General features: G+C 41.7%; 12 protein-coding genes, 8 long non-coding RNA genes, 2 other non-coding genes and 5 pseudogenes across 87 annotated transcripts; 15 read left to right on the forward strand and 12 right to left on the reverse strand.

Moving 5' to 3' along the window:
• Positions 1-34,535: 34,535 nt before the first annotated feature.
• On the reverse strand, positions 34,536-46,451 carry LOC140625209 (uncharacterized). Of its 3 annotated transcripts, XR_012024579.1 has the most exons (5): positions 46,338-46,451; positions 44,797-45,084; positions 44,563-44,595; positions 41,673-41,828; positions 34,536-41,372 (listed from the first exon to the last, which is right to left on the reverse strand). It is a non-coding gene; the product is annotated as an uncharacterized lncRNA (long non-coding RNA). The 3 variants fall into 3 exon arrangements; XR_012024580.1 differs by having other exon boundaries at positions 34,536-41,828; positions 44,979-45,084; XR_012024578.1 differs by having other exon boundaries at positions 34,536-41,828.
• MUC4 (mucin 4, cell surface associated) lies at positions 44,694-64,732 on the forward strand. Its single transcript, XM_072812520.1, has 21 exons — positions 44,694-44,981; positions 45,233-45,388; positions 46,326-46,456; positions 47,666-47,754; positions 49,719-49,898; positions 50,088-50,213; positions 51,127-51,246; positions 51,472-51,680; positions 52,285-52,366; positions 52,706-52,873; positions 53,200-53,301; positions 53,684-53,917; positions 54,984-55,121; positions 56,723-56,904; positions 58,363-58,522; positions 59,017-59,196; positions 59,391-59,464; positions 60,610-60,674; positions 60,758-60,996; positions 63,092-63,254; positions 64,119-64,732. The coding sequence occupies exons 1-21, from the start codon at positions 44,919-44,921 to the stop codon at positions 64,324-64,326; spliced, it is 3,069 nt and encodes a 1,022-aa protein (XP_072668621.1). The 5' UTR covers positions 44,694-44,918; the 3' UTR covers positions 64,327-64,732.
• A 7,102-nt stretch (positions 64,733-71,834) lies between these two features.
• MUC20 (mucin 20, cell surface associated) lies at positions 71,835-83,186 on the reverse strand. 2 transcript variants are annotated; one of them, XM_072811613.1, is made up of 4 exons: positions 83,063-83,186; positions 76,163-77,512; positions 73,845-73,936; positions 71,835-72,192 (listed from the first exon to the last, which is right to left on the reverse strand). In XM_072811613.1, the coding sequence occupies exons 2-4, from the start codon at positions 77,451-77,453 to the stop codon at positions 72,124-72,126; spliced, it is 1,452 nt and encodes a 483-aa protein (XP_072667714.1). In that variant the 5' UTR covers positions 77,454-77,512; positions 83,063-83,186; the 3' UTR covers positions 71,835-72,123. The 2 variants fall into 2 exon arrangements, with proteins under 2 accessions (XP_072667714.1, XP_072667713.1); XM_072811612.1 differs by lacking the exon at positions 83,063-83,186 and adding an exon at positions 81,038-81,197.
• Positions 83,187-88,810: 5,624 nt separating this feature from the next.
• On the reverse strand, positions 88,811-96,979 carry LOC140625143 (uncharacterized). The gene is made up of 3 exons (XR_012024523.1): positions 96,785-96,979; positions 90,575-90,706; positions 88,811-89,259 (listed from the first exon to the last, which is right to left on the reverse strand). It is a non-coding gene; the product is annotated as an uncharacterized lncRNA (long non-coding RNA).
• Positions 96,980-98,746: 1,767 nt separating this feature from the next.
• LOC140624755 (activated RNA polymerase II transcriptional coactivator p15 pseudogene) lies at positions 98,747-106,255 on the forward strand (annotated as a pseudogene).
• Positions 106,256-114,884: 8,629 nt separating this feature from the next.
• Positions 114,885-179,271, reverse strand: RUBCN (rubicon autophagy regulator). 19 transcript variants are annotated; one of them, XM_072812163.1, is made up of 22 exons: positions 178,951-179,199; positions 153,044-153,197; positions 144,357-144,443; positions 142,604-142,763; positions 140,927-141,033; positions 139,536-139,692; positions 138,370-138,903; positions 136,991-137,035; positions 134,840-134,935; positions 134,028-134,143; positions 132,891-133,101; positions 132,051-132,155; positions 129,384-129,458; positions 123,406-123,466; positions 122,563-122,695; positions 121,772-121,917; positions 121,124-121,188; positions 120,396-120,634; positions 119,785-119,846; positions 119,176-119,329; positions 118,356-118,449; positions 114,885-118,124 (listed from the first exon to the last, which is right to left on the reverse strand). In XM_072812163.1, the coding sequence occupies exons 2-22, from the start codon at positions 153,080-153,082 to the stop codon at positions 117,946-117,948; spliced, it is 2,865 nt and encodes a 954-aa protein (XP_072668264.1). In that variant the 5' UTR covers positions 153,083-153,197; positions 178,951-179,199; the 3' UTR covers positions 114,885-117,945. The 19 variants fall into 19 exon arrangements, with proteins under 19 accessions (XP_072668264.1, XP_072668247.1, XP_072668246.1 ...); XM_072812146.1 differs by lacking the exon at positions 178,951-179,199 and adding an exon at positions 168,638-168,919 and having other exon boundaries at positions 132,051-132,152; XM_072812145.1 differs by lacking the exon at positions 178,951-179,199 and adding an exon at positions 168,638-168,919.
• On the forward strand, positions 169,034-208,528 carry FYTTD1 (forty-two-three domain containing 1). Of its 13 annotated transcripts, none has more exons than XM_072812167.1 (11): positions 169,034-169,119; positions 178,225-178,286; positions 183,947-184,075; positions 189,457-189,498; positions 194,626-194,774; positions 199,447-199,559; positions 200,669-200,765; positions 201,176-201,237; positions 202,709-202,783; positions 204,287-204,413; positions 206,079-208,528. In XM_072812167.1, the coding sequence occupies exons 2-11, from the start codon at positions 178,265-178,267 to the stop codon at positions 206,175-206,177; spliced, it is 915 nt and encodes a 304-aa protein (XP_072668268.1). In that variant the 5' UTR covers positions 169,034-169,119; positions 178,225-178,264; the 3' UTR covers positions 206,178-208,528. The 13 variants fall into 13 exon arrangements, 11 of the variants coding, with proteins under 11 accessions (XP_072668268.1, XP_072668266.1, XP_072668271.1 ...); XR_012024416.1 differs by lacking the exons at positions 169,034-169,119; positions 178,225-178,286 and adding exons at positions 179,513-179,755; positions 204,829-204,918 and having other exon boundaries at positions 204,287-204,412; positions 206,079-206,309; XR_012024417.1 differs by lacking the exons at positions 169,034-169,119; positions 178,225-178,286 and adding exons at positions 179,513-179,755; positions 204,829-204,918 and having other exon boundaries at positions 204,287-204,412; positions 206,083-206,309.
• Positions 193,341-193,447, reverse strand: LOC140625254 (U6 spliceosomal RNA). The gene has a single exon (XR_012024613.1). It is a non-coding gene; the product is annotated as a U6 spliceosomal RNA (small nuclear RNA).
• A 4,571-nt stretch (positions 208,529-213,099) lies between the features above and the next one.
• On the forward strand, positions 213,100-338,733 carry LRCH3 (leucine rich repeats and calponin homology domain containing 3). Of its 15 annotated transcripts, none has more exons than XR_012024421.1 (22): positions 213,100-213,401; positions 262,759-262,903; positions 265,494-265,620; positions 268,263-268,368; positions 273,945-274,081; positions 275,227-275,336; positions 286,297-286,390; positions 287,408-287,528; positions 292,311-292,459; positions 294,435-294,511; positions 298,369-298,420; positions 298,812-298,961; positions 301,762-301,812; positions 303,323-303,376; positions 308,079-308,150; positions 312,363-312,411; positions 312,896-313,003; positions 314,717-314,835; positions 315,429-315,566; positions 323,938-324,015; positions 336,425-336,559; positions 338,525-338,733. XR_012024421.1 is itself a non-coding variant. In XM_072812186.1 (21 exons), the coding sequence occupies exons 1-21, from the start codon at positions 213,146-213,148 to the stop codon at positions 338,540-338,542; spliced, it is 2,211 nt and encodes a 736-aa protein (XP_072668287.1). In that variant the 5' UTR covers positions 213,100-213,145; the 3' UTR covers positions 338,543-338,731. The 15 variants fall into 15 exon arrangements, 13 of the variants coding, with proteins under 13 accessions (XP_072668287.1, XP_072668279.1, XP_072668276.1 ...); XR_012024420.1 differs by lacking the exons at positions 336,425-336,559; positions 338,525-338,733 and adding exons at positions 327,013-327,167; positions 327,660-327,799; XM_072812186.1 differs by lacking the exon at positions 336,425-336,559 and having other exon boundaries at positions 338,525-338,731.
• IQCG (IQ motif containing G) lies at positions 332,731-381,119 on the reverse strand. Of its 5 annotated transcripts, XM_072812191.1 has the most exons (13): positions 380,844-380,937; positions 380,633-380,680; positions 380,295-380,450; positions 376,666-376,734; positions 374,824-375,097; positions 369,878-370,092; positions 366,778-366,906; positions 358,087-358,168; positions 346,805-346,966; positions 345,119-345,193; positions 337,083-337,214; positions 336,317-336,418; positions 332,731-334,893 (listed from the first exon to the last, which is right to left on the reverse strand). In XM_072812191.1, the coding sequence occupies exons 4-13, from the start codon at positions 376,671-376,673 to the stop codon at positions 334,756-334,758; spliced, it is 1,317 nt and encodes a 438-aa protein (XP_072668292.1). In that variant the 5' UTR covers positions 376,674-376,734; positions 380,295-380,450; positions 380,633-380,680; positions 380,844-380,937; the 3' UTR covers positions 332,731-334,755. The 5 variants fall into 5 exon arrangements, with proteins under 5 accessions (XP_072668292.1, XP_072668290.1, XP_072668289.1 ...); XM_072812189.1 differs by lacking the exons at positions 380,295-380,450; positions 380,844-380,937 and adding an exon at positions 381,047-381,119; XM_072812188.1 differs by lacking the exon at positions 380,295-380,450 and having other exon boundaries at positions 380,844-380,947.
• A 29-nt stretch (positions 381,120-381,148) lies between these two features.
• RPL35A (ribosomal protein L35a) lies at positions 381,149-384,416 on the forward strand. 2 transcript variants are annotated; one of them, XM_072812193.1, is made up of 5 exons: positions 381,149-381,249; positions 381,929-381,973; positions 382,167-382,319; positions 383,405-383,549; positions 384,347-384,416. In XM_072812193.1, exons 2-5 carry the CDS (start codon positions 381,963-381,965, stop codon positions 384,368-384,370), a joined length of 333 nt encoding a protein of 110 aa, XP_072668294.1. In that variant the 5' UTR covers positions 381,149-381,249; positions 381,929-381,962; the 3' UTR covers positions 384,371-384,416. The 2 variants fall into 2 exon arrangements, with proteins under 2 accessions (XP_072668294.1, XP_072668295.1); XM_072812194.1 differs by having other exon boundaries at positions 381,224-381,295.
• Positions 384,417-387,730: 3,314 nt separating this feature from the next.
• LMLN (leishmanolysin like peptidase) lies at positions 387,731-479,314 on the forward strand. Of its 3 annotated transcripts, none has more exons than XM_072811814.1 (17): positions 387,731-387,957; positions 401,720-401,817; positions 402,910-402,940; positions 403,812-403,894; positions 404,387-404,504; positions 408,038-408,216; positions 411,797-411,902; positions 415,388-415,482; positions 418,899-419,016; positions 421,783-421,890; positions 425,725-425,801; positions 443,588-443,698; positions 450,945-451,077; positions 453,125-453,284; positions 455,520-455,650; positions 463,075-463,285; positions 477,308-479,314. In XM_072811814.1, the coding sequence occupies exons 1-17, from the start codon at positions 387,739-387,741 to the stop codon at positions 477,322-477,324; spliced, it is 1,995 nt and encodes a 664-aa protein (XP_072667915.1). In that variant the 5' UTR covers positions 387,731-387,738; the 3' UTR covers positions 477,325-479,314. The 3 variants fall into 3 exon arrangements, with proteins under 3 accessions (XP_072667915.1, XP_072667913.1, XP_072667914.1); XM_072811812.1 differs by lacking the exon at positions 477,308-479,314 and adding an exon at positions 471,517-475,418; XM_072811813.1 differs by lacking the exon at positions 477,308-479,314 and adding an exon at positions 465,812-466,676.
• Positions 420,490-420,552, forward strand: LOC140625272 (small nucleolar RNA SNORD48). Its single transcript, XR_012024625.1, has one exon. It is a non-coding gene; the product is annotated as a small nucleolar RNA SNORD48 (small nucleolar RNA).
• Positions 432,823-436,121, forward strand: LOC140624705 (ubiquitin-like FUBI-ribosomal protein eS30 fusion protein; annotated as a pseudogene).
• Positions 477,766-527,602, reverse strand: LOC140624877 (uncharacterized). The gene is made up of 3 exons (XR_012024317.1): positions 527,521-527,602; positions 526,863-527,006; positions 477,766-478,021 (listed from the first exon to the last, which is right to left on the reverse strand). It is a non-coding gene; the product is annotated as an uncharacterized lncRNA (long non-coding RNA).
• LOC140624876 (uncharacterized) lies at positions 514,917-538,324 on the forward strand. 2 transcript variants are annotated; one of them, XR_012024316.1, is made up of 7 exons: positions 514,917-516,826; positions 517,387-517,448; positions 521,926-523,471; positions 528,276-528,452; positions 531,126-531,368; positions 534,931-535,036; positions 537,655-538,078. It is a non-coding gene; the product is annotated as an uncharacterized lncRNA (long non-coding RNA). The 2 variants fall into 2 exon arrangements; XR_012024315.1 differs by lacking the exons at positions 521,926-523,471; positions 537,655-538,078 and adding an exon at positions 538,099-538,324.
• Positions 538,325-540,456: 2,132 nt separating this feature from the next.
• OSBPL11 (oxysterol binding protein like 11) lies at positions 540,457-621,699 on the forward strand. 2 transcript variants are annotated; one of them, XR_012024314.1, is made up of 14 exons: positions 540,457-540,793; positions 568,357-568,425; positions 576,538-576,713; positions 577,555-577,634; positions 579,273-579,449; positions 582,177-582,378; positions 586,343-586,488; positions 591,363-591,503; positions 598,763-599,261; positions 602,377-602,563; positions 608,133-608,315; positions 617,137-617,290; positions 620,014-620,327; positions 620,447-621,699. XR_012024314.1 is itself a non-coding variant. In XM_072811811.1 (13 exons), exons 1-13 carry the CDS (start codon positions 540,600-540,602, stop codon positions 620,077-620,079), a joined length of 2,274 nt encoding a protein of 757 aa, XP_072667912.1. In that variant the 5' UTR covers positions 540,457-540,599; the 3' UTR covers positions 620,080-621,699. The 2 variants fall into 2 exon arrangements, 1 of the variants encoding a protein (XP_072667912.1); XM_072811811.1 differs by having other exon boundaries at positions 620,014-621,699.
• Positions 621,700-632,809: 11,110 nt separating this feature from the next.
• Positions 632,810-637,317, reverse strand: LOC140624757 (hydroxymethylglutaryl-CoA synthase, cytoplasmic pseudogene; annotated as a pseudogene).
• A 6,058-nt stretch (positions 637,318-643,375) lies between these two features.
• On the forward strand, positions 643,376-712,928 carry SNX4 (sorting nexin 4). Its single transcript, XM_072812417.1, has 14 exons — positions 643,376-643,547; positions 657,553-657,674; positions 663,905-664,040; positions 664,118-664,267; positions 664,746-664,793; positions 671,163-671,218; positions 675,458-675,530; positions 681,853-681,914; positions 697,933-697,998; positions 701,462-701,551; positions 702,848-702,947; positions 705,157-705,302; positions 706,985-707,099; positions 711,746-712,928. Exons 1-14 carry the CDS (start codon positions 643,407-643,409, stop codon positions 711,791-711,793), a joined length of 1,353 nt encoding a protein of 450 aa, XP_072668518.1. The 5' UTR covers positions 643,376-643,406; the 3' UTR covers positions 711,794-712,928.
• Positions 712,929-713,551: 623 nt separating this feature from the next.
• Positions 713,552-721,197, forward strand: LOC140624735 (cell division control protein 42 homolog pseudogene; annotated as a pseudogene).
• Positions 721,198-725,462: 4,265 nt separating this feature from the next.
• LOC140625123 (uncharacterized) lies at positions 725,463-736,851 on the forward strand. Of its 2 annotated transcripts, none has more exons than XR_012024506.1 (3): positions 725,463-725,814; positions 734,278-734,431; positions 736,021-736,851. It is a non-coding gene; the product is annotated as an uncharacterized lncRNA (long non-coding RNA). The 2 variants fall into 2 exon arrangements; XR_012024507.1 differs by lacking the exon at positions 725,463-725,814 and adding an exon at positions 726,340-726,618.
• Positions 736,852-762,152: 25,301 nt separating this feature from the next.
• Positions 762,153-791,167, reverse strand: LOC140624884 (uncharacterized). 4 transcript variants are annotated; one of them, XR_012024326.1, is made up of 3 exons: positions 791,097-791,167; positions 764,896-765,043; positions 762,153-762,548 (listed from the first exon to the last, which is right to left on the reverse strand). It is a non-coding gene; the product is annotated as an uncharacterized lncRNA (long non-coding RNA). The 4 variants fall into 4 exon arrangements; XR_012024323.1 differs by lacking the exon at positions 791,097-791,167 and adding an exon at positions 776,760-776,867; XR_012024325.1 differs by lacking the exon at positions 791,097-791,167 and adding an exon at positions 775,821-776,312.
• ZNF148 (zinc finger protein 148) lies at positions 777,069-896,746 on the forward strand. 5 transcript variants are annotated; one of them, XM_072811819.1, is made up of 9 exons: positions 777,069-777,298; positions 818,624-818,759; positions 826,901-827,005; positions 828,594-828,942; positions 854,377-854,502; positions 863,417-863,540; positions 864,920-865,003; positions 888,962-889,080; positions 889,420-896,746. In XM_072811819.1, exons 4-9 carry the CDS (start codon positions 828,610-828,612, stop codon positions 891,016-891,018), a joined length of 2,385 nt encoding a protein of 794 aa, XP_072667920.1. In that variant the 5' UTR covers positions 777,069-777,298; positions 818,624-818,759; positions 826,901-827,005; positions 828,594-828,609; the 3' UTR covers positions 891,019-896,746. The 5 variants fall into 5 exon arrangements, with proteins under 5 accessions (XP_072667920.1, XP_072667916.1, XP_072667917.1 ...); XM_072811815.1 differs by lacking the exon at positions 826,901-827,005 and having other exon boundaries at positions 777,070-777,298; XM_072811816.1 differs by lacking the exons at positions 777,069-777,298; positions 826,901-827,005 and adding an exon at positions 777,706-778,068.
• LOC140624883 (dnaJ homolog subfamily A member 1 pseudogene) lies at positions 784,416-789,207 on the reverse strand (annotated as a pseudogene).
• Positions 896,747-927,922: 31,176 nt separating the features above from the next.
• SLC12A8 (solute carrier family 12 member 8) lies at positions 927,923-1,037,181 on the forward strand. Its single transcript, XM_072811820.1, has 13 exons — positions 927,923-928,009; positions 930,864-931,010; positions 935,088-935,279; positions 941,519-941,750; positions 986,173-986,286; positions 999,035-999,122; positions 1,000,589-1,000,676; positions 1,008,650-1,008,796; positions 1,015,074-1,015,719; positions 1,028,017-1,028,114; positions 1,028,662-1,028,779; positions 1,032,909-1,032,969; positions 1,036,690-1,037,181. The coding sequence occupies exons 1-13, from the start codon at positions 927,965-927,967 to the stop codon at positions 1,036,850-1,036,852; spliced, it is 2,139 nt and encodes a 712-aa protein (XP_072667921.1). The 5' UTR covers positions 927,923-927,964; the 3' UTR covers positions 1,036,853-1,037,181.
• LOC140624647 (uncharacterized) lies at positions 968,251-978,923 on the reverse strand. Its single transcript, XR_012024101.1, has 4 exons — positions 978,504-978,923; positions 977,747-977,840; positions 973,410-973,664; positions 968,251-969,438 (listed from the first exon to the last, which is right to left on the reverse strand). It is a non-coding gene; the product is annotated as an uncharacterized lncRNA (long non-coding RNA).
• LOC140624886 (uncharacterized) lies at positions 1,033,162-1,043,975 on the reverse strand. 2 transcript variants are annotated; one of them, XR_012024328.1, is made up of 5 exons: positions 1,043,610-1,043,975; positions 1,042,509-1,042,601; positions 1,040,004-1,040,069; positions 1,037,732-1,038,274; positions 1,033,162-1,037,151 (listed from the first exon to the last, which is right to left on the reverse strand). It is a non-coding gene; the product is annotated as an uncharacterized lncRNA (long non-coding RNA). The 2 variants fall into 2 exon arrangements; XR_012024327.1 differs by having other exon boundaries at positions 1,038,148-1,038,274; positions 1,043,610-1,043,973.
• Positions 1,043,976-1,051,125: the final 7,150 nt, after the last annotated feature.

The following is a 1,051,125-nucleotide window of genomic DNA, read 5'->3' on the forward strand; positions in this document are numbered from 1 at the left end:
CCAGCGCACAGAGCCGGAGGCGCTTGATTTCACGGCCCAGAGGTCATGACCTGAGCGGCGGACACTGAACCAGCTGAGCCCTCTGGGCGCCCCGCAAATGTTTCTTCAGCCTGCGGCCTACGCATAACTACTGCTTGGGCTGGGTCTGCCCAGGGCACACACCATGTTTCTAAGCTACAACGACAACGACAACGGCTCCGCTGCTGCCTAGACGCCCTGCCCGGCGCTCGGCTCGGCGTGACCTGGGGCAAGCGCCGCGCCCGCTGGGCCCACATGGCAGGCCTGCAGCTCTGGGGCTGTTTGCTCAAGGGATTCAGACTCTTTCAGGACTCACCTGAGGAGAACTCGGGTAGGAAGACAAATCTTCATTTAAAGAACTCACAGAATGTTGCCTCTTTTTTTTAAATTTTTTAATTTATGATAGTCACACAGAGAGAGAGAGAGAGAGAGGCAGAGACACAGGCAGAGGGAGAAGCAGGCTCCATGCACCGGGAGCCCGACGTGGGACTCGATCCTGGGTCTCCAGGATCACGCCCTGGGCCAAAGGCAGGCGCTAAACCGCTGCGCCACCCAGGGATCCCAATGTTGCCTCTTTTATTATAAAACAACACTTGTTGAAAATACCACCGAGTAAAAAAAAAAAAAAAGAAAGAAAAGAAAATACCACTGAGTGAGAAGAATGAAAGGCACCCACCGCTCGGGCAATGGCAGGCTTAGCATTTGCAGGTATTTCATTCCAGGCTCTTCTTTTTTTTTTTTCTTTCTTTCTTTCTTTCCATCGTATTTGGCTTTTTTTTTTTTTTTTTTTTAGGTTTTTAAAAAGGTTTTACCTTTTTGGATCACATAGGGACCATTGTAAACATGTAAACCATTTTATAAACATTTTGCTTCACGATGTTTTATTGACTTCCCCTGGCCGCTGTGTATTTTTCCGCCTGATCATCTTGAACGGATGCACTATGGTCTGTTGTACGGCTGCATCATAAGAACTTAAGCACGTGCCAGTACTGAGCCATTAGGCAGTCCCCACGTTCGGGTATTACGCGGCCTGTGATTTCCTTTGGATGAATTCCTAGAAGTGATTTTTTTTTAAAGATTTTATTTACTTATTTGAAAGAGAGAGAGAGAGAGAGAGACACGGAGGGAGGGAGTTGACCCAGCTCTGATGACAGTAGAACTGACCATATGGCACATGGTAAATATTCAGCGTATGTTAGTTGTCATTGCTTTTGTGGTTAAAAAAAAAAAATGTTTCAGTCATTTTCAGGCTGTAAGGCAGAAATTCTGTAAAGTCTCAATTATTCATCCATCCATCCGACAAAGATTTATTGAGAGTCTACTGGGGCGCGGGCACTGCGCTGGTGCGGAGACCCGGGAAGGGGGGTGTGGTGCTGAGGGAGTCACCGGGCCCACCTACGGCGTGGGGGGCGGAGCTGACGGGGTGCAGGTGACGACCCCCGCCCGCGGACCCGGGCCTCGGCCCCGCCGGATCTCAGATGTTGGGAGACAGTCCTCCACCAGTCTCATGTTTTTACAAGTCTCAGGAGCAGAAATACCGTTGGCCTTTTGCTCTAGACTATCTTTTCAAGGGTGTTTGGGTGGGGGACAGCTTTGAGGGACAGAGACAGAAGCAGATTTGCTGGCTGTCCCGTATCATAAAGAGGATGTTTACCTCCAAGGAAACGCTGGGCAGGTTTCCTGGCAGCCTCTTAAAAAGATCCGACTGTCCTAAGCTTAGGGTTTCTCAGTTGGGACAAGCACGGTGTGTGCAGAGCCCAGGCCGGCGCCTCCGTGTGGCCTCTGGGGGCTCAAGGCGGCCGACACCCGACTACCCGACCCGAGGTTCAGCTCTCCTCAGGTCTCCCGCCAGCACCCGTGACACTGTGGCAGGCCCTGTCTGTGACACGGGCAGGTATGTCTTTTCAGCTCAGTAAATGGCCCGGGAAGCGCGGTGCTCAGGACAGTCTGGGAGGGGGAAGAGGAAGGCGAAGGGGAGCTCTGGGCACCTGGGGGGCTGCAGCCAGTACCTGAGCAGGTAAGGAAGCTAAGGTGCCTGGAAGATAGAAAAAGCTGCAGCCTGATAAACAAGCCTCTGCACAGTGCAGCGCACCGGAGGCACCTGTGAGCACCTGGGGGAGCGGAGATGGAGCCCTGGCTGTGGGGGGAAGCAGGCTGAGGCAGGATCCCCTGGGACGGCGGGAGGGCTGGCCTCCTCCCCAGCAGCAGGTACCTGGAGGTTTTCTGGGGGCCTCATCAGAGCTTTGGGAGCTGGGTGGTGGGTGGGAGGTGGGCACAGAGCCACAGACGAAGGGCCTGAAAGCCAGAAGCATCTTCGGGCACCAGGGCGAAGCTGGAAGTCTCTGGCCTAAGCTCTTCCTGCAGAAAGCCTCCTCCCCAGATGAGGACTTTCACGCGCTCCGGCTCTCCCCCACCTTCTCTCTCTCTCTCTCTCTTTTTTTTTTAAGATTTTATTTATTTATTCTTGAGAGACAGAGAGACAGAGACATAGGCAGAGGCAGAGGGAGAAGAGGGAGAAGCAGGCTCCATGCAGGGAGCCCGACGTGAGACTCGATCCCGGGACCCCAGGATCATGCCCTGGGCTGAAGGCAGGCGCTAAACCGCTGAGCCACCCGGGCTGCCCATGGTCTCCCCCACCTTCTCTCTCTCACTCCCCTCCACAAATTCCAAGTCCTCCATCCCAGGTGGGAAACAGTGACACCCAGCCTTACAAACCCCGCAGACCCCAGCGCCCTCTGCACAAAGCACCCCCCCCACCTGCTCCCAGCACAGTGAGGTGGGTGCTGTTGCTGTCTACAAAGCAGGCCCCTGGAGCCCCGTTGGCTCCTCAGATTCTTCTCTGCAATTTCCACCTTCTGGGGCTCCCCCCCTCAGGCAGGTGTCCTGGATTCCAAGCAGGGCCCGGACAGATTTTACTCCCGTTTGGAGGAATTTGGGTGAGTCAGCCCCCAGTACTCCTCACATTTCTCACGGTGCCACTCAGGCCACATTAAACTCCTAGTGCGCTGACAAGGGCTCTGGCTTCCCCACAGGCACACCCTTCACCTGCACCCCAGAGTTGCCTCCCCAGCGCTTGGACTCCCTGTCTGCCCCCATCAGGAGGCCTGTCCCGTGCCCCAGGGACCCTGCCCACAGCGGCCTTCCCTGTGGCCTTGAGCAGACGCCTGAGCGGGCCTGTAAGTTTGTCCAGCGCTCCCTGCCTGCTCTCCCCATTTCCTTCTTGCCTTCCTCACCCCCTGTATTCCTCTGATGAAAGGCCATGTTCGGCCCTGAGAAGGGTACAAGGAGTCTTTTCTTTAATGCATCGGCCATTTATACAGAAATACAGACTCAAGAGATGAATGAAATCATAGCAAATGTTAATCTTGCCTCTTTCTCCTACGTGGGGCTGGCGGAGAAGGAAGAGTTTCAAACCAAACAACAGGGTTGGGTTCATGTTCTTAATACTTTAAGTAAATGCAGGGATCTTTACTCTGATGGCCCGGGGTGCAGTGGGGTAGGTTTTCCCATAGTCAGTGTCCTCAGAAAGCCAGGGCCTTGCAGCGGGTACCTGTCTTGGCAGAGGGACAAATTAACAAGGGTGGGTGGCTTGATAGCCTCGGAGGGACCAGGGGCTTGGGCTTTGGCTTGCAGACCTGCTAAAGAGAATCGTACGTTCAGGGGCTCTCCAGGCAAGAACAGTCGTGAAAACTTTGAAAGCATTTTTAAGAACCAATCTCACATTCAAATTAGGCTAATGCAATAATTCTATATAAAATATGCTAATTCTATCACATGTTGCAATATTTATTATACTACATATTAATTATTCTAATAAGATATTGGAGTCTACATCTGAACTCCCAACACAGTCAGGGCATCAAGGGTCTGCGGGCTTCCTGTGAGATGGTCTAGTGTCAGGATAAAAAAACTCGATTGAATCGAAAATATCTGCCCAGGACATGCCTCTTCCTTGCCTTTGCATGTTATGCTTTTTAGCAGATTGATTCGGTACCGCTGGTTCTGAGTCTCCAAGCCTCATCAGTGAACATCAGTTCACGTGATCTAGCAGAGCAGATCACCTCCCAGTTTACCAGGAGCCTGGTGGGGATAGTAGGCTCCTGAGCCCTATAGCCAGGCCTCTCTGCCCTATTTCCCTTCCCCAGCTAGTCACTCCACTCCAGTTATACTGTAATCCCCTCAAAGAGCTGACCCCGCCCCCCAAAGACCTAGGCTCTTGCTCTAAACAACTCCTTGGCTCTTTTTCTGTGGGGGGTGGGGCAGGGGGAGGGAACACTGATACAGAGAAAGTCAAGAAACTTCTATGTGTTAACCTAATAGAAATCATTACTATTCCCATTGTGCAGATGGGGAGACTGAGGTTCAACTGGAAAGCAGGTTGCCCATGGTGACCCCAAAGCCCTGTTCTTTCCCCTGGAGCACCCACTCTGCCTTCTGGGGCTTGGCCGCAGCTCCCCCTCACATTCCCCTTCATTGGAAGGAGAACCAGCTGGTGGCCCCTCCCTCAGGCCCCCTCCCCTGACCTGGCACCTCACGGCTAACACAGCCTCCTGGCCCCGAAGCTTCATGCTCACCTCAGAGCCAACCTCATCTTGCAGTACCGCACCCCCACATGGGACATGGGACGCAGGCTTAGCGATGACAATCCTCTTGCCTCCTTCTCCCATCTGACCCCCAGCTCTCCGGGGCTCCAGGAAGTGTGGGTGGCAATTGAGGGCTAGGGGGAGACAACGTTCCAGGCACATTCGGAAGAAGGCATTTCAAGGGGGACAGAGCAAAGTGAGAAGTCACTTTTTCCTATAAAGGAAGAGTCTGGGACTGTGTGAGCAGAGGGGAAGACGTGTAGGTTCTTTCCCAAGCCCGGAGAGCAGGGAGGGGTCTGGTGTGGGGGGTGGAGAGTTGGCTCCAAGCCTGGCTGTGGAATGCCTGGGGCACAGGGTAGGGTTCCTTTATGTTTTTACTGTCCTGTCCCTCTCCCCCTGCCTACCCTGTTCTCTTCTTGGGATTCAAGAGGAAACCAGGAAGTACGAGGCCTTCACTCAGCTGTAGTGTAAGTCCGCCTTTGAAAGAATGGGGTTGAAATCACAGGGCAGGGGCAGGTGTGGTGAGCTCCAGCTGGGTCGCCCCCCTGTTTCCACCACTTCTCTCCAGCCCTCCTGGGCAGCGGGACATAAGGAGACAGGGTGGGGAGCTCCTGGGTCTGCTGCCTGCCCAGCCTCCCACCCCTGGGAAGTTTGACCAAGGGATCGAGTACAGACGTTTCCTTTGGTCACCCCGACTGGCTTCATAGCTCAGTAGTGACCGAGGCAGGGGTTTGGGACTTCCAGGCCAGCCAGGGTGAAGTGGCTCACCTGCTGGGCCTCCCTGTGGAGGTCATCTATTGGAACGACTCGTACATTTACCCTTCCCAAACTTTCTTCAGAGGTTATACTGGGTTGGATAAGTGTCCCCGCAAAATCCATGTCACCAAGAACCTCGTTGTGACCTTACCTAGAGACAGATTCTTTGAATGAAGATATGATCAGTTGTGTTAAATGGAGATCACGCTGGCTTGGCATAGGCTCTACTCCAATGACTCGTGTCCTTATAAGAAGAGTGAACAGACACAGATGCCTGGAGGAGAAGATGGCCATGGGAGGACGAAAGCTGCAGGCTAAGGAACACCGAGGATGCCAGCAACCACCAGCTAGAAGAGGCAAAGAAGGATTCTCCCCTAGAGATTTGGAGGGAGGATGTTCCCATCAGCGCTTTGATTTAGGACTTCTGGCCTCCAGAATTGTGAGAGAATACAACTGTGTTGCTTTAAGCCACCTAGTTTGCGGTGCTTTGTTACAGCAGCCGTAGGACACTGATACTGAGATCCTCTTCGATGGCCCTCAGTGAGCTTCCTCCATTGCCCAACTCCCCCCCCAGAGCTCAGGGCCACAGACCCAGAGGGCCTGCCCCCAAATGCCCCTCCACCCAGGTCTAGATCCGTCTAGAATGTGACTGTGTGAGGACAGGGGCAGGCCTTGCTCATCTCAGCATCCCCTGGGCCAGGCACAGTGCCCGGCACACAAGCTCACAGGGTAAATGGGCTGTTGGAGGGCCAGGCTAGTGCTCCGTCCGGGTTCTGTTGCTCCATTGTATGCTGGGGAGCAGGGCTTGCTGGGGCTCCCTGGTTCTGCTCCTCTTTGCTCCGCGTGGCCTTCCCTGTTACCTAGTTCCTTTCCCTAGGGGAGCACGGGCCTCGCTCAGCTAGATTTTGTTTCTGGACCATTTCCATTTTCTTTTGCTTTGACCCCCTGGCTAATTCCAATTCCTTCTGAATCACTTTCCCTAGAATCGCCTCCTGGGCTATGTATCAAACCTCAGATATTCAAATGAGAAGTGTGGCAGTTGGTCATGGATCAGGGCTGGGAGCCCACCCAGGAAGGCCTCCTTAAGGGACTCCACCTGTTCCTCAACCCACCTGCAGTCCTTAATCCACCCATCATTTTTAGCTCACCTGAGTCATTATCTCCTTCTGTTGGTTTCTTTTTTTTTTTTTTTTTAAAGATTTTATTTATTTATTCATGAGTGAGAGGCAGAGACACAGGCAGAGGTAGAAGCAGGCTCCATGCAGGGAGCCAGATGTGGGACTCGATCCTGGGTCTCCAGTATCACGCCCTGGGCCAAAGGCAGACGCTCATCCACTGAGCCACCCAAGTGTCCCTCCTTCTGTTGGTTTCACCTCTACCATCAGTCTGTCAGCATTAGAGACTCAATGGGCCCCAAGTGTTCAAGAATGCACCCCACATCCTGTAGACAAGCTAATTCGTGTTCATTGACTTCCTGCTCTAGAAGGAAGGTCAGAGCAGTGTACAAAAACACACAAAGCCTGACCCTAATCCAAAGAGCTTAGATATGCAAGGAGCTTTAGGCACAAGACTCTCAATTCTACATTACTCGTAATAAGGACAACTGTGAACATAACTAAACAACATATGGTAGAGTCCACTCGATGGAATGTCATGAGAAATTTGTACGTGACTGACGTGTTCATACTGACAGGAAGAAATGCTCGGGTTTAACCTTACGTGGTGTTTTATCCATGATATATGATAGATTAAAACTGTGTGTGCGAGCCATTCATGGGGAAGAGGCTAGAAACCTATCAATGTATTTAGGCAGGTTTTTCTCGGTGGTGAATCATTGGTGATGGTTTTTTTTTCTCTTTACTTTGAAATAGTTTCCATATTTGCTATAATGGGCCTATATTACTTTTATAATGGGGAAAAAAACCCAACAACTGGTAAGCTTTATTTTAAAAGAGTCTTTAGGCTGGCCAGGACTCTCCGTCAGAAGGCTGAGGTCGGAGGCGTCAGCTGGCCGTCCAGCGTGAGTGGGACAGTCGCCATTATTCATGGCCTGAGTGTGGCCTGTGAGCACGGGGTTGGCACTAGGGGCAAGGTCTCTGGTCGGGGTGCCAGGAATGTGCCAGAACAACCGGATAAACGTGGGAGGCCGGAGAGCAAAGCCAAATGAGCACGGGAAACGTGGACCCACACGTGCCACTCATGGACTCTGTGAACTCGGATGCTCCCTTCCCTCTGGGCCTGCACGTCCTCCCGGGTACAATGGGGAGTGTGACCACACGATCGCCCAGGTCTCTTCCAGTCCTAAAGTGACGCTGAGTTCTCTTTGTCTTTCAGAATTTAGAGAGAGAAACCTAAGTGTAGGACACGGAGAGCAAATCTGGGGCCCAAGGAGCTGGGTTTTTGACTTAGCCCTGTGGTTACCTTCCTGGCCTTGGTTTTCTTCCCTTTAAATTTGTTGGGGGGGGGGCCCGGGTGGCTCAAGGGTTGAGCGTCTGCCTTCGGCTCCGGGCGTGACCCCGGGGTCCTGGGATCGAGTCCCACGTCGGGCTCCCCGCAGGGAGCCTGCTTCTCTCTCTGCCTGTGTCTCTGCCTCTCTCTCTGTGTTTCTCATGGATAAATAAATAAAATCTTAAAAAAAAATAAGTTTGAGTGGATGGGTAAATGCAGACTTGGGGGCCCCTGAGTCAGTATCTCCCCTCGATCTCTGCCTGCACACTCAGGGCGGCTTCCCCTTCACAGAGACCCCAGGCAGGAAGATGCTGCTGGGGTAAGCATTATGCCCCCCAATGCCTCAGAAGTCAAATGAGAAGGAACTGAGCTAATTGGCATGAAGATGCTCTACACTTTATTTACTTATTGCATCAATGTTTTATTATTATTATTAATTTTTTATTGAAGCTGGATTTGCCAACATGTAGTATAGCACCCGGTGCCCGCTGCTCGGCACTTTTAAAGACGTGGGCTGAGAAACCCCATCTTGGAAGAATGATGGGGGCCTTTATGTGGCCCAAACGCCAGGGCCCCCACTTTCCCCGGGGTCTGGGAGCCGAGGCCTCTGGAGCAGAGCTTCCCCTTCATCACCTCAATGACCCCCTCGGCAGTGACGCGACACCTGCGTAGAGAAGCCAAGGTCTGGCCCCGCTGCCTCACTCAGAAGAGCGCGAGGTTTTGAGAGCTGAGGTGCACCGCGAAGGAGCTAGAAGCGGAAGGTGTCAACTCATCACACCTGTGCAGCTGGGCAGCAGCCCTCCCTGCCGGCGCCCTTCCGTGGAGCACTGGGCTCGGTTCCGTCCCCTCCTGAGCCCGGAGGCCGCCTGGGCTGCCCTACAGCTCCGGGACTCCTGCGTGGCCTGTGCCCGAGTGATCAGGGGAGCTCACGGTCTCCCGATTCGCCTCATCGCCCAGCCTGGACAGTGACTCCGCGAGGCCAGGGGCGCCTGTTCATCTCCCTGAACCCGGATGCTCTCCCGCGTGAGCCGGGGGTGGGGGAGACACATGCACCTCACAGGGTTATGGGGACACACGCAGGACCTGGCACTCCTGATGTCTGACTTAACTGCCCGTCTCTCTCTTTTGTTTTAAGATTTTAAATTTATTTATTCATGAGAGACACACAGAGAGAGGCAGAGACACAGGCAGAGGGGGAAGCAGGCTCCCTCCGGGGGGCCCGACGCAGGACTCAGTCCTGGGGCTCCAGGATCACGCCCTGAGCTGAAGGCAGATGCTCAACCCCTGAGCCACCAGGGGCTCCTCCTGCCCCATCTCATCTAGGTACTGTAGGTCTGGTGAGAAGGAACGTAATTAGCAGCCTGACTGTCTATCAGGGCATATATTATAAGGATGTCAGCAATTTTGGCAACCCCCTCCCCCCAAAAACCCTCCTAGGCCCTCCCACTCTGGTTAGCTTAGAAGAGAAATCTCCTTTTGGGATCTTGACTCCAGTGCCCTGAACCCAGGCTGAGTCTGTTCAGCCAACTCTGAGAAGGTCATAATCTTATCCTTGGTCCAATTTACTTATACCGCAAATCCAGACGGAGCTTTCTAGATGTCCCCATGAAGCATCAGTGTAAAGTTGGTTTCAGGTTCCTGCTGTGAGTAAGCACCATGGTCTGCAGGCCTAGGAGGTCTCCACCAAACAGGACGGAGAGAATCCACTCATGGCCTCCTCTCTTACTCTCCCCTCTGTGTCCCCATCGGATGCCTTGGGAGGGGAGAAGGAAGGACAAACAGACAAAGACAGAGGCATTTGTTGCAGAGACACAGGAGCCATCCCAGCTCTGGAAAAGGAGCCAGTTGAGAAGGAGCCGGGCAGAAAGGGCAACCGAGAGGGGAAGTGGAGGCAGGCAGAGAAAAGATGAATGAGGTGTGCACACACCGATGTCTAAAGCCCTATGGGAGGCAGCCCGGGTGGCCCAGCGGCAGTTGGGCGCCTGCCTTCAGCCCAGGGCGTGATCCTTGGAGTCCCGGGATCGAGTCCAACATCGGACTCCCTGCGTGGAGCCTGCTTCTCCCTCTGCCTTTGTCTCTGCCTCTGTGTGTGTGTGTCTCTCCTGAATAAATAAATAAAATCTTTAAAATAAATAAATAAATAAATAATAAATAAATAAATAAATAAATAAATAAATAAATAAATAAATAAAAACCCTATGGGGGTTGTAAACCCTATGGGGATGCAGCAAAGACCCCAGCACACAGAAGGGCCTGGAAATTCTTTTCCAGACTGCTCCTTGTCCCTTGGCTGCTGTCATGTGTTTCTAACTTTAGGGATGATGTATGAGCTCACAACCTTCGAGGCGGGTGTTGAATTGACAGATATTTTGTTTGATTAGATCTTAAGCTCCTGAAACTTCTTCTAGGCCCATCTATGCACTTCCTTGTAAAGTTCAGTTTTAGCAAGAACCCTGCTAATTCAGCTCAGCAAGAGTGTTCCATCCTTAATATCTGAGCGCCTCGATCTCTGATCTGGTTCCTCACCCCCCACTCCCCAGGTGGTATCTGATGACCCTGGTGGCCTGTCTTCAGCAAGAGCCCAGTTAGGTTGGTTTAGCTAGAAACCCACTTTCCCCCGATATTTTCTCTTCATAGTGTTCCATCCACTGACCCTCTTCTGCGCCCCACTCACTTGTCCATGCTATATTCGGAGTCGAGCCTGGTTCTATCCTGAAGTCCTTTCCCCTACTGCAAGAGTCCTGAATAAAATCTGTTTTTACTGCTTTCACTACTGTCCAGCTGGTTTTTCTTTGACGTATTATCCCTGTTTCATAGATGAGGAAAATAAGGTTCAAAAAGGCTGTGACTTAGTTTGGGTAGCAGAACTGGGATTCAAGCCCAGGTGTCCTAATGCCCAGCGGAATCTCAGCCTCTGCAGTGGCCTCCGAAGAACATTTTGCGCCTCTGGTCTTCCTTGCATTGGATAGTGGGAGGTTATCTGCGAGGTCAGGTCAACAATATGTCCAACTCTTACTTTGGTCTGACCTGTAATGCTTTTTTTCTACTCTGTAGATGGACACTGCAGTCCAGAGAGTGTCACCAAACAAAACACACAGCGAGTTAGTAGGGAAAACACGTGAGCAAGACCTGACACAGACAAATGATTAGGAAGACCAAGTTGGGCCTTGGTATCTGTAAATTCTCTTCAGTGATATCCTCCTCCTGTTCTGTCTAGATACTCTCTGCCTGAAATCCCCCTTTGCCTTTATGAATTTCCTGCTCCCGGGAGAGAATGGGATCGGCTCATCCATGCGGAGGTAAAAGGATTGATAGAGACACCGTGCTACTTTCCTGCAGTATCCGCATTATAACTGGAAGGTCTGGCCTTCATGCCTTGGATGTAATTGGATTTTAAGCTTCAGCAAGTAAGAAGCCAACAGGGTGGTGGGGCCTTCGTGGTCCTCTGAGAGCATCATGGCATTGGCCGTTTACTCCTCTTTGGATACGGCTCGTTCCACCTGGGAATGTGGAAATGCTAATTCCTGTCCTGGGCTGGGCCTGTGTTTGAGATCCTGAACTCCCTGCTTTGGGATCAATCACTCCATAGATCCACCCCCCACAGGGAACCAAGTCTTGAGGAACCAGAGGGAGAGATTCATGCTGTGGCAAGGGGTGGGAGAAGATCTCCACTGTTTTCCTTTGTGGAGCTACACCCACTTCCCGCCCTCATAACTATACCTGGCACACCCTGTCTGGGGTTCCTGTTCCCTCTTGGCTGTGGGAAAGTCCCAAAACGTAAAAATGGAGTGACCTGAGCCTTATGATTTCCAGAAGAGAATCCCATAGTTTCTTGTAGGGTCACTAGGACATCTCCCCAGCCTCTACCTTCAATCCCTCTACCCATACCAGATACCTAAAGCCACTTTCCCAGGTTGTCTTGGGCTCTCTGGACCCCAGCTCTGTGTTCCCTCCTTAGAAAGAAGAAACCCACCATTTGGTGAGACACTATGGTGTGTCTGGTGCTAAGCAGATATTCTGAGCCCAACGCCTTTCCAAAAGTTACATACAGGGTCTTTCTTTCTTTCTTTCATTTATTTATTTTTCATGTATTTGTTTATTATTCATTTATTTATTTAAGAGAGCAAGAGAGAGTGAGCAAGTGTAGTGGGGGTAGACAGGGAGGGAGAGAGAGGGGGAAAGAATCTCAGGCAGACTCCGTGCTGAGCACAGGGCTCAAAGTGGGACTCAGCTGGGGAGACCGAGATCATGACCCTGAGATCATGACCTGAACCAAAGCCAAGAGACAGGAGCTTGATGGACTGAGCCACCCGGGCGCCCCTGCATCCAGGGCATCTCCAACGCCTACCTCTCAGCCTGCATTGTCCCCTCACTCCCTGTGAGACTCCTTAGGGTCTCCTCAAAGCTCACCCTTCTCCAAATCATACAGCCCCAAACTCACTCCCTCTCGGCCCCCGTGTTCTCCGTTCTCCCCTTCCCTTTCTTCTGAAACCACCCCACTGCCTCCCTTGGTAGCAGCCCGAAGCCCTGGCAGGACAGGGCAGCCCTTGGGGAGGGACAGGAGGGCCCACGGGTTCCAGGCAGAAGGGTGGCCCGCTGGCTGCCAGTGTGCCCTGGTGTCTGACCGTCCCCCTAAGCAGCTCAGGTTGCCCGGGAGCAGATCAATAGGTGGATCAGGGTTTTCTCTTTTTCCTGGTGGGGGAATAAACGGCGGCGGTTGGAGATTGAGGAAAGAAAAGACGGGCAAGGCTGATTGGCAGGGGGCCCCGCCTTCTTTTGTCCTCCTCCCCTGATACTCTGGCCCCTCAGGGAAATACACCTGTCCCCAGCCTGAGCCGCCAGTTCTCCTCTGCTCCTCACACCTGCTGTGTGCTGCGGAGCTTGCCCGGGGGCCCCGAGGGAACCTTGCTGGACCATGAGGGGGGCCCGGGGCAGAAGGGTCCCCTGGGTGTTCCTGAGCTGCTTGTGTTCCTGCCTCCTCTGGCCCGTGGTCCCGGGTGAGTGATGCGCCTGGGGCAGGGGGTGGCTGCCTGCGGGGGGCTGGGCTGGCGGGGGGAGAGGGCAGGGGGGCGAGGGAGAGGGAGGGCAGGAGGGGCGAGGGACGAGATGGGGGAGAGCGGGAGGCCGGTGAAGAGCCAGCAAAGGGGGTGTAGGGACAGCGAGGAGCAGGGCGGCGCTCAGGGGCCGGGCAGTCTTGGGGAAACAGGGTTCATGCTGAGAAAGAGCCGCAGGGGCAACTGCAGAGAGAGGGCGGGAGAGGAGGAGGGAGGCTGCCGGATAAAACAGAAAAGCTGAGGAGGGGACATGAAGGAAAACTGGCAAAAAGATGTAGAGTCAGGGGCACCTGGGGGCTCAGCGGTTTAGTGCCGCCTTCAGCCCAGGGCGTGACCCCGGGGTCCCGGGATCGAGTCCCGCGTCGGGCTGCCTGCGTGGAGCCTGCTCCTCCCTCGGCCTGGGTCTCTGCCTCTCTCTCTGGGTCTCTCATGAATAAATAAATAAAATCTTAAAAAAAAAAAAAAGATGCAGAGTCAGAGGAAAAGACAGGTGAGAAGTAGAGGAATCAACGTGAGGGGGGAGAGAGAGAGAGAGAGAGAGGAGGGGAAGGGGACAGGCGGAGGAGGCCGCAGGCCTGGAGGGAGAGGCCAAGAAGGACACAGGCAGCGGGCTTGCCACCAGGCCGGGACAGAGGCCCGCTGAGGCGCCCAGCGGTTGGCTTCTGGCCCCTGACCTGGGACTGAGCAGCCTCCTCCCGGCTGCGGCCCTCGGGGCAGGGCGCACAGGCCTCTGTTGGTCTTGGCTTCCCGCGGGCCGCTTCCCTCCGGTGAGGGCTGGGAGCAAGGCCGGCTGGGGAAGCTCCACCTGCCGAGCTCCTCTCCGCCCCCGCGCCCCAGGCCAGAGGGGGTTGTATTTCCGGTGTCAGGGTCTTCTGTGAGGCTCTGGCGGCCCGGAGAGGATGGGGGGCCAGAAGCCCAAATCAAAGAAATAATGGCAGCTCATTCCCCTCCTCGACGGGCCTGGGGAAGCCTTCACCCAAGGGCTCCTTTCTCGGGAGAGGGTCGGAAGGAATATGCTCTTCCAGCTGGTAGGAGACGCAGTGCTGGTGCAGGAGTGTCCTGCCTTCCTCGAAATGCATAAGGGCTTGGCTGAGAGCAAGTGAAACAGCTACGGCCTCCCCGACCCTCCAGCCCTCCACCGCACAGGCCCCCTTCGTCCCTAGCCAGCCTGCTCAGAGTAAGGCCAGAAGGAGGCTCCAGGGCCTGCGGTGACCAGCCACTTAGGATAAGTGACCTTAGGCATTGGCCTTAGGCAATGGGGAGATGGTAACTTGGATTTAGGGGCCTTGGGGCCCAGACTTGGCCGTGCCACTAACTGATCTGGTTGCTATGTCCGGGCCCTCTGGTCCCCTCTCTCTCCAGGCTCCGGTTCCCCTATATAAAAAGTAGGGTGATGAGTGGCATAACCTCTGGATTCCCGAGTTCTTAAAGTTTTGCTATCTTGGGATGTGAAGTCAACAGAAAAAGTGTTCAGCCCCAGCTCTGCACTTAGCCTTGCCTCAGGAGTCTCTTGAACAAGAGGAGCCAGGGAGTTTGTGGAGAAAAGCCCAGAGAGCAGGAACTGGGGTTGGGGTGGGCAGGAACAGCCCCGGGGGCCACAGGGCACGCGCAAGAGAAGGAGTAAAGGACCATGAAGCTGAGGACCTGGAAGAGGCACAGGGACGGCCTGGGTGCTGGGGTCTGTGCACTGTTGAGGGGACAAGACGGAGCCGGACCTGGGAGGACGGGGGCGTGGGGGGAAGTGCTGCCCCAAGCACGTGACTGAGCATTCGGGGGACATGGGAGGGAGGAAACAGTCTCCGCAGGACACTACCTAGCCCCCCGGGTCCCAGGGAGCTTCTGGGCAAGAGGAGACAGGTCAGGCCCATTCCCGCCCCCAGCCGAGGGCCCGACCTGCCTGTTTCCGGCCCTGCTGCCAGTGCGTGGTCCAGGCCCAGCCGTGTGTCTGGCTGGCGGGGGAGCCCTGTGGTTTCCATGAAGAAGCTGCAGTAGTAAGGACTTCCTGGAAGAAAATCCCTGGCTGTCAAAAGTCAAAGGCAGAAGGAGGGTGGACAGACGTGGGCTGGGCAGGGAGCTGATGGAAGCCCAGTGGAGACTAGCGGCTCCCGCTGAGAATGTGTTGGAAAGAAGCCTGATTCCACACCCTGCGCGAGGAAACTGGGTCAAACTCAAATCCAGTCTCCAATACTATCAGTGTCCCAGTAATCGAGGGGCCACTGCCCTGCCCTGGGCCATTACTGGGAGCTTACGGGGCTGCCTCAAGTGCAGGCCAGAGATGACCGCCGTCACGGAGGACCCCAGAGGGCCCCAGAGGGCAGGGTGTCCTGCTCTCCCTCTTTCAGAGAACCTCTAGGCTGTCTGGCAGTCTGGGAGAGGCCTACCCAGATGCCACCAAGGGCACAGGCCATCTGCTCCCCCACTCCCACCCCAGGAAACTCTCGCTGTGCTTGGAGACACCCAAAAGGAGAGAACCCCTGAACAAGAGGTCCTAGTAAGAAGATAGATCAAATTTAGGTCAGTGGTTCAGCAAAATGTACAGCAAAGAGCAGGAACTTCAAATCAGAAAACTTTGAGTGAATGTTGCCACTTAGGCAGCCCAGGGGACATGAGAAGAGTCCCTTTAGGTTGGTGACTTTATTGGCAAAATGAGTTAAGTGGGAAGCATTGTGGTGAGGATACAACGAGGTAGTGTCTGCTGTAAAGTGGAAGAGCCGTAAAAATCTTGTTTGAGAGAAGGGACTGCTCCCGCTTAGGGCTGGGGACTTCGAGGGTGAGGAGGGCGAAGCCAGGAGGGGAAGGCACATCTGTTGGCTCAGGCATTTCCATTCATCCAAGCATTCTTGAGCCTCTGAAAGGCCACCCCGGTCTTTCCTGTGGGTTTGCAAAGGCTGGCGTGACTTAGTAGGACGGGGCTCATTGCGTGAGCGTCCCCAAAGGCCGGCTCTGCCATCACCTGGAGCGCCCGCTGGAGCTGAGGGCACTGCTTCTGGGGGGGCCTTGCCCAGAAATCCCCTCCCCAGCCTCGATTCCTGGCCGTGGCCCTGGGGGCCGAGGCTGTCCCGGCAGCGTCTGACGTGCCAGTGATTGTCTTCATTACCAGATGGCCAAGAGGCAGTTGGCTTTTTATGTGCTCCAGCAAGTGGTTGTGCAGTCTCTTCCCTGGTTTTGTGACACCCCTCAGTGCTTCAGGTCTGCCCAGAATGTGGCTCTTGGGGCCACTTCTTTGAAGGCCAAGACTGAAGACGTTAGAGGTGTCTCTCCTCCTACTTGCAAACTTTCTCCTCGACTGTTTGTCTTTCCTTCTAGTAGGTGGAATTCAGGGCAAGCAGACACTGTGCCTATTCCCCAGCCCTGCGCTGAGGAGATGACTTGAAACAAACTCCATTTGCTGGCACTTTGTAGGGGTCCAGATGCTTGGCATCTTCCTTGAGACTCTGAAGAGGCCCCGGGAACTGGGGGTCTGTGCATGTGCATGAGGCCTCTACAATCGCGGCCCTGCTCAAACAGAGGGCCCTGGCTTACGTTCCAGTGTGTGCTTTTAAGGTCTGCATAGATATCCTCTCTCTCTATATGCTCCCGACTAAAATAGCAGTTTGAGTCCCAAAAGTCCTGTTGGCAATGGGCTTTGGGGACCTCAGGGTAGGAAAGATTTTGCAGTTGTTCATCCACTTGTTGAACTTCTACTCATGCCAAACGTTCTAGACACAAAGATGAATAAGTCATGTGTCGTTCCTGCCTCCAAAGCTTTTTAAAGGTCACACGGCCAGTAAGTAGGGCAACTGGGACTAGAATCCAAATTTCCTGACTCCTCATTTACTGGGTTTGCACCGCATAACAAAACCGTTTACAAACCAGCACAGCCCATCAATGAGGAGGAATAGAAGCGCTTACAACCCTGTTGAGATATTCATTCATCCATCCATTCGTCCGTTCCTTCATTCACTTGTCTGTTCACACATCTGTTACTTAAACTATTTAAGGAGCGCCCAACATTGTTCTAGAGCAGCACTGTGTGTACACAGTGAGGGACGGAACAGACAGGGCCCAGCCTCCTGGAGCTAAGATCTAATACGCAGAAAGACATAAAATAATTACAGACAAATTCCCAACTACAAATGTGGTATCGCATTGAACAAGTAATCTGATAAGAGTAAAATAGGGAGACCTCATTTAGATCATGAAGTCCAGGAGGGCCTCTGACCAAGTGCTTTTCTTTGAGCTGAGAGGAGAAGGCTGAGTTGTAAGCCAGATGGGGGCAGGGGAGTGAAGAAGCACCAGCCAGGCAGGGGAAGATGCACAGGGGCGGGAGAAGGCTTGACTTGGAAGGATCTGAGAGAGGTAGGCACGGGCTAGAGCATGCAGGGCCTGTGAGCCATGGAGCGGATTGTGGGTTTTAAGGAACTAGAAGGGGCAGACAGCGAGGGGTTTCAGGTAGAGGAGAGACATAGTCAGATTTGAATTTTGGAGTGATTACTCTGAATAGAGTAGAGGAAAATGGGTTGGAAGTGGACAAGGGTGAAATGGGTGACTGGTTAACCGCAGGCTGCAAGAGTCCAGGCAGAAGGCGCCATGGCAGAGCCGATCTGGAAGGGAACAGACAAGAGGAAACAGCAGTAAGCCACAGAGACTGCTGCCTTCACCACGAGCTCAGAACTTCGTAATGACCAAGATAAGGGGCAGCACAAGGTGCCATTATTGAGCTTACGTACTGAGCGGAGCATTTCACGTGCATCACACACATTGGCCTGTTATCTACCATCATCCCACTTTTACAGACAGGGATTTCAAGCCTCCGAGAGGTCAAGTAACTTGCCCAAGTCGCACAGTGAATGTTGGTCAGCTTGACTCTAGAACCCACACTTTTAGCCACTCCCTGGCCTGATCAGATTCTGCTGTTAATTGTCCATGTCGGACCCAGAAAGGACCCAGTTGGGGGGATCACCCTCCTCATGTCTTTGAGGAGCCCCAGCTAACGCAACCAAGCAAACGCTAAATCATAGTAATTACTACAATCTTGCTTCTTGCTTCATTGCGTTCTCCCTGAGTCAAAGACCAGCCGACCTGTGAGCTGAGGGAACTGAGGTATTGAAGTTGCTGACAATGACTATAACTGACATCATTATAGCTTCCTCGGGCATCTCCCTCCTTTCCCTCATTAGTAGGAGCCACCTCCTTTGAGCTGATCTCAAACGTTTAGGTCAATGACACTGTGGGGGAAAAATTTAGAATCTGCCCTTCACAGTTGGCTCCAAGACAAGAAATTTATCTTTTCCTTCTGACTATACCCATCGAAGTCACATTACAAACAATACCTATCAACTAGGTGTCACTTCACCTTGGATGCCATCACAGGTCATCCGTGTAGCAGCACCAAGATTACCCTGGTGAAAATCCCAGAAGCTCCAGAACCTAGCCAAGCAGTGTCAAAATCCAGCTTCAACCAGATGTTCACAAGCACAGCTCTGGCTTTCTCTTCCCCACCCCTTCCTCTTCTCTAGGCTTGGGTTTAGAGCGCATCTCTCCCTGGCTCCCCTCCGAGGCAGGCACCCCTCCTAGTCTAGGGTTGCCCTCAGGAATTTGGCCACCTTCTGCTACAGTTGTGTTCAACCTCCCAGGCTGCAGCCATCGCGTTAACCTCCTCTTGGCCCTGGGACCACTGTGACTACGACAGTGTGAGTGTGAGGTACCGCCTCACACTCTCTCCAAACCTCAGCTGAAAGAACCAAAGACCAGGGTATGGGGACACATGAGTTCATTTATTCAACAGATATCTATGAAGCGATCTCTGTAAGCCAGCCACCATTCTAGGTGCTGAAGATATCGTAAGATCAGTAATCCTAAGGACAACCTGAGTTAGCATCTTTCCTCATCTCGAATTCTAGGAACAATGGAGGAAATTACTCAACAGACCCAATACTGGTCACAGTTCCTGTTTCCTCTAAAATAAAAGTAGAAACACAAACCATAGCTACCGCCTCCATTGTCACCTGTCATAGTCCCTTCAGCCATGGCTCCAACAGCCATAGTATGTCTATCATCTCATACCAACACAAGGTCCCTGCGGGGCAGCTCTGGGAACTCTCCAGCTCCTAAACACTAACCACTGAAATCCCCCACAGCCCAGGAACTGCTCAGAAATTTCATTCTTTGGTCACCAAGAATTTCTGAGGGAACGCCAGTCTTCAATTCTGAGAAGCACAGACCCAGCTGTGTGTGAACAACAGTTTCCATGACCTAATTCTTCTTCCGGGAGAGGGGCTGAGGGAGTACCCAAAGCCCAGTTACCACCATGAGGGTAAGAGCTGTGCCTATGCTGCGGCTGACAGAGGTACAGATGGCTCTTGGCTCCCAAACAGGGAGGCCAGGCAGGGGGTCCTGCCTCTCTCTGCCGATCTCTTTATTAGCTTTCAGGGCACCTGCTGCCCATTCATGAGTCAATTTTCTCTTCAAGGCTATCCTCACAGTTGAGTGCTTCCTTAGCTCTACACGGCCCCAGGCACAGCCTGGCAGAGTCCCACCAATCAGGAAATAACAGCAGAAAATTGAAACTTTGTGGGTGATATGGCTCATGGGTTCCTCACCTCCAGTTCCAGGAATAACTTAAGACAAACAGAGCAGGCACTAAGAATAAACTTCTGCCCACAATGCACACATGTAAGACATAGGCTTTGTTTCTCTTTAAGGAGTGATTTACCGTGGTGTGGGAATGTTATCTTCCATCAGCATCACCACTGCGGCCACCACTCCTTCAGCTGAGTCAACAACACGCCCACCACCTCCTCATACCTGTGGAGTAACCAGAGGGCCACAGAAACAGTTTCTATCAACACCATCAACCTCTGCCTTCCCTGCAGTCCTGAGAGGACTCAGACGAGGGCTAGGTACCTCCCACCAGACGCAGTTTAATAGCTGCTTTGCTGAGAGCTCTCTCCCTGCAGTGGTAGCCAAGAAACCCGTGGAGGGTTCCAGGACTCCAAGTGAGGAATGCTCTACCTCATACCGGCCCTGGTGCTCTCACTGGCTCCTGATGCAGGCTCCTCCTCTCTGAGGGAGCTTCTTTTGAACTATCCATCTTAGGCTATATCACACTTGGGTCTTCTGACAGTAGTTTTATCACCCCAAGGGGTCAACAACCATTGTAACTCACTGACATCATCACAGAAAAGGAGATACTAGGAAAATTGGCAGAAATAACCTGGTGTCACATCACTTGCCCCTGAAAATGTGCTGAATTCCCCCAGGGCTCAGACCACTCTGCTTGTGGGAGACTAAGGACTCAGGGCAGGGCAGTCATCTTTTCTCCATCCCTTACTTCAGCTCTCCTGAAGAAGGGTTAGAAGAGCCCAAACTGTGGAGAGGCCGTGCCCTCGGTGACAGTCCTGCTGCTCAACAATAGCTCACAGTTTCCCAGCCTTGACTCTTACCTTTGAGCCTCTGCCTTGCCACTTACAAGGCATGCAAGTCACTCAGCCTCTCCAAGTCTCAGTTTCCTCTCTTGTGAAATGGGGTCCTATTAACTAAAAGGAGCTATAAAGCACAATACAAATATTTGGCATCAACATTTTTATTATTTATAGAGTCAAAATGTACCTAGTGAGACAAGTACAAAAGAAATCCCTATTCCCAACTGTATGGACAAGTTAGCCACAAGTCAGTTGACACTCAAGAACTCAAAGAGGAGACAATGTCTCCAACAGAAACGTCTTGGTAATGGGCATTCCCTCCAGGAAGCACTCTACAGTACAGATAGACCTAAGGACAAGACTATTGAACATGCTTCTCAGCCACAGATGAGAATCAGCCAGAACCAAAAAGCCTCCCCCTAAGGACACTTGCTTCAGGATCCTGATTTTCTTATCACAGTTGTGAGAGGATGATAGGAACGATTCCAGTCACTCGTCTTCATGACCCTGATAAGACAATTAGACCCATGCCCTCAGGATCCAAGCGCCTGCCTTCCAGGGAGGGTAATACAGGCATTCTCTCAAAGATCCCTGCTAAGGAAGTGATGAGAGACTCTCCTTTGTGGTTCCCATAACTGAAGATCAAGCCAGCAGCGGGTGAAGGCAGGGAGTGGAGCAATCAAGAGGAGCAGTTAGAGGCTGCTGCATCGGTCAGAGTAATAAGGTTAACACAGCAAAGTGAACAAGAGACCACAATGGGAGCAATAATTCAGAGAGATAATCGTTGGTGCCAAACCGATGCTGGGGACAAGGAAGAGGATGGAATCAGAGATGACTCAGGGGGTTTCTGTCCTGAGTACCTGAGGGACTGATGTTACAATTAACTTAAGGAAGATAGAAGAAACAGTTTGAGGAAAAGTTTGGCGTGTTGCATTTGACAGGCCAGCCAGGAAATCACTGGAAAGGTGAGTCTGGAAAAACGGGTGCGAAGCCAGGGTAGAATTATAGATTTGTAAGGTGTGAAAGTAAATGTAGTCTAGCCAGAAAGAAAGTGTAGAAAGAAAGGAAAGGCTGGAGAGGACACCCAGAAGACCGACTTCATCTAGAAGCTGAGAAGAAAAGAGAAATCACCCAGGGAGCAGAAGGAATGGGGAGAGTGCTGGATGAGCAGAATTGTTCAGCTTCAAGGAAGACAATGTAATGCAGATATTAAGGGGACAATGGCTGAGGTGAACATTGATGTGGACGCTCAATAAATACTTGTTGACCAGATGGTTGGATCATGCCAGATTTCACAGAGACTAACAGGGACTGAAGAAAATTGCTTTTGGTGATGAAGAAGGAGTTGTTTTTTGTTTTTTGTTTTTGGTTTTTAGTAACTTTTTAGGAAAAAACTAAAACTGTTTTTGGTGAGGTGAGTGGGGTTGGGGTGGAGGGCAGAATGTAAGGAGTAGATAGATGATAAAAAAGAGATGGAGAGTGTAGACCTGTCTTTCAGGATGCTCATGCGTGAAATAAATGATAGGGGATAAGGGGGACATAAGATGGATGAAGGACTTACTTTAGGTCAAGAGAAATCTAGATGTGTTTGTCAGCAGAAGAGAAGGAGACTCTCAGAGAGAAGTGATGGGCTAAGCCAACTGAGAAGGGAGAAAGGGAGCAGACAAGGCCCTGAGTGTGTCTGTGTGTGTCTGTGTGTGTGTGTGTAGCCTTTTGGTAGAGATTTGGACCATTGTCTGGGGCAGGATGAGGGACCTGGTGAAGGCCGAGATGTTTCCTGGTGGAGAGGGTTCTGGGATGTAGATCAAGTTAGATGGTCTTTTCAGTGATGTAGAAGATGAATTGTCGTAGAGAAAGGAGGGAGAGGAGAGGAGAGGAAAAACCCATTTCTCTCAAATATCAGCTCTTCGCAGTCAAATCCATAGCTCTCAGCTCTGCAAATATGTCATGGATTTGGCCAGGGCAAGAACGACAGGCCTTGGTTGTCTAACAATCTGCTAGGAGCTGAGGAGCTGGGAGTGCTCTCGTAAACGACAAGATCTGTTCATTCCAGCAAACCTTGAGCACCAAGAATAAGGCTGGGAAAATCCTGAGAACCAAGCTTGATCAAGACTCCAAATTTCAGTGCCTTACAACCTCGATAAGGTGGTTTTAGCTTACAAAAAAGATCTTAAGAGCAGATACTATCATGTTATTTTAAGGGCAGTGTTCCTTAAAATGTGGTCCATAGATCATGGGTATCAAAACCACCCAGCATGTGTTAAGCACAGATTCCTGGACCCCGCCCCATGTAGGGAATCAGACTCTGGTGGTGGGCCCCAAAATACACTTCTACAAGTTTCCCGCAGGGATTTGGGCGCACCCTATCTTTTGAGAACCACTTTCTTACCAAAAAGAGCTCCTCTATGGCTCTCTGCCCTACCAGGATTTCTTGTAGAGGAAAAACCCACCCGAGTTTAGCGAACTGTTTTCCTAAATTGCTGACTAATCCATTGAAGGAGTGGCTTAAGACTTACTGTTTAAATGGTGGTGAAAGACAAACACCTTACTGCAGTTTTGATATAACTAATGCGAATCTCTTCCTCCTAACAGCAAGTCCAACAGATTAGGGATTTAAGACTGTGCCTACCTCCCTACAGCATAAAACTGAGTTATCAGCCTGGAGGGGCTCACTTGCTTGCCTATTCACTGGAGCAGGAGGGTCTCATCAACTCAGCCCAGGACTGGCAAGTCTTTTAAACAAAGATTCAAAAGGAGGATACAGCCCTGTTTGACAAGATTTAAAATGGGTACTACCAAGTACAAATGTTTTCCGAAGGGAGAGAGTATTGGGAAGTAGGTATTCTCTCATATACTGCTAATGGTTAGCCTGACTTCTCTGCCAAGAAGTTTGGCGGGAGGAATTAATGACATGAAAGTTTTTATAACAGCATTAACCAGTAAGTCCACTTAAGAAATTTATGTGAAGGAAATGAGCTGAAATATTGAAAAAAAAAAACCCCACAAAATATTATACAGAGAGACAGTCATCAAAGCTTTATTTATAATAATGACACATTGGAAACAGTCTAAGCGTTTACATTATTTAATGTATAAAGGCAATGTCCAATGTTCCACAGGGGCATGCACACGCACACACACACATACACACACACACACACTCTATCACACTGGCCTACTAGCAACACACGGAACAAGCATTAAGGAAGGTCAGGGAAAAACTTACAAGCAAAGACCCAGCGGAGTGAACATGATCCTTGAGCTCTCATTATCTCTGGAGGGGTGGTTAGAGCTAAGTAAGCACACTGAAGTTAGTGCTCCAGAGAGAGGCCTGCCCCAGTGCCACACCATTTGCAAGGAATTAGTGACAATGAAAGTTCTTGGCGGAGGGAATGACTTTGTTGGGAAAAGGGGCCTCCAGAGCTCAGCAAGGGAACTTTTCATACAATACCTAAGATCTTGCTGGTGGGCTTAGCTGACCAGTTCCTCCCTGCTCCACCAGCCCCTGCCCCCAGCCAACACTGCCACACCTCCAAAAGGGAGGAGAGAAAAAAACTAGCACCTGAGGCATAAAAGATTTGTACTGCTGGAAGGACACATAATAATGTGGTTGTCTGTTTCTTAAATTCCACATATGAGTGAAATCGTGATAATTGTCTTTCTCTGATTGACTTATTTCATTTAGCATAATACCCTGTAGTTCCAACCGCTTCGTTGCAAATGGTAAGGTGTTGATTTTTTTGATGGCTGAGTAATATTCCATTGTATAAGCGAGGATCATAGGGGAAGGGAGAGAACAATAAAATGAGACAAAACCAGAGAGGGAGGCAAACCATAAGAGACTCTTAACTATAGGAAACAAAGTGAGGGTAGCTGGAGGGGTGGTGGGTGGAGGAATGGGGTAATTGGGTGGTGGGCTTGAAGGACACTTGATGTAGTGAGCATTGGGTGTTGTATGCAACAGGTGAATTACTGACCTCTACCTCTGAAACTAATAATACAGTATATGTTAGTTAATTGAATTTAAATAAATAAAAATAAAATAATGTGGTTGTCTGGGTAGGGATATTATGGGGTGTGGATCTTTCAATTATCTCTATTTTGCAATTTTATTTTATTTTTATTTTAATTTTTTTTTATGATAGTCACAGAGAGAGAGAGAGAGGCAGAGACATAGGCAGAGGGAGAAGCAGGCTCCATGCACTGGGAGCCTGATGTGGGATTCGATCCTGGGTCTCCAGGATCACGCCCTGGGCCAAAGGCAGGCGCCAAACCGCTGCGCCACCCAGGGATCCCTATTTTGCAATTTTAAAATAATGAGTAGATCTTCTTTAATATATTGCAATGAAGTGGTATAACTTTGTCCACCAAGATTAAGCACATATTTTATTAGATTTAATCTTAGGTATTTTATATTTGACAGTATCATAAACACTGTCATTTAAAAATATTTTCTTTTGCTGATGTATGGGAATACAGCTATTTTTACATTTTTGATCATATATGTAGAACTTTCCTAATAATTTGAAATTTGAGGGGGGCTTTATATGTAAACAACTATATCATCTGCAAATGATCACAGGGTGTTCCTTCCTTTCCATACCAAAAAGAACTTCTGTATACCTTCATGTCCCTGTTTATTCTTATTTTTTTGTCTTATTGCACTGGCTAGACCTCCACCATAATGTCAAGTAGAAGTAGTTATCACTGGACATCATGGACTCTTTCCAAATTTTAAAGAAAATGTTTCCAATATTTTATTTTCAAGTATGACATTTACTAATGGTTTTTTATTGACATCCTTTGTCAGGTTAAGAGTCAACATTTATTTTTAGTTTGCTAGGATTTTTACCAGGAATGAGTATTGAATTTGGTCATATGCTATTCCTGCAACTGTTGTGATGATTATGTATTCCCTTTGATTCTGTTTAAATGATGACTTACATTAATGAAGTCTTATATTTTTGCATTTCTGGCTTAAACCCAGCTCGGTCATGATGAATTTTTTAAAAAAATAAATCCAATGTTGAACTTGGCTTGCTAATGTATTTTTTGGACATTTCCATCTGTATTATTGCTGAGATTTATTGATCTATAGTTTTTTTTTATACTGTCTTTGGTTTTGGCATTAAAGTTATAACAACCTTACAAAATTAGTTGTAGGGCATTCCCTCTTCTACTAAGCTCTGGGAGAGTTTGTATAAACTTGGAATTATCTAATTACCTATAATATCATCTTGACCTACTGTTTGTGGGTTTATTTTTTAACTCCTTATTCATTTTAAAATAGTTTATATCAGGTTTCTATTTTTTCTCAAGTCATCTTATTTTTTAATCATGGTAAAATACACATACATGATATTTACCACCTTAACCATTTTTAAGTTTATAATCCTGTGATGGCAAATATATTCTTGATGGAGGGTCTGGGCGGCTCAGTCAGTTAAGCGTCTTGCCTTTGGCTCAGGTCATGGTCTGGGGTCCTGGGGTCCAGCCCCCCATTGGGCTCCCTGCTCAGCGGGGAGCCTGCTTCTTCCTCTCCCTCTGCTGCTGCCCCTGCTTGTGCTCTCTTATTCTGTCAAATAAATGAAATCTTAAAAAAAAAAAATCACACATTTAAAAACAAACAAGAAATATATTCATACTGTTTTGCTATTGTTACCACCACATATCTCCAGAACTTTTTTCATCTGTAAAACTGAAACTTCATACCCATCAAACAGTAACTCCTTATTTTCCTCCCAGCCTCTGGCAACCACCACTGTGTTTTCTATCTCTATGATTTTGACTATTCTAAATGATTCATATGAGTGGAGTTTGTACAATATTTGTCTTTTTGTGATTGGCTTATTTCACTGAGCATAATGTCTTCAATATTCATTCATGCTGCAGCATATGTCGGGATTCTGTTCCTTCTTCAAGCAGAATCATATTCCATTGTACGTACTTACACTTTGCTGATCCATTCTTTGAACACATGGGTTTCTTTCACGTTCTAGCTGTTATAAATAATGCTGCTGTGAACATAGGTATACAAATACCTCTTCAAAGGCCTGACTTCATTCTTTTGCTAGTGGATATCTAGTTTTCCCAGCACTGTTTATTTAAAAACAAACTGTCCTTTTCTCATTGAATAGTTTTGGTTCTCTTGTCAAAAATCCTTTGACAAGGGGCGCCTGGGTGGCTCAGCGGTTGAGCGTCTGCTTTTGGCTCAGGGTGTGATCCTGGGGTCCTGGGATCAAGTCCCGCATCGGGCTCCCTGCATGGCGCCTGCTGCTCCCTCTGCCTGTGTCTCTGCCTCTCTCTCAGTGTGTCTCTCATGAATAATAAATAAAATATTTTTTAAAAATCGTTTGACAATATGTGCAACAGTTTATTTCTGGGCCTCTGTTCTATTCCACTGGGCTGTAAGTCTGTCTTTATGCCAGTACCATAATGTTTTGGTTATCGTAGCTTTGTAGTAAGTTTTGAAATCAGAAATATGAGCCCTCTGGCTTTGTTCTTTTTCATCATTGCTTTGGCTGTTCAGGGTTCTTTGAGATGCCATACGAATTTTAGGATGAATTTTTCTATTTCTGCAAAAAAATATCATTGGGATTTTGACAGGGATGGGCGCATTGAATCTGTAAGTCACATTAGATAGTACTGACACGTTAACAATATTAAGTCTATTAAACTTGGGAGCTGTTTTTATGTATTTATGTCTTCTTTAATTTCTTTCAGCAATATTTTGTAATTTTTATTGTACAAGTCTTTCACCTCCTTAGTTAATTTCTAAGTTTTTTTTTTTTTGATGCTATTATAAACAGAATTGTTTTCTTACTTTCCTTTTTGGATTGTTCATTATTTGTGTATAGAAACACAACTGACTTTTGTGTGTTGACCTTGTATCAACTACTTTGCTGAATTCACTTAACTAGTTTTACAATTTTTTTGTGTGGAACTTTTAGGATTTGTATATATAAGATCATATCATCTGTAAACAGAGATAATTTTACTTCTTTCTTTCTAATTCGGATGCCTTTTATCTCTTTTTTTTTCTTTTTTCTTTTCTTTTTCTTATTTTTTTCATAACTGATTTAGCTAGAACTTCCAGTACTATGTTGAATAGAAGTGGTGAAAGCAAGAATCCCTACTTTATTCCTGATCTTAGAGAAACAGCTTTCAGCCTTTCACCATTGAATATGATGTTCACTGTAGGATTTTAATATATGGTTTGTATTATATTGAGGTGGTTTCCTTCTACTTCTAGTTTAGTAAGTGTTTTTATCATGAGAGAGTGTTGTATTTTGTCAAATGCATTTTCTACATCAATTGAGATGACTGTTGTTTTCCACCTTCATTCTAATGATGTGATATGTTGCATTGATCAGGTGTGTATGTTGAATCCTCCTTGCATTCCAGGAATAAATGTCATTTAGTCAGGGTGTATAATCCTTTAATACGCTGCTGAATGCAGTTTGCTTCTATTTGTTGAGGACTTTTGCAACAATATTCATAAGAAATATTGGTCATAAGGGATATAGTGGGTTTTTTTTTTTTCTTGTAGTATCTTTATCTGGGTTTGGTATCAAGGTAATGCTGGCCTAAAAGAATGAGTTAGGGAGTGTTCCTTCTTCTTCAATTTATTGGAAAAATTTGAAAAGGATGGTGTTAGTTTTTCTTGAAATGTTTGGTAGAAATCCCCAGAAGCCAATCAAGTCCAGGACTTTTCTCTGTCGGAAGAATTTTTTTAAGGTTTTATTTATTTATTCATGCTCTCATAAATAGAGAGAGAGAGAGTGAGAGAGGTAGAGACATAGGCAGAGGGAGAAGCAGGCTCCCCTCAGAGAACCCGAGGCGGGACTCAGGTCCCAGTACCCCGCGATCACGACCTGAGCCAAAGGCAGACGCCCAACCACTGAGCCACCTAGGTGCCCCTGTCGGGAGATTTTTGATCACTGATTCAACTTCCTTACAAGTCATAGATCTATTCAGATTTTCTATTTCTTTATGATTTAGTCTTGACAGGTTGTATGTTTCTAGGAAACACATTGACCATTTCATGGAGGTTATCCAGTTTGTTGGCGTATAGCTGTTCACAGTGCTCGCTTATAATCCTTTTATTTCTGTAGAATTCCCCACTTCCATTTCTCAGGTTAGTAATTTGAGTCTGCTCTCTTTTTTTCTTAGTCCACTTGGCTACAGTCTTATCAATTTTGCTGGTCTTCTCAAAGAACCAGATTTTGGTTTTATTGATTTTCTGTATTGATTGTCTCTTCTCTATTTCATGTATCTCTGCTCATCATTTCCTTCCTTCTGCTGGCTTTGAGTTTAGTTTGTTCTTTTTTTTTCTTTTTTTTTTTTAGTTGCAAAGTTATGTTCATTCTTAATATTCTTCCTTTCTGTTTTCTTTCTTTCTTTCTTTCTTTCTTTCTTTCTTTCTTTCTTTTTTTTTTATTTTTTTTATTTTTTTTATTTTTTTATGATAGTCACAGAGAGAGAGAGAGAGAGAGGCAGAGACATAGGCAGAGGGAGAAGCAGGCTCCATGCACTGGGAGCCCGACGTGGGATTCGATCCCGGGTCTCCAGGATCGCGCCCTGGGCCAAAGGCAGGCGCTAAACCGCTGCGCCACCCAGGGATCCCCTCTTTCTTTCTTTCTTTCTTTCTTTGTTTCTTTCTTTCTTCTTTCTTTCTCTGCCTTAATTCACCTTGCCAAAAGTTTGTCTAGCATATCTTCAAAAAATCAACTTTTGGCTTTGATTCTATTTTAAATTCTTTCTGCTTAATTATGTTCTATTCTTTTCTTAATTATATCCTTCATTAAGCTTTCTTTTCCTTTCTTCTTTCTGATTTTTTGGTTCACCTTTTCTCTAAGGGTGACAGATTGATGCAGAAGATATTCAATTTACAGTGTCCTAATCTAAGAATGTGTCTCCTTTTCCATGGAGCCCTTAACACTCAACACTCTAGATCTCAAAGGTCTGCAGATGCCGCAAGAGTCCTGACTTACCAGCTCAGGTTTCAGCTCCCTCGCCCCTGATTGTTTCCCTTCCTTTCTTCTGGTCTCAACTCTGCACACATTATCTGGCATTTGCAGGTTTTGTGATTAAAGGCTTATCTCTTCTGCCATATTGCTAGAAATGGAGTTGTATCACTTATAAACAAACAAAAATATTTACTTAAAAAGTGGACTATGCTATCATGAAACTTTTGCTGCTAATACTGATTTTAACAGTGGTGATGCAAGTTCTGAAAATATATTAATTGCCAAGAATCTATAATAAATTTAGTAAGTTTGGCATGTCTATAGCTTCTGGCTGGTATCTCAAAGTCTGATAATAGAGAATGCTTTTATTTATGTTCTCAGGAAAATGAAATAAGGTTAATGATAATTGTGTAGGGAATGTTTCTAACCTAAACGTTATCTGGAGAAACCAAATTTTGGAACTTTATTGAAGAGGGTTCAAGCATAGAATTGGAAGTCCTATAAGCAAATCTACTTATTTTGAATAAAGGAAGTCTCCTTTTAAGGTTAAAGTAGACTTATTTGGGTGTTAAGTAGGGACCCAAGGACCCCCAAACTCAGCTCTGGAGCTCAACCTGTGCATTTGTTCACACCAGCTTAGAAGTGTGTCACCTGTCATTAATTACTATTAACAAAGTACAGGAGCTTGCAAATGAGTCACTTATATTTTAAAAAATTAGAGTTGACTCATAATCACTCTCACTAACCTGAAAGTCTAAATTGCTTTCTTTTTCTAATTTTTGAAAAAATTTTATTTATTTATATGACAGAGAGTGAGAGCATGAGTAGGGGGAAGGGTAGAGGCAGAGGGAGAGGGAGAAGCAGACTCCCCACTGAGCAGGGAGCCCAATGCGAGGCTCTATCCCAGGACCCCGGGACCACAACCTCAGCCGAAGGCAGACCCTCAACCAACTGAGGCACCCAAGAGACCCTAAATTGCTTTCTTAAGAAGAGAAAGTGGTGGAATTATAGTCAACTCCAGGAACTGCACTCAAACTTTCTTCTCTGGGAGTTTGTCTTTCTGTGAACTTTATCTGTTGGTTTGTGACCCTCCTGGGAGCTTCCCAAGTATAATCTGAAACTGGCCCCTGTACTCAGAGGGCAGAAGGAGACCCAAGAAAGAGGGAGGCCACTCCGGGTTGGTAGGTGGCAGTTTTAATAATAGTAAAGGGAACTTACATGCAGGCTTGTCTTGGGCAGCAACAAGAGGAATAGATCCCTCCACCTGCCTGCCAGATCTTAAAAGCTTATAAAGAGGCCCTAATTGGGCTCAGTCACATATATCCTGCAGGTGTTTTCAACACTACATCGCCCTCTGAAGGCTGTCCTTGGAGCAGCCTCCAGGAGCGGGAAAGGCAAGCAAAACCCACATTCTAAGGTCAAGGGAAGGGGTGAGGAGCCTGTGAGCCGCCAGGTCCAGCTCACCCGTCAGTAGGGGAAGGGAGCGTGTCACGTCTTTTTGATGACATTCACCAGCGTCTCATCTCTAACTAGTCATGAACACTGAGGTTAAAAAAAAAATGTTTGAGTACAGCTAGGGAGCTAATGAAAACCAAAAAGAGTAAGTTCCTAAAAAAACAAAACAAAACAAAACAAAAAAACACACACACAAAAAGACTCAATGTTTTGGGGTTTCTTCTTTGATTTAAAAGACTCAAAGTCCCTAAAGGTAAAATTCAGGGGGATGATCGGGTCTACTGGTTGACTGAGGCTTTGTCTGTGACTAGTGACTAGTGGGAGTACAAATATTTTAAACCGAACAATTTGATACTTAAATATCCTGCCTACCAGATAAATTGGGGAAAAAATAGACATGATCAATTAAATTAACATTGTATGACATGATGAGAGATAGAATATGTACACTTACTCCTTAGGTTTCTGCTAGAACAAATGTTTAAGATGAGGGGGGGAAGTAGACATTTAATTATTATTATTTTTAAAATGTTCTAGTTCTGCAAGAGCTAACATTGTCTCCCACTGAGGGGTTTAAAACAGTCTGGTAACCATTCTAGTCTAACCTTGTCCTCCTCTTCATAAGGAAAACTGCTGTGTTGTTTTTGTTTTGTTTTGTTTTTTAATAATTTTATTGGTGTTATTTTTTTTCTTTCCCTTTTTCATTTCATACTATTTTATTTAATTTTTTTAATTTTTAAAATTTATTTATGATAGGCACACAGTGAGAGAGAGAGAGGCAGAGACACAGGCAGAGGGAGAAGCAGGCTCCATGCACCGGGAGTCCAACGTGGGATTCGATCCCGGGTCTCCAGGATCGCGCCCTGGGCCAAAGGCAGGCGCCAAACCGCTGCGCCACCCAGGGATCCCCTGCTGTGTTGTTATATTTCTGAAATCTTTTCTTTTGTAACAATTTGCAGCAGTCCTGATCAGGTGCCTTACTCTGTAGGAATCCTGCACCTCCACCCTTTAGTCTTGTTGCAGAATTTTCCTCTAAGTTTACCTGCAGGCATGTCTAAATCTCCCGACATGAAGCATGTTTTATTGTCTAGACTCAACCTAGGCCTCATTTAGCCTCAGTGCTGCCTCGCTATTCAGAGATGCACACTGTGCTAAGGGACTGAATGTCTTCTTTCTACATAGGCACTATTTATTCTCCATCGGGATAGAACTGGTCTTCACCTTTTTGAACCTCTCAGGACTGCCTTAAGGGTAGAAATATTTGCAAGAAAGACTGGCCACTTCAAAAGAAATAAAAAATACGAAAATTTAATTTTATTCTAAACTTCTTGAAAAAATTGATAATGTCTTTTTCATTTGAGAAGGACATTCACACTACAGGATTTTTAAAAATTAACATATGTAGTTGACAAATGTACTGTTGGGGTCCTGACTATATATGTTAGAGCCCTCAACCACATAGAGAAGCCCTTTCTTCTAAACATTAATCTTATCAATGCTTTGAGGATTTTGAATTTGGCTAATCGTGAAAAATCTCCTTCTTCCAGGTAAGTATTTTGAAATTGGCTATTGTCACCTTGGAGAAAAGAACTCTTTTCAAAGAAGGAGCAGTATCTTAGTCTTGATTTTCATAATATTTAGGAGAACAACATCTCTTGGTAAATGGGAAAGGGTTTTCAAAAGAACTAAATACTTCAAATTTTTAAAACTAGATTCATTGTTGAATCTCAATAACTGAATGGGGGAAATGTTTTTGGGGGGAGCTAAAGTTTTTTTTTTTTAGCTAAAGATATTTTTGAAGAAAAAAACAATTCAAGTTACTGAACTAATGCAAAATATTAAATGAAATTAGATTGTCATCAATGAACTCCAATGATGCCTATCTCTTTACCAATGAGTCCACACTTTTATTGAGACATCTGAATAAATGGCCAAAGATTTTCTTTAATTTTTAAAAAAATATTATTTATTTATTTATTTATGATAGTCACACACACACACACACACACAGAGAAGCAGAGACACAGGCAGAGGGAGAAGCAGGCTCCATGCACCGGGAGCCCGACGTGGGACTCATCCCGGGTCTCCAGGATCGCGCCCTGGGCCAAAGGCAGGCACCAAACCGCTGCACCACCCAGGGATCCCACACAAAGATTTTCATGGGCCCTAGACATTTGTGCCATCCTGGACCCCTCACTTTCTAAAAAATGTAAAAACTATTTTATAACCATATTGGACTAAAGACAAATGTGGCCAAGGATGGATTAATTATTACATATTCATTATAATTACATTGACTTTTTCCCTTTCAGATTCTTTAAAAAAAAAAAAAAAGAACATAAAAACAGTTTTGTTGATCTAAAAGTAGCTTAGGCCCCAGGTCATGGCCCAGATGGCAATTGTGGGGTGGCGGTGCCTTTAGAAACAGCTTGCTGAGGTTTGTAGAAAGGGGGATGACCTGTGTTCAAGAACCCACATAATTTGGAAAGCAAACAGAATGAATTCACTCCTATTTAAAAAGAAAAATTAAAGTAGGAAGGGAAAGTTCTGGATTGTAGGTAGAGGGACCACTCATGAGGAAGGTCCTCAGGGAGAGTGAAATGAAATAAACGTCACTATTAAATAGGAGACAGGATACCCACCCCCATGACAGAAACCCATATTATTCCAGAGAAGGAGTCACTTCAAACTTGAGTCCTCCTAAATTCTCTAGTATTCCTGAGTGTACTTCCAAATGCTTAATACTTAATAAACAAGACAGTTAAAGTGGTTGATACGTTTGCTGTCGACAGTATATGTATTTAGGGATGTCAGGGATTCAAACATACAAATTCAAACGTATTTACCCATCCTGGCTCTCCAGAGAAGCTTCTGATAAGTCAGTAAATATCTTGCATGTTTCAGAGGGGGGGATGGGGAGGAATGAAGGAGAAAAAGAAGATCACAAGATTATCAGTAGGGGAGAAAACTGGAAAAAGTTTTGATGAGATTAAGAGACAGATTGAGAAGGACACCAGAGGGATAAAGGCTGGATTAAGAGAAAGAAAAGGAGGCTGTAAAAAGAAGAGAAGGCTTCCCGTCTCCTTCGTAGTGTTTGAGAAATATGTGTATAGGATGTGTGACAATTTGAAATTTGTTGAGTACATGAACTGTGTGTGTATTTTAAATAAAACAATGATCTGGGCAGCCCGGGTGGCTCAGCGGTTTAGCGCCGCCTTCAGCCCAGGGCCTGATCCTGGAGACCCGGGATCGAGTCCCACATCGGGCTCCCTGCATGGAGCCTGCTTCTCCCTCTGCCTGGGTCTCGGCCTCTCTCTCTCTCTCTGTCTCTCATGAGTAAATAAATGAAACCTTTAAAAAAATGATCTGAATCTGAAGCACATGGGTGATGGCTTCTAAATTTGTACTGGGAAAGTAGGAGGTGAACTCCATCACTATTCATTAATATCCTTCTTAAATAATTGCTAATGGAGACAAAATTCTACCACGAACATTCACTACTGTATCATTTAAGATTCGTTGTTATCTATGTGAGTAGAAATCATAGCCGTGGTTAAATAATTAAAACTTATTGCCATTTATTCTGGAGCAACGTGATATACAGACGGACATATGCAAAAGCAGTTATACACTCTACAATTTCACGGGCATAGAATCTCACGTCCCATAAGCCCTTCTATCTTACATTTAAGGTGACAATCCACTAACCCTCATAGGTGAACAGACTCTACCAAGTATATTTTTAGGGACAATCCTATTCAAATGCCAACACACCAATCTGACAACATGAGAAAGTGGGTGGCGAAGGCAAAATGACAACGCAGAAAACACAAAACACACACCACACCATGAAATGGAATATTTTACTCCAATTACATCAAAAGACTCAATGAAATGTGTGTCACTCAGATATTCGAGACTCACTCTTCATTTCTATTCCAGGGAAAGCAGGTTCTTCTACAACAATAAACACTACTAACACGGTTAGTACGAACTCTGCAAAGAGCAGTCACTCAGCAGCAAAAACGTCCACTCCCTCATCCACCCCAAGTGACCACATGACTTCAGGTGCAACGACCGAGGACACGGCCATGTCTGGCACACCAAGCACTTCGTCCCCTTCCAGTGTCAGCCACACACCTTCCGCAGTGACAGAAATACCCACACCATCAGCCTCACCTGGGGACACCTCATCATCTTCCAGCAAAAGCAACACATCAGCAACAACATCACACGTCCCCACAGAGTCAATAGTAGGAAACGGCACTGCTGTCAACACAGGGTCCATGCCACCAGGTGTCACGGGAAGTGTTACTCCAGTCAGCTCAACAGGCTCAATGACAAGTGGACCAGAGGGACACTCAACAGCACATTCCACCCTGACTTCTACTCCGGAGACAACAGTGTCATCTCAGGGTCACACGACCCAGACCATGGAGACCAGCACAGAGTCTGCAACCAGCAGTGTCTCAGCGATGATCACATCCTCTCCCTCATCCTCCCAAAGAGGAGACACTCCTACAGATGGCACAACCCAGGACACGACCATGTCTCACACACCAAACACTTCGTCCCCTTCCAGTGTCAGCCACACACCTTCCACAGTGTCAAAAATGGCCACGCCATCAGTCTCCCCTGGTGACACCTCTTCGTTTCCCAGTGGAAGCAACACATCACCAACGACATCACAGGTCCCCACAACATCAATTGCAACAGACACCCCAGCAGGGACCACAAGGTACACGTCACTACCGGTAATGGGAAGTGTTACCCACATCAGCTCAACAGGCCTAATGACAAGTGGACCAGGGGGACACTCAACAGCACACTCTTCCCTGACTTCTACTCTGGAGACAACATCGTCATCTCAGGGTCACATGACCCAGACCATGGAGACCAGCACAGAGTCTGCAGCCAGAAGTGTCTCCGCTGCGATCACATCCACTCCTTCATCCTCCCAAAGTCAACACACAACTACAGATGACTCGACCCAGGACACGGCCTTGTCTGACACACCAAGTACTTTGTCCCCTTCCAGTGTCAGCCACACAGTTCCCACACTATCAGAAATGGCCACACCATCAGCCTCCCCTGGTGACACTTCAAGATCTTCCAGTGGAAGCAACACATCAGCAACGACATCACAGGTCCCGACGACATCGATTGCAACAGACACCCCAGCAGGAACCACGGGACACACGTCACCACCTGAAACGGGAAGTGTTACACCAGTCAGCTCAACAGACTCAATGACAGGTGGACCAGGGGGACACTCACCAGCACACTCTTCCCTGACTTCTACTCCAGAGACAACATCGTCATCTCAGGGTCACATGACCCAGATCATAGAGACCAGCACAGAGTCTGCAACCAGCAGTGTCTCAGCGATGATCACATCCACTCCCTCATCCTCCCGAAGTGAACACACACCTACAGATGACTCGACCCAGGACATGGCCTTGTCTGACACACCAAGTACTTCATCCCTTTCCAGTGTCAGCCACACACCTTCCGCAGTGACAGAAATACCCACACCATCAGCCTCCCCTGGGGACACTTCAAGATCTTCCAGTGGAAGCAACACATCACCAATGACATCACAGGTCCCGACGACACTGATTGCATCAGACACCCCAGCAGGGACCACGGGACACACGTCACCACCTGAAACAGGAAGTGTTACTCCAGTCAGCTCAACAGACTCAATGACAAGTGGACCAGGGGGACACTCAATAGCACACTCTTCCCTGACTTCTACTCCAGAGACAACAGCGTCATCTCAGGGTCACTCGACCCAGACCATGGAGACCAGCACAGAGTCTGGAGCCAGCAGTGTCTCAGCGATGATCACATCCTCTCCCTCATCCTCCCGAAGAGGAGACACTCCTACAGATGGTACAACCCAGGACACGGCCATGTCTGGCACACCAAGCACTTCATCGTCTTCTACTATCAGCCACACACCTTCCGCAGTGACAGAAATACCCACACCATCAGCCTCCCCTGGGGACACCTCATCATCTTCCAGTGAAAGCAGCACATCACCAACAGTATCACAGGTCCTGACGACACTGATGGCAACAGACACCCCAGCAGGCACAACAAGGCACACGTCACCACCTGAAACGGGAAGTGTTACACCAGTCAGCTCAACAGACTCAATGACAAGTGGACCAGGGGGACACTCAACAGCACACTCTTCCCTGACTTCTACTCCAGAGACAACAGCATCATCTCAGGGTCACTCCACCCAGACCATGGAGACTAGCACAGAGTCTACAACCAGCAGTGTCTCAGCGATGATCACATCCTCTCCCTCATCCTCTCGAAGAGGAGACACTCCTACAGATGACTCGACCCAGGACACGGCCTTGTCTCACACACCAAGCACTTCGTCCCCTTCCAGTGTCAGCCACACACCTTCCACAGTGTCAGAAATGGCCATGCCATCAGCCTCCCCTGGTGACACCTCATCATCTTCCAGTGGAAGCAACACATCAGCAACGACATCAGAGGTCCCGACAACACCACCAATTGCAACAGACACCTCTGCAGGAACCACAAGGCACACGTCACTACCGGTAATGGGAAGTGTTACCCACATCAGCTCAACAGGCCTAATGACAAGTGGACCAGGGGGACACTCAACAGCACACTCTTCCCTGACTTCTACTCCAGAGACAACAGAGTCATCTCAGGGTCACTCCACCCAGGCCATGGAGACCAGCACAGAGTCTGCAACCAGAGGTGTCTCAGCGATGATCACATCCTCTCCCTCATCCTCCCGAAGAGGAGACACTCCTACAGATGGTACAACCCAGGACACGGCCATGTCTGGCACACCAAGCACTTCATCGTCTTCTACTATCAGCCACACACCTTCCGCAGTGACAGAAATACCCACACCATCAGCCTCCCCTGGTGACACCTCATCATCTTCCAGTGGAAGCAACACATCAGCAACGACATCACAGGTCCCGAGGACACCGATTACAACAGACACCCCAGCAAGCACCACAGGACACACGTCACCACCTGAAACGGGAAGTGTTACACCAGTTAGCTCAATAGGCTCAATGACAAGTGGACCAGGGGGACACTCAACAGCACACTCTTCCCTGACTTCTACTCCGGAGACAACAGCATCATCTCAGGGTCACATGACCCAGACCATGGAGACCAGCACAGAGTCTGCAACCAGCAGTGTCTCAGCGATGATCACATCCACTCCCTCATCCTCCCGAAGTGAACACACACCTACAGATGACTCGACCCAGGACATGGCCTTGTCTGACACACCAAGTACTTCATCCCTTTCCAGTGTCAGCCACACACCTTCCGCAGTGACAGAAATACCCACACCATCAGCCTCCCCTGGGGACACTTCAAGATCTTCCAGCAAAAGTAACACATCAGCAAAAACATCACACGTCCCCACAGAGTCAATAGTAGGAAACGGCACTGCTGGCAACACAGGGCTCATGCCACCAGGTGTCACGGGAAGTGTTACTCCAGTCAGCTCAACAGGCTCAATGACAAGTGGACCAGAGGGACACTCAACAGCACATTCCACCCTGGCTTCTACTCCGGAGACAACAGTGTCATCTCAGGGTCACACGACCCAGACCATGGAGACCAGCACAGAGTCTGCAACCAGCAGTGTCTCAGCGATGATCACATCCTCTCCCTCATCCTCCCAAAGAGGAGACACTCCTACAGATGGCACAACCCAGGTCACGACCATGTCTCACACACCAAACACTTCGTCCCCTTCCAGTGTCAGCCACACACCTTCCACAGTGTCAAAAATGGCCACGCCATCAGTCTCCCCTGGTGACACCTCTTCGTTTCCCAGTGGAAGCAACACATCACCAACGACATCACAGGTCCCCACAACATCAATTGCAACAGACACCCCAGCAGGGACCACAAGGTACACGTCACTACCGGTAATGGGAAGTGTTACCCACATCAGCTCAACAGGCCTAATGACAAGTGGACCAGGGGGACACTCAACAGCACACTCTTCCCTGACTTCTACTCTGGAGACAACATCGTCATCTCAGGGTCACATGACCCAGACCATGGAGACCAGCACAGAGTCTGCAGCCAGAAGTGTCTCCGCTGCGATCACATCCACTCCTTCATCCTCCCAAAGTCAACACACAACTACAGATGACTCGACCCAGGACACGGCCTTGTCTGACACACCAAGTACTTTGTCCCCTTCCAGTGTCAGCCACACAGTTCCCACACTATCAGAAATGGCCACACCATCAGCCTCCCCTGGTGACACTTCAAGATCTTCCAGTGGAAGCAACACATCAGCAACGACATCACAGGTCCCGACGACATCGATTGCAACAGACACCCCAGCAGGAACCACGGGACACACGTCACCACCTGAAACGGGAAGTGTTACACCAGTCAGCTCAACAGACTCAATGACAGGTGGACCAGGGGGACACTCACCAGCACACTCTTCCCTGACTTCTACTCCAGAGACAACATCGTCATCTCAGGGTCACATGACCCAGACCATAGAGACCAGCACAGAGTCTGCAACCAGCAGTGTCTCAGCGATGATCACATCCACTCCCTCATCCTCCCGAAGTGAACACACACCTACAGATGACTCGACCCAGGACATGGCCTTGTCTGACACACCAAGTACTTCATCCCTTTCCAGTGTCAGCCACACACCTTCCGCAGTGACAGAAATACCCACACCATCAGCCTCCCCTGGGGACACTTCAAGATCTTCCAGTGGAAGCAACACATCACCAATGACATCACAGGTCCCGACGACACTGATTGCATCAGACACCCCAGCAGGGACCACGGGACACACGTCACCACCTGAAACAGGAAGTGTTACACTAGTCAGCTCAACAGACTCAATGACAAGTGGACCAGGGGGACACTCAATAGCACACTCTTCCCTGACTTCTACTCCAGAGACAACAGCGTCATCTCAGGGTCACTCGACCCAGACCATGGAGACCAGCACAGAGTCTGGAGCCAGCAGTGTCTCAGCGATGATCACATCCTCTCCCTCACCCTCCCGAAGAGGAGACACTCCTACAGATGGTACAACCCAGGACACGGCCATGTCTGGCACACCAAGCACTTCATCGTCTTCTACTATCAGCCACACACCTTCCGCAGTGACAGAAATACCCACACCATCAGCCTCCCCTGGGGACACCTCATCATCTTCCAGTGAAAGCAGCACATCACCAACAGTATCACAGGTCCTGACGACACTGATGGCAACAGACACCCCAGCAGGCACAACAAGGCACACGTCACCACCTGAAACGGGAAGTGTTACTCCAGTCAGCTCAACAGGCTCAATGACAGGTGGACCAGGGGGACACTCAACAGCACACTCTTCCCTGACTTCTACTCCAGAGACAACAGAGTCATCTCAGGGTTACATGACCCAGACCATGGAGACCAGCACAGAGTCTGCAACCAGCAGTGTCTCAGCGATGATCACATCCACTCCCTCATCCTCCCGAAGTGAACACACACCTACAGATGACTCAACCCAGGACATGGCCTTGTCTGACACACCAAGCACTTCATCCCTTTCCAGTGTCAGCCACACACCTTCCGCAGTGACAGAAATACCCACACCATCAGCCTCCCCTGGGGACACTTCAAGATCTTCCAGTGGAAGCAACACATCACCAATGACATCACAGGTCCCGACGACACTGATTGCATCAGACACCCCAGCAGGAACCACGGGACACACGTCACCACCTGAAACAGGAAGTGTTACACCAGTCAGCTCAACAGACTCAATGACAAGTGGACCAGGGGGACACTCAACAGCACACTCTTCCCTGACTTCTACTCCAGAGACAACAGCGTCATCTCAGGGTCACTCCACCCAGACCATGGAGACTAGCACAGAGTCTACAACCAGCAGTGTCTCAGTGATGATCACATCCTCTCCCTCATCCTCTCGAAGAGGAGACACTCCTACAGATGACTCGACCCAGGACACGGCCTTGTCTCACACACCAAGCACTTCGTCCCCTTCCAGTGTCAGCCACACACCTTCCACAGTGTCAGAAATGGCCATGCCATCAGCCTCCCCTGGTGACACCTCTTTGGTTCCCAGTGTAAGCAACACATCAGCAACGACATCAGAGGTCCCGACAACACCACCAATTGCAACAGACACCTCAGCAGGAACCACAAGGCACACGTCACTACCGGTAATGGGAAGTGTTACCCACATCAGCTCAACAGGCCTAATGACAAGTGGACCAGGGGGACACTCAACAGCACACTCTTCCCTGACTTCTACTCTGGAGACAACAGAGTCATCTCAGGGTCACTCCACCCAGGCCATGGAGATCAGCACAGAGTCTGGAGCCAGCAGTGTCTCAGCGATGATCACATCCTCTCCCTCATCCTCCCGAAGAGGAGACACTCCTACAGATGGCACAACCCAGGACACGGCCATGTCTGGCACACCAAGCACTTCATCGTCTTCTACTATCAGCCACACACCTTCCGCAGTGACAGAAATACCCACACCATCAGCCTCCCCTGGTGACACCTCATCATCTTCCAGTGGAAGCAACACATCAGCAACGACATCACAGGTCCTGACGACACCGATTACAACAGACACCCCAGCAAGCACCACAGGACACACGTCACCACCTGAAACGGGAAGTGTTACACCAGTTAGCTCAATAGGCTCAATGACAAGCGGACCAGGGGGACACTCAACAGCACACTCTTCCCTGACTTCTACTCCAGAGAAAACAGCATCATCTCAGGGTCACATGACCCAGACCATGGAGACCAGCACAGAGTCTGCAACCAGCAGTGTCTCAGCGATGATCACATCCACTCCCTCATCCTCCCGAAGTGAACACACACCTACAGATGACTCGACCCAGGACATGGCCTTGTCTGACACACCAAGTACTTCATCCCTTTCCAGTGTCAGCCACACACCTTCCGCAGTGACAGAAATACCCACACCATCAGCCTCCCCTGGGGACACTTCAAGATCTTCCAGTGGAAGCAACACATCACCAATGACATCACAGGTCCCGACGACACTGATTGCATCAGACACCCCAGCAGGAACCACGGGACACACGTCACCACCTGAAACGGGAAGTGTTACACCAGTCAGCTCAACAGACTCAATGACAAGTGGACCAGGGGGACACTCACCAGCACACTCTTCCCTGACTTCTACTCCAGAGACAACAGCGTCATCTCAGGGTCACTCGACCCAGACCATGGAGACCAGCACAGAGTCTGGAGCCAGCAGTGTCTCAGCTGGGATCACATCCACTCTCTCATCCTCCCAAAGTGAAGACACACCTACAGATGGCACGACCCAGGACATGGACACGGCCTTGTCTGGCACACCAAGCACTTTGTCCCCTTCCAGTGTCAGCCACACACCTTCTGCAGTGGCAGAAATACCCACACCATCAGCCTTCCCTGGTGACACCTCATCATCTTCCAGCAAAAGCAACACATCAGCAACAACATCACACGTCCCCACAGAGTCAGTAGTAGGAAACAGCACTGCTGGCAACACAGGGCTCATGCCACCAGGTGTCACGGGAAGTGTTACCCCAGTCAGCTCAACAGGCTCAATGACAACTGTAGTAGAGCGACACTCAACAGCATTCTCCAGCCGCACTCTGAGCACTCAGACCTCAGGTAGGCCTGGAGTCCGGGATATTTGTCTCTCACTGTGGCCTCATTCGTTCAGTTCGACCTAGAGGAGGGCTTGAGCGATGATGGTGCGTTCGCCTAGTTTGAGGGCAGTTCCACTAGAAGACGAATTGAGTGCGAGTGTGGAGAGTGACAGGCGGACCATCCACTCTACCCCAGAGGACTGTTTCTTATTGTCGGGAGCAGTTTGGGTTTGAGCAGAAGATGGATGAGAGAGTTTCTTCCATCTCCTGAAATCTGTGACACTGTTTGCTACTTTCAGATAATAAGACCCACTGCAATCTTCTCTCCTATATGCCCAGGAACCACAGTAACTTCCCTGGCGATAGGCAGCCAGAGTAGCACAACAACATCACTATCTTCAACAACCTCGCGGACGCTCACTACTCTCCCTCCGGCAGCATCCACGGCACACTCAACGGCTGCCCCAGTCCCCATCAAGCCAGAGAAAGGTAAATGTCCCTGGAGAGGTGGGGTCCCTCCACTCTGGGATATAGAGATCTGAGCTAGATGTGGATGCTGTAGTTTTGGCAGCTCGATTAGATCTACCAGTGAGGGCTCTTTTGGGGGAGCAGGGGGAGCTGGTTCTGTGGGTATGTGTGCTGCCTCCTCTGGGCCATCGGTAGTCCAGCTGCTCCCCTACCCCCTTTAGAGGGGAGATGGAACTGAAGACTCGTCTCAGCCCGCCTGCTCATAGACTCTCTCGGGTCGTCAACTCCCACAGTGGGCTATGGGACAGCATCAGAGTTGGGTGCGGAGGGCTGGCTCTGTACATGGCACCAGGCTGGGAGGTGGAGAGAAGTGACCACGGTACTGTTTAGTAAGAGACGGACCTGCTGCCTTGATAGGTGCGATTAGAGGAATAAATGCAGGGTATTAGACACAATGGAAGGTCCCAGGGGAGGTCGGGGTATGCTCAAGGCGAAGAGGCGGCTTCCTGGAAAGAATGAATAGGAGCTGGAGAAGGAGAAGCATCCCAAGGAGGCAAGAGGGCTTGAAGAACTGGAATAAAAGTGTAGACATGAAAAAAAAAAAAAAAGTGTAGACATGAAAAGGAGTCCCAGTATTGCATGGGGAGGAGACCCCCAAGACACTTGGGGGTGTGGAAACCAGGTGAAGAATGTTGAGAATGAGGCCGTCATGTGATACAATCAGGTAGGACCCGGCCAGGTTTATACTTGGATGGTGCCGTGGTGGGTGGGGTGTTGGGTGAATTTCCAGGAGGCCGAGTGGGCCCTATGAGATGCGGTGGTATCCAGGCCAACAGGGAGGGCTGCCAAGAACGAAAGGGGGAGACTCGTTTGAGAAATATTTAAGACAAGCTTTCTCAAGCTAGAACCCAAGGACATCTGAGGGGTCCAAGGACAAATTCGGGCGGGGGAGGGGTATCTACCCGTGTATCTGGACAAATACCGACTTTCCTTTGTCCTGCTGGCCCAGGCGTTTCCCTCTTCCCTTACGGGCCAAGTGTTGGAGACAGGGAGTTTGTCGAGAGGACCACGGACTTCACCTCACCACTCTTCAGGCCCCAGATTGGCTTCCTTCTTGGCTCCTCTCTCCGGGATTACCTCTATGTGAGTCCCCAGGTGTAGACCAAAGGGCAGGACCTGTGACCTGTGCTTCCCAGACTCTACTTCTCTCTCTAGGGCTTGACGATGGCCCTGTGACCATGACCATGGCCCAGAGGAAGGAAGTATGCGACAAGCAACTGGGAGCTAGGCAAGGCCCTCCTACCCTCAGGGACAAGTGTCTTTACCTTACTATAGAGGTCTCGGGGTCCAGTAAGCTCTCCACTATTTTCAGGGCCTTTTTATGAGGAGAAAGCTCTATTTGGGAAACTGCCTTTTAATGCTGTGTACATTTTCTATGAATGTTTCCTGGTTCCTCAGGCCAAGTAGCCGCGTCTCCTGGAGGAGAGTTGGAATGGCAGCCATGGCCCCTGCAGCCCTCAGGGGCGGGGTGGCGGGCTGAGGCAGGACACCCTAAGGTAGGGCAACACCGTGATGGGGCCCAGGGGAGCAATCCTCTTAGCCCCATCTGATGCTGCTGGGACTTCAGGAAGGCTCCGTGGGGATCCACCCAGAGGGCTCCGCCCCGCGCTGGGGCCGGCTATGGATGGGGTTGGCCGCCGAGGCAGGGCAAAACCTACCTTGTCAGGAAGGACTTAAAACAGAGGAGTGTCCTGCAGGTGAAGAGCATCTGTGTGAGGACTAAGCAAGGGGGCCCAGCAGGCGGGGACGAATGGGACGACCTGGCAGTGGTTGTTGACATCCCTAAAGTTCCACCCAGAGAGGTCCTTGGGGATCACACTTCTGAGGAACCGGCCCACGCCTGGGACGTTCTCTCCCTGCCTCCCCCGCTCCCTCCCTCCCTGGACACTAACCAGAACTTCTGTGTTCCCAGTTCACAGATAATGGCCAGATCATTTTCCCGGAGTCAGAGTACCAGATTTTCTCCTACCCCAATCCTCCCCTTAGAGGCTTCACAGGCAGGGACCCTGTGGCCATGGTGGCTCCATTCTGGGACGATGCTGATTTTTCCAGTGGCCAGGGGACCATATTTTACCAGGTGAGCCTTTCAAAGTCCAGCATTCAGGATCTCCCAGCAGCCAGCAAGGAGAGACAAAGGTGTGAACGTGGGCAAGCGTGACTGCTGTCAGAGCCTGGGCTCCCTGTGGGCAGAGAGTGATGTTTAAATATGAGGGTGGGGAGGAAACAGAGCAGGGCTGTTACATACACTCGGGAATCCCCCCTCACAGCCATGAGGTGACCTGCAGGTGGGACCCTCATTTGCTTGCCTTCTCTGCCTTCCTTTCCCAGGAATATGACACGCTCTATCGTGAACACAACCTGCTAGTCCAGCAGGTGGAGTCTTGGATTAATAAATTCACTGACACCAGGAACTACAAAGCCGAGTGGACCCTAAAGGTCACCTGGGTCAATGCCCCTGCCTATCCTGCCGGGCGGACCTTCGGGGTGAGTGGACCAAAGGACAACTCCCTGCGAACCATCTGGAAGTCATACGTCCTGGAACCCTAGGCAGGGTTCCCTGCCTCCCCCCCACCCTGTTTGCTGAGCACTCACCGATACTCACTGGTTTAAAACATAGGAAATGGAATTTTTGTAAGTCAGAAGTGGCTGCCAGTAGCCGGCCATTTTTGAGATGGCTCAACCTGATATTATTATCCACGTTTTAGAGATGAGGAGGATGACGGTGAGAGAGGTTAGATGATCTGCTCAAGGTCACCCAGCTAGTAAGTGACAAAGCCAGGCTTGGAATGGAGGCTTTCTGACTTCCAACTCCAGCTCTCAGCTGCAAAGCCAGCCAGTGGCCATGGTCACAGCACACAGTGTCCTCAGTCTTCCGCCCGGGGACTCCGCTCTTACAGCCCCTGTGTGTGGTCTAAAGTCACTCGTTTCCTCATTGGTTCAACAAGTTCATTGGTTTCCTACTTTGTACAAGCACAGTGCTTGGCATCTGCCTTCAGAGAGCCTCCAGGCCCACCTCTGTGGTCCATCCACGATATTTAGGTTGAGGGGACATTTGAACAATGTCCTTACAAATATCCCAGAGGAAGCTAAGTAGGCCTCTCTCGGCTCTCTGGGGTCGTGGCTAATCTTTCTGAGTCCTGAGGCTTTCTCACACAAACTCTCTTCTGACTGGATCCTAAACCAGAACGCTTTATCACCCCTTCCTGGACAGAAGTCACAAAAAAGGCAGGTCCACCACGGTAGACGCTTTGACAGCCCGGGGGGGAAAGCTGCCCTGCACAATCCCAAGTTTGCTCTGAGTAGGCTAGGGAAAGAGGATGTGTGTATCGGGGCAGGGTTGTGGGGAGGGTGATGGGACATTGGGGAGGAGACCCCAGATCGCTCACAGGCATCCCTGTGTTTGTCTTCAACAAACCTCCAGACCAGCACCTACCAGGCCATCCTCTCCACAGACGGCAGCAGGTCCTACGCCCTGTTTCTTTATCAGAGCGGCGGCATGCAGTGGGATGTGACCCAGCGCCCAGGCAACCCGGTGCTCATGGGCTTCTCCAGGTAGGACAGGGATGGACGGCCAGCGCTGAGCACGTAATGGGAGGTGGTGGCAGGGTCAGGTTTTTGAGGCACACACACCTCCTCCCATCCCCCGGGACAGGGTATGAATCCTTCTTATTGACGTTACTGACCCACACCTGCTCCAATCCCCCCTTCTTGCTGTTTCAAATGAAAAGATACCCATCCACCGGGCCATTCTCTTTCCCACCCCAGTACTCATGCCTTATAATAATTCCCGGAGCATTGACTTCCCCGAGTTCTACTGTCCTTAGCTAACCTCTCTCGACCTCTCAAGTACTGTAATAATAATAATAGCCACCATTTATTACACTAACTACTTAATATGCATTATTTCATTTAATCATCACCACCACCCATGAAGGGGCTACTCTTTACTGCCCATTCTACAGATAAGAAAGCGGAGGTAAAATGGATCTGGAATTGCCCCAAGTCCCAGAGCTGGAGGTGGCCAAGCAGGAACTGGCCCCCCGCCGGTTGAGGCCAAGCTCTGCCTTCGTGACCCCTGGTGGGCTGAGCACCAGCCTGTGACCCGGGGCACCCGGGGGGCTTGGGCGGGGTCCGGTGGGGGGAAAGGCAGACAGAGCAGGCAAGGGGCTGCGGGGGCGCCGCGGACTCCTGTGTGTGGGGGTGACTCAGTCTCTGACCGCGGGTCTCAACACCGCTCGTGTGAGCCACCGGTTGTGAAGGGCGCGTCCCGTACCCCCGGCTTGTGACCAGGGCTGACCCCGTCATTCCACCGCCTTCGCTCTCTTTCTGATGCGCTTAGAGGGGCAAAGGGCTGGAATCGGCCGGCTCGCTGGGGCGTGAGGGCTGTCGCACGTCCCGAGTACGCCTTGGGCGGGTGTCCGCCGTGTGGCCCGCCTGGCCCGTGTCACACAGGGGGTGGGGGGCTGCAGGCTCCCCTCCCAGAGAAGCGCCGGGGGGTGCTCCTCGCGGCAGGTGTACAGGGACCCACGGATGTCACTGCACTCGGTCCCCACACTACAGCGAGGCAGGTCCAACCGTCCCCTCTTTCCCCCAATGTGGAAACTGAGGCGGGAAGAGGTGAAGCAGGTGGCTCAGGGCTCCCTGCTCCCAGGGCGGCCCGCCGACGGGTGCAGGCCGCCACCTGCCGCCGCTGGGGTGGCACAGGCGCTGGGCCCCGACGGCGGGACCGCCGCGACAGCCTGGCTTCTCCCCCGCCCGCAGCGGAGACGGGCTCTGCGGCCACAGCGCGCTGTCCTCTGGGCCCACGTGGAAGAGGTACCAGCCCGACCGGCTCCTGAACACCCACACAGGTAACAGCGCCCCGCACACCTGGCTGGACCCTAAATGCCCTCTGTCCTCCGCCATGCGGCGCGGGGGTCCTCGAGCCGCGGCTCCCGGCGTCTCCTCCATCCCACGGGGGTCCCCGGACAGGGCGGCTCCACTATGATCAGGACCTGCCCCCCCGCCCGGGACACCAGGACCTTCTGGGCCCTCGGGTGGGGCATCTTGGGTGGGGCGAGGTCTCCGCCGGGGACCAGCCGAACCCAGCTCTCGGGGAGGCCGGGTCCTGGAGGTGACAACAGGGCCGCGCAGGAGGTGGGGCTATGCGTGGGCAGTTAGGCCGCTACTCCAGGTGGCCGAGCGGAGCTGGAGGGAGTCCGGGTGAGATCCCAGAAGGGACCCTACCAACAGGAGGTCCAGGAGCCTGACGTGCAGTCATCGTCACGGAAGCACGTCTCCACCTGCTGCGTGCTGCACGCTGTGCTGAGAGCCAGGAGTAGGAAGGGGAGGAATGGGGGCGCCCGGGGGGCTCAGTGGCTGAGCGCCTGCCTTCCACCCAGGGCGTGACCCCGGAGTCCCGGGATCGAGTCCCACATTGGGCTCCCAGCAGGGAGCCTACTTCTCCCTCGGCCTGGGTCTCTGCTTCTCTGCCCACCCCCTTTGTGTCTCTCATGAATGAATAAGTAAATGTTTAAAATCTTAAAAAAAAAGAAAAGAAAAGAAAAGAAAAGAAAAGAAAAGAAAAGAAAAACAAAAGGAGCAGACTGCCTACGTTTGCTCTCAAATAGCTGTTAGGAAGGCCGGTGCTTCAGTATCAGGAGGCCCCATGGACGTGACTCAATCTATTGTCCGGAAGCCCCAAGAGGAAAGAAATTACAGTTCCCCAAATGTGCATAGAACGAAGGACGGTTTAGCGTTAGACATCAGCCACGCAGATGATGAAACATAAACGTGCTATTTGTTCTGCGACAAACACTTCTGCGAAACAGCAGCTAAGTCAAATCATGGGTGCCACCTCGTGGAGACAGCTGCCCGGTCAGATTCGGGGCCCTTCCATCGAGATGCAGCTGCTTGCGGCCTCGGGGGCACAATATGACAGTGTGTGTGCGCGTGGGTGTTGGGAGAGAATATCTGATTCGTTGCCCAGGATATCAGGCCACTGTGGAGAAGACTCGTGAACAGATAACCCGTAAACAATAATTATTGTTTTCAAAACCTTAACAAATTGTAGTTATCTGGATAATTTCTTCTTTTGTGCGGGAACAGGGTCAAACCCCAATACATTATGTCCCATTGTGTCTTATTGGACCTGAGAGCCCCCTACTCGCTCCTGGCGGCTGGGGTGTGCACTATGCAACTTACAGTTAAAGGTCAATTTAAATTCGACCCCCGGCAGGGTTTCTGCCCCCACCTACTTCTCCCTTCCGAGGATGGCATCCTGGCTCAGAGGAAGCTTCCTCGGTCTCACGGTACTGGAGCAAGGCCCTGCTTCACATGTCGGCTTCTCTGTGGCTCCCCAGCTGGCTTCCGGGCATCGGCCTCTGTCCTGGCTACTTTGGCCACTGATACGTCTGTGTTGGGGGAGCTGAGGGGGTCAGGGATGGAAGCCAAGTGTCTGAGCTGGTGGCTGCCACTTAGTGAGGTAGAGGATGCATGAGGAAGAATTGGTTCGGGGAGACTGGAAGGTACTGGAACTCAGACTGGCATATGGGAGGGTGGAGGACTGGTGCACTGAAGATGGGGGCTGGCTCCGCGGGGCTGAGGCCTCCTGCTCGGCAACTGTCCCAGAGTTTCCCCCTAAGATCCAAGCTTCAGGGGCTTCTGGAAGTTGCATAAAGGGGCCAGACTGAAACGGGTCCCATCCCTGGACTGGCTGTCCCGAGAGGCAGAGGCGGTAGCAGAAGGTGCATCTGTGAGTCGGTCTCGGTCGCTAATGCAGAGCGTGCGGCCCTGTGGCCCTGGAGCAGCATCCCTCCCTCCTCTGTTCCGCTAGGCCTCCGGGGCCTGCAGCTCTACAGCCTGCACCAGGAAGAAAGGCCCAACTACCGTCTCAGGTGCCTGCAGTGGTTGAAGACACAGCCTCAGTGGCCCACGTGGGGCTGGAACCAGGTCTCCTGCCCTTGCTCCTGGCAGCAGGGACTGTGGGACTTGCGGTTCCAGCCTAGCAGCATAGGTAAGAGAGCTCCTCCCTGCCTCTTGGGGCATGCCCACCGCCCCTGTAAGCCCACCCACCAACCCTCCGGTCACGCCTGACCTGTCCCTTCCAGGGCACCCTCGGCCCCTCCCCCAGGGTCCCCCCCAGCCTCCCGTCCCTCCCCCGCTCCCGGGCCTCTGGGCCTGAGCGTGTCTGTACCTGTTGCAGGCTGGTGGGGCCTCGGCAGCAGGCAGCTGTGCAGCTTCTCCTCCTGGCGCGGGGGCGTGTGCTGCAGCTACGGGCCCTGGGGCGAGCTTCTCCAAGGCTGGAGGGTGCACGATCCTTGGCAGTTTGGTACGTGCGTGTTCACGGACATCTCACCCCCCACCTTCTCTGGAGTCTCTACCCTTCTCTGTCAGAGACCAGGCCTGGGCCTCCGAGCCAAGTAGTGGGATCTGAAGAAAGAAGCCTTTCGCCCCCCTTCCCTCCCAGCCCCTTACCCTCTCTGGCCACTGATTTCCTCATGTTGTAACACTGGGAAGCTTCCAGCAGCCCTTCCAGCTGCCATCCTAGGGACTTATGATTGAGTGCCTCTTGCCCCATCTTCACTTGGCCACAGGGCCCCAGACAAGAATGGGGCCATGTTCTGGGGAAGGAGGGGGCCCCAGTCTGACCCTGTGCCTCAGGACCCAGATTACCTGGCTGTCTCGGGGGAGACATGGAGTCATCTCCCACAGAGACCTTCCAGAAGAGCCAGAGAGCACGGGGCTGGGGGCCAGGGCTCAATCTCACAACACTGAGATCATGATCTCAGCTGATATCCAGAGTCAGATGCTTAACTGATTGAGCTATCAGGTGCCCGAATGTCCTTTATCAATAGCAGCAGCATCCTAAATATGAGACCCCTATACAGTTGTCTTAAATTAGGAGAGCGTGGGTCCTCCTTCCACCCCCTGCCACTGCTCTGCCCCCGGCCATCACAGCAGCCTCCAGGGTCCCCAGACTGGCGGTCATACCCTCCCGCTCCTGCACTTTGGGGGCAGGGGGACCCACCGCCACCCTTCAAGAAAGCAAGCCCCTTAGCCACAGCCACGAGCTCGGGCCCCTGGGGCTTTGCTGCCCCAGCAAGCGTGCGAGGGAGATGGTGACCGGTCCACGGCCCGAGGTTACCAAGCAGGGCAGGACCCGAGTCCGGCGCCGTTGCCCAAACCCCCAGCTGGGTGCTGCAGGTCCTGCGTCTCCCCGCAACATGTGCTCTCCCCCACAGGCCGAGAACTGGAGCCCCAGAACTGGTGCTGCCGCTGGAGCGACCGGCCCGTGCTCTGCGCCCTGTACCAGCAGAGGCGGCCCCGCGTGGGCTGCGCCGGGTACCGGCCCCCGAGGCCCGGTGAGCCTGGGCAGGGCGGTGGGGCCCAACCGAGGGGCCTTGTGGGTGGCACCATGAGGGGGCCGAAGCAACCGTAGATGTGACTTGGGCGCCGGGGGGGGGGGGCGCTTTGGGGATGTTCTCTACTCCGTGAGCATCTCGCGGGCCTGAGTTGGCCTGGAGGCCGTGGGGGGCTGGGATCCGCACCCCGCCAGCCGCGCCAGCGTGGCCTCTCCTTTCTTCCAGCCTGGATGTTTGGGGACCCCCACATCACCACCTTGGACGGTGCCAATTACACGTTCAATGGGCTGGGTGACTTCCAGCTGGTCCGGGCCTGGGACGGAAACTCCTCCTTCCTGCTGCTGGGTCGCACCGCCCAGACCGGCTCCGCCCGGGCCACCAACTTCATTGCCTTTGCAGCGAGCTATGAGGCCCGCAGCCTGAGCCCCGTCACGGTGAGCCAGGGGGTGCTCCAAGGAGGGGAGGAGGCAGAGGGAGCAGAGGGAGGGGGTGCCGGGGGCGGGGGACACGTCGAGAGTCGACCCTATGAACGGTGCCATTTGGGTCATGGCTCCATCAGCCGTGTGATCCTGGAGGAACTACTGACCTTCCAGTGCCTCACTTTTCTTTTCTTAAGATTTTATTTATTTATTCATGAGAGACACAGAGAGAGGCAGAGACACAGGCAGAGGGAGACGCAGGCTCCCTGCAGGAGCCCGATGCAGGACTCGATCCCACGACCCAGGGATCACGCCCTGGGCCCGAGGCAGAGGCTCACCCAAGGAGCCACCCGGGCGCCTCTGCCTCCCTTTTCTTGGAGTAAACTGAGGATGACAATATTGCCTCACGGGGCTGTTGTGAGCTTTAAATGAGATCATCTGAGAAACGTGCGCTCTCAGCCGGCCCATGCCGCGCCCTAGCGCTGTCGGCGGCGCAACCTCACCGTCAGGCCCACCCGCCTCGTCCTCGGGGCTCGGGTCCAGGCCCTCTGTGGCCTCCATGCTCAGGCCCTGGGCCCACCCGAGGGTCCGGCTTAGGCCTCCTCCAATTCTCTCCCAGGTCCGATGGCTCCTCGAGCCCAATGACACGGTCCGCGTGCAGGTCAACAACCAGACTGTGACGTTTGAGACTCAGCACGAAGGTAGGCTGGGGACAGCCGTCAGCTCCCCTGCCTCCTCGGGTCGGGCTTGGGGGGGCTTGGGGGGGCACCCACCCCGGGAGCCTCGCCTCACGCCCCCTCCTCTGGCCGCCAGCCGGCAGCTTCTTCACCCGGGCCAGGCTTCGGGCCTCCCCGCCGCTCCCCATCCCCGGGAAGAAGGGGTGTCCTGTGGGCTTGGCTCGGGGCCCCTGGGAAAGGCATCCCCAGGCCCCAGGCCCCCAAGCGGCCCTCGGAGCCTCGCCCCGCCCCTGCCCCTTCCCCCCCAAGTCTTGGGCCGCGGGGTCCCGGCCCCGGGCTCCCCATCTGTCTCCCCACGTCCAGGCCGGGAGACATTCAACAGCACCGGCGTCACGGTGACCCGCGCGGGCTCCGTGGTGTCGGCCGCCTTCGACGGGGCGGTGGCCGTCTCGGTGAGGGCCCTGTCCAACATCCTCCACGCCTCGTGCGGCCTCCCCGCGGAGTACCGGGGGCGCACCGAGGGCCTCCTGGGTGAGAAGCTGGCACCACCCTGCCCGGGGCGGCGGGGACGAGACCTCTCAGCTTCCCTGTGAGCCTTTGGCTTCCTAAAGCTCCGGCTCAGGGCAGCCAGGGGGGCTTGGAGGATGGGCTCTGGGAAGCCCTCCCTCCCGCGCCCCTTCTTCCTCCACCCCCGCCTCCATTTCCCCTCTTCATCCCCGGGACAGAGGGTGGGCTATGAGGTACGGTCCTCTCTCCTCCCCCGGAAGGACTGGGCCAAGGACAGATGCAACTGGAAGGGGTTTCCCTCGGGGGGAGCCACAGTCCCAGGATGGCCGACCTCCTGTTCTGTCCCTCAGGAGTTTGGAATGGCAATCCAGGAGACGACTTCAGGATGCCCAATGGCTCCAGCATTCCCGGCAATAGCAGCGAGGCCTCACTTTTTCACTACGGAATGACCTGTGAGTGAGGAGGGCTTGAGGGTCCTCGGGGCAGGTGCGGCTGGGCGGGATGGAAAGCGTCGTGTCCCTCAGGCCTGTGGGACCGGACCTCCATCCTTTGTGAGGGAGGAGTGGAAAGGCCAGGAGGAAGTGCTGAGGATTCTGGTGCGGTCCCAGACTTGTCCCCCGACTCCCATCCCATCTGCGCTTCTCTACCTGGAAGAGAAGACAAGGGCAGGGGTGGCTCTCACTGACCAGAGTAGGCATTTCCGGCCTCAGAAGCCAGAAGTCACTCCAGCCCTCCGCATCTGCCTCGCTCACCCCCAGGCACATAAAGTGAGGGGAGGGAGTAGAGCTGGAGACCATCCCTGGTGCCACCGCCATTGCATCCTGTGTCTTACAGGGAAAACCAATGATACGGGACTCCTTGGCGAGAGAGGTGACCATCCGCCTTCCAACTTCACCCCCGATTTCCTTACCAGCCTGCAGAAAAATAAAACCTTAAATGAAATGCTGCTCTCCAAGTGTCATGAAGATGAGCGGTGCATCTATGACAGCCTGGCCACAGGAAACACAGACACGGGCCTGAACACCAGGATGCTCTTCGCAAGTCAGCAGCGGATGAACGCCACCCTCAGTAAGTGGCGTGCGTCGCGCGCGGGGAGACGTTTGCAGAGTTAGGTGGCAGATTAGGAGCCCCCCTCCCGCCCCACCCTTTTCACGATATTCCTTTAAAAATTTAACAGATTCTTTTGCTCAGGTTGTTCCTCCCATGACTCCCAGGCTCACTCTGTGATGACATTCACAGCCCTTTCCAAGCTGACCCCAGAAGCTCTCCAACTCTCCCTCTCCTTCTCCCTGCCCTGCTCCCTCCACTCCAGCCCTCCTGGCTTCTCCGTGTTCACCAACCACAGCGGGCTCGCTCCTCACTCCAGGCTCCATCCATGGCCCTCTCTGCCCTGACAGCCTTCCTCCAGGCAGCCCCAGGCTCACCCTCACCTCCTCCAAGGCTGCGAGCAAGCAGAGTCGCCTCCTCCGCAATGCCCTTCTTGGCCGGCCTGCCCAAATCTCACATTTACCCATACTTCCTATTTGCCGTCCCTGCTTTGTTTTTTTCTCCTCAGCATTTATAACTATCTAGCATATTTCCTAGTTTCCATAGGTATCCTTCTCAGTACTTGTTTACTGCTGTGTCCTCACTACCTAGAGCCCTACCAGCCATACGGTAGGCGCTCAGTGCATGTGTTCAGCGACTGACCGAATGACTGAACAGGGAAATGGAAATTGCATGTCCACCGTGTTCCTCTATTTCCTGGCAAATGCAATGCCCATCTGGAGATCACCCTTGTGGCTCCTAGCCCTCTTCCAAGGGCAAAACTCTGTGATGGTCTGAATAACCCTGGTTCCTGATTCACTTTGTACCACGCCCAGCAGAGCGCTCTGATCAGGAGAGAGCTTGACCTGAACCCTGTCTGGGGAGGGAAGATAAAGCGAAGGTAAGGATTTGGCCAGGTGGGCAATTCAACCCCCACCTGCTCTACAGAAATCTGAAAGCAGGTACATGGAGTAATTCCTGCTTCCAGAGGTGGGTCCTAGCCCTGAGAACACCTCCCACAAACCAGAGGACTAGACAGAGAGAGACGAGGCCCATGAGGCAAGAGAGTGTCCTGCCCCCAAACCCGAATCTCCTGTTTGTGTTTCAGATGAGTACCCCCCGTCGATCAAGGGTCCGCACGCGGTGCAAGCCTACCTGGGGCAGACCACGCTGGTTCAGTACACCAGCCACCCTGAGCACGTCACATTCACTCTGAGGAACAGCAATAGTGACTTCAAGCTCTTCAGTAAGAGCCCTTGGGTGCGGGTGGAAGGGATGAGCTCAGAGTCAAGCTTTTTTAGGTAATTTTGCATTATCATGCCCTGGGCAATTTCATGTCACTTTTCCACCGGAATATCTAGGACCAGCATTTCCGAGAATGATCCCTATGATTCAGATAGGTGCCCCCAGTGAACAGCAGCGATGTCCTTCTGGAAGTCTGGCCAGCGAGCAAAGCTGTCTCGGGCCCGCGCAAGTGATTCAAAGGTCATTCCACCAAACCCAGTAACACGATCATCTTTAACCAGCTTGATGCGGTCACCGAATTACTAGAATAGAGTATAACAATTTAACAAATACTGATCTAAAGCATTTTCAAATCTATTAAAAGAAGGCTATCACGTGGAACAGGATTTAAAGGTATAAATAGCTTCATTCGGCGTGGTTCTCATTATTTTTATGTCGGTCAACCACGATTGCCCAACTCTGTCTCTCCCTGTTGCTCTTCTGTACTGGGACCAAGCAAAGCCTCATTTCTGCCTGTCAGTACTGGTGTGGAGACCCCTCGTCCTAAAACCGTGACCTGGGTGGAAAAGTCAAAGCCCACAGGATGCAACTTCCCTTCTTTTTTTTTTTTTCTTAAATTTTATTTTATTTACTTATTCATGAGAGACAGAGAGAGAGAGAGAGAGGCAGAGACACAGGCAGAGGGAGCAGCAGGCTCCTTGCAGGGAGCCGGACGACGTGGGACTCATCCGGGAACCCCGGGGTCACACCCTGAGCAGAAGGCAGATGCTCAACCGCTGAGCCCCCGGGCGTCCTGAACTTCCCTTCAGTTGCCAGCACCACTTATGCTAAAGACTATTCTTTGCTAAACTAAAGCCATTAGGGACCTTATTTTGAGCTCAGAGCACCTCTCTCTGGCCCATTTTCTTTCTTTCTCTTTGCGCCCTTTGGCGCCAGGTGGCAGCCTCCCAGGTGCCAGCCAATCAGGAGATTTTCTCCCTCCCTGGGCTCCTCTCCTGAAGAGTGATAGTCTGGGAGCTGCTCTTGTCTGTCCCCTACTATCAACAATTCTCAACCTGCTGTTTTAAGGAGACTTTCCGTAAGAGACAAACCATAAGACACCTTTGGATCAGAAGAGTCCTTGCTGATACGTAGCAGCGTTTCACTGTAGTCTGGTGTCTGAAGGTCAAAGGTGCAAGAAGCGGGAGGAGGGTGGGCAAGAAATCAGGGCCAGGGATGGGGCTGCTGTGAAGGGGAAGCCAGTTTTGCCTACAGGGTAGCCTGGGGAAGCATCAAGGGGATCCTAGCCTTGGGGCCTTATTCTCTGTCCCTCCTGGATGTCCCATCCCGGTGCAGGCCTGGGCAGGGTTGCACCTCTTCAGGGGGCAACTGCCTTCCCTCTCTGGAGTTCTACCTGCAATCACTCAGTGGGGCTCATGCTACCTCCAGCGTGGGGTGCGACCAAGATCACTCCAGGAAGCCAGCCGAGCTCAAGGAAATGCCTGATGACTTTGAGGGGTGGCCTGAGAGAGGTGGAGAAAGGCCCACATCAGCTCTCAGGACGTGTCAGACAGCAAGCAGCTGAGGCCCCCAGCCCTAACGGTCTTGTCTTCCCTGGGGCAGAGAACGGGACACTGCTGTGGACACCAAAGTCCTTGGAACCATTCACCCTGGAGATTCTAGCAAGAAACGTCAAAGTCAACTTGTCATCTGTGCTCCAGCCAAGGACAGTGGTCTGCGCTTGCAAGGACAGGAGCCAGTGTCTATATAATCAGACGGGCTGGATGGGCAATTCCTCCCTGGAGGTGAGTGAAAGGAGGAGGGTGGGAGGGAGACTTCCTTGTTGAGGGGAAAGGCAGTGGGAACGGAAGCGATGTCTCAGTGGGAATTGTATGTGTTGGGAACCAAGGTAGGGGAGGACAGTCAACCTCAATCTCAGGCCATGAACTTACGTGTGTAAGAAACAGAACTGTCTTCACGGCTTATCGCTCAACCGAATTTTAATCCCCTAGCTCCCACTCTGCCAGGCTGACGGGAAACATCCACCTCAGCCTCCTTTAAGGCTCCCCAGAGGGCCCCAGCTCCACAGTTCTGAGGATTTATTTATTTATTTATTTATTTGAGAGACAGAGAGAGAGGGAGAGAGGGTGCACGCGTGTCGAGGGGGTGCGTGCACAAGCAGGGGGAGGAACAGGGGAGGGGGAAAGAATCTCAACAGACTCCTCACTGAGCAGCAAGCCCAATGGGGGCTCCAGCTCACGACCCTGGGATCATGGCCTGAGCTGAAATCAAGAGTCTGGTGCTTAACCGACTGAGCCACCCGGGCAGCCCCCCAGCCCGGACCATGGAGAGGTGGGGGAGGGAGGCCTCCTGTGGTCCCTGGGCACGTGCCTACACAGCTCACAGGCGCCGTGCTCCCTCCTCTTCAGGCCCAGGGAGGTGCTCCATGGCTTCTGTGCTTTGCTCAGACACGGGGCACCTTTTATAAGGCGCCCTAGGCTGCGTCTGCCTACAAGCACCACACGCCTATTTCTCTCTGGGCTCTCCTCGTTGTGGCGTTGGGAAGAGGGGTGTAGGTCCCCTATGATGTTGACGCCCCTACACCCCTTCGTTTTTCTCTTCTACTGTCTCCTTCCAGCTAAAAGAAGGATCTTTTCATTTTAGAGACTATCTTGGTGCATGCCGGTTCTAACCACGACAGTTTGGCCTTAGTCTATCCATCCTGCCCCATTTGCTTTTTTAAAAACTTTGTTTTGTTTTGTTTGGGTTGTAAAGCAGGAGCCATAAAGGGGAGTGTTTGGCTGGCGATACCCCACCGCCCCGCTCGCTCCTTACACCTACAGGCGCCCTTCTCGGGAAGCACGATCGAGCATTCCCACCGGGAAGGGGTAGAGGTGGAGGAGCCCGGGGGCAGAGAGGGGACAAGACACAGACGAGGAAAAACAGAGATTGGCATCAATGTATTAGTTTAGGTGTCCCCAGATGTCCAGTCCTGGAAGTAGGTAGACTCTAAGAAGGGGTTCGGGCAAGGAGATGTGGTGCGGCTGGGGTCCCAGGGCTGGCACCGGGCAGAGCGGTCGGGGAGAGAACCGTCCAGCGAGGCCCAGGGGGCTCGGAGCAGGACCACAGCGGGCTCCGGCGCTCGGCACGTGCTGGCAGGATCGGGACGGGGACTCGGGGTCTGTGGGTTCCCAGGCCGGGGGTGGGGGGCGCAGAAACACGGTCGGTCTCCCGGCTGCGCAGTAACCAGCCGCCCATTCCAGGTGGCCCGCTGCAGGTGTGGCTCCAGCACCTTTGGCCACTACTGCGAGCGCTCCAGGGACCAGTGCGAGGCGCCGTGCTTCGCGGGTGTGGCCTGCGTCCCCGGGAGGGGCTGCGAGGCCTGCCCCCCGCACCTGACGGGCGACGGGCGTCACTGTGCAGGTGAGCGGGGACCTGCCCTGGCAGGAGCACGGCCTGGGGACAGTTGACACCGGGAGGGCCTGGGGCCTGGGACCAACCTTTGTCTCCCTTCTCCATGGGGGGGAGGGACGGAGGTGAGGATGCCAGGCGAGCTGGGAGGCTGAAGGCCGAGAGACTGGGCGGGCAGAGGGTGACCACGGTGACCACGGTGACCACCTGAGGCCTTACGGGCCCGACTGAGCAGATGCCGAGGGGACGGGGCGGGAGGAAGGAGGGGGCGAGACAAGCAGGCTGGGGCTCCCCACTCCGCGGCCTTGGGGTCCCTTCCCGCTGCAGCAGGTCTGCTAAATGCAGAGGAAAGGCTTCGGGCAGGGGACCAGGAGAAGGGAGGGGGAGACTTCAGGGGTCGGGGACTGCTAGGCAGGCCGAGAGGGCTTGGGGGGCCCGAGCGTCCTGGGGGGGCCCCTGGGCCGAGGATCCTGGGCCTCCCTGCCTCCCGCCTCCTCCCTCCGCAGCTCTGGCCCCCGGGCTGCACTGTGGGAACCGGTCCTGCCCCGCCAGTTACTGCTACAACCGGGGCCACTGCCACGTGTCCCCCGAGAGGGACTGCCAGCCGGCCTGCACCTGCCACCCCGCCTTCTCGGACAGCCGCTGCCTGGTGGCGGGGAACCCCTTCACTCCGGCCGCCCCTGCAGGTACCACCGGCCGCCTGGCCTGTGCCCCGGAGGGAGGGGCTCCAGGGTGACCCCGTGGGCCACAGGCGGGAGGCGGGTCGCCGGGCCACGGGCACTGGGCTGCGGCCGCAGGGTCGCCAGAGGAAGGCGCCCCGACAGGCCCAGCCACCTCCCCGGGGCCGGGGGTGACCGTGGCCTGCGTCTCCCATTTCCAGGGCTTCCGGTGAGGCTCATCCAGCTCTGGCTCAGTGAAGAAGAAAATGCCTCCGTGGCCGATGTCAACGCCTCGGTCAGTGCTGCAGGCCAGCAGGGTGGGGAGGTGGCCTGGCAGGGGGCAAGCAGGGGCCCAGCCCTGCTCCCGGGCTCCACATCTGCCACCCATCGAGACTCGACTGCCAGAGGAGGCCCAGAGCCTCCTGCCCCCAGGAGGGTGGGCGGAAGGATGGGGAAGGCAGGAAGCCCAGGACAGTGACCTCCCAGGGGACTGGAATAACTCGGGTGTAGGGTGGCCGAGTCACCCCAGCCTCCCTCCTGAGTGTCCCTAGAGACTTGCACTTGGGTGTCATATGGTATTTCAACCCCAGGAAGGTATTTCACCTCCAGGAAGCCCTCCTCGACTTCCCAGAGGGAACCAGCAGCTCCCTCCTCTTGGCCCCGTAGGCCCCTGTCCATACCTCAACCACACGCCAAGTAGCACAATAGCTGAAGCGCTGAGGCTCCAGAGTCATACATACCCGGGTTCTAATCCTCTAGAACATTCCCTAGAACAGGTGCAATAATCATTCCCTAGAACAGGTGCAATAATTAGACAAACTATTTGATGTCTCATCTGTAAAGTAGAAATACCCATAATACCTGTGTCAACGGGTTGTGTCAAGGTTTAAATGATAATGTATGTAAAGCGCTTACCATGGTGCCTAAAATACAAGTGCTCAAAAATTATAATGATAATAATTATTCCTACTGCTGGTACAACAGCATCTAGACCCTGTAAGGGGAAGTCCGTTGACACCTGTCTACTTCACCAACTAGGGGTCTTTCCTGAGTCAGCTTGACCCCCAGCACCCGACCATCCCCTAGGTCTAGCTGGACATAATCAATGTTTAAAAACATGTGGGGCGAGAACGAGAGCGTGAGTCAGGGGGCGGAGGCAAAGGTAGGGGCCACTCATTTCAGATTCCCCCCTTGTCATGGGAGGCAGGGAGGTGTGCAGAGTCCTTGACTCTCCAGCAAATGTTCAGTAAGCAGGGACCCACGAGGGCCACCAGGCTAGGCTGGGGCGTGGGGATGCAGATGGTGAGAAGCAGTCTGTGGGTCCTGGTGCTCGTGTGCAAAACGGAGCCAGATGTGGACAAATAAGTACATGCAAGTGGGAGAGGTGTCCTCTTCGGGTGGGGCCTCACTCCCACGCCCCCACCCCCATCCTTGCCCTAGGTGGCCTACAGACTGGGGAACCTGAATGTGCGGGCCTTTCTCCAGAACTCGGAAGTGCTACAGATGTAAGTGGGACTGTCCCCCTTGGCCCCCGCGTCTCCCCCCTCCACCTGCACCCTTACCACCTCACGGTGCCCCTCCCACGCAGCAATTCCAGTGCAGCGCCGGCCTCGGGAAGTTTACGTAGACACTGGAGAGTCTTCTCGAAGTTCCAGTACCTTCCTCAGGGTCCCGTCATTGACTTCCTGAACACCAAGCTGCTGGATGCAGTGGTGGAAGCGTTCTTACCCCAGGCCTCGTGGTGGAGGAAGAACAGAAGTGGGAGGCCCAGGACCGACGTGAACTTCCACTCCATCTCCAGGGAAGACGTGCACAGTGTGCTGGCTCGTGAGTCACTCTCCTGGCCATAGTCACAGAGACAGCCAAGGGGGCAGGTGAACAGGGGGACTAGATTTTTTTTATCATTTTTGAGGGAAATCGTTAAACATTTCACCCACCAGCTTTCTAGACTCAAGAGCAGAGCACCAAACATTGCTTGGTGAGTCCCCAGGGATATGGTTTCACAGACCAATTACTCTAATTGCCACCTTCCTGACCATCACTGCTGACGGTTTTCTTTCTTTTGATGAAATTGGTAATGATTTTGTTAAAAAACCATTGTGCTTTATAAACATAAACAGGGACATCCCTTTTGCCTTTGCCCTCCAGCTGGAGGAAATTCAGTTGAAGGCTGGAGACCTGACCTAGGGGCAGAGGTTTCCCCTCCTTGAAGGGTGACCCTGTGCAGAAGCCATCCCCCATCCAAGGCTTGACACCCCCATGTGGAAAAATAGATGGGATTTCTGAGGTCCCCGTCAGCTGTGATGATCCCTGATTACCCCAAAACAAGAATGGGATCAGTTGGTAAGCTTGCCAGAGGAGGAAAGGAATAGACCACCCTATCCTAGGAGTGAGGCAGTGACCACACCAAACCCTGCGGAAGCCGCTGTGTCACTGAGGGTGGGATTGAATCCAGGCAGTGCCTCCTCCCTCCTGGGGGCAACAATGTGAAATCCTCCAAACTACTTTGTGTATGTGTGGTAGGGCGTTAGGGGTGGCATACGGACACAACTCCCCTAGACCTGACTGTGCCTTTTGTTAAAGAAAGCCAACCAAGAAACCCCACAGTTTTTATTATACAAGTACAATATGTTTATTGTAGAAACTTGAGGAGACACAGATTAACAAAAGGAAGAGAGAAAAAAAATCACGTGTAATTCCAAGCCCCAAAGACAAGTCCATTTTGCACCTATCCTTCTGAATTTTCTTTTATGCATTAGGAGTCTTCACACATACCAATATTTTTTATAATAAGGGGATCAAGTAGTACCTAATGTTTGGTGACCTTATTACTTAAGCAATTGTGAACATATTACCTTGTATATTGTATATGTGTTCCCATTTATTATTTTATCATACATTTTAATGTGGTGTGCTATATTTTATTTAAATATTTATTTGTTTTCGAGAGAGTAAGAGGAGGGAGGGGCAGAGGGAGAGGGAGAGAATCTCAAGCAGACTGCGCACTGAGCATGGAGCCTGATGACGGGCTCGATCTCAAGACCCTGAGATCGTGACCTGAGTCAAAATCATGAGATGCTTAACCAACGGCACCACTCAGGTGCCCCCAGTGTGCTGTATTTTATTTTGTTTATTTATTTATTTTTATTTTTATTTATTTATTAGAGACAGAGAGAGAGAGAGAGAGGCAGAGACACAGGCAGAGGGAGAAGCGGGCTCCATGCAGGGAGCCTGACGTGGGACTCCATCCAGGGACCCCAGGATCACAACCTGGGCCGAAGGTGGTGCTAAACCACTGAGCCACCCAGGCTGCCCAGGAAACTGGGCAGTGATTAAACGTCTACCTTTGGCTCAGGTTGTGACCCTGGGGTCCTGGGATCGAGTCCCCCATCAGGTTCCCCACAGGGAGCCTGCTTCTCCCTCTGCCTGTGTCTCTGCCTCTCTCTCTCTCTCTGTGTGTCTTTCATGAATAAATAAATAAAATATAAAAAATAAAATCAACAAAGATAAGGAAACTGAGGCTGAAGGAGTTAAGAAATTTCCCCCCCCCCCAAAAAAAAAAAAGAAATTTCCCCAAAGCACACAACTAGTTAGTAGTAGAGCTTGAATTTCAACGTAGGTCTGGTTTACTTCAAAGCGTATGCTCTTAAAAAAAAAAAAAAAAAAAAGCGTATGCTCTTAACCAATGCATTTTCCACACCATGTGCTTACTGGTTGCACAGTATTCCTTGTTTAACAAAACCTCACCTATTAAACACTGTTGCTATTATAAACCACGCTGCTCTGGACGTCCATGAACATACAGATTTGCATGCTTTTCCAAGGATTTCTCAGGATAAATGCCTGAAAACAGAATTCCCGATTGAAGAGGTATAGATCCGGTGCTATTGATTGCTTTCCATGTTCATCTGTGTCCTGACAGTGAACGTGAGCACGCTGAAGGCTTACTTCAAATGCAACAGCTACAAGGACTACCGCCTGGTCTACAGCCCCCAGAGCGGCTTCACCTGCGTGTCCCCGTGCAGTGAGGGCTATTGTAAGCACGGAGGCCAGTGTCAGCACCTGCCCCAAGGGCCCCGCTGCAGGTGAGTCGGGGAGAGGGCAGGACGAGCAGAGCCGGAGACTCCAGGCCGGGCACAGATACCGCAAGGGGCGTAGAAATGCCACGGTACCTGGTGGTGTCTGGAAGTTAGAATGGTTCTCTGATGACTCAGAGAGCAGGGATCAGAGAAAAAGGGACCATAGAAAAGATGTGTGAGCACTTACTCTGTGTGGATAAAGATGCTGCATGACTTCTAACACTGACACTTAGCTTCTGGGTAGGTAGTATGACCCTTTTAAAGAAGAGGTAGGTAATGAATCTGCCCAGGTAGCCAGGAGGTTAAATAACAGAACGTGGGTTCCAAAGGCAAAGTCTTGTACCCAGTGTTGCTTCTGGGGCAGGCATTCTGCTGTCTCTGCGGGAAGGCACCCACTGCCTTGGGTCTAGGCCCAGCCCTGCCCCTCCTTAGGAGTACCGGCCGGGGGAGGCCCTCTCAAGCTGACATCTTCTGTCCTCTTGGTTCATCAGTAGTCTGAGGAGCTCCCGTGAGGGGGGTGCACTCAGTCTACAGGCTTGCCAAGGAGGAGAAGGGCAGGGCCACCCCATCAGTGCCCTGTGTCCACCCTTGTGCCCCCTGCAGCCCCAGATCCACCCAGCTGTCTCCCCTCCAGGGTCCCAGGAGGGCTGGGAGGAGCCAGGGCCTCAGCTTGTACCCCCTTACCTGCAGCCAGCCCCACCCCGCTAGCCAGGGGAAGCTTAGTCCAGGTGAAGTCACCCCTGCCAGTCTCCCCTACCCAGTAGGCACTCTTCGGTTCTGCCTCCTTCCCCAGAGGAGAGTCCCAGCCTGTGGAGGGAAACCTCCTGGGGCATCCCCACTGCTGACCTTGTCCCTTCCCTCTGTCCACAGCTGTGTGCCTTTCTCCATCTACACGCCCTGGGGCGAGCGCTGTGAGCATCTGGGCATGAAGCTCAGTGCCTTCTTCGGAATCCTCTTTGGAGCCCTGTTCATCCTCCTGCTGCTGGGGGCTGTGGGGTTTGCGGTCCTGTACTTCTGGCGCTTCTGGCGCTACTCCCCCGGGAACCACTACTCCCACCGCCTGGACTCAGAAGGCTGAGGCCTGGCCCCAAAGGGGCAGCTGTGACCTAGGATACCTCAGGACCCACCCCAGCCTCACCCACACACTTGCAGGTGGCACCGATCCTTTGAGGAGACTCAGAAAAAGGTGCTTAAAGGTGACTCAGGATTCTTCAAGGAAATACATAATAATAAAGACAAGACCACACCTTCTCAGTCAATACAGAGACAGACAGGAAGGAGCCATAAAGACCCGGATGAATTCTCTCACAGATGTACCCACAAGGATACCGATCCACAAACACACACATCAGAGTTACTAATGGGCTGATGGCTCCAAGTTAAAAGCCAAAATTCATCTGTATAAAAAAACCCTCCAGTTTCCTTCTAGTTGAAGTCTATTTAAGTAAAATCCTTCTGACTTTTTGTGTTTCCAAAGCTGTGAATTCCACTGGTGATTTTCCTTGTGTGGCTGACAGGCTAGGTACAGGGAGCAGAGGGGAGAGGTGGGTTGGAACCAGCCATGGTCTGTTGGGAAGCTTGTTGCTCCAGCCCACCCGGTCCTTGCTTCCGCCTCCACGTCGTCACCTTCTTCCCCTTCCCAGGGGGAAGAAATGTAAGCCAAAGCCTGGCCTTCTGAGGAGGACAGTAGAGACACCCCCCCATGGAGTAGCCCAGACTCACCCGGGCACCCTCTAACAGTTCCGAGAGGGTAAATACACAGTGCCTTTACCTATCTGCTCTGGCTCCCACTGTGTTCGCTGGAAGAGGGCTTACAACTCCCTTTCCAAGAACCAATTTGAGAAGCATGCCACCCACCCCCTCCTTAGACCTGGAGCACACAATCCTAATATACTCTCTCTGTCCTTTCCTGAGCCCCACTGGAGCCTTCTGAGTCTCTTCACCCCATGATCCCTTGGTCCCTCTCTGCCCATTCCCAGCCACATGATCGGTTTCCACCTCATCTTCTCTCCTAGCAGAAAGAACGTCACACCTATCTGGTGTAACTAGTCCAACAAAAACTGGTCCACAGCTCCTAGGTCTAGAATACCTCAATTCCACCTCTATGGAGAAACTAGAGAGCTGCCTCTTGCTCCTAAATCCCAACTCCCTGAGGGGAGAATATGATTAGTCCAGCTTATGTCAATTGTCTATCACTGGTCCAAACAAGTGTGGACCATAGGGTAGGAAAGGAGGTCACATGACATGATCCTGGTGCTCAGGCTCACTCTTGTGGGTGAGCAAGTGGTGCTGGAGGAAGTTCAGGAGAAACGTGCTCTCTGACCTGAGCAGACCCTAAACTATGCTTTTCTTAACAGTAGGTGAAGCCCCTCCCATACATGCAACGTTGTGACTTTACCCTCAAACACCCCAAAGTGTAATCAAGCCTCCATATAAAACCACATTTATTTAGGGCATCTGGCTGGCTCAGTCAGTAGAGCATGAAACTCTTGATCTTGGGGTCATGAGTTCAAGCCCCATGTTGGGGGTGGGGCCTACTTAAAATACATACACATGCGCACATTTATTTAATCCTAGCATTCATTTATCAAGAATTAAGTACATAGCCCAAATGGATTCACTGGTGAGTTCTACCAAACACTGCAGGAAGAGACTCTTTCAGTTCTCTATAATCTCTTTCAGAAGATTGAAGCAGAGGGAATACCTCCTAACTCAGTCTATGAGGCCAGCGTTACCCTATACCAAAACCAGAAAAAAAAAAAAAAACCCATAAGAAAACCCTACAGGACTATCTCTCATGAACATAGATGCAAAAATCTTCAACAAAACATTAGCAAATAAAATCCAACAGTGAATAAAAAGAATTACATGCCATGACCAAGTGGCATTTAGTCCAGGTTGCAAGGCTGATTCAACAATCGAAAATCAATTAGTGCAATCTATCACATCAACAGAATAAAGAAGAAAAATCATATGATTATACCAATAGTTGCAGAAAAAAAACATTAGACAAATTCAAACACTAAAACTCTTGGCCAGCTAAGAACAGAGGGAAACTTCTTCAGCCTGATTGAAAAAAAAAACAAACAACAAAACCTACAGTGGGGCACCTGGGTGGTTCAGTTGGTTAAACATCTGGCTTTGGCTCAGGTCATGATGCCAGGGTGCTGGGATCGAGACCCACCCTGGGCTCCCTGTTCAGCGAGGAGCCTGCTTTTCTCTCTCCCTCTGCCCCTCCCTCTGCTTGTGCTTGCTTGCTCTCTTTCTCTCTCAAATAAGTGAATAAAAAATCTTAAAAAAAAAAAAGGCATTCATTATTTGTATGAAATTCTCATTTAACTGGTTTTATATTTTGCCTGGCAACCTGGTCAGAATGGCTGAGGCACTGAGTGTGCAGAGAGGGTGTCATGAAAAAGGAAGGAGGTGCCCTGGGCAGCTTAGCAGGCTAAGCATCCAGCTCCTGATTTTGGGTCAGGTCATGGGATCAAGCCCCTCATGGGGCTCCCGCTCAGCGGAGAGTCTGCTTCTCTTCCTCTCCTCTCTCTCTTCCCTTACCCCTACTGGCTCACTCTCTCTCTTAAATAAATACATTTTTAAAAGAAAAAGGGAAGAAGAAGAAGAAAAAGTAAGGAGGTGTCTGTGTGGGAAGGAAAGGCCTCTTGGTGAGTGGTGCAGTCAGATCAGCCCACCCGCCGAATCTGTGTGATGTGGATTCTGCTGCTTATGCACCTAGAATGAAGAACTGATGGACCCTTCTTCAGGGTTCCAGGCCCGTGTTAGCCTGGCAGAGGGGGAGAAGCCTCCACCCCATTCCCAGTTGGTGCAGGCAGTTGAAACACCCTCAGTGGGCCCGGGGCACCCTTAAAGGGAGCTGTCTGGAGACATGCTTATACTTCCCTGTTCTCCAAGGAACCTTCCAGAAAATCCCCATGAGCTTAAGATGAGCAGCTTTTAAAGACCAAGATAGCAAACAATGGATAACTGGCAGCGTAGACCAATGTAAACATTTATTGATGCCAAAAAATGACGCCCACTCATTTGAATTTGGGGTACACCCGTGGGATCAGTTGCCATTCAGTGCTTTCCACTCACTGGTGGCCCCCCGCCCCTTACAGAGGTTGAACAAAGGACTGGCTGTGGCGGGAGCTTCAGCTGAAGTCTCTTGTCACAATAGTCCCACCTCACGTTGTCTTCGTCACGGCCTTGTGTTTTTGCCTGTGTGTTTGTGCTGTCACAGGTGACTTTAGCCAGGCTATCTTGTTTAAGTCCACACCCCGCTCCATTTTCATGAAATATGTGCCATTTCACCTCATACACACACACCTTTAAGTCTTAAATAACTGGAGAATTTTCCCCAGGCCTTCGGGTTCTTGCTGCTGTTCTTGCATTAGTTCTGCTAATTCTGGTCATCTCCAGTAATTCTCTCTCTCTCTCTCTCTCTCTCTCTCTCACACACACACACACACACACACATAATTATACACTTTAGTTCCCAAATGCTTCTAATTGGCATAGCCTATATTTTACAAAATTTTTGGCTTCCAATAACAGTAATCAGCATTGCATGTACATATATGCCCTTATATGCATGTAATTAAAATAAATTATCCACTTTATCAGGTATCCTCGATTCAAATAAATGCAAAGCAGGAAAAGAAAAACTACTTAAGAATAGGATTTATGGGGATCCCTGGGTGGCTCAGTGGTTTGGCGCCTGCTTTTGGCCCAGGGCGCAATCCTGGAGTCCCGGGATCGAGTCCCACGTCAGGCTCCCCGCAGGGAGCCTGCTTCTCCCTCCTCCTGTGTCTCTCTCTCTCTCTCTCTCTCTCTCTCTCTCTCTCTCGGATAAATAAATAAATAAATCTTGGGGCAGCCCCAGTGGCGCAGCGGTTTAGCACCACCTGCAGCCCGGGGTTTGATCCTGGGGCTCCGGGTTCGAGTCCCATGTCAGGCTCCCTGCATGGAGCCTGCTTCTCCTTCTGCCTGTGTCTCTGCCTCTCTCTCTCTAGCTGTGTCTCTATGAATAAATAAATAAAATCTTTAAAAAAATAAAAATAAAAAAATAAATAAATCTGAAAAAATGGGATTTATGTCACATCCATTCATGCCTAACTATAGTGTAGCTTAATGATATCGTTAAATTAATATTTTGTTAGATTTCAATATTAAATACTATTTTCTCACCTTTCAGAGCCCAGTGCCCATATTTCATGGTCACCTGCTCACGTGGCCCATCCTCTCAGTTATGCAGCGAACAGCTGAGTATCCTCCAGGTACAGAGCTCTGCGCTAGGTTCTGTGGCTACAGGGAGGAGTACCGCATGGCACCTGTCCTGAAGCACAGATGACTTAACCAACTCATAAGCGAATGAAGCAGGATGTAGTATGTTAAGTGTCATAACAGAAACATAAAGGGACGATGAAACTAGACCCTCCTCAGGGAATTTGAGGAAAGCCACCACAAGGAGGCACCGAATGAACTGGGCCTCTAAGCATGAACAGAAGTTTTCCAGATGGAGGGACCAGAGAGCGGGAGAGCATCCTGGGGGCAAGAGTCATGATGTACAAACTCTCTGGATCAAAGCAGGTATGACAGGGAAGTAGTGAGAAGTTACCTGTGGAAGTAACATAAGACATAGCAGGCGGGTCTACGAGACACAGAGCTGGGAACCCTGATCACGAGGACCCTGATATACAAGGCTGGGAGTTTTGTTCCTTTGGTAGGAACAGGACTAGCTTTTGGAAAGGGAGCCCTTAAAGACAGTGTGAAAGGTACTTGGGAACACACACACACACACACACACACACACACCCCACTATTATTAACCAAATGACTACACTGAGACATTTTGTTTTGTCTTTTTTCCTTTATTAGCTGTTATAAACAGTTCTGTAATGAATACATTGATTTATTGGTCTTTGCACAGATTCCTAATTATTTCTTTAAGATAAACCCTTTGGAATGAAATTGCTCAGTTAAAGGGATGCACATTTTTAAGTCTTTAGATAGTCAAATGGTCCTCCCAAAAGGCTGTGCCGATTTCATTCACACCAACAGTGTTTAAGACTATCCTTTCCCTCCACACCCTCATCATGGAAATTATAATTTTTATAAGTCCTTACCTATTGGCACATAGTTAGAATACCTCACTGTATCAATTTACTTTGGGGCTTACAGATGTTTTTCTTTCTCTTCCACTTCTCTTTCTGCCTTTTTTTTTTCCTACTGGTTTCTTTTTCATGGAAAACATTTATATTCCTGCTTTTGTGTTTTGTTTTGTTTTGTTTTGTTTTTTTTTGCCTTGCACATCTTTTATTTCTCAAATCTGTGGTGTGGGGTTCATCTGAACACAGCTCTTACCCAAAAAGGAAGATATATTCCTGCTTTTGGAAAACATTTATAGTCCTACTTTCCTCTGGCATATTTCCCTTTTTATTGCTTTGTAAGAACTCTTTGTATATTAAGGAGATTCTGGTTTTGCCATATATGGTGTAAATAAGTTCTTTTGGTTTGTTTTTTTCTGTATATGTCCACCCTCCCCTACTAAGTTTAGCCCCTGTGGGGAAGAGACATCAGCGAATAACCCCCCATGGCACACACCATGCCTCTCTTCTGTTGCAGGGCCTGGCAAAAATGCTGGGAAGGATGATTGAATTATTTTTGTCCAACCTACTTTATAAACCTCACCCTGCCTCATCATGCAAGGGGGAGGGGATCAGCTGAATACACGTACTGCCCTTATGCACAGCAATAGTCGAAGTTGTCTGGTTTCCTCCACTCATTTAACTAATATTTACCGAGCACCTTTCATGCGGCAGGCACTGTGCAGGACGCTAGGGAGCCGGAGTGAGCGAACGCTCACATTCCAGTTGAGGGAGACGGATAATAAGACAAATACATAAAATATGTATTATGTTAGGTTGGAATCAGCATTAAGAAGAAAATCAAAGCAGAGGAGGTGGTCGGGTGGCCCCACAGAGAGGGGGAAGGAGGTGGAGCTGTTGGTCAGGTCGGTATCTGCAGGAGAAGGCCTCTGAGCAAACTGAGCAGTGCATGCGAGGCCTGATGGGTTCCCGGGCGCCGAGGGGTCAGCGTCGCTGCAGTGAAGTGAGCAAGTTCAGGGGGCTGGGGGGGGGGTGCACAGGGGCACAGGGCTGGGGTGTGTGCAGGGGGCACAGGGCTGGGGGGTGCGCAGGGGGCACAGTGCTGGGGGTGCGCAGGGGGCAGGGCTGGGGACACACAGGGGGCACAGGGCTGGGGGTGCGCAGGGGGCAGAGGGCTTGGGAGGTGCAGGGGGCAGAGGGCTGGGAGGGTATGCAGGGGGCACAGGGCTGGGGAGGTGCAGGGGGCAGAGGGCTGGGAGGGTGTGCAGGGGGCACAGGGCTTCTGCCGCCGAGCGGAGCCTGGGACGACACCGGGCGTGGGGGCAAAGGTGGAAAGAGAGAGCCGCGAGGGTATCAGGAATCCAGGAGAGGGACGGTGGCAGCTGGGCCTGGAGGGGGGGCAGTGGAGAGGCTGAGAAAGGCCGGACTCTGGAGAATTTGACAACAGGAGAGCCAGTGGAATCCTCTGGCGAGCTGGGTGTAAAGAGTGAGGGAACTAGGGGAATGAAGACTGGTTTTGAGAACTTTGGCTTGAGCAACTGAAGGACGTGGCTGCCAGGAGGGAGCGGACACAGGCAGAGCCGGCTTGGGATCCAGATTAAGACTCTGGCTTTGGACGTACCGAATGTAGGAGTCTCCGACTGGGCAGGAAGGTTGAATGTCTACACGGACGGTAGCTGTGTATAGGAAGTGGGGCTTACAGATGTTTTTCTTTCTCTCCCACTTCTCTTTCTGCCTTTTTTTTCTCGGTCCTTTTGAATTTTTCAAAATCGTGAACTCACAAGCAAGGTTTCTTACAACAGAAAAAAGATTAGCCACATTTAATTTTTTCTTTTTAGGGGTGGGGTAGGGGCAGAGGGAGAAAGAGAGAGAGCGAGAGAGAGAGAGCGAATCTTAAGCAGGCTCCACGCCCAGCACAGAGCCTGAAGTGGGGCTCGATCTCACAACACTGAGATCATCACTGAGCTGAAATCAAGAGTCAGACACTAACCGACTGAGCCACCCAGGAGCCCCATAACCACATTTAATTTTAAAATATAATAATAATAATAATAATAATAATAATAATAATAATAACTCGACTTACGAGCTAGAGGAGAGGAATAATTGAGTACTGCAGACTTTCTTGTGATCTGCTTATGTCCAGAACTTGAAATTCAGGTCAATCCAACAGGCATTCTCTGTGATCCTACCACAGGCCAGGCGCTCTGCTAGGTTCAAAGGATACTGAGAAAATATGGTCCCTGCTCTGAAGGAGCTCAAAGTTCAACAGACTCCAGGGCCAGCCTCCGTAAGTGCCGTAATCAAGGTCCAAACCAAGAACCAGGGGAGAATGAGGAGGGCGGTTGTAGGGAGGATGCACAAAATCCCTGTATCATAAAAACGTAAAAAAACCTTAACCAAACAACCTATATGGCTCAAACAGATAACCTCTGGGCCACACCGTGCAGAATTCTAATGTCCGAGAGAAGCACAACGAGGGTGACAGGTGATCAGATCACTCTTTACTGCAACATGACACATGTGCCAGAGGGAGTCCAAGGGCATCTTTGGAACAAGGGAAGCCCCCCCACCCGACACACACACCTGGCATATGTGGGCCAGGGTCCCGCTGCAGTGTCTGGGGCAAGGCCTTAGGCAGCTGACCTTCGGGGAAGCTTCCAGGTACATGCAGCCTGTAGCGTAGCTCCAGTCGGGAAGGGGGGGTCCCAGGCCGCCGGCAGCGCTGCCCCTTTGGGCCCACAGCCACTCCTGGCTGCAGCTGATGTGCCTCAGCCCCTCGTGACATGCAGCAGAGAGACCCGGGCGGGAGGCAGGTGGGCATGCAGTTCACGGCAGAGCTGGAGGGCAAAAGGAGCAGAAGATACTTCCAGCCCGAATGTGGCCCGTGAGCTCCCCACAGGCCGAGGACAGGACGAGACAGTGGGAGCAAACGCACAGGGAGGCCAGCAGCAGTCTCCGCGCCCCAGCCTGGGCCCGGACTGTGCTTCGCGCACATTATGTCGTCCAACCTCACTGTAACCTTAGGAAGCAGGTGCTGTACCTTCGTTTTATAGAGGAAGAAAATAACATGGAACAACCTACCCAAGTTCACAGAGTCAGGAAGTGGAATTCACCCCCAGATCCATATGGCTCCAGAGCCCCGAGCCCTGGGTCTGTGTCCTACTCCCAACGAGAACTCACACCCAGCACCCGCATGGTGCTTGCACTTCAGCTCCTGACCTGCTTCCTCCTCCCTGGCCCCTTTCTGACTCCTGAAATGGTTTCCAGTTTAGGGGGCTCGCATCTGGCACCATTCTGGCTTCCTTTTTTTTTTTTAAGATGTATTTATTTATTTTAGAGAGAAGGAGATGGAGAGGCAGAGGGAGAGGGAGAGAAGCTCACACCGACCGTGTGCTGAGCACAGAGACCAACACGGGGTGTGATCTCACAACGCTGAGATTATGACCTAAGCTGGAACCAAGAGTCGGACACTTAAGTGACTGAGACCCCCGGGTGCCCCTCTGGCCTCCCTCCTTGGTGAGGGTTCACACTTCCCATTTTGATTATCATGCGCGGTAGGCATTGGTCATGTCTCTGCTGTCCACTTTCAAAGCCGCCATGCGGCGTTCAGGGTGCTTCTTACTATGGGAGTCCCGACAGGCCCCTTTCCACTAAGAGAACTTCAAGGGCCCGGTTATTCCCCCTTCTCATCCCCTGGCAGCAAGATGTGGCCACAGAGTTAGGCTGAGCTGCGCTAGTCTGACCCCCCACTGACTCACACCATTCCCAAAAGCTCTGCGCCTGGATTTCAGACCCTGGGACCTTTGTCCTGTGATCTGGGTCTTAGGGGAATTTTCCCAACTTATACAAATATGTCCCAATCTTGGTCCTCATCTAGAACATGCATCCATGGGTATTTTCTGCCTGGCATCCCCAGCGCCTCTGAGGCCTGTCCTTCTCATTCCACGTGGTTCATTTTGAGCTGTCAGTCATGGTGGTCCTTGCAGACCAGTAAGATCAGTCTTTCCCTAGTATAATAAGCAGATCTTGGGAGAGGGAGGTGCCTATGACTCGGGCTGTCACAGCCAACTTTCCTTACATATGGAGAGAGATTCTGAACAATGAAGAGCTAAGAGAGGTAAAGAAAGAGAAAACCCGGATGAGCGCGTCTGAGCTGCTGGATCCAGCCAGAACTGAAGCTTGAACAGTCACTTCTAGGTGTTTCAGCCACTACCTTCCCTTTTCTGTATAAGCTACGATGAGTTGGGTGTCTGCTCCTTATAACCAAAGTCCTGCCTATCTGCCCGTTAATATCACTGATCTTCTCCCAAGGGATAGAAGGCCCGAACTTCCTATGGCCTGAGGAAATTGGGGGCGAGGGAAAGAATCTTTTTACGTAGCACAGAAGGGGAATTCCCAACTCAGGAAAAATAGGCAGAAGCCAAGCCAAGCAGAGATTTAGTTCCTAATACTCACTTCCTCTTTCCTGGCCCCGAGAGTGCTCCCTTACCTGCTGCACCAGCCTCTCTGCCACTCTGGGGTCAGTGAGGTCTTCTGGGGAGGCCACACTCAGCCGCAGGAGGAAAAAGCCTCCATCCCCATCTGCGGGTTTAGGAAAGCAGGAGATGAGAACGTGGGTCAGTCTGTTCAGGAATCGTGACGCGACCTTGCTGCCCGGCCTTGGTCCCCACCTCTGACCTATGTGCCCGCTCTCAGGTGTAAACGTGTCGGTGCTAACATGGGATCTTACATTACTCACGGCAGAGAGAAAGGAGGACGCCCTCTCCTCAATAACGGGGGTCCTTGTAGTGCTCTCCCAACAAGAGTGAGGGTAAGGATGGCTAAAGGTCCCGTCCATATTTGGATACGTAATGTGAGGAGAAGTGTGAGGAAGGAGAAACTGAGATCTAGAATGTTCTCAAGGCCTGGAGGTCCCGGGTGTGCTGTCGGGGAAGGGCCCAGATAGGGAGAGGCCGGCTCCCGGGGAGGGGGTGGGGGGCGGAATGCCTCAGCCAGTGCGTCCAGCCCGAAGTTGGCGGAGGTCTCAATCCAGCCCCCGGAGGCAAGCTCTGCCTTCCATGGAGGCCCAGCCTCCTTGCCTCCACCTGCCACCTGCAGGCATTTCTGCCTAGCGGAATGCTCTGGGAACTGATCCTGGAATTGTGCTTCAACATTCATAGAGATGCCAGAACGGATATTGTATCCGTGTCAGCGTGAATCTCTCTGGGGTCCCCGGGGGCTCAGCGGCTGACGGCTGCCTGCGGCCCAGGGCGTGACCCCGGGGTCCCGGGATCGAGTCCCGCGTCGGGCTCCCTGCATGGGGCCTGCTTCTCCCTCTGCCTGGGTCTCTGCCTCTCTCTGTGTCTCTCATTAATAAATAAAATCTTAAAAAAAAAATAAGAAGAAGGCAGCTGAGCAGTTGGGGAACAGCAGTGGAAGAAAGGCATTTTATGCTGATTCCTTTTGTACCTATTGAATTTTAAATCATGTCAATGTATCATCTAACCAACAAATAATAAAGAAAAGTGTTTTAAAGGAAAAATATAGGGATCCCTGGGTGGCGCAGTGGTTTAGCGCCTGCCTTTGGCCCAGGGCGCGATCCTGGAGACCCGGGATCGAACCCCACGTCAGGCTCCCGGTGCATGGAGCCTGCTTCTTCCTCTGCCTGTGCTCTGCCTGTCTCTCTCACTGTGTGCCTATCATAAATAAATAAAAAAATTTAAAAAAAAAAAAAAAGGAAAAATATATTAATAAGTTGAGCTTTTAACAATAAAAGCACGATAGGAGACTACGAGTTGGAATCAAACTTGCTTCCATTTGGAGTCCCACTGCTATATTTTTAGCATCTTTAAATCTGTTTCCTCACCTGTCAGTGGGGTAACAATGCCCACCTCAGTGGCACCCGGGTGGCTCAGACGCTTAAGCCTCTGCCTTCGGCTCAGGCCATGAGCTCTAGGTTCTGGGATCGAGCCCCACATCGGGCTCCCAGGTCAGCGGAGAGTCTGCTTCTCCCTGTCTCTCTGCCTCTCGCCCTGCTTGTGCCCTCCCTCTCCCTCTCTCTCAAATGAACAATTAAAAAATTATTTAAAAATATTATCCGCCTCCTTAGGTGGTTTTGAAGGTTTAATTAGAAGGGGTAACCCCTGCGAAGCTCGCATGTTACTGCCTGACGTCAGCGAGCATGCGCAGCCGGTCCTGAGGGTTTCTCTCTCACTTCTCCCTGGCACATGAGTGATGTTCGGTAAGGCGGCTGTCGTGGATATTTTTATTTCACGTCTCCACAGACCAGGGCCAGCTGAGGATAATACCACAGGGACGAGGCCCAAGGACAGTGTCAGAAGTGGAGGTGGAGGTTCCAGGCTGGCCAGGAGCTGGGCTGACACGCAGCCTCTGACAAGGGGCTTCTTCCCTGAGAAGTACCTGTTGTCTCAGACACGTAGCTTTAAACCCCCAATCCTTCACCCCATTGAATAAATAAAAATAAAAATAAAAATAAAATAAAAATAAAAGTTGGGGCCTCACCACTCGGCACATTGTGGTTACTCAACGGTTGATGTCATAGAAGGTCACTAGGTTGTTAAGGGCAAAAACCAGGATCTCAAACATTTCTCCAGACTTCCAGCCCCACAGTGTTTCCATACACCTCCCTAACTGTCCTTGTTTCTGATTTTGGGAAGCATCACTAGAAGATCATGAAAAGGGGGGCATCAGAGATGGGGCTCAGAATAGGCCCCAGATCCTTCCTCCCTCCCCACCCCCTGAGCACGTAGACATCCTGGCAAGTCCAAACCCTGAATCCCCAAGCTCACACCCGAGGGAGCCACTTACCCGCAGTGGCTTCTGTGGTCCACCTTGTCTGAACCGCGGTGGGCATAGCTGTTGGGGTCTTCCCTCCAGCCACGCTGGCTGTCTTCAAGGTCTTTACTAAGGCTGTGGTCCTAAATAAGGTGATGTTTGCCTCTTGGCTGCTGTTGGCCCTGGTCAGCTGGACAGAAGGAGGGGGGCTCCTGGTGATGGGGACAGACTCATTGGTTGTGCCATCCGCGGTAGAAGGCTGTGAGGGGGTGGTGCTCTTGCTAGTGGCGATGTGGCTGTAGCTGTGGGCCATAGTTGAGAGCCCAGCAGGTGAAGTCGCTTTCCCCACTGTTAACCCAGCCTCTGTGGAGACTGTCACCGCTCCCAAGACCTTGGTGTGGCTTGTCGTCTCAATAGAGAGGACTGAAGCTTCTTCCAAGGGGTTCACGCTGACTGAGACCAAAGTTGTGCTGGGGGTGGTGGTCGTAGCTGCTGTTGCTTCTCCTTCTGTAGGGCTATTGGCAGTTAGTGGGGTCTCAACTGTGGTATCAGGTGTGGCTGCCTCTGTGGCACTGGCTGCTGACAAGGTCTCCGCGGATGGTGTGGTCTCGGTGACGTGTGATTCTGCTTCAGTGGAATTGAACAAAGCTGACACCACAGGCGGAGATAGGACCTCTCCCCCTGTGGGGTTGAGATCCATGTCCAAGGTCCCAAGGGTGGTGGCAGTTGTTTCTATTTCTAGAATGCTGCAGTTGGCAACCTCAATGTCAGTGATGCTGTAGGCAAACAAACCCTTAGCCGGAGTGCTCTTGTCAGGTGCGAGGGCCCGTGGGGCGGTGATGGCCAGAACTGAGCTGTCGGAGAAGGCGCTGCTCTTTAAGGCCAGGCCTTCAGCTTCCACAGAAGTGTGAGCCAATGTCAAGACGTCAATTGTGATCCTCTTTGCCTCTTCCGAACTGTCATCAGTACAAAGGGCATCGAAGACAGATTTTGCAAGATCACTGCCTGTAACAGTCTCAACTGTGGTCATCCCAGTTCCCACGGGGTTGCCACTGGTGGCCGATGCCTCCATAGGAGTGGTGATCACCACCGTGAACTTGGAAGGTGTCATTTTGGTGAAGGCCCTGCCTTCCATTGCAGGAAAAGTGGTTTTGGTGTCCCTGGTCTCTGCTTCTGAATTGGTGTTGGCCAGGATTAAGGTCCAATCAAACGTCTGGGGGCTCAGGGTTTGAGTTTCCAAAGGCATGTGGCTTGGCACAGAGGTCTCAAGAAGGTCAGCGGTCTGGAAGGCTCCTTCTGAATTTGTCCTGACCCCTGGAGTCATGGCAGGCTCTTCTACGTGGTTTGCTGTCACCACAGGACCTGGTCTGCTGGTGCTGGGGCCTGTGTTGGGTAAGACCAGCTTTGTAAGCTACGAGTCCCAGTGGGCCGACTTCGCACAAGCTCTTGTGCTTATGCCCTGGGCGCCCTGGGAGGAGGGTGGGGAGGGGAAGTTGCTTCTATTTCATTTTTCATCCACACATACAAGGAAGGAGGAGGTGTATCAGAAGACCGGCCCCATGGGTCAACCATGGAACTGGGATCCCCTGACTGATGTCCTCTGATGACCCTGTTGAGACAAGCAGGCCTCAGAATCGAGTTGATTATTGGTCTGAAGCCATCAGAGGGAAGGCTTGGGGCCAGGACGCAGCCTTGATGGGGGGCAAAGAAGCCAGGAGTCTAAGTGAGCCGAGAACTACAGAGCAGGGACCAGGACTCTCAGAATTTTCGGAAGAAATCCCTGTCACCTGCCCATCGAAACTTCCCTCATCCAGCAGGTGTTTCCCCACGGAAGTAAAAACCCTTCAAATACAGGAAACATCTGTGGTTTTGTACTTAGAGGTAGCTGGGAGGAGTAGGGGAGAGGCAGCTACCCAGACCGAGCAGGTGGGAGCAGGCGAGTCTGGGGGAAGGGCCAAGCTTCCCAGCGCTGCTCGCCCGACCCCAGGGCCGCAGGAACAGGGCCCAGCCACGTGCCACGGGTAACGGAGCCGAGGGACGCAGCCCTGTCCACTCGACAGACCCTTGGAGGTTGTATGAGTGCTGGGCTGGGTGGCACTCGCTGCCCACTCAGGTGCCCCTGTATGTGTATTTCTCATGTACCGTTTGAGACACACTTACAGAAAAAAACTCTGTTACTTAAAATTCAGGGATCCCTGGGTGGCTCAGCGGTTTGGCGCCTGCCTTCGGCCCAGGGCGTGATCCTGGAGACCTGGGATCGAGTCCCACACCGGGCTCCACACCGGGAGCCTGCTTCTCCCCCTGCCTAAGTCTCTGCCTCTCTGTCTCTCTCTGTCATGAATAAATAAATAAAATATTTTTAAAAATTCAAATGTAAGTGGATGTCCCAGGTTTTATCCAGGAACCTTCCTCTTGGAAGGAAAAGAATCAAAATATAAACCCTCCTTTTGGGGTTCCAATGGTTTGAGATGGTCGTTACTGAGGTCTACTGGCCCCAAAGTACCCAAGGACCCAACGGAAGTACGAGACCATGTGGTCACCTCTACCTGTCAGGGCCCCAGGTCCTCAGTTTGTCCTCCCATGTCTCTCCCTGAGCAGTGAAAGAGCACTGGACCAGGAAGCGAAAGACTGGGCTCCGGCCCTAGGCCTGTTGCCAACTAGCTCTGGAGTCCAATGACTGGCTCAAATCCTGACTCCGCGTCCTACCGGCCAGGCCCCTCCGGGCCGCCCTCGTGAACCAGGGTTACCTACCAGACCTGCCTTGCCGTGGTGAGGGCCTGAGGGGAAGGGGAACGGGAAAGTCTTATATTCCAAAGCCTGCAAGGGGCCACTAAGCACCCCTCCCCAGCCGTGTCCTCTCAAAGAGGCATTGACAGCACACAACCTTCAGAAGGTCAGGCTGGCCCCACATGCGTATCAGGTGAGTCACGGCCTTCACCCTCCTCAGCTGTTCACGAATCGTGCTTCTACGGGAATATACTTCCTTCTCCCCACTTCAAAGCCCAAGCCATTTCTCTGAGCTTCCTCAATCCCCACCCAGTGGAATCAAAGCCTTTCTGTGTCAGCCCACACAAGCTAAGGCCCCAACAGAGGTATTCTTGGGGTCTGACCACCCACCTCCCCTGAAGTATTTTCTTCTTTATCCGGGAACCCCACAATATCATCCTTCTGTGAAACCTCCTCATGCCTCCCAGCCCCTAACCTCTTCACCCCCCCACCCTGGGGTCTCACAGCCCCCCCACCCAAGTCTCCTACCCAGCAGGGGTCTTCTCAGACGCAGCAAAGCCCACGCAGCCCGCACAACTCTAGAATGTGGCAGCTCTCCTGGTCTATTCCTCAAATCACACTGGCAGAGAGGAAGGTGCGTGTTCTTTGGGGCCTGAGTCTGAATCCCTGCTCTCCTGCTTTCCAACCATGTCATCCTGGCCAGGTCTCCTGGCTCCCAGCCTGCACTTTCTCATCTGTAAAATGGAGCTAAGGGCACCTGTTTCACAGGGATGTGAAGAGTAAATCAATCCAAGTGTAAAACGTGCAGCACAAGCCTAGCGGATCATGAGGGCCTACAGGAGACCATGTTGTCTCCTAGGCAAGGACTAGGCAAGGACTGAAATCTTGGCTTTTTAATTTAATTTTATTTTTTTAAGATTTTATTTAATCATTCATGAGAGACATGGAGAGAGAGGCAGAGGGAGAAGCAGGCTCCGTGCAGGGAACCTGATGTGGGACTCGATCCCAGGACCCCGGGGTCACACCCTGGGCCGAAGGCAGACGCTCCACCGCTGAGCCACCCAGGCGCCCCAAATCTTGGCTTTTTTAAAGATAACTTTTTAAATCCTGGTAAGCCTCAGTCCCACCAGCTCTGGGGGCAGGGGGTGGGTAGGAGTAAGACTTGTGTCTCCCTCATGGGGTGATTGAGGGTTAGAAAGAGCGCAGGGGCCTGTGGGAAATCTCTGTACCTTCCTCTTGATTTTGCCATGAAACTAAAAATCCTCTAAAAAAATAGTCTTTTTTTAAAAAGATAATGCAAGGGGATCCCTGGGTGGCGCAGCGGTTTAGCGCCTGCCTTTGGCCCCCGGCGCGATCCTGGAGACCCGGGATCGAGTCCCGCTTCCAGCTCCCGGTGCATGGAGCCTGCTACTCCCTCTCTCTCTCTCTCTCTCTCTACATCTATCATGAATAAGTTTAAAAAAAATAATAATAATAAAATAAAATAAAAGATAATGCAGGAGAGACTATGTTGGGGGGCAGTAGAGAGGTCATACGAGAATCTCTCCACTTTTTGCTCAATTTTACTGTGACCCAAACTGCTCTACAATAGTCTATTTAAAAAAAAACAAAAGACACTGCCTGTGACCAGCCTGGTGGCTGTGACCATCCAGGTGGGTTCTCCCCAGGCGCCCCCCTCCCCCCCCAGCGGCGACCAGTGTGACAGTCACACAGCCCCGGGCTCAGGGGCAGCCTGGGCCGGGAAGTCAACTCGGGGTGAGCATCCTGGGGGCCCCTTCTTTGGCCTCAGCAGCTGTGTCCGCAGCGCCTCCACCCGTGCGGGGCCTCGGCCTGGGCCCCCCACCCCGCCCTCTCCCCCCGAGAGCCCCCGCACCCCCCCAGGGTCCCCCGCGGGGAGGGTCCCGGCCGCCCACCTGCAGCCCCCCCACCCCCCAGGGTCCCCCGTGGGGAAGGTCCCCGCCGCCCACCTGCAGCCCCCCCACCCCCCAGGGTCCCCCGTGGGGAGGGTCCCCGCCGCCCACCTGCAGCCCCCCCACCCCCAGGGTCCCCCGTGGGGAGGGTCCCCGCCGCCCACCTGCAGCCCCCCCACCCCCAGGGTCCCCCGCGGGCAGGGTCCCCGCCGCCCACCTGCAGCCCCCCCACCCCCCAGGGTCCCCCGCGGGCAGGGTCCCCGCCGCCCACCTGCAGCGCCCCCGGGGGCCCCCGGCGGCCCGCGCGGGAGCAGCAGGTGCAGCAGGTGCAGCGCCAGGCCGCATGGGAAGCGCATCCTCGGAGCCGGCGCCGCCCGCGCTGCCCGGTTTCCTGCTTCCTGCGCGGCTCGGCTCCGGCCGGGCTTCCAGACGCTTCCAGATGCGCCGGTGAGCCGGGCCGCGGGGACACGGGCCACAGGTGGGCACGCCCAGGCCGCGCCCCCTCCCTCCCCCCGCCCCCGCCCTCCTGAGACGCAGGGACCCGCCTCCCTGGACCTCGCACCTGAGAGGTTCAGCCCCTCGCCCCCCGCAGCCAGGGGGAGCACGGAAGCTGGGGGGTCCCATTCTCCCCCCTCCCCCCCTCCGGCCCCCCCCCCAGTGCAGGGACTCGGGCTTTTGGAGCAGGCCCGGGCCTTTCTGACCTTAGCCTTTCTTCGCTCTGGGTCCTAGGCGGTTAAAGAGCCTTCCTGGGCTCAACTTCCCCATCCGTAAAATGGGTGTAACCCCGACCGGCTGGGCCGCCTGGGGGGGTCACGCGGGGAGCCAAGCTGCCGCACAGCCTACACGTGTTGTCACGGAGTACGGACGCCTCGAGGCTCCCTAAGTGACAGCCTCCGGGCCACGACCTCGGGGTCTCGGGGTCCTGAGGCTGAGCCCCCGCTGGGCTCCACTCTGCGGAGTCTGCGGAGGGCTGGCTCCCCCCTGCCCTGCCTCCCCCGCAAAGGAATAGATAACAGCTGAAAACAAACAAATAAGTGAGAGCCCCGCCATCTACCCTGATCCTCAAGCGACAGAAGGGACAGACCCCCAAGGTCCGCAGCAGACAGTGCGGGCAGGACTCTGATCTCTAGCGTCTTTCCAGTGATTTCTGTGATCCTGCGTCCCTGTCAGCGTCACAACCACAACCAGGGGAGGAGGGAAGGGGGGTGTGAGGCCACAGCCCCAGAGCCTGGGAGAGGGGAGTGCGAGGCTGAGATTTAGGGAAGCTTATGGGATTTGGCCACAAGAAGGGGGTTGAGGCTGCAGGATCTACTTCCAGAGGCCCTAGAAAAGAATTTTACCCCCTCCAGGGGCCAAGGACTGCGCTGTTATGGCCACAGGCAGTGGCAGACAAGGTACCCTGTGGGGATTTCAGGGCCACAGCTTTGTGATGAAAACCACCGTAGAGTGGCCGCTGGAAGGAACTGCAAAATGCAATCAGAAAACCTAAGTTCTGTTTCCAGTTCCTTCCTTAACTGGGGCCCAGGAACTGCGTGACTTTGGAAAAGGTATCTGCCTCCCCCTGGGCTTCCGTCGACAAGGTCCTCTGGCCACACAGGTTCTGCATTGGGTGTGAGACTGTCTTCTAGAACCTCCCCCTGTGCTGGGATGAAGACCTCTACTGCCTGGAAGAAGGAGGGGGTCGTCCCAGACGTGGGGGGAAGCCTCTGCGAGAACAGGCTGAGAGGCTGCCCTAGGGACACTGTCCACCGCACAGAGTCGGGGATCTGGGAGGCCAGTTCCAAAACACAGCTGATCTTAGGGCCTCCTGCCGGGCTGAGCCTTCCACCGCCCCATTCCGCCCGGATCCTTCACTGCATCAGACTCGAGGGGGGATTTCCCCTGGGGAGGTCCCAGGCCACAGCCCTGACCTGGATTCTGCTGGGCGAGGGCCACCGCGTGAGATCCAGGGTGGGGCCCCCCAGAGAAGACGGACGGGACTCCGGCAGAAACCAACAGAACCTTAAGTCAATAGAGAGAACAAACAGGTGGTGGCCAGAGGAATGTAGATGAGGGCCTGGGTAAAGGGAAGGGGGTAAGAGCACAGACTTCCAGTTATAAAATAAATCAGTCACGAGAATGAAACAAAGGAAAAAAAGGAAAGAAAAGAAGCCGAGACAGCCTGCAGCTCCTTCGGGCCACTTCCCTCCCACTGGCTGCCTCTGCAGCCCGGGAGGGGACTTCCTCATTCCACAGCCCCGTAATCCAGATTCAGGTATTCCAGGTGCCTTTCTCATGCCCACCACGGACTCCTCACCTTTTCCTTTTTCTTCTCATCAGTTCAGTGATCAACAGCTCAGCTCCAGCCCAGTTGCCTATGATGGGATCTAACTGGGAAGCCACCTGAAGCCACTGGGCTGAGCTTCCCTAGGTTTGCTGAGTTCTGTCCCACCCATCTCCCTCTACATCTGGGGGAATTTCCAAGCCTGAGCACATGACTGTTGGCCCTTAGGTCGTAGTAATCTAATCCAGAAAGTTTCTGGACCTTTTTTTTTTCCCAGCCAAACTCAGATCTCACCCTAAACGAGCATTGGAGGCTGGTTTCATGAAGTTCACCACCATAGATGGAGCACCTACTATATTCCAGCCACGGTTCCAGACATTTGGAATATGTCACTGAGTGAAACAGATCCCTGACTTCGAAGAACTAACACCCTAGTGAAGAGAGATGGCAAACAATAAGCATAATAAATAAGTGAATTACGTAGTATTCCTCAATACTGTGGGGAAAAGAAGGGAAAAGGACAAGAGAAACCTGGTACTTGGTGGAGGACAGGAGAGAAGGGCAGTTTGCTGTGTCAAAGAGCATGACGAGACCTGACAGTGGGGATTGGTGAGGAAGTTAGCCCGGTGGGTACTGGGGCAAGAGCGTTCCAAGCAGCGGGAACTGCTAGAGAAAGGTCCAGAGGCCTAAGGCAGGAGCATGTTCAAGGAGCACCAAAGGGCCTGTGTGACTAGAGCCACACTACAGGGCAGAGTTGGGGGACACACTCGTGGGGGGTAGATGATAAAGAGCCTTGCCAGCCTTGGGGCTGGTGCTCTGAGTGAGGTGGGAACCACCTCTGGGGAGTTCTTAGCGGAGAAGCGACGGGATCTAACTTTAGGAGGATCCCTCTGGCAGCTGTGCTAAAAATGGGAGGCTTTTCCTGAGGTCCAGACAGAAGATGAGGGTGGTGGGCACCTGGATGGCTCAGTCCTTCAAGCACCTGCCTTGGCTCAGGTCCTGATCCCAGGGTCCTGGAATTGAGTCCCACACCAGGCTCCCTGTTTAGCGAGGAGTCTGCTTTTCCCTCTCCTTCTGCCCCACCCCCCATTTGTGCGCTCTCTCTCTCTCAAATACATTTTTAAAAATCCTTAAAAACAATAATAATAACGACAATGAGCTGAGGGTGGCTCTGACTGTGGGGGTAGCAGAGGAGATGGTGGGAGCTGGTCAGATTCTGGATATATTTTGAAAATAAGGTCCACATGATTTCCCGCCAGATTGCTGTGGGATGTCAAAGAAGAAGAAGTCAAGAATAAGTACAAACTTCTCAGGGTGCCTGGATGGCTCAGTTGGTTAAGTGTCTGATTCTTGATCTCAGCTCAGGTCTTGATCTCAGGGTTGTGAGTTCAAGCCCTATGATGGGTGTGGAACCTACTTTTAAAAAAAAGAAAACCAAAGTATAAACTTTTCAGTTTGAATAACTGGAAGGATGGAGTTGTCTTCAATGCCTTTTGGGTCTGGCTCTTTCATCAGAGTATTTAGAACCCCTCCCCCCACAATGAAACCAGTGCCTATTGTAGGCATGAATCTGACTTAGGACAAGGATCTTCAAGTAAAGCCCAAAGCAGCAGCCGCCTGCCAAGAGTCTGATAAAAGAGTCAACTCGGTCAAATGTCCTTGAAATTCAAGGTTGTAAATCTGCTAGACCACTGAGACGCAGCCTAGCACCGTAGGCCTCAGCTAAGCTGTTCTGGGCTTGTTGGAAGGAAAACCTTTTTTCTCCTCTAACTTGGGTCAAATGATTGAGGGCGGGCAAATTAACTGAAAACAGAGAGATGAACAGGAGAAAAGACCTAGTTTATTTTTTATTTTATTTTATTTTATTTTATTTTATTTTATTTTATTTTATTTTATTTTATTTTATTTTATTTTATTTTATTTTATTTTATTTTATAAGACCTAGTTTATTGATATAGGCCCGGGGAGGTGCTCGGTGTTGAGGAACTCACTGAATAACTGGAGATCAAGGTTTATACACCAAACGTAATAAAGGAATGGAAGTTGAGGGGGTGGGGGATTTAGGGCTTTGCTGGGAAAGTATAGAAGGTTCTATTAGGCGGTCGGTCTCCATGGCAGCTGAATGGGCTGGAAAATCACTCAGAGGGAGATTAATGGTAGCTATATTTTTGGAAAGTTCTGCTTTAGTCAGTTAAGAGAGAAGTTCAGATAACATTTCTTTCTACATCTTCTGTAGCTCAGATGTTTCTACTTTAAAATATCTTTATACCAACTCTGAGGTCCGAACATGGCCCTACAAGTTCAAAATGTTGAGTATGCGCAGATGGTTTAAATGAGATGGTTTACATGCAGGGTCACCACAGAAGAGGTGGTGAGAATCATCTAAATTTGCAAGGACCTGAGAATGGGCCTTCCCCAATCCTAACCCGTAGTCCTTGGGCTATAGTGTAGGAAACTCCAGGGAGCCCTCTGTCCATTCGTTCATTCATCTCTTTACTAGGGCATAACCCACACACTGCAAACTACATCAATCCTAAGTAGCCTACAACTTAATGAATTTTTACACGTGAATATACCCAGGAGCTAGCCACCACTCAGAGATAGAAGACACTTTCCGTATCTCAATAGGCTCCCTCCTATTCCCTCCAGTCATTCTCTCCCCCAAAAATCATTCTTGCCTCTATCACCATGGGTTAGTTCTGCCTATTTCTGAACTTCATATAAATGGAATTAGGATTCCATACTCTTTCGTGTCTGGCTTCTTTTTCTTAACATTATGCCTGTGAAACTCCCCTGTGTTGTGTGTAGCAGTACTCCATTCTTGTTTGCTGTTAGATACTATTCCATTGTAGAAAGTATACAATTTATTTCTCCATGTTCCTATTGATGGACACTTGTATCATTTCCAGTTTTTCACTATTCGAAAGAAAGCTGCTAGGAATAGTCTCGCATACGCTTTGGGTATACATACCTAGAAGAAGAATTGCTGGGTCATGGGGCACACATGTGTTTAGCTGCAGCGTATTGTATCCAACGGTCTGCCAAATCGATTGTGCCACAGCTTCCACTATACCAGCAACATATGAGAGTTCTAGTTGCTCCACATTCCCATCAACACCTGGTATCATCAGTCCTTGTAATTTTAGACATTCTTATAATGTGGATTTCTCATTGTAATTTTTTAAAATATTTTATTTATTTATTCATGAGTGACACAGAGAGAGGCAGAGACACAGGCAGAGGGAGAAGCAGGCTCCATGCAGGGAGCCTGATGCAGGACCCAGTCCCGGGACCCCAGGATCATGACCTGAGCCCAAGGCAGACGCTCAACCATGGAGCCACCCAGATGCCCCTCTTGTGATAATTTTAACCTGTATTACAGGCTGGGCTTGTAATGCAAGGCCTCTGTTTTCCCAGGGTTTTCCCACTGGTAAGCTGCTGCCAGGGAAATGACTTTCCCAGGGAAGGCATTTGGAAGACACAAGGAGGGAGGATGGAGGGCCAGATAGAACCGAAGTATGGTTCTATATAGACCATAAGCACACACACGTACTCTCAACTAGAGAGGAATTGGTACCAGTATTGGAATGCCTCAGAAACTTTCCATGTTGAAGCAAGTATTTGTCGTTTCTAATGGCTGAGTGATATTCCATTGTACTTACAGGCCACAGCTTCTTTATCCATCATCTCTCAATGGACACGAGGCTTCTTCCACAGTTTGGCTATTGTGGACACTGTTGCTATGAACATCGGGGTGCAGGTGTCCCGGCGTGTCACTGCATCTGTATCTTTGGGGTAAATCCCCAGCAGTGCAATTGCTGAGTGGGAAATATCAGTGAGGAGGGAGACAGCACATGAGAGACTCCTAACTCTGGGAAACGAACAAGGGGTGGTGGAAGGAGAGGTGGGCAGGGGGACCGGGTGACTGGGTGACGGGCACTGAGGGGTCACTTGGTGGGATGAGCACTGGGTGTTATTCTATATGTTGGCAAATTGAACACCAATAAAAAAAAAAAAAAAAAAAAAAAAAAAGGAATGTCTCAGAAACCATGCCTTCAGTTTGGAGAAAGCTAACTATGGGCACCGTAGCTGGAATAAAGGGATAATACAGAAATGACAAGAAGAGATGAGTTTTTGGACATTGGGAAGGAAAATAAGCACTGGGGGAAGAGAGGGAAAAGAGCCCACAAATCAGCCTCTCTGGGTTATGAGGCCCAACTGGAGACGCCACATCCCGTAGAACCTCACTTGAAAAGTGCTTTCTAGCAAGGACGGGAGCTGCCAGGCTCTTGATGTATGAGATACGTTCTTCCAAACGGGGCCCAGAGCTGTCTCTTCCCTCAGGCTCCTCAGTCCCAGGCCAGGAGAAGAAATCTGGGGTTGGAAGAGCCGGAGTGATAAAGCCTGTGTTCTCAAAGCCAGCAGGTGGAATTATCTTTTGTGCACCAGTCACCTCCTTCTGGCCTTGCTTCCTTCTCCAGGAACTGCTCCAGTGTCCAGCTTTCCAGGAGTGACGGGGCAGTGCCTTGCCATGTTCCATTTGTTCTCTCCCAGGTTTTCCCTAAGACCAAGCCTCGGGATGCTTCTGGGAGCTGCTCTGCTCACCAGCAACAAAGAACTGAGAGAATTAGCACGCACTGGAGCAACCCATAAACTGTGAGAATGGGACTGTTCCATCCCCAGGACAGATGGTTTTCTAGAACATTTCATAAGACTTTTTAGAAGATCCCACAGGATCAACCAACCACTTAGTCATAAGGGGTGAACTGGATCATGCATCTTTGTAATGCGGCCCTTTTCCCTCACCCCTGCGCCTTGGAATCCTGTTCCCAAATAAATTATTCAGTCTCTGCTTTCAGAGAAAAGAGGCTAAAACAGAACCATTGGCCAATAACTGAGCTCTGACAAGGCCTCCTTTATTATAAGCATTTACTTAGAACCTAGTGTTCAGATGAGCAAAAGCCTGGAGGGATGCATGGACAGGGATAATGGAACATAGAGGTGGAGAAAAGGTTTAACTGGAGACAAAGCCAGGAATGTGCCTTGGGGCCATGCTATGGACGACTGTGCAGCCACGTGTGGGAGGTTAGCCTTATTCTAAAGACAATGTGAAGCCAGTGATGGTTTTTGAGTGAGGAACTGGCCACACCAGAGCTCTTCCCTGGGCAGTACAACGTGGGCAGAGACCAGTTAGGGGAGGACCAGCTGTGACCTGGGACTTTGGCACTGGGACTCTAGGAGGAACAGGTGGGAACGGTGTTGTGAAGGAGAACTAGAAAGACTTGGCACCTTGCAGAGGAAGGGCAGAGGCAGAGAGAATTAAAAGAAGATCCCGAGGCTTGGAGTGCAGGAAGCTGAAGGGTAGGGATCTATTCATGGAACAGGAGGAGGAGTAGGTCTGAGAGGGAAGGCGACGGGCTCAGCGGACCCCAAAGCCCCCTGGCTTCACCCTCCCGGAGCTATGAAATCCTCACACAAGGAAACTCCTGGGAGGCCAGTCCCAACCCACCAGAGGAAGGTCCCCCTTCCCTCTCTTTTCACTCTAGGAAGAGAGGTGGGCAGGCGTGAGGCCACAGGGCTCAGACCAGGCTATTTTGGGACTTACAGGCAGTGATATGGTGCCTGGGAAGGAATATTGAGGAAGGATGCAGGGATCACTTAGCCAAAGAAGTGCTAGGTTCTCATATTCCACTTTCAAGAAATGTTTGCTCTATTCATTGTAACCACCACAAACGATGAATTCCATGAGCCAAATTTATGTTTTTTGTGTGTGTGTTTTTTTTTAATTTATTTATGATAGTCACAGAGAGAGAGAAGCAGAGACATAGGCAGAGGGAGAAGCAGGCTCCATGCACCGGGAGCCCGACGTGGGATTCGATCCCGGGTCTCCAGGATCGCGCCCTGGGCCAAAGGCAGGCGCCAAACCGCTGCACCACCCAGGGATCCCCCAAATTTATGTTTTATAATCTGTGTGGCTGATTTAAATGTGTTTACAAAAATCACAGATTTCCATTTTCCTCTGGCTGAGCCAATGTGGAAGAACACAGAACAGAAGCCAGGAGACAAGCCCACCAGATCCAGTGATAAGGCCCTCGCTGGCCCAGGGGGGCAGGGTGGGCTCTGCATCACGGGGCAGCGAGGAGCTTCAGGGGACCTCGGATCTTCTTGATCCCCTTCATGGAGATGGAGAGGGGCAGCCCTGGGAGGCTGGCTTGGAGAAGCTGGTGGACCTAAGCGGGCAGAAAAGAAAAGGCTGTATCTTTCCAGCTTATTTTCATGTCCCCAAATGACAGCTATGTCTTGTTGTACGCCTAACAAGGCTCCTTGGCAGCAGCTCTGCAAGGCAAGCTCTAGGACACAGATGGGGAAAGGGAAGCGAGAAGGAGGTACGTCAGTTCCTCCAGGTAACACGTGGTAGAGGTGGGATCTGGACCCAGAACTTTCGGCTCCCAAGTCCATGCTCCTTCCATTGTCCCACGTTGCCTTTCTTTCTGCCCCATGTTCACAATAAAGTGGAGGCTGAGGCCTCCGTTCCAGTGCCGGGCAGAGAGCTCTGGACAAGCCAGGGCTGAAGCCCGGGCACAGAAGAGAAATACGAAGGACGATTTAGAGGTGACGCAGAGGGCAGCAAACCACAATCCGCGGCTGCATCGGGCTTGCTGCAGGTTGTTTGGTCCAGATCACAAGTTAAGAATGCTTTTCACAAAAAAAAAAAAAAAAAAAAAAGAATGCTTTTCACGCTTTTAAGTGGTTGAAAAAAAGTCAAAAGAATATTTCATGACACATGAAAATTATATAAAATGTCAGTGTCAGTGTCCACGGCCCGGAACCACGGCTCCGGGCCCTAAAACCATGGTTGCTGCAGGGCTCTGCCCCACTCGGGTCTCTTTTCCTGACTGGTAGTTATTCCCTGACTTTGGGGGCTGGAGGCCAGGGGGTAGGGGCAGCTTGTCGCCGCCCCGTCTGGAAGACCGTCTAGGGCCCTCCCCGCGCTCTGCGTCGGCCCAGACGGCGTCTCCCAGGGCGCGGGCTTCTGCGGCCTCAGCACCACCCGCGGCACCACCCGGGGTTCTGAGAAGCTGAGAAACTCCAGGCGGCAGCTCCTGTCCCCACCCGGGGCTCCCACGCCCCCTCCGGCTGCCTAACCTCCTCAGCTCCCACTCTGCAAACCCCTTGAAAGTCTACATGGGCAGGTCAAGAGGCATCTGTATTTCAAGAGATGGAAGGGCCGTTGGGGGGAACCCCATCGCCCCACTCCCCACCCTGATCCCCAACCACCAGATTAAGCTCTCCCTGTGGGCATCTGGGAAAGTAGCTCAGAGGGGAGCAGCAGGGGTGGGGTGGGGTGGGGGGTGAGACAAAGCTGGGAGGAACGTGGGCACTTTTGACATGAAATGGACAAAATGTCAGGATCCCAGAATTGTCAGGCACCTCCGGGGCCTTCCAGTCCACACCTGGGCCTTGGCCTGAGGCGCGTGGACGGGCCGCCTCTGTCCATCACAGCACCCAGCCCCGCCGGGTGGGAAGGAGCTGGCGTGTGATTACCTGGGTGGCGGAGGGCACGGTGGCCTGGGCAGCAGTGTGATGCCACGTGGCAGGATTCGTCACACAGCAGCTTCCTCTCCTGCGATGGTGTCTGATCCGGGGCAGCAGACGGGCGGGGTTGGGAGCAGCTGCCTGCAGAGAAGGGACATGAGAAAGAGACAGATGTAGGGCGCCTGGGTGGCTCAGTCAACTGAGCATCCACCTCTTGGTTTCAGCTCAAGTCATGATCTCAGGGTCGAGAGATCGAGCCCCGAGTTGGGCTCCTCACTGAGCAGGAAGTCTGCTTGGGGATCCTCTCCCCCTCCTCCCTCTGCCCCTCCATCTGCTCTCTCTCTCTTTCAAATAAATAAATACATCTTAAAAAAAAATAACTCAAAGTGGATCGCAGACCTGAATGTAAGAGTTAAAACCACAAAACTCTTAGGTGAAAACGTAGATGTAAATCATCAGGGCCTGGAACTAAGCAATAGTTTCCCAGATATGACACCAAAGGCACAAACAACAAAAGAAAAACACGATGGACTCGATAGAAATTTTATTTATTTTTATTTTTATTTATTTTTATTTTATTTATTTATGCATGAGAGACACAGGGACAGAGAGAGGCAGAGACACAGGCAGAGGGAGAAGCAGGTTCCATGCAGGGAGTCCGACGTGGGACTCGATCCCGGGTCTCCAGGATCACACCCCAGGCTGCAGGCAGTGCTAAACTGCTGCGCCACCGGGTCTGCCCTCGATCGAAATTTTAAAGTTTTGTGCTTCTAAGGATAATATCAAAAAAGTGGAAAGCCAGTCCATGGAATGGGAGAAATTACCTGCAAGTCACACATATGATAAGAGAATTTTATCCAGAATATGTAAACCAAGAAAAAAAAAAAGACAACCCAATTTTTAATGGGCAAAGGATGTATCTGAAGAAGATATACCAGTAGCCAATGGCCACATGAAAGGATGCTCAACAAGATTTGTTATCAAGAATATGCATGTCAAAATCACAATGAGGTACCACTTCACACCCTTAGGAAACAAGTGTTGGTAAGAGGAGAAATCGGAACCCCACACATTGCTGGAATTGAAGCATGGCGCAGCCACTCTGGAAAACAGAAAAAAACAGTTTGGCAGATCCTCAGAATGTTTAACAGAGTGAAAACCATATGATGCAGCAAGCCCATTTCTGAGTATATGAAAATAAACCCAGAAGAGAAATGAAAATACAGTCCCCATAAAAACCTGTACATAAATGTTCAAAGGAGCATTATTCATAAGTACCCCAAAGTGGAAACAAATCAAATGTTTGTCAGCTGATGAATGGATAACACAACTATGGGGGACGCTTGGGTGGCTCAGCAGTCGAGCGCCTGCCTTTGGCTCAGGGCGTGATCCTGGGGTCCCGGATCGGGTCCCACACCGGGCTCCCTGCAGGGAGCCTGCTTCTCCCTCTGCCTGTGTCTCTGCGTCTCTCATGAATAGATAAATAAAATCTTTAAAAAATAAAATAAAATAAAAATAAAACAAACTATGGTACCCCTACACAGTGGGATACTATTCAGCCATAATAAGAAATGGAGTCCTGAGACACACGACAACGTGGATGAACCTAGAAACGAAATGCTAAGTGAAAGCAGTCAGTGACAAATGCCCACATATTGTAGGATTCCATTTATGCGAAATGTCCACCACGGGGAAGCCCATAGAGACGGGAAGTAGATTAATGTTTGCCAGGGGCCAGGTGGTATGGGGAACAGGGAGTGACTGCTAAAGGGTACAGGGCCACTTTTGGGGAGTGAAGAAATGTTCTGAAATTAGACAATGGTGTTTTTTTGCACGACTCTGTGAACACATTAAAAACCACTGAAGTGTACCCTTTAAAAGGATGAATTTGATGTTACAGGCATTATATCTCAGGAAAGCTGTTATTAAAGAGAGGCACAAGAGTGAGACGGAGCTGAGAGAAAGAGGGAAGGAGAGAGAAGAGAGACAAGAGGAGGCTGGCAGGGATGTGGCGGGAAGGAAGAAAGAGAAGCAATAAAGTAAACAACAGACAGAAGTGTGACAAGAGGGACAGAGGAAAACCCCACAGAGTTGGAGGAAGGTCACCATGGTCCCTAATCACAAAGCGGTTTCATCAACCCTAATTCTAACCATTTTCCCAAGTTGCTCACTTCGATCATATCTGGGCTATTGCCTACCCACTACAGAGTGAGGGGGGTTATCTTCTTTAAGGGAAGGGGAAAGCAAGGCATTGGCAGGTAGGGATGTGGCCCAGGTGGTGAGTCAGTGGCTCAGGGGGGAACAAGCCCCAGGGGATCTCACACCCAGGACTCTCAGTGCTGTTCTTTCTCTGCTTTACCTTGACCTACCCAGTCACCTCCTGTCAGCTTAGCACCTGAGGGGCTTTGTTTATGGATAAACTTGAGGGCCTTCCAAAGTTGACAAGATCAACAAGGAGCAGGCTCCTGAGAGGATGTGGGGCTAGGTGTGGTCAGCCTGGCCTGTTATGGAAACAGGCACCAGTAGGTGTCCGGTGAGAGGGGAGCAGTAGCCTGGGAGGTCAGACCTCTCAAGGTGACGGCAGGCCAGGCTGGGGGGGGTTGGGGGGGATGGCCTCTGAGTTTGGCCTGGCTTCTGCTTCTTGTTGGGCAAGGAGCCTCCTGCAAATGATTAGTTCCCCTTCTCACATCATCCCTCTTCCCAAGTTCCTGGTTCAGTGCCAGGTTGTCACCAATACCAGGATGGATCAAAGAGGGCTGGATATGGAAAAAAGCCCTAGAGATTATCCAAACAAAGAGTTGTAGCACATATGTGAGTCAGAAATCAATTCAGTGGTCATGACTGGCATTTATTTTAGTAAGATGGAATGGAGCAAAATGGATGGAAGAGAATGGAAAGGAATGGAATGGAATGGAATGGAATGGAATGGAATGGAATGGAATGGAATGGAATGGAATGGAAGATATCCACATACATCATATATATAATTATAAGTTATTTGGAGTTCTTTTTTGAAATTTTTGTTTTTATATACATGTACGTGTGCACTGAATCACCGTGTATAATATATTCATTAATGTGAATTGTGGCCAGAAAAGTTTGAAAGCTACTGATCTAGAAATGGAAAAGCCATTTTCCAAAGGTCATGCTTGAGTGGGAGACAGAGCTGGGAGGAGAACCGACAATTCTGACTGCCTCCCTGCTTTTTCCGCACCGGGCTTCTCATTCACACAACCTGTTGTTACACTTGCTACCGATCTCTGCCACTCTCTAAACACCCTGCATTAAAAAACAAAACAAAACAAAACAAAACCACCCTGCATACTGCTGCTCTGGAGTCTTTGCTCAAGCTGTCTCCTCTGTGTAAGCGCTTCCCTCCCATAGCCACTAAAGGAAAGCATTCTTCTCCTTCAAGGTCATGTTTAAATTCATTCTTCCCTGGGTTGCTAAGGAACAGGCTCATTATCCTGAAAATGGTAAATGAAGAATTAAACATTTATCCAGCCTTTCCATACAAGCCAAGTAGTTGACAAGGGAAAAGTCTTTATAGAAGAATTGCAGCTAAGAAATGCAGAAGGAGTGACAGAGCTAGAAAGCCAGCATTCGGTGACCCATAAGAAAATTGGATCTAAGCAACAATCAACGCCGGGATTAAAACCACTGGAGAAAGGTTGCGGGGGAATGTTTATAAGGGACCTACAACAATTGCATCTGGCAGATCAAGGTTAACATAGCAAGGTGGGACCACTGGACTTCGGGTATCTTCTTTGGGATGCAACAGGAAGAATAGTTATTCTTGACAGAAGAAATGTACCTTAATTACCAGGTTTCAGCAAATGCAGGGGACAGAGGGGCATCCACATGGGTTCAATCAGATAAATCCAGAGTGTAGGACATTCTACAGAACAAATCACCTGGTTTATTCAATAATTAAAAAAAAAAAAAAACAGCTTGAAGAAAAAGGAAAAGGGGACTGATAGATTTGAAGGGGCTTAAGAAATATACCAGTTAAATATAACTTGTGGACCTTGTTTGGATCCTGATTGGATAAGCCAATTGCAAAAAGGTCTTTTTGAGAATTGGAGAAATATGAATAAGTATTAAATGGTATATGTAATTATTTTAATTATTTCAGCTTTCATGAGGTATTGTGGTTATATTTTTTAACATGTTGGATAAGAAGTTAGGCAAAATGTTGATTATTTTATTTTATTTTACTTTTACTTTTTGTTTTTTTTAAAGCTTTTATTTATTTATTCATGACAGACAGAGAGAGAGAGAGAGAGAGAGAGAGGCAGAGACACAGGCAGAAGGAGAGGGAGAGAAGCAGGCTCCACGCAGGGAGCCTGATGTGGGACTCCATCCCTGATCTCCAGGATTACACCTCGGGTGGTGCCAAACCTCTGGGCCACTGGGGCTGCCCATGTTGATAATTTTAAATTATCCAATGAGAATATTGGGTTTATTCTACTATTCTTTCTGTGTATTTAAACATTTCTATAATTTAAAATTTTGTTTAATAAATTTTATCTATTCTGAGAGGCCTTCCTACATGCCCCCAACTGGGAGGGAAGGGATTAATTACATTTACTGGGATTAACTTTTTCCTTTTACTCTTAAAACCTATTGATTTTAGCTTTTAACATTGCATTAATCCCTATCTGTTATTACAGCCTTCTTTCTGGAGGTGTATGTCTGCCTTCCCTACCAGCCCATCCAAGGCAGGAAATGCGCCACTGCAGTTCTAGTCAAATAATCTAAATTTAATTTGATTTAAAAGATCTGAAAAATAAAATAAAATAAAATAAAATAAAATAAAATAAAATAAAATAAATAATAAAAGATCTGAATTGCACTTGGGCTCCCACAGTGTCCAAGGTCAGGAGACAGTTATAGCTTGCAACCAGTCCTGACTGGTTCTATCTTAACAACGACCGCATAATAAGAGACCAAATACCTATTCATTCATTCATTCATTCACTCATTCATTTTATTCTATTGAGTGACTCTCTGAACCAGGTACCACGGTGGATGATGGACATGTACTCTAGTGCCCTGCCCCATGACACCCTGCCAAGAAGCACCTTCCAGGAGTTCAGTCTAGTGAACAGCATCATCAAACTGAGTAACCAGAGCATCGCCACGCTGTACCACAGGTAAGAGGAGAGAGCCACGGGATTTGGTGGAGGAGCAGTGAGCCCATCGGGAACCGGCTTCTGGTGAGGAGGCGATAGCTCAAGTGACTCTGTGACCATCCTGTTGGCTTCAGACCAAGAGGCTCGTAACAGTGACAGGCTGTGGGGCCCAGACAGGCGTGGGTGAGGAACCTAATAATGGAACCTGCTAAGAGCTTGGGCCCCTCCACAGCAATTCTGGAAACTATCTAGTATCTAACAATTTTATAGAGAAGAGAGCAAGTGTGCTGAGGAAGGGCGTGGAAAGGAGACCCCAGGCAGCCTCCTCCGCTCTGCAGTTCCCAGTGATCCTGCTCCAGCCCCACATGTGTGAATTCTGCTCAGGAAAACTGTAGCCCCGCCCTTCCCCGAAGTCCTTTCCATAAAGCAATTTAATGACCTATCCGTTGTTACTTAAGCATGCCCCCCCACCCATTCCCACCAAAAGTATTCTAACCAGTGGCATTTTGTTTCCTCACAAAAGACATTCTAGTAAATACAACTTTATCGTCCCATCACATTTCCCGGATATTATAGCAAAACAAATGGGTTGTGCCTGGCAGTCACCCCTTGAGTCTGGGTCTAGACTTGTCACAGCACCTTCCCTCCTGCCTCCCCGCCTCAGTGCACATTCTAGAACTCCCTGCTGCCTCTACTGGCAGGAATCTCTTTGGGACACTCCACTGACTCCCCAACCTTCCCAAGCTAATCAGCCAAGGACATCTTAGGAATATGAAGGTGGTTGGATTCACAGAGAAGCCACATTAAAGCACAGGAAGGTTCCGAGGAAATGAATTATTGGATTAATGAATTAGTGAACATTAGCCCCTAGGAGGCAAATCATGCCAGGAACACAAATGACTGAATGAATAAATGAATGAAAGGGACTAGAGGTCTCTTTGACCTGCTAGACAGGCTCCTCACCTGTCTCCTGGTTTGGGGCCACGGGGCTCAACCACAGCAGGAGGAGAACCAGACACATGGTTGCAGGCACTGAGCAGAGACAGAGTGTTTCAAGGACCAAGGCCAAGTCTTTAATACTCACCCATCCCAGGAAGCTCGTTTGGTATCTGCATCCCTGGGGAGGTGCGAAGCTCAACACCTGGGCAGCCACTGGCAGAAGGCAGGGGTGTGGCACCAAGACAGTGGCACAGGTGTCCCGGCTGCTTGGAATAGCCTGTCCAAGCAGAGGTAATAGAGGAAAAAAAAATATATATATATTTTCCCCATCTCCTGGGGCTTCCAGACCTGTGGGAGGAGCAGAGAAGCTAGAATCAGAGAAACCAGAATGATACTGCTGTCAGGGATTTTGGTGATCATCCAATCTGAATTACCACCACCCCCAACCACCCCCACCACTGCCATTTTATAGATAAGGATACTGAGGCCCAGAGAAGGCAAGAAGCACCACGAGTTCACGCAGCTCAGTTGTCGTAGAGCTGAGGTGAGAGCCTTGACCTCCTGGCTCCTACTCTAGTGTCCCTCCAACCGCAACATAGTGGACGTATTCAGAGATGTCGGAATTTCTGTAACATGCGGCTGTGAAAGCCTAACCACGTGGTGATTATTTGGAAGCTCTCAGACCAGGCTGGGAAACCAGTTCTCAGGGAGGCCATGGTGGAGATTGCGCCCGGTGGGAGGCTGGATACAGCGAGCTGCAGAAGTTCCTTCCATCTCAGAGATTCTGGATGCTATGAAATGGGGAATATCCTTTCCCTTTCTAACAGCCTCTGTCGTGGGGGACACAGAAAGACTCAAGGGTTCTCAGGACTATAAATGCTTTCTCTCACTTTGTCATATCTTTAAAACTCATTAATTGATTTAACAGTACTATTTATTTTTTTTAAATTTTTATTTATTTATGATAGTCACAGAGAGAGAGAGAGAGAGAGAGGCAGAGACACAGGCAGAGGGAGAAGCAGGCTCCATGCACCGGGAGCCTGACGTGGGATTCGATCCCGGGTCTCCAGGATTGCGCCCTGAGCCAAAGGCAGGCGCCAAACCGCTGCGCCACCCAGGGATCCCTAACAGTACTATTTAAACACCTATACGAAGCGAACACTGAGGATTCAACAATGAACAAGACAGACCCGGTTCTGCCTTCCAGAAGCTTCAGTCTAGTAGTAAGAAACACACAAATGGACAATTATAATACAAGATTACCACGAGAGGGAGAAGCAGAGGAGGGGGACCTACCGGGGGCCTCTGAAGTGGGGGTGGGAGTGCTGCAAAGACTTTCTAGGATACTGCTTATGCCAAAACTCAGAAGAGGAGTAGGATTTACTCAGGTGGAGCACCAAGCAGGAAGGGAGAAGGTTCAAGGATGAGGGAATGACCTGTGTAGGTTTCATGCTCTATAGCTAATTCTCATCATTTATTTCAATTACTATATAGAATGGCATTAATGAGAAGAATGTGAAATAGTACAGCCACTGTGCACAACAGTACTGTGGCTCTTTTTTTTTTCTCTCTTTAAAACATAAAAATAGAATTGCCATATGATGCAATTTCACTTTTAAGTATATACCAAAAGAACGGAAAGCAGAGACTCAAGCAGTTATTTGAACAATAACAGCACCATTCACAATAGCCAAATATCCATCAGTAGTGAGTGGGTAAACAAAACGTGGTATATGCATACAAGGGAATATTATTGTCTTAAAAAGGATGAAGACTCTGATATGTGCTGCAACATGGATAAATCTTAAAAACATCATGCTAAATGAAATAACCACGTACAAGAAAATATTGTTCAGCTCATCTAAGCTGAAAATATTGTTCAGCTCCACTTAGATGAGGCATGGAATGGTCAAATCCATAGAGAAAGAAGATAGTCTGTGGTTTTGAGGGGCTGGGGGGCGGGGTAAAGGAGAGCTACTGTTGAATAGCTAGTTTGGTGTGATAACAAGGTTCTGGAAACAGATGGTAGTGATGGCTGCAGAACAACGTGAATATACTTAGCACAGGGAATATAGTCAATTATATTGTAAAGACTGTATGGTGACCGATGGTGACTACACTTACTGTGGTGAGCATTTCGTGATGTATATACGTGCTGAACCATTATGTCGTATGCCTGAAACCAATATGATATTGTATGCCAACCATACTTCAATTAAAAAATAATAAATAGGGATCCCTGGGTGGCGCAGCGGTTTGGCGCCTGCCTTTGGCCCAGGGCGTGATCCTGAAGACCCGGGATCGAATCCCACGTCGGGTTCCCGGTGCATGGAGCCTGCTTCTCCCTCTGCCTCTGTCTCTGCCTCTCCCTCTCTCTCTCTCTCTCTCTCTCTCTGTGTGTGACTATTATAAATAAATAAAAATTAAAAAAATAATAATAATAAATAAAATAAGATAAATGGAACCATAATTTTCAAAAACAAGTGTGAATGTATTTAATATACTGAAATGTACATTTAAAATAGTTAAAATAGTAAATTTTATGTTATGTGTATGTTATCACAAAAAATCTATTGCGTTATGAGGTTTTTTTTTTAAAGATCTTATTGATTTCTTCTATTTTTTTTAAGGTTTTGTTTATTCATTAGAGACACAGAGAGAGGCAGAGACACAGGCAAAGGGAGAAGCAGGCTCCACGCAGGGAGCCCGATGCAGGACTCGATCCCGGAACCCCGGAAGCTGAAGGCAGAGGCTCAACCACTGAGCCACCCAGGGATCCCTTATTGATTTATTTTAGAGAGAGAGAGAGAGACAGAGAGAGAGAGAGAAAGTGAACAGAGGGAGGGGCAGAGGGAGAGGGAAAGACGATCTCAAGCAGATTCATGCTGAGGGCAGAGCCTGATGCTGGGCTGGATCCCACAACCCAAGATCATGACCTGAGCAGAAACCAAGAGTCAGACACCTAACTGACAAAATCCCCCAGGTACCCCTACATCTAACACTTCTGACACTTAACCGACTAAGCCACCCACACGGCCCTGCATTGAGTTTTCAACATTTAGCCATTCTTTTGTTGATAGACATTTGGATTGGTTCCAGTTTTCCATAATTATAAACGATGATGCTATAAACATTCTTATACATTCCCCCTCCTTCACCATCTAGGAATGGGATCATCCAGTCACATCTTCAACACCTAAGTGTGATCAAAGGTCCTCCAAGTGGTCGTAGCGATCTGTCTTCCTACAGGCAGTGCAGAAGGATTTCTTGTTGTTCCATATTTTTATTAAATATTTTATTTATTCATGAGAGACACAGGGAGAGACAGAGAGGCAGAGACACAGGCAGAGGGAGAAGCAGGCTCCCTGCAGGGAGCCCCACGCAGGACTCGATCCTAGGACTCTGGGATCAGGACCTGAGCTGAAGGCAGATGCTCAACCGCTGAGCCCCCCAGGCGTCCCCTGTTCCATATTTTCATCAACACTTGCTATTCTCACTCCCGTCCCCCTAATCTGATGGGTGTGACATCATACTTAATTCTACCTTTAATTTGCATTTCCATGATCACTACTAAGTTTGAGATCACTAACCATCTAGGTTTCTCTTCTTGGAATTGCCTATTCCTATCCTTTGCTCATGTTTATCACTTTGTTTTTATGAGTTTATATGAGGTGATCTTTTTCTTACTGAGAGTAAGAAACTCCTTTATAAATCCAGTTACTAACCCTCTGTGCGTTACATATGTTGTAAATATCTTCCTCCCTGTGTCTGGCTTGCCTTTTCCTCTTGTTTTTTTGTTGTTGTTTTTTTGTTGTTGTTTTTGATGTGCAGAAGCTTTATGTTTTAATTTAAGGCAAATTTATCGATCTTTTCTTTTGAGGTTTGTGCTTTTTGTGAATTATTTTAAGAAATCTTTCTCTAGGGGGCAGCCTGGGTGGCTCAGCGGTTTAGCACCGCCTTTGGCCCAGGGTGTGATCCTGGAGCACCGGGATCGAGTCCCGCATCGGGCTCCTGGCATGGAGCTTGCTTCTCCCTCTGCCTGTGTCTCTGCCTATCTCTCTCTCTCTCTCTCTGTGTCTCTCATGAATAAATAAGTAGAATCTTAAAAAAAAAAAGAAAAAGAAAAAGAAAAGAAATCTCTCTCTAAGGGCTTCCGTGACTCCCGGTTCCCTGTCCGTTGCAAGCAGGCAAGCAGAAGGCAGTTCGGCTGCAGGAACAGAGCAAGGCCTAAATCAAAGGAACCTGTTTCTTCAAGCTTCTGGCAGTGATTCTGACAGTGAGGTTGACAAGTTAAAGAAGGAAAAGCAAGTTACTCCAGAAAAACCTGTGAAGAAGCAAAAGACGGATGAAACTTCGAGAGCCCTGGCATCCTCTGAGCAGACCAGCAGCAGCAGACATGAAAAGATTTCAGATAGGGGAAAATGAGGTACATCAGTGTTCGGGACTTTAGAAGGAAAGTCCTAAGTGATATTAGACAATATTGGATGGATCCAGAAGGTGAAATGAAATCTGGAAAAAAAGGCATTTAAAAAAAAATACTGAGCCAGGTGAAAGAGCAGATTTCTGACATTGATGATGCAGTAGGAAAAACTGAAATCAGAGCCGTAAAAACCTGTACTGTTCTAGCTGTTTTAGTCTGTCTTTTTACATTGGCTTTTGTTTCTTTTTCTTTCTTTCTTTCCTTTTTTTTTTTTTTAAGATTTTATTTATTTGAGATAGAGCACAAGCATGAGCGGGGGTGGGGGATAAGGCAGAGGGAAAGGGAGAAGCAAGCTCCCCACTGAGCAGGGGGCCTGATGCAGGACTTGATCCCAGGACCCCGGGATCATGACCTGAGCTGATGGCAGACACTCAACCAACTGAGCCACCCGGGCGCCCCCCGGCTTTTGTTTTCTAAATGTTGTTTTCCAAGCTATTGTATTTGGGTTGCAGAGCAGTTTGTAAGATGAACATTTTTTTTTAATGTGCATTATTAAAAGTCTTTTGAGGGAAAAAAACAAATGTTCCTTTACTTCTAATTTTTTTTAAACTATTTTCTTCTAAAAGATTAGTATTCGTTACCTGAAGCTGCTGTAACAAATTACCACTAAGTTGGATGGCCTAAAACAAGAAAAATGTATTCTCTCACAGTTCTGGAAGCAAGGAGTCTGAAATCAGGGCCTGGGAGGGCCAGACTCTGGAGATTCTAGGAGCGGATCCTTCTTTGCCTCTTCCTGGTGGGTTGCAGTCCCTGGCCTTCCATGGCTTACAGGATCATCAGTCCCCTCTCTGCTTCTGTCGGCACATGGTGTTCTCCTGGCGTGTCTCTGTCTCTTCTCTTCTTCATATAAGGACATGAGTCATTTGGTTTCAGGGCCCACTCCACTCTGGTGGACCTCAATTTTACTGCATCTGCAAAAACTTCTTTTCAAAAAGTCATATTCGTAAGTACCCAGAGGTTAGGACTGGAACTCAAATACCTTTCTGGGGTACACAATTTAAGCCACAACAGTATTCAAGTTTTATTTTCCAAATTTAAGTCTTTAATCTATCTTGAATTAATTTTGGGGTCAATTTGAGGTGTGGATTTAAGATAATTTTTTATATGGGCAATCTGGGTGGCTCAGCAGTTTAGCGCCACCTTCAGCCCAGGGTGTGATCCTGGAGAACCGGGATCGAGTCCCACGTCGGGCTCCCTGCACAGAGCCTGCTTCTCCCTCTGCCTGTGTCTCTGCCTCTCTCTCTCTGTCTCTCATGAATAAATAAATAAAAAACCTTTAAAAAAATAAGATAATTTTTTTATATGGACAACCACTATTGCACAGTCATGTGCCCAATAATGCATCACTTCCCCACTAATTTGTGATACCACCTCTGTCATACATCAAGTTTCCATACATGTATGGATCCATTTATGAACTTCCCATTTTGCTTCATTGTTCTAATTTGTCTGTCTTTCCCTATACAAGTGATAGGTTTAGAATACATTTTAATATCTGTTAGAGCAACATTATACTTCTTTAGAATTTCCTTGGCTATTTTTAGCTCTTTACATTTGCATGTCAATTTTGAATTCTCTTTCACACCGCTCTCTGTAGCTGGGGGTGCGAATTTTCTCATCGCATCCACTGATTCTTTCTCAAAGCAGTTTATACTGTTAATTTTTTTCAATTAAATTTTTATTTTGAGAAACTGTAGATGCACATGCAATTGTAAGAAATAATGTAGAGACAGTCCTTGTACTTTTACCCGGTTTCCCCAAGGATAACATCTTGTGAAAATTTTAATACAATAGCACACACAGGATATTAACTTTGAAGGAGTCAAGACACAGAGCATTGCCATGGCAAGGATGCTTCATGCTGTTCTTTTATAGCCACATTCACTTCCCTCCTGCCCCCACCCCTCCTTAACCTCTGGCCACCACTAATCTGTTCTCTGTTTCTATAATTTTGTCATTTCCAAGAATGTTATATAAATGGAATCATGTGGAATGTAACCTTTTGGGATTGGCTTTTTCCTTTATTTATTTATTTATTCATTCATTCATTCATTCATTCATTCATTCATTTTAGAGAGAGAGCGCGCGTATGTGAGCAGGGGGAGGAGCAAAGGGGGTGAGGGGGGCGGGGGGAGAACCCTTGAGCACACTCCCCGCTGAGCAGGGATTTTTTTTTCCCCCCAAAAGAGGCTGGATCCCAGGACCCTGAGATCCTGACCTGAGCTGAAATCAAGAGTGGGTTGTTCAACCGACTGAGCCACCCAGGCACCCCTGGGATTGGCTTTTTCCACTCAGCATAATAATTCTCTGAAGATTCATCCAGTTGTGTGTACCAGTAATTTATTCCTTTTAATTCTGAGTAGTATGCTGAAGTATGGATGTACTATATGGTCTGTTTTACCATTCAGCTGTAGAAGGATATCTGGGTTGTTTCCAGTTTTTGACAAATAACGTTACCATCAGCATTCATGTACAGGTTTTTGGGTGAATATATGCTTTCATTTCTTTGGGTAAGGTTGAAATTGATGGGTCACATGGTAGTTGCATGTTTAGTCTTACTAGAAACTGACAAACTGTTTTCCAGATTGACTAGCCCATTTTATACTCCCACCAGCAATGAATGAGTGATACAGTTTCCTTGTATCCTTGCCAACATTTAGTACTTTTACTATAATCTATTTTAGTGATTTTAATAGATATATAGTGATATGTTGTGGTTTAAATTTTTATTTCCCCAATGACTGATTATATTGAACATCTTCCCATGTACTTGTTTTTGCCATCTGTATACCCTTTCCAGTGAAATGTCTCTTCTTTTGTTCATATTCTTATTGGTTTGCTTATTTTATTACTGTTGAGCTTTTTCTTTAATTCTTTTAAATGGAGATGTCATGGACATACAACATTTACTATAGAGTTTTGAGAGTACTTTCTAGATAGTAGCTCTTTGTTGGGTGTGTGGTTTGCAAATATTTTCTCCCTATTCGTAGCTTGCCTTTTCATCCTTAACAGGATCTTTTGCAGATCAAAAGTCTTTATTTTGATGAAGTCCAATTTATCAGTTTTTCCTTTTATTAATCATGCTCTTGGTGTCCAATCTAAGAAATCCTTGTTTAGCCATAGATTCTGAGATTTTCTTTTTTTCCCTACAAGTTTTATAATTTTACATTTAAGTCTGTGATCTATTTTATTTTATTTTATTTATTTATTTTTTAAAGATTTTATTCATGAGAGACAGAGAAAGAGAGATGCAGAGACACAGGCAGAGGCAGAAGCAGGCCCCATGCAGGGAGCCCGCCCGATGCGGAATCGATCCTGGGTCTCCAAGATCACACACTGGGCCAAAGGCAGTTGCTCAACCAGTGAGCCACCCAGGCATCCCCTGTGATCTATTTTAAATTAACTTTTGTGAAGGTGTGAGAATTAGATCGAGCTTCATTTTTTGCCTGTGGATTTCCAATTGCTTCCACACCATTTATTGAAAAGGCTGTTTTTCTTCCATTGACTTGCTTTTGCATCTTTGTCAAAAATCAGATTGGTGGATTTGTGTGGGTCTATTTCTGGGTTCTCTATTCTGTTCCATTAATCTATGTGTAATCACCAATATCATGCAATCCTTGATTACCGTAGCTACATAATAAGTCTTGAAATTAGGTAGACTGATTCCTATTTTATTCTTATTTTTCAAAATTATTTTAGTTATTCCTGTTTCTTTGTCTTTTCATATAAAACTTAGAATAATCTTGTTCATACAGACAAAATATCTTGCTGGGGTTTTGATAGGACTTGCATCAAATCTGCATATAAATTTGGAGACATCTTCACTATGTTGAGTCTTCCGATCCGCAAACATAACATACCTCTCTATTCATGTAGATCTTTGATTTCTTTTTTTGTTTTTTTGTTTGTTTGTTTGTTTTTGTTTTTTTTGATCTTTGATTTCTTTCATCAGCAATTTGTACTTGCAGCATACAAATCCTGTACATATTTTGTCTGATTTACACCTAAGTGTTTTTTTTTTTTTTAAGTGATTGTAAATTTGCAATTTTGGTGTTCATTGCTAGTAAATAGAAAAGCAATTGGTTTTTTTTTTTTTTTTTTTTTTTAGCAATTGGTTTTTGTACGATTATTTTATATCCTGCAATATTGCTAAACTCACTTATTAGTTCTAATAGGGTTTTAAAAATAGATTCCTTGGGATTTTCTACATATACTGAAATATGTATGATGATGAAATAATATGATGCCTGTGATTTACTTCAAAATAATATTGGCAGGGGGCACCCGGGTGGCTCAGGGGTTGAGCATCTGCCTTCAGCTCAGGTTCTGGGATGGAGTCCCACATTGGGCTCCCTGCATGGAGCCTGCTTCTCCCTCTGCCTGTGTCTCTGCCTCTCTCTGTCTCTCATGAATAAATTAAGTATTTTTTTAATTAAATATTTTTAAAAAATAATAATAATCTTGGTGGGGTAGTGGGTGGGCATATAGAAGAAACACAGTTGTGAGGGATCTCTGGGTGGTGCAGCGGTTTGGCGCCTGCCTTTGGCCCAGGGCGCGATCCTGGAGACCCGGGATCGAATCCCACGTCGGGCACCCGGTACATGGAGCCTGCTTCTCCCTCTGCCTGTGTCTCTGCCTCTCTCTCTCTCTCTCTGTGTGACTAACATAAAAAAAAAAAAAAAAAAAAACACAGTTGTGAGCTGATAATTGCTAAAATCTGGATAGTAGGTACATGGGGGTTTAGTATACTACCCTCCATATCTTTGTAGATGTTTGCAATTTTCTATAATAAAATGAAGTTCTCAGCTGTTACTCTTGTAAAAGCCACAGGGCTCCTCACTGCAAGGTAAACTCATAGTTTTTAAACTCAGCTCATAGTGGTTGACATGTCTTCAAGACTGTTTATGATCTGACCTTCCTCGTAATTACCCAATTGTTCCTTGAACAATGAACAAAGGACCCTCTATACGTTTCCTGTTTCCTAGCCGTCTAAAGTCTATTTCTCAGTCCCAGCTCTGTGTTTCTGCTTCTGCCACACGGACCCTCCTCTCTTCCCCAAGACGCTCTTCTCTCCCCTCTCAGCATGAAATCCCACCCAGCCTAGGGGAATCAGCTCCAGAAGCAAGAGGCCCTTGAGGCCTCCCCTAATCACCCTGGCCGCATTCATCTCCCCCTTTCTGACCTTCCAGAACTCTTACATTCATCCTAGCATAACACAGTGGTTAAGAGGGGTTTATGGATCCAGACTGCCCGTGTTTGGATCCCGTCTCCACCGTTCACTAGGCAATGTCACTTTGGGCAGGTTACTCTGTGCCTGAATTAATTCTTCCATAGAATGGAAAAGATAATGGTATTACTTTATAAGGTATTTGGGAGGATTAAATGAGTCATCCATGTGAAGAATTCAGCATAGTGCTCAGCACACAGTAAATATTCCATATCTAATGATTTCATTTGTGCAGTCCTATTTTATAACTAAATTGTATGTTCCTAAAGGGCAGGAACTGTATCCAAGCACTGATTTATACACATAATAGATGAAAAGAACCACACACTCATGATTTGGGTGTGTTGGATCAGTTTAAATCAGACAAATAAAGTCAGTATTTGATTGCATAATTTGTGGGTTATTCCCATCGTTGCCTTCTCTTTTACCCGTTCACCAAATGTACCAGGGTTCTTGGTCAGAAACAGAAACCTATTCCTGCTAACTTAAGAAACGAAGGGATATATTAAAAAGATTTAAGGCAAGGCTAAAAAACTAGACTCAGAACAGGCTAAGAAACTGGCAGTCCCAGAGTCTGAGAGGCAGGGGGGACCATCTCACCACCATGCCTGAATGAATAAGCGCCAGCCCACTTTTTTGGTCTTTGGCTAACTTGTCCAAGGTTCAAAGTCTAGGGAAAGAGTTCAGGCAATCCAGATTGAGCCAGGTGCCCACCCCTTGGTCAGGGGGTTAAAAACAAAACTCTGGTAAGGTTTTTGTGGGGAAAGATATTAACTAAGGATTAAAGAGAAGACTTTTAAGACTCCTGAGTTGACTGGTACATTGTGAAAAGAATGTAGATTGGATAAATATTTGTTTGGCTGGTAAATTAGTCATCTTTAGTTTAAGACTTTACTTCTACTTGGGTCCAAATAGGGCACGTTAAGGGCAAGTGAGTGCAAATGAAGGAGCGGTTTCTGCACATAGTAGTTTCTGCTTATGATGGGAGCCCCACACCAGAGTCAAATAGGGCTGTTAATAGTCTTTGCAATAGCTAGAATCTGGCAAATCTCTGGAAAACTGGTTTGATGGAATGCCCTGGACCTTCCACTCTACAACCTGGCAGTCATGAGTCCCATTAGTCCTGTCTCTGCCCCCACTCCATCCTGCCCCAGCCTTCCTAGGGACCCTAATTAGTTGGAAAGTACTAAAAGTTCCTCCAGGATGAAGGTAATGATGGGGATCCTACAAACCATCAAGGATAGAAACCAAAGTTCTATCCTAAGAACTGGATGTGCAAATCATCTATGGGAACTCCAAGGTGTTCTCTCCCTGTGTGCTCTCATGACAGAAAGCCTAGACAGAGACAACTGTTCTCAGAGGAACTGGGCACTAGCCTAGGAGACCAAGAAGGGAGGAGCCCTGGACATTTTCTGGGCCAGTTTGGGTTACCTTATCTTGTGCTAAAGAACGTTCGGGGAGTATTTTAAAGCAATAGCTGTCTTGACTGTTCTTTAATATCTATATGTTTTTTGTACATTCCCTCTGCATTTCAAGGGAAAGAAATTTTGTCTTTAAGCCCAAACCAAATCAAAATAAGCTCTTTACATTCTAAAACTTAATATGACCATCTTGCAGATATTTTAATATGTAATGGAAAAGGGGAAAAATTACTCCATAATCCCACTATTTTAATAGAGCCACACTTATTTTTTGTATTTCCTTCCTTCTTTACGTATTCTTTCTTTCCAAGGATATTTTTCCAATAATTATAACAATGTATATATACTTTGTATTTATTTATTTTAAAAAAGATTTTATTTATTTATGAGAGACACAGAGGAAGAGAGAGACAGAGACACAGGCAGAGGGAGGAGCAGGCTCCATGCAGGGTCTCCAGGATCACACCCTGAACTGAAGGTGGCGCTAAACCGCTGAGCCACCAGGGCTGCCCTATATACTTTGTAAAAAAAGCTTTTATTCAAATTCCAGTTAGTTAATGTACAGTGTAATTTTTGTTTCAGGTGTACAATTTAGTTATTCAACACTTTCATACATCTCCTGGTGCTCATCCTAAGAGCACTCCTTATATATATACTTTTAATATATAAACTTCTCATTTTTAGAAAGATTTTATTTTTTCTATGTATTCATGAGAGACACAGAGAGAGAGAGGCAGAGACACAGGCAGAGGGAAAAGCAGACTCCCTGCAGGGAGCCTGATGTGGAACTTGATCCCAGGACCCCAGGACCATGCGCTGAGCTGAAGGCAGATGTTCAACCACTGAGCCACCCAGGCATCCCTAAACTTCTAATTTTGGAATAATTTTAGATTCACAGAAAGCTTACAAAGATATGATAGTTCTGGAAAATTTCACTTTTCACTTACGTACCATCTTATATTTTTCAACACTAAGAAACCAACATTGGTACATTACATTTAATCAAACTTTAGATTTTATTCAGATTTAACCAGTTTTGCTGCTAAGGTGCTTTTTCTTTTCCAGGATCCAATTCAGGATGGAACATTGTATTTAATTGTGTCTCCTTAGGCTCCTCTGATGTGTGGCAGTTCCTCAGTCTTTCCTTGTTTCTCATGACCTTGCCAGTTTTGAGGAGTACTGGTCAGTTGTTTTGTAGAAGGTCCTCAAATTGAGTTTGTCTTGTTTCTCTCATGATTAGATTGAGGTTATGGGTTTTGGGAAAGAATATCACAGAAGTGATGTGGTCTTCTCATTACATCATATCCAGAATGCATAATATCCAGATGTTATCATTGGCGGTATTAACTTGATCCCTTGATTAAGATAGTATTGGCCAGGTTTCTCCACTGTAAACCAGCTGTTTTCTCTTTCTGTATTTTTTTTGGGGGGGGGGGGTGTTGGGGAGGGTGAAGGGCAGAGGGAAAGGGAGAGAGTCTCATGCAGGCTCCAAACCCAGCCTGGAGCCTGACACTGGGTTTATCTCACAACCCTGGGATCATGACCTGAGCTGAAATCAAGAGTTGGACACTCAAAAAAATAAATAAATAAAAATAAAAAAAATAAAAAAAAAGAGTTGGACACTCAGCTGACTGAGCCACCCAGGGGCCCCACCCCCCTTTCTTCCCTATGTAAGTGAATCACTAATTCTAGTCCATCTTCAAGGGGAGAGAGATAATTTGCAGATATTGTTTGAATTCTGTGAGGAGGATTTGTCTCTTCTTATTCATTTATTTATTCTATTATCTATTCATATCAGTAAAGATTCATATATATTTGATATATACTTTTCTTGTTTTGTTTCCATATAGCATTGAGTTAGACGATTTTTTTCTCTGTTTCTATCATGGTTTTTACAATCATGATTTTAATGGTTGCATCTATTTTTTGGGATATTTTCCATTATTAACTTTGAACTCTTATAAATTATGCTGCAAACACCTTTTGAAACAATGTTATAGGATTGTATTTCAGCTCTGGCATGATGTCTGGAACACAGAAACATAGTAAGTTCAGTGGGTAAATGGATGGATGGATGGATGGATGGATGCTGGTCTGGCATTCTTTCTTTCCGTGTTGAACAGTGTTCTTGAGCTTAGCCTATGGAGATCTCAAGTCTAAGTTAAATGTTGGGAAGACAAGCTTCAGAATTTGCTGTAAATCAGGCTTTGACTTCGTGTGAACCAGTTTGTAACAATAAACAAAGGTCATTAGAACAAGTAAGATTTTGTACTATTTTTCTATCTCTAGTTGGAAGACATTTGGATATTTTAACAGCTTCAGCAGTTTTTTACATGGCTTTATCATTCTTTTCTCAGCCTACCTTGTAGACATGAAGATTTTTAAATTCCTGGGGTGTTTTTAGGGCATATAAATGTCATCGTATCTCCCAGTTTAGTCCCTGGCAAGGAAAGGCTGGCCATTTAATAATAAAGTGAGTAAAGGACATTTGGAATGTTACCTTCTCTGATAATGGCTGCTGGACAGAACAAAACAGAAACGGTTGCAAAGTAGCTAAGGGAAGAAAAGGGAGAGGAGTGTATTTTTACCACTTTAAGATTTGGGAAAGTGACCAATGGCGTGATTTAAAAAAAAATTTTTTTTTATTTATTTATGATAGTCACAGAGAGAGAGAGAGAGAGAGGCAGAGACACAGGCAGAGGGAGAAGCAGGCTCCATGCACTGGGAGCCCGACGTGGGATTCGATCCCGGGTCTCCAGGATCGCGCCCTGGGCCAAAGGCAAGCGCCAAACCGCTGCGCCACCCAGGGATCCCCAATGGAGTGATTTGATGCCAAGGAAAGAGATAAGAGAGCTAAGACAGGTGGCAGTCAGAGGCAAAGTCAGAACAATCCTGTTCCTTGTCCCACAGTGTACTTCTGATCATTCTTGTTCCCATGCAGAACAAGCAGTTCCTTACATTCGAATGGCCACCTGGCCATTCATGCATTCATCTCATTCATTCACTCATCTGCTGTGCTATTGGAGAAAATGCTAAATAACAAGACTGTGAGAAGTGTTCTAACAGGAGGTACAGAGAGTGCTAAGGGCTCACAGAGGATGGGTAGAGAATAAATCAGAGAAAGCGGGGATGTAGCCAAGTTAGCTCTTCGAAGGAAGAAGGATGAAGGTGTAGTTGGGAAACTGCTAGTAGTTCAGGGAATGGCAGGAGATGAAGTTAGGAGGCTGAAGTGTGGCCATGTATTGAAGATCCTGTATGTGCCAGGGAAAGGGACCAAACTTTATCTTATAGAGAGAAGTAGAGGTGAGTTTTAGGGAAAGGAGTATGGCCCCACAGTCCTATTTTCCATCCCCTCCCCTGCCCCAATCTCCTTATCCCCATGGTGGAGGGGTATTTGGCAATACTTACCAAAATTTACAAATGCACACTCTTCTTGTGCCAGCTGTTCATCTTTGGAGAATTTATCCTACAGATACATTTGCACCCATATGAAATCATGTATGACCAGGTTTTTCATTGTGACAATGTTTGTATTAACAACAGATAGGAAACAACTTAAAAACCCATCAATAGGTAACTGGGTGAATCCAATATTGTCCATTCATGCAATGGAAAATGTGCCACTATAAAAAAGAATAAGGAAACTCTCTCCATGTACCAATACTAAAAATTCTTTAAGATACTATTTTTTAAAAAGCAAGGTACATAAATGTGTATATATGATATGGCAATTTTTTTAAAAGGGGAAAGAATAAGAAGTATATATTTTGGGGGCACCTGGGTGGCTCAGTCAGTGAAGTGTCTGCCTTCCACTCAGGTCCTGATCTCAGGGTCCTAGGATGGAGTCCCACATCCAGCTCCCTGCTCAGTAGGTAGTCTGCTTCTCCCTCTCTCTCTGCTGCACCCTCCCAACCCACCATCCGTTCGTGCTCTCTCTCTCTCAAATAAATATATAAAATCTTCTTAAAAGAGGGGGAAGGGCAGAGGTAGAGAATTTTCTCTCAAGGATAAATGTTAAAGTAATGAGGGGCTACCAAAGGAGGTGTGGCAAAACTGGGCACATGGCTACAGAAATGGGAGACTTCTCACTGATTACTTTTTTGTGGTCTTTAAGCATGTGAACGTATTAGAAATTAAATGCTGTTCAATAAACAAGAGAGAAGCAGCTCTTTTTCATTCCCTTTTCCTCTGCAGGCCTCATCCCTGCTGTTCATCTTGTCAGGACTTTCTTTCAGTTAGCTTGGTGGTTACAGGGCTTCCAGTGGTTACGGGAGAAACATGCAAATTTTCTTTTAGCACAGGGAGATCTATTGTTGGTATCCAGGCTGAATTTCTTTCCTCAGATTTTAAGTGGCAAAGGCTAGGAGGTGAGGAGGGAGAGAAAGGCGCCTTTTACTTGCTTGTTCTCCCCTCACTGCTGCTAGTGCTAAAGCAGTCGTGTGTTCACTGTGGGAACAGGGGTTTGGAGGAGAAGCTGGGAGGCTAGCTTCTGTTCCTGCCGTGGGCCAGTGGGGGAGAGAAACCAGCTGAGAACTACAAACATTGCTGTTTGAAAGGAAAACAAGTGAAAAATTCCCAGGGCAGTGACAGAAAAGGACAGGAAGTACCTAAGATGATAAGTTGCCAAAAGTTTGCAGGTCATCCGTGCTGCCCCGCTGCGTCACACACAGACTTGCACCTTACTGGTCTGCTGCAGCCTCTCAGAAGGCTGGTCGCTAAAATTTCCATCTACCTTAGAGCCCTCCCACCGCTCAGGATTGATTGATTTATTTATCTTAACCCTCTAGCCCTCACCTCACTGGCCCGGTGTTAATATATTGGGATAAATGACCGAATCCAAGGAAAATTAATGACTAAGTCTCTGATGTACCTCCAAAGCCGGAGCCTAGCAGTCCAGATAAGAGACAGGCAAGGGAATAGGTAAAGCTCAGCCTCATGTTCTCCAAGCTCCTGGAGGGGTAATGCGAGGCAGATTTTCTTTCCTCGTGAATCACATTAATCTTCGATCCATTTGCTTCCCAGCTCGGAGTCCTGTTCAGAGACGGCCAGCGGCTCGCGTGCGTGCTCTGTTCACCGCGGGAACGCTGCTCCCCGATCGCATCTTGAAATCACATATTTTCTTTAGGCAAATTAAAAACCGCTGTGGCCATGCTCACGGGGAAAAAAAAAAATCTTCGATCCCAACGACATCAATCTCAGCAATGGGTAAGCCTGGGCCACCTGGTAGCTGCTCTCACTAAAATTTTAACAGCAGGCAGTTCGATAGCCTGGAGACTGGATATGGGAGAAGACTAATGTTGATCAGAACAGAAAAGTCAGCAGGGTATGCCGGGCACAGTGATCCCTTTTTCCCATACTCTAAGCCAGAAGTTCATAGGGAAAAGGAAGCAGGCTTGGGCCTCACTGTAACCAAGAGGCTATAAAGACTATGCCTACTCTTCACACCATCAGAGGATATAGCAAATCCACACACGCCTGGGGCCACAGGGAATGATGAATAACATAGCCAATGCCACAATACATCACTGCCCAACTCACAGCTCCCCTTTCTTTGGGGTGTGCCCTACTACTTGGGGCTGGGTCCCCAACACAGCTGTTACTCTTTGGCCTGCCTCACTGGCAGCAGGTTCAAGAGGTTTGCAAATCCTGCAGCTGAGGTTCCTAGGGCCACCCTGGTCTCTGCACGTCCTGAGCCATAGTTGTTCATTTTCCTTGGCTTCTGTCATGTATCCCAGGATCTTTCCAATATCTTGTCCCTCAGCCTTTTTGTTCACTCATTCAAAATGCCCCGAGTCATTGTAGAACATTTGGAATGCATCCTGTTTTCAGAGGTCTGGGGTAATGAGCGGATAGTGATGATAATATTCCACACTAGCTCAAATCAACATAATTTCTCTCTTGAATGACTACAGCCAACCCTCTAGAAGATCTCAGTGTTTCTACTATTGCCTTACTCTATTTATTCTCTGAAAAGTACACACTGACATTTCAACCAGATGAGTCACTCCTCTGACTCAAACTCTTCAGTGGTTTTCTAACGTGCTAAAAATAAAATCTAAAATTTGTAGTTCAGTTCTTGCATCTCCTTACCCAAACTCCTCCCATCTCAGCACCAACACATATGCCGGTCCTCATCTGGAGCTCTTTTCTCCCAACTCTGTGCCTCATTGGGGGCCTTACTTGTCTCCCATCTAAATTAGGTCCACTTGTTAGGGTTGTTTTTTGTTTTGTTTTGTTTTGTTTTGTTTTTTAATTTAATAGCATCTACTCTTTGCCTTCATAGCTCTTAGTACAGCTTGTAATTACATATTAATTTTGGTGACTTTGGGGGCAATGCTTGTCTCCCCCTCAAGACTCTATGTGCCTTAAGGATACGGATTGCCTCCATTTTGCTCCCTGCAATAGGCATAGGGCCTAGCACAGAAACTGGCATCCAGCAGGCACCCAAATATCTGATGGATGATTAAATAGGAAGAGATTGGCATGGCTAGGGATGGCTAAGATGTAAGAACCTGAATCTGTGTGCCAATGATAGAAAAGGAACGAAATACTTATTTTAAACTTTTTTTTAAAAATTTTTATTTATTTACGATAGTCACAGAGAGAGAGAGAGAGAGAGAGAGAGAGGCAGAGACACAGGCAGAGGGAGAAGCAGGCTCCATGCACCAGGGAGCCCGACGTGGGATTCGATCCCGGGTCTCCAGGATCGCGCCCTGGACCAAAGGCAGGCGCCAAACCGCTGCGCCACCCAGGGATCCCCGAAATACTTATTTTAAAGAGAAAAGAATCAATAGAACTTGATGACAGGTAGTAGGAAGGAGATCATGTTTTATTGGCTGAACATGCCACCTGACTCAGAGGGAAGGAGTTGAAGATAGCCCAATTTTCAAGCTGGGGTGACTAATGGTTAGGTGTGAGGAAATATGATACCTATGTTGGTTTTAGACATATCAGTGGGCGATGACCATGGGACATCAAAGCGGACATGTTCAGAAAGTTGTAGGGTGAAAGTGGAACCTCAGTGGGCCAGGAGCATAAGACAGAAACTCAGAGCAAGTTGTTCACAGAAGTGAGAAACAAAGCGTTGGATACAATTCAGATGCTGTACAGAGAAAGATTCACCTCACTTTGTTTTTATTTTCTTTTATTTTTAAAGATTTAAAAATTTTTAAGTACCCTCTGCACCCAATGTAGGGCTTGAACCCATAACCCCAAGATCAAGAGTTGCACTGAGACAGCCAGGCGCCCCAACCTCGCTTTAAAATAAGATACTTACATCAAGAGGACGGGTAGGGCGCACACCTCATGCACTGGAAATGATTAATGCCCATATCTTTTATACATGAAGAAACAGAAATCCAGAGAACCAAAGTGATCTGCTCAAGTTCACATTCTCACCCAGTTTTCCTGACTTGGAAGGTCCAGTTTTCTTTGCATTATAATTCAGAAACCTCCTGAATTTTTAGACATGCCTGCTTTACAGTGGACACTCAATACCATTTCCTATAGTCAAGGCAAACAAATAAAAGGCAGGAATTTCACTTCCTTTAGTTTATTAAAGATGATAATAAACTGTTAGGCTATGTATGAATTACAGAGAGTAGAAATCCAGTTCAGAACACGAGTTGCACATGAACAGATCATCTCTATTTAGACTCTTCCTCCTTTCATGTTAATTCAACAAAAGCTCTAAAGTCTTGGCAGAGAAAGCCTCATTTAAGTGGAAGATATCTGTCTTCCACTCTTCTGCTTTGTCTTGAATCTTGTCTCTACCTTGTAAGCAAACTTTTAACTTTTTTTCCCTTTATTTATGAAAAAGAACACTTCTTCCCTCCCATTTCACTCAGAAGGAATGCTCTTCAGTGCATTCAAAGCTTTCCCCCTACAACAGCAGGAGGTTTTTAGATACTGGTATAAGTTGCAAAGTGCTTTCAAAACATCCCATACTCTTTCCTCTCTCTCTTTCCTCTCAAATAAATAAATAAATGGGTATTTGGACAGTGATGACAGCAGAGTGTCAGGGTCACTAAAACAGATACACAATCTAAGGAGATGGAATGGGGAACGTGGAGAAAAATAAGTGAAAAACCAGGAGCATATTAGATTGCTGAGCTCAGCTTTGGAAACTGTTAGCATTTTCCATCCTTTGGTCCTCTGCTAATATGAAACAGGCAGGACAAGAATGACAGTGCATCTCTCCTCCAGTGTAGTGACTTAGAGTGAAGAGCTAGCTAGCTGTGTAACTTATACCAAAACTGGACACAGAGCTCACCGTTTTGTTTTGTTTTGTTTTGTTTTTACAAACCCCTGAGTATGAATCTGAGGCCTAACCCTTAGAAAGCCTTGAGTTTTGTGGGGACATTCCCAAAGCTCCTTGAAGGACAATGGAGCTCCTAGTCAGCCCCTCAAAACTGGGCTGGGCTTGGCTCTCAGAGCCTCTCCCATGAACTGAAAGGAGAACAGCTTCAGGGTCTTCCAGCCTGATCCTAAGTCTGAGGCAGAGAGACCAACACCATGGGTCAATCCCTCTCTGCTCCCCCTTGCCCAAGTAAAGCCTCAGCTCTGGCTATTACCTTACTGCCCCTTCTACTCCCTGTGAGACTCCTGGTTGCCTCCAGCTCAGCCACTCATCAGCTTCCCCCAACCATGTGCTACTTTCTGTTCAGCTTCTTGGGGCAGCGTCCACACTTAGTATTTTCTACTAGCAACCAATTATGGAAAGACAGGTATACAAGAAGTCAGTCCCAGAAAAAAAATGCTGTGGGCTCTTGTTCACAGAGCTGCCAGCCCTCAGAACAGTGACCCTGACCAGTATGATAGGAAGGGGTCAGGAGTCTATATTAAAGAACTTAATTTAAAGAACACCACAAACATATCCACGGTCCCATCAAAATGCACATTTTAAGAAAATGTATGTGTGTGTTAAAATTAGTAATATGAAAAACACGACTGAACATATGGACATCACCAGGCTACAGAGTTCAGTGCATAATAGGCATAAAGGCTCTTGTTATCCCAAGAACACAGGAACATTCACACTCACCCTCATATCCACAAATTGCTAAGTTCTCTAACCCCACTAATAGCAGAGATCTCCCCGCTCCCACCCTGACTTTAACAAAAGAAACTAAGGCAAGAGTTCAGCCACCAGGGAAGGTCCCAGCTCTGTTGCAGGAAGAGGATGAGAATCGAGTGGGGCCATACTTTCACTCAGAACCAAAATAACCACCTAACAGAGGACACGGGGGCAAAAGATCCATAAATAAGATGGTGGATGCAGTTTCTGTCCTCAGCCTAGGATGGCATCAGGGACCTGCCTGAGCTTGAAAGATCATATCTGCACCAAAGCTAGGTTGACTAAGAGACCTTATCATGTAAGAGGAGGCCAATAGCTTCTCTGACTGAATCAATGCTCCTAAAGCCACAGAGTTGCAGCCTCACTTATGCTCGGTGGAAGGCTATGACGGGGCCTGGCTTAAGCATCAGTTCTGTTTCTTTGTTTCAAGCCTGCCAGGATAAGGAAAGTCAGTTTGTGACATCATTGATGCCTAGAATATTTCACACAAGGAGGTCATGGTGGCCTCCTTGAGGTCTCTGAGGATTCCAGGTAAGAATGCTATTTCCATGGCCTTAAAAATACCTTAATAATTAGCTGGACAGAATGCCCATGGTGTAGTCCCATTCTCCTTCTCCTCAGGGCACAGTCTGACTCTATTCCAGGACAGAGAGAGAAAACTCCATCCTCCTACTTCAGCAGCAAAGGAGAAGTGAGTTGGTTGAGAAAGGCCTGACTCAAAAGCTCCAGAACTAAAACAAAATAAAACTGGAAATGATACTTGAAATGCAGCTGAAACCAGATCTGGTCCAAGTACAGAAGGCCATGGATGTCAGAAGAATTGGGTCTCATCGTCCATTCCCCCGACAGAGGCACTAGAAGCTTCACATAATGACTCCTGTGTCAGTTCTGATGGAAATATCTAGTACCTACAAATTGTCACAACAGACTGGACCCCACCAACCTAACAAAGGTTGATTATATATGGACGTTAGGTAAGTCATAAAAAAAAATAATGATAATAATTAAAGAAAAAAAAAGTGGGGAAAGTCCTTAAAAGGGTGGCTCAGTTCTGCATTATGTGTGACCCCAGCCCCTAGAAGGAGGGCTTCGTGTGCTTTCTTCAGGTGGCCTCCAGAACAGTGGCCTCGAGGGCCAAGGCTTCAGTGGGTTCCTCCTCATAGTCTGACATGTAAGACTCCAGGCTCTGTTTGGCCAGCAATTCCCGCCGGGCCTGCAGCCGCTCGCACCGGGGACAGCTTCCAGACTTGAAGCAAGCTTTATGGTAACACGCTTTACATTCTATTCAGGTTGAGAAGGTGAGAAAAAAAAGAGAAAACGTGTATTATCTCAAACTGGAAGTAAGTCACTGCTACAGCCCCTTGTCGCCACCCACACTTGGTGCCCCCGTGCTGAAAACAGGGAGTTGCTGACTCAAACTCTACTCCTGTGAACAGGGATGGCTGAGAGGGGAATACAGAGGCTTGGGGTGCAGTCTTGTTTGCCCACTCCATACCTGGCACTGGTCCTTACCTTCACAGGTCCGGCACTTATGGAGCTCAAAAGGAAAGATGATGTCCTCCTCATTCTGACAGAACTCGCAGATGAAGCCCTTGGCTTGGCAGAGCTGGGGGGGAGGGAGGCAGCAAGGTCAGGGGAACAAAGGGATGAACCCAAGTGAGGGGTGGGGCAAGATATAATTAAGACTTGAGTGAGCTGGACCCAGGGGCATGAGAGCCAAACTGCGGCCGGGACTAGGCCGTGTTATTACACAAAGCCTTACGGTGCGTACAAGGGAGTTTCTGAAACTCCAACCACTCTGGTGCAGAGATGGAGAAGGAAGGCATGGTGTGCCACAAAGGGCTTCCTAACGTTAAAATTCCAGTGTGGGCGATGACTCTATTTTGAAATGGGAACCACAGTCAGTAAGATAAAATGTGAAGACAAGGGTATTTCTCTAAAATAATGCCCAGCCTTGAGTCGGGTTAGAGCAAAGCATTCTCTTTGGTCACAGTGATTGAAAATGATAAAGTGATAAAGTGGAGACTCTCTCCAGATTCCAATTCAGGGTTCTCCTCCCACATCAGGACGATTCTAGAGTGAAGGCCTGCTCAGTCCTGCCCGTTACCCAGGGGCAATGCCAGCACCACATCCTCTTCAAATTCCAGGTTCTTCAGATCTGGATGATTCAGCCATTTACCAACCCAGGGGCCAGCAATCCTGCCCAGTTTCTGTCACAGTGCTGATAGGCCATGTCAGCTTCCTGGAACTGCGTGGCAAGAACCCAGGTCCACCCCACTCTCCATATCCCTGAGCAAAAGCCCAGTCACATGCTCAAGCGAGACTATCTCACCATGCATCGCTCTACGTGGGCAGCCCCTGCCCTGGTGAGCTCAGCGAGCCGGGGTCCCAACTCCCCCTTCCTGGTTGCAGTCAGGTCATTCAGTGAGTACAGGTGGAGATCCTCGGTCAGGTGGCCGGGAACTGTGTCAAAGGAATCCAGAAGCCTACAGGAAACGAGGGGAAGTAGGGAGGTGCAGAAAATGAACATGTGGTGTGGCACATCAACGTAGAAGGATCTCTATCCAGAAGCAAGATAGGGAAAAGAAGAGTCAATGAGGGTGGGCAACACTCAGCCAGCCTAGGTGTTCCAGAACCCCCAGACCCTCCACACTACTGGGTATCTGGATAGGAAAAGTGATTTTTATACCCTTCAGCACAGTGATTCATGCCAGCTTGCAAAGAGTGGTAGGTTTGTTCTTGATAGAAAATCAGAGATTGTCCCCTCCAAAGAGAAGATACAAACACAGTTACTGCTGTAGGCTTTTCATTTACCATTTCTGGACTTTTCTGCAAATTTCTCCAATTTCCCTCTTCGCATAACAAGGGACAACTGCTGGGGCATGCCTCTTTCAGAGACGTTAACCTAGCAAGAGACCGCTAGCCGCAACACAAGACTTACTCTTTGGCCAGTCGGCATGTCTTGAACATGTTCTTCATGTGATACAGCTGGATCCGCAGCAGCTGAAGCGGAAGACGTTGTGGTGGTGGAGTGGGGGTAAGGGCAGGTAGGAAGAGGAGAGAAACACCCGTTAGAATGACCAGCACCTTTAAACTGTGGGGGTCTAGAAGCTCTGCATGCAGCAGCCAGAGCCAAACTATTCTCTACTACTTAACTCAACAACTTGCTTTGAAATGACCTCCTGTCAGGGAGGGCCCCTCTGCTAGGCTGGGCTCCCAAATCACATACACAGCTGAGAAATTCAGAATTTGAATTTCCCACCTGATTCCCTATTGTCCCTTCAGTATATTTTCAGCGCATGGGGAACTCCTGCTTTTGTCACTGAGCGCCACCTCTGGCTTCAGAGCTGCCGTAGTCAGCTGACTAGACAGATAGGTGGGAAAGGGCCGGGGAACTGAGAAAGTGCACAGAGAAAGCACAAGTGAGGAGCCGGTTCCAGCTCTGCCATGGTGACGGAGAGAAGTGCGGTATGAACAGCAGAGCCCGGGTGAACAGAGGGAGGGGATGAGGAGCGAGGAAGGCACTCAGATGGGGCCTCTCACGGCTCTCACCCGGACTTGGTTGAGCAGCTTGACCTTCCGATAGAGGGCACTGTTGATGTCCTGCACGTTGAAGAGAGGGTCATTCCAGATCTTGATGAGCAGGTCCTTGGAGAAATTGCTGACATAGTACTTGCTGAAGTCCCACTTGCGCAGAACGCGGCTGGGGATGACCACCTGGGCATTTTCATGGCAGCACTGGCAGAAGTACTTGCCCAAGTACTCACAGTACCGGAGCCGCTTGATGTAATCTGGACAAACCAGAAGGTCAAAGGTCAGATGTGGCTTTCCCATCTCTAAGCTGCTGAGGCAGCTCTCCTGATGTTTTTTTTTTTTTTCCTCCAAAGAACGGGAAGGGACTGCTGCCCAGCTCCATCCACCTCCATCCACCTCTGTGTGCACTCCCAAAGCTGGCAGGAACCCGCAGAGTGGGGCCCGTGGTTTGCTGTGTCCCCTCTGAAGGCCACCGAGAAAGCAAACCTTGCAGAGTGGGTAAGATCCAGCTTCCAAGCACCTGGCCGAAAATACCCGATTTTCTACAGTACACTATGCTGGCAACGTGCCCCCAGAAATCACTTCCCTCCGATTCAGTGATCCTGCCTAGCCCTGCCTTCCGGGTCCGGGCCCCTTCCTCCCCCTTCTCTCTCACTCCGTCTCACTCCGTCTCTGACAGGCCCCTGTTCTGAGTGTGAGCCGGTACAGCCCTTGGAGGCGCTGTGCGGGCAGGAGAAGACACTCACCAGGGTCAGTCCGAATGCCGCACCCGGCACAGCGGTAATTCTGCTTGGCCACAGCGATCTTCCTCCTGAGGAGAGGGGAAGGAGGGGCTTTAGTAGATACCAGCTACACAAGGCCTCTGACTAGAAAGCAGGGGGAGGCAGACACAGGGCTCTTGCTGAGCATGAGAAGAGGGGGAGTTCACCTATTGTGTTTTAGAATTGGACCAAACGAACGCACTGGGACAACCGATTCAAACTGAGGGTTACTAGGTCAGAATCTAGGTCTAGGCAGGGACAGCCTCCAGCCCTGAATCACGCTTCCTGTACAAATGTAAGAGAGGAGAAAATAGGACAGAAGAGAGAACAAGAGGAAAGAAAAGCAACCATTCATCTTAAGAGAAAAACCAGAAAGCCCACAAAACTACTGGGAGGAAGGCAGTAGATTGGGAAGGCCAGTGATAGAAGACCTCTTTCCAGTTAGCTCTGGGAAGCAACAGGAGGATCAGGAGTAAGACTCGCAACCAGATGGATAATCCTCTCCCTCTGCTGTTAAGTGATTAGAACTGTGTGGGAGCTACCAGTGGAGGCAGAGACAAGGAGCGAGGAGACAGCCCCGACAACCAGGAGCATGCATCCGTTTCCCAAAGGGCGGAGATCCTGGCTACTCACGTCGGGGCTGGATGAACATTGAAAATGATCTGAGGTCGGGGTGGGGCCCACTCCAGGTTGCCACGAACACGAATCCGTAGCTTGTAGATGTCAGCGTGCTGCCCGTCGTCTGGTGAGATGGGCAGTGAATCTGGGATGGGCAGGAGCTGTGGGAGAAAAGCACAGGGTGATCTAACATGGACAGTCTCTGGGAACACATGCTTGGCCCTTTGGCTATAACAGAAACTTAGTTAATGAAAGATATTCCAGGAACACCTCGGGTAAAGGCTGCAAAGAACCTCGGCCCTCAGCACATACCAGTAAGGCATCAGGCTACTGGAAGTGAGGTCCTTGTGTTCCAAGATGCAAAAGGAACAGAAACAGCATTCCAGGGTGATGGCACCCATTGCTGATGCTGTCTCTGAGCCCACCCCAGAACCCTTGCTATGCTATACTCAATTGTAAAGCAAAGCAGATTATGAGCAGCTCACTTTTTCCACAGTGTCTCAAAGGCGGTCACACTACACAAGTTCCACCTCTGGGTCTAGTAAGCGGTCATGTGGAATAAGAAGAGGGAGCCATTATCTCCTGTTTTGACCACTGCCAGGGAAAACCCAGGAAAGCATGTATTTTCATTCATTCATTCATTCACTCACTCACTCAACACATTTGCAATGAATGTCTTCTGTAAGTTAGGAAACATAAAGCTCATTCTAGATGAGGGACGTGCAACAAAGGAGAACAGCATCAGAAACGCTCATAGCCTCCTGGGGCTGGCAGCAGGTGGAGAAAAAAATGCCGAAGAAATCTACCTTCTGAGGGGCATCATGCTCTGGAACTAGCCATTCTAGCTCTGAGGCAGCTGGGAGTTGCATGCCTTCGAACTGCTTCAGGAGTCCCATGGCCACTGCCTCTGCAGATGTGGAGTGAAGGAAGCAGTGGGAGCTGGAAAGGAGATTCAAGGAAGGCTGAGCATACAGAAAAGACAGGAAGATGGGAGCCTTCCCTGCAGGATCTGATATTATACCCGGTGACTTCTTGGCTGAGAACACTCGCAGCACCCTCACTGACTTGGCTTCCTTTCTCATCTTCCTACACACGTAGGAAAATACATTGATCCTATGGTCCAAAGACATGGGCTCAAATCCCACTTAATAGCATTACATGGCACTGCTAGGTAGGGGTTCTGTATCACCTCCCTTCTCTACTCTTTAGTTCCTTTAACTGCAAAAATGGGGGTTATAACACCTGTTTACAAAATAAGTTGAATATAACTGCCTTGTGAACAATAGAGAACTGTTTGTTGCTCCCAAATGAGCTACTATTTCCCCTAGTTGGACCTACAATGTGAAACCGGTTCAATTAGATTTCATACTCAGAAATCATGATCACTGTTCTCTCTTTTGGTATCTGATCTTCTGGGGCCTCTGTTATAATCAGAGTCAGCATAGAAGGAACAATCCATACTACGAGCTTTGCCTCCACCAGAGTGGAACCAATGATCCCGGGGGCTTGCCACCATCAGGCAGGCCCATCACTTTAATCATGTCTCTTTGTGAATTTGGATACTTTTCCCATCCAAATGCCAAAAGTTGGGTTTGTTTCTCCACACACCCAAAGTTTTATTGGAAAAAAAAAAAAAAAAAAGTACTTACAAGGGTTGGGAGGAAGTGAAGGATTTGCTGTGTGAGGCTGTGCTCCTTCTGATGTCAGCATCTAAATGGAAACCAGAGATAAGGGGGGCCGGAAATGGGAAGGGAGGAGGTTAGGGATAATAATGGAAACCACTCCAAGCTTTTGCCAGCTCAGCACTCTAGGTAGCAACTACAAGCTACATTCTATGCGGGATAAGGAGCAGAGACCAGGTAAAGCTCTACACACAATTTATAGTTTGGCTCTGTTCAAGTTCACAACAAGGTCGAATTAGTGACATTATGCACAGCATGGAGACGACCAAAATGGCTACAAATCCAAGTGGGAACACAAACTCATATTTGGTGCAAAACAGTGAATGAGAAAAGGAAGCATCCTAAGGCACACAGGGACACACCCTCTATCAAGCAGAAACACAAAACAATTACTCCAATCTCTCCCTTGTTCTCTAAATCGCAGGCCCTCTTAAATGATAAACTCTCAGAGGTTAAGAACTCTATCTAGCTTTGTTATATCAAAATCAGTACTTAACACAGAACTTGGATCACAGAGGTTACTCGTTAAATGTTATGTGGAACTGGAACCTTTCTCCTAACATCTGACTGCTATTGCTATTGCTCCCGAATGTGAGAAGTCTTCTATGTCCGTATAAAAGCTTCATGGAAAGATTTCCTTTCTGTTTGGTGGCACGGGACAGAATAGAACTTCTCTCTGACTAGGCAGCTCCCCAGAGATGCCTGATAACCAACAAATTTTCATGGAGATATTCAACATGATCTTTTCTATAGAACATAATCATAATCACTGGAAACTACAGTGGACTTTCCAAAGCCTATTTCTGCTAAAGGATTTCTAGTAACGATATGCCTGAACCTCCAGGGACCTTGTCTTTCCAGAAATGTTTGATGGAGAAAATGTGGAATACAGCACTCATGTTCAAGAAAGGCAGATAGAATGTATTCAAGTCCTGAAAACAAGACTGTTCTGACGTCTCATCCCTCATTTCCTTTGATGCCCAGTGAAAAGACATTCCTTTCCTAATTAAAGCTACACAATGATCAATCTATTGCATTTGAGCCCCTCAAAAGAGCACTAGAGCTTATATGACATCACTCTGCAGTTGGCCATAAGTAGCTCAATTGTTCTTCACGTTTCCTCTGTATATATGTTTTCTGCATGTGCCACTAGATCATAAAATATCCTTGTGAGGAAATGAGAGCATGTCTAATTCTTTTGTTTGGCACAAAATATTTAACACAGGGCTCTGTATACAAGCCCTGTATATTCAAGTAATGTTCCTAACAAATCAATGTTTTCAAAGTTTGAGTGAGTGGAAGCAAGGGAACAGAACTGAAATCTGTCAATGAATTTTCATGTGCTCTTTAGAGAAAAATTTAGGGCAGCAACAAAATTTTTGACTAGTAAATAGCAAATCCTATTTTATTTAACAAAGAAGTTCATGTATATTATATTTTATGTCTGAACTTGTACCACCAAAATCCTGATCTCAATACATTGCTAGCTATTTATTCCATTCTAAATAGTGCTAGTGAAAAAGAAATTCTAGGCAATAGTAGACCTCCATAGACCATTTGGTTTGTAGCATTTATTTGAATAATACTTGTACTGCCTTGAATCTGTACAGAAGTCTTGTCTTGCCCTTATAATCTGTTTTGTACATAATAGATTTTCAGAAAGTATTTCCTAAATAAATGATTAACTGGCTAAAAGCAAAAAAAGCAAGTATCGGCCTGTTGGGTAAAATAGAAAAAAAAAATGAGAGAAAATCTTAGATATCTTTGAATAAAGAGTTAACCAGGGGGATCCCTGGGTGGCTCAGCGGTTTGGCGCCTGCCTTTGGTCCGGGGCGTGATCCTGGAGTCCCGGGATTGAGTCCCATGTCGGGCTCCCTGTGTGAAGCCTGCTTCTCCCTCTGCCTGTGTCTCTGCCTCTCTCTCTCTCTCTATGTCTATCATGAATAAATAAAATCTTAAAAAAAAAGAGTTAACCAATGTTGCTACTATAGAGCCAGGCTATTAAAGAAAACCCTGCACATCAGAGAGGAACAGTGGTGACACTTCAAGGTTGCCAAGGAGACCACTGTCTTCAAAATACTATTTAGTAGTTCTTCCATTTCACAGAGAAAAGGTCATTTTCTCTTTGAGAGAAAACGAAATCATTCTCTGCTCTTTGGAAAATACAGTCAAGTCATACTTTATTTTACCATCATGTCTCTCTCTTTTCTTTTCTTTTCTTTTCTTTTCTTTTCTTCTTTTTCTTTTTCTTTTTCTTTTTCTTTTTACCAGAGATGCAATGACTTCCTAGCCAATCATGAACACTTCCAGTGAGGAGGACCACACCGGTTTGGCTGGGACGATCTAACCCTGGGAGTGGAGCAGGAGAAGCAGCACTTGATATCGAGACATGCCACCCAAAACTGGTGAAGGCCTTGGGGGTACTGGGTCTCTGTTGTATTGCTGACTTTCTGGTCAATTCAAGCATATCATTAAGTTAATGTGGTTGGAACACTAGCCAAGGGATCTGGGTAAAAGTAGACCAGGGTCTAAGACAGAAAATTAACAAGTAAAGAGACAGGAGGAGGCCATTCAATTAATTATGAAACTTTTATTTGATTCTTTGGCAAATATTTTTTCCTAAGAAAACTGATTTCAAATGCTTCTGATGCTTTAGGTAAGGCTATTACTGTGAACTGAGAAAAAAAATAAAAAATATAAAAACAAAAACAATTTAAAAATGACATGCTGTAAGAATTTTTGCATGTCCAGACACTGGTATCGGGGAAGAATTGGTTAAAACCTTGGTACCATGGCAAAATCTGCAAATTTTTAAACAAAGTGAGGCACAGGAAGAGAATCAACTTCAGACTTCACTGGCCAGTCTGACGTTGGTTTCCTTCCTGCTTTCCTTCTGGCAGATAAGGTGACTCCCAACACATCTGGAGATCCAACTCCAATGGCTTTTCTGTAGTGCTGACTAGAGAGGAAACATTTTTAAATGGAGAATCACAATTGCTCTGCTTTTTAAAAAAGAAATTTACTTAAAAGGGCAGTGTGGGGAGAAGCAACTGATTACTTTGAATTGGACATAATTTTAAAACTTGTAAGAAAACAGAAAACATAGTTTATGAACTTCTGTCTTTATATATTGTGCCAATTAATCAATTTATTGCCTTTCAGCTCCAAACCTGCCCTTCTTTTTGTCTGCTCTATGATGATGGAGCTGGACTCAAAAACAGCGGCCCTCTGCCAGCTGGCACCATGTTAAGTCTTGCCAGTAGAGGGCACTGGAGGGACGCCAGAGGAGGAAGGCGTCTGTCCTGTGAGTCTGGTGTGCTCCTCCAGGCAGACTCCTCCAGGCGTGACATGATGTTCCCCTGGGGAAGCATGCCTTCATGAAGGTGGCCTTACAGCAGAGTGCCACTAGCGGTACTTCTCATAAACAGCTTCCCCTGGCCCCTCCCATGTGCCACCTCCCCCAGCATCTCTTGAGTTCTGAGGCACAGCACTTCCCTAGGGGCAGCCTCCGCCAGCACCCCACAGAAGGGTTTCCTGATGCTGTTGGCATGGTACTTCTTGTGGACAGCATCCCTGGGCACTGTCTTAGGGCAGCTCTGCAGCCTCAGAGAACTTATTCACCTCTAGTGAGTAAGGAGGTCTGGATCTCAGCCTTGAGAATGTGGTCCTCTTCTACACTTGTTCCTCCCTAGGTGTTCTACCTCAAGCCCTAGGGATACCGATTGCTACCTATATCTGCTATTCCTGTATTCTTTAGAGTTGCTTTTACTCCTTATGAGCCAGTCTCCCATTACTTCAGTCCCCCATGACAGTTAATAATTCTTTATTTTAAACTTTCCCTAGTCAAATTACTCTGTGGTTTCTGTCTCCTGAATGGCCCATGACTAGATACATGTATGTGGAAGACTGAAATTCTAGAAGAATCAACAAAGGAAGATAAAGAACAATTGATGAAGCTGTAATAAAAGGGGAAGGAGGAGGGGTGGAGAATAAACCCTAAAACTAAAGAAGCTGAAAAGACTGTCTGGGATTGGGAGCTTATGAATGATCTCATACCAATTTGGCAGATACCATCAGAAGAAATTGGTCAAGTAAAAGAAGCCAGACACAAAAGATCACATATTCTCTGATTCCACTCATATAAAGTATCCAGAAGAGGCAAATCGATACAGACATAAGCAGATGAGCAGCGGACTGGGGCTTGGAGTGGGGACAGAAATTAACTGTAAATCGGCACAAGGAATCTTATTGAGGTGATGAAAATGTTCTAAAACTAGATTATGGTGACACGCAACTTGGTAAATTTGCTAAAAATTATTGAAAGGAAAAGGGGTTAATGACTACAAAGCTTTCTATAAATAAGCTTTCTGTGATCACAAGGTTTAAATTCACTTTATTGCTAGGAGGAAGTAATTTCCAAATCCATTTGCTTCAGAAACACTTCTGTTCCATATGGTCTACTTGGTAAATCAGGATCTAAGAAATGTGATTACATCAAGCAGAGTATTATACTATGCAGAGTTGTCATCATAGATGATATCCATAATATGTTTAAGCACTTAAATTTTTCCAAGGGCACTGCAGATTTTAATGATCTTCCTCTGATAGTATCCACAGAGGTTCCTCAAAGGCATAAATCACTTATGATGACAAAAAATAAATACATCTATAAACCACTAGATGTAATCAGGAAGATAGCTAAAGATGAATTTTGTACCATTAATAAGCCAGAAACAGATGAAAAGGAACAGGATGCAAAAAAGAAATCTAGAGTATCTCTCTCTCTCTCTGTGTCTCTCATAAATAAATAAAATCTTTAAAAAAAAAAAAGAAATCTAGAGTAAAGAAAGATGAAGTGTAAATTATACTTTCATAAATAAGAATCAAGCCACTACTTTTGAGAGAACTTGTTCTGATTGCTTTGCCTATAACTCCCATAATGTGCTAAGACTGTGGTCACAAGAAAAAGTAATTTTCTAGTTGAAAAATGCTTCATATATATATATAAAATGTATAAAAAAAACTTTAAACTCCCAAAATGGGGAAGAAAAGATGCCAGGAAGACCAAATAAAGGTCTGCCTTATGGTTAACACAGACTCAATATGCTCTGACAGAGAAATGGCTGGCAGTCAATAAATGTACCCGCAAAAGGATTGTGGTCGTAAACACATAAGAAACCAGTTAAAAAGTGATAGGATAATTACTTCTCAAGCAAGAGAAGATGATGTTAGAATAAATTACAACTCTTTGGGAATAGAGAAAAAGGAAACTAAATACTTCTACTTCTTCACATCTTTATCTAATCTTACATCATTATTTCAAATTCTAGTAGCTGACACCATTAGCAGTTAAAATAAACTGTTTAATAAAAAGTCCTGGGTTTTGCTGTTATGTGTTTTGAAGCCCCTTTGAGTAGAAAATTGGTACTTTCAGTTAACCCCACCTATGGAAAGCCTACTGGTTTGAATCACAAAGCAATTACCAAGGCCAAAAACATCTGCAGCAGTAAATCCTAATTGTATACAAAATACCAAGAAGAGAGAGTTTTCTGCAAACTGACTGCAAATTCAAAACTCTGAAGATACTACATTTTCTATCTGACTTTTGCAGTAGCTTAGCTGTTGGTTTGAGGGACAATTTCTTCACCTGACCAATGCTTTCTAAACTGCCTACTACCTCCATCAGCTACAATGACCACTTAGTCTATAAATATCACTGTAGGGAAAGATCCACAAGGATTATCTTGGCAAGGAGGATTATTAGGGGTCATGTGAAGAAGAAAAGGAGTATCTGAAATGTTCTTAGCTGGCTCAACTCTGTTTTTTCCTAGCTAGTTCTCTAAATCTTATAGACAGGTGTCACAAGATAAAGATTGTACAAAAGCTGATGCAAACATTCACACACATGCATGTATGAGCACACCCACACTTCCAACACAGGCTACCTGAAAACATCGAGGCCATTGACACTGAGAGTCCGTTCTTTGACATGTGAGTCAGGTTAGATCCTTCGCTACCATCTGCGATAATGATTATAAAAGGGGGCCCTTTAGTATTCAGACAGGCAGTAAATCAATGAGAATGACAGTTCTATTCCACAGTTCTATTCCTGTTCCAGGAATCAGGACTTGACTTTGCTCCAAAAGATAAACTGCTCTTAGGAAGTTACATGCCACTCAGTATTGCTTGGGAGATAGTGATTGCTGCTTCCCCAAACCAACCTGACCTTAAAGGCTTCTAAGGTAGTGGTTCTCAACCAGGAGATGCACCCTTGTCGATACCTGACCAGAGGCCGGGGATGATGCTAAACATTCAACAATCCATTGGACAGTCTCTTACAACAAAGGGTTATTTGGCCTAGAGTTTAAGAAACCGTCCCCGGAGGTCTTTCCCTTCAAGGATTTCCATCCTGAGCTGACTAGAGTTAATTGATTAAACAACTCCTCTGGAACCAGAAATGCAACAACAGTTCCCCACAGGAGTGTACCTCATGCCACTGCCAGGCAGGCTATTTCAAATTTGACTCCTTCCAGACTGAACAGCTTCCCCTGGCTCCTTGCTATGCTGCAAGGAACACTTAGTAATCAAGTGGACTGCTCCATACACAATGAGGTGGTGTTTTGAATTTACCTTAATATTACCCTCAAGAAATTCTCTTGATCCGAGAGATAGGCCAGAACCCTTTTATTTTCTTTGAATTTGGAGGTCAAGTCAATCATAGATTGTGTTACAACAAACAACAGAGTTGGTCTCTGCCTAGTTCCTGGCACAGAGCTCCTAAAACCTTTGCAAATCCCAGAGTGATAGGAGTGTCTTGTTATTCATAACGAGTCCCTTTCCGTTATATCTGAGTTTATTATGTTAAAGAGGTGCCTCTCGGGAGCATCCAGATAACTTTAGGCTGGGCCTGGTTGCCAGAAGAAAAACCAACCACCAGATTAGAGGATTAGAATTTTTAGTCCCACTTCCAATCTTCCAAAAAGGGAGAGGGACTGCAGATTGAGGTCAATCACCAACAGCCAATGATTTAAGCACACATGCCTACCTCTGCAATGAAACCTTAATAAAACACTTATAGTGATGAGGTTTGGGAAAGCTAGGTGGTTGGTGAACATTCTGATGTACTGGTAGTACAGCACATCTTTGCATGGACACAGAGGTCCCTATGCTCAGGAAACTTTGGGGCCTTGTCCTAAAGTACCTCTTCATGTGACTGTTCACTTGTATCCTTTACAATAAACAGTAATCTTAAGTACAGTATTTTCCTGAGTTCTGAAAGTCATTCTAGCAAATTATGGAACCTGAGTTGGGCGGCAGGGGGGCGGGTGTGTATGTGTCTGGTAGGGTCATGGGAACTCCTGAATTTGTAGTTGGCTGAGGATAAGAGCAGGTGGTGGTGACCCCATTTGTGGTTGCCATCTGAAATGGGAGTATCCTGTGGGACTGAGTCCTTAACCTGTGGGGTCTAAGCTAACTACAGGAATTAACATCAGAATTGAATTGTCAAGATAGTCAGTTGGTGTCAGATAATTGGAGAAATGCTGTTGGAAAATCACATACAAACGAACCAAAAAAAAAAAAAAAGGAGTTTTAAATGGCTATTGTCACGAATAGAAATCACATACATTAAAGAGAATAAAGGAGGAAGCCTTCCTAGAGACCTGGAAAAATATGTGTAAAAATTGCATTTCTGAACAGGGGAAAAAAATCCAGCTACCACTAGATTTCAATTACTACTGGAGGTCTGTGCAGGTAAAAAGTGAATTACGTCAATCCTCTAGATTGATATAAACAGATCTATAAAAAAAGATCTATTCATCATCATCTTACAATGGAGAATTACAGATACAATTCACCTACAAGAAAATAACTCTTAGTTTCACCCATGGGGGAAAGCTAGGGGCTTTCCCCTAGCTTTTCAGTTTGTTGTGCTCATGGGAACTTGAAAAAAATCTATGATTTGCAGGAATGGACTAATCCATTAATCACAGGTTAACCTGCTTTAACACAATTGCCATCCCAGGTTAGAGACCCCCCCCTTCATCGTGCATATGCTTACAACAACAACAACAACAACAACAAAACAAGGGTCTGTGATTCTGCTAAGCAAGTTAGTGCTGATAGAATAAAGCTTTATTTTGTAAACTTGATTTTTTTTCCTTTTTTGCTTTTTCTCCCACCAATGACTCTTTTTGTCCTTTTCTCTTAGGATTATAACAAAACTCCTTTCAAACCCTTTGAAACAATTTCCATTGTGTCATGGAACACAAAGGAATAGGATTCTAATTGCAAGCAGGTATGGGCTAGTCATAGGCTGTTAGCAAGAGGAATCAAAGTAAAAATCCAAGAGAAAGGTACAATTGAGACCCATCAAGGTGACTTCAGCACTCAGACCACTCTGAAGCACTGCCTTTCACTGTTTTTTTCTGCTTAAATTTTACTAAAGGGGTTTTGTTTCTAGCTAGAGAGGCCATCTTTTACAATTACTGACAACATTCCAAATTGGACCATATTGAAGATTCTCTATACTAGGGGAAAGCTTCTCAGTCAATGACTTCAAACTGAAAGAAACAGGTAATGAAAGTTGCTTGAAATGAAGGGTAGCTCCTTACCTTGGATTTCAAATTCGTCAACCTCATCAGCAGAGCCGGAGTCAGAGAACTGTGTTGAATCACGTGAGCTGAACTGGGAGCTGCTAGAAGTGACCCGAAAGCCTGCTATAAAGAAAAGAAAAAGAAAAAGAAGAAAAAGAAAAAGAAAAAGAAAAAGAAAAAGAGAAAGAGAAAGAGAAAGAGAAAGAGAAAGAGAAAGAGAAAGAAAAAGAAAAAGAAAAAGAAAAAGAAAAAGAAAAAAAAGAAAAAGAAAAAGAAAAAAAGAAAGAAAAAAGAAAGAAAAGAAAAGAAAAGAAGAAAAGAAAAGAAAAGAAAAGAAAAGAAAAGAAAAGAAAAGAAAAGGAAGGAAAGAAAGGTTGGTTAATAAACAGGACAGGAAAAAAAAAAATAAACAGGACAGAAAGAGGTCTCCTACTCCTAGGGTCACAATGAAAGGGACCTGGTATGACTGGGAACCTTGGCCAGGAAGATGCTGGGAGAAATGGGCACTAGCACTTCTTGTCAGTTGTTCCTCATTTTATTTACGAAATTTTGAAAGTTTCAAATAAATAGAAGGTACTACTATCTGGGAAGTGACTCTGGGACCAGCAGTCTTAGTTCTCATATAAGAAATCTATTTTTTTGGAAGATATTTCTGAGGTAATAAATGGATGAACTCTAGAACTCTGGGTCTGGTAGGAAAAAAATTAGAACAGCATAAAAAACTCTTTGCGATAGCACAGGAGCCCTTGGCTTGGTTATGATATCTCCAAGTGAGACACAAAAGGAAGCTCACTAGGCACCAACGCTTATCCTGAAGCCCTGCAGAAGCAGAACTGAGGGGCTCGCAGCCTCACTCACTTCCATGCTCTGTCTCCTGGTACACGGGGAGCAGGTTCTTGGTGCGGATCTGCTGGCGACGAAGGCGGATCTTCTGCTTCAGTTCCTGAATCTCTCTATCGCTGTCTTCCTCCTCTTCTTCCTCCTCTTCTAGGCACTGGCTCATCATGTTGCACTTCATTAGCTCAATGGCAGCAATCAAGGACTCTGAGATGCTGAAGTGGGCATTCTCCTGGGGGGCAGGAGAACACCAAAGAAGTTGATTAGCAAGGGGCTAGATGTGTTGAACATCTCACTGACTGTAATGCTCGCAAGTACAGCTTCAATGACATGCACTGCTTTTATTCAGCGGAAATGAACACTTCTACTCTAAGAAAAGCTGATGGCCAGAAAACCTGTTCTATATTCTCTTTATTCTCAAACCTGCCATGCCTGGCCTTCCTGTCCTGCTTTCTACATGAAAATATGATATAGAAGAAGTCCAGAATTTAATATCAGGGTCTTTCTTAGAGCCATACCCCTATAAATAAAGTATTAAGGTAAATGGAATAGCTCAGGATAAAGTGTTTGTAAGTGCTAAAATGCTATAGGGTCATTATTCATTACGTATCTGAGTCTTATTTTTTTTTTAAGATTTTATTTATTTATTCATGAGAGACATGGAGAGAAGGGCAGAGACATAGGCAGAGGGAGAAGAAGGCTCCTCGCAGGGAGCTTAATGCAGGACTCAATCCCAGACTGAGATCACGCCTTGAGCTGAAGGCAGACGCTCAACCGCTGAGCCAGCCAGGCGTCCCACATATCTGAGCCTTATAACAAAATATAGATGTTAATTCTGGAAACATCTTTTACCTAAGGTTCAAGGGCCAAGGATACAATAACCATGTGGCCAAAATTCAGTACTCCTGCGCCCAAGGGAGCTGCTAATGCAAAAGCAGTAATATTTTGGACTCAGTGAGGAGCATATACTCCCTGAAAAGTTCTCTAGAGATTGAATGTGTTGAGCTTATCTTTACTTTGAACTTACTTCACCCATAGTCTTTGCTCATGTTCTAACTATGTACCTAAAACCTCTTTCAAACAAATGGCCGCACAGCCCCTTAGGCCAGATGTCCCAACTCATGAGCAAACTCTTCAGTAGCCCCTTAGATTCCTCACCTTTTCCAGGTCTGCACAGCTCCCAAAGTCTTGCTCCGATAGGTAACTGATGAGGGACTGTCCTTCTGATGGTCTTCGGAACATGCCCTCCCCTGAGCACAGGTACTGACCACCCTCTGTAGGAAAACAGAATGTGAATGTGAAAAATTCTGACTTAGAAAGCAAATAGACAAGCTTCTTGAGAAGGCTGATGATTTCACCACTAAAGATGTTCCCAAGTTTGCCCAGGTAGCAGGTTGGAAAGAAGACGTCTACCTTCTAAAGGAATTTCTTTGAATCTCAGAATCTCAGAGCACTAAGCCTCTTGGTTAAAGAATAGAATAAATGAAGAGAGCCCAGAGACAATCCTTACACTATCAAAATTTAAAGATGACATACTTGCCCTCCTACCCTACAAAAAAGAAAACAAAAACCCAGTGCTGAGAACCTTGACAAGGGAACAAATAGCTTCCTCTTGTGGATGATTTCCACATAGAGCTTATCTTCTGGTAATCCTGGCCCGATACCAAAGGCTTCTTTTCATGGTCCCTCTCACCCACTCAGACAGCCATCCATTTGGATCAATAGACAGTCATGGTGATAACACCCACAGCATAAGAGAGGGTGGGACCCCTAATTCAGAAAGGAGCAAGAGAAATGGCAAGACAGTGTGATTTCTAGCACAGGGGCTGTAAATAATGAGAGGAAGGGTGAGACTGTACGGTGTGTACCCTCCACGGAGCTGACATGAGCCAGACAGCTCAGAGCTTAGTAGGCACATAGGGAGAGCTGAGAAAAGACACAGCTGCAGCCCTGGCCTTCCTAGTACTCACCATACTCCATGTACAGAGAGCTGGGTGTGCTGACTTCACTGCTTTGGCCAGAGTAAGGCAAGGGGCCTCTCAACTTCGACTTATCATTGCAGGATTCTAGTGTCAGTGGCCACCAGGGAGTAAAAACACACATACGAGGTGAGCAACAATGTACATTCCCAACTGTGGAGTTTCAACATTTAAATACTCCCATTCCCGATGCCCTCCCAAACAGGAGAGGGGTGGCACACCAACAGGGAACAGTCCAAGAATGCAGGAACACATGGAGGAAAGGAGATGGTGAGTCCCTATATTCTAAGAATAAAGAGAAACTATGACCCAGAATGCAGCAACACAAAGATGAAAAAGAATCAAATCAAAATGAACTCATGAGTTTAGTTCTTTTTTCTTCTGTCTTCTTGCCAAATGTTGGCTAGGAATATTAGCCAATTTCCATGCTCTTGACAAAAACCAATGTAGAAAACAGTCCTCACATGGTAAAACAAAGATAAGCACATTGAACTTTTCTGATACCTGGACACTGGGCTTTTAAATAGTCTCAGAATGGTTACACTAGGAATACTGGGATAAAGCCTCTATTGAACCTGAAGTTTGTCATACTTACATATTTAACCCACTTCTGAATTAGGTGAAAAACAAAAACATCCAGCAATGTCCTTAAGAGAAGCATCCAGACAATGCTAGAAAAGCCTAGACGATGGCCCTGCAGCCACAGGGCTCAGATGGCCACAGGGCTGTGGGCCCAGCCTGACAGGAGAAGGGAGGGAGAGGTATCAAGAGAAGCCTGGCAAAGTAGGAGTGGCCGCGTAGAAGTTTTCAAGCACCGACGAGGAGCAGAGAAATAGCAGCAGGCAGGGCTTGCAGGAAATGAGAAACTGATATTCTTCTCCAAAGGAAAACACTAAACTCCCAGCGCTACAGAAGGAAGGCAGAAAAGCAGGTGAGTGCCTGGGAAGTGAGCAGGATGCTCTGGGAGAGTGAATGATTGAGCTGCACCCAACCCATACCCCCCACAGATGGTGCCAGCCCGTCAGCTGCTCCTCTTGTTACCTACTATGTGGTAAGAGGTAACTGCGTTTTCCTAGGGTCTCAGAGATTTCTGCTGGTCCTGGCACTGGGCTCTCCTCCTCACTACTGAACTCTAGACAAGCCAGAGTCACCAGGATGCCTCGCTAAGAAACTATGACTTGCAGGGGACCTTTGAGGTCCTGAGTCAAATCCAATGCACAACACAAACTCCAACTCCAGCACTCCGCTCCTCACAGCACGTAAAGGCCACCCAGACTTCGCTTACTGAGCTAACTACCTCTAGATGTCGCCCATTCAAATGAACAGCTCTAATTCTTAGATTTCCTCACATTCTCTTGGGTCTTCTTACAATTTCTCATCTCCTTAAGAAGAGCAACGCCCTTCTAAACAGCCGTCCTACCTCCTCTTTAACTTTCCCTTTTCCGAGCTAACATACTCGGTGGCTTCACTCATCACCAGGAGGCCGGAGCTTTCGGTTCTCCTGATCACTCTGTCTTCTACTATTAATATCTCCACGAACCCAGAATTGAACACGGTATTTAATTTCAACACCACCGTGAAAACGAAAGAAACGACCGAAGTCACTAGAAAAAGCCTGTACAGTGACTGGAATGGGGGGTGGGATGGGACTTATAGAGGAAGGAAGGCAGGCGAAAGAAAAGGAAATGGGACTCTGGGAGAGGCAAAAAACATGCATCCACATTCAAGACCACAGGATGGGGGGAGGGGAAGGTGTTAACACATTCTGGTGTTAATTCAAGGAAAATAAAGTAATCCACAGTAAGTACTCAGTTATAAAAAAAATTCTGCCACTGATTCAACATGATGCCTTAGACAAAGAGCGGGCTTTGCTTTCACCTTTGAGCAAAACACGATCGATAAATCTGGACTCTGCCTCCCAGAAGCTGCTGGGAGACTAAATGCGGCATCTGAAAGTCACGGGTGGGAAACGTATTATGCAAAATGTCTCTGCCATTTTAGAGACGGGTCCAAGAATCACAGCAGGATTGGCCAGACTAGCCAGACTTGATTTGACACCAGAATGGAAAAGGAGGTTCTGAACTAAGCAAGATGGTCACAGAGGAGGAGGAGGTGGTGGACAGAAAGGACTGGCTCCCAAACCTGCAATGGGATCTTCAACTATAATGGTGATATTCCTGGGGCCTCCTGTACGTAGACAGACAGGTGCAGAGGAGAGTCCAAACAGAGGAAATGAGAATAGAGACAGTGAGAAAAAGGGCATCCTTTCATCTAGCAGACGTGGGGACTCAACTGCCAAGAGGGGAACCCTACTGCTGAAGAACTCAGCAACTGAACTGAGGTAGCTGACTCATGAGGAGCTACACGTGACCCCCTCTCCCTCAGACCCTTTGGCTTAGGTTTTCTCTGGCTCCCTTTTCCGAAGCAGGTTACTGTGGTTTCTGGAATCCACATGGATTCAAGAATGGGGGCAGGGAGGTTTTCCATGCTCAAAGCCCAGTGGCCTAGAGTACAGCAGACAGCAGGCCTGCAGCAGCTGATGTGAAGCAAGGAGCTAACTCAAGTACTCTTCACATCTAAGAAAGCTTGTGTGAAGACAGGCTTTGATTTGGAGTTGTTGTTTTTTTTTTTCCTAGAGAGTTCCAAAAGCCAAACCACATCTTGAGTAGAAAAACGGGGAAAAAAAAATTTGTCACTTGCAAGTTTCAGGTGAGGGCCTCAGCTCTCATCTTTCTAGAAACTACAATGAGAAATCAATGGCAGCTCCAGCTGCTAAAGGAAATCTCCCTCTTTTTCCTTTTTTTTTTTTTTTTTTTACAATTTTTTATATTTTATTTCTGGGGCTTTTCTACCCAGAACTGGCTTTAAGCACAGAGATCCACGTTATACTTGCTGTTGTGGAGGTTCTCTTACAAACGAAACCCAACCAAAGCCTGCTGGAACTAACAACCCATGACAGAAGATGGCAGGGAGATGGCAAAAGCAATGAGCCCCACCTCTCCCGTGCCGAGGGTGCCCTCTGCTAGCTGCTGGGATTTGTGTGAGGGAGGCTGAGGTGACCAGGGCCCCTCTACAGGGCTGCCCTCCAACCAGAATTAGTGAAGCAGCAATCAGCCCCGCTTACTTGTTCCCACACTAGTATATCCCTAGTTTTCATAAGGAAATCCCAATACCACTTTGCCTCTCTCATACTGCTATTGCATCTGACCACACTTCTCAGGAATCACAGAAAGGAGAGGGATGGAATGGGATTATTCATTAGCATTTCTCCTCTGAGAGAAACTTTAAAAACTCAAACTGTGACAAGTCACGTTGTCCTCTGATGCTAAGGAGGTGGTGAAAGAACCCAGGAAAACATTTACTATTTGGCAACGTATAGAGGCACAAACATAGATATTCTCAGAGAGATTTCCTGGGTATTCATAATACACGAGGAACTTCTCTCTTTCGTTACAAGCAGGACACCCCATCATGTCATCAGAAACATAACTTATTAACTAGGGGCTGGTGACTAGCATTACCTGGGGCTCCTCTGGAGGCAATGTTGGTATCCGAATGGGAGCGAGTGTGGCTCTTTTTTGTTCCACTGGTGGCAGGGAGTGTCTGCCCTTCCGAGAAGCTGGACCTGCGAAGGATGCTGGACAGCTGGCTCTGCCCGTCTCCTTCCTGCTCGCCTAGGGAAGAAGCAGCAGAATCTGGCTTCTGCGAGCTGCTGGAGGAGAACAAGTTGGAGCTGCTGCTCTCAGCATTGCTGCTGTGACTCTGACAGCTGGCAGTCCGGCCTCGGGGGTCCAGGTTGCCAATGGCCAAGTACTCGGGCCCCTCGCTGGCATCACTTGGGGAATCATTCTGGCTGCTGACCAAGGATGCTTCTAGGGGGCTGGTCAGAGTGCTAGAGCTCATCTCATTTGGGGTTGAGGAGGAATCCCTGGCTAATGCAGAGACTGGAAGCAGGGAGGCTTGGAAGGCTTGATCCTGTGCTGGTGAGACGTGCTCTCTGCTTTCTTGAGGTTTTCGGGGAGGGCCAGAGAGTGAAAAGGAAGTAGATCTTCTTTCTAGGATATAGAAAGAGAAGAAAAGGATGAGCTGGGAATCCTTGGTACATATGTAGGGTTTCTCTACAACTGAGGACCAAACTCCCTATCATTACTAGGTGCCCAGGACACGTGGTATCACCTCAGAAAAGGTTCACCATGCGAGGTAAGCAAAAATCGCTTAGAAGCAGGTAAGCCGCATAAGGTAAGGTAAGAGCGTGGGCTCTTGACACAGTGGCTTCATCGCTTATTAGTATGCATTTCTCATCTGTAAAATGAGCAATGGTAACAACACCTACTGTGTAGGACAGTTTTGGGGATCAAATGAAGTAATACATATAAATTGACTCTAACAGAGCCTGGCACATGGCAGGCCCTCACTTATTATTACTACTATTATTGAAATGCTTTCTTGCAATATGGATTAGAGATCCAGGACAATCTAAAAACATCTCTTTCCTCTATTACTTTAATGATTCTGCTGATCTTAGGCTAGTCACCATCCAACTTTTTAAGATGTCCATTAAAGACATGAAAGTTGACAAACTGCACCAACCCACGGCTCTGTCTATACCTCCTGTGTGCACCCACAAAGTCCCCTACTTTCCAGGGTTGGGCATTCATGTCATAACTACCCCTTCCTGTCCCCATACCTGAGCCGTGGTTGGGTACGGACTGGTAGAGGCTAGAGAAGGACCCAAAGTAGGAATGCTGAGCATGGCTGGTCGGAGGGGTGTATGTGGAACCAGGCAGGGCTGTCAGGCTCTGGCTCTTTGTTACCAGCAGCGGGCTCTCATGCTTTCTGGCAAACTACAAAAGAAACGTGTGTCAGAGTTGAGGCTGGGCGGGGGTGGGGGGTGGGGGGGGCTCGGAGGAGGAGCATTTAGCACTACAGAAATGCTAGTAGAAGCTGACCTCTGGCAGCAGGCTTGGACTGCGGCCAGAGCCTATAGGTACGACATACAACTCTACTGCTCTATCAGAGCTACAACTTTGAAATCTCGAAGTCCTGCCATACACCACAGCCTCTGAAATTGGAATCCTAGGTAGTACACCAGAAGTGCTTTATCATAGAGGCAGTACAACAAAATTCTTAAGACTATGCACAGAATCAGAAATCAGATAGATCAGCGTTCAAATCCAAGCTCTACCACTTACAAACTTGGAGCAAGAGACATCTCTATTCTGTCCTCCAGCTGGCTTCCTTTATAAAATAAGATTAATGTCGATCTTATAGAGGTATGAGAATTAAATGAGATGAAGCATGTATTGTGCCTAAATCAAGCCTGTAACACAGAAAGTGTTTAACAGGTGGTAACTAAGAATCAAAATTTAAAAACCAAGAGACACAGGGAATCCCTCCTGTAAAGGAGTGGGGACTGTGATTCCTTTCTAGCTGAGGCACTGATATTACTGATGGGTTGAGTGAATTGGAGGATTGCTGATAAGCAATATCAAGCAAAAAAATTTTCTTTAGGGGATCCCTGGGTGGCTCAGTGGTCTAGCGCCTGCCTTTGGCCCAGGGCATGATCCTGAAGTCTTGGGGTCAAGTCTTGTGTCGGGCTCCCGACACAAGCCTGCTTGGATCCTGCTTCTCTCTCTGCTGGTGTCTCTGCCTCTCCCTCTCTCTATGTCTCTCATGAATAAATAAATAAAATTAAAAAAAAATTTTTTTCTTTATACTTCAAGGACGAAGGTGATCCAACCCTGTGTAACACTAGGTCATACTAGGTATGACACTGTAAATCCTACTTCTGATGCAAAATCATCCTCTTCCCCCCAGTTTGTCAAGGCTCCTCTTTACAATGGGGTTTAAAAAACAGACACTTCCCTCCTTAAGCAGATCTTAGACCTTTTACTTCAATAGATACTTAATGGTACCTCCCCTTCTTCTCCAAGTTTTAGTTTTTTTTGTTTTTTGTTTTTTAAATGAAAGCCTTTCAGTTCACAACTGCCTAAGCAAAGAAATAGCCTGCAACAAAGGGTTATATCACGGTAAGGTCCAGGGCCCAGCACAGACACAGATGGTTCCTTGCCCCCTTACCATAGATGCATCAATCTGAGCCAGGAGGCGGGGGTTGTTCTGTTCAACTGCTTCCAGGCACTGGAGCATGGCCGTGACGTGGGCGTTGCTTAGCAGGAAAGCAGTATCTGGGGAGAGAAATGCTACTGCTGTGATGGAGCCCAACAGGGAGATTGTTAGCATCCCTGTACAGCCTGGGAGAGGCTCAGGGAAGTAAAGAGACAAAAGGTAAAAATGTCTTGAGGAGATTCATGCTGCTGCAGGGGAGCGGAATCAGGGACATATAAAGTATAGGAGAGGCTAAGTAATGTGCAGTGTAATAGGCCACGACAAGGGGGCTTCAAAGTCACAAAGTCCCAGATTTGAATCCTGTCTCTAGGTGACTTTAGCCGAGTCACCTAACCTCATTGGGCTCTGCTTCCCTGACTGGAAAACAGGTGTATTATCATTATTATCTTTACATTTGTATTATTTTATTATAAAAGAAGTTTATGCCATCAGATTAACCGTGATAACTCTCCATGCAATGTTTGAGGTCAGGCATCAAGATCAGTAACAGACAGGAATTTGAGGATGATGTCACTCAGCTGAAGGAAGAACTCCAGAAGCACAGAAGGCTACTACTAGATATATTATTTCACTCTGCTTTATAGTCCAATATTTTTTCCACATTTTGTAGATTCCATAGTTCTCTATGGCCATAAAGATCTCTTGCTGTTACAACTGGCAAGACTCCAAATGGCATACCCAAAACATGATCAAATTACTTGTTGAAGATTTTTGGTGGTTGATAAGGCCCCCGTCTCCTCCCTCCTATCTTGAACCAATATAAGGAATAGATACAAAAGTTAGCCTGGCAAAAAAATTAAAAAATCTATCAGCAAGAAATGCTAAAAGAATAGCTTCTGTGCTTAAAACTACAGCCAAAATGGACTTCCTGCCAGTTCCCCCATGTATATTCCTGATTTGTAAGACAAGCCAAAAGCAATCTATCTGAGTTATTATCTCAAGTTTCTTACAGAAATACTTTTACTCAGGGACTAATCCTAGGCCTCTCTGCCCACTGATCCATTCCTTCTCTTGCTTCCTTTCTTTCTTTCTTTTTTTTTTTTTTCCTGTACCACAGAGATGCTAAGTCCTAAAAGTAGTGTCTTCCCAAGACCCTTTTTGCTGGTATCCAACTGGGGAAGTCAGGGAGGGGAAGAAATCCTCTGACTTCTCCCCTTGCTCATGCCCTCCCATCTCCTGCTAGTGCCTTGCTGGCTGAAACCTGCCCACTGAGAGCAGTAGCTCCCAGAGCTTGATAACTTCTTTTTAGGTGACACCTTCTTTCCTTATTTTTTGCCTCCGTATTTCTCCGCCATAGAACAGAGGTATTAATACCCAGCTCTCAGGCCTATTGGGAAGAGTATATGCATAAAAAGTATGTAACAATGACTAGCACATAGGAAATGCTCAGTAAATGGTGGTTATTCTTATCGGTTTATATCCCTGGGGGCAGGGGAGTACCTTAGCATAAAGTTGGATTGTGTTTTACACATAAAGGAGAAGACTGGACGCATGTTTCTGATTAGAATCTCTAGGGCACCCAGTGAAGTATATGGGGCTCTGGGGGGAGAGTCAGTCTATAAAGGAAGAGGAATGTGGAAGAGATGAAAAAGTATATGCAACAATCTTGGCTAAGTGACCGTCACGTACCTGTGTAGAATTTTCTGATATACTGCTTGTCCCCGAGCAGTGGTCGGAGCTGGGCGGAGAGACAGTGGCACTGCAAGCTGTGCTGCAGCCACAATTCAGCAACAGCATGCTCACTCACACCATCAGTGCTGCTCTGGCTATTCTCGTGTAAGCTGATGAACTGGGAGGCAAAGAGGATGGGTCACAACATGCATCCTGGTAAAAACAGCAAGACTGAGGCCTAATGACCAGAAAACTAAATGGAGATGGGTAAGAGGAAGTGATGAGTAGGATTTTTCCTCTGGGTAGCATCTAGAGGTTACTGAGGGAGGAGGGGAAGCAAGGGATCAGTGGTTCCACTGCTGCACTGGATCACTGAAGAGGAATGAAGCAGCTAAGACCTGATATGCGGCTCTAAGAGAGAACAAAGCTGCTACATCTGTCTCTTTATGTCCTAACTCCAAAGAGACATTTAGCCTGGAGTGTTCAGAGGAAGGATGAACTCGACCTCTTGGCTTCTCTCACAGAGTTCTTCATTTCAGTTGGCCTCCAGAAAATAATGCAACAAAAATCTGGGGACAAGGAAGATGCTTCTTCTTCTGGGGACAAGGAAGAAGATTCTCCACCAAAGAGGGTAGCCTGAGTGGCTCGGTGGTTTAGCACCGCCTTCAGCCTGGGGTGTGATCCTGGAGCCCTGGGATTGAGTCCCACGTCGGGTTCCCTGCATGGAGCCTGCTTCTCCCTCTGCCTATGTCTCTGCTTCTCTCTCTCCTCTCTGTGTTTCTCATGAATAAATAAATAAATAAAATCTTAAAAAAAAAAAAAAAAAGATTCTCCACCACAGAGAGGTCATCTGAGCATCTTGTTTTGGCCCTAGTCAGAGCAACCTCTATTTGGAACCTCCTTCTAGTTGGCTGTTTCTAAAAGCAAAGTCTCCTAAGCAGCTTGTAAGTGGAAATGACTACAGCAATATATTTTAGAAAAGGAAGTTAGTTGGAGGTAAAGGAGAGTGGTGGTAAGATAAATTACGCGAGAAGGACAAAGAAAGTCTATGTAAGAAAACCACCGGGCTCTGGATTTTTCTCACAAAAGAGGCCAGTTTGACACCCTGCGATTTGGTTCCCTGATCGTTTGAAAACAAAGTACTTTTCCTGACATCATCTCAGCAATGAACCTAGCAGTGGGTGGGATATATATGAAACAAAACTGGCCTTGTATTGACACGTACTGAGGACAGGTGATAGATATTTTGAGGGTTCATTACATTACTCTCTTTAATTTTCTATGTATTTGAAATCTTCCATAATGAAGAATTAAATAAATAGATACATATGTTTGGCAGTGATTGATCTGGAACTAGCTGTGTAACTTTGGCCAAGTCACTAGCCTCCATGAGCTATTTCCCTAACTGGAAATCAAAGGTACTACATTGAGCTAAGCATCCCAATCTTACTTCCCCAAGCACTGTAGGGAACCTCGTGCCATTTTCCTAGGATTCTGAACAGCTTCATTCTGGTCCTAATATTGCAGGTCTTCTGAAAATAACAAAACTTTTTTCACCCCCTTCCCCAGCGGAGAGAAAATGGCCTAAAGCAATGGCTTTACATGGTTTATGTTTTAAAGCAAATAATCCTTCCCTCCAAATTAGTCCTATAGGAATAACTTTCTTTCCTCAGTTAACAGGAAACTTGACACACACCGTCTTTCTAGCCTAGGAAACCCTTCAGACAGAACATCAAACACCACAGCCTTCCGGTTACTTTTCACTTCTTACCTTCTCCACATGAAGGGCTGAGTGGGGACTGAGCCAGCGGATGTCCTTCACAAACTGCCAGTAATCAGTCTGGCGGCAACACACCTGCTGTGAGAACACAGAAGGTGAAGAAATCACTACCATTTTAGATCAAATTTAGCTCTGGTGTTGACATTCAAAGAGAGGAGGAAAAACGCCTAACCTTCCTTGCCTCAACAAAGGTTCTCAGCAGCAATCAAAAGGATATATATATATGTATTCATTCTTTTTAAGGATAATTGTTAAAATTTGTTTTAACTGTTCTTTTGGACAGGCAATGCAAGCATATGATATAGAAAGTTATACAATGAAAATAATCTGATTTCTCCCTCATCTCTCTACCATTTAGCCCCAGAAGGTAAATCTTAAAACTGGTGAAGAGTTTAAGTTATTTGCTAAGAATCCGAGATGAATGCCTTCAGTTCTTACAGCAAAATCAAGTAAGGAAAGACCTGCTTTTCCCATGCTACCCAGGTCAGGAAAGGGCTGCATTTAGAGTCAAAGAAATGATCAATTCCAGATAAATAGTTTCACTCTAGAGAAGGCCTGAACTAGAAAAGGCAAATGTTTATACTAGGAAATGAACTGGAGAATGAACTGGAGAAGGCAAATGTTTATACTAGGAAAACCTATTTCTTATTTTTTGAGAATCCTTTCTGAGATTATTGGGCACAGGTTAAAACTGAAATCTAAATAATTTAGAAGTACAGACCTAGCACAAGCATTAAGAGACAGACTAACCAACAGAACAAAATAAATAGCTTAGAAAGAGTCCTTCTATCAGAACTTAATATATGACCCAAAAGGCATCTCAAATGTCAGTGGGTTTCTCACCTAGACTGGAAAAATATCAGTGACAATTATAAGTGTCAGCTGTACAGGCTCTTTTGTCAACTGGAGTCATGAAGACCTCTAATATCTTGGCAGCATGTGGCAGTGTTTCTGGCCCCTGTTCTGTGGCTCAGTGGACACTGAGTGGCCAGGGGTAGGCAGCACTGGAATATCAACTCAGGTATGTCTCCTGGTTAATTACATCTATGTGACTAGGACCTAAACTTGGTTTCCTTTCTTTAGGCAAAATTCTAGGCTAACTCAGAAATAAAATTGGGGACATCTTACAGATACCACATTACAAAGGAATATTACTAACAATTGTATGCCTCACTAGTGTGATAACCTAAGTGAAATGGATCAATTCCTTGAAAGACCCGATCTGCCAAATCTCACCAAGAAGAAATAGATAATCTGAATAGGCCCTTATCTCCTAAAAATAAGACAAAACTAAACCAAAACTAAAAGCAACCCACAAAAACAAAACAAAAAAACCCAGAATCAACAATAACTTTCCTTGAGAGCTTGTTTGGAGGTTCTAGCAGGGGAGCGCAGCTACTTGTATACCCTTGACCGAAGAACGGTCCTCCTCTATCGGGGATGGTCGTCCTCCTCGACCGAGCGCGCAGCTTCGGGAGGGACGCACATGGAGCGGTGAGGGAGGAAGGGGACACAGCCTAGCCAGCCAGATCAGCCGAATCAACCCTGGCAATCAATGGGGTGACAGATGTCGCAGCCAGATCGCCTTCACATCCAATTAATAACTTTCCAAAACCAAAAGCACTGGGCCTAGAAAGTTGTTCTTTAAAAAGGACTGACACTATCTGACTTAAAGCATTACTGTAAAGGCACGGTAATCAAGGCAGTGTAGTATTGGGGAAAAAAATAGACAAACAAATCAGTGAAACAGAATAGAGAGCTCAGAAACAGACACACATAAATAAAATCAACTAATCTTTGACAAAGTAGCAAAGCAATACAATGGAGCAACGATAGTCTTTTCAACAAGGTGCTGAAACACTGGACATCCATATCCAAAAAAATAAATCTAGATACAGACTTTATACCTGTCACAAAAATTAAGTTAAAATGAGTCATCAACCTAAATGAAGAATACAAAACTATAAATCTCCTAGAAGATAACATAGGAAGAAACCTAGGTGACCTTGGGTATGGTGATGACTTTTTTTGGGGACTTTTCTTTTTTTAAAGATTTTATTTATTTATTCATGAGAGACACAGCAAGAGAGGGAGAGACACATGCAGAGAGAGAAGCAGGCTGCATGCAGGGAGCCCAATGCGGGACTCGATCCCGGGACTCCAGGATCATGTCCTGGGCCAAAGGCAGATGCTCAACCACTGAGCCCCACCCAGGCACCGCCGGTGATGACTTTTTTATACAAGACCAAAAACATGATCCATGAAGCAAAGAACTGATAAGCTAGACTTCACTAAAATTAAAAACTTCTGCTCTGTGACCAAAAATGTCGAGAAAGAAAAGACAAACGACAAACTAGGAGAAAATATTTGTAAAGCCACATGTGATAAAAGAACGTTATCCAAAATACGCAAAGAACTCTTAAAACACAACAATAAGAAAACAAACAATTTGATTTAAAAAATGGGCCAAAGACCTTTATAGACACCTCACCATAAAAGATATACAGAGAACAAATGAGCACATGAAAAGATGTGCCACATCGTATATCATCAGGGAGGTGCAAATTAAAACAATACGATACCACTATATACCTACATTAGAATGGCCAAAATCCAAAACAATGCCAATATTAAATGCTGGTGAGGAAGTGGAGCAAAGAACTTTCATTCATTGCTGGTAACAATGCAAAACGGTGCAGCTACTTTGGAAGACAGTTTGGCAGTTTCTTAAAAAACTAAACATACTCTTACCATATGATCCAGCAATCACATTCCTTCGTATTTATCCAAAGGAGCTAAAATTTTATGCCCACACAAAAGCTTCTATAAAAAATTGATGTTAAATTATGTAGAGGCAAGACAACTTTCAAAGTGAGAAGGACAAACACCTAAAAATGTAGGGTTTACACTCATATTACAGGATCTTAAATTGCTAGTCCAGTATAAAGAAAATAAAACTGGAAGTCTTGTACCATGCATTATGGGTACAATTTATTCAAAAAAGATGATATGAAACTCCACCAGTGGATCCATATTCCTAGCAAAGGTTCTGGCTCTATATCCAAAGACTGTTGAACAAATGTAAATTTAGATGTTTTAAAATAAAATAAAATGTTTGAATGACTCCTTAATTGTCCTCACTTAATCAGCTAATGATTCAGATCACATTGTATAAGAAGGCTTTTTCTGTCTTTATCCAAAAAAAAAAAAAAAAATGAAGCAGTTACATGGTAAATAAAATGACAAATGTTTGAACATTGGGGGGGGGTGTTTAACAACAACAAAAGATGCTGTACAGTGAGGGACCATTTCTACCATAATTAAAAGCTAAAATAATTAAAACTGAGTGGTGATGGCACACAAAGTACAACAGACCATAATAAAAAAACAGAAATAGATCTGTGTGCTAAAGGAATTAAGTATATTCAAGATAAACTACAGATGAAATGGTTTAAATAGAAAAATCAAGTCATTAATAGAAGAAACTATGGAGAAACATTTTTAATAATTGTACAGGGAAATGCGAAAGCCCTTTCATAACATCATACAGAGCCTAGAAGTCCTGAGAGAAATGATCAATTTGACTTAATAAAAATCAGAGGGGTGCCTGCGTGGCTGTCAGTTAAGCATCCAACTCTTGATTTCAGCTCAGGTCATGATCTCAGGATTGTGAGATCGATCCCCATGTGGGTTTCCACACTCAGTGCTGCTGGAGATTCTCTTTCTCCCTCTGCCCCTCCCCATCATGTGTGCATGCATATACTCACTCTAAATAAATAATTAATTAATTAATTCTCTTTCTCCTGCTCCCTCTGCTCCCCTCCCAAAATTAGATATTTCTGCATATAAAAACACCATATGAAATGGCAAATGACAAACTAGGAAAAAATATTTGCAATTCACATTAAAACAAAGGATTAATTCCATTAATAAATAACTCCTATAAATCCATAGGAAAAGACTAACAATATAAGAAAAATGGGGGGAAATAGGAAAAAGTTCACCAAAAAAAAAAAAAAAAAGGCCCACATAAACATTTTTCAGAATAGGAGAAATGTAACTTTTTACCCTCATACTGCCAATAGTTTGTGGTTTCATAACACCCTACATTGGTATAGGTATGGAGAAGCAAATACTCTTATACATTATTGGTGAGGGTTTAAACAGATGTAACTTCCTCAAAGGCAATTCAGCAATATTTTTCAAAATTGAAATGCACATACCCTTTAGCCTAAAAATTCTACTTCTAGGAATATCCTATGGTAAAGGACAAAATGACCCATACACGAGGTTTATTCACCGTAGTACTGTTACTAACTCCAAATGATTTTAAGTAATCTAAAAGTTCATTACTAGGGGATTGGTTAAATAAATTATGGTACATACATACAATGGAATATTATAAAATGACAGCTGTAAAATAGAAAAAGTGCTTTTCATAATGATTTGAAATGAATTACAGGATACATCAAGTGAGAAAACAGAAGTGCAGAATAGCAATTTATAATTGCTTTTATTTATCTAAAAAATCAGGAGGTATAGCAAAGAAAACTATTCACAAAATCTTTTATAAACAAAACTTTTCTGGGAAGAAACTAGTAAACAGTAGTTACCTACAGGACTGGAAGGAAACAAGATATTTCACTAAATATATGTTTTTTTTAACCATACAAATGTATCGTTTACTTTAAAAATTAAATATTTTAAAGTTACAAAATGATAAATATAATACAATCTTAATATTTTAAAAAGCACATAAGTGTATAGAAAAAAATAAGATCTTTTTTAAAAAATGTTACTTATTTATTCACTAGAGACAGAGACAGAGAGGCAGAGACACAAGCAGAGGGAGAAGCAGGCTCTGAGCAGGGAGCCCGACGTGGGACTGGATCCCAGGACTCCAGGATCATGCCCTGAGCTGAAGGCAGACGCTTAACTGCTGAGCCACCTAGGCGTCCTGAAAAAAATAAGATCTACAAAATGTTAAAGAGTGATAATACTTGATGTTGACTTGAGGGTGATACTTTCTTCAAATTTTTTTTCGTATTTTCCAAATTTTCAACAAATAAAAATATATTACCTATACATTCAGAAAAGAAAAACTGTTCTTTTTCTGTGTTGTTATTGTTATTTTTAAAAATCAGGCTGCCTATATTGCCAAGAAGAGGTTTCTTCTTCGTAGTGGAAAAGAGGGGGCTCTTTTTATTTCTCCCATTCAGATGAGGAATCTTAGGGACTGAGTGTCTCCACATAACTAAGCAGCAGAAAAGAAAAGATCAAATATGCCTTTCCTTATGGGAAAACTAAAAGGTAGCCCAGATTCAGGCTGTCAGGAAAAATGAGAGCCCTCTAAAAATATGGTCATGATGTTATAGCTTTCAGAAGGTCCTGTTTAAAAAAAAATAAGTTCACATTCCATAACACGTCCTTATGAAAGCACAGAATAGATATGACCAGCATGAATCACTGTATCCCTTCCCCCTCTCCAAGGGCACAACACCCAGAATAGCTTCATGATGACGCAGCAGCCAGAAGCCTTTGAAAGCCTTAATCTTTTGGGAGGAAATGAAAGGGAAAAATAAGTCCTTAACACAGACATTAATTGTTAGGTCTTCACAAAGCAGAATAGAGCAGCAGTGAAATGGGTATGGATGTTCTGGTTACAATTCTTTCCATTAGCGCCTGTAGTTGAAAAGTGTGTAGGACAGATTTGCCTGATTCACTCTGTTTTCACTTATTAACACTGCTATTTTGCAGATAACCATATACTTTAATAATTTTCATTCTGATGACCGCATGCTTTCACAGATATCATTTATTAATAATTGTAACAAGCTATGTTAATACTGTCTTGAATTTATCAATCATCCCTCACTTGGAATCCCACTGACTTTATTATTTCATTAGGACATTTTCTCTTTCTGGCACAGATGGTGAAACTGTCCTGTAATATGGTAAAGTGATTACTCTAGCTAACAATATAAAATTAGTAACAGAGCCAAGAAAAGACCTTTTTTGCTATCAAGATGCAAGTGCTTAACCACTAAATTGTGGCGACACTAATCTAGTAGTTATTTTGGTCATCTGTCTGGGAAACTTGCATTGAGTTTTTTAAAACACGTGGGCATGATTCCCAAGTTTCTGGCTTGGGTGACTGAGTAGCTGGCAATGCCACAAATTAGTGTTAAAAATAGGAGGAAGGGCAAATCTCATGAAGAAAATAAGTTTGTCTTTTGGGTCATGCTGTGCTTGGCCTGTATGACAGACAGACAGATGATAATGTACAGCAGACAGCTAGTCTTATGGAACTGGAGTTCAGCAGAGGTGTCTTAGCTGGGGGTCTTCAGCACAATGCAAGTGAAGGAGGCTGTTCCAGGAAAATATACAAAGTAAGAAGAAATAATGACCTAGGACAGAATCCCATTAAAAGCTAAAATCTAAAAAGAAGAGATTCCAGGGAAAGAAATTAAGAAGGAATGGTCACAGAAGTAGAAGAAGGACTCTAGGGGACACCTGAGTGGCTCAGCTGTTGAGTGTCTGTCTTCGGCTCAGGGTGTGATCCCGGGGATCAAGTCCCACATTAGGTTCCTTGCAGGGGGGCTTCTCCTTCTGCCTGTGTCTCTGCCTCTCTCACTCTGTGTCTCTCATGAATAAATAGATAAAATCTTTAAAAAAAAATTGGGAAACATGGAAAGCTCTGGAGTGACCTGAAATGAAAGTTTGGGTATATAAAATATTAAGTGGGAAGCAAACTACGAAAGCATTCTAGGTACAATGTACCTAGAATTAACATTAATTTTTAGAAAAGAGGAAGAGGGACTCTACATCATTAGAAGATAATAATGCGGTACAAGTCAAGGTGTGATGATGGTTAACAGTAAAGAACTTCAGACCCTGTGCAAAGGAGAAATGTTCATGGATCTGGTAATGTGGACATCATTTTACTTAAACTTCAGTAGCAAGATCACTAGTGGTATAGGCAAAAACCAGAATGCAGTGGGTTAACTTCTTTGTTTTATAAATTCCAGTCTTCATAATTATTTTTTTCATAGGACTACATGTAACTTAAAACTTAAAAAATGAAAGAAACGTGTTATTTTCCTGTATGCCACAAACTGCACGAGGCAAATGTGATGCTATTTCACTTAATCTTTCCATCAAACATTATGAGGTAAATAATATTATCCTCATTTTTATAGATAGGAAAAGCAAGCCTCAAAAGTTAATATTACCTAATAGTTAAGATCACCTGTCAAATTATGTTTTTTTTTTAAAGATTATTTATTTATTTATTCATAGAGACAGAGAGAGAGAGAGGGGCAGAGACACAGGCAGAGGGAGAAGCAGGCATCATACAGAGAACCTGACGTGGAACTCAATCCAGTGTCTCCAGGATCACGCCCTGGGCTGCAGGCGGCGCTAAACCACTGCGCCACCGGGGCTGCCCTCAAATTATGTTTTTTAAAGCTCTTCATGTATATCATTTCTTTAATCCTCACAATAATCCTATGAGGTAGGTACTAGTGTTATCTTATTTTACAAATCAGTAAACAGAGACACAAAGAGGTAACTTACCCAACACCACATAGTACTGAGGCTGAGATTAAAATATGAACAGTCTGACTCAGAAGTCTATGGATGTAACTACTATGTCATTTTTTTCCCCAAGGACCTAAGCAATGAGTCTAGATTTCAATCCAAGTTCTATCTGATTCCAAAGACTTTTATCAGTCTACCACACAATGCTGCCTCCAAATTCCTAGACTGGTGTTTAAAGAATAATAACCATTAAGAAACTCTTTGAGAGCACATCACTTTCAGAACTTATTCTGAATAAAGAAAATCTAACCTAAGACAACTCCACTGAATTCTGAAAATATCCAATAGGAATATTAGTTTAAAGATACTTCAGAAGTAATATACATGTATTTGCAGAAGGGAAGATAGCATATTAAATCCTATTAACTCTGAATACCTTAATGCTATTTATTTGACTAGCTCTTTATGTGACTGCTAGTCTAGTTGAGAATAAATTCTCATTAAAAAAGGAAAAGACAAGCAAGCTTGGCTCCAAGGACACTGACATGGAATGAGCATGACTGTTTGGAAACACATGACTATGCACATATTTGTGAGGTCTGATTTTTTTAATGTAGGAGGACACCAGAGCCAATGACTCACTTGACAATTTTATCCAGATCTTAAGCTGATTCAAAACACTGCAAATGGAGTAATTGCAAAAGATGGAACAAAAACCATTAAGTATTATTACATTCCACTCTATCAATACTCAAAGTTTCTTGGAGTGTTTGAAGATATTTTATAGAAAAGAAACTCAACATCAATGAAGTTTATATTAAAAAAATTAAGCTATAACTAAAACTACCATTCCCAAGAATCAGCCAGTTACCTACAAAATGATGCTCAGGGGGATTGTAAAACTGACAATATTCTGTAAATACTTCTCAGATATGTCTTTGGGTGCTCCTAAGAGAAAAATCCTAGTGATTCATCATTATTGTCCTTATTGTTCTCATCATCATCATCATATTACAGTCCTACCCTCAAGCGCTCACAGACCAGTGGCCTTCATCTTCTCCCTGCCAACAACTTAATGCAATTGTTTCTTTCCAACAAGTGACACAGCCAATCTGGCAAAAAAGAAGAGGTTTACGTACCTGGTCATGGATGAGCCCATGATAGAGGATGCTCTGCATGTCCCTGCAAAGCCGCTCCAGGCCACCATACTTGGACCAGACGTTCGGACTGTTGGCTGACACCAAACCCTCCACAGTAGTCTTCAAATTACCCAGCAACTGCCAGTGCTCCCTCCTGCAAGGGCATCAATTATACCAATGGTTAGTTAACTTTGTTGCACCTGATCCTAATCATGTCAAAGAAAGTCTAAGCCAAGAAGCCTCCTGCCCCACATCCTAACATTTTCTCTCTTATTAATTTTTTTTTCTCTTATTAATTTTTTACTTAGGCACAAGACCCAATTCTGAGAGAACTTAAGTTGTAAAGAACACTAAGATTTAAAAACCAACCAACCAACCAACCCTCACTCTTAATGTGGCATATTATCTTCATCTATTATCTCATTTAATTCTCATACAAGTAACCTATAACCCTGCGTTTCCAGGAATGTGACCCATCAAGATCCATTTCTGGAAATGATAGTATATGAGCAATATATGAAGAAATGAGGGCATTTGCTCAAAACCAGAAATATCTTTCCAAATAAAGTAAAAAATGAATTTTTAATCACTATATTTCCATGTACTAAGTACACATACCTGCATACCAATATTATGGTTAAGAATACAAATTTCTCATGACTTCTCCCCATAGTTTTTATGCTAAAATTAATAAAAAATGCTTTGTTTGCACTTGAGCCACTTTGGGACATGCCCCCAAATCAGTCAACTTTTGGCTTATTCTTCTGGACCATGTGAAGTACTGGAGAGGAAAAGTCTAAAAATTGTCATACTGCACACTTTACTTTGCCCTTCCATTTCTTATAAATACTACTCTTTTTACTTTTCAAGGACAGTCATGGGAATAATTTTTTCAGGGAACTTTCACCATAACTATTTTACATCATGTAAATACCTAAAGAAGTAGAAGGGTCCTAAATTGAAATCCTTTCTAATCCTATCAGTATTCAAAACTAACATTTTCTGAGTCATTTTTAAAAGCAGATGAGTATAGTAAAGACAAATAAAATAAAATGAATGAAGCTAGGTCCAGAATAAGAGTGTCCTCTAAAAAGAGAAAGCCAGATAAACCTCAAACTGGTCTTCTGCTCTCAAGGCCTTAACACCAAGAACTTATTCAAACTGGGAGATACCAGGTTTCCTTAACCTTACATTTTTCAACATTCAAGACACCAAACTCACTTGTTCCATTTCTTCCCCAATTTTGCTGAGATATAGTTGACATATTATATTACTTGAAGGTGTATCACATAACAATTTGATATACATACATGTTGTAAAATGATTATCACAATAAACTTACTTAACAATCATCACTTTCACTTCCTAAAGTGACTTTGCATATCTATGTTCTGATTTATATTGATTTATTCTTGTTTTAATTTTTTATTTAAATTCAATTTAGTTAACATATATTCTGTTATTAATTTCAGGGGTAGAATTTAGTGATTCATCTGTTGCATATAACACCCCGTGCTCCAATTTTGTAAATATACTAAAACCCATTTATATAACTTTAAAAGGGTGAATTTTATGTCATGTGAATTGTACCTTAGTAAAACTATTACAAAATTAAAAAGAACTTTTAAAAAATCCTAGCACAAAAAGCATATGATGTACTTCAAAGAAAAATAAAATTCATCTTTTAAAACTGGAAAAAAAAACAAAACAACACCCCGTGCTCATTACATCAAGGTCCTCCTTAATGGCCATCACACAGTTACCCCATCCCCCACCCACCTCTTCTCCAGTCGCCCTCAGTTTGTTTCCTAGAGTTAACTGTCTCTTATGGCTTGCCTCCCTCTCTGTTTCCATCTTATTTTATTTTTCCTTCCCTTCCTCCATGTTCTTCTGTTTGTTTCTGAAACTCCACATATGAGTGAAATCATATAGTATTTGTCATTCTCTGATGAACTTATTTTGCTTATTAGCAAAACATCTAATTCCAACCATGTCTTTGCAAATGGCAAGACTGCATTCTTTTTGATGACTGAGTAATATTTCTGATTTATTCTTGATCTTAAAAGCTTAACTGTATGGGCAGCCCGGTGGCTCAGCGGTTTGGCACCGCCTTCAACCCAGGGTGTGGTCCTGGAGACCCGAAATCGAGTCCCACGTCAGGCTCCCTGCATGAAATGGAGCCTGCTTGTACCTCCGTCTGTGTCTGTGCCTCTCTCTCTCTCTCTCTGTCTCTCATGAATAAATAAAATCTTTTTTTAAAAAAAAAGCTTAACTGTCAAAAAACATCATGATAAATTCTGAAAGCAAATACCAAGTACCCTAACATCCTAAGGCTTTGATTCCAAAATTATGTAAAGAGCATTGGAATCCTAGAAACCTAAGCATTCAGATCTACTACCAACTTCTGGACAAAGCTAAGGAACTTTATTTCCCCACACTATAGTGTCCCTAAGATACCAAAACTACAAAAGAATGTGGCTCTTATTCTAAGATATAAGAATATAAACGACATAAATCACTTATATTTGTTGTATGCTCATACAGAATAAAGGTAAACTTAAAAAATTTTATAAAACGCAACACCAAAAATATAAATGATCAATTAAAAAATGGACACAATACATGAATAGACATTTCTCCAAGAAGACATACAGATGGCCAACAGACATGAAAAGATGCTCAACATCACTCATCATGAGGGAAATGCAAATCAAACCACAGTGAAGGGACACCTGGGAGGCTCAGTCGATTAAGTGTCTGTCTTTGATTCAGGTTATGATCCTCAGGTTCTGGGATTGAGATCCACATCAGGCTCCCTGCTCAACGGGGAGCCTGCTTCTCCCTCTCCTTTGCCTCTCCCCCTGCTTGTGCTCTCTTACTTGTGCTCTAATAAATAAATCAGATCTTAAAAAAAAAAACAACACAATGAGATATCACTCTACACCTGCCAGAATGGCTAAAGTTAAAAATACAAGAAACAACAAGTGTTGGTGAGGAGATGGAATAAAAGGAACTCTCATGCATTGTCAGTAGGAATGCAAAGTGGAGCAGCCACTGTGGAAAACAATATGGAGGTTCCTAAAAAAAATGAAAAATAGAACTACCATATGATCCAGGAATTCCACTACTGGATATTTACCCAAAGAATACAAAAATATTAATTTGAGAAGATATATACAACCCTATATTCATTGCAGCATTATTTACAATAGCCTAATTATGGAATCAGCTCAAGTATCCACTGACAGATGAATAGATAAAGAAGATGTAGTTACATACACACAGAATGGAATATTAGTTGGCCATAAAAAAATCTTGCCATTTATGACAACACAGATGGATCTACAGAGTATAACACTAAATAAAATAAGTCAGCCAGAAAAAGAAAAATACCATATGATTTCACTCATATGTGGAATTTGAGAAACAAAACAAATACAACAACAAAAAGAGACAAGTCAAAAAAGAGACTCTTAATTGAGAATAAACTGATGATTACCAGAGGGGAGGTTAGTGGAAGGAATGGGTGAAATAGGTAAAGGGGATTAAGAGTGCATTTATTGGGATGCCTGAGTGGCTCATTGGTTAAGCGCCTGCCTTCAGCTCAGGTCGTGATCCTGGAGTCCCAGGATCGAGTCCCACATCGGGCTCCCTGCATGGAGCCTGCTTCTCCCTCTGCCTGTGTCTCTGCTTCTCTCTCTCTCTCAAGAATAAATAAATAAAGTCTTTTTTAAAAAGTGCATTTATCACGATGAGCACTAACACACAGAATTGTTCAATCACTATATTGTATTCCTAAAACTAATATAACAATTGTAGTTAACTATACTAGAATTTTAAAAAGGTAACACTCAAGGTGAAAACAGAAAAGGTACAAGCAAATGTTATTTATTTGAGAGAAAGAGTGCCATGCAAAGGGTGGGGAGGGACAGAAGAAAAGGGAGAGAGAATCCTAAGCAGGCTCCATGCTCAGTGAAGAGCTGGTGCAGGGCTGGATCTCATGACCCTGAGATCATGACCTGAGCTGAAATCAAGAGTCAGATGTTTAACCAACTGAGCTACCCAGGTGCCCCACAAATTTTATTTTTTTAAAACAGTGCTATGCCCCAGGTGATATATGGAAGTGTCGAATCACTAGACTGTACACCTGAAACTAATATGACACTATGTAACTAACTGAAATTTATTTATTTATTTTTTAAGAGTTTATTTATTTATTCATATGAGAGAGAGAGAGAGAGAGAGAGAGAGAGGGAGGGAGATGTAGAGAAACAGGCAGAGGGAGAAGCAGGCTCCATGCAGAGAGCCCAACGTGGAACTCGATCCTGGGACCCCAGGATCACGCTCCGGGCTGAAGGCAGCGCTAAACCGCTGAGCCACCAGAGCTGCCCACTAACTGAAATTTAAATAAAAAAGTAAAAAATAAACAAATAAAATAAAAAGTGCTATGCCCTATAACTAACACGATATCACTAAAAATAAGGACGCCTGGGTGGCTCAGTTGTTGGGCGTCTGCCTTCAGCTCAGGGTGTGATCCCAGGATCCTGGGATCAAGTCCAGCATCTGGTTCCCTGCAGGGGGGCCTGCTTCTTCCTCTGCCTGTGTCTCTGCCTCTCTCTCTGTGTCTCTCATGAGTGAATGGATAAAATCTTAAAAAATAAATAAGTAAAAAATTTTCAGAATCACTACAAATAACTGAAATTTATGACAAACAGTAAATACACAATAAGCAATTGTAAAGTGAGATTCAATCCAAGAAATATATATTAGCATATCTTGGATCCCCAGTGCCCTTTTTAGTCGTACAAGGAAATAGCTTCAACTTATTGGCATATCCCCTCCACAGTGTGCCATTTATCTGCAATGACTTGTGGTATCTACCTGAAATCAAGACTGAAGGTCAGGTTGTCCCAAGTCAGATAATGATTTGATCCCTGAAATGTGAAGAAAGGTATGTGACATCTAAATGGTGGAATATCAGGAAACCATTAAAATTTCTGATTAAGAACAGTTTCCAAAGTTAACGACATGTTAAAGTATACAAGGCAAAGGGGACGGGGGGAGGGGGATGGGATAACTGGGTGACAGGCACTGAAGAGGGCACATGATGAGATGAGCACTGGGTGTTATACTATATGTCGACAATTTGAAATTAAATGAAATACCTTTAAAACAAAGTATAAAAGGCAGAATATAAAATTATATTTATGATCTCACATAAAAATACTGAGAGAAGGGGATCCCTGGGTGGCTCAGCAGTTTAGCGCCTGCCTTCGGCCCAGGGTGTGATCCTGGAGACCCAGGATCGAGTCCCACATGGGGCTCCCTGCATGGAGCCTGCTTCTCCCTCTGCCTGTGTCTCTGCCTCTCTCTCTGTGTGTCTCTCATGAATAAATAAATAAAAATTTAAAAAAATACTGAGAGAAATAAGATATATGTAATAGTTACCTCTGGTTCTATGAGGGAAGTATAGAGAAACTGTTTAGCTCTTCTTAAACAGTTCTAGCAATTCAAGAAAGATCAGTAATCTAAAAAATGTTAGGAGCAAACAAGAGGCTGGAAAGTACCATCAAGGATTTTTTTAATACCAAAGTGGCAAGGGCATCTTGTGCTGAAAGACTGTGGTCAGGCAAACACCTGGGAATTTTAATACCAAAAAACACTCCCTGAAAAGAAGCAGTAAGTTCCTTCTTTAAAGTAGAGGAAAACATAGTTAAGTGAAATAATTATTGGTAACACTTAAGTAGCCAAGAGACTACCACATTTATGTTTAATTTTCTTCTTATCTGGCTCCATATTTTCTGGATTTAATTATACAGTGTTTAACTTATAGAGTATGCAGTTAAATATTTATGATGTTAAGTAAATAATATGCTTATAGAAAAAACATGCTTGGGACGCCTGGGTGTTGAGCTCAGTGGTTGAGTGTCTGCCTTCGGCTCAGGTCATGATCTCAAGGTCCTGGGATCAAGTCCTGCATTAGGCTCCCCACAGAGAGCCTGCTTCTCCCTCTGCCTATGTCTCCACTTCTCTCTCTGTGTCTCTCATGAATAAATAAAATCTTTAAAACAAACAAAAAACGCCATACTTGATGTTATTATAGTCTCTCAGCTCTGGGGGACCTAGGAAAATCTAACCATTGGATAGTCCCATCTCTTTAATGGCTGACAGCAGAATCTTAATGTCTAGGAGGGAATAAGTAGTATTCCTAGACATGCCTGTAACTCCAAATCTATTCAACAAAGACATCATCAATTATACAACATTAGAGTGATATCAAATTTATTGAATTTCAACAATGAGCAGATTTACCAAAAGGGAAATCCCTTGTCAGAAACCTAACCACTGAGTATGTAACCCCTCCATATGGAGTTCAAAAAGTCTCCATCATGTAGCCCCAATCTAAATACCAACTTTCCCACTCAGTACTCCTCAATTTGAAATAGTCTCTCTCCTTATGAAACTCTATTATAAACATGCCAACCTCATTACCTACTTCCATGATTTTATTTATGCAGACTTTTCCACTTAAAGGCTTCTCTTCTTGTCTCATTCAGGGATTTAGGTTCAGCTCTAGTTCAACCTTCTCCTAAGGAGTTCTAAATAATCTGACCAGCTATAATTCCTTTGTTAGAAACCTCATAATAAATGCTGTCAATATACCATTCCTCCTGATGATCCTTTAAAAAAATTGCTGTTTTTATTGAATGCGGTTTGTTTCCTGAAGGACAGAGATTGTATCTTTTCTATTTCTTTTGTGCTTTAATAAGGAGGGAGGGGCTCCTGGGTGGCTCAGTGGTTGAGCGTCTGCCTTTGGCTCAGGTTGTAATCCTGAGGTCCTGGGATAAAGTCCCACATCGGGTTCTCTGCAGGAAGCCGGCTTCTCCCTCTGCCTATGTCTCTGCCTCTTTCTGTGTGTCTCTCATGAATAAACAAATAAAATCTTAAAAAAAAAAAAAGAAGGAAGTAGAAAATGTCATGCATCAGAAAGAGAACAAGGTTCATAGTCAGGCCAACCTAAATTTGAATCCTAGATCTCCACAAACTAGCTGTGCATCCTTTGGTAAGCCATTTAAATTCTTTAAGCTTCAGTTCCTTCAGTGTAATTGATGATCTATAGGAAGCATCATCACAGAGTACATAATAATATTCCTTCTCTTTTCTCTGTCCTTTTCCCTCTTTGAATTTCCATTGCATAAGTATAATAAATCCAACTATATCAGAAGGGGCACCTGAATAAAATCTTACCCACTCTGCCTCAGAGAAAAATCTACCAAAAACTATCTAGGATTGGACAGTCTGCAACACAAATTAAGACTTGTCATTGTGCTCTGCATCTAAAGAATATCTCAACTGTTTTTAAACTAGGGTCAAGTCTCCTCTCAGTAAGCACAGATTCCAAGGCCTGATTATGCTCAGGGTACTCTTGTTGATACAGGAAAGCTAGGAAGACTTCCTCAGATTTGGAGGTACCTTGTATATAACAGAGACTCAAATCTGCTTACTTGATAGAATGGTAGAAACATAAGCTTTTATTGCAAAACAATAAAGTTAATTTCATGAGTCATAGAAGAAAGCCAATCTCATTACCTTACAGTCACATCTTATGTTGTCTGGGTAGCAGGGTGCTTTATAAGCAAGGTAAAGGAGACACACCACCACCCCTTCCATAGCAAAGGCACAGGAGGAAAGACAGTGCTTCAGTTGTCTCCAGTTTCAGGGATACTATTTTAGGGTAAAAGCTAATCATCATTACAACTAAAACTAGATTATCTTAAATATTGCTGAGGCAAAGAAAGAGCAAAAGAACATTTAAAAATCATCTTTATTTATTTTTTAATTTTTTAAAGATTTTATTTATTCATTAGAGACACAGAGATAGAGAGAGGCACAGACACAGGCAGAGGGAGAAGCAGGCTCCATGCAGGAAGCCTGACGTGGGACTTGATCCTGGGACTCCAGGATCACCGTGGGCCGAAGGCTGCGCTAAACCGCTGAGCCACTGGGGCTGCCCTAAAAAAATCATTTTTAAAAGAGGACAGAATCGGGGCACCTGGGTGGCTCAGTGGTTGAGCATCTGCCTTTGGCTCAAGATGTGATCCCAGGGTCCTGGGATCGAGTCCCACATCAGATTCTGTGCGGGGAGCCTGCTTTTCCCTCTGCCTGTGTCTCTGCCTTTTTCTCTCATGAATAAATAAATAAAATCTTTAAAAAAATAAATGACAGAATTAATATTAAACAGATATGAACTAAAAATAAAAGTCAATGAAATAAACTCAACTATTTAAAACAAAATAGCCAATCAAACAAAAAGGCAAGCAGAAATTATGATATTACATCACGGTTGCATTCAAGGCAAGAATCATTAAAAAAGACAAGTCATAATGAAGAGATAGCTCTCACTAATTTTTATGTATCTAATAACATGGCCTCAAAATATATACAACAGGGGCGCCTGGGTGGCTCAGTCGGTTAAATGGTTGACTCTTGATTTCAACTCAGATCATGATCTCAGAGTCCTGAGATCCAGCCCCAAGTTGGGCTCTGTGCTCAGTGGGGAGTCAGCTTGAGATTCTCTCTCTCCTTCTGCCCCTCCCCACCCTGTGTGTACACTTGCATATGCACACTCTCTCTCAAGTGAACAAAACGTTTTTAAAATACACATATATATGAAAGAACACATACAAAACAAAAACTGCAGAAAACATAAAAAGAAAATTGAGGGGCACCTGCCTGGCTCAGTCAGTGGAACATGGGATTCTTGATCTGAGGGTTATGGGTTCAAGCCCCACTTTGGATGTGGAAAATTACTTAAAAAATAAAATCTTAAAAAATGAAAACTGAAAATAGAAAAGAAAAAACAATGGTAATGGGAGATTAATTTTCAGATCATGAAAACCAAAAGTAAAAAAGTGATTAGAAAAGCTAAATAGTATTACATATAATAAAGTTGTTCTTTAAATCTAGAAAGTTACATCCTGAAGAACACTTTTTTTAAAGCACAGAACATTCACAAAAACTAGCCTTGTACTAAGGTACACACAGTAAAAAAAGTCAATCAATCCTCCAAAGCAGTACAGGAATATTCTCTGACCCAAGAGCAGTAAGACAGTGAGTGGGCAAATGGGCAGCCCAGGTGGCTCAGCGGTTTAGTGCTGCCTTAGGCCCAAGGCGTGATCCTGGAGACCCGGGATTGGGTCCCACATCGGACTCCTGGCATGGAGCCTACTTCTCCCTCTGCCTGTGTCTCTGTCTCTCTCTCTGTCTATCATGAATAAATAAATAAAATCTTTAAAAAAAAAAGTGAGCAAATAACAAAAATAGAACAAATAAGTAAAAAAAAAGAAAAAAAAACACCTGGAAATTTTAAAACTCTCAAAGGACTCTTGAGGAGGCAAAAATAAAAGTCATGGTACTGAAGGGGGTGGAGAGTGAATGACGTTATGGATCTTAAAGCTTTCTTTGCAAAAGCTTCCAAGTGAGTCATAGACAGTCATAGACTGTCTTAGAATCTTTTAGAAATTATGGGATTCTGCTATTTTCTAATTTAAAAAAAACCAATCATCTCTTCACTCCTACAATCTAGCAGGTTTTCTGTGAATTTCATGGCCCTACAAATTTTGAGGATAGTTTGTCAAGTCCCTAGTCACTAATAATTTATGATTTCCTTTAAATAATCATCTCTCCTCTCAATCAAATGTGGGTTAAACTTCAAATGAGACTGATGCAGAGGAATTAAAAACATATAAGCATGACCTAGTTGTTTCCTGAAAAACTCAGATTTAAATCTGTAACAGATTTGTTCAATTGAACTTTCTGATTCTAGAAATTCTATGTGTGCTGTCCAATACAGCAGCCCCTAGCCACACTGGCCATTAAGCATGTGAAATCTGGTTAGCATGACTAAAGAACTGAAATTTTAAATTTTATTTAATTTTGATTAATTTAAACTTAAATTGCCACATGTGGCTGGTGGCTACTATGTAGGACACAGCTGGTCTATAATCATTCAGGTAGGCTGGTGAAATTTAGGGAGGAAAGATTACAAAACACACACAAAACGATTCCTTTTAATAAGTGGTAAAGCAGCTATAAAAAACAAAACAGAGGTGCCTAGGTGGTACAGTTGGTTAAGCAGCTGACTCTTGTTTTGGCTCAGGTCATGATCTTAGAGTCCTAGGATCAAGCCCCATATCAGACTCTGGGCTTAGAGCAACGTATGCTTCAGAATTCTCTCCCTCAGCCCTTTCCCCAGCTTGCTTGTTCTCTCGCTCTCTAAAATAAATGGTTAAGTCTTAAAAAAAAAAAAAAAAAAAAAAAAAAAGCACAGGAAGAGCTGTCGGGAGGATAGATATTGAGAAAAGCTTCAGTTTAGGGTTCTTGCTGTTTGCTGATAGGCCTCCCTCTGCTGGGTTCTGACAATAGCATTTTTCCTCCAAAGCTTCAAGGGTATATTGGAGGGGGGAGCAGTGGGCAATGGGGGTAGGTGTACTAATAACTGGACTAGCAGTAGGGATTGCTCAAAAATTATTTGATCCTCCTGCTTTACTTACTAGTTCTATATAAACTGTCAACCCTTAGCATGGTTAAAGAAAAAAAGAGACAGAAAGGGAAGAAAATAGAAAATGAAGATAAATGTAAAAAAGTAAAAACGAGGACAGCCCAGGTGGCTCAGCGGTTTATACTGCCTTCAGCCCAGGGCGTGATCCTGGAGACCTTGGATCGAGTTCCACGTCAGGCTCCCTGTGTGGAGCCTGCTTCTCCCTCTGCCTGTGTCTCTGCCTCTCTCTCTCTCTCTCTGTGTGACTATCATAAATAAATAAAAAAATTTAAAAAAATATCTTTAAAAAAAAAACTTAAAAAAAAAAGTAAAAGTGGATACGGAGAAAGGGGAAAAAAGAGGCCCTTCCAATGGCAACAGTACCACTGGCACCTGCCCAACTATAAGAGGCATGACCAAATGGTTAACGTTTCCATTCCTTGAATAAATATTCATTGAACATCGATCATGTTTGGCACTGTGCTGGGCGCTGGGCTTACAGTGGTTAAAGGGGAAAAGTCCCCATTTTCCAAGGTATTCAGAATGAAAAGGAGGAAATGAGCACCTACATAACTATGCTATGCAGAGAGAAGTGCTCCAAAGAGAAAAGGAGGAGGGCAGGTCAAGGATGCCTTCTAAAGGAGCATTATTTACAAGATGACTAATAGCCTTCCAGGCAAAGGAGGAGAGAGTGCAGGGAAGGTGGAGAAGCAAGAATGAGAATGGTGGGGAAGGACCTGTAAGAGTGAGTGAATGCCATGGTTTTGTAACTGGGAACTTTGTAGAGATTAAAGTACAGATTAAATGTCAGAGACGAGTTTTGACTATTTTCTATTTTCAATAAGAAAGGACTGAACTTTTCTGAGCAAAATACTAGAGTAACTTTATTTCTGAAAAACTAACATGGTGGAAAAAAAAATTAACGTGGTGGCAGTGTGGCAGATGTTTGGAATTAGGGTCAGAGTTCAGACTGGGAGGGCCTGAGTCCACAATGAGAGATAGAGATAATAAGGGTCCTCGATGAATATATTGTTTATATGTTCCCTTCTTTTGGTAACAGAATCCTCCTTTTCCACAGGCGAAGCACCCCTCTGCCAATTACTCTGGTCCATGAAGTTCCAAGAAAGTATATCCTTGCTTCAGGATCTAGGGTTGGACACATAAGTTAGGCCTGACTGAGCAGCATAGTCCATACCCTGATTATAAAAAAGGGAACATAACTCAGGTCAGTCCAAAAATAGTCAGCCTCCAAATTTTTGCTTGTTTTACCTATTGGGATTGCTTTTGTTCTGTTTTTTAAATTTTATTTAGTTTTGTGTTGGTTGGGATCTTAAACTTGAAGTTGCTTCGGGTTATCCTGTAGAAAAGTCTGCCTGAGAATGAAGCTACCACATAGAGAAGAGGAGCCCATGGATAGGGACAAATTCTTGTTTAAGCACCTACATTTGGTCATGCCTGAAGCAATGCTATACTCCCTGGATATTTTAGTAATATAAGCAAATATATTTGGAAGTGGAGAAAAAAAATAAAGCTTCCAGAGAAAAATCAAGAACAAAATTCATAGGACCTGGTAATTGCTTGGATATGGAAAATGAAAAAGAAAATATCAAATTTCACTTTGAGGCTTCTGGGTTTGCTGAAAGAAAGATGCTATTAACTGAGATAGAGAACAGAGGATGAAAAGGTTTTAGCCAATGGACTGAGCTCAGTTTGGAGATATTAAAAAGTATTTTAATACTTGAATTTTGACTCTAACTGGATCCTTGCACAAGGAAACTGCATATAGCTGGCTTCCAAGTTCAGACTACATAGCCCAAGGCAATCTGGAGTAGCAGAGCAATGTTAGAAAATTCATTCCTTTTATTGTTTATGAGTTTCAACAGACAACCTCTAAACAATTGACATTTACTACCTGACTAAAGAAAGAGAAGCACCATCTCTAAGCAGTATAGCATTTTGCTAGAGTGATTACCTAGCTAGATGAAAATTAAGGGAACCCACGAAATAACTACACTCCAAGGATAAAGTGAAAAGCTAGGCTAACACCTCAATCCTCAGTGTGCTGAACACAAAGGAGCCATGGAAGAAGGAAGAACAAGCTGTACAACTGAAAAAAACATCCAAAAAAGCACACACTCCCCTTATTTCAAGAAAACTGGGGAGGGGACAGAAGTAGACATTTTTTGCACTTAGTACATACCAGGCACTCTATGCGGAGGTTCACGCACATTATCTTATCAACACCTCACAACTTACTAGTTAGGAAGGCATTATTTTTCCCACTAAAATGGATGAGCCAAATTAAGCAGTAGAGCTAGGATTCAAATGGAGGTCTCTCTGGCTTTTAAGGCTTATACACATTTCACTACATCAACTACTTTCAGAAAATATGTTAAGCTTATCCTTTATATATAAAAAGGATGCCATCTCATCATGAAGATTTTTTTTTGCATTGAGTATTTTATTGACCGTAGAAAGTCAGGTTAGTAATGACCCAACCACAATGCCTCAATTCTCAGGCACAGGTATGTATATGACAGTTGTCTTATTTGGAGCTGAGACCTTTGGTGCCATGAAACCTCATTAAAGAACACAGTCTCAAAAACAACAACAACAACAAAAAACAAAACAAAACAAAACAAAAAACCACATTCTCAGTTAACCAGCCATCAACAAAGAGTAGGCTATAGCAACAATACCAGTGACCTTGTGGTGATAATCCCACTGCAGAAATTAAAATTTCTTAAAGGTTTTATTTATTTATTCATGAGAGACACAGAAAGAGAGAAAGGCAAAGACACAGGCAGAGGGAGCAGCAGGCTCCATGCAGGGAGCCTGATGCGGGACTCGATCCGGGGTCTCCAGGATCACGCCCTGAGCCAAAGGCACATGCTCAATCACTGAGCCACCCAGGTGTCCTCAGAAATTAAATTTTGACTAGAGTTGCTTGGTTAAGAGGCAAGCATTGGAGGGGCGCCTGGGTGGCTCAGTCAGCTGAGCAACCCACTCTTAGTTTCGGGTAAGGTTGTGGGATCGAGCAAAGTGTCATGTTGGGCCCTACACTCGGAGGGGACTCTGCTTGGGATTTTTGCCCTCTCCCTCTGCCCCCTCCTCTTGGTCATGTGAGCTCTTTCTCTCTCTTTCAAGTGAGTAAATAAATCTTTTTTTTTTTTTTTTAAAGAGGCAAGCATAGAAAAAATAATAGAAAGATATACCTGCAAAGGAGCTGTCCTACTGGCCTGAATGACTGGCAAAGAATGCCATAAAGCTCACTATCTTATATATTTCTTTGTCCCAGTATATTAGCATAATAGGAGGCAGCAGAGTATGTGTATTAAAAGTGCAGAATCTGGAGCCAAATTGCTTGGGCTTGAATCCCAGTTCCACCAGGATTCACTGTATGAACTTGTCAAGTTATCTGTCCTGTTCATGTCTCAGCTTCCTCATCCATTAAATGGCGATAACAGTAATAGCTGTCTCATATGGTCGTCATGAGGAGTGAATAAATTAATACTTACAAGGCTCTTAAGCAGTGCCTGACATGTGAGAAATAAGTATTTGTTTAAACACATTAAATAAATAACCCAGCTAGATGTCCAGCTAGATGGGGAGGAAATGTGAACTTGAATTTCCAACCCAGCCTGTCCCACATGACCTGGTAAAAGGAAAAAAGGAAAATGAACCAAAAACCCTTTTGAGAATGTATATGGGGCTTTTACATGAAGCACTTGACAGACATCTGGAGGAAGAATAAATAGCCAAATATGCATAAGCAGAAACTGAACCATGGAAAAGAGAAGTAAGACGTTCAGTTTCACTGAACTCATCATTCATGCATCTCAAGCAGGAGCCGGGTCTTGTCAGTCCTCGTCTTGTACAGCAGGCCACGGGCTAACCGTGCACAACATAAAAAAAGGAGTCAAATTTAAGAACAGCCAGGTCTTCACCTGGGCACAACATCTCATTAATTTCCTGCTGACGCAAACCCTAAATCTGGGAGGCACCTCGACTGGGAATAAGTCGCCGTTTGAGTCAAAGTAGTTTGTAGATGGGCAGCCCGGGTGGCTCAGCGGTTTAGCACCTGCCTGCAGCCCAGGGCGTGACCCTGGGGTCCTGGGATCGAGTCCCACGTCGGGCCCCATGCATGGAGCCTGCTTCTCCCTCTGCCTGTGTCTCTGCCTCTCTCTGTGTGTCTCTTATGAATTAAATAAATAAAATCTCTTTAAAAAAAAAAAAAGGAGGGGACACCTGGATGGCTCAGTGGTTGAGCATCTGCCTGCAGCCCAGGGCATGACCCCGGGGTCCCGGGTCGGGCTCCCTGCATGGAGCCTGCTTCTCCCTCTGCCTGTGTCTCTGCCTCTCTCTCTCTGTGTGTCTCTCATGAACAGATAAAATCTTAAAAAACAACAACAAAGTAGTTTGTAGAATCTTAAACCGTCCGTTTCTAAAGGGCACGAACTGGGTGACAACCGTTGCATATAAATAAATGCGAAATCGCTTAATCGCATTGTGGGGGAAGGACTGCAGGGTTTTAGGGTGAAAAGGAAACCACAGGGAGAGGCGGGCACCGCACCTGGGGCCTCATCGGCAAGCCCCCCCCGCCCCGCCCCGCCCCACGCCGTGGCCATTACTCACAATCGTCCACTTTCAGACACGGGCCCTCCTCCCGGTCTTCTCGCTCACGCCCGTCGCTGCCTCCGACCCCGAGCTGCTTTCGGGGCGGCCCGTAACGCCCCACCTCTGCGCCCGGGAACGCTCGCAACGCCAGCCTCGTCCCCGCGGGCCCCCCGGGCCGTGCACCGCGCGCCTTTCTCCCACCTGTAGTGTCACCCAGGCTCCCTGCACACCCACCTCCTCCGTGTGGTCCCCACCCTCCGTCACCCTCATCACACCCGCGCCTTCGTCCGTCCTGCATCCCCGTCTTCTCCCAATGTCTTCCCAAACAAGCGGCCCGAAGCAGCCGCCCTGGCGTCCATCGCGGGTGCTCTCCGGACCCCCCGCGCTCCCGGAGGGGCGATGCCCGCGTGGCCCCCGCCGCCCCGCCCCGGGCCCACCTGCTCGCCTCCGGCAGGCGCTCCTCGCAGCCGCCGAGGTCCATTCCCGCGCCCTCGGGTCGCATCCGGGGCTGCGACCGTCGCCTCCTCCCCGAACACAGGCGTCTCTGCCACTTCGTCCCTCGGGGCTCCCGAAGCCCCTCCCCCACCACGGAACCGAGGAGGCACCCTCGGAGGGTGGGCTCAGGGCGCTGCGCTACGCCGGGGCTGACATGACAGCGAGGCGCGGGGACTGCTGTCTCAGCTGCGGTTTCCAGCCCTGCCACCCCCACTTCCGGCTCCGAGAACTACAACTCCCGGCAAGCACTTCGAAAGGCTCCGTCGCTCCCGGCATCCACCGCTCCGTCCAATCCGAGGCCGCGCACGCAGATCCCGGAGGCGTGCTCGCGGCCGTAACCTAGTCCCGGGAACGCGCCCGGGCGTGAACGTCTCCACCTTTGGAACCTGACGGAGGCCGGAGTCTAGGCTAGGAAATAACGCAGGTCTCTCTCTCTCTCTCTTTTTTTTTTTTTTTTTTTAAGATTTTATTTATTCATGATAGACCTAGAGAGAGACAGAGGGAGAAGCAGGCTCCACGCAGGCAGCCCGACGCGGGTCTCTATCCCGGGACCCCGGGGTCACGCCCTGGGCTGCAGGCAGATGCTCAACCACTGAGCCATCCAGGTGTCCCCTCCTTTTTTTTTTTTTTCTTTTAAGATTTTATTTATTTATTCATAAGAGACATACAGAGATAGAAGCAGAGACACAGGCAGAGGGAGAAGCAGGCTCCACGCAGGGAGCTTGACGCGGGACTCGATCCCGAGACCCGGGGTCACGTCCTGCGCTGCAGGCAGGAGCTAACCGCTGAGCCACCCGGGGATCCCCAATAACGCGGCTCTTAACTTCAGCCCGCCCCAGCTTACCTCCCGTCGGTAGTATGTTTAGGGACCCTAAACATTGTAATGAAGAGCTCGCAAACTGAAGAGCACAGGTTGCTTTGGGATCCCAAAGGAAGAGCAGGAGGGGGAAGGGCTTTGGGGGAAGGTTTTCTGCAGAGTTGATGTCAGAGTCGAGTTTCTAAGGATAAGTGTGCATTGGCCAGGAGGAGGAAAGTGGAAACAGTAGCATAAGGAAGCATGCCGGTTTGGGAAGTACTGGTTACCAATTGTAAGAGCTGGGAAGGAGGTGGGGAACAGGATGCTCGGGGTCGGTGAGCTGGCACCCTGGATCAGGACGTGCCATTCTGAGGACTCTGGATTTTACCCTTAGGACAGTTGGGAGCTAATCAAGAAGCGATTTGACCAAACCTGCTTTGAAAACTGCTTCTGACGATGTGGAGAGGGAATGGGGTGTCAACCCTGCCAGAGATCTAAGAGCTGAAGAATGGATAGGAGGGGAGACTGGAAATTCCTATAGAGGCCAAGCAGGCAATGCCAAGGAGCGAAGTGAGCTGCTTGTAGGAGAATGGCAGAAACGCTCTGAGCCGGAAAACTCATCCAAGAAGATAGGTTCTCACCTTTTCTAAAACCAGTGTTGCAAAATGGGCATACAGGCCTGGACTAGAAATTGCTCGATATTCTGCTTTTGCAAGAGAAGGCAGAGTCTGCATTTTTAAGTACGACTTCCAGTTTTTAAATATTGGTGATTTTTTTTTTTTTTTTAATCGTAAACATGACACAGGCCAAAAAAAGGTCCGTCTGTAGGCTAAATGTGCCTTTGGGTTACTCGTCTGCAAGTTCCAGGCCTGAAGTAGGATGGTAGGGAGCAAGGAGGCTGAGATTAGTGCAATGGTAAAGCGATAGAATCAGTACTACTCCGTGATGGGGGGATCTAGGTTAGCTCCATGGAAAGCTAATTACTCTATTAAAAATGATATATGGCGGGGATCCCTGGGTGCCCCAGCGATTGAGCACCTGCCTCCCCCCCAGGGCGTGATCCTGGAGTCGGGATTGAGTCCCACGTTGGGCTTCCTGCATGGAGCCTCCTTCTCCCTCTGCCTGTGTCTTTGCCCCTCTCTCTCTCACTCTGTGTGTGTGTGTGTCTCTCATGAATAAATAAATAAAATCTTTAAAATATATATATATAGGACGTCTGGGTGGCTCAGTGGTTTAGTGCCGCCTTCGGCCCAGGGCATGATCCTGGACTGGAGACCCGGGATCAAGTCCCACGTCAGGCTCCCTGCACGGAGCCTGCTTCTCCCTCTGCCTGTGTCTCTGCCTCTCTCTCTTTCTCTCTCTATGTCTATCATAAATAAATAAATAAATAAATAAATAAATAAATAAATAAATAAATAAATTTTTAAAAATATTAAAAAATATATATATATATAGAGGACTTCTGGGTGGCTCAGCGGTTTAGTGCCGCCTTCGGCCCAGGGAGTGATCCTGGAGACCTGGGATTGAGTCCCACATTGGGGTCCCTGCACGGAGCCTTCTTCTCCCTCTGCCTGTGTCTCTGCTTCTCTCTCTGTGTCTCTCATGAATAAATAAATAAAATCTTCAAAAAAATAAATTAATATATGACTTCCAGGAATTTTCAGACTTGAGAAAGCTTTTTTTTTGTGAATTAAAAGTGAAACGAAGGAGCTTTCTAATGCAAGTTATGATTTCCAGCTTCCATTTATATAAAAAATACTCTTCGTTCAAACTTTCTCATATTTTCCTACTAAAGGGTTATACTTTTTTTTTTTTTTACAAAGGGGCAATGTTATTGGGATTTCACTGCCTTCTATTTATACAAATGTATGATCTTAATATTTTAGCATATATTGTAATCCCAAATTAATGCCACATGATCTTAGCATATTTACATGAAAGTCAGTCTGCTTTATCAGGAAATTCTAGAACTAAAATTGCAAAAAGTCTCAGTTCTGTAGTAAAAGTTCTCGGAAAAGTTACATCCAAGTCTGGGTTTACATATATTGAAAGCAGTCAGTTAATAAATTGATAATAACCTACATTAGCCATGTGTCCCCCCTCCCATTTTCTGTTTTGCCTCACCCCAGATGGTCATATCCTGAATCTCTGCCTTATGATTACACTACTTTCCTTTATATATGTTTTTTTGCATCAATTTATAGACCTAGAAAGTATTATTTTTAATTTTTGTGTTTTAGCTTTATAAAAAAGGTATTGAGCTGTATTTATTCTTTGGGGCCTTTGTTTTTTTTACTTAATATTACATTGATAAGATTTATTCACATTATCATATGTCACTGTAGTTCATTGATTTTGACTCCTACATAATAGTTCATTATGTGAATACACCAGTTTATTCATGCTGTCTTTGATTGATAGGCATTTGGGTTTCCAGGTTTTTGCTATCATAAATAGTGCTACTATTATTCTTTTACATGTGTCCTCTTGTATATAAACAAAGGTTTCTCCTGGGTACATACCAAGAAGTGAAATTGGTAGGTCATAGGGTTATTTTCTGTTCTAGTTTTGTTTTGAGTGGTGGGTTTATAGATGCAGTTTTCAAAATGACTAATTAGTTAAAAGTCATAACTAATTATAATTAGTTATTTAAAATGACCAAAAATAAAATAAAATAACCAAATGAAAATGGGCCATGCATGGAAAATGAGGAGAGTATGTCATGAACCAAGGATTGTGATTAATCCAATGTTGTGCTTCTGAGGCCCAAATGCAAAAATTGGCAAATACGCAAAAAGATCTAGTATGAGGGTTCAATAAGTCACATAAGTGTAATGGCCTTACTTAGTACTGCTTGCTGAAGTAATATGTTAAAAGTCAAAAAACCTGAAGATGTTTGTCTTGATCAATCTGTTTTCAAGATCACTGGGATGCTATTTTCATACAAATAGTAATAGGTCCTAGAGTACCAATGGCAGAAAGCCAAATTGACTCAAGAATCAGTTATTCAAATAATGGATTTTTAAAGCTCATTACATTCACCAATTTGCAAAATTTGGTTTTAAGAAGTAGTCTGCTTTTTATTTCTTATTTAAGTTCAATTTAAGTAACATATATTATTAGTTTCAGGAGTAGAATTTAGTGACTCATCAGTTGCATATAAAATCCCATGCTCATTACATCCTTAATGTCCATATCCCAGTTACCTCATCCCACCGCTTACCTGCCCCTCCAGCAACCCTCAGTTTGTTTCCTAGAGTTAACCGCCCCTTATGGTTTGCCTCCCTCTGTTTTCATCTTAGAAGTATTCTTCTTAAATATATTCAACAAATATCATAGACATGTTTTTTTTTTACTGTATTCACAAAAATTACTCTTAACAGCATTTTAAAAAATACTCAAAATTTAAAAGCTAAGGAATGGCTCCTATCGGTCAAGTCAAAAACAATTTGAGCATCAAAAAGAGGTAATCCACGAAATGTATACATATCAACAGTATCTTCAAAGGCAAGCACTCTTTACCCCTTTTCTTTCTTTCTTTTTTTTTTTTTTAAAGATTTTATTTATTTATTCATGGGAGACACACAGAGAGAGGCAGAGACGCAGGTAGAGGGAGAAGCAGGCTCCATACAGGGAGCCAGATGTGGGACTCGATCCCGGGTCTCCAGGATCAGGCCGTGGCCCGAAGGCAGCGCTAAACCGCTGAGCTACCCGGGCTGCCCTACCCCTTGCTTTTCAAAGAGAATTTCTGAACGCAGGATGAGTGAATTTCTATGGAAATTTATATGTACATATAAGTGTGCAAATAATAAATAGAAAAGGGAAGAAAGGAAGGTGGGAGAGGAAGCTGTTTTCTACAGTAGAATGTCAACTAATGAATGCATAGGAATGACAGAAAATCATTATTTTATAATAACAGTGTAATAATTGGATTTATGCAAGAATCATGAACGGATGCTAAAGCCATTAGTGAAATTTGTTCTGAAATGGGATATTTATACCATCTCAAACTATCTCCCCACAAATCATTTACTCATTAGAAATGGAAAAAGAGAGGTATCTTTACAATGGCAGACATAACCTTAAAATCACCAATAAGACAAAATGACATCATGTGCCTCCTAATGTTAAGTTCTGAGGACACAATGTCACTTCCATAGTACTCGTGACGAAAGTGAATAACCTGAATTTAATCACAGGCTAACAATAAGACAAAGTCGAATTGGAGGACAGTCTATATAAGTGCTTTTACTCTTTTAAAATTTTTTTTTATTTATTTATTCATGACAGAGAGAGAGACATACACACACACACACAGGCAGAGGAAGAACAGGCTCCATGCAGGGAGCCTGATGTGGGACTTGATTCTGGGTCTCCAGGATTATACCCAAGGCTGAAGGTGGCACTAAACCGCTGAGCTACTGGGGCTGCCCTGCTTTCACTCTTCAAAAGTATCATAAAAAAACTAAGAAAAGCTAACAAATTTTATCAGATTAAAGGAGACAAAAGAGGCAGGACAAAGAAATGCAACATGTGAACCTGGATTGGATCCTAGATTGGAAAAAAAGATTGTTATAAAGAATAATTATTTATTAGGATAAATGGTAAAATTTAAACACAGAGTATACATCAGAATAGAATTGCATCAACATTATATTTTCTGGTTTGATCATTTTAGCATACATATATAAAAGAATGTCCTTAGAAATATATTCTATATCATGTCTGCAATTTACTCTCGGATTATCCAAAAACAACAAATAATAAGAATTATAGCCGTCTTTGTATCTGGATACCAATCTTTCTCCACTTACAATGGGGTTCCATCCTGTTAAACCCATCATGAATTGAAAATATCATTAACTGAAATTGCATTTAATACACTTAACCTACTGAACATCATAACTTAGCCTACCTTAAACATGCTCAGAACACTACCATTATTAGCCTAGAGTTGGTCAAAATCATATAACAAAGCCTATCTAATAATAAAGTGTTGAATATTTCATGTAATGTATTGAATACTGAAAATGAAAAATCAAATGGCTGTATGAGTGCATAATAGAAGTAAATGTATCAGAGAAAGGATCCTCTCCTCAGGGAAAGAGAGATGAGAGTCCAGCCAGGGTTCTTCATCTCAGAACAAGGAGGCCAGGGCAAAGGGAGAAGAAGCATGAGGCAAAGACAGAATGCCTAAAAGCCCATGACTCTAGAATCCTGGCTTTCCAGAACCTTCCTAGACTACCAAACTATCTAGTACAAATCAAGGATATTTTTTAAAGGAAACCATGGTATAAATAAGGAGAAACTATGTGACTTAATAGATTTGTGTAGCTTTAGAAAATTCCACAATTAGTCATTCAGTGAATTGACTAGAATCCTTGGTTGACAGGATGCCTACCCTGACCAGAGAGACAAAGCCTAATAAGGAGTGACCTAGAGATCCAACCCCTGAGTCCAGGAAGAATGCCCCTTCAATGAAGTTCCCCTGTCTACCCAGAGCAAGCTCTGTAGTCAGAGAAACTGATGGTCAGGGACTTGGAGACCCAGTAATGCCTCCAGCTACGCCTGCAACAGCTATGCCAGATCCAGCTCTGTACTGCTCTGCTGTCACATTGTGCTATAGCAGTGTCTTGCACATAGCAGGAACTCAAACTCTGAACAAATGAATGAATGAATCCTAAGATTAAAAGGCAGAAGACAAGAACAGCTAGTAAAGCTTAGGACAAAGGAAAAAAGGGCGACACAAAAAGAGGAACAGGAAGCTACAGCAAAGTGGCAAAGAAGAAGCTACTGTGGCAAATGGGGTAGAATGAGAAGAACTGAGCAGAAAAGAAAGACCACTGTGCATACAAGTAAGTTAAGGGAGTTAGGTATAATGATAATAGTTATACCTAATACTATACCTACAGGTGACACAAATTATACCTAATTCCCTTGTTATACCAGTGTAATATAAATTTTATAAATTTACAAAATTACAAAAATCTTTTTCTGAAAGGCAAGCTTTGATACCAAAATCAGACATTACAAGAAATGGAAACTATATATCAGTATCACTCATGAAAAGAAAAACAATATCCTTGACAAAGCATCAGCAAACCAAATCAAGCAATTTATAAAAAGGATCATACACCTTGACCAAGTAGGTTTCTCCTAGAAATGCAAGGGTAGTTCAACATTTGAAAAATAAAATGAAAAAACCCCATTTGGCCATCTCAATAGATGCAGAAAAGATATTAAATAAAATTTGACATTCACTCATGATTAAAATTCTCCACAAACCCAGGAACTTCTTCAACCCGATAAAATACATCTACAAAAAAAGCTAACATGATACTTAACTGTGAAAGATAATCCTTTACCCCTGGGGTTTGTCATGAGCAAAGATCTTTGCTTTCACCTCTCCTTTAAATACAGTACTGGGGATCCCTGGGTGGCGCAGCGGTTTGGCGCCTGCCTTTGGCCCAGGATCGAATCCCACATCAGGCTCCCAGTGCATGGAGCCTGCTTCTCCCTCTGCCTGTGTCTCTGCCTCTCTCTCTCTCTCTCTGTGACTCTCATAAATGAATAAAAAAAAATAAAATAAAATAAAAAATAAATAAATACAGTACTGGAGTTCCCAATCAGTGCAATCAGGCAAGCAAAAGAATAAAAGGCATACACATTGGAAACAATTATGCTAAGATAATCTAGATTAAAAAAAGAGTATATACTGTATGATTCTACTTATATAAGATTCTAGAAAATGCAAATTAAACTGTAGGATCAGTGGTTACTTAAGTAGTGGTTGGAGAAAGGATTCTAAAGGAGCACAGGAAAACAGGATGAGAGAGATATTTATTATCCTCTTTACAGTAGTATTTTCGCAGGTCTGCACACTATACACCCATATAAACTACACACTTTAAATTCATGTCTTATTATCTATTAACTGTACCTCAATAAAGCTGAAAAAAGGAGGACTTGGAAGAAATATCAAGCTAATAAAGTTTTAAGAAGTCAGGGACACGTGGGTGGCTCAGTGGTTGAGTGTCTGCCTTGGGCTCAGGTCATGATCCTGGGGTCCTGGGATCGAGTCCTGCATCGGGCTCCCCGCAGAGAGCCTGCTTCTCCCTCTGCCTATATCTCTGCCTCTCTCATGAATGAATGAATGAATGAATGAATGAATAAATAAATAAATAAATCTTTTTTTTAAAGAAGGGTGAAATACATGAATTGTGCTTACCTTTGAAGAGAATATAGATCTCTATGCACACTGAAAAGAGAGCCACAATGTGTGGATAGAAAAGTGTGATGTTAAGGTTGCTGGATTTAGCAGAAATCAAAATATAAGACTCCCAGTTAAATTTGAATTTCAGATAATGAATTATTGTTTAATATAAATATATCCTAAATATTGCATGCAGCATCCTGTAGTAAAGAAATTTGCTGTTTATTGTTTATCTGAAATTCAAATGTAACCAATCTTGTATTTCATCTGGCCATCCTAGACATTGACTTATATATATATATATATATATATATATATATATATATATATATATAGTGTATGAAATCAAGCCTCTAAAAAAGGCAGCCACTTGAAGTCTGTGTTTATCCTGACATAGAGGAAGCTGCTGAACTGCTGTACTCTAGACAATGGACATATGTTCATTGTCCAGCACAGTACTGTACTTATTCACAGTAGGTCCTCAGATTTTTTGTTTGTTTGTTTGTTTTCTGGCTCTGCAAGCTGAATGAAGATAGAGACTGAATCTAACTCTACTAATTATTTTATCCTCAGAGCCTATTACAATGCCTTGTGCTCAATGGATATATGATTAAGTGAACAACTGCCTCTTGTGCTCCAAAAAATGCAGGGTTGACCTTTTAACTCCAGCCCTTGTGGCTGGATGCTCAACCTTTTAGGCCCCAGTTCTGATTTCTCAGTGTCTCCCACCTTTTCAGTGTCTCCACTTTTGCCGTAGGTGTCTCGGGTTGCTGTTTTGTTTTCTAGTACCTTGTGTGTGACTGACCTATCCTTATACAATGCTTATCATTTTCTTGTTTTTGTCTTTGGAATCTGGGTGACTGCTCTGACACTCAAACCTTTAGCCTTTGGGGGAAATCTCAAAGTCTGAAACGCAACAGCTAGGACTGCTTAATGGAATATTGGGCATGTTCCCTTTAAAGTTAAGGAGATTTGGAGTAGAGCTTCAGTTTTTGGGGAGAAGATCAGGATAAAAGGGAATCTTTTGAATCTTTTTTTTTTTAAGATTTTATTTATTCATGAAAGACACAGAAAGAGAGTGGCAGAGACATAGACAGGGAGAGAAGCAGGCTCTATGCAGGGAGCCCGATGCGGGACTCGATCCTGGAACTCCAGGATCACACCCTGAGCCAAAGGGAGATGCTCAACCGCTGAGCCACCCAGGCATCCCCAAAGGGAATCTTTATATATACTGGTGGTGGGTAGGATTTTATACATTTGGGATTTTTATTATCTGTCCTGTAAATACCTGAAGTACAAAATGCATCCAAACTCTAAATGCATTACTTCCCTCCCATAAAATTAAGAACTTAATATTATTTTCTGCAGATTGCTCCCACAAATAAGCAGAGATTATAGAAGTTATTTCTAGGAAGAGAATGATAGTGTGGAGAAACATGTTTCCTGCTTAGAAGATGTTAGAATCCAAGAATAATTAGGTATAATGTATGCGTTTAGTATAACTATTTCTTGTTTTGCAGATGAGTATGAGACCCAGGCAGCCTACCAAGTTCACAGTGCATGACTGAAGCGAATAAAAAAGGTACCACTCAGTAAAACTTAGTTCTCTTATTCTTTTATTTCTATAACCCATTTTCCTTAGTTTTTAGGAGTCAGGAGAGGGGTGGGGGTTGCTGGATGGAATAGTAACAAAATCAAGCACATTGTGCTACTCTCCTTGACATGCCAACTATTGTTCTTGGGGTTTTTTTTTTTACCCTACTTTCTTGTACCCCTTCATAGGTGTGTTTTGGACCGATTCACTCTTCTATGGTTATATTTTTGTCTTAGGTTAAAAATTAAGTACAGGCTACTGTAGTTTTGAGATGCATCAGATCACTGGTTTATTTCTACGCAAAAAGAAATTTTAGGAAGTGGACGGGAGAAGGTGGCAGAGATTTCTAAATGGACAGACAACCTGTCCCAGGCTTTTCCCTTAGATGCAAATGTCTTAGATAGTTTTAAGTTGTTATGAGGGTGATATAACCTAAATGCTTCCATACAAGCACAGTTGTTTTGGAGGAGGAGAAAGAGGTACGAAGAAAGGGAATATCATGTTTTGTAAATGGGGGGGGGGGGGGAGTTCTGCAGGAATTCATAAAATATTTAAGAAGTTTCCCCACAAGATTGATTAGAAAAGCGAATCCTCCTATCAATTGCCAACGCAAATGAGTTCAAGGAAAATGCAAACGAGTAGAGGCACTTACCCCTCTCCTAAGGGAAGATGAGATGGTGTGAAGGTAGCTCGTACCGTGCAAAATGTTTTGAGGGTGCCGGTTGAGAGGCGGTCCGCGTACAGGAACCGGCAGCACCTGCTTTTATTGGCGAGGTGACGCCAGCCCTGTCCCTGCAGCTCTGGCTCTGCATCCCGACGTGGCGACTTCGCCTGTTGCAGGTGGAGGAGCTGCCTGGGAGAGGGGAGCTGGGGCGCAGCTCCGCAGGCGAAGCCGTGCGGGGTCCGTGCTGCCCCCGGGCTTCATGGCAGAGCGTGAAAGGTTCGTGCGCAGCACAGCTTAGGGGGCCTTTCTGACGCAGGACGAAGCGGAAGGACACCGGGCACACAGTCGCGGGGCAGGCACGCGATTCGGTGCAGCGTCGCCCGGTTGGGGCGGAACGGCGGGGAGCGAGAGGAGCCGGCTCGGCCGGCGCCCGGGCAGCGCGTGCAATGCTTCCTCCCGGCCGCCAGGGGCCGCTCGCGCCCGCCGCCGCCTCCGCAGCCCCCCCGCCCCGCCCCGCCCCGCCGCCGCCGCCGCCGCCGCCGCCGCCGCGGGTGGGAGCGCGAGAGCGCCGGCCGCGCGCGTGCGCCGTGCGTGCCTCGGTGCAGCCCGTCTGCGTGCGTGAGTGGGAGGCGGCAGGCTCGGCGTCTGGCCTTCTCCGCCGCCGGCCCCCGCGCGACGCCCCCAGCCATGAACCGGTTTGGTACCCGGTTGGTGGGAGCTACGGCCACGCCGCCGCCGCCGCCGCCGAAAGCCCGCAGCAATGAAAACCTGGACAAAATCGATATGTCTCTGGGTACGGCGCCGAGTGGGACCGAGCGGGGGGGGCGAGCGCCGCGGGCCGCGGGGGCAGGGGCGGTTGGCGGCGGGGGCGCGGGGGGGCCCGGGGGGCCCGGGGGGCGGGGCGGGGCGGCGGCCGGGGGCGGGGTGGGGGCGGGGGCGCCCCCTCCTTCCTCCCCTCCCCCACCCCCCGCGGGCCGCCCCGGCTCTTTGTGAGGCGCAGTCGGCGGGCTCCGCTCCCAGCGTGGTCTCCGGGGCGTGTGCGGAGGCCCCGCCGCCCCGGGCCCCGACGTCGGCGAAGCGGGGAAGCGGCAGAAGCCACCGGAGAGGCCGACGCGCGAGGTGGGGCGGCCGGGCGGGGACCCCGTGAGGCGCGGGACGGCGCGGCTCCCCTCAGGCCGGGTCGCCGCCCGGAAAGCCCGTCGCTTGGGCGTCGCGATGCGGGTCGCGGCCCTCAGAGGCGGTCCTGCGCGCGCTGTGGCCCGTCGTGCTTCGGGCCGGTGTCGGGGGAGCCCCGACGGGCGCCCGCGGAGCTTCGCGTGTGCGCGGCCCCTCCGCCGAGGGGTCAGTCAAGGGTCAAGGACTCCCGGGGCCGCGAACTGAGCAAATGCCCAGGACGAAGGCGTTGGGCCTCCAGCCTGCCTCGCTGCTGCTGCTGCTGCTGCTGCTGCTGCTGGTAGTGGTCCGGGTGGCCCAGCGGTTAGCGCCGCCTTCGGCCCGGGGCGGGACCCTGGAGACCCGGGATCGGGTCCCGCGTCGGGCTCCCTGCACGGAGCCTGCCGCTCCCTCTCCCTCTGCCTGTGTCTCCGCCCCTCTCTCTGTGTATGTCTCTCATGAATAAACAAAATCTTAAAAAAAAAACAAAACAAAAACAAAAAACCAGGGAGTCGGGATCCCTGGGTGGCGCAGCGGTTTGGCGCCTACCTTTGGCCCAGGGCGCGATCCTGGAGACCCGGGATCGAATCCCACATCAGGCTCCCGGTGCATGGAGCCTGCTTCTCCCTCTGCCTGTGTCTCTGCCTCTCTCTCTCTCTCTGTGACTATCAAAAATAAATAAAAATTAAAAAAAAAAAAAAAAAAACCAGGGAGTCTCCTCAGCTAAGGCCAAGGAGACTAAGAAGGAACGTGCGCTGAGCGCTTACGACCTGGCAGGCACCAAGCCGGTACGTGCCCAGCCTCCTGGTAACTGCGGTACGTGCTCCTCGTGCTCCTCGCGGTCAGAGCCTGGGATCCCGCGCCACACTGCCCTCAGGTCGGATCCTTTGCCCCTAACTGGCCGCGTGGTCACAGGCGAATTATTTCTCAGCGCTTCGTGACCCACAGTCACAGCGCTCATCTGCCTCCGACAGGTGCTGCCGTGAGTCCACAGGCGTGCATAGCTGCGTAGGAAAGCGCCCGGTAGACCTAGAAAGAAGCATCGTATTTCCATGCGCACACTATAGAAGCTATGGTGGTGGTTCCTGTTGTACAAAACCTGAGACGGAGAGAAAGAACTTGGCCCAAATCATACAAGTAAAAAAAAAAAAAAAAAAAAAAAACCTGTAGGTGTTGCCGGAAGTGTCAAACGTGTATTAATCATAGCCGAGACCTTAAGTTTCTAGGTTTTTTTCTATGTATTTTGTTTGGTGGTTAGGATGTTCAAGTGAAGAAAATGGAGGGATAATTCTCTTTGAAGGCAGAAACGAAATGCTATGGTAGTTAAGATAGACCCTGTTCTCTTTTCTCTCCTCGGAGAATATACAGCATTCTTTGAGGTTCCTTTTTTTTTTTTTTTTTTTTCTAAAAAAAGAAATGGGAAGAAGAAATGGTACCTATTTTTTTTTCCCTAATGTTTTTTTAGTAGTCTCTACACCCGACCTGCAGCTTGAACTTATAACCAACCCTGAGATGGAGAGTCTTAACGCTCTTCCGACTGAGTCAGCCTGGCACCCTAAGATGATGCCTATTTTAAACAATTATTACGCTTTGTGAATAGTCCGTTTTATCAGGTCGGCAGAGGTTTAGAATCTGATTTTTAAGTTTTGACAGTATGATTTATATGAATGTTGATATAGAATATCTACCAGTTATCAAGATCTGGTCTCATTGTGGCTGTTTCTTTTTCTTTTTCCTTTTTTTTTAATTTTTTTTTATTTTAGCCATTCTGACAGGTGTGATGTGACTCAGTTTCTTAATTTGAAAACGGGCATTATACTATCTTACAGAATTGTTGTGAGAATTAAATGAACACTTGTGAGAACAAGGCTTCTCAGTTACTACTGTTTATATTACTATATATATACCCCTAGTGTCATGGAAGAAACTTTTTCATAAAAGTAGCTCATCGTAATGGAATTTTTTTTTCCAATTTACATACCCTACCTCACTGAGTAGGAGAAAGCCGTTTTCTTCTTTTAGATTGGAAAAATCCACAGCTGATCATTTAACTTGAGGATTTAGATAATAACACATTTAAAAATAAAGCAAATTTATATTTTATACGCTTTGCTATTTTTAATTTTGTTATGGTTATCCCTTATAATGCTTTATTTTAAAATTGACCTGGTTAGTCAAAATTACAGTCTTTTTTTTTTAATGGTCCCCAGAAAATTTATTTTTTTGTGTACTCTCATGGCTCTGAGATTTCAGACTTGTGGTGAAGAATAAGGAAAAAAAAAGTTAAAGTAGTGTTTCTTTCTTTTTTTTTTTTTTAAAGATTTTATTTATTTATTTATGAGAGACATACACACACAGAGAGGCAGAGACACAGGCAGAGGGAGAAGCAGGCTCCATGCAGGGAGCCCGACTGGGATTCAGTCCCAAGTCCCCAGGATCAGGCCCTGAGCCACCTGGGCTGCCCCAAAAGTAGTGTTTCAAGAGTGTTCAAAAATATTCCCTTTCTGCCCCCTGAGAATTTAACATGTTCATGTATCTGATTTCATGAAATATTTTTATTTAAAGGCAAATGTTTTTGAGTGTCTTTGAATTGGATGAATTTATGTATAGTTGAAGGACTGACCTCAAGAAGATAAAGTACTTTGGGGATATTTGAATTATTTTAATGAATATTTGTGATTAAGAGTCTTAAAAATTACCGATGGGTTAGGTAGAGTAGTAATATGTAAGGAAAGATTCCTATAATATATAATTCTCTCTTTTATTTCAGAAAAGACTAATTATATTAATATAGTTGTTAGATTCTTGTGTTTAGAGCAATTTGGAAAAAATAATTGAAGTTAATTAGTTTTGTGAGATTTTAAGTTGACCAGTTTATTTGCTTTATCAATCATCAAAATTAATATTGAAGTTGGGATGTGGACAAAGTATTTGGCTATTTCTTAGATGAATATTTTTTGGCTTCTAGTAATCTTCTTTTGACATTTGTAAATAGAAATCTGGAGTTGGTTTAGTTTCCTGATTTTCACATTGTTGTGCTGTGGTATTAGGGCAATGTGATGTTTGTAAATTACTTTGGGAGAGTTTAAAAGTGTTGAAAACAATGAGTGTAGAAGGCAGAAAGGAAGGTAGCTCTGAATATTCTGCTAGAAAAGTGAAGAACCCAATTATTTTCTTTTTATGCTATACCTTTATTATGTGCTTTTTATTTCATAGCTGCTATTTACTTGTTTCCATCAATGATTTTAAACTTACCTGAGAATAAGGACCATACTCTACTTTTGTTTGTTTTCATTACAGCATAACCTGCCACATACATTCATTGCACACAGCATATGCTCAATAAATATTTGCCGAATTGAAATGAACTTCTTTAGAAATGTACTCTTTTAGTTGAATGATTTATTATTATTATTATTATTTTTACTGCCTATGGTTTTATTGGAAGGTGGTCGTCTTTAAAAACTGGACACTTCTGTGATTATGGAAAGTAGATATGAGTAATTTTTGTAAATAGGCTTTTGCTTATTTATATGCATTAAAGAAATATGGTGGATAACAGAAATAGAAATCTTCATTAATTGGTAGATTTGCTTTGAGCTCTTGATTTGAGCTTTTCCTATAAAACTTTTCTTTAATGCTGAAAGTATATTGGCTGATTTGAATTTTTATCTTATTATTATCCTCTTACGAAAGTGCTTTCAAAGTAGCAAAGAAGTTAGGGATGTAAGAAATCTGTCAACTAGAAAATGAGGCTGAGTAATTAATTGAGTTATTAAGTTAAAATGAGTTAAGTTGTAAGTTAATAATCATCACATTTTGTATATCACAGATGATATCATCAAATTGAATAGAAAGGAAGGAAAGAAGCAGAATTTTCCGAGACTAAATAGAAAACTCCAGCAAAGCAGTGCCCGGCAATTCAGGATGAGAGTGCGATGGGGAATCCAACAGAATTCTGGTAATTTTTACAAGTAAACTTAAGAAAGAGCTATTATTTGTAGATTCATAGCATGCTATGTTTAGTACATACTTAAAATATGGAAGAAATATATTAGTACCCTTTGTGATTTGTATTTTCTCAGATTTTTGTTTAATCTTGAAATCTGGTAAGCATTTTCAGTTGCTTTAATTAGGTGATAACCCTGTTTTTTAAAAACATTAAGTCGGGATCCCTGGGTGGCGCAGCGGTTTGGCGCCTGCCTTTGGCCCAGGGCGCGATCTTGGAGACCCGGGATCGAATCCTACGTCGGGCTCTCAGTGCATGGAGCCTGCTTCTCCCTCTGCCTATGTCTCTGCCTCTCTCTCTCTCTGTGACTATCATAAAAAAAAAAAAATTTAAAAACATTAAGTCATTTTTAAAGTACCTTTTGTATGTAAATAGCATAAATTATATTTAGGGCTACAGTATTGTAAGGGATTTTACAAAGCAGAGGTTTTATTTCCTTTCCAGTTAGGTATTTAATAGTCTGGTGGATAATTACATAACTCCCACATGCATAAAATATATTCAATGAAAGTGCATACCACTTTACAAGACAACTCCTTTATTGGAGATAACTATTTACTAGAAAGTTTTCTTAATTGAAATTAAATTGTGCCTACCTGTTAACTCTGTAGAGTTACAGGAAGCAAACTCTCTTTTCTATATGAGAACTTTTTAAATATGTGAGACTATTCTGCATGGAAAATACTTCCAGGCTCTTTGTGTTATCATCTAGGGCTCTTAAGGATCTGTTAAATCCTCTAAAGGGAACACTCAGAATTGAGTGCCTTAGATGTGATATAATAATCTTGGAACTCTACATATACAGGTATTTTTTGGCACTTTGTGGAAGCTTATTGATTGATTTATAACCATGTTGTTCCAAAATGGATTTAAGGTGGTTACTGAACCCTATTAATTGTATATGACTCATTAATTTTTTTAGCAGTTATATCAGTGTTTTAGAATGAACCTTTGTGGGGATCCCTGGGTGGCTCAGTGGTTTGGCGCCTGCCTTTGGCCCAGGGCGCGATCCTGGAGTCCTGGGATCGAGTCCCGCGTCGGGCTCCCGGCATGGAGCCTGCTTCTCCTTCTGCCTGTGTCTCTGCTTCTCTCTCTCTCTGTGACTATCATAAATAAGTAAAAATTTAAAAAAAATAAAAAAAAAAAGAACCTTTGTTCAAATTAAAAAACTAGATCTTTTTTACACACGTAAAAAACGTTTGGTGACTTTTATCCTGTATGTTAAAAAACGTAAAAAATAATTACCAGTGGGTTCCATGATTATAATTAGTTCTATGTATATAATAGTTAATATGCCTTCATACTCTCTAAACATATCTGTAACTGAGGTTAGACTCTACAAAGAATTTTATTCTTCTCTAATAATTTTCATTTCTATTTTTTTAAAAGATTTATCTATTTGTTTTAGAAAGAGTGTGCATGTGGGAGTAGGGGGAGGGACAGCGGGAAGAATCCCAGGCCAACTCCCTGCTAAGCACAGACTGGAAGCCTCACCAGGGATTTCACCCAGAGCTCAACTCCACAACCCATGAGATCACGACCTGAGCTGAAACCAAGAATTGTACACTCAACCAAGTCACCCATGCACCCCTTCTAATAATACCTTAAACAGTGGAACCCAAGCAAGTAAATTTTGTGACAGATATTTACCTATAGCAAATGAATATTTAATTCCAATGATTTATATTTAAAAATTCCTATAGATGTTATTCAGCATACCACATTTTAAACATTTGCTTTAATTTCAGAGTTCACAGGAGCCAGAAATGTATTTGTTTATGCTAGTTCTATGTTAAATACATGATAAATGCCCTGAACTGACTAGGTTCTTAGGGTTTTTAGAGATGTGATCTTTTACTTCAAGGAATTTCTAGTAACAGAGATAAGACAGACAACATGGAGTTGAGAAATGTCATGAAAGAAATTCCAGTAGTACCAAAGGACTTTAGATAGATTTTGTGCTAAGAAAATCAGTGGTTTAATGGATAAGGTGAAATAGGATCTGGTCCATGAAGGACCAGAAAAACTTTCTTTTTATGGGGTTTATCATCTGAGCTTTAAGATAAATGATACCTAGGGGCAGCTTAGGATCTTATAAGATTGAACTTGTGCTTGTTCTCCAGTTACATGTGACAGAGCCTAAAATAGAACATCTGCTTCTGTCACTGAATGTTCAGAGAAATAGAAGATTGTCTCAAATTCTGATTGGCTAGAAGTTCAGATTTCCACATTGTAATGTCAGTGAGAATGTTAGTTTGAGGTAAGAGAACACGTAAGATAGAGAGTTCTTGGCAGACTCTCAATAAATTGTTTTTATTTATTTTTAAGATTTTATCTTTTTAAGTAATCTTTGCACCACTTTGAGGCTTGAGATCAAGAGTGGCATCTTCTACTGATTGAGCTAGCCAGGTGCCCCCTAATCAAATATTTTTGATGGCTGAACAATTAAGTGAATAAAGTCTTGCTAATTCTCTGCCCAAAATATGATTTAGTCACTCATTAAATATATAAACAATCTAAATATTCTTAAGTGGTAGAATAGTATACAGCATCATTTCTTGAAGTGTTGTCTGGGGGTCTTGGGGAATCCCCAACACTCAAGTCCCTTTTATAGGGCAGCCCCGGTGGCACAGCGGTTTAGCGCTGCTTGCAGTCCGGGGTGTGATCCTGGAGACCCGGGATCGAGTCCCACATCCGGCTCCCTGCATGGAGTCTGCTTCTCCCTCTGCCTGTGTCTCTGCCTCTCACTCTCTCTCTCTCTGTGTGTGTTTCTCTGTGAATAAATAAATAAAATCTTTAAAAAATTACTTTTATAATAATACTAAGACATTACCTATATTTTCACTATTAGCCTCTCACAAACGTACAGTGGAAGTTTTCTAGAATCTACCTGATGTGTGGTAATTAAATTGTGGTAACAGATATGAGAATTTAGCTGTCTTCTATTAAAGCAGATACCAAAGAGATTTGCAAAATACAGAACAGTGTTGTTCTTCCTTTTAAATATTTTTGGGCTTTTTAAGGGAAAATAATTGTTATTTTTTATTAAAAATATGTTATTTGCCCTGTTGTGGGTTTATTATTGTTGTTGTTTTAATGAAATCGTTTTTAAATGTTTTGTTCTTCATTTCTAGTATGATAATATCCATAAACAAACCTACAGAAACAAAAATCCTGGAGTTCTCAATAATTAGGAATATAAAGAGGTCCTGAGGCCAAAATGTTGGAGAATGATGTTTTTTTTAAAGATAGAAAAGAGGGCAGCCCTGGTGGCTCAGTGGTTTAGCGCCACCTTCAGCCCAGGGTGTGATCCCAGAGACGGGGGATCGAGTCCCACGTCAGGCTCTCTGCATGGAGCCTGCTTCTCTCTCTGCCTGTGTCTCTGCCTCTCTCTGTGTGTGTCTCTCATGAATAAATAAATAAAATCTCCAAAAAAAAAAAAAAAAGTAGAAGAGATGGGAATATTTGTAATATTACTTTGGAAAGGAGCCAGTGATCTGATTGCATTCACTTTGTGATTCAGCATTTTCCCAAAACCCCTCAAATCGTTGTGTAAGTGATCAGACTCCCAAAATTACTGAGGCAAGTCAATAAGTATATGAAATTCACAAAGAGATTGGGCTAAGATTTCAAACTAAGATGAAAATTCTCATCTTTAGTCTTAACTGTTGTCAACCTCGGTCACACCTGTGGAGCTTTTATAAAGCTAGACTGATGTTCTGGCTGCACTCTTTTTCTACTGAAGCAGAATTTGCAGAAATTAGGCCTAGGGATTTTTTTAAGCTCCATATGTGGTTCTGATACATGGCTAGGGTTAAACTACTGCTCTAGTACAGCTGAAAATGTGAAAGTTTTTTCATAGAGGTAGTAGTTGAAGTAATGAGAATGAAGATACTCTGGAAAGACAAGAGAACTTTCTAGAGGGGCTGAAATGGATGAAAACTAATAAAAGATGAGGCATCTGGTTGGCTGAGTCCATAGAGCATGCAACTCTTGATGTAAGGGTTATAAGCAGAAGCTTCACATTGGATATAGAGCTTACTTAAAAAAAAAAAGCACAAGATGAGGACTGGGTGTTATACTATATGTTGGCAAATAGAATTTAAATAATTTTTTTTTTAAATTTACTTATGATAGAGAGAGAGAGAGAGAGAGAGAGAGAGGCAAAGACACAGGCAGAGGGAGAAGCAGGCTCCATGCACTGGGAGCCCGATGTGGGATTCGATCCCGGGTCTCCAGGATCACGCCCTGGGCCAAAGGCAGGCACCAAACCGCTGCGCCACCCAGGGATCCCTTAAATAATTTTTTAAAAGATTTTATTTATTTACTCATAAACACAGAGAGAGGGGCAGAGACAGAGACAGAGGGAGAAGCAGGCTCCATGCAGGGAGCCTGATGTGGGACTCGATCCCGGGTCTCCAGGATCACACCCCAGGCTGCAGGCAGCACCAAACCGCTGCGCCAACAGGACTGCCCTAAATAATTTTTTAAAAGCTAAGAACTTAATGCATTAGGTGATGTCTTTAGTACGCCTTTATAATGCTTTTTAGAATATAAGGCACTTATAGAAGACCAGAATAGAGAGAATTGGAATAGTATGTATAGTTCTTTCCTTACGAAATGTGACAGTGAAAGGGTGAAAAATAGAAGCATTGCTAAAATTGAGGTACAGCTGGTAAAGTTTGTTCAAAGGTACAAAGGGAGGGAGGGGGAACGGATGATGTAAGCTTTCTAGAAAGTAGAGAAGCCACTTATAGAAATAAAAGTGGAAAGGATAATGAGTATGGGAACAATGACCTAGCAGTCAGTAGACACTTAGGAATAGAATTTTGTCTTATGCTTTTTTTTTATTCTTTTAATCAGTTTTATTTTTGTTAATGAGACTTCTCTCATGAGTCTTTCTCATCCAAGCTTAAAACTTTGGTATAATGATTCCTCCTCTCTCTTCTCTCTTCTTTCTTTCTTTCTTTCTTTCTTTCTTTCTTTCTTTCTTTCTTTCTTTCTTTCTTTCTTTCTTTCTATTTATTTTTATTCCTCCTCTCTCTAATCTTTCTCTTTGCTAATTTATTCATTCATTTGGAATACTTTCAAATTTCTTTGTTCCACTCCCTATCCTTTATCATGCCATGTTTGAGTACCAAAGTAGCATCTGAAATGGCCTCACTGCCTTTTTTCTCCCTCTTCCATTCAGTCTAAGATACTGCTTCTAGACTGAAGTAACTGATCATGAATTCTGTAACTCCTCGTTCCTTGTCAACTGTATTCTTTATTCCTATATAAAGTCTTCTGATTTGAGGCTACCACATCCATTTACTATTTATTCTTTTCCCTAGACTGTGCCTCAATATGCTGTGGTTACCCATGTCTTTGTACTTGTAAGTTTATGTCTATCTCCCTAATCAGATTTTGTCTGTTTTACAATGCCTAGCTGAAAGCCCACTTTTTCTGTAATATTTTTTTTCTCTTTGGAAGTGTATCCTAGATTACATTTTTTACCTTTTACTTAATTTTTATATTACAGCTTGTAAAGTGTTCCAATTTTTGGAACCACACAAACTTGCACTTAGATTGATGGCTCTGCTATTTTCTAACTGACATTTGGGTAGTTATTGTTCTTAACCTCACTTTGCTCACCTGCTAAGATGTTAGCATCAACCCCATCAAATTCTCATTTAAAATACTTAGCAAAGTATGTTAACAGAGATAGTGGTATCTATTTCATATTCAATACAAATAAAAATAGCAAGTAGTTGTAGATTTAGTTTAAATATACAGGTTCCCCTAATCTTTATTTGGTTTCTGGGGGCACCTGGCTGGCTCATTCAGAAGAGTATATGGCTCTTGATCTTGAGATGTCATGAGTTTGAGCCCCACATTGGATGTAGAGATTACTTAAGTAAATAAAACTTTAAAAAACCCAATAATTTTCACAATTTAAAAAGTTGTATCTATTGCTTTTTCCCCAGATTATAAAAGTAATCAGTACTGTAGGACTGAGGCAGAGTACCCAAGAAAGGAACAAACCTGGAAGGACTCCCTGTGACATGGATTTGCCATTCTGATGGAACTCAGTAGGAAGCTATCTATAGGGGTGATGCAAGTTAGATTCAATGGATGATAAGTGACGCCTAAGACTACGTCTGGACAGATGCCTAGGGCCCAGATTTAAGGGATCACTCACACTCAGATTTTGTGCCCTTGATGCTTCTCTTGCTTTACCAGTCTCAGCTTGCAGGGGAGGGATAATGAGTACCAGTAGGTGTTCTGTGCCCCAGAATAAATCTTGAGGTGTATACTGGAACCTGAAAGTGAAAATCCTTTCTCGGGGTCTTTCCAGTGCCCTCTACTTAGAAAGCTTAACATTGTGCCAGCTAGTAAGAGAAATGTTCCTGTAACAAACAGGGCAGTAAAGAGTGAATTGGGAACTGAAAGGCAGTAAATTAGTAAATGGTTCAACCATTATAACAAGTTTTCCTGTCTTGTTGGGCTCTGTTCTCAAAATAGGTACATTACACAAAAGCATTCTGGAGTAAAAAGTAAGTTTAGTGAGATGGCTGATTAAAAGGTATCAATCAGGGCAGCCCGGATGGCTCAGCAGTTTAGCGCCGCCTTCAGCCCAGGGCCTGATCCTGGAGACCCGGGATCGAGTCCCACGTCAGGCTCCCTGTGTCTCTCATGAGTAAATAAAACCTTTTTTTTTTTTTTTTTTAAAAAGGTATTAACTAAAAATCTCAATAGCTTTTGATAATCCCAGGAATGACAATATGAAAATAATTATTGAAAAGGAATCTTTTTTGTGATTCCTTTTTTGTGACAACTAAATCTAAAAATACGTAGTAATAAACTTAACAAGAAATGTGTAAGACTTACGTGAGGAAAAGTTTAAAGCTTTCCTGAGTCAGTTTAGTGACAAGCCTCGAATAGGTGGAAAGATATACTGTGTTCACGAATATTGTAAAGTTGTCAGTTCTTGAAAAATTAATTATAAATTTAATATTCTTTCAAAGCATCGAAGGATATTAAAACTTGACCTCAGGAAACCTACTTATGAACATGACAGTTCATGAATGGAAAAATAGCAATAGCCAAAAACACATGGAAAATGTCCATTCTCATTAGTAAACTATCGAATACATTTTTTTTTCCAAAAATCTAAGTGATAAAGATTAAAAAGAATATTCAGCATTGTCAGTGATAGAGGCACAGTGGCACCCTTTTGTTCCTGGGGATATGAATAAGTATGGTCATTCTAGAGGAGATTTTTTATAGTATAGCATTTCAATTTCTGGAAATTTGTATCTTGAAGGAATAATCATGGAAGTGAAAATAGCTCTAGAGATCTAGAGAAATGTAAATTTGACTTGCTATTTACTCTTGGTTAAACATATGTTCATATATATATATATAAAAGTTTTTTTTTTTAAGATTTTACTTATTCATGAGAGACAGAGAGAGAGGCAGAGACACAGGCAGAGAGAGAAGCAGGCTCCACGCAGGGAGCCCGACGTGGGACTCGATCCTGGGACTCTAGAATCACGCCCTGGGCTGAAGGCAGACGCTCAACCGCTGAGCCACCCAGAGATCCTTATTTTAAAGATTTTTTTTTTTTAATTTATTTATGAGAGACACAGAGAGAGAGGCAGAGAGAGACACAGGCAGAGGGAGAAGCAGGCTCCTTGCAGGGAGTCTGATATGGGACTCGATCCCGGATCTCCAGGATCATGCTCTGGGCCAAAGGCAGGCGCTAAACCGCTGAGCCCCCCAGGGATCCCCTCTTATATTTTTAGTGCATTTTACAAATACTTTGCAACTCTGTAAAATCAGAAGTAAATTTATATATACTTGGTAGTTTTTAATTGTCCAGTAGAAAAGGTAACCCTGAAAATTCCCCCTGTAAGACATTTACCAGTTTTATGTCTAAAACAGCTATAATTTAAACTTTGGTTTTTTTCTGCTACTGAATATAAAATCCAGCTTTTTGAAATTCCTTTGAAACTAGATTGGTTTCCCAGCTATGCTCTTATTAATGAATTAAATAAAAGTTTAACACACACGCACACAAAATGTTACTTATAATAGTTTAACATTAGAAGTAAGTGAAGATGATCATTTTGAGATTGGTTGGATCAAGTATGGCACATTAAAAAATAATACAATGGGGGCAGCCCGGGTGGCTCAGTGGTTTAGTGCCTGCCTTCGGCCCAGGGCCTGATCCTGGAGACCTGGGATCGAGTCCCATGTCAGGCTCCCAGCATGGAGCCTGCTTCTCCCTCTGCCTGTGTCTCTCATGAATAAATAAATAAATAAATAAATTTAAAAAAATAAAAAAATAAAAAATAATACAATGGGTGGTGGCACCTGGCTGGCTCAGTGGATAGAGCATGTGACTCTTGATCTCAGGGTTGTGAGTTCAAGCCCCTCGTTGGGCATGGAGCCTACTTGAAAAAAAAATAATAGAATGAAAAAAAGTTATAATACAATGAAAGAATATTAAAGACATGGGATAATACAATACAGCATTAATGCACACTACAGAATAGAACATAGATTATGAAACGGGGGCAGCCCGGGTGGCTCAGCTGTTTAGTGCCGCCTTTGGCACAGGGTATGATCTTGGAGACCCGAGATCAAGTCCCACATCGGGCTCCCTGCATGGAGCCTGCTTCTCCCTCTGCCTGGGTCTCTGCCTCTCTCTCTCTGTCTCTGTGTCTCATGAATAAATAAAAATTTTTTTTAATTTCTTTTTTTTTAATTTATTTATGATAGTCACACAGAGAGAGAGAGAGGCAGAGACCCAGGCAGAGGGAGAAGCAGGCTCCATGCACTGGGAGCCCGACGTGGGATTCGATCCCGGGTCTCCAGGATCGCGCCCTGGGCCAAAGGCAGGCGCTAAATTAAACTGCTGCGCCACCCAGGGATCCCCGAATAAATAAAATCTTAAAAAAGAAAAAAAAGATTATGAAATATGGTTGCCAGGGTGATTGATTCAGTGTACCTTCTAGGCACTTGGTACTACAAAATTGTGAATTACCTCTGTGATAGTCTTTTGAATTGCTTAAAAATAGTTCAAACTAAAAATATATCCTTTTAAAATGTGTAGGAGTAAAAGAAAAGACCTGCAAGAGATAGAATGTTAGTGATTATCCCAAGATGATGGGATAATGGGTGACTTTTTTCATTTGGACTTCATATATTTCTAAGATTTTTTTTTTTTTTTTTTAATATGGAACGCTTCACGAATTTGCATGTCATCCTTGCGCAGGGGCCATGCTAATCTTCTCTGTATCGTTCCAATTTTAGTATATGTGCTGCCGAAGCGAGCACTATTTCTAAGATTTCTGCAGTGAACATGTTTGTTTTTTCATGATTAGAAAATATTTTAAAAATACGGGCGCCTGGGTGGCTCAGTCTTGTTAGCGTCTGCCTTCAGCTCAGGTCATGATCCCAGAGTCCTGGGATAGAACTCCATGTCTGGCTCCCTGCGCAGGGGGAAGCTTGCTTCTCCCTCTCCCTCTGCCTGCTGCTCCCCCTGCTTGTGTATGCACAGACTCTCTCTCTGTCAAATAAATAAATAAAATCTATAAAAAAAAAATAAAAACAAAATATTTAAATAGATTAAGACACACAGTGAAAAGGCAAAAGTCAGGTTATTTCATGTGCCACAGAGATTAAAATACATTCATTAGAGTTCAAGGGGTCTTTAATGACAACAGTTTAAATACAGTAGAAATGAAAATAAACCAAATTGCAACATACTAAGTAAATGGGACTTGAGATAGTAACCCACTCAAGGTCATTGTCATTCAATAGAAATGTGAGCCACATATGAATAATATATTTTATTTGACCCAATATATCCAAAACAATGCTGTATATAATTAATAAAGTTATTAATGAAATATTGTACTTTTTTATTACATCTTAGTTCACTCTAGTCATATTTCAAGTATTGAGTAACTGCATGTTATTAGTGGATACCACATTGTACAGGAAAATTTCTTCAATGAGAAAGTAATGCAAGAGAGGATAGCCACAGGGGAAACATGAGAATCTTGTAGTCCTTTGCAGTCCATTATAGGAACAGAACCCTTGCTGGTGCAGTTTATTGTCTCTTTAAAAATGAAATATTAGAGGTGCTTGAGTGGCTCAATGGTTGAGCATCTGCCTTCCACTCAGGTTGTGATCCTGGGGTCCTAGGATCAGTTCCCACATTGGGCTCCCCACAGGGGGAGCCTGCTTCTCCCTCTGCCTGTGTCTCTGCCTCTCTTTGTGTGTCTCATAAAGAAATAAATAAAATCTTTAAAAGATAAAATTTAAAAATTACATACATAACTTCAAAAGAAATACATGTAAATAATGCAATATTATATGATAAAAAAGATTATATAAATAAATGAAAAATAAACCACTCATACTTTCCACCCTGCTTAAGAAATAGAATACCTGTGTGCCTTTCAGTTGCATTTTTAGATTGATTTTTTTTTTTTTTAAACCTTCTACAGGTTTTGGCAAGAATAGTCTGAGCCGTAGAGGAAGGGTAATGCCTGGAAAGAGACGTCCTTATGGAGTTATCACTGGCCTTGCAGCTAGGAAAGCAACTGGAATTCGAAAAGGAATTAGTCCTATGAATCGACCACCTCTTAGTGATAAGGTAGGATGATGGTTTAACCCTGCATCAGATACGCTTTTCCTTTACTTGTACTAATATTTCCATGAATGAGTAGGATATTTTCATTGGGAGAGAATTTTATTTGAACGTTTTGATTTTTTTTTTAATGTGCTTTACATCTTATATAAAAAATAAAAATCATGTCTTTCATGAAGAATACCTAAATTTCCACATTCTTATATAAAATTTGTGTAAAATTTTTTTATAGGTTCCTGATTTCCTTTACCTGTGTGTGTTTTTGTATATACAATTTCTAATAGGTTTTTGAGGTATAATTTTATAGTACAGAATTCATCATATAGTACAGAATTCATCTATAGTACAGAATTCGCTGTACAATTCAGCGAATTTTAGAAAATTTAGAGTTGTATTATTTAATTAGAAAATTAGAGTTGTGGGATGCCTGGGTGGCTCAGCAGTTGAGCGCCTGCCTTTGGCCCAGGGCATGATCCTGGAGACTTAGGATCGAGTCCCGCATCAGACTCCCTGCATGGAGCCTGCTTCTACCTCTGCCTGTGTCTCTGCCTCTCTCTCTCTCTCTCTCTCATGAGTAAATAAATAAAAATCTTTTTAAAAAAATGAAGAAAATTAGAGTTGTATTTAGAGTTGTAGTCTCATTCATTCATAAATCATACCTCATCATATACCTTAGGCAACCCACCCATGTACTTTCTGTAGATTTTCTATAAATTTGCCTTTTTTACACATTCCTTATAAATGGAATCATAGATAATATGTGGTCTGGCGTTTAGTTATGGTGTTTTTCAGGTTCATCATGTAGTATGGATCGGTACTTGATTCTGTTTTTAATCATTGTTTAATATTGCATTATATAGGTACACCATATTTTGTTTATTCATTTACCAGTTGCTGGACATTTCAGTTATTTTCACTTTTTGTATATTATAAATAATGTTGATGTGATGAATGTATATAGGCAGACACTCAACTGCTGAGCCACCCAGGCGTCCCTCCTTAAATTATTTTTAATATACATATTTTGGTTAAGAGTCACAACTATCTTAGGTTCTATAACTTTTCAGTTCTTTTATTTTTAAGATTTTATTTATTCATGAGAGACACAGAGAGAGAGAGAGAGAGGCAGAGACACAGGTACAGGGAGAAGCAGGTTCCATGCAAGGCGCCTGACATTTGACTTGATCCCAGGTCTCCAGGATCAGGCCCTGCGCTGAAGGTGGCGTTAAACTGGTGAGCCACTCGGGGTGCCCCCGATCTAGTAAAAAATATATATTTTTTAAAGATTTTATTTATTTATTCATAGACACACACACAGAGAGAGAGGCAGAGACACAGACAGAGGGAGAAGCAGGCTCCGTGCAGGGAGCCTGATGTGGGACTTGATCCCGGGTCTCCAGGATCACACCCCAGGCTGCAGGCTGCGCCAAACCACTGCGCCACCGGGGCTGCCCAAAGATTTCATTTTATTTTTAAAGATTTATTATTTATGATAGAGGCAGAGTAGTAAAATTTTTAAATTACCACATGTGTTAGTCTTTTGAGTTGTTTGAAAACAGTGAAAATTAAAAATATTAATTAAAATGCTAAGAATGTACTGAATAGTAAGATCCATTTATTCAAGTTGAATGATTTTGGCAAAGGTAAGGTTTGAAAAGTGCTGTTTCTTAAAATCTTTTCCTCAGCCTGAATACATATTAATAATCTGATTTGGACAAAATATAGTACTTGTGAAGCAGATTATTTTCCAGCAAATTAGAAACCTATTTACATATAAATAACTCATTATCTTTTTGTATTCATTAAACAAGTTATTGGAATAACTTAATTGGCCTTGGATTGTTACATGTACTTAAAAATTTTACATCTTAAAAAAAAAATTCTGACCATGATTAGATGTTGTTACTTTTTCTCTCACTTTCCATAGTTGATGTGAATTAGTGAGATTTTATTTCAATAAAAATACACATTTTTTTGTTTTGTTTTTTTTACCTGTAAAGTGAATGACTGAATGGGAAAGATAGCACACTCGTATATATAACTAGTATTTACTGAGAGTAAGTGGCTGTACTAACGGGAATGGTTGACTTCAGGAATGAATTTTTGGTTGTTATTGTTGAGAGTCAGTTTTAAATATCTGTCAAGTAAAAGTTGTGTTTAGGTGGGGTTTTTTTTTAATATTTTAATTATTCATGAGAGACACAGAGAGAGGGGCAGAGACACAGGCAGAGGGAGAAGCAGGCTCCATGCAGGGAGCCCTACGTGGGACTGGATCCCGGGTCTCCAGGATCACGCCCTGGGTTGAAGGCAGTGCCCAACCATGGCCAGCCGGGCTGCCCGGTTCTTTTTTTTTTTTTTTTAATATTTTATTTATTTATTCATGAGAGACACACAGAGAGAGGCAGAGACTTAGGCAGAGAGAGAAGCAGGCCCATAGAACTTTTAACTTAACTTTGGTAATACTAAACTATTTATAATACTTCTGTGAATTAAAAAAATTGTGTTGTTGCTGCTGTGTGTATATATATATATATATATATATATATATATATATATATATATATATGTATAGCAGTTATTTTCCACTAATGGGTAGTTTTAATTGTTTTTCTGATTTTAATAATATAAATGTCTTCATACTATGGAATTCTATAGAGCAGTAAAGGAATAAATTAATCTGTAAGACAGCATGGATGCACCTCAACACATCATGCTAAGCAAAAGGAAAACACAACACTGTGTCTTGTGTGATTCCATTTATTTGAAATTGTAGAAAACACTAAACTGTAGTGACAGATAGTCATTGCCTGGGATGGGAGTCGGGTCAGGGAAGGGAATTAACTCCAAAGGGGTACAGGGAAATGTTTTAGTGTGAGGGCACTTTTTCTATATCTTGATTATAATGTGTTTACATGATCATATGTAATTACTCAAATTCATCAAATTGTAAATTTAATGTATATATTAAATTAGTGTTTAATATAATTTAAATTTAACATATTTAACATATAAAAATGTATATATTAAATAATGTCTTAGTAACATTAACATAAAAATTAAATACCTTAGGTTTTTCCACTTAACAATTTTTTATATATTTTTTTATATTATTGTAAAAGAAAAACTTATCTTTATACTTTTAAAAACACATTGATACATATTTACAAACCTTAGATCCATGGAATGCGTTCAGCATGTATTAGCGGATTATTATTCTAGTCTATGTTTTCATCATTTAACTAACGTGATTGGGTACCCACTATGTGCTAGATGCAAGGAATTCTACAGTAACTCAGTTGAAAATCCCTCATGGGGGCTGCCCCGGTGGCTCAGCGGTTTAGCGCCACCTTCAGCCCAGGGCCTGATCCTGGAGACAAGGGATCAAGTCCCACGTTGGGCTCCCTGCATGGAGCCTGCTTCTCCCTCTGCTTGTGTCTCTGCCTCTCTCTCTCTCTCTCCTCTCTGTGTATTCTCATGAATAAATAAATAAAATCTTAAAAAAGGAAAAGAAAAGAAAATCACTCATGGAAAACTGAGATAAACATCAAATAATCATACAAATAATAGTATAGTTACGTGGAAGTACTTTGAAGGAAAAAAAACATTGACAGCAATATAGAGAGAACTTACATTTACCTATATGATAATATTTGGTGTTACTATTAAAGACAAAACACAAAGCTTGGAATGGGGTTTAGTCTAATTTCATGGCATTTCCCCTATACTCGTTTTTTTAAGATTTTATTTATTTATTCATGAGAGAGACAGAGAGCAAGGCAGAAACATAGGCAGAGGGAGAAGGCAGGCTTTCTTACAGGGAGCCTGATGCAGGACTTGATCCCAGGACCCCAGGATCACGCCCTGAGCCTAAGGCAGATACTCAACCACTGAGCCACCCAGGCATCCCACCCTTGTATTCTTGATGTCCTTTGTCCCTGTTTTTACATTTACTTCTTTTCCAAATGTTCATGAAAATGAAGACTTAAAATTTTTATATATTTTAGTCAATTGATGTTTATGAAATTCTTCTCACATGCTTAAAAAAATACAAAATAATCTACATTAAGTTTAAGATATGGTTTATATTGCCAAGAACTTTTGAAAAAGCTTCATGGAAAATTTGGAAATCTGAATTAGGCTTTAATTGCTGGAGGGAGAAGGAGGAGACATTTCATATGCTTATTTTCTTGAATCCTTTTTTCTCTATAACATTACTCAGGCTTCTTTGCTATCATAACCTCCTTTTTCTCACACATTTGTTTTGGAGCTTGGCCCTCTTATTCCTTCATTTAGCAATCAAAAATCGTGTATATAAGTAATTAGGGAAATGATCCCCTAATTTACATTTCTGGTTTCCTGATTCTTCTTTTGAGTTCGAGTTCCAGGGCCATCTTTCCCCATAATCTGTGCATTCCTTAGAGCACCTCAAACTGAACAATCCAAAATAGAAAAATTCAGTTTTCTATTTGAATTCTCCTTTTGTTGGAAATATTTTAAGTATGATGTGGTTGCTGTCTTTTCTGGAAACACTTAGGTCATTTTAGCTTCTCTGTTTCTCCAACATGCACTATCTAAGAAGTCTCTGTCCATTCTGTTTCAAAAATGTGTACTGTAGTAGGGGATATAACAAAAAGCAATCTGATTAATAACAGAAGGATATTTTTTTGTCTTCTGAAAGAATATAGAACGATATTTTCCAGCATTAAAAAGGAAGGCCAACCTTCTGAGACAAAACGAAGTACAGAGAAAAGCAGTCGCAGTTCTCAAGAGACCTAACCAGTTAAATAGAAAGTAAGTCACCAAATATGATAATGCTGTGCTATCCTGGATAAATAAAGATACACTTCTTGCACTAAGTGATCAAATGAATGTATTTGTATTGGTTATTTTCAAGACAGATATCTGGGATGTCTATATGATCATCGAACATGGAAGTATTCAGTAATGGCTTTCTTCTTTTTTTTGTTTTTTGGCTTTCTTATTCCTTAAACCCAGTATTACTGATGAATTTAACAAATGATAAACTTTAAAAAAATCATCAGTTTGCTTCTTTATCTGTTTACATATAGAATAAAATTACAAAAGGTGATTATTTAGGTAAAGCAACCTCTGCAGGAATTATTCAAAATTGGGAATTCTGAAAGCTAAAATTGTTATTCAGTCTCAGTGATTTAATAGAACAGTATATTTGTGGAAAAAGCAAACTATAAAGAATTAAGCTTAATTTTTTTTAAAGATTTTTATTTATTCATGAGAGACACAGAGAGAGGGGCAGAGACACAGGCAGAGAGAGAAGCAGGCTCCATGCAGGGAACTGAGTGTGGGACTCGATCTTGGGACGGCAGAATCACACCCTGGGCTGAAGGGAGGCACTCAACTGCTGAGCCACTCAGGTGTCCCTAAGGTGAATTTTTTAAAGTAATCTCTATGTCCAATCTATATGTGGGGCTCCTATAAATATATATGGTTTCAGAGTGAGGATGGAAGAGAAAACCATCGATATTATTCAGCAGTTTGGCTATGATATGCCTGTTTGATTTTCTTTATCCTAAACCTGTAAATAAATCTATATATGTATGTTTTTCATCAAATTTAGAAAATAGCATTAAAAATGTTATTTTTATTATCTTCAGAAAAGATCTTGTTGGAATATTAGAGAGTTGAATATTTGGACAATAAATTAGTTCAGCATTAATTAGGTTATGTAGTATGCTACAGAAAGATATTTATAAGTAGAATCTCAATAGCTTTGTGTAAATAAGAAAATAATTCAGAGTCTTTGTTTAGTGTATCTTAAATGTCCAGCCTATAAATTAACTATTTTTGCTTATATTTTCTAATAATGTTTGAAAGTTGTTAAATGGCTGAGACTATTCATGATATGTGTGTTTTTGTTGCAGAAATAACATTCCAGCCAATTTTACCAGGAGTGGAAATAAATTAAGTCATCAGAAAGATACTCGTCAGGCAACTTTTCTTTTCAGAAGAGGCCTAAAGGTATAAAAAAAACCCTTGTTGGTGGTTTACTTTTATCTTGAACATCTACCTTTAGTAGTAATCCTCAATCATAGGCATGGCCCATGGTTGAGGTAGGGGTTAGATTTGTGATATGGAGACTATGACATTAGATTAGTTCTTTATGTTATTTATTTTTTCTATTCTCTCTTGTTGCCATTAATAGCAACATCTTATGAGTTTAACATATTACTTATGAATAAATTTGTTTTACTACTTTTTCTGATATAGGAACCCCAACAAAGAGGTATTAACCAGAATAGACATATGCCTCTCTTGCATTCATACACACACACCACACTGGGTTATAAAGTTACAGAGCCAGGATCGCTTTTTGGATTCAAATCTTCTGCTTTCTGTGGGATCTACTGCCTTTTTTTTTTCCCCTTCAGGTTCAGGCCCAGTTGAACACAGAACAACTGCTAGATGATGTAGTAGCAAAGAGAACTCGTCAGTAAGTCTCAATTTGTTTTTCAAGATGTCATTTCAAAATTCCCAGAATTTAAAAAAAAAAAAATTCCCAGAATACTAGCAACCCACATTAATACGTACTCTGGTCCAGAAGGAATTAATGAGACCCAAAGTATATTAACCCTTGAGCCTGAAATAAATTCATTTTGTTTTTTTCCCCAAAAACCCTTTGCATTTTCACATGTCATTGTGTTAGAAATTTTAGCAACAAATACATCACTCTATTTAAAAAAAAAAATTAATGGCCTTTTCCATTTTAATGAAATCTTTATTTCTATAACTGCTTTTATATAAGTCAACCTATTCAGGGAATAAATAGAAGAAAACACAATAGAACTTTTAGAAAACTTGTAAATCCTTAATAACAATAGGATGTTTTTCTTTTTCACATATTCTTTTTTCCCCAACTCCATAAAAGTTTTTTAAAACTACATTTTTTGTTAGAATTGCACCTCTGACATGTGAGGTGTAACATTGTAATTCCATCAATATGATCAGGTTTTGAGATTAAATTATTTAAAATATGGCAACTTTTTGGAAAACAAAATGTATAAAACATGGTATTGGTACAGATATGATCCCAGCTATAATTGAACAGAGTTTAAGAAACTATTTTGAACTTGACATTGACAGTATTCTTTTGCATGAGTGTCATGACATTGGAAGTCGTAAGGAAAGAAATAATCATAAGCTATCTGCTTTTGCAATGAACAGTGTTTATACAATTGTGATAATATAAATGCTCTTTGTCTTGAACTTTTGAGAATCAACCTATGGGGGGGAAAGCACATACTACTTAATTTGGTTAACAAATATGGTGAAAATGTCAGATTTTGAGTAATGTGAATATAAAAGCTGATAAAAAGTGAGAAGTACAAAGTGAAAGAAGAGGTGAAAGGAAGGAATTAGAAGTATTCTCTTTTCATACAAAGTCAGGATAGGGGGATTATGTCAAAGATTGAAAGAAAGATTTAAAAGACTAAAAGATTTAAGTATAATTAAAGTTATAGTGGAAGTAAAATAGTGAAATAGCTATCAAAATGTTTAGAGGTGGGAGGGAAACTAGAGGATAGTGTGATGAACTAAAACATCATAGTAAAATATTACATACATGTCTTATATAGTGAACTAGCAAGCAGTAAAAGCAGGAAAGGTTAAAAGTGGTGCCATTGGGGAGCAGGAAGGTGGGGGAGAATAGTGGTGACTGTTAGTTTTCATTAGAAGCCTTTCTGTATTATTTAATTTACATGTGTTACACTGAAAAATACTTAATAAATTCAAGTGTCTAGTTCCTATACCCAAGATGCTAATTAATTATATTGTTGTGGAGCTTAGTATTTTTTTTAAAGCAAGAGAAAGTAATGGCTACTTTAAAATGTATGTTTTTATGTGGAATACACTAGATGATTTATGAACTTCCATTTCTAGTGAAGTTTTTGGTTTTTTGAAACTAGATGGCGAACTTCCACCACAAATGGAGGAATTTTGACTGTCTCTATTGACAATCCTGGAGCAGTGCAGTGCCCAGTGTAAGTCCTTTTTTTATTGTGCAGAAATTATAACCTCTCAGTATAATTGGTAATAGAAAAGCATTGGACTTCTGCTTATGATGTCCAAGTTAAGATAAACTAAGACAAAGATCAAAGTAATACTTGTAGTACAAAGTGGAAATAGTATAGTATAAAGTAAAAGTTCTCTTAATTCCTGGTTCTATAGCTCCAAGGTAGCCACTTTTAACAATTTCATGTTTTTATTTGAAAAAAAAAAAATTGGTACATGTATACTAATTATATACACTTATTATTTTTTTTATGTATAATGATAAATGAGGGAAGCAGGTATATATATATATACGTATATGTATGTGTATATATATATATATATATATATATATATACACCTGCTGCTTTCTCCTCTACCCCCCCCCCCCCCCCCCGTATATTTTGGACATCTCTACTTTTCAGTAATACAGATCTACCTTCTTTCTATTTTTTTTCTTTTTATTTTTTTAAAGATTTTATTTATTCATGAGACACACAGAGAGAGGGGCAGAGACACAGGCAGAGGGAGAAGCAGGCTCCCCGCAGGGAGCCCGATGCGGTACTTGATCCCAGGACTCCAGGATCATATCTTGAGCCAGAAGGCAGACCCTTAACCACTGAGCCACCCAGGCATCCCTCTACTTTCTTTTTAAAGGCCTCCTAGTGTGTTCTTTTATCGGAATGACCTTAATTTAGTTAACTATTCCATTATGTATTGCATTTTAAACTTTCTAGGTTTGTGTAGTTTTTGATCTCTTCAGGCATTTTAATAAATGAACAAAACATAGGATAAGTCTCTAATCATTCTAAATTATTGAAAAGTTTATAGGTTTACTTAAAAAAGGTATTCTTTGAGTGATTATAAATTTTCATCTCTAGTCAAGAACCAGGTACGATATTACCCCCGTGTCTGTGATTTTACTTTCCATGGTTTCAGTTACCCAGTCAACCGTGCTCTGGAAACAGATGGTCCTCCTTCTGATGTATTATTGTCAGAAGGTCAGTAGTAGCCTAACAACTACATCACAATTCCTACATCATTCACTTCACTTCATCTCATGTAGGCATTTTATAATGTTACATGGTAAGTATAATATATTTTGAGAGAGGAAGGGAGAGAGACCACATTCACATAACTTTTATTTCAATATTCTGTCACAGTTGTTCTGTTTTACTATTAGTTATTGTTAATCTCACACCATTCCTAATTTGTAAATTAAACTTTATAATTTAAAGGTATATATGTATAGGAAAAAACTATATAGTATTTGTAAGGGTTCAGTACTATCTGCCGTTTCAGGTATGGTATCTACTGGTTGAGTAGGGGCCAGTCCATGGATAAGGGGGGGACTGTTGTACTTTTTTTGACACAGTGTAGCCCTAATACTTTGGAACATGTGTAGAAGTCAAGATCTTATTGTACCAAATGATTTATTTTTCTTCTTTTGATTATCAAGCTTGTCTGATTTCATTTTTATTTTTTTATACTAGAACTCAGAAACCACGGTTAACTCGTACTGCTGTACCCTCATTCTTGACAAAACGGGAGCAATCTGATGTAAAGAAAGTTCCTAAAGGTGTCCCCCTACAATTTGACATAAATAGTGTTGGAAAACAGGTAAATTTTTTTTTTTTAATTTCTTTGGGCCATTCGTTGAGAGTATTTTTAAAAAGTGTGTAATGAATTAAATACAGTGTTCTAAGTCTCCTGAACCGTAGGAAACCACTGATCAATCTGCTTTGTTTCTATAGATAAGCCTATTATGGACATTTCATATGAATAAAATCATACAATATATGATCTTTTGTGACTGACTTCTTTCACTTAACATAGTGTTTTCAAGGTTCATCCATAGTGCATGATCTTTTTATCACTGAATAATGTTCTATCATATGAATGTACCATATTTTATTCATTCATTAGTTGATATTTTGGTTTGGGCTGTTCCCAGTCTGTGGCTATTGTGAATAATGCTCATCTGCACATTCATGTACATGTTTTTTTGTGTGAGTATATGTTTCCATTTCCCCTGGGTAAAAACCTACAAGTGGAATTGCTAGGTCATATCAACTGCCAGACTTGTTTTCCAAAGTGGCTGCAATATTTACATTCCTTCCAGCATGTATGAGACTTCTAAATTTCTCCACATTCTCATCTATACTTGTTATTCTCTGTCATTTGATTATAACTATGCAATTCATTGTGAAGTGGTATGTCTCACTGTGTTTTTTTTTTTTTTTCACTGTGGTTTTTTATATTAACTTTGTGTCTTATGACCTTGCTAAAATTTACCTATTTTTGGTAATTTTGTAGGTTCCTTAGCATTTTCCTTATAAACAATCCTGTCATCCTCCAAATTTTTTTCCAGTCTTTAAAACTTAATTCTTTTTTTTTTTTCTTTACTGTAATGGCTAGAACCTTCAGGACAGTGTTAAATAGAAACAGAGCATGGTATGCTTGCCTTGTTCTCAAGTGTGAAAAGAAAGCATTAAATGTTTCATCATTGAATATGATGTTAGCAGTAGGTTTTTAGTAGATTCTCTATATCAGTTTGAGGGAGTTCCCTTTATTCATAATTGAGAATTTGTATCATGAGTTGATGTTGGATTTTGTCAAATGCTTTTTTTGGTATCCATTGATGTAAGAATGTGTGGAATTGGAAATATGAAATATGGACAGAAATTAGACCAAATTTGTTTTACTTCTTTTTATTTTGTCATGGTTGCTTTACTTTCACAAAGGGTGAAGTATAATTTGGGTGTGCTTTCTGTTGTTAATTAAAAACCAGATTTTGATTTGAGTTTGATTTGAATTTCCCTGAGGAACTCACACAAATCCAAAAACTCAGAGAAATTCAAGAAAATTGTTATAAATGTTCACGTGTAAATAATGATTATGTTTATCAAAGACCTCACTAGAATTTGTGGCAATGTTTGTAGAGCCTAAAAATAATTCAAATAGAGAAACTCCTGCATGTATGACTTGTGGACATGTTTTATATAGTATATAAGTAGGCATTTGTAGTGGTTAGGAGGTAGAGATTGTGAATCAGACCATCAGGTTGAAATTCTGGAGCTCTAAGTAGGTAAATTAACTATAACTTCTCTAAACTTCACTAAATTTACCTATTTCGTATGGTTTTTGTTAGAGTTAAGTGAGTTCATATGCTTAAATGTTTAGGAAATATTGCTGTTACTTTGAATTACCATGATCACATTATTGTTCTTAAGGAAATAACGGCTAACAGTCAAGTTGTTAATTTTTTTGTTTTGTTTTCTCTAGACAGGGATGACTTTGAATGAGCGATTTGGGATCCTGAAGGAACAAAGAGCCACTCTCACGTTCAACAAAGGAGGAAGCCGTTTTGTAACCGTGGGATAGATCCCATGTCAAAGGGACTTTTGAGTGATGACTCTGTTTTAAAAGTTGAATTGCTTGAAGAGTTCATCACAGAAATTCAAGAAACTTTATTTCCGAATATTCACAAGGCTAAATCTTATTTTTATTTTTGAAGTTGTTTTCGTTGTTTTTTTTTAAACATGTATAAATAATGCCCTGAAAGAATAACAGGGAATATACCTATCTGTTCTTAAGATTCCATGGTTGGCCCAGACAGAAAAATTCTCTATTTGACTTCTTTGGTTCCTCATGAAGCAGAAAGAAGACACAAAGATAGAAATTGATTATTTTTATGTAGTGGTATTTAGGATCTCATCACTTTTGCCTGTGTTTTACACTTTGCCATGGTAAATCTTGGTCTTCAGAGATATGAGTAGGTCCCTTTGTTGTTGTCACCTATCCTTTAATAAGTGTGGATGTAATAAGTGCGGTTGACTTTTCTTCATTAGAGTTATTAAAAAATCACTAGAATTCCAGTTTTGAGTTTTGAGATTTATGGGAATACCTGGAATTTGGGTCACTTTTCAGATAATGTTAGGTTAATCCTCCAGAGTTATAAATCTTTAATACTGAACTTTTAATAAGAAATATGACTCTAGGCATTAGTCTTTGTTTAAAATATTGATGTTTAAAGGTTATAAATAAATGTGTTTACAGAATTACCTGATAGAGCCTTGGAAGAGAAGGTCCAATGTAAAAACCTGACAATTGTGTTTAGTAAATGAAGAAAGCAGGAGAGGAAGTAAGTAGCAGGTTGAAGATAGGTAACTGAGGTAAAAACTTCAAAACCCAAGACATAGGTATACTGTTTGAATTTAGTGTAGTCTTGAATCCAATGTCCATGAAGAATTCTTCAAATGATATCTAGAAGAATCCTAATTATCAAAATGTATTGAGTCCCTTAGATATGTTGATGGTTAAATCAATAGCCATAAAGTCCTAGACTTCTTACTCAAAAAGTTGAATTTTATAAGCTTTTTAAGCTTGCTAATTAAACAGTATACAGCTTCAAAATCAAAAGTATACTTGTAAATGTCACAAAGAAAAAAGTGCAAAATGGTAATTGAGTTACATTATAACCTTGTTTTATACCTTTCTTGTATAAAGTTCAGGCATCTATGGTAAGATGGTTTTTTTTTTTTCTTCCATGCTCTGAAGGGGTGGGAGAAATTAATCTGTTGTGCCAAGCTAGTGCTAAAAGTTGTCAGAGGGTTGTATACTAGAAGTTACAGTATCATGCCAAAATGCAGCAAAATATTCCAGCCACAAGTTCAGCCATTTTGAAGCTTAACCTTTTGGTTTGCTGTAATGTTAAAACTTCTAAGTAAGTGTTGGTTTCCTTAGTGTGTACTGGTATTGATTTTCCCTGTAAAACAAAACAAAACATTAAGTTATCACTCTTGCCTGCCTTGCATTGTATATCAGACGTCATTGTTTTCTCTCATGCTCCTTGGGTTACTTGGTTTATGCTAGCCACGGAAAAGTATCAATAACAGTTTCATGCTTATACCAAAGAATTAGATCTGATCCTTAATATCTGGTATTTTGCCAGTGAGTCTACTCATAAGGGATTATTGGAAGCCAGTCACACAATTTGAAAATAAACTCTAGTCTCCTTTGGCCAAGGACTCATTGCAAAACATTTTTGCAAGTACAAATGCTTAGATTTCATCCATGAACAGTCCATTTTATTTTAGACTGGTTAAGAGTCACTGGTAGCTTATTTTAAAGCAAAAGAAAAACAACTGAGCACAAATTTGCTGTCTTTAGAACAGTTTGTGAAAATATGGTATAAAGATGCTTTCATTTTTTTAATTTTAAATATTGTACAGAGCTATTATTAATGCCATTTTTCTTGAAAACCTTAAAAATTGTCCCAAATATTGACATTAATTGCATCAAACAACAAAGTGTCTTTGGTGTATTAAACTTTTGCTCCTTCATGCATCTCTAATTTCATTTTCTTTTTAAATATAAAATTTTGCCTTTGTTAACTAAATTAAAATTCTTGAGTGGTAACATGTTGTATATAAACAAAAGAATATGCTTTGTTGGAGGAAAATTTCCTTTCTTGGAATGTGATTGTAGTCTTCCTTTTTCAGTTCTTAAATTTTTTTTAAACAAGATACAACTTAAAATTTCCTTTGCATCAAGGTGTATGCAAAACATTGATGCAGTGCATCACAAAATGAAAGTTTGTATTTAATGAGGAGATGCTTTACACTGTACTTTTTGGTGTTTTTTGGAAAAGTTACAAATTTAGATCTATTCTGAAGCTGTTCATTTTTAACAAATAAAATGTTACAGGTCTCACATTTATTCTTAGCTATAAAGATTGAGTTGTGGTTTTTAGATTGTTCTGTGCTACAAAGAACTTTGTAGTGGTTATAATTTTTAGGGTTTGAAAAACTACCTACCAGTTAAATTGGTAAATCAGTCTAGACTCATTCTCACTGCCTTTTGACCATTTCATTCATAAGCTCCAACCAGGAAGCAAAATAGCTAGGAGTTAAAGAATCAAATTTACTTAGAATGCAGAATTTCAAGCTGGATGAACCTTTCTCCATCATCCATTTCAACTTCTCTTATCTACATCTTAGTTAAGTGAGGTTCAGCTTTTCTAACCTTTTTTTTTTTTAAATTTATTTATTCATGTTAGTCACACGGAGAGAGAGAGAGGCAGAGACACAGGCAGAGGGAGAAGCAGGCTCCAAGCACCAGGAGCCCGATGTGGGATTCGATCCCGGGTCTCCAGGATCGCGCCCTGGGCCAAAGGCAGGCGCCAAACCGCTGCGCCACCCAGGGATCCCGAGGTTCAGCTTTTCAAGATTTATATATGGCAGATTCACTTTTTGAGCTCAGGTCTTTTAATTCTCAATTCATAATAAACTGCTGCTGTGACTTGAACACCCAGAGAAAGTAGCTGTCAGATGTCTAAGAAACGGTAATTAGCCATGCTTTAGCATTTGTAGCATGCTAAGTAAATCTACTCAACCATGATTATTGAGACTTCATTATTTCGGTATTAAAGCTATGGAGATGCTAAGGCCAGAGTTGCTAACTAGACATTTTTTTCTTTTTTTTTTTTTTTTTGACATTTTTTTCTAATAGGCATAAATTTCACAATTTAAATTACAAGCACATCATAAAATACTTTTAAGTATGAAGAAACCTATTATAGGCTTCATTGCCCACTGATAATTTTTTGTTAGACTATATATATATATATCCTATTTTGCTGTCAGGAGCTTTATAATTAACACAGCATACACAGTGTCAGGATAGTTTTTAATTTTTATTTCTTTATATTTTTATTTTAATCACCCAGTGCTCATCATGACCAGCATCCCTATCATCTATTTCTTAATCCCTATCATCTATTTCACCATGATATCTCTCCATCCACCTTTCCTGTGGTAACGAGCAGTTTCCCTATAGTTAATAGTCTGTTTCTTAGTTTTCTCTTTTTCCCCTTTGCTCTTTTGTTTTGTTTCTTAGTATATTGGGGTAATTTTTGTCCTGATTCAGATTCATTGCTATAATGAGATAAGAGAAAAAAATAGCTGACTTTGCACTGCAAAGAATGGATACCATACCTTCTGAATACAGGCACTATCAGAGCAGAAAATGTTTTCGTCATTTTTGAGTAGTGTATTTGACAAAGCATCATCAAAATTATTTGTTCTGTTGCCCCTGTAAAAAAAAAAAAAAAAAAAAAGTTTTTTTTTAAAGATTGTATTTATTCATGAGAGACACAGAGAGAGAGAGGCAGAGACATAGGCAAAGGGAGAAGCAGGCTCCCTGCAGGAAGCCCCATGTGGGACTTGATCCCGATCCTGGGGATCATGCCCTGAGCCAAAGGCGGACACTCAACCGCCGAGCCACCCGGGTGTCTATAAGCTTCCTTTTAAAGACCGTTCTTTTTACATAGCTCAATTTGAAGTTACTCCCTTTTAAAAAGTGTTAACAATAAACCACAAGCATTTACAACGGAGTACTAGACTATTGTGGGCCGCTAATAAGGAATTTAATTTTCTTACTAACGCCTCTTTTTTTCCTCTGACGTTGTTAATTCTATCAAATCTTCCAAAAATCTTGATGAAACAAGGAAGTAGTACAATGCTGGAGCTGAAATTCCTTGTTCTGAAATGTATTTTACATGAGGTTTACTGATGTTTAAAGATGAATAGGAAACTATTTCCATAGTGTGTATGTGTCTGATTTCTACTTCTATTTCCACTTTCCTTTAATGAGAAAAAAATCATACTAATTTTTCTTGTATAAAGTTTAAAAAAGTTATTAGTGCGTCTTATTAAAGGAGTCAGAAAGGGAAGAACCGAACATTTATTGAATGTCTTCACCAAACCAGTTTCTGTGCTTTACATTTGAAGAGCATAAGATTGATGAAGATTTTAATCCCATTGCTCTGAGTTTATAAAAATGGAGTCTTAAAGGAGTGACCACATGTTCTTAGTGAGTAGAAAGAGGAAAGCATTTTATTTCTGCATGGCGTAGGGAGATAACAGAGCTGGAAAACTCTTGAGATTTGAGTGAAACTATTGCCCTTGATATTCAATGAGTTACTTTAGCCGTAAAATAAACAGGAAGTAGCAGGGAAGTCCTCTATCAATTCCTAACATTCAATAACCCTCACTGCCTAGTTTTTTCAGCTATTTCCGGGCCACAGAACAGTTGTAGAATAAGTAACAGGCCCCTGTAGCTCCTTTGCTCATAGCCTTTTTGCAACCGTTTCTCAACACGTTTTATTCATCATTGGACATTAGTGAAATCCTCACAGTGATTCCATTTCCTAATCTCTCACAGAATGATACTCTTGTTTTATGGGGAAGATTGAGGGAGTAGGAGGAGACTTCTACCTTTGTAGATGAGACCTCAAATCTTTAAAAGTCTTAAAATTAACTCTGAGTTATCTTTTCTTCCAGCCTCTCTTTACCTAGGTCTTGCTCTTGTGGTATATACAGAATCTTCATTTCTCCTATCCATAGGCTTTTCTTTTGGATTTTAAGTACTTACAGATTTATCTACCCTGTTCTAAAAATTTTTTCTTCCCTCCCAAACTTCTTTTTCTCCTAGTAGTACATAACATCTGCAGTGTTAGTGCACAACACATCTTCTGTGTCTGCTTCCATTCATTCTTACTTAGCTCCAATTAAAATACTCAACTCTGGGGTATGGAAGATAATTACAGAGTTTAACATAATGACCTTAAAATCTAGTTGACAAAGTAATGTCAATCTATAAACTTGGTCAGAAGTTCAGAGGCCAAGATTAGCGTGGTATGTTGCAATTCTAATGAGATAAATGTGTAGGTAGGTGGGAAGAATGAGGCCATATTCTGGAGAACTTGTTAGAAAAATTTAGTGTAGATATGGAAGGTAATAGGTAATCAAATTCAGATGATATAATGGTGCGTTTTATAAAGATGTAACCCGTAGCATTGTAGCATTAACATGGAATATATGATTATGGTTTTAGTCAGATTTGATTTAAAACCATCCATGATACAGGTTCCTTTTCTCTAAATTCTGATAGATTAACCCCACTACCCCTATTCAGCCCTTTTTTGTTGTATATCAAAATACAACATACTAAAAATTTTGTATATCAAAATACAACATATTAAAAATCAAACTTCTATATATTTGGATTATTAGATTCTAATATAGGAAAAGAGCACTGGCAGCTTTTTCTGTTTCCCAGAAATACTAGTCAATTGGTTGTAGGGAACTTTACATCTTGTAGCAGGAACGGCTTAAATGTGTAAAAGAATATGCTGCAGTCTGGTGGCAATGTAAAGAAAGCCTAACTGGTTTAAAATGAAGTATTTTCCAGGTTTTCAGTAAGTGTGTGTGTGTGTTTTTTTGTTTGTTTGTTTTTAAGTTTTTATTTGCTCATGAGAGACACAGAGAGAGGCGGAGACATAGGCTCCCTGCAGGGAGCCCGATGTGGGACTGGATCCTAGGGTCTCCAGGATCAGGCCCTGGGTCAAAGGCAGACGCTCAACCACTGGGCCCCCCGGGCGTCCCTAAGTGATTGATTTTTATCATTTTCTTCCATTCTATTTCTAATTCCCACATTTAGAGTATGGTCCGGTCATCCCCCACCCCCCCAATTTTGGTTCCAGACAAAAATTTTAAAGACTTTAATGCCATTCAATCCTGATTTGTTCAATAAAAATCTTGACTAAAGGACAAAATGCTATTTAAAGTGTTTGCTTTATTTTTGTTAAGAGCTAATTTATAAAAAGGGAAGGAGGACCCAACACACACGTTCACATAATCCTGGTCAAATAAGGATGGAGTTCGGGAGCCCGAATCCACGTCTCCGTTTAGATCGCTGGGTGTATGGAACGGCAGGCGCGGGGAGGAGACGTTCCGTAGGGCGCGCCCCAGGGCGCCCCGCTCTCCCTGCCTGCGTTTCTGGCCGCAGCCGTGTGGCGAACCTTCACGTTTCTCCTCCAGATGGAGGGAGGGAGGCAGAGAAGTTCCTGCGGGGAGCGTTGTCTGAGGCATTTTATTTTATTTTTTATTTTTTTTTTGATTTTTATTTATGATAGTCACAGAGAGAGAGAGAGAGGCAGAGACCTAGGCAGAGGGAGAAGCAGGCTCCATGCACCGGGAGCCCGACGTGGGATTCGATCCCGGGTCTCCAGGATCACGCCCTGGGCATCTGAGGCATTTTAAAAATGCTACTGGAAAAAAAAAAAAAAATTAAGAAATAAATAAAAATGCTCCTGCACGCCTGGAGGGGGCGGCCGCCCCAGACGCGTGAGCTCCGCCTCGGCCTCGCTGAAGCCCGCGGCGTGGGCGGAGCCGCCCCGCAGCCCTCCCCCGGGGCACCGGCCGCCCCGCCCCCGCCCCCGCCCCCGCCCCCCGGCGGCGCTGGCTGCGCATGCGCCGAGCCGCGGCCGGAGAGCTGGCGGCTGGGAAATGGCGGCCGCGGGTCTGGTTGCTGTGGCCACCGCTGCGGAGTGCTGCGGCCCGGTCGCCTCGGGAGGTGGTCTCTCCGGCGTTAGCTGCGGCCCCAGCGCGGGGACGGGCCCGGGCCCGGGTCCGTGGAGCCGCTCCCTCGACCGGGCGCTGGAGGAGGCGGCCGTGACCGGGGTGCTGAGCCTGAGCGGCCGGAAGCTGAGGGAGTTCCCCCGGGGAGCGGCCAACCACGACCTGACGGACACCACCCGGGCGGGTGAGCGGGGCCGGGGGCGGCCGTGCTGGCGGCGGGGCCTGGGGCGCGGCGGGGGCGTCACGGAGCCGCGCCGGACGGGGCCGCGGGACGGGGCCCAGCCGCCCCCCCGCGGTGGAGCCCGGGGCGAGGCGGCGGACGGCGGCATCCCTGAGGAAGAGCGCCGGGCGCGGGGGCCGCGCTCCCTGAGGGACTAACTCGTCAGCCGCCGGGGCCTGCGGGCGCCCCTCGACTCGGGTGCCGGGCGGACGGCGCGGGGATGGGGCCCCCGAGCGCTGACGCTCCTGCGGGCGCTTCCTGCCGGGGCCCCGGGGGCGCCCGGGGGGCTCGGGGTGGGGCGCCGCCTCGGGCCGGGCCGTGACCCCGGGGGCGCGGGGTCGAGGCCCGCGTCGGGCTGCCTGAGGGGAGCCTGCTGCTCCCTCGGCCTGTGCCCCTGCCCCGCCCTCTCTGGGTCTCTCATGAATAACGAAATAAAATTTTTTAAAAAATGGGACCCCTAGGCTGTGACTTTCCCCTCTCCTTTTATCTAGTTGACTTATACGCAAGTTACTTGTACAACGAGCGAGCCAGCCTCCAGGCTCCTGTCACTTTTCTCTTTCCTCCTGCGCTCCCTGGAACGTGGGGACGAGAGCGGACCCATGCATTGCCTGCCGCCGCTGGAGTTAATGCTTTTTTTAAAAAAAAAAAAAAAAAGTCTTTGTGGTGTTTTTTTTTTTTAAGGTTTTTAATTTATTTATTCACGAGAGACACAGAGAGAGAGGCAGAGACACAGGCAGAGGGAGAAGCAGGCTCCATGCAGGGAGCCCGATGTGGGACTCGATCCAGGGACTCCAGGATCACGCCCTGAGCCAAAGAGCCACCCAGGCATCCCAAAAGCTTTGTTTTATACATAAATTTGAACACAGGAAAGGTAATAAGGAATGGGGTATTATTATTATTAATTATTTTATTTTTTTAGTTGTGGAGAACAATGTCTGGTGACTGAGGCGTTCGACATAATATGTTTCTCTTGTGTTTGAAATATAGCTTCCTCAGGGAGTAGGTTAAAAACCGAGCCTATTCATGTTTTACACAAAGGAGGGGAAAAAAAATCCCTTACACAAGTTTGTATAGTATGATGTAGTTTTTTATTTTGATATACCGTGGTGTTTTTTCTTTTCTTTTTTTTTTTTTTCTTTTTGGAGACGAAAGAATGAGTAGTACTTTGCGTCTTATAGTCACTCCATTTTATTTTAAATTCTCTGATTAAGTCTCTGCGCGCTCATTAAAGATTGGGGAGTATTACGTACGATTCGCTTGCTAGAAAAACGAACGTAACTGTTAAACCACTCCAAGAAACCTCTTTCCAGAAAAACTTTCTTCCTGTAAAACGGAAGAAAGTCAATGTCTAATTATTTAATCTCTTTTTTGGAAACAGTTGTACTGAAGATCATTTGTATTTTTTTAGTGAATGTTCTTAAAATTAAACGTTATTGCTGAGATAAGCGTGAACAACCACTTGCCTTCTTTTTTTCCTTTTTTTTTAAGAGTTAATTTATTTATTCATGGGAGACACGGAGAGAAAGAGAGGCAGAGACGCAGGCAGAGGGAGAAGCAGTCTCTATGCAGGGAGCCCAATGTGGGACTCGATTCCAGGTCCCCAGGATTACGCCCCTGGGCCAAAGGCAGATGTTAAACTGCTGAGCCACTTGGGCTGCCCCCCACTTGCCTTTTGTATGTGTTCTGATAGACAGCATCTAAAATTGTCAGTCACACCCCTGATTTCCTGATTCTTTTCAGGAGATGGCTGTATGGCCTAGGATGGTCAGGAGATGGGTAATGCCGTGATTTTATATTGGTGTGAGTCATTTCAGGACTACTGCATTAAGCCTGCAGCTAAAGAACAAGTTGATTACAGGGGTGTATCTGGTCATTCTCTTACCTGCTTTTAAATAGTTCTAAGACCAACATGTTTTGCATTTAAGAAATTTTTTATTAACAAAGAAAACTTAAAGCTATGTGTGAAGAAAAATAACTAATCCCAATGAATTTTTCCCTTTCTGTGCTCTGAATTATTTTTAAATTTTTAGATTCTTAAATTTTTTTATTTTTGGACAGGGAAGGGAGGAAAGGGAGAGAACTTAGGCAGGGTCCACGACCAGCGTGGAGCTGTGGTGGGGCTAGATCTCACAACCCTGAGATCATGACCTGAGCCAAAATCAAGAGTTAGTTGTTTAACCAAGCCACCCAGGCACCCCTTAAATATTTTATTTATTTTTTAAGATTTTATTTATTCATGAGAGACACACAGAGAGAGAGAGGCAGAGACACAGGGAGGGAGAAGCAGGCTCCATGCAGGGAGTCGGATGCGGGACTGGATCCTGGGACTCCGGGATCACACCCCAGGCTGAAGGCAGGCCCTCAACCACTGAGCCACCCAAGAGTCCTAAAGTATTTTATTTTTAAATAATCTCTACATCCACTGTGGCCTCAAACTTGCAACTTTGAGATTGAGTCACATGTTCTTCTGACTGAGCCAGCCAGGTGCCCCTTGGAATTATTTTAAACAGATAATTTAGTGTGGATATCATCATTTATTGAGTATACACTGTTTGCTATTCATTGTGCTAGATGTTTTAAAACACACTGCCTTGTTAAATGCTCAAAACAACCAGTGGACTAAGCATTATTATTTCCCCTTTACATATGAGGAGGCACTCAGAGTTTACAGATGAGGAATCACTCGGAGAAGGTCACATAACTAGTATTAGGAGAATTTCAGCCCAGGTCCATCTGACTCTTTTTTTCTCTGCTATACAACATAGCCTCCATATGTACAGATAGGTATTACTATTACTGTTTTTACAGATAGTGAAATTAAGGTTTGGAGATATTAGATAATTTGTTTGAAGATCTGTAGCTAAAGGCCAGGAAAGGCAGTATTAGCCAGGATTTGAGCTTAGTTTGAGGTAACTCCAAAACCATAGTGTACCTGTTATATCAAGTACTTTGATGAATTCACACACGACTTATGTTAGTTAAAATGTTTTGTTTAGACTACTTAAAATTTAAAGCCAGGAAAATTGAGTATTATATATACCTATATGTATAATATCGATAGATTTTATAATATTTATTCTAAGAAACAGCATATATTACCCATACTGTTTATAATTTGACGTGATTAGAATTTATCAGGAATGTTTTCTTGAGGTTTTTCACTCTTGTTTGTTTAAAAAGGTAGATCTTTAGGAAAAGGGAAATATTTATTTGGGAATAGGTAACCTGGTCCAGTGGACAAGGAAAATCTTAGAAGGAAATCACAGAAGACTTTGGGGTAGAAAGGATGTAGCTTGGATTTGAGTAGGCAGATATAAGAAGGAAAGCCATTGCAGGCATTAGTGGACAACATGCAAAAAATCCTAGAGTATGTGGCACATCAGTTAATTTTGCCAGTCCATTATGCATCCCTCTTTCTTTCATACTCCAGTTTTCCTATTAAATCATCCCCTTCAATTTCATGGATATCCCATCCCAACACAAGGGTGTGCACATGAGTAAGGCAGGTCTCACCAATCAATGTAGTCCATCCTTCTGGCTACAGTGATTGTTCAAAAATGGGCACATTTCCAGTCAGCACACATGACTGTTAATTCTGAATTTTTTTATTGGAGCTGTTGAGAGAGAGGCATGCTTTGGATACTGGGGTTGCTGAGATAATACAGTGTGAGCCTGGAACTTACCAATAAATGGAAGGCAGAGCCAAAAGATGGAAAGAGTGTAGCCAAGTTCTGATGATAGTGTTTGAACCTTTAAAGCCAATAGCCAGGCTTTAAGTTTGTGCTGTCCTTGAAATTTCAAAGTATACAAGCTAATAAATTCCCCTTTCTGCTTAATTTGAGCAGAATTTTTTGTTCCAAAATCAAGAGTTCTAATACCGTGAGACTGCTCTTTATAATGTTGTGGTCAGGCCAGTTTCGTCAGAATAAATGACTGAATTAGAAAATATATGAGCTGCCTTTTGCATATGTGGAAACTAGACTGAGGATAGGTTTATTGGGATTGAGATAAGGAGGACTAATCAACATTCATTTGTTGAACAAACATTTGCTAAGGAATTTGATAGGTGAAGATATACAGAGAGGACCAACACCTGCTGCCCTCAAAAAACTCAAGGGATCTAATGGAGGAATAAATAAGTAAATGTAAAGATCATTTGACTTGTCTACTAATAGCAAAATTTTACGTATAAGGCGTTATACTAGCCAATATAAAGGAAAAAATAAATGAAGTTTTAACCTATCAGAATTAAGAAACCTAGTAATCTGATTGGATGGCTGCAATAATCTAAATCACTAAGGGAATGAAAATTAGAGATCATATTGGAAAATGAAAATGTACAAATGCTGGTTGAATTTATTTTTTAAAGGACAGAATGCAGTGAAAATGACTGAACTGTTAAATCTGGAGGACTAAGATGGTGATGCTTTTGATAATAATAGCTAACATTTATTGAGCTGTTAGCATGTTTTAGGTGTTGTTTCAAGCTCTATATATAAACATATGTGCATACAACAATGATATGAGCTATAAACACTATTTTAAACCTCATTTTAGGGCAGCCCAGGTGGCTCAGCAGTTTAGCGTTGCCTTCAGCCCAGGGCCTGACCCTGGAGACCCGGGATCGAGTCCCACGTCAGGCTCCCTGCATGGAGCCTGCTTCTCCCTCTGCCTGTGTCCCTGCCTCTCTCTATGTCTCTCATGCATAAATAAATAAAATCTTTAAAAAAAAATAAACCTCATTTTACATAAGAAGAAATGGAGACTTGACATTAATTTGATCAAGGTCACACAGCTACTAAGTGACAAATTCAGATACATCTAATCCTAAAACTTGTGTTTTTGATCGCTAAGCCACTGACGAAGAAGTTTGCTACATGTAATTTCTTTGGCTTGCTTGATGCTTTTATTTTATTTTTTTTATAAATTTTATTTATTTATTCATGAAAGACACAGAGAGAGAAAAGCAGAGACACAGGCAGAGGGAGAAGCAGGCTCCATCCATACTGGGAGCCCAATGTGGGACTCGATCCCGGGTCTCTAGGATCACGACCTGAGCCGGAGGCAGATGCTTAACCGCTGAGCCACCCAGGCTTCCCTGCTTGATACTTTTAAAGGAGTTGTTAGCACATTTAGTTAATCTTGTTCAATGAATAGAAATGTAGATCTGGAGCTTTTTTTTTTTTTTTAAATCTTTAAGTAAACTCTGCCCAAAGTGGGGCTTGAACTCATAACCTGAAAAAAGTCTCATGCTCTATCGATTAAGCCAGCCAGGTGTCCCTAAATCTAGAGTTTTAAGAGTGAAGTCCGGGTTACCCCATATGTTTGAGAGAGTCATAATGAAGAATTTATGAGCTGCTCAGCGAAAGTGTGGAGAGTGAAAAAGTTTGTCACTCGTAGCCGTGGGATAACCAGCATTTAAAAAGGCAAGAAATAGGGGCAACTGGGTGGCTCAGCAGTTGAGCTTCTGCCCTTTGGCTCGGGGCGTGATCCCGGGGTCCTGGGATCAAGTCCCACATCCGGTTCCTCGCAGGGAGACTACATCTCCCTCTGCCCATGTCTCTGCCTCTCTGTGTGTCTCTCATGAATAAATAAATAAATAATAATTATAATTTTAACAAAAGGCAAGAAGTCAAATCAGCCTGAGAACAAAGTTCCATAACTAGGCCTTTACTAGAATTCAGAGACTCTTAAAGCCGAAGGAACCATGATAGCCATTAAATTATTTTACAAACGAGAAGCAGTCTCAGAGGTTAAATGATGTTTTTAAGGTTATATAGTGAGATGGTGCTGTTTTGCTGAAGGCATAAGGGTTAGAGTTGAAGCTGTGAGAAGTTTCTGAGTAGAAGACAGAAAAGAAATTAAGAACTCGGCTTTGGGGAAAATGTATAGTAAAGGCAGGAGAGAGAGACTAAGATTATACCAAAAAAGAAAACAAATTTGAGATGTAGTGGGTGAGCCAAGATAATGCAGTGTTACTAAAACCACAGGAATTGAGACGTTCAAGAAACAGATGCTTATTTTTTAGGTAAAGACTGAGGATTGCTGAAAGGCCATTTAATTTTTCATGGAGACAGTCTGTAATTTTTCAAGATAACAATCTGTTAATATTATAATTTCGTTTGTTTTTGAAATATGCACTGGAGTGCCAGGTCTTAAGTGGAAATCATATTGTTCTTGGATTCTTACGTACAGTTTAAATCAACCACAGTGTATGTACTGTGAATTTTTCTAGAGTAGTGCTGTCCAGTATGGTAGCTCCTAGCCATAGGTGGTTATTAAAATAAGGTTAAAATTTAAAAATTTGGTTCTTCAGTCACACTAGCCACATTTCAAGTGCTCAGTAGCCAAGTGTGTCATATTGGACACAGCACATTAGATAGATCCACTTCCTGTCATATTGGACAGCACGGACAGTAGAACCTTTCCATCATCATAGAAAGTTATATTGGACAGTAATGTTGGAGCATATACTTTTGACTAGAAATTTGTTTTCTATATTATTTATTTTCTGCATCATATTTCTTTTAGCAAGGTTTTTCCTGATTGATGAAGACAGTAAGCCCATGGTGTCTAGAGCTGAAAACGCTGCAATAACGGTCAGAAGGCAGAGGCAAAGGGAGGACGTGTCAGTAAATGGGGTCCAATCATAATTGCATGATCCTTGGGAGCATCTCAGAGTTGGGGAGATATGTAATTTTTTCTTTTAGAAATAAAATCTTGTTCACACAGCCTGCCATTTTTAAGTATGCCATCTTTGTTAATAGAGGCATTAATATATATTTGACACATTTGCCATCCACTGAGTGTTAGGTGTTCAAAACAGGAAGAATAGTCTTAAGAGCCTCAGAAATGAGGAAAAAGAAAACAGTAAAACTAATTTTATTTGATTAATGAGACTAGTTCAGTTTAGTAGACTTAAAAATCATTTCTGGGCAGCTCAGGTGGCTCAGCGGTTTAGCGGTACCTTCGGCCCAGGGCGTGATCCTGGAGTCCTGGGATTGAGTCCCACATCGGGCTCCCTGCATGGAGCCTGCTTCTCCCTCTGCCTGTGTCTCTGCTTCTCTCTCTCTCTCTGTTCTCTCTCATGAATAAATAAATAAAATCTTTTAAAAAAATAAATAAAAATAATTTCTTCTGATATTAACAGTTTTACATATTCATTGTGGTATGAAAAGTTTTAAAAAGGGCATTAAAGATCATAATTCCACTTAGCAGAGATGAATTTAGTGGTGAACACTGGTTGGAACTCTTCCAAACATTTTCTTCATAAATGTACACATTCTTGGGTCTCCTAGGTGGCTTGATAGTTTGATCGTCAGACTCTTGTTTTCAGGTCGTGATCTCCAGGATCAAGCCTCACGTAGGACTCTGCACTCAGTGGGGTTGGGAGTAGGTCAGCTTGTCCCTCTTTCTCCCCCTCTGCCCTTCCCCCGGCTTGTGCTCACCCTCTTTCTCTCTCTCTCTAGAATGAATAAATAAAATCTTAAAAAATATGTATATATACATTCTTTTTAAAATATAAAAATGGGATCACAAAAGGCTGTTTTCTCACCTAATTTTTTTCATTATATGAGATACAATGTCAGAAAATAGAGATAAGTAGCTAATTTTTTAGAATTTTTTAAATTTTTAAATATTTTATTTATCTGAGAGAGAGAGGGAGAGAACACGGGGAGGGGCGGAAGGGGGGGAGAGAGAGAGAGAAGCAGACTCCCTGCTGAGTGGGGAGTCAGACAGGTTCAATCTCAGCACCCTGGGACCGTGACCTTGAGTCAAAGGCATACTGAGCTACGTCGGTGCCCTCATAATTTTTAAGATTTTATTTATTTATTTGAGAGAGAGTGAGCATGTGCACCCACACACGAGCAGGGGGAGGAGCAAAGGGAGAGAGAGAGACTTAGCAGATTTCACCCTGAGTTCCCTGAGTATGGAGTTGGTGGCATTGGATCTTGTCATTCCTAAGACCATGACCTGAGCCGAAACCAAGAGTCCTTCTCTTCACCAGCTGAGCCACCCAGGTACCCCCAGTAGCATAATTTTTAATGGTAGTATACTGTATATACACTGTCATTTAATTTGCCCTCTTAACGTACATTGTGATTGTTTTCAACTTTCACTGTTACATATGGTATTCCTGAGAATAGTCCAGTATGTATATATTTGCAAACTTGTCCAGTTATTTCCTCAGGATAAATTCTTAGAAATATAATTGGTTGGCTAAAAGGTATGCATAGTTTAGGGCTTTTTTATATACACACTGTAAAATTGTCCTTCTAGAAGGATTGTTCAGCTTAGATTTGTATCAGCAGTGATGGAGTTGTCGTTACTGTGCACCTGCTGATTTTCTCATTCATTTTGATCTGTGTCATTCTGATAGGTGAGAGAGGATATCTCAATCTGTTTTGGTGCATCTGAATTTTTTTGTACAAGGAGAAAAAGTATTTTAATTCAGAGAGAAAAGACTTACTTTTTCTATTTTTCCTTGTGTCATAGAACCAGTTGGTAACAAACAGTTGGGAGCTCTTCATGCTTATATATAATCCTACATATTTAATTTGAATTCATTTATATTTGTAAGCGTAATACATGTTTACTGTAAAAGATCTGATAAAACAATACACAAGGGAAGGAAAGGGGGCAAAAAGGCCTGGTATTACCGTACATATAACCACTGTGAACATTTTGACATATTCTTCCAGGCTTTTGTTTGTTTTTTTCTTCTAGTTTTTTTTTTTTTTTTTAAGATTTATTTATTTATTTATGATAGACATAGAGAGAGAGACAGAGAGGCGCAGAGACACAGGAGGAGGGAGAAGCAGGCTCCATGCCGGGAGCCCGATGTGGGACTCGATCCCGGGACTCCAGGATCGCACCCTGGGCCAAAGGCAGGCGCCAAACCGCTGAGCCACCCAGGGATCCCAGTTTTTTTTTTTTTAATGCATGTATATATATATTGAAAAACATGGTATCAGCTTTTTGTATTTTACTTTTTTCCATCTTACAGCATATTAGAAATACCATGTCATGTCTGTTATCATTTTCTTATAAAAGTACTTATAAAAGTAATAGCTTCAGAGTATGTAATTAAATCTTTGTACTTAGGTCCCTTTTGTTGAACATTTAGGCTATTTCAAATTTTTCATTATTAATATTATTATGAATAACACTATGAACATTTTTAAATATAATTCTTTGCCTACATCTCTTATTATTTCCTTTGGGCTAATTCCTAGAAGTGGTATTGTTTTAACAAATTATATGCAATTTTAAAAACTTAGTTTACAAACAAAATTTCAAAACCAGTTCCTCTTAGAAATAATGTTATATATTGTATGTAGCCTGGCTAAGTTTATAGGCCACACACAAAAACCTAGATTTTTTTCCAAAACATGGAAGTTGGCTTAACTCGCCTTTCAAACTTGTTTGTTTTTTAGAGACTATTTATTCATGAGAGAGAGAGAGAGGCAGAGACACAGGCAGAGGGAGAGGCAGGTTCCCTGCAGGGAACCTCCTGCAAGATCAATCCCAGGACCCCAGGATCACGCCCTGAGTCAAAGGCAGACAACCACTGAGCCAGTCAGACTTCCCTCAAACCTGTTTATACTTAACATCTATGGTCTCCCACATATCTCTCCATATACAAAGATTGGAGTACCTCTAACTTCAGAGAAGATTTGGGGTGGAGAGCTTGAAATTGCCTCATTGGGGAACTTGAAATTTTAAGTCTTAGAATTTTATTAAGAATTCCACTTAGGGGATCCCTGGGTGCCTCAGTGGTTTAGAGCCTGCCTTCAGCCCAAGGCGTGATCCTGGAGTCCTGAGATCGAGTCCCACATCGGGCTCCCTGCATGGAGCCTTCTTTTCCCTCTGCTTGTGTCTCTGCCTCTCTTTCTTTCTGTGTCTCTCATGAATGAATGAATGAATGAATGAGTGAACGAACGAATAAATGAATAAAAGAATTCCACTTTTAAATGGCCAATGTTTAACCCACTGAACCACCCAGGCACCCCTGTTCATGCTTGCTTTAATAACAAATCTATGGCTTCAAATTACCAGCCATTAGGAAAAATCAAACCAAATAAGTTTCTATAACATTTATTCTATTGTTTTTCTGTAACACCCCCCCCCCACCAATGTATATCCCAGTTTCAGAAGTATGGATATAATATTATATATACTACTGGCTTTTGTAACAAAGTTTCTTTGAAAATCTGCATATTGAATTGGAATGTGGAATACTGAGAACACTTGTCAGGAAATAACATTCATATCCCTCTTATAACTTTACCTCCATTTGAAATGAGAAATTTTATAGCTTTTACATATTCTCATCCACATGCTTCTTCCTTTCTTTTCTGCCTAACAAGTAGCATAAATCTTATATCATACCAACACAGTAGAGAAGACTGAGGGGGCTCCTGGATGGCTGTTGGTTTACTCGTTGGATTCTTGGTTTCTTTTTTTTCTTTTTAAGATTTTATTTATTTATTCATGAGAGACAGAGAGGCAGAGACATAGGCAGAGGGAGAAGCAGGCTCCATGCAAGGAGCCCAATGTGAGACTCGATCCTGGGACTCCAGGATCACGCCTGAGCTGAAGGCAGACGCTCAACTACTGAGCCACCCAGGGGTCCAGGATTCTTGGTTTCTGCTCAGGGCATGATCTCAGGGTCACGAAATTGAGCCCTGCATGGAGCTCTGTCCTCAGCACTGAGTCTGCTTGAGATTCTCTCCCTTTCCCTTCCCTCTACCCCAACCCCTGCTCACATATGCACAGTCTCTTTCTAATAAAGTCTTTAGAAAAAAAAAACAACAGGGAAGACTGAGGTAAAAAGACTTCTGTTATTTATTAACATATGCACACAGGCGTGTGTACTTTATATAGTTAGGCAGAGACCAAGGGAGGGAACATGGCTATTGGGTATAAAAGCATCTGAAATAAGACTGAAGTTTGTTTCAAGGGGGAAATCTGAACTCAACTCTACTGGCATTTTTATTTAAGTAGGAAGAGTAAATTGTAGGATGGCACCTTCAGATGGGTTTGGAAGATATGTCTTGGATTACCACAAAATCAATGTTGAAACTAGAGGAATGGCAGCAGCGCTGGGGCCAAGGATTTCTTAGAGTCTGTTTCTTTTTACTGTGGTTGTATTTGTTGGCTGGATGGTTAATATTGATCAAATGCTGTAATATGAAATACGACTTTTGAGTGGTATTATACATGTTCGTTATTTTTTTCAATTTACTTATGAAACAGTTATTCCATTCAAGCTTAGAAAAAATATGATAAATATGGTAATTCATACCAAGGAACATTATTTTGAATTCCTGAAGTAGCCAGCAATATCCAGTGCAATGCAACTAATTTTAGAATCATAACTAGCTCTAAAAATTTAAGGTATTTCCTTTTTCACTTTTAGCTTTTTTCCTTGCTCTTTTAAATTTCTAGAGTTTTATTATTTGAAGAAAGTCTTATTTTTTTCTTTCTTTTTTTTCTTTTAAGTAGGCTCCACCCAGCATAGAGCCTAGCATGGGGCTTGAACTCATGATCTTGAAATCAAGACCTGAGCCAAAATCAGGAGTCAGACACTTAAACTGACCTAGCCACCCAGTGTCCCTGAAGAAAGTCTTAAACTAAGGATTTTAACTGGTTTATTAAACTTATTTCTTGCAAAAACTAGGTAATAGATGTTTTTCATTAAAAACAGGTTTTTAAAAATGATCTGCGTATCATAGTGAAAAGACAGATCACAGAGTAAGAAAAAGATTTCCAATAAACACATCAAACAAATGATATCTAGAATTTGTATAGAATTTCTACAAACAAGAAGACAACCCAGTAGAAAACTGAGGAAATACTTAAACTGGTACTTTACTAAAGAGGAATTCTAGAAGACTGATAAATATGTGAAAAAGTGCTCAACCTTATTTGTAATCAAAGGAATGGAAAATAAGACCAAACTGAGGTACTACTCAAAACACTGACAATACCAAGTACTGGAAAAAGGTAAAGCATTGGGAATACAATGCTAATGGGAATGTTAATTGATGCACTGACTTTGAAAAATACTTAACAACTTAGCAAAATTGAAAATACACATACTCTATGACCCAGAAATTCCAGACTCTGAGATGTATACCCCAAAGAAACTTGTGTGTGTGTATAGCAGCATGTATTAGGTTAAAACAACGCTGACGAGCAGCCCCGGTAGCCCAGAGGTTTAGCGCCCTCTTCAGCCCTGGGTGTGATCCTGGTGACCCGGGATCGAGTCCCACATCGGACTCCCTGCATGGAGCCTGCTTCTCTCTCTCTCTCTCTCTCTCTCTCATGAATAAATAAAATCTTTTAAAAAAATAAAACAACACTGACTTAATATTTTACAGTTTTATAGGTCAGAAGACTGAACTCAGCTGAGTTACCTACTCAGGGTCTCTCACAAGGCTAAAATCAATGTCAATCTGGGGGTTTGGGGAAGGTGTTTGCTTCCAGGATCATTCAGGGTTTGGTACAATTCAGTTCCTCACAGTCACAAAATTGAGGTCTCCATTTTCTTGCTGGTTGTTGGCTTCAGGTCACTCTGGCATCTTGGAGGCTGCGTTCCTTATAGTGGCCCTCTCCACCTTCAAGCCAGCAATGTTGTGTCAAATTCTCATGCTTAGAATCATTGACATCTGCTAGCAGCCGTAGGGGTCATGTGATGAGACTGGTATAGCCAGATTATCTCTTTTTAGTTTAATTCAAAGTCAGTTGATTAGTAACTTTGATTATATCTGCAAAATTCCTTCTGCCACGTATGGAACATAATCAGTATATTTTATATTTGTAGTCCCAGCTATTCAGGTGGGAAATCTTGGGACACCGTTTTAGGATTCTGCCTACCATAGAGAGTTCCGTCTTTCTCTCTTTTTATTGTACAACACCTAGTACAATGCCAAATGCCCTTTGAGAATTTATTTGAGTGGATGGATAGAAGGATGGATGGATGGATGGATTAATGGATGAGTGAGAAAGTAAAACAGGAACGATTGTCTATTCACTTTCTTAGCTTTGAAAATGACAACTGACTTCTGTGTGATTAGGTTTAATGGACACCCTTGGGACTTTAGAGGTAAAGTAGAATTCAATCAAAACATTCTCAAGGGCTGGGGCACCTGGGCGGCTCAGTGGTTGAGTATCTGCCTTTTGCTCAGGTCGTGGTCCCGGGGTTCTGGGATCAAGTCCCATGTCGGGCTCCCTGCATGGAGCCTGCTTCTCCCTCTGCCTATGGTCTCTGCCTCTCTGTGTCTCTTGTGAATAAATAAATAAAATCTTTAAAAAAAAATTCTCATGGGTAATACCAGTGAATATACTTTCCTTTGATATCAAAAGTCAAGTATTCAGACTTTATTTGGGTCATAGAGGATAAGAGAGATGATGTTACATGTGCTTGGGGCGTCTGGATGACTCAGTTAAGCATCCAACTGGATTTCAACTCCTGTCATGACCTTAGGGTTCTGGGATTGAGCCCCCTGTTGGGCTATGTGCTCAGCAGGGAGTCTGAGGATTCTCTCTCCTCTCTCCCTCCGCCCCCCACCCACATGCTCGCTCGCTCTCTCTCAAATAAATGAATACATCTTTAAGAAAATAAAAGTCCTTCAAAATATAATCAGTGGCAGAATGTGCAGGTCTGTGCGAAATTTCAAAGTAGAATATTGATTTGCTAATAAAATTTAAACCTCTTGCAGTGAAGTAGCCTTTCCATATATGTTCAGCATTTTAACTTTGATAATTATGCGAGTCTCAGTTGTCTAAGGAAAACCTTAGCCTAATAACTATGTGATGCTTTTTCTTAGTAACATTGTGATTTCTAGCCATCTATCATCAAGTGACAAACAGTAGCCTATTCTTAAACTTGAATGTGGGTAAAATCACATGTGGCACTTTAAAAATGTGCATTCCTGGGGATCCCTGGGTGGCTCAGCGGTTTAGCTCCTGCCTTTGGCCCAGGGCATGATCCTGGAGTCCTGGGATCAAGTCCCACATCGGACTCCCTGTGTGGAGCCTGCTTCTCCCTCTGCCTGTGTCTCTGCCTCTCTCTCTCTCTCTCTCTCTCTCTTTCTCTCTCTCTCTGTATTTCATGGATAAATAAGTAAAATATTTTTAAAAAATGTGCGTTCCTGGATGCAGACCCTTAAAAGAGCTTGATTCAGGAGATCTAGGGTGGGGTTCAGTAAGCTGCATTTTTAACAGGCATCCCTGATTGTTCTGGACATCTGTGTGAACTACCTAAGAACTACCACTTGAGAAACTCTTCCTTAGACTTTGCTACCTTACTCATTTAGGAAAATGGGATTTTTTCACATCCTAAAGATGTCTTTGTTAGATAAACCAAAGATTTTATTCAATTGAAAAATATTTAATTGAAATGTGGTTGATATACACTGTATTAGTTTCAGGTGTGCACCATAGTGATTCAACAATTCTCTACATTCCTCAGTACTCACAATGATAAGTAGCCATTATATGTCACATACAACATTACTACAGTATTGTTGACTATATTCCCTCTGTTGTACCTTTTCATCCCTGTGACTTATTTTATAACTGAAAGTTTGTACCTCTTAGTTCCTTTCACTTATTTTGCCCATCACTGCACCCACCTCTCCTCTAGCAGCCACCAGTTGTTCTTTGTATTTATGAGTCTGTTTCAGTTTTATTTGTTCATTTTGTTTTTTTAGATTTCACATGATTGAAACCATACAGTATTTATCTTTTTCATACCTATTTCACTTAGCACAATATCCTCTATCATTCATTTTGTAGCAAATGATGAGATCTTTTTTTATAGTTGAGTAATTTATTTATAAGTATATATTTACATATACATATATATATATATATAGACATCTTCTCTATCCATTAATTTATTGAAGGACACTTAGATCTTCCGTATCTTGACTATTATACGTGATGCTGCAGTGAACATAGGGGTACATATATCTTTTTGATTTAAGATCTTCATATTCTTTGTTTAAATACCCAGTAGTAGAATTACTAGGTTGTATGGTATTTCTGTTTTTAATTTTTGAGGAACCTTCATACTGTTCTCCACAATGGTTGTACCAATTTACATTCCTACCAACAGTGCATGAGGGTTCCCTTTTCTCCACATTCTCACTAACACTTATTATTTCTTATCTTTTTGTTGTTAGCTATTTTGACTAGTATCAAGTGATAGCTTATTTTAGTTTTGGTTTATATTTCCCTGATGATTAGTGATGTTGAGTATCTTTTTATCATCTGTATGTCTTCTTTGGGAAAAAAAAGTCTGTTCAGGTCCTCTGACCATTTTTAATCAGGTTATTAGTTTTTTTGGTGTTGAGTTGTAAAGTTCTATGAATAGTTTGAATAGTTTGGATATTAACCCTTTATGAAGTATATCATTTGAGAATATCTTCCATTTAGTAGGTTGCCTTTTCGTTTTGTTGATGGGTTTTCTTTGCTGTGCAAAAGCTTTTTATTTAGGTGCAGTCCCCGTAGTTGATTTTTGCTTTTATTTCCCTTGTCTGAGGGAACATCCATAAATATGTAGCTAAGGCCAAATGTCCAAGAGATTGCTGCCTATATTTTCTTTTAGGAGTTTTATGGTTTTGTGTCTTAAACGTTTAGATTTTTCATCCATTTTGAGTTTATTTTTGTGTATGATGGAAGAAAGTGGTCCAGTTTTCCTAGCACCATTTATTGAAGAGACTGTCTTTTTCCCACTATATTCTTTCTTCCTTTGTCATAGATTGATTGACCACTTAAGTGTGGTTTATTTCTGGGCTCTTGAACCTGTTCCATTGATTCCTGTGTCTGTTTTTGTGCCAGTCCATACTGTTTTGATTACTGTAGCTTTCTTTTTTTATTTTTTAATTTTTTTAAATTCATTCATAGAGACACAGAGAGAGAGAGAGTGGCAGAGACACAGGTAGAGGGAGAAGCAGGCACCATGCAGAGAGCCCAATGTGGGACCCAATCCACGGTCTCCAGGATCACACCCTGGGCTGTAGGCGGCGCTAAACCACTGCGCCACGGGGGCTGCCCATTACTGAAGCTTTCTAGTATATCTTGAAATCTGGGCTTGTGATACCTTCAGTTTTGTTCTTCTTTTTCAAGATTTCTTTGGCTAGTTGGGGTCTTCTTTGGTTTCCATACAAATTTAGGATTATTTATAATCCTGTGAAAATTACTATTGGTATTTTTTGTTGAATCTGTAGACTGTGTTGGATAGTATGGACATTTTATTTATTTTTATTTTAGTTTTTAAAGATTTTTTTTTTTTATTCAGAGAGAGAGCATGTGCATGATAGAGAGCAGGAGCAGAGGGCAAGGGGAGGAGTAGAGGGAGAAGCAGACTCCTTATTGAGCAGGGAGCCTGATGCGGGACTTGATTCCAGGACCCTGGGATCGTGACCTGAGCCGAAGGCAGACACTGAACCCACTGAGCCACCCAGGCATTTTAACAATATTAACAATATTGTTGGACATTTTAACAATATTAATTCTCCTAATCCATAAGCATAGTATAACTTTCCATTTATTTGTGTCATCTTCAATTTTTTTTATCAATGTCTTGTAATTTTCAGAGAATAGGTCTTTCACCCCCTTAAATTTATTCCTAGGTATTTTATTATTTTTGGTGCAATTGTAAGTAAGATTGTTTTCTTACTTTCTCTTGCTATTTTGTTATTAGTGTATAGAAACACAAAAGATTTTTGTATGTTAATTTTGTATCCTGAAACTATACTGAGTTATCATGTCATCTGTATCATGTCATCTGCAAATAGTTCTACTTCTTTCTTACCAGTATAGATGCTTTTTTTTTTTTTTAATCTCCATGCCCAATGTGGGGCTCAGACTCATGACCCCAACATCAAAATCGCATGCTCTAGCAATTGAGCCTGGCAGGAGCCCCTGGCATGTAATTTTTCATAGTATTTTTTTATGGTCTGTTATATTTCTTTGGTATTGGTTGTATTTCTTCTCTTTCATATCTGATTTTCTTATTTGAGTAGTTCTTCTTTTTTTCCTGATGAGTCTGGCTAAAGGTTTATCAGTTTTGTTTATTATTTCAAAGAACTAGCTCTTGGTTTCATTATCTTTTTTATTGCTTTTTAAGTCTATTTCATTTATTTTCATTCTAATCTTTATTATTTCCATACTTCTACTAACTTCTGGATTTTTTTCTTCTTTTTGCAATTCCTATAGGTGTAAGGTTAGACTAGGATTTTTCTTGTTTCTTGAGGTAGTTCTCTCTTGCTGTAACTTCCCTCTTAGAACTGCTTTTGCTGCATCAAAAGATTTGGGACCATTGTGTTTCCGTTTTCATTTGTCTCCCTGAATTTTTTAATTTTCTTTTTGAATTTTTGGGGAAATTAATTTTTCTAAAAGTATAAAACATTTTGCAAAACTGGGCACTTTGGTACAAAGTAAACACTTGAAGGTTGGTTTGTTTTAAAGGAAGTGTCACTGAAAAACTGTCTTGTCAAACTTATGAATAGATAACCAAATTACATTAAAAATAGACTATTAAAATTAAACATGTACAATTACTCAGTGTTCTTATTACAAGCAACAGAAATCAATTGTAGTTGTTAGTAGCCTACCAAATCTGTGGAAGGATTGGGGAACCAAGCTTGAAGGATAGGTAACCAGAAATAATACCCAGAATCATGTGGCAGAGCTTTTCCTTTGAAGACACCACTAGCACTGCTACTGGGGTAGACCACTCAGTTTGTTCTACCAACACCAGTGATAATGGACACTATCCACCAGCACTGCAACTTTTGCTGCCACAGCCTCTGGAAAGTGGGATGTATTATTACTACTTTGTTTTCAAGTCAAGGTTGGGAAGGATGTGTCTGTCTGGGGGAACCTGGACTATGTACCCATACCTCTAGCCCTAAGAGAGGCTGAGAAAGCAAATTCACTTGAGCTGGCTCCTGCCAGGCTCAATTGCTAGAGCTTGTGACTTTGATGTTGGGGTCATGAGTTCGAGCCCCACATTGGGCATGGAGATTACAAAAAAGGGGGGGGCAGTTTTCCCCTTCTGTTGAGGAAAAAACTCTATTTCATAAAGTATTGGATTGCCCAAACATAGTAATAGTGCTTAGAATCCGAGTAGCCTTAAAAAATGGCATGTGTCTACTAACAAGTTGTGTTTAATAAAAAAATCAAGTGACCGAGTAAGCCTTTAGTAGAGTATATAATTATTATAATGAACACTAAGCAAGCACTAAATGATAAGCAGTTTACTGACTGTAATTATTATAATTTTTCTAAGCCAAACTTTGTATTTCTTGGTCCAATTGAGAGAGGAGGGAAAGATTTAGTAATTAGATTTTTTTCCACAGTAACTTCAGTTTTTCTTTTTTTATTTGGAGAGCATCCTGAATATCTTTTTAGTCTGCATTAATTTGGGGAGACAAAAGATAAACAGCGTTGCCTAGTTCTTATCCTTATAGATGTCTGCAGTGTCCCTAATCTCAATACCTAGGGACAGTATGCTGTTGTCATTTTAGTGGTCCCTATGGTAAAAAAAAATTTTTTGACGTGTGTGTGTGTATAATATACGTGTACTAAAGTACTAAAACTATATGTGTTATAAAATATAAAATTTTAAAAGAGAAGTTAAATATAAATAGAAATGAAAGTTGTACTTCATACTCTAGTGGATCATTTTGGGTATCCTCTGGATAGTAGTCTCACTCTCCTCTCTTGGAGACTGTTGATTCAAACAGTGCTTAGCCTCTTATTGATCTTTAGGTAGGAGAGAGGAGATATAATGTTAAGTATCTGAAAACATTGTAGGCTCTTCTTTGAGGCAGTATGGGAAGGGGGAGACAGTTTGAGATATGGAGTCCAAGAATAGAGATCTGTAACCTGTTCAAAGGGAAAGGATATGAGAAGACAAAGCTTGGAGTAATGTCTGGAAGCAATGCTGTATATGAGAAGGGACTCCTTGCATAGCACCTGTGAAACAAACCAGTGTGTATATGAAGTGGGGGATGAGATAATAATGGCCGAGCTGCTCCACGGATTTGATGGGCTGGGGTGCAGTAGGGGCGATGTAACTTTAGGAATAAGATTTGCATGTTTTAGCCTCAACATATTACTGTTGGTTGTTTGGCTTAGATAGTCTTTGTTAGCTTTCCTCATTTAGAAAATAAAAAGGGTAGACTGGATTGAAGTTCTTAAGATTTAGGAGGTCTGGGGGTTTTGAGGAATCTCCTCAGAGGTTGTGCTTTAGCATGGATGTGAGTTAAGTTGTGCCCTCTCCCCCAGACTGACTTCAGCTAGAGTCACTTTGAATCTGTGGTATATTCATCCAAAAATAATTTTAGCTTTGACTTTGCGCCTGAGCTCCAGTCTTACATATTTATATAAGTTGTTTATTTTATTTATATCAAGTTGCTTACTTGATATTGCCACTAGATGTTTTAAGAGGCCTCTCAGGGATCCCTGGGTGGCGCAGCGGTTTAGCGCCTGCCTTTGGCCCAGGGCTCGATCCTGGAGACCCAGGATCGAATCCCACGTCAGGCTCCCGGTGCATGGAGCCTGCTTCTCCCTCTGCCTGTGTCTCTGCCCCTCTCTCTCTGTGTGACTATCATAAATAAATAAATAAAAAAAAAAAAAAAAAAAGAGGCCTCTCAGATTTACCTTGAACAGAAAGGTCTCTTGATTTGCTGCTCCTACTTTCTCCTCCACCAAAAAAATAAGAGAGAGATGGAGTGAAGAAAGATTGATGTCCTGTTCTTCTTATAAATGACACTACTATCCATTTCTTGAAGTATCATAAACTTGTCTAGGTCTGCTGGCATTGAATTCATTCAGAATTTTTCTTTTGTCTGAAAAATCACAATTTTCACTTTTTTCACTGGGTACAGAATTCTTGCTTGGCAGGGTTTCCCCTCTTCCCCATTTCAGCATTTAAAAAGTATAGGTCAGTACATTGTCTTCTGACTTCTATAATTTACATTGAGAATTCAGTTTATTTTGTTAATGATACATTTAAGATAACATGTATTTTCTGCAGTCTGATCATGGTGTGGCTTTCTTTGTATTTATCCCACTTGAGATTTGCTGAGCCTCTTGCATCTGTGGACTGAAAATTCTCAGTCGTTTGGTTTCAGCAACAGAACTCTTTCTGTTTTCTTAGTTGATAAATACTATTCAGAGTCATGATGATTCTTTTAAATTGTTCTATCCTGCTTTTCCTAAGATACTACTACATAGAGAATGTTCTTTTGAAATTTTCAGGAAGCTCTATGGTCCTTTTAAAGTTTTATTATCTAAAGTATGGTCTATGGACCAGCAACATGGTTTCACGCAGGATCTTAAAAGAATTGCAGGGAATCCCTGGGTGGCTCAGCGATTTAGCTCCTGCCTTCAACTCAGGGAGTGATCCTGGAGTCCCTGGATCGAGTACCACATCGGGCTTCCTGACTGGAGCCTGCTTCTCCCTTGGCCTGTGTCTCTGCCTCTCTCTCTTTCTGTCTCTCTCATGAATAAATAAATAAATAAAATCTTAAAAAAAAAAAAAAGAATTGCAGAATTTAGGAGTGCCTGGGTGGCTCAGTTGGTTGAGCATCCGATTCTTGGGTCATGAGTTCAAGCCCCATGTTGGGCTCCATGCTGGGTGTGGAACCTACTTAAAAGAGAGAGAGAAAGAGAAATGCAGAATTTCAGACCCTATCACAGAATTAAAATCTGCATTTTAATACGATCCTCAGGTGATTCTGAGAACACTACAGTTTTAGAAGCACTGCTTTAAAGTTAATCGGGTAACTGAGGTTGCTGCTCTCCATTCCCAGAAGTTCTCTAAATAGTTGACCTCAGTTTTGCTCTGTGCCACATAGGCTGACCAAATTGAGCCCTTTAACACCAGTCTATTTTTAAAGGAGAGGAAAATGACTCTTTTGGGGAGTACAATAGGCAGAGAACAAAGTTAGGGCACCAGGTAGCTTTTCCTAGGAAATGATATATATGCTCATCATCTGGTCATATCATGAATGTGTATATGGCTAGAGTTGATTGTGATATCAGCAAATCCTTTTGAACTTTGCCTTGGCTTAGCTGGGCCCTTGCCAAGGTTAAGCTGAAGAGGTTACAAAAAAAAAAAAAGCCTTTGTACACCATCTTAATAGGTGGAAAAACCCCAGTCTGTGTCCAGAACTCAATTTTCTTTGTGTTACTTTGTCCCTACATCTGGCATGAGAATTGGGGCTTTCTATCAAAATGATTACACCGTAGCAGCCTTTTAATTTTCATTGGTATATATACTTGTTTCTTACACTTGCTATTTAGAAGCCTAATCATTACTAGCTCAATTGCTTATCTTGCTTATGGAGTCATTAATAACAGGAGCTAAATATTCTTGAGATCAACAGATCAACAATGACCAGCATAGGTTTATTAATTTTCTGTCTTATCATAGTACATGCAGTTGTAGACACTTCTTTGTTTTCCAACGTAAGATAATGACAGACGTTTTCTATAGAATGTATGTCTTGATTATCCTCTCCTTTTGTCAAAAAAGAAGGAAAATTTGTCATATTATGTATTGATTTCTTCACAGCACCCTGCATGTCAGCTTTCCTTTTCAGGATCCTTATGGACTTAGGATCTCTTAGAGATTAAAGATGTTTACAAGTGACTGTCTCTAACTGATGTATTCCATATTCATGTCACTGCCTACATCTTTCATATGTGGGGACCCTCCTCTTGGCCAGGCCTCTTCCCCCGTGCCAGCACTGCTGCCAAGAACTTAAAACTCACATTTCAAGAATAGAGAGATAGGGCAGCCCCGGTGACTTAGTGGTTTAGCACCGCCTTCAGCCCAGAGTGTGATCCTGGAGACCCCGGATCGAGTCCCACATCCGGCTCCCTGCATGGAGCCTGCTTCTCCCTCTGCTTGTGTCTCTGCCTCTCTCTCTCTGTCTCTCATGAATAAATAAATAAAATCTTTTTAAAAAATTAAAAAAAAAGAATAGAGAGATATTCTAGATCCATACTGTTTCCCCCTCCCCCATGAAAGCATTTGTTATCCTTAAGGAGCCATGGTTCCTTTTAGTGAGCAGCGTCATACAGGATTACAACCTGTCTCCTGGAGCCTTGTTTTATATCATTTCACGTGACAACTGCTACAAGATAGGTTGGCATCAGGGATAGCTTAGATAATTTATGTGGTGGAATAGGAGCCTTTCATGACTGTGAACAATTTTAACCCTCATCTGACCAAATCCTCTTTTACTCTAATATTAAAGCCTTTCAGTTGATTCTCACTTATGTTTTAATCTGAATTAACAGCCTTTCCTCTCTTTCATGCCCAGTATAATCAAATTTTATGTACTGTGTTACTATTTATTACTATACCAAACTATATTTTGATTTAAAATACTATCAAAAGTTTTAGAGGGGTGCCTGGGTGGCTCATTTGGTTAAGCGTCTGCCTTCAGCTGAGGTTTTGATCCCAGGGTCCTGGGATTGAACTCTTGTGGGGCTCCTTGCTCAGTGGGGAGCCTGCTTCTCCCTCTGTCTCTGTCTCTCCCCTCTTCATGTTCTTGCATGCTCTGCTCTCTCGCTCTCAAATAAATAATCTTTTAAAAAGTTTTAGACATTTATTTTATTGTTTTTTAAGATTTTATTTATTTATTCATGAGACACAGAGAGAGAGAGAGAGGGACAGAGACACAGGCAGAGGGAGAAACAGGCTCCACGCAGGAAGCCCGGATGTGGGACTCAATTCCGGGTCTCCAAGATCACACCCTGGGCTGAAGGCAGCGCTAGACCGCTGAGCCACCCAGGCTGCCCAGTTTTAGACATTTAAATGCCAACTTGTGACTGCTCATTTTCAATAAATCTCATTTGTGTGATGCCACTGAAACTATATTTTGAAGGTTCCTGATTTTAATTTCCTTAATTTCCTCAACATTAAGTCAAATTTTATGTATATATCCAGCAGTTTAATCAAGACCAGTTTCAAAAATATTGGTTTTCTTTCTTTAAATGAAAGGAATATTTATAGTCCATATGCATAATGACTTTATAGCAAAAGGTATTTAAACTAATAATAAGTAATTTTATTTTTTTTATTTTTATTTTTTTAAAATATATTTTTTTAAATTTTTATTTATTTGTGATAGTCACAGAGAGAGAGAGAGAATGAGGCAGAGACACAGGCAGAGGGAGAAGCAGGCTCCATGCACCGGGAGCCCGACATGGGATTCGATCCCGGGTCTCCAGGATCGCGCCCTGGGCCAAAGGCAGGCGCCAAACCGCTGCGCCACCCAGGGATCCCAATAAGTAATTTTAAAACTCTTACTTAAAATTCAATATAAAATATTATTATCCAGAATAAATAGTATTGAATTATTTCATGTAATCTGTGCCTCTGTGAGCAGTTACAGTTTTAGCAGAATACAATATATTTTTTGCTAACTTACGTTATGTTGTCTTGTCCCAAAGGCAGTTTTTTACTCTGCCAGATTCTTGGTATGACTCATAACTTTCCATTTTTCTCTAAATCATTGTGTTGCTATTATCATTAGAGCATGTATCTAAAGTTTGAATTATTATTCTCATTTATTTCTGGAGTAAGAAACTTTACTGCCACATACAGCTGTGTCACAGTTGCAACTTTATAGTAATACAGTGTTTCAGGTTCCTTAGTGTATTTTCCAAATGCGGGCAAACACAGAAACAAAGATAATTATAGAACACCAATCTTTTAGCTTCTCTCAGAAAAGAAAAAGGAAAAAAAAAAAACCTATTGCTCTTGGTTGTAAACATTCAAATTATTGTCTTGGACTAAAAATTTGATTCTAGGCCTGCTCTGCAAATACACAATCCTGTAAGGCATATCCCTAGCTTACTGAAGAGTATTGGTTCTCAAAGTATGGTTCCTAGACCAGCAGCAGCAGCATCACCAGAAAAATTGTGTCTCATCCCAGACCTACATACACCAGGATTAAATTGGTACATTGTACTGCTATGGTTCTGAATTGACATATCTCCCCTCCCCCAATATAGAAGGTAAAATGATAGATTGTTAGCACTGGTAATTGGTATCATATTTTCCCCAAGTATCTTGTTGGTCATTTTTTGTAATGTATGATTTAATTTCCTCTTGAATTGTGCTTTAAGAATTTTGCTTTACTTTGTCTTTTTGGTTATCATTTTAAGATTTTCTTTGAAAACTTCTGGAGATATATTTTTTTAAAGATTTTATTTATTCATTCATGAGAGACACTGAGAGAAAGAAACACAGGCAGAGGGAGAAGCAGACTCCCTGCAGGGAGCCCAATGTGGGACCTGATCCCAGGACCCTAGGATCACGACCCTAGCCAGTCAGGCTTAACCACTGAGCCACATAGGCGTTCCAGGAAAATTATTTTAGTTATCTTTAGAATTTTATTATTTAAAATGAGAAGTTGTCAAATAATTTTATGTTGGCAACAAAATTTCAATCATTAATAATGCCTCTGTTTATAACTTTTTCCAAAAAACAGAGTTCTCATCTTTTTTCAATCCATAATTCCTACATTTCACACTATGAGGTGACTTGTGTATCATCCCAGTCTAGCACATGTAACCAAAAAAACAAGGGTAGAACTCAGATCTCCAGAATACAAGGATAGTTTTCTTAGCTAAATTAATGTAGAGTTCAAGGTTTATTTTAAGTTTTCATTTCTCTTGTTAAATTTCTTTAATATTTTCCTCACAGTCTAGCTTTGGAACTATGTACCAAAATTTTGTCAGCCTACATGCATTTTTCAGCATCCCACTCTTCTAGGATATGTGAAAAACATAACCGTGGGGGAGAAAAGCTGTTTTTCAAGTCATTCAGTATACATTATTTTCCTGAGCAAATGTATATAAACTGATAAAGCATTATATGTGGGACTTCTTAGACATTGGTGGTTGTTGTTTTTTAAGATTTTATTTATTCATTCATGAGAGACAGAGAGAGGCAGAGACATAGGCAGAGGGAGAAGCAGGCTCCTTGCAAGGAGCCTGATGTGGGACTTGATCCCAGGACCCCAGGATCACAACCTGAGCCAAAGGCAGATGCTCAACCACTGTGCCACCCCGTGGGTGGCTATTATAATGCTAATAAGCAATGCTAATGACTTAGACATTGTTGGTAGCTCTTCCAGTAAGACTTTGTTTATTAAGCACCCAGCTCCAAACTTTGACTACGCTCAGGCAGGTGCTGGCCCTGGGTTCATCTTCCAGACTGTGGACAGAAGTTGGATGGAAGGGTCTGAAGAAATAAAATGCTTCATGGTGTTATAAAAATGAGATCTTTACTCAGGCAATAGGAACTCACATATTAAAAGCTGATGATTGTCAGTCTGATCTAAAAGATTTAATAAGCATGCAAAAATAAAATAGTTGCTTCTTTTTAAAAACTTTCCATTTGTATGTTTCTCCGAAGGAAGACATCCAGATGGCCAAACACAATGGATGGAAGACATACAGACACATGAAAAGATACGCAACATCACTCATCGTCAGGGAACAGCAAATCAAAACTACAATGAGATATCACCTCACACCTGTCAGAATGGCTAAAATAAAAAACACAAGAAACAACAAATGTTGGTGAGGATGCAGAGAAATAGGAGCCCTTGTGCACTGTTGGTGGGAATGCAAATTGGTGCAGTCATTCTGGAAAACTACAGTTTCCTCAAAAAGTTAAATAGAACTACCCTACCATCGAGTAATCACACTACTGAGTGTTTACCCACAAAACACCAATTCAAAGGGATATATGCACCCCTATGTTTGTTGCAGTGTTATTTACGTAGCCAAGTTATAGAAGCAGCCTAGTGTCCATTGAATGAAGAATGGATAAAAAAGATGTGGTATATGTACAATGGAATATTATTCAGCCATAAAAAAGAATGAAATCTTGCCATTTTTCAGCAACAAGGATGGAGCTAGAGTCTATAATGCTAATAAGGAAAATAAATCAGTCAGAAAAAGACAAATACCTATAATTTCACTCATGGAATTTGAGAAACAAAACAAAGAAGCAAAGGGGAAAAGAGAGACACACAAATCAAGAAACAGATGCTTAATTATAGAGAGCAAACTGATGCTTACCAGAGGGGACATGGTGGGGGGGAATGGGTGAAATAGGTAATGGGGTTTAAGAAGTGCACTTGTGATAAGCATTGAGTGATGTGTGGAGTTGTTGAATCACTGTATTTTACACCTGAAACTGATGTAATACTGTATGTTAACAATACTGGAATAAAAAAAAAAAAACTTGGTCAGTCAAGAAATGGGCAGAAGACAAGCCATGAGCAGACATTTCTCCAAAGAAGATATACAAGTAGCCAACAGACAGATGAAAATATGCTCAACATCACTCAGAATCAGGGAAATACAAATCAAAACCACAATGAGATACTACCTCATACTGGTTAGAATGTCTAAAATGAACAACTCTGGAAACCAGATGTTGATAAGAATGTGGAGAAAGGGGAATGAAGCCTCTTAGAGTTGGTGGAAATGCAAACTGGGTGCAACCACTCTGAAAAACAGTATGGAGGTTCCTCAGAAAGGTAAAAATACACCATACCCCAGTGTTCATGGCAGCAATGTCTACGATAGCCGAAGTATTAAAATATTTTTTTTATTTTTTAAATTTTATTTATTTATTCATGAGAGAGAGAGAGAGAGAGAGAGAGGCAGAAACACAGGCAGAAACAGGCTCCATGCAAGGAGCCCAAGGTGGGACTTAATCCAGGGTCTCCAGGATCACACCCTGGGCCGAAGATGGTGCCAAATCGCTGAGCCACCGGGGCTGCTCTTAAAATATTTTTAAATTCAAGTATAGTTAATATACAATGTTACATTACTTCGGGGTATATAGCAAAGTGATTTCAAGTCTATACGTTATTTTATGTTCACCACAAGTGCAGCTACCATCCATTACCATATAACCCTATCATAATAACATTGACTATATTCCTTATGCTGTACATTTCATCCCTGTGATTTATTCATTCCACAACTGGAAACCGCCCTCCCCCGCCCCCATTTACCCATTTTCCCATTCCCCCACCCCCTCCCTTCTGACAGCCATCAGTTTATTCTCTTTATTTATGGGTCTGTTTTTGCTTTCTGTTTGCTAGTTTTATTGTTTAGAGTCCATGTAGATGTCAAATTATTTGGTATTTTTGTCTGATTTATTTCACTTAGCATAAAACCCTCTGGATCCATCTTGTCACAAATGGCAAGATCTCATTCTTTTTTGTGGTTGAGTAATATTCCATTACATATACGTGTGTGTGTGTGTGTGTGTGTGTGTATAAATGTATGTTTATCTTCTTGATCCATTCATGTATAAATGGACACTTTGGTAGCTTCCATATCTTGGCTATTATAAATAATGCTGTACTAGACATAGGGATGTATACATCTTTTCAAACTAATGTGTTTTTATTTTCTTTGGGGAAATAGTAGTGGAGTTATTGGATCATATGGTTTTTCTATTTTTAATTGTTTGGTGAAGACTCCATACAGTTTTCCACAGTGGTTGCATTCCCACCAACAGTGCACAAGGGTTCTTTTTTCTTCACATCCTTGCAAACACTTGTTGTTTCTTGTGTTTTTATTTTAGCCATTCTGCCAATTGTGGGGTGATAACTTATTGTCATTAATTTCCATTTCCCTAATGATCTGTGCTGTTAAGCATCTTTTCATGTATCTATTGGCCAAGATCCTCAATTTGATTTTACAATTATATTATGAAGAAATCATTTCTGGAAAACCAATTAAAATTATAAAGAGGGTAATACATTTAACCAAGATTTAATTTCTGCATACATTTCAGAGAGAGAGTCTTACATGAATGTTGTTGTGAACAAATGCTTATTTTATGCAGTTATGATAATATAATAAGGCCAGGCATTTAAAAACCAGAGTGGGATGGGGTGTGGCCAAATATGTGTTCAAATTAAATACTAACCCAGAATACTAATACCATTATGAAAGAAAGCTGATGATAAAATCTCAAGTAGTAAAAAAAAAAAAAAAAAAAGAAAAAACCTCAAGTAGTAGACAAATTAATCCTATAAAATTATAAATTTGAAATTGAAATTCATCACACTGAAATTGTCAAAAATGTTTGCATAAAATTGTCTGAAGTGAGAGTTAAGGATTTTCATTTTATGGTATTCGTTGAGGATATAACATACCCAATAAGAAATTTCTATGTGAAAAAAAAAAAAAGAAATTTCTATGTGATTAGGTGTAAATATGGGACTTGAAAATAGATTTAAACATACCATAAAAGATAAATCAAATCCTATGCACTTAAATATATTACCAGTTTTTTTTGGAAATTCTTCCCTTTCTTACCTGTACCACTAACAAGATACTGTATCAGTATTTTTTTTTTTTTTGAGCATTTATTTATTTATTTGAGAGAGAGAGTGTGAGAGAGAGCCCGAGCAGGGGTGAGTGATAGAGAGAGAGGGGGAGAATCAGACTCCCCACTGAGCAAGGAGCCTGATGTGGGACTCGATCCCAGGACCCTGGGATCATGACCTGAGCCAAAGGCAGATGCTTAACCAACTGAGCCACCCAGGTACCCCATGATATTCATATTTTAGATGAAAGTATACCATCAACAGACCAAAGGACACAGACTCTGTAAGTCATAAATATTCTGATTTACGCTAAGAAAAAGACAATAGCAGTAGCAACAAAAGCCATTTTCTTTTTTGTTTTTAAAGACTGTTTATTTATTTGAGAGAGAGCTAGGGAGAGCACAATTAGGGGGAAGGGCGGAGGAAGAGGGAGAGATATAACCAGACTCCCCACTGAGCGGGGAGCCCTACACAGTAGGACCCAGAGATCCTGACTTCAGTCAAAGTTAGACAGTTAACTGACTGAGCCACCCAGGTGCCCCATAAAAGCCTTTTTCTTAAGCAGACATGCAACTACAAACAGATTTCTCAAGTAACCTAGACACTTGATCAATCTGTATAACCAAAAATATGCATTAGTCTTTAATAAAAAAGGAATATATAGAAATTCTTAGGTTTCTGTATTTTACATTTTCAGATGTACATGTACAAGTCATATATTATAATATTCACAGATATTTTTAAATGGGAAGACAAGTTGCCACTATTTTTCTGATATCTTACTCTGTTAAAAAGATTTGACAGATTTAAAAATCTTAAAAAGATTTTTACTCTGTTAAAAAGATCTGACAATGAAATGACAGATTTTCATTTAATCTGATGATCTTAATTTCAACAAATACCTGTTAACAACAAATTGGACCTCGTTGCAAAGAAAGTTTTTATAGTATAATGACCAGATTTTCTAATCCTAGCAAAGGCCACAGTGAAGTAGCCCAGACGTGTTGCCATTAAAGTTTGTTGTGATGAGATTGTAATAAATTTGTTCAGAGTATTCTTGAAGTTCTAGCTTCCAAGGTGCTGTTAAACATAAAGCTATGTTGTATCATTTTAAAAATATGGCTGTTTGGGTCATAAGATATACCTTTTATTTTCTAACTGGTTAAAACTAAGACCTGTCACATTGAGGCACATTTTGGTATCTCTGTAAAGACTGCTCTATGAAAATAAAACAAGGAAAATGTGATAGTTAAATTCATAGCTTTCGAAGAGAAATAGATATTCCCTGAACTAGTCATATTAAGTGATCATCATTCAATATGAATTTCATTATTATAAATAAAGACGTTAATGGATTTTCTGTAATTCACTGTTTCTGATACTCTGCTTCAGAACTTGATTATCAGCGTTTCCATCATTGAATTCCTGGCTCCTTCTAGTTTAAAATGTTTTTTATATTTTTGGGGGTGGTTATGAATTATAGGGACTGGATCTTGTTAAAGTATTTGCTTCACTCAGAAGTCGAATAGACTCAGTGGCACTTTCTTTTGGAATGTGCCTCTCATTCCCCACCCCCCACCTTATTTCAGTAATGACATCATAGTCATGGTGGTCTGAATTTTTAAACTTTAATGCAGAACACTTAAAATTAGCATTGAATTGAGATTTTGAAAAATGTTCAGCCCTTAACGTTTTTGCTACATACCCTGTACGCTTTCCATTCTTTTCTTCCTCTAAGGGATTGAGATTTCTTCATGGTCCTTGCTTTCTGGAAAGGAATGGTAATCTTAGAAGAGGCCATTTGTCTTTTCTTTCTGCCTCCCCAACTACTGGACAGTGGTCAAAGTCTTTACTCTTACTAGTCCTCCTCTGACGTCATGCCAATAGGAAGGTGGAGTTGCCTCATTACTGCTGAATAGAGGTAGAAGTTCAGGTTCCCCATGTGGTCTCTACTGATTCTACATGGTGGGGAGGGGGCCACATGACCTTCCAGCTCCCTACCTGGCCTTTGACCACACCAGTGGGAACTGGAGAGAAGCCATAGAAATGCTGAGTTACCTAGTCCTGCAAGGGTGGAAATTCAGTTTAGGCTTCCACCAGCCTCTTTGGCATGGGTGGGGTGATGCCGCAGTTTTTTCTGAGGTATTTGGCCGGAGTAGAGCAGTTACTGTCTAATTTGCCCCTTTCTTGGTCCTTTGGCTAGAGAGAGCAGGCTTTTGTTGGAACCTTTTTCTTCCTCTTTTTTGGGTCTCTGCCCATGGGTATTTCTGGGTTGCCAACTTGGAGACATCAGCTCCAAGTCCTAGGATAAATGAGGCGAAGAGAAAACCTAGGGAACTGATCACTATGTTGTTCCTTGGGTCCTGAAGTGTCTGTAGTTGTCTTCTTTTAACCCTTTAGAGTCTTCTTATGTTTGTGTTAGATATAATAGCCAGGGTTTTTACTAGCATTTAGCAGGAGGAATTAGGGAAAAATACATCTGTTCTACTTTCCTGGAAGCAAAAATCAACCTGGCGTTTAAAATTGTATAAATTTACTACCTTTGGTAAAAAATTAAAATTAAAAACAATTTTAAAAAGAAAACCCATGATTATTTACAAATATTGTGACTTTAGAATGAAAAACAAAATATCCTCATTTCTGACTTCCCTGGGTTACATAATTTTACTAATAGCTAAAATAAAATCATTTTTATAGTATTCTCTCTCAACAAAATTTTCGTAAGAATGACATAGTTGAAAACATAGAGGAAATACCTAAGTATAGGGTATTTTTTTTTAATGTGGCAAATTTAAAGAGAAGGTTTCAAAAGTGTAACAAACTTTGATCAGATATCACAGTATCTTCAATTAATGGGCAACTGTGTATGGTCTTTCTCCTTGGTATTTGTTAGTCTGTGGGAAGCACCATGAACAGTATCATTAGTGTTTTGTTAAATAGTTCTCAAATCACATTTAAAATTAATCCTTTTATGTAATTTTTTAGAGACTTGATCTTTTTATTTCCTCTTGAATATGCATGTTAGAAATTTTTATAGCTTGTGTTTACCATTTCTTTATATGTTAAAAGATATTATTATTATTCTTATAAAATCTTGTTAAAGTTTACATTGTACATTGTTAAAAATTCTCTTTACAGAGAACATTTGTCAGAGTCTCAGTCTTTTTTAACATTCATAATAGTGACTGTACTCATAATAAGTGATAGTACTGTATATGTGGTATTGCATAATGGGCTTTATCTAGTAAGGATGATGTCATTGCGTGGGATGGCCTGAGGAATTATTAGAAGAACATAGGACTTTTGACTACGAGCATTTCTTAAGAAATGCCAAAGTGTTGAAAACATTAATTTCTGTTTAGACTAGAATGAACCTAGGTTTTCCTGGCTTGGCTCTTGAGATTTAAAGAAATAAATTCTGTCATAATTACATAACTATATTGGACATTTTTCTCCCTGGGAAAGAGAAATGGAATTAGGAAGATTAGCTTTTGAGACTTGATGTTCAAGAATATTTGGAATTTTTTTCTCTCATTTCTTTTTTTTTTTTTTTCTCATTTCTGTATTTAGTTTATTGCTGAGAAAAGTTCATAATTTTATAAAGAGATTTTTAAGGTACAAATCATTAAGTAGAGGCAGATTACATTGATTTTGTTATTTTGAGTACTACACATTTGATTTGTTTTTACTGTGGTAAGATACATAAAATTTATTACCATTTTAGCTGTTTTTATTTTATTTTATTTTATTTTTAATTTTTTAAATTTATTTATGATAGTCACAGAGAAAGAAAGAGAGAGAGGCAGAGACATAGGTAGAGGGAGAAGCAGGCTCCATGCACCGGGAGCCCGACGTGGGATTCGATCCCAGGTCTCCAGGATCGCGCCCTGGGCCAAAGGCAGGTGCCAAACCGCTGCGCCACCCAGGGATCCCCATTTTAGCTGTTTTTAAAATGTACAGTTAAGTACATTCACATTGTTTTGCAACCGTCACCACTATAGCTACCTATAGAACTTTTTCATCTTCCTAAACTGAAACTGTATCTGTTAAACAGTAACTATTACCTCATATACCTCATATAAATGGAATCATACAGTGTTTGGCCTTTTGTGTCTAACCTCTTTGATTTAGCACATTTTTTCAAGGTTCATTTACATTGTAGCCTGTATCAGAATTTCACTCCTCTTTAGTGCTGAATGTTATTCTATTTATGCATTTACTACATTTTATTTATCCACTTACCTTTTTTTTTAAATTTTTTTAAAATTTTTATTTATTTATGATAGTCACAGAGAGAGAGAGAGAGGCAGAGACACAGGCAGAGGGAGAAGCAGGCTCCATGCACCGGGAGCCCGATGTGGGATTCGATCCCGGGTCTCCAGGATCGCGCCCTGGGCCAAAGGCAGGCGCCAAACCGCTGCGCCACCCAGGGATCCCTATCCACTTACCTTTAATGGATGTTTGGGTTGTTTCTACCTTTTGTGTATTGCGAATAATGCTGATACAAATATTGGTAATAGGCAAATACCTGTTTGAGTCCCTGCTTTTAATTCTTTGGGGTGTATACTCAGAAATATAATTGCTGGATAATTTTATGTTTAATTTTTTGAAGACCCACCATGCTGTTTTTACAGCAGCTGTACCTACCGTTTTGCATTCTTACCAGCAAGAATAAGGGTTCCAGTTAACCCCTGGTCTCAATACTTCTTATTTTCTGGCTTTTAGAAAAAGAATAGCCATCCTAATTGATGTGAAGTGGAATCTCAGTTTGGTTTTGGTTTGCATTTCTCTAATGATTAGTGATGTGGACTGTCTTTTCATGTGCTTTTTGGCCGTTTATATATCTTCTGTGTAAGTCCTTTACCCAATTTTTTAATTGGGTTGTTGTTTTGTTATTAAGTTTTAGGATTTTTTAATAATATATCCTGGATATTAATCTGTTATCAGATTACTTATTTTATTTTTAAATCCTGCTGCAGAAAGTTGGTGGTGAGGTGGTTGTAATTTGACCTTATTTGTAGGTATGTCTCCTATATTTCCTCTACTAAATAGAGGATCCCCTAAGGATCCTTTCTTATGAATCTCTTCATGGAGCCCACATTTAAAAAATTAACTAATTACCTACCAAATAATTTTTTTAATTCAGAAATTATTAATTTGGTGTGTCTGAGTGGCTCAGCTGGTTAAGCATGTACCTTCAGCTCAGGTCATGATCCCAGGGTCCTGGGATCAAGTCCCACATCAGGCTTCCTGCTCAGCGGGGAGTCTTCTTTTCCCTCTCTCTTTGATGCTCCCCTGTGCTTGTGCTCCCCCCCAAATAAATAAATAAAATCTTCACCCAAACACCCTAAAAAGTGTCTTACTGTGCACATATATGTATGTGTTTTAATAAGCAGAACACAATAGCCAAAGCATCTATTTTTTTAAAATATTTTATTTATTTGAGAGAGAGAGAACACGAGTGGAGGGGAGAGGAAGAGGGACAAGCAGATTCCCCACTGAGCAGGGAGCCTGTCACAGGGCTCAATCCCAGGGCCCTAGAATCATGACCTGAGCTGAAGACAGATGCTTACCGAGCCACCCAGGCACCCCCAAAGCATATTTTCTAAAAGAGAAATTTGGGAAAGATACTCTTCGGTCCCTTTTCCCTGTGTGTCTTTTTTTCTTTTTTTTTTTTTTTTTAAGATTTATTGTATTTATTTGAGAGAGAGCGTATTTGAAAAAGAGTGTGAGTGGGGGTAGAGGCAGAGGGAGAGGGAGAGAAGTCCTCAAGCAGACTCCCTGCTGGGCAAAGAGCCTGTCAGAGGGCTCTATCCCAGGACCCTGAGATCATACCTGAGCAGAAATCAAGAATTGGCTGCTTAACCCACTGAGCCACCCAGGCATTCCCTTTTCCCCTCCATGTGCTTTAGGTAACCTGTTCATGCATAAGAGCTAGAAACACTTGAAAAAATTTTATATAGAATTGATTAAGTTCAAGCTAATCTGTCATGATATGGAAAGCTGAAGTTTAAATTCAAGATATTTGTGTTAATTGATTCAACTGAATTTAGCTTGCTTTCATTGTGATTAAGGTAACTGGCTCCTTTTAACAGATATGCCACCACATTATTTTCTTGTGATACCTTATGTGAGAATAGGGAGAAGAACAGAAGAGCAGAAAAGAGAATGAATTAGATCTGGCAGGTCAAAGGAAATGACCCCAGCCAGCTTAGAATAGAAGTCAGACACTAATCTGAGAAGAAAGAAGGTTGTGTCGGGCTTTGGGCTACTCTAAGAAGTGTCCTCTATGGAGAATGGGAGTTGTAATAGTTTGAAAGAAGGGGCAAACTGAGCAGACTTCTAAGAGCAGAGTATTTGTTGAACATTTGCAATACCACCTAGATGTTTACAGTTGTTTTAAGAGATTTAAGTTATTCTTAACAAGTTTTTGTTTTATAAAGAGTTAGGGATTTTTCTTTTTGCTACCTTAGCAGAAATGAGCAATAAATACTATGTTAGTAAAATAATTGTGTTCTTTTTTCTGAATCTTGTGACTTTCACAGTCTCAAACTTTCTCATTTCACAGAAATGGGAAGTTAATAAATTAGCTGAGGGAAAATGAATAAATGTTTCACAAAAAGCTTTTTTCAGGTTTAAGGAACCATACTACTGTTAGGTCTTTGGGCTTCAAGTTTGTCCCCAGAAAGTAGATCAATCACTCCTAATTCATAAAGTTATTAAACAGATAATGGGAAAGGTAGACTTGGGAAAAAGTACCTCTTAGCATGCCTCTTAACTGCAAAAAAGTTAAAATAATTGAAAGCATCTCACTGAAAGTGTTAAAATAGGAGATTCTGAAACATTCTAGAGATTAAGATGGTGATAAATGGTATAATTTAGGGTTAAAATCTGTATTATATGTCTCACTTAGGATGATAGTGTTTCTCTAAATTTTATTGTTTCTGGATATGGTTTTGAAAACCTTTGGTGGCAGAGTGTGTGATAAATAATATTTTAAGATGAAAGGAAGCACAGTTGACCCTTAACATGAGGATTAGAGGAACTAACCAGTCACAATTGAAAATCCATGTCTAACTTTTGACTTCCCTCAAAATATAACTACTAATCCCCTGCTGTTGACAGAAAGCCTTACTAACAACATGAAGTCCATTAACACCTATTTTACATGTTATGTGTATTATATTCTATATTCTAGTGAAAATAAAATGTTAAAGTCATAAGAGAACAGGGACATTTGGGTGGCTCAGCGGCTGAGCCTGCCTTTGGCTCAGGGCATGATCCCAGGGTCTGGGATCCAGTACTGCATCGGGCTCCCTGCGAGGAGCCTGCTTCTCCCATTGCCTATGCCTCCCATATGCCTTTCTCTCTGTGAATAAATAAATAAAACCTTAAAAAAAAAGTTACAAGAGAACATACATTTACAGCAGTGTACTGTAAAAAAAATCTCTATGTAAGTGGACCTGCACAGTTCAAACGCATGTTCAACAGTCAACTGTATTATAAGAATCCGATCACAGTTAAGGATGATATTTATTGACCAAATAATTGAGTTTGTTTTCTGATATTATGTGAAACTGGAATCCATTTTAGGCAGAAATTCATGTTCTTTCCTGTGTGAGCAAAAAGGGTCTTTTAAATTGGTTGATATCTTTTGCTTTTACTGCATTATTTGAAAAGGAAAAAATGTGTAATATATTTAAGTGATATTTAAAAATAGGGAGGGGAGAAATTTAGAAAACTATAGGAATATATATGTGTTGTAAATATATGCACCCCTTTCTCATAAGATTTAATAATACTTCTTGATCTTTGTTGTTACATATTTCTTAACTTTAACATGTTTCACTACAGATAGCCACATATATTTATGATGATTTAAATTTAAACCCACTGGGGACCCTTTCTTTTTTTTTTTCGGGGGGGGGGGGGGCTTTCTACCTTTAATTGTTCTGCCGGAACCAGAACTAGAGTGCCCTTTTCTTCAGGCTTCAGTAGCATTTTTTCACTGCCCTCTAGGCATCACTAACATGCTCTGCAAGGGCCACTGCCTGATGCCACCTTCTAAGCCAATGCAGATGTTTTTAGTTTTTGTTAGAGCAGCACTTCAGTTCCAGATACCAATTTCTGTTTTGCTTGGTTATTGCTGTGTAACAGACCACTATAAAGCTTAGTGGCTTACAAAAAAACACAATGATTTATTCTGAATCTTTCCTAGGGGTTGACGGCTTTCCCTTCTGTCTCCTACCCCATCCTCCAAATCTGACTTGCTACAGAAGTTTCTTTTACACAGGGGTGAGAGAGAAATAGCTGATTCCAGAATTGGGACATGGAAGGTTGCGAGATCAGCCTGGAACATCTTGTGCTAGAATATGAGGAAATGGCTAAAAACAAAAAAATGAAGATGGCATACCAAAAAGATACAGGAATTCTCATAATCAAATCTGGGTCATAATGGATTATAAGCCTTTGAGTAAAATGAAAATCTGAGTCCATATAGTAAATAGGACTGTAAATCTATGTGCATGTAATTTTTATAAATAGGAAGAAGGAAAAAAAATAGGAAGAAGGGGAATATCACAAACTAAAAATATTTTATATGTCAGAATGGAACAAAGGTCCAGTGTTATTATTTTATATACCTAAAGCACTCTTTTACAGTTGTAACCTATTTCAACTTTTTAAAAATTATAAAATATTTGGGGTACCTGGATATCCATCCAACTGGATTTTTGCTCAGGTTGTGATCTCAGGGTCATGGGATTGAGCCCCATGTGGGGCTCCGCAGTTAGCTGGGAGTTTGCTTGAGGATTTCTCTCCCTCTCCCTTTGCCCCTCCTGCTCGTGTGCTCTCTCTATCTCAAACAAATATTTTAAAAAATTATAGAATATTTATCTGTAGTTTGATAATCATAATAGTTTTTCCCTGAATAATTGGATTTGATTCATTTTATGTAAGTACTTTTTTAGAAATAAATTATTTTCAATCCAGGTTATGGAATACTTCTTAAGACAAAAAAAATTTATCAAGATAAAGTTGTGATTTGGTCTTTTTTCATTATGTTCCAGTTACTGTAGCTGAAGCTCTATAGATAAGGGAGGACAGGATTCTTACTCATTTCTGAGTTGACAGCATTTATTTTATCCATTTATTTGCTCATTTTTTAATGAATATGTTATTGAGCACTGTACTGTGTGCACTACTAAGTACCAAGTGTAGTGTTGAACAAAGTAGACATAGTCCCTACCCTTATAAGAGACTCATTAAGTATTTGCTGTTTGAATCTAGAGTGATCATTCTTTTTTTTTTTAAGATTTATTTATTTATTCATGAGAGACAGAGAGAGAGAAATAGAGACATAGGTGGGGGGAGAAGCAGGCTCCCTGTAGGGAGCCCAATATGGGATTCAATCCCGGATCCCAGGATCATGCCCTGAGCCGAAGGCAGATGCTCAACTGCTGAGCCACCCAGGCATCCCTAGAGTGATCTTTTTTTTTTTTTTTTTTTTTTAGAGTGATCATTCTTATATACCCCCTCTATTAATATTGAGGATGCTTTTTACTATGTTTTAGGCTTTTTTGTTAACATATTATTTTAAAACTTAACAGTATCTCTGAGGTGAATTTGGCATTAAAGTAAGACTTTTGTAAATATGGAGAACAATTAGGCACCTTATTGCAAACAAAATGCCTTAGAACATTTTTTTTTTTTAATTTTTATTTATGATAGTCACAGAGAGAGAGAGAGAGAGGCAGAGACACAGGCAGAGGGAGAAGCAGGCTCCATGCCGGGAGCCCAACGTGGGATTCGATCCCGGGTCTCCAGGATCACGCCCTGGGCCAAAGGCAGGCGCCAAACCGCTGCGCCACCCAGGGATCCCCTTAGAACATTTTTTATTGAAGCATTTATATTAGTTAATTGAGACTTCCATGATTTATTGCTTAGTCAAAAATTTTCTCATATTTTTATCAAGCCAAAATAGGCTTTTTATAGGCTTTGCTCAACTAAATAATATATCCAAGGGCTGTGCCAAAGAGTGGTATAGTTGTTGGCTCATGTCACTAGTATTAGAAGAAAATATAATGGCTGGTGAAAGACCAACGCCACATTCAGGATATGATACATAGAAGTAACTTAATAGCTTAATTGCAAAGTTTTTATTTTCCAGTTTGTGGCTTTTCACAGTACTTGGCAAAAATCTGTTGAGTTTACAATCTAGAAAACAACCTAGGATTGAATACACAGACACAGAGATGGAAACTTAGGAATAACTAGTCTTATGAGTATGTGTGAAATCAAAAGCTTACTTTAGTAACATAAAGATACACTAACCTTTGTGCTTATTTAACCTCAGGGAAAGATAAGGAAATTGCTTTAAGCATTTTAATGTAAATCACTATATGTTTTCTTCATTTTTGCCTTCTGGAAATAGGGTATACTGAATGCAACATTGCTTCTTTTTGGTGACCAAAGAGCATAAATTATTGTATTGTACTCTGCTATATTCTATTGCCTAATACAATTCCATAGAATTTTGGAAGTTTTATTACTTGGTTTTGCTGTGTTGTTCTCAACCCTTTCCTTTCCGTAAGAGAAGACTGACTTTATGTGTGCCTCTTTGCATTTATAGTATATGAAGTAATTTTCCATGCATTGTTTTGTTTGATTCTTAGATTAATCCTAAGAGGCAGTGTCAAAGTTGATAAAAAGAAATGGATGGGGATCCCTGGGTGGCGCAGCGGTTTGGCGCCTGCCTTTGGCCCAGGGCGCGATCCTGGAGACCCGGGATCGAATCCCACGTCGGGCTCCCGGTGCATGAAGCCTGCTTCTCCCTCTGCCTGTGTCTCTGCCTCTCTCTCTCTCTCTGTGACTATCATACATAAATAAATAAATAAAAATTAAAAAAAAAAGAAATGGATGGATTCAAGATACATTTGGACTAATAAACTAATAGTGTTTGTTGATAGGGTTAGATTGGAAAAAAGAGAAAGGATGCTTCCAGAATCCTGTCTTAAGCAACTGGATAGACAAAAGAGTTTCCATCATGAGATAGAAAATACTCTAAAAGTGATATATAGCATTTCTTTGGCATTATTTTATAAAGGTGGTTCTTGGGATCCCCGGGTGGCTCAGCAGTTTGGCGCCTGCCTTTGGTCCAGGGCACGATCCTGGAGTCCCAGGATCGAATCCCACGTTGGGCTCCTGGCATGGAGCCTGCTTCTCCCTCTCCCTTGTCTCTGCCTCTCTGTCTCTCTCTCTATCATAAATGGATAAATAAAAAAAAATCTTAAAAAAAAAACTTGAAATCAGAAAAAAATGCATTCTTTAAAAAAGATAATAAAGGTGGTTCTCAAAGCTAAGTCTTTTTTCCTCTACAGAAAAACATGAGGTAATTTTTGAAGCTTTTGGTTTATATACAGGATTCAGGACACTGCCTATAAATGAGATTTTCGTACACTAGTCAGTCACTAAGTCAAATATAGTTAAATTCTGCATCCATATTTTGCTAGTTTGAACTTTAGTGATTAAAAAGATGGGAAAATATTGGTCTGTGGTCTAGCTGAGCACTTCACTATTTGAACATAATTGAGATTCTAATAGTAAAGAAGAAAAGAACGTAGATAATCAAATGGCTACATCTCTCAGAAATAACATGACCCTTTTAAAAATCCAAATACATTGGGTAATTATGTTAAATATAGAGTGTTTCAGTTAAAAGATGCAGATTGTTCTGTAGTGAAAAGAAAGCAAACTCTGTGTGTTGTTTATAAGAAACATATTCAGAACACAATGATCCAGAAGGGTTGAAATTAAAGAAAAGAGGATATTCTATAGGTATATTCACTGTATTGGTTTCCTGTGCTATATAATAATCCATCACAAACTGAGTAGCTTAAAGAACCTGATGGTTTCTTTGGATCAGGAGTCCAGGCACTGCTTAGCTAGGTCTGCAGCAGGACTTCAATCAAGATGTTAATCAGGGCTGAGTTCTCATCTAGAGGCTTGACTGGAAGGGTCTTCTTCCAGGTTTCTTCACATTGTTGGCAGAATTTATTTCCTTTCAGTGGTAGAATTCATGTTACCTTGCCTCTTCAAAGCTGGCAAGAGAGAGAGACAGGTAGATACAACCACAGGAATGACATCACATCTCCTTTGCAATATTCTGTTGGTTAAAGCCAAGTCTAACCAATAGAAGTACAGTTGATTTTTAACAATATGAGTTTGAACTGCATGGGTCTACTTATATGCAGATTTTTTAATAGTATGGTACTATAAATGTATTTTCCTTATGATTTTCTTAAGGAAAATAATGTCTTGCTGTTGGTGATTAGCCAAATGTTCTCGACTCCAGGACTCTTTTTTTCTTTAGCTTTATTGTGAGAATACAGTGTATAATACATATATAAAATGTGTGTTAATTGACTGTTAATGCTATCAGTAACGCTTGTGGTCAACAGTAGGCTATTAGGAATTAAGTTTTGAGGGAGTCAAAAGTAATACCCAGTTTTCAACTGGAGGATTGGCACTCCTAACCCCTCCCCCCGCATTGTTCAGGGACCACCTGTATATTGGTTACTTATGATGTCCCACTTAAACTGATTTGGAGGGGCTGTTATATAAGTGCATGAACAGGGATCATGGTAATTCTATTAAAGTCAGTCCACCAAACCATTCAAAGAGATTTCAAAGCAAAGAACAATACTAGGAATAAAAGAGATAACTTAAGAATTATAAAAATTTGGGGTGCCTGGGTGGGTCAGCAGTTGAGCATCCGCCTTTGGCTCAGGGCATGATCCTGGGTGTGGGGATCAAGTCCCATATTGGGCTCCCCTTAGGGAGCCTGCTTCTCCCTCTGCCTATGTATCTGCCTCTCTCTGTGTGTCTCTCATGAATATATAAACTGAAAATCTTTAAAAAAAAAGAATTATAAAAATTTGATTTACCAGGAAGATTTAATAATTTAAAATTTTGTAGGAATCTAAAAACAGAATCCCAAAATATAAAAAGAAGAACTTAAAGAATTACGGAAAGAAATAGACAAGATAGCAGTAGTAATCATAAGGCTATAATATAACCCTCTCAGCACTTGATACAAAAAACTGGCCAAAAAAAGTAAAGGTGAGTCTTGAACAATGCAATCAAACAAATAGGAACTAATAGACAGAACATTATGTCCAATGTAGAATAAACATTCTTTTCAGACTCACACAGAATGGTTTTAATAATGGACAATATGCTGGTCCATAAAGAAAATGCAGACAAATACCAAAGGATTGAAATAACATAAAGCATATTCTTTTACTATAATGAAGTTATTAGAAATCAATGAAAAAATCTTGAACCGAATATTATTGAACTGATTCAGTTCAGCTAATGTAAAGGATAAAGCACCATGACTAAATTGAGTTTATCTCAGGAATGCAAAATTTAATGTTAGAAAGTCAATTTAATTTCACAGTATTAGGGGTGCCTGGGTGGCTCAATGATTGGGTGTCTGCCTTTGGCTCAGGTCATGATCGCGGGGTCCTGGGATTGAGTCCCACATTGGGCTCCCAGTAGGGAGCCTGCTTCTCCCTCTGCCTATGTCTCTGCCTCTCTCTGTCTCTCATGAATAAATAAACAAAATCTTAAAAAAAATAATTTCACAGTAATAAAGGTTTCATGAGGAGGACAGAAATCAGTTCTATGCTAATGGAATGAAAGAACAATGGAATAAAAAAAGAACAATGGAATAAAGGAGTAAAGCTAATTCCTTATTAATAGAAAAAAGATAAAAATCCTATGATCATCTCAATAGATGAAGAAAAAGATTGATGAAAATTCAACATCTATTACTGATAAAAATTCTTAGTAAAATAGGAATAGAAAGGAATTTCATTAATCTGATAAGGAATATCTACAGAAAACCTTTGAAATTAAGAACAAGACAAAATACCTATTACCACTTTTATTCAATATTATACTGAAGATCCTAGCCAACATTGTAAGATAATTCAGTAAATAAGGATCATAAAGGAGGGAAAAAAGTTTTAAATATTCATATAGCCATGTAATTATGGATCTAGAACTATCTAAGACTGTACAAGATGAATTACATCAATGAAAAAAATGTTCACCAAGAAAGCCAGATACAAAATCAATATATAAAAATCACTTTTATTTCTGTTAGTAACTAGTGGTTAGAAAGTAAAACTTTAAAAATATATGTCATTTATAAAATAATAAGAACCTGGGGACAAAGCAGGCAAACAATATGTAAAACCCTTCCGAGGAATATAACAACTTTATTAATAGACAAATTAAAGGCTGCTTTTATGAATTAATGGAGATGTTCATGGATTGAAAGATTCAATATTGTAAAGGTGTTATTCTTAAATAGATGTTTGATTTGGTGCAATCTCCAGCAAGTGTTTTCATGAAATTGAACAAGCCCATTCTAAAATTTACAAGGAGATGCAGAGGACCTAGAAAGCCAAGAAGCACATGAAGAACCAAGCGGTAGGAATACCTTAGCAGTTTAAGAATACATCACTCTGCTAGATGTCAAGAATTATTATAAAGGTATAGTAATTAAGAGTGAGTAATGTTGACATAAAGATGGACAAGTAGTGTAGTGGATTAGAGAGCCTTCAAGCAGACCTATACACATATAGACACCTGATAGATGCAGGAAGGTGTTACTGGCAAATAATAAGAGGGAAGATGATCTTTTTAATAACAGTCACTGGAATAAATGGGTATTCCTGTAGGAAAAATTGAAATTGGCCTCCTACTTCACATCATACTAGAAAATCAATTCCTGGTAGAGTAAATGTGATGGTCAAACTACGAAACTTTTAGAAGAATATATCTTTATAAACTTGGAGTAGGGAAGATTTTCTTTTAAAGCTGTGAAAACCACTAACAATAAAGGAAAAGATTAATAAAACATTTTACTGTATTAAAGACTGTCATCAAAAGTACCACAAAGACTGTGAAACTTAAAACCACACGAGTGGGGGAAGATATTTGCAACACATGTAATTGACACCAGATTCATATTCAGAATTTATAAAGATCTCCAACAAACCAAAAGACTTTATAAGAAAGGAAATCTATGGCCAATAAACATATGGAAAGCCATAGTACCTCATTAATAATAAAGGAAATGAAAAATTTAAATCACAATGAAATGCCACTGTGAATATCTTTAAAACAGAAACATATTAAGACATCTCATAATAACCAGTATTGACAAGGAAGTGAAACCACAAGAACACTATTAACACTGCTGTGTAAATTGGTACAACCACTTTGGAAAACTTTTTTGTCATTCTTTTGTGAAGTTGAAAATCTAAATATCTTATTATATAGCATTTTCACTCCTGGATATTTATCTAGATCCATGTATAATTGAAATGTTTATCAGTTGTAGACTAAGTAAATAAATTGCGGCATGCACATATAGAAGAAAACTATGAAGAAAGTGAAAATGAACGAACTACTCCAGGATACAACTTACATAAGTGAATTTTGATGTGGGGCCATAAGCAGTCAAAGAAAGAATTCTTGAGACATTTTTGGTACAAAAAGGTGCATTAATTATAGCATAGGGACACAGGGCTTATGGGCAGAAAAAAGCTACACTTTTGCTGCATGAAGCTGGAACTACTTTTGCAAGATTTCTCTGATGCTTATCATTCAGCTTGATATTAAACTGTTGGCTAAGATATACAGGCAGTCATGAGACCCTCTAAGAATGAAGGAACCAGCTCATTTTTGACCCTTATCAAAACTGCAGGCTGTAGATTAGCCTTCTGGGTTAAGGTGTTCGTTTTTCTGCTTCTATCCCTTATCAAATTTCAAATGTTGAATGAAGATCACAAAAGAATATACATACAGTATGCTCCTACTTTTAGAAGTTCTTAGATGTGGCAGGCAGAATTATGGCCCCCCCAAAATATTTACATCCTAACCTATGAATATGTTGGGTTACATGGCAAAGGGGAATTAAGGTGCTAATCAGCTAGCATTCAAATAGGAAGGTTATCCTGGTTTAGCTGGGGAGCAAGGTGAGGTGGACAGGATCCTTAACATGTCACAGGATTTTTAAAAGTGCAAGGAGGCAAAAGCAGGAGAACCAGAGAGGGCAGCCAGCATCAGGCCTCCACCTCACAATGCTGAGTGGAAGACAGAGGAATGGGGCAAGGCCAAGAAATGTTGATCGTCTCTAGAAGCTATTAAAGAGAAGAAACAGATTCTCCCCTAAAAGCTCCAGAAGGAATGTAGTCCTGCCAACACATCTTGATTTTAGCCCAGTAAGACTTATTGCTGATTTCTGAGCTCCAGAAATGTAAATTAATGAAATTGTATTGTTTTAAGTCACCAAATTTGTGGTAATTTGTTACAACAATAATAGGAAACTAATGCTAAAAATTCTAAAGTGTTAAAGCTACCAAGAAAATATTTATCACTAAAATCAGTAGATTGAGTTCTCTTTTGGAGAGGGAAGAGGTTATGATCAGCAAGTGGTACATTGGAGCTTCTAGGATGCTGGCAATATTTTCTTTATTTGAACGCATATAGGTTTTATGTAGTCCTTTACACTTACGAAGTTAGCATCATTGCTTTTATAACCAGAAAAAGAATTTTAAGAATAATACACACTCATAATTTTTTTAAAACTGAAGGTTATTTCTTAAAGGCTTTTTAAAATTAATTGATTGATTGATTAATTAATTAATTTATGACAGAGAAAGAGAGAGAGAGAGTGCACAAGTTGGGGTAAGGGCAGAGGGAGAGAATCTTCGAGCAGACTCCCACTGAGTGATCTCACAACCCATGAGATCATGACCTGAGCTGAAACTAAGAGTCAAAACCTTAACCAAGTAAGCCACCCAAGCACCCCTAAAGGCTTTTTTAAATCACATTTCTTTAACTATAAAACTATTTCTTCCTTGAGGGAATATGGCAAAAAATATTTTTTATAAGCCATTAGTACTTTGCAATAGTTTCCATAATATGATCAATGACCTAAATGATTCTTTCATGAATTTATAGCATGTAAAAGTATTACTCAGTTAACATAAGGAAGAAGCTACTTGTTTTCCCAAATTGAAATAAAAATACAATTTAAAGAACACCCATTTATTGAAATGCATCTCAGCCTAGTGTATATCTTGCTGTTTTTTTTTTCTGTGCTTAATATGGGTATTAAAAAATGGAAGTTATTTCATTTTTCTGGATTTTAAGTAATTTAAAGATTGATTGATGATTGATTTGAGAGAGAGAGTGCACGCATATGAGCAGGGGAGAATCAGAAGCAGACTCAGCAGACTCTCCATTGAGCAGAGAGCATGACACAGCTCTGTCCCAGGATCTGGAGATCACGACCCCAGCCAAAGGCAGACTCTTAACGCTTAATGGGCTGAGCCACCGAGGTCCACCTGGATTTTAAGTAATTTAGTCTATAATAAAAATTTTAAGCAAACTGACTTTAAATAATAATCCCTGCTTAAATTTTTTTTTTTTTAAGATTGCATTTTATTCATTCATGAGAATCACAGAGAGAGAGAGGCAGAGACGCAGGCAGAGGGAGAAGCAGGCTCCATGCAGGGAGGCTGACGTGCGACAGGATCCCAGGTCTCCAGGATCACACCCTAGGCTGAAGGTGGCGCTAAACCACTGAGCCACTGGGGCTGCCCCCCTGCTTAAATTTAATTTGTAACATGAAGCTGACTTTTCGGAGGGTTAAGTTTAAATTTAAATAAGTAGCAGTTTGCAGCGAATTTCTTTCATTTCTTCAACTTTAGTTTGAAAGTATATTTATTTAAGTGTTCTCTACAACCAATGTGAGCTCAGACTCAAGACCCTGAGATCAAGAGTCACATGCTCCAACTGAGCCAGCCAGGCACACCTCATTTCTTCAACTTTAAAAGTGATACCAGTATAATTTAAACAGGAATTGATAAAAATAACTCTTGTTGCATTTAGTATTAAAGAAATTGTTTATAGTGTGATTCTATAGGAAATTTTTAGTCTTAAGTACTTGATGATCTCTGTTAACCAGGGCTTTAACTTTTTCCTAATAAATACAATATGGAGAGGCATTTTGGCAAGATGGTGATCTGTTTCCCAACTTCAATTACTAACTACCACTTCATAGTGAAACAACTCTGAGGATTGCAAGCTCAAGGGGCCTAGAGGTAATATGTGAGTTTGGGGAATATACTGTGATCCAAATGAAATAAGAGGCAAAAGCCTTTGGGGCAATTATAAAAATTTTTGAGTTTTCAAAAAGAACTGTTCCCCTAAGTGGAAGCTTACTTTCAGTGCATTTTAGAGATTACTTGTGCTATTTTGATGATAACTGCCTTTCAAAAACTTTAGTAGCTTGAAGAATGAGCTCCTAAGGATGAGGCAAGCCATGAACGGACAAAGGAAAATAATTCGCTTAAAGGAACTCCAGCAGCCAGAGACAAGATGAACAAGGATTGCATCTATAACAAGTGACTTCAGTGAAATAGAACAAAAATAGAAACTGGAAGAGATAGATGACAGATTTAACAGGCAAAACAAAATAAATTATCTTAGATTTTCAAGAGAAACAAAGAGGCACTCTAATCATACTATATAAAAAAGGGAGAGCTTTTTTATATATTAATTTGTGGAAAGGGTGATTAGTGTTGAGACTTAAATTCCTGGTATGGAATGTTAAGTAAAAGAGTATACCAAGAGCAGTAGAGTTGGGGGGGGGAGGGTGGATATATATAAATCTTTCTCCTTCCATATATATATAGCCACCTATATAGATACATGGAAGGAGAAGCAGCAAGATGATAGATAGATAGATAGATAGATAGATAGATAGATAGATAGATAGATAGATAGGCAGGCCCCAAATGAAGAAGGTAGAACAACTAAAGATGTAATAGGGGAGCATTTCTCTGGTTTAAAGAAAGACTAACAGGGCAGCCCCCATGGCTCTGCGGTTTAGCGCTGCCTTCGGCCTGGGGCATGATCCTGGGGACCCGGGATCGAGTCCCGCATCGGGCTCCCTGCGTGGACTCTGCTTCTCCCTCTGCCTCTCTGTGTGTGTGTCTCTCATGAATAAATAAATTGTTAAAAAAAAATAAAAAGAAAGAAAGACTAACAGAGCCACAGAGTTGTAGACCAGAGTGTTAAGGATGGTGGGGAGACACAAAAAAAACAAGCTGTTTACAAAGGAAAAATCATCAGATATGTGCCGGACTACTCAGTGTGACACTGGAAGCTAAAATAACATCTATAGGTTCCTAAGAGAGGAACTGTGCCTGTACCTAGCCAACTATTATTCAGATGTTATGGTGAAAGCAAGATAGTTGTGGATATGCAGTAATACAGGAAAAGTTTTCCATTAAAGGATTCTCACCAAGTAATTGCCAACAGAGACTTTAAGATAGGGCAGGAGAGAAAACAGTGGTAAGCAAATGAATCTCACAGTATATTTAATGATCTAAATGGATAATGATGGAATGACTATTTCAGCACATTCCTTTGTCTTCTGCCTTTCCTGAAAGTTTGCAAAAGCTTGATTAGATGCAGGTCTGTCCCGCTGGCAAGACCGTGAGGGAGGCATACAATTTCTGATTGTCTTAATTTAAGATAGCCATTTAGACCCAGTTCTAGATCCATTAATTCCTTGAAGGTTGCAAAATGCTAACATCATTTTTCATTTATAGCTAGAATACTTAAACAGAGATGCTTATTTTCATCTGTTTGATTACTCAGTGATACAGTTCATATAGGGAAGGCAAGTTAAATGTTTTCCCCTTTATTAGTTTACAAGGTAATGAATTGGTTCTCTATCTTGGGGGAGGGAGGAGGAGATGTCATTATACACTAGTATAATTCAAAATATGTGATGGATTTGAGTCCTTTGCAATTATTATCTTTTTTTGAAGTTCAGATTGCCTCATCTTTGGCCAGTGGAAGCAAAAATCTTTCCTGAATCCTTTTGACGTGACGCTGATAATCTTTAACAGTAAAGAAAGGGGCAGTATAGCAGGGTACCTGGGTGACTTAGTTGGTTAAGCGTCTGCTTTCAGCTCAGGTCATAATCCTGAGGTCCTGGGATCAAGCCCTGTGTCAGACACCCAGCTCAGCAGGGAGTCTGCTTCTCCCTCTCTCACTGACCCTCTTCTCTGCTCATGCTCTCACTTGCGCTTTCTCTCTCAAATGAATAAATAAAAAAGCTTTTAAAAAGGAAGGGGCAAGAGTTTTTTGTTTTTTGTTTTTTTAGTTTGGTTTTGCTTTTAAAAAAAAAAAAAAAACTCAGAATGGGGACCCCTGGGTGGCTCAGTGGTTGAGTGTCTGCCTTTGGCTCCGGGAGTGATCCTGGGGTCCGAGGATCGAGTCCCACATCAGGCTCCCTGTGAGGAGTCCCGAGGATCGAGTCCCACATCAGGCTCCCTCTGCTTGTGTCTCTGCCTCTCTCTCTCTCTCTCTCTCTCTCTCTGTCTCATGAATGAATAAATAAAATCTTTAAAAAAATAAATAAATAAAAGTTTTTAAAAACCCTCAGAATGTTGTCTGTGCTTTTGGGAAGGTGGATTTTAGAGATCCATTTGTGTCCTAGGATATTTGATTATGATCTTTGGTGTAATCGTAGACCGATATGCCTTAGAATTTGTGTTACTTGCAAAAAATACTGGTTTTATTTTTTTAGGTATATGTAGATACTCAGAATCAGTATTCCCCAGCAAGAAGATGGAGAGGTATATGTTAAAATGGTTTTTTCAGTTGATTAATAAATATTTGAATGTTTACTCTGGACCATTCTTCACAATGGGAACTCTTCGGAATTCAATCAATCATGAAACCTGCTTATTTACCTAACATTTCAAAATAAGTTCTAAGGATTGACCTTAAACTTAATTCATTTTTTCTTTCAGATCTGTCACGAAATCGTCTCTCAGAAATTCCTATAGAAGCATGTCATTTCGTTTCTCTTGAGAATCTCAATTTATACCAAAATTGTATTCGGTATATACCAGAGGCGATTCTAAACCTACAAGCTCTAACATTCTTAAATATTAGGTAAGGATGTTCCTTTTTTTTTTTTTTTTTTTAATTTACATTCTCTGTTCATAACTGCAGTATCTTATACATGTTCTTAGGCTGAATTAAAAATATTTCCTATATCCTTCTAGTTTCTCCCTTTGTTTTTAGCTTTGCAATAATTAACAGACTGTAAGGGTCATTAGCCTGATAGGCTTGTAGTAGTCTTGTAGCTATGATTCTCCAATTACATTTTTATTTTTTTTTTATTTTTTATTTTATTTTATTTTTTTTTAAAGATTTTATTATTTATTTATTCATGATAGTCACACAGAGAGAGAGAGGCAGAGACACAGGCAGAGGGAGAAGCAGGCTCCATGCACCGGGAGCCCGACGTGGGATTCGATCCCGGGTCTCCAGGATCACGCCCCGGGCCAAAGGCAGGCGCCAAACCGCTGCGCCACCCAGAGATCCCTCCAATTACATTTTTAAATAAGCTTATCAAATGAGGACAGATCTGAAAGTACTTTCATTCTTGTGATTTTGTATTTTTGTATACTAAGTTCTGAATGTGTAAATGCATTTGTTTAATTCCTTTCTATTTTTTCATATCTTGGAGAACTACTTTTTGGTTTTGGTTTGGTTTTCTTTTTATTTTAAAAGTTAAAAATTGGGATCCCTGGGTGGCGCAGCGGTTTGGCGCCTGCCTTTGGCCCGGGGCGTGATCCTGGAGACCCGGGATCGAATCCCACGTCGGGCTCCCGGTGCATGGAGCCTGCTTCTCCCTCGGCCTGTGTCTCTGCCTCTCTCTCTCTCTCTCTCTCTCTCTCTCTCTCTCTCTCTCTCGACTGTCATAAATAAATAAAAATTAAAAAAAAAAAATTTCTTAAAAAAAGGGGATCCCTGGGTGGCGCAGCGGTTTGGCGCCTGCCTTTGGCCCAGGGCGTGATCCCGGAGACCCGGGATCGAATCCCACTTCGGGCTCCCGGTGCATGGAGCCTGCTTCTCCCTCTGCCTGTCTCTGTCTCTGTCTCTCTCTCTCTCTCTCTGTGACTATCATAAATTAAAAAATATATAAAAAATAAAAAATAAATAAAAAAATTTAAAAAATTTCTTAAAAAAAAAAAAGTTAAAAATGTTCATTGGAGAAAATGAGCAAATGTAGAAAAGTATAAAGAAAATTCATCAAATGTTGTATATGTTTTAATTTATGGTGATATTTTCCTTTTTCCAGGCTTTCAGTCAGATTTTTAAGTTTTTCCCCTTGGCATGAAATACTCTTTGGAAATATTTTTATAGTAAACATTTTATTGTACAGTTTATACACTTCTAAAACTCATTTTCCCTCTCACATATTTAGTTTATTCCAGTTTTCTGCCATGATAAAAATTAATACCGGCAGAGACTCTTATATATAAATGTTATTTTTCTCTTAAGGTAAATGTCTAGGAATAGAATTATTACTGATTTAAAAAATTGTAAAGGCTCATGATCTATATTAGTCAAATCAGCAAAAGCTCTTGAAAAGGGGGCCAATTGACACTAGAGATTAAAAAGTTAAATCTAGGGGATCCCTGGGTGGCTCAGCAGTTTAGCGCCTGCCTTTGGCCCAGGACGCAGTCCTGCAGCCCCGGGATCGAGTCCCGCATCGGGCTCCCGGCATGGAGCCTGCTTCTCCCTCCTCCTGTGTCTCTGCCTCTCTCTCTCTCTCTATGTCTATCATAAATAAATAAATAAATAAATAAATAAATAAATAAATAAATCAATCAATCTTTAAAAAAAAAAGTTAAATCTATATAAGTAAAAATTTAACTTACTTTTTTCCTAATGATAGATGTGTGCTTTTAGTTCTAATTTTGCATGTTTTGTATGAATAAAAGATTTCATACCTATACTCCAGCTGATGTGATATATTTAAAATCACAACCTGTCACTTATTTTCCACAGAACTATATTTGGTTCATTTATGTACATTTGATTTTAAAGTATGTAGGATGAGGGAAGTAGATTACAACTACTTTTATGTTTATAACTCTTCTTTGGAAGACAAGGAGAGAGGATAATCATCATCTATCCTATTTTTAAAATCACTTTATCTTACATAAGATTAACTTTAATGAAATATTGTATTTATGTAGCACATCATTATTTACAAAGGAGTTTTATGGTACAGGGGCCTCTAGGATAGGTGGAGGAAGTTTTAAAATCCTCAATATACAGATAAGGAATCTGTATAAAAAGCAGATAAGGGACGCCTGGGTGGCTCAGTGGTTGAGCGTCTGCCTTTGGCTCAGGGTGTGATCCTGTAGTCCTGGGATCGAGTCCCGCATCGGGCTCCGTGCAGGGAGCCTGCTTCTCCTCTCTCTGCCTGTGTCTCTGCCTCTCTCTCTCTGTGTCTCATGAATAAATAAATAAAATCTTTAAAAAAAAAAAAAAAGCAGATAATACTGTGCCTAAAACTACAAAGATTTATGATAAGTGAGGAAATGGATGCTAAAACCCAAGTTTTACCCTCTTTGTTCCTTCAAGACTTATGTTTGTCGCTTTACTGAGTATAGAATAGGAAAGATAGAATTTTTTTCTTAAGTGGTAGCTTCTGACTCTTCTCTTTTTCTATTTACATATTTAGTCGGAACCAATTATCAACATTGCCAGTGCACTTGTGTAATTTACCATTGAAAGTCTTAATTGCTAGTAACAACAAATTGGTGTCACTTCCAGAAGAAATTGGACATCTCAGACATTTAACAGAACTTGTAAGTTAATGTTTTACTTCTTTATTGTCCCACATGTATATATGTATATCCATGGTCATACCATAGTGTTATGGGGTAAAGACCCATTATTAAGGTATGTTTTTGAGGTTTTTTTCAAGTATGGATAGTAAAGTTTTGCTGGTTGATCAGTACTGAGGTGCTTCAGCATAGAGTTAAGAAGAACTGAAAGTACAAGTCTAATAGGCCCACATGGAATGGGAGAAAGTCATTAGAATTAAATTTTAACCAATATTAAGTGATTTCTATGTTATTAAACTTTTGAGATATAAGTTAATAATGCATTAAAATTTTTCAAGTTAAATCTTAATAGCATCAGTGTTCTGATTTTTGGTTAGCCCCTATAGGGAAATGGGCACTGCAAAGATCAGCCTTATTTTTTTGCCTCACATGCTATCTCTACCACCTCTCTCCCTCTCTAAAGTAAGCTATTCTTTGCTGTCTTATGTTTTCTAAGAAGCTTAACTTTCATTTACCACTCGTTGTTACTCTTTAGTACTTATGTTCTAGGTGTGGGAATGAGACTTTTCCCCTGTAATCACCACAGTAACATTATGAATTAGGTATTATAATTATCATCATACTACAGCTGAGGAAAGTAGCACTTAGATAAGTAATTTGCCCAAGGTCCATAATTGAAGTAGAATTTGAAACCAGTCTACCTTAACTTCAGAGCCCATGTTTCATATTTCTGAAATGATAAAGTCCAATTATATCCTATCCATTGAGATTTGGGAGGATAGTTCCACGTAGCACGTAGGATTATTAACAAAGATAGACATCATAAACAAAAAATAAATATAATTTAACTGGACCACACATTAGCTCTTTCTTTTTTTTCAGGTGGATTATGAATATAAAAGGTCACATGCAAAAATTCACAAATATATTAAATCTGAAGTCTAGATACTAAACCACTATTTATTTAGAAGCAATTACATCTAGGATATAAGGTCCAAAATATTTGTATGTTAGCATTTGTTCAGAACTTGGGTTATTACCATGAATTAATATTAATTTTACTTGTGATTCAGATTCTGGTTTTCAAATCATTTAAACTTTCTGTTTCTGCGTATCAAGTCATAAATACCTAAAAGATATGTCTTGTAGAAGGAGCTTTTAGCTTTCTACAAAAGAGGTAAATTGATAACCTCAGTCATACGAATAGTTTGTGTCAGAGTGAGAATTAATAATCCCAAAGCTCCTGATTCCCATGTGATAGAACATGTTCTCACAACATTTTTATTGCTTCTTCCTTTTATTTTCCTTCTTTTTTTTTTTTTTAAGTTTATTTATTTAAGTAATCTCTACACCCAAAGTGAGGCTTGAACTAACAACCCCAAGTTCAAGAGTCACATGGTCCTTCAACTGAGCCAGCCAGGCCACCTATATTTCCCTTCATTTTTAAGAGAGAGTAAACTTTTGTCTTTCAAGATATACATTTTATATCTTGAGATATATATAATATATATATAATATTCTCTTGAGAGAAATATTATAGATTACTGTTACCATCTGGCTCATGTTCAATTTTCCCTATCCTTTCAACTTCTTTTCCTTTTAACTTTGATACTCAGAGCATTGGACTAAGAACATAGCTACTGATTCTACTTCAGTCATTAATTGTTATGAAAAGTAAAAATAATATTTTCTTTAAGAATATTATGGGAAAACTTAAAAATAATGTTTGAAGCTTATTGAAGTTTTTAGTAAGTGGTCTTTTCTTTTTTTTTTTTTTTTTTTTTTTTTTTTTAGTAAGTGGTCTTTTCTAATAGTCCATTAAAATTGTCTTTTTACTCATATACTGGAGGAGTTCTAAGTGTTAGTGTGGCATTTGGAGCTTTTGTTAACCTAAACAACTTCCTGCTGTTACACATAGATTTATACATTTTTCTGGCTGGTTTCAGGATTATGGAATTCTGAATTTGTCGCTCTTGGAATCTGTGGTCAGTCTCTTATCAGAATCAGTGGAATCAAGCTTTGACCAAGATACCAAAAGGCCTACATAAAACATGTATTGGTACCAGCTTGATCAGATGCCAATTAGGCAGTATCTTTTCCATGGCCTATGAGTTATATGTACTTTATTATTTTTTCCCCTCACTTTTAGTTTAATAAAGAATTGAGTCATCTTCAATGCATTTTTATTTTATATTCTTGAGCAAGCAAGCTGTTATTTTGAAAATCTAATTTCCTTTCAATTAATTTTTTCATTATAATTTTTATCATTGTTTTTTCTTCTAGTTTCATTAGAACACTCATAAAATAAAATATTGTCTTGAATAGATGTTTCTATACTTTTTTCTAAATTACCTTTTCACTAGAATTTTCATTTGATCTGATACTAGGCCTTCTGTCTACACATAAGTCATTTAATTTTTGTTCTACTCATAAAATTAGTGTAGATCAATATAAAAATTTATAAAATCAGTCAGCAGCCTATAAGTTCTTAGAATTAAATGCTAGTACAGACTGTGGAATTATTCTTGAACACAGAATCTTTTTTCTTTTTTTACAATTAAAACAGACCACAGGTGTTATCAAACTTCATTCTACACATGGTTTAAAGCAGGCAAGTTTGTAATATTAGAACAATTCTTTACTTTGTATCTTTTTTTAAATAGGATGTGAGCTGCAATGAAATTCAAACAGTACCTTCCCAAATTGGTAATTTGGAGGCCTTGAGAGACCTTAATGTAAGAAGAAACCACTTAGTACGTTTGCCTGAAGGTAAGAAAACTGGGAAATAATTTTTTTGCTTAAAAGATCTCTAGGTACAAGGCAAAAATGCTTAAGAGTTACAACCAGTGTTTGAGATATAATGGTTCAATTACTATATGTTATCATTTCCTTGTGGGTTTTAAAAGTTAGATTTGTAGGGATGCCTGGGTGGCTCAGCGGTTAAGCGTCTGCCTTTGGTGCAGGGCATGACCCCCGAGTCCCTGGATTGAGTCCCACATCGGGCTTCCTGCATGGAGTCTGCTTCTCCCTCTGCCTATGTCTCTGCCTCTCTCTTTCTCTCTGTGTCTCTCATGAATAAATAAATAAAATACTTTAAAAATAAATAAATAAAAATAAAAGTTAGATTCTTTATTGAAAAATTCCAGTAACTATTAACCAGTGATTGTATTTTTTAGATTTTACAGAATTAATTAATAACTCAAGGTAGAGTCCCTGGAAGTTTCAGTAAGTGCAACTACTTGGGAGAAATATATCATAGTTTTGATAAGGAAATAGTTTAGCATAATGAAAAACATTCCTACAATTTGCAGTGACTAAAAATGGACTTGGTTGAACTTAATTGCTTTATCTTTCCCTGGAAATGTTCAGATAGAGGCTAATTAATGGTTGGAAGTGATGTGTAGAATGAATAATGAATGGAGTACTAGGAGGTTGGTTATCATAGATTCACTGTGGGCTCTGGTTAATGTATCTGAATGATAAAAAGGATTAAACACATTAAGTATAATTAATCTTTCAAAATATAAATTCATGAAAGAAGCTGTAAAAGGAAATGAAAATGGGGAGAACTATTATTTTATTAGATCAGAGTATATATTTAATTTTATTATGGAAAATTTCATATATAAATGAGAGCAGTGAATCCTCCAGCTATAGCAGTTATCACCTCCTGGCAACTCCTGTGTCATCTATCCTCCCATCCACTTTCCCTTACCTGTATCCTTTAGAAGGTATTTTCATGACCATGATGCTCTGGGTTCTTCTACAAAGCATGACTTATAGTATATAGTAAATACTCAATTAATAACTAAGGAAATTTTTGCTTCACTGTGGAATCCAAATGTTAACACCAGTATGATCCAGTCTGATTTTAAGTTCTAACATATGCTAGTGCGACTTTGACATTTTGGATATCAGAATGTCTCAATAAGTGATTTTTTAGTCCACTTTTTTTTTTTAAGATCGATTTATTTATTCATGAGAGACACAGACTGAGAGAGAGAGAAGCAGAGACATAGGCAGAGGGAGAAGCAGGCTCCTTGCAGGCAGCCAGATGTGGGACTCGGTCCCAGATCACGGGATCACGACCTGAGCCGAAGGCAGGCCCCCAACCGCTAAGCCACTCAGGCGTCCCTCAGTCCACTTTTACACACTAACTGCAGTCACACTAGCCAAAATCCTGCATAGCTTTCCTCTCAGTCGCTTGCCCAGTAACCTTTACACCTTTTATTTTCAGAGCCCTTCCTCATTTCTTCCTAGGTCTCCTTTCTATCCCCTCAGGGATGTGAATGAAGGCCCCAGCAGAACTGACCAAATCATGGCACAGGCCTTAGAACCCCAAATTTCTGTCTAGGATTATCCTTCTACACAGGACTCACCTACTGTGATTGATTTTTAAAGGCTTACTAATGTAATAATACAGACTTAATGTAAAGTAAATTAATGAAAACATTGGGATTTTAGTGAAAATGAAAATTCAGAGTTTTAGAGGACAATTACAGTCTGAAAGTTTTATCATCTAATTTATTTCTCTAATTTTAAATGTGTATTACCAAGGAAAAAGTGAGTCACACAAATAGTTTTATTTTATTTTATTTTTTTTATAATAAATTTATTTTTTTTTTGGTGTTCAATTTGCCAACATACATAATAACACCCAGTGCTCATCCCGTCAAGTGCCCCCCTCAGTGCCCGTCACCTATTCACCCCCACCCCCCGCCCTCCCCTTCCACCACCCCTAGTTCGTTTCCCAGAGTTAGGAGTCTTTATGTTGTCTCCCTTTCTGATATTTCCCACACATTTCTTCTCCCTTCCCTATATTCCCTTTCACTATTATTTATATTCCCCAAATGAATGAGAACATATAATGTTTGTCCTACTTCACTCAGTCCACAAATAGTTTTAAATGATTTTCTATCAGCTTATCTTGTACTCTTAACATATTTAGCTAAACTGCATGGCAAGAAAGCTTTATTCCAATAGCTACCTAAGTTAGTATGGAAGTTCATGTTCATTAATTGGTGGTCTCTAACATATTCCAATTTGGTAGATAAAATAGTATGTCTTTTATTATATTGCCATTTTTATTTTAAATTTTAATTGTTATTAATATATTGCTCAGAAAGTCAAATAGTATATAAATATATATGTCGTTCAGAAAGTTGAGTATAAAAAGCTCAAAATCAGTAATAGCATTCCCCTGTTCTCAACTGTCCTCCTCCCCTCCCCAGTTGAATTTTTTTTTTTTTTGAAGATTTATTTGGGAGAGAGAATGTGTGTGCATGCACATGTGCACAGGGGAGGGGCAAAAGGAGAGAGAGAGAATTTCAAGCAGACTCCTTGCTGAGCTTGGAGCCCAACCTGGGACTCAATCTAATGACCCTAAGATCATGACCGGAGCTGAAATCAAGAGTTGGACCCTTAACCAACTATGCCATCTAGGCACCCCTCTACCTTCCCAGTTTTAGTGTCTAGAATCATCTACCTTCTCTACCTTTGACTCTTTCCACTGGCATTTGCTGACATATTTCTAAATGACGTGCTTTAACAGCTTTGCTGGATTTTTCAGTTTTGATACTTATGTCAGCTTCCTGTTATAGTAGATGAGGATTTAATTTCCTTACACACTATCACAATCATACCTTTACTTCCCTCCTACTATCTTCCCAGTGTAGTTTTATCATGGCTTTTGATCAAAATGTTATTATTACAGCTATGGTTCCTGGAGCACCTAAGGGGCTCAGTCAGTTAAGCATCTGCCTTTAGCTTAGGTCATGATCTTGGGACCCTGGGATTGAGCCCCGCATCGGTCTTCCTGCTCTGTGGGGAACCTGCTTCTCCCTTTCCCCCATTTCCGCCACCCCCCCCCCAGCTTGTACTCATGCTGATGTGCACACTCTGTCTCTCAAATAAATAAATAAAATCTTCAAAATAAATAGTGTGCCCTGCCAATTCATTTGATGTACTCTGATTATATTTCTTTTTTTTTTTTTTTTTTAAGATTTTATTTATTTACTCATGAGAGAGAAAGGTAGAGACACAGGCAGAGGGAGAAGCAGGCTCCATGCAGGGTGCCCGACGTGGGATTTGATCCCCCGGGTCTCCAGGATCACACCCTGGCTGAAGGCGGCGCTAAACCGCTGGCTGAGCCACCCAGGCTGCCTTCTGATTATATTTCTTTTTTATATATCTTACTTTTGTTGTTGTTTTCCTCTTTTATTTGCTTAGTTTTTTATGTACCTGTGGCTAATTCCACCTTTTTCTAGCAGAGAGAGACAGACCACCTTGACATAATTTTTTTTAATTTATTTTTTATTGGTGTTCAACTTACCAACATACAGAATAACCCCCAGTGCCCATCACCCATTCACTCCCACCCCCCGCCCTCCTCCCCTTCTACCACCCCTAGTTCGTTTCCCAGAGTTAGGAGTCTTTATGTTCTGTCTCCCTTTCTGATATTTCCCACACATTTCTTCTCCCTTCCCTTATATTCCTTTTCACTATTATTTATATTCCCCTAATGAATGAGAACATATAATGTTTGTCCTTCTCCTACTGACTTACTTCACTCAGCATAATACCCTCCAGTTCCATCCACGTTGAAGCAAATGGTGGGTATTTGTCATTTCTAATGGCTGAGTAATAATCCATTGTATACATAAACCACATCTTCTTTATCCATTCATCTTTCAGTGGACACCGAGGCTCCTTCCACAGTTTGGCTATTGTGGCCATTGCTGCTATAAACATCGGGGTGCAGGTGTCCCGGCATTTCATTGCATCTGTATCTTTGGGGTAAATCCCCAACAGTGCAATTGCTGGGTCGTAGGGCAGGTCCATTTTTAACTCTTTGAAGAACCTCCACACAGTTTTCCAGAGTGGCTGCACCAGTTCACATTCCCACCAACAGTGCAAGAGGGTTCCCCTTTCTCCGCATCCTCTCCAACATTTGTGGTTTCCTGCCTTGTTAATTTTCCCCATTCTCACTGGTGTGAGGTGGTATCTCATTGTGGTTTTGATTTGTATTTCCCTGATGGCAAGTGATGCAGAGCATTTTCTCATGTGCATGTTGGCCATGTCTATGTCTTCCTCTGTGAGATTTCTCTTCATGTCTTTTGCCCATTTCATGATTGGATTGTTTGTTTCTTTGGTGTTGAGTTTAATAAGTTCTTGATAGATCTTGGAAACTAGCCCTTTATCTGATATGTCATTTGCAAATATCTTCTCCCATTCTGTAGGTTGTCTTTTAGTTTTGTGGACTGTATCCTTTGCTGTGCAAAAGCTTCTTATCTTGATGAAGTCCCAATAGTTCATTTTGCTTTTGTTTCTTTTGCCTTCGTGGATGTATCTTGCAAGAAGTTACTGTGGCCGAGTTCAAAAAGGGTGTTGATAATTTTAATTACACTATTATAATTGTTCTATTTTATTATTAGTTATTATTGTTAATTTCTTACCATGGCCAATTTATAAATTAAACTTCTTCATGTATAAGTATACATGTATGTATATATAGGAAAAATCGCAGTATATATAGAGTTTGGTACTATCTGCAGTTCCTGCATCCACTGGGGGTCTTGATATATATCCTACATGGATAAGAGGGGACTGACTACTCTATTGGCATTCAACAGCTGGGGATGGGATGGGAGTTTGGGTAGGAAAGTGCTGAGGTCTCCTCACTGTGTAGACTTCCTTTTAAATCCTCCATTTCCAGGGATGGCTCAGTGGTTTAGCACCTGCCTTCAGCCCAGGGCGTGATCCTGGAGGTCCGGGATCAAGTCCCGCATTGGGCTCCCTGCATGGAGCCTGCTTCTCCCTCTGCCTGTGTCTCTGCCTCTCTCTCTCTCTGTGTCTCTCATGCGTAAATAAATCTTTTTAAAAAATAAAAATAAAAAAAACACAAATCCTCCATTTCCAACTGGCAAGTCATCCTGACTTCCCATTGTGCCTAAGATTCCTGAGTTCAAAGCCTTTTGATTTACTTTCACTAAAGAATAACGTCTTGACTCCTGTGGTGATTGGAGAGGGGTAGTGCTGCATGAATTGAGGTTGGGGGCTTAGGCATTTAACTTCTACTTTGTACAGACTATCATCTAATCCGCTGGTTATGCCTGTGTTCCTGTGGCGTCAGACCTCCAGTTTTGTTCTGTGAGGATCAGACAGCTTGCTTTTCACTCATATTCCCATCTGTAAGCAACTACATTTCATTTCACAGTATCAGTTCTTCATTAAGAATGAATGAAGATAAATACATTAAATTCACTATATTTAACTAGAAACCCCTGTACAAATTGTCTAGCTTTGGAATGTCATTAATTGTTCATTTCCATTTTATCACCCTGCAGAGCTTGCAGAGTTGCCTTTGATACGGTTAGACTTCTCCTGCAATAAAATTACAACGATCCCTGTTTGTTATCGGAACCTCAGGCACCTGCAGATGATCACTCTAGACAACAATCCACTGCAGTCTCCTCCTGCACAGGTAAGCTCCAGTGGATTTGAAGTATGTGGTGAACTCTTTTGACAAAGGGTGAATTTAAAACTTGGAGTTCTCTGCATGTATCTTTTTGCTGAAAATGAAGTTCTTTTAAAATAAATTCATCCAAATATACTTCTTTCAGAAGCCCTGAATTAATGGAATGAAGGACCCGTAATGTTTCCAGAAGTGTTTTCCCTTTCACTAAATTGACTTATTTTTTAAGTTAAGGGGTTCTTCTTGAAGGTTCTTAAATAAAATTTAAGTTAATTTCTTTCTAGTGAAACTCGAATGTAGGCAACGTAAATTCTAGAAACAAATAAAAATACTTGGCTTTCAGAACTAAAGATTATCAATGCACATCTTCTGATGATCATTTTTGTACCTTTTTATTTTCTAAAATCCTAAATTCCTCATTTAGTTTGATCATTTATCAGTGACTGATATGAAGCAATTTAATAATAATTATAAGATGACTATGTACAGATTCTAGGCATCCCATAATCTGAAGAATTTTACCAGCCTATATTTTTCACTGTAGCATTTGAACTCTACAGTTAATGATGGTCTTGTTCAAGCCTCTGGATAGCAACTATAAAACTTTATGAGTAAACTTCATAGCTATAGAAGGATCTCATAATCCTAAAGAATTTATAGTTTGACTTCTGTCAACAGAAGTATAACTTCAATATTTAATCATTTCCTGCTTTTCAAACCCTTACAAAAAGTAAGATTCAAAACATAATTGTGCATAATTGTTGGATTTCTAAAAGTAAAAGTTGTCAGTATAATCTGTGGGGAACAATGCTTTGAATCCCTGACTATGCCTAATTAATCAGTGTGATAAGTTTCTTTGGTATTCTATCAGTGTTTATAATCATAAATTATTTATTTTATATGTTACTGAAATTTATTCTTGACTAGAAAATAAAAAGTCTGTATTTATATCACTTAAACACATAAGATAACAAGTAATATAATGAGTATTTGATTTTTAATATCTCTATGTAATTGATAGAAATATCTTCTGTTTCAAATATATAAAAAGTAAAGAGCTGATTGTGATTTTATTTCAGAGTAATGAGTAATAACCTGTTACTCATATGTAACAATAAGTTAAGTAGGTAACTCAAATATGTTACTTTTTTTAGATATGTATAAAAGGCAAAATCCACATTTTTAAGTACCTGAACATACAGGCTTGTAAGATTGCTCCAGATCTGCCAGATTATGATAGGAGACCCTTGGGTTTTGGCTCCTGGTGAGTATATTCTATTTTTTTATTTAATGTATTCCATCTCATAGGGAATCAAAATGGATCCATAAATCTACCTGAATGTTTAACTAAAGAGAAATAACCTATTCTGACACTGTTTTTCTCAGAATGTTTATATTAAGTAAACAGTTGATTCCAGAGATCTGACAAAGTGTAGTTCTAAGAGTTTCTCTACCTCAGCACTGTTGATATTTTGGGGAAGATAATTCTTTGTTGTGGGAAGCTGTCCTGTACATCGGAAGATGTTTATCAGTATTCCTGGCTTCTGTAGCCAGGAATGTCTCCCAGTGTGACAAACAAAAAGGGCTCTAGACATTGCCAAATATTCCCCAAGGGATCCTGACTTGAAAACCAATGGTCTCAGTGACTTGAATGCTAACCTTGTTAGCATTAAATTTCTGTTAACTAAATCTGTAACTTAAAGCAAGTCATTCAAACTTTTGGAGGTTCATTTTTTCTTTAGGGACTAAAGAGGTTGGATTTGATGACCATTAATGTCATTTCAGGATCCTTTAGTTTATGCATCCTTCATCTACATGACACCTAACTTTATTTTTTTTTTAATTTTTTAAAGATTTTATTTATTTATTCATGACAGACCCAGAGAGAGAGAGAGATGCAGAGACAGAGGCAGAGGCAGAGGCAGAGGGAGAAGCAGGCTCCATGCAGGGAGCCCGATGTGAGACTGGATCCCGGGTCTCCAGGATCATACCCCAGGCTGAAGGTGGCGCCAAACCACTGAGCCATCGGGGCTGCCCCATGACACCTAACTTAAAAGGTTATCTCTCCTTGGCATTCCCAACCATCTGGAACAATGTTAACTAGCAGTAATTACATTCAAAAGGCCTTTTAACAGGCAAAATACATGTCTCAGTGTGGATGCCATAATACATTTAGGCCTTATTCAAAAGAGACCCCCTTTGGCCTTCACTTAGAACTTGTCACATTTTACTTTAATAAAAGCATAGTCCTAATGAGCTAGCTTCTTAGTATCCTAGACCAAAACAGATGAACAAATTTCTGTTTTGGTAGAGTTTCTAAAAGCAGACATGTTAAAAGTACAGAAAGTAATTTAAAAGAAAAAACTGTTAAAAGCAGACACATATTAAAAAATTCAAGTTAATGGATAACTCTGAGAGGAAGGAAAATACAATGTAAAAGAGGTATTGGGGGCTTTAAAGGGTATTAATGTCTTCTCACGTTTTAAAAGCTGTGTCTGTTATATTCATTTTTTATCTATATGCTATATTTAATAATTCTAACAAGATATTTAAAAGCAATAACACTCTAAAAACATAGCAGCTTTGATGCCATTAGGCATATTTGCCAAGAACTCTCCATATTTCAGTAATGTTTTATTTTATTTTATTTTTTAAGATTTTATTTATTTATTCATGAGAGACACAGAGAGAGAAAGAGAGGCACAGACACAGGCAGAGGGAGAAGCAGGCTCCATGCAGGGAGTCCGATACGGGACTTGATCCCGAGACTCCAGGATCATGCCCTTGGGTGGAAGGCAGGCACTAAATTGCTGAGCCACCCAGGGTTCCCTTCAGTAATGTTTTAAATTATTGTTCTGTTATATATAGCACAGTACATAATTGATGCTCATCAATAAAATGCTAAAGTGTATTAGGTATATCATTTCTAGTAAAGGGAAATGTGCATTAAGTTTAAATTTTAAGTTTTTTAAATACAATTAAATTTTAAACAGTTTAAATTTTTTCATCATAAATGATTAGAATTAAGTACTTAGGTGTTTATGGTTTAAAGGAGTAATCTTAAGCTATCTAAAAATACAGAACCTGATTTTTTTTTTATTTTATTTTATTTATTTGAGAGAGAGAGTGAGCAGGAGAGTGAGCATGAGCTTGGGTAGAGGCAGAGAGAGAGAGGGAGGGAGAAGCAGACTCCCCACTGAATGGAGAGCCCAACTTGGGCTTGATCCCAGGACTCCAGGACCATGACCTGAGCCAAAAGCAGATGTTTAACCAACTGAGCCATTCAGGCACCCCCAGAACCTGATTTCTTAAGTATTACTCCAAAGGGACTTGATTTCTGCCCTTTGCCACCAATTGTGTCTTTCTTCTTCACCACTGTATCCCTAGTTCAGCTGAGTATTTAGCACACACAGTAGATATTCAAATATATATTAAAGGAATGAATAGTCAGTTTGGTCACAATGTTATTCTCCTCCTAACTTTCCTCTGCTTAAAGTGACCAGAAACAAATTTGTAATGACATTCTGGGTGTTTTTGATCCAGCTATTAGATTGAAGAGTTTCAGACACTACGAAGGGTATTTAAAGTATTAACTCTAGGGATCCCTGGTGGCGCAGCGGTTTGGCGCCTGCCTTTGGCCCAGGGTGCAATCCTGGAGACCCGGGATCGAATCCCACGTCGGGCTCCCAGTGCATGGAGCCTGCTTCTCCCTCTGCCTGTGTCTCTGCCTCTCTCTCTCTCTCTCTCTCTCTCTCTCACTCTCTCTCTGTGTGACTATCATAAATAAATAAAAATTTAAAAAAATACTAACTCTAATCTGGTTGTTTAAGCATACAGTCATTCAAGATTTTAGTATATTTATACAAATACCAAGGAGAAGTTAACCAATACCATGCATACCCATAAAAGATTCCTACAAGAGTGTCTCAGTCCTAACATTTTTAACTCTGAGAAGACCCAAAGCAGGGATGTGATGTTAAGGAAGACATAAAAGGTTTTGACAGGTGTGGCATGGGGATTAGGGATTAGGTCTGGCATACTCTGTGCTAGATCTAGGCCTCTCTTAGAGAAATGACTTTGACAGTAGGGAGATTATGAAGGGACCCAAAGCATAATGCCAAGGATTTTTAAATTTTCTCTATTATATCCTGTCTTTCTTCAAGTCTTTTTTCTCCTACCTCAGTAAATTGCTTAGGATAGAGAACTCTGGTCTTATTTATCAAAAAAAGTTTTGTTTTTCCTATTTAAAATTTTCTTTAAGTGTGTTCTAGTCCTGTACTCTTGAAAGATGCACAACAAATAAAGCTTTTATATCTATACTAACTGATTTTCTCCCTTAGAGTCAATCTTTTCTTTTTATTTTTTTTTTAAGATTTTATTTATTCGGGATCCCTGGGTGGCGCAGCGGTTTAGCGCCTGCCTTTGGCCCAGGGTGCAATCCTGGAGACCCGGGATCGAATCCCATGTCGGGCTCCCGGTGCATGGAGCCTGCTTCTCCCTCTGCCTGTGTCTCTGCCGCGCTCTTGCTCGCGCTCTCTCTCTCTCTCTCTCTCTGTGTGACTATCATAAATAAATAAAAATTTAAAAAAAAACTTAAAAAAAAAAGATTTTATTTATTCATGAGAGAGAGAGAGGCAGAGACACAGGCAGAGGGAGAAGCAGGCTCTATGCAGGGAGCCTGACGTGGGAGTCGATCCCAGGTCTCCAAGATTACACCCTGGGCTGAGGGGGCGCTAAACCGCTGAGCCACCCAGGCTGCCCGAGTTCATCTTTTCTAAGAAAAATTTTTTCTCTCTTAAAATACCAGAATAGGAACATAAACTGCTACTGCTCTCTTTGAGCTTTGAGTGTCAGGCAGTTAATGGTGACTACTGGGGACATGTATGTGAGGGTATGTCCAAAGACTAAGGAGAAAGCACTAGCACATATAAGAATAATGAACTTTGGGGATCCCTGGGTGGCTCAGCGGTTTAGCGCCTGCCTTTGGCCCAGGGCATGATCCTGGAGTCCTGGGGTCAAGTCCCACATCGGGCTCCCTGCATGGAGCCTGCTTCTCCGTCTGCCTGTGTCTCTGTCTGCTTCTCTCTCTCTCTCTCTCTGTCCCTCATGAATAAATAAATAAAATATTAAAAAAAAAAAAGAATAATGAACTTTGCTTGAGTCCTATAGCGCTAATTACAGAACCTGTTTCTCTTTGTCATTCTTTCCTTAGTCTTGAGGACTAGTTGGTCTTGATCTAGTTTTGTTTTTTTTTTTAATACAGAAATCCTCATCATAATACCTTAAAAGTGTAAAACTTCTTTAAAAAAAAAAAAAAAAGCCTGGGAAGAGACGTGTGTGTGTGTGTGTGTGTGTGTGTGTGTGTGTATTTGCTAAGAAATAAAAAAAGGTTTGAGTCCATGGAGAAATGTATCCATAACACAAACATGTCATGTCTCCAAAGGAATTAGTAATTATAGATCTGATGTCTTCCAGTCCATATAATAATCTCTCACTATGCTTACTAGATTGATCTGTATTTTATATTTTCCATTTTTTCTGGAGTTATGTTACTTCATTTGTAACTGTTTTAGAACGTCCTAGAAAGGGATGCCTGGGTGGCTCAGTGGTTGAGCGTCTGCCTTTGGCTCAGGCCATCATCCCAGGGTCCTGGGATTGAGTCCCACACGGACTCCCCAAAGGGAGCCTGCTTCTCCCTCTGCCTATGTCTCTGCCTCTGTGTGTCTCGCATGAATAAATACAAGTATTTATGCACACATAAATACTTTTTTAAAAAGTCCTAGAAATTATTTTTTATTTAATATACATAAAATATTTCCTTCAACTCCTCATGCAGCAGTGAATGTGATATTGTAACTTCATGTCTTTTTTGTTGAGGTATGGATTAGTGAAATTGCATTGTAGTTAGCAGCACTTTTATTCAAAATGCTGCCATGGAGTCAGACTGTACTGTTGAGTATCTCTATTATTGGGCAATTCACTTAATCTCTCTGGACTTCAGTTTCTTCAACATGGTATTTATTTACCCCATTTATACCCTAACAGTAGTTCTGAGGATTGAATGACCTGGTCATTCAAAGTGCTTGGCTGACTATAAAGTCCCATGTAAATATTAGGCATTATAGTTATTAGCTGTCTGCTATGATTTAGGACCAATTTAGTCCTAAGAGTTCTGCCTTGCTAAAGAGAATTCTTATTAATTCTGTAGCTCTTCAGGTATTCAGTACAAATGAGATGCTGTGGTACTTTCAATCCTTAGGTGTAACTTTCTAAATACTTTTGCATAATATAAGAACTACACTCAGTCTTCCTTAAGTCATTTTATAAAGGTTTTATTCATTTCTAGATATAAATGTTAGCAGCTTCTTTTTAGCAAGTTGCACCGTTGTGATAACTTTTAAGTTTTATACAATGGTATATGTATTTTTCAGTAGTGATCTATAGTGGCCTATGCTTTTTTGCTGACCAGCTTTATATTACAGATTAGATATATTTATTTATGGTAATGTGGCAGTGAACCAAAACTAAGCCACTGGTAAGAAAAGTCCTGCTTTTTAACCCCAGTAACAGGATTAATTCCCTCCAACAAGCCTGAGCTGGTGGAAACAATGATCATCCTTCATTCATATTTGTATTCCTAGCATCTAGGACACTGTGTGGCATTCAATAAATATTTGGGGAACTAAACCCAAACAAAGCAGATGTAGTGACTTGTTATAACAGCAAATGCTCTCTTAAGTATACATTCTTCATAGAAATGATAATAATAACTTTTATTTAGTGCTTTGTAATAGGATTTGTGCAAATCCTTACCTTGTATTTTCTCAATACAGTAAATCTATGAGGTAGATGTTATTAATCTTTTTTTTTTCCTTTAACAGAAGTTGAGAGAAGTTAAGCAAGTTAATTGAAGTCACATAGCTAGTAAATGATGGTGCCAAGTTGTCAGTCCAGATCTGTTAAACTATAAAAATTGCCGTGTTTTATGCTCCTCACTGCCTGACTCAAAGAAAAGACACTTATACGTTTGAGTCCATGTTATGCTAGGTGGTTTATTAAGGAGATTAGAGTTTCTGACAGGGCATAGCTGGAGCATGGCTGAACTCTGCTAGGCCTCCTGAAGGCCATATTTATACATTGGGTGAACATCTGTCCTGGTTTGCTTGTGCCTAAGGTTTTCCTGGGACACAGGACTTTAAGTTCTAAAATGAAGAAAATCCTGAGGAAACTCAAGAGTTGGTAGACCCATATGCCTCACATTTTCTTATCAGTTTAAACTCTGAGAAAGCGAGTATGTGAAAGTAACAAATAAAGGAGATAAGTAAAATAATAGTTTGGGGACGCCTAGGTGGCTCAGTGGTTGATCATCTGCCTTCTGCTCAAGTCGTGATCCCGGGGTCCTGGGATCGAGTTCTTCCCTGGACTCCCCACAGGGAGCCTGTTACTGCTGCCTATATCCTCTGCCTCTCTCTCTTAATAATAAATAATAAATAAATAAAATAATAAATAATTAATAAATAAATAAAATAAATTAATAATAATAAATAAATAAATAAAATCTTTTAAAAAATAACAAAAAATAAAATGATAGCTTAATGCAAAGATTCTATTAATTCTGTTTATGTTACCCACTTGAAAAATATCACAGTAAATTTAGGCTTATTTCAACTGGCCGCTTGATAAAATAAACATTATTATAGAACAGTATCCTCTAGAAATCGGAAAATCTTTATTTGAAAAAAATAATATTTTTAAATATTTTTCAGTAAATCTTGAAATATACTTCTTTTGGCAGCTGCAGAATTTTTTAACTGTGGCTCAATGTATAATTTCATTAGAAAACTTTTAAAATTAGGCACCTTGGCCTGACTTTGCTGTGATAAAACATATACAGTACCTATGCATAAGATCTGGACTCTAAAACGAGCATAAAAGCAGACCTCTCACATAGATAATATTAATAAAATATTTTATTTCAATAATAATTGGAAAATATAAAGGAAGGGCAAATGGATATTTATTTACTTTCCTAACTCTTAAATAGATAGGAATTTTTCCAAAGTAAAAAGTTGGGAGAAATTAACTTTTAGAAAAGTAATTTTATTATTATTTTTTAGTTTATTTTTAAGTAATCTATCTCTTCATCCAACATGGGGCTCAAACTCATGACCCCCCAGATCAAGAGTCACATGCTCTTCCAACTAAACCAGCCAGGAACTGCTAGAAAAGTAATTTTAGAATTCTGCTGAGAGACTTATTTTGCTAAATGATCTTTAATGAGGGAGGATAAGAAAATAAGGAAGATAGCCAGAAGGTACCTGTATTTTTGGATCTTCATAATCAGAGCTTGCTTATTATTTATTTATTTATTTATTTATTTATTTATTTATTTATTTATTTATTTATTTTAAGATTTTATTTATTTATTCATGAGAGACAGAGAGAGAGAGAGAAGCAGAGACACAGGCAGAGGGAGAAACAGGCTCCATGCAGGGAGCCCGATGTGGAACTCGATCCCAGGATTCCAGAATCACGCCCTGAACCCAAGGCAGATGCTGAACCACTGAGCCACCCAGGCGTCCCTGAGCATTTTTATTTAATGCTAAAAAACAACCCAATTAAAAATTGGACAAAAGACTTGATTAGATATTTGACAAAGAAAGATATACAAATAACCAATAAACACCCAAAAAAGTGCTCAACATCATTAATCATCATGGAAATGTAAATTAGTGTACTAGACATTATTACACACCTACTAGAATGACTAAAATTAAAACTGACAACACCAGAAGTTTAGTGGGGTTGTGGAGTAACCAGTACTCTCATACACTGCTTACAGAATTGTAAAATGGGACATTCACTTTGACAAAAGAATTTGGCAGATTTTTAACAGCTTTATTGAGATATAATTTACAAATCATAACATTTGTCCATTTTAAGTGTGCAGTTCAGTGAATTTTGGTAAATGGATCCAATCATGAAATTACACAATCAAGATAGATAGCATTTTCATCACCTGTGTGCCCCTTTATAGTAGATAAGTGCTTTCCCCTTCACTCATCGCCAGGCAACTACTAATTTGCTCTTGGTCAGTTTTTGCATTTTCTTCAGTTTCATATAAATGAAATCAAGCATTATGTAGTGGTTTGTGTCTGGCTTCTTAGCAAACCATTCTTGAGATTACTGATGTATTTAGAAATGGGCAAAGAAATGGACGTTTTTCACAAAAAGAAGATAAATGAATGGCCAAAACCCACACAAAATGATACTCAATATCATTAGTCATCAGAGAAACACTAATTAAAACTACAGTGAGATACTACTTTTCACTCAGCTGAATAGCTAAAATTAAAGATGGACAACACAAGTGTTGGCAGCTGGAACTCAAATATATTGCTAATGTGAATGCAAAATGGTATAGCTACTTTCAAAAACAGATCGGTAGGTGTTTGGTTTTTTTTAAGTTATGCCTATACTTAGCAAATAATTTATCCAGTCTACTTGAAAATATTAAAACCATCAAGAATTTCACTGACACAGTGCTGAGCAAAAAAAGCCAGGTTAAAAAAATTACATATGATTCTATTTTTTAAGTTCCAGAATAAGCAAAACTAATTTTTTTTAATTTTTTAAAGATTTTATTTATTTATTGAGACAGAGAAAGAGAGAGGCAGAAACACAGGCAGAGGGAGAAGCAGGCTCCATGCAGGTAGCCCGATGTGGGACTCGATCCTGGGATTCCAGGATCACACCCTGGGCCGCAGGCGGCGCTAAACCGCTGCACCATTGGGGCTGCCCTTTTTTTTTTTTTAATTTTTTAAAAAAAGATTTTATTTATTTATTTATTGAGACAGAAAGAGAGAGAGAAAACTAATTGTAATACGTTTTCATTGCTGCCATAACAAATTACCACAAACTTAGATTTTTAAACACGCATTTATTATCTTATGGTTTTGTAGGTAGAAGTCTAAGTCTTGGACTCATTGGGCTAAAATCAAGATGCTGGCAGAGCTTTGTTCTTTATCGTAGGTTCGGAGTAGGATACATTTCACTTCTAGAGAGAAGCTGTTTGCATTCCTTGACTCTTAACCAAGAATCCTCTTCAAGCCAGCATTGTATCATACTGACCTCCTCTTCTCCCTCCCTATTGTGCTTCTAAGGACCCTTTTTTTTCCTTTTATTATTTTTTTAATTGAAGTTCAGTTTGCCAACATATAGCATAACACCCGGTGCTCATCCCGCCAAGTGCCCCTCTCAGTGCCCGTCACCCAGTCACCCCAACCCCCCGCCCACCTCCCCTTCCACTACCCCTTGTTCATTTCCCAGTTAGATGTCTCTCATGTTTTATCACCCTCAGTGATATTTTCATTCATTTTCTCTCCTTTCCCTTTATTCCCTTTCACTAATTTTTATATTCCCGAAATGAATGAGACCATATAATGTTCGTCCTTTTCTGATGGACTTATTTCACTCAGCATAATACCCTCCAGGTCCCTCCACATCAAAGCAAATGGTGGGTATTTGTCGTTTCTGATGGCTGAGGAATATTCCACTGTATACATAGACCACATCTTCTTTATCCATTCATCTATCGATGGACATCCGAGGCTCCTTCCACAGTTTGGCTCTTGTGGACATTGTTGCTATAAACATCGGGATGCAGGTGTCCCGGCATTTCACTGCATCTGTATCTTTGGGGTAAATCCCCAGCAGTGCAATTGCTGGGCTAAGGACCCTTTTGATTACATTGAGCCCATTCAGATAGTTTACAATAATTTCCCTATTTTAAAATCAGCTGATTAACAACCTTATTTTTACTTTCAACCGTAGTTTCCCTTTGCCATGTAGAGTAACATATTTATGGGTTCCAGGGATTAGATATTAGACATCTTTGGTGAGTGTTATTCTGCCTTCCATACTAATTCAAGGTGAAAAAATCAGAGTAGTCAGAATAGTGATTATCTCTTAAGAGCACATGGTAAGGAGAATTGACTAGGAAAAGGATGTGTGGGAATTTTCTGGCAAAGTAGAAATGTCCTATAACCTGATAGAGATGTATATTACAAAGACATATTCATTTGTCAAATATATAGCTAAAGCGTGTGCATTTCACTGCATATGAATTTTACCTTTAAAAATTCTGTTGGGGGATCCCTGGGTGGCGCAGCGGTTTGGCGCCTGCCTTTGGCCCAGGGCGCGATCCTGGAGTCCCGGGATTGAGTCCCACATCGGGCTCCCAGTGCATGGAGCCTGCTTCTTCCTCTGCCCGTGTCTCTGCCTCTCTCTCTTTCTCTCTCTCTGTGTGTGTGACTATCATCAATAAATAAAAATTAAAAAAAAATAAAAAATAAAAAAAATAAAAATTCTGTTGGGAAAAAAATAAAAAAATAAAAAATAAATAAAAAATAATAATAAATAAAAATTCTGTTGGGGGCACCTGGGTGGTTCAGTCAGTTAAGTGTCCGACTCTTGACTTCGGCTCAGGTCATGATCTCAGCGTCATGAAATTGAGCCTGTGTCGGGTTCCATGCTGTGTGGAGCCTGCTTTAGATTTTCTCTCTCTCCCTCTGTCCCTCCCCTACTCACTCTCTCTGTCTTAAAGAGAGATTTAAGGGGGAGCGGGTGCGCCTGTGTGGCTCAGTTGGTTAAGTGTCTGACTCTTGATTTCAGCTCAGGTCTCTACCTCTGGGCAGTGAGTTCAAGGCCTTCATTGGGAGGCATTGTAAATGGGTCAGAAGCATAGATGAATGAAGAATGGCAGTGATTATTTTTAAAACTGGACGAGTGCTATTATATTAGTTAAGTATACTACTATACATTATACTATTCTATTTATTTTAGTTTGGAATTTTTCATATTAAAAAGTCAAAAGAATGCCCATTTAATTCTAATTAAGTTAAAACACTAAGTGCCATGGCAATGTTAATTAGTAAAATTGCATTTAATTTATTTCAAATGTTAATTTTTAAAACCTCAAACTGGACGCCTGGGTGGCTCAGTGGTTGAGCATCTGCCTTCCGGCTCAGGTCCCAGAATTGAGTCACGCATCAGGCTCCCTGTGGGGAGCCTGTGACTCCCTCTGCCTATGTCACTGCCTCTCTCGGTGTGTCTCATGAATTAAATAAATAAATAAATAAATAAATAAATAAATAAATAAAATCAGAAAACAAAACAAAAAACCTCAAACTATCCGGTAACAACTAGAGTCTCTTTTTTGGCAGCCATGAAGAACTGTACTCAGGTCGCCCTTATGGAGCTCTTGATTCAGGTTTCAATAGTGTGGACAGTGGTGATAAGAGATGGTCAGGGAATGAAGTAAGTGTTTTTTCTATTCTGCATGTTGTAACTCCTAATTAAGAGATAATATGATGAAAATGGAAAGTATCTTAATTGGATTCAATTTCTCATTACATAAAACATAGAAAAGCAAGGAATGGGTACAAATCCCACAGAGTGTTACCATCCAGAAATGATATTCTGTTTCTGTCTTTTTTTCTATTCTGATAATTGTGTTGCTGTCTTTTCACCATGTGTGTTACATGTTTATTACCTTACTGTTTTGTATAAATACTTTAATATCATTGAAAGCCAAATAGGAACCGAGCCAATTACACCTGAAGCCTAAAGTTTGCAGGGCTGGGTCACCTTGAGCAGAGGTGCTAGAAGGGGTGCTACAAGGTAAGAAAATAGGACTGCAGTCTTGTGGGTAATGAGACAGGAACCTTAGTGAAGACTATTAACATGCTCAAGATAAATAATTTTCTTAGCTAATTATATCCTTTTTCTCTTTTTTTTTCCTTTTTCTCTTGTGTTTATTATTATACTTCCCTTTTTTAAGTTAGAAGGTAGGATATTTTAGCTCTAAATTGGGTTAAATGATGAAATACGCTTTTGTTAATGAGATCGATAACCTCTCATTTGTAACATTATTTCATTCATTCCAATGCAAATTAACTTTAGACCACAGCCCATTTATAATTTGGAATTGCTTGTGTATGCATGAGGGGGTGTGTATATAATCATATCTGTATCCATGCAGATATATATATGTAGATACTTTAAATTCCGATTTGTAGAGTAATATATAGCCTTCCATCTTTTTTTTTAATTGTGGTAAAATATACATAACATAAAATGTACCATTTTAGTGTACATTTCAGTGACATTAAGTATATTCGTGTTGTTGAGAAACCGTCACTACTATTCATCTCCAGAACTTTTTTGCTGTTTCTTCTTAAATATAAATTTTAGTGAGTTTATATTATATTCATGCTTTCAATATTGTCTAAAGTTTGAAATGTGTTTAAATGTTGGTGCTTTTTTTTTTTTAAGCCTACAGATGAATTTTCAGATCTGCCTCTTCGAGTAGCGGAAATCACTAAGGAACAAAGACTTCGAAGAGAAAGTCAGTACCAGGAGACTCGCAGCAGTTTAGTAGTAACAAATGGTGGAGGTGAGTGGTACTCCCGACTGCAGCTGGAGTCTTCATAGTCACTCTGGCATTTTTTTTTTAATTTTTATTTATTTATGATAGTCACAGAGAGAGAGAGAGAGGCAGAGACATAGGCAGAGGGAGAAGCAGGCTCCATGCACCGGGAGCCCGATGTGGGATTTGATCCTGGGTCTCCAGGATCGCGCCCTGGGCCAAAGGCAGGCGCTAAACCGCTGCGCCACCCAGGGATCCCCACTCTGGCATTTTTAAGTGATCATTTTCACATCCTCTCCAGCTCTTTTTGTTTTGTTTTGTTTTATTTTTATTTTTATTTATTTTTTTTTTTTATTTGAGAAAGAGAGCGCGTACACATAGAGGGGAGGGGCAGAGAGAGAGAGAGAAGCAGACTTGCCACTGAGCAGGGAGCCTGACATGGGGATCCATCCCAGGACTCAGGGATCATGACGTGAGCTGAAGGCAGATGCTTAACCAACTGAACCATCCAGGCACCCAAGATTTTATTTTAAAAAAGGGGGGTTGCAGCCCACGTGGCTTAGCAGTTTAGCGCTGCCTTCAGCCCAGGGCCTGATCCTGGAGACCCGGGATCGAGTCCCACGTCAGGCTCCCTGCGTGGAGCCTGCTTCTCCCTCTACCTGTGTCTCTGCCTCTCTCTCTCTCTCTCTCTCTCTCTCAGGACTAAATAAATAAAATATTTTTTAAAAAGTATAAAAAATGGAATAAAGATTTATTTTATTTTATTTTTAAGTAATCTCTACATGCAGTTTAGGGCTGAAACTTACAACCCTGAGATCAAGAGTCAAATGCTCTACTGATTGAGCCACCCGGGCACCCCTCCAGTGCTTCTTTTAAAGACTTCCTCTTCTCACAAGATTGGAAAAAAGTTGTTTTCCAATGGAATAAATTTTAATTTCTCCGTTTTCAAGCTTGCAGATAAAATACAGTGTTTCCTTATTATTTTTGTTTTGGGAGCAAACTTCATAAAAGATAGTTTACCCGGAATAGATCTTTGCTAATCTTGATTTCATCGTGATTCTCTTTTGAAGTACTCTTCTCCTTTTCTAAGATTCTCTCTGTGGTCATTATTTGACCACTTACAGGAATTCACTGTATTTCTTGACATTTACCTTTTCATTATCTTGAATTGTATTCTTCAAGGGCATCTGAATTTAAGTTTTCTTTATTTTGGTATTTAAAAATCTGTAATTTAAATATTTTTCTTAATTGTAGTTTTTTTATAGTTCATTAACAAGCAGGGCTATTTCTGTTTGTTTGAGCTTCTTATAGGAAGCTTCCTCGTAGGAAGACTCTTGATTTTATAAATTTTTTTTTTAATTTTATTTATTTATGATAGGCACACAGTGAGAGAGAGAGAGAGAGACAGAGGCAGAGACACAGGCAGAGGGAGAAGCAGGCTCCATGCACCGGGAGCCCGACGTGGGATTCGATCCCGGGTCTCCAGGATCGCGCCCTGGGCCAAAGGCAGGCGCTAAACCGCTGCGCCACCCAGGGATCCCTTGATTTTAACATTGTATTCAATCTTGTTTAGTTTGAATTCCCAAATCCTAATTTTAGCTAGCTAGTTAGTTAGTTAGTTACTGTAGGTTCCACACCCATTGTGGAGCCCAGCGTGGGGCTTGAACTCATAACCCTGAGATCAAGACCTGATCTGAGATCAAGAGTTTGATGCTTAACCAGCAGAGCCATCCAAGTGCCCCCCAAATCCTAATGTTTAAATATTGAAGGCTAGGTATAAGGGAAGTATTTTTTTATTTTTCTACAAGTCCATCTGAGAAGAGCTTTCATCTTCTTTGTAATTCCAGCTACTTAACATACAATACTGTATTAGTTTCAGATGTACAGTGTAGTAATTCAGTATTTCCATGCATCATCCTGTGCTTTTCACAAGTACACTCCTTTAGTCCCCATCATCTATTTAACCCATCCCTCTACCCAACCTCCCCTCTGGTAACCATTAGTTTGTTCTCTATAATTAAGAGTCTTTTTCTTGATTTGTCTCTCTATTTTTCCCTTTGTTAGTTTTGTTTCTTAAATTCCACATGTGAGTGAAATCATACGGTATTTGTCTTTCTGACTTATTTTACTTAGCATTATACTCTGTAGCTCCATCCATGTCATAACAAATGGCAAGATTTCATTCTTATGGAGGAATAATATTCCATTGTGTGTGTTTATATATATATATATATATATATATATAAACATACACCGTATCTTCTTTATCCATTCATCTATCTATTGATAGATACTTGGCTGCTTCTATAATGAGGCCATTATTAATAATGCTGCTATAAACATAGGGGTGCATGTGTCCCTTTGACTCAGTGTTTTTGTATTCTTTGGGTAAATACCTAGTCGTACAACTGCAGGATCATAAGGTAGTTCTATTTTTAACTTTTTGAAGAACCAACATACTGTTTTCCACAGTGGCTGTGTCAGTTTTCATTCCTACCAGTCGTGCATGTGTGTTCCTTTTTCTCCACATCCTTGCCAACACCTGTTATTTCTTGTGTTGACTTGGAGCCATTCTGACAGGTGTGAGGTGATAGCTCATTGTAGTTTTGATAAGCATTTCCCTGATGATGAGCAATGATGAGCATCTTTTCATGTGTCTTTTGGCCATCTGGATGTCTTTTTAAGAGCTTTCTTCCTTGAATGATAATTTCATTTAAGTAGCTTGGTTTCTTTTTTTTTTTTTTTTTTTTTTCCTTTTTTATATTCTTTTGTAGTTCTGTTACTTACCATTCCATTCATATTTTAGTAGTTTTCTTTTTAATTTTGCTTACATGACATGTCTTTCCCTTTAGTTCATTTCAGACTTAAAACATTTTTGTCTTGATCTGTGCTATCCAATATGGTAGCCACTAGCCACATGTGGTTATTGAGCATTTGAAATTAGGCCTAACAATTTTTTAAAAGTTTTCTCTATTTAAGTATCTTTATACCTGACATGGGGCTCAAACTCACAACCTTGAGTTTGAGTCACATGTTCTTCCTACTGAACCAGCCAGGCGCCCTTGAAATGAGGCCTTTCTAAATTGAGATGTGCTATAATTAAAAAATACACATTGGGTTTTGAAGCCTTTACACGGGGGGGTAGGGGATATAAAATATCAGTAATATTTTATATTAATTATATGCTATAATGACACAATTTTTTATATACTAGACAAAGTAAAATATATTATTAAACTTAATGTCACCTTTTGACTTTTTTAATGTGGGTACTAGATAATTTTTAATTACTTATGTGGTTCACTTTTATGGCTTGCCTTCTATTTCTCTTGGACTATACTAGTCTATATAGGATGAAAAGATGATGTTGCTTTTTTGGGAAGTAGTCATAAAATGAACCATTTATTTAGTCACACAAATTGCAGCACATTGAAAACAATGCATTTATGTACTTGGCTTCTAATGTGGGTATAGACTTAAAACCTTTTCATCCTTTATCTGTTATAACTCTGGTAATTCAGAAATCCTTTTTATATTAATTGTAATTATGGAATTATTTAGAAATAAGTAAATCTGAGGGGTGCCTGGGTGGCTCAGTCTGTTGGTGTCCGACTCTAGACGAGCCAACTCAGGTCATGATCTCAGGGTTGTGAGATCAAGCCCTGCGTCTGACTCTGCTCTCAGCGTGGAGTCCACTTGAGATTCTCTATCTCCCTCTGCTCATTCTCTCTCTCTCTCTCTCTCATAAATAAATAAAAGCTTTAAAAAAATAAGTAATTGAAAAAAAAAAAATAAGTAATTGAAAACAGAGAAATAGACTTTTCTGAGTTCATTATTCTCAGCAACTGCAACGTTTAGGTACTCTGTAGAACATCATACAATAATGGCTGGGGTTCACTGGAGAGACCTTAGAAGGCTTAGTAGCAAGTCCACCACCACCACCACCACCACCACCACCCCTGCATATGCCACTTTAACCAGCTTTTACATATAGTTACTTTTTGAGGAACCTGGGTGGCTTAGTTGATGGAGCATTCAATTCGTGATCTCAGGGTTGTGGGTTGTGGGTTATAGCCCCATGTTGTGTAGAGATTACTTAAAAATAAAATCTTTTTATAAAAAGCCTCTTTTTAAACTTAAAATAATGAGGCAGTCCCAATCTTATGAGAATAAATAATGATGTGGCTATCTTACTCATCTGCCATTTTGAGAAGCAGAAATTCCCAAATGATCCCCTTCCATCCCCAAACTGCTACAAAATATCTATACTCCTTGACCTCTAGAAAATACATTTCTAAATAGAAAAGCATTGTTCTAATAATGGACAACAGTTACAGGAAGAGAAACAGTGATCAGTAGCTGTTTCTTTATCTCTAAGTCCACTTTCCTCCTATCCTTTCTGTTTCATTTTGATTTTGTTAGGTTTCACCTCCCAGTTCCTCGAAGAGATAGGATTAAGCCCCAAACTTTAAACATGAAGGAAAAATCTAAAAGATGTACCTTCCAATGTTTAAAAATTATTCTTGCTTTGTCTCACAAACTCAAACCGTCTTGTTTAAAACAGTAAAAAGCTATCCAAAGAAAAAAGAAATATTAGAAGTCTGTAATCTCAATTACTACCAATTACTGCATTCTTTAGTGAATTAGGACTAAGATTTTTCTGGAACCTATTTTTGTGAGTGGCCATGGACTTTAAAAGAAAGGTTTACCTAATTTACGCTTCTCAGGAAAGAATGCAACTGAATGTGTTTATTGGATATTGAATTTGAGTATTCTCTTCTGGGGTGTGTGTGTGTGTGTTGTGGACAGGGGAACATGATCTGGATCAGATTGACTACATCGACAGCTGTACCGCAGAGGAGGAAGAGGATGAGATGAGACAGCCCAAAGGCCTGGAACCAGACAGCCTCAGTTCCCAGTTTATGGCGTATATTGAACAACGCCGAATCTCTCATGAGGTAGTACACACATTTAAGCCTAAATATGTTGCTGTCCCCTAGTAAAAACAGTCCATGGTGATATAAATTTGTCATATCAGTGATTTGTTTGTTTAGGCCTGATTATTTGTTTTATAATGTCCAGTACCAATTTCATGATTGAATTTTTCAGATATATTATAAAAAATCAGACGGTAGTCTCAAGTAACATTTAGCTTTATTTTTCAAATAAAAAGATTTCAGAATTTTGAAGAAGGAATAGGAGGAGTCCTGAGAATATTCCTACGCCTTTGAAAAAAAGGAAATGAATGTAATGTTTTTCATTTAATGTTGTTCTTACTGCTTTTTTATTGTTAGTAACTGGTACATCATAGCTTGATTAGTTATTACAAGAATCAAACCAAACTACCAACTTTGGAGCAACCTACAGACTTAACCATAGAAATTTTATAATGCACTTAGTTATATGGAGCTTTTATGCTAAGTCACACAGAATATAAATTATTTGCCATTATAGTTCTTGGGTGTCTCTTATACTGAAGCATTGAGTTGCCTTAGAAAACAAATGAGCATTCAGCCCACTGTAGAATCACTGCCAATCCCCCAAGGGTCTCCAGTGGAAATTGCATTCTTCAGCATATCTAGTCAGCATAATGAAACGGCTCCGCTTCGGTGTGTGTGATGTTAATGTCTGGAGTTGGTCCCAGGCTCTGAGCAGGGGTTATTTGAGAAACACTTGGGGCCTTTTTGGAGAGTGATGTAGCTAGTCTTTTAGAAAAGAGGATAATCACTCAAGTGGGACATGTTGTGGAGCAATATTATCATTCTTTAAAAAAAAAATCCTTCAGTTTTCCTGTCCCAAGACTTTTGAACACAGTAATTTTTGTTGGTGTTCAGAAGACGCTCTTATAATTTAAAGTCGGATAAAGTTATATAAATTAAAGTTCTGCGGCCCAGAAATAGCAGTGTACCAGGTGATTAATGAAACTGTGTGATTCAGGGTATAAACATTCTTTTTAGAACAAAGGGCAACTACTTTGCAAAATATTAAAATTAGCAATGCCCATTGCTATCGTAAAGGGAGTCTTTTTTCTTTCCTTGTGGTCTTTCTCTTTGATCATTTTATGAGTAGACTGTATAGATGAGGTATTTCTACTAGTGGAAAATTATTGTATCATTTTTGTAATCCCTCATATTTGCTATTTGTAATTTTTTTTAAATTCCAGCTACACTTGTGTGGTAGTCTTGAAGATTCTGTGTCATAATCCTCTTTCTGACTTCTGTGTCATAAGGTTTTCTAAATTTTGGCATCTATAAAAATATGATGAAGCAGCATTATTTTAGATGGTTTAACAACCACCTAAAGTGTTATATTCTTGAATACAATCTAAAAATGAGTTGTTAAAATCTATTGAGATTTTAAATACTCTGCTACTATTTAATTCTGTTATAATACTTCTCATAGATAGAGATCTTATGATAAAATAGGGTATAGCTTACATTTATAGGGTATTATATTTACTTTTAAAATTAAACCAATGTCACATTTATTTAGACATGAAAATTTCATGTACCTCTTGCAATAATTTTAAATGATTTCAGTATTGTAAAACCAAGGTGTTAAGTCACCGATGTTAACATACTAGGAGAGATTTTTATTTATTTTAAAAAGCCAGAGTCACTGAAATTAGAATACTTGTTCTTTGATCAGGGTTCTAGAATTATGTCTCATTTTGTTTGATCCTCATGCCCAGACTTTAAAAGAGTCTGCTTTAGCCCTTTGCAGTAACTCACCAAAGATTTTCTAGTTCTCTGTAATTACATATTCCCTGGAGATAGACTATAAATAGTTTTACATTTGATTTTTAGAGACCTTTTTTGGATAGGTTGTTTTCTTTCCCTTCAAGAATACCCATTTTAATGATTATTTTTGGTGTTGAAATAAGTGTTGTGGATACATATGTTAAATTGATTTATTTCTGCTTTTTTGGCCCAGGGTTCACCCATAAAGCCAGTACCTCTGAGGGAGTTTCAAAAAACAGAAGACATGAGAAGATATTCACATCAAAATAGGTTTGAAAAACCTATTCTCCTCATTTGTTTCTGTCTTTAAAACTCATTAGTAAGAGCATGAAGTTCAGTGGCTTAAAACATAATATCTGTAGTTCTGTAGGATAGAAGTGTGGGCAGGCCTTCATTCTTGCCTTCATTTTCCCTTTAGGGTCTCACAAGCCAAAATCATGGTACTGGCTGGCCTAAATTCTTACTTGCAGACCATGGGGGAGAACCCATTTCCAGGCTCATCCAGGTTGTTGGCTGAATTCTATTTCATATAGTTATAGGACTGAGGTCCTTGTTACTTTGCTGGCTAGAAACTGGGACTCTTTTTTCACTTCTGGGGTTTGCCCACATTCCTTGGTTCATGGCTCCCTCCATCTTCGAGTCAGCAGTGGCAAGCCATTTTAAATCTCTTCTCACATTTTCAGTCTCTCTGTTTTCCTTTTCTGTCACATCCCACAAACTCTCTTGCCTTCCTCTTCTGTTTTTTACCCCAGTTTTTTTTTTACCCCAGTTTTATTGAGAAATAATTGACATAAGTCACTGTATAAATTTAAGGCATACAGCATGATGATTTGATTTATATATAATGAAATGATCGCCACAATAGATTTAATTAACAGCCATCATCTCAATATAAATACAATAAAAAAAATTATTTTTCTCCCTCTGATGAGAATTCTTAGGGTTCACCCTCTTAACAACTTTCTCATATATCACACAGCAGTGCTAACTATAGTCATCCTGTACATTACATTCCTAGTACTTATTTATCCTACTGCTGGAAATTTGTAGCTTTGACCACCTCCTTCCAGTTGCCCTCCCACCACCCTCTTTTGCTTTTAAGGGTTCCCATGATTATATTAGGCCACTTGAATAATTTTCCCATTTTAAGGTCAACTGGTTAGTAACTTTAATTTCATCTGCAAAGGCCTTTTTGACACATAACATATTTACTGAAATAACACCAGGAGATAGAGATCATAGGGGCCAAAAATCTGCCTCTCTAATCTAAACCCAGCATTTCTGTTTTTGTTACTTTTTAGAAATTCTTGTTCTGCCAGCGCTGAGGGAATCTTCCCTTATCAGAGCCTATGCTTCCAGATCTAGTCATTTTCCATTTATATTCACAGTCACCACTATTAAGTGACACACCCTGGATTCAAACTCAATTATGACTAATTCTAAAGTCCATGACTTTACCCGCTACACAGTGTTGCTTCTCCAGACTACTCGAGGTACCGGACTCACTTGTATCTCATTCTTTATTGGTTATATCCCAGCCAGAAATCTTACCCTACCAACCCATGCTTCTCTTCTCTTGAAAATTTTTGACTAAGAATATACTGACTAGGAGTGCTAATCAGATAAAGGTGGGAAGGATTAGTAAAAAATTTAAGGAAATATTTTTTTCCAGCTTCAGTATTATTTTAAACCTTGTCTTGGGGGAATTACTAAGCAATTTATTCTGTACCTTTAAAAAAATTATAATTTATTCTCTTAAAACTTTTTAGCGGGTGGTAGTTTAATTATTTTAGTAAAAGTAAGAAATATGGCTATACTCTTGAAGTCACATAAACCAGAGTTTTTTAAAACTTACCTTTTGATGCCTGGAAATTTAAAAAAAAGAATGTCATATATACTTCACAAAGATGTGGAACCAATATAAGAAAAGAAACTTGGAAAGAAAGAAAACAAGAGTGTGGCTTAAGTTTTGCTTTTTTACATATTACATTTTTTTTTTAATTTAGGGAAATATAAGGTACGCTAATGTTTCTCAGTAGGTTGTAGCACCAGTCTTCAGTGGATATTTGGAACATATTTATTTCATGTGGGAATTGGTTGCCAAAATGACTACAAGTGTTACTGGCAGGCATTGAGGCCAAACTACCTGTAGTTTGTGCAGGGCAGTCTTGTACAATAAAAAAAAATTTATCTAAAAAAAAATTATCTGAAATGCTATGCCATTCCTATTGAGAAACCTATTCATAGATGAAGAGGCCGTAGATGAAGTAGCATGGTGGCACCAAGGAGCAGCCAAGCTGTGATGGGCACACATTAGCCTCTGGTGATTGGCATGAGGGAGCTGTCCATTCACAGATGGCTTCTTCACTGCTACTGTCTTTTTTTTTTTCCACTGCTACTTTCATTCTCTTACATGCTTCACTCTTTGCCGCCATCTTTAACTGTTCACAGCTTAGTTTTTGCCATTGCAGGTAATTGTTTTCTCTGTGTGTGCCCATATGCTTTTAAGTCTCCATGCTCTTTACTTTCTCCTTCCTACACTCTGCTGCTATATAGTAAGGAAGTGTGGTATAGTAGAAGCCACTAATCTCCAAGTCAGGGGGCTTAAATTCTAATCCAGGCTCTACCCCTAGTAGACATCACTGAACCTCTGAAGGCCTTAGTTTTCTTTCTTATAAAGTTAGTAACATGAACTCCATGATTTCTGAAGTACCTCCAGTTCTCAGAAACTGCACACCTAAAAGATGAGAGAGCAGACTGCCACGGAGTCAGATAAGAATTCACACCAGATAGATGAGGATTACTGGCTGCATCACCTTGAGAAAATTACTTAACTTCCATGCCTGAACTTTTCAACTGTAGAATGAGGATTATAATAGCTGTTACTCCTAAGATTACACAAGGAGTAAGATAGTTAAGAAACACTGTGTATACGTAAGATAGTTAAGAAACACTGTGTATACTATACTTCATGGGAAATATGTAGTATATGGTAGGAGCTCAAAGATTGTTCGTCTCTATGTGCCTCTGAAAATGTCCAAAAAATGACACAAATCATAATTGATAAATGCAAAAGAAGTATTGATTACACACGGACATTAGAGGAAAAGTCCCAATTTTAAAGAAAAAGAAGATTCTAAAAAAGGCCTTTTCTAAGATCTCCATAGGTTGGAATCTTAATAGAAAAGGATTGAAGTGAGAAATTAATATATGGTAACTGAAGAGATCTTGCTAGAGAAAAGATTCCATAGTGAGTATGTTTCTTAAATGGGGTGAGAGTCCTGAAAGCCAGGTGAAGAATTTGTTATTCTTATTACTTGGTAATAAGAAACTGCTGGAGCTTTGGGGGATTTGTTTTTATTTCCCTAGTAACACATTGATTTAATGCATTTAAATCAACCTGACAAGAGAGTAATCATAATTTAAAATTTCAGGTCCTAAATGTCACAACATCACTGCTCCCAACATTGTTTAGACACAAATGAGTAACAGAGACTTGAAACACTAAATCTAATTCAGGAAAAAGATAAATACCAAATTTTAAAATTTAGTACTGATAAAACTGAGAAACAGTTTTTACTGTTTTTTTTTTAAGCATCAAATCAGATTCCATCTTTTTCTTAAAAATAAAATTAACAGAATTTTTGCTCTTTGTATTAAAATTGCTACATCAGTTGAAAATGGGAGTAGAAGTGCTTTACAAGAATGGTTGTCAGATTTTGCCATATCCCAGATTTCTGTTGATAAAATGACTTTGTATATAAAATATATCTTGTTTCAATCATGCTAATAAATAAGATAATAATTATGTATGTATTATAAAGAAATGATACTGTTTGAAAAGTGACCTCAAATATCTGTCTGGTCAGCACTGGCTATCTAGCTTGATCAGTGGTACCATCGTGTGAAATGGGAGTTGGAGACAGCAGGTATTCCAGGAGCTTAATTTAATTGAATGACTTAGACTCAGGTTTCCAAAATACAGTCAGTGTTTCATTGCTGACTAGACAGTCTGTCTATTGATTTATAGAAAGTTACATTAACAATAAAATCTTACTTTCTTTTTATATATCTGCCTATCTTATCAAATAATTTTTTTCTGTCTTTTTTTTCCTTTTTTGGATCAGGGTTCCAGTTGAGCCATCTTCTCTCATGTCACTATCACCAACTCACAATCAGGTAAAAAAGAATTTTTACAGTTTTAGCTTTATTTTTTTAAACTAAGATGATTTTCTATTTTTATAATACTTAGATTACCAATAATTGCCAGATATCTGTAAACTTCACTACCTGTCTCCTCCACGATACAGTTAATATAACATGTGCACCTAATACTTAACTAACAGTGGTTTTAAACACCAGACAGAAAATAAATCTTTACTGATCTGATAGCTCTATAGCACATATAAGAATACCGTGAAAAAGAATAACAGTAAAGACATTTTAAAAAATTGCTAGGTGACTACAGAGTTGAAATTGCTTGGGTCTGCAGTAGTTTCCTGAATTGATTAGGAATATTGGTAAGTTGACCTTTATCCCCACTTGCATGTGCAAAATATTTTTGTTCCAGTTGTCACATACAGATGTGGAATTTCATCGGAGAAGAGAACAATTAGTAGAGCGAACTCGGAGAGAGGCCCAACTGGCTGCCCTACAGTATGAGGAGGAGAAAATAAGGACCAAGCAGATTCAGAGAGATGCTGTCCTGGACTTTGTCAAGGTGAAATTTTTGCCAAATTTCATTGAAATTCCTAAAATGTTTTAGAAGTAAGTGCTTATTTGTTTTGTGGAGGCTTTCAGTGTTTGTCTTAATCATAAAATGTCTCCTTTCTTTTTTCTCACTGTAGGGAATCTTGAGTAAATAGTATAACTGTCCCCTACTTGTGATTAGCTGAATTGTCCTCCTCTAGGTAGACTGAGAAGTGATCATCTTGTTCTTGGGACAGTAGTTTCTTCCTCTTAATTAGCAATCTGTCTTCAAACATCTCACTTTACTGTCCAGCTCCATTTTCTCAATCTTTAGTACATTAATAAAGATCAGTAAGACCATGAAAGTGCCACGTAAACCTCAAAGTACCATGCACATGTAAACTATTGTTATCCAAGCCTGTTTCTAACTTCCTCATTCTGTCAAGCACCAGAATTTTGCAAGGTTAACAGGCTTAATACTTAGAGTCATCTTTGATTCATGTCTTCCTCTTCTCTCCACACCTATTCAGGTAACAACCTCTGTTAATACTTCTTCTTTTTGCTTGTATTTTGCTTATATTTTGCTTGTATTTTGCTTCTTTTTGCTTTTATCACTTCAAGTCTTATTTGTTTGGAAATCACCTTGGATTTTTCTCTTCACAACTAAATATTTCTATTTTTATTATTATTATTATGTATTTATTTATTTTAAAGATCTTATTTATTTATTCATGAGAGACACAGAGAGAGGCAGAGGGAGAAGCAGGCTCCATGCAGGGAGCCTGATGTGGGACCCGATCCCATGACTCCAAGATCACACCCTGGACCAAAGGCAAGCACTAAAGCTGTGAGCCACCCAGGGATCCCCAGTATTTCTATTTTTATTTGTTTGATGTCTATCCCTCCCATTTATCTGTAAACCCCATAAAGACAGGGAGTATGTCTGTTTTGTTTATTCACTGCTACATTCCTAGATCGTAGCAGGTCTTAGCTCATAGTAAAGCTTGATAAATATTTGTTAAAGGATTGAATGAATTGATAGATCCCTTCTTGTCCTCTAAAGCTTTCTCTCTTATATTTCATAATTCTAGTCAAAGACAATCTTCTTTAAGTAACATAAATGTGATAAAATTCTCTCTTTTTTTTTTTCCAAGTATATCTAGCCCATGATGATGATCTCTTATGGCTTAGAGAGGGTGGCAGTTTGTCCAGGTTAAATACACAAATAGTTACTAGCAGAACACAGTTCTGCTCAAGACAAGCTGAACAGAAAGTAGAAATAAGGCTGGCAAAAAAAAAAAAAATTTTTCTTTAAAAAGAAGGCTGGCTCCAAACCCTAATCTGCAACCACGAGCTATATTGACTATCAGTAAATAATGATGGCTAACACATACTGAATCCTAAGGGCTGTTTTGTACATTCTACATTAATTAATTCATTTAGTTTGCCTTCTATAGATGCCTCATAGCTAGTAAGAAGTAATTACATTGGAGATGGTCTTGATTAAATGCTAAATTAGAGTTTGATCTTGAATCTATTAGGTAGAAGAGAACAATTAGAAGTTCTAAAGCAGGAGAAAAAAAGTGAAAGATAATTCCAAAATACTAATCTACTTGTGTTAAAATGTTAGAAAGATAAGGATAATGAAATAGAGAGTAACTGCAGTAATTAGACTAAGGTACAAAATGAAGGCATAGAACCAGGTGATCTCTGAGGTTTCTAAGGAGAGGCAGTGTTACACAGTGATAAGAGCTTAGGATCAGAATTTGAATCCAGCTTAGCTCTTCATTATGTGCTCAACTTTGGGAAAATTACTGAATCATTCTGTGCCTTTTATTTCCTCATAGGTGTAATATTTAACTTTTAAATATTAACTCAGAATTATTATGGGTGCATCTAGTACTTTTACTAGTGTGGTGAGTGCCATCCTCCTTACCACAATAGATTTTATAAATTAGTGATTTGAAGAGAAGCATCATTGTGTTTTATATATAGATGTTGTGAATGTTGAGTACATCTTTGAAGATAAGTGAAAAAAAGATCCCAAAGCAAGATTTTGAGGCTAAAAGTACAGTTTGAATAGGAGGCTAGCCTTGTGGAAAGAATATAGGATTCTAAGTTAGACAATGGAGATGTAAATCTCAGTTATGCAGATTTACTTTGTGACCTTGCATGTATCATATAACCTCTCTGTCCTTAATTCTTTTGTCTTTAAATAAATATGATTATGATGTTTGTGTATCTCCAAGAATAAGAAGAATTATTTAAGATAATGTGTTTAAGAATACATTGTAAAACACTTACTGTAGAGATGGTATAATATTATTATTTGACATAATAACAGAAATTAGCAAATTGGGGAAAAGAACCAGTTAGTATGGAAATTTGAGGATTTGTTTTTGAGCATGTTGAACACAAGGTGAAAGTGGGTTTCCAAATAGAGAGTTTCCACAGGCAGTTGAAAATGCAAACCTGAAAATTGGGTGATAGGAGAGAGCTAAAGGTGCCAGTATTAGACAAAAAACGAGCCTCGTTGAGAGACAGTAGTGAGAGATCACTATTCTGATTATGAGTGTGTTTGTGTGTGTGTACATATAAAAACCATACTTTTTATATTTGATTTATAGATGCTTATAGACCTTTGTTTATTGCTCTCCTCATTTAAATTGTATGCTGTTTAAGGGAAAGGGCAGCATCTTCTAGCCAGTAAATCTAGAAAAGTGCTGCTACACGAGAGATACAGAAATTAATGTGGATGATTATCTGGTATCATTTCCACTGTTCCAGATTCTAACCAGCTTCCCTTTTTCGGGGGGTTTGGGGGTGTATAGCAAAAAGCATCACAAAGTCCACAAAAACAACAACCCCCCTTAGATGGCGAGGTAAGTCTATATAATCACTTTTTCTTTGGAATTTTTTATTGTTGCAATGGAAATGAAATGTTTGCATGTGACTATCATGTTTTCGGTGATGAAAATATTGCCATTTTCCTTTTCCCTCACAAAATTCTACTTATTTGAGAGAAGATGACATAGGCAAGGGAGTTTATCCAAGTCTACAGATCAGGAGTTCTTTAATCTATACTAATTCATCAGGAGATTATTTATTCCTTTACCCTATCCCCACCAGCAGTATCATCTCCCTCATCCATTTCAAAGCATAGTGTGTAGTGAGAGGGAGTCCTGAGAGCCGTATGTGACAGGGGTAAATGGTATTGGTATTGAACTAAAAGATAACTACATATATTTTAGCTCCACGGCTCACTTCCTGAATATGTTATTGGCTTTACAGTGTACACAGTAGTTTTGTAATATTAAGTAGTACATTTTCATTACAAGTAAAAATGTAAAATTAATTGCTTAAGTTTTTTTAAATGCACCTGTTTTGATCTGTTAAAGTGAAATGTACTAAATATTTTTATTATAGTTGGCCTTTTTATTAAAAGCCATTTTTCTTTATCTTTGCCTTCTCAGTTTTTCAGTTTATGATCATTGCGTCCTTAAAAATGCATAAGGGTATTTTTTATGTGGATTTTAAATCTGCTTTCTGTAAAGTAAATTACTTGAAAACCTAACACACGGGGCTTTACAAGCATCAAGTTTCAGCACAGAGGTTTTAAAGCACGAGTGTTTCCAGAATAGTGGTAAAATGCATTGTTTGAAATGTTTTAAATTATCCATTATAAATTTTTTTTTCTTTATCTGAGTGGACATATAGTCACTACTTATCTCAGAATTTATGCATTGTATAGTACCAGAAAGAGTAACTCAGCTTTTTTAGTTGTCTCTTCTTACTGTGGTAATAATAAAGGTACATACCTTTCACAGACAAAGTCAATACTGTCTCCTTTTTTTTTACCCCCAAAATTCCTTCTTAATGAACATGCTGGAGTAAATTCATTATTTAAAAATTAAAACTTCTCGGGAAAATAAGGTGTACAGTTTTTAAGTTTCCAATTGTATTCTTATTTTGTCTGAGAAAGGTAACGAAGAGATGCAATGACTAGAACTCATGACTCTTGGGTTTATTGTTTCTAATTTGTCACTGACTCATTAAATAACCACAAATCCTTTATTATTGCTACTTCTGTATTTCAGCTCTCTCTCTATTCTTTGTGAATAAAAATAATCCCTATTCCCTCCTTGCTTTAGTCAGTTTTTAAGCAATAGGATCATATTTGAAGTTGTTTAAGCTCTTTAGAAGAAAATCATGACTCAGAATCAACTTATTACCTCTTATGATCCATGAATTCAAAATGATTGTGAATACAATCCCATATGTTAGCATCTTCAGTATGTCTTAATATACCTCTTTGCTTGTGTATTTGTGAAATATGTCACATGTGTGCATCATTTGTTTTTGACATTGCTCCATTTCTCTCCACCTCTCCAGTGTCCCTTCCCATCCAGAAGGTCTCAGCACACTGATGATAGTGCCTTGTTAGTGGTAAGAGCCTTGCACGAAATGGAGCTATATATTGCTGTGTCTTGAGATTGGAGAATAGTTAATATACTTTTCATTCAAAAATTATCTAAATACCATAAAACATGATAAGCATCATTACTAAATGCTTTACAAATAGCTGGAACAATTTCCTTATGTTACTGTTCATTATTTACCCAATGTCCCAGCGGTCTGCAGCTATAATTCAAATACCTTTGTTAGTGTTTCCAAAAGTAAAACATTCACATAGCGATCCACATTGGCTTTGTATGTGGGTTAGGAGGAGAGGGCATAATATATTTGTTTTGTAAATGTCATTTCTAATTCCAAGTGCATTTACTGTATTAATCATTAATTGGCTCGTTAGTCACCTGTGTGTTAAATGAATTTCCTTAGTCCATGACACTAATTATACAACTGTATATTTGCCATTCTATTTTATTATCTATTTTAAGCTACTGCAAATCCCGAACTTTTAAAAAATACTTACATCTCAAGATTATCCCTCCATGCCCATTTTTTAAACCCTGGGAAACATTAACTTGGAATGTTACCTACTGATCATTTTTAACACTAGTTTACTTTTTATTATCTTTCATCAGCTGACAATGAGTATAACATAGGAGCTGTAGTGAAAATCTTAGTTTTGTCAGTCTTGCAAGAGAACTCTAACATTTACAGCTTTTCCTATCATGTTTTATGATATTTTTTATAGTATGTTGAAAACTCGTAGTTCAAAAGTCTAGTGTGTGTAGCAATTCCTGTCTTACGTGCTGGTAACTGCTGCATGGACTGCATACTTCAGCATGAGAGTCTTCTTAACGTAGACTTCCATTGTCAGTGTTTCTGTGTGTTCTGCAGTTGTCACTTCCTTAGAGATGGATAAAGAACATTTTAACTGGGCAGTCTCATAAATAAAACCACCACCCTCTGGAGTTGTACTAGAAATTAATTGGCATGGGAAGCAAATAAATTAATGCTGAAAGATACTGAGAGCCTGTGATGATCCAGATACTACCAGAATGATCTCATTTACTCCTCACAGCAATCTTAACAGTTAAAGTTAAACATATCACCATTTTACAAATGATTACTGAGGCACAGTATGTTTTGTCCAGAATGCAATTTGTCCGAGGTCACGTAGCTTAAGTAAGTACAAGATTAGGTTCAAATCTAGATCTGGCTGATTTGAGTATACCTGCCTTAGACACCATGGTGTATTGCCTCTCATAATTGAAAACAACTTAGGAGACTAAAGATGAGATTTAATAACACATATAGTAAGTGATAGAAGCCTGCATGCCCACACTTCTTTGTCAAGGAAAAAAATGGAATTTGGAAAAACAACAAAATCCCCTCAGTGTGAAATCTGAAATGGCTTTTAGCCATTTTCAAAACACATGCACTTGCATTTTATCAGTATTCATGTTTGACCTAAATGAGATGGCCTTGAAAAGCAAGGACCATGTCTCACATATTTCTGTATGCCAAATAGTGTCCAACACTGTGCCAAAAGAGTCTGTTTTAAATCATATCTCTGATTTTTCTCAAGACTACTCTCTGATGTCTTCATATGATAGAATAAAGTACTAACTTTTTTTTTGAGAGAGAGAGAGAGAGAGAGAGTGTGGGAGGGACAGGAGAGAGTGAGAGAATCTTAAATAGACTCTACACCTAGCACAGAGCCCAACAAGGGTCTCGACTCAGGGCTTAATCTCATGACCCTGAGATCATGACCTGAGCTGAAACCAGGAGTTGGACACTTAAGCAACTGTACCACCAAGGTGCCCCAAGTCCTAACTTCTTAACATGGCATGAAGAAACTCCTTAGAATAAAATCCAAACTTCTTAATATAGCCTACAAGTTCCTGCACACTCTGTCTCAAATCCCTGGGCTCATGCTATACCAGCATTTTTTCAGCTCTTCAAATAAGGCAAGCCCATTTGCACCTCACAACCTTTTGCAAATGTGGTTTCCATCAGCATGAAATGCATCTCCCTCCCTGCATATACCCCTTGGTTAATTCCTCCTCATCTATCAGGTATCAGCCTAAATGTCACACCTTTAAAATGGCCTTTCTGCAGCCCACAACCCCCAAATCAAATTTGTCTCCATTTTTTTTTCTCATCCTAGTACTTTTAGGTGGGCATTTATTATTTTACATCGCTTCCCTATTAGACTATAAGCTGTAAGGCACAGGGTTATTCTCTGTTGCAATTACCTGTGTATACTCAGGGATTCATTATTTACCCAATTATCCCTGGGATGTATTAAGTACTCAATAAATATTTCCTGAATGAACACATATATGCTATGTATGTAATAATCTCTCATTAAATAGTTTCTTGATGAAAAGGTCTGACGATACGGCAAGGTATAAATATTGGATTTCATTTAAAGACTTTGAAGTATAGGATTTGAAATAAGTATTAGTAGTGTTTAATATCTTTGACATTAACATTCTCGTAGGGCTGCCCTTCAGGTGTCTGTTGCTTTCTTCTATATCCCATTGCATCTGTGTCTCATCTCTAGAAACTAGAGTATCTAGGCTCATTTCACTTCCTCTTCCTTCCACTCCTTTTTTCCTCCCTTGACAATGTAGTGGTTTTCAGCCTTGTTACTTTTGAGATTGACAGTAATTCCAGAACATTTGATTGTAAAGAGGCCCAGGAAAACTGAAGAGGTGAAGCATACACAGTGTATGACTGTTGTCACAGTCTTATTCTTTGGTACATTTCCTTTTTCACTTTTTTCTGCCTTAAATTAGATTAGGTTTCCCACCCCACCCCCCATAAAAAGAAACATTGCTATCAACTCTTTAAATAATATATAATAAAATAATAATCTATTTTATTGCTCATCTACACACCTTTGTCTGAATACCCACATATTAAGTTTAAGTTCATTTACTCTATGATTCACATAGTTGTGATGCTAGTTTACATTTCTCAATGTTATTTAACTTCTAAAAGCTTTAATATATTTAAGCCTTTGGCATTTTGTTGTTTTCATACATACAGTCTTATCCAGTGCCCTTTGTAAAAGTCCTGTCTTCTCTGCTTTCTGCTCTTTACCAAATTAAGTAATTGTCACATTATGAGCATTTTTTTTTTAAGATTTTATTTATTTATTCTTGAGAGACAGCGAGAGGCAGAGACAGGTAGAGGGAGAAGCAGGCTCCCTGAGGGGAGCCCAATGCAGGACTCGATCCTGGAACTCTGGGATCACGCCCTGGGCCAAAGGCAGATGCTCAACTAGTGAGCCACCCGGGTTTCCCACGTTTTGATCAGTTGTATCTGTAATCAAAATTCTGTACAATACATTCGACTAATAAGACTGTCTTCTTAATTATATACCTCTAATTTACCTAATAGGTATAGCAAATATTTCTACTTGTATGTAGGTTGGTGGAAAGATAAAGGATTCAAAGAAAAGGAAAATCCTATTCACCCTCTTATAGGTCATTTGGACACAGAGGCAGAAATGAAATGGTGGTTCATCCTTAAGGCAAGACAAAGAAGCCTCATGTCTGTTTTCTCATCTCAGAGGTGTTACATTGAATTATAATAAGTCTAATTTGACTTACTATTGAAAAAATACTGTTCTTATGCCATTTCTGCTCAGTTAAAATGAACTCTTTGGCTGGATTTGTTTCCCCATCATAGGAAGAGCATAGGACTTACTACTAGTTCAGTTTCTAAAGTGATTATGCTCAAAAATGTTGATGTTCTCAGTTTTAGTTCTGCATAAAATCACCTTTAATAAATGCCTGCAAAAAAAAAAAAATAATAATAATAAATGCCTGCTTAGGGTTTTTTTGGGTGTCACGTGATAATTTATGAAAATATTTTCCTTTGTAGTCCTTAACTAGCTGGGTATTTCACCACTGTTGATGTCATCTACGATGTCATGAGGGTGACAGCGATCAACACTGTGCAGCTCAGAGCCTGGGCAGTCCCCAGGATCTCTTTAATGGTTCCGGAGAGTTCTGTAGCTAAAGATCAGTGCCACATCAGTCAGGCAGTGTTGACAATCTCACCAAAAGTGGTATCCACTCTGCTTTATATTGTTCTGCTTATTTCTGTCTCCTGGTAGTTCCTTGAGGGCTCTGAGAATCAGGGCAGAGGCAGAAGGTACCCATCTGAGCCCATCTGTCCTGAAAAATCAGTTGGTCAGTTGCTCTGTAATCCTCAGACCCTTCCAGTCACTGGTTTCTTTGGCATATTCATCACCAACCTTTTTTGGAGGCAGACCCAGAGGGCTGCTCTTGGGGGCCAGGGCAGACATGGCACTGACTTCCCCAGCAGTGCACCTCAGCTATACGACTTTGATGTCCTTGGGGTCGAACTTAGGTGGCATGGTGGAGGCAGCTGGCGTCAGATGAACCCAGATTTAAGACAACCAAAAAGAGTTGCGCCTTGGCCTCCTCCAATCCGACAGCTAAAAGCCCTTTCATTTCCTGATTAATGTGCTGTGAACTATTAAAATAGTTTAAACTATACAGGTGGGAAAACTGTTTTATAAGTTATGGGTTTTTTTTCCCCCAAGTATTCTTTGTGCCCTATCGGTATTTTAGTAAACCTTTTAAGTTTGTCCATGACCTTTCCTTTTCTAATTTCATTGACCCGATCTGCCCTGCCTGCCTGACATTTTGCTAACATAAATGCTGCCATCTGTTTCTTCTCTTTCTCTTTTAAAATGTAGTCGCTGTCAGGGTTGAATCAAGTGGGCTGCGCTGGTACCCTGCCTCATTCTTCTGCCTTCATGCCTATTAAGGTATCTCTTGTTTACTGCATTAGGAACTTTGGGGGAAGGGCTGTGCATGGGAAGTCTTAAATTTTCTAATAGATCAGTCCAGGGACAATGTAAAATCTAGGAGTGCATGAAATATCTGTAAGCTTATTTTTTAAAAAAATGTTTGTGAGTTTAACATTAATTTTGCTTGAAATTTTTGAAAGATTTACCATGCCAGAAACACACAGCCCGTGTTCAAATTCTTTATATAGAGATTGTTTAAAATGTCATTCTAATTTTCCTATCAAAGGTTATTTTTTTTTTTGTCATGAGTCATTTTACTTTGGCTGATAAATTAACTCTGTTGTCTAATGTGCATGCAAAATAATTTCAGTCCCAGTCCTCAAAAGTGTCACTGCAAAACCTTCTTACAATAGAGGTCAATAAAAAAAAAAAAAAAAAAAAAAAAAAACAATAGAGGTCAATAAACTATGGCCGCTAGGCCACCTGTTTTTGTAAATAGTTTTATTGGCACAGCCACCCCCATTTGTTCATTTATGGTCTGTGGCTGCTTTCAGGCTTACTAGTAGAGTTGGAATATGGCCTGCAAGCCTAAATAAAGACCTTGTGAGGGGTAGTGAAAGGGGAGGTGGGTGGGAGGAGTGACTGGGTGACAGGCACTGAGGGGGGCACTTTACGTGATGAGCACTGGGTGTTACATGTTGGCAAATCAAACTCCAATAAAAAAATATATACAAAAAAAAAAAAAAGACCTTGTGGTATTTTATATTTTGAAGGCCTCTAGGAATGGTAATTCCATACTCGCTATTATAAGATATATAAGAAATTATTAGTAATCTTCACTGTTAAAAGGTTCTCCCCTCATCTTACTTAGATCTATCCCCCTGTGGTGTACACTTATTTCTTCTTTTCTTTCTGCTGTAGAGATTTTCTAGTTATTTAACAGTCTTTCTGTAAGAATTTTTATATTTGAAAAACTATTACAATGTTGCCTTTGTCTTCTCACTATATAAATTCTGGCCATTTTATATGCTTTTCTTAGTCTGTTAATCCTTTTGAGCTTTCTCAAGTTTTCTGCCTTCTTTTGGCTCTACAGTCCCCAACCAGAAGCACATCCTTCATTAGAGCCCATCTGGTGCTGAGCATGAAATTGGGTTTTTCACGTCATACTCTGAGCATTAGATTGGCTTTTCTCATTTTGCTCGGTATCCACCATAATTCTCAGATGTTTCCTTCATACTCCTCAATGATTATTAATTCCCACATCTTGTATCTTTTGTTTTTCTAAATACTTAATTTTGCTTTTTGAACATTTACTTCTCTGATTTACTAGAATACTTTCAAATTCTTTTATCATGTCCTTCTAAATGCTGACCCCAACTTTTTTTTTTTTTTTAATTTATTTATGATAGTCACACAGAGAGAGAGAGAGAGAGAGAGGCAGAGACACAGGCAGAGGGAGAAGCAGGCTCCATGCAGGGAGCCCGATGTGGGACTCGATCCCGGGTCTCCAGGATCGCGCCCTGGGCCAAAGGCAGGCGCTAAACCGCTGCGCCACCCAGGGATCCCTGACCCCAACTTTTAACATATGTAAACCTGATAAACCTTTTCTCTAGTTGTTACTGAAGATGCTACACATACCTGGATGACTTCTGAAAAAACTTTATAATAATTCTCTTCTATGTTAACCCTTTGCTAGCCTTTTTCAGCTAGGATCCTTATTTGAATGACAAAACAGAAAATTGGGGTTGAAAATTCTTCCTTGAAAATTCTCTCAAGGAAGGTGTATAACGAGTATAGGAGATGTATAGGAGAGAAGCTAATTCATTACATCGGTGGGTATCTTAGGGCATTAGGATTTATTCTTTCCCACAATCATAGTTGAAAAAGGCCAAATCTAGGGGTGCCTGGGTGGCTCAATCCGACTCTTGATTTAGGCTCATGATCTCAGGGTCATGAGAGCAGACCCCTTGTCGGGCTCTATGTTCAGCGTGGAGTCTGCTTCTCCCTCTCCCTCTGCTCCTTCTCTCTCTCTCTCTCTCTCTCTCTCTCTCTCTCAATAAATAAGTAAGTAAGTAAGTAAGTAAGTAAGTAAATCTTAAAAAGGAATAAAAAAAGAAAAAAAAGATCAAATCTGAATGTGCGAACCATTGTATGGTAAGTCTTTCTGTCAAGACCTGCTGCAGTGTAAATGATTAGTTTGAAAAGACTATTTTTTGATATCCCAGGTACTTTACAGCAGGCAAGTAAAAGTGGAGTTCCTGTCAATTTCTGTATTTTGCTCCAGTCCTCCAAGAGTTCTCAAATACAGTCCATGGCCTCCAAGTGATTTGAACTAATTATCTTCATTTCCTAGAATGCAAGTAACTTAGATTTCCAGTTTCAATAAAAGTACATTTTAAAAATCATCATTCTACAAGTCGCCTCTATTCTCTCTTTGTTTTTCATTATACCCAACTGTGTATTATCTTCTGGTGTTCGTAGAGGTGGAGAACATTTGCTGCTATTCAGTGGGATTTGTTCCAGCTCTTCCTTCCCATCTAATAGAGTTGCCTATTCACTTTATTGATTTCTGAATATTAAATTTCTAGTCTAACTTCTCTTTGGTCTTTATAAAAAATATTTTTCATGTTTACTCTTTATGTTTTCCTGTTTGTACCATTGGTCCTTGACCAGGTCTCTGTTCAGCTAACTAGCTTTCTCTTTCCTATCTCCTAATCCTTGATAATTAGGATACTCTTGTTTCCTTGTGAAGATATCCAGATTTTACTTCATTTGCTTGTTTGTTCTTTTTATTAGGTCTTGTTGCTCTTATTTTAATTTTGTTATTTAAATGTTGGTTTCTTTTCAATATCCTAAACTTAGTTTATTCACATTTATAAACTTGATGAACGGATCTTTTTTTCACTACTAAAGAGGTTATACATTGCTTCACTCAACAGCTCAGCCTAGGGCAGCCCTGGTGGCACAGCGGTTTAGCTCCGCTTGCAGCCCGGGTTGTGATCCTGGAGACCTGGGATTGAGTCCCATGTCAGGCTCCCTGCATGGAGCCTGCTTCTCCCTCTGCCTGTGTCTCTGCCTCTCTTTCTCTCTTTCTGTGTCTCTATGAGTAAATAAAATCTTAAAAAAAACAAACAAAAACAGCTCAGCCTACTGTTTAAGTCAGTTTTCATTTTCAGCATAAGAGTATCAAACCAAGGAATTGTTACCACAAAATTATCTTCCAGGATCAGTCCAAGAATCTTATCAACAGCATGGTTTCTGTGTGTGTATGTATGTATGTATGTATGAATGAATGTTAGCAGTTAAAATTCAGTCTTCATTAATTTCATCTGCCTAAACCCCAACTAGAGATAAAAGATTTCTGAAAATAATAAAACCAAAAGGGAGAAAAGGAGCATGGGAGCAGATGTATGTACCTGTGTGTTTTAAAATCATTCTGTTAATTTAAAAAAAAAAAAAAAAAAGATGTCTTAAGTTATATCATCAAGTTATGTTTAATTTATTAAGTCTAGATGTCAAGGCCTAAAAGACTGTTACTCTAGCTTTTCTTGATTCTACTCTCCTGTCAAGTCTTCAGTATTGTTGACCTATCAAACATCTTATTTCCTAACTAAAATGAAGAAACCTCATCACTTTTTCTTAATACATTAAATTTTACTCTAGGGGGAGAAAAATACTTCAGAAACTACCAGGAAATGAAATTAGTCTCCCCTATACATTTCACAAAAAAATTTTCTGCCCTAGGATTATCATTTTTCATAGTCTTAGGAAAGACCTGTTATATAATAGGACTGTCTTTTGAGAATGCATTACATAAATCTTGTATCATATAGAAGTAAATGAAAAGTTTGGCCTTAAAAAAATGTACAAAATTAACCCTTACACCGAATTCTCATTTCTAGACTTAATTTTAAAGGAGAGTTGCAGGGATCCCTGGGTGGCGCAGCGGTTTGGCGCCCGCCTTTGGCCCAGGGCGCGATCCTGGAGACCCGGGATCGAATCCCACATCGGGCTCCCGCTGCATGGAGCCTGCTTCTCCCTCTGCCTGTGTCTCTGCACCTCTCTCTCTCTCTGTGACTATCATAAATAAATAAATAAAAAATTTAAAAAAAATAAATAAATAAAGGAGAGTTGCATGATTTTTTTTTTTCTTTTATCCCGGGTAGTTATAAATGTTGAAAGTACCTCTTCTTGAATAATAAGTATTGATATATCTCTGTCTCTCCATAGAATGATGACAGATCTAATGCCATAACAAGTTCACCTACAACAGAAACAGGTAATAGACACAAAAGTACCATTAACCACATCAAAAATAATTCTTTACCAGGACTTTCTTGATAAATTACCTCTTAGCTAGCTGTGGCTTCCTTTTCTGAGAGGAAAAACCAGACCCCAAATTGAGAACTTCCTGTACATTTTCCATTTTTTAATTCAACTGGTTGTTTATTCAGCCATTTGATACGAACTATGAGCATAAGCTAGCAGGGCTGTAGGTTCACAAGAGTCTGTTCAATATAGTAACATTCATTCTGCCTTTATTGATATACCAAAAATAACATGACAGTTAAAAATACATGCAGCCTTCCTGATTTCAAGGTCACTTTTCTGTACCAGATTTTGTATTAATAAACAAAATTATCATCTTATTACCATGTTTAATTTGATCTTTATACCATTTATTGAACTTTGTAACGTGTGTCTGTTGTTACATTTTTTTTCCATCTCCTTTAATCTTATTTTGCTTTTCCATGCTGATATAGTTCATCATTCCCCTGCATATTCTTTTCCTGCTGCTATTCAGAGAAACCAGGCCCAGCGCCCTGAAAGCTTCCTTTTCCGAGCAGCTGTCAGGGCAGAAGCAAATAAAGGTAGGTCACAGTGACTAAAAAGCAGGGCCCACGGGGTGGGTGCTACTTTATACAGTGACATTAACTGTTAAATGCTTTTAAATTTCTACCCTGAGACATCACTTGGCAAAAGCTTTAAACTCTGCATTTGTCTGTGATCTTACTGACATTAAAAAGGGAGAATCTTGTTTGAATTTAACTCGTTTAACTCGTTTCTTAGTACCACCTGTAGGAGGTTATAGATAAACAATAAACAAAATACTCTTTTGGGGCTTTAGGGCATGTTCTTCCTCTCTGTAATGAACTCTTTTTTTTTTTTTTTTTAGATTTTTCTGTTGATAAAAGCTGTTTTATTCTTATTCTTTATTCTTAAAGAAATGAATCAGTAATTTTTTTTTTTTAAGATTTTATGTATTTACTTGAGAGAGAGAGCATGAGCAGGGGGGAGAGGGGGGAAGCAGGCTCCCTGCTGAGCTGGGAGCCTGATGTGGGGCTCGATCCCAGGATCCTGAGATCATGACCTGAGCCAAAGTCAGATCTTAACTGACTGAGCCACCAGGCGCCCAAGTAATTCTTTTTTAAAAACATCAACTGAAAAAAAAAACCAAAAAAAAAAAAAAAACATCAACTGAGTCTAATGTTTTTTAGTTAATATGACATACATCTGCTTGGCCTCCAAAAAAGTTACCTGGAAGTAGGAACAAACATTTCAGGTCAAAAGTAACTACTTTTAGTGTAACTCAGAGATGCACTGCATGTGGTATTGTAAATTAATTTGGAAAACTGTTTATATTATCTAATAATGTTGAACATTTGTATATCCTATGACCAGCAATTTTGCCTTCTGAAATGTGTAAGCATGTATACCAAAATATGTATGAAAATATTTATAGCAACATTATTCCTAATAGCCCCAAAGTGTCCATTAGTGATACAGTGGATAAATAATTGTAGCGTATTTGTATAATGGGATACTGTGTAAAGTAAAAGTGAACAAATATATACAACAATATGGATAAATCTTAGAACAGTGTCAATCAGAAAAAGCCAAACACAGAAACATACTTGAGTACATACAGTATAGCTTCATTTATAGAAAGTTCAAAACTAGACAGGACTATTCTAAGGCACTACAGGTCAGGAAGGATGTAGAACCTGTGTTATTAGAAGTGACAGAGGGTAGCCCCGGTGGCCCAGCAGTTTAGCGCCGCCTTCAGCCCCGGGCATGATCCTGGAGACCTGGGATCGAGTCCCACATCAGGCTTCCTGCAGGGAGCCTGCTTCTCCCTCTGCCTGTGTCTCTGCCTCTCTCTTTCTCTGTGCCTGTCATGAATAAATAAATAAAATCTTAAAAAAAAAAAGCGACCGATAGGTACTGGCGGGTAGGGAGCATGAGAGGGACTTCTGGGTGTTGGTGATGTTGCATTTTATTGACCTGATCGTATCTGGTTTGTGATAATTCATTGAGCTGTTTTGCATAATTTTCTCTCTGTGTGTGTTATTTTTCAATAAAAACATTTTTAATCAAAACTAGTTGAATTAAATGGGTAATAGACATTTGGTAGTTTCTAATATGATTTTCCCTATTATTCCATATATATGAAACTTTTCATAATAAAAATTGTTTTTTAAGAGTCAGTCCAGAAGTGGGAAGTGCTATACTTGTGAGGAACCTGTGATCAGGTTCCAGCATTAGCAATTGCCTTTCTGTCTTACATATTCATATTTTTTTAGGTCATGCTTCACCCCTTCTTTCATCCTCTGCACTTACCACTGATTCTGCAGATCCCATAACAAGACCGAATTCAAGACAGAGAGAAGAAGAGCTAGAATTAATAGATCAACTACGGAAAGTGTGTACATTTTGAATTACACTTTTGCAGTGTTATTACTAACCCATAACCCTGCAATCACTTGTTTATATGACTTAAAATTTTTAAGAGAGTCAACAAGTGCCCATTGTATGATAAGCCTAAAAGGGATTTTGCTGAACATTCTTTTCAGCTTTTACTAGGAAAATGAGATGGGTTATTCTATAAAGCTCAGTCCCTGGCCTTACTCATTTAAAAAATTTTTTCTGTCTTATGTAAGGAAATCTTGTAAGAGTAATAATAACATAAGTATGTACACAAAAAGATATACATGTAACACATCACATGTAGTGTTTATTTTGGAATGAAGAGAGAATCTAGTTCTGTTTTTAATCAGAAAATAGAGGAATGTAAATAAATTTTTTATGTATTTTGCATATACTGTGGCCTGGCTGCCATATGTATGTACTAGATCTCCTTAAGTTACTGACTTAGGATAAAATAGGGATTGTGGTACTTAAGTTATTTGCTTTTTATCTTGATTCCTAATTAAATATATTTTATTATAACTCACATTATGTCCTGTGTGTCGGCTACCCTCAGTTAACATGTTACACATTTTCCTGTTTTTTTAGCATATTGAGTACCGGCTGAAAGTATCACTGCCTTGTGATCTTGGAGCAGCTCTAACTGATGGTGTTGTTCTTTGCCATTTGGCCAATCACGTGCGGCCTCGATCTGTCCCAAGCATCCATGTCCCCTCACCAGCTGTGGTAAGTATATTATGCTAAAAAAAAAAAGCGTTGGCTATTCATCAGACATTTATTATGTACAATGACAGGCATTCTGCAGAATACTTGGGATACAAATATAGTCTAGTCCTTATCATCCCAGGTCTCACTTCTACTAGAGAAAAAATAGGCATGTAAACAATGATTAATAACCGTTGTTATAAGAGAGAAATATAAGAGGTTGTAGGAGTACAAAAAAGGGACCACTTAATTCTGCCTGGAGAGTTCAGGCAAGCCTGCCCAGAAAAGGTAAAATTTGGACTAATTCTTAAAGTATGAGTAGGAATTTGCCAGCATAGGGTCACTTCACTAGCTCAGTCAATAGAGCATGCAACTCTTGATCTCAGGGTTGTGAGTTCAAGCCCCATGTTGAGCATAGTGGTGTTGAGAAAATTGGACAGCAACATGCAGAATGAAACTGGATGACTTTCATACACCATACATAAAAATAAACTCAAAATATATGAAAGATCTAAATGTGAGACGGAAATCCATCAAAATCCTAGAGAACACAGGCAGCAACCTCTTTGACCTTAGCCATAAAAACATCTTACTAGACATAGACATGTCTCCAGAGGCAAGGGAAATAAAAGCAAAAATGAACTATTGATATTTCATCAAAATAGAGATTACTTTAAAAAAAAAAAAAAAAAAAACCCAGAGAGAAAGCAGTTGAGCGTCTGCCTTTGGCTCAGATTGTGATCCTGGAGACCCGGGATCGAGTCCCACATGGGGCTCCCTGCATGGAGCCTGCTTCTCCCTCTGCCTATGTTTCTGCCTCTGTGTGTGTGTGTGTGTTTCTCTCATAAATAGATGATAGATAGATAGATAGATAGATAGATAGATAGATAGATAGATAGATAATAAAATAAATGAATAATTCTTAAATAAATTAAATGAGGGATCCCTGGGTGGCGCAGCGGTTTGGCACCTGCCTTTGGCCCAGGGCGTGATCCTGGAGACCCGGGGTCGAATCCCACGTCGGGCCTCCGGTACATGGAGCCTGCTTCTCCCTCTGCCTATGTCTCTGCCTCTCTCTCTGTGTGACTATCATAAATAAATAATTTTTTAAAAAATTAATTAATTAATTAAATGACTCAGAAGTGTTTTTTTTTTTTTTTTTTTTTAAGAAATTTGCCAGCATAACAAAAATGGGAAAGGCATCCTGGGCATAATATGCGTAGATGCAAAAGATAGGGATAATTGTGGCATATTTAAAGAATTCTTAAGTTGTTTAGAACAGATGATGCACAAAGTGTGATTGTAAATGGTGGGAGATGTAGCAAAAGAAGTAACCCAAAAAAAAAAAAAAAAAAAAAAAAGGTAACCCAAAGGCCATGTGATAAGGGCATTGCGTACCATGTCAGGGAGTTAGAAGTTTATCATAGTGTAGACAATGAAAAAACAGTGAAGGAATCTGAGGAGGAAAATGTGATTATAATTGCAGTTTAGAATGAGAATCTATTTGGAAGTGGAATTGGCATGATCTAGTGACCAACCTTGGATGTAAAATGAGGGAGAATATGCATTCAGGATGCCTGGCAGGTTTTCTTTACACTGCTGGTCAGATCTAGAAGTCAGTATCAGGATGGTAACCTACAAAAGAAGGAGCAAGTTTGGGGTTGATACACTCTCCTTTTTTCCCCTTCAAATTTTCATTATAAAAATTTCAAACCCTCAGAAAAGTTAAAATAATAATACAAAAAACACTTTGAAAGCATCTACCTAGATCTGACATTTATTTCATTTTGTAGTCTTGCTGTGTGTGTGTGTTGTGTTTCAATTGCATTACTTAAAAGTTGCAGATAATATAAAACTTTATCCCCTAAATATTTCAGAGCATTGCCCTAGGCAGCCTTGCTCTTGTCTGTAACCTATGGCCAATGACTGACTGACATGGGGGCTGAGCCCTCCTGCATTGAGGTGGGAGTGAGGTGTTCTGTGGGATCAGGCTGAAAGAAGAGGGAATGTAGCAAGCCACTAGCAGCCAGCAGGAGTGCAGGTAGCAGGTAAGGATGGATTCACAGGCTGGAGTAAGTGTTACTGGGTGAAGCACCAACGCATCCAGAGCTGTATTCAAATTTCCCTAGTTGTTTTTGTTTTTGTTTTCAAATTTTGCCAATTGTTATAATATTTTTTAGCTATGCTTCCTCCTCTCCCCCAGCCCAGCACACACACACACAACCAGAATATAATCAAGGTTCCCAAGGATGCTGTTCGTTTGTAACATGCTTAAAACATTGTCTAACCTTTCAAAAGGTTTGACCTCATCTGATTTTCCGGTCATTTGTTATTATTTAGCAGGCACTTCCTGTTACAAATTCTTTACTGAAATTGCAGTTGTATCTAGGCCTATAGATGGCTACTTTTGGATATTCAACTTGCTACCTCTCCAGATACAAATCATTTATCCCTCCCTAGGACCTTGTATTCTTCTAATTATAAAAGCTCCTTTGTTCCAAAGTCCCAAGAGTGATGATGTGGTCCTATCCCCTCTGGCACATCCACAAATAGTGTTGCATTTGCTTCTAAGGAAAATAAGTAGCCACTTTTGATTTAGTGACCTCTGAAAACAGGCCTTCAGTTTTGCATAGGAAAGGCAGAGAGGAATAGTAGCCCTACCAAAGTCCGCTTTGCTCCCAGACTAGATAGGCTTGGTCTGGGTCCTAAAGGTGGTGATTAAGAGAATTGAAATTGACGTGCTATTCGGCAACACCAGTAAGGGAAGGGTTTATTCATAGTATGCATTTTTCCCAGTTTCTGTCAACTTAGTTAAGAGATAAAAATATTGTTTTACTAATTGTTGAAAAAAGGAAAATCTGTCATTTTTCATTTCCAGGGGAAATACATAGGAAGTAGCAAACAGCTAAAAGAAAGTGGAATTTGAGAGTAAGGGTGACAGATTCTTTACATTGATTACCAGAACACTTTGTATTAGACTGTATTGCTTCCTTTTTGTTCTTCTGACCATACAGAAAGCTTGGTAACTTACTTTCTTAGTAGAAGGTTTTTTGTGAGGAGAATATAAAATTAAAGCCATACACTTACTCCTGGGTGGCTCAGCGGTTGCAGGACTGCCTCCGGCCCAGGGCGTGATCCCAGGGTCGCGGGATCAAGTCCCACATCGGGCTCCTTGCATGGAGCCTGCTTCTCCCTCTGCTTGTGTCTCTGCCTCTGTGTGTGTGTGTGTGTGTCTCTTAAATAAATAAATTTTTAAAAAAAATAAAATTTAAAAAATAAAGCCATACACTAATGAAAAACCATAGCAGTTTCTTTATGGCTGCATTAAAGCATGGTGATTTATTGCAATTCATTGAAAAGTGGCTAAGAACCAGGATTTCTTTTCCCCAATTCAAAAAATAATCACTCATTATAAGGGGAGGTCTTATGTCCAAGCATTTCAGAGGAAACTCAGAAAGGCATATGTGTTTGCAAAATATTAGGTTACAATTCATCTTTCTTTGTTATTTTGGGAGAGTCAGTGAAGTTTGATAAATTGCTGTTTGGTTTAAAAGGCATAGGTGTTAGGCAGTACAGTTCACATTCTTAGAAGTATACTAGTGAATCATATCAAAAATCATTACATGGGATCCCTGGGTGGCGCAGTGGTTTGGCGCCTGCCTTTGGCCCGGGGCACGATCCTGGAGACCCGGGATGAGTCCCACGTCGGGCTCCCGGTGCATGGAGCCTGCTTCTCCCTCTGCCTGTGTCTCTGCCTCTCTGTCTCTCTCTGTGTGACTATCATGAATAAATAAAATCTTAAAAAAAAAAATCATTACAAATATTGTAATATGACAACTCACTGAATAAACCATATCACCAAGGTAGGTGACCTGAAAAACTTCCAAATCATTTCTAATTTCAGAATAGTGTGAAACAGTGTATTTCTTGTTCCTTTTGGTATAGATTATGCTCTTGTTGAAATTAACTTTGTTCTCCAAATCTGCATAAGACTTTTTATTCAGATCACGCTGTATATTAAAGAATTAGAACAAGCTATACATGGCTATCCAAAACTATATGTTATATCATCCAAACTTCTGGAAAAGCTTTTGGGGATAGCAGGTTCAATGAGACTTAAGGCAAAATCATGAGTCCTTCTGCACTCCAGTGATAGGGAGTCTACGGCGTAGGTCCTTTAGACTAGCCATTCTGTTGGGACACATTTGTAGCCTGGAATCAAGCGCTCCTAGGGCTTTTCGGGCTCCACAACACCCTAATTTGCATGTGTGTGTATTCTTCTTGAGAGCAGATTCACAACTTTCATCAGACTGTTAGGAGTTTGATCCCATTTATAAAATACTGTCCTACATCCCTAGAACTTGGATAAATGCTAATGCGAAAAATGACTGGGAAAAGAGCTGATTGTTCCTCCTGCCTCTTCACCTTCATCAGTCAGAGAACCCTGCTGTCTGCAAGAGAAATCTCAGAAGACATTTTCTCCCCACCCATACCCACACCCCCAGCAAACACAGAGACATCTTTTGTCTTGGGTTACTAGTAGCCTTCATGGAGGTAATATTGAATTAGTTCCCATGATCACTATTCTGAACCTTTTCTTTTTTTCTGAGATTGTGGTAATACCTGGACCAGTTTTAACTTAGCAGCATGAACTCCATCCTTTTAGCCTTTCTTTTGCATAGAAACAAAGTTGTTTTTCTTCCTACACAGTCAGAGCTATTTCATTCTCCCTTCCCATAGATGTTGACATCTGAATAGTAGAGGTTCAGAAATTTAAGGGTCGTCATTTTGTGGAATGAAATGCTCAATCCCTTTCTTTTGACAAAGCCCATTGTGCCCTGTTCACACACCCGCCAACCTTCTCTCAAACTCAGATCAACATCCTGGTTTGCTTAGCTAAGGTCCCTTGGCAATAAGAGAAGCTAGTTGCATTGTTTCTATGTCCATTTTTACAGACAGAAAGGGAAACTAGTATAGGGAGAGGGAATTTCTAGCCAATGAAAAATTCTTTTAAGTAAAAAGCAGTTGTTTTGTGTTTATTTATCCAACTTCCCTTAAAGTTAAGCCCTTGTCCTAATAGCTTTCACCACAGTGACTTTTCCTTTGTACCTCAGTTTACTGTATCTCTCCCTCGTTAGCCAGGAGTTGAGAAGACCACAGCATCACTTGTCCAATGAACACCTGCTCTTTCACTTGTAAAAAGTGGAAGAGAAGGACCCCAGCTTTAGTGTAAATTAGCCAGTGTGAGCCCTGATGGGGTTTTTCTTCTTCTGTCAAGTAGATCATCATTTTACTATTTATGTTTCACTCTCTTTTTTAAAAAACAAACAAACCTTTTTTACCCCAATGATTTAAGAACTTGGCAGAGGCAAGAATGGTTGCTTTCCTAGAAACCTAATTTCTTCTCCTCCTTCTGGACCTTTTTGAAAGTTTTTCGATTTGAAATTTAAAAATTATTATTGGGATGCCTGGCTGGCTCAGTCAGTGGAGCATGCAACTCTGGATCTCACTGTTCTGAGTTCAAGACTCACATAGGGTGTAGAGGTTACTTAAAAATAAAATCTTAAAAAGAATTTTTAAAATTTTATTTTCAGTTAAACTTTTTAATTAAGTTTTATTTATTTAAAAAAAAAATTTTAGGGCAGCCCGGGTGGCTCAGCGATTTAGCGCTGCCATCAGCCTAGGGCATGATCCTGGAGACCCAGGATCGAGTCCCACATCAGGCTTCCTGCATGGAGCCTGCTTCTCCCTCTGCCTGTGTTTCTGCCTCTCTCTCTGTGTGTGTGTCTCTCATGGATAAATAAATAAAATATTCTTTTAAAAAATTTTTTTAGATTTTATTTATTAGAGACACAGAGAGAGAGAGGCAGAGAGAGAGAGAGACACAGGCAGCAGGAGAAGCAGGCTCCATGCAGGGAGCCCAACGTGGGACTCAATCCCGGATTTCCAGGATCACGCCCTGGGCTGAAGGTGGCACCAAACCACTAAGCCACTAGAGCTGCCTTTTTCTTTTTTTTTTTTTAGATTTTATTTATTAGAGACACAGAGAGAGATTTATTTATTTTAGAGAGAGAGCCCACCTGAAAGTAGGGGGAGGGGAAAAGGGAGAGAGAATCTCAAGCAGACTGGCCCCTGAGCATGAAGCCCCATGCAGGGTTTGAAGATCATGACCTGGGCTGAAATCAAGAGTCAGATACTTAACTGATTGAGCCACCTGGCCACCCCTTTAAAAATTTTTCTTAGGGGATCCCTAGGTGGCTCAGCAGTTGAGTGCCTGCCTTTGGCCCAGGGCATGATCCTGGAGACCTGGGATCGAGTCCCACATCGAGCTCCCTGTGTGGAGCCTGCTGCTCTCTCTGCCTGTGTCTCTGCCTCTCTCTCTCTCTCTCTCTCTCTCTCTGTGTCTCTCATGAATAAATCTTTAAAAAAAAAAAAAAATTTTTTAAACTATTTTCCTTTCATCCCACCTTTTCATTTTTTATAATAAAGCCAATTCTAGCCCATGCTACCTTTCTCAGGCCAAGACTATAGTACCTCAAACTCTATTATATATTTATCTCGTTTCCCCTTTTCTCATGATAGAGTATCATATTCCATCTTTGAAGAAAACCCAAGTATTCACAAGTGAAATCTTTCTTTTCTAGAGGTGATACAGGCTTTAATCTGCTTACCTGTGTAAAAACTCTAAGGCAGAGTTCATGCAGACATTTGGATTCCATGCTTGATACTTAAACATATTAGAAACCAGCCAACTGGGGGATCCCTGGGTGGCTCGGCGGTTTGGCACCTGCCTTCGGCCCAGGGCATGATCCTGGAGTCCCAGGATCGAGTCCCACGTCAGGCTCCCTCCATGGAGCCTGCTTCTCCCTCTGCCTGTGTCTCTGCTTCTCTCTCTCTCTCTCTCTCTCTCTCTCTCTCAATCTCTCTCATGAATAAATAAAATCTTTAAAAAAAAAAAAAAAGAAAGAAAGAAACCAGCCAATGACTTTGAACATTTGAATTTGTTTATCATTCTGGGAAATGGAATTCATATTTCTTCCTTACATTATAACCCATACATAACCTACTAGGTGAAAAACTTTCTCTAGGGACACCTGGGTGGCTCAGTGGTTGAGTCCCTTGATTGAGTCCTGCATCAGGCTCCCTGCATGGAGCCTGCTTCTCCTTCTGCCTGTATCTCTCATGAAGAAATAAATAAAATCTTTTAAAAAGAAAAAGGTTTTCAGGACTTTAGGTCACATGACACAATTGTTATTAGTAAGAGACCTTTCTAGAAAAACAAGGTTACTAATTAGAAATTAGGAAAATTTCCTACAGGAAATTTGCACCCTTTGGAACACAGCTTCTTTAATCCAATCTTTTAAAATTCGAATGTTTAAAAACATTTCAGTATTACCACAGAGTAGAGACATGATGTTTCTGTAGTTATATTTATGAGCAAAAGTTGGGTGGCTCAGTCAGTTAAGCATCTGTACCCTCGGCTCAGGTCATGATCCCAGGGTCCTGGGATGAGCCCTGCATTGGGCTCCCTGCTCAGTGGGGAGTCTGCTTCTCCCTCTTCTTCTGCCTGCCGCTCCCCCTGCCTGTGCTCTCCTGCTCACTCTGTCAAATAAATAAAATCTTAAAAAAATTTTTATTTGCCTTTAAAATTTTTATTTTTTTGTTACCTTTTTTAATAAAGACTGCAGGGAAATGAACTAAAGTGTTGACTGTGATTATATCTGAATGACAAAGTTGTGAGTAATTTCTATTACTATAAATTGTCTTCAGTGTATATTGTTTTAAATGGATTTAAAAAAAAGGTAGGGGGGGGCACCTGGGTGACTCAGTCGGTTAAGTGTCTGCCTTCAATTCAGGTCATGATTCTAGGGTTCTGGGATCGAGCTCCACATCTGGCTCCCTGCTCAGTGGGGAGTCTGCTTCTGCCTCTCCCTCTGCTCCTCCCCCTCCCTCGTGCACTCTCTCTCTCAAAATAAATTAAAAAATTGTCTGTTAAAGAGTGGATGAAAAAAAAAACTGTTTCCCCAAAATTTCTCTGTATTTTGTACTTGCTTTACAAAAATCAAAGTAAAATATCTAAAGTAGGGAGTAGCAAAAAAATTAAAATAAAAAATAAATAAATAAAGTAGGGAGTGGCAAACTATGGCCCAAGGCCAGCACCTATTTTTGTAAATGAAGTTTTTACTGGAGTACCTATTTGCTTACATATTGTCTGTGGTTGCTTTCAAGCTCTTAGCAGATCATGCATGGCCCTAAAGACTAACATATTTATTATCTGACTCTTTAAGAAAAAGTTTGCTGATCCTGTGGCCTAGATTATTGAATTTACAAAGCAGTTGACAAGGGTATTTTTAAACTTTAGTAGTAACACCACATTTTCCTTCCTTTACAGCCTAAATTAACAATGGCAAAATGCAGGCGGAATGTGGAGAATTTCCTAGAAGCTTGCAGAAAAATTGGTGTACCTCAGGTAATAAATTTCTCATTTCTTATGTTGCCTAAATAGACTTGGGTATTATTTTTCTAAAATTTTTCAGAAATGCAAGTATCTAAAAATCTTACAGGACTTGGCCTAAACGAAGTTGGTAATTACTAACATTTTGTGTTACTAGAGTCAGTATACTTCTGGGCAGTTTTCCTTAATTACTTCCAAGGACAAAGAAATGAGACACATACAAATTTAAATATATATTATCATACTAAGTAATCAAAAATAGTTATTTTTTACATTTTCTAAAACATTGCTACTTGCCATTTGACTTGTATACATCTTCATACACAAGAGTCTGTGCTTCAAAATGTGTGTATCTCAGACTGAGAATGCTTCTATTGGTTTCAGGTTTTTTAACATTTACTTTCTTTTTTAAAATGTTTATTTTAAAATAATTTTAGACTTAGAAAAATGTTGCAAAAACAGCACAGATCTATAATAGTAACTGCCTGTGCTACTGTGTACAAGTTCCAGTACTGTAACATCGACTGCATAACCATGGTGTGCCATCCACACTGACAGACACTGGGACGGTGCTGTTCACGAAACCCCAGACTTCGGTCAGATTTCACTCAGCTCTAATACTTTGGAATTTAGCCCACAAGAGGGCATTTCTAGGTGCTGTTGAGATTTATTGTCTCCAGGTTCCTCAGTTACAGCTTTCTTGCCCTCTAATAGTACAAATAGTTAAACTGTAGATGATTAAGAGACATGAACTTGATACACTTTTTATTGTTACCCTTTTAAAAACAATTAGGTTAAACCAATTAAACATGGTACTCTTAAAAAATACTATATTTAATGACATGAGATGCAGATACACTTAAAGAAATGACAACTTGGTGCTATTTGATACTTTTTTTTCATTAGCCATAACCCTTACGGTTCCTGTCATCATATGTAGTATCCAACCTCCAAGAAGAAAAACATGACTCTTAGGCATCACCTTCTTAATTTTCTATCACCTTCCTGTCAGAACCCAAGGATTTGCCCCTGGGCTCAACCCGTATTGCTCTTGAACTTAAGCCCTTGTCCTAACAGCTTTCATGACAGAAATGCAAGTATCTAAAATCTTAGGACTTGCCCTGAACGAAGTTGGACAAATTCAAAGCCGATTTTTCATTTTTATATCATACTGTTTTCTAAAGGCTCACCATTTCTTTTAGAACAGCCCATTTTTAAATGGAGTAAGAGGGCCATAGTAAGGTTTCTAAGCAAATAGCATGCATTTTCTGCATTCTAATAAGTGGTTCTGATATTCATATGTACACACTCACAGTGAGTCGGTGCTTCCCACCTGATCATCACATTACACAAGCATGCCAGGACCCACCCCAATGCCTGACACCATGTCTTGAAACAAAGGAATGTAGCATGGGTTAGTACAGGGCATGGGAACCAGAGGAAAGATGAGAGTACAAAGAGGCACTGCCATACCTAGAGAGGAGTGCTGAAACATCCCCATACAGCAAGACATGTGAGCAGACTTAGCCAGTGTCAAACCTGTTAAAAATACTGTTTACCAACTTTTTTTTGTTTTTTAAGATTTTATTTATTCATGAGAGACACAGAGAGAGAGGCAGAGACACAGGCAGAGGGAGAAGCAGTCTCCCTACGGGGAGCCCGATGCAGGACTCAATCTGAACTCCAGGATCACGCCCTGAGCCAAAAGCAGAGCCCAACCACTGAGCCATCCAGGCATTCCCTGTTTACCAGCTTTACAGTCATTATACATATGCCCCAGGCTTTAGAGAACCATCATCTGTCTCAGATTTAAAGTCCATATACTGAAAGTCTTCCAAAATGTACCTGCCAACAGTCAGCAAAACACATTCTGCCTTAAGATGTACATATAATTCAGCATTTGCCAAGCAATGGTTAACAGGATTTATTGTGGGCCAGCCTGTCCCTGTTCCGACCAGAGCTGTGCTATTTGAAGGCAGGAAACAGAAAAAAAAAAAAAAATTTAAAAGACTGGGTATTTTTCTAGGGTGGTTAGACTGGGGTTCTTAGCACATCCTTCCTCCTTCTCAGTCTCCCCCATCTGAAAGAGGAAGTGGACAATCTCTGAAGACCACGTCTTCTCTCCCATTCTGCCTTCCACCGGAGTCTCTACCACCATCACCACCACCCCAACCACTTTTAGACAGGTTCCTGTTACGCTGATACTTCTGCTAAAAAAAAAAAAAAAAAAGAAAAGAAAAAAAAAGTTATAAGCTTAGAACAAAGTGATGGAAAATGAATAAATACATAAATTCATAGGTCCAAGGAGCCTTCTCATGTCCCTCTGCCTCTAGAGGAAAGCAGAAACCTGTACCTTGGGGATCCCTGGGTGGCTCAGCGGTTTAGCGTCTGCCTTTGGCCCAGGGCGTGATCCTGGAGTCCCAGGATCGAGACCCACGTTGGGCTCCCTGCATGGAGCCTGCTTCTCTCTCTGCCTGTGTCTCTGCCTCTCTGTGTGTGTGTCTCTCATGAATAAATAAATTAAAATCTTTAAAAAAAAGAAAAACCTGTACCTCCTCCTCTTCCTTTGTTCTCCCCTACTTCTGGGCATTCTGACCTTTACTAAACACTCCCACTTCTTTTTGATTTTTAAAGAAAATCAGGGATATAATAATGGTCACTTTTGAAAATGTGTAACATAAATCTTGAATTGTAAATATTTGTCAGATTTTATGTCCAAAGACTATAAAGGTGAACAATTTCCCTTCTCAGTTTAACTTTTGAAGTGTTTAAAAGTTCTGAATGAATCACTAAAAAATAAGAGAACTCTTGAAAACCTCTGATAAGGCTGAGCATATGGGTATTCTGTTTATTATTATGCTTTTATCAAGTATGTTACATTCAGAAAACTATAATGGGTGATAAAAATGTCTGTTGAGTCTAGCATCTTATGTCCTGGAGTTATTGCATGTTATGTGTTGAAGAATATTTTCCTGTTCTCTGGTCCAATTGTGTTTTCATTTACTTACTCAGTTTCTTCTGTGGGCCAGAGGGTCTGGGTGATCTCTAAGGCCCCTTACGACTCTAGATTCGTTTTGTACATATTAGTAACCTGGACTTGGTGCAGATGGGCTCGACATGATTTTGAGAGGAACATCAAATCAGTCAATATACCTGGCCTTCAGGCAGTAAGTCTCCTTGTTTATTAGGCTCTCCTCATTCTGTGACCCTCCCTGATTAACTTGGCTTTCTCCAAACACTTCCCTCTCCTCAGCCCACCCCCAGGTTTGGGGGGTCCTGCCCACTGGCCCATTCTTTTTTGTTGTTGTTGTTAATAGAGAAGAATGAGCCAGGAAAAAGGTTGGCTGGCACTGAGCTCACCACTTTGAGACCTCCCACAACCCTGAGCCAGCACCCAGTTTTGTTTACTGTATCCTGAGTATCTGTACTGGTCACCAACAAGCCAATTTTATTCTAGTAGTAAAATCAAGCTCAGCATGTAGAGGAGTCTTTGTAGTTTTGTTTTTCAGTATTTTCATTCATCATAGTAAAAAATGTTAGTAGGATGTGTTTCTCTAAGTATGATTGAGATGATCATGTTGAATTCTATACTCAAATCTGTATTTTTGATCCACTAACTTTGTTTTTCTGTTTTCCTTTCCTGCTCACACTTTGGACAGGACAATCTTTGTTCCCCTTCTGACATCCTTCAGCTAAACCTCAGCGTTAAGAGAACTGTTGAAACACTACTTTCTCTTGGGGCACATTCAGAAGAATCCAGTTTTGTCTCTCTGTCTCTCCAGCTTTTGGGTTTTGTGGCATTTTATTGTACTTTAATGTTAACTCTCTGTCTGCTGTATTACTGGGTCTTCTCCCTCTAGTTGAAAGATCGTACTCCAAGGATTTTCCACACCATTCCTGTGCTTGGTAAAGGAGGTTTGTTTCTTGTTACAAAGGGTTTTTGGTTTTGTTTTGTTTTGTTTTCTGGCCGTCAAAGAGCTAACCAGTAAGGAAGATAAATCCTGTTCTCATGTCCAGCTCATCCCATTAGTAGACATTGATGATTGCTAACAAAGAGTAAAAGACCAGCATTTTTTTTCCTGGTGATTTGTCCATTCTCCTGGCCTGTGGCCTTGTTTCTCTTATCATAAGTGCTGAGGTGTCTTGATACAATCCTGAACCTGTTCTTAGAATATGACTTAGATTTTTATTTCTAAATGACATAATAAAATTCCCATGCGGCCATTTTTCCAACTTCTTCAACAGCTGCTCTTAAGGAAAATAGTTGTACCCTATTTGGGGAGGTTGGGGAGGTACCTGGTCACTTAAATCTCTGTTTCGAGCTGAGCCCTAAAATCCTGAAATCTCCCTGTATTGGTAGGCACAGGGCCACCTCAGCATTTACTGTCTGCACATCTGGAAGCTCAGGCCATGTAATCTTAATAATTTTCATTTGATTCGAATGTTCAGTCCAAAGATCAGTTAGGTTCCTTAGATTGCTATTCTGAGCCCAGTGTGTACGTGTAAATTAGTCCACAACAAGCACATGATCTGGAGCTGACTGTTCAGGAGTAGGCACCTGTCCAGCTCTCCTCTGCTTGTTCTTATCATAGCTGAGCTTCACCTCTAGAATCCTGTTTAGACTTTAAAATTGAAATGTATGTAATTTCCAATATACTTGAACCGTCTTAGTTGGTGAGCTGGCATTGAATTAGGCTGTTAAGTAGGTTATATCTGGACAGTAGCAGCAGGTAAAGTATTGGGCAGCAGTCTCTGTTCTTTACCCAAGGCAGTGAGTATTGTCAGAACGTTTAATAGTTAAGTTGCTAGCCTTGATGCTTGAAATTATTTTATGTTTGCATTCAGATTCTAGTTCTCATAAATAGGGTTTCTGAACATTCTGGAATCTACTGAACTCAAATATGAAGGGGAATTGCAGAGAACACAACACCCTATTGTAGAAGTCAGCCTGAGGGTCTGATTGCTTTGGTTTTCTTCCGTATCAAATGAGACAATTATTTAACACCTTAAAAAACTATTTACTGTTAGTGCTGAAACAGTGAACACTGTGTTGAAAGCCAGTTTTATACAGTAGCACTACCTTCCAGACTTTGGGAGGTTTGCTTTGTTTTGATTTTAAGAGGTCTTGCGTCAAAGATCATACAGTTTTGTGGTTTTGTCCCCTTAGGAAATAAAAAAAAACATGTGGTCTTGTGTGTGGTTTGGGGAGGAGTAGTTGCACATTCTCTTCAGAGCACACGGCATTCCCTTGAAGCCTCCTGGAAGGTAAATGTGCATCTGGAAGGCATAAGCCTCAGTGGGGGCGAGGGGTGTCCAATCACACGCAGCACAGGGCACGATGGAGAAGAGATGAGGGAACTGGCTTCAGAGAAAATATGCCTCTCTCAAGAGCAAAACACCCTGCAGGTTCATTTTAGAATAATTAATCTGTACTGACAGTGGCACTCAAAGTATTTATACAAAGTTGCTAGTTTTATAGTCAAAAGGTTGCAATTACCTTGTTTTATCAAGATAAGTATTAAAATTTTGAATAAGAAGCACAAGTACCAATAACTGTTCAAAATAAATGTTATATTTTTTATTGCAACTAATTTTGTAAAACTTCCTAATAATAAAGTGCCAATGAAAAGTCTAGTTATCTTCTTTAATAAACATGTATAGTCAGTCTCCCTTTTACTGAAATCAGAATTCTACTGTCTGTCCTTTGTGAGCAGCATCTATTTTTCCAAATATTTAGTCTTAAAAACCAGTGATAGGTGCTGTTCTTAAACACTGCCTTTTTCTCTTTCAAGAAAGGATTAACCAAACATGAATGAGGCAGACACGAAAGAAGTATTTTAACTTCCTTAAGCAAACCTATAAACACCCTTCAAATATACGGTAATTAAGATGTCCCTGAATAAACTCGTATCACCGTTCTCCAGCATAATTTAATCCATTAAGTACCAGGTTATGAAATACTTGTTTCTTCCTGTGTTCCCTGCCTGGGACGAGAACTCTGATTTTCAAAATCAGGAGTAGAATGCAGCTGGTGGGCTTCACTCCCTCATGCAGCCTGACTTATGGCATGAACCCATCTTGCATTCCTCTGGTATGTAATTTCCAGAGCACACTCTCCTCCACTGTTAGACCTGTCAGGCCTGAACCGTCCGGTAACTTGAAACCGCTTTTCTGTTTTCCCTGCCTCCTTTTACTGATCTGCATCACTCTTTATTTATTGGGGATGTTGCTTTTGCTGTCTCGTATTCTGTTATCCTCTGTTGTATGTATTAAGTGTCTGTAACTTGTCCATATTCCAGTTTTCAAAATGACCTGTATATGTGTTTGGTTTTAATAAAGTGACAGTGTCCAATGCCATCTCTGTGTAACTCCTATTAACAGAGGTCAGTTCCCCAGGTGCTGACCTGTCCTATCTCGGTTGACTGTTATGAGGGAGAAAAGAGATGCTTATTTTTTCTTTTCAATTCGTTGATGTTGATCCTGTTTTCTCTTTTGTTTGTTTTTATGTTACGTTGTCCCATTTCAGGAGCAATTATGTTTGCCTCTGCACATTTTAGAAGAGAAAGGTTTGAGCCAGGTCGCAGTGACGGTGCAGGCTCTCCTGGAGCTTGCCCCACCCAAGCAGCAGCACCACTTGTCTGCTGCATAAGGACCCCCAGCACCTGGGCGCTGGCCCGGCCATCCCGGAGCAGGACAACGTGATTGCTGCTGCCAGCCATCTGCTTACACAAAGCTCTTACGTGTTCTTAAAAGGGACTGTTTCCATGATTCCTAACAGGAATATTTTGCTTCATTTCTCCATTTTAGGGGAGGTTATATCTGTTTCCAATGAATTGTTTTAGGAAGACATGGTTGGTTTTCGCAAATGAAACTTAATTCTGTCATTACTGAGAACCCAACACTGAAGCCTAAACAGGCTGTGCTTTCTTAGAGAGTTGGCTTGCCTCCCATACCAGAAAGAAAGCTTCTCAGAAGGATATTTAGCTTTCTGGAAAGCACAGACATGCTATTGTCTTTACCTGTTTCCTGTTTCCGGAATCCACAGGTTACCAAAGCTGGTTGTTCATTAGAATCTCTTCTAATGAGCATTTCTAAAAATGTAGATTCTCATTCAGTAGGTCTAAAGTGAGGCCTGGGTATCTGTATTTTCGACAGAGTGAGATCACTTTCCCAAGCTGGGTATTTTTGTATGACATGGGGTGTAATGACCCCACTATGTTTGTCAGCCACATTTAAAATCAAAAGCTATATTATGATTACTTGGGGTTATCTGTCCAAAGCAAAACAACTACAACATAGAAGGCCTAGATTTCTGCATAGTAAAGCAATGAGAGAGGTAAGTTGTATTTAAGGCCAGCGTCCTAGGCCTCCCCCAACTTCTGTCTGCCACCACCTAAAGCTTGGTTCTCATATGTGACAGCCTGCTATTATCTAACCATTAGACAGCCTGCTATTATCTGTGTAGCACTCTACACAGAGCTTCCAAATCCTTAGGATGGTAAATGCACTACTCTGCATTATTTGCATTGAGCCCTGCTCCGCTGCCCCCATGCTGCTCCCAGGTACCTGGACCTGTGAGTGCCTTCCACTCACAGCAGATACACTTCCAGTTCCCTGACTAATGGAAGATTAGGAAAACAGGGCAAAAGGAATAAAAAGCAAAGCCAGGTTTCTTAATTTCTTTCAAGTAATTGCCAGTTTCCATGGCTGACTGAAGGCACTTGTGGCATCTTAGAAAACAGCATGATGTCTCTGTATCTAGCTCATCTGACCACCACTAGTGCCTTCCTCACTCAATCGTGGGCTGAGTAAGAAGGCCCAAGGGCTCCTGGAACACAAAGCCAGGAGCCTTTGTTCAAGTTTAAGCTACCAAGGTCTTTCTTACCCTATATTTTGAACCCCTTTGAGTTGTCAGCATATCTTTTGGTATTCACAGTCTTGATAAACCGAGTAAATAGAGTACGTGAAGATACCAGTTACCTGGGGTTTTTCAGGCGGTGAACTGTTCTAGATTTTCTTTATCAATGCGTGCATTTCAGCAAAATGTTTTCTATCATGTAGATGCAACATCTAAAAGTAACTCGGTAAGATAATGTTGACTATCTGGTCAAAGTAGTGTTTTCTCCCTGTTCTCACAGGGAGATAAGTTCAGCAGGACATTGTCACTTTGTCCAAGTTTAAAATTAAAGAACATAAAACACCTGGCCTCAGAGCCTACTAACCTTCACTGACTTTACAGAACAAAAGTAAAATGTCTTTCAAGTGCTTTGAGCCAGACCCCATTATATTTACAGTTCTAAACAGACCCACCAATCCAGCAACTTGTTTATTAAAATTCAGGAAAAAAAATAAAAAAAATTCAGCTATGTGCATTTCTAAACTATAGATCTTTCTCCTTCTAGTCAACATTGAACCTCAGTACAATTTCCAAATAATAGAAGCCATTTGAAGTGAAACTCAGCAAACAACAGGACTTTTTGTACCTATTACACAAAGAATAATTCCAGAAAATGTGGACAGTGCAACATTTGGAACTTTGCAACTAATGATCCCATGGGAATAAATGGAAATTTCCACTTATTTCACATCTTACATATTACGTGAAACTTTATTAATGTATTTTTATCAAACTAATTCAAATTTATATTTGAATTACTAGAAAAAAATCTGTGTGCAGTTTTGGTTGGTAACAAAAATATCAAATATATTGAATTTATTTTCTAAGTCAAGATGCAAAAACATCTCGTGATGCTTTTGCTAGAAAATTTTTGTATTCAGTGTTTGGTTTGTACCTTTTTTTTTTTTTTTTAACTGGAAAGAAAACTTAACATTTAGCCTGGCTAGACTCCAGTGTAAGATGAAGATGCTGTAGTGGTTCCACCTGACCATTAATGAAGCAGTGGCCAGCCCCGTGTGAAGTGTGAACCAGGAGGAGGCTGAGTGCCCACCCACCACGGCCCCTGGAGTCTGTAAGTCAGCAGGTTCTCTGGAAGCAGCTCGTGGGCGGAGGGGCCTTTGTGCAGCTAGAACAGGGTAGGGGGCTTATTAGTAGGTCACTCTCTCTAACAGCTTCTTAAAATACAGCCTCACGGCTAATCAAGGAGTCTGATTTCTCTTACTTGCTACAGCTCAGCAGTGACTAATGACGTGTGACTGCCGATGAGTATGACGAATTTTTAACAACTAAGTGCTTAAAATGGTGATAGAAATGAAGGAAAACATGGATATTTAGAAACCTTTTTATATACGTATTGCAGTGAGATGGTTTACAGCAGATTTCATTTTATTTCTGAAAATGTTGTAAACATGTAATTAGTAAAAGATTTTGTAAAACATTGTCCTATATTTGTATGTCTGTAAATATAATGCATAAGTTCTAAGTATAAATATGTCAATATCATGTGTTATTTTAAATTGCCTGTATGCCACCTTACACGTTGACATTAAAATAAAAGCCTACACTTCAATCGCATGAAATAAAGGCTGATTTGAAAATGTTCATACCTAAAGCATGTTTTCCTTGGCAGATGTGAAGGGGTATTTATTTAGTTCCCCGAAGGAACATCAGTAGAAACTGGGTCCTCTGAACAGGCCCTTCAGATCACTTTTTGTTGTTGTTGTTGTTGTTTTTCACTCTTTTAAAGAAGTATAGATACCAGCTTTGCCCTGTATTTGCAATTACATATAAGGCTTAATTTGTGAAATACATGTGACATATTTGGACACTCTTAGGAATTATCAACTATGTAAGACCTTCTGCCCTTCACACTTGTAATATCCTGCAAGGTGAGAATTGTTGAGGAAGCAAAGCAGGCGCATATCCTGGTGTCTCACTGATCAAAAATCTCTCCAAGCTAGTCTTCTAGCAGCCTGTGTCCCCACCTTCACCATGCGTGATTGTACATCCTAATGTTTCTGTTTATTCTAATTCATTATTTATTGTTTTAATTTATTACTTATATTCCTAGCTATTTCCCAGAAAAGGAGCTAAACCAACTTATTTATAATAAGATATGTATTCCATGCTCCCACCACCCCAACAAAAACTTATTAAAGTGATAATAAATCTAAAAGGCGGGAGGAGGGCCACCTGGAAGGCTCAGTCAGTTAAGCATCTGCCTTCTGCTCAGGTCATGATCTCAGGTCTTGGGATCGAGCCCCATGTCGGGCTCCCTGCTCGGTGGGGAGCCTGCTTCTCCTGCCTCTGTCCCTCCCCCTGCTCATGCTCTCTGTTTCTTTCTCTCTCAAATAAAATCTTAAATAAATGCAGGAAGGAACCAACCTTTGGAACTTTACTATGTCCATATATGCTAGACATATTATTAAATTATCTTGTAATAATTGTAATTCCGAATGAACACTTTACTTTTGGTTGAGAGTTTTTTTCGCTATAGACAAAAGAATCCAAAACATTACAGAAATTACTGAAGTTTTAATGCATCACAATAACTAAGCCCGTGAACTTTCTTCTGGTGAGGAAAAGCAAGAGGGATCTTTGCAAGGCTCCTAGAAATACTTCCCAGCAAAAGTTTTTCAAAATCTGAAGAAGCCCTAAGTCGATGGTATACTCCTAAATCAGGGTTTGAAAATTAATACAACAGGCAAAGTGAAAGAACCAGGCAGTACCTGGGAATGTCCAATAAGAAACAACCTGTAGATACAAATTCTCTGTACTGCTAACATATTTCTTCCTCCCTCCCTTCAAGTCCTCCTTCCCATCTCCAGAATACCAGAGGAAAAGACGAGAGAACTCCATCACTTTTTCTTGCCTGTCCGCTTGTTCTTGTCCTTGCCTTTACCTTTTGAATCCTTGACATCATCTTTGTCCTTCTTAGGCATTTTGAAACCACCAATTTCCCTCCTTACCATAGTGCCACGCCACCAGGCCTGGAGCTGGAAGAAAAAGGGATAAAAAATGTGTATGCCTGACAACCTGCATCCTTTCTGCATGAGATAGTTGTTTTATCATAAAGTAACTTCTGTCTGAAGAATGGTGTCTGTCTGAAATGTGGAAGTGGCCAACCATGCTCTCCCTACAGTAATGCTCCCCTGTGGTACACGGACTCTACAGTGAAGCTCTCAAGGAGTAAACATAAAAAGAAGGAATCTGATTAGGAATCTTTACACTTAGAAACTTGGTTCCCTTCTACTACCCTACCCCTCTTTATGAACATCCACATTCCAAATCTGACCCCGCAAAAGGGATGTGCAAGCTAGGTCACAGGCAAAAGCCAGCACTCAAAAATGTGCAGATAATTTAGATGACTTCATAGGTTTCCTTGTGCATTTCATGGCTTTAATGATTAAAGGATCAGTACTCTTTCAAAAAGGATTCCGATAGCTCTCTTAAATATCTTCGTCATTAGAACTTTTCTGAGTACAGTGTGGGCTGCTTTAAAATCAGACTAAGCTCTAACGACTGGAAGCACAGATCCATTAGTGAAAACAAAAATAGTCTTCAGCTAGTCCGTACATCCTTGCTCTAAATCAAGGAATCCTGCCAAATAGAAAACACCACAAATCTCAATAAATCCCTGCTAACTATAGATCAGACTGTCTCCTAATGGAAAGCTCATGTTTGGGTTTGGATATTTGTACTGAAGTACTTTCACGCTTTCTTAACTCACCTCATAATACACCTCACCAACTACTGTTTGCACACTAGGATCTCAGCAGACGCTCTTCTTTCAGAGAGAAAGGCAATCCTCTAAACAACAGTTTTGGTCCAGCTGATGTTATTTCTGCTTGAAAATACTTCCCAGAATCTGACTGACCAGTTTCAACTTCACTAATATACATGAGTTGATAAAAGATGATGTTTTTTTTTTCTAAACTGCTTATTCTCTTCACCTTTTTTTGAAAACAGCTCTTATCAGAACCTAGCAGCTAGCCTGAGCTAACTTCTATAAATAGGACTTTAAGAAGCTCCTCCAGGGGGCACCCAGCTGGCCCAGATAGTAGAGCATGTGACCTTGATTTTGGGGTGGTGAGCTCAAGCCCCACACCGGGGGTTGAATTGACTTAAGAAAATAAATTTTTAAAAAGCAGCCTCAGCAGCAGCAGCTCCTCCAAGAGCTGTTTTGATTATAGATAGTATCTTAAATCTGGCCTCTGGGCACAAGTTCTAGGTCCTGCTATGTTAACTGTCTCCCTGCTCCCAGGACTGTAGATTAATTCCAACAATAGCAGAAGGCCATCCTTCCTTGAAGATCTGTCCTGGGCTTCCATAGGGCATGAGATGGACTCTGTTCCTTGGTAACTGTTAGCCCAGCTGTTGAATTAAATGTGCCCTAAGATGCCAGCTCTGGCCTTCTACCTTGATGATGCTCTTTAATTCCAAGTCCTCCTGTTCTATCTTCTTCCTGGTCTTCTCCTTTTCTGTCCGGTCTTCAATGATGACCTGTTCATACTCCCGTATCTACAGAGGTAGACACGGATCTGGGTTAGAAGACTGTCTTGGCAACGTGTGGCCCACCCAGCCCTGAACTTTTAATAGGAAATCTGAAAACAAAGCATGCCAAATAGAAACCAAAGAAAAAACTAAGTGGATTCCTACATTGTAAGTATTCATATTATTAATATGTGTTAGCTATAAAGAATTTGCAGTTTCAATCATTCAAATTTAATATAAAAATACTGCATAAAAATGAACTACTAACTTGTGTGATTAATGACCTGAAAGTAATATTTTTTTAACTCGTAGAAAGTACATGTACAAATTGCTATCTTTTAAAGGAGAAATTTAGTTTTAGTTATTCAATGATGAAGCCATAATCAGAAGCTTTTTAAAAATCATAATTTACATATTATTTTCAGAGACCATAAAGTAGAAATAATAGCATCTATCTCAAGAGGTTGTTGTCAGGGTTAAATAAGTTCTTTATGTGGAATGCTAGCAAAGTGCTTGGGACAGAACAAGCACCATGGAAGTGTGTCGGTTGCTGCTATTACTGCCCCATCATTGATGTCATCATCATCATCATCATCATGGGAAGACTGCCACACCTCCTCCTTGCCACCAGAATAGCATTACCCAGCTACTACAGCTCAGCTACCACCCATTCCTCAGACTGCTTCCTTACCGTCTTTGCAAGCTCTTGAAGGTGTGCTAAGTCGCTGGCCTTAGCAGATTTGAGAGCATTTAGTTCATTCTGTTTCATTTCTGTGTCCTTATCAAATTTCTCCATCCAGAACTCTAGTTTCTCCTCAAGTTTCTGTTTGGAAAGTACATTAAAACATGGGTTCCACCAGACATAAAATTTTATGTACTGTATGAAATCATTTACATAAGGCTCGAGAACAAGCAAAACTTTTCTATAGTGATAAACGTCAGAATCGTAGCTACCTCGAGGGGTGGGCTGCTTGACTTGATCAGGAAGGGGTACGAGGAAGACTTCTAGGATGCTGTAAATGTGTTCTACATCTCCATCTGAGTAGTGATTATAGGAGTATATATGCAAATGTTAAACTATATGCCTAATATTTATATACTTAATATTATTACTCAATTTAAAAGTGGGGAAGAGGGCCTTTAGGTGTCTGGATTAGGGCAGTTTGAAAGGAATAATGGGTAAGAAAATTCTGAAGGATAAAGAATGACATCAGACATTGCTTTGATCATTAATAGTAAATACCAGTTGAGAAGGGAACAATGTCTTTGAAATCCTAAAAAGTAATAAATCTGAATCTAAGATTCTATATTTAGCTAAACCTACCATTCAAATGGGAGAGAAAGAAAGAATATACCTGGTCTTTCTAAGAGTTACTCAAGAGTGTATTTTAACAAAGTAAAATGAAAGAGATAGTATGTATGAGAAACAATAAAATGTACAGTTGAGCTACATAATAGACTTTTTAAAAATAAATCATAATCTGGAACTGAAATCCCAAATTAGGATAGTCTCATGGAAAAGCACAGACAGGCTCTAAAGGCAGAATGCCTAGGTACAGCTCCCAACTCTGGCACTCAATTTAAGTGAACTTAAGTTCTCTAAGCCTCCATCCCCTCATATATAAAATGGAAATAAATAACGAATGGTTTCAACATAGGACATAGGAGAAGAGAAGAGGCAAGTGAAAGCTCTACTTTAATGATGGCCAAAAGATATAGATAGTGACTCTACAGACTTCTAGAGGAAGAACAAAGTATAAATACATATGTTGAAATGTCAAAGGTTACCACTCCAAGAACATAATGCATGACTTCCAAACTCATGTACCTCAAGAATGAGACATCAAGAAGAGACATCAAAATTCCATTGACATGGAATTTTTTTAAAATGTGATTCAATTCATCATTCTAAGTTAAAGAGAACATACCAGTTTAGTGCAATCACATCTAACACCTTTCTAACTCTTGTTAGCATGTTTTTTTTTTTTTCTTTTCTTAACAAAAAGAGAACAGCTTCCAGGCAGGCAAGAAGACCTGACTAAAATGTAATAACATCATTTGGTATTTACTGAACTTCTATTTATATTAATTTCTACTTATGGCAAATGATACTTTTCTTTTTTTCTTTTACAGGTTTTTCTTTTACAGTAATGATATAAAAATCTTAATTTTGTTGTCGAGGTAATTATGTATGAAATAGGAATAACGAGATGGTATGCAGATATTACAAAACTGAAAGTGGTATGCAAATAACGAGTTTGCACAAGAGAGCAAGAAATCAAACAATAAAAAGAAGGAAAAAAACAACTAGAAAGCTTGAAAAGCAGGAAACAAAATAAGGTGGAAGAAGTAAGTATAAACAAATGAAAATCACAATAAAAATAAATTGAGATAAATTTCCCTATCAAAATAAAGAGCCTCAGATTTTAAAAAAATCAACCTATGAACTATTTATAAAAACCATAGCTAATACAATATAATCAAAGCAAAAAGAAAGCAGGGTTGGTAATTAATATCTGGCAAAATAGAATTCAAGACAAAAATAATTGAGACAAAAAGGAATATTTTATCCTGAGAAAAGACATGCTTTATTATAAGGATATTGCAGTTATAAACTTTTATATTCTAATGCCATTTTGGAATATATAAAGTAAAAACTATTAGAAATACAAGAAATTGACAGATCCACAATCTATCACACTTCTCTAAATAAATAGGTCAAGAAGAGCAAAGAAAATAATATGAAGAATTTGACAGACTGTTAGACATTTATACAAATTTGTATCCATTAGAGAATACACTTTTTTTTTTTCAAATACCCGTGGAATAGTCACATAACACAAGCAAAGGGCTCAACAAATTCCAACGAGCTAACCCTTACGTTGTCACATTATGAGACCGTGGTGGAAGACTGTAAGAGTGTAGATCTCAAAGGGTTGTCAGCGATAGAAAGCCTCACACTCCCTCTCCAACTCCAACTTCCTGGACATTTAAGAAATACGCTTTTATTTATTTTTTTAAAAGATTTTATTATTTATTCATGAGATACACAGAGAGAGGGAGAGAGAGGCAGAGACACAAGCAGAGGGAGAAGCAGACTCCATGCAGGGAGCCCGATGTGGGACTCGATCCAGGGACTCCAGGATCATGCCCTGGGCCAAAGGCAGGCGCTAAACCGCTGAGCCACCCAGGGATCCCCAAGAAATACGCTTTTTTAAACAACTCATAGGCTAAGGAAATATCAAATTATAAACTACAAATTATAATGTTTAATTTATCAAAAGGCATGAAAAAGGTAAGATGGGTTAATGGAGGAAGGATACATAGAAATGCGATGAAGCAAGAATAAAAATATGTTAATAGTAGCATGTACCAGTAGACGGTGGATATATGGGTGTTCACTATAAAATTCTTCCAACTCTGCATATGTTTGGAAACACTCAGAATGTTGAGAGAAAAATAAATTAGAAATTATTTGGAAAGGAGTGACAATTACAGCCTAGTTCTTTTGCCAGCTGACACAATGATCACCTTTGTCAGTAGAGGGCACTGGAGGGACACGAGAGGAAAGCTCTGCTCAGTCCAGTGTCCTTCCTCTTTTGTTCCTGGGGTGAGGCTGACAGTGGCATGTGTGTGGGACACTTGTGCCACTTATTCACCAACAAGTTTTGTTGACACAACGGGAGGATTCTTGCTTACCAGAGTCCACAGTTCCCAGTGTGCCATCTTTATCCCACTAGCTGTGAACCTGCTCTAACCCAGGGCAATGAGGCAAACATCAGTTTATCCCTTCCTTGGATACATCCTTCAACCTGAGGATATTCCTTAGAGTTCTCTTTCATCCTTTTGTTTGTTTGTTTGTTTGTTTGTTTGTTAATGATTCTTTTGTTAAATGTTGCCTGCTGAAACTACTGGTGTGTTTTCTGTCACCCAACTGAAGCATGATTCAAAACTGGTACCAAAAATAGCTCCTCTCCCACCTTCTCATATGTTTTACTAGGCATCCAAGGTCCTTGCTACGTCCTGTTCACTAGATACAATCAACATAATGCAATGGACCACTACCATGTTTTGTAGAAAGTCAAAGCAAGCAATGTCTCTTCAGACTGTATTATGGCAGAGAACAGGAGGATTGACACAACCCTGATGTGAGCCTGTGAGAGTATATTGTTGGCCCTGCCAGGTAAAAGCAAACTGTTTCGGGAGGTTTTTCCAAACTAGTTTGGAGACACTGGCTATGGTCAGAGGGAGGTTAATAGCTGCCTACCAAGTGCCAGTGGCCTTTGAAGAATTTCTCCAGTCAAGATACCACATCTGGAACTGTAGCGGCAACTGAAGTCATCACCTGATTACATTTACAGTAGTCCACAGTCACTACCCATTCAGCTGGCTACTCAGCTGAGCTAAATGGGGCTGTGATAAGTATCACAACCTCTGCTTGTTGTTGTTGGCACTAATTGCTGCAGCTGCAGCTGGGGTGCAGCATTTGCTTATGATTTACTATGTTGGTTGGAAGGGGAAGTTCCAGAGACTTTTACTTGGCCCTTACTACCATAATGGCCCTCACTCCATAGGTCAGAGAGCCAATGTGGAAAGTCTGTTGCCAAGTACATCTATTCCAATTATATGTCCATATGTAATATATGGGAAACAACTATAGGGTGGATCCATAGAACGAGTGGGCCCAGAGTAAATCAGACTTAAGACTCCACCTATCACCTGAGCACTATAATCCCTCTTTTTGAGTAGGGTCCACAATGTTGTTTTGGGTCCCCAGGAGGCAGTATCAATTTAGAGCCAATGTTTAGTAATCTGAAAAAGCCTGTTTTCCGGTGTATAGGAATTCCAATAAATAACCACACGTCCCTCTGAGTAGGCTTAGAGGAAGATTCACAGTATCTACCTGCAGTAATGCTGCAGTTCATCCTCAGGGGGACCTGGCCCTTTCAATTAAGGGACTTTGGTCTTTGAATTGACTTAGTTCTGGAAATTGGAGGAGAAACCATGACTCCTCATTGTGGTGACTCAAATCAGGGCTTTGGTACCAGATTTGGATTCTTCTGTTATATACATCAAGTGATTCTTTATCAGGCTGCTCATCAGTTTTGTTCAGAGGAGTACCATGGTTAATCAGCCATCGCCAAATACCCTTCATGGGCAAAGGCATTCTGATTTCCAGTTCATGCCTGCTGCCCTTCATGGTAAATGTGGTCACCCGTCTTTGGCAGTCAAGTGCTGCCACATATTCTCTGGTTCTCCAGGATCTCATTATCAGCATTTCAATGGTGATATCACCCATGATCTTACCTGGCCTACAAAAGAAAGCAACCAAAGACCTTTTCAAGGATATGGGGTGCTCCCCTCATTAATGTATTTCTCAATGTCTTAGTATAGGAGTGTCTTCTGGGAAGAAATGTCTCAGAGAAACTCATTACATATAGGTACTCAACGGCAGATTTGTAGGTCACACAAATTCACTCTGATATTCCTATTTTCCTAAGTCTTTGGATTCTCTCCTCCAAATCAAAGTAGGGAAGCTCTGACATATACACCTCATTAAATGTGGGCCACTGTTGAATTGTTGAGTCCAAGTTTCAAGTGAACTATTAGCCACCTCCAGCTTCACAAGCTATCACATTGAATCTCTAGTAAGTATACCCTTATCAATGAACGTGATTCAATCTAGTGTTATATTCCATCCTCATCGCTCTAATACCCTTAGAATCCATCCCCACAGGTCTCCCAATTACAAGCAAAGTCTTGTAATTCTGTAGGTTTGCAAGCTATTTCCCTCTGAATTAGAGTTATCTGAGTTATCTGTACCCTGGAACTTGCTGAGATTTGACTCTAGTTATAGAACCAGGGGCAATAGGAGTGATTGTGCTGGGTCTTCAGAGTGAGCATCTGATTCAGATGAAATTATTACTATGGCATTTTCAGAGAAAGAAAGGCTAAACTCTTCAGACCATGGAAGGCATAATACTTCCACTGGCAAGGGAAATTCAGAGTTACTTAGGAGTTCAAGATTATTAGTTGCTTCTGAATCCATCGAGATATTCCTATTCCAAGTTTCAGGGTCCTATTATTTCCCAATGAGTGACCTAATTTGCACATGAGAAACTTGGCATTACTATGAATTCCTGTGTAATACTGACTAAAATACCATTAAAACCAATAATAGAAAAATGGTGCCCCCTTACCACTGCTACTAATCAACATTACACTTGACCCTCAAGCTATACAATTAGCCACAAAATGGAAATAAACATATAAATAACAAAAAGGAAAATATAAAATTATTCTTTGCTGTCAATAGATTTTTTTTTAAGATTTTATTTATTTACTCATGAAAGAGAGAGAGGCAGAGACACAGGCAGAGGGAGAAGCAGGCTCCATGCAGGGATAAGCAGGCTCCATGCAGGCTCCATGCAGGGAGTCCCCCAACATGGGACTAGATCCCAGGACCCCAGGACCACGCCGTGGGCCAAAGGCAGGCGCTAAACCGCTGAGCCACCCAGGTATCCCCCCACCCTTTTTTAAAAGATTTTATTTTCAATAAGATTTTCTATCTTCAATCTAGAAAATCTAAATGAATTAACTGAAAAGCCATTAAAACTAATATGAGGGGACATAAGGGATCTACACTGATATGTAAAAATGAATAGCCTTTCCGTATACTATGCATTTAGAGACATATCTCAAAATGTTTAGCATTGTTATACTAGCAAATCTTGGAAACAAACTGAAAGTCCACTGGCAGAAAAATAGTTAACTAAATCTTGGTATATCCCCTCTATGGCATATTCTATAGTAGTTGTTCTGCCATAGAAAACATAAGATAAAGTAAATTAAGAAAAAAAAGTGTCTGGGGATGCCTGGTGGCTCAGCAGTTGAGCATCTGTCTTCAGCTCAGGGCGTGATCCTGGAGTCCCAGGATCAAGTCCCATATTGGGCTCCCTGTGAGGGGCCTGCTTATCCCTCTGCCTGCATCTCTGCCTTTCTCTGTGTGTGTGTCTCTCATGAATAAATAAATAAGGTCTTAAAAGAAAAAAAAAGTGTCTGGAATAATATATATGGTATGATCATGTTTATGTCACAAATATAAATAAATAGACATAGATGGATAGATAAATACTAAAAAATATAAGTATTTTGTACATACAAAAGTACATATATCAAAGAAAAATATGTGGAAGAAATTTTGGAACATTTTGGAGTAATTAAGAAAGCTTTCACTTTTCACTTTTTAAAATCTATGAATTTCTGTGCTGTTTCAAATTTCTCACTGAAAAGTATTTCTGTGTTGCTTGTGTTACTGGGCTGAAGATCTAGGAAACACTGACTTTATCCATCCATTGTCCATTTATCCACCAACTTATCTGATTGTTATTAAACACCTGCTAATTATGTGTCTAACACTTGAATAGGTAACATGGTACATAATCCCTAAATTGCCAGGATAGAAGTCTCTGTTCCTAATAGCCTACCAGATTTATTTTTTTCAGCAAAGTCCTGTGAGATAGCATCTATAAATTATTTTCTTTAACCATAAACTTGGAATTGTTTACTGAAAATTCAGTAGCCTTCTCAAAGGTAGACTGAATCATAAGCTGGACATTTTTTTCCTTATTCATTTAACAGGGATTTTTTTTAATTCCATTCAGCTTGGTTTGTCATTAGTATTTGAAATAAATTAAAACATTTCAGTCACATATGATTCACACAAGAAGAAATAAGATGAATAAATAAATATATGGAAATGGCCAATTTTTCAATTCTATTAGCAAAAAAAAAAAGGCAAAATAAAACAAGTCATTAAGTTAGAACCTTAAAATAACTAAAATGCCTAGAATGGTTGATGGTACCTTGAAATAAGTGTCAGCAATTTACATTGTTGATGCTAGTGTAGATTAGAAAGTATTAGTAATATTTATCAAGTCACAAAATACCATTCTCTCTGACATAATACTGTCATGTTTCAGATTTATTTTTGGTAAATAACTACAGTGAAGGAAAACAGTTTTTTGGCAAAGCTTTCATTACTGCATTATTTATAATAATGAAACCTTGGAAATAATCTAAATATCCAAAATAAAGGGTAACAAGTCAACTAAGGCATGACCATTCAATAGAACATAAAGCTATTTTAAATTATTTTTATGAAGACACTATAATAACATGAAAAAAATGAGGCAAAAAGCAACTGACAAAAAAAAACTTCCCTCAACTAAGAGTATGTTATTTTAATAATTTTAAGAATCAGTAAATTTTAATTTAAAATTATGACTATGAGGAATATAGGAGCAAGAAAAGTTTGTTATATATTGCTAGCTGATAAAGGCAGAAGACAAAATTTTACCTGTGCTCAAATTACAGCTTTATAAAATGTTCATTCAGATGAGTAACTGTGAGACAAGACATGGTCTAAAGCTCATTCATTAGGCCAGTAAAATTCTGGTTGATTTTTTTTTTCAGATTTTATTTATTCATGAGAAACAGAGAGAGAGGGGCAGAGACACAGGCAGAGCGAGAAGCAGGCTCCATGCAGGGAGCCCGATGTGGGACTCGATCCTGGGTCTCCAGGATCACGCCCTGGGCTGCAGGCGGCGCTAAACCGCTGCGCCATCAGGGCTGCCCTGATTTTTTTATCCCTCAAATAATTTATTTCCTTAAAAACAATTTTTTTGCCATACATGGTATTTTGTAAGTGGAGTTTGGGTGACCCACCTGCTGCTCCTTCTTAAGGAACGTTTCAATCTCCATATGAATCCTGTTCTCTTCTTCGGTTTTCAACCTCAGTTTCTGTGAAAACGATAAATATCAGGAATTCCTGCCAGCACGGTTCAGAATGAGAAGTTCTCAAGATTAGAGGTGTAGCTGTGACAGTATCTCAGGCTGGCTGCCTGGCTGCTTTCCTTATTTCTTTTTGGTTAAGATTTTATTAACCTTCAGGTAAGGTCGTGATCCCAAAGTCCCGGGATCGAGTCCCACATCGGGCTCCCTGCAGGGAGCCTGCTTCTCCTCCCTCTGCCTGGGTCTCTGCCTCTCTCTGTGTCTCTCATGAATAAATAAATAAAATCTTAAAAAATATATATATTTGAGAGAAAGAGAGAAAACGAGAGATGGAGCCCAAGCAGGGGGAGCAGCAGAGCGAGAGGGAGAAGCAGACTCCCTGCTGAGCAGGGAACCCCCACATGGGGCTCGATCCCAGGACCTAACTAAGATCATGACCTGAGCCAAAGGCAGATGCTTAACTGACTGAACCACCCAGGCGCCCCTCAGATTTTCTTTACCAGCTGGGATCCCAAGAATCCTGTTGTATTGCACTAGGGTGGCAAATCAATTCCCTTCCACCCAGTTCGTGTTCAAGAACATCACTGAGCCATGTGTCGGGCATTGTGCTGGACACATGCCAGAGCCCAGGACAAAAGGACCACGATTTGCTGGCTTGGATAAGGAGAGAAACAATGTTTCAAGGGCACACGGTTCTTAGGCCTCGAAAAGAAAATTCCAGGATACAAGAAAGGTTTGTAGTCCGAGTCCTACGCCATACCTGGGGAGTAAGCTTTCCACTAAGTAGGGGCCCAAAGAAAGCAGTCCTCCTGCACACAGAGGGCACTTCCCATGTTTGCTCCCTCTCACCAACCCATTGTTCATTTAGCCATTTTAGCCTTCCTTTTCTAAGGAGGGTCTACCCCTTGTGTCTTTCTCCTGATATTTTCCACTGTGACTTCTCATCTTTATAAATTTAGGTTTGAATGAAGTTCAGCTCTCTTGACTTTGTATTTCTTACTGGAGGTACAAAAGGTACCGGTGGGGTGAGGAAGGCAGCAGCAAAACCCACACTTAATAAGTATCTTGTTTCGCCCTAATTACTAGGAAAAATGGCAAGTGGTTTTATAAGATACAGATAAAGTGACCAAAGAAATAAAGTACAACTGAAAATAAATAAAATCTTTAAAAAGGGGGGTGGGGGTGGGGAACGCCTGGGTGGCTCAGTGGTTGAGCATCTGCCTTCTGCTCAGGGACTGATCCCAGAGTCTCAGGATCGAGTCCCAGATTGGGGTCCCCGCAGAAAGCCTGCAACTCCCTCTGCCTATGTCTCTACCTCTCTCTGTGTGTCTCTTGTGGATAAAAGTGGATAAATAAATAAAATCTTAAGAAAAAAAGAAAGTACAATTGATTTTCGACATCATTACAAAAAGATGTAGGCTACAGCCCATCAGAATCTCTGCCTGCAAATACACCAGACCTTGTTTTGTTTTTATTTCTAATCTCAAATGTGAGAGTTGCAGGAGAGATGGAGCAGAGATCAAGAAAATCTCCTCTTCCTCCCTCCTCTGTCAGTTGAGGCAGATGAAGAGTGAAAGCCCACATGCCATGCACCATGCTCGTGCCAAATGCAGTGATTACCTCTATCTCCTCCAGCAAGAGCTCCTCGGTTCTGTTACATTTCTTCTGGGTCTGGGAGATCTGCAGATCAGTGTTTCTCTTCATATAGCGATTTTCCATGTTGGTTTTTGCCTTCATCTCTTGCAACTGGTCCTTGAGGTGAGCAATATATTCATTCCGACTCTGTAGAGGTAAGCCCAGTTTTCGAAATTAAAATACATTCAGGCGGCACCTAGGTGGCTCAGTCGGTTGGGCATCCAATTCTTGATTTCAGGTCAGGTCATGATCTCAGGGCAGTGAGATGGAGCCTGGCATCAGGCTCCCCACTCAGCGGGGAGTCTGCCTAAAACTCTCTCTCCCTTTCCCTCTGCCTCTCCTCTCTCTCTAAAATGAATACATCTTTTTAAAAAAATAACAAAATTTAAAAAAATAACAAAATAAATAAAATACATTCTACCTCCATTCAGTTCAGCCAATGACTGAAGCCTACCTTTTGTATCTATAAATCAACAAGAAACTGAATCTATTTTTCTGTTTCTGCACTGTAGGAAACTTAGCCAATAATCATGGATAGTATAGATGAAAATGAAAGAGAAGTAGTTCTAAGCATCAGGAATGGGAGATTCTTTCCTAGGTGCACTATCTGGGTCGTCTGTATGCATAAAGATTTCCCATTACTACTTCATTTTGGTAGAAAGAGCACTGGTCTAAATGATCAAGAGAATCCGGTGTCTTCCCACCCAAGCCCCCAACAGCTGTATTAGCCAAGTCAGTTAAATTCTCTAAGTCTTACCTTCATTACTATCTGCCCTGCCTGGAATATCTCAGCAAGCAATTAGAAGGAATTAATTGAGAGTAAGTGAAAACCCTTGGCAGGTCACAAAGTGCTCGGCAATTTTAAGGTTTCAATATTCATTAAAAAAATATTCATTCTGTACCATACTAAGTTAAACAGTGGAGACCTAATAGACATGGTCCTTGCCCCCACAGAGCTTACGATCTAGCCAAAAGCCTTTTCTAGAAAATTGACAAAGTCAAACAAACCTTTTGGAGCGCCTGGCTGGATCAGTCAGTGGAATGTCTGGATCTCAGGATTATGAGTTTGAGCTCACATTGGGTGCAGAAATTACTTAAAGATAACACCTTAGGTGGTACCTGGGTGGCTCAGGGAGTTGGGCAGCCAATTCTTGATTTCAGCTCAGGTCATGATCTTGGGGTCGGATCAGCCTCGTGTTGGGGGCAGGGGGACCTGCATGGCAGGGAGTCTGCTTCAGGATTCTCTCTCCCTCTGCCCTTCTTCCACCCCACACCCAGCTTGTTCTCTTTCTCGGTCTCTCAAATCAATCAATCTCTAAAAAAATAAAACCTTAAAAAAAAAAAAAAGCTTGCTTTTTTTTTTTTAAAGATTTGATTTATTCCTGAGAGACAGAGAGAGAGGGAGAGAGAGAGGCAGAGACACAGGCAGAGGGAGAAGCAGGCTCCCTGAAGGGAGAAGACTCGGGTCTCTATCGGGACCCCTAGGTCATGCCCTGGGGGCAAAGCACAGGCTCCACCACTGAGCCCCCCCCCCCCCCCCGCCCCGCGCCCCGGGCATCCCGCACACCTTTCCTTTTTTTATTTTTTTTTTTAATTTTTATTTATTTATGATAGTCACAGAGAGAGAGAGAGAGGCAGAGACACAGGCAGAGGGAGAAGCAGGCTCCATGCACCGGGAACCCGACGTGGGATTCGATCCCGGGTCTCCAGGATCGCGCCCTGGGCCAAAGGCAGGCGCCAAACCGCTGCGCCACCCAGGGATCCCCGCACACCTTTCTTTAGAGATGCAAAGCACTGCTAAGGATCAGGACCACAGGCCCCATCGCAGGGTAACAGGCGGTGCCCTCCTCTGATGGGGCGAGAGGAGGATTCCCTGAGAAAGGAACTTTGGGTCTGGCGCCTGAGCGGTGAGTATGCAGGTAATACACAAAGTGGGGCCAAGGAGGAGTCTAGGGAAGAGGGAAAATACGGGTCCAAGTCGTGGGGCCGCAGAGGGCTGGGCATTCTTCGGGCCCGAGCTGCCGAGCGGACAGGCGGGGAGGCGGCGCCCCGGGCCCCGCAGCAGGTGCATCGCGTCGGCCCGACACAGCGGCCCACACCCGTGCGCCGGTGGGGGGGTTTGTCTTTTTTTTTTATAAATACTTTACTATTTATTTGTTTGTTTATTTATTTATAAGTTGTTTGGTGGATATATGGCCATTTGATGTTTTATGATTTAAGAGTTCGAGTTCAGGTCCTCTTTCTTACAGAATGTAAATGTGCATCTACACATGTATATGCAACTGTTGTCAGAATTAAGCCGGGCGAGCTTAGCGCTAAGCATCAGGAGCGGAGACGGAGCACACATCGGTCAAGATCCTCCCGGGGAGGGCGGCCTGGGTGGCACAGTGGTTATCGCCGCCTGCAGCCCAGGGCGTGACCCCGGGGTCCCGGGATAGAGACCCGCGTGGGCTCCCTGCATGGAGCCTGCTTCTCCCTCTCCCTGTCTCTGCCTCTCTTTCTCTCTCTCTGTCTCTCTGGGATCTTTAAAAATATATATATTAAAAAATAAAAAAGATCATCCACTGTGAAAAGCAAACATGGTTAGATAGAGGCCCACAGGCCCCAATTCGTCTTGTCGGACTTGGGGTTACCGCGGAGTCACCCCATCACGCCGAGCTCCGCACAGCCACAGTCCCGGGTGGTAACACGGGGCAGTCCTTCTCCACCTGCTACAGGCTGCAGGCTTGTGTGCGATGTATTTAACCCAAGGCTCTTAATAGTAAAATCCTGCCAGCACTTCTCACAAGCCAACAAATGTGCATTAAACTCATTTTTAGGGATCCCTGGGTGGCGCAGCGGTTTGGCGCCTGCCTTTGGCCCAGGGCGCGATCCTGGAGAACCGGCATCGAATCCCATATCGGGCTCCCGGTGCATGGAGCCTGCTTCTCCCTCTGCCTATGTCTCTGCCTCTCTCTCTCTCTCTCTCTCTCTCTCTCTCTCTGTGGTTCTCATAAAAAAAAAAAAAACTCATTTTTAGAGGGGTCTTTTGGGGCTCACTTTTGCCCCTTCCTTTTCTCTACACTTCCCTTTCCGGTCTCTTGCCATTTTGCTTCTCTGCTCCCTTCTAATTCAAGCTGTAAGGCGGCTGGCGACCAAGTCTGGAGTTTTGGAAGGCTTCAGTTAGAGTGGAATGGGATGGCTTCCTTTCCTCACTGGCCGGAATCTGTACACCTGCTTAACCACTCAGTCTCTCTTTGAGGCCCTGCTTATATACCACTTACGTCCAGAAAGCCTTTTCTAGAAAACCTCAGCCCATATAAATAATCGTGATTTTGTTTCTCACAGAACCTGACCATGTGGAACAGTTAGGTATTCATTAAATAGCATCCATACAAAGATACACTTTCAAAAACTCAAGAAAATGTTCTGGTCAGTTGTCTTTTTCAAGCTGAATATTAAGTCTTTCAGAGTAAAAATACAAAGATCAGAAATGCAGAGTTAAAACTCTAGGAGTTTCTGCCTACGGCAAGCAAAAGGTGCTGCATTATATAACTTAGTAAGGTCATTTGACATTGGTCTACAGCTGCCCTGTGCCAAGCCAAAGGCATCTGGTTTTGTGCCGTCGTCATGCGCCTCAGATTATTCCCTCCTTACTGCTGTTCGGCACAACTTGTGGCCTCCTGTGGTGACCATGTAGGAACAGAAGAAGATGTAAAATATGGACAGACTAGTGATGGTCAAATCTTGATCAAAGCATACCAGGTGCACTGCAGCATCACCCCGGATCTTCACCTGCAGTATACAAAAGAGAGGAGGCCTACAAGCAGTGGAGTACGGGCCCAGGGTCGTTGTCCGTTGTATGAACTCCTTTTAAGTTGCTCCCTAAGAAAAGATATGTCTTCACCACAACCCACCAGCATAACCCTGCTTGTCCAGGGTGTCTGCAACCTTCCCCGTGATCAAGGTCTGTGGACTGAGGCAGCATATTTGTGGGTTTTCGTAGCAGAGCAAACTTTACTTACAAATCCTCGAACTGCCTTCAGATCAGTACTTGTTATTTGAATTCAGAAGAACAGGATTTAGTAATGGAAACAAGCAGTCAACCAATTATAGTTAATAAGGCTCTGATGGCTGCCACAAAAGTGTGAGCCAAAGAATTTTAATGCTAGTGTCCATTTTCATAATTGAACACAAAGTTGAGATGAGAGTTTGATTGGATGGAAAAAGGAAAATGGGAATGTGGTCTATTAAAGTAAAAAGAGCCACAGAAAAACAAAATTCTGTATGAAGTTAACATCTGTATTTGTCTCTGTCTGACTAAGAATACTGGCTGATTCTGGAACGGTCTCCCAATACACTCTGAGCTACAGAGTCACCCCTTCTAAGATGCAGATGAAACACAGTCACGTCCAAACTTCTAAAGTTTCAGGCCCCAATTCCACCCATTACTTCATTTCCACTTGAACTATTCCCATTTCAATTGTACCAACTTCTTTTCTTTCCTTTTGTAATAACGTTTCCATACATCTCACTACTCACTATCTTGACTGATCTCTTCTGAGTAAACTCCTTTAAATGTAATGCCTAACACTATACACAATATTATAAATGTCTAAGTGCAACAGAGGACAGGGGAGTATTTTTTCCCCTGTTGTATAAACAGTGCCGCAAACTATGGTAATCAAAACAAAGAAGCGCTTCAAATGCTTTTCACAAGACTGTGTGGTCATGATTGTCAGGGTCCTGATCGCGACTCAGTAGAAACAGCACTGCAAAAGGAAGACTCTAGGATATCTACAGAAGATGGGAAGGCAGGTACCTTTTAAAAATGCTATTACTAAAAATATTTTCTTAAAAAAGATTTTTTAAATGCTATTACTATGGGGCACCTGGGTGGGTCAGTTGGTTAAATGTCTTACTTCGGCTTAGGTCATGATCCCAGGGCCCTGGGATGGGACTCCACACTCATTGGGGAATCTGCTTGTCCCTCTGGCCCCTCCTCCTGCTTTGCTCTCTCTCCTTTCTCTCTCTCACACATATACAAATAAAATCTTTTTTTAAAAAATGCTGTTATGGGCAGCCCAGGTGGCTCAGCGGTTTAGCGCTCCCTTCAGCCCAGGGTGTGATCCTGGAGACCTGGGATTGAGTTCCGCATCGGGCTCCCTGCATGGAGCCTGCTTCTCCCTCTGCCTGTGTCTCTGCCTCTCCGTGTGTGTCTCTCATGAATAAATAAAATCTTTTTTAAAAAATTAAAAATAAATAAATAAATAATGCTGTTACTACAACAAAAAGTGGTAAAGCCCCACTTCAGGGATTCATGTTAGAACCTGGCTAAGCACCTAATAAAACTATTGAAGACAAGTAGGTCTTCACAATTCTCAACTTATAAGAATCTTTTGAACAAAATAAGGCCTTTCGTTTCACTTTTGCATCCTGTTGGAATCAGTTCAGTGTTCTAATAATCAACAAGATTCTGAATTCTGATGTCTATTATTTATCATATACCAGCTTTGAGTTGCTTGCAAATTAGCAAGCATGCCTTCTATATCTTCATTTACTTCTTTCTTTCTTTCTTTCTTTCTTTCTTTCTTTCTTTCTTTCTTTCTTTCTTTCTTTCTTTCTTCTTTCTTTTTAAATTTTGTGGGATGCCTGGGTGGCTCAGTTGGTTAAGCACCTGTCTTCGGCTCAGGCCCTGATCCTGGGGTCCTTAGAGTGAGCCCCGCATTGGGCTCCCTGCTCAGTGGAGCTCCCTCTTTCTCTATCTCCCACTCATGCTTGCTCTCTCTCTCTCTAAAATAAATAAAATTTTGAAAACAAAGTACTTATTCTAAAAATGAATTTATTTATTTGAGAGAAAGAGATGTGTATACACACACACACACACACACACACACACACACATATGTAAATACATATATAAACTTAAGGGAAATGAGAAGCCCTAGGCCCAGGAGAAAAATAAATCCTCCTTGGCACCCTGTTTTGAGACTGTCTCCCAGGCTAAATATCTCAGTGGCAGCTCCAGTACTGGAAAGCTTTATTGTACGTGCCAGAGGCAGCAGGATGATGTAAAGGTAACTGCTTAAAGAAACTCCAGGTCAGGGATCCCTGGGTGGCGCAGCGGTTTGGCGCCTGCCTTTGGCCCAGGGCACGATCCTGGAGACCCGGGATCGAATCCCACGTCAGGCTCCCGGTGCATGGAGCCTGCTTCTCCCTCTGCCTGTGTCTCTGCCTCTCTCTCTCTCTGTGTGTGACTATCATAAATAAATAAAAAATTAAAAAAAAACAAAACAAAACAAAACAAAACAAAAAAAACTCCAGGTCAGCATAAAGCCATGGGTCTGGAGTAGATTAGAAATAGCCCTAAGAAGCATAACAACAAAGATTACAAACCCAGAATTTTAACATGGTCCAAACCCTGACTCCCCAGGGAGAAGACAGATTTCTTACATGATGAGGCTCCCCTACCTAGATGGCAACCATTGATGATGTTTGCCCAGACAAGTGTAGCTTAAAAGGCCCTCCATAATCTGTTCCCTGTCTCCTGTTCTAGGTTCATCTATGCTACTCACTCCCTTTCTTTCCAAACTTTAGCAGCTAAACTGGCCTTCCTTCAGTTCCTTATATATCCCAAGTTCTATCTCCTAACTGAATATTTAGAAATTCTACTTTCACTATTGCCAATAAACTCTTAAAAGAATGACCCTTACACAGTTAATAATTATAAACTCTAGACTTCACACAAAAGGAAATTACATAAAAACATTGGAGAGTGTACTAAATCAGGCAGATTCTGGAAGGAGGAGACAGTTGTAAGTAGGGTACAGCATGTGGTGAGTTTCCAACTTTTTATGAGGTCGATTAGACCACAGTCAGCACTACACTATGCAGTGGGTGGTGGTGGTGGCATGTGTGAAGCAGTGAAAACTTTTTATAACGAAAAACCAGAAAACAGATTTTGGACAATCACAGCCAAATAATTTTCAATAATGCTGAATAAGAGAAAGGAAACTTCACATTTGGTAAATAAATTCTGTCCAAATCTTTGGTTGATTCCTGAGGCACACAGGTGCCAAGAAGAATGCAGGCAGTCCTGGTAAGAATAAAAGAAAGTGAACTGAGACTTCAACTACTGCCCAATGTAGGTGAGAGTTTTTAGCTTTAATTTAACCAAGTTAACTGACCACTAAAACAAAAATGTCAGTACACTTTGGGAGATAGAACACAATGCAGAGTCTCTACAACATAACATTCACAGAGTGGAAGACACATCCCCAAATTACTCCATTTTGAAGAAAAAGAAAACTATGACCACACTCAAGAGAGATTAACCTTAAAATTAAAATGTTGGAATTAGCAGACAAGGATTTTTTAAGATTTTCTTTTTAGGGGCACCTGGGTGGCTCAGTGGTTGAGCGTCTGCCTTCAGGTCAGGTCGTGATCCCAGGATCCCAGGATCGAGTCCCATATCAGGCTCCCTCTGCCTATGTTTCTGCCTCTCTCTGTGTGTCTCTCATGATAAATAAAATCTCTTTAAAATTTTTTCTTTGTAAGTGGGGCAGCCTGGGTGGCTCAGTGGTTTGGCGCCACCTTCAGCCCAGGGTGTGATACTGGAGACCTGGGATCAAGTCCCACATCGGGCTCCCTGCATGGAGCCTGCTTCTCCCTCTGCCTGTGTCTGTGCCTCTCAGTCTCCCATGAATAAATAAATAAAATCTTAAAAAAAATTTTTTTTTCTTTTTAAGTAATCTCTCCACCCAACTTGGGGCTTGAACTCACAACCTTGAGATTAAGAGTTGTAGGCTCTACTGACTGAGCCAAACAGGCATCCCAGAGGACAAGGATTTTAAAGAAAACTCAGTAAACACTAATAGGCTCATAATAAATTAAAAAAACAGGAAATCTCAGCAGAGAAAGAGAACTATAAAAAAAAGAACTAAATGGAAATTCTAAAATTAAAAAATACATTACCCTAAATGCATTTTTAAAAAAGTACTAGAAAGGCTTAACAGCAGAATGGAGGAGATAGAAAGTCAGTGAACTTGAAAATAGACAAATAGAGATTATTTAATCAGATGAACAAAGAGAAAAAAAATTTTAAGGAACAGAGAGACCTGCAGGTCAATATAAAAAAGTCCAATAGGGGGCAGCCCTGGTGGCTCAGCGGTTTAGCGCCGCCTGCAGCCCAGGGTGTGATCCTGGAGAACCGGGATCAAGTCCCACATCGGGCTCCCTGCATGGAGCCTGCTTCTCCCTCTGCCTGTGTCTCTGCCTCTCTCTCTCTCTGTGTCTCTATGAATAAATAAATAAAATTAAAAAAAAAAGTCCAATAGGGATAATTGAGGTTCTAGTAGGATCTGTGCAAGCAAATGAAAATTTATAACTATCTGAAAATTTACTGGCTGGCAGTCACAAACACAAATACGGTACTATTGCACCTCCATGAGGTACTTAGAGTAGTCAAAATCATAGTGACAGAAAGTAAAACTGTAGTTACCAGGGGCTGGTTAAAGGGTGGGGGTATTGTAGATTACTGGTTAAGGGGTATAGTTCCAGTTTTGCAAAATGAAAAGAGTTCTGGAGATAGATGGTGGTGGTGGTTGCACAACAATGAAATATACTCAATACCACTGAACTGTACACTTAAGAATGGTTAAGATGGTATATTTTATGTTATGTGTATTTTGCCACAATAAAAAATTAAGGGAAAAAAGGATAAGGGCTGAAAATTTCAAAAATTTTGTGAAAGACACAAATTTACATATTCAGGCATCTAAGTGAAACCCAAACAGAATAAATATGAAGAAAAGCAAATCTAAGAACAGTATAATCAAACTGCAGAAAATTAAAGATTAAAAAAAAATTCAAGAGATGCCTGGATAGTTCAGTCAGTTAAACATCTATCTGACTCTTGATTTCCGCTCAGATCACGATCTCAGTCAGGACCGTGAGATGTAGCCCTCTGTTGGGCTCCATGTTGGGCATCGAGCCTCCTTAGGATTCTCTCTTTCCCTCTCCTTCTACCCCTTCCCAACTCATGAACTCATTCTATCTAAAAAAAATTTTTAATGAAAATAAAAATTTCAAAAGCAAACCCATTATATACAGGAGAGCAATGATTTGAATAACTACTATCTTCTCAAAATAAATAATGGAGACCAAAAGATAGTGACAATCCTTAAAGTACTGAAAGAAAAATCTGTCAAACCAAAATTCTATACCCATTGAAAATATCCTCTATGAACAAAAGCAAAATAGATGCATTTCTAGGTAAAAGAATATTAAGAGGACTTGTTTATAGCAAACATGGATTGGAATAAATAGTAAAGGAATAAGATTTACTATTCTTTAAGCTGAGAGGAAATGACACCAGATGGAAGCTTATTGATAAATATCGGGGTAAGACAACCATTTTCCTCTTCATTTTTAAAAACACATAAATTAAGATGAAAACCTGATTTTTTTTGTCTTGTCTTTGTAATATACATTAAATGTAATGTATATGACAGACACAGAATAAAGGATAGTGGTGGAGAGGAAATAGTGGAAATATATGGGTGGAAGGTTTTTACATTTTATGTGAAGTGGTACAGTATTAATGCTAAATAGACCGTGAAAAGAAATCCCTAGAGCAACCATTTGTTTAAAAATAAAAAGGGGTATAGGTAAAAGACTACTAAGTAAATTAAAATCATAATCTAAAAAAACCACAAAGGTTTGCCTTGGATCTTCAGTCTTGGTTTATTCCTCTGCTGATGATCAAAATATCTGAGTGATATTCTGCTTTAGTTTTACTTTGCTTGAATGTAATGGCTGTGATGTCATCCAGGAGGATAAGTTTCACAAATAAGTGTTAGAGGTTGCCTGGAAAACTCTACTTCATCAACAATTTTTTAAAGAAAGAGGAAAAAAGTGGTTATGATGGTTACATCAGGGAGTTAACTGGCAGAGTGCCAAGCCTGAGATTTCTTTTCATATTATCTGATACAGATGCTTAAAAGGAAATTAATATAAATATCTTCTATCTTAATAGTCAAGAAATGCAAGAGTTTTTAAATAATCAGAGATTTGTTCAGGGAAAAAAAGCTAAGAAACTTCTGAAAAAAATCTATTCATTAGAAAACCTAAGCTCACACCAAGTTTTGTGAAACTCTAGAAAAGAAAAATGTTTCTCAAAAAAAAGTAAGCAATAAGCAGAGGGTTAACAGAGATAATGATGTAAAAGTCATTACCAAAGGTACTTTATAATTAGTAAATAGAAAATAAGTCTCTTATTATCTTACGTTAAGCAATTTGCTCACAAGACATAAAGATAGAGTCTTGGAAGAAAAGCTAATGACCCTTCGTAGACAGTTCTTCCAAATATATTTTTTAAATAATGTTCTAACTTCTGGGGTGCCTGGGTGGCTCAGTCAGTTAAAGTGTCTGCCTTTGGCTCAGGTCATGATCCCAGGGTCCTGGGATCGAGTCCTGCATCCAGCTCCATGTTGGACTCCCTCAGCAGGGAGTCTGCTTCTCCCTCTGGCCCTCCCCCTTCTCATGCTCTCTCCCTCCCTCTCTCTCTGAAATAAGTAAATCAAATCTTTCTTAAAAAAAGTCTTCTAACTTCTATATAGGAAATAATGAAGACTCCCTGATATGAAGTATAAACTTGTCCAAATAGCTAGGCAAAAGCTGATATTAAGCCATAATTTGTAACTTTCTAAACTGCTAATAGTGTTAGACATCCTAATAGAATTAATTTCTAACTACCTATGCTGTAGCCCAAACATTGTTTTACAAGTCTATTGCTTAAAACTTAGGATGCATTTTCTTACAGAGGTAAATTAGATATAAGGTTAGGTCCTAATGACCATAAAAGCCCATTAAATCTACTCTGTACTTGGAATATAATACAGTTGACATCACACTGAACCATCATGTATAAGGAGGTTTGTAGTGTGTTTAATGTCCCATCTGGGACTACAGTCTCCCATGTGGGATGCTGGAATACAAGAGACTGCCTGAGACAAGGTCTCCTGTAGGGAGGGGGTAGGTGGTTTGATTGAGTGGGATGGGAGGGGAGTTCCAGAGGGTTGGGGTCTCCCTGAGTTCTATCCTGGTCTGACTTATATATCCCAGGCAACTCTCTAGTTACTCTCTTTATATTTTCAGTAGTAAAGGCATTCCGGGAGAAACAACAATTTCTCATATGTAATTTTTCTTTGCTTAGGAAAGATGGCTTCTACATAGCTGTTTTAGCTCAGTAACTTCCAGTGTTCCAGTGTTGGCCAGGTGATTCTTACCTGTATTTCAGCTTGCCGTTCCTTTTTGACAGTAAATAGATGTTTTTGAAGAGATTTTATCTGTTTTTTTCCTTTTTCCTCCCTAGAAGAAATAAGAATGATTTGTTTAGAGGTTTGTTTCTCAAACTCTAGCATGCACAAGGCTCATCCTCAGTGTTTTTTTTTTTTTTGTTTTGTTTTTTTTTTCATTCTCAATGTTTAAAAACAGATTTAGTAGGTCTGGGATGGAGCCCTGCAATTTTCATCTCTCTCTCTCTCTCTTTTTTTAAAGGTTTTATTTATTTATTTCAGAGAGAGAGAGAGAGATAGTGACAGAGAGCACAAGCAGAGAGGAGAGGGAGAAGCAGGGGCTCAATCCCAAGATCCTGTGATCATGACCTGACCCCAAGGCAGATGCCAAACCAACTGAGCCACCCAGGTGCCCCACAACTCACAATTCACATTTCTAACAAGTTCTCAGATGTTGCTAATGGTGTTGGTCCATGGAACACTTTTAGCAACACTTTACAGAAGACTGCGATTTGTTTTAGTAAACCAGAAGAGGATTTTTTTGGTTTTTGTGTTGTATCTAAAATAGGTACTGCCGAGAAAAGGCTAAGAGGAGGGGGAACAGGAAGGGGAAAAGGAAGGGCAGGGCATTCTCTTCCATGTAATCTTCCCTCTCCTTCACTTGGGGTCAGTTCCGCATTGAGTCTGAAGGCTCCCTCCATATTATCTCTCACTCAGGTGTTTCCCCTGATAAAGTTTTTGCATGAATAATGTCATCTTGGCATCTCCCAGAAGACATGACTTCACGCCCTTGCCATGATCACACAAACAGTAGATGGCAAAGCAGGATTCAAATTCAGTACTGTCCCAATGAGAACATAACTATTTTATGTTACTGTTTCTGTTTGCACTCAGAATTCTGCTGATCTCTAGTAATCCCATTATCTAGGTTTAAAGAAAAACAAAATAACAAAACAATAAACAAAACAAAGTAAGAATAAACAAAATAAAACCTATCTTAGCTCGGGCTGCCATTACAAATATATCTATCAGGGGCAGCCCAGGGCCTGATCTCGGAGACCCAGGATCGAGTCCCGCGTCAGGATCCCGGCATGAAGCCTGCTTCTCCCTCTGCCTGTGTCTCTGCCTCTCTCTCTGTCATGAATAAATAAATAAATAAATCTTAAAAAAACAAAAACAAAAACAAATATATCTATCAGTTTGGATGGCTTATTTTTTTATTTTTTTTAAAGATTTTATTTATTTATTCATGAGAGACACAGAGAGAGAGAGAGGCAGAGACACAGGCAGAGGGAGAAGCAGGCTCCATGCAGGGAGCCCGACGTGGGACTTGATCCCGGGTCTCCAGGATCAGGCCCTGGGCTGAAGGCGGCGCTAAACCCCTGAGACACCCGGGCTGCCCAGTTTGGATGGTTTATAAATAACAGAATTCATTTCTCAGTTTGGAGGCTGTGAAGTCCAAGATCTAGGTGCCATCAGATTAAGTGTCTGGTGAGAAACTGTTTCCTGGTTCACAGATTATCATTTTCACTTGCATCTTTATATGATGGAAGGGGAGAAGAAGCTCCCTGGGGTCTCTTTTATATGGGCATTAATCTCATCCATGAGGCCTCCACCCTCATGACCTAACCACCTCCCAAAGGTCCCACCTTCTAATACCATCACATTGAGGGTTAGGATTTCAACAAATAAGTTGGAGGCAGGGGTGGAGTACATAAACATTCAATCTGCAGCAACAACCAAGACATGTTACCACTAAATATCATCTAGATAAGTACTGCTATTCAGGAATGTTTACAAAGCATGTACTTAACCAGAATCATGAGACTGAGATTGTCAATTGCCGAAGTATATATTATGTAATTACTATTTACAGATTACAAGAAACATAAGAAGGAGGAAAAATATTTCTCTAATAATAAATTCAGAACCTGAGGGTAGATTCAGTTAAATAAATGTTATTTACAGTGGAAACTAGAAATTAGTAGAGTATTTATTGCCTTCAAAATTATGAGATGATTTTCAATCTAAAAATCTGTACTTAGTCAAAGTATGAGGACAGAAAAAGATATTTTCAGACATGTAAAATCTTAATATATGTAAATTCCATGCACCCTTTGCTCAAGAAGTTACAGAAAGACATGCTCCAATGAAATGAAAGATTCACATAAAAAAGAGGAGGAATGGGGATCTAGAAAACAGGATCAAAAGGAAATCTCAGGAGATGAAGGGAAGGCCCAAAACTATAGCAATGCTGCAGGCCCTAGGAGCAACAGTAACAAATAGGGGAGAAAGAACAGAAGAAAGTCTCAAAAGGAAAAAAAAGAAAAAAAAAAAAAAAGGGAAGACTTAATATGTATGACTACACTTAAAGAGTTTCAGGGCTCTGGTGAAGAGTTGGGTACTGGATTTGGAACAGAAATGTCAAAACAGACAAAAAAATGACAAGATTTAACTCTAGGAGAAAAAAAGCTGTTCAAGGAAGAAAATTTAATCATTATATATATTGTATGTCCCCTCTTTTGACTATTTATAAAAAATAATCATCATCAAAATACTAAGTATTAATTTAACCAAAAATTATGCTCTAACTATTCTAGGGGAATGGAAAAAAACCAATAGATTACATCTAAAACTATATACCCACTAGTGTTGTTTGACATAAAGAAGAAAACTGGCCAGCGGGAGAAATGAAAAATGACTTGAAGGTAAACATTTATTTTATGTTTATTGGCCCACTAGTGGCCAATAGGGGCCGTTCACTGGCCCCTCAGTGAACGGTCTATCCTATCATTTCCTGTCATTTTTAGATAGGCCAAATCAAAGGATGTCTCACCTCTCTGGATCAGACTGCACTTTATCATCACAATGAAAGGAAATTTCAGCACCTTGAGAGATACAGACCAGTCAGCCCACTTTGCATTCTCTCTCTAAAGCAATGCCCGGCTAAAACAGCAGCAAGGCCACTACACACTGAATAGAATGGCAGAAACCCAAAGATTGACACCACCAAATGCTGACCTAGCAATTATGCTCCTTGGTATTTCCTCAAACGAATTAAACATTTAGATCCCCACAAAAACATGTACACAGAGGGGTGCCTGTGTGGTGAAGTCAGTTAAAGCATCTCACCCTTGGTTTTGACTCAGGTCTGATCTCAGTGTCATGAGATTGAGTCACGCGTTGTGCTCCACACTCAGTGCAGAGTCGGCTTAGTTTCTCTCTCCCTCTGCCCCCGCCCTTCTCCCCCCAGCTCTCTCTCTCTTTCCTCTCTCTCATAAACAAATAAATCTTAAAAAAAAAAAACTGTATGTAGATGTTTAAAGTAGCTTTATTGAGTTATTGCTAAAACTTGGAAGCAATCAGGTTGTCCTTCAGTATGTGAATAAACTGTGGTATATCCACACAGTAAAATATTATTATTTTAAAAGATTTTATTTAGGTATTTGACAGAGAGAGAGAGAGTGCGCGCACGAGCAAGCACAAGCAGGGGGAGTGGCACGGAGAGGGAGAGGGAGAAGCAGGCTCCCTGTGGAGCAGGAAGCCCCATGTGGACCTGGATCCCAGAACTCTGGGATTATGACCTGAACTGAAGGCAGAGTTTAACCAACTGAGCCACCCAGGTGCCCCCAGACAATAAAATATTATTCTGTGCTGACAAAGAAATGAGCTGTCAAGCATGGGAAAACACATGGGAGAAACTTAAACACATAATACTAAATGTAAGAAGCCAATCTGGAAAAGCTACGTACTGTATGACTCCAACTACATGACATTCTGAAGAAAGCAAAACTATGAAGGCTGTAAAAAAAAAAAAAAAAATCAGTGGTTGCCAGGGACCCAGGGGGAGGGCAGGAGGGGTGAATAGGCAAAACTCAGGATTTTTAGGGCAGTGAAACTATTCTGTATAAAACCGTAATGGTAAATGCAGGTCACCACATTGGTCAAAACCCTTAGAATGTGTAACACAGAGTGATCCCCAATGTAAACTATGAACTTTAGTTAATAATAATGTATCAATATTGATTCATCGATGACAACAAATGCACTGCATTAATCTAAGATGTTAATGAAAAGGGATACAGGAACTCTAGTTTCAGCTCAATTTTTCTATAAATGTAAAACTGAATTCTATTAAAAAAAAAAAAAAGAAAAAAGCAATGCCCGAACAATACTGACATGGTATCTAAGTTATGTACACCCTTCTGCTACCAATGGGAATAGTGCTGGTGTGGTTTGCACCTTAATAGTGACCTATGTTCTACAGCTGAGTTCCAATAAGGAGCACCCAGGGGATCACTTCAGCAAGCAGAGGGGCTGTTCTGGCTGTTTACCTTTCTAGAGTAGAGCCTGAGTGACCATGATGAAACTGATACCTCATACATCTTGACCTTTCTGACCAAAATGTCAAAAGGCCTTAAAACCTGGCAAATTGTCTCCTTTCTTTTGCTTTTGAAACACATGGTGTATCTCCCCTGAATAATACTGAAGTGGGATACATATTAAAAAATAAGTGAGGGGCAGCTGGCTGGCTCAAGTCAGAAGAGCATGCCACTCTTGATCTCGAGGTTGTGAGTTTGAGCCCCACGTTGGGTATAGAGATTACTTTAAAAAAAAAAAAAGTGAAAATGATTCTTAAATTCTTAACCAAACGGAATTTAAACAGAAGATTTTTATGTTCTTAATTCTTATTCAGGGGCATATATGCACACATGTCCCGAGTAGAATGCATAAGCATGTCTTTCGTACTCTCTGCTCCTAGAAGAAGGAAAAATCATTCCATGGCAGGCCCTATGTGGGGCTTTCCCCAAGACTCACTCATTATTTTTATCCTTTTTTTTTTTTTTTTTTTTACATACTGGTATTTTTCTTATTATTTTGTAAGATTTTACTATTAGTGAAGACAATTATCACTAAGAGAAGCTTCATTTAAAACTAAATAGAAAAAAATAAAATAAAATAAAACTAAATAGATGAGCTGAGAGGCATGGAGAGTGAGTACTAATGAGTATAGGCTTTCTTTTTGGAATGAGAATGTTCTGGAATTAGATAGTGGTGATGGTTGCACAACTGTGAATAAAACCACAAAATTGTACACTTTAAGAGGATGAATGTTATTCATTCATGGCATTGACAGACTCTTTCCTTGACCAAACTAATCAGGCTTCTCTGAGCCTTCCTCTCTAGTAGGCCTTGACCTTGGCTCCTCTCCTTGCCTTCAGCCTGCATCACCAAGTTTAGCAAGATTTCTGCTAAGTTAGTTTAGAGAGAATCCCTCACCCTTGACATCTGATCACCCTGGATATCTGATCAAATTCTTCATCCCCAACCCTTGATGTCTACGCCTTTGGTGTGCTTTCAGCAAGAATCCTGTTTAGTTTACCAAGAATCCCCTACTCTTTATGTCTCTTAGTGATTTTCCATCCACTGACACCCTCCCACTGACACCCTCACTGTTCTCACTGGTAGAAACCCTCAGCTGCCTTTACTGTATTCAGAGTTGAGCCTAATCTCTCTCCCTATTACAGTAGTCCTGAATAAAGCCTTCCTCACCATTTTAACAGGTCTGAATAATGTATTTAACAAGATATAAATTTTATCTCAATGGAGCTCTCATTCAAGGAACTAAATAGAAAATCTTTTCTCTCTTTTATCTATCATTAGATGTGATTTAAAAAGCGTCAATCACAATTTGTTACTGATTTGCCCAAATCTATATATAATTTCCTAACTTAAATAGATCTAAATTGATGCCTATCTAATTGGAAGAAAAACTAAAAGAAGAGATTATCATACATGATCACTATGTAATCATATGGAAAATCAATCACTAGCAAACTATCTACATTGAGATTATCTTCTCCCTTCCAAATAGTAGTACATATTTTTCTTTTTTCTTTTTCTTACTTGATTAGCTTTTTTTGAAATCACTAAGTAACAAGTGCATATTGTAATATTTCAAAACTGAATAGGAATTATTTCAAAACTGAATAGGAATCCCGTCCAATTCCCTCCTGTGAAGTAAGCAATGTTAAATCTTTTGATGTATATCCTCCCACATCTTTCTCTATGTTCTTACATATATGGATGAGATTTTTTTTTTAATCATATTGCAGAGGCACCTGAGTGATTCAGCTGCCTTGATCTCAGCTCAGGTGTTGATCTCAGGGTCATGAGTTCAAGCCCAATGTTGGGCTCAACACTAGGCATGAAGCCTACTTAAAAAAAAAAAAAAGATAAAAATTTATATTATACACATAATACTGTAGCTTTTTCCATTTATCTGCATATGAAGAAAATTCCTCTGATCAATCATAGAGCTCTCATTTATTCAAATCAAGAGTTGGATGCTCAACTGACTGACCTACTCAGGTGCGCCTCTAATTTATTCTTTTTAACAGCTGCATGTTTCTTATTTCCTAAAATTAACAACTATTCAAGAATTCCTTTATTAAAGGACATTTATACAATTCTAGATTTTTACCATTATGCTACAATGAATATTTTGTGTATATATATATAATATGAGCTAATTTTTTCCTATATTTTCAAAGTAGAAATGTTGGGTCAAAGAGTATATGTATTTTATTTAGTTTTTTGGTTAATAAGTTTATTTACAAGAGGCATCTGGGTGGCTCAGTCAGTTGAGCATCTAACGCATGTTTTGGCTCAGGTCATGATCTCAGGGTCATGGGATCGAGCCCCACGACAGGCTCCATGCTCAGCATGGAGTCTGCTTCTCCCTCTCTCTGCTCCTCCCCCTCCTCACTCTCTCTCAAATAAATAAATAAAATCTTTGAGAACATAAGTTTATTTTCTCTCTTAGTAAGGTGAAGACTTAGAAAATACTGAAGATTTTTTTTTTTAAAAACAGCCAAATTATTAACACACTGGTATATTCCCTTTCAGTTTTCATTTTCTTTTCTTTTTTTTTTTTTAAAGATTTTATTTATTTATTCATGAGAGAGAGAGAGAGAGAGGCAGAGACACAGGCAGAGGGAGAAGCAGGCTCCATGCTGGGAGCCCGAGGTGGGACTCGATCCCGGGACTCCAGGACCACACCCTGGGCTGAAGGCGGTGCTAAACTGCTGAGCCACCCAGGGATCCCCTAGTTTTCATTTTCTATTCATGTTTTTTTTTTCAGTTTTATTATATAGATGGGATAATACTTTATTATTTCCAGCCTTTCTTTTTCAACTTAAAATTGTGACATAAACATTTCCCCCGTTATTATAACTTTGTAAACAATACTTTAAATCTTTTTTTTTTTTAAGATTTTTAAAATTTCTTTATTCATGAGAGACAGAGAGAGAGAGAGGCAGAGACACAGGCAGAGGGAGAAGCAGGCTCCATGCAGGGAGCCTGACGTGGGACTCGATCCCGGGTCTCCAGGATCAGGCCCTGGGCTGAAGGCAGTGCTAAACCGCTGAGCCACGGGGGCTGCCCGCAAATGACATTTCTGATAAAGGGTTGGTACCCAAAATATACAAAAAACTTATAAAACTCAACACCCCTAAAAATAATCCAGTTAAAAAATAGGCAGAAGACATGAACAGAGATTTCTCCAGAGAAGACACCAGATGGCTACTAGACACATGAAAAGATGTTCATCAAAACTTACCTATCATTAGGGAAATACACATCAAAACTATAATGAGATATCACTTCACATCTGTCAGAATGGCTAAAATCAACAACACAAGAAACAACAGGTGTTGGCTGAAGATGTGGAGAAAAACAGAACCCTTTGCACTCTTTGTGGGAATGCAAATTGATAGAGCCACTGTGGAAAACAGTATGGAGTTTCTTTAAAAAGTTAAAAATGGAACTACCCTACAATCCAGTAATCACACTACTAGGTTTTCACCCAAAGAATACAAAAACACTAATTCAGAGGGATACATGCATCTCTACATTTGTAGCAGCATCATTTACAGTAGCCAAGTATGGAAGCAGCCCAAGTGTCCATTGATTAAAAAATGGATAAAGAATATGTGGTATAGGGGCACCTGGGTGGCTCAGTTGGTTAAGAATATGTGGTATGTCTACAATGGAATATTATTTGGCCATAAACAAGATGAAATCTTGCCATTTGCAACAACATGGATGGAACTAGAGAGTGTAATGCTAAGCAAAATAAGTCAGTCAGAGAAAGACAAACACCATATGATTTCATTCATATGTGGAATTTAAGGAAAAAACAAATGAACAAGCAAAGGAAAAAAAGAGGAAAACAAACTAAGAAACAGACTCTTAACTATAGAGAACAAAGTGATGGTTGCCAGAGGAGGGGGATATGGGTTAAACAGATGATGTAGATTAAGGAGTACAATTATCATGATAAGCACGAGTATTGCATGGAAGTGGTGAATCACTATATTGTACACCTGAAAATAATACTACTAAATAATGTTAACTAACTGAAATTCACTTTTTTTTTTTTAAAAAAAGAAAGATTACTATACAATAGGAATAATACTTTTTTTTTTTGGAAGAATACTTTTGACATATTATAGATACACATAACTAAAGCCCAGAAATCTGAATTAGCACCTAAATTTCTGAGGTCTATTTACCTTCCCTGGAAATCACAAATTTGATTTGCTTTAGAAATCAAGGACTTCTAGGAAAGGCTAATAGCACTTTAAAATACAACACAGCAAATAAACATATTACTCGGACCTGGCAATGATATCATAGAAATGCATTTTGTTTTCTCTTTCCTTGCCCAGAGCTTCCAGAAGACTGGTGAAAGTGCCTGACTCTTCTAACTCCTGCATGGTCTTTGTAATTATATCACTGAAAAATTGCCTGTAAGGAGACACAAAAGGATGAGTTAATACAGTATATATACAAAGGGCTACAGAAGTCACACAGGTTAAGACCCAGGATAAAAAGCATGACTAGCTGGAATTATTCCTGGAATGCAAGAATAGTTTAGCATTAGAAAATCTATTAATAGAATTCATCACATAAACAAAAGCAAAAGGAGGGACGACTGGGTGGTTCAGTGGTTGAGCGTCTGCCATCTACTTTGGCTTAGGGCATGATCCTGGAGTCCCAGGATCCAGTCCCACATTGGGCCCCCTGCATGGAGCCTGCTTCTCCCTCTGCCTGTGTCTCTGCCTCTCTCTCTCTCTGTGTCTCTCATGAATAAATAAAATCTTTTAAAACAAAACAAAACAAAAACAAAAGCAAAAGGAAACAAACCATATGGCTATCGCAATAGATGCAAAAAAGGTATTAGGCAAAATTCAGTACCCACTCATTTGAAAATAAACAACAAAAACTCTTAGCAAATTAGAAATAAAAGAGAACTCCCTTAACCAGACAAAGTTTACACGCTAAGGAGTAACAAACATTGAATGTACAGTATGATATTATGTATATAATATTTAAAAACATATAAAACTGTATATATTATTTAAATAAAACACATAGATACCTAATAAAAGTATCATAATATGTAAGAGAATAATAAACAGCAAATTCATTAGAGAGTTTGTCTTTGGGGGAAGAGTGAGGGAGCTAGCTAGCATCAGAGGCTCCAGTTGTATCTTAAGTATTTTATTGAAAAAAAAAAAAACAAAAAACAAAACCAAAAAAACCTCTAAAGCAATCATGGTAAAATGTTAAGATTTGGTGGTTATACACATAGGTATTCATTATTTCATTCTTAATATTTTTTTCTGTATTTTAAAAATATTTCATAATTTTACAAAAGTTAAATTATTTAAAACATTTTTAAAAGAGCTAAAAAAATACATTTTAGAGATGAGTAAACCCAGGTTCAGGAAGGTTAAATGACTTGCCCAAGGCCACATAACTAATTTGAGAAAGAGGTAGACCCAGGTTTCCTGACTCCTAGTCCATTGCTTTTTATAATATTCTCATAGGTAGGGAATTTTAAAAACAGCTATTTAATGTTTTCATATCAGGTCCGCAAGAATTACATTCACTGTTTTATATAACAATTTTTTTGAGATTTTTCTTTAATTTATTTATTCATAGAGACAGAGAGAGAGAGAGGCACAGAGACACAGGCAGAGGGAGAAACAGGCTCCACGCAGGGAGCCTGACGTGGGACTTGATCCAGGGTCTCCAGGATCACGCCTCGGCCTCAGGCAGCGCTAAACCGCTGTGCCACCAGGGCTGCCCATATAACAATTTGTTGACAATAGTTCAAACAGAAAGATTCAATAACTATACTAAGAAAAAAGTAAGTATACCAAAGTAAAAAAAAAAAAAAAGAAAAGAAAAGATATGAGCTGGGTGCCTGGGTGGCTCAATCAATTAAGCATCTGCCTTCAGCTCAAGTCATGATCCCAGGATCCTGGGATCAAGCCGGGCATCAGGCTCCCTGATCAGTGGGGAGCCTGCTTCTCCCTCTCCCTCTACTGTTCCCCCTGCTTTGTGCTCTCTTGCTCTCTCTCAAATAAATAAAATCTTAAAAAAAAAAGATATGAGCCATCCCACAGAGAATGAAAAGGACATTAACTAGATTGGTTGTTTTTAAGCAGGACACCTTTCTGTCATGTATGCAAATCTGAGCCAAACTGATTTCACAAGAAACATTACCCCTCTGATGCAGAGGTTGGCAAACTTTTCCTATAAAGGGGGAAATGGTAAATATTTTCAGCTTTGTGGGCCATAAATTCTCTGTTGCAACCACTCGGCTCTGTTGCTATAGCATGAAAGCAGCAAGAGACAATAAACAAATAGGCAATGCTGTATTCTAATAAAATTTCTTTTTTTAAGATTTTATTTATTTATTCATGAGAGACACAGGGAGAGAGAGAGAGACAGAGAGAGAGAGAGAGGCAGAGACACAGGCAGAGGGAGAAGCAGGCTCCATGCGAGGAGCCCGATGTGGGACTCAATCCCAAGACCCCAGGATCACCCCCTGGGCCGAAGGCTCAACCGCTGAGCCACCCAGGTGTCCCTAAAATTTATTTTTAAAACCAGACTACAGGTTGTATTTGGCTAGTAGCCCTGGGTAATTGCTATAAACATTCATTTACCAACAATCTTTACCAGAATACTACATCCTCTTTTAAACTTAAGAGGCTTCCTTGTTAGCAAGCCTGACAAAAAACTGAATAATGAGACAATGGAAACTGAGAAGGCCTTTAATAAATTCTCAGGAAAAAAAAAAAAGAAAAAAAAAGAAATTCTCAGGATTAAAATTCAGTTTAAAAGCTGGCTACTTGGGGGGATCCCTGGGTGGCGCAGCGGTTTGGCGCCTGCCTTTGGCCCAGGGCGCGATCCTGGAGACCCGGGATCGAATCCCACATCGGGCTTCCAGTGTATGGAGCCTGCTTCTCCCTCTGCCTGTGTCTCTGCCTCTCTCTCTCTCACTGTGTGCCTATCATAAATAAATTAAAAAAAAATTAAAAAAAAAAAAAGCTGGCTACTTGGATGGGTCTATCTCTTCCTCTTGGATGAAAGCATCATAATAGCTACCATCTGTGCCAGGCACTAGGCTGCAGGCTAATTTCTAATCCTCACACTAGCATTAGAAAAGTTGCAAAGTTGCTATAATTATTTTCACTTTTAAAAACTGGAAACAAAGGCTCAACAACCTGCCCTTTATCATGTAACCACCATACTTTCAAATTGTACACACTTCCTCTAGGGAGTCTTTAACTAATCCTATTATCAGCAGTACATGTGTATCTAATGACCAATCTACAAGAGAGGACAGCAGCCAGCCACCCTTGCACCCGTTTTTCATCTATGATAAATATATTATTACATTTCCAAATATGCTCTCCTTCTTTACCTATCAATCTGAATTTTCTTCAGTATCTCCGTAGACATTATGGTTTGTCTTGTAAGTTTTTTGAAGACAAGATCTTGCAATTTGTTAAATTCATCGGTAAATTGGCTTCCTTTTTTGATTTCTGGCAACTTGCTTTCTTCTTTAGGTAAGAATGGACTGGACAATCTTGAGGTTCTTGGGGCCTCTGCAAGTTTTTCTAAGCTCTTGTTTTTCTTCTAAAAACAAGAAATGATGTCTTATGTAAGACAGATTTTAAAAGAGTAAAGAAACAATGTTATATCAGGGCTTCTGCCACTTGTACTTGACACACAAGAAAATTACTCTTTCCTTCAGCCACACAAATCACGTCCAGCTATTATGTGCTTTCCTGCCTTTAGACAACATTCCTTTTGTCTCTTTCCTCAACTTACCACCTGGCAAACATTAAGACCATGATCAAAGATAAAGTTCTTTGTGAAATCTCTCTATTAGCAGATATTTACCATATTGTAATTATTTGTATAAGTGTTTCCAGGAGATTGTAAATTCTATGAGGGAAGGGACAGTGTCTTAGAGATCATGGTTCACCTCAAATTCTTTTTGGAACAAGACTGCATAATAAATGTGGCCATCTTTACAGTCTCATTGCTTAGAACAATGCCTAGGGCATAGAAGACTTATGTGTTCATTGAACAAATGAATATGGAATATAAAGAATGAAAGAAAATCATAGCACAGAGCCTAAGTTGGTAAAATTAGTGGCGTGGTATAGATTTCGAAGGTCATGTAGGGAAAAGCCAAAATAATTCATTTTTCAGACCCAAACTGGAACACTTGAGGGGTAGGCATCAACTACAGGAAAAACATATGTCTCTTAAATTAAGAATTCCTATTTAATCTGTTGCTAAAAGCTTTAGCTATTGAGAGGCCATATAGCATAGAGATTATGCCTGTGGACTCTGAAACCAAATTTCCTCATTTGAATCCTAGCCTTACTTCTTACCAAACCATACTGACTTAGCTGTTTAATATCCCTATGCCTCCATTTTCCCATTGGTAAAATAGGGATAATAGTAACTGCCCTCATAGAATTATGAGGATTAAATACATTAATATACATAAAGCATTTAGAACAGTACATAGAACTATGTAAGTTCTGCACTTGTTATAATTACTTAAATTCTGGTACTGATCATATGCACAGAAGAAAAGTTTATCTGCATATGGATACATAAAACCTTGGTCTTCCTTAGCTAAACTTCAACTAGCCTAGAAATGTTAAAAAACGATCTATGAATGATTAATAAACACAGACTTAACTGCATTTTTCTTTACATCAACAATAAGCAAAGATTCAGATCTGAGGAAAATATTTGTAGGGAAGAACAAAACAAAATGCCGTCTTAAACAAGAATTAAATTTTAAGATGATCCTTTAAAATTAATTTGGCTACAAAGAGAACAGAAAAGTAGCATTTCAACAATTACACTGAAACTTACCTGGACATAAGGAAAACCTCAAGAATGGTTATTATTTCAGATTTTCCCTTAGGTAGGAGAGGGGAAAGTGCAAGGCCTACGAAGCTCTATTTCCCTATTTTTCCTCTACCTCTATGCTTGGGCATCTGGAAAAGGAGGCAAATGTGTCAAGCAGCCTGATTTACTAATTACTACAAATAAACGTGAATTTTTTAAAGAGTAAACTTAAAGGAACTAGCTAAGTGTTTTAGTCCATTCACTAAAAAATATTTTTATATAACACACACTATGTACAAGGTAGGGTATTAAATCTTAAGGGAAAAGGTAAGAGAAACAGTATTCCTGCAGGGGAGCTCTCCCCAAATTTTGGTCCAATTACTCCCACTTCTGGTAGAGTCTGGTACATTAGTATATTTTTCATCATTCTATTCCATAATTCTATTCCATAATCTTACCGATGAAAATCTATTTGGAGATGTCCTTAGCTATAAAAATAGCCATTAAAGAGGGATAATATCAACTAAACTTTCATCCCAAAATTGTTCTAAGGCTAAACAATATGAAGTCTTAAAGAAAATATCCACATACTAAATACTTCAAATAAATTTCCTATGCCCTTATTGCATTGTAAAATTCATTAAGTTAGAACAACTAGTATTATGAAGTAAAAAAGAAATTATTTAATGATATTTGCAATTTTGTAAAGTTGTGGAACTAATAACATATTGAGAGAAGGGCTTTTAAGCTTCTATTAATGGAGATAAGAGTAGAATTGGGGGGTTAAAAAAAAGTTAAGAGTGTAAGCCTTTGTTATATGCAATACTATGAAATCATAAGCAGGGCCTCTGTTAAGTCAGAAAATTTTGTGGGTGAAGATTACTATCATAAACCAGAATAAAGGGCAGCCCGGGAGGCTCAGAGGTTTAGCACCTGCCTTCAGCCCAGGGCGTGATCCTGGAGACCTGGGATTGAGTGCCACGTCGGGCTCCCTGCACGGAGCCTGGTTCTTCCTCTGCCTGTGTCTCTGCCTCTCTCTCTGTGTCTCTCAGGAATAAATAAATGAAATCTTTAAAAAAACAAAACAAAACAAAAAAAAAACAGAATAAAATAGCACAAAAGTTTTGTTCTTCAATTTACTGAAGTGGTGACCACTGCTGAATTGTTTATAAATTAGGGTTTTCGGGATGCCTGGGTGGCTCAGTGGTTGAGTGTCTGCCTTTGGCTAAGGGCATGAACCTGGGGTCCTGGGATCGAGTTCTGCATCAGGCTCCCCTCGAGAAACCTGCTTCTCCCTCTGTCTATGGCTCTGCCTCTCTCTGTGTCTCTCATGAATAAATAAACATAATCTTTGTAAATAAATTAACAAATTAATTTGGGTTTTCCATTTCTCTTGTGTTTCTATGAAGGTAAATTACCCTTTTCAGCCTGACACAGTAAGTATCATTGATAAGTATCACAAGACTTTATCTTGTTAACTAAATATCTTTTTTTTTAAAAGATTTCATTTATTAATTCATGACAGAGAGACACACACAGAGGCAAAGACACACACAGGCAGAGGGAGAAGCAGGCTCCATGCAGGAAGCTTGATGCGGGACTCGATCCCAGGTCTCCAGGATCACGCCCTGGACTGAAGGCGGCACTAAACCGCTGAGCCACCCGGGCTGCCCCTAAATATCTTTTTTTATTCTTACTGAAGGAGATGAATAAATAAGAAGGAAACCCTAGACTATTCTTTACTATTTATTAACAAGATTAACATACGAATTACTTTTATTTTAAATTCATGGAAAAGCTTAGTTCTTGGGTTTCCAATCTCTTTGCCTTTCATAAATTGATAAAAAAATTAACTAGTTACAAAATTCTTGATAATACCCATTAATGTTGTTTTAAAACTACCCCCAAAACCCATATAATGTTAGCATTGGAAGGGATGATATGGATCACTTGGTTAAAACTCTATTACACTTTAGGAGCCCTTGGCTTGCACAGTCAGTGGAGCATGTGACCCTTGATCCTGGAGTTGTGAGTTAGAGTCCCATGTTGCGTATGGAAAATAAAATCTTGAAAAAATAAAATAAAATCTTGAAAAAACTCCCACACATAAAAAGCTCCATCACATTTTACAAACGAGAACACGAAGACCAAGAAACTGAAACGAACTGTTCATGGTACGCAACTAAACCACAAAGATCTCCTGACTCCAAATCCAGTGTTCTATCAGAATTTTGTGCAACTTTTACTTGTACTTATAAGTTCTTTCCTGAGGCGCTTGGGTGGCTCAGCTGGTGAAGCATCTGACTCTTGATTTCAACTCAGTCTTTTTTTTTTTTTTTTTTTTTAAGATTTTATTTATCTATTCATGAAAGACACAGAGACAGAGAGAGAGGCAGAGGGAGAAGCAGGCTCCGTACAGGGAGCTTGACGTGGGGCCTGATCTCAGGTCTCCAGGATCACGCCCTTGGCCAAAGGCAGACGCCAAACCGCTGAGCCGCCCAGGGCTTTCCCTCAATTCAGTCTTGATCTCAGGGTTGTGAGATCATGCCCCACATCGAGGTCTATGATGGGCCTGGAGCCTGCTTAAGATGCTTTCTCTCTCCCTCTGCCTCTCACCTCTTCCTCTCTGCTTGCTCTCACTCTCTCTCTAAAAATAGTAAGTTCTTTTCATTGTATATCTATAATCTAAGTTATTAAAATTTACAAGAGCTTGGGGTGCCTGGGTGGCTCAGTCAGTTGAGGGGCTGACTCTTGGTTTTGGCTCAAGTCATGATCTCATGGTCCTGGGATCAAGCACAAGTCAGGCTCTGTGCTCAGCATGGAGTCTGCTTGAGGATTCTCGGTCTCCCTCTTCCTCTGCCCCTCTCACAGCTCACATGCTCTCTCTCTCTCTCAAATAAATAAATAAATCTTTTTAAAAATTTACAAGAGCTTAAGGATTTATAAAGAATTTATAAAGGTTTTGCTCAGTACCAAGTTGAATTTTCTGATAACTCGATAGCACTTTGAGGAGTCCCCTGGGAATGTAATGGCTGACATAATGACGTGGCTGGATGTTCACAAAGGCAGGGTGCAATGTGTTCAACAATATAACAAAGTTATTTTAGAAGAAACGTTGAGAAGGTCCAACTGAATTTCCTCCCCTGAGGATTGAGTTAGCTTTCAGCAGCTAAGAATTACAAGATAGGTGGGGCAAGTCAGTAATTTGGCTACTCTCAGTGCATATACTGTATTTATCCTGATTTACTATAGGCCTTTTTGAATAATGCCAACATGTTGGAAGAAAAGGATATTCTGGTTGTCAATGTATCTTGAGCTATGGTTATTTCATTCCATCAATTCAGAGTATGTATCTCAAGTAATTATTATAGCCCTTTTTATCTGAGTTAAAGATGCTATTTCCCAAGTTAAATTTGATGGCGTAAGTACTGTAAATGATAGAGAAATAAAGAGGAAAGAAAGCAAGAACTAGATAATGACGAGTGTATATACCATGATGACACTTTGTTTTCTTTCATACTGAACTGGCATGATATAGTTTAGAATAGAGAGCTGGTCTGCAGTATCTTCCAGAACTGCAGAGATCCTCAGCACATCTAGAATGGAGAGTGGCTCTACGATTTCCGGGAGGACTTCTTTTTCTTTTTCTGTTTCTTCAGCTGTTTCTTTTTCTTCTTCTACAGCACTGGGTGGCTCGCCTGTCACTGACACTGTCACCTCAGAATGCCAGATGTTCGCTGGAAGATTTGAGGCTTCTAACTGGCCTCTAAAGAAAAAAATAAAAAATTAAGTCAGCCACCAAATGTTTAAAAATTGCTTCAACTAAAAAGCACGGGCATCATACAGATGGGCTCCTGTGAAGTCCACATTGTCAAATAACCAAGATAACGAACAAAAGAAGGAGTTTACATGTGGTTCTGCTAAATATCTTCCTGTGACATTCTTTTTTTTTTTTTTTTTTTAATTTTTTTTTTAATTTTTATTTATTTATGATAGTCACAGAGAGAGAAAGAGAGAGAGGCAGAGACATAGGCAGAGGGAGAAGCAGGCTCCATGCACCGGTAGCCCGATGTGGGATTGGATCCTGGGTCTCCAGGATCGCGCCCTGGGCCAAAGGCAGGCGCCAAACCGCTGCGCCACTCAGGGATCCCTTCCTGTGACATTCTGACTAACCAAAGGCAAGCCACTCCCTGCAGGGAGCCTGATGTGAGACTCCATCCGAAAACTCCAGGATCACGCCCTGAGCTTAAAGCAGGCGCTCAACGGCTGAGCCAGCCAGGCGTCCCTCCACTTACTGTTTAGTAACTCTGTGTTAACCTAACCATACTATTTGGCCATGCTTAGCCAATTTGAATTCGAGCCCAAATTACCTTTTTTTTCTAGCAACATCTTTAAATGCTAATCAAAAGTATCTCATGATTAATGAAAAACAGAATGTGGCAGGAGCACCTGGCTGGCTCAGTCAGTGTAGCATGTGACTCTTAACCTTGGGGTTGTGAGTTTGAGTCCCATGTCCGGCACAGAGTTTACTTAAAAAAAAGATAAAAACATCGACACCTGGATGGCTCAGTGGTTGTGCGTTTGCCTTCTGCTCAGGGTGTGATCCCGGAGTCCTGGGATCCAGTCAGTCCCGCGTCAGGCTCCCCGCAGGGAGCCTGCTTCTCCCTCTGCCTGTGTCTCTGCCTCTCTGTGTGTGTGTCTCATGAATAAATAAAATCTTTACAAACAAACAAAAACAGTATGTAGTAGTCAATCTCCAAAATGGATCCATATGATTCTCACCTTCTTGTAATCATACCCTTGTAGTCTCCCCGACATTAATAGGACTAACTACCCTATGTAACCAGGAAGATACTGTGGGTTCCACCGTTCGGTGATAAAAGACATTGCAGCTTCTCCCTTACTCTCCTTCTCGTATCTCCCACTCTGTAAAAAGCCAGCTGCTTTGTCATGAGGACACTTAAGCAGCTCTTTGGGGAAGTTTTTGAGGGTGTGGAACTAATGCCTCTTGCCAACAGCCAGTATCAACTCCCCAGCTTTGTAAATGAGCTATGTTGGAAGTGGATCTTCCAGCCCCAAATTTTCAGACGATTGAAGCCCTGGCCAACTTCAACCTTATGACAGACCCATAACCCAGAACCATCCAGCAAAGCTGTTCCCAAATTCCTGACCCACAGAAACCATGTGAAATAATAAAAGTTGATATTTTAAGTTACTAAGCTTTGGAGTACTTTGTTCCCAGCAATAGATAAATAAATTTAACATAAGGCACAATTCAAATAATAGATAAATAAACAAATACGTATACAAAATAAATTGGAATTTTGAACATACTCTTCCATTCTTCTTAAATTAGTTGTAACTTCAATGGTACATTTACAATTTCACAAAAAATGCAGTCACCTAAAATGGGAAGAAAACACAGATTAGTTTAAGAGAGGGTTGAATGACATTTAAATTATTTCCATACCCTTTCAAAAGAGCTTCAGCTTATCCTTTCTTTTTTGCTTATTAGAGCAGTGCCAGAGATGGAAGAAACTCTGGCATCATGTGATGCAGGACTATTAGGTAGTCAGCTTAATTATTGACAAATACAATTATTGATAAATGCATCTTTGAGTCTCATGGTAAATTAATATACAACATGGGTTTCGTATTTTTATTAAATTCTGATTTTTAACTGGCAATATCTATGTAATAGATTTACTTTTCCGTTATTCTGATTCTAAAATATTTAATTTGAGCATTCCATTTCACTGGTCTGCCAGACAGCAAAATTAATTGCATCTGGACTTAAAAGAACACTTGATGGGATCCCTGGGTGGCGCAGCGGTTTGGCGCCTGCCTTTGGCCCAGGGCGCGATCCTGGAGACCCAGGATCGAATCCCACGTCGGGCTCCGGGTGCATGGAGCCTGCTTCTCCCTCTGCCTGTGTCTCAGCCTCTCTCCTCTCTCTGTGTGACTATCATAAATAAATAAAAATTAAAAAAAAAAAAAAAAAAGAACACTTGAGACTGTATTTAGAAAGGCTGTATTTTTTTTTTTTTTGAAAGGCTGTATTTCTCCTGAAAATCACTGCGCTGTTACTACCAAGATGTTACCCCTCCATAAGCCAAAATTCTTTCTGCTTGAAAAAGCTTTATGATGACAATGCCATATGAAGAATTTTACTCTAGGCTAAATGAATAATAAATAGTTTCGTTTCCAGTATGGTTTTGTCCACAATAAGGTGATCCTAAGAAGGCTGATACAAACATGTCTCATACAACAGAAGTCTCTTATGTAAAAGTGAAAACATATAAACAGAATCTTTATGCAAACTGAAAAAAAAAAGATACTCCAAACTAGCCAAATTTTCTGGTACAACAGCAGTGTTAAGAGGAAGTATCATGGTATAAAGATTTTTGTTCTTTTGATGTGTTATTGTTGTTTCTCTATTTTCCCTATTTTTAGGCTTGGGGCATAGGTAAATGTGCTTCATGCAGGTAAGACAGGGCTATGCTAATGCAGTATCCAGCAAGTTCATGCTCTTCTGGTTTCCCATTTCTCAATGCTAGAAATCTAGGAGTATTCCTCCTTCATCTTGACCCCAGCATTTCCCAATCCAAACCATCACTAAGTCCTGTGGATTTTATCTTCTATTTCCATGTCCCCCAACACCATGCTGGACCTGACTGTTGTTTCTTGAACAACTGTAACAGCCCCCAAATTGGAGGTGATCTTTTTAAAATTGAAAATCATTTTTTTTTTTTAAACTAAAAATTTGATCCTGTCTTTCCTTAGAATCCTTCCATGGTTTCCCATTGCCCTAGGACAAAAGCTAAAAATTCTAAACTTGGCCCATAAGGCCTGCATGGTCTGGCCTGCTCTGTTCCTCTCTTCAGATATCCACTTGGCACTGCCCTATTATTGCTCTCATGGCTCCAGTCTCAATGTACTTCTTTCAATTCTTCTATGGAATCATGCCCCCTTCCAACTCAGGGTCTTTACACACGTTATTCCTTCTATTTGGACCACTCTTCCCCTCACTCTTCATCTTGTAAAGTCCCACTGGTCCATCAGGTACCAGCCTAAATCAGTGGCATTTTGCTAGGTATCTGTCATTTCTAAATCTAATCTTCACCATTTCTTATACCCCAAGAGACTGACCCATATGGGGCACATCAACAGGAGGTTCCATAAATGTAGGAGAGTGAGATCAAGTGTTTATCCTCCCAGTTCCCTCCCTGCCAAATCATCATTGGTTGGGCTAAGTTTCTCTGTCAAAGGCCATGGCACCAGTCAGGCAATATTCTCTACGTTGCTCTTGCTTGGGGGCTTGGGTAACTATTTCTGCCCTACGTCCCTGGAGACTATGTCATCCCTTAGAATTTCACTCTTGCCTACAGTTTTGTACACAGATCCTTTATGAAATTCTGAACTCTATCATTGTTTCCATCCAGGGCAACACTGACTGATGCAATGACCTATATACACAGATTTTTATATACACTGTGCACACACAGACATATACTTAAGTATGCATACAGGCAAATAACTGAAACAAGTTTCATATACCAATTTACGTTTAACATGTGCCATATTCTGGGATCCCTGGGTGGCGCAGCGGTTTGGCGCCTGCCTTTGGCCCAGGGCGCGATCCTGGAGACCTGGGATCGAATCCCACGTCGGGCTCCCGGTGCATGGAGCCTGCTTCTCCCTCTGCCTATGTCCCTGCCTCTCTCTCTCTCTCTCTGTGACTATCATAAATAAATAAAAATTAAAAAAACAAAAAAAAAGAAAAAAAACATGTGCCATATTCTGATACTTTTGATTCTATCATATATTTTGCCTAAAAAGTATTATAATTACAATCTACTACTGGGCCTACACCTGCAATTTGAAAAATGCCTTAAAGGACATTTCTGCAGGTGACACTTTCCCTCATTCATCAGGCTGGATCAGGAGTCCTCTGGTCAATCACTGCACTTTTATTTTCCTACAGAGCTCTCTTCACAATTTGTAATGTTACTGTTTTGCCCCCACTAGGCTTTTAAGTGTCATGAAAGCAGGAACGTGATAGTGATGCTCACTGTTATATCCTGTTTCAAGCACTGTGCTCAAGAAGTATTTGTAGAACAAATGAATGAACAAAGGAACGAAACGCACCTTTAAGGTTTTATTCCTCTCAGGACTACTTAACATTTGGATTTCTAGCACATTTAATAGTGAGATTTTTAGTATATTTCTGGGACAGAGAAAACTGGATAGAGGGAGTGGATCGTAAGGTACCTACACTCTATCCTGATGTATTTTTTTAAAGATAGATTTATTTATTTATTATTTATTTATTTATTTATTTATTTATTTATTTATTTATTTATTTATGATAGATATATATATATAGAGAGAGGCAGAGACACAAGAGGAGGGAGAAGCAGGCTCCATGCCGGGAGCCTGACGTGGGACTCGATCCCGTGACTCCAGGATTGCGCCCTGGGCCAAAGGCAGGCGCTAAACTGCTGAGCCACCCAGGGATCCCCTATCCTGATGTATTTAAGAGAGGACCTTAAATATGATTTATAGATATCTCATAAAGCTTTGGGGTCATCCTTTACTCTTCTCTCCCATTCCTTACCCATCAGCAAATCCTATCAGCGTTACATTTAAAATATATTCAGAAGTCCAGTACTTATCACCCCTGTCTGCAAGCCATGATCTTATCATGATCATTGCAAGAGCCTCCTAATGGATCTCCGCGCTGTTCTTGCTTCCCTTCCATCTCAACAGAATGACCCTATTAAAATGGAAGTCAGCTTGAGTCTCCCCTCCATACAGAACTGCTCAAATTGGTTTCTCATCTCAGAGTAAAAGCCTTCTTTTCTTCATTTTTAAAATTATATATATATTTTTAAAGCCTTCTTTACAGTGGCATCCTGGCTTCATTCTTTTTTTCTCCATAGAGAACATTTTTCTCATGTTACCTGCTCATGTGCCATATATTGTGCTTGCTTAGGGTCTCACTTCCCTTCCTAGGACAGGTCTGTAAGCTCAAGAGGGCAGAGAATTCCGTGGTTTCGTTTCCTGCAGGGTCCTCCGAGCCAAGACCAGAGCTCGGTACATAGTAGTCGTTCAATAAACTGCTGAAACAAATGAATGAACCCGGAGGGAAACCCAAATAAACCTGCAACGGTCAGACGCCCACTAGCCTATCTTCCCGTCACCTGCCAGGATTTGCTAGAGACCCACTTCGCGCAGGCGCGGTGCTTGGGCGCCCCACAGCTACCCGTGCAGCTGCTCTTTAAAAGGCGGCAATACTCACTCTGGAGTCCAAACGAAGGATTGCAGGTTAGGAACTTGGAGGACGTTTCTGCAAAGAGATAAAGAGAGGAGGAGGAGGAAAGGGGTGAGGTGGGGGGGTGCGTAAAGAGAAGAGCTCCTCCTGCCCTCGTGCTCCTGCCCTTTCTCTTCCGCGCTAGGACCCGAGAGTCTCCATCCTCCCTACTCCTAGTAAGAGAGAAAGATGCTCCCACGTGAGCGAATCCAGTCTGGGGTCCCCGAGGCGGGGCGGCAGCCTGCACCGGGGTGCAGGAACCAAGCCCTGCTGTTTCTATGGCAACGCGAAGCTCCGGGGACCTTTCCTCGTCCTCCTTTAGCTGGCTATCCTCTTGCCTCCCTCTGTTTCAAATACCACATATATTACAACTCTCAAAGATAAAAGCACTCAGAGAAAGACCTGTAAGAGTGCTCTCGAATGTAGACGTTTCTTTCAGTCAAAGACAACAGCTGAGGCTTTTTCTTTTTTTTCTTTTTTTTTTTTTTGGGCGGTTGCGTTAGACGCCTAAACCGGGGGGGGGGCGGGGCGGAGAGGTGTTTATCCCACAAGGCCACGCGGCGGGGCCTCGCCTCTCTCTTTCCGCCATCTTGGAGCCTGTGGAGGTGAGGAGAGCCGCCGCTCCTGAACTTTGGGGGCCGATTAAGTGCGGTGAGACGAGCCCTGTGCTTCGGCGGGGCGCCGGTGCGGCTCGGAGGCTGTGTCAGCGAGCGAGCGCCGTGGATTCCAGCGGCGGGGAGGCCAGGATGGCGGAGATGCGGGGCCGATGGTGCTGGTGCCCGGACTCCCGGAGAACCGGCGCTCCCGTCATCGCCGTTGCTGCTTGGGCCTTAGCGGAGGGATAAAGGCCGTTCGCCCGTTTTGAGGCAGTGGCTCCCTTAGGATGAGCCCTTTTTATATTTTATTTTATTTTATCTTATTTTATTTTATTTTATTTTATTTTTCCGTCAAGACGCTCCCACTCCAGACCTGGTTATGTCTACGAGCTCCCCTTCCTCAGCCTTGCTTTTCCCATTCAGTGCTTCCGCCTCTGTTTTGTGTGCTTCTCCGATTCCTCGCTTTTCTTTCCTCCCCCACCCCCCCCCTTCCTACCCGGCGTGGTCTGAGTCCGCTCGGGGCATCCTTTCGGCGTCTCCAGGAGCTGTTTCCTTGACTACGAAGCCCGTCCTGCCCGAGGTGTCTCCCACCGGAGAGACTTCCTGTCAGATGCCGAGCGCTACCGAGAGCGGACTGGGCGGGAAACGTGCTTTTGCAAGATTTTAAACTGGTTCTTTTTGTTTTAAGGCCTGCTGGGACCAGGACTCCTAAAGCGACGACTATGTCTGGAAGGTACAGACTTTATGATTTTTTTTTTTTTTTTGCATCTGTAAAAAAAAAAAAAAAAAAAAACGTTTGCTGTAAACTTGGGGGGGGGATTAGATGTTCGCTGCAGGTGACTTTAGAGTAGAGCTCGTTACAGGTGAGCTCTTCCAGTGAAACCAGATCTTTGCACGACTTATGGTCACTCTGTATTTTGTCTCAGGCTTTGGTCCAAGGCCATTTTTGCCGGCTATAAACGGGGTCTCCGGAACCAGAGGGAGCACACAGCTCTACTTAAGATCGAAGGTGTTTATGCTCGAGATGAAACTGAGTTCTATCTCGGCAAGCGATGTGCTTATGTCTACAAAGCAAAGAAGTAAGTTCATAGTGTTAATGCCTCTTGCATTTTTTAGTTGAGATTTGTCGCATTTTCCTATTCAAAGGAGAAGAATCAAAAGATGTCGGCAAAGCAGTTGGTACTTTTGTGTTTCGTACTTTGAATCTTTTTTTTTTTTTTTTTTTTGAAGATGTTACTTATTTATTCCTGAGACACAGAGAAAGAGAGAGGGGCAGAGACACAGGCAGAGGGAGAAGCAGGCTCCGTGCAGGCAGCCCAACGTGGGATTCGATCCCAGGCCACCCAGGGATCCCTGCCCTGTACTTTGAATCTTTAAGGAATTTCATAGGAGGTCACAGAAAGTTGTTACTTGTCTGGGTAGTGTTGGATTTAGGTATCCTCTGCACTTAGAAAGATTTCAGCTATTGACTGTTTCAAGGAAGGAACCGATTCCTTATGTTATCTCGTGTACCTTGATTCACTTTGTCGCTTTCTTGAAATTATGTTGTATAGGTGTTTAAAAATGTGTCTGGGGCCTTGATTCTTAAATTCATTAAACCAGTGAAAATCTCTGGGGACATAGCTTTCACCCTCCCCCCCCCCCCCCCCCGCCATTCCTCCTGGAACGAGAATAATACTTTAAAATTATAACTCAGATCATCTGTATATTGCTCAGATTCCAACTGTCTCTGCCTTTAGTAAAAACGGGTCATTAAGGAGGCTTTAGGACCCTAGTCGTTCAGGGCTCCCTATTTCTACCGTTTAGCCCAGCTAGGATTTACTCCATACCTTCAGCCTTTCTGTGTTTTTAAAAAATATATTGCAGCTACTATCTTACATTCTATATATCTTACTTACCTACTGGGTTATCCGAAAGGGACTTATTTTGTAAACTACTATTTTGTATTTTGCAGACTTAAAAAAATTAATTTGTATAAGTGTCTGGCATACAATACGTACTCAAATCTTTGTTGAATGAATGATGCCCCAGGTATTTTAGTTTCTCTGATATCTTAGTTGCTAACTGCAGTTGTGAGCCACTGACTAGAAGTCACCTTGAATTTGTGTTACACTATACTGGCTGCCTGGGTTCTCATACCTCTTTCATCCTCCTTTAAAACCAGCAACACAGTAACTCCTGGTGGCAAACCAAACAAAACCAGAGTAATCTGGGGAAAAGTAACTCGTGCTCATGGAAACAGCGGCATGGTTCGTGCCAAATTCCGAAGCAACCTTCCTGCGAAAGCCATTGGCCACAGAATCCGTGTGGTAAGTACAATTATTAGCAGTATGAAATTGTTGAGTCAAACTAAGCTCAGGAGTTTGGGCTCTGATCTCTAAAAACTAATGTGATTTTAAAATGTCACATTTTAAATGGGTTGTGCTTCAAAATCATCTACTGTGTAGATATATTATGAAACAGATTCATGGCAGTAGAAGGAAAAGTGAATGCAATGTGTTCAAAAGGATTGTACCTAGATTTCAGATTTTGCTAAAGCTTGGGTGAGGGGGATAGTATGTAAATGAACAATTTATTGGACGTAGAAGTGATTATTAGAAAAATTCACTCTTCCTGGCATAATTCAGGATATTCTCATCTCTTCATCATGACAGTCTTGTTACAGTAGGTGTTACTAGCCTTATTTTTAATAGAAAACTGATGCTCATGTTTCTAGGTCCAATGACTTGGCTCAAGTCCTTGAGTTTAGATCCTGTGGTTTTCTAAAATAGTTACTGTTTTCCTTAGTTAGCGTTCATTTATAGTAGACAGGGCTATATTCTTGGGGTCCTAGGGTACTTTTGAACCCTGCCGAGCCATTGAAATTTTTCATCAGGAGGTTTTTACATTGTCCCTGGAAGAAACAAAGTTAAATGGATTTTCAATGCTCCTGGTACTGGTTCTTAAAATGTGTTTATCTAGATACAAGAAGAACTTGGTTCTCTCCCTTTTAGAGATGAGTAGTGGAACAATGGGAAGTTTTATCCACATTGTTGTACTCAGTAACGTTTATAGATTTGTATGTAACATCCATCTAATTATGCTGTTTTCTTTATTTTCTTCCTAGATGCTGTACCCCTCAAGGATTTAAACTTATGAAAAGTAAATAAATAAAGGTGTAGATTTGTTCTCTTGTATTTTTGTTAAATGGCTTAACATTTTCTTTTTCCTAAATTCAGGTTGCTGTATTTAAATGGTGGTGGTTATCCAGCATTTTCAGAGCACAAGGAAGCCAGGGAGCTATATGTAATGGCAATTAGAGAGATGTAGACAATAGGAGAGTTTTAATGAGGATAGGGAGGATAGAGTATCTTAAATACAAGGCCTTTCTTACATGATGGGGGAAGGAAACAAGCTTTGATTGGAAGCAGTGGGAAGGAGTGTGTTGGAAGGTTTGAAGTGATGGAGCACATCATGTTCTTTGAAAAGCTTTTTTGCAAATGGAGACTACATATTCCAGGAAGGACAGAAGCCGGAAATATTAGCCAGTACAGATATATACCATGACATTCATCCAGGTTTCCACATCAAAACGGATCTATAACTCACTTTTAAGATTTTATTTATTCATGAGAGAGGCAGAGACATAAGCAGAGGAGCCTGACGCAGGACTCATCCCAGGACCCCGCGATCACACCCTGAGCCAAAGGCAGACACTCAACCACTGAGCCACCCAGGTGCTGCCCCCTTTTTAGTTATAGGTAGCTTCTCTAAGAAGCAGATGCCAAGAAACAATTAGCATGCTAAATATGTATAGGGTGGTAGGGGGCAGGTGAGAAGGATGTTTGAAGGAGATAGAGGAAAGGATTGGGTAGCATACAGCAGTTCTAAGAAAGGTGTGCTTAGTCTGATGGTGGCCCTCAAGCCAAAGTTGCTGTTGGAAGGAAAAATCTGCTTTCACAGAAATAGCTTTGTGTTTGTAGTGCCAGACCCATTTGGGCAGATTTAGGAAGAATGGCTTCAAGGCAAATGAGGTGGGTGGGTTAGATGCAGCTTGGTCCAGCATTAGTCGTGTTTTTCTCATGGCCATGATACAGTCACTAGAACCCTAAGGAAATTGACATTGACAAATCTGGTAAATGGCAGGAAGTACCAGTTTCAGAGCTACTCGATTTTAATTGTTGAAAAACAACAATTTACAAGTATTTTGTTGTGCTATTTAAATAGATGTATCAGTATTTTTTTTTTTTCTTTTTTTTGAGAGTGCACAGGTTGGGGGTCCGGCAGGGACAAATGGAAAGGAGAGTTTGGAGCCAGATCTCGTGACCAAGACCTTGGTCTGAACCCAAATCAAATGGGCTGCTTTTTTTTTTTTTTTTTTTAAGATTTTATTTATTGACACAGAGAGGCAGAGACACAGGCAGAGGGAGAAGCAGGCTCCATGCAGGGAGCCTGATGTGGGACCTGATCCTGGGTCTCCAGGATCACACCCCAGGCTGCAGGCAGCGCCAAACCACTGCGCCACCGGGACTGCCCCATCAAGTGGGCTGCTTAACCAACTAGGCCACCCAGATGCTGCAAAGATGTGTCAGTACTCTTGGGGTGGCCAAGAATAGGGAAGAAATGTTTGGGGAGGTATTTCAGAAAAACTGGCCTTCAGGATTTATGTGAAACCAGAAGGCATTTGACGAAATCTTCAACTAGATTATGTAGTATATCTGAAACCTATTGTGGGCAATTGGAAAGTAAATAGAAAAATTAAGATTATGCACGGTCTTGTGTATGGTACTAAGGATTAAGAGAATTTAAAGACCAATCGATTGAGCAGTCTTCAAAGATAACATGTTCCTAGCTTTGCAGGGTAGGTAATGGTGCATTTACAAAGTTGGAGATCTTGAGGGGGGGGGGAGAATGTTGGTGAGTTTGAGGAAACTAGGATACTCAGTTGTGAACAGGTCCAGGAAGGCAGATGGATATCTAGGTCTAATTAGTCATAGAGAGAAGGAAAGCTCATAAAGCCTGTAACCTTTGTGGGAGTTAAGTGAGTAGGATGATGGTAGGGTAATAGAGGTAGATAAACAGGAAGTGGTGGGCATTTGAGAAGAGAAGGCTGAGACTCCTTATGACTTGAGTAAATGCAGAGGCAATACAGCCTTGCACACAAATTCATCCTCTTCAGCTGATTTAGTACAGCACTTGGGAGAGGGTGCTTTATGTATTTCTCTTGCCATGAGTTTTGGTGAGAGTCCTGAAGCCAAAGGTACCATTGGAGAATCCTGTTTCAGAGAAATGAGCTTGGTTAGCAGTTGGTTGGCTGGGTCATGAAACAGCCCCAGTATGACACTACTGTCAAAACTAAGCTTGATGTTGACCGGTGGTGGTTTGTGTTCAGAATTCAGTTTCTTTGTGGTCTTGTAGTCGAAAAAGCACATCCTGAAAGTGATAAATTTGGCTTGGGATCCCAATTTCCACTAGTTGTGGAATGATAGACTTCTTAGGTAATGAGCCTTAATTGGTAGACTGCCCACCCTTGAATTTGAGTACATGATCTTTTACCAATGAATTGTACAATATGTTTTTTTGAGATTTGAGAGAGCATGAGCTGGGGGGAGCTGCAGAGGGGGAAGCCAACTCCCCGATGAGCAGAGAGCCCCATGTGGGACTCCATCCCATGATCCTGGGGTCACCACTCCTGGGATTACCACCGGTGCCAAAGTCGGACACTCAACCGACCGAGCCCTACCCAGGAGCTCTGAACAGTGCAATCTTGGCGCTATCCTTTCTTTCCTATCCCCACAGTTCCTAATATAGTAATTTATAGTATTCAGTTCTGGTTAAACAACTGTTCCAATTCAGTGCTTCCAGTCACTAATTTTATTAGCTTAATGGGCCTGAGGAAATTTTCCAATATTCGATGTTTTATAGTTAACTCCTGGCCTAGTTTGAAGGTAGTTTCCTTAATGTCAAGGAGCCACCTGGTCCGTTCCTGGGTTAAATGCAGTTTCAATTCTTGGTTTTTTTGCAGGGTTGTAGGCTCTACACCCAATGTGTATGATCAAGAGTGTGCCGTACTGACTGAGCCGGCTGAGCATCCCTAATTGTTTTAATAGAAGTTAAGGGATGGAGTTGAAAAGGAAAACTTTGATTTTATAACATGACTTTAGTTAAGAAATGGGCCTAAAATTGGTGACTGAGGGTAAAAAGTAAAAGTGAGAATTCCACTCATCTTTCGTACAGGGGGCTAACCCGTTACGATTCCCCGCAGTTTAAGCCACCCGGCACCTAGCGGATGCCCATCCAAGGTGACGTCCCTCCAACCCCACCCCCAGTCGTCTCCAGCCCAACCCACGTGTGCCGCTAGGCGGCCTGTAGGGGCGGGCTTCGCCCGGAGACGCGGCGGACGTGACGCGGCTCTGACCCCGCCCACTGTGGGCCATGCTGGCCAATCGAGGGCCGGCTTTCCGCGGAGGCGGGGCCGGCGCCGGGGGGCGGGGCCGGGGCGGAGACCGCACGCACTCCATGGTAACGACGCTCGGCCCGAAGATGGCGGCCGGGCGGGAGGGAGTCGCCGGTTCCTCCGGCGCGGGGCCCGGCCCTAGCCAGCGGCGCTGGCGCCGGTCTTCGTGGGCCCGAGGCGTGCTACTCCTGTTGGGCGGCCTCTGGGCTAGCTCCACGTCTGTCCCTGTCTCCTTGCACAGTTCCCCTCCCTGCCGGCACCACGTCCCCTCGGAGGCCGAGGTAGGGCGCGGAGGGGCGGCGGCTGGCGCCGCGAGGGTGGGGTGAGCGGGCGCGGCCGAGGCGGAGGCAGCTGCCGGAACACGTTGGGGGGAGTGGAGCGCGAAGCCGGCCCGGAAGCTGCGCTCCTGGAGGGCTGCCTCGGGCCCCGAGGCCGCGACCCGGCCGCTCCCGGGTGTCGCTGGGGACTCGGGGTCGGCCCCGCGGCCCAGTTGGGCGGCGGCGGCGGCGGCGGCGGCGGCCGGAAAGTTTCTTAAAGGGCCAGTGCGCTCCCGAGGCAAGCGCGCGCCGAGGAGCCCAGCCTGCTGGCCCCGGGTCGCTCCGTCTTTGGCGGTCGTCCGCAGGCGGGGACCAGGCCGCTCTTGAAGTGAGGACGACTTAGAGCGGGCTGCTCCCCCGGGAACGTGGGTCACGCCCGTGGTCTTCCCTTACTTGTCCCGGAAGGCGCCCTGGCGGAGGCGGCGGAGGACGGTGCGGCCGGCGGCAGCCCGAGCGGAGGCCGCTGCAGCTGCGGGGAGCGAGCGCCCGTGCTCCTGCGGGGCTTCCTCCGGGCCCGGCCGCGGGTATGGTTGGAAGCCGCCCCCCGCCCCCCTCCGCCAGCGCGGCGGCCGGCCGGTGCGGACCCTGGTGCCCCGGTGGGTCTGTCTCGCGGGGCGTCGGGATGGCGCGAGGGACTCGCCACGGCACATCGCGGGCCCAGCCCCTCCGTCCGGGCTCGTGGGGTCTGCGGCGGCGCCCAGAGTTGGCGGGTCCAGGGAGTTGATGATGACAACTTGTCCAGGGAGCTGATGACGATTACTTGTCCAGGGAGCTGATGGTGATAACTTGCTGCCCAGGGAGCTGATGACGATAACTTGCTGCCCAGGGAGCTGATGACCATAATTTTTTGCCCAGGAAGTTGATGATGATAACTTGCTGCCCAGGGAGTTGATGACCATAACTTTTTGCCCAGGGAGTTGATGACGATAACTTGCTGCCCAGGGAGTTGATGACGATAACCTGCTGCCCAGGGAGTTGATGACGATAACTTGCTGTCCAGGGAGCTGATGGTGATAACTTGCTGCCCAGGGAGCTGATGAGGATAACTTGCTGCCCAGGGAGCTGATGACAATTAACTTGCTACCCAGGGAGTTGATGACCATAACTTGCTGCCCAGACAGCTGATGACGATAACTTGCTGTCCAGGGAGCTGATGACGATAACTTGCTGCCCAGGGAGCTGATGACAATTAACTTGCTACCCAGGGAGTTGATGACCATAACTTGCTGCCCAGACAGCTGATGACGATAACTTGCTGTCCAGGGAGCTGATGACGATAACTTGCTGCCCAGGGAGCTGATGACAATTAACTTGCTACCCAGGGAGTTGATGACCATAACTTGCTGCCCAGACAGCTGATGACGATAACTTGCTGTCCAGGGAGCTGATGACGATAACTTGCTGCCCAGGGAGCTGATGACAATTAACTTGCTACCCAGGGAGTTGATGACCATAACTTGCTGCCCAGACAGCTGATGACGATAACTTGCTGTCCAGGGAGCTGATGAGGATAACTTGTTGTCCAGGGAGCTGATGACAATTAACTTGCTACCCAGGGAGTTGATGACCATAACTTGCTGCCCAGACAGCTGATGACGATAACTTGCTGTCCAGGGAGCTGATGACGATAACTTGCTGCCCAGGGAGTTGATGACCATAATTTTTTTGCCCAGGAAGTTGATGATGATAACTTGCTGCCCAGGGAGCTGATGGCGATAACTTGTCCAAGGAGCTAATGACGATAACTTGTCCAGGGAGCTGATGGCGATAACTTGCTGCCCAGGGAGCTGATGAGGATAACTTGCTGCCCAGGGAGTTGATGACCATAACTTTTTGCCTGGGGAGTTGATGACCATAACTTGCTGTCCAGGGAGTTGATGACCATAACTTGCTCCCCAGGGAGTTGATGACCATAACTTGCTGCCCAGGGAGCTGATGACCATAACTTGCTGCCCAGGGAGCTGATGACCATAACTTGCTGCCCAGGGAGCTGATGACGATAACTTGCTCCCCAGGGAGTTGATGACCATAACTTGCTGCCCAGGGAGCTGATGACTATAACTTGCTGTCCAGGGAGTTGATGATGATAACTTGCTGCCCAGGGAGCTGATGGCCATAACTTGTCCAGGGAGCTAATGACGATAACTTGTCCAGGGAGCTGATGACCATAACTTGCTGCCCAGGGAGTTGATGATGATAACTTGTCCAGAGACCACACTTTGGGGCTTACTGATCAAAAGTTTCGGGAAGAGGGGGCAGCCCCGGTGGCGCAGTGGTTTAGCGCCGCCTGCAGCCCGGCCCGGGGTGTGATCCTGGAGACCCAGGATCGAGTCCCACATCAGGCTCCTTGCATGGAGCCTGCTTCTCCCTCTGCCTGTGTCTCTGCCTCTCTCTTCGCTCTCTCTGAATGAATAAATAAATAAATCTTTAAAAAAAAAAAAAAAAGTTTCGGGAAGAAGTTGATAGGGGAGCTACAGGCATGGAGAGAATATCGGGGGTTCTCTGAAGACAAAATTCAGGCTTGTTTTCAAGTTACTTGACCACGTCACCAGCTTTACCTGTTCTCCTGCCCTGCAGGTGCTGACCACCTTACACTCCATTTGCCTCCCTCTCTACCTCCTTTCAGTCCTCACTTAAGTTCCCTACGTTCAAGACTCTAGCGGAGTGCTCTAAACCCTTCCTAGTGTGTCTTACCTGTACTATCTTCTGGCGCTTGACCACGCACTGCTGGGGAGAGGGGGGGTATTTCTCATGCATTTCTTTGTAGTCTTGCTTTTGTAGTTCAAACTGTAAGGTTCCTTCAGAGGTGGTTTATGTCTTTGATTCCTCCACAGTATGTAGCCCATAATAATCAGTGTTCTTTGAGGAAAGGTGATAGAGTCTCTAGGGCAAGGCAGCCTGTTCTGATTGAATTTATGATTTATCTTATTACTTTATCCAGAAAGACTGACCTAGAAATTTCCAGTTCAGCCCAGAAACCCAAGACCACTCATTTTTGTGTAATTTACAAAAAGTTCTATACATGACTGTTCATAACCATATGCGCCAAAATATTAAGTTTGGAGCTTGTAGCTGTATTCCAGCTTTTATCATGACACTGCATTTTGGCTGAATTTTATTTATTTTTAGTCCCTTGGCAACTTTTAAGTTTATAATACAGTATTGTTGGCTATAGTCATTATGCTATATATTACTCCAGGGCTTATTTATTTACTGGTTGCAAGTTTGTACCCTTAAACAATATATCCCCAATTCTTCCATCCCTGATGAATTCTTAAAAAAAAAAAAAGGGGGCAGCCCGGGTGGCTCAGCAGTTTAGCACAGTCTTCAGCACAGAGCATGATTCTGGAGACCCCGGATCGAGTCCCACATCGGGCTCCCTACATGGAGCCTGCTTCTCCCTCTGCCTGTGTCTTTGCCTCTTTCTCTCTCTGTGTGTGTCTCGTGAATAAATAAATAAAATCTTTAAAAAAAAATTCCTGCAAAACCCTGTGCTGCTTTCTTTGAATTTAGATTACGGTAAGAGAAATCTATTCCAAGAACTGCAAAATCTCTCCACTAGAGGGAACCTAAATAGCTGCTGCTTCTAGTGGTTGCCGGCATTCAAAACTCCAATCTATATTTGAATATCTCCGTGGATAGGGAGATTATTGCCAGAGACAGCCCCTTTCCTTTTTGAAGATCATCAGTATAAAGTTCTTCTTTTATGGAGCTGAAAACTCTTCCTGAAACTTCCACCCACTATTCCTATTTATGCCTCTTGGCTAAACAAATTCAATAGTGACAGTGCTTCAGATATTAAAAGCAATCTATTGGGATCCCTGGGTGGCGCAGTGGTTTGGCGCCTGCCTTTGGCCCAGGGCGCGATCCTGGAGACCCGGGATCGAATCCCACATCAGGCTCCTGGTGCATGGAGCCTGCTTCTCCCTCTGCCTGTGTCTCTGCCTCTCTCTCTCTCTCTGTGACTATCATAAATAAATAAAAAAGGAGAATTATTTAAAAAAAAAAATAAATAAAAAAAAAATAAAAGCAATCTATTAGGTACTTTTTGAGACTTCTTATCCTTAGTAAATATTCCTAGTACTTCATAGACTATGTAATAGCAAGTCCCTCTAACCATTGCCTTAGCTTTTACCTAAATATAGAGTATAAGCAAGGGATCCCTGGGTGGCTCAGCGGTTTAGCGCCACCTTCAGCCCAGGGCCTGATCCTGGAGACCTGGGATCGAGTCCCACTCGGGCTCCCTGCATGGAGCCTGCTTCTCCCTCTGCCTGGGCCTCTGCCTTGCTCTCGCTTTGTCTCTCATGAATAAATAAACCAAATCTTAAAAAAAAAAAAAAAAAAAAAAGTATAAGCAAGAATTCTTCATTGTACTCCTACTAGTGACTACACTTCTGTTAAATGCTATAAGAAATTCACTTTTTTTTTTTTATTGTGATGGGAAGTACAAAACATGTTGGAAAAAAATACGGAGGTGGGGGTGGCTGGCTCAGTTGGTAGAGTTTGAAACTCTTGGTCTCTCAGTTGTTCCATGTTAGATCTAGAACCTACTCAAAAAAATTTTTTTGACACATTTAACTTGTTTTCAACTAAAACCTCTAAGTTTCGTTTTTTAAATCATGTTAATTAAAACCAAAAAATGGAATAGTATAATGAACTCCCATGGACCTATCACCGAGCTTTAACTCTTACTTTATTCTCTCATTCTTGTTTACTTCCAGCCATTCTCCATCCTCTCACTTGTTATTGTTACTTTTAAGTTTGTTGTTGGGGCACCTGGGTGTTGTGCCCAAGATCGCCAATCCGAGAAACCACCAAGGAGCCGACACCGATGCAATCACACGAGGGATTATTTACAAGCTCAAGCCTGGGTCCAAGTACACCCAACGCAGCAGAGCAGGGACTTGGACCCCGAGACTAAGAGGCTTAGCAACTGTATAGGGGCCAGTGGCCCATGGGATACACAGGAGTTGCACAGTCAGGCTGGTCCGCTGAGCCGGATTTCCGGTTAGGGTGTGCCCTGGTCTTTGATTAGGGCAGGGCAGTGCCCTAAGTAATAAGCAGGTCAGCACAAGGTGGGTGCAGTCCAAAATAGAGTCAGTCCTGCTCTGCTTGTCCAGGGGTAGGGGATTTTGTTCGATTTCCTGGGTCCCACACTGGGAGACTCAGGTGATTAATAACTTGTCTGACTTTTGATTTCAGCCCAGGTCACAGCCTCAGAGTTGTGAGATCAAGTTCCACGTGGGACTCTGCTGGGAGTGGAGCCTGCTTGGGGTTCTCTCACTCCCTTTGCCGCTCTCCCCTCTAAAAAAAATATTATTTTAAAAGGTTGTTTGTTTGTTTGTTTGAAGTAATCTCCATGACCAACATGGGGATCTAAACCGTAACCCCAGGATCAAGAGTGGTATGCTCTACCATCTGAGCCAGCCAGGTGCCCCTAAAAGTTTTCTGGTAAAACTTACATATATTGAAATGCAATAATTGCAATCATGTACTTCCATGTGAAACTTGCAATCACATGATATAGAACATTTCCATGTGTTCAGAAAGATCCCTACCCCATCCTGCGCCAGTCTCCCATTCATCCAGATACTCCAGGCAACAGTTGCTCTTTTTTTTTTTTTAAGATTTTATTTATTCTTGAGAGACAGAAAGAGAGAAACATAGGCAGAGGGAGAAGTAGGCTCCCCCCAGGGAGCCAGATGCGGACTGTGTCCCCTGTCTCCGGGGATCACAACCTAAGCCAAAGGAAGATGCGCAACCACTGAGCCACCCTCGCATCCCTTGATTGTGTTTTGAAAAGTTATATCTTTCAAATAATTTCATTTCATTGAAGTTAACAAATTTATGGATATAAAGTTTTTCTTAATATTGTCTTTATCTTTTAAATGTCTACAAAGGGTTCTGGTACCAATTCCAGTGTATGAGGGGATTTCCACACACCACTAAGCAACTCTCCTACACAAGCTGAAACTCAGTTCTGACACTTATCAACCCAGTGATAGCATCAGATTCCACAGTTTACAAGACTGGCCCCCACTCCACCATTTCAGACACCAATTGTAAATCCAGACTGTCACCTGAGCTTCTGATCAAATGACTTTAGAGTTTCCAGTAACCCCTTCCTTGGGTTGGATTAATTTGATAGAGCAGCTCACAGAACTCAGAGAAAAAATTTACTAGTGGATTACTGGTTTATTATAAAAGTATAATTCAGGAACAACTAGATGGAAGAAATGCATAGGGCAAGGTATAGAGAAATGGTGAGGAGTTTCCCCCCATCAGAGCATTCTGTTCTCCAGGAATCTCTTTCAAGTGATGTGAAAATTAATAAAAGGAAACTTCATTTAGAATGGAGCAGGGAGGGATCCCTGGGTGGCGCAGCGGTTTAGCGCCTGCCTTTGGCCCAGGGCGCGATCCTGGAGACCCGGGATCGAATCCCACGTCAGGCTCCCGGTGCATGGAGCCTGCTTCTCCCTCTGCCTGTGTCTCTGCCTCTCTCTCTCTCTCTCTCTGTGACTATCATAAATAAATAAAAATTAAAAAAAAAAAATTAAAAAAAAAAAAAAAAAAAAGAATGGAGCAGGGAGGTCAGCAAGAGGGAGCTCTCATGTCCTAGCACTCATCGGCAATTGCAGACCTACCAGGTAGTGAGTGATGGGCCTTGCATGTGGATACTACTTTACTATCCCAGCTGGAAGAAGAATGTTTTTCCTCCTTGCCTTGCAATAGTCCAGCCAATGAGAGATTGTTACAACTAAGCCAATGGAAAGCCATTATATTTCAAACTTCCAGTTTATTCCAGTGGACATTTTGCTTATAACACCCTCCCAGTTTCCTTTTCCACTCTATAAAAGACTAGTATTCCTCTTTTGTTCTTCAGACTTGCCTATGGTTTTCTTGTAGCATGCTTGTCCTGGATTGCAATTCTCTGCTATTCCCAAATAAACCCATTTTTGCTGGAAGAATAACCAGCAGTTTTATTTCTGAGTGTAACAATGTTCACCAACAGGAAACTCATCAAACCCCATCCTTTTGGGTTTTATAGAGTCATCATTACCTAGACATGATTGATTAAATCATCAGCCATTAGGGATTGAACTCAATCTATGACCCCTCTCTCCTCAGAGATGGAATGAGTGGAGACTGAAAGTTCCAACTCTCTGATCACATGGTTAGCTCCACTGGCAGCTAGTCCCATCCTCAGATGCTTTCCAAAAGTCACCTCATTCACATAACAAAAAACACCTTTATTGTGGTGCCTGGGTGGCTCAGTCAGTTAAGCATCTGCCTTTGGCTCAGGTTGTGACCTCAGGGTCCTGGGATCAAGACCCATATCAAGCTCTCTGCTCAGTGGAGAGTCTGCTTCTTCCTTTGCCCTTTCCCACCTTGTACTCATGCACATGCTTGCTCTCTCTCTCTCTCTCTCTCTCTCTCTCTCAACTTTAAAAAGAAAATCGTTTTTTTTCTTAATCTTTTTTTTTTTTTTAAGATTTTATTTATTTATTCATGAGAGACACACAGAGAGAGGCAGAGACACAGGCAAAGGGAGAAGCAGGCTCATGCAGGGAGCCTGATGTGGGACTCGATCTGGGACTCCAGGATCACGCCCTGGGCCAAAGGCAGGTGCTAAACCACTGAACCACCCAGGGATCCCTCTTTTTTTTTTTTTTTTTTAAGACATCTTTATTACTCTTATAACTTAGGAAATTTGAAGAGTTTAAGAGCTCTGTGCCAGAAATGGGACAAGAACCAAAAATATTTCCTATTGTAAGTCACACTATCACAGTCCGTAAAGTCTGTAATGTCTTCTGTTTCATTCTTGATATTGGCAGTTGGTGTTATCTCTTTCTCTTGGTCAGTCTGCTTAGAGGTTTATCAGTTATATTAGTCTTCTCAAGGAATTAGCTCTTAGTTTTATTGATTTCTCTGTTATCTTTTAGTTTTCCAGTTAATTGATTTGTTGAATTGACCCATTTAGCAATATGAATTGTGTCTCTCTTTATCCCTGATAATATTCCTTTCTTTGAAGTATACTTTGTCTAATAATATTCTGGCTTTCTTTTTATCAATGTTTTATGATGTGTATTTTTCCATTCTTATGCTTTCAACCCCTTTAGGTCTTTATAGTTAAAATAGGTTTCTTAAAAATAGCAAATAGTTGGATCTTGCTCTGCTACTTACTCTAACAATCTCTGCTTTTTAATGGGAATGTTCAGTCTATTTACATTTTTTTAAAAATATTTTTTTTATTTATGAGAGACAGAAAGAGAGAGACAGAGACATAGGCAAAGGGAGAAGCAGGCTCCTCATAGGGAGCCTGATGGAGGACTTGATCTCCAGACCCAGGATCACACCCTGAGCCAAAGGCAGACCACTGAGCCACCCAGGTGTCCCAAGTCTATTTACATTTAATGGGATTATTCACATAGTTGAATTTGGGTCTGCAATTTAGCTACTTATTTTCTCTATTTCACCTTTTTTGTTTTCTCTGTTCTCCTTTAATATTCTAATTTGATTCTTCTGTTGACTTTTTAGTTATATCTCTACTTTTTAATTTGAAGCTTAATTAAACTACAATAAGATGCGATATATTTGTACTCATGATTAGATTAGTAGTCTTGTATTTATAGCATCTACTTAAAGTTAATATTCATGTTAAATCTAGGAACTTTAAAATACTATAGTTTTATTTGCACCGTGGTCATTTTGCTTTTTTTTTTCCTAAGATTTTTATTTTTAAGTAATTTCTCTACCCAACATGAGGCTTGAACTCAACAACTGTGCGATCAGCTGCCTGCTCTGACTGAACCAGCCAGGTTCTCCCTTTTAATTTAAGTGTAGTTGACACACAGTGTTACATTAGTTTTGGGTGTGCAACATAGTGATTTAAGAAGTTTATACCTGATGCTAAACTCACCACAAGTGTAGCTACCATCTGTCACATACAACACATTAGAATATCACTGACTATGTTTCCTGTGCTGTACCTTTTATTCCTATGATTTATAGATTCTATGACTGGAAGCCTATATCTCCCATTCCCCTTCACCCCTTTTGCCCATCTCTTCACCCCCTTTCTGTCTGGCTCATCAGTTTGATTCTGCTTTTTTTTTTTAAGGTTTTATTTTTTTATTTGAAAGAGCACAGAGGGAGGTGAGAAGGAGAAGCAGACTCCCTGCCAAGCATAGAGTCCAGTGAGGGGCTTGATTCCAAGACCCCAAGATCATGACCTGATATGAAGGCAGATGCTTAACTGAGTGAGCCACCCAGGAGCCCCTGTCTGATTCTGCTTTTTGTTTATTTGCTTAATCATTTTTCTTTTGGTTAGATTTCACCATTTTGCTATTGTTATATATTACCTCTACATATTATAAATCTCAAATTACAATTTTCCAATTTTAATTTTGAAAAGTTAATGTCTCTAAACAAAAAAGAAAATAAGTATGTGTATTATTATGTTGAGGGTCTCCAAGACCACCTTGGGTTTCGTGATTTGCTAGAAGACTCACAGGACTTGACACATAGTTGTACTCAAGCTAAGATTTATTACAGTGAAAGGATACGAAGCATAATCAGCAAAGAGAAAAAGCTCATAGAGCAAAGACTGGAGGAAAGCAGGCACAGGCTTACAAGAGTCCTCTCCTAGTTGAGTCATGTAGGATATGCTTAATTCCTTCAGCTGTAACTTTTAACTGCAAGCACAAAATGTTGTCTGACAAGGAAGCTCATCTGAGCCTATGAGTCCAGGGTTTTTGTATGAGATTGGCACGTCATAATTTCAGTCACTAAAATTTCACTCTGAAGAGTAAACAAGTGTTCAGCATAAACTATATTGTTTCTATTAATACTTTAGGCACAATGAACCTATCTTATCACTTTGGGAAATTTTATATCAATGTAGGGAACTGATTACCATTCATGTTCCAAGATCTGCAAAAGACTGAATGCTATGTCCCCTCCAAAATTTATATGTTAAAATCCTAACTCCCATTGTGATGATTAGGAAGTGGGGTAATCAGGTCATGACAGCAGAGCCATAATGAATAAAATTAATAATACTCTTATGAAAGAGATCTCAGAAAGCTCCTTTGCCTCTTGTGCCAAAGGACACAGTAAGAATATGGCCTTAGAAAACAAGTGGGGGGCCATCACCAGACGCCCAATCTTCAAACACGTTGATCTTGGACCTACTAGTCTTCAAAGTTGTGAGAAATAAATTTCCGATGTTTATAAGCCACCTAGATTATGATATTCTATTATAGCAGCCTGAACTAAGAACCAAGATACCATTTAGTGTCATTTGCATGACCATGAAGAACTTCCTTTAGATTTTTTATAGTGTGGGAAATAGGGAACCCTGGGTGGCACAGCAGTTTAGCGCCTGCCTTTGGCCCAGGGCGCGATCCTGGAGACCCGGGATCGAATCCCACGTCGGCTCCCGGTGCATGGAGCCTGCTTCTCCCTCTGCCTGTGTCTCTGCCTCTCTCTCTCTCTGTGACTATCATACATAAATTTAAAAAAAAAAATTACAGTGTGGGAAATAAATGTGCTGATGATGAATTCTCTTAATTTTTGTTTTTCTGAAATATATTTATGTCCTCTACATTTTTGAAGGGTAGTTTCATTGTATATGGACTTCCTTTGGCACTTTAACTATTTGTTCCACTGTCTTCTGATCTCTATTTTTTTTTTAATTAAAGACTACTTTTTTTTTTTAAAGATTTATTTATTCATTCATTCATAGAGAGCGAAGAGAGAGGCAGAGACACAGGCAGAGGGAGAAGCAGACTCCATGCAGGAAGCCCGATGTGGGACTTGATCCTGGGTGTTCAGGATCACACTCCAGGCTGCAGGCGGCGCTAAACCGCTGCGCCACCAGGGCTGCCCTAAAGACTACTTTTTAGAGCAGTTTTAGTTTTACTGCAGAACTGAGAAGAAGGTATAGAGATTTCCCAAACACCGTGTTCCCCCTCACGTACAGATTCCCCCATTATCAACATCCCCAACCAGAGTGGTACTTTTGTTACAATTGATGAACCTCTATTGGCACATTATAATCACCCAGAATTCATAGTTCACATTATGATCAATCTTGATGGGATACATTTCTTGATGGGGGACAAATACAATTGGTATGTAGGTTTTCTGTATACAGATGTCTTTGTACATAATTTTTAACTCATTTGAGTAAATACCAAAGAGCACAGTTGCTCAGTTGTACTGATGAGGATATTTTCTTTTGTAAGAAACTGCCAAACTGTCTTCCAGAGTGGCTGTGCTATTTTGCATTTCCACCAACAATGAATGAGAGTTCCTGTTGCTCCACATCTTTGGCAGCATTTAATATTGTCCATGTTCCAGATTTTGGTCATTCTAATAAATGGGCTGTAGAATTTCATTGTTTTAATTTGCGTTTCCCTGACGACATAATATGGAGCATCTTTTCATATGCTTGTTTGTTTAGATATTTTGCCCAGTTTTTAATTGAACTGTTCATTTTCTTACTGAGTTTTAAGACTTCTTTGTATATTTTGTGTAATAGTCCTTTACCAAGATGTGTCTTTTGCAAATATTTTTCTTCCAGTCTGTGTGTGGATTATCTTCTTATTCTCTTCATGTTATCCTTCATAGAGCATAAGTTTTTAATTTTAATAAACTCATTCTCTTCATGTTATCCTTCATAGAGCATAAGTTTTTAATTTTAATAAACTCAGATTTATCAATTATTTCTTTCTTGGATCAGTCTTTTAGTGTTGTATCTTTTTTTTTTTTTTTTTTTTTTTTTAAGATCCATCTATTTGAGAGAGAGAGAGAGAGCAAGCAAGCAAGCATGTGTATGAGTCAGAGGTAGAGGGAGGGAATTTTCAAGCAGACTCCCCACTAAGGTAGAACCTGATGCTGGGCTTGTTGCTCATCATAACCTGAGCTGAAATCAGGAGTGAGACATTTAACTGACTGAGCCACCCAGGCACCCCATTTAGTGTTGTATCTAAAAAGTCATTGCCGTACCCAACATTGTCTAGGTTTTCTCCCATGATATCATCTAAGAGTTTTATGTTTTACATTTTACATTTAGGTGTGTAATCCATCTTGAGTCAATTTTTGTGAAGGTATGGCATAAGGTCTGTCTCTGGGTTCTTTTTTTATTTTTAATGTGGATGTCCAGTTGTTCCAGTAGCATTTGTTGAAAAGACTTCTTTGCTCCATTGTATTACCTTTACTTCTTTGTAAAAGATCAGTTGACTGTATTTATATGGGCCTATTTTGGGGCTCTCTTTTCTGTTCCATTGATCTATTGGTCTATTTTTTTCCTTTTTGAAAAGTTTTAATTGAAGTATAGTCAATATATAATATTAGTTTTAGGTGTACAACATAGTGAGTTAACAATTACATACATTATAAAATGCTCACCAGGATAAATGTAGTTACTGTCTGTCGTTATACAATGTTATCACAACATTGTTGACTATATTTCCTATGCTGTACTTTTTATCCCTGTGACTTGTTTATATAACTAGAAGTCTATACCTCTTTATCTCCTTCATCTATTTTGCCTATCTCCCCACCTCCCTCTCCTCTGGCAACCACCAGTTTGTTTTCTGTATTTTTTAGTCTGCTTTTTGGTTTTTGTTTATTTTTTATTTTGTTTTTTTAAGTTTGTTTGTTTGTTTGTTTATGAGAGAGAGAGAGAGGCAGAGACAGAGAAAGAAGCAGGTTCCTGTGGAGCAAGAAAGCCAATGAGAGAGACTCGATCCCAGGACCCTGAGATCATGACCTGAGCTGAAGGCAGATGCTCACCGATTGGGCCACCCAGGCGCCCCTGTTTTTGTTTTTTTAGATTCTACATATAAGTAAAATCATGTTGTCTTTCTCTGACTTACTTCACTTAGCATAATACCTTCTAAGTCTATGTTGTTATGAATGGTGAGATTTCCTGCTCTCATTTATGGCTGAGTAATATTCCATTGTGTAATACGTTATCTTCTTTATCCATTCATCTGTCAATGGGCACTTAGACTGCTTCCATATCTTGGCTACTTACTTACTTAATTACTTACTTACTTACTTACTTATTTATTTATTTATTGTGTTTTTATGATTTTATTTATTCATCAGAGACACACACAGAGAGTGGGGCGGGGGGGAGAGAGCAGGTTCCATGCAGGGAGCCCGTTGTGGGACCTGATCTCGGGTCTCCAGGATCCCACCCTGGGCCGAAGGCAGACTCTAAACCGCTGAGCCACCCGGGCTGCCCTCTTGGCTATTTTAAATAATGCTGCAATAAATTTTTTGACTCCTCTTTTGTTAGTAACACATGTTTTGATCACTGTAGCTTTACCACATGTTTTGATCACTGTAAATCTTGAAGTCAGGTCTTATCAGTCTTTTAGCTTTGTTCTCCTTTGACATTGTGTTGGCTATTCTGGGTCTTTTGCCTTTCCATATTGTCTTCAGAATCAGTTTGTTTGGTATCTTCAATATAACTTGCTGGGATTCTGATTGGGATTGCTTTGAATCTATAGATCAAATTGGGAAGAACCAACATCCTGATAATATTGGGTCTTCCTATCCATGAATGTGAAATGTCTCTTCATTTATTTAGTTCTTTCATTATTTTCTGGGTGTTACACTTAAAACTTAGTTCATTAATTTTAGGTTAGAATCTGAATTGGCTAATCTATACAACACCTTTAAAATTTTTTTTCAAATCTATTTTTTTCAGGTCATAAATAAGGTTCATCTTAAGACAAATCATGTTGTAAAAAGAGATGTTGATGAACATTTAAGAATCAAGACTGTGTATGATAAAAGTATTGACGAGTAAGTACAACATTATTTTGTGTTTTTAAAATTAAGAATCAGGGCTGCCTGAATGGCTTAGTCAGGTAGGCCTCTGCCTTCTACTTAGGTCATGATCTCGCAGTCCTGGGATCAAGCCCCATGTCAGGTTTCCTGCTCAGTGGGGAGCCTGCTTCTCCCTCCTCACCCCCCATTTGTGCTCTCTCTTTCTCAAATAAATAAAATTAAGAATCCAAATATTAAAGATATTTTCATCTGTTACCTGAAGATCCATAGATGGAGCAACATGTTAATGCATCTTCAAGATGGAATTAAGCTAAAAATACTTCTTAGTCTGGAAAGATAAAGACTATGGGATATGATTAGAATCTGTACATCATAGGGGCACCAGGGTGGCTCAGTCAGTTAAGCGTCTGCCTTCGTCTTCGTCTGCCAGAGTCCTGGGAATGAGCCCTGCATCAGGTTCCCTGCTCAGCGGGAAGTCTGCTTCTTCCTCACCCTATATTCCTCACCCTGCTCCTTCTCTCTCTCTCCCTCTTTCCCTCTCTCTCTCTCGCTCTCTCACTCTCTCAAATAAATAAAATCTTTTAAAAAAATCTATACATCATTAACAATTTAAACAGAACAAGTATGGATCTACTTGGATGTGGTCATAACATACCTGGAAGGCACATCCTCAATAAGTATGTGGAGGAAAAATAAAAGGAAGTACTATTATATACAATAAGAATACTTATAAAATCGTTAGCCAGAGGAATGATAGTCTAATCTTTCATTTAGTGAATGATAGTCTAATCTTTCATTTAGTGTAAGAGAGGGCCAGAAAATAGATAAATTATGTGTCTGTGGTTATATATGAAGAGCTATTAGGAGTAATTTTTGTGTTCCCCTCTCCTTAATTTCCCAAATGAATGAGATAACATGGTCATGCCTAGCATTGTGCTTTGGTACAGGGTAAACTCAAATGCTCATTGAGGTAAATTGAGATTTTAGGGGATTGATACTAGATCCTTCCACAAAGCATTCCTTGGGGCTCCTGCCAGATATATTCTGAAAAAATGAGACAATGCTGCCCATCATGGCAATTCTTATGTTTTATGTCTTCATTTTCAGATTGCTCCCTGAGAAAAGATACCTTGTAAAGGTATGTAATAAATACTCATGGCTTGAATTTGCTGCTTTTAAAATGGGTGCACTTTATGTAAATTGTACTTCAATAAAGAAAATATATGCATGACTGTGAATGAATGAATGAATAAAAGATGTTGATAGTGAATGTATTTATTATTTTTCTTCAAAGGCATCTCTGATGCATTCACCAAAACTTTGTCCTTATTTGATGCTAAATGAATCTTTTCATTTTACAATTTAATAGTAAATCAGTCTACTTGTTTTCTTATTCTCTTTGTTTTGTGGGAGCAGAACATGCTGAAGACGGTGAAAAAGACAATTTTTGAAATACATTGAGAACACCATTGTCTTGTGGAAATAGTCATTCTCCTGGAAATGGATTTATCTGATTATATGATATGCCAAAGTTGTTTATAGAGGTCCTAACTTCAACAATTTCTTAGCTTTACAGAGTCACACATATACATTGAACCTATTCATTATGGGTCACAGAAATTGGTGAGATTAAAGTGGATCTTCTAAACATAAGATTTTATTTAACATAAATTACCTTAATGTTCGAATCATCTAATGCAGTCCCAAATTTGAAATAATTTAGATTAATAGTTGAGATTTATATATGCTAATATTCTATTTAAGTGGAGATAGGGAAGGAATTTTTCACTTAATTCTCTTTTCCCAAACTCAACTAAGAAAATAAGAAAATTCTTTTGCTCCTAGGCTCATTCTCTTGCCACACAACCTTTGACTAGCACCTGTATTCCAGGATTGTAAGGTTTTTTCCTTTTTTCCCTTCAGTCATTAATATCCTGTGCTTACTTATTTTAAATATATTTGTCCTTTAATTATAATTCTGACTTTTTTTTTTTCCAATTTTTGTTTAGAACAAACTTTTTCCACAAGCTATTTCTTATTTAGAGAAGACTTTTCAGGTTCGTAGACCTGCGGGCACTATCTTACTTAGCAGGTATGTTACATTCAATACAGGTCGTTTTCTTCAGGTGTTCAGTACTCTGACCTCCCCATTCTGTCAGTGTGGCATATTATGAAACTCATACTAGGATATTTTATTATGTTTGTCCTTAGAGACCAAACTGAAAGATATTTAAAAGGAATAAGAAAGCACTTGTTATGTAATCATTCTTTCCCTGATTTTCCATTATGATGTGACCTGCTAGATCTTTTCCTAGGGTGTACTTGTTGCCTCTTCCCCACATCCCCTTCCTCCCTTCATGTGTCTACAGCAGAGACTTGTGAAGTATTTGAGTGTCTGAAAACCTAGCTTAGGAGAATTTCCATGAAACCAAAATTTTTTCTTAGTCTACTTTTCTAACAAAAATAGTAATCATTATTAATGAACTAATATAGTAGCTGCTAGTCTTTTAAAATGTTAACTGCTGTGAACTATTTTTCTTTTTTTTTTTTTGTAATTAAATTTTGATATACAAATGAACTGAAGACAACGTGCAACAAACCGATACTTACAGAAGGAAAATGACCCCCATAGATACTGTACCGGGGAATTTGCAGAGCACACAAAATGCGGCCCTGTTATAGTGCCTGAGGAGCACCTCCAGGTAATTCACCTTGCTCTTAGCAATGTTTTTACTCTTTAGGATAAACTAAGAGAGGGAGATTTTGAATCTGTGAATGTCACCAAGAAGTTTTTATAGACTTAAATTCAAAAGCTTCATTCTTCTATCAAAAGTAATCTTAAAAAAAAAAAGTAATCTTAGCTGATTTTATTCTTTCATTGGTTTTCAAAAGAATTTATTGATACCTTCTCTTTTTTTCTTTTTAACAATTGGATAATTTTTTTTTTATATTTTATTTATTTATTCATGAAAGACACAGATAGAGAGGCAGAGACACAGGCAGAGCGAGAAGCAGGCTCCATGCAGGGAGCCCATCGGGGGACTCGATCCCAGGTCTCCAGGATCACACCCAGGGCTGAAGGTGGCGCTAAACCCTGGCTGCCCTCTCTTTTTTTCTTTTTTCACTTTATCTCTGAGGGGGTTGCTGAATCATTTTAGCTAAGAACTTCATCTTTGTCTTCCAAAACAACCTTTAGTAGATATATACTCAGAATTTTTATTTTTTAATTTATTTGACAGAAAGAGAGAGAGAGAGAGAGCAAGTTCAAGCAGGGCGAGAGGCTGAGGGAGAGGAAGAAGCAGGCTCCCTGCTCATCAGGGAGCCTGATGCGGGACTCAATCCCAGGGCCCTAGGATCATGACCTGACCTGAAGGCAGCTGCTTAACCAACTGAGCTACCCAGGTGCCCTATATTCAGTATTTTTTAAGAGCAATTTGACATTATTTCCTAAAGTAAAAAATACGTATGGTATGCTTCAACCCAGTTTGGAAATGTGTTCCATAGGGCAGCCCCGGTGGCGCAGTGGTTTAGTGCCACCTGCAGCCTGGGGTGTGATCCTGGAGACCTGGGATCGAGTCCCACATCGGGCTCCCTGCATGGAGCCCGCTTCTCCTTTTGCCGGTGTCTCTGCCTTTCTGCCTGAGTCTCTCTGTCTCCGCCTCTGAATTAAAAAAAAAAAAAAAAAAGGAAATGTGTTCCATAAAAGTACTTGGAACTGTGCAATCTATGTTCAAGGATATTCTTTGCAAAACTATAGATATGCCTATATTAGTATTAAATTATGGTATAATCCTATAATGGAATACTATGTAGCTGTTAAAGAATGAAGATCTCAAAAAAAAAAAAAAAAAGAATGAAGATCTCTATATACTGACTTGGAAAGATATTTAAGCTCTTAAAAAAAAGTTGGAAACCAGTATGTGTAGTTAGCCTATTTTATTTAAGAATTAGATTTTTATTTTTTATTTTTATTTTTAAAGATTTTATTTTATTTATTCATAGAGACAGAGAGAGAGGGGCAGAGACACAGCAAAGGGAGAAGCAGGCACCACACAGAGAGCCGGACATGGGACTTGATCCTGGGTCTCCAGGATCACGCCCTGGGCTGCAGGCGGCGCTAAACCGCTGTGCCACCGGGGCTGCCTAAAATTAATTTTTAAAAAAAGAATTAGAATTAATAATTCAACTTAATAAAACTGAAATTAAAACAAGAAAATTAAAAAGTGTATTATATACACAATAAAAAATAATCTGAAGGTATACACATACTAAAGAATCTGGAGTCATACCTAAATATTAATGGCTTTCTTTAAGAGTTGGAGTGTGGGGGGCTTTTTTTGTTGCTAAGTTATGTATTTTTATAATGTTCTGATTTTTCATATTAAGCATATATTACTTATCAGGAAAAGATAAAAATTTAAAAAAATTTTAAACATGTGTACCAGAAAACCAATTTATTATGCATATATATTTGAAAATATTATTGCCTTAGCTGTTTTTCTTTATTGAACTCTGTTCTCTGGTTACTTCTAGAAAATGAATATATTACTGAACATTTACTTTGTAACCAAAATTAAGAATATGTTTAGATAAAGTTTACTTTGTAATTTTTTTTATTAAGTTATATGAAGTTCAGTGTGGCTCTTAGACACCTATATATATATATATATATATATTATTGGCACTAATACCACTAACTCAGCTTTCATTTCTTTTCTCAGATTTTTTGAGAATGTATAAAAGGCTTTAGGGACACATTTAAAAATTAAAACAATTTGTTAGTTACACATCCAGCTTTTTTCCCAAGAAATTGAGAGGAATTTTTAAGATATATTTCTTGGAGCACATGATGATCAGTCAAAAGAGCATGTGACTTCATCTCTTGGATGTGAGTTTGAACCCCACGTTAGGTGTAGAGAGTACTTAAAAATAAAATCATTTCAAAAAAGACATTTCTTGGGACACCTGGGTGGCTCAGTGGTTGAGCATCTGCCTTTGGCTCAGGTCGTGATCCTGGGGTCACCGCATCAAGTCCCACATTGGCCTCCCCAGAAGGAGCCTGCTTCTTCCTCTACCTTTGTCTCTGCCTCTCTCTGTGTGTCTCTCAAGAATAAATAAAATCTTTAAAAAAAAAAAGACAAACACATTTCTTTGCTTTCTTTCTAAGATATTTTTTGTTTTTAATTTGCTTGGCTTTTCCAAATTCTGCTTCTTACATCTTGATGGATTGAGGGGGGTATCTTGATTTTTTTTTTTTTAAAGAGAGATCATGAAAAAGAATGTTTGAAAATTAAAACTTTTTGTTACACCAACTATTAATAGGTTACAAGTTACCAACTATTAATTTTTAAATTTTTTTATTTAAAAAGTAATTGAACTGAAAAATTATAAATACATGTGTTAGAAAAACAAGAGTAAATAATGAAATGAAATGAGGATTTTTGTTTTTTCTCTCTATAAAAGCATCTCTTACACCTAAATCACAATTTACTGATTTTTAAATTTATAATTTGGAGATTATAATTGTTAAAACAATTGCTTTGAGAGAAGTTCTCTAAAAAGCAGATGTTACAAGGGCAAAGATTCAATTAGAAAACTAGAAATAAGGGGGATGGTGAGGTAACTTTACCCTGTAAACTCGTCTTTAAAAGGTAAAGATGACTTTAACTTTTTACCTTGTATGTGTTTGTATTATATGAATTTTTGACAAAATACATGAATTACTTTATAATAGAAAATATATTTCCATTAGATAAAAAGCTTTTTATTAATTAATTTTTAGATAACTGTAGGTTAATTGATTTTTAAATAACTAGATTAATTTTGAAATAACTGTAGATTTTGAAATAATTATAGGTTCATAGGAATATGCAATATATATACACACACACAAAAGAAGGTCCACTGTGATTTTCACCTAGTTTCAAAGTTTAAAATTTTTAAATTTTTTCTATTTGTCTTTTTTTGCATCCTGATTGACTGCCCTTAAAAATAACGATTGTTTTAATTAAGATTATAGATTTATATTCATTTATAAAGTAGAAATTTTAGGAAAATAAATAAATCCAAAATTAGAGATAGGAACAGAGTAGAGGTAGGAATGGATTTTGATAAAAGTTAAAGGGTAACAAATGTTAAATCATACAAATTTAGAGTCTGGATTCACTATAAAATAAAAGTCCCTACAGCTAACCTTGTCTCTGGTCTGATTTTCTGTTGCCCACCATGGGCGCAGCGATGCAGGGTCTGCCGTGGGGGTAAGTGGTCCTGTGTAGCAGTGGGTGTGCAAGACCAAGAGGGCGTCCGGGATGCAGACTTTGTTCTGTATGTTGGTGCTCTGGCCACCGAGAGGTGCAGCCATGAAAACATCATCTCTTATGCAGCCTATTGCCAGCAGGAAGCAAAAATGGACAGGTAAACTTTCCCCTGAGACTTATTTCCCAAGATCTAATATAAGAACTCTTAGGTCTTAAGTGTGTAGAGTACGAGAAGTTTGCATTTTCCAGATTGATTCCAGTAGTAAGAAACTGTATACGGCTTGGATTGGGGAGTGGGGACAGTAGGGCATGGGGGCGGGGAGAGTGTCAGGTGATAGAACTGTCATTCATATGGCAATGTCAATAACAACTCCAAGGAAAATGTACTGTGGAGAGAATTTTTTTTTTTTTTTTTTTTTTATGGAGAGAATTTTCTTTGGAAGTAAATACTTCTAATGATACTATTTTAACTTTGATTTTAGCACCTCTGCTAAATCTAAGATGTTAAAAATAACTGTTCATCTAATTGTCATATTATTTGCTATGTCCTTCGCTTAAATTATCACTTAAACATTTGGAGGCTCTTTTATGTTTACAAAAGATTTTTTTTTAATTGCCCAGTGAGGCAGGCTTGAAATGAAGTGTTACTGTATATGCAGAAGATTGCCTGTCACACTCCAAACAAATTAATCAAAAGTAGTAGAAATTGCCACATTCCAAGATAGATTAACACTCTTAAATCTAGGAGAGTTAATATGAAGGGTTCACATGTATGTTAGGACCATTGCTGAGGTCTTGAACTTTCATCTATCTGTCAAGACTAAATGACTTTAAAGAACCACGTAGGCAATACAAAGGAAACACCGGTATATACTTTAGAATTATACTGTTCTAAAGGTGGCAAAAAGGTCAAAATCAGCATCATGAATTATGAAAAACAATCTGTTACCATGATGCTATGTAACTGATGATCTGTGAAATCTACTCAAAAATCTTTAGCTTCTAAATGTTGGGAAAGCTTAGAGTCAAATGATTTACTGTATTACTGAAAAAGAAAGTGCTATATGTTTTTGCATATGTATGTATATATATGTGTGTGTGTATAGAATTGTTTAGTAAAAATACATATATTTAATAGAGTGTTCCTTTTTCCCTGAAAAGTTGTCATGAAATTTATATTTTATAATTAATGGTGTCTCAGTATTAAGGAAATGTGGTAGAGTGCTAAATGAATAAGTTACTTCATTAAATGAGATACTTTCTTAATGTAGATGTCTATGTGAAATACACCTTCATAATAGTAGTGCTGAAAAAAAAAAAAGGAGTGTTGCAAAATCATGGTTATCTTAATTTGAACTAAACTACATGGGTTGTGCACATACACACAATCTCATTTTCAATATTCTGTTCTGTTGAGTGTTAAAGAACATTGTAAAAACAGTGTTTTACATGCATATATGTGATATGATTACATATTTTTTTAAAGTTTATATAGGTACTTGAATGTGCTAAGGAAAAAGAAATCATTAGGGTTACCAACCATCCCAACTAAATTGCCTTGTTTTAGCACTGAAAATCTCATATCCTAGGAAACCCCTCAGTCTTGGGCAGATCGAAATGACTGGTTATACTAAAAGCACCCCAAATTGTTGATAGCAGTTACCTCTGATAGTGGAATTAGCGGGGAAGTTTATATAAAACAGAATTTTCATGTTTTTCTTTGTACATTTCTTCTTTTTTTCTATATACATTTCTATGTTGTTTGGATTTATACCTTTTCACAATGAGCTTTTTTTTTTTTTTTAATAAGAGACATGTTAAAGTCTTATGTTATATATTAGGAACAGAATGGCTTCCTTAGGAAAGTCGGGGGAGGAATATGAAATCCCATGTTGAGACAGGTCTAGACTAGTTCATCTCCTGTCAGCATCTGACAATGCTGAATATACCTAGAGTATCTAGTTGTCTTTTGGTAAGAAAATCCGACATAGGAACCATTACACAGATGAGGCTGTATAATGGCTTTTTCATTTTCTTTGAACTGCTAGTATGTTTGTTTAAAACACTTTAATTTGTGGTTCACATTTTATATAATTGAGTAAAAGAGTATTTTGTTTCTATCAGTGAATATGAAGCTACTCATATATGTCTTCTCCATCTGGGAAAAGAATTTGGTTTCTTTTGATGTCAGTGTTGGAAGAAAAAGTATCTTCAGTGGTTCTTTTTTAATTTTTTTTTTCTTTTTTAATTTTTTAAGATGATATAGAAACTTACCTTCAAAACTGCCATATTAGTTCATTCCATGAATATTTGAGTGCCTAATATGTTACCAGCAGACTAGGTGAACAAAATAGACACATGTACCTGCATCACGGGACATACAAGTTACAGAGGGAGACAAATATTAAATATACTTACAAATAAATGATTTCAAAATGTGATAAATACTTTGTAGGAAAAAAGGGGTGCTGTAACATAAAAGAGAAAAAAGGGGGAAACATAATCTAAATTATGACAGAGACAGCCTCTTTGAAAGAGTGAAACTTCAACCTGAACATTGATAAGCTTCAGCCAAATAAAGAGCTTGAAAAAGACTTATGTTAGGAAAAATCCATGTTTGCCTGTTGCTGTTATAAGCCACTTCTGTGGACACTGTGTTTGAAGATAAGAGCTTAAGGAGATGCATTGGAGAGACAGGGCTATTTTATTTTAAATGCTGTAGGTCTCTGATGGGTTTTAAGGCATGCAGTGACATCCATTTTATATTTTAGAGGTCAGTGTGGCAGTGTTTTGGTAAGTGAATTACATTCATACTTTTACATGTAAGGCTGTTGTTCTCAAGTGTGAACAAAATATGCCATGTGTTTCTTACTTAAATAAGGCAAAGGTTACTTGGTAAAATGTGATTACATTTTAAGTGGTAAAAATGTTAAGGTAGTGGTGAGAGAAAGGACTTCGGAGTTCTTTATTGTTTTGTTTGCCACAGTTTTTGAAAGACAGGTGGGTGCTTGGTGGAACTGACTGAACTATGCTATGTGCTAGTAAGCTCGTGGACGCTTCGGTTCTAGGCTCAGAAAGTGATGGAATTGTGTAGACTCTAGAAAGTATAGACTATGAAAGAAGATGATGGGAAGATTAAAAAAAAATCTTTATGTGAATGAGGGCAACGTTATGGCAGGAGAAAGGGAATAGCAAGATGGACATCAGAAAGCAACCTGAATGATTTGCTCATTGTCCTATTGTATATCTCACTGCCCTCTCTACTGACCTGCTCATCCCTGTGCCTATAAATATAATGAAATGCTGAAGTCAGAAATGGATTTTGCAAGCAAACTAGTATTAGAATTTAAGTGTCTTGGTCCATTTTTACCTTTTGATAATACTGACATCTTTTATAAATTCACACTGAAGTGTAATTTATATTAACTTTCCTTCTGTGAGGACAGGTGCTAATTAGCCACACCATAGGAAAACTGAGGTATATGTCTTAAAAGTAGAAGATAGTTAAATGTTATGGTATAAAATGACATTTGATATTTAACAAAAGAGTTTTCTTACCTTTATTAATTTTTTATTGAAATGTATAGTTTAGCACTTGAAACTGATATTACGCTGTATGTTGACTAGCTGTAATTTAAACAAAATCTTGGGGGAGGGGAGAAATACAAGTGTAGGTTAGTAAATATAATCCATATTTTTCTGGAATATAATAAAAAATTCAATGTCTATTTTAACAGGCCAATAGCAGGATATGCTAACCTGTGTCCAAATATGATCTCTACCCAGCCTCAGGAATTTATTGGAATGCTGTCCACAGTAAAACATGAGATTATTCATGCCCTGGTAAATTTTACTGTTAATTACTATTAATTAATTTCTTTGTGCTTTGATTTTCTGTTTACTATGCTCTCATGTTGATGTATATGTTAAATTTTTGGATTCTTAGATTTATGTCAGTAAAACCTAGATGATTAGGTCTGCCAAAGAGAATTTTTAATGATCAGGATAATGACTAGATTGAGTTATATTACCTAAAATAATTAAATAAGTAAATTCAGGGGAGGCCTGGGTGGCTCAGTGTTTGAGCATCTGCCTTCAGCTCAGGGCGCCATCCAGGGATCCAGGATGGAGTCCCGAATTGAGCTCCCTACAGGGAGCCTGCTTCTCCCTCTGACTGTGTCCCTGCTTCTCTCTCTGTGTGTCTCTCGTGAATAAATAAACTATTCATTGTCTTAAAAAAATAAATAAACGAGTAAATTCATTGGGGATATAGGTGTTTTGAGAAAAAGATTACTTAAAAAAAACTTAGCAATTTAGAAAAATTCACTTTTCTCTAAAGTGATAGTTGATATGCTAATTATAGATCTTTCTTATGTTTTACAGAGATCTGATTTCAAAAGCCCTCTTGATCTGCTTAGGCTTTCTAAAATTTAAATATACTGATTCAGAACTTTTCCTTCCTTTTCCCAATTTGTCCAGAATAGCAAACTTTTATGATATATCCAGAAAATTAAATAAAGTTACCTAAGACCCTAGGGAATGTTCTCTTAATGCCATTTATGTATTTAGAAAATAGATGGCAGTAAAATGCGGTAATTGAGAGAGAATGGATCAGAGATTTAGGTGTGAATCTTCTTAGTTCTACCACTGGAAATCTTTGGGATATTGTGCAACTTGTTTAGCCTTTGTAAGCCTTAGTTTCATTTGTTACAATGAAGGTAACAGTAGTACATAATAGTTTTTTTTTTCTTGGAGATTAAATAAGATAAAACAGAAATGCCCTTCACTGTGCTATATACATAGTAAGGTGTAATAGAATTAGTGGCAACTATTTCTTAGTCTTAGTGAGCTGTCATGTATGACCTTAAAATGCAAGCCTTAGTCTTAAAATCAGCATTGAATACTTAGTGAAACTTGAGTGTAATCAGACAGTATTTATGTCCTTTAAGTAAGAGGATTCTAAAATGAATCATCTCGGGATCCCTGGGTGGCTCAGCGGTTTGGAGCCTGCTTTCAGCCCAGGGTGTGATTCTGGAGTCCCCGGATCGAGTCCCACATCAGGCTTCCTGCATGGAGCCTGCTTCTCCCTCTGTCTGTGTCTCTGCCTCTCTCTCTGTGTGTCTCTCATGAATAAATAAATAAAATCTTTTTTAAAAAAATAAATAATAAAATAAAATGAATCATCTCTTTTTCTTATAATTTAAAAAAATTAAGCTGAACTGCTAATTGAGGTGAAAGGCAAGGATCATTTTAAGTAATATCTAAAAACTATAAATACTTGATGTTGAAAGAAACAAAGAAAAACAATAGGTTTTAAGGATAGTACATAAGTGAACATGAATGCAGAAGTACCAGGCATGAGATAAATTAGGCAATTCACAAAAGGAAAAATCCAACTGACTAAGAGATGTATGAGAAAGTATTCACACTTACATTAGCAGTCAAGGAATCTCAAATTAAAGCTAGATGCATACCATTGACTATAAAAGTATGTATGAAAGTTATGTACATTGACTTCAAGGTAGTGATTACTTCTGGGAAGTGAGGGAGGAAAAGGAGTTAGGTAATGGGGCTTCTGCAGTGTTTTATTTCTTAAACGTTTGAAGAAAATAAGGTAAAATTAACATCTTAAATACTCTTAAAGATTTTTTTTTTACTTTTTTTATATTTGAATTATTTTGAAAACTATAAAAACCTAAGAAGTTTTAAATATTAGCTTAAGTCTCAAAAACCATGCTGGACAATGCTAAGAATTAAATGTTTAACACAGATTCCCCATTAAGTTGTCTGTTCTCATAGCTATCAATGACGGTTACCTATGGGACTTTGAATACCTAATAAGCTTTCTGAGATGTGAGTGTTTAGAAGAATTTTGAAGCTGATAGAGTGGGAAAATATGTGTATTTAGAATGTTATAAAGGATGAGGCAAATTATACTATTTTAAGCTTTGTATAACTTCAGTGAATTGTATATTAAGAACTATTCAGATTTTCTTAGCTAACTCAATCAAGTATCCTTTGCATCTTCAGAGATTAAAAAAGAAGAAGAAATCCAGGAATAAAAGAATAATCTGGATTCCATTAATCATTTTGGCAAGCCTTGAATGACACAGAGGCCCCAGTTGTGTAAGCAAGAAATTTGCCAAAGAAATTCGTTAATTAAGTGATCATTTGTGATTGTTATTTAGTTATGAGCTATAGCATATTCTCAATATATAAAACATACATAAAGAAGTAGTTACAAAAGTGCTTTGTTTTAGTTACTAGATTAGGAAAGACAGCAAGAAAGGAAATCTTACTAATGAAATAGGAGATATCAAATGACAATAATATTTTGTATGTGTACCCATTTTCTCATCTATTTTGGGAGGGGAAGGATAGAGAATGGGAATTTTAATACCTTTATGTGAAGTATGTATTATCTCATTAAAATTGAAGACTTCTTAAAAATAGTATTTAAATTGTGACTATATTAAATTCACATTGCAAAAAAACTGGGACACTATGAGTGATTTTACACATTACCATCAAAAGAATCACAGCTAACATTTTGATATATGTTTCCATTATTTTTTTCCTAAGTGTTCATACACACACATTTCTAGTCTTGTTAAGTACAGATATATATTAAATGTGGACTTTGGGGGGATCCCTGGGTGGCTCAGCGGTTTGGCGCCTGCCTTTGGCCCAGGGCGCCATCCTGGAGTCCCGGGATCGAGTCCCACGTTGGGCTCCTGGCAAGGAACCTGCTTTTCCCTCCTCCTGTGTCTCTGCCTCTCTCTCTCTCTATGTCTATCATTCATAAATAAATAAATAAATAAATAAATAAATAAATAAATAAATAAATAAATAAATCTTTTTTTTTAAATTTGGACTTTGGAATCAAAAACTTTGTATTTTTATGAGTGCACTTAGGAGCACACTTGATTGCTCACCCTACTCGAAACTCTACTGTTAATTGTTCTCAGTGGTAACATTCCCTGGAAGCAATTGTAGAGTTTATGTAGTAATAAGTTCATGTGAAGAGGATCAACTGTGATAAATACATTCTTAAACACATATATTTTTTATTCATACCAGTACCAAAGAATGTTGTCACTGTTACTTTGGATTTCTTCACCTACAATTATCTCAAGTAATTGAAATTTAAATTCATAAGATGGAATCCTGAATTTTTGTTCAATTCTAATATATGGCAAATTCCTGTAGAAGTATTCACCAAGTGCTTTTATGAGGTTCTATAAGTGTTCTCTTTTGATAGCATGTTATGATGTGTATAATCAGACTTGATATTTTTTACTTTGAGACATTTTGAACTTTTTTTATAGGGTTTCTCTGCTGGCCTATTTGCATTCTACCATGATAAAGATGGAAATCCTCTAACTTCAAGATTTGCAGATGGTCTCCCACCTTTTAATTATAGGTATTTGTTATGTTTGTTCTTGTTCTTTTTTGGGAGGGTGCTAAGACTATCATCTGAGAATCATGGCAGGTAGGTGCCATAAATAACAGTGGGTTCATGCCTAGCCTAAAAAAACTGTAGCTATTAAAACAGGATAAAAGAAGTCTTTTAGCTTTACCCTTCCATTTTAGAGACAAAGCAGTTAAGATGCAGAAAATTTAAGTGACTTGCCCAAAAGGCCAGGACTCTTCTTGCCAGCAGAGCTGTTTTCCACCACATTGTAATCTGTGTTACTATGCAATGTAGTTAGGCAATGGGAAAATGTGGGTTAGTTATATTTTGGCTTATTAATAATTATTGCCTATCATGGGAACATCTACCTGTGAACTGATACTGTATTTAGTATAGCATATTAGCAGCAGTGTATAGGTTCAGGGCCTAAAATAATATTAAGAAACACTAAAAAAATTTATCAAGAATTTTTTATATCAAATTACAGAACTGTAACTATTTGCATACATTTATATAAAGAATAAATCTCTACATTAAGAGGATATGTCCACAAAAAGACATGCACAGGAATATTTCTGGCAATTTTGTAATTAATTGCCAAAAAATAGAAACTATCCAAAGATCCATCATTAGAAGAATGGCTAAATAAGTTATGATATATTCATATAATTGAAAACTACAAGGCACTAAAAAAGAACATACTAATTTTACATGCAATAACATATATGAATATCACAGATACAGTGTTGAGAAAAAGAAGTCATATAGTTCATTTGTATGGAGTTTAAAAAACAGCAATGATGAAAGGATAAGTGGTTTTACTTGAAAGACCAAGGGGTTAAATGGCATACAAGGTGAGTATAGATTGGGAAAGGGCACAAGGAAACCTTCCAAGGGCACTGACAATGTTCCCTGTCTTTATCAGATTAGTGGTATATGGATGTGAAATAAACAATCTTTACACTTAAAATTTGTTCGCTTTATATATATTTTACTTTAATTACAGAGATCTCTATTAAAATAGCTAAAATTAAATACTGATGCAGATAATATTTTATTTATTATATTTTTATAGTACATGTGAAGAAACAAATTCTAATTAGAAATAGATATTTTCCATCTTAGACAGTTTGTGTTCATTTGGTAATGTAAGAGTCTGGTCTTTCCTAAAAATTGTGGTCTTTATGGGAAACCTAAGTGGTGAGATAGGCATCATCTACATAGTGATGTACATACGGAGGAGAGAGACAGCCACATGAAGAACTATTGTTAAGCTGATAATTTGCAGAGCTTTTGTGTATTCAGGACATTCCTCAAAAGCAGGAAATCTTACAGTATAAATGGAGGTAATAGAATAATAGGAAATTCCACTGATAGACATACGAAGAGTTGGATTTGTTCCTACCATATCTATTTGGAGAAACTATTTGTCTTGACATGTCGATAGTATAGAGGATATTGGGAGTTATTAATAAGATAAAAGCTGTTTATTTTCTGGCTGCCTTTGATCACTATGGATGGTTAAACATTACTTTGCCATGGAAAAAGATAAAAGGAATTAAGAATAACATCTTCAAGGCATGGGTAGATGAACAGATGTATGATAGCAAATCTAACAAAATGTTAATTGTGCAATCAGAGTGATGGGTATGGGGGATATACAGGTATTCTCTTTATAATTCTGTCAACATTGTGTATGTTTAAAATTTTCATAAAACAATAGGAAAAATATAGCTCCTTTATATTCTTTTTATGGGTGAAAATGAGAGGTTCATAGGGTTAATGATAGAAGTAATCTAGGAAAAACAAAAAAAGTGATATGGATAATACGGAAAAAGCAAAATTGATGTCCATTATAACTGATGTCATTATATCCTACCAATGATATATGAATGCTTACTTTACCAGTACTGGATAGTATAGATCTTTTTTTTTAGGCCAATCTGGTAAAAGATGGTATCTTGTTGTATTTCTAGGACTACTACTAAGTTTTCAACCATTTGAATTTTCTCTTTATATATAGCCTATTTTTTGGCCAGTCCTAGATTATTTTCCTCTTCTAATGGTTTTGTTAGAGTACTTTATGATTTAGGGATATTATTATTTATCTCATTTAGTTTTCTTCATTTATCATATTTTTTCATACAAAAAATTTAAAAATCTTGTATCATTAAATTCATCTATTTTTTTGTCTGTTGCTTAAGAAATTTCTGCCCTCCAATGATTATAAAAATATTCTAAATATTTTCTAGTAAATTGTTATTTGAATATTTTACATTCATAGCTCTAATTTCTTTCAGAATTTATTTTTGCTTCATGTATTTTGGGATTCTTTTGAAAGGTACATATATGTTTATAACTTATATTTTCTTGGTGGATTGAGCCTTTCTTCATATGACATTATAAAATCTCCCTCTTTGTCTCTATAAACAATTTTTGTTCTAAAGTCTATTTTGTCTGATACAGAAGATCTAGCCATTCCAGCTTTCTTTTGAGTACTGTTTGCTTGGTACATCTGTTTAATTCTTTTAGATTCAACCTATTTGTGTCCTTGAGTCTGAACTTTGTTTCTTATAGACATAGTTGGATTATGGGATTTTTTTAAAAAAATGCATTCTTGCAGTCCACCCCATTCTATGCCCTGAAAGCCAGGCTGCCAGGCTGCTGGCTTTCACCATGATTGTGGGCTTAATTTAATTAAGGGCTGCCACATAATTGGAGAGGGGACATGGGAAAATGCCACAAAGCTTGCTATGTTCTTAATGAATTTATCCATCTTTTAAAAAGTAAATGCTTCCTGGTTTGCTGCAAGTCTTTAGTTAATTTCCAAAGTTCTGAAAAAAGTTGATTTAGGCATTTTGCCACTTTCCTTATTGCTTTCATGAACAGAGAATTTTCAGAGGACTGCTATTTTGCTAATATCTTCCTGGAGTTTATTACTATGTATGGGATGATAAAGGGATTTGACTTTTTTCATAGATGGATAATCAGTTTTATAGCACAGTTATTAAGTAAACTGTACTTTCTGTACTAAATTAAAATACCAAAAACAAAAACAAAATGCCATTTGTTGTTGTTATTTATTAAATTTCTTTATATCCTTGGATATGTCCCTGGACTTGCTTTTGTTTTATCCAATAAACTTATTAAAAGGAATTAATTCATTGTCATCTGAACCGTATTAGCTATGTGAATTTAAGCAAGTTACTCATCTCTCTAAGCCTCTGTCTCTTTATCTGCAAAATAGTGATGATAATCTCATAAAATTGTTGAAAAGATTAAATTAGAAAATGGCAAATACTTGCAAAGGACTTGGTGCATAGTAACTCAAATATTTTAATTTCATACTGATTTTCATAAGTACTTTTACTGTTTAAAGTTGTGGTGAATATGTAAAATGACTGTCTTTTATTCTTTAATTACAGTCTTGGATTGTATCAATGGAGTGATAAAGTAGTTCGAAAAGTGGAGAGATTATGGAATGTTCGCGATAATAAGATCGTTCCTCACACTGTGTATCTTCTAGTAACACCTCGTGTTGTCGTACGTAACAAAACTGCTTCATGTTTCCTGGGCCATCTGCTCTTTTTCTTTCTTATAGTTCTTTCTTTACTAATCACTATTGCTTAAGAATTTAAGATCAGGAGCACCTGGGTAGCTTAGTTGGTTACATGTCCAACTCTTGGTTTCAGCTCAGGTCATGATCTCTGGGTCATGGAATCGATCTCCACATAGGGTTTTGTGCTCAGTGTGGAGTCTGCTTGAGATTCTCTCCTCCTCTGCCATTCCTCCTGTTTGTGCATGCACACTGTCTCTCTGTCTCTCAAATAAATAAATTTTTTTAAAAAAAGAATTTGGGCAGCCTGGGTGGCTCAGCAGTTTAGCGCTTGCTGCTTTCAGCCCAGGGTGTGATCCTGGAGACCTGGGATCGAGTCCCACGTCGGGCTCCCTGAATGGAGCCTGCTTCTCCCTCTGCCTGTGTCTCTGCCTCTCTCTCTCTCCCTCTCTGTGTCTCTCATGAATAAATAAATAAAATCAGAAAGGAAGGGAGGGAGGGAGGGAGGGAGGGAGGGAGGGAGGAAGGAAGGAAGGAAGGAAGGAAGGAAGGAAGGAAGGAAGGAAGGAAGGAAGGAAAATTTAAGATTAGAGCCTATAATAAGAAAACCAATATAAAGGCAGTACAGTGAAGCTACAAGCCAAAAGAAATCTGAATAAATAAAAATTTGGTAATAACTCTTCCTGGCTCCATTCGACTCATTACTGTAAACAAGTGCTCCTCTACTGTCATACCTCTTAAGATCACTGCTACTATTTGCATAATTGCTGATCATGCAGTCTATATTAGTCAAGGTTGTCCAGAGAAACAGAACCAATAGAATGTGTTGACTGAGAAAAAGGGGGAGAAATTGAGGAAGGGAAGGAAATTTATTTTAAGAAAATGGCTCATGCAGTTTTGGAGGTTTAGAGAGCCCAAACTCTCATAAGCCGACAGGCCGGAACTCAGAGGCAAGAGTAACTAACAGTTTGAGTTTAAAGGCAGTAAGCTTGCAGAAGTTCTTCTTGCTTGGGTAAAGTCAGTCTTTGTTCTTTTAAGGCCTTCAACTGATTGGATGAGGCCTGTCTATATTCTGGAGGGTAATCTGCTGTACTTAAAGTAAACATTAATCTCCCCCAAAAACACCCTTACCGAAACATTCAGAATAATGTTTGATCAAATATCTGGACACTGTGGCCTAGCCAAGTTGACACATAAAATTAACCACCCCATCCTCTTTTTTTTAAAATAAACGCTGCCCCCAATGTGGGGCTCAAGTTTAAAACCTCAGGATCAATGGGACTCCTGGGTGGCTCAGCAGTTGAGCATCTACCTTTGAGGGCGTGATCCTGGAGTCCCGGGATTGAGTCTGTCAGGCTTCCTGCGTGGAGCCTGCTTCTCCCTCTACCTGTGTCTCTGCCTCTCTCTGTGTCTCTCATGAATAAATAAGTAAAATCTTTAAAAAAAAAAAAAAAAGAGGGATTGATGATGAACCCCAGTGACTCTGAGTGTCTCACTGACGCCATCACTGCAGCAAGCTGACTAACCCCCCACCGCTGGGCTGGGGAGAAAGCGGAGGGCCCGGAAACCTTTACTAGTGATGAATCCCTGTTTGATTCCCCATTAGGTGTTTGAAGATTTCCGCCGCTGTTACCCTTGATTCAAGCTTGATTATTCTGGAAGCCTACCTGGGGCAGTGCCCTTTCAAAGGTTAGGTACTAATCAGATACTGAAGGGCTGAAGTTTGTAATTCACACTCTTGGATCAGTGCTGTTGAGGTGTCTGTACCCTTGGAATGGCTCGTGCCACTCGAACCTGCAGGCTGTGAAGAGTCACGTCCTTTTTCCTTGGCTAATATGGGTTTTGTTCATGCAGAGGATACCTCCTATCTGATTGGTATTGGGCAGATCCTAGGAACTTCCATCTAATTTCCCTGCATTAATCTATGTGAGCAGCTGTCAACTTACTGGAGGAAAGAAACTGCCCAGAAATTTTGAGATGCTTAAATACTTTTAGACCAAGTAGACTTATTTAATATGAATACTTGTTTTTATTAAAAGGATTCCAATAAAATATTAAAAAAAAAAAAAAGACCTCAAGATCAAGAGTCACATGCTCTACTGACCGAAGCCAGTGCCCCTGCCTTCTGAACTTTTGGACTGCTCTTGGAGTATTTCCCATCACTGGAAATTTCTAAACAAAGAACAGGAAAAAAAAAAAAATAAGCAAAATTGTATTCTAATGAAAAACTTATTTTTGTTTAAAAGACTGTATCTAAACTAAAAGCAGTTTATGCCTTCTTTAAAAACATTGTTGATATAATGTTTTTACAGATGGTAGTCATGTTAGTTTATAGCTTTCATGAGAGACACACACACATAGAGAGAGAGAGAGAGTCGGGGAGAAGCAGGCTTCCCACACGGAGCCCAATGCGGGACTCCATCCTCAGACTCAGGATCATGCCCTGAGCCAAAGGCAGATGCTCAACTGCTGAGCCACCCAGGTGTCCCAGGCTATAGCTTTTTTGAAATATATATGACTTAAAGCCAAACTCTTCAAATAGAGGGAAAAAATATCAAGAGAAATAGTAATTTACTAGCAGCGAAGAGTGTAATAGTATCAAAATATTTTAATTATATTAAAAATCATATTTTTAATGGATGTCCTCACTTCTCACCATGTAATTCTTTAATGATTATTATATTTATATAAAAAGAATGTCATTATCATATTGTACTTTTGTAGGGTTTATTTATTTTTTTTCTGATTCTTAGGATGAAGCCCGAAAACATTTTAACTGTCCAATTCTGGAGGGAATGGAACTCGAAAATCAAGGTGGTATGGGCACTGAGCTCAACCACTGGGAAAAGAGGTTATTAGAGGTTAGTTTACTTTTAAATCTTACTAGACATATTTTTTCTTCAATCAAAGTAATTCTTTTTTAATAAAAGTAATTCTTCATTATTCAAACAGTATAATGGATTGTAAAGTAAAATTACTATTTTTCTTTATTTTTGTGTGTGTGTGTTTTTTTTTTCTCTTAACAAGCAATTTCTCATTATTAAATTCAGGTCAATAGTGAACTAGAATGAATCTTACCTGACCTCCTTGGTTATTATTTATTTGTTTGTTTGTTAACTCCTTGCCTCTTTTTAAGACTCCAATGTTTGATAAGCAGTCCCTAAAATAAGTACTGCTTCTCGTTCCAACTTACTTCCCTTTCTTTTCCATAAGATGGACCCTACATAAACCTAAAAACATATGGGGACTTCTTGTACCTATTCCCCTTCATCGCTCCAGATCCACTTTTAGATGTAATCACTTCCAGAAATGTTGTATATGTGTAGAGATATACATACCAATACACTGTTTTTTTAATGGATTTATACATTTATGCAACTATTTTCCACTTAATAATGCGTCTTAGATATCTTTCCAAGCAGTATAGGGCTCCTGTGATAATGCAATGTATGCTTTCCTAAAAAAATCTCTTCAAAATTAAACACTAAAAATAAGAAGACTTGTGGGAAAAACAAAACATTATACCACTAACTAAAGCAGTAAGTCATAATAAAAGTACTAGTTCAATTTTAAACATATTTCCAATAGATAACCTCCTATATTTACTCTAATATTTCTTTTTTTTAAGAACTTTTTTTTTTTAAAGATTTTATTTACTCATGAGAGACACACAGAGAGAGAGGCAGAGACACAGGCAGAGAGAGAAGCAGGCTCCATGCAGGGAGCCCGACGTGGGACTTGATCCCTGGTCTCCAGGATCATGCCCTGGACTGTAGGCAGCACTAAACCGCTGAGCCACCTGGGCTGCCCTACTCTAATATTTCTTTCTTTTTTTCTTTATATTTTTAATTTTTTTTTATTTATTTATGATAGTCACACACACAGAGAGAGAGAGAGAGGCAGAGACATAGACAGAGGGAGAAGCAGGCTCCATGCACCGGGAGCCTGATGTGGGACTTGATCCCGGGTCTTCAGGATCGCGCCCTGGGCCAAAGGCAGGCGCTAAACTGCTGCGCCACCCAGGGATCCCTACTCTAATATTTCTTAAACAACAACAAGTGATGGTAGTCAGAAGAGAGATTTTATAAACTAATTAATGAGGGCAAGAGTAAAATGTAAAAATTGGAGTCATGCAGTTAGCATTTTTAAAACAGACTCTGGCCATACTAAACCAAGTGGAAGAACATGGAATGAATGCACAGGACAGCATTTATCTATTGCTGTGTTTACCTGTCTTAGTGTACTTTATATTTAGCTGCTATTGCTCCATTGCACAAAATATTAAAATCCGGGGAAAAGTCATTATAAACCAACATGATTTAACAGCTACGTAGTATTATGTGAATGTAATAACAATCTTGTGTTACTGAACAACTGTGTTTTAATTATTTTATTTTTATTATATTTTTAAGTAATTTCTACACTAGGCGTGAGTCTTGAACTTACAACCCTGGTATCAAGAGTTGCACACTCTACTGATTGAGCCAGCCGGGGGCCCCTAAATTTTTTATTTTAAAAATGTTGTTATGTGGGCAGCCCAGGTGGCTTAGTGGTTTAGTGCCGCCTTCAGCCCAGGGTGTGATCCTGGAGACCCGAGATCTAGTCCCATGTCAGGCTTCCTGCATGGAGCCTGCTTCTCCCTCTGCCTGTCTCTCTCTATCTCTCTCATGAATGAATACATTTTTTAAAATCTTAAAAAAAAAAAAAAAGTAATGAGGGGCACCTGGGTGCCTCAGCGGTTGAGCATCTGCCTTCCGCTCAGGGCATGATCCCGGGGTCCCAGGGTCAAGTCCCACATCGGGCTCCCTGCATGGAGCCTGCTTCTCCCTCTGCCTGTGTCTCTGTCTCTGTCTCTCTGTCTCCCATGAATGAATAAATAAAATCTTTTTTAAAAATGTGATGAGCAATTTATTTATATTCGTGATGCCTTTCAGGATTGGCATTTCAGTGGATGTTCTTAGGTTCAACTAAATAAGCATTCAAATTCACAAGACCTAACAAGCCGCATTGAAGAAAGATGTATTTGGGGCAGCCCCGGTGGCGCAGCGGTTTGGCGCCGCCTGCAGCCCAGGGCGTGATCCTGGGGTCCCGGGATCGAGTCCCACGTCGGGCTCCCGGTGCATGGAGCCTGCTTCTCCCTCTGCCTGGGTCTCTGCCTCTCTCTCGCTCTCTCTGAATGAATGAATAAATAAATCTCAAAAAAGAAAAATGTACTTGGAAGAATACAACAAAGAATGCACAGCCTGGAGCCTGGCAAAATTCAGGCATTTCTCATGCTCCACATAGCAGTGTAGGTGATGTCATCCATGCCTCTTCCCTTCCCTACTCCAGCTCAAATACAGGAGCATAAGGCCATAACAGAGGGGCTTAAGAACCAGCCTGACTGGGCAGCCCCGGTGGCGCAGCGGTTTAGCGCCGCCTGCAGCCAAGGGCGTGATCCTGGAGACCCAGGATCGAGTCCCATATCAGGCTCCCTGCATGGTGCCTGCTTCTTCTGCCTGTGTCTCTGCCTCTCTCTCTAGCTGTGTCTCTATGAATAAATAAGTTAAAAATAAATAAAGTATTAAAAAAAACAAGAACCAGCCTGATTTAGAAATACTATGTCCCAAATGAGAACTAATATGTTTTCTTTCTAACAGTTCCATAGACATAAATTCCAGATCTGTATAAGGGACATCCCCATAAGAGTCAGTGCACATAGGAAAAAATTCCAAATCAGTTTCATACTTAGAGAAGAGTGAGATTAATGCTTCACTGAGTGTAAAACATTAATGCTTTACAGTCTGTTCTTATCTAGGTAACCACAAAGAAATAGTGATGGGAACTTATGAAAGGCACATTATATTTGTTTCTCCCATGGAAATTTCAGTTTTTTAATTTTCCTTAAGCAGTTTTCCCAAGTGATTCCCAATGGAAAACTGTAGGTTAGTCACATATGAAAATTTATTTACTTTACAGTAGAGACTTGACAGTATTAATTTCATTAATGGCTGCCTTTCTCTGAAATCAACTTTGTGTCCCTGAACCACTTTTTTAAATGATATTAAAGTACTTGAGATGACCATCTAGCATTCACCATAAGGATCTGAAAAATAATCAGAGCTGTTGTAGGAATTTTATGATATGAATTGTAACACTGGGTAGATAGTAGACTTTGATGACATTTTAGGTCCCTCATGTAACTCCTTTGATCCTATGATTCTGTAATACTTGATTTGCATATTAATGTATATTTCTGTGATACTAAGGTTGAGGGTTATAAAATTGGATTTTTATTTATTTATTTACTTATTTATTTATTTGTTTATTTATTTGTAATTTAGGCAAATAACCAACCCTTCAAATATTTTATGGGCATCTGTCTCAACCACTCATTTTACATTGTCTGGATAGTGTAATATTTTTTATAGTATTCTGTTTCCATATATTTGTCCTCAGTTTCATCAGAGTTCTAAATGCTGGTAGTCTGCCATTTTAGGAAATTGTATACAATATAGACATGTAAAACAGAAAACAGATCTGGTTTTGAGCTGCATCATTGTCACTTTAAAGAAGGCTTATATATTTCACTACTTTAAGTGAATAAGTCAGCCTCTTATACTTGAGACATTTTACATATATATCAAAGTAATCATGGGAATTATTAGGAGTTTTAGAAAGTCCAGTTTTCTAATTTAAAATCTGTTGATTTTCAGAATGAAGCAATGACTGGTTCTCACACCCAGAACCGAGTCTTCTCTCGAATCACTCTGGCATTAATGGAAGACACTGGGTAAGACACCTGTAAGAATATTATATGAATTGTTATTAAAATGATACAAACATTAAGTTGAATATTAAGATGAAATGAGTATTAGTTTAAGAAAATATATGAGTACTTGAGTGGCTCAGCCATTAAATATCTGCCTTTGGCTCGGGCCCTGATCCCAGGATCCGGGGATTGAGCCCTGAGTCAGGCTCCCTGTTCCTTTGGGAGTCTGCTTCTCCCTCACCCTCTGCCTGCCACTCTGCTGCCTACTTGTGCATGTGCTCTCTCTGTCTCTCTCTCTGTCAAATAAATACATAAAATCTTTAAAATATATATATATTTTTTTACACTGAAATAAAATATTTGAATTTTGTGCAGTTAGCTATCATAACCTATACCAATTCTACTCATTAATTTAATAAATACTTGAGGCCCTGAGGTATAGTAATGAACAGAACAAAATTCCAAGCATTGTGAGATTTATTTTGTAATGAGTATTTTGCATTAGAGGCCACGCTAATATAAAGGAAAGACTAAACAAATCTTTAAAGTTGTGAATGAAATTGATGATGTGTAGATTCCTCGTTTTTAAAGCAGTAGAGCTTTCTGGTAAAGTAGTAGGATGCTGTTTTTAAATGACTCTAAACAATGCTAGTTTCTTTAAGATACCAATAGGTACAGAAACACTGTGGAGTTTGTAAAGTAACTTGTGAAATCATGGCACTGGCGAATTTTATACCACTTTTCCTTTTTCTAGGGCAACACAGCAGTAACATGGGCAAGGTGTTTCTAAATATCTGACAGTATTTTAAAGTTATAGACATGGAAATTAATTTTCAGAAACCCATAAGACTTAAGTTTAGGTTAACTAAGTTGCTTCTCCCAGTAAAAAACATTATTATTTATCTATCCAGGAACCTGGAAATTATCCTTGACAATTCCCTCTCGACACCTCTTAATCCAGTCAATCAAAAGTCTTGTGTAATTTTTAGCTTTGTAAAAAAAAAAAAAAAAAAAAATTTTTTTAGCTTTGTTATCCAGGAATCTATCTACTTTTTTGGTCACCACTGCCGTTATCAAGGCCACCATTATATTTTGCCTGGATTACTGTAGTAGCTTTTTCTTATCTGTCTCCCTGCATTTTAAATAGTCCTTTCTACTGCCCAAAGGCTTTCACATATTCTGCGCAAGTATTCTTGAGAAGTTTCCTTTTTTTTTTTTTTGTATAGTGTCTCACACAGTAAGAAGGATATGTATCATGACCAAAGTACACACATACATATATAAGGGTTAAGAGCAAAGACATTGATATAGGTACCAAGACCATTGACTGATGAAAGAATAGTTTTAAAAGTTACTCCTGGGACAACTGGGTATCTACATGCAAAAGAATAAACCCCTACTACATATGATTATATATAAAGATTAACTCAAAATGAATCAAAGACCTAAATATAAGACCAAAAACTATGAAACTCTTAGAATTGAAGAGCCCAAGATGGCGGAGGAGTAGGAGACCTTAGATTTGTCTGGTCCCAGGAATTCAGCTAGATAGCTATCAAATGATTCTGAACACGTATGAACTCAATTGGAGATCAAGAAAAGAATTGCTGCAATTCTACAAATAGAAAAGCGACCATTTTCTGCAAAAATGGAAAAAGATGGAAAAAGTCACCTCAAAAGAGAGTACAAGAGGCAGTACTGACAGCCAGGGACCTAATCAACATGGATATAAGTAAGATGTCAGAACTAGAGCTCAGAACAGTGATTATGAAGAACTAGCTGGGGTTGGAAAAAGCATAGAAGATACTAGGGAATACCTTTCTGGAGTAATAAAAGAACTAAAATCTAATCAAATTGAAATTAAAAAGGCTATTAATGAGATGCAATAAAAAATGGAGGCTCTAACTGCTAGAATAAATGAGGGAGAAGAGAGAATTGGTGATACAGAAGACAAAATGATGAATAAAGACGCTGAGAAAGAGATAAATAACTACTGGGTCGTGAGGGAAGAATTTGAGATAATTTGAGATAAAGCAAAATAATATTAGAATAACTGGTATCCCAGAAGAAGAGGAAAGAGAGAGGGGCAGAAGATATATTGAAACGAATTATAGCAGAGAACTTCCCTAATCTGGGGAAGGAAACAGGCATTCAAGTCCAGGAAGCACAGAGAACCCCCCTCAAAATCAATGAAACTAGGTGAACATTTCAACACATAATAGTGAAACTTGCCAATCTCAGAGAAAAGGAAAAATCCTGACATCAGCTCAGGACAAAAGGTCCATAACCTACAGGGTAGAAACATTAGACTGACGGCAGACCTATCCACAGAGACCTGGCAGGCCAGAAAGGGCTGGCATGATATATCAGTGTTGAATGAGGAAAATATGCAGCCAAGAATACTTTATCCAGCAAGATTGTCATTCAAAATAGGAGAGACAAAAAACTTCCAGGACAAATAGAAACTAAAAGAATTTGTCATCAGCCCTGCAAGAAATATTAAAGGGGATCCTTTAAGCAAAGGAAGAACCCAAAAGTAACATACACCAGAAACAGACAATATATAGAAACTGACTCTAAGTAATACAATGGCATTAGATTCATGTCTTTCAGTAGTTACTCTGAATGTAAATGGACCAAATGCTCCAATCAAAAGACACAGGGTATTAGAGTGAATAAAAAAGCAAGACCCATCAATATGCTGTCTGCAAGATGCTCATTTTATTTATTTTTTTAAGACTCTATTTATTTATTCATGAGAGACACAGAGAGAGAGAGAGAGACACAGGCAGAGGGAGAAGCAGGCTCCATGCAGGGAGCCCGACATGGGACTCGATCCCAGGACTCCAGGACCAAGCCCTGGGCCGAAGGCGCGCCAAACCCCCGAGCCACCTGGGCTGCCCAAGATGCTCATTTTAGACTCAAAAACACCTCCAGATTGAAAGTGAGGGGGTGGAAAACCATTTATCATGCTAATGGACATCAAAAGAAAGCTGGTGTAGCAGTCCTTATATCAGACAAATTAGATTTTAAACCAAAGGTTGCAATAAGAGATAAGGAAAAACACTATATTATAATTAAAGGGTCTATCCAACAAGATCTAGCAATTGTAAGTATTTATGACCCTTACATGGGAGCAGCCAATTATATAAACCAATTAATAACAAAATTAAAGAAACACATTGATAATAATACAGGAATAGCAGGAGACCTCACATGCCACTCACTACAATGGACAGATCATTTAAGTGAAAATGAACAAGGAAACAAGGGCTTTGAATGACCAGATGGACTTCACAGATATATTCAGAGCCTTCCATCCTAAAGCAACAGAATACACATTCTTCTTGGAATGTTCTCCAGAATAGATCACATACTGGGTCAACAAATCATGTCTCAACCAGTACCAAAAGATTGGAATCATTCCCTGCATATTTTGAGACCACAGTGCTTTGAAACTTGAACTCAATCATAAGAGGAAATTTGGAAAGAACTCAAATAGATGGAGATTAAAGAGCATCCTACTAAAGAATGGATGGGTCAACCATGAAATTAAAGAATTTTTAAAAATCATAGAAACAAATGAAAATGAAAAGAAAACTGTTCAAAACCTTTGGGATGCAGCAAAGGCGGTCCTAAGGAAGAAGTATATAGCAATAGAAGCCTTTCTCAAGAAAGGTCTCAAATATACAACCTAACATACCTAAAGTAGCTGGAGAAAGAAGAGCAAATAAAACCTAAACCCAGGAGGAGAAGAGAATTAGGTTAGATTAGAATAAAGATTAGAGCAGAAATCAATGAGATAGAAACCAAAAGAACAAAAACAAGCAAAAACTCCCCCCAAAATAAAAAAGCACTAGAACAGATCAAAAAAACGAGGAGCCGGTTCTTTGAAAGAATTAGTAAGATTGATAAACTCCTGGACAGACTTATCAAAAAGAAAAGAAAAAGAACCCAGATAAATAAAATCATGAATGAAAGAGGAGAGCTCACGACCAACACCAAAGAAGTACAAGCAATTAAAAGAACTTATTATGAGCAACAATATGCCAACAAATTAGAAATCTGGAAGAAATCCCTAGAGATGTATAAACTCCCGAAACTGAAACAGGAAGAAGTAGAAAATCTGAACAGACCCATAACCACAAGGAAATTGAAGCAGTAATCAAAAATCTTCAACAAGGGATCCCTGGGTGGCGCAGCGGTTTGGCGCCTGCCTTTGGCCCAGGGCACGATCCTGGAGACCCGGGATCGAATCCCACGTCGGGCTCCCGGTGCATGGAGCCTGCTTCTCCCTCTGCCTGGGTCTCTCTCTCTCTCTCTCTCTGTGACTGTCATAAATAAATGAAAATTAAAAAAATAAAATATTTAAAAAAATCTTCAACAAACAAGAGTCCAGGGCTGGATAATTTTCCAAGGGAATTCTACTAAACATTTAAAGAAGGATTCATACCTTTCCTTTTGAAACTATTTCAAAAAACAGAAATGGAAGGAAAACTTGCAAACTCTTCATTTGAGCCAGCATTACCTTAATCCCAAAACCAGACAAAGACACCACCAAAAAGGATATATCACTAATGAACACAGATGCAAAAATTCTCACCAAGGTACTAGCCAATAGGATCTAACATTGCATTAAAAGGATTATTCACGGGGGATCCCTGGGTGGCGCAGCGGTTTGGCGCCTGCCTTTGGCCCAGGGCGCGATCCTGGAGACCCAGGATCGAATCCCACATCAGGCTCCCGGTGCATGGAGCCTGCTTCTCCCTCTGCCTGTGTCTCTGCCTCTCTCTCTCTCTCTCTCTGTGATGATCATAAATAAATAAAAAAAAAAATTTAAAAAAAAAAAAAAAAAAAAAAAAAAAAGGATTATTCACCATGACCAATTAGGATTTATTCCTGGTTTTTGAGGGTGTTTCAACATCTGCAAATCAGTGTGATACACTACACTGATAAAAGAAAGGACAAGAACCATATGATATTCTCAATAGATGCAGAAAAAGCATTTGACGAAGTACAGCATCCTTTCTTGATTAAAACTCTTCACAGTGTAGGGAAAGAGAGAACATACCTCAGTATCATAAAAGCCATATATGAAAAGCCCATAGCAAATATCATTCTCAATGGGGAAAGACTGAGAGCTTTTCCCCTGAGGTCAAAAACATTACAGGGATGTCCATTATCATTACTGTTGTTCAGCATAACACTAGAAGTCCTAGCTTCAGCAATCAGACAACAAAAAGAAATAAAATGCAAATTGGCAAAGAAGTCAAAATCTCACTCTTCACAGATGACATGATACTCATGTGGAAAACCCAAAGACTCACCCCCAAATTGCTAGAACCCCCAAATTGTTAGAACTTATACAGGAATTTAGCAATGTGGCAGGATATAAAATCAATGCACAGAAATCAGTTGCATTTCTATACACTAACAATGAGACAGAAGAAAGAAAAATTAAGGAGTTGATCCCATTTACAATTGCACCAAAAACCATTAGATACCTAGGAATAAACCTCACCAAAGGGGCAGAGGATCTGTATTCAGAAAACTATAGAACACTCATGAAAGAAATTAAGGAGGACAAAAAGAAATGGAAAAAACATTCCATGCTCATGGATTGGAAGAACAAACATTATTAAAATATCTATGCTACCTAGAGCAATCTATATATTCAATGTAATCCCTATCAAAATACCAGCAATTTATTCAGAGTTGGAACAAATAACCCTAAAATTTGTATGGAACCAGAAAAGATCCTGAATAGCCAAAGGAATGTTGGAAAAGAAAACCAAAACTGGGTTGTGGTAATCCTTTTAATTGTACCGTTGGATCCTATTGGCTAGTATCTTGGTGAGTATTTTGACATACATGTTCATTAGGAATATTGGTCTTTAATTTCCCTTTTTGATGAGGTGCTTGGTTTTGGGATCATAGTAATGCTGGCCTCATAGAAGGAATTTGGAAGTTTTCCTTCCATTTCTATTTTTTGAAACAGCTACATAAGAATAGGTTTTATTTCTTCTTTAAATGTTTGGTAGAATTGCAGCAATGTCCACAATAACCAAACTGTAGAAAGAGCCAAGATATCCATCAGCAGATGAATGGATAAAGAAGATATGGTGTAGACACACACACACACACACACACACACACACACACACTGGAATATTAGCCATCAGAACGGATGAATATTTATCATTTACATCGATGTGGTTGGAACTGGAGGGTATTATGCTGAGGAAAATAAGTCAGTCAGAGAAAGACAATTGTCATATTGTTTCACTGATGTGGAATATAAGAAACAGCACAGAGGATCATAGGGTAAGGGAGGGAAAACTGAATGGGAAGTCATCAGAGAAGGAGAAAAACCCTGAGACTGTTAACTATAGGCAACAAAGTAAGAGTTGCTGCAGGGGATGTGGGTAGGAGAATTGGGTAATTAGGTGATGGGCATTAAGGAGAGCATGTGATGTGATGAGCACTGGATGTTATACACAACTGATAAATTACTGAACACTACATCTAAAACTAAGTATGTACCAAATATTGGCTAATTGAATTTAAGTTAAAAAATAAATAAAATCGTGACTAAGGAAAAAGAAAGAAAACCAAAGCTGGTGGCATCACAATTCCGGACTTTAAGCTCTATTACAAAGCAGTAATCACCAAGACAGTACGGTACTGGCACAAAAACAGACACATAGATCAATGGAACAGAATAGAGAACCCAGAAATATTACCCTCAACTCTATGATCAACTAATCTTCCACAAAGGAGGAAAGAATATCCAATGGAAAAAAGATAGTCTCTTCAACAAATGGTGTTGGGAAAATTGGAAGCCACATGCAGAAGAATGAAACTAGACCGTTTTCTCACACTATACACAAAAATAGACTCAAAATGAATGAAAGACCTAAATGAGACAGGAATCCATCAAAATGCTAGAGGAGAACATAGGCAGTAACCTCTATGACCTTGGCCGAAGTAACTTCTTCCTAGACATGCCTCCACAGGCGAGAAAAAAAGACAAAAATGAACTCTTGGAACTTCATCAAGATAAAAAGCTTTTGTACAGCAAACAGTCAAGAAAACCAAAAGACAGCCGACAGAATGGGAGAAGATATTTGCAAATGACATATCAGATAAAGGGCTAGTACCCAAAATCTATAAAGAACTTATCAAACTCAACACCCAAAGAATCCAATCAAGAAACGGGCAGAGGACATGAACAGAAATTTCTCCAAAGAAGTCATAGAAATGGCCAACAGACATATGAAAAAATACTCAACATCACTTGGCATCAGGGAAATATAAATCAAAACCACAATGAGATACCGCCTTGCATAGGTTAGGATGGCTAAAATTAATAAGTCAGGAAATGACAGATGTTGGCAAGGATGTAGACAAAGGGGAACACTCTTATACTATTGGTGGGAATGCAAACTGGTGCAGACACTCTGGAAATCAGTATGGAGGTTCCTTAGAAAGTTGAAAAATTGCGACCCAGCAATTACACTACTAGATATTTACTCCAAAGATACAAATGTAGTGATCGACGGACACTTGCACTCCAGTGTTCATAACAGCATGTCCACAAACATAGCCAAACTATGGAAAGAGCCCAGATGTCCATCGACAGATGAATGGATAGAGAAGAGGTGGTGTATATTTATACACAATGGAATACTACTCAGCCATCAGAAAATGAAATCTTGCTTTTCTCAACACCGTGGATGGAACTAGAGGGTATTTAGCATAAACTAAATAAAAGTAAGTCAGAAAAAGACAATTATCCTATGATCTCACTCATATATAGAATTTAAGAAACAAAACAGAGGATCATAAGGGAAGGGAGGGAAAAGTAAAACAAGATGAAATCAGAAAGGGAGACAAACCACGAGAGTTTCTTAATCATAGAAAGCAAACTGAGGGTTGCTGAGGGGGTTGGGGTAACTGGATGATGGACATTAAAGAGGGAATGCAATGAATCACTAAACTCTACCTCTGAAACTAGTAATACATTATATGTTAATTAATTGAATTTAATTTTAAAAACTCAGAATCATAAATCATGTAAATCTTAATGATATTGGGGTAAGCAGTGAGTGATTTTTTTAAAAAAAGATTTTATTTATTTATTTGAGAAAGAGAGCATGCAAGGGATGGGGAAGGGCAGGGGGAAAGGGACAAGCAGACTCCCCACTGAGCTCCTTGTTGCAGGGCTCGATCCCAGGACCCTGAGATCATGATTTGAGCCAAAGTAAGATGCTTAACCATCTGAGTTACCCAGGAGACCCAGCAGTGATTTCTTAAATATGATAACAAAAGCATGAGCAACCAAAGAAAGATTAGATAGATTACACTTCATCAAAATTAAAAACTTCTGGCTCAGGATCCCTGGGTGGCTCAGTGGTTTAGTGCCTGCCTTCAGGCGAGAGTGTGATCCTGGAGTCCCAGGATCAAGTACCAGGATCGAGTCCCACATCAGACTCCCTGCATGGAGCCTGCTTCTCCCTCTGCCTCTCTCTCTCTGTGTCTCTCATGAATAAATAAATAAAATCTTTAAAAAAAAACAACAACTTCTGGCTATTTCTCGACTCGATCTTTGTGGCAGTGGCTGCGGTGCCTGTGGTTCAGCACCAAAATGCAGCTTTTTGTCAATCAGGAGCTACACACCTTGATCTCCTGGCCGGTCACCCAGATCAAGGCTCATGTAGCCTCGCTGGAGGGCATCTTTCCAGAAGATCAAGTCCTGCTGCTGGCAGGCCTGCCCCTAGAGGATGAGGCTACTCTAGGTCAGTGTGGTGTCTCCACCCTGGAGGTAGCCAGCTGCATGCTTGGAAGGGTGAAGTCCATGGTTCCCTGGCCTGTGCTGGGAAAGTAAGAGGGAAGACTCCCAAGGTGGCCAAACAGAGAAAAAGAGAAAGAAGACAGGCCAAACCAAGTGGCAAATACAGTACCACTGGTGCTTTGTCAATGTTGTGCCCACCTTTGGTCAGAAGAAAGGCCCCAATGCCAACTCTGAAGTCTGTTGTAATCCTGGCTCTCCCCAATAAAGCCACTTAGTTCAGCCCAAAAAAAGAAAAAGAAAAAGAAAGAAAGAAAAGAAAGAAGAAAACTTCTGTGCTTCAAAGGACACTATCAAGAAAGTGAAAAGGCTGGGATGCCTGGGTGGCTCAGCAGTTGAGCATCTGCCTTTGGCTTAGGGTGTGATCCTTGATTCCGAGGATCAAGTCCCACATCGGGCTCCTTGCATGGTGCCTGCTTCTCCTCACTCTGCCTGTGTCTCTGCCTCTCTCTTTGTGTCTCTCATGAATAAATAAATAAAATCTTTTAAAAAAAGAAAGTGAAAAGGCAACTCACAAAACGGGAGAAAATATTTGGAAATCATCTATCTAATAAAGGTCTAGTATACCCAGAAAATACAAAGAACTCTTATAACTCAACAATACAAAGGCAGCATGATTTAAAAATAGGCGAAGGATGTGAATAGATATTTTCCCGAAGAAAATACAGAAATGGCCCCTAGCTACATGAAATGATTCTCAGCATCATTATTAGGCCTTAGGGAAATACAAATCAAAACTACAATGAGATGCTATTTCACACCCAATAAGATGACCGTAATCAAAAAGACAATAGCAAGTACTGATGAGGATGTGGGAAAATTAGAACTCATATACTGCTTGAGGGAATGTAAAATGGTGCAACCACTTTGGAAAACAGATTGGTAGTCCCTCAGAAAGTTAAACAAATTTATTATATGATCTAGCAGTTTTACTCCCAGTTGCATATCTAAAAGAATTGAAAACATGTCCACACAAAAACCTGTAAATGAATATTCACAGCAACTTTAAATCATAATCAAAATGTAGAAACAACTCAAATATTCATCAGCTGATAAATGGATAAACCAAATGTGGTGTATGCACACAATGGAATATTATTCAGCCATTAAATGGAATGAAGTCAAGGGAATGAAGGGATGGGCTACTAACAGGGAGAATATATTTGTAAAAGGCACATCTGATAAAGGACTATTACCCAAATATATATGAAGAAACCTTAAAACTTAACAATAAGAAAATGAATAACCAGATTAAAAATTAGCAAAAGATCTAAACAGACCGTTCACCAAAAAAGATATATAGATAAGCATATGAAAAGATGCTCCATATTTTAATGCAAAAACATATTGTCAGTAATTATAACATCAATACAAAAATAGTTTGTGACCATTCTGTAAGTTTTTAATGTTTACTAGATTTTGATTTCCTTAATAAACCATTTCATTTCATCTTCTTATTGAGAAATAAATAAAAAGGGAAAAGAAGGAAGGAAAGGGGATCCCTGGGTGGCGCAGCGGTTTGGCGCCTGCCTTTGGCCCAGGGCGCGATCCTGGAGACCCGGGATCGAGTCCCACGTCGGGCTCCCGGTGCATGGAGCCTGCTTCTCCCTCTGCCTGTGTCTCTGCCTCTCTCTCTCTCTCTGTGTGAATATCATAAATAAATAAATAAAATTTTAAAAAAAATTAAAAAAAAAAAAAAAGAAGGAAGGAAAGGAATAAGAGAGAAGGAAGAGAAAGGAAGGAAGGAAAACAAAGAAGCATCAACAACAAAGAGACATTCTTCCCACTTCTTGGATTTCAAAACTACATTTTGAAGTAATAGCAGCTAAAGGAAGGAAATGGACTATGTATGAACTCTTAAGTTGAAAATTTAATGTGGTTTGGATGATTGCATTAATCCATTTTTAGAAAATACCACTACCCATTAATTATGGCCCAACCATGAGTTAGCTATCCTGTACTTAAGGACAGTACTCTGTGAACATGAGTGGTAATAAGAGTTCTACCCTAGGATGCTGACTGGTGCAACAAAAAAAGTAAATTAGATGCTATTAAGAAGTCACCTAACAATATATCATGTAAGATGGCAATTGTATTAAAAAGCAGGGGAAAAAATGTCATCAGAGGGACGCCTGGGTAGCTCAGCGGTTGAGCGTCTGCCTTTGGCTCAGGGTGTGATCCTGGAGTCTTGGGATCGAGTCCCACATCGGGCTTTCTGCATGGAGCCTGCTTCTTCCTCTGCCTGTGTCTCTGCCTCTCTCTCTGTATCTCTCATGAATAAATAAATAAAATTTTTTAAAAATGTCATCAGAGAAATGCAAATTAAAACAACAATAAAATACTATTACACACCTGTTAGAATGACCAAAATATGGAACACTGACAATACCAAATGCTTCTAAAGATGTGGGAATGCAAAATGGTACAGCCACTTTGGAAGACAGTTTGTCTTTTTTTTTTTTTTTTTTTTTAAGATTTATTTATTTTAGAGCATGAGCCAGGAGGGGCAGAGGGAGAGGGAGAGAGAATCTGAAGCAGCCTGATGCGGGGCTCGATCTCATGACCCTGAGATCACAACCTGAGCCAAAATCAAGAGTTGGATGCTTAACCAACTGAGCTATTCATGTGCCCCAGTTTAGCAGTTTTTTTTTTTTTAATTTTAATTTATTTATGATAGTCACAGGGAGAGAGAGAGGCAGAGACATAGGCAGAGGGAGAAGCCGGCTCTATGCACCGGGAGCCCGATGTGGGATTCGATCCCGGGTCTCCAGGATTGCGCCCTGGGCCAAAGGCAGGCGCTAAACCGCAGTGCCACCCAGGGATCCCTTGTTTTTTTTTTTTTATAAAATAAAACATACTCTTACCATAACAACCCAGCAGTTGTGCTTCTTGGTATTTAATCGAATGAATTAAAAACTTGGTGTCCACTCAAAAATTTATACATGGATTTTATAGCAGCTTTATTTATAATTGCCAATTTATATTTATTCATAAAAGACAACTTTACTTCCAAGTTGGAAGTAAAGTTGGAACTTGGAAGTAACCAAGTTGTCTTTCAGTATGCTAATAGATAATAAATAGACTGTGGTACATCTGGACAGTGGGATATTATTCAAAGCTGAAAATAAATGAGCTATCAAGCCATGAAAAACATGAGGAAACCTTAAATGCATACTACTAGGTGAAAGAAACCAGTTTGGAAAGCTAACATACTGTATGATTCCACCATAGGCAGAATTATGGACACAGTAGAAAGATCAGTGGTTGCCAGGGGTTAAGAGGAGGGGAGGTAATTAGAGCACAGAAGATTTTAAGGGCAGTGAAGTTATTCCACATGATACTGTAATGGAGAATACATCTTCTACATTTGTCCAAACCTATAGAATGGACAACACCAAAAGTGAACCCTAATGTTGACTATGTCTTGGAGTGTAAGTTCATTGATTGTAATAACGTAGCACTTTGTGGATAGTGAGGGAGGGTATATGTGTTGTGGGACAGGAGATATATGGGAACTCTGCCCTTCACACTCAGTTTTGCTGTGACCCTAAAACTGCACCAAAAAATAAAATCTAGAGGAGCCTGGGTGGCTTACTTGGTTAAGTGTCTGACTTGATTTCGGCTCAGGTCATCATGTCTGGATCAGGAGATCAAGTCCTGCATCGGGCTTCCTGCTGGGTGTGCCGTCAGCTTGGGATACTTTCTCCTTCTCTCTCTCTCTCTCTCTCTCTTTTTCTCTCAAAAAATAAAATTTAAAAAATAAAATCTAGCTACACTTACAGTGAGTATAATGTATAGAGAAGTTGAATCACTGTGTTGTACACTTGAAGCTAATGTGACCTTGTATGTCAACTGTACTCAGAAAATTTGATAAAATATTTTTAAACAAGGAAGTGAAGGACTAATACATGTTATAACATGTATAAACCTTGAAAACATTATGCTAAGTGAAAGAGAACAGACACATGTCAACCTAAAATTGTCAGGAGGCAGTAATTAAAAGTGTTTATTTGGGATAAAAAAATTGCAATTTGGAGTACACAGATTGGGACAGCAACCCAAATAGTGTCCTGGTAGGGAGCAGAAGTCAAGTATTTTTAAAATAAAAAGTAAATGCATGTACAAGTTTCATAAAAAGAATTTTGTTTACTTTTGGCAGCAGAAAACAAACCTTGGCTGAACAGAACTGGTTGCTCAGGCTGTTGCTGACTGTTGCAAGTTATGAGTGTTTATGCAGAATCCCTAGAGTGTTTGCCTTTTGGCCCAGTTCAGAAGTTCATAGTTCCACCCAGTAAGGATGTGCATAAAGCCCATCTCCTTTTTTTTTTTTTTTTTTTAAATTCATGACAGACACAGAGGCAGAGACACAGGCAGAGGGGGAAGGAGGCTCCATGCTGGGAGCCCGACATGGGACTCGATCCCGGGTCTCCAGAATCACGCCCTAGGCTGTAGGCGGCGCTAAACCGCTGAGCCACCGGAGCTGCCCTAAAGCCCATGTCCTTTAAAACATTTTTTTTTTATTTTTTTAATTTATTTATGATAGGCACACAGTGAGAGAGAGAGAGGCAGAGACACAGGCAGAGGGAGAAGCAGGCTCCATGCACCGGGAGCCCGATGTGGGATTCGATCCCGGGTCTCCAGGATCGCGCCCTGGGTCAAAGGCAGGCGCCAAACCGCTGCGCCACCCAGGGATCCCTAAAGCCCATCTCCTTAACGGCCTCCTGGCTTCATTTTAAAATCCCCTGACAGGGCACCTGCGGGGCTCAGTCAGTTAAGCACCTGCCTTTGGCTCAGGTCATGATCCCAGAGTCCTGGGATCGAGTCCCATGTCAGGCTCCCTGCTTCTCCCCCTGCCCATCCCGCCACTCATGCTTTCTCTCTCTCTCTCTCTCTCTCTCTCTCTCTCTCTCTCCTTTCTCAAATGAATAAATAAAAATCTTTTTTTAAAAATTGCTTACAGTAAAAACCGTTGACAAAAGTGACTCATTTTATTTTGCCTTCAGAAACAAAAGACTAGATCTCATTTTTATGACATGTCCAGAATAGGCAAATCAGTAGATTACTGGTTGCAAGGGACTACCGGTCATGCTTTAGTGACATTAGCGACTAATTATGGGTACAAAGTGACCATAATGATTAGTGATTACTAATGGGGACATAGTTTTTTAGGGGGTGATGGAAATGTTCTGAAATTAGGTTTAGCTTCAGACCACTGGAATAAAGCAAATCAAATGAATTTTTTTTGTTTCCCAGTAAAAGTTACATTTATACTATACTATAGTCTATTAAGTGTGTTATACCATTATGTCTAAAAAAAGACAATGTACATACCTTTTTATTTTTTTAAAGTGATCTGTACACAAAATGTGGGGCTCATGTCCCTGAGATAAGAAGTTGCATGCTGTACAGCCAGGCTCCTCACAATGTACATACCATAATTTAAAAATATGGGATGCCTGGGTGGCTCAGTGGGTTAAGCATCTAACTCTTGGTTTTGGCTCAGCTCATGATCCTGCAGTTCTGGGACCAAGTCCCACGTCGAGCTCTGTGCTCAGCCCCCACTTGTGCTACTCTCTCTCTCTCTCTAAAATATAAGTAAATAAAATCTTTAGAAATACTTTATTGGTTGGAGTGCCTGGCTGGCTGTTTCACTTTCTGTATTGTTCATGTATTCACTTTAATACCACTTTTCATTTTCTTCATGAACTTTTATTTTATATTCACAACTTGGCTAACTGGTGCAAGAGCCCTGCCTCAGCTTTTGACATCCCTTCCTCATTAAACTAAATCATTTCTAGCTTTTGATTTAGTGAGAGCTATGTGACGGGAGCAGAGGGAGAGGGAGAAGCAGACTCCCCACTGAGCCTGAAGTCTGACATGGAGCTTGATCCCAGGACCCTGAGACCATGACCTGAGCCGAAATCAGCAGTTGGACACTTAACCGACTCAGCCACCCAGACGCCCTCACCAAAGGGTATTATCTGGCCTGATCTCAGTATTGTTGTGTCTCAGGGAATAGGGAGGCCCGAGAAAAGGGAGAGAGACAGGAGCAGTCAGCGGAACAGTCAGAATGCACATGACGTTTATTGTTGTTGAGCGTGTGGTGCCTGTTGCCCCCAGTTATGATAGTTACATCAAAGATCACTGATCACCATTACAAATACAATAATCACGAAAGTGTTTAAAATATTGGAAAACTACCAAAGTGTGACACAGACAGGAAGTTAGCAAAATGGTTCCAGTTGACTTGCTTGACCCTAGGTTGCCACAAACCTTCATTTATGACAAAAAAAAAAAAAAAAAAAGGTAGTATCTGCAAAGTGTAGTAAAGTGGAATGCAAGAAAATGAGGTATGCCGGTCGTGGTATTGGTTGTACAACCCTGTGAATGTATTAAAGACATTGAATCACACAAACTATAAGGGTGTATTTGTCTACAATTCATACATAGGATGTGAATTGTATCTCCATTTTTTGATACAGCACACTGACACTGAAGCCAGAACCGGAGATTCAAATCCCATCTTTGCTACTTGCTGTATCTTTCCCTCAGTTCTTTCATCTGTAAAATAGGGATAAAATGAGATATCTACCTCATAGAGTTTTTGAGGCTTTACTTAGTTAATATATGTAAGGAGTACAGTGTTTGCACATGTAAGTACCAACTAAGGTATTAGCTCTTGTATACAAAACCGAACCAAAGTTCATGGAACAATATTATCCTACTACCAACAATGCAGTCCTTTTTTTCTATTCTATTGATTTTAGTAGAAAGAGAAATAAATGTTAAGATACAGTAAATTGACTTCACAAACCTCCAGTGCCACTGAGGAACTCTGTTTCCAGTGCTTCGCCTCCTCCCTCAGCTAATTTGTGCTCATCCTTTGGGTTTGACTAAAAGTTGTTTCTTCAAACAAACCTTTCCTAATTCCCCAGACTTAGATTTCCCTATTAATATGCTGCTGTTAGCACCTTATACTTATCCTCTGTAGCCCTCATCCCAGTTGTAACTTTTTTTTTTAAATATCTGCCTTCCCCACTAGATTTTAATCTTCATGAGGGAAGGAACTCTGTTTATTCATTGGTGTAGCCTTCTCATTAAACAAAGTGCCTAATAAGTGCTTAATAACTGTCGACTCATAGGAAGAGCTGCAAAGATGGTGTCAGGAAGCTTTCACGAAATGTAGCTGGAATGCCTAGTTGGTGATTGAGTGACATAGTGCTGATACTATGCTCTATACTCAGTCTAGACTAGATATGGTAATTCCCAGGGGAATCTAATTGCTTTACATTTTGTCCATAGGGAGAAGGATTGCCTAACCTAGGCACTGCTAAAATAATTGCTAGTGTGCAATACTGATCTGTTACTACCTAGACAACTTGACCTGCTGTGAGAATACATGAGCTGTTTAACATGAGTCACGTTATAAGCTGTAGAGGTTGCAGGCATTTCGGTTAGTGGAGTGCTGAGATTCATGTCTTCAGCTTCTCTTTCAGAGAGTTCTGTCCTTTAACAAAAAGAAGATTTTGAGGGGTGCTTGGATGGCTCAGTTGGTTAGGCATCTGCCTTCAGCCTAGATCGTGATCCTGGGGTCCTGGGATCGAGCCCTGGGGTTGGGCTCCCTGCGTAGGGGGAATCTGCTTCTCCCTCTTCCCCTGCTCCTACTCTCTCTCAAATAAGTAAATAAAATCTTTTAAAAAAAATTTTAAGGGATAAGGTTTTAAAAGATTCTGAAAAAAAAAAAAGAAAAAAAAGATTCTGTATCACATATTTCTGTTTGTGTTTGATTTTGTGGGATGGTAGGTGTAATGAAGGGAATAAGTCTTGTCATTCCCTCAGCCTTTGAGACTATGTTTTTATTTACTGTTTTGGTAATGCTAAAGGGACAAGGTGTAATACAAAAAGGTTAGAATCTGGGGCACCTGGGTGGTTCAGTCAGTTAAGCATCGACTTTGATTTTAGCTCAGGTCATGGTCTCAGGAACATGAGATCAAGCCCCGTTGTCAGGCTCACACTGAGTCTGCTTGAGATTCTTTCCCCCTTCTCCTTACCCCTCTGCCCCACCCCCTAGTGTACACATACACATTCCTGTGTCTCTCATTCTCTCTCAATTATTTTTTAAAAGGTTAAACTTTTTTTATAATTTTATAATTTTTACAAAATAATCTTTTTTAAGTATTTTATTTATTCCTGAGAGAGAGAGAGAGAGGCAGAGACACAGGCAGAGGGAGAAGCAGGCTCCATGCAGGGAGCCCGACGTGGGACTCGATCCCAGGTCTCCAGGATCAGGCCCTGGGCTGAAAGCGGCGCAAAACCACTGAGCCACCAGGGCTGCCCAAAATCTTATTTTTAAGAATAAAGAAGAAAAACCAATAAAAGTAGGCTCCAAGTTTTTGTTTAAATTTGCTAGGAAACCAAATAAATGTGGGGTTTTTTCCTGAAATTAGAACATTTTTAAAGTATTAGACATAATATTCATATGTCTTATTATAACGGTGTTGTTTTTAGTCACAAGCAGAGGCCAGAGAAGCAAGAAACTAGGGCCAACTGAATCATTTTGGGTAACGTTTATCCAACTAGTAATTGCACTATTTCTTCCTCGACTTACTCCCTTGTCTTTTTCTCTCATTCTCTTTTGTTTCTTTGTCTCTTAATCCCTTTGTCTCACACCGTAACTGTTTTCTACTCTGACTTTTACTATCTTTGAAAATTACAGTTGACAACCTATTTTGATTTTGATTTTTGTTTCAGATAATACCCTCAGCATAAGACAAGTTTCCTACTCTTCATTATAGTGACTCTACGCAGCAATTCCTGTGTAGCAAAGGCTTTGCTTTTAAATGCTCCTCTGTCTTGAGGTCCTAGTTTGCTCATTAGTGAGATTTATAATTGGTATGCTAGTATTGTTTTTAAAATAACAGTAATACAAAGTGCTTTACTTAAATTATTTTCACAGCTGGTATAAGGCTAATTACAGCATGGCCGAGAAGCTAGACTGGGGCCGAGGAATGGGCTGTGACTTTGTCAGGAAGAGCTGTAAATTCTGGATTGATCAGCAGAAACAAAAGTAAGAACACATTTCCTAATAATATCTTTCATAACACAGTTGATTTCTGATTTTATTCTTTATCCTGAGCCAAAATTGTTCCTATTTTGAAAATGTGGTCTAAACAGTTCAGTTTCAAAATATACAGAAAACCATCTATGGTGCTTCATGGTAATCTAATAAGTAACTACAATATTGTTTTAAATCATATATGAAAAGAATCTATAATGTGGGAACTAGAACCATAAGCATTCCTGTTTAGTTTATAATTAACTTATATTTTATAAAAATTAGCATATTTTATCATTCTTACTGTTTTCATCAGAGAATGCACTCATATAAACATAGAAGCAGCTGCTTATTCAGTATCCAAAAACATGAAGATACTTTTGAATAATGGTTCTCAGATCTAGATAAATATCAAAATCATTTGGCAAACTTTTTTTTTAAGATTTTATTTATTTATTCATGAGAGACATAGAGAGAGAGAGAGAGAGAGAGAGGCAGAGACACAGGCAGAGGGAGAAGCAGGCTCCACGCAGGGAGCCTGACGTGGGACTCGATCCCAGGTCCCCAGGATCACATCCTGGGCTGAAGGTGGCGCTAAACTGCTGAGCCATTGGGGCTGCCCACCTAGCAAACTTTTTAAAAAATACATTCTTCAAGTTTGGGAGATACACACACACACACACACACACACACACACTTTTTTAAGTGAGCTCTGTGCCCAATGCGGAGTTCAAACTCATGACCTGGAGATCAAGAACCTCATACTTTATGGACTGAGACAGCCAGATGGCCTTATAAATATATTTTTTTAACTTTATTTTGTGATAATTATAGAGTCACTCCAGTTGTGAAGAAATATTCAGAGATTCCCTGTCCACTTTATCCAGTTTTCTTGATTGTTGTTAACATCTTATAAAAACTATAGTACAAAAACATAGCCAGGATATTGACATTGATATAATCAGATTCATAACATTTCAGTTACCACAAGGGTCATTTTACAGACATACCCACTTGCCTCCCACTCTAGCCCTTCTTAAAGCCTCTGGAAACCACTAATCTGTTCTGGCTTTTTTTCACTCCACATAATTTTTGGGAGATTTATCCAGGTGGTTGGTATGTCAGTTGTTTGCTCAAGTTAATGGCTGAGTAATATTCCATGACATGGACTTACCAGTTTGTTTAAGCATTCACATGCTAAAGGATATCTAGGTTGTTTCCAGTTTGGGACTATTATGAATAAACCTGCTGTAAACATTTGTGTACAGGTTTTTGTGTGAACATAAATCTTCATTTCTCCAAGAGAAATGCCCAGGAGTGCAGTTGCTGTGTCATATGGTAGTTACAAGTTTAGTTCCCTAAGAAACTGCTGGACTCTTTTACAGAATGGCTATACCATTTTGTAGTCTACCAGCAATGTATGAGTCATAACAATTTTTCCACATCCTTGTCAGCATTTGATGTTGTCACTATTTTTTATTTTAGTTATTCTGAAAGATAGTAGTGATATCTCATTGTGGTTTTAATTTGCATTTCCCTAATGGCTAACGATGTTGAATATCTTTTCATGCTTGTTGATGTCTATATATCCTCTTTGGTGAAATATCTCTTCATGTCTTATGCCAGTTTTTTAATTGGGTTGTTTATTTTGGGTTTTTTACTGTTGAATTTTGAGAGTTTTTTATATATTCTGAATACTAGCCTTTGTCGGTTATGTGGTTTGCACACATTTTCTCCTAATCTGTACTTTTTCTTTTTATTCTCTTTATAGGGTCTTTCATAGAACAAAAGTTTTTAACTTTGGTGAAGGCCAAATTAACAGTATGTCCTCTTAGGAGTCGTACTTTCAGGTCAATCAATGGTGAAGACCTGCATCCTAAAGATATTCTTGTATTTTTTTTTTTTTTCAAAACTTTAATTGCTTTATGTTCTATATTGCAGTCTGGGATCCATTTTGAGTTAATTTTTATATAAAGTGGAAGACTTAGGTCAAGGTTCATTTTTTTTTTTTTTTTGATGTATGGATGTCCATTTGGCTCCAGCACTGTTTATTGAAAAAGCCATTTTTCTTTCATTGAATTGCTTTCTTGCATTTGTCAATCAGTTGGGTGTATTTATATGGATCTATTTCTGTGTTCTCCATTCTGTTCCATTGATCTATGAGTCTGCACTCTATTAATACTGCACAGTCTTTGATTACTACAGCTATATTATGTTTTAAAATTGGGTAAACTGGGATCCCTGGGTGGCGCAGCGGTTTGGCGCCTGCCTTTGACCCAGGGCGCGATCCTGGAGACCCGGGATCGAATCCCACATCAGGCTCCCGGTGCATGGAGCCTGCTTCTCCCTCTGCCTGTGTCTCTGCCTCTCTCTCTCTCTCTCTCTGTGTGTGTGACTATCATAAAAATAAATAAATAAATAAAATAAAATAAAATAAAATAAAATAAAATAAAATAAAATAAAATAAAATTGGGTAAACTGATTCTTCCCACTTTGTTTTTTCAAAATCATCTTAACTGTTCTTGTTCCTTTGCCTTTCATATAAATTTCAGAATAACCTTGTCTACAAAAAAGTCTTCTTGAGATTTTTCTATGAATTGTTTTAAATCTATTAGCAATTTTAGGAGAATTGAGATCTTAGCTTTGTTGAGTTTTTTAACCCCCAACACAATGGTGGGGGGGGACATTTAGTCTTTCATTGTTAAGTATAATGTTAGTTGTAGGTGTTTTGTAAATGCTCCTTTTCAAGTTGAAGTTCTCCTGTATTCCTATCTTTCTGAGAGTTTTTTTCACAAATAGATGTTGACTTTTGTCAAAAGCTTTTTCTGGTTTGTTTGATATACTCGTGATCTTTTTTTTTTTTAGCCTATAAATATGATGGATTACATTGATTGATTTTCAAATATGAAACCAGTTGTGTGTTGCTAGAAGTAATCCCCACTTAGTCATGGTATATAATTATTTCTATGTATTTCTGAATTCCACATACAAATATTTTATTATGGGGATGCCTGGGTGGCTCAGCGGTTGAGCGTCTGCCTTTGGCCCAGGGCATGATCCCCGGGTCCTGGGATCGAGTCCTATATCAGGCTCCCTGCAGAGAACCTGCTTCTCCCTCTGCCTATGTCTCTGCCTCTCTCTGTGTGTCTCTCATGAATAAATAAATAAAATCTTAAAAAAAATTATTATGGCTTTTTTCTGTATATATTCATGAAGAATATGTTTTTGTTTCTTTTTGTACTATCTTTGTTTTTTTTGTATCAAGGTAATATTAGCTTCATAAAATGAATCTGGAAGTATTTCTTCAACTTCTGTTTTTTGGAAGGATTTGTATACAGTTGGTGTTAATTCTTTAAGCGTTTGGTAGAATTCTCCAGTGAAACCACCTGTGACTGTAGATTTCTCTTTCAGGAATTTCTAAAGTATTAATTCAACTTCCTTAACATTTACAGTGTATTGATATTTGTCTATTTCATATTGGATGAACTTTGGTAATTTGTGTCATTCAGGTATTTGTCCATTTTGTCTAAGTTACTAGATTTATGTGTACAGAGTAGTCTGTAGTAGTTCCTTACTATTGTTTTAATGTCTGAAGGGTATAGCGAGATCCCATTTCATTCCTCATCTTGGTAATTTGCATCTTCTCCATTTCTTTTTCAGTTTTGCTAGAGGTTTGTTAACTTCATTGGTCTTTTTAAAGAACTAGCTTTTTGTTTCATTGATGTCTTTTATTGTTTTTCTGTTTCCAGTATATTTCTGTTTTGTATTATACCCTTCCTTATGCTCATTTTTGTTTTATTCTTCTCTTTCTAGGTTCTTGATTATTGATTTGAGATGCTGTATCTTTCTAATATATATATTGAATGCTATAAATTTCCTTCTCAGCATGTCTTTAGAATCTCAATATGTTGTTCATTTTACTGATAGTTTAAAAGGTTTGAAACAAGTTACTTGCCTATGGTCATATAACTGCTGAGGGACTTTAGCTTCTCTGTCTCCAAGTCCAGTGCCTTATCCACTAAATCACAGGTACTTCTTGTGAAGGTGTTATTCTTATCTTTTCTCCCCTGGGTTAAGTCTCAAAGCATTAGTTTCTACTAAGGAGTCTGACATCTGAGTTGTAATACTGCTGTGAAAAGAGTATCAGGAAGCACCTGCAGCCACTCTGAGGACAGTGCTGTAGTTATATCCAGCACTACAACTTTTGTCTGCTAGTGTAGTTCCCAAATTTTGCCACACATCAGAATCATCTAGAATTTTTTTAAAAAATTCTATGCCAACATTACAGCCCATCCCAATTAAAGCAGAATGTCTGGAAGTGGGAACCAGGCATTGGTATTGTTTTTAGAGATCCCTTAATGATTTCACTTTGCAGCAAAGTTTGAGAACTGCCATTCCACTGTGATAAAGGAAATATATAATTAACATTGCAGCTGCAAGAGCTTAGAGATTTTTTTTCTTTTTACAGCTGCCACTTTGTTCCCCTTTGGGTCCCGATTATAGGATTACCTAAAACCAAAAACTGAAGGGAATTTCCTCTTCTCCATTCTCCAAAAGTAAAACTTTTGGTCCCCTGAATTCTGTCCTTTCAGCCATAAGCCAGAGGTTTGCAAACTTTTCTGTGAAGGGCCTATTAGCAAATATTTTGTGCACACAAAATAAGGTTCTTTCTATGTTTTGAGACAACTAGTGTATTATTACCTAACTCCTCTTCCTAGTTCTTCAGAGTTGAACAGTCTCTGTTAAAACTATTCAACTCTGCTTTTGTATATCAGGAGCAGCCATAGGCAAAATGAATGAACATGGCCATGTTCCAGTAATAACTTTATTTACAAAAGCAGGTTGTAATGAGAAACACAGATACCAAAAAAGCAGTTAAGGGCAGGATTTGGCCTAGAATTTAGTTAAAGTTTGCTAATCCTTGTCATAAGCATTCAAATGTCCCACTTTTGAAATGTCGATGTTCAGAAGTCCTTACAGTACAGAAGCCAGCTTCTGGCTCTGTAGGCTCAGTGAGGCTATATCCCTGAGTTGTCTTCGATTCCAGTGTGACCATTACTGAGCATGGGGACTGGTGCCTAACTTCAGCTGTGACACCTCTCCTCTTTTATTGTTGGATGACTGGTGTGAAAAGGGAACAGTTGGGCATTGGCAGAGCCTTACTCATTTGAATCATCTGAATCTATGTATACACAAAATAAGGTTCTTTCTGCGTTTTAAGACAACTTGTGTATTATTACCTAACTCTTCTTCCTAGTTTATTTGGCATTGTTATCAGCTCTAAAGCTGCACTGTCCAGTATGATACCACTAGGCACATGTAGCTGTATCAATTTATATTAATTTATATATTATATAATTTTAATATTATATATTATATAATAATATAATTTTATAATATTATTATAATTATAATATATAATTATGTAATAAATATATTATTATATTATTTAATTTATATATTATATTAATTAATTATATTTAATTAATTAAATTAATTAAAGTTAAATAAAATTTAAAATTCAGTTCTTTAGTTGCACTAGTTCCATTTCAAGTGGTTAATAGCCACTACATGATTAGTGGCTAGTGTGTTGGACAACATAGCTGCATTGCAGAAAGTTCTACTAGGCGTTCTGCTGTAGAATCATATCCCATGAATCTTGAACAACTCTAACTTTGGAGCTTTTTAAATCAGTATTTTTTAAGTTCCTTACTCCTCTTTATCCATTCAGCCAAAATTCATATTTTAATTAATTATATATTGTTTTATTTTAGATAAAAATAAAAAGAGTGAGTAAGAACTACTTGTCATATTTAGTGGAAACTTCATCATAGAAAGTTATAAAATTGCCATATATAAAGATTTTATAAAAAGTGATATGGACAGTGAAATTACATTTATTGACTAACTTGTATGTGCTAGACACTGCGTACTTTATAGTTGAAGCTCAGGAAAATTAAGTAAACATCAAATAAGCTGGTATTTGAAACCAAGCCTGTGTGAAGACTTCTAGACCTGTGTGAAGACTTCTAGACCTTTGTTTTCCTATTACACTGTGCTGCTTCAAGTTTACCAAAGACTGTGGCAGGTCTTTTACACATTTTATCTCAAGGAGCTGTAATTCCCCTAGAGATGTTTTATTGCTATACTATGTTAACTTAAATGAAGCAAGTACCAGTTTTCTTTAAAATAGAAATCTATCCTAGGCTTTTTTCCCTTAACAAGCATGTGGGAGAAGAGGAAAAATAGCAGTAATCCTATCACAATTTGGCAGCTAGTCTTAATAGGATTTATACTGTTTAAGAATACTGGAATTTAAAAAAAAATACTGGAATTTCATTTATAACATTATTGTTATGACATTAATTTATATTATAGTTATCAATAAGGCGACTAATTTGAAGATTATTTTTATAGAACAATGCAATAGATTCCAATGTCCTTGAAAAATTACAAGACATCTTTTTCCAAATTGTACTTTCAAGATTAGATTTAACAGAACAACTTGTAATAATTAGGAATATACAATATACAGTCTTCATTTTGTACATGAAAACAAGATGTCTTGTGAATGTTTTCAGTTTAACAAACTGTCAAAAAAGAGTCTTTGAACTAGATTAGGCATAGCAAAAATTTCACTCTTTGTAGTTGCAGGACAGAAAGGCATCACCTCCATCTCTTTCTGAGACTCCATTATATTAATTATGAAGATTTGCATTTCTAAGCAGCATCAGGAATTTCATTATTTTTCATTAAACATTGCAGATCATGCCTGCAGAACTCCATTTTCCTGGCAAAAGTGGAGAAAGAGATAAAATAGAATTGTGTTTAATAATGGTGGAATGATGTTAAAATGCATGTAGCATTAATCTTTCATATCTATATTAAGTATTTCTTTTTACCCTTTTAAAAATAACTTTATGGGGATCCCTGGGTGGCTCACCGGTTTGGCGCCTGCCTTTGGCCCAGGGCGCGATCCTGGAGTCCCAGGATCAAGTCCCGCGGCTGGCTCCTGGCATGGAGCCTGCTTCTCCCTCTGCCTGTGTCTCTCCCTCTCTCTCTCTCTCTCTGTCTCTCATGAATAAATAAATAAAATCTTTAAAAAATAAAAAATAAAAATAAATAAAAATAAGTTTATAACCTGATTCAGCACTTAGTATTAAGCTATTAAAACAAACTGCAATGTTAATAGAAAAGACAAGGTCTAAAATGGATTTGTTATATTTTCTGATACAGTGGTGTTTATCTTTGTGTGCAGGAGGCAGATGCTGAGCCCTTTCTGTGACACACTCAGAAGTAATCCATTGCAGTTAACTTGCAGACAGGACCAGAGAGCAGTTGCAGTGTGTAATTTGCAGAAATTTTCAAAACCTTTACCTCAAGAGTACCAGGTAACACTTGTTTTGGGCACTATTTTAGAAATCAGTTCAACTTTTTAAGAGGAAGTCTCCATTTTGAAATAGAAGAATGAATTCTCAAGTTTTTCAACTTGTGAAAGGCTCCATTTGTTTTCTGTAAGTTAGAAAAAATGAAGAAATCTTAGAATTCTTTAAAGTCAATAAGCTAATCAACAACAATTAATATCCAGGAATGCCTTATAGTAATGGTAAAAGGTATTTAGAATATTTATTGGATCTATTTTTAAGTGGTTTGTATTTTTTTTCTAATTGTTTCCAAAGTCTTCATCTTTGATTTCATCTAATTTACACAGAAAACAAGGTTTTTCAAAGAAAATAACTGAGGTACTCTAATCCAATTAATTAGAAGTCTTGGAAGTCCTGCATTAGAAAAGGTTTAACTCATGGTATCTGTAAGATGAAGGAGGGGCACCTGCATGGCTCAGTTAAGCGTCCAACTCTTAATTTCAACGCAGGTCATGATCTCAGAGTTGTGAGACACAGTCCAGTGTTGGGCTCCACACTGGGCATGAAGCCTGCCTAAGATTCTCTCTCCCTCTCCATCTGTCCCTCCTCTCTCTCTCTCTCTTTAAAAAATGGGGGGTAGGGGGGGACGCCTGGGTGGCTCAGCTGTTGAGTGTCTGTCTGCCTTCAGCTCAGGATGTGATCCCGGGGTTCCAGGATTGAGTCCTGCATTGGGCTCCCTGGGCAAGGAGCCTGCTTCTCTTCTGCCTAGGTCTCTGCCTCTCTCTGTGTCTTTCATGAATAAATAAATAAAATCTTAAAAAAAAAATGGTGAAGGAAATGGTCCCACATATTCAGTCTGAATCTCTCATTGGACCTTTAAGTTTTTTGTTGCAGTGGCCATCTCTAAAACGCCTCATTTCTGCCTGCCATTTAAAAGGATTCTGTAGTCAGAAGTGGTATCTCAGAAGATAATTTAAAATGATAGCTGGTAAATTTTGAGCTTCCTATCTGTGTTTATGACCCCACTGAATGCTTCCAGACACCATAAGATAGCAACTGTATTTCTAGGCATAGTAATATAATTCATGGAGTTGGTATAAATATGAAATCTTTATTTTTTTTTTTAATTTTTATTTATTTATGATAGTCACATACAGAGAGAGAGAGAGAGAGAGAGAGAGAGGCAGAGACACAGGCAGAGGGAGAAGCAGGCTCCATGCACCGGGAGCCCGATGCGGGATTCGATCCCGGGTCTCCAGGATCGCGCCTTGGGCCAAAGGCAGGCGCCAAACCGCTGCGCCACCCAGGGATCCCAAATATGAAATCTTTAAAATTTATCTGATGACTTATTCTTTTGGTGTTCAAAGTATTTTTTTAAAGATTTTATTTATTGAGAGAAAGAGAATGCACATGAGCAGGGGTGATGAAAAGGGACAGAGGGAAAGGGAGAAACAGACCCCTCCAGTAGGGAGCCCAGTGTGGGGCTCTATCCCAGGGCCCCAAGATCATGACCTGAACTGAAGGCAGACACTTAACCAACTGAGCCACCCAGGCACCCCCAAACTATTTTTTAAGTATGATCTCATTCATTTTATCACAGTTTTATTTTTTCAGGTTTGTCAAAACACATAAATTAAGTCTTCTAAAAACATTTGAAGTACATTATGTTTAAAATATCTTAATTCTCTGGATTAGTTTTGTGTTTTGTTAACTCTTGAAAATCTTCCTATTTATCTTGTTAAAACATTAGTCAAATTTGTCATCTAATTAAAAAACTTAGACCAATATACTTACCTTGCCTATTTCTAAAACCATAACAGCCTCGAAATACCCCTCAGGTAGTATATTATGGTCTTTATGTCCTAATATATATGAAGAAAAGTAACTATAACAACCTCGAAATACCCCACAGGTTGTATATTACTGTCTTTATGTTCTATTATATATGAAGAAAAGTACAATAATATCTTTTTTATATTATGCAGCCTTAAAGGGTTGCTATAAATTGTGGACTTTGTTTTGATTATACAAAATATTTCTTACTTTCCTGTTTTCCTAATAATTTTTTTTGTAGTACTTCGATGAACTAAGCGGAATACCTGCAGAAGATTTGCCTTATTATGGTGGTTCAGTAGAAATTGCTGACTACTGCCCTTTCAGTCAGGAATTCAGTTGGCATTTAAGTGGTGAATATCAGCGCAGCTCAGATTGTAGAATACTGGAAAATCAACCAGGTTAGTAGTCTATGAAATGAAATGTTGTGTAAAATTACATATCAACAATATAAAAAGGGATAAAGGGCACAGACCCAGGAGCCAGATTGAATTTCTGTTGTCATCCCACTGGTATCCATTTGTTAGAAGTAACTTAACTTCTCTGTGCCTCAGTTTCCTCCTCTGTACCAAGGTGATAATACCTGTCTTATAGAGTACTTGTGAGAAATAAATGAATTCTCATAGCAAATGCTTAGAACTATGACACATAACAAGGATTGTTGTCTAGATACATTTGCACATATGTGCACATGCTACGTTTTGGTTGTACCTTACATCTGCATGACACTTTTGACTTGCAAAGCACTTTTATTTTTATCATTTCCTTTTAGTCTTCTAAAACCCTGATGTGAGAGACAGAGAACATATTATTGAATTTCACAGGTGAGCAGAGACACTAAGTAATACAGTTAATTGGTGCCAGTGTAAGATCCTCCAATGCAGAGCTCTTTTTTATTAAATCATATTAGGTATCCTATTTTTTCTCTTCTAAAGAGTGTACATTTTATGTAATTATAAGTAACATGTCATTCTCCAGATACCAGAATAATACTGTTATCCCATGGCTAATAAGATGTATTGCCATATTATTTATTCCCTTTTAAAACCCATAAACTCTATGACAGTTCGGTATTCACCTTTGTAAACAAAATGTTATCACACCTGGTATGTTAATAAAGAGCAATAGGTAGTTTTTAACTCTGTGGTCATCAAAATTTCTAACCTGGTCCTTTTTATTACCCCCTTATTCCATACTTCATTACATACTCTGTTATTTACATTTTAAATAACCATATGATTTTTCCTTTTATTTTTAAACATGGTAGCTTTAACTAGATTTGTACAGTCATTTTTTTCATCACTCACCTATTTAATAAATGTCTAAAAACTTATAACTACTCAGCAATCCCATGTTAGAGCTGAGAAATGTAGACATCTGTCAATTATGGGTTTGCCAAAGATATGGTATCACACTTTATTGTTTTAGGGCTGGAGTTGGCAAACATTTATGGTAAAGAGAAAGATAGTAAATATTTTAGACTTGGTAGGTAGGTCATGCGGTCTCTGTTGGAACTACTGAACTCTGCTATTACAGTGTGAAAGCAGTTATAGACAATGTAAATTAATCGCAGTGTTCCAATGAAACTTTATTTATAAAAACAGGTAGCCTTCAGGATTTGGCCTGAGAGCTGTAGTTTGCTGACCATCCCCTTTTCTTTTTTTGATGATGATCACTTTGTTTTTCAAGAACTTTGAAATACTCATAAATACCAAAGAAAAGTTTTTTTTTAAGTTCTTTTACCCTGAATAATAAAAAAAAGTTCTTTTACTCTGTATTATATTTTCTTTCTTAACTTACATAATTCAGATTTTTCAAAACTGACATAAAATACCTATCTTTAAGAACTCTGTGTTTTCAAAAGATGAAAGTTATATTAAGTGTAAAGAAAACAATCTATCACTAGGGCTTAAGAGCCTCATCCCTCATCTATTAGCTATTTAGAAGTCCTTTAATCCATCCTGTACCTCTGCATGCTTGTGTTTAATCTGAAACTGGATGAGCATGTTATATAGGGGCCTCTAGGACATAGCATAAGATGAAAATACAAGAAAACTTTCCAAAAAGTTTTTGCAACACTCTAAAAAAGCCTTCATTATATAAATCAGTTAGGGGATCCCTGGGTGGCGCAGCGGTTTGGCGCCTGCCTTTGGCCCAGGGCGCGATCCTGGAGACCCGGGATCGAATCCCACGTCGGGCTCTCGGTGCATGGGCCTGCTTCTCTCTGCCTGTGTCTCTGCCTCTCTCTCCCTCTGTTACTATCATAAATAAATAAATTTAAAAAAAAAAAAAAATAAATAAATCAGTTAGCTTCATCTGTCATGGGTCATCTGGGGGGTGACTCCTATTTAGACTACCAGTAAAGATGATTCTTAGTGCTATTTCCTCTATTTATGTAATTTAGACACTTTAGGCCCAGTTTTATCTCCGGTTTTTGATATAATAATTTCCTCCCACTTAAGTCCTTTATTGAGAATCCAGTTTGATTTTTGACCCCTTGAGTTTTTTTAATGAAAATTTCCATTAAACATGTTTGATCTTTAAAGCAACTTTTAACCACAAGAATGGGATGCTTCAGTTTCTTGTTCTTTGAGCCAAAAGTCAATTTTTAAGAGATGCTTTCTGGTTTGCTTCAGATCTTTTTAAAAACTATGGTGCTGAAAAGTATGGACCTCATTCAGTTTGTCTAATTCAGAAATCAGCATTTGTCATGGAAAAGTGTGAGAGGAAGCTGAGTTACCCAGACTGGGGGAGTGGGTGTTATCAGGTAAACTATATGATCAAATGTTATATAAACTTGTCTTGTTATCAGTGGTTTTTATATTTTAAAATACATTTTATATTTTTAATGTAATGTACTGATAATTATTTATGTAAATATTAGTTTGGATGCTTATGTTTTGTGAAAATATTGTCATTTCTTTGAGAGAAAGTACCTTTTTCCATTTGTTTAAAAAAATGTGTAATTGTTATATATCAACAAGTTTTTTTTTTGTTTTTTTTGTTTTTTAAGATTTTATTTATTTATTCATGATAGTCACACAGAGAGAGAGAGGCAGAGACACAGGCAGAGGTAGAAGCAGGCTCCATGCACCGGGAGCCCGACGTGGGATTCGATCCCGGGTCTCCAGGATCACGCCCTGGGCCAAAGGCAGGCGCCAAACCGCTGCGCCACCCAGGGATCCCTATCAACAAGTTTTATAATAATTTTACTTTGGGGGGATCCCTGGGTGGCCCAGCGGTTTAGCGCCTGCCTTTGGCCCGGGGCACAATCCTGGAGACCCGGGATCGAGTCCCACGTCGGGCTCCCGGTGCATGGAGTCTGCTTCTCCCTCTGCCTGTGTCTCTGCCTCTCTCTCTCTCTGTGTGTGACTATCATAAATAAATAAAAATTTTTTTAAAAGCTTTAAAAAAAGTAATTTTACTTTGGGCATATATCCCAAGGAAATAATGGAATATATGTAATTTTTTGAACAAATATTACTTTATCATAGAAAATATTTGCAATTTATTTCATAAGGTCTGAGTAAAGCATGGATTTAAGAATTAATAAATCAACTACAGATTAATAATAGGTTTTCTCCTTTATAATTAGAAATCCAAAGGTTGTAAACTATTTTTTCTTAATTGTCTCATTTGCACATCTGATTTTGTTTTTTATTTTCTAAGATTTTATTTATTTATTCATGAGAGACATAGAGACACGGAGAGAGAGCAGAGACACAGGCAGAGGGAGAAGCAGGCTCCCTGTTGAGAGTTTGATGCAGGACTCGATCCCAGGACCCTGGGGTCACGACCTGAGCCAAAGGCAGGCAGGTCACTCAACCACCGAGCCTCCCAGGGTTCCCTGCAGCTGGAAGACCTAAATGGACTTCTTTAGCTGGGAATTTAATTATTACTTTTAAAGTTACTTATGAAATTAACTTTTTTTGGTAACAAGTTTTTTGAGATATAATTCATATATCATACAATTCATTTAAAATCATCTTGGAAATCTTATAAAAGACAATTCAAAATAAATACTTTTCAGTTATAATCTGACAACTATAATTCAGCAGCCGTTTTCTGATAAATTCCATTGCAGATTTATGTATTTATTGAATTCATAGTTTTGACCTGGTTGTAAACATAACATAAAATTTTGTTTTATTGCCTTCACTTCGTACTTTTTATGTGGAGCAAAACACCTCTTCCAGATTTTTCCAATAATAAAAATTACTATTCTTTTTTATTTTTTTTTAAATAAACTCTACCAGCAATGTGGGGCTTAAGGTCACAACCCTGAAATCAAGAGTCGCATGCTCTACTGGCTGAGCCAACCAGGAATAATTGTTATTCCTTGTGGCCATAAGACATTACATCTTTTTAAAGTATCATAATTAAGGAAATCATTTCCTTGTTATATAATCGAATTAATTTTCACTTTTCATGATAAAAATATGCTTTTATAAGCACATTTACAAAAAGATAATTTTTGAAATAAATTCCCTTAAGTGAAAATATTAAAAAGGATAAAGCTAAAACAGTGGCGACTATAATAGGAGGATGACATCTTCAGGCTATTTTGTTTTATTATTTCTTTGATTTATTAAGTAAAATTTCCACCCATCATGGGGCTTGAACTCATGATCCCGATATCAAGAGTCATATGCTCTACTGACTGAGCCAGCCAGGCATCCCATCTTCAGGCTGTTTTAGTAGTTTATCAACATCACAGCACCAGAAAGTGATTATGCAGATTTGCAATACCATCTATAAAGATTGAATGTACTTGGCTTCCCTGTACTTACAGTTGTCAGTTAATTTTGTTAATTTAATACCAACCACCATTTATATGGGAAAATATGTATAATCTCCAAACACTTAACATGGATTAGCTGTTTTGTTTTTTGTTGTTTTACTTATTTTGTTTTTGTTTTGTTTTAAATATTTTATTTGTTCATGAGAGACGGGGCGGGGAGTGCAGGGGCAGAGACACTGGCAGAGGGAGAAGCAGGCTCCTTGCAGGGAGCCCGATGTGGGACTCCATTCCGGGTCTCCAAGATCAGGCCCTGTGCTGAGGGCAGCGCTAAACCGCTGAGCCACCTGGGCTGCCCTGTTTTACTTCTTTTGACAGAAAAGTTGGAAGAATGCTATAAAATTTTTTTGAGTTATTTAAGTGTAAATTGCTGACATGTTTCACCCTCCTCCCCAAGTACTTTGTATATTTCTTATACACAAGGACATCCCTTTGCATAACCACAATCCTATCAAAGAAAAAGAAGGAAAGGAAAGGGGAAAGGAAAGGGGAAGGGAGGGGAGGGGAGGGGAGGAAAATTAACACTGATACATCTAATTCTTGGATCCTATTCAAGTTTTTCTGATTGTCCCAATAATGTCCTTATAGCAATAGGATCTGGACTAATATCAAATGTTGCATAGTTGTCATGTCTCTGGTCTCCTTCAGTCTGGAACAGTTCCTCAGTCTTTTAACTTTTATAACCCTGACATTTAAAAAAATTATAAGCTATTTTTTTCCTAGGATGTGCCTCATTTGTGTTTGTATGATATTTCCTCATAATAGAATTGAGGTCATGTATTTTGGGCAGTAATATCACAGAAGTGATGCTCATGTCCTTCTGATGGTACACTCTTGATTTGTCCTTTCACTGCTGATGTTAACTTGTTGGTGTCTAATAGGCTTCCTCACTATCAGTTACTCTTTTCTTACTAATTTTCTTTGTAATTAATAAGTATTTTGTAGAAAAGAACTATGTCAATGAATTTTTTTTATCAAACTTCCATTTTATTAATTTACATATTTATATCAACAGTGGGTCATGGATTCCATTTTATTCAAGGTATTACCATTACTATTATTATTTATTTTGATACTTAAGTTCCCCCAGATTTAGCTAGAGGAAGCCCCTTTAGGCTGGTTTCTGTGTCCTTTTGGCCTTTCCTCATCTTTCTTTGAATATTTCCTTGCTTTCTGGCATAAGATATTCTATATTTATCTTTACTTTCTTTGCCCCAGCTCTTGTGTCAACTAATTCTTCAAGGAGCTCTAGTTTAATGGAGTGTGGTATTTAAGAGACTAAGATCAATTGTTAGATACACTGTTCATTGCCACTGGGGTATAGCTACTCCCCATGCCCTCTTGGTAAACAGATATAGGAAATATATGTGTGTGTGTAATTTGTATATATACCCGTATGTGTATGTATATAACCATGAGTTTGTACCAGTATCTTTAATTCCAGTCCAAAACTAAAGGGTTCAGCTTAGTTTTCTCCCTTTCCATATTTATAACTCCTTTCTCAGGGGGGAAGTTTGGCTCTCTTTGTCCTCAGTGTGCTTATTAGATCTGTCCACATCCCTTTCACTTTCTCCCGTCTCTACCTGATTACTACCATCCTTACCCACCCCGATTCTAACACAGTTCACCAGGTCACATTTCTCCCTCACTGCAACCCAAATTCCATGCACATCTTTAGGATATAAATGCTCTTTCTTCTATTAAACTTTCTAAGCTTTATTGTTCTTGTTTCTACCATTTTTTGATTGTAAGAGTAATGACAATACTGATTCCATCTTTAGCCCTCCACCTTGTTCATGTCTGATTGATGAACTCTCTTGGGGTTATGTGTTCCAGGCCCCTTGGAGATTAATATACATACCTTAGAAATGCCTGCCAAGGCTGGAATGCAGGGAGGCTTGCTTTCGCCTTCCATGAATCTATTAGAGATAACGTAGTCTTTCCTCCTCCTGACTCACAGATGGCACCACAGGTCTTTTTTTTTTTTTTTTTTTTTTTTTTTTTTTAAGATTTGATTTATTTATTCATGAGAGACACAGAGAGAAAGAGAGGGAGAGACACAAGCAGAGGGAAAAGCAGGCTCTCCGCAGGGAGCCCAATGTGGGACTCCATCCCAGGACTCTGGCATCACACCCTGAGCCAAAGGCAGACACTCCACCACTGAGCCACCCAGGCGTCCAGGCACCGCAGGTTTATTAAAGATCAGTGTTCTGTTGGATGCTTGTGAAATCTTTGAAGTGCATGTGAGCCTTTTGATCTTACTACATGACCTTCTGCTTGTCACCTTGCTTTATAAAATCTGAAGACTGAAGTCTGCACTTTGCAGAGAAGAGCAAAGCTACACAGCTGTCCAGATCACTATCTGCCCAATCCTCCCTGAATTAAAGTGTATGGAGATGCCTGCTTCAGTTTTCAGTCTCACAGTGCCTTCTCTGTTTGAAGGATACTTTACAGTCCCTTCACCTTCCAACATTGACTCTTAATCATAAAACAGTCTGACACTATTAAATCTGGGGGCAAGGGGGGATTCATATGCCACCCTTCTTGCCTCAGTTAAAGCCGTTACAGGACAGGCACTGTGTCATGGGCTTCTTTGGTATCCTTTTTGGCCACTGAGCACAGTATTCAGGCAATTCTCACTTAAAAGAATAATTACATTGCACTGTAGTTATGGCAGTGCTAACTAGATGTGGGACAGACTTACGGAAGAGGTTACACTTTGTTTTCTTGAGCTTATTAGAACTTAAATTTCCAAATTAGTATTATATTTAAACTTAGTTGATGTTAGAGTCATTTTAAAAATGACTCAGTTGTTGAAATACATTTTTGGAACCCCTCTTTTGAAATTGCCTTTAGTAATAGTTTAATAGCCTCCTAAGAAAATCAAATGTAGTATTTTGCATCACACCCATATTAACTTAATGTTAACTAGTTTAGTCAACTACCTTTATCAAAGTTGGTTCTGGGCAATTTTGGAGTATTTCTAAAAATTACATTGACTTACAAAGTAAAAATTTGCCACCATCAGACTTACTCAGAATCACACACTTGGTTTGAAGATAGGCCCAGGAGAGAAGTTCCAGAAATATTTAAAGTGAAGTAGCATAATTGAAATTAGTGAGAAGTCTTTTTAGAAAACACCTTTGAAGGATCCCTGGGTGGCTCAGCGGTTTAGCACCTGCCTTTGGCCCAGGGCGTGATCCTGGAGGCCCAGGATCTAGTCCCACATCAGGCTCCCAGTGCATGGAGCCTGCTTCTCCCTCTGTCTGTGTCTTTGCCTCTCTCTCCCTGTGTCTCTCATGAATAAATAAATAAAATATTTTTTTAAAAAAAGAAAAAAGAAAAAGAAAACACCTTTGAATAGGGATCCCTGGGTGACTCAGTGGTTTAGCACCTGCCTTCAGCCCACGGCATGATCCCGGAATCACAGGATCGAGTCCCGCATAGAGCTCCCTGCATGGAGTCTGCTTCTCCCTCTGCCTGTGTCTCTGCCTCTCTCTCTCTCTCTCTCTGTATCTCTCAATAAATAAATAAAATCTTTAAAAAAAAAAAAGAAGAAGAAGAAAGAAACACCTTTGAAGAAGACATTTAAAATTGTTTAAAAGTTAGCTTTAGAAAAAAAAAAAAAAAAGCTAGCTTTAGGGATGCCTGGGTGGCTCAGTGGTTGAGCATCTGCCTTTGGCTCGAATCCTGATCCTGGGATCCTGGGATCGAGTCCTGCATCAGGTTCCCCTCAGGGAGCCTGCTTTTCCCCCTGCCTATGTCTCTACCTCTCTCTGTGTGTCTCTCATGAATAAATAAATAAAATCTTAAATTAAAAAAAAATGTTAGCTTTAATGGGAGCACCTGGGTGGTTCAGTTGTTTAAACATCGTCTTGGTTTGGGCTCAGGTCATGATCTCATGGTCATAAGATGGAGCCCTTTTTTGGGCTTCACGCTTAACCTAGAGTCTGCTCCAGATTCCATGCCCTTCCCCTTCTGTCCCTTGTACACCTCCCTATCTCAGAAAGAGAGAGAGAGAGAGAGAGAGAGAAAGGAAAGGAAGAAAGAAAAGAAAGAAAGAAAGAAAGAAAGAAAGAAAGAAAGAAAGAAAGAAAGAAAGAAAGAAAGAGAAAGAAGAAAGAAAAGAAAGAAAAGAAAAATTCTTTTTTTTTTTTTTTTTTTTAAGTTAGCTTTAGGGCAGCCCAGGTGGCTCAGCGGTTTAGCACTGCCTTCAGCCCAGGGCGTGAACCTGGAGACCCGGGATCGAGTCCCCCATCGGGCTCCCTGCATGGAGTCTGCTTCTCCCTCTGCCTGTGTTTCCGCCTCTGTGTGTGTGTGTGTGCACGTGTCTCTCTCATGAATAAATAAATAAAGTCTTAAATAATAAAATAAAATTGACTTTATTAGTTACCCCTTGCAGTTAAGATATGAGTCTTACCTTTATTTATTTATTTTTTAAAAAGATTTTATTTATTTATTCATGAGAGACAGAGAGAGAGAGGTAGAGACACAGGCAGAGGGACAGGCAGGCTTCTCACAGGGAGCCTGATGCAGGACTCAATCCCAGAATCCCAGAATCATGCCCTGAGCCAAAGACAGACATTCAACCACTGAGCCACCCAGGTGTCCTGAGTCTTACCTTTAAAGATGTTACCAATCCATGTATAATCACTAGGACCATTTTTATACCTGAGCAGATCTGGGATAGTGAAAAAGAGTAAAAAACTTTTACTATGCACATTTCTGTGTATTACCTTTTTTTTTTTTTTTACAATGAGCATATATTATTTTTATAATTTAAAATAACTAATAAAAATTTGATTTACAAAATTTATGACGTGTGGAGAAAATGACATACTGAATAATGGCTCTTTCACAAAGGTTTCAGCTGAAGTATAATGAGGATACTATAATCTACTGAAATGCTTTTTTTAAGGTTTTATTATTTTTTTTGTAAGTTTTTTATATTTCACTAGTCTCCACACCCAGTGTGGAACTCAAACTTACAATCCTGAGATCAAGAGTTGCATTGCATGTTCCACGACTGAACCAGCCAGGTGCCCCTACAGAAATGTTATTCTTGACAGCTTGGCTTCAGGGGTCTATGAATCCAAATTGTAAGTTGTGTGTTGTCTTATATATTTACAGAAAAGTGTCCATAGCTTTCCTCAGATTTTTTTGAAAGTGCTAAAGTAAAAGTTTAAGAACTGCTACCCCAGAGTGAAAGTTCTTTTAGACCTGAATAATTTAACTTTATATGAGATTAAAGATATGCCTATATCCCAAATTGTGTTTTATAGTCAGTCAACATTTTTAGTAAATTCTAATGTATTTTCCTGTAGGTGAAAAAAGGCTCATAATATCATATACGAGAATCTTATTGACCTGATTTTTTCTTTTCCTATTTAAAGGTTTCTTGTTCTCCTCAAGGTCTGACAGTTTGGGTTCAGAACACTTCATATTTGTGTAGTCGAGCTGGACAGGTCCTCCCCGTCAGTATTCAGATGAATGGCTGGATTCATGACGGTAACCTACTCTGCCCATCTTGTTGGGACTTCTGTGAGCTCTGTCCTCCAGAAAGAGATCCTCCAGCTGCTAACTTGACCCGAGCTCTGCCACTAGGTGAGTAGTCTCTGTGATTGGAGTAAAGACCAGGACTATTCTTATATAATGTTGGAAATTCCCTTCAAGGAAACTCTAAAACAGGTGGAGCATCTTCTCTTCTAATTGCAGTTTTGAGAAAGCCTCCTTCCCACATTGTTAGAAATTGAAGGTAAGTAAATATGACACTTCTGTTCAGTAAGAGCAAGGATAAGGAACTTTTCTGTCTAAAGATCCTCTGATTTGCAAAAAAAAAAATAAATAAATAAAATTCATTCAAGATTATAAAAATAATGTTTCCACCATTCATTTTGAAATCAAGTGTAAACAAAATTCTCATTAAACGCAAAAAGCAGTTAAATGTATTTCAGTTATATAGGCATACCTCATTTTATTCTTCTTTACTTTATTGCACCTCACAGATACTGCACTTATTACAAATGGAGGGCTCCTGAGTGGTTCAGTTGGTTAAGTGTCTGCCATCTGCCCAGGTCCTGGGGTCAAGTCATCCAGCTCCCTGCTCGGCAGGGAGTCTGCTTCTCCCTTCCACTTGCTCATGCTCTCTCTCATGCACACTCTCTCTCTTTCTCTCTCAAATAAATATAATGAAAGGTGTGTGCCAACTGTGTCAGCAGCTCTGCCAGTACTGAGCACCACTTTCCCAAGAGCATTGGCTCAGTTCACATCTCTGTGTCACACTCTGGTAATTCTTACAGCGTTTTAAACTTTTTAATTATTATTATGGTGAACTCTGGTCAGTGATCTTTGATGTTATTATTGTAGTGTGTTCTTTGGGAGGCACCAGGAACCACACTCATAAAACAGTGAACCTAATTGGTAATTCTGTGTGTTCTGACATTTTCCACCTACCAGCATTCCCATTTCCTTCCCCTTCCTCAGTCCTCCCTATTCCCTTAGATACAATATTGAAATTAGGCCAATTAATGACCCTACCATGTCCTCTAAGTGTTCGAGTTAAAGGAAGAATCACATGTCTGTCACTTTAAATCAAAAGCTAGAAATGACTCAACTTAGTGAGGAAGGCATGTCAAAAGCTAGTCATGTCAGTTAGCCAAGTTGTGATTGCACAGGAAAAGTTCTTGAAATGAAAAATGATATTACAGTGAATACAAACAGGAATGATTTTAAAAAAGTGAAACAGCCTTATTTCTTATATGAAGAAAGTCCGAGTTATCTGGATAGAAGATCAAACCAGCCACAACATTCTCTTAAGCCAAACTAACCCAGAGCAAGGCTCTAATTCTCTTCAGTTAATTCTAGGAAGGCTAAGAGAAGTGAGGAAGCTGCAGAAGAAAAGTTGAAAGCTAGCAGAGGTTGTTTCATGAGATTAAGGAAAGAAGCTGTCTTTGTAACATAAAAGTGTAAGGGGAAGCAGCAGGTGCTGTTGTATTAGCTGCAGCAAATTATCCAGAAGATCTAGCTCAGATGTAGTGGAAGTGGCTATACTAAACAACAGATCTTCAATGTAGATGAAGCTTCCAATGGAAGAAGATGCCATCTAGGTCATTCATAGCTAGAGAGAAGTCAGGCCTGGCTTCAAAGCTTCCAAGGATAGGTTGGCTCTCTTGTTAGGGGCTAATGCAGGAACTTGAAATTGAAGCCAGTGCTCATTTACCATTCTGACAATCCTAGGGCCCTTAGGAATTAGACCAGATCCTCTCTGCCTTTGCTCTGTAAATGAAACAAGCCTGGATGACAGCACATCTGTTGCAGCATGGTTTACTATTTCAAGCCCACTATTGAGACTTACTTCTCAGAAAAAAAGGATTCCTTTTAAAAATTACTGCTCGTTGTGAATACACCTGGTCATCCAGGAGCTCCAGGGAAATGAGCCATGAGATTCATGTTGTTTTCATATCCACTAACACAGCATCCATTCTGCAGCCCACAGATCAAGGGGTAATCTTGCCTTTCAAGTCTTCCTATTTAAGAAATATATTTTATAAGATATAGATAGTGATTCTTCTGATGGATTTGAGCAAAGTAAATTGAAAATCTTCTGGCAAGGGTTCCCGATTCTAAATGCCATTAAGAACATTCGTGATTCTGGAGAAGAAGTCAAAATACCCACATTCACAGGAATTTAGAAGAAGATGATTTCAACCCTCATGGATGACTTTGAGAGTCCAAGACTTCAGGGGAGGAAGTAAGCACAGATGTGGGGGAAACAGTAAGAGGACTAGAATTAGAAGTCGGACATGAAGATGTGACTAAATTGATGCAATCTCATGATAAAACTTGAATGGATGAGGGAGTTGCTTCTTACAGATGAGGAAAGAAAGTGGTTTTTTGAGATGGAAACTAGTCTTGGTGCACCTCCTGTGAAGATTATTGATAGGACAACAAAGGATTTATCAAACTTAGTTGATAAATCAGTGGCAGAGTTTGAGAGAATTGATTCCAATTCTGAAAAAAGTTCTGTGGGTAAAATGCTATCTAATAGCATCATGTGCTACAGCGAAATAAATCATTTGTGAGAGGAAAGGTCAATCAATGTGACAAACTTCATTGTTGTCTTATTTTAAGAAATTGCCAGAACCACCCCAACCTTCAGCAGCTACCACCCTAACCAGTCAGCAGCCGTCAACGTCAAATCAAGACCCTCCACCAGCCAAAAAGACTTCTAGAAAGTTCAGATAATGCTTAGAAGTTTTGAGCAACAAAGTACTTTTAAATTAAGGTCTGTACATTTTTTTAGACATATGCTATTGCACATTTAATAGCCTTCAGTACAGTGTAAATACAATTTTTAAATCCACCAGGAACAAAAAATTCATTTGACTTGCCTTATTGCAATACTTGCCTAATTGTGGTGGTCTGGAACCGAACTCACAATATCTCGGAAGTATGCCTGTGTTACGAGTAGGTGAGGTAGAAGAAAGGAAAAGACACTGGAAAAGATACTTAAAGAAGGGATTCACATACCGGTACACAAAGAAGAGAAAGGTGCAGGGACACAAAAACACCTGCACAAAGTGATAAAGAAAGATGGGCTAGTAGAGGCAAAGTGGTTTTCACTGAGGTATATTTTTTCTCATTGTCTCAGACTCTAGAGTAGAATTGAGACTAACAGAACAAAGTTGTAGGGAGACATATTTCAGTTAAATCCTTTCAATCATTAGTCCAGGAGAGTAAAGGAAAGAACTGCCTTGAGAATGGGGCATTTCCCATTATTGAAGATGTGTAAGCTAAGACTGATGACCCGTTTCTGAGAGTTATAAAAGTAGAATTCATGAATTCTCAATTAAAGCTCTGACCTAAGATCTATGAGATTTTAATTAAATAACTCTGAGATTTTAATTAAATGACCTATGTGATTTTATCATAGTCTGACATTTTTAGAATTGAATAATAAAGATGTTATGCACAATTTCATTTTCTCAGTTGGAGGTTTTTTTTTTTTTTTTTTTAATGGAACTGTGTAGCCCTTTGCCTGTTCCACAGTCTGGTTGAAAATGGAGGGCTACATTCATTTATACCTCAGACTTTCTCCACCTCTAAGATTTAGTTTCCTTTCTTTCCCAACCCTGGGGGCTTTCTACAGACATGAGCTGATAAGTAGAGTGTGAGTTTTAGGAGACTGGTTCATGTGGGGTGCCCCGGGGGGCCTGAGACCACCTCTGGGTTTGGTGACTCTCTAGGACTCACAGGACTCAGGCTGTCTTTGTACTTGTGGCTAAGATTTGTTATAGTGAAGAGATACAGGGCACAGTCAGCAAAGGGAAAGAGGCCACTACTGTGAAGTTGGGCGGGAACCTGTTCTCAGACACCAGCTAAACGCCATCCTTGCAAGTAGGACTTTGAAGGATGGCAATCTCAGGCCTTCTATGTTAGCTCTTTTCTTCACAGAACTTTGGGGATTAAAAAAAAAAAAAAAAAGAACTTTGGGTATTAGCTGTTTTCTACAGTTGTAGTAGTAATAACACAATGAATTATTTGAAATTATATAAGATCTTAGGTACTTTTGGTGTGGTAAATAGTACAAATAGTGTTCAATACTCTTAGTTAACTTTTACTTTTTTTTTTAAAGGTTTTATTTATTTATTCATGAGAGACAGAGAGAGAGAGGCAGAGACATAGGCCGAGGGAGAAGCAGGCTCCACACAGGGAACCCGAGGCGGAACTCGATCCAGGGACCCTGGGATCACGCTCTGAGCCAAAGGCAGATGCTCAACCGCTGAGCCACCCAGGTGTCCCAGCTTTTAATATGAAGCTGATAGGATGACTTAATTTTGTTGTAAATGTCAAATTGCTTTGGCTGGAACAAGAGGGCTGACAGTCCACAAGTTAGGTGGTTCTGATGGAGTTCCCATCCTCAGGCCTGATCTCAGTTAACTGTAAGATCTATCACCATTTCATTGTCCAAGAGAGGAGCAGATATTGAGCCATTGGCAGTTAGAGTTGAAATAGTTATCCCAGCTGGTTCAGGGGTGAGAGTCTTAGGAGTACTGTAGAAGAATGTCTGGGAAAGAGGGGAAATCCAGACCAGGTAAAGAGGCTATGAGATAATTATTTCCCCTTCTTGGACAAGTGAATCTATTAAAAGAAGGTGGGGGGTAAAGATGGCAAACCACCCACCCCTCCACCTGCATAGTCTGCACCTTAGACTCTGCTTATTCTGCTCCCTGCTTATCAGTCACCCTTCTGATATGGTGCTGCTAGGATGTGCTTGATTTCCCTATTAACTTACCCATTTCTATGAGGAAGGAGGCTCAGAAGAGTGTTGCAACTGCCAAATCACTACTACAATTTTTTTAAAGATTATATTTATTTGAAAGAGAGTGTGCACAAGTATGGGGAGGGGCAGAGGGAGAAGGAGAAGCAGACTCCCTGCTGAGCAGGGAGCCCCATGTTGGGCTCAGTCTCAGGACCCTGAGATCGTGACCTGAGCCACCCAGATGCCCCCACTACTACAATTTTGAAAAATATATAACTATTACAAGAATAGATTATTTTAGGCCTTGCTTTTTTTTTTTTTTTTTTTTTTTTTATTCACGAGAGATACCGAGAGAGAGGCAGAGGCAGAGGGAGAAGCAGGCTCCCCTCAGGGAACCAAAGTGGGACTTGATCCCAGGACCCCAGGATCATGATCTAAACCAAAGGCAGATGCTCAACCACTGAGCCACCCAGGCGTCCCTTCGGCCTTACTTTTTAAACATACACATCACTGTTGAAATTCTAAAATATCCTGACTTACCATATTTGTTAATGTGTTCACGGAGCATCCTGAGCCTTTACTGAATATTCATTGTGTCAGAAACTATGACAGAGGGCAGCCCAGGTGGCTCAGCAGTTTAGCTCCTGCCTTCAGCCCAGGGCCTGATCCTGGAGACCTGGGATCGAGTCTCACGTTGGGCTCCTTGCATGGAGCCTGCTTCTCCCTCTGCCTGTGTCTCTGCCTCTCTCTCTGTGTCTCTCATGAATAAATAAATAAAATCTTAAAAAAAAAAAAAAAGAAAGAAACTATGACAGATATTTCTTTCAGGTAAATAGTTTGTTTCTGTTTAATACTTTTTTATGACCCCCCAAACTTCTAAAAATATTTTGATGCTTTAAATGTATTTGTATGAGAAATACTAATACATTTAATTCTAATAATTAGAATTAACCTATGATGAAGCTTATTAAACAAATGATCACCCCTAATCTATTTGTTTTATGAAAGTTTTTAAGTTTTTAGACATGCCTTTAAAACATTAAACATGCTAATATTCTGGAGGAAGTGTAAAAAATATTCTTCTCCCTAAATTCTTCTGATTGTTGTTGTTCTTAGGTGTTAGTTCACATAACCTTTTCTTTTATTTGTAATTTCTCTTAGAACGTAGAACTCCTTGTTTTCTCTCTCCTTTTCTCTAGTTGTCATTTCTAAATGCTAGAATGTGATTAGAGTGTGACTAGATAGTTGTTCTGTATTGCCTAAGAGAGTTTTCCATTAGTGACTATGAAAGATTTATTTCTGACTTCTTTCTAGTCTCTTTAGATCTTAGGGGTTGTTTTTTTTTTTTTTTTTTTTTTTTTTTTTTAAAGATTTATTTATTTATTCATTCAGAGAGAGCGAGAGAGAGGCACAGACACAGGCAGAGAGAGAAGCAGGCTCCACGCAGGAAGCCCGATGTGGGACTCGATCCCGGGTCTCCAGGATCACACCCCAGGCTGCAGGCGGCGCTAAACCGCTGCACCACCGGGGCTGCCCTAGGGGTTGTTTTTGTTTCCATTTATTGAATGCTAGACACTTTGCCAAGTGCTTTATGTCTATAACATTGCATTTAACTGTCACAAAATCTAATGAGGTAGGAATTATTGTTTTACACATGAGAAAACTAAGGAATAAAGAGATTAAATAATGTATTATCCATGAACTAATAAATAATGAAGTTCAGATAAAAACCCAGATCTTATTGTCTCTAATTCATTTTGAAACCCTCTATTTGAATCTTTTAATTTCAATTAGTATTTGCACAGAAAGTGCAGTGTTTTTGAAGAACAAATGTTCCAGAACTGCCATTAATGTTTTAATAGCTTGTTAAATTTTAGTACCAACAGTAGAGAAATGATAGTTCTCCTGTTTCCTTTGGGCCAAATTGAAAATCAAGAGATAAAGGAATATGCCTGTGTTGTTAGTCTCTCTAGGATCCATTCCTTAATGCAGCCAGAACCACTCTACCTGATGCTCTAAGCCAGAATTTATCCCATAGGACTTTCTGGGTTGATGGAAATGTTCCATAGTTTGCACTGTCCAATACAATAGTCATTAGTCACATATGACTGTTGAAGATGTAAAGTGTGGTTAATGTGAGAAACTATTTTATCTTAATTAATTTAGATTTAAGTAGCACATACAGCTGCGGCTGCCATATTAGATAGTGAAGTCCTAAGTCAGAAGTTCTCAAACTTTAGCATGCATCAGAATCATGTTAAAATCAAGAATTTCAGGTTCAAAAGATCTGGGTTGGAGCCTGCAAATTTGCATTTTTAACAAGTTCCAGGGTAATGCTGATATTGTTGACACAAGGACTACACTTTGAGAAGGACCATTCTTACTAAGTGGGATTTTTTAAAAGATTTAACAAATACCAGCATGATTCCATTGAAGAATAGAGATTCCCCATGATTTACCTGGCTTATAGGCAGGAAAACAATTTTTAAAAAATACTTCATCCACACTGCCTAGTGCCCAGAAGAATAAGCTCCGGTGCCTTGATATTATTTTTCTCACCTTTTAAGCAAGTCAGACTTGAATCTTGGTTTATTCTTCGTTGATCGAAATATTAGAAAGGACAACTCATTCTAAAATAAAGTCAGGCTGACCTGTTCTCTTGACTGCAATAAAAATGTTTTCCATTCTGAGAATTATTTCAGGAAGTCATTTTAGCCCTGAGAACAACTTGTGGCTAAATTAAAATTTATTCCTAGTGCCCAAGACCATAGAATCTTCTACCATTTCCGTATCAGCCTGGCATGATACAGATAGATGGGTAGGTAGTTAGAGATCAGGGCCGTATGTTTACCTGGACAGTGCATGTGCTTATGGTCTTGGTATAATTGTTAATAGCGCATTCCCTTGTGTTAATCAGAAAGAAAATTTAGTTGATCTAAGCAAATTTCATAAAGCAGACAATCTCCACTCTCAAGAATACAGAGAACTGCAAAATAAGGGAAAAGAACTGCAAGCAGGAAACAAGTACTCGGGTTAAGTTGATTGGCTGGGGTGGCATATCTGACCTTATATAGAAAGATGAAGGACAAAGGAAATAAGTACAGAACCCAGAGCTGGCTTAGCAATTGAAGATTAGCTTACTTGGTATTGCGTTTCTGGTCAAGTGGAGGAACATAAAAGTTATCTAAGTTTCAGTTTGCTGGCATTGCACCACTGGCACAAGTGACTGTATCTTGGGAAATTTATTGCAACACTATTTACTTTCCTCTATAGCATCTTAGGCTTTGTTGGGATATTTCCTGAAGACTTCTTTCTTTTTGGGGGTGCTGCTCCTAACTTCGATATGGTGGGTACATCATCTTTTCTTCCTGCATAAAATATTTTGTTCTTTTTCCATAAATGTATAAAAATGACTTTGCATATCTAGGTTTCAGGAAGTTAATTTTGATTCTCCTTTCCAAGGTGGTCCTTGTTTACCTTTTAATAGTCACCTGTACTCATCTGTCAGTTTTTAGTTGGTATGATTTATTCCAGAAATGTCTCCAGAAAGTCAATTTCTTGTTTTCTACCCTAGATCTCTGTTCCCGTTCCTCTAGCCTGGTAGCCACCCTCTGGCTTCTGCTAGGCAATCTCTTTCCTCTGCTGGCTGGATTTCTTCTGTGTGCATGGCACTAGGAGTGGAAAAGTGAATTCTCAAGACATTCCTTTGTGTCATGTTCTTCCGAACAAAGCACAAAATCTGGGTGAGTGCCAGCCTGTACAGATGGCAGAAGTGATGTTCCTGACTTTGGCTTGGAAGTGTTGACCACAGTCGGACCTTGAAGCAGAACTTCACAGCAGTCACTCTTCAGCAGCAGCCCAACAGCCTCAGAGGTTGGAGGAGGAGAAGGAATTCTAAGTCACCATGTCTTTATCTGTCAAGATATATAACCTGCCTGAAGTTTGCCTTTGAAAATGGGATAATTGGTGAAATTTTCAGAGTGATTACATACCCCAGCATTTTCATTAACCTAAAATGTTGGGAAAGTTCATCAATACTGCAGCAACTTAAAAAACAGCTATTACAAGATTATAAGTTATGAATCCTATCCTCAAAAGTATAAATTGTCCTTTGACTTACAGATAGTAATTGAATTGGGTTTCTACATCACTGCTGTACCTATATTGAATTTAATAGTTGTGCATGATACACTTAAAACATTGTCCTCATTATTCTAAGAGGCTTTTTTTTTTATTATGTTTTGCTCATCTTATGATTTAACCATGCTTGCCTTTTTCAAACCAGCTATGTGACAGTTTACTACTGAACCATTATGTGTTGGTAGACCCTTCAGTGTATTCTCCAGTAGTTTAATAATGACTTGAAAAACTGTGGGAGCAGAGAGAGAAAAATACTCTGCCCTGTAAGAACATTGAAGACATGCAAACAGAAGAAAACATAATTGTATGTTTTTCAGATAATAATTATGACAACTGTAATCCAGCAAAAACAGAACTATTCCTTTTTGACAAATGAAGATAAATTATGGTACTACATAGGGAGATACGCAGTTACTTGCAAGTATGCTAAGAAATTGTTACAGAAGAATTTCTACTATCTGAAAATCATATATAAGAAGAAAAATATGAGTCAAAACAAGATGGTCTGAATTGTTTACTAATAGCAAAGTGCAGGTTGGGTGTAGGGCCTATTCAGTAGGGCTGCCTTTACCCACAACATAAAACTCAGTCGACAGAAGTCAGAAAATTGCCTGTCCTTTAAAAGGAAGTGATGTTCTTGATTCAGTGTGATTTCTGCCAAGTGCTCTGAATGTCAAAATGAAGAAGTTCAATGAAGCACAGGTAAATGGCAGTAGTAACTATGACTCTGGTAAGGTAGCCAAATGCCCTGTCATCTCATTAGTAACATTTATGAATGGATGAACAAGATTCCCATTGTCACTACCTACTATCCAGCGAAACCACAGACAAGGGACTGGATTTGGCAGGCAAAAACAAACAACGTAAAAGGAGATGATAATTTTTTGCTTCCTTCTTTTGACACTCCTCTTGTTACCACGTAGACTCTCATCCTCAGAAGCAATTCTGCTCTGGTACTAGAGCTTACCACTCCCTCTTAGTAATTCCAATTTGAAATTTATTAATGATTAGTAATGCCCAGTTCTCTATACAGCTAATGAAATCCTGCAGCATTATAAACATAATTCCTGGACAAGATTTTTTTCACTCATTCATTCATTCATTGGTTCTTTAACTCAGCATATAGTTATTGAGCGCTCCATTTAAGAGATTGTGTTAAGTGAGCAAGCAGTATAATTACTAAAAGGTAATTCCAACTGATTATTTGGTATTGGAGCCAAACTACCACCCCAGCATAGAGGAAAGCCGCTTTTTTCTAATGCATAAATTTTAAATATGTATTTGCATGCAGTTTTAAATTGGAGGTATTTGTAAAAAAAAGCTGGGAGTCTCGAGCATAGACAACTTCAGCTAAAGAGAAACTAATAGTAATGGTGTCAGGCCAGTGCTCAGTTTTCTGCCTTTGTCACACTTACTTTAAAAGTCAGAGAAAAGTGTAGAGTGTATTTTTAAAGAAAATCCTAAAACTCTAAATTTATATATCTATTGTGATGAATCATCCTGCAAAGTTGTATAAAGAATTTCACCAAAAATACAATGGATAATATATTTGAGATTCACAGTGGTAGGTTTGATTATATTTTGACTGTTGTGCAGTAATGCCATTTAGGTAGTATTGTTTCCGAGCATGGTGCTTTTTATACTTGAAATATATTTTTGCTTTATTTTTTATTGATATAATTATATTTGCACTAATGACTTTCTGAAGAAAATATTATAGATGACATTTTTTCTATATATATTTATTAAGCTTGGAATCTGATACCCTAGTGTTTTCTCTGCACAAATAAGGGATTTGATGAAGTACGAGGCTAAGAAATCCTGACTTTCTGAGGGTAACTAATGGCTCCTGTGTCTTCCTTCCTCTTCAACGAGTCTTGAGAGTGGTTGCTGATCACCGATTCTTCCTAGTGTACTCCTTGAAGACTTAGAAGGCCACTGAACCTGTAAGAAATATTAAGGGGAACATTTGAGTCACTTAGAATATGACCATGTTCTAAAAACAAACTTAAAATCTGAGATTTTAATGCAGAATTAGTAGGCTAGAATTCATCTTTGAACTGAAGAATTTGAAATGGCCTAAATGTTGGTATCCTGTGGCAGGATGCCCTTTATGTTAACAAAAGTGGTTCACTGAGAAGACTAGCAGGCTGCGGCCACTGGTGGAAGTGAGGTGGGAGGAGAAGGAGGAGTGGCTGATCTGGGGACAGACAGTAGAGTCTCTGACTCAAAAAGTGTGGAGTGCATATAAAAACTGACTAGACTACCTCAGTTTTCAGTTCAGATTTAGGTTCATTTTGATAGTATTAATGTCCCAGTTGTCAATAACAAATGAATTTGTTTCTCAGGTTTTCAAGAACAGAATTTACAGGAAGGCAGCAAAAGCCATGTAGGCAGACTTAAGCTGACAGCTTTAAAGAAACTGGCAAGCAGTTAGGGTAGTCTTAATGTAGACCCCTCTAATATTCTCCTGAAGAACGTCCTTTTCCCTTACTTACTTCTTAAGGATATTTATTTTTGTTAAGTCCAAATAGACATTCTTAAAATGTTATAAATTATGCTTGAAATTAGCTTCAGCCTAGTATGTTGGCTTAGAGTTTATCAATATTTGAAGATGAAACAAATTAATGAAGTTTAAGTGACTTTAGGAAGATATATAAATATACCTGAGTATTCTATAAAATTTAGTCAATATTCTCCTCAATATTATAGAAGACTTACTGAATGAGATGAACTGTAAAATGACTAGCTGCTTTCTCAGAGTCTTTCAACTCTAATATTCTATGACTAACACTCATCCAGACTCGGTAGGTCATTGCTGGCTCTGATTGCGTCCTGGAGTATGCCAGCTTGCACATCATGTTCATCACAGTGTCTTGTGCTCAGTGCCGTAGCGCTGTCCGTGTCCTTGGACATTGAGTGGTGAGAGAAGAGCCATCTCTGAGGGCATTTGAGCAGTCCTGGTAGAGGAGATGGACAGTGGTCAGTGACAGCCTCACAGACCCTTTTCACAGTGGGCACTAGTCATTCATGCCATGTCCTTGCAGCCCTGGCTGGAGGATGAATATATTTTAATAACGTCTGTGCTACTCATTCTGAAGAAAGAAATAACCTGAAAGGATGACTTTTTTTTTTTTTTAATACAGTCAGGATAGGGAAAGAAATGGTAAATTATTTTCTTTTATGTTTACATTTTTGATAAATGAAATAGAAGATTTGAGAACTAATCTTTATTTGTGTTATTGAACTTTACGTGTAATGTATTCCTTAGTAAAAAAAAACAAAAAACAAAAAACAAAAAAACAGAACTTAAATAAAAATGGAAACCAATCTGTATCTTGTCTTTACTTACCATCAATTTTTAAAAACTTGGATGAAGAACACAAGCCATGCGCACTATTTGGGGAAGATGAGGAGCTTATTGTGAAATAATTCAATTTCTACTTTAAATGGAGTAAATTATCCTACTTAGAGAATAGGGACAGATCTTATGTAAAGCTATAGTGAGTAGCCCTCCTCAAGTACTTATGTAGGAAAAGGAGCACATTAAAACAATTCAAGTCAAGCTTCTCTGGCTGCAGATTATTCCAGTTGCTTTTGTTTTATGCTGTGGACTATGAGTCTCCTTGCATGACCACCCTGGCACATACACATACCACACTCTGGAGTAGCAGCAAGTAGATTGTGGCTTTAGTCTTGGAGTGTGATTCTTCTTCATAACCTGAATGTAGTTTGAGAAAGGAGAATCTATCTCCTGAACATGCTTTCACCATGTGCACTTGGAGCCATTCCGTCCAGTGGCATAGACCCAAACATTTTATGAAGTTGATTTTTTTTTTAAGATTTTACTTATTTATTCATGAGAGACACAGAGAAAAAGAGAGAGGCAGAGACACAGGCAGAGGGAGAAGCAGGCCCCATGCAGGGAGCCTCACGAGGGGCTCAATCCCGGGTCTCCAGGATCAGGCCCTAGGCTGAAGGTGGCACTAAACCAGTGAGCCACCAGGGCTGCCCATATGAAGTTGATTAAACATAGCATGTGTGACCTGATTGTGGGAAATTTTAATAATATTTAGATTTTTTAAGCTTTAAATATCTCCTAAAAGCAACTAAAACTATATGTAATAAATTACTTCAAGTAGCTGAATTAAGCCAGTATTATTTGCATAGCATACTGAAGATAAAGCTGTCTCCATCTTATATATTATACTATTTACCTTTGGGTATGTTCATAAAATATAGCTTATTTCATAGGTTTTATTCATAGACATTAGTATCTTAGACTCAATGCCACTTTAACACTCAATGCCACTAATAGTTAATTTTTTCAATTTAGACAGAAACAGTGACTCAACAACTTTCTGACATTATCACATTTGGAAATACTCAAGTCACAGTATGTGAACACCCCCTGGCTTCCTCTCCCCAACCCCATTAGGTTTCATAGTGACATTTCAAGAGGGCTACAACCAACTTGGAAGAGATTTTCACATGCATTCACACATATGAATGTGTATATTTTGAAGATTTTGATTTATCTGCTTGAGGTCATGAAAATGTAATGTAAGCAAGATAACCACAAAGAATAGAATTTGCTCTATTGTCACATGTCTCAGCACAGTTTGACACCCCAAGCCCCAGAGTCTTAAATCTTTTTTTTTTTTAATTTTTTTTTTTTTATTTATTTATGATAGTCACACAGAGAGAGGAGAGAGGCTGAGACACAGGCAGAGGGAGAAGCAGGCTCCATGCACCGGGAGCCCGACGTGGGATTCGATCCCGGGTCTCCAGGATCGCGCCCTGGGCCAAACGCAGGCGCCAAACCGCTGCGCCACCCAGGGATCCCCCCAGAGTCTTAAATCTTAAACAGGTTATGCCACTATTCTAAAATGATTTAGGGACACCCTGAGTGGTTCAGTTGGTTAAGCATCTAACTTTTTTTTTTTTTTTTTAAGTAGGCTTCATGCTGGGCATGGAGAGCTCAAACTCACAACCCTGAGGTCAAGACCTGTGCTGAAATCAAGAGTCGGATGCTGAACCAACTGAACCACCCAGGTGCCCCAAGCATCTGATTGTTGATCTCAGCTCAGATCTTAATCTCAGGCTCATGAGGCCCAGCTTGGAGCCACCTTTAAAAAAATAAATAAAATGATTTGGTTAGTTGTGAAATTGTATGCTTGCTATGAAGTAAATAAAATCTGTAAAATCTGCATTTCTTATCATAGGTTTGACAAAGGAGTGAAGAAGGAGCCAGTAAGTGCTATATAGATGCTAAATAACCTTTAGGGATAAGTATCTTCACAGTGGAAAGAAAAATGAAGAAATGAAATGTCTGAGGCAGGTCAGTGCTCAGACTGAGGTAAGTTAGTGGCTTTGCCACATTAGGATCTTGCCCCAGAACCTCTGTATCAGCACTATGCACCATTCTGAATTTCCACAGATGGGGGATTTTCTCCATTTTTGTCTAATTTATCCTCTCACTCCACCCAAGCATATGGACCATGCCTCCTGCTTCCTCATCATCAATTTAAAACATTCCATTTTCTCAAGTATATGTACATATCTCTTTGGTGGCATCATTGCCTGGGAGCGGTAGTGAGGGGTCCCATCCATGCATCATTTCTTAAAGACTGAGACTGAGGGAGCCAGCAGCCCTCACTAATTTACTAACCTGGTGGAAACCAGAAACTCCTATGCCCCTTCAGTCTGTTCCTGCTATTTTATGATTTCCATGCCACTATTCAGTTTCCAGATCAGGAATGACAGTGTCTGGTGTGGCTGCCCATGCACCGTGGCCCAGGAGGCATAGTAATGAGAATGAGCAGACTGGAATCCACTGAGCTGAGGAACACGGTGGGTCAACTCCAGGGAGGGTAGGTAAGCGAAAGGCATAGATGCAGAAGTCATTTAGTCCAGAGGCAGAAACAGTGAAGGTGAATCTATAGGGGAAAAAGAAGTCCTGGAATTAGTGAAAGATTAGGGAAACAGGACAAGAGAAACGAGTAAATGCAGACTGAGCAGACTGCATTGTGTTGGATGGGAAGGGGCTGCCTTTTATCTGGACTCCCAGGGGTACGTGCACTGAGAGTGCCTTCTGATGCACAGTGGAGAAACTGAATCTAGTGGTAGAACATTGAAATACCATTTGTTGGGTACTTGCATTTAGCACCAACTGTGTCAGGCAGGCACTTACTGGGCCTTCCCGTGGTCCACAAGAAACCAACAGACATGGTCTTTGTCCTGGAGCCAGTGAAGGATGGCGACAACTGAACAAGCATTTACAGGGAAGTATAGGCTTGAAGTTGGTAAGATAAAATGTAAAGCATGGGAGACAGGGAGAGAGCAAGGCTGAAGATACAGGAGACTGAGATAGCAGTAAAGTCAGGCTCTGAGAAGATAGGAACTAGGAGCAGGGCAGCCCGCGTGGCTCAGCGGTTTAGCACCTGCCGTCAGCCCAGGGCGTGATCCTGGAGGCCCAGGATCGAGTCCCACATGGGCTCCCTGCAGGGAGCCTGCTTCTCCCTCTGCCTGTGTCTCTGCCTCTCTCCCGGTATCTCTCATGAATAAATAAAGTCTTAAAAAAAAAGAAAAACTGAGAGCAGCCCATAAGGTATATCGTCCACTGTAAGATGGGACATGGAGGGAAGCAGGAGCACATGTTTAGGTCTGGAGGCTGGAAGCTAGGTCCCTGGCTCTAGAAAGGAAGTCCTCGTCCGCCGTGAATGGGGTTTGAGATTTGAAGAATACTGAAGGCTTAAGCTTTTGCAAAGAGTTTGGGTAGTGACTGTTCTGGGTCCCTGTTTCCTGGAAGACAGTCTGTGCCTTTTCAGTCCATAGAATCAAATCTTTTATTTCACATAATTTTTTTTTAATTTCATCTTTTTATTTACTGTTTTCAGTTTTCCTCTTTTAGGAATATTACGTATTGTCTTCAATTATTATCACTTTTTCTCTACTCCTTAATTTTTTATTTCCTTGTCCTTTTCTCATTTCTGCCCACTGTCTTTTTTAAGGTGTTGTCAACAGCATCTCTTGTCCCTATGCTCCTTTCATTTTTGTTCTCTTTTCTGTGGTTTTACTTTTCTGTTTCCTGAGCCAAAGCTGCCTTCAGTATCCACAAAGCTTAAGATAAGACACTGGACCTCTGGGTATGACTGCAGCTGCCTCTAAGGACTTGGGTCTCCATAATCTCGGTTGCTAAAAAAAAAAAAAAAATCTCGGTTGCTAATAGCTGCAGCAGCAGAAAGATGGGCGCTGCTTCAGGTCTGCTTCTAAAATACTGTGAGTGCATCCAACTGGCAGATCCTAATTTACATACAGAATCCTAACTGCAGGGGAGTGTCAGAAATCTAGTTTAAAGCTTTATATACTCTGTACACAGAGGGATGCAGGAATGGAGATTGAGAGAGCTAACTCAGTATCTACCACAATCTTGTGTTGCAAACACTTTTTTTACAACTTTATTGTTTGTTAGATGAGAGTTTTAGCTCTTTAAATAATTTCCCCTATGGTTTTTGTCTTCGGTGTTATGCTTAGAAAAACTTCCTTACCCTTATTACATGGATTTTTTTTCCACTTTAAAAGATTGTTTAGATTTTTTATTTGGAGAATTACTGACCACAAATAATAAAAATAATTTGGGGTACGTGGGTGGCTCAGTTGGCTAATCATCTGCCTTCAGCTCAGGTCATGATTTCAGGGTCCTGGGCTCAAGCCCTGCATTGGGCTCCCTGCTTGGCTGGGGAGCCTACTTCTCCCTCTACCTCTACTCCTCCCCAACCTCATGTGTGCTCATGCACACACACATACATGCTCTCTCTCTCTCTCTCTCTCTCTCTAACAAATATTTTTTTAAATAATAGAAATAATTTATAGTTTTCACTCTTTAAAATATTATGTAGAGAAAGAAGTAAATGTGCTCCTCCTTCTTCTGGGCCCTTCATTTCTATCCCTCCAGAGGTACCTAAAGGTCCCCAGTTTGGTACATATCCTTTGTTAAATAACAAAATTCAGGGAGAACCTGGCTGGCTCAGTTAGTGGAGCATGTGACTTGATCTCAGGGTTGTGAGTTCAGGCCTCATGTTGGGTGTAGAGATTACTTTAAAAAAAAAAATCTAAAAACAAAATTCAACTGAGTAAATTTGAAGCTCTCATTGGCTTTATTCAAAGATTCATAAATCAGGCAACATCCCCTCTAACAAATAGGAGCTCCAAGAAGCTGTGCAAAATGGAAGGATTTCGTAGGGAGAAGGGGGTGGAAAGGAAGTTTCTAGCAAAGAGTGGATTGAGGCAAAGTCACAATGCTTTGAGGAAAGATGGGAGTCTCTCAGATGGATTACCTCACTAGTGCTGACCAGGTAATTCAGATTGACTAGTTGGTTATAGTCCTGAGAGAAGTTGAAACTTCAGTTAGGTTAGGTTGGTATTGCTGTTGTGAGACTTAGCACAAATTACCTCATTTTGGGCCTGTTGTTTCTTTTCTAACACTTTTCAAATTTGACTATTATATATATGCATAAATGTACACTAGGTATGTAACTTTAAAAATAAAAGTGGTATCCCTCTACTCCCTCTACCCAAAACAGTAATTGCTTACTGGTTCAACACAGTAATCTTTCCAGGTCTTTAAACTTAGGTTTACCTTATAGTTTATAATAATTTTGGTACTCATTATGAATGTGGCATCATTTATTTAATCACCTATATTTTATTCTGGTTCTTTTCTTTTTTTTTTTTTATTTATTCTGGTTCTTTTAAGTTTTATATTTTGTTCTTTAATATGGTAGGAATTTTTTTTTTTTTTTTTTTTTTTTTTTAGAGAGAGAGAGAGAATGTGCATTGGGGAGTAAGGGGAACAGGCAGAGAGGGAGAGAGAATCTTAATCAGGCTCCATGCCCAGCATGGAGCCCAGTGTGGGGCATGATCTCACAACCCTGAGATCGTGACCTGAGCCAGAATCAAGAATCAGACTCTTTTTTTTTTTTTTTAAACTTTTATTTATTTATGATAGACACACAGTGAGAGAGAGAGAGAGGCAGAGACACAGGCAGAGGGAGAAGCAGGCTCCATGCACCGGGAGCCCGACGTGGGATTCGATCCCGGGTCTCCAGGACCGCGCCCTGGGCCAAAGGCAGGCGCCAAACCGCTGCGCCACCCAGGGATCCCCCAAGAATCAGACTCTTAACTGACTGAGCCATTCAGGTGCCCCAACAGGAATTAATTTTGACATTTGGCCTGAGGGAAGGATTCTAACTTAGTTTTTTTTCCAAGTACAATTCTAATGTCATTTTTTAAAAAGATTTTATTTATTTCTTTATTTATGAGAGACCGAGAGAGAGGCAAGACAGAAACATAGGCAGAGGAAGAAGCAGGTTCCCTGCAGGGAGCCGGATGTGGGATTCGATCCCAGGACCCTAGGATCATGACCTGAGCCAAAGGCAGATGCTCAACCACTGAGCCATCCAGGCGTCCCTACTGTCATTTATTGAACTCTTTCTACTCTAAAGAGGAATAGATTTTTGAAGGGTCATGGAAGATACTTCCCTGGAAAAGAAAGCAAAATGGCCCAATGTGCAAAAGAATTCAAGCATAAAAATCCAAAATTCACCCCTTCCCAGAAATTATTCCACTTCCTTCCCAGGTTCATATATGCCTTTCTCATCATTAGAAAGCAGCATGGCTTTGAGATTGGCCTAATCCTATAGGTCTGCATGCTTCAGCTCTGCCTTGGCACCCTTTGGTAGTGGTTACACTAGATTAAAGGGCTGACCCTGCGAATTATCCACTGTTATGTACTGGGTGATTCTTCAGGCATACTCTGAATGCCCTAGCTGGCTTCCCCTCCCAGCATATTTGGGAAACAGAGACAAACAAAGGAAACCTGAAAAAGAAAGACAATTTGAACCTGCTATCCACCAGTGCAGAGATTATGTGAAGTAGTGTAATATGTGAATTTTTTGGTAGTTAACATAAGGTGTGTTAAAAAGAAAACCACAGACCCAAAATGGTGCCTCTTGAGCTAGGCCAAGTCACCAAACTAGAGTTTAATACCTAACCTAAGTTCAATTCCAACCTCCCCAGGAAAAGTTTTAACTAGTCAGTTGGGAATTTTCCAAAAAGCACCAATGAGGTCATCTGTTGTCTCTACCTTCTCCATCCCCCAAAAGGAAGATGAAGTCATCTGCATGGTAAGACCTCCTGCCCTTCTCCATCCGAGAAGGTGATCTTGCCTAAAACAGTCCTTCCTTATCTTTTGCTAATAATTTTCCTTCTCATGAACTCCCCTCTAGTTGTTAGATGGGACGCTGCCAGATTCATGAATTGCTTAAGAAAGCCAATTAGATCTTCAAATTTACTCATTTGAGTTTTGTCTTTTAACAAGTGGTAAATAAGAGCAAAGGCTTTGGTAGCAGAGAGATCTGGCTTTAAGACCGAGTAAGTTTTTTGTGACTTGGAGTCCTTCTGTATATATATTGTAGCTCAAGGAGTGCCTGAGTGGCTCAGTCGGTTAGGTGTCCAGCTCTTGATTTTGGCTCAGGTCACAATTTCAGGGTTGTGAGATGGAGCCCTTTGTGGGGTCATGCACTGGGTGTGGAGCCTACTTAAGATTCTGTCTCCCTTGGGATGCTTGGATGGCTCAACGGTTGAGTGTCTGCCTTCCGCTCAGGTCCTAATCCCGGGATCCTGGATCAAGTCCCACATCAGACTCCTTGCAGGGGGCCTGCTTCTCCCTCTGTCTATATCTCTGCCTCTCTCTCTCTCTCTCTCTCTCACTCTCTGTCTTTCATGAATAAATAAATAAATAAAATCTTTTAAAAATAAAAAGATTCTCTCTTTCCCTCTTCTTCTGTCCCCCTCCTAAAAAAAAAAAAAAAAAATGGTAGCTCAAAAAATTTATCTTTCTCTCAATGGAGTTAATAGCCTCTATTCTAAAGTAGGGAAAATGTTCATTAAATATTTATCAAAATTGTTACAAGAAGCAGGAACCACTTTTTAACACTGAGAGTGGTTTAATATAGGAATGAGGTGTTTACATTATACTTGGAAGAGCTGGAGAAGGGGGCTTTGTGTTAGTACTGTAAGAATGTCTTCTAGAACAACCTGGAGAACTTGGCTCCATCAGAGCTGCTGTCTCTTTCGCAAGGAAGGGAAGGTAGAGAATCAGGAAACTGCTCCTACGACTACAGCAACTTTGTCCTTCCTGCCAGGCACAATGGTAGAGCGCTGCTTAACAACACCCCACGTCTCCATGATAAATTTCTTGCAGAGGGGATCCCTGGGTGGCGCAGCGGTTTGGCGCCTGCCTTTGGCCCAGGGCGCGATCCTGGAGACCCGGGATCGAATCCCACGTCGGGCTCCCGGTGCATGGAGCCTGCTTCTTCCTCTGCCTATGTCTCCGCCTCTCTCTCTCTCTCTCTCTGTGACTGTCATAAATAAATAAAAATTAAAAAAAATTTTCTTGCAGAAAATTAGCCAGGCATCCAAAGTGATCTCTTCCTTCCCAGCCCTATAGGAGTGATTCTAGATGATGAATCTAATCCATATGCACAACTTCACTATAAGACTATCAATCACAAAAGGAACTCAGGTCAAAACAATAGAAAAGAGCTTTCCATCCTGTAACCAAATTCAAACTGTGGGGGTTTTGTGCATTCAGAAATATGTATGTAAATATTGCCTACATTTGTAAATAAGGGCATAGTGGTCAATAAATACTTGGAAGCATTATTATCTTTTTTTAGAGGGCAGGAAGGGGCAAAGAGAGAAGGAAAGAATCTTTTTTTTTTTTTAGAAGGAAAGAATCTTAAGCAGTCTCCACATCCAGCATGGACTTGATCTCATGACCCTGAGATCGTGACCTGAGTTGAAATCAAGAGTCTGATGTTTAACTAACTGAGTCACCCAGGCGCCTCTAGGAGCATTATTACAACAGGGGCAGGGAGCAGGCCCTTACTCCACTCTATCAGCCCACACTTTCCAAATTGAAGTCTGTCTCAAGTCTCAGCCCAGGCATCACATGTTGCAGAAAGCCTTCCCTGGCCTGTTGGCCTCCTTACTGTAGTGTAGGATGGAGGCTTCTCCTTCTCTGTTCTCATGCTGGATGGCCATCATATATTTGATAGTTTGTGTTCCTCCTTATGCTGTGAACAACACTGAATAACACTGTTATTTTTATTCCCAGCATATGGAGAGGTGGTTAATAAACATAAAATAGAAAATTCTTCTTTATTCCTATGATTGTTAAAAGGGAAGCTTTGTTTTTGTTTTTGTTTTTTTTCCTCCCAACTATGGTCCCTGGCAGACGTAGAACCAGTAGGTCCCAGCTCTCCATAGTGTTCTGCACCCCCCAGGCATCATGGAAACACATCATAAATATTTTGCAGGTGGCAAAACCTCTCCTCAGTATGATTGCCATAAAAATGGAAAAGTGACTAGAGAGTACATTAAGTTTTCCATTAAGTGAGTCTCCTCTCTAAATTGGCTGAGAGCCCAGGCTGAATTTCATAGCTAAGCCAAACACTCCCACCAAGAGACACAACTGTGGTCCTCAACCTATCCAGAGACTCTGTTCCCATTAGGACTTCTGTCCTCTGGAAGTGTTTATCCTTTTTGAATACAAAGTATTCAGCCAGAAGGCTACTTTGCACACTACCCTGCACTACCACCACCCCCAAACTATGTGAAGTAGTAATGAAATCATACCATAGCTCTCCAGGAAAGGGGAAAGAATCACTGGATCCCTGAAGAATACATTGGCAAAAATGTGTCCCAACAGAAGACAGCATTGGGTATCTATGAATCCAGCCCCCAGGGTCTCAGTATTCTAGAACCCACCCTGGAAGAAAAGGTAAATAGAAGAAAAAAACAGGAGAGTGAAGAAATAGAAGACATGACATGGTTCTTTCAAAATTAAGTCAAACAAAGGAATATGGGTAAGAATTTCAGTGGATTCTTCTCAGGAGAGAAGTGGGTAGAGTGATGGCTTTGCTAAAAAACTTTGGTGGTTTCAGGAAGTACTCAAAAGCATTTTAGTCTTAGAGTCACACTTTTCCCCTGCAAAAGAAAATTATTCCCTCCCAAATATAAAAATAAAGAGCACATTATGATAATTTAAACAAAGGAAAGAGGAACATCCAGCTGACTCAGTAAGCAGAGCATGGGACTCTTAATCTCAGGGTCATGAGTTCAAGCCCAACATTGGGGCAGCCCCGGTGGCGCAGCGGTTTGGCGCCGTCTGCAGCCCGGGGTTTGATCCTGGGGACCCTGGATCGAGTCCCATGTCAGGCTCCCTGTGTGGAGCCTGCTTCTCCCTCTGCCTGTGCCTCTGCCCCCCTCTCTCTCTGTGTCTCTATGAATGGATAAATAAAATCTTTAAAAACAACAACAACAGCATTGGGTATGGAGCCTACTTTAAAAAAAAGGAGGGAAAGAATAAAGAAAACAAAAACTTTGCCACTCAGAAAACTCACATTTAATTTGCCAAACATCCCTTCAGTTATTGTTCTAAATCTACACACTTATATCCGTACATATATACACACAACTTTCCACAATGGGTCATGGGATCCTATTTTTTATCAACTACTTTTAATTTTTATTTTGTTGTGTTTAATACTTTTGCTCAGAAAAGTCACATCAGAGTAGTTTAAAAGTTTTATTACATTTGATAAAAAGTAAATGCTAATTTTTCCAAATGTATATGATTTGATTTCTTTCATTACTAAAATTCATATACAATTTATACATACATATACTGGAAATTCATCTTATAAGTTAAAATATAACAAAAGACATTTTCAAGTAAAATTTCTGTTGATAGTATAGATTTAAAAGTATGTCTACGGGATCCCTGGGTGGCGCAGCGGTTTAGCGCCTGCCTTTGGCCCAGGGCGCGATCCTGGAGACCCGGGATCGAATCCCACGTCAGGCTCCTGGTGCGTGGGGCCTGCTTCTCCCTCTGCATATGTCTCTGCCTCTCTCTCTCTCTCTCTCTCTCTCTGTGTGTGTGACTATCATAAATAAATAAATTAAATAAATCTTTAAAAAAATAAAATAAAATAAAAAAATAAAAGTATGTCTACTATTCATAAAATGTATAGAAATGAGATAGCATTTGCAGAATATCCTTAGGAAATAAATAGACTGATCTTAGGTGGTCACAAATGGACCCAAGATTTCACAAAAATTTGAGCCTAACATTGATATTTCCTTAAAAAAAATACAGTGAATATCTCCTCCTTGAACAGAGGTATTTATCCATTTTTAACAAAACTATCACATTCCCTCCTAGACAGATATGATTTGTTGCCATTATAATAATGTTGTAGTGAGATAACATTATTTTCCTGGTTACACTGTACCCAACATGGGAAGAAATGCTTTCCAAGTTAATTAAAGGCAATATAACCAACCTATGCACTTTAAAGAATATTGCAACATCACATTTTATTACAGTTCATTCAAATTCTAATAATGCAACAGTAGATGGAGAGGAGAGAAAGACATTTCTAGTCAACCAACGTGATATAATTGCTATCATATTACTTCAGAAGTAGATTTTTTTTAAGTTTATTATTTAGTGATATCTACATCCACCATGGGGCTTGAACCCATGACACTGTTATCAAGAGTCACAAACTCTTCCAACTGAGCCAGCCAGGTGCACCGGTGGTATTTCTGACTGTATTTCAAATGACAAACAGGTGAGACATTCTGCCTTGCATAACCAAATACATTTGGAAATTTCACTTTTCTATGCCAAAGGGACAATATATTTCCTAATCAAGTAAAACAAGACATTGCCTCAACTAGGGATCTGAGTATTTATTTTTTTTCTAGAAATGAAGTACAACAGACATACATACACAGTTTTACTTTTTATTTATTTTAAGATTTTATTTATTTATTCATAAGAAACAGAGAGAGAGAGAGGCAGAGACATAGGCAGAGGGAGAAGCAGGGTCCATGCAGGGAGCCTGATGTGGGACTCGATCCCAGGACTCCAGTATCACACTCCGAGCCTAAGGCAGACGCTCAATCGCTGAGCCACCCAGGCATCCCACATACACAGTTTTATATAATAGAGGCATGATATCCTATTTTTATCATCTTTGTCCTTCATTAAATAGATCATGGACATGTTTTCTTGATAGTGTACATAATGAACATTGTAATTTTTAATGGCTGCATTGTGTTCCATTGTACCTCAATAGCATAATTTATTTCACCAATTCCTTATTGATGTGTTGATGTATTGTTATTTAGTTTGTTTCTACTGGGAACATCCTGTACATGTATGTTCTTTTTAATTCTTCTCTAATTTCCTGGTTGACCCATTCATCTTTTAGTAGGTTGCTCTTTAACCTCCATGTGTTTGAGTTTCTTCCAAATTTCTTCTTGTGATTGAGTTCTAGTTTCAAAGCATTGTGGTCTGAAAATATGCAGGGGACAATCCCAATCTTTTGGTATTGGTTGAGACCTGATTTATGACCCAGTGTGTGGTCTATTCTGGAGAAAGTTCAACATGCACTTGAGAAGAATGTGTATTAGGTTGCATTTGGATGGAAAGTTCTATATATATCTGTGAAATCTATTTGGTCGAGTATATCATTTAAGGACCTGTTTTTTTTGGTGATATTCTGCTTAGAATATCTGTCATTTGCTGAAAGTGCTGTGTTGAAGTCTCCTACTAGTAGTGTATTATTATCTAAGTATGTCTTTACTTTGGTTATTAATTGATTGATACACTTGGCAGCTTCCACATTAGGAGCATAAATATTCATGATTGTTAGGCCTTCTTCTGGGATAGACCCTTTAAGTATGATATAGTGTCCCTCTTCATCTCTTACTACAGTCTTTGGGATAAACTAATTTATCTGACATGAAGATTGCTACCCCAGCTTTCTTTTAAGGACCATTTGAATAGTAAATGGTTTTCCACCCTATCATTTTCAGGCTGGAAGTGTCCTTAGGTCTAAAATGAGTCTCTTGTAGACAGCAAATAGTTGGGTATTGCTTTTTTTATCCAGTCCAATACCCTGCATCTTTTGATGGGATCATTTAGCCCATTCACATTCAGAATAACTACTGAAAGATATTAATTTAGTGTCATCCTATTACCTATTCAGTTCCTGTTTTTGTGGATTGTTTCTTTGGGTTTCCTCTTTCTTTTACAGGGTCTTCCTTAATATTTCTTGCAGAGCCAGTTTGGTGATTACATATTTTTTCTGCCTATCCTGGAAGCTCTTTCTCTCTCCTTCTATTCTGAATGACAGCCTTGCTGGATAAAGTATTCTTGGCTGCATGTTCTTCATTTAGTACATTGAATATATCATGCCAGCCCTCTCTGGCCTGCCAGGTCTCTGTGGAGAGGCCTGTTGTTAATCTGATATTTCTCCCCATATAAGTTAAGAATCTCTTGTCTCGAGTTGCTTTAAGAATTTTCTCTTTGTCTTTGAAATTTGCAAGTTTCACTATTAAATGTTGAGGTGTTGAATGGTTTTTATTGATGGGCGGGGGGCGACGTCCTCTCTATCTCATGGATCTGAATGCCTGTTTCCTTCTCCAGATTTGGGAAGTTCTCAGCTATTATTTGTTCAAACATACTTTGTGGTCCTTTCTCTCTCAGTCTCTTCTGAAGCCCCAATTAGACGTATATTCTTCCTTCTCAAGCTATCATTCATTTCCCTAAGCCTTTCCTTAGGGGCTATTGTTTTTATCTTTTTTCCTCAGCTTCCTTTCTTACCATCAACTTATCTTCCTTCTATGTCACTCACTCTCTCTTCCACCTGATTTACCCTAGCAGTTAGAACACCCAATTTGGATTGCATCTCATTTGTTTTTAATTGCAACCTGATTAGATCCCAATTCTGCAGTAATAAAGTCTCTAGAGTCCTTTATGCTTTTTTCCAGAGCCAACAGTAACTTTAAAGTTGTTTTTCTGAATTGAATTTCTGACATTGTATTGAAATCCAAATTCTGTAACTCTGTGGCAGAGAGTATTGTTTCTGGTTCTTTCTTTTGTGGTTAATTCTTCCTTCTAGTCATTTTGTCCAGTGCAGAGTGGCTGTATGAGTGAGCTGAGTCAAAAATATCAACCATGACCTAAGTAAAATAGACCCTAGATGATTCCAAAGAAGTCAGAGACCAGAAAATAAAAGAAAAAGAAGAACAGAACAAAATAAAACAAAAGGACCACTACAGTGAAAAACAAAATTTAAAACAAAGTCATAAAAATAAAAAGCCAAGGGATCCCTGGATGGCACAGTGGTTTAGCGCCTGCCTTTGGCCCAGGGCGCGATCCTGGAGACCCGGGATCGAATCCCACGTCGGGCTCCTGGTGCATGGAGCCTGCTTCTCCCTGCCTATGTCTCTGTCTCTCTCTCTCTCTCTCTCTGTGACTATCATAAATAAATAAAAATTTAAAAAACAAAAATAAAAAATAAAAAATAAATAAAAAGCCAAAAACAAAAGAACAATAAAAAAGAAAAAAAGTAAAGAGAATAAAAGGTGGAGGGATGTTGGTGGTGAGGAAGTAGTAGTGGAGAGACAATGTAGTCTACCTGAGGGGTCCTAGAAGGTGATCCTCTTGGTTCTGAGTGTATTTTGTTTTGTATGTTAGAAGATGCTCAATCCCAAATTTATATAAGCCAGCAATACTTATATAAAGCTCCAACATTGACCACAAAAACATAAAGATAGGAGGGGGGCAGAATGGGAAAGAAGAGAGAATATAATCTCACAGAATGAACCAACACAGTGTTCCACTTGGTTCTGGGTGTATGTTGGTCGTGTGTTAGTAGCTACTAACTTCCACCATTGTAAAACAAAACAAGGCAGAAAAAAACAAAACACAAATAACCGTATCTTGTATATATACCAAAATTAAATTGAATATGTTGAAGGGAACCCAGAAGTGAAAAATATATCTAAGACATGCAATTGTAGGAATATGAAAGTCAAAAGGGGAAAAAAAATGAGTTGGTAAAATATCGTAGTTAAGGTGGAAAAAGAAAAAATATTGGAAATTTTTAGTCTGATATAAAAACGAGTCCTGGGATCCCTGGGTGGCGCAGAGGTTTGGCGCCTGCCTTTGGCCCAGGGCCCGATCCTGGAGACCCGGGATCGAATCCCACGTCGGGCTCCCGGTGTATGGAGCCTGCTTCTCCCTCTGCCTGTGTCTCTGCCTCTCTCTCTCTCTCTCTCTCTCTCTCTGTGACTATCATAAATAAATAAAAAAAATTTTTTTAAAAAGGAATTAAAAAAAAAACAAAAAACGAGTCCTAATGGAAAAAGAAAAAAGAACAAGAAAAAGGACCCTCTAGTTCTATATACTATTTTCCCTCAGTCCTGGAGCTTTCCAGTGCTGCTTGTTCAGTAAACTTGCTCTTCCCCTGTCCTTCCAGCCATTCTTCTGGGGAGGGGCCTGCTGTGCTGGTTCTCAGGTGTCTGTGCCTGGTCGGAGATGCCCCACCCCTGCCAGGTGCTGGGCTCATTGGGGGCTGTTTATCCTGTGAGTCCTCTGTTCCGTGGCGGCCTCACCTCTCCCAGGCACAGAGTGAAACAAAGAGGAAAAACACAAATGGTGGCCAGATTTCCAGCTCTGGAGTCAGCTCCCCACAAGTGCCTAACCGCAGTCTCCCAGTCTGCTATGGCCTGGATGCTCCTGGGGTCAGGCCTGGGTACACTGACCTGCACAGCTTGGGGGACGCCCAGCGGCAGGAGGGTTCTGACTGTCCTGTGCCCTCCCTGCTTGTCTGTCCCGGGGAATGCAGGATCATCAGTTGTGTCTGCCTGGGTGCCTTGGGATCCGGGGCCCTGTGCCACTTGACCCACGCTCCTGGGGGGCCGCCTCTCCCAACAGGGAACAGAGTACAGCCACCTCTGCCCGTTGCCAGCCTCTGGGGTAAAGGCAGCTCCGGAGCCAGCCGGCCTGACCGACCGGCTTCTCCCCGGTGCCCCGAGGGCTGCGGTGTCCCAGCCCTTTACCGAGATCAGCGGCAGTGTGCCATGAGCTCTACTCCAGGTGCCCTCCCCTTATAGTGACTCCGAGAATCTGGAGGCGTCCCTGCCCCTCCTGTGATCCTGCCTGATTTCCCTGCTAAGCACTTTTCCCGCTGGGAAAACTCTGGCACAGATTTTTAAAGTTCCCACTTCTCCAGGGCTGGGCTTTCCTGTCTGCCCCACTTTAGCCTGGCTCCTCGCAGGGCCTCTCCCCCACTTGATTCTTTTTTATTTTTTATTTTTCGCCTTCCTACCTTGTTAGAAGCAAAAACTTCTCTCTAGCATTCCAGCTGGTCTCTCTTTAAATCTCAGGTCAAATTCGTAGTTGTTCAGTTTTGAAAGTTACCTAGGTAAGTTTGTGGGGCCAGATGAGTTGAGGACCCCAGCTCTTCTGCCATCTTGCCTCCCCCCCATATTTCTTCTTTTGACATGCATATTCAATTTTGACCATTTTTCCATTAGAAGTGTTTTCCTTTTTTTTACTGACTTGCAAGTAAGTAAGTGCGTTATGCATATTAGGACTAGGAACCCTTTGCCTATCATTGACATCTGCCTTTAGAGATTTCCTCTTCTGAGAGCTCCTCAGCCCTGACCCCATCACCCCAATACCCCCCTTGCTTTATGTTCTGTACCCCCTTGGGGCTTTCTCCCCTGTGCCACAGTCTTCTATCACAGTGATTTCAAAGCAGGGGGTTTGAGCAGTTCCTTAAAAGTCTTCCCTTGCTCCTCATTTATGCACCATAGAGAAGAATGTGGAAAATCAGAGTAAATTTGAGGTAAGATGAGTAATTTCCACTTCTCCTTCTCCTCACTCCCCAACCTCACATTTCCTGGCTTTCCAGACCAGCCTTTCCTTTTACCTCTCACGTGGAAGTGTCCCTTTTCAGAAATGTAATCAAAACAGAGACAAGTACGTTGACTTAGCCCTGAACTGTTAGTGTTGGGTAGGTGGCAGGATACAGGGAGGAGACTTCGCTTCACTTCCCATCACTGGCAAGTACCCTCATCTGAAGAAGGAAGATGATTTACCAATCTCATAGGTTTGTGAAAGGAAGAAAGGATTGACTGAGATAATATATGTGAAACAGCAGAGTGTCTGGCATATGGCAGCTATTATTGTCACTATTGTGTTATTCTTACTATGATGATGATGGTGTTGGTGATGGTTCTCACCGTCTCTCCAGGCCATTGTAGATGAGACATGCAAAAGCAAAAACAGCATGAGTAATGAAGCTCATTACTTCATTTTGAAGAATCAAAAATGATGCACCTGCACCCGCACTTGTAGCCCCTCAATTTGGGGATTTTGTTTTCCGGGGTGTACTTTTAAGTAGGATATAGGATGAGTACATGAGACATGATCAGACACTCCCAGAATACCCCCTTTTAGATGACAAGATTCTATTCATCATCCCTATGGCTCATGATGCCCTACTGTTCTCCTTCACCCAGTCCCTCTGGGATGACTCTCTGAGGCAGTTAACCCCTTTGCTTTCCTAACCTTCGTATATTTGTACTTCTCGTACCTCTGTGTAGTTTTCTTTGGGTTTTGCTTTTCTCTGTGCATTCTGTCTTTTGTGCATTATGCTCCCTGCATGTCCTCCTCCATCCCTCCTCCGTTTTCTTTCCTCTCTTATCCTCTCTTCTTGCACATCTTCCATGCAGGATCTTGTCCCCTTGTGATCCTGTGACCTTCTCTTCTGCACATCTGTGGTGGATGTTGCCTCCATCGGTGCATCTGTTGTAATGTCCAGCTTCTCAGAGGTCACACTGGACACCAGCGTGTGACACCAGAGTTCTCAAAAATTCTCTGGTTAGAAGGGAGGCAGACGCCACTGTTAGGGAAGGACAGGGATAGTACACACATAGCCCAAAATTATACAGCCAAGAACAGACTGAAGGAACACCACCCCTCGGAGTCACCATCCCAGTCTCCTCACTGTGAAGGCAGAGAATACACTGTCCCATCAGCCCCTCCATTGTCACTCCCTCCCCTTGTCTACTTTCAATCTCATGGTCCCCCATTTCATTCTACTCCAGTGGGTCTTAAAGTGCTGCACTCATTAGAAGTGCACATTCTTGGGTCCCACCCAGACCTACTGAATCAGAAACTGCAGGGGTAGGTGGGGCCTTGCAATCTGCATCCTGACAAAATCCTCTGAGTGATGCTGTGGCCAATTCAAGTTTGCCAACCTCTGCCCTAAACGCTCTTGTGCTTTTTACCAGCATCCACCTGGTAAAATGCTAACTCTGGAGGAACCCAATTATCTAGGCCTTACCTGCACCTGGGCAGCTGAACCCTGCAGGAGAAAAGCACTCAGCTGGGTATTAATTGATGTCATTATAAACTCAGTCACTATCCTCAACGGGATTCTTCCCAGCAATCTTCTTTCTCTAGTCACTTACTCTTCCACCCTTAGCGTTGCCAGAATTAGTGAACAAAAAACAAAACAAAACAGAAAGCCAGAATCCCAGTCAAATGTGAATTAACAGAGAAACATATACTAAAAAATTGCTGTTTCTCTGAAATTCACATTTGACTGAGCATCTCATATTTTTATTTTTATTTTATTTATTTATTTTTTAAGATTTTATTTATTTATTCATGACAGACACAGAGAAAGAGAGAGAGGCAGAGACACAGGCACACGGAGAAGCAGGGTCCATGCAGGGAGCCTGATGTGGGACTCGATCCTGGGTCTCCAGGATCACACCCCGGGCCGAAGGTGGCGCCAAACCGCTGGGCCATCAGGGCTGCCCTATTTTTATTTTTTAAAGATTTTATTTATTAAAGACACATGTCATTCATGAAAGATACACAGAGAAAGAGGCAGAGACACAGGCAGAGGGAGAAGCAGCTCCATGCCAGGACTCTGATATGGGATTTGATCCCGGGTCTCCAGGATCTTGCCCTGAGCCAAAGACAGGCACTAAACCACTGAGCCACCCAGGGATCCCGCATCTCATATTTTTATTTGCTAACTCTGACAATGCTAACTCAGAGGTATATACAGTCAGTAGGCAGGCAGTGGGGAAGAGAAGCTGGATCTAAGGTGGGAGAGAGCAAGCTCATTTTGGAGCCAAAAGATGAAACTGCAACAGCCCTTGTTGGCTCTGCCCTTGATGGTATGGATGTCCTGCAGAAGCTGGGACCCTTCATCAGAGTGCTAAACACACCTGGCCCAGAAGCCAGAGATGCTGGAGGAGGATACCAGGGAAGCTGGAGCCGTTGTAGGCCTAGGCCTAGCTGCTTCCTCACAGCAGCAAGGTGAGCCAACAAATAAAGGACAATGTGTGTAAGCTACAGAATGGCCGTTCCTTCACGTCTGCCCTCATTCTCAAGAATCTGCCACAAGAATCTTTCATGGATCATCCTAACTGGAAACACACATGGAAGGGAATTTTGGGAAAGTACTCAATGTAAGCCAAGTGACACGTTGTAATCTATCACACTCATCCTCCATTTTAAAAAGAGGTTCAAGGAACAGCTGGCAGTGGGGATCCCTGAGTGACTCAGTGGTTTAACGCCTGCCTTTGGCCCAGGGCGCGATCCTGGAGTCCCAGGATCAAATCCCCTATCAGGGTCCTCGCATGGAGCCTGCTTCTCCCTCCTCCTGTGTCTCTGCCTCTCTCTCTCTCTATGTCTATCATAAATAATAAATAATTTTTTTTTAAAAAGGAACACCTGGCGGGCTCAGTCTGTAGAGCATGTGACTCTTGATCTCAGGGTCATGAGTTTGAGCCCCACATTGGGTGTAGAGATTGCTTATAAATAAAATATTTTTTAAAAAATATTTTATTTTTAGGGATCCCTGGGTGGCGCAGCGGTTTAGCGCCTGCCTTTGGCCCAGGGCGCGATCCTGGAGACCCGGGATCGAATCCCACGTCAGGCTCCCAGTGCATGGAGCCTGCTTCTCCCTCTGCCTGTGTCTCTGCCTCTCTCTCTCTCTCTGTGACTATCATAAATAAATAAAAAATTAAAAAAAAAAATTTTATTTTTAAATATTTTAAATAATAAAAAAGGCTCACTGTTGAGTATCAAGGACAAATGAATAATTTACATAGAAATAGCTGTATTTTGTTGAATGCTTACTACTTGAGTGTTTCTCATAATACTCTTTTTTTTTTTAAGATTTTATTTATTCATGAGAGACACAGAGAGAGAGAGAGGCAGAGACACAGGCAGAGGGAGAAGCAGGCTCTATGCGGGGAGCCCGATGTGGGACTCGATCCCGGGTCTCGAGGATCACACCCTGGGCCGAAGGCAGGCGCTCAACCACTGAGCCACCGGGGCTGCCCTCTTAATACCCTTTACATATATTTTACTTACATAGATATATGCACATACCCATTGCAAACACGATCTCATTTAGTCCTTGTAACAATTCTACAGTTGGTATTACTCATACCATTTTACAGACAAAGAAACTAAAGGTGGAAAGGTGGAGAAATTTTCTCATGAACACACAACACACGAGGGGCAAAGCTGTGATTTGAAGCCAAGTCTCTTTACAGCCTGTTCCTAACCATTAAGCTCTGTGCTCACCCAGCCTCCCAACAAACTGTAGACCTTATTATTTCATAAGCACTAAATCTGCACTCTGTTCACAGGCCACCTGGGAAACTCATGCACTAGCGCTCCTCAGTGATTCATACTTGACTCCATTGGTTAGGGAAGAAGTTCTTTTTTTGAGGGGGGTGGGGAGGGGGGAGAAGTTCTTGAAGCTCTCATCACACTCCCTGAGACTCACTCCCTGAGACTCAACTCCCTTGGGTTGGAGTCCCAGCCCTTTCGCTTAATGGTTCAGTGGCCTTGGGCAAGTTACTTAACTTTCTTCAGCCTCACCCTCCTGTGGGTGAGGGCTGATTCCCATCTTACAAAACTGTGAAGGGAAGATGCTATTAACACTGGGAAATTATCTGCCACAGTCTGGTCATCCTTGTTCTCCACAAATGGGACTTTCCCCCTTCCTCAGTGGATTTGCTACCATTGCCTACATCTTGTCTGAAGACCCTAATCTTGTCTCCTGTCAGGTTCGTATCTCCTATTTCCCACCAGGAAATACAGCCACCCCTAAATTATCTTACATCTGAACCACTATGCAGTTTTTCAATACCATCTTTCTAGCCCTCAAGCTCCCTTCCTTAAAAGCACTTCCATTTCTTGTCTCCTGCCTTGTTCAGACATTGCATGTGCAACATGACTACTCTTTTCTGAGGAAATAATCTCAATCATCTCAATGCTCTCAATTCCCAGTGCGTATTTTAAAAAGTATATTGGCAAGCTTGCGTAAATCAGAGCAGAATGATCAGGATGGCGGAGGCCTGGAAAGTGGCCTAGTAGAATGATCATATATATTTATTATAAAGAAAATAGGGATTTTTCTTTTTTAGAACAGAAGCCTAAGAGTTGTCATTGGGAAGAGAAGGTCCTTTCTCTTTGGGCTTCAAAGTGCAGACTTGATCCATTGGAAGTGGGTTTCTGCTGAACATAAGGAAATTTTGAGGATTAGAGTTTTTGCCCTTGGGTGGGTGCAGTCATTTGGGGTTCTCCATCCATCTCATCTACTTGCTCTTTGCATTCTCATTCCTGCCCAGAGGACGAGAATTTCAGCAAAAAGATACATCCAATTGCTGTGGGAATCGTAGGGAAATGGCTTGCTGAGCTTCAAATGTGTACATACTAGCACCTCTGTTGAATGACCCTAGACTTACTGAAATCCTATCCTACTCATTTTGGACCTGTTTGAAACCTGGTTTCCCAGCACCAATAATATGAAAACTGAAGGCTGCGGATGGCAAACAGGAGTTTGTGATTCCCCTCTGAGCCCACCAGAGACCTGAACTCATAATAGTGCCTTAAATAATAGTATACACTTTAGTGTATCTAGCACTTTTATTTTTAGCCTGGAGAGCCCCCGTTTCAGACTATTTGGGTCCTAATTTACTTTCCTTACCTAAGCAACATTAGCAAGACAGCCTTATCTTTTAAAATGGCCTTTCTAGGGGGACCCCGGGTGTCTCAGCGGTTTAGTGCCTGCCTTCAGCCCAGGGAGTGATCCTGGAGTCCCGAGATGGAGTCCTGGGATCGAGTCCCACACTGGGCTCCCTGCATGGAACCTGCTTCTCCCTCTGCCTGTGTCTCTGCCTCTCTCTCTCTCTCTCATGAATAAATAAAATCTTTAAAAAAATAACAATAAAAATAAAATAAAATAAAATAAAATGGCCCTTCTGCTCTTAAGAATATGAGGACCAGGATAAGGGGACTTGGCAATCTCAGAGATAAGGGGCAGATGGGCCCTGCTGGCCTGAATACAGATAGTATGGTAGGATGAAGCTGAGGGGCTCCTGAGGTTAAGCATGGGGAGAAAGGTAGGAAAAGGACAGAGAACAAGAAAGAGGTGCCTAGTCACCCAAAAGGAAACAAAAGTCACCCAATGGGAACAGAAAGAAATATTTCATCTGGGTCTGCCTTTCCCTATCCATTTCGATAGCTATCCCCCATCCAGAATGATATCCTTGTGCTGGCTGGGGTGAAACAAAAGGGGAGCTTCCCATTGTCCCCATGGATCCTTTACCCACCAGCCTTTCCTCTTCACATCTGCTCTCAGCTCTCTTACTGTGTTTTTGCACAACAGTGAATACAATATCCAAGAACTGAAACAAGATTAGGCAGGTAAACTCCCGCGCCAGCCTCTAGACTCCTGTCGGAATTCAGGGAGTGACTCACCAGCTAGGCTTCCATCCCTAGCAACGGCCATAAGAAGCAAGGTTCTCTCTCCTAAATTCTCCAGGCTTTATCTTTTCGTTCAGACCCGAGTGAAATCAAGGAGCCCCAGAACTCTGGACAAACATTTTGAGAAAGGGTTCTCTCTACCCTGCCTCTAGGTCAGCCCTCCCAAACCATATTTCACCCTGACCTCCCCCGACTGCTCCATTTTCCCAGTTTCCTTTTTTTGTTGCATTCAGTTTTCTTCTCTCAATTAGGCATGCAGTCTACACAACAAATTCTGCTTGGCACGGTAGAGTGTGAGTGCATCAACGAGCATTACAGGGCAAGTTTGAGCCCATCTGAACCCAACTGGAGAGGTTGTGCCTCTTCTGCATACCCATCCCAGCCTCCTGACATCCAGACTACAAAAATCAGCAGTGCTTCTTTCTCTAAACAATAATTTGAATATGTCTCATCTCAGCTTCAATTCCCCCTGGCTTGAAACGCCATCTCTTATTACATTGAAACTCTATATGTATATTTTGTCTCTCAATCTTTGTCCTTATCTGTCCCAGTCCATTTGGGCTGCTACAACCAAGTACCACAGGTTAGATGGCTCACATGACAGAGATTTATTTCTCATGGTTATGGAGGCTGGAAGTCTGGGCTCAGCGTGCCAGCATGATAGGGAGAGGGCCATCTTCCAGGTCACAGGCTTCTCTTTGTGTCCTCAAAGGGCAGAAGGAATGAGGGATCTCTCTGGGATGTCTTTTATAAGAGTGCTAATCCCAATCATGAGGGCTCCGCCCCCCATGACCTAAGCACCTCCCAAAGGATATATCCTGATACCATCACTTCAGGCATTAGGATCTCCAAGACAGTAATTTGGAGGTAATACAAATGTTCAAACCGTAGCATCTTCTGTTTTTCTCAGTATTTCCCTACTGAGGCACCCGAGCATAGCCAGATGAGTTGGCTTCTTGTCGCCAGATGTGTTGCATAGGTCTCCACTTTTCTGTCCTTGTGAATGTCATTTCTCCAGCCTAAACTAGCCTGTCTTCCTCCAGGGCAACCCCACCAAATTCAGTCCAAAAGATGCTTTAGCCTTGGTACTTCAGACTTACCTTTAGCTTTGCAATTCATGGTTACAAATGTGCAAACATCTCACAAATATGAGGCTTATTAGAAGTGACTTTACATTTGGATTAATAGTGTGGCATCACATACATGCCCCAACACGGATGAACCTTGAAGACATCATGAAGTAAGTAAGCCAGTCACAGAAAGGCAATATGATTCCACTTATAGGAGATACCTAGAGTAATCAAATACATAGAGACAGATACTGGAACAGTGGTTACCATGATCTGGAGACAGTGGGATGGAGGGTTATTGTTTAATGGGGACATAGTTTCTGTATGGGAAGATGAAAAAGTCCTAGAGATGGGTACTGGTGACAGCTTCACAACAGTGTGAATGTATTTAATCCCACTAAACTGTACACTCAAAATGTTATGTGGGGTGCCTGGGTAGCTCAGTCAGTTGGGTGTCCTGCTGAGCTCAGGTTATAATTTTGGGGAGGTGGGATTGAGCCCCAAATTGGGCTCTGCCCTTGGCACAGAGTATGCTTGTCTCTCTCCTCTGCTCCTCTCTCCACTCATACTCCCTCTCTCTCTCTCTTTCTCTCCATCTCTAAAATAAATAAATAAATAAATAAATAAATAAATAAATAAATAAATCTTTTTAAAAATTTGTATCTTACCATGATAAAACAATTTTTGAATAATATATGGTAATTCTAGAACTTTTAGAAAACAAGAACACATTAAAAAAAAAGAAGAAAATAAAAATACACTTCCAAGATTTTCACTTAATATATTATAAACCTTAGGGGACCTGGGTGGCTCAGTCAGTGGGGCATCTGACTCTTGATTTCTGCTCAGGTCATGATCTCAGAGTCATGGGATGGAGCTCCAGCATCAGGCTCTGTGCTTGGGATTCTCTCTTCCTCTGCCTCTCTCTCTCTTATAAATATATAAATATTTATCTTATAGATAGTATATAGTATATATATATTATATATAGTACATATATAGTATAGTATAGATATATATAGTATATACTATATAGTATATATAGTAATATTCTATTGTATATATCTTATAAATATATATATCTTATAAATATATCTTGTAAATATATATATCTTATAAATAAACATATATATCTATCTTTGTAAGTCACTGGATAACATGCTACAAAACTTAAAGTTTATGTGTTATTTTATTTTATGGACATACATTAATCAATATCCTATTAGCAAATATTAAAGTTATTTCTTTTTTTAAAATTTATTCATTTATTTTAGAGAGAGAGAAAATATGCACAAGTGGGGCCAGGGGAGAGGAAGAGAGAGAGAGAGAATCTGAAACAGCCTGCACTGAGCCTGGAGCCTGACATGGGGTAGATCTTATGACCTCGAACTCATGACCTGAGCCTAGACCAACAGTTGGACGCTTAACCATCCAGGGCCCCAAAGTCAATTAATTTTTTAACTATTAAAAAGGTTACTGCAAGAAACATCCTTATAGCTAAATTTTTATGACATTGTGAGGTAGGTGTGGTTATAAAATGGCAAAATGTTATAACTTTGTGGTGACAGAATTGTTCTGTATCTTTTTTTAAATTTTATTTAAATTCAATTAATCAACGTATAATATATTATTGATTTCAGAGCAAGTTCGATGACTCATCAAGTTTATATAACACCCAGGGCTTGTTATATCCCGTGCCCTCCTTACTGTCCATCACCCAGTTACCCCCCCACCCCTCCCCTCAGTGACTCTCAGTTTGTTTGCTATGATTAAGACTCTTTTATGGTGGGATCCCTGGGTGGTGCAGCGGTTTGGCGCCTGCCTTTGGCCCAGGGTGCGATCCTGGAGACCCAGGATCGAATCCCACGTCAGGCTCCCGGTGCATGGAGCCTGCTTCTCCCTCTGCCTGTGTCTCTGCCTCTCTCTCTCTCTCTCTCTGTGTGACTATCATAAATAAATAAAAAAATTTAAAAAAAAAAAAGACTCTTTTATGGTTTGTCTCCCTCTCTGATTTCATCTTGTTTTATTTTTTCCTCTCTTCCCCTGTGATCCTCTTTTTTGTTTCTTAAATTCCACATATGAGTGAAATCATATGATACTTGTCTTTTTCTGATTGACTTATTTTGCTTAGCATAATATCCTCTAGTAGTTCCATCCATATCCTTGCAAATGGCAAGATTTCATTTTTTGATGGCTGAGTAATATTCCAGTGTGTGTGTGTGTGTGTGTGTGTGTACCATTTCTTCTGTATCCATTCATCTGTCGATGGACATCTGGGCTCTTTCCATAGTTTGGCCATTGTGGACATTGCTGTTATGAACATTGGGGTGCAGGTACCCCTCAGATCACTACATTTGTATCTTTGAGGAAAATCCCCAGTAGTGCAACTGCTGGGTCATAGGGTAGCTCTATTTTCAACTTCCTGAGGAACCTCCACACTCTTTTCCAGAGTGGCTGCACCAGCTTGCATTCCCACCAGCAGTGCAAGAAGGTTCCCCTTTCTCCACATCCTTGTCAACATCAATCATTTCCTGACTTGTTAATTTTAGCCATTCTGACCAGTATGAAGTGGTATCTCATTGTGGCTTTGATTTGTATTTCCCTGATGCCAAATGATGTTGAGCATTTTTTCATGTGTCTGTTGGCCCTTTGTATGTCTTCTTTGGACAAGTGTCTGTTCATGTTTTCTGCCTATTTCTTTACCTTTTTAAAAAAAGATTAAAAAAAAATAAAAAAGATTTTATTTATTTATTTATGAGAGACAGAGAGAGAGAGAAGCAGAGACAGGCAGAGAGAGGAGCAGGCTCCATGCAGGGAGCCTGACGTGGGACTCGATCCCGGGTCTCCAGGATCAGGTACTGGGCTGCAGGCGGCGCTAAACTGCTGAGCCACCTGGGCTGCCCTTCTGCCTATTTCTTAATTGGATTATTTGTTCTTTGGATGTTGAGCTTAATAACTTCTTTATAGATTTTGGATACTAGCTCTTTATTTACTTGAGTAATCTCTACATCCAATGTGGGGCTTGAACTAATGACCCTGAGGTCAAGAGTGGCACGCCCCTCCCAGTGAGCCAGCCAGGTGCCCTGGTTACTAGCCCTTTATATAATATGTCATTTGCAAGTGTCTTCTCCCATTCTGTCAGTTGTCTTTTGGTCTTGTCAGCTGTTTCCTTTGTGCACAAGCTTTTTATCTTGATGAAGTCCTAATACTTCATTTTTGCCTTTGTTTCTCTTGGCTTTTGGAGATGTGTCTAGTGAGAAGATGCTGCAGCCAAGGTCAAAGAGGTTGTTGCCTGGAATTGTTCTGTATCTTGACTGGTGATAGACACACAAACTTATTCATTGTGATAAAACTATATAAATAAACACATACACATATACACATGCATAAATGAGTACAAGAAAAATGGGATATCTGAACAATATTGTGAATTATATTGATGTCAGTATCCTGGTTGTGATATTGTACTATAGTTTGTAAGATGTTACCATTGAGGGAAACTGAGTAGGGTATATGAGACCTATTTTTTCTTAACTGCATGTGAATCTACAGTTATCTCAAACACAGTGGCTTAATTTTTTTTTAAAGTGAAAAAATTTATGCACACCAATGACTAGTTTATTAATATAAAATTTCAAATGATGAAGTACTGAATTAAAAGCATTATTTTAAGGGCTTTTGGTACACATTGCCCTTTATGCTCATGCCAATAATGTAAGAACTCTATAACACTGAATATTATTATTATAAACACCTTTTAATTCTTTTTTTTTTTAAGATTTTATTTATTTACTCATGAGAGACATAGAGAGAAGGCAGAGACACAGGCAGAGGGAGAATCAGGCTCCAGGCAGGAAGTCTGATGTGGGACTCGATCCCGGGAATCCAGGATCACACCCTGAGCCAAAGGTAGACGCTTAATCACTGAGCCATCCAGGCATCCCAACAAAAAAAATATTTTTTAAGATTTTTATTTATTTATTCACGAGAGACAGAGAGAGAGGCAGAGACACAGGCAGAGGGAGAAGCAGGCTCCATCCAGGGAGCCCGACGTGGGACTCAATCCCAGGTCTCCAGGATCAGGCCCCGGGTTGAAGGCGGCGCTAAACCGCTGAGCCATCCGGGCTGCCCCGCATCCCAACAAAATTATTTCTCACTGGCGTTTAATTCCTTCAAGATTTTAACATAGCAGCACATTGTCATTTCTCCATATATTATTAATTCCTTCTTTTCTATTAACTGAGCAACTTCCCTTTAGGGGAAGAACCGAGAATTCACTTCTTTCTATAGTTTTTGTAAAGATCACCAGGGAGTCCTGAGAAGCACACTTAGAGGAACAAGCAAGGTACTAAATCCTTCATCTTACAAGTAGTGAGTGACTTTGGAGTCCTATGATTTGTGTAAACTACACTTTGAGTGGTATCACCTGAGAATTTGTTAGAACTGCACATTCTCTGACCCACCTCAAACCTACTGAATAAGTTTCTGGGCATGGAGCCCAGCAATCTGCCTCAATAAGCTCACCAAGCAATTGGACTGCACACTAGAATCTGAAAAGTGCCATTTGTAGAAGACAGTGGCAAGCATCATTATTTATTTTTTTCCTCCTTCCCACACCCTTAACAGCACATGAGTTCCATGAGGACAGACCCTTTAACTATTAAAGTTCACCCTTACCTCCCTAATACCTAAACTATGGGTGCTTAACAATAATAATTCAAGAAACAATTTAGGGGATCCCTGGGTGGCGCAGCGGTTTGGCACCTGCCTTTGGCCCAGGGCGCGATCCTGGAGACCCGGGATCGAATTCCACGTCGGGCTCCCGGTGCATGGAGCCTGCTTCTCCCTCTGCCTATGTCTCTGCCTCTCTCTCTCTGTGACTATCATAAATAAATAAAAATTAACAAAAAAAGAGAAACAATTTAGTAATTAACCAAACTCTGCTCTCTAAAGTCTGAGTGTTCACTCTGGACTGTGCGGCCAGACTCTCAGGGCAGCCTCTATCAATTGTTTATGTTACAAGGGTGAAACTTGCAGGTGTTCAAGACCCCGTTCAAAGCTAATTTCTTGGTTTAACTTTTTAAATGCAAGGAGGATGACCAGAAAAAGAAAAGTCTGGGAGCACTGGTTGGTCCTTAGACTTGTAAAATGTTGGTCATATTGGCCCTCAAACCCTAAACTCATCAGTCAAAATGGAGCTTGGGTCAGTCTTGGTGAGACAGTGCTATTCAAATAGTGTGAGCAATAAGCAGTGAGAGAAAGAAAAGAAAAGAGAAAGAGAAAAGATACTAGATGCTAGATGATGCAGGTTGACCAGGTTCAAGGATCCAGAAGAGGTACCACAGGATGAGTCAAGAGGATATTTTGCTTTGGACTGAATAGAAATCAACCATGAAGTGAGAGGAAGTGAGAGCAGAGTTTATTGAAGACATGGAGAGGGACCAGGCACAGTGTGTGGGAGACCTGGAAAGGAAAGATGAGTCTCATCTTCGCTTGGGGTCTGAGGTTTTCATTGAGGATTGTGGTCTGGTCCACATATCTTCTCAGGCATCCAGGAACAAAGGAGTGTTTAAATGTTCTCGTAAGTCACATATACCCTGGAGCCAGGGGTCTTGATGAGTCAATGGTCTTGGAAAACATTCATGACAACCCCACCCAGTCACTCCTTAGATATTATCTATTGTGCTGGAAGATTCCAAAGAGATCATTAACTCCTTGACCTTCCCAAAGAGTCCATAACATTATCTGTTCTGTAATGCACGTGTAAGGCAGGGGTGTAGGTCCTAGCAAGAATGGAAGCAGGGAAAGGAGTGAAGAGAGCGGTTTTTCATGGGGTTCCTTTGGTTTCCCCGAGTCATTGGACAACTGAGCCTACGCATAATCTCAGACCTACAGTAGCCCTTCTCTATCACATAAATGAAGGATAGTCGGAAGAAAGGCAGGCAGGGACAAGGGGCACCCATCCTAAGAGGTAACTCCCCTTAAAAGGATTTTACACCACCCTGGAAGGAGCCCTCCACCCTTTTCCACGTGAACAAACTACCTGATAGGTTGATGGGCGCGTGGACAAAAACGTGACTGCGTGACAGGTGCATTGAGAGTTAATCAGATTAAAATATCCCACCAACATTCTCATAAAACCCCTAGACTTAGAAACTTTTGGTGGCAACCCTCTTGGGTCCCCTCCCTTTTTGGGAGCTTTGTCCTGTCACCGGTAGACTTTGCCGCCCACCAGTCTTCATCTGGTCTACCTCTTCATTCTTCAAAGTGGTGTCAGCAAGAACCACAGGCACTGAAGAAAAATCCTGAAGCACAGCAAACTCTTAGTCATGAGATGCTGCAGATGTATATCAGTGCGCCAGACGTTTAGAGGATGATTACTAACATATATTTTGCAAGTTTCCAAAGGGATTTTTTTTTTAAGATTTTATTTATTTGACAGAGAGCATACACAAGTGGCGAGGCGGGGGCTGGGGGGGAGACGGAGAAGCAGATTCCTCGCTGAGCAGGGAACCTGATGTGGGGCTCAATCCTAGGGCCCTGGGAACATGACCTTGAGCCACCCAGGTGCCCCTCCACAGGGATTTTTACAGGATTCTGGAGGTCAGGCTAATATCAAGCTGAGGTTGCCTTTTGCTTCTAGCAAAGTATTAACTTTGGGATAGCTAAAGCCCCTCAAGGAAGGTCACTGGGCCCGACTCAAGTACTTGGCAATGGAATGTAAGTTGTAAAGAAACTTCATTCTTTTCTTTTACCTTTCTTTGTTCTCCACATTAGAGAGGACTTTGCTCAAAAAGGCCTTACTAGCTTGCTAGGCTCCTTTCTGTCTGCTGTACCTGTTCATATCATAATGTAGTTACTACCTGTGGTGGTAGCTCTCTTCCTGGAGCAGGTTTTCTAAATTCTTTTTTAAGCAGTTGGGGGGTGGGGAGGAGAAAAAGAACTTTACCTGAATCTGCTGGATCTTAGCTGTTTTTGTTGTTGTTGTTGTTTGTTTGTTTCTTAAAAGTAGGCTCCACCCTGAACGTGGGGCTCAAACTCACAACCCTGAGATCAAAAGTCACATGCTCTACCAACTGAGCCAGACAGGGGCCCCGTCTTGATTGCTTTTTTATTATTTTTTTTATTGCTTTTAACTCAAAATAATCTATGTCAAAGCAGCCCATCTTGGAGTGGCCTGCCCTACAAATCCAAGAGAAACTTTGAGACAACTCCATTACCAGAGATCCCCAGAGTAATTTTTATTTTATTACCAAGGATATTTTATAAAGCATACAAGTATGTGGGATTTTACTTATCTATATTCCCTTTTTGCCCCACATACCTAAAATTCTTCATGGAAATGCTATTATTTGCCATAGTGCCTTAGTAAGCAGAGAGGGTTTTTTGTTTTGTTTTGTTTTTTTAAGCAGAGTTTTAAGTCCAGCTCAGTTCACTATCATGACTCACATCTCTGTGGACTCCTGCCCCCAAATCAAGGACACCTGTCAGAAAATTTTGTGCTTCTGTGTTTTTCTTTCTTCATGCACTGTTCCCTAAAGGCTACCTTGCTCTGTTTTCCTATGAATGCTTTGGTTACTGCAGACCACATTCTATCTTCATTCCCTCCTCCTGAATGTATGAGCATCAGTCATGTTCTAGGCATGGGGGACTCAGCTATAAATAAGCAGACAAGTCCCTGCCCTCTCAAAGCTTCCAGCCTGGCCCTCATTTTGCCTTTGTTTTCTACAAGAATACAACGTACTGTAGCTGGGGCACCCAGGGTACAAGAGCGCCTGCTCCAAGGGTTCCAAACAGACTTAGTCTGGCCACTTGCTGCTGACAAAATCCAAAGGAGAGAGGAGTGGTGGTGAAGCAAGAAAGGAACTTTTCTCAGTGAGGCCAACACTGGGAAGACAGCAGAGTAGCATCCCAAAGACTGTCTGCAAAGTGCAGTTCCAAATTTATATAAGGAAAATGTGAGACAAAGGTCGGTGGGTGGTGTAGGTGGGCCATGAAGGTCAAATGAGTCATTGTCAGGGGCGGGATCTTGCTGGCTCTGGGCAGTCCTTATTGCCAGAGGGGATAGGTTCAGTTCCCTTCAGGAGATGCTTGGCCTGCAGTCTTTTGCCTCAATTGATAAGCTGGGAATAACTGAATTCAGAAGTTAGAGGTCAAAATGGAGGAATATGAAGTCCTCTTTCAATACTAACGTTTAATTAAACAAGTTTTTCCTTACCCAAGATCAGAGAAAATGTATTCGGCTACAAAACAAATAGTTTTGTGTTTTGTTTTGTTCTTATGTTTAACAGTTTTCATTTTAAAGAGCCAGGTGTTTCAGGAGGGACTGGCCCTGGGAGTTTGGTGCTATTCCAACAGATGTGGTGTGATTGAAGCCTGCTTTGCTGGTCAGGGGGGCACCTGCAGACCACCTAGCCCTCCAACCTCTCAGAGCCAGTGATAGTTTCCAGGCCAGACTGTGGACCAAAACCTGGTCTTCTCATTTTTCCGGACTCTGCATGTAACTTGTTCTATTGTTTGCCTCAAAGACCTTTGCAGTTCTGTTTGCCACATCCTCGTTGAAAGTCCCCCTTTAGGGATCCCTGGGTGGCGCAGCAGTTTGGCGCCTGCCTTTGGCCCAGGGCGCGATCCTGGAGACCCGGGATCGAATCCCACATCGGGCTCCCGGTGCATGGAGCCTGCTTCTCCCTCTGCCTGTGTCTCTGCCTCTCTCTCTCTCTCTCTCTCTGTGACTATCATAAATAAATAAAATTAAAAAAAATAAAAAAGAAAGTCCCCCCTTAGTATTTTCTCATACGATCCTATCATCCCGAGCACACTATATTCCCACTCAAGTTAGCTCCTGCTAAGATCCTCCTAATTTTGTTTCTCCTGCTTTGTTTCATTAAACTCTAAAATCGCTTTAATTGTGAAACAGTTCCGTGTGTATCCATCCAGGTCCCCCACCTGGGGGTTTGATAAAACCAGTTTAACTGCTCCCTATGTTACACTACAAAGGCCTTGGAGTCTTTGCCTCCATCAAGCCCCTGTAATTACACATTCTGTCCTTTATGAATCTCGAGATTCAAAGAACCTATGCTTTTTTACCCTGTGGCAGATTCACTGAAAGCCCTTCTTTCCCCGACAAAAAGGTCTATGATTTATTCACTTATTTTTTACTGTTTTTTTTTTTAATGGTGGTAAAATATTTATAACCTCAATCCTGTCATTTTAACCATTCTTACACATGCAATGCAGTGGCATGCAGTATATCACAATGTGCAATCATTACCAGTATCTGTTTCCAAAACTTTTTATCACCCCAAAAGAAATTCTGTACCCATTAAGCAATGAGTCCCCAACTCTCCTTCCCCCAGCCCCTGGTAAGCTCTAATCTACTCTGTATGAATTTGCCTATTCTAGATAATTCATATAAGTGGAATCACACAGTATTTGTTCTTTTGTGTCTAGCTTATTTCATTTAATATTTTTAGAGTTCACCCACGTTGTGCCACATATCAGAACTTTATTCCTTTTTACGGCTGTGTAATATTGCATAGCATGTATATGTCACATGTTTATCCATTCATCTGTTGATGGGTATTTAGGTTGTTTCCACATTTTGACTGCTGTGAACAATGCTGCTATGAATGTGGGCGTACAAACATCCTGTTTGAATCCGTGGTTTCAATTCTTTTGATATGTATGATGTGGTAAACAAAGACAGAAGCAAAATTATTAAATTTCCTTACTACTTACAGCCCATTGACAAGTCCTTGAAACAAGCAAAGTGACCTTCCTCTAGGGACTCAACTGCCTTGATGTTGACACTTCACTAAGGGCAACAGGCAATTTAGCACAATACCCTCCCCCCCCAACCATTTTTATTTTTTTATTTTTTAATTTTTTTTCCCCCAACCATTTTTAACATATAAAAATTCCTTTGAAAATTTCCTTTATCCCCTCCAAGATATGTGTTGGCAATCATCCCCCAAGCATATAACCCACTGATATACATGACTAAGGTTTTATTAGAATGTAATAAATGACATTTCCCCAACAATGGCTAGCCCCGTCAAGGTCCTGGAAACCTTTTTCCCAAAATTCCTTAGAGACTTAGACTATCCCTAACCCCTTCCCAACTTGAAGGTATATAATCACTGTGCCCCTCAAGACCCAGTGCAGCTCTTTCTGTCTGTGGATCCTGTCCCCGTGCTTTAATAAAACCACCTTTTTGCGCCAAAGACCTCTCAAGAGTTCTTTATTGGCCATTGGCTTTGAATCCTAATGTCTTTTCTACATCATACTCAGGAGCAGAATTGCTAGGTAATATGGGAATTCTGTGTTTAACTTTTTGAATAATTGCCAAATTGTCTTCCACAGCAGCTGTACCATTTTATAATCCCACCTGCAGTGTATGAGGGTTCCAGTTTCTCCACAACTTTGCCAACACTTCTTTTCTTTTTTTAATTATAAACATCATGGTACAGGAGAAGTAATCTCATTGTATTTCTCTGCTGGTTAATGATGTTAAGCATCTTTTCATATGTTTATTGGCCATTTATCTGTTTTCTTTGGAAGAAAGAAGTCCTTTGCCCATTTTTAGATTTTTGGCTGTTTATTCAGGGTTTATTTTTAATTAAAAAAAATTTTTTTTAAAGATTTTATTTAATTCACGAGAGACACACACACAGAGAGAGGCAGAGACATAAGCAGAGGGAGAAGCAGGCTCCATGCAGGGAGCCTGATGTGGGACTGGATCCCGGAACCCCGGGATCACGCCCTGAGTCAAAGGCAGATGCTCAACCGCTGAGCCACCCAGGTGTCCCTAATTTAAAGTTTTGAAGCCCTCACCACTGTAGGTCACAAGCAATCAGTCTGCACTTCGAAGATTTTATTTACAACCTAGAGCTCCACTCAGCCTTAGATGACAAACTCTGGTGTCCAGGGCTGCCTATCTTTAAAGTCAGGACCAACTGGAAGAATAGATTGCTTGGCCATGGAGTTGGCCCCTCTGATCCTATCATATGTTAAGATAGATGAACCAAAAACTAAAATAAAAATGAAAACAAAAGCAGAGGATAAGATTTGGAGTTGATCTGGTTTACTATTCCTCACTCGTCAATGTAACAAATATTTCTCGAACACTTATATGCAATAAGCACTGTGTTAGGTACTGGGGATATAGCAGTCAATGGGATGGATGTTGTTCATACAGAAGTAGAATAATGGTCCCCAAGGATGTCCACGCCCTCAGCCTGGAACTTGTGAGTATGTTATATTACTGCATGCCAAAAGGGACTTCACAGATGTGACTGGATTTTGAGATGGAGAGGTTATTCCGGATTATTTGGTGAGCCCAATGCAATTACAACGGTCCTTACAAGAGAGAGGCAAGAGGATCAAAGTGAGTGAAGATGTCATGAAGGAAGCAGAGTCACTCAGACATTTGATTACATTGCACTGCTGGCTTTCAAGATGGAAGAAGAGGCCATGAGTCAAAGAATGCAGGTGGCCTGTGAGCTGGAAAAGGTAAGGAAGCAGATTCTTCCCTAGAGTTTCTTTTTTTTTTTTTTTTAATTTTTATTTATTTATGATAGTCACAGAGAGAGAAAGAGAGAGAGAGAGAGAGGCAGAGACACAGGCAGAGGGAGAAGCAGGCTCCATGCACCGGGAGCCCGACGTGGGACTCGATCCCGGGTCTCCAGGATTGTGCCCTGGGCCAAAGGCAGGTGCTAAACTGCTGCGCCACCCAGGGATCCCTTCCCTAGAGTTTCTGAAAGAAATCCATTTCTGCCAACCCCTTGACTTTAGGATTTCTGATTTCCAGAATTTAAAGATAATAGGTTTGCATTGTTCTAGGAACTTAGTTTGTGGTGATTTGTTGCAACAGCAATAGGAAACTAGCACAGTTCCTTATCCCTCCATCAAGGACACTGGCATGGTAGGCAGCAATCAGCACACCTGGGTCTGACTCTGTGCTCCGTGCTTTGTAGCTTTGTGGCTTGTGACAAGTTACTTTATCACGCTGAGACTCGTTTTCCATGTCTATAAAATGGGGACAGTAATGTTCGACTCACAAAGTTGTGAAAATTAGAGAGAAACTATGTGAAACAGATGGGGTAGAGGAGGCTCTTAGTAAGTGGAAGCTATGATTCTTGCCATCACAATTTTGTTTTTAATGCTTTCCTTTAATTAGGGAAAAAGATGGGAGACCAGAGACACAGACCCAATTTAGAAGCAGTATGTTAGAAAGGGAAGAGATTACAAAATACTTAGGTGGGAGTAGTTAAGGGAGGTTCTATTCCATGGTATGAGTCAGGGCCCTGGCTGTCCTTTCTCCCTTCTGCTCTCAGTGGCACTGTCCTGCTCTTTAACCTCCAGGTATCACACTCAAGATTTCTCTGGGCCCTATTTCCTTTATCCCCATCAAGCTTTGCTTCTTTTTCTCTGTCTCAATCTCACCCAGAGGCAAGGCCCCTGTTTTGTTTATCCTTCTCAGTCATGACTCCGGTCCTTTTGGTTATATTTGCTCATATTTGGTCATTTTTGCTTTCTTTATGCCTCATTTTTTAAAAAGATTTTATTTATTTATTCATGAGCAACAGACACACACACACAGAGAGAGAGAGAGAGAGGCAGAGACACAGGCAAAGGGAGAAGCATACTCTGCAGGGAGCCCAATGTGGGACTTGATCCCGGGACTCCAGGATCACGCCCTGAGCCAAAGGCAGACACCCAACCGCTGAGCCACCCAGGCATCCCTCTTTATGCCTCATTGATGCCGTCTACATTGGGTCTCCAATTCTCGGTCATAAATTGTAATGACTGTGTCTTCTTTGTTAGCAATGGTTGGGCTCCAGCAGCTGTGTCTGCCCTGTGTATCACATTTCTGCTGGCTGTCATAGCTCATTGGCTCAGGATGGACAATTGCCCAAGTTAGGAAGTGGGATTTGTGATCTACACAGCCCTGACTCAGAAACTATTAGAACGACATGTATCAATCACTTTTCAGGAGGCTAATTAATAGCCATATTCCACCAGGGGAGAGGGAGGAGAGGAGAGAAGAACCCACCAGATTTGCAAGGAGATATTCCAATGGCTTTGCAATTCCTTGTTCCAGTCCTTTCCTGAAGCTTTACTATATTCTAGGATTCCAATTTCACCAGATAGCCCTATCCATATTCTTACACATAATTTACATACATAGAACACACATTTACATGAATATGTATGTAGAATATAAATGTACATGTTGAAATAAATTTCTAGACCCAAGATGGAGCTGAGCTGCTCCTGGCCAGGGTGCTGTGTCAGCAAACGGAATTTAAATAACTTTCATGTCTCTGTAAATGTTCCACTTGACCAGAAAGACAGTATATCCAGTCAGCTGACTTGCAAACACCAAGCCAACTCTAGGCTCTAGTTCCTCCTTTTTTTTTTTTTATTAATTTTTAAAAGATTTTTATTTATTTATTCATGAAAGACAGAGAGAGACAGAGAGAGGCAGAGACACAGGCAGAGGAAGAAGCAGGCTCCATGCAGGGAGCCCGATGTGGGACTTGATCCCGGGTCCCCAGGATCACGCCCTGGACTGAAGGCAGGTGTTAAACTGCCCCCCAGGGATCCCTAGTTCCTCCTTCTTTTTTGCCCCAAATGAGTATAACTATGTGGCTGTAGCCAATCAGATACTTTCTATTTTTTCCTGCTTTTTCTTTATCCTTTATCCTATAAAAGCTTCCTGTCTTTCAGTTCTCTGGATCCCTGCGAATAGAGACTACTTTTTCATGAAGTGTTAAATAATGTTTGTTTGGATCATGTAAATTGTTTTCTTTAATCATTTTTAACATACATATACATAAAATTCTCAATTTTCCCCTCGGCCAACTTTAATTGAATTTTGTTTTGTCCAAAAGGCTTCAGACAATTTGTAAGTAAAGATCTTCGGGGAACAGCGAGCTCTAGTATTAACACTAGAGGAAAACCATTTAATATGAATGCTGCCATGCTCCTCATCTCGTTTTATTGCTGAGCCAGAGACCTGAAAATCTTGATGACCAAAATCTTCTATCATCAAACACCTTCATCTGGGAGAAAGTCTATGAAAACTGCACCACGTGGTCATTTCCAACATCAAGCACTGAAAGAAGCATCATATCCTTTCTTGAAATGTATCCAAAGAAAAGATGAGTACAGGATGTCCACAGCCCTGGCTAACTAATCTTAATTTCTCTTCATGTACAAAAAAAAAAAAAAAAAAAAGAGAGAGAGAGAGAGAAACACACACACACACAAAAAAACAATGTCCTCAAGTTTCTTTCTTTCCCTCCTCCTCTTCCTCTTCCTTCTATTCTTATAGGCCCCACTTAGCCTGAAAAGAGGCACCTTTGGGTGAAGAGTCTTTCAATGGATGCAGACTTTAATTTTCCAAATGAGTTGACATTTTCTTGTTCCCACTAGGCTAACTCATGAAACGAAGTGGGTCCTACCACATGTTTATGGCCAGTACCCTGCTAGGAAAGACCCAGAGAATGAGAGGGGCTAATGTATGATGAGTGCCTGCTTGGGGCCAAGCATCGGGCTTCTATTCATTCTTCATAGTCATCCAATGAAGTGGGTAGTATTTTTCCCATTCAACAGACAAAGAGCTGGGGTTCTGAGAGGTCGAGGAACTTGTCCAGTATCTTACAGGTAAAATGCAATGAGTTCCATCTCAGTCTAGAGCCTGCAATTTTTACTATACCAAGCACAACCTTCAACTGAGAAGATCCTCATTCCCAGGAAAAAAAGTTGTGGAGTTTTCCCCCTAGGCCCGAGACAGAATTCACACTACAGGCTGTGTCAGGAAAATGATGTAAATATTCACCCAGTGGGCTTTCTGTGGTTCTGTTACTGTCGATTCAGGATTCTACACTCAGCTGATGATCCATAACTGCCTTCTGAGATGGTCAGTAGAACATGAAAGGTAGGTAGATGGACAGAGCCCTAGACTGGCCGGCTGACCAAGCCAGCGTTGGGTATATACCTTTGCTTTTCAGTCTTATGCCTTTGTTCCAAAGTCTGTAACATGAGAATAATAATTCCAGTTCATTCCACCTCACGAAGGACAAGGAGGAGGTGAATGCACTGCCAATGGTGAGTCTGCGGGTGAGCCGACACACTGCAGTGATCCACTCTCAGGCCCCTCTCAGCAACATCCCCGTTGTGGCAAAAGAAATAGCAGATTTGGGGACACCTGGGTAGTTCAGTCAGTTTGGCATCTAACTCTTGATTTTGGCTCGGGACGAGATCTCAGGTCGTGAGATTGAGTCTCATGTAGGGCTGTGCCCTTGAGGTGGATTTTCCCTCTTCCTCCTCCCCTCCTCCCACACCCCACCCTCAAATAAGTAAATAAATCTTTAAAAGAAAATAGCAGATTGGAAACTCCTGCAGAAGCCTCCTTGTAGGGTCAATGCTCCTCACCTACTTATACACTAAGAGAGCTGCCCTTCCCTGGGGCAGGGGAGGGACCTGGCAAGACAAGCCAAACTGCCCAAGCCTTATCTAGGTCACCTTGAAGCAGAATAAGCAAAACTTCATCCAACCACGTCTCCCTGAGCACAGAACAAAGGGACAGAGATGAGACTAAGCAGCAGGGAACAATTTATTACTCCCCCACCCTGAGCCCTCCCACCCTCCCACAGCCTACTGCTCTCACTATCTAATCGTTTTTTTTTTGTTTTTTTTTTTATTTTTTTAATTTTTATTTATTTACTTATGATAGTCAGAGAGAGAGAGAGAGAGAGGCAGAGACACAGGCAGAGGGAGAAGCAGGCTCCATGCACCGGGAGCCCGATGTGGGATTCGATCCCAGGTCTCCAGGATCACGCCCTGGGCCAAAGGCAGGCGCCAAACCGCTGCGCCACCCAGGGATCCCTGTTTTTTTTTTTTTTTTTAATTTTCATGCTTGTCTTTCCCTGAAAATGGGTGAGTGACTTATAGTCAGGGATCTTTTCATGTTACACAAGAAAAATACAAATACATTCATTTTCCTTGTTAAATAACAAAAAAAAAAAAAAAAAAAGAGAAGTTCTCTTTGATCCTTTTTTTTGTTCTGGCACACCCAGGGGGTAACCTCTATCAGTAGAATGAACGTAGAGACTTTTTCTATGTATTTCAGCGAATGGGGTCATACACATACTTACCTTACACAAATTCAGTTTTAGCCAAAACAGAGCAAAACAAAACAAGACTCTGATCCACATAACGAGTCGATCAATGGCCTGGAGAAACGTAGGGCGAATGACATAATCCCTCAGTTAAAACCCGGGTCCCTCAACTGTCCTGTGCTTCTCAGAGTGGGACCATTTCACCACCCCCAGAGATGATTTTAAATATCTTCAAAGATAATTCTGATAATACTTGATTTTTGCTCTAAACATTAACTTTTGAACCCAACTCCTATTGAAAGTTGTACTGTATACACGACATTGCCGTGATGCCCAGTGCAAGTCCTGAGATGGGGAAAGTCAGTTCACATGTTGGATCCACAAAATGAAGTCTGTCCCTTGGCCCAGCCCATCTGAGGACATTAGGGAAACGTCTCACTGTTTAAACAACCTAATGCCAATCACAGTCTTCCAACTTAGCAAAAGTGGACGGCTGATTCTTACGGTGTTAGAGGTCACCCTGGAGTTGGTGCAACCAGCTCAGAACTGCCAGATAATTCTCCTTCAGATCTGGCCACGTGACAGAAACAGCCGTGGTCAGAGAACCCCCAAGCTCCTGCCCAGCTGTTCCTGCGTGGAGCAGGGCAGAGCTGCACCGAGTTGCTAAGGACCCATTCTGCGAACCTTTTAGTCCTAGCAAAGGCTTCAAAGCCAGAGTGGTTCCTCCCTTGGAGCAGGAGAGAAAGTGGGGATCGGAAGGGCTGCTGGAAATCATCTAACCCAGTCATGTCACTTAGATTTTCGTTTTCAATTCTTTCAATTTGCAAATGAGGAATTTAAGGCTGCGAAGGGGAACTGTCTAGGGGTGCCTGGGGGCTCAGTTGGGCATCTGCCTTCAGGGTCCTGGGATCAAGCCCCATGTCGGGTTCCCTTTTAGCAGGGAGTCTGCTTCTCCCTCTCTGCCGCTCCCCCCTGCTTGTTTGCTCTCCCTCTCTCTGTTTCTCCCTCTGTCTCTCTCTCTCTCAAATAAAAAAATAAATAAAATCTTTAAAAAAATAATTTAAAAAAAGGGGGAAGTGTCTGGTTGGAGATCACACATTTGCGTTAGTGAAAGAGGGGAAATGAGAACTCAGGCCTTCTCACTTCTAATTCAGTGTTCCTTCCTGAGCACTGTGCTTTGGAAGCACCAGGAGAAACAAAATTAAACCATGTTCTTTACCACCAGACTTCTGAGTCTTTCACATGCTAATATGTAGCATTTCTTTCTGAGACTTGAATATAGTTTTCAGACATTCCCAAACTTTTTGGACCAGATTACTTTTTTAATGCGGTGTCTATTTACATTCTCCAAAAGAGTATTAAAGGATTCTTCATAACAGCTTAGGCAACGTGGCCCCACACCATGCTGTTATGGTTAAGTGCTACGCACAAAAAATTACCCATCCATGATCCCCGCAATCCATGTCGTTGTGCAGCACTGATGCGGAGACCCGGGATACTCAGCTGCTGGCAAACATCATCTGTCCTTCTAAATATCAGCAGGGAGCTCTGCATCTCAAAATGCAGAAGTGTGTGGGGCGGGGAAGGGGGAACATGCCCAGGACAAGGGTCAGCTCTTCTCTGACTCATCTCAACGGATCTGGGGTTTAGGGCTGCTCAGCCTTCACTCCACGTGCAATGATTGTGCTGCTGTGATGTGTCCTAGATTCTTCTAGGCCTTCAAGGACATCACAGTCTAGGAAGGGAACATGCATACCAAGGAGTGAGCCCTGTGGTAGAGGCATGGCAGGAACATGTAACGAAGCAAAGGTAAAGGGAAGAGGAGGGAAAACAGGGAAAAGTTAAGGGCTTTCGAGAAGGGGACAGGAAGGTGGTGAGGATGACTTCCCAGAGGGACCCGGGCCCGGTCCCGGTGAGTCAGCCACCTCCCCAGGTCCGCTAGGATTCCAAGCTGCCGGGTGAGCAGATGGCCTTTTGAGGTGTGGGGCTTGGAGGAAGAGACGGATGCGACTGGATTCCACAGTAGCGTCTTTTCGGCCTACACCTTAAGGATGGAGCCCTAGTGCCCCCCGCAACCCGAGGAGCCACACTGATTGAGATGGAGAATAGAGACAAACCTATCCTCCTAATTCTTTTTGTAGTTAAGATAATTAGACTCTGAGATGTGACTGATACAGCCCAATGTATCAGCAGGAGAACCAGGAGGAGACAGCAGGTCTCCTACGCCTAAGAGCAGCTTCTTTTCTTTTCTTCTTCTTCTTTTTTAATCTTTCAGTTAAGTAATCCAAGCCGAGAGAAACCTCATTGCTTGTGCCCATTTATTCCGTCAGCACGCATTTCTTCATTCTCTTCTGTAAATTTGGTTTTAGGAACTGAAGATTCATGGATGACTGAAACCTGGTGTCTGTCCTAGAGGAGCTCAAGTCAAAAGGTAGGGACATGACTCCAGACTCCAAGGAAGGCTCCTGTGGCTCTGGGGACCGAGGGCATGCTGGCTGAAAGGTGATGGTCCTTACTGCAGCTGTAAATGATTGTTGCCTGAATATTGGCCCAGGGCTGCCTCCTCAAGATTTTTTCAAGAGAGGCCAGAAATCTAGATTTTTGAGTAAAATATTCTGATTTTTTAAAACACTGTGAGACTGGGGTGCCTGATTGACTCAAGTTAAGTGTCTGCCTTCGGCTCAGGTCTTGATCTCAGGGTCCTGGGATCAAGCCCCAAGTTGAGCTCCCTGCTCAGTGGGGAGTCTGCTTCACCCTCTCCCTCTGCCACTCCCACCCCACTCATGTTCTCTCTCTCTCTCTCTCTCTATCTCGAATAAATAAATAAAATCTTTAAAAAGAGTAAATCACTGTAAAGCTCAAACAATATGTATCTGCAAGTGAATTTGACTTACTGCTGCCATTTTGTGACTCCTCTTCTATGCAATTGTTCTTACTATATTACTCAAAGATCTCCCAGGGGGCTTCTTAAAAATACAAACTCTTGGCTGCATCCCAAGATATTTGGAATCAATAGGGCCAGGCTGGGATCCTTAAAACTCTACCTATCATAAAAATTCAAATGCAAGTGGTCCATAGACCACACTTTGGGTACCCTGATCTAGCTGCCATATTTTCCACTTAGAAGGTTTCATCTCATCCTCTATTTTTTTTTTCTATTTTTTTTTTTTAAAGATTTTATTTATTTATTCATGAGAGACACACACAGAGAGAGGCAAAGACACAGGCAGAGGAAGCAGCAGGCTCCACGCAGGGAGCCCAATATGGGACTTGATCCTGGTTCTCCAGGATCAGGCCCTGGGTCAAAGGCAGCACTAAACCACTGAGCCACCCGGGCTGCCCTATCTCATCCTCTCTTAATCCTGGGTCCCTGACAGAGGACTTATACAGCTGATCCAATGAAGCTGTAGATCCATTAGGAAACACTATTCTGGAGGTCAAACCTCATACATTTGGTTCATCTCAGTGTTGACAAGCATCTCATGCAAACTCAAGAAGGAACAGCAAAGACAAACACAGGAACGGAGCAGAGATGCATAGATAGTCTAGAGCAGAAAGCCAGAACGGGAGAAGCTAGGGAGACTCAGGAAGTCGAAGTTAACTGCTGCATTCAGTGGAGGTGTGGGCCTCAGAAGAATCACCCACTATTACACACTGACTATAACCCCTGTTCCTAGCTCTCAGTTGTTTATTTAGATATTTGGTACATTGGGAGATGGCCCAGGAGCCTATTAGAGGTGAAATGATTTCCCGGATTGCCGCAACAGGTCTTCTTCCCTACAAGTAGACCACCTGATTTAAACCTTCACCTAAGAGTAATTGTTCAGGGCCATTTTTGGATTCTCAGCTGGGCGCAGTGTTCTTTTCCTTTTTCTTCTTTTTTTTTTTTTTTTTAAGAGATTTATTTATTTATTTTAGAATGAGAGAGCATGTGAGCAGGGGCAGGGGGCAGAGGAAGAGGGAGAGAATCTCAAGCACAGTCCCCGCTAAGTGCAGAGCCCTACACGGGGCTTGATCTCATGACCCTAATCACAACCTAAGCTGAAACCAGGATTCTGACACTTAACAGACTGAGCCATGCAGGCATCCCACAGTCTTCTTTTTTCATAGGGCATACGCTTCAAGGAGAGAAGTAGAGGCCACAGGGAAAACACAACAGCAAGGATTGCGTTGGACTGGCCCCTGTCTACTACACCAGCCCCATCTCCATGCCTATACTATTCCAGCAGTCCCCAGCTGTGTGGTTTTCACACTCACAATACTGCTTCTCATCTCCATGTCTTTGCTTGTGCTGTCTTTTACCAAAACCTGGGATGCAATTTATCTCCTTTCAATCCTCCTTCACCAGGTTAATGCTTACTCATCATATAAGATCCTTTTAGGCGCCATCTCCTCCAGGAGATGAGTTATTTCTAAACTCTACTGACTGCCAGGCTGGTCAAGTTCAGCTATCTGTGCTCCCATGATGCCCTTTCCACAGTTACCACTCCAACTCCATTACCACATCTGATTCTATAACCTGCTTAGAGATGCAACTCTGTCTTTGAGCTATAAGCTCTTATGTGCAGGGATGCTGCTTATTTATTTCAGTATTTCTAGAGTTTATTCCAGTGCCTGGAACATAGGAGGGGCTCAATGAACATTTATTGAATAGATGAGGTTAAACTATGCAACCTAGCTATGCAAACTGGGCAAATCACTTAACCTTCTAGAACCTTTATTACTTATTTATTTATTTATATTTATTTATTTTTTTAACCCTTTTTTTTTAAGATTTTATTTATTTATTCATGAGACACACACACACACACACACACAGAGGCAGAGAGACAGGCAGAGGGAGAAGCAGGCTCCATGCAGGGAGCCTGACATGGGACTCAATCCCGTGTCTCCAGGATCACGCCCTGGGCGGAAGGCAGTGCTAAACCGCTGAGCCACCAGGGCTGCCCAACCTTCTAGAATCTTAAGATTTCTTTATCTTCACAAGAAGGGAATGATTCCTCCTCTGTAAAACAGTTAAGAGAACTAAATGAGGCAATGCTTGTAAAAGCATTTAGCATAGCATCTGGCTAATAGGACATGATCAATAATTTTTTTCTTGGAGCTAAAAAAGAGTTTAAGAAGTTAACTGTCCCAGTCTCTTGCTTTCATCATCAAAAACCACTAAGCCAGTCTCCTCATGCTGCTGGATAAACACCATTTTATTATTTATTTTATTTATTTATTTTTTATGATAGTCAGAGAGAGAGAGAGAGAGAGGCAGAGACACAGGCAGAGGGAGAAGCAGGCTCCATGCACCTGGAGCCCGACGTGGGATTCGATCCTGGGTCTCCAGGATCGTGCCCTGGGCCAAAGGCAGGCGCCAAACCGCTGCGCCACCCAGGGATCCCTAAACACCATTTTAGATTTAAGGACAAAGATGGTAGCTACATGCCTCTTTCTGAGGATGCATCCTAGGGTTTCAGTCCAAAGAAACAACTCTCTTAAGTGAATGGTCTCCAGAGTGCACTCAGACTGGGTTGCACCTGAGTAGATGAGAACAGTTTTCTTTTCTTTTGTTTTGTTTTTTTGAGAACAGTTTTCATATGAAAGTCACATGATCTTTTTACCTAGACTCTCATGAAATAATAAACACTCCAGACTTGCACCACTCTGTAAATAAGGAAGGAGGGGGTGCCTGGCCCAAGACTCTTGATCTCAGGGTTGTAAGTTTGAGTCCCATGTTGTGTGTGGAGCCTTCTTAAAAAAAAAAAAAATTTTTTTTAATAAACAAATCAGGAAGGAAAAATAAAGCAGAATCAATGGTCCCAGACTGATTCTGTTTCAAGAAAAGGATGTTATTTCTAAACTCTCACCCTTAAGGTAATACCTATTTGCTTTTGTAATGGGCAGTAGAGGAAGAGTGAGTAGGCACAGAAGAAAGAAAGAGGGTAGGTTGGGTAAACTGGCTGTTGTTTCACTGTAATGACTTAAGTGAACTATAATCAACATATCATATTGGGTCTATCAGTGCTTGTGCCAAGTGGGGATGACATATCCCCTTCTGTGACTACAGCAGATGCTGCCTAAGTGTCTAGACTCTTTCGCATTCAGCGCCAATGCAGTCTCAAGTTGTTCTCAACATGGCATATTTGATTGATCAGCTGGCTAAGAGCTGAACCCATTCCTGCAGTTGGTAGTGTATGGACTTGGGAAACAGGCAGCTCTAAATTCAAAGTTCAGCTTCAGCACATACTAATTGTGTTGTCTTGGGGAAACCCTTTGTATTGCCTTGTACTCTTGAACTTCCATTTCCTCATCTGTAGAATGGGACAATCTTCACAATGACACTGCAAGATTGGTAATATTATTATCCCTGTTTTATAATATAGGAATTATTACAGTTTTATAGTATGAAGTGTTTTTTTGTGTGTGTTTGTTTTATTTAAGTAATCTCTACCCCCCCACGTGGGACTCAAACCTATGAACTGGAGATTAGGAGTTGCACACTCTTCTAAGCTAGCCGGATGACCCATTATCCCTATTTTAAAGATGAGAAAATCTGAGGCGTGGACAGGACAAAATAGAAACAGAGAGAGCCAGAATTCAAAGCCAGAGGTCTATTTTCAGAGCACTTTCTGGTAACTGCAAAGCTACTCTCCTCTCAGGCTGGTCCAATGCACTCTAGGAGCTGACAGGCACAAAACTGCCAGACTCAGATGCCATATTTAATAGAGAGTTTATTAAGAGGCAATTTCCATTGGCTGAAACTTTAGCTCTGGCTAGAGGCAGTTTATTTTGTCGTAAAATAAGAAAAGCTGTGGTGGAAATACCTGTTGGATTTGAGAATATAAAATCTCAGATCATATTCAAACTATTTGGCCAAGAAGTTGATTTTTTTTTTTTTTTTTTTTTTTTTTTTATGATAGGCAACAGTGAGAGAGAGAGGCAGAGACACAGGCAGAGGGAGAAGCAGGCTCCATGCACCGGGAGCCCGACCTAGGATTTAATCCCGAGTCCCCAGGATCATGCCCTGGGCCAAAGGCAGGCGCCAAACCACTGCGCAACCCAGGGATCCCAAGAAGTTGACTCTTGAAAGTAACTCAACTGATAATGGAAATATGAGAGTCAGAGATCACCTAAATAACCCAAACGCCTCTGAATAAAAAATGTGCCATGAGTTAACGTTGCTAAAGTCACCATCCATGTCAAGATGATTACATAGTGACAGGTTAAGAGTAAAAAAAGAAGGTAAATTGTAACTTGAGACTGAGCCATTTTAAGTGAGCTAATATTTGTAGAACACTTAGGACAGTGCCTGACACCTAGTAAACACAATTTAAATGTTTCGCAAATAAAATATAGCCAAGGGTGTGTGGGAGGAGACCTAGTTAGAAGCAACCATGCTGGAGTGCCAGTTAAGCTTCTTTTTATATCTTTCCCCTGCACTCGCCTTAGAAAAATCATTTCATTTCTGAACCTCAGTTTTCCTATCTGTCCAATAAAAATTAATAAATTTTTATTATAATAAAGATTACAACAATAACTCAAGAGGTTTGTTTTAAGAACCAAAGAGACAAAGAAAAAAAAAAGAACCAAAGAGACAGTGAAATATTAGGGATGAAGGTATGTCATTTATAAACTATATAGCACTCTACGAACGTCATTACTATTCTTATTATTCCTTATTCAGAATTCCTGCAAGCAAAAGGTCTGGAGACATGTCATGAGACAGAGAATCAGATTTCCTGTGCTAGTGCCCAGGATTGTCTGCCCTTCTCCCAGCCTCCTCCCTGGCACAGCTCTACCCCTAGCTGCACACCCGGCCAAGTAGGGAGTAGAGGAGGGCTGTATGTCCCCAGCACCCAGAGGTGGAACACAGAGCGCTCTCTCTCCCTCTCTTGCAGAATCAAGGCTGTGCAGAGTTCTGGAGTTAGGTGAATAGTGTGCCAGGTTGGCCACATTCAGGATTAGATAGACTTTGGGGGACTGCCCTGAGAACCTGATGACCCAAGGTAACCTCATTTCTCTGGACACTTGGCATTGTGAGTTTTACACAACTGGCTTTACAAATACACTTTGGACTACACAGGCTATTCTAAAAGTGAGGACTGCTTGTACAGAACCAAATTGAACTGCTTGAATTATGTATGGTGTGTACTTTTGAAAAGAATATAAAAACATGGCATTAATATAAACTGAGATGTTACCCCACAGGGGATTCCCTTTTCTTTTTCTTTTTTCTTTCTTTCTTTTTTCTTTTCTTTTCTTTTTTTTTCCTATTTTCTTTTACTGTCTGGGAGAGAGCCATAGTTACCTATTGATTTGTCTCTAGGATTCAATCCAGGGGGAAAACCAAAGTGACTCAACAATAATATGTGAAAGACAAGATTCCAGGGATGCCATATGTAGGAATTAGCTGCCACTAAGAGTAAAAGGCAATGTAAAGCCAACAAGGAAAAATGGAACTAAAAGGTAATGATGAGGCTGGCTGGCTGGGTGAGTCAGTAGAGAATGTGACTTGATCTCAGTTTGTGAGTTTCAGTCCCACGTTGGGTATGGAGATTACTTAAAGATAAAAAATATTTTAAAAATAAAAAAGGTAGGGATCCCTGGGTGGCGCAGCGGTTTGGCGCCTGCCTTTGGCCCAGGGCGCGATCCTGGAGACCCGGGATCGAATCCCACATCGGGCTCCCGGTGCACGGAGCCTGCTTCTCCCTCTGCCTGTGTCTCTGAGCCTCTCTCTCTCTCTCTGTGACTATCATGAATAAATAAATAAAATCTTTTAAAAAAATAAAAAAATAAAAAAATAAAAAAAAAATAAAAAAGGTAGTAAGAAGAAAGGTTTGATAAGGTACATGAATTCAGGAGGGGAGCAGAAACCTACAGGCTCATGGGGACCCTTTACAAATACAACTTTTAATCAACTTCCCAGTATGCCATCAATAGTGGAGATCGGATTATTCCTGTCTGGAAATATTTAGAACAGATTTTTTTTTTTTAACTTGAAATAATGTGAGATTTTTTGCTGGGGATGGGGGTCAGCAGGCTCTACATCCATGTGGAGCCCAACACTGAGTTCAAACCCATGGCCCTGATATCATGACCTAAGCGGAGATGGAGTCAGATCCTTAACCGTGAGCCACCCAGGCACTCCTAATGTGAGAAATCAATTGACATGAGATGTTATTTTCTTTTCATCCCCCGTAACTCGAGTAGATAAGTATTCATAACCCACTTATAATAGGTTAGAGAACTGATCTGTAGAGATGGTATGTAGTTTGCCCAGGGTGGAGCAACTATAGAATGACAGAGCCAGGACTCAGACTCAGAATTGTCTGAGTTCAGTCCATGGTCTTTCAACCACACTGTGTCACCTCCACCGCACAGCTTTATGAGGGAGTCATGCTACTGAACTCACAAAGGGTTGAAAGGAAGAGAATAAATCTAGAAAGTAGAATAGAATTTGGTTTTCATAGATTTAATAGGGGCGATCTTAGAACGATACCTTCACCTGTCTGACCACTGATGGACATTTTATCGGGGAGATGCCAGTCTTTCTGGTTCTCTTACTCATAAAAGAATTATTCATATATTTAACATATATTTGTTGCGCTACATATTTCTCCAGGCAATAGGTTAGAAAGACAAGAAATAGTGCTATGCTCCATAACTTACATATATGTTTTATATATACACATATAATATGTATAAAATTTCTTTTTTAAAATATTTTATCCTTTTGTCAGAGAGAGAAAGAGAGAGCACAAGTAGGGGGAAGGGCAGAGAGAGAAGCAGACTCCCCACTGAGCAGGGAGCCCCGACATGGGGCTTGATCCCAGGACCCTGAGATCATGACCTGAGCTAAAGACAGATGCCTAACCAACTGAGCCACCCAGGTGCTCCTATATATTATTTTCTATATATCAAAGAAACCTAGCTGCTCTGTGGGACTTACTTTCCAGTGGGGACTGTAGGGGACCAATTGAAAGGGCACTATTGGTGCTGCATTAGAAGCATGGGAGACATTAAGAGATCACTGCTTTGGTCAGGATCAGCTATTATTCCTAAGGCAAATTCACACACATATGCAGATGAGGCATTCTAGGGGAACAAATTTCCATCATGTTCAGTATATTTTCATATTTCAAAATTGTCTTGGCAACAGGTTTATACCATATACCAACCTTCACACCTGTTCCAGCCTGGGGCAAAAACGAAGTACTGAGATTGGGCTCAAATCCTGAGATGACTCTGATCTCCCAAAGACATAGGATATCCCAGCTGAAGTACCTGACTGTGTTCCAAATGTCACAGAAGGTCTCGTGGAACTGAGGACTGTAGATGGTCTTTATTATTATGAGCAGGACCATCTTTAGTGGGGTTTGAGCCCGAGATTAGACATGGGACCTCTCTTCCCCTAACCCAACATTTTCATATATGTGAATATGGCTTGAAAGATCAAGTACAGGGGCACCTGGGTGTTTCAGTGGTTGTCTGCCTTTGGGTCAGGTCATGATCCTGGTGTCTTGGCATCGAGTCCCATATTAGTCTCCCCATAGGAAGCTGGCTTCTCCCTCTGTCTATGTCTCTGCCTTTCTGTGTCGCTCATGAATAAATAAATAAACAAAATATTTTTAAGAAATCAAGTACAGCCTAAAAAAACACCAACTAATAGATACAGCATTAGAATTGTACACTTGTTAATACATTACTTTACTCATTCATCTATTTATTATTATTCAGTCTCCAGTAGGGCCTGTGCTTCAGTGGTAAATATGAGATAAGACACCTCTCAGCTCTCAAGAACATTCATTCTATTTGGGCAGACAGATGTGAACATAGCTTTGTGCAGAGTGTCCTAAGAGCCCATCGAGGCTGTTGAAACAAGCAGGCTTACATTTTCTGAGGGTAGAGGGGGATGGCAATGCTCAAATTTGATTTTGAGAAAAAGGCAGAGGTACTGAAAGCAGAGAGCAGAGTAAGTGCAAAGCTATGTAGCTGTGAAAGAAACTGATAGGTCGGGCAGCCTGGGTAGCTCAGCGGTTTAGCGCCGCCTGCAGCTCAGGGCGTGATCTCGGGGACCCGGGATCGAGTCCCACGTCGGGCTCCCTGCATGGAGCCTGCATCTCCCTCTGCCTGTGTCTCTGCCTCTCTCTCTGTGTCTCTCATGAATGAATAAATAAAATCTAAAAAAAAAAGAAAAGAAACTGATAGGTTCAGAGGATTGATGCAAGTCACATGTGGCTGGAAAGCAGAACACAGGCATGGGAGCTGAGGCTTTGGAGGAGAAGAGGGAGAGATCATGAGGGCTAGTACACATGCCAGGGAGCTTGGCACTTAATGAATAGATAATGAGGCATAAACCACAAGAAAGCTTTAATTCCCAAAGTGCCACCATCCTATTTGCATTTTTCATAATCACTGAGAAAGCAGTGAGACCAATTATAAAAGGCAAGAGTAAAGGAAAGGGACTACTTGGAAGTCTATAGTGATAACCTGACACAAGTAATATGAAAGCATTTTCATTATCCAGAATTTAAATAATACAGAAACTATTCCAGGAACAACACATTATCCTACTAATGGATATTTAGGTTGTTTCTAATTTTTTTCATTATTAACAATATGCTTGCACAGATGTTCAATAAACTGCTTTATAAAAAAGATTACTTCTCAATATAGTCTTTAAGAAAACTAGATTCCCATCTTCTTGGCATGACTAAATAGATTTTTGGAGCATTAAAGGATGGATAAGCTGATAACTCTAACGTTACTTTAGGCCCAATTAATATCAGCCAAAATATGACTAAGCCCAGGCATATGTGATAGAAATGCAATATATTTTTCCTAGGAAGGCTTGTACCTCAAGAGGAATCTGGTGATAAAGAAGGGAAGTCAGTCTAAGTGGAAAAGCCTTTCAGAGCAATGCAGCCCATGAAGCTGATGGTCCAGGCAGCATCCAGGAGGTGGTGTCCCACCAAATGACCACATTGCTCCTGTTGGCAGGCTGCAAGAGTAGATCATAGAAGGTCATTGATTTAAAACAATGACCACTTTCCACTTTATTCTTTCTGTAGCACCTCTCAAAAAAACTGAAATCCTAGGAGCACCTGGGTGGCTCGGTCTGTTAAGTGTCTAACTCTTGATTTCAGCTCAGGTCATGATCTCAGGGTCCTGAAATCGAAACCCCCATGTCGAACCCTGCATTGGTCTCTATGCTCAGCAGGGAGTCTGCTTGAGGATTCTCTTCCTCTTCCTCTGCCCCTCCCCTGGCTTGCATGTATGTGTTCTCTTTCTCTAAAATGAATAAACATATCTTAAAAGAAAAAAAACTGAAACTCTTACGAGGCTAGAGGTCAGATTTGTTTGAGGTCACACCTTCCTCAGGTTTTGTAGATAGATCAGTATTAATTCTCTGCCTAAGCCCTACAGGGGGAAAGAATTCCCAGTATCTTCCTTATAGATTCATCTTAGGATTCCCCATACTTTCATAGTCAAGGATAAACCCCAGTATCTCCCACCTAAAGCCGAGATAGGTTTTCGTCATTCAAATCTTAAAGACAAGGCTAAGGACAGGAGGTCAGTTGTGATACTAAAGTTATGACATCACAGACTATGGAACTCAAGACAGGCATAGAAGCTTTTGAGCCTTGGGCTAGACTAGAACTGTCTGTAAAGATTCATATCTAGTAGGTTAGTATGTGAAGATGTAGTAATGGCTAGTTCTTCTGACTAGTCATATAATTTAAAAATTCTCTTTCCTGAGAAGACAGAAGTTTCCTAAGAAGTATCTTAAAACCATAGTGGAGGATCCATGTTTGACTGTTTCAAATGACTACCAGCCCATACTTAAAGAAGATTTTTTAGGGGATCCCTGGGTGGCTCGGCGGTTTGGCACCTGCTTTGGCTCAGGGCGTCATCCTGCAGTCCCGGGATCGAGTCCCACATCAGGCTCCCTGCATTGAGCCTGCTTCTTCTCCCTCTGCCTGTGCCTGTGCCTCTCCCCCTCTCTCTGTCTCTCATGAATGGATAAATATAATCTTAAAGAAAAAAAGATTTTTAAAAAAATATTTTATTTTTAAGTCATCTCTATGCCGAACACGGGCCTTGAACCCACAATTCTGGGATCAAGAGTTGCATACTCCACCAACTGATGCCCCAAGAAGATATCATTCTCTCTAATTTGCAGAAGAGAAAAATCATGGGAAAGGACAATGGTATACTCAAAGCAGATTTAGCCAGAGATTTTAATCTACTTGCAACTATGTTCTCACAGACAGGTCATTCTGAAGCCCTCCCTTCTTACATCTATTTTTTTCCTGACCGATGGAGGAGAGGAGAGCCCAGTCCTCTTGACTGTGTTCCAGTTGTCTGTCTCTCATATCTCCACATGGGCTGGGATATTTGGAACAGCAAAGACTATACTGTTTCAGCTCAGCCACTGACTTGTTGGGTGAGTATTTAACATTAAGGCTGGTAGGCCATAGGATAGAGAAATGCTACAGCCATGGGCTTTTAGCCAAATTTCTAAAAACATCCTTCAGAGGGCAGCCCTGGTGGTGCAGTGGTTTAGTGCCGCCTGCAGCCCAGGGCGTGATCCTGGAGACCCGGGATCGAGTCCCATGTCAGGCTCCCTGCATGGGGCCTGCTTCTCCCTCTGCCTGTCTCTCTGCCTTTCTCTGTGTGTGTGTGTCTCTCATGAATAAATAAATCTTTTTTTTTTTTTTGTTTAAATTTTTATTTATTTATGATAGTCACAGAGAGAGAGAGAGAGAGAGAGAGAGAGAGAGGCAGAGACACAGGCAGAGGGAGAAGCAGGCTCCATGCACCGGGAGCCCGATGTGGGATTTGATCCCGGGTCTCCAGGATCACGCCCTGGGCCAAAGGCAGGCGCCAAACCGCTGCGCCACCCAGGGATCCCTGAATAAATAAATCTTAAAAAAAAAAAAAAAAAAAAAACCTTCAGAAATAGGTAGAGAAATACAAACCGGGTGAGAATGGATATAATCTGCCACACCAGAGTTCTGATTGATTGGATCCATGTGCATCCAGAGGGCAGACTCTACTCAGGCTCAGTCCTGGTCAAAATTATGCCCATGACTTGAATGGGTACAATAGTGATAACCTGATGATTCTGTAGCTGATGTGAAGCCAGAGGAGATAGTAAATAGAGAGGATATCAGAACCAGAATCTGAAGGGAGCTCAATAGGCTGGAGCAATGGGGAGAATCTGGCAAGATGAAAGTTGACAGGCAAAAAAAGCCAAGTACACAGGCTTGAGAAGATGGACTTTTCATAGGAAACATGTAAAGGACTTAAGCATAGGTTCATGTACATGAACAGAGAAATGCACTAAGATGAATAAAAGCTATCATTATAGAAGCATAATGTCAACAGTAAGGGAGGTGATTGACCTGATCTATTTGATACTAGTGTGGCCACATCTACAAATTTACTTCTCAGATTCTAGGCACACCCTGTAAGAAAACAAATATTAGGGTATACACAGGACAGTAAAAGCACTTGAAATCATGTCTTAAAAGGAATGGTCAAAGGAATTCCCTATTTTTCCTAGTATCAAAGATTTTTATCTAAAAGAAAAAATATTAATGGTGACATGACTTCTGCCTTGAAATAGCTGGAGCTCTGACATACAGATGTGGGATGAATGTGGGCCATTTGGCAGGCACATATTGGGAGGAAGGCATCCCTCAGAGAATAATAGAATAGATGATGCCAAGACTCCTTCCAGTTAAGAGAGGCTGTGGCCTTGTCCTTCTGGCATGTCACAGGACCCCTATGAGTCTTATTTTCTCAGATATAAAATGATATCCGAGCAGAACTCTGATCTCCAAGCTTTTTTTCTGCTCAGATTGTGTTTCTGTATCTCTTTTTCTTTGAATTTTCCCACAAGGGCGGCAAGTGGGAGTTAATACATCCTTGTCCCAGGCTACCCAGTTCCATTAAATGACAGCAATGGGAAAAATGCGCCGCTCCAGGGAAGACCATGGAAGAGAGAACCTGCTATTACAGTTGAATTGTGTCCCAACAAGATTCATATGTTGAAGTCTTAATCCCCCAGTACTTTAGAATGTGAGTGGTTTTGGAGAGAGGGTCTTAAAAGTAGTAATTAAGTTAGAATAGGTCATATTGGCCTCATCCAATAAGAATGATGTCCTTTATAAAAAGAGAAAATTAGGACACAGACCTGTGAAGACACAGAGAAGTGATGGCCCTCTGCGATCCAAGGTTGGTTCAGAAGAAACCAATCCTGCCGACACTTTGATCTCAAACTTCTAGCCTCCAGAATTGTGAGAAAATGGATTTCTGTTGTCCAAGCCACCTAGTCCATGGTACTTTGTTACAGCAGCCCTAGCAGATCTGTAGACCTGCTATTTTCACATCTCCTCACATATGGCAGGGAAAAGAGGAATGGAAGATTTTGTTTATGAAAACCTCTTTCCCAAAATGTCAAACTATAGGGGCCCCTGGGTAGCTCAGTCAGTTGAGTGTCTGACTTGATTTTGGCTCAAGTCATGGTCTCAGAATCCTGAGATTGAGCCCCATATGAGGCTCCACGCTGGGTGTGGAGCCTGCCTAAGATTCTCCTTCCGCCTCTGCCCCTCCTCCACCCCTGCCCCACTCACTTGGTCTCTCTCTCTCTCTCAAAAAAAGTGTCAAATTATAAGGATACTGGTAGGATTTATCCTTAGATTTCATCCATCCTTCTCAGAAACATGAAACTTTTTCTTTAGTTGAAGATTTTTATTTATTTATTTATTTATTTTTTATGATAGTCACAGAGAGAGAGAGAGAGAGAGAGAGAGAGAGAGGCAGAGACATAGGCAGAGGGAGAAGCAGGCTCCATGCACCCGGGTCTCCAGGATCGCGCCCTGGGCCAAAGGCAGGCGCTAAACCGCTGCGCCACCCAGGGATCCCTAGTTGAAGATTTTTGCTGTTAGAACAAACTTCACACCACAGATCCCAAACTGGTGACCCAAACAGGTTGAATTACAAACATGCTCTGTTGGGTCCCCACATATTAAAAAAAAAATTTAATATAGTAGTGAATACTTGAAACTTGAGGAGCTTTCACATTGAAGCCCATATTTCTGGCTTCTCTTAGAAAACTAGAAGATTCAGCTTCATGGGCCTTCCCTGTAATAGTCTGTTGGAGTAAAGAAGTGGTCCTTTCTTTAGATGGGGCATGTATTCTCCACTTGCTACTGTCCCTACCTGGACTACTGCATTCATTTACTGACCCTGTTCAGCATCTGTATCAGTGATTCTTGTCAACGAAAAAGGCCAAAAATCTGTCTCTCTTTACCTCGCAGAAGGTCACCACAGAATTTCCCCTTAATGGGAAGAGGTATGTAAGTTTCATTTTTTCTTTGCCTTTTGTTCAACCAGCAAAGTCTATATCACATTTGGGTCTTTGGATCCTGATGAAAAGTTGAGTGTGAAATTGGGAGCATGTTATCATGAGAACAGGTTGTAGGAGCATGGAGAACTCAGGTTTGGGGAAGGCTGAAGACAGGAGATTAGAGGGCTAGCTGATCTTGGCCTCTGGCATCCTGACCAGATGCTCCGAGTAATTAGCATCCTGGCCTGCCTACAGTATTGCATTCACAAAGGATAAGGCAAATTGCCAAAAACAACAAAGAAATTGTTCTTGCTTGAAGTCTCCAGGATGGAAAGCACACAGAATCACACCTGCATGGCTGAGGACACTATCTCTCTTGAGGTGCTTCCTTGAGATGAATTGATGCTATTTAACTACAGTCTGCATGAAATGTCTTCACCTCCTAGAATGTGTTCTCCTCCTAGAACATAGGAGAAATTGGTTTAAAATCTGATTAAATTCTAAAACATTTGGAATGGTTCCAAAGAGCTAAAGCAGATTTTGTTGCAAGTGAAAGAGCTACGAACAACTATCATAGTTGTAGAGAGAACAGCTCATGACAAAGCCAGCATTTCCTCAAAAGATGGGAGGAAGGAGCAGAATGTCCCTTGATGCCATGTCTATTGTATTGAGCAACTTTTCTCAAAGTTGTATGTATCGTTGCACCATAGCACTTTAAGGATGACAGGAGAAAGAGAAGAACTCAGAGAGAGTTCACCATGCCTCTTTCTGATCAAACAAGGGTCAGGAAATGGAGAAATACTAATAAACCCCACAAAGACACACCACTCACTTCTCATATAGTGATCAAGGGAAGATTTCCTTGCTGGAAGTGTCTGTATCTTATGGCTTGCAAGACTGACACATGATCCAGGTGTGAGCTTTCTACTTGAAATCCAGCAATGTGAAATGGAAAATAGGGCTTCCTAAGAACCTAATTCAAGGCAAAGCTGTACTTAGGTCCAGATAGAAGCTCAGTCTGGGACAACCGGGGTGGCTCAGTGGTTTAGCACCACCTTTGGCCCAGGGTGTGATCTTGAAGACCTGGGATTGGGTTCCACATCGGGCTCCCTGTGTGGACCCTGCCTCTTCCTCTGCCTGTGTCTCTGCCTCTCTCTCCTCTCTCTCTCTCTCTCTCTCTCTGTCACTCATGAATAAATAACTTTAAAAAAATCAGTGTTTTTCAATTTTATCTAATCGTAGCAAGAAAAAATTTAAATCCTGTAACACTGATTAATGTCCTGCAATATTGTGTGGAGCACAAATTGAAAAGTGCTACTCTCATTTTTGCTTTCTTTTGGTGATGGGATGGTTTTTTCAAAAGAGATATTTGGTGTATGTCCTGTCAGGTAGATCACTGTTTTCCTTTCAACTGATTCATTTGATGGGAACAAAAAATTTGCACGCTGACCCACATGAGTGCTCTCCAGAATTCATGCCTAGGTGATTTTCATACTAGAGCATTAGTTGGTGATGGAAACTCTCCTTTCCTATGGCATTCACTATTGGCGATGGAAAAGGACATGTGACTCCAGTGGATTGTGCACTTTTATGGGCTGCTGCCTGCAAAAGACTACCTGCACTAGCCAAGGGAGTCTAAAAATGGACGAGATGAACATATCACATTGAAGGGATGTGTGTGCTTTTATAATACAGGTTGTTAATATTTTTATTTATGAAAGAAAGAGAATGCAAGAGAGAGCACGGGGGCGGGGGACAGGAAGGGGGCGGCTCAATCCCAGGACCCTGAGATCATGACCCGAGCTGAAGGCAGATGCTTCATTTTTTTTTTTTTTTAAGATTTTATTTTATTCATGAGACACACCCAGAGAGAGGCAGAGACATAGGAGAGGGAGAAGCAGGCTCCATGCGGGGAGCCAGCCAGATGCGGGACTTGACCCCAGGACCCCTGAGCCAAAGGTAGCCGCTCAACCACTGAGCCACCCAGGTGCCCCGATGCTTCATTTTATAATGAAGCATTTTACTTTTAAGAGCTAATTTTACTATCTGCTGGGTATTTAAGTGAAATACTTGTACGCTCAATCAGGATTCAGGACCCAAAGAATGGGAGAGGAAAAAAAAATCTCATTTTATCAAAATGTGAAAACAAAAACAAAAACAAAACAAAACAAAAAACAAAATGTGAGCACAGCAGCTGCTCCATTCTCTTCTCCCCCCACCCCCTTCCCTCCTGCTCTCAAAGGTACTGAGCGGGTCTGTTTTTTACTCCCACTACGAGCTTTGAGCTGGGCAGGGGAGTGTGTCCAGTGAACTGCTCGCGTCCGGCGCCCTTAGCAGAATCACCCCCAGCGGAGTGGGAAATTGCAAAATGGTTTCTGCCTGAACTGAAAGTCCGTTTCACCACAGCAGCAGTAGCATCTTTTTTTTTTTTTTTTTTTTTTTTTTAGTAACATCTATTTTGAGTGTGAACACTTTGTCCTCTCAGAATTCGCCTTCCTGTTCCTTCCTCCCCCTGAGCCTCTTGGCCATTTTTGGTTATTTTTGTTGTTGTTGTTAATTTTTTGGTTTTTGGTTTGTTTTAAAGATTTTATTTATTTACTCATGAGAGACAGAGAGAGAGAGGCAGAGAGACAGGCAGGGGGACAAGCAGGTTCCCTGCAGGGAGCTTGTTGCAGGATTCGATCCCAGCACCCCAGGATCACGACCTGAGCCGAAGGCTGATGCTCATCCACTGAGCCCCAAGTGCCCCCCTTTTTTTTTAAGGGTGGGTCTGCAGCCTTCTTCTCATGGTGCCTATCGTGGGACCGTGGAACAGTACTGCTCGCACTGCCCCTCTCCCCTCTGCCCTGCCCCGTTTTTCGTGGCTGGTCCACAGTGGCAGGCTCGCAGAGAAAGCCGTCTCTTGCTTCAGGGGAATAAATCACCCTTCCCTCCCCTGAGGTCAGGGTTAGAACAAGAAAATAGCCAGTTCCGTGCTGACTGGATACCAGCACTGTGCTAAAAACTTTATATTTTCCTATTTCATCCTATTTCCATTCTACAGATGAGAAGGCTGAAGCCCACCAAGGTAACTTGCCCACAGTCAAACACACTAAGTGGCCCAGAGCTGAGATTTGAAGGCTGAGGCCCAAATTCATGTTATCGGCCACGGTAGTGAATTCATTCATTCCTTTGACGGGTGTATCAGGCAGTTCAAGTCCTGGCGGTACAGGAGCGGGAACAAAGGACTAGGTCTTTCCTTATGCAGTTGCCTCGCCAGTGAGGAGACCGAAAATGCACAGCAAAGCCTGTAAGGTCAGGTGTTTAACTAAAACAGGGTAACAGGATCAAATGAAGTGGGGAGGGGTGGCTCCTCTGCCCAGAGGGGTCAGGGAAGGCCTCTGTGAGATGCCACTGGAAGAGGGATCCCCCTCTGCTCCTGCATTTTCTCACTGACACCCCCGTGCTGGTGATTCCAGCTAATGTCCCTGGGACTCTGTATTGACAGACGCTGGCAGATCTCTCTTGATCAGGGTACCTCTGGAGAAGTCCATTTCCTTTGGGAGACAAACCTGGCATTCTTTCACAGAAATACGTTGGAATATGTCTTCAGAAATATGCTGGTTGCCATGTTGTCAGAGTTGTCCAGAAGAAAGGTGCTCTCACCAAACAACACCATCCGTTTTCCTTGGCAGGTAAACCCTATTCCAATGACAATGGGTAACAGTTGCCAAGCACTTACCATGTCATGCGTCAGATATGGGTTTAAGGGTTTTACATGTGTCATTTCATTCCATGCTGACAATCACTCCAAAGGAAGATTGTCTGAACTTTGGCTGCCATAATAAAATACCCTCAACTGGGTGCCTTAACCAACAGAACTTCATTTTCTCACAATCCTGGAGGCTAGAAGTCCAAGATCAAGGTCCCAGCATGGTTGAGTTCTCTTGAGAACTCTCCTTCTACCCTATGGACAGCCTCCTTCTCCCTGAGTCCTTTCGTGGTAGAGAAAAAGACAGGAAGAGGGAGGATGTGAGTTCTGTGATGTCCCTTATTATAAGAGCACTGATTTCATCATGGAGTCTGTCTAAACCTAATTATCTCCAAAGATCCCATCTCCAAATTTCTTTTCTTTTTTTTAAGAGAAAGAGAAAGTGTGCACTAGTGGGGGGCAGAGGGAGAGAAGGGAGAGAGAATCCTAAGCAGGCTCCACATCCAGTGCAGAGCCCAGTGTGGGGCTCAATCTCACCACCCTGAGATCATGACCTGAGACGAGATCAAGAGTCAGACAATTAATTGACTGAGCCATCCAGGTGCCCCTGGGTGTAAAACTTTTTAAGCTGAATGTTAATAAAATGTTCTTGATCACTATGCTATGCAGCTTCTTTCCATGTGAAGGATGTACACTCAACTCTTCACAGAGATGAACACATCCTTTTTTGAAGGATTTCAAAAAAAGTGCACTTATCTTCTGTGTTCAAATCATATGCTCTCCTTTCTCTTTAGACATTGAATGAAATAAACTCAGACCCTCTGGTACAGCAAAGGTTTTTGCTTTTAAAAAACAAAATATCTGTCAGTCAACTTTCCTGACTCTGACTCCATGAACATTATGTAAACTTCTGATAAAAATTTAGCTTATCCTGTTGAGTGTCTTGCACAAAAAGTGTAAATACTCAAACCTGAACACTCTGGACTGCATTTTTCATTATTAACACTTGTCTTTCCAGTTGCTACATGTCATCTATTGTGGATTTGGTTAGATGAGCTAGTCCCCAAATCTTAATCACCCTGGGAGCAATGACAAAATAGTTCCTGGGTCTCCAAAACTGAAGACTTTCCCAGACTCCATGTTGTCTCTTGTCCTTGGCTTAGCATGTTCCTCTTCACACCAGCCATTGATCCAATGAAGGTATACATTCACAATACTTTTCCTTGATTGGAATCTGGATGATCATTGATTAGAGTGGCTTACTTTTACAGCTGGCTGACTTCATTGATTATATAGAGATCTTCACCTTGATCAGAATTGGACTAGAGGGGTGCCTCAGTGGATCAGCTGGTTAAGCGCCTACCTTCAGTCCAAGTCATGATCCTGGGGTCCTGGGATTGAGCCCCATGTTAGGCTCCCTGCTCATCTGGGAGTCTGCTTCTCTCTCTCCCTCTTCTCCTCCCCCAAACTCATGCTTTCTCTCTCTCTCTCTTAAATAAATAAATAAAATCTTAAAAAAAATTTTTCGACTAGATTTCTACAAAAAAAAAGAAAAAGAGTATCAGACTATAAAACGATTAACTCTAAATCCTATAGTGATTACCATTTCTTACTGGACAGAGGAGTTTGGAACTTATTTCAAAAATAATGAAAGGTCTTTGAAGGGTTCTGATTTTCAAAAGGGCACAATTGGCCTTAACTTACTTTTTTGGGGCGCCTGGGTGGCTCAGTCAGTTAAGTGTCCAACTCTTGATGTTGGCTCAGGTCGTGATCTCAGGGTCCTGAGATGGAGCCCTACATCAGGCCCCATGCTCAGTGAGGAGTCTGCTTGAGATTCTTTCTTTCCCTCTCCCTTTGCCCCTCCCCCCACTTGTCCACACATTTTCTCTCTAAAAACAACAACCACCACAACAACAAAACCCTCAAAGGGGCAGGAGTGGAGTTGTGAAGAACAGACTGGCATTGAGAGGTCTGTACGAATATTACTGCACTATTTCAAATTCAATGTCAACTGACTTTCAGTGCTATAGTCATCCCACACCCGCACAGCTGTGCTCACTTCAGCAGCACATTTACCACACCCATACAGCTTGGATCCACTTACTTCCCTATCCCCTTTGCCATCACCCTAATCCAAGCCATTATCACTCTCACTTCATTTTCTATAAAGTCTCCTAACGAGTCTCCCTGCTTCCTCTTTTTCTCCCACTAAAAATCAATCCACTATATGGCAACTAGAGAATTTTTTTCAAAAAAAGAACTTTATTTTGATGCAATTCATGCACCCTAAATTGACCCATTTAAAATATATAATCAAGTGGATTTTAGTATATTCACAAAATTATGCAACCGTTGCAAGTGTCTTATTTCATAAGATTTTATTTTAAAGTAATTTCTACATCCAACATGGGGTTCAAACTCACAATCCCAAGATGAAGAGTTGCATGCTCTACTGACTGAGCCAGCCAGGCACCCCAAAAGTGTCTAATTTTAAATCATTTTGATTACTCCTCAAAAATTCCCATACCTAATAATAGTCGTTTCCCATTCCTCCTCCCTCTCAGCCCCTATCAACCACTAATGTACTTTCTGCTTCTACAGATTTGCTGATTCTGGACATTTCATATAAATGAAATCGCACAACATGTGGCTTTTTGTGTCTTGCTTCTGATACTTAGTGGAATGCTTTCAAAGTCTTTGTTGTAGCATGCATCAGCACTTCATTCCACTTGATGACCAAATAATGTTCAATTGTATGGACATATCATATTTTACATTTCCACCAGGAGCGTGTGAGGAATCCAGTTTCTCCACATCCCTCATCAACATTGGTTATTGTCTACCTTTTTATTATAGCCATCCTACTGGTTGTGAAGAACCACCTCATTGTAGTTTTGATCTGTGTTTCCTTGGTGAATAATGATGTTGAGACTCTCTCAATAGACTTACTGAGTTTTGGTATATCATCTTTGAAGAAAGGTCTATTCAGCTCCATTGCCCATTTTTATTTTATTTTTATTTTTAATTTTTATTTATTTATGATAGTCACACACACAGAGAGAGAAGCAGAGTCACAGGCAGAGGGAGAAGTAGGCTCCATGCACCAGGAGCCCGACGTGGGATTCGATCCCGCGTCTCCAGGATCGCGCCCCGGGCCAAAGGCAGGCGCGAAACCGCTGCGCCACCCAGGGATCCCTCCATTGCCCATTTTTAAATAGAATTATTTATCTTCTTATTAATGAGTTGTTAAGAATGCTTTACATATTGTAAATATAAGTTCCTTATCAGATATATGGTTTACAAATATTCTTTTCCTATTGTCTGATTGTTTCTTTTTTCTCACTTTTTTAGTGGTATTGTTTGTAGCACCAAAAGCTTTAATTTTTATGAACCCTAATCTAGCTACTTTTTTCTTTTGTTTCTTATGGTTTGATGTCATATCTAAGAGACTTTGCTTAACTTTAGGTCATGGAGATTTCCTCCTCTGTTTTTCTTTAAAAATTTTTTTAAATAAAAAAAATTTTTTTTATTGCCCTCCCACCCCAATCCGCCCTCCTCCTCTGTTTTTCTTTTAAGAGTTTTATAGTTTCATCCCTTATATTGATGCTTTTGATCCATTTTGAATTAGTTTTTGTGTAATATTGAGGTAGGGGTCCAATTTGATTCTTTATATAGATAACCAGTTGACCTAGCACTATTTTTTGAAAAGACTGGAGAGATCTTTTTAAAACATAGATCAGATCACAACTCTTCTCTGATTAAAGCTTTTAACTTTCCTTTGCACTTACAATAAAATCCAAATTTCTCTACCTTCCTTTTCACTCTCATTTTGTGCAGCTTTCTCTTGCTCACCATGCTGCCCGGTCTCCCATTTAGCAGAACAAATGAAGTTTACTTTTCCTTTAGCTCCCTCATCTTTCTTCATTTCTCACCTTAAATTTTATCTCCTTATAGACTACTTTTCTCAACTTTTCTCCTAAAGTAGATTCTCCATCCCATCTCACTCATTTCTTATATCATCTCCTATAATTTTCTTCATAGCTTTAATTGTCTCTATACCTGCATTTATTTTACCACTTTACTTTTTTTACTAATACTTCTTTGCATTTTCCATAGTGCTTTGCATACTGTAAACATTCAATGTTTACAGTGATTGTATACACATTCAAGTCACAAATCATGTTATTAGAAACTAGAATTCATAATTAATTCTGAAACTAGAATTTATAATTAGGATATAAAAAAAATCACCTGTCAAGACCAATTACTCTTTACAGACACACAAAAAACAAAGTCTAAAGAGTTTAAGAGTTGTCTGGGGTCAGAAAGAGTACCCAGCTTTGATTTTTGAGAGTTCTGATTTCCATACTGATTTGCCCCATTCCAATGTCATGTGTGTTTTGCAGAATTACTACAATGAAGAGGAGTTTTTGGGTAATTTCCTTTTTTGGGGGGGTTGTAATTTCTTATAGAAATTTATTTATTTATTTATTATTAATTAATTAATTACTTATTTTATTTATTTATGACATTATTTTTCTAAGGCTGCTTTTTAAAATGCCTGGAAGGGGCCCTCAAATTTTTTTTGGGGGGGGCTGTAATTTCTTATAGAAATTTATATTTATTTATTTATTTATTTATTTATTTATTATTTTATTTATTTATCACATTATTTTTCTAAGGCTGCTTTCTAAAATGCCTGGAAGGGGCCCTCAAATGGTTTCCTTGGAGGGGCTGTAATTTCTTATAGAAATTTATTTTTATTTATTTATTTATTCATTTATTTATTCATTATTTTATTTACTTATGACATTATTTTTCTAAGCCGGCTTTCTAAAATGCCAGACAGGGCCCAGCCAGGAAGGCCGGAAGTCTCCCACCGCCTTGCCCCCTCTGCCCTTTCCCTTCTTCCGGGGCAACCGCCCTGGCACCACCGCCCCGAGGCTCCGCCCCCTTCAGGGCCGCGTGCCCTGCGCCAAGATGGCGCCCGGCGCTTCTGCTCCGGGCGGAAGTGAGCTCACACTGCTCCGGAAGGGAAGGCAGGTGGGCGGGCGGGTGACCCGCCGCGGGGCCGTGGGTGGGGCGGCGGCCGCGGTTGTGGCGCCCACGCTCGGGGCCCGGAGAGAGGGTAACGGACTCGCCGGCTCCTGGGAGCCCGGGTCGAGGTGCCGGGCCGGGGCCGTCGGAGCACGTGGGCCCGAGAGGCGCGCCGCGGGCGGGGGCAGAGCGGCCCTGGGAGCCGGCGTCCCGCCCCCGGCGGCCTCCTTCCCGGGCCCTGCCCCGCGGCCGCCGCTCCGGGAACCGTGGAGCCGGCGGGACGGCCCCGCCGGGGAAGAGGTGAGGCCGCGCCCTCCGCCCGGGCCTCCCGGCTGCCCCCGCCGCCTCCCCCCTGTCCTCGTGCTCCCCCCGCTGCTGCCGGGCCCCTTCCCGCCGCGTCCGATGACCCTCCGCTAACTCAGCCCCTGGACCCCCCTCCCCCCGGCGCGCAGACCCTAAACCCGCCCCCGTCCGGACGCCGCTCGGCGGGGTCGGCCCCGGGAGCGAAGATGCAGGGCGGCGAGCCCGTGTCGGCGCTGAAAGTCTCGGAGAGCGAGGGGAAGCTGGAGGGCCTGGCGGCGGCCGCGGCGGGGACCCCCAACAAGAACAGCAGCAACAGCAGCTGCGGGGCGGGCGGCGGCAGCGGCAGCAGCAGCAGCAGCAGCAGCAGCCGCGGCGGCAGTGCCAAAGGCTGGCAGTACAGGTACGGCACCTTCTGCAAGGTGATGCCCCCCCCGCACCCCGGGAGGGTGCAGGTCTGCAGGTACCGACCGGGGAAGCCACCACCGACTTCCAGGAGCTACGAGTCTGCACCTCCCTGGGGCCCGGGATCTCTCCTCTCTCCTTAGCAAGGCTTTAGCTCATTCACTCCTGCGTCCATTCAACAGGTATTTCGTTGAAGGGCCTTTTGGACAACACACGAGCGGATCCTTGAACTTCCTTCCTCTGCATCCCTACAGTCAGTCCCTCCTCCGATTAAGATTTTATTTATTTATTCACGAGAGACACAGGGAGAGAAAGAAGCAAGAGGGAGAAGCAGGCTCCGTGCAAGGAGCCGGACATGGGATTCGATCCTGGGACTCGAGGATCACGCCCTGGGCTGAAGGCAGGCACCAACCCGCTGAGCCACCCAGGGACCCCCCCACCCCCCCCCATCCGATTTAATTTCTCCGTTCTCACTTCTGTTTTTTGTTGTTGTTGTTTTTGCCTCTGTTGTAATTTGTCCCCAGGCCTGCCTGCCTGCCTCCTTCTGCTTGACCGTGAAGGCCCGGAGCTGCTTAACTCGGCTCTCCCCCGAGGCTAGCAAGTGCTAGGTGCGCCCAGCTTCTTTGTCCAGCGATTGAACGGAGTCCTTATTGAATAAGAAGAGATTCTTGCCCTCAGTTTCTGACTTAGAAGGGGAGACCAGACATAAATAATTTGAGTATGGGGCAAAGGTACAGATGCCAATGCCCTAATAATACCATACTCTTTTTTTTTTCTTTAAAGATTCATTCATTCATTCATTCATTCATTCATTCATGATGCGGGGAGGCAGAGACACAGGCAGAGGGAGAAGCAGGCTGCACCCAAGGAGCCCGACGCGGGACTCGATCCGGATACCCCAGGATCGCGCCCTGGGCTGCAGGCGGTGCTAAACCGCTGAGCCACCCAGGGATCCCCCATAATAGCATACTCTAACCCAGCCTGGAGATGTTTCAGTTTGAGTTGGTCAGGCCATTTGCAAACTGTGTCTTGAGAAATTCTACATTTTTTTTTTAAATTTTTTATTTTATTTTATTTATTTATGATAGGCACACAGTGAGAGAGAGGCAGAGACATAGGCAGAGGGAGAAGCAGGCTCCATGCACCGGGAGCCCGACGTGGGATTCGATCCCGGGTCTCCAGGATCGCGCCCTGGGCCAAAGGCAGGCGCCAAACCGCTGCGCCACCCAGGGATCCCCCAAATTCTACATTTGTTGATTTGTTGTTGTTGTTAACACGAAAGAGAAGTGTTGGAAGGAATAGGCAAGAGAGTGGGAGAAATAAAGGTGGTTTTATTTTTGTTTTTGATGCGTAAAGTATAGGGGGATGTAGCCATCCGGAATCTTTTTGAGATCTGTTTGACATGTGACTTAATAGATCCAGGCATACAAATAATGATTGCCTATTTGTATGTGTTTTTGGAAAGATCACAGTAAGTCTAGTGAGCATCCATCTGGCGTATATCATTACGTCGTATTTTTAAAGGATTGATTTATTTTAGAGAGAGAGAGCACACACACACACATATGCACATGCAAGAGTGTAGGAGCACCAGTGAGCCGAGGGACAGCAGGAGGGAGAGGGAGAAAAATCTGACTTCTCTGCTGAGCTTGGAGTCCTTGGAGCCCATCGCAAGGCTCAGTCTCACCACCCTGAGATCAGGACCAGAGCTAAAATCAAGAGTCGGTGGTGAGCCACCCAGGCACGCCGATAGTCACAATATTTTTTTTATTGTGATGAGAACTTCCAAGGTTTCTCTCTAAGAAACTTTTAAATATGCAATATAGTATCATTAATTACAGTCATTATGCTGTACATTATATCCTCTGAACTTATTTTGTAACTGGAAGCATGTACCTTTTGATCACCATCACCTAGTTCACCCTCCACCCCTCCACCCCCTCTGGCAACTACCAATCAATCTATCTGTGGGTTCATTTTATTTATTTATTTTTTTTGTTTTCTTAGATTCCACAAATAAGTGAGACCACACAGTATTTGCAGGCCTTTGTCTAACTTCATTTAACATAATGCCCTCAAGGTCCATCCATGCTGTTGTAAACTGCAAGATTTCCTTTTTTGTGGCTGAGTAATATTCCATTTTATATACCACATTTTCTTTATTCGTCTGTCCCTTGATGGACACTTAGGTTACTTCTGTGTCTTAGCTGTCATAAATAATGCTACACTGAGCATGGGGATGCAGATAATCTTTTCAAGTTAATGTTTTTTTTGTTTTGTTTTGTTTTTGTTTTTTTACCAGATAAATTCCTAGAAATGGAGTTGCTAGATCACAGAATCTTAAGAATGAATGAAATCAGTCTGTTTCATGGTTGAAACCAAAGGAATGAATTCTTAAATTTTGGTTAACTGTGTACCTAATTCTGGTCCTTTTCAGGCCTGTGCTGTTTGTAGTTGTGAAATTTGTGTGAAATTTGGGATTAAAGCCAAGATTTTGTGAAGGATACACATTTATCATGAATCATATCCATATATGTGAAATATACATGCCTATATTAGCATACAGCAATGAAACGTAGAAAACTATAACTTTTTATTGGTTAGTGATTATAGGGCAAGAGAGTATGTTTAGTTACTGTGAGATGTTGAGGCTCACTTTGGGAATCAGCCTGATCTTCTCTTTTTTTGATGGCTTAAGACTAATCATATAAAATTATCAATTACTTGGTAGGGATATTTTGATATGACTTTAGGAAGCACAATAAAGTAATATTCCAAGTCAGGTCTTCTGAAATCTTCAACTCTTTGAAACCTAGTCTCAATTGAATTGAAAAGTGAAACAGGTCTCTTAGTCCTGGAGAGAGTTGTACAACGGCGTACTTTACTCGTGTACTTTGATTCAGAACATATCATCCCTTACTTAGGGTATTATTTAATGGTTATGTAATTTTGAAACTAGAATCTGTTGTAAGCACAAGGTTATCTCAGGAAATGTACCAATGAAAATGGCAACTGGCATTGTAAGACAGTCCAAGAAGATTTGAAAAATTAACATGCAGAGTCAGCGATAGTACTTCCTAGTGCAGTAATCAGTCACAATGACCTAAGTCATTCAGGAGAGCACGTGTGTTTAAGAAGGCAGAGAACTGTATGATGCAGTGGTGAACAATTTCAAAAGAAATAGCTGAAAAAAGATGCTTCAATATCTGGAAAATGCAGTTATATGAAGCTCTTCCCCATGGGGGCAGATATGTAATGCATTACCACATTTACATACATATTTTTATTTAATGAGGCTTGTCCAAGGCTAATCCTTCAACCTAGCTTTCAGCCTCATTTGTCCCTTTGTCCTGTAGTACATTGATCAAGCCATTTTCTCCATTGTCTTGTGTTGCTCTCTCTTTCCTGGCTTCTTCCCCTGAGACTCAGTCTCTAGACTTTAAAAACAACAACAATAATAAAACCTAGCCTAATCCTTTTCTCTTGAAGGACATTTACACTCAACTGCCTCCTTTTCCTCATTTATTGCTCAACTCAAGACAGTTGGCTCGGTCCTCACCAGGGATATGAGTGAAAAATGATGAATTTTTAAAGATATTTATTCCCATTTATTTCTCTGTTAGTGTATTTGTTCTGACTCTTCTTGAAAAATTTTTAAAAGATTTTTATTTTTTTTTAAATATTAAAAAAAATTTTTTTTTATTTATGATAGTCACAGAGAGAGAAAGAGAGGCAGAGACACAGGCAGAGAGAAGCAGGCTCCATGCACCGGGAGCCCCACGTGGGAATCGATCCTGGGTCTCCAGGATCGCGCCCTGGGCCAAAGGCAGGCGCTAAACCGCCACCCAGGGATCCCAAGATTTTTATTTTTAAGCAATCTCTACACTCAATGTTGGGCTAGAACTCAAAACTTGGAGATCAAGAGTTACATGCTCCACTGACTGAGCCAGCCAGCCGTCCCTCTTTTCTTGACTTTGTTATTCTCTCTTGGTTTCTCCTTAATCCCTCTGTACCTTTCTCAGTATCTTTGGTTGTCTCCTTTCCCTGAAAACCTGGTGTGATATTCCATCATCTTTCCTTAAGATGCATGTTTTCTGTTCGTATCTCATTCTCTTCCATAGCCTCAGCTATTTCTGGAATTTGGGAGTCAATACATCCACCTCTCTACCTATAGTTTGCTACTATCCTATTTTTTAAAATGGAGATTTTTCATCATGACTTATGGAGTAGTTGAAAGCCAGTAAAGACCTTATGATTCAGATCCTGGGCTTTGGCTTTGCAAACTTAGAAGATTAATTAGCATAATGTTTTCAAGGTTTATAAATTCTGTAACATGTATCATTACTTCATTTTTTATAGCTGAATAATATTCTGTTATATGAATATACCACATTTTGCTTATCCATTCATCAGTTGATGGACATTTGGGTTGTTTCTGTTTTGTGGTTATTATGAATAATGCTACTTTGAACATTTGTGTTCAGGTTATGTGTGGATATGGTTTTTTTGTGGATATGTTTATTAAGTCTCTTGGTATATATCTAGGATGGAATTGCTGGTATGGCAACTTTATGTTTAATTTCTTGAGGAACTGCTAGACTTGTCTAAAGCACCTGCACCATTTTACATTCTTGCCAGCAGTCTATTAGGGTTTTAATTTCTTCATATCTTTATCAGCACTTGTTGTCTGTCTTTTTTATTTTGACTGTCCTAGTGGTTGAGAAATGGTATCTCATTGTGGCTTTGAATTGCATTTTCTTGATGTCCCATAACATTGAGTATCTCTTTATGTACTTATTGGCCATTTGTATATCTTATTTGGAGAAATGTCTATTCAGATCCTTTGTCCATTTTTAAGTTGGATTCTTTGTCCTTTTATTATTGAGTTGTAAGAGCTTTTTTTAATGTATTTTGGATACATTTCCCTTATCAGATACATAATTAGCAAATATTTTCTCCTATGGAGTATCTTTTCACTTTCTTAATATTGTTTATAGCACAAAAGCTTAATTTTCATGAACCCCATCAATCTTTTAGTTTTTTGCTTATGCTTGGTGTCACATCTAAGAAACCGGTGCCAAGTCCAGGATTGCAAAGATTTATGCAGATGATTTTGTCAAAGAGTTTATATCCTAGCACTTATATTTAGGGCTCTGATCCATTTTGAGGTTTTTTTTTTAATGATCAGTTATATTCTTTTGTGAATTATCTGCTTATGTGTTTTATTCATTTTTCTATTAATTTTTTTCTCAGTATTTTTCTTAATATATACTTGAAGTATATTTTAAAAATATTACATATCAATGGATATTTCTAGTTTTTACTATCAATATTACTTTAAAGATATTTTGTTGCTTTTTTTTTTTGAGCAGGTAAAAGAAATATATACAGTGAAGTGCTTACTTTACATACTTGTCCCACCCACTCAGTTTCCCTTCCTGGAGTCACTATGTATTACTGATTTTTTTTCAATGTACTTCCAGAGAAATTTATATTAGTTCTTTATGTAATAAATATGCACATACATATAACATTTTAAATTTATGTAGTTAAACTATTTGTTAAACTTGGTACAAATATTTTCCTGGCTGTGTTTTAATTTATTACATGTTTTCAGGCATATAAAAAACTTTTATTTATTTATTTATCTATCTATCTATTTATTTATTTATTTATTTTAAAAAGAGATTTATTTATTTATTTGTGATAGACATAGAGAGAGGCAGAGACACAGGCGGAGGGAGAAGCAGGCTCCATGCAAGGAGCCCGACGTGGGACTCGATCCAGGGTCTCCAGGATCGCGCCCTGGGCCAAAGGCAGGCGCTAAACCACTGAGCCACCCAGGGATCCCTAAAAAACTTTTATAAATCAGAACTCTTACACGTATTTTTAACTTTCACTTTGGATTATAGAAATGTTTATTTTTAAAGATTTTATTTATTTATTCATGAGAGAGACAGAGGCAGAGACATAGGCAGAAGGAGAAGCAAGCTCTTTGCAGGGAGCCCAACATGGGACTTGATCCCAGGATCCCGGGATCATGCTCTGAGCCAAAAGCGGAGCTCAACCGCTGAGCCACCCAGGCGTCCCTAGAGTGCAGTTCTTTGCCTGTTGGACAAAGACCTCAGTTTTTTATAAACTGACGGCTGGTGGCTTCTTTTGGTTCCTGGCTGCATGGGCCTCTCCACAGAGCATCTTACTACTTGGCAGCTTGTTTCAGCAGAGTGGGGAAGTGAGAAAGCAAGAGAATGCTATCAAGATGGAAGTCACAGTCCTTTGTAACTTAAACATGGAAGAGAAATCCTGGCACTTTTTAGTATTCATTAGAAGTAAGTGAGGACGGTCAGCCCAACAAGGTGTGAAAACCAGCAGCTGGGGATCACTGGGAGCCATGCAAGAAGGTGTCTATTACAGAGTTAGTATAAATAGACTCAAGATTGTCATCTTCTAAAAAAAAAAAAAAAAGATTGTCATCTTCTGTTGGGATAGATTTGACAAGTAGGCAATTGGAAATTTGTTGTTAAAGCTGAGGGTTTGGGACTGAATCTGTCAGGGAATAAGAGGAGCTATTAGAAGATCAGTTGCAGTGATCTAGACATAATACAGGGAATGGGCAGTAGGCTGGAAAAGAAGGAAACTGTTAGAGGAAGATTGACAGAACTTGGTGATTGATTGGATTGAGAGTTGTAGTGAGGGAAGGAAGTAAAAATTGACATCAGTCATCTAGATTTGAAACTACTAACAAACAGGCAGGTCTCTTCCTTGTTAGCAAATAGTTATGGGTTTCATTAAATGGATAGAAGTCTACAAATGTGTAATATAATTTTTATGATCAGACCTGGTGTTTACTGCTGTGAATACTCTTGTTACAAGGAAAAGTACTTACTTGCAAATGGAGAAAGATCTGCCTACATATAACCTAACATTTACTGTCTTCAGGGTGTGACCACTTCTTTGGAGTTTGATTTCAAGAAATCATGAGGGTTTGATTTTTTTCTCTGTTGGGGTTAAAAGTTGAATATATCTGTATCCTAGTTTTTGTTTTCCTCATCTGAAATTTGCTGTCAGTGCTAGTAAAAATAAGAGAAAGGCTGCTTAGAGGCATGTAACTAAAAACCATAAACTACTGTTCCAAAAATCTAGTGAGAGCTATACCAAATCTTGAGGAAAAAGGTTTGGTTTATTATGGTATGCTTTGATTTCTTGGTGTTTTATATTTAGCTTTATACGTCTAAATATACAGTGCATTTGAGTTCATATTTTATTTTTTTGTTATTTTTTAAGATTTTATTTATTTATTTATGAGAGACACAGAGAGAGGCAGAGACCTAGGGAGAGGAAGAAGCAGGCTCCATGCAGGGAGCCTGATGCAGGACTCGATCCCGGGACTCCAGGATCACACCCTGAGCAGAAGGCAGATGCTTAAGGCAGATGCTCAACCGCTGAGCCACCCAGGAGTCCCTTGAGTTCATATTTTACTTAGAAGTTATACTGTATCAGGGAACCCTGGGTGGCGCAGCGGTTTGGCGCCTGCCTTTGGCCCAGGGCGCGATCCTGGAGACCCGGGATCGAATCCCACGTCGGGCTCCCGGTGCATGGAGCCTGCTTCTCCCTCTGCCTGTGTCTCTGCCTCTCTCTCTCTGTGACTATCATAAATAAATAAAAATTAAAAAAAAAAAAAAAAAGAAGTTACACTGTATCAAAACTATACAAACAGATTAATGTTAGAACATGCAAATTAGTATTTTTAGTTCTTTTTTAATAAATTGCATAGTGTAGGTTCCAGAAGAAATTGCTTGGCAAATAGATTTGTGGAAATTATGTCTTTTTAGACTCTTGTTTTTAGACTCTTGTTTTTGAAAATAGTGGGGAGTATTCTTGATGTAATTGTACTGCTTTGCAGAGGGAACATTTTTGGTTCCCTTGTTTGAGGGAACATCTTCCCTAGCTGAGAATCTTCCCTTGTATTGATTGATTTTGTTTAATAAAATGATTTGTGTCCAGAATTATTCAGGTTAAAGTTAAAACTAAATGACATGATTAAATAGTTACATTACTGTTTTGGCATTACCATTTGAGTTTTAAAACAACTTAGTTTGGTGGTGAAAGAATTTTCTTTTGGGTTTACTAGATATTTTAACAAAGCATGATTTCCCACTCAGTATGTCCCTGTACTTGAGTTCTGGCTGCCTTTGCCATTTACCTCCATTGCTCTTTTTCTTCTTCTAAGATTTTATTTATTTATTTGAGAGAGAGAGACAGAGAAAGCACGAGTGGAGGGGGGTTGCAGAGAGAGAGGCAGACTTCTTGCTGAGTGGGGAACCTGATGTGGAACTTGATCCCAGGACCCTGGAATCATGATCTGAGCCAAAGGCAGATGCTTAAGTGACTGAGCCCAGGCGCCCTCCATTGCTGATCTTGAGATTGGTCGGAAGGGCTCTGGAGGGGAGAAACTGAAGTCTGGTTGCTGCTGGATGCATCTGGAAGCCCTAGTCAAAAGGAAGGGAGAGAAAAAGAAAAGCAAGAGGGAAAATAAGGAAAGAAAAAGGACAGAGCAAAGAGATAGAAACAGGGAGAGAAAGAAAAGGAGAGAGGGAGGGAATGACAATGGTGTAAATAGTGAGATGAAATGCCCCCAGTAGTTGCTTCTGAAACAGCTTTCTTTAACCTTGATAAAGGCCTTTTTAAAGTGCTGCCTGAGCTTGTAAACCCTCAACGCTACAAAGAAAACTTTATTATCAGTTTTGCAGATGTTTCACATTTTTAACATAAATGAAAAGCATATTTTTAAATGTAATTTTTTGGAATAGGTAATATGTTCACTTTATTAAAAAAAATAATTAGAAGGTGTCCAATGAAAAATCTCTTCCCATCCTCTACTGGTTCAAGGCTCCTCCTACCTAAAAATGGCTTCTTGTGTGTGCTTCCAGGGATTTTTTTTTTAATGATTTATTTATTTATTTGAGGTAGAGAGGGTGGGGTAGGGGCAGGGGGAGAGAGGAGTTTTTTATATATAAAGATTTTATTTGGAATCCCTGGGTGATTCAGCGGTTTAGCACCTGCCGTCAGCCCAGGGCGTGATCCTGGGGTCCTGGGATCGAGTCCTGCATCCAGCTCCCTGCATGGAGCCTGCTTCTCCCTCTGCCTGTGTCTCTGCCTCTCTGTCTCTGTGTATCTCATAAATAAATAATATAATCTTTAAAAAAAAGAGATTTTGGGCAGCCCAGGTGACTCAGCAGTTTAGCGCCGCCTTCAGCCTAGAGCGTGATCCTGGAGACCTGGGATTGAGTCCCTACATGGAGCCTGCTTCTCCCTCTGCCTGTGTCCCTGCTCTCTCTCTCTCTCTCTGTTTCTCTCGTGAATATTTAAAAAAAGATTTTATTTATGTATTTATTCATGAGAGATACAGATAGAGGCAGGGACACAGCAGGCTCCCTGTAGGGAGCCCAATGTGGGACTCGATCCCAGGACCCCGGGATCACAACCTGAGTGGAAGGCAGACACTCAATCACTGAGCCACCCAGGTAGGTGCCCCAGGGAGAGAGTCTTAAACAGACTCCACCCTGGGCTCGATCTCATCACCCTGGGATCACAATTTGAGCTGAAACAAAGAATCAAACGTTTAATTGACTGCACCACCTGGGTGCCCCTCCAGAGATTTTTTTTTTTAAAGAATTAAGCAAATAAAATCTATGTTTTGCCGCACTTTTAGTTTTACCATAGAAGGTATCTTAGTAGTATGTGTTAGTTCAGGCTGCTCTAACAAAATACTGTGCAAAATACTGTATGTGTTAGTTCAGGCTGCTCTAACAAAATTCAGGCTGTTTCTGTTACCTTTTCTAAAGGCTGAAACCTGAGATCAGGGTGCTGCTAGCGTTGTTGGGTTCTGGTGAGGTCTGTCTTCCAGGCCTGGCATATGGCCTCCTCCTTGTTCTGTCCTCACTTGGAGGGGAGGGAGGAAGGAAATGAGAGAAAGGGGCACTAATCCCCTCATAAAGGGCCCTGGGCTTATACATAAGGTCATATTGCAAGCATATAAATGTATCTGTGAGGAAAATACCCAGTGGTGGTTATTACTGAGTTAGTTTGTGATTCAGATAGTTATTGTCAGATTTCTCTTTATTGGGGTGTACAGTGCCAGTGTCTGAGTGCTTACTTTCCATCAGCCTTACCGGTGTAATGGGTTAATTAGATTGGAGAAAATGTAAAAATTTGTTAGGTTGAAAAACGGTGTTTCAAGTGTAGTTTTAATTTGCTTCTGTCTTATTACGAGTGAGGCTTTAGCATAAAATTTTGAGTGGGATTTTTTTTTAAGGTTTTATTTATTCATAAGAGAGAGAGAGACAGAGACACAGGCAGAGGGAGACGCAGGCTCCCCACTGAGGCTGATGCGGGACTCGATCACAGGACCCTGGGATTATGCCCTGAGCCAAAGGCAGACACTCAACCACGGAGCCCCTGGGCGCTCCTTGAATGGGATTTTATCCTGTTTTGCCATTATGGTAAATAGTGAATCAGGTTTAAAAATAAGCAATTGTCTTAAACTTTTTGGTTATTGTTAGATTCTTGGTAATTCAGGGATATGCTTTCATCTTAGAGTGTACAATGTGTATTTTAAGGTAATATTTAAAAATTTTACATAATTTTATAGATAAACAAATTATGGAATCATTTGATTATATAGATATTTATAACTAGGAGGGGATCTACTTCCTGGTAATGGGGAGTTTGAAAGTCTGTGTGTATGTTTTGCTACGAAAAATTGAAACTTATTTTAAAAAATCAAGAGATTTTTCTTTTTTTTTTTTCTTTTTTCTTTTTTTTTTTTTTAATGATAGTCACAGAGAGAGAGAGAGAGAGAGAGGCAGAGACACAGGCAGAGGGAGAAGCAGGCTCCATGCACCGGGAGCCCGATGTGGGACTCGATCCCGGGTCTCCAGGATCGCGCCCTGGGCCAAAGGCAGGCGTCAAACCACTGTGCCACCCAGGGATCCCAAGAGATTTTTCTTTTATTGAAATAAAAGAGCTTTTTTATTTTCTGTACTTTTAAAAAATAATTGATATTTATAGGTACTGTGAGGGGAAAAATACTTGAGTATTTGAATTTGCTGTTACTTGGATCATAAATTTGAAATTTCCAAAGAAGAATGAACTTTTAGTCCGGTAATAAATGTATGAAAGCAAACATTGCTTGTTGTGGCTTGTGTAGTTGTCACCTTTTTTTTCCTTGTTTGTTCAAATATGAAGGAAGAAAAGTCCTTTTCTGCTTTTTCTTTTTACTTTCAATTTATTTATTTATTTACTTACTTACTTACTTACTTACTGATAGTCACACAGAGAGAGAGAGAGGCAGAGACACAGGCAGAGGGAGAAGCAGGCTCCATGCACCGGGAGCCGGACGTGGGATTCGATCCCGGGTCTCCAGGATCGTGCCCTGGGCCAAAGGCAGGTGCCAAACCGCTGCGCCACCCAGGGATCCCTTTACTTTCAATTTAGAAAGAATTGGTCTGAAGGAAGCAAAACATTTCTTTATATTCATTTCTTGGATTATGCAGTTATAGACAAAAATTAAATGTTATTCTAAGTGTATTTGGGAAAGGCCAGAGAAAGACATGGGAAAATAGAAGGAGAGAGTAGATGTAAATAGGGAGGAGGGCAGTGAGGCTTCTACGTCCTCGGTATTCTCTTGGTCTCTGGTGACTTGGTCTTATTGAAATGGCTGCTGTGAAGATCTTTTGAAGGTATCTCAGGGATAAGAAAACACTACTATGTGAATGAAATACTGTACCAGAAAAGCTTTTTTTTTTAAGATTTTAATTTTTATTTATTCAGAGAGAGAGAGGCAGAGTCACAGGCTGAGGGAGAAGCAGGCTCTATGCAGGGAGCCTGACGTGGGACTCGATCCTGGGTCTCCAGGATCACACTCTGGGCTGCAAGCGGCGCTAAACTGCTGTGCCACCGGGGCTGCCCCAGAAAAGCTTGCTTGCTTGCTTGCTTGCTTGCTTGCTTTTCTTTTTTTTTTTTTTTTTATTTCAGAAAAGCTTTCTATTTAAAAAGTTTTTTTTTTTTTTAAAGGATTTTCTTTTTTTAATTTTTATTTATTTATTTATGATAGTCACACACAGAGAGAGAGAGGCAGAGACACAGGCAGAGGGAGAAGCAGGCTCCATGCACTGAAAGCCCGACGTGGGATTCGATCCCGGGTCTCCAGGATCGCGCCCTGGGCCAAAGGCAGGCGCTAAACCGCTGCGCCACCCAGGGATCCCTATTTAAAAAGTTTTTAATTATAAATATAATGTGGCCTTTATTTGCAAACTAACTTTTTTTTTTTTTTAAGATTTTATTTATTTATTCATGAGAGACACACAGAGAGAGGCAGAGACACAGGCAGAGGGAGAAGCAGGCTCCCCGCAGGGAGCCAGACGTGGGACTCAATCCTGGGACTCCGGGGTCACACCCTGGGCCAAAGGCAGATGCTCAACCACTGAGCCACCCAGGGATCTTGCAAAACTAACTTTTGAAATACGTTTCAGAAACTTAATTTTGAACCTTAATAAGGGGTACTGAAAAACCTACTAGTAATGTCTGAAAGTCCTGTTGTAGTTAAAGCTACACCTTATTTTTGTTGGCAAGTAATTTTTGCCTTCAGCTGGGGTGAGCAAATAGGTCCTCTTTCTCCATTGAAAGATGGTAGTTCAAAAAAAAAAAAGAAAAAGAAAGATGGTAGTTCAATTGGTTGTAGCCCCTTTGGAGAGCAAGTTGGTGATATCTATAAAAACTAAAAACAGGGGCTCCTGGGTGGCTCAGTCAGTTAAGTGTCTGACTCTTGATTTCAGCTCAGGTCATCATCTCAGGTTTGTGAGATCAAGCCCTGTGTCAGCCTCTGCACTGGAGCCTGCTTAAGATTCTTTTCTCTCCCTCTGCTCCTCCTGCCTCTCTACCCCCCCTCCAAAAAAAAAAACCCCTACAAAAACAAACTTAGCAATTTCACTTTTAGCAAATGTATATAGAGATATGTACAACTGTGTTGCAGCATTATTGGTAATAATAAAAGCCTTGAAAGAAAACTTTGTGAGTAGGGGGACTGGTTAACTCTTATGATACTGCCATGAAATGGATTACCATGCAGATGCTGGGAAGGAGCTAGAGCCATAGGTGTCAGTATGAAACCATCTCTAAGAAAACTGAGAAAAGTAAGGTTCAGAACTGTGTATAATTGCAGCCATTTGTTTAAAAAATAAAATGTGTGTGTGTGTCTGTGCGCACTTACAGGTGCATAGAATATCTCCAAAGAAGTACACAAGAAATTGAGAGAAGTCCTTATCTCTGAGGAGGGGAACTGGTGGTTGGGAGACAGGGTTGATAATGTAATACACAGTAATACTTATTGGGAGACAATTCTCCCTTTGTTCCTTACTCCCCACCCCCCCTCAATTTATATAGCGAACAGCCTTGGAAGCTAGAGTATCTCCCTCGTAAACAGAAGTCAGGTTTATTTACCATCCAGTATAATAAAGATAAGGTCTCCCTCCTGCAGAGGTCAGGCTGACTTACTGTCCAATAGAAGATCTAGGTTCCCTGTACACGAGGTTCCTCATCTGTACCACAACCTCCTGCATGTGCAGGCATCTCTGGTCCTCTTTGTGTTGCTCTATGTGATGGGGACTATTGCTGTGGCTACTGAAGTCTTTTGTCTCTAACTCAGGAGTCTCACACACCTTCTGCCTGCATCCATGAAACTGGGCTAACTTGGTAGCTTGCAAGTAAGGTAACAGCTCAGACCCTTCATTATTCTTCACAAGATACGTACTGGAAAATACAGTAATTGTTTTTACGTCCTGTCATTCTGAGTTGATAATGTCAGGTTTAAGAAGATAAGACAGATCTAGAAAACCGATCTAGAAAATGAGCCTAAATCAAAGGAATTTGCTATGGAGGAATTGACTTCCAGCAGTGGGAGAGAACCAGTATTTGTTGAGCATTAACCATATTGAAATACACTTCAGTAATAAAGGAGTTGAAATATATTATCTCTTTTTTTTCTTTCCTCGTTATAAATCTGCAAGATATGTGTTCTTATCCCCATTTACAGATGAGGAAACTCAAGACCAGAGGTCTTACCTGCTTAAGGTCACATTGGAGTTCATACTTATATTGCTTGGTGCTAAGCCATATTTTTTTCTGTTATAATAAACAGCTTTCTAACTTTCTCAGAGTGCTAGAGGACTTTCTACTTTTCCATTTAGAAATTTTTTCTGTCCCATCTTCATTGAAGCTCTGTTGTCAAATGACCTGTTATCTGCATGAGGGATTTCTTAGTTGTCTATAGCAATCAAATTATGCATAGGGTTTTTTTTTTTTTTTTTTTGGTCTATATAGGCAAATATTTTATAGCTGTGTTTCTCAAACTTTCTTCCTGAGTAATCTTTTTTGGGGGGCGGGGGAGAGAACATGTGCGCGCACAAGCGAGAGTTGAGATGGGGAGAGGGAGAGAATCTCAAGCAGATTTCTCCATTGAGCATGGAGCCCAAACCCTTGATTTCAACTCAAGTCATGATTTCAGGGTTGTGGCTCAGCGGTTTAGCACTGCCTTCAGCCCAAGGCCTGATCCTGGAGACCTGGGATCGAGTCCCACGTTGGTCTCCCTGCATGGAGCCTGCTTCTCCCTCCGCCTATGTCTCTGCCTCTCTCTCTCTTTCTCTCTCTGTGTCTCTCATGAATAAATGAATAAAATCTTTTTTTTTTTTAAAGTCAGATGCTTAACCTACTCAGCCACCCAGTTGCCTCTAGTTCTGAACTCTCCTTTAACCATAGAAGATAGTGGGCACCTTAAATGGATCTAGCATGTGTTTTAAAGCAGTCCTTGTCTGGTATAACTTTCATGAGAGTTTTCTGTATTCAGAATTCATGATGATTTTATATTCTGTATAATGTTGCTTTAAGAGGTCAGTAAATGATATCCCAAGTTCAGGACCACTTGAGAAAGAGGACACAAGAATCAGTACACAATTGTTAGGTTTTTTCTTAAATGTTTTTTTTTAATTTTTTAATTTTTAATTTTTTAAATTTTTTTAAATTGTTTTTTTATTTATGATAGTCACAGAGAGAGAGAGAGAGAGGCAGAGACACAGGCAGAGGGAGAAGCAGGCTCCATGCACCGGGAGCCCGATGTGGGATTCGATCCCGGGTCTCCAGGATCGCGCCCTGGGCCAAAGGCAGGCGCCAAACCGCTGCACCACCCAGGGATCCCTTTTTAAAATTTTTTTTATTGTTTTTTTCTTAAATTGTAATAGATGTAAGATTTACCATCTAAACTATTTTTTTAGGTGTACAGTTAGTATAGTCACATTGTTGTGCCATAGTCACTACTATTCTTTAGAATTTTTCATCATCTCAAACTAAAACTCCATATCCATTAAATAAAAACTCCCCGTTCCCCCACCCCAGCCCTTACCTCCTGCCAACCACTATTCCATCTTCTGTTTCTATGATTTTGACTACTCTAGGTACCTCATATAAGTGAAATCATACAATATTTGTCACTTTGTGTGTTTGGCTTAATTCACTTAGCATAATGTCCTCAAGTTTCATCCATGTGGCAGCATGTGTCACAATTTCCTCCATTTTATTTTATTTTATTTTATTTTATTTTATTTTATTTTATTTATTTTATTTTATTTTATTTTATTTTATTTTATTATTATTTTTCCTCCCTTTTAAAGACTAAATAACGTATTTGCCACATTTTGTTTATCCATTCGTCTGTTGATGTACTTTTGCGTTTCCATTTTCTGGCTATCATGAGTAATGTTACCGTGAAGATTGGTATACAAATATCTGTCTGAGTCTCTGCTTTCATTCTATTGTGTATGTACTCAGAAGTGGAATTGCTGGGTCATATAGTAATTTGACATTTAATTTTTTGAGGAACCACCATTAGTGTTTTCCACAGCAGCGGTACCATTTTACATTCCCACCAGCAATGCAGAAGGGTTCCAATTTCTCCACCTCCTTGCCAACCCTTGTTGTCTCTGTCTTTGGTTTGTTTTTGGTTTTGATAATAGACATCCTATGATGTGAAGAAATAGTTTATTACTGGAAAAAGCTCACTGAAGAAAACAGCAGCAGTTAACGTGGTCAAGTAGGTGTGCTATTTCCACTCTGGAGTTGGGCACATTTATTTACCTCGTCACAGGCAGTTTGGAATATTCAGGTCTTACCTCTGTCAGAGCAGAGGAGAATTTGTCTTTTTTGGGTAGGAGGCAGATTCAAGGAAAGAGCTCAGAAAGAGTGCGCTGTTCATGCCAAGCTGTGGAAGGTGTCAGGGTAAGGATGGGGAGGGGAGGACAGCAGCTCCCTGGAGAAGTTCTCCACATGAAAATATGTCAGGAGGGAGCAAGATTTTTCTTAACATACATGAGAATTTTATTAAAAATGCTTTAACTTCTTGTAGTCACCTGAATTTGCTCTAGAATGTAGTCTGGTTTTATCCTGTTCTCCCAGGCACCCAGCCCCGTTTTGGGTATGTGTAACTTAATTTGGGAAGTAAGTACTTATAGGAAACACAGTTCTATAACCCAAAAGAGCAAAGGTCATATGGTCATAGTGGAAAGTTTTAAAAAATGTAATCTATATCTAATAATAGATGGAAATAGCTCTATGCCTGAACTATGCCACCTATTCAAGAGAATTGAACATTTAAAATATTTTTATTATAAAAATAACAAGATATCAAAAATTGGAAAATATGAAACAGTAAAGCAAGTAAAGTAAAATTATGGTTCTTCCCATCCGGTAATCGCCATAGTTTCTATTTTGTATAGTTTTATTCTGTGCAGATTTTTTATAGGCTATATAAAATTTGGTAGCCTGTAAAATTTGGTAGTTTTAATGATCAAAACTCATAGACATTTTACTTGCTGAATACTCTTCTAGGATACTTCTTTTTATTTTTTTAGAGTATTAAATTCCAGTGAGTTAACATATCATGTAATCTATGATACTTAATCATTCTCCTAATGTCATTCATTTAGCTTGTTGTCTTCCTCTCCATTTCCTTTTTTCTGTCTTTATTATTATTATTTTAATTATTGTAAATAGTGCTACAGTGGACACAGTTGCATATTATCTTTGTCTACATTTCTAATCGTTTTCTTAGACCAGATGGCTGGAAGTAAAATACTGGGCCCAAGAACGTTGACATTTAAAAAAAAATTTAATTCCAGTATAATTAACATAAAGTGTTATGAGTTTTGGTGTATGATATAGTGATTCAGCAATTTTCTATATTACGCAGTGCAAAGAGCATTAATGTTTTTAAGGCTCTTAGCAGGAAGGGAGTACCTTTCAACTTGACTTTATACTTTCAGGTATAGACTAAAACACAGTTGGATTTAGAATTTGTTTTATATGAGATTGATTTGAGTATACAGGCTGTGAGTTGATTTTTTTTTTCCAGCTATTCAGAATTGTGTTGTGGTTTTATAGAAATATTCCGCTTCTATCTTCTCATTGCCTAAATCATTAAACAGAGATTTCTTGAACACTTGTTATATCCCAGGCTATACATTAGGTGCTGCAAGGAATATGAGGATGAGTAAGAAGCAGTCACTGCTCTGCAGAATATGTCTTTACAGCAGAAGGAGGTACATGTGTTGCAGTTGCTCCCCATCTGTTGTCAGTTACTTTTTCTTTAGCTAAACAGGCTGCTCTCTCCCTTCATCATGCTATTTATGCTATCAAAGGGGTGAACCACAACTAAGCTAATTTTGGAGGACAGTTTTTGCTTAGCAGAAAGTAGGAATTTTGATCTGTGGCTTGACAGGCACCGGCTTTTCACCTCTCGGTAGCTTTGAACATGCTTGATCACAAACTTACTTAAGTTTGATCCTGGGTTTCTTCCTGCTACTCAGCTACTTCTTATCACTTTTCTGCACTCCTGTAGGCTTTTTTTTCTTTTTTTTAGTATTTTTATTTATTCATGAGAGACACAGAGAGAGGCAGAGACATAGGCAGAGGAAGGAGAAGCAGGCTCCATGCAGGAGCCGGATTCAGGACTCAGTCCTGGAACCCCAGGATCAGGTCCTGAGCCAAAGGCAGATCCTCAACTGCTGAGCCACCCAGGTGTCCCTCCCTTGGCCTTTAAAACTTTTCCTTAGGATTCTTTCTTAGACTCTGTTCCATCTCTTGTCATTTTATAATCCTTTTTGGGTGATTTTATTTGCTCTAATGGCTTCAAAATCAGTTACATGCTTATATGCTGGTCACTACCAAATCTATACATCCCACCCAAATCATGCTACCTTATTGGATATGTATGTCCCACAGATCCCTGAAATTCAACATGTAAAACTGGAACAAACCCAAAACTTCCCAGTGAAGGTATTAGTATTTCTACAGTTGTTCCAGCTGGCTCTGTCCCTTCTGTCTCACCCTTATTTTCACTCTCCATTTCTTTCTCACTTCACATCTAGTCAGTCAAATCCTGTCATTTCAGCCTCAGTCACTATTGACTCCTGTGTCTTTGTTTAGTGAATCCTATGTCTTTAATGAAATAACTTTCCAATTTGTATGACAGCTGAAAACAGTCCCAATGTGTCTCTCCTCCAATAAGAGACTTTGTCATTGTCTTTTTCTTCAAGGAGAGATATTTCTCTTAGATTAGATTATGTTTTGGGGATGGAGAGAAATTGTCTTCTTTATTTTCCCATCCTTTTCAGTGGATTTTTAGAATGCATGACATTTAGAAGGTACTGAGTAATTGTGCTGAACTGAAATGAGGATTTCAGACGGAAAGTCGCTTAATTCTAAAAGCTTTTATGTATGATCAAGAAGGGGGAAGAAATAAGTGTATTATAGTAATGAAGACTTAGGAATTGAAATAATCATTGAGTTATTTCAGAGAAGATGAGGCTCACATTAAATACAATAATGCCACTTGGCATAGTTCAGTTAATCAGTTGTTTTTATAGACTATCAGCCTCTAGTACTAATTGAAATGGAATGCTAACAAGTTTAAAAGATCAGAATATACCCAGTTTGTTCAGTGGTATGGTTCCTGAAGGACTGAGAAAGAAATTAACCTTTTCACAGCTTGTTTTTCAGTGTATTAGTCTTTGGGACCATCATTTCTACTTCAAAGAACACAAAATAGTAATATGATATAATCAGACATGTGTGTTCCCACTTGAACTAGTTTTTATTCATGTTAACAGATACATTAAAAATATCCTGTAAAACATCACACATTTTATTTGTTTAAAGATTTAATTATTTATTTATTTTAGAGCATGCATGAATGAGGGGTGGGGCAGAGGGAGAGAGAGAAGGAGGGAAAGAATCTCAAGCAGACTCCATGCTGAGTGTGAAGCCTCCTGTGGGGCTCAATTTCACAACTATGAAATCATGACCTGAGCGGAAACTAAGATGCTTAACTGACTGAGCCACCCAGGTGCCCATTCATTCATTCATTCATTCGAGACCGAGCAAGAGAGCACAAGCAGGGGGAGCTTTAGAGGGAGAGGGAGAAGCAGGTTCCCCGTGGGGCATGATTGCAGGACTCTAGGATCATGATCTGAACTGAAGGCAGACAATTAACCAACTGAACCCAGGCACCCCCTTTTATTAATTTAAATTTTACTTAGTTAACATATAGTGCAATATTGATTTCTGGGGTAGAATTGAGTCATTCATCACTTATATACAACACCCAATGCTCATTACAGCATCCATCACCCATCTACCCCATTCCCCACCTCCCTCCCTCCATCAGCCCTCAGTTTATTTTCAACTGTTGAAGTGTCTTCTGGTTTGTTTCCCTCTCTCTTTTTTCCCCCTCCCATATGTTTTATCTGTTTTCCTCCTTAAATTCCCCACATGAGGGGCACCTGGGTTTTATTGGTTAAGCATCTGCCTTTGGCCCAGGGCATGATCCTGGGGTCCCAGGATCGAGTCCCACATCAGGCTCCCTGCAGGGAGCCTGCTTCTCCCCCTGCCTATGTCTCTGCCTCTCTCTCTATGTCTCTCATGAATAAATCAATAAAATCTTAAAAAAAAATTCACAGATGGGTGAGATCATATGGTATTTGTCTTTCTTTGATGGACTTATTTCACTTAGCATAATATGCTCTAGCTCCATCCACATTTTTGTAAATGGCAAGATAACATTTTTTTCTGATGACCATTGTGTATATATACTACATCTTTTGTATCCATATATCAGTGTCAATTGATGGACATTTGGGCTGTCTCCATATTTTGTCTATTGTTGATAATGTTGCTATAAACATAGGGGTGCAAATCTATTCTTTAATCCTTTGGGTAAATACCTAGTAGTGTAATTGCTGGATCATAAAGTAATTTTATTTTTTTTACTTTTTGAGGAACCTCCATACTCTTCTCCAGAGTGTCTGCACCAGTTTGCATTCCCACCAACAGTGCAAGAGAGTTCCCCTTTCTCTGCATCCTCACCAAAACCTGTTATTTCTTGTATTGTTCATTGTAGCTATTCTGACAGGTGTGAGGTAGTATCTCATGGTTTTGACTTGCATTTCCCTGATGATAAGTGATGTATCTTTTCATGTGTCTAAGCCATCTCTATGTCTTCTTTAGAAAAATGTTTATGTCTTTAGCCCATTTTCTTAACTGGACTATTTGTTTTTTGGGTGTTGAGTTTAATAAGTTCTTTATAGATTTTGGATACTAACCCTGTATCACATATGTCATTTGCAGATATCTTCTCCCATTCTGTAGGTTGTCTTTTAGCTTTGTTGATTGTTTTCTTTATCGTGCAGAAATTTTTTATCTCAAGTCCCAATAGTTAATTTTTGCTTTTGTTTCCCTTAAACCTCCAGCAATGTGTCTAGTAAGAAGTTGTTATGGCCAATGTCACAGAGGTTGCTGCCTGTGTTCTCTTCTAGGATTTTGATGGTTTCTTATCTCATATTTAGATCTTTCATCCATTTTGAATTTGTTTTTGTGTATGAAAGTGGTCCAGTTTCTTTTTTTTTTTTTTTTTTTCTTTGCTGGTTATGGGTCTGTTCAAATTTTCTCTTTCTTCCTATTTCAGTTTTGGTAGTTGGTAAGTTTCTAGGAATTCAACCATTTTTTCCAGATTGCCCAGTTTGTTGGCGTATAATTTTTCATAGTATTCTCTTACAATTGTAGTTCTGTGGTGTTGGTTTTGATCTCTCCTCTTTCATTCATGATTTTATCTGAGTCCTCTTTTGTTTTTGGTAAGTCTGGGTGGGAATTTGTCAATTTTATTAGTTGTTTCAAAGAACCAGTGATTGGTTTTGTTGATCTATTCTACTGTGGGTTTTTTTGTTTCTTTATCGTTGATTTCTGCTCTATTTTTTATTTCTCTTCTTCTGCTGGCTTTAGGTTTTATTTGCTGTTCCATTTCTATTTCCTTTAGATGTAAGGAAAGGCTGTGTATTTGAGACATTTCTTGCTTCTTGAGGTAGGCCAGTATCGCAATATATTTCCCTTTTAGGACTGCCTTTGCTGCATTTGAAAGGTTTTAGACTGTTGTGTTTTCATTTTCATTTGCTTCCATATATTTCTTAAAATTTCTTCTTTGATTTCCTGGTTAACTCAGTCATTCTTTTGTAGCATGTTCTTTAACTTCCATGTATTTGAAGTCTTTCCAACTTCTTTCTTGTGTTTGACTTCATGTTTCTTAGTGTTGTGGTCTGAAAATATGCATGGTATGATCTTGATCTTTTTTATTTGTGACCTGGTATGTGATCTCTTCTGGAGAATGTTCCATATGCACTTGAAAAGAATATGTATTCTCCTGCTTTAGGATGAGATGTTCTGAATATATCTGTTAAGGCCATCTGGTCCAGTATGTCGTTCAAAGCCTTTGTTTCCTTGTTAATTTTATACTTTGATGATCTGTCCATTCTTGTAACTGGGATGTTGAAGTCCCCTACTATTGTTGTTTTGTTATCGATGAAGTTTTTTTATGTTTAATATTGATTTATACTGTTGGCTGCTTCCACATGAGGGGCATAAATATTTATAATTGCTAGATCTTCTTGAATGATTGACCCCTCATTTTTTCCCCACTCAGAGAGTCCTCCCTTAATATTTCTTGCAGGGCTGGTTTAGTGGTTTAGTGGTCACAAACTCCTTAGTTTTGTTTGCTTGGGAAAGTCTTTGTCCCTGACCTTTCTCTTCTGAATGATAGCCTTGCTGGATGAAGAATTCTTGGCTGCATATTTTTCCCAGTTAGCCCGCTGACTGTTTCCTTCCACTCTCTTCTGACCTGTCACATTCTGTGGACAGACATGCTGCAAATTTGATCTGTCTTCTCTTGTAGGTTAAAGACTATTTCCCTTGCTGCTTTCAGGATTCTTTGCTTGTCTGTGTATTTTGTAAATTTGACCATGAAATTTAATGGGAGTTCTCTGTGCTTCTTGGATTTTGATGTCTGTGTCCTTCCCCAGATTTAGGGAAGTTTTCAATTATAATTTATCCAAATATACCTTCTGCCCCCATTTCTCTTTCTTCATCTTCTGGAATTCCTATGATATAAATGTTATTACACTTTAATAAGTCACTGAGTTCCCTAATTCTACCTTTGAAATCCTCCATTACCTTTCTTTCCCTCTTCTTTTCAGCTTCATTTTTTCCCCATAATTTTATCTTCTATATCACTGATTTGCTCCTCTGCTTCATCCATCCTGATTTTTATAACCTCCATTTAGGATTGCATCTCAGTTACAGCATTTTTAATTTTGGCCTGACTAGATTTTAGTTCTTTTATCTCTACAGTAAGGGATTCTGTAGTGTCTTTTATGTTTTTTTCAAACTCAGCTAGTACCTGTATAATTATTGTTTTAAATTCTAGTCCAGACATCTTATGTCTACATTGATAAATCTCTGGTTATCATTTCTTCTGTTCTTTTGAAGTGAATTCCTCTGTGTTGTCATTTTGGAGAGAGAAGAAAAAGGAAAATAAAAATAAAAATTGAGGAATAAAGGAACCTAGGTCCTAGATATGTTTTGATCTACTTGTTATGAGAAGCTTGATAGAAAAAAGATGGCTTAGTTGGTTGAATGGACAACTCTTGATTTCAGCTCAGGTCATGATCTCAGTCAGGGTCCTGGGATGGAGCCGAGCATCAGGCTCCATGCTCAGCAGAGAATCTATTTGAGGATTCTCTTTCGTTCTCCCTCTGCCCCTCCCTGTTCATGCTCTCTCTCTCTCTAATAAATAAATCTTTTTTAAAAAGGTAGAAAGAGGGATGCCTGGGTGGCTCAGTGGTTGGGCGTCTGTCTTCGGCTCAGGTCGTGATCCCAGGATCCTGGGATCGAGTCCCGCATCCGGCTCCCCACAGGGAGCCTGTTCTCCCTCTGCCTAGGTCTCTGTCTGTCTCTGTGTCTCTTGTGAATAAATAAAATATTTAAAAAAATTAAAAAGGTAGAAAGAAACAAAAAGATTAAAAATTTAAAAATATGTGTATAAAATTTAAAAAATGCTATTTCTGTATCTGTAAAACAAAACAAAAACAAGAAACAAAACCCAAAGGATGCTAGATCCTGTTTGCCTTAACACTGAAGCTTTGCAGCACTCTGTGATCAGTAGACTTGGTTTGTGAGGGGTGTTTGTGTTGGTCTTCTGGTGGAGGGGCCTGCTGCTCTGATTCTCAGGTGGAATTGCCGTAGTGGAGATGCTCCTGTAGGACAAAGGGGGCCAGGGTTTGGTGTAGTGGTTCCGTTCTCCACTCGGTGGTGCTGTTTCAGCTCACTGAGATGGATCAAGCTGGCGGGGGAAGGGGAGGAGGAAAATGACTTTAACCTGTTCTCTCCTCTTTCAGAGCCGGGAAATGCCTAAGCCCTCACAGATGCCCATACAGTGACCCTGACTGTGTTACTGGTTTCCATCAAGATTCCTGCCTTCACCCTGTATACTAGCTGTCTTCCTGCCAAACGGCTCAGCACTCCTGTGTTTTATCTCAGGCGTGGCTGTTTCAAAAACCCACCCTCCAAAACAAAACAAAACAAAGCCCCACCCTTCAGAGACCCTCGGGGCACAGACCCACACTGATCCTCTAGGGGAGGATTTCCCTGCATTGTGGCCAGTGTCAGCTTGTTGCAAGAGACAGCTGCACAGTCTCCCAGCAGTTCAGTTTATGGTAGATTGGGACAAACAGCTAGTGCCAGGCTCTGCAGCCCTCAGTTTGAGTCTTTGCTCTTGTACTAGTGAGTCGGACACCTTGATGGTGGTGCCTGTAGGGTCCTTTGCCTGTGGAGACACCTTGTCACCTTTACCAAATGTACTCCAGGCAGGATTACCACTTCTTCCCGTGTGACCCTACGGATCCTCAGGCTGCCTGCTGCTGGGGCTCAACGCTGCTTTCCCACTGCAGCGCCACTCAGTTCCTTAGGGGCAAACCGGGCAATGTCTTAGACCCCTGAAACTTTGAAACGTGCATCAGTGTTTATAGAAAGCTGGCAGTATTGTAAACTTCTCCTTTTTCACTATCAGTGGTTTTGGAGAATAGTTTTCTTGTGCAATTCTCAGCACGTGTTTTTACTTTTTTTTTTTCTTCCTTTTCCAGGAGGCGCTTTCTTCCTCTTCCTCTTCTCTCACTGCTCCCCACCACTGTCAGGGCTCCCTCCACAAGGCGGTGCCCATGGCTCTTTTCTCTGACAAACTCCCTCCCTTATTTTTCTTGTTTGTAGAAGTGCAGCTTTATTCTTTAGGACTTCTGATCAATTTCTTGGGTGTTCAGAAAGATTTGATATTTATCTAGCTGTGTTGGAGGGAGGAGACAAGCTTGGGGTGACCTTACTCCTGCCATCTTACCTTTCTTAGATTCACATATTTTATTTTTTATTTATTTAAAAAAATTTTTTTTAGTTTTTAGATTTTATTCATTTATTCATGATGGACACACAGAGAGAAAGGCAGAGACACAGACAGAGGGAGAAGCAGGCTCCCAGCAAGGAGCCCCTTGCAGGACTCCATCCCATGACTTGGGGATCACTCCCTGAGCCAAAGGCAGACGCTTAGCCACTGAGCCACCCGGGTGTCCCAGATTCACACATTTTAAATGGGAGCAATGCATGAGGGTTAGAGGTAATATATGAGGAATCAGTTATAAGGAGGGAGAGGAGAAACGGAAGAGTGAACAAAAGATGTTTGCTCACACAACTTTTTATACTGACCACCAGATGGTACAGTTGTTCCGCATCTGCTGGTTGTACTGACTGCGGAAAGGGAAGGATGACAGAAAGCAGGACAGTGCCAACCAGCTGTTTCAAAGAATAAGATGTTCCTTAAGTTGATTCTTTTTAGTCTTAGATGTCTGTTTTATGAAGTAAATGCAGGGCAACAGTTTATAATTAATTGCATGTGAATTTCTAGTTCTTTTGGGGCTGCCTTTACTTTATGGTCAAATAAGCCATATCAGTATTGCCCTTGTAATTTCTGTGAGAAAGTTAAATCTTTAGATATAAGCATCAACAAAATATTAACATTTAAAAATTGAACACACAACATTACTGTACTGAAGCCTGGGAAAGATGTGGGAGCTAGACAAGAAGAATATATTCGTGCTTTTTTAAGTACCAGTAGAACTGAAAGAAATAGCTTTACTGTGACCTGGGGCTGCTCCTAGAGGAACTCTAGCAAAAACCCAAGGGGCTGGGTTTCGAGAGAAGAATTCTTTCCTCTAGATGTGGGCTTTAGAAAATACTGAAACGAGAACTCAACTGGTACTGTCAGTTTTAACATGACATAATATATAACTATCAGAAGTTGGAGTTGGCATTTTCAAAGTGGACAGCCGTTGTCTTGAGATTAGTGACTTTAAATGGGACGCCTGGGTGGCTCAGAGGTTTGGTGCCTGCTTTCGTTCCAAGAAGTAATCCTGGAGTCCAGGGATCAAGTCCCACGTCGGCCTCCTGCGTGGAGCCTGCTTCTCCCTCTGCCCGTGTCTCTCATGAATAAATAAATAAAATCTTAAAAAAAAAAAAAATTAGTGACCTTATGAAACCCAAAGGGCTTGTAGTTTCACTTAATAAACAGTATTGCTTGCTAGTTTTAGAATGAAAGATACAGAAAAAAAATAACGTAGTTAAGGGATCAATTCTTTTTTTTTTTTTTTTAATATGTGATACTTTAATGAAAGTTTATCTTAGGGGTGCCTGGATGGCTCAGTTGGTAGAGCATGTGAGTTTTTAAAAAAAAATTTATTTATTCATAGAGACACACATTGAGAGTGAGAGTGAGAGAGAGGCAGACACACAGGCAGAGGGAGAAGCAGGCACCATTCAGAGAGCCCGACATGGGACTCGATCCCGGGTCCCCAGGATCATGCCCTGGGCTGCAGGCGGCGCTAAACCGCTGAGCCACCGGGGCTGCCCAGGGATCAATTCTTTATGTTTAGATTTGATCTTTTATTTTCAAGTACTTGGAAGAAATGATATGAGAAAGACACTTGACACAGTTTATTCCTAAGGTATCCCCCTTCCCCTCTCCCTAGTAATAACTGCTAGTCTTATAATCAGGTCATTTCATTTTCCTGACAGAATTGTTACCTTGAGCCCGTTTTGTCATTGAGATCAACCTGAATCTGTTTTGAACTTTGTTCTGTTAGTGGTGTCAGCTCTTCCTTGCTCTTTGCGTTTAACATCCATGTTTTAAAGGTTGCCAGTTACTGTACACTTACTTGGTTTCCTTCATGCTGTTCAGCTGAAATTTTGCCAAGTATGTTCTGTGACTTAGGGATAGCAAAGAAAATTAATGGTAACTATCCACTGCATTTTATAGTGTAAAGTGAAAACTTTAGATGGGTTTTAAAGGAATTCTAATGTAAATTATAAAATTAAAAAATGAATATATCAACAAGATGTCAGTGTAGGTCTAACTTTAGATCTTTTCATAAGTATAAGGAACCTTAAAATATTGGAAAAGAGATATCAATGAGCCGTTGCATTTTCTATGACCTACTATAGTAGAACCTATGTGTAGTAAGTAAAAAAAGGGGAGTAGGAGGTAGAGAAACTCAACTGTAATAGAGGCAAATGATATAGGCCTCAAAATCTTTTCCGGTGGCAAAACTTAAATCTCATCAAAAACAGGACCTTTATTTGTAAGCCCAAGGAATCAGAAACAGAACAGAATGACCTCTTGTGTGTCCCACCAGAGTGAGGAGGCACTATTCAATTTAGAGACCTTTTCTGGCTTTCTAGAACCATAAAACTTTTATTTCTTTAGTATTGAATTATAAAATATTTTTATTTATAATTGTAGTGCATTCATTTTATATTTATGTAGTTTTATATTTATATAATGATTTTATATTTGAAATATTGTATATAACTTACAGGAGTTTATACTTGTTCTGAAGAACTCTGGTAGAATAAAGACCTATGGATAGCAGTTTTGGAGGATTAAATACCTCTTTGTTAACCTATAAATTTTACTTATGAAGAAAGTTTGAGGCATTTGTAGAACACATGTGTCTACAGCTATTTTTAAAACTGTTGAGTTAATTTCCTGATACTTCTAATTTCCATTGACCGGTGCATTCTGATCTTTTTCAGTGATCACATGGAAAATGTATATGGCTACCTAATGAAGTACACCAACCTTGTCACTGGGTGGCAGTACAGGTAAGTGATGATCTATGTCACATTCCTCTCCTAAGAGACCAGAAATACGGCTGATAATTTTATATTCTGATATTACTTCTGTACAAACATGGATAGGAAGAATGATATACAGTTATTTAGAGTCTGATGAATTCTCCTTTTTAGAGGATGAGAAGAATTGCTGTCTGTTCAGATGGCATCCTCCAAATGCCTCAGAAGTTAGTATTTTTTTTAATTAAAGAATAATTGACATACAGTTTTAGGTGTATAACACAGTGATTTGGTATTTATGTATGTTACAAAATGGTCACTTCAGTGAGTCCAGTTACCATCTGTCACCATACCAAGTTGTTATAGCATTACTGATTATATTCCCTATGCCATATCCTTTTGTCTTATTTTATAATTGGAAGATTGTACCTCTTAGTCCTCTTTATCTATATTGTTTATCCTCCCATCCCTCATTTCCTCTGACAACCATCAATTTTTTCTCTATATCGATGAGTCTGTTTCTCTTTTATGTGTTGGTTTTATTTTTTAGATTCTACACATAAATGAAGTCACAGTATTTATTTTTCTGTCTGACTTATTTCAGCTAACATAATACCCTCTAAATTCATCCATGTAGTCACCAATGGCAAGATCTCATTCTTTTTTTATGGCTTAGTAATACCCATTGTGTGTACGTGCATTTATCTATATCTATACCACATCTTCTTTATCCATTCATCAAGAAACGTTTAGCTACCTCTGAAACTAATAGTATAGTATATGTGAATTAAGTCGAATTTAGATAAATTTTTAAAAAGTTATAAGTATGTATATTTAGTTGCTTCCATATCTTGGCTATTGTAAATGCTGCAATGACCCTATGTAGGGTACATGTGTCTTTTCAAATCAGTGTTTTCATTTTTTTTCAGATAGAAACCTAGAAGTGGAATTTTTGGATCATATGGTAGTTCTATTTTTATTTAATTTTAATTTTAATTTTTTCCTATTTTACCCACCCTTACAACCACCTCTCCTCTGGTAACTATCAGTTTGTTCTCTATAGTTAAGAGTCTGTTTCTTGGTTTGTCTCTCTCTTTTTTGTTTTGTTTTGTTTGAATGAAGTCATAAGGTATTTTTCTTTTTCTGACTGACTGACTTAGCATTATACTCTCTAGTTCCATCCATGTTGTTGCTACTGCCAGGATTTCATTCTTTTTGATGGCTGAATAATACTCCAAAATGTGTGTGTGTGTGTGTGTGTGTGTGTATGTGTATGCCGTATCTTTTTCTTTTTTTTAAGATTTTTTTAATTTATTCATAGACACAGAGAGAGAGAGAGAGAGGCAGAGACACAGGGAGAGGGAGAAGCAAGCTCCATGCAGGGAGCCCGATGTGGGACTTGATCCCGGGTCTCCAGGATCACACCTCAGGCTGCAGGTGGCGCCAAACCGCTGCGCCACCAGGGCTGCCCTCTTTTTTTTTTTTTTTTTTTTATTATTATTATTATTTGAGAGAAAGAGAGAGAGCAGCATGAGTGGGGTGGGGGTGAGGGGATGGAGAGAGAGAGAGAGAGAGAATGAGAGAGAGAGAGACTGACTCCCTGCTGTGCAGGGGCTTCTTCCCAGGACTCTGGGATCATGACCTGAGCCAAAGGCAGACCCTTAATCAACTGAGCTTCCCAGGTTCCCCTGTATCACATCTTCTTTATCCCTTCATTTGTTGATGGACACTTGGACTGCTGCCATAATTTGATTATTGTAAAAAATGCTTCAGTAAGCGTATAGAGTGCATGTATCCCTTTGTATTTAGTGTTTTTATTCTGGTAAGAACCGAGTAGTGTGATTACTGGATCATAGGGTAGTTCTATTTTTAGTTTTCTGAGGAACTTCCATACTGTTCTCCACAGTGACTATAGCAGTTTGCATTTCCACCAGCAATGCAAAAGAGTGCCTTTTTCTCCACATCCTCACCAAAACTTGTTGTATCAGTTCTTTTTTTTTTTTTAAAGATTTATTTATTTATTTATTCATGATAGACACAGTGTCAGAGAAATTACTGCCTATGCTCTTGTAGGATGTCTATGGTTTCAAGTCTCATATTTAAGTCTTTAATCCATTTTGAATTTATTTTTATAGATGATGTAAGAAAGTGGTCCAATAGCATTCTTTTTTTTTTTTTTTTAAGATTTTATTTATTCATTCATGAGAGACACAGAGAGAGGCAGAGACACAGGCAGAGGGAGAAACAGGCTCCATGCAGGGAGCCTGATGTGGGGCTCGATCCTGGGACTCCAGGGTCATGCCCTGGGCAGAAGGCGGGCACTAAACCCCACTGAGCCACCCAGGGATCCCTCCAGTAGCATTCTTTTGCATGTAGTTGTCCAGTCTCTCCAACACCATTTGTTGAAGAGACTTTTTCCCAGTGTGTGTGTGTGTGTGTGTGTGTGTGTATGTGTGTGTGTGTGTGTGTGTATATATATATATATATATATATAAAATGGGAGGAGGAAAGAATATATGTTCTTGGCATATATATTTTCTTTCATATACTATTCATAGATATATTCATATATATATTCTATTCATATATATGTTCTTTGCGTGTGTGTGTGTGTGTGTGTGTGTATTCTTTCCTACTCCATTGAAGATTAATTGGCCATATAATTGTGGGTTGATTTCTGGATTTTCCGTTCTGTTTCATTGATCCTGTGTGTCTGTTTTTGGGCCAGCACTATACTATTTTGGTTACTCTAGCTTTGTAGTATAACTTGAAGTCTGGAATTATGATGCCTCCAGTTTTGTTTTCTTATTTTTAACCTTCATACTGTTTTTCATAGTCACTGTACCAATTTGCATTCCCATCAGTAGTACACAAGTGTTCCCTCTTCTCCACATTTTTGCCAGCATGTGTTATTTCTGGTCTTTGTAATTCTACTGATTCTGACGGGTGTGAAGTGATACTTCATTGTGGTTTTGATGTGCATTTCTCTGATTAGTGGTACTAACTCTTTTCATGTGCCTGTTGGCCATCTATGTCTTTTTTGAAGAAATTTCATCCATTTTGAGTTTATTTTTGTGTTTTTTGTATATGGTGTAAGAAAGTGGTCTTAGTTTCATTATTTTGTGTGTGGCTGTCCAGTTTCCCCAACACTTTCTGAAGTGTTGACAATAGACAAAAGTTACTATTAAGATTATAATTACTTGTTCACCTGCCCTGGGCTTTTAAGAATACTTGTAGTTATTAGGCTTTTACGGTTGTTCGGAGGCAGCAAACAAACTTGTGTTTAGGTGCCTATTTTACTCAGGATTCTGAAACTTCTCTGGGACTTTGGAGAGTTTGAATAACAGTCTAAGGTCACACAGGTAGTCAGTAAGGAGCAAAGTCAGGGTAGAATTGGTAGTTGTGAAGTAGGAGGATTCAACTTATTTTTTTTTATAATGGTAAAATATACACAAAATAAAGTTTCTCATTTTAACCACATATGTGTGTTTGTTTCAGTGGCATTAAATGCATTCATCGTGCAATCATCACCACTATCTGTAGCATTATCTGTAGCACATTTTGCATCTTTTCAAAATGAAATTGTGTCCATTAAATAATAGTTCCCTATTTCTCCTCTCCCTTGGCAACCACTATTCTACTTTCTCTGTGCTTTAACTCCTCTAGGTACCTCATATAAGTGAAATCATACAATACTTGTTCTTTTGTGCCTGGCTTATTTCACTGAGCATAGCATATTCAGGGTCCATCCCATGTTGTAGCATGTGTCAGAATTTCCTTCCTTGTTCAGACTGAATAATACTCTTTTTTTTTTAAGATTTTAATATTCTATTGCATGTGTGTACCACATATTCTTTATCTGTTCATCTGTTAGTGGATGCTTGGGTTGCTTCACCTTTTGGCTGTTGTGAATAATGCTGTGAATACTGCTGTACAAATATTTGTTCAAGTCTTAACTTTCCTGTCTTTTGTGTATATACCCAGAAGTGGAATTAACTGGATCATATGGTAATCCTATGTTTAATTTTGGGGGGGTATTTCCATACTGTTTTCCATAGCAGCTAAATCATTTTGCATTCTTACCAGCAGTATACAAGTGTTCTAACGTCTCCATATCCTCACCAACTCTTGTTATTTTCTGTTTTTTGTTTTTTAATAATAGCCTAATAGGTACGAAGTGGTATCTCACTGTTGGTTTTAAACTTAAAAAATAATAATACTGGAAATTGAATCTAGCCAGTTCTGACTCCAAAGGCTATATTTTTACATTATCATCATACTGCTTCTAATTCACATATCATTTGGACATTTCTACTTTTGGCCACAACAAAATAACAGGAGCTGAATTTGCTTTCCTCCCTTAAACAATTTGAAAATGGGACATAATTTATTAAAAAAAGATTTAAAAGAATAGGTGAAGCACTGATAAAAATGTGATCGTTTAACTGAGAAGGCAGTTTGGTTTGTGTTTAGTTGAAAGTACATCAGGTAATCCAAATAAAAGTGATATACAGGAAGTTGGAGATTGTTTGACAGGTCAAAGCTGGATATGAAAACTTAGAAGGAAATCATCCCTATTGAAGTAAAAAGGGCAGTTCTCCAGGGTTCCCATCTTTTATTTAAAAAAAAAAAAAGAAGTAAAGTCAAGGGAGTCTTTTCATGTTGTTTTTCACTTCAGGTTTTTGAAATTTTTTGAAGGCTTATATATTCAGATGACATACAGAATATCAATTTTTTTAAAAGATTTTATTTATTTATTCATGAGAGACAGAGAGAGAGGCAGAAACATAGGCAGAGAGAGAAGCAGACTCCTCACAGGGAGCCCAATGTGGGACTTGATCCTGGAACCCCAGGGTCACACCATGGGCTGAAGGCAAGTGCTCAACCGCTAAGCCACCCAGGCGTTCCCCAGAATATCAACTTTTAAAAAAGATTTTATATATTTAATTTAGAGAAAGAGAGTGAGCAGGAGGAGGGACAAAGGGAGAGAGAATCTCCAGCAAAAAAAAACCCCTGCAGAACCTTTCATGAGGCTTGACCTCACGACCCCGAAATCATGACCCAAGCCAAAATCAAGAGTCCAAGTGCTTAACTGACTGAGCCACTCATCCAGGTGCCCCCAGAATATTAATTTTTAAAATTTTTATGTCACTTTGGGTTTAGCACTATATTTTGTTCTCTTTCTTAAAGGAAGATAGGTTAACTTTCTCCCCCAACACCCAACAACTGTCATTCATCTAATACTGAATAATACCGAGAAACTCTCAGAAGGGGAACAGAGTAAGAGATTTGGTATCTGTATATATTGTGAAGTGGTCACCACAATAAGTTTAGCATCTGTCATCATACATAGTTACAAAAAATTTTTCTTATGAGAACTTTTAAGATTTCTCTTAGGAACTTTCAAATATGTAATACAGTATTTTTAATGATATCAACTTAACACTATGCTGTTCAGTTACTATTTCTATGATTTCACCAGTCACTCCTCGCCGTTATTTTCTGTATATCTAGGTGAATGCCTCTCCTATTGTAAATTTATGGTAATGATTTTGGGATAAGAACGTGTTCACACACACCAAAAAAAAAACCAAAAAAAACCCCCAAAAAAACAAATTAAAAAAAAAGAAGAAATATGTGTTCACAGCAAACTTGAGGTTTCCAAACATATTGTACTCTAAATTTTCTTTGATTACTTTTACAAGAAGAAACCAGTCATTTTCCTTTGCCTTTTTGTAATGTACTTACAATTTAGAACAGTGGAAAGAGATTTCTTTCTTACTTTCCTTCTATTTTTGTTTGTTCTTTTTGTTAACAGTTTTACTGAAATATACTGCACATTTCATACAGTTTGCCCACTTGAAGTGTACAACTCAATGGTTTTCAGTATACTGATGAGATAGCTGTCTTACTAACCCACCCCTTCTGTTTATTTTTCTGTTTATTAGATGAATTTTTTTTATAGTAGATTCATTTCTTAGTCCTTTAGGGCTGCTATAACAAAATACTACAGACTTAAGTGGCTTATAAACCTTTCTCATAGTTCTGGAGCTTGGAAGTTTAAGCTCATGGGGCTGGCATTGTTGGGTCAGGGCCCTCTTCCTATCATAGACTTCTTATTGCATTCTCACATGGCAGAACAAGGGTCAAGGAAGAGGTCTTGGGTCTCTCTGAGAAGGGCACTAACATCACTCCTTAGGGTTCTGCCCTCATGACCTGATCACCTCCCAAAGGCTCTGTTCCCTTAGGGGTTTAGGATTTCAACATACGAATTTGCAGGGGACACATTTGGACCATAGCAGATTCATATATGTATTTTGTGCTTTATGCTTATGTTTTAGAAATTGACGATGATGTCGGTGACTATCTTGTGTTAATTCAAATAATCTCTTCAAATAATTTGGAAATAAAGATAAGCCTATTAATTAAAAATGTGCCAAATGTGATGAGCTGTTCACTAAATAGAATTATGGATGGTCAATAAACACGTGAAAAAGTGTATGATTCTTCTAGTAATGAATGAAATGGAAGTTTAAAAGCTCTCCAAAATGCTGATTTTTTTTAAATCTAAATATGGGAACATAATCTTAAAAGTCAGAAGCATACTATAAGATGAACAAGAAAAACTATAGTTCTTTGCTTTCCCATCTGCCTTCTCAGGCAATCACTTTCAACTTTTGCTTGCTTCTTAGCAGTTTTTCTTTCCTTGAAGAGAAGGCTGATTTCATTTTCTCCCAGTTTGATAGGATATGGTTGCCTGTTGCTTAAGACCATATCTTCTAGGACTGTGAACTGGATCAAATGGTCTAGTGTTCTAGAACTCAGTAATATATAGAACGCCAAACTACTCCTAACCCAAACATTAATTTTTTTAACTTAAACGTTTTAGAGTTTTTTAAAAGAACTATTAAACTACTTCACTTGGAATCTTAATAAAATAGTTAATCTGGAACCAAATCATAACATCAAATTCTTTTCCAAAGCGTATCAGTATTTCATCATTTAGTTTCAAGTTCCTTATGTTTCTCCATCTCCAGTTGCAGCTTTTACATTTTTAAACAGGAAAAGTAATCTTTAGTTGTGACCTATTTAATGATACATGCACAAAATCTTTCTACCCTGACATTATTCTCATTGTGTATTTCACTGATTCTTAACCCAGCATCTAGTTCTCCTCAGAGCTCATGTTTTGATTTGTTTCCAGTGAATTTTTTTTTTAAGATTTTATTTATTTATTCATGAGAGTCACGGGGAGAGAGGCAGAGACCCAGGCAGAGGGAGAAGCAGGCTGTGTGCAGGGAGCCTGATGTGGGACTTGATCCTGGACTCCAGGATCATGCCCTGGGCCAAAGGCAGACACTCAACCGCTGAGCCACCCGGGTGTCCCTGTTTCCAATGAATTTTATTTTATTTTATTTTATTTTATTTTATTTTATTTTATTTTAATTTTTTTTAATTTTTATTTATTTAATTTATTTATGATAGTCATCAGAGAGAGAGAGAGAGGCAGAGACACAGGCAGAAGGAGAAGCAGGCTCCATGCACCGGGAGCCCGATGTGGGATTCGATCCTGGGTCTCCAGGATTGCGCCCTGGGCCAAAGGCAGGCGCCAAACCGCTGCGCCACCCAGGGATCCCTCCAATGAATTTTAAATAAAAATTCTCACTACAGTTTGTGTTTGAGTAATTTACCTTTCCTGTTAGTGAATTCTGGAGAGAAATCTTCCTCTGAAAGGATACTCTTTGTTTCCTTTTTGCATTATCTGGTATGCCTCTTCTGTATTAAGTGCCTGCCTCATTGAAGGTTTTATGTCATTATTAAATTCGTTCAATTTTTCAATAAGCTTTATTGCAAGGAAATTTGGCCTTCGTGTTTCCAATTCTTGAATGCCTTTTGAATTTTATTTATTTGGTTCTTTTTTTTTAAGGGGAGGGGCAAAGGGAAAGAGAGAGGATCTCACCACTCTGAGATTATGACCTGCGCCAAAATCAAGAGTCATGCACTTAACCAACTGAGCCACCCAGGCACATCTGGAATTCAGTTTTTTAGTAGCAAAAACTCCAAAGTGTGATGATGATTGAAATTTAGTTTGACAAGGGGGAATGTTTAAAAATTATGACTTTCTTTTTTGAATCATTACAGGTTTTTTGTTTTAAACAATGAAGCTGGGTTATTGGAGTACTTTGTGAATGAACAATCTAGAAATCAAAAACCCAGAGGTACTTTGCAGCTTGCAGGAGCTGTAATATCACCTAGTGATGAGGACTCCCACACCTTCACTGTAAATGCTGCCAGTGGGGAACAGTATAAACTTAGAGGTATGATCAAGATATGAGAATTAATAGTGTGATTTTCTTCTTCCCTTGAGTAGTTGATGTACTTTTCTGCTTTCATTTGAGTTTTGGTAACATACTGTCATTGATGATGTAGGTAAGATTCTAAATCGTAGAATTGCTTATGAGTTTATGAAATCTGTTTTAATAAATAAATTTTCTCAAGTGGCACAATAAACAAGTGTATTTACATTTGGCCCCTGCAAAATATTTGTGTAGACAAACCTGATTACTGAAAAATCTAAGAACATAGCTTTAAATTTTATTTTTTGTGTCTGCCACAGATTTGTATTTTACCTCTTTTCTTGATTTGTTTTGCATGCCCTCTTTTGAGGTTTCTAGTGACTAATTCACATCGTTGGGATTTATTAAAATCTGCATATTCATTTTTAAAATATAACTTTTGTTCAGGTAAATTTAACTTGTGTTTTTCATTTAATTAATGCATATAAAGTATAATGATAATCCTAACTGAGCATGTTGTAAGAGATCTGAAAATATTGAGTACACATCAAATGCTTAATAAAGATGATTTAAGTAACAGCATATTTTTATGAGGAACTTAGGACATGTTAAGTCTCATATCCCTGTCTAGCTGCATATAATTTATCCTCCTTCTGAAATATCCATCCATATCCAGCTACTGTGTTACCTAACAAAGTTGGTGTTTGGGCCTTTTTCCTCCCTCCCTCCCTCCAGGGGGGACATTTGCTCTAGGGAGAGTAGGAACAATCTCTGGTTTTCAATTATCTGTTCTTCATGCTGTATACAATTGTATTTCAAAAATAAATATAAAAGTGAATAACTTTTAGGTTCTTTTTATCAGCCACAGATGCTAAAGAGCGACAACATTGGGTTAGCAGACTTCAGATATGTACACAACATCACACTGAAGCTATCGGAAAGGTATGTGGATTCCTATATGATATTAATGCATAAAAATGAGGGAAAGACTACTTATTATCTTTTTATATTTTTAAATTGCAAGACTATTCACATACCATAAAATTTACCCTATTAAGGTGTGTGGTTCCATTCGTTTTATTTATTTATTTATTTATTTATTTATTTATTTATTTATTTATTTACATTCGTTTTAATATATTTACAAGATTGTGCAACCATTGCAACTATCTAGTTCCAGAACATTTTCATCACCCTCCAGAAAACCCGTATCTATGTGCAGTCACTTACTATTTCCAAGCCCCTGGCAAACACCAATCCATTTTCTATTTCTATGGGTTGGTCCACTCTCAGCCTTTTATATAAATAGAATCATACAAAATGAGGTTTTACTTCTGGCTTCTTAGACTCCACATGATGTTTTTCAGAGTTAGAAGCAAATTTTATTATATGTCCAATTTTACTTGTTCTTTAGTCTTTTATGTACACATAGTATTTTCAGGGTTCATTCATGTCATTGCATGGATCATTTTATTCTTTCTTATGGCTAAATAATATATTGTATGAATACACCACATGTTTATTCATTTATCAGTCAGACATTTGAGTTGTTTCCATTTTGTGGCTATTATGAATAACATTTATGTCTAGGTTTTTGTGTGAACACATGATTTCACTGAGGTGTGTATTTAGGACTGGAACTACTGAGCCATATATGGTGGTTCTCTGTTTAACTTTTTGAGGAGCCACCAAACTGTCTTCCAGAGTAGCTGTCCTGTTTCACATTCCTATTTGCAATGTATGAGGGTTCAGTTTTCCCACATCCTCACCAGTACTTGTTACTGCCCCGCCACTTTTTTTAACTGTAATAGGCATCCTGTGTATGTAAAATGGAATCTCACTGTTGTTTTGATTTCATTTCCCTAATGACTAATAATGTTGGACATCTTTCTCTATGCTTACTGATCACTTGTATATCTTTTTTGGAATGTTTTTTCTTTTTTAAGGTGGAAAGGATGGTCTGAGTACTTGAAATCTGAGTTAGAGATATCTAAAAACCATCCAAGAGGTATAGTTCAAGAGTTCCATACCTCTGTGATAGCTTGACTTTAAAAAATGATGTTTTTTCCTGTTTTTTTTTTCTCCATAAGTAAATTTTAAAAAGTTGTTTGTGATTTAGGCCTACTGCCCAGTCTTCAGGAAATTCATAACAAAAGTTTTACTCCTACTGCAGGATTGTAGTCATTGGCAGTGATCAAAAGGTACTAGTTGTTCCAAAGGTACTTGCATGTTACATTAGAAAATGTATTATACTGCATATTTTTGCTTCAATTATGGTGTTTAAAAATCTGAAATTAGAAATGTCTTATTCTAATATTTGTAAAATGTGAGAAAATATTCTCAACAGCACAAACCCATAATCAATTTTCTAAATAAATTACAACTTTACTGTTGGATGTGTCAAATGTTTAAACTTTGAGTGTTTTAAGTTTTAGCATTTTTTTCAGGAATGTTCTTGTAGTCAGTTCTGAGGTGAATTTAATTTTTAAAACTGTTCATGGTGTAGACCTAAAGTATATATGTAATATGTGAGGCTTAGCCTAAATTTTTTGAAAACAAATTATTTTCTTTGTCTAATAGAATAATCCTCCTCTGAAATCACGAAGCTTCTCACTTGCATCTAGTGGTAATTCTCCTATATCCCAGAGGAGACCAAGTCAAAATGCCATTTCTTTTTTTAATGTTGGACATTCCAAACTACAATCAGTGAACAAAAGAGCTCACTTACCTCCAGACCATCTTGTGGAAGTCAGAGAAGTGAGTATGAATTAAAGTCAAATTAAAATGCACAAAATTGTCTAACTTGCTTGGTTCTGTCACAAAAGAATTTGAAATCTTATTTGTGTCTTCTAGGGCCCTCAGAGAACTGCATGAAAACTTAATAGTAGCATTTTCTGAAATTAGAAATTAGATGCAGTGTGGAATCTAATATATAATCCATGAATTTTTTTTTCATGAACTTTTCATATTCTGTTGCATGGAAATCTATTGATTTGTCTTACAATTAGAAAGTATCTTTAATCTATGCATCATTTTATGACTCTACACATTAGTCATTTGGAAAATATCATTTCACAGAGTTATGCAGGTCTTGGAGATATTGATCTGTTTTATCATACTGTATCAAAAGTTCCCATTCATTAACGTCTTCACCAATCTCTTTAGAGAAGGCTTTCAGTATTGGGAAGTTGTCCAGCTATGGGACTCCAGGATCACGCCCTGGGCCAAAGGCAGGCGCTAAACCACTGAGCCACCCGGGGATCCCTTATTTTTTATTTTAAAGCTCAGGTTACCCGGGATCGAATCCCACGTCGGGCTCCCGGTGCATGGAGCCTGCTTCTCCCTCTACCTATGTCTCTGCTTCTCTCTCTCTCTCTCTCTCTGTCTCTCTCTGACTATCATAAATAAATAAAAATAAAATAAAAAAAATAAAGCTCAGATTTTATAATTGGCAATAAATACTGTTGTCTTTTTTTGTTTGTTTTGAAGTGATAGGTTTGTTTTATTTAATTTTTAGGAAATGCCAAGTTTGAATATCTTTAGTTTCTAACAGTCATTCTATAATGCAAAACACTCCTGTGTTTCTCCTCTGCTTTGCTATAACACTGTACGCTTCTGTATTCTTATTCTGGTCATCAAATGTATGGAGTTTTCCCACCGCAAAGCAATTCTCTAATTCTCTGTGGACAACAGCTGTGCATCCTACAATTTAATTCAATTTGGCACTATCTACATAAAATAGTGTTGGATCCCACAAGACTGCCCCCCTTTTAGACACCAGCTGCAAGTTCAGGTTGTCACCTGTGCCTTTGACCAACCTGGTATAAATTAACTCAGGAACAGGCCAATGTAAGAGGAGATGCATAGGGCCAAATAAGGGGGAAAGGCATGGAGCTTCCATGTGCTTTCTAGTCTACTACCCTCCCAGTACCTCCAAATGTTCACCAACCAGAAGCTTCTGAACTTTCTCTTTTTTTTTTTTTTTTTTAATGGAGGCTTCATGAGGTAGGCACAATTGACTGAATCATCAGCTATTGGTGATTAATTCATCCTCCAGCCCCTTTCTCCTCCCTAGAGGTTGGCAGATGGGGCTAAACACATATATACATATCTGTTGGTTATATACCTAAGAGTATAATTGTTCAATTGTAGATTATAATTATTTAACCCTGTATATTTAACTCTGCTAAATACTGTCTAACTGTTGGCGAGAGTGGTTTTACTATTCGTAAGTTTGGATTACTGAAAGTTAGTCCTAACATTTATATACAAAACATTTTATATACACAAAGCACACATATATATGCATGTATAAATATGTACATATAGTTATCTTCATATCCACACTTTTCATTTAAAAACCTTTTCTCTGGTAAGGGTGAATGTTCGATCCATTGCTATGACCTGTATTCAGGGGCTCTTTAATGTATGACACACTTGATTTGTTGGGTAGGATAATTGCATCTTTCTTTCACTAGCCCTTTGATGAATCGTATTAAAAATTGCCTGGGGATCCCTGGGTGGCGCAGCAGTTTAGCGCCTGCCTTTGGCCCATGGCGCGATCCTGGAGACCTGGGATCAAATCCCACGTCAGGCTCCCAGTGCATGGAGCCTGCTTCTCCCTCTGCCTATGTCTCTGCCTCTCTCTCTCTCTCTCTCTCTCTCTCTCTGTGACTATCATAAATAAATAAAAATTAAAAAAAAATTGGAACAGTGCCTCGGAAAGCTAAAAGTCTCTTCATTATAGTTTCTATGTGAATTAAAATAGTGGCTTAAAAGATAGGCAGTCTGAGACTGTTCTGCTCACAATTGAGTATTTAAGCATAATAAATTCAATAAAGTAATTAAGCACAATAAATTCAGGTTTCATTTTAAAATTTTGGGTTGCTTATCAAGCATTGTTATTCTGTTGGCTCTCTTAGGAAAAGTGAACAGAACTCTTGATCAAAGCAGGATGTATTAAACTCTTTTAACCTGAAAAGCTTATATCCAGTACTTGCTACAAAATCAGACTAATGGGACCAGAAAGTTAGATTAGAGAAAAGGAAGCAGGAGAACCATCATGTTCTCAGTGTAGGTTCAAATTGAGCCTGACCAGAGGTGCTGAGAAGAAAGAGGTTAAGAGCCCATACTGGGGACTAATTTTACTTTGTAATGAAATATTTAATGTTGCTGTTGAAGATGATCTTGGATGTTCTTTAATGACTTGTACAAATGTATACTGTTAAAAGATTTGTCAAGGCTTTTGAGCTTTGTTGCTTCCAAAGAAAAAGTGCAGCTGCCAAAGACACCATCTTTTGCACAATTGATAAGCACTACTAAATAGTGCTCATTAATTGAGAATAGCCAAACATAAAATAGATTTCTAAGCCTAATATATCCTAAAAATGGTTCAGAAGCTAATAGGGTAATGAGAATGAAAACTATGTATGCATGATACACAGAAATCATGAGTGGGATACATGGAACTGTTGTTTTCCTTAGATGATGTCTCATGCTGAAGGACAACAGAGAGACTTAATTAGGCGAATTGAATGCCTTCCTGCTTCTGGCCATCTTAGTTCCTTGGACCAGGATCTCTTAATGCTCAAAGCTACTTCCATGGCAACTATGAACTGCTTAAACGACTGCTTTCATATTCTCCAGTTGCAGCATGCATCACATCAGAAGGGCTCATTGTCTTCCGGTAAGTTGCAGATTAAAAGCAGGACTTAATATTAAGGGCCAAAGCATGGAAAGGTTGTGTCTGTTGTAATTCTAACTCCTAAAAAATCTTAATAATAATAATAATAATAATAATAATAATAATAATATAAAAGAAAACCAGTGAGCTTCTTGATTTTTAATTACATAAATGTTAAACTCTTATTTTGTCCTTTTTTGAATCTAAAATGATTTTAGGCCCAATGTTTAATATAATTGAATATCCCTTTGGGGACCTCAACTTCACATGTTGAAAACTCAGCTCAAAACCTACATCTCCTACATTTCTGCTAAAATTGGTGGCATTGTTATTCATCCAGTCGACCTTAGTAGAAATATTGGAACCAGTTCTTATGGTTTAGTCCACTGTTCACTATATGCACTTTAAGCTAGAGATACTAAAGTCGATCAGTCACTTTTCAGTTTGAAAAATACGGTGTACATACAGTATTTGAGAGCACTGACTTGTTGAAATTAATCCATCAAGGAAAATAGTGCCATTGTATGGGAGGACAAAAAATGAGTTTTTCTATTTAATGAGATAAGTAAACTCATCACATTTTTCATTTTGAGATATAATTGACCTACAACTCTGTAAGTTTAAGATGTATAGCATATTGATTTGATACATACACATGTTGCAATATGATTACCACCAATATGATGATCACATAATTATCACTTTTTTTGTGGTGAGAACATTGAGGATCTAGTCTTTTAGCAGCTTTGAAGTACTTAACACAGTATTGTTGACTGTAATCACTATGATGTGCATTAGATTCCCAGAATTTATTCATCTTCTAGTTGTAACTTTGCACCCTCTAACATCTCGATTCTCCTATTCCCATCGCTTTGTTTTAACAGTAGTAACTTACTAGTTCATACCAATTCATTGTCCTCTTACTCAACTAACCCCGCTTGTGAAGAAAGTTAATTTAGAAAGATACTGAGTGTCTGCCCAGGAAGAAGTTTGCCATAGTCCGATCTATTTTTTTTTTTTTAAGATTTTGTTTATTAGAGAGAGAGAGACAGAGAGAACATGTATATGCAAGCTGGAGGAAAAGCAGAAGGGGAGGGAAAAGGATGAGGAAAAAATCCCAAGCAGAGTGTGTGCTGAGTGGGGAGCGCAGCATAGGGCTTGATCTCATGACCCTGAAATCATGACCTGAGCTGAAACTAAGAGTGTGAGTCACCTACACACCCCCTACCATAGTCCAGTCTTGATGTGGATATAATATGGCTTCTGTCCTCATGTATGCCTACCTAAATCAATATTTCAAGCTAACTATGTTTAATGGCTAGTAAGCCATGCATGTTTCCCGTAAGGAACTCATGGTCCACTTGGGAATGAACATATAAACTTAACTGTAATATGGAAAGTACTGTTTACAATGGGAACAAAATACTTTGGGAGAATATATGAATGGACCAATACTTCTGACAAAAAAAGTCTGGAAAAAGGCCTAGAAAAGCTCCAAAAGCCAGTGGAGAGAGAGGAGAGTGTGCTTGGAAGAGATAGACTGGCATAAGTTGTGAGTTGTGAACGTGGACCAGGGCCTTGGAGGAATTGTAGGTAGTATATAAATTTTCTCCCATTATAAAGCAGCACACACTTGAGATGCCTGGGTGACTCAGTCTGATAAGCATCCAAATCTTGATCTCAGCTCAGGTCTTGATCTCAGGGTTGTGAGTTCAAATCCTGCATAAAAAAAAAATAAAGCAACATATGCTATTATAAAAAACTGAGGACCTATTATACAGTTGAACAAAAAAAGAAATCATGCATTATCCTACTAACCAGAAACTGCCACTGTTAATATTAGTACATACCCCACCAGATTTTCTTTCCTTCCTAGTTTTTGTTTTAACCCCATTTATTATTAGAAAATATGTTTTTATCTTATACTTTTCATGTAATATCAAGAATATTTTCCAACTTCTGTTATGCTTTTGGTAAACACAGTTTTTATTGGCTACATTATATTCCGTTGAAGGGATAGGTCTTTGGTTTACTTGACTGTTCTCCTGTTGAACATTGGATGAGTTACCTTGAACTTTGAGATTTGGGTTAATTCTGGTGTTTGTAATAATAATGTTGTCAGGTAAATGAAAGTTTGATTTTAGTTAATGCTACTTAATTTTTACAAAGCACATCAAGTAGCGCAGTGTTAAATACTACATACTTAATACTTGGTTAATTAAATATATATAATTCTTCTAATTCTTAAAATTTCATTTGTGGAGTTAGAATACACAGTTGTATCTTTAAATGATTGTATTTTTAAATGATTGGCTGCATGCTTAGTGAAGCATATACAAGCATGTATAAATTTGTATTTTTTCAAATTAAAAAATGGTACAGACTATAAACTACAGACGTGTTTAAAGTAAAAGCTGTTTTTCCTCATTACTATGTTTTAGGGCATAGATTTATGGGTATTTGGTGGAATTGATTAGCTAGTATTGGTATTTCTTACTATAAATAGTCATTTTCCAAATTAGGTCTGTAGAAATGTATTTTTCAGTCATTTGAGAATAAAAATATAACTAGAAAAGGAAACTGAATTACCTTTCACTCAAATTTTGAAGTGACACAAGAAATGAAATCTAAATTTAAATTAGTTTTTAGTCCTATGAGGTCTCTTAATGTATGTTATCCAAAGGATCATTGATTTAGAGGGATCATGAGACCAGATGATTGGTTTGATAAAGAGTATTTTACTTTTAGAAATAAAGAGATCTGGGGGCACCTGGTTAAGCATCTGTCTTCAGCTCAGGACGTGATCCCATGGTCCCCGGAGCCCCGAGTCCGGCTCCCACTCCACAACTACTCTCTCTGCTCTCTTCCTCTCTCAAGTAAATAAATAAAATCTTTTTAAAAAATAGAAGTAAAGACATCTAGATTTTGATATTAAGAATGAACATTTTAAGGTAGGAACAAAATGTTTTCATTTCTATGGAATTTTGAAACTGGCCTCTTGAACTTACTCAGGGCATTTCCTGAGAAGTTGGCCTGAGTGGCGAGGCAGGATGCTCTGGTAGTCTGGTGGGTACTTAGTAATTTATCACTATACTGAAGTCTGGCATTTCATTATAGATTGAGTGAATGACCTACTCTTTGTAATTTCTGCTGTAGTAGTCTGAGCATCCCTTATTGTAGCACTCTAATAACCAGGCTTCTGTGAAACCTAGATCAGCCTCTGAAATCAAATGGAACATTTTCCATTATTGATTAGGCATAGAATCCACTTTGTTAAACTAGTTGAGGGTAATAAGAGACATTTGAGTCATTAACTGAGAAGATGACAGGTCTCTAAATGTGACCACTGTCTTTCACTAGGTCACCTATAATTTATTCAGTAGAAAAAAGCCTTTCAGTTTAAAAGTATCTGCACCTCTTTACATGATTAAAAAACAAGAATGGACATGTATTCCTAATGTAAAGTACTTATATTAGGCCAAAATGGCTATTTTGAATGGTTAGAAAATTGCTACTGAAAATAAGGTTCAATTCCAAAAATGAAGAAATTTTTACTGTTTCAAAATCCCAGGCTCCTCCTGTAATTGTGTGGCTCCCTAAAGCCTAATTGCATACTTTTTGATCATTAGGAAGAAGGACCGTGTTTTTACAGAAAAGGTAGCAAATCAACTATTAGGGTGGGAATACATTATCATTTACAGATTTCCCAAGAAGAAGGTCATTTCCATTTAGGGTTGATTCTTTTAAAAGGTATCTGATTTCAAGTCGCAATTTGCTCTGTTGTAACATACCCAATCATGATGCTCATGCTAATGAGATACAAGTGGCTGTTTTGCAGAGTCTCTTAACAGGTTGAATTGCTTTTAGTCTTGTGGGCTCAAAACAAAATTGTTTAATAAAATCCACATCTGCTGAACTTTCCAGATTATGAGCAAGTTTCAGCGAAAGTTTTCTCTTACTTCATCAGGAACGACAATCGAGTGGTTAGAACCAAAGATACCTTTATCAAACCACTATAAAAATGGAGCTGACCAGCCTTTTGCAACTGAGCAAAGTAAACCAGTGGCGGTCCCAGAAGAGCAGTGTGTTGAAGAATCTGGACCATTAGCAAGGGTAAGGTAATGTGAAAATACAGTTTTGATGTAAAAATTAGGAATCACTAAGGAGGTTCAGTTCTCTTTTCATTGTCAGGGCATGCAAGTCATTCTAACACCAGAGCAACATTCTTGCAGACTCTAGATATTGTTTTTCTAATTTAAGTAGCAGTGGCTTTAGAAGAGGTCTGTTGTATAATACTTGCATGTTTTGTGTTTTTCAGGTTAAATTATGTGCCTTTTGTAGTTTGGGCTCACTTTTGCTTGATAAAACTGTATTGAAAAGTTGCAATTTGCATATTTTTATTTTTCTAGAGAATAACGTATCTAATAAGATTTGCAATATAAGATTTGTAATTATTTGCAGGATAAGAAATATATTTATCTTAAATCTTAATGTAACATTACTTATTTGATGTTTACTATTAAATTTGCAAGTTTAAAAATTTACTATTAAGTCTTTTTTGTTGTAAGCACTTTACCAAACCAGTTTAAGTTACTCTACTTAAAATAGCATAGTCTCAGGGTTTTATGTTTTTATAAGTATTATTTATTCCACATTTCTCAGATGCTAAAGCATTTTTTATTCTAGTCATAGTTCCACCACTGTAAAAAAATCATATTGGTTTTTTGCCTATTGTGTTATCTTTATGGTTATCATAATTACGTAGTTTTATTTTAAGCTCTTTTTATTTGAAACTTCTCATAAGCATTTTTTCTGGCCTATATAATTAAAATTTTACAGGTTGAAATAAGCTATTAAATATCTAGGCTCTTTGTTATTTTTTGTTATTATAAATAACACTGTATCATCTTGTCTATTTTTTTTTCCTCTTTATTTGGGTTATATCTTGAGGTTATAGTCCCAAGTAGAATTACTGAGTCAAGAATAACACACAGCTTATGATTATTTATATATTTGCAAATTACTTCTTCAAAGAAGTACATGGGGCCACCTGGGTGGCTTATTCGGTTAAACATCCCAACTCTTGATTTCATCTCAGGTCATGATCTCAGGGTCCTGGGAGCAAGCCTGGATCTGTGCTCTGGCTCTGTGCTCTGCAGGGAGTTGGCTTGAGATTCTCTCTCTTCCTCTGCCCCTCCCCCCCATATAAATAAAGAAATCTTAGAAAGAGAGAGAGAGAGAGAGAGAGAAAGAAAAGAAAAGAAAAGAAAGAAAGAAAGAAAGAAAGAAAGAAAAGAAAAGAAAAGAAAAGAAAAGAAAAGAAAAGAAAAGAAAAGAAAAGAAAAATACACGATACACGATACAGAGACTTCCAAAATTGGCCAAAACCTTGGTTTAATGAGGCAGGCAATGGCAGCAGTGTAGATGGGAGAGAAGAAAAAAACAGTAGGAAATGCTTTTTTTTCCCTCCTGTAACTTTTTGACCAGCTCATTTCTAGTCAAGTAGCTAGTATTTATTAAGCTATTTAGTGTATGACAGACAAGTCCAATGTTAGGTATTAGAGGAGACGTAAAAAATCAAAGACATAGTTCTTTCACTGAAGAGACTTATAATCTGCTTGGAGTCACAATAACATATAGACCAAAACAATGAGAGGATAAACATGAAGCAGCATTTTGCTTTCCATCTTAATTGCTATGGCTTAGGGTGTTAGGATATGGGCATTCTGAGAAAGAAAGAGAGGTGTATTCAGTAGAGTGGATAAGGAATGCTTTGGAGAGAAAATGGAATTGGAATCAGGCTTTGAAAGAAGACAGGATTTAAAGAGAAAAGAGGAGTAGTAGGATACTCTCAGGATGGATGAATACCAGAGCAGGGATACTAAAGCATATATGCTTATTGTGGTGAAAGCTTGCTTGATGGTTTGTTTTTTTTTAAGATTTTATTTATTTATTCATGAAAGACACACAGAGAGAGGCAGAGACACAGGCAGAAGGAGAAGCAGGCTCCATGCAGGGAGCCCGATGTGGGACTTGATCCCCGCACCCAGGATCACGCCCTAGGCCAAAGACAGGTGCTCAACCACTGAGCCACCCAGGCATCCCATTGCTTGATTATTTAAAAAAAAATTTTTTTTTTTTAAATTTAAAAAATTTTTTTATTCATTTATGATAGTCACACACACAGAGAGAGAGAGAGAGAGGCAGAGGGAGAAGCTGGCTCCATGCACCGGGAGCCCGACGTGGGATTCGATCCCAGGTCTCCAGGATCGCGCCCTGGGCCAAAGGCAGGCGCCAAACCGCTGCGCCACCCAGGGATCCCCCATTGCTTGATTATTTTAAACCCAGATCCTGTCATTTACTGACATGTGGACCAATAATTAACCACTTAGCTTCAATTTTCTCATTTGTAAAGTGGAGATAGTAATATCTTATAAAGATTGTTATGAACATAAAATGAATTTAGCAGAGCACCTGGTTTATGGAAAGTGATCACAGGATGGTTAGATTTTACAAATCCAGATAACCATTTGTGCTGCATTCTCTGGGGATTGATAATCCCTGGAGCCAGTGCTCCATAAAATATAGTGTAAACTGTGTCTCGAAAGAACATAAAAATCATACAGAAGAATTTAGTATTAATGTAATAGATGATAAAATCATGAGCATGGGATATGTTTAAGATTGATATATATGATACGACCTAGAATTAAAGTGTTGATAGAAGGCTGTGGAGGTAGAAATGAAGACAAATGAGTAGGTAATACGCATTTCAAATGAAAATCAGTTGGACTTGTGATTGAATACCTGTTGGGTTAGATGAAAGATAACTCCCACGTTTGTGAGCTTAAACAACTATAGGTAGAATTGGGGTGCTATTCACAAAGTTAGGAAAATTAGGAAGACAGAGTCTTTTTTTTTTAAGATTTTATTTATTCATGAGAGAGAGAGAGGCAGAGACCCAGAGAGAGAAGCAGGCTCCGTGCAGCACCCTGAGCCAAAGGCAGATGCTCAACCGCTGAACCACCTGAGTGTCCCAAAAGAGTCTTTTCAGAGGAAAGGTTTGGTATGGTTTATGAACTTGTTGAATTTTTAAAGATTGTATTTTTAAGTAATCTCTTCACCCGCTGTGGGACTCGAACTCACAACCTCAAGATTAAGAGTCTCCTGCTGTACCAACTGAGTCAGCCAGGCACCCCTGACCATGTTGAATTTTATGTGAGAGGAGGATATATAATTGTAAACGTATATTACGTTTACAATTAGAAATAATGAAACCAGAGCTTTGGAGCGAGATTAAGACTAGAGATATAATTTCCAAGTGAAAATCGCAAACTGTAAGTCATATACTCTAACATCTTCACTCTTCTCAATGAGAATACAAAGCATATTGGGGGTTAGAGAGGCATTAAGTTAAAGGTAGGACACTGAGATGCAGAGGAGAACATTGTGATTTATTTCCAAATCTTTTGAAGTAGTGAATAGACCAGAAATATCACCTAGTGTAAGTCGAAAGAAATAAGCACATAGGTACTATTTTTAATTACAAAAGACACTAGACTCTACTCAAGTATATCAGAATAGACCTGAATTTTCTAAAAATTTCATACCTGCCTACTTGAAATATGAGTGTTAATGCAAGCTGGAGACAGACATATAGTAGTGGAGATTTTGCTGCCAAGTGATGGAAAAGTAAATCTTAATAAGGCTACAATGAAGCCCACACAGTTCCTTTGTGCCATGTCAGAAATCAGAAGGACAGAGGTGGAATTAATATGAGTTTGGTGAAATACTGGTGTTTTCCCTTTGCCTTGCAGTCTCCAAATATGAATTCCTAGAAACTCAAGAGTTCTTGCCACTGTCTGCTAACCATTCTGGGTTTGTAGGGATATTATATATTCAAGCACATTCATTTGAATTTTGGTAATGCTTTTATCTTAAGCTTTTCTTTAAGAAAGGTGATGACGTCTAAAAAGAGACATTTCAAAAAGAAAGAAGAGGCACCTGGGTGGCTCATTTGTTTGGATGTCTGCCTTCAGCTCAGGTCATGATCCTGGGGTCTTGGGATCAAGCCTTGCATTGAACATCCTGCTCAGTGGGGAGTCTGCTTCTCCCTCTCTGCCCCCCTCCCACCCCACCCCCCCGCCTTGCTTGTGTACATACACACTTATGTGCGTTCTAAAATAAACTAAAATCTTTTAAAAAGAAAAAGGAGAGCTTCCAACTTCTTACATTCACACCAAGGTTTAGAATCAGTAAATAATTAATAGCATTCCTTTTTTTCTATTACAATAAATAATGACCACTTTTGTAAAAACAAAAACTGTAATCTTTTAAATAATTTTTCTACCACATTATGTTATATTTATTTAATATTATTTTCATTAGAGGAAGTTCCAAACTACAAAGTAAACTTGGTATCATATACTAATGTTAAGGTTATATTTGCATTACTAATCTGTGTCCTAGGTTCTGACTCCAAATATAATGGTACCTTTTCAGAGGTATATTCATATTTTTAAAAAATAATAATAATAAAAAAATAAATGTCTTCAAGTATGTTGTTTATACTTTTCTTTTTTTAAGGTAACTGTGAAGTCTGTCCTGTAATTAGCATTCCTGTCTGTTGTTTGCAAAGCTTGCTATTTAATCTGATTCCTATATTGAAAAGAAAGAAAACACAAGAGTCTTCTTGCACAAAGAAACAGTGACAGAAAAGAGACTTTTATTCTTTTTTTTTTTTTTTTTTAAGATTTTATTTATTTATTCATGAGAGACACACAGAGAGAAGCAGAAACACAGGTAGAGGGAGAAGCAGCCTCCATAGGGAGCCTGATGTGGGACTCCATCCCGGGACCACAGGATCATGCCCCAGGCCAAAGGCAGACGCTCAACCGCTGAGCCACCCAGGCGCCCCGAGACTTTTATTCTTAATGGATATTAATAAGCACTTCTAACACTAGGTTTTTGCTTTGTTTTACTTCAAGGAACCTGAAGAAATAAATGCAGATGATGAGGTAGAGGATATGTGTGACAATAAGGAAGATGACCTGGGAGCTGTGGAAGAGCAACGTAGTGTTATCCTACATCTCTTGTCACAGCTTAAGCTGGGCATGGATTTAACAAGAGTAAGTAAATGAGATAAACTAGCTTTGGAGATCACTAGGTCAGGACTACCTGTAATTGTTGTCAGGGCTTTTTATTCTTTATGAATTGGTTTCTTAGTCTCTCTCTTTTTTTAGGATTTTATTTTTCAAGTAATCTGTCTACCCTGCGTTGGGGGCTCGAATTTATAGCCCCAAGATCCACGGACTGAGCCAACCAGGTGCCCCTAGTTTCTTAGTCTCTTAACATTTCTTATTTCATTAAAAAAAATGTGACAATTATCTTGCGTAGCAGGAAGTCACATGACAAGTAAACACCTATAATCTTGTTTCAGTACAAATTAAAGAGGTTCATTGGTATACTGAACTGGAGAATCTAAAGGAAAGGATAAAATCCCAGAAAACCATGAAAAACTTGATACTTCTACTTTACTCTTCACATGTTGCATAATGCAGGTTGGGTGTTAATATATAACAGAGGTCAGCAAACATTTTCTGTAAAGGGCCAGGTAATAGATTTTTTGGGGTATGTGGATGCAGGTTTCTGATGGAACCATTCAGTTTTGCCTTTATAGTATGAAAGCAGCCATAGATGATATGTTGGGCTGGGCTTGGCTGTGTTCCAACAGAGTATTATTTATAACAACAGAGGCCAGATTTTCCCCAAAGGCCATAATTTGCAGTCCCTGGTCTGTAGCCTTGCTTACTTTAAAAGTGTGGTCTGAATTAACTAGATGTGGGAATTCTTTTACAATGTACGCATATATCAGATCACCACAATATACACTTTAAATATCTTACAATATTTTTTTTAATATCTTACAATATTATTTGTCAATTATACGTTAGTAAAACTGGAAAACAAAATATTGTCTGAAGACTAGTAACATCACCATTGCTGGAGAACTTGTTAGAAGTACAGAATCTCAGCCCCTAACCCCAAATATAGAGGATCAGATCTATGTTTTTTTTTTTTAAGATTTTATTTATTTATTTATTATTTTTAAATTTTTTATTTTATTTATTTATTCATGAGAGACATAGAGAGGCAGAGACAGGCAGAGGGAGAAGCAGGCTCCACGCAGGGAGCCCGATGTGGGAATCGATCCCGGGACTCCAGGATCACGCTCAGGGCTGAAGGCAGACACTAAACCGCTGAGCCACCCAGGGATTCCCCCCCCTCAGATCTACATTTTAATAAGATGCCTTTTGTTCATATATAAACTTTGAGAAATACTAACAGTAATTTTTTTTTTTTTTAATTTTTATTTATTTATGATAGTCACAGTGAGAGAGAAGCAGGCTCCATGCACCGGGAGCCCGACGTGGGATTCGATCCCCGGTCTCCAGGATCGCGCCCTGGGCCAAAGGCAGGCGCCAAACCTCTGCGCCACCCAGAGATCCCCTAACAGTAATTTTTAATTTTAGGCCAGTCTTTTCCATTTCCAGTTTATCTAATTAGCATGTCTTAATTTATTTTAGCAATCAATCTATGATGTTAATTTGAAAAGGAAATTAGGTTCAAAACCTATGTATGGGGGATCCCTGGTGGCTCAGCGGTTTGGCGCCTGCCTTCGGCCAGGGTGTGATCCTGGAGACCCAGGATCGAATCCCACGTCGGGCTCCCGGTGCATGGAGCCTGCTTCTCCCCCTGCCTGTGTCTCTGCCTCTCTCTGTGTTTCTCATGAATAAATAAATAAAATCTTAAAAAAAAAAAAAAAAAAACCTATGTATGTCAGATATTACTACTGTGGGATTATGTACTTTGAATTACTGCTGACACTACTTTTCATTAGTATGGAATTTTAGAATTGACAGCAGGACGTATATTGCAAATTAAGGATTTTGTTGTTACTGAAGATAGTGAAAATGTAGATTAAAAGTGACTTAAACTCTAACTTTTGTTTTTATTTTTTTTAAATGTAACTTTTAAATGAAAAGCATTTTGCCTTTAGCATTTACTTTGAATCATCTCAAAATCAAAACATATTTTTTTGTTTACTTAGAGTGATTACAAGGGAGTTTAAAAGGAAATGAATTGAATTTTTTTTTTAAATGAATTGAATTAAAAGCCTGCTAAGAAACAGACATTTTAGGAATTATTAAAAAAACCCATTAACCTTTCCTCTTTCATCTAACCATAATATTTCAACTGGATATCATTTCTATTCATTTCTATTCTTTTTTTTTTGTATCATTTCTATTCTAGAAGTATTTTCATATTAGTGGTTCAGAAAAGACTAGTAGTTGTAAAGTCAGCTAAAATGAATAATGACATGAAAGATTGGTTTGGTTATTTTGGTGTTTGCTGTTCCTTAGTAGATTTAGGTTTATAAGACATAAAAACAGGTTTGTGAGGCATAAGACCATTTGAAAAGAATGTGCTGTGATAATAATCCAGATGGTAAAGCTTTCTCTAGGCATGGTAACCATATATAATATAGCTTCTCCACATTTGTTCCTTGTTAATTAAAGATATAAATACGTATATAGTATTTATATATAAAATCATTAACAATGACCAACCATGCATTATGAGCATTCACAAAATGTTGAAAATAATGGTATTTTTTGAGCAACATTTAAAAATCTGGTGACTAAACTGCCATCACATCTACCTTCTTTTATAACAATAACATTGGTGGAACAGAATTTTTTTTATTAAGATTTTATTCATGAGAGACAGAGTCAGAGACACAGGCAGAGGGAGAAGCAAGCTCCACATAAGGAACCTGATGCGGGACTTGATCCTGCGACCCCAGGATCACACCCTGAGCCAAAGCAGACACTCAACCACTGAGCCACCCAGGCGTCCCAGAACAAATATTTTTTGAGCCCCTCTTATATTCCAGACCCTGTGCTAGGTGCTGGGACTATATCCTCAAAGAAGGTAACCGGGGTCCTAGCCTGTGTGTTGTGAATAAGTAATAACTGTTCACTTTGTTCCTTTTTAAATAATATTATGAATTTAGTAGAATTATACAGTTTACAGAAAGTTTTGGAAAATAAAAAAAATCTATGATTTCATTACCCTAACAACACAACACTAAGTTTTGAGAATTCCTCTCAATCTTTGTTCATATAATATAGTTTATTTCCAATTTTGTTACATTTCCTTTTTTTCAATTAGTATTCTTTCTTTGCGAAACATTATACACACAGTCTTCCATGTATATAAACCGTTTAAAGAACCACAGTAAAGACAGTGAAACATGTACCAACATACCAGGTGTGAAACGTTTCCAGACCTTGGGAGCTCACTGTGGGCCCTTCCTGGCTATAGTCCCCTACTGCTTACTGTTTTCTTTCTTTTCATTTTTAAACTAATGATTGTTTCAGTTTTATCGATCTATCTATTTATTTATTTATTTTTTAAAGATTTTATTTATTCATGAGAGACACACAAAGAGAGGCAGAGACCTAGGCAGAGGGAGAAGCAGGCTCCATGCAGGGAGCCCGATGTGGGACTCGATCCCGGGTCTCCAGGATCACGCCCTGGGCTGCAGGCGGCGCTACACCACTGCGCCACCGGGGCTGCCCTGCTTACTGTTTTCTAGATGTAACCACTTACTTGACATTCATGTCAGTCATCTCCCTGCCTGGTTTTTATATATATATAGTTTTACCACCTGTATATGTTACTTTATTTTAGGAAAAAGTGAATAGCTCGCACAAGTTTAGCTGTATAAAGAAAGGGTTCTGTTACCATTCATAGAAGAAGGCTCCCAGGAGAAGATAAGCTAAACAGAGTCCCTGGCTTCAGTTTTGTATAGATTATTGAGAAAGTTGAGAAGAGCCCTTTCAGAAGAAATAAGAATGCATAATTCTGAGTGAGTCTTGTGAAATATATGACTCACAAAGTTAGAGCATTTGGTGTGAGCCAGATACTGGCCATTTAGCAGGATTGTGGGCAGAGGGAAGAATCTGCTTAGTGTTTTCCACCACGAAGCAAACCATGACCCACATCCAAGTCTCAGCAGTAGATTAAAGCCAGAACATGTGCTTAGGTGAAATGAAGATCTTTAGCCAGCCCGGACAGCACAGCATGGAAAGGAGAGTTGGCACTTCAGCAGATGCCTACCAGAAGCCAAAAACAGGTGCAGATGGGACCTGTTTCCCTAGAGGCTTCTGCCCCGAGGTTTCAAAAGATGGTAACAGAGGCATAATGGAGCGCATGGATGACAGTCTTCCATGTCTGTCTCTCAAATCACATCACTCTGATCTGGACCAGTTTCCCTGTGTCTGCTGTACAGCTTTCTTCCTGGGATGTCCTTTCATGGTCATCCTATGCAAGATCTGTCTCCTGTATTCCTTTCTTCTTTTCTGGTGAATGAGAGGCATTTCTGTGGAGCACATCTTCCTTTAACCCCTGAGAAAGATCTGTGGGAGGCAAAATGTGGAAATGTGTGTTTATTTTGTTCTCATGTTTGATTGCTAGTTTAGATAGAATTTCTAACTTGCAGTTATTTTCCTCTAGAATATTGCCTCCTTGCTACAGCATTCTGATGAAAAGAGTGATGTCATTCCAGTTCATCATCTTCTGCTTGTGACTTGTTCTATTTCTTTTTTCTCTGAAATTTAGAATCTGTCCTTTGTCCCCAGAAGTCTGAAATTGTCTCAGGGCACTTGGTGGGCCTTTACAGTATGACAACTCATATATTCTTCAGTTCTCTGAAATTCCCTTGAATTTTTTCATTGATGACTTTGTCTCCAACATTTTTTCCTGTTCTCTGAAATCTTCATTTCATGGTTATTGGACTTCCTTGTCTGGCCCTCTTACCTTCTTTTCTCTGTCTCCTATGTGTTGTGAGATCTCACTATTTTATCTTCTTCTGATCCTTCTCTTGATCTTTAATTTTTGTTACCGTGTTTTAAAGTCTTCTAAATTTTTGCTTTTCAAAAAACATACTTGTTTCATGTATCTAATGTCTTCTCAAGTCTCTGAAGATATTTTTATTTTTAGGATTTTTTTTTCCTCCTGTTTAGTGAGATTTCTGTTACTTCCAAGTCTTTTTTTTTTTTTTTTTTAATTTTGGTCTTTGTATTCCTAATTAGAGATTTTTTCAGCAATCCCACATTTCTTGGATTTCTGCACATGATTAAGTGTGGGAAAACTAAACACTTGATTTTAACTTTTGAACATATGGGTGGAGCCTGTGCTTTTAGCTGAGCAGGGTGCCCAATACAGGGCTCAATCTCAGGTCCCTGAGAGCATAACCTGAGCCAAAGGCAACTGCTTAATCAACTAAGCCACCCAGGTACCCCAAAAGCATAGGTTTTAATTTTATTTTCGCATTTCTTTTTCTTTATTCATATTCTTTCCTAAGGCCTTATTTCTGCAAGAATGAATACTAGGCTAAATGGATATGAACATCTTTGAGCTCTTGAAAAATATTGCGCACTGCTTTCTCAATTTGTTGAACCAGTTTGCAGGGCCTCTAATTCTGCTGTAAAGAAAACTAATCCACAGGGCGCCTACTAATCCTCAGTAGGTTTAGGATCAGCCTCTTGATTTCGGTTCAAACCAGTCACAATCTCAGCGTCATGGGATCTGACTCCTGTGCTCAGTGCAGAGTCTGCTGTAGATTTGTCTTTCCCTCTCCCTTTGCCTTTCCTCTCCCATGTGTGTGTATGGTCTTGCTCTAAATAAAATCTTAAAAAAAAAAAAAAAGCAAATCTTCCTTACACTTACCTGACTTTAGGGTCAAAAGTACCCTTCTTTTGTTTTTTCAGTGGAAGAATTTAGATTTAACCATCTGGATTTCGTTTAGATGATCCCAATTTTGTCAGCAACATCCAAAGCATCAGGAGCCAGTTAAACTTATGCTTTCCTGTCTCCACTAGGCCTGATTAGGGTGGTGACCTTGAGGTCATAGAGCTTCCTCAGCCCGTTTTGATCTGGTGCTTTTTGGCCTTGACATCCACAGGGAATACAAGCATATTATTTTCTATTTACTCATGGCTATCTTGGTAGTCAGGGCGAACTTGATGATGGCATAGAGGTGAAGCTTGTTTCTCCTGGGGGCGCCTTTTCAAGGATATTTGGGCTACCTTCAAAGATGCAGTGTCTTGATTCATTGGAAGGTCGGTGACATGCACATTTTCTTCTTTTGGGCCTGTGACTGTGGCACCTTTCAGCATGACTTTCTTGGCCTTCATAGCCTTTGCTTTGATGGCCGGGGGACGGGGTGGGAGGGAACGGGATTCCTTCTTCGCCTTTGGCACCATCTTCGTGAAAAGCAAGTTTCCTTCTTGAGGGGCACCTGGCTGGCTCAGTGAGTAGAGCATGGGACTCTTGATCTCAGGGTTGTGAGTTCAAGTCCCTTGTTGGGTGTGGAGCCTACTTACAAAAATTCTGTTCTTGAAAACCGGTTTCTTGTGCTTAAAATTAAGTGTAGGTTAAAATTTTTGCTTCGGTCAGTGATCTCTTCAGTCTGTTTCCAGGAACTGCGGATATGTCATATCTTGATCAGGCATCTGTTGTTTATTTTTAAAGTAGGAAAGGAAAAAAGGCATGACTAGCATTTGAGTTTTACCACCATTTCCCTGATGATACTCTTATCCAGTCTAGGTGAGTTTTTTCTTTTAAGATTGAGATTTATTTTTATTTATTTATTTATTTATTTATTTATTTATTTATTTACTTTTTAAAGAATGTCTTCTGCCGGGATACCTGGGTGGCTCAGTCTTTGAGCGTCTGCCTTTGGCTCAAGGTGTGATCCCCAGGTCCTGGAATTGAGTCCCACATCATGTTCCCCTTGGGGAGCCTGCTTCTCCCTCCCTCTGTGTGTGTGTCTCGTCTCTCATGAATAAATAGATAAAATTTTCTTTGAAGATTTATTTGTTTGTTTGTTTATTTATTTATTTATGATAGAGAGAGAGAGAGCGAGAGAGGCAGAGACACAGGCAGAGGGAGAAGTAGGATCCATGCTGGGAGCCCGACGCGGGACTCGATCCCGGGACCCCAGGATCGCACCCAGGCGCCAAACCGCTGAGCCACCCAGGATCCCCAAATAGATAAAATCTTAAAAAAAAGAATGTCTTCTACCTGGCCCTCTTGAAATACTGAATTGGTATTTAATCTTAACCACTTGATTTTCATTTCCTTTTAAGCATGCTTATTTTTTAATGAAACCAGATACTTTTGTGACTTTGTTTTTAACACTCATCAAGAATGAAATGTTTTTGGAAAGGTAAGAATAGTTTTTTACAGATATACATGGATTAAAATTTCCCTCTTTGGTTGATTTTGTTTTTTTTTGTTTTGTTTTGTTTTGTTTCAGGTGGTGCTTCCTACATTTATCCTAGAGAAGCGTTCCTTGCTGGAAATGTATGCAGACTTTATGTCTCACCCAGACCTATTTATAGCCATCACTAACGGAGCCACAGCTGAGGACAGAATGATTCGCTTCGTTGAGTACTACCTTACCTCATTTCATGAAGGCCGTAAGGGAGCCATTGCTAAGAAACCGTACAATCCTATCATTGGAGAAACATTTCACTGTTCCTGGAGGATACCAAAAAGCGAGGTGTCATCCAGTGTTACCAGCAGCTCTTCCACCCAGGCAGTCACAAATCATGCTCCTCTGTTGGAGGATACTTTGAGCCAGGTGGGATCAGACTGTTATACAGTCAGATTTGTTGCTGAGCAGGTTTCCCATCATCCTCCAGTCTCAGGATTTTATGCAGAATGTGCAGAGAGGAAGATGTGTGTAAATGCACATGTTTGGACTAAAAGCAAATTTTTAGGCATGTCGATAGGCGTGACAATGGTTGGAGAAGGTAAGTAGAAAAACTGTTCTTTAATTTTTAATACCAAATGATAATCTTAAATTTGGGGAAACTAGATATTATAAATTTGTGGTTTTTTGATATTATAAATTTGAAATGTATGTGCTACTATTTTTTGTTTCTTTTTTTTTTTTTTTAAGGTTTTTTATTTATCTAATAGAGGGAGAGTACAGGCAGAGAGGGCTGTAGGCAGAGGGAGAGGGAGAAACAGGCTCCCTGCTAAACAGGGAGCCTGATGTGGGGCTCAGTCCCAAGGTCCTAGGATCATGACCTGTGCCAAAGGCAGATGCTTAACTGACTGAGCCACCCAGGTATCCCTGTTCCATTTTTTAGGATGTTCCAGAATGATGGGAAAGGCGGCTCATATTTATGAACAAATACAAATTATGTTTTTAAATTTTTTTCCTGATTTTAAAAAAAGTTTTTTTATTATAGAAAATTTGAAAACTTAGAAAAGTATCAAGGGGAAAATAAACCATCTCTAATACCTCCATCTAGAGAAGGCTAAATTTAGCATTTTATATTTTTTCTATTGTGTATATGTTCATACTTTTATTTTTGTTTTGTAAAATTGGGATTAGTTCTCTCTCTCTAGTTTTGTTTCCTTTTTTTGTTTGCAATAAATATTCATTTTCCCCTTCTCATTCATAGTACTTTAAGAGATGTTTTGGTAAGTGTATAATGTCCTATGAAATGAGATAATTACCATCTTTTATTTAACTGCTTCCTCTCTTTAGATATTGAAGTTTTTATATTTTCATTATTATATAAAAAGTACTAAACTAAAGAGATATAATACGTAGAAATATCTTCTAGCTTAATCATTTATATTTCCTGAGCAGGTTAATATTTTAAAGAAATCATTGCAGAGTTAATGAAAATATAATGGCAGAAAAAACCATACCATTTAAATGTTAAAGGAAAACTCTTATGCACAGAATAATTTGTTCAAACTGTAAAATTACAATGTAAATTTGGCATAATTAAGCCTATGATACTAACATTTTGAGTGTTACTGTATGTAGTGTGATGAAAATACTTTACCCCCCTTTTCAGTTTTCCTCATTTTTAAGATATGTTGTGATATGAGTCTTACTGATTTCCAAATGTTTTCAGTTAATCAAAATTTTTATAACATTAGAAAGTACTCATGTTTTAATAGTTAAAAAGAAAAAAGTTTGATGAAATCAGTGGGAGACAAATCATAAGAGACTCTTAATCAGAGGAAACAAACTGAGGGTCGATGGAGGGGAGGAGGGCAAGGGATGGAGTAATTGGGTGATGGACATTGAGGGCATGTGATGTAATGAGCACTGGGTGTTTTTTAGACTGATGAACCACTGACCTCTACCTCTGAAACAAATAATATATTATATGTTAATTAATTGAATTGAAATAAAATTTTTAAAAATTTAAAAATGCAACAATGTGACTAAAAATAGTTTGCCATCTTCAGTTATAAGCTTCATAACATTAGCTTTAAGATCATCATAAAGTAATTTATTTTATATATGAAAAAAAGTCTAGAGGTAATGAGACTTGTTCAAGGTCACAAAAGTTAAGGTATAGCCAGATTTAGAATTTCCTCCTTTAACATACTGTTCCTGAAGACCCTTAGCTCTTACTGAAAATCTGGTAATAGTATTCTCTTCAGAAAGGAAATACGTTGGGAAGTAAGGATAAGCATTCATATCTTAACCTTGCATTAATCATGAAGGAGGTATAAAATAGGTAATTTTTAGTATTTATGTGCTAATTTTATATTTATGGATTGCCTTTTAATTTGATTTTAAAAATCAAATTTTTATAGTCACCTCAATAGAAAATAAATAAAATCAGGCAATGAGACTTACAACAATTCATTTTGTTCTATAGCCATGTTTTGTTTTTATTTGTTGGGGAAAAATTCCATTTAATGATGAAATAAGTGAGGTTTTAGAATTCTTTGTCTTTGTTATCCTAACTAGTCTATCCTCATATACATTAAAAACTGACTGATTTTTAAATTCTTCAGACTTTAAATTATATTGTATGTAATGCTTATGTTAAATATATTCTTAGACATCAGAGATCAGAAACCTAGGTTGTAAGATGACATATTTTTAGAAAAGTAATCAAAGCATATCTTTTCCGGGATCCCTGGGTGGCGCAGTGGTTTAGCGCCTGTCTTTGGCCCAGGGCGCGATCCTGGAGACCCGAGATCGAATCCCACATCGGGCTCCCGGTGCATGGAGCCTGCTTCTCCCTCTGCCTGTGTCTCTGCCTCTCTCTCTCTCTCTCTCTCTCTCTCTCTCTGTGTGTGTGACTATCATAAATAAATAAAAAATTTAAAAAAAACATATCTTTTCTAACTTAAAATGAATCAGCAATTACTATTAAACTCTTAAAATATACCCTTGCTCAGTGGGAAGTCTGCTTCTCCCTCTGCCCCCTCTCTTCCTCTACCCCTCTCTCCACTTGTTCTTTTTCTCAAATAAATAAAATCTTAAAAAAAAAAAAAATTTAAACTAGGGCAGCCCCAGTGGCCCAGTGGTTTAGTGCCACCTTCAGCCCAGGCCTGATCCTGGAGACCCAGGATTGAATCCTGCGTCGGGCTCCCTGCATGAAGCCTGCTTCTCCCTCTGCCTGTGTCTCTGCCTCTCTCTCTTTCTCATGAATAAATAAAATAAAATCTTAAAAAAAAAAAAAAAAACAACAACTAAATTCTGTGACTGTATAGCATTAGACATTTATTCCCAAACTGAAAAAATTATTAGTATTAATGATCAGGCCATAGCATGATGCAGTATAACATGTTCTTAAGATGTGACTTAATGTTTTATTTTTTTAAGTCTATTAGAGGGAAATCTTGATCTATTTCCACTGTAATATTTTCTCATCCCATAAACCCCAGAGGGATAGCAAGGTCATAATGAAAGTAACCTAGATTCATTATTACCAGGAATGTTAGCAAATACAATTGTAAGTGAAATTAGTTTAATCCAAAGTTAAATGAAAACACAGCAAAATAATGTTTATTTACTAGACTTGAGAAAAAATATGGATGTTTTAATACTGTCTTTTTTTAAAAAAAAGATGTTAACCACCTTCGTGTTTTCACATTCAGGTATCCTCAGTCTATTGGAGCATGGAGAAGAGTATACATTTTCCCTACCTTGTGCATATGCCCGGTCAATTTTAACTGTTCCTTGGGTAGAACTGGGTGGTAAAGTCAGTGTCAACTGTGCAAAAACTGGATATTCAGCCAGCATCACTTTTCATACTAAGCCATTTTATGGTGGCAAACTACACCGGTAAGAACATTTTAATGATACCTGGTTCTTATTCTATCAGTTTGGTCTTGTATTATAACTCCTTATTTTTCTGCTTTATGTGGGTGGAGTTGGAGTTTTATTTATGTTTATTTTTTCAAGGCATTCTGGACATCCTGCTTCAGGCTTATTTTATTTTAGATACTCATGAGACACAGAGAGAGAAAGGCAGAGACTTAGGCAGAGGGAGAAGCAGGATCCACACAGGGAGCCCGATGTGGGACTCAATCCAGAGACTCCGGGGTCACATCCTGGGCCAAAGGCAGATGCTCAACCACTGAGTCACTCAGGGGAACCAGTTTTTTTAAAGATTTTATCTATTTATTTTAGAGATCAAGAATGAGAGTGAGTGGTGGGGAGGAGCAAAGGGAGAGTGACAAGCAGACTCAATGCCGGGCTCCATCCTACAACCTGAAATCCTGACCTGAGCTGAAACAAAGAGTCAGACACCACCCAGGTGCTCCCCCATCCTGATCTAGTTTTTAAAAGTGACAGATCCCTAACAAGATGTAGAGTAGAATTCCTAACAAGTGAACATTTGGTCGGTGGCCCAATTTCAGTCTTTAAAGAGGTTCAGACTAGATCCAGGCCTCAGTGAAGGCACCTGTTGGTAGAAGTTAGTGTGAAAATATATCTAATCATATGAAGTAGTTCAGGCAGCACAAAGAGGGAAGCCACTGGGTTTAGGTACTAATACTGTGAATAGTGGCTTTGTTCTCATCTCATCTAGGAAATGGCCAGTTCTTATACCCCCTTCTCAGCTTCTGTCAGTCTCTTCAGCACTGGTCCAGATCATCCAAACTGCATGGAGACAAGTTGTCTAATAGAATCCTCAAAAGGATACTGACTCTCTTCCTTAAGCCCTTCATATCTATTCTGACTGTCCCTAAAGTTGGGATCATTATCTCTGTTTATAATTCCTAATTGAAAAATACATCTCTTGTTGATGTTTTTCACAAAGTAAAAATTTGAGTGCTTTGATCTAGACATGGAACATTACCAGCTTCCTAGAGACCCTTCTCATGCCCTGTTACAATCACACACACACAAACATACACACTTCCTTCCCTTTTAGGGTAGCCACTATCCTGCTAACACTATTGATTAGCTTTGCTTGTTTTTGAGCTATATATTATAATGAAATCATATATTGTGTGTTCTTTCATCTTTGACTTTTTTTTTTTTAAATATAGGAGGAGGTTATTCTTTTTTTTTTTTTTTAATTTTTATTTATTTATGATAGTCACACAGAGAGAGAGAGAGAGAGAGAGAGGCAGAGACATAGGCAGAAGGAGAAGCAGGCTCCATGCACCGGGAGCCCGATGTGGGATTCGATCCCGGGTCTCCAGGATCGCGCCCTGGGCCAAAGGCAGGCGCCAAACCGCTGCGCCACCCAGGGATCCCTTGAACAGATACTTTTAGCTGACTCTAACGTATCCTCTTTTTCCAGTCTAATCTCTCCCAAGACCAGTAGTTTTACCTAATTTGTCATTTAAAAGATTACTATTAGATAGAGACTTTTCTAATTTTCATATCTTTTCAGATTTTACAGAATATTATAATGAAGGCTTTTTTCTTTCACATCTTTATTAATGGCCATGCCTCTCTCCTCAGACAGCCTAGTTTTTTACTGCTATCTGCAATCAGAGCAGACACATTATCTGCTGTCTGCATTTGATATGAATATATTACCTTCCACTTGTCTCCCCTTACTCCCTCATTTTCCACAACTCTCTCCAATGCAGCCAAGTGAGCTTACTTAACTATTCCTCATGCTCCTGTCTGTGTCCTAATCCCATTTTCCACATTTACTTTAGGATGCTGATGATTTTATAGAATACCCTAAAGTGAAGTCAGAATTATCATTATATGTAAATAGATACAGCACTCTGTCTATCTAGTGGTATGGTATTAAGATGTGAATTGTCTGCTAAGTGACACACTTTCCTGCATACTGGAGGTACAGAGTAGAAAGAAAGACTACTTCTGCCTCCAAGAAGCTTTCAATATAGTATTAGAATCCAGCACCCTATTTTGGAAATGTTTGTAAGGCTTTTACAAAAAATACTATATATAATAAAAGTCTATTATTATAATAATCATAGCAATATAAAAATGATTAGGTAATTATTATACCTGAAAATAAAAATTAATTCTGACTTTTTTTTTTTTTTTTGTAAGATTTTATTTATCTATTGATGAGAGACACAGAGAGAGGCAGAGACACAGACAGAGGGAGAAGCAGGCTCCATGTAGGGCCCCCGATGCAGGACTTGATCCTGGGTCTCCAGGATCACGCCCTGGGCTGAAGGCGTCGCTAAACCACTGAGCCACTGGGGCTGCCCCTGACTCGTGTTAAAGTAAAAAAAGAAACCTGATGCTCAACATACTTCTCATTGTCTGATAAAAGGAAGCCTGTCACTTTTTCAAGAGAGACCAACTATTTTCTTGCTATTAAATTTTATTTTTTTTTTTTTTTTTTTTCTTTTTTTTTTTGCTATTAAATTTTAAAGGGATTTGTTGCAGGTATCCTTATATAGTGGCTTTTTTTTTTTTTTTTTTTTTTTTTTTTAGATTTTATTTATTTATTCATGAGAGAGAGAGGCAGAGACATCGGCAAAGGGAGAAGCAGGCTCCATGCAGGGAGCTCGATGTGGGACTGGATCCTGGGATCATGCCCTGGGCTGAAGGCAGGCACTTAACCGCTGAGCCACCCAGGCATCCCCAAACTTTACATATTTATTTAGGTTTTTTTTTTTTTTTAACTTTTAGGTAACCTCTACACCCAATGTGGGGCTCAAACTCACAGTCCTGAGATCAGAGTTGCATGCTCCACCATCTGAGCCAGCCAGGTTCCCCAATCAACGAAAACTTTCTGTTGAAGCCAAGTTAATATATCCAGTGATTTTTCTGGTATTCAAATAGCTGTAGAGACACTCTAGACTATTTAAAAGGCTTGATATCATTTGTTTAGGAAGTGAGAGAATGCTTACTTACCAGATGAGTAGGATGATAACTTAGGATTTAGGCCTTTACTTCGTATCTTAAGGGGCACATATCCTGTGTTATTGGTTGATACAAAATCTACATCTATATGCCCCCTCCTTTTTTTTTTTTTTTTTAAGTAGGCTCCATGCCTAGCATGGGACCCGACACGGGGCTTGAACTCATGACCCTGATGTCAAGACCTGAGCTGAGATCGAGAGTCAAATGCTTAACTGACTGAGCCATCTAGTCGCCTCTAGATCTCCATGCTTGTCCTATATTTAGATATTCGTTTACTTATCGGCTATACTTGGTTTCATGCCGCGGTGACAGTTAAGTAGTTATGACAGTCTGGCCTGCAAATCCTGCTGTTTACTTCCCAGTCCTTTACAGAAGATGTTTGCCAACACTGCATTAGGCTATTAGGAAGAATTATTATGGGCAGCCCTGGTGACTAAGCGGTTTAGCGCCGCCTCCAGCCCAGGGCGTGATCTGGAGATCCCGGGATCAAGTCCCACGTCAGGCTCCCTGCATGGAGCCTGCTTCTCCCTCTGCCTGTGTCTCTGCCCGCCCCGCCTTTCTCTCATTCTTTCTGTGTCTGTCATGAATAAATAAATAAAATATTTTTTTAAAAAAAGGAAGAATTATTATAAACAGAATGAGGTGAGCCCCTTCCTCTTCCTTGTGTTGCTTTTCATATTCCTCGTCGCATACCTCTGGTATGTGTGATTCTTGTTCCCTGCTCCAGTTTTTGTGTTGCTCTTGCTGTATAGCTGCACTAAGCAACAAAAACCCCACATAGCCCAGCATGCATGACAGGGGCCTGGGTTTGCTCTTTTTCAGTGGAAAGGCATGTGAGGGAGATGATAACTTGAGAGATTGTGCTGTGAGTAAAAGATCAAGTGAGGAACATGGTCCCTAAATCTTAGAATTTGGCTCTGGGTATGTGTGGATGGAGAAGGGAAGAGATAAGTATTTAGTGTCATCTCCTCGTATCCTGTTTGGTTAGAAACAAATTTTTAAAAAAGGGAACAGTGTTGTCAAGTGGGGTCAGAGAGGAAACATGGACATCACAAGAAACATTCAGTAAGGCAAGAAACTCTTCACAGTAGAATTATTTTAATAAATTCATATGCTTTGAAGTATAATTGAGTTCCCACCTGTATTGTAATCAAGCAGACTGGTAGTCTTGGTATTCCTTGTGTCCAGTGAACTATCATTACATATAACTTTTGATTTTGGATGTTTAGTTTGCTCTTAGATTCCAAACCCCTCTTACCTCGATCTGCAGAATCTGACTCAGATCATTTTGCTTATTGGCACCTACATCTCTGCCTTGAGTTCTGACTTTGCAGACCTTTCGTTAACCTCTCCTGACTAAAAATGATAGATGGGCTTCCTAAATTTCACTTCTCCCTCTGGTTCCTAGGCCCTGGGCTTATACCTGACAAACACTACTTAGGCTTCCTGTAGCCCAAATCAGTGGGCTCTGGTCCGGTGGATTGCCTCTTGAATCCAGATAAACCATAGTCAGTGGCATACTGATTAGACACTAACATTTGCCTGCCATTCTCGAAGTCCTGAACCTCTCTCTTACCTGACCCTGTTGTTATTTTTGTCCCACAGTGAACACAAAATGCTTCATTAAAAATAATTAGACCTGGGCAGCCCCCATGGCGCAGCGGTTTAGCGCCGCCTGCAGCCTGGATGTGATCCTGGAGACCTGGGATCCAGTCCCACGTCGGGCTCCCTGCATGGAGCCTGCTTCTCCCTCTGCCTGTGTCTCTGCCTCTCTCTCTCTCTCTCTCTTTGAATAAATAAATAAAATCTTAAAAAAAAAATATTTAGACCTCTTATTCTGATCTTCATTTGAGCTGCATCCTGTCTGTTGATAAACTAGCCAGACGACTTATTCTTAATTAAAATGTCAACAACAGTAGTGTTTAAGTTCTCTCTGAGTTCTCTGTTGATGATGATAATTTTTGTATACCAGTACTCCTAATTTTTCTATTTTGGCAAGAGAATATTAATACTTTTTTTTCAATTTTTCTACCTCTTACTGGTTTAGCTGTTTCTATATTTAAAATTAGGCTAATGTGGTTTTTATACAGAATCAGTATATCCAGAACTTCAAATATAGGGACTCCAGACTTTTAAGTAAATAGGACTAGTTCTTTTTAAAAAGTTAAATTGTAATATTGTAACATTTAAAAACTGTAATAAAAAAGAAATGTTAATATTTTTCATATTTCTATTTAGTTTTAATATTGCAGTTTTGTTTGTAGCAAGCATTTAAAAATTACTTTGTGATCATTTATGGTAATTTAGTCTCTAGTTTTATTCCCCGTATTCTTTCTAAAAGATTAAAGTTGACATTATTTGAAAAAAATTACCTAGTATGCTGTCATGGGACTTACAGAGTCTGACTTTGGCACTGACAAGCTGAAGTAAGCTGGATAACCATTTAAAGAGGATTCAGAAGGTGAATTTTTAGGTTTCAGAAGGCTAAGAAAAAAAGCCTAATTTCACTAATTAGAGCATATCTTTATTTTTTACCTGCTTCTAGGGTTACAGGTGAAGTAAAGCACAACATCACCAATACTGTGGTATGCAGAGTGCAAGGCGAATGGAATAGTGTTCTTGAGTTCACTTATAGCAATGGAGAGACAAAGTATGTGGACTTGACTAAATTGGCAGTAACAAAGAAAAGAGTAAGACCTCTGGAGAAGCAAGATCCATTTGAATCCAGGTATGTCATCCTCACATCTATCCAGGAAAGAGTCAGAAACTCTGGATCTTAATCTAAGCCATTTCACTAATTTGCAACCTTATTAGCAAGTCACTTCCCCAGTTTGTAGTCAAAGTATTACTATCCTTATCATAAAAGCTTACAGATTATTAACAAAAAGACGTTCCAATAGAAAAATGGGCAAAGAACATAAAGAGGAAATTCAAAAGTAGGGAAAAAACTACCCACTAAGAATGAAAAATTATTCAGTGTAATTAGAATTTAAAGAAATATAAACTGAACAGTAAGACAAATTATTCTTTTTTTTTTTTAAAGAGAATTATGTATTCATGAGAGATACAGAAAGGCAGAAACATAGGCAAAGGGAGAAGCGGGCTCCCTGCAGGGAGCATGATGCAGGACTCGATCCCAGAACCCTGGGATCATGACCTGAGCCAAAGGCAGATGCTCAACCCCTGAGCCACCCAAGCATATCAATTAAAAAGGGGGGGGGGGGGATAAAAACGAAGCATTGAACATAAGATAATACAACTAGAAGTTACCATTTATAATTATATGTGTAAAGGGATTAAATATACATTAACCAAAGACTCAGATCATCAAGAAATAAAACAGTAAGGATTACGGAAAATTCTTCTTATAGGGATTTATCTTAAAGGAGACGTTCTTTTTATTTTATTTTAATTCCAGTATGGTTAACATAGAATGCAAAATGAGTTTTAGGTACCGTACAGTGAATCAAAAGGAGAGGTTCTGAAGGTTTGGTCTGTGGACCCTCAACTGTCCTTGAGATTTTCAGGAGGCTTGCAAGTTCAATTTTATTTTCATAATAATGCTAAGATGTTATTTGCTCTTTCACTCTGTTGGCACTTGCATTGGTGTTGCATAAGCAGTGGTGGGTAGCACTGCTGAGCTTAGCAGTAATCAGGCAGTAGCTTACAACTGTACAGGTAGTCATTGTATTCTTCACTGTCCATGTACGTGTATTTGTATAAGATGCTAAGTTTTGTTTTGTTTTTAAATATTCATTCATTCATTCATTCATGAGAGACACTCACAGAGAGTGGCAGAGACACACAGACAGAGGGAGAAGCAGGTTCCCTGCAGGGAGCTTGATGCAGGACTCAATCCCAGATCATGCCCTGAGCCGAAGGCAGATGTTCAAGTGCTAAGCCACCCAGGCACCCCTTAAGATGCTAAGTTTTTTCTTAAAATGTCCTTAAAACAGTACAGGAGTACCTGGGTAGCACAGTGAGTTGAGCCTCCAACTCTTGGTTTCAGCTCAGGTCATGATCTCAGGGTTGTGAGATTGAGCCTGGTGTTGGGGCTCTGCACTTGGTGTGGAGTCTGCTTGAGATCCCTTCTCCCTCTGCCCCACCTACTCGTGCTCTCACTCTTTCTCAAATAAAGGAAATAAATCTTTAAAAAAGTATATATTGTTAATTTTATTAAATCTGCACTATTGAGTACTCATCTTTTTAATATTCTACATGACAAATTGGTAGTATGTATGTATAAAGCATTGGTGGGAGATCCCAAAAAATATAGTGGTTATCTGGAGGTAAAGCACTTGTGTAGTTGTTTGAATTACAAGCTGAACTAATTGCTCTTTTCATGAGACACCATTTCTGCTTAAAAGAATGATTGGCAGGATCCCTGGGTGGCGCAGCGGTTTGGCGCCTGCCTTTGGCCCAGGGCGTGATCCTGGAGACCCGGGATCGAATCCCACATCGGGCTCCCTGCATGGAGCCTGCTTCTCCCTCTGCCTATGTCTCTGCCTCTCTCTCTCTCTGTGTGACTATCATGAATAAATAAAATCTTAAAAAAAAAAAAAAAAGAATGATTGGCAAAGCATAACTTTTAATTTCTATATATGGCAGACATTTTTCTTACAAGTGAAACACATGAACATGGCAGTTCAAGAAAACAATTGATGATATTTTTTGCTAATAATAAAATTCAAATGGAAATGATGTATGGATTAAAGACCTAAATGTGAAACCTGAAACCATAAAATCCTAAAAGGGAGCACAGATAGAAATTTCTTTGACATCAGCTGTAGCAACATTTTTCTAGATATGTCTCCTGAGGCAAGGGAAATAAAAGCAAAAATAAACTATGGGGACTACATCAAAATAAAAAAAGTTTCACACAGCAAAACTAAAAGGCAATCTACAGAATGGGAGAAGATATTTGCAAACATTTCTCATAAATGGTTAGGATCCAAAATATATAAAGAACTGATACAACAGCAAGTGTTGGTGAGGATGTGGAGAAAAAGATACCTTCTTACATTGTTGGTGTGAATGCAAACTGCTGCAGCCACTATGGAAAACAGTAAGGAGGTTCCTCAAAAAATTAAAAGTAGAACTACTCTATGATCCAGTAATTGCACTACTGATTATTTATCCCAGAATACAAAAATGCTCATTCAGAGGGATAAATGCCTCTCCTATGTTTATAGCACCATTATTTACAATAGCCACTATGAAGGCAACCCAGTATGAGGTGAATAGATAAAGAAGATGTGGTGTGTGTGTGCGCACCACACACTCAGAGACACAAAATGGAATGGAATATTATTAAGCCTAAAAGAGAGGGAAATGTTGCCATTTGCAATGACATGGATAGAACTGAAGCGTATAATGCTAAGCAAAGTAAGAGAAAAGAAATACCATATGGTATCATTTATATGTGGAATTTAAGAAGCAAAACAGGAATGCCTGGGTGGCTCAGTGGTTGAGCATCTGCCTTCGGCTCAGGGCATGTTCATGGAGTCCCAGGATGGTACCCTGCATCAAGCTCCCTCAAGGGGCCTGCTTCTCCCTTATGTCTCTGCCTTTCTCTCTGTGTCTCTCGTGAATAAATAAATATTTAAAAAAATGAGCAGAGAGAAATAGAGGATGGGGATTAAAGAGTAAACTTACCATGATGAGTAAATAAAGTTTAAAATATTTTAAAAAGTAAAGGAAGAAGAGGGGAGAAAGTGGAAAATAAATAAATGGATGGGTGGGTAGATGGATGGATGGATTGATGGAAATAGCTTAAGTGTCTGTCAACAGATGAATGGATAGGAAGATGTAGTATGTAGGGATGCCTGGCTAGCTGAGTTGGAAGAGCATGTGACCCTTAATCTTAGGATTGTAAGCCGAACCCCATGTTGGGTATAGAGACTACTAAAAAAATTTTTTTATACTTAAAAAAAAGTTGTAGTATATATACACAATGGAATTTTATTCAACCCTTAAAAAGAAGGAAATCTTGCCATTTGTGACAACATGGATGGACCTTGAGGATATTCTGCTAGTCAGACAAAGACAAAGACAAATACTGTATGATCTCACTTATGTGTAAATCTAGGCAAAATAAAAACCTCATGGAAAAGGGATCAGATTTGAGGTTACCAGAGATAGGGGATGGAGACTGAAAGAATTGGATGAGGATGATCAATAGGTATAAGCTTCCAGTTATAAGATAAACAAGTACTGAAGGATATAGTGTACAATATGTCTACAGCTAGCATTGCGGTGTGGTATATTTGAAAGTTGTTAGAAGAGTAGATCCTAAGAACTCTAATCACAAGGAGAAAAAACTTTTTTCTTTTGTATTTGTATGTAATGATGGATGTTAACTAAACTCACTGTGGTAGCTATTTCACAGTATATGTAAGTTAACATTACGCGGTACATCTTGAACTTACGTAACAGTGCTGTAGGTCAATTATATCTCAATTAAACTGGAAAAACTATTTAAGCTTCAAGGCAAAAATCAGATTTTTGGAGAACTTGTATCTGCCACATGAGTATGAAAGCTTCCCAAGTAAAGTTTTCTGGTGAAATTGGTGATGATAGTAATGAATGTGATTTTTTTTTTTATATTACATAATAAAATGTCAACATCTGAGAGATTATTTTTCTTTTTTCTTTTTTTTTAAGATTTTATTTATCCATGAGAGACAGAGAGAGAGAGAGGTAGAGACACAAGCAGAGGCAGAAGCAGGCTCCATGCAGGGAGCCTGACAGGGGACTCTCCATCCCAGGACTCCAGGATCATGCCCTGGGCCAAAGGCAGACGCTAAACCGCTGAGCCACGCAGGGATCTCCTAAGAGATTTTCTTTCTTTCTTCCCTTCCCTTCCCTTCCCTTCCCTTCCCTTCCCTTCCCTTCCCTTCCCTTCCCTTCCTTCCCTCCCTTCCTTCCCTTCCCTCCCTTCCCTCCCTTCCCTCCCTTCCCTCCCTTCCCTTCCTTCCCTTCCCTCCCTTCCCTTCCCTCCCTTCCCTCCCTTCCTTCCTTCCTTTCTTTTTGAGAGATTATTTTTCAAGTGAATAATGATGTTACAGAATCATTCAAGATCCCTTCAAAAATCTAGTCAAGATGAATGGATAAAGATGTGTTATAGATATCCAGCTATCTAAGTAGATATCTATAATGGAACATTACTCAGGTATCATAAATAATGAAATCTTGCTATTTGCAATGATGTGGATGGAGTTAGCGTGTATTATGCTAAGTGAAATAAATCAGAGAAAGATGCCATATGCTCTAACTCATGTGGAATTTAAGAAAGAAAACAGATGAACTTACAGGAAGGGGGGAAAAGAAAAGGAGAAAGGGAAACATGCCATAAGGGACAGAACGATAACAGAGCCAGCAGACTTGGTGGAGGGAGGTTGGTGGAGTGTGGGCTAGATGAATGATGGGTATTAAGGAGGGTGCTTGTTATGAGCACTGGGTGTTGTTAATTAAGTGATGAATCACTGAATTCTACCCCACTACTGCATTGTGTGTTAATTACCTAAAATTTAAATTAAAAAAAAAAATCCAGTCAGGATGCCAATTAGTCCAGCGAATTTCCATGTAGCACAATATAAAAAATTCATTGATATCTTTCAGTTTCCACATTGCAGGCAACCTTTAAAAAACTACAGCCTGAGGCACCTGGGTGTCTTAGTTCAGTTAAGCATTGGACTCTTGGATTTCTGCTCAGGTCACTATCTCAGGGTTGTGATATTGATCTCTGCATAGGGCTCCACCCGGCACACAGAGTAGTCTGCTTAAGATATTCTCTCTCTCTCTCTCAATACATGCATACATACCACCTGCTAAATCTGATATAATACCAAAGAATGAAATTACTTGAAAAATAGATTAAAATATCCTCTTCTCCAACTGTGTATTTGGTGTGAGGCCAGATTTTCTTTTCTTTATTTAAAGATTTTATTTATTTATGCATGAGAGAGACAGAAAGAGAGGCAGAGACATAGGCAGAGGGAGAAGCAGGCTTCATACAAGGAGCCCGATGTGGGACGTGATCCAGAGACTGGGATCACACCCTGAGCTGAAGGCAGATGCACAACCACTGAGCCACCCAGGCGTCCTGAGGCCAGATTTTAAGATTTCTTTTTATTGGGGCACTTAACCCACTGCCACCCAGGTGGCCCTAGATTTTCTTTATATACTTTAACTAAAATAATAGAACAAATTTAATGTAGAAACAGTTGTAAGAATCCAGCTATTATTAAAGCAGACAAATGTTTAAGAGAGAATGCTGGATTTTTTATTAAGGATTTATATTTACATTCACGGGGGATATCGGCCTGTTTCCTTTGAGGAGATTTTTAACTACAATTCAGTATCTTGATAAGGATACTGAGATTGTCTTTCTTTTTGAGTAAAAGGTGGTAGTGTGTCTTTAAGGAATTGATTCATTTCATCTAATTTGTCAAATTTATTGGCATATAGTTTATCATACTCTCTTAGTTTTCTTTTAACATGTGTAGGATCTTAGTGATGTCCCTAATTTCATTCTTTATGTTGGTAATATTTTTTCCTGATTAATGTGATTAAAGGTTTTGATTAAGGATTATTTATTAAAGGATTAAATAATTAATTTTATTCAAAGAACCAGTTTTTGGTTTCATTGGGCTTTTTCTGTATTTCTATATTCTTACTCATTGATTTGTTCTTTTTTGTTTCCTCTTTATTTGCTTTTTCTTTTTCTAATTTCTTAAAAGGGAAGCTTAGGTCAGGGATCAGCAAACTTTAATAGGCTAGAGAGCAAATATTTTAGGCCTATTGGACCAGATAGCCTCTACCACAGCTACTCTGCTACTGAAGATGAAAGCAGCCACAGACAGTGGAAGGATAGATGGATACAACTAACATATGTTACAATAAAAATTTTTTCTCAAAAATGAGTAGCCAGCCATAGTTTGACCCCTGATGAGGCCTTCGGTTTTTCTTCTTTCCTAATATAAATATTTAATATATTTCTCTCTAAGTCTGCTTTATATCTCACAACTTTTGAACTTTTGATATGTGTTTTCTGATTTTCCTTGTGATTTTTTTTTTTTTGGACTCATGAAGTTATTTAGTAATGTATTATTTAATTTCCAAATATTTGGATATTTTCCAGATATCTTCCTGTTACTAATTTTTAGTTTAATTTAATTTTGTTCAAAGGATATACTTGGTGTGGTTTAATCCTTCATATTATTGGGATTTGTTTTATGACTCTGAATTCATTCTGTCTGTCTTGGTAAATGTTTCAAGTGCACTTGACAAGAATGTTGTTCTGTTGATGTTAGGTGACAGTATTGTGTAAACCTCAGTTAGCTCAAGTGGGTTGATAGTATTTTTCTAGAACTCTGTGTCATGACTAATTTTCTGTGTACTTGTTCTATCAGTTGAGATGAGTTATTGAAATTACCAATTATAATTGAATATTTCTCTTTGTAGTTATAGAAGTCTTCATGTTATTTGAAACCTGTATTAGGAGCATGTACATTTGGGATTGTATGTCCTCTTGATGCACAGACACATGGCATTATGAAATGACCTTCATTATCCCTGGTTATAGTTCTTTGAATTCTACTTTAATAGTAAAATTGCCACTTGAAAGCTTTATCAAGAGGTATTTTCATATTATAAAATTTACCTGTTTCAAGTGTGTAATTCAGTGATTTCTAGCAACTTTTCTGAGCAGTGCAGTCATCACCTTAAATCAGTTTTTCACAATCTTCATCCTGCCATAAGATCCCTCATTCCTATTTACAGTTAATGTCCCTTCCACTCCTCTTCCCCCTCTTCCCTCTTCTCAGGGAACCTACTCTCTGTCTCTATAAATTTGCCTTTTCTGGACACTTTAGATAAATGGAATCATATAATATGTGATATCTTGTGCCTGGCTTCTTTCACTTAGCATAATGCTTTTGAGGTTCATCTATGATATGATATGTATAAGTAGTTCTTTTTTTTTATATTGCTGAAAAGTATTCCATTGACTAGAACCACATTCTCTCTATCCATTCACCAATTAATGGACATTGCCAGTTTTGGACATAATGATTAATACCACTATGAATATTCTCATGCAAATCGTTAGGTGGATATGTCTTCCTTTTCTGGGTAAATATGTGAAAGTGCAATTGCTGGATTGTCAGAAGTTTTACATTTAACTTTTCAGGAAATTGCCAAACTATTTTCCAAAATGGCTATACCATTTTATATTCCTGCCAGCAGTGTGTAAGTGTCCCAGTTCTCTACATCCTTATCAACATTTGCTGTTGCCTGCCTTATACCCCTTATACCCATTCTAGTTGGTGTGAAAGTCTTATTATGGTTTTAATTCACATATTCCAAATGACTAATTATATCAAATATATTTTCACATGCTAATTAATTACCCATTTTTGTATCTTCTTTGGTGAAATGTGTGATTGTCTTGTGTTGGAGTTCATGAATTCTGGATACAAATCCCTTATTGGATATGTGTTTTGCAAATATTTCCTCCTTGCCTGTGTTCACTTTAAAATTTTTTTAGTGTTTTATTTCAGTATAAGGTTTTTATTTTTTTGTGATATGAAATAGCCATGGTTTTCTTTTATGGATTGTGGTTTTGATGTTATACCTAAGAAATCTTTGCCTAATCCAGACTCAAAGATTTTCTCCTACATCTTCTTGTAAAAGTTTTATTATGAGGTAAGGGTCTAAGTTCCTCTTTTTGCTTGTAGATATCCATTTGTCCCAGCACCATTTGTTGAGCAGACTATTCTTTCTCCTAAAGAGTTGTCTTCGTTTTCTTTTGCTTGGGGTTAGTTGAGCTTTCCTCCCTCTTCTGTGCCTATAAACTCTGGCCAGTGAGTTGGAACACCCATAGAACTCCCCTCATTTATTTCCCTACTCAAGGAATCACTGTCCTATGCTGCCTTTTGCTCACTGTCTGCAGCTTCTGTCATTTCAATATATTTTGTCTGGTTTTCTAGCTGATTAAAGGCAGGAGGGTAAGTGTGATCCCTATTATCTCATCATGTCCAAAAGTAGAAGTTGTCTCTTTTACCTTTCAGCCTTTAAAAAATGTATTTATCTTTTTGCTTATTACTTCCTAAGTTTCTTAAAAATAAAAATCTTTCTATAACTTGGAAAAACACAAGCTATTTTTTTTTTAAGATTTTATTTATTCATGAGAAACAGAGAGGCAGAGGCACAGGCAGTGGGAGAAGCAGACTCCATGCAGGGAGCCCGATGTGGGACTCGATCCCCGGACTCCAGGATCATGCCCTGGGCTGAAGGCGGTGCTAAACCGCTGAGCCACCCAGGCTGCCCTATTTTTAATTTGTAAAGAAAAAGCAGAGGCAGCAGCATCTTGGACATTAGTATCAGCACCATAGTATCAGTGTTCTTATAACTCATAAATATGAAATTATATATCTGATTCAGGAACATAATTTTAAAAAATTATTGTTAATTTCAAGGGTATCAGTTCTATTTAATTATCTTTTTTAAAAGAATGCTTATAAGATGTGTGGTATTTCTAATTATAGGCGATTGTGGAAAAATGTAACAGACTCTCTGAGGGAATCTGAGATTGATAAAGCCACAGAGCATAAACGTACCCTGGAAGAGCGCCAGAGGACCGAAGAAAGGCATCGGACTGAAACAGGCACACCCTGGAAAACCAAATATTTTATTAAAGAGGTTTGTTCTACAGGTCTTCAGACTAAAACTCAGTATCTATTTAGGGAAAACATTAGCTTACTTGTTATTGCCTGCCTTATACCCATTATACCCATTCTAGTTGGTGTGAAAGTCTTAATTTGGCTTTCTTGAATTGTTATCACTTGTACATCTTTATTTCTAAAATAAGTCCAGCTTAACCATGTGCTATTTCATGAGCTTTTCACAATTTGCCAAAGTAAAATCCTTTACCAGCAGTTCAGATGAAGTAGATTTCAGGATTAAATTGGCCACAAAGAAAAATGCTAAACTAACATAGTCTCCAATCACAGTAATAGAATGTACAATTTGTAATTTATTGTCTTTTGAACCACACTGAAAGTCTGTGTTCACTTCCAGAGAACACATTTTAAAGGAGACAAGAAACTTAATTAGCTACACAAAGAGTAGTAAAGTGGCTAGACTCTTTGCAACATTTAAAGAAAAAAAAGAATAAAATGGATGTTTAGCCTAGGAAACAAAAAATTAGGGCCATTTGTTGTGACCTTTGGATATGTGTGCTGTATCATGTAGAAATTTTTTATCAGATTGTAGCAGTCCCGAGGTAGGTCCAACCTACCTGGAGTTTTGAGCTTAGCATAAGAAGAAATTGTACAACAGTCAAAAATACCCAATAATAATAAGGGAGTACATTTTATAGTAATACATTGTTAGTCCTGTATGAGACCATGATTTATGTCGAAGGCGTTGATGCACTGATTTTGCAGCTGGACTAAATAATTTCTGGAATATTATCTAAATATAAAGATATTTGTTTTGGTTATTACTTTCTGGTAGAATTCAGAGTAAGGTGAAATAGCAGACCAGAGCTGATGTCAAGAAAAGTTTTCTTGTCAGAGGCATCTGGCTGGCTCGGTCAGAAGAGCATGCAATTCTGAATCTCGGGTTTGTGAGTTCAAGCCCCACATTGGGTATAGAGATTACTTAAAGAGGATAAAAAGGTTTTCTTGTCAATAGCCAAGTCTAAAAGAGCCCACTGAGTTTTAGTAGTGGTCTATTAGGAAGGAATTTGCAAAAAGTATTTTGATCTTGATTTTTGCATAGTTATTAACCTTAAAAATCCGTAGTTTATTATAGTAGCTCCATTACCTTCATTTTTCTAATCATTGGGTTTTACAAATACTGGCCATTTTCATGGGTAGGAATAATAAAGGGAAAGTACTTTACATATCTACTCTTTCATATGAAAAAATAAAACTTCTTAATGATTTTTCAAAGTTATAGTCTGGTAACTTTGGAGTTTTTCATTTTGAAGAAAGCAGATGTACCAGGAGCAGATTCTAGGAGAAGAATTTCTAAGCGAGGACCTCTGTAAATCATTAGAAGAGAATTCTGAGGTCCAAGAGCAGGAGGCTATAATGGCTGAAAGATAGGAAGGTGCCTGGCTAGCTCAGTTTGGTGCAGCCCCACGTTGGGTACAGAAATTCCTTAAGGATAAAATCTTTTAAAAAAAGAAAAAGATACAATTTATGAAATTTTATAAAATAGGCACCCCAATTCTTGCTAATAGCATGACATTTAAAGTTGCTACTTCTCATTTATTCTTGGACAGATAGAACATTACCAGTCTAGCATTCTGTGATGTGATTAGGTGACATTTTTTTCAAAGATCAGTACTATAGGAGTTAAGAATTATCAGCCAGGTGATTTAATATAAACCTTATGGTTGCTATTATTAAAGAAAAATTCTATTGATACTTCTTAGAAACATCAAGGAAATCTTCATTTAGGACTTTTGTAATAGATAAGAGGGATAGAACTCAGCTCTGGGCAGAGGGACAAATGGAAATGTGAGGGAGTGGGTGAAAAAGAATCTTAGATGTCAAGGATGGGGGTGGGGAGAGAGGAACTTACTAAATATCAAGGGTGGGAGAAGAGGAGTTTTGAAATTGAGGATTTGGGGTAGAGGAGATTCTTGGTAAACTGGCTTAGGATTCTTTGCTAAAATTGGGCTCAGTAGGCCATGTATGAGGCCTAGTCAAGAATAAATAAAATCATATATATATATATATTTTTTTTTAATGTAAATAAATTGAAGGAGCTACAAGCTAAGGAGAGGCTCAGATCTGACTTTGTTCACCTAGTCCAGTGAAGACTGAACTCCAGTTTGTATCAAGTCCTGCAGCCCAAGATCTGGCTTCATGCGTTTCTTTTCCTCACTTGGTCTTCTCCTGGTTGTAGTTCATTCTCTGACTCTAACTTTAATTCCTTGCAGTATCCTTCTATTCACAGGAGCCAGGGAAAACTGAGGGGAGTAAAGTCAGGAATGAACTAGAAAACAATATTCAGATACTAGTGATGCCAGATGAGGTGGAGGGAACAGCTGGTACCTTGATGACCGTTTCTTTGTGCTCCACTTGCCTTCTGCTGGTCACTCTGTGGGTGAGGCTCAGGCTGCATTGTCTTGGCAAAATTGGCAGAAATGCTACAAATGACTATTGCAAAAAAAGTGATCATGGGCATCGACTAAGGTGCCCCCAGACCAGAACTTCTCCCCTAATCCTAGCTAAACCAATGGCATTATTTAATGTCCTAAGCATAGAGATTTTTTTTTCCCCTGTCACAAAAAACTTAAGTGTGAGAGTAGAATTCCACGCTAGTGAAGGTGTTGCTTCTAGTTTGGGTTACCGATTGTGAAGGTATTAAACAGCTAGCTCTTTAATTTACTTTTCTACTTGTTTCAGGGTGATGGCTGGGTTTATCATAAACCCCTGTGGAAAATAATTCCAACAACACAACCAGCAGAGTGACACCCACTATCTAAGACTCGACCAAATGAACTTCCTCTCTGTTTACCCTAACCCTCTGAGAACGGAGTCATTGCACTGAGTGACCTGCTTCCTGATTGCACAGACTCAATCTAGCTAAACACGAATGTATCTACTAGGGCACCGTAGAACTGCAGCAGACCAAAGTGTTGAAGAAGCACGATGGGCCTCACCAATCTGTTCATGTGATACGAGCAATATCATCTGAAACCTTTCACGTGAATTCTTAGGTGATTAATCTTTTATCCAGTCCCTGCTCCTAAAGTTAAATTTGAACCCCCCATTTTCACATGGGGGTGGCAGATACACACAACAGCGAGAACTCAGTGATTTTTTTATTTCTTTATAGTGAAAAGTGAAGTCTCTTTCAGAGTTTGTGCTTTGCTTTCTGTCAGTAACTGAAGTATTCACTACTCTTACAAACAAACCAAGAGGAGGAGGAGGACGATGACCCAGAAGTGGATTCAGCCATTGTGCCTGAAATCAGTGTTAAAAGAGTCAACCAGGTTGTAGTAACAAGGCATTCTATTCCTTCAGAGAGACTGTGTGCCTGTGTCTGAGGAGCTTATCCATTATCCACCTCTGTTGGAACTCTCTTTTAAAAAGTATATTTATAAATTGATTAGAATTATAACCATGGAGAATTTTTTCTTCTGAGCATTTTAATATACTTGAAAACAACATTGACTTGAAAAATTTCAGAACATTTTTCAATACCTAGTTTTATTAAATACTACACTTGAGAGACAATTTTTTTAAATGTGTTCATGTCAATATGATGAGATTTTGGCCTTTCTCAAAAACTGAGGCATTAAAGAACATGCAGACATTAAAAAATAAAACTGTTACTTTTTTTCCTTACCTTTTTTTCCACTTGTAGGTTAATATCCAGTATTATGTGCTATCCCTCTGGATAAGTATGCTTCATCTTACCTCTGTTCACTCAAATTTAAAACAACTATTCATATTTGTCAGTAATTCAGAAGTTACATATATGGCTGAGTGCATGTATGGTATGGTTCTCTTTTCTTTTCAAGGAAACTCAAATGCTGAAGAAAGAATATGAAATAAGATATCAGGAAGTTGTATTCAGGTACAAATTTTTTTTTTCAGTAAGTATTTTATTGAAGTTGAAGAATTGCTGGCAATTAAAAGGATAGTGCTAATTATGGCTTTCATCATTCATTCAAGTATTTATTGAGCACCTACTTATGGTGCTCAACACTTGTTACTGCAAGCTACCTTAATTTTCCAAGAGTGGTGCCTTACTCTGTTTCTTCTGATGTGGTCTTCCAATCATTGTGTGTAACATACCTGTTATTCATCAGCCATGTAGGTGGCTGTATCTCTTTCATCATCATAAGTTTAAGCGTTGTGCTCTGATAAATTGTGTTTTATTGAAGAGGTTAATAGGATGAAAACAGCAAAACAATAACTTTTTTCAACAAATTGTAAATTATAAGAAAATAACTGGTTTATGTACAACCATTTTAATGATTCCCTTGTTCATTTTTGCCGTGAAATGCACTGAAAAGAATCTCAAAATGAGTTATAGTACATGTGTTGGGAAGATTGAAAAATAATAAAACTAGAGAACAATAATGCCTTTGTCTGTTTTATGAATGGAGAGAAATAGAAAGTTTATAATTAGTGGAATTAGCACCCTATTCATTTGAGAGGGATGTTGATCTTTGTCCTTTTTCTTTTTTTAAGATTTTATTTATTTATTCATGAGAGAGAAAGAGAGACAGGCAGAAACATAGGCAGAGGGAAGAGCAGGCTCCATGCAAGGGGCCCGTTGCAGGGTCCTGGGATCACGACCTGAGCTGAAGGCAGATGCTCAACCCCTGAGCCACCCAGGCATCCCTCTCTTTACATTCTTACTTTCAGGAATCTCCTAGAGAGAAAAAGGAAGTAAATTTAATAAGAATTCTTAAAAATGAAAATGTTTAAATATACAGGAAATAGAGCAAGAATGTAAAAACTAGAGATTTTTGTTCTTTGGACCATTTGAATACCCATTTATTTCTTTGAATTATTGACCATTCTAAGAATTATTGAAATATGATTTTAAAAACTCTTCAGGAAAACAATACATTTATGAGTAATTGAAATTATTGGGTGGATTCTTTGACAAGAGTGCACTAATAGTACTTTGGGTAATTACTTTACCTTGTCTCTTTCTTCTTCACTTCCTGCTGCAGCTTATCTACCAGATAGAGAAAGAGGCCTTTTCTGTTTCATTTTTTATTTACACATGTTAATAATTGGCCAGTCTTTGTAGCAATTGCTACTTATTTGTATCTTTTTTTTTTAGGTCAACGTTTTCAAAGTGCACTTTTCTTCTGGCTATTAAGAATTGTGTGGTAAAAAAAAAAAAAAAAAAAAGAATTGTGTGGTAAGAAGTCCAAGAGCAGAAGTGACAGAAAGACAATGTTCTGGCCATGTTTTTGGACTTTTTCTCTTTATTTCTTCCCGTGGTGACAACACCACCTTATACCTTTTGTCAAATATTTTTATTTAAGGTCCATAATCACTCTAATCAGTTGCATTTTAAGTAGACAGTTTATAAGCCCTAAAAAGTAATTTTTAGATTATGAATTGGGTAAGATAAGGCATCTGTTTATCAATTTATCGTACTCCATTGTGACCAACATCACCTCTAATGCTTACTTGCACCCTAAAAGAAGATGAATAAAAGTATTGAATTTCTCACTCCATAATTCTAGTACAAATACTTTCTTTACTCTCGATAATAAATATCTGATACTTGATGAACCAGCTTTTATAGATGAATTCTTAAAGGATTTATTAATGAATTAAATATGCATGAAATTTTATTTAAAATATTGCCTTAAGATGAAGACTAACTTCTGTTCAGTGTGCTCCCCCAGAGAAAGATAAATCAGTGTGATCACTCTGGAATCCATACTTGGGAGGGATTCCTTAGAGCTACTACAGTGACTGGAAGCTGAGTGGTGATTCACCAGATATGATGGAAGAGGAAAGAAAAGATGATTCTCCCAGATGGGGATATAAAAGACAAGTTCCTATACAAGAAAATGAAAATTCTAGGGGATCCCTGGGTGGCTCAGCGGTTTGGCTCCTGCCTTCAGCCCAGGGCCTGATCCTGGAGACCTGGGATCAAGTCCCACATCAGGCTTCCTGCATGGAGCCTGCTTCTCCCTCTGCCTGTGTGTCTGCCTCTTTCTCTGTGTGTGTGTGTCTCATGAATAAATAAATAAAATCTTAAAAAAAAATAAGAAAATGAAAATTCTAATAAAATATATATTGTAGTGGCATAAAATCCCTTGTTGGTCCAAAAACCAAGCTACATTGTTTTTTTTGTTTGTTGTTTGTTTGTTTGTTTTTTTTTACATTATTACTAAGCCTTTTCATATGTTTTTTTCTATTTGATATTCACTGTAACACTGTGAAATTACAGTCAGGGATGACTGTGCCAACTTTGCAGATGAAGAGATTATTGCTTGGAAAGTTGTACTCACTTCAATTCACTTAGCTAGACCTTCAACAAACATCTGTTAAGTGTTCCTTTGGGGCCAGATGGTGCATTGGACTCCGATGTGACAAATACTACCCCTACCCTTAAGACTTAGGTGAAGGAAGAAACCAAAACCTAAGTTCCTGAGAATGTATTGTTGACATGGGCAAGGCTACGTGGTCTTTCCAAATCCCAGAAAGGCACCATGGTACCTAGAGACTTTGGAAGGCAGTTGATCACTGAAGTGAAAATGAGAGGTTGTGGGGAGGGGCGGTACATCTGGCTGGCTCAGTCAGTAGAACATACGACTCTCGATCTTGGAGGTCATGAGTTCAAGCCCCACATTAGGTGTAGAGCTTACTTTAAAAAAATGTTTTTTTTTAAAAAGGGGGGGGTTTAGCTCAAAGTCTACTAAGAAGCCCCAAACAATGCAACTAGGTGACTAACCCTTGTTCTACCCTATAAGACTAGAGAGAGTGAACCAGAGAGGTTTCCAATTCAGGAACATAAGTTGATAAAATGAGGAACAAGTTAAAGTCTACATGCTGAAGGATGAGACCTCACAGACCCTTCCCCTGTCCTATTCCCAAAATGTTGGCAGTCAGGCTTTATACCTTTAGGCAAGATATTAAAATACTCTTAGGGAGCACAACTCCAGATAAAAGTCCTACAGATATATTTGGAGGGCCCACTAACAAAAAAAAAATTCTCAGCTGACAACCCTGTTAATTAAAGCCAAGTCAGCAGCTCCTAAGATACAATCCTCTACCCTTTCACCAAGAAACTACATATCCATCTTCCCACCAAAAGACTGTATATATAGACACTTAGACATCTCATTTTAACTGCTAATAATCAGACATTTGAGGAAAGATTCCAACATGAATAAAAATGGTTAAACAGAAAAAAAATCTGAAGAAACAATTTGGAAAATGGTAGGAAATAAATTCAGAAAAAATTAAATCTGACTTGAGCGATGATCTTACTTCTATGAAACATGAGTAAAATGTTATCTTTTTAAATATTTTATGTAGGCTCCACATTAAGTGTGGAGCCCAATGTCGAGCTTTAATTCACAATTATGAGATTGACACCTGAGCTGAGATCAAGAGTTGGACACAACCAACTGAGCCACCTAGCCACCTCTCAAAATACTATCTTTAAAGGGGACTGTTCAGGGGCAACCCTCTTGGGTCCCCTCCCTCATCGGGAGCTTTGTACTCTTTTTTTTTTTTTTTATAAGTCTTTTTTTTAATTTTATTTATTTTTGTTAGTCACACACAGGGAGAGAGAGAGAGAGGCAGAGACATAGGCAGAGGGAGAAGCAGGCTCCATGCAGGGAGCCCGACATGGGATTCGATTCCTGGTCTCCAGGATCGTGCCCCGGGCCAAAGGCAGGCGCTAAACCGCTGCGCCACCCAGGGATTCCCGGGAGCTTTGTACTCTTAATAAACTTTGCTGACTATCACTCCAGAAACTTTGCTGCCCACCAAAAATAATTTTTAAAAATAAAATGGACTATTGAGAGAATAAGAACAGGTCTTGAAAATTAAAAATATGATAGTTCAAATTAATCACAACAGAAGTTCTAGAAGATTAAAAGCTCTCGGCAAAGAGAACAAAAGGACAAATGCTGGACATAGGCGAAAAATATGAAAATTAGAAGAGCAATCCAGGAAATCTAACCTACAGCTAGTAACTGAGATTCAAAGAATTAACCAATGGAAGGAAAAATACTGAAAAATCATATATATGTAGAAGGCAGGGAAACTTTCCAGAGCTGGGTAACATGAATCCAGATGAAAATGCCATGAATATCCTACACAGTAAGGGAAAAATAAAACAGGAATATCTGATTGGCTTAGTTGGTAGAGCATGTGACTTGATCTCAAGGTCATGAGTCAAGGCCCATGTTGGGCATGAAGCCTACTAGGAAAAAAAAAGCCCAAACCAAAGCACATCATAATGAAATTTCCTAATGCTAAAAATAAAGAGAACCCTTCTCAACATTACTGAAAGCTCAAAAGCAAAAGGAAAATACCTCTAATTTTGCCTAGAATTTTATCCCCAGCCAAAAGACAAAACTGACATGCAACATTTTAAAACTATTTTGTCCTAGCAATTGTCCTAGACAATTTTGTCCTTCCTTTTCTGGAAGCTATTAAAAGCACATTCCCGAGCAACACATCAGAGGAGAAAAGCAACTGAATTAAGTAACTTCAAAACAAAAAAAGATACTGTATTAGTATAAGGGACATCTGAAACTAATAGGATATTGTATATCAATTATATTTGAAGAAAAAAAAGACTATCCTTTATCTATTGAATTACCTTTACACCTTCGTCTAAAATCAACTGATTATAAATGTGTGGGTCTACTATAGACCCTATTTTGTTACATCAAATTGGTTTGTCTCTCTTTATACCAATATTGCACTATCTCCATGACTATAACTTCATAATCTTTTTATTATTTAAGATTTTATTTATTCATGAGGCAGAGACACAGGCAGAGGGAGAAGCAGGCTCCATGCAGGGAGCCCGACGTGGGACTCGATCCCAGGTCTCCAGGATCAGGCCCTAGGCCAAAGGCGCTGTAAACCACTGAGCCACCTGGGCTGCCCCTAGCTTCATAATCTTAAAGTCAGATAGTGTTAAGTCCTCCAGTTTTGTTTTTGTTTTTGTTTTTTTTTCAAAGTTGTTTTGGCTATTCTAGTTTGTGTTTCCATATAAATCTTAGGATAAGCTTGTCAATTTCTATTAAAAAAGCCTGCTGGGATTTTGTTGCTATTTGAGTCTATAGGTCAATTAGGAGAGAATGACATCTTACCAACATTGAGTCTTCTGAACTGTGAATACAGTGTAGTTCTCCATTTATTTCAGTCTTCTTTAATTTCTCTCACAATATTTTGTGGTTATTATACAGGTTTACATTTCTTGGCGTTATCTCTAAGTGTTTTATATTTTTTAATTTTATAAATAACATTTTAAAACTTTTTCAGGGCAGCGTGGGTGGCTGAGCTGTTAAGTGCCGCCTTCAGCCCAGGGTGTGATCCTGGAGACGCAGGATTGAGTCCCATGTCGGGCTCCCTGCCTGGAGCCTGCTTCTCTCTCTGTCTGTGTCTCTGCCTCTCTCTCCATGTATCTCATGAATAAATAAAATCTTTAAAAATAAAATAACATTTTCAGTTTTTGTTTGTTGCTAATATATACAAGAAGTACAATTTATTTTTGTAGATTGAGCTTGTATCCTACAGCCTTGCTTATTAACTCATTATCCCTCATAGCTTTTCCGTAGATTCCTTATAATTTTCTACATAGAAGTTCTCGTCATCTTTGAATAAAGACAGTTTTTTTTCTTCTTTTCCAATCTGAATGCCTTATTTGCTTTTCTTGCTTTATTGCATTGGTTAGAACCTCCAGTACAAAATGAAATAGAAGTAGAGAGAGCAGACATCTTGCCTTGTTCCTGATCTTAGAGCAAAGCAGTCTTTAATAAGTATGACATTAGCTGTAGAGTTTTCATAGAAACTGTATCAGTTTGAGGAAATTCAGTTCCTACTTTGCTGAGAGTTGTTTTTTTTTTTTTTTTAAGATTTTATTTATTCATGAGAGACACAGAGAGAGAGAGAGGCTGGGACACAGGCAGAGGGAGAAGCAGGCTCCATGCAGGGAGCCTGACATGGGACTCTATCCCCCAGTCTCCAGGATCAGGCCCTGGGCTGCAGGCGGCGGCGCTAAACCGCTGAGCCACCCAGACTGCCCTGCTGAGAGTTTTTAATCAGGAATTGTTGGATGGGGATCCCTGGGTGGCGCAGCGGTTTGGTGCCTGCCTTTGGCCCAGGGCGCGATCCTGGATACCCGGGATCGAATCCCACGTTGGGCTCCCAGCATGGAGCCTGCTTCTCCCTCCTCCTGTGTCTCTGCCTCTCTCTCTCCGTGTGTGTGACTATCATAAAAAAATAAAAAAAATAAAGGAATTGTTGGATGGTTATTGTTGCCCAAGTTTGCATTTGAATTTGAAAGCCATTTGGTCAATTGTTTATTAAAAGTATAATAAATTAAAAACCTCATGGTCTTAATCCTCCTTATGGCTAAATCACAAAGCATTATTGAAGAGTAGCCCTAGTAGAATTTGAAGCTTAAAGCCCTACCTTGTTTTTTTAAGATTTTATTTATTTATTCATGAGAGACACAGGGAGAGGCAGGCTCCCTGCAGGGAGCCCGATGCGGGACTCAATCCCAGGACCCCCCTGGGATCACGACTTGAGCCAAAGGCGGATGCTCAACCACTGAGCCACCTGGGTGCTCCCTAAAGTCCCCTTCTTAATGTTTTGTTCTGCTATTTTCCATTTATGAGACATTAGTCATCTAACCTACCTCTAAGAGTTTCTTTATATTTAAATTGGTAACAACAAGATTATGTTAACATCCAAGAAGGATTGGTACGTGCCCTAACCTGAGAGATACCTTCTTAAATTTTGCACCCTGAGTACCTTGCTTGCCTGCATTATGATACTGAATTCACTGTGTTCCTGGAAGTCACAGTATTGTCATTCTGAATCTAGTTCTTACTCTGAGAGACCTAGATTTTTCTGCAATGAAATAGTGGAAAAAATTCTACATATCTAATTTCAAATTCCTTGAACCTGACTTGACATTTCAGCTCTGTCTTTTAATAGCTGGGTGGGGGTGCGGGGGAGGACACAAGGGACGATTATGAATTTAAAAAAATAATAGCTGTGGGATCTTTTTTATTTAACTTTCACAAACTGTAAAAGGAAGAATAACAAAACTTATTTTACCTGCCTTATATAAGGTGTTTTGAAGCTCAGCATGGTGATGGATGAATAAATGCTTTAACTGCAAATCATCTCTCAAATATACAAAGTATTAGCATGCCAACTGTGAGAGCAGATCACTGCTAAAAGCTTGATGAATTCCTGCAAAGCCCAGACGTACTGAAGAAATGACACAAAGATGTTCCAGGTCTCCAAATTTATTGAGCCCTTCCTTCCTTTGGTGAATAATGAATCACTGGTGAACCAATCACATACGTATTCAAAGGACTAAAGTAGACGAATGGTTGGCTCTGTATTAGGCCAAAAGTTGCATCTCAGAGTAAGCAATTTTCACTTGGTTTTCAAATGAATTTCATTCAAGTTCTCTTTAATCAAGGTTTAATGTATAATTAATAAAGTGTATGTACCTTAAGTGTACAATTCAGTGAGTTTTGACAATTGTATGTACCCATGTAATACCCACATCAAATCAAGATATAGAACTCTTCTCTTAGCCCGCTTCTCCCTCTGCCTATGTCTCTGCCTTTCTCTCTGTGTCACTCTGAATAAATAAAAAATCTTTTAAAAATAAAAATAAAAAAAGAACTTTTCCCTTAACTCCGAAAGTTCCCTCAGGCCCCCCTGTAGTCAAATCCTCCACCCTGCCAGAGGTAACTGTTCTCATTTCTATCACAGAATATTAGTTTTGCTTATCTTGGACTTCATACAATGTAATCATAGAGAATGTACTCTGAAAAACTTTATTTTTGTTATAGTAAGATTCTAGGTAAACAGGGCTCAGAGCTAGAGTATCCATGTTCCCTGGGCTATTTAAAAGCAGTGGTAACTTGAGATTTATATTTCCATTCACAGTTGTTATAATTTTTTTTATTTTTTTGTATTTTCCTCTTTTATTTTTAGGATTCATTTATTTTAGAGAGAGACGGCTCACGAGCTGGGGTAGGGACAGAGAGAAAGGGAGAGAAGCAGATTCCCCACCAAGTGGAGCCCCAGGACTTGAAATTGTAACCCTGAGCTCATGACCTCAGCCAAAAACGCTTCACCAACTGAGCTACCTGGGGACCCCATGATTACTTTCCAATTGTCCTGGTTTTCAGAACTACCCTCAAGTGCAATAAAGGAGAGAGTACTTAAGCAGGGAGTCAGAAATCTTAGGTTTCAGTATTTATTACTTTGGGCAAGCTCTTAGCTGTAAGGTCTGGCCCATCAGAACTTTTGACTTTTTATAATTTTAATCAAGTTTACTGTTAAAAATAGGCATTTCTCTTAAACATTTGTTTTTTTTGTTTTTTTGTTTTTTTGTTTTTGTTTTTTTTTATTTATGATAGGCACACAGTGAGAGAGAGAGAGGCAGAGACACAGGCAGAGGGAGAAGCAGGCTCCATGCACCGGGAGCCCGATGTGGGATTCGATCCCGGGTCTCCAGGATCGCGCCCTGGGCCAAAGGCAGGCGCCAAACCGCTGCGCCACCCAGGGATCCCTCTCTTAAACATTTGAAACTGAATTTTCCATTTAGGTGAGCTTTGGGGAAAATTTATACTTACTCCCTTTAGACCTGTTCTGCTGAGCAGACCTTTAGGTAGCCTGCGTTGTATGTAGATTCTTCCAAATTGGGATGATATTGTGCAGCCCAGATACCAGGCTGAAATATTTCTAAAAACAAGTAATTCCAATTCTGGAAAAATCCTATCATGGTTGGCTCAAGGTAGTAGGAAAGCTAGGGACTGGAGTTGAGAAGCTGAAGCCATTTTTGTTTTGTTTTAAAGGACTACCTTTTTTTGTTTTTTAAGACTTTATTTATTTGAGAGAGAGATGGAGATAATGAGACAGGGATGCCTTGCTGGCTCAGTGGTTGAGTGTCTGTCTTTAGCTCAGCTCACGAATCTGCAGTCCCAGGATCGAATCCCCATCAGGCTCCCTGTATGGAGCCTGCTTCTCCCTCTGCCTGTGTCTCTGCCTCTCTCTCTCTCTCTCTCTCTTTCTGTCTCTGTCTCTCATGAGTAAATAAGTAAAACCTTAAAAAAAAAATAGTGGAGGTGAATTGAAGCGTGCAGCTGAGTATGAATTCTGAGGCCAAAAGGAGAGACTTGTCCTATATAATTCAGTTAATATTATTTGCTAAATATTTGATAACCAGCGAGCCTGGACCATGCCTAATGGTTGTGCTTAAATGGATCATTTCCTGCCATCTCTTTTATTTCCTGCCATCTCTCCATCATTTCCCGGTATGACTCGTCCTCGTACTCTGGGACATGATAATATCATGTTTGCCCAAAATATATGTTTCATGCCTTAGTGCTTCTCCCACGGTGCTTCCATGACCCTTAACACCCCACTCACTCCACCTCCTGACCTACGTAAATTCTTCCCTCTTCCTTCTCTTGCTACCATTCCTGTTTGGATGAGGGCTCCTCTGTGTTCCTATGCTTATTACATAATATCATCATTGCTTTTTTTCTTTTTTTTTTATTTCTCTAAAACTTTATCCAAAGTTATTCACCTCACTGTTAATAAGGTGTACAGTTAATGCTCTGTGCCAATATTATGAGGCTTGCCCGTTGCTGGGAATGGATTTTGAGGAAAACCCATTTCCTGACACCCAAAAGTTAAATTACTCTTTTTGAAACATACCAAACTCGCAATACTTGTGAAAGTATTACATGCACCATTTTCCCATTGATCTTTTTTTTTTTTTATTTTTTTAAAGATTTTTAAAATTTTTATTTTTTCATGAGAGACAGAGAGAGAGAGAGAGAGAGAGGCAGAGACACAGGCAGAGGAAGAAGCAGGCTCCATGCAGGGAGCCCAACGCGGGACTCGATCCCCGGATCTCCAGGATCACGCCCTGGGCTGAAGACTGGCACTAAACCTCTGAGCCACCCAGGGATCCCTCCCATTAATCTTAAATGTGAACTTATATTATTAATCTACATCAGTGGATGTTAAAATGAAGTCATCTTAAGAAATTATGCCTGTACAAATCAAAATACCACTAGTTAATATTAGACAAGAGTATTTTACAAACTATGTATTACCTTGCCCTTTGAAACATTACAGTTCATGTTTATGTATGTTTATTTTAGATAACTGAAATTTCACAGAATTTAACAGCAAATAAAGTTTAAAAAATTTAGTTCTGTGCATTAGTTCCAGCTATCTCTATTTTACAGTCTATAAGGCTCATGTCGTAGTTCAGCACCAAAAAGATCTACAAAACTGTCTAACCAGTCTTCTTATTCATTTCATGTGATGGTTTTTGTTGTCTTTTTTTTTTTTTAAGGTGAAAGTCTGAAAAAATGCTTTATAAATCCTATTCCCAAACCTTGAAATGGAATACTTTTTTTGGCTGGTCATACTATATAAAATTTGGGTTGTCCTTCTATTTCTTTTTTTTTTTTAATATTTATTTATTCATGAGAGACACGGAGAGGGAGAGTCAGAGACACAGGCAGAGGGAGAAGCAGGCCCCGACGTGGGATTTGATCCCTGGTCTCAGGATCAGGCCCTGGGCTGAAGGAGGCGCTAAACTGCTGAGCCACCCGGGCTGCCCCTTCTATTTCTTTTCATTGAAAAGATACCAGAAAAGAGCACTGAAGCATTACAGGTAACCTAATAATGTCCTGCACCCCATCCTTCTATTTTGTTTTAAAATTTTAAAAAACAGCCAGAAAAAAATGTTTTATTTATTCTTTATGGCGCAAAGAAGGATTGCAACAACTTCCTTACACCGCTGCAGTGCCATCTCCACCTTGGGCCAGCGAGCCCGAAGCAGACCCAGAGCTGCGTCCTCAGTCCGTGTACCACGACTGTCTGTACCAGACGTCTGCTCGGTGCTGGCATCTCCCCGTTCAGAGGTCATTACAATAACTCGACACTGCCGGCCTGCATGTGAAGCAGCATTCCAGTTTCTAGAAGCAGTGTTACCGTCCCAACTCTTCTCCCTCTTGAAGATTTATAAATTATAGAAAAAAAAGAGTGTGCTTGTCTTGCCATTTTTATTTTTATTTTTTTTATTTTTTATTTTTTTTGCCATTTTTAAAGAGGGTTTGTGCATAGCACATTTTAAGACTACATCCCCTAAATTAGAAACTTTTTTTTATTTCCCAAAAACCACAGGTACTTTCAGTAAGCTTGTTGGTTCAAAATACAAACGTCTGATGCTTTCTTCGCCTGAAGCACACGGTTCATGACACCACATCTGGAGGCACCACATCTGGAGGCTAAGCCTCACGCATACGAATGGCCGGAGAGGAGGCCGCGGAGCCCTTCAGCATCACTCCCGAGCGTGTGGCCCCGGCTGGACCACAGGAGGAAGCGGGCGAGCAAACTGGGCAGAGACTCTGCCAAGAACACGATAGTTTTCCAGGCTTCATGTCAGTCACATAAAAGCTACACGACACGTGATCCTTCACAGTTGTCCCCAGACGTCCCGCTCCCAGAACTGATCCCATACAGGCGCCCCGACCCCGACCCCGACCCCAACCCGCGTCGAGGTGGAAGTAGGCCTCCCTAGGGACGGCGGCTCCGGGTTGTGCTGCCGGGCGGGGAGGCCTGGCACCTTCTCGGCAGGACGTGGATGTGCTCAGGGGCTGCGCTGGAACGTCCGGGCCCTCGTCCTTCACCCAGAGTATCGCCACTGGGCGAGGGACGCCGGGCATAGGTGCCTCCGTCCACTCCGACGAGGTACCAGGTCCCTTCGAAGAGGGAGTCTGCTGACCCCTGACCAGGTGACGAGTGTCCTCCCCGAGCTTCGTGTTCTCAGCAAAGACATCTGCTGCCCCACAAGTTCTTGAGCCAAGCCCCGATTTGAGGTCACCTAAACTGGCTGTTGTCTTATCAAGAGCAGCCCCGGGTGTGGCATCTTGCGTGACCGAGGGGACACAGGGAGGCAGCCAAGGCAGAACCGTGAGAGAACACACCAGTCCTCCTTCCTGCCAGCTGCTGAGGGGAGGGCTGAGCTGGAACAGAACCGAGGGAGCCAGAAACACGATGTGTCCGTATTTCCATTTTGATTGGACACGAGCAAAGATGCCTTTGTTTTCTGATTGAGGGGCTCAGCTCTGGGCTCCAGAGAGGCCTTTGCCACGTCTCCGTCGGGGCAGGCATCTGCTAATTTCACATCCCCAAAGGCTTCCAGGCCACTGGCGACACGATTGTCATCTCTGTTCTGGTCGTGAAGGAAGTCATTCAGCAGCAGCCGAGCGAGAGGCTTCTGGAGCAGCCTACAGCAGGGTGAGGGGAAGATCATGAGACCAAAATCATTCAAGGTAGAACCTTTATCACTTCCCTCCTTCTGCCCCTGGATCTTTTGGCGGTAGACACAGCAGCAGCGGTCCGGGGCGCCGGGGTAGCGCTGCATGGGGAGTTTCCCATCCACTTTTCCGATAATCCGGAAGCACGTCAGGCCTGTGGAAGTCATAGGCATGTTGCGTGGGTCCCACCAAGTCCTCGGTCAAAGATTAAAGGCCCATTTGGCCCGACGAGCCGAGCAACAGCTCCCACTCCACCTGTGGGTCTAACGTCCTGGGGCACATGCAGCAACATCTCCGCAACCCCCAGGGCCTACCGTCCATCCAGGAGCTGCACCCAATCCACTTACCCGCGCTGAAGACCGCAGCTGCGCCTCCACCGCACGCATTATGTTCCTTCTGTACCTGTGCTCCCCGACTCCTCTAAGGGCTGCCTCAAACTAGCCTGCACGGGTTTTGATCTGTCGATGATGCTCTCTGTTCCAACTTCTCAGCGCCCAGTGCAGTCCTACGAGAGGCTGTGGGTCTCCGTACGACTGAACCACAGTCCGGCAAAGAGAGCCGATAGCTTCTCTGTGTGTGCAGAAGCCCAGCTTGGCCTGGCCCAAGCCAAGGGTAGACTTTCTAGCATCTACACCATCATATTTTTCCAACTCTGCTCGATCAATATATTGGAAGGAAAATATATCCCAAGGCAACAGTTCCCACTGCTCTTGGCCAGCAGGCTTCTGCATTCAAAGGGAGGGCCCAGCGTGGTGAGAGAGCTGTGGGACGACTAAGCACTGTGCTCTCCACGTCTGTCCCTCTGTTTCCTCCTCTAGGCACCCAACGTGACCGTGACCGTGACCACAGAAAGGGAGCGAGCCATGAAAGGGCAGTACGCGGGCCTCCCCTCTGCCACCAGCTTTAGCTGCCCGCTTTTTTTCTTTTAAATGCCTTGCTTTTTAATGGAAAAACCAACTGATGCTCATTGTAACATTTCAAATGTTAGAGATGAGTATATAAAGAACGTTCCTCCCACCGACTCCCATTCCCACTTGGAAGGATACCAAAGGGTGACTTTCCATACTTAAAAAAAAATTATTTAGGGGTACCTGGGTGGCTCAGCATTTGAGCATCTGCCTTGGGCTCAGATCAGATCACGGGATGTTGGGATCGAGTCCCACGTCGGGCTCCCTTCATGGAGCCTGCTTCTCCCTCTGCCTGTGTCTGGGCCCCTCTCTCTCTGTGTCTCTCATGAATAAATAAATAAGATCTTTAAAAAAAATTAATAGATCAAAAAAATTAATAGAATATAAGGGGTGTCTGGCTGTCTCAGTCAGTAGAGAATGAGACTTTGATCTCATGAGTTTAAGCCCCACATTGGACAGAGAGATTGCTTAAAATTTTTTTTTTTGTAGAATATAGTTAGAGTAGTTCTTGAAGGAAACCTCTACCTTTCAATGCTTATATTAAAAAAGAAGAAGGGTTTGGGTGCCTGGCTGGCTCAGTCGGTACAGCAGGTGATTCTTGATCTAGGGGCTGTGAATTCAAGACCCATGTTGGGTGTAGAACCTACTAAAAAAAGAAGAAGAAACGTTTATCATCAATGACCTAAGGTTCTACCTCAAGAAACTAAAGCAAAAGTAAACCCAAGATAAGAAAAATAAATTAATTAGTAACAATAATAATAACAAAGAACAGAAATGAATATAGAGAAACCAGAGAGAAAAGGATCAAAGCCAAACGTTGGTTCTTTGAAAAAACCAGCAACAAAGTTGTGAAGCCCTAACCTCATGGACCAAGAAAAAAAAAAAAAAAGAGAATATAAGTTACAGAATACAAATATCAGAACTAAAAAGGAGTTATGTATAGATCCTGCAGACATTAAAAGGATAAGAAAATATAATAAATTTATACAGATGAATTTGAAAATTTGGATGAAACAAATTCCTTGAAAAGTAGAACTTTACCCAAACTGACACAAAATGAGACAAAATCTGAACAGCCGTATATCTATTATGGAAGAATTTTAATTAATTATCAAAACTTTCCCCACAAAGAAAGCTCCACGCACCTACTGTTTCAGTGATGATCTACGAGAAATTTGAGGAGGAGATAACACTAATCTTACACAAACTTTATTGAAAAATAGAGAACATAACACTATGAACTCATTTTGTGTAGCCAGTAGTACCTGAATATCAAGACTTGACAAAGAAATTACAAAAAAAAGAGATAATTCTAGACCAATATCCTTTATGAATATAAATGCAGGCTACATAAATAGATCTGTCAAAATATAAGCTAACAGTGGTTGAAGTTTTTCTGGAGACAGCTCAAGATACACAATATATACAACCGTTCAGAGGATACTTGGGCAATGTCTGTTAAAAGTGGGGATTTGGGATCCCTGGGTGGCGCAGCGGTTTAGCGCCTGCCTTTGGCCCAGGGCGCGATCCTGGAGACCTGGGATCGAATCCCACATCAGGCTCCCGGTGCATGGGGCCTGCTTCTCCCTCTGCCTGTGTCTCTCTCGCTCTCTCTGTGTGACTATCATAAATAAATAAAAATTAAAAAAAAAAAAGATTTAAAAAAAAAAGTGGGGATTTATGCACCCTCTGGTCTTAGATCCAGCTTCCTATATGGGCAAAGGGCAAGACCGAGTGAGTATCAGTGTTCACAGTATTAAGGGTAAAAAAAAAGATTTCATACAAAACATTGTGCAAGACTTTTTATTGTTTTATTTTTTTAAAAAGATTTATTTATTTATTTATTTATTTATTTATTTATTTATTTAAGCATGAGCAGGAGGAGAGGCAGAGGGAGGAGCTGACTCCCCACTGAGCAGGGAGCCCCATGCAGGGTTCGACCCCAGGACTCCAGGATCACGATTGGAGCTGAAGGCAGATGCTTAACTGACTGAGCCACCCAGATGCCCCAAAACATTGTACAAGACCTATTCTTATTTTTATGGATTTTATTTGTGTACATGTCCATGGTGGGGAAAGACTGTTCAAAAAATAGCGATAGTGATTGTTTCTGGATTTTGATATTATGGTTTATTTATTTTTGTGAGAGAGAGAGAATGCACACACGCCCACGTAGGGGGAGAGGGACAGGAGGGGACTCCCTGCTGAATGTGGACGAGGAGTGGATCTCAGGACCTTGAGATCATGACTTGAGCCGCAATCAAGAGTTGGGTGCTCAACTGACTGAGATCCTGAATTTTAAAAATGATGTTGTTTCTGAAGCAAGAGTAAAATTAATGATCAAAAGAAATAGTGCAATTCTCGTCCATGGGGTGTTTACCAACCCTAGTCTGGATAGCCCTATGGTGGCAGGACCCTTCCTGTTGGCAGGAAGTGTATCATCAGGGAGCAAGGTGGACTTGATTTCTTCTGAACTTCCTTCTAATCTAATTGGGATTTTATGTTTTTGTAGACCGATAAGTTACTACGTATGTGACCCTATGACTCTGTAAATGTTAGTGCAAGTCTGTGTGTCTGTGAATGTATTGTGTCTTTGTGTGTCTGTGAAAATAGTGTCTTTTTTATTCTGTATTTTTAGTGCTTTAACATCGTGGGGACCTTGCTGATCCTTGAGAGATTGCTCCTCCCAGGGCTAGCCAATTTCTAGCTTACCCTTCAAGGCAAACCAACCAAACCAGAGTCCGTACCGCAAACATCTCCTTTATGGGCTCCTATACCCCAGGCCACGGTTCTCCTACCTAACCACCCCAGGGCCAGCTGCCAGACAACTAGGGAAACCCCTATAGCCCCGGAGCCCTCTGAATTTATTTAAGCTAGCCAATCCTAAACCTTTTTATACTCCGCGACAGCATTTCTTCCCACAGATACCACAATAAAGGCTCCTAGGTGTTTCCCCCTAACTCTGCCTCTCTCTGGTCCCTATTCCTGGGATTGCTGTGCCTCCTGCTTTTAGGGATCTGTGGCATTAAAAAATTTCTTTGATAGCACTCGTTTCTGTGTCTGCATGTCTCATCATATAAAACAGTTCCTGCTGTTACAACAGTGGCTACATATGCATGTACCTAGATCTCTCCTCCTACTAAATTTGTTCAGAATAAACAAACATAGTTGGATGAGATTTTGTTCTGGCGGCAATGCTGCAACCTCTAGGCTAATTTCCCCTGAATGGGATCTATTTTATTCTTCTCAGAGCAGACTCTCTACACATTTACTTGGGATGGTGGGGAGAGGAATAATTATGACCTCTGTCTAAGAAGTCATAAAGAAGTCATAAAAAAATCTCCAAAAACAAAACACCCAAATCGATTGATGTATGATTTTGAAAAAGAAAGTACAACAAAACCCAAAACACACACACACACACACACACTCAGAATCAGGTAATAAATCCTTAGGAACTTTTAGGAAGCCCTAGATTTCAAATAAAGATTGGGTGGTCTGATAGCTTATGAATATAACCCCCCCCTCCATTTCTAGAGTCATTCACCAGGCTCTTCTGAGCTTGCAAAACATCCTATTTACCCTGTAGATAGGCTGTTACCCATATTAGCTGATGGACACCATTAGATTCACTTATGCCAAAGCGCCTTGGCCGATGACCTGCCACAGAGCTCCCTTTCAACCTATTTGGTTTCAGTTTCCTGCTTGTAAACAACTATTTGCTTCAGAAGACCTATATCAAAGTGTATTTAAATTATCTGAGAGGGGGATGCCTGGGTGGCTCAGTGGTTTAGAGCCTGCAGGATCAAGTCCCGAGCTAGGCTCCCTACATGGAGCCTGCTTCTCCCTCTGCCTGTGTCTCTGCCTCTCTCTATGTGTTTCTCATGAATAAATAAACAAAATCTTTATAGAAAAATAATCTGAGGGGGGGAGGAGTATTTTTTTCCCAATATTTTATTTTTAAGTAACTCTACGTCCAGTGTGGGACTTGAATTTACAACCTTGAGATCAATAGTCTCATGCTCTACTGACTAAAGCCAGCCAGATGCCCTGGGGCGAAATATTTTTATCCCATGGCAACTTTCACGATTTTTAGCTGCTGAAAATTCTAGTGCCTGGCTTGCTGTAGAATTTTCAGGGAGTTTTTCAAGCCATAGGGGTTTAGGGTAGGTTCTATAGGTTTTGCATGTATATTCCAATCTTCTCCACAGGCATACAGCCATGAATCAGTTTAGATGATCACTTTGGCAGACAATGAGATTGCCTGGGCAGGTGTCTAATAAATATTTATTGCGTGCTTAGTTGAATAGATAGGAGCTTCACTCTGTCAGTCGTGGCTCTATGCTGCATAAAACAGAAACCAAATACTAGTCACATCAAACAGAGAAAATCCTGGAAAGGATCAGGAACTCACAGAATTAAGGCAGGTGATCTGGGGGTAGAAAATTTTAGAATCAGTGTAGCTCTGGAGACTCGGCACAGAACCTACAGGAAATTCATGGCTTGAGAACAATGTGACCCTTGCACCATGACTGGCCCGATGGTGACTCTAATCTCCAGCATCCCTTTTGACCCAAGATTCAAAGTTCCGGGACTTTCAGAATCCGAATGGCTGAGTTGAAGTAATTTGCCCACAGGTAGCAAAAGAAGAGTCGGAGCTCTTCAACTGCAGTGAGAGCCTGGAAGGAACATACTAAGACTTGGTTCCCAAAGGAGGCTTCACACAATGGGGAGTTTGCTAGAAAGGAAGGGGGTAATATTAATGGGAAAGGGCAAATTAGATATTATGCTGTGAGCAAGGATGAATGTCATCCACACTGACACTAAAGTGAGAGATGAAGTGGGGCTGGGGCTGGTTGCTGGTCAGGGTTGAAGGAGAAGTTGTTTGTAGTTTTGGAGGAAGAAGAACATGACCTTCAGAAACCCTGGGTGGCCAGCAAGATAGCAGGGGAATCTCGGGGAGTGGGTAGCCGAACCTGGATGGTGAGGAGCAGAGAATAGGTGTTCCATGGTGTTCTTTGGCTAACACAGGAGCTCAATACATACTTGTTAAATTCATAACAAAGTGGAAATATAGATCACACCATTCAGATAGAAGGAGACTGAAGTTCCTCTGGCTGGATGACGTGGGGAATGTGTCCCCACAGAGGTTGACTCATCCTTAGGGCCAGCCTGGAGAGTCATCCCTCCTCTTGAGACCTTTCCCATTCACCTGGAGGGAATAACCTCAAGCCCTCCCTCAGTAAGGGGTGTGTGTGTCGGGGTGGCTATGCTTACTCTGTCGATCTGAAGAATAGGGAGCATCTGTATCCAAAATGTCTGTAGAGTTAGCATTGGGCTTTCCTAGTATCAGCCAGAATAGAGTGACTTTTCCTTTATCTTCCAAAGAAATATACTTCTACCTCTAGGTTATGTGGTAAGAAATCAAACCTCAATTTCTGCCAATTATTTTCCTCCTTTCCCAGAAGAGTCTCTCTTCTTCCTCTCCTCCATGCAGAGCAGCATGGCCCAAATGCTTGGATACTGATGTCCTATAAGTCTGGGTTTGAATCTCAGGTCTTCCCCTTATCTGATCGCTGTGTGTCAAACGTTACCCAAGCCTGCTTCTTTCCCTGTGAAATGGGGGAAATAATGTTTCTCTTGCAAGGAGCATCATGAAAATGTATGTTAAAATGCCATATACATTAAAAAAAAAAAAAAAAAAAGCTTCAGGCCAGGGGTGCCTAGCTGGCTCAGGCAGTAGAACATGTGACTCCTGATTTCAGGGTCATGAGTTCAAGCCCCACATTGGGCATGGAGCTTTATTTTATTTATTTATTTATTTATTTATTTATTTATTTATTTATTTATTTTTAAAGATTTTATTTATTTATTCATAGAGACACACAGAGAGAGAGGCAGAGACACAGGCAGAGGGAGAAGCAGGCTCCATGCAGGGAGCCCGATGTGGGACTCGATCCCAGGTCTCCAGGATCACGCCCCAAGCTGCAGGCAGCACTAAGCCGCTGCACCACTGGGGCTGCCCATGGAGCTTTATTTTAAAATAAAATAAGATAAAAATTTAAGAAAATGTTTAAATTTAAAAAACCCATAAAACTGCATGGCAGGTTGTGCAAAAGATGGTGAAGAAGTTGCAGACACCACCTCTTCTCCTATCCTAGGCTTTTTTTAAGATTTTACTTTTTTTTTTTTTAAGATTTTACTTATTTATTCATGAGAGACACAGAGACACAGGCAGAGGGAGAAGCAGGCTCCTCACAGGAAGCCCAATGTGGGGACTCGATCCCCGGGACCCCAGGATCACACCCTGGGCCAAAGGCAGATGCTCAACCTCTGAGCCACCCAGGCGTCCCTACCCTAGGCTTTTTAAACACTAGTTATTATCTCTATCAAAAAGAGCGTTAGCTTATAGGCAGCCCCAAAGGTGAGACATATTATCTAGTGGATACAAATAATAATTTTTGAGGAATATTGTATTTTATAATAGAGCAGAAATAATTCCTCATGCACTATCAAAGCTTAAATACAATTTCTCTTAAAATCTCCCAATTCCTATTTAGCTTAAGGAACTAATAGTTTAGGTACACAAAGATATTATATAGAGGGATGGTCATGGCAGTGTTGTTTATAAAGGTAAAGCTTGAAATCAACTTAAATTGGTAACTATAGAGGGATGTGTGACTGGCTCAGTCAGTGGAGCATGCAACTCTTGATCTCGGGGTTTTGAGTCCAATGTTGGGTGTAGAAATTATTAAAAATAAAATCTTGGGGCACATGGGTGGCTCAGTTGGCTAAGTATCTGCCTGCAGCCCAGGTCGTGATCCCAGGGTCCTGGCATCAAGCTCCACATCAGGCTCCCTGCTGAGTGGGGTGTCTGCTTCTCCCTCTTCCTCTCCCTCTGTCCCCCTCCCTCTACCTGTGTTCTCTTCCTCTTTGTCTCAAATAAATAAATAAATAAATAAATAAATAAATAAAATATTTAAAATTTATAACTATAGAGAATAATAATGTTAAATTATAGTAATGTTTGGGACGCCTGGGTGGCTAAGCGGTTGAGCATCTGCCTTCGGCTCAAGGTGTGATCCTGGAGACCCGGGATCGAGTCCCATGTCCGGCTCCCTGCATGGAGCCTGCTTCTCCCTCTGCCTGTGTCTCTGCCTCTCTCTCTCTCTCTATGTCTATCATAAATAAATAAAAATAGAATCTTAAAAAAAATGTTTCCTGGGGTGCCTTGGGTGGCTCACCTGGTTGAGCATCTGTCTTTGGCTCAGGTAGCGATCCCAGAGTTCTGAGTGGGGTGCCTGTGTCTGCCTCTCCCTCTGCTGCTCCCCACTCTTGTGTGCCCTTTCTCTCTCCCTCTCACAAATAAATAAAATCTTTTATTTTTATTTATTTATTATTATTTTTTAAAGATTCTATTTATTTATTCATGAGTCACACACACACACACACACACAGAGAGAGAGAGAGGCAGAGACACAGGCAGAGGGAGAAGCAGGCTCCATGCCGGGAGCCTGACATGGGACTCAATCTTGGGACCCCAGGATCATGCCCTGGGCCAAAGGCGGGCGCCAAACTGCCAAGCCACCCAGGGATCCCCATAAAATCTTTAAAAAAAATGTTTCCTGAGAATTTGCCTAGCATGAGTAATCCTTGATAAACTGACAAAATGCCATTTGAAAGATGAGTAAATGGCCAGAGAGTGGGAAAAAAAAGACAGGTCCTTTGCCTTAAAAAAAGTCCAAACTCCAGTTGGGGCAGATAGACATGTAAATAAATTGTAAAATAATACGAGAAAGGTCTTTACCCATTTATTAACAAAGTGATATTAGCATTTGGACTTTATGACTTGAGGTTTCAGGGATGAATGGGAAACTCGCCGGGTGGAGGGATGGGGCAGAAAAAGCAATCCAGGAAGAGCAAATGGAATGTCACAGCTTAAAACAGCTAAGGATTTGGGCAGAAAGATCACTTTCTGTCCTTGAAAAATTGACGACCAGACTTGGTATGGAAGGAACCCGAGCTACCACACAGCCTGGTGCACCCAGTGAGCATTTCCCCTTAGGTAACCATGGTGAGTGCTTGTCAAGGAAGTGGGTTCTGAAAATTCGGTAAGAGATGGTTATAGAAGATGCTCAGGGGGGATCCCCGGGGGCTCAGCGGTTTGGCGCCTGCTTTCGACCCAGGGCGTGACCCCGGGGTCCCGGGATCCAGTCCCAGGTCGGGCTCCCTGCATGGGGCCTGCTTCTCCCTCTGCCTGTGTCTCTGCCTCTCTCTCTCTCTCTCTCTGTGTCTCTCATGAATAAATCAATAAAATCTTAAAAACAAAAAAACAAAAAAAAAAGAAAATGATCAGAGATCTCCAGGGCTTCATGAAGCTCAACAGATTTCAAGCACCGCTTGTGCCAAGCGCTCCGCTTCTTCACTTGTCTCCAAAAACTCGCAGGCGCTGCCTTTTTGCTGAACGTGTTACTCCACCTGCTACAAGTTTTCAGCTGGAACCGGCCGGGCGGGAGACGCAGGCGGAGGGCGAGGAGGTGAGACCGCGGCCTCGATTTCTGTTGAGATCCCATTTCTTGTCGCACCGGCCAGCCGCGATGGGTGCAGGCTGCCCTCGGTGTTCACCCCCTCTCCCTCCGCACCCCTCCCTCCCGCCCCCCTGCTCCGCAGCCGAGCAGCTCCTGCCCCGGGAGCCTCTCCGCCCGCGGGCGGTCAGCGGCGGGGCCGGGAAGGGGGCGGGGCCACGAGGGGGCGGGGCCACGAGGGGGCGGGGCCAGGAGGGCGGGGGCGGGGCGCGCGGCGCGGCGGCGCAGGCGCAGTGGGGCCGCCGCGCCGACCTGCAGCCATGGAGCAGGCACCTCCCGACGCCCCGCGGCAGTTGCAGCCGGCGCCCCTAGAGCCGCTGGGGCTCCCCGACGCGGGGCTGCAGGCCGCGGCCGGCGAGGAAGAGGAGGGGGCCCGAGAGGAGGGCCCCGCGGACGGCACGGTGAGGAGGACGGGCGGCCGGCGGCGCGGGGCCTGGTGTCGGGGCCTAGCGGGCTGCGCCGGTGGGTCGGCCGGGGAGGCCGCGGTGGCCGGGCGGGGCCGGGTGCTCGGGGCCGGGGCTGCGTGGGGAGGGGGCTGCGTGGGGAGCAGGGCCTCGGGGAGGGGGGGCTCCGTGGGGAGGGGGGCTCCGTGGGGAGGGCGGCCTCGGGGAGGGGGCTCCGTCCGTGGGGAGGGGGGCTCCGTGGGGAGGGGGCTGCGTGGGGAGCAGGGGGGCTCCGTGGGGAGCAAGGCCCTCGGGGAGAGGGGCTCCGTGGGGAGCAGGGGGGCTCCGTGGGGAGCTGGGGGGGCCTCGGGGAGCGCCCTGAGCCGCGGGACGGAGGAAGGGTCGGCCGCGTGGAGGCCCCGGGGCCGGCCGGGCTGCAGCAGGTGCGGCGGCGGAGCGCGGGCCCGGGGGATGCTCTGGTCGTGCGGAGGCGGCGGAAGGGAAGGGAAGGGGCCCGCGGACCACGTGGGGGCCTGAAAAGGCTGGTGGGCTCGGGGCCGCCGCCGCCAGGGAATTAAGCGACTGTCGGATTCCAGAAGAGGCACAAGTTAAACAAACTCCGCGTTTGCCCGCAGTTTCCCGGTGCTTCCCGGTGGAGGCCGGTCGTCCGTGGCCCTGTGCCTGCCCTGGGAAGCCCCTGGCAGCTACGGTGTTCCTTGGGTGAGGAGACGAGAAAACGCAGCATTTTGTGTCTGTGGCTGCTTGGGTTGCGAGGGTGTTTGCACGCAGAACGCGGGATAGGTAGGCCGGGGTACACGGGTGCGCGCCTGGCCCCGGGAGCAGGTGTTGGAGCTGTGACGAGGCCGCCCGTTCTTACGGTAGACGGATAAAGGGGACTTGCACTCGTTTGCTGAATGTAACTAGAAAGACTCTTTAAAAAAAAAAAATTATTTATTTATTCATGAGAGACACAGAGAGAGGCAGAGACACAGGCAGAGGGAGAAGCAGGCTCCATGCGGGGAGCCCGACATGGGACTGGATCCCGGGACCCCGGGGTCACGACCTGGTCTGAAGGCAGGTGCTAAGCCGCTGAGCCACCTGGGCTGCCCTAGAAAGACTCTTAAAAAGTTTATAGAGACCAGATAACCAGGAACTTCATACATAGTAGTTAGAAGATTTGGCCTTCTTGGGGGAAATGTGGGTGCATATAGGTCACCATGAAAACTTTTTTGGGTGAATTTTAAGTTTTTCATTTAATTTTTTTCCCCCAAAATGTAGAATTATTTGTGGAAAGGTCAGGATTGCATATTAAATGTGAGAGAAGTATGTGTATTCCATAGTTCATAAATTCGGCTCCTACATGATTTGCCTTTTTTTTTTTTTTAAGATTTTATTTATTTATTCATGAGAGACACAGAGAGTGAAGCAGAGACACAGGCAGAGGGAGAAGCAGGCTCCATGCAGGGAGCCGGACGTGGGACTCGATCCCAGGACTCTAGGATCAGGCCCTGGGCTGAAGGCAGTGCTAAACTGCTGAGCCACCCGGGCATCCCCGTGATTTGCTCTTTATGCATTTCCATCTGTGACTTAGTTTTTGTGTTTCCCCTTAAAAAAACAAAACAAAACAAAATAAAGAACTTTTATTGTGAAGTACATCATCCTTGCAGAGAAGGTATCTCACAAAATAATAAGTAATTATTCCACAAAATAACTGAAGCCCTCCTGTGTTCTCCCGGGTTACAGCTTACTCCCTCCACCACAGAGGTAACCTGTAATCTGCATTTTGTATTAACTGGTTCTTTTGCTTTTCTTATATATGTTACCATATATATCCCTAAACAACGTTTTTTTTTTTTTTTTTAAAGATTTTATTTATTCATGAGAGACACGGAGAGAGAGAGAGAGGCAGAGACACAGGCAGAGGGAGAAGCAGGCTCCATGCAGGGAGCCCAATGCGGGACTCGATCCCAGGACCCCAGGGTCACAACCTGAGCCAAAGGCAGACACTCAACCACTTAGCATCCCCCCCAGGCATCCCTAAACAACATATTATTTAGTTTTACTTGGTTTTGAAATTTACGTAAGTGATACAACTTTTTTGTTATTTCCTCTTAGCTCTAAATGTTTTTGGGATTCATCCAAAATGTGGCTTAATTCATTTATATTCACAACTCTGTCGTCTGCCATTTTATAGATATTCTGCAGTTGATTTCTTCTTGTGTTTACAGACATGATTACAAGATCCTTGCTTTTTCTAAAAATTACTATCGTTAACTTCTTCCATATGTCTTGGGTGCAAATGTCTAATATAGATTTAGTTGTGGGGTTGCTGGATTGTGGGTTATTAGCACATTCGACTCTAGTAGGTGATACCAAATCCCTTACCAGTTTATTTTCCCATCAGCAGTGCCTGATGCTTTCTGTCTTTATCAATACTTAATATTTTCAGACCTTAAAATGTTTGCCAATCTCTTGGGTATATGGAAAAGCAATTTTAGATTGTTTAAAAAGGCAAGGATCACATCTTTCGTTGACAACATCATGAGTTTAATTTTGATTTGATTATGATGATAAAAATTTTGTTGGAGCACCTGGCTGGCTCAGTTGGTAGAGCATGTGACTCTTGATCTCATGATTCTAAGTTCGAGCCTCGCGTTGGGTATAGAGATTACTTAACATTTTTTTAAAGATTTTTTTTTTTTTTTGGTAATTTTTTTTGGTGAAAGCCTTTAGATAATTAACATGAAGTCACAACTGTAGTATAAACTCCGTTTATCTTAATTTAAAAGTGATTATAAATACCTCATTAAAAAACTTATGTATATTCACTTTAAGATATTTGAAAACCCAAAGATGCTATCCTACAGTAAAAATTGTATTACCTGACATTTTAGGAAAATGTTTGTAAATGTACCATTCATCAGTGACCAGACTTCTGGGGCTTTTCTTTTCTTTTTTTAAGATTTTATTTATTTGTTCATGAGAGATACAGAGAGAGAGGCAGAGACATAGGCAGAGGGAGAAGCAGGCTCTGGTCCGACCCTGGGATTACCACCTGAGCTGAAGGCAGATGCTCAACCACTGAGCCACCCAGGCGCCCCAACCTATGGGGTTTCGTTTCGTTTTCTTTTCTTTTTTTCTTTTCTTTTCTTTTCTTTTCTTTTTTCTTTTCTTTTCTTTTCTTTTCTTTTCTTTTCTTTTCTTTTCTTTTCTTTTCTTTTCTTTCTTTCTTTCTTTCTTTTCTTTTCTTTTTTTTTTAAGATTTTATTTATTTATTCATGAGAGACAGAGAGAGAGGCACAGACACAGACAGAGGGAGAAACAGGCTTCATGCAGGGGGTCCGACATGGGACTCCATCCCAGGGCTCCAGGATCACACCCTGGGCCGAAGGTGGTGCTAAACTGCCGAGCCACCATATGGGGTTTCTTAAAGCAGTTCCCTATAGTGATTTTTTTTTTTTTAAGATTTTTATTTTATTTATTCATAGAGACACAGGACACAGAGAGAGAGAGAGGCACAGACACACACAGGCAGAGGGAGAAGCAGGCTCCATGCAGAGATCCCGGGTCTCTAGGATCACGCCCTGGGCGGCAGGCGGTGCTAAACTGCTGCGCCACTGGGGCTGCCCTAATTTAGTGATTCTAAATGGATTTGTCTAGTCCATTTGGACGAATATTTTCAGAATCAATTATTTCAGAATTGAGTTTAAACACATACATTCACTTATACTGTATGTTTTGTCTCCTTCCTGTCAAAACCCCCAAGTCCACCCCTAGAGGGTCATCTACTCCCTTTCCATCTTTTTTTTTTTAATTTTTAAAAATTTATTTTAAGATTTTATTTTTAAGTAATCTCCATACCCAATATGAGGCTTGAACTCATGACTCTGATATCAAGAGCCGTGGTATGCTGTACCAACTGAGACAGCCAGGCGCCCCTACTCTTTCCTCTTCTATCTCCTCTTCTCCAGTTGAGAAGTATTGCAATAACCTTTACCATGTTATTGCTGTTATTGATAGGACTGTGGTCTGAGCAGAAAGATAAGTTAGATTTGTTGTTTGTGTGTGCAATGGACAGTAAGCTCTACTTTTCATTTAATTCTGTAATTTGGGGATCCCTGGGTGGCTCAGCGGTCTAAACCTGAGCTCAGGTCATGATCCTGGAGTCCCGGGATCAAGTGTCACGTTGGGCTCCCTGCATGGAGCCTGCTTCTCCCTCTGCCTGGGTCTCTACCTCTCTCTCTCTGTCTCTCATGAATAAATAAATAAAATCTTAAAAAAAAAAAATCTGTAAATTACCCCCAAAAGACAGATAAAGATGGGGAAGCAGAGGTTCAGAGAGAAGTAATTTTGCCAAGGTCACAAGTGAGTCAGTGGTATGGCTGGGATTTGAGCCCAGGTCGTCCTGGCTTTGGAATCAGTGCTCTTTCCAGTAAGCCATGCTGCTTCATTCCAAGGAAAAAAAGTTAAAAATAGATTTGTTCATTGCTTCGATACTGGATTTAAGTGTTTTAGTTTAAGTTGCAATTTTAAGGAGAAAAAGGGTGAAAGATGTGTGGATTTATCAAGCAGTTTTGTACCACAAAAATATCTGTGCAGATGGTGTGTGGAGATGCAGAAAGCTTGCCTCATCGTAATTATTTTTGACTACAGACTTGAGCAGTAATTTATACCAGTTGCCCCGAGGGGTAACTTTGAAAACCCAAAGATGTAATAGAAACAATCACTGCCTGAATCTCAAATCTACTTTGGTTTTAAATGTCACTAATCAAGACTTTTAAAATTCTGCTATCAGCTCTTCTGTAGTCTTATTTTTCTTTCTGTGAGTCCTTCAGTCCTTTTCCTTTCCATTGTTGGATGAGAAGTCTCTTTTTTTTCCTTTCATACTTTCTCCCCTGTCGGGAAGAGTGCATTTCTTTTAAAGTATTGTCAGTCTATTTAAAATAATTTAGAAAATGGAAAAATGAGAGAGGAATCCAACCTCCAAGAAAGTAGCAATTAGTCCTGGCAGAAGAGGGATGAAACAGCAAGGGAATGGAAGCAAGAGAACTTTTTTCAGGCCAGAAGATTCCATTGCATTGAGAGTTAAGTGTTTGTCCGGAGAAAATTCATTGCCTGAGGGAGTCATGAGTGATTTTTCAGGGAGTGCACTCTAGGCCTGGGAGTACCCGTGGGGGCAAAGAGTTCTTGTGCAACTGGTGCCACAACATCTTCACCATTGGCGGCAGAGAGTTCTGAGTGTGAGCAAGGTTTGAAGCTTGTGCGGGTGAGAATAGCATGAAAAAGGAAAAGAAAATATACAGGCGTAGTTACAGAATATACCTGTTCAGTAGCAGGTGATTAAATCACATTCGAGAACTTTTTTTCTCGGGCAGCCCAGGTGGCTCAGTGGTTTAGCACCACCTTCAGCCCAGGGTGTGATCCTGGGGTCCCGGGATCGAGTGCCGCGTCGGGCTCTCTGCATGGAGCCTGTTTCTCCCTCTGCCTATGTCTCTGCCCACCCCTCTGTCTCTCATGAATAAATAAATAAAATCTTAAAAAAAAAAAAAAGTTTTTCCTCATTTTCTACCCTCAGTAGCTCTCAGATTTTTTTTTAACGCAGATTTTTTTCAAAGGTGACTCACAGTACAAAATACAATTTCTTTTTTTTTAATTTATTTATTTTTTATTTTTTTTTTCAAAATACAATTTCTACATCCTAATCACATACATATCCTTCTATATGTAAGTGTTGTTCCAGGAGGCAATACTTGATCATTACTTCATGTAGTACCCTCTGACCTTCTTCTATTTATTATTATTATTATTTATTTATTTTTTTAAATTTTTATTTATTTATGATAGTCACACACAGAGAGAGAGAGAGGCAGAGACATAGGCAGAGGGAGAAGCAGGCTTCATGCACCGGGAGCCCGACGTGGAATTCGATCCCGGGTCTCCAGGATTGCGCCCTGGGCCAAAGGCAGGCGCTAAACTGCTGCGCCACCCAGGGATCCCTTCTTCTATTTATTATTAAAAAGAAATAATGATCACAAACCACAAATTGATATCATGAACCATGAATGTATTGTGACTCAGTTTGGAAAATTGTTCAGCCTTATGTATTTTATTCTTTTTAAAAAAGTTTTTATTTATTTATTTGGCAGAGAGGGTGCAGGGCACAAGGGGGAGCAGTAGGCTCCCTGCTGAGCAGAGAGCCTGATACGGGGCTCCATCCCAGGACCCTGGGGTCATGATCTGAGCCAAAGACAAATGCTTAACTGACTGAGCTACCCATGTGCCCCTTATATATTTTATTTTAAATAAAAATTAATGTTTTATAAATGATTGTTATATTTTTTTAAAGATTTATTTATTCATTCATTCATGAGAGACAGAGAGAGAGAGGCAGAGACACAGGCAGAGGGAGAAGCAGGCTCCATGCAGGGAGCCCGATGCGGGATTCGATCCCGGGTCTCCAGGATCAGGCCCTGGGCCAACCACTGAGCCACCCAGGCATCCCCATTGTTGTTTTTAAAATACATATTTTTATAGATAAAAAAGCACAAGAAAACAGGTCATGTATTTTAACTGTATTTTTCTTAGTATCTATAACTGATAAGGTTTACTCTTAGGCTAAGTAAAGACATTATTTTTAACATATTACCTGCTACATTTGACCATTGTAGATGGATACCCTAACCAAGGAAAGTAAATTCTTTGGGTAGCTGTTAAACTTAAGATCTTTGATTTGTTTCAGTAACACAGAAGCATCAAATCTAGAAAAAAAGATTGTAAGGAAGTACACCAACAATAGTATATTAACTGGTTACTGCTGGGTTGTGGGATACAAATGATTAATATTTACATAACTTTTCCTTTATTTTTCAATTTTTATACATTAAGAGTATATTATTTTCATAATTAAAAAAACTTAAACCCAGGCAACTTTTAGAACTCTTTACCTCCATTAACTCATTAAATGTTCCTAATGTTATGAGGTAAGTACTCTTATCCCCATTTTACAGATGAGGAAACTGAGGCAGAGAGATTAAAAAATTAGCCCAGAGTTACACAGCTAATCTGTGGCTGAAATGGGATTCAAATTCTGGCAAACTGGCCCTTAATCTGAGGGTGAATTGATTCTTGGCTCTTCTAATCATCAACTTTTATTTTTTTCTGATTTCCAGTTATTTTGATTACTTACTTGGTCTGATGCTACACTGATTTCTTTTGATTTCAGTTTACTCGTGTGTGTCCATGTTGTAATTTTTATGCCTTGTGTTATATTTTATTTTTTTTTATTTTATTTTATTTTTTTTGTGTGTTATATTTTAGATCTTTCTCTCTTTTACCATAGGGAATTTAAAACATTTGCATTATCCTAACTGGCTTTATTTTTAGTTGATTTTCTTCTCTGAGGTTTCATACTTTCTTATTTTGGTTTTATTTTTGCGTTTTTCCTTTGTGGGCGATAATTTCTTTGGTTTTATCCTCCGTAATGATTTGGAAGGCATGTATCTTTGTTTTTTTCTCCCCCCAAACATAACTGAAATAAAAATTATGTGCATAAAATGATTATTTTAAAACTTTTGAAATTAACTTACAGAAGTGTCACCAAATTTATAAGCAAGGGCAGTATGAAGATCCTTTTTCCCATGAGCTATTTGATAGTGAACCAGTATCATATTCCCTCATCTCATTCCCAAAACTTTCAGTATGAGGGGTGTCTGGCTGGCTCAGTCAGTAGAACCTGCTACTCTTGATCTTGGGGTTGTGAGTTTGAGCCCCACGTTGGGTATAGAGATTACTAAAAACCTTTCTGTATTTAGGGGCAAACAAGGACATTGTCCTATGTAGCCGCAATACTGCCATCAAAAATCAGGAAAATAACATTGATGAATGACTACTATCTCATCCTCAAACTTTGTTTAAATTTTGCCAGTTGCTCCAGTAGTTTTCTTCACAGCAAAATAATCCAGTCCAGACCCATGTATTGCATTTAATTGTGTTGTCTCTTTAGTCTCCTTCAGTCTGGCAGAGTTTCTTAGTCTTTGCTTTGGTGACTTTGACTCTTTTGAAGATTAGAAACCAGTTATTTTGTAGAATGCCTCTCAATTTGGGTTTGCTTGATGTTTTCTTATAATTAAATTCAGGTTATGCTGCTTTTGCAGAAATTGCCACGAAAGTGATGCTGTGTTCTGGTTGCATCTTAAGAGTTTCACACGTGATTTGTATTTGCCCAGTACTTTGGAATCACTTTTATTTCCAGTCATCTTCAATATCAAGTTTCTCTTGACCCTTTTGTAATTAATATTTTGTAGGACATACATTGGAACTGAAAATATCTTGTTCCTCATCAGACTTTCTATTTGTCTATTTCAGTGGACTCAGATTTTATTTTAAATAACTTTATTAAGGTATAGTTTATATACCATAAAATTCACTCGTAAGTATCTAATTCAGTAATTTTTAGTAAATTTAGAGTTATGCAACCATCACCACAATCCAGTTTTAGAACATTCCTATCATCCCCCCAAATTCCCTCTTTCCTTTGTGGTTAATCTCCTTTCCCACTCCTAGCTATAGGTAACCACTGTCTGCTTTCTGTATAAATTTGGGTTTTTTTGTATTTCATACAAATAGAATCATACAATATGTTGTCTTTTGAGTCTGGCTTATATTTACAATATTTTTGAGGTTCAACCATGTTATAGCATATATGAGTTCCTTTTTAATATTGTATAATATTTGATTGTATGAATATATCACATTTTGTTAATCTATTCACTATTATATGGATATTGGGGTTGTTTTCAGTTTTTAGCTGTTATGAATTGAGTTGAACTGTGATCATTCACCCATATACAGCCTTTTTTTTTTTTTTTTTAAAGATTTATTTATTCATTCAGAGAGAGCGAAGAGAGAGGCAGAGACACAGGTGGAGGGAGAAGCAGGCTCCGTGCAGGAAGCCCTATGTGGGTCTCGATGCTGGGTCTCCAGGATCACACCCCAGGCTGCAGGCGGCGCCAAACCGCTGCGCCACCAGGGCTGCCCCCCATATACAGTCTTTGTGTGGACGTATGTTTGCATTTCTCTGGAGTTAAGATTTGTAGGAGTGTAATTAATGGGTTATGTGGTCAATTTATGTTTGGTTTTTTAGTTTCTTTTTTCAGTAATCTCTACATACAACATGAAATTTGCTTTAGCTTTTAATTTTTTTTTTTAAAGATTTATTTGAGAGAGAGAGGGAGAGAGAGAGAGTGCTTATGCACGAGCAGTGGGAGGGATGGAAAGAGAAGCAAACTCCCTGCTGAGTGGGGAGCCCAATGTAATGCTCAGTCCTAGGACCACAAGACCATGAACTGAAGTAATGCCTAGCTGACTGGCCATCCAGGCCCCCCAGGTACCCCTCTTTTATGGTGTCCTTTGAAGAGTAAAAGTTTTAATTTTGATGAGGTCTAGTATATCCCTTTTTTCTTTTATGGATTGTGCTCTTGGTATTATATCTAAGAACTTGTGCATATCCCAAGATCACAAAGATTTTTCTTCTAGGAGAAAAAAGATATTTTTTCTAGGAGAAAAATCTCCCAGATTCTCTTAGAAAATCCTAGATTTTTTTCTAGAAATTTCAGTTTTAGCTCTTATATCTGGGCCATTTTGAGTTAATTTCTGCCTATACTGTGAGTTAAATGGCCTAAATCTTTTTTTCTTTCTTTCCTTTTTTTTTTTTTTTTTTTAAGATTTTATTTATTTATTCATGAGAGACACACAGAGAGAGAGAGGCAGAGACACAGGCAGAGGGAGAAGCAGGCTCCATGCAGGGGGCCGGACGTGGGACTTGATCCTGGGACTCCAGGATCACGCCCTGGGCCGAAGGCAAGCGCTAAACCGCTGAGCCACCCAGGGAATCCCTTTTTTCCTTTATTGACATATAGACCTTTGGTGGTTTCAGCACCATATGTTGAAAGACTCTCCATTCACTACTGACTTGCCTTTGTGTGTGTGTGTGTTTTTTTTAATTAGGTGACCTAAAAAAAAAAAAAAAATCAATTGACCTTAAATGTAAGGGTTTATCTCTGGATTCTCAGTTCTGTTCCATTGATTTTCCTTTTGCCAGTACTATACTCACTGTCTTGGTTACTTTCACTTTTTAAAAAGTTTTGAAATTGAGTCCTGCAACTTGTCCAAACTTGTTTTAGCTATTATAGATCCTTTGTATTTCCATATAAATTTAGGAATAGTTTATCAGTTTCTACAAAAAATCCTGCTAGGATTTTTGAAGGAACAGTATGTTAATATGTTTAAAGATTTCAAGCATGTCCTGTGCATGATGCTCCTTTGTCATTTGGGATTTATTGTGAAGTCTAAGGCAGATTTGATATTTATTCTTTTGTGGTGGTCTTGTTTCTTATTTTTCTGCCTTAGTCTTGTTGGGATGTTTAAATTTTCCAGTTCATTCTACATGAACCACATGCCTTTCAGTTTGAAAACTTAGAACTTTATTTCAGTCCAGGAAAGATTTTGTTTGCTTGTTTCTTTTTCTTTTAAATTACCCTGGTGATCATTATTTCTGTTCTTTGTCTTCTAATTTCTCTTTAAGAGCCAACATGAGTTAAATGTTGGTTCTTTGGGGTTTTTCTAATTGTTTTAAATCATTTTTACCTGTTTTTGGATCTTTTTTTTCCATCACCATTCTGTGGAAGCTTCTCAACTATGTCATATTTTTACTGACTTGATTTCTTGCACTGTCAGTTTTACTGCCCAGATATATATTTTATTTTTCTTTGCATTGTTCTTTTCTGATTAGCTCAACCTCCATCTCAACTGGCCTTTTTTTTTTGTTTTGTTTTGCCGGTTTTATCTTTTTCCTGTAATTTTCAATGTAACAATAAACATTTTTTTAGTGTGTGATTTAAATAAAATTAAATCAAATGCTATAAATACTGACTCTTTTAATATTTAATCCATAAAGTTATATTAAAGGTTAGCTTTCATTTTGTCTTTAATCTTAAAGAAGGTCACTATGCGGGCTAAGAATTCTTCATGCAAGCCGTGAACTCCTGAAGTGTCAGGCATCAAGTTTCTTTCCATTGCTAATGACTGGCATGGTACATACTTAAGACATGTTTATTGAATTAATAGTTTCTTATAGTTCTTATCACTTTTTTTTCTTTTTATCACTTTTATCTGCTTTTTACTGTTTGTTTCTTAATGGTTTGCAACATTTTTAAAACTTTAAATGGATTGTATTCATTTTCATTCTTTGAGTTGGAAATAAAGAATTTCATTAGTCTTTTAAGTATGTCCCTCTTCCACATTTATTTATTTAGTCTTAGGTAGAAAGTAGTGACTCACATGTCAAACATCTACATTTGGGACATTATTCCTTGAGTCAGAGTATAGCATCACTCTTTCTTGAATGATATTCTTTACTCTGATGAGAAATCTGCTTTGAATATATCTAAACTGATTCTGTCTCTCTTTAAAACATGTCCCTTGGCTCATCTTCCAGTCGTCAGTCTTATCTCTAAATTTGTTGAATGTATCCTAACAATTATGCTTCTAGTTGGGTTATTCTTGGCACTTTCTGCGCTTTACTGAGAGGATAAGCAATTTATATCATCTTCCAAGTCCTTAACGTTGTTATTGTTGTGTTCCTGTTTTCATTCTTTAGCTGATTTTATTCTTTTTTTTTTTTCCTTCTCTGTAATTGGATGGCATGAGGGTAAATTCATGACTCATATGCATTATCTTTTTGGTTGGAGAGATAATTTGCTTTATCAGTCGTGTTTACAATATTGGAGGGATTTTTCACTGGAGTAGATGGTGGTAAATCAAAGTGTTTGGCTATGGGCCAAAGTTATTATTTATAATTATATGTGTATCTCAACCATCGAGGGCTTCATAAACATGATGTTGGGTGTTTTGTGCTTATATGATTTCTTGAACTTTCTTTTGTTTTTTTAAAGATTCTATTTATTTGAGAGAGTCCGCACATGAGCCTGGGGGGAAGGATAAAGGGAGAGAGAGAGAGTCAGACTTCTTGCTGAGCAAGGAACCTCATGTGGGGCTTGGTCCCAATACCCAGGATCATGACCTGAGCCGAAGGCAGATGCTTAACCAGCTGAGCCACCCAGGTGCCCCTTGAAATTTCTTTTGGTGGAAATACTTCTTTGTTTTCTCTCAGTACCTAAACATACAGCTTATACTTTATAAAAATGTCTTACTTGACAACTGAGTGATTTCTGTTTTTCAACTAATAATTTCATTGGGTTGGTTCTTAGTTCTCTGTCCTTTTTATCATCGTTTAGCATTTTTATCTTCTCACTTTTTTTTCAGCATTTTGGGGGCACTTAAATCATTAATTTATTCATCATTTAATTTTTTATAGTATCACATAGCTTTTTTCTCTCCTTATATAGCACATGGGTTTAATTTTCTGTATAAATCATCACCATGGGTTTTATTATAGTTTTTTCTCTTATGTTTTGATGCATCCATCTTTCTACTTCTGTCTCTTGTTAACCTGATAATAAAGAGCCACAGTGGGAGGCAAACAAGTGTTTTTTGGGATCAAAGAATTGCAGTTGGGGAATACAGTTTCAGTAGAAACCCAAATGGTATCTTGCTTCTAGGGTGAAAGTAAGGAGCTTTTATAAGAAAAAAGAAAGGATGGGGGCAGGTACGTGAGTTAAGAGAAAAAAAGGGCTAAACTCTTAATTATACATTATTTTACTACAGATTCTACAGTATCTACAGATACAGATTTACTACAGATTCTGTCTTCAGAAAGTCCATAATCTTGTGGACTTGTTCTCCTGCTGACATATCAAGCAGTTGCTTAAAACATTTACTGTTTTGCCTAGTCCAAAGGTTTTTGCCTGGTACAAACAGAGGAATAAGGCCATTTCTCTGTAGTGGTCACTTGGCTCCCTTTTAAAATGGTTCCATTCATATCAGTTTTTCATGTTTGTCTTTACAAATTGCCCCCAGCTAGAATGTAGTGCAGTATTTTTTATTAAAACCCACCTCTGAATTCTGAGAGAGAACAAAGGGAAAAAAAACCCAAAGAGCAGTTATCACATGGTCTCATTTTGTCTTCCTTGTTTATACTTGGAGTTAGCTGGCATTTTTAAGAACCTTCCTCAGTGGCACACTTTGCACACATAACAGCCTTTGAACCAATAGGGGTATGTGTATTGTTCTTTTTGGTTCGTCAGCATAAGCCTGGGGACGGTTTAGCAGGAATAGAAAGGGGTCTGCTCTTAAACTTGCTGCTGTCTCACAGTTGGAGCTTATTAACCACTGCCAAAATGTTTAGCGAATTTAAAGTTGGATATAATAAAAAAATAAAACTAAAGTTGAATCTAAAATGACTTCTGTTATTTTATTTTATTTTTTTTGTATTTAAATTTAATCTGAAAATCTTGCCTTTTGGCACATGTATAGTGTTTTCTTTTTGAGAGATTGAGATTCGACTTTGGTAAAACTGAAAATTAGATTTTAATTTGTTTTTAAAAGACTTTATTCGTGAGAGACACAGAGAGGCAGAGACACAGGCAGAGGGAGAAGCAGGCTCCCTTGGGGGAACCCAATGTGGCGCTTGATCCCAGGATGCCAGGATCATGACCTGAGCCAGAGGCAGATGTTTAACCATTGTGCCACCAATCCATCCCTAGATTTTAGTATTGAGGATTATTCATCTTTGTATAAAATGTTTTTAGATTTTTTTTCTTAGGCACTTCTATATTGATTGATTTTTTTTTTTTGATTGATTCTTGGTCACACAAAATGTTTATGTTTTAATAATTAAATATGTAATACATGTTAGAATAGCTTTTAGAAGAGTTTGATATGCTACAAAATGCTGCTAATGAGATATATATCATTTGCTATTATCATTTAGCAAGACTTTGCAACTCAAGAAATAGAAGAAATTTGCTTGAAATACCTACCAATAATGGATTTTATTACAGTCGCTGTTTTTTTTCAAATACTGTCTTAAAGTTTTATTATTGTTCTTCCATTTGTTTTTGCCCAGATGACTGAAAATAATTTTTGGTTGAAGAAGATAGAAATTAGTGTTTCAGAAGCAGAAAAGCGAACTGGAAGAAATGCCATGAACATGCAGGAAACATATACTGCTTACCTCATTGAAACAAGGTAGGTGATAAGAATTAGGCCTAGATTTAGATAGAAAAAGTTTTGTCTGGTAGCTATTGATGCAGATTATGTTATATAATGGAATTGTTTATAGGTCATTGTCTTTTTAGATATTGTTTTTTTTTTAAAGATTTATTTATGATAGATATAGAGACACAGGAGGAGGGAGAAGCAGGCTCCATGCTGGGAGCCTGATGTGGGAATCGATCCCGGGACTCCAGGATCGCGCCCTGGGCCAAAGGCAGGCACTAAACCACTGAACACCCAGGGATCCCCCTCTTTTTTTTTTTTTTTTTTTTTAAAAAAAAAAAGAGAGCATCTGAGTTGGAAGGGGCAGATGGAGAGAGAGAGAATCCCACCACACTGAGTGTGGAGCCTGGCAAGGTGCTCAATCTCACAATCCTGAGATCATGACCTGAACTGAAATCAAGAGTCAGATACCCAAATGACTGAGCCATCCAGGTGCCCCTGTTTCTTTACTTTTTTTTTTTTTTTTTTTAAGATTTTATTTATTTGTGTGAGAGAGAGAATGAGTGGGGGGAAGGAGAGGGAGAAGCAGATGCTCAGCTGAGCAGGGAGCCCAGTGTGGGGCTTGATCCCAGGACCTGGGATCATGACCTGAGCTGAAGGCAGATGGATTCTTAACTGAGCCACCCAGGCACCCCTGTTTCTTTACTTTATAGCAGGTAAACAGTTGTGTCTTTTGGTAGAAGATTCTTGATAGCTGTATTTTAATGCACTTGTGTTGGAGGTAGAGAGAAGGTTAGTAGAATACTTTTGGGATCGGAAATGTTACTTGACACATGCTTTGGTAGAATTTTTGTTGTTAGATATAACAGTTTTGGGAAAGGAGACCAGGTTCCCAGGTATGCATGAAGTGGACTTAGGTAAGTAAGATGGTTAGCAGAGAAGTTTAGGAGGAGAGAAGGAGAGATTATGGTTTAAGTCATTAAGAATTTAACAGGAAAGAATTGATTGAGACTAGAACTTTAAACTGGGATAAAATTGAAAAGAGTAAATTGTAGAGTAAGAAACCAAAACTCACCAGGAAAATTGTCTTTTACCTCATAAGGAAAAAGTTAAAGGAATTAGACTGTTTTGTCTAGAGAAAGTCAAGATAAGACTCTTATTTTTTTTTGAAGATTTTATTTATTTATTCATGAGAGAGACAGAGAGAGAAACAGAGACACAGGCAGAGGGAGAAGCAGGCTCCATGCGGGGAGCCTGATGTGGGACTTGAACCTGGGAATCCAGAATCACACCCTGAGCCGAAGGCACGCGCTCAACCGTTGAGCCACCCAGGGATCCCTTATTTTGCTAGTTATAAACAGTTTATGTAAAGGTTGTATACTAACTGGTCCTTTCTCTCTGCAGAGACTGAGCAAAAATGCTTTCAGTTAAAATATAGACATATGTGAGATTTTTTTTACAACCAATAAAATAAAATAAAACTACCAGATATAGATAGATATAACCATGTTTTAATGTGAATACATTCTTAAAGGAAAAAAATTTTTAAGCCCCACATTTCCATGGATTTACCAAAAGTAATTGAGCTTGTCTTAAGGCTGAACACTGTGACTTTTTAAGGCTTTCTCCAGGTCTGTATTTCTACACAGAGTTAAAATCTTGGTAAATGTTTAACCTATAAGCAGTTCTGAAAGTTCTCTTTGTAAGTGTAGTTTTCCTTCCTCCACCAAAAAGATAAAAAAACAACAGAGAAAGAATCTTCCCAAAACGAGAGAAAATTTATGTACAATAGAAACTTTGGGAACAGTAAGAGGTAAGGTCAGTCTTTTTAAAATCAGGTCACTTTTGGTTTTGTTTTGTTTTTTTTAAGTTTTTCTTTAAATTCCAGTTAACATACAGTGTTATGTTGGTTTCAGGTATACAATACAGTGATTCAGCAGTTCCATATATCACCCTGTGCTCCTCACAAGTGCACTCCTAAATCACCTATTTAACACATTCTGCTACCAAAACTAGGTCATTTTGTGACATATGTATCTATATATGTGTGTCACGGAGATTTAAAAAAATTTTTTTTTAATTAAGTAGGCTCTTCACCCAGGATGGGGCTTTACTTACAACCCTGAGATCAAGAGTTGCATGCTCTGCTGACTGAGCCAGCCAGACATCCCTTACAGAGATTTTTAAAGTGATTTTAAAAAATTTGGTCCTATTAGAGGGTTTTGTTTCTTTTTCTTTCTTAAAGTTAAATTAGCCATTTGAAAAAAATCATACTTTAGAAATTAGTGTTAACTTTAGCTTTCTCAGTAAATTATTTTTTCCTGTCTTCTTTTTACTCTTGAGGTATAATTGACATATAACTTCATAATAGTTTCAGATACACAACATTACATTGCAGTATTTGTATGTATTGTGAAGTGATCATAAGTCTACTTAATGTCTGTCACCATATAGTTATAAAAAATTTTTTCTTGTAATGAAAACTTGAGATTTTCTCTTAGCAACTTTTAAATATGCAATACAGTATTAACTGTAGTCACTGTTCTATAAGTTCTTAAATATAAAACTAAAAAGGATATTTTTATTTTTAGTGTTATTTTATCACCCAATTGAGCAATGAAATTAGCTGTTGATTACTTTTACTGCTGGAAGAGAATCTTGATTTGAATACTCTAGAATGACTTATAATTGTTCACTTTTGACTTTGAACTGAATAGAGCATCATAATTTATAACAGGGTTAGAAGTGACCATACTTGAGTAATGTAGCTATCCTCTGAATAAATATTTAAGTGGATCATTGGTAAATGTGTGGTACACAGGAGAATTATTGGGTTTACTTTCACCATTGAATTTCATTATAAATTTATTTATCTTCCACAATTTTTTTCATGAAATCATAAATTTAAGACCGTGATTCTTAAACTTAAAAGTACATAGGAATCACTTGAAGCATTTTTAAGCTGCAGGGTTTTGAGTAAGGTCCAGGAATTTACATTTTTAACCAAAGCTCCAGATGTTTTTTATACAGGTAGACCATGGATCATACTTTTTTTTTTTTTTTTAAAGATTTTATTTATTTATTCAGGAGAGACACAGAGAGAGGCAGAGACACAGGCAGAGGGAGATGCAGGCTCCATGCAGGGAGCCTGATGTGGGACTCGATCCCAGGACCCCAGGATCATGCCCTGGGCCATAGGCAGGCGCTTAACTGCTGAGCCACCCAGGCGTCCTGGATCATAGTTTTAATTATCTTTTTTTTTAAGATTTACTTTTATTTATTTATTTATGATAGACATAGAGAGAGAGGCAGAGACACAGGAGGAGGGAGAAGCAGGCTCCATGCCGGGAGCCTGAAGTACAGAGGCTTTATATTTCAAGATAGCCAAATTTATCTTTATTCTTTATGATTTGTCGTTTCCCTATTTTAAGAAATTCTGCCTATTTCCTATAATATGGATACTCACTTTGAGAAATACGGTTTTTGAATAGATTATTTTATAAGTACAGTATCCCTATGGTTGACTGACCTTCAACAACTACAGAATCCTCAAATTTCTGAATTTATTATTTTTTTATTTTTTTTATTTTCTTATTTTTTACTTTTTAAAGATTTTATTTATTCATGAGAGAGAGAGAGAGAGGCAGAGACACAGGCAGAGGGAGAAGCAGGCTCCATGCAGGGAGCCTGATGCGGGACTCAATCCTGGGACTCCAGGATCAGGCCCTGGGCTGAAGGCGTGCTAAACCGCTGAGCCACCCAGGCTGCCCCAAATTTCTGAATTTAATCACATAGGATTCTTATGCAGATAATCTTGGACAGATATGAATATTATTGATCCTTGATATATTTTTAAAATTTTATTTATTTATTCCTGAGAGACACAGAGCGAGCGGCAGAGACACAGTCAGAGGGAGAAGCAGGCTCCCTGCAGGGAGCCCGATGCGGGACTCAATCCCGGAACCCCAGGATCACAACCTGAGCCAAAGGCAGACACTCAACCACTGAGCCACCAAGGCATCCCTGAGCCTTGATATTTAAAAGTTCAACTTTATCATCTAGCTTACCTACCTACTCTTTAGGTAGAAGTAGAAAGTCCATAGTGTTACAGTTTTGTAGGCTAAGATTAATAAGGCTAAAGTCACTGGTTTTTAATTTCTCCAGAGATTTTATGTTTTTCTCTTCATTAAATATGAACCCCCCCTTTTTTTTTTTGAAACCGTTTTAAGGTAGATAAAAATTTGGCTCTTCTAGGGCATCTGGGGGGCTCAGTGGTTGAGCGTTTGCCTTTGGCTCAGGCCGTGATCCTGGGGTCCTAGGATCAAGTCATGCATCAGGCTCCCCACAAGGACCCTGCTTCTCCCTCTGCCTGTGTCTCTGCTTCTTTCTCTGTGTCTCTCATGAATAAATAAATAAAATCTTTAAAAAAAATTTGCCTCTTTTAGAATAGGTAAGAATGCCTTGATGGTTTGGAGGCAGTATGATGTCATTACTTAAGTCTTCTGATTTGTAAAATGGGGCTAGTGATACAGTGTATTGTGAGCGTTAAATACTACATGTAAAACCAGTTATGTGCTATTAAATATTTGTCGAATGATTGGATAAATGGGTTACTTTTAGGGTCTAGAGTAAGCCTTCTTTATGAGGTTAATCAGTCTCCAATGGCTAGACTGCCTTAAATGGCCTTTGAAGAAAACCAAATCACTTAAGCAGGTCTTCTAACAGCCTTATAGGTGTATTTCTATATATTAATCTACATTAATTTGCTTATTAGTAAGATGTGGGTTCTGTTGATAATAATTTTGAATAATTTGAAACTTGATATTAACCCAGATATTTTTGAGCTAACGTTTGAGAATCTGAATTGGAATAGTATTAGTTTTGGCTAATGTTTGGGTTAATTCTTTAAAATGAATTACGAAAAAAAAAAAAAAAGAATTACGATTTAATAATCTATGTGCCATGGGAGACATTTGTACAGTTTGAATGTCATATTTTGCTTCCTTTTTATTGATAGGCAATGAGGAAATTTAGTGGCAAACTTAATATATAAATGATAAAAACACTAAACATCTATTGTGCTTAGCATGGCATGATGTATATACTTTCTTAAGACTACATTAAGACTGATTTAGCTTCTGTGCCTTTATGCCCTAGTATACAAATGTACATTGTGGTGATATGTGTATTTTTTGGAGGGCCTGAGATTATCAAGCAACCAGTTAGAAAGTAAGAAGGCCCTGATAATGTTTAGAAGACTGATATTTTCTAACAATGATTATGTTAATAGAAATGTTAAGTAGTCAAAATAAAGTCAAAATAACTTCAAATGTCCTTGGTGTGATTTTAAGCAAACTTTCTCCCAACTGGAAGTTGAACTTTTTCATATGGCATTGCCTATAGTTCTTTATGTTAAAGATAAGACTAGAAATGAATTTTTACAAATCTTTTTTCCCCTGCCCTTTCTGAGTTAACGTTTTGCCTTTGAGGATATTTCCAGGTTCATGGATGCATCTGATGCATTTATAATTTTGAATCGAGGTTTTTGCAGTATCTTGGACTGTGGCATAAATGTTTTTGGCTCATTGTGGCAGAAGTGTAGTTAAAAATAGTTTTTATTTAATGAAATAGTAGCTAAGCCAGATTTTACTGTATTGTAAAATCAATATTTATACACAAATTGAATTATTATACATTGAGGCTTTTAGAATGTTTCTAAAAGGACTATTTCTCTGGAGTTCAACAAATAGGTTTTCTGCAACAGAAGGAAAAGTGGGTAGAAGTGAGGGCTTTGGAATCAGATAGATTTGAGTGCTTTATCCAGAGATCTTTGTGATTGTAGCAAGAATGGCTCTTCCTCATCTGCAAAATGGGATAATAATCCCTGCTTCACAGGGTGGTTATAAGGATTAAAAAAGATGGGATCCCTGGGTGGCGCAGCGGTTTGGCGCCTGCCTTTGGCCCAGGGCGCGATCCTGGAGACCCGGGATTGAGTCCCACGTCGGGCTCCCGGTGCATGGAGCCTGCTTCTCCCTCTGCCTGTGTCTCTGCCTCTCTCTCTCTCTCTGTGTAACTGTCATAAATAAATAAATAAATAAATAATTTAAAAAGGGGATTAAAAAAGATAATCTAGAAAAGGTTGTTTACTGAGTACCTGATTCATAAGCATTTAGTAAACGGAGTACAAATTTTAATGGAGGTTGTGTGCATATATTTGTATTTTTTAAAAGTAACAGAGATCTTTTGCTGTTCCTTTTCAGGTCAGTTGATCACACTGATGGCCAAAGTGTCTTAACAGACTCACTATGGAGGCGGTATAGTGAATTTGAATTGTTGAGAAACTACCTTTTAGTTTACTATCCACATGTTGTTGTGCCACCTCTACCAGAAAAAAGGGTAAGAAATGAAATAGCAGTATAGTTCAGTAGTATTTAGCCTTGAGACTAGTCTTCATGATTGTTTTGTTTACCTAGGCAGAATTTGTTTGGCATAAACTCTCTGCTGACAACATGGACCCGGATTTTGTGGAAAGACGAAGGATTGGTTTAGAAAACTTTCTCTTGAGAGTTGCCTCGCATCCCATCCTTTGTAGAGACAAAATCTTCTATTTGTTTTTAACACAGGTATTTTTCTTTTATTTTTATAGTCTTTTTAAAAAAATTCATTTGATTTTTTTTTTTCCTTTTAAACTCTAGAATGTTTTGGCTTAAGTATCTCTTTGGAGCAGTTTTATTAATGTATATGCATTTAATTGTGTTTCTTAATCTGTTTTAAATTTCAGAATTACTGAGTGACATCACCCGGCTAACATTTTTATACTTAAAGATACTAAAGATGGTATTTTGGGGCATCCCTTAAATGATAATCAAAGTTAGTCTTTAGTTTTTTGAAGCCCAGATCTATAACATCTTGGGTCTGTCTTTTGGTAATCTTGGAATCTGGATTATATGTTTAATTTTGACATGAATTCTTTCTTTTTAACCTTTCTCCCATTTTCCCTGAAACAAAACAGGATGATAGATATGTAGTTTATTTAATTTGGGTATTCCTCATGGGTTTATTTTGCAATGATTTCTAAAATTAACTTTAACTTTTTTTTAGGAAGGTAACTGGAAGGAGACTGTGAATGAAACTGGGTTTCAACTGAAGGTGAGAATATTTGTATGAAATAATTTGACAAGTTCCTTTATACAAGTTCCTTTCCTAGCACAGTTCCACACACTTAGTGCATACTTGTGTATTCAATATTTATTGAATGCGTGAATGTTGAAATAGACTTTGGGTCTAATGTCATTAGTAAGGTTTTCAAAGAAACGCTGTAAATTCACTTTGGATTTACATAATTTAGTGAGGCTATATTTATGAATTTCATTCTATTTGGAAGGAACATTTTGAAACAGTAATTTAGACACGAGCTGTAGATTTTTTTCTGCAGTATGCTCATATATTTTACATCTTTCTTTTACTCCGTCTTTACCATTTCCACTCACATTCTTGCCCACACACTTGCTCATTCTTTATCAGATATGAAAGACACTTCTGAAGAATTGAGCTTAGGGTTCCCATTCATAGCAGACTGAAAGATGAGGCATGTGTCATTCTTCTGTCTACTGGGTCATAATGATCAGCTTTGAGTGGGCATAGGAGTCATTTTGAATTAGTGTCTGTTAGTGATGTAGCTTTTCAAATTTAATCATTATAATTCATGTTTGGGAATGAAATTGTTATCTAAAAATTGAAAAGCATTGTATGGTGTGATGGCTACCCTAACTCCTGTCTATCCTCCCTGTTGTCCTCAAAAGTAATGTAACCTAAATTGTTGGTAAGGTTTTGAAAATTTTCAATCTCTTGTGTAAACTGAACAGGTAAGTAGAAAAACGTGATGTAAATTGATGTATAAATCAATAAAGAATTCACATGGTAATACAGTAACAAAAGTTTAATAGACCTAGGCAACAAGAACAAAATGCCTTTACAATAGTTTTGAAACACCCCGTAGAGATTTATATATTGGCACATAGGTATTTGAAACGTAGCACAAAAAAACTAGGAAGAGAAAATTTTGTTTCTGCATGGAAAGTATAATCAAGTATTTAATTCTGTCAAGCTGATTCTAATATATAAATATTTTGTTGACAGGTTGTATGAAAAAATTAGAATTGGCTATAATTCATTACTTAATGACACACAGAATACTGGAATTTCAATTTAGATTTGGTTTTGAAGTAACTCAAAACTTTAAAAAATGTTTATATTTTGATTTTCTAGGCACTAGTCCAAGATGTTAGGAGCTAATATTAAGGAAAAGAGAAAAGTAAAGCATAGTTGTTTTGGTGACTTCTCTTTATGTAATAGTCATCGATTTAGACATTAGTTTAGTTAACAGTTGTTTGTCTTTGAACCCAGTTTTTTTTTTTTTTTTGAACCCAGTTTTTGACCATGATTTTGGTGACCTTGAGAAAGTTCTTGAGTTTCTTCATTTATATAGACTATGCTATTCACTGAGTGCTTTGAATCTTGTTTATAGGTGATATTTAAGAGTTTAGTTAAAATACTTCATATTTGGGTTGCCTTATGGTGAAATCTCAGTTTCACTTTTATAAAGCCTTTGAAAGGTAATACTTAACGTGCAGTATTAATAATTTGAAAAGCCAGACTTTTAATGAAATAGAGTAGAAATAAGATGTATGAAGAGACTTTGGAAATCCTTGAGTCCTATGGTATTCCTTATTTTGTTGTGGGTGTTTCTTAAGTTCTTTCATCAGTGAAATGGAATCTTTTTTAGACAACCTCACACTTGTATGTAAATACCTGCATACATGCAAACATGTATATAAGAGTCATGTACATACATGTTACCATCCCATATTACCTCTCTTTTTGTTTATAAATTATGTAATTAATGTATGTAAAAATGGTTGGTAAAGGAAGTATTAAGGGATGCCTGGGTCACTTAAGCGTCTGCCTTTGGCTCTGGTCATGATCCCAGGGTTCTGGGATAGAGCCCTGCATCCAGCCCCCTGCTCCTCCCTCTGCCTTCTGCTCTTCCTGCTTATGCTGTCTCTCTATCAAATGAATAAGTAAAATCTTTTTAAAAAATAAAGGGAATATTGGAAACTATTTTTGTGAAAATGAGATTGTTCTGAATTAGGCCAAATACTTATATTTTATAAGAATATTTGACCTTGGGATCCCTGGGTGGCGCAGCGGTTTGGCGCCTGCCTTTGGCCCAGGGCGCGATCCTGGGGACCCGGGATCGAGTCCCACGTCGGGCTCCCGGTGCACGGAGCCTGCTTCTCCCTCTGCCTGTGTCTCTGAGCCTCTCTCTCTCTCTCTCTGTGACTATCGTGAATAAATAAATAAAATCTTTAAAAAAAAAAAAAAAAAAAAAAAGAATATTTGACCTTGGCAGGTACCTGGGTGGCTCAGTCAGTTAAGTGTCTGTTTCAGGATCTCAGCTCAGGTTTTTATCTGAGGGTTGTGGGTTCAGGCCCTGCATTGGGCTTTGTGCTGGGCATGGAGTCTACTTAAAAAAAAAATTGACTTTGGCCCTAGCTTTTGGATTATCATTCTCAAACTGAAATGTCAGCTTACTTTAATTTTCCTTTTTTCACACATTTAATTTAATATATAGTTTTGGCCTACTAGATATTTCTTAAGTTTTTTTAGAGTAATTATTATACCTAGCAAGATAATTGTACAAATCTAGTTTCCTTTTTTGTTTTTAAGATTTTATTTCAGAGAGAGAGAGAGATTGGAGGAATGGGGCAGAGGGAGAGGGAGACTCAGGCAGACTCCCTGCTGAGTGCAGAGCCCAATGTGGGGCTCAGTATTAACGATCCTGAGATCATGGCCTGAGCTGAAACCAAGAGTCCCATGCTTAACTGACGGAGTCACCTAGGTGCCCCAAAAATCTAGTTTCTTTTATTTTTTCTTAAAGATTTTATTTATTTATTCATGAGAGACACACAGAGAGAGGCAGAGACATAGAGGGAGAAGCAGGCTCTCCATGCAGAGCCGGATATGGGACTCGATCCCAGGACCCGGGGTCACGACCTGAGCCAAAGGCACTCAACCACTTGAGCCACCCAGGCGTCCCTCTAGTTTCTTTTTTATCAATGCTTTGTTTAATATAAACATGAGCAACAACTGTTTCATCACTGCTTTACATTGGTGTTTTTTTTGTCTTGAATATTTATATAAATATTCATGTTAACCAATTTAGTGAAAGAGGAAAGAGTTATCTAGAGTAATGAACATTTAAATTAATTACCTTAGTATAAGATTATATTGTTTTAACTCCCATTAACTCAATAAATTACTTACATGAAAGTGTCATCCATATACCCAAACTGTAAATGATTTTAGGTTGACTCAGAGGAATCTAGAACCCTGTCTGTTGTTTGGAGTAGAGATGCTGATGTCCACAGTCTGGACATTTAAAATCTCTGCTAATCTCTGTTTTACACAGAAACACTGAGAGAGCCATTGTAGTGACTCCACATGCTGGGTGCCTACAGAGTATCAGGTGCTTTTCTAGGTGTTGTGGAAACAGTAATGAATGAGCAGAAAAACTTCGTAAACTCCCATGTTCTTATGGAGCTTATATTTTAGTAGTTGGAGACCTTAAATTAACATTTAAATAATATCCTTTAAAATAGTTCTAAATCATCTATGTTAAAGAGTATAACAGCAGAGATTTTTTTCCCCAGGGATTATTTTGAGATAAGTGACCATAAAACTTACTGTCCAAATGGGGACACTTTTAAGAGCAAAAAGGGGCAGTATTATTAATGAGCCTAGGACAACAGGCATAAACCAGCACTGTCCTGGGTAAATTGGGTCACATGGTTGAAGAGATAACATTTGAGCTGAGGCAGGAGTAAGAAACGTGCAGAGGAGTCAACTTGGGAGCCAGGGAAGAGTAATGTTGGAGGCCCAAGCTGTGTGGTGGTTTACTAGGCAAAGTTTGGGGGAAGAGAAGAATCAGAAAATGAAATAACCAAGGGGAGACAAGATCCAGGACAAGGAAAGTGAAATATGGAATAGGAACCAGAGAGGAAAAGGAAGTGGGAACTAAAGGAGAACTTGAGAATAAGATCGTGACCTAAACTGAAGGCAGACATTTAACCAGCTGAGCCACCAGGTGCCCCAACACATTGTGCTTTCTTTTTTTCACATTGTGCTTTTTAATGGCTCTTATGTTCTAGTGGACAACTAAGAGACAAGTAAACAACTAAGATTATTTCAGGTAGTGCTGGTTTTTTAATTTATATGTATATAATATTCATGAGAATTCATAAGTGTTCATTTTTATATATATAGTATTTATATATATATTCATGAGAGACACACAGAGAGAGGCAGAGACATAGGCAGAGGGCGAAGTAGGGGGCCCGATGTGGGACTTGATCCTGAACCCTGGGATCATACCCTGAGCCAGAGGCAGATGCTCAACTGCTGAGCCACCCGGGTGTCCTGGTGTAGTGCTGTTTTAAAGGAAGTGAAAGGAAGGTTCTATGAAACAATGATGGACCGGGGTTTTCTTTAGGTATTTAATGAGGAATCTGAAAGAGGGTTGGTAAACTGTTAGGTTTGGAATAGTCCAGGTACTTTTTTTGAGATCTGGCTTTGGGGACATTTTAGGCAACTTTCCGGTTTGTGAAATCTCGTGAAATGGTGAGCGTGCTGAGTTGGGTATTCTTTTTTTTTTAATTTTTTTTTTAATTGGAGTTCAATTTGCCAACATATAGCATATCACCCTGTGCTCATCCCGTCAAGTGCCCCCCTCATTGTGAGTTGAGTATTCTGATGGACCTGACCTAACAGAATATTGGGTAAGCAAAGGTTAGGATGCTCACGTCTAACATTTTATATGACTTCTAAATTGGTAAACTGTTGATATTAAAAGTAAAAAATAAATTGGTGCGGTTAAGAATTTGAGATTCCAGAAAAGGTACAGATGAAAATATCCTTCTTTACTCATAGTTTTTATGTAATTTCATCATCATTTAAAGAGTAACCTTTGTATGTGAATATAGAGTCTTTAACACTTGGTGTTTAGTTATTTTAATGAATTAAAAGAACATGAAGGAGTAATATATACCTTAAATATATGGGTATTTTTATATGTAAGGACTTTCACATGCACTAGCTTGTTTGCCCTTGAGAAGTGAGAAAGGTTAAGAATTGGTGAAATACTGATTTTAGAAATAAGAGGATCCCAAGAAATAAGTGATAAATTAAGTTTCTATAGGTATGCTTTTTTTAAAAAGATTCATTCATTCATTCATTCATTCATTCATTCATTCGAGACACAGAGAGAGGCAGAGACACAGGCGGAGGGAGAAGCAGGCTCCATGCAGGGAGCCCGACGTGGGACTCCATCCTGGGACTCCAGGATCAGGCCCTGGGCTGAAGGCAGCGCTAAACCGCTGAGCCACCTGGGCTGCCCCAAGTTCTATAGATACTCTTGATAGGTTTTTGAATTTCTTGTGATCTGAAGTTCTAAGAGGCTGAGTTTGTGGAGTAACTTATTTGTTGCATTTGTTTTTATTTTCTTTGCCAAGTAATTTGAGGAGTCCTAGGATTGTTTTGTCTTGTTTGTTTTATTAACTTGGGAGTTTATGTAATTATGGATTGGAAGTTGGAATAATCTAAAATTTTCAAGCTGATTGGGAGATTCAGACTACATTATAAAATTAATTCCTGATTGAGCCACCTTTTATGAACACTGTAGTTTCTGTGCCCAGTCAGAATTCACTGGTTTTGTTTGTGAGAACTTAGGATAGGATTTGGATCTATTAAGTTCAAATTTTATAAAATGCAATTATTATTTCATGCTGATCCCTCTGTTCCTCTGAGAGCAATTACTTAGAATAAGTAAAAATAATTGAAAAGTTGAAAAAAGATAGTTAAAAAGTTATGTTGTCTTGTAACATTTTCTTTCAACTAGAAAGTAATTTGAAGTCCTCTTGGTTTACTTCAGTCTACAGTATTTAGTACAGGTATTTCCATATATTTTTTTTAAGTACTGATCATGACAGTGAAAAAAAAAACAGTGTATATTTGGTTTGGATTCCATCTGAGAACTACCTGCAGTAATGCGTTTGCTTTAGAGCAGTAGTTTTATTTAGTTTATCATTGCTTTTCTTGATTTAGAGAAAGGTAAACTACTTTTCACATGACCTATTCTGACTTGTGATACTGCAGAACTATATATATATATGTATATGTGTATGTGTATATATACATAGACACCTGTTAGTGTGTTGATGTTTATAATTGTTTTACTTTGGTATTATTGAATGGCATGTGTTCAGTTTAATTTATTAAAATATTGTTTTTGTAGTATTTTAAAAAAATAAGCTGTTTTTAAGATATGTTTATTGTGTTTGACACAAATGATATGAAGAAAACTGTATTTATTAAGCATCTTAATTCTAAAGGGAAAGTAAAATTGTTTGGATTTGTACCCTGAAATGTAATTGTATTAAGTAAACAAATTATTTTTTCCAGGCAGACTCCAGGTTAAAAGCGCTTAATGCAACATTCAGAGTGAAAAACCCAGACAAGTAAGGTTTTGTTTTAATAACAGTTACAATGTTGTTTTGAATGGTGCCTATCAATGTATTTAATTTTTCATTTCTGAATGTATGCACTTTATTTGCTAACTATGTTAAATAGTAATTCACATTTAGTGAAATCCTCTTACAGTCTGAAACTGATTTTGAGATTTGGTAACTTAATTGAGTTTAAGATTGGAAGTAACTAAAGTTTTAGAAAATTAAACCACTGCTTTTTCCTAGAAAGATTTAGTAAAATGTTGTTGAAGATAGAAAAATGAGAGAAATGATTTTAATTAAATATGAAATAGGCTTTACCTGTCAAATATGTCCAAAGCTCAGGAAGATTATGTATTATGCATGTATTTGATACTAATCTACTTTGTATACCAGGAAAACTTGATAGATAAATGCATACTAAGAATTTCTGGAGGTATATTTATATGATAATTACTTGACTTCATTAATGTCAGTTTAGTGTTTGTGAGACCATTTCTATAATAAAAGAAGTCTGTGAATTCAGAAAAAAATTTCCTTAGGATGGAACCTAGGCATTTCTTAATATTTGGTTTTACTTATTCTCTGAATTATGTGGATAATTCAGGCTCTTCAGTAATGGACCTGTAACTAGCCTTGCCTTTGATTCAGCTAATTTTTTCAGTTAGAAAAGTGCTCAGGCAGATGAGGTTTTCCCTTTTTGGCTACCAAGTTCATGAGGGCTGTTAGAATATCTTTAGTTAAGCCTTCAGCATTAATTTCTGTGTGGTATAAATTCTTACCAGAGGCCAGGTTTGCATTACATATTATGCCTGACTTTATAAATCCGAACACAATAACATAATGCCTTTGGTTTTTAATATAAATTTTGAATGTAAAATACAAGTAAATAAAGTTTTGGTAATCAGGTAATTGTGACGGTAACCATTGAGGTTTTTTTTTTTTTTAATAGACCTATTTATTTTTAAAACGATTTTATTTATTTGAGAGAGAGAGTGAGTGAGAACGTGAGTGGGGATAGGGACAGAGGGAGGGGGGGAGAAGGAGAGCCAGACTCCCTGCTGGGCAGGGAGCCTAATGCGGGGCTTGATCCCAGGACCCTGAGATCACAACCTGAGCCAGTCAGATACTTAACCAACTGAGCCACCCAGGTGCCCCTTAATAGACTTTTTTAGAGTTTTAGTTCTACAAAAAAAATTGAGTGAATAGCACAGAGGTCCCATATATACCCTCTGCCCCCACACAAGCACAGTCACCCCCACTATTAGCGTCCCCTGCCAGAATGGTGCATTTGTTACAATTGATGAACCTATATTGACCACACTGTTATTACTTAAAGACATTACATTAGGGTTCACTCTTAGTGTTGTATATTTTATGGGTTTTGACAAATTTATAATGACATGTATTCATCATTATAGTATCATGCAAAGTATTTTCAGTGTCCTGGGGCGCCTGGCAGGCACACTCCCTAGAGAATGTGCCCCTTAATCTCTGGGTCATGAGTTCAAACCCCACATTGAGCAGGGAGCCTACTTAAAACAAACAAACAAACAAAAACCCCAAGCTATTTTCACTGTTCTAAAAATCCTCTGTGATCTGTGTATTTATCCTTCTCTCCCACCCCCTGGCAACTGGTGATCTACATAGTTTTGCCTTTCCTAGAATGTCATATACACTAGGTAGCCTTCTCAGATTGGCTTTTTTCACTTAATAATAGGCATTTAAGGTTCCACTCTAAGGGTTATAATAACATGCATGGTATATAAGAGATGTTCTCTAGGTAAAGAACTACAATTTTAAGTCACACTCCAAATAAAGCTTTGAAAAACCTAGTAAGCTAGCTTTATGACTTTGGTGGATGTACATTCATTAGAGGAACAAGCATGTAGAGGAAACTTTTTAAATTAATATTTTGTCAATTAAATTGAAAAATATATTATCAATTGAATGTTGTTTTTCTTCTCTGGTCAAAACCAGGTTCTTGGATTGTAAAATTTTCTTTAATATCCATATTATATATAAAATTTTAAAGTTGATATGACCAATAATATAACCAAGGCAGTTTTTTGCTCCTGTTCTTATTAAGTGTGTAATTAATGTATAATTAGCAATGGAATTTGTGTGCCATAAATTGTAGTTAAGGGGATTGTCTATATCATTCATTGGGTTTTTAAAAACAATTTACATATTTTTAAGTAATCTCTACACCCAACATGGGGCTTGATCTCATGACCCCAAGGTCAAGAGTCACATGCTCCTCCCAACTGAGCCAGCCAGGCACCCCTGTATCATTCGTTGTTAAAACAGATTCTTCATTTACAGAATCTCTGTTCCAGCTATGTTATATGTTATATATATATTTTTTATACTGGGTCTAGTTGGCCCAGTATATATTATTCATACCATTACTAAAATATTTTGTAGCACTAAAATACTTTTATTCTGTCCTTTCTTAAAATGTAGAAAACTAGAAAGATTTTTTGAGTATCATTTTACCAAAATGATAACTAGCTTCATGTTTCTTCAAACTGGCTTCTTCGCTGGCTTAGTTGGACGAGCATGCGACATTTGATCTTGTGGTTGTGAGTTTGAGCCCCACGTTCAGTGTAGAGATTACTGAAAAAAAAAAAAGAACTTAAATATGTTTCTTCAAACTAGACAGTTAAAGAGCAGTTTGGAGATGGACCCCGAGTCTTCTACTTTTATGTGGCAATATTTAGACAATATTTGGCAATATTTAGGAGGTAGACTGAGTGATTAGTAGAATGAATGGGGCAAAAGAGAGGGCCAGAAAATACAGGTAGCATCCAGGTTTCATTCTTTAGAGTGCTGGAGAACATAGGGGAAGAGAGATTTGGGAGGGATAGGGGAAGATAAGTTGAGCTTTGGGTATGTAAGCCAGTAGAAACGTGTGCTAGTCAGTTGGCTTTGTAGATCTGGTGTTTAGGAGAGATATTTGGGCGGAAGGTAGAAATTTGGAATTCAGTAGCATGTATGCTATAATTGTGAAGCTTTATGAATACATAAGAGTGTACAGATTGAAAGATTGATTATTAAGATGGCTGAGGACCCAGGATTGGACCCTAAGGAGTGCCGCTATCACTTTGAGGGTGTTTTCCAAAGTGTAATCTGAGGATCAGTAGCATCTTGAATCCTGCAGGTTGAGCTTGTTAAACCTTCGGCTTCCTGAGTTCCACTAGGGCTTCTGTGTACAGTTTTGCTTGTTCACACCCTGCTCTTGCTGAGAGGCCCTCTGTAGTGTTTCTAACAAACACTTCAGGGGTTCTTTGCACACTAAAGTTGGAGGTATAGTAGGTGGGTGAAGGAAATGAGTACTGCAGAAGAGACCAGGCATATCCAGAGAGTAAAAGGAAAATCTTGAGAAAATAAAACTGATGTCAAGGGAACACATTTTTGAGGAGGGTGAGATCAGTTGTTACATTGCTGAAAGGACCAAGAAAGACTGAGGACTAAAGGATATCGTTGGATTTTAGCAACATGAGACTAGTTAGTGAGTTTGTCAGGAGGATTTCTCCACTCTGATGCTGGAGGCAGATCTAAATTGCCCTGGGTTACACCGTGAATGGGAGGTGGTTGTTGGTTGAGAGAATGCCTTGCCAAATTGTACCTGTGGGAGGGCTGAGTGTGAGAAGGTGTTAACAGGTGGGTGGTGTTGTCAGGGGAATGTGTGTATGAATTTTAATATAGGAGAGTTAATTGATACGCTAACGAGAAGGAGCTTGCACAGAGAAAGGAAGTTAGGAATATGGGAGAGAGTTGGGTAGAATCTAGAGTATTGATGAGAAGAAGGGTCCTCGGGCAAAGAAGGAACACCAGGTGTAGATGTATTTATTGGCAGGAGATCTTACTAATGGCCGCGTTTAATATGTGAAGCTTGGTTGGAGAGTGACAGGGAGCGGTTTCACCTCTGCATGCAGATTGATTGAGCTTAGAGACCATGAGTTTAGCACCATAAATATTTTCAAGTAATTTTTCATAAAACAAGTTTTATCGCTCAGTTCCACAGTAAAAGTTATGAAGTAGGACATCTTTTCTTATCTTGACAAATATCAAAAGACAGTATGATTGTTTTATTTTAAAGTTTTTTGAATTTTTATTGGAGTGTACTAAGGCCAGCGTATGATTCAGTAGAATCAGTTTCATTATTGTCAGGTACTACTGTTTTGTTTTTCGGTTTTTGATTGTTTTCATGAGAAAAAATAATGTTTTATTTTTTCCCTCTTTTAGGAGATTTACAGAACTAAAACACTACAGTGATGAACTACAGTCTGTCATCTCACATCTTCTTCGAGTCAGAGCTGTAAGTGGTCCCCAGGAGTTTTTTGACGCACATTTATAAGGAAGTGCTTCTCACCTAATCGTGTTTTTAAATAATGGATGGCATTTATCATGAATAGCTGATTATTGCATTCTGATTTGGTGTGGTGTTCATCCAAACTGCATTTAAAAAAAAAATGTGGAGTGTTTTCTGGTATACACAACTTGAAAGTTTTTAGCCTATTGTTTTCTCTGTTGTCTTGTCAAAGGCCTACCATTTCAGTATTGGAATATAATTAAGTATGGGAGATTAGATCTACATGTAATGATATCCTTTTACTTTAAAGGTTTCTTTTTTTTTTTAAAGGTTTGTGAAATAGTTTATATGTGTTAGGCTATCCTGTGTCTGTGCTCTTAATTTTTCCTAAATAAACTTATTTAGGGTAATGGTTTGCCATGACAAAAATTAGAAATCAAGGCCTGATCACTGGACTAGTCATATGGTTTGGCTGTGGTAGACGTGGAACCCTTAGAACTTGCCTGTACTAAAGACTGAAAGACACCAGCATACCAGGAATAGGATCACAACTTACACTGACTGGAATCCTCTTGAAATATATTATCTGGGATTTGCTTTAATGAGAGTGTCTACTGGTGAGGAGTGGAAAGTGGGCGGTTTTAGATGAAACTAGATTGGCCATATAATTAATAATTGTTGAAGGTACGTGTTGGAAATGGAAGTATGTTCTACTGTGTTCCAGTTTTTGTTTTTGTTTTTTTGAAGATTTCTATAATAGAAAGTATAAAAAAAATAAGGGGAAAAATCCTTTTGTGTATCTTTATTGGCTCAGTCTCCTGTTTAACCATCAGAATACTGTTAGACTCCCTAAATAAATTATGAGATACTTTCTAATAAAAGAAAAGGTACCTGTGAGAATTAGTAGGCTAGAATCAAGAGTGGGATATTGGGAAACTGGATTGATAAGGTAATTAGACAACAGTTGTTGTCAAAAGTTGGGAGAGGAGGGCAGAGATACCCCCAGAAGACTGGAAGAATAATTCATTCAGCTTTGTCTTTTATGCTAGAAACCTTGGAGAATCGATTTAAAATTAGAGGTCTGGCTGATTGTGAAAGCTGTGTTCTTTTTTTTTTTTTTTTTTTTTAATTTTTATTTATTTATGATAGTCACAGAGAAAGAGAGAGAGAGGCAGAGACATAGGCAGAGGGAGAAGCAGGCTCCATGCACCGGCAGCCCGACGTGGGATTCAATCCCGGGTCTCCAGGATCGCGCCCTGGGCCAAAGGCAGGCGCCAAACCGCTGCGCCACCCAGGGATCCCTGGCTGTGTTCTTTTTAAAGGCCTTCATCCAAAGGGAAGGGCAGAGAACACTGTAGAAAACCTTGTTTAGCAGGAAGGTTAACAGTTCTGGTAGTTGGAGTAGGGAGAGGTGTAGTATTTGCACTCACATGACTAACTTCAGCTATTGAGAGGTTCTTTTTTTTTTTTATTTTTTTTATTGAGAGGTTCTTAAACAGCTTTTCCAACCCAGAAGAAAACTAAAGGACAAAGCAGCAAACTTGCTAGAATCAGATTTATTAGAAATCTCCGAGATGAGTGGTGAATTGAACAGAGTGTAACAGTTAAACACTCACAAAATCTGTGAAGTATAGGTAGTAAATTTAAGTGAGACCCAGAGGAGACATGATTGTCATTACTGTGAGACTGTGTTACAGATCATTTAGCTCGAAGGAAGGTATACATGATTGCTTTCATAGAACAATTGAGAAAAGTGTTACAAGGCAAGATAACCATGGTGATTATGTCTTGTTTTCTGTTAAAAGTATATTTTTAAATGTGATTAATATTTAATCACATTTGAAGATTATGGCAAAGTTTAACCATATCAAACTTGTTTCTGCCCTAGGACTTTTATTTGCTCTTCCTCATGCCCGTATCACTTTTCCTACATGCCTCACCTTCAAGAACCTGTCTTAGCCTATTCTCTTTTGTCATTCATTTCTCACCTAAAATGCCTCCCTCAGAGAAATCTTTCCTGGGTGTCTTATATAAAATATGATGCAATTTTCTATCATTTTCTGCATTCCTCTGTCATAGTCTGTCACTGCTGTTGTCTTTATAGCAACACTATCTGATGTTGTGTTCTGTATTAACTTGTTCATTATCTCCCCTACTAGTATATGTGAGCTCCACAAGAGCAGCTTTGTTTTCTCACTGCTAAATCCCTGGAATAATGCCCAACTCTTAGTAGACACTCACTATATAATTCATTGAATGAGTGAACAAATGAATATATATGCTGACATTTTTGTGTTTAAAAAATCGGAAAAAAATAGGGCAGCCCCGGCGGCTCAGCGGTTTTGTTTAGTGCCGCCTACAGCTCAGGGTGTGATCCTGGAGAACCGGGATCGAGTCCCACGTCAGGCTCCCTGCATGGAGCCTGCTTCTCCCTCTGCCTGTGTCTCTGCCTCTCTCTCTCTCCTCTCTGTGTATTCTCATGAATAAATAAATAAAATCTTTAAAAAAAAATCTGAAAAAACAGTTAAATTGCTTCTTCTAGTTAACATACAGTGTTTTTGTTTAGTTTAGTTTAAAGATTGTATTTATTTATTCATGAGAGACAGAGAGAGAGGCAGAGAGACAGGCAGAGGGAGAAGCAGGCCCCATGCAGGGAGCCCAAAGTGGGACTGGATCCCAGGACCCCAGGATTGACCTGAGCCAAAGGCAGATGCTCAACCACTGAGCCACCCAGTGCCCCTAGTTAACACATACAATGTTATATTAGTTTCAGGCGTACAGTATATTGATTCATCAATTCCAAACATAACCCAGTGTTCATCAGGATAAATGCATTACTTAATCCCCATCACCTGTTTCACCCCCCATACCCCCCCCAACACCATCAGTTTATTCTCTATAGTTAAGATAAATTGTTTCTTGAATTTATAACCAACCAGGGAGAACTGGTGGGTAATTTATATGCGAAAAGAACCTTTGAAGAAAACAACCTTGTCATCAACGAGTTTGTAATACCCAAGTAAGAGAATTCTGTGTATAGATATTTAGCCCAAGCCTTTTGTTGGCTTTTTTTTTTTTTAATTTTTTTTTTAATTTTATTTATTTATGATAGTCACATAGAGAGAGAGAGAGAGAGAGAGAGAGGCAGAGACATAGGCAGAGGGAGAAGCAGGCTCTATGCACTGGGAGCCTGACGTGGGATTCGATCTGGGGTCTCCAGGATCGCGCCCTGGGCCAAAGGCAGGCGCCAAACCGCTGCGGCACCCAGGGATCCCTGTTGGCTTGTTTTTTGCTTAAGATTCTATTTATCTATTTAAAGATTTAATTAATTAATTTATTTGAGAGAGGGAGCTGAGAGTGTACGTGTGTGAGTGCACAAGCGGGGCAGGAGGGGCAGAGGGAGAAACAGACTCCCCATTGAGCAGGGAGGGAGTCCTGCTCAGGGCTCAGTCCCATGATCCCCAGGATCATGATCTGAGCCCAAGGCAGATGCGTAGCCAGTTGAACCATCCAGGCACTCAAGATTTTATTTAAAAAAAAAGAAAAAAAAATAGGAGTAAAGATTTTATTTGTCTTTTTATTAAGATTTTATTTTTAAGTAATCTCTACACCCAGCTTGGGGCTGAAACTTACAACCCCGAGACCAAGAATCGACTGCTCTAGTGACTGAGCCAACCAGGCACCCCATCCTAAACTTTATGAGAACAGGCTTCAGAAACTTTGACATTAAAGATAGCTTGAGCTATCCTTAGGAGAATAGTTCAAAAGAAAGAAAAAGCTATGCATGTCTAGATTTTCAGAATCATCTAATAGAATGTCCAGAAACTGTCCTTTTTAATATTTAATCAGCTACTAGTTCAGTGAGGATAGAAAAGGCATTCCTACAGTTCCAAATGATTCTGAGTTGGGTAGAATGATGGGATGAATCTGTCATATTTCTTCTGCTGTCATAGAATTTGCTAGGTGTCACTTTTTCCCTGTCAGTTGTCAGATGATCAGTTTTCAAAAAGAAAGACTTGTCAACAGAAATGAAATTGAGTAGCAGTCTGGACTAAACCATTGAGTACAGCACTTTTACCCTGATACCAGTATTCTTGATTACCGATGACTAATGAATTAATTTGGTTTTAGGTTTTAATCATTCCTGTTTTATTTCTCTGCCATTTTTGCTTTTCCTTTTCTCTAGAAATGATAATTTTTGGTTATACTTTTTTCTTTGTTTCATCTTCCTTCCCACTGCCTAATGATCTAGGTACAAGTCATTTCATGTTTTAGTTGGTTAGATGCATTTGTTTCCTTGAATAGTTGATACCAGAAATATTGCTGGTCTCATAACCACTGCTGAGTGTCTGTTGTCTAGTTCTTGGGTAGGTAGCTCACCTTTTCGGTGTAGGAAGACTTTTGCCTTTTTTGGGCATGCTCTGTGGGCCAAATTATTTTTCAGAGTTTTAGTTACTATGGTAGAAGCTCCTCTTTTACCAGGTGCCAGGAGTGATAGATATACTTTAAAGGAATAAACTGTTAAATCCTTGGGATTTACAAACTTTGTCTTGACCATTTGTTTTGGATCTGCATTTTGTACTTAAGTTGCTTGTAGTTTCTGTTCTTAGGTGGTTATTATTAATAAGTGCTCTCCCTCTCTTCCATACTTAATATCTTAGTGGATGATAAAATGCTCAACTTTCAAGAAGAGGTTTGATCTTCAAAGTACAAAGAACTAGAAAAGTTAGTGGTGTAGAATGGCATTTTCTATTTTCTATTCTGTGGAATGCCAGTCCTATATGATGTTTTCTAGTGCTAACCATCTCTCTCTGAATAGTCACGATTCATATATGGTGTTAAAGTCTAAAAAGTCCTCCAGAAAAGAAAAGTATTAAATTTTGTTATCTCAGTGTTTCCCAGACTTACTTGGCAAACAACTTTAAAAGAAACAACCTTTGACATTGTATAGGACTCAAAAAATAATTGGGAAATAACATCCTAGCGAAATCAGTTGAGAGCTCTGGGGACAACTCTGGAGTGTTTCGAGCAGAATGAAGACTATGAGCTTTGTCCCTAGTCTAGTGCAGGGATGGGAGGACTTTTACTGAAGGCCAGATAGTAAATATTTTCAGCTTTTTGGGCCATATGATTCCTGTTAAATCTATTCAGCTCTGCTATGAAAGCAGCCATATCAGCAAGAATGCTGATATGAATGTTCTTATAATGCTTTATAGAAACAAGCTGAAGTCCTGTAGTGTGCTGCTCTCTGGTCTAGTAGGTATATGTTCCTGTAGAGCAAACCAAGGAGGGATGGAAAACATTTTATGTTCCTCTTATACCTGTTCCAAGTATTTATAATGCTGGTTCATTCACTTTAAGTTACGGTATTGAAAGTGGTAGGATTTGTTGTATGGTTAATGCTTAATTCCTCAGATTATTCACATTTGAGTAAGGAATCAGGGATGTAATTTCTCCTCAGGGTTTACATTTAGAAACTGTACCAAGAATTTATTTTGCATAGTAGGAATTTTTTTTACTGTTTAGGGTTTTATGTGGGGTTACCTTTTGGTCTTCAGTTCATGTCCACAGCACTTTGCAAGAGAGTATGTGGTGTTTGTCTTTTGTAAAATTTGTGTGAATAGCTAGGAAGTATATTTCATCTTGATCTAAATTATAATTCTAATTTTATTAAAATATCTAATGTGTTGGTTAGGAGTTATCTTGATAAAGTAGCATAGAAGTATGTTGTATGTATTCAGCATTTATGTATAAAAATATCAATAAAATTGAAAATGTTTATTTTTACCCCTGGTAAATTCACTTTGAGGACTTTATCATAAGGAAACAATGTGAAATTTAGAAAAAACTTTACTCTCAGATATTTATTATGACATTATAATACTAAAAAAATTAGGGATAGCTAAATATCCAACAGGGAGTGCTTATATATTTTTTACACTGCCAGGTGGATTTTTATGCAGCTATTTAATGTAATAGTTATTAAAAATAATATTGATCTGCTAGATAAAAAATATTATCACTTTTCATATAGGAAATTCTAAAACAATAATTAAAACATGTTTATATATATATGTTCTTTATTTTTATATATATGTGTATGTATTTATATGTGTATGTGTGTTTGTGTGTGTGAATGAAAGCAATTACATAAATACGATGACCGCAGTAGGTATTTTTCCCCCCATGATGAGACTTTGGGAAATTTAAGTTTTTCATATTTTCCAAGTTTATTGTACTAAGCATTTTTTTTAATGATGATTTTTTAAAAGAGTAATCTGTATATAACTTTGACCAAATAGTAATTTCTTTTAAAAATTTATTCCAGCGAGTAGCAGATCGACTGTATGGTGTATATAAAGTGCATGGGAATTATGGACGAGTTTTCAGGTAAGCATTATATAAACTTTTAAAATAATGATTAGCTTTAATTAGCTTTTTGCCTGAGAACTATAATTCTTGAAAATTTCTGGGTCTGAAATGTTTAAGTTTAGTTTTTATTTATTTTTTTATGTAATGTTATAATTAATTACTTAATTTTTTTATTCAAGTAAGCTTAACATACAGTATTATTATTAGTTTCAGGTATACAGTGTAATGATTCAATAATTCTTTACATTTTTCAGTGCTAATCTGATAGGTATACTCTTAATCCCCTTCACATATTTCACCCATTTCCCACCACCCCCACCTTCTTTTGGCAACTATCAGTTTGTTCTCTGCATTTGAGTCTGGGTTTTCTTTTTGTCTGTCTCTTTTGTGTTTTGTTTTGTTTCTAAATTCCGCATATTAGTGAAATCATATAGTATTTGTTTCCCTCTGTCTGACTTATTTCACTTACCATTATACTCTCCAGGTTCATCCATGTTGTTGCAGGTAGCAAGTTTTCATTCTTTTTTATGGTTGGGTAATAATCCATTGTGTGAGCTAGGTTTGTATTTATATTTATATATATCTAGCTCACATCTTCTTTATCCATTCGTCTATGGAGGGACACTTGGGTTGCTTCCGTATCTTGGCTATTATACATAATGCTGCAATATACATAGAGGTGCATATATATTTTTCTGAATTGGTGTTTTTGTTTTCTTTGGGTAAATACCTAGTAGTGGAATCCCTGGATCATATGGTAATACTATTTTTAATTTTTTGAGGAACCTTCCTACTGTGTTCCATAGTGGTTGCACCAGTTGCATTCCCACCAACAGTGCAGGATTCCTTTTTTTCCACATCCTCACCAACACTTGTTACTTCTTGTCATTTTGGTTTTAGCCGTTTTGACAGATGTGAAATGATAGCTCATTGTGCTTTTGATTAAATTTCCCTGATGATGAGTGATGTTGAGAATCTTTTCATGTGTCTGTTGTCCATCTGTGTCTTTGGAAAAAATGTTTATTCAAGTCTTCTGCTTATTTTTAATTGGATTATTTGTGGGTTTTTGCTGTTGGATTGCATAGCTTCTTCATATGTTTTGGATATTAACCCTTTATCAGATATATCATTTGAAAATATTTTCTCTCAGTAGGTTGAGTTTTCATTTTGTTGATTATTTTCTTCACTGTGCAAAAGCTTTTTATTTTGGTGTGGTCCCAATTGTTTATTTTAGTTTTTTTTTTTTTACCTCTTACCTGAGGAGACATAGCTAGAAAAAAATATTTCCTTTGACTGATGTCAAAGATGTTACTGCCTATGTTTTCTTCTAGGAGTTTTATGGATTTAGGTCTCCTGTTTATGTCTTTAATCCATTTTGAGTTTATTTTTGTGGATAGTGAAAGAAAGTAGTCCAGTTTCATTCTTTTGCATGTAGCTATGTAGTTTTTCCAGCACCATTTGTGGAAAAGACTGTCTTTTTTTCCATTGTATATTCTTGCCTCCTTTATTGCAGATTGACCATATTAGTGTGTGTTTATTTCTGGGCTTCTGTTCCATTGGTCTATGTATGTATCTGTTTTTTTGCCAGTACCATATTGTTTTGATTAGTACAGCTTTATAGTATATGTCTTGAAATCTGGGATTGTGATAACTCCAGCTTTGTTCTTCTTTCTTAAGATTGTTTTGGCTATTTGGGGTCTTTTGTGGTTCCATACAGATTTTACAGATTATTTGTTCTGGTTCCATGAAAAACTACTGTTTGACATTTTGATAGGGATGGTGTTAAATCTATAGATTGCTTGGGTAGTATGGCACATCTTAACAATATTGGTTCTTTCAAGCCATAAATAGGGAATGTCTTTTTTGTGTGTCCTCTTCAATTTCTTTCATTAATGTTTTATAGTTTTCAGAGATGACAGGTCTTTCACTTTGTTGGTCAAGTTCATTCCTAGGTATTTTATTATTTTTAGTGCAGTTACAAATGGTTCTTAATTTTTCTTTCTGCTGTGTTATTGGTGTATAGAAATGAAGTAGTCTTTTTGTATATCGGGATGCTGGGTGGCTCAGCGGTTGAGCATCTGCCGTCAGCCCAGGGCGTGATCCTGGAGTTCTGGGATCAAGTCCCACATCAGGCTCCCTGCATGGAGCCTGCTTCTCCCTCTGCCTGTGTTTCTGCCTCTCTCTGTGTGTCTCTCATGAATAAATAAATAAAATCTTAAAAAATATATAGTAGTTTTCTGTATATCAATTTCATGTCCTGCAACTTTACCAAATTCATTTAGCAGTTTTAGTAGTTTTGTGGTAGTCTTTAAGGTTTTCTATGTATAGTGTCATGTCACTTGCAAATAGTGAAATTTTTACTTCTTCCTTACCAATTCAGATGACTTTTAAAACATTTTAAAATTATTATTATTTTTTTAAATTGATTTATTTCAGAGAGAGAGAGAGCACAAGCGGTGGGGATGTAGAGGGAGAAGCCGACTCCCCACTGTGCAGAGAGCCCAATGTGAGACTCAATCCCAGGGCACTGGGATCATGACCTGAGTCAAAGTCAGACAAAACTGACTGAGCTACCCAGGCACCTTTGGATGACTTTCATTCATTTTTCTTGTCTGCTTGCTGTGGCTAGAACTGCCAGTACTGTAACAGTGGTACAAGTTGACATCCTTGTTCCTTTACTGATCTTGGAGGGAAAGATCTCAGTTTTTCAGTGTCGAGTATGATGTTACCTATGGATTTTTCATATATGGCTTTTATTATATTGTGGTATGTTCCTTTTAAACGCACTCTCTGGAAAAAAAAAAAACGTACTCTCTGGGGAATATCAAGAATGGGTGTAATACTTTGTCAAATGCTTTTTCTGCATTTATGGAGATGATTGCTTGGTTTTTATTCTTTCTCTTGTTAATATGATATTTCATGTTGATTGATTTGTGAATATTGAACTACCTTTGTATCTCTAGAATAAACCCTGTTTGATTGTGGGGAAAAATCCTTTTAATGTATTGTTGGATTTGGTTTGCTGATGTTTTATTGAGGGTTTTGCATCTATGTTCATCAGAGATACCAGATTTTTGTTTTGTTTTGGAAGTATCTGTCTAGTTTTGGTATCAGGGCAGTGCTGGCCTTATAGAATGAATTGGAAGTTTTCCTTCCTCTTTTTTTTATTTGGAATAGTTTGAGAAGAATAGGTATTAGCTGTTTTTTTAAGTGTTTGATAGAATTCACTTGTGCAGCCATCTGATCCTGGACTTTTGTTTGTTGGGATTATTAAAAATTACTGTTTCATTTTCTTTGCTAATAATCAATCTGTTCAAATTTTCTATTTCTTATTCAGTTTTGGAGGGCTATGTTTCTAGGAATTTTCTAGTTTCTCCTAGGTTCAATTTGTTGGCATATATGATTTTTCATAATTTCTCATAATTCTTTTTATACCTGTGGTGTTGGGGGTTTTTTGTAGTTAGTTCTTGTGTTTTTTATTTTAGACATTCCAACAGGTATGAGGTGATATTTCATTGTGGTTTTGATTTATACTAATTTTTTCTTACTGATTTCTGTGTGTGTGTGTGTGTGTGTGTGTGAGTGAGTGAGATGTTGGTTTTTATTTCTCCTCCTTCATTTCTGATTTTGAGTCTCTTTTTTCTTTTTTCTTGAGTCTCGCTAAAGATATACCAGTTCTGTCTTTTCAAATAACTAGCTCTTTACGATATAAAAATCAGAGTTTTGTTTTGAAATGATGTCCTATAGTAGTAGTTTTTAAAGTTTTTGTTTTAAAGTATTTCTTTCAATAAAAAGTAAGAAGTCTGGGGCAGCCTGGGTGGCTCAGCTGTTTAGTGATGCTTTCAGTCCAGGCCCTGATCCTGGGGTCCCGGGATCGAGTCCCGCGTCGGGCTCCCTGCATGGAGCCTGCTTCTTCCTCTGCCTGTGTCTCTGCCTCTGTCTCTCTCTCTCTCTCTCTCTCTGTTTCTCTCTGTGTCTCTCATGAATAAATAAATAAAATCTTAAAAAAAAAAAAAAAAGAAAAGAGAAAGTAATCCTTGATGCGTGTAGGTGCTCAGTCAAAGTGTCTGCCTTGAGCTCAAGTCATGATCCCAGGACATCTGGCTCCCTGCTCAGTGGGGAGCCTCCCTACTTCTCTCTCTCCCTCTGCCAGCCCCCTGCCCATGCTTGTGCTTGTTCTGTCTCTCTCTCCCTGTCAAACAAACAAAAAAACAAACAAATAAAATCTTTTTTTAAAAGTGTAAAAAAACACAAGTCCAATATTTTGAGCAGATAAAAATGAAACTACTCTGCAGCAGTGACCAGTGCTCTTTACTTTGTTGGGAGAATTCCCAAGAAGATTTCATTAGAAATCACTGTTTTATAGAATTAGTGATTTCTTTTTTTTTCTTTCTTGGTGTTACTTTATAATTTCTGAAGGATTTTGCAAGATGAGTTTTTCCATCTTGGGGTAATTTTAGTGTAAAGTAATTTAGAATATCTACTTGTGTATAGTGCTTACATATTTTGGTTATTTTTGAACCTTTCTTTTTGCGATTTTTTTCTGTGTTTTATTTTGGTGGTGACATTTAAGAAGTGGTTATCCGAATCTTTTTTATAAGAAAATGTCCTTGTTAAAGTTCCATTATAAGTCCTTTTGATTGAATTAATTTAAAAATGATCCATTTTACATTTTTAAATAAGTAATACATTCATATGGCACAAAATTCAACAGGAATAAAAGCTCAAGGGGAAAATCTCCCTTGTCTGCTAATCATCCAGGTCTCCTCTGAGACAGCTAATACTAGTTTTTTGGTTTCTTATGTATCCCTCTAGTAAAATCTAAAACTATAAATATATTAATATACAAACACCTGCATTTTCTTTTTTTTTTTAATGAAAAGGGAGCATGTTGTATACATTGCTATGTTCACTTGTTTTGCTTTATTTTTTTTCCTTAAGAATCGCTCTGCAAGATAGATTGTTATCAGTAAATAACTGTATTGAGTTTTATTGAGGAGAAGGAGGATCATGATTTACTTAACTAATTTCTTTTTGTTAATGATTTCTAGTCTTCTGCAATAAATATTCTTGTTCGTGTCATTTTCTACATGTATTAGCATATTTGTATGATAAAATTCTATGGGTTCTACAGGTATTGTTACTGGCTCTAAGGGTAATTGCATTTGTAGTTTTGGTAGATATTGCCAAATTTACCTGTATAAAAGCTATTAACCTCTCACCAGCAACGTATTAGTATCTGTTTTCTTACACCATTACTCAAGAGTTTTAGCAAACTTTTGTCTTTACCAGACAGATGATGAGTAATGATTTCTCGCTTTTTTTTTTTAATGATTTCTCACTGTAGTTGTATTTGCGTTTCTTTAATTATGAATGCAGTCAAACTTTTTAAAAAAATTTATAATCTGCCTGTACTTATCTTTTTTGCTCTCTCTCTCTCTCTTTTTTTTTTTTTTTTCCTATTGGGCTGGTTTCTTTTCTTTTTTTTTTTTTTTTAAGATTTTTATTTGAGAGAGAGCACGAATGGGAGGAGGAGCAGGAGGAGGAAGGAGAGGGACAAGCATACTGCACTGAGAGTGATGATGGGCTAATTGGTTTCTTAGTTGGTGTATAGGAGTTCTTTATCTTTTGGGAGAATTAGAACTTTGTGAAATGATTTGCAATTTTTTCCCCTACTTTTGTCATATGTATTTTGACTTTTAATTTTTATTTTTTTTATTTTTTTTATTTTTATTTATTTATGATAGTCACACAGAGAGAGAGAGAGGCAGAGACACAGGCAGAGGGAGAAGCAGGCTCCACGCACCGGGAGCCTGATGTGGGATTCGATCCCGGGTCTCCAGGATCACGCCCTGGGCCAAAGGCAGGCGCTAAACCACTGCGCCCCCCAGGGATCCCAGTATTTTGACTTTTCTTATGGTGACTTTTGATATACAGAAATATATTAATTACATTCAATTACATATAGATGATTAATTTTTCTCCTTTCAAAAACAATAGCCTCTGGTTTTTGTGTATGTCTTAATGAGGTTTTGCTCACTATGGATTACAAAACTACTTCTCATTCCTTGTATGTTTTTTGTGGTTTCATAAATTTTTGATTCGTCTGAAATTTATTTGAATGTCAGATACGAGATATGGAGCCAAATTTATTTAACTTATGAGAGTAGCATATTATCCATAAGTCTTTGGTTGATCAGTACATTGAAACTAAATGCAGGTTGGGACAATATTAGGATTATATGACAGGCAGCCCTGGTGGCGCAGCGGTTTGGCGCCGCCTGCAGCCTGGGGTGTGATCCTGGAGACCCCGGATCGAGTCCCACATCGGGCTCCCTGCGTGGAACCTGCTTCTCCCTCTGCCTGTGTCTCTGCCTCTCTCTCTCTGTGTCTATGAATAAATAATAAAATCTTTTTTTTAAAAAAAGGATTATATGACATTTTTTTTTTCATCATGAAATGTATTCTTTAATCCCCATCATCTGTTTGATTCATCCCTCCACCCACCTCCCCTCTGGTAACCATCAGTTTGTTCTCTATAGTTAAGAGTCTGTTTCTTGGTTTGTCTCTGTCTTTTTGTTTGTTTGTTTGTTTGTTTGTTTGTTTTGTTTTGCCTATTTGTTTTGTTCCTTAATTCCACATATGAGTGAGATCATATGATATTTGTCTTTCTTTGACTGACTTATTTCACTTTATACTCTGTAGCTCTATCCATGTCATTGCAAATGGCAAGATTTCATTCTTTTTTATGGCAGAATAATATTCCATTATATATATACCACGTCTTCTTTTGTCCATTTATCTTTTGATGGACACTTGGGTTGCTTCCATAGTTTTGCTATTATAAATAATGCTGCAATATTCCTTTGAGTTAGTGTTTTTGTATTTTTTGGGTGAGTACCCAGTAGTATATTTGCTGGATCATATGGTATTTCCATCTTTAATTTTTGAGGAACCTCCATAGTTTTTCAGAGTGTCTACACCAGTTTGCATTCCTATCAACAGTGCCAGAGGGTTCTGTTTTCTCCACATCCTCACCAACGCTTGCTGTTTGTTATGTTTTTGATTTTAGCCATTCTGACAGGTGCAAGGTAATAGCTCATCATGGTTTTGACTTGCATTTCCCTGATATTGAGTGATATTGAACATCTTTTCATGTGTCTATGGCCATCTGTATGTCTTCTTTGGAGAAATGTCTGTTCATGTCTTCTGCCCATTTTTAAATTGGATTATTTGTTTTTTTGTGTATTGAATTGTATCAGTTCTTTATTTTAGATACTAACTCTTTATCAGATATATCATTTGCAGCTCTCTTCTCCCATTCTGACAGTTGACTTTTAGTTTTGTTGATTGTTTCCTTTTCTGTGTAGAGACTTTTTATTGTGTTGTAGTCCCAGTAGTTTGTTTTTGCTTTTATTTCCCTTGCCTCAGGAAGCTATCTAGAAAAATATTGCTATGGCAACATCAGAGACTAATGTTTGTGCTCTCTTCAAGGATTTTTATTGTTTCAGGTCTCACATTTTTTTAATCCATGTTGAATTTATTTTTATGTGTGGTGTAAGAGAGTGGTCCAGTTTCATTCTTTTGCATATAGCTGTCCAGTTTCCCCAATGCCATTTGTTGAAGAGATATTTTTTAATGAAGAGAAGTGTATTGATACTATAAACATGTAAACAGGAATATATGGCTAAACGTGAAGGAATAGCATAATGGGAAGAAAGATAGATAGTAGTCATCTTCTTCATTATGTTTGACTTATCTACAGTTGCATTTGGACTTATGCACATGCATCCACCCTGATTTTTAAAATAATCCCAGAGTGGAACTCCAGTTAAGCTTGGGAATAACCTCATTTGAAAGTTAATAGGGGGGACCAGGCTGGCTTAGTCCGTAGAGCATGGGTTGTAAGTTTGAGTCTTGCATTGGGTGTAGAGCTTGCTTAAAAATAAAACCAGCGGGCAGCCCTGGTGGCTTAGCAGTTTAGCATCACCTTCGGCCCAGCGCGTGATCCTGGAGACCTTGGATTGAGTCCCATGTCAGACTTCCTGCGTGGAGCCTGCTTCTCCCTCTGCCTCTCTCTCTCTCTCTCTTTCTGTCTCTAATAAATAAATAAAATATTAAAAAAAAATAAAAAATAAAACCAGCAAGAAAAAAAATTTAACATAAATCAGATACTCCCAAAGCTAGCACATTTATTATACTAGAAAAATGGACTTGTATTAATTTGAGAAACAAGTGGATAAAAGGTCACTTGGTTGAATCAAATTTCAAAGAGATTAATTTGCATTAATTTCTCATGATGAAATGTTGTACAGTTTGGTCTTTTTTCCAACTCAATAAGTTAATAGAAAACCATTTTCGATCTAAAATATTTTATGAAAAGTGAGCCAGAGAGACCAGGACGGTTGAGGTAACTTAAACAGGTGATCAAGAGCCTGAACCAGAGTGGTTGCTAGTAGACGTATTTGCTGGACTCCTGCTACCATGGTAGGTGCTGGGATACTAATATTTAACTTGTGAGCAGCTGAGTGACTAGAGAGATTGTGATAGAAAATATAGGAGAAATAGCACGGTTGAGGGATCCATGAAAGGGTTCTGTTTTGGATAGATTGCATTTGAATTAAAGATTTCTGTCAAAAAGATTTCTGTCAAGCAACTAGAAATTTGGATCTGCAGTGTAAGAGGTTGGTGAGAATATGAATTATGTATAAAGGATGAATCTTAATAGAGTGATATTGGAAATTGTAGAGTTAGGTAATAATGTTAAGGGTTTAGAGTAAGTCTATGAATGATTCAGGGCCAAACCTTGGGAAATACCTCTTGTGTTCAAGGATCATGTTAGAGGGGCCCCTGACTGTCTCAGTTGGTAGAGCATGCAACTCTTGATCTCAGGGTTGTGAGTTTGAGTCCTACACTGCGTATAGAGATTATTTTTTTTTTTAAAAAAGGGAGGGCTGGGGGATCAGGCAAAGAAAAAGAACCATTGAGGGAGACATTGGAAAATTGGTGAGGAACTAGAAGTGTGCAGTGTCAAGCAAGTGAAGGGAACACTTAAAGAAAAAAATTAGAGTCCTACTGTAGAGGAATTGAGTCTGATAAAAAGGGAAAATGGTAAGTAAATCTTTGGTGTTAATTTGGAGAGCAATTTATTTAAGTGGTATGATGTTATATTGTAGTAATTCTAAGAATAAGGAAAGTATTAAGGAAGGGAAGACAGTAAGTTACTAATTAGACTTTTAAGGGGTTTTTCTTGAAGGGGAGAAACAGAACCTGTTGTGTTTTGCATGGGGGATCCGGGGGGGAAGGGTAGATAGAGAAGACAGCGAAGATACAGAGTTCCTAAAGCAGAGGAGTGTTAAGTTGTAGGAGGCAACATTAGCTGGCCTCTGTCTCAGTGAAGCAGGTGTCTCTGGTGAGAACAAGTCAGGTGATTCTTTGGTTAGAAAGCTCGAGGGGAGTGATACAGAGCAGTCTCTCTCAAATGCAGAGAAGTCTTAAACTTGGTAACACAGGTTCTGGTGTACCATGCTTTACTTCCCCTTACCAGCTTCACCGGGGATTGGCTGGAAGGACCTGTGGCAAGAGCATAATCTCTTTGAAGGCTTGAGTTATATCAGTACATGCTAAATTTGCATCTTATGGCATAAAACATCTACAGTTGTTTACATATATATGTAAAACTTTCCACTCCTCAAATGTGAAAGTAAAATTCATTCTTCAGAACAATTGTGCCATGTTTATCGTATGGCTTCAAATATCCATTATGAAGTATCCCAGTTTGAAAAGCACTGTTTGGGGTATTACTCAGGAATGTGAGAGAGGATCTCTGAGTAATGCCAGTTGATAGGGGAATGTTTTTTATCTTTTTCAATGCCACTGACCTGTAAGAGTAATGAAAAAATTCAAGTTGAGTGTTAAATAATTGGGAAAAAACTTAATTTGTTGTTATTTTTGGTTTGAAATTTGAGAAGGGAAGAAATATAAAGCTGCTTTTCATCAGCTTTCTTTTTTTTTTTTTAAGGCTATTTATTTTTTATTTTTTACTTATTTATTTTTATTTATTCTGAGAGAGAGGCAGAGACATAGGTAGAGGGAGAAGCAGGCACCCTGCAGGGAGCCCGATGTGGGACTCGATCCCAGGATCCTGAGATCACATTCTGGGCCAAAGACAGATGCTCAACCACCCAAGCATCCCTTTATTTTTTAAGTGGAGCCTAAGGTGGGGCTTGAACTCAAACCCTGAGATCAAGACCTGAGCTGATATCACAAGTCAGGTGCTTAACCAACTGAACCACCCCTTAAAGATACTAAGTAATCTCTACACCCCATGTGGGCTTCAAACTTAGAACCCTGAGGTTAAGAATTGCTACTCTACCCACTGAGCCAGCCAGGTGCCCTCCCTCCTCCCCTCATAAGCTTTGTTTCTTTTCTTTTCCTTTTCTTTCCTTTTCTTTTCGTTTCGTTTCGTTTCGTTTTATTTATTCATGAAAGACACACACACCAAGAGGCCCAGCCAGACACAGGCAGAGGGAGAAGCAGGCTCCATGCAGGGAGCCTGATGTGGAACTCGATCCCAGGTCTCCTGGATCACACCCTGGGCTGAAGGTGGTGCTAAATCACTGAGCCACACGGGCTGCCCTAAGCTTTGTTTCTTTTTTTTTTTTTTTTTTAATTTTTATTTATTTATGATAGTTACAGAGAGAGAGAGAGGCAGAGACACAGGCAGAGGGAGAAGCAGGCTCCATGCACTGGGAGCCCGATGTGGGATTCGATCCCAGGTCTCCAGAATCGCGCCCTGGGCCAAAGGCAGGCGCCAAACCGCTGCGCCACCCAGGGATCCCGCTTTGTTTCTTAATTAAAGTTTTTCAACCTGTATCTCAAGTAATTTTATAAAATTATGGCTTGTTGCTAAATGAGAGATTGGAGTGAGAGGATGGACTAACAGGATGCATTGTTTTGTGAGTGGAAAAAGACTGTCCAGGTTAAGACAGTTGATGAGACATACACTTATTTGACTTACATGCACTTGATGTGAAAATATGTGGAAGAAATAAGCAGGAATTAGGTGCACAGAAAGGAAATGGGGAAAGTTTTATAATATTTTCTGTCATACATTGCTGTTAACTTCTTTTTTTGTTGTTTTGTTGTTTTTTGTTTTGTTTTTTGTAGGTCAGGTGTTCTTTGTGTGCTCTTCTTGAGTTCCTGGCCTTTTTACAGCTTCTCCCTGCATTACAGCACTTGATCTGATATAGGATAGGCCAAAGGGCCATTCCCCACAGGTGCTTTATAGGACTTACATTTATTTTCACTAGTTTTAGACTGAGCTAGGAACTTTCAGATATATAACTCCAAGATCCACTCCAGATCTCAGTGCTGCCGAAGTGAGCACTCAGATCCACTTGTTCGGAATTGGACTGAATACATAGGTGGGATTCACTCTCCAAAAGACTTAGAAAAGGGACAACTGGGTGGCTCAGCGGTTGAGCGTCTGCCTTCCGCCCAGGGCGTGATCCTGAAGACCTGGGATTGAGTCCCGCATTGGGCTCCCTGCATGGAGCCTGCTTCTCCCTCTGCCTCTGCCTGTGTCTCTGCCTCTCTCTCTGTGTTCTCGTGAAAAAATAAAATCTTTAAAAAAAAGACTTAGAAAAAAGAGGGGAAAGAGTTTTCAGTCCTGGTAACTGCATTTGTAGCTAATGAAAGGTGTTAGGAGCTCATAGCCTGAATTGGTGGATTCTATTAGTTGAACCTTTAAAAATACTCGTCTTAATTCATAGATTATAAATCCATATAGAAGCGATAAAAAAAATCTCTTTCAGATTTAATTGGTATAATTCCTTACAAGGGATTCTGGGAAATTTATTTCAAAAAGCCATGTGCAAAGACACATGATCATGGATACACAAAACTTGTCATGCACTTGTCATGCATGCTCACAGACACAGGATCTATTTAATTTAATGATCATGTATTTTTAATTTTTTGGTTGTATGCATTGTGGGGGGGTAAAGAATTCTTTTGATTAAGGAAACAAAAAAGGAAATGTCATAGTTTGGGATTAATAGAACACTATTGGCAGTTGATTCTAGTCTCAGGTCTGCGTCTGAACAGCTGCCTGACTTGGAATAATCAGTGTTAGATCTCTGAACCTGATTTTAAATATCCAATTTTGGGATTACATAGGGAGTGATTTCCAGATCCTTTCTTAGTATGTATGGAACTTTATGTTTACATGAAATCTTCTATAGCACTGTAAACATCAAACCTATTAACCATAGATCTGCTTAGGCTGGTGACTTTCCCTCTGTACCTCTATCCCTAATGAAAATCTGATTGGGTGAGTAGATTTATTTCTAAACTTTTTATTTTTGTTAAAATAATATTTTCAATTCTTGTCCTAAATTTTGATGCTTGGGCATTTTTGAAGTCTTTTTCTTTCTTACTTTTAATGGAATTGTAAAGTGCTGGAGTAGGAGGGGCCTTGGTGGTTTTTATAATTCATAAGTCTTTTTTTAAGACTTTATTTTTAAGTAATCTCTACACCAAGTATGGGGCTTGAGTATATAACTCCAAGATCAAGAGTTGCATGCTCTACTGACTGAGCCAGCTAGGTGCCCCTTAAGTGGTGAAGATGGACTTCAGGTTGTCAGAAGTTTCTTCCAAATTTTGTGTTTATGATTTTTTTCCTTCTTAGGGAAAAAGTCCATAATTGTCTTCAGATTGTACAAAAGATCCAAGACCCTTTTTGATACGGTTGGTTCATCTGTGACAATTACTCATTAAACCACTTTAAGATTCAGTTATTATGGTTTCGGTTTTTTAAAATTTTATTTATTTATTTATTTATTTATTTATTTATTTTTTTTTTTTTTTTTAAAGATTTTATTTATTTATTCATGATAGTCACACAGAGGGAGACAGAGAGGCAGAGACACAGGCAGAGGGAGAAGCAGGCTCCATGCATCGGGAGCCCGACGTGGGATTCGATCCCGGGTCTCCAGGATCACGCCCCGGGCCAAAGGCAGGCGCCAAACCGCTGCGCCACCCAGGGATCCCGGTTTTTTAAAATTTTATTTATTCATGAGAGACACACAGAGGCAGAGACACAGGCAGAGGGAGAAGCAGGCTTCATGTAGGGAGCCTGATGTGGGACTCCATCCCAGGACTCCAGGATCACGCGCCAGGCCAAAGGCAGGTGCTCAACCGCTGAGCCAACCGGGCATTCCTTATTCCTCTTATAATGTTGATGCTAAGTCAACTACCCTTTAATAGTTCCTTGTATGTTAGTGATTTCCTCCTCTCCCCAATAAACTGGTTAACGTTTTCTATTTCCAGTCCTAGACATAACCTTGAACCCCAGATTAGAATCTTTTTTTAGGGCAGCCCGAGTAGCTCAGCCGTTTAGCGCCACCTTCAGCCCAGGGCCTGATCCTGGAGACTCGGGATCGAGTCCCATGTCGGGCTCTCTGCTTGAAGCCTGCTTCTCCCTCTGCCTGTGTCTGTGTCTCTCGTGAATAAATAAAATCCTTCAAAAAAAAAAAAGAATCTTTTTTTTTAGCAGTGCTTCTTACATTTTAATGGGCATACCGATCACCTGGAGAACTATCTTGAGTTATATATATTGAATTTTAGGTGATAGAGGTATGTAAAATGAATATTTTGATACAGTAGATCTGGAATTGGTTCTGTGATCCTGCATTTCTTTTTCTTTTTTTTTTTTAAAGATTTTATTTATTTGTTTGTTTGTTTGTTTATTGAGAGAGAGAGAGTAGACTCCTCGCTGAGCAGGGAGCCTGAGTTGGGGCTCAGTCCCAGGATTCTGGGATCATGACCTGAGTTAAAGGCAGATGCTTGACCAATGAAGCCACCCAGGCACCCCTGTGATCCTGCATTTCTAATGAAATCTTAGATGATGCTATTGCTAGACCACAGTTTGAGTAGCAGAGGGTTAGGACTATATGTACCTTGAGGGGAGAGGCCTTGTGCTAATACACAGAATCCAGCATGTTTCCCTCTTCACATTTGTTAATTCACTTATTGTTTTCATTTTACCTACAAGCTGTAAATATGTATTTATTAGGTATAAATTACTAGGCATACATATGTGATAAAGTGTAAGTTCTGTCTTCCTTGAACTAGTTTTTAGTCTTGTTTGGTAAACAAAGGAATTAAATTTGATTATGTTGGCCTTGAGTTGGTTGTGCATAGTAAGGTGTTCAAAGATTAATTAGATGAATGAAGTACTTGTGGGATATCCAGTAGACATTTGATCTGGACTATTCTTAGTTCTTTTTTATTTTCTCTTTTTTTAGAGGGAGGTAGGGACAGGGAAAGGGACAGAGCAAGAGGGAGAGAGAGAATCTTACATATAACCTACAGTTACTGTGCTGCATTTCATATTTGGCTAGTTATATTTGTCATCTGCCAAAACGAATAGGCTCCTTTTTCATGTGAATAACAGGGCTTCGGATATATTGAATTTGAGATGACAGAGGTATATAAAAACAGAGTTGTCCTGTAAGCATTATAAATGTGGCTTTAGTAAAAAAAAAAAAAAAAAAAAAAAGGTTGCTATTACTGTCTTGAGAATAGTTACAAACATATAAGGAAAGAACATTATTAGAGGGAGCCTTACCTGTTTTGTTATTTAATCATAACCATAATATTGTGCATAGGTGATTTATGTTTGTTTTGCTTTGACAGTACTAAAAATCATGTGAGATTTTCTGCATTCTAACACTAAGTATATAATCTGGTATTTCAGCAACAAAAATGTGTTTAAACACTACATGTTAACAAAATAGTGTTTAAATTTTTTTCTTTGATATGGTACAATTGAAGAGGCTTATGTAATTTTTAGGTAGGAGGAAAATTACAAATAATTGCAATACTAGGAAATGGTTTTAAAAAATTGAGTTGCCATATGAAACAATGTTAGAATAAATTGTTTTAATAATATGGGAAAACACTGAATAGAAAAAAGCATGATACAAAATTGCATATCATATGATCTCAGCCAATTAAAATGAGTAAATAAAAAGACTGTAAGGAAATATATCAAATTATGTAACTTCTTGGGATATGGGATACAGATTTATTTTTTTTAGTTTACTATAATATACATAATTAACTCCCCAAAAAGAATTTCTATGAGAAGCATTCCATAGAAATAACAACAAGAGGTGCCTGGCTGGCTCTGTTGCTAGAACATGTGACTCTTGATCTTGGGGTTGGTTGTGAGTTCAAACCCCACGTTTGGTATAGAGATTACTTAAAAATTAAAAAAAAAAAAAAAAATCTTGGGATTCCCTGGGTGGCTCAGCGGTTTAGAGCCTGCCTTTGGCCCAGGGCATGATCCTGGAGACCCGGGATCAAGTCCTGCGTCAGGCTCCCTGCATGAAACCTGTTTCTCCTTCTGCCTGTGTCTCTGCGCCTCTCTCTCTCTCTCTCTCTCTCTCTCTCTGTCTCTGTCTCTGTCTCTCAGGAATAAATAAATAAAATCTTAAAGAAATGACAACAAAATGATCTGTGGTTTTAGTAGACTTTCTCATCAATTTTAGTGCAACTACTGAAGCTTTACTGCGTATCTAATGTTTCTGGACAATTTTTTTGTTGTTGTTGTTAGCTGAAATGCATTCATCAGAATCATCCATGGAACTTTAGAAAGTATACATACCCCCAGAGATTCTGATTAAGTAGATCAAGAGCAAGATTAGCATGCATAGTTTCTTAAACTCTACAATTGACTTAAACAGGCACCCTAGCTGAGAAAGTTGTCTATAAGCAGAAGCTGTTTTTGTGTGATACTTTGCACTTAGCAGCAGCAGATAGCAGTTTTTGAACTAACAATTTAAAGCTTTCACCTGCATTTAGTTGTTAGACTTAAGGGGAAAGCAACATATTTGGGTCACAGAAAATAAATCCAAATCCAATATTGTCTAAAAGCTAGCTAGAAAGAAAAAACCTTATGAAATATTCCATTTAATAATATTCCATATCTAATTCATGGTTTGTTTGGTTTTATCTTTTTTTCCCCTAGTGAGTGGAGTGCCATAGAAAAAGAAATGGGGGATGGACTGCAGAGTGCTGGTCACCATATGGATGTGTAAGTACCTAGAGCATTTAAGGTAAAACCGAAGGTAAAGTTTAGTGGTGAAATGTTAGTGATTCTTTTGTTTTTATCAAGTTCGCTGACTTTTACATTATACGCTATGTATCCAGATCTGACTTACACAAGTTTATTTCAGGAATGCAAAGTTAATTTAAAACATTCAAAGATCAGTCCGATTCATATATTAGTAGAATAAAGAAGAAAACATGCATATTTATTTCAATACATGTAGAAAAACATTTGAACATCCACTCATAATAAAAATTCTCATCAAACTAGGAATAAAAGGAATTTCTTCAGTTTAAAACTTAAAGCTACTATTGTACCTAATAGTGAAATTTTGAAAACTTATAGATAATATTGTACTTAATAGTGAAATACTGATGCTTTTTCCTAAGATCAAGGAGTAAGACAAGGTTGTCTGCTCTTACCACTGCTAGTAAACATTGTACTGGAGGTCCTAGTCAGGCAAGAAAGAGGCAAGAAAATCAAATAAGAGGCATAAATTTAGGAAGAATTAAAAGTATCTTTTTTTCTTATAGTTAACAGGATCTTTTACATGGAAAATCATAAAGAATCAGCCAAAAATATTATAGAACTAACAACTGAATTATTTTTTTTAAGATTTTATTTATTTATTCATGATAGACACAGAGAGAGAGAGAGAGAGAGAGGCAGAGACACAGGCAGAGGGAGAAGCAGGCTCCACGCAGAGAGCCCGACGTGGGACTCGATCCCAGGTCTCCAGGATCATGCCCCAGGCCGAAGGCAGGTGCTTAAACCGCTGAGCCACCCAGACTGCCCCTAACAACTGAATTTAACAGGGATGCGGAATACAAGATCAATATATAAAAACAAGTTTTTATATACTAGCAACAATAATTGGAAAATAAAAATTGGGAAACAATACTTTTTATAATAGCATCAAAACAAAATATTACGGATTAATTTCATGAAAGATGTGAAATACCTCTACACCTCTACACTGAAGACTTAATATATAAATAACATCGGGCTCCCTGCATGGAGCCTGCTTCTCCCTCTGTCGCTGCCACTATCTCTGTCTCTCATGAAAAAATAAATCTTTAAAAAAAAACTGCTACTGAGAGAAAGTTTTAAAGACCTAAATAAATGAAGAGAATAAATATATGTGTTCATGGGTTGGAAGACTCAGTAGTGTTAATATGTCCATTCTTCCCAAACTGCAGTCCCAATCAAAATTCTGATAACTTTTTAATGGAAATTGGTATACTAATTCTAAAACTTACGTGGAAATTTAAAGGACTTAGAGTAGCCAAAATAGTCTTGAAGAAGAACAAACCTGGAATATCTTACCTGATTTCAAGACTTACTATAAAGATACAATTATCAAGATAGGTATTGACATAAAGGGAAGCAGATCAATGGAACAGAATAAAGTCCCAAAATAGACTGGCATTTAAATAGTACATTTCGGGGTGCCTGGGTGGCTCAGTCCAGTTAAGTGTCTGCCTTTGGCTTATGTCATGATCCCAGGGTCCTGGGATTGAGCTCTGCATCGCGCTCCCTGCTCAGTGGGGAGCCTGCTTCTCTGTCTTCCTCTTGCTCATACTCTCTCCTCTCTTTCTCTCTCAAATAAATAAATAAATAAAAAATTTTTTTTAAATAGTGCATTTTAAGAAATGGGTTCTGGAATTATCTACATGGGAAAAAAAAAGTTAGCCTAGAGCTATATCTCATATGTTACTAAAAACTAATGCAATTTAGGGACACCTGGGTGGCTTAGTCTGTTAAGTGCCTGCCTTTGGTTCAGGTCATGATCCCGGGATCCTGGGATCTGTCCCTGCACTGGGCTTTCTGCTTATAGAGCCCGCTTCTCCCTCCCTCTCTCTTTCTCTGTCGTTCCACCTACTGTGTGCTCGCTCTTTCTCTCTGTGTCAAATAAATAAAAATAAAATCTTAAAAAAAAAACTAATGCAATTTGAATCACATACATAAGTATAAAAGCTAAAAGTATAGCTTTTAATAGAAAATACATGAGAATGTTGTTGCAACCTTCAAATTAGTAAAGATTTCTTAAAGAGAACATGAAAAGAAAAAAAATTTTAAGTGATAAATTGTTCTTTATCAAAATTAAACATTTTGCTTATCAAAAGATAAGAACTCCTGGGGAGGGCGGCCCCGGTGGCGCAGCGGCTTAGCGCCGCCTGCAGCCTGAGGTGTGATCCTGGAGACGAGTCCCATATTGGGCTCCCTGCATGGAGCCTGCTTCTCCCTCTGCCTGTGTCTCTGCCTCTCCCTCTCTCTGTATCTCTCATGAATAAATAAATAAAATATTTTTTAAAAAAAAAGAACTCCTGGGGAGTTAGTGTTAGAGAAGATGAAGCAGGTGTGGAGACATAGGGTATATTTTTCTTTTCTTCCCATGCTAACAAATCAGAATTAATTTGGAAAAAAAAAAAAAGTTGCCTATTATATCATACAGAAGTAGTACATGGTATAACCCATGTCCTTAAGGAATTTATAATATGATTGAAGAAATAAAACTAACTCATGAGACATGTGATAAAATTTAGGTTCTGAATTGTTGATAAAAGATCGGAAGGTGGGGGGCACCTTGGTAGCTCAGTTGGTTAAGTGGCTGACTCTGGCTCAGGTCATGATCCTGGGATCGAGACCTGAGCCCTCCCTGCACAGCAAGGAGTCTGCTTCTTCCTTTCCCTCTGTCCCTCACCCCCACTCATGGGAGTGTGTGTGCTCTCTCTTTCTCTCTCAAATAAATAAACTATCTTTAAAAAATAAAAGATTAAAAGTGGAGTGATGACTAAGGACTTAAGTAGTCTGGGAAGATTTCCTAGAGGTGCTGAGATATGTCCTTGTAAGATTTGGAGAAGCAGGGTGGAGAGTTGCACTTTTCTGTACAAGGAAGAACTCAGTCAAGTCCAGGAACGAGAATGGGATGATAAAGAGGGGTTTGTCTGTGTCAAAACAGAAGTTGCTATTGGAAATTAGTATAAAATAAGACTACTCAAGTTTTTTGTAATCTTCTTTACTCTATTTTTCCTTTTTGTAGCTTTTGGCATTACTGTATATAGTTGCTGCCAGGAACATTTGAGCACCAATTATCCTAAACTCTTATTTTTTCTACAGGTTTTGTAGCCCTTTCATAAAATACCTTTGAACAAAAGATAGTATAGTCTTATGGTGCTTCTTAAGCTGCCTGTAAGAAGGACCTTTTTTTGTTTGTTTTTTATTTCCAAGCCATTGCTGATTAAAACATTTTGGTAAAATTCAGTAAAATTTTTATGGTAATTAAACATTGCCATGAATATTTCTGAATGCTATTCTCACTTTGTGTACTTACTTTTGTTACTGATGGGTAGCAAATGGTCTGTGGACCACACTTTGAATAGCACTTCTTCTGATCATTAATACTTTGTATTGTGATAAAAGTTTGTGTGCATCGTTTTTTAAATAGGTATGCATCTTCTATAGATGATATTTTGGAAGATGAAGAACATTATGCAGATCAGTTAAAGGAGTATCTGTTTTATGCAGAAGCATTGCGGTAAGTATAGTAAATGTTCAGATGCAGCCCTGTGGCTGGTCACCACTCTCTTCATACATTTCCAGAAAGTAAAGATAGTAAGGTGGTTTTTGAGTGAATTCACCCCCCAGGTATTGAATGAGGTCTCATTGTATTCCTCTGTATTGCAGAGTGCTAAGCATAGATATTTAAAGCAAACCCTGTTTGGGGCATCTGGGTGGTCATGATCTTGGGGTTCTGGGATTGAGCCTCCCTCCTTCAAGCTCAATGGGGTGTCTGTCTTTCCCTCTCCCCCTGCTTCTCCCTCTGCTTGTTCTCTCTCTCTGTCTCTCTAATAAATAAATAAGATCTTAAAAAAAAAACAAAAAAAAAAGACAAGCCCTGTTCTTGAAACATAATTTTGATAAAACTCGTCAGTCTCCAGGTCTATCTGTATGTTGTTCTTTCTACTTTTTTAAGTTTGAAGATTGATTGCAAAATACAGATTGAGTGTATGTAGCCCTGTCACTAGGCAATATGTTGCCATTTTTATTCTGTGGTTTTTTCCACATCTGCTTATCCTCTTAAGGTTGTATTCGTTCTTAATATCAGCACTTTGTCTTCTCTTTTTATGGTATCTCCTACGGAGCCAAACATTCTCTGGTACACAGTTCTATTTAAGAAGAAATTAGTATACTTTTTCTGCCCAATTTTGAAAAATGAATAATTTTCTTGGAATAGATGGCTTTTGGTCACAGCCACTTTGGTTATTTTCCTGTCACTTTTAAAAGCAATGTAAGAATTCTGTTAGTACAGCAGAGTACCTGTTTTCCTTTAGCTGTTTAGTAACTGGTGTAAAAACATCCACACATTGTTAGCCTTGTTCATTCTCTGAGTAGTCAGGAGTTTCACCAAGGTATTTTCAAGTTACCAAGCAAAAGAAAGTTGCTGAATACAGTGGATTCTATATAGTTCTTTTTCTTAAAGATTTTATTTATTTATGCATGAGACACACACACACACACACACACACGCACAGACACAGGCAGAGGGAGAAGCAGGCTCCATGCAGGGAGCCTGACGTGGGACTTGATCCCGGGTCTCCAGGATCATGCCCTGGGCCGAAGGCAGACCCTCAACCATTGAGCCACCCAGGCATCATGCTAGATTTAATTTTTATATTGGGCTACTCCATTTTAAACCTGAAAATCCTGTGTGCACAAGTTCTCAGCCTGTTAAGACATTGTGAATCCTACCCCTCTATCCCTAAATTTTTTTTTTAATATGTTAAAAGAGAAACCACAAAAATTAAATGGTAGCACTTTTTTTTCATCCTAGGGCTGTATGCAGGAAACATGAGCTTATGCAGTATGACTTGGAGATGGCTGCTCAGGACTTAGCATCCAAAAAGCAGCAATGTGAGGAACTGGCAACAGGGGTGAGTGTTTCCATTTAGGTCTCAGTGCATATCATTGCAGCAAGCCATACAAGGAGTGAGTTGCAGCTGTAATACTCAAGATGTCTGTAGCTTTTATAGGGTAATAATTTATAATTCTTTGGGTTGTGATCTTTATATAAATACATAGGCCAGTAAACATTGTATTATATAGCATTGGAAGAAATTCTACCGAGGCACCTGGCTGGCTCAGTTGGTGGTACTTGTGACTCGACTTTGGGGTTGTGAGTTTGAGCCCCACATGGGGTGTACAGATTACTTAAAAATAAAATCTTAAAGCAAAACAATTCTGCCAACATTGCTCTATGTAGTAAATGTCTTTTCATTTATGTTAAGTCCAGATGAAAAAACATTCTTTGTGATTGAAATAATGACCTTTGTCAGGTTTAATTTTACAAAGTATATGATGAAAATTTTGGCTTACTTTGAAAAGCCTTACCCAGTTAGAATCAGTGCAACTCTCCTAAGAAGGAGCTTTTGGTGTACCGTGAATCCTTGCGAAGAAAATTCTGTATCTTATGGTATGAACCTTAGATTGTTTTTATAATCAGCTTTCTACTGTCCAACCATTTTATTGGAATAAAGTAGCTATTATATTAAGAATATACAATCTGGAAATAATGAAATAGTGACAGTGCCACCATTTATCAGTCACTTCATAGTTAACAAGTATTTTGGTATGCCTAAAAAGTCACAGATACATGTGGGAAAAGACCATTGACCACAAAACATGTATGCACTAGGCTTGATTTATTTTTAGAGCTCGGGAAATTTCCAGGCCATTTTCAAAGAGCATGGTTCTGTACTCCTACATGTGAAGGGAAAAATGTTTCTCAGTAAACTCTAGAGAGTGAGGAAGTGTAAGGCAGTGATGCTGGAGGCTTCCTTCCAAGGGAAAGCATCCTATTTTATTGAACGATACTCAAATTTCAGTGTGTGTTATGCAGATTTTAATGTTTTTTTGTTTATTTTAGTTTGGTCTATTTCCTTTGTGACCTGTTGAATTTTACCTATTTTTTTTTTATTTTTATTTATTTATGATAGTCACAGAGAAAGAAAGAGAGAGAGGCAGAGACATAGGCAGAGGGAGAAGCAGGCTCCATGCACCGGGAGCCTGATGTGGGATTCGATCCCGGGTCTCCAGGATCGCGCCCTGGGCCAAAGGCAGGCGCCAAACCGCTGCGCCACCCAGGGATCCCGAATTTTACCTATTTTTAATGTTGTAGAGAAATTTAAAAAAATATGACCTCTAAAGAAATAACTTGCCTAATAACTTCACCCAGAAGTTTTCCATTTGGTTAAGAAGTTTGGTTAGAATTTCTTTTTTCTTTTTGACTATTCTATATTATTCCAGTGTTAGTAATCATTTTTAGGAGCCCCCTGGTTTTAAGACTTACAATGCTTCTATCTGAGGTAGGGGGGAAATGGCAAAAGTTTTCTGTTACCTTAAAAAAAAAAAAAGTTTAATCGTGGTTTAAATATACATAACAAAATTGGTCATCTTAACCATTTTTTAACCTGTTTTTTTCTTTTCCTTCTTCTGTTTATGAATATATGTATCTATCCATCTATGTTGATTTTAAGTAATTTCTACACCCATTGCAGGGTCCAAATTCACAACCTCGAGATCAAGTCACATGCTCTACCAACTGACCCAGCCAGGTGTTCCTACTTTTCTGTTTAAAAAATAATCTTTGCTCTTACGATTTCAGACTTACAAAATAGTGGGAAAAAATTTAGTATAGCTATTGAATTTACATTGATATAAATTAAGAGCAATTTTTTGAGGGCGTAGGTTAATGAATGGTTATACTAAAGGTCATCTTAACCATTTTGAAGGGTACAGTTCAGTAGTACATACATTCATGTTGTTGTGCGACCAACCTACAGAACTCTCTTCATCTTGAAAACGGAAACTGTACCATTAGATGTCAGCTATGTCCCTTCCCTCCAGCCCTTGTCAATCACCATTCTACTTTCTGTCTTTCTGACTTGAGAAAGCGTAAATTAAGTAGAATCATATCATATTTGTTTTTTTGTGACTTTCGTATTTCCACTTAGTATAATGTTCTCAGGTTCATCCTTGTGGCTTGTGTCAGAATGCTCCTCCTTTTTCAGGCTGAATAATATTTCTTTGTATGTATGTGCCGTATTTTATTTATCCACTCACCTGTTTCTGTTTCCTTTTTAGACTGTGAGAACATTTTCTCTGAAGGGAATGACCACTAAGCTCTTTGGTCAGGAAACTCCAGAGCAGAGAGAAGCCAGAATAAAGGTGCTAGAAGAACAAATAAATGAAGGAGAACAGCAGTTAAAGTCTAAAAATCTGGAAGGCAGGTAAAAATGCTGAGATGTTGAACAAAGCTACACATATGTACTACATGGCAGATTGTTTTTTAATACCATTTCCCATCTTCATTAACATTTTTGCATTATAGCCTATTCTCCTAGGGCTTTTTTTTAAGGTTTTATTTTTAAGGAATCCCTACGCCCAGTGTGGGGCCCGAACTTAAATCCGTGGTATCAAAAGTCACAGGCTCCACTGACTAAGCCAGCCTGGAGCCCCTCTGTTGGTTCTTCTAAAACATAGTGATTGAGGGACATCTAAGTGATGCAGTTAAACATCAGACTCGTGGTTTCATCTCAGGTCATGATATTGTGGTTGTGGGATTGAGCACCATCAGACTCTGCACTGAGTGCAGATTCTGCTTCTGAGTCTCTCTCTCTCTCTCAATCAGTCAATTTTTAAAATAAAATATAGTTGGGCAGCTCGGGTGGCTCAGCGGTTGAGCATCTGCGTTCAGCCCAGGGTGTGATCCTGGAGTCCCGGGATTGAGTCCCACGTCGGGCTCCCTGCATGGAGCCTGCTTCTCCCTCTGCCTGTGTCTCTGCCTCTCTCTGTCTGTGTTTCTCGTGAATATAATTAATTATTTATTTATTAATAAATTATTATAATAAAATCTTAAAAAAACAAAATAAAATAAATATAGTGATTGAATCCTAAGAAATTTCAATTATTAAAAATCATGTTATATAAAAACAGTTTTTGTATGGGGGGGAAGAGTAAGAAGAAAGAATTTCAACTTTATAATACTATTTTCCTGCGCTTCTCCTGATTTCTGTCCTTTGCACATTCCCTTCGTCCTTTCTTCTCCATCACCTAACGAAAGCCTGATCATTCTTCATTGCCCAGCTCTTGTGCTACTTCCTCTGTGAGGCTTACTCCTAGCCTTGCACTTGATTCATGCTACAAGAGCATGGGGTAGTTTTGTTGTGGGTGGTGGCTTGTTCTCTGTGACTGTCCCTGGCTAACCCAAGAGCCCTTCCAAGTCAGTGCTGTGTCTTTTCATCTTTATGTTTCAACATCTTGCATTGGGCTTGGCATGTAATTGTTCCATAAACATTTCTGAATTTAGAAATTTACTGTTTGGCTTATTTTTCTTATTGTTGTTTTTTTATCTGATAATGAGTAGGTCAAGGCAGACCAAGAATGTTTCACTGGTTTTGAGGAATTTTGTTAAGTTTTAGAACTGCTGGCAACAAATAAGTAGAAGTAAACTTTTATGAATGAAATTAAAAAGACAAATGCCTCTCACAATTTTTAAAGCTCTAGTTATCATTTAAAGCGGATGTATAATAATTGTGATACATAATCCGTGTTGTCAAAAAGTATATTTTCCAGTGACCCTTGGAAGGCAACTTCACATGGCATCTGTTGGGCTTGTGAGCCGGTTCAGAGAGCCATCGACAGCTGTTTTATAGGAATAATTTGAAGCCGGGATTCTTGTGGCAAAAATATTGATTATTAAAATGTAGATGAATATATGACTGTCTCTCTGCTTCTTCTTGTGGTATAATTGTTAGCAAGGGAAAAATAGAACTATCTTATACAAACGATAGCTTTTTCCTTCATATAGATAAATAAAAGCCAATGCAAATGAGAACTGGTTATTAGAATTTATAATATATAGTCCTCTTAATTTGAATAAGAGTAATAGTAATTATGCATTTTATTTCAGAGAATTTGTGAAAAATGCTTGGGCTGATATTGAACGCTTCAAAGAACAAAAGAACCATGATTTAAAGGAAGCCCTCATAAGCTATGCAGTCATGCAGATCAGTATGTGCAAAAAGGTACGTGAAGGTACAAGTATATTCAAAAGTGCTTACAAATTCCTTTAAAACTAATTTCTCTTATTTGAACCAGGGTGTTTATTTTTGTTTTAGAACCCATTCTCAAAAGAAAAAAAAAATTCTCCCCCATCCTTTGGAATATTTTCTGGTTTCTTAACTTTGAAAGAATATTACAACCAGAATGTTAATTACTGAGTCTTCATTCACCTAACGTTCCAAATTTGTATGCCCTGTTTATTGTATCTTGTATTTGAAAATACATACCAACAACATTACTTAAATTATATGATGTTCTTGGACGGGGCATAAGATACTGTCCTAACAGTGATATGTAGTACTTTGATTGGAAAATACCTTAAACGTTGTTTGGGGGAAAATGTGGTTATGATATGGTTTGTTGCCATCGTAAGTCTTTTTCATATGACTGATATCCGTAGTAGATGATAAGAACATGGAGGCTTATCCTGTTTCAATATGTGTTTTGATAATGCTGAAATCTTTAAAATGCTGATGTAAGAACAAAATATAAAACATTCCTTCTTGGGGCCCCTACGTGGCTCATTCAGTTAAGTGTCTGCCTTCAGCTTAGGTTGTCATGATCCCTGGGGTTTTGGGATCGAGTCCTGAGGCAGGTTCCCTGCTCAATAGGGAGTCTGCTTCTCCCTCTTCCTCTGCCTCCCCCCTTTGTGTGCGCGCGTGCACTCTCGCTCTTGCTCTCTCTCCCTCTCTGATGAACCAATCAATCAATCGATAATTAAATCTTTTTCTAATTCCTTTTTTATGCCCACGATCTGCCTGTATGTGTCTGTTCGTTAGTACCAGTGCTTTACATACGTCTAGCACTTCACAACTTACCAAGAGATTTAACATGCATTATCTCAGTAAATCATATATAGCAAGATTATTTCTTTCAGTTATGAAGACCTTCTTAGAGGGAAAAATCATACTCCTATAAACAATCTGTGATTTAATTCAACCAAAATGTGTGTTTACTGGTTAGGCACCATCACTTCCCTACTAGCCCTTTCCACTTGGTATCACCAGCAATAGCATATCGAACAAAGATATTTTAAGATGTAAATACTAGACTCTAGGTCATGTGGGCTCCTTTTGTGTCGAGCAAATTCATATTTATGCCTCAGTTAAAGTGTTTAAGTTACTTCACATAGTGGATCTTTGGAGTTAGTTAAGAGAAGTTAAAATCATGAGTGATCCGTCTGTACTTGCTGACAGGTGAGTATAATTGTAACAGCTTAATAGTGTTTTTTTTTTTTTAAAGATTTTATTTACTTATTTATTTGAGAGATCGAGTGAGTGTGCAAGCAGGGAGGGGAAAAGCAGAGGGGGAGAGAGAATCCCAGGCCAACTCCACGCTGAGCACAGAGCCTGACATGCGACTTGATCCCATGACCCTGACATCATGAACTGAGCCAAAGTCAAGAGTTGGATGCTTAACTGTGCCACCCAAGTGCCCCCATATTTTTTCTTTGGAGAGGGAGAGAGAGCACAGGGGAGGAGGGAATCTTAAGCAGACAGCATGCTCAGTGCTGAGCCCGACGTGGGGCTCAATCTCACTACCCGAGATCATGACCTGAGGCAGAATCAAGTGTCGGACGCCTAACCGACTGAGCCACCCAGAGCCCCGCAACTTGATAATGTTTTTATCTGTTACTGTCTTCCTGCCAACTCCTGCTGCCTCCCTGATTCACAGATTGCTCCACATTTTGTCTTTTTTTTCTAACCTGCCTTTTTTAATCTCAGGAGGTCTAAAAGATCAGATAAGACAAGTTTTTTTTAGAGTTGTTTTTATTTTGTTTTTATAAAAGACTCTTATATAAGAGTCTTGTGATCTAAGTCCCTTGTGATCTTCTGTTTGCTGCTTTTCCAAAGTAGAATGTAGTGGCTCAAAGAACTATTCTCCCCACTTTACTTAGGGTAGGATGGTTGAGAGTGCTAGAAATTGATTTCTGAATAAAAAAATACCATTGTAGGTGTATTTGGATATACTGTTGGATGTCTTGTTTGTCTCCTCGTGTCCTAAGATAACCATGGTAAACCATACTTCACTCACATGAGATTAGAAAAATGTGTATACCTTATTTCCCAAGAACAATACTATAAAGTTTCATCATGTTTATTCTTTTCCTTAAGTTGAAAAGATTTTTATATTTGAAAATCTGCAGTATTCTTTTTTTTATTATTTTTTAGAAACTTAAAATTAAGTACAAGAAGATAAGATTATTAGTTTTTCTCAGAATAATGTGGGTATCTATATTCTGTTTATTTTACTTGTATATTAACTTTTAAAATATGCCATACTTTGTTATAATGTCAGCTATCCAAAGTGGTAATTGAATATAATCAAATGGCTGTATTGTAGTAGTAGTAAACCAAAACATATTTTATATAAAAAGTATTATTATCAGCACTTAAAAGTCAGGATCACTTCTAAGTTATTTTCATCAACCTTTTTGATAGTGATTTTCTAATTTGTTAAATCAAGGAGGACTGAGGCTTTTAAGAAATACTTGATTGATTTTTAAGCTATTTTATCTTTTTAAATTTTAAAAATTATCACATGGAAAAAGATATTCTGTGGAAATGGGAAGAAAACTCAGGGTAGCAGTACTTATATCAAAAAAGAACACTATATCATGTTAAAGGGGTCAATCCAACAAGAGGAAATAACAATTTTAAGTATTTACCCAACACTGGAACACTGAAATACATAAAGTAAATATTAACAGACGTAAAAGGAGAAATTGATGGTAATACAATAGTAGTAGGAGATTTTAACACCCCACTTAATCAAAGGATAGGTCATTGAGGCAGAAAATTAAGGAAACAGTATCTTTGAGTGACACATTGGCCCCAGATATATATAGAACATTCCATCTAAAAACAACAGAATACACATTCTTTCCAAGTGCACATGGAACATTCTCCAGGATAGATTGATCACACATTAGGCCGCAAAATAAGCACAATAAAACTTAAGAAGACTGAAATGATACCATTTTTTTCTGACCACAATTGTGTGAAACGAGAAATCAATCACAAGAAGAAAACTGGAAAAACACAAAATAGGTGGAGGCTAAACAGCATGTCACCAAACCTCCAGTGAGTCAGTGAAGAAATCACAGAGTTAATTAAAAAATACATGGAAACAAATGAAAAGGAAAGTACAGTGGTCCAAAATCTGAGACACAGTGAAAGCAGTTCAAAGAAGGAAATTAAAAAAAAAAAAAAAAAAAAAACAAAGAAGGAAATTTATGGTGTTAGACGCCGACCTCAAGAAACAAGAAAAATCTCAAACAATCTAACTACATCAAAAGGGACTAGAGAAAGAACAAAGCCCAAGATTAGTAGAAGAAAAGAGCAGAAAAATTATCACAAAAATAACATACTCTCATTGCAAAAATTTAAAAAATTCAAAAGCATATTAGGTGAAAATTCTTCCCCTCTATACATTCACAATCGTTTAGAAAATATACACTTTTCTCTTCCCCACCGAAACAGGACTGTGTTACGTGCTAGTGTGTTGTTTTCGTTTGCTCATTTGATGTCTCGTGGGTGTCTTCCTATGGCAGCGCATAAGATCTCTTATCCTTTCTGACAACGGATACTCTATTAGTACTTGAGCCAGTCTGAGACATTTATAAATTTGCTTTTTGTATTTCATCAGGAGGAAAAAAATAAAAACATTCTTGATTTTTTTTCTAATATTTGAAGCCTTGACGTACTTTAATGTTTAAGTATTAAAATGTTGTTCATAAATTAGCAGTTATTGGAGAATCTTGTTTGTTAAAAAAATACCTTTGTTTCTACCACTTCGTTAGATTTTACTATTTTATGTTGTTGAGGCATATTAGGTATATTATATCAATCATATTAACTTTGTGCTAAAGCCTGCTAAGACCACTGAGAAGGATTTGATAAGTTAATCTGTTACTGGTTTTTATCAAAACATTAGTTGTTAGACTAAAAACTTAATAAGCCATTAATTTTTTTTAAGTCTATTCATTTTTATTGTTGAACTAATAATGTTTTTTTTTTCTTTTGTTTCAAGTATTACATAGGGAAAGTGCCTGAGAACTTGTTTGGTTTACAAATAGAAATGATGCAAACATGATATGAGTAAATAAATTTATGTTATGAACCTTGAAAAACTCAGTTTTCCAAAAAAGAAGTTGTTGTAGCTCTTTCTCATTTTGAAGATAGGCTATGCAAGTGATTCTCTTACTTTTTTCAGAAGCATTAGACATTGACTTATATTAGCCATTGCCAGAAAAATAGTGCCATCTTTGCTGGACTTGTTAGTTACTCCAAAAAGTGAAATTTACTATACCAGGAAGCCAAATACTCTGGCTTTCAGAATTCGTCCAAAATCCTATTTTAAAGTTTACTTATTGAGGAGCCTGGGTGGCTCAGCGGTGTAGTGCCGCCTTCAGCCCAGGCCCTGACCCCGGGTCCCGGGATCGAGTCCCATGTCAGGCTCCCTGCATGGAGCCTGCTTCTCCCTCTGCCTGTGTCTCTGCCTCTCTCTCTCTCTCTCTCTCTCTTTGTGTGTCTCATGAATAAATAAATAAAATATTTTTAAAAAATAAAATAAAGTTTACTTATTTATTTTAAATTTTTTTTAAAAGGGAATTCAAGTTTGGACCAATGCTAAGGAATGCTTTAGCAAGATGTAATCCTGTGAAACGAATTTCTCTTCAATCAAAGTGCCCCAGAACAGAAGCACAAGTAAATTAAAAAAAACTTAAGTTGCTACCCAGTATACACAAAAATATAGAAGTTGAATAGATTCAACTTTCTTTAATTTGATTATAGTTGTGTTCATATAGCACAAAAAAGGATGTATTTTAATGAATATTAAATATTATAATTTGAGGTTTTGGGGACTGGTGCTGATTCCAAAAAGTTAATTTGATAATATATACCAATAGATTGTTTGTCAGGCTTCTGAACCAATGACTGAATGTTAAGATGTTAGGTAATTTGTTTGTTTCAATGCCAATTGTTTCTGATCTGTTTATGTAGGGAGTTTTTCCCTAAGATTGAATTCCTATCTTTACTTGGTAAGACCCACTAATCTGTTATAGGGGGTTATTTTTTCTTGCCTTATAGTTGAGCTGTTTGGTTTGACAAAGCTCAGCAGAAACTTAGTGTGAAATCTAAGATTTTCTCCCACATTCATTGATGCCTCCTATAACATTTGCATACACTAGAAAATGCCTTCAATATGGGTTTAACCAGAATTTTGATACTGGTCAGAAATTTTATACTGCCAACAAAGAAGATTCAACTTCTCAGATATATAGTGGAACACATTGTTATGATCCAGGAATTGCTATATAGAAAGTTTTAATTGAATATGTTACCTATAAGCACTAAATTCTTTTCAAATAATTCTTAACCTCAGTGATGAGCCTAAATTTACTCTGCTTGGCTCTCTACACATGGCATTTCAGGGTACAAGATGTAGCATTTCAATGTATAAGATATATGTAGTGAACATATGTGTTAGTATCTTCATTATTAACATCCTTCTTTTCTATTGCTTGGCTGTAATTTTTGTAAAGATAAATTATATTGTTTGTGTATGTGTGTGCGTATGTGTGTGTATGTTTGCGGTATATGTTCAGAAGCCAAGCGCCTCATTTTGCTAGCTTTGCAGTATTTTAAATGGGTTCTCATTATTACTAATTATGTAAGAAAAAGCCCCAGTACTGTTCAGCATTGGACTTTTTTACACGTTTAAAATGTTGCTGGATTTTTGTGCTGTTTGCCAAACTTATACAATAAATAAATGAAGTATTGTGCTGATTTTCATGTGATTTTTTTATTTTAACAAAATGATCTATATATATTAGTATCTGATGCCCTGTGAGAAAATAATACATGCCATATTTTATTTTGAAGTGTTTGGTTGTGTACATTTATCTTAGGCCAAAACGTTGGGTTTTTCAAAAAATAAGATGCTGAAAAGAGATTCAATTTTTAAAATTTTACTGCTTTAAAAAAAAATTGTTAGAAGCAAAGATCATCTGCAGGTACTCATTTCACTCCATTGAATTATATCATCTCACAACTCATGAAATAAAAAATTAAAAGCCTTCTCCCGGAAACTAACCTTATACTAAATGTAAAATGTATTAGTTTTTTTTCTACTAGCTAACTTAATTTGAGAAGGCCATTGTTACCTATGTTTTAAAAGATGGATTAGGAAAAATATTTTTTCTAAAACATGCAAATATTCACTTGGGTTGTATGTTTATTTAGCAATACCTTGACTTGGGTTTATTTTTTTAAAAGTTTCCTTTGATAACACAAATCATTCTTTTTTTTAAAAAAAGATTTTATTTATTTATGAGAGACATAGAGAGGCAGAGACACAGGCAGAGGGAGAAGCAGGCTCCATGCAGGGAACCCGACGTGGGACTCGATCCCAGGACTCGAGGATCACACCCTGGGCCAAAGGAAGGCTCTAAACCGCTGAGCCACCCAGGGATCCCCAGCACAAATCATTCTTTAAAACAACCTAAAAAAACTCTCTTAAACTTGTTTTTTGTTCTTTTATTTGTTTTGTTTTTAAGTAGGCTCCATGCCCAGCATGGGGCTTGAACTCATGACCCTGAGATTAAGAGTTGAATGCTCAGGACGCCTGGGTGGCTCAGCAGTTGAGCATCTGCCTTCGGCCCAGGGCGCGATCCCAAGATCCCAGATCCAGTCCCACAGCAAGCTTCTTGCAGGGAGCCTGCTTCTCCCTCTACCTGTGTCTCTGCCTCTCTCTCTCTCTCATGAATAAATAAATAAAATCTTTAAAAAAAAAATTGCATGCTCTACCGACTGATCCAGCCAGGCAACCCCCCCAAACAAACTCTTCAAGAAATTTTATGATGGAGATCATTTTTGGGACTATGCAGAATAAATATAAAGAAAATAATCTGCAATAACCCTTTTCACTATTTAAAAATCAGAATGCTAAAATGAATTATTAAAGAAGGATGAGCTTTAAATCTTCAAAGCTAAATATAAAAATAAAAGCGATGACTGAAGAAAAATGACTCATTACATTAATGTAAATAGTAACAGAGGAAGATTTCATTTTGACAGCGCACTAGTGATGCAGTTGGTATAGTCAAAGCATTAAAATTAACTGAAGTCATACTTAACCTTCATTTACATCCAAAACTTGAGTATGTCTGAATGAGTCACTGGTAATTACAACATAGCATCCAAAACAGGAACTGCGGGTTCTTAAAATTCAAGCATCTTTAGAATAAACACACACCCAGCTTGGAATGGAACGAAAAACCAAGAGTTATGTAACAAGAATGCTAGGCTTTTTATATCCTTATAATCATTCTTTAGATTTATATGCATACTCTCCCCCTGGGTCGAGTTTACTGATTTCTCATAAAAAGTTTTCCCTATAAAAAAGATTTGGGAATTTCTTTCAAGGGTGAGTAGCCCAGAGAAATAAAATAATAAAAGGTAAAATCCGTGATATTATACTTTCTTCCTAAATTATATAGTTTTAAATGCCTATATATTTAAAAGGAAGGAATAAGCTATTGAAAAAATGAGCAAATTAAATCCAAAGTAAATAGAAGAAAGGAAGAGCAAAATTAAAGGCATTAAAATAGTTATAAAGCCAAAATGTGGTTCTTTGAAAAGATTAATAAAATCAAACCTCTAGCAAACCTCAATGGAAAAAGAAAAAGCACAAATTATTCCTATCAAGTATGAGATGGGAGATGTTACAGATCTTACACTAAAAGAATAACAAGGAATATTATGGGCAACTTTAAATCAAATCAGATGAAGCCAACAAATTCCTTTTAAAAATACAGCTTACTAAAACTGATACAAAATGAAATAGAAAATCTGAATAACGTTATGCCGAAGAAATTTATTATAAAAAATATTCCTGCGAAAGAAAAGTGCACGTCTGGATGGCTTTATTGATGAGTTGTATCAAACATTTAGGGAAGGAAAAGCTTCAAACTTTCAGAAAATAAGGAAAAGGGAATACTTCCTCCCCCCCTTTTATTTTAATGAGGACACTATTACCACAGTACCAAAACTGGCCAAAGAACTTCTCAAGAAGAGAAAGTAACACATCAATATCCTCATAGACACAGAAATTGTTAAACAATGAGCTACTTGTACCCAGCAATCGGAGCATCGCACATCATGATCAAGTAGAGTTTATCTCAGAATGCAAGGTTGGTTTAACATTGAAAGTCAATGACTGTGACCTACCATCTTAACAGAATAAAGAGAAGTATTTTATCATTTTAATGTATGTAAGAAAAAATGATTCAACCCTGATTTATGATTTAAAACTCAGCAAACTGGCAGTGCTGCCAAACGCCCCGGCAGAGAAGCTGAGGTCATCATCGAATTTGAGATATTTAAAGTGGATACACAACTGTTCCAGCAATGCAGACAATTAAGTGCGTCGTGGGCGATGGTGCCGTTGGTAAAACATGTCTCCTGGTATCCTACACAACACGCAAATTTCCGTCTTGAGTGTGTACCGACTTTTTTTGTCAACTATGCAGTCACAGGATTGGTGAGAGCCATGTACCCTTGGACTTTGACCCTGCAGGGCAAGAGGATTATGGCAGACCACGACCGCTGAGTTAGCCACAAACACGTATTTCTAGCCTGTCTTTCAGGGGCCTCTCCACCCTCATTTGAAAATGTGAAGGAAAAGTGGGTGCCTGAGGTAACTCGCCACTGTCCAAAGACTCCTTTCTTGCTTGTCGGGACCCAAATTGATCTCCGAGATGACCCCTCTACGACTGAGAAACTTGCCAAGAACACACAGAAGCCTGTCCCTGCAGAGACTGCTGAGAAGCTGGCCCGGGGCCTGAGGCCGTCAAGGAGCGGAGCGCCCCGCCCTCACACACAAGGCCTAGGGGGTGTGTTTGACGGAGCCGTATGGGCTGCCCTGGAGCCTCCAGACCGAAGAAGAGCCGCAGCTGTGCGCTGCTGTGCACATCTCTCCGGAGCCCTTTCTGCACAACTGGCGTCAGCATCGTACTAAGAGCAATGTTACACTAAAGATTAAGGATTAAAATTCGAAAAAAAAATCGTTTTTGCAATAAAAAAAACTAAACTCAGCAAACTAGGAATAGAGGGCAACGTACTCTGATAAAGGGCACCTGTGGAAAAGCTGTAGTTTAACATCTATAATGTTGGGAACGTCAAGTCCATCACAGGACAGCGCACTACACGGTATATGTCCCCGTTTCCGTCTGTCCCATCATTGCTGACATTTGTCCAGCTTTCACCCCAACCTTCCTGAAACTATCCCCATCCCCTGTTGCTTCTTATGCTCATTGCTGATCCTTTTCCTCAATATTTGTTGAACTCTGAAGCTGATGGATGCCCCATCGTTGAAGCTCAGAGACTGTGTTCACCAGGTGAGCAATCCCAAGTCCAGAAGGTTTAGCGCATCTATTGATTCAGAAGACAATCATAAAACCATCCCCAGATGAAGGTGAAACTAGTTGATTCAGCGGCAAAAAGCCCAAATGCATAAAACATCCCTTTTATGTAACTATGTGACAGAAGCACCACTCAGCAGAAGACAAGGAGAAAATCTTAAAAACTCAGTTGCTAAGTAAGGTCTTGATTTCAGAGGACACAGCTTAACATGCATCAAATGCTTACTACTAGAGCGGAAACTGAGGCACAGTGCAGTGATGTGACTTCCCTAAGGTCCCCCAGCTAGTACCCGGGAGAGCCAGAGTTTGAACCCGACTAGCATGGATTCAGAGCCTGGACTTTCTGGAGCTTTTTTTTTTTTTTTTCCTCTTTTGGAAAAGCAAGGGACTTTAGTGTCAAGATACCTAGAGAGGCTCTGGGACAGACCCATGAGGGGCGGGGGAAGGACGGGAAAGGTAACTTTCATGATGCTCAAACTGCAAGATATTTGACAAGAAAGTACCTTCGGCACTACGAGGAGTGTGAGAGGAGGGGGGAACAGAATGGGGCAGTCTGCGGGGAAATACTAGACTAGTTCTCCAACCTAAGCCGTGTGCTGGTGAATCGCTGGGGGAATCTAGGTAAAACGCAGACTCCTGATTCAGTAGTTTGGCGTGGAGCCTCGGTGTGCATTTCTAACACGCTTCCAGCTAACGTTAGTGCTCCTGGTCAGACTTTGAGTAGCCAGCTGTCAAATAGAGAGACAGATAGATAGATATAAAATGTGAAATATCACTAGCTATTAAGCTAATGGTTTGGCCAAATCCAGACCTGTTTAGGTGCAGTTATTTAGCAAATGCAGTTATACAAAAAGAAAAAAAAAATAAAAAAAAATAAAAAAAAATTAGGCAACACTGATTTCTTAATTCGAAGTTTACGAGTTTATATCAAAAGCTAAATTTAAAACATGTGAAACCTTAATGATATAAAGATGTGTAGATGGGTAATAATGATAAAAAATTAAGACTGAATAAACAAAATATTTTTAAAAAATTAAGACTGAAAATAATATGGTAATAACCAACATAGTACTACAGAGGCTTTCATCAAGTATCATGGAAGACTTCTCATTAATACAGTCATTCAGACATGAGTTTCTCTTCATGCCTTCTTGAAATTTCTCTAAGATGATAGTAAGGAGTTTTGTTTTGTTTTTAATGTTTTTAAAGATTTTATTTATTTGTTTGACAGAACACAAGGCAGGAGGAGCAGCAGAGGGAGAGGGAGAAGCTGAGCAGGGCTCAATCCCAGGATCCCGAGATCATGACCTGAGCCACCAGGTGCCCAAGTTTTTTGTTTTAAAGTACCATTCAAGGCAATGGAAGAAAATACAAGTGTGTACAATAAGTGTTCACAAATGTTGTAAGATAAAAAGATGGAGGAGGTGCTAATTGACTCAGCAAAATGGTGGCCACTGAAACTTCCGTGCCGGCAGCCGAGGCTACTACTGAGAAACAAGCGGATTTACACAACTGAATCCCAGAGAGACTCAGGAATTAGAGGAAATGGGCCTACTAGGGAGAAGGATCTGAGTGAAGTTAAAAAGGGCGAGGAAAGGATTGGCTGGCCGTCTGCAGCAGGAGCAATTAGATCATGTGTGGGATCTACAAAGCAAAGCTCATAAGTGAGCAAAAAGCAGAAACAGAGCCTGATGGTTGTCAGAGAAGTGAGTGGGGTGATGGGCAAGGTGGGTGAAGGGGTGGGGGGTAGGGGCTTCCAGTTAGGGAACGAAACGGCAAGCTGTGCGTCCAGGTCTTGACCTTTCCTGCGTATGCTCGAGGGGCCACCACTGCGCATTACTGTGAAACCCCACATTAGTGAAATGATCCGGGCGAACAGTTAATAGATGCAAAGAATCGCCACTAGAGTCGCATCAGACTTCTCCAAAGAAAAATTTCCTGGACACCAAGAAAGAATAGAGTGATGCCTTCAGAGTTCTGGGGACACACGGTAGCCAACCCGATGGCCAAACTGTCGGTGGAGTGGGAGGCGGAACAAAGACACTTCTGAATATGGGCTCTTAAAACAATTCCTGCCCTCGGCACCCTTCCTCAAGAAGCTACTGAGGGATGTTTCACTGAAACAGGAACGTGGGGCGGCCCGTAGGTCGGCGCTTTGGTGCCGCCTTCGGCCCAGGGCCTGATCCTGAGGACCCGGGATCGAGTCCTGCGTTGGGCTCCCTGCATGGGGCCTGCTTCTCTCTCTGTGTCTCTCAGGAATAAATAAAATCTTAAAAAAAAATAAAAATAAAACAGGAACACAGACCGAGGATCAGGAAGCCATGGGGTACGGGATACAGGAGATCTAACATAAAGACGATGACAAGGACGCCCAGGGTGCGGTGAAGAGGAATTCCGGGCGGCCGCTGACCGCAGCTGGGGGCTCAGGGGCAGGGCACCCGGAAAGAATCTGGATTGTGGCTGAGGTACGGGCCTCGCGAACGTGGTGCAGGTGCCGCGCCTGGGGCCCGCGAGTGGGGCAGGCGCGGCCGCAGCTGGATGACTGAGCAATGGAAACAGGCTGTTGCCACCTTCAAGGAGGCCCCGGGAAACGTCTTGCACGAAGAGAATCAGAATGTGCTGCATGGCTCACCGTCCCTTTCAAAGTTTTTTTGTTTTTTTTTTAAAATTTTTTATTTATTTATGATAGTCACAGACAGAGAGAGAGAGAGAGAGGCAGAGACACAGGCAGAGGGAGAAGCAGGCTCCAGGCAGGGAGCCCGACGTGGGACTCGATCCCGGGTCTCCAGGATCACACCCTGGGCCAAAGGCAGGCGCCAAACCACTGCACCACCCGGGGATCCCTGACCGTCCCTTTCAGATCGTGAGATGCGTACTTGACATTTCCACAGTGTTAACATGTTTTTTAAGTTAATATATTAAAGTGGTAAAAAAAGAAAAAAATTTGTTTTCCAAATCGTGCGACAGGCCTACATAGAGAAGCTGCGTCCTTCCCTCTCACCTCCCGCCCCTCGCTCTCCCTGGTTTTCTCCACGGAGGGAACCGCTGCTGTGCTTTCCCGTGTGTCCTTCTAGAAACAGCCCTTTACAGGTGTGCACGTCCCTCCACACCTGTCGGGGTTCCCTCCGGGTGGGCGCATCATAGACGCACCCGGAGGCCTGGCTTCGCAGTAGGACTTCCTCGCATCTCGCAAATGTCCAGCCTGAGGGAAACCCCGGTGTCCCCTTCGCGTCGATGTGTTGGTTGGTTGGTGGGGGCGGGGGGGGCTGCTGCTCCAGGTGGCAGCGGCCCCTTGTGAAGCCTCCGCAAGGTCAGGGCCGCGCCCTCCTTTCCTTCCCGTGGTCAGGGCGGGAGGTGCTCTGGCTAAGGGTGTTGCCCACTGACCCTCAGAACAGACCCAGTTCTTCCAGCGATCGGATCCCAGAATCTTCAGTTAGAAATGAACTTACATAGAGAAAAAGAAAAAGGAAATGAGCTTGGAGATGATTTTGTCTCATTTTGAAAATGAGGAGAGAGGACCAGAGAGGGGAAGGGACGTGCTCGCAGTCACACCGCCGCCGGCTGCAGCCTCGGGGCAGGGCTCCCTCCCGAGCGTGCCCGGCCCGCCCGGCCCTGTCTCCCCAGCCCGTGGGCCTGAGTGGCTGGGAACGCAGGTGGCTGCAACGAAGTTTCCAGGGGCGCCTGGGGGGCTCAGCCGGGGAGTGTCCGCCTGCAGTGGGGGGGGGGTGACCCCGGGTCCTGGGGTCTTGATGGGGCTCCCCGCTTCTCTCTCGGCCCCTGCCCTCTGCCGGGCGCTCTCTCAGTCTCTAACAAATCTTTAAAGAAAAAGAAAAGAAAAGAAAAAAAGAAAAAGAGAAAAGAAAAGAAAAGAAAAAAAAGAAAAAAGAAAGAAAAGAGGATTTGGGATGAACGCTGCATGTCAACCATCCAGGGACTTGGGACAGTTACTGTCGCAGACACCGCTGGAGTCCCTGCCTAACAGGAGCCTGGGCATGCGACACCTGGGTGCGACAAGCAGGAAGCCAGGGATGCCTGCGATTAACAGGTGGCCTGAGCCCGGGGACCGCGGGCCCGCCGGGTGGCACAGCAGGGCTACACCGGCCTCGAGCCCTGGCAGGCGTGCTGGGTACCCGGGGAGGAGGGCCAGGGGGGCTTCGTCGCCGGCAGAGCCTCGGGAGTCCGGTGACCTTCCCTCCTGCTGTGGGCTCACCCAGCCGGCCCGACACCTGAGCTCCAGGTGGCCTCTTCTCGCGTTCAGCTCATGTTCCTGTCGGGGGACGTGCCCCAGCGTGGAGGTAACTGAAGCCCCCCCACCCCCGCCTCCTGGTAGAGAAGGAAACTGAACCAAGCTCTTGGTGAGGCCCCTGGATATGCAGGCCAGGGCCGCTGCTTGGAAGCGGGCTCAGAGAGCCTGGCTCCGTGGAGGGCAAGGGATGTTCCGGGCAGTCTCGGTGCCCTTGGACCTGCTGCTGCTGCTCCCTGCGGGGGGCTCAGCCCCAGCTCCATCTCCTTCACCCGGAGAACCATCCTCGCAAACCCATCTTAGCCGTAACCTCTGGGAGGTCTCTGAGCTTCTAACCCCAAAGCCTCTGGCTCCTAAAATTGCCTGTTCCTCCCCCGTCTTAGAATTTAGCACCAGGGGATCCCTGAGTGGCGCAGCGGTTTAGCGCCTGCCTTTGGCCCAGGGCACGATCCTGGAGACCCGGGATCGAATCCCACGTCGGGCTCCCGGTGCATGGAGCCTGCTTCTCCCTCTGCCTTTGTCTCTGCCTCTCTCTCTCTCTGTGTGACTATCATAAATAAATAAAAATTAAAAAAAAAAAAAAAAAAAGAATTTAGCACCAGGCACTGAAATTAGTGGTTTCGGTGTGTGTGTGGCCAAGTTTTAGGAATGTCCCAGGTGCATTTGAAAAGAACATACGTGCCTTCTTCAGCTGTCGTGTGTGGTACACCACGTAGGACCATTTTATTAAGCTTTTAAATTGCGGGGTTCAAACCTTTTTCCTTACTGATTTTTTCAATCTGCTTGATCTGTCAACCTCTGAGAAAGGCGTATTAAAATCTACTTCACTGTGGGACTTGCCAACTCATCCTTATAGTTTTGTCGGTTCATATATTACACAAGTTGATAAGCCATCCCATTAGGCGTAGGCAGGCTTTTAATTCTTATGTTTCATTGAATTGAAACGTTTATCCACACGTTATGATCCTCTATTTTCATTTATATCCTGATTTACCCCTCCCCCTCAACTTATATAATGAGCACGTTCCCTTGGAAAATTTTGAGGACACATATGGATACTCCATATGGAGAAATCAGAATTTAATGAACTGGTCCACTATTATTAGACATTTACTGTTTCCAGTTTTTCACTTTTTATAAATCATACTGCAATTAGCATCTTTGTATACAGTTATTTCTGATTATTGCCCCTGGGTAGATTCCTAGTAGTGGAATTACCAAGTCATGGCATACGAACATCTTAATGACTTACCATGCGTGTTGCTTCTTCACAGCTGTGGGTCAAATTAGAATTTTCAGGGCAAAATCACCCAACGGACGCTCATTGAACTATCTTTTCCTAAAATCCCTCAGTGTGTTTGGCTTGGTCTTTGACAACCGGGCATCCCTCATGTCTGTGCACTTAGTGGACAACATACGTCGTTGAGAACTTTAATGATCTCTGCTAAACATCGCCTGTTAGACTCGCCCATCCCTTCCAACTTGCCAATATCTCAGCCTCTGATTTGGCGGCGACTGCCACCAAGGTGGGCTCCGTGGCCTCTGCAGCTTCTCCCTGGAGTCAGGATGCAAGTGATGAGAAGAGACTCATATGGGGATATCAAGCTCTTTTCCGATAAGACTAAAGAAGTTACAGTTTATTAAACATCTACTGGGCACCTGGGGGGGCTCAGTGGTTGGGTGTCTGCCTTCAGCTCAGGTGGTGACCCTGGGGTCCTGGGATGGAGTCCCACATCGGGCTCCCTGCATGGAGCCTGCTTCTCCCTCTGCCTGTGTCTCTGCCTCTCTCTCTCTGTGTGTCTTTCATGAATAAATAAATAAAATCTTTGAAAAACCCCAAACCATGTACTATGCATTATGCACTACACATTTGTTAGCTCATTGATCATCACACACCGCCCCCCGCCCCCACACCCCAGGGTAAGTATTAGGGTCTCCATGTGAAGGTGCAGAAACTGGAAATCAGAGAGAGGAGCCCTAAGGGGCCGCCCCGCCCCGCGCCGCTCGCACCTGCCGCCAGGTGGCAGTGTGCCCAACGAGCCAGGCGCTCGCCGCCACCTGAACCCAGGGCAAAGCTGCCTTTTCCCCCCCCAAGCCGGTCAAAGCAGCACCGGCTCTTATTGACATGCTTAAAACTGGATTATTCAATAGAATAAACATTAACCCAGAAGCCACATTTCTCGGGGTAAAAAAAACATATAATAAACAGACCTTTGAACTTGGACCCTTCTAGCCCAGATTTCATCAATAAAATCCCTTAGGGGAAAGTGCTCCTAAGTCATCCGCACCTGCATGATGCGCGCTAATTTTCTGCCCACTGTTTGCTGCCCCCCCCCCCCGACCCCGACGCACCTCGGCGGGAATTGAGGCTGCAGGGCCCACCTGGGCGGGGGGCTAGGGCCCGGGCCTCTGGTCTGGGCCCTCCTGGGGGTTCGCAGATCTCGGGAGACCATCCCCACACACTAGCATCCATGGTTGGGAGGAAGGACCTGCCTCTCTCTTTTTTCTTTAAAGATTTTATCTATTTATTCATGAGAGAGGCAGAGAGAAGCAGAGGGAGAAGCAGGCTCCTTGCAGGGAGGGGGACTCGATCCCACGACCCCGGGGTCACACCCTGGGCCCAAGGCAGGTGCTCAACCCCTGAGCCACCCGGGCGTCCTGACCTGCCTCTTTCTGACCTAAGACCCCACAAACCCCCTCTAATCATTTCCCCAGCCTTCCAGTTACAGTTTGAGATTTTTCTGCATCCTTAAAAAATTTTTTTTGAATTTTTTTCTTTTTAGAGTTCCTGAACAAGCCTGAGGGTTTTGCTCTCTGATTTCCCCCGCTTGATCAGCAGCATATTTTTCAAACCGTTTGAACACAAGCACACGCTCGTATTGTCAAACTGTACTATATTTCAACAGAAATAGAGCATAACAGGGATGTTGTTAACATTCCAGTACATGCTGGTTCTGCCCGGATGGTCCAGGGTTGGGCACCCAGCTGCTCCCAGGGGAGTCCCTGGTTGTGAGCGGCCCACCGCCTCGTGCCTGGGGAAGGGTGTCCCTGCTGGGGGCTCTGGGGGGGCGGGGGCAGGCCCTAGGCTGCAGCCCATGGGTTCTGAAGTGGAGTTTCAGGCCTGGGTTGACCCCTGGCTCCACCTTCTAGAAATTCTGTGATTTCAGGTCATCTATCTAGGGGGCCGAGCCCGCTTTCTCGGTGCAGAGTGTGGCTAATATAGCACCTACTGTGCAGAGATGTCGCATCAGACACAGTAGCGCACGTCAGATGTTTAGGACGTGCCCGGCCCGCCGGCCTCAGTGCTCAGTAACGTTGGCTGTGGTTCAGTTTAAGGAGTCAGGGAGAGCGTGAGATCACGGCCCCCTGCTGCTGCTGTGCCCACAGAGAGCATTGCAGTCTGTGCCATGGTCTCAGTGTCGTGTCCCAGCTCATGTATAGATCGAAGTCCTAATGCCCCACGGTACAGAATTAGGAGATGACACTGCTGGTCCTGAGGTTGGGGCCCTCACGAAAGGGATTAGTGTTCTTATATTATGTGTGTGTGTGTGTATTTATTTATTTATTTATTTATGAGAGACCGAGAGAGAGAGGCAGAGACCCAGGCAGAGGGAGAAGCTGGCTCCTCGCAGGTAGCCCAACGTGGGACTCGATCCTGGGACTCCGAGGTCACGCCCTGGGCCTAAGGCAGATGCCAAACCCCTGAGCCCCCCAGACGACCTGGGATTAGTGTTCTTACATAAGAGACCCCACAGAACTCCTTTGCCCCTTCTGCCAGGCGAGGATGCAGCAAAGAGCTGGCAGTTGGCAACCCTGAAGGCAGAGGGTCTGCCCCAGCATCTGACCGTGCTGGCACCCAGAACGGTAAGAAAGGAATTTCTGTTATTTATAAGCCACCTAGTCTGTGGTATTTTGTTATAACAGCTCAGAAGGAAGAAGAGAGTCTAATTTTCTCAAATAACTAGATGTCTTGCTTTACCAGCTTGAATGAAAATAAGACTCTATCTTTTAAGGCGCAAATCAGTGATTCCAAGCAGCCAATACACTACGTATTAAGAGTGCCTTCCCCTTATTTGTCTAATGTACTTTAATAAAGTTTTCAAGAGGTAAATGTTTAAATCAAAAATTAAAAAAAAAGAAGGATGCTTGTTGGTGGCTCAGTAGTTGAGCATCTGCCTTCGGCTCAGGTCGTGACCCCGGGGTCCCGGGATGGAGTGCTGCCTCGGGCCCCTGCATGGAGCCTGCTTCTCCCTCTGCCTGGGTCTCTGCCTCTCTCTGTGTGTCTCTCATGAATGAATGAATGAATGAATAAATAAATAAATAAATAACTCTTTTAAAAAGGAGAGCATCCTACACTAATAGTAGGAAACCAATCGGAGACCCCGGGGTGCTTCGCAGTCCTGGTCACTTGACCTCTGAGAAGATGGGAGCAGGTCCAAGGGGCCACCCTTCAGTGGCTGTGCTGAGGTGGCCGGCAGCCGAGTGTGAGGCTGCGTCCCCTCGGGCAGCCGTGGGCCACCGAGGCCTGCCTCCCTCACCGCAGGGGTTTCTTGGGGCCGGGACTGGGACGAGGAGTCCTCTCCGGGCAGCAGGACGGGCAGCACCGGGCAGCGTGGGCTCCCCGGAGCCGGTGTTTCGGGGAGACTGAGCCGTTGAGCTCATCCACACACAGGCCCTGGGCAGCCGGTGCTAGTCTCCCCCATAGCTCAGGAAGAGAAGCCCCCCCCTCCCCCAGGCTGGGACTTTCCCTCGCTGCACCTGCTGGCAGAAGAAAAAAAAAAAGAGCCCAGTGATGCTAGGAACCCCTCTCCTCTAGGCAGGATCAACTCACCCGCATCACCAGAGCGCTCCCTGCCCTCCCAAAACCCAAGTGGGGGCCCTAATACTGCAGAGGAGGCTCTTGCTCTCCCAGGCCTAAGGGCCACCCTCATTCCTGCCCATTCCCTTCGGGAGAAACAGCCGTCCTGTTGCCTCTAAGTTCTGATGAGGGAAGGGAAGCCTGAGGGAGGTAAGTGGCTGCCCACTACCCCCCCCCCCCTCCCGCCAGCCATCGGGCTGAGCCCACACTCCTGACACCCAGCCTGGAACCCCTTCCCCAGACGCAATGGGCCCAGGGAGAACAGTGAAATTGCAAGGAAGAGCGAAGGGCAGGGGCAGGGGGCAGGGCAGGGCAGTTAAGTCAGCCCTGCACAGTGTTGCGTGAGCAGTTGATGAGGGTGGAAGTGATGAGGGGCCCACTGGATGCTGGTTTTCAATTTTAGTAGGAACTTCCCTCAAGAGTTCCTCAAGAGTTGTGCAATTAGGTGCTTAATGAATCAGAAGCACTTTTTCTTTTTCTTTTTTTTTTTTTTGAAGATGAGAAGGAAATACCCCGCGCAGGTTCATGGGCTGTGGGGGCTGCTTAAAAACCAAAACCAAAACCAAAACCATGAAGGCTGGGGACGGTGAGTTCTGCTCATTTGCATAGGAGCTGCCAGGAATTTGTAGATTGAATTTGGGCCCTAACAAGGCGCGCATACAATCAAATTAACTAATTAGCGCAAATGTCTGCAACTGCTCTCGGGACAATCACGCAACCGGGGAGCGCGAGGACCCGGGAACTTCACAGTCTCGCTCTATCCCCCGCAGCTGCCTGGGCGCAGGCCGCACGGGGCCTCCCGCAGCCCTGGGGGGCGGGGCCGAGGCCGGAGGTCACACCTGTGCTGCCGGCTGGGCCGGACCCCTCCGCGCCGCCCCCGCCCTGGGGTGCTCTTCTGTATTGAAACCCGGAGCAGCTCAGGACCACGTAGCGTCGCGGGGCTCGGGGGCGCAGGTGAGCAAGGAGGGCATCAGCGCCGGGCTGGGGCTCCTGGGGGGCATCCCAGCTGCCCGGGGCGCTCGCCGCAGGCCCGTGGGCAAGAAGCCTGGGAGAAATGTGTTGCTCCGTGCACCGGCCGTGCATCGTCCGTGCACCCTCCGCGCACCTTCCGCGCACGGTCCGTGCACCCTCCGCGCACCCTCCGCGCATCGTCCGTGCACCGTCCGTGCACCTCCGCGCACCCTCCGTGCATCGTCCGTGCACCCTCCGTGCACCGTCCGTGCACCCTCCGCGCACCGTCCGCGTACCCTCCGCGCACCCTCCGTGCATCGTCCGTGCACCCTCCGCGCACCCTCCGTGCACCTTCCGTGCATCGTCCGTGCACCCTCCGCGCACCCTCCGTGCATCCTCCGTGCACCCTCCGTGCATCGTCCGTGCATCGTCCGTGCACCCCCCGCGCACCCTACGTGCATCGTCCGTGCACCCTTCGCGCACCCTCCGTGCATCGTCCGTGCACCCTCCGCGCACCTTCCGTGCACCCTCCGCGCACCCTCCGTGCACCTCCGTGCGCCCTCCGTGCACCTGTCGCTCTTGGGGTGGCACCCCGCCTGGTACCTTCCGAGGGACCCTGAGCCGTTTGAGGTGAGGGGCTCGGCCCTGAGACCTGGGACGGCGCTAGCTTGTGGCCGAGCGTGGGGACCTCCCCCAGACAGGCCCGCGTCCCGGCTCTGGCTTTGGGTGTCCGGGGCCAGGGTGGGGTCGGGGGGCGCCCGAGCAAGGGGGTGCACCCTGGCCCTCGTCCCGGTGCTGTGTTCCTGCTGGAGTGCGTGTGACCCCGCGCCCTACGGAGCTGAGCTCTGCACCTGGGAAGAGACACCTGTGCCGCCGCGGGGTCCCGATGGCCGGGCTGGGAGGCGACCGGCTCACCCCTCGGCTCCGCAGGTCTCCAGCCCTGAAGCCGTCGGCGAGAGCTTCCCGTGGGCTCCGTGGCGCGCCCAGCCCGGGGGCCCGCGGGGGGCGCCCCCACCTGGCGGCCGGGCAGCGCGGCCCCGCCCCCACCTGGCGGCCGGCCCGAGGGGGCGGGGCGTCGGCCGTAGCCCCGCCCCCAGGCCGCCGCGCAGGCCCCTCCCCGGCAAGTCGGGGGGCGGGGGGCGGGGGCGCGGTTGTGGGGCGCCAGGTACGCCCGGCTCATCGCCTGTGAGGTCCGCAGCGGCGTGAGCATCCGAGAGGCAGATGCACTCGCGTGGCTTTGGGGGGCCCCAGCGTGGACCCCACTCCCTCCCCGACGGTGGCTCGGCCTCAGCGGGCTCGGGCTGCTAAGGCTTGGCCGGGGCGGAACCACTGCCGGCCGCAGCGCCGTGCCCAGGTGCCCAGGTGCCCAGGTGCCCAGGTGCGGGCTCCGGGGTCGCGAGGCCGCAGCGCCCCCAGCTGCGCGTCTCCCTCCGCGGGGCCTTCACGGGAAAGCTCTCTCCACCTCTGGGGATCCACCAAGAAGTTGGAAGACTGGCCCCACCTCCCAGGACTCCCCAGGCGGATGGGTGGGGAGGGGGGATTCCAGTCCATCATCCTGGCCGGGAGGTCCAGGGGTGCCGGGTACTTCACCTCCAACAAAGGCTCCGTGGGGTCACCTGCTGCTTCTGTACCTGTCGCTGTAAAACAAAGCGCTGCAAAAACCAGAGCCTCCGAAGGACCATGACGACCGTTGACTTGTGCGTGATCCTACAGCCCGGGCCAGGCTCAGGGGGGACAGTCTGCTCTGCACGGTGTCGCCTCCAAAGTGACCCAGTGACCTGGCCGTGGGCTGGCGCTGAGCCCTGGCTGGGGGGTCAGCCGGGTTGTCGGCTGGGGGCTCGGGTTCTTCTCCGTGTGGCGTTGGGCTTCCTCACAGCATGGAGGCCGAGCGCCCACAGGGAGGAAGGGGGCTGCCAGGCCGGTTCGGGGCCCAGCCCACAGGGTCCCTTCCAGCACATGCTGCTGGGGCAGCAGTCTCAGGCCAGCTCAGATTCTGGCAGGCGAGCAGGTGCCTCTGCTGGATGGGCGAGCGGGCCGCGTGCAAAGGCAGATGGTGGCATCTTTGTAGACGGGGCCACGGCCACACCGCCAGGCCTCTGGAGCCCAGGGGGTGTGCGGAGCCTGGAGCTGCCCCCTGCTCTGCAGTGGGGTACACAGTCGTGCTGGCTCAGGGCTTGGAGGCAGAACCCGGGGCTTGCTGGCGTCAGGATCATCCAGGCGAGCGGGAGTGTTTCCCGCGGGTCAGAATCGACCACGCAGGAGGGAGCCCACGGGGTCCCAGCGGGAGGCTCGAGGTGAGATGGCACAAGAGGCCACCCAGGGTGCAGATGCACCTGCGGGTCAAGGGAACTCTGGGAGGAGGGTCCTGGGGTGAGAGTCTCTGCAGGACCCATAGAAGCACCCGCAGCAGCAGGTCTGCTCTAGCCCAGCCCCGGGGTGCCGGGGGCCAGGGTGCCCGGGTGCCCAGCGAGCCACCGCCGCTTCCCTCCTCCGCCCTCTCCTTCATCTGCTGATGGGCCCCCCGGCGAGGTGGGGGCGACGGAGTGGGTCAGGGAAGGAGCCTTTCCCAGAGGCAGTGGCACCAGCTGCTGAGAGGGGGGAGGACTCTAACTCCTGGTGATGCCCTTCAGGGCTAAGGACTGCAGGCGGGGTCTCGCCTACACCTGGGCGCACAGGGGCTCAGGCGGCTCCGTTTTCATCCTGTAGCAGAAGAGAAGCTTAAAGGGCACTGGGAGGCCAAAAAAACCCAAAAAACAACCCAGTTTAGTCACAAACCAAGCTTGTCCGTCCTACAGATACAATCAGCGAGTGGTACCACGATGAGCCCAGGGTAGACGGCGGGTCTACACCGCTGCTCCACAGCTGGAACGTGGCCACGACCCTGCAGTCCAAGGCCACAGCGGGGCCCGCGTGGCTCAAAGTGTCCCGCAGGAGGTTCTTCCTCTGACCTTGCTCTGGGGGGGGAGCGGGTGGCGGGGAGGAGCAGTTCCCCAGCAAGCTCACCCGCGTCCTGGGCAAGGCTTCGGGGTAGAAAGGGTTTTTGTTTCTCTGTCGGGCGTGGGATCGATCAGATCAAAAAGCTGTCTCCAGGGATCCCTGGGTGGCTCAGCCGTTGAGCATCTGCCTTTGGCTCAGGGCCTGATCCTGGAGACCTGGGATCGAATCCCACGTCGGGCTCCCCGTAGGGAGCCTGTGTCTCTGCCTCTCTCTGTGTCTCTCATGAATAAATAAATAAAATCTTAAAAAAAAAAAAAAAACTGCCTCCGACCCTGTGGCCCTGCGGCCCTGGCACGGAGGTCTGTCTCTCTCTGCCTTGGGTCTCGGTGGCGCTCACCTGTCGCTGACCGGCCTTGGGCTGCGCGCCGGGGCAAGGCCTTCAGTGGCCCCGGCCGGGCCTCTGGTTGACGGTGCGGTCGCGGGGCCAGCGAGGGCAGCGGTGGCCCGGGAAGGCCGGCCACGGTAGTGCGATGCGAGCCCGAGCTGCAGGGTCCCCTCACGAGAGCAGACGCTCTTGCCAGTGAAGGAGCAGCGCCCCCGCCTCCCGCGCACAGCTCCCCCTTGATGCCCCCGCTGTGGATCCATCCGTCACCCTTCGCTCACGATCCGGGAGCTGAGACACGCCTCGCCCACTGGAACGGGTCTTGCCGACAGCTCGGGGCGAACACACGAGAAATGAACAGAGTAATATGGGAGCAGCCATCTGGCTCACCAGGCAGAGCGGACCTGTGACTCTCCAGAAGTTCCTCTCTGATCCCAGACCTCCTGGCTGGGAGGGTGGATGCCACCTGGGCCACCTCGGCCACCTCTACCTGCGAAGTCTGAGGTCAAGACAATGAGGCTGGTTGGGGGAAAAGTGGATTCCCCCCTCCTCCTGCCTAGGGCCTCATTTAATAATCCATCTTCTTAGCTGAAGAACCTCTTCCTCCCAGAGGGGATCCGCCCTGGCAATGACATCGTGTCAAGGAAGTGTGGATGTCGCACTGCCCCTTTCCCCACTCCGAAGGATGTCCAGATCGGGTTCAAATGATATTTCAATACCATAACCCCAAGATTCATCTAGCAAGGATTCATATATTCATATAAACATAACAGTAAAGCTTGGATCCAGATTCTTTTTAACTTTTTTTTTTTTAAGATTTTATTTATTTATTCATGAGAGACACAGAGAGAGAGAGAGAGAGGTAGAGACACAGGCAGAGGGAGAAGCAGGCTCCACGCAGGGAGCCTGATGTGGGACTTGATCCCGGGACTCCAGGGTCACACCCTGGGCCAAAGGCAGGTGCTAAACCTCTGAGCCATCCCGGGATCCCTTCTTCTTAACTCTTAAATTGCCAATAAAATCTCCTGGGATGCTTCTAGTCATTGGCACCCTCCCCCAATCTTTGTGCTTCATCTGGCCACAGTTAGGTGCAGGCATGGGTGATGGTTTGAAAACATCCGTATGTTCTTTGGCACTCTCCCCTTTGGGAGGTAGGGCTTAGTTTTGCCCATATGGTATGGGCCGGAGTTAATGACTCACTTAGAATAAACAGAATATTCTGGAAGCGATGGTATCTGACTTCTGAGACTAGTTCAACAAAGGCTTGTGGGCTTCCTTCTTGGGTTCTCTCCTGACTTGCTCATTCCAGAGGAAGCCAGCTGCCATGTTAGGAGAACACTCAAGCAGCACTTCGGAGAGGCCCATGTGGCAAGGAACAATGGTGTGCCGCCCACAACCAATGCCAGGCGTGTTAGTGAGTCACCTTAGATCCCCCAGGCCCTGTCCAGCCTCCAGACACCTGCAGCCCTGGCGTCTTGACTGCAGTCTCGTGGGAGACCTCAGGCCAGAAAAACCCAGCTAAGCTGTTGCCAGATTCCTACCCCTGCAAACAGTTTGAGACCACAAATGTTTCTTGTTTTCCACTAAGTTTGGGGGTTATTTGTTATACAGCAACACGTGACTGATACGTTGTGACTTGCTTTGATCTGTGAAGGACGGACAGAAGTGTCATTTGCAGGGAGAAGCCCTAAGAACAAGGTACAGTTCTCTGTGGGGTTTTTTTCCTAGTCACTTTCTACCTGGTGGCAGCCTCATCGGCCTGCCCTGGAGTCAGCGGCCCAGCAGGGGAAAGATGACGTAGACAGAAGAGACGTTGAGGAGACTTTTGCGACAGAACCAGCCACGGGCCTGACCTCCTCCTGCTCCTGCTTAGCAGAAACCAACAGGGGAGGGTGAAGCATCTCAGGCCCGCTTTACCAGCCCCAACCTGAAGTGGCAGCGGACGCAGTAGTTGCCGGAACTGGGGGAGCGGCCTAGCTGCAGGAGAGGCCTACTTGATAGGACCCTGACCAGTAACCTTTGGTAAAGACAAGCAGCGGCTGGTCGCCAACAGCCCTGCAGGGCGGGCTCTGGAGACCAAACATCCAACCTTCCCTCCTGCTGGGGCTTTCCACCAGCCAGCCTGTGTAGGCTCAAGATTGGTGTCGACCCTGTTTAAATGACCCTTTAAAAATGGTACCCAACAGCTCCGTCTTTTAGCTCTTTAGGGGTGCAATTTGTAGCTTACTCATTTTGATGGTTCATTGAGAGGAAATTTTTCTTAGGAGAGCTGTACCGCTGAAGCCATTTTGAAGTTCTTCTGTGCAAGAAATGGACAGAATCTGGGGATCCCTGGGTGGCGCAGCGGTTTGGCGCCTGCCTTTGGCCCAGGGCGTGATCCTGGAGACCCGGGATCGAATCCCACGTTGGGCTCCCGGTGCATGGAGCCTGCTTCTCCCTCTGCCTGTGTCTCTGCCTCTCTCTCTCTCTCTCTGTGTGACTATCATAAATAAATAAATAAATAAATAAATAAATAAATAAATAAATAAAATGGACAGAATCTGCTTAGCTACTTTTTCACAAGGACGAATTTTCTTCCTTGTTAGATGGAACTTTCAGATGCCTATTGGCCTACTCATGGCCTCACTCTTAAGAGTCTTGCTCATGAGGATTGTGGTCTCCAATTTCAGGACAGCACATCTTTTCCCGAATGATCTTGGGCCCTCATCCTTCCACAAACACATATGATGGCCTGGCCTAGTCCTAAATCCAGCTAGAGGATTTGCACAGCGACATCCCTTCCTCCAGAGCTGCTTTAGCTTACCCAGGAGTCCTCACCAGGGAAAGGGCCAATTGAACAGCACTGAGATTACAGGATACATGACTCGCTGCAAAGTTCTGGAACTGTGTTTGCTCTTACAGAAAACCTATGCTGGGCAGCCTGGGTGGCTCAGCGGTTTAGCGCCGCCTTCAGCCTAGGGCGTGATCCTGGAGACCCGGGATCGAGTCCCACGTTGGGCTCCCTGCGTGGAGCCTGCTTCTCCCTCTGTCTGTGTCTCTGCCTCTCTCTCTCTCTCTCACTCTCTCTCTCTGTGTCTCTCATGAATAAATAAATAAATTCTTAAAAAAAAAAAAACCTATGCCAACTGGAGATCTCCACTCTCTCATTAGAGCCTTGTTATTCTAGTGAGGTCAGTTCCACCAAGTGTCCACCACCCAGGCATCCTTTCCTTGGGACTTCGGATAGGTCATGGTTAATCACCAATGCTGGAGATTAAAAACCCCTTCTTGAGAAGTAAGTATTGGCTCTTGCCCAGCGTGGTCACTCTTGATGTTTGTACTGTGTGCAACGCTGGCCTGCTCTGCTGGTTGTATAGGAAGTCCAAAAGTCATAAATAGTCACAGGGTAATGTTAGCTCTTTCTTACAAACTTTCAATGAAACTTTCTTGACAATTTGAGGATAATTGATGGGTTGGTTTCCAAGGGCTGCTGCAACAAAGTAATACACCCTGGGTGGCTTAAAGCAACAGGAATTTGTTTTCTAGCAGTTCCAGTGGCTGGAAGTCCAAAATCAAGGTCTTGGCAGGGCTGTGCTCCCTCTAAAGTCTATAGGGGAGGATCCTTCCTTGCCTCTTCCAGTTTCTGGGAGACCCAGCTGTTCCTTGGCCTGTGACAGCATCAACGCAATTGCTTCCATCTTCTCATGGTTGTCCTCCCTTTGTGTCCCTTTTCTTATGAGGACACCAGTCATATTGGATTAGAGCCCACACTCCTCCAGCGTGACTTCGTTTTAACTAATTACACCTGCAGCAATCCTATTTCCAAATAAGATCACACTCTGAGAGGGCTAGGACCCTCCCTTTGGTCCTATCTTTTTGGTGGATGCAATCAACCCTCAAAAAATAGAGAAGAATTTACAACTAGTACATAGGCCTAGACCTCTCGTTAGAGCTCCTTGTTTGTTTGTTTTGTCAACTTAAAAAAACACCTGTCAAGTAGAATGTACATAGACCCTTTGTATATGAGAAAAATCTATGATGTTCTGTTCTGAGACATCTAATATTGGAAAGAAACAGTTTACTAGACTCTCAGAGCACTGGCCCAACATCAAATTAAAATAATGGTGTGTCTGTCAGGGTGGGGAGCATGGCAAGGGATCCTCAAATAGGATAAATATAGCCCATCTTCCCAGAGCACCAATTTTGTTAGAACTTTTAAGGGGGAAACACATTTTTATGTATAACACATTATGAAACAGACTGTAAAATTCACATGAATTTTAAATATAAATTGCAAATCTTCAAAGAAATTTTAGCTTACAGCTGGCCCTTTTGGGCTACAACCTCTTCTCACCCACCCCCAGCTCGTCTTCACGTGAGGGTGCTTTCATGGCAAAGCTTGAAGAAGCACAGGATCTGCAAGTGCCTTGCTGGTGGTAGAGCTCCACGTTGGGGAGGAAGACAAAATATGACCAGAAGACAAAACACCTGCACCCTGCCTCTCAGCTGTTCGCATAAGTACGTTCCCGAGGTTAGGGCAGCTTTCTTGCCCTGTATGTTTATGGCAGGTTCATAGAGAGCCGTTCAGGCAAATGGGCTTAACAGGATTTCTTTATAACTTGTTTAGAGAGGGAATCCCTGGGTGGCTCAGCGGTTTGGTGCCTGCCTTTGGCCCAAGGCGTGGTCCTGGGATCTCAGGATCAGGTCCCACTTCGGGGTCCCTGCATGGAGCCTGCTTCTCCCTCTGCCTGCATCTCTGCCTCTCTCTCTGTGTGTGTCTCTCATGGATAAATAAATAAAATCTTATAAAAAAAATAAACTGTTTAAAGATAGTAAGGGATCTGAGCATCCAGTTCCGGGGGGTGGGTGTGTAGGGGATATGTTTCCCCTACCAAAAAGCAATTCTCCAACACCAGCTGGGGGTGTTACAATTCAACCCAGTTCTGACACTATCTACCCGGAGATGGTGTCAGATCCCCATAAGATAAGGGCACAGTCCCACAAGACTGTAACCCTTCCACCCTGCACCCCCAATCCTGTCACTTCAGTCACTAGCCCAGGTTAAGTCCAGGTTCTTACCTGTGCTTCTGACCAACAGGCTATAGATTGGAGGTTCCAGCTATCTTTCTTTGTTTTTTTTGTTTTGTTTGTTTGTTTTAAGATTTTATTTATTCATTCGAGAGAGAGAGAGAGAGAGGCAGAGCCACAGGCAGAGGGAGAAGCAGGCTCCATGCAGGGAGCCCGATGTGGGACTTGATCCTGGGACTCCAGGATCATGCCCTGGGCCTACGGCAGGCGCTAAACCACTGAGCCACCCAGGGATCCCCCCTTTTCTAGTTTCTTTTTTTTTCTTTTTTTTTTTTTTTTAAAGATTTTATTTATTCATGAGAGAGAGAGAGAGAGAGAGAGAGGCAGAGACCCAGGCAGAGGGAGAAGCAGGCTCCATGCAGTGAGTCCGACGTGGGACTGGATCCCGGGACTCCAGGATCACGCCCTGGGCTGAGGGCAGGCGTTCAACCGCTGAGCCCCCCGGGCTGCCCATATTTCTTTGGATTCAATTAATTTGCTAGAACGGCTCACAGAACTCAGGAAAACATTTAATTTACTAGATTACTGGTTACTTATGAAAGGATAGAACAGGAGCAGCCAGGAGAAAAAGATGCAGAGGACAAGGGATGGGAGGGGTCATGGAGCTTCCATGCTCTCTGGGTAAACCACTCTCCCTGGATCCCCAAATGTTCACCAACTCAGAAGCTCTCCGAACCCTGTCCTTCTGACCTGTTATGGAAGCTTCATTACACAGACAGGGCTGATTAAATCATTGCCCATTGGCAACTGCTCCACCCTCCATCCATCTCCCCTCCTCGAGGTCGGGAGGTGGGACTAAAAGCTCTCCCCCGATGGTTGGCTCCTTTGGTAGCCAGCCCCCCATCTTTAGGTGATTTCCAAAAGTCACCGCAGTAACATAAAGTCGGTTGTGGTTGAAAGGGACTTGTTGTGAATAACAAGACCCTCGTTTCACCCCTTGGCTCTGACTGAAGTGATTTCAGAAACTGAGGACAAGAGACCAAATATTACAACAAAACATGCTCTTCTTTCTCTTCCAGTTCAGGAAATTCCAAAGGTTTGGGCAGCTCTGAGCCAGGAATGGGGATGAAGACCAAATATACACTTCCTGTTATGAATTACATCGTCACAGATAGCCTGCAGGGTGCTTCGATACCCTTTACCTGGGGATTTGCATAATCAATGGCTGCTTGATCTTAGACCCCAGAGAAAGCTGCCTCCACAGAAGAATTCGTTAGAATTCTTTGTCATACTGGACAATGAAAATTATGTAACTTATTGTGTTTCTTTTTTGCTTCATTGCCAGAAATCTTAAAACCAAATTTCTTAGATCTTATAATATGTTCAACTCTGATGCCAGCAAATGCCTGCTCCTTCTGCCACCTTCAGATGGACTCTGAGCTGTTCCTGTCCTATACGTCAAGTCTTGTTTTGGTGTTGGAAACAGCCTACTCAGGAAGAGAGTGGGGCACAAATTATAATGAAAATCTTTTTTTTCAATCAGCTTTAAAAAGGATGGGATCAATTTACAACCAGAATTCAGGTGTAAGACCAAAAAGCCATGAACACAGACTAAAAGACAAGTCAAGCACTAAAGAGGAACAGCTGATGGATATTACTTTTTAATTTTTTTTATTTTTTTTATTTTTTTATTTTTTTGGATATTACTTTTTTAAAAAAGGAAAATCTGGGATGCCTGGGTGGCTCAGCAGTTGAGCATCTGCCTTTGGCCCAGGGCGTGATCCTGGAGTCCCAGGATCAAGTCCCACATCGGGCTTCCTGCATGGAGCCAGCTTCTCCCTCTATGTCTCTGCCTCCCTCTCTCTGTGTCTCTCATGAATAAATAAATAAAATCTTTAAAAAAAAAAAAAGGAAAATCTATGTACATTCACTTATTCTGCTATCATAAACAATGCTGCAATGAATACCTATGTGCATAAACCTCTGATTTGTTCTTGAACGTATATTTCTGGAAGTGAAATGATTCCCCTTCTGGTGTAACGATTCTCAAGGGCAAATTAATTTGCTATTGTGTATGAGGATGTTTTGGGTCACAAGAGATGTAGTGTAACAACACAGTGGCCAGGACTCGACCCTAGATTCTGGTTCCGCTGGGTTCTGGCTGGCTTCAAGTCCTCATTCCCCTACTGAGTAGAATTAAAAGTTTACTTTGAGGGGATCCCTGGGTGGCTCAGCGGTTTAGCGCCTGCCTTCGGCCCGGGTCCTGGAGATCTGGGATCGAGTCCCACTTGGAGCCTGCTTCTCCCTCTGCCTGTGTCTTTGCCTCTCTCTGTGTCTCTCATGAATAAATAAATAAAATATTAAAAAAAAATAAAAGTTTACTCTGAGAGATAATAGTAAACACAATGGTGTACTCAGAAAAAAATAGAAACGAAATAGCAAGGGAACATAAGAACTAGAAAGCATAAAACAAAATGAAAGATGCAAACCCAAACAAAACCATTAGGACAATAAACGTGGGTGGGTTAAGCTTGCCTTGAGTAAAAGACAGTGATTCTCAAGTTGGGCCAGAAGCCATGCATGAGATTGACTGCTTCGTCACCTTCAGCTGCCTCATGTCTGTGAAATCTAGCTCCCACATCCAACTCGCCCCAGACTCTCCCCTTGTTGTGGTGTGTAGATGGTCCCTCAACCCAATGGAGTCTCTTCAGCCCTTGTCTTTCTTAACTTCTTTGAACTATCTGGTGCTATTAGCCACATCCTTCCTCTTGACACAGGCTTATATAAAGTTGCATGTTTTCTGGTTTTCTTCCTATCCCTCTGCCTACCCTTTCTAAGTATCTTTTTCCTTTGCCCATCTCTTAAATGTTGGCACTCTTCCTCGGGGGTCTGTCCTAGATTATTTTTCTTTCTCTCTTTCTGTAAACACTCCTAAAGCTTTGATGATCACTCACATGCTGATGGATCCCAAATCTAGAATTCCAGTCCTGGTCTCAGGAGAGATCCTGAGCTCCAGATCTGTATGTCCAACTGCATATTGGACATTTCTACTTCGGAATTTCGTAGGACTCTCAAACTCAACATTGCCCAACTGAATCTGTCATTTCTCCCATTTCTTTTTCCTGCTACTAGAAAGTGGTACCACCTGGCTGCTAAAGTTGGAAATCTGGGATCCAGCTTTGAGTCCTTCTCCCTTAAGCACCCACATCAAATGGACCAGCCTCTCCTAAATGTTTTCCAAAGTCCATTTGTTTCTTTGGAAGCCCACTTGCCCTTTCTTGCCTGGCCTGCCGAGCAGCTTTGGAAATGGCCTCCCTACATTAGTCACGCTACACTACAACCCAGTGTCTACGGTGTTCCAGAGTGCTGCTTCTATCACAAAAACATTGACCGTGACACTTCCCTGCCTAACGTCCTTCAGAGACAAGTCCCTTTGTGACCTGCCACTGAATTTCTTTTGTCTCGAGTGTGCCTTACTCTCTTTACACTCATGCTGTTCCTTTGCTCTAAGGTATTATTTACACCACTCTCCTTAGCTTACTTCCTCTCATAATTCAGCTTTCAGATTCAATGTCACTTTCTCAGGAAAATCTAAAGTAGTTCAGGCATCCTGGCCATGTGCTTCGTTATGATTATAAAATTTCTCTATGATTTATTGTAAAACTGTTGAAATTTCTTAATTGCCCTGTTTCCCTGTTGGACTGCAGGGTCCATGGAGACAGGAACTATGTCTATCTTTTTCACCACCATGTGCGCTAGCATTTGGCCCTGAGCCCATCATTAGATGCTCGGTAAACAGTTACTGAATACATGGAAAGACATGCAAAGATGTGTCCTCTTCACATTGCTCAAAATGGCAGAAAAACCTAGAAAATACCTAATTTTCTAACATGAAGGGATAAGTTCAATGAAGTATGACCCTTCATATATTGAATTACCCATGCGGTCCAGTCATTAGGAATATCACGGTAAAAAAAAATATTCAGTGACATTTGGAAAGATGTTTCTCATACACTGTTAGGTGAGGATGACAGTAGTGCATACAGGGAGTCTGATCATGGTTTTGCTCTTGTGTTTTTAGTTTTCCCTGAGAATTCTTATACTCTTGCGTCTACCTTTCTATTTATTCTGTTATTTTTCTTCTCAGCTTGTTTTCATCCTGTGGCTGTCTGCTCATGTTTTGTGAAAGACCGCTCTTCCTCCATTGTATCAAGGATGCTAAACAGTTTCCCTCTATTTTCTTTTTCATCCTGCAGTAGCCTGCATTTTCAGGAATTTGTCCCTTCTTCTTGTTCGTTAGTTAGGGAGGAAGGGATATGTCCCTTCTCTTATTCAGTAGCATTTTTTCATAGGCTCCATTTTTTTTCTCTTTTTACTTACTTGGATTGAATGAAACAATTATCTCTTGCTTGGGAGATAATAGCATCCTTTTCTTAGATCAACAGCTTGAGAGGAGGTTGGTGTGAATAGTTTCCAGTCAAATTCTGAGTTCTAGAGGACTCTAGTACAGCTTTGCTCACTGAGGTGACATCTTCAACACCTACTGCCTGGCTCTTTGATTCTGTGACCCCATATGGTACATAACAACTTCAATTCCTTTTCCATGAAAAGGAACCAAGGCTTCTAGGGGAAAACACTGATTCCAGGTCTAGGTTGGAAACATACAAAATAAACCTGAACTTCTCGTCATACCAGATAGTGAAGGTTATATGCATCCGAAGGACTCAGGAACTGATTCGAAGGGGCTTTCAATGCCAGTGACGGATAATTTGAACCTCTGTCAGGATAGTTGCAATGGATGGAAACACATCACATAATTAAATCCGTGAGTTCACGATACTACCGCCCCCTCCAAGCCCTGATTGGTCTCTGTGGGAGGGTGCTAGAGACCAACTCATTATTTTAAATCAAGGTAGGAAATCAAGCATTTATATTGCCTTTCCTGTATGAACTGTATCACTGAGAAACCAAATACAGATTGTAGAGAATTTCTTTTTATAGAAGCATTACAGTCAATAAATGAAGAAGGAAAGATAGAATTATAATCATTTTGCGACCCGTAATGTAATAATGGATCTAGACTTCAATCACCAGCAGCTGCTAACAATCGCATAAAAAGAGATGCCCGCAGACCTGAAGGGACTCCTGGTGGACGAAAACAGCAGCATCTATCAAGTAGTCTTGCCAAAAAGAAAATCTAACAAACCTGATCGAGCCTCTAGATTCAATTCCCTTTTTACAGGAAATTCAGAAGATCAGAAACATGTTAAACATCTCACCACCACCAACACGAGGATGCGATCATCAAAATCCAGACTGAGGGAAGCTCTCCCCTCTCCCCTCAACGAATAACTTCCCAGAGGACATATAATGGGAAAGGGAGAAAGTATAGGGTCTAAAAAGACACATCCCCAATGTATGGCCTGGATCCTGAGTCAAATTGTTTTAAAAAGTCATATTTATCAGACGGTTGAGAATCTGAGCACTGATGGGATTTCCTACAATATTAAGAAATTATATTAACTGCTTGGCTGATGATGATATTGTGTTAATGGGGAAAAAAAAGTCTGTATTTTTGGGGGCGCCTGGGTGGTTCCGTTGGTTGGGTGTCTGCCTTCAGCTCGGGTCGTGATCCCAGGGTCCTGGGATGGGGTGGGGAGCCTGGAAGTAGGGTTCTCTGCTCAGCAGGGAGCCTGCTTCTTTCTCTCCCTCTGCTCCTCCCCACTGTGCTCTCCCTTTCAAATAAATAAAATCTTTTTCAAAAAGTCTTTATTTTTAAAGTTACATACTAAAATATTTATAGGCAAAATGATAGGCTGTTGAGAGTCTGTTTCAAAAGGTTTTGGGAAAAAATGGTATTGGGGGTAGGGTAGTGAATGGAATATAATAGAAACAAGATTGGCCGTGAATGGATCATTGTTGAACTGGGTGATAGGAACACCCTAGAGGGGGATGCCTGGGTGGCTCAGCCGTTGAGCATCTACCTTTAGCTCAGGTCCTGATCCCAGGTCAGGGGATCGAGTCCCACATCGGGCTCCCTGTGAGGAGCCTGCTTCTCTTTCTATGTCTCTGCCTCTCTCTGTGTCTCTCATGAATGAATGAATAAATAAATATTTTTTTTAAAAAGGAATACCCTAGAGGCTTTTATATGATTATACTAGCCTGCTAATTTTCCGCATCTGATATTCTCTTCAGTGAACAGTTTAAAAAATTGCAATAATCCAAAGACATTCAATGAACTAGCCTCCTGACACTTGACTCTAATACACAGTGCTTGTGCCCTTCCAGTACATGGGGATCAAGCTAAGATCAAGCCAAGTCAAAATGTGCCTTGAAAATCCTTTAAATTTCCCACAAAATAAGTAAATAAGGCATTGTGTACAAACCCTGTAGAGTGATTTTTATGCACATTAGATTTGAAAAACAAAAGGAAGATCCAAAAACTTGGAATACTTTCTCCGCTTGTTTTCCAGGACACCACTGTTTCTCGATTCTCCTCCCACCTAGCTACTTCTTTGCTGCTTTCCCGTCATCCTCCTCTCCATGTCGGAGTGCCCCAGGGAGCAGTTCTCAGATTGCATTTCTATCTACCCTAACTTCCTAGTGAATTCATCAAGCCTTATTTCTTTAAATAATGTCTGTAAACTGATGACTCCCAGATTTCTATCTCTAGCTCAGAATCATTCCCCTGAATGCCAGATTAATTTATCCAATTGCCTACTTGACATGTCCATCTGGAAGTCTAATAAGCATCTCAAATTAACATATTTGAAACAGAATTCTTGATTTCTAAATCCTTCCCATCTTGCTCCCCCTCCAGTGCTCCTCTTCCCTATAAATGGCACCAGTTGCTCAGGCCAAAAGCTTTAGAGCTGTCCTTAATGCCCCCTTTTCCTCTCACATCCCATAGTCAGTCTTTCATTAAACCCTATTTGTTCTTCCTTAAAATATATCCAGAATCCAATCACTTCTTACCACTTTTGCCTGGATTATTTCCGTAGTTTTGCCACTGCTCTTCTGGCTTCTATTCTTGCCCCACTTACTGTTTGTTCTCAAACCTAGCAACCAAGCGGTCTTACATAGATCACATTTACTGCTTCTCTCCAAATCTGCCCATTGTGTCCCATCTCGGAGGAAAATCCAAAGTCTTAATGTGGTTTATGAAGCCTTTCAAAGTATTGTGCAGTGAACTCCACTACTTTCCATGACCCACCTACCCCTCTGACCTTGTGTCTATTATGTTTCGCTGACTTGGCTCCAGCCCCGCTGACTTCACTGCTGTTCCTTGAACATGCCAAGCACCCTACCACCCCGAGACCTGCACCTTCCTGTGCTGCTTTGCTCAGTTCTCACATTAAAACCTCCCATAACATACACACACACTCCTTAGCACTTTCTCCCCACTTATTCTGCTTTATTTTTTCTACAACGCCTATCCTCTGGTCCACTACACATTTTTCATTTATTATCTATCTTCTCTATGGGAATGTAAACTCTTTAAGAATTGGAAATGTGTTTTGTTCACTCACTGCCTACAATAGTTCTTGGTACGGAGAGAGAGAGGCCCATGACATTACCTGAATGGGAAAATCAGAGAGGGAAGGGACAAGAAGAAAGTCTAGATGCCGATGGGTAGGCATGAGATATTAAAGACCCCCCCTTAAATCTCAGCAGTGAGCAGGGATGGGTGGGGAATCTAGAAGTGCTCCTGCTTGTCACCAGGTTTACTCCATTCCATCTTAAACTCCTCAAAGGCTGCCATGCTGTGATATGCTCTGTGGAGAAGCTTATGTTTCAAGAACCCAAGGGATCCTCAGTCCAACGACCATTTGTTGGAGCCAAATCCCTCCAACAATCCCATGAGTGAGGAAGTGGGTCCTTCCTTGTTGAGTCTTAAGATAACTATGTCTTTGGGGCTCCTGGAAGGCTCAGTTGGTTAAGTGCCTGCCTTTGGCTTATGTCATGATCCCAGGGTCCTGGAATTGAGCCTTATGTTGGGCTCCCTGCTCAGCGGAGAGTATGCTTCTCTCTCTCCCTCTGTGTGCTTTCTTTCTCTTTCTCTCTCTCAAATAAATAAATAAAGAAAAATATAAATCTTAAAAAAAAAACGGGGGGGTGACTATAGCTTTGTGAGAGACCTACGGCCGGAGCACCCAGCTAAGCCATTCCTGGACTCCAACCCACAGGAACTGTGGGAAAATACATGTTGTCTTAAGCCCCTACGTTTTGGGGTAGTTTGTTACACAGCAATCGTTAGGAAGACAGAGTTTGGTTTAGTGACTGGACCAGAAATTCCTTGAAAGCAGCGACTGTTTACTCAGTGCTTGCCAGACGAATATTTTTTAAATGACTGGATGACTTAGAGTTTTAATCTCTTTCCGTGTCTGTGTGTATTTTAGGGGAGAGTTGGGGAAAGCTACCTCAGGCGGCTGCTAACTAGATGCTACTTTCAATGTGGTGCCTGCCAGGGCCCCGACCTCTCCTCTCCGAGGTTAGGATGCCGCAGACAGAGGGGCGCTTCCCCCGTCCTCCCTCCGAGCGGCCCAGAGCGGGGCACCAGCGGGGAGGGAATGACGGTCCCCAGTGACAAGGGTCCCTTGAGTAGAAATCTGAACGTTGCTCCTCGTGGGCCACAACCTGTAGTTCGCGAGCGCAGGTTATTGTTACGGATCAAGCTGCTGGACTATTTCCCTCTTCGATTAAGATTCACAGGCCTTCGCAGTGTGACGGGTGCGGCGGGGAGGGGACATCTGTGAAGCCGGTAATGCCAGGGCCTAGGTCGCCAGCATTTAAGTCCCTCGTTTTGAACCTCAACAGAGAGTGTGACGAAGACAAGAAGAGATTCAGTGCGTTAACTCTTGGGCCCAAGCATCTGATTTTTCCAACTGCACATGACACGGGCAACACCTCCACGGGGACAGAGTGACTTCCTTTCATCAGAAAGCTGAGCGAGCCTCAAAGTGAAGGTTCCTTATTGTACCAGTCAGAGGCTCAGAGGACGGCTCGGCTCAGCCCAGTCATGTGGGCAGCGGCCGGGCCGACAGGGAAACTAAAAAGCACCGGATGTGAACATTTCCCTTTATGCCCAGGTCTCTTCTAGGTGGATGATGTGAAAGCTCAGGAGAAAGGTGGTTAGGTCAGGATCTTTCCACTGAGTCCCACATTCTATATTCCAGGAAAGGATCTCTACTCTCTATGGGGTGTGTGCTGGGGCCCCGCGGATTGAGAGAATGCAGCTGCTTGGCTTTTTTTACTCAAATTTGTATGCTTCTCTAGCACATGATTGCTAACACTGCCAGGGCCGGACAAGCCTAGTTCTAATTTTTTGAGGTACAAAAAAAAAAAAAAAAAAAAAAAAAAAAAAGATTTTCTAATCTGCTTTCTCTGAGGAGGGCTTGGTGATGCATCACCCAGCTGGGCAGGGCAGAGTGTTCTATCCCTGCTAAAACTGGAATTGTGCAAGGGTGTGGGGGTATGGGTTTGAGACCTGGGGCACAGGAAGTAGATTTGAGAGGGGCTACCCCTGGAGTGGAGCGGGTTAGTTAGTATAGTTAATAGCAGGGAGCCTGGGGTGAGGGAGGCAGCTCTGTGGAGGGGGACTCTGTGATACTCAGGCCAATGGGGATAGGGGCTAGAAAACTCTGACAAGGACAGAGCTTGGGCTGAGCATTTGGAGGTAGATCCAAGGCTTCATATGGATTGACCCCTGTTTGTCCTGCCACCCAGTTGCTCTCCAAGTTAACATGTGAAGTCATTCAGGTCTTGCTCTGCGGGGACCTGAGCATTTCCGTGAAGCTCTGGGGAAACCAGAATTTGGAAATCAATACTTTATTTATTTTTAAGCAATCTTGATAGCTTCTGGAGTTCTTTCTGGGCCTTGACTATGATTTGATTCATTTATTCACATATTCATCCGTTGAATAAATTTCTTGAGCACCCTCTTTGTGTCATGTGCTGTTCTATAAAAGTGGGGAAGACCTGTGAGTTCTGTAGGTCTGTGGAGCTTACTTTTGTGTGGGGATGATATGGATTTAGTACCATCCAAAAGGATGGGTCCTGCTGGCTCATCAGCTCCCATGGGCAGCTCTATTCCGATAGTCAGCACAGATGTGATTTTCCGAGTGGATAGCTATTCTTGAATATAAACAGCTGTGCATCAGCATGTCAAAAAGCTTCCTTAAAGGAATGCTTTCTCTTGTCTGATACTTTGAAGCTTCAGAGAAAGACATTTTCGTCCAGGCATCGGGAAACTCTGTGCTGGCAAAGGGGGACGCAGGAGAAACTCTCAGAACACTGGTAGCTGAGTTTAGCTTGATGCTGACCCCATCGATTTTGTCATTAGAGACGTAAAAACATCCCTCAGCCTCCACCCCACTGTCCCTCCACCATCATAGTTGGGTCTGCTGGACTTGAGGCATGAGGTCCACTAAGGATCAAAGCAACAGATTTAAGGAATTCATCCATTCCTGGATAGTGTCTTGGAATATGACGGCACTGTTAAGCTTCTAGAATCCAGGCAAACCGGCTTGATCTGAAGGGATGTCTGAGAGGAACATGGGCTCAAATGGCAGCCCCCAAACTGTTGAGAACGGCTTTTCACCTCTGGCTGCACATTAGAATGGGCCAGAGAATTTAAAAAATTACCCACACCCAAGTCCAATGCAGCTCAGTTAAGCCAGTAGCTCTGAACGGGGGTCCTGGTCATTTACTTTACCTTTTTGTTTTGTTTTGTTTTTTAAATCCCAGTGATGCTGATGCGCAGCCAGATTCAGGAACCACTGCTCTACGTGGGAGGCAGGCCTAGTCTGTCGGAGGGCAAAGGTAAGTCAAACAGGCTACGTGTACATGCCAGGGGGACGTTCAGGCTCACCAGTACGTTGGTCGATAGGTCTGAGTTTCAAAAGCAAATTTCCAAAGTTCAAGTCACCTTTCCTGTGGCTAGAAACCTTTAAAAACTATAAAAGCAAACTTTTAGCTCCAAAGCAGATTTGAAGTTTAAAATTTAAAGCTGGCAAAGCTGTGTCATCCTGCAGAAAGGAATATTTTAAATTCCTGGAGAGCGTGTCAGAATTTTCAAAGGATAATAATAATAGGTAAAAGCTGACTGATGTCTAGAGGCAAGCAGGCAGCAAGGTTTGACGGGCTCATGGTTACCCCAAAACCTCCAGACTCTCTCTCCATCTTTTTTTTTTTTTTAAGATTTTATTTATTTATTCATGAGAGACACACAGAGAGAGAGAGAGAGGCAGAGACACAGGCAGAGGGAGAAGCAGGCTCCATGCAGGGAGCCCATGTGGGACTCGATCCAGGGTCTCCAGGATCACACCCTGGGCCGCAGGCGGCGCTAAACCGCTGAGCCACCCGGGCTGCCCTCTCTCCATCTTCTTCATAGAAATAAACAATTATGGATTGGGAAGGCCAAGCCCTCACCCGACAAAAGGATGGTGTCGGGAACATCTCTGCTGGAGGGTCAGCTAATCTTGCTGGGACAATTTATATAAAGAGGCACTTACCTTTTCTTGGAACAGTCTGTACCCCTGTGGCTGGTTAGTGTACACACGCTTGGGTTGAGCTGAAAACAGCAAATACGCCCCTTCAGCTGTACGTCTGCCCTGTTGCAGTGTCGGGGCACTTGTGCCGGCCAGGCCCACTCCCCATGTGCCCTCTTCTCTAGCCCACGTCCTCAGTTTCTCTGACATTCTCGGCGTAAGATGGTTTCCAGATCCCTCAAAACTATCAAAATTTGTCAATGTACTTCTCACGACGTGACACCCAGAGCCAAGCAAGGGCCGTGAAACACCCCTTGTTGTATCACAAAGTATCAAGATGTACCAAGGATTCTCTGTGATTTGGGGGTGGGGGGGAGCGGGAGGGTGCAGGCTGGGGCAGCGGAGACCCTGGCAGGGGCCTGCAGGAGGTGTGGATCTCCAGTGGCCAGAACTGTGCGGTCAGAGAAGGACAGACGAGATTTAGCGCCAATTTGGTACCAAGGATTAGACATAACTACCACTTTGTAGTTTTGGTTCAATTGCCCTGTTGCTAGTCAACATCCTGAAAACGGGTGGTCTGCTCTGTGCCTTGTCTCTGTAATACGGAAAAGGAGGGGGGTCCGTCGGTGGAAAGTAACGAAGAGCAAAGGTAAGAAAGTGCTCCCCTTGCAGGGGGCAGAAGGAACCCCGTGGGTCCCTCTGCGGTGCGGGCTGGCGACAAACAGAGGTGACATGGGGCGACTGGGGGGGTGCCCGGCCCGGCGCTCCTGGAACACTCTGGAAGGCGGGAAGGGATTGAGACCAATAGTGGGTGTCGGTGGCCGCAGAGAGCGGCGGGGCCTGGGGCTGCAGGAGGCCCCGAGCAGCAGAGGCAGTGGCCCAGCCACCGGCTCAGAAGTCACTCTTCTTCGAGAAGCCAGAAGAAGGCGGCCTGGCCGCCCGCACACCTGTCGTCGGCTCCTGCCAGCGGGTCGGGGCCTAGCGGGTACTCTCAAGATGCCTTGTCTTGGAGGCGAGGTCAGAGGGGTCACGGAGGGCAGAGGCCGAGGCGGCTTGGTCCGTCCGAGGGTGGGGGCAGAGCCGCACGCCGTTGCCTCCTGGCCTCGGGCCGAGGGACGAGGGGTGGTCAGAAATGACGTGATTTCTGCAGTTGGCGTAGTTGGACCTGGAGAGCGTCTCTCTGCAGCGAGCATGTTCTTCTGCATCTCACCGCAGAAAGGGCCTGTGTCGGGGAGAGGCTGGGGGGGCCGGGGTCCCCCGGGGTCGTGGGGCCGAGCGTCCCCCAGGAGGGGCCTCTGACCCCAGGCTGACCCGACTCAGGGCAGCCCCAGTTCCCAGTCGTCTTGTTGGGTCCTGAATACAGCAGCACAGAAAATCACCTTATAATAAAAGGCTTTTTGGTTTTGGGGGCTCGACGGCTGACAAGGGGACATCTGATCTGATTTTCTTCCTCGAACTTCATCATCCTGAAATACAGAGACAAGAAACAATGAACACATAAACCGGGGGTGCAGGGGTTGGGGCAGGTGGTTTCCCTGTCTGCAGTACCTGGATTCCTGAGCTCTGTCCTGGCTTGCCTGACATCTCAAACGTGGGGACGGACGGCATTTGGAAACGAATACACACAAAGGACTTCCCTGAATGGATATTTTCCTTTTAGGGGGAAAAAAAACCCGCACCTATTATTCATGCTATTTCTTTTTTTTTTTTTAAGATTTTATTTATTTATTTGAGAGAGAGAGTGCGTGCACACGAGTGGGGCGGAGGGGCAGGGGGAGAGGGAGAAGCACACAGGAGGCCTGATGCGGGACTCGATCCCAGGACCCGGGATCATGACCTGAGCCGAAGGCAGACGCCCACCCACTGAGCCACCCAGGGGCCCCGATGCTATTTATCACACTGGAGGGAGCCGACATCGACCTCGAGTGGGTCCTCACAAATCCTGTCATAGCAAAGGACCTAGATCGAGCCGGGGAAATCCACAATGTCTCCAACGTCGCACTCTCCGGTTTCAGGGAGGAAGGGAGCAGGCTTGGAAGTGGAATCTCCCGGGACAGACTCCGCCCGCCAGGAATTACTCTGCTGGGAGGAGAACTTGCGTGCCCTGAACCAGTGTAACCGCGGAGTCGGGGAAGCTGAAGAGGTGTGGGCCCGTGGCCCGGGCGTGGATCACGTCTTCCCGGGTTGGGCGAGCACCGCGTGCCGTGTTCAGCAGGCAGCAGCTGAGACCAACCGCGAGCCGCCCGGGTTAGGGGGAGCAGGGCCCTCAGGGCTCTAACTCGGTAGGGGGGGCAGCTCCAGCCACCAGATGTGGTCGGGCCCATGGAGCGTGATGCCAGCAGATGCCGGGACCCTCATGCCCGGGATTGGGGCCACCCGAGCCGCAGCTCGGGCTACCTCCCTGCTCCCCACATTAGGATGTCTCTGTGTTCCCTCATGGCCTTCTCCTGCCCTCTGGTTTCAGAGAGAGCGAGTCCGCGTGACCTCTCCAGCTGTCCGCACCCTCTCCAGCAGCTGGCCTTTCTCTTCTTTCTTGATCCCCCCCCTTTTCCCACTCACTACCTAGTTCTGGCCCTTTTGTTCAGCCCCCCTCTCTCTCCGCTCTTCCTCAGACTCCCCTCACTTGCCCTGGTTCCACGGCGCCCCAGCTCCTCGGGGGGCACTTTCTTCTATCGGTTCACCCCATCCGCTCCCTGCAAACCCCCCGTAGATGCATCTAACTGCAGGAGTGACCCAGCACCTCCGTCATAGAGACTCGTGTCCCAGGAGCTGGCCGTCTTCCTCTTCCGTCACCCCTTGAAAGGAAGGGGCGTGCTATCCCCCTTTCCTTTTTACCTTCCTCCTGGCTAGACTGTGGAGGGACAGTGGGAACTGTCATTTCAGACCCGAGATAGAAACCATTTGCTCAAGATGACAGAGCAAAACAAGTGGGAAGGGGCATGGGTCCCCACGAAGGCGGCATGGCCTTATTAGCCTTGTTTCTTTCTTTTTTTTTTTTTTAAAGATTTTATTTATTTATTCATGAAAGACACAGAGAGAGAGGCAGAGGGAGAAGCAGGCTCCCTGCGGGGAGCCCAACACCAAACTGGATCCCAGGGCCCCGGGATCACACCCTGAGCCAAAGGCAGATGCTCACCCACTGAGCCACCCATGCGCCCCAGCCCTGAACTCCTTATGCTGGCCTGTTGTGTGACGAAATACAGTTGACACTGTCGTCTGACCTTTATGACAGCTGTCAAATCTATATTCTTACAGAATAAGCCTCATCGTGTCGATGCAAACTTCTTCAAAGTGCCAATCCCAGGGTCCTTTTCTCACACCCTACTGTTCTTCAGCTCCCTGTAGCACTGGGCACCATAGATGCCCGTTCTTCCCGAAGCTTCCTCCTCCTCCTGCTCCCCTGCTAGCACACAATCCTGATGTCCTCCCCACCCCTCTGCTGGTTCCTTCTCTATCTCAGTGGCTTCCCGTTCTCTATCCCTCCCTTAACCACGGCCATTCTCCACTGACTTTCTCCTCCATGTTCAGTGCCCTCCTTTGCTAAGCTGATTCCAACTCATAGTTTCACCCCTTTCTGCAGACCTTCTCAGGGCCCCTGGGTCCGCCTCCTGCCAGGTGCAGATACGTAGCACACGGCAGCAGGGACTGGTGAAGAGCGTAGACTTTCTAAAGCCAGACCATCCTCTTGGAATCCCGGGTCTGTCACTTACTGTGGGATCTTGGACAAATTATTTAACCTCTCTCTGCCTCAGTTTCCTCATGGACAAAAGGAAGAGAATAAGAGGACTTCTCTCAAAGGGTCGTTGTGAGGATTAAATGGTTAATAGATGTTCGGTGCTGGCAGCAGAGCCTGGCACCTGCAGAGTGCTTTGTAAGCGGTAAGTCTTGTTATTGTTGGCACCCACACCTGAGGACACGGGTCCCGGTCCCTGACCAAGCCGTGGCTGGCCCAGACATTACCTCAGAGTCACAGTCACCTCATAGTGGCTAGAAACGTGATTGGATTTTCCTGCCTGCCTGGATTCCTCATTTCCTCCCTGCTCTGGTCTCTGGAAACTGTAGGATAGTTTCATTCCCTTTGTGTTAATGATTTTTGGCCGCTCGTATCTAGTCCTGACACTTGACGGGAGTGCCAGGGTTGCCTCTTGAACAATCCATGGCCGTGGCACCTGGAACCCATCTTTCACGTCACTGTCAAAGCCACATAGGTGGCCTCTGCCTACTTGGTGGAATCACGGGCTTTGTGCGATGGGGCTGACCAACCGAGGTCTTTCCTACAACACTGCTGAGCATTTTTACTAGGACGTTTTTCTTTCCCCTAGTTAATTATGGCCTAGGAGCTTGTAGATTAGGAGGGGGACCCAATTCAAGAATGACACTGATCCTAATTCAAATCCAAGCTACTCCACTAGCATTGGGGGGAATTACTAAACTATTCAGACTTGTATAACACACACTCCTAAGTATGTTCAGTAAAATTGGATGCATTTGGACGATGCACAGACGAACTTGGGCATAGGAGGCAGCGGATACATTTTTTTAAAAGTTATGCTCATCGGATTTGCTTTTTTTTTTGCACTTTGCACTTATCCTCCTGTTAACCTGTGTGAGACACTGGTGAGCTTGAATTTTCTTGTGCCCTCTCTGTAGGGGAGGCTCGCTATTAGTGGGGACGCAAGCAGTGCAATAACTCAAAAAGTTTAATGTTGAAGCAATAGAATGTATATCAGGCCGATTGGTGGAATGAATTTAAGTGACCCTTTCGGAGAGGTCGGCTTGCTTCCCTCCCTGGCCGCGTGAGGCGAACAGGCAGGGTAGTCAGTTGTTCATCTGACTTTACCCAGAGCCAGCCCAGAAGTAGCTTTGCTCTTTTGCCTTTTTACAGGAATTGTTAATGAAAGGTAGGTCACTGCTATTCAGCTCTGGTCCTTTTTGCTTCTGAAGTGTCATGACTGATGCGGTGGTGGGGACCATATGTAGTTGTTTATAGAACCTGCCCCTGAAGAAAATACAAAACAGAAACAAGGGATGTCTGGGTGGCTCGGTGGTTGAGTGTCTGCCTTCGGCCCAGGGCGTGATCCTGAAGACCCAGGATCGAGTCCCACATCGGGCTCCCTGCATGGAGCCTGCTTCTCCCTCTGCCTGTGTCTCTGCCTCTGTGTGTGTGTGTGTCTCTCATGAATAAATAAATAAAATCTTTAAAAAACAAAACAAAACAGAAACAAACATAGGTCTAACAGAAATCAGATAGGGGCTTGTCTCTCTCCCCAAGTAAGAGCTTGACTTCCTTCATAAAAATATGCTAACTTCTCCAACACTGGCAGTGAAGGAAAGCTCCAAATGTCACAGGGAATATACTTACACCAAAAAATTATCTATTGTTTATCTGAAATTGGAATTTAACTGCAAATCTTGGCTTTTCTCTGGCAAACCATAACCGGGGGGGGGGGGGGGTTCTACGTGAAAAGGCGGAGAAGGAACTACAGACACCGAGGGCACGCCAATGTCAACCTAGAGAAACAAGCGGAATCCCCATGGATTGACGACCTTAGGGTGCAAGGCAGCTTGCTCTTGCTGGCTTTGAGGCCAGGACCCTGCGCCCTAGTGGGCTGGTGGGTTTTGCTTTTCTTTGCTTCCCTACTTCGAGAATGTGCCCGATGGAGGTCTCTATCACCCCACCATCCTCAGAGAGTGGGACTCTTCATTCACTCCAGCCCAGATCTATTTGTTCTTTGAAGTGCCTTCTGAGAAATGGAACATGGAGGGAGAAAGAAGAGATATGCAGCAAAATGCCTAAAGTATAACCTAATCTGGGCCAAGTGTAGCCCACAGGATCCTAAAAATGAGACACGTGGGCACCTAGCCTCTAATTACACAGTGAGGATGACGCAGATTGGCCGCAGCTCGAGGTTGCTAGAGAGTATCCAAAACCAGACGTTTCTTTTCTTATGGGAAATGAGGAAGCAGTCCCTTTGGAGATGGTGGGGTGGAGAGAAGGCATACATTTAATTCTGCTCAGGATGAACATGCTGTTTTATTTCTACCTACCTAATATAGTTTTTGTGAGACTTAAAGCATCCAAAATGGTCTGTATGTTGTAAAATGAAATCAAAACAAAGGAACTCAACACCACTAGTTATTAGGAAAAATGCAAATGAAAACCACAATACCACCACCTACTTTCTAGGATAACAAAAATTAAGTTGCAAAGCAAAACAAAAAATCAACACCACCAAGTGCTAGCTAGCTTGTAGAGGTTGCAGATCAATGATGGGACTTGGTACAATCACTTTGGAAAAGTTTGGTGGTTTCTCACCAAGTTGAACGTACACTCACCATAGCACCCAGAAGTCTCATGCTTGGCGTTAAACGGGTTTATTCCAAGAGAACTAAAAGCACCTGTCCACACAAAGACTTTTATGCTAATGTTTATAACAGCTTTATTCAAAATAGCCAAAAAGCTGGAAACAACCAAAGGCTGTCAGCTGGTAAATGAATACACTGTGGTACAATTCAACTATGGAATACTACTCAGCAATAAAAAAGAACAAAGCTACCGGGATGCATGCAAAATCAGAGTGGAATCACAGAAGCATTATGGAAGTAAAGAACCAGGCTCAAAGGCCGCATGCTCTGTGATTCCATTTATGTCACATTTTGAAAAAGACAAAAAAAAAAGGACAGGGACAGAAAGTAGATCAACGTAGTAAGGATTTTTTTCTATGAAGGGGTAAGAGGGAATTGGGGGCACACTGGAACTGATCCCCTGATTGTATGTGGTTACACAGTTGTGTACATTTGTCCAAACTCATTGAACTATACAGTTTAAAAAAATGAATTTACTGTCACCACATTAACTCAATAAACCTGACCAAAAAAAATAAGGTATTATTTTTATAAAGATATTGTCACCTGTGTTAATGTGAGCTAGTGCCAGTTACTATGTCATAGATTCCATATATTAGAAAATTTTAAGTATGTATTAGATGACTGTTGTATTTATCAGCTGTGTTATTAGATTAGGAAACTAAGGCTCAAAGAGGTTAAGGAGCTTGTTCAAGGCCATAGGGGTGCTCAGCGGTAGAGCTGGGGTTTGAAGCCAGACGTGTCTGATTCGAGAACCATCCCATCTTGCTGCCCTAGTCCAACATGGAGGCCTAATCACCTCTCAGCTAGTTGGGGCTTCTCAACCTTGGCACAAGTGACATTTGGGGCTGGATAAGTTTTGTTTTGGAGGGCTGTTCTGTGCATCGCAGAATATTTTGCAGTGTCCCTGGTCTCTACCCGCTGGACGCCAGTAGTACTCCCTCAGCTGTCCCAACCAAAAATGTCTCTGGACATTGCCAAATGTACTCTGGGGGCAAAGTTTCCCCTACCCCACCCTAACTGTACCCCACCCTCCCATCAAAGACACTGAGGTTTCAGCAAGACTATCCCAAAGACAGACCTGTGTGGAGCCACTGGGAATACGGAAAATTCAGAGAAGGTATTTGACGTATTTGGGTAGCTGGAGTACAGATGATCAGAGCATCTGGGCAGTAGGTGAATCCTCAAAAGTTAATTAATTCTACATGAAACTCCTATGAAGAAATACACAATCGTGTGAAAATGGAAACCCAAGGATGCAACGGGGAAGTTTCATGACACACGCTTACGTCAAAATGCATGTTTTCCTTCTTGTGCAGTCACCCTGGGAAGGGTTGTGCTTGTGCCAGAGGTAGCCCATTTCCCAGGATGGTGCTGGGGGCGCCCTTGGGAACTGCCTCTGCTGTGAAGTCTCTACTTAAGGCAAGTCTTCATCCTTCAGAAACAAGCAGCAGTTGCCAAAGATGGTGAATAAGGTGGGCAATCAGTGTGAGTGATTGTTTTTTTCTCAAAAAAGAAGGTGTGACCACAGAATAATAAGATTGCTCTTCCTTTGCATTTTGTTCAATAACTACTGTGTGTTTGGTGGTTTCTAAAAACAAATCATACAACAATAATACTAACTGCCAGTCATTGAGAGCTTACTATATGCCTTGGGGTATGCAATATTCATTTTGTAGAATCAGCATAAGAACTCTATGGCCTATCACCACACGTAAAGATTAACTCAGGGACACCTGGTGGCTCAGTGGTTGAGTGTCTGCCTTTGGCTCTGGGTGTGATCCTGGGGTCCTGGGATCGAGTCTCGCGTCGGGCTCCCTGCGAGGAGCCTGCTTCTCCCTCTGCCTGCATCTCTGATTCTTTCTCTCTGTGTCTCATGAATAAATAAATAAAATCTTTTTTTTAAAAAAAAGATTAACTCAAAATGGATCAACAGCCTAAATGTAAGAGCTAAAACATATAGTTTTATAGCTAAAACTCTTAGAAAACGTAGGAGTAAATCCTTGGTACCTTACCTCAGGCATTATTTTTCAGACTATGACATCAATGCAGCTTTAAAAAAGAGATAATTTGGATTTCATCAACATGAAAAGCTTTTGTGTTTCAAAAAACGCTATCCAGAAAGTGAAATGATGATCCACTGAATGGGAGAAGATATTCACAAGTCCCATATCTGATGAGGGATTAATATCCAGTATATATCCTATATGATAATATCCAGTGTGTAATGGAGAGAAAAACAATATGATTTTAAAATGGGCAAAAGAGGGCAGCTGGGGTGGCTCAGCGGTTTAGCACCGCCTTCAGCCCAGGACGTGATCCTGGAGTCCCGGGATCGAGGCCCACGTCAGGATCCCTGCATGGAGCCTGCTTCTCCCTCTGTGTCTCTGCCTCTCTGTCTCTCTCTGTGTCTCTTATAAATAAATAAATAAATAAAATGTTTAAAAAAATAAAAATAAAAATAAATAAAATGGGCAAAAGAAATACACATTTCTCCAAAGGAGATACGCAAATGGAAAATAAGCGTGTGAAAAGATGCTCAACATCATTAGCTGTCAGAGACATGCAAATCAAAACCACACTGAGATACCACATCACACCCACTAGGATGGCTGTGATTCAAAGAGACCAACAATTCCAAATGTAGACAAGATGTGGAACAATTGGAACCTTCACACATTGTTGATGGGAGTGTAGAATAGTACTGCTGCTGTAGAAAAGAATTTGGCAAGGGACGTCTGGGTGGCACATGGTCATGAGATCGATCTGAGGGTCGTGAGATCGAGCCCTGCGTGGACCTCTGTGCTCAGTGCAGAGTCTGCTTAAGATCCCCTTCCCTCTCCCCCTAGCCTTCCCCTGCTCGTGTTCTCTCTCTAAAATAAATAAATACATCTTAAGAAAAGAGAATTTGGCAGTTCCTCAAAAGTTAAACATAGAGTTACCATATGACTCAACAATTTGACTCCTAGATATATACCCAGGAGAAATGAAAACACATGCTCACAAAAAAACCTTGTACAGGAACTTTCATGGCAACAATATTCATAGTAGCAAAAGGATGGAAACAGTCCAAAAGCCTGTCAGCTGATGAATGGATAAACAGGTTGTGATACACTCATCCCATGGACTATTATTTAGCCATAAAAAGGAATAAAGCACTGTTACATGGTATAACATGGATGAGCCTTGAAATATATATTTTTAAGATTTTGTTTATTTATGAGAGAGAGGGGGGGGGGCAGAGACACAGAAGGAGGGAGAAGCAGGCTCCATGCAGGGAGCCCGACGTGGGACTCGATCTGGGGTCCCCAGGATCACACCCTGGGCCGAAGGCGGCACTAAACCGCTGAGCCACCTGGGCTGCCCTGAGCCTTGAAATATTATATTATTCCATTTATATAAAATGTCCATAATAGCCAGATCCAGAGGGGCAGAAAGTAGATTAGGGGTCACCAGGGATTAGAAGGAAGGGGGGAGTAGGGAATGACTGCTAATGGGTATAGGGCTTCTTTATGGGGTGGCGAAACATTCTGGATTAGATGGTAGTGATGGCTGCACAACTTGGTGAATGTATTAAAAACCTGAGTGATATCCTTTAAAGGGGTGAATTTTGTGGTGAGTGAATTATGTCTCAATTTTTAAGAAAGAACTCCATAAGGTGACTATTATCTCTGCTTTACATAAAAGAAAACTCATGTTCAGAGGCAACAAATTATTCTCAGTTGCTGAATAAAATGTGAAAATTTGCCTTTGCACTTCCAAACTCTTGGCAGTTTGGTGTATTTTCTTCTAGTCTGTCTGTCTTTCTTTTTTTCTTTTCTTTTTTTAACTTTTATTTATTTATTCATGAGAGACACAGAGAGAGAGGCAGAGACACAGGCAGAGGGAGAAGCAGGCTCCATGCAGGGAGCCCGATGTGGGACTCGATCCCAGGATTCCAGGATCATGACCTAAGCTGAAGGCAGATGCTCAACCACTGAGCCACCCAGGCGTCCCTAGTCCTTTTTCTATGCAGGTGTGTGTGTGGTATAAATATAAGTTGGGACGCTTGGGTGGCTCAGTTGGTTAAGCATCTGCCTTCTGCTCAAGTCATGATCTTGGGCTCCTGAGACTGAGCCCCGAGATGCTCAGGTTCCCTGCTCAGTGGAGAGCCTGCTTCTCCCTCTCCCTCTACCTCTATCTGCCCCCCACTCATGTGCTTGAGCTCTCTCTCCAACAAACTAAATCTTAAAAACATAAATATTATGTAAGTAATCTTATACTTATTATTCAACACCTTGTTGGTTGTTTTTATTTTGTTTTACTTTAGGAATTGGTCCATTCATATATAGAAAGAGAGAAACAAAGACAGAGGGATGGAGAGAATGAGAGAAAGGCGTTCCTTAATAGTTCATAGAATGAATATGCCATAATTTAGTCACTTTCTCTGTTGATGGCTTTTTCAGCCCCTCTATTCTATAAACATTGTGTCTATTCCCCAGAGTTTCATCTCTGTTGGCCCACAACTCTTCTCGCTCCCACCACTCTTCCTGGATTCTCTGTCTTTCAATCTCCCGTTACCCCTTTCCAATGGGACCTACCCAGCACCTCCGTTACACTTAGACGAGAGGGTCCTGCCCTAGATTATGTACTTTAATGGCCCCTGATTGTGCAAACACAGACAGTGTAAATTCATTGAGGACTCCCTAGGCACCGTTATCGTTCAGGATCCAGCACTCAGCACAGGTATGGTGTCACCTGTATCTCTAAACATCCTCTCTGCTAACTAGCACTGTTCAGGTCCCAGGGAAACCCTTCTCCACCTTGCTTGCCCTGTGTTCCTCAAATAAAAAGCAACTGCCTCCAAACTTATGCTTCTGACATTGGAGATGCGTGCTGCTTCTGAGTTTGGAGAGGATTGGAGCAGGGTAAGTATTTAGACAATTAATTTGTCAAATCCTTCTCAGACTGCATGAGTATAATAGATTATTGCATAACAAAGTGTTTCCCAGTAGTGCTGAACATCATTTTCTTGCTACTCTCCACATTCTAAATTGTGATTCTCTTGGTATTCCCCAGTAGTAGCACAGAGTGACGGAGGAATTTTACAATATTAAACATTATTATTAATCGTATATCCTATCATTTAATAGGGTAATTTTAAATTTGTGTATATGTAGATCTAGGCATAACATGTGTGAGGCTTTGTAGATAACCGACCAGATGGCTTGTGGTACATTATTTTCAAAGATAGCTGCCAAGAATTCTTCCCATCTTTGTTCACTCATGCCATTTCTCCCATCAAGAATTGGCATCTGTGGTGTCTGGTGGCTTCAGTCAGTGGAGCATGGGACTCAGCCTCAGGGCTGTGAGTTCAAGCCCCATGACGGGTATGGAGCCTACTTTAAAAAAAAGGAGGGGTGCCTGGGTGGCTTAGTGTGTTAAGCCTCCCGCTTTTGATTTCAGCTCAGGTCAAGATCTCAAGGTTGTGAGATTGAGCCCCACATTAGGTTCTGTACTCAGCGTAGTCTTTTTATTATTATTATTATTCAATTAATTAACATATAACGTATTATTGGTTTCAGAGGTAGAGGTCAGTGGTTCATCAGTTGCATATAATACCCAGTGCTCATCACACCAGGTGCCCTCCTTGCTGTCCACCACCAAGTTGCCCCACCCCACCCCCACCTCCCCCCCAGGGACCCTCAGTCTGTTTCCTATGATTAAGAATCTCTTATGGTTTTTCTCCCTCTGATTTCATCTTGTTTTATTTTTTCCTCTCTTCCCCTATGATCTTCTGTTTTGTTGCTTAAAGTCCACATATGAGTGAGATCATATGATCATATAATTGTCTTTCTCTGATTGACTTATTTTCAGCACAGAGTCTGCTTCTTCCTCTCCTTCGTGCTCTCTCATAAATAAATAAATAAATAAATAAATAAATAAATAAATAAATAAATAAATAAAATATAAAAAAAAAAAAGAGAGAGAGAGAGAAGTCTGTTTCTCTCCACTTGAATCTGGGATGACCTTATGATTTGCTTTGACCAGTAGAACAGGGCAGAAGAGACTGTGTCGGTTTGGGGACAGGGGCTTAGATCTAGCAACTTCTGCTTTCCTGTTGGGATCCGATCATCATATAAGAAAGGCACACTCAGACTATGGAATGATGAGAAACCATGTAGAGAGAGATGTCCCAGCCTCCTAGCCATTCCCGCAAAGGCCTCACAGATGTGAATGAGATCATCCTAGACCCCCCAGCTCCAGCTGAGCCACCCTAAGAGAGACTAAAAGAAGAACCAGTCAGCCAATCCACAGAATGATGAGAAATTAAGAGATTATTTTTAGCCACTAAGTTTTGAGGTGCTTTGTTACGCAGCAGAAGATAACTAAAAAATGAACATTGCTGGAATTGGTAATAAGTCTATCTTGATAAAAATATTTAGTAAGACTTAAATTGTCAGAAAATTAAAACTTTCAACTTCCAGTAGTTTTGACTTAAATGGTTGATAATAATTATAATTTGTATTTTGCTTTTTAATTTTAATAGTTTTGAATAGTTTTGAAGAAAAGAACTTTGAGAAACTTATATGAAGGATGATATTTAAAGACTACTATTTCTTTGATTTACATTTTTAATGACAACTTATTTAAAATTTTGGGTACTTTGAATATTATTACATTTATTTTTTTAAACTTTTTGAATCACACTATCAATTGCACACAAATTATGTGAAAAACCTCATTATAACATTATTGAAAATTTTGCTGAAATGAAGACATGAAAAAATAAATTTCACGGAGGAAATAAACAGCAATTCATGAATTATGTATATATTTTATTATGACTTATCCTAACTGCCAACCGATCAAGAGAACTCTCATGGTGTCCTGGCCATTTTGCCAACGTTCAGTCATATAAAAGCCATTGATTTATGCATGATTTAACAGTTTTTGTCATCATGAAGATACGTGGGTCAGGGTAAAAGGAGACCAAATATTTTATTTTATTTTTTATTTTTTTAAAAATTTTATTTATTTATGATAGGCACACAGCGAGAGAGAGAGAGAGAGAGAGGCAGAGACACAGGCAGAGGGAGAAGCAGGCTCCATGCAGGGAGCCCGACGTGGGATTCGATCCCAGATCTCCAGGATCGCACCCTGGGCCAAAGGCAGGCGCTAAACCGCTGCGCCACCCAGGGATCCCAAGAGACCAAATATTTTAACAATAAGTTAGTTTGACTTACAACTTTTAAATATTTAGATGCTCGTATGCCTGTATGGTAACTTCTACTCTTGTCCCAGGCCCTGCAAATATTAGGGGCAGGCCTGTCTGTCATGGCCTGTCTTTCAACCACTTGACACATATATTTATTTGTCTGCTAGATAGCTCCACCTGTGGCTACAGGAACTTCAGAATCAGCTTGTCCAAAACTAAGTTCACCATCTTTCTCTACCAGACCTCCTCCCTCTTCTGGTGATTTCTCTGTCAGTCATCTAAGCTAGAAACCTAGAAGGCATCCTGGGTTTCTTTACCTTGATACTCTCCCTTAACTTCCTGACTAATTCTCTCACCCGCCCTAGTTTGGGCCTTGAGAGGTAGTAGTACCTGGAGCAGTGCTGCTCAGACTTCAGAGTTCTCTGGAGCATGTTAAAACACAAGTCACTGGTCTCTACCCCTCGAGTTTCGAGTTTCGGATTCACTTGGTCTGGGGTGGGACTTGATCATTTGCATTTTTAATAAGTTCCTGTTAGCTGTTGCTGCTTGTCTGGGGCTGCACTTTGAGAGCCACGGGCTTACAGGTTGATTTAAAATTTTACTCCTCTTATTTACTATGTGACATTGGGTGAGTTAGTTTCTCTAGGCCTGTTTCTTGATCTATACAATGGTGATAAAGGTCTTACCTTTGAGAGTTGAATTAAGTGAGATAATAGAGATAGTACAATAAGCCTGGACAGCACAGCCCGGGCTTGATAAAAGGCGATTATCTAGGCCCTCATCATCTTCTCTTAGACTCACTACTGGTCTTCTCTACTCGTTATTGAACTGTCTGAGTGATTTGTCTCTGACTGACCACAATCTCTTCCATTCTATTCATGACTACCCAATAACATTTAAACACGTTTAAATCTCTTTCAATTTTTTTTTTTAAAAAACCCATCATTCCTTCCTTTTGCCACCCTATCTCTATCCTTTTCTTCATATCTAAGCATCTTGAAAGAATTGTTTCAGATTGCTGTCTCTACTTCTTCTATTCAGATTCATTCCTCAGTATATTATGATCTGGCCTTGGCTTACGGGACTGTAAGCTAGCTCTCTGTAAAATAACAAATGGCTTCCCCTCATTGCCAGATCCCTTGGATACTTGATTACTCTTCGACACCTAACACTGCTGACATATCTTCTGCAGGAGGCAGTTTGGAAAATGGATCCCAGTGATCTCCACCTCCTAGTATTCACTCCCTTTTGTAATCCCCTTCCCTGGCGTGTGGGCTGAGCCTGGGAACTTTGTTCTAATGAAGAGAGTAAGACAAAAGTGAGATGGGATGACGTGGCACTTTCGAGGTTAAGTTATGAAAGACTTGCTTACACTTTTCCCAAGTCTTCTTGAGCATTTGCTCTGTTGAAGCAAGCTCCTGGGTTGTGAGATAGTTGAGAAGGATGAGATAGTTGAGGAGCCCTTGTCCAAACGGCTCTCAGAAAGCTGAATCCTGCCAATAATAGGAACAGTTTGCTAACAGTTTGAAGGGGGTCCCTTTCCAGTCAGCCCTTCAGATGAGACGACAGCCTTGGCTAACACCCTGATTGTGGCCTTGTAGGATACCCTAAAACGGAGGACCCAGCTAAGTGGTACATGGACACGTGACCTACAGAAAGAGTGAGATATTAGAGGTGCATTGTTTGAAGCCACTAAGTTTTGGGGTAATGGTTCCTCAGCTGCAGAAAACTAATATAACTTCCTTCTTAGAAGGAGTTTCCCACGGACTTTCACAACTCCTGTTTTTCCTCCTCATTCCCTGTTTCTTCTTTCTCTCTGTTTCACGGGTTCTCCCGACCATGCTGTCTCTCTCCCTTCCTACTTTTTCTCAAAGTTCTTCTCTTCTCTACATACATTTTCTTGCCAGTGACACTCATTCACATGCCATCTGTAATCCAGAGACCCTCGAATTTATATTCCAGTGACCCTCTTTTTAGCGCCAGGCCCATAAATGCAACTGCCTAAACGTCATTCCCACCTGGGTGTTGGTCTCAAAGACACTTAGAGGCAGCATGTCCCAAACTGAACTGCTTTTTCCCACTAAATCCCTCATCTTCCTGTGTTTCCTGCCTCAGTGAGTCACCATCCACCCGGTTACTCAAACCAGAAAACTAAGCGTCATCTTTCATTTCTTTATTTAATAAACATTTTATGGGGCACCTGCAATGTGCCAAGCAGTGTTACAGGCTTTAGGAGAGTTTACAGTCTTGTGGGGAAACAGACAATGAAGATAATAAATAAATTATATACCGTGTTAGAGTGAGATATGTATCACAATAAATGCCGTTGGGGGAACTGAGCAGGTGGACCAAGGAATGCCATGGAGAGTGAATTGTGGTATTAGAGGGGGCGGTCAGAAATAGATCTTATGAAGAAGGAGACACCTCCAAGGACGAGGACTGTGTTATATGAATATTTGGGAAAATAGCATTTCAAGAAGAGAGGATAGCAAGTTCAAAGCCTTGTCCAGGAATTGAACTGGGGGTTTGAGAAACAGCAAGTTGGCCAGTGCGGCTGGAACAGAGAGAACGAGGGGGAGATGATTAGAGATGAGGTCAGGGAGGTACCCAAGTCAGATCACGTATAGCCTGATTGCCATTGTAAAGTTTTGGGTTTTACTCTGAGGACAATGGGGAGCCGTGGGAGGGTTTAAGTGGAGAAATCCCATGATCACTCTGGTTACTATGTCTAGAATAGGCCAGTTCCTCTTCTTTTTGTCTCTCAGCCCCTAAATCTATTTTGCACACTAAGCCCTGTGTATTTTATCTCTTAAATATTTTTATCTCTTAAATATTTTATCTCTTAAATATATCCTTGAGCCCATATATTTCTTCTTTTAAAGTTTTATTTACTTGAGAGAGTGAGAGAGAGCAAGAGTGAGTACATGAACAGGGAGAGGGGTAGAGGGAGAGAGAGAGAGGGAATATCTCAAGCAGACTCCCTGCTGAGCGTGGAGCCAGATGCCAGGCTTGATCACACGACCGTGAGATCATGACCTGAGCTGAAATCAAGAGTTAGATGTTTAACCAACTGAGCTACCCTAGTGCCCTGAACCCATCTATTTCTCTTAATTTCTATTGTTACTCCTTAAGTTGAACCAACAAAATCTCTCATTCATTCATTCCACTGATATATTTGAGCAGCTATTATGTTCTGGGCACTATTTCTAATCTTGAGACACAGAGTGAGAAACACCCTATGTGGAGCTGACATTCCTCTCTTGGATTTACTGCCTTTAAAATCTTACCATCTTTGACTCCTAGCCAGGAAACCAACTGAGGGTTGCTGGAGGGGAGGTGGGTGGGAAGGTGGAGTAACTGGGTGATGGGCATTAAGGAGGAGACTTGATGGAATAAGCACTGGGTGTTATTTTTTTTTAATTTTTTATTTATTTATGATACAGAGAGAGAGAGAGAGAGAGAGAGGGGCAGAGACATAGGCAGAGGGAGAAGCAGGCTCCATGCATTCGATCCCGGGTCTCCAGGATCGTGCCCTGGGCCAAAGGCAGGCGCTAAACCGCTGCGCCACCCAGGGATCCCAGCACTGGGTGTTATACACAACTGATGAATCACTGAACTCTACCTCTGAAACTAGTAATACACTATATGTTAATAAATTGAATTTAAATTAAATTTTAAAAATTCAATTAAAAAAACCAAAAGCGTACCATCTTTTAAATTGTCTTTTGTATGTAGAAATTTCCTGCACACCAGGGGGGCCTGGGTGGCTCAGTTGGTTAAGTGTCTGCCTTTGGCTCAGGTCATAATCCTGGGGTCCTGGGATTGAGACCTGTAATGCATCAGGCTCCCTGCTCAGCAAGAAGTCTGCTTCTGTCTCTGCTCCTCATCCATTTGTTCTCTCTCTCTCAAATAAATAAAATCTTTAAAAAAATTTCCTGCAAAAAGAATATTGTCTTATGTATGTATTTGGTTGCCGTCTCATTGTGTCCTCGCTTCACCAATGTGTCAACCCTGTGAGCCCAAGGACGCTATCGTGTTCAGCAGCTGGATTCTATGTGCCTCGCGTATGGTATATGCTCTGTGCAAAGTACTTGAGTGAATGAACAAATGAACACACCACTGCGAGTATGTGTATCCGTGTGTGTCGTGTTATATGTGATATTGTGTGATTTTATTTATTCGATCCCATTATATTTCACTGAGAAACTCCCTGCCAGTTACAGCTTTAAACTTGGTTTCAGAGTCTGGACTGTAAGTGGAGGTTTGACAAATGCTACTCTAGCATTCTCTACAGCCAGAGTCTTCCTTCCAACTCGGAAGTCGGCTCAGGTTGCTTCCCTGCATGAAATCTTCCCCTGGAACTCTCTTGGTCTTAGGCTGTTTTCCCCAACATCAGTCATTTATGATTATTCATGTACCAACTCTAATAGATCATATTTAATATTTTGCCTATGAATTGAATCATTCTTGTCACTCAGCCTCACCTTAAGCAATAATCTAAGAGAAGTGATATGTCAGATGCATGAGTCATATATTTTTCAAATGCATATTAAATCTACTAACTACCAACAACAACATCAACAAAAAGTGTTGGCTTGTGTACCGCCTACACTCCTCTTCCTTGCCACCCCAGCCGTGCTTTGGGGGAAACCTGCTCTCAGGACAAAGGTTAGATGCTTCTGCTGGGCCTGTGAGCCACTGTGGTGCTTTCTGGTGCTTTCCACCAGCCCAGTCTCCCCTTCTTTCTCTCTGTCTCTCTTTACCACTTCCTGCGCTCATTCATTCTGAATAACTGGCAGGTCCCAGTTATTGCACTGAGCTCTCTGGCTCTAGGACTCTACTGCATTCTGCTTCCTTTTGGTCCTTTTTGGTCCAGAACTCCACCAGAACCCCCAAGTCACCTCCTTTCAGGTCCAGCATGAATGTCACCTGGGAGAAGCCATCGAGAAGCTGGGTCTGGGATCCCCTGCTTTTCCCTGGCTCAGAGTGCATCCCCCTGAAGCAAGTGTCGTCTTCATATCTTGTGCTCCCACCGAAGACTGCCGGCTCCTGTTGGGGAGGGGGAGTGTTGTAGTTACCATGGCACTTCGGGTATTAAGTGTCTGGTACCAGACAAGCAGTATTAATTTGGTTAATGAATAGGAAAACAAATACACAAATTTCTCAAGGAAACGAATGTCACTAACACTCAGCACGTAGTCTGACACATACCAGCCATTCAGAAAACATAGTTGAGTGACAGCAGTGAGGGTTGTTCCTCGCCCTGGGGACATTACCTTTGGTTTTGCTATTTGAGACAGGTAGGCTCAAATTCTAATGTCTTTGCTTCACATGACATTGTTCTCTCTTCTCTGCCCAGGAAGAGGTCATAAATGAGGTAAAATGTTTGTCTGTGGCCTAAGAGACTTTTGGTCCCTCTGGTGACAGAGGACGGGGTTTGTAGGGAAAGCTACAGCACAGAGGGGAGACAGATCTGGGCATGCTTTCTCTTACTCAGTGTGAAGTAGCTATAAGATCAATATCAAATATTTGAATTAATATTAAAATCCATACCCCATGCGTGTTTTCAGTACATTTAATGTTATTTTATTATGCCCAGTTCTTCCCCCCAGTATCTGGAAGTAGAGCATTCCTTCGAAAACTTGTAAGCTGAAACGGTATAAAGCAAGGAAGCAATTGCCACAAATGTATATGAAAAAAGTTTTGAGCATTATCAGACCCCCCCAAAAATGACTTCTCTTAGGCCTTTCTGAAATCTTAGGGACACATCTTGCTAACGGATGCACAGAATAAGTCGAGAGAAAGCACAGGTGGTCACAGACACAGTTCAGAGCTGTGCAGCTGGATGCTGAGATGTTGGGTGTAGTCCCCAGGGAAGGAGGCTGAGGGGCCAAGGGTGCGTGCTGCCGGGTGACAGCTCGCTGCAGAACGAGCCCTGAATTCTCTTTTCACTTTTTGCCTTTTTTGGTAAAAACGAAAATCCCCTTTGGATTTCTTTCAGTCACCAGAACAGGTCCTAATGTAGGTCTTGCATAGAAGAGAGTTGGTATAACGTGCACTTTTTTTTTTCTGTTAAAGATTTTATTTATTTATTTATGAGAGAGAGAGAGAGAGAGAGAGAGAGAGAGAGAGAGAGAGGCAGAGACACAGGCAGAGGGAGAAGCAGGCTCCATGCAGGGAGCCCGACATGGGACTCGATCCTGGGTCTCCAGGATCACGCCCTGGGCTGAAGGCGGCGCTAAACTGCTGAGCCACCTGGGCTGCCTTTTCTTTTCTTTTTCTTTTCTTTTTTTTTTTTTTTAAAGGATTTTATTTATTTATTTGAGATAGAGAGAGAGAGGCGCACATGAACAGGGGGAGGAGCAGAGGGAGAGGGAGAAGCAGACTCCCTACTGAGGAAGGAGCTTGAAGATGTTGGGTTGATGTGGGGCTCGATGTAGGGCTTGATTCCAGGACCCTGAGAGTATGACCTGAGCTGAAGGCAGACACCTAACCAAATAAGACACCCAGGCATCCCAACTATTTCTTTTCTGTAATAGCTCTACTACCTGGCATCTCGGGGACTGTGATATTTGGTATAAATGGAAATTCCAAATAACTGATGTTTAATTTTGTAAACAACCAAAACATTAGAAAGAAAAAAAAAAAAAAAGAAAACTTTCCCAATACGCTGCACACTTCTCTGGCCTTTGAAACAAAATGCCCCAAATATTACCAGCTCCATGCTGACTGGGAGCCCTCCCTTTGGACTCCAGGATTTTTTTTTTAAGATTTTATTTTATTTATTCACGATAGACATAGAGAGAGAGAGAGCCAGAGACACAGGCAGAGGGAGAAGCAGGTTCCATGCAGGGAGCCTGATGTGGGACTCGATCCTGGGACTGCAGGATCACGCCCTGGGCCTCAGGCAGGCGCCAAACCTCTGAGCCACCCAGGGATCCCCCTGGACTCCAGGATTTTGGATGCCAGAGCCATCCTTGCTAGAGGTCTGCGGGGCACACGTGCAGAGTCAGATGGCAGCGGGTCTGAGGCTAAACGGGTAATGACTTTAGCTGTGACATTGAAACATTTTCTTAGGAACAAAACTAAAGCCCAAATCGGCTGATTTCTGAGCTCCTCCCTTCCCCTCTTTTTCATAAGGGAAGAATGAAGCTTACATAGCTATATAATTTTCTTCAGGAAAGTGTAAAATGGTTGACTTTATGCAACATCAATTATCGCTATCAAAGAAAGGGTGACACAGGGATCCCTGGGTGGCGCAGCGGTTTAGCGCCTGCCTTTGGCCCAGGGCACGATCCTAGAGACCCGGGATCGAATCCCACGTCGGGCTCCCGGTGCATGGAGCCTGCTTCTCCCTCTGCCTGTGTCTCTGCCTGTATCTATCTCTCTCTCTCTCTCACTGTGACTATCATAAATAAAATAAAAAAAAAATAAAAAATAAAAAAAAAAGAAAGGGTGACACAGCTTCCCCCCGAGAACTTCATTCTTGTGCTTTTGTGCATCTTGACCTTCACTCATTTCTTCCTCTGAATCCCTTCAAACCATAGTTACCTCAGAGCTGATGAACTTTAGGGTAACCCTGTACCTTTTTTACCTCTTTTGTTGAGCCTTGCACATACGTGGGTTTGTAATAAATGTTTATAGTGAACATCGGTAGCTAGGAAAATGGTCACTTTTTGGGAAACAAACTTTCTCTGTGTTATGTCCACAATTGTTTAGCAACAGGGTAGGTTTTTGGTTTTTTTTAAAAGAATTTATTTATTTATTTGAGAGACAGAGCACGAGCTGGGCGGAAGGGCAGAGGGGGAGAAGCAGGCTCCCCACTGAGCTGCAACCTGATGTGGGGCTCCATCTCAGGACCCTGAGATCAGGACCAGGGCCAAAGACAGACGCTTAACTGACTGAGCCACTCAGGTGCCCAGGTTTGTTTGTTTGTTTGTTTGTTAATGTACATATATTCTTAAGACATGGAACACATGTTATAAAGATTTAGGCTGAATTCATTAAGCTGAAAAAAGGAAAAGGGAATTTACATCAAGTTTTGGCAACATTGTTTGAAATACAAATATGCAGATTTTATCACTGAAAAAAAAATCTCAGGTGTGTTTCTTCATCAGGAACTTCAACTGAACCTAGAGCTTTTTCACACCTCATTTAGAAAGAAAAGAAAGGAAAACAAAAACCCAGGGGGAAAAAAAAGCAAACTATTAAGTTGACTGGCTGCAGAGGTAGCAAGAGCTCTTTAGAGAGACCTGTTCAGCATTGCACTAAGAGGGTGATGTCTGGCAAGAGATTAAATGGCTGTGTCTCCCTTTGTGTAGGTCACCAACTTGCTAACTAGTCATACTATACAGCGGGAGCTGGGAGGGGGGCCAAACTGTGGTGATCCAAGGGTATGTGCAATGTGCAATGTCCTATGTATACACACGTAGCAGTGCAGCCACTGCAGCTAAAGTTTAAGACCAGTTTTTTTTTTTTTTTTAAGATTTTATATATTTATTTGAGAGCAAGAGAGGGAGAGAGGGAGGGAGCCTGTGTGTGTACTTGAGCAGGGGGGAGGAGTAGGAGGCAGTGGAGAGGGAGAAGGAAAGAGTCTCAAGCAGGTTCTGAGCTGAGCAAGGACCCCGGCTGCATCTCATGACACTGAGACCAGGACCTGAGTCAAAACCAAGAGTTGGATGCTCAACCGACTGAGCTGCCCAGGTGCCCCTAGGACCAGTTCTAAGAGGTGATCCAGGTTATCCATATAGTCCAGAAGGAGAGAAAGTGATCAGGGTGTTGTAGGTTCATACATGATACTTTAGGGGAAAAGTCTTTTTTCTCCTCAAAGCTTAACTAAAAACATTTTAAAAAGCTATGGCTTACTGCTACCCCAGCATTTTCTCTTTTTCCATGTGAGACATTATCATTATAGTATGTTTACAGTATTAGGTGTTCAGTGTAGCACATGAAAATGTCTACACTCTATTGCACAGGCCTTCCAGTGGACAGGGTAGTTTTAATATTTTCTGGGAAGTCCAAAATTCTGACATGCTTTTTATTATTTATTTATGATTTTTTATTATGCATGAGAGACACAGAGAGAGAGGCAGAGACACAAGGCAGAGGGAAAAGCAGGCTCCATGCAGGACTCGATCCTGGGACTCCAGGATCACGCCCTGGGCTGAAGGCAGGCGCTAAACCGCTGAGCCACCCAAGGATCCCTGTGACATGTTTTTTTAATTTAAATGATAAGAAAATAGGGGATCCCTGGGTGGCTCAGCGGTTTAGCGCCTGCCTTTGGCCCAGGGCGCAATCCTGGAGTCCCGGGATCAAGTCCCACATCGGGCTCCCTGCATGGAGCCTGCTTCTCCTTCTGCCCGTGTCTCTGCCTCTCTCTCCCTCTATGTCTATCATGAATAAATAAATAAAATCTTTTAAAAAAATAAAAATAAATGATAAGAAAATAGTAAAAATAAAAAAGAAAAATTCATCTGGGCGTTATATTGCACTATCTGGCAGTCAGCAAATGTATGAAATCTTTGAAAGCTCTAGAATAATAAAACTTTCCAATTGCCATTCTTTCTTTTTTATAAAACCCACAGCTTTAATATATATGAGTAGTTAATTTTTCTTCATTCTGCTTGAACTTTGAGAGAGAAGAGGTAGGAACTTAATTTATTGGTATTTTCTGAGTAGAAAATAGCAAGCATCTTCACAATAGACCAATTTCATCAGCCTTATAAATAAAATTATTCAGGCAAAGATTATGCTCAGAAATAAATTCTTTGAATAATGTTACATATTTTCTCTGCAGCTTAATTGCTTAGTTTTTTTCCTAGCTCCATCTAGCTATCATATAACGTTTTTATTCCCCATGCTAAACATTCTGTAAAATACTTCTCCATGGAAATAATCTTTGAGGGAGTACTTGTATAGTTTCTCTTTTCCCTTGCCTCAATCCACTTGCGGAACTGACTTTTTTTCCCTATTAAATTTTATTTTTAGGAAATTTGGTTCAGCATCATACTTGTGTCCCTTTTAGCAGTGACAATAACAAGGACAAGAACAGGAATAATAACGCTGATCTTCCTCAGTTTATGATGGGATTAGGTCCTGATACACCCTTTGTAAGTTGAAAATACTATAAATCGAAACTGCGTTTAATGCACCCAATCCACTGAACGTCGTAGCTTAGCCTCCCTTAAACGTGCTTGGAACACTTCCATTAGTCTACAGTTGGGCAAAACCGTTTAGCACAACAGCCTTTTTTATAATAAGATGTTGAATATCTCATGTAATTTATTGAATACTGTAGGGAAAGTGAAAAACAGAATGGTCACCTGGTGCAGAATTGTTGTAAGCATACCTGCTGCTTACTCTCCTGGTCTTGTGGTTGACCGGGAGCCGCTGTCCAGCATCACGAGAGAGCATCACACTGTACACTGCTAGCCCGGGAGAAGGTCAAACTGCACAATTTGAAGTCTGGCATACATATTGCCTTTGTACTACCATTAGGTCGAAAAATCGTAAACCAAGTGATTGGAAGTCAGGGACCATCTGTATCCGAAAAAATACAGAACATTCAACTCTGCGCCAGAAATTGTTCTAAAACATGTATTAATACTTGCTATTCTTAACAACTCTAAGACGAAGGTACTATTATTAGTCCCATTTTCTAGATGGGGCACTTGACAGCCCAGAGAAGTAAAGTTGCTAAGGTTGCAAAGCTAGTAAATGGTAGAGGTAGGATTCAAATCCAGGAGGGGTTAGTTGCAGCTGTGGATTTAACCACCAGGTCCTAATAGGATATTATCCTCATAATGTTTGACTTTATGTTTTCCTTTCCTGCCAATATGATTCTGTTACAAGGCCTTCTTTTCTTTTCTTTTTAAAGATTTTATTTATTTATTCATGAAAGACACACGGAGAGAGAGGCAGAGACATAGGCAGAGGGAGAAGCAGGTTCCATGCAGGGAGCCTGATGTGGGACTCGATCCTGGATCCTGGGATCATGCTCTGAGCCGAAGGCAGACGCTCAACCACTGAGCCACTCAGGCGCCCCTACGGCCTTCTTTTCATTCATTCTTGTGTTCCTTTGCATCTTGACTTTTCACTCATGTCTTCCCTTGAATCCCTGAAAACTATAGTTATTTCCCAGCTGATGAAAATTAGCATCACTCAGTACTCAGATGCTCCAGGGAGGTGGAGGGATTTACCACCTAAACTATATATCCTAAGTAGGAGAGAGTAGGCCATTCATGATGTTTTTTAAATGTTTTTTTTTTAACAGCTTTGTTGAAGTGTGATTAATATTCAGAGAACTGCACATATTTGATGAGTGCAATTTGCTGGGTTTGGACACATGCAAACCCCGGTGCCATGACCACATTCAAGAGAGTAGACATATCCAACACCTCTCAGAGTTTCCTTGTCTATTTGTCTCTCTCTTTTTTTTTTTCAGTAAGAACATTTGAGATTTTTTTTTTCTGAATTGTTCAATAGTATGTTTTTTTTTTTAATTTATTTTTTATTGGTGTTCAATTTACTAACATACAGAATAACACCCAGTGCCCGTCACCCATTCACTCCCACCCCCCACCCTCCTCCCCGAACATTTGAGATTTGTTAAGAAAACAAATTCTGAAATGCACAATACCTTATTGTTAACTACAGGCACAATGTTGTACAGCAGATCCCTAGAACTTATTTGTCTTGCATAACTGAAATTTTATACCCATTGAATACCAAGTCCATATTTCCCCTGCCCCACAGCCCCTGGCAACCACTTTTGTATTCTCTGCTTCAATGAGACTATTTTTTTTATTTTTATTTTTTTTTCAATGAGACTATTTTAGATAGCTGATGTAGGTGGGATCATGCAGTAGCTGTCTTTCTGTGATTGCCTTATTTCATTTAGTACAATGTCCTTTAGGTTCATCCATGTTGTCACAAATGGTAGGATCTCCTTCCTTTTAAAGCCTGAATAAATATTCTATTGCATATATACACACTACCTTTTCTTTACCTATTCATCTGTTGATGAGCATTTAATTTGTTTCCCTATCTTGGTCATTAATTTTAGAACATATCAATGATGTGAAGTGCCCTTCAGATCTGCAGCAGGAACTCGGGGAGGTGTCTCAGGAAAAGATGGTCCATGGGAACAGGAAAAGCCGTTTCCCTGGGTCTAGTAGGAATGACAAGATGTAGCGGGGTGGTGGTGGTGGGGGGGGGCAGGCTCCTTTGGACCAATCTCTGACAAGGCTATGGATTTAATTTTTTTTAAATTTTAATTTATTTATGATAGTCACAGAGAGAGAGAGAGAGAGAGAGAAAGAGAGGCAGAGACATAGGCAGAGAGAGAAGCAGGCTCCATGCACCGGGAGCCCGACGCGGGATTCGATCCCGGGTCTCCAGGATCACGCCCTGGGCCCAAGGCAGGCGCCAAACCGCCGCGAAACCCAGGGATCCCAAGGCTATGGATTTAGAGCATTGCAAAAAAGAAGCCCATGTTTTCCCATTAGGTAGAAACAGACTTCACAAATAGCTTGTGCCGCAGGCAACCACATGGGTAGAGAAGATAGTGCTTCCACATACTCCTGAGCCTGGGAAGTCCAGGAAATTTGGAAGATGGTTGGTATAGAAGGTTTTGAAGACCTCGTGAAGTCTTTGGGGACAAGAGAGGGTACATTCCTTTCCAAGAGAAGCCAGAGGCACAAGGCTGAAAGAAGCCATTCCAGAACCAGAGGAACAGAAAGAGGCCCTGGGAGGCACTCAGAATTCCCCGTCAGGGCAGTGCTGCCAGCCTTCTCTGGGTTAGTCCACATCAGATAAGATAAAATGCTGGTGGGGGATCCCTGGGTGGCTCGGCGGTTGGGCATCTGCCTTCGGCCCGGGGTGTGATCCTGGGGTTCCAGGATCGAGTCCCACGCCGGGCTCCCTGCATGGAGCCTGCCTCTCCCTCTGCCTGTGTCTCTGCCTCTCTCTCTCTCTCTGTGTCTCTCATGAATAAATAAAATCTTTAAAAAAAAAAAAAGATACAATGCTGGCTGTAGGCTGAATCTGACCCACAGACCTGTTTTGTCTGACATGCTTCCCTGTTTTAAAGTGGAATTAGTTGCCAACACCGATATTTGGGAGAGTTCACCCCAAAATTCAGATTCCTGATTTTTCTTCATTTTCTGATCTTCGCATCCCACTTGGAAATCATCAGCTGGAAATGAGTAGTTTGTTTCTGTGCCCTTCAGATTAGCTCTGGCTCTTCATAGTCCCTCCAATGTCAATTGTCTTTGCATCTGGCTTGTGTCATCTATTCATGTTACCTGCTTGGCTTGTTGGGCATTGAAGTTTGCTACCTGTGGACTGTGTCCTGAGCAGCTTAGTCTAATGTGGACATCTCCCAGAAGACATTTCTAGGCCCACTTAACAGAGGTTTCCTGGAGCTATCTCAAAAAGAGTGTCAAAAGAGACATAAGCTATATAAACTTAAGTGTTTCAAGAAATATAATTTACCCTTAAGAGTTGTGTTTCTTTACAGCGATACATGATGAAATCCTTCAACAAAAAGGGCCTGTGATCTTGTATGCTTATTTAAAAGCATACCAAAAAAAAAAAAAAGCATACCAAGGAAAGGAGGAGTTACAGAGATGTCTGGCATCCTGTTCAGGAGCCAGTTTTGGGAAGAGAGAACTATATACCAGTTAAAACAGTTAACAAAAAAGGGTGATAATACAAAGTACTGGTGAGGATGGGGGAGAAACTGGATCTCTCATACATCGTTAGTGGGGATGTAAAATGATATAGCTACTCTGGGAAATAGTGACAGTTTCTTAAAAAATTAAATACATACTTACCTCATGACCCACTGATCATACTCTCAAGGCATTTATGCCAGGAAAATGAAAACTTAAGTTCACACAAAAACCTGTACACAAATGTTCATAGCAGTTTTATTTGTAATGGCAAAAAAACTGGAAACAACCCAACTGTACCTCACCTGGGGAATGAACAAACCCTGGTACATACAATAGGGTATTAGTTTGCAATAGAAAGAAGTGAATGTTTGCTATCTGCAACAGTCTGGCTGGTCCTCAAGGGTATTCTGTTTAGGTAAAAACATCAAACTTAAAGGTTATATACTGTGTGGTTCCATTTATATAACACTCTTGAAATAGCAAAGCTATAGAGATGAAAAACAGTAGTTACTAGGGGACAGGGATGGAATAGGAGGAATGGAAGGGGAGGTGGATTTGTGAATATAAGAAGGTAGCAGGTGGGAGTTCTTTTGTGGGGATGAACAGTTCTAGCTCTTGGTTGTAGTGGTGGTTATACAAATCCATACATGGAATAAGACTTCACACACACACACACACACACACACACACACACACAAATGCAGACTTAAAGAAAAAAAGGTAAGTAAGTTTTGTGGTCTAGTTTGAGGTAATATACCATCACCAATTTCCTGGTTTTGACATTTTTTTAAATAAAGGATTTTATTTATTTATTCATGAGAGACACAGAGAGAGAGGCAGAGACACAGGCAGAGGGAGAAGCAGGCCCCACACAGGGAGTCCGGCGTGGGACTCCATCCCAGGTCGCCAGGATCACGCCCTGGGCTGAAGGCGGTGCTAAACTACGGAGCCATCCGGGCTGCCCTGGTTTTGACATCTTATTTGAACTTTATGTCACTTTTAGGGGAGGCTGGGTAAAGGGTAAATATGAGTGTAGTATTTTTGCAACTTCTTGCGAGTCTGTAATTATTTTCAAACTTTAAGGAAAAAAGGAAAGGAAGGAGGCTGAATGCCTAAGACTGGCATTTGGGGAGGTGAGCTAGAGGGGCATGGAGAAGCAAATTGGGGCTGAGAAATATTTCCAGAAGTTTGACTTAGAAAAGCCATAAACTTGGTCCCCATTATCACTCTTTTTTTTTTTGTTTAAAGATTTTATTCATTTATTCATGAGAGACACAGGGAGAGAGAGAGAGAGGCAGAGACACAGGCAGAGGGAGAAGCAGGCTCCATGCAGGGAGCCTGATGTGGGACTTGATCCCACAACTCAGGGATCATGCCTTGGGCTGAAGGCACACACGCTCAACCACTGCCACCCAGGCGTCCCCCCATCATCACTCCTGATGTCATACCTCTATGGTGCTCTTTAGTCGGCCCTTGTTAGGCAATTGTTTCTCTATTGTTTCTGTTGTGGTGCTGAGCAGAGAACTAGATCTACTCCTCACGGCAAACTAACCAATTTTAACCCACTGAGTGGGACTGCCAGGCCTTCAATACTTTTTCAGTTATTAGTTTTCCTATTACCTAATATTCAGTCTGTTTCTTTGCTGCCAGAGGTGCTTTATATTCTAACATCTGAATTCCATGTCATTGCAGATGCTAGAAGTTGCCAGAAGGCTGTCCTCCAGATAACTGTCTCTTGCCTTACCTTGTGTCACTGCTTTGTTGCAATTAGCATTCACGAGATGCACCATCATCTTATGAAAATTTGTATTTTCGACTGGACAAATCACATGGAGAGCTGATGCTGGAACTCTGGCTTATCCGTGCTCTTCTTAGTTACCTGTGTCTAAATTAGGCTGAACCTCGGGGGCCTCCGCTATTTGTAAACTCCCGATTTACTAAGGCTCGGCCTGGGGGAACATTAACCTTGCAGACACTAATCTAATTCAGTGCCATCTCAAGCGCAGAATGCGGGAGTTTGGAGTTTCGCCAAAAAGCACTATTCCAATGAACGTGCAGTTGGCAAAGGGGTGGGAAGGTGGGCGTGGACGAGGGAAGGAGAACTCCAGAAATGGTCGCACAGACACTGTGACCCCTTTCCTTTCCCTTACGGTTACGGATCGCAGAGGGATGCTGAACACATCTTCGGGGGATTCGGAGGAGACGGCGAGGAAGGCGCCTCGTCCCGTGGTGAGTTTCCGAGGCTCCGGATCCCTCAAGGTCTAGGCGGCGGGCCTGGTCCACCTTGCCCGAGGTGGGGACCAGAGAGGAGCCGCTGGAGCCGTCCCCGCGAGGCGAGCGGAGCAGCTCAGGCCCGGCTCAGGCCGGGTGCTCAGCCTCAGCTGAAGGAGGGCGTCCTCAGAGAGGGCCACCGCTTGGCTGAGGTCACTTAAAGGACCCCCCAGGGGAGGGGCGGCGGTGCGATTGCAGCTCCGTCTGCCTGGCCGGCCCCCCGGGGGAGGGCGGGGGAGGGGTGCCCCTAGGTGAAGCTGGGGGGGCCCCAGGTGAATCGCCAGGGGGGCCCAAGTGAAGCTGGGAGGAGGTGGCCCAGGTGAAGCGCGGGTGTGTGTGGCCCAGGTGAATCGCCAGGGGGGTGCCCAGGTGAAGCGCGGGGGGGGGGGCAGGTGAATCGCCAGGGTGGGGGCCCAGGTGAAGCGCCGCGGGGGGGGCCCAGGTGAAGCGCGGGGGGGCTCCAGGTGAAGCTCCGGGGGGGCTCCAGGTGAAGCTCCGGGGGAGGGGGCCCAGGTGAAGCGCCGCGGGGGGGCCCAGGTGAAGCGCGGGGGGGGGGCGCTCCAGGTGAAGCTCCGGGGGAGGGGGCCCAAGTGAAGCGCGGGGGGGGCCCAGGTGAAGCGCGGGGGAGGGGGCCCAGGTGAAGCGCGGGGGGGGCCCAGGTGAAGCGCGGGGGGGGGCTCCAGGTGAAGCTCCGGGGGAGGGGGCCCAGGTGAAGCTCCGGGGGAGGGGGCCCAGGTGAAGCGCGGGGGGGGGGCCGGGGGGGATGCACACCTGCGGGGCCCTGCGCAGCACCTGCCCAGGAGCCGGGTGGTTCTCACCTCCTGCTTCCCGGGGTGCGGGCCCCGACGGCGTTGGCCGGTTTGCGGAGCGGGGTCCACGAGCGCAGGTGGGCCGGGGGACGGCGGGTGAGAGCGGAGAGAGGTCGCTCGGACGCCTTCCCTCCCGGCCCGCCCGGCGGCCCCGCGGCTGGGGCGCAGTGACACGCAGGCGCCGGGGCTTCCCCGCCGGGTCCCCCCCGCCCCCAGGGCCGCCGAGGGCGGGCGCCGCGCCGAGCGCGGCCGGGGCGCGAGGCGTCCCACAATGCACCGCGCGGGCGGCGGCGGCGGCGACCGCGGCGGCGCTCTAGCCGCGGCATGTCTGCGTCTCGACTGCTCTGGGAGGAGGAAGAGAAGGAGGAAGAGGAGGAGGAGGAGGAGGGGGAGGAAGAGGAGAAAGGCGCAGGGGTGGGAGCCGTCGCCGGAGCTGCCACAGCCGAAGTTCTCTCCCCTCCCCCCTCGCCCTCCTCTCCGGGCCGCGGGGAAGGCTGGAGCTGCGGCCGCTGGCAGGCGGGGACCGCGCGACTCGGCGGCCGCCCGCGGTAAAGCTGGGCCTGGAGGCCCGGGCCCGGGCGGGGGGAGGGGAGGGGAGGGGAGGGGGCGGCCGGGCCGGGGCGGCGGGGCGCGGCGGGGGGCGGCCAGGCCCGGGGCGGCGGGGGGCGGCGGGCGGCGGCGGGGGCGGCGGGGGGCGGCGCGGCGGCCGGGCCGGGGCGCGAGGCTGCGGGCGTGGGTGTGCAGGGCCGGGGGCCGCCGCCGGCCTGGGCCGCCGCGCCTGGTGCAGCGCCCTCCGCGCCCTCCGCGCCGCAGGCCGCAGCGGCCGTGCAGCCCGAGCGTGCCCCGGGGCGCGGGGGGCGGGGGCGGGGGCCGCGGGCCGCGGCGGGCGCGGAAGGTGCCCCGGGGAGCCCGGGGGCGCTCATTGTGCGGCCGCGGCGGGCCTGCCGCCCTGCAAGGAGCCGAGGCGCTCGCGAGGCGAGGGAAGGAGGCGACCCCAGGAGTTTCCGCGCATAGAGAGGACCGCGATTGAAGCCAGAGGAAGTGCTCGGCGCCGGAGACTATGCGGAGAGTGCCTGATAGCGTAGACAGATGTAGTGCTGGGATTAACAGAGGTTGGCCCGGGGACCCAGGACGTCCCCAGACGGGCCAGGGCGGCCTAGCTCTGGACCTGTTGGGGCTCCCCCGTAGGTGACACCTGGTAAGTTGCGGCCCCGCAGTGCTCGGGGGTCACTGACCATCAGACGTGAGCCCGTAGGTCTTGGTCTGGGACCTCGCAGACCTGCGCCGCCGGTGACCGGGAGAATTCCTGAAACAGACGGTAAGGAGACGCCTGGCCTGCAGGGGATTCCCTCCCTGAGCGAGGAGTGTAGATTTTAGCGAATTTGGAAGTATTGTCATCTGCTAGAGGCCGGGTGAACGGGAACGCTGGAATGGAAATTACTTGACTTGGCGGTTTTCTTCTTCAGCTTATCTGGTCCAGGAGAACTGATGCCATATTATCCGCCCTGGGTCGCAGTACCCAGGCTTGTAATTAATGGTGGTGGTGGTGGTGGTGGTGGTGGTGGAGGAGGGGGGTGGGGTGGGGGGGTCGGTGCACGGTGGCCTTTCTTTGGAGGCTGCATTTGGAGCTCAGATTAGTCCGAATGGATTGGTTCCCTAACTCCGAGGCCGGTGGGAGACCTTCTGCCGTTCACGGCTCCTGAATGTGTACTCTCACTGAGGCGGGCATTGTGGTGTTCAGGAAAATGCATCAGCCTGCAGAGTGGAGGATCTAGAATATCTGTGTGGGTCTTGGGTTGCAAGGAGGTCAGGACTGGTTGTCTCGAGGTCTAGGGGAACCTGAAGAGACTGCACGATTCTAGAGCCAGGTTACAGGGAGTATTAGCATTTCCACATCAGGAACTGAACCAGGGCCTCTTGGATTTGCTGAGCTTCCACCAGACCAGATTTTCAAGAGGCAAATAGAGGCTAGACCCGTACTCTTTTAAGATCTACCCGAAAAATCATTCACTTTTTATTATTAAGAAAGACCACACATTACACTGTGATATTAATTCAACTGAGGGGAAGGTGGTATGAAAAAAATCATTTTCTGGAAGTAGATAGAGGGTGGAGGGACTAATGGGAAAGATGGAAAGAAATTTGGGACAGGGATGGGAAAATTCAGTGATTCGTTTGTTTAGCAAATGTATCTAAAGGAGGTTGAGAATGTAGCATTAGAGATGAGAGGGGCTTTTATTAAAAAAATTTTAATGGAAATAATCCAAGATTTTTTTTTTTTTATTTGGAAAACTTTTGTCAGTACATTTAGGTTTACTCTCTTCAAGGGCTTCAGCATATTATATAGTAGGATATAACCACTTTTATTGTCATCACAGAATGAGAGGGTCTGTTTTCTTTCCCCTCACCTGCACTGTATATTATCACTTAATGTTTGAAGTTTAACAGACTTAAGTATAGCATGTCATTATTATTTTTATTCCCTTTTAAATTGCATGAAATAATATACATACATAATTAAAAAGTAAAATTGTCCTGAGGGAGCTTATAATGAAAAGCAGTAGCCCCTGTCTCACCCGTCTATTGTGGTCCCACTTTCCAGAGGCTACTACTTAATTTTTGTAGTTCTTATCATGCTTTTCCTCAGGTCTGCGGGTAATGTGCGTGTACTGTTATTTCTCGATTGATCAAAATGACATTGTGGAGTCAGAAGACTTCTATGAATGGAAAGGATTTGTGTCGCTGGCGTTGTTATCCCCATTTTCCTCCTTTCAAGCCTTTGATGGTTATTATTTTACCTTTTTTATTAGCTCTCTTTACATCTTTAGATAATGTGCTTAAAGAGAGAGCATTTAAAATTTGACTGGAAATAGACTGGGTGAGAAGGTAAAGTGAAGTTTAAGGGATGGACCTGTAAGAAACATTGGGTTGTGGGAAACAACATCTTTGCCGCATAAGGGTTCCTGGTTACAGATCTGAGGAGGAGTTGCTCGGCAATGATAGTTGTTCATCTTGGAATTAGTTACAGGTCGACTGTGCAGTGTTCTTTGACGGTCTTCTGGAGAGTTTTAGAGTGGGGAATCTGGGAATGGATTAAAATGACCCTTGATTGTTCTTTCCAGGCTTCTGTGGCAATTATTACAGGAGTTTTTAGGAAGGAATAAATTGGTGTGGATAATGTGTTTCCTTTTTTGTGGAGGGAGGGAGGGAGGGAGGGAGGGAGGGATGGGGAAATGTGATAAAAGGGGGAAGAGGATGAAGGTCAGGGTATGATGGAGGTGGTGATAATTTTGTAGGAGGCTAAAGAAAGGGTGAAGGATTCTGAGGACATTTGGATATAGTTGATGTGAAAGAGATTTAAAATTACAGTGGTGAGACTGAGGTTTGTGGCAGTTACAAGGAAATTTGCATATTTAAGTCACTAATATGGTGGGAATAATGGTGGAAGAAAGTATGCTGCTCATATTTTAGGGTTGATTCATAAAATACCGATTTTTGAAATTTAGGTGTGAGGTTTAACGTCACCAACAAAATAAGTCTGTCGACAGATGGGGAGAATAGAAAGAAAACTTGCTCCCCTTTTCAGAAGTCTTGTTTAAGTAACCTCACCTCTGGAGAATCCTTACTTTGGATAAGAACAGCATTCACATGCAGATTATATACTGCTAAATCTTGTATTTGCTTATGGGAATTATTCTCTCCTTGTTTTGAAAGGGCTACTAACCTACCCTGGAGCCCAGACTTTCTTTTATCTATGGGGAAACTCACAACAGTTTGATTTTTAAGTGCTTATATTAAATACCTGTTGAATGACTGATAGAAAGTAGTGTTCACTGTTAGTTAAAATAATGGGACTGTGTCAAATTGCTAAGTACCATGGGAGTACTGTAGACGAAATTGTGTGTGTGTTGTGTGTTTGAGAGAGTGAGGGACAAAGGGGATAGCTGACTGCTGAAGCCTTTAGATTTAAGGGAAGAAGAGAGAATGGATTAGAATGGGACTGGAAAAATCCTGCTGAAACATTGAAGGGGTGGGACCAAAGATTCTTGTCTGATCTGAGGCTAGTTTAAGCTGAGTAAATTATTATTATTGTTATTATTTTTGAGAGAGAGCATGGCGGGGAGGGAAGGGAGAGAATCTTTTTCTAAAAAAAAAAGAGATTTTATTTATTTATTTATTTATTTATTTATTTGAGAGAGAGAATGAATGCATGTGCATACCTGCGAAGGAGGTGGGGGGAAGTGAGGGAGAGATGAGAGGGAGAGAGGGAGGGAGAGGGAAGGAAGGAATGTGGGAGTAGAGGGAGGAGCAGAAGCAGACTCTCCACTGAGCAGGGAGCCCTGGACTCCTGGGATCTTGACCTGAGCTGAAGGCAGATGCTTAACTGACTGAGCCACCCAGGCGCCCACGCCCCAGAGATAATCTTAAACAGGCTTCACACAGGGCTCAGTCTTATGACCCTGAGATCACGACCTAAGTGGAAATCAAGAGTTGGACACTTACTTAACTGACTGAGCCACCCAGGCACACCAATCTGAAGTAAATTTGAAATCTGGATCTGGAGTTGGTGACTGGTTTAATTTGGATTTTCTTACCTAAATGACTGCTTAGAGACTTAGCTGTTTTAAGAATATGTCTGATTTAATTCATTTTTGGCATGATAATAAAAAACTGTTAGGTGAAATTTCTTCCCTTAAGGAATTTATAGTATTTTTATTCTTTTAGGCGGAGAAAGACAGTTATGAAGTAATTTAGTAATAGTGTAAGATTTCAAAAAGTTGATTTAAAAAAAAAAAACAAATCAAAAGTATGCCTCCAGAGGAGAATTTATGTATTTTGGTAGTCATTTTTACTAGTAGCATTCAGAACTTTTTTGGATCACTTTTTCTGAATTCCCTTCTGAGCCTCTAGCACCTTCTATGAATTTATCTATTTAGTGCCTGTTGTGTGTTGTGGGGGGACTGGACTTGTAAAGGTGGGTTAAACATGGTCCCTACCCTCAGAGTTCATTATCCCTTCAGAACGGCACAGTTATAAATAATAGGAGGCATAATGTTACACTGAATAGTCTCATTGGTGACAAATCTTTTTAGTCTGAAAGATTTGATTTTTAGAAATGCTGAAGATCGGACCCTGGGTGGCTCAGTGGGTTCAGCTCAGACCCTGGAATGGAGTCCCACAGGGACTTCCTGGTCAGTGGGGAGTCTGCTCCTCCCTCTGCCTCTCCCTTTCTCCAGGCCTGTGTTCTCTCTTTTCTCATTCACTCTCTCTCAAATAAATAACTAAAGTCCTAAAAAAAAAAAAAAAAAAAAATGCTGAAGATCTATCAATAGCAAATAGAGTGAATAAAGAATAGTTTTGGTTTAAATTCAGCTAGTCACAGAAATAGGAATGGTTTTCTTGGTTGACTTAACTGATTTTGGAAAACACTCTGAGAGGAAGTTGGAAATATGTTGAGCAGTGGTGTTCGTTTCACTTGTAGGTAGTCAAACATCGAATAAATGTTGGTGAAGTGCATCAGATGGTTGGATGGTTAGAGTGAATAAATAGGCTAGTGGTACCTCCCAGAGGGTCTCACTGAGTTTAATATGTAAATAAATTCTGGGTTTATTTGTTAACAAACACTTTGATTACTGTGAACAGGATGGTTTATGGTTAAGATCCCAAATGAGTTTTATGGACAGTAAATGCTGTAGGAGTTCAGGGAATGGAGAAATGAATATTGGCTGAGGTTTGGGGAAAGGATTTAAGTGTACCATACTTTAGCTAGATATCTGAAAGGATTCCTTAGGGATCTCAGGAGAGGAACTAAATTGCTCCAAATTTCTCTTGCAGCCCTAGAATGAACCTAGAGTCTGGATCTATTTTTGTCTAAATGCTTTCTGCCTATTTCATTTTAGCTACTCCTACTGGTTTGTTCCTCTTCAAATTCTCCTTTGCTGGGTAGATTTTGAGCTCCCTGGAACAACGAAGGGAGGGGGTCTGTTTCCATCTATGTCTAGTGTAACTTTTAGTTTTTCCTTTTATGAGCCTGTACCCCACAAATTACTTGGTCTCTGTGAGTGAAGAGCATGAGTCAACTTGGCTCTGCTATCCTGGCATTTTCCTGCGTGCTTTTCTCAAATCTGCTTTCTGAATTACAGAATAGAATAGTCAGAGAATTGAGGGCATATGTCTAGTAGACACATGCTTGTTGAATGAATGAGAAAATATCAGATAATTCAGGAGCTCTAAATGATCTATATGTTTCTGATAGTTTCAGTTTATTTATTCATAACCTGCCTTTTTTCTGCAAAGGATTTAATGGGGCTGACAGATAAATGTATGCTATAATATGAGTTGAAATAATTGAGGAAGTCTAGTTGAAGAGAAAATGAAAGAAGAATCTGTTTAAAAAATATAAGGTCTATTATTATGAATGCTAGAAAACTAGGAATAAAGTGGAGGATAACCAGATGGAGAAGGAAAGGTGTTATCCCACGGAAAGTATGATTATGAAAGAAGAACAAGATTATTGATATATGATAGCTTATGTTTAGTGCAAAGCAAAGAAGATTGAAAGTGTAAAGGATTACTTGAAATGGTTATTTTTGGGAGGAAGATGGTAAGACAATTTGAAGGATAAGAATAAACAGGAGTTTAGAATGTAGCAGAATTTATTTATGATGTGGATTTGTAACAGTTTTCAGAAAATGATGGGGTGAGTTCAGTCAACAGATAATGAACATTTGCTATATGTAAAAGCATTGTTCAGTGTAGTCAGGAATAAATCCTTTGGGATTTATAGTCTAGTAGTGGAGCTGGACTTGTGCACAAATAACTCCACTATGATCAACATAGAAGGAAAACGATGTTACTCAAGTTAAAAGGTAGGAAAAAACATTTGACTAGGGGAAAACCTGGGACTACATTTAATGGCATGCAAGTGGTATTTTAGCTAGTCTTTGAAGAGATGGATAGGATTCTGGCTGGTAGAAATATCTGGAAAGTGAGCATTCCAGTCTGAGGGATTAGCAAAAACAAAGACTTAGAGGTGAGAAAGCCAAGGATTTATGGGAAATAGTGAGTTAGTGTTTAACTTTTTTTTTTTTTTTTTACCATGATCCACATCTTCAGCTAATAAAATGCATGTATGAATATGTGTATGTATAAAACAAAAAGCTTCAATAACCATATCCCTTACCATGCTGGATGCACGCGTATGTTTCCCATTCTGCTCTGTTTGGCAAAAAAGTAAAAAATAAAAAAAGGTGGCTGTCGCTCACACACTGATTTCATGACTAAACAATTGATCACAACTTATAGCTTGGAACACAGAGTTCGTGAATAGGCCATAATATGATAAAAGGTAGGAAGAGTCAGTGGGGTTGGGTAGGAAATGGATGGCCTTGGAAGCTAAGCCAAGTAGTTTGTATTTGATCTGATGTTGTGCTTAGTAAGCAAACAGGCTAGGTTGTAGTCTTGGCCCTTCTGTTTTACCTGTGCTATTATTATGGAGAGAATTACTTCCTTTTGAGACTCCACTTTCTCATCAAGAAATTGATAATTATTATACCTTCTGGCAAGGGTTATGGTGACGATTTGAGGATTAAAGTATGCTAACGTAGGATTAAAGTACGTTCATGTATCATTAACGTATAGCTACTCAACTTTTTTGAGTAGAGAATGGAATAAAAGCCTGTATATTAAATACCTTCATCTGATGATAGCTGTACTGTACAGGGGAGATTGGCGGCAGTGTGGTGGTATAGTAAGATTGAGGGGGGTGAGAAACGCAGTTAGGAGGCCACTGGAGAAACTTAAGGGCTTGAATTTGTTTGATAGCAGTAGGACTAGAAATGAGGGGGGAGAATGTGATTGGACGGTGAGCGGAGGGGAGGATGACTGGAAATTTAGAGCTGTGGTAAGATTCAAAAGGCAGCAACTGAAAATGGAATATAGGTTGGGGTAGGTTAGTGGGGGATGTTTGAGTGGGAAGTTAAAGTTTATTGCATATAGCAGGTCCTCAATTATTTGTTGAATGATTAAATACGTAAACAGAGGAGTGATTTGCAAATGGAGACAGTAATGGATTGGTTTGAGAAGGAGGGGTGAGATTGAAGGGTGCTTTTGCGGGATTGCAATAATTTCTTCAGGGAATATTTTTGTATATACTGTGCACAAGGTTCCATGGTAGGCATTGTGAAGGATATATGTTTATAAATGACATCATTTTCTTCAGGAGTTTATCCAGGGACAAAAATGTGTACACATCTGTCCATGACAGAAGTACCTATGGCAGGTTCGACTTTGGAGAGGAGTTGGTGTGTAGCTTAGGCCTTAAAGGATTATAGCAGGCAAGTGGTGAGGGTTGGTATTCCAAAAAGAGGGAGTGTGATAATGAGTGACAGAAAAGTTGCGGATGCTTTTAGGGTTTGGTGGTCTAGATGAGCTGGAATTTAGGGTTCATGTTATGAATGGAGGGAAATAAGGCTGTAAAGTAGAGGAAACATCACAATCTAGTCTAAATGGGTTTTTAAATATTTATTGAGTTACAACCTTATTTACATAAAGTGCTGAAATCCTAAGGTTACAAGACAGTGAGTTTTTGTAGGTAGACCTTTATGTAACCGCCATCCAGTTCAACATTTCCAACACCTGGGAAGGCTCTCTCGTTTGTCACTTCTAAGTTGATGTCCCGCTCAATGAAAAGTAACTATAGTGACCCTTGAACAACATGGGTTTGAATTGTACAGGTCTACTTACAAGTGGAATTTTTTTTTTTTTTTTTTAAGATTTTATTTATTTATTCATGAGAGACAGGCAGACAGAGAGGCAGAAACACAGGCAGAGGGAGAAGCAGGCTCCATGCAGGGAGCCTGATGTGGGACTTGATCCTGGGTCTCCAGGATCATGCCCTGGGCTGAAGGCGGCGCTAAACCGCTAAGCCACCAGAGCTGCCCTGGAATTTTTTTGATAATTACAGCATAGTACTGTATTTTCTTTATGATTTTCTTAATATTTTCTTCTCTTTATTATAAGAATGCAGTATATATTACATATAACATGCAAAATATGTATTAATCTATAGTTATCAGTAAGGCTTCTGGTCGACAGTAGGCTATTGGCAAAGTTTTTGGGAGTCAAAAATTACGCCTGAATTTTTGACCACTGTGGGGAGAAGTTGGCTCCCCAACCTCTGCATTGTTTAGGGTCAGCTGTACTATTCTGATCTCTATCACAACAGAGTAGTTTTGTTTTTCAATTTCTTATTAGTGGTATCATACATCTGTGTCTGGTTTCTTATGCTCAGCATATGTCTGTGAGATTCATCCATGATGCATATAGCAGTAGTTCATTCTTTTTCATTTCTCTGTGGGATTCTATTATGAACATATCACAGTGTATTTATTCATTTCACGATTATTGGAGAGTTGGCTAGTTTCTATTTTTTGGAAGTCTAAGGATTTTTAACTTTGCATTGGGGAACCATTGATGATTTTTGATGCGGAAATGAGGTGATTTAAGAAGACATATGTGGTGACCTGTTTCGTTATGTTTTGTTTTTGCAATGAAGAGAACCTCGTGACTAGGAGACAAGTCAAAAGGCTATGACAGAAGTGTGAAGTGTTGAAAACCTAAGTTTTGGTGGTGGTAGTGGGAATAAAAGAAATGAGATATATAGAAGAAAGAATTGAAGGTTTGATGGCAAGTGGCTTTTGGGGAACTAGAGGAAAAGAGAAAGAGAAGGAAAATTTTGGGGCTTTTCTTGGGTAACTGAGGATGGTAGTGCCATTAATAAAAATTATTGGATCAGTTAGCAGAACTATTTTGGTGGGGAAGAATAATTACTTTGGTTTTAAGACACATGACCAGTGTGTGAGGCACCAGTGGAAGTATGCAAGGGGACTGACTTAGCCAGAGTTAGAAATACCGGATTCAACTGAGGAAGGAGGTCCAGTAGAGACTTGGGAATATGTACCTCGAGTTGGTAATTGAAGCTACCACTAATTCTGGATTTGGTAGCGTCATAATGGCAATAAAGTTATTTGGACTAATAATTAAGGTATTAATTGAAGCAATGATTGAAGAATACAGGTAAAAAGAAATCATCACATATTCCAGTTCCTAAGGAATACATTAGGTTGTAGCAGAGGGGGATGGTTTAAAGGTTATTTTTGGGAGCTGAGGGAGGATATCCATATGAGGAATGAAAATGTAGAAGCAATGTTAAGGGATGAGACGCTGAAGGGGGAGAGAATTAGAGAAAGCTACCGGACAGAACTTGGGGAAAATATCCACTATTTGGCCTAAGTAGAGGACCAGTGCTTCTTGGAGACAGAAGCAGCAACTAGAGAGACTACAGTAGAATACTGTGGTACAGTGACATAAAACAAAAGAGGTCGTTCACATGTCCTTGCCAGAGAGGGGATAAGGACTTGGGTGGTGGGTCATATGATTTGGTACATACAATTGTTTTTTGGTCTTCAGGAAAGCAGTTCAGAGACCACAGTGCATGGAGGTAAAGGACTGAGTGGGTTGGGAGAATATGGAAACATTGAATGTAGGAATTGTATTAAGTTTATTTTAAGAAGGAGGAACAACAGCTCTTTTTCCAAAACTAGAGGCAAGAAGTAACAGATGGATGAAGATACAGCATTTTAGAAGCTGTAAAGAGGATTTGATTACAGGTGGAGAAGGTGTGATTTGAAGGAATTTTATGGAAGAGATTGAGTTTTTGATGGGATTAAAGATTTAAATATGAAAATGACTTGGATTAGTCAATGAAATAGAGAATTACATTTAGAATGAATCAGCCATGGAAGATTTCATAGCTTTCTGGTAGCACTTGACACCCAGTGTGCGGATGTAAAGAAAACAGATGGTGAAGATTGTCATTGGGGAGGTGCATGGTCAATGTAATGGAAGGTCATGATATTCTGAAAGGGAGTAGTAAATGGCTGATGGACAGATTTAAATTGTGAAGGGAGACTAGGGAAGCCAAAAGGATATAAGGAGCAGGTGTAGAACTATAAAGTAGTTGTGGTTTAAAAAACAACAAAAAAGAAGGTCTCTGAATGATAATCCTAGGTATTGCACTTCCAATTGATGACCTATTTTCCTTTTTTTTTTTTTTTTTTCTATTTTCCTTTTTTTATGTGTGTGGGTGGCTGAAGTGCGGCTGAAGGTTTTAGGAGTTGAGGAAGCTCAGGTTGTAGAAAGTACTTCAGCATCCTTATAGTCCTTCACTCATTCACTACTGCATATAAAATGCCAGCAGCAGTGTTATTCTTCACTGGTCCCATTAAGAGATCTGACACTGAACACCACCCCTAGGATGATGATCATCATCCTCATGCTTCCCCATTGTAATGGCACCATCTTTCCTGATTGGGATCGAAGTCCACCAGTGCTACTTGTCCATTTCATCAGTCTCTTCTACTTCCTTCCTCTCAGGTAGGAGTTTTTCCAGCAAAGAAAGTTTATCAGGAGAGAGAAAGCCGTTCTCAGGGAAGTTTACCTTAAATTCGATGATTAAGAAGCAACCCTTCTCATATGGCCTACGATAAATTGGCATGCCTTTGTTTAGCACATGCTTGATATCCCCATGCTTGACAATCTGACCTGGATGAGAGTTGATGACGATTGTCAAGAGTAGATAATGGCTTTTGAAAGCCACACAGGGCTTCAACCAGCTGTATATCCATACACATGAAAAGATCTTCTCCTGGTCGAGTAAAAATAGCATGGTCCTTTTGACCTAAAACAATGATAATATCTCCTGGTTCCGGTCCTCGTTCTTGGTCTCCCTCACCATGGAATGTTGTCTTCTGGCCATCTTTCATGCCTTTGTCAATATGCACTTCTACTAGATTCTTCTCTCGAACTATCTTCCTTCTGTCGCAGCTTTTACATCTATCTTTAGGACTGATCCGTTCCCCATGGCACTCCATGCACACAGACTGAATTTGGTGAACCATTCCAGGTCCTATCTGATGAATTCTTACTTGCATGCCAGTACATTGGCAATTGGGACAACATTCGACTGCTCCTTTCTTACCACCTTGGCCTTCGCATTTATCGCAAATCACATTCTTTTGCAGAGCTAGTTTTCTTGCTGCACTATTATATAAATCTTCTAAGGTTGCTGAGAGCTGACATACAACATTTTTCTCTCTCCTTTCTCTCTGCATCCTTCCTCCTCCTCCAAAAAACATATCAAAGATCTCCATGGGGGAGCCAAAACCAGTACCAACTCCACCTTCTTTAATTGCCTCTTCTCCTCCTTTTCTTTGCATCAGAGAGCACTTCATAAGCTTGAGAAATCTGTTTTAACTTCTCTCCTTCATTTGGATTCTTTATCAGGGTAGTACTCAAGGCCAATTTCCTATAAGCCTTTTTCAATTCCTCCTGGGTGGCATTGGGTTTGACCCCCCCCCCCCCCCCCAACATCATAGGAAGTGGTTTCTTTCACCATTTTCTACAGCCAGCGAGAGGGCCGAGGCTGGTGTGGGAGAGTGGGAAGGAGCGCATTTCCAAGCATTTTGGAAAGTTCCCATATATTTCTTAGTGTTCTTAGGAGGCTGGTTGTGTTTTCTCATTTCACTTACTACCTATATAGAAGTTAAGTCCCAGATGTACAGTTCTAAACATGCTTCCCTGGCTTGTTTGTAGTTATTATTGATTGAACATGTTTAAAGGAGCTGTATTGCCAATTCCAAAAACAAAATATAGTTAAACTGTTTTGTTTTGATTTGTTTTTAAATCCCAGTGCTTGAAGCCTTCATCATCTTCCATTGATGGTATTTAAGACCTGGACCAGGCTCTTTATTTTTTGGCTTTGTCTTTGCTCTCAAACTTTTGCTTGTCCACTTCTGCAGTAGTGTTCATTTTTATCACTTTGTTGTCTGTCAACTTTTCCCTTGTACTTTCAAAGGCTTGACTCTCAGTGCTGACCCAACTGTGGTTTTTGAGATTCTCCACCAGTGCCTTGCTGTGGTCCTGGCAGCTGACATTTTAAACCATTCACTGGCCCAATGCTGTATTCTTTAAACTCTTTGCGTTTGTATTATATTCCTTATGTGATTAAGTCATGCTTTCACCCTCTGAACAAAGAATACTTTCTGGGCCTCCCTGTTTTTGATGTTACGCACGTTTCAGAGAGAGCATATTTAGTGGTAGTGAGACAAATATGACAAGACACAAAATACATGTTACTGCTGTTCCACCTAAGTGCAGCTTTGCTTCAGGATTCCTTCCAGAATCTAGTCCTAGGTCATTCATCACTCTCCCCCTCCATCCCTTCTACATTTAGTCAGTCACCAAAGTTAATGATGAAGGACCTATGGAGACCAGGAACTTTGAAAAGCCTAAGAGAGTCCAGGGAGGGCACTTTGACCATTTCATGTTTTTGCTGTAACCTGCCTGATTTGGTCTGGAGTGGTTTACCAGGACCTGCCTCTGACATAGCTTGGCCTCTGAGTGAGAGTATATTCTGAATATCTGAGTGGGTTCGCGGATTAGATGAATGATGGATATCTTAAGGAAGGTATTGGGCATGATTGTAGTGGAAATGGAGAGAGACGGTTTTACTGGTAATTGTATTAATTTCACAGATTAAGTGACTTCACAAGATAGAGGTTGGATGCCTGAAAATCTTAGTTGGCATCAAGGAGTTTTCCTTGTAAATTTGACAAGAGCCGGTATCCCAGAGATTAGGATGAACTACACACTTGATGTTTTGTAGGGGCCTTTATGTGTGTGTCAACACATCCACGCCTGCGTGTGTAGATACATTTAATGATATAGAGTGTTAATTTGATTAGATTCTATAATTTGGGGAAATGGAAATGGTAGTCTTGAGTTGGGAGTGGTAACTGGCGTGGTAGAGAATGTTTGGAAAGATCACTGTCAGGTTATTGGGGGTATATGCTTGGGAAATGGATTTTTCAGGGACTAGTAGCCTCTCTGGAATTGGTTCACAAAATTTGAGGGCAGTTTGGGGCAAATTTGTGTGTTAAGTTGGAGAGCATCAGCTCGGAGGGAATGAGGGAACGCCACGAAATGCAGTTTTGAGAGAGCCAGGAGTCGGTTTGGTGGGAGCTGATGTAAACTGTAAAAGTTCATTGTGGAGAGGTTTTGAGTAGGTCAGTGGGAGAAGTCATGGAAGGAATTCGTGAGGAAGCTTGTTTATACCAGAAGAGTGAACTTGAAGAGTAACATTGGAGAGGCGGTTTGGGGGAGATCGTGTTTTTGGGGGGGACATAGGTCAAAAACCGGAAGGCAGGGGAAAACTTAGGACGAGTGAGGTACGGTGTGGAGCATCGGGCGGAAGGGCTAAGCAAGAGTTCCCGAGTCGTGTCTTACCGTGAGGAGCCTTAGCGGGACGCGGCCTCCCCGGCGGTGGTTCGGGGCGGGAGGGGCTGAGGCCTCCCGGGGCGGGGGCGGGGGAGGAGGAGGAGGAGGAGGAGGAGGAGGAGGAGGAGGGGCGCCGGCCTGAGGAGGCGCTGGCCTGAGGGGGGGCCGGCCCGCGCCCCGCCGCCCCGCGCCCCGCCGCCGCCGCACGCACGCACGCGGCTCGCCGGCTCCCTTTGTTGTGAGTGTGCGCGTGCGTGAGCGCCCGCGTGCGGGGGGCGGGGGCGGGGGCGGGGGCGCAGGGACGTCGGGCTCCGCGGGCAGGGCCGCCTCGCGACACCCGCCTTCCGGGTCGCGGCCCTGCGAGCTGGCGGCCGGCGCGTGCCGCGGCGTCCCTCACGCCCCCCGCCCCCCGCCCCCTTCCCGCACGTGCTCTGCGGGCGGCTCGGGCTCGCGGTCCCCGTGGTCCCCGTGGTCCCCGCCCGGCGCGGCGCCCTTGGCGGGACTCGCACGGCGAGCGGGGGCGGGAGCGGGAGCGGGGGCGGGAGCGGGAGGGGGGCCCGCGAGGGGGGCCCGCGAGCCGCGGTAAGGCGGCCGCCCCCCGCCCCCGGGACTTCCTGCCGCGTCGGGAACCACCGCGGGGTGCGCTCCGGAAATGCAACAGTTGGAGCCTCGTCCCCAGACCGTCCATTAAAAGCAGCTTTTTTTTTTTTTTTTTGGTTTTACATAATTATGATTGTGTAGTTTGCATATAGAGGGAGTCTTGCAAAATTGGGCACGGCGTGATTTTTTTTTTTTAAAGCATTAATCTTCTAGGGGGTAATGGTAAAGGCACCGCTCAGTTGTGAAATTTCAGCTATGTTAAATGTTGCTATAAATAAAATCCTATGCAGATTTTTAGATTTAATATAGCTAAAAATACGTTTGCAGTTGTCCCTTGGTGCAGGAGGAAGCCCTGGGTTCCGCGGTGCTTGTTTCTGGGCAGATTTTCAGGATTGTCAGCATGATTCGGGTGCAGGACCTTAACCTGGGTGAATAATTTGCTTGAGATTACCAGTCTGTTTTGCAACCGGGAATAGACTCTGGGTCTCTCATTCCCAGTCTGGTGACCTATCCGAGAATAGACTGAGGAAACTGGGTATTTTTCTGTTTGGTGCAAAATGCAGGCGGAGTTGATTTCGTAGTGAGTATTAAAGAGCCGGAAAGTGAATGTGTGAACGTTTGATTTTCTGTTGCAACGTTTAAAGGTAGTTCTCCACGTGGTCTTCGGCCTTTCTTTGAATTACAAAAGGCACCTTAGGATATTCCTCGAGGCTAACCTTTCTCGGCGTTTGTAGCCCATTTACACTTGATTAAAATAGATGCTTATTGTAATTAACTTTTTCACGTGGGTATTCTCTGGCTGGAGAATAGCAGGTAACTTGTGAATGTTCAGCCTCACAAATGCTAGGGAGAAGAGGAATTAGGTTAAGTTCATTACTCTCTGGTTCAAAAAATTTTGGCTCTTTTTTTTACTGAAGATGCCTGAAAAGGTAGAGACGGAATACCTGTGGATTTTCTTCTCAGCTTTATATACTGTTATTCTCCCTATTACTGCATTAGCTTCGCACAACAATATTTGGTTATCAGGTGTTTTGGTGTGCCTTTTACGAAACAGTACCTTTTCTTTCTTTAAGATTTTATTTATTTGTTCATTCATTCATGAGAGACACAGAGAGAGACAGAGGCAGAGACACAGGCAGAGGGAGAAGCAGGCTCCATGCAGGGAGCCCCATGCAGGACTCAATCCCGGGACCCCAGGGTCAGGCCCTGGGCCAAAGGCAGGGGCTAAACTCTGAACCACCCTGGGATCCCCCGAAGCAGTACCTTTTCATAGTATAGGAGTTGCAGTTGGGCTTTTTTGTTTTGTTCGTTCCTAACCTTTCTTATCCCTTTCCTCTTGTATCACAAAAACAAAACCCATCTTTCTTCTTCCTCCTTCCCATCTCCCAAAGAACCTGGACATTTTTAATAATTTAATACGATAGTTCTTCACCAGGGGTGATTTTGGCAACCCCTAGAGACATTTTTGGTTGCCAGTGCTGGGGGATTCTATTGGTATCCAGCAGGTGGAAACCCTGACTTCAGGTTGAGAATAACATTCTCCCAAATAATTTAAATTTATAAAAGTTATTTATAATGTGATTGAAATCTCTGTATCACATTGTTATAAACTTTTTTCCAAAGTTGTCATTAGAATGATCACGGGTCAAAGGTTATGGATATATTTTAGGTAATCAGTACTTGGGGTTTGGGAGCTGCAAGATTAACAAATTTAACTCTTGGTATGTACATTAGGAAATGGGGTTTCAGAGAGATTGTGACCTATACGCGTTCTCATGGATAAAGCAGAGCTCAAGTCTCTCGTTTTTATTATAATTTATTTAATTAAAATTTTAGTACTGAGAGAAATAGTATTGATCATTTCTGCTTGGTATACAAATACGTATAAATAATTGAATTACAAAATAATTGCATGGTGAGACTCTCAGTAGTTAGTGAATTGTTACTTTTTCAGATTCCCATGTGTTTGTTGAATTCATCAGCATGGTTTTGTAACTGTTGTAAACTTGGCAGCATCTGCTTTTTAAAAAAGTGTTTGGAAAATTTAAAAGGACCAAATACAGTTTTAAAACAATTCAAAGTTAATTATGATCTCTTAGGCAGCATTGCAAAGTGGAATCATCTTTGGGTGTCTTGAAGTGTTGCCTATAACTATGAGTTATTGTGCTAATTGTCAATCTGTTCTAGCAGGATCCTTTGGTTTAATTGTAGAAAAAGATACTGGAACTTTCAGGTGAAATGTAATTGGATGAAATATAAATTGAGTATTTAGATGAAATATTTTTAAATTGAGCAGTGTATTGTCAGAGGAATATGTATCAGTGGGTTCTTTTTATGTTTAAAAATTTTTTTTGGTAGTGTTTTTTTGAAATGAGTAAAATGACAAGAGATCTTATTATTATTTTATTTTTTATTTTTTATTTTTTATTTATTTATTTTTTAATTTTTATTTATTTATGATTGTCACACAGAGAGAGAGAGAGAGAGAGAGAGAGAGAGGCAGAGACATAGGCAGAGGGAGAAGCAAGCTCCGTGCACCGGGAGCCCGACATGGGATTCGATCCCAGGTCTCCAGGATCATGCCCCAGGCCGAAGGCAGGCGCCAAACCGCTGCGCCACCCAGGGATCCCTCATTATTATTATTTTAAAGATTTTATTTATTCATTCATGAGAGACACAGAGAGTCAGAGACATAGGTAGAGGGAGAAGCAGGCTCCTGCGGGGAGCCTGATTCCAGGACCCCAGGATCACGACCCTGAGCCAAAGGCAGACGCTCAACCACTGAACCACCCGGGTGTCCCGACAAAGGATCTTATAAACAAAGATTTCTTTAAAAACTTTTAAATAAAAAATTTATAGAAAAAAAATTGAAATCCGTATTAATGAAAAGAAAAAATCAACTGGAGAAGCTGCTGTTAATATTTTGATATATGACCTTTTTATATTTTCATTAACTTTTTAAAATTGAAAATTTTAAATAAAAAATTAAACAGTATCGTGAACCTCCATATAACTAGCTTCAACAATTAGCAATTAATGGCCATTCTTGTTTCATCTATACCTCTACCCAGTTTCTCCCCTTTCATATTATTTGTTAAAAAAAACTTTATTTTGAAGTAATTATAGACTTACAGGAAGTTGCAAAATTAGTAGAATCCTATGTATCCTTTACCCAGCTTCCCTCAGTGGTGACAAATTTTATAAAGCTCTAGTAAGACATTAAAACAAGGAAATTGACATTGATACATTAATCTTACTATTAACTGCCGGATTTACTCATTTTGCACTATTTAACCTGAATTCATTTGTGTGCCTGTGTGGTTCTCTGCATTTCCCCCCATGTATAAAAGTTCATTTAACTACCACCACAGTGAGGATACAGAACTGTTCATCTCCACAAAGAAAACCCCTCATGCTACTCCTTTATGTTTGCATCTCACCCCAAAGCCTCTCTCTGTCTCTTTGCAATCTTATTTTCCATCTCTTTAGTTTTGTTATTTCAAGAATGATATATTAACACATACTTCATTGAACCAAAACTCATTTTTTAAAAGATTTTATTTATTTATTCATGACAGACATAGAGAGAGAGAGAGAGAGGCAGAGACACAGGCAGAGGGAGAAGCAGGCTCCACGCATGGAGCCCAATGCGAGACTCGATCCCAGGACTCCAGGATCGTGCCCTGGGCCAAAGGAGGCGCCAAACCGCGGAGCCACCCAGGGATTCCCCCCCTCCCCCCCCAAAACTCATGTTTTGAAGGACTTTGGGTATATTTACTATTTTGTTACTGAGAAATAAAGTGATCATGAGCATTCATGTACAGGATTTTGTGAACAGTTGTCTGAAATAAATGCTCGAGTGAGCTTTTTAGGTTATATGGCAAGGGCAAATTTAGTTTTATAAGAAAGTTCCAAACTATTTTTCCAGAGTGGCTGTTCCATTTTACATTCTCATCAGCCATGTGTGAAAGATCTACTTATTCTGCATGCTTGCCAACATTTGTTTTTATCATTATTTTTTATTTTAGCTGTTCTAATTAGGTATATAGTGATGCTTTATTGTGGCTTTAATTTTGCATTTCCCTAATGGCTAATGATATTGAACATCTTCATATGAACTTACTTGTTGTCTGTTCATGCCTTTTTCTCATTTGCTAATTGAAATACATTTATTTCTTTATTAGTAAGTTTTGAGAGTTCTTTATATGTTCTAGATATAAGACTTTATCAGACATGGTGTGCAAAACATTTTCTCAGTCCTCAGCTCATCTTTTCATCTTCTTCACAAGTTCTTTCACAGGGGCAATGCTTTTAATTTTGATGAAGTCTGGTTTCTTTTATAGATCATGCTTTTGGTTCCACGTCCAGGAACCTTTTTCCTTAAGTCCTGAAGGATGTCTCCTGTGTTTTCATCTAAAGTTGTGTAGTTTTACGTTTACATTAAATTCATGATCCATTTTGAGTTAATTTTTATATAAAGTTGTGAGATTTTAGGTCAAGACTTTTTTTTGCTGATGGATGTCCAGTAGTTCCAGCACTATTTGTTGGAAAGATTATCTTTCTTCCATTGAATTGTATTATCTGTTGGTCTAGTTTTGGATTTTCTGTTGTGCTGATCTATATTATATGTTTGTCCCTCTGTTAGTACCACAGTCTTGATTAATGTAGTTTTTTAGTGTATTATTATTATTTTTTAAAGATTTTATTTATCTCTTCATGAGAAACACTGAGAGAGAGAGGCACAGACCTAGGCAGAGGGAGAAGCAGGCTCCCTGCCCGGAGCCCAATGTGGGATTGGATCCTGATCCCGGGACTCCAGGATCACGCCCTGAGCCAAAGGCAGATGCTCAATTGCTGAGCCACCCAGTATACTCTTTAGGATTTTATGTATATAAGATCATGTCATCTGTAAATAGAGGTGCATTTTACTGCTTCCTTTTCATTGTGAATGCATTTTATTTAATTTTCTTGCCTAATTTTCCTTGTTAGAATGTCTAGTACAGTGTTGAATCAAAGAAGAGAGAATAGACATTTTGTTTCCAATTGTAGGGGGAAAGCATTAATTATTTCACCCTTAGGTATAATGTTGTTAGATTTTTTTATAGATGACCTTTATCAGGTTGAAGAAATTTTCTTCTATTCCTAATGTCCTGGGAGTTTTTATTGTTAAGAGGTTAGATTTTTGTCACATTTTTCTTCATCTGCTGAGATGATCTACAAAAAGATAAAGGTTTTGTCCTATTCTGTTGATAGGGTGTATTATTTATATTACTTGATTTTCAGATGTTAAACCAGTTTTGGAATTTTTTTTTTTTTTTTTTTTTGAGATAGAGAAAGAGTACATGTGTGCATGGAGGGAGGGCCAGAGAGAAGAGAAAGAGATAGAACCTTAAGCAGGCTCTGCACCCAGCATGGAGTCTAATCCCAGATCCCATGACCCAAGATCATGACCTGAGTCAAAACCAAGAGTCGGATGAAACCAAGAATTGGGCACTCAACCGACTCAGCCACTCAGGTGGCCCAATGATAATTCTTTTTAATCCTTATATTGGTGATTTGTATCTTTTCTGTTTTTATTTGTTAGTCGTATTAGGGACCTAAAATTTTTGCTTCATTGATTTTCTCCATTTTCCTGTTTCAGTTGCATTCATTTTCTGTTCTTTATTATTTCCTTCCTACTGCATGCTTTGGGTTTATGTCCCCCCCCCCCCTTTTTTAGTTTCTTGTGGTAGGTAATGAGGTTATTGATTTGAGATCTTCATTTCTTTTTTTTTTTAATATTTTATTTATTTATTTATTTATTTATTTATTTATTTATTTATTAATTAATTAATTATAGTCACAGGCAGAGAGAGAAGCAGGCTCCATGCACCAGGAGCCCGATGTGGGATTTGATCCCAGGTCTCCAGGATTGCACCCTGGGCCAAAGGCAGGTGCCAAACCGCTGCGCCACCCAGGGATCCCAGATCTTCATTTCTAATGTAAGCAGTTAGTGCTATGAATTTCCTTTAAACTAATGCTTTGCTGCATTTCACAAATTTTGACGTTTTTATTTTCATTCATTTTTATGTATCTGTGTATATTAAATTTTTCTTTGAGATTTCCTCTTTGATGTATCAACTTTTTAGAAGTGTTTTGGTTTTTTCCTGTGTGTTACGAGGTTTTTCTGTTGTTTTTCTGTTACTGATTTCTAGTTTAAGTCCATTATGGTCACAGAATTCACTCTATTATTTTAATTCTTTTAAATTGGTTGAGGTTGGGACGTCTGGGTGGCTCAGTGGTTGAAAAGCTGCCTTTGGCTCAGGTTGTGACCCCGGGGTCCTGGGATCCAGTTGTGCATCAAGCTCCCTGCAGGGAGCCTGCTTCTCCAAACTCTGCCTGTGTCTCTGCCTTTCTCTGTGTGTCTCTCATGAAGAAGTAAATAAAATGTTTTTTAAAAAAATTTTGTTGAGGTTTGTTTTGTAGCTCAGGGTATGGTCTGTCTTGGTAAATGTTCTCTGGGTGCTTGAAAAGTGTGTTAGGCTGTCATTGGGTAGGGTATTCTGTATACAGTTGACCTTTGAATGACATGGGCTTGGGTTGTGCTGGTCTACTTATATATGGATTTTTTACAGTACTGTAAGTGTGTTTTCTTTATGATTTTCTCTAACATTTTATCTAGTTTTATGTAAAAATGGAATATATACTACATGTAAGATAAAAAACTCTGTGTTGATGTATTATTTATATTACCAGTAAGACTTCTAGTCAACAAGTAGGCTTTAGTAGTGAAGTTTTGGAGGGAGTCAAAGGTAAGCATGGATTTTTGTCTGGGTGAGGGATTTGTTCAAGGATCAACTGTATATCATTTATATTCTGTTGGTTGGTTGTGTTTTAATATAGCCACTGTGCTTTTCTGAAAAGTATTGTTACAGCTTTTTCATTACTTTATTTTCAGCATATGTTATCAGATTTCTTGTTAGCAACATACAGTTGGGCCATTTAAAAAAATCTGCTCTGCCAGTCTGTCTTTGATGAGTTTACTTAGGGTATCTGCATTTAAGGTGATTATTGATGTGTCATCACTTATGGCTGCAATTTTTTTTTTTTTTTTGCTTGTTTTGGTTTTTGGTTTTTGCTTCTCTTTTCTTGCCTTCCTGCAGATTATTGGAACATTCTTTAGGATCCCATCTTTTATAATGTGTAGAAGATCTACTTACAATGTTTTTGAGACTGTCTTGGTGTAGTTTTTGCAGTGGTTGTTGTAGTTATTACCCGGGTGATTTATAACCGTCTGCTGATATCAGCAGATTACAACGTCAACAGATGTGTGTAAACTTCTATATTACCCTTTACCTTCTCAAGTTTTAAACATAATTGTCTTAGGTATGAAATGGTGTTGCAATTTTTGTTTCAATCATCAAGTATGATTTATAAAACTAATGATGGAAAAGATAATCTGTTGTATACCAATAGTTCTTTTCTTCCTGTTGGGAATGTTTTCTTCAACCAGTCCTTATAAGTATGGCTGCAAGTGACACATTCTTCTAGTTTTTCTTGTTTTGGGAATGCTTTGTAAAAATGGTTTATTTGTTCCTTGCTGTGGTCTGAATGCATTTCCCTAAAATTCATACACTGAAATTCTATTAGGAGTTGGGGCCTTTGGGAGGTGATGAGGTCATGAGGGAGGGGCCCTCATGATTGGAATTGGTGCTGTTATAAAAGAAGCCAGAGAGTAATTCCTTTGCCCTTTTCTGCCCTGTGAGGATACAAAGAGAATTCCGTTACCTGCAAGAGAGCCTCACCCAACTATACCAACATCCTGATCTGGGAATTCTAGCCTCCAGAACTGTGAGAAATAAACTAGTGTTGTGTATAAGCCACCCATTCTGTAGTATTTTGTTGTAGCAGCTTAAATGGATTGTTAAACAGATGTTTAATAATTCCGGGGCAGCCTGGGTGGCTCAGCGGTTTAGCACCGCCTTCGGCCCAGGGCCTGACCCTGGAGACCTGGGATGGAGTTCCATGTCGGGCTTCCTACATGGAGCCTGCTTCTCCCTCTGCCTGTCTCTCTCTCTCTCTCTCTCTCTCTCTCTCTCTCTCTCTTTTTCTCTCTGTCTCTCATGAATAAATAAGTAAAATCTTTAAAAAAATGTTTAATAATTCCTGAAGAATAGTTTCATTAGATATAGAATTCTTGGTTGGCAGTTCTTTATTTTTCCAGTATTCAAAAAGTATATGCCTCTTTTCTTGGTCTTTCTGATTTCAGATGAGAGATCTGGTGTCATTTGCATTGTTGTTCTATTATAAGTAGTATGTTGTTTCTGTCTGCTGCCTTCAAAGTTTTTTTTGTTTTTAATTTTGAACATTTAATTATAGTGTATCTTAGTGTAAATTTCTTTGTGTTTATCCTGTCTTGGGTTTACTCAGGTTTTTGGATTTGTAAGTTTGTATTTGCCACATTTGAGAAGTTTTCAGCCATCATTTCTTCAGATACTGTTTTACCTCCTCTCTCTACTTTATCTCTGAGACTCCAGTGATATGAATGTTGGATCTTTTGTTATTGACCTACAGTTACCCAAGATTTAGGTGGTTTTTTTTCTTGTTTCTTTCATAGTTCACGTTGGGTAAGTTCTGTTTTTCTGTCCTCAAGTTCAATGATTCTCCCTGTCATCTCCACGTTTGTACTAAGTTTATCCAGTGACTTCAGATTTTTCTTACTGTATTTTTTAGCTGTATAATTTTCTTTTGCTTTTAAAAAATAAACTCTCTCTGCTTCGGTTTCCCATTTTCTCACTTGTTTTGGGAAAATTTATAATTGATTGATGAAGCATTTTTATTACAGTTTTTAAAAATCCTTGTCAGGGCAGCCCCGGTGGTGCAGCGGTTTAGCACCGCCTGCAGCCCAGGTCGTGATCCTGGAGACCCAGGATCGAGTCCCATGTCAGGCTCTCTGCATGGAGTCTGCTTCTCCCTCTGCCTGCGTCTCTGCCCCCCCCCCCCTCTCTCTCTCTCTATGAATAAATAAATAAATCTTTAAAAAAAGTCTTAAAAAATAAAAAAATAAAAATCCTTGTCAAATAATTCCAGTGTCTGATTCATCTCTGTGTTGGCCTTAGTTGATAATCTTTCCTCACTTTGTGACGTCTTGAGTCATTTCTATTTTATCTATTAGTTAGGAGGCTCTGGGTGCTATTTATATTTTTATTTTAGCAGACATACCCTATTAGGTTTAGCATACAGATTTTGGCCTACTTTTATAGGCTGTGTTTCCAGTGGCAGTTTAATTTTCAGAGCCTTTGTGGTCACCTTAATTGATCCGATGCTGCTAGGCTCCCACTAGTCCTTGCTGGTGCTGCCTAAGGGAGCAAAAGAGTTTTCCCCATGCAGGGTTTCTGGTATCTTGAGATGGGAGAGGATTGTGGTAGGATCCTTCTACTATTCATACAGCGTCTCCGCATTCTTCCCTGCCACCCTGTCTCTGGGTGAGGGAGGAGTGGCTTGGCTTATACTCAGCTGCTTGCTCTGGTTGTGTTCCTCAGTTTTGCCTGCTTGTCTCTGTATCTCTAGGTGGAAAACCGGTTGCTCAGGCCAAGTGGATAAGGAAAAATTTCTTCCCCTGGTCTTTGTTGTTGGCTGGACTTCTGTTTGGATCTCCTCCTTATATTGTAGAGGGACTCCAGTTTAATTTGGGGGAGGAATGTGACTATCTGGTCTGCCTTCTGTTGCTAAGTTGGTGGTCGGGAAATGCCAGTTTGGATTGCCTTTTTCTGTTGGGGGTGGGGACTAAAAACACCCTGCTATTTTTTTGTTTTTTTTTTGTCTTCCTGTCCCAAACTGGTTCACTGCCTCCTTACCATTTTCAGTTTTCCTCTGGTTGTCTCTTGTATTATTTCAGTGGTTTATAATTGTGCATAGTGAGGAGGGGCAGGGAAAAACAGATTTGCACCATCTTGTCTAGAGTGGGAGTTCAAGTTCCTTAATTTTTGTGAACTTACATGATCTCCAGTCAGGTTATATCAGTTTTGAAAATAATGGTATATGGATATGTGCTTTGTGAAGTTTTAAGCACTATATTAAAGCTTGCTTTGGTTATAAATCAGAATATCAGACACCTAAGAAGTTTTTGGCAAGTCAGCCCTAGCCTGTTAAAGACGGTGCCAGGGAATAGATATGTGCTATTTTACTAGGCATCTGTCACATAAACAGAATTTTGTTATGTAGTTAGTTAAAATGAGGTTATAAATCCTGAATATTTTCTTCAAAGGTGTGTTTGTTTAATAAATTATTTGCACCTAAGATGTTTAATAATTCCAGTGGTATATTATATTAAATATATATTACATTTTTCAGAGCAGTACTGAAAATCTTGTATTATGCAACCAGTTTAATCTGTTTCTGATTCATAGATTGAAAAGGGCAGAAATTTCCGACTTTTCTAAGTGAGAGTAAATTGGCCCAAATAAGAAAATGCCCATTCTACTTTAGCATAAACCTGTGTTTCTAAATGATGAGTTGACTTGCTAAATTGACTTCTATTTAGAAAAAGCCTCACAAACATATTTCATGAATTGTTCAAACTTAATATAGTTACTACAATTACAGAGAAATCACTGTGCTCCTTTGCAGCCACTTTTTGAGGTATTCTCTGAATGACTCTGATGGCAAATCATCAGTTTTCCTAATCAGATTAAAAACCATTTGTTGCAGACAGCCTCTCCTCTGCTGTCCTGCCTGCTGCTCCCTTGTGTTGTATTCAGTAAACTTCTTTCTCCTTTAAAAAAACAAAACAGGGGGATCCCTGGGTGGCTCAGCGGATTGGCTTCTGCCTTTGGCCCAGGTCATGATCCTGGAGACCGGGGATCGAGTCCCAATCCCTGCATGGAGCCTGCTTCTCCCTCCTCCTGTGTCTCTGCCTCTCTCTCTCTGTGTTTCTCATGAATAAATAAATAAAATCTTAAAACAAAACAAAACAAAAAACCCATTTGTTTTATGTGTGGGCATACCTCTACATTGTGTCTAGTGTAATTCTGGGCATGCATTCTAGACAGAGATAAAAATGATTGTGGTGTTAAGATGAAAATTGTCAAGATGAATGAACTGGCTTTTTGTGGACCTTTCGCAAGTTTTTAAATGAGAGTTTTTAATTATATTTCTTATGAGAGGTAATAACTCCAGTTTCTTATCTTTGACTTAATTTTTTAACGTTTTTGTTTATAAAACAAAAAAATCAAATGTAAATAAACTTTAATTTTTAAATGGATACTATAATTTTTAAGGATTTCTTTAGTTAGTGTGGAATAATTTTTGTGTTACAAAACTCAGATGCATTTAATTTTCTGTTTATATGGTAACTATTGTAGATAGCACTTTAAATTTTTATGTTCATTTATATACTTCACATGTGTGTTTATATGTATGCACACACATGCACGTGCACACACACACACACACATTTTTTTTTTTTTTTTTTTTTTTTTACTCCCAGGACATTTTTGTTTGTTTTTAGAGATTTATTTATTCATGAGAGAGGCAGACACAGGCAGGGGGAGAAGTAGGCTCCCCGCATGGAGCCCCATGTGGGACTCGATCCCTGAACCAAAGGCAGACGCTCAACTGCTTGAGCCACCTAGGGGTCCCTCCCAGGATATTGTTTAGGGTAACATTAAATATGTTTTAACTTGGGAAGGACTTGGGTACTTAATCCCATGAACCTCGGAGATAAACAATAATACCTGTCTAGATAACTATAGGGGGTCAGATGAAATGCAACAAGTGAAAGCACTTTAGTATACCATGAAGTACTTTACCAGAGTATGCTTGTACCATCTTTGAGGAGATCATTTGAAAATTTGCTTGAGTGATCTTGATCATCACTGTATAAAATATGATTGTTTACAAATTGATGTACATTTAGTAAAAATTTATGTACAAGTAAAAGTAAAGCAACTTTCCCGTAATTTTACTTACTAATTTTTTTTTTTTTTTAAGAGAGAGACTGTGCAGGTGTGGGAGGGGGAAGGGCAGAGGGGGAGAGAGAGAATCCCAAGCAGGCTCCATGCCCACCATGGAACCTGACACACAGCACTCCACTCCATCTCAGGATACTGAGATCACAACTGGACCTGAAACCCAGAGTTGGAGGCTTTACCGGCTGAGAGTGTGGTTTACCAATCTTAAAAATGAATTTCTTTTAGTAAAATTTGGGAAAAGATTACATAGTTCCTTGATAGTTGTCATCGTTTTTGGGAGGTGTCTCTCCTCAACAGGTAATTTAGGTTAGTTCTCTCTAGCGATGTATAGTCTAAGGAGTTTATAAAAATGCTTGTCGTAGACAGTTGGTTTCTTGTTTGACAAGTGTTTATTTAGGTAATTTGAAAAGGTCAAGGGCAGGTGAACATTTTCAGTTCATGGGTTTATTTTACTCACTTTGGTCAGTTTTCTTTTAAGAATTTGATTACTCCTTTGTAGGATTTTCATCCTCAACTAACTGGATTAGCTACATTAATTGCAAAGTTTATAAGATCTTGGCCTCATTTTTGTTGAGAGTAGAAATGGAAATGTCCAAGTTCTAGAAGGACCTGAACAGGGTAATTTCTAGGATGGTTGATTTGAATTTGTTGGGCTGTCATTCCTACTGGGGAAAGATCTGGTGATGAAAAATACACTGTTAGACCATCATTCACATAGAGTTCTAATAACTTTAATTTTTTACGCAGCCAGTGTAAATTTAAAAACACATATGTCTGTGGTTTGGTACTCTGTAGAAATTCTAATCATATTCATAGAAATCTCTTGCCTGGAACAAGCTTTTTTTTTTTTTTTTTTTTTAACACATCATTCAGAAAGTATCATTAAATCACAAAAGAACTAATTTAAGACTAGAACTTGACTAACCATGTAAAATTAAAAATCCATGTTTACAATATAGGAGCATCAATAGTTAAAATCTTGTAAGCATTCACATTTCAGTAAAACTAAAAATGGAATTTTAGGGGCAGCCTGGGTGGTTCAGCGGTTTAGCGCCGCCTTCAGCCCAGGGCATGATCCTGGAGATCTGGGATTGAGTCCCATGTCGGGCTCCCTGCATGGAGCCTGCTTCTCCCTCTACCTCTCTCTCTCTGTGTCTCTCATGAATAAATAAAATCTTTTTTAAAAAGATGGGGTTTAAAAGAGGTAATTAACCAAGAATTATAGTTTTTATCAATGAATGGCTTTCCTGGAATGGTTATATTTGGAAGTAACCTTTAAGGTACATGATATAATGAAATACTTACAAGAGAGCTAAATTTTTACTATATTTCTTGATATTTTTATTTCTTAGAAATTCATACTCTTGACAGTTCTTAAGGGGTTTCTTTCTGGATTTTGATCATTAATTCATAAAACCTCATCTTTTGCAATCTTAGTTTTCTAGGCAAAGATGACAGTTGAAACAATTGGGTAGGCTGAAATACACCAGCAAACAACATCCAGATATACTTTGAAGATACTTAATGAGGTAGAAGTTGCCTAGGTTTGTAGAACTAAGCATGGAAAATGTGAAGTATATGAAAAAAGTAAAAAAGTTTCTTCTGTTCTATTGTAAAGTGCAAACAGTTTTTGTAGCTTTTCCAACAGTACTTCTGAAATTCATTATTAGCATTCTTTTAAAAGAAAGACTGGAAATTAGGTAGGATTAAATGGTTCTTTACATTGCTAAGAATTATTTTGTACGTGATACAAGGTTTCATAAAGCTTATAGTAGACTCAGTCATTAGTAGGTTGAATCTTCGAGCCCTTTTGGGGATGTTTCCCAAGTTGAAGGGCAGTATTGCCAAAATCTCACTAGACTGGTTTTGATACCAAGTTCTGCTGCATCATTAGGTTAATGTGACTTTTCTAGATGTTTTAGTTTTGTTACCTATGATAGTGTCGTGTGGTGGTTAAGATTCTGGAGCTTGATTTCTGCGTTGGAGTTACACTTTGTATAATCATTAAAAATCCTAAATATCTCCTATGTGCAGGGCATTGTTTTAGGCACCTAAGATAGATCATTGAACAAAACAAAATTCCTGCCCTTGTGGAGCTTATAGTTGGGGGTAGAAAAATGATAAAATCATAAACAAATAGATTGCATATAGTATGTTAAGAGGTGGTAACTACTATGCAAGAATATGACAGATAAAAGGGAAATTGGGTAAGTATATGTGGTGGCAGGTTACAGTTTCAAATTGCATGGCAGGAAAAAGCCTCTTAAATAAGATAATGTTTAAGCAAAGACTTGATGTAGGTAAAGATTTAATTAGGAGTATCTCTGGGAGGAAGTGTACCAGGCCTAGAACAGCCAGTACAATAGGCCTAGAGGCAGTAGTGTGCTTAGAAGATCTATGGAGATAAAGAGGTCTGGCTAGTGAGGCTCAAGTGGAGTGAACAGAGGGGAGAGTATAGAAGATGAGGTCTGAAAGGCGGTGAAAGTGGTAGTGGTGGTGGTGATGAGGAGGAGGAGGAGGAGGAGACCATAGCACAACAGATTGTGGAGGGCCTTACAGATCATTATAAGGATCTTGGTTCTGCCACTAACTAGTTTTAAAACCTTTGGTAAGTCATTTAACCCTTCAGTTTTTTCTCTTGTTAAAATGTGAGTGATACTAGTATCAATCTCATAAGTTTGTTGTTTGGATTAAGTAAGTTAATACCTGCAAAGTCCTACAAAAAACTAGGACTAAGCAAAGTCTGAAGCATATATTCATTGCATTTTTAAATGTGGAATCATCATTAAAATATTACTTCTTTTTCATTTGGTAACAAAGGAGAATTGATTGCTCTCTGCCTTTTTTTAAAAAAAGATTGTATGTATGTATTTATTTAGAGAGCAAGCGAGCATGAGTGGTGGGGAGGGGCAAAGTGAGAGAGAGATCTCAAGCAGACTCGAGGTTAACTGCAGAGCCTGACATGGAACTCAATCTCACTACCTGAGCTGAAATCAAGAGTTGGATGTTGAACTGACTGAGCCACCCAGGCACCTGTGATTGCTCTCTGCTTTGATTTTTTTCTATAATAAATTGCTTCACCATCATTTATAGCCCATATCATGTTATTATTACACTTTGTTGTATGTATACTTACCATCTTCGCTAAATTATGAACTCCTGTGGGTGGAGACCATGATGTTTATGCATGTCTTATGCATTTTAGGTAGCATGTTGTACATGCATATCGGGTGGTTGAATGCCAACTCAATTAATGACAAAATGTTGGCTTAATTAATGAATCAGTCCGCTTGCTGATATATAGGAATGTTGCCAGTCTTTCAGAACTAAATAATGGAAGGACAATAGCTAAATGGTTCCTGCAAAGTATTTCATTTTTTTTCTTTCTGTGCCATAGTTATTAAAATTGGTATTGGTAGAAAAATCACCTTAATTTTTAAGTAAGTGTTTGGGTTCATAGCATGTAAAATTAAAAATCTTATTTACAGTAGAGTATGGATTTATTAACATCTGTCATTGACTGGTTAAAAATAAATATCTTGGGATCCCTGGGTGGCGCAGCGGTTTGGCACCTGCCTTTGGCCCAGGGCGCGATCCTGGAGACCCGGGATCGAATCCCACGCTGGGCTCCCGGTGCATGGAGCCTGCTTCTCCCTCTGCCTATGTCTCTGCCCCTCTCTCTCTCTCTGTGTGTGACTATCATAAATAAATAAAAGTTAAAAAAAAATCTTGATAGCATAAATATAATGCTCCTGCTTTAAAACATATTTTTTAGTCTTAATTCACTGTTTATATCTGCACAAGTGATATAATTAGAGAATATTTAGCCAGCAAAATCTTAAATCAGAGGAATTGCTATGAAGGAATATTCACTAACTCCTGATGTGAGGGAGAGAAGCATGGAAGAGGAAGATCATAACTGACCTTTAGGTGGTTGTCCAAGTAACTGTATTTTATTCTATTATCTCTTTTTGTACTTACAGGGCCTTAGTTTCAGCTTGATAGGAGAGGTGTGGAAGAGGAGGAGGAATGATAGAGAGTTGGAAGGAGAAGTGAAATTGGTAGATGATGCTAAATGAATTAGGGTTCCAGAGACAGACTGTGGTAGGTGAATTAGAGGAAATTGTATGTTTCCGTGGTAGGGGAAAGGTGATGGGAATGATACTCCAAATTTCTGTTTACACATTTAGACTTTGAGGTTATATTATTTTGTGTATACGTGTGTGTGTGCGTGCATGTGTGGCAGAGAGACTTGTTTCCTTTTCCTTATCACTTTACTGTTTTATTTTTTTGTTTCATTCTCTTTTAACAAGTCTAGTTATGTTCTTTGATGTATGAGAGACTTAATTTAGGGCTTTCAATAAAAAGTGATGCAAGAAGATGAGTAGGCTTTTTGTGAAAATGTTTTCAACAGAATATTAACATTTTGAAAACATTTGTCCAGTCTGTAGATTTTACCATATTCTGTGATGATGGCGTATGTAATAATGTCTTGATTGTGAAGTAAATATATCCAATCAACTTTCAAAGAGACTCATAATGTAATGCTAAAATATATAATTTGAAGAGATTTTTACTTCCTGTATATACTTTGCCATGCTTTTTCTATTCAAGTTACACTATTCCTATAGCTTTAGAAATTCTAATTCTGAATTAAAAATTCTAAAAGTGAAGAGCATAGAATAGTGAATAACCGTGTAGTACAAGTTTTGCTCTACTTGTTTTTAATAATGTCTACCACAATAGTATAGTTTTATGGCAAATACATATTCAAAAAATTAATATAATCGAGAAGGTGGCATATATGCTTTTCTGAATTCTTGGAAACAAAACTTTGAGCCAGCCATTAAGAGCTTAGTATAAATAAATTTTTTTTTAAATGGATTTTTTTGGCTTGTAACTATTTTACTAACAAAGCTACTGACTGGCTGAGGGACTAGAAAATGCTGTCATGTTTGTGATCCCTTGATAAAATGATATAAACACAACTTTGAATATATTGGTTATTTTCTAAAGATTTAAAGTTTCTTTAATTGTTTTGCCTTTCATTTATAGCTTTTATTGATTTGCCTGATATTTATGGATCCCTAAAAATGTGTTAGGGCTACTATATAAATTTTATTACTTCTGAATTAAAAAATTGTGTTTGGCCTCTTCTTTGTTTCTAATTAAATCTCAGTTTTCAGTCTTCATTATCTTCATTTCATATGCTAGGAAAAAATACTACAGTTACATAAAAGAAATTGTATGTGTCCAGTATCAGTGCAGTATCAACACAGGGTATTAACTTTCTTTATTAGTCTCTGTTAAAAGGTTTATATAGCATAGCATTTAAAAAAAATATATAGATCATTTCAGCATTATTAAATACCTTTGCTTTGAAAGTTTAAATACTTAATGTTTTCGTATTTTTAAAAACTATATTAATGTAGTTAGACTTTTGAGCTGAGGGAAACATTACTTTGGGGTTTCATTGGGAAACATACTCTTTGAATAATGTAGAGTATCAACATAAGATTTTAATGAAACACATTTTGTGTTTACTTATTTTTTATTTTTTTAAAGATTGTATTTATGTATTTTATAGAGAGGGAGTGAGCGTGTGTGCACATGCATGCACACACAAACTGGGGAAGGGGCAAGGGGAGAGGGAGAGAGATTCTCAAGCAGACTTATTGCTAAGTGTGGAGCCCGACACAGGGCTTGATCCCATGACCCCAAGATCATGACCTTAGTAAAAATCAGGAGTCGAACACCTAACCAACTGAGCCACCAATCCACTTGTACTTTCTTTGTTCAAATTGTTTAAGATAATTCTGGGTTATTGCCAGGGTTTTAAAGAAATCTTAGTCCTCAACTAGAAATTAAATTAGGAAAAGTCCAATTAGTGTCTCCTCATTTCCTTGGAATATCATTTACTACTAATTTTATTTACTCCAACAGTATCTACTATGGAAAGAAATTGTTAGATTTAGCATATATAGATACTGCTATTTTACTTGACTTTAAGAATATGTCTAATCCTGATTGTTTTGAAGGGTAACCTGTATGTTGTCCTTTTATGGGATAGAGGGTGGAATTAGGAGCTTGGAATTTGAGCCAAGTAATCTGGTGGGATGGGCATTTGTCTAACATAGGGGTAATCCAACATTGTTTTACTCAATATTTAATTTTTACTTGTGATAGATGCCCATGTGCTTGCTTATGAACTGCACTGATCACAACTGTTGGATAGTACTCTGTATCTATTGGACAATCCCTTTTCCTTTTATACCCACTTACATATAAGCATGAATAATATATATATGTGTGTGTATAGAGAGAGCGAGCGAGCATGGTATTGCTATATATGGATTATGAATATCTACATTGAAAGAGTTAATGTTAATGGTTTTATAGGATTTAGATCATTATCCTTTCCCACTTTACTAGATTACTTGCATGTGTTTTTTTTTAGGCCCCAGTTCCCTTATTTTAGGAAGATTGATGATTCTCCTTTCTGTTTGGCTTATGTTGGTACATATGTTAGGCCTGTGCATTTATCCTCAGATAAATGAAAGAAAATTAAATATTTAACAGTTTTCAGGGTATTTACATATCTGTCAATGGCACATAGTCTCATGTCGGTTTTTAATGATCATAAAAATTCTAAAGTTTCTCATAAACTTTGATTTGAGAATTCCTTAAAAATGAGAATGTGAAGGGACTTCTGGGTAGCTCGGTGGTTGAGCATCTGCCTTCGGGGATCGAGTCCTGCGCTCCCTGCAGGGAACCTGCTTCTCCCTCTGCCTGTGTCTGCTTCTCTGTCTCTCATGAATAAATAAATAAAATCTTTTTTAAAAATGAGAATGTGAAAATAATAGTTAACAGTGGCCTATTTTAAGATTTCTTTATTTTTCCATATATTTTAGTAATTGTCATGTTCAACATCTCTCCTTATCCAGGTTTATTGTAAGAGGTTACACACTTAGGCAATAGAGAATGTTACAAGATTTTTTAAAAAGACCCTCCATATTCCTACTCAGGGTTAACGTGTGTGTGTGTGTGTGTGTGTGTGTGTTGTATGTGTGTATCCTATCAGACATTTTCTATATATATGCAGACATTTATATGTATACCTGTATTTACACATTCTTTACATGGATGAGATCACACCATACATAAGCAATATGCCTTTTTTGTTGTTAACTTTATATTTTTGCATATCATTCTTTCTCATTTCATTCCGTGTACTATTCCAGTATTTGGATATACCATAATCAAATTAACTATTAACTTATTATTATTTTTTTGAACTACTAACTTATTTAGGGATAATTAGATTTTTAGGTTTTTTGCTATAATGGTAGTATGTTGGATACTCTTGGGCATGTCTTTGCATGTATTTTAAAATATAACTGCATTATAGGGGGTGCCTGGGTGGCTCAGTCAGTTAATTAAGTGTCTGACTCTTGATTCTGGCTTGGGTCATAAAATCAAACCATACATTGGGCTACATGTGTGAAGTCTGCTTAAGATCCTCTCCCTCTCACTCTGCCCTTCCTCCATTCCCATTCACATATACTTTCTCTCTCTTAAAAAAAAAAAAAAAAAAAATTAAATGAAATAAATTTGCAGTATAAATTCCTAAGGGAAAAATTGTTGGGCCAAAGAGTGTGTACATTTGATAATTAGGTGCATGAATTGCCTAACTAAAGATTATTTTTTTTTAATCTTTTTTTTTTAATGTCTATTTATTTATGATAGTCACACACACAGAGAGAGATTGAGAGAGAGAGAGAGAGAGAGGCAGAGACATAGGCAGAGGGAGAAGCAGGCTCCATGCACTGGGAGCCCGACGTGGGATTCGATCCCGGGTCTCCAGGATCGTGCCCTGGGCCAAAGGCAGGGGCCAAACCGCTGCGCCACCCAGGGATCCCTTAACTAAAGATTATTGATAGGAAATCTCTATCAGGAAAATCTTTATCAGGAATCTATTTCTGTGACAACACTAGTTAGTGTCAAACTTTTTAATATTTTTCAGTATTTTGTTGTTTAGTATTGCTTTCCAGAATTTCATCATGAGTGAGCTTGAGCATTTTTCCGTTATTATTGGCCATATGTATATTTTCAGTGATCTCTGGTTATGTGCTGAGCCCCTAGCCATTTGTTAGGCAAATTATTTTCACCAAATTTTTGCTTATCCTTTGATTTTATTTTTGCCTTTTTAGAAGTTTTCATTTTTTATGATTAAATTTAGTGATCTTTTCTTTTATGGCTGGGGCTGGGGGTTTCTGTGTACAGTTTAAAAGATCTTCACCATTGGTTACAGGACTCACTTTTTCCTCTGTGTTGTCACATCTCTGAAAGACATGAATCACTGGTTTGTCATGGGTTGACATTATTATTTTCTTTCTTAATAATCCATAAAATAGCCATGTAGCTTAAGATTGGTAGTTTTAGATTCAGTGAACTATGATATGAAAAGAGATACAGGTTTTCTATTGCCTTTTATGGTTTAGATTGCTTAAAATCTCAATATATTATTTTGAATATATTTGGTTTAAACAATAAATGTAGAATACTAGCTTTACTTTTTCTCCAGCTGGCTAACTAGTTGTCCCCATTCCAATTATTGAATGATGCATTTCTTTTGTGTATTTGAAATGCCACATTTTTTATATCTGAATTTCCATGTTTTTGAAGGGCATGCGTCTGAAATCATTTCTTTTTTCTTTTGCTTGCTTGTTTGTATACTGTTAGTATTAAGAGAATTCAGTAAAGGAACTGCTTATGAAATTAATTTACACAAGTAATTTTTTAATATAAATAATAGGCATTAGGACTAATATGGAAGGAAAAGTAGACATTCATGATAACTAAAAAGATAAAATGTCTGGGAGCAATCTACTTGAACATTTTGAGACTACTGAGGGATAAGAAAGAAAATTTGAATCAATTCAAATTTATAGTAGTAAATTGTGATACTAAACTAATTTCGTTACAAAAATAAAATTGATTTTTGTTTATTGCTTTAATAGTTTATGACTTGCTGAAATTGTTCCTTGTGACTTTGTTGAACTCACTTATTCTCTCTAGTCTTCGTTTTTTGAGAGTTTTTATTATGAATAGGTGCTGAATTTTGTCAGATACTTTTTTCCTGTGTCTCTTGAAACAACCATGTGGTTTTTGTCCTGTATTCTCATAATATAATGTATTAACCTTACTTGTTTTTCAGATGTTAAACCACCTTTGCATTCAGGGAATATATCCTACTTGGTCAAGACAGATAGGCCTTTTTATATGTTTGCTAATATTTTATAAGGATTTTTATATCTAATTTTATAATTATAGACATTGAGTAGTTTTCATGTGATGTCTTTACTTGGTATCAGGGTAATTCTGGCTTCATGGATTGAGTTTTAGAATATACTGTTTTCTTCTGTTTTGTGAATGAGTTTGTGAGGGATTGGTATTTCTTCCGTAAATATTTGAAGGAATTCATCAGTGAAGCCATTTGGGCCTGTTCTTTTCTTTGTGGGAAATTTTAAAATACTAATTCACTTTGTTTATTTGTTATATTCAGATTTTTCTATTTTCTCTTTAGTCAGTTTTTTTTTTTTTTCTTTAGTCAGTTTTGATAATACATGTCTTTTTAGGAATTTGTCCATTTTACATAAAAGTTGTGTAATTTTGTTGGTTTAAATTGTTATAATATTCCTTCCTTTATAATTCTTAAAAATTTTTTTGAGGTATAATAACATATAATAACATAATCTTAGTTTCAGTCTTAGAACTCTTAATTTTTGTGAAGTCAATTTTGTTGATCTTTTAAAAGAACCAAGTTTTTCTCTAATTTTCTGTTTTGTATTTCATTAATTTCTGCTGTGACCTTTATTATTGCCTTTTGTCTACTTCAGGATTTAGTTTTGCTCTTTTTCTGTTTTATTAAGGTGAAGGCCTATATTACTGATTTGAGAAATTTTTTTCAAATATATGAAATTATAAACTTCCTGCTAAATACTATTTTAGCTGCATTTTAGATTTTGAGATTCTTGTTTTCATTCAGTTAAAAATATAATCTATTTTCTCTTTTAATTTTGTATTTGACTCAAATTATTAGAAGTGTGAAATTTAATTCCTGAACACTTGAGGATTTTCTAGTTTCTAATTTAATTGATATCTAATTTAATTTTGTTTTGGTTCAAGAACATCCTTTGTATGACTTCCGTTCTTTGAAATTTATACGACTTGTTATGTTGCCTAGTATTTGGTCTAACCTGGAGAATGTTCCGTGTGTGCTTGAAAACAATATTATTCCATTGTTTATGAACTTTTTTGTATATACCAGTTAGGTCTAGTTGGTTGGTACTGTGATTCAAGTTTTATATATCTTTTCTAAAATTCTGTCTAGTTATCCTATCAATTATATAGACTGGAATATTGAAATTTCAAATTGTTGTTGAGTTTTTAATTTTTTCAGGAACATTACTGCTTCATTGTTTTGGAGCTCTGTTTTTAGGTGCACCTTTGTAATTGTTATATCTTCCTGGCTTACTGATATTTTATCATTATGAAATATTTGTCTTTGTCTTCAGTAATATCTGTCTTAAGGCCTGCTTTATCTAGTATTAATAGAACTATTCCAACTCTTTTATGGTTACTGTTTTTATTTATTTTATTTATTTATTTATTTATTTATTTTTTTATTTTTTAATTTTGATTTACTTATGATAGTAACAGAGAGAGAGAGAGAGAGAGAGAGGCAGAGACACAGGCAGAGGGAGAAGCAGGCTCCATGCACCGGGAGCCCGACGTGGGATTCGATCCCCGGTCTCCAGGATCGCGCCCTGGGCCAAAGGCAGGCGCCAAACCGCTGCGCCACCCAGGGATCCCTGGTTACTGTTTTTATAGTCTATCCTTTCCCATCCCTCTTTAACTTTCAGTCATGAATGTAAAGTATATCTCTTGGTGACAACATTTTTTTTTTTTTTGGTCTGGTCTGACAGCCTTTGCCTTTTCATTGGGCTGTTTAGACCATTCACATTTAATTATGGACATGGTTGGGTTTATATTTGTCATTTGCCATTTTTTTTTAAGATTGTATTTATTTATTCATGAGAGACACAGGGGGAGAGAGAGAGAGAGACAGAGACAGAGACCCAGGGAGAGGGAGAAACAGGCTCCATGCAGGGAGCCTGATGTGGGACTCGATCCTGGGTCTTCAGGATCATGTCCTGGGCTGAAGGCTGCGCTAAACCGCTGAGCCATCTGGGCTGCCCTTGCCATTTTTTCTAATATGTCTCTTATTTTTATTCCCTTGTGCCTCCTTTAGTGCTTCTCTTTTACATTAATTTTTTAAAAATATTTTATTTATTTATTAATGAGAGAGAGAGAGAGAGAGAGAGGGGCAGAGACGCAGGCATAGGGAGAAGCAGGCTCCATGCAGGGAGCCTGATGTGGGACTCGATCCTGGGACTCCAGGATCACACTGTGAGCTGAAGGCAGAGGCTTTAACTGCTGAGCCCAAGCAGGTGTCCCAAGGTTAAATGTTTTTTAGTGTACCATTGATCTTTTTTCTTTATTCAATATAAATACAAATATAGTTTTTTTGTGGCTGCCATGGGGTTTACATTATGCATTTTAACAATCTGCTTAATATTAACTTTAATTCACTGTCAGTAAAATACAGAAACTTTGCTCTAATACAGCCCCATTTTCTCCCTCCTCTAATGTGCCATTATTATTGTATATATTTTATATTTATATATACTGTGGATCCAGCAATACCATATTATAATCGTTGCCATACATTCTTAGGTCTTTTAAGGATGTTGAGAGAAGAAATGAGAAAAATATATTTATAGAGTCCTTTAGTTTAACCCACATATTTTCCATTTCTGGTGCTCTTCTTTTTTTCCTGGGTATCTAAATCTGTTGTCTTTTTACTTTCAGCTTGCTGAACTTCCTGTAGTATTTCTTGTTAGGCAGGTTTGCTAGCAAAAAAATTCTCTCAGCATTTTTTTGCCTGAGATACTCTTTGTTATGCCTTCGTTATAGGAGGATGATTCTGCTACTTTCTTGGTTGACAGCTTTTTTATTTCATTACTTTGAATATGTCATTCCACCATCTTCTGGCCTCTGTTGTTTCTCATTGAATATCTGCTGTTAATCAGATTGATGGTTCTTTATGCTTGTGTTATTTTCTCTTCGTGTTTGCTTTCAGCAGTTTGACTATGACATGTCTAGGTGTGGATCTTTTTGTATTTATCTGAGATTCACTGAAGTTCTCAGACCTGTAGATTTGATGTCTTTTTACTAAAATAAAATCTGGGAAGTTTTGGCTAATATTTTATTAAAATCTTTTTTTCTTGTCCTTTCTGTTCTCTCCTCTGGGACTCCAGCATGTTAATTAATTGGTCTTCAAGGCTCTGTTCAATTTATTTCAACTTATTTTCTCTCTGTTCTTCATATTGGATAATTTCAGTAGATACATCTTAAAGGTCATTGATTTTCTGCCATTTTGAATCTGCCATTGAGCCTTTCTAGAAAATATTTTTTTTAGTTACTATACTCTTCAATTTCAGGTTTTCTTTCAGTGTTGTTCTTCCATGTAATTTTCGTACATTTATTGAGAATCTCTTATTTTCATAATTAAAAAATTTTAAAATATGCATTCTTTTCACATTATAGATGTTTTGAAATCTTTAAATATAAAGTTTACTTTTTTTTTTTTTTTAAGATTTCACTTATTTATTCATGAGAGACAGAGAGAGAGAGAGAGAGGCAGAGACACAGGCAGAGGCAGAAGCAGGCCCCATGCAGGGAGCCCGATGTGGGACTCAATCCCGGTTCCCAGGATCAGGCCCTGGGCTGAAGGCGGTGCTAAACTGCTGAGCCACCCGGGCTGCCCCTTCCTTATTTTTTAAGTAATCTCTACACTGAACTTTTGGGGCTCAAACTCACAACCTTGAGATCAAGAGTTGAATGAATGCTCTTTCCAACTGAGCCTTCAGGTGCCCCTGTATCCATATTTTTTTAAAGTTTAAATTCTAATGGGACTCTTCATCCCTTTGTATCCTTCCATTTCAGAATTTTCCTGAATACTCATGTCTATTTTTCCAGATAGGCTTTTGGCCAAAATAAAATCTACTTATTTATATATAGAGAGGGATGAGGGAGAGGCAGAGAAGGAGAGAGGAAGAGAGAGAGAATCTTAAGCAGGCTTCACACCCAGTATAGAGCCCTATGTGGGGCTTGGTCTCTCAACTCTAAGATCATAAACTGAGCCTAAATCGAGAATTGGATGCTTAAATGACTGAGCCACCCAGGCACCCCAAATAAGTAAACATTTAAACAAATATGGATACAGTGTTGAAATGTTTTTAAAAAATGAATTAATATTATACTTTCAAGAAGTTCAAAGATAGAAATATTACTGGCTTGTTTTAGGTGAGAAAGACCATTCTTCTTGCCTTACACTATTGTAAAAACTGATTTCAAGTCATAGAATATTTTATATGTCATCTGGTCTCCAAGCTTCCTGTGGAGTATTATAAACTTATGGACAAATAGGAACCTAATATTTTTATTTTTTATTTATTTGGTTTTTAAATTTTTATTTACTTGAGAGAGAGTTATGCACTAATGGAGGAGGGCAAAAGGGAGAGGAACACTAAGTGCAGGGCCTGACATGGGGCTTGACCTCATGACCCTGAGATCATGACTTGAATGGAAATCAAAAGTCAAATGCTTAACCCACTGAGCCACCCAGGCACCCCAGGAATCTAATAACTTTTAATAAAGACCTATATGGTAGGAAATTCCATAAACTCTTGTGTCTGTTACTGTGCTCAGAAATACTGTCAGGAAGATTTATTGTGTATAGCTCATGTTCTCTATTTTTATTTTTTGGATCTGGTATACCATCTCCCCGTGATTGTTGATTGAGTAGCTTCATCTTATTGTCACCTTTTCCTGTCAGAGATGACCTGGCTGATTATGTTTCTATAAATATTTAACAGAATTTTACAACTGTATTTGTTTCTATGGTGAATAAATACATATTCTGTACAGACTAGTTCTATTTGTTATTTGTAAGGCTTGGTATTGTGTTTGCTTCCCTTTTCATAGACTTTGCAAAACAGGTATGAGTAGTACTATTAAATGGTATTTTAATCTTTGCTTTCTCTTTTCTTTTTTTTTTTCTTTTTTTGCTTCTCTTTTCTAGTTTTATTTTTTTATTTTTTTATTTTTTTAAATTTTTATTTATTTATGATAGTCACACACACAGAGAGAGAGAGGCAGAGACACAGGCAGAGGGAGAAGCAGGCTCCATGCACCGGGAGCCTGACGTGGGATTCGATCCCGGGTCTCCAGGATCGCGCCCTGGGCCAAAGGCAGGCGCCAAACTGCTGCGCCACCCAGGGATCCTATCTTTTCTAGTTTTATATGTGTTCTGAACTTTATATGTCTCTGAACTTTCCTCAATGTCACATATTTCTGAAGCTGTAGACTCCAGATTTAGGCAAATTATTCTTTAAAAAATTTTTTAAAAACAACTAATTTAGAGAGAGAGAGAGCTTACGTGCATACCTTCACAAGAAGGGGGAGTGGCAGAGGGAGAGAAGCAGACTCCCTGCTGACAATGGAGCCTGAGGGGGAGCGGGGGGGGGGGGGGGGGGGCTCAGTCCCAGGACCCTGAGATTATGACCTGAGGCAAAATCAAGAATTGACTGCTTATCCGACTGAGCCACCCAGGTGCACCTAGGCAAATTATTCTTTATAAGATCAAGGTTATTTTAGTTACTACTTACCTATTTTATTTTCCTGGTTTCAGACTTAAAAGCAAGTTATTGTACTGGTCATTCAGACCTAGCTTCCTTTTTACAAAGAATGATCACTTCATTATTCATACCAGTTTCTCCATGTTGTATTTTTACAGTATTTTTTCCCTTCATAAGTAATGTATTTTGTTGTATGTTTTTCTTTTCTTTTCTTTTGTAGGACTTGGATGGCATAAGTGATTAAGGTGGTGTTGAGGGTCCCTGAAACTTATGAAAGGTAGAAACTCAACCATGATTTCTTTTTCAACTCTACAGCATTCCCTTCCTTGAAGTCTTCGTTTTTACCTTAGTCTCAGGTAATGTCACCACTTGTTTTTCATAATTATGAATGAATTATTTTTTTCAAATATGAAACCATTTTTTGGTGATAAAATTTCATGTTGATTTTTGTATAGTTTATGGTTTGGTGTTTGTATCTGTTAGAAACTTGGGATTTTAAATTTTTTTCTTGAGAAAACAGTGTTAAAGAGAAAATTGAGGAATAATGATATCATTTTAGATTTTAAGTTTAGCATAGAAAAATATGTGTAGCTTATTATGTAATCTGAAGTGAAATTTAAGTGGGAAGTTGTTTTCTCTTTTAACCCTTTTCTCAGTAGGGTATTGTATTTTTCACCCACCCATCATTAATACATATAAACCTACATTAAATTTTTCAGAATTTCCATGGAAACTCTGTTTTCATACATGGGGAAATTAGACCTGTTAGTAAAATTTAATGGTGTTTGGCATACAGTTTTTAAAATATAAGAAAACATACCATACTGTACATTTGTACATAATTGTAAGTTTGTCTACCCTAAGGAAGTAGTCACGTAGATAATTCATTAATCATTTATATTAGAGGTATTAGTTAAAATATAGACTTGGCCGTGATGACAGAGGCTTTAAAGGTAGAAATATGTTTACTCAAAAGTCCATGTGTAAACAGTACTGAGATTTTTAGAAGCTCCAGAATCATGACCTGGACATTTTTATCTTGCTCTGATATTCTTTTTTTAAATTTTTTTTAAAGATTTTATTTATTGAAGAGAGAGAGAGCAAGCACAAGCAAGAGGACAGCTGAGGGAGAGGGAGAAGTAGGCTCCCCACTGAGCAAGGAGTTCCAGGTGGGGCTTGATTCCAGGGCTCTGGGATCATGACTTGAGCCAAAGGCAGACACTTGACTGACCTAGCCACCCAGGCGCCCCGGCTTGCTCTGCTGTTCGTAATATGTGGCTTCTCTGTTGGGGTCCAAGATGGTTACTGTTATGTCTGTCAGCAGGGAGAAGGAAGTACATTTCCTTCCCTTTAAGAGGAGTTCTATATATTATTTCTACTCATATTCCAGTGGCTATAACATTGTCACATGACTACAATCAGCTGTAAGGGAGGCTGGGAAATGAGTCTTACCTGGTAGCCATACTATTAGGTAAGAAGGAGAAAACAGGTTGGTGGGGAAGAAGGAGGAATTTGTTGTCTCTTATACTAGGATTTATATCAGATTTACTTTCTATTTGTCTAGTTTAGGTTAACATTAAAATATATTTTTTAAAGATTTTATTTATTCATGAGAGACACAGAGGCAGAGACCTAGGCAGAAGGTATTAAAAGTTAAAATAGACTTGAGATAATTCCTCATTTTGTTGAACTGCCAATAGGTTGAAATGATGTGTCTAATATTTTAAAGTCTAAAACAAGGATGGAATTGAACACCAATAAAAAATAAATTTATTATTAAAAAAATAAAACAAGGGTGGGGGCCTTGGCTAGGAGGATCTTTTTGGATACACGTAGAGCAAAATGATCTGTAACTAGTTCCTTCTAATTCTAAAGAGTCTGTTATTCTAAATGTTGAGATAAGATTAGAACAATTTATTCTCTAAGACATTACACACTTGAGATAGTTATTTTTAGATGACAAATATTTCATCATACATTGTTTTTTATGGTTCTTGTCTTGCTTTAAATACTGTATTTTGAAACAAGTATCAAATACTATATATTCTATTACAGAATTTATTAAAGAATTGGAAACTAGTTGTCAGTTTGCCACCATGTTTTATGTCAGCATATTTTACCTTTGGTACCCTTTTTAAGAAACTGGAGATAACAGCTAGTTTTGATAAATTTCTGTACTTGTATACAGCATTTTATAGTAGGCCTTGATTTAAGTTTATTACTGAATAGTATAAGATGTTATAGGTGTTTTTGGTAATGAAGGTAAAAATGCATCCATAGTTCTGTACTTAACAAACAGGGTTTGTATTATTAAAGTGAGAGCATTTATCTAAGTTTAAAACATGTTGATATTAATAGTTAACAGTTCTCTGTTCTGAAATGGGTTTTGGTTACTATGTAGTACATAATAAAAATAACTTAGGTGTTTAATGTTCATAGTGTACAGGGAAGTTTGTTTTAAGAAGTCTTTTTGCTACTCCTTTTATTATACAAGACTGTAGAAAATTCATAGTTTCCTAACAGAGTATTTTTAATGTTAATGTTTGAATTGTGGATATTGGCATAAGATGTGGTGAATGAAAAAACTAGATCCAACAGAATGTAGGATTCTGTTTTGCTTGGACCTTTTTTTTTTTTTTTTTTTGTTTACCACCCCTTCCCCCTTCAAGATAAATTATAGCTGTTTCTTAAATAGTATGAGTTGCCAAAAATTTGATGTTTTAATATTTTTAAACATCACTGTTTTCTTGTTAACATTGTTTTAGAAGACATCAGTGATGGGTATTTGGAATATAGAATATACTTAGATTCTACTTTATTTGAGGGGGGATGCAGGCATATAGAAATGCCTGTTAATTTTGACTTAAATATTTACAAATTATTTTTCTGTGGTTAAAAAAGGGTCAGGGGTTTTTCTTGTTATATTGTGTGAAATGATGGATCTTAGCCTATACTTTCTCTTATTTAATGTCTTATTGTTGCTAGCACTGATCAGAAAGGCCATTTTGTCCAGTTGTCATTGTCATAAATGATACTATTATAATATTTTGAACAAGTAGTAATTTAAAAATCATCAAGGAGCATAGTTTACAAGATAATGCTTTATGGATGCAAAACGGTAGTTACATAAAGGTGTAGCTGAAGGGGTTTCAGAATGTGGAATATACTTACACAAGAAATAAGCATTGTTTTTAAGTTAGAGATGAAACATTCTCTGTATAGATAAAATGATTCTTTTGAAGGATGAAAAAATAGGAAACTTCATAAGAATGATCAGGGCAAATTGTTAATTCCATATTGATCATGGTTTTCTTTGTCTCTTGCTTTGTCTAACCAGTTGATCTTGAGGCTGATTGATATCTGTATTTCCAATGCTATTTTTAAGGTATAATTCCTCACTGACCCCTTACATGGGTTAGAAATATTAGAATCCAAATTAATACAACTGGCATCCTTCAGACAACAAGGAGTTTGCTGAACATGCTTTGGGTCAGAAGTAATTTGTAAAGCCTAGCTTTTCTACTGTTCCAGAATAGGTTTCTTTGAGTAATTCTGCCTCCAAGTGAAGTTTATAGGTTGAATGGATTCTGGTACAAGGCAGAGATATTGTTGATTTGGGCGTGGGGGGTGGGATATTTTGAGTTGGAAATTATTCTTTCCATGGAAAAGAATAATTTTTAATTCCTAAGCTTGCCCACTATAATCTGTTTTAATTCATAAAGTTGGAAGCTCTACATTGTTCAGTAAAAGTTGGATGGAAAATAATAATTCAACCAAACTAAATAAATAAAACACAAAAGGAGTATTTTTAAGTGAGAAATATTTCTTTCATGTTTGAATGCAAGATTTAATTAAAGGTGATAAAGTGGCAGATGAATATTTGTGTATGTTCTGAACGGGAACTAGCTGCTTTCAAAAATTTTAGAGGATTATGACAGGAGTCTTACAAATCAGTTTCACCTTAAAACGTACAACCCTCTTTCTTTTCATATGGGTATATCTTTAGAACCACTCATATATTTATCAACCATGGTTAGGATTATTTTGTTTGATTTCCAAGTGAAAATGGGGAGGTAAGAGGAAGAGGGTTTCCTGAAGTAACTTGGTAAAGATTTGAAGACAATGGAAGGATTAAGACGGTATATGTAAGCCTATGAAAAAAAGAATAAGAGAAATTTACTAAGATGTGAGTAATAGATGGAAGTGGGAAAGTAGCAAATGTAGGAAGTGTCCATTTCTTCCAAAAGAGAAAAAGCTATTTTGTGTCACAAAGTTCTCCCATGGTACCATGAGGTGGGAGTAGCCAGCTAAGGAGACTTGGATTGCTTTACCAAGCCGAGCAATGGTGACAGAGTGGCCTCAGAGTAGGTGAGTGAGAAGAGGAGTTCTGTGAGTTCCTAATGCATTCAGAGCCTTTTCAAGTAGCGAAGGTTAGTATAGTGTGGCAAAAAGTGCACTAAACCAGCTAAGCCTGTTTTGAAATCCCAGTGTACCTCCTAGCTACGTGACTTGGGGAAAACCCCAGTTTATCGGTTAAATAGGGATATACTATTATTGTCCTGAATGTTACTATACACATGTTAAGTGATGTAAATGTATGTAAGTATACTCAGCACATTGTCTTACATGTAGTAGATCCTCAACACATACTAGTTGCCCTTCTACTCCAGGTTATGATAATCTCTGAACTTTATAGTATAGACCCAAACCTATTAATAAATTTAGAAAGATATTTTTCTTATTAATTGTATAGAACTCCCTTAAATCAGTAGTTGCTTTAAGTGCTTTGCATAGTTGATTAAAAATGAGTAGTAGTGGCCAACTTGTCCATATGTTTTGTTTCTGTTAACTTTGTCTTCTGAAAGTTAGCCCAAACAGTCCCCTCAGCTTAGAGTAGAAATAATGATCACAGATGCTTGAATTAAAAGTCCATGTGTTTAATTTCTTACTGAAAACCCTGACTCAAAGCTTATTTACTCTATTTCATCTTATAAATCTATAAAGCTTACTTTTTAATTGCTTGCACACAGTTGATTAGAAGCATTAAATTAGAAGGTGATGACAAGGAGTGTCAGCTGTCTCTTCTGGAAGACAGGAGACAGTGATGGCTAGTAATTTATGTTCTCTTTTAGTAGAGCATTGCCATTAGGTTTAAATGACTAGGGGTTACCTACTTGACCACAATTTGAATTACTTTTACATAGCTGAACCAAACGTTTTTCAGTAGGAAAGGATGGTAAGGAGTGTATGGGCGAGGGACCATGGGGTGGAGCAAGAAACTGTATTATGGCCCCCTAAATATGCCTATTGCTGTATCTGTCAGCTTTTTTGACAGAGTGATGGAAATGAGGGAAGAATAAAACTTAGAAGGGGGAAAAGAAGACAGTTTGAAGTAATCTGGTAAAGTGCAATTTAGGAGAAATTGGCCCAAGGTGGGCTGGCCTTTTCCTTTTTCCCTCTCTTTTGCTGTATTCTAGTTTTTAATGATCCCTTTTCTGGGTAACTCTAAACTTCAGAAGAAAGAGGGCTCTTTAGCTGAATTAGCCCTAGGACGTCATTGTCTGTCTTGTCTTGGTTCTTAACAGCTGTGACGTTTTATACTTTGTCAGCTGCCCACAGCCCCTTAAAAAAGAATATGTCATTGCAAAGAACTCAGGGTGGCTGGTTGCTTTATTACTCCACCAGGCCGTTCTTTTTGCCCCTTGGACAGAGGCTCCTGGGAACAAAAATTGTTTCTTTTTTTTCTTCCAGAGCAGGCTTTCATGTAAGTGACATGATTTAAAGGAAGCATTATTTCTTTCTTCCTCTCTGCTGTGTAATATCCCTAACACCTGAATTTCCATTAATTGTGTAGCTATTTGGGTCAAAAAGCAGTGGCCTTTTTGACAGTTTAGCAGGAAGAGACATTTAACTATTTGCATTTTAATGTAGATTGATTACATCAGTTTCCTTTCTTTACACCTGATTGATCCTCCTTGAAAGTAGCTGAAATTAGAGAAGGGAAGTAGCCTGTGTTAACTCTTGAGCATGGGATCTTTTGTTGTATTCCAGCTGTTGAATGTGCAGTGAAGCACATGAGAGTTTTGCCTGAGACCACCACGTAGGAGTTAGAAGGGAGAAAGTTAAAGATTATATAAGTGTATGTAAGAGAGCTTCAAGGACAATAAAAAAAAAAAGGTCTTATCATTTTTCTTAGTGTGGCTTTGTCCTTTTATCCTTTTACCATAAACTTGGTGAAATTAACTATTGTATGAGAGCCTTATCTCATTTCCTGTCCAGCTTACACTGCCCAGTTACTAGTTGAGATGTGTGATACAAGTATGGGCCACTTTATCTTCTCCTCGATTTTGTTTCACGTAATGTGCCTCGGAGAACTTTTCACCCAGCACATACAGTGTCTTCATTCCGTTTATGACCATGTGTGTTCATTGTATGGTTGAATCATGATTAAGAGATAATCTGTCAGTGGATGCTTAGGTTGTTTCCAGTCTTTTCCCACTAAAAGTGCACCAGATATCTTGTACATACATCTTTAGTTAATTTTGATGAATTACTTTATAGGATTGTGTATATTCTTAGCAGTGAGGTTGCTGGGTCAGGGTATGTGCGGTTTTCATTTTGATAGATATTTCCAAGGCTTGCTTTAAACCTTTGTCAGAGTAGTGTTCACTGATAATGAAATCTGTATCTTAGCATCTTCTTGTATTTCAAGGAAATAATTTTCTCAAAACAGTTTCTTGGCTAGCCAATTACTTAAAATGTATGGCTTAATTTGGGGTCATAGTAATAAGAAACTATATGTAAAAAAGGGAGAGAGATTCCTTTTTCTGTGTCTATAGCCTCTTTTCAAGAAACTTTTTGAAGAGATCATATTTGTCATATATTTACAATCTTTCCCCTTTTCCATTTACTTTTTCTATCCTGAAGTGTGGTATCTTCCTGTTCCAAGTCCCTCACTCTGGCACTTAATGTAAGCCTGCCTTTTTTTCAAAATAGACTCTGTCCTCAAAGTACTTTGACTTCTTGAGTACTTAGGGTTTTATTTTTCATTTCATTTCATTTTATTTTATTTTATTTTATATTATTGTTTTATTTTATTTAAAGATTTTATTTACTTATTCATGAGAGACACAGAGAAAGAGAGGGGCAGAGACACAGGCAGAGGGAAAAGCAGGCTCCGTGTAGGGAGCCTGATGTGGGACTTGATCCCGGGTCTCCAGGATCACGTCCTGGGCTGAAGGTGGTGCTAAACCGCTGAGCCACCAGGCTGCCCAGTACTTAACTCTTTTATCCTCATGTTAGGGATAACATTAGTAAAAAAATTAAAATATAATGTTTGTGTTCATATGTACATTTTATGTTAATATTTTAGAGGTATAGTTTTAAATAGTATGCATATACTAGGATATGCTCAATTTTTCTTTTTTTTTTTTTTTAAGATTTATTTATTTATTCATGAGAGACACAGAGAAAGAGGCAGAGACATAGGCAGAAGGAGAAGCAGACTCCTCACAGGGAGCCCGATGTGGGACTCAATCCCGGATCTTGGGATCATGCCCTGAGCTAAAGGCAGACACTCAACTGCTGAGCCACCCAGGCATCCCTAGGATATGCTCAATTTATAAAAAGCGATGAGGTGCATGATCAAAAACAGTGGAGTTTGGGGACCCTTGCTTTAGGGAAATGTAGACCTTGTGTGGGGTTAACAGGTCAGCTTCAACCGGGCTACTTTTTCTTCAAACTAAGTTCTGCACTAAGTCAGTTTCTTTAAGTTGACCTTTTAATGACGTCTTTGACCTCTCCTATATTCCTTAAAAGTTTTTTGTGTTTTGTTTTTAATAATGGTGTATGTGACAATAGCAGCAATGAAGAATTGCAGTAAAGGGTGGCTTTTTTTTTTTTTTTTTTTTAAGGGTGGCTTTTTGTATACATAATTCCCTTTTAAGTTAGGGGCTTTCCACATTCTTTTGTTTTTTTTTTTTTTTTTTTTTTTTTTTGCTTTCCACATTCTTTAAGAAAACGTTAAATAGATGAGAAGAATGTAATTGACTTGGTAAGAACCTCCAAAGAAATGGCCAGAATAAGTAAATTTTAGCCCTGTAAAGACTTCATGTCTCACTTACTTGTGGGATAGTTTATCTTCTAAGAACTGTGATAAATAGAATATTTAGAAAAGAACAAGTTTTTGGTGATTTACTTAAAATCTTTGGCCTATAGCTTTTTCAAGTTTTCTACTTAAGTATTTTGAAAAGTAAAATCAGATTGTAGGTTCTTTGTTTTATGTATTCTAGACTGATACTACCTGGTACCAGGGAAGATAAGATTAGCAAGTATGAATTATATTTTTGTATGTTTTTACTTAGCTGTTTATGTGTTTTTTTGAGTTGTTCATTTAAGTACAGGTTTCTCAGTAAATGATAACCTTAGTAAATGAAAGAGTATTTAAATTTCAGTAATATATAAGAATGTAACTGATCATTTTTTTTACCTCTGAAAGCTATGATCAAAATAGTAACCGTAACCTACCTGATTAATTCAGGAGAGAGGTGACCAAACTGAAACCTAGTTAATGCATTTACTACTTATGGACCCTTCCCTTTGGGTAGGTATGTGTGTTAATTTTACATAGGCTGACAATAGAAATTGATTTTGGAAAACAAACTTTGTGACAGTGCTTTCACCTTTGTTAAGATGAATTTCTTTGGATTTCTGATTATTATGTTAGTTCCTAGGGTAACACAGTGGAATTTGAATTTACAGCAATGAGTTAGAAGGGCAGATTTAATATTGCGTGTCTTTTCTATAATGAATAAATAAGGTAATGTTATTATTTGATAACGTCTAGTTCTTATGACCTATTAAATTTAATCATGCTCTATTTAAGATTATATTAGTAATGGAAGTATCACTTATTTCATTTTAACAAATTTAAAAACATGCATAAAAAATAAAATTCTATTATAGTAAGTTTTCAAATTATAGATATAGATAAATATAAATATGGAAAAAACTTCCAACAATTTCACTACCCAGGGGTAATGTTAATATTGTTAGCATTTTAGATAAACCTATGTGCATTCAAACGCACACGTATTTCCTTTAATATATTGGGATATCCTCCCACATTTTCAAATACTGTTCAAGAATACTTTTATTGCTGTATACATTGTTTTTTGAGTTTCAGCAGACTTTAACTTTTCATTGTAGTATAATTGACAGAAACTTGCACATATTGCAGATGTACGACTTGAAAATTTTACAAAGTGTGCACACCTGTGCAGTCAGAATTCAACTCAAAAAATATTGCCAGCTTTCAGATACCCCCCATTTCCTACCTAATATCAATAGCAACCCTCCAAAGGTAGCTATTATTCTTCTGATTTCTATTTTTAAGAAAAACTATGAGATATAATTTACATGTTCTAAAATGTACCCATTTTCAGTGTTCAATTCAGGGAGTTTTAGTAAATTTACCAAGTCATACAGCCATCACTATAGTTTAAAACATAATGTATGAATGAAGATATTTTAACCAGCTTCATTTTGTTGAATACATAATGTATTTCCATTTCCAAAGAATATTTCATATTTTACGGCTTTTGATGCATTCATTGCCTTTGAAAATAGTTGAGCTAATTTATTCTCCTACTGTTAGTAAATGAGTGTCTTTTTTTTCTTTAACCTACCTCAACATTGAACATATTTTTTTTAGAGAGGCGCTACCATCTTGGTGGATAAAATATGGTAGTTCTGTTTTAATGTTCATTTTTTATTACTACTGTATGTGGCTATTATTTTATATATTTTATATATTTAGTGATTTGCCTGATGGTGATTTGTCTATTTATTAATGAATGCACTTCAAAAATTTTTAAAAAGATATTTTACTATATTAAAAGATATGACTCCTTTGTTACAGCTATCTCCAGTTTGCTTTATGTCATACTCATTTTTCATAATGATATAGGTTAAGATTTTATGCCTTAATGTCAAAAATGAAAATTTGCATTTTACTCTACCAGCCTTGGAAACTTACCTTGGTAATTTTAACATTGGAGATGAATACTGAATTACATGAATAAAATTTTTCTATTAAAGTGTGTACCTTTCATAATTAAAATTTTAAAAAGAATCAAGTAGACATATAAAACTAATTTATTATGCTTTGTTGCCAAACTTGGTCTTTCTAGGCAGTTATACTTAAGCATGAACATTGACGACAAACTGGAAGGATTATTTCTTAAATGTGGCGGCATAGACGAAATGCAGTCTTCCAGGGCAATGGTTGTAATGGGTGGAGTGTCTGGCCAGTCTACCGTGTCTGGGGAACTGCAGGAGTCAGTACTTCAAGACCGGAGTATGCCTCACCAGGAGATCCTTGCTGCAGATGAAGTGTTACAAGAAAGTGAAATGAGACAACAGGATATGATATCACATGATGAACTCATGGTCCATGAGGAGACAGTGAAAAATGATGAAGAGCAGATGGAAACACATGAAAGACTTCCTCAAGGACTACAGTATGCACTTAATGTCCCTGTAAGTAATTCCTTTATAAGATTAATATAACTTATAGCTAGAATCATAATTAATTTTGTGTTAAGTAATACTTCAAATCATTGAGGAAATATCAGAAAATGTTTAAAGGTTTAATAGTTCAAATGAGTGTTCTTGAGTAGGTATACTAAATGTTGACAGAAGTCACATTTGAAAAAGCAAAATTAAGTTTTTGTATTCTATACAGTTTAGAAACTTCTCTTTTCCAGGATGAAATTTATTTCTCTGTCAGGATTACTATGTATTAAATTTTAAGTGATTAAATTTTAAAGATTTTGTTTTAAGTTCTGGGTTTCCTTGAAGAGTAGAAAGATTGAATCTTGAACATAACTAGAAAAAGATAAGACACGAGAGTTTTTTCCTTCAAATTCTGTAACTTGGCAGTTCCTAGTGTCTGTATTTTTTTTATTATCTTTTTAAAAACTATATCAGCTCTTTAGTTTTTCCTGTTTATCCTAGATGTCATGGTTTAATCACTAATGTGTTCTCTTGTAGGCACCCATGACTCTTTTGCATCCTTGTGTTTTTATTTTTTCCTGATGACCATCAAAACCATAACCATAATGTAATCCTCTTCTGTTCTTTCTGTGATATTAAGCCTGGATTTCTTTCAGTATATTTAATACACTATTGCTTTTTCTTTTGCTTCAGAACCTTCATACATCCTGCTTGTAGTATTCCCCTCAGCCATACCTGCTCTGTATTTTTTAATCTAGTTAGTGGTTCATCATTATCCACGTTTCCCCTTCTGTTCAGTCTAGGTTGAGTTCCTGCAATAGGGACTTGTGGTTACTTGTTAAGGGTCTGTCTCTCTCATAGATTGTAGCTCTAGGAGAGCATGAGTTTTGTCTTATTTTCCAGTGCATCCTGGGTGTTGGCACATTGTGTGAATGAATGAATAATACTTGTGTTCTAATATCTGTGCTCGCCAATTTTTACCTAGCCTATTGCAGTGGCCTTACCTTTTTTTTAGTCTGTTCTTGTGATGCATTACATAATTGATTTTTGAATGATGACCCACCCTTACATACCTGTAGTACATCCCACTCAGTTGTGGTATGTAATTCGTACTATATATTGTTGGATTCATTTTGCTAATAAGTTGTTGAGGATTTTTGTATCCATGTTCATGATGTACATTGGTTTAGTTTTCTTGTACTATCTTCGTATCTGATGTTGATTAAAATAGAGTAATTCTGGCCTCATAGAATGATCTAGGAGTATTTCTCTGCTTTTGACTTCTGGGAGAGATTGTAGAGAATTGGTATAATTTCTTCCATAAATGTATGATAGAATTCACCAGTGAGTACATATGGCCTGCTACTTTCTTTTTTAGAAGGTTATTAATTACTGACTCCATTTCTTTAGTAGATACAGGCCTGTTCAGATTGTTTATTTCTTCTTGTGTGAGTTTTTACAGATTGTGCCTTTCAAGGAATTGATCCCATTTCACCTAGATTATCAAATTTGTGGGCATAGAGTTCATAATATTCCTTTGTTATATTTTTATTTTTTATTTTTAAAGATTATTTTTTTTTATTTGAAAGAGTAAGAGAGAGAATGTGAGTGGGCGGAGGGGCAGAGAGAGAAGCAGATTCCCTGCTGAGCAGGGAGCATCATGCAGGGCTTGTGATCCCAGGACCCTGAGATCATGACCTTAGCTGAAGGCAGATGCTTAACCAACTGAGTTATCGCTATACCTGTTGGACAACAATTCCCTGTTTTTCTCCAGACCCCAGTAGAGGCTTTCTGATTCTACTGCTATTTTAAAAGAGTCAGTTTTGGGGCAGCCCAGGTGGCTCAGCGGTTGAGTGCTGCCTTCAGCCCAGGGCCTGATCCTGGAGACCAGGATTGAGTCCCACATTGGGCTCCCTGCATGGAGCCTACTTCTCTGCCTGTGTCTCTGCCTCTCTCTCTCTCTGTGTCTCTCATGAATAATAAATAAAATCTTAAAAAAAAAATCAGCTTTTGATTTTCTCTATTGATTTCTAGTTTTCAGTTTCACTGATTTCTGCTTTAATTTTTATAATTTCTTCTGTTATTTTGGATTAATTTGCTTTTCTAGTTTTCTAAGGGGGAAGATTAGATGATTGATTTTAGATCTTCTTTTCAAATATATGCATTCAATGCTATAAATTTCCCTGTAAGCACTGCTTTTACTGCTTCCCACAAATTTTGATAAATTGTAATTTTATTTTCATTTAATTCAATATATCTTTTAATTTCTCCTCAGATTTCTTCTTTGATCCACATATTATTTAGAAGTGTGTTGTTTAATCCCCAAGTGTTTAGAGGATTTTCCAGCTATTTTTCTGTTACGACTTTCGAGAATAATTCTTTTGTGGTCTAAGAGCATATATCATATGATTTTTGTTCTTTTTAATTTGTTAAGGTGTGTTTTATGGTTCTGAAAGTGGTCTGTGAGTGCTCCACGTGAGCTTGAGAAGATTGTGTGTTTTGCTGTTGATGAAGTCCTTTGTAGATTGCATTAGTCTTTTAATAGGACTGACTGTCCTATAAATATAGATTGACTTGTCCAGTCTGTATTTCAGGTAGTTTCTGTAGTGATCTTTCCAAATGAGATTTATACTTCTCACTTCCCTATGAATACTTCTTCAAAGGTTCCTGTTGCCAAACAGCTAAAATACAGCCTATTGCAGAGGCAGAGAGAGCCTGCATAATCATAATCAGATCTCTTCTAACAACCCCTTAGGTTGTAGTTCAGTAGCTTCTCTCCCCGTTCATACTTTAAGCATATCAAATTACTTTAGTTGCCCAGCTCCACTATGAGTTTTTCTATTACTTCTTCTTCTTTTTTTTTAAAGATTTTATTTATTTATTCATGAGAGACACACAGAGAGAGAGAGAGAGAGAGAGAGGCAGAGACACAGGCAGAGGTAGAAGCAGGATCCCTGCGGGGAACCCAACGTGGGAATTGATTCCGGGTCTCCAGGATAACGCCCTGGGCCAAAGGCAGGCGCCAAACCACTGAGCCACCCAGGGATCCCCTCTATTACTTCTGTATATGTTGTATATACTTGAAATATTCTTTGATTAGCAATCTACTGGTTTTTACTTCTCATCTTAAAAGACTTCTCTTTTGTTTGGTTTTCATTATGATAACTAACATTTTGCATTTCTTTGCTTGCAGGACTATAAGGTTGCTCTTCCACATCCTGCCTTCTAACTTTGTGTTCTCAATACCTGGGTTATAGTAGGCAGCCAAATATTTTTTGAGTGAAAAAACATGTATATGTGTGTCTGTGGGTATGTGTATTGGACAGCTGCATAGACTTGTATAGCCCACAGCCCATCCAGATACAGAATATTTCTGTCATCCTAGAGGATTTCTGTCTGTTTCTTCCAGATCAATACCCTTGAGAACTTTAAATAGAATCGTATGTCATTCTTGGGTCTGGCTTCTTTTGTTCAGCACAGTGTTTTTGGTTTTTCCATGTTGGTTGAGTGTATCAGTAAGTAGTTTATTCCTTTTTTTTTTTTTTTTTTTTTGAGTAATATTATTTGTGTTGTTGTCCTAAAATTTGTTTATTCATTTCCCCTTTTATGCTCATGTTATGACTAGTTTTCAGTCTTTATGGATAAAGCTGCTTGAGTGATGAACATTCTTGTACAAGACCTTTTTTTGTTTCTTTTGGGTACATCTTTATAGAATTTAAGCCATTTTTCTTGGGTTTTCATTTTCTTTGCTTGATCTAGTGTCTGTCTTTGCATCTGCATTACACTGTCTTAATTGCTGAATATTGCATAGTAAATCTTGAAGTCAGGTATTGTGGTCTTCTGATTTTGTTGTTCTTGCAAGACTTTTGTGACCATTCGAGGTTGTTTGTATTGCCATATGAAATTTAGAATCAGCCTTTCAGTTTCTGTAAAAAGAACCAAGTAGGGTTTTATTGAGATTACATTGATTCTACATATTGACTTGATAAAAAACATCATCTAAATAATAGTGGCTTCCAATCCATGAACATGGTATATTGTTATGTTTGTGTAGGTTATCTATAATTTATCTTAGCCTTGTTCTTTTCAATGTAGAGTTACTGGAAATACATTGTTAAATTTATCCCTAAGTATTTCGTGTTTTGGATGCTATTGTAAATGGCATTTTAAAAAAATTTCAATGTTTAATTGTTTATGACTAGTATATAGAAATGTAGTTGATTCTTTTTATATTGACTATGTATCCTGTGACTGTTACATGTATATAGAAGTTCTAGTAGTCATTTTCTTGATTCCTTAGGTTTATTCAGAGTCATATGTCTGATCATATTGTTCATGCATTTTACATTTTCCTTTCTAATATATTTTCCCGCACCCCCACCTTTACCCCTACCACCAGTATACCTTCTTTTTCTTGTTTTGTTGTACTGACTGGGACCTTCAGTACAATATTGAATTGATGACATCTTTGCCTTGTTCCTTATCTTTAGGGGACTGCATTCAGTTTTTCACTGAATTATTTGAGTTGTAGGTTTTTTTATAGATGATCTTTGTTACATTGAAGAAATTTTCAAGTTTGCTGTTTTGAAAACAAAAATAATTTAACTTCATCAGATGCTTTTTCTACATCTATTAAGTGATCATGATTTTGTTTTTCTCTCCTTACTATCTTAAGGTGAATGTTGATTTTTACATGGTATTAATTAAAGCAACCTTGTATTCCTGGGATAAACTGCACTGGGTCATGATGTGTCATCTTTTTTATACATTGCTGGATTCAGTTAACTAATTTTTTAAAGTAGTTTTTTTTTTTAAGATTTTATTTATTCATAGAGCCCCAGAGAAAGAGAGAGGCAGAGAGACAGGCAGAGGGAGAAGCAGGCTCTACACAGGGAGCCCCACATGGGACTCGATCCCGGGTCCCCAGGATCACACCCCGAGCTGCAGATGGCGCTAAACCGCTGCGCCACCAGGGCTGCCCATTTTAAAATAGTTTTTAAGTGTACATTTATGAGGGATATTAATTTTCTTGCAATATCTTTGTTTTGGGTGTGCAAGCTTTATAAATGGGTTAGGAAGTATTTCCTACTGCATTTTCTGAAAGAGTTGGTGTAGGAATTGTACATTTCTACTTTACATATTTGATAGCTTCACCACCGAAGCTAATCTTGTACTGAGTTTTCTTTGTGAGAAGTTTTAAATTCCAAGTTCATTTTTTTTTTGAGATTTTATGTATTTATTCATGAGAGACACAGAGAGAGAGAGAGACAGAGACACAGGCAGAGGGAGAAGCAGGCTCCATGCAGGGAGCCCAATGTGGGACATGACCCCAGGACTCCAGGATCACACCCTGAGCCAAAGGCACACGCTCAACCACTGAGCCACCCCGGCGTCCCTCCAAGTTCAATTTTTATTTTTATTTTTATTTTTTTTTAAATTTTTATTTATTTATGATAGTCACAGAGCGGGGGGGGGGGGCGCAGAGACACAGGCAGAGGGAGAAGCAGGCTCCCTCTGGGAGCCTGATGCGAGACTCAATCCCAGGACCCTGGGATCACGTCCTGAGCCAAAGGCAGATGCTCAAACACTGAACTACCCAGGTGCCCTGTTCATTTCAGCTTTAACTCATCTTTATTATTTTCTTATTTCCTTCCTTCTACTTACTTTGTTTTTAATTTGATCTTCTTTTCCTACCTTTTAAAGTAGGCTAGAGGACTATTTTAGGTCATTCTTCATTGTTGATAAAAGCATTTGAGCTATAAACTTCCTTTGTGATTTCATTTTGACCCATGAATTAATTAGAAGTTTTTTGCTTAGCTTGTAATGTTTCAAAGTTTTTGTCATTGATAGCTAACTGTTGTGGTCAGAGAATGTGCAGTGTATGATTTCAGTCCTTTTAAATTCATTGAGACTTGTTTTAGGACTCAATATATGGTTAGTTGGTCAATGTTTTATACTCACTTGAAAAGAATGTGTATTTTGGAAACTATTGGGTAGGTTATTATATAAATGTCAAGTAGATCACTTTGTCCTAGTTATGGTTTTCGACACTTTTAAAGTTTTTATTTTAATTCCAACTAGTTAACTAACACACAGTTAATATTAGTTTGGGTATATAGTATAGTGATTCAACAATTCATACATCAGTAATCAAAGTAACCCTTTTAAATCCTCATCATTTATTTAACCCCTTCTTCCACTCCTCTGCCTCTGGTAACTTAATATATTGATACAAGTAAGAATCTGTTACTTGATTTGTTTTTTCTTTTTTTCCTCTTCATTTGTTTTCTTTAATTCTGCATGAGTAAAATCAGATGGTGTTTGTCTTTCTCTGGCTGAATTATTTTGCTTAGCGTTATACTTTTTAGAATCATCCATGCTGTTGCAAATAGCAAGATTTCATTCTTTTTTATGGCAGAATCACATTCCATTGTATATGTATACTTTTTCTTCATCCATTCATCAATCAATCAATGAACACTTGGACTGCTTCCATTAATCAGCTATTGTAAATCATGCTGCAGCAAACATAGGGGGGCAGCATGTATCCCTTTGACTTAGTGTGTTTGTACTCTTCGGGTAAATACCCAGTAGTGAGATTGCTGGATGGTAGTTCTGTTTTTAACTTCAAGGAACCTCCATACTGTTTTCCACAGTGGCTGCACCATTTTGCATTCCTACCACTAGTGCACGAGTGTTCCTTTTTCTCCACAGCCTTGCCAACACCTGTATCTTGTGTTGTTGATTTTAGCCATTCTGACCTGTGTGAGGTGATAACTCGTATTTTTGATTTGCATTTCCCTCATGGTAACTGATGCTGAACATGTTTTCATTTGTCTGTGGCCATCTGTATGTCTTCTTTGGAGAAATGTTTGTTCATATTTTCTGCCTATTTTTTATTTGGATTATTTGGTTTTTGTTGAGTTTTATAAGTTATTTATATATTTTAGATTGGTCTTCAACACTTTTTTATCCTTTACTGATCTAGTTGTGTTCCATCTATTAAAGTTTTTTTTTGTAAAATGACTCAGTTGAAAACTATATATTGCATTAAGTGACATGTTTCTTGAGTTTTCTTTACTCTGTATTAGTTCCTCACTTTAAATTTTATGATCCTGATACTTGAAGATTATAGACCATTTCTTTTGTAGAATGTTTCTCAGTTTGAGTTTATCTGATTTTTCCTCTTAATGGTACTTAAGTTACTATCTTTGGGACGTATATTGCAAAAAGTGATGCTGTGTTTTTTCTGCATTGCATTTCTAATATGTGGCATGTGATTTTTATTTGCCCCATTGTGATGGTTCACTTTGATAAGTTGAGTAAAGTGGCATCTGGCAAATTTTGTCACTGTAAAGTTAATCTTATTCCTCATTACAGTTTTTAATTTGTTTATTGTATCAGAATGGGATTAGGAGTATTATTAACTTGGTGAAACTCTATTACTGTGATTATTTTAATGCTTGGCTTAAGATTTGGTCCTTTGGAGCTTCTTCAAGCTAACTTCTATGTTCTTTTGACATGTCCCATCAATCTTTTTAGCACATCCTTACCTTCTGTCATAAGATGTTTTAGGCCCGACTTACACGTTTCCTGCTTCACCACTGGAATCAGCATTTTTTAAGGAGCCCTAGTTCATTTTAGTGGAGAATGGCTTTTAGAAGGCAAGATCTGGGTGCCTAATGTGCTGCTCATTGCTGTTGAGATACAGCTGCTTCCAGGCCTGTCAGGGAACAAAGCCAGAGAATATATGTATTTATATAGTTATATACATTTGTGTGTGTGTGTGTGTGTGTGTATATATACACACACACACACCCTTCTACCTGTAATTATCTCTATATCTATCAGTATTCTAAAACTATGAATCACTCTGATCCCTCCAATTACAGCCCATTACCAGAGAGTACGTTTTAGGTTCTCTCTTCCATATTTTATAACTCTTCTCAGACAGTGAGAAACCTGGCTTTCTTTATCATTAATATATTTCCTTATTGATCTCATCTCCCCCACCTGCCCTGTGTAAACCATTTGTCACTCCATCTTCCTGTGTAGATGCCCTCTTCCTCTGTCAAGGTTACTATACTCCATGGAAGTCCATACCCTCCTGCCTGCGTGTGCTTTGACAACTTGTACTGGACCTCATCACCATATGGAGTCCTCCTTATTCACTGTGCTGGTCCATGCTCACACTTTGTACCTTCTTCGCCTCACTTAGCTTCCAACATCTTGCTCCAGGCTACCTTTCCCCTATAACGTAGACCCTTATGGTGCTTGAGTTCTGGCACTTCATCCTGAGTTGTCTTCTGTGAAGAACCTCTTCACCCTGCTTACACCTTGACATCTTGCTTTGTGCAGCACATGCCCGTTTATATTGTCCAGGATCTCATACTTAGTGATGCTTCAGCTTATGGCTTTAGGAGTGAATGGTCCATGGAGAGCAGGTGAAGAGGGAGGGACAGGAAGAGGAAGGGAGGAAGGGAAAAGATTTATCCTTTTACTTGGTTTAAACTTAATTTTGAAACTACATAGATTCATAGGAAGTTACAGAATTAGTAGAGAGGTCCCATGTACCCTTCACCTAGTTTCCTCTAGTGCTTAAATTCTACATAATTATAGTACAGTCTCAAAATCAGGAAACTGACCTTGCTATAATATGTCCATGCTGTATACTTTATCACACATGTAGGTATGTATAACCATCATCACAGTCAGGAGTCAGAATCAATCCATCATGACAAAGATCTCTGTGGTATTACCCCTTTGTGGTCACACTTCTTCCACCATTTCTAACCCCTGGCTATCCTCTCCCTGATTCATTTTCCACCTCTGTTTTTGGCATTTTGAGAATGTTTTATCAGTGGACTCACGTAGTGTATGACCTTTAGAGATTTGACTTTTTTCACTTTAACAAATGCCTTTGAGTGCCATCTGAGTTCTTGTGCCTATTAGTAACTTGCTCCCATTTATTTATTTATTTATTTATTTATTTATTTATTTATTTATTTATTTATTTTAGTTCCTTTTTATTATCAGAATAGTATTCCATGGTGTTGATGTACCATAGTTTAACCATTCACTTACTGAAGGACATTTTAGTTTACATATTTTGGCTATTAAAAATCTGCTGTGAACATTCATTAGATTTTTGTGTGAATATAGGTATATGATAAATACCCTATCATACTCCCAACACCAGATAGCTATACACTCCTAACATTTTGGTATATGTACTTCTGTGCCTTTTTTTTTTTTTTTTTTTTTTTTTTTTACTTCTGTGCTTTTTTGATATGTACACCAGACATAGGATCATGCTGTTTTATCTACTGTTTCCATTTACCAGTATACTTTGAACTTTTCTTAACTTCTTATTCTTCTAATACTTCTTAAATGTCTGTTTCATATTCCACATGTACGGATAATTTGTAACTGAGTTCTGCTACTCCTCCTAGGTAAATTTGAGTCCATTCTGAGAATGAGTCAATGAAAAGTTGTCTCATACCATATACCAAAGAGCAGAATTTAGGATTTGTATAACATTGCTTGATAGTAGACCACAACACAACATACACAAGAAGTCATATCACTTATTTTTACTTAGCCATTCCCACTAATGTGGCATAATGGTGAAGGGAGGTCTTGGGATCATGAATATATATTTTTGAATTAAAGAGGGGGCATTAATCTAGAATGATATGGCCCAGGTCCCCAAAAGTGTGAAAACTTAAGTTATAAGGTGTTTCATCCTTTTTAGATTCTGTGCTGAAGACTTGTAAAAATAAATATTGAGCGTATTAGTGATTTTCTTCTTTTATTTGTTCCTTCATTTGGAAGCCACAAAGAACTTTATTTCATATTGTTTTGTTAACTAAAAACTAAAGTTGAATTTTGAGTTTTCTTAGATTGTTAATAACAGTTTAGGTTATTAACATTAGGTTAATGTTTAGGTTAATTAATTAGGTTAATTAATGTTAATGATTGTTAATAACAGTTTAGGTTATTTCTAACATTGCAGAAAATTTTAGTGGAAACACTGTGCTAGAAAGCTTTTTAACTCAAACTAAATTTATTTTAGAAAAGTGGAAAAAGTATTTGGTTCATTCTTTTAATTCTTATATTCATTCAGTAGGAATTGAGAAATCTTAGCTCTTTATGGTCTTTATTCTTCCTTTCTTTTTTTTTGAGATTTTATTTGTTTATCCATGAGTGACACCGAGAAAGCGAGAGGCAGAGACACAGGCAGAGAGAAGCAGGCTCCATGCAGGGAGCCTGATATGGGACTCGATCCTGGGACTCCAGAATCACGCCCTGGGCCAAAGGCAGGCACTAAACCGCTGAGCCACCCAGGGATCCCCCTATTTTTCCAGTTTGATGGCAAGCATAATAAAGATTAAAGACATGTTTGTGTTGACAAATTGGAGCAAGTTGTAATTCATAATGCTATATGCCACATTTGTTTTTTAGAAAACTGTTGGATTATATCACTTGAGCAAGAGGATTTTGTAAATGAGGAGCTATAAAAAAATCATGTCCTAGTCATAGAATGATATAATAAAATGTAAAGTATTTCAGGTATTTATAACTCCTGAAAAAATATACTTCATTTGTGTAGCATTTTATTTTAGTCATGAATATCTGCTATAAAACAGCATGAACAAAACTGTAGGAATACTTTCATGCATTTCATATTTATGATTATTTTGTTTAATGGCCTGGGAAGCTCAAAATGTATTTGGCCATTGGTATAAGACCTTTGTTTGTTTGTTTTTTAGATTTTAAATTCCTTTAAATCCTGTTATTTCAGAAGGATTGTATAGTTATTTTCACATATGCCTCTTATTCTAGTCAATAAAAACCTAATATGCAGATGTAGCAATTTGAGTATCTGTCTTGTAATGGGTACCTTTTTCCCTCTTATTAAAAAAAGAAAAAAAGAAAAAATAACTAACCCATTTCAGTGATTTTAAGATACTTTTTATTTTTCCATATTTTTTGTACTCTGGTTGAATTCCAGAATTGGCTTGCTTTTATTGGTGACAAATGCTCTTTCACAAGCATCCCGGGAGGTAACAAATCTGTTTGCCTTCATATTTATTTGCTTAGTCATTGGTAGGATATGTTTCTTCTCTTTCTAGCTAACTCCCCACTTATTATCCCCATTACATTGTATACTTTTTTTTTTTTTTTTTAACATTTATTACTTGTAGCCAGTTCTTATTACCATTTTCTTTTAGAGTTCATCTGAGGGATTTAGAAGTAGTTTTGTTATGTTCGTTGGCTGTTGGGATCCTTGTCTTTTGAGGTGATTGCATTGGCTACTATTGGGGCTCTATGTTTTAAGAAGTGTTTTTATTCTTCCCATTCAAATACTTTTTACTTCAGCATACTCTTTGGATATCATTTTCATAAATAGATTCATTAATTGAGCTTATTTTAAGGGGAAGAGTTGGTAATTTATGTCGTTTTTTTTTTAATGAGATTTTATTCACAGGCTATATAGATCTTAGAAAATGCCATATTTGATAGGAATCAATATATGAGGAGAAAACATGGTGTAAATAATTGTACTTCATAGTTTCTTCTAGTGTGAGTCATACTACTACTTATTTATTATTTCAGTTTACTTGATAAGCAGATGAGTCAAGGTATCTCTTTTAAGAGGTTGTATTAGGAAGCTAACTCACATTGGTATATTTTGTAGAATCCTCCCATGCTCTTAAAGTTATTTGATTTAATTTATTTTTCATTATTTATTCACAAGAGACACAGAGAGAGAGGCAGAGACAGGTAGAGAGAGAAGCAGGCTCCCTGCAGGGAGCCCCACGTGGGACTCGATCCTGATACTCCAGGATCACGCCCTGAGCCCGAGGCAGACGCTTACCCACTGAGCCACCCAGGCGTCCCTCTAGATGACTTTAATAACCTAGCCAGTTTTATAACATCTTTTAATATAGTCCTGTCTGATCTTTGATATCTAATTGATCTGGAATTATGAGACAGTGGTACTGAATGAGCGTTATACTCTCTTGCTTACAACAGTAGTACCCAAATTGAAAATAATAATGGACAAGGCTATAGAGTCAGCTTTGCTAGATCAGCCTCAGAGATACCTACTTTGGTTTTTTCATAATAGTATGATGTAGGTTATTATAAATGATAACATAGTCATTGTAAAGATTAAAATCATTTAGAACACAATAAAGAGTAAAAAATGTTTCCAACACTTACTTTAATTCCCAAAAGATACCTACTTATTTTGATATCCTTCTGGGAATTGTTAATTTATAAACAAACATGCAGAGTGTGTATGTATGTATATTTATTTCTATATAATATGTTTTTAAAGTATCTTATGAAAATATGCATATATTTTGTTTTATATATATTAGGTGATGCTATTTGTATGCTTTTGAGGTTAGCTATGTTCATTTAAAACACATAAAAATTTTGTTATTGAATATAAAATTTATTTTAATGACCAGTAATTGGTGTGCCTTATTTAAGGTAATATTGATGGATATTTATGTTACTATTAGATTTGTTTGAATGAAGTAATAATGGTGAAAGGATCATGCCTGTATACATAAGCATGTTCCTTGTGTTTATATCTATTTGTATGTATCTGCACATTTGTAACACTCTCTCTAGGCATATGTCTTCTTATTGAAATATAAAACATACAGAAACATACAGAAATTGTAAGTGAGGAATTTTCTCAGAAGTGAACATTGTTGAGTAACCACTGCTCAGATCAAGGCATAGAACATTATTACTAGCATCTAAGAGGCCCTCCTTGTCTTCTATCTATCTTAGTCACAACCCTTTTCTGATTCTTGAAAATAACTGCTACCATAACACTTTTAGCATGGCCTGGTGGTTTTACCTGATTTTATACGTTTATAAATAGAAGTGTGCACTCTCTAGTATCTGATTTCGTGGTTCAGATTGTGAGATGTATCCACATTGTGGCATGTAATGGAATTCTTATTTCTATATAAGCCTCAGTTGTGTGAATATAACAAAATTTACCTATTCTAGTATAATAGGCATTTAGATTGTTTCAGGATGTGAGCTATTGTTAAAAATACTGATGTGAATATTCTTGGATGTGTCTTTCGGTGCATGTATATACTCATTTTTGTTGGTTATGTACTTAGGATTGAATTTGGATATTTATATATTCAGCTTTAGTAGGTAGTGGCAAAAATTTTCTAAGTAGTTTTGCCAATTTATATTAATTGCCCATATTCTTGATACTTGGTATTGTCATTCCTTTTAATTTTAGCCATTTTGGTTTGGTAGTAGTATTATAGTGTGATTTCAGGTTGTGTTTCACTGAAAAGTAGCAAATTTTTTTTTGTTTCACACTTACTGGCAATTTGGATAATTATTTTTTTGTAAGGCACATGTTTATCTTTTGTTCATTTTTCTATTCTTTTACAGAATTGTAGTAATTCTTTATCTGTTTGTTGGAGATATTTATATATATCTTCGTGTATATCTCTTATCTTTCTACTCTGATTTGCCTTTTTACTCTTGATACATAGAAATTAATGTGAATAATATCTAATATATAAGAATTTTCCTTTTGGTTAGTGTTTTGTGTATCTTCTATAAGAATTCTTGCCTACCCCAAAGTCACAAAGATACTTTATTTTGTTAACTTCTAGAAGCTTTAATAATCTGTTTGGAATTTATTTTTGCTGATGATGTGAGATAGGGATCAAGGTTTATTTGATGGCTTTCCCCCCACCCCCCCATTCACCCGTAGAGATTTTTTTCAGTTTCACTTTGCTGGCTTAATATTTTAGTTCTTAGAACAACTTAATATGTTAAGATAATGATAAAGATGGTTTTCTTTGGTTAATACTAGGGATTTATACTAACACTGGACTTAATTTTTTTAAGATTATAAAGTAACACATACTTGTTGAGGAAATGTAAAAATTCTAAAACTATAAAGAAGATAGCAAAAAATTGCTGTACTGTCACTACTCTAGGATAATCACTACTAACATTTCCCTGTTAGCATTTTAGTGTTTCCTTTTTCTTTGTTTTTCTGTGTATGTATTTGTGTTTGTATAAAATTTGCTGCATATGTATTTGTGTGTTGGTATAAAATTGTAAAATATACTTACTACATAATTACATGTTAGTAATCAAACCATGAGCATTTCACTATGTCATTAAAATTATCCCAAACTAAAATTTTTTATAACTGTATAATGTCAAATAGTTGTGTTGTAATTAATATATCTCAGTCTTTATTACTGGATATTTAGACTGTTTGCACTTTTGTTTCTACTATCATAAAGAATGCTGTTATGTTATATGTAGACACTGTTGCCATGTGAGATTATTTCTTTAGTATAGATTTCTTAAGAGTCTTGATATATCCTGGTCAATTTGTAGTCCATAATAGTTCACCAGTTATTCTTCCTTGTAGTTTTTGAGATTTCCAACTTAATATCTTTATAAATGATCTAGAGTGGGAACTGGGAAATATACTTTCTAGATTTGTAAATGATGTTGAGGGAGAAAAAAACAAGTGGACTTGGTCTTGGATTGGCAGTGGAGAAGAAAATTAAAAGAGGTCTTTAAACAGGAGACTGAGGTAATATAGCGTATTGAAAGGCAGAGAATTTGGAAGGAGGTTCTGATGTGAAACACTGATTTAGATAATAGGATGTCTAAGTGGAGATGTTCTGTAGAAATTGGTAACCCTTTGTGTATCTAAGCAGTTAGACATCTGTAATTGTATGATAATAATTAATAACCATAACTGTTTGTTTAGAACTTGAAAGTTTTCAAGGTTCTCTTGATGTAATCTCATTTGATTTTCTGTTGTATATAAGCTGGATATTATTACTACCATGATTAAGAGATAAAGAAATGATTATGATAATTAGTGGCATCAAGAATTTGTCTACTATCTACTGCTGTGTATTGTAGTTCATACTTTACATACATAATCTCTTTTAACTCTGCAGGAATTCCGTGAGGATTATTTCCTCCATTTTATAGTTGAAAAAAGTTCCAAGTGACTTAATTTTAGTTCAGGCTCACACTGCTAGTGATATTTTTTGGAATTAGTCTGTATTTCCTTTAACTCCCCACTTAGGCTTTTCTTGTTTTTCCATACTACTCCCGGAAGCCAAGTTCAGCCAGATAGTAATTGGAGAGTTAGGATTGAAAACTCAAATATTTGGTTTACCCAAATATTGGTGATGTTTTGTTCACTTAACAAAAAGTTAAAATCATTTTCTTTCCCTTTCATAGTAGCCATTCTAGAACTGCTAAAATCTTTTCCATATTCTGTCAGCAAGCAAACTGTAGCTCATATTTGGAAAAGTAAAATGTTCTTGTAAAAGTTATTTTAAAATAAGTTTTAACAATTTTGATTTATTAAGAAGCTGTTATAGTAATGGAACTAACACTGGACTAAAAGATACAAGATTTTGGTTTAAGTTCTAGTGTTGATATATAATAGCTTAGGTAAGACACTTCCCTCAAGTTTTAGTTTTCTTATTGGTAACATGAGGTAATAATTAATTCACAGATCACAGCAGTTAAGATTTCAGTTGCTAGATTTTGAAGACATAAGTATAAATTTTGATTTCCCCTCTTAATTAGGGGGATTTTAGACAGGTAACTTAGCCTTCCTGGGCCTTAGTTTTCTTATTTTTAAAATGGGATGAAAATAGTGTTAATTGTGAGATGAACTGCAATAGACTGTACAGGCTAGAGAGCATGTGCTGCCCTCCCTCCTCATTGCCCTCCCTACCACTTAGGAACCTAGGACAGTGGACAGTGCCTAGCACGCAGTAAATGGTAGATGAATCTTTGTTTATCACGCTGAGGAGGAGGAACCACAAATTTAGAAGACCATGTAAATGCTAATGACTTTTTAAAACATCATTATTCAGGAATAATTGATATACAAAAGACCTATACGTATTTAATGTATACAGTATGTAACTTTGGAATGTTAAATATTTTTGTAGTTAGAAAAGTTGAAATTTTCTTAAGTTTTTATTTTGTAATAATTTTAGATATATAAAAAGGTTGTAGAAATGGTGTAGAGTGCATATAAACCCATCACACAGCTTCCTCTCATATCAAAGCTTATTCAACCATTATTACAGTTAACAAAACCAGGAACTTACTGTTGGTAAAACTACAGACCTTATTTGAATTTCATTTGTTTATCTCCAGATGCTCTTTTTCTGTTCAAGGATTCAGTGCAAGATCCTACACTGTATTTAGTTTTTCCATCTTCTTAAATCTCCATTCTGAAGCAGTTCAATCTTTCCTTGTCTTCTATAACCTTGACACTTGATACTTGATGTATTGGTCAGTTATTTTGTAAAATGTCTCTCAGTTCGAGTTTGATATTTTCTCATGATCAGATTGAAGCTCTTCATTTTTGACAACCCCACCGAAAGGATTGTTGGTACAAAATGTTGATATGTTTTATTACTGGCGATAATAATAATATCTTGATTATTTGATTGAGGTGGTTGATTGATTCTTTGTTGAGGTAGTATCAGTTTTTTTCACTATAAGGTCATGATTTTTTCCTTTGTAATTAAAAAATATCTTTGAGTCTGTTTAAATATCTGATATCTTGGGATTCCTGGGTGGCTCAGAGGTTTAATGTCTGCCTTCAGCCCAGGGCATGATCCTGGAGTCCTGGGATTGAGTCCCGCATGGGGCTCCCTGCATGGAGCCTGCTTCTCCCTCTGCCTGTGTGTCTGCCTCTTTCTCTCTGTGTCTCTCATGAATAAATAAATAAAATCTTTTTAAAAAATTATTAAAAAAATATCTGATACCTCCTCAAATTTCTACCTACTGATGTTAAGCATCCATTAGTGGACCCTGCTGGTCGTAGTTATTAATGTGGTGTTTGCCTAATTGTTATCTTGTATTTTCCTTCTTGCTGTATTTGTGTTAATGGTAGCTAACCCTTCTCCCCTATTAATTTTTTTCGGTTATTTCAATTTACATCAGTATGGATATTCATTTTATTCTATGAGTTCCAATCCAGTACTGTGGTGTTTATTTTGTTGCTCAAGTTGTTCCAGCTTTGTTGGCCAAGAGCTCCTCCAGATTGGTTCATGTCCTTTTGACACCTGTCCATCCTTTTTCTGACCCTTTAGTGTCTGGATGTTCCAGGGTCATCTTCTGTTTCTCCTGTTCCACCGAGCTCTGGAGTCAGTTACTTTTCCAAGGAGCCTCAGTTTCTCTTATTTGGATAATAGTGTTTAGAACCTAAATTCTGCGTGCTAGGTGTGTTAAACGTCCTTGCTCCTTGGTAATCTCAGTGGACAAAACTAGGAAATACATGTATGTCTGCTGCCTCATGCATGCAAACACATTCTATACTACTTTCCTTATGTCGGTGGAGTCCAGGTATCTGTATTAAAAGAGATTGAATGGAGAGGAGGAAGGGAACAAAGTATATAGTTAAGGTGTACCTAGGTCAGCAGCTCTCAAAATTTCTGATCTTGCGACTCTTTGACTCTTAAAAACGTTTGAATGCTCCTAACAACTCTTGCTTATGTTGGTTATATATATCATTATGTATCATTTGAGAAATTAAAATTTTAATTTATTAATTTATAAATAACATCCCATTGCAAGTTAACATAGAACCTTTTAAAAGATTATATGGGCAAATCATTAGCTAACTGCCATCCACCAATTGCAGTATTTTTTTACTTCCTAACAAAGGCTATCTTTCTTTTTTAATTTACTGTTTTGTTGAAGCGTAGTTGGCACACAGTATCATACTGTGTACCATTGTTTCAGGTGTACAGTGTAGTGATCCTTGACAGCTCTGTGTGTTATGATGTGCTTTACACAAGCGTAGCTACCATCTGTCACCATACAATGCTATTACAGTACCACTGACTATAATCCCTATGGTGTATCTTCTATCCCTGTTACTTATTCATTCCATAACAGAAAGCCTGTACCTCCCACTCCCTTTACCTATTTTGCCATCCTCCTACCCCTTCTTCACTGGCAATCACCAGTTTATCTCTATTATTAATGGATCTGTTTCTGCTATTTTTGATTTATTTGTACATTTGTTTTTTAGATTCCACATAGAAGTAAAAGTATATGGTATTTTTATTTCTGTCTCTGATTTATATTACTTAGCATACTGTCCTATAGGTCTGTGCATATTGTTGCAAAGGCACAATCTCATTCTTTTTTATGGCCGAGAAATACTCCATTATGTGTGCATGTAGCACATCTTAATCTAGTTACCTATTATTGGACGCTTAAGTTGCTTCCATATGTTGGCTATTACAAATACTGCTGCAATAAACATAGAGGTACATATATTTTTTCAGATTAGTGTTTTTGCTTTTTTTGGGTAAATAGCCAGTAGTGGAGTTACTGGATTGTAAGGTATTTCACTTTCTAGGTTTTTGAGGAACCTCCACACTCCTATCCACAGTGGACAATTTATATTCTACCAATACTGCATGAGAGTTTTTTTCCACATCCTCACCAATACTTCCTGTTTCTTGCCTTTTTGATTCTAGCCAGTCTGACAGATGTGATATTTCATTGTGGTTTTGATTTGGATTTCCCTGATGATTAGCAAACACCTTTTTGTGTCGGTTGACCATCTGTGTTTTCATTGGAAAAATATTTATTCAGATCCTCTGCCCGCTTTTTAATTGGGTTATTTGTAGGGCTTTTTGTTTTGTTTTTTTTTGAGTTGAGTTGTATAAGTTCTTTATATACTTTGGTTATTAATCCCTTATCAGACATAATCCTTTGCAAATGTCTTCTCCCATTCAGTACATTACCTTTTCATTTTGTTGATGGTTTCTTTTGCTGTACAAAATCCTTTTATTTTGATGTAATCCTAATAGTTTATTTTTGCTTTTGCCCTTGCCTGAGGGGACATATCTAGAAAAATGTTTCCTTGGCCAGCTGATATCAAAGAGGTTACTGCCTATGTTTTTGTCTAGGGGTTTTATGGTATTATACCTCCCATTTAGGTCTTTAGTCTGTTTTGAATTTAATTTCATGTATGATGTAAGAAAGTGTCCAATTTTATTGTTTGCATGTAGCTGTCTAGTTTTCACAGCACTGTTTATTAAAGAGACTGATTTTTCCCCCATTGTGTGTTCTTGCCTTCTTTGTCACTAGGTCAATTAACCATATAATTGTGATTTTATTTCTGGAGTCTCTTTTCTGTTCCAGTGATCTATGTGTCTGTTTTTGTGCCAGTACCATACTGTTATAATTACTATAGCTTTGCATTATATCTTGAAATCTGGGATTGTGATGCCTCTGGCTTTGTTCTTCCTCAAGATTGTTTTTTGATATTCGGGGTCTTTTGTTGTTCCATATACATAGTACTGTATGTTCTAGTTCTACGAAAAATAACATACAACATTTCTAGTGGACTTTAACCTTGTTTTCTAAAACAAAAAGTTAAGAATGTATTTTGCGGTTTTATTAATATGTATATTATCTGGCTTATTGTAACATAACTGGATTCTCATATTTGCTAATACATTTACTCTGTGGTGACAGCACATGTTAGCTTTTGGAAACTACCAGTGTGTATTCATGAGAGGAGAGTGGAAAAAAGCCAGTATCATTATGGAAGTATTTTTGATCTTCTGGACAACCTGGAAGGGTGTCAGGGACTTTCAGGAGTCCCTGTACCACACTTTGAGAACCATTGATAAAGATTTACTGAAACTCTTACAAAACGAAGGTTATATACTAGAAGGATGGATTGAGAAGAAATTCCATGAGGAAGAGAAATTTAATGGAATTTGAAAGAATGGAATGTCCAGGTAGGGTGGGGGTAGTCAGCACTGTATTAGGTAAGACAGCTTGATTTGAGCACTTCATCTACTTCATCTTACAGTTATGTAGCTTTTAAGTTGCTAGCATAGCAACCAAAATGTAGATTTATCATAAGAAGTATTAGAATATTTGCCGTGAACAGTGGATCCCTGAACCCTTCAAGATCAAAAGATAACTGTGGACTTTGTCAAACTCTGATAAATATAGCTCCCTTCAAAATTTTGAATGCAATCCTGGGTCAGGCAGAAGTAAGGGTTATATAGTTCATGGATCACACACAGGCCTGTTCCATCATGTGCTGCTTCCCCTCCTTGCCCTATTCTGTGACTTGGTGAGCTTGGAGTCAGAAATATTCTTATTGACCAGTTACACTTAACTCTTCTTGCCAAAACTATCTTGGAAATAGACACATGCGCGTGCACGCACAGACACACACAGACACTCTTGGTCTTAATTTTCTCTTTTTCCGGACTCCATGAATATTCCCCAATATTGCTGACATTATTCTTTAGACAGTATGTTTGCAGTACAGTTAATTGTGTTAAATCTTTCTTTTTACATTCAAACACTTGATTTTGCTTCCTGGGTGTAATACTTTGAATCAGTTCCCTTCTAGTAATAAATATATCCTTTTTATATGGATGTGTACTTTTACTCTCAGGAATAACCATTTCTCTAAATTTGGAGCAGTTATCTTGTCGATATTCTCATTAGAGATTATTCTTTGTAAAAGTTTAGCCAGAAGAAGGAAATTGGGTGAGAAAAATTTTGGTTCACGAGAAATGATTTTATAGGGGAAATGTAAGTGTGCTTTTGGGCAGAGAAGATGTAGCTGTGATAGAGATTATTTTAGAAAGGCAGCAGAGTTTTGGAGATAGGTAAGAATGGAGTGAGTAGCACAGAGTAGAGAGGAAATTGAAAATGGAAAGAATCATGTGGCTCCAGAAATAGGAGAGGTGGTAAGGCCACCTACTTCTGCCAAGTGACCTAAGTCTCTTCTGTAAAGTAGATCATATAGAATCTTGAAAGCTGAGCTGGGGAGTGTATAATTGATTTCATGGGCAACAAGGAGCTATTGTAGATTCCTCACTAGGGAGGTGACAGGAAAACAGGTGTGTGTGTGTGTGTGTGTGTGTGTGTGTGTGTGTAAAGATTTTATTTATTTATCACAACAGAGGGAAAGAGCATGAGCAGAGGGGGTGGCAGAGGGAAAGGGAGAAGCAGAGTCCCCACTTAGCAGGGAGCTTGGCACAGAACTGGATCCCAGGACTCTGAGATCATGATCTGAGCCGAAGGCAGACAGACACTTAACCGACTGAGCCACCCAGGCATCCCCAAAAAACAATTTTATATCCATTTTTTCATGGGAGAGTATATGGGGGAGATGATAATGCCTTAAAACAACAAGGTTGATAAAGTTAGAGTGTTGCTGGATATGGATGTAGGTTAAACTGATAATGAAGAAAAGGAAGAATCCAATATGATCCTTCTTAACCTGGGAGTTGTGAGTAGAGGGTAGATTAAAATGTGCAACCCAAATGAAATATTTATTCATCACACACTATATCTGGCAAATTTATTTTAGTATATTTCACATTTGTTATATCACTTATTAAGATTATTGAATCTGGAAGGAAGAAGTTGGGAAGGGTAGCAGGTTTGGAAGGAAAAAATAAAAGGAGTATGTATATATGATACACTTGTAGCTCTGATTAAGTCTCTTGTTTCATTCATGAAGCCTTTTGTGGTTCTTTCCAATCTCATTAATTTTCCCTTTGATTCCTGCCCTTATTCCTGGTAGCATTCATTTAGTTTGAGTCTAACATGTACTATCTTAAATTGCTAGATGTGGGATTTTTGTTTTTGTTTTTGTTTTGTTTCATTTTGTTTTTGTAATGCATCAAAACTCCCCACGTACATTTTTAAGGCCTTTGAAAAAGAGACCTTATTATATTTTGAATATATTCTCAGTATCTAGAATTATGCTCTGTACGTGTTAGAATTTTAGTAAATTTATAAAGCTTTTGTTAAATTATTAACAAAAATTAAGACTGAGTTTAGCACATAGCAAGCACTTAGTAGCTGTTGCACGAATAAATAAGCCATTATGGGAAATACCAAAGAATATCTTTCTTGTAGATATCAAGATAAGATACAAGTGCATAAAATAAATATAAAAGTAGGATAGTTTGTTTATTTGGGGGCCAGAAATGAAAAAAGTCTTGAAAGAGTCATTGTGGATTCTGGGCTTGATGTACTAGTGATCATAGGAATCGAGGGAAGGATTTTTTTTCCCTGTAGAGAGATTGCCTTTATATTTAAGATCAGGAGAATGAAGTGAGAGCAATAAAAAATGAGGAAAACATCAATTTAATAGGTATATTTTAGAAGTAGCAAGAACGTACCAGCTTGGGCTGTGGCAAGGGGCAAGGACTCTACCTCTTCTAAAAGTGTTGGGGAGGAAGTTAGAGGAGTATGGAAGGTAGGTATGACATAGGAGTCCTCCCTGACCACTTCCCTAGTCTCAAAGGGAGAGGTCTAGAGGGGGCTTCAGGTTTTAGGTGAGTTTGTCAGAGCTTATGAAAGAAGGATAGGAGGATGGGTGATTGACAGTTTGATGCTATGTCTGGGTTGGTAGTGAAAATAGCATTGAAATTCAGGTCTCATCTGAGAAGAAGTTATACACGGGATGAGGTGGAATGGTAAAGCTTAAGTGATAAGGAAGAAACCAAAGTTTCTGTTTTTTTTTTTTTTTTAATTTGACATATTTCCTAGTCTTGATTTCCTTGATGCTCTAATGAATGTTTCAAAAATCCAGCAAACTAGTCTTTTCAGATATCACGTATCTGTAGATGCTGCTTTGATTAATTACACTTTGGTTTATTTTAAGTGAAAAATAACACTGAGAACTTGATTTTCTAGTAAAGATAGTTCTCAAAGGAATGAATAAACAACATCGATGAATTATGGTCTCTTTTATCATGCTTAAGAAGTTTTTATGTTTTGGGGTGCCTGAGTGGCTCAGTGGGTTTAAGCATCTGATTCTTGATCTCAGTTCAGGTCTGGATCTCAGGATCATGAGTTCAAGCCCCATGCTGGGCTCCATGCTTGCTGTGGAGCCTACTTTAAAAAAGAGTTTTCACATTTTTATAAGAACATGTGGTTATGGTTGTCTTCTTAAGGCCAAAGAAGACTTAGGTTTTCTCAGACTTTTTGTGACTCATTCTTTCCAGCTGACTTACTATTATCATCATACCTATCCATCTCTTTATGTTTGGAGCTACCTCCATCTTTTCTAAGCACCTTAGGCTGGATGTGTATACTTTAGTGTGTGGTTATGTTATATGTAGAAGAGATTAATTTATTCCATTTATGGGTAATAAGCCTGTTGATACATTCTGAAAATGTAACTTCCTGTGTGCCTAACCTTCACAGTGTTTCAATCCATTGATACTTCTAGGTTTGAGGCTGTGCTTTCAAATGTTAAAAGTATGCCTTACATTTGAAAATGCTAGTACATATACCACTTTCTATATATGTAGAGATAACTGAAAAGTTTAGATACATTGATTAATTCTTTTCACTGTTTACACATAAAGGCTCTTCCTTGGTTTGTGAATATCTGTTAAATGCAGAATTTATTGAGAATTTGCTTTATACTCAGCACTTTTGCTAAAAGGAATCCCTCTATTTCTTACTGCTTCATGCCTACATTTTCTTTTTCACTTTTCTTTTTCTTTTTTTTTTTTTTTTTTTTACAGTTTAGAAGCTGACAGAAATGTTGGAATTACTTCTTGGTGCCCTTGCAAAATGGGGCAGAGCAGTTCAGCAGCTGCTTACATAGTCTGTAATCATCCCTCCTGTCTCACACCCAGCCTAAGTTTTGTTATTTCAGTACACATCACTTCAGAGGTAGTAACATGTCTGTATTCCAAAGCCTTGTTGTTGGTGATTTTACCATTTTATTTTATGTTGCAAATAATGATACCAAAAGAAGCCATAAGAAGATTCGCTATTACTCTTCTATAACCTGGTAGAATGATTAACCTAGTAATCATTTATATCCTGTTTTTGTACCAGGGTTCTTTTTGATTTCTGATTCTTATACTGCCTACACCTCAGGAATTTATGAAAGCTTCTGATTCATTATTTTGTCATCCTGAAATCCTTGCCTTATGTCGCATTTTCCTCCTGAATCCTTTTTACACAGCTGTCTTCCTTCCACCTTTACACTGTGAATCTGTAAGATATTTATAATCTTTTGCACCATCCTTTAGTGTATGTTTTGGAAAATGTAGCCACTGGTACATGGTACTTCCTGGATTGTTATTGAGAAGTTATTTATTTATTCTAGCTTATAAAGAACAGAGGTTTGTTTCTCACGGTTTCAGAGGCTAGAAGTCTAGAATCAGGATGCCAGCATGGTGGAGTGAGAGCCCTCTTCCAGGTTGCAGACTTCTCATTGCAACCTCACATGGTGGAAAGGTCAAGGATGTTTAATATGTTTCAGAGCCTGTTAACTTGAAAAGGTTTTTTTTTTTTTTTTTTTTTTTAAGATTTTATTTATTTACTCATGAGAGAGACACAGAGAGAAAGAGGCAGACACAGGCAGAGGGAGAAGCAGGCTCCATGCACTGAGCCCAATGCGGGACTCGATCCCAGGACCCCGGGGTCACACTGAGCTGAAGGCAGGCGCTAAACCACTAAGTCCCCCGGGCAACCTGACTTGAAAGGTTTTTAGTTTTAAGGTTCTTGTGTTTCATTTCAAGGATAGATGCAAAATGTAGTATTAAAGAGCAGATGACTACGATCAGTTGTGATGAGAATTGGCACTACCATTACTGACCTAAGTGTCTTGGTGCATTTTTGTTTTTTTCTTTTTGTTTTAGGACAAGCATCTTTCTTATTTGTGAAAACGGAGATCTGAAGATAGGATAGCATCTTGTGGCATTTATTTGTTGTGTATTTAGTATTGTCTTGAACATAGCAGTGACCTTAAGCCATATGCATAAACATCTTCATTCGGTGATGGTTTGATGTATAGGCCAGGAAAGTACAGGCTAAAGCTAAGATACTCTGAGTGTTGAGTTTAAAGATAATTAAATTTTCATTGTTTGTCTTACTTTTCTTTTGATGTGATTACCTTTCAGAATTTTGTGTTGTTTTCATGATATTTTATAAATTGAGAGAAAGCCTACTGTGAAGTCTGAATACCCCTCTCTTGCCCAGTATTTTACTGATTTTTGGAGTATAAGCTTCTTTTTGTGCTTCTAAAACTTCAGCATCAGTTTCCTTAGATGTGGCAGTGAAATTGATCTTACTTTGTCCTGGCTTCTCCTTTATTCTTTGGTTTTAAAATCTTTTCCCAGGATATCTAATCTTCTTTTCCTGATAGATTTTTGTAAAATCTTAGTCTATTCCTTAGTTTATATACTCTTGATTCTTATTTTCCTAGTTCTTATTAATGAACTCTTCAACACTATTGCACTCACATACATAGATAATCATTTTGGAAACACCTATATGTAGGCTTAGCAAAGGATTAAACATGCAATGGCTTTGTCACAATGGACTTTTTGTTTATTTCTAAAATTGGCTTCTTTTTTTTAACAGATAAGTGTAAAGCAGGAAATTACTTTTACTGATGTATCTGAGCAACTGATGAGAGACAAAAAACAAATCAGAGAGCCAGTAGACTTACAGAAAAAGAAGAAACGGAAACAACGTTCTCCTGCAAAAGTAAGAGAATATATTAAGACGGTAGTCCCTAACCTACTAATTCCAAACTACTACTGGTTAATATTAAGGGCAGGAACCTGACTGGACCATAAGGCAAACAAAAATCTCACGTGGCTTAGTAAAGTTGGAATGTTGTATCAGAATCACCAGGAGGATCGGGGTGCGTGTTTGCATGGAGGTGGTGGGCCATTGGTTTTAATTTTTCCACTTTTTTTCACCCATCTTTTTTCTAAAAACAAAATTTTCTTTTTCCACGTCTCTCTTTTCTGACCTTGCATTTCATTCATATTAGTTTTATTTATTTTAATATTAGGATTTCAGGAAAATTCAGAGCACCAGTTATTCATCAGGGAAAGGTTGGGATACCTGTACTAGAATGTAAGCTCCATGAGGGCAGGGACTTCATTTTATTCACAGTTGTATCCCAAGAGCCTATAGACTCTTAATAAATACTTGATGGGTAAGTGAATAGATTAATAAATAAGTGACCTAGTAAATACTAGTAGTAACTGCTTGCTTTTTTTCCTCTTCAGTATAGTTAATAGTTGAGTGTAAGTAGCATTTTGATATTCCTGGGAAATCTCTGAACCCTGAATAGTATGTTTACATCTTTATAGTTATTTTCATCTTTCCCTCAGTAAAGTGATGAAGGATTTTTTTAAAGATGATAATATAACATGACCTTTTAATTTTGATGGCTCCCTGTTTTTGCATTTGTGATTTAGATCGTCATCATCATTTATATAACATGTCTATTTTTGGACCCAGTGATACGCTGGAGCCAGCTGGTTGGCTTGCCAGAGCTGATTGCTAAGTTTACAGGAATTTTGCAAGCAAGTGCTAAGATCATTGGTAACTTAAAATTAGCCATAGTGAGAATATTTACACCATGGATATCAGCAAACACTTCCCACCACCTGATTCCTTACTCTGTTGGTAAACATTAACAACGTACTACAGCTCTTGGGATATATATGTTATACCTGTTATAGAAAATTAAAAAATATAGAGAATAAAATAACCCATAGTCCTATTGCCTAGAAATAACTAACATAATTTTTCTGCCATATTCCTTTTCTGTATTCAAATTTGTGTATATAGATTGATTGAATGTTGTGATCTTTTTTAAGTGTGTAAGAGATATTTACATTTAAAGTTATTAATGGTCTGTGAAGATTTTTTAGCTGCACAATGTATTATTTTTTGATATATCACATATTCAGTGATTGCTCTCTGTTGGAAGTTGTCTTCTCTTTGCCTTCATTTTAAATAATGCTGCACTTAAAATATTTATGTATAGATCTTCATATGCTACTGAATCAATCAGAGGGCATGTCTTTCTGTACTTTCAAGTGTGAGACTTCGTTTTTTGTGGCTTAAGATGCACATTTCATTATAGTTTAAATTTTAATTAATTTTTTTAGTTACTGTCCATACTAAACTTTTTTTCTTCCTTAATTATTTTATATTTTATATTTTGTGTTTGTAAAATCCCTCCCTGGCTTTCTCCTTCCCTTTGTTTCTTTGGGGTTAACTTTTTTCTCAGTGACTTATATATTTTTGTTTTTTTTACAGTAACGAATAAATCAAGTTCTTCATATATAGAACAATACAAGGTTTTGAGGAAAAGAATTTATAAAATTACGATAGTAATTATGTTATTTTGGGTTTGCTGCCAATCTATGGGGAATAAAGTCTTTAAAAAAACAATATTTGGAAAATTTTGCAGTTTTCTTGATATTACCTTTTTTTTTTTCTGGTGCTATTCTTGAGTATAAGGTATCCTAAAATTCTTTTTTTTTTTGTTTGCTTTTTTTTTGTATCCTAAAATTCTGACTAAAACTCAGATTATTATTTTCTACTAGGGTGTTACTTGGAATCTTTAGTTGGTGGTATGTTCTAGGTGTTTCTAAATATAGATCAGATTTTTAGAGGTCTTAAGCTATTTTGCTTGTCTAATTTGTAGATAAACTCATAATGTATTAGACTATTTCTAATGGTATTATGTAAGTATATATATAATTGCTAGATGAAAGATTTGGCCTATTTAAAGTATATATAAGAAAATGTTTTGCAGAGGTCTCTTTAGGGAATTCTTAGGAGAGTGAAATAACTAGGAATAAAATGGAAGATGAGGTTGTGAGAATAACAGAAACAATTATTTTTAAATTGTCATGACATGTTACATGTAACAGAATGGTTGTGGATGGTTTTTAACATTGGTCTACAATCTTTGGATAAATAGTTTTTGTGTCTGAAGTCTTAGAATTTGAGGCAGAACCAGTGAGTTTATATTTTCTCAAGCATGTTTTGAAGAATTGACACTTGATATTTTTCATTAAAGTAACAGGTTTCTGCTTTTTGTAAAAAGAGAAAGAAAAGCTTATCTCACATTTATAAATCAGTGTGTTGCTTGTTTTAAATTTCTTAAAAACATTTTTAAGTTTCACTAAGAATTATAATTTATTATGCTTAGAGGACTCTACTCTCCCCCATAACCTTTCCCACATCTTGAATTTGGCCATTATGAATATTTTGAGTGTGTGCCATCATTGTGTCCTATTAGATTGGGGGTCTGTGTAGGAAATATAACTAATGTGATAGACTTCTAGTTAAAATATTAGAGCTTACGGATCCATGTAACTCCTTTCAGGATCAGCTCTGTAGTAAAGTTCTGTGATGTTAAGTCATCTTTAGCTGCCATGGATTTTAAGCAGTAATTGCTTTCTAAGCCTCTATAATATGGCAAAGGTAAATTCGGTATTTGAAAATTGCCAGAATACATTTGGCAGCATGCCTGAAGAAGAGAGTTGTGAAGCTAGGGAATATTAGCTAGGTCAAATTATTTGGTACTATGGATTAAGCTAACATGAAAGTAATTTTCTGCATAATAAAATCTTATCCCTTTTAAATGTCAAATTTAATTTAATTTTAACTTTGTTGGGGATCTTTAATGTGTTCTTTTTAAATATAGTGCATTTGAACTATAATGTCTAGTCTGATATCTGTTATGTGTAAACGTTTAAAAAAAATCATATGTATTATAATGGCGCCCTTTGGAAGGACTGAGATATTAGGACTTTTCCCCCTTACCTTGAAAACTCCTGGCTGGTAGACTTTAAGTGTTTTCTTGACGCTTAATTGCTTCGTTGTCTCATTCCTTAATGACATGCTATTCTTTTTTACATTGCTGTACCTAGTTCCATTGCCCCTTTGAGATCTTGTTTTGTTGTGAATTAGTGCTGTGGAGAACTAAAGTTATCAGAAATGCGTGAAAAGTCTTAGTAAACTTAATTCATTCTTCTTGCATTCATGTCAGTGGGTCTCCTCCTGGCTCTCATTAGAGTCACCTATAGAATTTTTTCAGTTACATATACTGAGGTCCTGTCCTTGGGGATGCTTATTGAGGGGGTTTCCATTTATACCTGAAAAGAGTCCAAGGCAATTGTGATTTACGTTTACGTTTTGGAATCTCTTTCTTTTTTTAAGAGTTTATTTAAAAAAAAAAAAAAAAAGAGTTTATTTATTTGAGAGTGTGTGCACACACGCACAGCAGGGGGAGGGGACAGAGAGACAGAGGGAGCCTGATGTAGGGCTCCATCCCAGGACCCGGGGATCATGACCTGAGCCTAAGGTAACTGCTGAACTGACTGAGCCACTCAGGAACTCCGAGAATTTTAAGTCTCAATACTAGAAGTTTCTGGAATAAGAAGTAAGGAATGGCTCTTACCACTTGACTTTGATACTGACTTGTTAGGTGAATTAGGAAATAATGTTTCTCACCACAGAAGGTTTCTGTGAGGATTATTGAGTCAACATCAATGAACTTTAAGAATCTTTTTTAGAAAAATATAACAATATTACCTTAATCCAGTATTGTATACGTTGTATGGATCTTTTCAAATGTCTTAGTAATTGCATGAGATCGAGCAGAGTACTTTTAATTCCTTGTTTCTTATTTTGAAATGTATCTCCTTTTTCATTCCCTCAGCAGTTTGGGTGCCTATTATGTACAGAATTTCTTATCAGGTGGGAAGAAAGGAGCTGTAGTTTGTTTAACCCTTTACACGGTCTGAGTAGGAATTGATTATTCAGAGTTCTGCTGAACTCAAGAATGACCAAAGTATTCCACAAATCAAATAGATTATAAATTATATAGAGTCCTTTCTTAGCAATATATTATACACGATTAGTTCCCAGAGAAGATTTGCGATGTAGATATCAAAAAGATCTTAAATTGAACTATATAAATGAGGAAAACTTAATTAAAGGATATAGAGAAATAGATATACCAGGCATATTTCATATTTTCTCTGTGTGTTGACTTGATTGTGGAAGAAGTAACTTTGAAGCTGAAGAACTGATTGTAAGATATGGGGAATGGAAGTACAAAACACTACTTAAGAGAAAAATGAAGAAGATAAAAGTAAAGTAGTGTATTAGTATTTTATTTCTCCGGTTTTCTTAGGGAGTTATGTATTCTGGGTAAATTACCTATAACTTGACTTTGACAAAGTCATGTGTTGGTTTTACTAATATCTCTCATTGAGAAAGACATATTAGGATTCACAAAACTGAATCCTAACTTAAAACATTTTGATGTAAATCTTTTTTAAAAAAATATCACATACTTTTTTTTGCCAAATACATAGGAAACCTAAAAGACCTTTTCCAAAACTCAGGGTTATTATGCTGAGTATTAGTAGTTGTACCATGCTTACAATAGAGTGACTTTTGTGTTCTGGAACTGTCAAAAGCTTGTTTAAAAATGAAATTTGTAATGTGTAAAATCTAGTATGGAGAGATAGTGAAAATCTTCAAGAATTAAACTGACAGTGCCAGGGTGGGATATTAGAGGTGACCAGGAGGCTCAGATGTTGTGCTGGTTATTGCTGTGGACAGTTATGGCTATGTTATTTTGTTGTATGTCTTTGGGATGGCACTGTTCTTTTATTTATTTATTTATTTGTTTGTTTGTTTATTTATTTATTTTGTTCTTTTATTTCTAATTGGATTTGAAAAATAAAGAGAATTTTTGAAGATCTCATTCTCTACCCCCAGTTGCAGTGAGCTGACTCAGAATACATGAGAAATTTAAACCATCTCCTCTACATTGTCTTTTAGGTTTTGGTGGTTTAGATTATTTAGGTTGAAAATGTATGATAAAACCAATAATCATTACCTTAAAATATACCTTAATAATGTTAATAGTATGTAACAAAGAGAATGGAGAAAGTCATTTCTGCCTTTTAGACAGCAAAACTTTTTCTCACTGAAGGGTGTTAGGTTCTTCAGTAGCAGTGACACTTGAGTAAAAAATCTCTAAATTCATAAAGCTTTGTTAGTGCTTTGCCTTATGAAAATTGATGTATTATTTAAGACAGTCATCACTGTATATAGTAGCTAGCTGGTAATAGATTTGACTCAGAACAAAAAATGTATCTACTAATAGACCATGAAGTTAAGAAAGCACATTAATTGAAGAGTTCCATTTGGTTTTAAATTTTTTTACTGAAAAATTGTGTTTTAAATTTATAAACTGTTAAGAAAATCAAATATGTTAAGTACTGTTTAGACTATTACTAATTTCTGCACTCTTGATAAAACCTGATTTCTTGGTCTTTATAATATACCATATTTCTCCAAAAGTAGGAATGAGAGGAAGTAAGATAAATCATGTGGAAATATTATAGCAGGCATCTTAGGATTTAAACCTTAAAATTTAAAGTCTTTAGTTGTAATAATGTTCATGTGTTGAGAGGAAAAAGAAAAGCAAAAGTATTTCATGGTACTGGTTTAGTAGCAAATGAGATTGCTAATCTCTAAGGCAAACACATTTAACAGGTAGATCACATTCTACTCAAAGATCTTGAAAGGGTGTGAACAAGAAAGGAAACCACGGCTATGCCAAGGAAAAAATTTTTGCTTATATTAATGTGCCATTTCTTATCCACTAAGGGCCTTGTTCTTTGTATAGGCACATCTCTATAGCACTATTTAGTGGCTTCCAGAAATTGAAGTTTTGGGAATTATCACCTTGAGAAATTATCACATTTGGCAAAAATCTTTAAAAAGAATGAAAGTGGTGAGCTGTGACGGTATTTGGTATAGGTAGCAGGCAACAATATCATTAGACATTTTATAGAGTCTCACTATGTTTCAGACACCATTTTGGATACTGGGAGTAATAGTGGTGAATAAGGCAGAGATAATCGGGCAGTCTGGGTGGGTCAGCGGTTTGGCTCCTGCCTTCAGCCCCGGGGCCTGATCCTGGAGACCCGGGATTGAGTCCAATGTTGGGCTCCCTGCATGGAGCCTGCTTCTCCCTTTGCCTGTGTCTCTGCCTCTCTCTCTCTTATGAATAAATAAATAAAATCTTAAAAAAAAAAAAAAAGACAAAATCATGTGGTTATATTTAAAACAGATTACACATTGGAAGAGCCACTAGTGCTCTTCTGAGACAAGATGAATTTTATTCAGTGTCCATAATACAAATATATGTTTTTCTGGCCTAAAAAAAGAGAAAGGGAAAGAAATAGTAAATATAAAAATGTTGGGACACCTGGGTGGCTCAGTGGTTGAATATCTGCTTTTGGCTCAGGTGTGATCCTTGGGGTCCTGGAATTGAGTCTCACCTTGGGCTTCCCTGTCAGTCTCCCTCCAGGGAGCCTGCTTCTCCCTCTGCCTATGTCTCTGCCTCTCTGTGTGTGTCTCTCATGAATAAATAAATAAAAATCTTAAAAATAAATAAATATAAAATGTCTAAGAATTTGATTTTTCTGTCTTTGAACGTTTAAATATGCTAGATTTTTCAGTCTTTTTATTCACAAGCCAGTGTTAGCTGTTTCATCCATAAAATCCACCTTGACTTAAGGCTTGAATCCACAGTGAAAGGCAGCATTACCTCCACTGCCAGAAAACAATGACCTAGAACTCCTTAACTCTTCATAAAAGGGCTTTGTACAGTCAGGGGTAACATCCGTTTCACATTAAGTAACTTGGGCCACATTTGTTCCTTACAGAGACTCTCCTCGCAGTTGCTATGCCACAGAAAGCTACTGAGCTGCCATGTGTTTTGGCACTTGGATCTTCTTATTTGTTATCAACATATGTGAAAAAATACCTGGTGCTATCTTGTTCTAGTTCTGTTTTATATAAAATGTTTAACATCTTTTTGTGATTTGTTTTATGTTAGAAGTATTTTGAATCTTCTTTGGAAAGATTTTATGTTTTTTTGTTTTGTACAGTGTTAACTTGCATATTATTTTGTGACTTAGAGGGATCAAAAAATTTAAACCGACTGGCCAGGGATGGAACTTTCTATTCTCACTGACTCTCATCAGGAAGCTGTGACACCCACTTCCATTCTTGTGCCAAATGTTTCTCTTTATGGCTCTGGTGCATAGACTTTGAAGCATTGTTGGTCACATTGGCAGTTTGCCCAGAACCCAAATATCCTGTATAATTTGCATAATAATTACCATTGATTTACATACAGTACAGGCTGAGTTGTCTTCTTGAGTTTAAAGTAAAAAAATGTTTCAAAAATTAAAGACTTTTCCCTTTTAGCTCTCCTTTTTTCTAGGTTTGAGAAGGGGATCATAGCTGTGTGTTTACAGGCCCTAATCAGTTTCCACAGGCCTTTGTATTTCTCGAGATGTTCCCTAGATTTTTCTATCCTGTGTGGGAGACAGTTTCGTAGCTCCTGTGCTACATGTGCCCACCTCCAATATTGTTTCCCTCTTACTTGCCATGCTCCTCATGATCTGATCTCCTACTGGTTTTCTTTGCTGCTTATCTTCACGCCATATTCTGACATGTTGTAAGTCTCCTCAGTAATGAGAAAAAAAAAAAAAGATTGTTTTTACTCTGCCATGTGCCTGATGAGAGAGACAATTTAATGTTGGATGTGGAACAAATGGTTGAGAAATTGGAATACGTGAAACCCAAAGGTGAGCTTCTCTCTGGCACTATCCTGACCAGGCCCATAATATTAACCTCAGGAAGCCCAGGAAGATACGATTTGTCGTCACCTGTCTTCCTTCCAATACCCATTCTATTTATCCAGCAAATGTTTTTAGGAATTTGCTCAACAATAGTTTAGTAGTCCTAGAATGAATAATCTTAGAGATCCTAGACTGAATCAGATTTCAAATTCTTTGCTAGATGACTTGAAAACTTAGGTTGCTCTTTTCTCTTTAGTCAGAAAAAAAAAAAATAGGTAAGCATTTATATGGTTCAGAAAAGTGTTTAAGTATAAACAATATAGAGTCCCCCTTCCACTTTATCTTCCCTCTGCCAAGTTTCCCAGCCATCACAAACGGAGGCTTTATGCATTACATGTGTGTCCTTCTTAAATAGTTTTTATGCATATACAAATGTGTATCCTTGGATGTACTTTCTTATGTACAAAACTTTGCAAAATTATGTACTGTATTCTAAACCTTGCATTTCATACTTAATAAATCCTGGAGCTTTTCCCATATAAGTATATATGGAGCTTTCTCATTTAATTTTATAACCACATAATGATAAATGGCTTTCATTTTCCATGATTTAGCCAGTCCTGTACTGATTGATATTTACCGCATGTCTATCCAAAGCATAAAACTTTTGTCCTACCTATGTGAGAATTTGAAATTGAAAATAAAATTATCATCACCCCAGCAGAGAGCATTTAGGGACTCTTGTCAGAGATTACCTTTGGAGAAGAGGGGACAGACTACTGAGTCACATTGTACTTTTCTACAGTTAATGATAACATTATTCTAACAGCCTTTTCAAGATTAGGGAAAAAATTTTCATAATTTCTGGTGACCATTATTTGCATTAAAAGGCATTACCTTTTTTATAGGTTAGTATTGTTTTTAAAACTTCTTTTGTTTTTACCTTTTTTTTTTTTTTTTTAAACTAGATCCTTACAATAAATGAGGATGGATCACTTGGTTTGAAAACCCCTAAATCTCACGTTTGTGAGCACTGCAATGCTGCCTTTAGAACGAACTATCACTTACAGAGACATGTCTTCATTCATACAGGTATTTCTTGAATTAAAATGGGTTTATAGCCATTAAGATTATTGTTGTTGCTATTTTCACCTTCTCGTGTAAATGTCATTCATTTCTAAGACTGTAGCTAACCTGGCATTTTAAATCAGAGATTACCACAGGCCAGAATGTCAGAAGGAAACCAGGAAAAACTTTAAATGAGGAAACAGTGAGCAGGGATGTGCAAAATTAATTAGTCTTAATTGGACACTTATCTGGCTTAATGTGTTCTTTTCAGCTAGAGAAACAGTTAAAGAATGTATTATTAAAAGCCTGTCAACATTTATTTTTCTCTACAAGACGTCCAGATGGAATTCGAAATATGAATTTAAGAAATATGAATTTCAAATATTAAAAAATGATCATTAAGACCATGACATTGTAGAGAGCAGAGAACTAAGGACTAATCACAGATCCTTGGGGAAACAGACTAGTCATGTAGGTTAAATTAAGGGATGTGGGGTGAGGAAGATAGAGGAGTAAGGTAGGTTTAATGAACTAGGCAATAGAGTGTCTCAGAAGCTAAAAGAATAGTTCAAGGGAGGGTGTGATGAGCAATGACACAACCAGCAGGGAAGATAGAGAATTGAGGGGGAAAAAAATATTGGAATAAATACTAAAGAGATCACATAGCTTTTAAGAAAGCAGAGTATAAGGGTTAAAGCACAGGCACGTGGTGGAAAATTTGAGAACTGAAGTAAACTACTCTTCAGAAGTTATGGTTGGAAAGGAAGGAGAAAAAGTAATAAGGTGAGAATGTTTTAGGATCTCTGAAAAGTTTGTTTGCATAGTGCAAACCTCAAGAATACTTAGAAGGAAAGGTTCTAGCAGAGGAAGAATGATGTCAAGATTTTTTTTAAAAGGCGGGGGGAGGGGGAGGAAGATGTTCGAAAGTTCTGAAGGTTCCAGAGAAAATAATTGAAAGGGCATATAAAGGGATAGTTAGCCATGGAGAACAAGGTAGGCGGGTCTTTTTTCAGATAAAAAGAGAGAGGAGCCTTTTAAAACACAGTAGAGAACCCAGAGCCCTTTTTAGTCTCCTGATTTTTACATTGTTTTAAATTGTTTCTTTTTTCTTTTCCTTTCTTTTTTTCTTTCTTCTCCTCTCTTCTCTCTTTCTTTTTTTTTTTTTTTTTGGATATAGAGTGGATTTGATTTAATCTATGTGTGATTGTGAGAATGTGAATTTTATAATTGTGGGGGAAAATTGAGCAAAATTGTATTAAATTAACGAACAGTATAAAAATATTGTGTAGATAATTTGGAATTTTCCAGAATTTGGGCTTCTAAGATTTATCTTTCCTCAGAAATAGTCACTATAAACTGTGTTTTATCCAGTAACTAATTTGTGGATGTGAAATTATTTTAAGGTGAAAAACCATTTCAATGTAGTCAATGTGACATGCGTTTCATACAGAAGTACCTGCTACAGAGACACGAGAAGATTCATACTGGTGAGTGTTGCCACCCTTCCTAGGGTCATTAAAATTCCCATTCCAAATACAGGAGAGAATGGTTAACAAATAGCAGCAGAGTGTTGCCACTGTTACCGGTTTTATTTCTTAAGAGTGTGTATCACAACTCTTATTTTTTCTTTCAATAAATCAGTCCCAACTGTTAAGACTTGGCTTTAATGTCCAAGCCCAGTAAATTACTTTCAAATAGAGTTTCCTAACAGCTTAAAATATATTTGAAATGACAAAAGGAGATTTTTGTGAAATAGCTATTTCCTAAGATATTTAATAAGTGTAGGGTTAGGTAAAACTATCATTCTTCTTCATTAGTCTGGAGAAGAAGCAAAGTGCTAATGTTTTATGTATATATTTTACTGTGTTAAGAAAGTTGTAATCCTGATAAATTGGAGCTTTTAGTGTTTTAGCTAAGTACTGATTTAGAAACAGGTATTTCAGAAGATCACTTTAAAGGAACCCATACCTTAAAAAGTTAAGTCTCATTTTAGAGCAGACTTTTATTTTGTTTTATTTTTTGACAAATTTTTTGACAAGTGTATAACCAAGTGTTATATGTAACCTTGATTTAGTAGACCGTCAGCTTTTGACTTTGATGTTTGTAAGCATGGTGAAAAGTGTTTCTTTAGAATTTACTTCTAGTGTTTTGCCTTTTTGTGATGGAATGAAAGAAGAGTTGGTGTATTTGTATTACTTTGATTCTTACATTTAAGTAGAATTGAGAATGATGGTGATATATGAATATTGAAAATATGAAAGTTCTTCATATTTCTCTATATTAAGTACTTCAGAACCTGCCCATTGTTGTTATTTAGATGTGTTCTCATGGTCCCTACAGTACCTGTGAAAGGGGATCCTAGACAGTTTGTCACGTAAAAGAAGCAACTTCTTCCATCTAATCACTTTCCTTTCTTTGTCCCTAATAAAGAAGCATGAATGTGGCTGGTCTCCTTAAGTACAACTTCAACTGTGCAGCACATCCGTGTGCTTTAAGTAAAGTTCTACTTTTCAAAGATTATTATGTACAACACCTATTTCAGTTTCTTAAGTAAACGTTTATTCATCACTTCCAGGTGGAAAGGCACTTTGGAAGACCAACTTTATTGATTTTATGTGACTTAACAGCTAAATTTATATTTCTTTACAGTAATAAAACCTGATCCAATAATGATAAAGCAGTTAAAAATTTTTGCACGTTTTTAATACCATTAGATTTTGATGATTTACTCATTCATTCAACAAAAATTTACTGAGCCTTCAGTATTTTTCAGGTATCAGAAATAGATTTAAAAAAAAATAGTTTCTGTGGAATTTATATTCTAATGGGAGAGACATACATATAAACAGGCACAGTGTGATGAGTGTTGTAGAGTTTTATACAACATGTTCTTGTGCCCTTGAGCAAGAGCCAGATGTGTTAGCTGTTGAAGGTTACAGAGGGAAAGCGACACAGGAAGACTGCAGGATGCTCAGCTGAGAGAAAGACAGCAGCATGTGAGAGAGGAGGAGGGGAGAGAGAGAGTTTGTGTGGGTCTGACAAAAAAGATTTTGAAACAGTACTTTCCCATATTGCACTCTGCTATTTTCTGTTCTGTTCTAGTAAATTCTTTTTTAATGTGCTGGTCACAATTCTGTAACCTCACTGTAAAAACAACAGTGCTAAGCCAGGGTGGGTATCTTGGATATAAACATTATAATTGGTATAGTTAATATTTATTGAGGATTTACTAAGACCAGATATTGTCCTAAATGTTTTGTTAGTATCTCATTTAGTTCTCACATTAAGCTTGAGAGGAGCTATTGCTATCTTCATTTTTTTAGATGAAGAAGTAATAAGCACACAAAAAGTTGAGAAACTTTTCTAAATGTGTATAATCTAGTATATATATGATGGAGCTAGATTCCAGTCTAAATCTGTGACTCCAGGTACACATGTGAAATTACTAACTGCAGAATGGGACTAGGAGCGTAACAGTATCTTTTGATCTTTTTGAGTTTTTCTTGCTATGCCACTAAGCCATAACCAGGTTTAGAATATCTAAAAGGGGTGGAAGCAAAGGCTGGGGTTTTCATGTTATAGACAATACAGTTAGAAGGAGAGAAGAAATTGAGAGGAACCAGGGCAAACCGGTCACTGTGGTTCCTTAACTGGTCACTGACGGTTTCTTATGGAGACTCAGTTTTGCTTCACTGCTCACTGTCACCACAATGCCCCAGGTAGAGCTGATAAAAAGGGAATTGGCTTTCCTTCTTCATTTTCTTGGTTCCTTTTATGGACTCTCAGTCTATGGACAGTAAGGTATTTTTGTCTTGTAATCAAGATAACTAGAACCTATACCTATCTGAAGGTGTGTATATTTAGAACCACGTATATGTTCTTCAATGTTAATTATTCAGTCCTTACTATTCTTTCATGTTTTAAATGGCTTTCATTTTTGGAGAGGGCGTAGTGCTCTAAAGTTTACCCATGTCAAGGCTTTCTCTCCGTAGGTTCTTAGTTTAGAAGAATGCATCACAATAGTTAGTTCTTCTCAAAGTTGTTGTGAGAAGAACTGCTAGTTCGTACAGTTTCCATTTTCCTTAACTGCCTGCCTCATTCTTTTAGGTCTCATTATATATATTGTACTGTCTCCTCCAGTCTCCCCAGCCCCCAAGCCTGTACTCTGCTCCATTTGCAACATGACTAAAAATCATTACCTACTTGGCTACTCTTGCCAGCAGTCAAGCAATCTGTGGCTTTTGAAAACTGAGAACCTAGCTTGATTTGGTTTTCAAATAGAAAATTTTAAAACCCAGCCTGGACAGGTTATCAATTATGTTTCCAAAATTTGGCTTAGCCTATGAAAAAAAAATTTTTTTTTCCGAAATGTCATTTTAAGGGAGAGTACTTTTGCATCCAGAGGCTATGCCTAAAATTCTGGTTAAAGCTTTATTCCTTTAGCCTAAGGCATTGAAAAGGGCAAATATTCTTGGGACTGCTGTTTTTGGCAACTATGGGAGATTTATATCTTTTTGTGAATGTATTATAGATTTACTTATGGTATGTTTGGGGATATGGGTGAGAAGGTGAAGACTTGAAGCCATGGTTGAAGATAAAAAATTTTTTTAAGATTTTATTTATTCATGAGAGACACAGAGAGGCAGAGACCCAGGCAGAGGGAAAAGCAGGCTCCATGCGGGGAGCCCGATGCAGGACTTGATCCCAGGACCCCTGGATCATGCCTTGAGCCAAAGGCAGACGCTCATCTGCTGAGCCACCCAGGTGTCCCTGAAGATAAAAATCTAATTGATCATTTTGTTTAGGGTCAGGTACACACTGGGATTAAACATTCATTGTCACTGGCAGATTTATGATGTGATCAGGTGTTTTTATTTTATCTAAGGTGCCTGTTCCTTTGCAACTTCCAATCGTATAGACTACATATTAGAATGACATATATCCAGTTGTATTCTTTTTAGTCACCTTGTCACCATTTTACCCTAAGAAAATGCCAGTCTTATTGCCATGGGCGAGGAGGTGTGGGTTTGAGGAGTAAAGAACCTAATACAATTTTCAGTATTTTATTTTAATTTGATATTCGTTCTCTAAATTCCTGTAAATAGTAAGCCACAGAATACCTGTCTTGATAGTCTGACTCTTTTAGCAAATTATGGTTGTATTTTATTGTATGGCAGTTTGCATAATTTTTTATTGGTAAAAATGTTATGAGCCATCTTTGCATGTGAGGAAGATTTTATAGAATGATCTTGCTCTGCACAATGAAGAGGATTTTGAAAATAAATCATTCATAGTTAACTCATATTCACTAGTTTCTCCCCCCCTTTTTAAAAAATGCTTTAGTTCTTAATGTATACAATTCTATAGATACAAATATAGGAAGAAACACTGGAAAATGTGTCTCCTAAGTTAACACTTCTTTATGCCTGAAAACATATGTTGATCTGCTTTTCCTCTTGACTGTGACTTTTATTCACAATCATGTTAAAAAGCTGCACAATAGTCTTTTTTTTTTTTTTTTTTAAACCAGTTGGGCTAGTGGAGTGGAGTAAGAATGTTGATTCACCCTTGACTAAGTTAGCTCAACACTATTTCCTTCATTATACTTGTTATTAATGTAACTTACGGTTTTCCTCTCCTTATTTGAATCCCTAATCTGTAGTGTATGAGCTTTAATAGGGAGATCTTACTGAAAGAAAGTGTTACAGACCTAGTTAGAGTTATCTTCTTCGTGGAGATGAAGGGACTGAGTGAATGCTGTTTGTGCTACTGAGGATGTTGCCGGTACTAGGAGCTGCTGGCATTGTGATTGTTGAACCTAGATAGTGCTAGCATGGACAGAGCTTGCCAAGAAAGATTAAGCAGAGAACTACAGATTGCTGTCACTGACATTGTCTGATTTAACAAAGCATTCAGAAACCGTTTTTTTTTTCCTCTGCAAAACTATTGATAATTCACACTAAAAGCTTTGATTACACATAAAATACATGTAAAAGCTTAACACTGTATAACAGAATATCTCCGTAAAGATACAAAAGTAATCACATACCCAGCTCATACATCTACACACAAGATCAGAGAGGTTATTCTGAAAATCATCTCCATTTTAACATTTTACATTAGTGCTAAAATACAGGGAACCAGAGGCTGTATGAGGAAGGTTGCCTGGTTTTCCATTAAGTGCTTATATTTTATGTGACTACCCCTTCTCAAATCCATATGAGATGTTCATTGTTAGTACATAAGTGTCTGTAGTTTAAAAAGGAGTTTATCATTTGTTTTGACAAGTCTCTAGTTTAACAAATTGTGAATCTCTTGAAGTGGTCTCATTCTTATTTATGTACCATTACTGAATGAACAAACATGTGAGCTGCATGACTCACAATTTGACACATCCTATACAAGTAGCACAGACAACGTGTGCTTTAGGTGTTCAGAAGAAATAAACCAGTGAGGATTCAGTTTGGTGGCTTCATGGAAGACATAGAACTTACATAGTCCTGCGAGGTTGGATTTAGACTTTGTAGTCTGTGTGTTACATGGCAGTTAAGTGTCATCGTTGGGAACTATAGGTGGTAAACATGATGAAGCCAGGACCAGGAGAAAAATCTGGGGTGTACTGAAGTTGGGAATGTGTTTGGACAAGGGTAGGTAAGCAGATCTGCAGTTGATAAATTCAGAAACAGAGAGAGTAGCTAATTAGAAATCTGACAGCTATCAAGACAATTTCAGATGCCAGATAACAGGATAACAAGCAGTGTGTCAGATATGCTAAGTTAAAAGAACCAGAAACTTTTAACTTAGTTAAAAAGCTGGAAATTCTTACGAATTCAGTATCATAACCCTAATAATACTCAAATAAATTTGAGTTCCTGTTCTGTGCCAAGCACTGAATTAACACAGTACATAAGTTATTTCACCTTATCCTCACAGCAGTCCTATGAGAAGGGGGTACTGTTACTCTTTTTTTTTGTGGATAGGGAAACTAAGGGTCAAAATGATTTAAGTGCTTGCCCCAGTGTGTGCAACTGGTTAATGACACAATCCAGGTCTTCAAAGTTCATGCCCTTAACCGTTAGGCTATTGAAAGGCTATTGAACCAACAGTTGGTTAAGTCTGCCTTCAGCTCAGGTCATGATCCCAGATCATGAGTCCCGCATTGGGCTTCCTGCTCAGGGGAAAATCTGCTTCTCCCTCTCCCTCTGCCCCTATGGCTTCACTCATGCTCTGTCTCTTGCTCTCTCAAATAAATAAATAAAATCTTTTAAAAAAAGAAGAAGGAAATTTAGAGTTGACTGACAAAAACTTTTGGGTGTTTTTCTTTTTCTTTCTTTTTTTTTTAAAGAAAGGGAGAGAAAAGGCAGAGAGGAGCAAAGGAAGAGGAGAGAGAATCTTAAGCAGGCTTCATGCCCAGCCTGGATTCTGATGCAGGGCTCAATCTTATGACCCTAAGATCATGACCTGAGGTGAATCAAAAGTTGGACACTTAACTGACTGAGCCACTTAGGCTCCCCAAAACTTTTTTTTTTTTTTTTTTTTTTAAGATTTTATTCCTTTATTCATGAGAGACAGAGAGAGGCAGAGACACAGGCAGAGGGAGAAGCAGTCTCCATGCAGGGAGCCCGACGCGGGACTCCATCCAGGGACTCCAGGATCAGGCCCCGAGCCGAAGGCAGGCGCTAAACCGCTGATTCCACACACACCCCCCCCCCCCCCCCCCGCCCCAGGTGTCCCAAAAACTTTTGGTTTTAAATGTGAAGGTTTTTATTTTTTTCTACTAAGAGCAGAGCCCCACTCCTGGACCTAGGCTTACAGCTTGCATGTGATTGGGTACAGCTACCTGAAATGAAGTCTGTGGATGTAGGAGGAGTAAGAACACATTCCACCTGATAAGGAATAAACAAAGACAAGATGGACAGTGTGTAAATAACCATTCTGAGTAGAACAGAAAAGGGGGAGGTAAGAGTGGAGATGAAGAGATAAGACTAGAAAGCTTGATTTTAGAATTCTGTTGTCTGATTTTGATGCCAGGCTAAGGAGTGCCTAATTTATGATCCTGTAAGCATTAAAATATCAGGGCATTTAAATGCCATATTGGAAGAATATTTTGTTAACTATAATAATATAAAGAATAATTCAGAAAATTGCAAATTTATTAATTAAGTTTATACTCAGGTATTTTAAAAAGTTTTTAAAACAAATGACATTGGGATCCCTGGGTGGCGCAGCGGTTTGGCGCCTGCCTTTGGCCCAGGGCGCGATCCTGGAGACCCGGGATCGAATCCCACATCGGGCTCCTGGTGCATGGAGCCTGCTTCTCTCTCTGCCTGTGTCTCTGCCTCTCTCTCTCTCTGTCTGTGACTTAAATAAATAAATAATAAATAAAATATTAAAAAAAAAATAAAAATAAAACAAATGACATTGCTAATCTTCAAGAAATGTGATATTGCTTCAGTTTTGACCAGTTTGTGAGAAGTAGACAAAACTTGGGAACCATTGATTATTACAGTGAAACAAAGTTATGTGTTTTGGACTTTAGATCCTCTTCATTTTTGAACAGTATAGGACGCACTAATTTTCAGGAAAAAAGCTGAAAGAGGACTCCCCACATTTAAGTTAACACATAGCATAGAACTTCCTAAATTTTTTGAAAGCTACTTCTGGCAGCGATTTCTCAGTTTTGATTTTTTTGTTTGTTTTGATAATTTTTTAAATCATTTTCAGTTACTTTAGAAAATGTCCGTCTAGAACAAGACAAGTTATTTTTTTGTTAGTTTGCCTTTCTTTAATGTGGGCTTTTCCCTAACCCCCCTGTACCCCTATTATTTCACACTCTACAGAAGATGAAGCATTAAGACAGTTGTATCTGGATCTGATGCTGTTTTACAAATTCTTTTGGAAAAATAATACCCAATTACTTCCTTGAATTCAAACACAATTCAATCTTGGAGACCTCCAAGATTCTCCAATATTTGAAGCTGTCTTTTTAACAACTACTACTTAGTATTCTAGAAACCAGTTGAGTGGATGACCAACATTCATGCTTTTCACATCTAAATTCATTAAGTTTTCAGATGTCTGAATTGGCTGACAGAAATGTTTTTTTATTTGTTGATAAAGTTTTTCATTTGACTGACTTCTAATGACATTTAGTTTCAGAATTCATGTAATTTATTTTGGCCTTTGGTAGAAGAGTGACAAAATGTACTGTATGGGTACAGGATGAAGAAATAGGATTTAGAATATTTAAGGCAATCTAAATTTACTTATCAAGGTCATTCATTCTTATTTTCTGAGTACTTTTAAGATCCTTAGTTGTTATCTCTGAAGAGTTTGTTTTTCAAAAATTCTTAAGTGTTATTATCATTTTCAACTCTGATTGGAATTTTATGGAAATGTTTTGACATTCTTTGAAGGCAGATGTGTTAATAGTAACTGCTTCTACATATTTTATAACTTGTTTTACTCTTCTGTAGATCTTTTTGGAGAGAGTTGAGCTTCCGTGACACTGTTAAGAAGCAACTGTATAAAAAAAAAAAAAAAAAGAAACAACTGTATATCATAGGATTGACATCCTAATGTAGTAGGAGGTAGTTATTTCTCTCCAGCTTCATCTCCCGTAGTGCTTTTATGTTGTTTGTGTTATTGGTTATTGATGAAAGTACTTCCTACTCTATTTCTTACAGGACTTGCTGCTGTCTCTTCATCACAGCTGTGTAAAGGAGCTGATAGACAAATTAAATAGAATTTTATTGATTTACCCCCACCACCACCACCACCATGTATTTTCCTCTGTCTTTAAATTCTCTACAGGGCTTAACTTCTTCTTCTTTATTTTTAAAAAAATTTTATTTATTTATTCATGAGAGACACAGAGAGAGGGAGAGACATAGGCAGAGGGAGAAACAAGCTCCATACAGGGAGCCCAATGTGGGATGGAGTCAGGACCTCGGGATCACGCCCTAAGCTAAAAGGCAAACAGATACTCAACCACTGAGTTGAGTTACTCGGGGGCCCCCTGATTCTTCTTTAACTATTTTTCATTATCTGTTTTGATTTTGATGTTCTAAGGGTGCATGAAGAATAACTGCTGAGCAAGATCAGTATGTGTTTTAAATTATTTTAGAGAATATATTCAGTCAACTCTTAATTATTGTGGGGAAATTGAGTAGATTATAGATTAATTATTTAAAATTTAAAAAAAGACAGATGGAATTATGAAAAAATAAAATGAATACCAGGACAAAAGGAGCAACACATATTGCTATTTGAAGCTGCATATTATTCTCTATATAGGCCTGTTGTACTTATATAATGAAGAACTGTCTTGATCCTTAAGTTTCAGTCTGGTATGTTGTTGTCTACATCACCTTTTAGTGCTTTATCATTGGATAGAGGGGAGGGACTTAAGTCTGATGAGGGAACATGAGATCATGAGCCTGATCAGTAACGCTTTGAGTTTTGAGGTCTAACTTATTTATCCCTAGAAAAACCTGCCTGTTAAGACATTTTATTTTTCTAATGCCAGGATTGGGAGGAAATGGGGGATGGGCTCCTGAGAACCTGGAAATGAAAGTTATTATTTTAAAATGTTAGGATTTAGTGAAAAATACAAAGGTATTTCATGCAGAAGCCATGGGTATAAAAAATTAGGGACTAGGCAGGAGACATTTTAGGGGCTTTCATTAAGGAAATGATTTGCTAAGCAGGAGTGGAGAAGAGAATGATTGTTGCAGGGAGGAGTAGAGACTACCTACCTACATTGCCTGATGTTCTGCTTAATCACTGAGACTAATTTTTTAGACTATTATTTATAGGAGAACTTGGTCAGTGGCTAACTGACGTTACTTAGGTTCTTTGTGATATTAAAAAGGATAAGATTGTAGCCAAGAAACAGACAATGGTAACAGACTATTTTAGCACAATAATAGCATTTGGGGTCATTTCTTCTCTTGTATTTCATATCATAGTTTGTATTTCTAATCTGTTACATTTGCTTTGCTTTTACATTTTGGATGACAGTTGTTGAATGGTAAATATGTTCCTGAATATTGTGTATAAAGAAAGTTTACATTATATCAAATGCAGTGCTGAATTGAAAGTTGAAGCTATCGCTTCTTTTAACAGTCTGGATTTATTTGTTCAGCAATATTTCAGTTTCAGATTAATTAATTAGCTATTAGGTTTTTTCCCCCTATAGGGAAATAATTTCTAAAACTAATCTCAGTCTTTCTTTTTTCTCTTACTGCTTTTATAATGAGATTTCTTAGGAATGCCACTGTCATACTTTGGCAAAGTAATGAGGGCCTGAACTTATGAACAAGGCATTAAGACTAGAAATTGAATGAAATGGATGTGAAAGATGTTTTAAAGGAAGAATAATAAGTACAAGTGAAATTTAATAGCAGTTTAAACACAAGCAACTAACGGAGTTATAGTAGTAAAGGCTATTGGTTTTTAAACTTTTATTGTGATAAACCAGGATTATCCTGGTTTTCAAATAAAATCCTACATGGAGCAACATCAGTAGTCAATTAAAAAACAAGGCAAGTGATTTCAAATGGTTTCCTTGACTCGATGAGTTGACAGATGTTACCAAACTTAACATGTCAAGTTTGAAGTGACTGAAGAATTAGCCTTTGTGGAACAACGATAGGCAAGAATATTTTCAAAATGGAATAATACACTTTAAATGGTTGAATTGCATGGTATGTGAATATTATTTTGGTATAATCCAAAGTGGACTTCACTAAGATGTGTTCCAGCTCATGGTGGGAGAAGTATATATAGAGCTGAAAAAGTTTAGTTGGACTGATTTACAAAGCTTGAGAAAATGTAAAGCATTTAAAGCTTTTGGGCTACTCATTGTATTACATGAGCAGTACTTTGTGGAAAGCATTTGAATTTATTATGTGTCCTTGAACCAGTAATGTCAACAGCAATCTTCATTTACTCTAATGGATTTAACCATTATTGCTCTCATGAATTTTTGTCTGATACAGAAGCAAATATCCTGACTTAACCTACTGTATAACAGTTTAATGTTAGATTTGATCACGTTTCATTAGGAGTTTGCGAGTATAGATCTAAGGTTAAATTTTTCTGAATGAGAAAAACTGCTCTCAACCACACTAAAAAATGGCTTTGGAAATTAGCTTTTGCTGAAGACTTGAAAGTGTTTCTTAATTAAACCTAATACTATGAGGGGAAAACGGTGCTTATAGTGAAACTTCTATTGTAAAGTTGTTTTGACAGCTGCTAATGTTGCATCACAAAATGCTGCTTTGTACACTTCCCGTGCTGCTACAAGCTACAAGAAGCAAAATCTCCATTCCTACACAGATACAGGGTAGATATGTTTTCCAGCCTCAAACTATGTTTTTGTCAGATCTTAGACCTTGATGTGATGCAAAAGAAATTTCCGTGTTTCACAAACCATTAAGCCATACCTCATCTACCTCATCTTCAGTAGGAAGTAATTAAGCTGCAATGTAATGGCATGCAAAAGGCAGATATCAAGAAAAGAATCTAACAGAATCCTATAAATGCCTTCCAAGTGATGAGTGACTCTTTTAATTAAAATTACATTTTCATGGATTAATGTCAGTATTTTTGTGACAAAACCGTTTTAAAGAATATGTAAAATATTACGGATGAACATTAGCCGATAAACATTTGTCATCAGCTTTGATGGTAGGGAACACTGACTTTGAAACCCAATTCAGTGATAGACTACCTCTTCCCATAAAACATAATTCCAGTCTTCTCATTAGTACATCTGTGTGGTCAAAATTCTATGTTCTATTATTATTATGTTATCATTATCATCATTATTACTCTCATTTAAATGTGGAATCTCATCAGTAAAAATATGAAGGTTTTTTTCTCTTTTGTTATATAAATATATATACAATATCCTTGATTTTTACCTCTTTGCCCACAAAGCTTAATATATTTACTCTCTGGCTCTTTATTGACTAGTTTGCTGACTGCTGTCAAAATTTATTCTTTGAAGTCCTACCATCTCAGTTCTTAGACCTCTGCTTTGTTGATGACCTTGTCGTTCATTCTGTCTCGCTCTTAGTCATATCATAGGCTAGTGCCTACAAAACCTTAATCTCTTCATGATTTGAGTTTCTCATTTTCCAGGCACCACCTCCTATCACTTCTGCTGATGCCTTCTGTGCTTAGGTTTCAACAATCTTTTATATCTACTAGGACCTACACTCTGGTGATTCTACCCCTTTTCAGTAGCTTTCCTTTTCCTCATCACCTCTTTCCAGTTTAAATTCTATCTTCATTTATCACAATCACTCTCTTGCTTTACACTCATGCTTTTTGCTCTCTCTCTACAGAGTACTCACTTGGCTAAATCACAGCTTTGGGAAATTTAACTCTTTCCATCTCAGGAATAAAACAGAAAGCTATAGTGAATTAGGGTCACTTTAACTGTTAAGTGGGGTCCTTAATGCCTGCTGAAATAATGTATTTCCTTAGTCCATTCAATCTACCGCTCACCTACATAGAGTCCATGTTGCAGCTCTTGGGCCAGTTCCACCTGCTGCCTGTTAATTGTAATTAAAATTGTATTGGAACATAGTCCTATTCATTTTTTTATGGAATGTCAGTGGCTGTTTTCTCCCTACAAGTAGCAGCGTTGATTAGCTGTGACAGAGATTGGAGGACTCTCAAAACCTAAAATATTTATTATCTGATCTTTTACAGAAAGAGCTTGCCTACCTTACTCCCAAACAATATTCCATACCTTCTTTATTTTCATAAACCTCCCAACATTTCCTCCTACCCTCTCACTTTCAGTTGATTACCTGATTCCTACTTCACCGAGAAAGTAAAAATAATCAAAAGAGAACTTCAGTTAGTTCCTAGTACCTTACGTATTCATCAGTGAGTTGGAAAGTTTCGATCTTTTGGAGGAAGACAGGCTAATAATAGTGATTTATTTCATTTTGCAAAATAGCTGAGAATTTTTCCAGTGTTTTGTATAGATAAACATTTAGATAGTTTAAATTTTCATTACCTTTTTCATCTTAAGGGAAGTATGTTTTCCTGACTTCAGACTTCTTTCAATTATTTTAAACTAAGGTACAATTTACATATAATAAGCTTTACTGTTTTTATCGTATATACTACATATACAAATGTATAAATATATTCATTTGTGTAAGCACTACCACAGTCAAGATACAGAACATGAGGTCCTCAGTTGGTTTAAGTGTCCAACTCTTGATCTCAGCTCAGGTCTTGATCTCGGGGGGTTCAAGCCCTGCATTGGGCTTCATTCACACTGGGCATGCAGCCTACTTAAAAAGGCAGGGTGAGGGACACCTGAGTGGCTCTGTGGTTGAGCATCTGCCTTTGGCTCGGGTCGTGATCCCCGGGTCCTGGGATTGGGTCCCACATCGGGCTCTCTACAGGGAGCCTGCTTCTCCATCTGCCTATGTTATGTCTCTGCCTCTCTGTGTCTCTCATGAATAAATAAAATCTTAAAAAAAAATAAAAAAGCGGGGTGAGGGAGTGCCTGGTGGCTCAGTAGATTAAAACATCCAACTGTTGATTTCACCTCACGTCATGATCTCAGGATCTTGAGATTGAGCCTGTGTTTGGTTCTTTTTTGGGCATGGAGTCTGCTTAAGATTCTGTTCCTCTCCCTGGGCCCCCTCCCCCAGCTTGTATTCTCAAAAAAAGAAAGAGAAAAAAAGATATAGAACAATTCTGTCACTCCTGCAAATTCCTTGTATCTTTTTCATGTTAAACCCTCATCAATTCCTATCCTTTGCCTCTTTCAGAATATTCTATAAATTAAATCATATGGGAGATAATCTTTGAGTCTGGCTTCTTCCACTTACCATAGTGCATTTGAGTCATCCATTTTGTTGATGCATCAGAATTTCATTATTTTTTACTTCTGAGTACTATTCTATTGTATGGTTATACCACAGTTGGTTCATTCATTCTCCAACTGAGGTATATTTGGGTTGTTTCTAGTTTTGGGTGCTTATGAATGAAGCTTCTATAAATGTTTGCTATAAAAATTTGCCTACAGCTTTTGTGTGAACATGTGTTCACTTCACTTGGGAAACTACCTGGAAGTGGAATTCTGGGTCATATTTTAAGTGTATGTTTAACTTTTTAAGAAACCATTAAATTGTTCTCCCAAGTATTACATCACATTTTGCTTTCTGTAGTAACTTATGAGCCTTCCATTTGATCTGTATCCTTGACAGCACTTAGCATTGTCATATTTCTTTGTTTTAGTCATTCTAAGAGGCATGCACTTGTCTGTCACTGTGGTTTTAATTTGCATTTCATTAAGGACCAAATATGTTGAACATTTTTTCATGTGCTTATTTGCCATCTGTGTGCAAATGTACATAGTTGGGGGAGTGGTTAAAGTGTTTCTTTGATTCTTTCACCCATTAAAAAAATTGGATTGTTTGTTCTTACTGTGAGCTTTGGGTGTTCTTTATGTATTTATTTAATATCAGATATGTGATTTGCAGTTTTTTTCTCCCATAGACTTGTTTTTTTGAATTGATTGGAAAATTCTTTGTTTTCTTGAAAGACTTCTTGGTATTTTTCAAAATGTTACATTTAATTTTATTTTTATATGCAATATTAACTTCATATTTCTTTTTTATTAACTTCATATTTCTAAGTCTAATATAAGAAAAAAATAAAATGGTAATGAATCTACATTAGTTATTTTCTGAAATATACAGAAATCCAAGCTAAAAATTAGGTAGAAATATTAGGCTTCATTTTTCTGCCTATTAATATGGAGCATAAGCTTAATATTTTAAAGAATATTATGAATAATTTTCTGTATGCAGCAGATAATATAAGTGTTCTAATGTAGTATCTATTATCTTAAAAACTAATTAAACTGTATTTATTTCATATCAGTCAATCTTTAGTACCAGACTGAAGCACTAAAAGAATTTAGTTTACATCACATGGAAAATAAATTACCTTGGAAAATATTTTTAACATGTAACTTATTTGTGTTTATTCTCATTTTATAGAAGTAATTAGTGAGATTCATGCTTTGTTTGCAGCAATTAAAATGCTTTTACCACATTATATGTTAAATAAATGGCACAATCTCAGCAAAGATCCTCATTCACAGTGAATAATCTAAAAGTCTATAATGAAATTCATAGAGACTTGGTACTATTAAAACAGATTATGTAAAATTTTAGAAATATTATTGTAAAAGTATTGTAGTTGCTACTAAGTTTTAAAGTAGTAAGACCGTTTGCTTGTCACTGACCATATTTTAAAAGTTGACAGGAAATGGAGAAGAGAAGAAAGCATTTGTTTTGAAAAGCCAGAATCTTGGTCTTGCTATAAAATAACCCAGCCTCAAGCTGGCCTAATCCGTTTGGGGATTTAGGTTATCAGCCCCTACATTAAGTGCTCAGAAGAAAGGGTGAACCCTCTTTAAAAGACATTGACATCATCCAGAGCCTCTATAGTTTTTCATACATAGTGTTTTGCGTTCAGTGCATACCAAATGATAGCACAGAATCACAGAAAGGTAAGAGGAAAAATAGAAACCATAAAAATTTCTTGGGTGGCTGAAATAATAGTTATTTGAGAAGGACTTTAAATTTTATTTATTTATTTTTTTTAAAGATCTTATTTATTTATTCATGAGAGACACGGGGTGGGGGGGCAGAGACACAGGCAGAGAGGGAGAAAGAAGCAGGCTCCATGCAGGGAGCCCAACGTGGGACTCAGTCCTGGGTCTCCAGAATCAGGCCCCAGGCTGAAGGTGGCACTGAACCATTGAGCCACCTGGGCTGCCTCAGGACTTTAAATTTTAAACTATGACTAATATGTTTAAGAAAATGGTAGAAAAGGCATAGAAAATAGGCAAAAAAGATGGGGATTTTTTTACCAGAGAATTGCAATCCATAAAAAAAGAAAATGAAAATTCTGGAACTGAAAAAAATAATTGATATACAGACTATATATAACATAGGCTTAATGGAAGAATAGAGACAATGAAAGAGAAGGTTAGTGAAATAGAAGATACCACTAGAAAATATCACAGAGGGGAAAAAAAACACGACTATAACCTTTTTCAGCTGGGATATAGATAGCGCTACTCATGATAGAAAAATAGACAAATTGGGCTACATTAGTAAGACTTTCTTTTCATTAAAGGCTACATTAAGAAAGTGAAAACTGGGACACCTGGTGGCTCAGTTGTTGAGTGTCTGCCTTTGGCTCAGGGCGTGATCCTGGCGTCCCAGTATCAAGTCCCACATCAGGCTACCCGCATGAAGCCTATTTCTCCCTCTGCCTGTGTCTCTCCCCCTCCCCCTCTGTCTCTCATGAATAAATACAAAAAAAAGTGAAAACTAAGCTTAACATGTACAGAATTCCTATTAATCTATTATGGAAAAGATAAGCTAATATTAAGAGTGGGAGAACTCTTGAGCAGTCACTTAACACACCAAAAAAGGATATCCAGATGATTAGTAAACATACGAAAGGGTACTCAGTTTCATTACCCATAAGAAAGATTATTAAGATTACAATCTGATATCACTTGAACCACCCTAGATTGGCTAAAATGAAAAATACACACTGTTCAAAGTACTTAAAAGGATGTGGATCATTTAGAACTCTTATATACTGCTGGCAGGTATGTAGATTGGGACATCCACTATAGTCAACTGTATCTGCCAAGGCTGCAAATACACAAACCCTAGACATTGTCGTTTTCACTCCTAGTTTTATGCTTATATGGTGTACATATATATACCAAGAGGCAAGTACAAGAACCTTAAAGCAGCATTACTATTAATAGCCCAAAATTGAAAACAACACAGATTTCCATCAAGAATTGAATCAATAAATCCAAGTACACTCCTATGACAGAATCCAGAATCCAGAACATGGTGTTCTGGATAAATCTTAAAAGCATAACGTTGAGTATAGGAAGCCAGACTCCAAAGAATACATATTGCATGACTCCAATCACTTGAAGTTCATAAACAAGGCAAAATGAGTTATGTACTAGAAATCAGGATAGTGATTACTGATGGATAGGGAATAGAAGGGCTCTGTACTCATAATATTCTGTTACTTGGGTGGGATGCTGTTTATATAGGTATGTTCTCTTTGAGAAAATTCATTGAACTGCATTTATGTATTTGTATACTTTTGTGTGGATATATTACAGCTCAATAAATCTCTTTTCAGAATATGATAATGGTATCTTCTGAGTGCTTTTTTGCACCCTTTAAGATTTCCGTAATAGTTTATTAAACGACAAAACTAATCTCTGGTGTTAGTGGTTATCTTTGAGAGATTGTGACCAGGTGAGGCTTCATATGGTGCTTAGAAGATGTTAGTAATGTTCTATTTCTTAATTATGGGTGCTAGTTAAAGGAGTCAGTGGACTTTGTGAAAATTCAGTGAGCTGTGATTATGATTTCTTTAATGTCTCTGTGGCTGTTATACTCCAATAAAAAGTTTGCTTGCTTAAAGTAAGAAAAGAAGAAAGAAAGAAATAATGGGAAGAGTTAGATAAAATTGACTGGAGTGTTGGTAATTATATTAAAGCTGAGTGATGGGCACATGAGTATATTCTTTTCTACTTTTTGTATATGTTTGAAAATATTCCTAATAATAATTAACATAAACTATAGGGACAGGATACAGATAATCAGTTGCCTGGAGAAGGGGGAATGGAGTGACAAGGGCGAGAGGAAGGGATTATACAGAGTAACAGGAAACTTTGTGGTTTTAGATGAATTCATTGTGTTGATTGTGGTGGTATATTCCTTTGTAAAAACTTACCAACTACCAGATAGTGTGGGAAAAAAACAAGAAGACCTAGATCCCAACCATTCCACTCCTTTTGTTTTCCTATCATTTCCAGACACTGACAGACACTTAGTACTTGCTAAATGAACTGATGAAAGCCTGGGATGCAACTTACTATATTATTGATCCACAGTTTGAGATTGCTCTGAGAGAAACCATGAGGTAGATGCATTTGTTGCTGATGGGCTTTTTTGGAGATGAAAGAATGCCATCAGGATTTGTTCCTGGGCCTGATTTATTAATACCATGACTTTGGGCAAAAGTTTCCTAGCCTGGCAAATGGGGACAGTGTACTTAATTGACAAGACTAGAGTTGATTTAAGTGTAAGAGTGCCCAGCAAGTGCTTGGCACGTAGTAGGTGACTCAGTAAAATGTTAAGAATGAAGACATAAATAAGACAGGTATTCTAGGTTAGAATGCATATTTCCTATGTATTTTTAAGATGACACTTTAAAAAATAGAGTACTTGAGGGAGACTACTTCATGCTGTGTTCCTAGAACTGTAGCGTTTGTTTTTTGTCTTTATTTAATTGATAGCTGAAATCAGAAAAGATAACTACCTGAAATTTCACTAATTTTGAGTCGCACTATCTGGGTTTTTTGCCTAAAAGTTCTGTTATGCTCCTTGTCCACATTAGAGCACCTATATCATATTTCTTAAATGTATATGAAATAAAAATGTAGGTTGTAGTTAATGTAAAAAGGCAAATTAGGAAAAAAAATTTAATGATAAAAATATGTTTTTGAGAGAGTGGCTCTTCATCATTTGATACCCTAGTTAATTTCTTTTAAAGAAAAGAAAGCTGATGTGCATTTGTCCAGTCTTATATGAAGTTAATGCTATAAATAAGAAAGAAAATAAGCTGATGATGGGTTTCTTTCTTTTTATGGAACGCAGCATATGGGATTTGATATAGAGTCAGTTGATTTGGTAACGTCTTTATGTGCTTAATGTAATCTCCATTGTTGATCTTTTATTCTAGAACACTTATTTTCAATAAGTAGCTGGATAATGGTGGTTTATAAGTTCAAAATCCGACTACAATGTTTATAAGTCAAGGTAGTGCTTACTTGGCTCACTATTGTTTAAAATCTATTTTACATTTTTAGATTCCTTTTTTTTTAAGATTTATTAATTTTAGAGAGAAATCACAAACAGGAAGGGCAGAGGCAGAGGGAGAGAGAATCTCAAGTAGACTCCACGCTGAGTACAGGGGCTCATACAGGCTCCATCCCAGGACCCTGAGATCATGACCTGATCAGAAACCAAGAGTCGGATGCTTAACTGACTGTGCTACCAAGGCGCCCCATATTTTGGATTCTGACTTAGATTTCCTTTTGGTATCAAAGTCAGGAATAAGATAGAGAACACATTATCAATCACTATTACTTTTTATTATAATGTTTGAGAAAAACAGGTAGCAAAAGTATGCAAAAGAAAAACATTTGAGGCAAAAAAAACTATTTTTGCAACCAATATTATTTTATACTTGAAAAACCCATGAGAATCAACTGAAAAATTATTGCCAACTAATAAATTCAGTAAAATAGAAAACCATATATTTGTATACACCCACAGTAGAAGATGTAACAGAAAAAAAGTACCTTGTTTATATATCACAAGAAATGTAGAAAATCCCCCCAAAATGTAGAAAACCCCATATGAAGAAATCATTAAAACACTGTTGAGGACACGAAACAAAATTTGGTTAAATGGGAGGAGGGCATACTCCTCCACCCACCCACCCCGTTTTTTTTGATGAGAAAAGTCAACATCCTAAAGGATACAATTCTTTTTATAAGTTAACATAAACATTTCAGGCAGCTGTCCCTTCCCTCCACCCCAAATACTAGACAAGATAATTATGAAATAATACAGAAAGTGGATAAACAAAAACAAGAACAATGAGGGAGATAAGCCCTACCAGATGATAAAGAGTATTATAAAGTCATAACATTTTCATTCTAGCATATGAATAGTCAGACCAATGGAACATAATAGAGTAGAAGGTCTAGAAAGACACCTGTGGAACTAGTATACGATTTTGATAAAGAAGCCATCACAAGGGCAGCCCTGGTGGCTCAGTGGTTTAGCGCCGCCTTCAGCCCAGGGCGTGATCCTGGAGACCTGGGATTGAGTCCCACGTTGGGCTCCCTGCATGGAGCCTGCTTCTCCCTTTGCCTGTGTCTATTTAAAAAAAAAAAAAGTGATCACACAAAGTAGAACTTCTCAGTAAATGGCGTTGGGAAAACTAGTCAGTCATATGAACTTAAGGATGAACCCGGAGTACATCAGATTTAATGTAAAAGATGAAACTGCAAATGTGTCTTGAGAATATGGGTAGATTCTCTACACCCATGCTAACATTTCTGATTATCTGTTTTTAACTATCCTATTGAGTGTGAAGTGGTATCTCATGGTGGTCTTCATTTGCATTTCTTGAGTCTTCATTAGTAATGATGTTGAGCATCTTTTCATGTACTTATTGGATATTTGCCTGTCTTCTGAGAAGTGTCTGTTCAGATCCATTGCCTATTAGATTATTTGTCTTTTTTGTAAGTGTTCATTTCATATACTGGATGCACTTCCCTTATGAGATATATAATTGGCAAGTAATTTACCCCATTACCTGGGTTATCTTTTCACTTTAAAAACAAGACAACATAACATGGAAGTTTATCATTTCAATCATGTTTAAGGATAGAATTTAGTAACATGAAGTACATTTACAATATTGTATGACCAAAAAATCCTTCTAACCATTAAACAGTATAAATTTCCTTTCCTCCCTCTCCTAGTCCCTGGTAACCTCTATTCTACTTATGTGAATTTGCCTACTCCAGGTACCTCATCTAAGTGGAATCATTCAATATTTGTCCTTTTTGTCCCTGGCTTCTTTCACTTAGCGTAATTTCTTCACAGTTCATCCATGTTGTAGCATGTATCATAATTTCATTTCTTTTTATGACTTGAATAATATATCATTGTGTGTATATATCGCATTTTATTTATGCATTCATAATGCTTGCTGGTGGACAGTGAGTTGTTTGCATCTTTAGGCTGTTATGAATCCTGCTTCTGTGAGCATCTGGGCACAAGGGTCTGTTTGAGTGAGTCTCTGTTTTCATTTCTTTTGGGTATATATATAGGGGTAGAATTGTTGGGTCCTATGATAATTCTGTGTTTAACATTTTGAGGTGCTGCTAGACTATTTCCCACAGCAGCTGCCTATTTTCCCTTTTATTTTCTTGATAGTGTTTTTTTAAGAACAACCATTTTTAATTTTTATGAAATATATTGTAATTTTTGTTTGGTTGATTGGACTGTTGGTGTCATGTTTAAGAAATCATTGCTTAATCCAGGGTTAAGATATTTCTATGTTTTCTTCTAAACGTTTTATAGTTTTAGTTCTCATAGGTCTATGATCCACTTTGAGTTAAGTTTTGTATATGATGTGAGGTAGGGGTACAACTCTGTTCTTTTGGATGTGGGCATCAAATTGGCCCAGCATCATTGTTGAAAAGAGTATTTTTCCTCCGTTGAAGTGTATTGGCACCTGTGTTGGAAATCAATTGGCCATAAATGTAAAGGTTTATTTCTGGGCTCTCAGTTTGGTTCTTTGATTTATATGTCTGTCCTTACCCAATTACCACACTATCTAACTTATTACTGTAGCTTTGTATTAGGTTTTGAAATTAGGAAGTATGAGTCTTCTTACTTAATTTTTCAAGATTGTTTTCAAGATTGTTATTGGCTATTTTGTATCCCTTGCATTTACAAATGAATTTTAGGCAGGTTATCAATTTCTGCTTTGAAATCTATAGATCTACTTGGAGATTATTAACCATCTTAAACAATATTAAATCTAGTCCATGAATATTATGCAGAATTAATTGAATTCTAATCAGTTCACTAATTTTCTCCTCTATCATTTTTCACTTTTGAGAAATGACTTTAACTTCTGACCTTGATAAGCTCTATCATCTACATTCTTTATTTCAAAGAAATATGGAAATATGCTTTATTTTTTTTCCAAAATATAACCTGTACTTTCTTTCGCTTTTCATCTTAGACCTTCTGAGATCTTGTTCTTTTGGTTATTAACCATAATATTTCAGTTTAAGTTTAGTATTTCATTTCTCTTTTTCACTGGCTCCTTCCTTTCTGCCTTCAGATAAATCAATGTCCCCAGCCTTATCAATACTTGCTCTTGATTGGATTGCCTCCTAATTGTTACTTCTCATCTCCTTTTCTTCATTTTTTTCACTTCCCAACTTTCTTAATACGTGGTCTTCTTTCCCAGCTTCCATTACTTCGTTAGTTATTCACTTATTAACCCTTTGGCCAAGTGCCTTAACTTTTCTGGAATTTAGTATTTTTTTGTGAAATAAGTGAATTGGTCTCAATTAGTTGGGTTAAGCTCTAAATCTAGCCTCTGAATCCTTGGAGTGCTTATTTAAAACCCAGTATACAGAAGTGGAATTATTATGTCCTGAAATCTGAGTGCATGCTTAAAGTCATTTGCCACACCAGCGTCACCCTTTGCGATCTTTGTGGGGACCCAGTTCGAAAACCACCACAAGTTTCTTTCAACCCTACAATTTGGTAACTTGATAGCAATTATAAAAGTTTTTGTTTGTTTGTTTGTTTTTTTAACAGAAGTTGCATTCTTGAAAATTTTCAAATAATTGTCACCAATTGAATTCTCTTCTTAGGTACCGTTTCTCCTGGACATTTTATAGTAACTAAATTCTCAGTTTCTTGTTATTTTCCTCTACATTTTCTTTCTTTGGCTTTAATCACAGATAGTCTCTTTAAAAGTGCTATTCACTTTAAATTCTAACACTTGGAAGAAACTTTTCCAAATCATACCAGCTCAGTAACATTTTTCCTAGTAATCACTGTAATAATAATTTATGCCATTCATTTGGCATTTAAAAATTGCACAAAGTATTTTGAGCTATGTAGAGACAATTTAGACTCAAATTCTGACCAAAAGAAACGTGATCTAGTAGAATAGAGATGTACAAAATAATTATAGGGATGACATTTATGAGTGCTATAGTAGAGGCACAGGTGAAGTTCTGTGGAGATTTAGAAAAAATAAAGATACCTTTTCCCTGGAAGAATAGGGCAAAGGCTCCCAGAGGATATGGGTTGATACTTGAAGGAAATGTGGCACCTGAACAGAGAGGTGGATTTTTTTTTATTTTATTTTGTTTTTAAGATTTAATGTATTTTTAATTTTAGAGAGAGAGAGTAGTACATAGGGCGCAGGGAATGGTGGGCAGAGGGAGAGGAGAGAGAGAATCTCAAGCAGACTCTACATTGAGTGTAGAGCCTGTCCTGGGTTCCATCACGACCCTGAGATCATGACCTGAGCCAAAATGAGGAGTTGGACACTCAACTGATTAAGCCACCCAGGCGACCCTAGGTGGGCATTCTTGACTGAAGAAGCAGCATGAATCCACAGCAGAGGTAGAATAGCTCAAGATGATAGGTATTTTGATGTGGCTGGAGGAAAAGTTTTAAGAGTAGTGAGATACAATGTTGTAAAGGTAAACTGGAGCTGGACATAGTTTTGTTAATTGTCTCTTTATAATGTGTATATCTTGTTTTCCCAAATTACATTATAAGCTCTTTGAAGCCAAGTAATGAATCTTACACTTTCAATCTCCTATAGCAAGGTTATGGGTAGAGGGGAAGTATTCAGTGAGATTTTGTTGAATGTATGAAACAATAGCTTCCCAAAAAAGTGTTATTCAAGATAACTTACTGTCACACCTTTCTGTTTACTGTGGTTTTATCAGTAAAAACTACTTTAGATCTCCATAGTTATGGTTCCTTACAGCTAATAAGACCTTATGAAATGTTTAAAAATAAAATGGAGGAGGTGAGGCAGGAGTTGTGTGTCTGATTAGCAGTACTGTTTGATTCATTCCCCAAAAGGACATGAGAAATGCTGGTTTGAGTTAAGAAAAAGGATGAGTATAAACAAACCTTTTGAAACTTAGTCTCTAATTTGAGTTCTTTTATGTTTTAATAAATTAGATTTTTAAGAATATTTCCTAGGATTCAGATTTCATTTAACCACAAATATTTGTTGAAAAGAAATGAAGAATTGAAAAGGTGTACTCAAGAATTGTGTTGGACTATATATGGGTAACATTTTCTTTTTTCAAAAAAAAATTCTAAAATATTATTTTATATGATTGAATAAAAAAGATTAAAAGTGTCAGCTACTCTACTGAAACGGTGTTCACATTGCTATAATTCCTGGTACTGCTGCTCTCCATGGAAAGAGTATGTTATGTACACATACAATAGAAAGGTAGGGAAGTTGAGTATGCCTGCTTTCAGACTTTTCTTTCCAGTGGCACGTGCCAGTCTTTTATTTTTGTAAAGCAAAATATTTTTTACAAGTTAAATTGAAAGATGTATTTAATATAGGAAGAATTTTTTCACTTGAAAAGAGGAGAGTATGACAGTTTTAAAGAGCTATTCTTTAGAGATTCTTGTGGTAAAGTAATTCATTATTTTACAATATTTGTTTTGTTTTAAACTTTCTATATCATGTACTAGGTGAAAAACCATTTCGCTGTGATGAATGTGGTATGAGATTCATACAAAAATATCACATGGAAAGGCATAAGAGAACTCATAGTGGAGAAAAACCTTACCAGTGTGAATACTGTTTACAGGTAAGGAGTGATTTGAAATGTTTGGTTTTGGTGTTTGGGTTTTTTAAAAATCACTTTGTTGAGGTATGATGGACATTGAAATTCTTCTACATGAAATTATAAAATAATTCTCTTAAATTAGAAAATGTGACTACTAGAACTATTTGAAGAACTTCCCATCCCAGCTGCTTCTGATTAGATTTCTAATAAACAACTGGCTCAACAAGTTAGTTTGGAATTACTTATATTATTTTACCTCTATCTATCTTTATATTAATTACTTTTTTCTTTTCTTTTCTTGCTTGACGAAAAACACAAACTAAAACAAAAAACTGACTGCCAAAAATCTGAATTTGACAGTATTTTTCCAGAACAGATCGTGTGTTGAAACATAAACGTATGTGCCATGAAAATCATGACAAAAAACTAAACAGATGTGCCATCAAAGGTGGCCTTCTGACATCTGAGGAAGATTCTGGCTTTTCTACATCACCAAAAGATAACTCACTGCCAAAAAAGAAAAGGCAAAAAACTGAGAAAAAGTCATCTGGGATGGACAAAGAGAGTGCTTTGGACAAATCTGACCTGAAGAAAGACAAAAATGATTACTTGCCTCTTTATTCTTCAAGTACTAAAGTAAAGGATGAGTACATGGTAGCAGAGTACGCCGTGGAAATGCCACATTCTTCGGTTGGGGGATCGCACTTAGAAGATGCATCAGGAGAAATCCATCCACCTAAGTTGGTTCTCAAAAAAATCAATAGCAAGAGAAGTCTGAAACAGCCACTGGAGCAAAATCAAACCATTTCACCCTTATCCACATACGAAGAGAGTAAAGTCTCAAAGTACGCTTTTGAACTTGTGGATAAACAGGCTTTGCTGGACTCAGAAGGCAATGCTGACATCGATCAGGTCGACAATTTGCAAGAGGGGCCCAGTAAGCCTGTGCACAGCAGCACCAACTATGACGATGCCATGCAGTTTTTGAAGAAGAAGCGGTATCTTCAGGCAGCAAGTAACAATAGTAGGGAGTATGCGCTGAACGTGGGTACCATCGCCTCCCAGCCTTCTGTAACACAAGCGGCGGTGGCCAGTGTCATTGATGAAAGCACGACGGCGTCCATATTAGATTCACAGGCGCTGAATGTGGAGATTAAGAGTAACCATGACAAGAACGTTATTCCGGATGAGGTACTGCAGACTCTCTTGGATCATTACTCCCATAAAGCTAACGGACAGCATGAGATATCGTTCAGTGTTGCGGACACTGAGGTGACTTCTAGCATATCCATAAATTCCTCAGAAGTCCCCGAGGTCACGCAGGCAGAGAATGTTGGATCAAGCTCCCAAGCATCCTCGTCAGATAAAGCCAACATGCTGCAGGAGTACTCAAAGTTTCTGCAGCAGGCTTTGGACAGAACTAGCCAAAATGATGCCTATTTGAATAGCCCGAGCCTTAACTTTGTGACTGACAACCAGACCCTTCCAAATCCGCCAGCGTTCTCCTCCATAGACAAGCAAGTCTATGCAGCCATGCCCATCAACAGCTTCCGATCAGGAATGAACTCTCCACTAAGAACAACTCCAGATAAGTCCCACTTTGGCCTCATAGTTGGTGATTCACAGCACTCGTTTCCCTTTTCAGGTGATGAGACAAACCATGCTTCTGCCACTTCCACACAGGACTTCTTGGATCAAGTGACTTCTCAGAAAAAAGCTGAGGCTCAGCCTGTCCACCAAGCTTACCAAATGAGCTCCTTTGAACAGCCCTTCCGCGCTCCGTATCACGGATCAAGAGCTGGAATAGCTACTCAGTTTAGCACTGCCAATGGACAGGTGAACCTGCGGGGACCAGGGACAAGTGCTGAATTTCCAGAATTTCCCTTGGTGAATGTAAATGATAATAGAGCTGGGATGACGTCTTCACCTGATGCCACAACCGGCCAGACTTTTGGCTAAAAAAATGTGTAAATAATACTGGCACTTTAGAACAGATTAATCAAGAGTGGGGTTACTCTGTGTAAAATGGAGTGCTGTACAGATTTAAGAGCAATGAGCTATAACCAGTTAAGCTGATATGAATAGCAAGATAATCCAATAACTGCATTTTGTTTGGTTAGTCAGCATTCTTTGAACTGCCTTACATGTTGTCACCTTTATAGAAGCAATGCATTACTTGTTTTAGAGCAGAAACTTGCTATTCCACCTACACCGAGTTTAAAAGGAAAAAAAAAAGACTTTCGCACAATTGTTTCCTAACTGATAACATTGTACATTCTTAGGAGATTAGTAATTGTGTGAAATTTACTCATACTGTTTCTAAGTTTTTCAGCATAGTCATTGCACTTCAGCAGGGAATCTGAGTATACTTTACAGACAGAGTGAACTTAAAAGTTTAAATGTCAAGAGATTATGGCTTAAATAAATTAGTGTGTCCTATAGGGGGAAAAAAAGAAACCAAGAAACCACCTTTTAATAAGAATGATAATGCCATATACCCTTGATTTTCATTTTGCATTATATTGACATGTTTTTTTTTTTGAGAAAAAATAATAAAAATCTGATAGTCTAAGACTCCACTATTTAAAAGCCTAATTACTTTTAAAATATGCATACTTTCAAAACTTTTACCAAAATACGTAACTGTTGAAGCATTCACTTCTCTATGGAAGTATGCATATTGGTGTCAGTTTCTTTGTACAGTTGTACTTAGATATTTTTTATGATTTTTCATGTGCAGGTATCAAGGTTTTGAAGTTTTAGTAAAAAGATATTCTGTAGATTACATTCCCAAGAACATAATGCTTACACAAAATGTATATTCCACGTTTTAAAGCTTAATTGTATTTTACTTTACATATACACTTCAGTTAACATAGAGCACTTAGAATCTATTTGGTATTTTTGATTTCTCAAAGTAAAAAAAAAATTAGATTTTTAGGTTTGATATGGTTGTGTCATAATCATCTCATAATTGACTATTTTAATTTTGGCAATAAAAGGAAATTGGGTATCTTTGGAACTGTAAAACCTGGTTTAATCCTTCTCTTTCTAGAATCTTGATAGATTGGATAATTAAACAGTATCCAGAGAAACTAAAGAAATGGGCATTTTAATTGCTTATTTTATCTTGAATTACTTTTTAATGAACACTGCTCATTACAATTTTACAAACCAAAAGTGTTTACTAATTCTAGTAACTACAATTTCTTTTTCAGCTAGATGAGTGATCGGAAACTTTTTGTTGCATTTCAAAATCTAAATAAACTACAGACTTTATCCTTATACCACGAATGTTTTTTTTTTTTTTAATACTTTGTCTTAAAATAATACAGCATGGTACAATAAATAGTGCTTTTATATAAACACATATATATACTTTTCTAAAGAATTGACGGTTTGAGTTACACATTGGACAGTTTTAATTTTTGGAAAATAACATTAGTTCTGTTGATTTTACTATCCTCTTTAATTTGTTCCAACTTTTTGTTTATTTTAATTTCCAACATCTTTGTCATGATGCACATACTGATGTAGCACCAATGATAATCTAAAATTAATATCCTTGGAAGGTGAAACTTTATTGTTGCTAATTTCCACTTTAACCTTTTATATTGGCCCTTATATAGATCTGCAGTCTTTATTTCAGTATAGAATGTTATACATTTAAGTTATTTTTTTCTTTTATTTAATGGTATCCCCAGAGTGTTCTCATAAAGAAAGGGAACAAAGGAAATACCCACCACCCTTAACATCTTTTACATTTATTTTGAATATTTTGGTGTTTTGTGATAATAAGTATAAATTATGTTTAATGTGGTTTCCTCTATGCTTTGGTTATTAAGCTTTGCTTGAAATATTAATTTTCCTATTTGACAGCTTTCTTTGCTGCCAGATTTCTCAAGAATTTTAGACTTCTTTGAAGTAGATATTTAAGTTCTGCCATTATTGACTTTTAAGAATGGTGTGTGTTGGGTTACACATCACACAATTGCAAGAAGCCTTTATTCAGATGAGATGTTAAAGATGGAACTGTGCTCATCCTATATAGGCATTTGTATTTTTCTCATACTACTATTTGAAAATAGGCATTTATTTCCTGAGTTGATTTTTATTTGAGCCTGATCAAAAATTTTGTTCTGTTAACAACTTGATGTAGTTCTTGGTATAGTATACAGTTTTATGTTTGCTTTAACATCACCAGCACAGTTTTTAGAATGTGACTCTATTGCTGAGCAGTTAGGGTAAGCTAAGGAAGGAAGGCCTCTGAAAATGGTAGTTATGCAAGCGGAATTTCAGGTGTTGAATTCCTGTCTTCAACACATTTCTTTAAATCTACGTAATGGCAGACTTTTCTACCACATTATAAGCATTTTTGAGAAAGGTGATACTTTGGCATAACTTGTTGACTCACCATTTAAGTATAGTAGTCATCACTCTCTTACTGTGAAATTCTAAATGCCTACCAGAGTTACCTTATATTATCATCATATGATAAACATCTCAGCAGTTTGGGTTTCCCCGCTTCAGTTTAGAAAGTTCCTTCATTTCTATCTGGGCATTAATAGTACAAGTAAGTAGCCTTTTGTGCTGCCGTAGATCAGAATATTGAGGATATGAGATCCCCTTTTGCAATATGTTTTTCTCATTTCTATCAGTGAGCAAATTGTTCTATTAAAACATGCTCTTACACACCATTAAACTTCGGGTCAATGTGAGTGAAGTATGCTTTTTCACTTAGTACCTACTCTTAACGTTTGAAGATTGGAAACAGATCGTGTTAGATGAGGTAATATCTGCTGAACATCTTCTAAAAGCTTGTGGGTTTTTTTTTTTTTCTTTTAACTATTGTATACATATTTCATTTGGTTCAGAATATTTGGGTGGCTCTTAAATCTTTTGGATTTACTTGCAGATTTTCTACTTGATACCATAGAAACCCATCCTTTTAGCTCTGGCTGAGGACTGTCAGTGGTTGGGTAATTTTCTCTTTCTGAGAGGCAAAAGAGGTCTTGTGCTCAGGGTAGGCTTTCATTTCCACAGGGGAGAGAAACTTGCAAGTGCCAGCTAGGTTAGATCTTTTGCCACTTCTTTCATTTTATCAATTTGAGTTTTTAAAGGGCTGTTTAAAAAAAAAAAAAAAAAGCCGGGAAACTTTAAAAGTAGGCATTACTGTAGTACTACATTTCTTAGACATAGAACATCTTAACTAGAACTTGTTTTTTCACAGTAGAATTACTTGAAGAAGCACTATTATAATCAATGAGAAACTTTTTGACACTGCAATTTAATTTAAACTTTTTCCGTTTCAAATTGCTTTATTTCAGGGAAATAATTTTCCAGTTGTTTTTGCTATATTCTGCAAATAAAACCGTATGTTTCCTTTTTTCACTTAAACTTTGGTAGGAAACAAAACTAAAGCAGACAAACATTTCTTGTTGTGTTTGTTGCTTTCTTTAATCCAATGGATAAAAAAGTAAAACCCTGTAAACATTATTTTATTTTTTTATGCAATACCATGCTGTAAATATGGTTCATCAAATAAGGATGTACCTATGATTGAATCTTTAATTCTGCACAGTTAGAGTTTATATATAAACGTGTCTTGACAATCAAGGACTTTTATGTGAGTCTTCCTTTATGATGTTTATTAATGTTATGCATTCCATTTGTTTTGAAGTGAGTACCAATGTGCTAATTTGTATTGTCTGAAAGTATGTAATGTTTTTACAGCTTGTTTTTAAGAATCTGTAAATATGTACAAACAAATCACAGTACTGCTTTATGTTAGAAGGCATATGATGTTGTACTGTATGTAAGCAATAATACATAGCAGTGCTAACTTTACAAGTAGCATCAGGAAAGTTCTAAAAACATTTCAGAGTTATTAATTATCCTTATTTCATTTAATAATGATTATCTTTAATCAGTTTTTATAAGCAAATTCCATTGTTCCTCCTATTGGAACATAACACTGTTTACACAGCATAATTGAAGTTGCAGGGGAGACAGGCTAAATCTGACTTCATCTGTACTCACTCTCACTAAGCATTGAATGGCCTTACCACTCTTCTGCAAGATGGAGGAAGACCGCAAAACTTAGTGCCCATCACACTGAAGGAAGGGGGTGTGTTGTTTTGTTTTGTTTTGTTTTCCTGCTTCTGTACTGCTACCTAACTTTGTGGTTTGCTTTGGATTTTAATATTTGTTTCTGTTTTAGATTCAAGCCCATAAGTTTTGAGGTGACTTCAGCTCCATTGTGAAATAGTTCTCTTCATATTTCATAGCTACATTTCAATAATTCTCAACTTTCTACTTTGATTTTTAGATACTTATTTTTCAAGCTTGATTTCTCAGCTGATCAGATGAATTTATTCAACTTCAATACAAAGAAAGACAAACCTATTGTAGTTTGAATTGAGTAGATATTATACTGTACAGAACAGCTAACTATTTGAACACACACATCACTGCTTTAGAAATAAAACCGCCAATTTATAAATGTATATGACCTACATTTTATAGGAGAAATGTTTTTAAATGCTAGTCATTTATATAATGTGCTTTGAAGGATTTGCTAGTCCACTTCTGTCACTTTTTAGTACACTGGTATCTTTTATATGTAATGTATGCTTTTTATTATTGTAGCAAAGCATTTCAGTAGAACGAATTTTGCAACAATATGGGGGAAATTTTTCATTGTTGGATTTGAATTATACTGGATTTTATCTGTGTAGTCTTGTCTTTATTTTAATGCTGTCTGGAAGGGAACTTGGTATCCAAATAAAGCAGGTAACCTCATTTTACTTCAAGGGCATACTGTGTAGTGCTGAATTTAATCTGGAAATCTGATGATTTTGAAAAGACAAACACGTTTATAAAAATTGTACAGAAGAAATTAAATGTGTGATGGAAATCCTGATGGTGGAGCACGTTGAATTTTCTGATATATAGTGTTATTTTCCTGGGATCCCCTATGCCTTCTTTGTATTTCAACTAATAAAGGAAAAACCCTGTCATTAAAACTGGTAGGATAATATAGGATATTCTGATTATACAGTATTACTTTTCCTATCCCGTTTTCTGACCCTTTTCTCAGTCACTGTAAATTTTTATTTTCTATTTCCTATTGATAATTAAACATGTACATAATATAGACACTGTTGTATAAAACTGAATGAATTGGGTTGCTATGCTTGAATGGGTAACTAAGTGGAAATATTATGGATACTGAGAATTCATAATGTCAGAACAAATCTCCAGGAGAAAGAGGGGCATCATGTGTCCTGGGAAGGTCACAGCAGATGTTTCTTCAACCCCCTGGATTATCTGTGTGAAAGAATCAGCTGTAAACTCAGTATCTTATACAAGTGGGTCTTTCCTTCCCCACCTCCCCCCAAATATATGAGCACTAAATTTCAAAATCTACTCAGGTGAAAATTGCTTTGCAATGAAACTTATCACATTGAAATTTTCACTGTTAAAGATATTTGTGATATTTTTAAATACAAACTTTCACATCAGTAGTCAGCAGCCTGACAATTGAAATCTGGTAAGTCGGTATGTTTTAAAGTATATTTTACCCTCCAAATAGAATTGTTTTTAAACAATCGGGGGGACTTCTGTTTGTTTGTTTAAATGCATTTTTTAAATTGTCATTGTAAAAATAAAATCTTGCTTGACCCCATATTATGATATGAATGAATTGCTGAGCCTTTATAATACAATGAAAGCTTGTTTCATGCATAGTCATGGAACATAGACATGTTCTTCAAACTGACCTATTATTCATTAAGTGGTTTAATGAGTTTCACAGCTTCAGGCATTGTTGTCATGTAGTTAACCTTACCACTTGGGGGTTTATAATACCATTTTATGTATTGTGATACTACAGGAAGCTGTTTTGTTTCATTTTTAAATGAATTATTAGACTAATTTATATTTGCAAATTCTGCATTTTAAATGTGGACACTTGCTGTTTGAAAAATAAAAAAAGAATACAGAATACAGTTTTATGAATAATTTCCTAGCTGAATTTTTCACAATATTCTGAACCAAATAACTAATGGCAAATATTTAAAAACTGGTGCATAGATTTATATTAAAGAAGTAAAAGGATGTTTGTATGGAATTAGCAGTTTTTACACAAGTTGGGTAACAAATTAGGATCTTGACTGTATGTGGTTTTGTGTAGAATGTATTAGTTCTAAAATTCAGGAGTCAAATATTCCTGTCATCCGGTACTTGAGACTTGAAATACATTTAACACAGGATTAAAAATTATGTGATTCTTCTTCTTTATGGGCAAGATTCTATTAACCCATCATATGTGGGGTTTGGGCCTCCCACCCGCCCCCCCCGCCCCATTAGCGAAGATAGTTTTGTTTTTATCCATTTGCCAACTTGCCGGTCCTCTCTCTTGTGACTGGTGGGACGGACACATTTGTAAGTAAGCTGTCTGCAGTTAGGAGTACAGTCCAGGTCATGGTACAGATACAAACTAAACTGGCCTTTGCAGAGACTAGTCCTAGGATCCTGGCTTTATTAGCATGGAGCTGTAAGTAATTACACATCATAACACTGATAGTCTACTAATCCATTTCCTAGATCTCCATTGTCCTTGAATGATCGGAAATGGTAGGGAGAAGGGTGGGGAAATACTCTACGTGATACTTTCACCTTCTGAAGGTTACAAGGAAAAAATGAAATTGAAGTCCCTTGAATTAATGCATCATCATGGAGTCTTACTTGACAATTTATCATGCACAAAAGGAGGATGAAGATTTTTACGACTATATGTTTGGATAGAAATTTTTTTTTTTTCAGACTACTGGCTGTCCTGTACCTTGCTCCCACCCCTACCCCGTGGGCCTGATCAGGTATTAGGGTACGTTATATCCATTTGGTTGATAAAAGTCAGTAGAGCATAAAAGTTTGAACTGAAGGTAAAATTTGGGGCCTCATAATTTTCGTTCTTTTGTCATTTTCAAATGTCCTTAAGGACATTTATAGTAAAACATTTTATGCACACACCCATGCAGATGTATATGCGTATGTGTAAGAACTAGGATGTGAAATGTAATACTGTGGGAATGACCATTTTCAAAGTGATTTTCAACTACTGGGAAAACTCCAATTTAGAAATGAATTTGAATGGTAAAATAGGGAATATTTTGAGTTTTTTGCATGTTTACCCATTTATTCAGATGAACTTTTAAAATCATAACTTCATTTTCCCTAGCTTCTCCCATTCTTAATAAGATTCTGAAACTGATGCTCGTGTCAGGATGGTGAAGGGAGCCAAAGAAATGGATTATCTGTGATAGTAATTCTGTTTCTAATGATTTGAATTCTTATTTGCTGGGGTCTAATATTCATTGAGCATCGATCACCCACTAAGTTGCAGGCATTGTGCTGGATGCAAATAAGAGATGGTTGAGGCTACTAACATCTTTATTTGAGCATCTGAAAGGTATTCATAGTGATATCAGTTACGGGGTGCGGTTGTACTCTATGATAGATATTGAGTGTTCAGATGTGTTGGGCGCTGTGCTGAGTAACTTACACCTTATTCCTCATCAAATGGGTAAGTGGTAGATTTCTTTATTTTAGGGCAGTTTTCTGGAAAACATAATTTTAACAAACTGCAGAAGATAGAAAATACAGGCCAATACAGTGGAAATAAAGAACGTTGTTTTAAAAAAAAAAAATCCCTATTAAAATACCACACTAATGGCTACAATTCAACCCTGGACTGTGGAAATGAGAACAGTAGCCTTTGTTCAGAAGGAACTGACCTATTCACCGGAATGGGAAATGCGTACTCCCTAGGGATTTGTGAACATGAGGGGCACCTACATCTCCGCGGGGAGCTGGAAATGGATGCTAGAGGCTGCTCTCCGGGAGGTAGAGAGCCAGTGCTAAGGAGTCCTCCAAGCACAGTCTTCATGGGGTCGGTACTAGTTTAAATCTGTTGAAGTCTATACATTGCTAGTCAGGACCCCCAGCCATGATTATGATGCTCTTTATGTCAAATAACCCCCACTGCCCCCTAATTATCTGATCATCTCTTTTCCTTGACTGTTTCCTTCAAGGTGTCTGTGTGGGCCACTGTAAGGTTTACCCGTAGGCCTCCAGGACAGTTGTCCTTTGGCCTTCGTCACTGGCCACGTGAAAGTTAGTTTTGCTAGAGCACAAAATTAAATGACAGGATACAACCAGGTAAACCCACGGGGAGCCCCTGGGGGCTGGACATGCCGGGAGCAGCTGTCCCGGGCAGGCTGCTGAGTTGGGCCTCCAGGCCGGAGGGCAGCTTAGGGCTGAGGGTGACCAGGGGCGGGCGGGCAGGCGAGGAGGAGCCAGACTCACAGGCCGCACAGGCCGCACTGGCCGGACAGCAGGAGGCCTAGCGGCCCCGAGCCTAGACTTGGCCTTGACAGGAGCACCAGCCCCTTGAGGTGGTTTATAAGCCGTAAACGCTGAGCAGCCCCGGTTCGTGCTGCTGGAGCGGCGCAAGGCGGGGTGGAGCCGCGTGGACCAGGCCCTGGCAGCCCGGATGGCGGGCCGCGCAGACCGGCTGAGGTCCCGACCCGCTGGCCCTACCAGCTTTCGGAACCTAGGAGCGGGTGTGGGGGGTTCGTCTGCATCGCACTGACCAGCAAGGGCCAGCAAGTTGGTGGAGGAGGTTCCATCTCCAGGGACTCTGGAAGGGGTGCGACATTGTGGAGAACAAACGTCTATGGAGTGAATGTTGAGAAGCCCGTAGACTTGCAGGGGGTCGTGGGGGGACAGGCGGATCCCCCGGCCTGCAAAGTGAGGAGGTACTGAACCACTTGGCCCCAAGCTCTGGGTTAATGAGGGAGGGGACCGCCGGGGGGCCCAGTGGTTTGGCACCTGCCTTCGGCCCAGGGCATGACCCTGGGGTCCCAGGATCAAGGCCTGTGTCGGGCTCCCCGCATGGAGCCTGCTTCTCCCTCTGCCTGTGTCTCTGCCCCTCTCCCTCTCTCTCTCTCTCTCTCTCTCTCTCTCTCTCTGTCTCTCATGAATAAATAAAATCTTAAAAAAAAATGAGCAGGAGCGTGGGTGCTCGTGAGGCAGAAAGCCCCGTGGACGGTAAGGTGGGAACCCAGCAGCTCCCCAGGCAGGAGGAAGGGTGCGGGTGTGTGTGCACGTGCTGGACCTGCTCCTCCACCTTTTCCTCCTGTGTTTATTTTTCTCGCACCATGTCTCTCCGTTCTCTGCTATCTCCTTTGTCTCCTTCCTCTTGAACGACTTGGGTATGTGCTGTGGAGTGCATACACCAGGGGGAAGCGGCTGACTGACGTTGCGTGACGCCTGGCCTTTCATGCAACTTATTTACCTTCAGTGTTTGTAGTATTAATGTTCTAGGAAAATCCAAAATCAATTGTTCATCAGGAAAAGACTGTGGGACCCCTGGATTAGTCCGTAAGCTGCTTGGGGGCATTTTACTCACAGAATATAGAACAGTGCCTCACCCATAAGCAGAAATGAATGAATGAATGATGAATGAATGAATGAATGAATGAATGAACAGTGTTACTTGGTGAAAGAGTTGCCGGCAGTGGCAGTGTTAGAGGTGATGGTGGTGGTTTGATGGCTTTGAGATGGTGCTATGCTTAGGGAGCCCGGGAATCCCAGATTTCCTCGCTTGGCCACAAGCTTGTAGAAAAGATTCCCGCCGGAGACCTGTGCGAGGATCGGTGGCTAGTGCGAAACGCGGCATCTCATACGTTGCACCTGCTTTCCCAGCCCTACTGTAGAAATGGGCCAGAGCATGTGGCCAGAACTACAGCCCCCAGGGCCGTGTCCTCCCCCAGCTCCTTACTACCCTCTGGCCGCAGGGAAATGAGAGGATCCTGGTAGAGGAGAAGGGCAAGTAAAGGACAGGAGGCCAGAATTCCGTAAATGAGCAAAAGGTCCCAGCGCTTTCCCCAGCCCAGCAGCATGGGGCGAAAACAAAAAAGCGTGTCCACAGGTGTGACCTTATTGGAAAGTGATCTTGCTCACTGCTGGGGGTGGCTCAGTAAATGTTCTATGTTGAGATCAACTGGATTGACAACCCATGGTGGCCTAGACTAGTGACTATTTCTCAAATCCTTTTTAACAGTACCACAGGCCAAGCCGCCCTCCAGTCTTCCCTGGGCTCCTGCAAGTTTCTGCACATTGACTCTTGATGGCCTCCGGTCCTTTTTGCAGATAACAACCTTGCAAAAACCCTTCGGAAGCTTCTCATTTGCTATTCGGATAACCGCTAAGCTCCTTGCCTCCGCTGCCCCCGGCCCCCGCGACCCCGCAGTGAGCCCTCTGAGGTTAGGCCTCTCTGCTCTTGCGCTCTTGAATCGCTCAGCCTCACATTTGGTCATGCCTCCTTCTGCCACAAAGACTTTATACTCTTTACCTATTAACCCCTGGCCCTGATTTCAGCCCCACTTCATTTCCTCAGAAAAGCTTATCCCGCTCTCCCTGGTTAGATCACAACCACCGCGCCCGCGCCCCCGCTGCAGATCCCCTCCCCGCCATCCAGTTCTTTCCAGCAGAGGTGGCTCTTCTGCCCCCTGCCTGTCCAGAGCCATCTTGCTCCCCACTGTGTGTCAGCGTTGGGATCGGTGCTTCCCGATGAACGGATACCCCGTGAACATTGTCAAGAGCATCCAGGGTCACACCTGGAGTCACACCACAGGGTGCAAAGAGTTTGCAGGTGCTGCCTGGGACTCAGGCCCTGGAGACGGCGGCGGTGGGACCGGAAAACTGGTCCTGTGACTTTCACAGAGGGAGGCAAGGTGGTGGATTTTGAAAACAAAAGGTAGCTGCTTTCAATCCTCATCAAAATTCCTGAATGTTCATAAGGACTCTAACAGGTAGGCCTGGCAGCCTCACGGTTCACTCCATGTTGCAAATGAGGAAGCTGAGGCTCCGACACATTAAAGACCGTGGCGGAAAAGAAGAACCGGGACTCAAATCATGGCCTGCCTCCTCTCCTCCCCACCCGAGAAGGATCTGTCAGTGTGTCTTCCGTGTAGGGGAACCACGCAAGTGCTGAAGGCTAATCGCATTGTGGCCACAGTCCAGGACAGCTGTCGCTGTCACTCATGAGACAAACTGGACCCGGCTCATTAGGCTTCTCTCTCCACCCCCCCGTGTTCTCTTGTCCCACTAGATCCTGGCTCAACCCAGATGCCACGTGGCTACTGGAGAGAGAATGCCTTCCTCCTGTCAGAGGGCAAACTCCCAGAATCAACAAACAGATCCTGGAGGAGGAACAGGATCTCAACAGGAGCTGGGGACACCTGACAGCAGGACAGTGGCGGCCCCTCCCTCTCCACTCAGCCCTACCCGCAGAAAGCCAGGGCAAAGCTCTTCTTCCGGGGGCCCTGACCCCACCTCTCTGGGAGCTGGGGGACCTCAGCCTGTGTGAGGGGCTCGTACTTTTGTCAGGTTTGGCTCTGCCAGCCAGGCCTTCAGACCGGCGTCCTTCCTGCATCTGGGGCTGCTGAGACACCTCTCCACCTTTCCCCGTCTTATCCCTTCACCTGGGTTAGAGAGGCTGTGCTGTGTAGAGGGGAGAGCCCGGTACAGGAACCAGACCTCGGGTCTGCCCTCAGAACCAGCAAACTTTTCTGAGTGTGCGTGCACAATTCCTGTGATTTTTTTTTTTTTTTTTTTTTTTGTATATTAGGTATGTCCCCGGGAGGTGCATCACGATGACCAACTAAAAAGAAGCATAGATAGATAACCAATTTCTTGTGCTCCCTGAGTAACTGATTTCCCAACTTCTCTTTGTCATTGAAAATTATAACTGGAGGAAAACTCAACTGTGGACAGGATATACTCTGTCCCTTAAGTATTTTAAGAGAGGCGACAAGAAGCCCCCTCCTCCCCAAAACCACTGAGCTAGAAATTCCATGGTTTTCAGCCCTGGCTGCGTCTTAGAATCACCTGAGGAATTAAGAGAAAATACTGATTGATGCCCAGGCCCCACCTCAGCCCTGGGTACTGGTGTTTTCTGAAACCACCCCCAGGTGACTGTAGAATCCAGCCCGGGGAGAGGACGTGGGACTAGCTGACCCCCTCCTGTGACCCTTCTGACTCTGGTTCCAGTGCCCAGGCTGTGAGATAATCTTGTATCTATATACATATTTACATCAGAATTCAATGTTTTCAGCCCATTTTTACATTTGTGTTTTGGTCGACTTTGTCCAAGCTCTGATCCTTCCTCAGAGTTCAGACTTTATGACAAATGGGGTCATTTTTTAGGGCTTGGTATCTTCTCCAGCCTTCACACAGAGGGCAATTCTTGGCACCAACCACTGGAAGGGAAAGAGGCGAAGGAGCTTCTGTCGGCGGCTAAGTGGAGTAAGGCTCACAGAGCAACAACTTCACTATTGTGAACTTCAACTTGAGCTGGAGTTGCTCCTGAATGGAAAAGAAGTGAGTTTAAAAACAATATTATGATTTTTTTAATATATAACAATGAAATGAATAAACCTAGCCCATTTTTTTTATCTTGGTTGGATGTGTTATGTATTATTCACTATCTATTGATGATTAACAAAATACCCCAAAACTTTGTGGCTTAAAACAACAATTTATTATGTCTCATGGTTTTTGTGGTCAGGAATTCAGACAGAGGACAGCAAGGACAGCTTGTTTTTGCTGAAAACTTCAGCTGGAAGAACCTAAAGCTGGGGACTGGAATTACCTGAAGGCTGCTCCCACATGTTTGGCAGTTGATGCTGGCTACTGGTGGAAACACCCACATGTGGCCTCCCCATGTGGTCCAGCTTCCTTACAACATGGTGGCTGAATTCCAAGTATAAGGGCTCAGAGAGCAAAGAATCCAGATAGACCGCCTACTGCTTTTATATTCTAAACCCAGGAAGTCAAGCAGTGTCATAGCTTCCGTTCCTACCTCAGTTGAGGCACTCACAAAGGTCTGCTCAGGCTCAAGGGTAGGGAACATAGACCCCATCTCTCTCTCTCTCTCTCTCTCTTTTTAAGATTTTATTTATTTATTCATGAGAGACACACAGAGAGAGGCAGAGACACAGGCAGAGGGAGAAGCAGGCTCCATGCAGGGAGCCCGACGTGGGACTCGATCCCAGGTCTCCAGGATCAGGCCCCGTGCTGAAGGCGGCGCTAAACCTCTGGGCCACCTGGGCTGCCCTAGACCCCACCTCTTTTTGAAGGAATGTTAATATCATATTGCAAGAAGAGCATATGAGATGGGATATTTTAGGGCAACCATCTTGAAAATACAGTCTGTCCCATGTTGTTTCTCTTTTAATTTTCTTATCTTTTTCAGATTCCAAGAGTAATGTGCTGATTGTATGAAAAAAAAAAATCTCATTAAAAAATCCAGAATTTGGGGGATCCCTGGGTGGCTCAGCAGTTTAGCGCCTACCTTTGGCCCAGGGCCTGATTCTGGAGTCCTGGGATCGAGTCCCACATCGAGCTCCCAGCATAGAGCCTGCTTCTCCCTCTGCCTTTCTCTCTCTCTCTCTCTCTGTCTTTCATGAATAAAATAAAATAAATAAATCTTAAAAAAAAAATCCAGAATTTGTTGGGGGCCTGGGTGGCTCAGTTAAACTTCTGACTTTGGCATTGAAAATGCCCATGATCTCAGGGTGCTAGGATCTAGCCCAAGTCAGGCTCCCTGCTCAGCAGGGAGTCTGCTTCTCCCTCTCCCTTTGACCCTACCCCTGCTCATGCTCTCTCTCTCTCAAATAAATAAATGAAATCTTTTTTTAAAATCCAGAATTTGTACACCAAAGTAGATTTCTCTCCCACTTCACCCACTATCTCAGTCCCACTTCCTAGAGATAACCACTATTAACAGATTGATGTGTATTTTTCCATAATAGCTACATATATATATACTGATTTATAAAAAATAACTATATACATTATTTTGCAACTTGCTGTTTTTACTTAATATGTGATGAACAGAGTTTTGTATCAGTACATGTAAAGACACCTATTCTTTCTAATGCTGGCTGTCATAGCATGACTATACCATAACTTAATCAATCTTCTATTAATGGACATTCAGTTTCTAATTTTTTAACTATTACAGATTAATGATGCAGTGAACATCCTTATATGAGGTCAAATAGGGTAGTATCCCCTCTGCCTGTGTCTCTGCCTCTCTCTCCTCTCTCTATGACTATCATGAGTAAATTAAAAAATTCTTTAAAAAAAGTAAATAAAAATGGAATTGTTCTGTTCAAAGGATATGCAAGATACTGTTTTCCAATACAACAAAAGTGGGTTTTACTTTAAAGTACTGTTGTTATGAGATAAATCTACGTTAAGCAAGATATACTTTTTTTTTCTTCACAAATGGATAGGTTTCTCTTACTTTTAATATGAAGAAAAGAAATAAATATTTGTTTTTAGGTCTGAAGATGCTTATAAGCTTTGAAAGGAACTTCTCATTTATTTAGAAAGTAATGAGTGACAGAGAGCAGGTGGTTTGAACAGTGGTGTGGATGGATTTCCTTTTCTAATGTTTTTAACTCGGGCTGATATGAAATTGAATGTGGATTCTTCAAAGTTCACAAGATACTCAGAGAGCAGCTCATCAGAAGATGATGGCAAATAGGAAACCAACGTGGGGCAAAAAAAAAAAAGTGTCATGTGTGACCCCAAAATGAATAATAAAGAGGAGCCTACTAGCCATCAGACGTAACGCACGGATGTATAGTAGATATAATCTGACAGTGTCATCCTGCCCACCTACCCATCCTTTGGTTCCAGATTGCTAATGTGGAATTTGTTCTGGGAGTCTTTCCTCGGGCAGAGATGGGTAATTAAGAACGTCTTTGCTGGGAATGAAGTTCTGACACACGCTATAGCATGAATGAAACTTGAGGACATACTTAGTGAAATAAGCCAGACACAGAAGGACAAATACTGTCTGATTTCTCTCATATGAGGTTATCTTGAAGAAGCAAATGCATAGAGACAGCAAGTGGATTAGAGGTTTCCACGGGCCGGGGAAGGGGCGAGTGGGGGGTTCTTGCTCAGTGGGCGCAGAGGTGCCGCCTGGGGTGACACAGAAGACAGCAGCGACCTCACAACAAAGTGAAAGTAATTAATGCCACTGATTGTACATTTAAAAAAGGCTAAAATGGCACATTTCATGTTATGTATCTTTCCACACCCAAAAGAAAACCTTTACTGGAGCCGGAGATGTTGGGGCTCTGTCAGTGTTCCCATGGCTTTGCCTTCCCTTTTGTTTTTAAAAGAACAACCTCTATTTTTAGGGATTTTCACACAAAGGCTCATGTGGGCGTGGGAAGTACTCCCAGCTGCCCTCCTGTTTTCAGAAGCCCACATGGAAGCCGAGCAAGTTATTTAAGGATTAGGAAATATGCCAGATTGGAAATGGAGATAATTTAATCTCTCTGTATGTTAATTCAGGGTGTTTTTTTTTTTTTTTTCCTGCAAGCTGGAGCCCTGGAAATCTGCTTCAGTCCCCAGGGAAAGCCAGTTCTGAGTCTTGCTGAGGGTGGGGAGGGCCGAGAGCGGCTTCCCGGGGCCTGAGGCCCACCTGGCGGGGGAGCCAGGCCCAGGGCGGTCCCCTGCCCCGCGCCCCGCTCGCGCCCTCCGGCCGGGCCGGCACCCAGGGGGCGGGGTGCGGGCGGGGAGCCACGGGACGCGCAGCCACGTGGCGGCGGGCGGGGGGACGGCGCGGTCCCGCGGGGTCCCCTCCCTCCGCCCCAGCTCCCGCCGCCCAGGTAATGCCGCCCCGCCCCCGAGCGCCACCCGCCTGCACCTGCGCCTCGGGCCTCGGGCCTCGGGCACCGCGACCCCCCACCCCGCCCAGAGGGGGCAGGTGGGCGCTCCAGGGGCCCGGCCCAGAGGGAGACAGGTGGGCGCCCCAGGGGCCCCAGAGCGGGGGGGGGGCAGGTGGGCGCCCCCAGGGACCTGGCCCAGAGGGGGCAGGTGGGTGCTCCAGGGGCCTGAGGGGGGGGGGCAGGTGGGCGCCCTCAGGGACCTGGCCCAGAGGGGGCAGGTGGGTGCCCCAGGGGCCTGAGGGGGGGGGCAGGTGGGCGTCCCCAGGGGCCGGGGTGGGGGCAGGTGGGTGCCCCCAGGGGCCCGGCCCAGAGGGAGACAGGTGGGCGCCCCCAGGGACCCGAGGGCCTGGGGGGGGGGCAGGTGGGCGCCCCCAGGGGTCTGGCCCAGAGGGGACAGGTGAGCGCCCCCAGGGACCCGAGAGCCTGGGGGGGCAGGTGGACGCCCCCAGGGACCCGAGGGGGGGGACAGGTGGGCCCCGCAGGGGCCCGGCCCAGAGGGAGACAGGTGGGCGCCCCCAGGGACCCGAGGGCCTGGGGGGGGGCAGGTGGGCGCCCCCAGGGGTCTGGCCCAGAGGGGACAGGTGAGCGCCCCCAGGGGCCCGGCCCAGAGGGAGACAGGTGGGTGCCCCCAGGGGCCCGTGAGGGGGGGGAAGTGGGTGCACCCAGGAGTCTGGCCCAGAGGGGGCAGGTGAGCGCCCCCAGGGGCTCGGCCCAGAGGGAGACAGGTGGGCGCCCCAGGGGCCCAAAAGCGGGGGGCGGGGGGCAGGTAAGCGCACCCAGGGACCCGGCCCAGAGGGGGCAGGTGGGCGCCCCCAGGGGCCCGGCCCAGAGAAAGACAGGTGGGCGCCCCCAGGGGTCCTAGAGCCGCAGGTGGGGGGCGGGGGCAGGTGAGTGCCCCCAGGGGCCCGGTCCAGAGGGAGACAGGTGGGCGCCCCCAGGGACCCGAGGCGGGGGCAGGTGGGTGCCCTCAGGGGCCCGGGAGCCGGGGCGTGGGGCGTGGGAGGCAGGTGGGCACCCGCAGGGGCCCGAGAGCGGGGGGGGGGGGGGGGGGGGGGGGGGCGGGCTGCTCCAGCTGGCCTTACCCGAAGTCGGGGTGCCGGCCGGGCCCCAGCTCCCTAGGCCGCCGGTCCGTGGCTGCACCCCCCTCCCCGCCCCCTGGCGACCTCGGGCTCCTGGTCGCGCCCGCCCCCCCCCCCCCCCCCCCCCGCCCGCGTCGCCCTGGGGCGCCCTCGGCCATGGGGTCCCGCTCTTCCCCCAGGCCCCCTGCTGCCAGCGGGTCTGGAAAGCGGCCCCCCTTCCTACCTGCCCCCTCCCCTCCCCTGCTCCCCCAGGAGCCTCCTGGCCCCTCTTGCTCCCCCTGCTCAGGCCCCTCTGCAGCAGCCTCAGGCCGGGCCTGGCGCCCTTGGTGGGCGGGGGCGGGGGTGGGCCGAGGGGCCCTGCAGGCCGGGGTACACCCAGGAGCAAGGGGCGCCGGGCCTGTGCGCAGGGCCGTCTGCCCAGGCTGCTGTTTGCCGCCCTCAGGGTCCCCCGCGGACCGTCCAGGAGGCGGTGCAGATGTCCCAGGTGCAGGAACTCTTCCACGAGGCCGCCCAGCAGGTAGGCTCGCTGGGGGGGCGGGGAGCAGGGCCACCAGGGAGCCAGGGCCCGCGTTGCAGCACCTGCTTTAACACTCATCATCTCCGAAGAAGTTCCCTTTGGTACCCGACCCCATCAGGAAAGCACTGTGGCCACTGTCAGGGTCTCGGTGCAGAAACTCTTGGGCATGGCCTGCAGCAGAGTTTGAACCCTGGGCCTCCCGTGCAGATTTTCCACCCACGGCGAGGACTCAGATAATATGATCTCTTTTTACTATTGAATCAAACCAGGGTAAGAAGGTAAATTTATTTCTGAAAAGTGCATATAATCCTGCAGCCAGATAGATTTCTGAATTTCCCGATGGCTGCGGATTCACTTCCTTTTTTTTTTTTTTTCTTTTCTGCTTCCCCCTGTTGATCAATAGTGGTAGTAAATACTCAACACAGCTAAGGGACTGAGTCGGTTCTCTGCAGAAATACAGTGATTCCCTTAAAAAGTAAAAAGCCGTGCTCAGGTGTTTACCAGGAAGCTGCCTGCACCCGTCTTTGCTGTTGAAGGATCACTCGGCCTTAAAAGTTTTTAGCATCCCTTGGATTTCCCTCAGACTTCGTCGTAGACAAGGGCCAGAGGATTTCTGGCCTGCCAGGAGGGGAAAGAATCAATTCGAGGCCTCACAGTAGACGAGAGCAGGCTCCAGGGCCCGGTGTCCGGAGCCAAAGGGCAGAGGCCGCCGAGGCACGTGCGGTTCCAAGTTGGTGGGGCATCCAAACTGGCTGGATGCCCCTTCTCAGGGGTCTCACAGGGCGGTGTGGGAAATGCGGCATGGTGGCTGGCAGGTGGCGAGTACCTGGCCCAAGGTCAGGCCCTCGGTGTCGCCTCTGCACCCTGGTACCCAGCCCTGGAAGTTTCCGTGCTGCGGAGAAGGGAGGGACTGGAGACTTGGCATAGCTCCTCAAAATGCCTGCCCAGAGCTGTTTTCCCCTGGGTGGAAAGGCCTGTGGCCTCCTTCTTAGTGTGGCCGAGGACCCTTAGAGACCCTCAGATCACTCAGGGGTCTTACGTTTTATTTACTTGAGCAGCTTCTCGCCATACTTGCCGTGTGTCTTCTCCGCACCCCGACCATGTTATTTGTGGACCACGTCCGCGCCAACGGCTGCTGCGTTAGGCGTGAAAAAGACACCCAGATGGGAAACGTGAGGCTCTTGGCCCCAGGGGGGCCCAAAAAAGAGACAAGTCAGACCTCCTTGGTTCCCTCTGGCAGGGATCCGTGGGAGGCTCAGCTGCAGCCCCTGCCCCCCGTTCAAAGCCTTCAGCGGCTCCCGGCGTCCACCACCAGGGTGTAGGCCCCGCGCAGGCTGGCCCTGCCGGAGTCCAGAGCCTGCACCTCGTTTGTGTCCCGCACTCCGGCCGAGCTCGCCATTCTCCAGGTGCTGAGCTTGGAGAGCCTCGCTGAGACGTCTCAGGCAGCCGGAACGTTCCGAGTACGTGAGGCAGTGCCCGGCGCTTACGTGGCGATGGCTGTTAGTTGGCTCACCCGGTGCGCAAGCGTAGACAGCCAGATGCAAGTTCGTTTGCCGTAAGTGTGCTAAGAGGGGCTTGCTTGTAAAACCGCCGGCTGGACGGCCTCTGTATCGCCTCTCTCTCCATCTCCCTCTTCCTCGGCCTCCAACACTGAGGGACTGGACAGTGTTCACGTCAGGCTCTTTGATGTTGACTGTCTACACGCATTTGAGATCCGCCCTTTCCTCTGTCCCCCGCACTGCCCGGGCCTGGGCGCCGTCTCTGGGTTGGGTTGTTCATACCCTCCAAACTTCTCTGTCCACTTGTTAGCTAAGTGATGCTTCACTGGAGCATAAATCTGTGCAGTCGACCCCGTTGCTTAAAGCCTCTCAGTGGCTTCTCACTGCCTTCAGAATTCAGCTCAAACTCCGCATCTTGCCCTCTACGGCCTTCCATGACCTGACTCAGCGGCCCTGCTCCAGCCGAGCGCTCTCCCCACCGGGCACTGACTGTGTGGCTTGGAACGAGCTGTTTCTCTCCTTCCTCCCGAAGGCTGTGAACTCCTTCCTCATCGTTGTGTCCTCAGTACCTGCCGGGAGTGCGCAGCCCACAGAAGGTGCTCCCTTAGTGCTGGTTCTGCTTAACTGGGCTCACCTGGCTGCCATTTACATCAGGGGTGGAAGGATTGGTGGAAGGATTGGTGGAAGGATTGGTGGAAGGATTGGTGGAAGCAGAGTGTATGTGGTGAACTCAGGAAACCCATCCTAGGCTGAGTGGAGGGCACTTACTACGTAGCGAGCATTTCATACGCATCACCTCGCTTAATCTGCACCACCACGTTCTGGAGTAAATATGATTATTTTGGTTTTGGCAGATAAAAGCAGAGCCAGTTGGAACCCAAGTGTGCTTGTTGCCAAGGCCTCAGCCTTAATCCTTTCTGCTCTTTGCCTCATGAGCAAAGCCACCCAGACGGTAAATTGGAGGCCTGTGTAGAGAACACTGAGCAGTTTGGGTAGCTAACATGTGTGAAGCTGACTTCTGGGAGTGGCTGGTCCTCCAGAAGTTTCTTATAAACCTTTTTCTACTTTTACTCCAGCCTTGGGAGCCAGGAATCCTCTTAGGAGCCTTGGAGCTTGAAGGACACAGGACTAAGAAGGCGGTGCCCTGTGCCGAATCCTGCAGTTCACGTCTGTTCTGCTCTGGTCACTGTGATGGGGAAGTAGCTCTCAGGACATCTGTCTAGAGTGGGGATGCTTGTGAGTAAGGTAGAGAGGTGAATGAATGGGTTCTTGGTTTCGCTTTGTCTCCAGACCAGATGGAGGAGCTGTGTGTGTGTGTGTGTGTGTGTGTGTGTGTGTGTTGATCAGTGCTAAGTGGGCCTGCCGAGAAGAGCTCATTAGTAGTGTGGTTAATAGTGTGGTGGTCCAGGGTACTGACTCTAACACTTTGAGATCTTGGGCAAGTTACTTAACTTGCGTAAGCCTCAGTTTCCTCACCTAGAAGATGGCTGCAATAATAAAACCTGCCCTAGGGAGTTACAGAGATTAAAAGAGGTGAATCATGTAAATATTCAGCGTAGTGCTTGCTTCATGGTAAGCGACCAGTGGATGTTGGCTAATAATAAAGCTGAGGTGAGGAGTATGTCCGTGTTCCACGTTGTAGTGATATAAGTGATCAAAGAGCTCAGCGGGGGAACAAATGCAGGACTCAGCACAGCAAAGACCCGAGTCCCAGATCCAGGATTATTCTAGGGGCCGAAGCCAGAATGTGGAACCTTGTCCAGGACAACCTGCTAGGTGGGTGTCCATTGAGAAGGATGGGACACTTTCTAGACCTAGATGGGTGCAGAGTGGCTTGAGAATGTGTGTGTGTGTGTGTGTGTGCGTGTGTGCGTGCATGAGTGTTTGAGAACCTGCTGAGCCTCTGGCAAGAACAAGTCTTGTTTTGGGACCCTCTGTCCTCAGGCCCTTCACTCACCTGAGGGGTGGTTGGGCAGTGGACTTGAACCTGAGAAACTGGGTTCCAAATTCTGACTGTAGTACTGGATGTGCTGGGCCCTTGGGCAAGTTATTCAGGGCTCCCTGTCTGCTCTCACAACTACGAGATGGGGAGGGAGTACCTGTTTTCAGGCTTTTATGCCGTATGTGGAAGGATCTGGCCCAGAGCCTGCCACATGGTGAGCCGTAAATACACTTTGTGTTCAGTGGCTGGGTGGTGCAGATTTCACACTGAAGCCCAGTGGAGTGCCTGTGAAGCTTGGGCCTGGGAAGCTAACGAGTAGCTGGAGCCAGAGGGAGGGCAGTGGGAGGCTAATAAGCTTCCATCCCGTGCTCGTCCCCACCAGTCCCTGGACAGACAGGATTGTGGAGGCAGCTACGGCATGTCAGGGAGATCAGGAGAAAGCAGGTGAAAGCAGGTGGCCTGCGACAGGGAGAGATGGCAAGTAGATGTGCTGGGTGAGGTCTGATGGCCCCACAGGATCTAATGCTTTTAGCACTGGGAATGGTGGGGGACCTCGGCTCAGTCTATCAGGTAGTTACCGAGTGCGTAGGACTGCCGGCATCTCCAGTAATAGCGAGTGCCGGGGATCTTGAAACTGGAATCTCGTCCTTGTGACGGCATAAGGAATGCCCCAGGCCAGTCTGAGATGCTGGTCTTCCCTCTCCCAGGGTTGGATGGTCTCCAGAGAAACCTAAAGGGAAGCGGTGTTATGCGATGGGGTGTAGACAAGTCACCCAGAGCTGCAGATTAGCGAGTACGAGTGACTTGTCTTCTTTCTTCCCCGTCCAGCCTTCTTCCAGAGACTCGGCTTCTGCAGGAGTGAGTCCGTGAGGACCCCTTTCTGGGGGGTCCGGGTGCTCACGCCTGGCTGGCCTGAGCTAATCGCCTGGGCAAAGAGCCTGACCCGGACCCAGGAAGTCCGTGCCCGGTAGAGCCGGGGCCGCCAGCCTCAGCGTGGGAGGAGGTGCTCCCCGGCTGGCTCCCAGGGCTGAGCCCGGCTGCCCCTGAACGTGCCCCAGCAGTGCCGGCTTCCTCGCTCTCCTTTTCCCTTCTCGGCCCTCTCATCCTTCGCTCTCTTCCTCATTCCTGTGGCTTACCTAGCTTAGCTTAGGATGGTAAGAGTAAAGGAGAGTCCGGTCAAGCTGTGGGTCACTGGTGAGCACCAGATAGCACCTGCGCGGGAGGCAGGTGGAGGCAAACATATGAAGAGGCGGAGAGGCCCCCAAGAAACCGCCGGCCCAGCCCCCTTGCTCAGCATGTCAAGAAACAAGGCCAGAGGTGTCCGATGACTTGTCCAAAGTCACATGCAAAGGGTGGCAGAGATGGGCCGGAGCCACAGCGCTGGATGGGGTCAGTGCATCCCGACTTCAGGTTATAATATTGTTTTGAGCATTGGCGTTAGGCTTCCTCGTGTCGTTTTCTGCTCCCCCATCAGCCAGCGTACGGCTAAGAACTGACTTGTATTTGTGCCACGCCATTGCCAGGTCTGTTTTGGAATCTTTAAAAAGCCAAAATGCAAAGTGAGCTGTGGTGGCCACATGGAAGGTTATAGGGTATTGCTTTATTAGTATGTAGAGAAATGAACGTCGCTGAGGAGAAAGGAAAAAGGAACTGAAGGCAAAACCCCCCTGGTGCCACCCAGGTGGTATTAAACGTCTGCTTGGCTCAGGTCATGATCCCGGGGGCCTGGGATGGAGCCCCACATTGGGTTCCCTGCTCAGCGGGAGGTCTGCTTCTCCCTCTGCCCCCCCCCCCCCACGTGTGCTCTCTCTCTCTCAAATAAATAATAAGTACAATATTAAAAAAAAAAAGACAAAAACCACCCTGTGAGCCCCTCCTTTTACAGATAAGGAAACTGAGGCCCGGAATAGTTGGGTAGAAGAGAAGGGCTCACATCAGGGGTCCCTGGAGCCATGACCCCTCTCGCCCTCCCAGTTTTCTTTTTTTTTTTTTTTGCCCTCCCAGTTTTTATAGAGCATGAAGCTTGTCTGATTTTAGAGATTGTCTTTAGTTAAAAGATACAAACTGCAAATACAAAAGTGGGTCTAATCTTTGGAAAGGACCCCATGCAAGTGAAGGATCTTGAAGCTTCAGCTGGTAACTTCACTGCCAGGCCCCCAGTGGCTCCTGGACAGAACCAACTTTTGCAGATGGCAGAAGAAAAGAGGCTTCTGGTCCTGGAATCTGGGAGAGCAGAAGGGACAGAACTGGTTCCAGGGTTGAGTCTGAGGCTTTTGTGTGGACACTGTCACCCTTCCTGCTCTCTCCTCTTTGTTGTTCTCTTTCCATTTGATCGCCCTGTTTGCTGCTTAGCCTAGAAAGTCAACTCCCAAAATGACAATTGAGCCAAAAATGCTGCTTAAGTGTAAAAAGAGGGATGGAAACATTTTATGAATGAAGGTACCCTAAAAACTGGAATGGAAGTGATTCTTCACCGAAATAAATGTTTTTAAAGATTTTATTTATTAGAGAGAGAGAGCGCGCGCGCGCGTGTGGGAGTGAGCGCACAAGCAGGGGAAGGAGCAGAGGGAGAGGGAGAAGCAGACTCCCCGCTGAGCAGGGAGCCTGATGCGGGGCTGGATGTCTGAGCTCCAGGATCACGACCCAAGCCGAAGGAAGACACTCAACCAACTGAGCCACCCAGGCGCCCCCAATTCTTCACTGAAATAAATTAAGTGGGATCCTGTCACTGGTACCCACAGGATGTTCATTCATAGAGGGGATTGAGTGATGACGTGTAGAGGCCAATGGCATTGAAGGACCCTCTTGTATTTCCCAGAAGAAGAGGGGTGGGGATCCCATGCCACACACGGCCACAGTGGAAGTATAAGATTCTAGGCCGGAGGCAGAAGCAGGAGCAAGAGGAAAGCCTGAGCCGTAGCCTCTATTGGGCTTCCCATGGGAAAACTAGGGCAAGGGAGTTGAGGATTGTCTAGTTGGAATAGTCCTGGTGGGCTTCAGGCTACGGGGATGTTCTCTAGTTGCCTGGTGCCTGCCCTGCAACGGTTTGGACAGAGGAGACAGAGGAGACATTGGCTTGGTGTGTGAAGGTTAGATAAAAAGGGGAGGATTGGGGGTGGGGAGGACAGACTCCGAAGTGGTGGGTTTGCATATGAAAGACGTGCTCCTGGTCAGGCCTCTGCTATCTCTGAGAACCTTCCTTTTAGCATGCAAGATTTTTTTCAGGTGTTATAATATTATAAGATATAGAAAAGAAAAAATACAATCAATACATTCTGCCTAGGGGTGCCTGGCTGGCTCAGGTGGAAGAGCATGCGACTCTTCACCTCAGGGTTGCGAGTTCGAGCCCCACACTGAGTGTAGAGATGACTTACTAACCAACTAACTGAATGATTCTGCTTCGCTGGGAATGGATTGACTAGGAGACTTTAAAACTTCTTACTGCCTTAGGGTACCATTTATCCATGGCCAGATTCAGAAAAAATACAGCCCTTGCCATCTTGTAATAGGTTGAGGCTTGCAAGGAGAGCCCTATGAGGCTGACATACTATTCTTGTAATTTGAGGGAGGTGCCACTAGGTGGTGCTTCCACCCTGGTCTGGCCTGATTGAATGTCCTGACTTCCTGCGGGGTGGATATTTTTCCATTCATTTTATCCTTTCTCTGCCCCAAATATATCTCTTTGGGAAAACAGTTTGAATACTGGATAGTTCTATATTCACAAAACAATATTAAATAATTGTAGTAAGATTTAAAGGGATACACATGTCTCTTACACATGTGTAAGACATACACATAATTCAGTTTATTTTAAAAAAATATTTTATTTATTTATTCATGAGAGACAGAGAGAGGGGGGGAGCAGAGACACAGGCAGAGGGAGAAGCAGGCTCCATGCAGGGAGACCCATGCAGGACTCGATCCTGGGTCTCCAGGATCATACCCTGGCTTGAAGGCAGGTGCTAAACCGCTGAGCCACCAGGGATCCCCCATACACATAATTCAATATCTCTTTTTGCTCTTCAGTCATTATCAAGTATAAATGAATCTGATTCTTAAATTTTTTCCCTGAGTTTTAATACCTAATCAAAGGACCATGGGGACTGTAGTGATGGTGATGGGCTTTCAAATAGTTGGGCGAAGTCTCCCCTAGGTAGCACCAATGTGGGCTCTATGGTTCCAAGAAAAGAATGTTTCCGCTTCTCAGGAGAAAGGTCCTATTTACATTTCCTTTGTTTTTATTTTGGAGTGTGCATGTTTTCTTCTTCACAGGCAGAAAGAAAGAGAAAAAGATAGTGGTGTAAGAAGCCCTGGTCTGTGTAAAAAAAAAAAAAAGAAAGAAAGAAATCTACCGTGTTCTTTTCCTAAACAGTCCCTTTAAGCAGTTATAGGATTTAGGTGCTTTCTGATGAACTGGCAGCAGTGGTGGCCTAGCAACCCTCACTAGGCCAAAAATAGTTATGTCTGATGTGATGATAAATTTGCTCTCACGTGAATCCCAGTGTTTATAGAATTTAACTTAAAACAGAAAGCCATGACTCAGTAACTTTCCCCGCTTATTTTAGGCATTTATATCAGTCAAGAACAGCACAAAGCAAAAACAAATTATAATTTCTCTTAAAAGATACACAGATTTTAAGAGCAGACATTAATTTTACAAAAGTCTTCACTGTCTTTAAGGATCCCGTTCATGCAACACATTTAACATGTGATCCAAACCGTGGGCATCTTTTGGCGCTGCAAAAAAATGAAGTTGAGCTAAAAACAGGATTACTAACTCTAGGACAGCACAAAAACCTATTCTATTTTAAAAATATTTCTAATAATGTGATAATATTTTCTCTACATAAAAAAATAAGTATTTTTATCACAGAAGTACTCCATGCATGCAGTAAAAAAACAATTCAGACAATTGAGAATGGTATAAAATTAAAAACCTTCACCCACACTTTCCAGAGACTTTCACTACTTATGGTTTCTGGTTTTCATTTCCTTTAAGTCATATTTTGTACTTCAGTTTCTTGACCAAGTTATCCATGTATTAGTCCTTTACTTATTGCTTCCTGAGCTGGAAAAAAAAAAAAAAAAGGCATTGTCACATTTACTCTTCTGTTTCCCTCAGTTCATTTCTAATTTTTTGTAAATTGGATTATTAATTGGATTTGTATCTTTTCCTATAATCATAATGAACATTTCCACATTTGTAATGTAAAAGTTTAAAACCTAGAAATATCTTTTACGATAGCGAGATGTGTGTGTTTAACTGAATCACCAAGTGACATTATTGGACTCGTGGAGAAGAAAATGTCATATTAAATTATTAAAGCTTTGCTACTCTGAGCAAAAGGCTCTTCATCTCTTTCATGGTTTTTTTTTCTTCTGGCTCCTGCGTGGCTATTGCTCACTCTTACTTCTTCTCTTTCTCTCTCTTTCATTCTTTCTTTCTTTTCCTTCCTCCCTTCCTTTCTTCCTTCTCTTTCTTTCTAGGTTTGATTTAGTTATTTGAGAGCATGAGCAGGGGGCAGAGGGAGAGGGGGAGGGAGAAGCAGACTCCCCGCTGACCAGCGAGCTTGAACTAACTCAAGCTTGATCCCAGGACTGACTGGGCCACCCATGTGCCCCCAACTACAGCTGTTTCTTATATCGAATATCCCCCTGTTTTGTGATTCTTGTCTTTTTTTGGGTCACGGTAATTTTTTTCACACTTGGACCAGTGGTAGTAAATTACTCTTGCCTTGTCTAATTGTGGAACTGCAGGAGGCCAAATTTTTGTCGTGTATTTCAAAAACAATACGTTATAACAGACTGAATGCAGAAGTAGATAGGCGAATCCAGCTGTCTTCTATCAGAGCAGACATTAGAATGATCTGCAAAATGTATAACAAGGCCTCTTTTCATTAAATGTTTTTGTTTTGGACAGTAGTTATTTCTCATGAGAATTGGGCATTTATTTGAACAGATAATGAGCTTATTACTATTACATTTAAATGATCAATGAATATTTAAAAAATCTCCCTTTAAATTTCTAATATGGTAAATTTTTAAAAAAAGATTCTGTTTATTTATTCATGAGAGACACACAGAGAGAGGCAGAGACACAGGCAGAGGGAGAAGCAGGCTCTAGGCAGGAAGCCCAATGCGGGACTTGATCCCGGGTCTCCAGGATCACTCCCTGGGCTGAAGGCAGGCGCTAAACCACTGAGCCACCCAGGGATCCCCTAATATGGTAAATATTGATAGATATAACACACATAAACAAAGCTCTTTGGGATCCTCAATGATGTGGGAAACAAAGGCAAAAGAAAAGATTACATTTCCTTCCTGCCTACAGCCTACTGACAACTCCTTGAAACAGGCAGAGGGACCTTCCTCTAGGAGCTCAACTGCCTGGATGTTAATACTTTGGTAAAGGCAAAAGGCAATTTAGCCTAACATTATCCCCACCTCCAGGATCCTGTAAGTCTACTTTAACATATGAAAATTCCTTTGGAAATTATCTTTATCCCCCAAGGTACATGTTAGCAATCATCCTCCAGGCATATGGCCCACTGATACACATCTGAAGGTTCTCATGACCAAGCTTTTACTAGACAGTAATAAATGACTTTTCCTGTTATTTTATTTTTTAGATTTAATTTATTTCTTTGAGAGAGAGAGCACACAAGCAAGGAGAGGGACAGAGGGAGAAGGAGAAGCAGACTCCCTGCTGAGCAGGGAGCCCAACACGAAGCTCCATCCCAGCACCCTGGGATCATGATCTGAGCTGAAGGCAGATGCTTAACTGACCAAGCCACCCAGGTGCCCCAATAAATGACTTTTCCCAACAATACCTAGTCCCTTGAAAGTCCTGGAAACCCTGCTTCCAAATTCCTTAGAGACTTATGCTATCCCTAACCCCCTCCTACTTGAAAATATATAATTGCCACCCCTCATTAACCCCCATGCAGCTCTTTCAACCCATGGTTCCAGTCCCCATGCTTTAATAAAACCACATTTTTGCTGAAGATATGTCTAGAAACAATTCTTGAGAATTTTTTCTCGACATTTGCTTCAAACTCCAACATTTCCACATCACTCAATAATTTTTAAGAATGTAAAGGGGCCTTGAGACCAAAAAGTTTGAGAACAGCTGTTTTAGGGATTAAGTGTACATTTCTAACTTTTCACAGTTTATTTGGAGTCAAATACTATACCACTTCACTGTAAGATGTAGGAACCCGGCAACCACAAGGGCCATTTACCACACCCGCCTCTTTGGGGCTGTAAGTGCCCTCTATGTCATTTCCACACATATGACAAAACCTTCAAGGTCATGTTATGCCCCGTGGTTTCCCTGCTCATGTCCACGCCCTGGATGAGCTGACTCTGAACTTGGAGCTTCTCAGGTTCCTTGGAAGACCACTCTTCTCTTGGCTGCCCTGCTTCTCCCTCCTTTGCTTTTTCTTCCCCCCTCCAAGCCCATCTTAGGGATTTCCTCAAATGTCTGATCGACTGGTGGCACTTGTTCTTATTTCCTTTCCAGCTATTAAGTATAGTTTTATACTTAAAAAACCCCACAACTTTTCTGTCATTTTCATGGTAATTTGGAAGGTATAGAAGTGCTTTTTGTGCCATCTTAAAAGATGTGCCTAATGTTACTTTCTAAAGCACATTTCTTTCATTCATTCACTCATTCATTCTGCTAGCTCACATATAGTAAAAATCAGTTTCATGTTGAGCACGAGAGTGTACAAGCTATTTTTTAAATAAGTGTCTGGGCTCCTTGCATAAAATGCAGCTTTTATCGAACATATTTATTTATTTTTAAACTTTTAACAGGTTGGTAAAATTTCACAATCATAGAAAGTTGCAATAGTACAAAGAATGCCCATATAGTCTTTTTTCTTTAAGGTTTTATTCATTTATTTGAGAGAGAGAGCATGCACACAGGCAGGGGCAGGGGTGCTGGGCAGAAGGAGACTCCCCACTGAACCCCTATGTGGGGCAGGGCTGAGATCATGGGTGAGCCAAAGTTAGATGCTTAACCAACTGAGCCACCCAGGTGCCCCAAGAATGGCCATATACATACTCTTGACTCAGATTTACCAGTTGTTAACATTTTGTTCTTTGGCTTATCACTAGTATGCCCTCTCTGTTTCTATTCCATTTGTATATATATTTGTCAATATATTCTAATATATATTATATTCTATATTTTCCCACGAAGGCATTTGAAGGTAATTTGTACACATCATGTACCCCATCCATGAATTTTTCAGTGTGTGTTTCCTTTTTTTTTTTTTTTTCAGTGTGTGTTTCCTAAGAGTGAGAATGTTCTTTCACCTAACCGTGGTGGATTTATCGAGATCAGGAAATGTAACATTGGTGTTTTCTATTATCTAATCCACAGTTCCACATTCCAGTTTTGTCAGTTTTCCCCCTGATATCCTATAGCATTTCTCCCCTGGGCCCAGGGTCTGGTCCAGGACAACACATTGTACTCAGCCGTCATGTCTTACTCTTCTTTAATCTGGAAATGTCGGGATGCCCGGGTGGCTCAGCGGTTGAGCGACTGTCTGCCTTTGGCCCAGCGTGTGATCCCGGGATCCGGGACCGAGTCCCACGTCGGGCTCCCTGCGTGGAGCCTGCTTCTCCCTTTGCATGTGTCTCTGCCTCTCTTTCTCTGTCTCTTTGTCTCTCATGAATAAATAAGTAAAATCTTGAGAAAAAAATCAGGAAATGTTACTTAGCTTTTCTTGGTCTTGTCATGACATTTTTTGAAGAACACAAGCCAGTTATTTTGTAGAACATCCCTCAGTTGGGGACATGACCCTTTGCGATTAGATTTAGGTTTTGTATTTTTGTCAGAAATACCCTAGAAATTATAGTTGTGTTCTTCTCCAGAAGGTACAGGATTTCCATTTGTCCCAGTATTGGGGATGCTAGCTTTGGTTACTTATTTAAGGCGGTGTCTGCTAAGTTAATCCATTCTAAAGTTACTGACTTCCCTTTGTATTGATAAACAATTTGTTGGGAATACTTTGAGACTATGGAAATATCCTGTTCCTCATCACTGGTGTTAGTATCCATGGATGATTCTTGACACCATCAGTTATTACTGTGATGGTTGCAAAAATGGTGGTTCTTCTGACACCGTCCCCCCCGCCCCTACAGATATTAATTGGTCTTCTTCTATAAAGAAAGACTTTCCCTTCTTCCCCATATTTTAATTTATTCCGTTCTTTATATCTGTATGGACTCAGATTCTTACTTTGTTACATAAATATTCTATTACAATTATTATTTTGATGCTCAAATTATCTCAGAGTTGGCCACTGGGAGCCCCTTCAAGCTGGCTCCTATATCTTTTCGTTATATCTGGAACCTTTAAAAAAAATTTTTTTTTAGCACTTTCTTGCTTTCTGGCATAGCATATTCCAGGCTCATTTTGTACTTTCTCTTCCCCAGTCCTGAGTCAGGCATTTTTCCAAAATGTCTTGGTTTCTTACAGTGAGGAATGATGTTTAAGACCAAGATCTGGGTACTGGGTATGTTCTTGGCTACTGAGGTATCTTTGCCTTCAGGTGGGCAGAGAGAAGGAATGTAAACACACACACACACACACACACACACACACATACACCCAGTACTATATTTTTCTACCTATATTAAAAACCGCAAATTGAAACCAATACTTCTCATCCTAGTCCATCACCGCAGGGGTCATTCTTCCCCTCATCCCCCTTTCTTTAGCTGTAACTCCCTTCTCCAACAGTAAGAAACTGAACTCTCATATATATTTACTTATTTGCTCAATCCTACAATTCACGGGAAGTAGATTCAGAATGGATAACTCCTGCCTGTAGAAAACACAACTTTCTATCTAGAATTTAATATTTGTAGTTATTTTTGCCTTTAGACTGAGGGTACACAGACAAAGAGCCATGTTTAGAAGTTACTCTGGTGAGTTCTTTTCTCACCTTCGGGGTTATGTTACTCGTTGGAAATGCAGTTAGGATAACTTGTTTCTCTTTGCAGTCTAATTTTTCTCTCATCCTGGTTGATTTGATTTGACTTTGCGTATGCGAAACATTAATGTGATTCTAAAAGTCAGAACAAACGTAACAGTTCTTTAACAGATATAATATTGGCTGATCCACTGATGCACCCAGAAGAATAAGCCTTTTGCAGTTGATCTTTGGCTGGTTTGCCTCCTGAGGGAGGACGTTAGGGTCCATGTTGCTCCTTGTGATGTGAAACTCAAGTAGACTCTCTAGTGGCAGCCTGAGTCCTGCAAGAAGGGCTCTGTCCTTTTGCCAAGGAGGCTGGGAAGGGCAGGGGATGCTTGTGTTTAGGTGGCCGAGGCATCACTGCTGCCATTTGTGGGAAGGAATCAGGGGTCCAGAGCCCTGTGTCTCTGGGCTCCACGGCGGACAGAAGAAGCTATACTGGGGAAGGCCCTTCTGTGTCGTCCCAGGAGGCAGGACATCGGCAGTGTGTTTGTGTGTTTGAGGGTCTTGGCACTCCTGGGATTCTTGAGTTCTGTGACCAGCTTGAACCTCGGCAGGTTCTCAGCCTTGGATAAGGATTAGGTTGCACAGGCGTGGAAAAACCATAGATTAAGCATTCGGGAACTGCTGTTTGTAGACCTTGGCTTTTGAACTAGGTCTGTGGCAGGAGAGACCCACGTTGCCACGAAGCTCTCACAGTTCCAGCAACACTTAAATCAATATTGACCGAGGGCGCTGCCCAGATTTGAATCCAGGGAAATCAGACTTTGACCACTCCACACGGGTCCTGGTCCTCCCCTCCTCTGCTGCGGGGCCATTGCCTTTCCTAGCATCAGCCAGGGGTGACGGGACAGTCGCCGGATGCGCATGCTAGCAGGAGCTGGCTCCCCCAGTGCTGGCTCTGGGCAGGGCTTGGGAAGGGAGCTCTCAGGGCTGGCCTACGGAGCTAGGGTCTACGCGAACCATGAGGACAAGGGGCGGGGGGTAGAGAATGCGTGGTCCATAAGACCCCTTTTCTTGCTCTTTCTCCCGACATCCCCGATGGGACCTTCACCCACATTTAAGATCGTGTGTTTGGCTTCTTGCTTCCAAAAAGCTTTCACAATTACCATCTCATGTAAACTGCACAGACCCCACGATGCAGTACGTGGCTGTCGGCGGCCTCTGCAGACACCGCAGGTAGGCAGCCCGGCCCAGCGCCTGCCTCGGGGCCCGTCAGGCGGGGGGACGGCCGGGGACCCCCTCGGCCCGCGGCACCACAGGGCAGCGGAGCCTGGCGTAGTCTCTGCTGGGTAACTAAGGAGTCGTCAGCTCTCAGAAAGCAAAGCGCAGGCTCGCGCGTGCCCATTCCGGTGGCACCAGTCCGGGGGCCCCTGTGTCTGCGGGGCGGGCTGGGCCTCGTCGTGCTCCGACCTCCCCTGCCCTGAGCGGGCAGCAGCAGTTTCTCACCTGGTCTCTTTCCTTCCTGCTGGAAGAAAGAAAAGGCGTCAGCTCCCATCTGACGTGTGTTTCCTTTTTTTTTTTTTTTTTTTTTTAATATTTTATTTATTTATTCATGAGAGACACAGGGAAAGAGAGAGGCAAAGACCCAGGCAGAGGGAGAAGCAGGCTCCATGCAGGGAGCCCAACGCGGGACTCGATCCCGGGTCTCCAGGATCAGGCCCCGGGCTGAAGGCGGCACCAAACCACTGAGCCACCCGGGCTGCCCTGACGTGTGTTTCCTGGCGGGGCCCTGGGCACGTGCACACGCGTGCGGCAGGCGGGCGTCTCCTGCCCTGGGCACCGCTCAGGCTCGGTCTCCCCGGCCTCCCGGGCGTCTGGCTCGGCGTGCAGGGCCCCGGCGCGGGAGGAAGAGGCCTGTCTCTGACCCGCCACAGGCGGCAGGCCCGGGCCCCGAGGACGAGGCCTGGCCTCTCTCCCGTGCTGGGAGGCGACGGCCGACAACCGCTGCCAAGCGCGGCCGAAGTGGATGTGGCCCGGACCCCGCCCCGCGACCTCTGCCTCGGGAGGACAGGACCCGCCACGGGCGTGTTTGCGGTGCCCGTTCTGAGGACTTGGTTTGTGTCGCTGCTTCATCCTCTCTCAGCCTCTGCTCTGCTTCCCGGCAGACGCCGCCGCACCAGGCCCAGCCACTCGGCCGCCCCACAGCCTGCTCCGTCTGGGTCGGGGATGCCGAGGGAGGCTTTCGTTATTCTGGAACGGACGACGGACGACCGGGGCCCAGAGCGGAGGCCGGTGAGGCCCTACGAGAGCTCTCGGAGCTGGGACCGCACCTCTGGAGCGGCTCGGTGGGCCAGGCCGCCCCGGCCCTCGGCCCTCGGAGCATCTGAGCATCTTGGTGCCTCGGGGGATGGGCACTGCCGTTCAGCTGCAGGGGCCGAGGGAGGCGAGGGACCCCGGTGTTCCTTTCATCAGTTCCCAGGGGCCAAGGGCAGCATAGCGGGCGATCACTTCCGTGTGGCTCCGAGCAACGTCAAGACCCCTCCCGGGGACCGAGCCCCTGAGCCAGAGTGAGGACGCGAGTCTGAGGAGTGATGGTGATGTGCCTCCGAACCACTGCTATTCCTCTTCCCAGCGGACAGAGCCACAGGCAGGGCATCCTCGGCGTACGGTATGGCCAGCGGTGGCTTGAATGGGGCCGGTCCGCGGCCCTGGATCGGCACCCAGCGTCCGGGCAGGGAGCACTCCTCGTTCAGCCTGCTGGGCCACGGCCGCCCCCTCCCCAGCCGCCCGCGTCCCGGGGCCTGGCTGCTCTCACAGCTACTCCCCTGGGCACACGATGCCAGAGCCCCCGGCTGAGGGGAGACATGAGCCCTTCTAGGTCTCCTCCAGGAAGACAGACGCGGCCCAGCCTAGGAGTGTGCGGTGGGGGAGGATGGCTGCAAACAGGAGTCCTCTTCAGGCTGCCTCCCGGCCCAGCCTGCTGTAAGGAAAGGAGTTCCTCCCCGATCGTGGACCTGCCCGTGCCTGTCTCGCAAATGAAAAAAAGCAGGTCTCCACAGAGAATAAATCTGTTCTTTCATGGAACTTCAATTTAAAGAAGAGAATTCCTTTCCTTCTTCCTAAACCTGCTCATGACTTACCGCCGTGAATCTAGAGGGTCTAGAGACCGCACCATCCTTTTCTCTTTCCATCATCAAAAAAGACTGTGTCAGAAGAAAAGTTCTGTTCTCCTGAAAACTGTCCATTTCCCTTCCTTGGCACCTGTGTCTAAGGTCTAATGGCCGTGGTTTTCACACTCAGCGAATCCCCAGCGTTTGAAATGGTTAAAACTGCAGTTGGGGGAGGGAGACCGTAGAGGCCCGCCTGCTGGTTCTTTACCCCCTCCCTGCACCCACCGTCCTCCCCCTTAGACATCACAGTCCTCTTCCCCTCCACCCGCAGGGTCTTTCCTCGTTTTGCCAACTGAATGGAGACACCAGGAACGAGCCCGAAGCTTTCTAGCCTCACCCATTCTGTGGTCAACTTCACTGCTTCCCCCACCAAAAGCAAAACGAAAGGGGTGGGCAAGACCCGTTGAGAAAGGGTTGAGGCTGGGCATTGCCTGCATCCTCAAAGTCTGGAAGGAAGCTGGAAGTCTCAGAAGGCCTTCACAAATGAAACGCTGTCACTTGGAAATTTTGACTCTTCAGTTCTAAACACAAGTGATTCTAAACGGAACTGCTAAAATATCTAAGAACTAACTTATTGGAAGTTAGTTCGTTAGCAAGCTGCCCCGTCCTGATCTGGCTCAAGGGCAAGTTCTGTGTCCAGAGCATTTCCGAGATGAATGAGTTTTTCTGCCTCACTCTGAGGATGAGAACTCTGGCATCTGACGCCCCACAGATGTTCATCTGGACTTTGGCAGCACCTTACAGCCTTCCACAGGGGCCCAGCTGGCTTCTACAAACAATGCAACCTTTCCTTTAGCTATCTAACTGTTAAGTGACATCTGGGAGCTCTTAGCTTTTTTTTTTTTTTTTTTTTTTCCAGCACAGAGCTGTTGGGGCCACCCATGTGGATCCCCACAGCATCTTAGGCAAATGGGAGATGAAAGACAAGACTTGGTCCCTGATGTGGCAGGAGGACCTCCCTGCAAATGGTTCAGACCGAAGGACACATTTCTCCAAATCATCCGTTTCTCCAGTCTAGTAGACAGACTTGTGTCCAGCGTGAGCATGGCACTTAGCCTGGGGCAACCACAGAAGCCCTTCCTGTCAGTGATCCCCATCACAGCACCCCACTTGCTCCCGTGTAATAGATGAGGCTAAATAATTAAACTAGTCTTTTTGGATTAAAAAAAAAAAAGGATAGCTCAGAACAGTCCGACTGTCACCTGCCATAATCCCCTCCGCTTTTTTTTTTTTTAAGATTTTATCTATTTATTCATGAGAGACAGAGAGACAGAGACAGAGACACAGGCAGAGGGAGAAGCAGGCTCCATGCAGGGCTCGATCCCAGGACTCTGGGGTCACGCCCCAAGCTGAAGGCAGCGCTAAACCCTGGGCCCCCTGGGCTGCCCACCTGCCATAACCCTAGCTGTTCTACAGTCTCCTGCTCCCAGTGACTGGGTAGAGGTGCAAAGGGAGAGTCTTGAGTCATGGCCTTTGTGGTAGGACGCATCTGAGATGTGAGGGGATTCCTTACCCTCCCATAAAGGGGGCAGTTGGGTGTGAAGTTCCAGAGTGTGAGGGAGAAGCTGATCTTCTGTTTTCCTGTCCGAAGTCTGCTTGGGTTGCAGGCTCAGGGCTCTGTCCTCAGCCTGTCCGGGCAGGAGCAAAGGGGAATTGGAAAAAGCTGGCAGGGCAGAGAGAGAGCAGGGTCGTGGAGTAGCCAGTTGTGATACTGTGATTTAGAATAAGAAATATGCATTTGGCTTTTATCTCCATTCCTGGCAGGGAGCTCCTAAAGCCCTCGGAATTTCTTAAGTGATAAGAGTGATAAGGGTATCTGGATATTCCTACCAATCCCCTTTCCACCACAACGGGGTTTAGTCAATAAGGTGACTTTTGGAAAGCACCTAAGCATGGGATCTGGTTGCCAGAAGAACCAACCATGATGAGAGGGTTGGAACTTTCAGGTGGAAACGTGGGGATTGGAGATGGAGTCAGTTGCCAACAGCTAATGATTTAATCAATGTACGTAATGAGGTCTCCATAAAACCCCAAAATAATGAGGTCTGCAGAGCTTCCAGGCTGGTGGACGTGTGCAGATTTGGGGAGGGTGATGTGCCTGGAGAGAGCTTGGAAGCCACCTGCTTTCCCCCCGTGGGCATCTCTCCTGTTGGCTGCTCCTGGGCTATATCCTTTGTAACATAGTGGTAATCTAGAACGTAAAGTGTTTCTCTGAATTCTGTGAGGCGTTCTAGCAAATTAATCAAAGCCAAGGAAGGTGTCATGGGAACCTCCAATTTATAGGCAGTTGCTCAGAAGCACAGGTGACAATCTGACCTCGTGACTGGCATCCGGAGTGAGAGGAGGGGGAGGTTTGAGTAGTCTTGGGGGACAGCCCTTAACCTGTGGGACCTGACCCCATTTCCAGATAGATAATACCAGAATTGAGCTGGATCAGAGGACACCAGCTGGCGCTGGAGAACTGCTTGGTATGAGGGGGGAGACCCACACCTCAGAACTGGTTTCAGAATTGTACCAGCCGTGGGCCCAGCGGTCACTCTGCAAGGCTGCTGGTTTGGGTGGTCTTGCTGGTGGTCTCCTGGTTTGCCCACAGCGGGCCAGTGGCAGAGGCGGGGGGTGGGGTGGGCAGCCTGAAGTGGTGCAGCTGCAGGATGTGGTGGAGAAGGGCACCAGGGGCGCCTCCGTGTTGGCGTCAGTGTGTGGGGGTGGGTGGGCTGGGAGAGAGCCCCGGGGGTCTCTGTACTACTGCTTAGGAGTTACCCCAGGGTTCCCTGTTCCCTAGCTCGTCTTCTGTCCCCTTTTCTGTGTGTTTGTTTCTTCTTCCTTCTCTCTCTCTCCCTGGGCTTATGCTGCTCTCTCTTTCTCTCTCTCTCTCTTTCCCTCTCTAAGAACCTCAGGGCTGCAGCCTTGGGGTGAAACACAGCCGGGCTCTTCCTTCTGGTCTCTGATGAGCAAGCAGGCCCTGGGAAGACTTGCTTTCCTTTGTCACTTGGTAAGAAAGGGTAGGTGCGGTCCCCCGAGCACCCTGAGATAAGCCGCCATGGCCTGGCCACCAGACGGCCACCCAACCCGTTTGAAACCACTTCTATTTTCATTCTCCGAGGGCAGAGTCTCCTAAAGCTTCTGGCCCATTCGGGAACCACCTTTAAGGCCGATTCAGTCCAGTGAGGTCCCGGGAGTGAAAGCTTCCCCTATGCCGTTAGGTGGACGAACACGGAAGGAAAGGAAGCGGCCTTCGGGGTGGACAGGCGAGGCTGGGGCAGGCGGACCAGGATTCCCCACTTCAGGATGGGAGGCCCAGGGGTGAGGCCTGCACACCTCAGCCAAGTTTGGGATGTCGGCAATGGGAGCCGAAAGAATTGACTTCTAGGCAAGGAAAGGGCACAAAACCCGAGGTGCAGGGCCGGGCACAGATTTTACAGTGGGGCACCCAGCGCGGGCCGCCGGCTGTGCTGTCTGTCCTTCCGGTGTCCTTCCCTCGCTCCACACCGGGGCCCTCTCCCAGCCTGCCCCCCACCCCGGCGGTGTGGTGAGGATCAAGGCAGACGAGGGATGTGGAAGGTGAGAGCGCTCTCGAAATCATTGCTCTCTCTTGCTGAGAGCTGCTGCTGTCACTGCTGTTTCTAAGAACAGACCTGCAGCAGGCCAAGGTGGGAAACCCGGCATAAGGAGAGACGGGAAATCAGGGACCCGGTCCTGAATTCAGAGATTAGGATTCTGGAAAACAATCCTACATGCACCAAAACAGGTTGCGTGGGACCAGTTCTTCGAGGACAAGCATAAGGTCAGCGGGGTCTGTGCTGAGCCACCATCGCTGTTCTCACATTTACTGACTTTCAGGAGATCCCTTATTTGCAGCCTGTGAAAGACAGATGAACAGAAATACTCACAGGTAGGGGCGCCTCGGGGGCTCAGTCGGTTAAGCATCTGCTTTCTGCTCAGGTCACGATCCCGGGGTCCTGGGATGGAGCCCCGTGTCGGGCTCCCTGCTCAATGGGGAGCCTGCTTCTCCCTCTCCCTCTGCCTGCTGCTCCCTCTGCTCGAGATCTTGCTTTCTGTGTCAAATAAATAAAATCTTTTAAAGAAAGAAAGAAAAAAGAAAGAGAAAAAGAAAAAAGAAAGGAAGGAAGACAGACAGACAGACACACAGATAAAAAGAGCTCCCGCTGCGTCGGGGACTGGCAGGGGGTGCCCAGGAGTCTTAAGTCTTAATTGACGGCCCTGATGACTTTCTGCTGCGAGCCAGCGCATGATGCAGGGGGGGAGCAGGGGACGGGCTCCTCTCCTTTCCCACCAAGGCCCGTGGGCCTCAGCCTTTCGCCCTGGATGGGGGCGCATCCATCCCTTGTGCTCAGCCATTCAGGAGCTGGGACCCTGGGCCCCTGGGCCCCTGACTGCAGATTCTCTGTCCTATACTCTGGGTTTTTCTGCCTTCTCACTGTGTACAGACCACATGCATGGTCCAGAGACCCGCTGGGCACACTGCTTCCTAGTTGGGCCCACGCCCGCCCCCCGCCCCCTGTGAGGTGTGGCTGTGCCAGTGTGAGACACTGGAAGATCCCTGCTGTGTGCATTTACACTCCTAGCCCTAGGCCAGAGGTCAGGGCGGTGAACAGCACCAGCTGCTACTAGTTGTCTTTAAGCCATTTTATTATTATTTTTAAAAGATTTTATTTATTTATACAGAGAGAGAGAAAGAGAGGCAGAGACGCAGGCAGAGGGAGAAGCAGGCTCCATGCAGGGAGCCCGACGCAGGACTCGATCCCGGAACTCCAGGATCAGGCCCTGGGCCAGAGGTGGCGCTAGACCACTGGGCCACCCGGGCTGCCCTCTTTAAGCCATTTTAATATTTCCACAAGGTGGGGATCCCTGGGTGGCTCAGCGGTTTAGCGCCTGCCTTTGGCTCAGGGCGTGATCCTGGAGTCCCGGGATCGAGTCCCACATCAGGCTCCCTGCATGGATCCTGCTTCTCCCCGTGTCTCTGCCTCTCTGTCTGTGTCTCTCATGAAGAAATACATAAAATCTTTAAAAAAATTTTCTCCACAAGGTTTAGTTGTTTCAGTAAAGAGTTTCCACTGGAGTGTTTTGTTAAAGCGCCTCGGTTATTTTTGCATTGGAAAAATAAGGAAGGCATTTGTTTAAACCACCTATTAGCCTCTGGTTCTAAGCAACCGCCAGGTGATGCCCTAGAATCCTGGGGAGTGGGCTGGAAGGGGCTTGGAGGTCGCTGTGACACCAGGGGCCAGGCATTTCCAGCAGAGGGGACTCAGTAGCAGCCCCTCTGCTGGAAATGCCTGGCCCCTGGCGGGTTGTTGGGGTTGGGGGGGGAAGAAAGTGCAAAGTCAGTCCACCCGAAGATTAGTCACTGCTGGAAGCTGCTGTCCCCTGTGGGACGGGGGTACTGCTGGTGGCCTTCCCCAGAGCTCGTGACCGCGGCCTGAGCCGGAACCTAGAGTCCCACGCTCTCGGAGACGTGACACACCAGCCTTCTCCCCACCTTCTGGGGGCCAGAGCTCAGGCCCGTGGCCACACCTCCCTGCGAGGAGGCTGGGGGAGTAGCTCCTGAGCGGCCAGAAGGAAAGGGCGCACTGGCCAGTTAGTCCTTGCCCTTTGATAGGAGTCCCTGTCGGAAGAGCCCAGTGAGCCTTGGGCAGAAACAATCCCAGGCCTCCGAGCGAGCGTGCACACACGTGCGTGCCCTGCAAAGGAAGGTGGATGGAGTTTCAAGCTGAGTCCCCCCCCCCCCCCCCCCCCCCCCCCCCGCTCCTGCCCTGCCTCCCTTCACTTCCCCTCTCTGGCCCTCTGCGGTGCAGCAGCTGGCTGAGTTCCGGGTGCTCTGTTTTCAGGGGGCGCTGGCCCAGCCCCAGCCCTGGTGGAGGAGCCGGCTGTTCGTGTGGGAGCCAGTGCTGTTTGGGACCTGGGATGGCGTGTTCACGTCCTGCATGATCAACATTTTTGGGGTTGTCCTCTTCCTGAGGACTGGCTGGCTGGTGGTGAGTGACGAGCTGGTGGCCCTGGAGTTTCTCGTGAGCCTGTGACACGGAGAGCTCTGCACTCTTGAGCATCCCACAGCGCAGGCAACAGGTTTCTGAAGCACGGATGCTCCAGAAACAGGAGATGAGAAGCAAGGACACCGAATAGTTAGCATTGCTATTTAAACGAGAATCCTGAGAACCTGGGCCCCAGACAGAGGCTCCAGTGGAAGCCTCACCATGGATTTAAGTCATGACAACTCAGAAATACGAGAAATATGAGCACAGAAGTCAGGGCACATCGTGTCTGGGACTGGAGGTGGATCACGAAGAGCAGGCTGGTGGCAATGGTGCCCCCAGGTGGGATCAGCTCCTTCACCCACACAGTTGCCTTCCCCCACTGCCCATAGACCCTCTGTGGAAGGCTGCACATGGCCAGGCTGGGTCAGAGGTGCCTGAGCTTGTGGGGGTGCCGTTTGCTTCTTCCCTACAGGGAATAAAGGCCTCTTCTTTGTTTCTTCTGTGAAGGCATCTTGGGACCTTCCAGGCAGATGTATGTCCTGAGGCAGGGGTCTCAGCTCCTCACGTGGGGCCTTCTCCCTGGGACTTCAGTAAACTAAACAGGCTGCTTGAAACAAAAGGGTAGCCAGTCAGGAGGAGCCCCTACTGTGTTCCAGGCACGACTATGTGCCAATGGGGTTATGGAATAGAAGGCCTGGTTCCTCCCCCTGGCGAGCTAACAGCCCTGCTGATTTCACATCAGGAATCCAGGTGAGGTCTCAAAGCAGCGTTAAATCCCTCAGGAATGGAACAGGCTGTGAATGTAGGGTTGCTAAAGTGTCCAGGAAAGCTTCCTGGCAGAGGCATGGTTCAGCCAGCCTTTCAGAGGGGAGCTCGGTTGCACAGGTGCAAGAGAGAGGGGGCCATTCGAGGTGTGGGATGTGCTAGCCAAGGTTCTTCAGGGACACAGAGCTAATACCAATAGGAGGTAGATACCTATAAGAGATGCACGGGACATCCTATATGTATGATTGTGGGGTCTGGTGAGTCCAGGTGAGACTCAGGTAAGAATTGAGGCTGCAGGGATCCCTGGGTGGCGCAGCGGTTTGGCTCCTGCCTTTGGCCCAGGGCGCGATCCTGGAGACCCGGGATCAAATCCCACATCGGGCTCCCGGTGCATGGAGCCTGCTTCTCCCTCTGCCTGTGTCTCTGCCTCTCTCTCTCTCTCTCTGTATGTGTGTGACTATCATAAATAAATAAAAATTAAAAATTAAAAAAAAAAAAAAGAATTGAGGCTGGAGGCTTGAGGCCAAAAGCTGGGAACACAGAATTTCTATGGCGCAGTCTGGCCACAGGATTCTTTCTCCGCTGGGAAGCCTCAGTCTTTGCTGTTAAGACCTTCAACAGTTTGGATGAGGCCCACCTGCGTTAGGGAGAATACTGACTGTGAATGTTAATCACAGCTAAAAAAACCCCCAACACCACACATTTATAGCAACATCTAGGCTACTGTTTGACTAAACAAATGGTCACCATAGCCTACCCAAGCTGACATAGAAAATTAACCATCACATGGGCAAATTCTGGGGCAGGAACCCTGAGCTGTAGTGGGGTGTATGGGGTTCTTAGGCCCCCGAGGAGGCCTGGGTGAGGCCAGACCCTCCTGAGCGCTTGCTCTACTCCAAACCTGGGTCCTTAGCTCAGGGTTCAGCTTTAGTCATGGCCTGGGTGGGTCTGGAATTTTTTTTTATTTTTAATTAATACATGGAAAGCTTAGAGGAGGGTCAGCAACCTCCCTAGTGTGGATGCTAAGAATCCCTCCCAAACTTACAGGGGCTCCCGCTTACAAAAACACAAGGCCTCCAGCTCGGACTCCTGGTCCCGCTGGCAGATTCGGGCATCTGGGATCCACCCGTGTCTTTGCCCCTTTCCTAAAGGGCCACCTCACTGCCCAGCACCTCTGCAGCCTGTGTCCAAGGGAGGCCTGTCAGTCTCCCTGCTGTGGCAGAGGAAGGGTTGGCCTGTGACAGCCGGGCCCCTGGGGGATAGTCATGGAATGGTAGAAGGAGGAAAAGGTGAGCTCTCTTTATTTATTTTTTTTTAAGTTAGGCTCCATGCCCAACATAGGGCTCAAACTCACAACCTCGAGATCAAGAGTTGCACGCTCTACCGACTGAGCCAGCCAGGCGCCCCTAAGTGCTCTCTGTTTTGATTCTTTTTTTTTTTTTTTTTTTCTGTTTTGATTCTTAAATCTTTAAGAGCCTCTTCTTAACCCTCTCCCTGGGCTATTTTTTTTTCTGTCTTTTCTTTTCTTTTCTTTTCTTTTCTTTTCTTTTCTTTTCTTTTCTTTTTTTTTGAGAAACGGCTATCCAGACACATCAGTTCTACCCCCAAAGTGAGAATATAATAAGTTGCTTCCATTTTCTATTGCTGCTGTACAAATGATTCCAATGCCTAGCAGCATAAAGCAAAAACGTGTGTAATCTCATAGTTTCTATGGTCCAGGGATCCAGGGTGCAGCCCAGCTGGGTGTCTCTGGCTTAGAGTCTCTCCTGGGGCTGCAGTCAGCCTGTCCGGGCTGCAATCCCAGCCGAAGGCTCTACCAGCAGAGGGTCTGCTTCCAAGAGCGCTTGCACTGTTGTTGGCAGGCCTTGTCCTGTGGGCCTCTTCCTAAGGCTGCCTCTTTACGTGTAGGTGACTTCCCCGGGATGAGCAATCTGAGAGAGCGAGAGAGCACCCAAGATGAGAGCCACAATCTTTTTTTAAAAATTAATTAATTAATTAATTAGATTTTATTTATTTATTCATGAGAGACACACACAGAGAGAGAGAGAGAGACGCAGAGACCCAGGTAGAGGGAGAAGCAGGCTCCATGCAGGGAGCCCGACGCGGGACTCGATCCCGGGGCCCGGGGTCACGCCCTGGGCTGCAGGTGGCAGTAAACTGCTGGGCCACCCGGGCTGCCCCACAATCTTTTTATATCCTCATCTCAGAAGTGATATCCCTTCACTTCTGCAGTGCTCTGCTCATTAAAAGGGAGTCACCAGGTCCAAGCCCCCAACTCAAGGGCAGGAGATCACACAGAGCATGTGTGTCAGGGGCTGGGGGTCCCCAGGGGTCGCCTTTGAGGCGGCCTACTGTATGAATCCATCCTTTTGCCCTGAAAATGATCTCTGTTTTTCAGCTCTGAGATGAGTTTTACCTGAAAAATAGTATTTGATCATGGAAAAAAAGGCAAAATGTGAAATGGCAAAAATAAGACCGAGCTTCTAGGAGGTGGCATAAAACTCGTGTAAGGAGAGGTCATGCCCAGATGATTTTCGCATAGAGAATAGGAGCTCTAACGAGTACTTTGGCAGCTCACCTATAGCTTGGAAGATGTTACAGTGGCAGTTTGGGTGGCAGTTTGGGTATGAAAACTCAAAGACTGCTGCAGGATATCATATTATCACATGCAGACAATTTGAAAGCCTGAACAAAGGAAGAAAACCGTGATCATATAATGTCATTAAAAATATAAAATCCACAAAATAAGAAACTATCTGAATAAAGCATAACCGAATAAAACAGCATCCCGCTCTCTCGGTGCTCACAGCCCAGAAGTAAAGATGGGCTTGGAAGCGGACCTAGTATGATAAGTACCGCGTAATCTCCTGCCCTTGAGTTGGGCTTGGGCCTGGTGTCCTGGAAGAGGAAGCCCCTAAGCGCTGAGCCTTGAGTGTGGCTGTCAAGGAGATGGAGTGAGGGGGGGGGTGGGAAGGTGGGTTGGGCAGGGGGCGGGGCGGGGGAGCACTTCCTGCCACGGCACAGCGATGAGAGGGACTGGGGGGTAGAGAGGGGTGGTGAGGCGGGGCCCCCTGAGTGCCCGTTGGTGATGGGAAGTCACTGAAGAGTTGGAAGCAAGGCCATTGCCCTTCCTGGGGAATTTCTTCCAGGCCCTACTCTTGTGGGCTGGCTTTGTCCACGTGCCCCACCTCTGCCCAGCTCTTCCTCCCCCACCCCTGTTGCATCCCTGAGGTGTGGGGGGAGGTGGTCAGTGCTCCTGGGAGGGCCCCCCTGTCCTAACCCCCCGCCTTGCTCCTTGCTGTTCTGTTGCAGGGAAACACAGGAGTGCTCATGGGCATGTTTCTGGTGTCCTTTGTCGTCCTGGTGGCCCTCGTCACTGTGCTGTCCGGCATCGGTGTTGGGGAGCACTGTGGTGTTGGCAGCGGGGGTGTCTACTCGATGATCTCCTCGGTCCTCGGCGGGCAGACCGGAGGCACGATTGGGCTGCTGTACGTGTTTGGACAGGTGAGCCTGGGCGGCCGGGGCAGGGGAGCTGTGCCCACAGGCCATCGGCACGCAGGATCTGTCCTCCTGCCTGCCCGCTAGCCGCCGTCTTCTCAGGCACGTTCCCGTTTGTTCTGGGGTGAGGCGAGGTGGGCCAGTTGCTCCATTTTATAGATGGGCAGACGGGGGCTCGGAGAGGGAGTCAGAGCAGAGCCTGGCCCTCTGCCTGGGGCCCTGGCCCTCCATCCGGTCCTCCTTCCCTTCCACTGTTGGTGCCTGTGGAGTCTTGATCTGCCCTGCAAGGCAGGGCCTGGCCTGGAATGATCCTTGCTGCCCGTTCCAGGGAGGGGACTGCAGGACCGTGGCCAGGGCCTGGCTGGCAGCTGGTGGGCCCGTCCCTGGGGCACTTTTGTGCTGAAGGAGGGACATTTTACCTTCCTGGGCTTCCCTGGAAGCAGGCACCTCTCAAGTGAGCTGGAGCTCTGGGCTCCTTCATAGCTTGCGGCCTTGTGGGGGGAGGCTGGGAGCCGTGTGGGCCCCTGCATGAGAAGGGGGACACTAACGGGGGGCGGCGCAGTGGACGCAGTGGACGCGAGCTCTCAGGGGGGACGTGCTGAGGCTTATGGAGCTCGATGTTAGGTCACACGGGGATGGTGACCTAACACCGAGGACACAGGCATTCAAAAGCCTCTCTTTTCAAGCACTTCTTGGCTTGAAAAAGGCCTTTGTGATAGTGCAAAAGGTGGCGGGTGGTTGAGAAAACTATTTATTATTTATTTATTTATTTATTTATTTATTTATTTATTTATAAAAAAGATTTTATTTGTTTATTCATGAGACACACACACACACACACACACACACACACAGAGGCAGAGACACAGGCAGAGGGAGAAGCAGGCTCCATGCGGGGAGCCTGATGTGGGACTCGATCCCGGGTCCCCAGGATCATGCTCTGGGCTGAAGGTGGCGCTAAACCGTGAGCCACCCAGGCTGCCCTTAAGTCAGTTTTGGTAGTTTGTGTCTTTCTAGGAATTTGTCCATTTTGTCTCAGTTATATAATTTATTGGCGTATGACTGTTCATAGATTCCTTATAATCCTTTTACTTTTTGTAAGATGGGTAGTCGTGTCTTTCCTTTCATTCCTAGTTTTAATCATTTGAGACTTTGCTCCTTTTTTTTTTTTTTTTTTTCCAGTCAGGCTAATTAAAAGCTTGACTGCAAAGAAGCAATTTTTGATTTTGTTGATTTTTCTATTGTTTTCCTGGTCTTCAATTTATTTCTGCTCCTGTTGTTATTATTTCCTTCCTCCTGCTTCCTTTCGGTTTAGTTTGCTCTTCCTTTTCTAGTTTCTTTCTTTCTTTCTTTCTTTCTTTCTTTCTTTCTTTCTTTCTTTCTTTCTTTCTTTCTTTCTTCTTTCTTTCTTCTTTCTTCCTTTCTTTCTTTCTTTCTTTCTTTCTTTCTTTCTTTCTTTCTTTCTTTCTTTCTTTCTTTCTTTCTGCTTCTCCCTCTGCCTGGGTCTCTGCCTCTCTCTGTGTCTCTCATGAATAAATTAAAAATAAAGTTAGAAAATGATGTTCATTGTAACAAGTCAACCTGCCAGAGATAATGTAAAGAGAAAAGCTGTTTCCCTCTGGGTCCTGAGGTCACCGGTGTGAACACCTACCATCGTCTTCCAGCACCTTCCCTGTGCTCACGTGCGTGAATTTATGACTGCTGAAGGGCTTGCTTGTTTTTACAAAAATGGGGACAGAGTTCATACTCTGTTCTGTGGCTTCTATTTCTCACTTAACAATGATTCGCAGATATTCCTTGAGGTCAGTGGTTTCAACCTGTGCTTTTTAACTAGTAGCTTAACATTGCGTAATATGAACGTATCATAATTCACGGCACATTCATCTTCTGTATTCATGCATTTACGCTCTCCTGTAAGAGTAGCTGTATTTCTTTTCTCATTGCTAAAATCTGTATTTTTTTCATTTTTTTCTTTTCTTGATCAGACTGCCAGGTGTTTATACATTTTATTTACCTCTTAAAGGTTCAACTTTTATTTTTACTTTCTTTAAGATTTTATTTTTAAATAATCTCTACACTCAGCATGGGGCTCAAAAGACCCTGAGATGAAAAGTCGCATGCTCCACCTAAGCCAGCCAGGTGCCCCTTAAAAGATCAGCTTTTATTTTCTTTATCCTTTGTTATTTCATATTTTCTTTTATTCAATACCTCTTCCTGCTATCTTTCTATTTATATTGATCTTTAAAAAAAATCACATCTTAAATATTTTATTTTTTTTCTGCCTTTTTCAAATAATAGAAATACTTAGGGTTATACCTTTTCCCCCCTTCTGAATGCAGGATTAGAATACCAGTTTTAGGGCAGCCTGGGGGGCTCAGCGGTTTAGCACCGCCTTCGGCCCAGGGCCTGATCCTGGAGACCCGGGATTGAGTCCCACGTCGGGCTCCCTGCATGGAGCCTGCTTCTCCTTCTGCCTCTCTCTCTCTCTCTCTCTCTTTCTCTCTCTCTCTCTCTGCCTCTCTCTGTGTCTCTCATGAATAAATAAATAAAATCTTAAAAAAAAAGAATACAAGTTTTAGAATACATTATTCTCTTTTTCATTATTTTCTAGATAATTTGAAATTTAACAAACGTCTTATTTTGCCAGCGTGGCTCAAATTTATTTCTGTCTCTTCTTGTTGATTTAGAAGTTCTACTGTGCTTTTTGTTCTGAGAATAGTTACAGTCCACCCTTAGAAAAGCCATAATTATACTTTTCCTATAGTTTCCAACCAAGCAGGATTACTTCCTATGTTCATCCACCTACCAAATATGAAATCTCTATAACGTTCTTACTTACCCACATTCCATCAATACCCTCACCTCTTATCTCCAAGCTCTTAGATTTTGAGAAGACAATTTAATTTGAGGCTATTACTGTTTTCCCTCAAAGTAGGTCTCTTTGGTTTAAGAATACTTACCTACAACTTACTTTGCAAGTTTCCGGTGGCATTTACCATCATGTAGTTAGCATTAACGAGGTATTATTTTTAAGGTTTATTTATTTATTTTAGAAAGAAAGAGAATGTAGGAGGCGCAGAGAGAGAAAGAGAATCTCAGCCAGACTCCCTGGTGAGCGCAGAGCCAAGATGTGGGACTTGATCCCACATTCCTGAGATCATGACCTGAGCTGCAACCAACAGTTGGTTGCTCATCTGACTATACCGCCTAGGTTCCCTGATCGGCAGCAAAATATTTCATGAAATTCGTGGCTAACTACTGTCTCCTCTTCTTCAGTAGCTCAGAACGGTAAAGTAAGAATGATAATGCCGGGATCCCTGGGTGGCGCAGCGGTTTGGCGCCTGCCTTTGGCCCAGGGCGCGATCCTGGAGACCCGGGATCGAATCCCACGTCGGGCTCCCGGTGCATGGAGCCTGCTTCTCTCTCTGCCTATGTCTCCGCCTCTCTCTCTCTCTCAATGTGTGACTATCATAAATAAATAAAAATTTAAAAAAAAACCCTTAAAAAAAAAAGAATGATAATGCCAATAGCCAGTATCTCTGTAACTTCAGCTATGAGCCGGCTATTACTCTTCTAGGACCTTACATGAATTATCTCATTTAATCCTCACAATAACCTCTGAAGCAAGTACTACTATTATGTGTGTTTCACAGTTGAGGAAATGAAGCACAGAGAGCTTAAAACTAACTTTCCCCAAGTTCCACAGCTGGGACTGGGGGCCACAGGACTGGGCCCTTGTCTGCTTTCACAGTCCACAATCCTAACCACCTTGCCCTTGCACACAGCCTCCAGAGGGTGTTCCTTTTTGTTTTGTTCCTGGCATCTTTGATTTTAGGTATAAGTCTGAGAGAGGGGCTCTACTGGAAACAAAAGGCAGCCTTTAGTGCTTGGCCCACTTCATGTGAACAAATTCTGTGTTCGCCAGCTAGAAAAGCAAACACTCGATTGGGAAGCTCCTGATGCAAATGGTTGTATTCAAGTTCTGGGGTCACCCTCTGCGTGTTTGAGACATCAGACACCTGGGAAGGTGATGATCATCACTGTATTGTTGTCATTTGTTTTTTTCAACTCCGATATATCTGACCATGAGGAGTCCAGTTGACCTGGCCGCATATTGATGGAATAGCAGCATCGTTATCACCAGCACACTCTCTTGGTATTTCGTCAAGAGTAAGTTTGAGTCGTGAGGTGAATGCAGGAAATCGCAAATGTCTCTCTCTCATCTCCCTCTCAGAGATGATTGTCTTCCTCCTACATTTATTGGGTTTCCCCCCTCACCCAAATATAGTCAGAAATGCCTACTGTAAGTTTGGGGAACACTGACAATGATGGTATGTCTAGTAGCAAAATGAGCTAATCTCACTGAAGAATGGGGCCTCCCTTGTGAGCTTGTCTCTGATACAGAAATTACATTGCCCTTCTGGTCTTTACCTAAAGGAGCTGGAAATTAATGGTGTCTGCTCCGATGAACACTTTTCTTTTTCTTTTCTTTTCTTTCTTTTTTTAAGATTTTATTTATTTATTCATGAGAGACAGAAAGGCAGAGACACAGGCAGAGGGAGAAGCAGGCTCCCCGTGGGGAGCCCAATGTGAGACTCAATCCCAGGATCCTGGGATCACGACCTGAGCCAAAGGCAGACGCTCAACCACTGAGCCACCCAGGTGCCCCCTACAGAACACTTTTCATACAACCAACATATCAGAAAGTATTTATTGAATGCTTGCAATATAGTTAGCAGATGCAGGGCCTTTGAAGAATGCAATCAGCATAGAAATTTTTGTTTTTAGGATGTTTGCATTCTTGGTGGCTTGGGGCAGAGGAAAGACTTATATGCATGAAATAAGAATAGATTATGGAACCAGATGATTAATTGCATGGTATTGGTAGTAGCATAATATTTATTTAGAAAAGGAGGATGAGGAAAGGCTTCACGAAGAAGGAGGAATATGACTGAGGCCAGAGCAGAATTTGTTCCCTGAGAGAACAATGGGCAGCAGAGTGCAGTGATGACTGTGACCCGCTGGCCTGGGTGGGGGGAGGGGGAGGATGGAAGCTGATGGAAAGAAGGTGGCTGAGGAATTACAGAGAGTGAGGTTGCTGTTATTTTCAAATATTTATTTGAAATTGAGTTTTAAATATTTTTAAAAAGGTAAAATCATGACTTTCAGGCAAATATAATATATACATGTGCCAAAGGTTTTATTTAACTTATTAAGTAATGGAGGAAGAGCCAGTAAGATGTTAAAGAGCAGTTGAGGAAGTAGGTATTGATTACCTAGTTCCTGGTTAAGCAGTTTCATAAATAAATGTCAGGATAAGATTGCCGAACGAAACTGGTTAATGTCCTACAGGACAGCAAACCTGAATCTTTTGGGTTATTTGTTCCACTGGACAGAAGTTATTATGCATCTCTGCTGGAAAGAAATCTATAAATTGACAGTAACTTCACAAAGTCTGGGACACTTAACACGTTTAATCAATAAACAATGAGTAGAACTAAGTACATTCACCTAGATAGTCCTTGGGTAGCCTTTATTCAAGATGACATTGAAAGGATGTGCTGCCCACTTTTTTTTTCTTATTCTAAATTTTAGGTAATTAAAAAAAAAATAGTGACCTACAAAGAAATGGACAAAAACTGGGGATTTGTGCTTCAGTGCTTTTCTAAGGCCCCAAGACAGGACCTGCTATGTGCTTCTGTTCTATGTTTAGCTCTTAAAAAAAAAAAAAAAGATTTTGTTTATTCATTTGAGAGAGAGGGAGAGAGCATGAACGAGGGGAGGAGCAGAGGGAGAGAGAGAAGTAGACTCCCCATTGAGCAGGGAGCCTTACGTGGGGCTCGATCCCAGGACCCTGAGATCATGACCTGAGCTGAAGGCAGACGTTTAACCAACTGAGCCCCCCAGGCGCCCATCTGTGTTTAGCTCTTGAATAACTCGGACAAAGAGGTTCAGAGTGCTGTGCGGCCCAGGGTCCCATCGCCTTCTTCCCGTGATCTTCTCATCTTAGTTACCGCTAACTGGCGTTCGTGCCCCCCTCAGGATGGTGGTGGTGAAGTAGATGAGAAGAAATGGGGCCTGAGGCAGGGGTCGTGGGCAGGAAGGGCTCCCTGACCTCCCCCGGTGGCTCCCAGTGCTGAGCCCTGACAGGGCTGAGGGGGGCCCTCCACGGCGGGCAGCCGTGGCCAGTGGGTTCCTGACGCTCTGTTCTCTTGCCAACTCCTTCATCTCGAATCGCGTGTTAGTGTGTTGCAGGGGCCATGTACATCACCGGCTTTGCTGAGTCCATCTCTGACTTGCTGAGCCTCAGGAGTATCTGGGCGGTGCGAGGAATTTCAGTCGTGGTGCTTCTGGCCTTGCTGGGGATTAACCTAGCAGGTGTCAAATGGATAATCCGCCTCCAGCTGCTGCTGCTCTTCCTGCTGGCTGTGTCCACGCTGGACTTCGTGGTGGGCTCTTTCACGCACCTGGACCCAGGTGAGCCTTTTGGAGTTCAGTAGATGGCCTTCTAGGGGTCTGCGCAGCTTTCCAGCTGTTACACGGTGTGAGTTTGCAAGGCCACCCGTCAATAAGCGTCACCTACAAGGAGCGCACTATTCCTGGAGCAGGTGAGTGGGCGTGTCCTGGCTGCAGAGGCCTGAAAGCCCCTCCTCACAGAGGCGTTTTCACTTAGCACATTTTCCATGTTTCCTCTTTTCTTTTTTTAGGTTTATTTGTTTGACAGAGAGAAAGAGAGCATGAGCAGAGGGGAGAGGCAGGGGGAGAGGGAGGAGCAGACTCCCCACTGAGCAAACAGTAGGGGAGCGGGGCTCCCACAGAGCGGGGCTCAGTCCCTGGAACCTGGGATCATGACCAGAGCCAAAGGCAGATGCTTAATCGACTGAGCCACCCAGGGGCCCTTATTTTCTTTCTGTTAAAAAAAAAAAAAAAAAAAAAAAAAAAAAAAAAAAACAGCTACCAGGAACATTTAGCTCAAACAAAGGATAAAGTAGAACCAGACTGGATATAGATTAAATTTGTAACAGTGACTGGGAGAGTGGTAGGACATAGGTGTGAAAGCACGGAAGGAAATAGATGCTAATTTTGCATGTCAGATTTTATTTCTTTTTTTAAAATAGGATGCAAATATAACAAATGTTAACCATTGTCATCTGTGGGAGATGGGGACAGATTTAGGTTGATTAGCTCTAGTTTTCTTTGTAGTAAATTTTTTTCAAAGGAAAACATGGATCCATTAACTGAGCTTAAAGGAGGAGCATAAACAGCAGGTACACTGTGCACCATTTGGAAAAGGCGTCTTCGGTCGTAACGAGAGGACCAGTGCGTAACTCTGGTCTTCCTGGGCCTAGAGGATGCTTGGCAACCCTGATCCTAAATCTTTGTGCTCTCGGATGGGATGCTGTTCCCCAGAGCGTCCGTAACTGGTAGCTTTGCTCCCCTCCGGAGTACGGAGTTCGTGGCTGTTCCAAGGGCGCCCCAGGGAAGAGATCACTGGCTGATATTTCACACTTCGGGGACCTTGGCTTCTTACGGCAACGGTGGCCCGGCGTCCACACTGGAATCTGGATGGGGAAAGGGAAATGAGGACATCCTCTGTGCTAGCAAAGAAAAAGAACCGCAGCACAAGCACCCCCGGCGGTGGGAGCGCTTGCTCTGTGCCAGGCCTTCTGCTGAGCCCCGCAGGCGACTTCCCTAATGTGGTCCTTATCATAACCCCGTGAGAGAAGCACGCTTATACCCATTTTACAGAGGAAACCGGGGAGGGGGGTGGTTGTGTTATTCAGGGTGACCACGGAGGGCTGGGGAGGACTGCATCTGGCCAGCTGTGCGGCGGGGCTGTTTCTGGGGCGGGGAGCCGTGCCCGGCCGTCCGACTGAGCCAGTGGCTCTGCTCTCTCCTTCCAGGGCTGCCCCTGACATGGGTTCTAAACACTCGTGTCTTTCATAAAAACACCATTGCAGAAAGTTCAGGGTTCAGTTGGTTCGCGCTACTCCGGCCTCCTTAGACTCGCATATGTTAAAAGTCTTCTGTTGGAGAAGTCACTCCTCCGAGCTCCCTGAGCACCCCCTAAACTCCGGCGTCCTGAGACCATCCCCCAGAACCCCCAGACTGCGCGGGACGCAGCATCTAAAGGGTTGACCCACGGTGTAGGAGGGGGTGCCCCCAGGACCCACTCCAGTGCTAAGGGCCCGTCCATACAGCGTCCAAACCACCACTTGGCGCCTGGGCCTTGCAGCTTGCTAAACATTTGGAGCATCTCCACTGGAGGGGAGGAGTGATGTGTTTCCTGGCCTTGCACCAACTGCAGAGACAAGCCCACATCCGGAGGGAGACCTGCTGGCTGTTTGGCTGTCAAACTGTCGGGGGAAGCAGGGAGTCTACTCCCGTCCCCCGTTCCTGGGTGCTCTCTCCCTCCATGGGGGTGGTTGCTGAGACAGCATAATTAATGAAATTGCGGGGCGATACTACTGGCCTCTTTGGAACCTCACTAGGTTCATGTGTTTTCCTTCTTCTCGATTAGAAGCTATCTTGGCTGCCCGTCTGTTACTCCAAATATTTCTCCTTCTTTCTGGTCAGTACATTAGCAGGGTGTAGTGTGAAGTGAAATTTATTTTCAATCATTTCCATGGCAACTGGCCCCTCTCAGATCTGTTTTTGGTATCACTGATGTTTTATATGTGCTACTTTCTTTGCAGTTAAAAATCCAAACTAAAACTAGACCATAAACCTTCAGAATGGATTTAGCAGAATGATTTCAGCTCTTTGGAAAAAATGGCACGGACATAGACATTGGAAAAAAAGACTGGAAAAAGGACTGGAAGTCACTATGCCCAAGTGTCAACAGTGAGGGTCTCTCTGCTGAGACTACGGGTGGCTATATTATTTTATTTCTACTTTCCCGTCAATTGATTAGTGTTGCTTAAAAGATTAATAGACTGTATTTTGTAGAGCAGTTTTAGGTTTCTAGGAAACTGAGCGGATGATACTGAGGTTCCCATGTCCCTCCCCACTCTATCAGTGTCTCACATTTCTGCAGCAGGTTCGTTACAAGTGATGAACCAGTATTGATATCTTATTATTACCTGAAGTCCATGGTTTAGATTGGGATTCACCACCCATCGTGTTGTGCAGTTGTATGAGCTCTTGCAAATGATAATGATGTGTATCCACCATTATAGTGTCATAGAGAATAATGCGTCAGAAATTCCTGTGCTCCCCTTTATTCACACCTCTTCCCCTCCAGCCCTTGAACTCTTTTTTTTTTAATTTTTATTTATTTATGATAGTCACAGAGAGAGAGAGAGAGAGAGAGAGAGAGGCAGAGACACAGGCAGAGGGAGAAGCAGGCTCCATGCACCGGGAGCCCGACATGGGATTCGATCCCGGGTCTCCAGGATCGTGCCCTGGGCCAAAGGCAGGCGCCAAACCGCTGCGCCACCCAGGGATCCCCCAGCCCTTGAACTCTTGACAATCACTGGTCTTCTTGTTCTTTCTCGTGTTTAGCCTTCTCTGGAACATCATAGTTCCAGAATCGGACGGGATATAAGCCTTTTCAGACTCACCTCTTTCCCTAAGCAATATGCATTGACGTTTTCTCTGTGCCTTTTGGTGACTTGATAGCTCATTTCTTTTTATCACTGAGTAATATTTTATTGTGTAATGTAACTCAGTTTTTTTTTTTAATTCATTCACCTAATTAAAGGACATTTTGGTTGCTTCTAGTTTTTGGCAATTATGAATTAAACTTCTGTAAACATTTGTGTGTAGGTTTTGTGAAGATATAACTTTTTTTAAAATGATTTTATTTATTTATTCATGAGAGACACAGAGAGGGAGAGAGAGAGAGACAGAGACACAGGCAGAGGGAGAAGCAGGCTCCCTGCAGGGAGCCTGACGTGGGACTCGATCCCGGGTCTCCAGGATCATGCCCTGGGCTGAAGGCGGCGCTAAACTGCTGAGCCACCCGGGCTATCCAAGATATAACTTTTTTAAAAAAGATTTTATTTGTCAGAGAGAGAGAGAGAGAGAGCACAAGCAGGGGGAATGGCAGGCAGAGGGGGAAGCAGGCTCCCACTGAGCAGAGAGCCTGATGCGGGACTCAATCCCAAGACCCCAGTCATGACCTAAGCCAAAGGCAGACACTTAACCAACTGAGCCACTCAGGAGTCCCAAAGATATAACTTTTTTTAAAAAAGATTTTATTTATTTATTCATGAGAGACACAGAGAGAGAGCGAGAGAGAGAGAGAGAGGCAGAGACACAGGCCGAGGGAGAAGCAGGCTCCATGCAGGGAGCCCGAGGTGGGACTTGATCCCGGGTCTCCAGGATCAGGCCCTGGGCTGAAGGCGGCGCTAAACCGCTGCCCCACCCGGGCTCCCCAAGATAGAACTTTTTAACCCATTTGAATAAATTCTCTAAGAAGCTGCCAAACTGCCTTCCAGAGTGGCCGCGTTAAATTCCCACCAGCAACTAATGAGAGTTCCTGTTGGTCCCGATCTCTCCAGCGTTTGCCGTAGTCAGTGTTTTGGATGCTAGCCGCTCTGATACGTATCTCTAAGAGTAGGAGCTCATTTTAATTTGCAATTCAATGATCACATGTGATGGTAAGCATGTTTCCATATGCTTATTTGACATCTGTAGATCATCTTTGGTGAGGTGTCTGTTTAGGTCTTTTGACCATTTTTTAACCTAGTTGTTTTCTTATCGCTGAGTTTCAAGAATTCTTTGTGTATTTTGGACACAGCCCTTTATGGCACATAGGTCTTGCAAGTATTGTCTCCCAGTCTATGGCTTGTCCTTCTACTCTTTTAACAGTATTTTTTGCAGAGCAGAAGTTTTTAATTACAATGAAGTCTAACATCAATATTGTTCTTTCCTGGATTGTGCTTTTGGTGTTGTACCTAAAACACTCATTATTAAACCCAAGGTCATGTAGGTTTTCTCCTATGTTATCTCCAAATGTTTTATAGTTTTGTGTTTTCGTTTAAGTCTGTGATCCATTTTGAGTCCCTTTTTGTGAAGGGCATAAGGTCAGTGTCTAGATTTGTTTTCGCATGTGGTTGTCCTGTTGTCACAGCATTTGTTGAAAAGAGTGTATTCATTGCCTTTGCTCCTCTGTCAGAGATCTGTTGACTGTACTTGTATGTGTCTATTTCTGGGCTCCCTGTTCTGCTCTAGTGCTCTGTTGGTCTCAGTTATCACCACTTTCTAGTGAGGGCTGAGGTTGGGTAGTGTCAGGCCTGCAGCTTTGTCCTTTCTCATTAGTGTTACTTTTAAAAATCAGGGAAAGAATTAAAAAAAAATTTTTTTTAAGATTTTATTTATTTACTCATGAGAGACACACAGAGAGAGGCAGAGATCCAGGCAGAGGGAGAAGCAGGCTCCATGCAGGGAGCCCAATGTGAGACTCAATCCCAGGACCCCAGGATCACACCCTGAGCTGAAGGCAGATGCTCAACCACTGAGCCATCCAGGTGCCTCAGGAAAAGAATGTTTTAAAAATACATTTAAGCCTCACTTTATTTCTAAGCCTTTATTTAAATATAAAAGACTAAAAAAAAAATCTAGACAGGCCTGGAATGTACAAAGTAAAAATGTGAAAAGTAAGAAAACAAAAGTTTCCTCTTTTACTTCATTTTCACACTTCACCCTCCCCAGGGAGGTTGGTACAGGCATTAGTATTTCCTGCTATTGAGCAGATCACCCCAAAATTTAGTGGCACAAGACAACAATAAATATGTTTCATTTCTTGCCTTCTCTGTAGGCCAGAAATTTAGGTACAGTGTAGCTGGCAGTTGCGGTGCTGGGTTTCTCATGAGGTTCAGTCAGATGTCAGCAGGGGCTGCAGCCATCTGAAGGCTGGACTGGGGCCGGAGGAGCTGGCTGGCGAGTCAGGGTTGGTTGTTGGTGGGAGGCCTCCATCCCTCTCCACGTGGTCCTTTCCCGTGTCCCCAAGGCATACAGTGGCTGGCCTCCCTGAGAGCAAACAATCAGAGAGAGCATTCACTCTATCCTTCACATGATCTAGCTTCAGAAGTCACATAGCCACGCTTCCGCCACAATCTCTTTGTTAGAAGTGAGTCACTTAGTCCAGCCCTCATTCAAAGGGTGGGAAATTAGTTTCCACATTTTGAGTGGAGAAGTGACAAAGAATTTGAAGACACATTTTAAGCCACAACAGTTAATTTTAAAATCAGAAAAAAAAATTTTTTTTCGGACACTTAAATGAAATTATATTTCTCTTTTATTTCAGAGGCAAAATGTCCTGTATCATAGGAATTAGAAAAATATTGAAATATAAAATAAAAGGTGAAAGTGCCCTCCCTTACTCTCTTCTCCTGCTCCTACTCTCCAGAGGGAGTTTTTGGTAAATATCTTTCCAGTCTATTTTCTAATATACACAAGTACACATGCATGTGCATAAACACCTCATAGTTCTTTGTAAAAATGGAATTAGATTCTATTGTTTTGTTCTTCTTCCTCTTTCACTCAAAAACATATCATGGATATCCTGGGATATCAGTACATTTAAGACTCCTTCATTCATTTTTGACACCACATAGTGTTCCATATTACAAATCTAAAATACTTTATATTTAAACATTAATTTTTTTAAAGGAAAGGCTTTTTTTAAAGATTTTTTTTTATTTATTCATGAGAGACACACAGAGAGAGAGAGACAGGCAGAGACCCAGGCAGAGGGGGAAGCAGGCTCCATGCAGGGAGCCCGACACGGGACTCGATCCCGGGTCTCCAGGATCAGGCCCTGGACTGAAAGCAGCACTAAACCGCTGAGCCACCAGGGCTGCCCTAAACATTAATTTTTTGATGGCTATTTCATTTTCTCCCCCAGTTTGTTGCTATTAGAGATGTTGCTGACCTGAATATCCTTGTATAAAACTTAAAGCTTATTTCTATAGGATCAAGGCTTATAAACAGAATTAATAGGACAAAGGTCAAGCACATTTTACATTTTGCTAGTTCTGCCAGACTGCTTTCTGATAAGGTTGTTCCGTTCTGAACTCCCACTAACAGTAGATAAGAGTTATTGATTCCCCTACCCTGAACAATATTGGATATGTTCAGTCTTTTAAATTTCTGCCAAGTGGTGGGAAAAAATTGTGCTTTTTATTTTTTTTTAAGATTTTATTTATTTATTCATGACACACACACACACACACACACACACACACACACACACAGGCAGAGACACAGGCAGAGGGAGAAGCAGGCTCCATGCAGGGAGTCCAACATGGGACTCGATCCCGGGACTCCAGGATCATACCTTGGGCTGAAGGCGGCACTAAACCGTGGAGCCACTTGGGCTGCCCTGTGCTCCTTTTTAAAAAAATTGTTTTTCTTAAATCATTAATGAGAATTATTTTACTCATTTTTATCACCGCTTATATTTATTTTTCTTTGAATTATTTATTATCTTTCCCTATTTTTCCTTTATGCTCTCTTCCTTTTTCATGATTTATAATTCTTCTACCTTAACAGCTAATTCAAAATTAAACAAATATTTGTTTAGCTTTTATTAGTGTTTGTTGTATATGTTGAAAAATGTTTTCTGTCATTTGTTCTTTTAAAATTAATTTTTGTGTGTAATTAAGGTAATACATATACATGAAGATACTCATTTTGGAGCCAAATTGCATATTCTGATTACTTTCTTTTTTGTATATCTTTCAGCTTTTCCTGAAATTAAGCTTACTCTGTGTATTAGTTTCCTGGGGCTGCCTTAACAAATCACCACAAACTGAGTGGCTTAAAATCACAGAAATGTATCAGCTCACAGTTCTGGAAACCGCAAGTAGGAGAGCAAGGTGTTGGCAGGGCCACGCTCCCTCCCAAGGCTCTCGAGGAGAGTCCTTCCTTGTCTCCTCTAGCTCCTGGGAGCTTCAGGTGTTCCTTGGCTCACGGCCACATTGCTCTCATTCTGCTTCTGTGGTCGCATGGCCTTCTCCCCCTCTTGCCTCTCATCCATGAGTACCTCATGAAGATAGCTTGTCATGGGAAAGAGGCCCAATTTAGATAATTCAGGATGATCCCATCTTGAGATCCTTCACTTAATTACATCTGCAAAGATCTTTTCTTCAAATAAGGCCATACTCACAGTTCTTTACAGTTAGTGCATGGATGTCTTTTTTTTTTTTTTTAAGATTTCATTTATTTATTCATGAGAGACACAGAAAGAGACAGGCAGAGACAGAAAGAAGCAAGCTCCATGCAGGAGCCCAATGTGGGACTTGATCCTGGCACTCTGGGATCACACCCTGAGCCGAAGGGAGACGCTCAGCCACTGAACCACCCAGGCGTCCCTGCGTGGACATATCTTTTTGGGGCCTACCATTCAATCCACTACATTCTTTTTTTTTTTTTTTTTTTTTTTTTTTCATTTGCTTTGTTTTCTAATTTTTAAAAATCACCAGTAGAGCCACCTGGGTGGCTCAATCGGTTCCTTTGGTTGTGATCCTGGGGTCCTGGGATCAAGCCGCATGTTGGGCTCTCTGCTCTCCGTGGGGAGCCTGCTTCTGCCTCTCCCTCCACTCCCTGGCTCCTTCTTCCTCTCTCTCTGAAATAAATAAAGTCTTTAAAAAGATGAAAAAATAGAAATAAAAATCACCATTAAAAAATATCCATAGAGCTTTTACATATGTATGGATATTTTTCCCAGTTCTCCCTGTGTCACGTTTTCTCTTGGAGACCCCATCCTCACCTCCCTTCTGGGTGGATGATCCCAGGACAGGCCCACAGCCATTGTGTTCATACTTGCCCCCACTGCTCCCAGGTGTTGTCTCTACTCTCTGGGTCCCAGATTATCCTCTTCTGTCTCTGAGGGAAAATGTCCCCTTTTCACTTCCATGTGCAATTAGTAGGAGATATAAAAATCTAGGCTGAAAATCATTTCCCTTAGAATTTTGAAATCCCTGCTCTACCTTCTGGCATTTGGTGGAATCCAGGAGTTTGGTGCTACTTGATTTCTACTCCGGGTGAGCTCTCTCTCTCTCTCTCTTCTTCAAGTGTGTTAGGATCTTCCCTTTTCCTTTGAGGTTCTAACATTTCATAATGAAAATTACTATTCATTGACCTGGGACACCTTCAATCTGGAATTTTCAATTATTTCTTTGACAATGTTTTCCCCTTTGTTTTCTCTCTGTTCTAAAAATTTCTAATTTTTTCCTCAAATTCTGATTACTTGGATGTTAGAATTCCTGGCTTGAACCTCCTATTATTGTTATTATTATTTTAATCTTCTCTCCTCTCTAGTTTATTTCTTTTTTTTCCATCCCTACTTTATGGCAGAGTTCCTTGGCTGTATTTCCAATATACTGAATTTCTCGTTTTGACTAGCCTTAATTTCCAAGAGCTCTTTTCCTGTTCTCTGATTGTCAGTTTCAAAGCCCCCGGGGGGCTCAGCAGTTGAGCATCTCCCTTCAGCCCAGCGCGTGACCCTGGAGTCCCAGGATCGAGGCCCACGTCGGGCTCCCTGCATGGAGCCTGCTTCTCCCTCTGCCTGTGTCTCTGTCTCTCTCTCTCTCTGTGTCTCATGAATAAAAAAATGAAATATTTAACAACAGCAACAACAGAATCATCGCTTGTTCTTTTTTAATATTTATTTATTTATTTATTTATTTATTTATTTAGATTTTATTTATTCATTTATAAATGTCAGGGAGCCTGACGTGGGACTCGATCCCAGGTCTCCAGGATCACGCCCTGGACCGAAGGCGGCGCTAAACCGCTGAGCCACTTGGGCTGCCCCATTGCCTGTTCTTGTTTCATTAGTGTAATATCTCCTTTTGATTCTTTCAGTGTTATTCTGATTATAGGAGTTTTATTTTCTTGCAAAATTTTCTTCTCTCTACATTACCTGTTTTCCCCCATGTTTCTTTGTTTCTGTTACCTTGTTTTGTTCTCCGTGGTAATTACTGCAAGCTTTCTTTAGTGTCTGGTAGTCCCCGGCTGTCCATTCATGTTTAATGAGGAGGCACCAGTCAGCCGATGGGGGCTCTGTGCGCAGAGGAGGTGGGGGCTATGGTGGGAGGTGTCACTGTGGGATAATCGCGTGGCACCCGGGGCTGTTCCACCTGAGACTCCCCACTGCCGGTTTCTGTAGGTCTTTCCTCTGGTGCAGGTAGCGTCCTACAGAGAAGTCTCCAGTCTCCAGTCATGGACATGCCTGGCTGCTGCAGTGCTGGGAGCAGGGCAGAGGTAGGAGGAGGGAAGGGGCTGTGGGTCTCACAGGGTGCAGACTTTCGCCTGGTGCATCCTTCCCTCCACTCAAACCCCAAGGGCATAGCTTCTCCTTCCATCCCAAGCCACTATGTTGTGCCTCTCAATTCGTCTCCAAGCTGCCTGTGACAGTGGATCTTCCTCCTCGCCTCCATTCCCTGACCTCCTGTCTCCCAGGCCTGCACACGCTGGCCCCCTTCCTCTCCCCACTCCCCTCCTGTCTCTTCCAAAACGGCATCATTGCACAAAGCTCCCTGGAGACACAGCGACATTACTGTGAAAAACTGAATAGCACAGCAACTTAATTTAAACAAGGCCGTCTCAAACATTTGTTTGGCTTAAAGCTCCTAAAATGCCATTTTGTTGGATTATATTTTCATTTATGTAAGATGTGTGTCATGCCAAAATGATTTTATTGCCGTTAGAAGTCAGGCAAATATAGATAAAATACATTTTAGAAAATAAAGTGACATGTGGCACATTTTAATTCTATGTTCTGCATTTAAAAATGAAATTATGCATCTCCAAGCTTAACTCTGTGGTTATCTAGGAAGACTATTGCTTAGCATGGGTCCGTAGTCTCCTCTGGCCCGCCGGGTGGCTGTGCTCTGCCCCGGGTCTCTGCGCCCCGTGGGAGGTGGCTCCTGGACAGTGCACAGCAGGGGCAGGCATGGCTTCTTCTGGGGCTAGTCTAGCAGGTGGGATCTGGTTCCGCCTTGTGCTGGCTGTAAGAAAGTCAACTCACTGTTTAGGAGCTATAAAAAGATCAAGGATCAAGCAGGCCTGACTCTGCCATCTGCCGAAATTCCCGTAGCTGAGGTCTTCCTGACCTCTTGGTCTTTGAAGCCAGAACTTTGCTCATTCCTCATTTTTGACCCCTTTTGCGCCGCTGACCGCTATGTCGATCCATTCAGGCTGCTACAACAGAGTACCCTAGACTGGGTGGCTTGTAAACAGCAGACGTTTATTTCTTACAGTTCTGGAGGCTGGAAGGCCAGGGTCAAGTCACTGGCAGGTTTAGTGTCTGCAGGGGCCCACTTCTTGATGTGTAGAAGGCTGTCTTCACTGTGTCCTCACATGGTGGGAGGGCAAGGAAGCTCTCTGCGGCTTCCTTTGTGAGGGCACTAATCCCATTCCAGAAGGCCCCACCCTCATGACCTAATCACCCGCCAAAGACCCACCTCCAGATACCATTGCACCCTGGGTATTAGGATTCAACCTATGAATTCGAGGGGTGGGGGAGACACAAGCCTTCATCTGCGGCAGCCACCTGTGTTGATTTGAACCAGGCTCTTCGCATTTCTGCTCTGACACATGCTGCCTCGGCTCTCTTCTTAGCCTTCTTGTCCCTGGTTGCAGGCAGGGGACCAAAGGTCAGTTGTCGGCGCTACTTTTCTCTGTGCTCCCTTCTTCAGAGAGATCCTGCTGGTGCTGCTGCTGCTCAGGTGGCTCTCATCTGCCTCTCCAGCTCTCTTGGACTTAGCTCCTGTGTCGCCAACTGCCATTCGATCTCTCCCTGGTTGTCTGAGCATCATCTTGAATTAACGCAAACAAAGCTGAAGCCCTGCATTTCTTCCTCCTCACTCTATTTACCTTCTCCTCACCTCCCCCGCCTGGCCAAAAAAAAAAAGCTCATTAAGCAAATAACTAGTTTATCTCCCAAATGTCTATGCCATTTCTCCAAACCTGGAAAGCTTGGAGCGAACTTTTATTTCTCTTGTAGCTTAAGCACTCCTATCCTTTTAAAACCTCCAGCTCTCACCCGAGATGCCATTTCTTATGTGGGGCACTTAGGTGATTTCCAAATCTGAATTTATCCTTCCAGGAGCTTCCCTTTGGTTGACTCTACTACCCATCTCCTATGGGCAGGGAGCTCACCCTCCTATACACTGAAGCTAGATTACTTTTCCTAAAACAGTGCTTTGCTTCTGCTACTATCCAGCAGCTTTCTATTGACTATAGGATGGAGTTCAAACCCAGGAGGTTTGCATTCACTAAGTTTCACGGGCTAGCCCCAGATTACTTCGTTTGGTTATATCGCCAACTCTGTACCTTCCTAAACCCTCTTCTTCCCAGAAACGTATCCACTCATTGGGCCATAATTACATATGAATGAAGTTCTGCTCCTACTTCTGGAATTCTCTCCACCATGCTCTGTTTGACCTGCGTGCTCTCTTGGATGAAATAGCAGGAATTGTGCATGAAGTTATGTCTGAAATCTGGGAGCTTCTGTTGGTCTTGAGCAAGGTTACGTGTCCTGAGCCTTGGTTTCCAAAGTGAGGATAAAAATGTTTACACATTTTGCATTTCTGTTTGTGTGATGTGGCCTCTAGGCCCGTGGAGGTTGGTTGGGGCGGGCAGCCACGGCGGGGAGCTCAGGGAGGGATGTTAACGAGGGCATTGGAGACTCTGGTTCCTCATTAAAAGTTTGAATAATGTACTGATGAAATAGTTCAGATATACACGAAATAACATAATGGATTCTCATCTATCCATCCCCCAAATGTAATGGATGATATTTTGCCAGTTTTGCCTCAGAACTCTCTTAAGAATAAGAACGTATAAAGCGTTGAAGATACAGTTTAAGCTGTACTTTCCTCTCCATTCTCTTTTCTCCCCCAGAGAACCATTGTCCTGAGGCTGATATTGTCCTTCTCCCGTGTTTTTCTTTTTCTAACATATGTAGATACTACAGTTGATCTCTATTATCATTTAGTGTTTGAAAGTTTTTCTTTTTAAGATTCACTTATTGGGGGGGTGTTGGGTAGTGCGGCAGAGGGAAAGGAAGAGAGAGTCTCAAGCAGACTCTGCGCTGAGCTCGGAGCCCGACATGGGGCTCGATCTCTTGACTCTGAGATCATGATCTGAGCGGAAACCAAGAATCTGATGCTTAAGGGACTGTGCCACCCAGGCGCCCCTAGTGTTTGAAAGTTTTACGTACATCTTGTCACACTGCATGGACCCCTTCCCTCGATAAATATTTAAATAGTGGATGACTTATTTATCTTGCAATTTGCTTGTTTCACCCACCGTATTTTTGAGATTTGTTCACTTTAGGCCGTGCCACACCGTTTCTTTCATTTCAACTGCGTACAGTGTCATAGGACACCCAGACGGGCACACAGTTACTGAGCAGCGACAAGTCCTGTGACAAGGGTCCGGGGGGCGTCCCGATCCAGCCTGAGCAGAGCGGGTAACCTCCGAGCTCCGAGTGCTGAGGGACTACAGGATTTAGCCAGAGGAAGAGGGGAAGGGGCATATGTGGCCGTTTATGCGAAGACCCAAGAGCCTGCTGCGCTTGGGAAGACGAGAGAGGGCCTGGAGTGCGAGGAGGGACGGAGAGCAGGGGAGGCCGCTCCTGAAAACCTGGGCGGCTGCAGAGGGGCTTGGGCATCATCGTGGGGCAGGGAGGCAGGACATCCGGTTTTACATTTTAGAAAAATTGCTCCGGCCACATGGAGAAGTCATCGGCTCGAGACAGGGGTGAAGAATGGAGGCGGGAAACTTGTTTGAGAGGCTGTCTGGGTGAGTCGGGAAAGCGGCGATGCCTCAGTGCTCCTGGGGGTGCAGCTGAAGGGGCAGAGGAAAGACATGAATTGCGATGCCGTGTGTGTGTGTGTGTGTGTGTGTGTGTGTGTGTGTGCGTGGGGCGGAGGGAAGGGCCCTGGCCGACGTGAGCCGGTGGTGGCGGCGGGCCCTGGGGAGCTGGGCGACATCGGGCCGCAGGGAGGGGATGTCGGGGCGAGGGAGAGGTCAGGGAAGAGTTCAGGAGAGTCCAGGTGAGCCGAGGAGGAGGAGGTGGAGGCGGAGAGCTGTGGGGCCCAGAGCTCAGGCCCGGAGGCTGGAGGCCGGAGGCCAGAGGCCAGAGGCCAGAGGCTGGAGACCAGAGGGTAGAGGCTGGAGGCCGGAGGCCAGAGGCTGGAGTTTGGAGGCTGGAGGCCGGAGGCTGGATGCTGGAAGCTGGAGGCCAGAGGCTGGAGGCCGGAGGTCGGAGGCTGGAGGCTGGAAGCTGGAGGCTGGAGGCCAGAGGCTGGAGGCTGGAAGCTGGAGGCTGGAGGCTGGATGCTGGAGGCTGGAAGCTGGAGGCTGGAGGCTGGATGCTGGAGGCTGGAAGCTGGAGGCCGGAGGCCAGAGGGTAGAGGCTGGAGGCCAGAGGCTGGCCGGGGTGCGGGTGAGGAGCGTGCTGACTGTGGAGCCGGCCGCACCGCACCTCTGCAGGGGAGCCTGCTTCACAGAAGAGGCGGCTTTGGCTGGTCCCTATTCACACGGCAGGCTCCCCCCGGACAGAAGGCAGCCGGTGCCAGCAGGTGACGTGGGACGGGGCCCCTCTGCCCGAGGACACGGCCGCGGCTCCTCCGCTGGCCCGTCAGGAGGTGGGACGCGTGCGTGTTGTGCCGCTCCTCGGAGCTCTAGCAGCCCGCACGTGCGGCTCCGGGCCACGAGGCCGGGTCCCCCGGACGCAGGCGCCTGCCCACGGCAGGTGGCGGGAGACCCCTGCGCAGGACCGAGCACGCGGCGTGAAAGCCGGCCCCGCAGTGCGCCCGCCCCAGCACCCTCCCGCCCGGTGGTCCTGCTGCCCAGACGTGGCCGGTGCCCCCCCAGGCGCTGCCCCGGCGGGAGGGCCTCCAGCCTCGCTGGCGCCGGCTCCGCGGGCCCTGCAGTGCCCAGGGTGGCCTCTGTGTGGAGTCGTGATTCCGGCTGATTGTGCTGTGGCCTCTGCGGCGGCGGGGCCGAGCCGAGCCGGGCAGCTGGCTCCGTGTTTCCTCTCTGGCCGCAGACGTGCTAGGGGAAGGCACCACGCCTGGGGGCAGTGGTCCGTGGGGCCCTGGCACGGGCATCTTACCTGTGGGGCGGTCAGGTGGGCGATGCCGCGCTGGGGGCTTTGTCACCCTCACCCCACGCGACCCTCACACACGACCCCGTCGGGAAGGCTGGGCCGGGGCTCTCCCCTCCGTCTCACGGAGGCAGCAGCTGCCGCCCAGAGAGACCCCAGGCCTCGGTCCCCAGCCCTCCCTGGTCCAGCAGAGAGGAACAGAGTCTTCCTGGAAGCGCTGGTGACACCGCAGCCTCTGGTCCCAGCCTCTGTCCCCGGGCTTCTCAACCCTGCCCGTACAGTAGAAGCACCAGGGGAGCCCCACCCCAGACCAGGCCAGTCGGCACCGCTGGCCGGGCCCCGTGGCCTGTCTTTCTAGGACTGCAGGGGATTCTGCTGGGCACACAGGTTCAAGAACTCCCCTCCTGCCCCCGGCTCGCACAGCATCTGCTTTGTCTCTACCACAGGCTCAGCGGAATAAGAGGCAAACGGTGGTGAGGCCCCAAGCCGTGCTCCTGGCATGTCCAGGATTCTGAGCGTAAGACCAAAGAATTCATTGCCCTGAGAGCAGGCTCAGGGTGGAGACTGGAGCTCGTCAGTTGGCCCCTAACGTCAAGGACTGGCTCCTCCTCCTCTGCCTTTCTCACTTGACTAGCACTCAGCCGAGGGCCCCGCATAGCATAACACCCGCTTACCTGTGTGTGTGGATGCACCCGGAAAAATTGGAATGAGCCCCAACGCTGTGTCGGGCACTTTACATGTATTATTCTATTTGATCCTTGTATCAGCCTAGTGACATGGGTGAGATGGTCATTCCCATTTTACAGCAAGGACGTCAAAGCCCCAAGGGGTTATGCAACTTTCCTGAGATTGCACAGGAAGGGCCTTAGCCAAAATTTGAACCCAGAGCTCCAGACTCTAAAGCACTATTCCACAGGGCTCCTAGGTACTGGCCTGGCATGCCCTTGGGGGAGTGTGCTGGAGCTCTCCTCCTCCACTGAATCCTTCACTGCTCCCTTCTTCCTTCAGATCCAGGGGCTCCCAGAACCTGCCAGTCTCGGCCGGGCCCTCCCATGCCTGGTGAGAGCTTGAAGAGGAAGCAGGAGACAAGCCAGGGGGCTGTGAGGCCAGGTCAGGAGCCAGAACCAGGTACTGAAGTGGCCAAGAGATGGTTCCCAAATGCCACCAGGCCCCGTGGCGATAGACAAGGTCAGCTGACCTGGACCCAGGTCAGGGCAGGGCATGATGTGGGTCAGGATGGGACCTGGTGCTCCCTCCTGGGTCCACAGGCCCCACCCCTCTTCCTGGAGAGCGCAGGGGCAAGGCCAGCCTGGGAGCCCGGTGCTCAGCCCTCAGCCCTGCACCTTGTTGGCCTCAGGTGGTCCGGTCCTAGCAGGCCTGAGCAGTTCTGCACCGTCTCAGGTGCCTCCTTGGAAAGTCGTGCTAATTCAGGAAGGACCAGGACTGCGGGACCCCTAGCGGGGCCAGGGGACCACCTGCTGGAATTTGCGGTCATGGTGAAGGGGATGGGAAGCAGCCCTCTTGCCGGCTTCTAATCTTCCTTTCCCTTTCTCTCCCTCCCTTTCTGACTCCTTTTCCCTCCTTCATTCTCTCGTTTCCTCCTTCCATCTTCCCCCTTTTCCTCTACCTCCGTTCGTGATTGGACCCTTTGAATGAGCCACTATATTAGGGTTCCTGGCGCAGCCTGGGGTCCTCATTACTGGCCTAAGCCCGCTTTGTGGAGCGCAGGTGCCACTACGGTGGATACAAGGTAGTTACCGTCGGGTTAAGGACTCGATCCGCCGTAGGCTGGCAACGCGGAGGCTTCGGGGGCTGTTGGCAGAACTGGGGGGCGCCGATGATTCAGGCTTGGGAAGTTTATTCATGCGCTAGACTGGAGCCCAGCCTGTACGCCCGTTAGCACGGCCAGCCTTCCAGTCAGTTGTGACAAGACGTGCTCCTGGCCCAGAAAGCGGCCCTGGGTGCAGAAGCCCTCGCCGGCGCCCGGTCAGGGCCGGAGCTGCGTGGTCCCCGGCCCAGAGCCTCACCCGGACCCTTCCTCGCCTTGTTGGCCACGATGCTATTCATCCTACGGGCTCTGCAGTGGGATCAGTGTGAGGGTGCAGAGGGCTGCTTTCCCCGGGGCCCAGGGCCGCCCCCACCCCCGGCGGCCTTGTCGCGAGCACACGGGTGCCCCCGGAGACAGGGACACACCTCAATCCCCTTTCGTCCCCAGCTCCCCAACGGGGCTTCGGTCGACAGGTGCTCAGTATGTGTGTTGAGTGAATAAATGAAGACTGAATCACATAGGTGGAGGGTGCAAGGGAAAGGCTCTGGAATGTACTGCGGGTGGAGAGCCTCGGCCCCTTCAAGTCCTCTCTGCGGTCACCCAGGAGACGCTACTGCCCGGGCCTCCCTCCTGAGCGGCGCCGGCCTTCCCGTTGTGGCAGCGGCGCTCAGTGCCCCGCGCAGGCTGCAGCTGGCGGGACAAGCACAAGGCCTGTGCGGAGGGCCCGGCCCCGGGCACGGGTTCAGTGGGACCCGGCTCGGAAAGGAGGAAGGAAGGAAGGAAGGCTTGCAGCCGAGAAGACCCTGGCTTTGAACGTTTTCCTCCTGGAGTTTCTGCGGAGATGCTCGGGGAGGCATCCAATACTTGACAAAAGACTGTAGATGAATCCCCCGTAAAAGCTCGAGGCGTAGGGCTTACCTGCCGCAGGTGGGCAGGGATCGTTCCGTCTGGGGCCAGACAGCTGGAAGGCCGCCACAGACTCTGGTAGTGACAGCTCTGTAGCCCTTAGAAAATGAATTTTTTTTTTTTTTCGAGAAAGCACATGTGCTTCATATTATGCATCTCCACCGAGCATGTGTGTCCAGATGGCTGGGACAGGAGTCTCCTGACCCGTTCTTTCCGACTGCGCAGGGTTGAAAGACTGGGGGATCCTGCGCTCTTGGCCAGAAATTCCTGCAGGTCAGCCCGAATCCGGTTGGGGATTTTGCTGATGTGAAACATGCGTGGACAGTCGAACGCACGACAAATGAGCCAAAGAGCAAGGCCACCTTGACCTTGCACAGAATCTTCCTTTGCTCCTGAACCACACACCAAGCCACCGGCAACTTTAGGGGTCTGGGAATACGGATTCCCATTTGCCAAAAAATAGACAATTGTTTTTCATTAGGCTTTTCCAGTCACAGCACATAGGATTGCAGTGACCTCATTTTTGACCAATGGCCAAAGCATTCAGCTGTCTGGTAAAATAATCTATTAACTGGGCACCTGCCAATTGTCTGCAATAGGAACTAGTTTAGGCATATGTTTTAAAAAGTGATAACATTGTTACAGGCTCTGCCTAGACATGGGGATGGAAGCCCAAGCAGGCCAGCACCAGCTGAAGTCAGTTTGGGATGATGGGCTGTGTCTCCAGAAGACTCCCTGTCCCATGACTGACCTCCCTTTGCCCCTGCATGAATTATATGGTATTTAAGGGCAAGTTGACGTTAAATTTCCTGAGCTTGGGCATGTGGAATCTGGGTGATGTGCCTGATTCCGTGGGTGAGGAAACAAGCACAGAGAGGTCGAGCGGCCCTTACTGAGTCACACAGAGCCGAGGTTGGAAGCCATTTCTTCCAATGCCTCCTCCAGGGCTATTTGCCCCGTACCCCATTGTGGCCCTGAGTCCCACGTGTGACCTGTGTTGACAACGTGAGCCATCGCTCACACCTGTGCGCTGATTCTGCCTCGGGGAGGCCCCTCATGAGGCTGGCGAGGGAAGGGAGGGAGGCAGCTCTGCTGTGTGACAGCCCACCTGCAAGCCACGTTTGCCATTTTTAGGGAACCATGTCTCAGTCTTGAGTGTGAAAAGGTTTAGATAATTTGTTGCAAACACCACCTGCTTCATCCCAACCTGCATCTGTGAGCAGTGGCTGATCGGAAGATGGTGGTAGTTGGGGAACACCAAGGGGGCCTTGCAGAGAAGGAATGACCACAGTGAGTCCTCACACTCCTGGACTTTTTGATGGAAATAACTTCTTTTGTAGAAAGATAGTTGCCACCGCATAGTAAGGCAGTTGCTTATCTGTATAATAGTAACGACAGCAGCCAACATTTACTGAACACTTAGCATATGTCAGGCATCCTAGGTGTGTCAACTCATTTACTTCTTACAACGAGAGGTAGGTACTATGGTTACTTATTTATTTCCTTTTTTCAGATTTTATTTACTTGAGAGAGAGGTAGTGAGAGAGCAGGAGCAGGGAAGAGAGGGAGAAGCAGGCTCCCCACTGAGCAGGGAGCCTGATGCAGGACTCAATCCCAGAATCCTGGGATCATGACCTAAGTTGAAGGCAGATACTTAACCGACTGAGCCCCCCAGGTGCCGCTACCCCCCCCCCGGCTCCACCCCCGTACTATGGCTGTTCTTATTTTACAAACGGGGAGGCTGAGACTGTGCACAGTAAGTGCCTGCCTAAGGTTGTGTTGTTGGTAGAGGTGGGAATCGAACTCAGTCCAGCTCCAGAGCCCAAACTCTGATCCCTATACTTTATGCCTCCCAAGACTCTCGGGACTCCAGACTTAGGCCTTGAGCCAGAGATGGGGGACTTCCGGTTCATGACAAGATTTTGTCTACTCTTCACATCACTTTTTAAAGAGGTGATATAATTTACGCCTGAAACTGAAAATGCAAAGGAGATTCTCAAAGTTTTGGGGGAAGGTATACTCATGTGTCGCAAAGTGGCTCTATTACTTCATAAAGATAAACAATTATGTTTTTCTCTGTGAAATGAAGTGCAGCACTTTGCAGAGCAAGAACATGGAAGGGATCTCTAAACAGGAGGGAACACATTAATGCTTCCAAATAATTACATTAGAATTGCTTCCTTAAGGTATTTTATTCTAAAACATATTGCGTGGGGGCGCCTGGGTGGCTCAGTGGGTTAAGGGTCTGTCTTCAGCTCAGGTCATGATCCCAGGGTCCTGGGATCGAGCCCCACATCAGGCTCCCTGCTTGGTGGGGAGTCTGCTTCTCCCTCTCCCACTGCCTCTCCCACCTTGCTCACGCTCGCTCTCATAAATAAATAAATAAATAAATAAATAAATAAATAAATAAATAAAATCTTTTGTAAAAAGACGGATATTGTATATAGAAGAGTGTATAAAACATACATACTGGCTAAAGAGCAGCAGAATGTCACTAGTGCCCAGATTAGGAAATAGAAGGTCGCTAGTCCCACGAGAGCTCCCTGCGGCGGCTCCTCCTCAGCTGCATCTCCCTCTGTTCTCACCCGAAGTAATTGCTGTTTGACTTCTGGTTACTCAGATCCCTGCCTTTCCCCAGGTTGTGATATGTGTCAGGTAGTAAATGTCTGGAGGGATGCATTGGGGTCAGAACTGCTCTCTTCCTACATCTGAGCTCCTCGTTGCCATCCTTAGCCCTCGGCCATAGGTCACACAGAACAGGTCAGTGGAGTGACGCCGTAGGCTGAAGAGGCGAGAGCAGCAACTTCATGGTCAAGTTCATGGTCAAGATGACCCAAACACATGGCTCTGAGATAGGCCCACCCCAGTGTTCTGACCTCAGGTTAAAAACTAGGTGTGGTGGCTCCAGGGAGCTTGGTGATGAGGGCCCTTAACATGGACTGAGTCACATTGCTCCAGTCCAGATGGTCACCCTGCACTTGTGTGGAGAGCTCTTGCTTGGGATCTCCACTCACCCCCCCTTTATCTTTCTTCTCAGTTGGATCTCCTGTTTCTGAATCTTATGTCATTCTGATCTGCTTTCGATGAGGTCATCTTCTAGTAACTTTTTTTTTTTTTTTGAGAGAGAGAGAGAGAGAGAGAGAGAACGTATGAGCAGGGGAGGGTGACAGAGGAGACAGAGAATCTTAAGTAGGCTCCACACGCAGTGAGAGCCCGATCTCATGACCCCGAGATCATGACCTGAGCCGAAATCAAGAGCTAGATGCTTAGCTGACTGAGCCACCCAGGCGCCCCATCTTCTAGTAACTTCTTGAGAAAGAGCACATGAGAGAGAAATGGTTTGAGAGTTTCTGTGTCTGAAAGTTCTTTTTTCTATGTTCATACTCGACTCATAGTTTGGCTGGATATCAAATTCTAGGTTGGAAACTATTTTCTCTTAAACTTCTGATTTGCTTATCTCCTGGCTTCTAGTATTGCTGTTGAGCAGTCCATTCTGATTCATAGTCTTCTACATAATCTATAAACTAGTAGGAAGTTCTTTTTGTTTTCTAAAATTTCAAAATGATATTCTCCCATGAGGTTCAGATTATATTGTGCTGGGCACTGGGTGGGCCGTTTCTGGTCTGGTAACATATCTTTCAGTTCTGGGAAATCATCGTGAATTATTTCAATGGTCATATTTTTCTACACTTTTTTTTTCTCTCTTTCTGGAACTTTTACTATTCGGATATTGGATTTTTTTTAATTACCTTATTTTTACCTTCACTTTTTGAGAGATTCCCTTTGCTTGATCTTCTACTCTTTTAATCAGTTTTCTTATTTTGCTGAAGTGTTTTTAATAATCAAGACCCTTTTCTTAGTTTTTTGAATGCTACATTTCATTTTATTGTTATAATAACATCCTTTTGGGTGGGGGGGGTTGTCTCATGGATAAAATACTTTCTTTTAGCTCTCAGAGAATTTATTGATGTATTTTTCAAAGTTTTCTTATCTTTGTATAGTTTCTGCTTCCCCAAGCTTCCTTTTTCCTTTCATTTGGGTCTTTATCGTCCATATCAGAAGGATTTATCAGATATCTGGTCATCCTTGGCTTTCTGCTCCTGATTAAGAGTAGGAGAGAAAAGGCCCATTGGAAGTACTGAGTACATAGCTGGGTCTGGTAAGTTTTAAGCTGGGTAAGATAGTCTGGGGGGACTAGGTGTTGGGGACCCTCTCTCAAGATCATCCATTTAGGTGCTTCATGAATTGTGTCACTTTCTCCAAAGAGGTGTCTTCTAATCTGCCTGAAGGATGAATCAGGCCAGGCCACCCTTGTTGTGGGAATTGAGTTGAGGAAAGGATTGAGTACTCAGGATTTGGTAAACTTAGGCTTGATTTTCCTTAGCTGCACCTGTCAAAGTCCTTGGTTTACCCTCTCTGGAGAATAAACCATAGACTTCAGCTGGCCAGGAACACTGGGTGCCTGGGAGCATGAGCAACTTAACTTTCCAGAGTCCACCTCGGTCTTCCTGGTTTCAACCCACCTCCTCTTCCTCCCACAGCCAGACACCGGACTACCTATAAGAGACCTCGAAGAATTTCGTGCAGTAAATGAGGTTGGTTTTCAGCTTTCTTCGGCTGACTTAAGATTCCATTTTCTCACGTCTGGTCTCAGTACCACTGGACCATCCACTACATTGTAGCTTCCAAAATGTTGTCATTTCCCCCATACTTAGGGATTGATAGCCTCTTAAAAACCTCTTTACTATATATTAGTGGGATTTGGGGAGGGATCAAAATTAGGTTCATGTATTCAGTCCACCATCTTACCCCACATCTGGTGTTAATATTTTTAAGTGACAAACCAATCACGTTTAAGCGTTTTTTTAATCAGTTTTTTTTTTTTTTTTTTACTTCTTTTTCTCTCTAAAAATTAGCCTTTGTCATCTGAAAGGAAGTATATCTTTTTGTGAGAGATCATTATCTCTCCTGCTCTGGCACCCTCTGAAGTCTTGTCTTTGGGATTGTAATCACTGGGTGGATTATACCTCCGATTTGGGGAACCACTTAGGAAAACCTTAATGATACTTTTTAAACATAATGTCTCTGAACCGTTTTGAAGTTGTTTGGGCTGATACTGTAGAAGAGACATGGAGAAGGCATTTTTTTCTTGGTGGATTGCTACAATGTGGTTTGTGACCTAGGTCACAATAAATGTTTGCGAATACTTTTTATCTCTGGTAGGTGTGACCTCCTGTGTTGATACTTCATCATCCCAGGGAGAAACTGTGAATTAGCATTGTGGAAACCCTCCCAAGTGACTGTAAGAGCTTTCCTCCCCAGCTTTTGAGAGTTTTCAGGCTATTGGGGAAACAAGTGTTGAGTGTTGGGTGTTGCTCTGACTCTGCTTAGAATACGGGGGGGATAGTATCTAAGGATACTAAAAGCTTAAGTTGTCTAAAAAAGGTTCTACAATGGGCATCAGGGCTCACTAGAACTGAAAATAAAGAGAAAAATAGTTTACTTAGAAATGAAACCTTAGTGGGGTGCCTGTGTGGCTCAGAAGGTTTAGGTTAAGTGTCTGCCTTCAGCTCAGGTCATGATCCCAGGGTCCTGGGATTGAGCCCCTCATCAGGCTCCCTGCTCAGTGGGGAGTCTGCTTCTCCCTCTGCCCCCCACCCCATTCATGCTTGTGTTCTCGCTCCCACACTCTCTCAAATGAATTAAAAAACAAAACAAAACAAAAAAACACGTTAGCCTGAAATGGGAAAATGTGTTTATTCCTGAAAAAAATCTCACTCTGTGTTTTAAAGTTGTGTCTTGCCAACACCTTATCTTTCTTCTACTCCTTCGTTGCCACCTTGTCCTTCCTTTGCCCCTTGTCCCTTTATCTCTGTTTCTCCTTGTCCTACCCCAGCTTTATTTCCCTCTTTGTCGTCAGTTCCCTGTAATCAATTAATCCAAAACCTTTCCTAAGCCCCACTGGGTGCAGATCCAATGCTAGAAGTTTATATGCAAGGATAAAGTGCAGTCCCCCCCCAACCAAATAATCACCATATGGTGGTTATGTGTTATGAAGGAAAAACACCATGGTGGGGGACAGTGGAAGAGTTTGACCTTGGAGTGTCAGGGAGGTCTTCAAGGAGAAGGTGACTTTTGAACAGTCCTACCTTAGAGGCTATGCAGCAGCTCACCTGGTGGTAAACTGGGAACGGTGATCCCATGGAAAGGGAACAGTATATGTGAAGACACAGAGATAAGAAATGCAGGGACAATTTGAGAAAGTGCAGGAAATTAGGTGTGCTGGAGCGTAGCATGCTGGGGCCAGGACTCGGGGTGGGGTGGAGGGAGCTAGAAAGGAATAAGGCTCCTTCAGGTTCAAGGAAGAGCCATGTCCTGAGGTGACTATGGTTGAATGTGAGGAGACGGAGGGAAGCTCAGGAAACTCAGGGCTGCTATGTCACCCCTGTGAATCCTAGTGCTCCCGACATTAGCTTGAACCACAGGCCCTGATGAGCAATAGAACATGAGCTTGTCTCTGCTGAGATTGCCGTGGTCACTGACCAGCTGTCCCCTGCTATCTGCTCTCAGGGTCTCCACCTTCATTCTCACCTGCTTGGGCAGGGTGTTGGGGGGAATCTCTCAAGACAGCGGACTCCTTCAGGACTAGCCTGTGTGGTCACCTTTGGCTCAGACTCCCAGACTCTGGTTCCAGGATTGTGTCCAGGGAATCAGGGCCATAGGGTGCAAGGAGATCTTGGTGCAGGAATAAATTCTCATGACCCATGTTCTCAAAAGACGTAAGCCTGGCAGGTATGGAGGGTGTCCTGAGATGTCTAGTACAGAGGGGCCGGGTTTCATCCATGGGCTAAGAGGAGCAGGCCAGTTTGAAAACTGTGGCTTATACATCAGAAACTAGTTTTCTCCCAGTTCTAGAGGCCAGAAGTCCAAAATTAAGGTTCCAGCTGATTTGGTTTCTGATAAACAGTGTCTTCCTGTCTTGTAGCCAGTCACCTTCTCTCTGTATCATCACACGGCCTTTCCTCAGAATATGTGTGTGTTTGTGTGTGTGTGTGTGTGTGTGTGTGTGTGTGTGCTTCTGCATGTGTAGTTTGAGGGGAGAGAGGAAGGGAGAGAGAGGGAGTTTGGGAAAGAGTGCTATGCACTCACTAGCTCTCTGGTGTCTCTTCTGATAAGGACACTCATCTTGTCTGACCAGGGCCCCACCCTTATGACCTTATTAACCTTATTAACCCTAATACTTCCTTAGAGGCCTCATCTCCAAATATATATATATACTGGGGGTTAGGGCTTATTCATATGGATTTGGGGGGTTAGTGGGGATATAAACATTCAGTTCATAACAGGTTAGTATATACTAAATTATAATTCTAACTTATTTTTATTAAGAATGACATATTTAATTTTAAAATATGAAGTATAAAGACTATTGTAATCTTTTTTCTATCCACCCTTTTTTTTTTTAACATAATTGGGCTCACACCATATATAGTATTTTTAAAGTTAAAATTAATGTAGCAACATTCAGAAGTCCCAGATGGAATATAATATAAACATAGGCTTGATGACATGACAGGTCTTCTCTTGAGGATTTTCTTAGTCTTTCTAGTTAGAAAAGCAAACAGATAAACAAAATAACTAGGAATAACTTTAGAACCCCACAGCAGTTTTATTTTGTTTTAATTAATTAATTTTTAAAAGATTTTATTTATTTATTCATGAGAGACACAGAGAGAGGCAGAGACACGGGCAGAGGGAGAAGCAGGCTCCCTGCAGGGAGCCCAATGCGGGACTTGATCACGGGACCCTGGGGTCACGACCTGAGCCAAAGGCAGACTCTCAACCACTGAGCCACCAGATGCCCCCCAACACGAGGTATAAAGACACAGAAATCATAAACACTGAGCAAGGTCAATGGGTTTTTCTTCTGAGTAGGGAAGCGGCAGGCTCGAAGTGGGTCTTTGGGAGCCCCTCATCAGGTTTGTGTGGGTGCACACCGAGGCCGAGGGGGCCTAAGGGCAGGCAGCGGCTGGGGGTTGGGGGGTGCTAGTCAGGGGCAGCCGCTACGGTCCAGGCAACAGCAAGCTCGGCCTGTACTGACGCCAGTGTTGGGCTAGAGATGAAGACCAGATGCAATTCGGGAAAACAGTTTTGTGATCTCATCCTCTTGTTTCTAAACACCACTTTATTTTTTCCATCCCCTCCCTCCACACTCCACCTCTCATTCTGTCTACACTCCACCACCACCACCATCAGGAACATGCACTCCTCAAATACAAGCAAATAAGATTTATCTTAACCAAGAGACCCTCGATTGGTTTGTTTTCTCTTATTAGTTTATGATCCAAAAGAATAAACAACGTTACCAAGCTCCTGTCCTAAATATTTGTTGTGCCCCACACCACTAGCTGTGTGAAGGTACACACCTGTCAGCCCACACGGGGTCACACACACCACTGACCTGGCCACCTGAGATGCTTTGTACAAGCGCCCAGCTCGGTGCCCGGCCCGCAACCCCAACCCCTTCACTTCCTCCCGTAAATGCTGCCTGGCCCCATCCGTGATTCAGTGACTGAAGCCTTCTGTCTCTGAACTGAGCTCATTTGCACAGTTTTACGTGTGTGGGATTTGTAATCCCATCCATCTCATCCTCTCCTGGTGGACTGTGGGCTCCCTAATCACACAGCAGGAAGGAAGCCTGGGTGGGGCTGGGTGTCTGCCCCCAGGCCTGCACTGGTGCTCCCAGTGGCCTTCATGGGCACAGGGAAATAAGGTCGGCCTCATAAGTCTCTTTCCCCCTGAACACCAGGCCTGGAGATGTGGAGGGAAGATGTGGAGGGCCTTGGAGTCTTGTGACTCCAAGAATTTATGTCACTTTTCTGAAAACGTGAAAATATCAGGTTAGGAAGGTTTTCTTGTTCTTTTTTTTTTTTTTTTTTTTTTTTTTTGGCAAGAGAAAGCCTAATGATAAAGAAAAGTAGTTTGTAACTGTTACCTGCTCTTATTATTGTCCAACTTATTTCTAATAGGCCACTAGATTTTATTTTTTTATTTTTTTATTTTATTTTTTTTAATAATAAATTTATTTTTTATTGGTGTTCAATTTGCCAACATACAGAATAACACCCAGTGCTCATCCCGTCAAGTGCCCCCCTCGGTGCCTGTCACCCAGTCACCCCCACCCCCCGCCCTCCTAGATTTTTTTATAAAAGATTTTATTTATTTATTCACAAGAGACACAGAGATAGAGGCAGAGACACAGGCAGAGGGAGAAGCAGGCTCCATGCAGGGAGCCCAACATGGGACTCGATCCCAGGTCTCCAGGATCACGCCCTGGGCCGAAGGTGGCGCTAAACTGCTGAGCCACCCGGGCTGCCCCAGGCCGCTAGATCTCTATGTCAGGTGTCTATCTGGTTGGGTGCATTAGGAATCTTGTACTCTTTCCAGGCTCTCTTTACCACATGGCCCAGATGCAATAAATGCTTTTTGAAACACTAAGTATATTTTTACTTGTAAGTTGTGAAAAAAAATTAAGTGAAATAATTTATTCAGAAGAGAAAAAAAAGTAGTGGGTCAGCCCACATTGTTGTGGGTTTCTTGAACGTAAGATCTGAAGACGGCATAGTGACGGAGGAAGGTGGTGGTAGCTGATGTTCATCGAGCGCTCCCTCTGTGCCGGGCCCTGCGCTGGGCACTTATTACTTTATCCTTGCAGTACCTGTGGGGTCGACGTGCTCTTCTTGCCCCTGCCATAAAGATGAGAAAAGTGAGGTTCAGGGAGATCGTCTTGCTCTCCCAGGCCACACGGTTCGTAAGCCATGGACCTCAGGCTCCAGGTCCTTCTTGCCCCTCTGGCTCATGCTGCACCAGCCATGCTGTTGACTGAATTATGACCCAAGCAGTCCACGCGTGGCGTGATGCATCCGAGAAGCTGCTCGGTAGTAGAGGGCAAGGGGGCTACGGTGGCAGCGTTTGGTGCTGGGAGACGTGAGGCCAGGGCCCCCTCAACCACTGCCTGGACTCTGGGCCACGACCCTACATCAGTTGCTTCGTAACAGGACTTGATTTTAGATTCATGATTTGTTAGAAGTCAGTGGGCTCTGGTCCCCTCCCGGCTAAGCCCGCATCTGTTGGAGCACAGGGCAGGTGTCACGGAAGGACACCGACCAGGGGCAGCAGGGGCGGCCTTCTGCCTCTGTCTCCGCGCCTCTGGACGGAGTGGACGAAGAGGCTCCTTCCACTCCTGGTGCTGGCTCGCCCTGTCGTGTCCGTGTCCCAACTCAGCCCACCTTCCCATAACGCCGTCCGCCGAACTCCTCCGGCCTCTCCGCCTGCCAGAGGGGGAAGCACCCCAAGCGAAAAAGTACGAGAAGACGCCAAAAGGTGGAGCGTAGAATTGCAGTTGGGCCTTCCTCTGACGCCTGTGAAAATAACACAAAGCATCAGAAATAGCAGAAGCGCCGGTGGAGGCCAAAGAGCTTGGCAGGCAGCCCCGACCCCCCTGCGCTGGGTCCAGAGGGTGCGGAGCTCAGCAGGGCGTCCAGCGGTCATTGGGTCAGGCTGTCAGGGCCCCGGGGACACCTCACGGCGTTTTCTGTCTAGCGTCTCAGAAAGTACCTGGCACGTGGCTGGGGCTCAGTTACACTTTGCTGAGGGACCGGGAAGGGAACCAGAATAGATCAGGCTCCGGGGTGGAGATGGACATAGTTCTAGAAAACACGAATCAGAGCAGCTTGTGGAAGTGTGACAGCAGTTACAGGAGAACGCGGCCGACCAAACAGATGGTCAGGGCGCCGTCCGCAGACGAGGGGAACGGGGGGCAGAGGGAGCACCTGCTCGAGGGGCCCGTGCACTGCACACGCACCCTGTCCAGCCTCCCCCGTCTTCCTTCCATCCACCCGCCAGGCAGTAGCTGTTCAAGCCTACTGGGTGCCAGCAGTCAGGCGCCAGCAGACGGTGGGCAGCATAATAGATACGGTCCCTGCCCTCACCAGCCATGGAGGTGATTAGGGAAGGTCATTGGTGATGGCAAGGGTATGTTTTTAGGACGAGTGCTCCTGGAACCCAGGCTCCTTACTAGCTTCATGACGGTGGGCAAGTCCCTGAAACCCTTTGAGTTTGCTCATCTGAAAAATGGAAAGAAATGCCTCCCTGGAAGAGCTAGCTTGCTTATTTATTTATTTATTTAAATCTATTTAAATTTTATTTTATTTTATTTTTAAGATTTTATTTATTTATTCATGAGAGACACACAGAGAGAGAGAGAGGGGCAGAGACACAGGCAGAGGGAGAAGCAGGCTCCATGCAGGGAGCCTGACGTGGGACTCGATCTGGGGTCTCCAGGATTAGGCCCTGGGCTGACGGCGGTGTTCAACCACTGAGCCACCCCAGCTGCCCACTTTTTTTTTTTTTAAGATATTATTTATTTATTTGATAGAGACAGAGAGAGCGAGCACAAGCAGACAGAGCGGCAGGGAGAGGGAGAAGCAGGCTCCCCCCAGAGCAGGGAGCCTGATGCGGGGCTCCGTCCCAGGACCCTGGGGTCACGACCTGAGCTGAAGGCAGATGCTCAACCACTGAGTCACCCAGGCCCCCAGAGGACATTTTTTTAAGGATTAGAAATGATACTACATATCAATAGTGGCTGTAGTTTTTCTTTGAACTTGTGTGTGTGTGTGGGGGGGGGGGTTCTTCCCCCCACTGCCCCACTTTGCTGCTTTCAAGAAGATGAGCACTTCCTGGATATCAGGAAGAACAACTTTTTGGTTTTATTATTTTGATGATGATTTCCTCTGTTAAACTTCTTCTTGCTCCTCATAAGCTGGCAGAGAATGCTAGATTTCTTAATGTGCCACACCTTACAATCCTGATTGCAAGGGATCATTAGAGACATTCAAACGTGGGGCGCCTGGGTGGCTCAATTAATTAATCATCCGACTCTTGATTTCAGCTCAGGTCACGATCTCAGGGTCGTGGGATCGAGCCCTGCATCGGGCTCTGTGCTCAGCGCAGCATCTGCTTAAGATTCTCTCCCTCTCTGCCCCTCCCTCCGGCTCTTTCTTTCTCTCTCTAGCCCTAAAATAATTAAATTAAAAACAAGAAACATTCAAAAGTATATAAAATGGTAAATTCAAGCAGAAGATCTCTCATTGCCGTCCAAATGAAGACCATTTTACTATTATTTTTTTAATTTTTAATTTTTTTTTCCATTTTAAAATTAAACGTGCAAGGGGGCGCTTGACAGGATGAGCACTGGGTGATATGTTATATGTTGGCAGGTTGAACTCCAATATAAATAAATAAATAGTAAATAAATAATAAATAAATAAAAATTAAACATGCGAAATGGGATCATCATAAGAATAGCTCTGCATGGCGCAGTCCTAAGTTCCCGAAGTCATAAAGCAACTTCAGTTGTGGCCTAAAATACACAATAGCAACCCAACAAACCCCATCTATTTTTCTTTTTTTTTTTCTCAAGTCTCTACTTGAAGTCAGAGGAAAAATCACTTTTTTGCTTTCTTACGCCTCACTGACTCAGGTGGGAGCCACTTTTCAGATCCATCTCCCCAGGCAATGACTCCAACCCCCCCCCGGTCCCTACTGTGTGGGCAGCAAATGTGCTCACGGAGCATCTGCAGGACTGGGTTCCAGCCCTGGCCCCGTCACACCCTGGCTCGGCGACCTTGGGCAAGTGCCCTGTCTATGCTTCAGGAAAAAAACAAGAGAGACCCTAATGATACCTCCTCACAGTTTGCTTCAGGATTACACAAGGTGATAGACCCTATTTCCTCAATTTTAAAACCCCCTTGATTTAGAGCGACACCAACATTCGAGGTGGAAAACCTCATCCCGTTGAGTCTACACATTGACTGCAAGACATCCAAGTGTCAGGAAATCATAAAAATTGCAGACAGAACAATGCAGAGAGGAGAGCCTTGCCATTAGGGGCATCCTAGACGAGCGAGCATTAGGCGGTCTCACCGTGGGCAACGGCCCCGTCCCCGTCAGGTGGCGAGCCGGGCCCAGGTCAGCCTGGGCACGCTGTGGCTTCCTTCCTGCGTGGAGTTCCACCGTGGGGAGACTCAGAATGCTTCAGCGTTCTCTTCTGGATCTAGCAGCCTCTCCCCCTGTAGGAGTTTCTTTGACCCTGACCCAGTGCCCCCCCGCCCCCCCACCCCCAGCCATTTTCATGTCACTGCACAGCCAGAAAGGGATAATATTTGTATAGTACTCCCGGGGTAAGGGGAGGGGCAGTCAGGCCAAGAAGCCAAAATCCTCACCATCTGGAACCCATTCGGGGCATTCCAGCGTGGCTCACCTTCTCTGCTTAGTTTCCAGCATGAAAAAGAAGGCGGAGGAGGGAGGAGGAAAAGAAAAAGGAGAAAGAAACTCTGGTCGTGTTCATTGGTTTGGGTTTTTTTTGTTTGTTTGCTTTTACTGGAGAATTTTGAGGGCGTTTTCATTTTTCAGAACACTTTTACTATAATCATCTTGTATCACGGTCTTGTATCTTGATCAACATACCCTCGGGCCTGTGGGTACCACAGACAAACCCGTTTCCACACCCGTTTGTGTGTCGGAACAACTAGGGAAGCTTGTCATTGGTACAAATGTCTATTTCCCAACAGCCTGGGGCCTGGGGATCTGAATTGTAAGAAGTACTCCAGGTGGTTCTTTTTTTTTTTTTTTTTTTTAGATTTTATTTATTTATTCATGAGAGACAGAGACAGAGAGAGAGGTAGAGACACAGGCAGAGGGAGAAGCTGGCTCCATGCAGGGAGCCTGATGCGGGACTTGATCCCGGGGCTCCAGGATCACGCCCTGGGCCAAAGGCGGCGCTAAACGGCTGAGCCACCCGGGCTGCCCTCCAGGTGGTTCTTTATGTGCCAGCAGAGCTAGGAGCCGCTGCCTTCGGGCCCTTGGAGAGCTTCGCCCACACAACACCTTTCATATCCTGCGCTGTTTATATCCTTTCTTACCCTGTAGAGGTAGCCTTTCGGATGCCGCGACCAAACCTAGTCACACAGTAAGTCCCTTTGCCTATGAGCATTAGTCCTGGCCCTGCAATGCGAGGAGGACCCTGCAGTGAGCAGGGAGTCTGCTTATCCGCTGGCCCAGAAGCTCAGCCTCCCGGGCTTGCGATTTTGGACACGAATATCGTGTCTCAGAGTTTGGGTTAGGAACCAGCTGCTTCAGCATCACCTAGAAGCTCATTAGAAAAACAGTCTGAATCAGGCTTTCAAATTTCGGACTAGTAATCTGTATTGCAAACCAGCACACTGGTGATTTTTAACGCACGTTGAGATTTGGGACCTACTGCATATGGGAGATTTAATAATCCTATGGATCATTAAAGGGTTAATTTCCAGGTAAGGACAGACACTGTTACCTGGGTTAAAGGCAGACTTGCTACTGCGTGCTCACTGTCCAAGACACACAGCTGGCCCCTTCAAGTAACCAAGCTTGCTTCTGGTGCCACTGTTGGGGTAGTAACCGGGGAAGGACGTTGAGGTCCAAGAAACCAACGGTGTCCGTAAAAGCTCGGTATGATGGCTTGAATACAGCACAAGATTCAACACATCCTTCCCTCGTTTGAGTGTAACCTGGCAGTTGGGGTGTTTCCCAACTTAGGATCCGCGGGCCCCTGAAACGGCATGCAAAATCGAATGTGAAAAAGTGTATTTTTCTAGGAGAGGATCCAGAACTGTTGCCAGATTCTCAAAGGCACAGTTAACCCAGAAAAAGGGGAAGATTAAGGATTCAAACAGAGGAATTTTTTAAGATTAGGGCTGTGGAGAATTGTAAACAAAGGCTCACGACCCGGTAAGATTTCTGAACTTCAGCCCTGGAAGCCGCCAGCAGATCTGACCTCCAGCATTCCTCACCGCTAACCTGACTTCTCCCCTCCTTCCATCCGGCCTCATTCCTTCTTTTAGGTTCGTCTCTCTCTGGTTTTTCTCCCCATCTTGAACTCACTGCCCTACCTGGACACGATGCCATCCCTCCTCCCACCCAGTCCTTCCCTCCTCCTCTCCCTTGCTGCCTTACTTAGGAAGCAGAGCACGTCCTTTTATTGGTTCTACCTATGGAATAACATTTCATGTTGGTGGTTCTTGTTTTTCAAATCAGATGAATTGAACATTTAAGATTTCTCTGGGAGAGGGAGAAAATTATCCCTTAGGTCGCCTGAACGCCTGGCATTTTGGATTTGACCCTTGATGGAAATTTTTCTGTGGGCAGAGGTTCCCGCTCATCCTTGGCTGGAGGAAGGGCAGGCATGCCCCAGGCCTTCCTCTTGTTCGGAGTTTGATGAAGAAAGAGTGACTGGCCAGGATCCTAAGGGCCCCTGGCTCCAAGGCCCTCCTGCTAGCTTGGATTATTTTTATTTGCTGGCTTTGGCTGTGGAAGGCAGAGAAGCAACCATTAGGCTGAGGAGGCCATGGGGACCCAGTCAAGGCTGCAGAAGGAAGGGAGAGCTAACGCTGTGCAGCTCTGCATCGGTGTCCGCTCCAGCTCTGTAAGCAGGAGGGGGTTTGGCCTGCTGGGCTCCCTGGCCAGCGTTCTGGGGAGGAATGCCTGAAGCATGAAGTCACTGGCTTGGGAGGGCCCTTCCACACTGCTGGGCCTGCCTGCCTCAGCCTCCAACAGCCAGCCGGGAGTTCCAAGGAAGCAACCAGGAGACAGCCTGAGGGGTGGGCCATCCATAGATCCCATAGATCCCATAGATCCCATAGATCCCATAGATCCCATAGATCCCCGAACTGGGGATGGGCCCGAGGCACCTGAATGGGCCCGAGGCGCCTCCAGGTGCTGGTCGCAGGGGAGTATGGAGCTTGCTGCCTCCTGGGGGCTGATGAAGCCCCAGATGAGAGTTGTGGGGGCTATAGGATGGGGACCAGCTGGCCTCCCCTCTACGTCACTCTGGCCCCCATGAGGTCAGTGCTAGCAGTTCCTGAGCTTGTGGAGACGTGGCCCCGGGGCCTGCTTTCCATCTAACTTCCTTGTCACTCCAGTTACAGCCCCTAACGCTCCCTGGGGGCCGGGCCAGGCCTGTTTGGCTTCAGGGACCAGTTCTGAAGATGTACTGAACCCCCTGCCACCGCGTTAGCCCGACCCCAGCACGCAGGTACTCAGCACACAGGTGCTCAGGCCAGCCCCGGGCCATGGGCCAGTCCCTAAAATACCTCCCTAGGGATGGCGTTTGCCAGTGAATTTCTGGGCCCCATAGAGGTGACGAGTGGCTGTAACTGCCGGCCCAGTTTGAAGCACCATCACGCTCAAAGCAGCTGTCGGAGCCATGGCTCTGGGATCTAGCCAGCCTGTGCCTTGTGGGACGGACTGTCGGACTGCTCGCCTCCTCTCTCAAGAGCAGGGACTCACGCCCACCTAGCCGATCGTCAAAGCATAAAGTAGGATAATGCACAAGTGTTGCACTTGGCACCAGGTGGGTGCTCAGTAAGTTATCATTACCATTAGCATGGTGTATTCTGGAAGCGTGGGTCCCTGGGGGCCCCCTGGGTTATATTCCAGGACTCCAAGCTTCTCAAGCTTCAAGAGCTAGGAATCTTGTTAAAATGAAGATTCAGATTCTGCGGGTATGGGGGTGGGTCTGGAAGAGGGGAGAGTGAGATCCTGCACCTCTAACGGGGGGAGGGCTCCCCGGTGGTGGTGCTGCTGTTGGCACCTACCGGGTCCTGCCTAGAGGAATGTCCTCAGTCCTCTTTTCTCTTTGCTCTCTGCGCCGGGGCAGCCAGCCATCAGAACACTCCCTAGAGTCTGTTGAAAAATACTCCCAGACAACAGGTGTGAGCTGGGTATATGGTTGGGCCCCCTTCCCCTGAGCACCCCCAGTGGTTGCATCCATCCGGGGACGAGGAGACGATCTTGAGGGAGGAGGGAACTTGTCCCTGAATTTGAGGAGCTCCTGTTCTGTTGGAGAGACAGGTGCAAACACCCCTTGCTGTCCAGGAGCACCCTGCAGAAAGGCACGCAAAGGAACACGGAGGCCGAGGAACCCGCCATAAAGGAACACACTGGAATCAAACTGCGTACCCTCTGGGGCTCCCGCAGCCCAGAAAGGTGGCGGGTGCCCTGTGCTGCTTGCCCTTCTCCGAGCCAGCGGGCCGAGGCGCTGAGAGCAGAGGACGCCTGCCGGCCCCCGTGAAGGGAGGAGTGGGCACTGGCCCTGGGCAGCCCAGGTCAAAGGTGTACTCATTCAAGGCTCGCTCTCATTGAGTGGGGCCTGTGTTAAACCCTGCTCCCAGGCCTGGGGTCTTAGTGACCATGAGGATCCTGTGCTGCAAAGCAAGGCTGGGACAACAGTGCCCTTGACTTTGCTCAAGTTTTGGGTGGAAACTCGGCATGGTTCATGTTGAGAAACTGCATTCTGTGCTTCTTGACAGCTTTGCCTCAGATCCTCCCCCATCCCTCCATCCTCCCCATCTTACTCCCCACGCCTGAATAAAGCCCCATAGATTCTAGATAGCAGCAAAGGGAGCCCTGATTTCTGCCTAAACCCTTGAGAGACATGCTGCTTGCGCCTGAAATCTGCCTGTAGGAACGGTGATCAGAGGGCTCCCTGGTGGGCCCCACTAGGTGACAGTTGGGGTCCGCAGCTAGGAATAGCCCCAATCTGGGGCTTTGCCCCTTACTCTCTGATCAGCTTCAGCTGGGAAAGTTCCCTACATTCTCGATTCCGCATTTGCAAAGCAGAGAGGAGCCCAGGCTAGAAGCGAGGATGCAGGGGTGGCCCTTGCAGGCGGCACCGTGAAAACAAACGTCTTGCTTATCTTTCATTCTGGTAAAACATATATGACATAAAATCGGCCATTTTAAACATTTTTTAAATGTACAATTCAGTGGTATTTATTACATCCCTCTCTTTGTGTGACCATGTTGACCCTCTGCTTCTAACACATTTTCGTCACCCCAAGCAGAAACCGTATCCATGAAGCAATAATAACTCCCCATCCCTCCCCCACGGCCCCTGGTAACCTCTATTCTGTTTCCTGTCTTTATGAATTTGCCTATTCTAGATATTTCATAGAAGCGGAATCACACCATATTTGTCCTTTTGTATTTTTTTTTCATTTAACATAATGTTTTTGAGGTTTATCCGTGTCGTTGCACATGTCAGTACTTGGTTCCTTTGTGTGGTTGAATGATAATCGGTTGTATGCATATACCACATTTGGCTTATCCATTCATCTGTTGATGGGCATTTGGGTTGTTTCCATTGTTAATTTTTTTTTAAAGATTTTATTTATTTGAGATAGAGAGAGAGAGTGAGCATGAGTGGGAGGAGGGGAGAGGGAGAGACAGATGCCCCGCTGAGTGTGGAGCCTGATGTGGGGCTCGATCCCGGGACCCAGAGATTATGACCTGAGCTGAAGGTTCAGTTTAACAGACTGAGCCACCCAGGTGCCCCTCCATTGTTAATTATTAATATTTTATACTTTTTGTATGTTCCCTGGGTCTAAATAATGGAGACACACCAGGAAGTCAGACAGCATGGTTCCTGCTCCCGCTTGGCAGGTAGCCAGGTGGGGACAAGAGACGGGCGCCATCGCAGGACCGGGGGCACCTACAGGACCCACTGCATGGAGTTTGGCCACACTCGGTTCTCTCGCCTGGCCAGCTACTAACTGTGTGAGGGTCTCCTTTTTCGGGCTTCAACCTTCCCATCTATAAAATGGATTCGGGGCTAAAGACCCCTGTGGCACTCACATTTTATGGTCCTGTGATGCTGAATCCTCTGGCATGGAATTCTAGAAGGCCACCTTCATGGGCAGGGCTCCTGGTAGGGAAGAGGTGCCCACAGCTGTAGAAGAAGGGGAAGGAAGGGGTGTCTGGGAATCTGAATATTTCCAGCATAGTGCCCGGCAGGAGGGCGGCCTTGCTTGCATGACTGTAATTGTCCTGCCGTCTGGCCCCTGCAGGGGGCTACTTAACGTCCCAGCCAGCCCTTCTCTGTTGTCCTGGAGAGGGTATGCAGGCCACACTAGGGAAGGGAGATGACTCCTAGGTCAGAGCTCCTGGCCACCACGGGGGCTAGGGGCAGCCCGTCTGGGGGACTGCCAGTTGGGCTAAGATTATTTAGGGGGTTCTGAGGGCCTGGCATTTAAGCAGGATGGGAATTGGGATGCCAGAGGCCAGGACAGTCAGAAGGAGTAAGTGGTGCCTGGGTGGAACCCACAGCCAGGGTGGAGATTTCCTGTCAAAACAGCCACTTATCCTGGCCAGAGAGTGCATTCCTCTACCCCAGGAGATAAGAAGGCCCTATTTTCCTCTCAGGGTTCCTTTGAGCCGGGAATTGCTTTGGGCAGGCTGTTGGAGGCTCTGTGGGCTGGGGTCGGGTGGACAGGTCCTCCGTGGCTCCCGCACTCGGGCCCCTGCATCCCCCAGCGAGCGCTGACCCCAGCGCTGACCCCGCAGGGGCAGCCCAGGCCTTAATCCAGTTTCCTCTGTGCTCTGAGTCGTTTACCTGAAGAACGAACCCGTCCAGTAGGGTTGTCAGGAGCTAACGCCCCAAGGGGCGCAGGACGGTGACTGGCATGAAGCTTTGCTCCACGGGGGTGGCGGTCACTGTGGATACCCCCAGGCACCTCTCTGTCTCCTGGGCCCAGGTGAGCCTCCGTTCTCACTCAAGTCCAGCCCTTTCGTGTTCTGGGGCCTTGTGTTCTGGGGCCTTTGATGGCTCTTTTCTCTGAAGGCATCTCCAGGCAAGTCTCTTGTCTCAACTTGCTTGACCCCAAGGCCCTTATAAGAAAAGGCTCATTAAGCGTTTAAAATAGAGCCATGTCAGCAGATGGAACAATTTCTTGGGTATTAGAAACCATTCTTTGTCAAGCAAAGGCTCGTCCTCACTTTCACAAGCGAGGAACCCTTTGCTCCGAAAGAACCTCCGAACTGTCCATCCTAGATTGTAGGGGTTGGCAGGAGCCTCTCTTGTTACGGGAAACTTTTAGCCACCCCCTTCCGAGGGGGGGCCACCCTGACACCCCCTCAACTCAGGCCCTGCATCCCCTGGTTGCCAAGCCCTGGGGGCTTTCCAGCTCTTCCAAGCAGCCGGTTGTCCAGGAGGGCGGAGGCCTTCCCCAGGGGCCTGGAGGCTCCAGGCTGCTCCTCCCCGTACCCTCTGGGCAGGCACAGCCCCACTTCAGACTTCCCCTCTGGCCCCTGCTGGACTGCCCAGCCCTCCCTGTGTGTATTTTCTCTCTGGGTGGGGGCCTGGGAGCTGGAAACCCTGCTCACATCCTCTCCCCACCCTCCCTTCAGAGGACCGAACTCCAAAGAGGCTGAAGCCAGAGCGGAGGTTGTGGTGGGGGGAAGGCCACCAGCAGGCCCCGGGGACTCCCGTGGGGAAGGCGAGCCGTGCCTGCGCGGGTGGTGCCTCTGGAGGCTCTTCCAAGCCCATCATTTCCCTTCCGTCCCTCCAGGCCGTGGTCAGTACAGTACGAAGCAATACAGCCTGACCGAGCTGAAGCTCACAATCCTTCTCCGGCGTCCCTCGATGGGCTGGGACCGCGACGAGCCAGTTCGGGGAGAGCCCTGCAGACCCGCCACCATGTGCGCTCCAGGCTGGACCCCAAGCTGCGGCTCCTGGGCCACCTCCCACCCGTGGGCTCTGCGGGGCTGGCTGGCCTCGGGGAGCTCCAGGGCCCTCGGTCCCTGAAGGCCCGTCAGTGCGCTAGACCTTGAAAGTTCCCCGCCTGCCCTGATGGGGGGCCCCCAAGTACTGTAGTAACAGAAGACCTAGTGGCAGGCCTTGTACTTCGCAATTGCTTTGTTTTATCAGCATATTAAGAAATGCGGTGGCGGGCTCATCCCCCAGTTCCGTAGGAGGGGGGAGCAGTGAGGTCGGGGTGGTGCCCATGCGTCCTGGAGGCTACCTTGGGGTGTGCGCCTGCCCCTGGACGTCGGTGGCGTAACTGGAGCCTGCGTGTGAAGGATGGGCTTCTGGCTGGGCCTCGTTCAGAATTGGAAGGGATCTGAACCGTCACCTGGGACCCCGCACCTGCGCCTGGGAGTGTGGCCTGCGGCACCTGGGTGCTCAGTGGGCCTGGGTGCGGAGCCTGGGCTTATCCCAGATTGACAGGATTTTCATTTCAAAAGGAAAAGGGACTCACCTACAGCCACACACACCGCCCTGCCCGCCCCTCCCGGGAACCAGGGCACCAACCCCTGTGTCTAGACTCTTGTTCCTGACACCACCCTTCCCTTCCTCCCCAGAGATCTTCAGGATGCTCCTGCCAGGAAGGAGCCCTCCTCCCCCCCCCAATCCCTGTGCTCCACCCAAGGCAGGAGGACAAAAGTCTGGCTTCTCCCAACTCCATGCCCTCCGCTCCCGCATCCCACGCCCCCACCCCTTTGCAGCCCAGAGGAGGAGAGGAGGGAAAGCTCCACTGGTGATGCAGGGGGGGTGCAGGGCGGGCTGCCCGGGTCAGGCCCCTGTGGTGGCACAGGGTCCGAGTAGTGGTGGGGGCGGCTGGGGCCGGGGCTGGGGGGCGGGGGGGGGCAGGATGGGCCCTGGACCCGCTCCTTCCTCCCCTTTCCACGGAGGCCATCCCTCCCTCAAGCTGCCTACCCCGGCCCGCCTCCCAGAGCGGTGGGGACACTGCCCCGAGGCCCTCACGCGGGCCCTGGGGACCCTCCGCCGCCCCTGCCCTCCAGCCCCGTCCCCCACCACGTCGCTGTGCTGCGTGTCCCTTCCCGGAGCCTCAGCCTCTCCTTTCCTTTTCCTCGCAGCCTTGCTCTTCCTGTGACCTCGGCCGTGGCTGGCGGCCTCCCTCCCTTCCTCTCCCGGGCCCTGCCTCCGCTCTTTCTAGCTCTTTCTGTTCCTGGTCGTGGCCCTCCCATTGTCAGCCCAGGAAGGGCCCTGTCGGGGTCCAGGGGAGGGCCCCCAGCCCCGGCCCCAGGCAGCCCAGCAGCCGCCCCCACCCCAGCCCCGCTGCTCAGTTTGAGAAGCGCGGCTGCTCCCCCGCAGGCCCGGCCGCTCACCTCCCCCGCCTCTTCTGACTTCAGACCCCAGGGGGGGCAGAGGTGGGGGGGGCAGAGGTGGGGGGCTGGGGGGCAGGGGTCGGGAGCCGCAGGTGCCGCGCGGAGCTTCCCAGCAGCGAGCTGACCAGAAGGTTCCGGAGGGTGCTTTGTCACGGCTGGTGACCAGGGCTGGCTGCCTTGGGCCCGGGCAAGGCGGGTGGGACCCCACAAGTACTGGGGGGCAGACGGTGACCCTGTGGGACCGGGGCCTACCGGGGGCAGCGGGAGAAGCCATGTCACCCAGATTTAGGAAGGAAAGGCCAAGCCTTTCTGCAGACAGACCTTCTGGTATCTTCCCTGTCTCCTGCCCGGGTTTTGTCTGGACTTGTTTTCTCTCTCTCGTGCCCCCCCACTCCACCCCGTTCTGCTTTTGTTCTCCCTGCAAGTGCAGAGCTCCGGTGGGGTCTAAGCAGTTTTGGTAGATACAGAAACAGGCGTTCCGGGTCGCAGCCAGGTGTGTTCACATGCGGCAGGTGCAGGCACCGGGCCTCCAGGGCTGGAAGTCGTCAGCTGAGGAGGCCCGAGACCGGCTCCCCGTTGTACCAGCAGCAGGACTGAGGGTTCACAGGGGCGAAGACGCCAGCTTTAGGATCTCTAGGGACAAATCTCGGGGTGGATTGCAGAGAGAGAGCATGCGGGTGGCGACCTTTGAGCCCACGCGGCCCCGGGGCCCAGGCTTGGCTCTGTCCCCAGTCACATGCCCCCAGGTGTGTGTGGCCTTCCACAGGGAGGCCCGTCAGCCCCCTGCAGGAAGAGAGGGGAAGCCTTGAGCCCCGGGGGGACCTGTGCTGCGTGCCTTGGCACCTTCCCCCTGGGAGTGTCCCCCAGGCCTCCCGAGACAAGGCTGGCCCCCTCTGCGGGGGAGGGGGAACCTGGGGACTGGCCTCCTGGAGGAGAGGCAGTGGCTGGAATACAGGCAGGTCCGCTGTGTAGCCTTGGGCAAGATTCTTCACCTCCCTGCGCCTGGTGTCCTTACCCCTGACCTTGCAGAGCAGCCATGAGATCAAGGGTGACGTTGTAAGGACTTGGTGCCCAGGAGCCGGCCCATGGGAGGCCACTGGTTGTTACGTTTGGAGCAGAGGGTGCCCTGTGATGTCCCCGGGGAGCCCGTACAGTCCTGCGCCCGGAGATTCCTCGCTGCCCGGCAGGGACCGCAGTGTGAACCTGCAGCGAGGCAGGGCATGGTGGGAGTCGGGGGGGGCGGGTACACTGTCGGTGTATGCGGGCAGCCCCTAGCATGGGAGTCCTGAGCCTCGGGGTCCATGCCCCTCAGAGGGGCTTCAGAGGCCGGGAGCCCACACACGATGTGTCTGTGGGGACAGCTTCCATCGATTCCCCAGCGGGGGCCACAGCTACAAAGATTAAGAACTTTTTTCCCAGCATGAAGACCCACTGGAAGAGGGCACGGCAGGTGGGGTCTGCTCAGCCCTGTGCCCTGGATGTGTCCAGCCGACCTCACCCCAGGCCTCAGCCAGCAAGTGGATGCCAGGCAGGGACACGAGGCATCCACCCTGCCAGAAGCTCAAGGTTCAGCTGCATCAGATTTGGGGTGGGGGAGAGAGACCAGGGCCCCAGAAGTTGTGGTACGAACTAGTAGGGCCAAGCCTCACTGAAGGCTGGCTGAGGACGGGGACAGGAGGTGTGGGATTGTTAGGGGGGTAGACGCATAAGGGAAGGTCAGAGCAGAGGAAATGGAGACGATCCAGCATGCCAGCTTCTGGAGCTCCTTTTCATCCCCTGGAAAGTGGCACATATGAGGGGAGGGCCCTGAGGTCTGCCCCTGCCCGAGCGGGCTGGCCAGAAAGTCATCGAACGATGTCTCTAGGCCTTGAATTCTAGTTGGAGGGTGATTGTTGCAGGATCTTATGCACAGACCTTGGGCCGTGTCTCATGGACACGTGGCTGAGGTGCTCTCCCTCCCCCCCCCATTTCTTTCCTTTTTTCTTTTGGTCCTTATTTTATCTGCCCTATCTTGATACCTATGTTTTTCTCATCAATCAGTTTGAGAAGCAGGTAGAGTATGGATGGAAAGAAAAAAAAAAGAAATAAAAGAACTTGTTTACAGAAAAGGAGTCTAGGGAAAGTAGGTTTTCGGTCCTGGGATGTCATTTGTTTGTTTTTCTAAAAGATATTATTTTTTATTGGTAAGTTGATTTTGCTTGTGAAAGGCAATGTGGAAAATCTGTAAAAAAAAAAAAAAGGAAAGGAGAAATTGCTCATAATTGCATTAAATAGACATCCATAGTTAGTACTTTAGTATGTTTCCTTCTAGTCTTTTCTTACATGCACAAATTAATTTTTTTTTTGCTATCTGTACTATAAGTGGTGTCCAGTTTTCTTGCTTCACATGGATCATACATAACACGGACAATTTTCGGTGGTACTAAAAACCCTTTATAAACGTTTCAAACACTCCAGGCCCCCATAGTTGGATGTTTTGACTCCCCATTTTACATCATTAGCGATAAAGCATTGACCGTGTTTTTGTCCGTAAAGTTCTTTTCAAAGTTTGGGTGATTTCCTTGAGGAAGATTGAGAAGCACACCCGCAGGAGAGGGCTGGCGGTGCGCGGTGTGCTGGGGGCTGCGTGGGGCTGCGTTCACCGTGGGCCGTGCAGAGGGAGGGGACGAGGCCGGCTCCTCACAAGCCCTGGTGAGAGCCCAGGGACTTAGGCCCTCAATCTGTGGATCTGCTCGTTGCAGATCAAAAGTCCTCCTGGTGACTCATCCGTGGGCAGAGCCCTCAGGCCTGGTGACCAAACACTCACCTCCCTCAGAGCGACCCTGGGGACTGCCGAGGTCCCTGGAGCCTGAGGAAGGGCTGCCCAGGTGCCTCCGGCCCTGCGTGCGTGTGCCGTCAGGCCCGTGCACCATTCCAGCTTGCCTGAACTCTGCTCCAAGACAGGCTGGGCTTGGTTTTCACCTCAGAAAGGCCAGTCAGTGGGGTCAGCCAGCGGATAAAGTTAACTCAGCCATTATTGCTTTTTTGTTAATGAGGGGAAGACCAGCTGTGAAGATGCCAAACCATTCAGAAACGTTGCACAGGACTTCACGTCTAGGGTGAATTCTGTGTTCAGGCAGAGGAAAGCAATCCACAGTGATTCTAAGTCCTCAGCAGACCCCGAGGGTCCCTTCTGAGCTTTCACTGTATTATTATTATTTTTTTTTTTTACGAAATATTTTTCCTATTAAGTTATAAGTCTTGGAAGCTGTGAAAAGCACTGGCAATCTCGTTGGACTCATGAGCAAGCAGGAGCTCTGTTGTGCATGGAAGCTCAGAGGGAAGCTAAGCCCCGAGGTAGGTGGAGGACAGTTGGGCAGGAAATTCTCTCACCATAGCTCTAGGGGTTGGCTGGAGTGATGGCCAAATGCCCATCCTGTGTGGCTGTGGGGGTTGAGGGAACGGGAGCAGGACTGGCTTCTCTTAGACTGTAGTTGACAGAAACAGACCAACTCATTCTCAGAGATGAGATTCAAAAAGCAGAGCCTAGATACCTACCCTGGGTGTTTTCAGGCCTAAGAATACTTGACTTGGATCTTAAACTCGCACAGCCCACTAACATGTCCACAGATGCTGTTCAAAGTGACCTCTTTTAACAGAGAGGCAAAGTAGGCTTGAAGCCACCTGAAAAATTTTATTGAAGTCAGGGTACAATTGTTTAAAGTGCTTTGAAGAAATCGGATCTGAGACGTTCCTGCTATAAAGTAGCCCATGAACAAGGCAAATGGAAAGCATGAATTCAAGATGTGCCCATAGCCAAGATCTAAGAGAAAGATTCCTCTTCATGTGACCTGTATTTGCTACCTGGCTCTTGTGTGGCAGGCACAGCGCTGGATTCTGGGGGACAGAGCTGTGGAAGGCTGCATTTCTTGTCCCGAGGAGTCTAGCTGGGGAAAGATCTAACGTGGCCAGTCACAGTACTGAGAACACGTAGGAGGAATCCATTCTGATTCAGGAGCTGATGTAAAACCCAAAGGAAGTCGCGTTTGAGATGGGCTTGAAAAGTGAGCATGGCATTGGGGCTTGGAGAAGTGGGAGAAGGGTCTGGAAAGCCGGAGACACAAGGGATGGGTATTACTGGTGTTCTTGAGGAGAGTCATCTGCATGACTGCTGGGCAGAGGAAAGGAAAGGATGAGGAGGAATCGGTGGCCTGCGGCCTGGTGGTCGAGGGCGTTGATTCTCATCGTAAGGAGTTTGGACTATGTTCTGCAGCGAAGAGGGACCCATGGCCAGGGTTCTGAACAGAGAAATTAGAAATTAGAAATTAGAAAATCAAAACATTGATTTTTTTTTAATAGCACCACTGGAATATTTTATTTTTTTATTTTTTTAAATTTTTTATTTATTTATGATAGTCACACACATACAGAGAGAGAGAGAGAGAGGCAGAGACACAGGCAGAGGGAGAAGCAGGCTCCATGCACCGGGAGCCCGACGTGGGATTCGATCCCGGGTCTCCAGGATCGCGCCCTGGGCCAAAGGCAGGCGCCAAACCGCTGCGCCACCCAGGGATCCCCTGATTTTTTAAATTAACGGAAGATGCATAAATACATGCTCCATGAAGGATTTCAGCTATACTGAAATCTATCAAGAAAAAAGAAAGAAAAGAAAGAAAAAAAAATGCTCCCTTTCCCAGCGGTAACTACTGTTCTCCTTCAAGGCATTTCATCTGCCTGTCTCTAGGGGTGTAGACACGCAAAGTCAGGCCCTGGAAGTGGTAAGGCCGATTCTGTTGGACTTCCTGCTCGCTCGCTCGCTCTCTTTCACACACACACACATACACACACACACACAGCCCTGCCTTTTAATATTTAAATGTAATATAATATTTAATTTAATATTTAAATGTAATATTTAAATGTAACATTTAATATTTAAATGTATATAAGATAGGACTGTAATCTGGGGAAGCCTATATGCTATCTTATCACTTAGCTCATTAAAAAAAAACTTTTTAAAGATTTTTATTTATTTATTTGAGAGAGAGCGAGCGAGAGAGCCCAGGGAGGAGCAGAGGGAGTGGGAGAAGCAGACTCCCCCCGCTGAACAGGGAGCCCTACGTGGGGCTCGATCCTTGGACCCTGAGATCATGCTCTGCTTTCTGTTGTTTCAGAGCATGGTTTTATTGGCTACTCGCCGGAACTGCTATGGAACAACACTCTGCCAGATTACAGTCCTGGAGAATCTTTCTTCACGGTCTTCGGGGTGTTCTTCCCAGCGGCTACAGGTACAGTAGTTTGGGTGCTCTTGCCCACCCACGTGAGGGGTACGAATGCAAGACAAGCTGCGCCTTCCACCTTGCAATGAGCGTAAACATGGTCTAGAAACTCCCCTCTCTCTAGCCTAACCTGTATGTCTTCTCCCAGGAGGCAGAGCAACGCTATATTGTCTTCTCACTGCGCTGGGTGTGGGTGAAACCAGGATCCTATGGACAATGAATGAATCTCTTTAACACACATTCCCCATTTTCTTGGCTCTCCAGTGGCCAGGGAGGAGCTTTCCAAAGCTGAGATCGCTCTAGGACCCTGGCCTAGAAGGTAGTAAGCTAACCTTAATTATAGACCATGTTGACCAAATGGTCTATAAGAAATAACCATTTGCTAGTGACTGGGCTTGTCCCAGAGCACAGACTGAGAGAAGCGTTTTACTCTTGGTCAGGTAGTGTTGATGCCCTGGATTGTGTTTGATTTCGTCTCCTTCTCCACGTCTCCTCCTGGCCCTCTCACTTGCCTTTCTAGGTACATCCTCTTCGATGCACCCATTAAATGTTGGAGTTTTTCAGGCTATGCCCAGGCCCTCTTCTCTTCTTTCTCTACTGTTCCCCTTAGAATCTCATCCACACCTGCTGTTCAATGGCCACTCACAAGGCTGATGACCCCTAGACCTGTACCTCCAGCCTAGACTTCTCGGAGCTCCATACGCTACGCTCAGTCGCTCCCATGACATCATCTGTTGGGCATCTCAGACCCATTATGTTCAGAGACAAGCCCACCGCACCCATCCCCCAACTGGTTCTTCTCCTTCTCTCCTGATCTCAGGAAAGGGCAACTCCATCCAGATAATTGCTCATGCCAATGGGGAGTTATTCATGCCAACGTCCTCTTTCTTACCAGTACCCTCCCAGCCCTGTCAATTCTTTCTCCTAAAGGAGCTTCTTTACGTCTTACATCTGTCCGCTTCTGCCACCTGAGCACTCTGGTCCAAGGCTCATCTCTCCCTGGATCACTTCAGGGGTTTCCTACCTGACCCATGGTCCCCACCCCCACCCCAGGCTGGCCACAGAAGTGAGTTTGGAGCTAGGCCTCAGCGGCGGCAGGTGGAGTCCTGGTCCACAAGTCCAGATGTGCCAGAAGTAGTGCATTCCTTTCGTTTTTATGAAATGCAAAGGGTCGGCGTCTGACTCTAAGCCTTCATTCTGCCAGGACGACTGAAAACTCACGTCAGTCATTCACCGTGGCTCCATCGTGGACTGCCATTTTGTTCTGAGGCCTTAGGGTCTTCTAGCTTTTCATCACTGAACGCAGAGCCAGACCCTCTTGTACTGTCTGCACATCCTATGGGCTCTCTGCTGCTTCTGAACCAGCAATCTGAACCTGGGGGCCCTGTGTAGACGCTATGCACGTCCCAGGCCCTCCTCTCTAAGGTCTTGTGGGGTCCCTACCAGTGCTGACATGGAGGGTGCCCCAGGTCCACACTGCTCCAGATCGTATGCACTTCTCTCCTGGCCTCCAGCCCCAGGGGCAATCTTCTGTAGCAATATGGCAGGCACCCCACCCCGGGGCCAGCTTTATGGGCACGAGCCTACGCATTCACACTGCGCCCACTCTCAGAAGGGCCCCACGCTTGGTTTAATGATTCACTCTTGCTAAAATTCTTAGTAATTTTTGAACAAAGGATCTTATTTTTATTTGCACTGGACCCAGCAAACTATGTACCAAAGTTTATTCTTATCCCCCCCCATGCTTTTCCCACCCGTTTTGTTTGTTTCTTCCTCTTCTTCTTCCTCTTCCTCTTTTTTAAATCTGATATTTTATTTATTTATGTATTTATTTTATTTTTTATTTTATTTATTTATTTTTAATTTAAATTCGATTTGCCATCACCCAGTGCTCCTCACAGCACAGGCCCTCATTAATGCCCGTCACCCGGTTACCCCGTTTCCTCCCCCACCCCCACTTTCTTACCTCCTTGATTATCTAAAGTCTCCTAAGGGCTCAGGCTTTGGAGAAACAGAACTCTTAACAGGAGTTTGGCAAATTCTGTTTCCTCTTTCCTCGTATCTCCCTCAAGGCAATAAAATATAGGTCAACTTCCCCTTGAATGGACAGAAAAGGCAAAGGGAAAAATACGAAATAGAGGAATTTTTTTTTAAAGTTAACATTTGAAAATATTGTCCCGCCCTCCCTCCCTCACATGGGTAGAGCCCACATTAAAGAGGCTTCCCACCTGAGCATTTCCTGGGGCCTGGAGGTGAGTCCTAAGGCCAAGAAAGCCGGGGCCCAGACTCCAGGTTGACAGTCACACCTGAGGCGGCCGTGATCCTCCTTGGCTGGCAGCGCCCCGGGGCGGGGGGAGAGGGGTGTTCTCTGACACCTGCAGGAGGTTGAGTCAGTAATGTGACCCTGCTAGGCCCCTCCACACTGCTCCACAGTTCCCCTCCTTTGCCTCTCCAGACGCTGTGTCTTAGAAAGAGAAGGGATGCCTGAGAGGGGGCAGGGAGTGCAGGGCCCCCCTTCAGGACTTTTCCCTCCAGCCAGGAATCAGCAGTCTGAGGTTTGAAGAGCCCTGCAGTAGCACAGCCTCTGAATGGGACCGACAGCAGCTAGTTCAGCAGCTCTCAACTTTTTGTCTTTTTAGTCCATATTCATTTTTGATAAGGATACTAAACCCCTCACCTGCACTAGAAATTCTGACCTGCCTCCTTGGACCAGAGAAGGGTGTGTTTGTCCTTCCTTTGGAAAAGATTGCTACCTAAGAATATTAGTCAAGTTTGATACTCTAGAGCTTAAATTATGAAGATCTTATTCTGTTAAATTCCAAATATAAGATTATAATATTGAAGAAACTATCTATGTAGACTTTGTTTTGTTCTTTCACTCCACCTCTCTTAGGAGATGAGCTTCTCTGTCCTCCGCTGCCCTTTGGCCCAACCAGGTTGAGAATCACTGATCCTTGATGTGACCAACTGGGGAAGGAGGAGCACACAGAGACTTATGAAGGATTGCTAAAGGTCACCCAGCTCATTAGTGGCCGGAGCTGGGCCACCACTATGCTGTGGAGCATTGCCTCCCTGGCTCTCTCTTTGTTTTCCAGGGGCCCCAGTGTAAACACGGTAGGCAGGACGAACAATTTGTATCACTTGGCTTTCCCCTGGCAGATGTTCTGTTAAGCTATGAAAAGCATGGATGATTGACAGTTTCCATGGCGATGGATTTGCCAAGGATTAGCTCTGAGTGAGTCATGGCTGGGGCTCCCTCCAAGGCCATCCTCTTCTGGAACGAGAGAACCTCCAGGCTGTGGAGAGGGGAGAGGAGTTTGGAAGAATGGACAAAAGTCCCCCCACCCCGTGTCCCCATCTCCAGTCAGAGACGTATTATTTAAGTTACTTGAGATATTTTATCTCAAGGGTAGGACACCTCCTGTCAGGAGCAGCTTAAAACTAGGTTGCAGCGGCTTCTCTGGATTTAGGAAGCTTGTGCTCCGTCCTGTCCTTCTCCCTGCAGCCCACCACACCCTGTGGTAGTGGCTGCAGGGTGGGGCCGGGCCCTGGGAGTAGGTTCTCCATTTGCTTTGTTTCTTAAAGTACTTTCCTTCTCCAGGCGATGATAGCAACCTTGCCCTGAAAAACCAATGTCCGGGCCCACAGGATTCTCTCTCTGTCTCTCCGTCTCTCCGTGTCTCCCACACACGAACACACACGGCCACTCCAGGGACCACAATACCTGGAAGAACTCAGAGAGGGAGATTCACTGAGAATGGGGTCCCCAGGTTTAAGGAAGAGAGAGCCTCAATCAAGGGCAAGCTAACGTTGGGGCTCACCCCACTGTATTCTGATGAGCAGAAACGAGAGAAAAGGAAGCTTTGTAATTATTATACTTTTATTTTTATAATTCTTTTCCCCCTTATTTTTAGAATTATTGTACTTTTATTTTTAAAATTCTTTTCTGGGGGATCCCTGGGTGGCTCAGCGGTTTAGCCCCCGCCTTCGGCCCAGGGCGTGATCCTGGAGTCCTGGGATCGAGTCCTACATCAGGCTCCCTGCATGGAGCCTGCTTCTCCCTCTGCCTGTGTCTCTGTTTCTCTCTGTCTCTTTCTCTCTCTCTCTGTCTCTCATGAATAAATAAATAAGATCTTTAAAAAAATAAAAAACAAATAAATAAATAAATAAAATTCTTTTCCCCCTTATTTTTATAATTATTATACTTTTATTTTTAAAATTCTTTCCCCCTTATTTTTATAATTATTATACTTTTATTTTTATGATTCCATTTATAGCATTAACTTATAATTTTATTAATGTGATTCTAAACATCAGTAAGAATCCTTAGCATTACAGCAGCCTACTATGTGTTGCGCCGTGCCAAGCCCTTTACATACAGTCTTTTACTCAGCCCTCCCCACAGCCCCCCCTGCTCCAATTAGGTGCAGATTTAGCCTGATGCTAATGAAGCTCCGGCTTCAAGGTCCCTCCCTTGCATGACCTCCTGCTAAATCCCTGTTCTTAATTCCATATTCATACGTCTGTGTTGTTTTTAAAGTGTCAGACTCCATAGAACCTGGATCCTTCCATGGGTTCTGTTATTATCCCATTTTCCAGGCCAGAGAACAGCAACACAGAGAGCTTAGTTCCCCCAGGTCAGCCAGACAGCGAGCGGTGGGCCCCCCTGCTTCCCACCTGCTTTGGAGAGGACGCTGGAAGGGAGAATGCACACTGGTTTGGAGCTGTCCCCGACCCCAAAGCCAGCAAATCCGCCTGAATCCTGGCATTTAAGTGTTCCATTATTTGACACTGTGTGTCTCAGCAGAGTCTCTAAGGCATGGAGAGGGTGGGGCCCGACAAGTTCTGCCTCCAAGAAGAGAGCCAAGAGGAGATGAGAGATTCCTGCAGGAACAGCTAAACAAACCAGCCAATAAGCCAGGTGTGCAGAAGGAGGAATGGGTTTAGGTATCAGGCGGAAGGTAAGGAGAGACGTCCAGGGTCTTTAGGAACCCAAGGGATTTCCAGGTGAGGAGGGGAGCCTATCCCTCCTGAGTGGACATTTATTTAGCACCTACTAGGTACCAGGTGTTCATTCTAACTTTACAGCAGTCCTGCCAGGTCAATAATCTGATCCCCACTTGCAGATGAGGAACTAGAGGCTCAGAGCTACGCTGCCTCCAAGCAGTGGCAGACTGCTTCCTCGGGCACGAAAAGCAACAGATCAGATGTGCGAACTTTAGTGCATGGATATGCTGTCTTACTGATAAATAGTAAACTCATGAACTTCAAAGAAGGAAGAAAATAGGCAGAAGAGAAACAATTAAGCTAGAGCTGGAGGAGAAAATGAAAGGTTTTTAAAGGACACAGATGTGAACTGAAAAGCTCCCAGGAGGACGCTTGGTTGCTCCTTGAGAAAGAGTAAGTAGTCCTTTAATGAACAACTAACAGAAACCAGAAAAGCCTAGAAAGACTATTAGGCTTTTTTACCCCCCTTACTCATTCTCCTTTTCAGCAACAAAGAAGAAAATAGGGTAGGAAGGGGGATTGTGATGCTAGGCAGCAAGCGAGGGCTTTGATCTGTGCGTGCTGGGGTTGCTGCGGGCAGGAGGACGGAGCCACGGTCCTGCAGATGTCGTAAGCAAGCGGTTACTTGACATTTCTGACTGGTTCCTTTTTAACCGCGGGCTTATCGTTGAGATGTCGAGGGGATGAGCCCCTCTCCTGGCCATCTGGGCCTGTTGTTAGGCCAGACATTGGCAACAGGGCACCAAGCCCACGCCCCCTGTTCACCTGGTGTTGCCCACCCAAACCGCAGGTGTAACGTCGGTGTCCAGGAGACTGGGTGGCGCTGGCAGTCTAGCCTCGGAAACCCAGGCTGGCGGGGTGACGGCCAACACCATGTTGCCTCCATGTAAAACCTGAAACAACAAACATATGAAAAGGCTCTAGAACGAGGGTGCAAGACCAAGTCGGAAGACTTAACCACATGAAGGGAGGTGTTTCCCGAAGTCACGGGGTAACAGTGCACAGCCTGCATTATCATCCTCGTGCCTGGAAAAATAGAGTTTTGGGTAAAACCATCAGCTGCTTCCTGGAACTGGAAGTGTAAGATCTATGAAGAGGGGAACTACCCTCAACAGGCACAGACTAGTGATTTGGAACTGGCGATGAAAGTACCTGTGGGTAAACCGGGGTGCAGTGCTGATCAGAGCTGATCGGTTTGGCCTTCTTGTTGGGGAGGGAACCCCAAGTGAATCATACGGTTACTCTGTTATAAAAGGGAAATCCGAGAAAAGTACGGGTGTTAGAAATCAAGAAATTGTATGACATAGTGGAAAGAACTCTGATTTGAGACCAGGAGACTTGAACATAGTGTTGCCATTGGCTCGAAACTTGGGCAAAATCACTTCTTTTTGGGTCTCATTTTCCTCATCTGTAAAATAAGAGGTTGGAGTAGTTGACCTCTAGGACACCTTCCAGCTTTAATAATTGCTAATTCTAAGTAGCCATTTTAAGCGATTTTAGGAAGCCTCCCAAGAAAAACATAAAGATTAAATAGGAATTATAAAATGGACACAGCATTGCCCAAACTGTGTTCCATAGAACACTAGTAATGAATAAAGTTTTTCATTTAAAAAAGTGTAAAATTGTTGAGTAAGTTTTAGGAAACATTGTGTGTTACATTTCTCTTCTTAGAGATCAATAATGAAAATTAGCATATCGTAGGCACTGATAAGTCCAGCAGTAAAGACCTTTCTAACCTTGTTTAATCAAGATTTCCCATGCTTTTAAAAAAATATATCTATAAAACATCTGGATACCACTGGGATCCCTGGGTGGCTCAGAGGTTTGGCGCCTGCCTTCGGCCCAGGGCGTGATCCTAGAGTCCCGGGATGGAGTCCCATGTCAGGCTCCCTGCATGGAGCCTGCCTCTCCTTCTGACTGTGTCTCTGTCTCTCATGAATAAATAAATAAAATCTTTAAAAAACAAAAAACATCTGGATACCAATCTCTGGGAAATAGTATTTGTTCTACTACACCTGCCCTAAATCCAGCTCTAACATTAATGATAGTATCTTAAAATGGCACCAGAAGCTGATGGGGAAAGCCCAACTAGAGAATCTCTGTATTACTTGACAAGCATGGGTGAAAAATTACTAAATCAAAATAATTTTTCTAGAGCCAGCTGACAAGCAAGACATCTCTAATTCACCAGAACTAGTGATCGTCTGCTCAGGAATTGTGTAGTGACACAAGGGCAAAATTCTGGAAGCGACAGCCTTAGTGTGCAAGCCAGTCTAAAAGGTGTGCACAGCCTGCCCACGTCAGCCTAGCAGGACTGACCCACCCGGCAGGCACCTCCCTGGCTTTGGTGCTTTGTGTCCCTGGTACCGGCTACCTACCTCCTGGCTTCTCTGTTTTGTCAGAGAACAGAGCCAACAAAGCCAGCGTCCTGACCGTCTGGGTCTGGCCCGTTCCTGAGCGTGGCCTTCTCCGCGTCTGTCCTCCCTGCTCCCACTGACCAGGATCCCAGTGCCCAGCCAGCAGGACCTGTGATCAAAGGTTGGGTCGTCGGGGTCCTCGACGGGGTGAGAGATTCGTAGGAGAAGAACGGGGCTTTGGTTAAGAATGCAGAACCTGTTTGGAAGCACTTAGGATTAATCAATCACTTGTGATTGACAGAGCGTATATACCAGTGGAGTTCTCGTGCGTCTTCCTAAGTGATCCGATGGCGCACAAGACGATGTGACAAACGATAGGAGGTACTGAAATGGCAAGGAGTAATGAGCATATGTAATCCCACAATGTTGAATGAACGTGCATTAAATTGCTAGGGGCCGGGGGCAGGATGAGGCTGTTGTAGACGGTGGGAGGCAACATGGCCAGCCCCGGGACGTACCAGCAAACCTGGTGACAGGTGGGAACCTCTGCAGGGAGTCAAGTTAGGAGGTCCAGGAAGGGCTGGTGTTAGCAGATGAAGGTAGTGGGGTCTGGGAGTCAGGTGAGGGTGGAGATTTGGCCAGGGATGCCCTTGGCACCAGATTGTGCTGGCAGCAAGCTGTGAGGCCCTAGCCTTTGAAGAGAGCCTCAGTGACACGATCTGGTCCCAGGGACACTGGTCAGAGTGAGGCAGGTCCTGGGCATCCTTTTTCTTTTTTTTTAGTTTTATTTTTTTTAAGATTTTATTTATTTATTCATGAGAAACACACACACAGAGAGAGAGAGAGAGAGAGAGAGAGAGAGAGAGGCAGAGACACAGGCAGAGGGAGAAGCAGGCTCCATGCAGGGAGCCCGATGTGGAACTCGATTCCGGGTCTCCAGGGTCAGGCCCTGGGCCAGAGGTGGCGCTAAACCACTGGGCCACCCGGGCTGCCCCTTCTTTTCTTTTAAGATTTATTTATTCATTTAGAGAGAGACATACAGAGAGAGAGAGAGAGAGAGAGACCTCAAATGGGAGGTGGAGAGGGAGAGAGAATCACAAGCGGACTTTGAGCTGAGCACGGAGTCCAAGGAGGGGCTCCATCTCACCACCATGAGATCATGACCAAGAATCAGTAGCTCGACTAATTGAACCCCCCAGGTATCCTCAGATTTTCTTATTAAACTAATTTGAAGGTTGTAACAGCCAAGCCAGATCTGAGTGAAAGATCATGGGACTAATATTTTTGTTTTTCAACACTACAATGAAAATATTAGTGCTTTTTACATGCCCTCCACTTCTCTTTCTCTCTTTTTTTTTTTTAGTTCTAATATCAGTTAGCTATAGCTTTACTTTTATATCGTTGTAGTAGAGAATATTCATATATTTTTTTTGAGATTTTCTTTATTTATTCATGAGAAACACACAGAGAGAGGCAGAGACACAGGCAGAGGGAGAAGCAGGCTCATGCAGGGAACCTGATGTGGGACTTGATCCCGGGACTCCAGGATCACACCCTGAGCCAAAGGCAGATGCCTAACCACTGAGCAACCCAGATGTCCCCATATTCTATTTTGTAATTAGAGTTATGTCCTGTGTGCTTTGTCTCTAGGTCAATTTTCAGATGTTAATAAAAACTGTAAACATGCACACTCTTATGAGTGTGTAGCTGTCGTTTGGTAAAGAGTGAAGTAGTACCTAGAATTCCATTTCTTTTGCTGTGATTCTGATGTGGTCCTTGTACCATTTAGGGGAGAATTTTCCTAATATCATGGCCAAACAGGTTACTTTTTCTTATATTCCATCAGCTATGTAAAATCATGTCATGACATTTTAGTTTGAGTCATATTTATTTATTTATTTATTTATTTTAAAAGATTTTATGTATTTACTCATGAGAGACACAGAGTGAGAGAGGCAGAGACATAGGCAGAGAGAGAAGCAGGCTCCCCGCAGGAAGCCCGATATGGGACTTGATCCTAGGATCAGGTGTGATCCAGGATCACGCCCTGAGCTGAAGACAGATGCTCAACCGCTGAGCCATCCAGGCGTCCCAGTTTGAGTCACATTTAGACATTGTCTTTTCGGTTCACTTTTCCTAGAGTTTCAATAAACTTTCTTTTCTCTTGTTGCCAAAATACGCAGTTTAGCACATCCTTAAAATCATTGAGTTTGTCAACCATGCTGTTGGCTGTGTTGAATCCAGTTCTAGCCAGAGGCATGCATTCTGGCTCCCCCCACCACCCACCCCCGCCCCACTTTCTGCTTCAGCCCCTGCTGGTGTCTGTGCAGTAGCAATTGTGGTTCTGGAATTTTACTCCATCCCCGAGTCATTACCACTCTTTCCTCAATCTCATGCTTTCCTCCTTCATGGGTTATAGCCTAATTTTGCTGGAGTACATGTTTTAGTATCTTTCTCAGAAATGAGATGTAGGAGGTAAATTTTTTGAGCCCTTGCCCTCTTAACTTTGCTTTCACTTACTTGCTAATCTGACTAAAATTCTAGTTTCAAAACAATTTTTCCTCAGACATTTAAAATTGGCATTCCATTGTTTTTTAGCATCCACTGTTGCCAAAGAGAAGTCTAATTTTTGTTCCCTTATAAGTGTTTCATTTTTGCCTTTGGAAAGATTTAGGATTTTTCCTGAAATTGCACAGTGCTATGTTTAGGTGTGGACTTTTTAAGTTTTAGTTTTTGTGCTGTCTCTTCTATGGGATCCTTCAACCTAAAGACTTCAGTTTAGAGACATTTAGTTCTGGATATTTATTATTTATTTCTGGTTTACTTAGCTGGTTATTTTATTTTATTTTATTTTTTTGTGCTCTCTGTTCTCTCTTTTTGGATCTCCTGTGCGTTGGATGTTGTGACTCTCAGCTCCTCTGTTTCTCCTGTTCTTGGCTTAAATCTTGTACCCCTTTATCTTTCTGTTCTCAATTCTGGGGTACTTACTTAACTTTATCTTTCAGATCCTCTATTGCATTTTTAATTTTAGTGATCGTGTTTGTAATTTCCAGAAGTTCTTTTTTTGTTCTTGGATTATTTCTTGTTTTCATTACACCTTGCTTTATAGATAGACTCTTCTTCTTGGACGTGTCTGGAGCTACTAATTGTGTGTTCTTCAGAACTCTCATGTGTGTCCTGATTTATATGTTTCTTCCAGCCCAGGTTGTTCTATTTTTATCAGGCATGTGTTTGTTGCTGGTTTTCATCACACCCCTGGCAATCTTTGGTTGCTGACGTGGATTCCTGGCCGTAGTGTCTAGGTCTGTGTCCCTGAAAGGGCTCTTCCTTCACAGGCAACTTGACTGTGACACATTTGTGAGTACAGCCAGTTCTGGAGGAAGCCTTCATTTTGGGTGCAGATGTCCACACTAGCAGCCCTGGTTTTCCTCAGGTTTATTCAGATCCTCTAGAGAAGTTTTCTAAGGCTTTCTTTTCCTTCTCTTGCACCCTGGGCCACTTCCTCCATTCTCTGTGTTCTAGACATCTGTAACAACCTTTCATCTACTCATGGCTCTCCATTCTAGACCTGTTTGCTTATGGGCATGTATGCATTTGCCCCCATCCTACCCTTTAATAGGATCTTGGGAAAAAGGGAAACAAGAGGAAAGAGAAGGTGCCTAATGTGGCAATTTATACAAAAAGCCCTTTAAGAAGCCCCCATTTCAGAATGATCACAGTAGAAAATTGGGACAATATATATAAGCGATAAAATAAAAAGTGATCTGTTTTTCCATCACCAACCCATTTAAAAATGTTTAACATTTAAAAACATGTCCCAGTTCTTTTTTTTCCTAGGCATGAATTTTCCCTTTATCTTTTTTTTTTTATGACAGTGGGATCGTGCTATATGTTCTGTTTTATAATATGCATATGAAAATTAAACAATTGCTTTTAAGTATCTTTCCATGTCACAACATATCTCTGACAACACAGAGCTCCGGTATTTATTGAAAGATACATCATCACTTATTTAGCAAATCCCCTACTGGTAGACATGAGGTTGTTTCTCATTTTCACTAGTATAGAAAAACATTTATAAACATTCCTGGCTACATCTTTACCCATATCCTTGACTATTTACTGAAGCTGAAGTCCCAGTAGTAGAACTGCTGGTCAATGCATGTATAGGTCCCAGTGTTGGTCCCCTATTCAGGGCACCCTTTGAAATAGGCCCACATTACTTCTCTGGCTGCGCATCTTCACTTCCCCCCATTTCCCCTGCGCTCCTGCAAGCATTATAGCAGGGGTGGTAAGAGCATAATTTTCGGAGTCAGACACAGTGGGGTTGAATCCTGCTTCCCCACTTACTAAATGTGGCCTTAGACTATTCTAATTAACCTCTCTGATCACCTTTTCTAAAAACAAACAAACAAACAAAAAAACAGGGGAAATAAGTCCACTTTTCTGATGTGGTCGTTGAACAAGGTAAAAAATGCATGGGAAGCATTAGCACAGGCCCTGTCAGTATTGAAAGTGTTCATAAACCCATGATGATGGAGTTAGAGCCATCTCTCTCCCTAAGCTGATGTAAATCTTCCCACAAGGCCACCCTTAAGATGCACCCACCCCTCTGTGGGACCTTCCTGAGCAGGACTTGTAGAGCACGTGTGGGCAGGACCTACTTTTGATGTTCAGGACACATTGTCTTATTGCTTTCTTCTGTGGGTGAGTATGGACAGAGGAGAGGACCCCGCCTCAGCATCCCGCACTGTGGCCTCCTTCCCCATCAGGACTAATTATGACTTTTCACAAGTGTTCTTGGGAACACAGACCATGATGAAGAGGAGCTTGGGACTCAGTGTTGGTAGCATCACGGTTGTTCTTTGGAACTTGTTTAGAGTTCTTGTGTAGAGCCCTTCAGTCTCTGGCTCTGGCCGTTGGATGAGACCTGCTCCTAGGACATCTGAAGCCCAGTTTAATCAGTGGGCGGCAGAGGCAAGGAGCTCTCCAGAGGAGGGGGCAGCAGGTGCTTTGCTAAGCCTGAGCCTCCCCAGGGAGTTGGGGGTGGGGCGGGGGGTGGGGATGGTGGCAGAGCTCTGTATGTGGCCACAGGACCTTTGTGCAGCCTTCCAGATGTCTCACTCACCCTCATTACTCTGCACTGGGCCGTAAGATGCTTTTGTAGCCAGTAGGGCTTTCCTCCCAAGCATCATCCAACCCACAAAGATCCCTTTCATGCCCCTCGGATGCCTCCCCAGTTGCCAGGGGAGATTGAGAAGCTCAGTTGCCAGAACTGCAGATGGATGGGCTTGCCGTGGGATGGCTTCCAGGAGAGGGCCCTGAAGAGGGGCAGGCGATTCGTGGAGTGGAGCACGCTGCTCACCCCTCTCCCCTGTCTGAGTGTCTTTCAGGAGTCATGGCCGGTTTCAACATGGGGGGTGACCTCAGGGAGCCCGCGGCCAGCATCCCCCTGGGCTCCCTAGCAGCTGTTGGCATCTCGTAAGTAAGTTCCCCTGGTGGCAATCAGCTGGAGACAGGGAGAGAAAACCCCAGGCAAAAGAGGGGATTGCCCCTTTTGTTCTGGGAGTGCCCCAACTGTGGCCAATCTATTTCATATTCCAATTCTCCTTTTAACACTCAGCCGGCTGGAAAATTCACGTCTGGTGGGTTCAGATTCTTGCCCTTTCAGACCCCCTGCCTGGGAATGCGGGAGGTGGAGGATGGATCCTTTCTTTCCTTTCTCCTTAGCCTCCTGCCCCTCTCCCTCCCCCACTTCCATTTTGAACTTGGGGATTTTTTTAACCATTGACTTGCCGGGATCCTTGGGAGGAACGTAAAGGTGGAGAGTTTTGCAATCAGACAGGTGGGCAGCTGCATGGCATAGAGCAATTTCCTGAGCTCCCTGAGCCTGCGTTTCCTTTCTTCTAAAATGGGGATGGTGGGAATACGCTGCCCCAGAGACTGTGGAGAGATACCTGCGTGCGTGAGGACCCGAGCAGGCCGCTGGCCTCCCGCGCTGGCCTCCCCTGCCTCCCCGAGGCTCTCAGGCTTCCTGGGTTTTAGTTCACACTGTACCGCCCACACGAGCAGACTGAGTGGCCTTGGATCTGTTTCTGACCTTCCAGAGTCTTCTGTCTTACTCTCTGCACCACCGCCCTTCACTGGGGGCGACGCAAGAGGCACAGACAGGACGCTGACTTGAGAATTTAAAGGTGCCTGTATTATTTTAACCAGGATATTTAAAAAATATTGATATGTGTGTTTCGCAAATGCTGAATTTGCTCTTAGCTTAGGAGTGGGGCCGCTGCTTCCGGGGGCACCAGGCCGTCTTGTGCTAAATAGGGCCGTGTGTCGGGGGGAGAACGCAGGCCACAGAGCACAGATGGGCGTTCGGAAGGAAAGAGAAGAAAGAGGCCTGCCTCGTTTTGGGGTCAGAGCTGGGAGGTCCCGGGAGGGACCTTTGCCCCATCCTCTCACCACCCAGATGGGAATGAAGCCACGTGGCTTATTCGAGGTCACAGGGCGGCTAGGGGCAGAGGCAGGTCACGGCTGCCCTTCTCACACTTGGCCCGGCTCCCTGGCATCCAGGGCCCAGGGAACAGTGGGACTAAGAGGCCTGAAAGATCATCTCCATCTTTGGGGGTGCGGAGGGGGGCCTTGGGGTTGCGGGTCGGTCCTGCCTGAGTCCCAGCAAACCCAGAGGGGCCGCAGGGGCCCTGCTCCCCACTCCCAACACCTTCAGTGCCTTTCTCTCCTTTAACAAGTCAGGAAGAGCCAGAACAATGATACGTGTGGTGGCAAGAACTAGGCTGGAGGAGCAATAGTACTGACAGCCCCCCTCTGCCCCCCACACCAGCCGGGGAGCCTTCAGGGTGGCCTCCTCTCCCCGCCCCAGACAGGCCCCGACCTGGGGCTGAGCAGGTGGTGGGGCCGCAGCTCTGCTCCACTCTGGGGTTTTCTTGCAGGTGGTTTCTTTACCTGGTGTTCGTCCTCCTGCTGGGCGCCGCCTGCACCCGAGAGGCCCTTCGCTATGACTTCCTGATAGCGGAAAAGGTGGGTGAGCCCTCACTGCCCCTGGCTCTTTCCTTTGCTCCCACCTGCAAATGGCCACCTCCCCCTTGCAGCCCTGCCTGGGAATCCGGTGTCTTGGGCCTGGGACTGCAGTGGGGAGGGGGGCCGGCAGCAAAATCATGGAAGAGGGATGGGGGTTTCTTAGGGATCCCTGCAAATGGGTAGCAGCACCTGGCAAGGCTCCTGCCTGCAGAGGATGAGAGAAGAGGAAAGCAAGCATCTCTCCAGGTCAGAAATCAGGATGGAAATGCAGAATGCCATCAGTGAAGCCCTCAGTTCAAGCAGCCTCTCATTCCTGCTGCTGGCCTCACCCTCCACCATGAGCAGTGAAGGAGGCTGAGGGATGGAGAAGAGGCAGCAAAGTGGAGGGAGCTCGAGGAGGCTGGCACCAGGGTGAGGCCCACCCTGCCCTCTGTGGACCCGGACTCCCAGGGCTCTGGGCTGGGGTTGATCTGGCCGGGACATCTTTGTTTCTAGAACAGTACACCCAGCTAGAAGAAGATTAGCAAATTCCTCACATTCCACAGCTGCCCCTTCACTGCTGCAGGTCAGGTGACAGTCAAGGACACTCGTTTGGCACCTCTAGAACCTAGGAGAATAAGATTCCCAGCTGCTTTTCTGGAAATCTCCCAAAACCTCTACCTTCCCTTAAGTTCTTGGAGGAAAAGTGAACCTTGAGATTCCTGTCATTTATCAGAGAAATGTAGAAGGCTAGGAAAGGTTTCTTAGTTGAGTCTTGAGTGTTTCTGCTCCCATATTGGGAAGAAAGTACCATTTTCTCTTGGTGTGAGGCTTTGCAAAGCCACCTGGCAGATCTTCACGGAGGGCCGCTGCTTTGGGCGGCCTGGGGTAGGAAACTCTGAACTATCTTTTCAGAGCTACCTTCGGGCCTGCTTTCCACATTAGCACGGGTTCCTTTTAAGATACGTAGGCAACAGGGGCACCTGGGTGGCCTGGGTGGCTTGGCAGGTTAGGCACCTGCCTTCGGCTCAGGTCATGATCCCAGGTCCTTGGATGGAGTCCCGCATCTGGCTCCCTGCTCAGCGGGGCGTCTGCTTCTCCTTCTCTCCCCTGCTCGTGCTCTCTCTCTCATTCTCAAATAAATAAAACCTTAAAAAAAAAAAAAGATATGCAGACAACAATGTAAAGATGATCTATGTTTCCAGGGGTCTTGACTATGAAAGCAGGTTTCGAAAGGGGGCAAACTCAGGTAGTGAGAGCACTGTCATCCCCCTAACGGGGACCAAGGTCTTAGACTCGGGGAAGGAATGTGCAGCCCTCGTTCAGACTACATGCAAGCTTCCGTCTGCAGTTTCATCTCCCAGGGGCTTCTTTCTCTAATTGTGGAATGAAAAGCTTGGCTGCATCAGAGGAATTAAGGGCCTCAGGGAACAGCAGATCCTTGGACCGTGGGCATCTGCCAGCTACTGGCTGCTGTGTGCAACTTGCGGGGGGAGCCGGCTAGCCAGCCCTGCCTGCCTCTGAAGCCGCTTCCCTTCTGGCAGATTCCCTCACAGAGGTCCTTTTAACCATCGAGGCTCTGATCTGGATGGAGCAAGGCAAATTATCCCCCAGTCTGGGGCTCCTGGCTTCCCTCCTTGCCCTCCTCTCTCTCCTTTGCAGAGAGAACTAAGAACAGGTATGGAGTGGGGGGCAGGCAGCCTGTATCCAAGGAAGGCCGTGACAAGAGAGTAAAAACATCTCCATGGACAGACGGGAAAGCCTTTGTGGGTGGAAATTCCACCACTAATAATAGACACATGGACCGGGGGAAGCTTGTTTGGAATGCCACCTGTCCCAGGCGTTGAAACAGGTAGGCGGGCGCTTAGCCAGTTGGGGGGGCACCTGCTAAACCATGCCTGGCGACCACATGTGGGGATGACATCATGCACACCCCGGGGTGAGAGGTGGAAGGTTCGTTTTTTTGGAGAGCAGTAGCCTGTTTCCTAGAAGAGGCGGTGGTAAAGGCTGTAAAGACAGGCAAGAGCCTGTTTCTTGGTTCTCAATTGCCAACAGGGGCTGGCGCGGCAGCAGGTGTGCGGTGCGCGCGGCTGCCCCCCAGGCTCCCCCTGCAAAGGGGGCCACGCAGCAATCGCCCTCCCCAAAGCCTTGAACCTTGGGCTTTCCTCCTCTCTTGCTCTCTGGTGTCCCTCCTCGGGGTCCCCCGCTCGGCTGCATAGCAGGTGTGCACCGAGGCAGTGGGCTGGGCCTCGGTGCCCATGCAGGTTGGCAGGTACGCGTGCACAGTGTCCTCTGTGGCCCCACCCGGAGCACCCCCCTGGCGTGGTTTTAATAAACTGGACACCTCAGCTCCGGGTCTCAGCCGTGGCCTGGGTTCTGGGCCAGCCCATCTCTGGGCAGTCCTGGGCCCAGGGGAAGCACGGCCTCCGCGCTGTGTCGCCTTCCGGGGAGCCCCGGCCAGGCCTCCCTACAGTCCCCGTGGTGCTGGCTGTCACGAAGGCACGAAGGCCCCCGGGGCGCTGCTCTTGCTGCTGGGAACGCTTCTCTCAGGGCTGCCGGCTGCCCTGGATTCCTCTCCACTGACCTGCAGCTGGTCAGTTCAGCTGGGTCTTTTTGGGTTTGCTGCAGCTTCTCAGATCTATTTCTAATTGTTTGGTTTCCCAGCCTACAGTTCCTCTAAGAAGTTTCTTTTTTTGCTTTATATCCCTGCTGCTGCACAGAAACTTTTGCCTGGCTCTTGGGCATCAGTCTCCATAGTGTTATGCTTTTTTTTTTTTTTAAGTCTTTTTTTTTTAAGATTTTATTTTTTTTAATTTTTATTTATTTATGATAGTCACAGAGAGAGAGAGAGAGAGAGAGAGAGAGACTGAGAGGCAGAGATATAGGCAGAGGGAGAAGCAGGCTCCATGCACCGGGAGCCCAACATGGGATTCGATCCCGGGTCTCCAGGATCGCGCCCTGGGCCAAAGGCAGGCGCCAAACTGCTGCGCCACCCAGGGATCCCTGTTATGCTTTTTTTGTGTGTGTGTTATGCTTTTTTTTTTTTTTTAAGTAGGCTCCACGCCCAACGTGGGGCTTGAACTCACAACCTTGTGATCAAGAGTGGCGTGCTCTACCGACTGAGCCAACCAGCCACCCCGTAGTGTTAACGCTTTTTCGAAAGTCTTTAGTACATTGTGGTGGCTCTGAGGTAATCTGTGTAAAGCACAGTACTTGGTACACAGTAGGTGCTTATTACATTTTGACTCCCTGCACACTTCCTAATGGGGATAACCTTACAGGTAGGACGTATTTTTTTCCCTACAAATCCACTCTATTTAACTGGATAGGAAAAAAGAGAATCGATACCAATATTTTTTTTTTCTAGATTTTATTTATTTGACAGAGAATGCACAAGCAGCGGGAGGGGCAGGCAGAGGGAGAGGGGGAAGCAGGCTCCCGAGGAGCAGGAATCCTGACGTGGGGCTCAATCCCAGGACCCCGGGATCATGATCCGAGCCGAGGGCAGATGCCTAACTGACTGAGCCACCCCGGAGCCCTGAGTCCATCCCGGTATTCTTCAGGTATAGAAAGAAGAATTTTGTAACAAGCAAGTATTAGCAGAGGTAAAACCAAATAGGTTAAATAACTGTTTTAGAAAAAACTTATATACGGCCCAGGAAAAAAAAAAAAGGTTATTAAACATCAGAAGACCAAGTACTTTAGGAAGCCTGGGGCTTGCCAACCAGCAAAATAAGAACAAACTAAGTAGGAAAAGTACCCCCAAACATCTTTGTTAAAAAGGAAGTATCCCACAGAGTAAACTCCAGTCGTTCTGAGATTTGACAGTCATGGTTTCACGCGTTCGAGAGGGACCGCCAGCGCCCACGGCCCAAGCTGTGCATGGAAGATGACAGTGGGGCCGAGCCCACGGCTGGCGAAGGAGCCCAGCCAGCTGCTCAGCACCCACCCCCGGCCCGGCCCGGCTGTCTGTCCTCCGCTCTCTGCTCTCCACCACGGGCAGGAGCTGCCTCTCGGGAAGTGAAGCCAACCTTATTTGCTTCTGGAAATAAGTGAGAGAAAACTTGGCTGACAGTGGAGATATGGGTCATTTTGTGGAGGAGGAAGCTCGTGTCTGTGGAAATCTGATGTTGCGGAAGACGAGGGGACCGTGAGACAATTTGGGATCGTAGGAGTTGCAGGATGTACTCCTCACTGATGTCAAGGGGCCACAGGAAGTGGATGAAGCAGAGTGAGCACCTTGCAAGGGACTTTGAATATGATCCTTCAAGAGAAGGGGGCGGCCGGTGGTGGATAGGGGGGACTTCTCAACGGCCGAAGCTCTCTGATGGTCACCGGGGTAAAATACGGAAAGCAAGGAGGTGGAATTACAAGTTCCATCAGCAGTTACAGCAGAAAGAAATTAGCGTAGTTCACACCTCAGATAATTTTGGAAAGACGGAGAGCTTTTTTGGGGTGGCTCCAACAGGTGTATGACAGAGGAGTGCTTATTGTTTTTCCCTCTAAAGAATTGTCGACGCACATCTGATCAGATAAATGCTCACTTCCTCTCCCCTGGCAGTTTGCAAGCTCCCAGTTCCACCGGAAGTTCCATAGGAAGAGAGAAATGATTAAACTCTACAAGGGCTGGGAGCAAAGCTGTGCGGTTCGCTGTTGTGCCTATAAGGTCTCGCTCTGTGCCTAGCGCTGTGCCAGGTACATCACCTGGCCTCAGTGATTGTTCCCATGGGCGGATGGATGACAGCTGGGAAGGAAGACACCGGGTATATGTGGGAGAGGGAGAATGGAGGTTTTATAATTGATCCAGACCTGAGGACCAACCTTTCATTTATTTTTCAAAAAACTGACAAAATAATAGTTTTATGTAAAAGATTGTCGAGTGAGCAAACCAGTGTAAACACAGCAGACACACGGGGCAGAAACATAAACAAGTCACCATGTCTGGACAGTCCCCCCTCTGGCCCCCAGCCCAAAGGTTCTGCAAGGATCCCAGAGGGTGTTTGTGGGAAGGCTGGCCAAGATGGGTGTTACTGTACCACGGCCTCCTGGTGCCGGAGACTCTAGCTTCCTGGAGTCAGCCCCACACCAGGAGGAAACCAGCCTGGGCAGATTCATTTCCAATCTGCGTAAACGGGCAGGCTTTCAATGAAAAAACATTTTTTTTTCCTAACACAAATATATATAACCTTTTGGATAAGAAGCAACAAAATTTCTGCAAGGAGATACCATGCCTGCATCTCCTAGAAAATTCTCTGAAGGGACGTGCAGTGGGTACAATGCACCCTGGCCAGTGATTCTCTACCCAGGCTGTGCATTGGACTTGCCTGGAGGGTTTTTGAAAAGTCCACCATTATCTGTGCCCCACCCCACCCTGATAGAGCCAAACCCCCTGGAGTGGTCCTTAGGTGTAGCCCGAGTGGAGAACTACTAGTTACATTTTCTAAAAGCTTTTGATAAAATTTCACCGCAGGGTCTATGTATTTTATTTTTTATTTTTATTTTTTCTTTCTTTATTTTTTATGTATTTTTTAAATGTAATCCCTACCCACAATGTAGGGCTCAAACTCATGACCCAAGATCGAGAGCCGCATATTCTACAACTGAATCAACCAGGCAGCCCAAGCCTATGTGTGTGTGTGTTTTTTTTTTTTTTTTAAGATTTTATTTATTTATTCATGAGAGACCCAGAGAGAGAGGCAGAGACACAGGCAGAGGGAGAAGCAGGCTCCATGAGGGGAGCCCGACGTGGGACTTGATCCCGGATCCTGGGATCACGCCCTGAGCTGAAGGCAGATGCTCAACTGCTGAGCCACCCAGGCGTCCCCAGGCCTGTGTGTTCTTGATCCAGGATGTGTTGGCCTGAGAAGACAGAAACAAAGGTTAGAGGTGGAGGACTGCATCCCAGAATCGATCCGGGGTTGATAACGGAACCAGTTTATCTAACAATTTTGTGGGGCATCCAGGGCATGAGTCGTGAAGCCTCGTGACTTCGTGGGCACTTGTGGAGACCGTCTGCCGGCCTGTTTGGCGCAGGGCGGGGGCAAGACGCATGAGGCCCAGGGGCTTCTGACAACCCCTGAGTGTAATGCGCTGCACACAGCTGGGAATCACAAGTGCCGTCCGAGCACAAGCAATCAGGTGATGAGAAACGTTAGATAATACGAATTTCTGCTAGTACTAAAATGATAAGAAGGGTGAGGGCAGAGTAGACACAGACGCTGGTGACAATGAAGAAAATAGACGAGGGACATTCACTGGGGAGAAGACGAGGTCATGCGTTTAGGGAAGAGCAATCCACATTGAAACGAAGGACGAGTTAGGCTGTGCAGTGGACCCGAGTCATGGCCATCAGGCCCTTGCATCCCTGGCCATGTGCGGGTTACCCCACCTATATATGATCTTGGGGGGAGCAAGCCCCATTTAAGATTACAGAAGCCCCAAGGACAGGCCTCTCTCTTGCCTGTCCTTTTGTGGCCCTGGTAGGACATGGGACCTCAGCTAGACCCATCAGATGCTACCCGAGTGTAAGAAATGAGGCAACGAGGAAGGGATGGGGGGAATTCATCTGCAGGGCGGCAGGGTGACAGTAGCATCCTGGCCAAACTGTCCCCTGTCCAGAGTCCCAGTTGCACCTCCAGGCTAGGGTCTTGCCTGTTTCCAAACCTGATCGTTCAGCTTCGTGATGATTCTGTGACCCTCCCCTATCCTGCAAATATATTCTTTTTAAATATAATACACTTCCAATCAGGAATCCTGGCTGGTGTCGTTTATGCCAGGACAGAGGTCTAGCCAGGAGCTAGTGTTCCATGTAGCTCGATGCCACTGACCCAGGGGCAGCTAAGGGAGGGGCATAAAAAGTGAGCGGACGGTCTTCGTCGTGAAGGATGTGGCAAAACCGTGCAGCGTAGGGCAAGCCGGCCTGTGGTAGGTGGGCGGAGGAGCACCAGAGCGCACAGTTCTGGCCGCCGTGCCTACGGTGGAGTGGAGAAGGGCCCCTCGGTCATCAGAGCGAGTACAGAAGGGGGCTCGGGAGGGTGAGGAGGTTCCCCGCCCACAGCCTGTGACCCAGCTGCGTGGCCAGCAGCACTGATCTTTGCGAGTCGACACTGCGCGGGACAACTGTGCCCTCTCCTTCTCTGCCGGTTAGTGACTCGTGGGCCACGTGGGTCACGGAGCGCGTTCATTCCTTCAGCGTCTGTAGCTCTGTGTTGGCCCCAAGGATCTCGGGTGAACAAGACAGGTGCTCTGCAGCAGTGAGGCCTCAGGGAGCACTAGAGGAGACTGCGTGCTGGGTGCTCCCCAGGCTCACACCAAGGCGCCCTGGGGAGCAGCCGGGGGAGGACCTGAAGCCCAACCTGGTGTAACAGGCACCAGGCAGATGGGAGCTCGGCGGCAGGCGGGGAGCGCGTGACCCAGACGAGCACCCAGATGTGGGGCGACAGAGGTCGGGGACCAGAGGCCTGAGGATGCCGGGTGCTGGGGAGCCCTTGGTGTCTCTGTGGTCCCGTCTGAGCTCAGAGAGGCCGCTCTGCAGAGGCATGGGCGCGAGTCGGAGCGGGCGCGGCTTAGAGACCCGAGGCCCGTGGGCACTGTCGTCGGCCAGCAGTCCTCAACGCATGCTCCCCGGCCTCTGGGCATCGGCATCCATGGGGATCCTGTGGGAAATCCAAATTCTTGGGCGCTTCCCTAGACCTTCTTAATCAGAAACCCTGGCAGGGACCAGAAATCCGTATTTTAACAAGGCCTCTAGGTGAGTCAGGTGCACACTTGGTGGGAGGGTTGGAGAACCCCTGTAGTCGCTCTGTGTTGGTGGTGGTGTGCCAAACTGAGACAGTAGTGGTATGAAGGGCGGGGGGGCTGGGGATATCGTGCACCTAGCCCAGAGGTGGAACCTAAGGGACTGACCATCCGCGGGGTGCAGATGGCTGAGCGCAGGGGAGCGGAAAGGGGCAAGCGAGTTCTGGCCGTGGGTAATGAAACCGCTTCCCCCACAGGTGTCCCTGGTGGGCTTCCTGTTCCTGCTGGGCTTATACATCTCATCCCTGGCCTCCTGTATGGGAGGACTCTACGGAGCCCCCCGGATCCTGCAGTGCATTGCCCAGGAGAAAGTGGTTCCTGCTCTGGCCTGTCTGGGGCAAGGGGTGAGTGACCATTTTTTGGAGAAATGTATGTTTTGCTGTGAACCTGATTATTGGCCAATAAATTGCTTAAGTCTCTCTGATTAGAGCCAGGGGTCAGGTTCTCCAGAGTGGGAGAGATGAGGTCATTCTCTCATCCTTGGCCTCTGGCCACCTTCAGTCAGGGCCAGGTGGACAAAGCGTCTGTCCAGGTCACAGCCAACAGGACCCCTTAGCGCTGGGTGAGCTAACAGCCATAGTGGCATCTGGGGCCCTGAGGAGCACGGAAAGGGACCGCCACACCCTTTAATAAAAACAAATTCAGAAAAAAATTTTTTTAATTTTTTATTATTAAATTTTTAATTTCCATTATTAATTTTTTAAATTAATATTATTATTATTTTAAAAACATAGAATTTAAAAAAAAAACAAATTCAGGAGTCTTTAAGTTCAGAATAGAAGAAAAAGAGTCTCTTGGTGAGGAGGAGAGTTGGACCTTGCAGCTCTCACTCTGCCCTTGAAATTCGCCTTCCTTGTGGGCTTGCCCTGTGATGATTTCCCACACTTTGGGCCTCTGGGCCTCCGTCAGTCCTCCTGGTCCAAGTTCTTACTGATACACAGTGCAGCTTGATTGAGTCACGGAATGATTGAACGAGACATTCCTCAAACTTAAGGGATGAGAAAAGAGAGAACTCCACGTCCCAATAATGTGGTTTATGAGAATTTGTTTCTTTTTCTCTCTCTTTTTTAAAGATTTTGTTTGACAGAGAGAGAGAGAGAGTGAGAGAGCATAAGCGAGAGGGAGGGGGAGAGGGAGGAGAAGCAGGCTCCCCACTGGGCAGGGAGCCCGACCTGGGTCTCGGTCCCAGCACCCTGGGATCATGACCTGAGCCAAAGGCAGACACTTAACCGACTGAGCCACGCAGGTGCCCCAGTAGAGTTCATTTCCATCTTGTTGGAGCACCACAGAGGCCCTCCCCCACCCCTTTCCCACCCCAGACCCTTCTCTGTTAGGGCCACTAGTCCTCCCTTACCATCCTCCATTTCTCACGCATCCACCAGCGTGGGCTGAGTAGGAGCTCTGGCTGTCGTGTCTGTACCTTCTGTGTGGTATATGCCTTTTCTTTAATTTCATGTATTTTTATGAGGTAGTATATACATGGAGCTCAAAACTAAGAATGACATAAATGGTGTACATCGACAAATTTTGCTTCTATCATGAGTCTTTTATTATCTCTTTCTTCGCTTGTACCCATGCCCTATCGGTAGCTGTTTTTATTAGTTTTTTTAATGAATCCTCCTCTGTATTTTTTTACACAAAGACAGTGTCCTAACACATTGTTCTATATCTTTTCTCCACTTAATATAGCTTGGAAATCATCTTTTCATACAGATGCTGAAATTTTTCCATTCTTTTTCCATCACGTGGGTATGCCATAGTTTATTTAACCTGTTCCTATAGATTGACCCTTGTGTGGCTTTCAGTAAACAGTGTTACAGGGAATAGTTTTGTGTGTGTACGTGTAATTACGTGCAGATATATTTGTAGGATAAAGTTTCATAAGTGAGTTTGCTGTGGCGAAGGGTAAATGCATTTTTAATTTTTTAAAAAGATTTTTAATTTAATTATTCATGATAGAGACACAGGCAGAGGGAGAAGCAGGCTCCATGCTGGGAGCCTGACGTGGGACTTGATCCTGGGATTCCAGGATTGCGCCCTGGGCCAAAGGCAGGCACCAAACTGAGCCACCCAGGGATCCCCTACATTTTTAATTTTGATGGATATTGCCAAAACATCTTTTGTAGGAGTCGTATCATTTTGTACTTCTACCAGCATGTAGAACAGTTCCTGCGTCCTGACAGCCAGCATCACTCTTAGACGCAGGCCAAGACCAGGACTTTGTTCTGGTCCTTGGGATAAAGTTCATGAGAACAAGGGATTGTGCCCTCCTGGATCCCATGCCCGCTTCTGGATGATCTAGGTGTGCTACACTGGATCATTTGCACTCTTGCCTAGAATTCTCTGCCCAGACGTTCCACAACCCACATCCAGAGGCTGCAAGGACCTCTTCCCTGGGCCTGTCCTTTCTAGGACCAAGGAATGGGCCACAGTCTGCATGTGGGCCTGAGCCCCCCATGGTATGGTCTGGAAAGGGTAGGAGGGGGGCTATGAGCTGGAGGCTATACACGGCCATCCTCCACTGAGGAACTCTGAGAGTGCAAGGATTCTTAACTTGAACTTGAACTTGGACTTCTCCACTGTCCTGAAGGTGTGTTTGCAAAGGAAGGAGAGAACACATTTGATTTAACGGTTTGTTAGCGTGGTTTGTAGTTGGAATATTTAGACATAGGGTGTATGGACCACTGTTTGCCCTGGGTACCACGTTCCCGGCAATCATAGTTCATTGTCAGATGTGAATTTTTGCCAGTTGTGTAGTGAGAAATGGCATCTCTGGATCCTCGTGATTTGTATTACTCTTATATGAATGAGGTTGGACATCGTTTCCTCTTAGTCATATATATGTATATATATACACATGTATATGTGTGTATTTTTAAATTTTTTTTAATTAAAAAATTTTTTTCTGTAATTGTTGGTCTTTTTCTTCTCAGTTGCTAAAAGCTCTTCTCTGCTTAGAGAGGATAACTCCTTGTGATTTGTTTTACAAATATTTTCTATAGTTTGTCATTTGCCTTTTAACTTTGAAAAATTTTTCTCACCAAAGCTTCTTTACATATGATTACGTTTTATTAGCACATTTTCCTTTTTAATGGGAGGGAGAATAAACTTTAAACAAATTTTTGAGAAAAGGGCAACTGGGTGGCTCAGTCAGGTAAGCATCTGACTCTTGACCTCAGCTCAGGTCTTGATCTCAGGATCATGAGTTCAAGCCCTGCATTAAGCTCCACAACTGGGCATAAAAACTACTTAAAAAATATTTTTTTTTTGAAAAATATTCAGCATACAGAAAAGAACATGGAACCAATATGAACAGTTTAAAGAATAACTGAAGTGAAACTTCCGGCCCCCAGATGCCACCTTCCTCATGCCCTCTCCAGTCCGAGCCCTGTCCCCCGCCCTGTGGTAGCTGTAGCTACTGACCTGACTTCTGTGATCATAATTTCCTTGCTTTCTTTATAGCTCTACTCAGGAGTGGGCGAATTTTTCTGGAAAGGGCCAAAGAGTAAATACTTCAGGCTCTGCAGGCTCTGTGGTCTCTGTCATAACTAACTCTGCAATAATATCTCAAAAGTAGCCACAGACACACCTATTGGGATAGGTGTAGGCTATGTTCCAATCAAACTGCTTTATGGACATTGAAATTTGAGTTTCATGTAATTTTTGTGTATCTTAAAATATTCCTCCTCTTTTGATTTTTTTTCCCCCAACTGTTTAAAAATGCAAAACCATTCTTAGCTCATGAGCATGTAGAAACAGATGGTGGCCAGATGGCCCAGGAGCCATAGTATGCTGACCCCTGGTCTGCTTCCTACATATGCATCTCTACACAGAATTGTTTAATTTTGCCTGTTTTTAAACTTCATATAAATGTGGCATGCCTCCTTCACTCAACATCATGAGATTCATCCACATTTTTGCTTTAGCAGCAGCTTGTTTATTACCATCCCTATATAGAGTTTCCTCATTTGCTAGAATTTATTTATCCATTCTGCTGTTGATGGACATTTGGGCTGTTTCTAATTTGGGACTGCTACAGACGGTACAACGAACATACACTGGGAGACAGGTTCACATGTAGAGGTCTTCCAGACTGTAGACCTGTTATTAGAATTGCTAAGCTATAAGGTATATATATTTCCACTTGCTAGATAACACCAAACTCTTTTTTCCAAAGTGCTCGTATTAATTCACACTCCTATCAGCAGTGGATAAGCGCTCCTGTCCCTCTATGTTTGTGCCAATGCTTGATATTATCATACTTTTAAATTCTTGCCAATCTGGTGGATGTTTAATGGAATCTCCCTATGGTTTTAATTTGCATTTCCTTGATTACTTAATGAGATTGGGTACCTTTCATATGTTGAATAGACATTCTTTTGCTCATTTTTTTTAGTGGGTTGTCTTCTTCTCATTATTATTATTTTTTTCTTCTTCTTCTCATTATTTTGTAAGGATTCTTTAACATTCGGGGTTCTTTGTCAGTTATATATGTGGCAAATATCTTTTCCCATTCTGTGGCTTGTTTTTTCATTCTTTATGATGCCATTTGGTGACAGACATTCATGTTTGACTATTATAACACTTCACAGCCTGCCCTTGTCAATGTCTTGGCCTGGATCATTAGCCTTTCCTTTTACTCCACACCATCCTTTTAGGTTCTCTTCAGTTTCTAAGGATTTAGTTTATTCTTAGTAGATTTATTGTTAGAGTATGTTAAACAGCTGTAGTAGATCTACTGAAAAATGTAATCCTCAAAGTCAGTAAAAGTGTATTTTTACTTCTTATTTTTTTTCTCCCAGAGTTTTACTCTGAAGCTCTAGGGCAGGTGTTTCAGGTTAACAGAGGCTCTGAACCTTGGAGACTCAGGCTGATGACTGTTGTCTTCATCCTGTGACTTTAAAGGCTGCTCCCTATTCTGACCGTCAGCTAGGGGGAATGCACCTGGAGGAACACATGTGGGAGGTTTACAGGTCAGGTCTGGATATGGCTTATGTGTCTGCCCCTCCTCTTGCAGACTGTTGGCTGTAAAGGAGGTGGGAGCAGTGGTTAGATGCTGTACATATTCTAAGGGTAAAGCTGACAGTATTTGCTAATGGAGAATGAGAGAATGAGAAAAGGCATCAAGAATTTTGCTTGACTGAGCAGCCAGAAGGATGGAATTGCTGTTTTCTGAGACAGAGACTATAGAAGGAGTAGATCTGTTGGGTGGGAGATTGGGGGTGAGCAGTTTGGTTTGAGATCTATGAGATCCTATTAGACATCAATGAAAAATGTTGAGTAGACAGTTGAATATTTAGGTCTGGATTTCAGGGGAACATTTCAGGCTGGAGATTCAAATGTGGGAGTTAAAAACATAAACCTGGTGTTTAAAGTCAGAAGCCTGGATTGAGATCACCAAGGATGGAAATCGAGGTAGAGAAGAGAAAGAGCCCAACGATGGAGCCCTGGGCTACATTTTTTTTTTTTTTAAGAGAGAAAGAGTGTACGCATGAGCATGGGAGTGTAGGTGGTTAGGTGGTGGGGGGAGGCCAAAGGGAGAGGCAGAGAATCCTCAGCAGGCTCCATGACCTGAGACACTGAGATCATTACCTGAGCTAAAATCAAGAGTTGGATGCTTAACCCTGCCCTGGGCTACTTTTTTTTTTTTTTTTTTTAAGATTTTATTTATTTATTTGAGAGAGAAAGAGAATGAGTGGGGAGCGGCAGAGGAACACATGTGGGAGGTGAGTGGGGAGCCTGACACAGGGCTTGATCCCAGGACCCCAAGATCGTGACCTGAGCCGAAGGTAGACACTTGACCAACTAAGCCACCCAGGTGCCCCCTGAGCTACTATAAATGTAGATTTCAGAGATGTGGAGAGCCAGCCCTGAGAACTAAGAGGGAGCGGATAATGGGGAGCGAGGCAAATCAGGAGAAGCTAGGCAAAGAAAGTCTTTCAAAGATCAGGGAGTGATCAGCTGGGTCAAATGTAATTCTTAGGTCAAGGAAGATGAGGACGGAGAAGTGACTACTGCTTTGGGTCCAAGAACCATGTCAGTGACGTGATGAGTAGTTTCTGTGGAGTGACAGATTCCATGGGGTTAGCACGTATCTTCCACTGTTATTGTCCCACAGGTCCCCACCCCCACCTCCACTAATAACAGACGTATATAAGCGCGCATGTGTGAGAGCGTGCAGGTTTAGTTTCACGATTTCCCTGCCGCCAGTGATTCTATTGCATCTTCCAAGGTCTCCCATCCCCTTCAAGTCATTTCCCCCATTATAACCTGGGAACTTTGCACCGCTCTGATTTCCAAGACTGATGCTAAAACCCATGAAGGACAAAAGGAGAAATATTTGGGAAGTCCAAGTTCTATATGCTAATTCCCCATATTAGTAGTTATGAAAACAGCCAATATCCACTGTTGGGAGCCAACTGTGTGTCAGTGCTGTGTCAAGCATTTTATGTGCATTAGCTCTGATCTCACAATAACCCCAGGAGTTGAGTATTATTATCCCAATTTGTTAACTGATCTGTAGAATCATAGTAGAAGTAGTAGAAGTGGTTGTGCCACTATCATATAATGTGATTTTCTTCTGAAATTTCATAGTCTTGCATGTTATTTTTGTTTCTGCAGAAAGGGCCAAATAAAACACCCATAGCTGCCATCTTCCTGACAAGCTTAGTGACCATGGCCTTTGTCCTTGTGGGCCAGGTGAATGTGCTAGCCCCCATCGTCACCATCAACTTCATGCTGACGTATATTGCAGTGGACTACTCCTACTTCTCCCTGTCCATGGCTCCCTGCAGCCTTCGCCAGGTACCTGAGTCAGTGCACAGGGAGGGCACGGGGGCTCTCCACTGCTCTGAGCACCTGCTCTTGGAGAAGGCTCCCAGCTATGGCTCTGAGGGCACTGTCCGAAGCCTCCCTGAGGGCACTCTACTAGAATTCACCAAAGACATGGATCAGCTCCTCCAGCTAACCAGGAAGCTTGAGAATAGCCAGCCCAGGCACGGAGACAGTGATGGGACCCCAGAAAGTAAGAAGGAGAAACACAAGAAGGCCACCAAGCAAACCCTACAAGATAGCTTCCTTTTGGACCTCAAGTCCCCAGCTTCCTTCCCTCCTGAGGGCTCTGACAGGTTGCCTACTACCTCCGGGGAGGGACAGGAGGCCTACTGGAACAAGCAGAGTGCCAGGAGTGAAGGGGTTCAGCCTGAAGGAGCATGTGGTGAACAACTCATCTCTGAGCCAAGGGACCAGCCTGGCCCAACTGGAGAAGGTGAGTGCCTTGGAATCACATTAGGGCCTCCTTATTTGGGATAACCTCACCTACTTGGTTATCACAATCCCCTTTCATGACCTTAGTCAGTTCACTTGATAGCTGGGTTTAAAATCCTTTTCAGTTTTGCGTGATATTTATTTTTTAACGTTATATTCAAATATCAGCTGAATTTTTAATTCTACTCTGTTACAGTTGATTTCAAATAGAAATTTCTGTCTATCCTTGTACGGTAGAGCTGGGAGCCATGGTTAATAATTGAACAATTATTTCATTTTTACTCAAAAATCAGCTGAGATATAATATCAATACAAATGAGACTAATTTTTCCTTTCAGGAGAAGTGGAAATGTAACAAACTGTCTGCCTTAGTAGGTTTTGTCTGTGGAAGATGAATTTCCCAAACCAGGCAAGAAAGGATAGAGAAAAAAATAGCCAAAGGAACACAGCTTTGCTTTGCTTTCTGAGATCTACAAACATGGAGACACAGAGAAAGACTCTCAAAGAGAGGCTTACAGGGTATGAGAAATTCTGAGAGAAAGAAAGAATTCATAATTTTGAGTCTTCCTCATTCCAGATGCTTTACATATGTTATTTCATGTAATATAATAGATATTATATTTTTCAACTTTACAAGTGAAGACCCTGAGGCCCATTGGGGTCACAGAGAAGTCTCAGAGCTCATACTTTGTACAGCAGATGTCATACCCAGGTCCACCTTTATGTGAAGCCCATTACATACCCTGCCCCTTGAGCTCTGTGTAGACAAGTGTGAGCAAAGAGGAGGAGACAGAGGGACACAGAAAGAGATGTCTAAAAACAAAAACTTTACATTCTCCCATACACTTGCTTTTCCTTCTTCATCTCCAGATTGGTGGAAGGTTTTTTGTTTTTTTTTTTAATTTTATTTTTTAATAAGTTTATTTTTTATTGGTGTTCAATTTGCCAACATATAGAATAACACCCAGTGCTCATCCCGTCAAGTGCCCCCCTCAGTGCCCGTCACCAGTCACCCCCACCCTCCGCCCACCTCCCCTTCAAATTGGTGGGAGGTTTTTAATGATAGGAGCATTATCAAAATTTTAAGAATTATTTTATTTTTATCAAAGTAATCATACAATTTTAATAAGCCAGGTGGAATGAAAAGTAACATAATCGGGGAGCTTGGATGAGTGTCTGATTTTGGCTCAGCTCATGATGTCAGAGTTGTGGGATCAAGCTCCACAATGAGCTCTGTGCTCTCCTGGAGTCTGCTTGAGATTCTCTCTGTCCCTCTCCCTCAGTCCCTCTCTCTGCTTGCATGGCCACGCACATTCTTTCTTTCTCTCTCTCAAATAAATAAGTCTTTTTTAAAAAAATAACATAATCAGAAATAGTAGTCCCTGCTCTTCTATACCATCCTTTGTACCCTTCTCTGTTCCCTAGTCCCACTCCTAGAAAATCCCACTTTCAACCAAAAAGTTACTGCTTCTGTCACATTCATGTTACTAAATAATATATTTGTATTTCTACTTCTTGATGTGTCAGTTTCAGATATCATCTTTTGACTTCCTACTATGGTAAGTGAAGCTTTAATTCATTTATGCCACTCTGATTTCTCATCGAATGTCCCAGTGTACTTATATCACAGTTTTTGATCAATTTAATAGCTAGCATTTCTATTACCATGATTAAGTAAATATTGCCTAACTCTGAGCCATATATTATACTGTGATTATATTTTCTTTTTTGTTCAACCTTCTTTGTTTCCTGGAGTTAATAGTTGCCTTGTTCTTTATTTGCTTGGTTTTCTGTCATCATTTTTCTCTAAATGCTTGGGCAGATATATCAAATGCTTAATGTTATTTTCCAAATGCTTGAATTCTTCAGAAATCAAACATATTCATTTCTTTTTTTCCTTTGTCCTATGGCTGTCACCCTGTTCCAGTCTAGACTATCTGTTCTCTAAGCCTGCTACAAAGGAATTATCTTGGAATTTCGCTCTTCTTCTATGTCAGATCCAGGGAACAAGAGATTTTTTTGAATACAATATTGTACCAGATTTTTGCCTTTTTTTTTTTTTCTGACTCAGCATTGAATGATCTCCCTATGTTTGAAGAATTACCAGTGTTATAAGTCTTGGTGAGAGGCAAAGCAAGTATTTCACACTCAAAACTGAAGATGTCAGATAACTCACTTTTCCAACCTCTCCTACAGCTAAGAGTTCCAGGAGGGGGGCAAGGCTCTGCTAATCAGATGAGCCCCCTTACATCTGGAATTGGGAACGGAAACCTGAATAATGGGAACTTCAAGGAACTCTCTAAAAGCCTGATGGTAGCTGCAGATGACTGCATACCTGGCTCCAGTGTCTAGGGCTTTCAGAATCAGTGGGCAACTTCAGTGTCTGTACCTTGGTGACTGTCATAGTAGTCTCTCTCCTAGACTGCTCTGACATATAATTTTGAGTGATTTTGAGATTATCAAAATCAAAATCAATCAATCAATTTTGAGAAATATGATTTCTGGCTATAGAGCCCTGAACTTACTTTGCCAGCCTTTCCAGCAATTCTCAGGGGGAAGGCTAGTAAATATGTTTTTACCTGATTATTTTGCTGCTTCGTATGAAATTGTGTGGGTTTTTTCCAAAGGAAGAAGGAGAGACTGGATAGCAACAATCAGTTTGTGTCACAATTGTCATGGTTTTAATTTCTAAGAGGTTTTGGTTTAACTCAATTTGTCCTTATGCTATATTTTAAAGAGATTTATTTATTTGAGAGAGAGAGAGAAAGCATGAGTGGGGGGGAGGTGGAGAGAATCTCCAACAGATTCCCCAGTGTGTGGAGCCCAATGTGAGGCTCACTCCCAGGACCCTGAGATCATGACCTGAGCCAAAATCAAGAGTCAGATGCTTAACTGACTGAGCCACCAGTGCCCCATCCCAACCTTTTAAAAAATTGGAACATCATCTCGTTCTTGTTTTGTGGGCACAATGGCTTATATTATCACTCTAGTGATATTACTTATTCACCCTTTAGTCTTTTTATGCTCTCTTTATTGACCTGTGTTCTCTAGATCCTTTTTTCTTTGACTTGGCCTTTCTCTCTCTCTCTTATACAAGAAGCTTTACTAAAATGTCTGTTGATTTTTACGTTTCTTTTCCTACTCGGAAGTGAAGTACTAAAAAGCTGTTTGGAAGACATGCATACTGGACAAGACTTGTTGTTTGGGGCACCTCACTATAGAATGATTAGGAAGTAAGCTAGCTTTTTTCACAGGAGGACCCCAAAATGTGACTATCTAGAAGTTTCCTCTGGACTCTTTATTTCTTCCAGAGAAGAGTGCCTATTTATTTTTTTTAAGATTTTTTATTTTATTTATTCATGAGAGACACATAGAGAGAGAAAGAGAGAGAGAGAGAGAGGCAGAGACACAGGCAGAGGGAGAAGCAGGCTCCATGCAGGGAGCCTGACGGTGGGACTCGATCCTGGGTCTCAAGGACCAGGCCCTGGGCTGAAGGCATGTGCTAAACCGCTGAGCCACCCGGGCTGCCCAAGAAGAATGCTTTAATCTCCTGTCTCACCCAGATGGCTGCTTGCATTCAGGGAGCAGGGGAAAGTAGGGGAGTTAAGAGTGTCTTACTGTTTAAGAACAGACTAATTTAATTCCCTAGTTTCTAGCTCTGTTCACCCAATCTTTGCTGTGCCTGGTGTCCCAAGTCCAGGCACTCACAGGTTTGATTTCTTGAGAGGAAAGGGGTCAGACAAAGAAGGAGTTGTTACTTAGCTGTGTGGGCAGAAGAAAGGAACCTGGTGTCCAGCTGCTTCAGATACAGTCTTGCAACCAGTCCTCTGTACCTTACTGTGTCCCAGGGACATGGCACGGCCTGGTCTTCACCTTTGCTGGCGTCTACCAGTGTGCATGGCACTGCTCCTTGCCAGTACCCTCTCTGTAGGCCCTAGAGTTCATCCTCTCCTGCTCTGCTCACTCTGTTACCATTCCTCTGTCACTTTTCCATCTTCCAAGTCTTGCTTTTATCTTTTCTTTATCATTCTCCTTGCATTTGTGAGTTTATACCTATTTAATTCCTTTTCCGTCTTCTCAGTGGGTTTTTAGGAGAGACGTGGTCAGTTTCATCGAGGAAGCATCTGCTGCCCAGTTGCCCAATCATAGAAATGTCATAGCTGTTGACCACTCCCTCTCTTCTACCCTCACTGCCTGTGCCTTAGTGCAGACCCTTCCCATCCAGTACCCAGGCTCTTGCTAAGTCTACAAACCAGGCTCCTGCCTCCAGGTCCTCCCACAGCTTGTTTCTTCTTCTCATTGTCCATTGAATTATCTTCCTAAAATGAAACCCTCATCATGTGTCTCTTACTTAAAAACCTTCAGCAGAATCTAATCGAATCCATTGAAAGTCCAAGATCCTTTGTGTGATTTGCAGAGTTCTTTACAACCCTGCCCTGTACTACCTTTTTGGCCATTTTTCTCATGACAGCCCATACTCTGTATTTCATTACACCTAGATGAGTGCTCTAAACACATCTTTTTCTTTATTCCTTCCTGCCTGTGCATATGCTGTTCCATCTTCACAGTTGCTTCACCTCCTGCTTGTCCATCTAGAACAACTCCAACTTATAGTTTAAAATCCATCGAACTTTTTGTACCCATTTACACCCCCTCTGAGAAGGCTTTCCTGATTTCCTCTCCTAGCAAGCATAACATTTGATCCATGCTAGTAGTATGAAGAATTAGCACATTGTTTTATACATTTAGATCAAATTTGTTTACACATTTGTCTTCAGGCCTATTTGTCTGTCTGTCTTAAGGAAAAGAAATAATTAGTTTTATTCCTTTACCTCTAGACTGTGAGCTTCCTTTGGTCACAAGCCATGTCTTTCCACCTGATATTTATCACAGTATTACAGTACAAAGCATGCAACAAGCACCCCATAAGGCTGAATTGATGCACAAGTGAGAAAATAGTAGCTTAAAAAAATGAAACACTGATCAATAAAGTAGGATAGAAACAGTTACACTATTATAAGAACCCAATCTGGGATCCCTGGGTGGCTCAGCGGTTTAGTGCCTGCCTTTGGCCCAGGGCATGATCCTGGGGTCCTGGGATCGAGTCCCGTGCCAGGCTCCCTGCATGGAGCCTGCTTCTCCCTCTGCTTGTGTCTCTGCCTCTCTCTCTCTCTCTCTCTCTCTCTCTTTCTCTTTCATGAATAAGTAAATAAATATATTTTTAAAAAAGAACCTAATCTGTGACAGACCAGATGTCATACAATAATAAGAATCAAATCACTATTAAGTAAACATTGTTGAAATTAAATGGATCAAAAGGATTAACTTGGGCTGTATTTTATACCTTATATAGCCATAAATTCCTTATTTATAACAGCTGTGCAAGAGAGATATTTCTGACTATTGAAGACATCATCAAAGACAAAAAGGATCTGATTAAATAGAAATAAAAAACATTTGTACAACACAGTGTCACAGAAGGAAACAATTATTCTGACAAGCACAGCTGATAAAAGCATACCTTCCAGTGCATATTATTTTTAAAAATAGGAAGGTCAAAATCCAGATTCTACTAAAGAGAAGTGTGCAGATGAATATACAATTTACATCTGAAAAATCAATGCCCAGACTCTTTCATTGTTCATTCAACAAACTTTTATTGTTAAGTGTTAAATATTGTTGGTAGTTAAAAATAGCCAGTATTTTTCAAGCATGTCCCATGTTTTTGGCACTGAGATAAGCACTTAACAGATTATCTCATCTAAGTTCAGAGTTAGGAATTGTTATTATCTCCTTACAGAGGCTAAGAGAAGTTAAACATTTGCTCAGAATATGAGACAGTTAGAATTTGAACCCAGGTCCCTTTCACTTTAGAATCTGTGCTCTTAACCACTACAAAAAATGTATGCTGCTTGCTGTTAGTATTTGTTATAAACTAGGCCATCGTATTAATTCAAAGAACACAGATTAAACTACCTTTAAAATATCATTGCCCATCTATTAAGCTATCGAAAATTTAAGTAAAAAATAGTAGATCTGTGGTAATCAGGTTTATGTACACATGCTGGAAGCACTCCAGTGAATTCATTCTTTCTAGATCTGTCGATTAAAGTTTTTCATTAAATTTGGGAGCCATTATTTCTGCAAATATTTTTTCTGCTCTTCTTTTTCTTTCACATCTCTATGGGACTCTCACTACACATTAATTGATATACTTTACATTGTCCTCCAGGGCTCTGTTCCTTTTTCTTCCATTTTTTTTCTCTCTGTTCTTCTGCTTGGATAATTTCTACTGATCTATCTTCAAGTTCACTGGTACTTTCTTCTGCTGTCTCAAATCTGCTGTTGAGCCCATATAGTAAAGCTTTTGTTTATGTTATTGTACTTGCTAACTGTAGAATTTTCATTTGCTTTTTTTAGATTTATTTATTTATTTGAGAGAGAGAGTGTGCATATGTGCATGTGGGAGTGGGAAGTGGGACAGAAAGGGAGGGAGAGGGACAAGCAGGCTCCCTGGATTCTGACTTGGGGCTTGATCTCATGACCCTGAGACCATGACCTGAGCCAAAATTAAGAGTCTGATGCTTAGCTGGCTGAGCCCCCCAGGTGCCCCTCATTTTTATTGTAATGTTTATGTGTCTCTGTTGATATCCTCTATTTTGAAAGTCCTTGTCATCATATTTTCCTTAAGTCACTGACATTGTATTTTTTTTTTAAGATTTTATTTATCTATTTGAGAGAGAGTGAGAGAGCAAGCATGAATGAAGGGAGGGGCAGAGGGACAGGCAGATGCCCGCTGAGTGGGGAGCCCAACACAGGGCTTGATCCCAGGCCCTAAAATTGACCTGAGCTGAAGTCAGACACTTAACTGACTGAGCCATCCAGGAGCCTTTGACATTGTTTTTTTTTTTTTGTTTTTTTTTTTTAATTCTTTGAACATAATTTAAAAAAAAGATTTTTATTTATTTATTCATGAGAGATACAGAGAAAGAGGCAGAGACACAAGCAGAGTGAGAAGCAGGCTCTATTGTGGAGCCTGATGCAGGACTCGATCCCAGGACCTGAGCCAAAGACAGACGCCCAACCACTGAGCCTCCCAGGTGCCCCTGAACATATTTATTATACTAGCTGCTTTGAAGTCTTTGCTAAATCCAACACCCAGGCCCACTCAGTGTTTCTTTGGATAGGAAATGGGTCAATTTCCTATTTCTTTGCATGTCTTATAATTTTTGGTTGAATACTAGACAATTTAGGTAATGCAGTATGACAACTCCTGATTCTGCTGTTTCCAGGTTTTTGTTTGTTTTAGTAAATTTTCTGGATTTGAACTATGGGATCTGTCTCCTTTGTGGTATGTAGATTCTGATGTCCTTACTCAGATTTTTATTCTTATTTTTAATTTTTAGCCTGGCTTCCTGGGGGTTGACCTTGAGTCTGTATGGCTCATAAGGCTCCACTGTCTGCCGGTGGATCTGTGTGGAGGTTGGCAAGCAAAGTTGCAGCTAGTTCTTCAGTCTCCCCTGGCTTTTACTTTTTGCCAGTCTCTCTTTGGGCCCCCCAGGCAGGAGCATAGTTTGCCATCCAGCCAGGGAAATAGGGGGGGATATAGTCCTTGTATAGCCCTTCTATGGCTCTCTCATTTCTAAATATTTCCATTAAATTTCTGGTTGGTCCACTACTTGCCCTAGCTGGGCAAGTCGTAGGCTAGCAAAGCTGAGGACTTTTCCCTTTTGGTTTTCTACTGTATTCACCATGTTTAGCTTACAAAGGCACAACTTACAAGTTTTCCCCGTCTGGCAGCAAAACTGCCAGTTTCTGACTGGTTCCATGCTAGTAAGAACTGGGCTGGGAATGGGAGGCCAGGCCATAGGCTCTCACTATCCTGACCCTCAGTTCCAGCAGTTTTTGAAAAATAAATACTTCTTAATTATTTGTCTCCCTTTGGTAAATTCCAGAGCCCCGAATAATTGCTTTTTATTATTCTGTCTAGGTGTATACTTACTTCTTGTGGAGAGGATTCACTGACCTCTTCACATTGCCATAGCTGACAGTCCCTCTGGTTCATTCTTCTTCTTCTTCTCCTCTTCCTCCTCCTTCTTTATTTATTTATTTATTTATTTATTTATTTATTTATTTAAGATTTTACTTATTTATTAATGAGAGACACAGAGAGGGAGAGGGGCAGAGACACAGGCAGAAGGAGAAGCAGGCTCCATGCAGGGAGCCTAACGTGGGACTCGATCCTGGATCTCCAGGATCAGGCCCTGGGCTGAAGGCAACGCTAAACCACTGAGCCCCCTGGGCTGCCCTTCTTTTTATTTTTAATTTTTATTATTGAAGTATAGTTGACATAACATCTCTGGTTTATTCTCTCTGAAGATTCATCTTTCATGAAGTAACAAGAAATATGAAACTTTCATTTCCCTCATTGTGTAAGTATGTCTGGGGGAATTATATATCAAAGAAACAACTCAAAACCAAACAATAAACCATGAGATGTGTTCAAGGTTGTCATAATTCCATTGTTGGTGTTACTAACAAATTAGAAATAATTTAAATAACACTTGAAAAGTGGTTAAAAGAATTGTATTACCAACAATAAAATACCACATGGACTTGAAACATGATCCTTAGTGGACTATAGAAATGCACATTCTTGGTTTATATATGTTAACTAGAACTATGTATTTATTCTGCTAAAGATATGGAGTACATTTTCAGAGATGGTTTGATACTTATTTTGAATAATATCTATAAAATTACTTAATTTTTTATTTTAAAATTTGACATAATTATGTTTATTCTTTATTATATTTGATATTTTTAATATGCATGATGAATGGTTTTGTTTACCTGTTTGTTTTGCAAACTTTTGCAATGATAAAGTAAAATCACCTTCTTCGTTATTATTCTAGAGTTTATAACATGAGAAACTGTCCCCTCCCACACTAGACTATAAGACTTGCTTCTTTAAGCAAAATCCTTGACAAGAAAAAAAAAAATTCTTTTAGTCATTTTGGAAGGGGAACCATAGCTATTCAAAATTCTGAATTGTCTGACTGGTTGATTGTACTTATTCAAAGTAGTTGAGCATCCTTGCCTGAATTCTTCCTCACATTGCTGATGTATAAAATTCCAATGCGCTTGCCTGGAGGGCACACCCCTTCCTTCTTTTTCCCCCCAGGTTCCTCAGAAAACATACACACACATAAATTTCCCTTATGTACAGTGTAATTGAGATTGTATAAGATTGAGATTAACTGGGAAAGGGTGAGCTTAACATTTCACAGATCTCAGAGAAGCAAAAATCTAAGTCCTTAACCAATACCGTTCCTTCTTAATAATCCAAGGGAGAAAAAAAAAAAAATTCCAAGGGAGGCAACTGCATTTCACTAAGCCTGTGATTGAAAAAATGAATCACGCCTTGGGCATGTTAAAATTGTATAATTTAATTAATGGCAATCAACAGTATTCCTACTTTTTAGAAAAAGGTAATAAAGCCATTGATTCAAATCAATCATAAACTTTGGCGGAGTTTATTTTAATCCACAATTAATGAGAAGACATTTATTGAGCACCTCCTATACATAAACTTCTAAATGCCAGGATTTGGCATTTAGAGATGTAAAAGACAGTCATTGCCCTCAAGGTATGGAAGTACAAAAGATACGTATAATAGTTGGAAACACATGATGAAGGCAGACAGATGTTGAAAGGATAAAGACTACTCTGGGGGCTAAGATGGTTTCTTTACTCATTTAACCACATGTAGAGAACATTGACTACATTTCAAACACTGTTCCAGGTGTGGGGGAACATTCTGAATAGACACAGAAAGTCTCTGCTGTCGTTGAGCTTATATTCTAGTAGGGGAAGACACATACTAAACAAGCCAACAGATATATACTGTGATGTCAGGAAGTGAGGACTACTATGATGAATAATAAAGCAGGATAACAGGATAGAGAGAGACAGGCTGGGGAAAAAGGTACTGTTTCAGATAGGTTTGCCAGAAAAGATATCTCTGAGAAAAGGATCTTTTAATGAAGAATCTAATTGTATAAAATGATGAGCCATGTAGAGAAGTGGGGGAAGAATTACGGCAGAGGAAATGGCATGTTTAAAGGTTCAGGTGGGAATAGGATTGGTAAGTTCCAAGAACAGCAGAAGCCCAGCAGCAACTGGAAAGGATTCGGCCAGGGGAGAGAGGTAGGAGGTGTGGATGTGAGGCAAGTGGAGGTCAGTGCATTGACCTCCCTGTAGGCCAGTGTTGTGACATGATCAGATTCAGGCTTTAAGAAAATCACTTTAAAAAAATCACTGGCTTAAAAAAAAAATCACTGGCTTTATGAGGAATGAATTGTATAGAGAGAAGTGAGAAGAGTCAAAGCTTATTGGCGATATATTAAGGTAAGCTAAACTGCTAGAACAATCATCAAAAATATACTTGCTCAAACACAGTGGAAAGAGCTCCTTCCATACTTTTGACTTTATTATCCTTCAGTACTTTGTCACGCAAAGTCAAGACTCAGTCACCATGTTCAGATTTCAGGCACAGAGAAGAGGCATACCTGTTCTAATACCTTGGTGCAGAAGTGGTGCTCACCACTTTTGTTCACATTCCACTGGTGAGAATTTAGCCATGTGACCACACCTCACTGTAGGAGATCCTGGGAAATGTACTCTGACTGTAGTCTCTACTATAGGAACACACTATAATAAATCAGATGAAAGATGAAGGTGGCTTGAACTAGGATGGGAGCAATGGAGGTGGTAAGGAATTGCTCATATTTTGGATATATTTTGGTGGTAAAAACCAGATTTACTGATGAAATAGATGTATGTGTGAGGAAAAGATAAATCTTCAGTATTTGAGTGAATGGTGTTATCGTTTATTCAGATGAAGAAGACTTGTAGAGAAAAGATTTCTGTTTTAGCCATGGGAAAATTTGAGGTACTTGTTTGCCAGGTAAGGGGAGATATTAAGAAGACAACTAGATATTCAAAACTTCAGTTCAAGGGAGAGGCCGATGATGATATAAACTTGGACCATCAGCATGTGGATAGTACTCAGAATCATTTGGGACTAGATGACGTCTCCTAGGAGTGAGGATATATGGAAATAAGAAGAGTACCAGGGACTAAATAAATGTTGGGATACTCCAGTATTTGGGAATTGGGAGGAGGTTGTAAGCCAGCAAAGGACACTGAGAAGGAGTGGCCAATGAGATAGGAGGAAAACCAGGGAAGAAAGGCATCCTACAAACCAAGAGAAGAAAGTGTTTCAATAAAAAAGAGATCATGTGTGTCAGATGCTGTCTGAAAGTCCCAGTAGGATGAGGACCATGAGTTAACCATTGAATTTGAAAAGTTTCAAGTCATGGACAAACTTAGGTAGAGTAGTTTTAGTGGAATGTTATATACAATCTTTAGAGTGAGCTGAGGAAGTAACGGGAGGTAGAGACTATACAGGCAATTCTTTTGAGGAGTTTTGCTATAAGGAAGATAAAGAAATAGGGCAGTAGCTGAGAAGTGGACTGGGAAATATTTGTTTAGGTGGGGGAAATTACAATGTGTTTGTATTTGTTGGGGATGATTCAGTAAACGATAGAGAAATTGGTGCTGCAAAAGCATCATTTAAACAGGGCACAAGTGATAGGTTCTGCCTTGGATAAGAGCTGAGACTGTTCATCCACTGTGAAAGGAAGAAAGGCAGAAAAGAGGGTACAGATGCCAGTAGATTGGTAGATTTAGTGGTAAGAGAATTTGGTGATAAGAGAATACAAAAGCTCTCTTTTGAGAGGAGAAGCTATAAATTCTTTACATCAGAGAGTAGGAGAATGAGTTGACTGTGGAGGAATACTGAAGTATGGAAGCAGGTGAGGTAAGCAAGGGAATGCCATTAGTCTTGGACCACAGAATCTTAGGTAGGTAAGAAGGTAGTGAAAAGAGGAGGTAGGTAATAGAGAGCAAAAACATACTAGGGCAATTTGACTAAAGATCCCTTTGTAGTCTATGAACCGTTGGGGTGAGAGACAGTAGAGTAAATAAGAAAAAAAAAAAAAGAGGTGATAGGCAGAGGGAGATAGATTGAGATCATGATTTACGAGGTGTAAAGTTACTAGTAAAGCAAGCCTTCAGTGTGGTGAAGGGAATTAATGGTTGAGGTGAATGAAAATTGTTTTTTAGGCTGAGTTACAAAATTGGTGAAGAGGAATTTATAGGTATTTGCTCATAGAAATAGAAAAGCGTTTGGTAACAAATTGGTAACCAAGGCTTTGGCTCATTTATTTTTTAGATTTCTTCCTAAAGTCTAGGCTCCAAGAGCAAGATATTCAGAGGAAACCAACTTCTTTCTATACCCACGTGTGCAACCCCTGGGTCTCCCTGTTAGGGGTGAGTAACTTCATCTTCATCTCAATTGTCCTTAAGAAAGAATTCAGGTAGAGATGTTGATCTAGGGCACTGCATAGGAGAAAGGAGAAAGGACAGTCTTAACTAGGAGCAATGAGATTTGAGTGTGTTACATTAGAATTTAAAGGAGACTACAAATGGTAAGATTATATTTAATGAACCACTTATTTTAATCAATGGTTTGCTTTAAAAATAATCACCTGTGATAACCTGTGGGTCACTAAATTTCTAGGCATACCAAATTAGCATAATTTAACTCTAATTTGTTTCTTCTAGGGAGGAGTAGGACAAGGAACTAGGTTAGAATATCTATTTATTGATTGTTTTGATTACAGGGTACTTTTGCCAGGTATCTTCTCAAATATCTGCTTAAATGAGATTTTGAATTATATGTGAACTTCAACTGTTCAGAATTGATAGTGATCAGAGGTTGATGAGAGGGACTATTGTTTCTTATGGCCCTGGGCTTGTGGCTTGCTTACTGTGTGATAAGCCATTAGGTGACTTGCCCTTCCTACTGTTTCCACAGGCTATTGGGTCCCTTCTCATCATGTTTGTGATTCAGTGGGTCTACACACTCATTAACATGGGTGTTGCTGCCATTGTGTATTTCTACATCGGTCGGGCCAGTCCAGGGCTTCACCTTGGTAAGCAGCAAAACCTTTTTTTTTTATTTTTTTATTTTTATCAGAGCCTTTTTGCCACCATCTTCCTTCTTCTCCTTTAGCATTCATTGAAAAAAATGCATTTTGACCTCCTATTAAATGCCAACACTGACTCAACTATGAATCCTATTTTCAAGTAGCTTATAGTCCAAGAGGAAAAATATAGCAGCACACAAATGGTAACAAATAAAAAATAACGACTTCTGAGATTGATTGCTTCCTAGCCTTTTGGCTAAGATCAAGTGTAGCAACTTCTGAGAATTTATAAGACATCTGACAGTAAAATTGGTAACAACGATAGCACAAGGGCCTGGAGGAAAGAAATGGAAATATACTGTTTTAGGTTTCTAATACTACTGTGAAATACTATAATATCACTTAAAGGTAAACAATGATAAGTTTAAAAGATATACTACAAACTCTAAAGCAACCACTAAAATAATACAACAAAGAGATATAGCTAATAGGCCAATAAAGAAGATTAAATTGAATTTTAAAAATACTCAAGTCATAATAAAGCAGGGGGAAGAAAATTATAATAAGGGACATATGAGACAAACAAAAAACAAATAGCAAGGTGGTTTATATAAACCTATCCATAAGCACACTAAATATAAATGGTCTAACATTCCCAATTAAATGGTTAAATGTTCCCAATTAACACTGAGATTGTCAGATTGAATAAAAAAGCATTATCCAACTATATGCTGCCTACAAGAAATCTGCTTTAAACATAAAGGCACAAATAAATTAAGAGCAAAGGGGAGAGAAAAGGTAATATCATTATAACATTAATTAAAATAAAATTGAAGTGATTGTACTAACACCAGACAAAATAGATTTCAGAAACAGACCAGAGATAAAGAGGGTCATTTCTGAAAGGTAAAGGGAAAAATTCTTCAATAGGACAAAACAACTTTAATACTTATACACTTAGAAACAGAGCTTTGAAATCATGTGATGCAAAACCTGACAATTGCAAAAAGAAATAGAAAACTTAATGATTATAGTCCAAGATTCTGATACCTCTCTCTCAATAATTGCTGAAATAAATAGGCATAAAATCAGTAAGACTTTAGAAGACTTGAAGAACATTGTCAACAAACCTGACCAAACTGACATTTATAGAACATTCCACCTAATGACAGAGTATACATTCTTTTTGAGTATACATGAAACATTTACCAGGATAGACCATAGTCTAAAAAGAAGAAAGTTCTGAAATCAATGACCAGAGCGTCAAGAATATAGAAAGTAAGAAACACAATCAGCACTCTGATTGTATATCTGTTATTCCTTAATGATAAAGCTGTTTTAAAAAATACAGTTGAGAGCCCTTTTCAGGAAATTCCATGATGCCTCAATTTAAAATGGCGCAGTTAGTTTCAAGATTCCAACCTAAGAAACTAGAGAAAGAAGAGCAAATTAAACTCAAATAAGAAGAGAAAAGGAAAAAAATAAAGATCAAACTAGAAATCAATTTTAAAAATTTATATAGAGACAATGCAATGAGACAGAAATCTGTTTATGCGAGATCAATAAAATTGACAAACCTCCAGCTAGACTGATTGGCATAAAAGGAGAGAAGGCACACAACTACCTATAGCAGGAATGAGAGAGATAACATTACTAGAGTCTACAGATATTAAAAGTAAAACAAAGAAATATTATAAACAGTCATAGGCCAAAAAATTTGGCAACTGAGATAAACTGGACAAATTCTTTGAAAAATGGAACTATTAAAGCTCACTCTAGAAGAAATATAGGGCTATTTAGGTGATTTACATATCTTGTCATTAAAACCCTGCCCCCAGAGAAAACTCTAGGTCCAGACGGCTTCACTAATGCAAACTACCAAATGCTTAAGGAAGAAAGAATATTAATTCTATAGAAACTCTTTGAAAAACTCCACACCAATATCGCTCGTGACTGTAGATGCAAAAACTCATGACAAAATTTTAACAAGTTGAACATAAAATATATAAAAAGGATAATATATCATAACAAAATGGTTGTGTCCCAGAATTTAAGGTTGATTTAACATTCTTTTTTTTTTTTTAATTTATTTAACATTCTGAATCAATTAGTGTATTAGTTACAAACTAGAAGAGAACAACTACAGATATTTCTGAGGAGAAATTGAAGAGGAATTTAAAGAAATAAATGAAGAGATCTACTGTGTTTGTGAATAGGATTATCACATAGGATTGGATAGTCTGAATAATGTTGGTGGACTCTGGGCTATAGGTGTGGTCACTAGTTGTCCCGTACCTGGCTTTAGGGTGATTTAGGGCAAGGGAGTGTTGGCTTGGTGTGTGGAAGTTTAACAAAAAAGGTGATTGATTGGGGGTGAGGGCCCTGACTGGTTGGCTGGTTAGTATATCCAAACTATGCTCACAGGGAAGTCGGTTGCTATCTCTAGGAATTAGCTCCCATCTCCAGGATTAAGGTCATACATTCCAGAGCATCAAGAATATAGAAAGTAAGAAAACACAATCAGCACTCTGATTGTATGTCTGTTTTTCCTCAGTAATAAAGCTATTTTAAAAAATACAGTTGAGAGACTTTTCAGGAAATTCTATGAGGCCCCAATTTAAAATAAAGCAGTTAGTTGTCAAGATCTAACTAAATCAAACCATAACAATCCAGGCAAACTGAAAAGAAAAAAATCCTTTAGAATTAGAACAGTCTGATGTATAGTTTTGAAAGAAAAGCACTTCAAACATTTTTAGTCCCATCTACATTAAAAATAATGCTTTAGAAAAAGTTATGCTAAGGAGAGGTCCTCCTATCAGCTAGTTTAAGGGATAGATATATTTTAATTAACATAAGGGATTACATTAGTAATTTCTTCTGAATTTCTCAGAAATTAGTTTAATATTAAGAAATTTAAATATTTCCCAGAAATTTATTCACGGGAAAATATGAAATAAAATATCAGGCCAATCTACATCTAAAAACTTAGATAATTTAGAATCTAAATGATCACAAACAAGAAGGATCAGTAAAATGTTTGTGTTTATTTTCTTCCTTCTGACAGTATCAAAATATATTAGGAACTTTCTCTTGCAGTTGCAGATATTAATACAAATCTAAAATCTGGCCCTCTTTAACCACAAGAACCCTAAATGAAACTGAGGAAATACACGTTATCAGCTGCATCCTGTTGACATTAGCCAAGGTTCTAACATAAGCCCTGTAATGCTAACGTCCTGATTATATATGGAATATTATCAACCAATTTTCAACCAGCCATATATATATATTTACGTCCAGTGTCCAGCCTTAGGGTATACATTCACTCCACTTTATATATGTATATAATTTGGAGAAGCACTTTATAAAATTACATTTGATTTGATTTCCTAAAGTTCTATATAATTAATTATGTGAGATTTTTTTAAATCGATACCAAAGAAAGGATGGATTTAAAAAAAAAAAAAAAAACAGTTGATAGTCCTCGACACCTGGATGCCTCAGTGATTGAGTATCTGCCTTTAGCTCAGATCGTGATCCCGGGGTCCTGGGATCCAGTCCCTGTATCATGCTACCTGTAGGGAGCCTGCTTCTCCCTCTGCCTATGTCTCTGCCTCTCTGTGTCTCTCATGAATAAATAAATAAAATCTTTTTTAAAAAATTAAAATAAATAAGTAAAATAAAATTCAAAATCCCAAGAAAGATACTAAATACAGTGCTGCAGAGGATTTGCTAACTTCAGTCTTTTTTGATAATTTTTTTTCTTAAATTCACATTGATAATATGTTAAATACATGCTATAAAATCCCCTTCTAGACCATTCACTCTTTTTTTTTTTTTTTTAATAAACCATTCACTCTTTAAGCATGCAAAAGACGTTTTTTTCATCTTGGAGCACTCACAGTACAATACCCACAGGATCTGGCACTTAGAATGTTTCAAAGGGTGTTAAGTGAACAGTTGGCTCCATATGTAGACACATCAGAGCTGAAGTTTGAAGTGAGATTATCATGATACCAAATATCCTGACATCGGATACACTGATTAGAATAGGATTTATCAACTTATCAATTGGGTCTGGATGTAGAGCCTTTATTAATATTTATATATATATATGTACATGTCTTCCCTGCAGGATTAGCCTCTAACTTCAGCTTCTTCAGGTGGATGAAGTCCCTTCTGATCCCCTCCTGCAGGTCTGTGCTAATCTGGGGCTCTGGGAGGTACTCAGGGTGTCCAGTCCCTGGTTAGGTGTAAGGGAACCTGACATTTGACCACCTCGAGGACACTCAGACTCCACTGTCACTGCCTTCCACCATCCTGCTCCCCCAGCCTCAGCTCAGCAGGAGCCTCCTGTGGCTCAGGTCTTCTCTTCATACCCTTAGGAATCATGAACAGAGGCTTTATCTAGAATCTGATTGCTGAGTGCTGAGTCAAGAGAGCTGCTGTCAGTGAGTTCATAGTCTAAGACGCACCAGTGTCAGTACACAATCATACACAAGACTAAGGCCTGAAGGCCTCCCCTCCTGCCATCCCAAACCGGAGGCAGTTGAAATGATTGTGTTGGCAAAAGCGCAGAGGTCAAGTACAGAAACAGAGCAGAGATTCTGGAGGATTTCTGTGGGCCTCCCATGTTCAAATACACAGGGAAAGGGAGAAGCAGGAGGAGGCCTCATGTCGAAGGTAAGATTTCAGGAGTGCTCTAATCTCTTTCCTCTTCCTCCTCCACCCTTCCGGTACCAATGCTTCCTCAACTTTGAAGGCCTCAGGACTCTGGAAAATCACTTCCCTCCTCTTTCAATACCAGTGAGGAGTCAGACCTGCAGGCTGGGAAAATCCAGGCAGGACCCAACCAAGTGTTTGTTTGGTTTCATTTTGTTGGTTTGTTTTTGAAACTGTAGTTATCTGGGTTGCATTTCCCAATATTTCCACCTTCTGTACCCTGACATTGCTGATGGATGATGGGAGCCTTTCCCATTGATCCCAAATGTTAATTCAGAATCCTCTTTTTGTTTTTCTTTCCATTTTTCTTTATTGTGATAAAATAGACATATCATAAATCTTATCATCTTAACCATTTAAGTGGACTCCATGCCCAGCGCGGGGCTTGAACTCACAACCCTGAGATAAAGACCTGAGCCGAGATCAGGAGTCGAACATTTAACTGACTGAGCCACCCAGGTGCTCCCCGCCTCTGCCATTTTAACCATTTTTAAGTGTGCAATTTAGTGGCATTAAGTACATTTGCATCATTGTGCAACCATCACCACCATCCATCTCCAGAACTCTCCATCTTGCAAAACAGAAAGTCTATCCCCATTAAACAATAACTCCCCATTCCTCTCACCTAAGAATCCTTCTAAAACAATGCTTTGCAAGCACTACCAGTCTGTTCAAGTTGGCAAAAGAAATGAACCCTTGGTGCTAGAGCCTACGATGATGAACAACAAGAAGCAGGGGCTATGGAAACCATCAGGGAGAGGCTCAGGAGGAGGTGGTGTGTGAGGGGAGAAGCCCTGTCCTCTGCCTGGAAGCTGGGCTATTGTCCTTTGTGCAAGAGTAGGAGGGGGCAGGTCACCCCTTGGCCTCTCTTCCAGTCTGGGGCACCAGGTTGGGTGACTTAGGTCACAATATACCAGTACTGATCTCTCTCCCCTGCCACCGAGTCCTGAGGAAAGTAGAGGTTGAGGGGACATAGATTCTGTATAGAAGCTGCCTACAGAATCTGGAGCTGCAGGTGGTGTGTGGTTGATAGTACTTGGCTTATCTGATTCACAGGAATATTTTTAGGCATTTCTGGTTTTAAAGCCTATTAAAGACCATGGGAGGTCACTACACCTTAAGCTGCACTCTGAATTCCAGGAATTTCACCTCTGAGGTCACCATAGTACTATTGAGAAAAAACAATGTCTTTGGAGGAGATTATTCTTAGAAAAGGATAATGCTTTAGATGGAATAGAACCCAGTGCACACTATTCATTCACAGCTCCGTGGGCTTGTCAAGTGGGTGATGGGGGCCTCAGCTAAGTCTCAACATCACACTTGCTGGCCTCACATGGCTACTGGATGAGATCCTGTGGTGGTTATTCAGGAAGGTTAAAGGACCGAGAGAGGAGGATTCACTTAAAAGTAGAAATTGCTATTTTGTAGTTTCAAAGATTTTGTTCCCCTCACTTCCCCTAGATGCTCTTCAAAACCAAAGAAGAATAATACTGTAGAATGTGTTTGGGCAGGGACGCCTGGGTGGCTCAGTGGTTGAGTGTCTGCCTTTGGTTCAGGGAGTGATCCTGGGGTCCTGGGATCGAGTCCCACATCGGGCTCCCTGTGAGGAGCCTGCTTCTCCCTCTGCCTGTGTCTCTGCCTCTCTCAGTCTGTGACTCTCATGAATAAATAAAATATTTTTTTTAAAAAAAGAATATTTTTTAAAAAAGAATTTTTTAAAGAAAGAAACAAAGAATTTGTTTGGGCAAAGGACTTTGGCTATGTTGTTCCTTCTGTTATGTATACAATTCCCAGAATTATGTGAAATAAAGCCTAACCTTGACAGGGCTTTCTTCCCAGAAGTCCTAGCAAGTAAGAATTCTCAGGCCATTCTAGTCTAAAAGTGAAGCATAGTATTTACCTGAACTCAGAAGAATACAATGGTTTTACCTTTAAAAGAAAAAAAAAAAGCATTAACAACAAAAAATACACTGGCATAAACACCTTGTATGTTGACTATGTTACTTCTTGAAGATTCACCCTTTATAGCAGCTCACTCATTTCTCAGAAAATCTCCATGTATCTAATTTAGATATGTTCTCAGAAAGTGGCTACAAGCCTTAGTCCTGTGACTTCGGAACTTCTATTGTCAGAGGCAACCGGCACTTCCCACTGAGGTTCCACGAGTGCAGGAGGTCAGGTTGCTCCCTCTTTAAAGTAATTGTCGAATATATTCTTTAAACAATCAAACATCACTACTCACAAAGTAGATTCCTTTTGAGTAAAATGTTGAGGAAATCCCTGCCTGAGGTGTGAGTTAAGGACCTACGATAGACTGAGGGAACCGAAGATGAGAAATCAAGGCGGCAGAGGTCTGATGGCCTGGGCGGTGAGGCTGATGGCAGCGCTGGGACTGTCCATCCTCTGCAGGCGCTCTGACTGCCGGTCTGATCTTTCCTACTGCATTCTGCCTCTAGCACTTTCCTCTTGTATCTCACATTTTCCTTTCCCAGTTTATTCTAACTCCAACTGTGTGTAGACACTTCAGTGACAATGGAATCCACAACACGACTTGCTTTTTGTCTTCAGGCTAATTTAGTGCCAAAAGTCTTTGCAGCTCCCCTCATAACTGCTTCCTAAGTAAACCTCAGCCCCAGAAATCATTCCTCATTCGATGTTCTTTCCAAAGAACCAAAGAGAAAGCTTCTCTTTCCACTCTTGGTTTTCCAGCCTCTCCATCCCATTACTTCATTTGGCAAGAAAGCAAAGGAAAGCTGTAGGGCCCCAACATGACACCATTTGGAAGGTTATCCTTGAGGGTTGTCTCCTATTGGGTGGGTACAGTTTTATATGTTTCTATTAAAGAGAGGTAAAGATCACTGTCCTCATTTGATATTTATTTTTTATAGTTTGGGTTATTTTATTTAAATACATGTTAATCTGGGAAACGAACAAGGGGTAGTGAAAAGGGAAGTGGGCGGGAGGTTGGGGTGACTGGGTGATGGGCACTGAGGGGGGCACTTGGTGGGATGAGCACTGGATGTTATGCTATATGTTGGCAAATTGAACTCCAATAAAATTTTTTTTAAATAAATACATGTAAAATAATAAGCACAATGACATTTTTTTGCAAAGCATTATTCTATCCTAGAGGAGACATCTCCACTGTTTAACACTTTTTCTATCTGACCGCCTCTGTGTTTCTCTCCCTGAAGGAGCTTGAGATCTCCCCAAGAGCAGATAATTTTGGCACCGTCCCTGGCTAGGGTTGACACGAAGATGACTCAGCTCACCCAGGAGAACGCAGACTTCGCTACTCGGGATCGCTACCATCATTCCTCCCTTGTGAGTCGGGAACAGCTGATGTCTCAGTACTGAGGTACTGAGTACTCATTAGTAGGCAGCCCAGGGACCCTCCTCTCTTGGAGCTGTCCAATGCACAATGGAGCCACATCCCAGAACCTTCATGATGCTGGTTCTCCTCAGTAAGAAACTCAAAGACCTGTCCTCCCACTGCTGGTCTGGACAATGGAAATCTGTATTCTGGTCTGGGAGCACCCATCTCACCAGGGTAACCACTGGAATGGCTGTGGCTTCCAAAACATGCACCCAGTCTGAAGAGCTCCATACAGACATCAAGACTTGCAGGTGTGGAGAATCAGGTCAGGTTGCTTGTTCTGAGGGCCACAATAAATGATTATTTTAAATTTTATTGTATTATTTTTTGAATAAATAGTACACTCACATGGTTCTAAACATCAAAGGATAATCATATACATAGTGAAAAATCTCCCTCCCATCCTTGTTCCCCATATGGTCATCCCCTGCCCCAGAGGTAACCACTGTTCTTACATATACTTCCAGCCTTTATGAATATACACGTAAGTAGGGATGTGGGTTCCTATTACTCCTTTTTATACACAAAAGGTAGACTATTCTACATGTGTTCTTCACCTTGCTTTTCCCCTGAACCTGGACACATTTCCATATCAATACGTACACAGTTTCCTCCTTATTTTTCATTGTATGAATGTGGTATAATTTATTTCATCAATTCCACAATGATGACATTTGGATTGTTTCCAATGTTTCGCTATTATCATCAGTTCTGCAGTGAATAATTTTGTACATATGTACAAGCATAAAGTCTATCTGTAGGATAAAGTCCCAGAAGTGGAATTGTAAGATCAAAGGCCACCTGCATTTGCAAGCTATTGTTGTTTAGGGAAGGTCTTTTTAATTAAAAAGTTAAATTACCGTGAAATGCGTAATGGGGACTCATGTTCTCGAAAGCCTTTGTGAGCCCCCAGCTCTGTGGACAGCTTTGCAGCTATGTTACAGTATGAATGCACGAGGGGACAGGACTTTTTTGGCTCCTCTGTGAGTTCAGGGTGGCTTTCATCACAAGCATGCAGTCCTGGGGACCAGGCCGTAGCTTCCCCCTGGTAAATCCGGCACCTGGACCCGAGTTGGTGGGTTCCCTGCTAAGCCAGAGGGAAGTACCACTGGATCCGTTCTGATCCCTTTCTTCTGTAGGAGACGCTCTCAAGCCGGTGTGTGTGGAGACTCACCTGAGAGCCTTGTTAAAAGTGCAGATTTCTGCACCTCATCCATAGATTTCTTACTTGGTAGGTTTGGGGTAGAGTCCCGGACTTGCCATTTTTAATGAGTACCTCAGCGATTCCACGCAGGCCGTCCTGGGGCCCTGGGTTGAGGAGGGTTGGCCCACTGGGTGGAACAGGCTTCAAGCCAGCGGGATGGGAAGGTCATGATGAGGGGCCAGTTGGATCTTATTCTCTCCTAGGAAATGAGGTCAAGTTTATGATGACTGCTTATGCACCACGTGAGTTAAACACCAGACTCCCGACCATCGTTAGAAGCAACTTAAAGCAAAGTCCATTGGCGTGTGGGAAATAGTAGCTTCATACAGTGACCGTATTCATGAAGGCCAAGGTTGGTGATCTCTGAGGGCCCTTTCTAAGAAGAAACTGGTCTAAGTTTCTCTTTTTTTTTTTTTTTTTTAAGATTTTATTTATTCATGAGAGACAGAGCAAGAGGCAGAGACACAGGCAGAGGGAGAAGCAGGCTCCATGCAGGGAGCCTGACATGGGACTCGATCCCGGGTCTCCAGGATCACACCCTGGGCCTGAAGGCAGAGCCAAACCACTGAGCCACCCGGGCTGCCCCTGGTCTAAGTATCTGAAACATATTCTCACAGTTCTGGAGGCCAGACACCCAACATCAGTGTCACTGAAATCAAGGTGTTAGTAGGGCTGTGCTCCCAGCGGCTCTGATCACTGGGATGAATTCCAGCCCTGCCTCTTCCAGCTTCTGGTGGCTGTGGGCAGTCTTTACCCTTTGGCCACATCCCTCCCATCTCCATGGCCAACAGCCTCAAATCTCTCGCGTCCATGGTCACACCCCCTCTCCTTTGTGTGTGTGATGTCAACCTCTGCCTCACTCATAAGGATCCATGTGACTGCATGAAGGGTCCACACACACAATCCAGGATACCTCATCCTAAGGGCCTTAAGGCTTTGGGATGTGGCTATCTTTTGGGGTACCACTTCTCAGCCTACTGCAGAAACCTTAGATGATTCTGCATTTTGCTCTTTTGAATTCTGCAGAACAAGCTGGAAAAAAGTAACCCCTCTGAGATGATGGTACTGTTGCAAACCATACACAGCAGATTCAAGTATCCAAGATAAGAACTTCCCCAACATCATTAATGTTACAGAAAAGAGGAAGAGGAGAATGAGGTGAAGAATGCCAGCGTTCCACTCAGTGTTGGGGTAACTACATGAATAGCTCACAGTCTAGTGTGGGAGACAGATACTAAACTCACTGAATACTCTAATTAGGTCTGAAAAATCTCGTGTTTAACCCAATCATTTTGTATCAAAAGTAATAGTAACCAGTACAGCAGTCATCAGATCTTAGCCTGGGATCCCCAGAGAGCAAAAGTTTATGTGCTGTTGCTTTCTTCGGGTGCACACAGGGAAGCAGAAGTGAGAGAAAATGGGAGGGAAACAGAGAGGAAGGCTCGGCATTGACTTAGCAACCACTCAGCATCAGGGGCAGCTGAACGCTTCATCTCGAAGGACCTTTCTGAGAGCCTGTAGGGACACCTGCATCTCAAGACCTTCTTGCAGAGGGAGGAAAGGATGAGAATTCATCCACTGGTTTTTGTTTCCCACAGTCCAAGGTTAGCCATGAGATGTAAGCCACTCCCCACCTCAGTGCTGCCCACGCGTGTGATTTGCACTGTATGAATACCCACCAAATTCTACAGCAAACAGCAACCGGTGTGCATGCCGTTGGCTGGAGCCCAGCAGAACTGGTTTCTGCGGTGGTGACTGAGATGAAACAATTGGCCTCGGCCCCAGAGACAGGTGGGACAGAGTGATCTGAGGTGGCACGTAAGAGATGTTGTATACAACTTGTATAATAACAAAGGTCAGTAGTAAGTGCGGTTGTCAGAAAAATGGGAACTAGGTGTCACTAGATCATTCAGACGAAGTTTGCTTACCTAAAGGATGCTCAAAACTGTCCGCAGCAGGGTCGGGATACATGGCAGTGAGACTTGGAACATTTTCTAAAAGAGACAGAGGGGAAGATTGCAGCCTTAAGATTTTTGTCAAGAAGTACACAGCTGTAGTTGAGAATGAGTAAGTGTGTGAATGAGTAAGGATCATCTCAGACCTTCTAGAACCATGGATGTCTCCTTTCACACCATACTGTCTATTGAAAATCTATCCAATGATTCATCATCCCTCCATCCATCTATCTACCTACCCACTCACCTGTTGATCTAGCCATTTATCCACCCATCCAACCATTGATCTACCCATCTACCTACCCAACTATGGCTGGAGCAGCACCTGTACACATGCCCAAGACCACCTCACCTGAGCCAATCTCAGAGCTTTATAATGTAAAAATATAATCACAGGCCACTCAGACAGAAATGAACTCAGCCACCACCCTTAAACTTTCAGGGTGAGTACAGCCCAATTCTAGAGCATTCTTGAGTTCAGGGCTGAGAACCAGAACAGAAGTCATTTCTCAGATGTCTCTGGGAATCATGCTAAGTCTTCTGACCTACACAATAGAGTATATCCTGCACAAACAATTATAAATCAATGTGGAGGTTTGAGGTTCCAGATTCCATCTTCCACCCTCCCCTCCAGGTTTCTGACTGAGGGAGTATAGTTAAAGGATGGGAAAATGTGCTAATTTATGTATTAATACCCGGACAAGGGTATAAGAGCTATAGGCGGGAAGGCAGCTGAGGTCAGAAGGTTGAAGTATGTCTAACTTTTGAACCTAAGAATTCACTTCTCCCAAGGACCCTTGGATGAGGAGCTGGAATCAAGGAAGACATTGACCAGCTGGCCTTACCACCCAGTAACCGGTGAGCAGAGATCGTACGGTGGCCACACATCGCCTTTCAATCCTGGGCCCTGTTCACCAATGAAATGTGGCCCCAGATTTGACCAGTTAGACTGGCCTCCCACTCCCACGGAGAGGAGCAAATGTAGGATGCCAGTGGGGTGGGGACAGAAGTGTCCCTTGCTTCTGCAGTGCTGTGGCCGAGGGAGCTTGGGCAGTAGCTCCATCTTCTCCATGGGCACTGTAGGTGAGACATGGTGTTTGGGGGAAGCGGAGGTGGAGGCGGCGGCAGGGAGTGGCACCTGCTACCACTGGCCCCATGTCCCCTACGGTGAGGAGCAGCACAGACAGAAAGCAAACCATCTACCGATCACGGCAGTGGTTCTTGACGTCTGCGAGCCCAACATTCCAGAGCAGAGGGGACCCCTGCCTCAGTGGGCCGTGCTGCGCCTGGCCAGCTCTCTGTAGCACTCGGCACCTGTGTCACACTCTTTATTCCACTTAGAATGTTCTCTTCTGTTTTCTTTGCTTGGCCGACTCCTTCAGGAAAGAATTCTGATGTCACCTCTCTAAGAAAGCTTTCTCCAGCCAATCCTCTATGCTCTTAGAGGACTTGCTCATACTTTCGTAAAATAACTTTTTATACTCGTGTGAGGACCTGTATTTTCTCCTAATCTGCTGGCTAGTCAGGGGCAGGGACTATCTATGTCTTCCTCATCACTGTGTACCCAGAACCTAGCATAGTGCCTGCTGGTACAGAGTAGGTGCTCAATAAATGCTTCCTGAGCAACCGTTTTGATCACATCCGTCTACCGCTGAAAGCTTACACTCAGTCTCTGTTTCCCGCTGCACTAAGTTTAAGGCAGTGGTTTTCAACCCCAGATGCACATCTAATGGGCATCACCTGGGAGCTTTTGAAGACTACTGATGCCCCGGTCCCACCACAAGAGATTCTGGTGAGGAACGTGTATTCCTGGCACTGGCATTTTATATATAAAAAAACTCCCCTGGCAACTCTCCTATCCTGCCAGGACCAAGAATCCCCAATGTGGCATCTAGACTCTCATCCATTTCTCCATCTGCACAGGAGTTCCCACTCGGAACCCTTCCCACACATATGGTCTCTTCCCAAATTGCTCTCTCATTCAGACCACCCTTCTGTCCCCACCCAGACAAGGGCAGGGACCCTGCAGGCATGCGTCCCCAGAGCACCCTGGGAGTGTGGGGGAGCTCCCTGAGGGTGCAAGTCTCAGAGCACAGGGTTTGTCTGGGTTGGATAGGAAGGAAGAATTGGGTGGAACTTGTAGCGGGTGCCTAGGCTGCCTCCAGGCCAGTGTGTGGACCGCACTGGCGTCCCTACACCAATAAATGGACCCCACGTTGGCCGAGAGTACAGAGCCCTAGATTTGCTCTGCTAGTCAGCACCTGCGTAGCCCTATTTCCTGTCCCACACTCTTTTCCAATTCCCTCCTTACCAAGTGAGGACAGTACAGGGGAGTGGACAGGGCACCGGGCTGGTGTCTGAAGATGAGCTCAGCCTTGGCCTTCTGTGTGTCTTTTGTGGGTACCTCCCTCCTCCTGTGGGGCCCGGGCCTATGGCTCGGGTCCCTGCAGCTCAGCCAGTGGGGTTGTTCTTGCTTACCTAGATGAGGAGCCCTCAAATGCCAGGGCTACTTAGAAGGAACAAAAGATGTCACGGGCCATATATTTCCACTTGCTCATGAGAAACCAAGACCTTTGGAAACAGGACATTTTGAGACATGTATTATCTTTTACTTATTATTTGTAAATTATTATTACTGATTATTTACTTATCTTTGAAACTTATTTGTAAATTATTATTACTTATTATTTACTTATTATTACTTATTTACTTATCTTTTACTTAGCTTTTATTGTCCATAGTGGATCAGAGATTAGAGAGATCTTTTGCCTAATGAAAGTCACAGGTTCAAATGTTCCTTTTTTTTTTCCTTCAAATTTTAAAAATAGAGAAATCAAGAGACTCCTATCGTAACCATCATTTAGTTTAACCCATACTGAAAGAGGTCAGGATGGTGATGACCCACGGCGGCAGAGAGTGGAAGGGAACACGGGTATTTTCCCCTCTGAGTGCCGAGCACACAAACGTTCTATTAGTGAGATTCATTGAGCTCTGCAGGACACGTTTATGACACAGCACAGGCGTACTTTTTTCTATGTAGACCACATTTTGATAAAAAGTTTCAAGTGGTTGTTCATGCCCTCAGAAATTGAGACAACACAGAGAAGCACCCAAATTCTTCAACCAATTTTAAAAATAAAACCCCAAAATAAAAAAAATAAAAATAAAACCCAGAGAATGTAAAAGTTGGTTCCGCAAAGATTTTTGTACGGGCCTTTCGTTCCACGTAACAGTTTGTTAAAGAGAAGAGACAGAAAGGAGGAGGAGAGGAAAATTGCGCATGAGTTGATTGGAAGAAAGCCACACACACAGAGAAAAAGAGAACAGCCTGATGGAGAAGTAGAGGAATGGATGGGCCCGGAGGCGCTCAGTGATGTGAAGTGAGACACGAAGAAAAATAGACAAGGAAAGAAGTAGAAACAGCCCCACGGAGGAGACACCTGTCAACAGAGAAAGACCCAAAAAATGGGGGGTGCCAAGGGTGAGAGGGGGGAGCAGCCTCACAGATGAGGCAAAGAGGAGCCACGGGAGGGGGATCCCGCTGAGAGGGAGGTAAAGGTAAAGGTGTGGAGGTCGCACTTGCTCGCCAGCCGCCACCGGACTGTGCATCGGGGCCGCTTGTTCAAAGTCCGGGAGCTCTGTGATCCCACGAAGGTGTCGCCTCCCCAGGGACTCTGGATCGGGGCCCAGCACTTGGGACGCGCTCATCAAATAGGCGTCGACTTCTTGACCGAATGAAACGACGATGGCTGAAAGGCCAGGCCCCTCGGCCCTCGCTCGGCCCTCGGCCCACGGTGGGAAGTTCACCTGAGTTTCGCGCCCTCCCCCTCCGGCCCGCCCGGTGTCCTGGCATCCTAGGAATTTCCCTGCCTGCTCCAGGGAGGATTGTTCACGCTGGAAGGTTTTGCAGAATAAGGCCGCTTTATCAGAATCCTGTTGCGTCGGAGAATGTTCCTGGCTCATTGACGTTTACAGTGTGTAACCGATTTTATCGGAGGAATGTTGTTTGGAGCGGAATGGTCCTTTCAGATGGGCAGACAAGAAAAGGAAGGTCATTCGAGGACCAACCCCAAGCTAAGTTGTTACTCAGCCTTGCTGTACATGATGCTTGGGAGCCCGGCCAAGCCGTGAGCCAGCCTTCCTCCCTGGAGGAGGTCCCAGAGCTTCGCAGCCGGACGGTGGTGTTTCCGGCTCCTCTTGGCCCTCGGTGCAAACGCACAAACGCATGGGTGCGCGGAGGCAGCAAGGGGCTCCCTGGGCCTGGGGTCCGGCGCGCAGCCGGGCAGCCCCGCTCACCTGCACAAAATGAGCCATTCCTGACATTTCAGAAAGGGGACAGACAGTCGCAGAATAGGGAGATGGGTTTATTGTTTTAGATCTTTTGTCAAGCCCCCAAGGCACTCTGTTTCTGGGGCTCTGAACAAAATGGTGCTGGTGTAGTAAGTGTCCGGGGTGGGTGGGGGGCTGGAACTCTCTCTCCTTGGGGTGACCCTAGTGCCGCCAGGGTCAGGAGCCTCAGTACGCATGGGTTCTTGTGCTGAGCGGGAGGCAGAGGCTGAGACAGGAAGGGGGGGCGGGGGTCAAGTGAGGTCAGAAGTCTTTGTTCCTGGTGGGAGGGACCGTACCCCGAAGCGGGAGAGGACTGAGGTGCCCCAGCTCAGGCCAGGGATGCTGGACGCTGGTCAGCAAAGGGAGGCAAGCTGGGAACAGCTAGAGCTGCTGGACACCCTCCAGTAATTTCTGTGAGCCCTTGACAGGGCTGGCCACGCTAGCACAGTTCTCTCACCCTCTACGACTGTTTCTAAACTTCGTTACAGTGGGTAGAACTGTGACCCCCCAGAAGGTAGGTTCAAGGCCTAACCCTTGGTCCCTGTGAACGCGACTTGACTTGAAAAGGTCATTATGGATGTAATCAAGTCGAAAGGAGGCTATCCCCATTAGGCCAGCCCTAAACCCAAAGGCTGTTGTCCTTCTAGGAAGGCCACGCGAAGACACATACACCAGAGGGGAAGTGGCTGGGCGGCTAGAGTGACGTGTGTACGAGTCAAGGAACACCAAGGATCGCTGGCAACTGGCACAAATTAGGACAGAGCAAGGAATAATTCTCTAGTAGAGCCTTCGGGTGGGGGGAGCACGGCCCTGTGAACACCTGGGTCTGGAAGCTTCCAGCTTCCAGGTCCATGGGCGGTGCACGGCTGTTGGTTTACACCATGTTTGCAGTACTTTGCTAGAGCCGCCCTGGGAAACACATGGTAATCGTGTTCCTCAAAATTTCCGATCCCTCAGCGCCCCTGCCCCTCCACCCTTAGCCCATCGCTTCGTATTTGCTATTTTACAGAGAATTGGAAGTCCTCAGCCCCAGTCCAGACCCTTTGCTGTGCCACCCCCCGCCCAAGGCCTCCGCCGCCCCCTCCCGCCCCTCAGAAACCCTATCCTGCCAACCACCTTTTCTCTCTCTTAGAGCTTCGATTGTCCTCTCGTGGGCACACACCCTTTCCAGGTTCACATGTTTCCCTAAAAGCAAGAAAAACTCCCCTTCAAAGCCAGACTCTCCTGAGACTTCATGTCTTCATTTCTCGCTCTTCCTTATTCTTTGCTGCATCTGCTCCAGCTGCCGCGCCGACCCCTTCCCTAGGGTGGCCACGGGGTATTTTTGGCCAGCACCCTACTTGACCTCTCGTCGGGGTGCATGTCCTTCCTCTCATTCCAGGGACGTGACTTCTCCTGGGCTCCCTCCTCAGCTCCTCCTGGCTCCTCTCCTCTCCCAGCCATTTCAGCCTGAGGCCGCCGGGCTCTTTTCTAGGTGGTTTCATTCCCTTGTGTGCAGCACATCGACCTACACACTTGACATTGCCTCCCCGACGGCCCAGAGCCACCCAGACCCGAGTCCAAAGCAGAGTTGACGACCTTCACCTCAAAGATCCAGCTCTCCTGCGCTGTCCCTCGCCTGTGAATGGAACCAGCATCCAGCCAAACACAGAGGCCGAGACTCGGGAAACTTTTGACCTCTTCTCCCTCACCCTCCACGTCCATCAACACACCTTGTGGATTTTGCCTCCTACAATCTCGAATCCATATTCTTCTGTGAACCAATCTCTAGCATCCTAGCCCAGGAATTGTCATTTCTCACAGGGACTCCAAGAGTTCAGGCATCAGCTCTTGTTTCTAAGTCACTCCCCAAATCAGCCATCAGTGACATGATTTCCATGCCATTTCACTTCTCCAACCCTTTCTCTTTTCCACCTCCCCAACATAAAGCCTTAAAATGCCTTCCCTAAATTCTTTTTTTGTTAAGATTTTGCTCATTCATTCATTCATTCATTCATGAGACAGAGAGAGAGGCAGAGACACAGGCCGAGGGAGAAGCAGGCTCCATGCAGGGAGCCCAATGTGGGACTCGATCCCGGGACCCCAGGATCATGACCTGAGCTAAAGTTAGATGCTCAACCACTGAGCCACCCAGGCATCCATCCCCCCGTAAATTCTTAAGGTAAAGCAAATAAACCTTTTAAAATAGGCTGTGAAGGTCTCCCTGACCTGGTTGCTATCAGGGTCTCCAGCCTCACTTCCCTCCACACTCTTCCTCACTCTGCGCACCAGCCACATTGATTTTTTTTGGCCTTTTACATTTATCCCAATTCTTCCTGCTTCAGGACCTTTGCACATACCGCCCCGGCTCTCCCTTACCTGATTACCAACCTGCATGTTAGTGGCCTACACAGCTTTCTGATGGTGGCTCAATCTCATCTTTACAGAGAACCCCTCAGCGCACTTTCCACAGTAACAAGGTCACATTTATGTTCTGATTACTGTGTGTCTCCTCCAAACCCTCCAGGTCTATGAGGTCTGAGACTCACCCAGCGGCCAGCACGATGCTAGGCACAGAGCAGTCACTTAGTAAATATTTCTTGAATGACTACCTGAAAGAAGGAAGGTACTGTGTTGGAGTCCGGGGATACAAAGATGAATGAGCATGGAACTTCCCAGAAAGCAGCTCACAAATTGGGGTGGGAGGGTAGAAGCAGATGAGGGGATGACTACACAGACTCAGGGTGTAACGGGGTGACGCGCACACAGCAGAGGAGCAGCCCAGAGGAGACGGTGCTGCCGGGGCCCGGCTCACCACCCCCGGATGAAGCTCCATCCGGGTGTCTGTTGACTGTTCTCAGCCCTCAAGGATCCCGGTCCTGTGATGTTATGGCTACGCAGCCACCGCCGTACCCCAGCCATGGCCGTGCCACCCCACGCTGCCATGGATCCTCCAGGGTGCTGTCCTCAGGCCCCGGGCCCACTTGAGGCCTGTTGAGGGTGCAGCATTGCTAAAGGCTCTGGTTACAATAAAAGCATCATGTGGGGCGCTTCAGTCGGGAGAGTTCCGTGCCTTCTGGACAGTGATCTCATCCTAACCTCAGACCGACCCGGGGAGGCAGCAAAGGGGAATGATTTCTCTCCCCACTCTACAGGTGGGGAGACTGAGGTCAATGGAGATCACTGGACTTGGCCAAGGAGTGAGGACAGTTTGGGAACAGGCCTTGGAGGGAAGCCCTCTCTCCAGGGTCCACCAGCCACACCAGTTGGCAGAGGAGAACTCCTCAGGCCACGGGCTTGTTTACTTGGGTGCAGAAGGACGTTTCGTCACCTCTTGGAACCACAGAATGCTAAGGCAGATGGGCCCTCCGAGATCATCTGATTCACCACCCTCGTTTTAGGGAGGAAGAAACTGAGGCCGGAGCACTGAATCTCCTTCACCCACCTCTCTGCTACCTGTCTACCCAGATCCCCTCTCCCCTTCGTTGCCTGTATGGCTAGACTGTGTCTCCCAGGCTCCTTTGCAGTTTGGTGAGCCGGGTGCCCGTGTCCTCCCCAGTGGGATGTAAGAGGAAGGGAAGCAGGCCACTTTCAGGCCTGGCCCTTTCAACGCCCCCATGCTCACATCTGCGTGTTCTTTTCCCTTCTGGTCACCGAGGATGTCAGTTCCCAGGACAACTCGGAAGCCACACATTAGAAAAAGGCGGAGCTGCCGGAGCGCGGGTCCCAGGAACTCTGTGTGGAGCAGAGCCAGGCACCGACGTGAGGGCCCCCGGCTGCCAAGAGAACAAGAGGCATGAAACCTCTCTCACGTGAAGCGGCAGCATTTGAGGGGCCTGTTTCGTACTGCAGTCCGGCCCCGACCTAATCTGGCTCACAGGAGCGGAGACGGGGAGCCCCTGCAGAAGCTCTGACCACACGCAGAGCTGAGCGGGGGAGGGGGGGTGGAGCCCCCCCCAGCCTCCCGTGGACTTCGCCGGCCGCCAGGAGCGTCCCCACTCCCACGCCTGGAGAGGCTAAGAGGGCCCGACTCCTGCCTTGCGCAGGGGGACTTGGCCCGAGCAGCCTTCCCGCCTGTTTCACTAAGGGCCAGTAGATTCCCAGGGCTGGGACGGAGCTGAGATGCCATCTGATTTGTCCCCCTGGCTCCGGACAGGGCCTCTTCGAAGCCCTCCGAGGTGACCAAACATCATGTTTAGATTCTTATGTCCCTGAGATGGAAACATCACTGAGGTCCTCAAACACCTGTTCCACGCCTCCTTGCTGCTGTGTCAGGTCTTTACTGAACCCTAACACCCCAGAGCTGGGGCACCCCTAGCACTCATCTCAGACAACCTTTGTTTTACAGATGAGGAGACTGAGGCTGGGAGCACACAGGTAAACGGTGGCCCAGTCAGGACGGGAAGCCGGGGCTCCAAGGCCAAGCTGACCACCTTCCGAAGGTTCCACCTGCCTCTCCAACTCCCTCTTGCTGTTTTCTTCTGTCCTCCAAGGTGATGAAAAAGTGCCCCGGGGCCATTTCACGGTGATCCATCCTTCCTGTTCTCCTGCGTCCACCCTCCCCATCCCCACGCTAAGCCCTGCACAGGTGATGTGAGCCTGGCTACTGCTCTTGGAAGGCAAAGAGAAGCCTAGAGACAGGTAAGAGGGAGGACCTGTCCCAGGGGCACATTTGCCGCCCGGGCCTTGGTAAGGAACTCGGATTCCCTAGTGGGATCTCTGAATCCACGGGGGAGGCCTGCAAGGCCCGTGACAGCCTTAAATGTTGCTGGTTGCCCCGGGAGGGCAGCTGTGCCGTGGGAAGAGTTGTCTGTGGCGGGGGGCGGGGGGGGGGGGAAGTGGTGGCGACCAGAAGGTCTGAGCACAGCGCCTTGGCCTGGTGGGGCTGGGCTGGCTGAGCCTGGGCCGCCGGGCAGCTCCGCCTGGGAAGAGCCTCTGAGAGCAGGATCCTGAGAAGTTGAGCTGGAGCCATGAGGGCAAACCAAGTTCCTCGCAGGGGGATCAGTATATGGTACTTTCTTGGGCAGACCTGGACATTGCACGAGCGCCCCGGCACGTTGGGTTTGTTTTGTGGTCCTTTACAAACAAAACCAAAAAACCCAAATCCTTGGTCCCCACCGCCCCGCTGAAGGTGAGGTCGTTTCTACACAGCACCCTTTATGTTTTCTGCCAAGTGACTCACTTGGACTGAATCCCTAGAAAGTGGGCCTAGGTCCATCTGCAGCTGCCCTGGACACGGTGATCCGCTCACTGCCCTGGAGGCGGGGGTCACGGAGCCCTGGAGACAGCAAGAGGAATGGAGAAATGGGGTGCTGCGGAGTCAGGCCTGAGAGGGAAGTGGGCGCTCGCAGCTCCCTGAGCATCGGGTGGTCAGACGGGAGCCCCATAAAAGTGACAAGGTTCCCCGAGGAGCTCCCATATTCATTTCAGTTGAGACCTCATGGAGGTTATTTCCAACTCTGAAGTGGGGGGACCAGGATTAATAATGCCGCCCAGTCCTTCATGGTCAGTCTCATCCTCTTTGGGTCCAGCTTCAGAACTCTGAGCTAATTATTTTCCTGTTTTGAGCCCCTCTTTCTTGGACCTAGACATAAGGAGACTTGCAGTCCCTAAAATTAAGACATTTTATCCTTTACTTACTGGGGAGGGAAGGGATATGGACCCAAACGGAACTCTGACTTGCCAGGACATCTTGTTTTCACAAAATCTTCGAATCTGTCCCCCGGAAAAGTTTTCCTTTAAAATTTAGTGGTCTCTGTGCGTTCTTTTGTTTAGTTTTCCATCTGCAGCCCTTTCTCTGATCAGGAGTCTGTGCCGCCAGGCCCAAATTCACCGTTTTCTTTCCCCTGTGGGCCTGTTTGGGGGTCCTGGGCGGGGGTGGGGGTGGGGGGTACATTTACGCACGGCTCTTGGTAGGAGCCAAAGGCGATGGTCTGATGGTCCGATGGGGACGGAGCGCAGGCCGGAGGGGGCCTGGAGAGCGGGGTGCCTCCCGGGGACCCAGCAGCAGCCCCAGGGCAGGGACACGGCTGCGGGGGGGTCTGGGTGTGGCAGGGAAGGGGCGGGGCTGCAGGGGGCAGGGGCGCGGCTGTGGGGGTCAGGGGGCTGCGGGTCGGGGGCGCGGCTGCGGGGGGCCGTGGGGGGGCGGTGGAGCGGGGGGCAGTTGCGGGGGGGACAGCGGGCAGCAGGGCGGGGGTGCGGCTGCGGGGGGGCAGGGGTGGGGCTGCGGGGGGCAGGGGGAGCGGAGGGAGGGCAGGGGTGCGGCTGCGAGGGGCAGGGGGGCGGCGGGGCGGGGGTGCGGCTGCGGGGGGCAGGGGGGCGGCAGGGCAGGGGTGCGGCTGCGGGGGGCAGGGGGGTGGATGGGGGGCAGGGGGCGGCGGGGCGGGGATGCGGCTGCGGGGGGTGGAGGGGCGGGGGACAACAGGGCAGGGGTGCGGCTGCGAGGGTGCTGCGGGGCGGGGGTGCGGCTGAGGGGGGCAGGGGGGTAGATGGGGGCAGGGGGCGGCGGGGCGGGGGTGCGGCTGCGGGGAGCGGGGGGCAGCAGGGCAGGGGTGCGGCGGGGCGGGGGTGCGGCTGCGGGGGATGGGGCGGCAGGGCAGGGGTGCGGCTGCAGGCGGGGCAGGGCGCGATGGGGCGGGGGCGCGGCTGCGGGGGGCAGGGGGGTGGATGGGGGGCAGGGGTCGGCGGGGCGGGGGTGCGGCTGCGGGGGGCGGGGAGGGCGGGGGGCAGCAGGGCAGGGGTGCGGCTGCGGGGGGGGCGCAGGGCGCGATGAGGCGGGGGCGCGGCT

The sequence above is a fragment of the Canis lupus genome, chromosome 35 (assembly GCF_048164855.1).
Source record: "Canis lupus baileyi chromosome 35, mCanLup2.hap1, whole genome shotgun sequence".
Lineage (NCBI taxonomy): Eukaryota > Metazoa > Chordata > Mammalia > Carnivora > Canidae > Canis > Canis lupus.

Excerpts from the sequence above, each read along its gene's own strand:
- ZNF148 (XM_072811819.1), top strand. The coding sequence starts at position 828,610 with ATGAACATTGACGACAAACTGGAAGGATTATTTCTTAAATGTGGCGGC. Across the intron at positions 863,541-864,919 it reads ACATGTCTTCATTCATACAG|GTGAAAAACCATTTCAATGT; the intron begins GTATTTCTTGAA and ends AATTATTTTAAG. Across the intron at positions 865,004-888,961 it reads ACACGAGAAGATTCATACTG|GTGAAAAACCATTTCGCTGT; the intron begins GTGAGTGTTGCC and ends ATCATGTACTAG.
- MUC4 (XM_072812520.1), top strand. The coding sequence starts at position 44,919 with ATGGTGGCTCCATTCTGGGACGATGCTGATTTTTCCAGTGGCCAGGGG. Across the intron at positions 49,899-50,087 it reads GTTCCAGCCTAGCAGCATAG|GCTGGTGGGGCCTCGGCAGC; the intron begins GTAAGAGAGCTC and ends TACCTGTTGCAG. Across the intron at positions 56,905-58,362 it reads TGGGCAATTCCTCCCTGGAG|GTGGCCCGCTGCAGGTGTGG; the intron begins GTGAGTGAAAGG and ends CGCCCATTCCAG.
- MUC20 (XM_072811612.1), bottom strand. The coding sequence starts at position 81,122 with ATGCGCTTCCCATGCGGCCTGGCGCTGCACCTGCTGCACCTGCTGCTC. Across the intron at positions 77,513-81,037 it reads GGCCCCCGGGGGCGCTGCAG|GCCCCAGCACCAGCAGACCA; the intron begins GTGGGCGGCGGG and ends TACCCAACACAG. Across the intron at positions 72,193-73,844 it reads CAGAGAGGCTGGTGCAGCAG|CTCTGCCGTGAACTGCATGC; the intron begins GTAAGGGAGCAC and ends TTTGCCCTCCAG.
- SLC12A8 (XM_072811820.1), top strand. The coding sequence starts at position 927,965 with ATGAGCAAGCAGGCCCTGGGAAGACTTGCTTTCCTTTGTCACTTG. Across the intron at positions 941,751-986,172 it reads TTTCACGCACCTGGACCCAG|AGCATGGTTTTATTGGCTAC; the intron begins GTGAGCCTTTTG and ends CTGTTGTTTCAG. Across the intron at positions 1,015,720-1,028,016 it reads GCCTGGCCCAACTGGAGAAG|ATTTCTTCCTAAAGTCTAGG; the intron begins GTGAGTGCCTTG and ends TTTATTTTTTAG.
- RUBCN (XM_072812145.1), bottom strand. The coding sequence starts at position 168,702 with ATGCGACCCGAGGGCGCGGGAATGGACCTCGGCGGCTGCGAGGAGCGC. Across the intron at positions 133,102-134,027 it reads GCTGTGCAGACCTGGAAAAG|GAGAATGCCCACTTCAGCAT; the intron begins GTGAGGAATCTA and ends CCTGCCCCCCAG. Across the intron at positions 119,330-119,784 it reads ACATGCCGACTGGCCAAAGA|GCTTCTGGATTCCTTTGACA; the intron begins GTAAGTCTTGTG and ends CGTTTCCTGTAG.
- OSBPL11 (XM_072811811.1), top strand. The coding sequence starts at position 540,600 with ATGCAGGGCGGCGAGCCCGTGTCGGCGCTGAAAGTCTCGGAGAGCGAG. Across the intron at positions 540,794-568,356 it reads GCCAAAGGCTGGCAGTACAG|TGATCACATGGAAAATGTAT; the intron begins GTACGGCACCTT and ends GATCTTTTTCAG. Across the intron at positions 577,635-579,272 it reads ACACTGAAGCTATCGGAAAG|AATAATCCTCCTCTGAAATC; the intron begins GTATGTGGATTC and ends TTTGTCTAATAG.
- LMLN (XM_072811812.1), top strand. The coding sequence starts at position 387,739 with ATGGTAACGACGCTCGGCCCGAAGATGGCGGCCGGGCGGGAGGGAGTC. Across the intron at positions 387,958-401,719 it reads ACGTCCCCTCGGAGGCCGAG|GTCATAAATAAGGTTCATCT; the intron begins GTAGGGCGCGGA and ends TATTTTTTTCAG. Across the intron at positions 455,651-463,074 it reads GGGGGAGTGGGTGTTATCAG|GTTTCTTGTTCTCCTCAAGG; the intron begins GTAAACTATATG and ends TCCTATTTAAAG.
- SNX4 (XM_072812417.1), top strand. The coding sequence starts at position 643,407 with ATGGAGCAGGCACCTCCCGACGCCCCGCGGCAGTTGCAGCCGGCGCCC. Across the intron at positions 657,675-663,904 it reads GCTTACCTCATTGAAACAAG|GTCAGTTGATCACACTGATG; the intron begins GTAGGTGATAAG and ends GTTCCTTTTCAG. Across the intron at positions 664,268-664,745 it reads TCTATTTGTTTTTAACACAG|GAAGGTAACTGGAAGGAGAC; the intron begins GTATTTTTCTTT and ends ACTTTTTTTTAG.
- FYTTD1 (XM_072812164.1), top strand. The coding sequence starts at position 179,650 with ATGAACCGGTTTGGTACCCGGTTGGTGGGAGCTACGGCCACGCCGCCG. Across the intron at positions 179,756-183,946 it reads CAAAATCGATATGTCTCTGG|ATGATATCATCAAATTGAAT; the intron begins GTACGGCGCCGA and ends TGTATATCACAG. Across the intron at positions 194,775-199,446 it reads GACCACCTCTTAGTGATAAG|AATATAGAACGATATTTTCC; the intron begins GTAGGATGATGG and ends GTCTTCTGAAAG.
- IQCG (XM_072812189.1), bottom strand. Across the intron at positions 345,194-346,804 it reads TCTTGCTGGAGGAGATAGAG|AAACTGAGGTTGAAAACCGA; the intron begins GTAATCACTGCA and ends TCGTTTTCACAG. Across the intron at positions 336,419-337,082 it reads TTCAAGAGCTTGCAAAGACG|ATACGGGAGTATGAACAGGT; the intron begins GTAAGGAAGCAG and ends CTACCTCTGTAG.
- LRCH3 (XM_072812175.1), top strand. The coding sequence starts at position 213,146 with ATGGCGGCCGCGGGTCTGGTTGCTGTGGCCACCGCTGCGGAGTGCTGC. Across the intron at positions 265,621-268,262 it reads TCAGACATTTAACAGAACTT|GATGTGAGCTGCAATGAAAT; the intron begins GTAAGTTAATGT and ends TTTTTTAAATAG. Across the intron at positions 301,813-303,322 it reads AACCCCCCTTAGATGGCGAG|TGTCCCTTCCCATCCAGAAG; the intron begins GTAAGTCTATAT and ends CCACCTCTCCAG.
- RPL35A (XM_072812193.1), top strand. Across the intron at positions 382,320-383,404 it reads TATGTCTACAAAGCAAAGAA|CAACACAGTAACTCCTGGTG; the intron begins GTAAGTTCATAG and ends CTTTAAAACCAG. Across the intron at positions 383,550-384,346 it reads TTGGCCACAGAATCCGTGTG|ATGCTGTACCCCTCAAGGAT; the intron begins GTAAGTACAATT and ends TTTTCTTCCTAG.